The sequence below is a fragment of the Dromiciops gliroides genome, chromosome 2 (genome assembly GCF_019393635.1).
Source record: "Dromiciops gliroides isolate mDroGli1 chromosome 2, mDroGli1.pri, whole genome shotgun sequence".
In the NCBI taxonomy this organism is placed as follows: Eukaryota; Metazoa; Chordata; class Mammalia; order Microbiotheria; family Microbiotheriidae; genus Dromiciops; species Dromiciops gliroides.
Window position 1 is genome coordinate 106961856 of NC_057862.1, and position 1115848 is coordinate 108077703.

Below are 1115848 nucleotides of genomic sequence, written 5' to 3' on the forward strand. Positions count from 1 at the left end.
TTTGAAACTCCCAAGTAAAGAAATGTGGTGCCATGGAAAAACTGCTGAAATGGGAGTCAGAAACCTAGCTTTTGACCCTATATCTGCCATTTATTCATGTGTAACCTTGTCATTTCTCCCCTTTGGGTCTTCTTTGTAAAAATGAGAGGTGTGGACTGTGTCTCTGATCTCCTTTTCAGCTCTTAACATCTAGGAAGCTTTGAAGGATGACATGCTTTTTTTGGTGGTACCCTTCTCAATCAACATGAGAGACCATACTCAATAGAGCAAGCATGATGTATAGTGGTGAACATTGAGCTTGGTGTTTGAGGATGTACATTGACATCTTGCCTCTGCTGCCTACTTCTTCTGTGACCTTAGCAAGTGATTTCACCTTTTGTCCTTTCACTTGTCCCATCTGCAGAATGAGGGTGTTGAGGAAGAGTTCTTAAGCTAGGTCTATGGATTTATTTTTTAACATATTGATAACTATTTTAATATAATTGGTTTCCTTTCTAAACCTCTGTATTCTATTTCATGTATTTAAATATAATGGTCTACCTTTGCACGGACTCTTCTCCATTCCTGGGATGCACTCCTCACCTGCCTCTCTTCAGATCTCTAATATTGTTCAGATCTTCAATTCAAATGTTACCTACTACATGAGGCCTTTCTGGATCTGTCCTCCACCCCCGTCTTCTAATACTACTCTTCCCAATTACCTTGTATTTAAAGAACCCCACAGGTTTCCCCAGACTCCTAAAAGGGGGCACAATGTTAACAGTCCATGGACTAGATGATCCCAAAAGTCATTTCCAGTAACTATGCTATAATTTTTTTTTTTTTTTAGTGAGGCAATTGGGGTTAAGTGACTTGCCCAGGGTCACACAGCTAGTAAGTGTTAAGTGTCTGAGGCTGGATTTGAACTCAGGTACTCCTGACTCCAGGGCCTGTGCTCTATCCACTGCGCCACCTAGCTGCCCCACTATGCTATAAAATTAACCACTTCTCCCAGTTGTTTCAAATCCTGCCATTTGACTAGCTGTGTGACCCTGGCAAAGTCATTTTATCTCTCTCAGTCTGTTTCCTCATCTATAAAATGGGCATAATAAAAGTAGCTACCTTACAGAGTTGTTGCAAAAATTAGATAATATATATAAAGTCATTTGAAAACCTTAAAACACTATATAAATGCCAACTTAATATTATTTTTTTTCTATCAGAGTTGAATTTTTTTTAAGTTTTCAGGAGAGACATAGAAAGTCTGGTTACAGTCATTGTCATCATCTCTTATTATAATGCTTTTCAGTTTATAAATCATTCTCTTGTCCGTTATCTCACTGGCTTTTCATAGCATCACTATGAATTGGTAGAGTAGGAGCAAAATTATCCCATTTTATAAATGAGGAAACTGAGGATCAAACAGATTAAGACCTTTTATGATCACACAGTAGACTTTGTAGAAATCAATCAATCAATATTTATAAAACATCTACAGAGGGCAGCTAGGTGGCACAGTAGATAAAGCACCAGGCTCGGATTCAGGAGGACCTGAGTTCAAATCTGGCCTCAGACACTTAACACTTACTAGCTGTGTGACCCTGGGCAAATCACTTAACCCCAATTCCCCGCAAAAAAAAAAAAAAAGAAAAAAAGAAAAAAGAGGAAAAAGATAGTCCTGCCCTCAAGAAGCTTACAAGCGAATGGGACTAGAACCTAAGTCTCCTAACTACCAGTTCAGTCAACCAACTAATCAATCAAAAAGCAACTACTACGAGCCAGATGCTACAAATACAATGATAAAAATGAAAGCCCTTGGGGCAGCTAGATGGCGCAGTGGTTAAGGCACCGGCCCTGGATTCAGGAGTACCTGAGTTCAAATCCGGCCTCAGACACTTGACACTTACTAGCTGTGTGACCATGGGCAAGTCACTTAACCCCCATCGCCTAAAAAAAAAAAATGAAACCCCCAAGGAGTTTCCGTGCCATGCATGCAAACAACACAGAGACATATAAATATATACACAATAAATACAAAGTAATTAGGGGAAGTGGGCCCTAGAAGCAGAGGGCTGGGATTAGGATAGGTCTTCTAGGAGGTAACATTAGAACTGAGGATATGGAGAATATTAGAAATTTGAAGTAGGGGAGGTGAGGAGGAGTGCTTCCCAGCAATAGGAAATAGCCCCGCCAAAGGCAAGAAGAGGGAATTCCGTGTTGCACAGAACCTGTGCAACTTAAAAGTTAAAACTTAAAAGACTTAAAAGTGGCTAAAATAAGGGAAATAAGCATTTGTTAAATGCCTATTATAATCCAGGCACATCTTAAAAGGTCCTTAACCTTTTCTTTGTCATGGACACCTTCAGCAGTCTGATGAAGCCTTTATACCCCTATTCAGAAAAAAAAAAAAGTTTTTTAAATGCATAAAGTAAAATTCAGAGGATTATAAATAGTAAATATAATATAAATAATAGTATAATGTAAATAACAATATAATATAAATAATAGTATAATGTAAATAACAATATAATAGAAATAATAGTATAATGTAAATAACAACATAATAGAAATAATAGTATAATGTAAATAACAACATAATAGAAATAATAGTATAATGTAAATAACAACATAATAGAAATAATAGTATAATGTAAATAACAATATAATAGAAACAATAGTATAATGTAAATAACAATATAATATAAACGATAGTATAATGTAAATAACAACATAATATAAATAATAGTATAATGTAAATAACAATATAATAGAAACAATAGTGTAATGTAAATAACAATATAATATAAATAATAGTATAATGTAAATAACAATATAATAGAAACAATAGTGTAATGTAAATAACAATATAATATAAATAATAGTATAATGTAAATAACAATATAATATAAACAATAGTATAATGTAAATAACAACAGAATATAAACAATACTATAATGTAAATAACAATATAATATAAACAATAGTATAATATAAATAATAGTATAATGTAAATAACAACAGAATATAAACAATAGTATAATGTAAATAACAACAGAATATAAACAATAGTATAATGTAAATAACAATATAATATAAATAATAGTATAATGTAAATAACAACAGAATATAAACAATAGTATAATGTAAATAACAATATAATATAAACAATAGTATAATATAAATAATAGTATAATGTAAATAACAACAGAATATAAACAATAGTATAATGTAAATAACAATATAATATAAATAATAGTATAATGTAAATAACAACAGAATATAAACAATAGTATAATGTAAATAACAACAGAATATAAACAATAGTATAATGTAAATAACAACAGAATATAGACAATAGTATAATATAAATAATAGTATAATGTAAATAACAACAGAATATAAACAATAGTATAATGTAAATAACAACAGAATATAAACAATAGTATAATGTAAATAACAATATAATATAAACAATAGTATAATATAAATAATAGTATAATGTAAATAACAACAGAATATAAACAATAGTATAATGTAAATAACAACAGAATATAAACAATAGTATAATGTAAATAACAACAGAATATAAACAATAGTATAATGTAAATAACAATATAATATAAACAATAGTATAATATAAATAATAGTATAATGTAAATAACAACAGAATATAAACAATAGTATAATGTAAATAACAATATAATATAAATAATAGTATAATGTAAATAACAACAGAATATAAACAATAGTATAATGTAAATAACAACAGAATATAAACAATAGTATAATGTAAATAACAACAGAATATAGACAATAGTATAATATAAATAATAGTATAATGTAAATAACAACAGAATATAAACAATAGTATAATGTAAATAACAACAGAATATAAACAATAGTATAATGTAAATAACAATATAATATAAACAATAGTATAATATAAATGATAGTATAATGTAAATAACAACAGAATATAAACAATAGTATAATGTAAATAACAACAGAATATAAACAATAGTATAATGTAAATAACAACAGAATATAAACAATAGTATAATGTAAATAACAATATAATATAAACAATAGTATAATATAAATAATAGTATAATGTAAATAACAACAGAATATAGACAATAGTATAATGTAAATAACAACAGAATATAGACAATAGTATAATGTAAATAACAATATAATATAAACAATAGTATAATATAAATAATAGTATAATGTAAATAACAACAGAAAATAAACAATAGTATGATGTAAATAACAACAGAATATAGACAATAGTATAACGTAGATAACAATATCATATAAATAATAAAATACAGTTATCAGAATATTAAGAACAAAAATAGGTTTGGGGACCTTAGGTTACAACCCCCTGTGCTAAGTCCATAATACTCTACTGGCTTCAAAGCTATTGGCTGGCTCTTACCTCAGTCTCTAGGAAAATTGCTTTCTACCAGTTGTTGCTTCTTGGAGCAGCCTATAGTCTGACACTTCCCATAAAAAGGGAACCTTCCCCCTTGAAATGAGGCCTAACATGATGCCCTTTGCCAGCATGTTTACTCCCAGACCTGTAGGAGAGACGCAAACTTCCTCTTGAAAATCCCTGACCTTTTCTCACTGTCTCTGTATTGGTTGCCTCTGTCCTTCCTAAAAGCTCCTTATCGATGTTTGGCCCTAATAGGGCAGCGTAAACAAGAGAGAGATAAAGGTTAACAATTCCCAATCAATGCTGGAGGGAGGCAGCACCGAGAGAGAAGGAACAGAAAGGCCAAACTTTCTCGGAGTGGATATTGACAACTTAATTGCATTTATTCTTTCTCCCCCAAATGAAGAACTAATAAAAGGGCTGGCTGGTCGTCTGTCACTTCAGCTGCTGGTGGACACAGAAACCAGAAAGGAAAATAGAAGTAAAATATGATCTTTGATTATTTTTCGTTAAACTCTCCTCATGTTTTCCCCACCCACCCACCCTTTTGATATAAGGAAGAAGTATATGATTTAATGATGCAATAATATTCATGACAGTCCCTTGCATGCATATATTTATATAATGCTCACTTGATCAGGAGTGATGGACTTTGGCACAGGGAGAGGAAAACCAAGGCACCTGATCCATCTCGTCCCTCGAGAGCTTAGTGGTTAAATGCTGGGAGCAGGGTTCTCCTGTGAACAAGTCACATAACTTCTTGAACCTCAGTTTCCCCATCTGTAAAATGGGGGTGATAATACCTAGAGTACTTACTGCAAAGGGTTGTTGTGTGGCTCAAATAAGATAAGTAAAGTGCTTGAAAACTACTTAGCAGAATGGTTCCTTCAGTCCCAAACCTCATAGGTAAGTCATAACCTTGTTGGCAGCAATTACTCTCTTCTCTGAGGGTAGAGATTTCCCTGGAGGCCCTGTCCTTCTTACTAATAAGCAAGTGTTTCCCTGAGGGCTTTGCCCCTAGGTAAATCATTCTTCAGGTAGGAATTAGAGCAGCTAACACTGGTATTCCTTTACTGTAACTCTCTGGGTGTTAGCAAGCAGCCCCATCACCATGAATTTTGGAGGGTAGTTCATCTACTGGTCTCTTCAAACACTGGAGTATTGGGGAACTTTTTTTTAAAGTTAAGAATTGTTATTTAATCTGTTCCCTGGTGAGGAACCTCCCTCCACCAATGCAGATCGCAAGCTGTTCTCCAACATTAAGTGTTTGGAGTGCTGAGAGATTAAAAGTGACTTGGGCAGGATCAACCCCCCTCCTCCCCGACCATGTGTCAGAGAAGGACTTGCAAAGTCATCCTGGTGCTGAGACCTGCACTCTATCTTCTACCCTACTCAACCTCTCAGCTGCTTAGAACTTTAGTAGAGACATAATGGCAATTGGGAAAGACTTGGAGCCAAAGTCAGGAAGGACTGAGCTCAGTTCCTCCCTCCAGAAGCTGTTTGACCCTGAGTGAGTCACTTAAGTGCTCTGAGCCTCAGTGTCTTCCTCTGGAAAACAGATAGTAATGCCTGTGGCCCCTCCCTCACAGTGTTTTTATGAGGGTCCATGGAGGTAAGGCATGAAACCTGTTTGAAAAGCTTTAAAGATCTATGCAAAGATCCATTATGATTGGTTCCAATAGTTCTTGCCCCTTTGTTCTGTGGCCTGAGGACATCTGTGGCTCCCTAACACTTCATGGGTCACAATGGATACTTTCATATTGTTGCTCTAACATATACAAACAGGTACAAGTGTGGGACCTATTTATCCATCTTTTGCTTTTAACTCCTAATTGACTATCTCCTAAAGACCAGGAGCTTTTATGAATTACTAATAAGCACTTATGCTAGCCTATACATAAAACGATAAATTCTGCTGATTATTGCTGTTCTGCCAGTAATCACCCATGCCCCTTTGACCTCCTTTCCATCCATCCACTGAGCTAACGATTCCTGTGTCATTTTTATATTCCCTTTTAGCCTAGGGTATTCTCAAGTCAGCAAGCCCTCAAATTCCACCTGGCCAAGTTTATTGCTCCTTTTTAAGGCTTGGTTCATCCCTTTATCCCCACCCCCACCCCCCAAAAACCCCTCACCAAGTCAGTGATTAGTCATTGCTCACTTATTAATATAACCTGTGATTAAAAGCTGGGTGTTTTACAACCTACTCTCTATCTTCTTGGTCCATGGACCCTCTGTTAGCCAGACTATTGGTCTACAGAGAGGAACATCAAAGTCTATCTTCTTTTATGAAAACCTGAGATGTGAAAATCTAGAATTAAAAGAAATAGACACATTAATGGGAGGAGAGTCTTGCTTTATAAAAGGATAGTTCATTTTATATAGTTCCCTTAGGGCATCTAAAATAGGTCTGGAGGTACCAACATTTGATTTGCAAATTTCAAGGTCTTGGGAACAAATGTATTGCATAAATCAAAGCCTACCTGCATAGAAAATCATCCTGCCTGCAAATATTCTGAGAATACTGAGCCTCAAAGAGGTTAAATGACTTGCCCAGTTACACACCTAATAAGTATCTAAGGCAGGATTTGAACCCAGGTCTTTCTGATCTCCAAGTCCAGAGCTCTATCCAATATACCATATATATATATCCAATATATCCAATATATCCATTTAGTTGCCTTTATCCAAGGCTCTGTCAAAGAGTGCTTTATGGGTTCTATAGATCACTGCTTCTACTACATCACAGCTCCATCAAACCTTGAAGGAATAGCTCTCATGTTTGGGACCAGAGTGGTGTGTTAGCATCCATTCTGAAAGTTGTTGTTGTTGGTTCTTCATTCTCAAAGAGGACCATGACATCAGGATGATGTCATGACTTGCACTGAATTGGATTAAAGTAGTATATGAGTGGTTCATTCTAAAAGGAGGATGAGGATGTCATTAATTCTACTTTTCTTCCCCTGAAAAATCTCTTGTAAGAGAGAGGGCAATGGATTTGGAATCAAGAGACTTGAGTTCATATCCCGATTCCTATGTTTACTAGTACTGTGACAGTGAGCAAAGTCATTTTCCTCATCTGTAAAATGGAAATAATAAGTTGAAGGAAATTTTGTATAAACACAATCCGGGGCTGTTTGTGGGAGGGTTGAGGTAGCAGGTTTTCCCATCACCTCAAAAGATGCCCTTGAAATTCACAAAGACCCAGTGACCCCTAGGTCAAAACCTTTTACTTTCCAGATAACAGGGTCACTCCCTAGACTATCTCAAGAAGAAATGGAACTTGGCCCCTGGCATCTTCCAAATTAGGAGTCAGAGGTTGTAAAGGATACAATAGAAAACAAAGTAACCCCAGAAGAGTTAAAAAAAAACAAAAATAAAAACAAAACACTGATAGGGAAGATGAGTGACCCTATCAGAGTAAGACAAGCACTGAGGGCCAAACACCCCCTTTTCCACCAGGAGAGTTTGAATATTGACAAATCTCCAATTTTCAGGGAATCTTCCCTCTCTCTCTAGTAGCATGAATCATTACCAGCCCTGGTTCTCCTTACTCCCTTGCCTCAATGTCTGGTCCTGCCAGTCTCAGATAAAAACCTACCAGATGGGAGCAGCTATGTGACACAGTGGATGAAGCACCAGCCCTGGATTCAGGAGGACCTGAGTTCAAATTCAGCTTCAGACACTTGACACTTACTAGCTGTGTGACCCTGCCTTCATTGCCCTGCAAAAACAAACAAACAAACAAATGAACAAACAAACCTACCAGACTTTTCGTCTGGGGGGAGTGGGAGTCTCTTTCCTTCCTGGGCCCTAGTGGACCTGTTTCCATCCTTCTTCCTCACTGCCCACCTTCCCTCGAAACAACTGGCTTGCCTTCTTATACCAGACTTAGGTATCATCCAAACCTTTCTACATCTGCATTAGGAGAGCAGTCCTGGGCTCACATCTCATCTCAGTCACCTACAAACTGTGTGACCTTGGGCAAATCACTTTCTTTCTGTAGGACTCAGTGACCTCATCTGTAAAAATGAGGGTTTGGACTAGTTATGGCCTCTGGTTCTATGATCCTATTATCTTCAGTCCTTCAGTATCTGAAGCCCAGCTCAAAGTTCCATCTGGTTTGCTGAGTTGAGTAACTGTCCTTCCCTCTACTTTGCCTTTTACACGGGCCTATTCACTCTAGAAGAATGGAAGAATAAAATTACAACTTCTTTATGTAACACAATCAACAACATTTATCATGGATCTAATGGGCAGGGCACTGTGTTGGAGACCTGGGAAACAAGGGGAAAAAAATGAAAAGTCCATGCCTCAAGGGTCTATGTTCTTGGAATATACCACACCCAGAGATAAGCAAATCCTAGATAATTTAAAGGTTTATTTGTGGAGAGAAGAAAAACTGACTGGTTTGGAGAAATCAAGGAAGGCTTCACCTAGGCTGCTGAAACTGAGCTGAATATTGAAGGAAGATGAGGAATCTGAAAGACAGAGATAAGAAAAGAATACACATTTTGGGAATAGGTAACAACCCACAATGAATGTGTAGAGGCAAGAGACAGAATGTGGAGTATGAGGATTGGGTAGGAGTCCAGTTTGTCAGGTACATTATGTAAAGATAAATATTATGAAATTTTACTTCTTATAGAATAAGTCCAGAAAGCTAAATTAAAGGCAAAATGTGGAGGACTCTAATGATAAGGCTAAGTGTGTCTTCTGTCCTAAAGGAAATAGGGAGCAACTAAAGGTTTTTGAGTAGAAACATCTTAAGAAGGCTATTGGAAGCTGTTCAGAAAATAAAGATAGAAGATAGATGGCTAAATATCCTGTGGTTTCCCGTGGGGTCAGGACAAGCCTGAAAGCAGGGTCATTAATCATTTTATAATTTAAATTCTAGATATCTTCTCTACCTCCCTCTCTTGGTCCATTTCTGCCAGGGAATGTTATCTTAACTTCTCAAGGATCTCCAATTTACCTTCCCTATCCATTGATGTTTGGGTGTTGGTCTTCTACCGACAAGGTCTGTTCTCCTTGTTTCTCTCTCTCTCTCTCTCTCTCTCTCTCTCTCTCTCTCTCTCTCTCTCTCTCTCTCACATAGACATACACACACACACACACACACACACACACACACACACACACACACACACACACCCCTCCTCATGGGAAATTCAGCTATCTCCCCAACTATACAATTCTTAGAAGGAATAGAGACAGGAGGAGAAAGAGAAAGTTCTATAGTAAACTATATAAACAGGTTTCTTATCACCTCAATTTGCCTCCAGAAGTTCAGATACTTCCATTTATTTAATCTACCACACGGATTTACTAAGGGGAAAGCACTTTGTAGACCCCAAAGCACAAAGTAAAGTAAAATACAAGAGGAAAGTTGAGAAGATAAAAGATGTAGACTTTTGTCTAAAGGGCATCTTTAGTGGAGGTAAACATACATACCACCACCTTGCTGAGTGGACATAGCGAATTCCCTCTCTGAGCAGATAATAAGGACTTGCAGCAGTGGTTAGATGTATGTTCCCTATCTCAGAGGAGGGCTCAAGGGCATTATTCCTAATCTAAATAAACCACAATTGCCTCTGAGAAGGGTGACCAGCACAGGGAGGAGAAAGGTACAGATTTAGCTCATGTTCTAGACTCTTAAAAGGTTTCCTAAATAACACTTTTCTTAGCGGAGGAAGAGGATAACCAATAGAAGATTGTCTTGCAGCAAACAAACTTTACTGATGCTAATTAGAGGTGGTAGGGGGTCTGGAAATGTGTACTTGACCAATACATTTTTCCCCTCTTGATTTACTCAGAACTTACAAGTCTAAATGAAAGGGTAACATTTGTTCAGCAGCCCCAAAAGTGTGTTGGCCATTAGGGATTGTCTGATGTACTATTTGAATGCTTTTTATGTTTCTGTACCTGTTCATGGGTCCCTTTGAGTCCTCAGCATTTTCTTTGGGGGTGAAATAAAAGCTGTCCACTACTTGATATGTGTTTAGTATATCAAGTGTCTGTGTGGGAGTTGGGGGCCCAGCTACTCTCATTTGGAGCTAGGCATGATCTATACCATGATTCTGTTTCCATTCTTTCTGGAACAACTCGAGGTAAAGGGAAGCAAGCCAAAGAGAGATAATGACCCTTATGGGGTCAGGTGCCCAGAATTCAACCAGTCCAGGGGAGCCCAAGAGTCTTAGGGGAGCCCTGGGCCATGACTTACCAAGGTACAAAAGTATATTACTGTTATTATTTTTCTTCATGATGAAGGTGAAGGCAAACAGAGGGCACAGAAACCAGAAGCCTGAGACTTTCCCCACGTCCGCACACATTTATATGCCACTGGAGGAGTAATAGCAAAATACTGTTGCATCAGAGAAAATTGCATCAATTTTTAATTATGCACTTAATCATCCCCTTCCAGAAGGGCAGGCTGCCCCGCGTGATACTTTTACATATTTGAAGGTAGCTCTGGCTCTAGCAGAGAGCAATATGTTTGGTTTTAGGATGGAACTTTAGGTATTAAATTTGGATGGAAGACCTCTTTCAGGCCTGGGGAACCTGCCCCCACTTCTTTCTACAGCTTCTCCTGGGTCAGTTTCTTCACTGTGCCTGTAAGAGCCAAGCTCATTCCTGTCTCATAGGATCATAACATTTTAGATTCAGAGCTGGAAGGGAGAAATAGATGTTGGATTTGGAATCAAAGAATCTGGATTCAAATTCTGTTTCTCCTTCTTATTCTCTGTGTGGCTTTAGACAAGTCATTTCCTATCTCTTGGCCCAAGTTTCCTTCTTACAAATGAGAAGGAGTTAGACAAGATCAAAGTTTCTTAATATGGGGCTGTGTGACTGAATATGGGGGGGTTGTGAAAAATTTTGCAGTAAATGTTTGATTTATGTACTTATTTTATATGCCTATATACCCAAGGCAGAGTAAAAATGTCTTGGGCAAAAAGGGGTCAAGAAACCCTGAACTGGATGACCAAAGAGGTCTCTTCCAACACTAAATGTATAATCCTGTGATCTAGTTCAACCCCCTCATTTTACAGATAAAGAAACTCTGAGACCTAGAGAAGACATCTAGGTATAGTAAGTCATGATTTAAACCCACAGCCTTTGATTCCAATCCATTCTTCTTTGTACTGTACCCAGTGATTCCTAATCTTTTTACCTTCATTATTTTTGGCGTGCTATGGATAAAGTATATTATTTGTAGCAAAGTCAATTAAAAAAACAAACAAAAAAAAGAGAAATATAAAAATTACATTCAAATGAATGGAGACTGTTATCTTCAGTACCAGGATAGGCCTCTAAAAGATCAGATATGGGATAAAAAGGATTCACACTTAAAATTATCACAAGGCACCCTTTGCTGATGCAGCTTCCTCAGAGTGAAATGTCATTCTTCCTCTACTCTGCCTGCCTAAATCCTACTCATCCTTCAAGGCCTAACTCAAACCCTACCTCCCTCATGGAGTCTACACTGACTGCTTTGGTTTATCTTATCTCCTATGGTATTTATAATCTATAATAAACAATGTAATAACACGATGATGTTATCTTTTATTATTTTTTAATAGTTTCCTCCATAGGACAATAGTCCCAGTTCAACTACCAATCCTTCAGAGTCTGAGATTACATCATTATAGGACAGAGCTGAACACTTAAAGGATGTTGAACAACTACCGACAGATCTATTTTGAACTACCTTAAGGAACTACTGTTATGTTATTTGAATTCAAGAATATATTTTAATTTAAGGATTTCAATTCAAGTATTCAAAAATATAAGATAGGGCAAGGGAGGGAATAAGCATTTATATAGTTTTTATTATGTGGAATTGTGTAGGTTCATTATATATTGTGTGGGACTGTGTTAGGAACTTTTTACAAATATTATCTCATTTGATCCTCACAAAAACCATTGGAGGTAAGTGCTATTATCCCCATTTAGCAGTTGAAAAAAATGAGGCAAACAGAGAGTTTTTTGTTGTTGTTGTTGTTTTGGTTTTTTTTAAATGATTTGCCCAGAATCACACAGCTAGTTAAGTGTCTGAAGCCAGATTTGAACTCAGTTCTTCCAGATTACGGGCCTGGTACCCTATCCATTGCCTGACCTAGCTGCCTCTGCTTGAAGGACCATTTTCAAATTTTGTTGATGCCAATATGATTTATCTCCTGAATTAGACTTTATGTTTCTTGAGGGCAGAACAATGTAATTTACTTTTCTGTGTTCCCCACAATACCAAGCACCAAGAGAGACACATGGTAGAGGTTCATTAATTCCTTGGTCAACTAGTAGGCATGAACAAGGGAAAGAACATTTCACCAATTTATCCACCAGGAACCTCTATTTAAACCACTGCCCCCAAAGCCACCAATATGCTTTAAAGAATTAAAAATGTGTATGGAATTGATGCCAGTGGACAATAAGGTCTCCAGCTTGATCTGCTATCCATGAAGAACAGGGACAAGAGTCCCACCAAAGGAGCTGTTCTACGGGTCCAGACCTAGAAGGGACCTTAGTGGTCATCTAGTCTAAAACCTTCATTTGAAAGATGAGGAAACTAGGGCTCAAGGAGATTTAGTGACCTGCTCAAGGTCATGCAGATGGTGTCAGAGTTGGGATTTGAACCCAGGTCTTCTGATTCCAGAGCCAAGGCTCTTTCCACTGTGGAGTGATGGTATTTGCCTAGGGCAAGGGAGTACCATAATGAAGAAATTGTGGCAATGGATCATTTACCTGCAAGAGGACAACCACTGATTCCTTCTCCTGCGATGCCATATTCAATTTCCTTATGCCTTGCCTAATGTTCTTTCCCTCTTCTGAAATACCTTCTGTTTCCTGTTCTACATTACATCCAATCTTTCAGATGCACCTCTTCCAGGAAGCCTAGTCTAGTCTAGCCCTAATTCATCTCCTACAGCCACTATAATCTGTACAGCACTGCTTAGTATTGAATTATATCCTGTCTCGGAGTGTGTTCTGATAGTTTCTATTTGTGTTCTAACATGTTAGTCTTCTCTCCCCACTGAGATTGTAAACTTTGAACAAGACCAGGAGTAATTAGGCACGCATTGTATGTAAGCTATCATTAATTTTTAAAAGCAACAATGTGTTCTTCTTGGATATACCCTGCTGTGGCCGGGACTGGTAGGGGCCCATTGCAGGTGCTCAAAAAAAAAAGCCTTTTGAAGAATTCCTTTAGACAGACAAACACACCAAAATAGTCATATGTACAGAACAGACAAGAATTTTTAAGAAAAGGATAAATAGACAGTAGTGATTTACAACTCAAGGATCAGTAAATATGGGGGAAGAACATGCATGCATGTGTTCCCTCATGCAAAATGAACATGGAGGGGTACAAGTGATAATTTATGATGAGAAAAACTGGCCATTATGGGCCATGATTAAAATACATTGAATCATCAGTCTTAAAGTCAGTGTTTTGGAGAATAGGATGCAGTGACTCATTTTGAAACCTTGATTCATTTATTAATTTATTCTGATTGTTTCTATCTGTGTTTCAATGTGTTAGTCTTCCCTCCACACCAAAATGGTAAGCTTTGTATAAGGCTATAAGTAATTAAACAAGCACTCTATAAAAGCTAATATATAGGCATATGAAGAACTCTTTCAATGAGAAAGTATTAATTATTAAATGCAAAATCTGGTGCTATACATTTCTTATCTTCATGGAAAACACAGATGAATTAGAGGTTGGACCATGTCACTCCCCTTCTCAAGAAATTTTGATGGCTTCTTAGTTGCTTTTAGCTTAAAATATAAACTCAGTTTCACGTTGAAAATCTTTCACAATATGATTCCAACCTATCTTTCTATGTTGATTATACATTGTTCCCTCTTGCTCGTTCTATGTTCTATCCATTTGTATGTTCCATGGATGTTCTTCACACATGCTTCTATATCCCATCATGATGCCATTAAACTAGGCATCTCCCTACCCAGAATGCAATCCTTCCTTACCTTTGCCTTTTGGAAGCCCTAGATTCTTATTTGTTTAAAGGATGTGTTTTCAAATGAGAAAAAAACAGAAAGAAAAGGGCAAGAAGTATATCAAAAGAAAAAAGTGAAAAGAAAACCAAATTGCCCACGGTTGGACAACTGGTATGTATCAAAGGTGAGGTTTGATTTTGAATCTTAATTACAAGGACGGATCCTTACATGGTATAATGTGCCTCTCCTACAAAGAGCATGGATGCTAGTTGTCTCCTCTCCTCCCTCTCTCTCTCCCTTTCCCTCTCCCTTTTCAACTGCGTTTTGGAAGCCCTAGATCCCTACAAGCTTCAAGTGTCATGACCGAAAGAGAAATCTCTTAATTCCTCCAGATGTTAGTACCACCACCACCACCACCCCAAAAATATTTTGAATGGATTTGGTGGTATTTTAAAAATATTTTACTTATCTGTACCAATGTTGTTTGTTCTCAAGAGAATACAAGTTCTTCAAGGCCTAGGATTGTTTTATTTCTGTGTTTTTATCTCCAGAACCTAGGACAGTGCTTGACACATAATGAATGCTTAGTAAGTGCTTGATAAATTAAATTGAATGAAACGTAAAATCTTACTGGGGAGATGAAATATACTTAATTGTAATATATAGCAGAATATGATCAGTATATAAGAGAAGAAAGAAATAATTTTCTGTTCAAAGAATATTTCTATTATTTCTGGTTCTGTGTGTGTAGGGAAGAAACAGTCAGAACTGAGGAGAGAAGGAAAGAACATTTGGAATAGTGGAAATAAGGTAGGCAAAGGTATCAAGGTAGGAAAGATGAGGACACATGCAGAGAATGATATGTCCAGTTTATCTAGAATATAGTCTGTAAAATGGGGGAATCACAAGAGATAAGCCAAGGAAGATAAGTTGCAGTCAGATTCTGGAGTGTCCTGAATGCTAGGCATGGTGTTTGCCATTATTTTGTAAGCAATCAGAAACAGTGTGAAAATTTTGAGCAAGATGCAATATAATTCAGGCTGTTGTTTTAGGAAGAATAATCTCACAAAGGTGGATTTGAGGGAGAGAAAATAGAAGCATATTTTAGGCAAAGAAAATGGGGTAGCATGGACTAAAACAAAAAAGAGATGGATTTGAATAGAAGAATGTCTACTTCTAGGAGGGGAAATGTTTACATCTCAACATTGCTATCCATCTTCATTGATTCTGGAATCCCCTGTATGGTGGATTTATGAGACTTTAAACATTTACCACCATAATCCATGTCATAAAGATGCAGTATTACTTTTTAACCAACATTAAAGTTTAAAAACTGAATAAAAGCTTTGCTCCTTTGCAGAATAGATTGTCTCTGAAAACAAGGCAATGGAAAGAGAAATCTCATCACAAGTTTGAAAGTTTATGGGGAAAAAAACTCAGACATGATTTGAGTGGGCTTAAACCTATTTCTTGTGCCATGAGCTTTCATTTCTGTAAATTCCTTTTGCCACCTGACATTCCTGATGAGATAATTGTTAATTGTGTGGAGGCTGACAGAATTAAATGTTTCTTGATGGCCTGGGAGATAGAGCCAATGGGCAGGGTGACAACAAGGCACCCAAACACCAAAGTAAATTCTCTTTCAATGTGGGAAATGGCAAGATGACATATGAGCGGGGATCTCGAATTCAATGAATTAAATTCCTCATTGATCCAACCATCTCTGTCTTTGAATCATAGAGCTAGAAGAGTCTATAAAGATTATATAGTATAGGACCTTCATTTTTACCGATAAAGACTCTGACACCCAGAGAAATGAAATTAAATCACTGAGGCCTAGAACCCAGATCTACTGATTCCTAGTCCTGAGTGATGTTTTCCTTGTTTTAGTATTGTCTCCAATGATGAGGATCCTTCTGGTCTATTTAGCACTCTAAATTCTTCTTGACCTCTCTGCAGTCTTTGACACTGTTAATTGCTAATTATTAATCTCCTGGATAATCTCTCCTCTCTAGGTTTTCATGACACAACACTCTCCTGGTGCTCTTCCTTCCTTTCTGACCACTCTTCAGTATTCTTTTCTGGTTCTCCATCTATGGTATGCACATTAGCTTTGTGTATCACCCAAGTCTCTGTCCTAAGCTCCCTCATCTTCTTCCTCTGTATTATTTCACTTGATGATCTTATCAGTCCCCATGGTTTGAATTATTTCTATGGAGATGATTCCCAGTATACATGCACATATTTGCATATAAATATATATCTGTATATATATCTATGTATATATCTATGTGTATATATATACATACACACACACACACACACACACACACACATAAATGGATGGATGGATGTGTATCTACCAGCTCTAATCTATCTCCTGAACGAGACTCATATCAAAATCTGCCTCTTCAACATCTTGAACTAGATGTCCCATAGGCATTTCATACTTAATATGTCCAAAACAGCAACTCATTATTTTTCCCTCAAAACCTTCCCAACTTCTAAACTTCCCTCTTATTATAAAAGGCATGAACATCCTCTCTTGCACCTAGGCTGGCAACCAAAATATTTTCCTAGAATCTTTTCTCATGCTCACTCTGCATATGCTATCTGTTATCATACCTTATTGTATCATCTTCATGTCTCCCCTATATGGCCTCTTCTTTTCATTCATATAGCTACCACCCTAGTGCAGGTTCATATAACCTTATACCTAGACTATTACAATAGTCTTCTATTGAGAGGGGTAGACCCAAGATGGCAGCAAGAAGGCAGGGCCTTGCCTGTACCAAATTTCCCCTCCAAACAACTTTAAATAATGCCTCAAAACAAATTCTGAAGCAGTAGGACCTGCAAAAGGATGGAAGGAAACAATTTTCTAGCACAAGACAACTTAAAAAGTCAGCAGGAAATGTCTTTTGAACCAAGGTGAGAGTAGAGTACAGTTCAGCCCAAAGTTTCACTAATGCAGACTGGCCCCACCAAATTAGCAGTAAGCCTTGGTGGGGACTGAATCAATGGAAACAGTGGTATCCTCCAGACCTCTCAGCCCACAGATAGTAAGGGGCTCAACCAATTGGTCAGAAGGACATTACAAGAGTCCATTTGTTGGCACTGGGGTAGGACTCTGCTATAATACCCATTCTCAGATTTGGATCACAGTTCTGGTTCTCAGACCCAGGATGAGGAGGAATACTAGCACACCAGAGCTTGGAGTTGCAGGGGAGCAGGAACCCTGATTACAATTTCAGGGAAAAGAAGAATGCTTGTGCCACTCACAGACCAGAACACAAGCCAGGAGATTAGCTCATGTCACCTTGAAGAACTAAAAACTAACAGGTCTCCAGAATTATCTCTGAAAACAGCTGCATAAAAATCCTGAAGCTTAGGATATTACCCCCACCCCACCCCACCATGTAAGCAGAGCACCACTTTAGCATAGATTTAAGTCAAGAAATAGGAAAAATAAGTAAACAACAGAAAAATATCCTGACTAAAGAAAGTAACTATGGTGACAGGGAAGATCAACGGACAAAGTCAGAAAAAGACAACAGTCAAAGCTGCTACATCCAAAGTCTTAAATAAAAATTTGAATTGGTCTCAAGAGCTCAAAAAGGTTTTTTTCTAATCAAATAAGAGAGGTAGAAAAAAAATTGGGAAGAGAAATGAAAGTGATGCAAGAAAATCATTTAAAAAGTGTCAACAGTTTCATAAAGGGAGTGCAAAAAAATACTAAAGAAAATAACCCTTTAAAAAACATAATAGGACAAAAGGTAAAAGAAACACAAAACCCAATGAAGAGAAAAATGCATTATATTACATAGATTTGCATGAAATTATGGAGAGGGAAATGAACAGAACTAAGAGAATGTGGTTTACCATAACAACAGTATTGTTTTAAGAACAACTAATGGCAGTCATCTCTAGGGCAGGAGGGGGGAAGAAAGAAAAAAGGGGAAAAAAGAAATTTACATGATAAATATATATTTTAAAAGGAAACAAGTTGTACATAATAAATTTAGAGTTTTATGTGAAATCATCTTTTTAAATTATTCTACTATGTTATGGAAGTGATTGTTTTATTCCATAAATTAAAAATAATTTTTAAAAATTAAAGAGAAGAATGCCTTGAAAAGCAGAACTGGTCAAATGGAAAAAGATACATAAAAATCCACTGAAGAGAGCAACTCCTTAAAAAGCAGAATTGACAAAATGAAAAAAAAAAGGTACAAAAATTCAATGAAAAGAATTCCTTAAAAAGTAGAATTGGGCAAATGAAAGCTAATAATTTAATGGGACATCAAGAAACAATAAAACAAAATCAAAAGAATGAAAAATAGGAGAAAATGTAAAAATATCTCACTGGAAAATAGATCCACGAGAGATAATATAAGAATTATTGGATTCCCTGAAAACCAATATTTTTTTGTAAAAAAAAAAAAAAAGCCTAGACATCATCTTTCAAGAATTTATAAAGGAAAACTGTCCCAATATTGTAGAACCAGAGTGTGAAATGGAAATTGAAAGAATTCGCCAATCATATTCTGAAAGAGATCTCAAAATCAAAGCTCCCAGGAATATTATAGCCAAATTCCAGACCTCCCAGGTAAAAGAGAAAATATTTCAAGCGGCCAGAAGGAAACAATTCAAGTATTGTGGCTCCATAGACAGGATAACACAAGGTTTAGCAGCTTCTACATTAATGTATCTGAGTGCTTAGAATGTGATATTCTAGAGGACAAAAGAGCTATGATTACAACCAAGAATCACCTACCCAGAAAAACAGTATAACCCTTAAGGGGAAAAATGGATTTTTTCAATGAAATAAAGGATTTTCAATCATTCCTGATAAAAAGACCAGAACTGAATAGAAAATTTGTCAAAAGCAAGGCTCAAGAGAAGCATAAAAAGGTAAACAGGAAAGAGAAAGCATAAGGGATTCAGTAAGTTTAAATTGTTTACATTCCTACATGGGTAAAGATACTTATAACTCCTAAAAAAATTCTCACTATTAGAGAAGTTAGAAGTGTACATAGACTGAAGGTACAGGTGGGATTTGAATGCGATGGAATGATTATCTTCAAAAAACAAAATTAAGGACTGAGAAAGGAATGAACTGGGAGAAGGGAAAAGAGAGAGGTAGAATAGATTAAATGATCTTACATAAAAGAGTTATAAAAGAGCTTTTACATTGGAGGGGAAGATGGAGGAGATGGAGCAGAGCACATCACCCTTACTCTAATCAGAATTGGTTCAAAGAGGGAAAAAAACATACACACTCAGTTGGGTACAGAAATCTATCTTACCATACAGGAAAGCGGGAGGGAAAGGCAATAATGGGGGATAGAGGGATAGAAGTTAGAAGCAAAACACTTTTGCAGATAGACAAGGTGAAAGGAGAGTGTGTAAGATAAACAGGAGAAATAGGATAAAGGGAACTATATAGTAATCATAACTATGGAAACAATGTTAAAGTAGGTTTCTCTAATAAAGACTTCATTTCTTAAATAGATAGAGAATTTATATTGTCAGATTTATAAAAATGGGTCATTCCTCAATTGATAAATGGTCAAAGGATATGAACAGGTAGTTTTGAGACAAAGTAATCAAAGCTATCTATAGTCATATGAATAAATGCTCTAAACCACTATTGATTAGAAAAATTCAAATTAAAACAACTCTGAGCTACCCCTCCATACTTATCAGATTGGATAATATGACAGAAAAGGAAAATTCCAAATGTTGGAGGGGGTGTGGAAAAATTGAGACACTAATGTACTGTAGGTGAAGTTGTCTAATAATTTAACCATTCAGTAGAACAATTTGAAACTATTCCCAAAAGGCTATAAAATCACTCATTCCCTTTGATCCAGCAATACTACTATTACTCCTGTAATCCAAAGAGATTTAAAAGACCTATATGTACAAAAATTATTTATAACAGCTCTTTTAGTGCTAGCAAAGAATTGGAAATTGAGGGGATAGCCATCAATGGTTGAAAAAGTTGTTGTATATGATTGTGATGGAATACTTTGTGCTATAAGAATGATGACCAGAATGTTCTCAGAAAAACCTGGAGAGATTTACATGAACTGATACAAAGAGATAAACAGAAACAGAAGAACACTGTATACAGTGACAGCAATATTGTATGATGATCAACTGAATGACAGCTATTTTCAGCAATACAATGATCCAAGACAGTTCTGAAGGACTTATGATGGAAAGTATTCTGCATCTCTAGAGGGAAAAAAAAAAGTGTTGGAATCTGAATGCAGGTTAAAGCATACTTTTAATTTACTTTATTTTTCTTGGATTTTTTTGTCTTTGTTTCCTTTCACAATATGACCAACATGGAAATATGTTTTGCATGATTGCACATGTATAACATGTATCAAATTATTTGCCTTCTCAGTGAGAGGGGCAAGTGGAGGGACGGAGAAGAATTTAGATTTCAAAATTTTAAATGAATGATAAAAATGTTTTTATATGTAATTGGGGGAAAATAGATATTAAATATAAAATAGTTTTCTATGTAGTCTCCCTTCTTTATCTCTCCTCTCCTCAATCCTTCCTCTGCTCAGCTGCCAATATGACTTTCCTAAAGTGCAAGTCTTGCTATGTCATACCCCCTATTTGATAAACTCCAGTGGCTTCCCATAATGCCTTCAGAATCAAATATAAAATGTTCTGTTTGACATTTAAGACTTTGCACAATGTGGCTCCTACTCACCTTTTCAGTCTTCTTCTTATTACTCCAGTCCAATTCAGTGACAAGAGCCTTCTTGATGTTCCTCGTACATGCAATGGGAATTTTTTATTTTTTATTTCATTTAATTACTCCTGCAGCTGTTGATTAACTAAGAACTTATTTTCTGTTAACATTGACCTCACCTGTCCAAAACTTGACTCATGGCATAATAAGGTTAAAGGAAGTTTAGCACTCTTTCTCCTAATTGAGAAATCTTCAACCAAAACCTATCCCATGGAATGTGAAAATTTACTTAAAGCCTTAAACATTCCTTAGATAAGAAGTCAGAGGAAGAATTTCAACTGTCCCTGACTCCTTGATGACATTTAAATCTTCCTCTTTAATCATCCTATTCATGAACCCTATAAATGTAGTTTTTTTTGTTTTGTTTTGTTTTTTGTTTTTGTTTTTGTTTTGCGAGGCAATTGGGGTTAAGTGATTTGCCCAGGATCACACAGCTAGTAAGTGTTAAGTGTCTTAGGCCGGATTTGAACTCAGGTACTCCTGACTCCAGGGCCGGTGCTCTATCCACTGTGCCACCTAGCTGCCCCATAAATGTAGTTTAATTAGTAACCTGACTTAGTTTACTATAGAGTTAGTTTGATGAGGTTTGTTTCCTTAGGGGATATATAAGATTATGATTCTATTTAACTAAATCTGTTCAGCTTTTATGATGTTGAAGGAAGCATTGGGATTCTGGATTTATCTTTTCTTTGACTTTTATGGTCTAAGAGGAATATACAAGATTGTAATATGTAAAATAATTATTTCTCCATCACTCTAATATAATTTGGCCTATTACAAAGAGGCCTCAACCTATGCGTGAGCAAAACAATTACGCCTAGGTTTTTTTTTTTAACCACTATATTTTCTGCATTATGATAAATATACATTTGCAACAATTATCTACAACATGAATTCAGAGAGGTGATTTTTCTTCCATGACACACACTGGGACTTCTTAAACTTTTTATACTCCCTACCCCTTTTCACCCATGAAATTTTTACAGGACCCCTGATATATAGGTAGATAAGCTTTTCTTCTTGTCAAATTTTTCATGACCCCCACATTCAGACCCACATAGGGTCACAGTGTCATATCCCACATTCACATCCCACATCACATCCATTTCCTGACTCTGCCTTTTTACTGACTTGTATCCATACCTGGAATGTTCTCCCTCTTCACCACTGCCCTCTGGTTTCCTTTAACTCAGCTTACATTGTCTCTAAGCAGCTTTTCTTATTCTCCAAAATTCTAATGTCTTTCTTCTGATATTACTTTTCATCTACTCTATTTTTTAAAAAACACTTTATTTCTTTAATGTTGTGATTTATCTGCTTTTAAGTAGGAGCCATTCTTTTTTTTTGGTGGGGCAATGAGGGTTAAGTGACTTGCCCAGGGTCACACAGCTAGTGTCAAGTGTCTGAGACCGGATTTGAACTCAGGTCCTCCTGAATCCAGGGCCTGTGCTTTATCCACTGCGCCACCTAGCTGCCCCCATCTACTCTATTTTAATCTTGTGTGTACGCAGTTGGTTGCATGTAGTCTCCCCATTGGAATGTGAAATTCTTGAGGGTAGATAACCTGTATTTGCCTTTTTTGTTTTAGCAGGGCAATAAAGATTAAGTGACTTGCCTAGGGTCACACAGCTAGTTAAGTGTCAAGTGTCTGAATCTAGATTTGAACTCGGGTCCTCCTGATCCAAGGCCAGTGCTTTATCCACTGCTCCACCTAGCTGCCCCTGTCTTTTTTTTTTTTTTAATAAGTCTTGCTTAGCACAAATACCTGACTCACACGGTCAGTGCTTAATAAATGTGTTGTCAGACTGAGAAATGCCAATTCCTTTGAATTTCTCATTTGTTTTAGTGCTAAATTACTCAATGAATCTCCATTTTGCCTTTCCACATAATTTCATGGACATGTAAAAAAATCATCTAAATCAACTCTCCCATTTTTATAGATGAAAAAACTGAGACTCAGAGAGATTAAGTGACTTGCCCAAGGTTGTAAGTGCCAGAGTCCAAATCAGAATCCTTGTTATCTGACTTGAAATCCAGGGTTCTTTCCACAGTACCATTCTGTCTGTCTAAAGCATTCCTTTCTTCCTTTTGTAGCTAAGTATGCACAGTGGCTACTCTGTCATTGTTTTGAAGAACATTTCCTCTTACCGGCCATTACTGAGTGTTTTGTTTCTGCTGTCAACAAAATTTGAAGTGAATATTTTCTTTGTTGACAAACAGGGCAGGCTGGGGTCCCCAGACACAGTGTTTTTGTACTTAGTGTCAGATTGGCTGATACATTTGGATCATTAATGTTTCATGGTGTTGTTGGTTCCACATGCAGATGAAAAGACTTGGCCCAGGTTTTTAATGAACAGGGGAGGGTTTGGAGAAACAGCTTTCAGCTTGGCCAGTCTAGGGAAGTTGCTTAAAAGTAGGTATGGAGGCCAAAAGAGTGAACAAACAAGTATTTATCAGGCACCTATTGTCTGTCAGTTCCAATGTTTGGCAAACTAGGAGGCTGGGTCACTGCCCTGAGGGAGCTTTCAGATAGTGGGAGAGAAAAGGTATGGATAAAAATAACTATGATCCAGATTCAGAATGTAACAAGCTGAATAAGAGAGGCAGACTGTCTTAGTGGATAAAGAGCTGTCCTCAGAGCCAGAAAGGCTTGGATTCAAGCCCTACCTCTGACTCTTATTGGCAATGTGACCTTGATTAAGTCACAACTTGCATTGGGAGAGAGAATTTTCTTGCCTGGGAGTCCCTTATGCCAATGAAATCACAGGTTAGGTTCCTAAAATGCACAAAAGGAGTACACATTTGAGGAGGACCTTGAAGAATGCGTAGGTTATAGGTGGAAATTGGGGGAAGTCATTCTGAGCCAAAGGAATGAACAGTAAGGAGACAAGGCAGGAGATGAAGAATAGTTTAGAATGAGAGGTTGAAGTATTGAGCAAGTGAGAAGGAATAGTGGGAGATAGATAAGGCTGAGACTGAAATGGGAAATTGGGCTTTGGAAGAGAAACACTGAAATAACTCAAAGGAATCTCAATAATAAATGCAGAATGTTGTTATGGCTCCTGGCTTCAGCAGCAAGTCATAAAGAAGGGATTCAGGGGAGGGGGGGGGAATGGTGTTACATTGCTCAGGACACAAAGACAATGTTAAAAATTTATTTCTTCACATTTAAAAAACCAACAACCCAAATCTTAAACATGTGGACTTGGGATTTTGAAGAGAGGCTTTTCTTTCTTTTTTAGGAATTATAATTTTAGGGGAAATGCATAAGACTAAAAGAGGACATCCACACCTTAGGTATGGCAAAAAACAGTTTGGCAATTTGAGAAAAGAGCTAATATTTCAAATATCCATGTACATGTACATGGGTGCTCCTTCCAATAGTACAGATATCAGCCCATTTGTAAGTGCTAGTTTTGTATCCATCCACCTCTAATTATCTCTTTCTAAAAATGCTCCGTAGATAATCTACCCAATGCACTGCTAGCCTTACTCTGGTTCATTTGATACACCGTGGTCACTGGTACAAAACCTTTTTGTTTCCATATTTTAGGGAAACTCACCTATGATTTGACTGACCTACATCCTTTTACAGGCATGTGTGCCTTTGATCTTGTCATACATTTGCAATAGAGGTTTGGAATATACCCAGATTAAATCCTGCTGTCTCCTTTGGGGGGGGGTACCCCCATCTTAGGTGAATTGGCAATGTACTGAATCCTCTATGTATAATTATATTTTTGGAGCTGATAGTCTTGGTGGAGGGGGAAAAATATCCATATCATCCAGATTCCTCATTTTATGAGTGAAAAACCTTAAGGCCCAGAGAGGAAATCCAGCTTGCCCAGGGTTACACAGATAATAAGCAGCAGACCCAGGACCCAAAGCCTCTGATTAGAAATTCAGAGCAATTTCCACTGCATTATAGTGCTTGCTTTATAAATTGTATACCAGTTGTCACAAGTAAGTCATCATTTATAATATGTTATGGTTTCATACTCAGTATACAACTTGAATAATGCAATGAGTACTAAGATCTTTAAACTAAGAAATATTAGACCAGACGTGGTGTAAAGTTCTTCCCTTTTGTATGTAGAAATTCTCGTTGCTGAAAAGGGAAGGGAAAAAATTTTGTACAAGGAAACATAATAAGATCAACTTTCAAGGAAGCGACCTCCTAGCTAAAATGTTAAGAAGAGACACTGACTGTTGTGAGGACAAGATAGAAGACTGGCCTTCAGATGACTGTACAGAAAGGACCAGTTTGAAAGAAGAGCAATGACTGACATCACAGATTGCAAGTGCATTGTGGTTCATTGGCTTACATGCATGCTTTAAAGGTTATAAATGGGAAATGGCAAATCAAAAAACTATTTGGGGATGATGGGAAAATTACAGAAGGACTGTTGGGTCCATTAAACCTGACATAAAGTTGGGATTATTGAATTTCATAAAATAAGTTAAAGATGGGTCACTGATTATGAGGAGGTACTGATTTGAGACATGAAAAACAGAGAAAACTGAAAAAAAAAAGAATGGCGAGAACAGGAAAAAAGATGATCACAAGAGGAGTTAAGGACAGAGGGCAAAGGAGGCAATGAAAAAAACTTACAGAAGACTGAATGTGGCGAAGTGACAGGGGCTGACAATCCACTGAGAGAAATGACTGAAGTCTCGTGGGCTCTGTAGCTGCTGGAATCTTTATCTGGCTCTCTCTGGCTGCTGTGAGAAGAGCCATTTGGGCTTAGTGTTCTCTAGCAACATACATGCAGTATGAGGGAAGAGAAACTGTGAGGGTGAGGGAAAAAGAGAAGTTCCTACATTGCTCTGTTTTGTCACCTGTGGTTTGAGAGAGAATCTTTGAATGCCTTTGAATAAGCTTTGCTATGAGAAGAATTTTGGTTCTGCTGAGAGATAATTGGACAAAGCTGAATCCCCTGGTTGTTTTTTCTGAAGACCTTGACAAATCTCTAGGTTGAGACCTGCTTGGCACTGAAAGAGCTTAACACTTTCTTAGCACCCTGAAAAAAGTGGCTTTGAGATTAAAGAGTTTCTTTGTGTTTCTGTGGCCTGAGAGCAGTGGAGAAGTGACTTAGCACAACAGGAAACCTAGGAGGATCCATAGGGGAGTAGATGGCAGAGAAGAGGTTTTGCTCAGGAGGTAAAACATGGTACAGTTCATTTTTCTCAAGAGATGGAGGACAGAGTCACGAGTTATTCCAGGCATATGAGTTCGCCCATTTGTGTACCTCCTTTGCATATGCTCATCCTCCCTAATGGACATTGTGTATATTGGTGAGAGAATGCGAGCTAGGTTATGCTTACAATGCTACATTTGGATTATTCCTGATAGAGATAATATATCGCTTCCATGTTCAACCTACAATAAGATTGAAATTTGGAAAGGTTCATAAAGATCATTTAGTTTTCTCCCCTTCCAGGAGCTTTCCCTCCTTCATTATCTATATGAGCTTTGACTTTTTTTTCTTGTTGGTTAGCTCCAGGTGGTGAAACCTCATCTATCTTCCCTTCTGTCCTTCTATAAGATCCTCATAGAGTTTATACTCTAATCCCTCACCAGATCTCCCTGAATCGTCATCTTCTATCTAGGAATAACTATTGATTTGTCTTGCACTTCACATTCATGCCCTCTCAGGCACTAGAAAATGACCTTAGTCTGGTTTCTGAGCACTAATCACTCCTGTGTAGGATTCTGTGCTGAAAAACTAACAAGTAAATATAACTACTACTCCTGCTGGCATTGCACTTTCTAGACTGACTCCTCATTTTTAAAATTTTTTGTTTATATCCTTGTGGCTCTTTTTTGGATTTATTAAAATGTGTTTATCAGAATTCCCCAAGGCATAAGCAGATTACTGCTTAAAAATACAACATTTTCAAATCTAAAAGAAGTCAATTAGCCATCAGGCAAGAGCCTGAACACATGCCTCATGTCTTTTATTTAACTCACGAAAGCACATGTGGGTGGAGTTGACATGGAGGAAACTCAACACAGTGAGGGTTCTCCCCACCCCACTCTAAATATTCATTGCCAATAGGTTTTTAATGAGTGAAGGCACTTTTGGAAATTGCCTATCTTTTTGTCTTTTTCTGGTTCTGTTTCAGAGTCAGGTTTGGTTAGCATGCAGCAAGGCCTGGTGTTACCTTCAAACCCAGGGAACCTGGCTAGAGTTATGTGTCCTTTGGGGTTGCCAGCACCTATATCCTGACCACTCAGGATGCCACAGAGCTTACCTGGCAGGAAGTACAGACTGCCAAACCTTGACTGAAGGAACCCTGAGTCACTAAAGAAGCTTCTATAGTTAAATGTCAATAATTTTCACCTCCATCCATTAGATTGTAAGCTCCTTGAGGGCAAAGACTGACTTGCCTCTTTTTATATCCATGGCATTTAGTACAGTGCCTGACACATAGTAGGAACTTAATAAATGTTTATTGACTGATTGATTGCTCCTGGATTCAAAGTGATAACTAGGTATGAGAACTGGAGCCTGAGGCTGTGCCCACAGGGGTTAAGAGGTGATCAGACAAAAACACCAAGATGATCATGCCCAGGCAGTGACCTTGGGAACACTACAAGGTCTGGAGACATTGCAGGGTGCCAACTGAGGCTGGAGAGGAGCCAGTGCAACAGCCAAATGACTTGATTTACCTCTCCGAGCATAGGATTGACTAGTCCAGCCAGACAGCATGTTCTTTAAGGAGCAAGTCCAATTGAACTGCCTATTCAGTAGAGATTCCAGGCTCCATTTGGAGCCAGTCAAGCTTGGCAGCAAAGCAACTTGTGCACAATTGATGCTACCTCCTTCAGTGAACACCATAAGGACACCGTAAAAAACAAAGGAAGTCTAGTCAGAAGAGGAAGGAGACACTCTCCCTGCCACATATGTCCTTTACATGTGAACCTTTGTAATTAAAATCTGACCTTTCTCTTCCAAAGAATCTTGTGTATACAAAGAGAAAGTACACCCCTAGTTTGGGGAGAATATTTAGTAACTACTATTCTTGATATACATTCATAATAAATCCCTTTTATAAAAATCTGCTGTTTAATTATTAACAGAGAACATACTGGTAGGGGCTCAGGAACTATAGTACTAGAAACCTTTGGCCTTCAAAGTTACCCCTAGAAACCTGTTTTGAAGCAGTGGGCACCTTCTGAAAATTCAGGCCTCCACTGTGAGTTGAAGTTGGGTAAGTAGTCCCAGAAGAGCCTTTATAGAAATAAGAATACTATTTTACTGCTCACTAAGCATATATTCATATGCAAATCTCATTTGAGCCTCATGAAAATCATGAGTTTGATAGTTCAATGATTATTATTCTCATTTTACAGCTGACAATAACGAAGCTTAGAGAGGTTAGATGAATTACACAAAGCCACAAAGCTAGTAAGCTATAGATGTGGAATTCACATTTCAGGTCTTCTAGTTTCATGTCCCAGGCCCTGCCTACCACTACTCTGTGCTATCTTTGTATCATATATGTGTGCACTTGACTCTTTGCAGTAGCTGCCCAATTATTTCATATGAATATATAGTTTCTTTCAATACAGATTTCCTATATGAGAGTTTTCCTGTTTCTCCCATATACACACAAAATTAGTTGATGTCCCCTCCCTCTTGAAATTGTTTCCTCAACTATGTATGTGCTTTACAATCTAGTTATTAGTATGCATTTTATATACTTTCAGAAAAAATAAAAGCTCTTTAAGAGAAAGGACTCGAGCAATTTATGACCAAACAAGAGATAGAGAATATTATAAAATGCAAAATGGATGATTTTGATTACATTAAATTGAAAGGTTTTTGTACAAACAGAAGCAATGCAGCCCAAATTAGAAGGGAAGGAGAAAGCTGGGAAACAATTTTTATAGCCAGTGTTTCTGATAAAGGCCTCATTTCTAAAATATATAGGGAATTAAATCAAACTTATAAGAATGTAAGTCATTCCCCAATTGAGAAATGGTCAAAGGATATGAACAGGCAGTTTTCAGATGAAGAAATCAAAGCTATTTATTGACATATAAAAAAAATGCTCTAAATCACTATTGATTAGAGAAATGCAAATTAAAACAACTCTGAGGTATGACCTCACACCTTTCAGATTGGCTAATATGACAAAATAGGAAAATAATAAATGTTGGAGAAGCTGTGGAAAATTGGAACACTAATGCATTGTTGGTGGAGCTGTGAACTGATCCAACCATTCTGGAAAGCAATTTGGAACTATGCCCAAAGGGCTATAAACCTGCACATACCCTTTGAAACAGTAATATCACTACTAGGTCTGTATCCCAAAGAGATCAAAGAAGAGGGAAAAGGACCCACATGTACAAAAATATTTATAGCATCACTCTTTGTGTTGGCAAAGAATTGGAAATCAAGGGAATGCTCATCAATTGGGGAATGGCTGAACAAGTTGTGGTATATGAATGTAATGGAATACTATTGTTCTGTAAGAAATGATGAGCAGGCAGATTTCAGAAAAAACCTGGTTAGACTTAAGTGGACTGATGCTGAGTGAAGTAAGCAGAACCAGGAGAACATTGTACACAGTAAGAGAAATATTGTGTGATGATCAACTGTGATAGACTTGGCTCATCTCAGTGGTGCAATGATCCAAGACCATTCCAAAGAACTCATGATGGAAAATGTTCTCCACATCTGATTGAACCATACTGTTTCTACCTTTTGGTTATTGTTTTTTTCTTTTTCTTTTTTGAGTTTTTTCCCTTGTGTTCTGAGTATTCTTTCACAACATGACTAATGCAGAAATATGTTCACTGTGATTGTACATACATAACCTATATCAAATTGCTTTCTTTTTGGGGGAGGGAAGAGGGAAAAGAGGGTGGGAGAAACATTTGGAACTAAAAGTTTTATGAAAACAAATGTTGAAAGCTATCTTTACATGTAACTGGAAAATCATAAAATACTTTTATGATAAAAAAAATAAAAAAGAGAAAGGGCTTTTCTATGTTGATCTTTGCTTCTCCAATGCTTTGTATGCAACTAAGTGGCTTAGCAGATGGAGCTGCTAAGTGGCCTGGAGTCAGGAAGACCTGAGTTCAAATCCAGCCTCAAGCATTTACTAGCTCTGTGACCCTGGTCATGTCACTTAACTTCTGTTTGCCTCCTTTTTCTCATTTGTAAAATGGGGATAACAACCTCCCAAGGTTGTTGAATTAAGTATGTGTGAGATGTCAATTCAACTGAAGTAAGTGTGAGTTCTCTTCCCCTGTTAGGCTATAAACTTCTCCCTCAAAGGTTGGCCTTTGCATCTGTCCCATAAAACTTTGAGCTCCTTGAAAGTTAGCTTCATGGTTACTAAATTGATAATATCCCCGAGGGAGAGAGAAGCTTAATAAGCACTTGAATCAATCAATTGAATAGAATGGAATGGAATGACTAGAGTTGATACTATACCACCAGGCAGCCATTAGTGAGGGTGATCCCACTGGCCCAGAAGCTTTGATGTTCTCTGTCTCTGACCTGGGCTAGTTCAACCCTCCTTAGGCAGACTGGTGGACATTCATTCTTAGTGGCTCTACCACATCAGTTCTGTAATTGGTATGGAAATCCAACTGGCATTATTAGACATATTGAAGCTCACAATTCCCAAACTGAAATAATCCACTAGTTTCATCCAATCTTCCCAGAAGCATAGATTACAGGTATGTGCCACCACACCAAGCTTCCACTGGTTTTTCATATATCCTCCAATGAGGGTGCACTAGAGGCCTTCTTCAAATTCTGCTATATTTGGTACCTACTGGTGGACCATTCAGATTGTCCATCTGTCATTCCCTCACTCTCATTTAATGACTGCTTCTCCTCTCTTCCTACTCTCTATTTCCTTGGAGATAGGCCTTTTGCAATGAGGATCCATGCACAAGCAGAATGGAAATATATCATCAAGGAAACGTATGCTAACATATCAATGTAGCACTTTCAGTTCTGAAAAGTCCATAATATGAGAGTTAACATGGTTCAGTGTATAGAAAACTGGTATTGAAGTCAGAAAAACATGAGGCCAAGCCCTGCCTTTGACACCTACTGGGTATGTGATGAAGGACAAATTCACTTCATCTCTCAGTGCTCTAGGCAACTTTCTGAGATTAGAAGGTGTTGACCTGCAGTGGTACAGAATTTTTTCTCACTGGGGAGCTCCTCATTCCTGTAAAATCACAGGTGTATTCCCTATCCCTATCTCTGAATGTTATCTTATGTAATAGATAAAGGAAGTAGTCTAGTCTAGTGAGAAGAGTGAGGGATACAGAAGCACATCCTGTGTATTCTATGGTTACGTATGAAATGAAAATTCATCCCACCCTCTCCTATCTATTCTGTTCAAGATCCAATGAAGAATTTTGTATCTGTTGATCCTGTCCCATTGATAGATAGATGATATATAGATATAGATATAAATGTAGATGTAGATGTGGGTGTGGGTGTGGATGAGGATAGGGATAGAGACAGGGATGGGGACAGGGATAGGGAATAAGGATAGGGATAAAGATGATACAGATATAGATGCTATAGATATAGATATATTAATTCAGTAGACTTGCCATCTAGCTATATGTCACAGTTTAACCAATAGGTATTTTTTATCCATTTAGGTTTGCTTTTTTTCTTTATGGATTGTTGCACTAACTTCTTTTGAATTTTTCATGAGTCTCATTGAAAAGATCCCCTAATGTCCTGGGGATTAATGAAAATGCTTATTCAAGGCATCCATTAGGAAAATATGAAGACAAAAATTTTCACCAAAGCTATTTGCTACTGTTGGAGGATGATTTGGACAAAATACAAATTGGAAAAGGATTCTTTATAGATAATGAGGTCCTTCTATTGCTCTTGCTTGTGGATATTGTGCCGATTGTATCATTGAAGAGTAATAATACATACAGTTCTATATTTAGTCAAACTGTAGTGTGGTTTATAAAATGAAAAAAGGGGGAGGGGGCTGGACAGAGGGAAAAGAGGGGCAAATACACCAATAGAGATGTACAAAGACACAAGGATACATTTCCATGGAGTAACTCTTCTAAAACTTGACCTTTAGGGATACTGACCCTGAAGATTGTGTCATAGGTCCCCACTCCTGTCTATGTCATGTAGCCTCACTATTAGTGCAAACTAAATCCAAACCATTACCAGTACAGGCTGTGCTTTCCATTCTCACCAACAACTACTCTTCCTACATGTGCCCCTCTCCCTTTACCCCCTTCCCTTTACAGTCTTGTAGCCATAATCAGCTCAGATATGTCTCATTGTTCATGAAAAGACATGCCAATCTACCTCCCTAGGGCTTCATTCACTAATGCTTGAACCTTCCAAACCAAAATATCCCTCACTGGAAACTCCTCTGTATGTATTTTCTTCCTATTTGAATAATCCTCTTGAAGACCTGGTCATCTTCCCTTTGAATTTGTATCCTCAGTACTCAGCATGGGGCTTGTCAGGTAGTAGCTGCTTAATATTTTTTCCCCTTGAATTCATTCAATCATTTGTTGTTAATTCTTTCATTCATTCCGGGAAAGAGGTTTGAGGATTTAAAGCCAAGAAAGGACTTTAGATACCATCTAACCTAACCCGGCCCACATTTTACAGATAAGGAAACTGAGTCTTTGAAAGGTAGACTGCCACACAAAAAGTAGCAGGAAAGGGATCCAAACTAAGGTTCTCTGCTTCTAAATTTAGGTCTTTTGGCATGGCACTCTTGGCCACCTGCTGGGTCGATAGAGTGATGAGGCTATGATTGGAACCCAGAGGAAGGGGAAAATTCACCCCTTGTCAACATCAAACATCTCTCTGCAAAATTAAACCTACAGTTGTTACATTCAGTCCCCGTGACTCATCTTTTCTAAGCACTCTCCATGTGTTAAGCACTAGGGAGGACTTTGACAAAAACATTTGTTTCCACATCTGCCTCCCTGCTTCTCTACTTTCCCCTTCCTCCCTGTGCCCACCCCTCAAGTATCTCAATTTTAAAATGATCGAATTTATGTGGATATAATCTGGAGGAATCTGACATCCAAAGGTTCAGCAGAGGATATTTCCAAATCCTTTACGACCTTAGGGAGCAGTGTGTAATTGTTGCCATAAAGTAAGGAGCTTCAGTAACCTTGGGAATTTGAAATCGCTACAGGAAATTGAAGAGTAAATTTTTCTTAATAATGCAATGCTCTGCATGGGGCTGAGAGCCAGAAAGTGCACGTGGCAGTTATTCCTGAGCTGAAGAAGCACAGGCTGCCCACTTTCGGTACCCAGGGAGGACTCGGGGTTCCATTAACCCATTTTCCTCCAGGAGCTGAGCTCCTGGGAGGAGAGGGGAGGGGGCAATGATAAATGAAATTACATGTGTAAAGCACTTTTGTAAAAGCTCTATACAAATGCTATAACTATCATTACCACCACCACCATCATCATTATTAATCTGAGATTGGCAATAGTTATCGTATTCTTCCTGTTACTCCTGACTGTGGGGGACCTAAACATATCCTGACCCCCTGTTTCCCGAGATGAACACAGTGGGATTGGAATGCTTGTCAGCATGAATGAACAATTACCTTGATGTATCCAAATGAGCACTAATCTGGATGTTTAGAGGCTGGGGCTCCAGCATTGCTTCTACCATTAATTTGTTGTGTGGTTTTAGGGAAGTCATTTAACCCCCTCTGAAGTGATCTCTTTGTATTACATTTATTTGTACCTGTATCTTATCTCCTCTTCTAGTGCTTAAGTTTCTAAAGTGTTGGGAGTGTGTCTTACTCATCTTTATGTCTCCGACATCACCCAGCACCAGCTCTTGATTAGAGTAGGTATTCAGTAAACTTGGTGAAAGTATAAATGAATGAATGGGACTCATTTTCCTCATCTTGTGAAAAGAGAGGGGAGCCGTGCCAGATAATGGCCAATGTCTCTTTCAGCTCCAGGTTTCTATGATTCTTTCACCAAACCCTTGGGGAAAAGGATGGGGCAGTGAGTAACATGTGAAATCTACAAGAGATAAAATATGTAAAGCTTAAGCAAGGAGGCACTGTATCAATGCAGATTATACTATTGGTATGGTAGTCCTGCTGTTCAAGGCACCCTGTATGCTTCCCATTAATCCTTAATGATTTTCTTTTCATTATCAACCAAAGGCAGATAGCCTGTCTAAGAAAAGAGAAGTGCAAACATGGCTCACTCAATTTGACCTTGCCCGCAAAGAAGGGCATGAGTAAAAGGATTCCTGGATATATCCTACTGCATACATTAATACATCAGCTAAAGACCAGAGAGCAGGTACCTTTATGTAGAGATCTGCTGTATGTACAAAGACTGCCTTACTATTTGTCTGAGCAAAGGCTTTTAAAATCAGCCATCCCATTATCTGTAAAACACAGGGTCCTACAGCAGAATACAAGCATTCTGAGGGTAAGGACTTGTTTGTTTTTGTCTTTTGTCTTTTGTATTCCCCCTGTGATTAACATAGGCCTTTATGCATTGTTTTGTTTGTGTTTATCTTTATGGTTTGTTTGGTTTTTGTTTTTCCCCATACACTTAAGGTCTGTGATTTCTTCCAGTGCCATCTATAGCTTCCCTGCAGTGTACAGACTAGGAAAGTTGAAGGCTTGTTACTTGTCCAGAGTCAACCAACTAGTAGGTGTGGGAGGCACGATCTTGAACCCAGCAGGTCTTTTTGACTTTACAGCCAGAACCAATAGCAATAGACAAAAGTTACAGAGGTGAATTTCAACTCAATGTAGGCAAGTCACATGAAAGTATGGTATTCTAGGAAAGAACTTTATAACAGGGCAGCCTAACTATGGAGTGGGCTATTTCCCAAGGTATGAAGTTTCCTTTCACTGGATGTCCTTGGATAACTACTTAAGTGGGTATGGTAGAGTAAATTCATGCCTCAGGTATGAGGCTGGATTAGATAATCCTTTCTGACTCAATTCTACATTTGGTCATAAAGTCTTATCACATTCTATCTGCGATGCTGCACTTTAAGGGGAGCATTGAGAAACTAGAAGGTGTCCAGGGAAGAGTAAAATGGAAAGTAAAAGGTGAGGAAACCTTGTTATTTGAAGAATGGTTGAGGGAACTGGAAGTGCTTAACTTGAATAAGAGAAGAGAAGACTAAGGGAATTATGATCTGTAATGTAAATGTTCAAATTCTTTGAAGAGCTTTCACATGGAAAATGGATGAAACCTCTTTTATATTATTCCAGAGGGCAGAGGTAGATCCAGTTGGCAGAAGTTACAGAGAGGCATACTTCAAACTTAACATAAGGAAGAATTTGCCAATAATTAGTACTACACCAAATTGCAATGGGCTATCTCAAAAAGAAGTTTCCCATAAGTTTTGAAGCTAAGACTGGATGACACTTAGAGATGCAATATAAGAGCAGCGTCAAATTCAAATAGAAATGGGTTCACTAAACCATATATAAGCATCCTCGAAGGACACATATTGACTTAGAAAACTGTTAATATTATCTATTTTTTTGCAGTGAAAGAGATACAGACATAGAAATGGAGAGCCAGACAGAGACAGGGAAACAGAGATAGAGAGACAAAGAGAGGCAGGGAAAAACAACAACAACAACAACAAAATATTATCTATATTTTACTGACTCTTATTTTGTTAAATATTCCCAATTGTGTTCTAATCTGATTCAGACCACAAGTAGCAGTGTGGGCCATATGCAAACCACAAGCAGAGGGATTTTTATTTGGGGGAAAGGTTAGACTAGATAGCTTTCTAAGGTACCTCCCAAATTTTAAAAACTATAAGACTAAGAATTATCAGCATGATAGGCATGGTCTTGGAGTCAGGAAAAACTGGGTTGAAGTCCTACAATAGACCAATATTGACTGTGTGACCCTAGGCAAATCTATAATTTGCAGTATAGTTGCAGATCTAATTAATAAATGCTTGTTTCCTTCTTTCTTGATCTGCATTAGCAGAGGTAGTCTCCTCATTAGAAGTTCCTCATACCAATGAAATCATAGGACCAATCTGCCACTTCCTACTTCTTCCACTTCATTCTTTCCATTTCATTTAATGTTATTTTAGCAATGACACATGCAGTAAAACTTACCAATGTGGGATAATTGAGAAAGTGCTAGGTCTGGAGTCATGAAAACCTGAGTTCAAATCCAGCCTCAGAAATTTACCAAGTCCCTTAATCCTGTTTGCCTCAGTTTCCTCATCTGTAAAATGAGAAGGAAATGGAAAACTGCTCTAGTATCTTTGCCAAGAAAATCTCAAAATGGGGTCAGGAAGAGCTGGACAATAGAGAAATGACTGAACAACAGCATATGAATTAGTAACAAATACAGGTTACAACCCATCCATGCCAGCCCAAGCTGTATGATCCTTGTCTATTGCAATAGGGAATAGGGTTTTGATTTCACTGATAAAGGTAATTCTCAGATGAGAAGACTCCCCCTATCAGTTCAGGGAGGCAGTATCTCTACCACCTAGAGCCTTAGAGAGGTGCCAGCAGCCGTGATGTCAAACTCCAATAGAAAAAGAACCTTGCCATCTATAGACTGCCATAGAAAACTACAAATTAACATTATCGCTGTTGCATTGTATTTTTGGTTCTTTTATTAAATATTTCCCAATGCATTTTTATCTGATTCTTCCTCAGTTGAGAACTTTTCCCCCAAAAGGCCCTGGTTTCTACAATTCTTACCTTGAGCACTAAGAGATTAAATGATGTGCCCAGACTCATATAGCCAGTTTGAGTCAGAGGCAGGACCTGAACCCCGGTGTTCCTGGCTCTGAGTCCAGCTCTCTATGTATTACATTAGAAGGTTCAAACAGGCATCCCAAGTGGCTCATAGCACTCCTGAGTGCCCAAATAGATTAGAATGCAATTGGAAAATATTTAATAAAAAAATAAAAATAGAATGCAATATAGATAATACTCACATGTGGTTTTCTAAGTTAATATGTGTCCTTCTGGGATTCTTATGTATGTTTGAGTGACCCCCTGCCTTTCTATTTGAGTTTGTCACCACTATCCTGGGTAGGTCATAGACTACCCTTGCCTAAATCTGCTTTTCCATCAATATACCATGGGGGAGGAGTGGTGTCCACCCCATGTGCTACGACCCTTTTTCTAGGTCTTTTGGCATCACATGAATACCATTAAAGTACTCAGGCTACCCATGAGTTAACTCTTGCTATTGCTACATGACTAATCCATCTTTTATTTTGTTTTCTCCAGGCATACATATCTCTACTGACATTCCTAAAGGTGTTGTTTCTACACAACAAGAGCTTGTTCCTCCTTGTAGCCTTCTCATACCTGCCTTGCTTGTTTTCCATTCCCCTCTTCATGATCTTTAAAGACAGGTCTTTGGAGACTATAGTTATTCACGGCTTGGAACCATATGTTACTGGAAGAATGTTGATTATAAAAAGATGGGGCGTTTTTTCAAGAAGAAGTTTGTGGTCTTTCAAAGAACTGCACAGTTTGCTAAAGACGATCCTAATTACTCTTCTCCATTTAATTGTGAATCCAGCTTATTGGAGGTGTCTATCCAGTATCTATGGACAGATGGAAAAACTTAAAACAGTACAGATTTGATCTGGAATGGGCTTTAAAGTGTTACCATCATGTTGAACTTCATTTTACAGTTGGGGAAACTGTAGTTTAGTGACCTGTCCATGGTTACAAAATGGTAAATTTCTGGAGCAGAATTTGAACTCAGGTCCTCTCGACTCTAAGACCAGCACTGTATCCACTATACCAGGGCTTCTTAAACTTTTTCCACTCATGATCCCTTTTTGCCTGAGAAATTTTTACATGACCCCAGGGCATGCAGGTACATGAAATAGGTATACATAACCTTTTGCTGTTGCCAAATTTTTCACGACCCCCAAATACTGTTATGTGACCCTATATGGGGTCATGACCCACAGTTTAAGACTGGAGGCAGTACACTTACCTGGCAGCCTCAAATTTAGAGACTGTATATCCAACAGTACATCCTAGTCTAGATACAAATTATAGAAACTTATAAAACAAAATACAATTTTATTACTCTCAAGTACAGTGTGTACTATAAACAGAGCCATAAATGGGAACTATTGAGATAAATGAGGTAAGTCTATGGGAAGAAAAAAATTACAGCTCACAATAGGCCCACATTATCTGATGATGCATTGCAAACATGGATGTCCTTTAGCATAAAAGAATTAATTGTTGGACACAGCAATTGAAAGCCTGGTGGAGGAATTCTTCTTCTCTTCAAAGAAGTTATCGATTTTAGCCTGAATTCTTTGTTAAGAACAAAACCCTGAGGAAGAGTACATAAGAGGAATATATTCTTTCTAATTTTTAATTCAGTGAGAATCACGGACCTTGTGGTTGGATTATTGCACATTTCAAATGAGTAGAACTCAAATGAATGTGGTTTTACCATCGATGCTTATGCAATTAGACTCATTGGGATATTAGAGAGCACCTGGTCTTACAGAAGAGGAAATTCAGTCCCAGAGAGAGGGAAGCATCAAAATATTGCCACAAGATTGGCTGCCAGAAAACCCTGTTTGAGGATTTTTTTTACAGGTCCATATAGTTACTCGGTTTATCTCAGAATCACAATATATCGGAGGTTGTTGTTCTTCATTTGCGAAGAGGACAAGTGACATCACAGGTGCTATCTCTACCTATAGGTGAATTGGGTTTAAGTGAGGCAGAGTCGCACAAAGTCAGCAGCCTCACTCTCTCTTCTAGTGTCATCGAAGTACAGTGGCAGGACAAAAGTTAAGACAACAGGTGATGGCCCAGGATGCGGCGGATTACCAAGATATCTTCACTGATTGATGAAGCTCTTGGCACTCCACAGCACCTGCTTCTGCCACTTTCATGGACATTGGAACAAATTGCTCTCATCCTCCCATTCTGCCAGGGAAGTTTTCACATGCTTAGGGTAGACATTCCCCTAATTCACCAATGGGCCTGAGGCCTGTTGGCTACCCTTAATCTTGTTTAGCCCATCTGATGAGATAGTTTTTTGGAGTGTGGACACGAAGCCACAGGTGAGACATGGGAGACAGGTGGACACCAAAGGTAGGTGAGCAGCCCTGAAGAGGGCTCAGTGGCTCTCACACCAGAGGAGCTAGTCCTCCCTGAACATCCCATACATCCTATATCAGAGGTAAGAATGACCTAAACACTTGTCCAGTCCCATCAGTAATAGAATCCTGTCAGGTACCTGGCAAGTGGTCACGCAGCCTCTGAATGAAGAGCTGATTTCCAAGGAGATGGAAGACACCCTCAGCCTATTTCATTTTGGGTCAGCTACAATGGACAGCAAGCTCAAATATGCATTTGCATCTTCCATCCATTTTTCTTAATTCTGTCCTCTGTGGTCAAGCAGGAGGATTCTAACTTTCTTCCATATAACAAATATTTGAATATAACTACTGTGTCATCCCTCCCTGAGTCTTGTCTTCTCTAAGCTAATCATTCCCATTCGGCATTGACTCAAGGCAGCTCACTATTTTGGGTAATCTCATTTGGATGGATGCTCTCCAGCATGCTGAAGTCCTTAATCTTTGATTCCCAGAACTGACCACAAAACACACAATGTGGGCTGATGGGAGCAAAGGACCACCTCCAAAACCTTATCCAGTCCTTTAAATGGAGGGACCAAGATGGAGATGTCCCCTATCTTCTTTACCTTCCCCATCCCTGTATTTCCATTACCATGAACATTTTCTCAATAATCATTATGAATTGGGGCAGCTAGGTGGCGCAGTGGATAAAGCACCGGCCCTGGAGTCAGGAGGACCCGAGTTCAAACCGGACTCAGACACTTTACACTTACTAGCTGTGTGACCCTGGGCAAGTCACTTAACCCCAATTGCCTTACAAAAAAAAAAAACAAAAACAAAACAAAAAAAATAATCATCATGAATTGATGAGGATCATGGAAGCAGTAGATTAAAGTGATAGTCACTCCTCAATGCAGTGTCAAGTGGGAGGGGGTGAAGAAGCAGCATTAGAGGTTATCAGGCTGCTTAGGGATATTTAAGGTAGTGACTTCTTGCTCCTTTCTAGGTTCTTTGGGGTTTTTTTTTTTTTGACTGTTTAATTAATGACACTGACCTTAGGGCTTTCATTCAATTCAAGGCATCCTAGGGCAACTGGCTGTAGCAGTGCTGGGACTGGAGTCAGGAACACTCATATTCCTGTTTTCCAGTCCAGCCTCAGACACTTACTAGCTGTGTGACCCTGCACACTTCACCCTGTTTGCCTCAGTTTCCTCATCTGTAAAATGAGCTGGAGAAGGAAATGGCAAACCAGTCCAGTATCTTTGCCAAGAAAACCCCAAATGGGGTCAGCAAGAATCAGATATGACTGAAATGACTGAACAACAACACAAAGGTATCACAGCTCTGCCACTTACTTCCTGTGTGACTTTAGACTAAAGCCCTCTCTGGGCTAAAGCTTCCTTCTCTGTAAAATAGAGAGGGGTTGTGGTGAGAGGAGTGGATGAAATGATTTCTAAGGTAAGTGAATATGATAAGTAGTGGAGCAAAGTATAAAGCGTTCTGGACCCAGAACTAAGAAAGACCTGGATTCAAATCCAATGTTTTGACATTTAATAATATGAATACATCAGTCTCTCTGAGTTTTATTTTCTGCATTTGTAAAATGGTGGTAATGCCCATAGGGGTCATTATAAGGATTATGTAAGCTGTTTTCCTATGTGGACTTGGGCTGGTCACTTAATATCTCTAGGTGTCAGTTTCCTCATCTGTAAAATGAGGGAGTCAGACTAGATGACCTCTTTGCTGCTTTTCAATTCTAAACAAGAGATCCTACAGGGATCTTAAGCATATTATAAACCTTAAATCATTCCTTGAAGGGTTAGCTCTCTTAGTCTTTACATGATGAATGCCATTTAGCAAAATCTTCATAATCATGTATACGATGCACATGCATGTAGTGTGTAGTTTGAAAAAATAGAGATAGGGAATGGACCTATGGTTTTATTGGCACAGGAAATTCCCTAAGGGGGAAACTCCCTCTTTAAAAGAAGGTTGATACCTTCTATGGAACCTATAGTCTTAGAGAGCTGCCCAGGACACTGGGCATTAAGTGACTGTCCGAGGATCACATAGCCAGTATGTGACAATGGTAGGATTTGAACCCACATCATCCTGGCCTCAAGGCCAGCTTTCTATCCATTGTGCCATACTGCCTCTCTGTCAGCAGAAAAGTAAGCAAATATATACTTTGCCTAAATTGGGAGAAGTACCTTAGAAAGTCTATAATTCTTTATTCTTGACTAAAGAGACCTACATCCATTCATATTATTGTTCTTGAATCTCAGTCTTATCTGACTCTCTGTGACCCCCCATTTGGGGTTTTCTTGGCAAAAATACTAGAGTGGTTTGCCATTTCTTTCTCCAGCTTATTACAGATGAGAAAACCGAGGCAAATAAGGCTAAGTGACTTGACCAGGGTCATGCAGCTATCTGAGACCAGATTTGAATTTTCCTGATTCCAAGTCCAGGGCTCTATTCACTAGTTGCCCCTATATTGATATGCCCATGTTAACACTTGTCCTGGTCCCTGAATAGTCTTAATAGAGTTACCACGTCTCATTGAAGAACTGTTGGTCAAGGAATAGGGAAGCTTACAAAGGAAGAATGCTTGGAATCCTCCACCTTTAGTTATTACATGCACTTTATAATCATTGTACCTGTTAACCTGTGAAATCTTCAGAGGGAAAGCTCTCCCACCCAAAAAGCCTGCCCAGGCTAACCCCGGCTGCCTGGCTGGGTTCCAGTTAAAGTAATTGCACTCTGCTTATATTTCCTTTTCGATTTCAGAGAGATATGCGCTCCTCCTTACCACCCTGCCCAAAATGATAGCTCAGTGTTCCCCTTACAGCTGCTAAACAGCTGTTATGTTCAACCTAAGAGGCGACTCCATTTCAGTCCTGTGTAAAATGATTCCTTGTTATCCCTTTTCTCCCTCAAAGGGGTGCTGGGAACCTTAATTAATTGAAGTGCAGATACCTTCCGAAGTCCTTGGGTAAATGCTGCTCTAACGGTGAAGTATTTTCATTATTAATTGTTATTAAAAAGATCTGTACCTGCCCTCCCAATCAAGCAAAATGTAGACTTAATATGCCCATTGTGCTAAGAGATATGCTTTAGATTTAATAAGGAAGGCATCAGCTGCTCATTAAAAAGCCCATCATTAAGACAACTAACAATTAGACACAATACTACTGCTTGTTATCACTTTTAAAGAAATTCACTGCTAATAAACCAGCCACACTGTACAGAGGTGCATTTAGGAGCTGGCCTTCTAATGATAAAGTCCCGTGTTATTAAATCCTGAGATCACAGTATGAGTGACCTTTATCTTTACCATTCTACCCAAATTCTGACATAATTCCTGCTTTATGAGACGATGCCTAGTCTAGTGGAAAGTGATAGGCTTGGAGTTAAAAGATGAGTTAGATTCCCTGTTCTGATACTTATGAGCTATATGATCATGGGCAAGTTCCTTAACATCCCAGAGCCTTAGTCTGCTCATTTGTGCTTATTTTAAAGTAGGAATAATGATCCTGATTTGCCTGTTTCATGGGATTTTTTTGTGAGGAAGAAACATACCTCTTAGGTCATTAAATCCAGCTGAATGCCATCATCTGACAGAAAATAGTCCCAAAGAGGTGATGTCACTTGTCCAAAAATCACCTGGAGCCGGAATTTGAACCCAGGTCCACTGACTCCAAATGGACATGCTGCATTCTTCTTGACCCTAGTAAAAATAAAGGAATGCTCGGGGGGGGGGGCAGCTAGGTGGCACAGTGAATAAAGCATCGGCCCTGGATTCCAGAGGACCTGAGTTCAAATCTGGCCTCAGACACTTGACACTTAACTAGCTGTGTGACCCTGGACAAGTCACTTAACCCTCATTGCTCTGAAAAAAAATGCTGCTAAATGTAAGGTCTTTGAAGAGGGGGAACATTTTGTTTTTGTTATTATCTGGAAATGCCTGACAAGTTCAATGAACAAATGTTTGTTAAGCACTTCCTATGTCCTATGTGCCATGCTTTGTGCTAAGCACTGGGGATACAAAGTACACATTATAGCTCACATTCTAAGGGAGGACAATGTAGTGAAACCAGGGTTGTCGTTATTCAGTCGTGTCCAGCTCTTTGTGACCCCATTTGGAATTTTCTTGACAAAGTTATTGGAATGTTTGCCATTTCCTTCTCCAGCTTATATTACAGAGGAGGAAACTGAGATAAACAGGGTGAAGTGACTTGCTTAGGGTCACACAGCCAGTAAGTGCCTGAGGCCAGATTTGAACAGGGGAAGATGAATTTTCCTAACTCCAGGTTTGGCACTCTATCCACTGCACAGCGCCACCTAGCTACCCATAGAAACCCATGCATGCAAAATAGATACAAAGCCGATTAAAGGAAACCTTATATCTCTGATCTCTGCAGCACATAAATATTCCACAATAAATCCAGTCATATGTACAGCAGTTAGGGCCCAAAGTTTTCCAGTGGACAATAACACATAAGGGACACAATTCCACACCTGGCCAGAGGCACACCAATGCCTCATACCTGCCCTGGAGCTTAATAATTACTTGATTTATTGATGGATTAGTCGATGCCAAGACTTGTCCTTAAATAATCCATTCTTCATCTGACTTCTCTGGGGTACCATCTCCTTGCTTAGATGTCCCCAGACATAATAAGCAATGTATAATTAGTTATTCCCCTACTGCAGTCCTGAAAAATCAAGGCAGAGGGTGGAGTGGTCATTTTCCCTGGTGTCCAATAATAGAAACAATGGATAGGCCCCGTGCTTTCCAATGGAGTTTGCAGGAAATTCCCTAAGCCCTTATTATAGCTCCATTCAAGGCTTTCCTGCATTTCCATTAGCTATATTGCATTTTTGAGAAACACTGTCAATCTCAAACCTTAGATTTAACAGCAGAAGCTTGTAATCATTAGATAGAGAGTGGGGCTAGGGAGCAACCACCTTCTTCCTTTCTCAGATTAGATTCCTCAAATGCTGCCCCAGTTTCCCTTACTCAAGGGATGAGGGCTGCCATCAACAGAATGAGTTCTCCATGATCCCATACAAGCTTTAATGGGGTAATTAAGAAGCACGATGTAAATTTGGCTTCTACTCAGGGTTCTGTTTTCTCTTTGCAGATACAGAGTTGGTGGAAGCTATTCAAGTGATCCATCATATTTGCTTGGCATCGTCAGAGACTGCAGTTCATTCTAGGAAGGTGTTAGGCAGAAGCAGATCTTGGAAGGAGAACTGAGTATGCTAGGGCCCTTTAGTGAGGCTCAGCAGGGACCAGACTCTCTGATAGGGAGCTGTTAGAGGTTTGGGTCCCCAAATCCTAGGCATTTCTGTGTTTCACTGTGTCATCGAGATCTTGCCTTGGTTACACGTTGTCCATAGCCATGGGTCTCACCTCTTCAAAGGAATGGAGTGAGAAATTAGTTCACTTTGGGGGGGGGGCAATGAGGGTTAAGTGACTTACCCAGGGTCACACAGCTATTAAGTGTCAAGTGTCTGAGGGGGATTTGAACTCACTTCTTCCTGAATCAAGGGTCAGTGCTTTATCCACTTCGCCATCTAGCTGTCCCATTGGTTACACATTGTCATTGCTATACCTCGTATTACTCAGCATGGACATTTCTGTTTCCAAAGACTTTAAATGAGGCTGCTTTTATACACACCTTCTTCTGTATTTACAAAATGTTTGGTTATCATTTCTGAGTCGTGGGCTTATAAATAACACATTTGTAAGGCAAGTGAGGAAAAGTAAGGAGTGTGGAAAAAAAAAAAACCTCTCTAAATGCAGGCTTTCTGGTACTGTAGTTCACTGTAAAATACCCATTTTATAGGTAGAGAAGGGCCCAAGGTAGGGCATAGAACTATTCTAGAGCTAAGTCAAGTCAATAAGCATTTATTAAATGTGCCAGGCACTGTGCTCCGTGCTGGAAATACAAATATAGTCAGAAAGAAAGATAATCTCTGTTCTTAAGAAGTTTACCATCTAACAGGGGAAGATAACATCTAAAAGGAATCAGAAAAGTAAAGGGGAGAGAATAAAGCATGAAATCTCACAGGTACTATAGAGAAAGTCTAAGAAAGTCAGGAATACAGCCTGGAAAGGAAGGAAGACATAGCTGACATGGGCTTTCTCCTTAAAATGGAGGCTCCCAGAGGAATCAGCTCATCAGAAAGAGAGGCCAAGAGTACTTCGATTTGTGAAGGAATGCAACCTAGAGAAAAACGCGTCTTATAGTTCATCTTGTTGAACCCCTTCACTTAAGAGAGGAAGAGACTAAGGAGCAGAGATACTAACTGTATCATCCATGATCACATATGTGGTATGTCAAAGAGAGAGAATTAGGACTCACAATCCAGTGATAGCAAGTTCAACCTTAAAATTCATCTTGCCCCTATTGTGAGAATGATATTGTCTCTATGTTGTGGTTTACAACACTATGTTTTACTTCCTTTCTTTGTTTCTTTCCTTCCTTCCTTCCTTCCTTCCTTCCTTCCTTCCTTCCTTCCTTCCTTCCTTCCTTCCTTCCTTCCTTCCTTCCTTCCTTTCTTTCTTTCTTTCTTTCTTTCTTTCTTTCTTTCTTTCTTTCTTTCTTTCTTTCTTTCTTTCTTTCTTTCTTTCTTTCTTTCTTTCTTTCTTTCTTTCTTTTTTTCTTTCTTTCTTGGCAATCAGGGTTAAGTGACTTATCCAGGGTCACACAGCTAGTAAGGACCTGAGTTCAGATTTGAACTCAGGTCCTCCTGACTCCAAGGCTGACACTCTATCTGCTGTACCACCTAGCTGCCTCAAGAACACTATATATTTCAATTTAATTTAGTACACATTTATAAAATTCCTACTATGTGCAGATAATGGCATTCCAGTGTCCAAAAACAATGAGGTCATCTAGGTACACAAATAGTTGCAGATCCTGATCTTCAAATAATGTTGGCAATAGCAATAGCTACATTGGAAAGTGGCAGATGCCCCTGAAATACCATGAGATATGCATGTATGTACATACACATGCATGTATATACATATGTATGTATATACATGTATAAACAGACACATACACACATATAAACACACACATATACACACACACACACACAAACTGGTAAAATACACCTAGGTAGAGGGCATCTTTCTTCTTCATTAATGATCTTTTGATGTTGACTATCACCACTTTTATTTTTGGTAAGCTTCTTCACAGGCTATATGAATGTTCTAGGATTCCAGTAAAATGGCAAGGCATAAACACACAATTACTATACACAATAATTTGTGATGTATGCATAAAAGAAGTACAAATAACTTTGTTACAATCAGTCCTAGGAGGGCATAATCATTTTGGGTTGGGAGCATTAGGTTAGACTTCATAAAGAGGAAACATTTGCGCTAGGCCTTGCAGGATGGGAGAGATTACACAAGGTAGAAAAAGTAGAGTTGATTCCCCACTTATAAGTAAGAAAGGTGAGGAACAGAAAGGCCGTGACAATCTCAGATAACAAATTAGTATCAACACGATCCTGACACTAGTTCAATGGGTATAGATGGTGGACATCAAGGAGAAGATGAGTCATTCCAGATACAGAAATAGACACACATGATTCCCCATGAGCTTAGGCTTCAAAGTGGGGATACTATAGGTTATTCATAGAAAATTGGTGATAGTTCAATATAAAAGGTAAAGTACAAAGTACAAAGAAGGGAATGATGCAAAATAAGACTAGAAAGGTAGAGAGGGGAAAACAAATTACAGGATCATAGATTGAGCATTGTCCCAAACCCCCATCCCCAATGGCACGCCACCCCCACTGCAAGAAAATTTCAGATCTGGGCCCCTTCTCTCCTCATTGCTGACTCCTTCTTTGGGACCACAATTTTAGGAAGGACCTTAGCTGTGCTTCAGCCCATTAGTGCCTGGATTCTTTCTAGATTGCGCCTCCTTCCCAACTAATTAATTTTATTGTTCTCCCTTTCCCTGCTTTCCAATTCTACTACCCAAAATGAATTGTCCTGCTGTGCAGAATAGAAGCCTTTTGAATGTGGAGACTGCCTTGTTTGCTAATCTTTATACCTCATCCCACACTTAAAATAGTACCTGGCACATGGGAAACACTTCATAAATTCACTCTGTCTCTCTGCTTCTCTGTCTGTCTGTATCTCTCACTTCAAGAGAGCTTTGAGGTCAGCCAGTCCAACTCCTTTTATTTTACAGATGAAGAAACTGAAACCTAAAGAGCTCAAGTGAGTTTCCTAAAGTCACACTAGTTGTAAGTGACAATGGTATGATTTGATCCCAGGTCCTTGAACTCTAAAGCCAAAGCTATTTCAACTGTACCAACAATAATAATAGCTAGGATTTATATAGTGCTATAAAGCTTACAAAGCATTATACATGTCTTATTTTATTTAAGCCTCCCAACATCACTGTGAGGTAGGAGCTATTTATGTATCCCCAGTTATAGATGGGGAAACTGAAGCTGAAAATGATTAACCCAGGGCCACACAGTAAGTGTAAGGGGAAAGATTTGAACTCAGATCTATCTTGACTCCATGTCCAGTGTTCTTACATACTGTGCCCACCTAGATGTGTCTAAGGCCACCTAGAGGTCTCTGAATGTCAGTCTAAGGGGACTGAATTTTATGCATTAGACAGGAATCATTTAGAATTTAAGTTCAGAAATGATATAATCAATCCTATGCTTAGGGAAAATTAATCTGGTAGCAGTGTGAAGGATAGACTGATGCGGGAAGAGACTGTGAGCAGGAAGGCTTATAAGGAAGAAAGCTTATAAGGAGGAAGGCTTATAAGGAAGCAATACTTCAGGTGGGTGGTAACGAAGGACTCTTCTATGGTGGTGGCAATATGAAAGCTTGGGGGAAGGGGAGACACATGAGATGTTACCAAAGGAGAATCAAGAGAATTTGATCTGGTGGATGAGAGAAAGAAAAGTTAAAGATAACACCAAGGCTTTGAAGATGGATAACTAGGGGAATGGCTTTGTCATTTATAGACGTAATTTGTACATTGCAATTTCATTTTAGGTCTTTCAAGGGACATAATATTACCTTTAATCATAGTATCATAACAATTTTAAATGAATTTCTTTCTCATCATTGATTAAAGTGCTATATCTGGATCTCTGAATAGTCACATGAGAGTCTCGGGGCCACAGATTGGTCCCCATTTAGCCAAGACATTGGCTTCACCACCACTGAGAGATTTGGAACTAGGGTGCAGCATTAGTGAGAGGTTTGGGAGATTTGCAATTACCTCTTTGGGGAACCAAATTCCCTGTACAAAGTCCAAATCCTTCCAGTGCTCCTTGCTTTTTAAAATTATGGACTCCGAGCATTCTGATTGAATGTTCTTTAATCATTTGGATTCCATCTCTGAATGTTTAGTGTGGGTGGGCAGGAGGGAAAAGAGGCAGGGCTGCCTTCTCAACATCATATCTATGACAGCCCTCCCCTTTCCCCAAATCCCACTGGAGGGCAGTGATTTCCCGAGGGCTTTAATTGTTTTGCTGTGACAAGCTGCCTTTCTCCCAAGCTGTCATAAGTCATTGATCTATAATTACTCGCCTGTCATCCAAGCCCATAAAGCCAGGCAGATTTCCCGAGTCCTGGACGGAGCACTTTAGAAAGCTGTGGTCCTTTAACTAAGATTGTGCCCCTATTGTCTCACACAATCAGGTTTGAGTTCTGTATAGGGGCCTGTAGGATTAACTCCTGATGGGTCCTAGGTTTGAAAGTTGCAATGGAAACCCCAAGGCACTTTCAAAATAGGAGTCAGTGAGTGTGTCAGTGGGATGAGGGTAAGGAGACAACTTAATCATGTTTAGGGTAGAAGGAACATTGCTCCCACAGCTTTCTTGTGTCGGAGCCAGAGAGAGCCTGCTCAGAGCTCCCTGCCTTTCTCTCCAGTGTGTTTCCCTAGCAATGCTGGCAGCTCTTCTCAAGGGCTGTCAATAGAGCATCTGGTAGTTGGCAGAAAATTGGGATCTGCCAGTGCTGGAGAGATTCCAATCCTCCGAGACATGGGCACTGCCCCCTATGGCAGGGCAGCCTGGCTTATTTCTGAGCCATCCAGCCAGAAGGCCATGGCCCTGACCTGGCCTGTGGCCAAACCCTGGGACTGGAGAACCAACTGCAGTGTCCATGGTACTTCATCTTCCTAAAGGCACAGATGGTGCCAATTTGGGGAGGGACTTCCTTAATCTATCAGAGAAAAAAGAAAAGATAATTTATGTCCTATGGGGAGCTTTTTTAGCTAACGGAGTATCCACAGCCTCACTTTATTCTCATGACTTTTCCTTTACGTGTCCCATTCCCAAAAGGAAGGAAGGAAGAGCCCCCATCAGCTCATCTCATCGATTTTCCTAGATGGGACAACCAAGGCACAGAATGATGAATATGAAAAGGTCACAAAGAAAGTTATAAACACACGAGATGAAACACTCAGGTCTCCTGCACCCCAATTCAGAGCTTGTTCCCCAAGCTAAACTCACAGGCTCTCATAATAACAATGCTCTGTGTCTATATGCATTCATTCATTCATTCATTCATTCATGAAACATTTATTAAGTGCCTACTATGGGCCAGGCACTGTCCTAAGTGCTGCATGATATTATAAATAATTCTTTTACATTCATGACCTCATTTTATCTTCCCAGTATTCCTATGTTGAGAAGTGCTGTTGGATACTGACTAGAGAGCAGAGCTTGGAGTTACGAAGACTCAATTTGAAGTGCCACCTTTGACAAACACTGGCTATGTGAATATAGACAACATGTCAGTATCATTGGAAATTCTCTAAGATTCTAAATTGAAGAACAGGTACCTTCAATGGGAAAGGAAGATTCCTCACTGATACTTCCCTACATTAATGAAATCATAGGTCTGGTACAAAAAAAAATACTACCCTGAGAAAAATTGGGAAAGCTTTGTTGTTCCCATTCTCCTGATGAAGAAATAGTGTCAGAAGTGAATCACTTTTCTTTGCAGCTAGTCAGAGGGAGAAGGAATTGGGAAACAAAATTAAATATCTATTTCTCTTTTTACCCCTGAAGACTTCTTAGAAGAATGGAAAATAGAGTGAATAGTGTACAAGTATCTGTTCAATTATAATGATATCCAAAAGACAGATCTTCCAGAAAACAAAACACACATATGCGTGCGTGTGCACACACACACACACACACACACACATATCACCCACTGTTTTATGAGTCTAATCTGAGATGGAAAAATTTAAACTATAAGACTGGGCAGGGAAATGTGGCCTTAAGAAATGGAAAGACAATGCTTTAGGAGTCAAAGGATGTGGCTCAAATCTCACATTTCCTAAATACCACCTGTAAACCATTAGGTAAATCATTTAACTCCTGGAACTTTACTTTCCTCCAATGTAAATCGAGAAGATGTGATTGGATGAGTTCTAAGGATCGTTCCAGTTCTAAGTCTATGATTATTCAACCAAAACAATGAAGAGGAGTGTAGGGGTAGGGATCCCAAACAAGCTGCCAAGGCTGCCCACTTGGCAAAGGTGATTCCAATGGGAATTTGAAGAATGGGTCAATGCCAAAAACTTCTGAGAAACTTGGAACACAGCAGCGGTTCACCTGGTCACTCATAAATTTGGAGTGATCATTTTGGTGGGTTAAAACCTTGTGCTCATGAGTCCAGGGTGGCTGTTTCTTTGAATTAATCTATAGATTATTTAGTTTCATTGTATTTCGGGACCCAAAATTGTATCTGGTCTGCCCAGAGCTAAGTACTAATGTGGTTTGCTTTGTTTTTCCTGGTGTGAAATACAAACTCAGTTTCATTTACTGAGGGCCCCTGTAAAGTAGGGGATTCTGCTAAAACCTACATAAACACACATCACTTACCTTTGGGACTGGAACTATAAGCACAAGTACAACTTATGACTTCACTAATTGTCCTTTCCTACTGTGAATGTTAGCCAGTTATTAGCCATGACATTTAAAAGGGAGACCAGATAAGGACAATATCGTTCTAAAAGAGTCTGGATTTAACTAGAAATGCATTTGTGAATTTGTCTTTTGCTTAATGTCCCTGGGTTTATAAAACTGCCCATAAAGGCCTGGAATACACAAAAAAGGAAAATGTGTATTTTTCAGACTTATTAAATCCCCCAAAGCCAGAGCACTTACAATAATTGTTACTGGGGATTGTGCACAGGTCCTCCTTAATTAGCAGTAATTGAACAAGGAAAGATGGCAGCATTTTCCTGAGCAAACAAAGATGCTGAAAACTTTTAATTAGTATAAAAGTCTCACAAGTTGCTCCCGGTAGGTTATATCTTCCTCCTCCCCGCCCCGCCCCCTCCAAACAAAAATCAGGCAAGAAAAAAAACCTCACACAACAATTTGTTCTGATGGAAAAATACAGTTAAATGATGAAGCAGCGTGATATTCTTTGGGAGGGAGGGCAGCCTTCTAAAGTGTGCACTTCACTGACTAGCAAGAGAAGAAACAAGCAGGCCTTCCATTCACACACCAGATGTTCCAGATAAACAATAACTTGCTAGGATGAGAATAATCCTGGGTTTGGGGGCCTGAGGAAAGAAAGGGTGGGAGGAGAAGAAAAATTAAAGTGGCAGCACCAGCTGTTGAAGAAGACATCCGCTGCTGTGTTCTGTTGTGGTGTGATTTAGGTTTCTCTACAAAGCCCACGCTTCTGGTTGGGCCTTTACCTGGATAGGATGTGTCTGCACCCTAGCTCATAAGCTTTGTCTCCAATAGGACTGTTGGTGACTGAGCAAGAGGTGAGTCAGGCCAAGAATTTCAGGGAGGCTTTTCTTACTTGTTCTAGATTAAATTATCCATCTGGACAATTTTGGATGACTTATCTATTTATGGTGCCTAAAAGGCAGTCTCAGACAATGAGATCTTTGTGACCCATTGGGATAGTAGAGGACCAGAATTACAAGGGATATCATAGGATTTCATGTTGGAAAGTTAATTCCTTTCTTATTATATATGTAATTAATCAATCAATAAGAATTCATTAGGTGCCTCCTATGTGCTAGGCACTATGCTAGAGCTTGAATGTGAAAACGCTCCGTCCCCTCAAGGAGATTACAGTCTATCTGGTGGAGACATCACATGGTACAAGGTGAATTTGAGGGGAAGGGACCAAGAGCTACAGATATTGGGAAATGTCTCATGTAGAAGGTAACAAAAATGAGCCTTGAAGGATACTAAGTATTATAAGGGACAGAAGTGAGGAGTATATTCAAACCAGGTATGGGAGGCAGTCAGTACATGGGCAAAAGTTATCCAGAAGCTGACTGCAATATATTAGAAATAGCAAGAAGCCCAGTTAGACTGAACTGCATTGTGGGTGGGGAAGGGGGTCATGTGCAACAAGGTTGGATCTAAGTATAGGCAGCTTTAGGTGGCTCAGCTAGAAATGAGTTCAAATCTGGCTTGACACTTACTAGATGTATGAGTCTCTCTAAGTCACTTATCTTCTGTCTGCCTCTGTTTCTTCAGCTGTAAAATGAAACTAATAATAGTACCTATCTCCCAGGGTGCTTGTGAGGATCAAATGAGATCATATTTATAAAAGCTTGATGCATATTAGGTACTTAATAAATGCTTATTTCCTTCCTTTCGCCATCTAAGTATGTGAATAAACCTTGATGTCTTTTATATGTTAGGGTGCTCCAAAGACATGTTACATCCTATCCCCAACTTAGAGAACCTATATTTTAGATGAGGAACCACAACACATAGGGTTATAGATTCAGAACTGAAAGGAAGCTTGGAGGCCATTGAACTTCATTCCTTAGTTTTAAAGATGAAGAGTGTGAAGTAACCAAGAGGTTGAGTGATTTATTCTGGATCACAAAGCTAGTATGGTTTTAAATCAGGATTTGAACCCAGGTCTTTCTGAATTGAAATCCAGCCCTCTAGCAACTGAAACACACCACCTCTGTCATACACATGTATCTGTTTTTATCATCTTTGTATATACTAATGTGTATGTATATGATTAGTGCCTATTAGGTAGTATAGACCACATATGCTCTAGGCCTACAGAGGAGGATCAATGAGAATTAGAGTCAGGGAAGATCTCATGGAGGAGGTGGGAGCTTAGCTACATATTGAAAGTAACAGGAATTCAAAGTTTGGAGACATGGATGGAAGCGCAGGAAAGGGGAAGATTGTAAGGAGAGATGTGACTTACAGCATAAACCTGGTACCTGTGAGGAGGAGACAAGACTGAGCAAAAGGTACATTTTGGAGAGCAGAGAGAGAAAAGCATGGAAAATCAATGGACAATGGCAAAGAGAAAAGGCTTCTCCAGCCTTGATTTCCTGCCTTCCATCAGCATTTCACTGGCTTAGAGCTGGAAGTCAAGGTTCCCCAGCGCAGTGCCCTGATGTTACAGATGATGAAACTGAAGCTCAGAGAGACCGAAACTTCTTCCATTGCCTTCTACATTGCCTTCAGCTTAGGTGCCCATTCACATCGAGCATCTTCTCCCCTTGTTATTGTTCCAGCTATACTACACCTGAATGATTAGATTTGATTGCAGCTGCTGTGAGTCTCAGGAATTCATTTTACTTCACATTACTTCAAATCCCTGGAATTCAGCTGTTCTTGAACTTGATATGCAAATACATGTAAATATTATACAAATGAGGGGCAGCTTGGTAGCAGTGGATAAAGCACCAGCCCTGGATTAAGGAGTTCCTGAGTTCAAATATGACACTTGACACTTTCTAGCTGTGCGACCCTGGGCAAGTCACTTAACACCCATTGACCCACAAAAAAAAAATATTATACAAATGAACATGTTTCTCCTTCCCAGCTAACAGGAACTATTAGACAGAACCCAAAAAGTCATTGTAGACATGGCCACAGTCTTATGATAGTCACCCTCTCTTTGTTCCTGATCTGCAGGTAGCTAGATATTGTCCCTTCTAATGTCATCATTGAGCTTCCAGGGACCTCGGGGTCTAGCTAGTCCAATTCTCTTATCTTACAAATAATGAAACTGAAGCCCAGAGAGGTTAACTGATCTGCCCAAGGCCACACAGTTTGTGACAGGGGTGGAATTTTAGTCCAGCTACTTTGACTGCAAATCTAGTGCTCTTTCCATGATACCATGCATGACCTAGACCAGTGGTATCAAACTCAAATAGAGAGGGATTCCTAAGATGACATACTGACTTAGAAAACCACAAATTAACATTATCTATGTTATATTTTTATTTATTTTACTAAATATCTCCCAATTACATATTAATCTGTTTGGGCACTCAGGAGAGTTTGCTGCCTCTGACCTAGACCAATCTCCTCATCTTACAGATTGAGACCCAAAGAGAAAGAAGAAGTATCCCAAATCAAAATCATATAGTGAGCTAGTTTTAGGACCAGGACCACTGAACTCTCATCTCCTCAAAGGATCTCATGATCACAGATTTACATCTAGCAAAATCCTTGGAAACCCAACGCCTCATCTTATAGACAGAAAACAGAGACCCAGAGAAGTTAACTGACTTGCCCAGGGTCACACAGCGACTACGTGTCTAATAGCAGGACATGACCAAAGGGCTCTCTGTCTTCAAGGCCAGTGACCCACGTGCTAAACAACAGTAGCCTCTCACTAGTCCCTCGAGGGCCAGGCTTCTTTCCACTTCACTCCGGTTCTCGTTCTAATTGACCTTGAGACTCTACTCCATTATTGGACTCATGGGGCCAGTGATACCACATTGGCAACTCGGCCCTGATGCCCAGCAGGCAGTCTGACTGCTGGAAAACATGCCATTAAAAACCAGGCCAGCAGGAGCTCCAGTGCACAGGCAGGTCTCTGGAGCCCCTGTGGGGAATGTCCTCAATGACAAAGCTGCTCTCCTCCTCAGCAAAGGTCTTTTATCAAGCAATACAGAGCATATTTTCAATCATCTCCGCATCACAATGAAGAGACAAACCCTGTTAGCGTTTGTTCTCGGGGAGAGAAAGAAATCGTAAAATGCTGCGACTTGGTACACAGAGGGACTGGCTGGGCCTTTGAGCCTTCATGAATCTTGGTGGTAGCTGGTGAAATGTAATTCAATCTTTTTAACTCCGTGATGTATTTTTGTGTCACTGGCTTTAAGATAAGGAAAAGACTTTCATGAAAAATGAAACTTTTGATGAATAACCTGGAAAATGTGGAATAAAGTACAAATATTTCTTTCCCCTTCTGTTAAAAAAATAAACACCCTCTTGTGCATACATGCACATGTACGTGTGTGCATGCACACACATGTGTGCGTGTTTTTCATCCCCATCGAAGCCTTCTTTTCTAAAGAAAACAATTTGGGGAAAAGGAATCAAACTGAGGGTTACACTCTCCAGACAGGAAAGAAAAAGACTTGAGGGGTGGTGGTGGAATATACACCACTTCATAATTTAAAGATGTTAAAAAGATGTTGAGAAATTGGCACATAGTTGATAATAACCATAATTGCCACGTTAATGACAGGCTCTCAGAGAAGACCTTGGTTGGTCTCTGATTTGTTCTAAAGAAATGAGGGATTCAGCTGGCAGGGATGGTTGCAGTTAGCAGCTAGGCATTAATCAGGGAACAGAGCAGGGAGCCATGTTACAGGCCTTAGCTCTTATTTTCTAGCACGATCTGGGCCCTAATTCCACCCTTGTCAAAGGACTGGTATTATTACTCTTCATTGAGATGCAACAAAAGAACAGGTGTAAACATCATGTGTGGGATTTCAGTCCATACCTACTACTTCATAGGGTTGTTGTAAGGATCAAAATGATATTTATAAAGTGCTTAGTATATGCCTTATATACTTATATGCCTGGCATATAGTAAGTGCACAGTAATTCTTTTTCTCCTACCCTTCCTTTCACCTTAGATAAAGTATGTTCCTTTTATGCAACAAATTGATGGATTAAAAAAAAATTTTCTTCCACTCTGTCTTTTTTTTAGGGGGTGCGGGGCTTGGGATTGGGGTGAAGGGGAAGTGGAATGGGAGAATCAATGCATTCACCTGGAGTGTTAGGCATCTGTACCTTCTTCTATAAAACTTATATTTAGGTTACCACCTCCTCCTTTACATGAGCACTTTGTAACGTTTATTTTGCATACACTCATGATCTCTCTCCATCATCCATCTTAGAGTATGGTACTAAAGTCTTCCTATTCTAAACCCTCATATCTATTCTCTTAGTTTTAGCGGGTAGAGAACTAAACTATGAGTCAGAAATCTCACTTCAGGTATGCACCAGCTGTGAACCTGGGCACTTCACAACCAGTCTGGACCTCAGTTCGCAGAGGTCACTTCTAGCTCTAAATCTATGATTTTATCATTTAAAGTGTTCTTTTCCTTTCTAGGGTAATCTAGGATCTAATCTACCCGTGTGCTCTGTGCCTTCATGCTCCTCTTGCTCTCTTTGGTACTTACATCGTTTTGAGTTCCTTGACTGTATAAGCTTTGTTCTCATGCTTGTTCAGTTGTTTGTGTTAATAAAGAGCTGCCCCTCACTCTCTTTATCCATCTTCTTTTTTTTGTTTTGTTTAAAAGAAAGATCCCCCTGGAAAAAAGTGATCTCTGTAATAATAATTATAAATCATAAAAGAGGAAATGGGGTATAGTGGAGAATACTATGTAACTTCTGTTCTGGAGGGCCTATTCCTATCTTTCCTCCATCTCTCAAAAAAAGTACTTAGGGGACAGCTAGGTGGCACTGCGGATAAAGCACCGGCTTTGGATTTAGGAGGACCTGAGTTCAAATCCGGCATCAGACACTTTATACTTACCAGCTGTGTGACCCTGGGCAAGTCACATAACCCTCATTGCCCCACAAAAAAAGGACTTAAGCCTGTTTGCCTCAGTTCCTCATCTATAAAATGAGGTGGAGAATGAAGTGGCAAGCCATTGTCAAAATCCTGGGGATACAAATACTGTGCAAGCATGAAGAAAAATAGTCCCAGCCCTCAAGGGCATTCTTATTACATTCGAACAGTGGAAGACAACACAAAAAAAGGGGCCCGGAAAAGTGGGGACTTGGGATAATGAAGGTTCAGAAGAACTCAAAACAGGGCCAGAGGGGCAATGAAAGTACGCTTACCTGGGCCCCTCTACAAAAGGAAGCCTCCAGAAGGAACTCACTAGTAGGGGATGGGAAAGGGGATAAGGGGGTAAGGGGGTAAGAGAGAGTGGGGCTTTGCAGAGGTATATTCCTCAGAGGGATAGGACACAAGTATGGTAAGCTCCTCTAGAGCAAGGAGGCCCTATGTACTGAGGACATTTCCGGGAGGAACTAGTAGTAGAAGGGACATGATTTTGAAGTCCAAGGAATGTCAGGAAAAGGGTCCAGAAGAAAATGTAACTGTTGATTTTACTACTAGCATGACTTTGGGTAAATCCCTTGAACTTCTTAGGCTTCAGTTTCATTATGTGTAAAATTAAGGGGTTGGAATAGATGGTCTGAGATCTCTTTTAACTTCAGATTTATGATCCTTATAGGATCTTGGTTCTGCTTCTTAGAGGGCAGCTGGGTGGCACAGTGGAAAGAGTGTCAAGCCTGAAGTCAAGAAGACTCATCTTCCTGAGTTCAAATCTGGCCTCAAATACTTAACTCTGGGTGAGTCACTTAACCCTGTTTGTCTCAGTTTCCTTACCTGAAAAATGAGCTAAAGAAGGAAATGGCACATTACTCTAGCATCTCTGCCAAGAAAACCCGAAATGAAAAGTTGGACACGGTTGAAACGACAGAACAGCAGCAACAATCTGCTCCTTAGAGACAAATGGAGCAAGCCTCCCTTGTCTGAATTATCATCTTCCCCACTCCACCCCCACCCTCTTTTCTCTTTTCAAAGTCAACCATCCTTTGGTCTTTCCTAGGGCATGCTTCTTTTCTTTGCTATTTTGATTATTTCTACATAAATCCTGTTTTCCTTCAAGGACCCCAAATCAGCCTCTCACACAAGTTTCTCAGATAGGAAAATAAAGTATTATCAAACAAGTTTTGTTTAAATTCACAAGCTGCCAGTGCTCATGGGTTATGGCGCCTCAGACCTCAGAAATGTTGTTATCTCTTGATTTTCCAACTTAGATAGGAAAGTAATCACAGACCTTTTGAATGTTTGCAACTAAAAGAAGATGCCTTAGGCCCAGTAGAACTCAACTCAAGCAAACATTTACAAAATTCCTACTATATATAAATTTGACATGGAGTTAGTGTGGCATAATGGACACAAAGTGAACACAGATAAGGGTATACAAAGGATATTCACAATACTACAAATTAATTTTAAGGGAGAAAAAGCTTAAACAACTGGGGTTGAGAGGTGGACAGAATTTAAAAAGACCAATGTATGATGTGGCACCAGAAATTAATCTTAAAGGAAGGTAGAGATTTCAAGAGGGAGAAGACAGAAGGGAATGAATTTGCAACATGTGGCGATAGATGTTTGAAATGGATTGTAATGGGGCAACAAGGTGGTGAGAAACACTATTTGAGCAGCTGTGAAAACAAAATTATTTATGGATTCATTTGTTTCTGGTCCTAGGCGTCTGCTGACTTTTGATTTCTGGCTTGCATCCCTCATTCCTTGTTTGACTCCCCAGCTTTCCAGTGGCAGGAGAAGATATATGTCTAAAACACACACATGTGGAGTGATAGAACTTTAGACTCTTAGAGATAGGAAGTATCAAACCATCTAAGAGCTTCATTCAATTTAAACATATCATTATTTCTTTGTTATTTGAAATTTGACAAACATCAACAAATATGAGAATTTCTATTTACAAAGAAGACGTTTGCATTGGAAAGCCCAAATCCCACTCTATGCAGCTTGTTTCTGTTTTAAAAGTATAACTGAAATCAACATTTTAGTTTCAAAGTTACCCTGACTGTCTTGCTCTGAACTTCCTTCTGATCTACACATTCTTTTCCTCTTTTTTAAGGGCATCACTATCATTACCCCCTTCCTTCTTCCGAATTCTCATCCCAAACTGTGCCCAAAATTTCTCCCTTGTAAAAATAGTTAAGTAAAGAAGATTCACACAGTGGCCATGTCTAAAAATGCATATGTCCACTTTGTACCCTGAGTCTAACACCTATCTGTAGGGTGGGAAGTATGCTTCAATTTGAGTCCTCTACTAATTGCTTGTCTTTAAAATGTGGCCATTGATTTTGCTTGCTCTACTTTGCACTACTTTATCTATGTTTTCCCAGGTTTCTCTTTTATCATTTCTTACAGTGTAATAATACCTCATTGCCCGATTTTGTTCAGCTGTTTCTCCAAATAAAGGGCAACTTCTTGGTTTTCAGTCCTTTACTACCATTAAAAAAACTTCAATGAATATTTTTGTTCATAGGGGTCGTTTTTTTCTTTCTTTTTTCTCTTTGGCTTATAATGCTTAGTGGTGATATCACTTGAGTCAAAAGGTGTGCTCAGTTGAATAAATTTTGGGGTATAGTTACAAATTCAAGCCCTTTATTTTAAAGAAGAAGAAATTAAGGCTCAGAGAAGGAATATGGCTTAGCAAGGTCATGCGGTGGCCAAATCACATCTAGAAGCCTAATCTCCTGAACAATCCAGTGCTTTTTCCTACTAGTCTTTGTTACCCTCCTGATAAATTATTCTACTGTCTCTAAAAAGGGGATTTACCACTAACGTACCATTTGATCTCAAACAATTGACTTACTATCTTGGGGACTCAGTTTCTCAATACAGAAAATGAAGTGTAGAATTAGATGATAATAGCCTCCCCCCATCTTTGACATTTTTTGTTCCCATGACTTATTTAAAGGGTGTAGGGGAAAGGGGAATCCATCCTGGTAGAATAAAATGGAACAGACAATCTGAGCAGGAAGCATTCTTAGAGCCCCTTCTCCGCCCCCCTGCCTCTCCCCTAGCTCCTGTTGTCTGGATGAGGGGAGAATGTGATCAGTAGGCAACCAACATGCAGCTAATTAGGAGGCACAAGGCATAGCGGAGGATGATTAGCTCATGATGAGCACACACTGCCTGGAGTTGCCTTGTTACCATTATAAATAGATTAGATGTTGGGGGAGCGTCTACATTTTCCCCCCCGCAATGAGAAGAGTCTGAGGTTGACAGGTCGAAATAGGGATGTGTCAAGTGGATCTATGTAATTGACAAAGATTAACTGTATTTCTATAACCTCATCTCTATCTTTCTCACTTTCTAGCCTTCTTCCCCTCCCCCCTAAAAATTCTCAAAAGATTCCAGCTGCCAGTGGGAGAAGCCCAGCAGTTCCCTAACTGAAGATTAAGATTTGAGAAGGACAGCATGAGCATATCATTGAAGAACTGCAAGGACCAGGTGCACTGTTTATAGAGACAATTATGCGCTTCCCAGGTGACTGTACCTGGGAAGCCTGAAAGACAGATTAGTGACAAAAAAAAGTCTGTTCAGTTCCTGTTGCTATTGTAGCCATCCCTCCTCCCTTCTGTCTCCTGTCTCCACCCCATTGGGGTAGGTGTCCTCACCACATGGATGGAGCAGGAATAAGAACCAATTGTTGGTAAGCTAACAGTCACAGAGTGAGGTTGCACTTGGTGGAAAGAGATCATTGGGAGGACATGGCTCCAACTCCAAAGTGGTTCCAAGGAGTAGTTGGATCAGCCATGAAGTTCAATTCCAGTCCTAAACAACAAATGAGCAGAAACATCACTTGTAGCCGACTAGATCCCATAGGGAGAGATTAATCAAACCCCGGTAAATAGGCAAGTGTCTGCCTGGCCAAAGAAAGTGTGCTAGGGGGCAAGCTTTCCAAGCACTCAAATGCTCTGCAGCTTTTGTTGGCAGGTGTAATTAAGATGGAAACCATGAGGGCCTAGGTTCATAGCAATAACTTTGGTTTTGGTGGTAGGGGGAGAGATCAGGGTTTGGATATGTGATTTTATCGATGTAAGAAACTCCCAGTATGGAAACTCCTTCCTTTAATCTAGCCACTCATCTCATGGAAGGATACCTGGGGAACTGAAAAGTTATCTGACTTACTTATCCATAGTCACGTAGCCAGTGGCATGGCATGAAACAATAGGTCTAGGACTAGAAGAGACCTTCAAGGTAATTTAGTCTAACACCCTCATTTTGCAGATGTGGAAACTGAGGCACAGAGTGATTAAGTGGCTTGTCCAACATCATATAGCTACCAAATATCTGTGTCAGGGTTTAAACTCAATATCTTCCTGACTCAGCTCAGCATTCATTCCACAGGATCAGATAGGTCACACTCCTAGCAAGGGGCCCAACTGAATTTTGATCTCAGGTTCTTTGACCCCAAATCCAGAAATTTTTCCACTGTATCATGTTATTTCCTGACTCTGGAGTAGCCCTCTACACCATGTTGCCTATAAATTGCATTGATAATGGAAAATTCCAGTGTGGAAATTCCTTCCACTGCAATAGATCAGCAACTTATTTGTAACTTAAGAGTTTTAAAAGGTTACCTAGGGCACCAAATGTTTAACTTAATTTTCCTGTGGTCACATAGTATGTGACAGAGAGAGGACATGAATCCATAGATCAGAGGAAGAACAAATTTCCCTTTACTATTTTATGAGTAGAATGCATGTTCTAGCTCTTATCTCATTTGATTCTTACAAAAACCCAGTGAGTTATATAGTATAATATTATCTCCATTTTAAAGATCAGAAAACTGAGATTTAAGACTTTAAAGAGATATATAGGATCATTGATTTGTGAGAAAATAATGGGAATTGGCAGATACTCAAAGGTCCACCTGGAGATAAATCTAAACTGATTGAATTAAGTGAGAGTGATTGACTGCTGATTAGCCTACTTCAAGTTAACTAGATTGTAACCACACCTGTAACCTAGACCTTAAGAAGGTATTGTTCTCAGAGGCTAAGGACTTTGAGCTCAACTCCAGACCACCTTCAAGTCTAGTGAACCAATGGATTTGAATGATGCCTATCAATCAGGTTGAAGTAGACCTATGAAAAGCTTCCATACTCAGTTTGGGGGAGTTTGTGATTGAAACAGGCTCATGGCAGAGGACATCAGGAAGAACCCAACCAGGCTGGAACTCTAGGCTAGATAGGCCTTTTCTTAACTTTCTGAACTCGATGTTAATACCTAGTATGCTTTAATTAAAGATTAATGCCTAAAGACTGGTGCTAAAGCTTCTAATTTAAGATGACCACACATTTAGATTTTAAACATCACAGATTCATTCTGTTAAATGGGAGAGAATTGAAATCCTAGTCTTCTGACACCTTATCCAATGTTCTTTCCATTGACGTGTGGAATTGATTTCAATGAGCTTGAAATGTTAATATACTTTGGAAACTGGGACTGAAGGACTAAGGCATGTGTACCTATCATAATACATTTTCTTCTATCAGATCTATGTTTGGCAGGACTGACCTGAAATAACTTCCTTGGCACCATCTCTATTCTGTGTCCTGGAATTCAGCTAGAGGCAGTGTCCAGAATAAGTCTATGAGCCTGGAAGACCTAGGTTCAGATCTTACCTAATGACTTCTAGATCCTGGACAAGTCATTTGACTTCTAAGTATTCCAGGGAACTCTAAGACTGTAAATTGAAGAGAAGTTGTCAGCTTTGGGAGGGGGAGTTTATTCATTCTGGATATCCTAAACTAATGAAATCACAGGCTCAGTCACTGTTTTATATCTGCCTTGACCTGGAGTCCAGAAAACCATGAAACCTTAGTACCCCAGTATTCACCTGTACATATGTGTATATTTTTCAATCGTTGATTCGGAGACAGAGCCCAGAGGGCGCTGTAAAGGTGCAAAGGTTAGCATGAAAGGAAAAAAAAGTGCCTCTGTTTGTAGACATTAGTCTCAAAGTACAAGAAATCTAAGGGTTTGGGGAGCAAGACAGATTATAATTTTTCTCAAAGTTTCTGTATGGCTTGCCATAGGGGAAGCCCATATTGGATAAACTTGTTATAGAAACTGGTTCATTCTGGGATCAGCCTTACTTTTTACAAGGTATTATGCCTTCCCTCAGACCCTGATAAAAAATGGTCACTGTTCATCATTTTCACCTGGTCCATGCAAAATTAAATCAGACTGATATTAAAAAAGCAATAAAAAGAAAAGAAACCATTTCAGAAGTGTCTAGGCAGAATGGGAAATATAAGTCCACAAACACAGGGTATTTGAGATCTGGAAAGGCCCTTAGAGATCAACTTAGCTGAGAAAATTGAAGAAGAGAAATGACTGAGGCATGATTAGAACCCAGGTCTTACCTTTTCAGATTAATGCCCTTTCCTGGGGACTAGTTCATTTCATCCCAAGAAGTTTTACCATCCACTAGCAGTGTTTTCTCCTTTGAAGGGTGAGTTCATACCAGTCCTAGGAAAGGCTGTGGAGGGGCAAGATCCCTCCATAGAGAATCAGTGTTGGCCTGAGGTTTGCCACCCACTTGTGGGGCCAGGGAAGCAAATGCTCTTCAAATGCTATTGCAAGGGCTTTAACTCATAGGAATACTTTGTTATAGTGACTGGAGAAGAGGATGGGGGAAATGAAGCTCCTGACTTGTGATTTCAGTTATATAAGGGTCTCCCAGTGTGGAAACTACCTCTACCAATAAGGGACAAGATGCCCCATCTGTTAAATGAGATGCCCACATGCCCCTAAGGTTTCTTCCAGTGTGCTCTGACAGTCATTGTTTTAGGAATCCTGAAGTAACTACAGTTTCCCACAGATTCCATCTTACCCCTTCCTATGCACGAGGCAGATAAAAAGATGTTTGGGCTTTGGGATCAGAAGGACAAAACCCATACCAGGATTGGCCCCTGGTTCTCAAAAACAAAAACAAAAACAAATCAGATAAGGTTCCCAGCTCTTCAACCAGCAGTAGTAATAATTCTGGATTTGGAATCAGGGGGCCTGAGTGTGAATCCCAGATCTGCCACTTACTACCTAGGTACTACCTATGACCAGTCCTTACATTTCTCTGGGCCTCAGTTTCCCTAGTTCTTTTTTTTGTGGGCAATGGAGGTTAAGTGACTTGTCCAAGTTAGTAAGTGTCAAGTGTCTGAGGCTGGATTTAAACCCAGGTTTTCCTGAATCCAGGGCCGGTGCTTTATCCAGGGCGCCACCTAGCTGTCCCAGTTTCCCTAGTTCTGGATGTGTCTGGATGAAAGATTTTTCTCTTTTGATTGATGTTTCTCCCTGGCTTCCCTTCTGAAGCTGAGAGACAAGCAACTGTATGATAGGGTCAAGGCTTGGCAACTATCACTCAGGTAAGATTAACAACCACTGGGATGGGTAAGGGAGGGGCAGATGGGATAGCACTCAGTCAAGAGGGATCCCGTGGATGATTCATCTGGGCTTTTGTATAATACCTGAGAATCTACATATTGCCTATCCCTTGGGAGGTGGCCAAAGGGAGCCAAAGAGACCCTTAATATCTAAAGCTGACAGTTGTAGGATCTGGATTTACCTTTAAAAACCTAAAAATGAGATCATAGACTTAGAACTAGAGAGAACCTCAGAGATGGTGGAATAAGAATAATTATTATTAATAATACTAACAATAATAAGAAAGCATTTATTTTTAAAAAGCCTTTCTGTTTTATAAAATTCTTTACAAATGTTTCATTTTATCATCAGAACCCTGGAAAGTAGGTGCTATTCTCATCCACATTTTACAGGTGAGGAAACTGAGGTAGAAAGAATTTAAGTGGTTTGCCCAGGGTGATACACTGCTAGTAAATATCTGAAATAAGACACGAACTTAAATATTCCTGAATCCAAACCCAGGGCTCTATCAGCTGAACCTCTTGTGCAAGTTAACAGCTAAGAGGTTCAGTGTGTAGATACACACACACGTACACACACATATACACACATGCATCTCAGAGTAGAAGACTGGGGCTGAAGGTAATTTTACTGACCTCTTCAAAGATTGAGGAAAATTTCAAGAAAAACTCCTCAATTTCCTTTCCATGTACTTGTCCAATAACACACAAGGAAATGTTTTCAGCTCATCTTTTAAAAAAATTTTTTTCTGTAGTCTGATTTGTGTCTCACATATAAAGAGGCCAAGGATTAGGTACAGATAAACAACAACAAAATGGGGTGTGTGGGGGGAGGGAGAACAGAGCCAAATCTTTGTTAGGAGCATAAAGAATTTTCCCAACTGGGGGCTCTGCAATTGGGTAGTAATAATTTTTTTTCTCTGATAAAAACTCCATAAAATAAAGGGACCATGTGGACCTGAGAACCATTTTATTACCTAACAGGCTAAATAGTGAGACTAATTATAACTGAGTGTGAATCTCTCCAGAGAGAAAAGAAGGAAGGAGAAGATATGACTAAACAAAAGGTCACATGGCAAAGCTCCACCCACCAGGAAGATAGGGAAGGCTCAAGAAGGATTCACCTGTGGATCAGGTGAAGGAAGAAGAAAGGATCACATGCCAGCCAGTCAATTCCATAATGACATCCACTGGTAGTACACATGAATGTAATGGAATATTTCTGTGCTTTAAGGAATGATGACTATAATGAATACAGACTGATGTGAACTGATGTAAAATGAAGTAAAGGGAATTAGGAAAACAATATGCGGGATGACTCCAATAATGCAAATGAAAACAACAACAAAGCAGTAAAAACTGTGTGCTGTGAAATCACACTTATCATTGGCTCCAAAGAAGAAACATGAGAACGCTTCTCATTCTACTTCTTTAGAGAGGGAAAGACTGGGGTGTGGGGGGAATACAGGTATGGAACACTACATATAATGGCAGAATTCTTGGATATCATGACTATTTTGCTGATTTTTTGCCTCATTAATATTATTTGTATTCATTTTGATGAGAGATGGCTCTCTCAGAGGGAAAGGGATAGATACATTGGTGAAGTTTTAAAATGATAGATTTTTTTTTTTTGTGAGGCAATTGGGGTTAAGTGAATTGCCTAGGGTCACACAGCTAGTAAGTGTTAAGTGTCTGAGGCTGAATTTGAACTCAGGTCCTCCTGACTCCAGGGCTGGTGCTCTATCCACTGCGCCACCTAGCGGCCCCTGAAATTTATTTTTAAAATAAGAAATCATCATAAAATTTAAAATTTTGAGTTTTTTAAGCCTTCAGCTCTAATTTTACACAATTTTGGTCTGGTTATATCTTTGTTTTTTGTTTTTGTTTTTGTTTTGTTTTTGCAGGGCAATGAGGGTTAAGTGATTTACCCAGGGTCACACAGCTAGTGTCATGTATTTGAGGCCAGATTTGAACTCAGATCCTCCTGAATCCAGGGTAGGCATTTTATCCCCTGCACCACCTGGCTGCCCCTGGTCTGGTCTGGAAGGAAGTATATTCACCAGGTGGCAGGCATCACCCATGAGAGGGAACAGCATTGGGTTACCCTGAACTCTTTTTTAGTGTGTGGGGAGTTTGGACATGGTACACTGAAACCCCCTCATGTTTATATCATAAATAAATTCCTTGGGCATAGGGGACTCTACAGATTAACATCTACTCAGTAATTCACAATTTTGGAGAGTTGCCCAGGGCAGTAAAAGTTTAAGTAACTAGATCACAACCAGTATGAATTAGAGGTGGGGTCAGAACCGATTCTATCCCACTATAGCACATGCTTTTCCACTATATTGGGACTAAATTTGTTTCTTGCAAACTTGCACATAGATCTTCCATCTGCCCTCTGTAGCCAAGAAGAATGGGGCTCATCCACAGCTGTGTGGAGAGATGATTGGTATACACAGAATTAGGAATACCAGAGTTTGAATCCTGCTCCCAGATACTCACTATTTGTGTGGCTTTAGGCAAGTCATTTGGATTAGCCTTTATTTTTCATTTGTAAAATGGGGATAATAATAGGACTGATATCACAAGGTTGTGGTGAAGATCAAATGAAATAACATATGGAAAGGTCCTTGGAAAATCTTAAGGATCCAATGCTAATTATTATTATTCCATATGACAGCTTTTCAAAGACCTGAGGCATGGTTTCTCTTTGTCATCTTATCACTGTGCACCAAAATCAACTCATTCTCACAGAATTATTTTGGAAAGGGAAGTGGGACATCATTAGTGAATGGGTAAGTCTATGGTTGAGCTATAACCACCAAAAGTAAAGGGAGAGAGAATAACTTGGGATAGGAAGATTAGCTGAATATGCCATTCACAGGAGAGGAACCACATACAGCCATAGATCAAGACTCCCAAATAGGCATACTGGCTAGTGATCATTCAAATATCAGAAAATAAGAATAAAATCAAGTTGGGTGATGTTTAATAAGCAATGTTGGCCCTACGAGAAAAGATAGGATCCATTCTATACCACCATCCTTTGCTGAAGAAGTTGGGGAAGATGGCTGTGGAATATTGCATAATTGTGAAGTGATGGTATATCCAGAAAGGATTGGTGATGGAAAACCAAAAGGCAATAATAAAACTTTAAAAAAAATTCTCAGCCCAAGATATAACTTTGATGTACAAAAATACATTTATTTTCAACAATTTCAAAACCACTGCCTTTTTTTACAGTAGAAATATTCAAATGGAACAATAAAACCAAGAACAGTATATATACATATACTGTATATATAGATATGACTCATGCATTTGTATTCCAGTATTTAATACAAGTATTGCAATTGTCTGCCCCAATTAACCCTTGAAATAACAACAGAAAGAAAATAGGGTGCTTAAAACACTCCTAATCTTTTCAAAGAAATATAGGGATGGATGCTCTATGCTGCTGTAATCAGCCAATGGCATTCTTTTAGATGCCTTACATTTTTCATAGAGGGTGGAATGTGAAAAATATCCCATCAAAGTAATTTTCCTTTTTATCACCTTTGAAGATATAATTTTTTTTAAATAAATGTTTCCATCTTGCCCTCCCCCCTGAAAAAAATAACAGTGTTCAGAGTTTGGGCTAGAACAACCCAAGGGTAATGGAACTAGGGTAGAAATGTGTGCAGCAGGGAAAATGAGAATCACTGCTAAACTCCCCCCTCCCCTCACAAAGACTCGAGTTATCTAAAGGGAACTAAAGGCAGACACTTGACTTTAAGGAGGGTGCGTATTCCTGACGATGAAATACCACGGTGTTGCAGAGTTGGCTAAGATCATCAGACCACTAGAGATTGCTATTTGGCCTATAAAATGTACATGGGCCAGACCCACACTACCAAGTCTACTAACCATTCCCATCTTCTATCATTCGACTGAGTTCAGCAAGGAGTCACCAAGAGTCTAGATGCCCCAAATATCTTCTTCTGTTCCCTCATAGGCAGAAGGCATTAGAAACACAATTTCCTAATATAATTCATAATCAGGCTGATTTCCTATCAGGCAATACTATCAAGTAGTGCTTGTTCGGGGGGAAACCTTGATGTCAGGTAACAAGAGCACTTATTGAGCATATCTTGAAAGCCATGCTATGCCACCTGGGGAACACAGAGAACTCTGTGTATTGCAATATCACTTCATTCTAATCTTTTCCAACTGTCCAAAAGATTTCCCCCCATTTTTTATATACAGAATAGGAAACAGCTATGTTGTGGACATAGAGATGAAAGAGTTAAATGTGACAGACAACCGGACTTGGTCCAGAATTCATACTTGCCAAACAGGTTCCTGGTGGATTTGTCCAGTGTGTGTGTGTGTGTGTGTGTGTGTGTGTGTGTGTGTGTGTGTGTGTGTGTATGTGTCTTTATGTGTGTGCATGCGCACCAAGTTTCTTCCTTTTTTCTTTTTCTTTTTTTACTAAACATTAAATTATTTCCCAGGAAATAAAAAGCTATTTACATTGTCATTATCTACAATATGCTGTCTTCTTCATTGTTGGTCTCTTCAGTGTTGACATGCACTAGGCAGGGCCTCTCAAAAGGATGCTTCCTGCTTCTGGGCTACTTCCACTCCCACTGGGGCCCAGCAGAAGCAGACTAGATCACGGGTTTGTGTCTGTGTGGTTTGGAGAGTTTGTATGTGTAAAAAAACCAAAACAAAACAAAACAAAACCCAACAACAACAACAACCAAAACAAGGTAGAGTCCAAGAGGACATAGAAAGTCCACTTTTGAGCTGCCACTGGCAGAAGGTAGCACAGAAGCAGCAGGAAAAAGAGAGTCTTCCACCATGATAGGAACATAGTTATTGATTCTTGGGCCATTTAAATTTGTTAAGAAGGCCTTTCTCCAATGTCCTCTGTTTGTAAAGGAGACTCTGAGGTTGCAGAGGATTAAAAAAAAGGATAGTTTTCTTCCCCCTCCCCCTATAATAATAAGAACAGTAGTCATCAAAAATTAAAAAACAAATCAGAATGGTTGTAGACCAAGGGGCTTCAGAACCACATTAAACACTAGTGCAGTTGGGGATTTCCTTTGTGCTTCCACTGTTGGCGATGGTGGCAACACCACCTGTAGGGGAGACAAGACACATAAATGTCTGAGACAGGTGGTCAACGAGGGTCGACAGCAATGCTTCTTCTCTCTGCCTGACATGCATGGTTAAGAACTACAGACTTTAGCAATACATGTTGTAAGGGGCTAAAATTCTAGCTAGTCTGTCTAAAATATCTAATGAGTGGTCACCAATAAATTATAAGCTTTAGCAAGAGTTAGACTTTTAAGCATTTATTAAGGAGAATAAGAATCTGGTGAAAAGAAAGAGAAAGGCCTAGATTCATCTATCTATTAAAGGGAGAGTGCATTTCTAGCTCCCTTCTCCACCTGAGTCCTGAGGAAAGAGCACGAGAGAGCCAGCCTTGCCCCCTCTTCCTCCCACAAGCAAACATCACTTCCTGATGCCAAAGAAAAGCTGCCTGGCCTTTCCCTCAGAGGCCTTCTCCTCATGGTGGAACTTTCCTACAGTAAGTCTCCAGCAGGTGGCATCATTCCAATCATTACAGTCCCCACTTTGTTTCTTCAAGAAACACAGGGTGTTTCCTTGATGAAACAATGTGAATGAGGAGGCATTGGGGAGAGCCAGCTCTGTTTCTTCTCCCCTCAAACCCTTCAGTCTTTTCACCCCACTGCAGGAGTTCTCCTTTGTGAGCCAATCCCAACTGCTTTCCTCTTGAGATCTGTCCATGAAGTCATTTCACCAAATATTTCTTTGGAATCTAGTACAAGAAATGTGGCATCACCATTTGGGATCCCCAGAAAGTGACTCAGAAATTTAGAGTCTTTACTGTCTTTCCCAAGAAGGGGTTCTCACCCTCTCACAAGACATTTGGAAAGCATTTATGTGGAAGATCTGTTAGGTGCCATATTAATAGAAAAGGAATCCAGCCTCCCTTTACTTAAAAGGGAAAATATCCTAGAATTTGCAAGACGACCATCTTGTCCCACCTTTCTTTGCTCAACTGATGTGATCACAGGCACACTGGATCAAAGATCAAGGGATGGAAGGGACTTCAGAGGCCATTGAATTCAACCTTTTTATTTTACAGTTGAGTAAATTCAATGAGGAAGGATAAGTGATTTTTTGTTTTGTTTGTTTTGTTCAGTTGTTTCAGTTGTGTCTGACTCTGGATGATCCTATTTGGGGTTTTCTTGGCAAAGACATTAGAGTAGTTTACTATTTCCTTCTCCAGCTCATTTTACAAATGAGTAACTGAGACAAATAGGGTTAAGTGACATGGCCAAGGTCACACAGATAGTAAGTATATGAGGCCAGATTTGAACTCAAGAAAATGAATCTTCCTGATTCCCCCACCCTGATTCTATCCACTGCACCATTTCAATTCCTTCAGTAATTTGTCCAAGGTCAGTAAGTGACAGAGACATGATCTGAACCTGCCTTCTTACTCCAGAGGGAATGCTCTTGATTATTTTCAATGTATATAGATGATGCATAATTTGCTTTTTTTAAGTCAGAGGATCTTAAGAGGGAATGGGGAAGAGCTTTCATTCAGAAATAAGCACTATCCTCTTTATAGAAAATAAAACAAAACAACAATAACACCACCACCAACAAAAATACTTTGCGAATAAAAAAGTGCAAGGGTCATGTTGTTGTCCATGATAGTAGCAGGAGAAGTTATTTGTGTTGGTGTGAAGGCTCAGTCAAGGCTATTTAACTATTACTGCAAGCCTCTTCCCTTCTCTGGGGTAGCTAGAGAGCCAAGTGGATAGAATGCCAGGCCTGGAGTCAGGAAGACTTGAGTTCAAATCCAGCCTCAGACATCCTTGCCTGTGTGACCTTGGACAAGTCATTTAACTCTGTTTGCTTTAGTTCCTCATCTGTAAAACTAGCTGGAGAGGAAAATGGCAAACCAATGCACTATCTTTGCTAAAACAACAACAACAAAAAACCAAACAAAAAGCCAACAACGGGAGAGTTGGATATTACTCAAATAAATGAACAACAAACCCCTTACTGGACCATTGCCCTCTGGTCTTCTATATAGGGAGAATGAGGCTTCTTTGGGCTAACTAGCTCCTCCAGATTTTCTCTGACCACAGGACAGTGTTGTCAAACTCAAATAGAAATGGAAAGCCACTAAACCGTACCTGAGGATCTCTGCAGGCCGCATATTGACTTTGCTTTAAAATGCAATGTTTTACTGTATTTTTATTCATTTTGTTATTAATGTTTCCCAATAACATTTTAATCTTGGTCTGGCTAAAGTGGAGAGTGCTGCAGTCCATAAACGGCCTCTGGGCCTTCTGCCATATGAGATAACTTGGCTTAAGTTTTAAGTGCCCAGGAAGGGCAGGATATAAAGCACAGTTACCTATGACCCGTGTGTCCAGTTCTTTGTCCAGCAGTTCCTCGGGCTCTGTAAAGTCACTGAGGGTGATTTTGGGAGCATTTTCACTTTGGCTCACTGACCCAATCATCTCCTGCTCCTTGTCATGTTGAACTTGGGCATAGATGTTAATCCAGGGAATTTTCCTGTGGCAATATGAAAGAGTAGCAATACCTCTTAATAGGGCAGGTCAGTGACATATTAGGCAAATCAAAACACAGAATTATTTTCCATTAGAGAGAAAGCTGGGCAGACAGTTTTCTAGAGTTGGTACAAATGAAAACTGGAAAAATACCATCTAAAGATTAGCTTTGAATGCAAACTCCTCATTTTGCAGATGAGGGAAATAGTGGCTGTGAAGATTACACGGGGAGTTTGTAGCATCGGATTAAATTTAACCCTGTATCTTCTCATTCCAAGTTCACCATTCTTTCCACTGTACCATTAAGTGAATTACCAGCTATATAGACCCAAGCTGCATTCACCAAAGTGAATCACCAGCTACACAGACAAGCTCCTAAGCTCCACTTCAGATCACCTATCTCCTACTCTCATGGTTTGTGATGATTACATGTTAATGGAAAAGAGCTCATGGCCCAAGGTGTTTGAGATAATGGAAATGATCACATTGCCTTTTCAGGAAGGAATAAAACACATTTGGCTCAGAGAAGGAAGGAAGCTCAGAGACCCAACCTAGACCTAGTCTTACCCCTACATTTTACACATGAACAAACTAGTCCAGAGAGGGAAAGGTTCTTGACCAACATCACATTGCTTGTTAGTGGCAGAGCCTATCCTAGATCCTGACAGGTCCTTAGACTTCCAAACAAAAGGTAAATTTCTCCAACATAAATGGCCATCTGTTGTGCAGAAAAATGTGGTAGTTAAGGTGGAAACCATGTTCTCCCTTGGCTGTTGGGTGGCGTAATGGATAGAGTACTGGGCCTGGAATCAGGAGGAGTCAATTTTGTAAGTTCAAATCTGGCCTCAGACACTTACTGCTGTGTGACCTTGGGCAAGTCACTTAATCCTGTTTGCTTCAGTTTTCTTATCTGTCAAATGAACTGGAGAAGAAAATGATAAACCACTCCAGTATCTTTGCCAAGAAAACCCCAAATAGGGTCACCAAGAGTTGGACATGACTGAACAACAATTGTACCCTCTCTTAAAGACAAATCAAGTTTTACACTAACCTTTTACTGAAGCTGTCTCTGGAAACGACTGGACAAAGATGTTTAAATAAACCAAATACACCCTATTAGCCTCTCCTTTGGGCTGATGGGAGGTCTGTCATATATATATATATATATATATATATATATATATATATATATATATATATATATATATATATATATATATATATAGATGTGTCTTTTACAGATAGATCTATGTTTGTTTATAGACTGACCTATCCCTATTCTTTTAAAATAGGTCAAGAGACTCAGGCTTCAAGGGCCTTAATGAGGAGACTATCTTAGAGGCTGCAAGAGGCAAATTCTTTAAACGCACAGAATTAAAAATTCATGCCAGCCCAGGCTGCTTTCTCCTTATACAAACAAAAAAGCTGCATTTTAGGGTGGGGATTCTGTTTAATCCTAAAAGTACATATTGTTAATCCACTCTAGGATGATTATAATATTTAAAATTGGGTCTGCCCCCTCCTGTTTATTATAAATCTCATAACTGATCATGTGAATCAATGTAAAGATGGGAAGATATTTTAACCAAATTTTCCTTTGGTCATTTCCCAGTTTGCCCAGTGATATGATGAAGGCAAAATTTTCTATTTTCATATCTGCATAGTAGCACTGTGGAAATTTATTTTGATCTGGGGACCCTACCTTTGGGCTGAGATTAAAAAGCTTTAGGCCCTCAGGGTCTCTTCTGTGTGGGAGGAGCCGGTGCCCCTCCCCCTCCGCTTTAGCTGAGCCAAAAAGCCCCATGGGCTGTGTGAGACACCAGGTCAGACAGCTGGGGGGAGGGAGCGCTAGCTCCCTCCATCCTGAGCGGAGATATCTGAGAGATCCTGGGCTCATCCAGGCTGGGCTCTGGCGTAGCCTGTGCTGAGGCACGTGATGCTCAAGCATCCCCCCCCGGCCCCAGCCGCAGCCCTAGCTGGCAGATTAGCTTGGTCTGTGGGGGCACAAAAAGGCCCCAAGATTTGAGTGGAGATAAGAAAGATATACATAGACCTGGGAGTGAGACAGCAGGGGGGTTGACAAGAGGACTGGGGGCCAGCAGACGAGACGGAACAGAGGGCTACGAGGACGTAGGAGAAGGCTAAAGGACTAGGAGCAGGGAGGAAAGGCTGGCGGACAAGAGGACTGGAGGACAGCTGACAAGATTAGAGGGGCAGCAGAGGATGGAGCAGACAGACAGAACAGGAGGCAGCGGAGAGCACAGAAGCGGTCAGCACAGGGTACAGGTTGGAGAAAGTGAAGATTAAGGCAGGTGGAGTTAGAAGTGAAAGTGAAGCAGGGAAGCTGAAGTGAAGGAGAAAAAGAGTGAAAGTTAGAGAAAAGTGGAACATATCCTGAGGCAAGAGGTGGCTAAGGCCCTTATTGTATTAAAAAGGTTCCAGGATCAGCAGGTGGAAGGAAGCACCAGAATGCAGTCAGGTTGTACATTTTATTTCCCTGTATTCTTAATTTTAAATAGTATCTCATAAATAAACTCTGCTTTGATTATTTAGTTAAGAGGCTTCTTAATCTTTTGCTTATCAATTTTGGGAGTGGAACAGTGTGGTGGAACTTTATAAATATCCCACATTAAATTAATAGCAGTCAGATAGTCAGTTAGTCAAAAGTCCCAGATTAGTCACTCAGATAGATTAGTCCCCCCAATTTAGGCAAATGAGTCAAAATATTTTTACACCACTAATTTGGATAGAATGCTTCAGCATTTTGTTTTCAATTCTGTCAATAGTCTTGGCACACTGGACACTTGGGACACTGGTCCCAATATTAGCTCATTCTACAGAAAGATTAGAAGACTTACCTTTGATCAACCAACTACTGAATGGTAGACCAAACTGGAACTTGGGTCTCCTGAGTCAGAGCCTGATGGTCTTCCCATTAATTTCCAGCTAACAAATATTATTTTTGTTTATGTCTCACACAACACCTCTAGATACCTTCAGAGATGGTAGGACAATGAAGTCGGCTATGTTGGTAAGATTACAATGACAAGGCCAGGGTGGTAAAGCCTCAAAGTATTTTAGCTGCTTCAAACATTTTCCCAAGAAATTGGACGTCTTAGTAGGATGAGTACAATTCTCTGAGACAGTGAGTATCTTCTTAGGCAGACCTTTGGGAAAGGCAAGATCACACTTGAGCCTTTGTTTTATATTATTATTCTTTGAGACCGCAAAAAACAACAGCCATGTTATTGGATGTGTATAACATCCCCCACCAGATGGGGTACAGCAGTCTTATATTTACTTAAAGTGTAGTTAGGGCTGGCAATGTGGCTCAGACCTTCTCCTCCTGCTGTTCAACCCCTGGGGGCAATGATCAGGGAGCTGCAAAGAGAAAGGTTTGATTTTTGAAAGCATAGCCAAGCCAATGATCTGGAAAGCTCAATTTCCCCAGAAGATACAGAAGCAAAGACTGTGTCCACCAGCCGGGCACTCACACCCACTGCGATTCTTTGTGCCTAATGGAACTGAAAGATTTACAGATGCAGCTGACCTGGCACAGAGAGAAAAGAAAGGAGGCATCCATTGGTGGGAAGTAGGCCTGAAGCTTTGGCTGGTGTGGGGAGTAACTCCAGAAATCTTTGACATTCAGAAAGAGTGTGCAGGTTGCTGGTTACTTTTGAAAAGGTCTGTGTTTATTGCACCAACACTGAAGCTCTCATGTAGCCCCATCGTGAATTGCAGATTGTTTGGCACCTCAGGAAAATTTACTGTGTTGTGCTACCTCAATTAATGGAACTCATTTTAAGGAAGGCAGTAGTATTCAAAATAAAACCAAGAAGAAAAATAAGGGGAGGGGAAAAAATAGAAAACCTCTATAAATCACAGGATTCAGCAATACTGCCTGACATAACAAAGGTACCACCAGGCACTGATTCCATCTGTCCTAGCCCCAAACAAAGTCTTCAAGGTTTTTTTTCTTTTTTCCTAGTCTCTACTTCCTGTATCAGTAAACCACTCACTCTTTCTTTTCCCAATCCTTTCCCTTTTCCCCCATCAAATCAAAGAAAGATCTGATAAAATTTCATTTATATGTGTTGACTGATTTAACTAATAAGCTGAAATTCAACTGGGCATTTGAAGCCTGTTTGCCTCATCTTGGAAAGACAATTTTGGTCTTTTGTTAAAAGCATTTCAGGCCCCAGCACACAGGTGGCCAGATTTGAAGGGAGGGGGAGGGTATCCAGCCCTGAAAGTGAAAGTATCCTAGGGCTTGTGACTGCAGAGGGAGCAGCACGGAGGGTTTCAGCCGAAGGTTGGAGTCCCTCAGTTCCTATGACCCTTAGTTTCCTGGATTCAACCTAGATAGAACCTGTTCTGTCCCCTTGCTGTCTCTGAAGCACATTTTAAATTGCCTGGTAGCACTTGTGACATTATTATTTAATGATTTTTCATTCTGTACCCTTCTCCCCTCCCCATCCCCTATCCACACACCTTAGAAGCTATCCATATGCCGCCTGTTTTATTCCTGCCTCTGGTTATGAAGTTTCTGCCAAAGTGGCTAGTCAGTGGAACACATCCTTTTTGCTAATAGAGCGACTACAGTTGGGGACTAATGGAATAGAAATATTGATTATAATTTCACGTCCTGAAGTATCCTTTTATGACACCACTCCCATTGCTTTCAGAAATTGTTACTGAACACATGCAGAGTTGTGTTTTTTTCTCCCTAAGTTTTTAAAAGGAAATTGATTAGGAAAAACTGAGAGATGGAAGGTGGGTATTTTTAGCATGTGAATGTTAACTGAGTTATTGTTCTGTTAAATTTGTGAAGCAAGATTTTTTTTCCCTTTAAAAAATCATTTAAGGTGTGAAAAGCTATTTCCTGCTAAGGACTGCTAAGGTCAGTTAGGTATCAGAGGGGTGGGGAGTGGGGCCATCCTGATGAGTGAAAACTTCCAGTAGGAAGGATGAGTGACTGCAGAGATGAACTTGAAGATCAAAGAGAGATAAAAACAAACGAGACTTTTTTTTTCAGATTTTTCCTTTGGCTTCTTTATACTTCACTTGGAGGAAAGAGAATACTCAGCTCACTAAATCATTTACTCAGTTCATTCACCCATCCATCCATTCATCCACCTACCACTCACCCATCCATTTATTCAACCTTCCATTCATCTATTCTTCTATTCTTCCATCTATTTTTTTAAGGCAGGGCAATGAGGGTTAAATGACTTGTCCAGGGTCACACAGCTAGTAAGTGTCAAGTGTCTGAGGCCGGATTTGAACTCAAGTCCTCCTGAATCCAGGGGCATGCTTTGTCCACTGCACCACCTAGCTGCCCCTCTTTCATCTATTCTTTAAACCATGTATTAAGTACTCATTATGTGCAAAGAGTAATAAGACAGGAAATCCTAACCTCAAGGAGTTTATAATTGAGTAAAGTTAGAGAAACACAAGGCTGAAGTTTATATATATATATATGTATATATATATATATATATATGAGGTAATATATATACATATATATACATATATGTGTATATATATATGTGTGCATATATATATATATATATATATATATATATATATATATATACATATACATATATTGCTGAGGCAATTGGGATTAAGTGACTTGCCCAGGGTCACACAGCTAGTTAGTGTCAAGTGTCTGAGGCTGAATTTGAACTCAGGTCCTCCTGACTCCAGGACCAGTGCTCTATCCACTGCGCCACCTAGCTGCCCCAGCTGAAGTTAATTGAAGAACATAGTAAGACAGATTCTAGGAAACTTCAGCTGGGACTGTCATCCACTCTAATACACTGTGCACAATCACCAAATGAGGTTTTCCATTTGCCTGGATTGGGCTGGAAGGGGAGGTAGGATCAACGTACAAGAAAGATGAGGACTTACCTCCCTCCACACCTAGTTACCAGGGTAAAAACTGAATGTGGTTGGCACTTACCTTTTAAACTTGTAGATCAAGAAGACAGCCAAACCCACGAATACCACAGACAAAAGCATCAGCATCGCTGAGCTGCTATGCCCTGTGCTGGAGTCCACAAGTGGGGCTGAAAGGAATAAAAAAGAAAATACTAGGAAATTCTCCATGAATGTTCTTATCTGGGTGTGGGGGAAGGGGAAAATGGGAGCAGTGCCAGACCTGCTCTGAGAAAAGAGGCCAGTCAATCAGCTGCGTTCCTTAACTGGGTGGTATCTGTTGGCTGTTATTGCCTCACCTGCTGTTTGAGCAAAGGCAGTTCATGCACACAAGCTGCATTTTGTTTTGAGCTCATGGCCTCCATCAGGGAGAAAGCCACGGACCACTGTTTCTCAGATAAAGGATCAGGGCAAACTCTGCTTGAGTAAACTCACTGTTCTTTAGGTAATCTATGCCCAGCTGAGGAAAGTGGGAGGCAGGCTGGAATGTTCTCTGTCTGCTCAGAGTGCTTTGGGACAACAATTGTTTGCAGTAACTTAGGGCATTCAAGGTGAAAAAAATGAAATATTTCACCCTGTTTCTCTATTGAATCCTCATAAGCACCACTGGTCTGGTGCTCTGAAAGTCTCCGTGTTTGGCCTAGAGGGGGCACTCCATTCACTGGAATGATTTAAGAAATATAGATGCCCAGAGCTGACCATTCTGGGCCAGGGCCAGGGCCAGGCGCTTTATCTCTACCATCAAGTTGGTCAACTACATTCTCCATTCCTTCTTACAATGACTGAGCTTTAGTCCAACCTCCTACCCAATATTTATGGAATATATTGTTCTGGAAGGGACCTTAAATGATCAACAAATGGTCTCAATTTACAAGTAAAGAAAGGGAAGCCCTGAAAGCAATGCTATTTACCCAAAGATACACAGCGAATCTGTTTACTTAATTTGTGATCGGAATTCTCTCCCTATCATGTTATTATTCACACGTGGTTAGGATTTTTATCAGGTCACTAAAACCAAAGTAGCTCCTAACAGGCATCTCTTATAAAACTTAGAAGGAACAGGGAGTGAAAGCCTTTTCCCGTAAGGATGGAAAACCCCCAGCACCACCTCTCCTTCCCTGTGGGCACTCACCTAATGTCAGCTGAGTCACATAGACAATGACTTGGACCCCAGGCTTTAGCTCAAACTGAACCAGGTTCTGATTTAGAGCATTAAACAGGAGCTCTGCAATCTGCAAAATAAAATAGAAGTACAGAGGGGTAGATGGGGAAGCAATATCTTTTCTCTCTCACTAGGACGGCGAGGATGCAAGGGAGAATAGAGAGGGTCAAAGATTAGGGGAAAAAAAAAAACTTGTTTGGTTAAAAAAATATTTTGAGAGTTTTGATAAATTTGTGACGCTTGGCACTATAATTTAATATCATAATCCAAAGAAAGTGCTTTTATGTGGGTTTTTAAAAATTTGATATCATATCCTGATATAACATGTTTTATTCAATCTTGTAAATTCAGGTAGGTAGGTAGTAGTACCCCCATATTTTATGGAACAGGAAGTATAACCCAAGTTACATAGTGATTTAGGATCAGGACTTGAACTAGGGTCTCAACTCTTGATGTAGTGCCTTTTCTTTTCTTTTCTTTTCTTTTTTTTTTTTTTTTGTGAGGCAACTTTGCCCAGTGTCACATAGCTGGTAAGTGTCAAGGGTCTGAGGCCTCATTTGAACTCAGGTCCTCCTGAATCCAGGGCCAGTGCTTTATCCACTGCACCACCTAGCTGCCCCCAGTGCCTTTTCTAGCCCACAAGGTGGATGGCCTTTGGCCTCCTGGAATGTATAAGTATGTCAACCTCAAGCTTGGGTCTACCATGGTATCACTGTTAATGTGATCAAAGCCATGGGGAATAGCCCCAGGCCAAACATATTTATTGAGCATATCTATGAAGTTTCAACAAATAGCTTGACCATAGGACACAGGATCATAGGTTTAGAGCCAGAGGAAACCTTAGAGTTTGTCAAAGTCACTCCCCTTATTTTACAGATGGGGAAATTGAGGTAAAGGGACTTGGGCAGGGTCACACGGAGTGACTGAGGCAGGATTTGAACTCAGTATCTAAGTCTCAGACTGCTCCACTGAATGACCTTTGTCTGTTAAACCATCATCAGTTCCTTCAACTGTACCAAGTGGGCATGATTCGGGAGGAAATTTCCTGAAGAGTTCAAGAAAAAAAAGCACCTGCTAATTGTCCTCTACTCCCCACCCCACCCACTATTCCCAGTTATTGACTGATGAACAGCTGATGAACAATGGGGAGCAGAGCAGAAAAAAAGCAAGGGCCTGCCACCCAAAACTTAGGAATAATTCTTCCTACTTCATTTTCTCCAGCAGGCCTAAGCATGTGGAAAGTTGATTTAATCACTCCATAATTCCAGCATGAAAGCTTTAGCAGACTCAGGCTGTTGTTCCCAACTCTTATCTTGCCTTACTCGCCTTAATATCACAGCTGCTATTCATCACCATAATTACCTATTTATCTAAATGGATGGATATTGTAGCTTCCAAATATAGTTCACACATGTCACTTGCTATTTCAGAATAAAGAGGTCTGGTGAAAGTGATGTACTCATTGAGAAGCCTGATTTATTTCTGGCCAACTCCAATGTGCAATCCTTCTACTCAAGGAAGACTTCTCGGAGTTATTGCCATGGCAGGACTGGGGCTGCCGGAGGGATATGTGGATAGATGGGATCTGAGAAGAAGATCCTGAAGTTGGTCTTAGGGATCACCTAGTCTAATCCCCTCATCTGAGGTCTGAGAAAGCTGAGGTCTGGAGATTAAGTGATTTGTTCAAGGTAACACAGGAAGCAAGCAGCAGAACCCAGATGAGACAACACAGTTATCATGGGTTCATAACCATTTTTGAGTCATGGACCCCATTTATAGTCTGATGAAGCCCATAGACCCTGCCTTAGAATAATGCTTTTAAAAGCATAGAATAAAATAAATAGGTTTACAAAGGAAACCAATCATATAGAAATATAGTTATAAGAGAAATTAATATTATACTATTCTATTAATAACAAATTATTATCAAAATATGTTTTAAAACAACTCATAGATTCCCTAATGTATGTAGTGTTTTAGAGTTTGCAAAAATTTTTACATATATTACTTCACTTCCTTCATACATTATTTCAAATTTTACATATATTATTACATATATTATATAATTTTGTTTCATATTTTATGGATATCTTTTCATTTCAACAATCCTACAAGGTAGGTGCTATTATAATCTTCATATTACAGATGAGGAAACTGAGGCTTAGGGTGGTTCAATGACTTGCCCAAGGTCACACAGTAGGTATCTAAGGCAGGATTTGAATTCAGGTATTCTAGATTCCTAGGCCACATGACTCTACTAAGCTACCATGAAGTTACTACTCTAAGGACTTAGTTACTCTAAGGAAGGTTAGAGGGGGTGAGCAGGTGGTGGTACTACAAAGGATAATTCAACTGTCCTTTGGGTCAGGACTCTGGAGCCAGAAAGCCACATATAGTATACCAAGCCCTTGTCATAGACTACAGAAAACTAAGGAACTCTTTACCTTTGTTCCAGCCAGCCCCTTTGTTCCACTGCAACCCCTATAATTCACTTCCCTCATACCAGTCTGCCTGCTTTTACTGTTGTTCCTCTTGCCAGGTCTCCCACAAACACAGAAAGGTGATGATCAGGAGGATAAAGGAGAGGAGAGGCTGGGCTTCTAGTGCCTTGCACCCATCAGTGCTCCTCTACCCACCTGAAGATACCAGTAAATCACAATCCCTTTGGACAATCTTGTGGAAAAGCTGTTTCCTTAGCCAAGGCAAGATAAGGCAATCTGTTTTTCCCCAGGGAGTCACGTCTAAAAGCAGTTCATTTTTCTCCCCAGAAGAGCTTAGATTGTTCAGGATTTCATAGAAGAAAAGAAACAAACTTTACCAGCATGCATAGAGAAAATCAAATGCTCTCTCTAACTTTTTGGACAGGGCTTTGAGGGACAGAAAACACCAAGGCCCAAAGTCATAGGGCCATAATCAGAACAAGTACAATGAGGTTTTGCTCTATGGTGCCAACATCTGGAGGGGCATTTTTTTCTCTCCACAGAGACCAAGCTTTTCCTCTGCCAGCCTGTCTGCCAGAACTATCCCTGGAAATTCAACTTTTTTTTTTGTATCACCAACACCTGCCCACCCCTTTCAACTGTTTTCACTCCAGGGTAAAATATCCCTAGTTAAGGCTCTGCAAAGATGCCAGATACTTACACGGGCAGGTTGGTTGTGATGTGAGAGATGTGCTTCACTATCTGAGTTACCAAGAATTAGCTGAGATACCAACCAATACAAGGACTCTTACATGGGATTAGACATGGAACACTTTAGAATTCTCAACCTGGGGTCTGTAAATTTTTTTCTTTAAATAATTTCTCACTTAAGTCATTTGCTTATTCATTTCTTTACCTTTGCATTTATTTATTCATTTAGTTAGCTAGTTATTTAGTTGGAGACAAGGTCTCTCTGTCTTGCCCAGGATGGAATTGTAGCAGTCACTCACAGGCCCGATTCCACTGCTGATGGGCAAAGAACCTTTCACATGCTCTGATAGTGACCTGCTCAGTTCATCCCTCTTTAGATAGCCAGGTAATCCCTTGCTCTACTGATGTCAGACTTAGTGCAGACAGCCACATGGTCAATTTTAGCCCTATTGTGCCTCAGGACTTCCAAGTTCAAGTGATCTACCCAGACTTCCTAGTAGCAGAGATTATAGGTATGCACCTTTATGCCCAGCTATGGAGATATGAACTTATTTTATAACTGTGCTTCAATGTAATTGATTAAAAAATTTATGCATTTCATGCATTTAAAATCATAATTCTGAGAAGTGATCCATCAGTTTCCTCAGACTACCAATGGGTCTTGACATATAAAAATGGTTAAGAACCCCTGATCTGGAACCTTAATGGCAATCCCAAGAATCAGTAATACCATTAGCAAGGCTCTTCCCTCAAACAATGCAGGACAAATCCCTCCTATGACATAGCACATAGATTCTGAGAGTTTCTGCATATATAAAATTCATAATTCCTTTGAGAACACGATGGTGAATTGTGTCACATATGCCACTCCAAAGATGACAGAAAAATAGTCATATATCTTGTACTTGAAGCCTTCATAGGTCCTAGCAGCAATGGTTTCCTGAGATAACCTTCTAGAACCCAAGAATACCCGGAAACCAAGAAGACGTGTCCAAATAATATTTTTGGGGTGGTTGGAGCCTGAAGCATGGACTGCTCAGTGTTGGAGAAGGAAGATCTTTATGGATGACAGAAGACAGCTTATTTCCCATAGGTAGAGGGTGCAAAAATGCAGCTATTTTCTGATAAAGGGGTGTAGGTGTGGAATAAGTACAGGGAAGATGAATGAGACTAAGGCTGTTCTGCTCCCCCTGTCTCCCAGTCTTGGTACTTTCACTCACTTGCTCCAGGTCAGCTTCATTGCCTTTCCTTCTCTCAGTCATGTTTTTGTGGGGCAGGATGAAGAGCTCAGCTGAGGTAGGGAGGCCAGGGAATACTGCCACGAGAATCTGGTCTTCTGGGACACTGGTGACCTGCAGGGATGTTGTGACAAATAACAGTGATGATAGCAGCTAGCTGTGCATGTGCCATATCCTCTAGTAAAGACTATGAGCTCAGTGAGGATAGGGTCCATTCAGCATTCTCTCAGCTTTGCAATTCTCTCCCAGCACTGATCACAGTTATTCTGCACCTAGTAGGTATTTAATAAATGCCTGATGGATTGATAGAGATTGGTCATGGTTAACCCTCTTTAATTTCTGGATCATTGAAGGTGAACTCACCAGAAAAAAGCAGGGCCCAAAGTCAAAGAGCCAGAACCAGAACAAATAAAAGGAAGTTTTGTTCTATGATGCTAACATCTGCAGGGGATATTTTTTCTCTCTACAGATATCAAACTTTTCCTCTGCCCACCTGTGTGCTATAATAGGAGGACAGTCAATCACTCCAAAAAGGAAATGAAATGGAATTTACCCTACAGAGGCCATAGCATCAGGTAGCAGCACCAAGCACTGCATTTTAGAGGATATCAGAGTAGATTAAGCAATCAAACTTTCACCATCTGTGAATCCTCTCTCTCAGCTAGGATTCCCAGATATATGCTCATTCTGCTGAAGAATAACTTTGCTTCATTTTAGGAAACTGACTGACTTGATAGAATCATAGAATTTTAGAGCTGGAAGAAACCTCAAAAGTCATCTAGTCCAACCACTTGCCTTCACTTATTTTATTTTATTTTTTAGTGAGGCAATTGGGGTTAAGTGACTTGCCCAGGGTCACACAGCTAGTAAGTGTTAAGTGTCTGAGGCCGGATTTGAACTCAGGTACTCCTGACTCCAAGGCCGGTGCTCTATCCAATGCGCCATCTAGCTGCTCCCTTGCCTTCACTTATAATATACCCAACAAGTGGTCAGGCAGCTTCAGCTCAGATACTTACGGTGACAAAACTCACTACTCCTGCAGCAATCTATTCCATTTCTATAATTATTTGACATTTTTTCCCCTTGTAATGAGGCAAAAACTGTTGCCCTCTGGCCTTATTTCTATGTAGTTCCTCTTTGATCTGATAGTCTGTTAAATATTGAAAGACATTCTCAACCCCAACTCCTTAAGCCTTTATCACATACCCCCACCCTTGGTTAAACACTTCCTGTTTTTTCTTAGGCCAATCCTAAATCCTTGGTGATTCTTCCTGGACAGCCTTCTACCTCGATAGCTTTTCTTTTAACCCACCATCAATTGCTTGGGTAGAAGGAGAGTCAACCTACTTTGACCAGAGCACGCTTGATGACTTTGCCAATATCTTGTCTCCACTCGGGGATGTCAGGATTGTGGTAATCCAGATTGGGTGAGAAGGACAGTAACTGTGACTGGAAATATTCTTCAGAGGGAGAAACAGAAGGAGAAAGAGAGAGAAGGAGAGATGGAGACAGAGAGGGACAGGGAGAGACAGACAGACAGAGGGGTTGGGGTCGGGAAAATGAGTTAGTCTGGCAGTTATGCCACAGTAAAGTTTGTGCACCAGGAAGTTACAGAATTTTGGTTATTGGAAACAGGTCTATTCCCCTCCATATGCCAGCCCTGAGAATTCTGGAGTATGAACATATACTCACTGTAAAAGATCGCTTTTATGAAATATACAAATTCTGAAAATAGACATTCTGTGTGAAATCCCAGAAGAGCAATACTCTCCTGCAAAGGCTGAAACCATGATGCACTTTACAAGATCCGTAGGGAGCACTGGGTCTATCTAATTTACTGTTTACATTATCAGAGAAAGGTCTTGAACCAAGGTTATCCTGTCTATGAAGGTACCTCTCTAGACACAATTTCTGACTTCTTCTCAATAGCAACAGTAGCCTACATTTCTGTAGCAACTGAAGATTTACAAAATACTTTCCTCATAACACTTGTGAAATGGTTATTATGCCTCGTTGTTCAGATAGGCTCCAAAACTTTAAATAACTAGCCCATAATCACACATCCAGTTAGTTTTATAACTTGTTGCTGTAAGCAACAATGGTGTCAGGGGCACTGGGGAGTGGCAAATTCACATTTATTAAAAGGAACACTAATATTTGCACATGGGTCTTGAGACTTACCAACTCTGTGACCCTGGGAAAGTCACTTAACCCTATTTGCCTTAGTTCTTCATCTGTAAAATGAGCTGGGGAAGGAAATGGCAAACCACTCTAATATCTTTGCCAAGAAAACCCCAAACAGGGTTATGAAGAGTCAGATATGACTGAAAATGACTGAACAGAAACAATTTGAGGCTTGCAGTCATAGCGTGATTCAGCCCTTCACCCATATCATAACCCCTTCCTCATTCTGTGCATGCAAACATACACGGAGTCTGTTTTGAATTTCTTGATTCATTGTTTTGAAATTGCTGTCATCATATCATAGATTTAGAAATTCTGGGGACCTTTGAGATCATCTTATCCTATTTTTACACAGAAGAAACTAAAGCTCAGAGACATGAAGGGGTGTCCAAGGTCATACACAAGGTAAGAAGCAGAGCCAGGATTTGAACCCAGTTCCTCTCATTCCAAATCTAGTATTTTTTCCACTGTACCACACTGCCTGAATTCATGAATGTTTCATCATTTCAGTGAGACTTTAAGCTCACTGGAGAAGGGGGCATGATTTTTCTTCCTTTTCTCTTTCAGTTTCACAGGCTGTTTCATAGAAACAGTAGGTCTCCAATATTTATCAAACTCTCTAACAAGATCATCAGAACTCACTGTCTCAGTATTCTTGACCCGGCATCTCCTTAACTCAGGATGCCTTGCAATGTGTAGTCCCTACTCACCTGCTCATTCATTGTAACTATAGAATTATAGGGAGAATATTTGTTGACAACATATGGTCCAAACAAACTCAGCAGGAGCAGTACTGCCCTTGTTGCCCTGCCCGCACTGTCACTTTGCCCTGGTTCACTCAGTAGAGGAAAAGAAGCTTTTCCTCATTCTACAAAGTCTTCTCCTGCTAGCTGGGGGAGGTGGGGAGGTATAACTTTTGCCCAATGGCTGGGGATAAACAGGAAATCCAATGGTAGTGCTTTGACTTTACCATGCACTGCAATATCTTTCGAGTCCTGGATGAGGGCATTGCCGGCTGCCACCTGGACTGTTATGGTGTTCAGGCCCTCAGAGGTGAACATGAAGGAAATGCTGCTGTTCAAGGTGATCAGGGGCTGAAAGACATCAAAGATAAAAAACAAACCACCACTCATTCCTAGTTCCTGGAAGTCATTGGATTCTTCCCCTGATTAACTCGAGAATACTTTAATCAGCATCTTAGTCACCTGCCTCTCCCATGCCCCCATGGAGCCTTAATTCCTAATTAGTGAGATGAAATAAATTTAATTGGTACAACTTACTAGCAGCTGGGATTGAGGCAGTATAATGTAGGAGTAATAATAATAGTAATAATAATAATAGCATGTAAATAGCACTTGAATGTTTGTGAAGTACTTTTTAAAAATAAGCCATTTTATTTTCATAACCACCCTTGTGGATAGGTATTACTATTCTACTCATTTTTTAGATAGGGAAATTGTAGCGAATAGAGGTTAAGTGACTTGCCCAGGGTTACAGAACTGCTAAGTGTGATATGAGAATTAAACTAAGGTCTTTCTGTCTCCAGGACTAACACTCTATCTACCAATCCACCTAGCTGCCTAGAACAACTGACTTGGATACAGAAGACCTGAGTTTATATACTCCCTACATCATGTAATCGGGAGAAAATTACTTAAGCTCTATGGAACTGGGAGAGTTATTTAACTCTTTTAAGACTTAATTTCCTCATCTATAAAATGGAAATGATAATACTTGCCTTACCTCAGGATGATGTAAGAAGCCAATGAGTTAATAGATGTAAAATAATTTTTTAGCCATAATACACCACTTAAAATATACATTTAAGGGGCAGTTAGGTGGTGTAGTGGATAGAGCACCTGCCCTGGAGTCAGGAGGACCTGAGTTCAAATCTGGCCTCAGACACTTGACACTTACTAGCTGTGTGACCCTGGGCAAGTCACTTAACCCCAATTGCCTCACCCGATCCCCCCCAAAATAAAATAGAAATGTAAGACATTAGCAAATGATTACTATTCCTTCTGGAATTTTAATTAGCCAGGAATAGAGGGAGGGATCTCCTGGATTTGGGCATGACAAGGATAGGATTAGCTTTCTTATGCTGTCCCCTAGCTCTAATTCTATAATAAAGGAATAAAGATAGAATAAGGTGTCTTCATAGAGATGAAGGTTCTTCTACTACCCAATCACTGAGGACCTACTGCCTAGCACCAGCCTTCTAGCTGCTCTGGAAGGAAAATGGTTCCTTCTCAATTTCCCCACTTACTGACTCCCTGTCTCTCATCATAGAAGAAGAAAATTTCAGGGTGGAAAGGGACCTCAGAGGCACAATACAAATAATAACTAGTTTTTCTATAGTACTCTCAAGTTTATAAATACTTTACACACATTATTATCTCATTTGAGCCTCAAAGCAACTTCATGAAGCAAGACTTACTGGTATTTTTATTTCCAATGGTCAAAGGATATGAACAGGCAGTTTTCTGATGAAGAAACCAAAGCTATCTATTCCCATATGAAAAAATTCTCTAAATCACTATTGATTAGAGAGATGCAAATTAAAACAACTCTGAGGTACCACCTGACACCTATCAGATTGACTAAAATGACAAAAAAGGAAAATAATAAATGTTGGAGAAGCTGTGGGAAAATTGGAACACCAATGCATTGTTGGTGGAGCTGTGAACTGATCCAACCATTCTGAAGAGCAATTTGGAATTATGCCCAAAGGGCGATAAAGCTGTGCATACACTTTGACCCAGCAATACCACTTTTGGGTCTTTTTCCCAAAGAAATCATGGAAAGGGGAAAGGGACCCACATGTACAAAAATATTTATAGCTGCTCTTTATGTGGTGGCAAGGAATTGGAAGTTGAGGGTATGCCCATCAATTGGGGAATGGCTGGACAAGTTGTAGTATATGAATACAATGGAATACTAATGTGCTGTAAGAAACAATGACCAGGAGGAGTTCAGAGAAACCTGGAGGGTCTTGCGTGGGCTGATGATGAGTGAGATGAGCAGAACCAGAAGAACACTGTACATAGTATCATCAACATTGAGTGTTGATCTACTGTGATGGACTTCTCACCAATGCAATGGTACAGAAGAGTTCCAGGGAACTCATGATAGAAGAGGATCTCCAAATCCAAGAAAAAAAAAAAGAATTGTGGAGTATAGATGCTGAATGAACCATACTATTTCTTTCGGTTTTGGTGCTGTTGGATTTTTTTTCTATTTTGAGGTTTTTCATCATTGTTCTTATTTTTCTCTTATAACATGACTAATGCAGAAATAGGATTAATGTTATTATGTGTGTGTGTGTGTGTGTATATATATATGTGTGTGTATATATATATGTGTGTGTATATATATATATATATATATATATATATCAGATTACCTGCTGTCTAGAGGAGGAGGGAGGGAGGGGAGGGAGAAAAATGTGAAGTTGGAAAGCTTGTATAAACAAAAGTTGAGAACTATCTTTACATGTAATGGAAAAAAATAAATACATTAAAAAAAACCAAAAAACAAAGACAAACAAAAAAATATGAGGTGTGGGGGGAGCTAGGTGGCACAGTGGATAAAGTGCTGACCCTGAATTCAGGAGGACCTGAGTTCAAATCCAGACTCAGACACTTGACACTTACTAGCTGTGTGACCCTGGGCAAGTCACTTAACCCTCATTGCCCTGCAAGAAAGAAAGAAAGAGAGAGAGGGAGGGAAGGAAAGGAGGGAGGGAGGAAGGAAGGAAGGAAGAAAAAAGAAAGAAAGAAAGAAAGAAAGAAAGAAAGAAAGAAAGAAAGAAAGAAAGAAAGAAAGAAAGAAAGAAAGAAAGAAAGAAAGAAAGAAAGAAAGAAAGAAAGAAAAGAAAAGAAAATATGAGGTGACTGAGGGTCACACAAAAGCTGACCAAGGCAGCTTTCATAACCAGGGTCCAGCATGTCATCCCTGAGGCTACTCTGTTGAACTTACTGACCAGCATTATGGGAATCCAATGAGATCATGTATATGAAGTCTCAAAAAAAGTGAAGGGCAGGGAGCTTGCAAACTATTAACTAGGTGCCTTGACTCTGATGGCCAAGACAGTTCTAGGATTTACTATCAGAGCTCTATTATTAAAGACAATGAAAAATCTAGAAAAGGAAGAAGTTGATCAGAAAGGAACAGCAAGGATATAACAAGCACAGGTCATGCCCGATTCAAACTCATTTACTTTTTTTTGATGAGGTTACTAGAATGGAAAATCAAGGGAATTATATATATATATACACATACATACACACATATATACATACATATACATATATATATACACACGCACACATATATACATACATATACATATATACACACACACACATATATACACATATGTGCATATATATGTATATATAGTTAACTTACATCTGGCATCTAACAAATCATATTGCACTATTCATGGGGAAAATTTGGAGGGATATGGGCCAGAACACAGGACTTTTGGGTATTTTGGAAACTGGTTGAATGACCAGACTCAAAGTGGAGTTGATGTAACATCAACCTGGAAGGAGATCTCCAGTGGAGACCCTATAGGTATCCATTCTTGGCCCTATGCTACTTAAGATCTTTAAAAAATCTTTGACTTAAAGGCATGGTTGGCCTGATTATCAGATTTATAGCTGATGCAAAGCAAGGAGGGAAAACTATATAATATAATACTATTATAATAATATAATAGCTATATAATATCCAGGTTGAGAGAGACTGGATTCAAAAAGCTGCTGACAGGTGAGGGTGTTGGACAGAATCTAAGAAGATTGAATTTAACAGAAACAAATGTAACATCTTATACTTGGGTTTAAAAATATTAACTTCATAAGTAAAAGATCGGGGAGGGAGGCATGACTAGATTGCAATTTACCTGAAATTTTAAAAATCATGGGATATTAATAGACTGTAGGCTGCTTGAGGGTCTAATGTGGCAGTCAAGAAAGCTAATGTCATTTTAGACTGATCTATCTATATGTATACATATACCCACATACCTCTATACAAACACATACACATGCATATGTGCATATATACAGGTATGTGTTTGTATATATACATGTATGTGTGTCTATGCATGTAGGTAAGAGCCCTGCCTTTCTCTACCTTGATGAGAACATTCTATAATGACTGTTTCCTGTTACAGGACTACAATTTTAGAAACAATATTGATAAGCTGGGGAATTTCCAGAGGAGGGCAAACAGGATGGTGAAGGAAAGGCCTTATCTTTGGCCTAGAGAAGAAAAGACTTAAGGGGTGGGGTGTGGGGGGCAGGGGAGTCATGATTATTAGATTCAAGCACTTAAAGGGCTTTCTTGTGGAAGACAGAATAGACTTGTTCTGTTTTGTGCCAGAGGGGAAGAGTGGGTAGAAGTTGCAAAGGAGCAAGTTTCCCATTGAATTAAGGCATGAAGGATCATAGATTCAGAGATAGAATCTACTTTAGAGACCATCTAGTCCAATCTCCTTGTTTTATAGATGAGAAACTGTGACCGCGGCACTTGCCCATGGTCACATCGCTGTTAAGCGTCTGAGGCAGGATTTGAACCTAGCGTTTCTGGAGTGTAAGTCTCATACTTTCTATCCACTTCCTGGTGTTGCCTCTAAAAAAAAATCTTCCTAAAATTTGAGCAAAACAAAACTGGAATAGATTGGCTCAGAAGATCTCCTTGGTTGTAATCTTTAAGCAAAGAGAGTAAGTCAATAAACATTTATAAGGGGTCCCTTCTATCTATGGAATTCTGGGATTGACTTGCTCAAGGTCACATAGATTACAAGTTGCAGAGGGTTAAACTCAAAACCCAGTCTTCAACTGCCTATATAGCATTCTTTCTACTTCATTGCTGAACTTTTCTACTCTGATATTTATTATCAAGCATTACTTATGCCACCTCAGAAGCTGCATTGGTGCTGAGGTTAGGGCTAAAATTCACAATTCATTTCCTTTGAGGGTGGGTAAGTTTTGCCCAGACAGAAGTGTGGCTCCCTTTGACCTTCCACTATGCTGAGCAATTCAGGATGGGCTGTATGAAATCAGATGGAACTCTCCCAGAGGGTCAACCAGCCCAGGCTCGGCACCAGACCACAACAAACAAGACCAGGTAGGATGCTTACAATGGCCTTTGGGTCACAGGCCACGGAGTTCCCAGGCTAAGGAAATGGAAGTGGCTAATTTTGTTTTTCTAAACTGCTTTTGTTTTTCGTCAACTGTTTTAGCATCATGGCTGGTTTCACTATCATGAGGAAGCTGGAACTCTGAACGGGCTCCTTGAGTTTTCTACCATCCACTGATGTTAAATTAAATCAAGTCTTTTAAGGTTCATTTGCCCAAATCTATTAGACAAGCAGACACATTTATTAAGCTGGACCTCTTTTAATTCCAGCAAATTGGCTTTTCAGAAGACTCCAAATCCAATGGACAAGCAATTGACTCCTTTGAATCTGACTTCTGGACAGACAGGAGGGCGGAGCTGCAATGATACCCTTTAAAATAATGGCTGGTTTGCAGTCCAGCCATGTGTGTGCCCCATCTATCTCCTACTGAGAACTCCTTGTGTGAGACAGGTAACAAGTCATCTACTGAGCTCAGGCAGCCAATTGACAAATCAGTGAGTAACAATTTACTTAGGAGATTTCCACCCAACTAATGGGAATAGTGAGCTGCAAGCGAAATTTTTGTAGTTAACTACACCAAGTTGCCCCAGCATAACATACGCTATACTCCTTGTTCATTTTAAAGTACAAAGATATTTGGCTATTGCATATACCCAGGATTTAAAAATAAGACCTTGGTGTAAATAGATGTTCCTGAATGATCAGGCTATGCAAGTGTGTCACTCTCCTACTTGAAACCTTTCAATGGCTCCCCATTGCTCATACAATAAAGTTCAGTCTTGTTCAGATTGGAGCATACACATGAAATATGGTGAACAGGACAGCACTATACATTTTACACAACGAAGTGCTAAATTTCCAGCATAAAAAACAAGAGACCCGTGAGGACAATATAATATAAAAATCTCACTATCAGGTATAGTCTCCAAAGATCACTAAAGTAGAGATAGAAAGGGAGCTATATAGTCCCACCCCCTCATTTTATAGAAGGGAAAACAGGCCTGGAGAGGTTAAGTCACTTACTCAAGCTCACACAGGGAGGATCAGAGATGGGATCTGAACCCAGGCCCTTTGAGTCCAGAGACTCAGGGGATGAGGAGTTAGAGAAAGGAAAGATCAACAAAATGGAAGAATTGGACTAGATACTTTTTTTTTGGCAGGGCAATGAGGGTTAAGTGACTTGCTGAGGGTCACACAGCTAGCAAGAGTCAAGTGTCTGAGGCCAGATTTGAACTCAGGCCCTCCTGAATCCAGGGCTGGTGCTTTACATTAATGATACTTCTTTTGCTGGGAGTTAATTTCTCTTCTAACTATAAAAGGAAATGGAAGGAAAGACAAGAAGGAGGAGAGAGCAGAGGAGAGGAGAGGAAGGGATGGGAGAAGAGAGGAACGGAGAGGAAGCATGAACACTCCTTCTAATTATTGTACCCCCTATTCCAGGCTTCTAGAAAGGGTGAAAAGAACAGTTCTGGTGGCTAACCTTGGGTGATAAGAAAAATACTACTTCCATGGGTAAATTATACTAAGAATCACTAACCTTCACATCTGAAGGTACCAAATACATCATGTAGTTCAACTTTCTCATTTTACGGATATGGAACTGTGGCCCAGTATACTTATCCAAGGTCACATCACTATTAACCTCATTGGAACATAAGATTTAGAGTCAGAAGAGACCTTAATGATCATTGAGTCCAACCACCTCATTTTACAGATAAGGAAATTGAGGCTCAGACAAAAGAATTGATTGACTTTTCCAAGATCGCCCAGGAAATGAGTGGCAGGGTAGAGATCCACACCCACATCTTCTGACTCTAATTATTGCTATTTCTACTCTACAATTCTGTTGACAGAGGCAAGGAAGAAAAATCAGATCAGACCTCAGTCCCCTAATGCTATGTTGTTTTTATTACATCATGCCAATCTTTCATTGTATATTCCACCAGCTTTTCTTAAGTACACAGTTCTTATTTATGCATGTGGGTTTTTTAGGATCCAAATTTTAAAATAATCATCACAAGAGCCAGAGTCTCATCACACTGAAAGTAACCCATGAAAATATGACAATGCCATGAAGAAAGAAGAAAATCACTCAAATATGTTGTAGCACTCCCTGTTGTTTCTATCCATGTCAGTAATGAGAAAATTCTAAACCCACACCTCCACATTAGCCGATATCGGAGACCCTAAAAAAATCCTCAAACCTTAGTGCTGTTGCCGAACCACCAGAAGTAGGTGAGGGTCCCCAGCTGACTGGGCCATACAACTGCAGTGATGTTGACCTCTTTATTCCTGATGGCTACAAAAGGAACGCTGAGATGGACATGTTCCACAGGACCTAGAAGAAAGGTGGGGGCAGGGAACAATTTAAAAGCTTCTCTTCCTAGAATGGGCTATCCAATACCACCAATTCCCTCTTTGTCCCCCTACCCTCAAGGTTTAACAATATATCATGGCCACCATTCCAAACATACTCCTCTAGAAAGTGCACTCCTATCAAGAAGAGGAAATTTAGATGAAGAGAAATCTTACTCAATAGGAAATGAGGCAACAATTTCATTCACGCACTTATTTATATTATTTTGGCTTGAAAACCTTCTTGGGTGATCACCTATACTTTCTAGTTTATCCACAAATACCAGTTGAAATTTTCAGCTCAAGGAGAAAGTGAGCTTGCTACATACCCAAACCAATAAAGAAAAGGAGAAGTAGCTGTCACTTTTGTCTCCCGCCATTTGTGAACATTGCAATTTGGGTCAATGCATTGTATGGGAGGGAGGTCTTTCTCATTATCATCCTTTCTCCATGGGCCCCTTGTCCACTGTCCACTGCAGTGCCCACACTGGTGGGTAGGGCTTTGTTAGGAGACAAAGGGAGTTCTCAACTAGAAAGAAAAACACAGGCAGAATTCCCAAGCTTGGTTCAGTCACCTGCCAGTGGAGTAACCAACTATCCCTTACTGCACACATAAAGCAGGTGTGAGCAGCAGCACATTTAAGGCAGCAAATAATCAGAATGCCAGGAACACATCTAATGCATACCAATGGAGAATTTTAATTTAGAGCATTTGGGAAATGAAACGAGGACAGGAAGATGCAGGTGGGAAAATGCAAATGCTTCAGCTTTACATTTCGTTGGGTGAATGTTCCCCAATCTTGTTTTATTTTTATGCTGAATTAAATTAAAATGCTTAATGCTTCTGTTCAGGATGTATTAGGTAGACTCTCTGAGGCTTTACTGTTGCAGAGTTTGATCTGACTGAAATGGACAGAGGAGGGGGTGAGGGAGAGTTCCTGTGATGATGCCATTCTAGTGCCCATATCCCAGGATTGGTTAACATACCTATGTGGCACCTGTTCTGTTGCAGAGACATTATTTCTCATCTCTAAAGTAGGGACCATATTCTCATTTCTTGTATTAAGGAGCATGTTTTGGGGGATACCCAAAGCTTTTCAAGTCTTATAATCTTCATTGTTTGTATTCATAGTCATATCTCAGGCAGCATGCTTCAGAGAGAGAGAGAACTGAAATAGAAACTAGGAGACCTAGCTTCTTATCCTAGATCTGGCCTAGAATTATCTTGGACCGACTGCTTAATCTCTCTAGACCTCTGTTTTCCCATCTTTAAAATCAGGCTATAGCAAGAGCTTTGCTTTTCCCCCTCACACTGACATGATCATTCCTATCATTATTGTTGATTGAGACAGGGAAGAACTTCCCCAGAAGGCGATGAGGCATTTGAATCCTCTTGGCTTTCTTATGTGAAAAGAGGTAAAGAGGCATGGCCTGAGACCCTGAAATTTCCATTAGTTTTTGCCATCCTAGGCACTCTGCTCAACCTTTGTTAGGTTTGTCCAACCTTGTCTTGAGAAGATGTAGCTGGCTGCTCTGGGTAGGTTGGTCCAAGAGGACTAACAGGGACTTCCCTGGGACATCAAAGGCAGAAACCATTAGCCATAAGTGGGATTGACCAGTATTGATCAGAACAACTCATTCTTGTGAATGGAGGGTATGAGTCATGCAGGTGAAAAATCTCAAATCATAGGAATGAGACAAGGACACTTTCAGCATAGGGAGGAATGCAAGCTTGCCTCAAATCTGGAGATAAGCTCTGAAGTATGTGAAAGAGAAGGGGGCGAAGAGGAGTTCAGGTGAAAATGAAAATGACAAGCTCCTGAAAACTCTCACCATCAAATAGTGATCCCTCTGATAAAATCCAATAATCCATGAGAAATTGGTTATTATGGGCAGCTAACAACTACTTTTGTTAGCTAATGGCCCAAGGTGAGGCCAAGAGCAGTTATCGCTCTAATAACTGGCTGTTAAAAGCAGCCATGATTGATTTTGAGGGAATTATGAGCATGATAAAATTTTCAAGGAACATTTCCTCCTTCTTGCACATAACCTGCAGCATAAACCAGCTTCACTTTTGACTGGCTACTGCCATTAAGAAACTTCTGACCAGTCTCCCCACAAGTAAGGACCACACCCAGAGGAAGTGTGCATGCCAATGACAGGGTTTTTAGGGGTGGGGAAAGTTTGTGTGTGTGTATGCATGCGTACATGTGTATGTTTATATGTATGCGTGTATGTAAGCATGTGTATATACATATGGGCAGCTAGGTAGTACAGTGGATACAGTGCCAGACATGGAGTCAGGATGATCTGAATTCAAATCCAGTCTCAGATGCTTACCAACCATGTGACCCTGAGTAAATAATTTGACCTTGTCTGTCTCCGTTTCCTCATTTGTAAAATGAGTTGGAGAAGTAAATGACAAACCACTCAAATATGTTCACCAAGTTCAAATGGGTTCATGAAGAGCCAAACATGACCGAAAATGATTAACCAACAATAACAAAAATACATATGAATTTATTTTTTATGGAGCAAAACAGCTTGCTGAACTGAGTCCCCAATTTCAACCAAGATTCAATTTAAAATAATAATAATAACACCTCAAATTTTATATAATGTATTAAGATGAATAATTATTTAGATAAATTATCTCATTTGGGTCTCACAATGACCTTATAAAGTAGGTAGAAAATATATTATTACTATTGTTGTTGTTGTTGTTGTTATTATTATTATTATTACTGCTACCACTTTACAGATGGAGAAACTGAGGTTGACAGAGATTAGGTGACTCGCCCAGGTTCACATAGCTAGTAAACTAGTAAGGCAAGATGTGAACCTAGGTTTCTATTGACACAATCTCAAACACTCTCTGACATATATTTTGCTACCTCTACTGGAAAGGAAATAGCCCAGTACCTTAAAAGGAATTTACAAGTTTCCTTGGCATTTGTTGCAATAAGGTTTTGCCTTGAAATGAATTTTGCTAAAAGAATTAAGCTTTCAATTTTATGAGTTACAGCTGTTTAAAAACTAAAAGTGTCTCCTTTAAAGCCTCTCTCTTACTTCCACAGAAATAATGGTTTATCTTTAGTCATTATGACCAGAAAATGGGTTTGACTTTTTAAAAATGAGTGTTTAGGGCAGTTGCCTAAGTGTACATATGGGGCCTTATGTATACATGTGCATATAGGTATATGAGTTTAGTAGAGGCATGATTGGGACGGGGGAAGCAAAGGAGGAAACATGGATTTTTCAAAATCTCCATGTCATTAAGGTTTAAATTAAGCATCATGAAATTTTGGCTAATTTCTCAAGTCTGGGTTAATTTGTGGCCTCATGTCTCCAACATCAGTTCTATCAGGAAAGGTACTTCTGAATCCTGACACTGAATTTGACTTCAGAGCCAAAACAGGTTAAAAGAGGTGGAGATCCTCAGAAGCAAACCAATCAAATTCAGTAAATAGCTTACCTCTCTGAAATTCTACTCTCTAGAGGTCTCTTTTCTCTGGGGGCCAACTTAAAGCCAAGGAGCAAGCTTAAAAGGTTGGTGAATTGTCAAAATAGACATCAAAAGTCTACATAATAAAAGTTATATTCCATCAATGGAGATTCCCTACAGCCCTCATTCAGAGATTATTGACCCTTATTTTGCCTATAGTTATAAAATGTCCATTTTGTGATGTCTTCTGCATAAGGATTAGAAGCAAGAAGAAAATGAATAGGGAGAAAGAAAAGGATGAAACGGTGTTCCTGAAAGGCAGACTGATAGACTAACGGAGGTATGGATGTATGACTGGAGCAGCAGGATAGATAGATAAAAAGATGATAGATAGATAGATAGATAGATAGACAGACAGACAGACAGATAGATGATAGATAGATATAGATTGACCGACAGATAGATATAAAATTTATGTATCAGATTTCCCAAAAATTTTAGTGCAGTTTTAAGCCTTAATAACTTTGGAAGTATAAATGCTACAAGCTTATAAAATATTTGGGAACTTAATTATTAAAAGTTTAAGGTATTGACACATTTCTTATTAAAATTCAATGTAACCACCACCCTACACTATAAATTGTGCTAATCAATTGTAAAACCTTTCAACAGTTTGCTGTTCAGTGATTTGAATGGACTGCATCTGTAATCTTTTTTTTCCAGGTTTTTCTGATAGTATCCTGTTCATCATAACCTAAATAAAGTACCTTAAACTTGACAAAGAATTTTCTTCACATTAGCCCAGCAAAGTAGGTACCATACATTTTGGCATTATATTCAATTGCATCTACAATCTTAACCATAAAATCATCCAAAGAATGAGGTTTTAATGCATATACAATACTTTTCATGAGAAAAAAATCTAATGAAGACAGAGCACATGACCGAGGTGCCCAAGCAAGAGAACCTCCTCTCTACCATTGGTCTGAGACAAACAATGCATGATTTCCCATCTTGTTAAATTTAAAATTTTAAATGTATTATTCAAATTTCACAAAACTATGTTAGTGTGGAGGAATGTAAATAATTAAACATTCAAACAATTTTGGGTAAATTTGTAGCATGTATACTTCTTAAGTTATTAAAGCCTAAAACTCTACTAAGATCTTTGGGACACCATATATATGTATGTATATATGTATACACACATATATACATATATATCTATAAAATGTCTCTATAAGAATATAGACCTACATAATACATGTATACATACACATACATCTATGTGTGTGTATATATTTACATATATACATCTATGAACTGTGTATATATGCATGTACACATACATATACATAGCCCAGCACTCTATCCACTGCACCACCTTCTAAATGTCTTATAATATCCTTTTTTGACAGATGAGGAAACTGAGTCTCTTGGAGTTAGAGTGACTTGAAAATAGTCACATGACTAATAAAGATCAGCATCAGGATTCAAATCCAGGACCTTCCCAACTCCATGGCCAGTATTATTTCCTGCTTATAGAATGCTGCCTCTTACATGTATGTATATATGCACACACACATATATATATATATATATATAGAGAGAGAGAGAGAAACAGAGAGACAGAGACAGAGGGAGAGAGTCAGAGAGAGACAGAGTGAGAGAGACAGTTAACAAAGAAAAAAAAGTTCTAGGAGTCTGTAGTCATTTATTGCAGGAGTAAACAGTCTTCTCATACCCATCATCAGCCTCTGAGGGCATCACTGAAAAGCCAAAATCAACAGTCTAATGATGCCCCTGGAGTCACCAAGAAAAGGTGAAATTCTATCCAGTATTCTCAATGTAATAGTGCAGGAAAGGGTGAGGTATGTTTTTGAATCATTTTCATCCCAATGTTTAAATTTTCCAAAGAAAGTTTCATATGTATAAACCCTCAGAAATAAGAAAAAGTTGAATTCCAAAAATGACCTTCTCCAAAAGGTCCTGGAGAGATAGTGTTACTGTAATAACACTAATTTCTAATTCTCACACAATATGAAGGAAATGGGAAAGTAATGACCAATACAGAGGCCTGATATTTGTGAAACTTAGACATGATTTAGTGCCCATCTGAAGACTAGTATTCAGCCAAGTCCACACCTTACCTGTAGCTGCCAAGCTCAGTCCCATCTCTCCCCACCCCAGCTTTGAACTCTGGGCAAGGGATGTATCAGGGGAGGTGGGAAATTTCTGAAGGGGCTACATTTGTTCACCTACTTACAAACCACATGTAGGAAGAGGACAGCAGTGTCTGAGCCCAAGTGGTTCTCTGCATAGGCCGTCACCTGGAAGATCCCCGCACTCTTGTACACGTGCTTAATGCCATCCTCTATGGGGCTGAAGTTGGCGTAGGACACAGCAATCCCATCTCCAAAGTCTAGCTGGATGTTTGTTCTCTGGAGATCACCCTGGAGGGGAGAACATTGCCCTGGGCTGATGAAGGGATTTAAGATTTATGTGTTCTTTATGCTTCCTTCCATAACTTAAATTGGACAAAGTGGGAATGCAGGAGAAAACCCTTTCCTCCATCATCTTTGAGTAGCTACCTTGTACTGCTCTTAGGACACTAGGGAAGTCCAAGGTCACAATCCTCAGGGATCCTATTAGAATTCTCCTGCATCAGGCCCATGCAAAGGTGGTCAAGGTTGTATCTGATGCTTGGATGCTTTGTTTCCACAATGACACAAAGTATATATGGGTATTCATAGTGCCAGAAAATTAAAATAGGTTTAATCCAGGCTATGAGGCCCTAAATGGGAAGGAATTCAGGGTATCAATGAGCATCTCAAGGTCACAAGATGCTTCAGCATCTGGCCATAAGCTTCTTCAAGCTTTATTTCCTATTCTCACCCTAGAGGATGCTCTAGCCAAGGTGGTGCCCTAAGGACTCAAACCCATGTTCCTTTGCTAATGACACTAGGTGGTGTGTTTTTATCATCCCCTGGGTTTTTTTGTTTGTTTGTTTGTTTTACAGATGGGGAAACCCAGGCTTTAAAGGGTTAAGTGACTTGTCAATGGTCACACTCAATAGTCAGACCCAAGATTTGAAATTCCAAGGCCAGGATTCTTTTTCACTTATAGAATGTTGCCTCTCAGTATTTTATTTATTTATTTATTTTTGGTGGGGAAATGAGCGTTAAGTGACTTGCCCAGGGTCACACAGCTAGTAATTGTCAGGTGTCTGAGGCTGGATTTGAACTCAAGTCCTCCTGAATCTAGGGCCTATGCTTTAACCACTATGCCATCTAGCTGCCCCTCTGCCTCTCATTATTATCATCTGGCTGAATGCATGAATGGATGAATGCTTTTTTTTTTACAGCCCTTAAATATTACAAAGTGTTTTATAGGCATCATTTCATTTGATTCTCACAACCCTCCTGTCAGGTAGGTAGTGTGGCTATTATTATTCCCATTTTAAAGATAAAGAAACTGAGTCTCAAAAAAAAAACAAGTGACCTCCCCAGCATCCCATAGCTATGTCAAATTCATGCTCATGGGCAAATAGTGGAAAATCTGAAATGAGCAGAAAGGGCAGGGGGAAATTGCTCAGGATGATGGTGATAGTGGTGGAGAAGGACCCAGGAATCCCAATCTCTGCTGAGAGTCTAATTTTCTAAAGTTCCAGGGAATTTCATGATAACAATGACAATCCTTTCCATTACCTTTCATATGGCATTGCTTCTGTAGGGCTAGCAAGTACTCAACCTACAGACTGTATAAGGGAAATGATGGGCAAACCATGACTTCTTCAAGGATCTCCTTCAGGATCATATTTTTTAGAGATGGAGGAGCCCTTAGAGTTCATCTAATTGATTACACCTCATGCTAAAGATGAGGAAACTGAAACCCAAGAAGGTCTTGAAGACTTGTTCTAGGTGGTGGGGTGGTACGAAGCAGAGGAAGGATGTGAACCCAAGATCTTTATCCCCTGAATCCAGAAAACTCTTTCCAGGAGCTATGGGCAATCACTGCTTACAAAAATGGGTTGGATCCCTGTTCCAGATCTTCCTTCATTCCTTTCTCAGCTGGACAGATAGAAAATTGCAGATATTTACAAGGTTTACAAAGCACTTTTCAGACATTATCTCATTCTATTTTCACCATACAACTGTTCAGAGGGTGTTGCAGTTATTATTATTCCCACTTCCTATATGGGGAAACTGAGATTCAAAGGCTAGGTGACTTGAGGGCCACATAGTTTCTAAGTGTCAGACTCAGGATATGAACCAGGGTCTCTACTAGCTCCAAGAGTGACACACATTGCACCAAACTTCTCTCAGGATAATGCCACTTTGCTCCCTTGTGAGTCTTTGAATTCTAGAGTGTTTTAAGCAGCACAGGCATCAATTGTCAAATGAACTGGGGGAGAGACCTCAAAGTCAGAAAGTTCCTCCCTCCTGCCCTTTTGCAAATGCTGCATACTGCAGTTATAGTCTTTATGAAAAGAGGTGGAGCAAAAGAAGAAAATAAATTTCTCAACCATGGGCCATTGGCACCAATCACTTTTCCCAGAGAATGACTGTGAGTCCCAGACTCGCTATTCTGCCTCCCTCCAAGCAGCACCTTGGTTATGTATGAAATACTGATAGATGCTTCCCTGCCCCCACACAATGTCAACTGTCTACGAGTTTATGAAAATAAATTAAGGTGGAAATGAACTGGCAGCCTTTCAAATGGATAAGATCAGGGCTCTACCAAGTCATTCAAGAGTCACCTTTCATAGCACTGGCCCATAAAACTCCCCAATGGAAATGGGATGCTGACCTCTTCCAAAGCCCCTAACTCTTGCAATCAAGTGCCTGGACCGGCAGATAGATACCAATTGGCCAGTCTCAGATAATACGCCTCAAAAGCCCAGTCCACGTTGCGTCTGCTTTTAAATGTTCCCAAAGCACTCTGTCTTTGGAGAAAGCAAATTCAGTTTGGTCACTTCCCAAGAACCCCAAAGCCCAGAGCAATTTGCATGTAAATTTTTAGGACTTTGTAAATCAAAAATCCCACGTGCAGCCCCACAAGAGCAAATGGCACTTGTATTTCCCATGACCATGGACTAAATAAAGTGGCAGCAGGAGAGACAACATGGAAAATACACAGGATGTGGAGACTAAATGCTTGAGTTCATCATGTCCTGGCTCAGCAACTAATACTCAGTTTTCTCATCAAGAAAATGGGGATAATTTGGACTACAAATCTCCTAGGATTGTTGAAAAGTAAATGCTTATGAATTGTAAATTGCTATAGAATGTCAGTTGTTTTATTGTTTTTGTCATTATTTTATTGCTCATACAGTCAATGAGCCTACCCTTGAGTCCAAAAGTGACCACGGGCATATTGGTTTCACTGTCCAGTCTGGGAAACATGTAAATGAACAGTATAATTGCTAGAGGAAAAATCAAAACAAAAACTTTAAACCATTTAAAAAAGGAATCTTTAGCAAAATAACCTCCCCAACCCCATTTGTGCACCCTCGGAGAATATAAGGTAAGGGTATTTCAGAATGTGGCAATCCATTCAGGAATTTCTCAAGAGAGGCTAAGGTATGGAGTGAGGGAAGGAGAGATGGACTGTGAGAGCTCACAGGAACACAAAGGAAAGCTTATGCTTCTTTTGTGTAGCATATATCACCTGATGGTGAGAAAAAGGGGATTCTGGGGAGAGGGACACTCAGATTCCTATCCCTCACAAAACAACCTGATGCTGCTGAACTGATACCAAATCAGCTCCAATTTTTATGACCGTCACCCCCACTGTGCCGTTCTTTCCCTTCTCTCTTCTCTCAAAAGTTCCAACTATGTCACCTGGCTTGGCTTTCCTACAGGTACCCAGTATCTAATAAGATTTGTGTCTTTCTCACGTAAGCTGAAAGAAATGTCACTTCCATGCCTGGGTCTCAGATTCCACATCTACATCCAAGTTTAGAACTTACCTCCTCCATGAGAATGACAAAGGTAGCATTGTGCCCTTGCTCAGCCACCAGCCGCCCATCCACAGTCACCACGTGGAGACCCCTTGGAGCCTTGCCTGGGCACTGCTGGGATTTAGCGGTGTACTTCTCCCTTAGCCCATCTGTGCAGTTGTTAGACACAATTCTCCGGTACCTGGAGGTATTGACATTATGGTTTTGTTTTTTGGTGCACGTTTGTGTGTGTGTGTGTGTGTGTGTGTGTGTGTGTGTGTGTGTGTGTATGTGTGTGTGTGTGTGTGTTTAAAGAAAAGAGACTTCTCGTAGCAGCTGAAGCCAAGCTTTTCTTATAAAGCTAAACAAACAACAGGGAGTTTCCATCCTTCATCCTAGGGAAAAGCAGTTCTGTATACATTGTTATTGATTGGTTCTACCTGGCGATCTGTGGCTCATGTTGCTGAACCGAGAAAGGAAAATCAATGTGTGAATCACATGGCACATGGAAAGAGGCTGCCGACTGGATCATACTTGGCAAGCTGGGCCTCTGGGGTGAGACTGAGCTGCTTTCCTTCTCCTGGGGCTTCCTTCTGCTCCTTCCCACGCAGAAATGGACTGTGGTGTGGTTCTCGTGCCCGATTCTGCCTCTGATTACAGAAAGCATTCCTTTGCCCCTGGGGAGCCCTTCTATCATCTAACAGCTCTCACTTCAGAGTCATCAGGCTGGTTTATAGCATTGTATGGCACACTCTCTCCCACCACCCTCAGTCTTTCATTTTCCTCATAGTGGGACTGGTAGACTTTAAACAGAAGTTCGAATAGGAGGCCCCCATTCAACACCACTGCAGTGGAACAACCTCCAAGACAAATAGAAAAACAGGGAGCTCAGGGTTGGAAGGGACCTTGAGAGGGCATGTAGTCCAATGCCCATTGTCAAGGGCCTCACTAGAGCAACTGAGATCCTATTCTCTGACCACTGTTTCACGTGTAAACCCACAGTACCTGACACCTGAACACCTAGTCTAACTTCCTTGTTTCAGACCTGAGTCCCAGAGAGCAAAGCCTTGCCCAAGATCATTTGGGACATTGGTAGTAGAGCTGGAAATAGAAGAGAGAGCTGCTGGTGCTCTCTCCACCACCATATGCTGCCTCTTTCTCAAACAGAATGTCGTGTGGTTAGTCTTTCTAAGACATCTTCACCCCACCCCACTGCACCCTATCCCCAGTTGTTAGTGCCTTCCTTCTTTCTAAGGTTCCCTTCCTTTTACTCTGTATGAGCCTCATATACTCTCATTGTATAGAAACCATATCCCTCATTAGAATATAAACTCCTTGAGGACAGGGACTTCTTTTTGCTCCCCAGAACTTAGCACAGTGCCTGGAACATAGTACAACTTTATTCTAATACTATAGACTATAACAAAGTGCTTTCTATAACTCATTATGCATTAGAATGCCATGCTGTAGTCCAAGAAGACCTTTTATTGAGCAAGTAAACATGTTCCATTCACATTTTTTTCTGAATAGCTTGACATGAATTATTGATACTGAACCCTGGTATGTGGCTGTCTGCAAGGTAGGGCTACAGCAGTCTCAATTTAGGACTTAATGTTCACTTAAAAGAGACCCAGGTTCTTCCCTTGAATGCCAGGGCTAATTAATCTATCATAACCATTCAAATGGTCCTCACTTAAAGGGCATCCAGAGGATTGAGGGAGGCAAAGGATGAAATGCATCCTGGGATTTCCTTTCTTTCCTTCAGCATGGCTAACTAACTCACCAATACTTAGTGCAAGGTTTCGAGTGACAGGGTCTATAGCTATAATCGGAGATGACTAGGCTGGAAAGAATAGAAAGGAACATAGTTTTTTTTTTTTTCCATGAGCAGGCATGCCTCACATTATAAAGCATTTGAACACAACCCCCCCCCTTTTAATTAAACTTTCATAGATGAAAGCCCATTCTTCCTGATTTTCTATGATTGTCTTACAGATGGCATGTGTTCATTTAGGAAGAATTGTTAAATGGTTATTTAGTGTTAAACCTTTCTTCCTCAGCTAGACTTCCCTCCTTCAAATCCAAATTTTCTGTTATGGAGTTAATAATTATAAAACAATGTTCAAGTGCAAGTTGGATAGTAGAGAAGATGGTGTCTGCTATTTATAGTCACTCTGTGATAAATCCTTTTGTAAAGAGAAGAAATCCTCCCTAAAGTATTTGATTAGAAAGTTAGGATTTTTAGAACATAGAGGAATGTCTCAGACTCACATGTGCACACGGGCACTCTCTCTATACACACATACGCGCGCGCGCACACACACACACACACACACACACACACACACACCCCAAAATGTTAAGGAGGTATTGAGGTTCATTGGAGCAACATTATAAATAGATTCCCATGTAGCCAAAATTTAGTACAAAGAAGCTTTACAAAGCATTTTTATAGACAACTCGATATATTTTATGGTAGTAATGATATTTTATAAAAAACAATAAAATAAACATAATTTTAGCACCTTAGATGATTGGCCATGTGGCACCAGAGGGAAATTTTGTGACATGGAGGGATTTGGTTATCACGAAGCATTGTGAAACAATGCTGGTCATAACAGGTTGTGTCATTTTTAAGCAGTCATTTTTTTTTTCATTCTGGACCTCAGTTTCCTCATCCAGAACGAGAGGAGAGGGTGTGGACTTGATGATGTCTCAAGTCCTTCTGGCTTTGAATCCTATAAAACCAAGTTATGCTTAAGTTAGGTTAGCTTAAAATGGGTCTAACCCACAAATGTGGCTGGAATTCATAACTGAATCCTTCTCTCTTACAAAGACCAGGGCATACTAAATAAAACATTTATTGTGAGCAAGTTGCCCATTACTAACCACTGCCTCTGAGGTAAGCCCTTTGGACCACCCTTTTTCAACCCTATAAACTGTATTTGAGACTAATAAGCAACCTACCCACTGGCAGCATTTCCCTGTCAATGAAAACACAAGCCCATAAACCAAAGCTGCTTGATCTCTAGTTCAAATTCCCTGAATCTCAATGGCAAGTGTCCTTAAACCAGAGATCAGTCCCTAGGAAAAACCTTGTTGGGACCAAAGCAGTATTCAAGTGAAGCTTTGGCTCAGATTTGCTGTTTTGCAGAACAACTCAAACCCCTCACTCTCCTTTAAGCCCCATGTTTCCCCCTCCAAGGTAATAGTGGGTGATATTCCTGATCTTAGAAAGCTGAGTGACTTAGCAGTACAGAAAGGCAAATGACTTGTTGGAAATCACAGAGGGATTGTTAAAGAAGGAAGTCAGAATTCAAAAGTTAGGCTCATGACTCCCAGGTCAGTGTTGACTCTACTCAGCTGCCTTGACTACTTGGCCAGTCTGCTGTAGGTCATCAAAGAGGAAAGTTGGGGGAGAGAGAATAAGTCTCCAAGGGAACTGTTTAATCTCCTGATAGAACCCAAAGGGAAGAACAGAGAGACATATGGAGCTGAGAAGAAACTAGATATACATACATACACACACACACACACACACACATACACACACACTCACAAATACACACATAATTTGAAGATTTTGAAGATTACAGAAAGCATCCAAATGTTACATTTCCAAGATGTTCTTAGCCAGAATCCTAGGATATTCTGTCACTTCAGAACTCAATAATACCTGCATGGCATTTATGACCATTTTCTTTGCCTAAGGCTTCAGAAATGAGTCAATGTTCTTTGCCAGGGAGAGTTGAAACAGCCTGGCTTGATGGCGCCAATCCCACCACATAAGGACAACTATCACAAAGTCACCGAAACCAGGGCACCAGTCAGTTTGATCACCTGCATGAAAAGACTGTCCCAAACTCACCTCCTCCAGCCCTTGCGGCTAGCACAGTGTTCTCATAAACATCCTGGCTGCCTGGGTCTCTCTCCTGGTCTTAAAAAACTTTAGGGAAGAAATCTCTAAAACTTTGCCCAGGGGTCTCTTCCCAACAAACCGTAAACATATGCTCCTCTTATTATAACTGCAGCTCACCCTGTTTTGTTCCAACTTAGGCAAAAGCCCAGAAGAGCGCCAGATATGAGTAGCTTCGGTACTTACCCAGTACTGTTGAGGTAGCTCTGGCCAAGGCTGCAGTCCTTTGCTAGAGATGATGGATTGTACCAGAAAGCAGGGATGCACTGATTATCTCCGTGTCTCTCATAGCCATAATCACTGCAGGGGGAAGAAGCAAATGTTTCATAATGAGAGGTGGATGTGGGTATCTATACACACACATACACACACACACACACACACATATATGTATATATACACATATCCACTTATAGACTAATGCACCTATTCATAAGCGGCATAGCAGATAGAGTACCAGGTCTGGAGTCAGAAAGACCTGAGTTCAAATTGGACTCAGACACTTACTGGCTATGTGACATTGGCAAGTCACTTCACCTTTGCTTACCTCAGTTTTCACCATCTGAAAAATGGAGATAATAATAGCATCTAACTCCCAGGGTTGTTGTGAAGATCAAATAAGATAATAATCATAAAGTGCTTTGTACAGTGTTTGGCACATTGTGAGTGCTACATGAATATTATTATGATGCATAAATACGTATTCTTTGAATATCTATTAAAATTTATTCACTAAAGGCCCTGTGTAGGTGCAATGGGCAATATACTCATGAATAAAACCCATCGTCCTTATTTTCATGGAGCTGCACATATATACATACACATGCATATATGTACACACATTTATACATTTAATTATGTTTTTAGAGTCAGAATTTTCAAAACAATCTGCTATATACCCTATCTGCAACATGAACAGACATATTCTGATACAGGTTCCTGTTTCTGGTAGGGTTTGCATACACATATATAGTGGTAAATGAAGAGAACACTGGCCTAAGAGCCAGAGGACCTAGATTATGTCTTTCAAATATTAACTGTTTCACTTACCTGTGTGACCTTGAACAAGTTACTTAACTCTGAGAAGGGACTTCGATTTCCTCAAATGTATAAAGAAGGGTTAGACTAGATAACCTCTAAGGCAGCTCCCATCTCTAAACATCCTATATTCATATAGTATCTATACATATGTACATATAGATAGATACAGACATAAATATACACATATGTGGGTACATAAATACCATTGAAAAGATATAACACATAAATGCATAGAGACCCAGAGTTAGTGATACATCCTCTTGAATTTCATCAGGGGTAACACGTCTTTATCACTGGGAACAGCCAGAGTTCTTTCATGGCTAAGTATCAGGAATAAGGTAAATATGTGGGTTGGGACTTTTACCCATAACATGGCATACCCACTGAGCAATGAGTTGAGTTGTATTCTATGCCAGCTGTGAAGGCTATTTCTTTCTCTTTTTTACGTTTGCAAAATATATTTTTTTTAATCATAAAATTTTTCTCCGTCCCTTCCCTCCCCTATCCCCAAGACATCAAACAATCTGATATAAGTTATAAATGTACAATCACATTAAACATATTTCTGCATTACTCATCTTCTGAAAGAAGAATCATAACAAAAGGGAAAAACCTCACAAAAGAAAAAAATCAAATGAAAAGTAGAAACAGTATGGTTCAGCCTGCACCCCGATTCCACAGTTCTTTTTTCTGGATGTGAAGAGCATTTTCCCTCATGAGTCCTTTGGAATTATCTTGGATTATTGTATTCCTGAGAAGAGTTAAATCTATCACAGGTGATCATCACACAATTTTGTTGATACTGTGTACAATGTCCTCCTGGTTCTGCTCATTTGTGAAGGCTATTTCTAAAGAAGAATTCCCATCACTGGAATACATGCACAGTCTCCCAAGAAAGGTAATGCCTAAGCTCTAGGCTTTGTTTGAAAATGTGTCATTTTATAGTCACATACCATATGCATATGTGTATGCATGCACAATCTTTCAAAATGGCCCTGTCAGTGACTGGCCCCTGCTTCTTCTGTCTCACTTTTAAGCACCAAAGTTTTCAACTGTCTCGCATCCATGAGAGAAAATCTTTGCCATAACAAATTGGAGAAGAGATGTCAAGATAGTGAGGACTACTGAATGGGCATTTGCTCCCCCCCCCCATCCCATCCCAACCCAAGATGTGTGTAAATAGGAATGCTCATCAGAGCCTAGAGTTTGTATCTGAGAACCACAAATCTTCCAAGTGGCTATAGTTCCTCCCACTTTTGCAGGACTTTTAATAGGCCAGGTGAAGAAAATGGATAAACCACAAGGAGGAACACTAAGGAGAAGAAGGAGCTCATGCTTCTTGACCCATTCCCACTGTTTATTCATTCTCTGGCCAGTAGAGACAATATTGACTAGCAAAAGCTAGAATTGTTTACTGAATACCCAGAGGCTATGACATAGGAACTTAGGCACTTACTTCATCATCTCTGTTCTTGTCAGTGAAAGAACATCTCAGAGTGTCTATGAGGAAATACTTCTCTCCCAGGAGAGCACCCTCCTATCCTTGTCCAGTCTGCCCTCTTACTCTCCCTGTCAAGATTCATTCACTCTTTCACTCATTCAACTACTCATTCATTCATCCACTCACTCATTCATTTAGTAAACAGCCAAGGCCCTGTGCCAGGTGCTATGAGGATTAGAAAGATGAATGAGACATCACACCTCAAGTATGAGAGATAAGACAGGTACACAAATAACTGTAATACAAAGCAAAATGTGATAAGTGCCTCCAAGAAGTAAAAAATAAGTTCTCAGGGGGGTGGGGGAAAGGGGTTGAAAGGTTGCAATCATGATTAATGGTAAAGCAAGAAGCTGTGGTTGTTTTCTTAATAGGGATCATGGCTCTTTGCCTACTCTTAAGGGCTATCCACTACAGCTCTCTGATGCTTTTCTTTATTTCTCAGTCTGTCTGTCTGTCTATCATCCATCTATCTATCTATCTATCTATCTATCTATCTATCTATCTATCTATCTATCTATCAATGGATCCACTAATTAGCTTGTTTATTTTATCTTATATTTTTTTTTTGGTTAATGAATTTTAAACTATAAAAGTAGAAAGTGATGTACTACCAGTCACAAAAACATAATTACATAACTTTGTTTAACTGTTTTCAGGGAATAGAACTTGGTGGGGTGGGGGGAATTATTTGGGGATGGGGGAAGTACCTTGTTCTAACAATAAAAAAAAATAAAAGAATGAAACTCTGTAAAGCTTCCATCCACTCTGCAGGCTCCACACATCCTAATAAGCCTGGGCTTTCTGTATATCAAGCTCCGTATATGAATATACAGAAGAAATGACCTGCAGATTCCCAGGAAAGACCCTTGTAGGTGGTTGGAACCACTCAAGCCTCCCAGTCCTTTAGGCTTGAGTGGTTCCAACACACGAGGATCCTGAATCAGGCCCTCAGAGGTGCTTTTTCATTACTTTTGTAGTTTCGACCTATGTGGGCTTTTTTTGTTTGTTTTTTTGGTGGGGCAATGAGGGTTAAATGACTTGCCCAGGGTCACAAAGCTAGTAAGTGTCAAGTGTCTGGGGCTGCATTAGAACTCAGGTCCTCCTGAATCCAGGACTGGTGCTTTATCCACTGTGCCACCTAGCTGCTCCCTTGACCTATGTGTTTTATAGGTCCATCCTGACCCTTCAGGTTTTCAATTCCTTCATGTCTTTTCACAGGTATCTTGCATTGGGTACCTACCTACCCTTGAGATGTTGTAACCTAAGTTATTTGTCATTTAACACTTATGCTTGTCCTTTCGATTTCAATGAATGATTCATTTTTTAAAAAAGGCAAGGATTAGAGGAGAGAGGTTGAACTGGGAAGGGGAAGCGAATAAGCATTTATCTAATACCTACTGTGTGCCCAGCAATGTCCTGGGTGCTGTCGTTCTTACAAGAAAGTAGAGGACAAAATATCAGGCCTTGAAAATCTTATGCTCTTTTTGGAGAAATGTAAGATAGGATATAATCAACCTTGGGAATATATGCTTCAGAAAATATATACTTTCATGCCAGAGAGACAGAGGAAATCAATATGACATGGAAGAGTTGCAGATGGCAGCATGGAGAGGTAAGGAATTTATTGGGGCCTTGAAAGCAATGTAGGAATTGCATTTATGCAGTAGGTTGGGGCCAGTGTTCTGAGGGGGAAGAAGAAGCAAAGAAATCTTTCACTACCCTTTCTCATTTTCTGTTGGAGGATTTTCCATCTACCTTGTTACTGCAGAATGAATGCTAGAGCATGGCGAATCGTGAACTTGCCCATGCTTGGAATATTTGCCCTTGGTTTTCTCTGTGGAAATATCAAGGCTTTGGGGAGGCTGGCACCCAGCAAGTTCCACAGGTTGGTTTATTGAAGTACCCTGGCTGAGTTTCTGCTGACCTTGAGTGCGATTAGTATTCTTTGGAGGCTGGCTACCAGTGCAAGCTGCCTTGGGAAGGAGAGAGATTCCTTAATGTTCTCCATCTTACTGTGAAATGTTCGTCTTCAGCACTTCGGTTCTGTGCAGTAAAATATACCTGTTAATAACTCAGTAATTAAAAATGTGCATGAAGCCCAGTGCTTTGCCCCAAAGAGAGAAAAATGTCTCATTAATATTTAATAACGTTAAGGAAAACATCACTAGGGCCCCCCAAGCTGTGGACTTCTTCATTAACTGGAGCTAAATGTATATTAAAATCTCATGGAACTGCCCAACTTCTCTCCACAGCCCTGGGGTTTGCATGATTTAGGTGAAAAACCAGGGCCAGTTGTTTCCAGGGGAAAGGTGCTTCTCAGGCAAAGTCAATCATGAGGATCAAGGAGGAAAAACCCAGAAAGGAGCTGCTTAGAACTCTTAAGCTGTGTGTCCTGCTGATGCTGCAAACACACCAAGAAATTCGGCCAGAAAACGGTTTGCCTGCATTTCTCTCCCAGCTGTCAGACTTCTAAACCTTAGAAGACAGAAATGCCATGATAACCCTCAGTGAATAAAACTTGCCATCATCTGCCTAAGCCCTGGCAGCATCTCATCTAAGAAGGAAGCCTCAAGTAACAAAACTCATAGAAAAATTGTGGAAGAGAGTGATAGCTTTTGGGTTCTGGATCCCTGGGAGCCACTTTAAGCCACAACTACTGTCCAATCCCCAGTGATGCATGGAGCTGAGGGGGTAGGTAGAAGGGGCTCTCTCAGGCCCTTGGGATAATTTATTAGCTGTAACAGCATTGATGTTGTGCTTTAAGTTTTGCGAAGTACCTTGCATCTTTGCTATTAGAATATAGCTGCTATTATCATCCTCATTTTTACAGATAAGGAAATTGAGGCCAAGAGAGGTTAAGTTACTTGCCCAGGGTCACACAGTTAGCAGGCATCTGAGGCAAGATTTGAACTCAAGTCTTTCTGACCATAAATCCAATGCTTTATTAATGACACTGTGTGGCATTTTAGCAGGCAACCAAGTCCCAACACTCCTAACTGCCCGAGCCCCAGTCCTGAATCCCTGGAACAAAACAGGATTACAGAAGCTAAGACTGGTGTCTGGCCTTTGGCCCATGCATAACCAGAAAATAGAGAACAAGTGTAGAGTCTGCAAAACCCATCACACTTCCTATTTCCCCTGGCTGTCCCCCACACTTGGAAGGCTCTCCCTCATCTCTGTCTCCTGGATTCTCTGGCTTCTTTCAAGGTCCAGCTAAAACCTCATCTTCTACATGTAGCCTTTCCTGATCCCCTTAATCCTACCATTTTCTTCATTTTTTCCTATCTAGAGCTTGTTTGTACTTAATTATCTGCATGTTGTCTCCTCTATCAGATTGTAAACATCTTAAAAGCAGTGACTGCCTTTCTTTGTATGCCCAGGCACAGTGGGGTGTCTGTGTCGGGGTGGTGGGGTGGTGAGAAAACAATAGATGCATAGTAAGTGTTTATTGACTAACCTTGAATTTCATCATTACAAGAAGTTCTACAAACATTTGGAAAACACAAATCACAATGTGACTTGGCAGGTTTCTTTGTTAAGGTCATAAATATGTTGAAAAGAAGGTAATTTTCTCAAAGCCTGCAGTCAGATCAGATCCTGATTATGGCAGAGATGGCTTGGGGAAAAACACACAAACAAACACACAAACAAATTCTCCTCCTCTTCCCTTCCCGACAAATGCTCTGGTTTTAAAAACTCTTACTGTGTAGTGCAAGTACTCCTTTTCAACTGTAAGCTTCTGGAGGGCAGGTGTACTTTAAGCTTTCTTTCAAGACCCTCCATGATCTCCCCCCATGCTACACAACTGATTGTATTTCCTTATACTTCCTCCCCTTGGTTCTTTTTGCTGGCCCACAGACACACCACGCTCTTTCCTGCCTCTGGGTCTTTGCTCATAGTGTCCCTTGAGTCTGGAATGCCCTGCCTTCTCCCCTACCAAATTGTATCCTTCAAAGCCCAGCTAAAGTCCTACCTCTTCCATGAAGCCTTCTCTGGTTTCCCAGCCCTTAATCGATCCCTTTTCTCCTTGAAACTCCTAGACCTTTTATAGAAGACACAACCCAATTTAATGCTTGTTGTTCTCATACTTTCTTCATTGCTTTCTTATCTGTGTATGGATGTCTCTCATCTCCTCAGGTAGACTGACAGTTACTTGAGGGCCTAAGTACAGGGATATATATGTGGAGGGACACTGTAAATACTTATTGATCATTTGCTCATGTAACTTCCTCCATCCAGGGGCATTTACTAAATGACATGGATACAATGTTTCATTGGATTTCAGAGATCTCCCACTGTTGCCCCTGGGAAGAAATGGATAAAAATGTGACCTCTTGACCAAGAGAGTAATGATAATAAAAGTAATAATAGCTAACGTGTATAGAGCAGTTTTAAGGCTTAAATAGCACTTCCTATATTTTATGCCATTTGAGCCTCACAACCACCCCATGAAGGTGTCACTACTATCCCCACTTAAGAAATGAGGAAACTCAGTCTAAGCCAGGTTAAGTGACTCGCCCAGAGTCACACCTAAGATGTTTCCCAAGCAGAATTTAAATTGAGCATTTTCTGATGCCAAATCAAGTCCTAGCTGGTTCTTTCTCCTATCCTTCGGACATTTATGAGGTCCCAGCATGGACCTGGCACCAAACAGGGAGAAGATTCCAATGGGTATTGTGAAAAGGCACTACATCCAGCACTCTATGTGGCCGACTAATCCTGCTGGATGGAGCCCTCATTGGATTCAGAACGGGCCAAGGAACTCCCTTCTATGGCCGACTGTTCATATGTCTCTGTCAAACTTGTCTCTGGAAGAGGCTTTGCTATCCACCACCCCAGGCTGCTCTTCCTTAGGCCAGAGATGTATTGGAGGCTTGCTGGAAAGAGGTTCTTCACAGTGACCTTGGAGGGGGATTTACGATGCTATTAAGTGGAAACTTCAATATTTATGCAAAAGTGTTACTGATTTCTGACACCCACTCTGTAAGGCACTAGGAAAGAAGTGAGAGACCATAGCATTCCCCTATCAAGTGTTTCCAAGCATCTATAAAACCTACCTTTTTAAAGAGGTGTGGGGAGGGTGCAAAAAAAAAATCTCTCTTCTGAATCAGATTGCACTTCTCAACTGTCATACTAAACTATGGGCATTTAAATCCCTCTTGTTTGACCCCCACTAAAGTAGGATTTCTTTTCTCCTTTGCTTCTGCCTCCAAGACTTAACACTGACTATGCCATTAAGCTGGAGGCATCTGCCTTTGGATCAGAGAAATAGTTAAATTTCCATAGAGCTAGAGAAACAGAGTATGGCAGAGCTGGAGATGAAGAGACAGAGATTCGGAGAGGGGAAAGGACTTGGACACCACAGTCCCACATTGGAACCAGTCTTACATCATAGCACATCTTGTGAAGCTGCAGGTTTCTAAAGAGGAGGGTGGCCCCGGGCTCTTTTACTTTCTGTCAAAAAAGTAGCTCTATAATCTATCCCAACACAGCTGATTATTCTGCTATTGCCTAATCAATCTGCCTCAACTCTGTTGTCAGATGGCTTAACTAATTGGCTAAAATAGCGTTGTTTTCATTAAATCCAGGATTCTTAACCTTGGGTCCACAAACTTTCTTATGTATATAATTGATTTAAAAGTGCATGTATTTGTGTGTATATGTATGTACACACAGGTGTGTGCATCTGTGCACATTGTAGACAGGTGTATGCATATGCACATACACATATGTATACAAATAGGTTGCATATATCTGCATTTGCACACAAATGCTTTGCATACATACATTCACGCATGTGCAGCATGTGTGTGCACACATGTATATGTGTATTTACCCATGCATACACAATATGCTCACACACAAATATATACACAAATATATAGTACATACAGGTGTATATGTGCATATATGTGTGTATTTGGCATATTTGTGTGCATATGTATATAGGCAGCATATTTGTGTGTATGTATATATCTATAGATATACATATCTCACTGTATTTTTCTACAGTTGACTTCCTTTGTAATTTCTTTCCAGATTTAATTGTATGCATTTGAAAACATTACTCTGAGAAGGCATTCACAGGCTACACCAGACTGTTCACGGCAGGAAAAGGGGCTAGAACACCTGAACTAAACTATGCTCCTTTTCTCTTCCTAGAATGTCTAATTCCACACTATTGCTCTCAGCTAGGTGTCTCAGAGGTATTAGCTAATGACTGTGACTCCCTTGTGATAGGGACTGGTATAATATATCTCAAGGAACCACCAAGCTAATAGAGACCCAGAGATCATTCAGTTCAAACTCTACTAGAAAAAAGAACTCTCTCTTCAAAAAACTCTGCAACTTGCTCTCCAGCTTCTGCTTTAACACCTCTAGTGATATAGAACCCATTACCTCAGGAGGCAACCTATTCCATTGCCAGACAGCCTTATATTGAGCCAAAATAATGTCTCTCCATGAGTCCTACATCTGTCCCTTAGATACAAACAGGATATGTTCAATCTCTCTTCCATATGATAGCCCTTGAGATATTTTAAGATCACTATCATGTTTTCCCACAGTCAATTCTTCTATAAACCAAACAGCCTTACTCCCTTCAACTGATACATATTAAAACTAGAGGAGAAGGGGCTCTATAAGGAACTATTATCATTTGTTTTCCATGTCTGAGAATTCTTTATGGCAAAAAACCCCCACTTTTTTGTTAAGTTCTCCTATCACGTATCTTTCAATCATTTCTAGTATATAGTATTTTTGAATAGTGTTGCCTTTTCTAATATAGGAGTCTTCCCATGCAGTTCTCCTTATCCTTTCTGATTACTCCTTTAAACGTAGAACGATTTAAAATCATTATTAGGTATCACCGAGTAGGATCCTCATGTTTTATAGAGGGCTAATCTAAAACCCAGGGAAATGAAGTGACTTTTTAATGTGTGTTTGTGTGCATTTGTTTAAATAGAATGGGTCTATAAAAAAGAGTACTAAGTCCCTAAACTGGTCCCCTTGGGGAAGGGGAGGATGGTAAACATTTATTCTCATGCGGCTGTCATTGAATAAAATATTTCTAGTAACCGCTCCTTCGCAGAGGTCTTCTGAACTTGTGGCATGCTCTTTTGAATTTGTTGAGTGGTGGCATCCTTTGAGGATGTGTTTGATTTTTGGAAATAGCTAAAAGTCATTTACAGTCACTTCTGGTGAATAAGGTGAAGGATCAAGCTGTCTGACACCACGTGGGATCAAAACAAGATATGCCTAGAAAATAATAATACTCATTTTCCTGTATGACTCACTGGTCACAGAATGCTAGAGCTGCAAAGGACCTTAGAGATTGTCTAATCCATTGCTGCCTTGGTTTACTCATGAGGAAACTGAGACCTTAAGAGAGGAGGTGATTTGCCCATGGTCCCACTATGAATAAATGGCAGATCTGGGATGCCAGCCCTGCTCTTATTTGGCTGTTATGGGCAATGCTCTTTTAAATGAGCAATAATCATGCCTCAGATAAAGCTCATTGGCTATTGCCCCTGCCCAAAGCTCCAGTACTCTTTGCACGTCAGAAGAAGCTTCTTTACTGAGGAAAGAATCCAACTAATTGGGATGTGCTACATAAACCTGCCAAATAAAAATGCCAATTGCCAAGGAATATATTTGGAAATGTTTCTAGCAATGGTAGCCTCAGTAAACAGCTGCCCCAGGTTACAACTTTGATGGACTGCACTCATCAAGATCTATAAATTCCGGTGTGTGAAAAAGCCAATCGCATCGCATTACTTTATGGTCACACTGTGGTGTGCAGAAATTGGGGTAGACTTGTGTTGCTGAAGAGCAACGGGAGAACAAGAGACCTTTGCCATATTAAACCACTGGGGGAGAGAGCAGACATGTAACAAGACCCATTGTCCCATGGAGATGTGAAGTTTCTCAGCTTTGTTGAAAAGGGTCTCGAGACACTTTGCAGAGACATAAAGAAAACAAATGTCAAATTACATATAGAAATTTTGAACAGAACTCCCAAGTCATAACACATTAGAAAATGCAAAGGGATTATTAGATGTGTCATCTTAAATCAATTTCTACCCCCCCCATCTCTCTCCTTTTTCAATCTCTCATCATCCATCAATCCTTCATGAAGGTCTATACAATTGTCCAGGTCTCCCCCATCCTTCAAAAGGTCTTCATTTGACTCCGCTATCCACTCAAACTATTGTCTTGTGCTCTCCTTTTCTGAGTCACTGTTCCAGAAATATTAATTCTTCTTGCCTCCATTCCTTCCCTTCCTGTTCACCTCTCAACCCCTTGTAACTCTCAACCCACATGACTACAATGAAACTGCTTCCTCCAAAGTTTACATTGATCCCTTAATTGCTTAAAAATGGCCTTTTCTCATTCCTTATTCTGTAGCTTTTGACATATCCAATAGAATGTATATTTCTTAAGGATGGGAGCCATTTCATTTTTCTTTTCTTTTCTTTTTTTTTTTTGAGGGGCAATGAGGGTTAAGTGACTTGCCCAGGGTCACACAGCTAGTAAGTGTCAAGTGTCTGAGGCCAAATTTGAACTCAGGTACTCCTGATTCTAGGGCTGGTGCTTTATCCACTGCACCACCCAGCTGCCCCTCTCTCATTTTTCTTGACTGATTCTTTTAGTATTTGAATCCCCAATGCCTAACACAGTGCCTGGCACATAATACTGAATGGATGATTATTGGGACACTGAATGATTCCCTTTTCCTAAATATTTTCTTTTTCCTTGACTTCTATGGCAGTCACAGTCACTACTCTCACTTGTTTTTCCCCCATAAGCACCTGACCATTCCTAGCAGTCTTCTCTGTTGGATCATCATTCATATCTTCCCCATTAGCAGGGGTGTTCCCCATGGTTCTGTCCTTAGCCCATTTCAATTCTCTTCTTTGTCTTGGTGATTTCATTCCTTACCATGGGGAACACCCCTGCTAATGGGGACCATCAGCATCTTAAAATCAACATGTCTGCTTAGAATTTATCACAATTTTCCTCAAGCCCATCTCTCCTCCAAAATCCCTCTTTTCTGATGAGGGTACCACCATCCTTCCAATTACTTGGATTGTCAGCTTTGGAATTATTCTTGCCCTGTATCCAATCATTTGCCAAGTCTTCCTGATGCTATCCCCATAACATGTCTTGCATCTGTCCTCTTCTCTCCCCTCACAGTGATTGCCCTTGTTCAACTTCTCAGTATTTCTCAGCTGAATTACAGTATCTTCCTAATTGCACTCTCTACTTTCACTCTCTCCTGTCTTCTCCTCTAATCCTCTAGACAGATGACAAATCAATCTTTGTAAAACACAGGTCTACTCAAGAATATTCAATGCCTCCCTATTGCTTCAAGAATAACATTCAAATGGCATTCAAAGCATTTCATGAGTTGGTTTCTATCTAACTTTCTGGACTCATTTATTTCCTATTATTAATTTGTTCTGCCTGACCTCTAGTTTATTCTCGAAATGTACAACGCCATCTCTCATCTTGCTGCCCCTAACACCTGGAACGCACTCCCTTCTCACCTCGAATGCTTAGAATTCTTAGTTTCCCTCAAGTATCAATTTAGGAGTCTCCTTCTAGTCATACCCTTCCCTGTCTTTACAACTGCTGCTCTCTCCATCCTGAAATTACTTGATTTCTCCTTCTTTATGTATCTGTTGTCTCTCTCCAGCAAGGAGCATTTGCATTATTTTTTTGTTTCTGTATCCCCAGTGCCTAGAGCTGTGTCTTGCACAAACTAGGCACTTATTGAGCTAAATGGAATTAAATATTTGAATTCAATAACTGAATTGGATCCAATTCAAAAGTCAAAAATCCATATTTCACAGTCAGGTGGATGCCACATGAATGATACTTTAAACATCTGCATGGCACCCACATTCCTAGAAATATATTGCCGTACTTGTGTTTAATAATTGAAAATTACTGATCCCAAATGTGAAACCATCCTTTGGCTCTGAAGTGCCTGTCTGAATAACCATGAAAAAGGGTCCTGCTATCATAATTTAAATTCCATTCCATCTTAAAAATGCAACGAGTCAGACTGAAGACAAGTTCTCTATGCAATGAGTGTCCAGAGTATAGGGGACAGATAGTAGGAGAATCCATTAGCATAGTGACCCAGGGAACAATCATTTACCAAATGAAACACTTAATAAGAAGGACCTTCAAAGTCTGGGGCCCCAATCTAGATTCAGTCCTGTATGGAGGGTTGGGCTAACTTTTTAAAATGAAGTTGGTTGGGGAAGGGGATTTTTTTTTCCTTTTCCCCCAGTCAGGGTTAAATATTTTACAGATGAATCAAATCTGACAATTCCTGACTCAGTCTTTGTTTATAAGTTAGTAACCACTACCCTGGGTGCGGCTTCTAAACCAGTATTGTCATATTTAAATAGAAATGGAAACTTACTGGCTGCAAATTGATTTAGAAAACCAGAGATTAACATTATCTATGATGTATTGTATTTTTATTTATTTTGTTAAACATTTCCCCATCACATTTTAATCTAGTTTGGTTTGCACTTGGGAGTCTTGCCCACCACTTGGCTGTGAATTTGACACCTCTGTTCTTAACTAATTAGGTTATGCTCTATAAACTAGCCAAATAAAATTCTGGCACAAACTCTGAATGGCATTGGGGAAGAGGTTAAAGAAACCTCTTTGCTGGGGTCAAAAGGATTTGCTCTGGTTCACAGAACTGTAGGGAGAGTTTGCAGCCCTCCCTCAAATAATACTGAGCACTCTGTACATGGAAGAAATTAGTTTAAGAATGAAAGAATGGGGACCTATTATCCTTAATGGTTAGAGAATTACATGACCCACTATTTCTAAGTAACCTCAGCCCAGCCGTGCCTCACATTATGTCCTGACCATTTTCTCATCAGGTGCCCTTCCCCCCCACCCCCATCTTCCTCCAATTCTGGAACAATGACTTACACATAAGTACTTAAATACCTTTCATTTCATTCACTGGAATCCAAAGCAATACTACAACTGCAACTGGGAAAAGCATGCCAATCCATTCCCTTATGGCCTTACTCACCATTCATGTGCCTCTCCAAACCAAAATATTCCTCCTTATCTGTCATTTACCTGTATGCATTGTCTCCTATTAAAATGCAAACACCTTGAGGGCATGGACTCCCCCCCCCCCCACTCAGTTAATATTAGGGACTTAATACAATTATTCCTTCCACATCCCAGCGGTTAGGGGCAAGCTGGAAAATCCGTGTATAATTTTTTGGCCCTTCCTTCATAGCAGAGAAGTCTGAATTCTTTTCTTTTTCTTTTATGGGATGTTTATAGTACTTTATTATAAAATGTGGGTGATATTACATAATAATATACATATATTTTATGCATTTCTGAGTTTCTAAACTTTTTACATATCTTCTACTGCCCTTTTATGTGTCATCTGTGGCTTCTGCAAAGCTCCCCCAAAATTTCCATTTAATTTCTTATACTGACTGGTGATATATCAAAACCATGATGAGAAAAGTCACAATGTGGAAGTGATCACTTTTTTTCTTTCTTTCTTTCCTTCCTTCCTTCCTTCCATTCATTCATCCATTCACTCATCCATTCACTCATCCATCCATCCATCCATCCATTCATGTTCCTATAGAAAAGACCACATTAGCAATTGAACCATCACACTCGGAAGTCTGCAGTCTATTTATTGTTCAGTTGGTGGGTTGATGGCTGCTATGTATACTTATCCTCTGAATTCTGGGGGGCAGTGAAGAGCTTTCAGGTTCTAGCCTCAATTTTTGGTAACACTTTTTCTGAAGTAGGCACAGGCTGGCCTAATCATCATCCCCTCACTCCCTGGACAGGTGAAATTATGTGCTCTGAAAATGCCTTGTTCCCCTGCTTGCAGCAGTCCCACTGTGCTGAGTAGCTTGGGACCCAATCTGATAGTCCTCATCCTGCTCCCAAGCCCAGGGGCAGAAGGCCATATCTGTAATTAAATGGAAAAGGAAACCCAAAAGACTCACCATTCAAAGTCCCAGTCTGCACAGATGCATGGTTCAGAGACCACAGTTCCAGAGTAATCCTTTCCTAATGCACACTGTGCTCCTGGCTTGCGTTTCTTGAATATTTTCCTTTCCCCCATGACACAAGGTTCTCCCTGCAAAAGAGAAACCATAGTGAAGGAAAGAGAAAGGAAGGGAGGGGAAGGAAATAGCTTCTCAGCTAATATAATTCCTATTGTCCTATCATTTGCCAGATGCCCTATATCAAGCTCATGCTGCCAAAAACTCAGGCCCACCTTCCTTAAATTAGTGTAAGGATAAAGCTAATGAAGCTCCTCCTGCTGAAGAGAAGGAATAACAGGGTAAGACTGGCCACCCAAGCTGACTTCCAAAAGGCCAGACCATTGCTATGCCTTTCTTGTATTCTACAAAGGGGCAGAGATAATACAGGTCATTTCCCACCCACAACATTCAGGTCTCCCACAACTTTACTGTCCTCTAGTGAAGTAATCCTATAAAGAAGAAAGAACCCCCATCTTAGTAACTCACTTACTTCTTCTCTAATTACTGTGTGATTATTGTACTAAGTAAGGGCAGCTAGGTGGCCTAGTGCATAGACCGTTGAGCTAGAGTCAGGAAGACTCATCTTATTGAGTTTAAATCTAACCTCAGACACCTACTAGCTGTGTGACTCTGGGCAAGCCACTTTATCCTATTTGCCTCAGTTTCTTCATCTGTAAAGTGAGCTGGAGAAGGAAATGGCAAACCACTCCAGGAATTTGCCAAGAAAACCCCAAATAGGGTCACAAAGATTCAGAAACAACTGAAAACAACTGAACGATAACTATTTTACAAAACAGCAATAATATCAGTTTTATGCCAAGTCATTTTATGTGGTTCAGATCATCACAATTTTGGAGAATAAGCACTAAATTTTGGAGTCAGAAGATACAAATTCCATGTTCTACTTTACTACCCATACAACTTTGGGGAGATCACTTAACATCTCTGGGTCACAGTTTTCTCATCTGTAAAAATGAGATAGGGGGCAGCTAGGTGGCACAGTGGATAAAGCACTGGCCGTGGACGCAGGAGGACCTGAATTCAAATCCGAACACATACAAGTGACACTTACTAGCTGTGTGACCCTGGGCAAATCACTTAACCTTCATTGCCCTGTACAAAAAATAAAAAAATTGGGGCGGCTAGGTGGCACAGTGGATAGAGCACCGGCACTGGAGTCAGGAGTACCTGAGTTCAAATCCGGCCTCAGACACTTAACACTTACTAGCTGTGTGACCCTGGGCAAGTCACTTAACCCCAATTGCTAAAAAAAAAAAAAAAAAAAAAATTTAAATAAAAAAAAAAACAAAACAAAAAAGAGAGGGTTGGATTACATGACTTCTGTCCCTGACAGTTCTAAAGTCCTACCATCCTTCCTTTAGCCACTGAATCTCCTGCCAAAGGAAACAAGAGATCCTCAGTGGTTTTTTCTCAAAAAGACTTAAAACCTTAATATCTGAGAATGATAGCTAGATACAAATTCTGTCTGGGGACGTTAAATAGTTCTCATATTTTCTCTTCTCTCTGTCCTAGGTGCAGGGATCCACAGGAAGAGGGTCTGCACAAGCAATGCTAGGCATGTGGCGAAACCATCAGTTGAGAAACCAGAGGTAGCTGGACCTACCTGATTAAGCAGGTGCCAGGTCTGGAAGTCATCCTTGTTGCACCTTCGACTGAAGATGGATTTGTAGTCCACTTTCACCAGCTGCCACTCAGAGCGGAGGCTGAAGTGGCCAAAAACTCTAAGGGTTTGAGGGAGAGGGAGAGATAGGTCAAGAGTCACTAAGGCAGTGGCAAGACTCAGCAAAAAGTATTGTTGAAAATAGTTTCGAGACATGGCCATTCCACTTTCAGTCAGTCAGTCAATAAACACATATTAAGTGCCTACTATTTACTAGACACTGTGCTAATCACTGGGGATACAAAGAAAGGCAAAGGTCAGTCCCTAACTTCAAGGAGCTCACAGTCTAATGGGGGAGATGGCATGTAAATAAATATGCATATATACATCTATATGTATGTATGTATGTACATATAGATGTGTATATAGATGTACACAAACAAGTGATATACAACATTAATTGGAAATAATTAACAGAGGGAAGGCACTAGGATTAAGAAGGGTTGGGTGAGGCTACCATAGAATAAAGGGATCTCTATTAGCATTTTTTTTTTGGTTATATTCAGCAAGGATGCTTGGTTAGCTGCTCAGAAACATGACCCCTTCTGTATCATCCCATATCCCACCAAAAACAACAGTAATCTTGGAAAGGTGGCTCATATGTATGGACAGTAAAGAGCCACACAACCCAAGTGACTACAGTGATCAATATTGACCTTTCCAAAGGCTAGCATTTGAAGGTTCCCATAAATATGAATGATCGATCCTTTCTAGAAAAGTAGAAAAAAACCCACAGATATTCTAAACTCTACCTTGGTTGCACATTATAGAATCACAATACAGCAGATCTATCAGAGTGATTTAAGAGGGTGGTGAGTAATCATTACATTACTAGAGCTCAATCCATTTGGAGACCCACCTTTCTGTGACTGAGATAATATACATCTCCTCACATCACCATATGGGTGTCTTTTCTGTCTGGGTTATGACATTCTCTTGGTGAAACCCAAGACAATTAATAATTTAAGGATTTTTTTTCTGCTGTCCAAGAAATAAGTATATTTTGAGAATCTAAACTGTATTGGATTAGAGAACTCAGGTTTGGAGCTCTGATTTCATTTGTTTGGAGAATTCCCAATGTACAAATGCCTTCCACCAATTTCTTGACCTCTGCGGCCTTTGACAGTGTTGATCACCCTCTTCTCCTCTCTCTCCTTTTCTCTCTAGGATTTCAAGATACCATCCTCTCCTGGATCTCTTCCCACTTATGTGACCACTCCTTTTAATTCTGCTTTGCTGGATCTTCATCCAGGTCATGCCCTCTAATAATAGATTTCCCAGTGAGATCTGCCCTGGGCCCTTTTCTCTTTCTTCTCTATACTATTTCACTTGGAGACCTCATCAGCTCCCATGTTTTCAACTGTCTTCTCTGTGGTAATAATTCACAAATCTATTTATCTAGCCCTAAACTTTCTCTAGTCTCTTATCTCAAACTGCCTATTGGACATTGAATTGAATGTTTCAGAGATATCTTAAACTCAACATGTTCCAAATGGAACTCATTTTCTTTCCCCTCAAACCCTACCCTCTTCCTAACTTTTATATTACTGTTGAGGGTAACATCATCCTTCTAAGGCATCCAGGCTCACAACCTAAGTATCATTCTTGACTCCTCATTCTCTCCCTACCTGTGCCTTACCCCACTCCCATATCTAATTTGTTGCCAAGGCCTATTGATCTTGCCTTGATATGTCTCATATACCATCTTCTCTCTCTCTCTCTCTCTCTCTCTCTCTCTCTCTCTCTCTCTCTCTCTCTCTCTCTCTCTCTCTCTCTCTTGTTTTGTTACTTCCATCCCCCTGGTGCAGGTCCTTATAACCTCATGCCTTGACTATTTAAAAAAAATTTTTTCATGCTTTGACTATTACAAAAGCTTGCTGCTTGGTCTCCCTGCTTCAAGTCTCTCTCAATTCTTGTCAATCTTCCACATAGTTACTAAAATGATTTTCTTAAAGCACAGGCCTGATCATGTGACCCCTTATTCAATAAACCCCAGTGGCTCCCTATTATCTCTAGGATCAAATATAAAGTCCTCTGTGTGGTGTTCAAGGCCCTTCACAACCCAACTCCCCTCCCCCATTTCCCATATTTTTATATCTTCCCTTACCTACCATGTACTCTGTGATCCAATGACACTGGTCTCCTTGCTGTTCCTTTAAGATACTCCATCTCCTAGAATCTAGCTCTGGGCATTTTCCCTGCCAATCCCCCATGCCTGGAATGCTCTTCCTCCTCATCTCCACTTCTTGACTTCCCTCAATTTCTTGAAGTGCCAGCTAAAATTCCACCTTCTAGAGAAATCCCCTTAATTCTACTGCCTTCTTTTTGTTGATTATTTCCAATTTAACCCGGCTATAGTTTGATTGTACATAATTCTTTATGTGTTGTCTCTGACATTAGACTGTGAACTCCTTTAGAGCAGAGACTTTTACTTTTCTTAATATCCTCAAGCTTAGCAAAGCAGCCAGCACATAGTAGGCCTTTACTAAATGCTCACTCACTGACTAAGCAATCAATTGGCAGCAAGTTTGTCATTTAAAGTCCTCAAGAATTGCCTGGGGTAATTGCCCAGGATCATACAGCAGGTATGTGTCAAAAGATAACTTTAACCTAGGTCTTCTTGAGTCTAAGGCCAACTCTCTGTCCACTATGCCACACGGCCTTTAACTGCCAATCAGGAGATGAGGAAGTGAAGTGGACCAGAGCAGATCATGAAAAAGAAACTCAAATTAAAAGTGTAGGAGGAAAAAAGTGTAGGAGGGAAGGAGGAGGAAGAGATAGAGGGAGGGGGGAGAGAGAGAGAGAGAGAGAAGAGGAGGAGAAGAGAGAGAGGAAAGGAGAGAGAGGGAAAAGGAGAGAGAGGAGAGAAGACAGTGTGCCTAACCTATTTTATTGATCCACCACCCTATTTCTTAGCCAGTAACAAAAAGTTTTCTGGTTAATCTTTCTAAAGTATTTTCTTGCTCAAAAATTTTCCATGGTTCCCTGTTGCCAACTGAATATAATCCAAACTCATATTCATTTCACAACACCCCTCAGAGTAGCCTCAGAGAGATTAAGTTACTTGCCCATGGTCACACAACCTTTATGTATCAGAGACAGGACAAGAATCCAGATGTTCCTGATTCTTCTTGCTGGCCATCTCTTTACATTGTTACCAAAACTTTTACTATAATTTTCATCTCCCCTCTTCTACCAGAGTCTTGGATACAACCCCTGGATCTCCCATCTCCCTTTTGCCTTATCTTGCCCAGATGAGGGCCTCCACAACCCATTCCAGCCATCTACACACCATGCTACCACATATTTTCCAGCTCCCCTTTAAGGTCCCATTCTGATTATTTAACCTCTTGAACCATCCTCACCTATGGTGTGATTTCAGAATATGCAAACTGAACAGAGTGTGAGAGACCTCTCTTTTTATCTTCAACCCATTAGTTCCTTGAAAGTAGAGACTGTTGTGCCTCTATTTGTATACAGTAAGTGCTTAATAAATGCCATATCATACATATTTATATATATATGTCTGCTCTAGCATATCTGTCTTTCTATCATATTATCTACCATATCTATTATATTTGTCTATTATAGCTACCTATTCTATCATATTTATCTGTCATCATATGTCTACCCATTTATCTATTCTATCATATTTGTCTTTCTATCCATCTACTGTATTTGTTTATGAAATCTGTCTTTCTATCCATTATCTATTCTAGCTCTCATATTTGTCTGTGTCTGTCTGTCTGTCTGTCTGTCTATCTATCTATCCAAAATTGGGGAAGGAATGTTACTCATAGTGAATTTTCTAGAATCTGAAGCTCTTTAAACACCACAAACTTTCTGTTTTAAGCCACTTCTGATGGTATTATTTCTTCTTTTCTTTTTTCTTGGGGGGGGGGCGAGGCAATTGAGGTTAAGTGACTTGCCCAGGGTCACACAGCTAGTAAGTGTTATGTGTCTGAGGCCAGATTTGAACTCAGGTACTCCTGACTCCAGGGCCGGTGCTTTATCCACTGCGACACCTAGCTGCTCCCTAATGGTAATATTTCTAAAGAAGTTTTGTACCCTTCAATGTATTCTTCTATAGAGAACACTGAACAAACATCATTTAAACTTCTCCTGATGACCTGTCATCATTATGATCTTCCTTCTTTGTGCTTGGTGATAATATAGTAGGGCCCTCAGAGAATAGAGCACAGCAAGGGACTGTTTGACCATATTCTAAATGGTCTCCAATGGCCTCATTTTTGGTTCTTCTGTCAACTTTCCATAATCTTATCTCTTCCTTCATTGGCAGCTACCACTTTTGCAGGTAACCATGTGCCTGCTTCTCTTACTCCTCATCTTACCTTCTATTGGCTACTTCTCTTCTTTTCTGATGACCAAGGTGGTAACAATATATTCAATGAAAGAATGCATATGCTCAGAGGTTACACCTGGGAGGAGGAGGGTTGTTCCCTGGGAGGAGTGCATGAGCTTCAGTACAGTGACTTTATGACACTTAGATGTCTAGGAGGCTTCACTGGCTTCATCCCTCTCTGCTGTGCATAGGTAAGACTGTCAGATAAAGGACCTATATAAAAACAGGCACTATTCACTATTCTATTGGGTAAGTGAATGTTGCTACTTGTTTCCTAGTAGCATCTTTCCATGCCCACCCCACCAAGGATTTTTTTAAAAGGCCAATAGACTTTGTAAACTGTAGCATGAAGAATGAAACTCAATATTTTAATGGAATCTTATTGGGTCTGAGTACTGAGGGACTATCACTTCTATTATTCCTGCCTGTCTCTATCTGTCTGTCTGTCTCTCTCTGCCAGGCAATTAGGGTTAAGTGACTTGCCCAGGGTCACACGGCTAGTAAGTATCAAGTGTCTGAATCTGGATTTGAACTCAGATCCTCCTGAATCTAGGGTTGGTGCTTTATCCACTGCTCCACCTAGCTGCACCCCACCCCCTGCCCCATGCCTCTTTTAATGTAGATATATTTCATTAACTTTTTTGGCTTGCATGTTCTATGATGACTCATTTGGAGCTTCCAGTCCTCTATCACCCCCAGCATCTTTACCAGAAAAATTGTCATCTGACCATCACCCTCCAATACCTTGAACTTAAGAAGTAGATTTTTTTTAGGCAAATATAAACCCTTACAGTTATCCCTCTTGAAATTATTAGATTTGGACCAGATCTTATTGGATCAGAACTCTGTTATCAAGTGTATATCATTTGTCCTTCCAGCCTTGTGTCACCAGCAAATTTTATAAGAATGCCATGAAGGATATATCTATATCACCCATATCTGTAGCTATATCTATATCCATATCTCTCTCTCTATATATACAAACATACATATAGATATATAAAATATAAACATAAATATTTATATATTTATGTGTGCATACACATGCACACATACATATATACATGTGTATTATGTATGTGTGCATATAGCATGTGCAGATATATTATACATGCACAACCTATAATAAAAACCTTAATTAATTAAGCATTGATTCTGATTCTTCTTAAACACCAAAAATGTGGTCTGTTTTCTGTTGCCCCTTCAAACTATACTCCCACGGCTTCTAGATTAGATTACTTTAAAAGTAGCCTCCTAGAGAATTTCCCAATTTACAGGTTGCTGCAGTATAAACAAAATATCCCTTATCTCAGTGGCACATTTGCCAACAGTACTGCTTATGTATTTTACTGCAAGGTTGTGTTCAAGCTCCTGTTATGGGATTTTATTTCTAAAGCCTGAAACAACATGGGATCATCCAGCCTGAGCTTTAGCGAGTGAGTTACTCCAATCAGAGGGATCAGAACTCCATCCTGCTCCTACTGTGTAATCTAAAGATGGCCAAAGGTGTTCACTGGCCCCATATCTGTGAAGGCCCAGGCTCAGCTGTGTACTCCAGCTGGAATAAGGAACTCATAACCTCTCCTTTCATTTGGATCTAAATTCAGCTTCTCAAGTTGGGAGCCAGCTTTCTAGTTCTGGGATTTTCTTCATTTAAATTGTGTTATTTGCTCTCCTGATTAAAGTATATCAAAGGTGAGCACATTGTGTAGAGAAGGGAATAGAAAAGGGGAGAGGGGAGGAGGGACCAAGAGAAAAAAAAAGAGGGAATGTGGGGATAGGGAAGAGGAGAGAGAAGAGAAAGAGGTGGAGGAAGGGAAGAATAGGAAGTAGAAGAGGAAAGAGAATTAAAGCAGTGGTGGTGGGAGGTGGTTCTTCCTTTTCCAGAAAAGTTTTCAAACAAACAAGAAGTGTGAAGTTAAGGGGAACAAAATGAAGACAGTGAGTATAGTGTTGAGGCTGCTCACTTTTGAGGATCTGGATTCAAGTTCTAGCTGTGTGTGGCCTCTGTGACCATGAACTGATGATTTCACTTTCCTGAGCCTCAGTTTCTTCACCTGTAAAACAAGGGGGCTGGACTAGATGATCTCTAAGACTGTTTTCAGATCCTGTTCTATGGTTCTATTGAAAGCTGGTGACCAACAGAGTCTGCTGCTTAGGAAGACCAAGGACAGCTCCAGTGTACTAGACCAGCATCAACAATCCTGAAAAACTGACTTGGTTCCAAATTATAGGAAGAGAAAATCTAAGTAGTTATTAATTCATATAAATAGTACTAGGTACCCAGAGAAACAGTGCAGATCAGCTGCAAGATCGAATTCCACAGCAGGAAAGACTGCTTGTAATAATATAAGTGGCACTGATTTCTGGCTAGTAGTTATTTTCCAGTTTAAAAAATAAAGAGAGAGAGAGATTCTTTAGCCACTGAGCCTCAATTTTCCAGAATTGGGCATGGAAGAAAACGAGAAGGTATTAGGACACTGCATTATCTTCCTTCATGATAGAGGGGAGGAAACTGAATGCTTTTGGGGAGAACTGACTAGGAATTTCTTTACCTATTTACAACTCCCCCCCAGGTTACCCCAAATAGGCAATTCCTCCTCTCTAAACTTCAGTTTCCTAGATTTTAAAATAAGGGGCTTGGACTAGAGCATGTCTGAAGCTGTTTTTGTATTTTATTGTTCTAGAAATTAATATCCACACATAAATAAACAAAACAAATAAATGTGTGTATATATATATGCATATATCATATGTACAGCATACACACACACACATATATATATATACATATCATATATATACACACACATATATCAGGATTAAATAGCTAATAAGTATATAAGAACAGATAGATGGATGATAGGTAGATAGATTGATTGAACAGGGTCATACAGCTAATACATATCTAAGTGTGTGTATAGATATATGTGTATTTAAGTATATATGTAAGTAGGTATATACAGAGAATATAAATATATATAAATATATGTGTGTACATATATATATACACATTTGGATACTAGCTGTATATATATATGTGTGTGTGTGTGTGTTTACATATATACACTGTGTGACCTTGCAAGATAGACACCTATTATGTGTTAGCTGTGTGATTTTGAAATATATATGTGTGTATATATATATGTGTATATATATACACACAAACATAAAACATATTCACACTTGTTTATTTTATATATGTGTGTGTATATATATACATATATTCTAATATCAGTCAGGGTCACACAGCTAATATCTACACATGTGAGCAAACATATACACACATAGAGCTAGAGGGGGCAATGGAAGGAGTGCCAGCCTCAGACACTAACTGTGTGACCCTGGACAAGTAATTTAACCTCGGTTTGCCTGTTTCCTAATCTATAAAACGGGGATAACAACTACACCTACCTTCCAGGGTTCTTCTGAAGATACAATGAGATAATAATTGTAAAATGCTTAGCACAGTGCCTAGTGCAGAGTAAGTGTTATATAAATGTCAGTCATTATTGTTGCAGTAAAATACCATTTGATAACTCAATTTTTTTGTGGGGGGGCAATGAGGGTTAAGTGACTTGCCCAAGGTCACACAACTAGCTTTCGCAGGCTTTTCTTTGCTTTAGGAATAAATGGCTACTTGCTTCATCAAAGGATTTTGTTAGCTGGTGAATTTGACTAGGTCTAGTGTCTTTTTTGGGGGGGCGGGGCAATGTGGGTTAAGTGTCACACAGCTAGCAAGATTTGAACTCAGGTCCTCCTGAATCCAGGGCCAGTGCTTTATCAACTGCGCCACCTAGCTGCCTCCAAGACCATTTTGTAATGATTGGAATGACGCCACCTGCTGGAGACTTACTGTAGAAAAGCTCTGCCATGAGGTTAAGGTCTCTGAGGGCAAGACCATGCATCTTGCCTTTGGTGTCAGGAATTGACATTTGCTTGTGGGAGGAAGAAGGGGGAGTCTGGCACTCTGACTCGTGCTCTTTCCTGAGGACTCCGGTGGAGAAGGGAGCTAGAAATGCGCTCTCCCTTTAATAGATAGATAAATGTAGGCCTTTCTCTCTCTCTACCAAATTCTTATTCTCCTTAATAAATGCTTAAAAGCCTAACTCTTGCTAAAGCTTATAATTTATTGGCGACCACTCATTAGATATTTTAGACAGACTAGCTAGAATTTTAGCCCCTTAACAATTTGAAATGAAGAAAAAGTATCTCTGAGAAGACCAGGTTAGACAAAGGTGAGAAGATCACACACTATGGAGCTGGAAGGGAATTTAGAGATCTCTTTGGTTCCCCATCCCCTTTGAAGGATGAAGAAGCTGAATTCCAGAGACATCTGAACAGTTCTAAGATCACATAGGTAATAGATGGCATTCCTTCAACTAAAATGTGGTTTACATATAAAATTTGCTGTTTTCAGCCATGTCTGACTCTTCATGACCACGTTGGGGGTTGTCTTAGCAAAGATGCTGAAGTGGTTTGCCATTTTCTTCTCCAGCTCATTTTACAGATGAGGAAACTGAGGCAAACAGGGTTAAGTGAACAGGGTCACTCAGCTAGTAAGTGTCTGAGGCTAGATTTGAACTCAGGTTTTCCTGACTCTGGGCCCAGTGCTCTATCCACCTACTACCTAGTTGCCCAATTACATATAAAATTTAGGGAGTGGTCAGCTGGGTGGCAAAGGGGATAGGATGCTGGGCCTGGAGTCAGGAAGACTTACCTTTTTTAGTTCAAATATGGAGGAGTTGAACTCTCTGATCTCAGGGGTCCTTCAATGATTCTGGGCCCAAACACAGCCCTCATTGAGCTACTCATCTTCAGAATCCCTCCATATAATCTCTCATGCTTTAACCCTTTCTTTGGTAGCCAGCACCCAATGTTTGTCATTATTAGCTCACTTTTGGGAAGTTACATTTTATCTCCCCATCAAAATTATAAGCACTCTGAGGGTAGGGGCTGCCTCTGTTTTATATTCCTTTGTGTCCTTCACAGGGTCCAACCCAGGGCCAAGAATACAGTAGGTACACAATAAATGCATTAAAAACCAAAAGGAAAAGTCAAAAGATATTTGAAAGGGGAAAGTTCCCATGGAGAGTCTGTTAGGAAAAAAAAGCTATATTACTATGAGTAGGTCCCATATAGGACTAGGTCATAGGCACCTACATTCTTAAACATATTTCATTATCCATTGCCTCCCTTTTGCTTTCTCAATCAAATTAAATAATAACAAGAATATTAATAATAATAGGTAGCATTTATACAGCACTCTAAAGTTTTCAAAGCACTAGACAGGGGTTATCTCATTTGATGCTCACAACACCCCATGGGACAGGTGCTATTATTATCTCAATTTTATAGATGAGGAAACTGAGGCTGAGAGAGGGCAAATGACTTACCCAGGGTCATACAGCTAGTAAATATCTAAGGTCTTCCTGAATCCAAGTGCAGCTTTCCTACACACTGTACCACCTAGCTGTTGCATGACAACATTCGTAATGCATTTTGCAAACTTTAAGATGCTATGCAAATTCTAGCTATTATGATTATCATTTTACCAGTGGATTAAGGAATTGTCAAAGAGGAAAAGAAGAAATATTTAAATGTGTTTCTGTCTGTATTCAGATACTATCAGTTCTTTCTCTGCAGATGGGCTGCAATCTTCATAAGTCCTTCAGGGTTATATTGGATCATTGCCTTCCTGAAAACAACCACATGCTTCCCAGCAGATCATCCCCCACTATTGCTGTTATTTTGTATACTCTGCTTCAGCTCATGTAGGTCTCTCCAGGTTTTCCCGATAGCATCCTGTTCATCACAACCTCTATATCAACCTTAAGCTTGACAGAGAATTTTCTTCATAAAAGCCCAGCAAAGTAGGTACCATACATTTTGCCACAATAATCAATCATCATAACTATTTCCCTCCATCCCACTCCCTTCCCATGACATTTACTCTATCTTCTTTTTACCTATTCCTCCTCAGAGGTGCCTTACTTTTGGCTATCCTCTCCCTCACTCTGCATTCCCTTTTTTCAACCTTCCTTCCTTGTCCTCTTCCCATCCTTTTTTCCTGCAGGGTTAAATAGATTGCTCTTCCCAACTGGGTATGAAAGCTATTCCCTCCATGAGCCCACTCCAATGAGATCAGCGTCCCTGAGCTAATCCTGTGTTCTAAGTTTTTCTTCCTCCCTCCCTCCTCAACCCTCCCTATGAGATCAAGCAATTCAATATGTCATACTGGTGCAGTCATGCAGAACATCATCTTCCTTGAAAGTGTTTTGCTTTTTACTGCTCTCTCCCCCAATCTGCCCTTTCCTCCTTCACTTCTCTCCCCACCCCTTTTCTCCCTCCCTTTCCCCAGGGCAAAAGTATATTACTATACCTACTTGAGTATGTATGTTAGTCCTTCTTTGAGCCAATTCTGATGATATTAAGGTTCACTCACTCTCCAACTCCTTCCCCCTCTTCTACTCTCCTCCATAAGCTTTTTTCTTGTTTCCTTCATGTGAAATACCTCTCCCCAGACCATATCTCCCCTTCTCCCTCCCCCAGTTTATTCCTCCTACACCTCAACCCTATTTTAATGATGTCATCATGGATTAGCTAGGTGGCACAGTGGACAAAGTACCAGTCCTGGACCCAGGAGGCCCCCCAAGCCCAAATCCAGCCCCAGACATAAGACACTCCTCCCTGTCTGCCCTACAAAGAACAAAACGTAAATGCTTTACAGATATCATCCCTTCATATTCAGTTCAGCCCTATCTTCTGTGAATTTCTTGTGAAGAATTTTTGTTTTGTTTTGTTTTGTTTTTTGGTGAGGCAACCGGGGCCAAGCAACTTGCCCAGGGTCACATAGCCATCAATTGTCAAGTGTCCAAGGTCACACCTGAACCCAGGTTCTCCTGAGTCCAAGGCTGGCGCTCCATCCACTGCACCACCCAGCTGCCCCAGAATTTCTTACTGAGATAGTTCTTATGATTTCAAAGTATTATCTTCCCATGTAGGAATGTAACCAGTTTGATCTTTTAATATCCCTCATGAAGTCTTTTTCCTGTTTACCTTTTTATGCTTCTCCAGGATCTTGTATTTGAAAGTCAAATTTTCTATTCAGTTCAGGTCTTTTCATCACAAATGCTTGAAAGACCTCTTTCTCATTGAAATCCTATTTTTGCCTCTGAAAAATTATACTCAGTTTTGCTGGGTATGTGATTTTTGGCTGAAGTTCAAGTTCCTTTGTCCTCTGGAATATCATATTCCATGCCCTTCGGTCCTTTAATGTAGAAGCTGCTAGATCTTGCTTTATCATTATTGGAGCTCCACAATATTTGAATTCCTTTTTTTCTAGCTGCTTGCAGTATTTTCTCCTTGACCTGAGAGTTCTGGAATTTGGCTATAATATTCCTGGGGGTTTTCCTTTTGGGATCTCTTTCAGGAGGTGATTGGTGGATTCTTTCAATTTCCATTTTAGCTTCTGCTTCTAGAATATCAGGACAATTTTCCCTCACAATCTTTTGGAGGATGGTGTCTAAGCTTTTGTTTTGGTCATGGTTTTCAGGTAGTCCAATGATTTTCAAATTATCTCTCCTAGATTTATTTTCTAGGTCAGCTTTTTTTCCAAGAAGATATTTCACACTGCCCTGTATTTTTTCATTCAATTGGATTTGCTTTACTGTGTCTTGGTTTCTCATAAAGTCACTAGCTTCCATTTGTTCAATCCTAATTCTTAGGCAGTTATTTTCATCAGACAGTTTTTTAATCTCCTTTTCCATTTGGATTTTCAAACTGTTGACTTTTTTCTCATGACTCTCCTTCATCGCTCTCATTTCCCTTTCCATTCTTTCCTCCTTTTCTCTACATCTTCTTTCTATTTCTCCTACTTTCTCTTCAAAGTCCCTTTTTTGAGCTTCCATGGCCTGAGACCAGTTCATATTTTTCTTGGAAGCTTTGGATGTTGGAGCTTTGACCCTGTCATTATCTTCTTCTTCTGAGGTTGTATTGTGGTCTACCTTACCCCCAAAGAAGTTTTCGATGGTCTTCTGCTTTCTCTGCCTGCTCATCCTGGCTTACTATTTCTTGGCTTTTAACTCCTTCTTTAAGTGTGGCACTGCTTCCAGGACACACTGTTCAAGCTACAGTGTGGCCTGGGGGATGATTGGGCTTCTTCTCAGCCTGCCTGGCCTTGCTTTCATTTGATTTTAAACTCTCCACTGGGTGGGGGTGGGGCTGCTTCTCAGTTCCACTCCTGTTCTCAGCTTCAGAGGGTCCCAGGTGTTTGGGGTTGAGGGGGGGCAGGTTTTAATCTCACCTGGCCTGTTCTCAGGTCCAGAGATAACCTCAGGACTATTTACTAAGAAACCAACCAGCCAAGCTTTCTGTGGTGTGGTTCTCAGCTTCTGATTAGACTGCTCCCCTGCTCCCCTCCCCCACCTGGGTCTCCTGCCACTCAGGATTTCTTCCTGGTTGCCCGCTGGGGTGGGACAGTCGAATCCTTCCCCTCAATCCACTGGTACCCCTGCACTTACCGCCCCCCAGGCCAACCGTTCAGTCCCACTGCCTGCTAGGTTCCAGAAGATGCTGGTACTGCAGCCGATTCAGAGGCACTGGGGCAAATTCCTCTGGCGGGTGTCTGGTGTGTTGGCCGATTGTGGGGTTAGGCTTTATTCGTGGCCCAGCACGGCCCCCTGAAATCTATCTATAGCTGGAGAAAACTCTCAGCCCGTATTTTTGTGTGTTTTTCTGTCCCAAGGGTTCTTTTATTGCTATTTTTGGGGTTATTGTATCAGGAGCCCTGTGAGCTTAATGGCTTTCCTCCTCCATCTTGGCTCCGCCCCCTATACAAGTCCCTGGCTCTCCTCTAATCCAAGCTAAACATCCCTGTTTCTTTCAGCCGCTCCTCATATGGCAGGGACATAAGGTCCTTCAACATTCAAGCATATATATCAATACCTTTTCTAAAATGAGGCAGTCAGAAATGAAGAAAAGTGGTGTTGTTCAACCATTTCAGTGGTGGTTGACACTTTGTGACCCTGTTTGAGGGTTTCTTGGCAAAGATACTGAAGTGGTTTGCCATTTCCTTCTCCAGTTTATTTTACAAATGAGGAAACTGAGGCAAATAAGGTTAAGTTACTTGCCCAGGGTCACACAACTAATGTCTGAAGCTCAATTTGAACTCAGATCTCCCTGACTCTAGGCCTGGCACTTTATCCTTAGGACATGTAACTGACTTTTCTAAAATGAGGCAGTCTTAAGTGAAAACAATACTTCAAATGTGGTCTGGGCAGGGAAGATAACAAAAGGATTATTCCTTCTTTATTCCTATAATTGATGTTTTTCTTAATGTAGCCCAAGACTGCATTAACTTTTTTGGCTGCTGCATACCACCATTGACTCATATTGAGCTTGTCGAGCACCAGAACACTCAGATCTTTTTCAAATTAATAGCTACCTAACCATGTCCTTTTCTGTATCTTACACTTGTGAAGTCAATTTGTTAACCCAATTACAACTTTGTATTTGACCCTATTAAATTTAATTTTTAGTAAACTGAGATATTTCAACATTTACAACTGTCTTATCCTTATTATATTTAACTTTTGGTTCTGGAGATTTTTTTCTTAAGAAGTTCATTGATGGCTTGTTCAATTTCTTTTTCTAAGACTCGGTTATTTAAATATTTTATTTCTTCTGTTAATCTTGATAATTTATATTTTTGGAGATATTCATCCATTTCATTTAGATTGTCAAATTTATTGGCATATAATTGGTCAAAATAGTTCCTAATAATTGTCTTAATTTCCTCTTCATTGGTGGTAAGTTCACCCCTTTCATTTTTGATACTAGTAATTTGGTTTTTTTCTTTTCTTTTTTTTGATCAAATTAGCCAATGGTTTATCTATTTTATTGTTTCCTCATAAAACCAGTTTCCAGTTTTATTTATTAATTCAATGGTTATAGATTTCTGCCTCATCTCTCCTACGAGACTACAAGTCCTTTGAGCCAGGGACACTGTCATATTTCTTTTTTATCCCTTACAACTTAGCTCATGACCTTATACATAGGAGATACTCAGCAAATACTTATGGCCTGATTGATTAGTCTAATATTGACTCAGTGTCGTGAGAGGGTGGAGGTAGCACCTTGTTAAACCCCATTTGTAGTCAGATAAGAGGAATTGTGTCATATGTCCCTTGGGGAACTCAATATGACAGAAGTTGTACCAAGAAGAGTCATTGACTTTTCCAATGTGTATCAGTTTTACCAGTGTCAGAACTCCAACAAGTAACCTCTCTGTCACCTCCTAGATTTCTTGACACATCAAATATAGCACCTCCCCGGGGTCACATCCCAGAGCACAGTGGGCCACAGGGGTGGGGGTGTGGGGGAAGGGAGGGTGTTAACTTGCAGGGGAAGGGAATAAAATCCAACTTTCAGTGAAAGAAAGAGCTCCATTAGCATTCCAAATGCACAGTGTTAGCTACTCCTTAATTAAATGATTTCAAAGGAGATCTTGGTATATAATTGCTATAATTTAGATGGAAACAATACTACACTAAATGTAATTAGAGCAGTAGGATCCGTAAAAATGTTTTCTTCTTCTAAAGAGAACGGGCTTTGGGTCACCTGACTCTCCCCAGAAGTAGCAAAGTGTGGGTTTGCATTGTGGAGGAAGTGGGGGGTGGGGGTGGGGAGGGAGAGGGGAGTTGTGTGTTTTGTTTTGCCTTTTAAGCATCCTCAATATGGCTCTCTTGGATAATTTCATCTTCTTTTCCTTTGGAGACAACAGCACTAAAGGAAATCTTTCTGTGGCTCTGAGAGTTGGCCGCCGAGTCATGGAGGTCCTGCAAGTTTTGTTCCTCCCAGGATCCAGTTTTAATAGGAGCTGGGCACAGTCTACAAATTGTACCTTTACATGCCATCCCTCATGGATTTCTGTAGTCACAAGATCATAGATAAAAGGGGACATTCTGAGGCCACTTTAGACTACCCCATTCACTTTACAGATGAGGTAACTGAGGCCAAGGCGTTTAAAGGATTTGTCCAAGGTAACACAGGTCATAAATATCAGAAGTAGGATTTGAACCTCCTGGGTTCTCTGACTCTAGTGTATTTTCTAATACACCAGACATCTTATACTTACCAATGACTTTCCTAGCAAGTAGGAATTGAATTATGATTCCTACAGTAAGGACGGACTACTCTAAGCCATTTGCACACTCTCTCTCTCTCTCTCTCTCTCTCTCTCTCTCTCTCTCTCTCTCTCTCATCATAACTACTCATGACTAAATCTGATAAGTGGTTGACCAGGGACAAGTGTACAGCCATGGAAAATGGCCAAGTTAAAACACATGAGGCAGTCAAAAGAGTGACCTTCACCTCACAAATATCTTACTCTAATTGGGCAAGCTAAATGGCCACAGATTATAGAGTAACCTTGATAGGAGGGACCTCAAGGGGTCATCTTCTCCATTCCCATATCTTTGGGTAGTACTGCGCTAAAACCATCCCACAAACATCAGACCAAAATGTTTTTTTTTAATTTTTGAAGGCCTTATGGCAAGAGAATTTCACATTCATATTTATTCTCATTCTCATTCTCTCTCTCTCTCTCTCTCTCTCTCTCTCTCTCTCTCTCTCTCTCTCTCTCTCTCTCTCTCTCTCTCTCTTTTCCAGGGCAATGTGGATTAAGTGACTTGCCCAGGGTCACACAGCTAGTAAGTGCCATGTATCTGAGACCAGATTTGAACTCAGGTACTCCTGAATCCAGGGCTGGTGCTTTATCCACTGCACCACCTAGCTGCCCCAAAATTCTACATAGACAATCCATTCTAATATTTAACAATTTTACCTGCCAGTATTTTGTATATATTCAGCCCCAATTCTGAGAATAATTCCTAAAGCTTTACTTCCATCCCCTGGTTTCTTTCCCAAGATCCAGCTGGGTCTTTCCCACTGTCTAGTGGAGACTTCCACATGGATGTCTTACCAACATTTCAAACTCAACAGGTCCCAAAGTGAACTCATCATCTTTTTTCCTAAATTTACCTCCTCTCATGATTTAAATTCTATTCATGGCACCAGCCATCTTGTATGCAATAGACAGAAACTTCAAGAAAAATTATAAGCAAAATAATTTTAGGAGGAAGATAAAGAGTGGGATTTGCCAGGGGAAACATAGTTAGGCATCTTCCATTCTAAACTCTAGAACCTCAACCACATAGTCCTGCCTAGTTGTATATGTTACCCTGAGAAAGTTCTATCAGTCATTCATAAGAGGAAGGGAACAAACTTCTACTAAATATCTACTATTTGCCAGACACTGTGATAAGCACTTTACAAATATCTCATTTGATACTTACAGCAACCCTATGAAGTGGGTGCTATTATTGGCCGCATTTTATAGTTGTGGGAAACTGAGGCAGAGGGTAAAGTGACTCGTCCACGGCTACACAGCTAGTAAGTGTGTGAGGTTGGATTTGAACTCAGGTCTTCCTGACTTCAGGTCCAGGTCTGTGCTACCTCATTGATCAATACTGGGGGAGGGGAAAAGGAGTTCATGTAATCCCAAACCACAGATGTTCCAAAACCACTTATATTCACCTTTGGAATGAATTTTAATTATTATTATTATTATTATTAACGTAGATTCATTTTCCTAAGTGTTTGATAATTGTTATATACCAAGCCTGCCTTGCTATTCAAATATTTTGTCTGAAACCCATTTCCCTATTCCCCAGGATGAATTACACTTCAGAATGAAAAACCTAGTCAGTCATTGAGCATTGATTAATCACCTACTGGGTGTATCAATCAAAAAACATTTACCAGACAGTTACTATGTGACAGACACTACGCTAAGCAATGGAGACATCAAAGAAAGGTTAAAACTGCCCCTGACCTCAAGCAGTGCTGAAGATCACATTGTAATGAGAGAAACAACATGTAAATAACTGTGCCCATTCAAATATTTACAAAGCAGATGAGAGGTCATCTCCAATGAGAACTGCCCTAGCCACTGGGGAACTAGGAAAAGCCTCCTGCAGAAGAGGGGATTTGCATTAAGCATCTATTAAGGACCTATTATGTGCCATGCACTGTTAAACACTTTATGAATATTATCTAATTTAATCCTCACAACATTCCTGGGAAGCAGGTGCTATTATTTTTACCATTTTATAACTGAGGAAACTGAGGCAGATAAAGGTTAAGTGACTTGCCTAGGGTCATACAGCCAGTTAAGTGTCTAAGTATAGATTTGAACTCAGGTCTTTCTGATCCCAGGCCTAGCATTATTATATGCATAATCTGACCTAACTTTATCATCTAGGAAATATTGGGGAGGTGGGGGCAGTGACAGACCAGAGGTGATATAAATCATCCGGGCTAACATTTAGATAATGTCTTGTGATTACAAATGACTTTAAATATATTATCTCAGTTGATCCAGCATGTTATGCTTTCGGAGGCGGAGAGTGATACAGTGAACAGAGTACTGGGCCTGGAGTCAGGAAGACCAGAGTTAAAATCCAACCTCAGACATTTACTATCCGTATGCCCTTGGGCAAGTCATTTAACTACTCTTTGCTTCACTCTCCTCAGTTATAAAATGGGATCATGACAGTACCAACTTCCCAGTGGATCAAATGAGATACTATTTGTAAAAAATGAATAGCAGGGGCAGCGAGGTGGCACAATGGATAAAGCACTGGCCCTGGATTCAAGAGGACCTGAGTTCAAATACAGCCTCAGACACTTACTAGCTATGTGACCCCGCAAAAAAAAAAGAGTAAATAGCACACACAGTTACCTGGCACACACAGTAGTCCCTACATAAAAGTGTCCTCCTTTCACGCTTACCCCCTTCTTCCTTAATTGACTGATCATCACAATAACTCCATGAGGTAGCTAATACAACTATTATCATCTCCATTTTACAGATGATGAAACTTAGGGCAGTCTGGAAGGAAGGATAACAGAATCCTCCAAGCCATGGCAGAGAGCAATAGGAAGTGAAGAGCAGAGGAAGCTTGTCAGGGATCACTTTCCACGTTTCCCTGGTTGCCTGCTTTCCTGAGCACTGGGATCTGTGTTAGCACTTTCAAACTCACACCTTATACAAGAGGCCTTTCCTGGACATCACCCTTCCACTCCTTATCATCCATCCCCTGTTGCTAGTAGTAATTTCCCTCTGAAACTATCTTCCATCTATGTCTGATAAATATCCGTGTTGTTTGTCCCATTAGAATGTAAGCCCCTTGGAGGCTGTTGGTTGTTTTTTTCCCCCCACCCTCTGTGCTTAGCACTGTTCTTGGTGCTTAGTAAAAGCTTAATAAATGCTTATTAACTGATTGACTGACTGACTTCTGAATGGAAGACAGCCTAGAGTAATAGAAAGAGCCCTGTGAGAGAGAACAGCTGGTTTCTAGTCTCAGTTCTGTCATTAACTAGCTGTGTGACCTCAGTTCCTTCATCTATAAAATGAGAGAATTGGACCAGATAATCATTCAGGTGTCTTAAAACAGTAATTATCTGTGACTCTATACGATCCTCAATCTGTGTAGTATCCTGGGATTTATCCCTTTACTTATAGCTACCACAACCCCTTTCTTCCCCATTCTTTATTCCCAACACACACGGAGAGGCCACATTTCTAAATCATTTTACATTTTACAAAGCATTTTACCCACTGTAAGGCTGTGAGGAAGATAGTTGTTGCAAATGGTATTAGGTCTGTGGGCCTCAGTTGCCTAATATGTACAATGGGAAGGGGGAGAAGGCATAAGCTACGTGAGCTCTGAGGTCCCTTCTATCACTAAATCATTGATCCTATGATAACGTGTTTTACTGATGTAGCTACTAAGTTCAAGGAAGGCTAAATGACTGTCTTTTTATTGCCTGGCTAGCAAGCAGCAACAGCATAAGGATTTAAACCAAGTTCTCCTGACTCCCAGGCCAGGGGCTTCTACCAAGCTGATCTGGAAAGACATCTTGAATTCTCTTACACTGGTGTGATAGAATCAGCCTTACTCCAGCCAGTCCCTTCTGCCAAAATGAGAGTCACTCTTATAGAATCTCCAAGGTAGATGGAAATCAGATATACCCAGTACTGCATAGCTTACCACTTTGGCTGCAAGTTGTGAACATCACAGCCTCTATTTGTTAATGGGAAAGATTCCCTGCAGGGGCCATGGAAGAAGAAGAAGAATTAGCATGGAGCGCATTCTTTTTACTTCCCAGGCGCATCTGGATAAGCAGGCCAGAAGAAGCATGTGCCCATGCCGGGTCACCACAGGCTAATTTTTCCCTATTGACACACCAGATTTAGTTTTCATTCTTCTGAGTAAACAGTTAAACCTGCTGATGATTCCGGTGAGTCACACGGCATCTTCTTTGCCGCCTCCGTCCAGATCTCAGAATTAGCCTTTGCTAGGAAACCACAAATCCCAGCCCAATCTTTTTACCTAGCCTTGACTTCTTTTGCTGGCTGGATGTCATTAATTTGAGAGCAAATTATTAGAAACCTAGAAAACAGTTCTGAAACGCCTGCAGATTTATGATGAAGTCATTTCAGAAAAGGTCACTGGCAACCCTACTATAATTAAATCTTTCATTAATTTTTAAAATACACAATAACTTAGCAATGCAGCATAAATAGACCAGATGACCTTGTAAAGAATTACTTAGAGCATCATTTCATGATATCCTGCTCTCTAGTAATTCTCTCAATTTAAATTTTACTTGTGGGTTTTTCCCCCTCTCTTGGATTTAGGTTCCAGAATGCTGTTTATTGACTAGGATTTAGTATTCCCTGATTGAGGGGGAGGGGGGTTGGATAGCACCAAGGACTATGATGGTGGGGTAGCTAAGCTTTTCTTCTCCCTGCCATCACCAACTTCTGACATTCAACCCAACCTTCAAGGCCCAGGACAGATGCTATTTCCTAGAAGGGACCTCAAGGAGAATCAACTCTAGCCTTTTCCGTGAAATTTTCCTTGATACTCTTGCAAAAAGCGATCTCATCTCAAAGTAATAATATTCTTATTTTTATTTATCAATGGATATGTCCTATGTGATCTACTGAGCTGTGACAATGTTTTATTCACCATAGCATTTCACACAGCACCTAGTGGTAAATTTTTAATATAAAAGTATTTGTTGAATGTTTTCCTACCCCCCCCCAAGAAAACCTACCTTGTAGTCATTTTGTACATATTTTGTGCATATTTATATATTTGCATGTTGTCTTCCCCTAGAATATAAACTACTTGAGGACAGGGCTATTTAATCTCTGTTGTTTTATCCCATAAATCAGCACAGTGCCTAGTACACAGTAGGTGATTGATAAATTCTTGTTGATCGATAGAATGTTAAAGTTGAAGTCCATTTTAAGAGTGATCTATATGTGTCGCCCAGATTCAACTGTTATCAATTCCCATTACACTCTGGGAGTCTCCATCTTCTTCCTCAAGCTAGTTGAACTCAGGTAGTATTCTGGGACGCACAATTTTAATATTATTGTCCTCCTTGGTTGGTGTAGGGGAAAAGCCATTATTGTCTATGAAGGCTCACAGCAGGTTTGCATAATGAGTTCCCATATGTACTTGCCAACTCACTCTAGGGAAAGGGACTTTAATGTGGAATAAACTTGTACTCCTGAAGTTAAGGTGTGATGTTACTTCCTTTGTAACAAGGGATGGAATCCTTCAGAAAGCACAATGGGGAGTGGGGGCAGGGAGAGAGAGAGAAGGAGAAGGAGAGGGAGAGAGGGAGAGAGAGAGAGAGAGAAAGTGCGCAGAGAGAGAGAGCAAGAAATGGTCAGGTCCTGGGAGGAACCACTGAGGATTGACATGGACTCAAAGAACAGTAGGCATTCTGGTAGCTGCAAGTTGGAGCAGCCTTCAGGAATTAAGGACATGTGCTGGCCCTGAAGACAACAGAGTATGCCGCAGCTCAGGCTGATTGTTTTCCCATTAGGGTGTAGATGGGATTAGTGTTAAAGGAGGTCAGTGGCTACAGGGGGAATTGGATAGAGAGAAAGCGAGATGCTGAACCAGACCTTAATCGAAAGAGGCAGGGGATCAGAATCAAGGAATCCTGAAAAAAGGGTCAGCATTACTTATTTCATATAGCAAGATGGGGGATAATGACAGGTTAAAAGAAGATACTAGAAAAGAAGAAGAAAAAAGAAAAGGATAGGGGAAGAAAAGGAAGAAAGAATCAAAGCGATGAGAAAGGGAAAAGGCAGAAAGGAGGAAATGGCACTTGTGTAAGTTTAAAGGAAATAGCTCTTTCTGTATAAATACCTTGGATTCTCTCTCCTGTTACCTCCAAAGCAAATAAAATATTTTAATAGGTTTGGAGGGTTTTTTTTTTTAATAATGTCCTGTAATGGGAAAAGAAAATGTGTCCTGCAGTCCAGGGAAAGGCTGACTCAGAACAATCAGCAACAAGAGAGAGATGGGGACATGGGGGAGCAGGGAAGGGGAGCACAACAGGGATTTACCAAGATAGAGGGCTTGAATGCAAGGATAGAACAACTGACCAATCAAAAGTCAATATTTGTTAAGTGCCTACTATGCACCAGGCACTGTGCCCACAAATACAATTAATGAAAACAATTTCCATTCACAAAGAGCTTGTCTCCTAATGGAGGGGACCATACAGAATGAATATAAAGAAAATATAAATAAATACAAAATAGTAAAATTCAGGTAGTTTGAGAAGGAGGGCACTGCAATTTGGAGGATCAGGAAAGGCTTTGTATAGAAGGTGCTGCCTGAGGGAAGACAAAAAGGTAGTTTTACTAGGCAGAGGTGAGAGTGAATTCTAGGCATAGGCAGAGAGAGGGGCATGTCTTAGGAAGGAGAAAGGGAATAAGCATTTATATAGTCCCTACTATGTGCCAGGCACTATGATAAGTACTTTATAAATATTATCTCATTTGATCAGCTCTGGTAGGGAGATGCTATTATTATCCCCATTCTACAGTTGAGAAAACTGAAACAAGCAGAGGTTAAATGACTTGCCCAGAGTCACACAGCTACAAAGTACCTGAGGCTGTATTTGAACTTCTTGACTCCCAGCCCAGGGCTCTATCCAAGTGCTCCACCAGCTAGCTGTCAGAGAAAAAGACAGTTTGGCAAAATCATAGAATGTGTGGGGGGAGCATAATGTACAACGAACCAAAAAAATGGGTTGGGGCTGGGTTGTGAAAAGATTTAAAAGCTAAATAGAGAAGTTTATATTGGATTCTAGAGTCAATACAATAGGGAATCACTGGAGTTTATTAAACATGACTGTGACAAGGTCAAATTTGCCCTTAAGGAAGATCACTTCCTTAGAAACATGAAGAATGGATTGCAGGGAAAGAGGCTTAAATCAGGGCCACCAATTAGGAAGCTATGGGAATAATCTGAATGAGAGGCAAAGAGGGTCTCAAGGTGGTAGCTGTGTTAGTAGAGAGAAGGGATTGAATGCAGAGACATTTCAGAGATTAGAATGGCAAGAATTGGCCACCAAATGGATATGTGTAATGAGGGAAAGTGAGAAGTTGTATAAGAGTATAGAAAAAAGTGTGTGTGTGTGTGTGTGTGGGTGGGTGGGTGTGGGTAGAACAGAGCCTTACCGAACACCCCCAATTAAGGAGCATCATATAGAGGCTGAACCTGTACTGGAGATGGTTAGAAAGGTAGGGAGAGAAGCATGAGAGGGCAATTGAAAGAGCCTCCCGCTGGAGAAGGTCATGCTTGGTCTCCATTTCAGTAGACTGGCCAAGAAGGATGAGAACTGACAAAAGGATTGTGTGAATGGACAATTAAAAGCTCACTGGTAACTTTGGAGAGAATCATTTCAATGCGGTGATGGAAAAAAAAAGTGAAAGGAAACACTCAAGAAGAAGCAAAATTCCAGTTCAGGACATTTTCTTCCCTCTTTGAAGTGCAGAACAAGTAAGTCTCTTTTAGACTTTTCTTCCCTTGGCCTCCTAAGGTGTTATAGTTCTCAATTCCTGACTAATCATCCAACTAGGATTTAATGATCTTCTAATGTGCCTATGAGAATATACAGAAAAAAGAAAAAGAAAAAAAAAAGCCTGGCTCTTTTCTCTAGTTGTTCCTAGTCTAGTTAGGAAGCCCAAACTCCCTCTCATTCATTCATCAGATGTTTAGTAAGAGGCTACTATTTATGCAATACTTACAACATGCTATATTTTGAGGAAGACACAAAGTCTTGCTCACATGTAGGCCCTGCTATCACTCAATTTACAGTCTGGGGGTGGATAGGACAGAACCACACCCAGGCTACATCAAAAGTCTGAGAGTGAAGCCTCCAGCTATTAATGGCTAGATGACTGCAGTGGCTGCAATAACACACTGCCAATTGAAAGAATATCATATCCCAGAAGTGAAGTGGAGGATTTTGAGGCCCAAGAGGAAAGCTCCTTTCCAGTGATGGAAGAGAGGCATTAGAAAGGACTTCATGGAAGGGCTGGCATTGGAGTTGGGGTTGAAAGATGGGAAAATATTCTATAAATGAAGGTGGGCATAAAGAATATTCTGGACACAGAGAATATTGTAAACAAGAGCAAAGAGGATGGAGAGCGTTGGAGAGTGTAGTGCTTGTTCAGAGACCCAGGAGGGGTTGGGGTGGGGAAAGGTTGGTGCAAGGGGCAAGCAGTGAGTAGCCCAGTTTAGCATGCATAAAAGAGAAAGGAAAGGTAGGATACTGACAGCCTGTGGAAAGCCTTGAATGCCCAACAAAGGAGTTGGAACTTGGAAAATAAGGAGCTGCTAAAGATACTTGAGCAGAAAGATGGTGTCACCAAATCTATTCACTAGAACAGTTATCCTGGCAGCAATATGAAGGATGGATTAAAGGGGGAGAGAATGCAGGAGGAGAGAGCTTTAAGGAGACCACTGCAATCTTCTAAGCAGGGTGCTAGCAATGGAAGGAGAGAAGAGGAGGAAGATGTGAGGGATGTTACAAATATGCAAGCAACAGGAATTACTGAAAGCTCAGAGAGGAAGGTCATGGCAGAGGGAAGAACCCCAGATAAGACCAATGTTCTGAACTCCGGGAGACTTGCCATGGATAGAATTAGTGAAGTCAGAAGGAGGAGTGGGTTGAAGGGGAAAGATAATAAGCTTAGTTTTGGACAAATGAAATAGTGAAAGAACAATAGAGGACAGTATATAATTAAGTATTCAATTGTGGGCTGTCACCTAAAAGCTTCAGGAGCTCAGAGGAAGAGGAAATCAATGATTAGCAAGACACAGGTTGCTAGAAGAGGTGGAGTTTATGTAGGCTATTGAACTATATGGGTAGGCTAGAGAGACCAGGAAGGAAAGCAAGGTGTCCAAGGCATTTCTTATATTCACGTTTCTAAAACCCTGCAGCCTATGTCGTGTGTGGCTCATATAATTATCATTTATATTTTGTATTTAGTTGCTTATGTGTGAGCTTTGAGTTCAATAATCATAATATTCAATAAAAAATCAATGAGGAAAGAGAGGGACAATCCCTGGGGAATTTCTATATTTCTTCACTATAGTTAATAAGATGTTTTGCACACTGAACAAATGTTAAAGTGAATTGAATCTTCAGTGAGAGAGGGAGGGAGGGAGGGAGGGAGGAGGAGAAGGAGAGAGAGAGAGAGATAGAGAGAGAGAGAGAGAGGGAGAGAGAGAGAGAGAGAGAGAGAGAGAGAGAGAGAGAGAGAGAGAGAGAGAGAGAGATATGAGAATGGGAAAATTAGGAGATAGGTGTGGTCATTAAAATCTTAATAGGATCCGGATTTGAATCCTGGCATTTTTTACATATGCCCTTGCACAATCACTCAATGAGGCAAGTATTTATTAAGCACATTCTATGTTCCAAGCACTATGCTATATGCTAGTTCTATCACTTCATTTCTTTGCACCTTGGTTTTGTCATTTTTTTAGAGGAGGGGTCTGGACTATATGACTTCTAAGGTCCCTTCTAATTCTAAATCTATGATCTTCTGACCCTACCATCTGAAGAGCAGCAGAAAAGGAAACATCAGATGTCTACTGATTTTTCGACCAAAGGCAAACTGTCCACAGTGGCCCTTTGAGTGTCCATGGTCCTAGCACTGGGACTGGGACTGGGATATTAATGTATGCTCTCTTTCTCCAGAACTATTAGCCTAACCATTGGCAGTTGTTCAGTTTTTTCAGTTCTGTCTGACTCTTCCTGACCCCATTTGGAGTTTTCTTGGCAAAGATACTGGAGTGCTTTACCATTCCCTTCTCCAGCTCATTTTACAGATGAGGAAACTGAGGCAAATAGGGTTAAGTAACTTGTCATGGGTCACACTGCTAGTAAGTATCTGAGGCCAGATTGGAAGTCATGTTAGATGAGTCTTCCTGAACCCAGGTCCAGCGCTCCATCCACTGTGCCACCTAGCTGCCTGTAGCTGTTGCCATTATCACTGCCAAATCACAATAGTTGCTGTTTATATAGCACTTTAAGGTGTATAAGATGGCTTCCATATTGAGAAGACTCATTTGAGCCTTACTGCAACTGAAATAATTAGCTCATTTTTTACTTATGAGGAGGCTGAGACTCAAAGAGGATAAATAATTTGCCTAGAATGTATGTGGTACCCTGATGGTCTCATTACTTGTGGGGAAATGCAGAAGAACCTCACTTAACTCTCCTAACATCATCGCTAATTATTTGAGGGGCTGACTTTGGGCAAAGGAAAATTAGGTTCTTTCAGCAAACAACAGAATATTGAAAAACAGATCAACAAGAGTCCTTCCTTGGTTTATTTCAAACTACTTTATAGGATATAACGACTAGAGGCTAAACATATATTTAAGTTTTGGCTTGAGATCTGGGTCCTGTTGTCAGAATGGTCTATTTTTAAAAAGCCTACTAAGCAAGTTGCCAAAACCTCTCATGGAAAAGTAAGCTTTTCCTTCCCAAAGCTCCCCACTAATTTTGAAGATTGTAGATTTTTTAAGGTAAAATATCTTTCTACCAGAACCAAAACTAGGATAAGGTGAATGGGGCTTTATCTCAGGTTGATGATATTTAGAGGGCATTGACAGTGGCTCAGCAGATTGAAGAAACTGAGTTTAGCTCCCAGTGAACAAGAAGAGCTAGTAAAAAGAGGAAGCTACCAGATTGCACATTTTCTCTCAGTAGGTGAATCCCAGGTGAGCTTCTCTCTGGCATGGCTACTGCTCCCCTAACCATATCATCTCTGGCTTATATTCTATGCTAGCTACTTGTTCTAAGTACAAAAATGGCCATAGTGACTGCCATCTCTATCTCTTGGTTATTTGTTCTGCTTAAGGAGGCTGGGGTTACACAAGGAATCCAATGAGCAGGAGAATAGATAAATTAGGCCTGTATATATAGATTGAATCAGCATTCATTTCCCCCATAACAGTTGGTTAGGCCATTTCCCATTATTTACTGTCTCTCTCCTTAATACCATGTCCTCCCTGAGACCTCAACTCCCTAAAATATGCCATATGTACTTCATGCTTCTATTCTTTGGCTTAATCTTTTCTCCATGCCTGAAATAAGACCCCCTAGTTAGTTGATATACATTTATTAAAAACCTACTATGTACCAGGCACAGTGCTAAGTGCTGAATAAGTACTTTTTATATAGATACATGCAGAAAAAAAGATAAAAGATAATTTGATAAAGATGCTAGAGATCTCTGTCTTTATACTAGCTATCCTCTGTGTCTTGAATCTACTCTCTCCTTACCTCTGCTTGCTGGAATCACCTTTTGTAGGAGGGCTTTCTTGGCTCTCCAGATACTAATCCCTCTCCCACCCAAGAGTATGTGTTATAACAATAAAGATAAACATTGTCTCATCCATTAGACAGTAGCTCCCTGAGAACAGGGAGTTTCATTTTTTGGTTTTTGTATCTCCTGCACTTAATACTGTGTCTAATATATTTGTTTTTGTAGTTGTTCAGTCATTTTGGTCATGCCTGACTCTATGAAACCCCATTTGGAATTTCGTTGGCAAAGATGCTATACTTGAATGGTTTGCCATTTCCTCCTCCAGCTCATTTGACAGATGAGGAAACTGAGGCAAACGAGACTAATTGACTTGGTCAGGTTCACATAGCTAGTAAGTGTGTGAGAGTAGAATTGAACTCAGGTCTTCTTGACTCCAGTCTCAGCACTCTATCCACTGTGTCACCTAGCATCCCTAGTCTGGTACATAGAAGGAACTCAATAAATCCTTGGTTGATTGATTCCCTAACTGGGCAGCTGGGAATTCTGCCCCAGATATTTATTAGGTATGTGACATGGGCAAATCATTTAAACTCTCAATCACAGTTTTCTCTTTCTCTCTCTCTCTCTCTCTCTCTCTCTCTCTGTCTCTTCCTTCCTTCCTTCCCTCCTTCCTTCTTTCCTTCCTTTCTTTTGTGGAGCAATGAGGGTTAAATGACTTTCCCAGGGTCACACAGCTGGTAAGTGTCAAGTGTCTAAGGTCAAATTTGAACTCAGGTCCTCCTGAATCCAGGGCCAGTGCTTTATCCACTGTGCCACCTAGCTGCCCCCCAGAAACAGTTTTCTAATCTGTAAAATGGGATAATTATACCTCACAGGGTTTGCTGTGAAGATTAAATGGAATAATATTAAAAAACATTTTGCAAACTGTAAGTGATAAATGTTGGCTATTATAATCAGTGTAGTCTATACTCATTTCCTTTCTTTCAGTTCCTAATAACAAACAGACTACATCTGCATTGCCCTCGTGTCTGATTCCAAAAAATCCAGGGCCACCTCTGGGCTGAGGTTAAGAGTAGAGGGAATCATGGATATCTTTAAAATGGCCATGGTAGAGACAAACAGTCCCTAGGGACATAATGAAGTGAGCCAATAATACCTGTCCATTCAACCAAACTACTGAATAAATGACCCTCCAGGCTGTTAATCTGCAAGTCCTTACCTCAGCACTGAAAGCAATCTGAATCTATGCATCTCCTCATGAATTAGTAATAGGCAAGGGGAAATTGGGGAACACTGGATATTCCATGCCAAGTTCACTGAAACGTTGAGATAATAATATTTGAAGGGAAGGCAGCAGAAATAGCAAGATGAGTAAGCAAATATTATGCCTCTGAGGCAGGGACTGTCTCCCCATTCCCTCCAAGGCTGGCCCCCCTCCCAGCTGGAGTTTCAGAAGATAAAGTTGTATGCCACAGGGATATTCGGCCTCTGCAAATAGTGGGAACTTGGTGAATTTTTCCTTAAGATAGAGGAAGCCAGTCAAAGTCATGTTGGAAATATTTCCAATTACAATCCCATTTTCTTCAATATGTCTCTCAAGGGAAAAAAAGTCCTACCCATAACCCACCTCCTGTTACCCACATCCCCAGTTCTGGTCTTTTCCTGTGAGTTACAGTGACAATAGCTATCCAAATTATGGGCTATGAGCTGGAAGAGGCCTCAAACACCCTCTAGTCCCACCATTACCTGTTGGAGAATCCTTACTACAACATCCTGGACAAGTCATCTAGGTTTCCTTTGCTTCGCAGACTATGAGTATTTTTTTTAAAGATATGAAGACAGAAAAAGTTCAAAAGTGGACACAGATTAAAAGAGCAGTATTATTACTAATGGGAAAAGTTTAATATAAATTTGGGGAAAAAACCAAGTTGTACATAATAGAGGTTTACAGCAACTATTTTTATCACAACAATATTTTAAGTTTTTATAATTACGCTTTAATTTTTGTAAAGTGCTTTACATATGTTAATCTCATTTAATCTTCACAATAAACTCTATGAGATAGGTGCAATTATTATTATTATTATTATTTCCATTTTACAGATGAAGAAACTGAGTCAGAGAGAGGTTAAGGAGTTGTCCATGGTCAAATGGTTAATTATCTTCCCAACTCCCAGTCCAGGGAAGTACTTTTAAAAAAAAATGTTGGAGTATTCATATTGGTAAAGTTTTTTATATAGAGTAGGCCAAAAGTCACAAAGGGGGTTTCAATATTTAATGATTTTTTGTTTTTAATTTATAATACCATAGCATCATATGCAATATATGTAGGAAATGAATTTATATTACTTGTGAAAAATCAAATTTCATAAATGGAAAAAAAGGAAAAGTAATTTCCAAAAAGTTATTAAAAAGTGTGACTTTTGGCCTAGCCAGTATATGTACTTGTATTTTTTTTTTAAGTAACATATTCTACTTGGAATAGCTCTAATTAGTTGGAAATATTTCATTATATGAAGCCAAAATTTGTATCCCTACAACTTCTACAGCTCTTTGTGTCCCATGGGCCCATGAAGAAAAAGTCCATTCCCTCTTCTTCTATGACAACAATTTTCTAACCAATATTTGAAGAATGCTATCATGCCAAGTTCCCCAACTGTGATTCTACCACCCTCTCCTCTAGTCAAAAAGGGTGGCTTTGAGGATGAAATGAAATCAGATATGCATAGTGCTTGATTGTATGTTATATGGCAACAGTGTTTTTCAGTCAAGGTATGTAAGCAATTCTTCCTCCTGACCAAGTGCCAGGACCCAAGAAAAACTGCCCTCTCTGAGCCTCCTCTTTGGAAATGAACCCTTCCCCAACAAGTCATCAGTGCTTTAGTATGAATAAGTTAACCATATCATTTAGTTCCCTTGCAGGGTTTCTATATGGAGAGAGAAGGAGGAGGTAACAGGAGACAAGGGGGGAAACATATATATAAGTGAATTGAGTCTGTTGTGTTCATTGGCTCTTTGGGCCTCTAACCTCTCTTTCCTGTTGATTTTAGGAATTGTTTTTCAACCTTCTGTGTTAACATAGCTTCTAATCCAGTTTCAGCTCTGGAGTTGGGGCAGAAAGCATGGCCAGGGACTCTGGGTGCTGGGCCCAGACCTCACAGTAGCTGTGACAGATGGGTCTGTGCCAGCAGACCTCTTTGTGATATACAACAGTCACTGATGGTGCTTCCGTATTCATATTCTAGAAGAAGCCCCTAGGGTGGTGAGGCTGGGGCATCTGTTCATCTAAATGAAAACATTTTTAAGTTTTCTAAAATAATGCCAAGGGTAAATGGCATCAAAGCACAGAAAGAACACACGGTGCTCAAACTGCTTCTGTCTTCCCAGGCTCCTCCATAATGATATCATGGGCTCTGTTCCACTTAATGACATTAAAATAGGTTTCAGACTAAGGTGGAAGAGACCTAGGAGCCGTGCGCCAAGCTTATTACAAATCTCAGTGGGAGAAAAAGGTAAACAGGCGTGTTAACTCAACCCTTGGGTAAATGGTTTGAACCACAATGTGACCTCTCATTGCCACCCTGCCTACTGCACCGTATCTGAAGCTGAAAAGAAATGATTAACGTTTGAGATTAGGCCAACACAGAACTTAAACTATTGCCTGAAACTTGCCAGGGAATTCCAGGTCATGCAAGGATTAGTGTATCTACGGTATTGTTCAAAGGGATGCCCAGGAGAAACATAAAATCAGCTCAGATAAAGCTGAATACATAGCGATGCATGCCAAATTGGGTCTGTGAGATGAGGGGAAGGCTCAGATCAGCATAATCCTGATCTGCTAGGAAGTGGCATAAAACCTGGGTAATGTTGACCTCAAACAACTTCACTCTGGCCTGAATATTAATAGCAACCCAAGTTAGGATGAGACAAAGCGATGTCTAACATGTATAACCTCCTCTGACAGGGTAATGATTCTGGACTGGGGAGGTATGTGGGGAGATGGAGAGGAGGATTGTCAGCTGCCAGCCAGGAAGGAGAAAGGACCTTACACTTGGCCTTGATACTATGGCCTCTGGACTACCAGGCATTGGTAACTGACTCACCAATGCACCCTTAGAATCCCTGGCCCTTGCAACAGTCCTTTAGGTGCATCTTTAGAACCACACCTAGTCCTTCCATGTACTCATGCATTCATATCCCCTGTGTGCTGTCTCTTCCATTTAGAATGTGACCTCATTGAGAGGTCATTCTCTTTGTATCCTCCATGCTTAACACAGTTCTTGGCACAAGGAAAGAGCTCAATAATTTTTATTCATTCACTAATTCATTCATTCTACACATCTTTGTCCAGTTGTACACTATATTAGTCTTATAAGAAATGCCTTTTGGGAAGAAAAATTGTGAGTTGGACAAGGAGTCAGCAAGTCATAAGGCTGTTTTGCCCTAGTAATGTGCATTTTCTTTCTGTAAGTAGATCCCATAAGAAATGCTGGAAAAGTTTTTGGAATAGTCATCCCAGTAGCAGGCAGCATGTTAATGAAAGAGCATGGGATTTGAAAGTTGTTGCTAACAGACTTGGAACTTTATTAAAAATTATTTAAAGATCAGGGGATTCTGGATAAATATGACCATGATGACAAGAATAATAACTGATGTTTTTAAGGGTGCTTCAAAGTTTGCAATATAATTTTCATAGATTATTTTATTCCATCTTTACAACAAGGCTGTGAAGTGAAGAAATGGGCATTTTATCTTTATTATATTGGTGAGGAAACTGAATCTCAGAAACTGAATTAATTATTCATGGTCACACAGCTAGTGTTAGAGGTAGGATTTGAACTCATGCCTTCTTGACTTCATGGCCTACACTCTAAGAATTACATGTAATGTCTGTAGAACAGGAAAGAAATCAAACATTGGCAGGCCAGAAGCTTCCCCCTTTTAAGGACAGAGTGAGGTCACTGGATCACAAAACTTCTATAAACCTGGGTTGATCCTCTTTTGTAATGTCAGTCATACCTACCTTCTTTGGAGACAGTCTTCATTCACTAAGAGGAGGTAAAAAGTCACTGCCACATATAATAATAAATCTTCTGGTTCACTCTCTACTTTTGATTCTACTTTTACCTACACTCCAATGTCTGAGTAATCTTCCTAATTTTTTTCCCTCATCCAGTGCCATCTCCAGTTGTGTTGATATATATCTTGCCACTCAAATGGCTTTGGAAGAGACTTTGGTGACTTTGTATAACCCTTCCTCATTTAAATCCAATTCATTGAAAATCATGGCATCTGTCATGGTTCTCTCCAAGAATGAAGGATGAACAACAATCTTCTTAATACACTGTTATGATCATGTCACCCCTTTACTCAGAAAGCCTCAATGATTCCCCATTTCCATACACAATTGAAATGACCAACCCTGACATTCTCTTTCCACCAAAGTTCAGCTCCAATTTAACTCACCAGTCTTAACCCCATATCCTTCCACTCCTTATATTCAACATTCCCAGCCACATTGGACTATTCTCTTTCCTCTGTTCTTATTCTGCCCCTCTCCTGCCTCCATATCTTCACTCATAGTGATCTCCATCCTTGGAATAGATGTCTCCATTTTTTTCCATCTTTCATGTCCATCAAAGTCCATCTTAGATGTCACCTCCTCTAAGAAACCCACCCTGATGTCCAGACACCATCTCTCCCTAAACCCGATATAGAACTTTGGCCAACTCCCCTTCAAGATTTTACTTTGTGTTACACCATCTTGGGTACAGGCTGCTTCACTCATTAAACTGAAGGTGTATTCTTGAAGACAAGGACAAGGCCACTTGTTTCTTTATATTCCCAGTACCTGGCAGAGTGAGAATCTAATAACTTTTTGTTGAGTTGAAGTGAAGACTTTGCATTGGTCTCTTTAGATTGACTCCCCTTTTCTTCCTCACAGGAATTATTTCAGTTTGTATTATAAGAATAGGATGCGGCATCCTATTCTTAGGCCGCATCCCTTGCAGAATCTTAGACAATGAGAATTTACCTCTTCTTCCTCAGAATAGTTAAGTCTACTCTCTTGCAATCTGGTGTGTGAATCACACCGTACCTGGTTTTTCTCCTTTTGTTATTTCAAAATAATCACATAATGCATACCTTATAAAGTTTCCCTCTTGTCTACTTTAGGAATGAATTCCTTTCTGAATGTTCCATTAGAACAGTTCCTTTCACTGCCTCCTCTATCTTTTGAAAAATAAGATTATCACCAAGGCAAATCAACAATTTATTAAATGATCTGTTTTTAGCAGAGATCAAACTCAAGCAGATGTGTGTATAGCCTAATTCCTCTTCCATATCAAGCCTTCATGTGAGATTGATGAACTATTTTTGGACCATCATGCTCCCTCTGCTTCTAGTCTGTCTTTAGTATATGGCAACTACAATATTGTCATGTTTCTTCCTCTCTTGACCTGGAGCCAAATGATTCTCATTTCTCCTCCTTGTCATTCAAGAACTTCATCAGACAAGTATGTGTGGCATAATGAGAATCCACTGTCTACTTTATCTAATCTGTTCCTTTGTGAATAAGGTATAAGGTTACGTTGCTATGTTTTATCCATGAGCCAAGTAGGGTCAAGTCTCAATTATACCTACAAGGTCAAATGTACCTCCTTTCATTAAGATATTTAGTTCTCTTTATTATTTATCCTCATTACATTTATTTGAATCAATGAGTATTACTATTTTTCCTTACTTCGGATAACCTCTCTCGTGAATTACTGGGCATTTCCTTTGCTTTACTTTCATACATAATCCATATTCATCAAACATCAAACATAATTCAGCGCTGCTGGGTTTAGCAAAAAATATTTGTGGGCAGTTTTTTTCCTCTCTCCCCATCCATTTTCAGCATAAAATCTTCTTCAACCTATGTTCAGTATACAGAAAAACATCCATTGAATTTCTAGCTAAACAGAACCTTATTAAATCTCCTCATTTTAGAGATGAGGAAATTGAAGCCCAAAGAGTTAAAGTGAATGTCCCAAGGACACACAAGTAGTAAGTAGCAAAGCTAAGTTTCAAACCCAAGTGATCTGATGCCAAAGGCAGCTCATCCACCCTCCATCACATCTCTCTTCATGGAACTTGTTAACATCATCCTCTGATGTACTCCATCCCTGGACCAGAGCCTGCTATTCCAAGATCTTAAACCTTATTCAGAAATTTAAATCCCATTCCCTAACACTATCTTCTCAATCAGCTGTTTACATTACATACCTAAATTTTTCTTTTTCCTTTTCTTTTGGGGCAGGGCAGGGCAATGAGGGTTAAGTGACTTGCCCAGGGTCACACAGCTAGCAAGTGTCAAGTGTCTGAGGTCAGATTTGAACTCAGGTCCTCCTGAATCCAAGGCCAGTGCTTTATCCACTGTGCCACCTAGCTGCCCCCTAAATTTCTCTTCTAAATATATGTTAAAATCAGCAGCAATTGTGAAGACCCATCCTGTGCCTGCTAAGGTTTTCAGTTTCTTAGCTCAGAATTCATAATACCCCAAGATGCTCCCACCTGACATCCACACTGGTTGTAAGGTTTAACAAGTCCTGTGAGGCTCTCTATTACATTTCAATTTTACACAGGACTGGCCCTCAGCAGGGAGCTGCCAAACCCTCATGACTCATCTCTTCTTCCAGTGAAGAACACTTGTTAGGTACCCTCTCTCCCGGAAGGATCTTCATTATTATTACATGGAAGGAATATGAGAAGATGAAAACTCCTCAGAGATACACTCTCTCTCTTCAAAGCATCTTAAAACTGTTCCCCAGTCCCAGTGGTTCCATGGTCTGTGTGGTTTTTTTTTTCCATTCTATCTTTTTTGGCAAGGTGGGTTTTTTTTTTGGTGGGGCAATGAGGGTTAAATGACTTGCCCAGGGTCATACAGCTAGTAAGTGTCAAGTGTCTGAGGTCATATTTGAACTCAGGTCCTCCTGAATCCAGGGCCGGTGCTACATCCACTGTGTGGCAAGTTCTTTTACTTGATGACCTCCTGAAATAATAGGTTAGGATTCTCTTCTGACTTTCCCCACCCCCCTATTTATCTCAAAACACATCTTCCATTTTTTCCAATAGTACTTCACACCCATAAGCTAGAGAATAGCAAAGTTTCTTCCAGACCTTTCCCATTCATCAGTACAGGGGGAAAAAGTGCCAAGATCTGTATTATAAATGCAAGTAATTTTTGCTTGGCACTGGAAGAAGTATAACCATAGTACACTCTCTGAAGGTCATTGGAACATTCCCTTTGCCCTCTGTGCTGGCTAAAATCGAAGTCCTCAGTTTTCAGGTTATCTTTCTGCTACATGCCATGATAAACTATGTGTCTGCCATGCCTATTCTCTTCATGGGGATGTCTAAGAAAGATTTTTTGTAGTGACTCTTCCCATTTTTTCATTCTTGATTTCTTCATATATCAGGCCCTAATTGTCCAAGATTGTTCTACAATTAGCTGATTCCAGCTAATACCCTAATGCAATTGCCCTTAATTGCTATCTGAAGGAAAGTTATCTGAAGAAATTCAACTTATAGTCACTTTTTGCTTTTACTTCTGTCTCTTCTCAATGTTCATTACTCATTAGAAGGTGATGTGGGATGTCTCAAAAGTTTCATTGCAATTTTAAGTTTTAGTAGCTAAAACTGAAAACCTTAGCTACCATGCTTTAATAGCTCAAACTTGTAGACTTTTTGGATACCCTGTATATAGCCTAATTTGTTTTGTTTTGTTTTCTTTTCTTTTTTGGGTGGGGCAATGAGGGTAAAGTGACTTGCCCAGGGTCACACAGATGGTAAGTATCAAGTGTCTGAGTCAGGATTTGAACTCAGGTCCTCCTGAATCTAGGGCTGGTACTTTATCCACTGCGCCACCTAGCTGCCCCCCATATGTAGCCTTATTTCTTCATGATGCCATTGCCTTGTGCCATCCCATCTGACTATACAGTCTAGTTAACTAAAAGCTATCATCTATAGTGTAGGCTTTTCCCCTGCAACACAGGTGAACAACTTCTAAAGAATTTAAATACACAGCATAATATCCAACCCCAAATCATAACTATAAAGCTGGAAGGAACATTAGGTGTCATCTGGTCCAACTCTCCTCACCAGCCCCTATATTTGGCAGATGAAGAAACTGAGATCCAGAGAGGGTAAATGACTTCCCCAAGGTTATGCAAGCAGTAAGTCACAGGCAAGGGTTCTAACACGGATCCTCTGATCCTCTAAATGCAATGCACCTTCCCCAAATTACACTGAATGTCATTGGAAATAAAAGAAACTTGGAAAAATTAGATGACACCTCAGCATTTTGCAGCCCAAAGTATTTGGCTTAGTCTCAAGAAGATCTGAGTTCAAATCCTGCCTTAGACATTATCTATATGATTCTGGGCAAGACATTTAATTCCTCTCAGCCCCAGTTTCCCCATCTGTAAAATGAGGAGGTTATATTCAATGACCTCTGATATTTGTTTCAGCTTTAAATTTATTAATGTATAATTTTTATCAGACACAAAGATAGAAGTATAGGAGGTTGGACTGACTCAATAGACCTTGTGATACATAGGATGGAAAGTCCTTTAAAAATCCTTGATTTTACTTTGTTTCTGTCATGTATTTCTTATAACAATTAATATAAGAAAAAAAAAGAATTCAATTCTCTAAGCTTCATGGTCTTTTGTTGAACTGGAATGAGCTGGGAGTTTAACATAATGCCTGACATTTAATTCCCTATTCATCTTCTCAAAATGCTTTCCTGTGGTCCTCACCACAGTCCCATGAGGCAAATATAACAGCTATTATTATTAGTCCCATTTTATTATTCCCCCATTTTATAGACGGGTGATTGAATTCTGAAAAAATGTGGCGACTTAAGGTCACAGAGCAAGTCAAGTGACCAGAGTGGGGTTAAAACTTGGGTTTTCTGGGTTTCTACTGCACCACCAGCAGTACTCACGTCATTATCTGTGTCTCCACACCTGGATCCACCAGAGACCCATCCACGAAGAGTGGAGCCGAAGTAAAACCATACTTGTCCCAGGAGCTCCCCTCATCGAAACTCACCCTGGGTTGGAAACAAACACATGGAGGAGACAACTGAAAATCAAGCTATGTGGTTCTGTCATCATTTCACAGATTATTAAATTCCTCTCTACATCCTGTGCTCTGGCAGTGTGGATTATCAGCAGGCATTAATCTTTTCCATCTCCCCATATTATTGTGAGATTTTATCAAAAATATACTTCCTGGCTCAGGCAAGGACTGCGTCTGAACGGTGAAAGCATAGAAACATATTAAAATTAAAATGCTGAACTAGAGAAGGTGGCTGGTGGACAAAGCATCGCATCCAAGCTCCCAGACGGAAACCAGAGGTTCAATTTATGCTAGAATCAACCCAACCCTCCATGTTTCTGACATAGATAAATTGAGGAGTACAGAGTGTATCCTATGGGAAAGGAGTATGTGTCTTTCAGATGAAACCTTTAAAAAAAAGCAATTTCCTCTTTGTTCCGAATGGGTGTGAAAGTTGCCTCTCACACATACAGTGGTACACATACTCTTGGCCCAGCACCACAACCTCTTTGTTGTCCATTGGAGAATAAGCAATGTTTATAAGTATAAAGGGGAGGGTCTAGTCAATTCTAAGTTTAAACAGCCCTTCTTCCTACCTTCCTTTTCTTATTCAACGGTGCCTACCTTCAGCCCCATTTAACCACAGTCCAAAGGACCTTTCTCAAGCTACAAATGCATTTTCCCAAACTTGATTTGCCCTATCATTGGAATCCTATACAAGGGAGTCTCCCACCACAATTTTATTTTATGTGCTCAAACTGTTCACTTTCTTTTGTCTTTCTTTTTCATCAAGACCCACCTTCCCTTGTATTCCTTTTTCTGAAAGCACATAAAAATAACACTGAGTTATTCATTCTTCTACAGTTGCCAGTGTTCAACAATGCTCTGAGCAAGCTGAGGACTGTGTCTGCAAATGGAGAGCAAACAGCCTTCCATAAAAGTTTATTGGTTCCTAAATTATCTGTTTCTGTCTTGATTTCTAAAGAATTGGTCATTTCAGCCCTTTCCATAATAGGTACCTGTACTGTGAGGGATGGAAAGTAATCCCAGCCAACTGAGAGAGACAGGGGAAATTCAATTCTTTTTCTGGGCAAATGTGTTTCTCATTTCAGAAATGAACAATAAGGCCCCAGTCTGGTGGGGTGCTGCCTTTCCCTCCCTATATAGTATTTGTGATTGCAACTTCTCAATTGATCATTAAAAAGGATGACTGGAAGAGAGATCTTTGTTTCAATCAATACAGTAGACAATAGCTAGTTATCTACATTGATAAGGATCATAAGGCCAGGTAGCATTAGCCCCTTCACCTTCCAAGTCAGGAATTCTGAGTTTCTAAGGGAAAGTGATTTTACCAAAAGTCACTCTCCTAAAAAGAGACTACCTCAGGTACATATGTCCCTCTTTCCCAAGCCTATTTCTCAGTCCTTCCTTATGACATATTCCTCAGGTCAATATTTAGGTTTCACATTTAGAGAGCACATTTATAAGCCCATCAGACCTTGGTGAGGAAGAAGTACTTGACTTGTGATGAAAGAAACTTCTAAAATAAAGTCATCCATGAAGAAAATCTCTGGGGGGGGGGGAAACTCACTTAAAACTTAAGTTCCTGTATCTAAGTACCTGGGGCACCTAGGTGGCACAGTGAATAGAGTGTTGAGCCTGGAATCAGGATGACTTGCCTTCAAGTATTCAAATCCAGCTTCAGACACTCACTAACTATGCGACTGTGGCCAAGTCACTTAACCCTGTTTCCCTTGGTTTTCTCATTTGTAAAATGAACTAGAGAAGGCATACCACTCCAGTATCTTTGCTAGAAAAAACCCCAAACAGGGTCACAAAAGTCAGAAACAACTGAAAAACAACTGAACAACAACCACCTAAGTCCCCAAACCATCATGATTTGACACTGGTGAGTGCAGGTTTTATAAGACTTATTGTATTAAAATTCCGATGAGCAATATTAATCAATTCTTCATGTTCAAACCAACAAGACATATTGAATGGTGTCACACAGGGATCCATTTTAGGACCTACTCTATTCAATATTTTTGTTAACCTGAATGAAGAAATTGAGAATATGTTCATCAAATCTACAAGCATAACTAGATGAGAGGGATTTGCCAATACTTCAGAGACAGAAATAATATTCAAAATGACCTCCCTGGATTGGTAAGATAGTCAATGAATGAGATCAGGATGAAATCCAGTACGGTGGTCCAGATGCTGATAAAAATAAAATAAAATAAAACTACCAAGCATACAAATACAGGATAAAGGAAAATGGATTAGCCATTAATGTAAACCAAAAGGGGGATTAGGGTCATGTTCAACTACAAGTTAACAATGAGTCAGAAATTGTGCTATTGTGAAAAGATTAAGCCACTGTGGTATTAGGAAGGCTACATAGGGTATGGTGTACAAAGTTAAACACATTATTCTTCTATTATAGTCAGAATGAAAGAAATGGGCCCACTTTTAAGGGATATGGAAAACTGACAATGATGATGAAAGAGAGGAAAAACAGGTCCTGCTAGAAAGAATTATTTGAATTTAGGTCATCTGTCCTGGGAAAGAGTAAGCTACAAAGTGAATTAATTAAGGTCTTTAAGGATAAGATGAGGATGCTAAGTAGTTGTTCTTACTATCTGTGGAAGACCAACCAAGAGGAAATGGGTTTTAATTAAAGTAAAAGAGGCTGTAGTTGAATATAATGAAGGGTATGACTGTCAAGATGAAAGATTAAAGATGAACAGACCCTAGAATGGGGGTTTGAGAGAGGCTGTAATGTTTTTACTTTTTAAAATCTTCAAATATACCAATAGAAAACTATACCTTGAATAGTTTAGGTGGTGATCCAACCTGAGGGCATGGAGCTAGATAATTTTATCTCTTGAGATCCCTTCTAGTTCCAAGATTCTATAATTTTGTGTTCAATTCTGGACAAAACCTTTCAAGGGGGGTATTGACAAAATAAAGAGCGATTTATAAGTGGGAAACCAGCAAAGGGAATCTGAAACTACAGACCATGAGGAAAGGTTGAATGCACTGGTAATCTTTAGCCTGGAGGAAGGAAGATGATTTTTGACTTCTAATAGCTGAATGCAGAACTAGGGCAAATGGGCAGAATTTATAAGCATGCAAATTTCAGCACAAAGATTGTTCTTAAAATCAGAACGATCAGTTTGAGTTAGTAGTGAGCTCTCTATTACTAGAAATATTCAAACAAAAGCTGGCCAACCATTTTCCAGGAATGTTATAGAAAAGATTCCTGAACTAGCTAGGAAGTTGGACTAAATCATTTAGAAGATCCCATCCTTCTATAAGATTCTATGGTTCTATATTACTACACTTTTTATCCAAAGCAGAACAAACAGAATGAAAATCATAACACTTCAAAACAACTCTTCAAAACAGCGATGAAAGTGATATCTTGTATTGCCACTGGAGAAAGAGCTGCATTCATGAAATTATCCTGTTGTGGGACAATGGTTAAAATCTGCTTATCTAGGTTTTCTCTGGATGTGAAGTATGGAGATGCCATTAAAATACCTGGAATTTTCCCACATGAGTCCAGACCTCAGCAGCAGGCATTTCTGGGCACCATTATTTCTACACTATCGCCACTTCCATCAAACCCCTAGTGCTTATGGCCATTTTTGGATGAACACAGACACATGAAGGGTCAGGAGATATTTTCATCTCCACCTCTAGGAGCATTCAGTTGAAAGAAAACACTGTCAGCTCATCATAGCTAAACAAACAGCCCCTGATCCTACAGTCTATTAGGAGCACTGTCTGTAGTCATTCTTTATCAGAGTGGAGTGCTCCATGGGGCTATATTGTCTTTTTCACAGTAATGGTTTTAAAATACAAAGGTAAAACTTGATGGAAGCTTGCTTGCCTGCCACAGCACTTAGGTTCCAGTATCTATTTATCTAAATGTAGGTATTCACAAATAGATTGAGTTGTGGGTCTACCATTTTGGTTGCATGCATATCTATCTACCTTTGTTTTCAATTTGTGGGAAAGAACACGCCTTATTAGCCTAGCTCAAGCTCCTTCAGCTTTTCAATTATAAACTGCTATTTTCTTCTGAAGGCAACTTAGTTATTATCTAAATCTGAGAATTGCTGTAATTCAAATGTGTGTGCAGAGCTGGAAAGAAGGGGGGTACTTTTTTCTCCTACATTCACACATTGCAGGTATCACTACTAAAAAAAAAGAAAGGAAGGAAGGAAAAAAGAGAGGGGGGGGACCGAGGAGGGAACAAAGGAAAGAAGGAAGGAAAGAAGGAAGGAAGGAAGGAAGGAAGGAAGGAAGGAAGGAAGGAAGGAAGGAAGGAAGGAAGGAAGGAAGGAAGGAAGGAAGGAAGGAAAGGAAAACTGGAATGTTAGTCTAATAACCACAGGAAGGATGAACAATGACGAAATTAATTAATCTTTCTTTATGTAACAAATAATCTCATTATCTCAGGCATGCAGCACCAGCAAGGAAGTCTTCTTTTCCCCTAAAAAGCAACATCACATGGGATATATTAGATGTAGACCTAGAAGGGACCTGAGAGGTCATCTAGCCTACTCCTTTAGGTTTACATATGAGGACAGTGAGGCCCAGAGAGATTAAGTAATTTAACCAAGGTTACATAGGTTGTACATGGGAGAGTTGGAATGTGAATTTATATCCCATGGCTCTAAGTCATCCTTCTTTCCACTGTACCACATAAATTCCCCACAGATCACACCACTCCTAAAGTCCTCCACTTAATGTTCTGTTTACTCAACAGAGTACTATAGAACTTACTTCCACACTTTCCCCTGAGAAGAGACACCTTCATTTTTCTTCAACTCATTGACCTTTCTGTACTAAAGACACAAAATCAACCAAGCAGACTCGTGCTCTTCCTCCCAAAAGAGAGAAGAGGCAGATGTGTGTGAAGGTAAAGTTAAGTTTATGGTAAATTCTTCCCTCCCTCCCCCCACTATCTGGGCCTTAAGGCCCCCAAGTGGGAGCTATTTCTATTCCAACCCTAAATGCCCGATTTTTCTGCTCCGTTTCCATTCCTATCCTACTTAAGCACAAGTCCTTACCCCGAAGTGATTCAAAAGAGGGAGGCCCTGATGCTTCCTCCTTCTGTAGTGAATTACTACTGGCTTTTCTAAGAACAAAAGCATTCAGGACCCATAGGTCTCTGTAGAGGACACAGGGCCCAAGTCAGCAGCAGCAGCAGCAGGAGGAGGAGGTAAAGCAATGTCCACCTTTTCTATGAAGCGAAGTTTAGTTTTTTGGGAAGTTTTACTACTTAACGATTCTAGACTCTATTCAGTCTAGTTCATTAGCTAATTCTCTTCTTTGGAAATTATGCAAAACTGAGAGAGTCTTCTAAATAACATTTTGAGCAGACCAGCACCCTCTCCTGATTAGTAAAGTGTTATTAAATGTTTTCCTCCCCTAAACACACATGCACGCACATGCACACAGAAGGAACATTCTCCCAGACTGACTAATTATTAAGGAAAAACGTATCCAAAGCAATATTTTATTTATTTACTTCCTTATTTGGTAAAGGGTTTCTCAGGCAATCCAGAAAGTCATTTTCATTATGTCATAAGACCTAAGATTTAGAATTAGAAGGGATTTCAGAAGTCATCTAGTCTAATACCCTTAATGTATGGATGGGAAAACTGAGGCCTAGGGAGATTATGACTTGCCCAACTATCACAATGATAGTAAGCATCAGAACTAGGATTTGAACTCAGCTCCTCTGTATCCTGACTTGGTGCTCTTTCTACCATACCACACTGATTTCACTTATCCTGCTCAAAAATCTCTAATACCTTCTTATATCTTACAGGCTTAAGATCAAATTCCTTAGCATTTGTGGTATACAAAGTCCTCTGAAAATTGGACATTTGAAAACCTGGAGGCCTCAGTGTCTACCCTTAATTCCTGCTGTTCCCTGACATGCAAAATTCATCATCCTCTGAACACATATATGCTCTATCCAATCTAATCTAAATCAGTTAGCATGTACTGCATGGACTTCTATTTGTACCATATTATGCACTGGGAATATCATACAAGATGAAACACAGTCCCTGACTCCAAGAAGCTTACTAGCTTGGGGGCAGCTAGGTGGCGCAGTGAATAAAGCACAGGCCCTGGATTCAGGAGGACCTGAGTTCAAATCCAGCCTCAGACACTTGACACTTACTAGCTGTGTGATCCTGGGCAAGTCACTTAACCCTCATTGCCCTGCAAAAAGAAGAAGGAGGAGAAGGAGGAGGAGGAGGAGGAAGAGGAAGAAGAAGAGAAGAAGCTTACTAGCTATGGTGGGAATACACGATGTGATCAAGTAAGTGTATGCATGATACCATGAGGAGAAGAGAACCAGGCCTAGCAACTAAGGGGATCTAGAAAGACTTCCCAAAGGAGATGGTAGTTGATCTGAGCCTGGAAGGGTGCTAAGAGGGGCAGCTAGGTGGCACAGTAGCATTGGCCCTGAATTCAGGAGGACTTGAGTTCAAATTCAACCTCAGACACTTGACACTTACTAGCTGTGTGACCCTGGGCAAGTCACTTGACCCTCATTGCCCTGAAAAAAAAGGAGCTAAGGAGACTAAGAGGAAGAGGCGAAAAGGAAATGTATTCCAGATTTCAGGCATTGGTGACAGCCCTTGCAAGGATATGACAGAAGGAGATGGAACCCTGTTTTTTAGGAACCAGAAAATAGGCTATTTTGAGTGGAATATAGAAATTGTGAATGCAATAAACCTGGAAAAATAGACTGCAGTCACATTGTAAAGGGATCTAAAAACCAAGCTGAGAAGTTTTTATGTCATCTAGGTGAGGGCTTCTTAAACTTTTTCCACCCACAACCCCTTTTCACCCAAGAAATTTTTACACAACCCCAGGTATATAAGTACACGATAAGTATACTTTTACTGTTGCCAAATTTTTTCAGGATCCCCACATTCAGTTACACAACCCTATATGGGGTTGAGACAAATAGTTTTATGAAGCTCTAATCTAGCTGGTGTGATAGATAAGGTGCTGGACTTTGACTTAGGAATATCTGAGTTCAAACCCTGCTTCTGATACTAGCTGTGTGACTCTTGGTAAATCACTTAAACTTACCTGTAAAATCAGGATAATAATAGTACCTATTTCAAACATGGCTGTGGTGAAGATAAGATGAGATAATAGATGCAAAGCATTGTGTAAGCCCTAAAGTACGATTTAATGATAGCAAATGATATAGTACTGTTATTGTTGTTGTTGGTCATCATAGTCTAGAGGCAACAGGAAGTGACTAAAGTATTGAGCAGGGGAAGAACAGAATATTTGTTGATCTTTCTATCTCGGCACCTCTGTGAAGGATGATTGGAGAAGGGATAGAGTCTCTGCTTTTTCACTCATGTTGTTCCTTCTCCCCAGAAAATCCCACCCATCCCTCTCTACCAATGGAAACCTTCCCATCTTTCCAGGGTCACCTAAACTATTCAGCCTTCTCTTATCATCCCGGCCTGAAGTGCTGGGAACTTAAGTAAGCACTCATGGGATACACACACACACACACACACACACAGAGGATCTTGTTTTTGGTGAACCTGTTCCATGTCATCATCTAAAGTGAAAAAGTATAGAGGGCAACAATAGTCTTATGCTTCCCTGTATTCCCCATAACATCAAATACAGAGCAAGTAAAATTGAAAGACAAGAGGGGCTTCCTGTTCTGCCATCTCCATATTCAGCTTACCTGAGTTCAAAGGGGATTTGCATTCCTTAAAGTTCAGGGGTTTTTAATTGTCAGATTGTACCAGTTACAAATAACATCTCATCTTTGAGTTGATCTGGCACTTTTCTGACTAATGGCTCAAAGCATTGGAAGCATCTCTCTCATTATTGCCCCCCCCAACCCTCCGACAACCCTCCCTGTGAAGTCAGATGTTGATGCTAATGATTACCCTAATTCTTTTCTTTTCTTTTCTTTTCTTTTCTTTTCTTTTCTTTTCTTTTCTTTTCTTTTCCTTCCTTCCTTCCTTCCTTCCTTCCTTCCTTCCTTCCTTCCTTCCTTCCTTCCTTCCTTCCTTCCTTCCTTCCTTCCTTCCTTCCTTCCTTCTTTTTTTTTGGGGGGGGCAATGAGGATTAAGTGACTTGCCCAGGCTTACATAGCTAGTAAGTGTGAAGTGTCTGAGGCTGGATTTGAACTCAGGTCCTCCTGAATCCAGGGCTAGTACTTTATCCACTGCACCACCTAACTGCCTTTAATGATTACCCCATTTCACTGATGGCAAAGCTGAGGGAGTAAGTGATTCCCAAGGAGACAGAGCAAGTAGCTTGAAGAGCTGAGATCTTGGGGTCCTGCCTGCCTGCCTTTGTTCCTCCTTTCCTCCCCTAACAGAATACAAAGTTTCCCTGAGATATCTCCAGCCAAAAAGCTTCCCAGAATCTTATTATTATTGTTATTTAATATAGGGCCTTTAAAAGGCTGGAATGAGGGGCAGCTAGGTGGCTCAGTGGATAGAGCACCAGCCCTGGATTCAGAAGGACCTGAGTTCAAATCTGGCCTCAGACACTTAACAATTACTAGCTGTGTGACCCTGGGCAAGTCACTTAACTCCAGTTGCCTCATAAAAAAAGGCTGGAATGTCTTTTGGCCTTTCTGTGCCACAAACTGGCATTCATGATGCCTTTCATGACCCGCCTCAAGATCCACCTTTCTCAAGAAGGCTTCCCTAACTAATCCTACCCTTTGTCTACTACATACCTAAGTTGGTGTTTCTAGAGCACATGGGACAGATCCCAGTGGCCATCTTGACCAGCCTACATCTGGAAAAGAATGGTCTTCTCTAAAGATCTGATAAATGGTCTTCCAGCCAATACTTGACCACCACTGCAGTGGTCAGCCCACTCCAATTTTGGATCTTTCTAATCGTTTGCAGTTTTTTGTTATATCAAGCTCATATATGCAATCTCTACTTTTTGCTCCTGGTTCTGGCCTCTGGGGCCAAGCAAAACAACCTAATCCCTCCTCCTCATATTACTTGTTTTTGTTTTTGAACTTAGCTACTCCTGAATCCAGGGCCGGTGCTTTATCCACTGTGCCACCTAGCTGCCCCCAACCTCCTCCCCATATTAAAAGACAACTCTCATTATCTAAGGTCTTCTCTGTTCCTTCAACTGATCCTCACACGTAATGGTTTAAGGCCTTTCCCTGACCCAGTTGCCTTTCTCTAAGCGCTCACCCCTTTATCAATATTCTTAAAATGTGTTGCCCAGAACTGAATAGAATCCATCTCATTGGGTTCTGACAAGAGCAGAATACAAGCCTTTCACCCTCTTATTTCTGGAGGTTATACCCAAAGCCAAGATATACATTTAGAAGCCATTCACGATGGCACAGTCCTTAGGCAACATTGAAACAACAGGGCTCATCACATGATTATTAAGAATAATCAGTTCAAATAGGAAGCTATCATGCCAGTTGGATGAATTCCTCTCCTCCTAGGCCATTCCAGTTCTCTTCCTCCCCCTCCCCCAACCCCCAATTCAACTAAGGTCTCTTCATATCACTTGCTCTGGGGATTTTCCATGCATGGCTGCAAAATTTCCTAGTTAGGGTTCGGGCTATGGCCCTCTTATTGAAAATCATATCAGCTTCCTTGGGTGCTCTGTTAACTCATATTTCACTTGGAGTCCATTAAACACCATAAAACTTATTTTTTTTCATACCAATGGCAATCTGTTCTTCCTCATATTATTCTTTTAAACCTAAGAGTAAGAGTGTATTTATTACCATTCTATTTCCTCTTATTCAAGAAATCCAAATGGTCTAGCCTATCAACATCTCTTAAAATCCTGGTTCTATCATCCAGTGAATTGGCTCTCCTACCTGGCTTTGCACATCTGAATATTTGACAAACTTTTCTAATTCTATAGCACCTCTCCTGTTCTCCATGATGTTTCAAAGATCCCTGGCAATGGCTGGGCTATCACTGTATCCTAGGATAGAGTTCACCTGGACCAGGTGATAGAAACTCATTCTAGGATAAGTGCTCTCTTGCTGTCTCTTACTATCATTCAAGAATCAAAGAGTATGACATTTAAAACACTAACTTTTGTTTTCTAATTGCTTCATATAATCTAGTGTAATCTCCCCATATTAATAAAAGCTCCCTGGCCAGCTAGGTAGCACAGTGGATAGAGCACCGACCCTGGACTGAGGAGTATCTGAGTTCAAATCCAGCCTCAGACACTTGACACTTACTAGCTGTGTGACCCTGGGCAAATCACTTAACCCCAGTTGCCTTACCAAAAAAATATAAATAAAATAAAAGCTCCCCAAAGGTGGGTATTGGGTGTTTTTCTTCATTCTATCCCTCCTGACACTCCCACTCCCACAGATCTCTGAGAACAATGGATGTTACATAATTATGAGAAATTCATTGGTTCCTTGCCCCCTTCCCCCATTCCATCCAGGTATCCCTACTGGCTTTCCCCCATGGATTCTGATTTGCCAACATTCTAGAACCAATTATCACCCTGGATCTACTCTCAGAAGGTGATTGACTTAATTATCAGGCTTCATTCTTGCTTCTGGGGTCCTAACCCAGAACCCTTTGCATAGATCCTGACCTTTTGAGGCTCCGGCCTTTCCTTTGAAGATTATCTTCAAATTATGCTGTATATATGCTGTTTATATGGAGTTGTTTGTATGTTGTCTCCCCCATTATACTGTAAGCTCCTTGATGTCAGGGACTGTTTTTTTGTGTTTTTTTTCCCCAACCTGCCCTTGTATCTCTCATACTTAGCACAGTGTCTGTCACATAATAGGTTGCTTAAAAAATACTTATTGATTTGACATGACTTGCAGCTCAAGACTCTCTGACCTGGGCTCCTGAACCTTTGTGCTCCAGTCTCCTGGCCTGAGATCTCAAACCCTGCCGCCTAAACTCTTGCACTCCAGACTTTGCCTACCTGCCTAGACTCATGGTGCTTCCTTGTTTCTTTCAGTATTCTCTTCCTTTATTGGCCACTTGATTTAAAGCACCTATTAGCATCCTTAACATCTATAAAGACTCCCTATTTTGGCCCACCTTGTCCTATTACTCCTCAAGCCTTGGAGTGACAGGAGCTTATTAAATGAAAAAGGCTCTATTTGAGCTTTTTGGAATTTTTCAGGTACCAGGACAGGGATGGCATCTGCTTTGTAGGGAGTGTAGACACATATGAAGTGGTGCCCCAAAGCCACCTCTGACTATGTGTATGAAATGATAGTGATTGAACAGCCCAAACCATCTATATCAGAAAACCATTTACATTGGGGTATTGATCTGTCCTTACCACAAATGCCTGATGGGCATAGATGTGTGTTTCATGGCCACAAGAGCTCCTCCCCAGTCCAAGAACCAAATGTTATACTCTTCATCAAAGATCTGAAAACAAAAATCAGGTAAAAGGGGGCAGAGCAGAGAGAGAAAGGTGAGGAGAGTTAGAATGATTCGGTCATTGTGAGCACTCGATACATTCACTCAGAAGTGTGTCTAACTTTAAAGAGGCTTTTCAGGCAAGAGAAGATTCAACCTAGCCTCTCTATATAGCGTAGCCTGGAACTTTTATTCCTTCAGTCAGCATTTCATTCTTCTATCTAATCTACAAGGCTCAGGCGAGAGTAGGTTGGAGAATTTCCTTTATGTAGAATTTAGCTATTCTCTGCCTTGCATTGCTACCTGTTTTCTGATACTTATGTCCTATCTCCCTGTCCTCACCATAACATCACTCATCATTCACAAAGATCACATCTTGGTACTCCTCACAGTACCTAGAACAGGGCCTTGCATGTAGCATGTGCTTAGCAAAAGCTTGTTAGCAGTGCTTTATACCCCTCTCCCCAAATACGAACTGTTCTAAATAAAAAGGGAATTATCTAATATCACTAATCAATGGAAAACACACATCCATGGCTCTCTGGGTAAATTATTCAGCTGGTCTAAAATCACTCTAAGGCTGTATTTATACAACACCAGAATAACCATAGAATTATAGAAGATTAGATCTAAAAAGGAGCTTCGAGATCATTTAGTCTAAATGTTTTATTTCACAGAGGAAGAAATTGAAGCTAGGTAAAGGGACCTCTCTAAGGTTCTAGAGCTGGATAGGACAGACACAGAATAGGAACCCATGTTTTATAACTTACTTCCAGCCAAATACACCACACTGAACTATACCATCAGTTTGCCTAGTTTTTTATTCTGAATTGACCCAAAAGAGCCATCATTTGGTATTGTGGAGTCCTCACTTAAGATTCTTAAGCAATCTGCAAACCTGTAGCTACAGATAGATACAGACATGCTTCCCTCTGCCGTTCCCCAAGTTACCTGTCTCCAGGTATTTCCCCCATCAGAGGAAATAAACATGCCAACTTCCGTGTATGAGAGTTCGGTGCCGACATTGCCTGAAATAGAAGCAAATTATTTGAGAAGCGTGAGGCCGCTTTGAGAGTAAATCAGTTTGTAGAGAGCAATTTACCAAACGGCTTTTGTTTGGTGTTTGTTTTTCTGTCCCAGAGCCACAATGCATGGAGGGAAAAGAAACCCAACATAGGAAGAAAAAATGGTCTCTAATAATAATAAAAAAAAGTCAGGAAAAAGTCACATTACTCCAAGACATAGAGTTTCCAAGTGGTAAATGTAGATCTTATACTTCTTTAGCTCTTTTGAATCATGGAATTATGGAATCTTGTCAGGCTGGTCCATATTAGTCCCTGTACAAGCATCTCATCCCTAATCAGCAGCCATCCAGCATCTAACTAACCTGTGTCCTGCAACAGGCACTGTTTGTTCCACTATGGGACAGCCATAGTGGGGCAGAACCTCCAGGACAACTTGGAGATTCCCAACAAAAGGAGAATAAAATGGGAGGCTCTATTTCTTTCTGAGTGCCTTAAGGTACTGTGATAAAATAATGGAATTTCGCAGAATTCAGAATTCAGGGGTCCCACCTGAATGATCTAGTACTGTTTGGGAAACTTGGCTAGGGATGATTGGATATGGGCCATACCTAGCCTGCCCTGAGTGATGTATGCTGCTGATGTCAGCAGGGGAACCACTCTCCACATCCAGTTTGAAGGACCTCCCTTTTGGGGGAGGAAGAGTAAAAGTAGAAAAGGAAATGCTCGCTGAGGGGAACTCGTTTCCTGTTGGTGAGCTTCCAGGAGCATACCGCTGAGAGGTGGCACAGCTGTTTCCTATTGAAACTACGGACCACAGGTGGTGAGTTAATAAAAACAAGTCCAGGGGCAGCTAGGTGGTGCAGTGGACAGAGCACTGACCCTGGATTCAGGAGGACCTGAGTTCAAATCTGACCTCAGACACTTGACACTTATTAGCTGTGTGACCCTGGGCAAGTCACTTAACCCTAATTGCCTCACCAAAAAGAACAAACAAACAAAAAACAAAAATGAGTCCAGCTCTTTGAATTAGCTGAGCTGGAGGCAAGTTTGGGGATTGTGTCAGTCTTTGCTAGAGCCAAGGAGATTATCCATTTTCCTCTTTCCCTATTCCCTTGTCATTGGCTTAATTAATTTCACCTTTGCTGGGTATTTTATTCCCTTTAATAAAACCTGATTTGTTTGTGGAAAAGAGGCTGTTAATCTCCTTTCTTATTGGCCTGGGAGAAAGAACTAAAAAAGGCAGTTTGGAGGGAAGAAAACTTTGGACCTAGAGGTCCCTCATTATTTTCTGAACCCCAATATTACGGCAAACCACCCAATTACCTTTCCCCATATTAAATTTGGGCCCTACAGTACATTTGCTTTCTCCGCCCAGAGCAATGAGGGTTAAGTGACTTGCCTAGGTTCACACAACTAGTAAGTGTCAAGTGTCCGAGGCTGGATTTGAACTCAGGTCTTCCTGAATCCAGGGCTGGTGTTTTATCCACTTCGCCACCTACCTGCCCCCTAAATTTACTTTTAAGGATCCCTCTCCCACCAAAGACTCATTTTACTTAGCTGCTAAGCATGCATGTACCATTAAAAACACCTAGAAAATGATGAGCTCCCTTGATTCTACTAGAACTTGATGCCTTTCCATTCCAACCTACTGGCCTTAACTCTACCTTGTGGAACCACATGAAAGAAATCAACTTGGTCCTCTAGTTGAGATTCCTTCTTCTTTTTCCTCATTGCCCCCTCCCCCTCTTTCTCTTCTTTAAGCTAATAATCCTTTTAAAAATATTTTTTAACCAGATCTATAATTTTATCAGTATAGGGAGCCCTCAGCAATCAATTCCTTCTGCCATTGCATGTCACCACTGATAATCTTTTTTTTTTTTTGCAGGGCAATGAGGGTTAAGTGACTTCCCCAGAATCACACAGCTAGGAAGTGTTAAGGGTCTGAGGCTGGATTTGAACTCAGTTACTCCTGAATGCAGGGCTGATGCTTTCCACTGTACCACCTAGCTGGCCCCTCACCACTGATAATTTTAGAGAGTTACCCAGGACACCAAGAGGTAAATTGACTTGCCCAGGGTCACAGAGCCAGTATGTACAATATGAGAGGCAGGTCTAGAACCTAGGTCTTCCAGACTCCAAGGGTATGCAGTAGCTCTACCATGTGGACCCCACTGCCTCTTGAACACACCTGTAGTCCCTTTAATTCATTACTAATTTGTTTCCATTGTGCCTTATATGACAGTTTTGAGTTCCTTCTGTGTCCTATTTTTCATTTCCTGGATAATATTCAGACTGTTGATTTCCTTTTAAAATGTGGCATTCAGAACTTAACATAATGATCCAGATGTGTCCCAACTGGGGCACAATAAAGCTGGAGATTCTACTCTATTCTCTTAGTGTCTTAAGTTACATTAGCTCTGGAAGCAGCCTGATCACACCAATGACTTTCATTTTCCGTGAGTTTCAACCCAAGTATACTAACTCTTGAAAGCTCCAAGAAAATGCTGTTTTATTTTTGCTCCTTACATAGCACCTAGGACTGAGAGCAGTCATCTGTGGGATGTTATTTGATCACAAAATCAGAAGCTGTTTGGGTCATTAGTCTGAAAGAAAACGGAAAACATCCCCCTTGCTGCTCATTCCTCATAACCTTTCATATACCCCATTGCCTTCCACCATCTTTGCTTCTGGGAAGTTGGTGCTCTCTAACACCATGCCATCGCCCCAGTGGAGAAAGGGACCAACTACTCTATGCAGCTCAATTTTGAAAGGCAGCATGGAGAGCCCCAGATGTGATGCTACAGTCTTGGTCACATGATTTAGCTTTTTCATCTGTAAAACAGAGTCCTCATATTTTTTAACTCACAACACTGTTGTAAGAATAAAATAGTATAATGTATATAGAATAATCTTTAACCATAATTTGAATCTTTTTCAACACAGTGCTAAATGAATAATTGTTGAATGAATGGAACTATCCCAGTTCCTCAGACCAAATCCACCATTGAGCTGATGTCAATGGATTATGGGAGGAGGGAAATTCTGTGTGGAAAAAGAAAAAAAAAACCAACAACAACATATATACATGTGAAAATGCATTGCAGTGGCTGGCATTTTTTCTTTAAAAATAGCAGGAAAGTAATGTTAGCTCCTACACATCTGCAACCTAAATAAGAGTACAATAAAAAGGCAATAATGAAAATGTTAATTGAGCGCCTGACATTTAATGCTCCAAAATGAGGAATTAAAGCCCTGCTACTGCCTGTCAAACCCTCATCAGCTTTAGAGAGCACACCACTAGCCAACTTGTTTTGACACTCAAGCTTCCAAAAACAATCCCCGGGGCTCCATAAGCAGTGGAGCCCGGAAGTGATTGGAAAGAGATTTTGGTGAACAGCTCCAAAAAGTGGGTGTCTAGAGTAAAACAATCGCATTGCTCTCATTTGGGATTGGAGAAGACATCACTATGAATATTTGTCTCTCGTGGAATTATGGAGCTGAGAGGGAGCCTTCAGGATCACTAAGTCTAGGCCTTCATTGTGTGTATATGCTCAGCAATGCTCTCCCAACCATCATCCATGAATCAAGAACAGCTCACATTGTTTACATGCTGCTTTACTGACAAGAACTGAGAATGTTATCATCTCCATTGTACAAGTGAAGAAACTGTATCTCAAGAATGGAAATGATAAATAATAGCAATTATGTTATTCCTGAAGATTTACAAAGTGCTTTGTAAGTGTTATTTCTTTTTTTTCCTTTGTTTTGCCGGGCAACGAGGGTTAAGTGACTTGTCCAGGGTCACATAGCTAGTAAGTGTCAAGTGTCTGAGGCCAGATTTGAACTCAGGTTCTCCTGAATCCAAGGCTGGTGCTTTATCCACTGTGCCACTTAGCTGCCTCTGTATGTGTTATTTCTTTTGCTCTTCCTAAGAACCCTTCAAGGTGAAGGCTATTATTAGCTCCATTTTACATTGGGAGAAACTGAGATTGGAAGAGGTTGAATGACTCACTCAGGGTCTCAAAGCTAAGTGTCTGAGATAGCATTTGAACCCACATCTTTCTGATTCAAAGTACAGTACTGTTCCCACAGTGCCACCTAGCTTCCTATAAGGAGAGTTGGGTCACTCAACTTGTAAGTGTCTGAGGCAGAAATGGCTTGTATACAGAATCAATAGCAGATCCAATACTATAACTCAAGTTGATGGGGCCTCAAAGAATATATAGTAATAAGAGCATAGATTTCAAGTCAGAGGGATCCTTAAAAGGCATCAAATATCCATTCATTTTATGGATGAGGAAATCAGAGATTCAAAAACATGCCCAAAGTCATACAAGTAGAGTCAAAAATGGCATCTGAATGCAAATCCTCTGACTCCAAAGCCAGTGTTCTTTTCACTATACCCTGCTGTCTCCCTGACAAGGCAAATGTCTGGCATGTCAGATGAGACCATGTTTCCTAGGGAAAGCAGACCTCAAAAGCTATTTAGTAAACTCTTTTGTTTTACAGGTGAGGAAAGTGAGACTCAGTGGAGACAAGTGAGTTGCCTAGAGATGTACAGAAAATAAATAACAGGGTAGGAATTCCAATCTACATCCTGACCCCAAATCCATTTTCTCTCTATTCCACCAATGCTTTCCCTTGTGCTACATCATAACTCCCAGTTCAATGTGTCATGACGTAGTGATAAGCATACCGAGTTGTGGGGGGGTCAGCTACGTGGCACAGTGGATAAAGCACTGGCCCTGGATTCATGAGGACCTGAGTTCAACTCTGGTCTCAGACCCTTGACACGCACTAGCTGTGTGATCCTGGGCAAGTCACTTAACCCTCATTGCCCTGCCCTGCCAAAAAAGAATACTGAAATGGAACGAAGAAGACCTGGCTGCCCTCCCGACCTCTGACACCTGCTATATGTATGATGAGCAAGTCATTTGCCTTTGTGGTCCTCAGTTTCCTCATTTGAAAATGGGAATAATACTTGAATTACTTGTTGGGAAATCAAGTAAGAAAGGTGAACAAATCTCAATGGGTATTTGGGTGGGCTATGGAGAGTTGGTTCTAGCTAACCCTTCATATTTCTCTGCTGGGTTTGACATGACCATCACAGAAATCAGCACATTTGAAAAGCTTTGCTCTAAATTAAAGAGGCTCTGAGAAGACTGCAATCAGTTCATCTTATTCTTCCCAGTTGATAAGACATGATTATTAGGGCTCAGGATTTTAGAACTAAAAGAGAGAACCCGCTTATTTTACAAATGAAGAAACTGAGATCCAGAGGCCCTCAGAAACTTTCCCAAGGTCACATAGAATAAGCTGGCATTCCAAATCATATCTTCTTCTATCCTCGGGCCTCATTATACTATAAGAGAAAAGAGGGAGGTGCTTCCACCAGTTTCTCTAAATGCCCTGGCACCTTGCCCTACCGCATGAAATGGTCCTTTGGCCCATCTTTGCTAGAAATACCATGCATAGTTCTCATAAAGGCTATTTTGAATCCATGTCCTAAACAGGTGAAGTGACAGAGGTGGTAAGGATTATCTGAAATACCCAGGTACATTAGTTAAGGGAAGCAGATACATCTATTCTCCATAGGTTATGTATTGTGGAGTAAGAGAGAGAAAGAGGGTGACTGCCTTTTAAAGGTTAATCAGAACACTAATGAGATTTCATCTTCCATAGTGACAGTTTTAACATTCCTGTTCTAAAACACATTGTCTTGGGTTGGGGCTTAGTTAATTACCTTTCTAGAACTGAGGTATCCATGACACTCCTTAGAATGGGGATGTTTAGTTTCATATAACCAAGAACCAGGGCAAACATAGGTGGAGACAGAGTTACTAGTTACCTAGAAAGTGTGAAACCATAGGCTCCCCAGTTTGGTTTTTTTATGGCTGCCTAACATTCTTTTTCCAGGGAGACACAGTCTTTTCTTCCATCATTAAGAGAGAAGACAGATAAGGTATATCTCCCTAGGAGATGGATGGCACATAGGGAATACCTGAAATTCATACTCAGGTGTAAACAACTGATGCAGAAGAGCCTTACCCAGGTATAGATTTGGCTATAAGGGGAAAAGTGAAAAGATCAAGAGAGCTGTGGGCCCTGAAGAGTGTGTGTGTGTGAGTGAGTGAGTGGGTGGCTGAGTGAGTGAGTGTGCATGTGCGTTGTATTTGTGCATTGGGGCAGGGGAGTGAGAAGGGAATCTCATTGAAAAGATTAAAAAATGCTAAAAAGGAGGTCTAGGGCAATCAGAGACTTTGCTAACACTATAACCTTGTCACAAGTAAGCCTAACAATATCTGTTAGGGAAGAAGTTGGGAGCAAATTTAGAAGCAGATTCCAATGATTCCAATTCTGGCTTTTAATCCAGCATTTGCAAAACATTTTTTGAATGCAAACAATGTATTCCTCCCAGACTCCCTGTGGCATATCATCAAATCCATTAATCCTAAACCCAAAATACAAGGAAGAAAAAATAACTTTGAGATGTTGATATTCTGAGCTATGTACAGTGCATATTCATGAAAAGGTATGGTTGGTTTTCTTTAAGCAAAGAATGAATTTTAAGTTATTTTAGAATTCATAGGTGAATCACTGGGTCCATATTTTATATAGAGAGTTTTGAAGTAACCTTAGGAAACATAGGCGAGGGTTTTGTGAGTATGATTTTGAGGCAGGGTGGGAAGGTGTCATTTCAGGTTTTCACTGCTGAACTTTTTTAAAGTCTCCGGGCTCATGGGCACAAATAAATACCTATCTTAGTACATAGCATATATTGACCATCTCTTTGGTGAAAATAGATTTGGTTTTTTTGTTATTTTTTTTACCAGACCTATGCTTTCCTCAGTGTACCTCAGATGAAACTATTCTACCAAGGTAGATCAACTCCTTCTCTGAAATTTAAGAGAGTTTGCTTGGGGAAAATGAGTGTGATCCTACAGATAAGAGCTGGATAGAATCCAACAGAATCCTACAGATAGAGGTTATCTAGTCCAACTCCCTCATTTTACAGATGAAGAAACTGAGGCACAGAGAGGTTTATATAATTTGTTCAGTGTCTCACAGGTAAGAAGCAGCAGAATTGCAAGGTTAGGTCAACTACCTAAGATCACAGAATTAATGGGTAGCCAACCTAGGAACTAATTCTAGCACCTTGATTATGAGTACACTATACTGACTGAATAGTGTATGAATGAAAGAAGAAAGGAAGGAAGGAAGGAAGGAAGGAAGGAAGGAAGGAAGGAAGGAAGGAAGGAAGGAAGGAAGGAAGGAAGGAAGGAAGGAAGGAAGGAAGGGAGGGAGGGAGGAAAAAGGGTATTTATTAAGTGAAAAGCTCTTGGGATACAAACACAAAAGTAATACCATCCCTAATTTCAAGAAGATCACATTCTAATGGGGGGGGAGACAATAAATATAGAAAGTTTCAGGGCCAAGTAAGATGTAAAGAGTTCATGGCAAATGGTAATGCCTGTTCTTTAATAGCATAATCATTGACAAAGTCAATTACTTTTGTGTAGAGAACTTTCTTTTCTGCATTTGCTAGCTATGACTCTAGCACCTACAGAGATGGTTGCCAGGCCACATCTCCATGGTGGTTAATTCCCAGGATGATGGCCACAGGGTCTAGGCTGGAGGCAGGGTCTGTGGTCTGATGGGTTCTACCATCTCTAGGACTCTTGGTTGTACCTACTAGTCAGTGCAAGTTGGTAGTGGCGATGGTAAGGAAAGAGAGCCCCCTCTCCATAGTGATGGCTCCCCTCAATGTCAACTGAGGGGCCCAAACTGGGAGCAGCGCTGATGCTCTATGGAGCACTTCTGGATGTAAGAACCTATGTTTTCTTCCATATGGTCCAAGAGGAGCCAGTAATCAAAGGAGTAATGGTTGTAGCTCTATCTGTTCCTCTCAGTCACCTACAGTGTTCTAATATTCTTGCTAAGCTGTCCTATAGGTGGTCATCAGGTGGTAAGGATGGCTGAGAGTGCTAGACCTGCAAGAAATCTCAGAGATCATCTAGTCCAAACCCCATGAATTTACAGATGAGGTACCCTATATGACTCTGGGAAAGTCATTTAATCCCTTGGGGCTTTCTAAATATCTTCCCATGATTTTAAGTTGTAGAGAATATACTGAGCTTCATTAGTAGATCAAGTTTCCTGACTCATCCTCCTGGATACCCTGTACCAAAAACATCCTAAGTCTAGTCCCTATGCATATCTGACAGTAAGCCAGAGGTGCAGACTGGCCTTCCAAAGCAGAGTGAAAAACAAAATTTTCAGAAACATTGGGACAAGATTTGGAGACTTTCATTCAAAGGAAGGATGTTTTTTCCAGGGAAGTCCAGTTTCTAACATTTGGATACATTAGGCTAGATCATATTATTTCATTGTAGCCCAAAGACCCATCAGGGATTCCCAAGAGAGGTGACAGCTACTGGTGATGTTTGGCAGAAAGAATGTTTTCCTGGGAGTCAAAACAACTAACCTCACATCTCTGCTTTGACAGTATCTTTGCCATCCTGACACTATTCTTTTTTAATCTATAAAATGGTCTAATTGTAAGAATCAAATGATAATGTATTTAAAATGATGTGTAACCATCAAGCATTGTAGTGATTTTCAATTTAACCTTAAATTTCTTTACCTATTCTTCCCAGATTGTCCATCAAATTGATAATCATTTGCAAAGTAAAATTTGAATGGAACTTATTATTTAAAATAACTCTGAAAAGAATACTTTTTATGAGATGAGCAATCATCCCTAATTTATATGTTTTACCATTGACATTTTCCTGTTTTGGGTTTATTAAAGAGGGGGCACCTATATAAATACAATTTTAGTTTTTATCTTTACTAGTAGATATGTTATTGCTACACTCTGATGACTATGATTGGGCAGCTAGATGGTGCAATGGATAAAGCACTGGCCCTGGAGTCAACAGGAGCTGAGTTCAAATATCACCTCAGACACTTACTAGCTGTGTAACCCTGGGCAAGTTACTTAACTCCAATTGCCTTAAACACCTGGGGCCATCTCCAGTTATCCTAATATGTATATTACCACTGGACCAAGATGGCTCTGGAAGAGAAAATGAGGTTGGTGACCATGTACAGCCCTGCCTCCCTTAAATCCAATTCAGTGCAAGTCATGACATCACCCCGATGTCATGGTCCTCTTTGAGAAAGGACAAACAACAACAGCAAGAATGACCATGATTGTATACAGTGTGGTACAAAGAAAAGACTGCTGGATTTGGGGTCAGAAGATTTAGGTTCAAAGCCCAGCTCTGTCACTAGCAAGTTGTGTAACCTCAGGTAAACTGTTTAACTTCCCTAGGCCTCAGTTTCCCAATCTGTAATTTGAAGGCTTTAACCTTGATGGCCTTTGAGATCCCCTCCTAGTTCTAAATCTATGATCCTGTCATATATGATAACTGAGTGGGCTAATACAATTGCTTATATATTCCAATTCTCTGGGACCCTCAATTATATGCACTGAAAAGAAAAAGGGAAAAGGAAAGGAAAAAAAAAAACTATCCCAGGAATATGAGTCTTCCTGTTCTGTTAACTTGCTGTGTGACTTTGGGCAAGTCACTCTACCTCTATAATTATTAATTTCTTCATCTGTAAAATGACAATTTTACACCACTACCTATTACACAGTGTGATTCTGAACATTCCATGAGACAAGGGAGGTAAAAATATTCATAAACTTGAAGTTCCCTAGATACGAGTGAGCTAGTATCATAATTAATAATTATCAACATTTCCATTATTGTCACTGCTGTCACCATTTCAAGGGAATGGTCCATGAAATGGAAGAAGTAGCGTCATCCTCACCTGTGGCTACCACCAACCCAGGGGCCGTGTCCTTGCTGGAGATTCGTCCTGATGAATATGGGTTTTCTGAGATCTGCAAGTGGAGATGTAAGGAACAAAAGGGCTATGGAAGAAAAGGAAAAAGAGAAAATCATTAGGTATAGAAACTACTACCTGAGGGGTGAGGTTGGGGGAATAACAGCTGTGAAGAAGGGCAAGGATTAAAAGAAGGCCAGTGCTTGCATCTTCTCCCTAGCTTTATATATCTTACAGAGATGGCCATTCTGTTATCGATTAAGAACTTCCATGCGCACAGCTAATAGCCACTCTCTTCCTTAGCCAGTCAAGATAGCTCAGCCCACCCCCACTCCATAAATGCACTGTGTATATTGTTGTCTTCTCATACTTACTCATGCTATTTCCCCAAACTAGGAGGCGTCTCCTACTTCCTATCTAAATCATTTCTCTCCTTGAAGGTCCAAGTTAGGTGCTACTGCCTCCATGAGGACCCTACCTCCCCTTCTATTGAAAGTGATAATTTCCCCACAATTCTATGTAGCTCTTAAGGCACTGATCACACTCTGCTTTCTACTGTAGTTATCTATGTCATCTCCCCTACTAGAAGGTGACATCCTTGAATGAATGAAATGGAGTTTATTAATTCTGGAATCCCATTTAGCCCAAAGTCAAGGTTACCAGGATTTCCCCAAAGAAGATATAGGAGATCTCTGAACAAATTTGACTGAGTATGTGGGCAATCTTTGTCAACAGATGCCTCTCTAAACAGTAGTCCTTGGCACTAACCAACCTGTCTAGTTGGCTTCAGAAAAGAACCCACTAAATGCTATAAGACTGACCAACAAGCAGTTGACAGGGGTCCCTCTCAGATCAGTGTCTGGAGCCTGCAGCAGACGCCAATCCCTGCCTTTGTTGTAAGTGATGTAAGTCTTCACTTGGTCATCTACTTTTTTGTTGGCCAGGAATATCCCTTTGATGCCTGCTACCTAGGATAAGTAGAGAGAGAAAGAAAAAGAAATACAATTGGGGAAGAGAGCTTTCAGCCAAGATTTCATGAAAGAATTACAAAAACAATATATTCAACATACGCTTTATTCATTTCATAGTGGGAAGGGACATTCGACATCACCTAGTTCAATGAGCTCATTTTATAGATGGACAAACTGAAGCCCAGAGAGAAGTAACTTGCCCAAGGACACTGAAATAGTCACAGATATTCTGATTCCAAGTTTATCTCTCCTTCAAGAGGACCACATTGCCCGGTTACATGAAAGTGTTTGGAGGAAGAAAAAGGAAGGAAACATCAAGGGATATATTTTATATAGAAATGGCTCTCAGCAAAAACTCAAAGGACAGAGGAGTTTGTCTTTGTCACCCTCCCCTTTCAGAGCCTGTCTATTACCCTCTGTCTGCCCTAGTCCCTATAAGGACTTGCTCAGGTGCCTGTCAACTAATTTTAGCTAAGGTGTTAACTGATAAAGGTTTAAGGGGTCACCTCTTCTCTGAAATAGCTGTTGACTGATAAGGGGGCTACTGCAGATAGGAAAATCTCAAAACACAAAGAAAGGAATCCTTAATGGAAGAATCTCAGGCACCCAAATGTCAATGGAGGAAGTATTTCAGAACCAACATCCATATATCAGACCATGTTGATCTGCTTATTCACTCTAGTTATTAACAAAGCTAATACTTACTTTTCAAGGGAAAAAAACATGATGAGGAAAATAAGAGTTCAAGTCTCAAGTATGCCCCGCCATAAAACATTAGCCTGTATCTATTATAGAAAATGATTTTACCTCCCCAATCCTCAATTTCTTATAGAGGATAAGAAAAATTAATTTTTGTGGTCTATTGACCACGAAAATTTATTAAATTGAGTATGGGGGTAGACCTGTGTTTTAGGAAGCTCAATCTGACAGATTAGTGCCAGGCTCTATGTTAAGCATTGTGCATGCAAAAATACATAAACCTAGGGTTTTCAGGGAGCTCCCTTTCTAATGGTGGGGTCAACATCTAAATAACTACATACATATAAGTTATATACAGTTGACCTGGAAGCTTAGCTCAGAAAAAAAGGCATAAGCAGGAGGGAGAACTGGAATCAAGCCAACCCCTCATTTCTCAAGCCTGATAGAGGCCCAGGTTCCATGGTAGCTGTGAAAGGAGGTGCTTGGTTAGAAAAAGAAAGTGCTCTTCAGAATCAGAAATCACATTGTATTCATTTAGCTAATGAAAAAGAAGGCTTTGGTTTTTACAGAAATTTCACTGGCCCAGAGAAGAGGCTGCCAATCCAGATAAAAGATTAACAAAAAAACATCAAGGGGAAAATAGAGTTTCTCTGGAAGAGACCCAATTTGGAAGTTTTGAAAAATGGCCAACAGTTTAATTAATTAAATGTCTTACTAGGAAACAAAAAAAGGTAAGGATGAGAAGGAAGAGAAGTCCCTGAAGAAGACACAGAAAGAAGGGAGGAGTCAGGAGAAGCCTTTTCTACTGGTCACCCACCCTAATGAGTCAACTTGGTTTATAGTATGAAGAAGACTCCTCAATATCTGCAGGAAGAGAGATATTCCTGTTACTTGGCACAGACCATCAGGGAACAAAGACCCCTGTAGTTTTTCATGTCTTCAATTGTAACAGAAAAGGATATTAGTTTTCCTGCCTCCCTTGGCCTAGAATATTTTGCCCACAATACCATGACATTGCTCTGGATCTGAGTTGTCATATTGGACTCAAGTCCATCATACCCCTTCTCTGAAACCAGAGCATTGGTGCCTTGTGGATAAATTAATTTCTCATCCACCATCTCTTTTCCCCAAACCAGATGGTCCCATTCCTGAGATGTGAGGTCACTATGCAAAATTAACCTCGTGCTTAAGCTACTGTTGCTTCCTTCTCATTCCAGATATATTAATAAACATTTCATATGACCAGGTAAAATTATACCTGATTTTCAGAATAGCTTTGTAATATGTGATACTTATATCTTATTCCATCATCCTTAAAGCTATATATCACCACAATTTATCACCACATGTGTCTCTTTGACTGCTTTTTGGTTTTCTGTTAATCAATTTGTTCTTGATTTCCAACTTTAATGTAAGCTTTGTAATCTGAGGGAATTGCCTAGACTTTTCTAGAAGCCCTAAATTTCCTGTATTAAAGAGGGACAGTTGGCTGGGAGGGGAAATTTCTCTATCAGACATTCATTCTCTGAGTAGCAGAGGAGATATGGATCAACAATCCCACTGACTTTTTCTATGGAGATAGATACCTAGATAGTGGAAAGAAGTGTTTTGCAGATAAACTTGAAATAAACGTGACTCTTTCCCCATAGTAAACAGCTTTGGAAAACCAAGATCATAGATCACGACTTAGAAAGAATTTTAGAGGACATACAGTCCAATGCCAAAATTTTACAAATGAGCAAACTGAGGCACAGGAAGGTCAACTGGCATGCTCAATGTCAAATAAAGGATAAAGTGTCACAGGCAGGATTTAAACCTCAAGTCCTCTAACTCCAGAAACTAGTGCCCTTTCTGCTTTATTATAATGAGCAAATATGTCTTCTGCTGAAAGTCAACACCCCCAGGGAGAGGGCAGAATATCAGGGATGCTGCCAAGGAGAACATGGCATTGTGATATGATCATCCACTCCTCTTAGAAACTTTGTCCTCTTGGGCACGCTATCTGACAACCGGCCACTTGCTTGAGGCCACTATTTCCAGGTGGCACAGGCATCTGTCCCTAACCTCCTGGGACAAGAAGGTCTGGGTCCAACAGAGAAATTCAATTACTATTGTGTACCCTGGGGATGCTTCCTCTAGCACAACCTCTGATGAGGAATAGGAGAAAGGCATGTAATAGTCATTTTCACATAGTGGGTCCTGGCTGAAGCTTGCCAGCAGCTGCCCATCTGGCTTTTAACCAGAGTTAGAAAACTCATAGAGAAAGGAGGACAGGTATTTAGTCAAGGAGACTCAAGGGTGAAGAGACATTAGAGGGGACTCTAATTTTTCAAGATTCTTTCCAGCTTTAAATCTAGGATTCTATGAGGATCAGAGGCTTGAATAACTTGCCCCAGATGATTGGCATAGTAAATATAAGAATATTACATAACAAAGTATTAAATAACAAAATCAAACCCAGGTCCCCCTGACTTCAAATCCTATTCTCTTTCCTTTATGCCATGCAGGAGATGTTGGACACCATGGCTCACATGATGTATCTAAGTTATCCTTGAAGCAAATGAGTCAATGAGCTCTCCAATGCATGCCTCCAAATAGCATGGTCTATAGCTTTGAAAATTAGATCTTCCAATGAGCAATGTCTAAGAAGAGAAAAGACCCCATATTGAGATATATGTTAGAGTATCATGGAATGATATCTAGGATATATGTTATCATCTCACCCCAGAGTTTGAGGCCTATGTCTGACAATTTATATTAGCTGGCTGATGATAGACAAGCTATTTAACCCCTCTCCAAGACTCATCTGTAAAATAATAATGACGCCACTTCATAAGCTATTATAAGTAAAACTCTTAATGCTTCACCTCAGTCTTTTAAGATCTGACATTTTGTTAGTGGAGGAATTCTCTCAACCAGTACAAATGACAATATCTCACTCCTCCCAATCAATTAGGGCAGCTAGGTGGCACAATGGATTGAGCACTGGGCTTGGAATCTGGAAGACACATCTTCATGAGTTGAAATCTGGCCTCAGATACCATATGACACAGGGCAAGTCACTTAAGCCTGTTTGCCTCAGTTTCCTCATCTCTAAAATGAGCTGTGGTAAACCACTCTCTATTATCTTTGCCAATAACACCCCAAGTAAGATCATGAAGAGTCAGGCACGACTGAAGCAACTGAATAACAACATCAATCAATTAATCAATGACCACTTATTGTGTGCACCATGTCCCACATATCAAATCCAATAAATTAAATTCTGCCTTCTCACAGGGACCTTATATCCCAATGGAGGAGACAACAAGGACATATAAAAGTATGTGGGGTGGGACAGCTAGGTGGAGCTGTGGATAAAGCACTGGCCCTGGATTCAGGAGGGCCTGAGTTAAAATCTGGCCTCAGACCCTTAACACTTGCTAGCTTTGGGACCCTGGGCAAGTCACTTAACTCTCATTGTCCCACCCCCCCCAAAAAAGTATATAGAAAATAAATTTAAAATGGAGAAACCCAAATATACAGAGTAGTGTAGTGAAATGGAAGTGTGAGAGGGGGGAGATCAGGAAAGGGTTCACGTAGATGGTGTTTCTTGAGAGCTGAATCTTGAAGAGAGAGAAGGAGTCTGTGAAGGAGAGGTGAGGAAGGAAGGAATTCCAGACATGGGGACAACACCTGCAAATACTGAGGGATGGAAAATGGAACATCACATGTGAAGATCAGAGATAAGGCCAGTTGGGTTGGATTGTAGAGTGAAGGAAGGTGAAAATGGATAATGAGGTAGGTTAGCACAAAAGATAGGTTACGGCTAAGTTGTGAGGGGATCTAAAGGGGATCATAAGGAGTTTCTGTGTGTTTATGGAGAGAATAGGGAGCCACAGTTTACTGAGTACTGAAGTTACATGGTGAGAGTAGCATTGGTTGAAAAACATGATTATCAGCAAATTTTTAACCCGCTAATGAGTCTTCCCAGACGTAGTTATATTGGTCCTCAGACAAGAGACACATAGTCGTTGATTGGAATTGGGCTTGAAGTTTTTTGAGCTTGGTAGGTCTGGCCAGGGCTTCCAGTCTATAAGCTTAGCCTTTGAGATTTCAGGGTCATCTCCACATCACAAAGCACAATTGGAGTGCAATGAGTGGTGGCTATATAGCTTACATACTGCAAAAACTCGAACTGCCAGGGATCTCCATTTAAAAATCACCACGATTTTAGAAAGAGCTACACAGAATGAAAGTGGTGCCTCACTTCTCCACCTTCTCACATAGCACTGGGGAGAGGGTCAAATCTTGAGGTCTGCTTTGGGCTGGGGAAGGATGGACATTGATGGACTAAAAGAGCTGTTCTGCATTCAAGATGACATGAATCTATAATTGACAACTTTAGCTACTTAAATCAGTCCCGTCTAGCATCAAATGGACTTCTGACACCTCAAAGACAAGATAAATTATATGTCCTTGAAGTCTTATCTCTTTTGATTATTTAATTACATGAAGAAAAAAATAACTTGCCTCCATGCATAGACAAGAGAGAGAATTTCTTTCTCATCAAGAAGAACTAGCATGTAAAGCAGACAACATAACAGAGTCAGGCTTGCTTGGCCTCCTGGACACCTATTAGGAAGGGGCAAGAGGAAGGGAATGGGCACATGGGTAGCACCTACTATGTGACAGGTACTGTGCTAAGAGCTTTATACTTATTATCTCAATTGATCATCACAACAACCCTGGGGGATAGGTTTCTGTTATTATCCTCATGTTTACAGTTGAGGGAATTGAGGCAAACAGATTAGATGATTTTTCCAGATTTTAACTCAGCTCTTTCTGACTCCTGGTCCAGCTCTCTATCCACTGTGCCATCTAGATGGTTATATATATAGTTTAATAAGGCTAATCATTCTGTTAGGCAATCTCACTCAGTACCAAAATCTGTCTTGGTAAATTACTCAATAGACCCTCCCTAACCTGAGTCCCCATCTACCTTGTGACCCTAACCAAAGAATGCTGACAATGTCTGCTTTTGAGGTGAGTCTCCAGTGATTCACGTGGAAGATGGAGTAACATATTCCTTTTATTCCCTTGCCAGATGTCAGTCTAAGTCTCAGTATGACTCATGTTGCTTCACTGACCTCAACATCTAGGGAAAGTTACAGGAGAGGCCTAGCTCACCCAGATCCAAGAAGATTCTAAAAAAAAAAGTCCTTTGAGTCCTTTTAAGGGAAAAGGCCACTGCATTTCCTGTCCATAGACATAATAGAACCCAAATTAAGAATCCAGAAAGAGTTTTCCCCCGCCCTGCATTGTTGGACAGTACAAAATCCTAGGCCCTGAGGCCACAGTCATGGAGCTAGTTAGGGTTAATTAAACTAAAACAAAGTGCAGCTAGGTGGTAAAGTAGATAGAGAGCTGGGCCTGGAGTCAGGAAGACTCACCTTTGTGATCTCAAATCTGGCCACAGACACTTATTAACTGTGTGACCCTGAGTGAGTCACTTAACCTTGTTTGCCTCAGTTTCCTTATCTGTAAAATGAACTGTGGCAAACCATTCTCCAGTATCTTTGCCAAGAACAGCCCAAGTGGGATTATGAAGAGTTGGACATGACTGAAAAAATGACTCAACAACAACAAACTAAAGGAAAGAGGCCTTCCTCTCAAATCATAGAAAGCCCTGGTACGATGCAAACTAGTGTCACTTGCTCAAAAACTTCCAATGGCTCCTCATGATGATCAGGATAAGGTCCAAATGCTTCTGCCTAGTTTTCTACTATTTGCTCCAAATCTAACTTTTCAGCTTTATATTTTGATCTTGCCTGGAGTTGCACCTCTCCAATAAGACTATTATCCTCTCTGTCCTCTAGAAAATATCCTGTTCATTTCTAAATCTTTCACTTCATCTTCTAAACTCTTTGGATTCTCTCTACCCTTACTCTAGAATTTTTCTCTTTTAATTTCTGCTTATCTAAAGGTTACTCATTTTTCAAGACCTGACTCAATCCCCATCTCTTCCTTCAAGTTTTCCCTCATTACTCTTAGTTATCCAAATTTCTGCATCAATTATACCAATAATCTGTTTCATGTGCCTACAACATGTATTTGGGAAGCTCTAGGTTCAAATACTGCCTCTAGAAACTTCAAGTTGTGTGAACCTGAGCAAGTCACTTTCATATGGCTCATTTGCCTTACTGTAAAATGGGGGAAATAATGGCACCTACCTTGAAGGGTTGTTCTGAAAATCAAATAAGCTGATAGGTGCAAGCTTTTAATAGCGTCATATACTTTGCAAACCTGAAAGTCCTATATAAACGTGTGTCATCATTATTGTTGTTGTTGTTATTGGTATTGTTATTGTTATTGTTATCTACAACTAGGCTATACATTTTTTGGCTTCTTCCAAAGTGCTGGGCACACTGCAAATTCTTAAGAGACGGTAATTAAATTGAATTAGAAATGAGCCTTTCCGAGAGCAACATTGCATCAAGCAGGTCCTGTTTTAAGCAAACAGCCAGAATCTTGGACAAGCTCAGTGTTTACCCATACTTTGTAGTTACAGAGACACTATATACTTTTTTCTCCCAAAGACAGAAAGTGAGAAAGGAAAAAGAAGTGCACTTCTTGACTCGTATATCATTTTGATTCATGCCCTACTTCAGATCAATACATCTCACTGTTCTAAATGACCAAGCAATCCTCTTGCTTCCCTTCACTGAGAGGCAAATGGTCCAGAGCAGCAAGCCTACTTAACTGGTTGGAAGGGTCACGGATGGATGTAAATCTCAAGTGCCACTTCCTCCTTGAAGCCTTCCTGGACCTATTCTCCTTCTCCCAGCCTTCTAACTGAACAAATGATAGCTTGTTCCCTTATCTAAAGATAGCAGTGTAAAGGGGGGGGGGGATTAGACTTGAAATCAGAAGAGAAATGAATTTGTATTCTGCCTCTAACACTTAATAAATGTGTAACCACAGGCAAGTCACAACCTCTATGAGTCTCACTTCATTTGTTAAATGGGAGGAAATAGTAACATCATCCAAACCTCACAGATCTTTTGTAACCAAAGTCCTTTGTAAACCTCAAAATTGAAATGTAAATATCAGATATTATTGTGCTTATTATTTATGCTCTGCCTATAACACTGAAGTATATTTTTACTTTTATCGTAGAGAATTATGTGTTTGTATGTCTCATGCTCCCTATTAGGGTAGCAACCTTACTTCAGTCACCTTCATATTTTTTGCAAAGCCTAGCACAAGGCCCATAAACATAGTAAGAGTTCAGTGTTTGTTGTACTGGATTGATTGAGTTGAATAAAATTGAACTTCTGGACCTCAAAATCACTTGAGGATATTTTCTACCCTTTTTTTCTTCCTGGAATTCTAAAGGCAAAAAAAAAAATGTACCAAAGGTAACCTCATTTAAGCTCCCTTAACAGAACCAGGTTAAAAAAAAAAAAAGATGAGGACGTGATAGGTTCTAGGACCCAAAAATCAATTTTATAGCAATCCAAGGTGAAGCTAGGCTCATTAACTAAGAAGCACAACAACTCTGACATTTGTGTCTCTTGTTTGGACAACTTAAGGAACTGTGGGGATGTTAGCTAGAACTAGCCTCTGCAAATCCCAGCAAACTTCTTCATAAGAATTATGGAACTTAGGGGCAGCTAGGTGGCGCAGTGGATAAAGCACCGGCCTTGAATTCAGGAGTACCCAAGTTCAAATCCGGCCTCAGACACTTGACACTTACTAGCTGTGTGACCCTGAGCAAGTCACTTAACCCCCATTGCCCGCCCTCCCCAAAAAAAGAATTATGGAACTTCAGAGCAATCATCCAAGAGCTTGGCTTTTCTCAACCAGACTATTCCCTTTCAGTTGTATATGCCTATGCCTGATGTCTTCTAGAGAAGAAGAAGGGAATTAATGGATTTTTTTCATTCTTTTTCTCCACTCCCCCTTTTTCATCTCTCTTTATCAACTGTCTCTCCATCCATTCCCAACTCTCCTAGCCCAGGATAGGACAGGACTGTACCACATTAAGTCATGATCCTGTCAACTTCATTTATTTATTTATTTGTGTGTGTGTGTGTGTGTGTGTGTGTGTGTGTGGTTTTAGTGAGGCTATTGGGGTTAAGTGACTTGCCCAGGGTCACACAGCTAGTAATTGTTAAGTGTCTGAGGCTGGATTTGAACTCAGGTACTCCTGACTCCAGGGCCGGTGCTCTATCCACTGCGCCACCTGGCTGCCCCATTGGCAGAAGATATCAGACACATGCACAGCACTACTACCTAATCCTAACCCTAAGGGAGAATCCTAGATCTTTCATCACTCATAGTGTATGGATGGGCTAGGACATTGAATTTATAATTGGAGGGTATGAGTTCAAACCCTGGCTCTACTATTTACTTTCTGTAAGACCTTGAGCAAGTCTTTTACATTTGTTTTGGCCACAGTTTCCTATCATACAAGGAAATTGATGAAACGATCTCTAGAGTTCCTTTACCCCCGAATCCTATGAGATAACTGGAATCAACCCCCACATCCTGTTTCAGACAGACAAGCATATTCAATGACATTAAAGGATGCCCGATGGGTGCTAAAGAGCCAGGCAACTACTCTGCACTATTCTTTGTAATGGTGTCTCCTGGAGCAGATGGATGATTCCAAAGAATAACCTTGGCCACTTACCTCATATAGGTCAATGATGATATTGCCCTCCAGGCCCCGACTACTTTTGACATTCTCCAGGGCCAAGGTGAAGTAGACACCACGGGTGTCAGAGATGTAGAGGTTATATGTGTCATTTTGGTTCCACTCTTGAACTGCTGCAAACACCTGGTTCTCGTCTGTGCTGATGATATGCATGTCCTGTTGAAGGAAGATGGAAGACTTGTTATCCCGCAGTCCTCCATATCCATTCCTCTGCCCACCGGGACTCCAAGTAATTACCCTGCCTTAGGAAACAGTTCATAAGGAGCATGAGTTATAGGGGATGTTAAACAATTTCGTGTTGGACTGAGCCTATAAATTATGAATGTCATGATTCCTTTCCCTTTCTTAATGACTATAGGATGGGTGATATGGGCTTTGGTGGTTGTCATTTTCCAGGGTTTTGCAGGATGCATACATAACCTTTTTTTTTAATATACCTGAATGTTAATGTTACTACTAATACAAAAACAGCCTTGGGAAGGGGAACCACATGAAGGGAGGATGGTATGCATTCCTTTGTCCATCCCACTCATATATCTCTATCACCAGTAAAACACACACATACACACACACCCTTTTATTACACAGGGATTATAATGCTATGTTAGGTACAACTAGGGGCAAACCTCTTAGAACAAAGGTTCTTAACCTTTTTTGCTGTCATGGATCCCTCTGGACATCTGGTGAAATTCATGAACTATCTCAATAGAAGATTTATAAATGCAGAACATAAAATACATAAGATTATAAAGGAAGCCAATTATCCTGAACCACAATTGTCAATATATATCTATATATCTATCTCTATCTCTATTTGTGATGCAATTGGGGTTAAGTTACTTGCCCAGGGTCATACAGCTAGTAAGTGTTAAGTGTCTGAGGCCGCATTTGAACTCAGGTCCTCCTGACTCCAGGGCCGGTGCTCTATCCACTGCACCACCTAGTTGCCCCCAAAATATATTTTTGAAAGAAATTTGTGGATCCTAGATTAAGAACCCATGTCTTAGATCCTGCTTCAGGGAAGGAAGTTTCCTTACAATCCCAGCAGGCCACATGGACATGAGTGAGGAGAGGACAGACTCATCATAAAAACGAAGCAGCTGAAAAATGCAAACCTAATAATAAAGCTACATTTCTTTAAAATGTCTTGTAGTTTAGACTTCCCAGGCATTGGCTTCAAATACATGTCAGAAGCAAATGCATCTTAAGATGATGTAGGAGAGGATAATAACAATCATAGCTGACATCTAAATAGGGCTTTACTGCTTCCAAAATGCTATTGCATTTTTCTATTATTTTATTTTTATTTATTTTATTTAATATTATTATATGAGAAATATATTTATTTTATATTACATATATGTGTGTGTATATATACATATATATGTACATATAATTATTTTATTCATTCTTTACAATATACCACTGTGAGGTAGGTACCAAACCTACCCATTTTTCAGATGAGAAGACTGAAGCTCCAAGAGAATAAGTAGCTTGCCCCAAATCACACAGCTAGTACTTGGAGAACTATGAACCAAGACCAGATCACCTGATGTCGAGCTTAATGTTATTTCCATGACATCATGCTGTCTGTCTGAAGTGGATAACATTGGTGTTTTCAGGTTGAGCGATAACAGAAAAGTTGTGGGAGTCGTAAACAAAGCAATATTAAAGGGGACAAATAATAAATTCATATCTTCCAATGCTTCCCAGAGTCTGGCTCTATGAATCCGAAATATTATAGATTCTGTGAGGAATTTAAACCACCCGTGAGAGGGTCTATGGGTTTGATTCACATACAAGAGAGTTTCCACTTATTAGAAGCCTTTGTTCGCTTCAATGGTTCATTTGCCACCATCTAGACTGGGATAAATTTGTTCAATTATTAGTTCTTGGTCCCACGCTAAAACCACTTTGTATTTACTTACTTTTTAAAAAATTTCACCCCCTTTGGCTATTATCCCAAATTGCACACACAGTTTGGATTCCCTAAAAGACAACTACCTTAAATTCAAATTATTTGGGGGCAGCTAGGTGGCACAGTGGATAGAGCACCGGCCCTGGAGTCAGGAGTACCTAAGTTCAAATCTGGCCTCAGACACTTAACACTTAGTAGCTGTGTGACCCTGGGCAAATCACTTAACCCCAATTGCCTCACTAAAAAAATAATAAATTTAAATTATTTGGCTGATCTCTAACATGGTGTAGCTCATTAGCCCCCACCAATGTGTTTACATTCAAGTACTTGGCCAGAGAAGACAATTAGTCTACTGCAAAGGCATTTACTGAATTAACATAGTAAGAAAATTCACATAAGAGTATTCCTCTAAAAACCTAGGACACATTTTCCAGTAAACATACACACCTTTGAGCGAGTGAACAAGTATAAAGACAACGCATGAAGAAACTTATTATCAGTGCTACATGGCTCCAGATGTCTTCTTCTGAGGTCCTTGAGCTGTTCCTCACTGGGCATGGGATCTTTCCAAAGGGCATCAATCTACTAAGTTACCTGTACCTGCTCTCTACTGAGTTAGGTGTGTGGCTTCACTTCTTGACACCACCTCCAATTTCACTCTTCTATTTGGCCAGATAGACCAGTACTGTGAACTTGAAAATTACTAGACTACGGACCTGCTTCCACCCAGGTCATATAGGACTGAGGGGAACAATCCACATGGAGAAAGGGCCCACCTTCCTCACCATAATCAGCACTAATTACTAGCCAATTGTCACTAGCTGGTGGTTAAGCCCAAGAGCCCCAGGAATGACATCAACCTATAGAGGCTGATAAAGGTCCTACAGTCACAACTCTTGAAGACTCATAAAAGAAAGTTCTTGCAATTCAAGTATTTGGAATTATAAAACGGTTCAACATCCAAAGTTCACATTATTTTATCAATGGGAATGACATTAAAGTAGAGGCATTACCTTTTACTTTACTACTGTATTCTAACTTTCCTCCTGACTTGAAGCTCAGAACTCATATATGTATTGTTTCCATCATTAGGATATAAGCTTCTTGACAGCAGGAACTTTTTCATCCATCCATCCATCCATCCATCTACCCATCCATCCATCCATCCATCCATCCATCCATCCATCCATCCATCCATCCATCCATCCATCCATCTATCCCTGTTCCTTCAGAATATAATTTTGATGTGGAGAATGGATTAGAAAGACGTGGTAGGGAGACCAATTAGGAAACTCTTGTTATAATGCAGCCAAGAGGAGAAGAGACCCTGAATACAGAGGGTGGTTATATAAGTGAAGAGATGGGAATGCATGGGATAAATATCATGTGAGTAGAATCAACAAGACTTGGCAACTGCATGGGTGTGAAGAATGAGAAAGGAAGGAGGCAAGAATGACTCCAAGGTCATAAACTTGAGTGATTGGAAGGATAGTATTGCCCTTAAAAGAAAAAGAGAAGACAAGAAGATAGAAGAAACTGGGGTTAGCGATAGGGGAAAGATGAAGACTGAATTGAATTATGCAGAATACAGTATTTGAGATATGATAGGTTAGTGAACAATAGGTGTTTGTTATGATTAATGTACTAGAAATCAATTCAATTGAACTCAATCCAAGAAAAAAATATTTTGAAAAGATCTCTGGAAAAGTCCCAGTTGAAAGACATAAACTTTCACAGTCACCCTGACAGACTTTTCATTCTCCCACCTGAAGTCCAGGTTTTCTAAAAAAGCACATGGCGATTCCAGTGATGCTACTTCCAAAAGAAAATGGAATGAAAGTGCTGTGTTGGTGTTCAGTTAACATCTCAGGACCCAGTGGAAGGGGGAGAAGAGAAGCAAAAACAAATACAAAATAAAAAATGAAGGAAATAGGAAATAAATTCACTTACTGTTTAAAATGAAATAAAATTCCTGGGTTTTCCCATATGATGTGGTCATAACAATGAATGAGCTAAGTTATATTAGACAGAACTAATGAAAAAGGGAGAGGTAAAGAAAGCAAGCAGCAACCTTGGGGATGGTCTTCTACAGGTGATAGATATGAACTGAATCAATAGTGCTACATGAATTTTGACTACTTTCATTGGCTAGGGGAATCCAAGTCCTTGCTGCCCTATTCCAGAGTCTCTTTCAATACTTTCCAATGTCATCAAGGTTCCAAAGAGAATATGCTGACCAGCCCAAGGGATCCAAGGGCCAAAGAGATGAGTGAGTTTACTGGTTAAATGAGGAAGATACAAAGGGTAGCCAGTCAAAAACTATTCAAAAGAACTTGCCATGCCAGATACCATAACTTTATAGCAAGAGAAGGTTGCCTTAGCTGGCACTTGTCTAAGTAGGATTAGGAAAAGGGGCAGATTTCATGAGTTGGATCAATCTATCTCCAAATCATATGACTGACTCCTCATCATTGAGAAATCATGTACTGTTTTTGAGAATTTCCAAGGAGAAATTCATTTGGGGGTGAACAGACATACGGAGTGGAAAAAATACTGTTTTAAAATATAAATTTGGACCCAATAACTCAACATTTTTAATGCTGAAACTTGACATAATGTCCTTCTATTAAGTTAAAAGTTTAAAGTAATTTCTTCCTCTGTGATTTTCAAGGTCTCACCAGCAAGTAATAAATACCCTTTCTAACACTAGTTATAGAAGTAGTAGTAGAAGCAGTAACAGTAGGAGTAGTAGTTGCTGCTGCTGTTACTGCTGTTTTTTTTTTTTTAACAGATGTGGGATCCCTCTACCATACTTTCAACTTCTGGTGTAGTAATTAATTATTTTATGGTAAACAACATTCAAGTTTGTGATACAATTTTATCATGAATTACCTAAGGGTTCTTAAACTTTGTTGTGTCATGAATCCTTTTAACAGCCTGGTGAAATCTACAGGTACCTTCTCAGAATTATTTTAGATGAATAAAATAAAGTCCAGAGGATTGCAAAGGAAACTAATTTTATTGAAATAGTTATTAATTTTTTTTAAAAGAACACCTGGCTACACTGTTTTCATCAATTCAGATTGTACTTCCTAACCATTTCTAATCTGGATTTTGGGGGGGGGGGAGGCAATGAGGGTTAAGTGACTTGCCCAGAGTCACACAGCTAGTAATTGTCAAGTGTTTGAGGCCAGATTTGAATTCAGGTCCTCCTGAATCCAGGGCTGGTGCTTTATCCACTGCACCACCTAGCTGCCCCCTTTTTTATCTTTTTTCTAGTCTGGATTATAAAATGTCCCCTATAACTCCCATAACATGCTACACACGGGTAACAAAATCACAAATTTCATATTTGGAAAGAATTTCAGTATTAACTAATTAGTTGAACTGATCCATAACAAGAATTCTTTTTTATCCCCTGAAAAACCATACATATGAGTATACTGTGGTTATCTAGTCTTGGCTTGAAGACTTCCAATAAGGGAGAAATTATTACCTCCAGAGGCAGTTTATGACTCTTCTAGAAAGATCTGTTAGGAAGTTTTTTCTTCATATTAAATCAAAGGTGTATCTTTGACACTTCTACTTATGACTCTTGGTTCTGCTTGCCAGGATCTAACAGAACTGAATCGAATCCCTTTTCTACATGACAATTCTTCAGATACTCGATGGCATTGATCATGTCTCCTCAAAGTCTTCACTTCTACAAGCTGAATACTCCCCAATTTCTTTAACTCATTTGCATATTCTCAATACAAATAGTAAATATCCTAATAATGAATATTTATATAGTGCTTTATTGTTTACAAAGCACTTTACATGCATTATTTTATTTGAGCCTCACAACAATTCTATAAGATAAATGCTATTATTATCCCTGTTTTACTGATAAAACAACTGAAGCTGAGAGGGGCTAAGTGACTTGCCCAGAGTCACATAGCTAGTTAAGTGTCTGAGGCAGAATCAGGTCTTCCCGATTCCCCATTCTAGCAATCTCTCCACTCTGCCACATAGATGCCTATTTGCCCTCCTCTGGAATCCCATCAGCTTATCAACATCTTGCTTAGATGATGGCACTCAGAACTAAATACAACACTGAACACATTCTCCTAATGGGGATCTGATAAGGGCAGAGGATAGTGGGACTTATTCTTGGAATCGGTCCCTTTCTTAATGCAGCCTAGAATCACAAGAGCAATTTTGGCTTCAACATCATACTCCTGGTTTGTATTGACCTTGCAATCCACTAAGACCTTGTGCATAAACATGTCTCTCCTTCTCGCATTTGTGAAATTAAAATTTTTAAATCAAGCCTAAGACTTCACATTTATCCTTCTTAAAAAAGATTTAGCCCAGTGTTTTCCCATTTGTCTTCAAAGTGGGAACAGCGAAATCACCCTAAGGAGACAGAGACTTGTTTGAAAGGGATATGTGAGCATCTGATGGGAGAGAGGTCACGTTTCACCTTCACCCCCTTAGCCAATCCTGGCCTTTATCTTCAGCACAACTGTATGATCCCCTTTAACACTCTTTCTAGTCCTCCAAAGCTGGTTTTTAGAAGCTGCACACTCCTGAATGCAGTTATACCTTAACCTGATCCAAGCATCCATAGAAGCAAGGCAGGCAAATGTCTACCATCTCTTTCTTCACAATGTCTGAACACCAGGATCAACCACACTGCTGCAGCACAAATCTGTATTTCAAGACAATGATCAGTGGGTAAGGTGCCACTTCTCAAATGTTTTTTCATTTCTAATGTGAAAGAATGAGTAACAAAATATGAGTAGCCACGGATAGATTATGATTACATATATTTTCGCCAAAAACCCAACCCTTTTCTCCTCTTCCCTATTTCTATAGATGGCACCACTGTAACCCTCAAGTTTGCTTATCTTGTATCTGTATAGAAGAAAGTTGATGTGCATGATGAAATCATATTGATATATTTTTCTTTTATTATTTTTTCAATAAACAAGAATCTTTTTCTCTCTCCTATCTTTCCCTATTTAAAAGAGAAAGAAAAAAGGAAGACATTATTGTAACAGATATCTAGTCAACAAAACAAATTCTTACATTGGCCATTTAAAAAAATATGTCTTATTCTGCATCTTTAATTCTGTCCTGGACTTGCTGAATCTGAGATGTCTACAAGATGTCTGAGAGTTATTTGATGATACATGAGTAGCTCAGGAAACAAATCACATTTGGAATAAAGCTATATTTCTCTAAAAAAGAAAAATTATTTTCCAATGTCCTGGCTCTTTTGAAGACAAAGACGAAGATGAAGATGAAGAAGGAAGAGGAGGCGACTGATAATAGACTGGATTTCCATTCTTTGCTGGTATGATTAAAAAACTCCCAGAGCCCCTCCCCCTACTTTCCTGCAATGCACAGAAGCAGAAGCGTAGGGCTGTGCTGGCTCCCATGCTAGCTTCTTCAGGGCCAGCACCACATCCTTTCTTCTTCAAAGCTCTCCATGATCAAGGTAGTGATGTTAATCTTCAACAAACAAGGGAAACCCCAGCTGTCCAAGTTTTACCAGCCCGATAGTAAAGATCTTGTTCACTTACAATCATGTCTGACTCTTCATGACATCATTTGGTTTTTTCTTGGCAGAGATGCTGGAGTGGTTTGTTATTTCCTTTTCCAGCTTATTTTTACAGATGAGGAAACTGAGGCAAACAGAGTTATGTGCCCTGGTCACACAGCTAGTAAGTGGCTAATGCCAGATTTGAACTCAGGAAAATGAGTCTTCCTGACTGTAGGCTAATGCATGCATTCCTGCTCACTGTGTTTGTTCAGACAGGTCTGGGAAAATTTGGATCCTCCCTTTTGTCAACAGATGATATGAAAATTGCTAAGTCTTTTTGATCAATATTTGGGAGATCCAAGTCATGTACCTTCAAGACCCTCATTATAATATAGCCCAGCTTCTCATTGTAACATTCATTTTCTCATTAATTGCTAACCAGTCAGAGTTGATTGCCACCCTCAGGAATACCTACTCTTCCAAGAGCATGCAAACTATGAGCCCACCACCCTAAGGGATCTTCAGCATTTGATAGGGGCACTGACCTCCTTTTATTAATAAACATGTTGACATCATTAATAGGAAAATTAAATTACTCAGAAACTATGTCTCTCGTACCTTTTTAAACACCACAGCATAAAATTAAGTTTATTAAGATGAATATTGCTTTTGTCTTGCTCAGTGATTTTTAAGGAAATGAGCAGTGCCTATGTGATTTTTTTGTCTGAATTACATTCCTATAACCTCATAAGGCATGTTATCTTGGTTACAATGATATTTTGAAAATGAATTTAAGGTATGCTTGCATTATGAACAACCCAAAATATTGGGGCATTTTGCATATTTCATGGAATTCTATAAGGACAATGATCCTTAACTCTTCCTGCCAATTGTCACAATTGTTTTAAAAAACTACGTATATGTTGCATAAAATTATTCTGTTCTTTTTTTAAGGAAAAAAACCCAAACCTTTAAATTAACTGGAAAAAAATAAAGTAAAACTTCCCAGGGAAGAATTTTATTTTCAACTTTTTATTCAATGAAGCAATTGCCTTGAAGACACAGGAAGATCCAGAAAAATCTGATGAAGGCCTTGGGTCGTGCTGAGACCCAGGCCATGCTCAAGGCCAAGCTGAGATGTAAGCTGATTTTGAACTACTTGAAAGAAAGGTGATGTATTGATTCAAGTTATTGTTGTTGTTTTTCTGGGTATGATTTTTCCTTGGGTAGGTTTCCTATTCTTCCCCCAGGCATATGGTTTGTTTGGCCACTAGGGGCCAAACAGTGCCCTGGGCTGGTGTCTGCCTACATTCTGCATGAATTCCGTCCATTACTGGTGCTTCCCTCCAGAGTACCAGTAGCTTTTACTTAGTGTTGTGATGTTCATTTCAAGTCAGTAAAAAGACACCCCAAAGCTCAAGCACCACCCCCACCCCCAGAAGGTAGATTCAGTTAAGATCACAGAATCATGAAATCAAAGCAAATTAAAGCTAGAAGGAACGTTAGGCATCAACTGATTCAATGTTCTCAATTCATCCAGAAGGAAAATGAGGACCAGGGATGTGAGGTGACCTGCCCAAGGCCATACAGTGAATTCATAGCATATCCAAGTCTAGAAACCAGGTCTGGGGACCCTTGGTCCACTGCCTTTTCTCTGTCACAATAATTAAATGTATCCTGCTGTAGGCATATGGAAAAGGATTGTAAGCTTAGTCAAACAGGGATGTTTTTAAGGTGTATTGTCTTTCTATTAAAAAAAAAACAGAGAAGAAACATCACACCAGGCCTTTACAATGACAACTTAATGTGAAGCCATATCATGTCGCTTTCTGAGCAACAGAATGAGCCAGCCGGACAGCTCCCTGTCCCGGTAATGATTGCTTGTGATAACACGGACTAATAAAGGGGATCAATAAGCAGACAGTGATTTTCTCAACAGCCATCATGTTAATGAGAGGCAGCTTTTGATGTAATTCTGAAAAGGGGCCTAGCAGAGAGTGCTGCTGGAGAATAAATTGCTACAAGATTACTGGTCCTTCCTGGACTGCCCCAATCTTGTAATCAATTCTGGAGCATCATTTGTATCTCCGCTCTCCTCTACTGTTCTCCTCACCTCAACCCAGAGCCCAGGTCCAGGTAAGGAATGCATTTGTTCTTCAGTAAAGGTAAACAAATGAAAATTCAAATCCACCCCCATCCCCAAAAGGTATCATATTAGAACAATGTTTTAGTGTAGAGAAACATAATAGGCCCATTCCCCCCAGGAAAACTAAATGGAGACCCTCATGTTGTGTTGAAGAGCCCTTCTTTTTTCCCCTTATTTCTCCTATAAAAGACATTTTTGGCTCTTGCAATAAGTGGATAGTATACCAGACTTGGAATCAGGAAGACTTGAATTCAAATCCTGCCTCAGATAGTTACTAGCTGTATGATTCTGGACAGGTTACTTAACCTCTCTGTGTCCCACTTTCCTCATTTATAGAACAAAGGGGCTAGACTCAATAGTCTATAAGGTTCCTTTCAACTGTAAATGTAGGATCCTATAGAATTTCAAAGTACCTTAAAATTAGTTGAGCTCCCTCATTCTACAAATGAAAACATTAAAGCCCAGAGAGGAGGAAAAATGTGCCTAAGGTCCTAAACATCATTGCCACAGGCAGGAACCCAGGATGCCCAACTCCAGGAAGTCTCCATCTAGTCCAATGCTTAGTTTTGGAAGAGAAAGATTAAGTGATTTACCCCAAGATCACACAGTGAGCTAGGACAGGAAACCAAGGTTCTGGACACTTGGTCAAGGGCCCGTTCCATAACACTATACTTTAATCTAAGATCTGTGTCTCCCTAGAAGCTATGTTTATTGGGAAACTATTAGTTTAAGTTTGTTAAATGAACACGTAGAAAAGGAAGCAGGGAACCCAAAGAACTTTCATTGTTCCATCAAGAGCAGGTCATGCCAGAATAATATTGTTTCCTTTTTTGACAGGGTTACTAAATTTGTATAGTTGGCCTAGATTTCTGTAAAACATTGGATAAACAACACTATGCTATTCCTGTGGAAAACAGGGAGAGATGTGGACTAGATGATAATAGAATTAAATGGATTCAAAGCTAGTCAAATGGCTAGACTCAAAGAGTACTTAGTATCAGTTTGGCAGGAATTCTCCAGTGATGTACCCCAGTGATCTCTGCTTGGCCTCATAATCATTAACATTTTGTCAATGACTTGGACAAAAGCATAGATGGTATGTGTATCAAAATGAAGGGACTTCTAATGCAATGCATGAGTCAGGTTCTTTGGAAGGGAAGGCATGGCAAATCTGGACAGTAGACTAAAAAGCAGAAACATCACCTTGCCAAAAAAGATTCATATACTAAAAGCTATTGTTTTTCCAATAGCAAGGTATGGCTGTGAAAGTTGGACTATAAGGAAAGTTGAGTACTACAGAATTGATGTTTTTGAATTGTGGTGCCAGAGAAGATTTTTGAGAGTTCCTTGGACAGCAAGGAGATCAAATCAGTCAACATTTAAAGAAATTAAGTTCTTCTACTGAAGCTGAAGTTTAATTACATTGGCCACATAATGAGAAAATGGGACTCATTGGAAAAGATGCTGATGTTGGGAAAGATTGAAGGCAAAAGGAAAAGGGGATGGCAGAAGATGATATGGATAGTGTCACAGAAACAATGAACATGAACTTGAACTGGCTTAAAGAGATAGTAGAAGATAGAAGGGCCTTGTGTACTATGGTCCATGAGGTCACAAAGAGTTGGACATAACTGGATGACCAAACAACCAATTCCAAAAAAAAAAAAAGATTTTGATAGGCTGGAATGTTAGACTGAATCTAATGAAATAAAATTTAATGAGAATACAGATAGTTTTATACTTTCATTCAAAAATTTTACTTCATAGGAACAAGATGGAGAAGGCATGGTTAGACAGCACTCTGTCTGAAGAAAGATCAGTGGGCTACAAACTCAATGTGAGTCAACAATGGGTTATGGTGGCCATGAAAGCTAATGCAAACTTGAGTTTGCATTAAGAGAGACCTAGCTTCTGGGAGTAAGGAAGTTACTCTCTCTGAAATCTATCCTGGTAAAACCACATCTAGAATAGTATGCTTAGTTCTGGGTTCCACAGGACTTAGATAAACTAAAGAGTGTACAGAGGAGAACAATCAGAATGGTAAAGGGACTTTTAGTCCATGTCATAGGAGGTGAAAAGCCTAGGTATGATTAGCCTCAAAGAAAAGACAAGAGCAGATGATTTTTGTCTGCAAATACTTGAAAGGCTTTTGCCTAGAAAAAGGATTAGGCTCATTCTGCTTGGCCCAAGAGAACAGAACCGGGAGTAAGGAAGGGTAGTTCCAAAGAGGCACATTTAGGGTCGTGGGAAGCAAAACTTCCTGATACCTAGATCTATCTCCAAGTCGAATAGGTTGCCTCAAGAAAAGGCTGGATGATCATTTGTTGGCCATGTGGTAGTAGGGATTCTTGTGAGGGTATACATTGGACTAGGGATCCACTGAGATCCTTTCCAGCTGTACAGTGCTGTGTTTCTGAATGGAGAGACAGGAGAAATCTACAATTACACACACAACGAAAGGCAAAAACATGCTAAACCATTAGTATTGCAATATTGGCAATGCAGTCAAATTTCAATTGCTCACACTGATAAAGGAAAGGATAATCCAAAACACATTTACACATTTACTGAAATGTAGCCAGAGAAATCAAAGCCCATCTTCACAAACCTAAACATATGTACTCCTTATTTGTTTTTGGCTTTTGGGTTGTTGGTTTTCTTGTTTGTTTGTTTGTTTGTTTGTTTGTTTGTTTGTTTTGCCTGATTATGTGACACTCCATCAACTCTGGCCATCTAGGACCCAGCATGGGTTGGGAAAGAGGGTGAGGATTAGCCAAAGACTGTATGCATGAGAACTGATTGTGAAAAGAATTTTAATTTAAATTCAATGACTTTCCTTCCAAGAGCTCAAAGCAATTTCGCATAGACAATCTAATGCTTCCATCCCCAGAATATCCCATCTTCATGTTGGGAAATTGAGGCCTAGAAAGGTTAAGCAAATTCTATAATGTTCATATAGTGTGTTGAAGTAGGGGCCTTGAATGATGACTTCAAAGATAGTGTACTTCTCACAAAGATGAGCTGCCTCCCCAGGAAAATCTAACCAGTTACTATTTGTGTCACCAAGGGGCCATCAAGGAAAATTAAAGGCTTCTGGCTGCAAGTAGATTCTGAAAGGTGGAAACAAAGGGCCTAGACAGAGAAAGTCAGGCAACCAAAATAAATTCTGCCTTAGATTATCACCATGGGACAAAACATTCAGCAACTTAGAAAGGCAGCCTCTTAGAAGCTGTTTTGCTTTTTGAGAGGAAGAGGCAACTCACCTTTGGCAGGGAGTACTTGGGCAGCTTAATCTGGGCAAAGGGTTCTCTTCTGTAGGACACATAGTAGCTGGCTCTTCCACCAGAAGTCACCTAGAGGAGAAAGCAAGATAGGACATTAAATCCAGTATTCAGTATTTATTAATTGCTTCCTGCTTCCTGCATACCATGCACGAAAGGGCATACAAATATAAAAATATAAAAAAATTTCTGCCCTCATAGAGCTTACATTCTTTTGGGGAAAACAGTAAATTCATATTCAAGTACAAATAAAATATACCCATAATCACAGAATTTGAGAATGGGAAAAGACCTCCTCAGCAGCCATCTAGTATTACCATGAATGCAAGACATCTCCAATATAATACATATAAGAAGTGGTCATCCAGTCTCTGCCAGAAGACCTCCAAGGAGATGCCCATTCCCCCCCCCACACCTTTTTTGGGGGGGAGGGACAGTTCTACTTTTTTTGTTTTTGTTTTTGTGGGGCAATGAGGGTTAAGTGACTTGCCCAGGGTCACATACCTAGTGTATGTGTCAGGTGTCTCAGGCCAGATTTGAACTCAGGTACTCCTGAATCCAGGACCAGTGCTTTATCTATTGTGCCACCTAGCTGCCCCCAACAGTTCTAGTTCTTAAGAAGATTTTCCTGAGGTCAAGATTAAATTTACCCCTTTGGAACTTCCACCCATTGTTCTGGGACTGCTAGATTTGTTCTGTGACAAGAAGGGATCTACTCTCTCTACAAATTACATGTCTTCCAAGACTTGAAGACAGTTATCATACTCCTTCCCCTTCCCTGTTAGTCCTGTCTTCTTGAGTCTAAACAAGCTCAATTTTTTACCCTGGTCCACACATGACAGAGACTGAAGGCCCCTCATCCATCCTAGCTGAACACTTTGGACACCCTCTATTTTATCAATAGTGTTCTGAACCTGTAGTAATCAGAACTGAACCCAATATTCTATAATTATGCCTTCCACACCATGACTTCCCCCATCATGGTTTTGATACATCATGGGTTTGCATAAGAAATGTGTCATTTGAAATTATATGGGGATGCCTATCTCTGTCCCAAGTTTTAGGGAACTTAGCTGGGGTTTCTAATATATTGTTACTTAGAAATTAGAGTCTATTGTACCAGTTTTGTGCATTAAGCATTTATTAAAACATATCAAATGTTAGTAAGGAAGAGAGCACATGGCTCTGACCATTCAGAAACCCTACATATCTAGGATGGAGAGCAAGAGCCCGAGGGCAGCGTGGGAGAGAGAAGAGAGCACCAGGAGCCATAAACCCCCTTCTCCAAGGGCTTTTATCCTCTCATAGGTAAAGGTGGGTCACTGCACATTGATCCAAGCTGATTGGCCAGTAACAATAATTCTACTGACTCTGGGCTGGACCTGCAAAACCAGTCAGAGTTCAAGTGTGCATGTGTGTGTGTGTGTGTGTGTGTGTGTGTGTGTGTGTGTGTGTGTGTGTGTGTGTGTGGTGGGGTCTCTGAGTCCCTCAAACACCCCATTATTAATAATTTTCTCACAGAAATTAAATAGGAATTTGGGGGGAGTTTTGTGGAAGCCACAGACAACACACGGCCAGCAAATGACACATAAAAAGTTTAGAAATTCAGAAATGCATAAAATATATGTATAGTATAGTGTAGTATAATATCAATATATCTTATCTTTTAATACCATAATAATTCAGACTTCTTCTTCAGCACAAAGGGAGTACCAAAAAATTTTATGTGCATTTTCTAGGTCATGGGGGTGCCACACCCCCATGATATGGAAGAGATAAATGTAGATAATATCTGATCAGAGCATAGTATGGTGGGACTTTGGCCTTATTCCTAGAAGTTTTGCTTTCTTAATACAGCCCAAGATTACATAAAATACTTTTTGGCTATCACGTCCTACCCTTGATAAATATTGAGCTTGCAGTCTACTAAAATCCCCAGCTCTTTTTCAAGAAAAATTGCAATCAAACCATATCTTCCCCATATTATTCTTACAAAATGACAAAGTTGTTTTGTTTTGTTTTGTTTTGTTTTGTTTTTGTGAGTCAATGAGGGTGAAGTGACTCACAGCTAGTAAGTGTCAAGTGTCTGAGGTTGGATTTGAACTCAGGTCCTCCTGAATCCAGGGCCAGTGCTTTATCTACTGCACCATCTAGCTGCCCCCACAAAGTTTATTTTTATACCAAGCTTGTCAAGATTTTTTTTTTACCACAATTGTATTGTCTGGAGTGTTAGTTATCCTTACGAACTTTGTATTGGCTGCAAATTTGACAGGTATGCTATGTATGTCTCCTCTAAATCACTGATAAAAAATGTGAAATGTCACAAGTTCAAACACACATCCCCAGGGCATCCTCCTAGCACATTGACCCTGAGCCTCTAAGAACTTTTTGAATTTGACTATCCAACAAGTTCTCAATCAATCTAATTGTAGTCTCACCTAGTCAATAGCTACTCTAATTTATTTGTTTGTTTGCTTATTTACTTGCTTACTTATTCATTCATTCATTTACTTATTTACTTATTCTTTCACTCATTATTTATTTATTTACTTGCTTATTTATTTGTTTGTTTATATTTTTGCAGGGCCATGGGGGTTAAGTGACTTGCCCAGGGTCATACAGCTAGTAAGTGTCAAGTGTCTGAGGTTGTATTTGAACTCAGGTCCTCCTGAATCTAGTGATGGTGCTTCATTCACTGTACCATCTAGCTGCCCCCTACTCATCTCTTCTACACAAAGAGTTTGAGATACCTTATCAAAAGCTTTGCTAATATGAGGTAAACTCTATCCAGAACATTTCCTTCACCTACTCATTTAGTAATCCAGTCAAAAAAATGACATGACATTAATCTAGTGTGACATATTCTTGATGAAGCCATGCTGGTTCTTTGTATTCACTGCTTCCTTTCCTATACCTACCTTCCTTTCCTTACCTACTATTTCTTCAGTGATGCATTATTTATTTCCCTGCCCCCCCAGGAATGGAAGTAAAGCTGACTCAGCTATGGTTTGCAGATTCTGTTCTATTCCTTTTTTAGAAAATAGGGACAGTTGAACTACTCCAATTTTGTAATCTCTTGCTTTCGAAAGTCTTTCAAATATTATTGACAGATGCTCTGTCATCACATTTGTCAATTCTTTCAGTAACAGGGGATATAGTTCATCTGGGACAGGACAATTAGGCACTCACTGATCATCTTGTTTCTTATCATGGGTATGATCTCTCTCTAAATGTTGTTCTGTCACTTCCAGTGAAAACAAGCAAAATAGGAATTGAGTACTTCTGCTTTCTCTCTTGTCAGTTATCACTGTCCCATTCATACCATACCAAGGTCCTATTGCCTTATTGAGTTTCCTTTTTTCACAGTATTCCTTTAATTTTTTTGTTGTTGTCCTTACTTCCCCTCCCCAGTGTCAACTCATTTTGAATTTTAGCACTCTAGCACAAATTTTACACTATCTTGTTCTTCTACTCACTGTCTGTAACCTAGTCCTCCTTCCATCTTCTTCAGTCTTCTGTACATAATGCATACAAACTAAATAAAATGTAGGTATACAAGGTAATTTTGGGGAGGAACATTAACAGCTATGCAGTTCAGAAAAGTCCTTATGCAGGAGGTGATGCAATGTTTGGAGACGCTAGAAATATATATATATTTTAGTGAGGCAATTGGGATTAAGTGACTTGCCTAGTCACACAGTTAGTAAGTGTTAAGTGTCTGAGGCTGGATTTGAACTCAGGTACTCCTGACTCCAGGGCCAGTGCTCTATCCACTGCGCCATCTAGCTGCCCCACTAGAAATCTTAAAAGGTATGGGAGATAGCCTATGCAAAGAGACACCAAGTCATAAAATATAAAGGAACTTAGAAACCATTTAGTCTAATTCCTTCCTTTTACATATATGTAAAAGGAGGCCCAGAGGATAAGCGATAGCCACTGAGTAGCAAAGATACTCTTTTTACTCCTCTATAGCAACCCCTTGCAAACTCTCATAGTAATGAAAGGCTGGAAGTTCTCACAATCAATAAAGTGTGTCATTGTGACTTCATTTTGGAGAATAGGTTTTGTTGGCCATTTGAGTCCTTCATCAAAATATTCAAGGCATTCAGAGGAAGGACATCTGCATGCTAGCCTACATATACCCCTTTTCATTCTTCGGTCTTTGAAAAGTGCATTACCCTTTTGATTGAGGGGCCACAATGTTGTTAGAAGAAGCAAATCCTTGTAAATGATATTATTTATATGTTCTGGCAATTCCAAGCAGACTCTCTGAGGGTACTAATTACTCTGAACTTAAATTACTCTGATTTGTGCAAAATGAGTCTATTTTCTATTTTCAGATGAAAGCATGAGCAATTATTTACAAAAAATAAAAAGGCAGTTTTGTGATCAAATTGTCTGCTCAATTATGGGAAGATATCCAACAGTGCTAAAGGAGAATCATTATTCCATCTATGGTGTAGACCCATCGATCAAGCACATCTTTATTGAACATCTACTATGTACCCCACATGATGGGAGACACAAAGATTTATGAGACATGCTCCTTTATTATGCCATAGTTTGTATTGCCCTTATTTGTGGATGTTTATTATCTCTCTTAAAAGGCTCTGAGTGCCTCGAATGAGAGAATATATATTATTTATCTTGTATTATCAACAGTACTGAGCATGGTAGATATTTAATAAATGTTTTTTGAGTTTGAATTCCCCGCCACTCATCTGCATAAGAGCCTAACAGCAAAGTGAGAAAAGTAACTGTTGATCACCATAAGTAAAGACTGAGTCCTTTACTAAATGAAATTTCTCTGAACCAAGAATTGTCAGATAGGAGAGACTAACCCTCTTCCACCTATTGCCTGGAGGTGACGAACTTCAGAACCCAGGCTCTGAGGAAATCAAATAGGAGGAATTTCTGCCAATTTTAGGCTGAGTCATTCTCCTTGCTGGAAAAAGCCTATTAGCTCTCCTGCTGAAAGGAGAACTATAACACTCTAAGCTGAAGAGAGTGCAATAATGCATAGCTGAACCAGAGACTGAAGGGAGGGACAATTGCGGTTGACCAAAAAGAAGAAAGTCCAGGAAGTATAGCAGATTGATCCAGCCAGCAGACATAGCATGACCTACAAAGAGCCCAGCAATCTGCTTGGCCCACTTTGGCAAAAGTAGCCCAGTGGTCAAACAACCTGACATTTCAGCCAGGCAGCAGTTGACCTCAGTGAAGAGCCAGATCCAAAGCCAACTGTCCGGCTGAGACATCATGTGCTGCAAAGAGCCAATTCATCAAATAGCAGTGGAAAAATGTATCCATCACTGATGGCACACTCTACAAGTGAACTTCATGAGAACCCACTAGGGGAAGAAAGGAGATTGAAACTCTATGGTTCTGGAGTTGTGAGTTGCTTTGAACACATGTACTCTCTAAAAGTGTGCTTCCCCACCACTGTACTATAAGTTTGTCCCCATTCTTCCCTTAATGGACTCTATGTATATTTGTAAGAGATGACTTCCCAGATTTGCAGGGAAATATTCTGTAATTGTTATTTTTGTTAAGCCATTTCAGCAAATGCCTTTTCTGAAAAGGTAATTGAATCAACTGGCTGATTGTTAAGTGGGAGAATTGTGGAGGTTCATATGCTATGGTAATAGAAGGACCAATAGAGTTACCCCTATAACTTTCAGAGTGGTAGTAGTCACCCTCTGGTGTCAGTGTTGTTTCAGGGAGGAAAGCCAGAGGGATTGTTTAACAATTATTTTGTTTCCATTCATGATAAAAATAATTTAGAGAGGGATGGATAAAGGATAGCCCAAATGAGTGTGAAATGTCACTAGGAATAGAGATGATCTTTTCCAGAGTTTATCTGTTTTCTTCCCAACAGAGACTGCTGAAAAGGAAGGGAGGCTTTTTAATAGGGACATAAATATGATAGCACCCTTGGGATAGTAGAAACTAGGTGAGAATATGAGGAAGCAACTGAAAGAAAGACCAGTGAAAGAGGTGTGAGGCAGTGTTCTCTAGACTCCCCTACCCTCAAGGAGAAGCATGCCCTCTCCAGGGAGACAGCCTCTGGATATTAACACCCTGGGTAAAATCCTTGGCTGCTACCCTGCCCTAGTTAGGATTCTGAATAAATACTAAGTGCCCAGTAAGTGATACAGAGAATTATGTCCTCTAGGAGTTCAGAGGAAAGAGAGGACAGATATTGGCAACATTAGCCTTTTTTTTCTTCTTTGGGTTCCTCTAACACTTATGTTGATACCCTTCAATTGGCGCTTAACAAAAATGGCCTTGTATGGTCAATTATATTTTCATGTGTGCCTCCCATTTGCCCATTTTGACAAGCAGCTCTGGGAGGTCAAGGACCACATCTCTTACATCTATCTCTCTCTCCCCCAGTGAACCCATCCCAAGGTAAGGAAAAAAAATAAATGACTTAATAAATATTGGTTGATTGATAGTGTGACCTCATATGACTTTGACAAGGCTTGGGAGCTGTCTGTGATTTTTTGAGTTTTATAATCCCAGAGGGTTATGTTCAAGGTCAAGTTGGCTTTCATTTAAATGCTGTCTGATAATTCTCCTCCCAACAGAATGCACTGATTTCCTAAGTCATTATCTCTCCCTGCTGAAACAAAAGCTCATTCTCTAGGGGTCACCCCAGAGGGGAAAAATGCAGAGGGATGTATTTATCCATGGATCTCCTCAACCAACTCTTTGAGGGCAGAGAACTGAAATTTTCCCCAGAATGCTTTTCATGCCAGAATCATTAAATCCACACTAAATACTCCAAATTTTTTCTCTTATAGGTATATATGACCATAGAAAAGCAGTTCTAACGCCAATCCAGAAATTAAGATGGATCCACCTTTGACACAGTTGTTAAATTTCTTACTTACCTGCCTTGATCCAAGGAAATCCTACTTTATATACTGGGACAGAACTGTCAGCAAAATGTGAAAATAGGGTAACAACGGAAAAGTCTGAGCTATTTACAAACTACAAAAAAGATAAATGCGATAATGGAACTGCACAATGCATGAACTAAATTAGGATAAGGTCTTCAGATGATTCCCAAGACACTTGTCATACTCCTTTCCAAATGAAAAGATGAATTCTTAAGAAAGAGAGAGAGAGAGAGAGAGAGAGAGAGAGAGAGAGAGAGAGAGAGAGAGAGAGAGAGAGAGAGAGGGCAGCTAGGTGGAGCAATGGCTAGAACACTGGCCTTGGATCCAGGAGGATCTGAGTTCAAATATGGCCTCAGACAGCTGTGTGACCCTGGGCAAGTCACTTAACCCTCATTGCCCTGCAAAAAAAAAGAAAAAGAAAAAAGAAAAAAAAAGGAGAAAAGGCCTATTCTAAGAATAGAGTCTCTCTTTTCTTAACTTACTGAAGAGTTCCAGGAATGTGGTCCAGGCCTGCAGATGGTCACTCTGTAGTCTATTGTCCTGACTCAGAAGGAAATTAATATTCACAGGAGAAGATAACATGTCACATTCATGGGAAATAGCAGGACAACAATAGCCAAAAGGCTGATTGCATTTAAACACTAGCTCTGATCCCCATCAAATCTCCCTCATTCCTGGAAAGAGGCCAGATTTCCAAACTATGCCTGAAACTGGCTCCTATCCACCGTGGCTGCCAGGAAGACGGAAAGTTTAATATCTCTATGGATAGAAGTTTAATATCTCAATCAGAAAGGGCTCAATATTTCTTATCATGAGAAACATTACTAGAAAACCATCCCCTCAGGGTTACCTCTTAAACAATGAGCAAAGGAGTAGTCCAGCTTCCTTCTGGGAACTCCACCTGTGGATGTGAGTTGGGTGAGTCCCAGGGGGCACTAAATGGTTAATAACCCTTATCAGCTTCCATCATCATTACATTCGAATTCACTAAGCCTCTTCCTGGCTTCTAGGGAAAACAATGTCAGTAATATATCCTGGAACATGAGAGAATGGTTGCTCAGTTCAGTTAATATGAGGACAAGATACTGGAAAATGAAAGCACAGGAATTTCAAGGACTTTCTATTGTTACCAAGCTCTGGCTACCATGCCACTGCTTCTCAAATGGAAGTCATTGCATTTTTCAATTGAAGTTAGTCATTAATATAAAAGTATGCCAAGGCTTTTACTGCATCTTTGGTGTTATTGTGCATATCTGGCAACCACATTAGGAAGGAATAAAGTTTAGAGACTGTTAATCTATTTTGATGAACTTTTCCTTCCCTTAGAAGCAAACTCACTGCCATTGTAAATCCCAGAGATTATTACCACTTTTCCTTGCAGTGACACCTTTTATATCATGTTTGATGAATGTCATCCAATTATTTGCTCTAGGCTCATTCGTCATGCTCAACACAGAATTAGCTGGGTCTTTTCCTTTGCTAATGACTGGCTCGTTAATCTGATTTTCTGGACTTCCATTTTACAGGTTTAATTGGGCTCCTGGCCAGTGAAAATGATTCCTTTGGACAAATACATTCGCCATTAAACACATCTGTCTCTTATGACTAGTTCCCTTCCTTGCTATGTCCAAATATAACCTGACACATTCTTCATTCCCTTTGCTTCTTATTCTGTCCTAGAGTTGTTCATGGAGGATTGGTAGAATCATTTCCCCAAAGCAGAATTTAAGGGCCTGGAGATATTGCATTTGACGGTGTAAACACTCCAATCTATGACGCAGAAATTGAGCCCACCTGAACCAACCCCTAGAGAAAATTAAAATTGCATCTAGTGTAGCAAGCAGTCATTAGGCATCTACCATAAATACAAAGTTCTAAACTCTATAGTAGGGACACCGAGACAGAAATAAAACAATTTTTTGGCCACAAGGAACTTATATTCTGGTGAGAAGACATAACATTCTTAACTGTCATATAAATGAAAGAGGAAAGGGCAAAGTGATTTGGAACATTTGAGGAGTAATAGAGACCTTCAACAATGAGTCTAATAAAGGAAGGTTTGAGAACACAAGGGCTAACTCTAGATTTTGAAAATATCTGAGATGAGATGAGTTTCAAAGTAAATCTAGGAATTCCAAAGTACCACCTTTCCAAGCCCACAATCTCAATCTTTGTTGCCTTTCCTTTTGGATAAATAGAGCCTATTCCTGCTAACTTCCTGATTCCTGGGTAAGACAATTCTACCCATCACCCTATTCCAAAGTGACCTATATTTCTGTCTTTGGGGCCAGATATTCAAGGCTCCATTCCTCTCCTTAGGTGATGATATTGGCCGGCTGGTGAAGTGGATACTTGTCCATGAGGAACTGAAATGAGGATGGACTCATTTCACACATGATCTGACTCTTTCATAGGAAAAACAGTCTAAATCCTTATAGAAGCTGTTCCAAGTGAATGGTTGTGTCCAGTGGATTGTGAATAATTTCCCCAAGCAGAGTGAAATGATCCTTTTTTTTTGCTGGTATGCAGGAGTGACTTCTCACATAATCTCTGTATTGTTTTTCCCCTTCCATTGAAATGGAAGGGAACAGCAATGCTATTATGTTGCACAATTAATTTTTCCAATTTCTTTGTTCATTAATTCTATTCATATTATTTAGAATGAATTCTGAAGGCATTAGGTCTCTCCCTCCCTCTACTTTCCCCACACCTACACAATTTCTTCCAATATCACATTTCTCTTTTAAAGAACAATGAGCTAGTTCCCTAGTCACCTAAACCAGATTACAGTGGTCAAAGAATTGCAAACAGGTCACAAGTACAATGGTAAATTGCTATGAGAGTGAAGTGGCCACCAAGGTAGCCCTTGGAAGAGCCAATGACAACTTTCAAAATTGACTCCTTTCATTGGCGAAGATACAATAGTGGATGGCCAAAAACAAAAATCCTATTGCATCACATCTTATCAAAGAGGAATCTTTCCATCTGGGCTGTATGAATTATTTCAAAGGTATTTGGTAAATGGACACCAGTTCATTTGATGTCATATAGGTTATGTGGCACTGATATAATATACAATTTGATCTGTCCACATATTTGAAGAACACAATCTCTGTATTGTTTAGATACACAGACATTTCTCTGAGCCTCTAGTACAAGAAATTTTGCTTATAAAATGCCTTATTAGGTTATAGCCCATCAGCCCCTAAGTTACTTGATTATAGGGTTGAAAGGTTATAGAGATATTGGATTCAGTTGTCACAGGGGGAAAACATACACGTTGGTATGGATGGCATGGTTACTTGTCTTAGCAAAGATTATCTCTATCCATGCTCACATCTGTTCTGAGAATACCTGTAGCCTTTAGCAACTGCCTGGTTTTAAAAAAAAAGCAGATCATGACATTCTAGATTTAGAACTAGAAGAACCCTCAGAAGTCATTAAGGCCCATCCTCTCTTCTACATGGGGAAAAAAATGAGTCCTAGAAAAGTTAAGTGACTTTCACAAGGCCACACAAAGTAGTGAATAGTAGAAATAGGATTTGAACCCAGGTCCTCAGAACCATAATTCAGTGAGTTGGTTTTTTTCTTTGCACCATGATGAAACATAGTATAGCTAAAAAGCATGACCTCAAAGTGAAAAACCTTTTCAGTCCTGGCTCTGCTATAGATAGATAGATAGATAGATAGATAGATAGATAGATAGATAGATAGATAGACAGACAGATAGACAGATAGATGGATAGATGATATATAGACAGATAAACACATAGACAGACAGATATAGATGGATTAAATAAATAATTGAATGAATGAATAAACAAACAAACAAAAAAAACCCAACCTAGCCATCCGACCTGGGACAAGTTATTTCACTTCCTTAGACCTGTTTCCTTAATTGTAAATTAGGGACAATAAAGAAAAGCTGTATAGTCAATAGCATTCTGGATTTGGAGTTAGGAAGAGCTGGATTTGAGTAGTGACTGCCAAGGGTAATAACTAGCTCCGTAACTCTGGGTAAGTCATTTAACTTCTCTAGGGGTCAGTTTCATTATCTGCACAATGAGAGGGTTGGAATTGATGACCTCTATTGTCTTGTCCAGTGCAGCTCTAAATACTCCATCCTCTGATCAGTGTACCTGGCAGAGTTATTATGGGAATCAAATGAGATCATGGATAGGAAAATGCATTACACGTTCTGAAACAAAAATACATTATTAGGAAGTTGAGCCCATAGCCACTTATTAAGTGTCTTCTATGGGCCAGACACTGTGTTGATGTGTCTGTGACATACTCAGTCCTAACATTTTCAAAAGTCTGAGTACAGCCAGCAATACTGATGTGTCTAAATTAATTGCCCTGGCTCTCCATTGCATGCCATTTGCAGTGCAGCTATGCATAGACCATACAGCTAGGGGACAAAGAGGATTCTAAGAATGTATGGGAGTAAAACAAGAAGTATGCCTAGAAAACAAAAGACTATGGGTGACCAGAACAGCAGCTTCCCAAAAACATCTAGAGAAGAATGAAACTCATTGATATTTTAAGACACTTGTAAAAACCCAGATTGGGCAAGGCAAACAGAATCACTGATTTCCCAAAGAAATAAGAGCAATGGAATCTGAAACTTCGGATAGCCACAGAGACTTCTGGGTATTCCAGACAATTTGCACCAGGAAGATTTATTCTTGACAAAAGAATCCCTGGAGATATCCTATTCATTCTCCTAGAAAACACTTTCTAAAGTTTATGATTAAACTAAAAGAATTATTAGTATCTGTGAAAGTTCCAAATCCATTTTTTCTGCCAGATCCCAATCACTACTTTCACTCCAGCTCTCTTAGCTGTATTGTCATTTTAAAAATTCTTTTTAAGAAGTATCTAATCGGGGCGGCTAGGTGGCACAGTGGATAGAGCACTGGCCCTGGAGTCAGGAGGACCTGAGTTCAAATCCGGCCTCAGACACTTAACACTTACTAGCTGTGTGACCCTGGGCAGGTCACTTAACCCCAATTGCCTCACTTAAAAAAAAAAAAAGAAGTATCTAATCATCGCCTGTATGGTCAGGACCCAGTACAAGGTACAAAAAAGAATAAGAAATAGGGGTAGCTAGGTGGCGTAGTAGATAAAACACTCTCTCTGGATTCAGGAGAACCTGAGTTCAAATCCAGTTTTCTTTCTACCTCTCTGACCTCTCCTTCTCAGTCTTCTTTGCTGGATCTTCATCCAGGTTGCTGCAGCTAACTGCTGGTATCCTCCCCCCCCCCCCGCAATGTTCTGTTCCTGATCCTCTTCTCATTTCCTTTTATATTATTTCTTTTGGAGATTTCATCACCTACCATGGAACCAATTATCACCATTCTACAGATAATGATCAGATAGGTTTATCTAGCCCTTACTACTCACCTGACTTTTAGTCTCATATCTCTAGGTGCTTATTAGAAATCTTTAATTTAATGTCTTGTAGACCTATTAAACTCAACACATACAAAACTGAACTCATTATCTTCTCCCTAAAACCTTCTCTTCTTCCTAATTTCCCTATTCCTGTTGAGGGTATCACTATCCTTCCAGTCATTCATGTTCATAATCTCAGTGTCATTGTCAACTCATCACTATCTCTCACTCCCCCATATCCAATCAATTGTCAAATCACATTGATTCTACCTTCTAACACCTTTGTCATATATTTCCTTCTTTCTTCTGGTATTGCTGCCATCTTGGTACAGGTCTTCATCACCTCATATATCCACTATTTCAATAGCCTGCTGATGGTTGGTCTCCCTGTCACAAATTTCTCCCCACTCCAGACCAGCCTTCACTCAGCTATCAAAATAATTTTCCTTAAAGGACAGATCTGACCATGTCATTCTCTAAACACTAAACTTCAGTGGCTTCCTATTACCTCTGAAATAAAATATAAAATCCTTTGTTTGGCATTCAAAGCCTTTCATAACCTGGCCTCCTCTTCTACCTTTCTAGGCTTCTGATACCTTAAGCACCAACAGGTAAGTGCCAATTTGGTAACACTGGCCTCATCGCCATTCCTCAAACGTGACACTGGGCATTTTTATGGGGTATTGCCCATGCTCCCTCTCTTTATCTCTGCCTCCAACTAGCTTCCCTAGCTTCTTTCAAATCTTAAACACCACCTCCTGAAAGAAGCTTTCCCTGTCCTTAATATTAGTGCCTTCCCTCTGAGATGATTAACAATTTATCTCATAGATATCTTGTTTATGCATAGTTATTTGAACGCTCTCTCCCCCCATTAGACTGCTTGAAAACAGGGACTATTTAGGCTTTTGTATTTGTTTTATACTTGGGTTTTTTTGTTTATCTCTTTGACTTTCCTTATATTGCCAGCACTTACCACAACACCTGGCACATAGTAAGTACTTAACAAATGCTTGTTAACTTGATGTGTGATTTTAGGGAAGAAAAAAATCACAGCTAGTTTTTGAGATCTAAGAAGACTTCATGGAAGAGGCGGCATTTGGAGTAGATTTGGATGGATTGGTCATTTTGACAAGTAGAAAGGGTATGTTGAAAGAGGACCTTCCACGGGGAGGAAAGGGTATACACATTTAATTTATCAAGGATGTAGGCTATTCAGATTTTCATCTAGGACACTACTATACTCATAAAGAACCCTTGGAATATCTGATCCTGCCCATTGTCTTCTAATTATACCAAGATATTTAGCCACCTACATCATAGATTTGGGAAAGAAGGTATTAGTTACTTATTGCCCTTCTTTTTTTTTTGTCTGTTTGTTTTTGTTTTGTTTTGTTTTGTTTTGGTGGGGCAATGAGGGCCAAGTGACCCGCCCAGGGCCACACAGCTAGTAAGTGTCAAGTGTCTGAGGCCAGATTTGAACCCAGGTCCTCCTGAATCCAGGACTGGTGCCCCGTCAACTGCACCACCTAGCTGCCCTTGCCCTTCTTTTTTTAAAATAAGTGGCCTTATTATTTCACAGAAAGAAAAGTTAAGAACCCTCTCCAAAAAAAAAAAAAAACCCTCCAAAAAACCAAAACTCTCTTTTGAGTGAATAATCCTAACTATGCAAGAAATCAAACCTCAGTTCTGGAATGAAAACAGAAACGTGGGCTAAATAATAGAATTTCACCCTGAATTTCTGTCCTATAATCAGGTTTGAACAGTGTCTGCATTGAAACTGCATTCCTTGAACTTTTGCAGTTTTACACAAATATAAATTAAGATCTGGAAAGGACTTCTAATAGAACTCAAACTCCACACCCCCGCACCCCCCCTTTTACAGATGAATAAACTGAGGTCTTCAGGGTTAAGTGACTTCTTTGTTTTGCTGAAATGAATTGCCTATGTAGTAAGTAGCAGAGCTACAACATTATTAATACTTGTTCTATTTCTGCCATGTTTTTATCTATTAATTAATCAAGTATTCATTGAATACCTACTCTAGGGTAATAAGTGTAGTGGAAAGAGCATTCATTTTAGCATTTGAAAATGTGGGTTGGCACCCTAGCTCTATGGAACTTTGGCACTACCAAATTTTGAGCCTCAATTTCTTCCTCTGTACAGTAAAAATGGTACAATTGGTGCTACTAAAACTCACACAGTTGCTGTGCTTAATAGATCTGTGTGCACCTTATGTACATTATCATTATTTCTTTCCCAGACCTCTGTTGGGCAATATGGAATAGTCTGAGACAGAGTCTCTGCTATCAGGTACTCATAATCTGCTGGGGGAGTGAGGACAATCATAAGAAACAACAGCAAACAATACAAGAGAGAAATAATTAAGCAGTAAAATCCACTGATGTCATATAGAGGTATTGGAAAGCTTCACAGATCAGTGTTCCTAATACATCTTTCCTATAGACCCAATATCAGAGCTGATTTATGCTGTCACATTTTCTATCTTAATTTTTAAATTTATGTTTGTAAAGAAGTGCTCCCCTGGTTAATATAAATGCTTAATGAAAGAATACCCCCTTTATAATAAGGCAGTTGTTAACTAAAGGTCAGAAAATCTGAAGCTCTGAGTTCTAGTTCCTCTCTACCAAAAAGAAGTTTGGGTTTCTGTGACTCACTTTACCTTATCTGTAAAATAAAGCTGCTAGCCACCCCACTCATAGATAGTTGGTTTGCATTTTGTTGCAGTTCTATATATAATATACTGGTACTTCCCAATGTAGGTACACAACAATTTTTAATGAATAATAGGTACTGTTTATTTGATAGGCAAAATTAGCTAGATAGAATCCTGTTACAAAAAAATTAGTGAGGTGACCCAATGGATAGAGCACTGGGCCAGGCGTCAGGAAGGCCTGAGCTCACATCTGGCCTCAGGAACTTACTAGCTGTGTGACCCTGGGCAAGTCACTTAACCCTGTTTGCCTTTATCCATTGGAGAAGGAAATGGCAAACCATTCCAGTATCTTTGCCAAGAAAACTCCATGGCTAGTATTGACATGCTATGGTCCACAGGGTCACAAAGAGTGAGACACAATTGAATGACTGAACTGTTGGATTTGTAAATAGAATTGCAAAATCTTATTCTACTGAGAATTACATAGTTATGTTTTCTGGTGTTTAGGAGAATTAGCCTCTTTTACTACTCTCTCCCACCCCCAAACACCTGCGGAGTGATTATACATTACAATTAAATAATAAAAACAATAGCCTTTATAGAATCTGACTTGCTTTTATCTCAATCTGGAAAAAAATAATCTCTCCGGGAATCTGAGAATTTAAAGACAGGTAGTAAAAATACAGAAGTTGATTCCTGAGAATTGAACAGACAGCCTTGGGTATTATACACCATTCCAACTGCCTTCTGTGGAATTCTCACTGAGTGTTGTTACAAGTTGCGCCTTCCTCGAAAAAAAAAAATCCTTTTTCAAGAAAGATGGAGATCTTGCCCTCTCTCAAGGGGGATAGGGCAAGCAGAGGAGGCCTTTACTGGCTAAAGTTTTACCCCTGCCACAGACATACTGGATTAGATGAAAACAAAGAGTGAGGAGGATAAAACAGAGATTAAATTTAAAAGCCCAAAATGCACAGGGGAGAAGGAGGGGGGGAAAGTCAATCAATTTTTAGCAACAGATGTTTAGCTTCCAGTTCCAAATTCAATAACAGTTGGGGTAGTAAAGATAAAATTGTATCAGGAGAAAAGGAGAGTGGGAGGGGAGGAAAGAGAGAAGGGAGGGAGGGAAGAAGGCTGGACTGGAGATTCCTGTCCACACAATAGATTCGGAATAATCTTTCATGAGGACTTTTGATTTTAACTCTTAGAGACTGGCAGGATGCTTTACTGCTCTCTACAATTCTCTTCCTTTCCAAAATAAAGCTGGTGCTCTAACGCCCTAAGCTTCTTCACCAAGAAAATGGGTATAATCAGGCCCATCATTCCAAACATCCCCATTCTATTAGTTTCATAATCAGTTCTACGGTTTTATTGCCATTGGGCAGAATAGGCCGAGTGCTTGGATGGTCCCATGGAGCTGTTCTCAGTGCCATTGATCACAAAAGTAAAAAAATCAATCCCAGTTAAGGAGGAAGAAGTTAAAAATAAATTGCATGGATTGATTTCTATTAAGACCTTTTGACTCTCACTTTGGGAAGGAAAAAGAAAAAAAGTGAACATAGTATCTTTGGCAGTCATGAAATCTCATAATGTCACACTTGCCCAGGAAGTAAAATCTGGGTGGATTTTACACCCCACCCCCTTTCTTCTTAATGATTCTGGGAGTTCCACCCATCACCCTCAAAAGGAGTAAACCTATCCTCAGATGGTCATAGCTCTCAGCTGGAAGGAATGAAGGGAACATTCTAGTTAAACCCCTCATTTTACAAGTCAGGAGAGAAGCCTAGGGATTTTGAGTAACTTGACCAAGACTTCACAGGTGGTGAACATCGATGATGGGATAGGAACTTCCAGGCTATCACATGTTTCCTAAATGCCTATGTTGATCCTGGGATCTTACTACAGTCACATAGTTGGTAATATGGTACATTGGCAAAAGAGCTGCATCTAAAGTCAGTAAAAGTTGGTTCAAATCAGCAATGTTACTTATTATCTGTGTGACTGTGGACAAGTCACTCCCAATCTCTGGGCCTCTGTTTCCCTATATATAAATTGAATGGTATAGAATAAATACATTCTAAGCTCATGGTCCTAAAACTTTCGGGATCTCAATTTCAAGAATCAATCTACCTCCTGCAACCAACGGCTTCCTCTCTTCCACTAATTAACTGGTCTTGAAGAATTCCTTCCTTCTTTTTCCTTCACAGTAGTTACTTTTCAGGATAACTCATTATTTCTTCCAAGCCCTGCTCAAGTCTTATGTTGCCCCATGAAGCCTTTACTTATCTCCCTCTCCTCTGAACACCTGCAGCACTCACAGCCAGCATTAAATACTGTGGCACTTCGGTCAATCTTTGATGTCTGTAATCCTCCCTACCAACTACACTGTGAACTCCTTGAAGGTAGGAGTCTTGTCTTAAAGTTCCCTACTCTGTGTCCTTCTCCATTCCACACATACAGGAAGCACTAACTCAATAAATACTTGTTGAGTAACTGATCACACTCCCCTTGATAAGTCTAGGAAAGCATCCACTTTGGCTTCCCAGGATCAGAGGTTTCTAAAAGCTCTTTCTACAAATGAGGAAATATTTGTTTATCCCATTAGCCAAGTCACTGGATTTAAGGCAGGGGGGCATTTGTAGAGACCATGAAACACTAAAAATAGCAGTCATATGCTAACCAATATAGTAACAAAGAGACTTAATTTTCTAGTTATCAGCAGAAAGCTGGGACATTCTCTCTTATCAGAACCTTTCCTTTTACAACAGCAGGATTATCTCTAATAACAGAAGGCCCAGAAAAGCAAATCACTGTGGACTTTGTCTTCTTCCAGGTAGTTTCAAGGACTTGCTGGGATGTGGCGGGTGAATAGGGATGCTTAGCCTGGTCATGACTTGTAAACTCCCTTAATTCAGGGAATGAGACCAAAAAGAGTCCAGTCCTCTCTGAAATATGTTGAGGAAGCTGGATGATAAAAGAGGACAGCAGACACCCTGGGGTTGGGGAGGGGCTAGGGAGGAGCAGAGCCCTAGGCAGGAAAGATGTCTGACCAGACAGTATTACTATCACCAGTCATTTGGATCCCAAGAGGCAATTACCTGAGCAGCATCTCTAAATGAATCCAAGGGACTGGCATTCTGGCCTCTATTCTTAGAGTGGAATAATGCTAATTTAAACCCTCCTTTGGTTAGTGATGCAGAAAGTTCCTGATCTAAAGTAGATATGAAACATATATGAAGCAGCACACTGGATTATGGGAAAGGAATAGTGGCTAAGGCTTTCTGCAGTCACTTTAACCAACCTACTGGAAAACATCTGTCCACCTCTGCAGCCACCCAGAAACTTTCCTGGAAACAGCAGCTTGGCTTTGCCAAGTCTGGAAATCTCCAAACACAAACAAGGATCTGAGAAAGGGGTGATTGTTCTCATCTGTGAACATGTACAAATAGCCCCATTTCAGGACCAATCTGCTTTAGACGTCATACTCTTAATTAGAAAGGAGGGAGGAGGCAAACCGAAAAACTTGTAGACAACTAGTCAGATGTCTGCAGAGGAAACGATGATTTCTGCAGACTAGGAAGAGACCTTTCAAGTACATTTTAATTGCTCATAGCCAAGGTTGCAATAAGCTTTTATTTATTCTCATGGAGCACAAAGAAGGCGATTCTGCTTTGTCCCTAGGTAATTTATCTCATAGTTTAACAGTCTCTAGAATTGGGAAGTCCTTTATCTTATTTACCTTCAATCCTTGAATCCTTCAATATAAGCCTATTTACTCTTGATTTGGACTTAGTCCTGATTAAGAACCACATTATTATCTTGCTTCAGATTGACTCTCATACTTTAAGATTCTTTTCTGTTTGCTTTGTTGTTGATCAGATCTTGTTATTTCATTGTGTAGGAAACTCCCCTTACTAAAGCAATCAACTGTTGGTCCATCATTTACCGATTTGCCTGGGGCAGAGAGGTTAAGTGACTTACCTGTGGATGGACATCCTGGTAGCAAAACTCAGAGCAAGGTTAGCTCTCTATCCACTTTGCAACATTGCCTTTTCTCCTGCTTCATTTGAACGCAAACATTTTACTCTGGGTTAAATATTCTTGGTGCGCCTTATCTTCTCTTCTCATAACATCTCCACCCCTTCTTCGAGGTCCATCTCATTCAATCTATCAATAAACTTATATTAATCATCTACTATGTTTCAGCCACTGTGCTAAGTCCTAGTGATGTGAAGAAAAAAAATGAAAGAGCCTGGAGTGTCTATCAGAAGAAGCATGTAAATATATAAGAATATATAAAATAAATACGCAATTTAAACAAAGGTTGTTTCAGGACTGAGGATGCATGGACAGGTGGTGGAGTTAGGAAAAGCTTCATGGAGAAGGCAATAATTAGACTGAGGAAGGAAGTAAGGGATTCTAAGGCATGGAGGAGAGTGCAAAAGCCTAGAAATGGATGATGGAATATCATGTGTAAGGAGCATAAGGTCAGCTTGGTTAGACAACAGAGTGCACAAGGAAGCAAAAAAGGCATTATGAGTCCATTTATGAAAAGGGTTCTAAAAACTAAATAGAAGATTTTACATCTCCTCCCAGAACTAATTGGAAAGTACTAGAGTTTATGGAAGGGGAAAGTGAAATGGTCAGAGACATACCTTAAGGAAATTCATTTTGGCAAGTATCTGAAAGATGGATTGGGGAGAGAATAGCTTTGATGTAGAGAGGTCAATGAATAGGTCGTTGCAATAATATAAGTGAGAGGCAACAACTAAGTCTATGGCTATGGGAGTAGTGAGAAATAGAGGGATATAGAGATATCAGGGAGGGAGAAATGTTAAGATTGGCAACTGAGCTTATAGTAGAGGGAATCAAGCCAATATATGCCTTTTAAAATTTATTTTCTTACCTTATTGACCTTAATACTATTTTTGATAAATTATCTTCCATTTTCACAACAATTCTATCCAACTAGTTAACATTCCACCCTAAAAATACTCTTCAAACCTTAGTAACTACTGTACAAGAAAAGTCACATCTTCATGATGGTCATGGTGGTAATAATAGACTGTAAGGCTAATCTTCCTTTTCATTATCTACAAAACAAACATAATATGCAATGTCTTCAAAAGACATTGATGGAGGAGGAAGGAAGAAGAGAAGGAAAAGGAAGAAGAGAAGGAGGAGGAGGAAGAGGAGGAGGAGGAGGAGGAGAAGGAGAAGGAGAAGGAGAAGGAGAAGGAGAAGGAGAAGGAGAAGGAGAAGGAGAAGGAGAAGGAGAAGGAGAAGGAGAAGGAGAAGGAGAAGGAGAAGGGGAAGGAGAAGGAGCAGAAGGAGAAGGAGAAGAAGGAGAAGAAGGAGAAGGAGAAGAAGGAGAAGAAGGAGAAGGAGAAGAAGGAGAAGAAGAAGGAGGAGAAGAAGAAGGAGAAGAAGAAGAAGGAGAAGGAGAAGGAGAAGAAGAAGAAGAAGAAGAAGAAGAAGAAGAAGAAGAAGGAGGAGGAGGAGGAGGAGGAGGAGGAGGAGGGAAGAGGAGAAAATAGATGACGATGGTGGTGATGATGATGAATAGGATGACGACAATGAAGATGACAAACTAGAAGATGATGACAAAAAAAGAAGATGATGATGACAAAGAAGACCATGATGATGAAGAAAAAGAGGAAGGAGAAGAAGCAGAAGACAATGACAACTAAGGCGATGACAAAGATGAAGGAGATGACAAAGATGAAGATGATGATAACAACAACTTAGGATGGATTTAGATTGTCCTGGGGTTTTTAAGAAGGGAAAGAGAAGGAAAGGCAGATGAAATATACTCATGTGAAAAAAAGGAAAAGGTAGAAGAATCTGTAATTTCTCATAATTGGGGTGGATGAGAAGAATAACACAAGCATGGACGAAATGGGCATCATATGAACTTTACTATTTTGAAATGGATAAATAAGGCTTATACACAGACACACACACAAACAGTACTGACTAGGGCATTAAGAGGGAAAAAAATACTTGAAAGTGAAACAAAATACCTGTTCCTGAAGGAAAGATAAAAGGAAAAAAACAAAAAACAACCTAAAAACTAAAATCTCAAGGTGTGCCCAATAATTGTGACAATATTGTTAATGAGTTTATAAGAATTAAGTGTTTACTATCTGTCAGAAATTGTTCCAAACAAAGGCAAAAGACAGTCACTGTTTTCAAGGAGCTCACAGTCTAATGGAATAAACACATATAGAATAAATTGAAGATGATCAACAGAGGGACAGCTTTAGAATTAAGGAGTATCAGAAAATGCTTCCTATAGAAGCTGAAGCTTGAAGGAAGTTAGGGAAGCCAAGAATGGCTAAACAAATTGTGATAATATGCACTGTAAGAAAAGGGAGAGTGATTATTTCAGAAAATCTTGGGTAGTCTGAAAATGAAGCAGAGTGAAGTCAGCAGGACCTAGAGAACAAATTATACAAAGACAACATTGCAAATAAAACAACTTTGAAACACTAAATAAAGGAAATGACTAGTAACGTCTCCAGAATATTATAAAGCATGTTCCCCACCTCCTAACAAAGAGGAGACAGACTCAATGGACAGAAAGAAACATACATTTTTGAAAATGGCAAATGTGTATATTCATTCTGCTTGACTATCCTTATTAATTATAAGGGTCTTTTTTGTTTTGTTTTAATGGGGTGGGAAGCCTTTAGGGGAAAGAGAGTTAGGTACAATACTACACCAAAAAGGAGGGACACTGAAATATTTATAAATGCACAAAAGAAAAACAAGGTCATTAGGAAGCACAAACAGGGTGGTTTTGAAAGTAAAATATGGTATTTATAATATACTTTTTTTTTTTTTAGTGAGGCAATTGGGGTTAAGTGACTTGCCCAGGGTCACACAGCTAGTAAGTGTTAAGTGTCTGAGGCTGGATTTGAACTCAGGTACTCCTGACTCCAGGGTCGGTGCTCTATCCACTGCTCCATCTAGTTGCCCCTATGACATACTTTTTTTAAAAAGGCAAAGGGTATGAAATGGAAGTTTATGCTCTTATATACATTCCTTTTTTGGTGTGTATTCTGCTGTAAATAAGGAAATGTTCTTTTATGATGTTTTGGATCTGAGTTCAAAGCTTGCTTTGAATACTTTCTTAGTTATATCACCCTGGGCAAGTTACTTAACCTTTCTCAGCCTCAGTTTCCTCATTTGTAGAATGAGGATAATAATAGTTCCTGCCTCCCAGGGTTGTTGTGAAAATTATATGAGATATTATGTACATTATATTTTAAACTTTAAATCGCTGTATACATGCTTGTTATAAATGTTACCTAGTGCTTAAGTTCAAACATTTAAAAAAAAACAACTGGCAAAATATTATGATTTCTGTACCACACAAAGAAGTTCCCTAGATATTCCAAGGGGAATGCTTTAAAAGTTATTATAGGGGCAGCTAGATGGCGCAGTGTATAGAGCACCGGCCCTGGAGTCAGGAATACCTGAGTTCAAATCCAGCCTCAGACACTTAACACTTACTAGCTGTGTGACCCTGGGCAAGTCACTTAACCCCAATTGCCTCACTAAAAAAAAAAAAAAAAGTTATTATAGATGTACATTGCAGATATTGAATGAGAGTAGAAGAACATCAGTGACTCAAAGGGTAAGCTAAGTAGCTTACCCTTCTCTTGGGCTAGTGGGAGGCTTAAATTGGGTCAAAGTGTCCTCCAGAAACCTAGACCACAGTGTGCCATAAAATGTTTAACAACTGGCTCTCCAGGAGGAAAAAGAAATGTATATGTGATTTTCCATTTACCCAGAAGTGATTACATGATACCCAACCTGTTAAATAGTTGTATTTAACACCATTTAAAAGATAATTTCAATTATTGCTGGCAGTTTAGAGTGCTTTTGCTTGATGCTCTGAAAGCACTTCAGGAATATCTGCTTGAAATGTCTTCACTGAGCTTTTAAAAACTGTCACTGTAACTTCCATTCCTGCTAAACTCTTGCACTATAAATGTGCTGCTAATGATAAAATTGGTATTTATTTAACATTCAAAATTTCTCCCATCAAGTCTAAATTAACCTCAGTTAAAATATTGCCAAACAATTTTACTTTGAATAATTAGACTCTATTAATTTGTGCCTCTGGGCGTTTTCTTTCCAGTAGATAACAATTTAAAGGGAGCTAGCAGTCACGCCATTGGGGCCTCTCTATATCCCTCATCCATCAGTGCCCAACGTAGGATCTCAAATTTGATTACCAAGCATTTTGGTGATAGAAGTAAAGAAATACTCAGAAGACTCTCAAGAGGCTTGAAAGACAACTAACCTCCTGAATGCCCCAAATCATACATGAAATTCAATTCAACATCATTTAAATCAATATTTATTAAGCAGTAGTAGTAATATGTACATGGCCTTTTGTTACTCTCTCAAAATGTATTATTATCAAAGTGGAGTTATTTGAAAAAAAGGAGCGATGGGGATTGTAATGTTATGGAGCCTTTGAGTCAAAAACTTCTGGATTTGAGCCCTTCCTCTGATACGTACTAATTCCTGCTTTGCTCCTTCACTACATGATCAAATACCATACATTTACCTGAATGAAGATATATTTGTTCTGGACAATCAGTGAACTGTTGTTGACGGGGCAGGCAAAGGACCTGCTCTTGGTACTTTCTGAGCATTCCTAGATATGACATATAGAAGACCCTGGGCAAGTCTCTTAATCTTTCAATGCTCAGGCAGCTCACTAAAAACTCTAAATTATAAACTAGCTGTATTATGCAGTGGAAGAAGACAACCCGCTTAAGTTATAGTTTTGGATAATAGATGTGCATATATTTTAAAATCTTGATAAAATAATATTAATTACATTTATATACAGAGTAGCTATATTTATGATTTAAACCAAAATTAAATAAAGCATAATATTTTAGATGCCAGGTTTATACAAATATCCAAAAGTATCAAAGTAGGTAAAGTGTGACAATCAAGTACTGAGACTGGTTTGGGTGCTTGTTTTTTTGAAGACAGCCCCAGCCTATGGTTTACTGTTATTTGCATGTGCTTAGGAACTATTCCTGGGTCTTCTTTGCCCAGAGACCTAAGTGAGCCTCAATGCGATGGCCATACTCTGTGTCACAAAGCTGGAAGGGACAGCTAAGCCACTGAGCCAGAGTGAGAATCTCAAAAGATACTGACCAACTGGAACGTTGAACTCAATAAGATGATATTCAATAAGGATAAAGGTAGAGTCTTACAAGTGGGTTTAAAAATAAATACTTCACAAGTATAAGAAAAGAGAAGCATATTTAAATAGCAACTGTTTCAGAAGATCTGAGAATTTTAGTGGACTGCAAGGTCCGTGTGAAGCAAGAATATGATACAGCAACCCAAAAAAGTTAATAAGAACACAGTCTTCACTAAAAGATGACTGGATTCCAGAAAGGGGGAGGAGAAGGAGGAGAAAGAAGTGTAAGACTGTGATAATGATGATTGATGATAGCTAGCATTTGTATATCACTGTATGATTTGCTAAGTGCTTCACAAATATTTTATTTTATCCTTTATAATAAGTAGATGAGGAAACAGAGGAACACAAAACCTGAGTTACATGTCTAGGTCACATAATGTGAGTGAGATTTTCCCCACCCCTTAAATATAAGAGGTTTAAGTGTGATAGTAATCAGTATAATAGACTACAAATGGTGATTTACTCTAGATTGTGTTCTTTGATTTCTTAAGTAAATAATACTATAGCATAGAGCATAGCTATTATATAATTATTCTTTATATACTCTAATATATTTCTTAGTAGTAGTTTAAGCCAATGCAGTAATGTGTTTTAAGGTATCAATGAATTGTGAACTTGCTCTAGTTCTGAATAACTAAGTCCCTTTTACTGTGTTCATTGTGCTACATTGTGGTTAACCATGGCCCTAAAGATAGTCTCTTTTAAGCTGAAGGGACCAATCAGCATTGGAGATCATGACCAACCAGGATACCTTGTCATGTATTTGGACATTCACGCCTGAAGCTGATATCCTAGATGGTCAACCAATTAGCTAAAAGGGCATGTCCTAGATACCTTTGTATCTAGAGACAATGTCCTCGATGTCCATTAACAGTTAAAGGAACATCTGTAAGAGTCTCAGAACTTCTATTGAATTCATGTAATTGATGTAATTGGAGGAGTTATGTCTTAAAATAGGGGCGGCTAGGTGGCGCAGTGGATAGAGCACCGGCCCTGGAGTCAGGAGTACCTGAGTTCAAATCCAGCCTCAGACACTTAACACTTACTAGCTGTGTGACCCTGGGCAAGTCACTTAACCCCAGTTGCCTCACGTAAAAAAAAAAAAAGTGAGGGATATAAGCTTCATAGGGGTATAAAAGTCTGAGATGGGTGCTGCTCGGGGTCTTTCAGGTCCCACCCCTGACTGACCGGATTTATTGTGAGATAATCCCTCTCTCAGTAAATCTATTTTCCACGGCTTGGAGACTTTGCTGTTTCTCTTCTTCATTGGATTTCGAAATTTTCGGGACGATAGCTAGTAACTATCTGATGCTGTATTTGAACTCAGGTCTTCCTGACTTCAGGTCTAGCACCCTATACACATACTACCCAGCTGCTTGGCCCTGTTCTAACCACATCTGAAGAATTGTCTTCACCTCTGGGGAACACATTTTAGGAAGTACATTAATAAGTTGAAAATGGTCCAGAAAATTTATAATTAGAATGGAGGCAGGAGTGGGGGAGTTTTTGCCAGAGCAGCAATTTAGAGAGTGCTGAAAGTACTCTCCTAGGAGTGTTTCTATTTTCCCACTGTCACTGGCTTAATCCACCTGCATTTTTCAACACCTTCTACTGCCCATCCCTGCCTCCTGAAGCTATGCTACATCCTACTTATTTTGACTCTAAAAGCTGGCATGGCTTTCTCCCCTGTTGTCCTGTCCACTGGTATCCTTTGTCCCTGCTCAAATCTATTCCTATAGCAAGATTTTTTATCTTTCTGAAGCTGAGGCTCAAGGTGTGATTGTGGTCAGGATGATCCAGAAAACCAGAGGGAAGCAAGGCACCATCATGAGACCATGCTCTGCCTCTGCTGATGGGCCCAGAAGCCAGGTTGTAGATGCAACCGAGAGGGTCACTGGCAGATCTACAATACCCTGGGCCTAAGTAGGCCCTGCCTACAGGTGGTGACCCTCATTCTGATGGAGTCATCATTGCCAAGGTAATAGTTATGTGATTACCAACTATTAACAAGCTCATGGTAAAGATACCAGTTCAAACCAGGTGGTTCCCAGAAGTGCAGGGAATGACAATGACACCTTATTCATCATGGCAGATCAAATGATTTTAATATGTAGCTGGGGGGCAGGTAGGTGGCACAGTGGATAAAGCTCCTGCAGTGGATTCAGGAGGACCCAAGTTCAAATCCGGCCTCAGACACTTGAGACTTACTAGCTGTGTGACCCTGGGCAAGTCACTTAACCCTCATTGCCCCAAGAAAAAATAAACAAAACAGAAAAACAAAAACAAACAAAAAAAATCAGGATGTACCCAGAACCCTTTATGTACATGGAGGAACATCATAAAATAAATGGAGGTGCTACCCTATGGTTGCTGGAAAGACTGCCCAGAAGCCCAAATATGTGCAAATTTTTCTAAATTCATAGATGACATCCCAGAGGATCTCACCATCTAGTCTTTCCCCTCTCCAGACTATCCTCCACAAACCTACCCGATTTCACCTTCCCCCATAGGCAACATGGCCTAGTGGGCTGAAAGCTAAACTCACAGTCAGAAAGACCTGGGTTCAAGTTCTGTTTCTGACACCTATGACCTTGGGTAAGTTATTTAACCTCTCAGTGACCCAGACAACTATGTAGAGCAGGTGCTGATCTACACTGGAAGAAGGAGTTGTCTCCCTGGGGCCTCCTCATAACACTGAAGTCACGATTCTTGTTGTCCAAAGTTAAAAAGAACAGTACCCGCACCTGGCCAAGACGCTTCAGTATCTCACATGGCCTTAAAGAAAAAACCGAAAGTCTTTTTTCCTGGTAATTAAAAACCTTTACAGCTTGGCTCAATTCACCAAGTCCAATCTCTCATTTTCCACATCCTCCTCCTCTTTCTTTCTTTTCTTCCCCTTCATCACTATTATTTCTGTTGTGCTTTAAGGTTTCAAAGCACTTCATAGATGTTATCTCATTTGAGAGAAGAGGTTCAACCATCAAATTCTATTAGCACAGTGAATTCTTGCCCAGTTGTATGTTGCTAAAACTCTTTGAATGAATGAATGAAATGAAATGAAGAATCATTTGTTACCTGATTATACTCTATGCCCTCACTGAAGTAATGAAAAGCATCGATCTTATTAAACCTTTCTAAACCAAAAGAGGCAGCATATTGCATAATGGAGGACCTACCTTGGCATTGGTAGGAACAAGGATCAAGTCTCGCCCCAACACATACTAATTAGGTGTCTGTGGGCAAGTCATCTAACCTCTCATTTAGAGGCACCTGGTTGCACAGTAGGTAGAGCATTAGAGTCAGACCTGAGTTCAAATCTGGCCTCAGATATTAATTAGCTGTGTGAACCTGGGCAAGTCACGTAATCTCTGCCTCAGTTCCCTTAAATGTAAAATGGCGCTAATAATAGCACAGGGTTGCTATGAGGATTAAATGAGATACTATCTATAGGAAAGTTCCTAGAATAGTGCCCAGCACACAATGTTATGTAAATGTTTATCCACTTCCCTTCTCTCTTCCCTTTCTTCCTCTCCCCTTTTGTTCTCCGCTGTCAATGCTCCAGGCAATGGTCTAATACACTAAATTTTAGACAGTGGTAGTTGATCTGCAGTGGCTAGAAGGAATTTTCTCAGTAGGTGCTCTCTATAGTAATTAAATACCAAGCCCAGACACTCTTTTCCAGGAGTCTAGAAACACCTCTGAAGGAGTCCAGGTGGGCTTCCTTCTTTCCCAACAGCCTGAAGCCTCACTCCCCACACACTCCATATTCCCTTGCACCTGCAGTTTGCTTCAAGTGAAAATATTGCTAGTGATGGCTCTGGTAAGGTTTGTTTTATTCTAGTATGGGAAAAAAAACAACCTGTCTAACAATTAGATCTATGCAGCTAATGGGTGGAGTGTTTTACTTGGGCATGGGCTCCCTTCATTGGAGTTCAGGAAGACCACCCATCATCAGGTCTGCTCTTTTTGTTCAGGTATGGCTTATTCTAGATGGGTCCTTCCAATTCTGAAATTGCATAGATATGTCTTTGTATGTACTTGTAGAAACTAAAGGGGAACTTGTAAATCAAACCACATGGGGACTTTGATAAAATATTTAGAGGTACATTTAGGCTGCTGGAATCACCACCAGACTCCAGTCTCACTATTACAGTTCTTCCTCCTACAGAGGCCATGCCCATATTGGCCATGTCTATAGGTCATTACTGCAGGTTAAAATGAGGACAATCATATTAACAATAATAATAACTCATATTTGTATGGCACTTTAAGATTTACAAAACACTTTCCTAGCAACAACAATTGGGTTGTAAGAGCCTACACAAGGTCAGACAGCTGATTTGCCAATCTCACTGAATTGCCTGGATCCAGCTGTGCTTTAGAAATGGGGCAGACAGCCCTGCAGCAGCTTTGTATACCTCAAAGACCAAGCAGTCCTTCTCATTTCAATGTCAGTCTGCCAAACACTAAATGAATCCTAGGGAACATGGTGAAGTTAGCAGTAAGTTTGGGGACCTTTACACTCTCTCCTCAGTTATATCCTTCCCTACTACCCAACCCCCACACAGATACCCAGCATGCTCTTGTTTTCAGGATAGCATTTTATATCAGCCTTTTATACCTCAGTGCAAATGCCTTATTATTCCCTTTCCCAGGGGCCTTCCCTCTAGCTGGGGAGCAAAATGCTCTTTTCCTTTTGAAAAGAACTTTTAGATTTTAGCAGGAAGTGACCATGCCTTTTTTTTAAATTGTGAAATATCCAGTACAGGGCCTTGTACAGAGTAAGAGCTTCATAAATAGTTGCTGAACGAATGGATGGATGGTTGACTATCACCAAACAAAATCTAGAAAGAATTTCCTGGGAATTAGGGATGGACAGGATTTTCTAATTAACACAGGACAAACCATACCTTTCCTGGGTATATTTGAACTGTTTTTGTTCTGCTTTGTTGGTTTGTTCTGTCTATAAATAATCTTACACCACCAACTAAATAGTCCTTCCCCAAGCCCAAATGAACAGTAACCACATCAGTCAATCAACAAGTAGGTGTTTTGTGAAAGGCCCTTTGCTAGGCACCGAGTGGGCACAGAAAAGGGTTAGACACAATTCCTGAATGTGAAGAGTTTAGTCCAGCTCAACAAGGAAACATTACAAACGTGAAAAGCTAACACTTTGTAGCACACAAACAGTCAATTGTATGATATCCCTCCACAGCAAACAGTTGGGATCCTGATTTCCTGAAGAGCTGTGATAATGCATCAGGAAAGTGTCTTGAAATTGTGGATCACTGTCAGGCTCCATCCTTTTTTCTTGCTTACATTCATATCTCTAGCACTTAGACATAGGAGACACTTATTAAATGCACGTTGCTGTCTGCTAATCATATGGTGAATGGAGGATTCCTTGATTGGCTATAGGGGGCATTCAAAAGACCTTAGCCAGTTTCCACTATGTCTCTCTGTCATCACCCTGTTTAGGTGATCTCTTCCTAGCACTGTGACTACCCATAGCCTGTGGGGAGAGACCACGGTATGAGGCCTTCAGGCCTAAGGCCATGAGACCCCAAGAAATAGACTTCAGTCCTTGGCCTCTGAGTTTATTCTTTTCTATTCTAGGTGAATGAAGTGGCTCCTTGATGATGGGGTGAGTTTTGAGAGGTCCTGGAGGTCTCCTGGCATTCTAAAATCCTGATGGTATTTTGGTATCCTGGCATCCCAGGATGAGTTTATAGCCATCTCAGCCTCAATGTTAGGAACAATAAGGAGCAGAAAGTGGCCTTCTAGATCCAGACCAGTGGAAGCTGAGTTGAAGGCTCACCTGGCAGTCATGCCAAATCTGGACATGAAAGTAGAGAAACCAAAGCTATATAGGAACTACGTTAGTCTACTCTTTCCAGAGACCAAGGTGATGTAAGAGAGATTATAGCTCCAAGGTACTGGAGGAAATATTTGTATGTTTGTTCTTGCTATAACTTTAAAGTAAACATTTCTTTTTTAAAAAATTGATAAAAAGTGGTTAAATAAAAATGGATCTCTTACTAGTGACTGGCCCCTAACAATGATGAGAGAAGAACACAGCTAGTTGTGACTAAGCCAATAGCAGGAGGGAAAAGTCACCCTAAAGATTAACTCAGTTTCTAAGATAAGTGTTTACTAAATACTTTCCTTACCATAACCTTGTGAAGGGGGTAGTATGAGTATAATCATCCCCATTTTGCAGGTAGGAGAAAATAAAGGCTTGGCTCAAATGAATTCATGGATTTGGCCAGGGTCATACAACTATAAATATTGGAGCTAGGATTCAAACCCAGGTCCTTCTGGATTCTAAGTCTAATGTTCTTCTTACAATACCGTGTAGGGACCAATTTTTAATTGGGGAGTGTTAGCTAGGCGGCTCGCCGCAATATTGGGGCAAGGAAGGAGACCGGCAGCCTCCCTCAAAACAAAGCTGGATTTATTTAACAAGAATGAACTTTAAAAAAAAAAACACAAACAGGATCAGTAGGATCAAGGGAAAAGAAATAAAATGGGGCAAGGGAAATTATACAACCTGAACAACACCACTGCCCAGGAATCAGCTGAGAACACACAGCAGCTTCCTGTTGCCTTCCAGCTTCACACTAGAATGGTGGAAAACCTCCCTTCTTCCCAGCAGACCCTAGGCTGACCACACACAGCCCCCAGCCAATTGGCTGGCCACTCTGACAGTCACATGACTAGGCTTCCAATCATTATAATTTTCCCAGGCCCATGTAGGCGTCGGTGAGTGGTGATGACTTGAGGTGCCAGCACCATGGCAACATCTACAACCAATGGGCGGAGCACTGTGGGGTTTTCAGATCCCCAGGCTGGTGCCTGCACTGAGGTTTTTTTAAATTCTAGCCAAAAGATAGGGTCATAAAACCCTCAAATAACAATTAATTCTTTACAACTGTTTAGAATCTCTTAAGTAGTACAATCAATGTTATTGGAATTGTATAGGAAAAAAGGGTTCTTTTTTTTTCTTTTTTAGAAGTGGAGAATTTTGAACAAAGGCATTCATAATATACTATGAACAGTCTGAGGATAGAGGAAAAGCCTGTATATCCTAATACATTTCCAGAAAGAAATTTTTGTGTTTGCTCAAAGACGTGGTTCAGCCCTTAATTGAATTGACCAGGCCTCCATGCCATATTGTTATTTCTTCACATTTGTTATTCTTCTTTACTGAGCTGGACTAAATTATTTAAATTCAGGAACTGTGTTTTGCGTTTTTTTTTCTGTGTACCATTCAGCATCTAACATAGGGCTTTTCTCATGATAGGATAAATAACTTTTAGCCATATTTTCTAATGGTTTATCATGAAACTTTTCACAGAGTGCTCCTAAATTCCAAAATTCCAGTCCATAATCCACTTTTTAAAAATCTACTTATAACAAAATAAAATAATATTACAACCCCCAAAATGTCATTCAGAATAAAGTAAGCCAGGGCAGCTAGATGGCGCAGTGGATAGAGCACTGGCCCTGGAGTCAGGAGTACCTGAGTTCAAATCTGGCCTCAGACACTTAACACTTACTAGCTGTGTGACCCTGGGCAAGTCACTTAACCCCAATTGCCTCACTATAAACAGAATAAGGTAAGCCTCCTTTGTGTCTCCACCATAATCATGGATAATTAGTGTTCTCTCCAGTGGTAAGTAGTGTTTTCCTGTCCTCTAGAGAAAGATGCTGATATGTGCTCATTCCTCCACTCAGACTCTTTCTCTCCATAACCATGAGAGGAACCTTACCAGGGAATTCCAGCTGGTAGGCACTTCCTCCTCCATGTAACACTAATCAAATGTTATGTACTTACCTGAATGAAAACATATTCATCCTGGACCACCAGTGAACTGATGTCAATGGATCGGGCAAAGGGACCACTCTTGGTGGTTTCTGAGCATTCCTGAATACGGCAGGTGAGATAGTGGGCATCTGAAATTGGAAGATGGAGAAGGCCATTGTTACATATATAAATTGGAGCAAAGTGAGAAGGAAAATGGCCTTATTCGGCAGTTTCCATACAACTTCTACCCCAAGGTAAAGTAAGGGGTGAAAAGGGAAGAGCAATACCACAATCCTCTCCTATGGCATTGAATGGGTTTACAATGCTGAGGAAGAAAGAGGGGGTGTGTGTGTGTGTGTGTGTGTGTGTGTGTGTGTGTGTGCACGTGTGTGGTGTGGTTTACTGGTGGTAGAATACACAAGATGTGGCTCCTTCCTATATGATTAGAAGTAGTTATTACATAGAAGGCTATAAAATTCTAAAGCCACAGAGGTTAGTAAACAAATCCATTCAAGGTTAATGCTACTCATCCAGTGAAGGCAGGGAGGGTAGGGACACTACATGAATGAACTAGAAATCCATTGTTCCATTTTGAGAAGTAATTTTTGACTAGTAATGAGGCAGAGAGAGCTGAAGGGGCAAAAAGCTCAGAATCAGCCAAATACAATCTTTGCTAGGAGAAATCAGAAGTAGTTTCTCCTTGACATGGAGGTATTTAGAAGAAGAAGAAGTATTCAGAGTTAAAAGTATGATGTTAAGAAGGCAATTGAATACACTCTGGTAAGTAGCCATAGCACTCTGGTAATCCAGCCAGAAGAGACTCAAATGGTAAAGGGCTAATGAGAAGCTGTGAATAAATCCAGAATCTGGTTACCATTAGAATTTAGTGAGAAAGATACTTAATTTTTACCTACAGGTTTATATTTCTTTAAAATATCCCCTTCTTTGTATGTAATACTATTTATATTTAGAAATTAGAGAATGGCCTATAGTTTGTACTATTATAATAAAAAAAACTTTTTGAATTTCAATTCATGAACAACTCAAATGTGTACTGTATACCGACTTCTCTCATTTTCCACATCTGAAAAAAATTCTAATCATTTGACTCATGTTACAATAATCAAGCATCAGTGCTCAACCAGTGGAAATTACCCAAATTGCAATATAGCACCTAGGAGAAAATAATCAGCTCCAATGATATTATAATATTGTAGATTCTTAAGAGCTAGAAAAAAAAAAACTCTTAAGGTGATCTAATTTAAACCATACCTAAGCTGTCTCAATTTGTGAGTACATGAATGAAAATTTACCTAGCCAATGATATCAAACCATGTTTAAAATTTTCATACGTCTATATATCCTATTCATGTTGCCATCTGTTTTGGTTCCATGGGTTAAAATCCTTCCCCCAACCCTTCCATATACATTTTCTACTTCTTGCTTTAGGCACAGTAATCAAATTGACAGTATCAGTCCCTTTTTTAGAAACAATATGTCAATCAATTTCATTATAGATCCCTGTGGATCTCAGCAACCCCGTGATCCCCAGACCAAACTATTCTCCATGTGTTCTTTTTGCCTATTACAATTTAAATTTCTTTATTACAGGAACTCTTATACTTTCCTATTTATAACCCCAACACTTAGCACAGTGCCTGGAATATATTAAGTGCTCAATGAATAAAAATTCATTCATTCGCTATCATTTCTGGATACTCTGTTACACTGATGGCTCACATTAACTTTGTAATCCATGAAAACCCCTAGACTGTGTCAGTGTGCTTGAATAAACCTATGTGACAATGCTTTAAACTAAAACTCACATGTATCAAAGATTTTGAATTAATTTAAATTTTCAGTTTTCCCCCAAAAGCAACATGGTCTAAAGGGACTCAAACAAGAAAGACCCCACATTTTCTTAGAGAAAAGACTGAAACTTGGTATTGATTTGAAATTGCTACTCGTCATGGTTTTAATAAATAATGGAACCAGCCTAATTAAAAACCTTGACACAATAGTAAATTCAGGCCATTTCCTAATATAGTGTGAATCTCACTTAGCTAATATGCATATCTGATTCTATCTATAGGAATGTACTCCTCCTCCCTCCTCTACTCTCACAGTAAGAAGGTGAATAATGGCATGGATCCTTTGTGTTTTTTTTTCATGACATGTGTCAGTTGAAATCCTCAGAGCAAGTTAGAATAAGATCAGGAAGAATATTTGGCAGGTTTATACTGCAGGCTAGATCTCTTAGGGGTAAAATACTAAATACTTAGTGGTGGCTAGTACTCACAAATGTTATGGTGAAAAAGATACTGAACTTCGTAATAGGATTCAGAATAACCCGACATAGGGAGTTTTAGGATAGAACACCCTGGGGCACCCTCAGATTTAGAGTCAGAACCCACAGTAGACACCAGTTCCAAGATATTCTCTTGGTCCCACTGACTTTCCATTCTGAGTAGCTAATCTGCTTAAAGAAAATATATTTATATCTGACTTCCAAGGATGGAACCAAGATGGCAGAATAGAAAAGAACTCAGTCAAGTTCTCTCAACATTCCCTTCTAAATTACTTAAAAATCCTGCCTCAAACCAAATTCTGGAGTATCAGAATCAATCAAAGGTCAGAATGAGACATTCACTCTGACAAGATATGGGGTCAGGAAGAGAGATCTGTGAGACAGAGGAGGAGGCTCGCCCAGAGTACAGGTAGATGGAAACATCAGTGGTGGAACTAGGTGATAAGTGACAGAAGCAGCAGCCTCTTCAGGAGTTCTCAAGCCAGAAATGGTAAGGATATCTAGCAACTGTTCAGGCCCCTGTGCTGGCACTAGGCACAAGACCAGATGCTGTTTGGCAACATCATTGTCTATATCCATTTCTGAGTCATAGCTCAAAAGCAGAAAGAAGCACTTTTGGTCAAGAGGGAGTAGAAGCCCTAAGGGGCAGTATCACTTTGTGCCCTACAGGAACAGGGACCCTGAGAAAAAGTACCATTTCTAGTCACAGTGGAGGAGGGTCCCTGAGAAACCACTATTGGTTGTAATCCCATGGCACTGGGGTACTTCCTAGGTATGGGACCAAAATGCAGACCAAGAGAACAGTGACCAGAACTCTCCCCAAATCATACCACCTTGGAAGCATTGGAGACTTAAAAAAACAAACAAACACAGAAACAGCTCTGAAAACAATAGTACAAAAAGTCTGAAGTTTTAGACAGAATAGAGAACTTTTAAGCATTTCTGATGAAAAGACCAGAGCTGAATAATTTAACTTTCAAATACAAGACTCTAGAAAACGATAAAAAGGTAAACATGAAAAAGAAATCATAAGGGACTTAATAAAGTTAACTGTGTACCTTTCTGTATAGGAAAATGAGAAATGTATCTTCTAAGCACTTACCATTAGCACAATTAGAAAGATGTTACATAAAGATAGGGTGCTACAGTGAGTCGATTATGTTGGGATGATAGAAAAAAAAATGGGGAGGAGAAAGAGGAATGTCCTGAGAGAAGAGGGAGGGGGAAAGGAAGAATGAGGAAAATGATATCACCCCAAAAGGGGAGGGGGCAGGCAATACTTGAATTTCAATCACAACTAAATTGGTTCAAAGAGGGAATATATACAGATACACACATATCTATATACATATATGTATGTGTGTAAGTGTATGTGTCTATATGTGTGTATATTCATTTGGTAACGGAAATGTATCTTACCAAACAGAGAAGTGGATAAGAAAGGGTGTGTGTGTGTGTGTGTGTGTGTGTGTTTGTGACAAAAGGGAGGGCAGATAAAAGAAGGTAGTGATCAGAAGCAAAACAAAGTTTAGGGAGAGGAGAGGAGAGGAGAAGAGAGGGAGAGGGAGAGGGAGAGGGAGAGGGAGAGGGAGAGGGAGAGGGAGAGGGAGAGGGAGAGGGAGAGGGAGCAGATTAATGAATTGGACGTGAAACTAAAAAGTATTAGAGAAAGAAAAAATTACCACCCCAATTAAACACCAAAATGGAAATCCTGAAAATCTAACAGGATGTTAATAGAATTGAAAGTTAAAATAACTAATAAATAAAAGTAGCAACTAGTTTAGTGAAAAAAAAAACACAGTAAAATAGATAAAACATTGGTTAATTCAATTTAAAAGAAGGAAATCAAATTGCTAGTATCAAAAAGGGTGAATGCACCACCAATTAAAGCAAATATTAGGAGTCATTTTGCCCAATTGTAAACCAGGAAAACATAATCTAAGTGAAATGGATGCATATTTGCATAAATATCAACTGCCTAGGTTAATAGAAGAGGAGACAGAATAGTTAAATAACTTTTTCTCAGAAAAAGAAATTGAACAAGCTATCAATAAGCTCCATAAGAAAAAGTTCCCAGGACTAGATGGATTTACAATTGAATTATTTTATTTTTTTTTTTTGCAGGGCAATGGGGGTTAAGTGACTTGCCCAGAGTCACACAGCTAGTAAGTGTCAAGTGTCTGAGGCTGGATTTGAACTCAGGTACTCCTGAATCCAGGGCTGTTGCTTTATCCACTGCGCCACCTAGCCGCCCCTATAGTTGAATTCTAACAAACATTTGGAGAACAATTAATCCAAATAATATATAAACTATTTAAAATAAATAAATAAGGAGTCCTATCAAATTCCTTTCATGACACAAATATTATTTGGTTACTTAAACAGAGAGCAAAAACAAGGGAAAAACTATGGAACAATTTTAATGAATATTGATGCCAAAAACGTTAAACAAAATCCTAAAAAGGAGACCAGGGCAATATATTACAGCAATCATACACTATGACCAGGTGGAATTTATACCAGGAATGGAGGGCTGTTTCAACATTAGAAAATTATCAGGTAGATAAAGCACCAGCCCTGGATTCAGGAGGACCTGAGTTCAAATCCGGCCTCAGACACTTGACATTTACTACCTGTGTGACCCTGGGCAAGTCACTTAACCCTCATTGGCCCACAAAATCCCCCCAAACCCCCTCAAACCACACACACAAAGAAAATTATCAGTATAATTGGCAATACGAATAACAACAAAAATCATATGATTGTATCAAAAGACACAGAACTAGCCTTTTGATAAAATACAACACTTATTTCTATTAGAAACTCTAGAAAGCATAGGAATCAATGCAACCTTTCTTAAAATGATATATCAAATATTGTTGTTATTCAGTTGATTAGTTGGGTTTAACTCTTCATGACCTCATGGACCAAGTGTTCACGGATTTTATTGGTAAAGATATTGGAGTAGTTTGCCATTTCCTTCTCCAGTGAATCCTTTTGTCAGGCAATCAGAGTTTAAGTGACTTGCCAGGGTCACACTGCTAGGAATTGTCTGAGGATGGATTTGAACTCAGGTCTTCTTGATTCCAGGTCCAGTGTTCTATCCATTGAGCCACAAGCTGCCTTTAAAATGTTAAGGATTATCTTTCTAAAACCAAAAGCAAGCATGCTGTGTAATGGGGATAAACTTGAAGCCTTCTCAATAAGATTAGGAGTGGAGCAAGGATATCGATTATCACCACTATTATTCGATATTGTACTAGAAATGCTAGCTATAGCAATAAGTCAAGAAAAAGAAATAGAAGGAATAAAAATAGGCAAGGAGGAAAGAAACTATCACTCTTTGCAGATAAGATGATGGTATACTAAGAGAATATTGGAGAATCAACTAAAAAAAACCTATTTGAAACAATTAACAACTTCAGTAAAGTTGCAGGATATAAAATAAACGCACATATAAAATATCAGTATTTCAATACACTACCAAGAAAACCCAGAAAGAAGAGATAGAAAGAGAAATTCCAGTTAAAATAATGGCAGACAATATTCGCAATCTATCTGCCAAGACAAACCCAGGGATTATATGAACACAAATACAAAACAGTCTTCACACAAATATAAATGAATGTAAAGAATTGGAGAAATATTAATTGCTTATGGGTAGGCTGAGACAAGATAATAAAAATGATGATTCTGCTTGTTAATGTATTCATTTCCTTACCAATCAAACTACCAAAGAATTATTTTCTAGAGCTAGAAAAAATAGTAATAAAATTTATCTAGAAGGACAAAAGGTCAAGAATATCAAGGGAATCAATGAAACAATGTTAAGGAAGGTTGCCTAGCAGTTCCAGCTTTCAAACTATATTTCAAAGCAGTAATCACCAAAACAATCTGGTAATGGCTAAGAAATGGAGTGGTGGATCAGTGGAATAGATTAGGTACACAATTGTTATTGTTCAGTTATTTTAGTCATATCTAACTCTACATGATCCCATTTGGGACTTTCTTGCAAAGATACTAAAATGGTTTAACCATTTCATTCTCTAGCTCACTTTTACAGATGAGAAAACTGAAGCAAACAAACTTAAGTGATTTGCCCAGGATCATGTAGCTAGTAAGTGTCTGAGACTGGATTTGAACTCAGGAAGATGAGTCTTCCTGCCTCCATTGGGATTAAGTGACTTGCCCAGGGTCACACAGCTAGTGTCAAGTGTCTGAGTCTGGATTTGAACTCGGGTCCTCCTGACTCCAGGGCCAGTGCTCTATCCACTGTACCGCCTAGCTGCCCCTCCTAGCACTCTTTCCGTTGTGCTACCTAGCTGCCCTAGGTATACAATACACAGTAGTAAATGACCATAGTGATCTAGTGTTTGATAAACTGTAAGTTCCAAGTTTTGGGGGTAAGAATTTACTACATCACAAAAAATGCTGGGAAAATAAAAATATAGTTTGGCAGAAGCTAGATATAAACCAAAATTTCACACAGTAAACCAAGATAAGGTCAAAATGGATAAATATTTTGACATAAAGAGTGATATAAGTAAATTAGGAGAGCATGGAAAAATGTACCTGTCAAATCTATGTTATAAGGGACGAGTTTGTTTAAGACAAAACAAGAAGTAGAAAAGATTGTAGGAAGTAAAACAAATAATTTTAATTACATGAAATTTAAAAGTTTTTGTACAAACAAAACTAATACAGTCAAAATTAGAAAGAAAACAGTAAACTCTGAAGGCAGTTTCTCTGGTACAGGCTATATTTCTGAAACATATAGGGAACTGAGCCAAATTTGTAAAAATGAGAGTAGTAAAAGGTTATGAACAGGGAGTTTTCAGAAGAAAGAATCAAAGCTAGCAATAGTCACACGAAAAAATGCTATAAATCACTACTGATTAGAGAAATTAAAATAAAAATAACTCTGAGATGCCACTTCACACCTATCTGATTGGCTACTATGACAGAAAAGGAAAATGACAAATGCTGGTGGGATTGTGGAAAAATTGGGACACTAATGAATTATTGGTGGAATTGTGAACTAGTCCAACCATTCTGAAGAAGAATTTGGAAGTACAACCAAAGGACTATAAAATTGTGCATCTTTTATGCATACCAGCAATGCTACTACTACATCTGTATCCCAGAGAGATCAAAAAAAGGGGAGGGGGGAGCATATATGTACAAAAATATTTATAGCAGCTTTTTTTGGTGGCAAAAGTTTCGAAATTGAGGGAATGCCCATCAATTGGGGAAAGGTGAAACAAGTTGTATTATATGATTAAGATGGAGTAATATTATACTATAAGAAATGACAAGGGGGCAGCTAGGTGGCTCAATGGATAAACCACCAGTCCTGGATTCAGGAGGACCTGAGTTCAAATCCGGCCTCAGATACTTGACACTTTCTAGCTGTGTGACCCTGGGCAAGTCACTTAACCCTCATTGCCCCACCAAAGTCACTCATTTCTCTGCAAATAATGATGATGATGATGATAAATTAACAACAACAACAATAATGATGATAATAATAATAATAATAATAAATGACAACAGGATGGTTTCAGGAAAACCTAGGGACATTTATATGAATTCATGCAAAGTGAAGTGAGCAGAACCATCAAATTATTGTACACAGTAAGAGCAATATTATAAGGATGATCAGCTGTGAAAGACTGGCTTCTCTGATGCAGACAATGATACAAGACAATTCCAGGAGACCCATGACAAAAAATACTATCTACCACCAAAGAAAAAATTGATGAACTCTGACTAATGAAGCATATTTGTTACTTTATTTTTATTTTTTATTTTGTTTTTGTTTTCTTTTGCAACATGGCTAATATGGAAATATGTTTGACATGACCTCATGCATAATTGAAATCAAAGTGCTTGCCTTCTTAAGGAGAGGGGAATGGTGGAAGGAAGAGAATGAATTAGGAACTCAATATGATTGTTAAAAATTTGTTTATATGTAAGTGAGGAATATTTAACAAAATGAATGAATATAATTTAAAAAGGAAATATATTTACCAAAAAGTCATAGTAAGAGAAAGAATAACTAAATATCTTCCTAAGAACAAAGGGTACACTCACACACAAATACACCTAGCATTAGCAGGGGGAGGGAGAATTCAGTGAGGTCACAGGTAGAGACATACATATAGGGAACATTAGTTTTCAGGGTGTGTGTGAAAAGAGGCAACTCACACTTTCAATCTGAAAAGTTGCAGGGACATGAATATCTTTACATTGCTCCTACTGACCTGCTCACCTGTGCCTTATGATTTCCCCTAGACTTTGTTCCATTGGATGCTGTCCAGTTAGACATAATTAGATGTTCTAAACGTTCTGATGGTCTATTGGCACTGCCAGACACTGCTTGAATATAGTATCTACTACCTCCAACTTATGAAATACTATTCTGTATTTATAAAGTTGATTTTTAAGACTCAAGAGTAAGAGTTCCAATTCATCCCTGTTCAATTTCATCTTATTTGATGCAGTTCCATTCTTAAACAAATGTTTCTTAAATACAGACAATGTTCAGGGCTCTATGCTAGATGCTAGGCATATAGGAGTTTACATTCAATGAGAAAAGATAGATAAAGCACATATACACAAGTAAATTAATACAAAGTATATACAAGGTAATTTCAAAAGGAAACAACTGCTAACTGGTGGGATCAAACAAGACCCATTGTAGAACATGGCTACTGACTTGGGATTTGAATAGAGAGATTTTGTGAGGTAGAAATGAAGAGGGAACACATTTCATGCATTTGTGAAAAGACAAAGAAGGTAATGTCAGCCAAAGAAGGTAGATGGGAGCCTCATTAAGGAAGGCTTTAATGTCAAGCTGAGGATTTTGTATTTTATCCTAGAAGCAAGGGAACCATGGAATATTCTTAGTGAGAGAGAGAGAGAGAGAGAGAGAGAGAGAGAGAGAGAGAGAGAGAGAGAGAGAGAGAGTGTGTGTGTGTGTGTGTGTGTGTGTGTGTGTATGTATTCATGTATACATTGATTATGTAACATGGTTAGGTCTGTGTTTAAGGAAAAACAAATTTGGTGACTGAACAATGGATTGGAGAGGAAAAGAAATGAAGGTAGAAAGACCAGTTAGGAAGTTATGGCAGTAGTCTAGGTGAAGGTTGATAAGAAGTATAGTAGAAACCATATGAGTAGGGAAAAGAGGATCAATAGAAGATAAATGGTGGGCATGATATTGTGGGGTTAGGCTAGATCCAACTTGAGTATAGCAGGCAAGGGAGAGAAAAGAGCCAAGAATGATTCCAAGATGATGAACCTGGGTGAATGGAAGGATGGGGATGCCATCAGTAAAAATGAAGAAGTTTGGAGCAATATGGGTTGAGGAGGAAAATAGGATGAGTTATTTTCCACCCAGTGTACTGGAGGTCTTGACATAGTGAGATAGAGTCTTTAAAAAATAAAAGTACTTAGAAATATGGACTAGAAGTGAACTACCGAAAAGAATATCTAGATACAAGGAAGAAATTAAAGTCAAGAGGTATGAAGTGAATTGCTGAAGGTCACACAAGTCATTCAATCATATATTTAAATATTCAAGGCACTTTCAAGGTCATCAAGTCCAACTCCCTCATGTTCTTTAGATAAAGAAACTGAGGCCCACAGAGGATAAATGACTTGCCCACACCTAATAAGTGACTGAGGTCTGATTTGAATCCAGTTCTTTCTGATTCTAAATCTAATGCTTTTTCATGACACTACCCCACCCCTCTTACTAGTTCTCTTGCCTCCTAGTGCCACGTTCTTTTTACCTGGATTGGCTTCTAGTTGTTTCTACAGCTCAGTTGCATGTAGGCTCATAAATCCAACCACTAAGCATTTCAAATGGTCCAAGTTCTGTGTAGTAAGTGACAGGTTTATTATTAATTAAGGTTGGGAAGAAGGTTATTCCTCAGATCATAGAAAGTGGGCTCCATGTTTATGCCAGATAGAGAAAAAAGAAGCTCATTAAGGAATCAGAGCTGGAATATCCATCTCTTCTTTCTTTTCATCATCACCAATCCCTTCTTTTTCCCAACAATATTTAGCACTATTACCAAATATTAGTACTTAATTATATGCTGTCATCATTACTTCTCTAGGCCTCAGTTTCCTGCTTGGTAAAATAAGTATATTGGATAGAATGATCTCAAAGGTCTGTCTTGACTCTAGTATTCTACAATTCTAGATTCAAACTTTTCAAGAATAGTACCACATTCCACAAATTCACCATTATCATATCAATATAATAGGGTTCTTTGTTCTGTTTTTGTATCCTATGTCCCTTAAGTCACTTTTCAGTTGTACCGACTTTTTGTTTGGGGTTTTCTTGACAAAGATGCTTGAGTGGTTTGACATTTCCTTCCTCAGCTCATTTTATAGATGAGGAAACTGAGGCATACAGGATTAAGTGACTTGCCCAGGTTTGAAGCCAGATTTGAACTCAGGAAGAGGAGTCTATCCACTGCTTCACCTAGTTGTATTAATTTACTTGTGTATATCGCTCCTTAAATATAAGCATATGTAGGGCAAAACCCCTTCCTTATGTCCTCTCTGTAGGACATAACACAAGGCTGGGCATACAGAAGGCACTCCATAAAGACATACCAATTGATGGACTGGTGCCTCCCTGGGAAGAGAGTATTCATATTTCTCATACCAATTAGATTCCTTTTTCCCTCTTCTGACCAATATGTTCCATAGACACTTAAAATATCACCCATCAATGGAAAATGTTTACAGCTGGTATAGGTGTATACAACACAAAGGCATTTACAATCCATTGTACCCTTTCAATAACTTTACTGGTGAAATTTCTTAAAATTTACCAAACATAAAAAATGCTGTATAAGACAAGGGGAATATTTCAGTGTGGTCTGTTCTTTTCAATTTTTTTTAAAGGAGAAATGTCCTCTTCTCTCTAAAACTAGTAATAAACAAGAACTACACAAAGCAGTATGGATGTTAAGACATTTCTCAAAGTCTTTGCAAATGAGTCCAAGATGGGAATAGGAGGCTGAGGAAATCAATAGAGAAACATTGCTATAGACACTATAATATACAATAAATTTAGATAATTTAAAATAAAAAGGGGAAAGGGAGTCAAGAGGCAGCATTTCAGCCCCAAAGTGCTCAATAAAAAGTATATTCGTAAAGTGGTAAATATAAGGAATTTGGAAGAGGGTAGGAAAATGGATCAGTAGAAAGAATGAAGGCCTCCAAGAAATGATGGCATAGTAGTTCTAAAAGGAATTACATGTTCTGAATCTGAAACTACCCAGAATAACTTTGGTTGTCTTGAACTGATATCTTTGAATACCATAATTGAGGTGATATTTCCACAATGGTAGCAATAATTGGGAGTTGACCATACTGTCACCAGCTTTTCATCAAATGCAAATTTATACCCTTCATGTACCAGTTGACATGCTCTGCAAATGAGTTTTGTTGTTAAAATAAACAAACTCCTTTGTGACCTTCACTCCAAAAAGCCAACCTGATCCCAATGGACCCATTGCCAAAGTATTTACATCTTAGCACCTAAACTCTACTGATAATGCTTTCTTAAAACATCATTTCAATCTATCTTCTCAATAACAACCTCTTAATTGCCAAATTCAATGGTCTTTTCGGTACACATTTATTTGAACTCTCTGTAGCTTTTGATACTGCTAACTGCATCTTCCTACTAGATACTGTCTCCTCTCTTGGCATAAGAGATATCATGCCCTTGGGCCAGCTAGGTGGCACAGTGGATAGAGCACCAGCCCTGGAGTCAGGAGTACCTGAGTTCAAATCCAGCCTCAGACACTTAACACTTACTAGCTGTGTGACCCTGGGCAAGTCACTTAACCCCAACTGCCTCACTTAAAAAAAAAAGATATATCATGCCCTTGTGGTAATCTGATCTCTCTGACACTCCTCTGTCCCCCTCAGTGACTACTCAGCATCTTCCAGACCTCTTAAACTGTGCTTCCCCCAAACATCAGTCCTTAACCCTCTTTACTTTTTATCTCATTATCATTCATTTCCACCTACCACCTTTATAGAAATGACTCATGAATCTCTCTAGTCTGATTCTTTTATTCTGAGTTACAGATCTATATTTCTGCAGCCTGTTACACATCTTTATCCAGATATCTGCCTGGTCTCTCAATACTATTTTGTCCAGGCTTAGGTTTTTGCTCCCAGTTCTTTTTTTATTTACTTTACCTGCCTTCACCATTGATGTCAGTAGCACCATCATCTATTCAGGGTCGGTTCCATAAATTTCAGTTTTATCTTTGACCTACGTAACTTCCTCATCTCTTACATTTAATAATTTAACAAGTTCCTAGATCTTTCCCATATGCACTGTCCTTTCTATTCCCACTGTTACCACTCTAATAGGAGCCCTCAATAATACCCAGCTAGACTACTCCAAATTTCATCCTCAGTAATGTACAAACTCATTTGCCTGGCACTCAAGAGCTTCCCCACTATACCTCTGGGGAACTTTCTTGTCTTAATTTGCATTAAATATCCCTCCATTCACTCTGTACTCCAGTTAAACCAGACTATCATTCTTTCAAACATTTCATTCTTTCTGTTCTCTCACATCTCTGTTACATAAACTCTCCTACTTTTTATTTGTGGAATACAAACCATTTAAAGCCTAATTCAAATGTCACCTCCTCCATGAAGCCATCTCTGATCTTAAGTGAAAATACTTACCTACCTACTAGTACTTCACAAAGCACTTTAATCTGGACCTCTATAATATACTTACTTTGTGATGTTGTGTCACTATTTGTGTGTGTGTATGTGTGTGTGTGTGGTATTCAATTATTAGACTATAAGACCCTTAAGGGCAAGGATGTATTGTTTTTTACACTTTCTATCTTCCCAAGAATTTAGTTCAGGTCTTACTTAGCCTGTAGTAGGTACTTGATGAATATCTCTTGAAATATCATGAAGCTATCCCAGATAATATAGCAAGAATGAAGAGAGAAGATCTGAATATGCAAACACAAACTTTTTATAGGACAGCAAGTTAAGTCAAGTCAACAAACATTTACTAGTCAATAATCACTTACTAGGTATGACGTACTGTCTTCAATATATAATCTGTCTTCAAGATGCTTATATTCTACTGGGGGAAAGACAACATATAAAAGGAAGCCAAAAGGGAAAAGAGAGTGAATGTACCCATGCAGAGGCATAGTGGAGAAAGTCCTATGGAGATAAACCATCAGTACAGCCTAACATTTGGGATAACTGCTGCCTACCCCCCTAGGAATATTCTCAGACCCACATAGCCAAACAAGCAGAATGACTACAAAAGTCGTCAGGTAGATCCATCAATCATTCATACAGCCATGGAGTAAATAATGGCTGATAAGTTCAGCCCAAAGCTACAGTCCAAATGATTATATAACATTTATTATATAATGTTTGTGAAGTGTCTGTTGTATGAAAGGCATTATGCTACAGGCTATGATTGGAAAAAATGGTAGAGAGAAGGTTTCAACTATAAAAATACACAGCCCCTTGCCTTCAATGACTTTATAGTCTAATGGAGGTGATAAAATATACACATAGAGAAATATAACACAAATTAGAATATGGTAAGGAATAGTATATAGACATGATTTTGGATGATTTCTTATCTAGAGTGTTTAGAAAAAAATAACAGCAAGGGGGACAAAATAACAAACCTGATTTCCAAAAGACCAAGACAGCAGCTGTGAGTCCTGGGATTACAAGTCTTAATGAGTACTTCTTTCCCTAGGCCTTAAATAAAAGACTTCTGCAAAAAGCCACAGGTTTATCTGAATGTACATCATAACCTCAAGCTCTCAGGGCAGAGAAGTGGAAAGGTCCAAGATGCTTAGTTACATCTAGGACAAGTGCCGTCTATCCCCTGAGAATAATTTCAGAGCCACATAGTCCAAATAATTTGCTCTTTAGAAAAAAGAAAAAAAAGGAAAAGCTATAGAAAATGCATACAAATAAACCTCATGTTGACATGACAACTGGCTTTTTCCCTACTGGGAAGTATGTCACCACAAGGGCTTTACACTAGTAATCAAACCTTTGCATTGAAGGACACCTGCTTATCACTGCAAGAAAGGTGCATTGTTTTCCCTGCCTATTTACTATTTGGTCTCTTATTTGAGCATTTTAAGAATACAATTAAGTACATTTGGAGCTTCCAAACAAAGCCAAAATTTACCTAACCCCCAGCCAGTTGAAATGGAAGATTGTTCCACTTCAGCCCCACTTCTTGGCTCATGAGCTACTCCCCACTGCCCACTATGAAATGAAAGGCCTAATCTAAGAGGAGCACAGAATTAAAATGACTAGTGAAAACACCACTTATAAATGAAGAGAATTGTTGCCTTTCTTTGGGCTAACATTTTGGAAGTCTTAAACCTTGTATTTTGAAAAACACATGGAGGAGATAATAAGACCCTTGGCACCTACTGTTTAGTGAGAATACCAGACTATGGGTCAGTGGGAAAGTCATTGGTATGGCCTGGAACCAAGGTGAGAATTGCGCGGCTTGCACATAGTAGGTATTTACTATATGGAAAGAACTAGAAAGGAATTTCATTTTCATCATAATTCAATCATTCCATTTGCTCATTTATTCAAAATGGCTGTTTTCCCCCCCAGATCTTTTTTGCCTATTCACCTCAGAAACCATGTTTTTTGACTCCTACCAGGATAAGAGCTCTTCTTATGATATACCCAACAAATGGCCCTTTGCTTGAGAATCTCCAATGAAGCACAACCCGCTGAAACTCTATAACCATTTCCTTTCACTTTTAGATAACTCTAATGTTGCCTACAAGATGTTGTATATGATCAAAAGATGCAGAAGCGTATAGTGCAGTATAGATCAAGTCATTAATATGTAAATATAAAATCCTTGAAGAATAGAAAGCAATATAAGGTCTCTCTATCCTATGACCTCATATAATGTGTTACTTTAACTTAGGCTTTCTAAACTTACTGATGAAATCTCTCCTGGGTTTCAGTCCTGCATCTCAAACTTCCTATGGATCTACTGGTCCCATAAATATCTCAAACTGAACATGTCTAAAAAGAGAAGACATATGTATCCCTAAGATTCCTACCTTCCAAACTTTCCTATCACTGTTGAGGGTAGCACCATCCTTCCAGTCACCCAGATTTTTAGCCTCAATATCATCCTTACTCTCCTTGTTGTTTCTGTTCCCATAATATATATTGTATGTGTCTCCTTCTGCCCACCATCTCCTGCCTGGACTATTGCAGCATTCACCTATTTAATGCCCTTGTCTCTCACCACTTCAAATCACTTTTCCACTTAGCTAACCTTTTCATAGAGAAGGATCAAAGCTCAGGTCTGACAATGCTACCCCCCATTCAATGAAATCCCTGTTAGCCATAGGATTAAGTATAAAGTTTTCTTCATAATGTAGCCCCTTCCTTCATTTTCAGTCTTCTTAAACATTACTCTTCTATAGAATCTATGGTCTATCCATCCTTTCCTATTTGCTGTTCCACATACGTGATGCTCCATCTAATTTCCTTCTGGACTCAGCCTAAGTGTCACATTATCCAGGAAGCCTTTCCTGATCGCTAAAGCTGCTTGGATATTTGCTCCTCAAACTCCCTTGGATTCACTAAGTGGATGTATGCACATGTTTTCTCCCCCATTAACAACAACAATAACAATATAATAATACAATAACCTCATCAGAATAGACTCGAGGAGGGAATAACACACGCATCCAATAGGGAAGAGTAATTTATTTAACCCTTCAGGAAAGTAGGAAGGTAAGAGGATAAGGAGGGAAATGTGAATGAAGAGAGGGTAGAGCGGGGAAGGGGGCAGTCTGTAGCAAAACACTTATGAGGAGCATTAGGGCAAAATAAGGTACACTATGGAATAAATATCTTTGGAAGGGAATGGGATGGAGAGAAATAGTTACATTGATTGACTACAAGGTAAAAATGTATGGTACCTACTCTGCTGGGCTATTGTGAAGAAAATTCTCTGTCAAGTTCAAGGTACTATATAGAAATTGTGATGAACAGGATGTTATCAGAAAAACCTGGAAAGACCCACATGAACTGAAGAAGAGAGAAATGTACTATATACAAAATAACAGCATTAGTGTAAGATGATCTGCTAGGAAGCACGTAGTTATTTTCAGCAAGGCAATGATCCAATATAACTCTGAATAACCTAGGAAAATTGCAGTATACCTACAGAGAAAGAACTTAAGGTATCTGAAAACAGACTGAGACATATTTTTCTTTTGACAATTCCTTAATCTGAAGTTTTGTTTTTATGTGTTTCCACTCACAACCTAGATAAGGTAGAATTGTTTGCCATGACTACTCATGTATAATTTATGTTGAATTGTTTGAATCCTTGGGGTAGGGGTGGGAGGGGAGGGAGGAAGAGAAGTTGGAACACGATTTTAAAAAAAACTGATGTCAAAATTTGCTTTTACATGTAATTTGGAAAATAAAAGTCTAAAATTAAAAAATAATAATATAACAACAAAAACAATAATAGCTTTTAAAAGTATTTTATTTTGTTCTTTCAATTATTTCTTTTGGGGGGGGGCAATGAGGGTTAAGTGACTTGCCTAGGGTCATACAGCTAGTAAGTGTCAAGTATCTGAGGCTGAATTTGAACTCAGGTCCTCTTGAATCCAGGGCTGGTGCTTTATCCACTGCACCCCCTAGCTGTCCCAACAATAATAGCTTTTATATAGCATCTACTATGTGCCAGACACTGTCCTAAATGCTTTACAAATAATATCTCATTGGATCCTCAAAAAGACCCTGAGATGGAGATGCTATTATTATTCCCATTTCATAGTTAAGGAAACTTAGGCAGAGGTTTAATGACTTTTGTAAGGTCACATTATGGGTCTGAGGCTAGATTTGAACTCAGGTCTTCTGGACTCTAGACCTAGTACTCTACATAGTACCACCTCGTTGCCTCAAAATGCCATCTACTTCAATAAAGACTCTTGTCTTAACATTCCTATCATTTCCCACAGGGCCTAGAATCAAAGGTACTTAGTAAACACTTGTGGAATGACTGATTCAGGATATTGTAAATTTGTCCAATGTACATTTAAGGCCCTCCATGGTCAGGATCCAATCTACCCTTCCAATCTGATTTCATATTATTCCTTTATATATTCTATGCTCTATCCCATGGACCTTGCCAAAAGGGCAGGCCAATCAGTGATTTAGCTTAATTAGATGATATAACTATTGATAGATTAAAATAATATGGGCAGAGCAGACATTTGACTTCATCAGGAACATGGGATGAAAGAAATCAGTTTTCAACAGACTGCTCCCCACATATGGAGACCAAATTTAAAAATAATGAGAAATGAACGGAACCCAAGACATTTCTTTTTGATTCAATTTCAAATCCCTATTTTACTCTAGCCACCACATATTTTATCAGCTATTTATTTGGGATTTATTGGCTATAAGTTTTGCCTCCTCAACTAGATTATAAACTCCTTGAGGGCCGAGTTAGCCAAACCCTATGCTACAAGTGGAGAGGGGCCAGATATGGAAGAAGAGGCTCCTAGTAAGCCTCATGTCCAGGGCTGGGAAGTGAAACCACTGAATAGGGAAAAGAGATATTATTTGTAAAGTGCCTGACTCATAGTAGTTACTATACAAAAACTATTGTTATTGTTATTATTCTTTTTATTACTATTATGATCACTATTAATGGGAGAGTAAACATGTATATACCCACACACATTGCTTCCTTCTACCTTGACTTAAGGTCATAAGCCTGAGTTATAGAAGACAATAGAAGGAAGCAAGGTAAATTCTCCACTGTTCAGGCTCAGTCTTTAGCAATGAGCCAATTTATTCAAGATTGGATTTTTTTTTTTTAAATGAAGCAAAGACTTCCTTTGCTCTAGGGATTGAGGCTGAGCCAGTAACAGGAGCATAGTTGACTGAGAGCAGGAGTTTTAGTGCAATATAATGGAAATCTGTTTTAATACGGTAAATCCTGTGTTCTTGAACAATAAAGCTGAAAACAAACAGGTTTGCATTGCCTTCTACCATTATAAAAGCACAGTAAGTATCACTTGGGGAAAACACAGTTACATCATCAAGTTACATAGCAGGGAATTCTGAATAAACCAATCTCTAGTTAATGAGGTTTTGATGTATGAAAAGTTTGTGATGCCTCTATGGTTATGAGACCCATTCCATTTCCCCAGGATCTTGTTAATGTATGCATTATCTGCAAGCCTGATACTCTGGGTGGTTGGAACACATTTTTAGCCCATGTCAAATAGGTAATAAAATTTAAATAGGACAGAAAGTAAAGGTCTGAATTCAGGTTCAAAAAATCAATGGCACAAGTATAAGATGAGAGGGAGTGGGGACTGGCATTAGCATCAACAGCACTGGTTTCCATTTGGGGCAGGGCCCTAGCACAATGCTATACCACCACCACCACCTCATTACCCACCCCCTCCCTCAGGCCTTGACTTCCCCCAGCCCTCCTTGGAGCTCCTCCAGTGCTAGTCCATCATCATAATGTCCTCCAGTCTTCAGGTCACTGGTCCTCACTATGCCCTCAGAAGGTGAGAACATCCCAGAGCCAACATGCCTGCCCAAGTATGCTGCTGACATTTCACTTTGTGCCTTTCTTACAAAATCTGGTGGATAACATATTCCCTGTAGATCCAAAAGATGATCTTGTTATAGCTGATATGGGGAAACTTACATTTTATGATGTATCTGCTCCAGATCAAATTGGTTCTTACTTAGCTGACAGACTGAGCAGAGATGTTGTCTGACACTGGTCTGGGTATGTTTTAATTGTTAGGGAGGCATTGAACCAGTTCTCAAAGCATTGAGCCATTTGTAGAAAGCCTTCCACATATGGTAGCAAAGCTGCTGGAGTCGGGAGAACCAAAACTACAAGTTCTTGGAACTCATTCTTTTGTCAAATTTGCAAATATTGAAGACACACCCTCTCATCACAGACATTATGACTTTTTCATTTCTCAATTTGGCGCCATGTGCTATTCCTGTCATAGTGATCCAGAAACACGGACAGAAATTCACATAGTTGGCATCCAAGGAATTCACAGTACGGTTTGCAAAACAGTTAATGATGAATTTCAGGCAACTACATGGGAATCACGGCATAGGGACAAAGTTGTTCCATCTCTGTTAACTAACATGCAAAAGGTAGAGAATATTGACAGTGTAAGAGAGCTTCATTCCTCTCCTTCTGAAAGTGACAAAGAGGAAAACCCTGCTGTGTTGGCTGAAAACTATTTCAGAGATACTGGACCAAGCAACATATACAAATAGGAATAATCCTGTTTGACCAGTTGTTGGACATGTAGATAATCACAAACTCTGGGGTCCACTGCTTTAAAATGATAATGCATTCCATTTGTTTACAGTATTAACATGTGATCCAAGAGACTCTAGGACATCTGGATGCTGAGAAAAAAAAGAAGATTCCCACCTATTTGAGCAGGGACTGATCATTAGAAACAGTTGCCATTGCTGCTAGAGGATCTGTAGTACCCACAATATGGGAAATATTTAACACTTTATTGAAACATTTGAATTTTAGTGTTGAATTTGCTGGGGCAGCTAGGTGCTTCAGTGAATAGGCCCTGGATTCAGAAAGACCTGAGTTCAAATCTGGCCTCAGATAATTTGCTAACCGTGTGACCCTGGGCAAGTCACTTAACCCTGTTTGTTTTAGTTCCTCATCTATAAAATGGACTGGAGAAGGAAATGGCAAACCATTCCAGTATCTTTGCCGAGAAAACCCTACATGGGGTCACAAAGAGTCAGATACAATTGGAATGACTCAACAACAACACTGAATTTGAAGCTGGTGAAAGACAGGGCTCTCTAGGTAGTGTCAACATGAGCACAAGCACCAAAGACAAAGATAAGGAGACTGTCCAGAATGCTATTATTTAAACAATAGAGAAATGTGGGAAGACTTGTAAGAACTGATGCAAAGTAGTGTGAGCAGGTCCAGGAGAACACTGTACACAATTATAGCAATATTGTAAGGATGATCAACTGTGAAAGACTTAGCTACTCTGATCAAGACAATGATCCAAGACAATACCAAAGGACCTGTGATGAAAAATGATATCCACCTGTAGAGAGGGAACTACTGAACTATGAATGCAAATTGAAGCATATTTTAAAAATTTATTTTTATTTTATTTTATTCATTTTTCTTTTCTTTTTTATTTATTTGTATTTTCTTTTGCAACATAACTAATATAGAAATACATTTGCTATGATCTCACATGTATAATTGAAATCAAAGTGCTTGTCTTCTCTAGCAGGAGGGAGGTAAAGAATTTGGAACTCAAAATTTCAAAAAATGAGTATAAAAACTTTGTACACGTAAATGGGATATATATAATAAAACAAAAATAAACAGGTTTTTTTAAGTTATAGGATGAGGTAGTGAGAAGAATGAACAGAGGGAAGGGAAGTTATTTGCCTTAAAATAAGTTCATTAAAGTTCTAGGGATTTTAAGCTCTATTTTGATCAACATAGTGTTGAAGAAAAATATATTTAAAATTGCAGAGACAGCTTTTTCTTATCCCAGGAATGCTTATACCAATGAAATCACAGGTCCTTGATCTATTATTAACATGTCCAAATTGAAGAAGGCAAGAGAGTAACTGAACCCTGTACCAGTAAGATTATATCTGGATATATTCCAGATATAATTCCAATTCTAAGTGCTACATTTTTGAAAGTATATTAGAAAAATAAATATACAAGAAAGGGGAATAAAGGATTTTGATAGTCTGAAAACCATTTAACAAATATTCTATCATTCAATAAATGTTTAATATGAATGAATTCCTGCAACATATAAAAGTTTAAGGAACTAAGTATATTTAGCTTGGAGAAGAAAGTAGAAGGAAGAGAGGGTGATCATCATCTTTGTATTTGGGGGCTTTCACGTAGGCAAAGAAGAGACATCCTACCTGACTCTAAAGAGCAGAACAAGAATCACTGGAAGTCAGAGGTTGGCAGATTTCAACTCAATATAAAGATGGACTTTCTACCAATAGTAAAACCATGACTGGTTGTATAGTGAGCTCTGTCACTAACAGTGTTCAGGAGCAAATGAGTGATACATCCTTTTAGAAGACTCTGGCATGGGGACAGCTAGGTGGCGCAATGGATAGAGTACCGGCCCTGAAGTCAGAAGTACCTGAGTTCAAATCTGGCCTCAGACACTTGACACTTACTAGCTTTGTGACCTGGGGCAAGTCACTTAACCCCAATTGCTTCACTAAAAAAAAAAAATTAAAAAAGACTCTGGCATGGAGTAGGTTAGTTAGCCTTAACTCTAATCTTATGATGCTGAAATTCCACAATTCAATAACTCATTCAATAACACAATTCCATGAACACATTACCACTATCAGTTCATGTGTCATGTACTAAATCAAGCCCCTAAATGCCTACATTGATCAAGTGTCTATTATGTGCCGGCACTGTGCTAAAAGCTGGGGATACAAAGAAAGGCAAAAGACAGGCTCTGTTCTAAAGGAATCCACAATGTAATGGGAGAGACTGTAGGCAAACAACTATATACAAATAAGATACACAGGAGAAATTGGAGATATCAGGGGGAAGGCCATAGCATTAAGGAGGATTGAGAAAGATTTCATAGATAAGGTCAGATTTGGGGGGGGGGCAGGGCAATGAAGGTTAAGTGACTTGCCCAGGGTCACAAGGCTAGTAAGTGTCAAGTGTTTGAGGCTGGATTTGAACTCAGGTCCTCCTGAATCCAGGGCTGGTGCTTTATCTACTGCGTCACCTAGCTGCTCTGATAAGGTCAGATTTTTATGTGGGCCTTGAAGGAAGGAAGCCAGGTAGTGGAGATGAGGCAGGTGAGGATTCCAGGGATTAGGGACAGCCAGTGAAAATGCATGCAGTTGGGAGATAGGGTATCATATGTAAGGAATACCATGGTGGTCAGCGTCATCGGATTGAAGAGTATGTAAAGGGGGAAAGAGCTATAAAAAGACTGGAAATGTACAAGTAAGGCAGGTTATGATGGGCTTTTAATGCCAAGCAGATGATTTTTTTAAAAATAAGCTTCTCTTTTATTTCTTTATTTAAAGTAATAAACATTTTATTTATAGCTTGGGGATCCATTTTTTATCCATCCTTCCCTCCCTTCCTTCTCCCCTCCCTGAAGAGGTAAGTAATCTGATATGGGTTATACATGTATGATTATGTAAGACATTACCATATTAGTCATTTTGTATAAGAAAACTTGAATTAAAAAATGAAAGAAAGTGAAAAACAGCATGTTTAAGCCCCTTCTGTCAATATCAGTTCTTTCTTTGGAGGTGGAGAATATGCTTCATCAATAGTCCTTTGGGATTGTCTTGGATCATTGTAGTGTTGAGAATAGTTAAATCATTCACAGTTATTCATTAAATAATATTGCTGTCTCTATGTACAGTGTTCTCCTGGTTCTGATCACTTCACTATACATCAGCTCATACAAATCTTTCCAGGCTTTTCTAAAATCATCCTGCTTGTCATTTCTTATAGCACAATAATATACCATTATCATCATCATCTACCACAGCTTGTTTAGCCATTCCCCAATTGATGGGCATTCCTTTGATTTCCAATTCTTAACCACAACAAAAAGAACTGCTATAAATATTTTTGTACACATAGGTCTTTTTCTCTTTTGGAAGATTTCTTTGGGATATAAACCTAGCAGTGGTATTGCTGGATCAAAGAGTATACACAGTTCTATAGTCCTTTAGTCACGGTTCCAAATTGCTCTCCAGAATGGCTGGATCTTTTTACAACTCCACCAACAGTGGATTAGCGTTCCAACTTTCCCACATCCCCTCCAACACCCAATATTTTCTTTCTTTTGTTATATTTGCCACTCTGATAAGTATGAGGTAATGCCTCAGAGTTGTTTTAATTTTCATCTCTCTGATCAATAGTGATCTAGACATTTTTCATGATTATAAATAGCTTTGATTTCTTTGTCTGAAAACTGCAAGCAGATGATTTTATATTTGATCCTGGAGGTCACCAGGAGTCACTGGAATTTATTGACTAGGTGAGTGGAATGGTCAGAACTCTACTTTAGGAAGACCAATTTTACCACTAAGTGGATGAGAGACTAGATGGGGGAAAAGACCTGAGGTGGGTATACAAATTAGAAGGCTATTACAAAGATAGATAGATAGATAGATAGATAGATAGATAGATAGATAGATAAAAAAGAAAAAGAAGGCTAATACAATAGTCCTGGTGTAATTTGTACCAGGGTAGAGGCAGTGTCAAATTATTAGAGAAGGGGGCATATGTGGGAAATCTTAGAAGGTAGATTCAATAGGACTTGGCAACTGTTTAGATGAGAGGAGATGAGGGACAGAGGAATGGAGAATTATATCTACTTTATGAGCCTGAGTGATAGGGTTGGCAATAGTCCTTCAACTGTGATAGAGAAGTCAGGAAGAGAGGCAAAATAGAAGTTAACAAGGCTAGGGCAGGGGCTGCTACTGATGGTGAGAGTTGTTTCAATTTTATATGCATGTATGTATGTGTGTGTGTGTGTATATATATCAGTAATAGTACAACATCAATATATAACATAACATGTAAATATTATAACATTAATCGATAATATATAATATTATATATGTACACATATATGGATATATGTAATTTTCTCCCTCCCTCTGCCTTTTCAGTTATAACCGATATACTTGATTTAATTAATGCATTAAAACTTGCCCCTGCCACAATAAAGCAAAGCGCTGCTGTAACAGGATTTAATCTCTGGAGACAAAAATCATCTCTGGCCTCTGACTTGTGGACAGGAGCACAATTGGGAAACTTCAGAGTTCAAGCCAATAAGAGGAAGGTTGCTGTGGAATCAATCAATAGTTTAAACTAAGTATTAAGGAATTTTCCTACAATCCCATTATAAGGTGTGAACAAGTCATTAATTAATGTGTGAAGATTATGAGGCTCTAATAATTGGATTAATGCAAATGATCCCATATAGGAACTATATTATAATTGGCTGAGATCAAGTAACACCTTTTGGCCTATATATAAAAATAGCAAGCCACTTGTGAGTCCCTCAGTCAAATGGTACATCAGTCTAGAAGTAAAGAATTTCAGTGCAGAAAATTCCAGATCTAGAGCTGAAGCCAAGACCTAAATAAGAGGTAGGTAAAAGAAAGATTTTTTTCTCTCTTTCTTCTTTAGGCATTCCCTCCTTCCAAGGACCATGTCATTAGAGAGATTGGACCAATAGCAGACAATATATCTAGATGGGATCAAAGAGACTGAAACAATAGGAGATAATACATCCAGTCAGAAGACATATGGAAAGAAAGACAGATATGGAAAGGGAAATAGCCAGCAGGTTAGGAAGCAACTAGAAGAATGCTGGCCATGGCCTAGGGCCCATAAAGCTCCAGGAGTTGTGAATAATCCCTTCCTGACATGTGTATTCTATATCATGCCTCACTACCATTGTACCATAAGCCTGAACCTCTTCTTCCCATGGAACTGTTTGTATTTTTGAGAGAGTATGTTCCTAGGGTTTGCAGGGAAATGTTTGTGTCAACTATTCTTCCTATGTCATTTAGTAAATGCCTCTGGTAAAAGCTAAATGAGGCTACTGGCTGATTGTTAATAGAAAGCACACCAGCAAGGGGGGGGGGGGTAAGTAATAGCATTAAAAACCTATCTCTTCTAATTCTGAGTTGTGGCAGTCAAGCTGCCCTCTGAGGAGCCCAGCCTGTAAATGTGGATTGGAGAACTGGGCCTCAGATTGGGGCTACATGTGCAACCATGTTGACTAGGTCCACTATGGGTCCACATTATCTAATCTCCCCTGGGCCATCCCTGCTACACAGAAATCCTCTTTAAGAAAAAAAAAATCCTGATTGATTCTCTATCTTATCCCCCACAGCAACTGTTTTGTCTTTCTCCTCCCCTCTTAGGCCACTCTCCTCTATCACAAAAGATGATGTCATCTATTTTCCTATAAAAAAGGAGGCCATCTGTCAAGAGATCTCTCAACTCCTGTACACCATGCTGCAAGAGTTCTGCATCTCTTCCTGTCCTCTTGTCCTTTGCCACTTGTCTGAAGAATAGTAATACCAATACCAGTTAAAGCTAGTATTTATATAGCATTTTAAGGTTTTCAAAGTCTTTTACAATTACTGTCTCATTTGATTCTCCCAATATCCCTAGCAGGTAGGTACCATTATTATACCCATCTTACAGAAAATGAAACTGAGGTATAGGTCAAGTGACTTGTCCAGAATCACACAACTATTAAATATCTAAGAATCTTTCTCCACTAAAGTGAACCCTTCCAGTTGTACACTAGATTTGATCCATTCTCATCTCCTTAGGGAACCTTATCTACACATCATTCATTTCCTCTTTCTGGCCTATTGTCAATCTCTCCTTATCTACTAGTTCCTTCTTGCCTAGAGGCAACTAGGTGGTGTAGTGAATAGAGAGATGGGCTGGATATCAGGAAGACTTGAGTTCAAATCCAATATCAGATACTTACTAGCTGGGTGATTTAAAGTCTGCCTGTTTCCTCAACTGCAAAATGGACGTAATAATAAGAATTTTCTCATAGGGTTGTTGTGAAGAACAAATGAGATAATATTATAAAGCACTTATAAAGTACCCGGCACATAGTAGATACTTAAATTAATTCTTCCTTCCTTCCTCCTTCCTTCCTTCGGCCCCTCTCTCCTCCCTCCCTCCTTTCCTTCCTTCCTTCCTTCCTTCCTTCCTTCCTTCCTTCCTTCCTTCCTTCCTTCCTTCCTTCCTGTATGCAAATGTGCTCAGAACTCATTTATCCTTTAAAAAATGGCACCTGACCTTGCCATCTTCTTGAACTACTATTCTCTCTTCCCCTTTACTACCTAATTATAGAAAAAAATAGTTCACCCTTGCTGCTGCTAATTCCTCATGACTCATTGATGTCTCAAATCCTGAAAACTGGCTTCTAGAACCCTACCACCCTACTGAAACTATTCTTTCAAAGATTACTAGAGATCTTGAAACTGCTAAATAAAACTGATGGCCTTTTTTCAACCCTTATCCTCCTTGATCTCTCTGAAGGTTTTGATACCACTGACTATATTATTCCAGAAATTTGTGGGTATTTTACCTTCTCTTGGTTTCCATGTCCCTGTGCTCATCTTGTTCATATGTACCTATTCTACTACTTCTCAGCATCCTAGGCTGGTCTATTAGCACCCTAAACCTTTGTGCTCTCCAAATCGTTGGTCCTGGACCCTTATTTCTTCTGTGTATTCTCTTCTTTGGTGAGTTCATTGACATTAGTCATCTCTATGCATGTGACTTTCAGATCTATCCATCTCTCTCTCTCTCTCTGTATGTATACATATCTACAGATATGTCTATATTTATATAAATATATACAGATATAATGAGATAGTTGTAGATAAATGGAGACATATCTATATCTATAAATATATTTACATGGATGTATAGTTTAAATATCTCCACCCAGGGCTGCTAGGTAGCACAGTGGATAGAGTACCAGACCTGGAGTCAGGAAGACTCATCTTCCTGAGTTTAAATCTGGCCTCAGACACCTACTAGGTATGTGATCCTGGGCAAGTCATTTAACCCTGACTGCCTCAGTTTCCTGGAGCTGGAAAAGGAAATGGCAAACCACTCCAGTATCTTTGTCAAGAAAACCCCAAATGGAGTCATGAAGAGTTGGACACAACTGAAAAACAACTGAACAACAACAGATATTTCCTGAAATCTAGTTCCAAATCATCTCTGTTTGTCTGATGGACCTCTCTATCTTTGCATCTAGTCATTATATTGAATTCAATGTGTTGAAAATAAAATTCATCTTGTCCCTTAATATACTGAACCCTCAGTACTACCCTCAAGTCTTCTCTTTCCATCTGAGGAATCTACCATGTACACAGACAAGTAAATAAAAGATAACCCAAGGAAGGAGAGATCAGTGGTATCCACTGTGCTCTCCTTACTAGTTTTCTCTCATTTTGTCCTTGGTGTCTGGCATGTAGTATTTAATAAACGTTGGTTGCTTATTCTCGAGAAAAATACCATTTACAGCAGCCTTGGCAGTGATTCATGTCAGTCAATATGCATTTTTTAAAGTGCTTACTATGTGGCAATTCAAATAATTACCTAATTACTTGTTGGTATAGCAAATATGAACTTTTACACGGAATATTTTCTTAAAATACTTTGTATATAAGTGAAAACTTTTTAATATGAATTTTATATAAATGCAAACCTCACTTAAAAATAAATACTGCGTGTTGGTATACATTTCTTTTAGAATTATACCAAAGGCGGCATGAAATTATGGTGGAAGAAACTGTGAATATCATTGCATCAAAATTCTTACTCCAAAGGCCAAAGAAATGTTTTGGAGATTGATCCATATTGTTCTATTTTTATGGAGATTCTCAAAGGACTGAAGAAGCCTGTCCCCCTCCTCCCTTCTTCCCCTTGCCCAAGAGGTCAGAGATAAGGAGAGATGTCAGTAATGGAGCTCTGCATCCTACATCTTCCCAGTCCATTAAAATGTAAATTAGAGAGGAATGGCTGGTTCCCCCTGGCCCTAGCTCAGCACCACTGTGTATCAACCTTGCTTCAGCAGCACTCACATCCGTCAGTCGTCCTCGCCTCCATGTGTACAAGGTCAGGCTCCTTATCCAAGCCCGTGACTGACCTAGAGAAGAAAGAGAGCATTAGTGAGACTGTGCTAAAAAACAGAACAGGTCTGAAATATACAATCCTCTCCTTTCAGGGAGATTGGGTCAAATACTGCAGATAGCAGAGGTGCACAGTCTCCAAGTTCTAAGGTCCTACAAGATGGCTGTGCTGGTAAAGAGAAGGATGCCCTATGGTCCCTCAAAGCCTTCCTTATGTGACTACTGGGATACAGTAAAAAGGGCACCAGATTTAGAGTCAAAAGACCTAGGCTGAATTCCAAGATCCAATCTCTATGCTCTGAGTGATTTGGACACCTAGGCTCTCTGGGATTCAATGGCCTTATCTGGAAAATGAGCATCCTTAGCACCACAAGGAAGGCATTGTGGCCAAGCTTTAGGGAATTAAAAGATTGCTGGTGGCAGGGGGAGGGGAAGGGGTCCATCAGACTCTTCCCCTCCTGGGGTAGGCACTAAGCAAATGAATGTGGAGAGAAATGACAATTGTGAATCTCAAATTCATAGAGTTAGATGAGGGAAATGTAGGAACGTATTCTAGCAGAGTATCGAGGCTACGCAGCTAGCTAGATAACTCTCCTGTTGTATCTGAGTGTATGTTTCCTGGAAGAGTTCCGTGTACATGGTATGACGCTAAGTTGCTCAGTTTGATGCTTAGAGGCCACCAAAGGGATCTGACTCAGCTGTCTCTATGCAACACGGTCAGTATCAGCTATTCTTTCCAAGAAACTTTCGGAGCTTTCTTTTCTTCCCAAGGGTACATCAAATGTCAGAGGTCTAAGGACCCCAAATGTCAGAGGTCATGAGATTCTGAACATTAAAATGATATAGTTATTTCTCTCTAGGGATGTTGTAAGGATTGATTAAGAAAATGATTAAGTAACCTGTAACCCATAAAATCACAATATAAATGTCAATTGTATACCACCCAGATAATCATAGTCACAGTGGTGTATAGCACACTGAGCTAGGGGACACTTAGCTGGCAACCTTATCTGGAACACACTTTTGGAGTCATGAAGAAAACATCAAAAACATGATAAATCACAGATGTTTGCAAAGTCCATGCACTGAATCCTATGCATTTTACTCACAGGGGAGCCCTTGAGTCCTTCCCTTCAATTATGTTTACTCTTGTTTCCGCTATAATTCTAACACCCTCGATTATCTGTTTTCCTAGCACAACTTATATTTGAAGAAGCAAATTTCAGGAGGAATTGCCAAAAGCAAGCATGCTGATTGTGAGGAAAAGATACAACTCAGATGACAGACTGACAGCAGGTGGAAAGAGGCAGAAAAATGATTTTAACACACATACACACACACACACATACACTCAAAAAAACATAGCAGGGGGGCAGCTGAGTGGATTCAGGGAGTACCTGAATTCAAATCCGGCCTCAGACACTTGACACTTACTAGCTGTGTGAGCGGGGCAAAGTCATTTCACCCTCATTGCCCTGCCAAAAACAAAACAAAACGAAACATAGCAGACTGGGACATTCATTTAGGAGGTGCACTAGCTGGTGCCTGGAACTGGATTTAGAAAATCTGAATTCAAAATCTGCCTCAGACTCATGCAAGCTGTGTAACCCTGGACAAGTCACTTAAGCTCTGTCTCAGTTTCAAACAGGGATAATGAATAACACCTACCTTCCAAGGCTTCTGTGAGGATAAAAGGAGATATTATTTGTAAAGCACTTGGCAAACCATCAAGTGCTATATCAATGTTGACCATTATTGTTGGTTTTATTGTTATTGTGGTTATCTACTTCCTGGGCAAGCAACTGGGTGAAGTGTAATTAGCCCTAAGGGCATTATTTTATTTGTCACAAGACAAATACTCATTATCATTTAGATGGATGTCCCTGAGTCATCAAGAATTAGTTATATGAAGTACTCTTTTTAAGAAGGCATAGATTTCTGTAAAAACAAAACAAAACACTATATATATGTATATATATATATATATATATACATACACACATACACACATACATACACATTCATTTGCACACATACACACACACATATATTAATTTGGACACAACATGAACTTTTTCAGATAAACCTGATTTATGTACAAAATCTACATGTTTAAAAAACTCCTTTCTTGAAGATATATAATAATAATGATCATTATATTACCTATATGGTCATTTTACTTTACAAAGCACTTTTATATCTATTATCTCATTTACTCCTCACAACAAAAGGCAAAAGAAAGTAGGACAGGTATCAGAATCATCAAAGCATAAAATTTTAGAGTAAGAAGGGACCTTCAAAGTACAGTTCAATCCTTACTTGAAGCAGAAATCCCTCCTGAAGCATCCTGTCAAGTGCTCATCTATTTCTAACCTGCATCTATCCTGTCTAGAGATCATCATTGCCATCATTTCCAGAGCCACACAATAACTTCGTGGCAGAAGCAGGGGTTAGATTCCCAGCCCCAGAATACAGGTGAGGGAATTGGATGCTGAAGGATGCTCAATATCATTTCTTCTCTGAAATTAGAGACAATCTGGTTAGCTAGGCAGCCCAGTGGATAGAGTGCTGGGCCTACATTCAGAAAGACTCATCTTCCTGAATTTAAATCCAGCCTCAGATACTTACTAGCTGTATGACCCTGGGCAAGTCACTTAAACCTGTTTGTCTCAGTTTCCCCTTCTATAAAAAGAGCTGGAGGGGGCAGCTAGGTGGCGTAGTGGATAGAGCACCGGCCCTGGAGTCAGGAGTACCTGAGTTCAAATCTGGCCTCAGACATTTAGCACTTACTAGCTGTGTGACCCTGGGCAAGTCACTTAAACCTGTTTGTCTCAGTTTCCCCTTCTATAAAAGGAGCTGGAGTAGAAAATGGCAAATCATTCTGGAATCTTGTCAAGAAAACCCCAAATGGTGTCACAAAAACTGGGACATAATGGAAGAGTAACTAAACAACAAAAACAAAAACTGGCTGGCTAGGTATGATTACTAAGTTAGAGAAACCGAGAGAGCTAGATTTGGTATTACAGGGCAATGATAAAGGCAGGATGGTATGGTTGAAGAATCATCTGACTGTCATTGAGTTGGAAGAGACTAGTTGTCTACTTTCTCAGATCATCAGTATCAAATATCTTAAATCTAGATGAGATGAGCAAATTACACAAATGAAACAAATCGAAAACCATACAAGATACAAGGATATCATGGTGATTCAAGTTACAGTAAAAGAAACAGGGCTGCAAGTGCTATAAAATCTGAGGCCAACTGAGTACTATAAGGATTGGGAGGGAAAAAATCCTGGGGTGCAATGGTTGGAGAAGGCTTTCTGGGAGGAGGTCTCCCTGTAGCGAACACTCTAGCACCGTAGCACAAGAGATTAGCCTAACATGCAATTCACCTGAAATCATTTCTGCCATGTCTTTAGCATCAGAAACAAGCTTATTAAACATTCATGTTGACATAGAACACTGTAAGCCATCAAGAAAGAAAGACACAATCCCTGCCAATGGAGAGCTAATATGTAACAGAAAGCAACACTGAGGAGTCCAGTATAGACATCACCATGACCACACATGCCACTCTCTCCTCTCTGCTTATTCAAATACTACTCATTCTCTGAGCCCCCTTCCCAAGGCCTATTTTCAACAGGAAGCCTTCCTTACTATCTTGTCCAAACCACCCTGATTTTCGCCTATCCTATGAAATCCTCCAGCACTATATAGCATCCCTACAATTCAATACATCATTATATTTTGCCTTGTGCAGTCCTTCAATTGTTTCCTTGATAAATCTTATCACCCCAGCTGGATTGTGACTTCCTTGAGGGTTAGGAACATGTTTTCTATCTTGCAAGCAACCCTACAGTCACTACTACAATTTTAGCACTAGAAGGACCAGGTATATCAATTGATACAATAATTTTATTATAATTTTACTTTGAAATTTTTTTTTTGCGGGGCAGTGGGGGTTAAGTGACTTGCCCAGGGTCACACAGCTAGTAAGTGTCAAGTGTCTGAGGCCAGATTTGAACTCAGGTACTCCTGAATCCAGGGACGGTGCTTTATCCATTATGCCACCTAGCCACCCCCTTTACTTTGAAATTAAAAAAAAAAAACATTCCATCTCTATTTTCTTTGTCTTATGGAAAAAAAAAAAAAACTTTCTGCATGATTTTACACAGCTTGGTGCTTCCAGGTATAAATTCTATTCCTTCTAGTGTTAAGCACACACATATTCAATAAAGACTTGACTAATAGACAGATGGGAACCATGCATAGAAACTTCATTTAATATTTATGTAGATTTCTATGTTTCTAACTCTCTTCATTTTGCCTCATGTTGGGGGGTGGGGAGCCCAGTAGCCTGCTTGTGGCCAGAGGTAAAGAAAAACCTCTTTTGGCTTTTAGATGAATGAGAATTCCTCACCATTAGATTTTGAGCATTTTGAGGGCAGGGATGATCTTTTGCCTCTTTTTGTATCCCCATTGCTTAGCAAAATGTCTGGCATGTATAGACATTTAATAAATGTTTATTGACTGACAGTCAGCTGCAGCCCATAGGGTGGAGACCCTCACTTCCATCTTCTAGAAAAGAAATAGCTTCCTAGTTCCCACAGGAACTGGGGCAATTAGGCTCTGGGCTAACAGATCCAATTTCTCAATGCCTGTACTCTGCGCCCCCTGTACTAATGAGTGGATAGGTGGTAACAACATGAGCTATTTCTTCTCTACATATCCTGGCAATGACAAGGATGCTATTAACCATTCTTACCAGGTAAGTACACTACCTATGTCCTGATAAATAAGTATTATCCATGAAGATGCAGGTCGGTGGTTAGGCCCATTTCCCTAATATCAGAGCACTATTAGCAGCCCAGCTAAGAGACAGAAGCATTGAAAAGGATCCAATCATTACTAAATAGTCAAGTAAGTAAATAAGTAGTGGTGGGGATGGGTAGGATGATATTAAGAAAAACATGGCTTTTTGCATGCATTCCCCTGCATTCTCCCCTAATGAGGTTCTGTCTGCAAGCCTGGGAGCAGACATTTTAAAATAAATTCCAAGGACTCTCCCAATGCATTTTGCACACTGACTCTGTTACCACACACCCATAATAATAAATACTTCTGGAATCTACAATTCAGGGACTGTGACTGATAATGTTCATCTTCCTGGTAGTTAGATAGAGCAGTGGGTAGAATGCTAAAGCTGAAGTCAGGAAGATGTGAGTTCAAATCTAGCCTCAGGCACATACTAGCTAAATGATTCCATTCAAGTCAGTTAATTTCTGTTTACCTCAGTTTCCTCAACTGTAAAATGGAGATACCAGCACCTTTTTCACAAGGTTGCTGTGAGACTCAAAAGAGATACCTGTAAAGCACTTAGTATAGTGCCTGGCATGTGGTAGGTGCTATTATAAATGTGTATTCCCTTCCCCCTTCTAGGGCATACCTCCAGTGAACCAAGTCTTTTGTGAATCCTGTTCCATCCTGTTTAGCCAAGTCAGGTCTCTGATGTCTCTGCACTCTCCCAGAACAAATGGGAGAGTGGTATGATCTCCCTTACATGTACTTACCTGATGGTAACTACAGATGTAACCTCAGAGCCATAATCTCAGAAAAGAGATGAAGTAATCTAATTCAGTGATATGAACAAATAGTTCCCAAATGAAGAACTATAAACTATTAACAACATGAAAGAATAAAAGAAATGCTAATTAAAACAACCCTAAAGTTTCATCTCTCAGCCAGAAAATTGGCAGAAATAACAAAAAGGCAGGAATAATTGATGCTGGAGGGGTTGTGGAAAGACAGTCACACCACTATATTACCAATGGAGCTGTGAATCAGTACATTCTTTCAGGAAAAGAATTTTGAATTATGGAATTTGGAAAGTGACTAAAGTATCCATACCATTTGACCCAAAGGTTCCATTTGCAAGACATACATCCCAAGGAGATTAATGACAAAAAGAAAGGCCCCATAGAAACCAAAACATTTATGGCCTCACTTTTTTGCGTGGTAGCAAGAACTGGAAAGAAAATAGATACCCAGAGATTGGAAGAATGATTAACGTAATAGAATATTACGGTATTATAAGAATTATGCACATGATTAATATAGAGAAGCATGGAAAGATTTATGTGAACTGATGCAAAGTGAAGTTAAGTAGAGACAGGAAACTAACATGTAATGTAAAAGAAACATCAGTGTAAATCCCTGTGGTGGGGGTGATAATCATGGAAAAAATAACCACAAAACAATTATAATATTAGGTAAGTATGAACAAGCTTGGCCCCAAAGAAGAGATATTAGAAATGACCTTTTCTCTTCTCCAAACTTCATTGTGGAGATGGGATAAGGGTATGACAAAGGTATGCAATGTTACATCTAACATCAGATATATTCAATATTTTGATTGGTTTTGATGGGTTATTTTCTCTTCCAATTTTCATTTTTTTAAAATTATTTGTAATAAGGAATGGACCTCTGGGAGGAGGAGGGATACAGGAGAAAATATAGGCAATATAAAAACAAAACTTACAATAACAAACTATTTTTTCAATGAAACTAATTTGGGCCAAGATTTTTTTTTATTATAAGTAATAGTTATTCGTAATCTGACCACCTCAGGCCAGGCTTTTGCCTCCTTGTCATGGTGACCCACAGATAGAAATTATATTTTGCTCCCACTTATGAAGCTGTATCTTCCCCCAAAACATATGAATAAAAACCTTTTATGTCAATGACCAAAATTCTGACTTAGTGGATGACATCTAAAGTCACAAACCCAGAACCCAAAGGACCATAAGACATTATGAGGGTGAAACCAGTCAAGATACAAGAGAGTGTTTAAGTATCTTAGATGTTGAATCATTCAGTTTCTCTGTAAGAACTTTCTCCAGAAAATGAGCAAAAACTAAGATTAGATTAGGGACACCAGAGGAGTCAATGGCATTAGCAAATACAGCCTCTGGCTAACTCCTTTGATGAAGATGAAGTTCTTCAGCTTATGAGAATGCAGCCACTGGTGCCATTAATCTCTCTGGGTCTCTCAGTTATGATAGTCAAGCTTCACTGACAATTGCTGATCACTGAGTACTGGTTCACCCAAGAACAGGTGTGTTGAGTTCTGCTAAATGTGCTAATTAATGCTTTTCCCCCCTTAGCCCCCATGATTAATTCTTTCTTGGTTGTAGCCAAGAACATACAGAGCAGTCCAAAAGACTCCAATACTTTGGCTTCTTTAAAATCAGAGGATGATAGTTTTTGAGCTGGAAGGAACATCAGAGATCATCTAGTCCATTTGCCTCCTTTTACAAATGAGGAAACTAAGGCTCAGAAGAAATGATTGATGCTCAAAGTCAGAATGGAAGCAAGTTGTCAAAGGTAGTATTCAAACCATGTCCTCTGGCTCCAGATGAATGTTTCCATATGTCAGGCTGCCTCTGCTCTAGGTAGGCCATTTCTCCTGGCACCTTTGACTTCCTTTGTATCTGGCATCTCCCATGCTAGAATCTTCTAAAACCATGTGGACTCAGTTGCTAGACAACCTCAGGCCTCTCTCCCTATCAGTTACATCAGGCTAGAAGTTGAGGATGAGAATATGTCAATTAAAGTGTAATTTCACAGTGTAGTCACTCTCTCCACAATGCAAAGGTCAACTCTTCTGTTTTTAAGTGATTTCTGAGAGTGGCTATAGACCAAAAAAAAAAAATATCATCACTCTGTGGTCAACCTGAGGATGATCCTTTCCAAATCTAGCTAGGCTGATTTGCTGATCTACTGATCCCATGCTCAAAGCCTTGCCAGCTTGCTGACACCTGTCAGAGCTTTGGTGGCAGAATTAATGAATCCAAGGTTTCCTCCACACCAGGATGAGACACTGGAATAGGATTTTAATGGTAAAATTAGAAGCATCATTATCATCTTCTTCTTCTTCTTCGGGCAATTCCTACAGCAGATAAGACATGAATTTTCACATGATTTTAACTTTTTCCACTAGGAAGAATATATTTTTTGAAAGCCAAAGTAGTTTGGCAATTATGAATATTCAATATGTCAACAACTATTAATATGTTTTAAAATTTTTAGTAGATCAATGATATGTGTGGACAGTTGTTGGCAACAGTTATATCCATTGATGATACTAGAGGGAAAGGAAAAGAATAAACATTTATATAGTGCCTATGTGCCAGTCACTATGCTAAGTATTTTTTAATAAATATTAACAGTTGCAATGTAGTTTATTTGCCAATTTCTCTAGGATACTTTGGGTTTGTATTCATAGTATGGGGGCTTTGCTATTTGTCACTTTATAAAGGCTAGAGGGCTTCTGGTATATAATTCCATCCAATTGACTGTGTGTTCTAAAGTATCTCAAAGATACTAAATGTTAATAGCTTTCAGTGACATATTGCACAGTTCCCACTACTTCACTGAAGTCATTCAGTCAGCATTAATTAAGCACCTACTATGTGCCAGGCACTAAGCTGGCACATAGCAGGGTGGGGGCATGGGGGACTTGATCTTACTCTCAAGGATCACATGGTCTAATGTGGGAGACCACATGCAAACAGCTATGTATAAACAAGATACAAGCAGGATAAACTGAGAGTCGTCTCAAAGTATTAAAATTAAGGAAGCCGGGGGCAGTTAGGTAGCACAATGGATAAAGCACCATTCCTGGATATAGGAGAACCTGAGTTCAAATCTGGCCTCAGACACTTGACACTTACTAGCTGTGTGATCTGGGGGCAAGTCACTTAACCCTCATTGCCCCACAAAAAAAGTAAAAAAAATTAAGGAAGCCAGGCAAAAGTATCTTGCAGAAAGTAGGATTTTAGCTGAGGTTCGAAGGAAGCCAGGGAAACGAGGAGGCAGAGATAACAAGGGAGAACATTCCAGGCATGGGGGAGACATCAAGTAGAGTACTCAGAGATGGGACTTGGAGCATCACGTCTGAACAACAAACATTCAGGAAGTCACCATCACTGGATAACTGAGCACATAAATGTACAAAGACTGGCAAGGGAAGAAGATGATGAAGGCAAGCGATGAAGGGCTTTAAAAGCCCCAAAGAGGATCTCATATTTGAGCCAGTAGATATGAAGCATAACTATTGGCATTTGTTGAATTGGGGTTGGGGGCATCACAGGTCAGATTTGCACTTTAGGAAGATGACTTTGACAGCTGAGTGGAGAGTGGACTGGAGTGGGTAGAGACTTGGGACAGGGTCACCAACTAGCAATAGTCTGCACCATAGTGGTGGCAGTGTCAGAGGAGAGAAGGGAGCATATATAAGAGATGTTACAAAGGTGGAGGGAGGAAGAAGGAAGAGGAGGAGAGGAGGTAATGTCGGATGGTGATGATTTTTTTCACAGGATAGAGACCTGATCAAGGAAATTGAAATGCAGTGGGTATTGAATGAGGTACCTACTATCCCTTTCGTGGTCTCTATAACTGGAGGTATACTTGAGCCTCTAGCTTACCTAATAATCCTTGTATTCTGGTACAAAAAGAAATTATTTTCTACACATAATGCAATAGCCTATAGAATATCAAATTGAAAAGAATAATAGCAGGATATCATTGGGGCCCAGGAATACTTCCCTCTGAATCACAACAACAACAACAACAACAACCAGCTGTCATTTATACAGTGTCCCAAAAATCTTAGTACAGTTTTAAATGTTAAAACTAACTTTTAAACTAAAATTCTGGTAATTCTGCTGTTGCTGTTCTGTCCTTTCAGTCATGTATGACTTTCCATGACCCCATTTGTAGTTTTCTTGGCAGAGATACTGGAGTGATTTGCTGTTTCCTTCTCCAGCTCATTTTACAGATGAGGAAACTGAGGCAAACAGGGTTAAGTGACTTACCAAGTGTCACACAGCTTAGGAAGTGTCTGAGGCCAGATTTGAACTCAGGAAGATGAGTCTTCCTGGTTCCATGGCTGGCATGCTGTCCACTGCACCACCTAGCTGCCCTAATTAAAATTGCATTGAGGCTTTTGGGACACTGGATAAACAGCAGCTTTTATTATTGTTGTATTTGTCCCATTTTTGTTGGGATTCAGAGAGAAGTTTTAAACTTAAAGCTGCGCTAAAACTTTTGGAATACCCTGCATATCGCTTTAGGGCTAACAAAGCTCCTTAGCAGTCATCTAAACCAGTCATCTCCTCTAGTCCTCATCAACCATATGTTGTAGTCACTACAGATATGATCTACATTTTACAGATAAGAAGTTTCAGAGGTTAAATGATTTGCCTGTTACCAAGAATTCAGTAAATTTCTGAGGCATAATTCAAATTCATGTCTCTGACTCAGTTCAGGGCTCTTTCTCTTTTAGCAGTGATAGATAAATTTATAAAAGTTGGGGGGGGCTTAAATGCCCTCCTTTAATAACTAAATTAGATTGCATCTTTAAGTAATGGCAAGCTATTGGATAACTAAATAACTATGCCCATTAGCTGAAGAATTCGGATAGATAGAGATATAGACAGCTAGAGAGTCAGATACAGATATAGATGCACGTATATACATACATACATACATATATACATACATACATATTTATACTGTGTTCTATAAATGTTCCCTCCCCAACTGCTTTAAATATAATTGACTACTCTAATTCTACTGTCTCTATTTATTCAATTCCTTCAGAAATATATTCATCCAAATTTAGATGAACTTTTACATAAACTCACATATTTAGAGAATCTATTTTATTTATGATTTTGGTTACCTTCATGCTTTAAAAAAAAATTAGAGGCTATACCCAACATAGTTAACCTTGATATGAGAATATCTCTAAGATTGATGAGACCACATTGAAATTCTATCACTTCATCATTTCCCAAATGCCTCTTATGCCCACATCTGTACAAACATCTATTTTCTATCCAACATGGAACTCAACCAAGAGAAGGAAACAAATCCCAAATCAAAGATTACCCTTCCCCCTTGAAATTCCCTTAAGTCATCAATACCTGATCAGGCCCCATGGAAAGCTTCAAAATGTATTACCTTTGCCCAGAGAAACTAGGAAAATGGAAAGCAAGAGATGCATATCTTTTCAAAACCAATTCCAGTGTCCAGTCTGAGACAGATTTCTACCCTAACTCCCCCCCCCCAAATATTTCAGTCATCTATGCTTTCATGATGTTCAGATTTTCAAACATATATGGGATCTAAGGGAGGATATGGTTAGTAAATCAGAGTTATTAGGGACAGCAAAATAAGGAAATCCCAAGTCAAGTCAATTAACAAATCACTCTTGAGCACTTACTATGCTAATCAAGCTATAAAGAAGCATAAGCCATGATCTTCACTATCAAGGTACTTCTCTGGAAACAAAACAAACTCAGAGCACAAAACAAGAGAGCAGAGTTTGAATCAAGGGAAGAAAGGTAGGCAGCCACCTAGGGAGTGTCACAGAAGGAACATTAATGAGAAGTATTTTTTATGTGCCTTTTTGAAAATGTGAATCTTGTTAAGAACAAAAACACTTAAATGTCTGTTCTCCATGCCCAACCAAGAAACATTATTTTGTAAGCAGACAGGTGGGAAGAGAGGAAAGGACCAGTATAGAATCATGAATACACAGCCAGCCTTGGAGTGAATCCCAAGACTGGGATTCAAGTCTTGCCTATGATATATAATGGCTATGTGAGGTGTCATTTAAAATGTGCCCCAGGCAAGCGTGTAAAATAAATTAGGGTCAAACTGCTAGTCTGCATTGCCAGAGGTAGTTTCCAGGAAAGGGGTTCCTCACACTAAGAAAAACAAAAATCTAGACTCACCATCCACCCCACATCCATTAGTTTACATTCATCAGACTCAAAGCATCTACACAGCAGGAACAATTTATCAAACACAGCTGGGGTGGAGGAAAGGGGGTGGAGGCAGCTCAGCAGTGGGAAAGAAGGAGAAGAATATCCACTTTTAAAGCTTGCCTAGAGCATAGGAATGCCTTCCAAGCCCTTGTGCTTTGGAAAGAACGCTGCCTCTGGATTCAGAGTTTGGGTTCCAATTCTGCCCCTACTGCTAACTACCTCTGTGGTCTTTGGTAAGAACCACTTAGCCTGCCTAGTTTGCATTGTCCTCATGGGTAAAATGAAGGCAGTTGGACAAGATGACCCCTGAGGTCCCCTGGAGCTCAGGATCATGGATCCCTGCAAGAAAGAATGAGATGTGACCTCCAGCAAGTCACTTTCTCCCTCTGAACCTCTGTTCCCAGGCTCCTTAGCTGATATCTGAGGTTTCTTCAAGCCTTCAAAATCTAAGTTTCTATGATACTGAAATTCTATGACTCTAAATGAGGACATAATAAAGCATTAGGTACATTTGTGGTACAGACTAAGGGCTGTGCAAATGGCAAAGAGTTAGTATGAGAACAGAAAGGTGACAGAAAGAGGACACTCAAGGACATGTTCTCTAAAAATTCTGGAGGGGGAAAGAAAGGAAAGGAGCAAGGTGCATTTACAGGTTAAAAATGTGCAGAAAGGGAAACGTGTTCCCTCTGATCATTCTAATCAAGTGAATGGATGTTGCCGATTAGTACAGTAACATCATTAATTGTATCCTGCATAAAACACTCCTTTCCCAGGTTCCACCACACAGCCAGCTGTGCAGGATGCATATGCTGCAGACTCAGCATCTGTTGGTACGCACATCGTTGGGTAGTCTCTGTGCTACAGAACCTGCCTTCAAATTTCCTTCACACACTGGCACAGCCTGGAGAAAATACCTTGGCTAAATGTTCCTGCCTTTTGGAAAAATGGGATATATTTGAACTATACACCAAATATACACTTTGACAGGCTTATTATTACACAGATGCTGATATAGGAGCTATTAGCCATTTTATATGCCACGGGGCATATCACGTCCCCAAAACACAACACCCAACTTCAAATAACCGAGTGGGCAAGGTTAGGCCACCAAATGAATATATGTCCTTCTGTAGCTCCTCCTTTTCTAGGTGGCAGAGGGCATAGAGTGCTGGGCCTGGAATCTGGAAGACCTAAGTTTCAAATGAGGCCTCAAACACTTATTATCTGTCTGACCCCGGGCAAGTCACTTAACCTCTATTTGCCTCAGTTTCCTCATCTGTAAAATGGGGATAATAATGACACCTACCTCCCAGGGCTATTATAAGAAACAAATGAGGAAATATATCTAAAGTGCCTGGCACAGCATAGGTTCTATATAAAATCATTATCATCATCACTATTATGTTTTAATTCTATCTCTTTTCCATCCATTCCTGGTGTCCATCCACATAACTTTCACAGGACCATATGGAGTTAGAGCCCTGGTAGAAGGGACCTTAGATTAGCTGATACACTGGCTTTATTAGGCTGAGCTCCAGAGAGGTTATGGGACTAGGCCATGGTTACACATTGAATTCAAGACCAGGTTTAGAACCTAGGTCATCTAACTCCCCACTTTCTATACTTTCTCCAACCATTCTGTGCAACATTATACTTCACAGTTTTATGATTTCCACATCACATAGACCTGTCCTGCAATATAGTCATTGACCAATCATATATACTTCCCTATAGGCCTGGCATAGCTGTCTTATTTGTTATCCTTGAGAACAAATAAGGCACTGACCCATCTTGACCTGAACATCAAGAAATTATTCAAATGGACATTTATTAGACTGTAGCAGGGACTCTAGGAAGTAGTGGGACGCTAGAACTATTCAAATTAAACTGGACCAGACATTCCAGAGTCCTCTCTAGGGAGCAGTTCTGAATCAGCCAGGGATGAGGCTGGATCATTTAATAGGCCTTTTTCCTCTTTAATTTCTTGGATTCAGAAAGTATGCAAGAGCAGTTGCGATCTATACTAATGGGCAGAGATGAGACAGCAAGTTGCTAAGTGTCCACAGCAAGCTAAATTCTCTTTACTTCTAACCAGAGCCAAGAGAGAACTACTTATTTAGAGATCGAGAATCTTTCCTCTCCAACAAGCAACTCCTTCACCTCCTCCAAAAATAAAGCTAAATAAAGAATATAAATTGCAAATTTGGCAGAAACAAAGTATCAGCTTTACACCCATCAACACTCCTCTTGGCATACTATGTGAGTATGAATCTGCTGATGTGTATACCCCTTGTGCCCACAACCTCCACCTTCCAATCTCCTGGAATTATTAAAGAGCTGAGGAGTCTTATACCACTCACAGACCTCGCCCCTTAGAATATCATCTGTCCTTCCAATCTATGATACCATTTGAAATATCCACTCAGGATCAAGTATACAGTGGGGATTCGAGGATCAATAAAAGGTACAAACAAAGCTGTGTTAGGCAATGGCAATGTCATGTTCTAAGGAAAAGATTTGTACAAAAACAGGTCAAAGAAAGATAATCTCGCAATTTTCTTTTGGCCAATGTTGACTAAATCTGACAGCATCAGCTGTAACATGAACTGGACTTACTGTTACTTATTCTTAACCTTCTCAACAACAACAACAAATGGGTAAGTTAGAGGGAGATAAGAGACAGGATTATAGGATCAAGATTTAGAGCTTAAAGGACCCCAGTCTTACTCCCTCATTTTCATAAGTGAGGTCACTGAAATCCAGGAAACGTAAGTATTTGCCTAAGGGCCAAGGTAACATGAAAGATGGGATTTGAATCCAATTCCTATGACTCCTTAGCTAGTGATCTGCTCTTTCCACTGAACCAAGAAATGATACAAGCTGGCTGTTTAGGGTTTTATGATTATGCATGAAAGCAGCACACCAGTCTACCAGCCAGCTGACCTTCCCCTTATTCATACGAAGTGCTCCCTGATGAGGGAAGTTATGCCAATATATTGAGTTCAGGCTACTTCCTCCAAGAACCTGCAATTTGCCTGACAGGACACTTCCTTTCTTGCTTCCTCCAGTCATCTCATGCGTGCTCTCTTTAATGACCAAGGAATTATACTAAACTCATTCTGCACAGTTGGCTCTGGGGTATTCCGGAAGACCAGGGAAGGAAGTTTCAATTTGTTCTCTCACAGAGAATGAATTCTGCCTCATATAACTGCTGACAAATTACCATTTTTACAGGGTTTGTTAATTTCCAATGAGCAAACTGCACATCAGATATCTCTTTTATTCAACAGATGCTCCTGAGCTAAACAAATGGTTCTTGTTTAACAAACATGGAAACATCTTGTCAGTTTTTGCCAAAGATCGTATCCTGTTTAATCACCCAGGGTGAGTCCTGTTGTTTGCTGTGAATGCCAGCACCCCATCCTTCCCCCTTGAATCTCAAAAGGGTTGGGGAATTTGGTTGTGTCTATATAAACTACCATCATACCACTGTAAGGGTAGTGAAAAGAACACAGATTTAGAATAAAAAGGACATGAGTTGTCATCCTTACTTGACCACTTAGTGCATGACACTGGCTATGTCACTTCCCTTTTCGAGCCCTGGTTTACTCATGGGTAAAATCAGTGAAATGTTCTTGAAGGTTCCTCTGTGTGTCATATGCATCTGCTCAAGTCAGAAACCCAAATCACAGCTGAGCCCTGCAGCAGAACTGAAGGAGACACCACCTCATCAATAGTACCCACCACAGAGCAGGAAATGTTAGGAGTCTGCCTTTGTTAATCAGGAAGGGGAGGAAGCTAGACAGAGCAGAGAGTTCCAGTCTCCTGTCACCTGTCATTTGGGAAAAGAGGAATGTGACATGTCTGATATGTGGTGGCTCAGTGACCCTGGTCTTAAATAAATGCTAAGCAGGGACCAGAATGCCTTCGAAGCTCTAGCTTGATATCATAATTATCAAATTCCCCTGGAAAACAGGATTGGGGGAAGGAAGTAATGAGAGAAGAATTTGCAGGGGGAGGAAAGGCGAGGGTTGGCTGCAGAAGATGGAAAATGACTGCTGTCAGGCCCAAATTAATAATGATCATTCTGCCAATTGGTGCAGCACAATAATGGGGATTAATTAAAAGAGGGCTGGCTTTTCAAAGCCCACTCCTCCCCTCCCCCCACTGAAATGAACAATAGACAATTACCTTGGGATAATGTCTAACTCACTGAAGATTAATTTGCTCTGAAGTTTATATGATTTAGAAAAAGATGCAGATTTAGATTGAGTCCTTGTATGAGCTTAGTATGGCCACTGTTGTGTGAATGAGGAGGAGTTCAATAGGGATTCAGGAAGGCCCTGTGAGAGAGAATCTCTCAAAAGTAACAGAATTTCCTCTATTCTCTCGAGACTAGACTGACACATACTACCCATGAGACCTCAGGAAAGTCACTAACCCAAGTAAATAAGAATCTGACAAATCAACACGGAATTCAATGAATGTATATTATGTGTCCAGCCTTCTCTGAAGCTTAGTGGGAGATAACAAACAAGCATAATAACGGTCTCTTGATTCTGTCCAGAATTATCAAACAGAACACATCTGGATTAGAAATTGCCCTACTGATTAACTCAAAGAATGATGATTTCCCCATTCCAAAAGAACATAAAGTCCTCTTTTTAAATATCTGTATACGTGCCTAGTATAATGTGCTGCAAACAGTCAGTGCTTAATAAATGTTTCTTGAACTTCATGACTGAGTTGACTAAGGGACTCATGTTAATTAGGAGGAAGTCTCTAGTGGAATACCATAGAGCTCTGTTCTTAGCCTCACTTTTCAAAATTCTCGCCAATAACTTGGATGAAGGCACAGATGTCATACAACAATATTTTGGCAGACAAAAGCTGAGAATAATTCATTTGGTAACAGCATTGGAATCCAAAAAGATCTGGAATAGTGGACTACAATTTACAAGAGGGCATTTACAACGGGTAAATGGTCCATCTTGGGCCAGAAGGTTTTTTAACTTATAAAATACTTTATTGATGCTGTTGTTCCTACACTTGGGTTTAGAAACTACACAAACACTAGATATGGGAAACATTTTTGAAATGTAATCTAATTTTCATTTATCAATCGATTAATAAGTATTTGTTAAGGATCTACTCTGCACCAGACGCAGTGCTAAGCAAGCACTGGGGATGTGAAGACAAAACTGAAACAGGCTGTACACTGCCAGAGCCTCTATTCTAATAGTGTGGGGAAAGGGGGGAAACCATGTACATCTATAAGCATGGGCAGAATATAAACGAAATGAATACAAATAGTTTTGGGATAGAAAGCATAGAAGTTGGAGGATCCAGAAAGTCTACATGCATTAAAAGGCATTTGAGCTCAGGATTTTTAAAAAATAATATTTATTTTCCCCCAAATTACACTTAAAACAATTTTTACCATTTGTTCTTTTTAAAAGTTTTAAATTCCAAATCTTATCCCTCCCTTCCCCCTCTCTAAGACGGTAGGCAATCTGATATAAATTATACGTGTGAAATCATATAAAACATTTCCATATTAGTCATTTTGTAGAAGAAAACAGGAAGGTAGGAAGGGAGGGAGGGAGAGAGAAAGGAGGGGAGGCAGGAAGAGAGGGAGGAAAGGAAAAGAAAGGAAGGAAGGGAAATTTGCATCTAGCAATTAGGGATACCATTAACCCTTTCTCTGGAGGCAGATATTGAACTGAGTTTGGAAGGAAGCAAGAAGTAGAAGTGAGGATGGAGAGGATTCTAGGCATGAGGCACAGAGAGGAGGGAGGGAGGTAGCAGCCAGTGCAAAGGCATCAGTAGAGCTGTTGGCATGGTGTGTCCATGTGCAATGTGCATGTGCATTGTAACAAGCAGACTGTGAGAGCCAAACTGCAGAGTGTATGGAACAGTCATGTATAGGAAAACTGAAGAGGTAGGAAAAGACCAAACTAGGATGTATTTTGAATATCAGAAAGAGGAGTTTATATTTGGTCTGAGAAATAATGAATAGACTACAAACTCACTATAAGTTAGCAGGATAATGTGATAGTCAAAAAAGTTAATATGGTTACAGGTGGCATTAACAAAAGATTGTGCTCAGAACAAGAGAAGGAATAGTCCCTTATATTCTATCTTGGACAGACCTGACCTAGCACACCAGGTTCAATTCTGCAGTCCAAATTTTAGTAGTGTCAATGACAAGCTGGGTTTTATACAAAAGATGCTGAGAAAGCAAAAAGACAAGATGCATTTAAATGCTTTCTGAAGTCTGATCAGTTGTATAAAACAGAAAATAAAGGAAGAAGGGGATCTACAAGTTGTTTTTCAATTTAGAAACTTCTCACAGGTATCCACTGAGGAGGGCAGGCTACTGTTCACATCAAGGCTTTAGCTAATATCTGCCAAATTCACACACACACACATACACACACACACACACACACACACACACACACACACACACACCCTTCCCCAAATAGCAGAAAGTCCAAAAACCAGGCAAATCCATTATGGTTATTACCCAAGAGTTAGCCAGGAGAAGTAGCAGTAAAAGTGAGGGCAGTAACTGAAGACCTCAGTCCCAGCAAGGTGGGGAAAGCAAGGAGGAAAGAGGATTTCTGGTAAATTAAAAGGAACGTAATGTTTTGTTTGGGGTTTTGGCTAGTGTTAAGTAATAAGGACGTGCAAACAAAATGCAAGTTGTTCCCTCTAATATAGGAACAGGGAAAAGGACTGGAAGAATGCCTCTGTATCCTCCAAATTAACTGAGAAAATGACCTAGTCCTTGAAAAGAAGGAAAGAAATATATCCCAAAATTAGGAAAATGGAAAAAAGGGAATCTGAAGAAAGAAATAAAAAAGATGTAAAGCATGAATGCTACTGTAGGAAGACAGTCAAGCTCATTCACAGTTGGTAAACCAGAGATTTGCTCTGACCATTCTGGAAAACAAGTTGAAATACTGTAAGAAACATTACTATAGGATTTATGACCTTTGCCCAAACAATCCAACTGGATTTAGATCACAGTGAGGTTATTGACAACAACATATGACTCACAATGTACTAAAACATTCGTAGTGGAATTATTTGTAATAACAAAAAACTAGAAATGAAATTTGCACCCAGGGAACGGGAAACAAACTGATGTATAAATGTCATAGCTATTATTGTTTTGTAAAGAGTGATGAATATGAAGAGTTTAGAGAATGACGGGGGAGGAGAGATAACTGGATAATTATACCACCTATTTCTTTTGATTCACATGGGCACAAACGATCCAGCCAAAAAGTATCCAGAAAACACTGCCAAAGATTCTGAAGACTCAGGCAAGAAAATGAAGACCTTAGAGATACCAGCAGAATTTTCATCTCTGCTCTTACCTAAGTCAGGGACTTAAGAGGAGGAAGATAAATTTGAGACATTACTTGGTTAAGATGATAGGGTGAAAGAATGAGTACAGGATGCCTGGACCACAGGTAATAATATATTTGTGTTGGGTCTTGCAAATATAATCAAAAAGAGGTCTACATTGAAAAGGAAGGGAACAAGGATAAAACTGCCCACACGTCTGAGTCTTACTATATACTATATAGAGAATAGCTACAACCTAGGAAAAGCAGTAGTAAAAAGAGTAAAAATTCATGAGAAACGAAATCTTAGAGAAAAGCCGAAAATAAAATTCATGGTGTGTCTATACCCAAATGAACAACATATAGATGAAAAAAGATGTGTCCTATGTGATAGGACACTACTTGTTCAAAACAAGCAAGGTGATGCTAACACAAAAGGGAACACTTAATTTCACTGGTATCACTGATATGTGTAGGATGGCATCCATGAGGAGAATATAACTCAGGGAAAATACATATTTTTCAAAAGAGGGGCAAGGAGTGGAGCAGAGTAGAGTTGGCATTGTATAGTGGGAAAATTTTCTGATGAAAAGAAATGCAGGAATGGAATAGTGGCTCAAGAATCGTGTTGATCCAACCTTTTTGTTTCCAAAGATATAGTTCATCTAGGTCTGTCATTTAAATTCATCAATCCATTGAGAGAAATGAAGTTATCTAATGTATCTTCAATGATGGAGAAGTAGAGCAAAGCAGAGCAAAGGCTGACACATACCCAAGATTTGGGGAGAGCAGATATCTAAGGGTTTAGAGAAAGGACAGGTAAGATCCCATGGAATAACATTTAATAGGGAAGTTAGTCGAGGAGGTCTTAAGAATTATACTCTGCTTAAAAGAGACCACTATGGATAAGGGTACTTACACAGATTTTTTAAACAATCATACACAGAAAATGGTAATAAGGGCAAGTAAAGGTAGATAAATACAAAAGTGTGGCATAGATCTGTAAGAATTGTGCCAGGAGAGCTAATGCTCAGAATAAGCTGCTGCTGGAAAGGAAGGTTAAAGACAACACAATGGGTGTTATTTTTAGCTATATCGAGAAATAGAGCAGAGTCAAAGAAGTAATGGAACAACTGCTCAGGAGGATAAGATTATGATAACCAATGACTGAGAGAAAGCAGAGCTATTAAACCCCCCTTGTTTGCCTGTTCTCTCTGCCAAGGAGAAAGAGTGTAGGAACAGAAAGAATAGGCCAAAAATAGCTCATAGGAGGTTAATATCCAAGATATGTAGGGAGTTGGTAAAAGAACATATATGTATTCCTGATGAGTTCAGGAAAGTAGGTCCAGATGAACTATGACCCCTGGAAACTGAAAGAATTTCTGAATGTGATTGTTGAGACACTATCAATGATCTTTCAAAAATCACGGAAAATGAGAGTGGCACTACAGGATTGGAAAAGGCAAATATTCAAGAAAAGGGATAAAATGGAGATGGAAACTAGAGACCAGTGAGTTGAACTTTTGGGGAGGGGAGAAATCTAGAAGAGATTAAAGCAATAGTTAATAAACATCTAGAAAAGGAAGCAAACAAACCCTTTATCAAGAATATGTCATGCCCAATTCTAAAGGACCCATGATGGAAATCACATTCAGAAATTCTTTCAGTTTCCAGGGGTCATAGTTCATCTGGACCTACTGTCCTGAACTCATCAGGAATATATATATGTTCTTTTACCAACTCCCTACATATCTTGGATATTAACCTCCTATGAGCTACCTCTGGAGAGAGAAGTGATGAACTTTGAGTGCAGATGGAAAAATAACTTTTCCTTTGTTTTGCATGATTTCACATGTATAACTGATATATTGTTTGCCACCTCAAGATAGGGGGAGGCTGAGAGGGATAGAAATTGAAACCCACCCCAAAAAATTTAAAAATAAATATCAAACATTTTACATGTAATTGGAAACTATTTAATGAAATTACATTATATATTATATATGTGTATATATATGTATATATATACATATACATATACATATATGAGAATTAAAATCTACTAATAACCATTGAGTGGCCCAAATCATGAATAATTTGGAAAATGCAAATGGAAACAACTTGAAAGTTTCGCTGAGTATACAGCAAATTGGCAAATGAATATTAAAGGGTCTATGAAAACACAAATACACTAATCCATTTGTAGTGAGGCTATGAGTCAGGCTGACCATTCTAGAAAAAAAAAAACAACTTGAAATTAGGCAAAGAAAATAATGAAAATGTCCATAGTCTTTGAGCAAAATATCCCAATGATAGGCAGCTATTCCAAGAAGGTCAAAGAGAAAATTACATCAACATATTCATTGCAGCACTTTTTGTGGCAGAAAACATTTGCAAATAAAGTAGATAGCCTCTGATTGGACATTGGATAAAACAATTGTGGTGTCTGAATTTAATGGAATATTGCTACATTCCAATAAGAAGAATTCAGTGAAGCATAGGCAGATTTATATTGACTGATGCAGAGTGTAGTAAACAAGAACAAGGAAAAGAATATACACATTTACCACAAAATGTAAATGGAAAGGACAACAACAACAACAATAAATCCTAAAACAATGCTGTGTACTTATAATGACCAAATTTAGCTCCAAAGATATAAGATGTACTTCATTTTCTTCTCTTTAGAAATAGGAGATTATTAGCATGTGACATTCCAAATACTATCATACTAGGTTGATATGAAGTTGAGTTTTGCAGGACTTTTCCTCATTCTCTTAAATATGTTTGTTTTTATTGTTACTACAAAAGGTGGATTGTGGGAAGGGAACATATATATGGCAGCTAGGTGGCACAGTAAATAGAGTACTGGACATGGAATCAAGAAGACATCTTCAAATCTGGCCTCAGACACTAAGTAAATAACTTAACCCTGTTTGCCTCAGTTTCCTTATCTGTAAAATAAGCCAGAGAAAGAAATGACAAACTATCCCAGTATCTTTACCAAGAAAACCCCAAATGGGATCACAGTCAGAAACAACTAAACAATAACAACAAGAACAAAGTATATTGGATTAAAGCTGGCCTTGGAACTAGGACTTGGGTTCAAGTTCTTGTCTCTGAAATATTTGGCTATGTGACCTTAGGGGAGGAATAAGCATTCATTAATTAGTCATTAATAATTATTACTATGCTTAATAATTAAGCATTAATAATTGAGCATTACTGTGCTGCCAGGAATTGTGCTATGTTCTTTTCAAATATTATCTCATTTATCCTCACAATAACCTTGTGAAGTAGGTATTATTATTACTTTCATTTCTATAATTGAGGAAACTGAGACAGACAGAGGTTAAGTGACTTTTTCCCAGTCACAAAGCTAGTGGGTATTTGACACTGGATTTGAATTCAGGTTTTCCTGATTTCAGGCCTGACCCTCTAGCCCCTGTGCCATCTAACTGCCTTGGGCATGTCACTTAATTTCTCTGAGTTCTAAGAAATTCTCTACAACTATAAATTGCAGAAAAGGGTCCCCCCCCCACCCCATACAGGTTGTGAGAGGCTCTTCTGGGAAATCTCCATATGAATGAAATCACAGGCTCAGTACCTATCCTTTCCTTCAGGAAGTTGCCCCAGATTCAAATGCTCTGATTATCAACTGATTTACCAGTTTGGCTAAATTTCTTCAACATCAGCACCTCACAGTTGGCCAGTTATTTGACCATTGCTTGGCTTTCTGATAATACCCATAGATATACACATATACATATATGTGTATGTGTATATATTTACACACACATACATATACAAACACATATACATATATACAAACATATGCATAGGCATATACATATGGGACCAGTGACTTGCTTGAGGTCAAACAGGCAACAAGTGGCCAAGGTGGAACTCAAAGCCCAATCTCTTGACTTCAAACCCAGTGCTAGTTCTGCTACATCATCTGACCTCCTCTGTGAAGGCTTCCTTGATTCTCCCAGCCAAAGGAGCTCGTTAGAGCCGGAAAGAACTTTGGAAGTCACCCTGGTCAACCCCATTCATTTTATAGACAGGAGAACATTAGGATCCATAGGGGTTCAATAAATGGTCATGATATGGACAGCAGTAGCAATACTAGATTTTATCATAGGTCCTTTACCACCAAGCCCACCCTGACTTATATATTTCTCCCTGCCTAGGCTCTCTGATTCTAAACCGCATCTCCCCCAATTCCCTCCTTGATATTCCCCAGGGAGGTCACACCACCATAGCTTCCTCCTAACAAGCATAGAGAACGGGGTGACTGAGAGTGTGCATGCCAGCAACGTCTGTTTGGTGAAGGCCTGGGGTGAGTGTATCCCCATCTGCGCCACTTACCTGAGTGTCAGTCATTCAACATCAGCTACAGACTATTCTACAGCTCATCCTGTGAATGAGAATTGATCACAACAAATCCATAGACCCAGTTTTCTGAAGTGCACAACATTTCCCAGGGACTTCTCCCCATCAATTAGATGGAAGCACGAGAATCTGTCTGGCTCAACCCATCTCAGAGAATTGAAAGCTTTGAAATAAGTACCCTGATTCAGCTTTAGCAGCAGTGACTTTTCAAACTTTAAATTGTTTGCATTTCAGACTGTGCACTTTTCACATTCCTTTTTATAAATCAGTGTAGCTTTGGAGTAGTTGGATGAGAGAGAAGAAGGGAGAGTGGATTAAAAATGGAGTAAATAGAATCTCCTTCTACCCCCTGCAAACACATCTTCCTCAGATATCCTCTGAATTGAGACCCTGACACATCAGGCTTTTAGCCTAGAGACACATTTACTCTAGAAAGAGTACAAGGTGTATCTGAAACATGGGAATGAAGAGATGCTTGACTGACACACAAACTTCTTTCTGAGTAGCCTGGCTTCTAACTGCAAATACATAATTAAATTGCCACTGGTTAGTGTCTCTAAGAGGGCAGCCAGATGGCTCAGTAGATAGAGTGCTAGGCCTGGAGTCGGCAAGACTAATCTTCATGAGTTCAAATCCAACATCAGACACTCACTAGCTGTGTGACCCTGGATGCAAGGCACTTAACCCTATTTGCCTCAGTTCCTCATCTGTTAAATGAGCTGGAGAAGGAAATGGCAAACACTCCAATAACCAGTATCTTTGCCAAGGAAAACCCCAAATGGGGTTACAAAGAGTCAGCAGCCAGTGGCTCTGTGGATATAGCACTGGGACTAGAGTCAGGAACACCTGAGTTCATATACAGACTCAAACAATTCTACTTAATCTCTGATTGCATGACAAAAGGATACAGTAGATTCACTAGAGAAGGAAATGGCAAACCACTGCAGTATCTTTGCCTAGAAAATCCCATGGACAGTGGATCCATGGGGTCATGAAGAGTTGGACACAACTGAGTAATGACAAAAGTTTTTCTGAGACTTAGAAAGAAAGATTTGGGGCAGCTAGGTGGCACAGTGGATAGAGCACTAGCCCTGGAGTCAGGAGTACCTGAGTTCAAATCTGGCCTCAGACACTTAACACTTACTAGCTGTGTGACCCTGGGCAAGTCACTTAACCCCAACTGCCTCACTTAAAAAAAAATAGAAAGAAAGACTTATTCTTTCAGGTTGTTAACCATCCAATCAATCTACCATCTCTCCATGTTCCTTATAGGTGCTATTGAACCAGGATGCTTTTCTCCTCTTAAGCAACACACTAGATCTACACTTCTGAGATTCAAGAATAATACCTTAAGATTAACTCATGATATAGGGGGAAGGGCACTATGTTCAGAGTCACAAGATCCTATATTTAGAGCTAAAAGGGACGTTATAATTCTGTCATTTGCAAATGAAGAAACTGAGGCTATGAGAGATGAAATGATTTGTCTAGATTCACACAGTTAGTAAGTGTCTGAGGCAGGATTTGAACTCAGGATTTCCTAATTCCACATCCATTATTCTACTCCTTAGTTAGTAGACCTGGGTTCAAATCCCACCTTTCATCTTACTTGCTTACTACTTGTATAATCAAGTCAACTTAACCTCTTTGAGCTTCAGTTTCCAAAATGAGATGGTTGGGCTAGATGACCTCTGAGTTCCTTTTCAACTGAAATCTAAATCTATGATACTTTATTTTTGGGTTTTTTGTTGTTTTGGGGTTTTGTTTTTGCAGGGCAAGGAGGGTTAAGTGACTTGCCCAGGGTCACAGAGCTAGTCAAGTGTAAGAGGCTGGATTTGAACTCAGGTCCTCCTGAATCCACCTGTGCCACCTAGCTGCCCCAATCTATGATACTTTAAATGAAAAGAAGTGCTTTGGATCACCACCTCCCCAAGAACATCAGAATTATTCCAGAAGAGAATGGATACCTCATAACTTACAAATCTTCCAAAGGACCCTGGAGAGCCAGACTCAGGTGTTCAGAGGCCTGGTTTCAGTATCAAGATGTCTGGTTCTACAACATGACCCTGAGATTAACATCAGTATCAACTCAACTCCAGATCCCCAGTGGAGAGGCCAAAGTGCTTTATCAATGGTTTGGATCAAACCACAAATTCCATGCTCATCAAGTGTCCTAGTTACACAAGACTTGGAGAGGTAATAGACACTTTGGATGAAAGAGTCAAAATCTGAAAAGGTCTCAGTAGGCAAAGGGCTGGTGTGAACCTAGTGAGATGAAAATTTAAATTTAAATGTCCTTAAGTTAATAAATCCAACTTCAAAAGTACAGATGGAGGAGGGATGACAAGACAACAGTTCGGGTGAATAAGACTGGAGGATCTGAATAAACCGAAAATTCAACATGAATCAATAGTGTGACATCCTATCATCATAATGATAATTGCGATGATAGCAACAATGATGACAATGATAGCTTCCGTGTAGAACTTTATATACATTCTCTGATTTTATCCTCAAAGTTCCTGCCACCTTAGATGGCATTAACAAAAGGACCATACTAAGAAAACAGATACAATAATGTCATTGATCTCTATTGTGGTCAGATTACACCCGGGATACTATGTCCAGCTCATGACTCCATAGTTTTAGAAAGATATTGAAAAGCTGAAGCGAGCCCAGAGAAGGGCTTGCAAGGCCACTGGAGATGGTGCCCTGCAAGGATCACCTGGAGCCCCTGGGAAGGCCTAGCCAAGACAGAGAAGGGTTGTGACAGCTATCTTGGAAAATGTGGCCCAGGAGCAATGAGAAGGAACCACAGAAAAGTCAGTTTGGACTCCATGTAAGGGAGGGGAAGAGACTAATTCCTTTCTAACAGAGGAGTCACAAAATGGATTGTGTAACTTTGGGGGCCAGTAGATTCTTGCTCATTGAAAATTTAAAAGCAAAAGCTGGAGGACCACCTGTCATGGCTGCTGTAGAAGGAATAATAATATTCATAACTGGCATATGCATAGTTAAATATAGATTCTTCACATGAATTAGCCACATTTGAGGAAATCTCTTCAAATTCTGGGATTTTTCAGTCTAATATTTCTCCCATAACAATGATTATGCCAATCCCAAATGATGCCTCACCTGTACCATACCAATAAGAACTTCATTATTATTCACCAAATGTTTATGTGCCTAGTCTTGTTTTGGACACTGGAGTAAAGAAAAATAGAAGGGCAGCTAGGTGTTGGGGGCAGCTAGGTGGCACAGTGGATAAAGCACCGGCCCTGAATTCAGGAGGACCTGAGTTCAAATCCGGCTTCAGACACTTGACACTTCCTAGCTGTGTGACCCTGGGCAAGTCACTTAACCCCCATTGCCCCACCAAAAAAGAAAGAAAAATAAAAGAAAATAGAGTATAAGTACCCTGAGAGGAACATTCTATCTCACGAGACAGGAAAAGTGTAAAACAATTTCCAGAAGACTTTGTTGAAATGAAGGAGCACTATGATACACTGGTTATTGTCAGAGTTCATCAGCAGGAAAGATAAATGAGGAAAGAAGTGATCAGAGAAGCCATCATGAAGGAAGGGACCTTGAGTTCACTCTGGGGGGATGCGTAGACAAAAAGGAGGAGGTTGCTTAAGTTTGAGTGGAACAATTTATGCAAAGGCAAAAATAATCATTGCACAGAATCACAGAACTTTGAAGGTGGGAGGGACCTCAGAAGCCATCTAAGACATTATTCACATACATAGATGAGAATCTGTGCTCGCACAAACTTCAGAACTTCTCATTTAGCCTTTGTATGAAGACCTCTAGTGAGGGAGAACTCAATACTCTCCATTCCATTTTTGTACAGCATTAATTAATAGAGAGCTTCCCTTATATCAAGCTTAAATCTGTGTCTTTAAAGTTTCCATCCATACACCCAATGTCTTCCCCCAGAGCCAAGCAAAATAAATATAATTACTCTTTCACACAGGCACCTTCCAAATACTTGAAGATAACTAGCATACTCTTCCCCCTTCACCAAGTCTCTTTTCCAGAACAAAAATGCCCCATTTGTCCTTAAAAGATATGATCTAGAGACTCTCCACTATCCTGATTTCTTTCCACTGTTATCAAGGTGCTTCCTAAAGTATAGGCCCCACAACTAAACACACCCTAATTACTCAAATTTTATAAGGATTTCAAGCTTTACAAAGTACTTTTCTCACAATAATCTGGAGGTCAATTAGTAAGCATTTATTAATCACCTACTACATGCCAAGCACTATGTAGGAAGGTAGGCAGAGCATCATGGCCATTTTACTGATGAGGAAGCTGAGATTCAGAGAGGTCAAGCATATAATCATGTAGCAAGTAAGTGGAAGAACCAAATATCTCTTGACTCTTTCAAATAAGTTGGGAAGGAACAACTCCTCACTCTAGGATCCTTCAAAGAGGGATGAGGGTAGGAAAGAAGAGTGTGAAAAGTGCATTTTTAAGTACAGAGATTAAGAAAAGGGCTCCAACACAAAACAACTTATTCATACTGGTTTTAAAATGTATCTGTATTGTTATTTTCTGATCAAAATGCCACTTGAATTGAAAGGTGCTATTGATATTGAATCTATTTGATCATTACTAATTTTCACTTGTTGAGAATATTATTAAATTAAAAAATAAAACATAAGACTACTGGAGCTAGAAGAGACATTAGAGACCATCGAGTTCAAGCCTCTCATTTTACAGGTGAGGAGATTGAGACCTAGAGAGGGGCATGACTTCCTTGCTCAAGATCATGTACAGGGTTAGTGGCATAGCACAAATCATGTGACTAAAAGCATTGGACTTGGGAACCAAGAAGACTTAAATTAAAATCCTGCCTTGGGCATTTATTAAGCTGTGGGATTCTACAAGTTATTTGACCTCTCTCAGACCCGGTTTCCTCATATGTACAATGGGAATAATAATGACATCTTACAGCACTATTGTAAAGATCACAGGTGGTAGGTAATATATCTGAAACAACTGGCAAACCTTAAAGTGCTATATAAGTATTAGCTAAGATTTTTAAAAAATTTTTGCTAATATTATTTTTGTTGTTGTTATTACTCCCTAAACCAGTTCTCTTTCTAGTAGGTAGTTAGGTAGTTCAGTGGATAGATTGTTATACCTGGAGTCAGGAAGTCGTAAATTCGAATCACACTTAGTAGCTGTGTGACCCTGGGCAAATCATTTAACCTCTATCTACCTCAGTTTCCTCATCTGTAATATAGATAATATCACCTACTTCACAAGGCTGTCATGAGGATCAAATGAGATACTTGGAAAGCACTTTGCAAACCATAAAACTTAAAATTTAAATTTAAAGAGTTATTTCAAATTAGTAGTCCTAAGTAACATTCAATCTGAGCGGGGCAGCTAGGTGGTGCAGTGGATAAAGCACTGGCCCTGGATTCAGGAGCACCTGAGTTCAAATCCAGCCTCAGATACTTGACACTAGCTGTGTGACCTCAGGCAAGTCACTTAACCCCCATTGCCCCTTGGAAACAAAACAAAAAATATTCAATCTGAGCTTTGGGTGTCATAACAAATAGCTAATACTGGTTTTGAAAAAAATAATTATAGAGTACCTACCACATGCCACAAACCCTGAAGATGGCTCAAAGGCAGTTTCCTATTATACACAGTAAGCGCCTCATCCTGGCTTTCAAAGTTCCCAGCAATCATCTTCCACTGCCTATCAACTTAGTTTTCTACTGCTCTCTAGTGATGGCTTCCCCATTATCTATCTTTCATGCCATGCTCATTCCACCCTGGGAATCTCAGCTCATCCTATTTATTCCACTTAAATGGAATCTCTCCCCTATGAGGATAACCCATGGTAATGTGATAGAGCAGAAGTGAAATTGGATCTGGAATCAAAAATTTGTACCCTAGTCCTTACTCTTTCTCTTTAACAATGGTGTGACTTTGGATAAGTCACTCTTCCTATATGAGCCCATTTTCTCACCTGTAAATGTTCTTTCCAGTGATCATTTTTGTAGGAAAAAATATTTCCAAAGACACTGCCTGCAGTGGGACACTTTCTGGTTGGCTTTGGTGCCTTGAGTGATTTGGCTGTGGATGTGTTATAGGACACAGGAGTGGAAACAACAGGGAGAAGTGGCCTAGCACAACCACTTATCTGTGTCCTATCACTTTCCCTTGGCCCAGGACTCTGTAGGCAGTAATCTATCCCATTCATCCTGAGGGATGGCAGACAAAGCTGTTAGTTCCTGTCTGGTTAATACAAGCAATCATAACATATGCCACTCATGAAGCCAGCATTCCTGTAGCAGACCAAGTGAAGTGGAAAAACCCCACACTCAGGCTGATACTTATCCACAAAGGAAGTGTGATCATGCCTGGTCTGACTGGTCACCAATTTGTAATGGTGGTTCATTTATTAGCACCTTCTCTCTCTACCCTGGGAGAGATAAAGCTTTGCCTGATCCCCCACCCCTTCACCTCTCAACTTTCCTAAGGTAACAAAATGACCCAGCAAAATGGGGAGAGATTGGACTCACAACCTTCCTTCCTGGGGGAAGGAGGGTTAGGAAAAGATGAACTGGCTTAATGGAGTGTTATAAGAGTATCTATTCTTGATGTATTCCCTTAATTCTATCACCTTCTTCCTAATATTTACAAGCTATTGTTTAATTATGAACTTGAAACCCAGAGAGATTTGTGAATACCATGCAGGTTCTAAGAGGAAGAGGGGATTATCCAGTGAGACCATAATTATATGTGAGCAAAGGAGAACTGAATCTGGGAGCAAAAGACTTTACATGCCTTATAGCATTTGGAGGAAGTTCACCATGTTCTAAGCTCTGATGTTCTATGATCATTGTCATATAGCTCGGCCTTAATTTTCTGGTAGCATTTTTTTTACCATTTGAAACTTAGATATTTCCTGTGTGTGAATCTTGCCTCCTTCAGATAGCTTGTGAGAAATGATACTAAAAAATAAGAGGTCAAGTAAATAAGCATTTATTAGGCACCAACTATTTTCCAGGCACTTGGTCTTATACATAACATCTTCATCAGTAATCACTGAACATAGTGGTCAAAGTGTATTTGTTTTTTCCTTGATTGAAGGGCAATGGGGTATGGTATAATGAGTACTGAACCAGGGGGCATGAGAAAATTGGGTTTGAATTCCACTTCTAAGATTAACTAGCTGGACAACATTGGTAAAGTAATTTAATGTCTCTGGGTCCTAGTTCCTCTTCAGTGAAATAATGATAATAATACCTGTACTACCTATCTCATAATGAGGAAAGTGCTCTGTAAATCTTAAGGCCCTCTATAAATGTGAGTAATTATTAAAGGCCTTAAATTGCTGAGTTAATGCAACAAATATGGAACCCAAACCCTCTCCCCACCTTGAAAAATTTGCCCAGTGAAAAAGCGATCCCTGAAAAGCAAAATCATGCCTTATTAAGCTGAGTAAGAGGGAGAGGGAGTAGGAAAGGAGGAAAGAAGGAAGGAACAAAAAAATTAAGGAATAAAGGAAAGAAAGGAAGGAAGGTAGGAATGAGGGAAGGATAAAGAGAGAAAGGAAAGAAGGGAGGGAGGAAAAAAGGGAGAGAGAGGAAGGGAAGAAGAGGGAAAGTGGGAGAGGGAGAAAGAGGTAGAATAGATAGAGTGGAGAAAAAGAGAGAGGGGGAAAGAAAGAAGAAAAAAAGGAAGAAAGAAAACATGGAGATAAGTAACAGTTTGAGTAGAGAATGATAATTACGATCACACAGCTACCCAAAGAAACTAGTTCTTCTCCTCTCATTCCCCCCACCCCAAGGTCACACTGGCTGATTCTGAGTCCATAGGTGTATTCTGGTGAGCATCCAGAAGGAAATGATTCTTCCTCATTACAGAGCCCCATAAATTACCCCAACTCCATAGAACGTTTAATGTGGAATTACTTAATTTAATAGTCATTTTGACACAAGGAATTGTTTTCTTAAAGCAAGAATTGGCTGTAAAACCTCAAGTGATATTTTATGACTGCTGTATAATAAAGTCATTCTGCAATTAGTGATTAATAGCCTACAACACTGAGTTTCCCCAGTTGCTTCCCTGATTCTCTTTATTCTTGCTCCCCCCCCCCATCCCCATTTCCCAAACCAGCAATTACCCCAGATGGAAGTAGCCTCTGTCTCAATTACTAGGGTAGATTTTCTGAGATTATTTCCATTCCATTCAATGAAAGTTAAGCACTGACAATGCTTACAGTACTGAAGATGAAAAGTTCCCTAAACGAAGCTTACATTCTACTGGATGATTATCTTGTATTATACACAGTCTTTTGACTGTTGTATCTTCCACCAGAATGTAAGCTCCTTGAGGTCAGGGAGTGAGGACCATGTTTTTAAATCTTTCTTGGTATTTCTAATGCTTAGCACAATGCCCAGCCCACAGTAAACCCTTAGTAAATGCCTACTGGGTAATTGATCTACACTGGTAAGTATAATAGATATGGAGGAATAGGAGCAGAAGAAACTCTGAATACAGTGCTCTAGAAAAATTAAAGAGAAAGAACAATATTTTAGTTAGGGGCAGCATGAAAACTAAGGAGGAAATGTCAAATGAGCTAATCCTCAAAGGAGGTGAAAGGTTATTCAATAATAATAATAATAATTTAAATAACTGCAATAATAATGAACACTTACATGTAGCTTTAAAGCTTGCATATCCTTTGATCCCTACAACCATGCAGTGAGGTAGGTGCTATTTTTATCTCCATTTTAGAGAAGAAGAAACTAAGACTGATAGAGGTTAAGTAACTTGTACATGGTTGCACAGCTAAGTGTCTGAGGCCAGATTGGACCATAGGTCATCCGGGTTCCAAGTCCAACACGCATCTACAATAGCAGAATTGTTAAATGTGTGACCCTCCCCCTAACCAGATTAAGCTGTAAATGAATGATATTTAACAAAATAAGTCAAAACACAATAAAATATAAACAATCTCACATTTTAAAGCTAAATCAGGGTGAAGCCTAAAGGGATTCTTATTTATGGATCAGAGGCCAATGTTTCTATTTGAGTATGACACCATTGCATTATGCCACTTGATAGCCTGTAAGGACATTGGTTCAAGTTCACATTGTGCCTAACCCTCTGTGTGACCTTGAGAAAAGAGGCCTTCCCTTTCTGGGCCTCAGTTTCCTTACTGAGAAATGTTAAGTGATTTGCCCAGGATTATATAGATGTTAAGTGTCTGAGGTAGGATTCAAACTCAGGTCTTCCTGACTCCAAGTCTGGCATTGTATTCATTCCTGAGATGCTAAACTCGCATCCTGAGACTGCAAAACTCCCAAGTAGGGCAAGAACCAGATGCTAATTGGGAAATGTTTAACAAAATAAATAAAAATATAACATGACTTAGATAATGTTAATTTGTGGTTTTCCCAAGTCAATCTGTAGCTAGTAGGGACCCATTTTCTTTTTCAATTTTACATTGGTGCCTATACCATCTAGCTCTTAGTTTCTTAAACTGTGGGTCTCCACCCCACATGGGGTTGTGTATCAATGTGGGGGTCCTGAAAAATTTGACAGCACTAAAAGGTTATGTATATCAATTTTACATACCTATATACCCAGAGTCGTGTAAAAATTTCTCCAGTCAAAAGGGTTCACAAGTGGAAAAAGTTGAAGAAGCCCTTGTCTAGCTGAAAAGTAAAGCTGAGCAGGTGAATGCATTCCTGGATTGGGGAAACATCATTGTCAAATTTAGGAAACACCAAACAGGCTAGTGTGGTTGGAACATAAAGCATTTGAAGGGAAATAATGTGAAATAAGGCTGGAAACAGAGGCTATAGTCAAATTGTGTTGAGTTTTTAAAAACTGTATTTAATCTTAGGGACCATAGGAAGTTTCTGAAGGTTTTTGAGTCGGAGGGGGATAGGGTAGGAGGCCTGGGCCTTAGGAAAGTTAGTTTTGCTCCTGAATGAAAGAAGGATGAGTTGGGGAGAGAATGAAAACAGTCAGGCCACTTAATTAGAAGGCTATTATAACAGTCCAACTGAGAAGTGATGGGGACCTAAATTAGATTAAGGGGCCATTATCACTATTACCTGAAAGTGCTGAACTGCATCTCCTGCTGGGCAAGTCACTGTAGGGAAATAATCAGGCAATGTAGTCCCTGGCCTCCAGGAGAGCACGCAGCATCCAGAATGGGCCTCGCTGGAGCTAAATCCCATCAGGCGTTTATCAGTACTGAGATATTAAGCTAGATCAGGGCCAGGGCACAACTTCAAAGTCATTCTTAATCATCTTCTCAACTCCTTGTCCTGTACACTTTTTAGTCCTCTGGATGCTACCCCCAACATCTTCCAAGAAATGACCTACCCTTCTCCAGCAGGGTCATATGATCAAAAACATGAACCTCTTCCCTCTCCGTCACCTAAATTCTCTTTTCTTTTTCTTATTAGAGAAAGTATCTGTTTTGGAAGTGATTGTATAAACTTATGTGTATTATGCTAGCAAAAGACCCTGGATTAATGTGGTTCCCCTCTCAAGGGCATCTACCTAGAGGCAACAATTTCCTCTCCCAAAGCAATTAGTCAAATTAGTCTCTAGTGTTCAGATTTCCAGTGCTATATCAGATTGTTAGAGTATTTCCCCCCTCTACTCTTTACATTAACATATAGGAGGATACCCTACTTTCATACACAGCCTATAGGCCTTACTACAATGAATCACAGAATCTTAACTGCAAGAGAACGCAGAGACCATCCTGGGCAGAAATCCCTCCCCGCTAAAAAACCTGAAGTGGTCATTCAGCCTTACTTGAACCCTTCCAATGACAAAGGGTCATCTAATAACAAGAAGTTCTGAATAGTTCTAAATGTGAGAAAATTCTTCTTTAAAATGACCAGGAACCTTTGGAAAATACAACAGATAAAATTGGAAAGCAGTCTAGGAGACATTAGCCTTCAGCCAGTATTTAATAACCATATAATTTGATAAGCTCTAAATGAATACATAATTCATTTGGATAATTCCTAATCCGTAGGTTCATAGAATCATAAATTTCAAGATGGAAGGGACCTGAGAGGTTATCATGTCCAAACACCTTATTTTACAGATGAAGAAACTAAGGCACAAAAAGTTAAAAGATCACACCATATAGACAGGAGATTGGAAGGAAATAGCTTTCACAACTATGGTTAGGGAAATAATTCTTAACTAAATAAGGGAGAAATATTATCATAAAAGAAAAAATGGAAAATTTTCATTTATACAATTGGAAAGTTTTTGTACAATAAAAAATCAATGTAGCTAGAATTAGAAAAGATATTAACTGGGGGGGGGGGAATCTAAACAACAAAGTTCTTTGATTTCAGTCTGATAACCAAGATATATAGCTAAATGATACAATATGCAAAAATAAAAGCCATTCCCAAATCGATATATTGTGAAAGGATATTAAAATACACCTTTTAAAAGAAGAAATAGAAGCTATGATTAGTCATATGAAAGAATGCTTAGTTAATAATGGAAGAAATATGAATTTTAAATTTTAAGTTTTACCACACACCTATCAAATTGGCAAAAATAAGATAAGGTGAAAATGGCAAGTGCTGGAGGTTGTCAGACAAGAACACTAATACACTGTTCATAGAACTTTAAATTGATCCATCTGTTTTGGAAAACAATCTGGAACTATACCCCAAAAGTCACTTAACTAACATACCCTTTGGTCCATTAATACCACTACTAGGCATATATCCCAAAGAGGTCAAAGACAAAGGGAAAGTATCTATCACGTGTACAAAAAGACAATAGCACTTTTTTTTGCCATAACAAAGAACTGGAAACAAAGCGAGTAGCTATCAATTGGGTAATTGTTGAGCAAACTGTGGTATGAGAATATGGTGGATAAATATTAATGTACTGTAAGGAATGATGAATTTGAATAATTTTGAGAAACTTGGGAAGAGTTATATGACTTGATACAAAGTAAAATGAGAAGAACCAGGTAAAACATTTACACAATGACTATGATAAAGGTATGATCTAATATAATTCTCCAGGGATCAAACTTGGAAATGGGTAAGAAAGTCTTGTACTGCAAATGTGATCCTGAAGAGAGGATTGGGGACAAATATGGATGATCCCTTGAATTGGCATTTGTATATCTGACTATAAGCAAGCTGGTATCAGAGGAAAGTGGAAGGTTTTTACTTGACAGAGATATATATATATGCATTCCCTCTGTTGTCTCCCTGTTGATTTCTCTCTCTTTGATTGCTTTTCTCATCTGTCTCTGTCTTTTTGCTGTCTCTGTCTCTCACACACACACACACACACACACACACATGCATGCACACACTCATTCATACATGTATCTTTCAAAAGCACTATGTTGCCAGAGTAGAAAAGAAAGGGAAACTGTCTAAGGGAATTCCCTATTTTGAAATGAAAAATACACATTGTAACGTAGAGAGTGCCAGACCAGAAGGGAGAAGGTTTAGAACAAATTGCTAATTAGCAAACACAGAGCTGAAATACTCCTACCTTGACACTTTTGGATGGTTTCCCTCCAAAGTGGTCCAGTATCTGTTTCTTCCAGCTCATCCTCCCTGTCGAAGTTTACTCCCTATGGTGCACACCATGGGGATCTCACACTTAAGGCATCTGGGAATAGTCAGGTTTCTTTGTATTTCCACTGGAAATATGATACTTGACTTCCCAACAAACATATATTCTCTCGACAGGGTCTACACCAACCAATTAATTCAGACACTTTGGTAAAATCCTGAGTTGCTGCACTTCTGCCTATACTGTGAATGTGAACACTAGGAGAGGAAGTGTGATAAAATGGAGAGATGAAGAACCTACCCTCTGATACTTAATTATCTGTGTGATGTTCAGCCAGCTCTTAATCTCTTTTGTACTCAGTCTTCTCATTTGTAAAGTGAAGTAGTTATATTGAAATGATTTCTGTGGTCCCTTCCATTTCTAGAGACACAATTCTATGCTATAAGAGAAGTCTACATTTTTTTTCATTGAAGTTAGAACATCTGGATATTCCAGGCGAATTTGTATCTGTTTTGGAAAGAATCCTGGCTTTTGTAGATATGGAAAATCTCTCAAGGTTCCTTGTTATATTATAGGGTCAAAGATTGAGAATTGAGAGGTCATCTAGGCCCTAGCTGCTGCTGCTGCTGCACCTCCTCCTTCTGCTTCTGCTTCTCCTTCTCCTTCTGTGTGTCTGTGTGTGTGTGGGGGGGCGCAGCAATGAGGGTTAAGTGACTTGCCCAGGATCACACAGCTAGTAAGTGTCAAGTGTCTGTGTCTAGATTTGAACTCAGGTCCTCCTGAATCCAGTTCTGGTGCTTTAGCCATTGAGCCACCTAGCTGCCCGCCCCCCCTAGGCCCTAGCTTCTTAAACTGTGGATTGCAACCCCATATGGAATCATGTAACTGAATGTGGGAGTTGTGAAAAATTTAGCAACAGTAAAAGTTTCTATATACCTATTTTATATACCCATATACCCGGGGTCACATAAAAATTTCTCCACTGAAAAGGGGTTATAAGTAGAAAAAGTTTAAGAAGCCCTGATCTAGGCCAAGTCCTCATTTTTCAGATAAAGAAACTGAAGTTTGGAGAATGAAATCCATGCCCTGCCTGAAGTCAAATAGGGGTCAGTCAGATCCAGAATTCCAATATAGGTTTTTTTCTGACCTTAAATCTAGTGCTCTTTCCAATGGTCTCCCTAAATATGCCTCCCTAAAGTGCACTTTAATGTATTTTATTTAACACAGAAATCTCTCTCCTTAACTCAGCCACCCCTCCCCCATAGTCCCTATTCCAGGTGTTCTAAGGAAGGGTACAAAGAAAGATGAGACCAATACTGACAAGCTTCAATTTATTCTCCCTCCTGCCCCCACCTCACCTCGTTCTTTCCTTCTAACATGCAAGTGCTGAATAAGCAATCCCCACTCCAGAAATATTCCAAAAGCCACACAAGTTATATTATATTCTGGGGGGGTTCTAACCTCAGACCTCAAACTACAATAAAGTAGTTCAAATCTCACCCTCTGTGAGAACAATCTAATTTGCTGTCTTGAAGAGTTTATTATCATTGGGATCCCACTGCCTCTGAGCATAATAAAGATTTCTCATTTCCTCTTCATAATCATCCATGGAATAAGGCTTCAGATGCCATGGCTGATATAATACCTGAGTGCCCAGACAGAAAGTGCATCTCAACTTGTACCCTGGGAGACAGATGCTGCCTGGACTTCCTCTACCTCACAAAGTCACACTGGAAATATCCAGGTCTGTCTGTGCCTCTTTTTCCATATTTCTCTTTCCATCCTGAAACATATCCATTCCTTCAGAATCAAAGTCTAAGAGGTGTAGTGATAGATTTAGAGTCAGGGAGACCTGAATTTGAATCCTGCCTCAGATACCTACTGGTGAAATCCCAGTAACTTTTTTTTTTTGCAGGGCAATGGGGGTTAAGTGACTTGCCCAGGTCACACAGCTAGTAAGTGTGAAGTGTCTAAGACCAGATTTGAACTCGGGTCCTCCTGAATCCAGGGCTGGTGCTCTATCCACTGCGTCACCTAGCTGCCCCATGGTGAAATCCTATATGATTCTATGATTCACACATTTTTTCTGAGCCTCAGTCTCCACCTCTGCAAAAGGAGGCGGGGGTGGGGGAGGTGGGGGTGGACTTAAATGTTTCTAATCTCCCTTTCAGTTCAAATTCGACTATCCTCAAACAAGTATTTCCCATGTTTTCCTGACAGGAGCTGTGCCTGAAATATGCTAGCAAACCTACCTAGTCTTCTCCAATTTCACATTGCCCAAGTGTAATTTCTGTTTGTGCCCAGATCTTCTCCATTGTCCAAAGCAGATGCTTTCTCCCTGCTGATTCCCCAATTTAGCCTCTGGACAATGTGCTTTGCTCACAGCATTAAGACATTTCTTCCAAACCAAGGATGTCAACTGACTTGCTGTACCAGAAACCCATGCCATGAGAGATGAAGAGTCCATTTCTGTTTCCAAGCTGTTCTTCCAAACCTCCCCTCTTGACCTCGCATGTATTACTTTGAATGTAATGCATTTTTAAATTGCTGCACCACTTTAAAAATGTAAAGGAAAGCTAAATTAAATATTATTTGTGGTGCACCCTGCTTTTCAAAGGGCCTCTCAAGCTGGTCCCACATATCAGGTCGATGCCTAAATTCCATTACTTGAGATCGCAAATGACTGTGTTTGCAAAATTGTAAATGCAAATTTGGAGGCAGTTTTGGAAAATTCAGCCAGTAATGTTAACTGTGTTTGAAAAGATCTTGATTTTCCAGGAAGCAATCTCAAGCCAGTCTGCCTGCCTGTCTCTTAGAGCTCGCTCTCTCTCTCTCTCTCTCTCTCTCTCTCTCTCTCTCTCTCTCTCTCTCTCTCTCTCTCTCTCTCTTTCTCTCATAATATATTAATACTCTATGGATGACTCTGCATATAGTAATTAAGGAATTGTGTTCTCTCCAGGGATCAAGAATATAACTAACCCTGGATGAATACAAGGGAACTGTTTCCTAAGCACAAACTTCACTGTATCACAAGGCAGGTGTATTTGGAGGCAAGAATTAGTAAAAGGAGCCTGACTTGGAGTCTTCCACAGACAGACAGAGCTCCCCACCACTACCCCAACCCCACATAGCACACTACATGTTTAAAAGACATTGCATTCAAAATAATTCAAGGATGATCAAGAGAAGAAAGGTGAGAAGAGGGCTTCTAAAAAAAAAAACAGCTGGTTGGTTCTGCCTAATTTCCATGTGTGCAGGTACTCAGATACCTACGCACCAGAATTGAAAGATGATAATGAATCCTTGCAGGAGAAAGGGAAGGGAGGGACATCCTGTTTGTTAGAATTCTAGAATGCTAGAGAAAGAATGGGTTTTAGAGACCATTTGATCTAACCCTCTGATTATAGAAATAGCAAAAAAAGGGAATCTTATAGTAGTAGCTAGCATTTCCATAACAATGAAGTTTGCAAAGCACTTTGCAAATATTATCTCATTTGATCCTCAAAACAACTCTAGGAAGCAAGTACTATTATAACCTCTAGTTTACAGGTAAAGAAACTGAGGCTGAGAGACACCAAAGGGTCATACATCTGTTAAAAGTATGAGGCTAGATTTGAACTCAGGTCTTACTGGCACCAAGTCTAGCCCTCTATCCATTGAACCAGCCCAAAGAGATTAGAGAGACTTAGGGACTTGCTGCAGGGAATAAAGCTATTTGGTGGCAGTTATAAACCTAGGATTATCATGACAATGAAGATGATGATGGTGATGATGGCATCTGCCAGTTATATCGAGCCTTAAATCTTACAAAGTAGACTTCTCACAACAGCCCGTTGGAGGAAGCAGAATAAAGTATTATTATCTACATTTTGCAGATGAGGAAAGTGAGATTCAGCAAGGTTAAATAATAGGATGTCAAAGTAGGAAGAGTCCTCAGAGGCTGATTAGACAAACATAAGACTAGAGAATATTGCCATGCAATTAAACCATGCTATTCTATGTATCTCCTCCTCCTCCCTCAAAGAATCAGTTGGTTCATCTGTTATCATTTAGAAAAGTGGCAACCACTAAGAAGTAATAAGTACTCATATGCAGTTCATAGCATATTCATAATTAATACAAGGTGGCTTTATTTCCTCCCCAAAGTCATTCATTCCACATGCACCCTACCACATGTCACAACTAGCCATGCCTACCACCTTAAGAGTCACCTATTCTGAGGTCTACCTTTTCCCAAAACTGTATTACTCACTTATTACTCCCCCATCTTTGGCTTCCTCCTGATGTCTAGTTGGCAGTTATCATCTGTGCTGTGAGAATATCAGGCAGGTTAGAAACTCAAAGTCTGATGAGATATAAGACATCATTTCTTTCAACCTCTTTCCTAGAGAAGCAATCTTCCCTATAGCATTCCTGACAAGTGGCCAAACAGCCTCACTTTACCTCCCTTGGCTACATTCCTCATTCAAAAATGATGTGGTTAAACTATATGGCCCTTGAGGTTCCTTCCAACTTTGAGTTTGTAAGACATTGAAATTACTGAAGGTGTAATTTGTAGTTATGGGGGGTGGGTCTCTACTTAGTGGGATGTTAGGAACTTTTGATTTTTTGAAATGTCTTCCCTCTGCCAAGCTGAAGTCTGCCTCTGTGTAATTTCTACAATATGTATCCCATCTGAGGTCAAGTCAATAAGCATTTTTAAACAGGTACTCTATGATTTGGGGATACAAAAAGAACTAAAAAAGATAGTTCTTTGCCTCAAGAAGTTTAAATCTAATGAGAGGAGACAATAATAAAAGGAAGCTGAAAGGACACACTAAACACACATGTGTATATATGTACACTTATATACATATATACATAATACACATACATTCTTGTGTAGATATAAAGGTAATAATTTATCTACTATATATACACTGTGTATATATGCACATGTCCATAGAACAATTAAGCACAATTTAATTTGGAAAGTCAGTCTAGGCTGATTATTTAAGGATAGGGGAAATGGGTATATTTGAAAGCAATAGGGAAAGAACTAGTTAATAAGGACAGGTTGAAGATCTGAGTCAAAGGGTTTGCAATAAGCTGTAAAAGATGGGAGAGAATGGGCTGGATATTTGTAAAAGAGAGGAGGGTATGTGAGTACTTATTGATGTGGGTTTGAGGCTGTGGAGAGGTAATATCTAATGAGGCAAGAAAAATAGGTTCAGAACAAGTTATATAAGGTTTAAAAAAACTAAACAAAGGAGTTTATGTTTTATCCTAAAGGCAATAGGAAGCAACTGGAGATGATCAAATAGGGAAGTCATATGATCAGATCTGCACTTAAAGAAAATTACTTTCTGATCAATGTGTAAGATGGACAAGATTGGTAAGACAGGAGAGGAAGACCGATTAAGGTCAGATATGAGGGATGTGATGGTAGAAATAGCCAGATCTTGCAAGGGAGTAGGCATGTGAGGTGAGCAAAGTGAGAGATACAACATAATGCTGAGAATAGTAACCTAGAGAGTGAAAGGATGGTGGTAGCTCTGACAGAAAGGGGCATTTGAAAGAGAAGATGGCTGAGGTAAGAAAGAAAATGAGGTCAGTTTTAGACATTTTGACTTAAATATATTTTCAGGATATCCAGTCTGAAAATGACCAATAGGCAATTGGTAATGTGGGACTGAAGCTCAGGGGAAAATCTTGGGCTGGATATATGAAACTGGAAGTCATCTACATAGAGATGATGGTTAAACCCTAAAGATTTGATGAGTTTACTAAAAAAGGGAATATGGAAGAAGAAGAGTAAAAAGCCTATGACAATTGTTTCAGGAGCATTTGGAATTATGGGGAATGATTTGGATGATGAGACAGCAAAGGAGATTGATGAGAGCACTGAAAAGTAGGAGGCAAATCAGGAGAGAATAATATCATGAAAACACAAAGATGAGACAGTATCCAGGAGGAGAGGCTGGTCAAAAGCATCACATACAAGGTCAAGGAGGTATAGGACTGGGAAAAGACCATCAAATTGGACAATTAAGAGATCATTGTAGAGAGCAGTTTCAGTTAAGTGATGAAGTCAGAGGGCAGCTGGCAAAGGCTTAAGGAATGAGAGAAGAGGACATGAAGGAAGAAAATATGGAAAACTTTTGAGGAATTTGGCTGAGAAAGGAGGGAGAAACACAGAACAATATATTTAAGGGATGGTACAGTCTAGAGGCGATTTTTAAGAGAAAGGCATATTTGAAAGCAATAGGGAAATAACTAGCTGATAAGAAGAGGTCAAGGATTTGAATCAAACAGTTTGCAAATTTGCTATAAAAGATAAGAGTATGAGATTAAGTGTACATGTAGAAGTATTGACCTTGGGAGGACTTTGTCAGAGACTAAGGGAAGGAAGAGGAAGAGAGTAGGGGTGACCCCAATGGTTTTGAAGAGAATGAGAGAGAGAGAGAGAGAGAGAGAGAGAGAGAGAGAGAGAGAGAGAGAGAGAGAGAGAGAGAGAGAGAGAGAACTCACGCTAAATGGTCTTTTTCAGTACAGTAAAAAGGCCTTCAGTTGAGAAAGGAGCAAGTAAGAGGGGTAGGGGACTTGAGGATGTCATGCAGGCCTGAATCAAGGTGGCAAATGCGTGATGTAGAATAGGGGTCAGCTGTGAGAGATGTGAAAGTAAGAATGGCAAGAAGGAAAAGATCTGAGGAGGGAAGAGATTTGGAATAGCTGCTGTGGGAGTGAGATAGGGAAGCAATTAGAGTAGGGCTCTGATAATATTTCTCAAGCCCTCCAAAGAGGGCAAACTCCATAGGTGGAGAGAGGCTATAGAAGAAAATCTATGAACAAAAATAAGGATCCCCACAGAGGAGAGAAAAAAAACCTTTCCACTCTAAGGCCCACTGGACTATGAAACTTATCTCAAAGGAAGGGTTGAAAATCATGTACCATTTACTAGATGGATACCTGAGAACATAATTTTGTGAAACAGAACTTCCCACAGAGTAAAGATGGAAGATAGAAGGAAAGGGTTTGGAAACTAATTTAATTCCATTTTTGTCTACTCTCTATACCATTTATAGCAGGTGAAAACAGAGGGGAAGGAAAATGACAAAAAGGGATGTTAGGTAGTTATGGTGATTAGTCTGATAATAAAAGATCAGAATTGGGATGTGCATGAGGGGCAGAAAGAATTGGGCTGCCCAAGAGAAGGATATCTGGCATGTTTTTTCTGGTCAACAGCTTCTTCTGAGGATGGGGCTTGGTGGCTAAAACAATCAATAGAGAAAGTTTCCTATAAATTTAGTCTTAGCAGAGGTAGCACATCTGGAATTTGGTCTTAGGGGGAAATGTCAGATTCAGATGAGTTTTCCTACTTACAGGGATAATGGGAGATAATAATATCTGCCCTACCTTACTCACAGGGTAGCTGTGAGGATGAAATGAGATAATGGATGCAAAAGGGCTATGGAAAGTAGAAAGGACTGTACAAATGTAAGGTATTATTATCATCATTATCATTAGTATTGTTATTATTGTTGGATACTTTCCCAACCCTCAACCAACATTCCCAGCCTGTGTCTCCCAGGGAAAGAAGAGCTATGTCTTCCAAAACTGTTCTTTATATGTAGAAATATACATATAAATATGTATATATAATACACACACATATGTGTCTCTTATCCCCTCTCTTCTTGCCCAGTACTGTCCCTTCAAAATTGAGAGCATCCCCATATCTTATTCAATCCCACTCCCATTGTTGGCCATTCTACCATACTGGAAACAGTTGGGGGACTGAGGCATATTTGGCTTTAGTCATCAAGAAACATGCCTTATGAAAAGAGTTGCTGCTTCATGCCTTCTATTGCACAAAAAGGAATAATTGAGGCAATTATACATCAGAAAAGGATGAGTGGTAATTGCGAACCAAGGCTCTCAGCCATTACTTGGTGAGTGATCATGGGCAGTAACTTTTATTTTCCCCCATGGGGGCAGGTAAGAAGAAAGTGCAGAGTAAGGGGATCTGGGGTACAATTAACAAAGACAAGCAGGACTTGGGGAGTTATTTTCTTCTCACAAAGGAAGGGGATAAAACCCCTGGGTCAGAACACCTTTTTTCCCCTCTCTCTTTATCAAAAAAATGGAAAATACAGTCGTCCCTAGTCCATTTAATTTAATTTCTTTTAGAACTGATGACAAAGCTTATCCAGTCTACTGTGCTGCTTTTCTTCATCTATTTAGCTCCTTCGGATGGCTGGCCACCTCAATTTCTTAATAGTCTCGAATAAGCGATAGTTCCATTCAGAAGCCCCAAGTGTCAGACCTTGGAGAAATTGGACCATTTCAGGTAGACAGCTGACTAAAACCATATAGACAGAGAACTCATACATAGAGTATTTCCATTTCCTCACAGCTTATTAGAGACCCCTACTTTTCTCAAATGGGAGAAGTGGGTTTGGCTCACAAACCCTAAAAACACTCCAACTTTGGGGAAAGGAAGGGAGTGGGTCTTGATACCCATTATTCTTCCTCCTACCAAACTAAGGATGGAGGTATAGAAAAATTTCATTGGTCATTAATTCCTCATTTTAAATGATCCCAGGAGGCTGAGCCAATCTATTATGGTTCAATGCACTCAAAAAAATAATTTGTGAGTGAGGAAAACAGGTTTTAGATTTGCTGTTCCACATAGAAAGCAGAGAAAACCATCTCTGGCTCACTTCATTGGGATCTACACTACAAGGTACTAATAAACCTATTTGTTCAAAACATAACACCACATACAGCAGATGATAAAGTATTAGAGCTGGATGGGAATATTTTGTGAAGCTCTCTTATTTAATGAAAGAGGAAACTGAGGCTCAGAAAGATGAAATACCTTACCCAAATTTCTAGCTAACTAATAGCAGAGCTGAGACTATACGCAAAGTCTTTTTTCATTTTAAATACAGTCTAATATTCTTTCCACTGTACCTTAATCCTACCAGAAACCATCTACCCAGAAAGTTAAATATAGCATAAGCTCTTACCCTTCTCCATGCCTTCCCACCCTCACTGGTCTCCATTCCTCTACGAAGTTGCTGCTTCTTATTGCCTGTTAATTTGGCTAACAATCAGAATGAGCCAAACAATGTGGTAGAAAGAATACTAGATTTGGAATCAAAAAAGGTGGATCATAATCCCATATTCACCACTTAAAACTTGTGTGATCTTAGGCAAGTCATTTTGCTTACTTGACCTTGGAAAAATGAGAGGATTAGACTTAATGATACATATATAAGGTTCCTTCCAAATCTATATGTTTTATTGGAAGAATTCTCATGAGATAGTTTTTTAAACAGCAAGGAAATTAATAGTAATCTAAGGTAGTTTAAAGTGCATGCTAAGGGTGAGTGGGAGAATAGAACCAATGGTATTGAACCTATGTATGTATGTATATATATATATGTATATATATATGTATATATATATGTATATATATATATATATATAATCATTTCATATAGGTTTTAAATAGTAGATTCTTTATCTTTGTGTTGCCCACCCACCCATCTAGCACCTAAACAGTTCTCTGCATAGAATAGGTATTCAATAAATATTTAAGTAATGGATGAGTATTAATAAGACTAAGCTTACCAGTAAAACCTGTTGGGTGTAATATGCTCATGCATCAGTTGCCATCTTCTCCCAAAATCCATGGAGCTATAGAGCTGCAAAACACAAAATGGGGTGGGGGATAGGGAGACAGTTAGTACCAAGAGATCACAAGAAAACTGTTTGCATTGATTTGGAAATGTTTATGCTAGTACATCAAGGTAGAAATGCTGTTTTAAATAGCTTTCACCTAGAATCACTACCCTCCCAACTGATAGACCAAATTTAAGACCAGATGCCTACCATAAGACTTTGCACATAGTAGACATTTGAAAAGCATCTATTAACTGATGGCCATTTCACATTGATCTATCATTTCAAAGTTTGCAAACAACTTTCCCCATAAAAATCCTATGAGATGGGGAAGCTATGTGGCGCAGTGGATAGAGCACTAGCCCTGGATTCAGGAGGACCTGAATTCAAATCCGGCCTCAGATACTTAACATTTACTAGCTATGTGACCCTGAGCAAGTCACTTAACCCCAATTGCCTCAAAAAAAAATCCTATGAGATACTGCAAATATCATTGTTCCCATTTTACAGAAGGAGCTGAACTTGTGAAAATTTAGGTGGTACCATGTTTCTAAGATCAGAAGATTACCTACTTATGGTCACATAGCCAGTAAGTCTCCAAATTATGACACAATCCCCCCACCAAGAATATCCTCAAGAATTGTGTTAGTATACCACATCAGTCTTTGAACCAAGAGAGTGGATATACATTATCGATTGATGCCCAGAGGTGTATACTTCAACAGGAGTTCCTCTAGCAAAATTATTTTTGAGTTATATCCTGAAACATTGATTCCATCCAGGCTCAACTAATAATATTCAAGAAATCCAAAATCTATTCTTGAAGACCTAATTTAACTTCCAGCAGCTCTAGGAAGCCTTCCCTTGCTATGCTAGACCACAGTTACCTCTTCTTCCTGTAAATGTCTATAGCTAAGCAGGCTATCTAGCATCTTTCATTCCATAGCCAGCATCCAACATCATAACAGGCTAGGATGTTGGAGCTGAATCTAATAAGGTGAAATTTAATAAAGATAAATGTAAAATCATACATTTGAGTAAAAAAAATTAATCAGCCCACAACAGTAATATGAGGAAGGCATGGCTAGATAATAGTTCCTGAGGAAAGGAAGTAGAACTTTAAATGGAAAGCAAACTTAATATGAGTCAAATGGGTGATGTGACCTTAGGATGTATTAAGAGAAACAGTTTTTGCCTCAGAAGAATTATATGAACTGAGGAAAAGTGAACTGAGAAGAACCAAGAGGATATTGTATATAGTAATTGCAATAGTGTAATGATGATCGCCTGTTAAAGACTTAGCTACCCTAATCAAGACAATGATCCAAGAAAATCCCAAAGGATCCAGGATGAAAAATGTTATCCATCTTCAGAGAAAGAGAACTGATTAACTCTGACTGAAGATTGAAGCATGCTTTTTTCCACTGTCTTTATGTTTCTTCCTTTTTGTTGTTTTTGCAATATGGCTAATATGGAAATATGTTTTGCATGATTTCACATGCATAATTAATAATATATTGCTTGTCTTTTCAATGGGTGAAGGAGTAGGGAGGAGGGAGAGAATTTGGGACTCAAAATTTTTTTTAAAAAATGAATGTTAAAAATAAATAAACAATTTAAACATTCTAAAGAGAAAGGGTCCAGGCAAGTTTAAGATTATAGGAGACAACAGTCTATCTTATTTTACTCCAGGAAACTTTCCAAAGCACTGCATTTTGTTCTGTCACCACTTTTATAAAGGATGTTGATCAGGTAGAAATGTTCAGAAGAAAGTAAAGAAGGCATTGAAAGGGGGCAGCTAGGTGGCACAATGGATAAAGTACTGGCCCTGGATTCAGTTGGACCTGAGTTCAAATCCAGCCTCAGACACTTGACACTTAATATCTGTGTGACCCTGGGCAAGTCACTTAACCCTCACTGCCCCACCAAATTAAAAAAAGGCAATGAAAGGCCTCAATATCACATGATATGAAGATTAAAGAAATCAGTCATATTCAGACTGAAGAAAAGACTTACTAAGTAAGCATGCAATAGTTGCCTTTAAGTATTTAAAGGCTGTCACATGGGACAGGGATTAACCTTCTTGGCTCCAGGACACAAAAGTAGGACTAACAGGTAAAAGTTGAAAGGAGATTTAATGTTGATGTAAATGAAAAATTTCCTAATGTTTAGAGATATACAAAAGTGATGTAGATTCATTTGAGAGATGATGGATTACCCATCATTAAAAGTCTTTAAATCAAGGCTAAATAACCCTTGTTAGTATACTTTAGAAAGGATTGTGATTCCAATAAAGTTTAGAATTGATATCCTTTGAGATCCTCTCCAACCATGAGACCCATTAAATATGTAGTCACTCAGTGATCCTCATTTCCCTTTATAAAAGCTAGCAAACAACTGAATCCAGCTCTTCTCTTCTAATAGTAGGACCTACAGTATCATCATTCCTATGGATAGATCACATTGCTTGTGATTTGGGCAGGGGGTGTTTCTAAGCATTCAGGTCAGATGACCTTAATGAGCTTATATTAGTTTTCTAATGACTCTCATTAAGGAGCCTTCACCTGATTTCTCTGTACCTTACTGATTTACATCGTTCTATGCACTCAGATCCCAACTATACCAGCCAGAGCATCAATGTCATTGTGCAAATAAATCCTTGATCTAATCATCTCTTCATTTGTCAGGGAAACCAGAACAAAGGTGAGATAGACAATTAAAACCACAATCCCCAAGGGTGCTGTGCTCGTTTCTACCTCCTTGGTATCTGCCTCTACTAGTGTTTTTGCCTTTCCTTTCAAAGGAGATATCTATGACTTGTCTATGTGTACATAAAATGCAGCTATCCTTGATTCCCTGAAAAGATGTATTTCTCCTTTCATTCCCTTCTCTCCACTCTCATCACTCTCAGTGAGAATATGCCTGTCAAGAAAGACTCAGAGACTATTTGCTTTGGAGTTTCCACCACCTCCATTTGCCTTCCTATATCAGATCCTATGTTTGATGGCTGGCAGAGAGATTAAATTGAATTCCTTGCCTAGAGCCTGATTAGTATAAACAGAAAGAGCAAATTCATCTGGAAGGCTTGGGGGGTAGTTACATAGTTAGTTACATAGTCTCCAGAGTCAAAGCAAATTAGTGAGGTCTGTGACAATTTTCTTCTGGAATGGGCAGCATCTCAGTACCTTTCAACTAAGATGTTTTTGCAAGATAAAATGTTTCAACTTGTGTTCAAGGCCAAGGGAAAAAGTCATAGGAACCTACTGATCTCCACATATTAAAAAACGTCTGATCATATAATCAGCTGGTCAGTCCAAAAAAAAATTGATTAAGCACCTACTATGTGCCAGGCAGTGTGTTAAGTACTGAGGATACAAAAAGAGGTAAAAAAATAGTCTCTGCCCTCAAAGAGCTCACAATCTAATGGGAGAGACAACAAGCAAACAATATATAGAGACAAGCTGTATACAGGATAAATAGGAAAAAAATTAAGAGAAGAAAGAGCCTAGAATTAAGAGAGGTTTTTAAAAGCTTCCTACAGAAGATGGGATTTTAGTTGGGACTTAAAGACATCTAGGAAGGGTGGGAGTCAAGGATGACCTCTAGGTTTCAAGCCTGAGGGACTGAGAGGATGCTGTTTCCCTTGACAGTAATAAGGAACCTAGAAGGTGAGAGGGTTTAGTGGGAAAGATAATGAATTCCATTTTGGACATGTTGAGTTTAACTGGACATCCAGGTGGAGATGTCTGAAAGGCAGGTAGAGATACAAAATTGGTGGTAGGTAGGGAGTTCGGGGCAGGATAGCAGGATAGATTTGAGAATAATCAGCATAGAAATGGTAATTATATCTGTGAAAGATGATGAGATTACCAAGTGAAATAGTATTGTAGTAAAAGAGAAGAGGGCCCAGTACATCAACCTGTTGGATGCCTCCAGTAAAAGTAAATGATCTGGATGAAGATTTGGCAAAGGAGACTGAGAAGGAGCAGTCAAATAGGTGGGAGGAGAACCAGGAGAGAGTGATGCCCCAAAACCTAGAGAGAACTGATAATCAAGAAGGAGATGGTGGTAAACGAAGTCAAAGGCTGCAGAGAATTTGAGGATAATGAGAACTGAGAAAAGGTCATTGGCTTTGGAGAAAAGGCCATAAAAGATGATCTTAGAGCTTCAAGGGACCTAGATATCATTGAATGCAACCATGTCGTGAGATATATGGAGAAACTGAGGTCTAAAAACTGAAGTGACTTATCCCAGGTCACGAAGTAGTCATAATAACAATAACACTCATTTAGCCTTTAAGGTCTGCAAAGCTCTTTACAGATATTACTTGAACCTCACAATAACCCTGTGAGTTAAGTACTATAAGTAATATCAACTATTAGACCTGATTTCAGCCAAGACCTTAAAACCATAAATGAGGAGAAAAATCATTGTGAAGAGGGGCCCTGCCTTCCTCATCCACCAGAAATATTTGCTGACCAATTATTATTAATAGGCAGATAAGTAGAGGAGCACTCCTGCGCTGCCCCCCTCACCCCAACCACCAGTCCTATTTCCCGCCTCGTCCCAGAGCCATCAACCAGGGAAGCCACTTCTTTGCAGAGGGGACTAGACATCCCTACCTATTGCACACCCAGTCCCACTCACAGGGCAAACAAATCAGCCTAACTGAGGCAGCAACGTTCCCTGGAAGGAGACAGCATTACGTCATTCAAGTCAAAACATCAAAATTACCTTGACTATAATTCCTGATCATGCCCTGATGGAGAGAGCCCAGGACCTTGAACCCAAGAACCAATGCTTCTATCCTCAGCCATCATCTTGGGAAGCAACCCCTGGGTGGCATCCCCTGCAGCCTGGCCACTGCTTTTGCAGGTGCTACAGCTACTGAAGACCCAGGAGGAAAGGAAATTCTTGCCGCCAAAGTGCTTGGCACTTTGAAATGCTTAAATATCATGGACTGATATGATTTTTTCCTTTTTTCCTTCTTTTTTTGTGGGGCAATGAGGGTTAAGTGATTTGCCCAGAGTCACACAGCTAGTAAGTATCAAATGTCTGAAGTCGGATTTGAACTTAGGTCCTCCTGAATCCAGGGCCAGTGCTTTAACCACTGCACTACCTAGCTTCCCCCTAGTGATATGAATTTATGGAAATTACATTAGAGAAGACTCATTCCCTTCTGCTTTGCTGCTCTATCCTAATGACCATGGAACCTTTCCATCTTACTTGTATTGAAGCCCCTATTAGAACGTAAGTTCCTTGAGACCAGGGATTGTCAGATTTTCCTATTTATTTTTTTTTAGCATTTAGCACAGTGCTTTGCACCTAGCACACACTTAATAAATAATTTATTCATTTATTCCCCCATGCTTTATAGATCAAGAAATTGAGGATGAAAGGTTAAGTGATTTTTCCATAGTCAGACTTAGGATTTGTATTCAGGTCTTTTACGTCACACCACTTCTCTTGTAAGTCAGTGGAAAAACAGGACAGAGCTGAGTGTCCTGGTGCTTTCAGACTAGCGGGACAATTCAAAGTCTCTGGAGAATTGTAACTGGCAGCTGTAAGAAGTTAAAAAACCACATGGGTTCTTGATCTGCAAATGGAGCGAGCCTAAAAGAAGAAAGCTCTTTCTGTTGTCTTACATAACCAGGTTCATAGACATGTGCCTTTGGCTTATACTTGCCTATCCATCCCAAAATAACTGAATAAAAATCACAAATCATAGGTTGGTGTTCATTTTCTAAATATCAACACGCATTAATGAAGCCTCTAAACATTTCTGTAATTAACCCTGCCACCCCCTTCCCCTACCAAGCCTCCAAGCCCAGCCATATAGGACCAAACCTTATCCTATTATTTACAGTTGTCTGTTATTAACTCCTCAGCACTTTTGGCTCCTCCTCTACTCTGTAATAGCATTTCATATCATTGTTATTTACACCCCCCCACCCCCACTGGAAGAATGCCCTTCCTATACATCTCTACTCTACCTGTGTTAGAAGATCCAGTTCAGTCCTCCATCTTTTCCAAGCCTTCATTGGCTGTTCAAGCTTGGTGAGTCCTTTATCCACTCTAAGTCAGTAACACTTACTGCATGTATGATTCAGTATGATGGAGGCCAAGCGGTTTATTTAAATTAGCTTGAAGCCTGGGATGATGAGCCAGGTACACCCGGACAAGAAGCAGCTCAGAATCAAGGTTGGGAAGTCCAACAATATATTTAGTAACTTAAGAGAATTTGTGTAGTCTATTCTTTCATCACCTTCCTTGGTAGAAAATGTGACAACATAGAAGAGATTGATTCCTGCTTACTTAGAATTAGGGAGGACTGGCTTGATAAAGAGAGGAGAAATTATTCACTTTCTTCTAACTTCCTTTTATTTCTTAGCAATAGCTATCATTCTTTTTAATTAAAATCCCTTTTCCAAAGCTGCTTTCTCTTTCTTTTATCAAGCCAGTCCTCCCTAATCCTAGATAACCACGATTCAGTCCCTGGAGAAACCTGGAGAGACAATTATGAAATAATGTTATGAGCAGTGATGAAGTGAGTGGAACCAGAACAATTTAGATATAACAGTAATGTGAAATAAAAAAAGGAACCCTGAAAGACTTAAGACCTCTGGTCAATACAAGGACCTACCATGATTCCAGAGGACCAACAGTAAAGAAGAATGCACACCTCCAAAGAAGAAAGATGAGACAAAAAGTTTTGGACTTGGCCAAAGTGGGAATTTATTTTTCTTGACTATACATTATCTGCTACAAAGGTGTTGTTGTTGTTGTTGTTCCAGTGGGTCAAGGGGAAGCAAATGCTTGTTAATTTTTAAAAAATGTGATTTTAAAAGGGTAGGGAAGGGGCGGCTAGGTGGCGCAGTGGATAGAGTACCGGCCCTGGAGTCAGGAGTACATGAGTTCAAATTCGGCCTCAGACACTTAACACTTACTAGCTGTGTGACCCTGGGCAAGTCACTTAACCCCAATTGCCTCACTAAAAAAAAAAAAGGGTAGGGAAGAGTGAAGGAAGAGGCAGAGTGGATAGTAAAGTGCATAGTAGTAACCCCTTAATGCTAATTGGGGTGGGGGGAGTTTTTACATTGTGTTTGGGATGTTTACGCTGTGAGTTTTGGGGGATGAGCTGGAAGGGTGGGACATGGAACAGAGGTAATATATGGAATGATGTCCATATACATGATAGGGAAAGCAAGGATAAAGGAGAACAGGTTTGGGCCCTTTCCTTTTTCCTTTCCTTTCTTTTCCTTTTCTTCTTTGCCTTAATTGTTGCTACTTCAACAGACTAGCTAACGCCACAGACAAATCAAGTTCATGGCTTGGGTGACATCAAGTCTGGCAGTCTTTCTGAAGCTGAAGTCAATGTCTCTATTGGACTTGGGTTTAATGTAATTTGTGGATTATCCTACTTATCTTGCACTTAATAGACTCACAAAGGATCCTAGTGATGGAGGCGGCAAAAAGAGTTTAACAGATAAACTGAGGCTTGAGTCCTTATCAATAGTACCTAAAAGAATTAACAGAAACTAAGGTTTGTGTTCTTACAGTAACCAAGAGGGTTTGTCCCTATCAACCCTCACCATCAACAAAGATTGTAACTAGGGACCATTAACCATTAATATCCATTAATATTCCTACTGATAAGGACTTTAGCCTTAGTTCATCTGTTAAACCCTTTTTGCCTCCTCCATCACTAGGAGATATTCCCTCCAATGATCTAAGTCACTTAGCTTTTCTCAATCTCAGTATCCTCACTGGTAAGCAGCAGACAGTAAGAACAATTACTTTACGGTGTGGTTTAGAGATGTATGTAAAGGGCTTTGCAAACCTCAAAGAGCTACAGAAATATAAGTTATTCCCTTTGTTCTTATCCTGTGTGACTGCTGTCTAAATCCCTGTACAAAAGTCCCCTCCTGGAGGCTGGCAACCTTCCTCTAGCCATTTCAACATAACTGTGAATATAAATGGAACATATGGGTGACCCATTGATTATTTCATGCCCTCTTGAATGGCATGGCCACCTCCATTTCCAGCTGGTGTATCTGTTTGATGAGTCATCCTTTTCTTCTCCCTGTCTATCATTATATGTTGCCAATAGGCTATAGCCCATTTATACCCCTCTTCCCGCCCCCCTGCTGTGTCTCTCCTTTGTCCTTTGAGGAACCTCTAACTGCACTTCTTGAGAAAATGTGATAATTCGTGATTCACAGCCATATAGCATCACCAGAAGAGCAATGACTGCTTCTGGCTGTAGCTTCAAGAAGCTTGCAGGTCATTACAAAAGCATTGTGCATGATATTGTTATTTAGTTCTTCATGAGCACTGGTCATACCTCCGCATCTAGGCTCTGAGATCCTTCAGGGCAGGGACCCTGGATTATACATCTTGATAACCCTGGAGCACTTAGCCCAGCTCTCTAGTGCTCTATAAATACTTGGTAAATGAGTTAATGGCTGAAGTATGAATATCCTAGTTTTATGATGGGGGAAACTGAAATTGAACAGGATACCATGGGGAGCATGTGACCCTAATTCTTCACATGGCACATTATGGATACTGTGAATATCATACTCTGGACGGTGATCCATTAGCTCATGAGGCCTTTATATCAGTCATTCAGAGACCCTGACCAAAAACATTACAATGCATTAGTCAAAGAAATTGTGCTGACTTAGATGTGTGTCTCAGGCTGGGAACTGAGAACACAGCTCATTTCCCCAGCTGTGTATAGATAGGGGAGTCTATACACATAATTATCTCTCTGGATGATGCCCAGGAAGGTACAACTCTCCTGGACAGAAGAACAAAGTATAGTCTCAGTTCCCTCATCTCTTTCAAACCTTTAACCAGATGCTTGAATCGCATATCTCCTAATAGGCACTCACTCTGCAGCAATACACATATACACCCCTAAATGAATCATCAGAATGACTGGAAAACGAGGGAGGACACATGTTTTTCCTTATTTACTTAGTTATTAACTTCCTAATCACATCTTCCTCAAAGAGGAAAACCTCTGTTATCTCAAGGACTAAATTTGCTCAACTGGTTCATTTAATCCAGTCTACATTTGGAAGAATCCTGAGTTGCAGCTGGACCTTCTGGGTCCCACTGATGTTAAGGACAGCTGGAGTGATGAATAGCTCAAATCCACCCCATGGTAGATAAACAACCTGGGGAGGTAGATTCTTCCAGGCCTGGTCTTTGGCCTGGGCCTTTCTGGCCCTGCATCTTTGTCCTATAGATTGTGTCTCTCATTCTGGGCTGATCCACAGTTATTTTTTGATAATCACCACTCTAATTTACAGATCCCACTAGTGACAACTAGTGACTAACTCCCTTAAACCCCTTTCATGTACTTTAGACTGTAACAGCAGAAGCCTCAGAAAATAAGAAAACCCAGTGACTGAGAGGTCATGTGGCCACTGGACCTGGAGTCAGGAAACCTGAGTTCAAATCCTGATGCAACTTCTCATTAGCTATTTGCTCATGGATGCACAGATTACTTAACACCTCAGAGCCTTAGTTTCCCTATATGTTAAAAGGGAATAATACTTGCAGTACGTACTTCAAAGGGCTGTCATGAAGAAAGTGCTCTGCAAACCATAAAGTCCTACATAAATGTAGGATAGGATTAACTTGAGGTGAATAGTATTTTTTCATACCTGACCCCACATGACAAAATTATGGTCATTTCAAGATGACCAGCCCCCACCCAGAAGTTAATACATACTGAAATTCCACCAATCCTTTAAGTCCCATTTCAGATGCCACCTCCTACAAGAAGCTTTTCCTGATCAAGTCTGTCTAGAATAATCCTGCTCCTGGACTCTCAGGGAGCATTTGGTTTGCACCTCTGATGTCCTTAGCAAACATTACTTTGTAGGAGGCTTATTTGTGAGTGTGAGAGCTGTGAGGACAAAGACCAGGTTCAGGTAAATCTTTGTTTCTCTCTCAACACAAAACACCATCCTTTTTGGATAGGAGAGGCTGTAAATGCCTGTTCAAGTTCAAATTAAAATTGGTCCCCGAGGCCTTTACTTTGCCTATAGACAAACACCAAACAGATTTTGGGCCAAATAGCTTCTCCCCTTCATGAGATACATTCATGTGCACACCTATAAGCAAGTTTGGATTACATATCTACAACATGGCAGGCATTGAGCTAAACACTGGGAATACAAAGACAAAAAATTTAAAATAGCCTCTACTCTATCCAGTTATGTATTGTTGGGGGTGATAAGGTGATGATATGCACATAAATAATTATATACAAGACAGAAGCAAAATTAATACAAGGTAAATTTGTTGTGGGGCAGACACTAGCCCCTAGGAAGATTAGAAAAGTCTTTATATTGAAGGTATCACTTGAGCAGAGTTTTAGAGATTCTTAAAGGCAGAGATTGAGTAGAAATGCATTCCTTGCATGGAGGAGAGCCAGGGCAAGGGGACAGAGGTAGGAGAAGAGGTATATAGAAGAGGAATCATAAGAGCATCAGAAGATGATGATAGAGAGAATATGTATGCATGTATACATATTTAAATACATATGTGTATATATATATATATATTCTCAGTATATATAGGAAATGAGAGGAATATATACATATATCTTTCCTTTTGTATATACATACGCATATATGCATAGATGTGTATTTTCATGCATATATACATATATACGGAGAGAGGAGAGAGAGAAGGGAGAGAGATGAGGAGGGAAGGGAAGGGGAGGACAAGGAAGGGGAAAGGAAGGCAGAGGAGTGAAGGGGAAAGGAGGGGAGGTAAAGGGAGAGAGAGAGATTGGAGAGGGGAGAGGGGAGAGGGCAGCAGAGGACAGCAGAGGAGAGGAGAGAATGCCACACCCTGCTCAAGAATGTGTTGTGTATTTCCATTAATTGTGTGATCATGGGATGTACAAGCCTCTTAGAGCCTTGGTTTCCCAATATGTTTTAAATGAGGATAAAGCTTATATTACATACCTCGTAGGGCTGTCAAACATGACAGAAATTACATCATGGCACGAGAATATAAGCACAGAACCCAGGGAAATGGAGGAAATTCATAGAGAAGGCCCCAAAGTCAACTAACAGATAGCTGTCATACTGTAAAATAACATCATAGGCAGGCCACTGGGAGGGGTCTGTCTCATGCACCACCTCCCCAGCCCCAAGTCCCTGCTGGGCTGGTTCCTTTAGGGGCTATTTTATAATTGGCCTCCCAGAGAGAGGTGGTAAGAAAAAGCAATTACAGCTGTACTTCTCCTGGGCCGAGCTTAGCTCATCCCCATCCCCAGTGATTGCAGAGTAGGCAGGGGGACCTATTGCCCTGTTCTTTCATTCCTGCCTGTGTTGCAATGCAGCTGTGTTTCTCCCTTTTGTTTAGGATTATATAGCAGTCGGGGCTGTCTGCGGCACATTCATACCTAGACTCCTTCCCACTAGCAGTGTCACATATTGCCAAAAACATATATGTGTGAGAAGGAGCATGAGTGTTAAACCAACCATGATTTTTATTTTGGAAGTCTTAAAGGATCAGTTGTGTAGTTTCAAGCCAAATAGAGACAACTCTCTGTTCTAGGTTGTTTAGGCATTTATGGAGATGGGAGATGATGATCTTAAACTCTAAGATACTCAGCCTTGCATCATGTTTTGGAAGGGAGACAGAAGACACCATAACTTAAAGAAGGCTTCAGGAGAAAAGGATCATGTAATTGTTGGGAATTATTCTCTATGGCCCCTTAAGATCCCTTTTCCTACCTGTCTCTTCACTTGATGAACTTATCAGTTACCATGGATTTAATTACCATCTCTATGCCAACATTCTTCCTATCCTGCCCCGATCTTTCTGCTGACCTCCAATCTTGCATCTCCAACTGCCTTCAAGATATCTCAAATTCAATATGCAGTAATCCATCTTAAACTCAGTACGTCCAAAAGCAAACTCATTATATTTTCTTCTAAACCCTCCCCACCTCCTAACTTCTCTAGTACTGTACATGACAATATCATCCTCTAAGTTTCTTAGTCTTGCAACCTAAGAGGCATACTAGACTCTCACCTTCTCATATCCAATATCTTGTTTATCAGTTGATTGATTGATAGTCAAATATTTATTAAGCAACTGCTATGTGCCAGGACATACTGTGTTATGTGCTAGAGATACAAAGAGGAGTTCACAATCTAAAGAGGAAGACAAAATGTGAGTGACTATGTAGAAAGAAGCTATATACAGGATAAACAAGAGATAGTCAACAGAATTAAGGCACTAGGATTAAGAGGGATCAGGAAAGACTTCTTGTAGAAGGGGGTGGGGCTTTGGTTGGTATTTGAAGGAGGCCCAGAAAGTCAGGAAATTGAGATTAAAAGTCAAAGAATTCCAGGCATGGGAGAGAGCTAGTGAAAATTCCCCAAATTGGAAAACAGGAAGAGTAAAAAGATCAGCATCGCTTGGTCAAAGAGTATGTGGACAGGGCTTAAAAGTAGCTCAAAAGAAACATGAGATGCACAAATTTAGAGAATCCAACCCAAATGTTCCCATGGATTGTTTATGCTTGACCTGTGGTAGAGCATTCCCAGCTTCCATTGGTCTGATCAGCCACAGTCAGACACACTATAACTTGACTCTAACATAGTGATATCATTTTGGTACTCTTTGGGAATGAAGGACAACCAAACATCCAACCAACATGGAGAAGGATTGTAAGTTTCTCAAGAACAAAGCAATAATGGCAAAACCAATAATTCAGATGAGAGCATTTATTTCATGCTTCCTAGAAAATGCTTCATTACTATTATCTATATGGTTGGCTTCATCCAACTCTCATTTCTTTGCTCTGCAGCTCGGCTCTCTGGGATGCCCTTTCTCCTCCTCTGCAAATAGCCAAATCATGCATTCTTTAAGGAATAGGTCAAATCAGGGGCAGCTAGGTGGTGCAGTGGATAAAGCACCAGCCCTGGATTCAGGAAGACCTGAGTTTAAATCTGGACTCAGACACTAGACACTTGACACTAGCTGTGTAACCATGGGCAAGTCACTTAACCCTCATTGCCCTTCCCCCCCCAATATAAAAGAATAAATATTTTAAAATATTAAAAAAAGAAATAGGCCAAATTCCATATCTTCCTTGAATTTCTTTGCTAATTATTCTGATCTCTAGTAATCACTGCCATTTTTTTCTCCTATTATAAATGCTATCTATACCAACCATTGAAGCTTTTTGTTCCTGGCTAATTATGTCATAAATATATGTGTTATAATCCTCCCTACATTGTAAATTCATGGGGGGTAGGGGCAGTATCTTCTAAAGTGTTTCTGTCTCCCTGATAGGGTAGCCCAAGACAGTGTTGGGTACAGGGTAGGCACACTAAAAGGCCTAGTTGGCCATCTATTCAAAAAAAGAAGAAAAATAAACCCTACAAATAAAATTCTATAAAAAGAATGGCTCCTTCACACACAGTGTCAGAGTACTTTAGGATCTCAAATTCTGCTGGCATTTGTATTTCCAAATCATTTTCACAACTTATTAAAATTCTTATGATAGTTTTGTTTTGTTTTTAAAGAGGACTTCTAGGAGTTGATGGAGAAATGAAGAATTCACAAAATGCAATTCAAATTGCATGATTTACTCAGATCCATTCCTCTGGCTCCACATTCTTTGACTCTTGCCTATTTTCCTTTTCCATGTTTATTTATTTTTTACATTATTTTTGGGGGCCTTTCATATTAAAGAGGACAGAAAACACAAATTCAGGTATTTCCCAACCTACCTTCCACTCTATATTCTTAGGACCTATTAGAATCATAGAACCATATAGCCAGAAGGGGTCTTGTTGGTCATACCTACTTCCTTTCCCTTTTCCTTTGTGTCCTGTCTTCTATTAATTTCCCAATCTGGAATTTCTCTGGTTTTTAAAAATCTTCCTCTCTTCTCCCTATGTCCCATTCTCCTCTTTGACTCCATTCTAGGAAGCTCCCAGATTCCTTTTCTCCCCACCAAGGGTCTCTTATGACAATTTCAAATGAGATGGCCAAAACCTAGTTTTTTTTCTTCTAGGCCTTTTATTAAAATTAACTCATCAAAACAATCCCAAAAATATAGTGTTACTGCCTGAGAGGAAAATGGAACTTCTCACACTCCCCCTCCTACTAAGGAATTCACTTGAAAAGGTATACCCTGATCTATATTTAATCATGGGAGTGATTACATGTCTTTAAAAAATGTAAGAGTGAATTGAGGTAAGTGTCCTTGAACAGCCTGAGTCCTAGGATCTATTGTATGAATGTACTAACAGGGAGATATGAACATTACCTTGAACTAGAGCACTGCACAACCCTGGGAGACAGTATCAGAAAGGAGGCAATGCTAGAATTGAAAGTAACTTCAACTTTGGTCTAAGTCAGGGTTGGTGAATAAAATCATTTGGGGGCTTAAAATACTTGGCTGTAATCAATAAATACCAGTCTTGGGTTACCTAAGTTGAAGACTTTCCCTATTTTAAAGTAAGGGTAGAGAAAAGGAAAATTGGGATCAAAATAAAGAAAACAAACCTATTTGAATTTTTTAAATGGCTACAAAAAAGTGTTTGAATTTATATTATTTGAGATTTGGAAGAGTATTTAGAGAACATCTCATTAAAAACATTATTTTTTTTAACATTTGATTGATACTTTGGGAATTTAGTTTTATATTACTGTCAATTCCTAGTACTTCTTCCCTTTAGAATGAATCCTCCACATATTGGGAGTGGAGCCAAGATGGCAGAGGAAAGACATTAAATGCACAGAGCTCCTGACACTATTACCCCAAAAACAGCAATAAAAGAAACCCTGAAGCAGCAAAACCCACAAAAACACAGGCTGAGATTATTTTTCAGCCTAAAACAAATTAAAGGGGGCCATGCTGGGCTGTAAGCAGAGTCCAACCCCACAATCGTGCCAACACAGACCCTAGGAAGGCTGCACCAGAGGAACTTACCCCAAGCCTCTGAATCAGCTGCAGCACCAGTGTCTTCTGGAACTAAGCTTACAGCAGAATGACTAGCCTGGGGGGACCCAAGGAGGAATTCAGCTATCCCACTCTGCTGGCTAGTTAATTAGCAAGTTGGCTTGAGGATATCTTTAGACCAGAGAACAGGCCAGGTGAGAGAAAAACCTGCCCTCCCTCAAACCAAAACACCTGGGAGCCTCTAAAGCTTGGGACAGTATAGCATGGAAGTAGGGCCCCACTGTTAGAGGGAGTTAAAAGTCAAGTAAAAGATGGGAACATGAGAAAGCCAAGAAAGTTGAGAAGTATAGAAAGTTTCTTTAGCAAAAAGGAAGATCAAGGTGCACCCTCAGAAGAGGATAACAACCTCAGGGCCCCTAAATACAAAGCTTCCAAGAAAAATATGAATTGGTCTCAGGCCATGGAAGCACTCAAAAGGGACTTTGAAGAGAAAGTAGGAGAGTTAGAAGGAAGATTTAGAGAAGTAGAGGAAAGAATGGAAAGAAAAATGAGAGTGATGCAGGAGAGTCATGAGAAAAAAGTCAACAGCTTGAAAAGCCAAATGGAAAAGGAGATACAAAAGCTCTCTGAAGAAAATTACTGCCTAAGAATTAGGATTGAACAAATGGAAGCTAGTGACTTTATGAGAAACCAAGTCACAGTAAAACAAATCCAAATGAATAAAAAAAATAGAGGGCAATATAAAATATCTCCTTGGAAAAACAGCTGACCTGGAAAATAGATCCAGGAGAGATAATTTGAAAATCATTGAACTACCTGAAAACCATGACCAAAATAAGAGTTTAGATAGGATCTTCCAAGAGACTGTCAGGGGAAATTGCCCTAATATTCAAGAAGCAAAAGGTAAAATAGAAATTGAAAGAATCCACCTATCATCTCCTGAAAGAGATCCCAAAAGTAAAACCTCCAGGAATATTATAGCCAAATTCCAGAGCTTCCAGGTCAACATGAAAATATTGCAAGCAGCTAAAAAAAAAGAATTCAAATACTGTGAAGCTACAATAAGGATAAAACAAGATGTAGCAGCATCTACATTAAAGTACCAGAGGGCATGGAATATGATATCTCAGAGGGCAAAGGAACTGGTACTATAGCCAAGAATCACATACCCAGAAAAACTGTCTATAATCTTTCAGAGGAAAAAATGAGACTTCACTGAAAAAGAGGACTTTCAGGCATTTGTGATGAAAAGACCTGAACTGAATAGAAAATTTGACTTTCAAATACAAGACCCTAGAGAACGATAAAAAGGTCAACAGGAAAAGAAATAATGAGGGATATTAAAAGATTAAACTGTTTACATTCCTACATGTGAAGATAACACTTCTAACTCATAAGAACTTTCTCAGTATTAGGGCAGCTGAAAGGAATATACTTAGACAGAGGACACAGGTCTGAACTGAACATGAAGGGATGATATCTGTAAAACATTTATTTTTGTTTGTCTTTGTTCTTTATGGGGCAAGCAGGGTGGGGTGTCTTATGTATGGGACTGGATTTGGCCTCAGGACCTCTTGGGTCCAGGGCTGGTGCTTTGTCCACTGTGCCACCTAGCTAACCCATTATGACATCTTTAAAATAGACTTGAGGGGTAGGAGAAATGCACTGGGGTAGGGGGAAGGAGAGAGGTGGACTGGGGAGAGGTAGCTCACACGAAGGAAATAACAAAAAAGCTTATGGAAGGGAAGGGAAGAGGGGGAAGGAGTGGGGGAGTGAGTGAACCTTAATATCATCAGAATTGTCTCAAAGAGGGAATAACATAAATATTCAAATGGGTATAGTAATATATTTTTGCCCTGAGGGAAAGTGGGAGGGGAAGGAGTTAAGGGGGGCAGAGAGGGAAGGAGGCAAGGGTAGATTGGGGGAGGGAGTAGTAAAAATCAAAATGCTTTTGAGGAAGGTGAAGATGTTCTCCATAACTGCACATGTATGACATATTGAATTGCTTGATTTCATAGGGAGAGAAAGAAAAATTTAGAACACAGAATTAGCTCAAAGACTTTAACCTCATCAGAGTGGGCTCAAGGAGGTAATAACATACACACCCAATTGGGAGTAGTAATCTATTTAATCCTACCGGAAAGTATGAGGGGAAGAGCATAAGGAGGGAAGGGTGAAGGAAGGGAGGGCAGAGGAGGGGAGAGTGCAGTCAGAAGTAAAACACTTTTAAGGAGAAACAGGGTAAAAGAAGATAGAAAATAGAGTAAATATCATGGGAATGGAATAGGATGGAGGGAAATAGTTATGATGATTGACTATAATGGCAAAATATATGATACCTACTCTGCTGGGCTATTATGAAGAAAATTCTTTGTCAAGTTTAAGGTACTAAAAGTTATGATGAACAGGATGCTATCAGAAAAACCTGGAAAGACCTACATGGAGGTTCTGTTCCATACCTTCTGTATCAATCCATGCAATTCTTTCAAAGTTTCTCCAATTTTCTCTTATTTGCCATTTCTTTGGGCATAGCAATATTCCTAGTCTTTTAAAGATGAAGGACCCATGACCTAGTGAAGGAAACTCAGTGGTAGAACCAAGATTTACATGGAGGTTCTTTGATTTTGAATCCCTGATATAGCATTATGCTTCACCCCATTATTCAATGTGTTAGAGGAATGTTGAATTGTTATTTGATACCTTTCTAAAATAATTTTTTCTAAATATTTTCTAAATAATTTAAAAATATATCTTTCTAAACTATTGAAAAACAATATTCCTCAATATTCCTCTAAAAGTCAATATTTTAGAGGAAAAATATTAGTAGCACCAATGTTTTCTCATAGATACTATATGGAATGTGGTGGTTCCATGGAAGACAGCATAGAGAATGCTGGACTAGATAATCTCTATGCACCCCTAAAACTTTATCAGTGATTCAACTGATAAAGATTTATTAAATGCCTACTATGTGCCAACACTGAGCTAAGTACTGGAAATACAAAAAAGATACAAAGACAGTCCCTGTCCTGAAGGATCTTGCACTCTAATGAAGGAGATGACATTCAGACAAACATACATAAAACAAGCTTTATAAAGGATGAACAGGAAATAATTAACAGAGGTAAAGCTATAGAACTATGAAGGGTTGCAGAATGCTTGCAGTAAAAGATGGGATTCAAGGGACTTAAAGGAAGCCAAGGTGGTCAGCAGGTGGAACAGAGGAAGGAAAACATTCCAAGGATGGGAGACAGCTCTAGCATTCAGAGTATCTACTTCATCTAGACTATCTCCACAACTCCAACTAGACACAAACCAAAAGAGCTTCAGATGTTTGACATCTCGATGAAGTTATAAAACTAAGTAGTGAAAGGAGTTTTACAGGAACCCATAACAGAAGAGTAACTTTAACCTCAGCCAAGAACTTTTTGTAATCACTTGTGTAAGCACTGGGGAACCTACTTCTGTGCCAGCCAAAGGAGCCCTAGTTTTGACAGTCCAGAGAAGCAGGCTCAGTCCACTCATAACTTTCCTTGTCCAGCTGCCAACCATGGAGTACAATTAAATATCAGGAAGTACAACCTCAGCAAAAAAAAATGCACAGGAACAGCTGGATGGAACTCTTGGGAAGGAAAATTCATTTATTAGACATGTAATTAGACTTCCCTCTCTAAAAACAAAAATAATTCACTCTGTGCATTAACTAAAAAGGGGATCATCACAGACTGTCCCAGCTGTCCACACCGAAATACCTAACACTACTCTCTTTTGATTCTTAAATGGAACTTTTTTTGGGGAGAAGTATCAAAAGAGGGTGGGGGAAGCTGGGTAGCACAGTGGATAAAGTGCCAGGTCCAGAGTCAGGAAGACTCATGGGCCTGAATACAAATCCAGCCTCAGATACTTATTAACTATGTGACCCTGGAAAAGTCACTTAACCCTGTTTGCCTCATTTCCTTACTTATAAAATGAGCTAGAAAAGGAAATGGCAAACCACTCCAGTATCTTTATCAAGAAAACACAAATGGGTTCATGAAGAGTCAGACACAACTGAAATGACTGAACAACAAAGTGGATGGCAGAGCCCTGGACTTGGCATCAGATAATATTCATTGAACACCAGCTCTGAGAAGTCCTCGTTTGTCTACAACTTAGTCTCCTCAGCTATAAGATGTTGGGGTTGGATGAGATGATCAAAAAGATTCCTTCTAGCTCTGTAGTCTAAAGACCATTGAGTCCATAAAGTCTTCACTTTAGGGAAGCCCAAAGATTCCTGAGCACAAAGGGCTAAAATCATAGGATCATAAGATTTAGAGCTGGAAGGAATCTCAGAGGTCATTGAGTTCAATTCCTTCATTTTACAGATGAGGAAACTGAGATCTGGATCAACTCAGTGACTTGTCAATCGTCACACAGGTAATACTACATACTACTATAAGTAGCAAAGGTGGCATTGGAACCCAGCATCTCTGACCTCAACTCCCGCACTCTTTCCAAGGAACCGTGCTGCCTTGGATTTGAAAATTAAGTCCTGTCCTATAGCACCAGATGCTCCAAGTACTCATTCAATCTATCAATCAATCAACAAGCATGTATTGAGTATGCCTTGAAAGGCAATGTGATAGATGATGATAATGCAAAGACAAAAATAAAACAGTCCTGACCTCAAAGAACTTAGATTCCATTCAACCATCTCTCCTAATGGGAAAATACCACATTTTTCTTTCTATAGTAGAGATTTTTAACACAAAGCCCAGAGACTCCCAGGGGATCTCTCATGAGATTTAAGGGATTCTATAAATTTGGGTGGGAGTAAATATGACATCTTTATTTTCACTAACCTTTTCCTGACCTTTAACATAGCTTTCAATTATTTAAAAACATTATTCTGGTCGACAGCCTTCACCAGACTGCCAAAGGGGTCCAAAACACACACACACACACACACACACACACACACACACACACACACGCCAACACACAATTGCAAAGCCTTATTTAATAGAGCCATTTATCCAAAGCATTCAAAGTCACATGACCTCATCCATCCTCAAAGACTTTCTTAATGTCAGTAAGAGAAAGTAAAGTTTTATAAGAGTGTTTGTCATTCACTCTAAGGAGGCTAGCTGAAAACATTTATATAACATATGTGATGTAAAAAATCTAATGTGTATGTCCTTACCTGTCACCTGGTGTTGGGGGGAAATTAGCTAAGATTTACTAAGATCAGCAACACTTTAGGCTTTTAAGAATTTATTAAAGTATCTTAGAAGTTAGTAAAGAGAGACAGCACATGTCTCTGACACCTACTTGTTGTGTAGCCCTGGGTAAACCACTTAGTTCTTTCATCTGAAAAATGGGAATAAATGCAATATATACCTTCCAGGGTTGTTATGAGGATAATTATATATCTATTTAATTATTTCTGCCTGTAAACACACATATGTCACCTATTTAGGCTATAAATGTATATGTATATATACATACATCTATAGTGCTTTCCAAACCTTTTATGTGTGAGAAACAGGGGGCCTCGCCCTCTGCCAAGAAAGCATGAGATGACCTTTCTGAGGTTTCTAAGGTCATCTTGTAGTCCCAGAAGTTCATGGACTGCCTTTAAGTCATGTCAGTCAATGGACTTAAATGCTACCAGCCAATTAGCTTGGAGCTTTGTGTGGGAACTGCCCCTCTTCCTGTTCCACAGGGGGCTTCCAGTAGAGCTGACTGGGATTCAGTCTCTTGGGAAGCCTGAGCAGCTAGGTGAAGGAGCTCTTTCTTTTCTCACTCTCTCTCTCTAGCATATATCTGAGCTAGGGTTTTTCCATTCTTTCAGAGACATGTGCTCTCTCTCTTTACTAACTTCAAGACTTGAAAAGAGAAATGAAAGTTGGGACATATATTCTAGTTCCAGCTCTGATACCATCTTGTGAAAAAAACAACAAACATCAGTTTTCTTATCTGGATCATAGGGTTTAATATCTCTACCCACGTCCAGGGGTGTGGTAAATGTCAAATAAAACAATGAAGAGGAATCACATTATGCATTTTGTAATTTATACATTATGAATTTTATGTAATAGATTTAATTACAAAGCAGATGAATAATGCACCTAATGCTCCCATGACTAAATACAGTTAAATAGGTCATCCACTTAATTAGACCAAACATAGCCTAGGACAATCACCTGGGCCCAATCTGTAGTACCCAAAACACATCACTATCTGTTGCCTATATCTTTCATAGCATCTCTCATCCTCCAAACCGACCAAGCCTTCTCCTTTACCTAGAATATCCTCCTTCCTCTTCCTTTGCTTCTCAGAATCCTTAATTCCTTTCAAGGCTCAGCTCAGATACCACCCTCCTCCAAGAAATCTACCCTAATCTTCCCCTGAATTTGATGTTCTCTATCTCTTCAAATTAATCTTATGTATATATTTTTATCTGTATATGAGTGTTCACCCCCGCACTCCCCCATGTAAGTTGCTAGAGGGTAGGGTTGGTTTCATCTTTGTATTTTCAGTGCCTAGCATAATGCCTAGAGCATAGTAGGCATTTAATTAAGGTTTATTGGTTGATTACATACCAAATATTTAATTTAATTTAATAGGAAGCTGCCAGGCTGCATCAAAATTTGGAAAATGATAACACATTTTTCACTACCATAAAAACTCATTTTTATAAGATCAACATTAATATTTTCCCTTTAGGGGCGAGGGTCAGGATCTGTGATTAGATGATTTAAAAAATTCCTGATGAGGAAACTTCCTCTACCCATAATGATAGACAATTCCATCCTTAGAGAAATATCTGGGGCCCTCTGAGATTAGATGCCTTGCCCAGCATCACATGGTCAGTCTGAGTCAAGGAAGGGACTTGCCTCACTCTTCCTGACTTAGTTGGTTCTCTATCCACTATGCTGTGGTCCCTTTCTTTTATTATTTATAGAACACTTTAAAATTTACAGAGCCATTTCTTCCAACAACCATGTTAAATAGGTAATCTATGATTAGTGTATTATTGCCTCCAATTAAAAGATGATAAGAATATGATTTAGCTAGGTCAAGCAATTTACCCACAGTAAAAGAGCTAGAAAGTGTCAGAGGCAGGATCTGTCCCCAGACAGACAGGCTGAATATTGATTAAGCATCTACTATGTGCCAGAAACGGTGCTCATCACTTATGATACAAATTCAAACAAAGGAGATAAACCCTATCCTCAAAATGCTTGCATTCTAATGAATGAAGACTATGTACACAGGGAAGTTGGAGAGGGAGATGGGGAGAAGGCATCCAGGGAGGAGCAAAACTGCTGGTTGGAAAGGAGAGAAGATGTCCAGTGAATGAGTAGAGCCACAAGGTGGAGCATTCCCTAGGGTGGGAAACCTGCTGGCAAGGAGGCTGGGTGCGCTGACTCCAACTCTAGCTCTGTGCTCTTTCCATGAGATACCATTCACTTTTTGTTTGGTTGGTTAGATTTTGCTAATACTATAGAAGAGGGCAAATCATGGAAAGACAGAGGAATGCAAATTGCAGGTGATACAAAAGGTAATTTAAAGATGCGTAGTATTTGTGCACAGCCTTCAGTATGTTCCCAGTTACGTTGTGTATGCACAGGAAGGGTTGTTAAAAGATGACTATTAGAAGACTTCGAGGTCATTGAGTGGATCCCTCATCCCCCAGATCCCATTAGCCTGGAAGTCTTATGGATTGGATCTCCCCAGTATCTTTCACATTTTTATACCTTCTTTTTCATCACGTGGCCATTCAGAGTTCACCTGGACTATTGCAAAAGCTTCCTAATAAATCTCCCAACATCCAGTCTCCTGCCTTTCCAATATATCACAAATATCCCTAAAGTCCATGTCTAACCATTTAAAACCCCTTCTCAAAAAGTATCAGTGGGGGACAGCTAGGTGGTGAAGTGGATAAAGCACCGGCCCTGGATTCAGGAGGACCTGAGTTCAAATCCAGCCTCAGACACTTGACACTTACTAGCTGTGTGACCCTGGGCAAGTCACTTAACCCCCATTGCCCCTCAAGAAAAAGTATCAGTGGCTCCCCATTACCTCTTGTATCACCTACAAACTCTATACCCTTTGGCATTTAAAGACTTTCACAGTCTGATTCCAACTTAATCTTTCTAGGCTGATTATATATCACTCCAGCCATGCACTCTGTTTAATAAGTGATTCTTGAATTTAATTACTTTAGAGGTTAACTTGCCTAGGGTCAAATAGCTAGTACATGTCTGAGTCAGGATTTGAACCTAGAACTTTCTGATTCTAAGGCCAGCATGCTCTCTGTGTGTTGCTATCATCTCTCTTTTAAGTAATGCTCTGTAAAAGGAACTTCTTAGATCATCTGGTTCATTCCCTACCTGAAACATGACTCTTCCCTACAGCATCCCTGACAAGAAGTCATTCATTGAATCCTCAGAGAAATACTTCCAATAAAGGGGAATTCCTAACTAACCAAGGGAGCTCCTTCCATCTTTGTACAACTCTAATCATTAAACATTAAAGCCTCTCTGTCGCTTCTACACACTTAGCCCTCTGTGATCACGGAGGACAAGTTTAATGCCTTTTCTACATGAAGTCACACAATAAATGTTCTGACTCTGAATGCATCTATTCACAGAGCTTTGGGCTGCTTTATGCCATCAAGAGGGAGCTTGGAGGTTTTTATCCCTTTTAGGATTTCCTAATACACACACTTTGGGGGTTTTTTCATGCAAAAATAATTGAATACAAACTAATCTTATCATGATGTCACAATCTGATTTAGACATTAAATGGAAGATAGATAATGGAAGTGACTTTCTTATTTGGATATCAAATGGCTGAAAATGAAGACCTGATCCTTTCTGAGCTTGTGTAAATGTGTGATTTGTTCAATGTAGGTGGAGTGATGTTACTAGCCATAGACAAATGCTTGTAGAATCATGGCAAGTCTTTGCTGGAAGGAACCTAGGAAATCATCTCATCTAATTCTCTTACAGATAAAGAAAGCCAAAACTCAGTAAGAAAGGACTTGGCCAAAGTCAAACCACTAGTTGGTAGGAGAAAGGGGACAATAACCTAGGTTTGCTGATTTGGGGACCTCAGGTCAGTCAGTCACTGAGTATTTATTAAGCACATAATAAGTAGCAGGCAGAGTGCTAAAAGCCAAAAGTAAAAAGAATGGCAAAATGAAATGAAACAAAATGAAATGAAATGAAGCTTTTAAGGAGCTCATAGTCTAATGGGAAGGCAAGTTCCATTGAGGGGACACAAGGTACAGATGTAAGTATGGTACAAGGTAAACTGAGGAGGGGGAGAATATTGACAATCATGGGGAAAACATCACAGAAGAGATTAAATCAGAGTTCAGGCTTGAGGAAATGCAAGGATTTGGAAACATGATAATGGGGAGGGGTTGTATTTTAGGGATGATTACAAAGGCATAGAGAAAAGAGACAAGAAGAGGCAGTTAGGACCATGGCTGTCTGTAGAGTTTGGTTAAAATAAAGCGTGTAAAGAAAAGCAAAATGAAATAAAACCGCAATATTTGAAGGCAGACAAATTCCAAAAAGCCTTAAATGATAACTAAGGTGTGATGCTTTATCCTACGGGAAATGGGAAACTTCTGGAAGTTTTTTGAGCGGGGAAGGTCATGGTAAGATGCTTTAGAAAGATGAGTTTGGCAGCTCTGTGGAGGACAGATTGGAGAATGCAAGCACTGTAAGTAGGGATTCCAATATGGAGACTAAAAGAAATGATTTCTCTCCCATATTAATAGCCAATTATTAAAACTGGGGGAACCCAAGCTTTTTTTCCCCTTGTCCCTTGGAAAAGGAAATAACTTTTCCAGTCTCTTAAGGACAGGGATGATAGGAGATAGGATTAACTTTCTCCTTATTCTGGCTATTGCTACTCTACCCAACTAGCTCAGGCTTGGGTGGGGGATATAGATTCTTCGTTTAGATTGCCCAAGGCTTGGGGCAGCTAGATGGTGCAGTGGCAAAGCACCGGCCCTGGATTCAGGAGTACCTGAGTTCAAATCTGGCCTCAGATGCTTGACACTTACTAGCTGTGTGGCCCTGGGCAAGTCCCTTAACCCTCATTGCCCTGCAAAAACAAAAACAAACCAAAAAACAAATAGATTGCCCAAAGCTGGGGATGGTCTGGGTATAGTGATTGTCCCTGTCCAATAGTAAAATGATGTCAGTCTTGACCCTTCATTGGAGTGAGCTCACTCCTCTTTGTAAAGTCCACCTCTCAATAATTGTTAATCAATCAGAACTGATTGCCACCCTCAGGAATGCTCCTTTTCCAAAAGGGCATAAGCCATGAGTCTGCTGCCATGATTGCCTTTGGTCTAAGAGACAGATGGTCAAATGACTATCCTTTTATTAAAATGCTGGCATTATTAATAAAAATGATTAAATTACCCAGAAATTATGTCCCTCAAACCTTTTTAAATGTCACAAATTCCTCATAGAAGTGCAGGAAAAAGGGAATGGGACACCCCACTAGAATAGGGTCTGTGTAAATGGAGAAAAGGAGACCACATGGTTTTCTTATTTTGAGACTGGGGAAAGACTGAACCCTGAACACTTGCCAGAGACCTCTCTATTAGAATTTTCTACTTTGAGAAACACTGCCTGGAGGAATGTTGGCCTACAGCTTCTCTTCTCTCTCTGGATGGCTGGGACATTTCAGGAGGGGGTGGGGGATCTAATGCTCATCTTTCATCTCCCGTCAAAAGCCAGGACCCTCTTACTTACTCTGAATTTTACCCTTCTTCTTTGCCACGTAATTCTCAAAAAGGGAGCCCTGGCCTGATTCCCCTACATGTTCCATATCTAGGCTCTTGACAAAATTCCAACTAAGCTTGCAGCTCAGCACCTCTCCTCTCCTGTGACATAATTTATGGAGATGCAGTTTCCACTACAATCTCTCTTGCTACTGGCATCAACAAGAATGCTGCAAACTCACAATTGCCAAGATGGCACCATACAAAGCCTCCAAGTCAGGCAGCTTTCTGCATAAAGCCTGAGGCATAAGCTGACACTGCCAGAAGCAAGGCACCCATCAGAGCCAGAGGAGGAAGTGTGGGTGCCATCCTCTGTTTGCCTAACTTGGAAAGGTGGTTCCCCCCAACATAGGCCATCTCCCTCGAACAAACATTAGGAAACATCGGTCCTCTTCCTCCTGGCAGGCTGCATGGAGGAATCCACTGTTCTGAGCCAAGCAATTTCTGTAACATCAGCCAGCAGGAGACGGGAATTTGGGGATAAAACATATCTACATATGTGCTTCTATTTACAGCCTGTGTTTACACACAGTTATAAAAGGGGAGGGGGGTAAAAACTAGGAAGGGAAATGAAAACAAATCGACCCGTTTATCTCCCTTCTTTAATTTCACTTTTTGCTCTGTTTATTGGAGTCAGGCAGAGATTCCAAAATAGCTCCTCACCCAACATGAGGATTTGTAGAAATTTGTGCCCTGCCTGCTTCCAGATACTGGATGAGTTGCATGCTGGGAAGTCCGTGCTTGTCTCAGGGCTTTCCCTTAGGATCTATCTGCCTTTGGGTATGTTTACTTAGAATACTGCCAATAGGTAGCTACTTGGGACAATAAGTATTTAATTCAGGGAACTGGGATCCTCCAAGAAAAGACATAGATGGATAAGACACAGTTTCTGCCCTTCAGGAGAGTAATCATACAATTAACCAACAATCATCTACTAACAGCCTACTGTGTATTGAGCAATATGCTGGATGCTAGGGATACAAATATAAAAATCAAACAGTCCTTGACCCCCAAGGAGCTTACATTCAGTTGGGAGAGAGAGTGTGTACATTTTCTGCATAAGCATATGCAAAATATATAGAAAATAAATACGATGATATTGGAAGGGAAAGCAGAAGCTTGGGGGATCAGAAAGAGTTTATTGTTCCAGTCAGGGCTCGAACTGAGTTTTGAAGGTAGAAAAAAGACATTCTAAAAGCAGGCGAATAACAGGCAGTTAGACATGTGCACGAATAATTGAAATGCACAGCCATGAGGGATAAATGTCCAATGAGCAGTATGAATAAAACCCCCATGTTGTGGCAATTCACAGGAAGGGGGGAGGGAGGAACAGAAGGAGGAGGAAAGACAGAGAAAGGAGGGGAAGGCAAAGAAAGGAGAGAGACACAAAAAGACAGGGAAGAGAGAGAGAGAGAACCAGAGAGGGAAAGGGAGAGGGAGGGAGAGGAGGGAGAGGGAGAGAGAGACACACACACACACACACACACACACACATACACACACACGCACACACAGAGGGAGAGAGAGACAGAGAGACAGAGAGAGGGAGAGAGACAGAGAGAGACAGAGACAGAGAGATGAGTTTGGGGAACCAGAGATGTCTTAAATGGAAAATGAGATTTTAGTTTAGCCATCAACAATAATAAAAATAATAAAAATGAAAGCTAACATTTATCTATCATTTTAAGTTTGCAAAGTGCTTTACATATATTTGCTTATTTAATACTCACAACAACCCTGTGAAATAGCTTCTATTATTCTCATCCTTTCGTGGATGGGGAAATTCAGATTAAACAGCTTGCTCAGGGTTGCACAGTTAGTGCGTGCACGAGGCAGAATTCAAATTCAGGTCTTCCTGACTCTAAGTCCTATACTCTCTTTGTGACCTCCAAGTTGTCCGGGAGTAGGACAGTATATGATAAGAGGGGAGAACAGCCCAAGGGAAGGTAGGGAGTTAGGGAAATCATCAGAGAAAACCAAAAAGCAGGAGACAGACACTTTGTGCTAGATTGGAGAACTCACATAAGGAGATATGACTGAAAAGCAGGCAGTTGAAATGAGTACTGAATTTGGAATCAGGTAGCCTTGGTTTGAACTGAAAAATGGGGAAATGGAACTAAGGTCTTTTCCTGTTATAAATCTGACAAAACTGTGGATTTAATGGGTCCAAATCATGCAAGGCCTTGAATGTCAGGAAAATGAGCTTGAACTTTATCACCTTGAAAATAGTCAGTCATTAGAAATCGTAAGTTCCATTAGGGAAGAGAGAGAATGCTATATGACTGCTATGAATAAAACTGGTAGTACTATTTATTATTATAAGTCATTTATATAGTGCTTTAAGATTCTTAAGGCATTTTCTGTTGTTAATGATACTAGGTCTCTCATCTTTATGAATTAGTTCTCTATTCTGGTCTCATTCTCCCATAATTTTTTTTTTCAGGGCAATGAGGGTTAAGTGATTTGCCCAGGGTCACACAGTTATTAAGTGTCAAGTGTCTGAGCAGGATTTGAACTCAGGTCCTCCTGAAACTAGGGCCAGTGCTTTATCCACTGCGCCACCTAGCTGCCTCAATTCTCCCATACTTTTGTTTACACCATGTTCCCTATACTTTGAAAGCCCCCTTGCCTCCCACCCTTGACCTCTCTTGACCTAGTCATGTTTTCTCTTATATTTTAAAGCTCAACTCATGCATCACCACCTCCTCCGGGAGGCTTATCCTGACTCCCCCATTGCTACCCCCCTATCCCACTCCCTATTCCCTCCCTCCCTCTGCCTCTTTAACCCTTATCAGTAGCAACTTTCCCGTTTAGAACTCACCTAACACTTTTTTAATAAATGTCTAATGGACATTATATTCCCCTTTATTATAGACAATGTAGAGAATATTAGACTTAGGTACAGGGAGTTGAGTTAAATCTGATAAAATGCTGATAAAAAGTATGTGACTTAAGTAAGTCACTTAATCTATCGAAGATTTGTTTTCTTCAACAGAAAAATGAGAACCAGAACTCTAATAACTGCCTTACCAGGTTGTGTTGAAGATTGAATGAGATGAAATGCCTGAGGTGGTGGTGGTGGTGGTAGCAATAGCTTATTGCTGCTGCTGTTCTTGCTGTATAGACTCTGAGTCAGGAAGGCCTGAATTCAAATCCTGCTTCAGATCATTATCAGCTATGTCACCCTGGCCAAGGCAGTTAATTGTGTTTTGCCTCAGTTTTCTCATATATAAAGTGGCAGGGAGCTGGAGGGGTCAGATTCAATGTCCTCCAATGTCCTTTATACCTCTAAATCTATGACCCTGTGATCCTCTACTAATGGAAGGGAATAAACATTAATGAAGTATCTACTCTGTAGCAGGCACTGTACTAAGTCTTTTTTTGTTTACAAATATCTCATTTTCTTCTCACAACAACACAGGGAGATAAGGACTAATATAATCCCCATTATACAGTGGAGGAAACAGAAACAAACTAAGGTTGACTGACTTGCCCAAGGACACATAGCTCGTAAATGCCCAGCACAATGCCTGGCACAGATTAGGTATTTAATAAATGTTTATTGAAGGAAGGAATGAAGTACCTGGAGCCAGGTTATAACTCGGGTCTTCTTGACTCTAGACACAACACTCTATCCTGAGTCACCGGAAGCTCCTTGAGGAGAGAGATCATATATTTTTTAAATTTTGTATGCATAATGCTATGTTCCCAGGAGAAAAAAAAGGTATTTTTATATTGTATTGCATTGTGTTACAAGATTCATGATCAAAATGTCATGCTGTGGACATCCAATGGCTAATAAATATAAACCAACCCTTTTTTAAATACAATGTGGGTGGGCCAGCTAGGTGGCGCAGTGGATAGAGCACCGGCCCTGGAGTCGGGAACACCTGAGTTCAAATCCGGCCTCAGACACTTAACCCTTACTAGCTGTGTGACCCTGGGCAAGTCACTTAACCCCAATTGCCTCACTAAAAAACAAAAAAACAAAAAAAAATATATAATGTGGGTTCAAAAGAAAGATCCAGGGAGGTTTTCCCACAGAAACTAGCTATGACCACATTGGTGAAGAATACAGGCACAATCTCTGGTTCATCAAGGCAGCAAAAGGTCTTTTTACTTCCCCAACTTCTAAGAAGCCTTGAGGCATTGTTTTTGGGTACCTTGAAATCTGCATCCACAGAAAGTAAACAAGAGAATTTCATGCCAGTTTGAACCACAGCCAAGGTACATTGCAGGGGAAGAGGGAGAGTTTCTATGGTAACCAGGACCTCAATTATATATAAAACAAAAACCAAGGTGTGATACAGTGCTAGGTGCATGAGTAAGCATAGTGAGCACAGGCGTAGGTACTGACCATCTTCCAAAAAGGATAGTGGCATTCCTCTGGGTCCCTGCATGGGCCAGAACTGGGTTCTTCAAGTCCATGGCAAAAAGGAGGCAGTCATTATCTTGACTCACCACATCTACTATCCTCAAATTATCTTGTATTTATTTATCTCCAAGTAGGATGTAAGTTCCTTGGGGGAAAAGAACTGCTTTTCATTTTCCTCAATGCTTCCTCAGTACTTGGGAAAGCAACTTGCGCATAATAAATGTTTATTGAATTGAATTACATTGGAAAGTGAACACTAGCATATGTAAAATAATGAGAAAGCAATGCTGGACAATTTATAATTATAAATTGTGATTGGTATAGACTCCAGGGGCTGTAAGAGTTCAGAAAAAGGAAATGCCAGTATGAACTGGAATAATCTGAAAGGCTTTAAACAAGATGCAGATACTGAGCTGGATCTATAAGGATGGTTGAGAGAAGACAGGAAAGATGGAAATGGTCATGCTGGAGGTGTTGTGGAAAGACAGGTGCATTGTTAGTGGAGTTGTCAATTAGTATAACCATTCTGGAAAATAATTTGTAATAACACAAATAAAGTAAATAAAATTTCCTTATCCTATGATCCATTGCTGCATATACACACCAAGAAGAAATACATACAGAAATATATACATCATGAAAAAAGAAATGTTCCATTTATATCAAAATATTTACAGCAGCATTTTTTTGTGGTAGCAAAAAAAACAAACTCCTGTAAACAAATCAGTTTCTATCAATTAGGGAATGGCTAAACAAATTGTCATATGTGAATGTAATGGAATATTATTGTGCTGTTTGAAAAGAACACTAAGAGAAACAGGGAAAGACTTACCTGAATGCATGCTAAGTGAAGTTTAAAAAAAAAGACAAAAAATAATACGCACAATGACTAAGACAACGTAAATGAAAAAGAAACAATACAGAAAAATGAATGGTGTAAAATCATGAAGAATAAGCTTCTCTCCAAAGGAGACATGAAAAGACGCTTCCCCAACTCCTTTTCAGACAGATGTGTTTGGTATGGGCAAGGAGGGAGTCTACTGATATGTAACATTACATGGAATGTCAGATTTTTATCTATGCATTGATTAAATTTGCTGATTATTTTCCTCTTTCTTTTGAAATACATTTTTTCATAAGGAATGTCTATTTAAGTGGAGAAGATATAGGAATGGGGAGGGGAATTTAAATAATGCAAAAACAAAAAAGTTGTTGTTTTTAAAATGACAGTCAGATCCCCTAGATCTGGAGTTCTTAAGTTTTTTCAGTGATGGATCCCTTTGGCAGTCTAGTGAAACCTATGGACCCCGTAGAATAATATTTTTCAAGTCATAAAATAAAGTCCTCAGTATTACAAAGGAAAATATTTATATTGAAGTGTAGTTTAAAAAAAAACACCTCACAGTTTCCATGTTAAGACACTTCATTCCCAGAATATTAACATAAGAAGATCCTGGGTCAGGTAAACACTTAGGTGGATTCTATACCATGCACATACATAGTATAATCTCAATCAATATACGTTTATACTAAATGATTTCTAAGCCTTCTTCCAGTTCTAAATTCTTAATCACCCAAACAACATCAGCATAGAAAGCCAATATCCCTTGTTATTCATGACATCCTTGGTATATATACTTAAATCAATGGAACCTCTGGATCAAAGGGTATGGAAATTTCATTCACTTTTTTTTGCATAATTACAGACTGTTTTCCAGAATGGTTGTTCGAATTGACAGTTCCACCAACAATGTTGTTATCCCTGAATGTTCCCTGAGCTGACCAGTGGGTATTATTTTCATTTTGGAAACTGCTGTTTTGAATGTTTCTTGGTTTCTTTGAGAGTTTGTCCACTGTCCTGAGACTCAGGAAAACCTCACTGCCTGTTGAAGGCAGGTCCTCTTTGAAGCCCTCCTCAACCTGGAATTCTCTCCTGTAGGGAGAAAGCAAAATATCCATGCTCCTGTATAAACCTAATCACTGAAAACCACTTCACTGCAGAGCCAAGCAAGAGGAGCAGATGGCTCCCTTGAGAGAAACCCCTTCTTTAAAACAACAAATAACCTTGCTAATTACCCCAAGTGGCAGAAGAAAATATTAGCAGTGATGGAAGAACAAGTAGGATTCAATCTTTAAGTGAGATAGATTGGAGCTTCTCCCTGTGCACTGAAGTCGCTCTTTAACATGCTGCCACCCCAACAAGCTTTGTGTCCTCCTGATTCCATAAAGTCCAATCAGTTTAAATACATTTATTCCCCAGAGGATATTTCCTTAAGATTCATAATATTGCGCCAGTCATTTAGAAAACATGTTGTTTTCCCACTGCAGTTAGGCATGAAATTTATTTTGTGAGCTTTGGGCAGGCCATCCATCCCCCACAGAGGCAGCCCACAGAGATGAGACAACCTCTGGCAGAACAAAGGAGGACCGGAGGTAGGCTGCGGAGGAAATCTGGGATTCTCTGGTCTATCTTCTCCCCAGATCCACTTTTTAGACTAAAGAAGAGAGAGTTTAGGGCATTATTGCCCATCTTCATAGTGAATAGGAAAGGAAACACAACAGCCTTCATACTTGAACCGACATACGTGGATCATGTCCAATGTGTACAGAACACTGTTCAGGTTGCTATGGTTAACTCCTAAAGAGTTAACAAGTTAACTCCTCAAGAGAACCCAGGTTGAAAGTTCAACTGAGCACTCTCTCTCCCCCCTCCTCCTCTTCCCTCTCTTCCTCCAGATGAATGCCCAAAACAGAGGTTCCTGGCAGGGCAGTTCTGATCAGGGCTTGATGAAGGAGCCCCATGGTATTTGAAATGTCATCTTGAAATACCTTCAGGCCCAGGGCTCCCATCATTTACAGGACCAAAGGCTATAGGGAAGGGACTTATACAAGGGATCCTGGGTATTTCTGGCTGGAGGTGGAAAGAAGAGGGGAGAGAGGGAGGGTGGAAAAGGAGAAGAGGGGAGGGGTGAGGGGGAGGACAGGATGGGAGAAGAAGGGAAAGGAGAAGAGGGGAGAGAGGGAGGGTGGAAAAGGAGAAGAGGGGAGGGGTGAGGGGGAGGACAGGATGGGAGAAGAGGGGAAAGGAGAAGAGGGGAGAGGGGAATGGAGTCTTCTTTCAATTCTAAAATTCTAAATTCTTAGCCATCCAAACAACATCAGCATAGAAAGCCAATATCCCTTCTTGTTCATGACCTGCTTGGTGTATATGACTAGGAATGGAACCTTTGGATTCCTACTTTTCTCATCCCTACTATTCCTTATAGGACACAACTTTCCTTTCAGCCTCCCAGTACCCTGACTGACCATGAGGTTTTAGGTAAGTAACAGTGTAGCACTATCGTTTGTGAAAAGTCAGGGACTGCTGGTCTAGAGCATACAGTCTTTCATTGAATTCTTGAAAATCTCCAGGGACAGAGGCTTAATAATCTTCCTCAATTCCTCCAATCAATCAGTGTTCAGAAAGTTCTTCTCCATGTCTTGCTTGCCATTTAGAAATATAGGATTACAGATTTAGAGCAGGAAGTTACCTTAAAGGCACACTTTCTTAAAGGAAATTGGAAGGGGCCATAGAGGTCAAATGAAAACCATTGCTTTCTGATTGGTCTTTAGTTCTCAGAATCACCTTCATAAAATTTAGATATAGTTATTGTCACCTCTTCAGATTACTCTTCAGACCTTTTTAACAGTCACCAAATTTGGGGTTAAAGCTTCAATAACCAATGGCCTTTCTCTTCAGTGACTTGTGCATATTTTCTCTGGATTTCCTCCAGGTAATTTTCTGGAAGTTCTTTTCAAAGTATGGGGGCCAGATCAACCTTCAAAGAAGCTAAGATCACAGGCCCTACCATCTTCAAGAACTGAGAACTTTAGGGAAGCAAAAACCTCAGGGATTTTAAAGATTCAGACATTGACTCACTCTTTCCAATATTTTAAGAATTTGCTCACCTTCTAGATTATAAGGTTTGGAACTGTTTCTAGACTCAACTCATGTTGGAGACCCAAGGATCAATAGAGCAATCCACTCCCCTCTGATCACTTGAAAAAGTCACAATGTATATCCCTCCAGAATGAAAGCCTTCCAACAAGGGGCTAACTCCAACAGCAGCCACACAGTGAAGTGGCGACTTCTTTCTTCATCATAAGACCTCACAATTGAACAAAGAGCAAAAAAAAAAAGCACAACCAATTGTCCTTCCCATATGAAGTAAGAGTTTTGATCTCTGGCCTTTTTTTGGGGGGGGGGGAGGAGGAGAGAGTAAACCAGACAGAGGGAATCCAGATTTGTCTAAATCTGTCTAAATTACTTTCACCTTGCCACAGTATCCCATCCCCGCCACTATTGCTGAAGCTTTAAAAAAAATCACCTTTTTTCTTCCACATTTTTCATTTTTTATTATTAGAGATGGAAGAGAATAGAGAGGAGGGATATGGTGGGAAATGTAGGTAATGTAAAAAGAATATCAATAAAATGTAAATTTAAAAATAATGAAGCACTTCCAAGTTGTTTGGGACACAGACATCATAACAAATTATTGTGCTTAATTCTATGTGTTTCTTAAAATGAGTTTGTTTTCCCTTTTTTTTTCCTTTTAAATTGAGAGGGAAGGGAGAGAAAAAACTGCTTGTTAATTGAAAATTAGAAAAAAATAAAGTGCTATGTGGGGGGAAAAGAAGAAATCATCTCACACATCAATTTTATTCATCAATTCCATTGACTCTCTGGGCACATGGGGTCAAAGATCTCTGCCTGTCAGCATGCAAAGCTCTGCTAACATTGACCCTGGTGCAAAGCCAGGCCTGCAGTTCCATATCTCCCCAGCACACTCTTGTCCTGACCCTGGACTGCCCTCTCCTGCTCCCTCAGAAGTGTTTAAACATCAGAAAAGTTCAGCAATGGGAGGGAAAAAAATAGAAACCATATTTCTAATGGAAAGATTTTTCATTTAAATGTACTTTATTGTGTGATGTATTCCTTTAATTAAAGTGTGTGTCTGTGTGCATTGGTTGCTATTATGGTGCAATTCCTCATGTTTATTGAACGCAAGAGTGGCTGGAGCAATGCACTGGGAACTTGCATATTAGTCAGAAAGAAACTTAAAGCTACAGTTCCCCAATCTTTGGAGGCTTGTAGAGGAGGAAATTCTTTAGGATATGTTGAGGTTTACACTATGGAAGGACTAGTTCTTCCTTGGACATGCATAGTTTACTCTGTGTAAAGATATTTATTTCCAAACCTAAGGCAGACCCCCTTCCCCTCTTTCACTGAATCATATTCTCCATAGATAAAAAGTGCAACTGACCAGAAGAATGCCTGGAAATCAGAAGTTTCCCTCTTTTTGTCTTCTTGTGAGGGGATTTTATTAATATGCTTGAACAAAATCTGAAAGATGGTCCTGCTAAGATCATAGATTTAGAATCAGAAGGGATTTTATTAGAAGTCACTTTTAGTCCAATATCCTCATTTTACAGATGGGGAAAATGAGGCCAATCAAGTGACTAGTTTGAGATTACACAGGCAGTAGTATCAAAGGTGGGATTTGTATCCAAGTCTTCTGATTCCAATGGCAGATAACCTTTTGACATCCCATTATACTCTCTAAGTTGAGAATCAGCCCAAGTTCTCTTTCCATCCAAGCCAAATTGAACTATCCTCTCACTAAAGCGTTTATTCAGAAGGAAGTAGTAGACGCTTTCCAACCATCACCTTGGCTAGAAATCTGCCCACCTGATTCTGTGTTTTTATTTCCCGCAGCATGTTGTGGAAGACTGTGGACACACAGGAGGCACTCAGTGAGCATCAGATCAACTGATCCATTTATATATTTCCTTTTCCTAATCTTTTAAGGATGATTTTTCTCTTGTACCAATTTGAAACTTACCAAACAAAACTGCTTTCCTTTCATCCATCCATTTCTGTGTTCCCATTTTCGTTTTCAATCAAAATTTGATAAAAAAGACCCCAAGTAGAGATATATCACAACTCACCACTGTCTTCTGCAAACCGCCTTTAGTCAGGTCTCTTGGTAACACTCACTACAAACGATACCATCTTTTTCAGAAAGCCCTGTCATCGTAAATGACTCACACCAAGCTTCTTCTCATAAGACATCAGAGCTGAAAATAGCAACCCCAGCCACCAAAGCAGGCAGACAAATATCATCGAAGAACCCCGGGAAGTGGGGTTTAGAGTCTTCAAAGTCAAGACTCAAAGACTGTATTCTGTGATCTAGGGAAAAGGAGGAGGAAAGAGATTCCCTTAGGGAAATTCCTACCCATCAAAGTAACCAATCAGAATTTATTAAATTGCTCACACCATCCCCATCACCTGGGATTTCCCCCTTCAGCTAGCTTACTTTGCACCCATCTAAATTCTGCCCATCCTGTGATCCAAACTCCTCTCACTTTACAGATAAAGCCTTACTCCCAACTTGGCAGTTCACAGGGATATGGTATGATAATGCAATATATTAGAAATATACATTTATATGCTACAAATGAACATTTAAATGTCTGTTATGTTCCAGGCACTCACCATAGTGAGGCTACAAATTAGAAAAAGACAGTCCCTGCCCAGAAGGAGTTTACGATCTAATGAAGGAAGACAGTACACAAAAGGAAGGAGCAGAAGCATCAGAGTGTATTCAGCTTGGGCATAATAATGATGATGGATTCAAAACCAAGCAAAGTAGCTGGTGATGAGTGATCTCTTTTTCTGAATTCCTAAGATAACTGAAAACTTGGACCTGCCCTTTGCCACATACCAGATATAGTCTCCTATGGAGAGACAGCAATTGAGAGTCCGAGACATAGAATCAGGAGAGGTACCGGTTCAAATCTTGTCTCTGATATGTCCTAATTGTGTGACCTTAAATGCAAAGCTCTGCATTTAAGGACTTAGCCTTATACTTTTTAGCCATAATTTCCTCATTTGTATATTGGGGATAATAATACCTGAGATACTTGCCTCCTAGGACTGCTGTGAAGAACAAGTGAGACAATGTATGTGATGGCTGTTCATTATCTTTGTATGGATCACATCTCCGAAGTTAGACTATCAACTCCAAAGAGGCAAGAGTCACACTACATACTTTTCTGTATCACATATGAATCCAATTGTTGGGCTGGGCAGTAGATGTCCACTAACTACTCACTGATTGATTGAAATGTCTAACCATTCATTCATAGTTCACTTTGGATTGGGAGACAAAAGATATCAAAGTAGGAGAAGTACAAGAATAAGAATCAGGAGACATGCGTTAATTAGCAAGTTAGTGGCTCTACTTTTTAATCCTGTCTGACACTGAACAAATTATTTTAGCCTCCAGGGGCCTCAATTTCCTCATTTCTAATATGAGGGGGGTGGGTTGGCTTACTTTTAAGGGCCTTTCTAGTTTTAAATTCTAATCTTTTATATTCCCATGCAATACTTTGCCTTCTTGTCCTCACAAGTTGAAGCAAACACCATCAAAGATAGTCTTGGGAAAGTAAAATGAATTTTGATTGGAAACTTGTGAGAGAGAATAAGATAATATTTATTTTGAAGTACTTTTTCAGTGCCTAGCACACAGTAGGTGCTGTGTTGTTAAATATTTAATTGCTATAGCAATTTGGGTAAACATATACTAATTTATCAATATATACCAGTAAAGGATTGGCCATATGTCTCCCTAACTTCTCATGGTCTCAGGCTGTGTGATAGCAAAAGCATGGAAAGAGCTTCAGCATACCAGTTAGCTTGAAGAAGAGAAAAGCCCCCAAGAGACCCATGTGGTCTCAAGGAGACCAAAGAGAGAGAGAGAGAGCATGTTGTCCCAGAAACCAGGAGACAGAGAGACCCAGAAAAACCTTGCTTGGTGTTTTTTAAGGGTTTCTACCCTCCTTTGAGAGATGTGGGTCATCATACATCAAACAAATCATACATCATTCAATTCCAATGGTTGACATGACTTGAAGGTGGTCTACATTAAAATGAACTCTAAGGATTACATCAGGGAAAAGAAATCAGAAGACCCTCTCTCAATATGCTTAGGGAAAGTCCATTATTTGGGTGTGGTTTAATCCTTCTGCAATCTAGACAAAAGAATCTATCTCTTTTGTTTCCTTAGGTTTGTCCCCAATGAGATCTGATGAATTTCTCTAGAAGAATTGGACTTTCTGGAGTGGGGGTTGGGGGAGGGGGTGGAGGGAAGAGAGAAAGGACCTGACTGAGAAAGTGATCTCTGGATCCTCCAATAAATGCATTACTAATAATTCTTTTCTCACAGTGCTATGCAAATGGGTTTTTTTTGTTGGGTTGTTTTTTTTTTTTTTTTTTGCCCCTTAAGGAAACCAGTTCAGATAGCTGTTCTTGATTCAAATCCCATCTCTCAGGCTACCTTCTGCAGTATCTCTCCCTAGTCCCAACAGTTCCTATAGCTTTCCCCTCCTTTATTACCTCCTATATAACCTTCCATCCTTTCCTTATATATCCTATATCTACTTTGGTTTTTTTCCATGTTTGTTTCCCCAAATAAGATGTGAGTTCCTTTTGGGCAGGCCATATTTTTGCCACTCTTTGTATCCCCACAACTTATCAGTGTCTGGTATGTAGTAAACACTTAAGAAATGCTTGTTGATCTAATGATTGACTGACTGACTGATTGACCCAACATCATGGGGCTACTTCTGTAACTAGAAGAGCTAGAATCATATGATTCTGTGCTCTTTCCACCTAACCAATTCCTAGCTTTTGGAACAGGTACAGGGATTACTTCATTAAAAGGTGAACTGTGAACAATACAGGAGAAAGAGATAGGTATGTTCCACATACTTCTATCCCTATATCTTTTTCACTGTAGTTCTCTCAACCCTGTCTATATGACTCTCCTTCCCACTTCAACTGTGCTTTTTGGAACCTCTGCTAGATGATAAAGATACTCTCCTTCTTCAAACTTTTCTTCCGCTATCATCTCAGTATCCCTGCATTAGATTCTCTATTCCATGAAATGTTTTAAACCCTTTCTCCCATAATTAAGTTCTCCAAGTCTCCTCCACCTTTTACATTCCCAGTAGATGACTTTGCTTTCTTCCCCACTGACATTCAGCAGACCGTGAATGCTTCAACTTCCTCTACTCTATCCTCAAAGTTCCTGGTTTCTTCTCCCTTCCCTCCCATCTCAGAAACAATACCCCTTTTCATTGCTTATGCTAACTCCTCTATCTGTTGCCCTCAATCCTATCCTTCCTTGCATACTACATAGCACCTTGCTCCATCAACCAATAACCCCTCTTTCTCATATGCTTTCAATCTCTTTATACTGGTTCCTCCCATCTGACTATAAATAGGCTCATGTCTCCCCAGCTCAATGCTTCCCCTGAAAAAGTCTCCCCTCAAACTTAAAGAGCTATCTTTCCACCTGTCTTTTTCCTTTAGTGCAAAAATTCTGGACATATTCATCTAGTAGTAGATATTCCAAAAAGGCTTAAAAGTGCACCAAGACTTTTGGGATACTCTGTATTTGACATGAAGAACTGAATGATTGGGAAGGGTAAAAAAGATTTTTTTTTAAGTCAAACCTCACTTTTCTACGTCTTTTTGCATTTTCTCCATTCTCTCTTACAAGAAAATATCTTTCTGTTTCTGTCACTCTTTATCAATCTTTTTCCCTCCACATTTATTTCCTCTTCTTTCTTTCTCTCTTTCTTTCTCTCTTCCTTCCTTCCTTCCTTCCTTTCTTTCTGTCTCTGCCTCTCTCTTACATATACCCTTCACCCCAAACATAATTTTAAATAAGCTGCCCACCTCACACCCCCATTTTCCTTCATCTGCTCTTCTGCTCTGACAGTTCCTCTACAGCTTCCTCTACCAGGTTTGGATCATTGGGAAGACTACTGAACTGGGCTATGCTTTTATTTTACAGCTGTCCACAGTCTCATAAAAATCAATTGAACAAAAACCCAGAGAATTTTTTTCATGCATGAGTAATTTCTCATAACTACCACAAAGTTGTACTAGACCTCTTGAGGTAAAACTTAAGTAAATGAAAAAAGATTTGACATCCAGGTGCAAACTACCCGAAGTTTCTGTCTTCTGCTCTGACTTGATGAAAAATGGAGTGTCACTGTGGTGCTGGGTACCTCGGAGGACAGAGATAATGCCTCCTGAGTTTTCCAACTCCAGGAAGGCACCACATGCATAAACATTTTCGAACTCCAGTTCCAAGGTGCGTGGGAGGGAGCCCACCACATAAATCACAGCTCCATCAGTATGAAAAACAGGGGGAACCTGTTTCCATACCTGGCTGACAGTTTCCACACCCTTGCACTGCTTACTGAGCCTGGTGAGTACAATTAATGACCCAGTGGTTTGCAGAGTTTATGTAAACATATTAAACATCTTGCCTGTGCACATTTATCTGGCATTAAGTGATTAGCCAATTGCATAAACTAATATTTATACATGACTTGCAAATGTGCCATATAAATTAAGCTTCATTTATCATCAGTTTAGGTAAAAGGCACAGTGACCACCTGACCTAGTTTGCTAAAGAATGGCCTAATTCAGGGAGCTAGGTTCTTTCTACTCTTAACCTCAGGATGAAAGGAGGGGAGGGGCAAGAAATGTCATTTAGGAAATATTCTAGCTCCTCCTATTCCATGACCTTTCTCTCTTCTGCCCTAGCCTCTGATTTTGCCATCAATGCTCCAAAATTTTCATTTTAAAATGGAAGTACTGCAATGCCTTTCTTTCTTGCTGTCTGTGGGAAGATTTCCTGGTGACTATGGGGAAAATGGGTATGATATGGATCATCCTCCAAGCTACCATCAAATTAATCTTCATAATGCACAGATCTGCTCCTATCACCGCACCCATCAGAAAACTTCAATGGCTCCCCAACTGCCTACTGAATAAGCTCTAAAACAACTTTCAAAGCCCTCAGCAATGGGCCTCCAACAGAAGTTTCCAGCTATTCCTCCCACTAGTCAACTCCCTTATATATTCTATATTTCAGCCAGACTAGATTGTACATTGGCCCCAATACATGCACTATGAATTTTACCATGTGCTTTTGCTCATTTTACTCCCTATACCTGGAATACCTCCTTCTCCCTGTCTCTACTCATTGAAAACCCTCAAGCCCCACTCCCTGCTAATATTCAATCTTTTTTAGTGGTATTCAACTCTTTGTGACCCCATTTGGCATTTTCTTGGCAAAGATATGGAAACAGTTTTCCATTTCCTTCTCCAGAAAATTTTACAAATGATGAAACTCAGGTAAATAGGGATTAATGAGTTGGCCAGAGTCAAACTAGTGTCTGAGGCCAGATTTGAACTCAAGAAGATGAGTCTTCCTGACTTCACACTTTGAACTCTATATACAGTGCAAACTAACTACCCATAATGTGATATTAGAAGGTATTGAGAGGCAGTTTTTACCTGGGAAGACTTATCTGAATTGAGAAAAAAGCTAAGTTAACAACCAGGAAACATTGTTCACAGTAACAGCAGTATTGTACCAATGATCAATTGTGAAAGACTTAGCTACTTTGATCAAGAAAACAATTCAAGACAATTCCAAAGGAAATGAAAAATTTTTATCCTCTTTCCTGATTCCAGGCACAGCACTCTATCCACTGTGCCATCTAGCTGCCCTTCCCTGTTCATATTCCACCTGAATAAATATTTCTTTGATTATCTGTGGTAGTACACAAATGTCTTTCATTTTTTGGGAGGAAGACACTTAAAGTTAATGAGGTAATCATTCAAGTATGAGAGAGAGAGAGAAGATGGAAGTGTTCAATTAATCTTTTGCTTTCATTGCCAAGGAGGGTAATTCCTGGATTAGAAAGGACAGACTAGGGTTGGAGGGCAGCTGGGTGGCGCAGTGGATAAGGCACCAACCCTGGATTCAGGAGGACCCGAGTTCAAATGCGGCCTCAGACACTTGACACTTAACTAGCTGTGTGACCCTGGGCAAGTCACTTAACCCTCATTGCCCTGCAAAAAAAAAGGAAAGAAAAGGAAAGGACAGACTAAAATGACTATTAAATATGACATGCATCTGGAAAGTATACAGGAAGATACAATGAAACAAAGGTAAGTGAGAAGATAGTAAGAGAACACATCGATGCCCTTAATAAGTTCTCTTTGTCCAGTCCAAGTGAACTATATTTCAGAATACCAAAAGAACTGTCAGATATAATGGCTGAGGTACTCACTAAAACTGAATTTTGACTATAGGCCAGTCCACTTACAAATAATAATCATGGCTTAGTGAATACATTTTGGCATTGGAGCCAAGAAGTTCTAGAGATACTAGTTTTGTCACCATAGGTCCATCAGTATGAAAGGCATTGAGAATAGACTGCTGAATTTGAAAGCAGGACAACATAGGTTCAAAGTCTGTATCTGACACCCAGTTATTCTGTGACTGTGGGCATGCCAATCAAATTATCTGAACTTCAGAAGCATCATCAGTAAAATGGAGGAAACAATACCTGTAATATTTACTTCACCGGTTTCAAATGAGATAATGTATGGAAAATGTTTTGTAAACTTTATTTTTTTCCATGGTCAGATCTATACTTAATTTTTTTTATGTAAATAGCATTTTTTTTTCTAATTAGATCTAAAGACAATTTTCAACATCCATTTTTATAAGATTTTTAATTCCAAATTTTTCTCCCTACCTCTCTCCTCTTCCCCCTCCCCAAGATGGCGAGGAGTCTAATATAGGTTATAAATGCTTTGCAAACTTTAAATCACCATAACAATATCAGTTTTCAGCAGCAGCATCACCATTACCATCAGGAATTCCCACACTAATGAAATCAAAGATCTTTGAGGTTTTGCTTTTAATGAATAATCTTACACTTTGGTTACAACAATCTACTTCACATTATAAGATGGGGAAGGTGTGGTTATGTAAGCAATTATCTGAAAAAAAGATGAGATTTTATGGGATTCAATGGTGTCCTGTGACAGAATTAGGATCAATGAATGGCAGTGAAAGACGGGCAGTGAAATGAAACATTCCCTGAAACATAGAGCTGTTCATTAGTGGATTGTGCTGCATTGGGAAGTAATGAGGAGGAGGAAGAGGAAGAGGAGGATGAGAGCAGCTAGTGTTTATATAATGCTTTTTTTTTTTTTTGCAGGCAATGGGGGTTAAGTGACTTGCCCAGGGTCACACAGCTAGTAAGTGTCAAGTATCTGGGGCTGGACTTGAATTAAGGTACTCCTGAATCCAGGGCCGGTGCCTTAACCACTGCACCATCTAGCTGCCCCTATATAATGCTTTAAGACTTGCAAAGCACTTAACAAGTATTACCTCATTTTTATCCTCACGACAACTCTGGGAGGTAGGTGCTATTATTCCACTATAAGGAAACTGAGCCTGAGAGATAGATGTCAAGGGTCACACAGTTAGTAGAGTTTGAGGAAGAATTTCAAGTCAGCTCTTCCTGATTACAAATCTAGTTCATCATGAATTGTGCTACCCAGTTGCCTCACTATTGGTCTTCAAGCAAATGCTGAATGGACACTTGCTGTTCATGTTAAAGAGTGGATTCCTCTTTAGGTACAAGTTAGACTAAATTGTGTCTCAGGTCCCATCTTTAGATTTTAAAAGATACCTGCTGAAAGCTATTGTACATTTCTACCTTATTTAACTTCCTAGTTCTCTTCCCCATTATTCCCTAACATTTCTCCTGTATTTCTGGTAAATGAAACGATTCACCAGTCCTTATACAGTCCATGCTTCTCCCACCATGCCCCTGGTCACTCATGGGGCACTGAGGATTCCTTCTGAATGTGGATTGAGCTGCTTAGTCATTGAGTTCCCTTCTAACTCTGAATGACTTCACTCTGGATCTCACACCTTAACCATTCTCCCCATCCATCTCTCACCTGTTGAAGTTCTCCTCTTCTTTCATGGCTTAACTTAAATTCCACCCATTCTATAAAGCTTTCTCTTATCCTTCAGAACTGAGGTAAGTTCTGCTTTCTCTGAACTGACATAGGTGTGTTTTTTTGTTGTTGTGAGAAGAGGGAGGAGTTATTTGTTCTCTATCTCTCTTAGGGCACATCACTTATTCTAGTAGCTTGTGTTCTATTCATTCCAGATCATTTCAGTCCAGTACACACTGATCTAGCACCAGAATCCTTCAAGGACCTCTCCTAATGCAGATAGGAGATAAAACAAACAAAATAAAGGTTTCTGCCTTCATGGACCAGACTCGACATTTGAGACACATTCACAAATAATTATGACTTGAAATAAACCTTACAGGATATGAACAAGTGAGGTAAACTAAACGTTATTGTCTCCATTGGGCCATAAGCTGCTTGAGGGAAGGGACTGAGCCTTCATTCTTGTGCCCCCCCCCCAACACCCAGCATGAAGAGCTTGTATACAGTAGGTACATGGTAAATGTTTGTTGAATGCATGATCAAATCCTACCTCCAAGAGCTCATAACCAAAGAGAAGAAGATAATCTAGCTGTTACCTATATTAAGCTTGCCTTCTATGAAGTAGAGAACTAATGTATTAAAATAAAAAATACTCCAAACTACACGGTACCAGAGAGAACTCACAAAAACTTCACCCCTAGAAATATGCAAGAGGAGTTCCAGAGCAAGGCTTATTGCATTAAAAAGAAACTTAATGAAATAAGAAGTAATGATGATGTTCTTTCTTACTTTCTTCTCCTGCTATTCCCTAGCCTGCCCACCTTATCAGAGTTAAACCAGACCAAGAAAATACAATCCAGAAAAACAGGCAGGTATAACCGGCAAATTAAAATGCTAAAAATGTCATAGTTCATGTAGGGCTTTAACTTTTCCCTTTGAGTGTGTTTCAATGATAAACGGACAGAAATAGTTGAGAGAATCTGGATATTGCCAGTTTCAACTTTGTAATTAGAGAAGGGGAGCCCTGATGAATTGCAAATGCAGAAGCAGCTTGGCTTGTGACTTAATGAGCAACGATACCCCAGCAACAGACTCTTAAACTCTTTATTAATCGAGGGTTGATGATTCCCTGTTAGGAAGTGTTCTTCCATAATACATCCTCTTATTAACATGACTATTACTGAGATTGCCTGCTTTTTCCCAGGCCTCTGGCTTTTCGGATCTTAAGGCTGATGAACTCGGTGCTGATTGGGCAAAGAAACAAGAAGATTTGGGCAGGAGATTTCATTTAAGGGGAAATTCCCTTGGAGATCTCAAAAGGGTTAATATTTTCCAAAGGAAACAGCAGAAAAGTAACAGTTTCTGCAATAATGAAGGAACTTAGGGCAATGAAACCATTTCAGGGTCTGGGCAACATGAAAATAAGTCATCAGCTCAGCTCCAGCACCTCCGGGAATGTTAGTTAGAAGAGATGGCACAGTTCTGCAGATTAGCTTGTGCAGTGTTACAGTTATACAAGTGGTCATCAGTCAGTGTTATTATAGGATAAAGTCCAGGGCCTCTCTTCTCCTGACCCCACTAGGCTCCTCGCAGTATTTTTCCTACCTCTGTTCTTGCCTGTTTAAAATGTTCATAGCCCACAAGTACCAAGAAAACATTATGCTTCCTCAGTCATTTCTTAGAACATGGCTAAGCAGAAGAACAATGACATTGAAGAAAATTATGATTTTTTTTTCTGATAAGTACACTTTAAGCTACATTTTCACCCATAGGTACTTTCTAACTCCCTCTTAACCCAGATCCTTCTCCCCAGTGGTCCTTTGTATATCAGATGTGTGTTAGGCAGTATGCACTTTCTACTTTTATAGTACCATCAATGGCTTTAAAGTTCTCTCCTATCCATTATGTCATTTTTAGTTTAAGAGGAAGCTGACAGGCTTCATTTACATATGGGGAAAGTAAGTCATAGAGCAGTTGAATCACACAGTCACAGTCATACAGGAAAACAGCAGTAAAGATTATAATACAACCCAGGGGCAGCTAGGTGGCACAGTGGATAGAGCACTGGCCCTGGAGTCAGGAGTACCTGAGTTCAAATCCGGCCTCAGACACTTAACACTTAGTAGCTGTGTGACCCTGGGCAAGTCACTTAACCCCAATTGCCTCACTAAAAAAACAAAAAACAAAAAACAAAATAATACAACCTAATTGTGTGAAAAGGATGCTGACCCAGAGCCAGAAGATATGGGTTCCAATTCCACTTCTGCCACAGGTTGACCTTGGATGCAAAGTCTTTAAAAACCTTCTTAAAAGCCTTACGCTAAGTGCAAAATAAAGGTGTTAGACAAGACAAGGGATTCTTAACCTGGAATCCCTGCACTTGTTTTGAAAAATATTTTGAAAATTATATTTCCATATAATTGGCTTCCTTTGTAATAGTGTGTATTTCATTTTATGCATGTAAAAACATGATTCTGAGAAGCAATCCATAGGCTGTACCAGACTGCCCAAAGGGTCCATGACACAGAAAAGGTCAAGAAACCCTAGATGGATGATCTCTAAGGTCTTCCCCAATTAAGGAACTCTTTGAACATCATGAAGTTACTAATTATCACAATACCTATTTTTCTGTCTTTTTCACTTGCACCTGACACTTCATGACACCATTTGTGATTTTCTGTAAAGAAAAAAAAAACTGTTTTCTAACTCTCTCTCCTTGCAACTTACACACACACTCCTATCCCACCATAGCCATTTAGCATTCCATTTATATGCAGGATCTTGGCCTCCTAGGTTAGACTCTTCCTGGAAGATAATGGATTAGGGTTAGTATGAGTGCCTGAGAATTTAAAAGCAAATATATTTTATGTATATTTTTTATAAAATATAGAGCAGAGTATGCACTCATTGTAGGTACTCAATAAATATTTGTTGAATCCATTGAATCCATATTTACAGCCTTCAAATATCTGAAAAGGTGGTCATCTGGGATAGTGCTATCCCATCCACCTCAAACTTAATATAGAATCATTAACTCTTTTGACCCCACCCGAACCTTTCCCTCCTCATAACTTCCCCATTTCTGTTAATGGAGTCATCATTTACCAGTGTAGATTCTTATAGAACTTGCTTGCAGGCCACTCAAACTCCCATATCTTCTTCAAACTGCTACCTACCCATGCTTTCTTCCCCAGTGTATTTTGAAGAGGTGTTTTGGGTGTGGTATTTTTTTGTTTTTTTGTACCTAGGTAAAGGACTTTACACTTATCCCTACTGGATGTCATCTTGTTAACATCAGCCCAATGTTTTGGCCTGTCAAGATCTTTTGACGATCCTGTCTTTGTCATCCAGCTTGGTATCATCTGAATATTTGATAAGCTTACCATCTACATTTTCCACATCACTGGTCCAGAAATCCAAATTTAACTTTCCAAAGTAATTTTTCTCTCCTGTATCCCTTGTTTTAGATAAGAAACAGTGAGGAAAAATATATAAACACATAAATACGTACACACACACATATATATATGTATATATACATATATACACACACACACACACATATATATATATACACGCACACACACACACACACACACATATATATATATATATATAGGAAAAATGTCCTTATGGTCTTCAGATTCTTGCCCAAGACTTTGTGATCACTGGAAATACTTTTGATGTTCCCTGTGGCAATATCATTTGTACCCACATGAATCATGGAAGTGGGTTGTTGTCATACATTGTAATGAGATTTGGAAGGTTCACTGTTATGTCAGAGATATATGCTCTCGAAGGCTATAGGCCTCTCATTTGTTTTTAGAATCACAAGGATTTGTCTTAGTACCCCCTTTAGCATGTAAGCACCAAACCTCCATCATTTTGTTTTTTTTCTTCTGATTCTTAGTGGTTGATTTTTCACTGGATAGCTTCTTTATTAATGTTAAGATATCAATCTTTATCAATATTAAGATGCCAATATTTATCTATTTATTTACATCAGTCTTCAGAGGACAGAAAGCTGCTATGTTCTTGGAACATCCAGCTCCCTGCTCCTTTCAGGAAGGGCCTCAAATCTGCTTCTAACCTCTAGGTGTACCATGGACCTCATTTCCTTTCTTCTCTAGGTAACACCTCTCCACTCTCTAATCTCCTGACAAGGGCCAAATCTCTCCTCTTTCTCCTTAGAACTTGTTTCCCTCCAGTAAAGCATTGTTTCTGTTTTCTTTAGGAATGCTTCATTGCTCTTAACAACCAGGAGTGTACAGAAGCATTTCTCAAATCCCTTCACCTCCTGCTCTAGGAGGGTGATCTGCCTACATTTGGAGCAAAGATAATAGTCATCCAGCAGTGACAGAAATACAGACATTTCCAACTAGGAAAGTGTATTTTGAAAGCCAAGGGGAAAATGTGTTTACAGAAGGAGGTGGTCAATGAGGACTAAAATGATGATCAGATTTCATGATCAGGATGTGACTTTTCTGCTATGACCTGAAGTTTCATTGTATTATAAACTATTATACTGGAAAAAAAATTAGAGAATATATATTGTGCTTGCAGATTTTTTTAGGCTATCTGTTACATAGTTTCATTTAAAGATAATGAAACTGAGGTCCATAAGGACCATATTGCGAAGTATGGAGTCTGGATTAGGGAGGTTTTAGTCTCATTATACTCTTCCCCAGTCAGGCCATATTTGGAGAATTGTATCCATCTATGGAAATCCCATTTTTTTTTAATTTTTTTTAATTTTTTTTTTTTTAGTGAGGCAATTGGGGTTAAGTGACTTGCCCAGGGTCACAGAGCTAGTAAGTGTTAAGTGTCTGAGGCCGGATTTGAACTCAGGATCTCCTGAATCCAGGGCCGGTGCTCTATCCACTGCGCCACCTAGCTGCCCCTGGAAATCCCATTTTAAGGAACATTGACAAGCTGGAGAGTTCCAAAGGAGGCAACTAGTATTATGAAGAGCCTGTGAGATTTAAAATTGGATACCAGAGCATTAACCTCCCCTTTTTAACCTTTCCCTTATTTATCACCCAGACTAGTAAATGGAAGAAGCCTCTGGTCTCTAGTTAGAGCTTTTATTGTTTGGAAATTACAAGGTAATGTTGATTAGAGGGATAGGAAAGTAGAAATACAAAACAAATAGTCTTAAGTCTAAGCTTAGTCTATATTCCGTATAAAACTCACCAAAACCCAAGGCCACCTTTGGGGGGGAGAGCCGCATCAAGCACGTGCTGTTACGGCGAGCCGGGCCAAGTCCAACCTCCGTCAATGTCTCTGTGTGTGCAGCGCAAGTCAGCGGACAAAGAGAGCCAAAAAGACCTCACTTCCGTTCTCTCCTTGCCTTTTAAGCTCGCACCCTGGAAGTGGAGTGCTTAGCAGCCAGACTGGCGTGCGTAGCCCATGCACGGCCGTAGGTCTCCTCCCCAAAAGGGTGGTCCTTCAAAAACTGGTGTACTTTTTATTGCTAACCGACTGTTAAAAAATTTTTACCACATTCCCCCCTTTGATTCCTCAAGAAACAAAATGTTTCTTTTGGCAACTAGATGGGCAGTGTAGAGAATACCAGGCCTAGAGTCGGGAAGACCTAAATTCAAATCTGGCCCGACACTAGCTGTATAACCTCAGACAATTCACTTAACCACTGTTTGCCTCAGTTTTTTCAACTGTAAAATGGGGATAATAACTACCTACCTTTCAGGGTTATTGTGGGGATCAAATGAGGATTTTTAAAAGTACTTAGCAGAGTGCCTTAACATGATATAAATACATATTCTACCACTCCCTGCTTCCCTCCCATATATGGTGTTACTGAAGTAAATTGGGATGTTTAGTTTGGAGTGGAAGGTGATTTAGGAGAGATATGATAGCAGTAAGGGTGTTCATGTAAAAGGGATTGAACTTGTTTCCCTCTAGGGAATAGAATTAGGAGACGTGGGTGGAAGTTGCAGAGGTAGATTGTGGCTTCTGAATTGAGAAGGTAAGAACTTAACAATTAAGGCTTTCCAAAAAAGGAAGGATATTCTTAGGAAGCAGCAGGTATCTCTTCATTAGAAGTCTTTAAGCAAAGGCTGCATGACCACATGCTCAGTATATTATAGAGCATATAAATCTTCAAGGATAGTGTGAATTAGATAGCCCTCTTCCAACACACAAGATTCTGTGACTTTCACAAGGTCACATGGCTAACAAATGGTACAGTGAAGACTCAGGATGGTACTAAAACTGAAAGCAGATTGTAAAAGATTTAGGATAGTGCATGTAGTAAGAAAGCAGAACCATTGGAATAGACAAATTTTTTTCAAAAATATTAAAATAAAGGACATGGGAAATGGGACATCATCCATATGGGGCAGAAGGGATGAAGCACTGAGAGAGGGTTTTTTTTGGTTGGAGGAGACATGAGCATATTTGTAGGTACATGGGAAGAGTCAGTGGAGGGAGGGTTAATTGAAAATGTATGAGAAAGGAAGGCTGCTTATTGGAGCAAGGTCTTCTGATCTCAGGGAAAGAAAAGAGACCAAGGATGAAAATTAAAGGCATTAACCTTAGCAAGGATTATGGACACTATTTCTTCTGAGATAGGAGGGAAGAAAGATTGTAATTCTGATATGCTTGACAAGAATGGAAAGGAAAAGTTGGGGTAGCTGCTGTCAGATGGTCCCTCCCCACTCATGAGAGCCCACATGAGATTCTCCGAATTCTAGAGAAGTACCAAGTCAATGTCTCCCTTTTCCTCTGCCCACCTCATCCTTTTAGGAGACTTTATTAGGGCACTAGATCTAAAAAGTCAAAGAACTATCTGTGCCTTCCTTGGATAGAGACAGAAGAGATTCCTTAGGCTGCTGTCAGCTCCCTAATTATGAAAATATTCAAGCCCAATATTAGTTCAGCACTATTTGAAGAAGGAAAAGTTAATATGCCTTTTTTTACCCTGTGTTCATTCCCCAGCTGCCTGTTAAGAAGCCCTTAGATCATGAGCCCCCAGCATATTTCTACCAAACCACTTAAATTAAAAAATGCTCCATCCTAGAAAGCTTTGTTTCAATAACTTATTGACACAGCTGCTGCCAACTTATGAAAAGGAGCAAAGGGGTCAGTATAGTAGCTGAGGGGAAAGAAGACACCAAAATTAGAGGAATCATTTCCCATTGTCATAATAACCTGCATAGAACCATGTGGAAGTGGAAAGGACTTTGTGAATTATTAGGGAGATGGGGTTTTTTACAGAAGAGGAAACTGAGACTCAGAAGACAATTAATCAACAAGTACTTGTTAGGTTTCTACTATGTGCAAGACTTTCCCTGGAAGCTGAAGTAGGCACTGTGGAGCACTTAGAACTTGGTCAGGCACTGAAGATGCCAGGTTCACCCCCTGCATCCTGAAGCATCACCAAGTCATCTCAACTTTGGTCCTGCCACTGTACTTCAATGACTCAGGAAGAGAGAGTGAAGCTGACAACTTTGTGAAACTGTGCCTCACTTAAATTAAATTCACACGTAAGACATCACCTGAGATGTCATTGGTGTTTTTTGAAAATAAGAGAGAAACAACAATGACTATGTGCAAGGCAATGTTTACCTGAAGGTATATTATGAGTGACGGTGTGAATCAGAACCCACGTTTCCTACTATCTAGTCCAGGACTCTTTCAAATACCCCTCGTGATAATTTGTGAATAGTTCATATTAAGACTGTTTTATTAATAAAGAGTTCATTTTTATAGATAAATGGCAAAATCAAGTAGAAGTTTATACTTCAATCTCTAACTCAGTTATCCCTAAATTCAGATTGAGCACTGAAAGTGACAAGGACCTCAACAAGAAGACTAATATACCTGAATTAATGGTCCAATGTGTTATATCTTCTGGGTCTGCCTCATCCTCAGCCACTTTGTGTTATAACTACCAAACTGGTGCTATGTGTGAGTTCAGTTAGGTCCCTGTGGTGCCAGATCTACTTTTTGAATTCTTAGCAATTATCTTTCTGCCACATTCCTCTATACATTCCAATCCATCCTCCAATTCAGCTGCCAAAGTCATTTTTCCCAACATGTAGGTCTGACCATCTAACTCTGCTATTCAATAAACTGCTGTGGTTCCCTGTTACTTCCAGGATCAACTACAAATCCTTCTCTGGAATTTAAAGCTCTTCACTGCCTGACTCTTCTCCATCTTTGCAATCTTTTTACACATTACTACTTTCTATACACTCTATGGTCCAGCAATACTGGCCTATTTGCTTCTCATTACACACAGAGCTCCATCTCCCACCTCAGTGATCTAGCATTGGCTATTCTTATGCTTGGAATGCCATTTCTCTTCCCCTTTGTTTTTTTTTACATTCCTTGGTTTCCTTCAAGATGTAACTTGTTACCTTTTGAGATAGGGGATACAGGCCCTCCAAGTTTAGTGCTTTAACCTCTAACGTTACCATTGAGAGAAGTGAAATGAAGTCTCCCATCAGAAAAATGGAGGGAGTGTGGTTAAGAAAGGAGGATTGCAGAAAGAGGACCTCGAGGCTAAAAGACAGTCTTGCAGGCGCCTAAAAGTAGATATAGAAGAGAACTTTAAGGCTAGCAGTCTAGCTAGTCCAAGTGTGCCAAAAGTTAAAGCTAGTTTGTACTGTGCTTGCTTAATTAGCTTATGCATATGAACTGCCAACAGTCCAAAGGCAGAGACTGCTGCCATTTTCAAACATGGGATGTATTTGCAATGGGAGGGGAGACATGTTAAGCGGAAATATGTAGAGGCATTCTGGGAAGATTGTACCCCTCTTAGTCCTCAACCAATGAGGCAAAGAAGGGAGGGATCTTTGATAGGATTAGGGATTAAAAAAGCTAGATTTCTGTGGCAAAGAGCACCATTCTTTTATAGTGCGTGCCCATTCTTGCAAGAATGTAATAAAGCCTTCATATATTCACCCAAAAGAGAAAGTCCAATGTTTTCATTTCTGACACCTTATATCTGTTCTGCATGTAACTTGTATACTTCTGTACATGTTGCACCGTCATAAGAATGTATACTCCAAAAGTACAGGGATGTATTTTCAGTATTTCTTTGTACCCCCAGCACATAAGCATAGTGTGTGGCACCCAAGTAAGTACTCGGTAAATGCTTTTTAATTATCCCAGTGTTTGAAGAAGGAACATCTGTACCAACAGCTTCTAACATCAGAGGGCCAGGAAGGTTGGGGCCCCAAGCAACAGGTACTTCCTCAGTCCTGTTCCCCTAATCTAAGTAAGAGCTGCCATACCATGAGTGGGAGGAGGAAACAAACTATTTCACCATAATTTTGTAACCACCCAGCTCAGTTCTACAACTCCCTAATCAATGATTCTTAATCTTCTTTTATTTGTCATGGACTCCTTTGGCAGTTGAGCTCAGCCTATGGATCCTTTCTCATTATAATGATTTTAAGTACATAAAATTAAATATATAGAATTTTAAGGGAAAACCGAAGATTAGTGAAAAGATGTAATTTCCCCAATCATAGTTCATAGACCTTCTGAAATCTATGCATAGAAGCCTTGGACCCCAGATTAAAAGCCCTGCTCTTGTTTGTCCCTTTCCCTTTTGTCTTCCCTTTCCATTATGCTCTATGGAATCTCTGTTCAATTGTTAAAAAACTCCTCTTCATTCTCAAGATGTGTGGTTTTTTCCAATATTCTTTCAATGTTCTCATATGGATAAAAAATCCAGTTCTCCCTGAAGATACTGCATTCCTGCCTAATCTTCTTTCCAGTTCTCATGGCTCCTTATTTCACATGATCTGACAGATTAGACCAGGAGTTTTCTCTAACAAAGTCACCCAAAGGAATGACATACCTTTCATCTCACTATCCACCATAACTGTGTCACTTTCGTGATTTTGAAGTTCAAAATTCCCCTGTCTGATCATAATTTCCTATCCTTCCATTTTTTTCCTTTCTGCTTCACTTCTCATAAAAGTATCCTTTATCCTCAACACAACTATTCATAACTCCCTCTTCTACAAGTTCACTTGTCCCTGATCTGGACTTATTTTCCTTTGACTATATAATCAGCAAATTCAACTATTATCCTCCTTCCTTGAAGAATAACTGTCCTAACAAGCATTCACCTTGTCAGTCCTTTAATCTGGATCATCTCTAGTATCATCTACCTTCTTCACTTCTATTCCTCAGATGCTAAATTTTGTTGGAGGAAGTCACACTAGTGGCACCACTACAGATTAATGTTAACTATCTTATTTGGGCCATTACTACTACATAACCACAGTACTTTGAATAGCAAAACTTTTATTCTTCCTCAATTGACCCATGACATTTCTTACAAGAACAATGTGAAGTTATTAGTACAAGTACAATGATCACATTCAAGACTCAGAGTTATTAAGTGATTTGCCAAATAGCTTACAGTTAGTCCCTTCGACAACTGTTTTGAACCTTGTCTTCTCTCCTCAAGTCCCCAATCCTTCTACAACTATCTCTCTTCCATTTCCCTGACAAATTCCACTCTCCAAATCATACAAGCTTGGTGATTTGAAATCAATCATGGTTTTCCTTCTTCCTCATTCTGGCTTCTTCCCCTACCTTCCATATCTTATTTTATTCTACTCTTCTTTGTGAATTCTATATATCATCTAAACTGGATAAATAGATGGGGCATTCTAGGCATAGGTATCTTCATTACTAGAATAGACTTTATCCTTATTATCTTCACCCTTCAGAATGTTTGCCTTCCTCCAAAGTTCAACTCAGCTCAAGCAATGCCTCCTAAATGCTTCTTTCACTTATTAGTGGTCTCTTCCTTCTCAATCTTCCTTATACTATATTTGAATACATATCACACTTCCCTCCCCTTTTTAGACTGTAAGCCCCCTGAGGGCAGGAACAACTTTTTTTTTCATTCCCAGCATCTATCACAGTACCTTACATATAGTATGTACTCAACAAATTAATTGAATTGAATTTCATTGAGCATTCTGACCCTGAGGTTATAACTCAGACAATAATTACACTTCTGACCCCAGCTTGTTAGCAACTCATAATGTTACAGTTTATGTAACCTGTGACCTAAAACAACGCTGTGAAGTTGGTACCACAAGTTCTATTAACACATTTGACAAATGAGCAAACTCAGGCTCAGAGCTTGGTCCTGTATGTCACACACAGTTAATGCTATCTCTTGACTTCAAAGCCTTGTCCTCTTTCTACTGCTTATTCAAACTGCCGGAATAATGGCTAAGAAGATATCACAGAATTTTGTAATTGAAAAAAATTTTAGAGTTCATCTAGTCCAACCTCTCAACCCACGCAGGAGCTTTTACACAGCATCCTTGATAATTACATAACTAGTTTCTGTTTGAACACCTTTAATGATGGGGAGCTCATTGCCTTAGGAGGAAGTTTGTTCTAGGGCAGGTCAATTCAAATTGTTAGAAAGAGTTTTCTTTTATTGTGAAAATTTTGCTTCCCTGTTATTCCCACCCATTTTTCCATTTTTTTTCTGCCCTTCGAAGTCACATAGAATGTATCTACTACTTCTTTGCCATGACTTGCCTCCAATTATTTGAAGACATCTATCACTTCCCCCTAAGTCTCTCCTTCTCCATGTTAAATATCACCAGTTACTTAAATTATTCTTTATAGGAAAGTTTCCAGAATGCTCACCAACCTGGTCACTCATCTCTGAATTTGGGTTAGAATGGGAGTCAGAAAATTCAGCTGTATTTTAAGTGAGGGCATCATTAAGTATTGCAGAGGCAAGATGTTACGGACTCAAGAACTGCACAGATACTGTGAACATGCTTGATTTATCTAGGTCTCTTAAAGTTTGTCCTAATTGTACATCTCAGGTCATACAAGGAAAGATAATAATTTTGGTATGGAGATTTCTCAGATTCACTTATTAGATAAAATAATTTTCATCTGGCAGAGGCAAAAGATCTGGGGGTAGAAGGGAATAGGTTGGCACATAAGATAACTAAATCTCAATGTACTTATTTATGGGAGAGCAAGTGGAAAGAGAATTTGACAGCAACAAACAATGACTTGATGGGTAGGTTCTGAAAGTGGTAGGCCCTGGGGTAAGTGTCCTCACCTACAGGAAAGGTAAAAGAGCACTGACCCACAAACTCTAACTCCTTCCCCATTTGTCTGATATGGTAGATAGAACCTAGAGAAATGGACGCACCATGATGCTGAAAATGAAGATGACATAAATCATTCATTCAGTCAACAAGCATTTATTAAGTGCTTACTGTTTGCCAGACATTGTGGTAAGCCCTAGGCATATCATTCCCCCTCCCCCCTAAGGCATAGATGTGACCCAATTAGTGGAGAACCCAGCTAGTTCCCATCCTTATCATGTTCCTACTGTATGTGTAGTTCCCATCTTGTACCCCAGATTATAGCTTCACTCACCATAAAATCAGGCTTTAGCTCCATGCTCTGCACATTGACCAGGAGAAAAATTCTTTCACTCTGATCCATAGGCAAGAACCTTGTTTTCTCTTCTTTCAAGTTCACACATGGGGGAATTATTCCTCTGGGATCATCTCTAATTAATTTTCTCTGTTCCCTTCCACCACTCCTTCTACTGCCAGAGCTCTTTCAAGGGAGACCAACTGGTTTACAGAAGCTTACCTTTAGCCTGCCCTTTTGGAAAAGAAGGAAAACTGTTGAGGGACACTTTCTCTCTTCTACTTTAGCTCAAACAGTCAAACAAATAAAATATCTGCACAAGCAGTTGTTCCTAACCCTTCCCTCCACTCTCTTCCCCACCCATCACTTGGCCACATAGAGAGATCTGCTCCAGTGTTCATTCCTGGTCTCCCTAGAACAATACATGTCCAGGCTCTTTTAGATCAGGAGTCAGTATTCCATAATTTAATTTTCCCCTCTCATATTAAACCTGCCATCCTTCACATAATCAGAGTGATAAATGCAGAGTCAGATATAGTCTTTCTGACATTAATACCCATCAGTACTTCAAATGCAAACAATTATGACATTTGACTTTATAAAAATTACCAAGTGCAGAGACTCCTGCTTAATTAAACCATTTAAAAAGTTGCTTTTGTTACATTTAATGAGTGATATATTACACTGCAATGAAGCATCCAGCAGGACAAATACTTCACAATGCTGCCAATTAAGACTCACTTCACTTATGCCTATTGAAGACAGGAGTGCTCCACACTCCATTCAGTTTGTGCATTTGAAATGAACTGGTTAGTGAGAAGGGTGCTTCTTTGCTAATGAGTTTTGTAATCAAGGCATCTATTTTAATTTCAAATTGGCTAGATTGGGGGAAATTGCTAGACTAAATGACTGGTACTAATTAGGATTATAAAAATATTCATCATGCTGGGGAATTAACATGGGGGTCTGATTTGCCTGCATTTGCATAGTGTTAGAGTTTTGAAAAAAATCTTGACAAATTGTCTTCTCTTTAACAAATTGAGCAAACACTAGATCTGTTTTAGTCTTTCTTTTCATTTGAAGCAGGAATACATATTCACGATTTGTAAATGAAGTTAAACTTCTCTTCATTACCATATGCAAGATGTTGGTCTCCCCAAGCCTCCCAAAGCACTCTTAGCTATTATGATGACAAAACACTTGGCTTCCCCAGTTGTCTAGTCCCTCCAAGCAGAACCAATGAAAGTGAGAGGTGGAAGAAGCTCCAAGACAAAATTGGAACCTCAGAAACATCTGGTTTTGCTGCTGTCTTAATTCTTCCCTCTTTGTGCAGAGCCCAATAAATATGCTGCCACCCACTTCTCATGGTATGGTACCTGTTTATAAAGATCAGCTCTCTTCAAAGTCCAAACAGGGAAATCACCCTGGGATGTCTGCAAGAATGTCATTTGCACTTCTTTACTAATATGCCTGTGTTACCTCACTAAAAATTTTTGTAGTATGAACTTCAATACATGGTGGATTCCAGCAAGGGTTGGTATGTTCCATCTCTAACCTTCAGAAGATACAAGAGTTTCTTAACCAATTTTTATATCTTAACCCCTTACGGAATCCAATGATACCTATGGATTTCTCAGAATATTTTAAAAATGCTTAGAATAAAATACATTGGATTGAAAAGGAAATGAATTACATTGAAATGCAGTTCTATTTGTGTGTATTTGTTGGTTTGCTTGTTTCTTTATTTATTTTTGAAGCATATGGATCCCAAGTTAAGACTTTGTGATCTATAAGATGCAATAGCAGTTCATAGAGAGGCTGAAAAATATCTGGGTGCTGTCTATGGCTATCAAAGGTGAATAAGTGGAAAGAATAAAAGATAACATCATATTCTCAAACCTGAGTGAAAGGGAAAATGGTGGAGCATTGACAAAAGCAGGGAAGTAAGAAGAGGGAGTAAGTTAGGAGTCTGTATTAGGAAATACTGATTTTACTGTGTCTGTGGAACACCCAAGGAGTGATAACCACTAGACAGACACTTAGCCATATAGGTCTGTAACAGGAGAAGGTGAGTTGGACCTGGAGGTTTAGATGTGGGAGATGTCCTAATGAAGATGGTTTACCTAGAAGTCATGGAGGTATGAGATTATGAGATTATTATAATCATGAGATTACATAGGGGAAGATAGAGACTTAGAAGAGAAACAAGTATGGAACCCTGGGAGAAACACTTCAAGGGGTTACAAAGAATAAGAAATATCTAATGAGACAGAGGAGAATCAGGCAGAGGAGTAGGAGCAGAATCAATGTGATGCTGTATGTGTCACAAGTGAAAAGGAGTATGCAAACTATTTAGCAAATTACAAGCACTACACAAATGTGATTGCTATTAACACTATTTTTCATGTTACTATAAACACACTGGAATATTAATGAAGCCTGGCTGGCTGAAAACATTCTTTCCAATTCTACTTTATCTCCTGCTTTGAGATGTTATGAAAAAGTCCCATAAAATAAGATACCTCTGCTCCCAGCTGCCATGACTCATTATGAAAGTAATTGAGGGGGAAAAAAAAAGCAGTTAGCTATATTAATGGGAGCTCAAGCCATTGAATGTTTAGTAAACACTGAAATACATTCAGAAGCCCAGAAGTAACTAGTGCAAACTGGATCTCCTAAGGAGACCTGGATGTTTCTTCCCTGAATGATACATTTCTGCTCACTCCCAGTGGGATCTCTGCAAATTTAAAGTAAACTGATGCCTTCCCACTGTCAATCTGCTGCTATTCCTCCTTTCCTTTTATGACAGATATGAATCAGTCCATGTGGCCCACAAAGGTCATAGTCATGCTTCTGTCACTTTCTCCATTGGATTGAAATCTGATCATGGTCTCTCCTCTTTTCCAGGGAGCTGCCTGTCCACTCTGTGTTCAGGATTTCTGCCAGCTACTTTTTCAAAGTGAAAAACTGGAGCCATTCTGTATGAGCTTGTCTGAAAAATGGGGCGGTAGGCAGGGGAGAGATATTAATTAATGATAAATGCAGACAAAGATTCCAAAAAAGGGCTCCCAGAATGTGGTTTCCTATTAGTAGATCAGAAGTTAAAGAGTTCTGGATTAGGAGTCAAGAGACCTCTGCCCTGCATTCTTTCTCTACACCCCAGGACCACTGTGCCTACAATTCCCCCCAATTAGAGATAAAACCATTAGATTAGAGAATCATAGAGACTTTCTAGTATGACCCTGTCCATTTACAAATGAGGAAACTGAAGCTTGGAGCAGTGAAGTGGCTGACTTGCCCAAGGTCTCACAGTAAGTCCCAGTAGAGCTATGATTTTAACAAATTTCTCCTGACTCCCAATGCTCTTTCTATTCTGTAATAGCTGTCGTCCACAAAGTTATTTTTGAAATGTAAATACTCTTGGGGGAAGTAATATGTTCATTCATTAGCACAGTAGAATAAATTAGTTCATCTAATACATTTCTCCTTGACAAGAGAGACCTAGGCCTGGCAAAGAACAGGAAAGGGAGAGGAAAAAAAGCAAGGGCCTTAGTCCTTCTTTTTGAACCATGGTTTCTTTTGGGGGGAACTAGATAACCTAAAATGTTCCTTTCAAACTTTCCATGATTCCATTTGTCCATGAGTCTCAATATATGTCAATGGCCCTTGATAAATGTGCGGTTCTTATCCTCTACTTATTCCAACCTTGTTGAATGCAAACAAGATCAAGAATCAGGAAGACCCAAGCTTTCATCCTGCCTCACTTAACTACCTGTGTGATCCTGGGCAAGTCCCCTTAATCTCTGTCTGACTCAGTTTTCTCATCTGTAGTATGGAGATAACAATTACACCCATCTCCCAGGGTTGTTGTGAGGTCAAAAGAAAATACTTGCTCTCTCATAATGTTTACAAAGTATTAAATACTTATTATCATTGTCATCATCACCACTACCACCATCATCATTATTCATATAAGAGTAAGTTTTATCATTTGAAGATTAAATATGTTTAACAGAATAAGACTTCATCTCTGATGGGTCTTAGGCACCTTGTGTTAATTGAGCATCTGCAGATTTGGCCTTATTCAATAAAATCAGGATGCAATCCCAAGCATAAAGATTTCAGTTTCTTCTCTTACCAGACAATCCAATTCCACTATCCTAGGTAATGTCATAGTTCACATATGATAGCTATCAGCTCATCAGACACATCTAAGAGTCTGCCTCCTCCCAACCCCCAATAGCTCTAGTCAGGATGGATATGCTTCCTAAAAGGGACCTAGGACTGAGGGTGTGACTTAGTTATTTCAGACTTGGTTTGAAACCCCTTCATTCAGAGATGACATCCTAGAAGGGTAGTGTTGACCGGATTAAGGGAAGTGACTTTCTGTTCCTTTAGGGAGTTAAAATCCCCTCATTCCCATGAGACATTTTTGCTGATAGAATTTCCAATAAGCCACCTTTAGAGGTGTGTGGGTATCATGTTGACTTCTAGCAGGAAGGCATGAAATTGTAAACAAATATCCTAGTTTCACCAGAAGTGGTAAAAACAGGGCTTTGAGAGGTTCCATCTTGACCTTCTTGCTTTGTTGTTTTCTAGGTAGTAACATGGTAGCAGTTGTGTGAACTGGCTTCCTGTCCTGTTTCCTTCATGGACAAAGATAGAATAGTAGGGGAGACTGGGAAGTCCCAAGCTTCTCTGTTAGTAGAAGGCAGCAAAATGCTACTCATTTGTTGAACAATCAAAGGCCTGTCTCTCTCCTCAAAGCTGGGAAGTTCACATGAACTATTGTTAAAGTTGTTCTTGTCATTGAGTTGTTTCTATAATGTTCAACATTTCGTGACCCCATTTGTGGTTTTCTTGGCAAAGATGCTGGAGTGGTTTGCAATTTCCTTCTCTAGCTCATTTTACAGATGAGGAAACTGAGGCAAACAGGATTAAGGGACTTGCCCAGGTCGTGCAGCAAGTGTCTGAGGACAGAGTTGAACCCAAGATGAGTCTTTCTGACTTCAACTTCAGGTCTAGCACTCTATCTACTGCACCATCAAAATTGGGATAATCTCTTTAGATGAATGATTGTTTGCCTTCTTTAGTTATTTTATTTTCATCATACAAGGAACTGAGACACAAATATGATAAAGTAGCTAGAGTGATGACCTAGCTGTCAGGAAGCTCTGGGTTTAGAGCTTGCCTCTGACTCATACTGACTGTATGACTTAAGGAGTCCTTACTTACAGGGTTCAGCTTTGCAAGAATGCTATGGGGGCAGCTAGGTGGTGCAGTAGATAGAGCATCGGCCCTGGAATCAGGAGTACCTGAGTTCAAATCCAGCCTCAGACACTTAACACTTACTAGCTGTGTGACCCTGGGCAAGTCACTTAACCCCAGTTGCCTCACTAAAAAAAACCAAAAACAAACAAACAAACAAACAAAAACAAAAGCAAGAATGCTATGGAATACTCCAGAAGTTTTGCCCCTTCTCCACCCCAGGCAAATAGATGTGGGGTGCTCCAGACAATAGCTGGGGGAAGTTGTATACTTCTAGCAAACCAGCAAGCTAGCCTTAACTTAGTATGGAGGCCATACTTTCCAATTACACTGGTCTTTAGTCTGTATGTTCTGTGCCTGATTCTTTATAGGTCCCCGGATGTGACCCTGTATCCATCCTATCACCTCTCTTGTCTCAGTTCCTTTGCCCCTAACATAGTGGTAATGGTTACCCTTAGGCACCTTCCAAGATCAAGATTCTTTGACCACATGACTTCATAGGCCAATAGGGCTATCTGTCCTCTCTGAATTAAATATAGATGGTATTGGGAGGGAAAGGGGAGGAAGATGTCCTCTCAGAATTAAATATAGATAGTATTGGGAGGGAAATGGAAGGAAGATGTTAGTAAAAATGTTGTGGGCATGGATTCAAAGATAAAAAAAGAGGAAAGCTTTTGTCCTACTCTTTCTCCTAGCTCAAATGAAATTCAATGCTGCAAATCATACCCAGTTAATCTATAATGGCTTTATCCCCACAGTGTAGCAAGTCACTAATCCTAGAATTGCATAAGGCTTCCACTGAAAGATATCATCATTTGCTAATCCTTGAGCCTAAAAGTACAATTACACCTTCTAATCTGAGGACTTAAAAAGACAATCCAAATGGAAGTCAAGGCATCATCTGCATTTAACTGAGCAGAAGGACATGCTTACATTCTAGTTTGCTTTTACTGGCTGGGGCTCTAACTGTATCACAGAATGATAATCTCTTAGAATTTGAAAATTCCTTAAAGATCATCTACTCCATCCTCCCTCCCAGTGTGGGAATATTTTTTATAGCCCCCCAACAGGTGGTCATCTGCATCCTGCTTTGAACACCTCATGTGACAGGGAGCTTACTACCTTGTGAAACAGTCCATTCCACGATTCAGAAGTTTCTCCTCTCTTGAGCTGAAATCTGTCTCCCCCAAATTTGGAACTGTCTGTACTAGTTTGAGCATCTGGAGCAACATAAAAGAGACTCAATATCTCTTCCCTATAAAAGTTCTTCTGATATTTGCAGGCACTGATCATTGTCTCAATAAGTCTATGCTTGTCTAGGCTGAACAGACCAAAGTCGCTCTACAAACTAGCCTTTACAACATCTCTCACCATCCTAGTAGCCCTTATCTGCTGTACTCTACTTTCTCAATGTGGTACCAATAAGTGAACACAATGATCCAGATGTGGTCTGATAAGGTCAGAGTGCAAATGGAATATCACTTAAATACCCTTAATATATACCCTTTGAATACAACCTAAATTGACATTTGGGACAGGGGGAAGGTGCAGGGGGCTACCACATGTTCCTGTTAACTCACATTACCCTTGTGTTCAGCTACCACTCTCAAATCTTTTTCACATTCATATCTATCCAGACAAATCTCTCCTTCCCTGTGTTATATTGTTTCAGGATACATGTACATGCATGTGTTTATATGCATGTTTCTGACACTAAATGTCTGAGTAAACATGCAACCTGTAATTCTATGAGGTTTCTTACCTCCACTCTCTAGATTCATCTACACTTGTTAAAGAGTTTAATTTTGCCAAGAAGATGGATGATAATGGGGAGCTTTCTAAATCTGGTCATTCATGCAAAAATAGTGTTTTTCAACTTTTTCTCTTCCTTGAAATGTACCTGTAATGTTAGGACTATGGGATGGGGAAGGGGAGAAAGGATGTATGTTAGAACCCACATTCATTTTTTGGTTTTGTTTTGTTTTTGTCACAACAACTCTTGTTAAAAAGAGAATTTTTGCCAACTTCTAATATTGCACAAGCATGAGATGGGAGCAGTACTTATCTGTCCAAAGGTTCACCTTCAGTCTTCAAAAATAATCTTGAAAACTTGTAAGAAATCTTCCTAATGAGAAACTGGGGTCTTTCAGTTAGTCAAACATTCCCCCTGCCTCCCAATTAAGTACAGGGATATGCTTAGCTATGATGGGAAAAAACATATTGGGAACAGAAATCTAATTCCATAATAATATAGTGGAGTGGCTAGGTGGAGCAGTGGATAAAGGACTGGCCCTGGATTCAGGAGTACCTGAGTTCAAATCCGGCCTCAGACACTTGACACTTACTAGCTGTGTGATCCTGGGCAAGTCACTTAACCCCCATTGCCCTGCAACCCCCCCCCAAAAAAAACAAAAAACAAAAAACATAATAATACAGTAAGTGTATACCAGCATGTAGAGGTCACTGAGCAAGAGGAAGAGTTTAGGGCCATTTTACATGGAAAGAAAATGAGGCCCAGAGAGATGAATTGGCTTGTCAAAGATCATATATGTATTAAGCAAAAGATGTGGGATGTGAAATCCCCAAATCCAGTGTGGTACAGTGGATCATGCACTAAGCCCGAAGTTAAGATAACTTGAATTAAAATCCAGCCTAGAGGGGCAGCTAGGTGGCGCAGTGGATAGAGCACCAGCCTTGGATTCAGGAGGACCTGAGTTCAAATCCGGCCTCAGACACTTAACACTTACTAGCTGTGTGACCCTGGGAAAGTCACTTAACCCCAATTGCCCCACCAACCTCCCCCCCCAAAAAAAAGAAAAAAAATCCAGCCTAGTAATACTTACTAATTATGTGCTGTTGGGCAAGTCACAAGCTCTCTTTGTCTCATATTCTTTAACTGTAATATAAGGATAATAATAGCACCTATCTCCTAGGGTTGTGGAGAGGCTCCATCCATCAATCCATCCATCCATCCATTAATCCATCCATTCTTCCTTCCTTCCTTCCTTCCTTCCTTCCTTCCTTCCTTCCTTCCTTCCTTCCTTCCTTCCTTCCTTCCTTCCTTCCTTCCTTCCTTCCTTCCTTTCTTCCTTCCTTTCTTCCTTCCTTCCCTCCTTCTTTCCATACAATGTAACCAAAAATGTAGGTCTGGGTCATCTAACTCTTATTCTTTGGCTCAAACTACATCATTTGCTAAAGGTCCTTAACCCAGAGAATATTTTCTCCTGCTTTCATACCTTGCCTTTCTAGTACTAGTGCCATTAAAGAAATACAATCTGCCCCCCCCCCAGAGTGCCACAGTTTTCTAATTATATTATATTTTATTTTATTTTTTGTTTGTTTTTGTGGTTTTTTTAGTGAGGCAATTGGGGTTAAGTGACTTGCCCAGGGTCACACAGCTAGTAAGTGTTAAGTGTCTGAGGCCGGATTTGAACTCAGGTCCTCCTGAATCCAGGGCTGGTACTCTATCCACTGCGCCACCTAGCTGCCCTGTATTGTATTTTAAACAGTAGATATTGCCTTCTTGCAATCTTGGTTTCCTGTTTCTTTAACAATGCGTTTAAGCATTTTTTGATTCCTGGCAAATTCCGAAAGGTTTAGGATGTCATATTAAGGGTTAATATGTGTGCACTGTCCCTTTAAAATATGGCTCAATTAGGGTTCTTTGTGATATACAAAAGTTCACCAGACTGGCTCCAGGATTTGTGAAATCCTCAAAGTGCCTCTTACCAAAGGGCCTCTAATGGAAGGATCTATAGACTCCTGCCCACAAATGACCTCTGCCAGAGGTAAATGCCAAAGCACCTCAACAGAGATATTCTCATTTTCTTCTCAAGAAAGAAGGCACCCCAGTCTCACTGATGCACATTAATATCTCAAGAGTGAAGACAGCAAGGCTGAGTCTCATTCTGGAAGACAACTGCATTTTAATCTGTTTTTTAAGGGTACTACTCTTAGCTGTCTCAATCCTTAAACTACAAAATAGGGAAAGGAAAGAGACCCCTTCTTTAATGGAAAGGTTTGTGAGGCTTGCTTGCTTTTTTTTTTTTTTCACCTAGGGATGGGAAGGGAGGAATGGAAAGAAATGCTTTATGGCAGATCTCTAAGTATGGCCTGGGGCAATTTGTGACTTCTGGGCCATTTATTTCTGCGAGGAATAGCAGGGCATCAGGTGGGAGTTTTATGGGCATAGGGAACACTCAGTCACTCAGTCACTTTATGCAAAGTTGTCAACAAGAAAGAGTACCGAAGGACTAGCAGCTTCTCCAAAGATCTGTCGAATGATTAAGAAAATCCATCAATGCTTATGACACATCTTTCCCATATTTCGACTGAGCAAAAAGCACCCAAGAAGTCTAGAAGCACTTTGATTGCATCGTATCTCTACATGCATTATGTCAGCAATGATACAGATGTGGGTGCCACCAGGAGAGGGAGGGAAGGGGCAAAGCACTCTTCTCCGCCCATCCCCAGATATATGCTATGCATATTCAGCTCAGTTTATCACCTCTGGGGCATATATACCACCAGCTGCTTTTCCCCAACTAGGTTTGCTTCCATACCAACCCAAGTGTGGTTCATTCTGTACTGCTAGCTTAGCTTAAAAAAATGGCATTGAAACATTTAGTGTCATAAAAATAATATATTATTTTTTCAACCCTACTTTAAAATTTGCAGTTACACCAAAAACCTAAGCCTATAAACTATGTGACATTTGACAAAGTCTTTTTTTTATATAACATCCACTTGACACTGTGAAAGAATTGTATTTACAATAGCTGTGCTTCCACAAATGTCATTTGAGGACTCCTGGGGAGGGGGAAGGAATAAGCACTTGGTATCGTTATCCAGCTTCCTTGTCAAGAGAAAGAAGGGTTGTGCTGAAGTTATTGTTTAAGGTGCAGACATCACACACTCAGCTATACATTGAGATGTGTCTCTTCTCCCTAATCCCCCCTCCCCCAAAGCGCTATTTTATTGATTTAAGAGAGATGGAGGAAGGAAAGGGTTTTTGTTTATTGTTTTAAATCAAGGTAATTTCAAGGACAGGACTATGCAAGACGGAACACTAGAAATATCCATTGTGTATGGGACCTATGGAAGCTGGGTGCAGATTCAGCAATAACACACATGGGCAGGTCATTAAATTATCAGAAGGAAAAAAAAGACGAATGGATTCATCTGAGGTCTCCTTTTTGCTGTTAAAATAGTCTGATCTGGTCTGAAACCACTAACGTAAAAGAATATTCCTCCAAAGGTAGACCAGGAAGGGAGGTTTGGGGGCCGGGGGGAGGTGTCAGAGTGCAGAGAGCAGATTCTGAGCATGAAAAACTAGCTATTCAAATTGAAATGATAAAATGCAAATTTTGCTTCAGATGTTTCTCTCATTATTAAATCTTATCAAAAATCCTAAGAAAACAGACATGCAAATAGGGCATGCTATGTTTACTCAGATACACCTTAATTTCTCCCCCAAATCATATTTTCTGTCTTCCTTTTTAAGTTTATATTTTTTGGGGAAAATTTAGTTAATTTTTAAAAATCAAGTTTAATTACATTTTAGTTTCCTTAGTTTGTTTGATGAGACAAGTCAGTCTAGTGAATCAGCACTTGCCCTAGAATAAGGAAGATCTGGATTCAAATATTACCCCAGCCACTTCGCAGTTGTATGAACCACTTAAACTTTTTGGGTGTGAAAGGTTTGGGTTTGATGGCCTCTTTGTTTCCTTCCAGCCCTAAATCTAGGTTCCTGTGATGAGTCATTCAATTATTATTTGTTTGCTTTTTAAATTCCCTGGATATATATCTTAAAGAAATATACACATCAGAAGCATGTTCACTCACCTTTTGGTCCAGGCTATAGGCTAGGATCCAGTCTTCCTGCTGAGGATGAAAGAGTAGACTCTGGATATAAAAGTTCAGTCTGTACTTTTGGTAGGTTGCTCCTTCATCTGAGCTAATCAAAATGCTGCTCTCAATCTCAGGATCACTGAGAAGCATTATCTGAGAAACACAAAGGGAAGAATTTAGAGAAGGAGTTAGTGGGGGGTAGGGGAATTAGAATAAATGTAAGAAATTAAACCATATATTTTAAGTTATTTATACTTGGACATCCTAGAACAGGGTGGGATTGGTGGGACTTCCAAATGAAAAATTGATGTTATCTTTTTTTTTTTCTGATTTCCTTTTTTATTGGTATATAGAACTGAAATAGTGCTCAGGATTGGATCTGAATACAAAGGAGACCAAGTCTTCAACCTCAGTTTGTAAGTACACGCTGAAAGCCTTCTCCTTTTGTTCTTTCTGGCTTGGAGCAATCATGTACTCAATCCCACTATTTAAAAAAATTCTTCTTTCACATCACTCAGACTTTCCTTATTATTCATTTTTAATATCTCTCCTACAAAGGAAATGCTTATGGTAAAAACAAAACAAACCAAAAAAACCAACAACAAAACAAAACAAACACGATCCCAGTTAATGAGAAGTGTGGCATGGGCCATCATTTTATAATTTTAAAGTTCACTTTGAGACTACATATATATATATATATATATATATACACATACATACATACATACATACACACACACACATACACACATATGGATATAGACTCTTTTTGGTCATTATCCCTTCCCCCATAATGGTATGACATCATCAAGAAGTGGAAGTGGCACATAAGACATGACTCCAAGGCAAATTCTGTCCAACGTCCATATTAAAGACAATTTGGTACCAATCCAATTATTCATTGAACACTTATGATTTATATACTTTTGTCCCCTTTTGATCCCTTTATGGGTTAAAAAAATCTCTGGTGTCTTTTCCCTTCTACCTTCTTTGGTTTCAAAAGTCCCAGGTTTCTATGTGACTCTTTATAGGTGAGAATGAATTAAAGTCTCAGCTGTTTTCTTTATACTTTTGGATTTCTGGTTCTCTTATTCTGAATTTCAAGTTGGGAAACTTTTGGTGGAGTTACAGAGTGTTAAGGGACAATTCATGCTTCCCTCCTTATAGAACAGGCAGAGTGGCTGCTTTTTCCCAGCATTTTATAAGATTTATTCACTGTTGCCACAAGTCATCATAGGGGGCTGAGGGGAATGGATGGATATCTTAAAGCAGGATCCAATCAATAGTAGAATGGGGCACTTGGGCTGGATGGAAACTGTATTTTAAAATGCATGAACTTAGCATAGTTAGTACTTCCTTATGGGTTATATTGTGGGCAATTAAACGATCTTTTCCCCCTAGTGCATTGAAATTAAACTGTTTATTGTATACAGGTATAAAGATAGCTTCATGCTTCTGGTTTTAATTAGAAGATAAGACTAACATCATAAACTGGTTTTATTTGATATGACAGTTACAATGCATTTAATAAACTAACACCTCTCCACTCACTAAATATAAATACACATAAAATATAAAGAAAAGATATAAAATCAATCTTTTATATGGTTTATTAGAGAACTTTTTTTCATTTCAAGTTCTTTTTGACATTGTCAACAAAATTCAACCACAATTCAACTAGACAAAGTTATTATGTTCCTACCATTTAAGATATGCTGTTCTACTGCAGTCTTTTTCCTCCTAGGAGGTGCAGTAGATAGAGTGCTAGGCCTAGAGTTGGGTAGATCTAGGTTCAAATCTTGCCTCAGACACTTACTAGCTGTGTGACCCTGGGCAAGTCACTTAACCTCTATTTTCCTTAGTTTCTCATCTATAAAAAGGGGACACACTGGAAAAGCCAGAGAAAATGACAAACCATTCTAGGGTATATCTTTGCCAAGAAAACCCCATGGGCAAAATCCATGGGGTCACATAGAGTCAGATGTGACTGAACAACCAGACAATAACAATTGATTCTCTATGAAACAACACCCCCATATATATTTATATGCATATGTGTGTATTTTCTCTGAAGATGTAAATGTGTATATATATATATATTTATATATGTGTGTGTGTGTATATATATATGTATACACACACACATACACATACATCTTCAGAGGAAAATCTTACCTCTTTCTTTACTGAATGCAATCTCTATTTCAAGATCCCTTGACAAGATCCTCTACTCTCCATTTACACTAGCTCTTCTTTTCACCAAAGCCAACCCCCCTATACATATACCCTTGAATCCAATCTCTTCCTTGCCTTCTGCAGCAGAATGCCTCCTCAATTACCTCTTCTCTTTCTCTAATCTTCAGTCTCTATCTCCTGCTTTCCTCCCTATTGCCTTGGTACATGCCCAAATCTTCCCCATACTTAAAAACCTTCTTTCAGTAAACCCTACCATCTTCTTGAGCTATTACTCAATATCTCCTCTCTCCCCGTCACAGTCAGACTCCTAGAAAAATGTTGTCTACACTCAAGTGCCTTTACTTTCTCTCTTTCAGTCACTTCTAGACCTTTTGGAATCTGACTTCCAGCCCAATCATTCAACAAAAACTCAATTCCCATAAGTCTAATGGTTTAATTATGTGGTATCAATTATTTTGGTCTTTGTAACACCAATATCTAACACTGCACCTGACACACAGGAGGTCACATACACAGGTAAATATATTAAGAGTAAGACATGAAATGATGAGGGCAAAGGAGAGAATAGACAAAAGAGTCTTAGAGATATTTCAAGAGGAAGAGAATGCTATCAGCTCTGGGGATCAGTGCAAGCTGCATAGAGGAAGCAGCACCTCAGTTGAACCTGGATAGGAGATAAAGAAGTGGAAAGGTGGAAGTGAGGGGAGGGCATGCACTCCAGGCATAAGAAATAAAGTATTTAAATGCATGGTGTGGGAAAAATAGTTTTCTTGCTTATGATGAAGTGCTAGGAATCTACTTTAGCTGTAACATCAGGTACAGAAGACTGGTAAGGTAAATGGGATTCAGTCTGTACTGGACCTTAAATAGCAGGCTAAGGACTATGCATTTTATCCTAGAAGTAACCAGAAATAACTGAATGTTTCTGAGCCCAATAGTGGTATCTTTAGACTTCTGCTTTATTTATATACTTTTATGGGTCTGTCATCTCATCAAAGTAGGACACAAGGTGGCACAATGGATAGAGTGCTCAACCTGGAGTCAGGAAGAATCCGAGTTGTAATCCAGCTTCATTTACTTACTAGCTATGTAATCCTGAGCAAGTCACTTAACCTCTGTGTGCCTCAGTTTGTTCCTCTGTAAAACGGGCATTGAAATAGCACCTGCTTTCCAGGGTTGTTGTAAGGATCAAATGAGAAAATATTTTAAATCACTTGGTAAACCTTAAAGTGCTATGTAAATGCTAGCCATATTGTTGTTGTTATTGTTGTTAATTAATTATTATTATTATTAGTCCTCTAATAGTATAGATCATAAACTATTTTAGCTTTCATAACCTGAGCTCCAAGGTTCTGTTCTGGGCCCTCTTTTTCTTCTTCCTCTATGTTCTCTCACTTGGTGATATCATCAGTTCCCCTGAGTTTAATGATTTAACGATCACACATATGCAGATGATTTGAAAAGAAAATCAATTAGTATCAATTACATTTATTTATTTTTACTTTGATTTTTGGATTAAACTTATTTCTTTAGAGGGTGGGAAATGGGAGATTTCATGTGGATACAAATAGAGCATGCTGGTTGTCCATCAGGTATACCATTGCCAATCTATCTCCTTATCCAATCAAACATCTTCCTCAGATAATCCTTTATGCCACTTCTGCATGACACTTTGTCAGTAATGTGTTACAGGGGACTCACACCTACCCAGCCCTTCTCTATAGCTCTGTGGGTGACCCATGACTTTAATTCTTTAGAAATTATATTTCTCCAGTGACTCATAGTCATAGTGAATCACCAGAAGAATACTGATGTTCAAATGAGTTTTTTGTCAGACCTATGCCTTTGGAAGATTATTTTGTCAGTTATATGAAGGATTGGGTGGGGATAGGAGAGAATGAAGACATTAAGACAAAATTAAAGTTTGTTTCAATAATAAAGGCAACTGAGGACAAGGGCTTGAACAAAGGTAGTGCCAAAGGGGATAGATGTGAGAAATGTCACAAAGGCAGAATGGTGGCATTTGGCAGTAGATTAGAACTGAGTGGTGAGAGAGAAGGAAAGGATCAAAGATGAATTAATCCAAGGATCCATCTACTCTGTAACAAAAAAGGAAGAATAACTTTGGGAACTGCTGCATATATTATATCCACTCCCCTAGGGAGAGCAGGAGCCAGAAGGGCCAAACATTCAAAGTGAGTCCAGCTCTACACAGATCAGCTCTGAGTTCTGCCACAGTCTGAGAAGTGATGCTGCTATTCATGCACTACCATCAAGGGTGCACAGAGATTATTAATAGGTAGAATGAAAAGAAGCAATTATTTACAAAACATCTACCATGTGCTGAGTACTATGCTAAATGTTTTTCAAAATTATCTTATTTGATTCTTACTACAGCCCTGGAAATTAGGTGCTATCATTGTTCCCATTTTATAGTTGAGGAAACCGAGGCAGATTGAGGTTAAGTAACTTGTTCAGGGTCAGGCAGCAAGTATGTGTCAGAGGTCAAATCTGAACTCAAGTCTTCCTGACTCCAGGCCCAGTCCCCTTAAACAGATGAAGAAATTGAGGTTCAGAAAAACTGTTACTTGCCCAAGAGGCTGTAAGTAGTTTTATTAAGATTGGATACACATGGAGTCATAAAAACAAAAAAGCACAGGAAGTGTTCAGGGAACAGCCATTCAGGATGGCTGGCACATGGGGCTGATGTCTGGGAGTAGCAGGCATGCAGAATAGAAAGATAGTTTATGGATGGAAAGGGAAGCCTCTGAAAACAGACTTACTTTGCATCATTTCCATAGAAATTCCAATCAAACTGGTTCCATATATTTGAATGGCATAGAAAAAGGAGACTCAGAGGATCCATTAAAAGAGGTTTATTTTCTGTACTTCACCAAAATACTAAAATTTAAATGACTCCTTCCTTACTCCTGGGTTGTGTTGGGTTTTTTTTTGGGGGGGGGGGCGGAGTGGAGGTTGTATGGGGTTTATTTTACATGGAGAAGTTCCTTCAGTTATAAAAAAGATTACATCATCATGTCACATACCTTATTGTGAATCATTTTAACAAACATGAGGATTATTTGCATTTTTTTAAAAAGGAGAGAGCTAAAAAAAAATAACCCAGCCTCTCCAGGTCAAATCTCTGTCACTGAGTGGAAGAGAGCTTTAGAACTGAGGGGAAAGGAGGCAGGGTGTTCCCAGACCCCCAAATCACAGAGTACCTAATTTCTTCATCTTTTTCCCTCTCTGGACAATTCTACTGTTTCTCAGAATCTCCAATTTCCTAATGACTATTTTAAAAAATTTAAGATAAAAATTTAAAGGGGGTAAGGGACAAAGTCAAGCAAGGAGATTTCTCTAACTTGTAAGGAAAACTTATGTGGATGCAGCATGATACAGTGAAAGGACCAGTGGACTAGGAGGTGGGAAACCTGGGGCTGGGACAATCATTTTCCTAAGTGCCCACGCCTCAATTACATAGGGTCACAGCATCTAAGAGTTCAAGAGAACTGAACTCCAGAAGCCATCTAGTCTAACCCATGTTTGACAGGTAAAACTAAATGTCTGTGGTCACCCGTCCCCAGTGTGGGGAAAGCTAACTAGGACAACAGTTTACAGTTTAGGTATTAAACATTTATTAAAATGTATTACAGGTTAACAAAGAGAGAACAAGTGTCTGAAATAGGAAAACCTAACTACCCTCCAGGAGCGATCAGAGCTCCACCTCTCACAAGGTTCTAACCACCAACTGACAAAACAGCCTTCCACACTGCTTGAAGCTGATTGGTTGAGAGTGGTCTCATGTTGATGTGAGGTAACTTCGGGACACTGAACCTTAGAAAGGTCACGCTCTCTCAGCAGTGGGCCCTTGGTAATAATATTCTCACACATACCTGACCTTGTCACTCCCCTACTCAATAAACTACAGTGGCTTGCAATCAATCACCTCTGGGATCAAATAGAAAATCCTCTGTTTAGCATTCAAAGCAACTCATAGCCTCTACACCCATTATAGTCTTCCTACATCTTACATCCTTTACCCTGGCCTCCTTGTTGTTCCTCATACAAGGTACTGCATCTCTTGTCTGACTGTCCTCCATACCTGAATCCTCTCCCTTCCCATGTCTGCCTCCTGATTTCCCTAGTTTGCATCAAGTCCCAGGTAAAAGCCTACCTTCTACAGAAATCACTTTATGATTCCCCTTAATTCTAGTACCATTCATTTTGTGTATAGTTTGCTTCTAGATAGTTGCTTACGTGTTATCTCCCATTATTAGACTTTGAACTCCTTGACAACAACATATTTCTTTTGCCATTCTTTGTATCTCCCCCACTTAGCACAGTGCCTGGTACATAGTACACAATTAATATCTATTGACTGAATGACTATGCCTTAAAGCCAGTCACTGAAATAAAATTTGAACAGCACCAGGGAAAGAACATATCCCTGGGGCATGTCACCAGAAAATTCTTTCAAGTAGAAATGGACCCATATATGATATTCAATTAGTTTTGAACCATTTGACTATAGTACATATATACATACACATACACACATATACATGTATGTGTGTACCATATCTCTCCATTTTATACTTAGGCAAATCATGAAAGATTTAGATTTCAGCAAAGTATTTGAAAAAGTTACAGTGCTTCTTCAGGATTCTCTTGTTCTATCAATCTTGTGACCTTGTTGGAAGGAAGGAAGGATGGATAGAAGGAAGAGAGGAAGGAAGAAGAAGGAAAAGAAAAGGGAAGTGAAAGGAAGGGAATGAAAGGCAAGGAAAAGGGACAGGAAGGAAAGCAAATCAAAGAAAAATGGAAAGGTTAAAGAAAGAATAAAAGAGAGAAAGGAAGAAAAGAAGGAAGGAAAGAAATAAAGGAAGGAAGGAAGAGATAGGTATTGTCTATTCTTATTTTTTTTTTTGCCTTTTTTTTTGTGGGACAATGAGGGTTGAGTGACTTGCCCAGGGTCACACAACCAGTAAGTGTTAAGTGTCTGAGGCTGGATTTGAACTCAGGTCCTCCTGACTCCAGGGCCAGCTCTATCCACTGCGCCACCTAGCTGCCCCTGGTCTATTCTTAATGAAGCTAAGCTGACTGAGTCTTTGCTCTTCCCTGTTCTGAGTGTTTACACACCATCTCTTTAATCATATGTTCTCGAATTTGTCCAGGAATCACGGCTCAGTCTATTGTTTTCAGACATCACCTGTTTCCTTCTTTTGAAAATGGGACATGTGCTTTTCTCCAGTCCTGTGATACCTGTCCTGTTTTTCTCAGATCTCACAGTTAGATGTGTTCATCCTTTCAGGATCTGATGATGTAATTCATCCAAGCCTGGTGACTTAAACAATCTGACTTTAAGGCAGATAAATACAATCTTACCTTCTCATCACTGATTCTAGCTTTCCAGTCCCTGCTTACCATTTCCTAATTTATAAAATGAAGGAGATGTAGTACATAATCTATGAGTTTTTCAGATTCTAGGATTTTAAGTTATCATCCAAATGTATCTAGGGGTATGCTGGAGGGAGATATAGCTAGTTCTAAGAGCCAGTTGTGAAATTTTCAGTGTTTGTATTTACACCTTGAAATCCATAAATGTTAAAAACCAAGGCTTGATTTATATAGTTTTATTAATTGTTTAGCCTTAAGAAAGTGACAAAAATGTTAATAATGAATATTCTTAAAAGTGTGCCAGCACAGATTTTTTTTCCTAGGAAGTCAGTTGTTAAAAATATATCAGCAGGGGCAGCTAGGTGGATAGAGTACCCGCCCTGTGTTCAAGAGGACCTGAGTTCAAATCCAGACTCAGATCCTTGACACTTACGAGCTTTGTGACCCAGGGCAAGTCACTTAACCCCAATTGCCTCATATGTGTGTGTGTGTGTGTGTGTGTGTGTGTATATGTGTGTATATATGTATATATATATGTATACACACACATCTATCTATCTATCTATCTATCTATCTATCTATCTATCTATCTATCTATCTATCTATCTATCTATCTATCTATTACATTCCTGGTCAGATCCAAGAAGTTATCATAGGATTTCCAAGTTATGCCACTAGAAATAGTGCCCAAGAGATGCATTATGAGCATTTAGCCAATCATAGGGCAAATGCATGTATAAAGAGACAGGAAGGGAAGAAGAGGAATAAGAAAGCCTCAACATTTTAAGGACTGGGACTACCTCAGAGCACAGCACAGTGGGGCAAAAACCAGCGTAGACTCACAGTAGGATCCAAACAAGTCTCCCAAGTTTCAGACTCTCCCTCCTCCAATGCATCCTACATAGCACCTGTAGGAGTGAGTTTCCTAAATTATGGTTCTGATCATGCTCCTGCTCTTCCTGGGAACATTCAATGGATTCCTACTTCCAACCTCCTTATTACTTAACATTTAAGATTTGACTTAGCAGGCTTAGCTTCCACTATTCAGTAGCTGGCTTATTCTTTCAACCTTATCTGAATACACATGACTTTTGGGGGTGAGCAGGGCAATATGGATGTGTGTGTGTGTGTGTGTGTGTGTGTATGTGTGTGTGAATGAGGGTTAAGTGACTTGCCCAGGGTCACACAGCTAGTAAGTGTCAAGTGTCTGAGGCCTGATTTTAACTCAGGTCCTCCTGAATCCAGGGCCAGTGTTTTATCCACTGTGCCACCTAGCTGCCCCCAAGGGCAGAGCAATATGGGTCAAGTGACTTTCCCAGGGCCACACAGCTAGTGTCGTGTCTGAGGCTGGATTTGAACTCAGGTCCTCCTGAATCTAGGGCTGGTGCTTTATCCACTATGATACTGCCACCACCTACTACTTTTTTCAACTTCTGAACCTGTGTAGCCTTATGAAATATACCATATTATTATCTTGTGTGGTTATTTACTTTTGAGAGTGTCCTGTCTACCCAATTAGATCATAAATTCCTTGAGGGTAGTGACCAAATCCCAGTTCTTATTTTCCCATAACAGTGAACAAAAATAGTATCCAGAGTAGGTATTACATAAGCATTTGCCAAATAAATATATTAATGTAGCTACAGAATTTATTTGAAATTCTAGGGGGGGAAGGGCAATATACATTGACTAGAGGTTATCAAACACACTCAGATGTTCAGATAAAGATGGGACTGTGTGACTTCCAAGGGCCCATATAATTCTTACACTCCATGAACTCTAAATGATGTTCTCCATATCCAAAGAGATGTGAATTCTAGATCCTCCACCTACTCCCCACCATTAACACAAGTAATGGATAATCACTTGTTCTGTGTCAATTCTGACCTGTTATACAAGGTTTAGGTCTAATCTAGGTACTATTTAGTCCCTATCTATTTGTCTGCAATCAGCAGTTCTATTTCTGGCCATTATCATGCAAATAAATTCTAGTTACGATGTAGGAGAAGAAAATTAGACTGGGAAACAGGTGATGAGTTCTACTCTTTATTCCTGCACTTATCACTCTATAAACTTGGATAAGTTATTTCTTCTCTCTTTGCTTCAAGGTCCCATACCTTAAAAGGGGAATACGGCTAGATGCTTTCTGAGGTAAGTTCCTTCTGGCTTTAAATATGATTTTTCAATGCTTCTCTGAAGATAATTACAGAGCAAAGGCAGCTTTCTTCTGACATTTCTATCCTGAGTAAAGTAGAAACCCAGGGGAGATGAGGGCACAGTCATTACTAAAGTTTCTTCTCTTGACTTTAAACTGGAAAGAAAAAAATTTCTCATTCTCCTGGGTGACTGTGCTGATTGTGGTTTAACTACTACAGCTGGACTAGAGCTACCTTGGCAGGTCTTCAGAGGGCAAAGGAACATGAAGATCCTTGAAGATCTTGTTTGTACATAGTTGTTTCTATGTTGTATCCCCCATTAGAATATGAGCCCCTTGAGAGGAGGAAGATTTTTGCCTTTCTTCATATCCCAGCATTTAGCACAGTGCCTGTCATAGGTCCTTAGATAGAGTAAGAGTAAGTGAATAAGAGTCCTAGATTTGAAGTTAGGATGGCCTGAATTCAAATCTTTCCTCAGACACTTAGTGGCTGTGTGACCCAAGGCAAGTCACATAATCTCTCAGCCTCAGTCTCCTCATTTGTAAAATGGGGATAATAATAATAATATTAATAATGATAATAGCATCTACCTCTCAGGGTTTTTTTGTGAGGCTCAAATAAGATATCATATATATGATCCTTTACAAACCTCACAGGTATTATATAAATGCTAACTATTATTATTATTATGTTAATAAATACTTATTAACAAGATTTGACATTTTAAAAAACTGCTTCTATTTAACTGATGAAACAAAATTATGTGAACCTAAAAGTCCCTAGCAGGGAATAAGGCTTCATATGGACATTCATGATGAGATAGTCAAGACAATAAAGCAGTAAACAGCTAAGAAGGAGTTAAAGGAAAGCCAACCAAAAAAAAAATAGAAGTGATGAAAGGAAAAAAAAAACCCACAGCAAATGGAAACTGAGAGGAAAAAAAATGCTGACAGCTTCTCTTGTAAAATTCTCCTTGCCAGTGGTATTCTTGTCCCTGCCCCCTCCTTTTCTTTTTTTCCCCATTATGGATTTGGCAGATAAACTTTATTTCTTCCCCCTACCTCACCTCATTGTAAGGCAATGGAGGAGGGTACAGAGAAGTCGCAATTTTGTCAGGTGGGGTTCTCTGAGTAATGACCCATTATTCTGTGCCAGGATGGGGCCAGACAAGCAGCTTAGCGAAAGTGACAATAATAGTAATAAAGAGAGAAGGGGACCTCCTGGATAACAACCTAATGAGGATCTTGGGCCTTCATGGGGCGGTGGGAAGAGGCAGGAGAGGAAGGGAAGGGGCCTGAGGGACAGAGGTCCATGTCGGTTTTCAATTCTGTATTTTCCCAGTTTCCTTTTCTTTTTCTCCAAGGGAGGAAGGGAGGAAGACAGGAAGGAAGGAAGGAAGGAAGGAAGGAAGGAAGGAAGGAAGGAAGGAAGGAAGGAAGGAAGGAAGGAAGGAAGGAAGGAAGGGAGGAAGGAAGGAAGGGAGGAAGGAAGGAAGGAAGGAAGGAAGGAAGGAAGGAAGGAAGGAAGGAAGGAAGGAAGGAAGGAAGGAAGGAAGGGAGGAAGGAAGGAAGGGAGGAAGGAAGGAAGGAAGGAAGGAAGGAAGGAAGGAAGGAAGGAAGGAAGGAAGGAAGGAAGGAAGGAAGGAAGGGAGGAAGGAAGGAAAGAAGGAAGGAAGGAAGGAAGGAAGGAAGGAAGGAAGGAAGGAAGGAAGGAAGGAAGGAAGGAAGGAAGGGAGGGAGGGAGGGAGGGAGGGAAGAAAGGAAAGGAAGAAGGGAGGGAGAGGAAAGAGTGAGAGAAAGAGAGAAAGAAAAGAGAGAGGAACAGAGAGAGAGAGAGAGAAACACACACCTCCCCCCACCCCAAATGTTAGGGAAATAGCAGCACATTTGTCAAAGGGTAAAACTGCCACTTCTGATTATAGGACTCCAGCAATGGATCCACCCCTATAGTGATTTAGATTAATCACTTTTCATTAAGAGCCAATAAACAAACTCCAGTCAGGAGGCGCCTCTCTGCCCTGGCCCACTGTTGCCATTTATAATTGCCATAAGGACCAGCAAAGGCGCACCAGAGAGTTGTCAAATATAATTTATAGGTTTTTAAGATCTAATCATTTTCTATAATATTAGATTAAATGACAGCCTTTAATAAAGAGGAAATTACATTTCACCTTGCTTTCATGATTTTTTTTTCTTTTCAGCCAGAGAGTTTAAAAGAAAGCTTTCCCTTTAATTCCCCATTAAGTGACCTGAGAAAGTCCTTGAAAATGTACTTGAGACAATTTACCAAAAAGACTACGGTGCAACCCAGCTTGTAGCCCACAGACTGTACAGAGTAGTTGGGCAGGAGATGAATGGGAATAACCCCTTGTCAACAGCATGGGACCCATGTGGTGGAAAGCAGCTCTGTCAGCAAATACTTTCCCCTTGTAGTAGCAGGAGGACAGGGTCACACTGACCACAGAACCACTGCCAAAGACCAGGAGGCAAAAAAAAAAATGTGCAAGGTCAAAGATAGGCCTCATTCATTCATTCATTCATTCATTAAACAGACATTTACAGAGAACTTACTTTTCTTCTGGTGGGGATTTGGTTTGGAAAGATATACGTATCAAAAATTAAATAAGAGCTAACAGGCTAAGTTCCAATCTTCTGGGATGAAGAAAAATCAGAAAGGCTGCCAAATTCACACAGTTCCCACCCTGCAATGACTCATCTTAACATGGGAAGGTAATGGGGTATAAGGGAATGGGTATTTACCGAATTTAAAGTCAGAGGTCCCCATTTTGAATACCAGCTCATCAATAATGTCCATATGAAGCCCTGTCCCCTGCTAGGGTCTTTTAGGGTCACAGAATTTTATTTCAGCTGTTAAATGGAAGCATGAGCTTGGAAGAGTATACCCTATTAGCATTGTTGCATTGAATTGCTCCTACTCTTCTAAAATATACCTATTGTTTTCACTATTCTTTCTACTTCTGTTTTCTTAGAAGAAATCTTACTGCTTATCTTTCTAGGGTGATCATGGCTCCCATTGAATTCCTGGAGTCCTATTACTTTTTTTTGTTCCTGTGGTAATCACCTATTTCATTTGCTTTTCAATTTGTCAATAAGTATTTATTAAATACTGACCATGCAGAAGACAAGTGTCTCTTGAAGCAGGTATGGCTTACACTATCTACAATATATCTGCCAACTCTCTCCATGTTCATAAAAGAAGGAACTCCCTCCCAAACAATCTATGTGTTTTCTATGCATATTTTAAAATAATGCTTGTGCTAAAATAAAACAAGATCTCCTGAAAGATGTAATGATGACAATAACTTCTGTTCAATGACGCTCTAATTATTAACATAAGTGAGAAATGAAACATGGAACTGAATGCTTTCCAAAGGCATTTGCCACTGTCATTCAGTATGTTCATAAAAGGATCTAATTGGAAGAGGGAGTTAGAGTGAGATCTTCCCAAAGCTCTTATTTTCAGATGAAATATATTGATTTTATTAAGTCCTGGGATATTGTACAGTCTCATAAATGTGATCCATTATCACTTAAAAAGTTCTAACTATCCACATATGGAAACCAAATGGATGAAGAATGGCTCTTGTCCAGGGAGGATATAAAATTGGGTAGACAACCCTTCAAGCTGGCTCATTGGTACACAGTAAATTTATTACATATGAACAATGAACTGAGCCAACAATTAAACCAGAGGAGAGTAGGTTGGATTGAATTTGATAAACTGCATAGTGCTTTTAAGATTTAGAATTTCTCCCTAAAACAAAGGCCCACCATTTTAACATCAATTTTCTTCCAATAATACAATATGGCTGTAAGTAATGGAATACTACCACTATCTTCAAAGAACTGAAGTTGAATGTCACTAATTGGAGAGACTATAATGGGCATGGCTGGATTGTAGTATCATGTTCTCACTGAAGAATACTGTAGTCATGGCAAAAAGAACATCTTCCAATAGATGTATAATGTGGAAAGGTAGTGGACTATTCCCGTGGCAAGAGACAAAGGATACTACATTGGCTCATTCTTTAATGCCCACAAACATGTCCATGTCTCCCCTCTTTCTTAAAAAAAATCCTCACTTTATTATTACATTCTTGCTATCATCCAGTATCTCTGTTGCCCCTATGCAGCCCTGACAGGACCTCTTCAACCCTGATCTCCTGGCTTTTCCACAAACAAGACACTCCATCTCTCAGCTCCAGGAATTTTTTCTGCTCCCCGTCCCCCATGCCAGGAATGTTCTGCTCTGACTGCTGACTTCCCTGGCTTCACTAAGTCCCAACTAAACCCCCACCTTCTTCTACTTCTACTTCTTCTACAGGACGCTTTTCCCAGCCCTTCAATTACAGGGCCTTTCTTCTGTTAATTATTTCCTGTTGATCCTATACATAGCTTACTTTGTTGAATTTGTTCCATGTTGTCTCCCCAAATAGAATTTAACCTTCTTGAGGACAGGGATCATCTTTTGTCTCTTTTTGTTTGTATCACGAGCTCTTAACACAGTGACTGTGCTAGTAGGTGCTTAATAAATATTTATTAAGTGATTGGATAATCAATGGACAACTTATGTGTTCTAATGGCATCTTTGTAATATTGAGCAATTGAGAGGACAGCCCCTAGCACAGTGTACCTCCTGAGGCAGACTGATGGAAGGAAATGAATAAAAGTTGCATAGCATCAGAAGGCATGGATGGGCTACAAATTGTACTTCGAGAGGCAGTTCTATTATTGAGATCACAGATCCAATAAAGTGTTGAAATACTTTCCACCTTGCTATCCTATGATCACTGACATTTGCACCTCCCATCACCCAAATTTAACAAGTATTTGCCAAATCCCTAATATCTTTAATGTATTTTGACAGGGGGTATAGAAGGCAGAAGGAAGACATGGTCCCTGAACCCATGAAATTTATCAGCTACTACGGTGATAAGATTGCAACATATATAACTAGAATCCACAAATATTATCTTAAAGTAGGCATTCAGATGTTCCAAATGAATTCAATAAATATTTATGAAATCAAAGCTAGCACTTATATAGCACTTTAAGGTTTACAAACACTTAACATATGCTAACTTATTAGATCCTCACAACAACTCTCTGAGGTAGTAGAAACCCTATTTTACAAATGAAGAAAATGAGATTGAGCAATGTTATGTGACTTTTCCAAGGTCGTACAAACAGAAAGTTTGTATGCTACAAGAAGCAACAGAGGTACTGGATGATAGCAAGAATGGAACAATAAAATAAGGTGTGTGTTTGTTTTTAAGAAGGAGGGGAGAGATGGGTGTGTTTGTGGGCATTTGGGAATGAGTCAGGTAGGATTTGAACTAAGATTTTCCTGACTCCAAGTCTAGAACTCTATGGCACTTCCTTGCTGTCTTCTGAGATACAGAGGACTGTCTCTCTTTTCATTCTTCATCATCTTGCTATTTTTATAATTCTTAATACTACTGACCAATTTATCTTTCTAAATATTCTCTTTTTTTTCTTTTGTCTTCTGACACATCAATGTCTCCTGGTTCTCTTACTTTTCTAGCCACTAATTCTTCCTATCTCCTTGGCTGACTCTTTTCTTTTTCAAGACTCCTTAGGATGAGTGTTCCCACAGAGTTCTAGCCTCTGCTCTCTTCTCTTCTCTCTTTACATTCTCTTCCTGGGAAGATCTTGTCCATTCTTTTCGATCCAACTATTACCTCTTATTTGGCTAGGTACATTTCCATGGAGGAATGGAAGAATGCTGTATCTCTGTCTCTAATGCCTGATAATCTCCTACCCCTCTTCATTTTCCCAAACCCTCGTATTCAATCACCTGTAGGTCAATCTATCTGGATATTCTAAAAGTACTTCAAATTCAACATGTCCAAACCTGAACTTATTACCTGTTCCTTCTATCTATTACTCTCCCTTCTTTACTCACTGCTTGTATCTACCTATCAAGTCCTGTCGATCCTATCTCTGCAATATCTTCATTCCTACTCCTTGGTACAAACTCTTATTACTACCTACCCAGACTTCCTAACCAATATTCCTAACTCTATTGTTACTCTTCCTCCAATCCATCCTTTTTATTATTTCCAAACTAATAATCTTCATGCTCATATCTTATCGTTTCAGTATCTGTCTCAAAACCTTTCAGTGGTTCCCTTAGATATCAAACTCAGATTATTTAGCCTTGCATTCAAGGCTTCCCACAAATTCATGCCACTGTACATGCCATGCTGCTCCCTTCAAGATACTATTCTATGCTGTAGTCAAAATGTGCTCCTCTGGGGCGGCTAGGTGGCACAGTGGATAAAGCACCATCCCTGGATTCAGGAGTTCCTGAGTTCAAATCTGGCCTCAGACACTTGACACTTACTAGCTGTGTGACCTTAGGCAAGTCACTTAACCCCCATTGCCCCACAAAAAACAAACAAAAAATGTGCTCCTTAGCATCACCATTTATGTCTCATTCTTTCCCGCCTCTGTACCTTTCAACATACTGTGCTAGAATTCTGTTCCTCCTCTCAATCTTTCTGTTGAAATCCTATGCACATTTGAAAGCCCAACTCAAATCTTAACTCCCTGAGGAAGCTTTCTCTGATTCACTAATTAGTAACAAATTCTCACTCCACCTCAGTCCTTACATAGTAATTTGTTTGCAATTTTCTATAAGATATGACTATATTATTGGAATCTTTGTATATATCTCATATTCTCTTACTTGACTCTAACCTCCATAAGGGCATAAATCCCATTGTATCTAAAACTTAATATCTTCCATAAACATCACGACACTCTCTGCACACAGTTTGTTGTTGTTTGGACATTTTTCAGTCATGTCTGACTCTTTGTAACCCCTATTTGGGGTTTTCTTGGTAAAGATACTGGAGTGGTTTGCCATTTCCTCCTCCAGATCATTTTACAGATGGGGAAGCTGAGGAAATTGGGGTTTAGTGACTTGCCCAGGATCACGCAGCTCGTAAGTATCTGAGACTGGATTTGAACTCAGAAAGATGAGTCTTCCTGACTTCTGGCCCAGAGCATCCCATCCAGTGGGCCACCTAGCTACTCTTTTCTGTACACAGTAGGTGCTTAATAAATGGTCTATTATCAGTTTATATTTGCAGAAGGCCTTACCACTTGATCTTATCAGTAAATATGCCTATTATGTTTGCTCCTCATACCTTTATTATATGGCTGATTTACCCTATACACAATCAGGAGAGTCTAAAGATTATTTGGCTTAACAGACAGGTAACTGACAAGAGATCCTATTACCCAGGAGATGAGCACTGTATTTTCAGGGCAGGGACATGTACTGAGTACTTCTGTGAGACAGAAAGCAGATATAGTTTCTGCTTTCTAGGAACCTCCAGTCTGACAGGGGAGAGACACTGTCCCCAGACTCAGGAAGCTTTCCTTCAAACAGGAGGGACACTATCTTTATTCTTCTCCTTCAGGGGTGTTCCAGGCACATGAGGAAGACATAATTGCCACTCTCAATAAGTTTGTCAATTCATAGGATGCAAACTTCTTCTGGCTTTTACTAGAAGCTCCTATTGATATTAAGAGTTACTACTTCTAGGTAGTTGTATGGCCTATGTGGGAGGGTAGGACTTCAGACTCTTCACTCACCTGTAGTGATTCTCTATATTTTAGTTGTATTTCTTATTACCTGCAGTGACCATTCTCTGCCTCTAGGAATAGCAGAAAAAAGCATCAAGACTAAGATGACAAAATCCATGGTAACTGATTGATACATTCCCTAGTCTTCTAAAAATGTATAGAACCTAACCCTACAAATCCTTGTCTCAAATTTTCTATCCCCACCAACTTTCTCTTCCTTTAAAAATAATTGTTAAAATTATCTGAAAAGAAACTCAATTATATTTGTGACTTCATTGCTAAGCATGTTCCTTCCAGAAATGCAGATATGAATTCAGCCATCCCTATTCCATCAGTGTTACTCTTGACCATGCCCTCCAAATGAATTCAACACAAGTGCTGTATATCTTTCTTGATTTTTCTCAGTATTTAAGGGCTGTCTGTGGAAGCTGTCTATTGGTAATTCTCTTGCTCACCTTATGAATAGACAATCTTCTTTAGCCACAATCAAACATTCCCTTGATGGCAAACTTGATTTCAATCCTACTTTAAAGCTGCCTAGGTGTGATCTGCTCTGGGCTATCCCCCTAACACACACTTGCAGATTTCATCCCTAAGTGGAAAACTAACCTATACACAAGGTATGGTCCACAGTCTCCAAACCACTGTTCACCAAATTTCACAGGTTCAGTTACTTTATGTCTAGTGAGCCAGAGAATACAGTCAGCACAAAAGAAAGCCATTTATTGAAAGGGCATATTTAGAATGGTAGTAACAAACATATCCCCAGCATACCCGGGGCAAACTCTCCCACAAACACAAAGCATGTGAATGAGAAAAGTAGATATTCAGGAAGTTTATAAATAAAGAAGCACATGTAGAGAACCCATGTGGTCAATGCATATGAGAGGGGGAGTAATTCATTCCTGTCATGGTGATGCTGCAGGGACAGTAATGTCCTTGCCCTGTTCCCTTTGTCCTTGGTCTTACAGCTTTTCCTAGAGGCTGCTTTATTGCTTGACTCTAGTCACCAATGCCACTGGCTCCTCTGAAATTTTGATATAGTGCACTGTTATATATTTTACCAGAAAGAGTCAAAACCCTTGCCCTGGGATTAATAGGAGCCTCACCAGTTCTTTTCTGGGTCTTAACTGAGGCCTGCAACATCCTGAGCAGAAAGGTGCTAAACCCCATCTCTTATCACCAATACCAACTCTGCTCTACAGTTAGGCTTAATTTGCTCCATTGGATGTTGCCCTGTGTTTATGATGCAAGAAACTATCACAAATGGGAAGGAAGAAATGCTTCCCACCCATGCTACCTCTCCAAGAGGTTCAAGTGAGTTAAGAGCTCACTTCTTCCATAATTTGTTCTCCTTTCAACTCTGCTTCCACAAAGCTAACTCCAGGTCAGACAATCCAATCTCTAGAATTTCACCATTTCTCTCGGTTTTCTTCATCCAGTGGCCAAAGTGCTATGATTCTCTCAGATTGAGTAAATTCTTTAAATATGATGATCACATGGTAGCAAAATTTCTTTATTTGATCAAAGACTGATCTACTTCCTTTAGCCTTTTTGTGAATGTTGCAGCCTGCTCTCATCTACCCTTCAACTCTCCATTGACCTTTGTGTGAGAGTCATTTTTAATTCTTCAAACACTGTAGTGCTCTATGACTCATAGCATTACACTATTAGTATTAAAGAGATGGGCCTTTGTTCCAGGAGAAGCTTGGGGTTATTAAAGAAATAAGAGGAGAATGGGCTGGCTTGCATATAGGAAAATGCAAAACTCATTCAAAACTTAGTAGTAATCAATCAGTCAATCAATAAACATTTATTAAATGCCTACTATGTGTCAAGTACTGTATGAAGGTCTGAGTATATAAAAAGAGGCAAAAACAGTCCCTGCCATCAAGGATTTTATAATTTAAGGGAGGAGACAATGTGCAAATAACAACTTCAGTACTTGTAATCAGATAAAACAGTTCTTCAGTGCATCAAAGGTATAGGATTTTATCTGTTTAAATGAGTGTAATGAGATCAGGAATATTCGTATGACTTGAAAGACAGTATTTGAGCATAAAAAATGCATCAACCCAGTGGCCATCCTGATAAATATGCTTCTCCACACTTAGCAATATGTATAGTATCTCACTGGAGTAGTACCTGATGATTTTTTGACTTTTTAGGACCTGCCCAAAATTTCATTGTGCTGACATTGACTTTGAGAGTTCAAAGTCACCTCCAGGCCACAAGGAGGAATTGAGAAGGACTCTAGCAGAAGAAAAATGAAGGACCAAAATCACAAATAAAATTCAAAGTATTTATATTTTGATTTTTAAAATAATTTTTTGGGGGGGTTGTTTGTTTTGTTTTGTTTTAATTTTTTAGTGAGGCAATTGGGGTTAAGTGACTTGCCCAGGGTCACACAGCTAGTAAGTGTTAAGTGTCTGAGGCTGTATTTGAACCCAGGTACTCCTGACTCCAGGGCCAGTGCTCTATCCACTGCACCACCTAGCTGCCCCTTAAAATAATCTTTTTATAAATAAACATTTATTTGTTAGTTGGTGTGTTATGATAATTTTGCTGTCAATGTAACTTCTAAAGATTTTTTTCTGTTATTATTTTTTCCATAGTTAGGCTCTGTGAGAATGTTCTTTTAAATCGGCTTCCTTTATTCTATATCATTTCATTTAAGTCTTCCCCTATTTTTTGAATGTTGCATATGTATGTTTGTGACAATAATATTCCATTCTATTCCTATATCACAATTTGCTCAGTTATTGCAAAATTTTTGGATATAAAATCTGCCTCCAAGTTTTTTTCCCTTTAATATAATTAAAGTAGCTATAAATGATATGGTAGAGATGGGTTTTGATTTCCTTTTAATAATATCCTGAGGATATAATCCTACTAGTGTGCTAATTATGTCAAAAGGTATGATCAGTTTTCCAGTTCTCATTGTACATTGTCAAAGTATTCTAAAAAATTATACCATTTTATAGTTGTACCAACAAGATATCATTGCTTCTTGTCATAGATCTGCCACTACTGAATTTTTACCATTATTAATTTTTTTGTCAATTATATGTGTATAATGTAGTACCTAAAATTGGTTTGACTTGCATTTTTCTGAGTATTAGAACTTTTGAATATTTTCAAATTATTATTATTAATCTGTGAGGTTTTTTACCTTGTAAATCTGTATACATCCATTGACAACATCCAACTGGGAAAGGATAGCATTCTTCTAAGTTTGTATCAGATAGACAGAGGCAAGATTGAGGAGCAATAAAAAATCAATTCTAACACAAAACTTCAAGAATATCTAAGAAAATGTACCACACTTTGTCCTAAGTGGAAAATCTAAGAAAAATTACAGCAAGCTGTTTTTTAAAGCCCAGATCAGTCTAGGGAGACAGCAAGCTCTGCAGACACTGGAAACCCAGTCTAGTCAGCAATGGCCATGTGGAATACTTCAGTGCAGGAAGAGTCTGTGTACCAGGATAAAAATAGATCTCAAATCCAGTATAGATAAGCCAAAACTTGTGCAGGGCACAGTAATGGGTAACAATTAGAAGCTCTATTGTTTATCATTGCTTGTCATAGATCCAGAACTAACTGAGGAGAAGACCTGCATCCAGGGGAGTCTTCTAGGGTGAGGAGTGGTGGTGGGCCTTGGGTTGTGTACCAACAAGGAGTAAATTCAGAAGCAGGCAGCAGCTATGTGCTTCTGACCCTCTAGGAGTGGTAGGATCTCAATTGTATCTTTACATCAGTCATAAGCTACAGAGAAATAAGAAAGGCAAGAATCCCTAACTAAAGGGATTGAGTTATTTCACTCAGAAATATCAGAGCTTTCCAGTTAGCCAATAATGACTAACCACGGTATCAGTCTGTTGGAATTCCAACTAGGGTCAAGCCCGTAGAATGTTGGTCAGACGAAAATCCAGGTCAGGAACTTGTAGAACTCAGAAGAAGAGCACAGAAATCAGCAGTTCCCTGGATCAGATGACTCTTACAACACTGAAAGCTTTCAGATATCCAGGCTAAGCTGCCCCTAAGATCTATACTATAACAACACTCAATACTGCCCCCAAGAAAGCAGGAGTAAGACCAGTCATGACATTCACTCCAAAAATGCACAGAGCCCAGCATGATATAAAGTCCAAAGGCAGAAAGTAAGCTGGAAAAACAAGCAAAAAGCCTCAAAACACCCCACCATAAAAAAGCTATTGTGGTGACAGATATGGTCAAAGCACAAACTCAAAAGAAATGAATGACTGTAAAATATCTACAACCAAAGCCTGAAAAAACAGTTGGGACACAGGTTCAACTAAAATGCCTGAAAGAGATAAGTCAAGAAGTTTTTTTTGTTTTTTTTTTTTAAAGTTTAAGTGTTTTATATATGAAATTATAGAGAAAAATATCGAAAGAAATTTGAGCTATGGATGATAGAACTGGAAAGTCACTTAACAGCTTGGCATAAGAAACATAAAAGATTTTCAAACCAAAAGAACTACCTGATAATTAGAATGGAACAAACAGAAGGTAATAACTCCATGAGACAAAGTGAAGTACTAAAAGAAAGTCAAGAGACTAAAAAATAGGGGAGGAATATAAGGCTTCTCATAGCGAAAACAGCAAACATTGAAAATAGATCAAGAAGAGATCATTTAAGATTCAATCAACTGTCTGAAAGTAATGATAAAAAAGATCCTAGCCATAATATTTCAAGAAACCACAAAAGAAAACTATTCAGATCTCTTTTAATTGGGAAAAATAGAGACAAGAAAGAATCTACCACTTATCTCCTAAAAGAAACTGCATAATGGAAACTCCAAAGATCATAATGGCCCAAAACAGAGCTCTTGGGTCAAAATAGCCATAAAGAATTCAAATACCAAGATGTTATGGTCAGGATTACACACAATTTAGCAGCCATCACTATAAAGGATTGTATATTTTGAAAGATGATATTCCAGAAGACAAAAGATATGGAAATAATTTACCCACCAAAAGTTGAGTATAATCTTAGGGGATCAGGAGGAAATGGACTTTTAAAGGCATGTGGGACTTTCAAGTATCCCTAATAAAAAGATTGGAACCGCATAGATACTTTGCAATGCAAACACAGGAATCAAGAGAAACATAAGAAAGGTAAAGATGAGTAAACAATCATTAAGGACTTTTTTAAAAAAGATAAACATTGCATTCTAATATGGGGAGATGATACATGTGTTGTCCTCTTAGAGGCTTAGCATCAGAGGCCATAGAGGGAGTCTAATTAGGCAAAGGGTTTAGGAGTGTTTCTATTATGGGTTGATGAACTTTAAAAAGAATATAAAGGGAAGAGAAAAGTAATATACTGGGGTAGGAGAGGAAGAGAGAGGAAAGATGGTGGAAATAATCTCACCTAATTGCGATGCATAAGTAGAAGTTTATACAGAGAAGGAGGAAGAGATGGGGGAGCAGTTGACATTTGAACCTCTCCCTTAAATGTAAATGGTCAAAGGAGGTGAAAATATACAATCAGTTAGATACATAAATATATTTCCTTTGACAAGAAAACAGATTGGAAGGTGCAGAAGGGAGAAGATGAAAGGTCAGGTAGATTAATAAAGGGATTAGTATTAACCAATACAAACTAAGGACATACAAAAATATTTATAGCAGCTCTTTTTGCAGGGGCAAAGCATTGGAAACTGAGGGGTGCTCATTGAATAGTGACTTGTGGACAAGCTGTGATATATAAATACAATGGAATACCATTTTGCTGTAAGAAATGATGAAGGGGATAGTTTCAGAGAATCTTGGGAAGACATATAAACTAATGCAGAAAGAGGTAAGGAAAACAAGAACAGTTTATACAGTCATAACAATATTGTAAAAACAAGCAACTTTGAAAGACTAGAACTTTGAACAATGAAATGACCAATCACAATTCCAGAAGACTCATGATGAAATCCACCTAATTATATAGAGGTGGAACTCATAATTCAGGCTGAGACAAAATTTTTTGGACATGAAAAATGGGAGAATTTGTTTGCTAGAGTAGGCATATTTGTAACAGGGTCTTTGTCTTCTTTTCTTAATTGGAAAAAAAGGTATAAGGGAGAGAAGTCAGGTTTTTGTTGGGTGAAAAAATTTAATTTAAAAAACAAGTTTGTATCCACTCCTTACAAATTATTCATAATATTTTTATAAAATATACCCAATTGTTTCTACTTTCTTCCTTTGGTTATATTGCCTTGAATTGTGAATTGTAACATTTTATACCATCATGTTAATCTATTTTCACCACATTGCTTGAGAGATAAGATTGTTTCTTCTCTATATATTCAAATGCACAAATGACTTCGTGATAACATTGATGAAGATATGACTTCCAATAATGCAGATTACAACCTATCCATGCCTGATTATACTAGATGACTTTTCCCCATGTCATTCTGTAAATTTGCTAAAAGGAGTATAACTATCCAATTGACATTGTGAGGGCACTAATGGGGCACATGGACTGTCTCCTGGTTATCCCTCATTTTAAAGATATGATCAGACCACACTATTTTTCAATGATATCCTTTACTCTAATTCTTCTCTGAAGTTCTTGATTTATTATATGGTGCAGTAGTATGATCACAACCCACCACATGCCTTTCTATTGTCCTATGACTTATACTAATTTTATGTCTCACAGAGACTATGACTCAGTCATACAAAACACCAGCAAAATATAGGCATTAAAGAGGCATAGTTTTACTTCTGTGAAAAGTCTAGGGGCAGCTAGGTGGCACAGTGGATAGAGCACCAGCCCTGGAGTCAGGAGGACCTGAGTTCAAATCTGGCCTCAGACACTTAACACTTACTAGCTGTGTGACCCTAGGCAAGTCACTTAACCCCAATTGCATCACCAAAAAAAAAAAAAGTCTAGGGTCACTTAAGAATCTTTGTAATTTCCTGAAGACATTTTAGTTCACTTGACTTTCGGTTCAACTTAATGTCCATTTGTGCTTTCTGCCCCAGATATGTAAATACTGATGGACAAATTCTATAGTTTTTCCACTTAGCAACATGTCATAATTTATATATTCATCATCTACTTATTTTTACTCCTTTGGGGAATAATTATACAAGTGTCTTCCAAAAAGTTCTATGATGTTTTGTGACTCGATGTAATCGACATATTGTCATCTACAAACAATAGTATGTGGAGGACCTCTCTATCTCTCTTTTAAAATTTTTTTTTGTGGGGCAATGAGGGTTAAATAACTTGCCCAAAGCCACATAGCTAGTAAGTATCACGTGTCTGAGGCCCGATTTGAACTCAGGTCCTCCTGAATCCAGGACCGATGCTTTATCCATTGTGCCACCTAGCTGCCCTCCTCTATCCCTCTTCATCTTGGTCTCCACCCCATATCTCCTCCATGACAGTTGTGAACATATTTGGCAAGCACACCTCCTTATTTTATGCCATACAATCGGAGAGCCAGAAAACAGGGTTACCTCTGTTACTGTATCTTTCAAGGAATCTTAAATAGTTTCAACATATGGAAATGGAGACAGCTCCATTGAGAAATAACCATTTTCCTCAAATGAATCCATTTTTTATGTAGTCACCAAACAACAAGCATAGTGGGAACTTGTATTATCTACATCTTTTAGTTAATTGTGTAAGAAGATAAAGATAAGGTTTAACATGGAATGTCACTTGAAAAAAACCAATGTTACCTAATACTTCCTCAAGGATATCTTCAATGGCTGTGCAAATTATTCTCACAAAAAATTTATATAAATGGGAAAGTAAATATATGGTTGGTAGCTACAGATCTTTTATTTTTTCAATATTAATAAGACATGCAATATATCAGTACACTTTGTTAACTCTCTCTCTCTCTCACACACACACACATATATGTATGTATATATGTATATATATGTGTATATATATATATATATACACACACACACACACGCACACACACACCAGTACTCCAGACACTTTGTAAACTGGTCTCTAATTAGATTCACAATTCTGTCACCTCCATCATGAATCTCTTCTATGTATATTTGGTCTAATCATTATATTTTTCTCAGCTTTGTTCTCTTTAGAGAATGTTGATAAATGCTTATTGATTGATTGACATTTCTATTTCCTCATGTTAGAAGCAAAATGTGCCATCTCTACTAATGAAAAAAGTTGACTATAAAATTATTTGGAGAACTTTTCCATTTTTGTTCTATTTTTTATCCTGAAATGACCTTGTTACAACCTTGATTAGTTATGCTTCTCACTAAGCTTTCTCTATACTATTCTGACTTTCCATTGCTTTGCTCCGAAGCAATATTGATCATAATATTCTATCCTTTCCCTGAAATATTTTATAAATGAGTTTGTATTCCAAAGTATTATTGACCTTGGCTGCCATATGTCTTTTCTTTTTAAGGGAAGTTAAGGGATTTTTAAAAAATTCCTTTCTATAGAATTTAATTTCTTTTATGGAAATCAATTTATAATTGATTTATACCAATTAAATTTCTACACTAAATTATTATATTTGGATCTGCATTCTTTCCTCTGTCCATATCCTATTTTAATCTTTATAACTCGTTTAAGTGGATCAAAATAGAATTGTTTTGCCTGTATGCTATATGTTTTTGTCACTTTTATTTTTCTAGCTTTGTGCTAATTTTGATGTTTGCTTGATCAAGTCAATGATCTGATTATGAACATATATTTAATTTATGAATTACTCCCATGGAAGTGACAAGTCATTTTCTGACTATAAATATATAATCAACTTCATTTTCTTATATTATTAATTCCTTGCTATGCTCAGTATGGTAGGGCTCATCAATAGTAGGTTGAACAATTGTTGAATCTTTTTTTGGTTATACTTGCTGTTTGTCATTCAGTATCGAATAGGACCATGATATCAAGGTGGTGTCGTGACTTGCAGTGAATTGGATTTAAGTGAGGTAGGGCTGTGCAAAGTCACCAGCCTCACTCTCTCCTCCAGAGCCTTCTGAATCCAGTAGCAAGATGTATATCAGGACGACTGAAGATGGTCCTGGATATTTAAGGCAATTGGGGTTAAGTGACTTGCCCAGGGTCACACAGCTAATAAGTCTTTGAGGTGAGATTTGAACTCAGATTCTCCCAATTTCAGGGCCAGTGCTCTATCCACCATGCCACCTACATGCCCCTTTGCTTATAGTAAACCATGAAACATTGAAAAATTTAAGAAAATGAGTCTTTGTCCTGTCTAGCCCTCTTGTACTTCTGCAATAGTGGGGGAAGAGTGTTAGAAAAGGGGCTGATGATGAAAACAATTGTAGATTTAGACTGGCTAAATAATTGGATCACTATGGGTATTATAAATGTGAGGTCCCAATACAATTAATGAGTAAACATAGGAAGAGCTGAAACATGTAAATCATAGCATCCTCAGTGTAAGTGAATTAAGAAGAAAGAAAGGACTTTCATTTAAATCAAAGAAGCAAAAAAAAAAAAAAAAAAGGAGTTAAAATTGTTGGGTTTTATCATGCACCCAAAGGCAAACAGAAACAATGGTCATCTTGTATTACAGTGTTCATGATAAGTATTTGCAAAAAAAAAAGATCCCGAAGAAAATTATTGTAGCTTATGCAGCTTTATCTGTTACAGAGGATAAAGAGGTAGAGAAATTCCTCAAAGAACTAAACAAAAGGTAAATATGTTATTCCTTGTTATGGTACCAGAAAAACTACAAACATTAAGCACATAAGAAAATGTGGAATGACCTCTTTGTAGTAATTCAGCATGAAATCAGAAGAAATAGAAATGCATATACTGTTGATATATTATGTATATACTAACTACAGCAGAATAAAAAGAAAAGAAAGAAGATAAGCAGGTCCAAAGTTAATAGAATATCAGGCTGGCCTGGAAGGAAACAAAGGACAAAAGCACTTCTTTTACTTATTCAATGAATATTAACTCTTTTAGTTCTCTCTTGTTAAAAGGCTAGGTGCATAGGGTAAGATTTTGTCCTTATTTTGAAAGTTTATCTGATTGTTGACTTTTTTGATGCTTATTATAATATAAAATATTTTATAAAATAACATTTTTATAAAATATTTTTTAACTTTTAGCATTCCTTTATTTTCCACTTGTAAATGTTTATTCATTGTTCTAATTGGAATTTATTGAAATATGTAGTATATAGATTGAAACATATTTTTTCAACATATTTCTATCTAATTTTCCCAGCTACTTTTTCTTAAGTAATGAATCCTTTCCCCATTGCCTTCTTATATTAATCTCTTGACTACATTTTGGCTCTATTTAGGATTCTCTATTCTGTTTCACTGACCCAATTTTTTCAATTAAAAAAAAATAATAGCATATTTTAAAATCTTGCTGAACAAATGCCTTTTTTTAAGTTTCTCCCATGGGTTCCCTTGAGAACAATGCTTTTTTTGGTTTTCTATTCAAATATTATTATTGTATATTTCATTCCAGTGGGTGGTTCATTGATAATTTGCTTGTTATCACATTAAATCTATAGAAACTTATTTTGTAAACATTAATAATTTTATTATATTGCTTCAACAAATCCGTGTGCACAGGTTATCTATCTGTTTGCTTCTTTCTACATTAGAGCGGTGCCATAGAGAGAACACTCCAAGAAAAGTGGGAATACCTGGGTTGTGTCTGTCATCTCCGAAGTTCCAAGGCAGCATAGTACAGTGGAATGGTGTCCTATCTGTGGGTCACTGAGAGGCTGTACAGTTATTTGATGGTGTCCCAGAACTCAAATATGAACAAAAATTAGCATTCTGTAGACTGCAATTATATCTTGTGTAAGGGCTAAAATTCTAGCTATACTGTCTAAAATATCTAATGAGTGGTCACCAATAAATTATAAGCTTTAGCAAGAGTTAGACTTTTAAGCATTTATTAAGGAGAATAAGAATTTGGTAAAGAGAGAGAGAAAGGCCTAGATTCATCTATCTATTAAAGGGAGAGGGCATTTCTAGCTCCCTTCTCCACCAGAGCCCTCAGGAAAGAGAGTGAGCCAGCATGCCAACCCTTCTTCCTCCAACAAGCAAACGTCACTTCCTGACACCAAAGAAAAGATGCATGTTCCTGCCCTCAGAGGCCCTCTCCTCATGTTGGAGCTTTCCTACAGCAGGTGGCATCATTCTAGTCGTTACACTTGCAATATATATTTCTATATTTCAAATGGAGATAGATTCTGGTGTCAGTAATAGAATATTAATTAGAAGCACTATTGAATTAATACTTTTTTATTATGTATTTTCTCAGTTAACAGATAATAATACAACAACAATATGATACTAGAGATATAGGGACCAGAGATTTCATTGCCTTAGGGAACTCATTAAGGTGAAGACATTCCTTTTCCTAAAGCATCTACTCTGCAACTTTAAGTCTTAGAAAACTGCTTAGAATATGGACAGGTTAAGTGACTTGTCTATGGTCACAAAGCCAGTATATCTAAGAGATAAGATTTGAACTCATATCCGCCTGGCTTAGAGGAAAGCCTCTCTATCTACTGCTCTAAGCTGCTTATCTTTGTATCATCACTCCAGATGACCATATAATTATTTGATGTTGCAAAAGATGTTACACACCCAAAAAAGTTGGGAATTAGAGGAATAGTAGAAAAAGCCCTTGATTTAGAATGATAAGACTTGTGTTCAAACTTTACTTCTGGATGCTGTGTGACACTGGCAAAATCACTGCACCCCTCTATGCCTCAGTTGTCTTATTTGTAAAATAAGGGGGTTGGATTAGATGATCACATAGATCACTTCCAACTCTAAATTCTCTAAGCCTAAAGGATGGGGTGAATGAGAGATCTCCAATCGACAAAGTTGTGAAAAAGTCAGGGAGAACACACATTTCATGGTGGTTAATGGAAATGACAGTACACAGAACACCCAGCATAGAGTGGTTGGGATGAATTAGGAAAGCCAGGCCAGCTAACACACAGCCAAGTTTCAAATTTTTTTGTATGTGCACGTGCAATCCTTGAGCATGACAAATTACATTCATGTGCCTTGTCAAACTTGACCTATCAACTATTATCTGGCACGAAATTCTTAGAACCTGAAATGCCAGGCTTTGCTCCTCAGCAGCCTCCCCCTCAGATCCTGTTGTAAATCTCTGGTTGAATGTGTTTCAGACTGTAACACAGCCTTTTGGCTCTGTCTAACTAATCCACCTGTTCCCTGGATCCCCTGGTAACTACCCTGAGAAAATTACTCATCTATGTTAGAATTTCCCTGTTTGCAATCATTCCCTATTCCTGGAATAGCCAGTCAGTGAACAAGTATTTATTAAGTCTTTATTACCAGACATTGTGCTAAATGCTGGGGATAAAAAGAAAGACAAAAATCAACTTGTTTCTTTGGTTGTTTGCTCAAGAAGCTATAACACTAAGGTAAGAGCCATACTTGTATCACACATCTTGTCTATTCACAGTCCTGGCCTGACCCATTTAGGCATGGTCAAAATGTCAGGTTTGGGTTCTGGCTTCCACACTCACTAGGTGTATGACTGTGGGCCCATCTCGTAACTTCTCTGGGTCTTCTCCTCACTTGTAAATAGGGAGTAAACAAGCTTAAACTACCTACTTTTTACACTTATTGTGAGGAAAGCACTTTGTAAATCATAAAGAACTGCTTAAATGTGAACGATTATTTTTTCTAAAATCATTTCAAAGATAATCTTGATATATAGGCCTCATATGTTCCTTCTTATGATAATACTCAAATATTAAGGTTTTTGCTATTGTAAATTGTATTTTGCTATTCATTTGTTGTTGTTTTTTATATTTACTAATGATCTATAACGAAATCTTTTTTTTTTCTTTTATTCTGCTACATCTGGAGTAAGAGGACCTGGGTTCAAGTCTTGGTGTGGCTACTTTCTACAAATGTAAGGATGGACAAATCACTTTAGAACTCTGGGCCTCCCTCATCTCTAAAGAGAGGGATCTTTAGACTAGATGGCTGCCAAGCTCTATATCTATGATCCTATAATAAGTTTATGACTCCTTGGAGTTACCTAAATATACAAATCTATCATAGAGATAGTTTCACCCTTTCAGCTGTAATGGTTAGCTTTTTAATTTCTTTTTCATGTCTTATTGCTACAGTTACTATTGACATATCAAGGAGGACTAGTAACAATGGACAGCCCCCTACTTTATACCTGTTTTTAGTGGGAATGCCTCTAATATGTCTATATTTCATATACTGTTAGCTTTTATTTTCAAATAGACATTTGCCATTTCATTAGAGAAAATCCTCCTATCCCTGTGCTTTTTTTCAGTGTTTCTAATATGAGCAAATGCTGTCTTCCCAAAGACCTTTTCTACATCCATTGACATAAACCTTCTCTACTTCTCAAAGATTAGCATTGCCCACAGATTTTGTTAATGAGCAGCTTCCTGCACACTGTCAGTCAGCACTTAAACACGACCATTGTAAGGGATGGTGGCTCTGCCGTGCTCACTTTATCAGGGTTTATGAAGCATGCATTATAAAAATACCTCAGCCATAAGGCTTTTATACCTTGGCAGTCAGTTCCATATAATCCCATAAAATCCCAGCAATCTTTAAGTGTTAAAGGTGACTTTCACTCGGATATTTATTATTGGATAATGAAAAATGAGACAGAAATCCTTAGAAACCCTGGGCAATGGAGCAGACTAAAAGCACTTCCTAAGCTTTTAATAATAGGACCTTCCCAGGTTGCTGGAGGCAGTACATACCTCCTGGGACCCTTCATATAAACCTTCCTTGTGCAGAGAAGACTACATGGACATTTTTACATGCAGGTGGCGATTTCACTCCAATCTGATCCAATAGGCATGTAGAAGTACACACTATGTGCCAAGCTCTATGGCAGGTGCTGGGAATACAGAGACAATGTGAAAAAGAGCCTGAGTACCTAAGAAGCTTGTTCTACTTGGGGAGGAGGGAGAAGGGGTGTGATATGTGAACAGAAGAGTACATTGACAGTGATTTAAAGAGAGACAGAACCAAAAACTAGGGACTGGAGGAAAAAGTTTCTCACAAGAAGTAGCACATGAGCCAATTTAGTTAATCACTAAAGCCATTCTGAAAGTTGGAATTGAGGATGGAGTGCATTCTGGGAATGGGGGAGAGCCTTTGCAAATGTGTGGAGGGAATGCAGGGTTTGAGGAATAGCAAGCAGGTCAGTTTGGCTGGAGGGTAGAGTGTATGAAGAAACATCGAGTGAAAAAGCCTAGAAAGGTAGGCAGGAGCCCAAAACAACATCACTGAAGGGAACCAGCTGGTCATGAGGCTGTGTACTTTCCTTTATCACCCTGGAAATTCTCAGAGGGCAGGAACACTCAAAATTTCCCCATGGCAGCCAGTACTGCACACATACTGGGGGTTTTCGATCCATGCTGGTAATCTCAGGAACAGCAGTATCACAGAAATGATAGATTCATAACCTCTAAGAAGAAAAAGTTTGGAAATTGTCTTGTCTATTACATTGAAAAGGAAATTGAGGTTCAGAGTTTGGTGGGGCTTAATTATGCTAAAATCCCCACTAACAAACACTTCTCTTGCTCTAATTCTTGGCAGCACAACGGTAACCCAGCAGGGCCATATATTCCCCCATTGGGGACGTGACCAGCAAGAGATTCAGAGGCTCACATTGAGGGAAATGGTGTGTTTCATGGAGACAAAACCAATCAGAAGCCAAGTACTTGAGGGGTAAAGGGTTTAGCCCTTGGGACTAAATTACCTACCAGGAACCAGGACACCGGTAAGTTAAGTGTTCCTCTAAGACACAACATGATTCCTTCATACCCTTACAGAAGTGGGTTGTCCCCTTCTTCTACATTTACTTGATTCTCTATGAAACAGATTTCCCCACAAAATGGATACACCTTTTCCCCAAACCTTGTAGATTATAATGCTGCTATATATTGCCTATTTACTGGCAGTCTTGCATTGCAACAATTAACATAAACTGTAGAACAATTAGTGGCTTCTGCAGGCTTCTACTCTTTGTTTCCAAAATGGAAATGAGCCAGAAATGAGCAGTTCTCTTAGCTTATCAATAGAGATGACATGCGTGGTTTCTATACTTGTTGCAATCTGTTTGCTTAGCTCCAATTACTGCTTGCTGCTGCTGTCTACATTAAGGTAACAATTTGGGGAGACAATTTAAAGATTTGGTGTAAATGTGAATATACAGAAGTCCTATAGATATAAACAAGAGTGGAAAACTGACATCTAATTTAAAAGTAGTCAGCCCATCAGCTCCACTGCAAATAGGAAAACTTTTAAAATGCTAGCTTAATCTGCCTCTGTGCTAAAGGAGATTTGAAAAGGCCAAAGTGGATGGCCGGCTATATCTAACCCAGGTAGAACAAGAACACCTGGGCTAGGTCCTCTACTATCAGGATCAGCCAGTTGCAGGGACATACTGCAGCCTCTAAGTGATCGTGCCCGACCTTGGTCTCATTCTGGAAACATGGTCATTATTTCCTTTTAGAGATCTTTTGGACCCTAGAACACTCAATGCCTACTCTTGCTGATGGGTTCTGATAGGCTTCTTTTGTCCTTGTCCACCAGCTTCCATGTACTTTCTGGGTTTTGACTGCTTACCCACTCTTGAGTATCAGCTAGTCACACCATCCATCATCATTTCAGACAATCTTCTCACTTTGACCCAGTACTGCATTCTCAACCTACACCTTACTTTTCATATCCCTGGTTTCCTGCCCTCTATCCCCAGTTGATAGTAACCCACGATTTGGCCTGAAACTCTAACATGTTACCACTGCATCACACAATAAGTATTTATGCTTCTGAAAAAGTATGTATGATGAATTTCCATAAATTATATCATTTTCACCAATTGGGTTGCATTTGATTTTAGAGAAGCTTTGGTCTATTTTGCGACTTCAAATTGGCTATTTTTGGTTTAAAGTGCTCTGTTCCCAGATTCCTTATCACAAACATCAAAGACCTAGAGGTAGATGGAATAATAGAGACCATTATTTTACAGATAAGGAAACTGAAGAACAGGGAGAGGGATGACTTGCCTAAGGTCACATAGGTAGGAAACACTAGAGGCAGAATTTGAACCCTGGTTCTATGATCTTAGCAACAGACCTGGTTCCATTTTACCACACCTACTACTTACAGTTAATCATCTGCAAACACGAACACCTACATGTACTAAGGGCAAACTGAAACAAAACATGCTCAGGTTAATTCTATGCTAATAAATCACAGGACATTGCACAGGATAAACACAATAAATGCTTGCTAAGTGAATTAATGAATCAGTCCCTCATATTGCTTAGTTTATGTTTTGCAAGTTTATGATTTTTTGCACTGAGTTTTCTTACCCAAAGGACACACTTGTGGTAAGAATCCATTTTCAAACAACAAGGAACAAAGAACCTTGATCTCTTGCCTAAGTTAGACTGCTGTCTCAAGATTCTATTTATTAAGTGGCATGGGTTGAGAAAATAGAATGAAATGCTTCAAGGCGTTCCAAGAGAAAGCCTAAAACTTTCCAATAAGTATAAGATGGTAGTCACATTTAACTGCTTTTCTTAATGCAACATACTTTCAAGCCCTGAGAGAATCCCTTCTTTTCTGTAAAAGTGTTTCACTCTCTTACTGAGAAAAATAATTCAGTTCATCTATCATTCCCCTGAAATGCCAATTCAAACTAAAGGGCTGACTTCCCTGCTCAAACTACTTCCAAAACTATTTCTCTTTCCCTACGGTATATAAGCAAAAGCCCCCACCACTCCCCATGCCTCCCTGCAGACACACGAACACACATATCAGGATCTGAAGGAAACATAGCAATTTAAAATCAAAGGCAAACATAGCAATTTTAAACACAGCCAACTCTCAATTTCTGTGTCTTTTGGGGAGTGGGTACACCAAAGAGGCCTATTGATTTTTAAACATGAAAGAAAAACAAATCTGGCCTTGTCTACTTTTAGTTATCAATGCTATTGGAGAACTGAAGAATTCATCATCCGAAACAGTTGATGATCAAAGAATGGCCTTAATTTGGCATGGAAAGGAAATAAATGACATTTATGTAATTCAATTCAATTCAGTTTAGCAAACATTTCTTAAATACCTAATTTGTGTAGGGGCTAATTTATGCTGGGCCTTTGAGGAATGACAAGAATAAACAAAACATGTTATTTGACCACACGGAGTTTATAATTTAGGATGAGACTACAACCAATAGACAAGTAGCAATGATACAAAAATAGAATATGAAAAATGCCAAACTGTTAGATTCTAGAGAGGCTTAAGTTGTCATAAAAAGAAAATCCACTTTATTGTAATTTCTTTTATGAAGCAGCAAAAGGATATATTCTATATAGGGTTACAAACCCAGTTAGCATGAAGTAACAGTTGGCAGCATGAGATCCAGCCTCTAGGATCTGGGGATGGAATAGGTTGGAATTATGCACATAGAATAACTAAAATGTCCATGATCTTTGACCCAGAGATTCCACTGATACTCAAGTAATCCATTGATAGGTTATATTGATAAATATTGATAAAAATAAAGTATCCATCTTCACTATGAAAGTAATAGCAGTGTTTTCATGGTACCAAAGAAATTTGGGGGAAAGTATATGCATGTTAATCAGGGAATGATTAAACAAATTGTAGTACATAAATGTAATGGAATATTACTGAGCTTTAAGAAACAACGAACATGATAAATAGGAAAGCAAAAGTGAAGTAAGCATAGTCAAGAAAACAATATACAAAATGACTAAAAATAATAATAATAACTAGCATTTATATTGTGGATTAAGGTTTGCAAAGTGCTTTACAAACATCTCATTTTATCCCTAAAACAATCGTAGGAGGTAGGAACTGTTATTATCTCCACTTACAGTTGAAGACACTAAGGTAGACAGAAGTTAAATGGTTCTTCCAGAATCAAACAGCTTATAAATGTCTGAAGTTTCATTTGAACTCATCTTCCTGACTCCAGGTCCAAAACTCTATCCATTATCCTACCTAGCTTCCTCAATGTAGTTTTAACAATGTAAATAAAAAGGTCTACTACATGGTAGTGTCGTTAGAGAGCCAGACCTGGAGTCAAGAAGACCTGAATTCAAATCTGACCTCAGACACTAACTAGCTGTATGACCCTAAGCAAGTTACTTAACCCTATTTGCCTCAATTTCCCCATCTATAAAATGAGCTAGAGAAGGAAATAGCAAACTACTTTAGTATCTTTGCCAAGAAAATCCTAAATGCCAAGAAAATCCCAAATGGAGTCACAAAGAGTTGAACATAATTGAAACAACATATTAGGAATTTGATGTTTTAAAATTATAATGAGCAAGCTCAGTCCCAAAGGAGAGACAGAGAAGAAGCCTTCCCCTTCCTCTTTAAAAAGGCAAGGGTTCATGGACATGGAACACTACATATAACATCAGAGGGTTTTGATGTGCTGATTGTTTTTGTAGATTGCTTTTGTAGATTTTGTTATTTATGTTTCTCTTATTCCTAATATTTGAAGCTGGAATGGGGAAAATATAGACAGAAGTATAGGTGATGCAAAACATATTTTTAAAGATATATATTAAAAGATTTTTTAAAATATATATTAAAAAGAATTTATTGAGAACAGTGTGGATAGGAACCTAGTGTTAAACATCTAAGTGTGAGCAGAATTAATGTGGTAGCCAGATAGACTGAGCAAAAAGAGATTAGTGGAATGAGTCTGAGGATAAGACCTCAGGATGTTCTAAAGTCAGTAGAAATGGTCTGAGTAAGTTCCAGGTGTGGATTCCAAGAAGTCTATGGGTCAGTCTATGTATAAAGGGTTGGTATTGTCATTAAGAGAAACTTTAATTCACTAGAGTAAGAAAAGTAAATGGTGGAACTAGTTAGAAGGTCCTGTATGCCATTAGTGCACCAAGTCCTGTGGTTTTGAGAGGTTGTGGTGCCCTCTGAGTCTCAGTGCTCTCCTAAAAAGGAATATTAGTATCTGAGAAGTGATAACAGAAGAGCCTTATTTCTGTATGCCTGGGATAGAGAGTATTGATGCACAGTGAGTTGGATGCAAAATTGAATGGGAGAGTGGATTAGACTGTTTGGGGAAAATGGCAATGTTTCCTTAATGATCCCAATTTTTGCATGTTTCCATATTGAAAAAGAAGCAACAAACTTATAGGAGCCCTTTGATGATGCCTAAATTTGATGATGTCTAAAGAAATAAAGGTTCATACTTTTTATATCAAAGTTCTACCTGTGTTGCTGTATGATAGTGGGAAGAGAAGTGAATAAGCATTTAGTAAGTACCTACTATGGGCAGCTAGAAGGCATAGAGGATAGAGGTCTAGGTCTGGAGTCTGAAAAACTCATCTTTGTGAGTTCAAATTTTGCCATATACACTTACTAGCTGTGTGATCCTGGGGAAGTCACTTAACCTTGTTTGCCTCAGTTTTCTCATCTTTAAAATGAGCTGAAGGGGGCGGCTAGGTGGCACAGTGGATAAAGCACCGGCCCTGGATTCAGGAGTACCTGAGTTCAAATCCGGCCTCAGACACTTGACACTTACTAGCTGTGTGACCTTGGGCAAGTCACTTAACCCCCATTGCCCCACAAAAAAATAAAATAAAATTTTTTAAAAATTAAAATGAGCTGAAGAAGGAAATTGCAAACTATTCCATTATCTTTGACAAGAAAACCTCAAATGGGTTTATAAGTCAAACATGACTGAAATAACTCAAAAACAAAATGTACCTGCTATAGGGGCAGTTAGGTAGTAATGGAAAGAGCACTGGACCTGGAGTCAGGAAGATCTGACTTCAAATCTGGCCTCAGATCCTTGTTAGCTGTGTCACCCTGGGCTTAACTTCTATTTGCCTCTGTTCCTCATCTGTAAAATGGGGACACACTGGAGAAGGAAGTGGCAAACTACTCCAATATCTTACAAGTCCATGCAATCAGAAAGAGTAGGACACCACTGAACAACAAATACCTAATATGTATCAGGCACTGTGCTAAGGGCTTTCCAAATAATATCTCATTTAATTCTCATAACAACCCTAGGAGGTAAAAAATATTATTCCCATTTTACGGTTAAAGATACTGATGTAGATACAGGATTTATCCAGGATCACACAGCTAATAAGTGACTAAGGCTAGATTTGAATTCAGGTCTTCTTGATTCCAGGCCCATCATTCTATGCACTATGCCCCCTACCTGCCTCCACTAGGCAGAGAACAACATTGTCTTTGAAAAATTAAAGATGAATATAACACTAAAGGCGGTGGCTAGGCACATGTATGAACAAGTTACAACATAAAACTAATGAGGAATTTTTTAGGAACATGAATATAAGACATCATCAGGAAAATACACATTAGAAAGAAAAGATGATTTGCTGTTCATATGGTAAAGGTGTATTATTCCATAATTTCAATGACATTTTTGTGACATAAGGAGAAATTGAAGAAAATCTCCAGCCCAATGAGGGTACCCTCTGTGGAGAACTTATGGAAGGACACAGACAAGAGTTGAACAATATGGACAGGTATGCATGGGTTGCAATCTGCATCTGCAGAGGGAACATTCAAGCTGGTGATATAGACACAGTGTGGTATCATAAAGTGCTGGACTGAGAAGTTCAAGAAGAATTGAATTCAAATTCTACCTCTGGTAATTACTAGCTGGATGACCAGAGATAAGTCAATTAATTTCTCTGTTTCTCTACCTCTAAGTGGAGATGAAATACCTGCAATACCTACTTGACAAGGTCATTATGAAGGCCAAATGAGATAATGCATGCACGTTTTCAGATATGGCCAATGAGATTCCTTGTTACGAGGCAGGATTCTAGTAGAAGGTTAGGGTGATGGCGATTTTTTTTCCCAAAAAGTAAAAGCAGCAATAATGTATGTAATTTGCATCCCCAGCTGCTAGTATTCTTTCTTCCCAAACTACCTTTTATATTCACTATTTTGTATTTATATATTCCATATACTGCATAAGTATACACACAAATATACACACATATTCATAGGCATATACACATATACATATATACCTACATACATAAACACTTGTCATTTTACTTATTAAAATGTAAACTCCCTGTAGGCAAGTATTGTCTCATTCTTTGTATTTGTATCCCTGCAGCAGATCTCAGTGCCCTGGCAAATAGTAGGCACTTGATAAATGCTTCTTAATTGATTGATTTGCGAAATTTAAAATATTATTTAAATACTATCCTTATTGCTATAATTATTAGTTTTACTATCATTAGGGCCAATTTAAGAGAATATTTAACAGAGATGTAAAATGCAGTAGAGTACAAAGGCTCCATATAGTTACCGAAGTTAAATATATGTCTTTTTCTATGGAACTGGTCAAAGAAGGAAGATTGACACCTCATACATGAGGTACAAGTGAGCAATTTTTTTTTGCAGGGCAATGGGGGTTAAGTAACTTGCCCAGGGTCACACAGCTAGTAAGTGTCAAATGTCTGAGGTTGGATTTGAACTCAGGTCTTCCTGAATCCAGGGCTGGTGCTTTATCCACTGCACAACCTAGCTGCCCCCTGAGCAATTTTTTATATTCAATATTATTTTTATTTTTATCTAATTGTATTAATACTTTATTAAATATAATATTAATTTCTGAATGTATTCCCTCTCCAGGAAGTTATCCCTTACAACAGCGATTTAAAGAGAAAGAGGTATTTAAAGAAAAGATTAAAGAAAGATTTAAAGATCAAGTAGTTCAGCAAAGCTAACCAATAGACTGAGTAACATGACAGTACATGCAGTATGCCATAACTATAGTCTCCCACCTCTACACCAAAAGAAGGGAAGTGCATTTTTAACTTCTCCAGAGCCAGATGCGGAATAATTCCACAGTACTTGATTTCATTTTATAGAGGGTTTTTTATATTACATTGTTGTAGTAAGTATATTTGCACACATTTTCTTGGTTGTGCTTAATTCACTTTGCTTTAGGTCATATAAGCCTAACTCTTCCTTTCTAGATTCTTCATTATTTGTTGCCTTTTACAGGGCAGTAATATTCCATTGTATTCACATAAAATTTTGTTTATTCATTACCCAGTCAATGGCCATCTATGTCATTTCCCATTTTTTTGCTGCTACAGAAAGTGTTGCTATGACTGCTTGGGTGTGGATGGGACATTTCTGTCAATCAGTAACTTTGTAGAAGTGTCACATTTCCTTAATCAGGTTGGGGGTAGTAGTAGGAAGGATGTGCTGGTAACATCATGAATCTAATTCAAGCATCTAGAGGTCTCAGAGAGAGAAGAGACAGCTGAGATGAAGGGGAGAGTGAAAGGTTTCCCACTCCTCCAGACCAAGCCAGACCATGCCAACCTAAAATCATTGTTGATGCCACCTAGAACAAGCACAACATGATGTAATGTTTCGTTTATACACAGATAAATTGGACCACAATTGTCTCATTCCCATGGCTGAATTTCGATTCCTTTCCTATTGCTACTTATATGGAACCTCTACCGTGAGCAAAAGTAGTAGGCTGGTTTCTCCAAAAGGCTAAAATAGCTCCTTTTACCACAAGGCATTTAATTTTCCTAGAGGCCATCTAAAACTATGCCAAACCAAGACAAAGAGAAGACTTCCCTGCTAAAATCCAATAAGGATTTATTGCCATGGCAGAGAAATGAATTCTAGGAAGCTTTGTCAATTTTAAGCTTTTAGCAGGTACTACCAATTTGAAAAAAGGTTTTGTGAATAACGTGAGTAAGCCCACTGTCCATCATCTGAGAAGTAGCTTAGCTGAGTTCAGAAAAGATCATCACTAACAGTTTGCTTTTGTTTGATTTCACAGCAATTCTTTTGAGAAACAGTGTGGTGAAGTAAATAAGACTTTATCTGGAATCGCAGGACCTGAGTTCAAAACTCCATATCTGTTATTAACTACCTTGGGAAAGTTTCTTAACCTTACTGAGTTTCAGTTTCCTTGTCTGTTAAATGAGGAATCTAACTGGACATTATGACTCATAACTGTAATCTCTGCTATAGGGGAAACTGAGGCTGATGTATCACCAGCTCAGAAGTTCTGAACTAAAGTTGATTGGGTACTTGATACCACTATGGTAAATCCAAAGCAGTAGAGGGATCACCAGACTGCCTAAGGAGGGACAACCTGGCCCAGATCAGTAGTTGAAATGGGACTTTGGGTGGCCACCGACATTTGGTCTGGGCTAGATAGAGAGATCAGGTCTCTAAGAAATACATGATAGATAATAGATGGATAGATGGATGGATAGATAGATAGATCGATAGATAGATAGATAGATAGATAGATAGATAGATAGATAGATAGATAGATAGATAGATTGATTGATTAGGGGTATGGTTAGACAGTTTTTGAAGTCCATTCTTGATCCAAATATCTAATCCTAAAAAGATAATCTATTATATATAAAGGAGTTGACCTCTATTTCACTGGACAGTGGACCCACTTTGACAAAATCACAACTCACTGAAGTATAAAGAAAAGAATGTGCCTATGTTTTCAGTCACATCTTCTTGGCCCTTATATTGGGAAAATAACAAAGGAGAATGTTCTTATTTTTTATATCCAAAGGGAAGGGGTCAAAAAAGGGGGAGATAAGAAGTAATACTCTTCCTGTAATGAGTCAGCACCATGGCCAGTGGACAGCAGGTATCTATTTCCAAGTTAATCTACAGAATCAACCATGCTTCCAGCCCCTGGGCAGTTTCCTATCACAAAGTGAGATCTGGACTGGAGTTCACTGGTCATTTTAAGAGCTGACTTTCCATGTCAAAGCTCCCAGTGATGGCTCAAATGTGACAAAAAGCTTATCTAACCACTTTGGGGCTCCTGCTGATAACATGAAAATAGCCTGGATCCAATGTAAATAGCAACACAGGCAGTAAACACCAAGGCCATCTTTCTGGGACTTGGAGCAGAACTATAGCACTTGAACTGATAGGTGCCAGGAAGTAGGAGGCAATGATAAGAGATGAATATGAATAAATACAGGATCTGAGATGGGGTCAGAGAGCCTGGTAGATTAGCATGTATAGGCACAGATAAATTTATCTCATATAAAGGCATCCTCAAAAGCTACAAACTCTCCTTCCTTTTTCAAGCCTCCCCTTTATCTCTCCTACAGAAATAGTAACAAACACCACAGTTGTAGAAATAAGTAGACACCTGTTCTAACACTACAGGGTTTCAACCTTAAGAATATTGGATCGGGGGCAGCAAAGTGGTACAGTGGATAGAGCACCAGCCCTGGATTCAGGAGGACCTGAGTTCAAATCTGGCCTCAGACACCTGACACTTACTAGCTGCGTGAGCCTGGGCAAGTCACTTAACCCTCATTGCCCCCCCCCCCAAAAGAATATTGGATCAGTGTCCAAATTACATATCCATGATCAGTAGGGAGAAGTGAGTCACTAGTGAGTAGACAACTGTGCTATGCAAATGGAATCAGAAAACCTGGGTTTGATTTTGTTTCCTAGTAGCTATATGACTTTGGGTACATTATTTTAATTTCTTTGGGACTCTTTTATCTGTAAAACAGGAATAAAATAATATCCACCTTGACCATCTCAACAAGTTGATGTGATAGTTGAATGAGGTAAGGTATATGAAGATACTTTGTAAACTGGAAACTAGTATACAAATGTAACTGTAAACACTGTCACACTGTAAACTAGCGTACAAATAACATAAGGTATGTATTGTGATAATGATGATGATTAGAGATAGCATTGAATAGTGGACAAAAAAGTGACATTGGAATGAGAAAGATCTGGGTTCAAGACCTGCCTCTGGTTTTCTGTCTATGGTTAAGTGACAACTCTGAGTGCCAGGCAAATTTCTAGGACGAGAAACTATAAGTGAGTTGCCAATCTGCCCAAGTAAGGGGTGTATACAAACTGGGAGTTTCCTATACAAAAACAATCTACATTGACTTTAAGACAATTACACCATTGTTGTTCAAGAACTCTCCTCGAAGCTTTCATCTGCTTGTTCATTGAAGCTTTCATCTGCTTGATTATCTAGGCCCTGGTTAGCTGTCCTGCTGTCCTGGGAGATAGGAACCCAAAGACCTGAAGGACACACTTTACATGACTGGGCTCTGATGAGAACATGCAGAAAGTCTTCAAGCTACCAAGGAAGAAAAAGTAAAGATCTTGCTCATTACTAAAGTGAAGACAGTGCCATGTAGCACTGCTGACCATTTACAGCAGACTTTGAGTCCCGGCCGACAGGTTCTCCAGACAGCAGAGATGAGGAGTCGTTAATGCAGAGAGAATCTTCTCAGTGAAATAACTTTTTACAACCTTTGTGTCTGTGAGCCTGGTCTCCTTTATGCCATCAAATGCTAATGCTATATGATCTGGGATCAAGAAGGGGCAGCTAAAACCAGGAAGCTGGCAGTTCATTATTCCAAGCACAGTTTTTCTGAGTAGTTCCTGCTACTCCATCCTGAGTCTCCTCTTTGACACTAACAACTCCTCTCAGCATAGCTGGAATCAAGGATTCTTCTACAAAAAGGAGTGAGGATGGGAAGTAGAAAGAATATTATCTCTTCCCATCAGGCTCAGATCCTGATTCCCTAAACTACTTTTCCAACTCTAACTCAGTGGCCTTCTTAGAGTGGAGATGTCTCTACTCCTGGTACCTCTTCCTCCAATTGGTAAGTTCCTCTTTGTAATATCCCTTTGAGGAAGCACTCATGTCAGCCATGCTAATTTCTGACTTGGATGAGCTCCAGATTCTCTGGAGATTCTCTGGAGAATTCTGAATCTCTGGAGATTTTCCCCCAGTGTCCCTCCTTGGGTACAATCTTCCACTCCAGTGCCACCCCACCCCCACCCCCTCTCCCCCCTTCCCTGCTGTTGCTTCCCTTTTAAGTGTTTTCTTCATTGTAAGTTCCTTGGTTGAGGTTGGGGGTTTTTCTTTTTGCTTGTATTTTGCATATCCAGCACTTAATATAGTACCTGCTATATTGTAATTCCTTAATAAATACTTCATCTATGGGATGATTTAATATTCACAGTAGAGAATCCCAGCCAAAGTCCCAACTGGAGAATTGCATCTTGTTTTCTTTGGTGTATGTAATACTTAACTTTCACTTCCATGCCTAACAATATGATCCTAAATACAGTTTAAACTCAAATGTTTGTTTGCCATGATCTTCTCTGAGCCAATATTGCAAGTATCAAGCCATTTTTAACCTAATTATTCAAGAGTGAATGTGTTGTAGATGTGACAAGGAAATATATTTCAGAGATATATCTTAGTTGAGAAGCATGTGACACCAGCTTGCTGTGAGATTTGGGGCAAGTCATTTCCCCTACTCAGCTTTCATTTTTTTCACCTGTTCAGTGAAGGGGTCAAACTAGATAATTTGCAATTCTAAGGCTCTCTGGGTCTGAGATATGGAGTCTCTAGCAATAACTTGCTTGCTCACCACAGAATGCGGACTCAAACATCATCCCAACTCTTTCATAAAGCTCTTTCTTATCCCCACCCCAGATATTAGACATTTACCATCTAACCTCATCCTTCTTTATAAGCTTTATAGCATTACCACATTCTATTCCATATTATACTTATTTGAGTATACATGATCTATAGTCTAGGCTTCATAGATATTTTCCAGGAAAGTAAACCCCTTGGAGAATGGACCCATCATCCTTATAACCACTATCACCAAGTGCTCACCAATTGCCATTGAGAGAGAAGCCAAGTTGGTCTAGCTGAAGTAGCATGAAACCCTTATTTATCTATTCATTAATTTATTCGTTCGTTCATTGGTTTGTTAGTTTGTTTATTTTCTTATTTAGAAAATTTCCCCAAGTTACATGTATAAACAAATCTTCACACTGATTTTTAAAACCGTGTTCCAAATTCTTTTCCTCCCTTCCTCCCCACCCCCTTAAGAACTCAAGCAATTCAATATAGGTTATACATGTACAGTCATGCAAAACATTTCCACATTAGTGAAGCTGTCAAAGCAAACAGACAAAAAAAATTTAGAAAGAGGAACTAACAAAAAATTATACTTCAACGTGTTTTCAAATACCATCAGTTCTTTCTCTGTAGAAAGACTGCATTTTTCATAAGTCCTTCTGATAGCATCCTGCTCATCCTCCCATAGCACAACAGTGTTCCATCCCAATTTCATCCTACAATTTGTTCAGCCATTCTCCAATTGATAGGCATCACCCCAATTTTGAATTCAACTTTTTTATTAATCTCTTTTAGGACACCAATGTAGTAGTGGTCATAGAGTATGCATGGTTAGTAGCAAGAAATCCTAAGAAAGAGATGGAAGAAAGTTATGTGCCAGGCAAGTAGAACCAATGTTGCCATCCTGGTCATCATCTTCCCTCTGGTGGAGACAGCACAGGACCTACAGCCCAAGAGCCTCAGGAATTTCAGTACTATCTGGACCACTGATCTTGCCTCCAGACCAACACCCATGGCCTCTATCTAATGGAACAACCCTTGTGGAGAAGGAACTCACCATTCCCAATTCCACCAATACCAACTGCCAACCAGCTACCATCAATGGGCAGATATGCCCCCAAATCCCTAGAGCAAGCATGTCATCAAGACCACCAACCCTGCTATAATCCCCACAGTCATCATTCAGGGGAACAATCTTTGTTGAGATACAGGCTATCAATTGCCTTTATGAGTACTATTGCCTTAGACTCCTCAGTAGCCATAGCCACCAAATAACTAGAAAAGAAGGTTCTTGCCGCCAAAGCCCTTGGTACCATCAAATGTCTTAACATCACAAAAAGATATGGTTTTACCAATGGAAACAACATTAAAGAGATGCACTACCCCATGTGTTGCTACTGTGCCCAAAGACCATGGGGTTCTACTTGTCATTCAACGCGAGTTCCTTGAGCAACGTACACCTCACTTTTCTGTTTGAATTCTTAGTGCTTAGCAAAGTAGCAAGTATTATTTCACATAGTAAGCACTTAAATGTTTTTTTTTATTTGTCCATTCAGTATCATTATTATGCTGATTAATCTTAGATCATTACTAGCATGACAAATTGCTGACAGGGAACCGATTCCCCTAGTTCCAAGTTAGGTGTTATCTTCTAAAGTCTGCCTCAGCAAGGAGAGATGGCCTGTACTATCTCTATCTCTCCTTTCATGGTGAAGTTCAATCTGCTCTGTTTCCAGGAATCACCACTCCCTGTGATGCTGTCTCTCCTTAACCATGAGGAGTTTTCCTGCCTTTCCCCATCTTGTTTTTAATCTTCTTCTCTCACCTCTTAAAACCAAAGTTGCTAACTTCTTGTTATTGATTGATTATTCTGCTGATTGAAACGATTGCCCCCTTGTTAATTCCCAACTACCTCATTTTTCATACCTCGTAAATTAGCAGCTTTATATCAGAACCACGGTGGTGCTGCAGCCTCTCTCTTTAGAGTTGAGGAATGAAAGAAAAAATTAAACAGAGAGGAGAAAAAAAAAGAACTGAAACTGGACTCTCTTCTTCTAGTCCTCAAAGTTCAATCTTTCTTTTCTTCTTAGATTCTTATGGACAAAGCCACAGAACTAACCATTGAGGATCGGGGACGTGCTGACCTCATCAGGGGCTGAAATGACTCAAGGGGAAATGGAAGAAAAGGATGAGGGGAAGCTGATCTCAAATGTTCACTCTGCTTTTTATGTGTTTCAAAAAGCAACGGGTCTGAGGCCATGTTCAATCCAGCATGATTCTTGGAAATTCACCTTTTACTAGAAAAGTCCTTTCCTCAGAGGGAAATATGTGTATATGTACATTATATACATACATACATACACACAGATCTATACATATGTGTATGTATATTTGTGTATGTACATATGTGTGTATATACATATACATTACAGAAGACCAAAGCAGGTAGAAACTTATTTAGGGACCCATTAAAATTATTATCAGGTTTTTTTATTTTGCATTTTATTTGAAAATTCGGAGCATATAAACCTGTAACCTGGCTTCTCTCTACAGAACCTTTTGTGGTTTGCATATAGGATTTATTTTTTAAAATAAATGTATGATTTGCAATAAGACTATCCAGGCATTTTAAAGGAATAATAAAAAAATTAGCCATTTGCAGCACTTCTTGGGAACTGTTTAAGTATGCTGAGCCTAGTCCTTAAATTGGATTTTTAGTATCGTGTGTTTGCAAAGGAACCCAACATAGAATATTACCCCCCACCAAAGCACAGATTTATACCCCAAAAGAAAAATTCATTCCTCTTTGACATATAGTATCTGGTTGAGATTAGGCAATAGATTTTTTTTAAATACCATTTTTCTGGATAATCAAGAGAGATTCTGTCACTATTTTAACAGCTATTCCATTCTCAATGACTAGCACTGCTTTGGAAAAGGCTGAGAAGATACTGCTGGTAGACCTCAGCCAAGAGTACAGCCCTCAGTGCTAAATAGGCCTTAACAAGAAGGCTAGAACTAAAGATTGCACAAGAATGAAGGGACTTAAAATTGCAGTGCAAGGAATTAAGGTTAGATAAAGGAAAAGCTCCCTGAACAGTGAGGCATGTTCAACATAGCCTGGAAGAGGTGGAAGAAATTCTTTCTCTGTAAGTCTGTAAAAGAAAAATGAAAAGGGAAGGGTTTCTTTCGCCTTGTGGGGTATTTTAAGAGCAGGAGGATGGACTAAATGACCCTGGAAGAACCCTTCTTGGAGTCTGATGATGCTATGAATATTGTATTTAGTTCATTCTTGCCATTGGTCATATGAGGAACACAGCCTCATGTAGAATGAAGAAATTTACTTTCCTCCATTCTATCTGAAGTGTGAGAAAGAAAAGAGAATGAACTCAGGCACAAAGCTCCCTAGGACAGAAGGCTGCCCACAAGCCTCTATTTCTGCCAGCAAAGACTTATCTTTACTTAAGTAGACATCAAATGTTCTCATTTCAAAAACAAATCAGCAAGTACTTATTGAGCTCCAACCATAGTTCTGCACTTGTTCAATGACTGAGAGTGGAGAGGCAAAGAGGCTAACAAAAGAAGAATTCCTGGACTCTCCTCAAGGACTTTACAATCCAGTTGCATAGATAAGATCATGATGTAATAGGTGCCATTTACGTGACACCTAGTGCTTCATGATAATCTCGTGAGATATGTTCACTCTCTCCCTATTGAAACCACTTTCTATTTTGTGTAAATGTTGTATTTTTTACTTTTTTATCTCCCCAGTAGAATGTAAGCTCCATGAAGGCAAGGATCATTTCATTTTCATCTTTATAACACTATTGACTAGCACAAGGACATTGTATAGAAAAGATATTGCATAAGTATTTGCCGAGGGGACAATTAGGTGGTGCAGTGGATAAAGCACCGGCCCTGGATTCAGGAGGACCTGAGTTCAAATCTGTCCTCAGATACTTGACCCTTACTAGCTGTGTGACCCTGAGCAAGTCACTTAAACCTCATTGCCCTGCAAAATAATAATAATAATAATAACAATAATAAAGTATTTGCTGAAACTGAATTGACTTGAAGAGATAGAATTTAGAGGGATGGGATACTTGTGCCTCTGTCACATCTCCCTTTCAAGTTGTGAGCAGTGGATGTGCTGGTAAATATTTAACAACTACCTCTCTGGGGGAGAGGGAAAATATACCCACAACACACTTCTAAGTTTAATCTGTGTTTTTAACACTTTCTCCATCATTTTTTTTAAGTCTGGACACTCAAAAACACAATAAATCAAGCCCTGACTTGTAGCATTTGCTGATTTCTGAGATGTGAATGTTCTCACTGAAAATTTCATAATATATTCTTGAGTGTCAATTCAGCTAGCTTCAGCATATCCCAACTCGCGAGTATCTGGAAAGCAGGTACTCAATTCTTATTTAACTGCATATTCTTACATCCCTACCAAAGTGCTTTACATATGGTTGCTACCTAAATTATTATGGAATTAAGACAAATTGAAGGAGAAAAGACAAAGGGCAGCTAGGTGGCATAGTGGATAGAGTCCTGGACATAGAATCAAAAATAGATGAGTTCAAATCTAGCCTGATACATTTACTAATTGTGTGACTCTGGGCAAGTCACTTAGCCCAGTGTTGTAAAACTCAAATAGAAATGGGGTTGTCTAAAACATACATAAGAGTCATTAAGGGCCACCTGTTACCTTAGAAAACCTCATGTCAATATTATGTTTTATTGTATTTCATTTATTTTGTTAAATATTTACAAATTATATTTTAATGTAGTTTGGGCTGTATTTGGGGCAAGCTCCATGTTTTACATCTCTGGTATATCCTCTATTTGCCTCAGTTTACTCATCTATAAAATAGGCATAATAATAGCAGCTACTTCTCAAGGTGGTAAATAAGGAAAAATTTAGATGTTTGTAAAATGATTTGCAAACTTTAAATCATTATATAAATGATAACTATCATCATCATGACCACCACTACCATCACTTTAGAGATGGTGATTAACCTGGTGATTAGGCGATCCAGGAAGGTGATTACAGGGCAGGATATATATTAAAGAGTCATGAGAGATGTGATTGGATAAGTAGAGTGGAGTCAGATCATGTAAGGCCTTGGAAACCATCAGGGAAGTCTGGGATCCATTAGATAGGAAATAAGGATTTACTGAAGGTATTTGAGGAGGACGAGCAGTTAACAGGATGAAAGAAGCATCTAAGGAAAATATGTTTAAGGAAGTAGGAAGGGCCGATATTAAACCTTTTATCCTAATGAGGCTGTATAGCCTCTTTCCTCCCAATGAGGGATCATCTCTCTGTCTGTCTGTCTGTCTGTCCCTGTCTCTGTCTGTCTGTCCTTGTCTCTGTCTGTCTGTCCCTGTCTCTCTCTGTCTCTGTCTCTCTCTGTGTCTCTCCTATGTTCACCAGTTTCTGGGTGATCTTTCAGAGCACCCCAGGCAAGCACATTATGATAAAGAGACAAAGGTACACTAAGACAATGTATTCTCACTCTTGCCCCCCTGCACAGTTACAAAGTAAATGGATTTCATTGCCCTCGAGGAAGAGTTTTCTTTAACAGCAACAACAACAAACAATTACAGCCCCAAAAGCCCCAATAGAAGAACAGACTGCATTTCTTCTTCCTCAGTGAGATTAGCCAAGCAGAGAGACTGCTACTGGCAGGGAGCTTGTCTCCCTCACCCTATCCCCTCATTACCAGTCCAAGGTCAGAGTGACAGTAGTCAGCTCACAGAAGACACTGATGCTGAGACCATCTATATAATGAGGAGAAAGTTCCCTAGGATCCTCAAGACTGCTAAATGGCTAGAGGGCTGATTCAAAGGCAGCTGCCTTGCCTAAATGCTGACTTGATAGCCAAAGGCAAGAAGCTAGAATCACTGACAAATGGAGGCCCAGGTCAGGGATGGTGGCCCCATCTTGAGGGTGCCCTAGGACTGACAACAGCAAATCCATTTGCTATGTCACTTTTAGATTCTGGCTGCAACTCAGAGATTTGCCAAAGAGTCCTAGTGCTGATCAAACAGGAAGGGAAAATAGAAATTAAAGAGAAAGAGTGCAAAGAAAAATACATTCTGATCCAATCCTCATACCAGGAGTCATAGAGCAAGGAAGCTGGCTGCCCAGGGTGACTCTGTCGAAAAATCTACATCCAGATCCTCTGCCGAGCTACCTAGGTGGCCTCAGGTGTATCATTTCACTTCTGGAGCCCTGAGTAACCCTATCTATAAAATTAAAGGGTGGAATTGGGACCTAGGGTTAAGATGGAAGAGACCTTCTAGAGAGATGAGATCAAGATCATCTTGCCCCCAAACCTAATATTTCACTTGAAGAAACTGTAACTGTAGGTTATTGAAACATAGTTGAAATGATTTGCCCAAGTTGACACAAGTAAAAAATTAGCGGAACCAGAATTTGAACCAATGTCCTCTTACTCCTAACCCATTCCTCTTTCTACATTGTCATAAGGTCTCTTGTAGCTCTTAGTCAATGATTCTATGGCCCATCACACCCAGTCCTACTGTTCAGCTCTTAGCAAAGTGGCTGGCAGGTTGCTGTTGTTTTTGCTGCTGCTGCTGCTGTTGCTGTTGCTGAGTCATTTTAATGGTGTCTCAATCTGTGAGACCCAATTTGGGGTTTTCTTGGCAAAGATACTGGTGTGGTTTGCCATTTCCTTCTCCAGTTCATTTTACAGATGAGGAAACTGAGGTAAACAGGGTTAAGTGATATGCCCAGGGTCAGGGTCTGAAACTGGATTTGAACTTAGGTCTTCCTGACTCAAAGACTGACACTATCCACTGTGTCATTTAGCTACCCAGCTGGCATAGAGTAGGTACTTAATAAATGCTTGTTGACTTGACTTTATTTGACCCATGAAAACATCCATTTTTCTGCCTTTATGGGTATTCAGTGGTGGTTTGTGAATCTCCATGACTTTAAGGCACCACTCATGTCCCCAAAGAATCACATTTTATACTTTTATGAGGGCATTCATTCACAAAAATGAGCATTCAGTGAGTAGTGCTGGTTCTGAAATTTTGAAAACATGCTACTTTCCACCACTATCTACTTGATCTCTCCCCATCTCCCTATATCATTGATTCCTTAAACACATTCCCTATCAGATCATCCAAATCATCACAGCTTCTATTACTGACTACCCCTTGAGTTCTTTTGCTCAGCAAGTGTCTTCTTATCTACAACTTGGCCCTAGCTCTCAATCCCCACCTGGAGTTAGTGCAAGGGACCCATAACCAGTTTCACATTTTCTCCATCAACAGATATTGATAGTGCAACTACTGTCTTATGGGGATTCATGAAATGTTCTAATGTTATACAACAGGTATATCCCCAAAATGTTGGAGATAATTGATCTACCACAATCATTTATTCAGCAAGTTCTATGTTCAAGGTTCTGTCATCAGGACCCAAGGGAACATAAACTATACATGATCCTTGCTCTCTGGATGTTGACAACTAATTGGAGTCAGAGAACATAAATGTAAAAAGATGAACTCCATCATCTCCTTACCCCTTACCTATGCCATGAGATATAAGCTTCTTAAGAATAGGAATTTTTCATTTTTATATTTGGTTTCTGAGTGCCCAACACAGGGTCCCACACATTAGATGGGGAGACAGGGATTAGAAGGAATGCATTCTGAAGAACTATGAATGACTTAACTATTAGCAATGCAATGATCCAAGACAATCCCAAAGGACTAATGATGAAACATACCACCCACTTCCAAAGAAAGAACTGATATTTATTGAACATGGACTGAAGCATGCTATTTTTCACTTTCCTTTTTCTTTTATTCAAGCTTTTTTATACATAATGACTAATACGTTAATGTTTTACATGATTGCATATGTATAACCTATATCTGATTGCTTACCACCTCAGGGAGGGGTAAAAGGAGGGAGGGAAGGAGGGATAAAATTTGGAATCCAAAATTGTAAATAAAATGTTTATTATTTTGGGAAAAAGTAGAATATAGAAAATGGAAAAAGGAGTACAAGAGCTCACTGAAGAATATAAATTCTTAAAACTTAAAATTGGGCAAGTGGAAACTAATGAGACATTAAGAAACAAAATCAAAAGAATAAAAAGAAAAGAAAATGTGAAAGGTCTCACTGGAAAAACAACTGACATGGAAATAGATTGAGAGATAATTTGAAAATTATTAAACTACTTGAAAGTCATGATAAAAAAAGAACATAGACATCATATTTCAAGAAATTATCAAGGAAAATCGCCCTGATATTCTAGGAACCAGATGGTAAAATAGGAGTCAAAACAATCCACAGATAACCTTCTGAAAGAGATCCCAGAGTGAAAACGCCCAGACATATTATAGCCAAATTCCAGAGCTCCTAGCTGCCAAGGAGAAAATACTGCAAGCAGCCAGAAAAAAAAAAAAAAACAAAAAACAAAGAATCCAAATATTATGGAGTCACAGTCAGGTTTATATAGGATTTAGCATCTTCTACATTAAAGGACTGGAGGGCTTGGAATATGATAGTCTGGAAGTCAAAGAAGTTATGACTACAACCAAGAATTAACTAACCAGGGAAATTGAGTTTAATCCTTCAGGGGGAAAATTGATATTTGCTGAAATAGAAAACTTTCAAACATTCCTGATGAAAGACCAGAGCTGAACAGAAAACTTGATTTTCAAATACAAAACTCAAGAAAACATAAAAAGGTAAACAGGAAAAATAAAACATAAGAGATTCAATAAGGTTAAATTGTTTGCCTTCCAACATGGGAAGATGATACTTGTAACTCATAAGAAGCTTTGGTCAAGAGCAGGAGTAAGGAAACTATGGGATTTGTCCACTTGTTTTTTGCCTGAATTAACAATGATTTTTACATTTGTAAATAAAGTTTTATTGTATGTAAAAAGGTAAAAAAAAACATTCTTAGCTCATAGGCTATATGAAAGACATAGTTCCTGAAAGTTTGTCAACCTCTGTTCTAGAGGTGTGTAAGAGATGGGTAAGGAAACGCCACCATTGAATTTCTAGATAGAAGAGGGTTTGCTTTTGTCTGAGACTTTTGAAAGCATTCCCCATAAAGAATGTTGGATGTATTTGATTGCACCTTTTAAGGACAAACAATACAAAACAAAACAAAAAACAACTCATAATGAAGGCTTGGTGCTTGGAGTGACTCCAAAACAACTAACCAATTCATCTTAGGGCTGTCCTCATTTTGCCTGTTTTCATTATGTCTTTCTGATAAAGAAGGCATAGCAGTTGGAAGTGAGGATATTTCCTTCCATTCTATGCTTCCCATTAATGGTGCCTCATTGCAGGGGATGACATGTATTCAGCCATGAAGATGGAAAGGAGAGTTCCTGATTGCCATTTATTTTCTCTTTTTCTTATCTCAATCTAGGTAAAAAAAAAACAACACAGAGATCTAAGAGGCTTTCCTGGCCTGAGGATCTGGCCAAATGATTCATCTTGGGGACAGTCATGCCCTAGGAGGAAACCAAGAGACAGCTCCAAACCAGCCAATTCATCTTAGGGGGAGTGTATATAACCATTGGCATGTGTACCCTGTGCCTCACTTTCCTCATCTGGAAACGAGGGTAAAAATACAGCTACTTCCTCAGAGTCATAAGAAAAGTGCTTTGTCATCCTTCAGGCACTTTATAAAGGTGCCTTTAAAATATTATTATTTAGCATTTTAGGAGAATTCCTAAATAGACAAGGCATGGAGCCTGTCATCAAAGAGTTACACCCTACTGGGAAAGATATGATATGTATACAAATAGTGGATGATAACAATGTCTTGAGTCCAATGAGTTGATGCTTGAGGGACAAGTACAAGGGAGGCATGGGGAACAGGGGAACAAGATTCCTGATTACAGCATCTAGTTCAGCACAAAGCAATACCCTTGGAAAATATTGGCATCTCTCCAAGGAGGTTCATGGAGAAGGCAAATCAAACGTGTTTGGATTGATATTTTCCTTAAGATTTAAGTAGGACAGCATTTCTATCATATGGTCTTGACTACTTTGCATTGTGCAAATTTGTTCTTTATGACAGAGAGGGCTTCTGAGTAGAAATCCTCTCTATATCATCTCTACATGTGGTTATCCAGCCCCTACCCAAAGATTTCTGAGGAGAAAGAAGTATGTTCGTTGTTCCACGCCTGTTATTTGATAGCCTTTTCTTGACTCATGTATTCTGGGGCTTCCTCCAGCCTTCTCCTTTTTGCAAGTTCTTAGTATTCCTGCAGTATTTCTATTTAGAGTGATCTCAGGAGAGTTTGTCTCTGGGGATGTTGCTTATATGTATGTGACTTACCCATATTGTTTCTGGCTGTCAGAGAGCCTCCCTTAACACTAGTTGTGAAAAAAGACTTACATATATGAAACAATAATGAAACAATTTATTCATTCAACAAATATTTATCGACACCTATTTCATACAACACTGGATCTGTGCTAGGTGCTGAGGGGGATATAGAAATGAATAAAACATGTCAAAGATCGGTGAGAAATAAGGTTGGATAGGGAGAATGTTGCCAATTTATTGAGAGCCTTGAGAGCTAGGCAGAAAAGTTTAAATTCCATATTGTATACAATAGATGGCAATTGGGTTGATGATACATTTTTAAAAAGGGATGTGACATGATAAAAGTAGTGCCTGATGGAAATAAATCCATAAATATGGAGAGCAGAAATGATGGGCAGCAGCTGGGAGTGGTTATAGGACATCTGCTGATGTTATGTGGACTTAAGCATGGTCCTCATTTGGAATTTAGCAGAGAATAGGTGGGAACATCACATTTTTTTTTCATTTTAATAAATATTTATTTAAAGTTTTGAGTTCTATCACTGTTCTATTCCTCCTTCCCTCCTTCCCTTCTCCCCTCCCTGAGGTGGTAAGCAATCAGATAAAGGTTATAAATGTGCAATTATGTAAAACATTACCATATTAATAATTTTGTATAAGAAATCTTGAATAAAAGAAAAATAAAAGAAAGGGAAAATACCATGCTTCAGTCTTGTTCAATAAATATCAGTTCCTTCTTTGGAGGTGGATAGTATGCTTCATCATTAGTCCTTTGGAATTGTCTTGGATCATTGTATTGCTGAGAATAGTTGTCATTCACAGTTCTTCATCAAATAATAATGCTGTCACTGTGTACAATGTTCTCCTGGTTCTGCTCACTTCACTATACATCAGTTCAGACAAGTCTTTCCAGGACTTTCTGAAATCATCCTGCTTGTCATTTCGTACAGCACAGTAATATTCCATCACCACCATATACCACATCTTATTTAAGCATTCCCCAATTGATGGGCATTCCTTTGATTTCCAATTCTTAGCTACTACAACAAGAGCTGCTATAAATGTTTTTGTACAAATAAGTCTTTTTCTCTTTTTAAGGATGTTTTTGGAATATAAACCTAGCAATGGTATTCCTGGATCAAAGGGTATATGCAGTTCTATAGCCCTTTGGTCATAGTTCCAAATTGCTCTCCAGGATGCGACCATTTCACAACTTTCTTTTCATGACTCAACCAACAGTGGAGTCAGTTTTCCCACAACACCTCCAACATCCAATATTTTCCTTTTTTGTTGTATCTACCAGTCTGATATGTATGAAGTGATACCTCAATTGTTTTAATTTGCATCTCTCTGATCAATGGTTATCCAGAGCATTTTTCATAGCATTTTTCAGAGCTTTGATTTCTTAGTCTGTAAGCTGCCTGTTCAGATCCTTTGACCCTATTCTACTTTTTAAGAAGTTATTTTCTTCAGTGAATTTTTTACCTTCTTTTCTATTTGGCCAATTCTAATTTGGGCGATGCAACAGAGTGCTGCACCTAGTGCCAGGAAAGCATCCCCTGTATCCTTCTGACCAGTTGTATGGCCTCCTTCCTGTCTGTGGGCTAAGAGTTCAAGAGTTGCTGATGATGATTCAGTTGCCCCCAAAGCCTGCTCTACCTATCTGGGGCATGGTCTGCTGCTGGCTTGCCTGGGATACCTTCACTGGGCTGTACTCCACTCTTACTTCAGTGAAACAGACCTTTTCTGTTGACCTTCCAATTGGTCTTGGGCTGAAAAATTGATTTACCCTGTCCTTTTGTTGGTTCTGCCACTCAGGGCTGCTCATCCACCTTTGGTATCTACTTTACCCAACTCTCACCTGTGACTCCACGAAGCTGTAGCATGCACAGTAGCCACAGCATGTAAACCATGTCAGTAGATAGGACAGTTTGAGAGTAACCAGCAGGTTTCAAACATGTCAATGAATTAGGGACATATATACCCCAAGAACGTGAATACTTTCCCTGGTGGAATGTGAGGAAGAAAACAATTTTTTTCCAATGGCCATGAAGGTGGTTGAAGTAGGCACTAAAGGAGTACTTAGAGCTTGGTCAGGTATAAAAGACACAATGATCATCTACTTCATCCTGGGCTGCTGACAGCCATCATGACTTCTGTCCTGCCACTGGAAAAGAGAGTGAGGCCAATGACTTTATGCAACTCTACCTCAATTAAATCCAATTCAAGCACAAATCAAGACATCACCCATGATGTCATTGATCCTCTTCAAAAATGAAGGATGAACAAACAATTTATGATGCTATTTAGAAGAAAAAACTTCATCATCTCACATAACTAAATACTATTAACCTGAAAAGATAAGACAATGTGCTACACAGGAGAAAGAAGGCTAGATTCAGGATCAGAAAATGTGAGTTCAAATTCCAGGTCTGGTGCTGGCAAGAGACACATCTTCAAAACAAGAGGGTTGGGCTAGATCATTGGTGTCAAACTCAAATATAAAGAAGGCCACTAAACGGTATGTAAGAATCCTGTTAGCCACATGTTGACTTATAATACTACATATTAACAACATCAATATTTCATTTTTTAAATTTATTTTGTTAAATATTTGCAAATTATATTTTAATCTAGTTTGGCTGCACTTGAGAGTGTTTCAGCACCAATGCAACCCATGTAATTTGACAACCCTGGCCTAGATTTACCTCCAAGATCCATTTCATTTCTACTCAACAATGAAAAGGACTTTTCACATTAGTTTTCTTTCCTAAAGAAAAAGTATTGGAACTTTCTTGTGTCACTTGCCATCTTACCACCAAAGAGTAATGTCCTCTCCCTCTCATCCCAATGTTAACCGCTGAGGTAAAAACATATCTTAAGGGGGGAGCTAGGTGGCACAGTGGATAAAACACCGGCCCTGGACTCAGGAGGACCTGAGTTCAAATTCGAACTCAGACACTTGACACTTAACTAGCTGTGTGATCCTGGGCAAGTCACTTAACCCCCATTGCCCTGCAAAAATAAAAAAATATATATTTTTTTTAATTAAAAAAAATTTTAAAACATATCTTAAAAAGACTGTTTTAAGTGCAGTTTGTGGGGGGGTTGTTGTTGCCACAAAACTAAACTGTGCCCTAATGATTATGCTATTGAATCACAAAAATGTTGTTGGTATAAATAGCATTCAACCACATATATAATGCGCATTTAACAAGCAAACAGAACCCTTCTGTGCTTCAAAGAACTCTGACAGATAATTCCTATTGTACTTCTGCAGGGTAGCCTAGAAGTAATTATCCTTCTCACTAGTAAATCAATTAGGAATGGATAGATCTAACTCATTTCTCTTCCTTCAAGAAACAGCTAATCCTTTAAATACTAATGAGCAAGAAGCCTTAGGTAACTGTTTTATGGCTAATATTATCATGACAGAATCTCAACTGGTCCATATACCAGTCTTGCTGGGGAGGGCTCTATTTATGGCTTATTGTCTCTACTCCTTCCATTCCCTTCCAAGTGCACTTGCAAGCACGCAAGCACACACACACACACACACACACCATATAATACCCATGAATACCTTGGCTGTCATTCCTATACTCACAGACAGCCTGTTTATGAGGCTGCCTGCAAACCTGCAGGTGGTTGTCATTTGTGAGTCCAGGCAATTAGGCCAGAACATTTCTAAATTGTCCTAAAGCATCAAAGGGTCGCTAACAAACAGCTCTATCAGCTGGGCCAAAAACTCTCCACACCAATTCACAAACCTATCAGATGCTTTGTCTAATTTGTCTTCTAACAAAGGAATGAATATGGACTAGTAGAGAGATGGTAAATACTGGCAAGAGCTAAGGATGGGCCATTATGTACTACTTTGAGCAGAGGGATCAATCAACAGTAATGAGCTCCTAGATCCATAGGAGCATTTAGCTCTTCAGTGGGGAGGAGGTGAGCCACCACCACAAAGTTAACCCAGCAGCTAATCTGGAAGTTGCATATCATCTTGCTTTTCATCTTCAAAGTCTCAAATCCAGCTAACATCTAGACAAAGGAGATAAGTAGAAGGTGACTCACAAAAGGAAAAAAGTAGGAATTCAAGATTCATTCAAACACAGCAAGGGCAAAATGGAGTCATTAAAGCACAGGTCCAGCTACCTCCTAATCTGAACTTTCTTTGGAGGAGCTAAAATTATTTTACCAGAAATTATTTCACTTGGAGAACTGAAAGTAAAAACTCAGCCCTTGATGTTAAAAGCCTCATTGGACAAATTTCATGGATTAAAAGTATCAAATTAAATGTTTACTAAAAATCCACATTAGGAGTCCTTTGAACATTGAAAAGGACCAAAACTAACAATAATTTTCACTTTGAAATTAAGTGTGTATACACATATATGTATGTAGACATATGTGTATATATAAGTATTCACATAGGTGTTATATGTATTGTATACATCTATGCATGCACATGTATATTTATATGTGTATGTGTGCATAATTTGTTTTGCCTGGCTCAAAAAATCACATTTGTTAGCCTTACATCCCCTATAAAGACAGTAGCCCTCTTAAGTACACAAATCATTAGACTGAAAACAAATGTTAACCATAAATCGAATAATTTGCTGACATTAAAATATCAACTAAAAATGATACCAGCTAGATAACAGAAATGGAAGGCTACAGATAATAAAGAATAAAAAATAAATCTTCAGTCATTCCTCTGAAAATAATTGAAACCCCATAATATATTCCAGGAAAGATTTTCCCATCATTGTCTTCATAACACCCACGAAGTTTTTAGTTCAAGACAATAGGAGGTCGATGAAATTCCATGTATGGTAAAAGTCCCATTTATCCAGAATAGCTGAGGAAAGGGTTGTTTTGTCAAACAGAATAACTGAAAAGTTCTAACAATCAGTACTCAGAACTGAATGGTAGACGTCACAGGGTAAAAAGTTCCCTGTCAAAAACAGCATTCAAGTGGAGGATGAATAAATGACCAGCAGTCAGGGATGCTATAGAGGAAATTCATTCACTGGTTGGGAAGTTGGATTGGAAAAGTTGAAAGCCCCTTCCAACTCTGAAACTGATAATTGTGTGAATATCCTGATTAAGTGCAAATTGCCACATATGACATATTTGGATTATCAACTTTCAAGGTATTATGACATAATAAAACACTCTTTAGTGCTAAAACTCCACAGAACATATTTCTGTATTGGTTTGATGATTCAAAAGGCACCTCAGGTTCTTACATGCCCATTATGAACATCAATACCAACTGCTTTTTAAAATCAATCACTGATATCAGCTTGTCACAACTTTGTGCATGTAAGCTTCCTGCTGCTCACATTCTATATCAATGGGAGTTTGCTTCTTGAGTGACTGTCTTGAAGAAAGGTGAAGACAAGACCTAGCCTTTGCTTGTTGGCCCATAGTGCCTGAAAAAAATGAGCATAAAAAACCATATTCGAGATGCTCTTTCTGAGAAGTGAGAAATGGAGGAGCTGACAAGCTAGGCGAGTGTCCTTCAAGTCATACAGCATTAATGTCTGTATGGTACCTTTTCATTCATCAGTGTCTCCCTTTTCTTGATCCTTTCCATGCCTCATTTCCCGCTGCATGATTCTGTATTAAAGGCCCTAACATCATAAAGAGGACAAGTGTAGTAGATCACTTGGAAGCAACAGAAAAAGATCAAGAAGTTGCAGCTTAAAGAATAATTGCAATAAACTTAAAAATTGCCCCAGAGCATTTGCTCATGAAAACATACACATGCATACATACACACATACATGCAAAAAACCTACAAAGATGCAAATTACCTACAAACAGAGAATCACCTAATGAATCCATATGCCTAATTATGGAAGAAATATTTACAAACACTCATGACATAGTAGAAAGAACATTGGGAGCCTAGATTGGCTCCCAAGCATAGTAGAAAGAACATTGGGAGTCGGGGGACCTAGATTCTAGTCTACTTTTCTCCCCTGGAACTCACATTTTTTAACATCTTTAATGTACTTACTTCAAGGCTTCAAGGATCTGTAATTCTGTCAATGTGTCAATGTAATTCTGTCAATGAGATACTTCTCATAGAGACACAGATCATAGCCCCTCTATAATTTATTGTTGTTGTTAAGTTGTTTCAGCCACGTCTGACTCTTCCTGACCCAATTTGGGGCTTTCTTGGCAAAGATGCTAGAGTAGTTTAACATTTTCTTCTCTAGCTCATTTTACAGATGGGGAAACTGAGGCAGTTAAGAGACTTGCTCAGGGTCACACAGCAAGGCCACGAGTCCAGGCCTGGAGCTCTATCTATTGTGCCACTCGGATGCCCTAGATACCCTAGGTGGTCTTTAAAAGATATTGTGATTGAAAAATTCATCATGCTGCAGCCAAATTGGTGATAAAGCTCTATTCTAGGAGGCTGGTCCAAGGATAGAAGACAAACAATATATCTCTGAGACCATACTAATACACTTATTTGTGTACATGCCATATTTCCCTAATCAGTCCCACAAGGGAAGTGACGATGATTTGTTTAAATTTTATATTTTATTCAATGCCTAACAATGCTCTTCACTCACTAGAGTTATAAAAATTGTTTGTTAAATCAAATTATGTGACATTAGATGAGTAACTTGATGATTCAAAATCTAATATTTGGATTTCAATCCCAGAGAATTATCCTAAGGAAAGCATTTTGCACCATTGCCATGGGGCACTTGTCCCTTAGAGCGCTCTCTCTCTCTCTCTCTCTCTCTCTCTCTCTCTCTCTCTCTCTCTCTCTCTTTCTCCCTCTTCTCTCCCTCCCTCTCATCCAATATTAACTTTATCTATTGGCTCCTTCCTTTCTACCAAAAAATATTCCTATGTCTCTCTATTCATTAAGAAATCATTGTTTAACTCTATCATCCCCATGAGATAGTATCCTGTAATGGCCTTCTCTCTTTAATAATCAAATCCATAGAAAGAGTTGTATACACTTATTGTTGTAATTTCCTCATCTCCCACCAATTTTTCAGGCTTGTGAAAACTGGCTTCTGACTCTATCACTCAAAAGAAAATGGTCTGTCAAAGGTTATCAAAACTGTCTTCATTCTGAATATTACATATTACTTTCACTAACTCTAGATTCTAGCCAAAGTGGTCTACTAGGTAGTTCCCATACCAGGCCTTCTACATCCTATGTCTGCACATCCATATAGAAGGCCCCAAAATTCTGAAATATGTACCTGTCTCACCCAGTTCCTAATATCCTGTTCCTCAAGAAACTTTGTCTGAGTTTGTGTTGTAATCCCTCCAATGATTCCAATCATGGAGATGTTTCCAAGGATATACACAACGTTCAGGTTTCTTGTGTTTTTCTATCTATTGTTTAGCACATAACCTGCATAAAACTATTAAACATTGACTGATACAAAAACGCACAAAGATTCCCATCCCATTTCATACCTCCACATTTTTGCACTTCTCAAAGTCCATAGTACTCTCACATACTTCCCAAAGTATGTGAAACCACTTTCCCTGTGTTTGCATCCCAGCTTGGCATGGTGTAATGGAAAGCAGACTGAATTGGGAAGCAGGAGACCTCGACTGGACTTCCACTAATTCACAGTAAGGCTGAAGTGAACCACTTCCCCTCCCTAAATCTCCATTTCTTCTTCAAAAATAAGAATTAGGGGGCAACTAGTGGCGCAGTGGATAAAGCACCGGCCCTGGATTCAGGAGGACCTGAGTTCAAATCCGGCCTCAGACACTTGACACTTAATGGATGTGTGACCCTGGGCAAGTCACTTAACCCTCACTGCCCCATCCCCAAAAAAATGAGAGTTGGAGTAGATGATATCTAAGTGACCTTTCAGCTATAAAATGCTAGGATTTCATAATTGCTGATTAAAGCATCCTAGAGAGAAATGAAAATTATTGAAATTAATGTAGCAAAAATAAAAGCAAAAAGATTTTTAAAATTCACACTACAGAAGAAGAGAAGGTTTTCAACTTCATTTTGTTTGGTTTTCTATTATTCTGAACAATGACTTTGGCCATGCAGACACCAGTATTCAGCTGATACAATGGATACCATATGGATACAATAATATTGACACATGAAGATAACTGGGCCTCATCAGCCCAGAAACAGCATTATACCCTGGACCTCAAAATTATGCTTGTTTGGAACATGGAGAGCTAGCAACAGAGACAAGAAGAGGAGAGTTGCAGACTAGAGCTTGAGTTACTAAACAGCCTTAAATGCACAGGCCAAGGCTGCCTTCTCAGATTTGCCATACTCTTTGCCATCAGTGGCTGATACAAATACACACTTGTACTTGAGTGAGTGAGCAACAACATAAACTATTTTCACGTGAGTCGCCCTTCCTGATTTTAACCAACTCTGTCTGCTGGTTTAGCACTTCTGCCTTTGGGAAATGACAAACACTGTGGCTATTTCAGACCGTGTGGAAGCTCACACTGAAAGACACAGGTACTTTGAGATGATGAAGTGATGTCTATGCTGGCTGCTACCCCACTATATAGAGAGAGTTCATCATTTTCAATGTACCCAAGTGCCAAGCCAGTATAGGTAGTCACTCGAGATCAGGAAAGGCTACTACTGCATGGTGTGATCCGTGTTACACAGTGCTTGATGTTCACTCACTGTATAGCAGAAAAGGCATTATACTAAGAGTGCAAGTCCTAGTTCTGGATTTCTTAGCGCTGTAATTGGGCAAATCACAATGTCTCTGAGCTTCAGTTTTTATATCTTCAGAATGAGAATAATGCTACTTGAAATCTCTACTTTATAGGATTATTGGAAGACCGATGGCTTGCAGACCATAAAATACTACAAAGAAGTTGAATTGTTGTTATTGTTATTTTTGTTATTATTCTGATTCAGAATTAATGCCAATTCAGATGGGGCCCAGGTTGTATGTATTTGCATCTCTTAGGAAAGAATTAACTAATAATTGTGAAAAGCTACATTGTAGGGGAAATATTAAGGTTGTGCAGTGGATAAAGTGCTGGTCCTAGAGTCAGAAAGATCTGAGTTCAAATCCAGTCACATACACTAGCTGTGTGAACCTGGGCAAGTCATTTAATCCTGTTTGCTTCAGTTTCTTCATCTGTAAAATGAGCTACAGAATCAAATGGCAAACCACTCTAATATGTTTGCTAAGAAAACCCCAAAGGGGGTCACAAAGAGTAATCAAGAATGAAAAACAAAAGGAGACATAGTTAACATACTTCCGTTGAGAGAAAAGCATATACAATCACTTGCAAATCAATATTTTTCCAGTATTAATGAAGATTCACCAAAAATCTCTACTTATCTCTATGTTCTTTATGAACCCTTGAGTCTAGATTGTAAGCTCCTTGAGTTCAAGGACTGTCTTTTGCCTGTTTTTGTATCCCTAGAGATGCACATTACCTGGCACTTAATAGACCTGACTGTGTATATTTAGAAATAATTAAACTGCATTTTTAACCAAAAAATACATCATGTAGTTTTGTTACTAGTTCAAACTGGCCTCCTCCCAGTTGGCCCAAATTAGTAAGACTTGACTGTAAGCAAAAGTATCCAGTTTCTCGATTGTTGCATCAGGGGGAAAGAAAAAGAAATAAAGAGGCGTAGCTGTGGTTCTGTTTGCCTCTCTATGATTCAGAAGAGAAACCATTAATGCAGGGAAACAGGGAGTTTTGTTTATTTTCTCCCTGTTGGCAAATGTAGTTACAGTCTACTAACCCAAACTGACGAGCTTTCTCATTCTGAAAAGAGACAGAATGAAACCTGAGCTAGAAAGAAAGATACCAGATAGGCTTCGCGTTTCCAGCATCTGCAGTCCTGTCACTTAGAGGCCTTGGCTTACCTTCCGTTTGTTGGTAGGATTGACATAAAGGTAACTCAGTACAGTCTTGAGCCCCACTTTGTCATTCAATTTCTCATAGGTAGTTCCATAGTCTGTTGACCTGTGGGGAAGAGAAAGAGAAAAATAGAGATAAAAGGAGATTGTTTTACAAAATGGAGTTTGTGCGTAAGTGGGAGACAGGTCCCTGCACCTCTACTTTTGTTTCCAAATCACATGAGTGCTTAAAAGTGTTCTTCAGAGATTAAAAGCCCCATTAATTTTAGAAGTGCAATTATACTAATGCATCTGCTCACTACCTGAGCTCACCACCCTTTGCTCCCTACCTTTTCTCAGAGACCTACTTTTCTGCCCTTTCTGAATCTGTGTTGGTAAAAGGGAACAGCCAGAGACTTTGCCACCTACACATTTAAAGTTCTTTGCTTCTACAACCCAATAGGGGAGACATAAATTCCCCCAGCAGGTCTTCAATTCTGCAATGGAGGATACCATCTTTAAGATGCAGGGAGGGTGTTAAAACTTCTGGTCTACTTTATTTCTGGCTCTTACACTGAGGTTGCCAATAGGGAGATGCTGATGCCTTCCTCCCCACTTCCCCATGCAAAATAAAATGTTAAAGACCCCAAGCAACATCTCTTTCTTCTCCTTAGAAATCCAGGAGCCTTCCATTTCCAGTCTATCTTTAAAACAAAGATCTGAAGTCATTCAAAGTGCTTTATATTTCTGGTTTTATTACACATTACTCTACTGTATGGACTCTACATTCCAACCAAATAGCTTACTTGTCATTCCCTATACACACATTCCCTCTCCCATTTATATGCCTTTGCCTAGGCTGGCCCCTGAACCTGCAATGCATTTAGGCCCTCACAACATTCTCGTACAATCTCTCACTTCTCTAAGGGTTCAATTCAAATGCCACCTACTGCAAGAAGCCAATCTGAATTCCTTCATTTGCTAGTTCCCCCTCCACTGGAAAATATTTTGTATATTTTGTATTTCTATCTCTGTACCTATCAGCCTTCCACCCCAAGGATCTGAACTCCTCATAGGAATACCAAGTTGTTTTCTTTCCTTTCTTTTTTTTATAAATTTGCTTTTGTAGTCCCACAATGAAAAGCAAAACGTCTTGGCACATAGTAGGTATTTAATACATAGGTTTTAGTGAATGAATCCTACATTCTTGTCTTTATGGTAGGGGGGTGTCTTATATGTAAACAGGGATTGAAGTCATTAATTAAAGGGATAATAGTGACATTTCAGGTAACCAAAACAAAGGACATTTTCCCTGGTGGTAGTGCCTTCTACAGGACTCCCAGAAATTATACTCAAGGTAAAGCTTTATTCTTCCTAAGGTCAATGCTATCCCTACATAAAAACATAACTTTGGGGCAGCTAGGTGGCACAGGGGATAAAGCACTGGCCCTGGATTCAGGAAGACCCGAGTTCAAATGCGGCCTCAGACACTTGACATTTACTAGCTGTGTGACCCTGGGCAAGTCACTTAACCCTCATTGCCCCATCCCCCCAAAAGTAACTTTGGCAAGTTAGGAACCCCCACAGGTGGTGTACTGATAAATGTTGAGTTACCAGCTCTCCAGAATTTTAGTTTTTACACACATGGACACACTTTTAAGTTTAATTTGTATCATGAACACTTTCTTAAGTCTAGAAGTCAACACCACAATAAATCAAGCCCTGATTTGTAGCATTTACTGATTCTCAAGGTGTGAATGCTCCAACTGAAAATTTAATAATTAGCTCTCTGGTTTAAGCTGAGTCCAGCGCACCCTTGGACCACTCAAAATGAACCTGACACAAAAGCCCCTCAGGACCAGATCTTCCAGAACAAAATGTTTACCAGGTGAAATTCTTAAGATGATTTCAAGAACAGAATGTGACACTGATGAGCTCTCATCATCCTCAAAGCCTCGTGAACTGCTCAGTTGAGCCACTTGTTTAGTAAGTAAACTAGTTTTGCGAAGGTCATTAAAGTTATATAATTTCTTTTATACAAAGTGAAAACAATAGTAGGAATTGAACAAAGACCACAGTGTTATTTACATGCAATGGCCAAATGTGAATGTATATGTGTGCACACGTATGATTACAGGTGTATTGTGTGATGTGCCTCTGTGTACATGTATACACATGCATTTTTGCTTTCTCTGTGTTCATTTGTTTTGCCTTCTTTCTTCCTGCCCCAGAGAGATTCAGAGACATCTTCCTGTCATCACACTTAATGTTCCACAAAGCTCCTACAATAATGTCAGGATATTGAGATGCTTTGGTCAAGTATGTGGCATAGTGAATAGACTCATTTTCCTGACTTCAAATCCGGCCTCAGACACTTACTAGCTATGTAACCTTGGGCAAGTCATTTAACCCTGTTTGCCTCAGTTCCTCATCTGTAAAAAAATGAGCTGGGGAAGGAGATGGTAAACCAGTCCAGTATCTTTGCCAAGAAAACCCCAAATGGGGTCGTGAGGTGTCAGATACAACTGAAAAATGACACAACATAGAGATGGTTTGGCTTGGGAGATGAAGGAACATGCAGATGCTACTCTTAATAGTGAATAGGAAAAATACAGTGGGTATCTGAGGATGGTGGTGTAGCAGGGTATTATGGATATAATGGAAAGAGAGGTGGACTTGGAGTCAGGGGAGATAGGAATTCACTACTTCCAACAGCAACTGAGCAAGTGTTTATTGTAAAGTCACTTCTTTTCTCTAAGTACCAGTTTCCCCATGATTGAAATGGGTATAGCTGTGCTAAGTCAAAGTGTTGTCAGAAATATCACAAGAAATAAATGAACAAGCATTTATTAAGTACCTATTATATGCCAGACACATTGTTAGGTTCTTGTGATACAATAACAAAAACCAGATAGTTCAGAGATAATATATGTAAAGCACTTTGTACGCCTCAATTGACAAGCATTTTTAAAGTAACTAGTATGTGCCAGGCACCACGCTGAGTGCTAGGAACAGAAAGACAAAAGTGAGAGTCCTCACCCTCAAAGACATTACTTCCTAATAGAAGAAACAGCATGTACACATATAAATGTAATGGGGGCTTAGCCAATGACAGCCCCATCCTCACAGCATGTGCAGGGAGCTCAGGCTGCTGCCGGCCCACATACAAGAGGCAGGGAAGCCTGCTTTTATAACAGCATGCTGACCTCAGATAGAAGGGGTCCATTTTCCATTTCAAAGCATGTACAACTATTATGATTGTTTGTGGCCTCTTTGGTACTTGAAGAACATGGAGCCTTTCAATGGGCTGCTGAGACTAGACAGAGAATATGTCCAAAAGGCATTAGCTGGGCAGGGCACTTTCTCTTTCTATCCTGGATGCACTAAAGAGAGAAGCAAGGACTGTGATACACCCCATGGTAAGGAAAGAAGCCTTTGGCTTTTGTCTCCTAATCAGGGCCACTACTATTTGGCCCATAAGTATATAGCAATATGGTTGCTTTCACCTCTATTATGTCTACTCTTAAGTAAAGGAGTATTAGAGTTGAGCTATGACTTTGTGAACTTTGAAAGGTTGGAAAAGTGAGTTACCACAAGTCCAGAAATAGGAGTCCAGACCAGAGTTTATTTTCAGCTAAATCACCAGCATAGTTACAAGGAAAGGGAAACCAGCCTGGCTGTGATAGAGGCTCTACCTACTCCACCCTTTGTCCTTCTCACCTTCTGATTACATAAAAGACCATCACAGACGTTGAATAGTAAGTGACCCATTTATCCAAACAAAGTGGCAAACAGAAATTGGAGAAGTTTACAGGTTAGGATGTACCAGAAAATATACACATGTGAATGGGCTCTTCAGCCAGAAGCGAGATAACCTCCTAGCTCAAACTAAGAGAGGACCCCAATTTCACCTGAGCAGATCCATTCTAGCAGTCTCCAGGGAGGCAAAATGGAAATTAGGGTTATGCTCAGGAGTTATGTGTCTTTTGCTTCTCTCTCCCTTTGTCTCTTCTGCAGACTCTGTGGAACCAACTCAGCAAGTGGTTTATGCTGGTGTATGGCTTTAAGTCACTGAGTTTGGAATTCTCTGACAATCTAGAGTCATGTCTTTCTGGAAGCAGGCTCCCGAGTCTCTTTTGAATGAGTGGGCAACAATCAGAGCACACTGTGCATGCTCTGAGGACAGGGTTCCTATTGGCTAGGGCCCTCTTACATAAGTGTAGAGAGAAAATATACAAAATTAATACAAGCTACTTTTGAGCATTATCATAGGAGGGTTTTATAAAGTGGAGACAACAACTGGCCATTCTTCACCTCTGCTGGGAAAGTTTAAGGAAAGCCCTAATTTTCACTTCTCCCCCTCCACAAGCAGTTTGCCACCCATGCCAAAGACCATGTCTTGGAAGAACTTCAACCCTGGGACCTCACTCTCTGGATTCATGACTTCCTCTTCTGGAACACTATTTCAAGTAAACTCCAATCATTCTTCACTGAATCCCCTCTCTCTGGTCACCTCCTCCACGAACACATTGCTGTCATAGTGGCATCATTTCTTTACCACCACCTCCACACTCCAATTCTGGAACCACAGTCATGGTCAGTTCAACTTCACCACTATCCCTGGATGGAATGTACCCATCTGCTACTCTATAATACCCCACTCAGCATCTCTGCAACTTTCATACCAAAATTCTCCTACCTGGTCACTTCTCCCTTATTTGTATTGTTTCTCCCATTAGAATATTAGCTACTTGAGGGCAGGAAATATATTTTTTCTATTTACATTTGTATTCAGGATGCTTAGCATAGTACTTGATACATAGGAATGCTTGATAAATGCTTTTCCATCCTTTTTCTGAGTGAAGAGTAGATGATCAGACATTGAGTTATGTGGCATTCATCATGAGAGTATTAAGTAATACATAGAAAGAGTGGGAGTGGACATGAGTCTCATCCTCTGCATAATAATTGTGGTATGTGGTATGTTTATAGTGATGGTGAATGTCTGGGTCATCTCTTATGTGGACTCAGGTAGGGAGTAAACAATGATGACAATGTAATATCAGAAAGGGTCTGGTGCTGTTTATTTGAAACATATTCTCCTATTCATGCAGAAAGGTATCTCCATGCCATATCAAAATTACCAAGCAACCCTCTCTTTGGCAGGGTAGTAACAGTGCGGTTTGAATGTGGGCTATGATTTCATTGGTTCAGGGAACTCTCAAAAAAAAAAAAACAAGAAAAAAACCTCAAGAATAATAAGCCAACTACAGTATCTGGCATACATGATGCTAAATGTCTCATGCTAGCTGTTCCACTGCCCTTCATTTTGAGAGGGTTATCATAGGAAACTAAGATTCTGGGCAGTTTGTCTTGTATGATGCAGCCCTGCAATTTTTCAACTGTCAGGTGTAGGTAGTCTTCTTGATTGGGAAACTGGAAAGAGCTGCACTTGATTGGGTGATGCCCTTAATGGGAGGAAGCTCCATGACTAGGGCACTTACAGAAATGGAAATGGATGGTTTTCAGGGGCTACCAACATAGGACACATGAGGTCTTTATATGTAGGGCCCTGAATCATTTGGCTGGCCATTGCCCATCATCAGAGGATAAGTAAGTCTTTGAGTAGGGAGAATAGAGCAAGAGATAAGCCACTAGAAGTCAGTCATTGACTTCATTCTCTCAGGCTATAGCCCTGTTCAGCCCTGTTTCTAATATGCGGGGCTGATGGCCTGTCCCAATTAGTGCAGGCAGCATGAATATTCCTTTAATGAACTATGAGCAAAAAATCTTCCACCGAATGGGGTCATATAGTTAAGTCTGAAGCCCCTTCTATAATTCTATTATTTTACCTAGTCCTCACCTCCACAATCACTCTGATGAAAATACTTTAAGTCCAGTTGGGGCAACTGACCTGCCTTAATCAGATGACATGACAGTGAAGGAGGGACCATGTTACAGAAGTAAGGTGGAAACCCTAAGGAAAAGGGAAACAAGAGACAGTCCAAGCTCCCAATAATACATGTTAAAAAGAAACACGCTTCTTAATTCCAGAGAAGAACAGTGGGGGCAGAGCCAAGATGGCAGAGGAAAGGCTGTGGCTTTTGGAGCTCCAGAAAGATCCATACACATACCTCCAAAAAATTCCATAAGGGAATAGTAGAATCCTCATTATCCTAGTCCTACCCACCCATCATATACCCCATACCTATTTCTGGAGAGCTTGCACCTATGAGTAGATTCTGTGTTCTCTGATAGTGTTTCCATGAGGTGCTACTACATGAAGTGACCAAATATAATCAGTCAATGCATACTGAGAAAATGCTACGTAAAATAGACAGAATGGGTCAGACTAGGAGAGAGGATGCTGAAACTAAATGTAGTGTTCTTTCTGGTCCCACCATAGGGTGAAGTTTCTTTCCTCTGGTAATTGTTTTAGAGCAAGGAAGCCCACCTTCCTTGCTACCTATCCCAACTCTTTTAAGAACTAGCTGTGTGACCTTGTGCAAGTAATTTGCCTTCTCTGAGCCTTATGTTCCTCTTCTGTAAAATGAAGAGGTTGAATCTAACAATTTCCAAGGTCTCTTTTAGGCTTTACACCTAGCAGCTAATCTTCTGCTAAAGATCCTGTCCATATTTACCTAGGCTAGTCCTCAGACAGCAGGTTGGTTGCTGAGACCATACATGAGAACTGTCTTCAACTATTTAAAGGCTTTTGTAAAGAAAAGAGATTTGATTTGTTCTGCTTGATTCCAGAGAGTATAACCAATAATGGTGTGTGGAAGTGGCTAGAAGGCAGTTGTTGTTCAGTCATTTCAGTCTTGTCTGACTCTTGGTGACCCCATTTGGGATTTTCTTGTCTAAAATACTGGAGGGTTTTGCCATTTTGTTCTCCAGCTCATTTTACAGATTAAGAAACTGAGGCAAATAGAGTTAAGTGACTTGCCTAAGGTCACACAGCTAGTAAGTGTCTGAGGCCAGCTTTGAACTCATGAAGATAAAGTCTTCCTGACTACAAATACAACACTCTTTCCACTGCACCACCTAGCTGAATTTGCTTTACAAACATCTCATTTTATCCTTACAACAACCTTTGCAGGTAAGTGTTGTTATTATCCCATTTTATAGGTGAGGGCACCAGGCAAACAGAAGTCAAGTAACTTGCCAAGGGCCACAAAGCTGGTAACTGTCTGAGATAGAGTTAAACTCAGGTTGTCCTAAGTCTAGGTCTAGATTTATATCCAGTGTGCCACCAAACAATCTCTTCACTCCAAGGTCAGATGGCTACTTGTTGAGTATGATATAGAGGGAAGCCATGTTCAATGGTACTGGGTGGCCACTACAGTCCTTTCTGGCTCTGAGACCCTGCTAAGTCATTACTTCTACTGCATATTAATGTCTATAGTTAAAAGGTTTTACTTAACTAAATTGTTCTCCAACACTTGCCATATGCCCCTTATTGGAACTGACCCCCATCAAACTTCCAAACAGGCTTCATTAAACATGGAAATCTTATTGTTGAGCATTAGTCTATCCTTTGGAAACTAACAAGGTCATGGGGAAAACTTGGGCCCATGGTGGAAATGTCTGCTGAGAGTCAGCTACTTTCTCAATGACAGGGCCCACATCCCTCTGGACATTGCTTGTTTTGCTAACAGAAGCAAATCCCTCTTACTGTGGGTCATCTGAGTCCTCCATGAAAGGCGGGGCAGGGAGGGGTCTCTCTGTCACTCTTCCTCAGCCAGCTCCATGGCCATAGACTTGCCTAGGTTAAGGGACAGGAGCCAGAGAGGATGGAGCTGGATCACTAGGGCCCAGCAGAGGCTGGAGGCATAGGCATGAAGCTCCCCTGTTTGCCCCACCCCCAATGGTACAAGAGAAAAACAAGGGCTGTGAATTCCATTTTTGGTTTTCCAAGAGTCATTTTTTCCAAGCTGTAATTCTGGTACAAGTTGTGATCATTCAGGAAACTGTAACTACAGCAGAGGGAGGCTCGGAAAACAGAGTCATTTAGTTACCACTGTTGAACAGCACTTGCTGCTCCATGCTTGGGTGCATGATTGTGCAGTTATCAAAGCAATGATGGCCATTAGCTCAGCACATAATTAATAGTGTGCCGTCTTGCATTAGGAACTAATTTTCTACATATAATAATAAGACCTGACATCTATGTCAGACTTTACAAACATTATCCCATTTGATCCTCCCACCAGCCCTGTGGGGCAGATAATGTGTAGTTATTATAATCCCCATTTTAAAGATGAGGAATCTGACACTGAGAGAGTCAGTCAATCAATAAATGTTTATTAAACACCTACTATACCAAAGGGTAGCATGGTGGCTTCAACCAACTAGTAGCTCACAATTTAAGTTTCATTTCTACCCTCCAGGAATAGTGGGGACCAGATGGAACAAAACATCAGATAATATTAGCCATCTCCACTACAAAAGAAATGCCTCCCTTTTTGGGAAAATATGAAGGGTAATTGTGCCTGGAGCCCAGTTGTGTATTCTGTGGTGACTTGCCCACAATATCCCCCAAGTTGGGTACTGGCATGGAGGGGGTTGATTAGTATTTTGATCTTCTATGACACTGTGATTTCAATGTCAAGAAAAATAAAATGCAATCAACTTCCTGTGAATTAAGAAAAAATGCCTACTAAGTGCCAGCCTCTGTGCCACACACTGGGGGTATAAAAAAGAGAAGAAAAATATGGTTCATATTCTCAAGAATCTTACAATCTAAAGGGGGAAACAAGCAAAAAGTATGTTCAAACAAGTTATGTATAGGGCAAATAGGAAATAATCAAGAGAAAAGGCATTGGTATTATTAAGGGGGTGGGGGTTGGAGAGGCTTCTTGTAAAAGATAGAATTTTAGTTGGGACTTGAAGGAAGCCAGGGAAGTCAGTTAGCAGAGAAGAGAAGGAAGACTATTACAGGCATGAGGACAACCAGAGAAAAGGTTCAGAGTCAAAATGTCTTATTGAAGAATAGCAAGGAGGTGAGTGTCACTGGCCAGAAGAGTATGTAACAGAAGGTAAAGTGTAAGAAGACAGGAAAGGGAGAAGGGATGATGGCTAGTCTATGAAAGACTTTGAAGGCTAAACAGGGCACTTTTTATTTGACGCTGGAGGCTCTGGTCCAACTTCCCCATTTTGCAGATGAGAAAACTAAGGCCAAGAATGGTAAAGTAATTTGCCCAACATCAGAGATGTGGTGACTTTATCAGTAGAGGTATGATCCCATGATGGGCACTGTGAGCTGACACATCAGTGGAAAGAAATACTATTGACATCAAAAAAGGAAATGTGGGGACCAATTTTTTAATTGGGGAGTGCTAGCTAAGAGGCTCGCTGCAATATTGGGGCAAGGAAGGAAACCGGCAGCCTCCCTCAAAACAGAACAAGATTTATTTTAACAAGAACGAACTTTAAAAAAAAACACAAACAGGATCAGTAGGATCAAGGGAAAGGAAATTAAATGGAGAAAGGGAAATTATAATACCTGAAAAATACTACCGCCTAGGAATCAGCTGAAAATATGCAGCAGAACGCCTGTCCCTTTCCAGCTTCCACCTAGAATGCCCAATTCTCCACCCCCAAACCTAGAAACACCCCACACAGTCCCAGCCAATGGGATGGACACTCTGACAGTCACATGACTGCCCTCACTAGGCTTCCAATCATTATAATTTTGCCAGGCCCATGTAGGCGTAGGCGAGTGGTGATGACATGAGGTGCCAGAGCCCTGGCAAAGGCTACAACCAGTGGGTGGAGCACCATGTGGTTTGCGGAGCCCCAGGCCAGTGTGCTCTGAGGCATAAAACCTCAAATAACAACTAATTCTTTACAGAAAAAATCTAGAAGGGTAGATGAGGCAAACAAGTATGAAAGATAATTAAAAAACACTAAGTATATTATAAATGCCTGGCGAGAGGCATGGTGTGGTAGAAATTAGAACTTTAGACATAAAGGGAACCCTTTGAGATCTATGTGATCCAACTCTTTCATTTTATAGATAAGGAAACTGAGGAATAAAAAGGATGAATGACTTACCAAGGTTACACCCATAATTGGCAGTAATGATGGTCCCCTAAATCAAGACAAGTCTACTACTCTAAAAATTCAAGAGGTTACTGTAGTCACTATGAGCAGAAGTCAAAAGAACAATGGAAGTAGGAATACCTCTGGAAGACTTATAAGAACCAACCTCTCTACCATTAGAAGTCCAGACTTTTGCTTCAAAACAGATGAGTCAAGACTGCCTGGATGCTCCCCAAATCCAGTGCTGCTTCTTATAAATTCAGGGGCCAGGGGGTGGCTTGTGAGTCTTTTTCTAAGCCAATTCAGGCATCCTCGATGATCACAGTTTGTTCCTGGGGCAGAGGTGGGTGGCAGAAAGCATATGGAACTCATTTTAAAAGGAAAAGGAAAAAAAAGGTGAACTTTAAACCCACTGAGCCAAAGCAGCATCTCTGTGGAGAGGAGTTACTGCCAGCCACCCCCACTGCCCTGTTCCCATTTTGATTTTCCTGCCAGGGGTGAGAGGATTTTGGAGGGCACCCTGCCAGTTTTCCCACTGTCCACCAGATGTTCTGAAGGCAGGCCTTTATGCTTAAGGTGGGAAGATACACTGCTTTGATCGCTCAGTCAATGCTAGGCTAATTTTTCTCTCTCTTCCTCCTGTAGCTTTCCCTCCTCCCAGGCTGTGTTCTCAAAAAGTTAAAAACTGTAAAAGAACAATGATATCATCTCCATCCTCTTTCCTTTCCTTCATATGGTTAGGGCAGCTTTGTTTCACCCATTGTGAAGAGTCCCATGAATTGGATGAGGTTGGAATTTATCCGAGAGACCAAAACACAGTTGAAAACTTCTGCCAACCTGCTGACTGCCCACTCTCTTTCTGATTATGCCTATATTCTTCTCCCCTGTGCTCTAAGTAGAATCTCCTATGTAGGGCTTTGTTGGTAACTGGCATGAAGTCAATATCATGATGCGCTTTGATTTTTTCAATCATAAATCCTAGGCTTTCCTCTCCATTTCTAGGTAGCCCCCCCCCCCAGTCTATGATGCAGGTTCTATCTCTAACCTTGATGCCCAAGTAAGGAAGCCTTAGTAACCCTCAAACGTCAAAACTTCCCCTTCACCTTTTCTGAAAATACCCAGTGACTTTCCTGCTTAGTTCAAAATGCCTTTAGCAAACACCTACTATGTACCAATGCTCTTTGCTTAATGGTAAAAATACTTAAATAGATGTGACATGTGACACTGCTTTCTTTTTTATTAATTCAGTCATTTATTTAGCAACTACTGTACAATCTAAAATCATGTTGCTTAGTCCAATTTGATAGGATCATTGTCATTTGCTAGACCAACTCTATTACTTTTTTTAACTAAAAAAAAGTGAGCTCCAAATTCTCTCCCTCCCTTCCAGCCCTTCTCCACTCACTGTGAAGGCAAGTGACATATCAATGACACATGTCGAAGTGTATACAACATATTTCTATATTAGCTATGTTTTTTAAAATCAAGAAAAATTAAGTGAGAAAAATATACTTCAATTTGCACTGAGTTCATCAGTTCTCTATCTGAAGGTGGATAGCATTTTTCATGAATCCTTTGGAATTGTCTTGGATCATTGTATCAATCACAGTAGCCAAGACTGTCACAGTTCATTATCATTACAACATGGCTATTACTGTGCACAGTGACCTCCTGGTTCTGCTCACTTCACTGTGCATCAGTTCATATAGGTCTTGCCACGTTTTTTTCTGAAAATACCCTCTTTGCCATTTCTTATAGCACAATAGTACTCCATCACAATCACATGCCACAATTTGTTCAGCCATTCCCCAATTGATAGGCACTCCCTTGATTTTCAGTTCTTTGCCATCACAAACAGAGCTGCTATAAATATTTTTGTACATATAAGTCTTTTCCTTTTTCTTTGATCTCTTTGGGTGTACTAACCCACTAATAGTATTTGGTGGGTCAAACAGCATGCATAGTTCAATAGCCCTTTCAGCCTAGTTCCAAATTGTTCTCCAGAATGGTAGGTCACTATTCAACAGTAGTTCATTAGTGTACCTGCGATCCCTTCTAGCATTTCTCATTTCTGGTACCTAAGAGTTGTTTAATTTATATTTCTCTAATCAATAGTGATCTAGAGCATTTTTATGTGACTGCAGATAGCTTTGATTTCTTCTGAAAATTGTCTGCTCTCCCCTGTATTCTAAGGAGAATCTCTTCTGTGTAAGGCTTTGTCCTCTGTAAGGCTTATATCCTTTAACAATTTTTCAGTTAGGTGAGGGCTTAATTATATAAATTTGACTCAGTTCAATATTTAATAAACATTTGAGAAATTAGGCCTTTATCAGAGAAACTTGTTGAAGAAATATTTAATATTACTTCATTGTATATGGAACCTTTTAGCATAATGTAGTTTCCCTTATTGTTTTTTTTTAATTATGTCTATTTTTGCTTCAGGGAAGCTAAGTGGAGCAGTGGACAGAGCACTAGGCCTGGAGTAAAAAAGACTTGAGTTCAAATCTGGCCTCAGACACTTTCTACTTATATAACCCTGAGCAAATCACTTAACCCTGTTTGCCTCAGTTTCAACATCTTCAAAATAAGCCAGAGAAGGAAATGACAAACCATTCCAGGATATGTTAAGAAAATCCTAAGTGGGATTACAAAGAGCTGGACACAACGGAACAACAATCTCTCTTTTTTTTCTTTTGCTTTGTTTGAAATCATGATTTCATGCATTTTTTTTTACTTTAGGTGAAGCATATTAGATTCTGCTCCAGCCCTTTATTTTAACTCTGTGTGTCTTTCTGTTTCAAGTGTGTTTCTTTTAAGCAATAGATTGCTAGATTCTGGTTTCTAATCCATTCTGCTATCTAATTCCATTTTATGGGTAAGCTCACCCCATTCACATTCACAGTTATGAATCCTAACTATATATTTCCCCACCATCCCATTTTCTTCTGTTTCTTTCTTTCTCTCTTTTTATCCTCTACCTCCTCAAAATTCTATTTTGCTTCTAACCACTGCCTTCCTTAACCTGCTCTCCCTTTTATCATCCCTCCCCCTTTCTCTTATCCATTTCTCCTCCTATTTCACTATTCGGTAAGTTACATTTCTATATACCACTGAATGTACACATATATTCTTCCCTCTTTGAACCAATTTTAATGAGAGTTCAGTTCAAGCATTGCCCACCCTACCCCCCTTTCCCCTTCCACTATAAAAGTTCTTTGCACACCTCTTTTGTTTGAGAAACTTTCCCCATTCTACCTCTCCCTTTCCCCTTCTCCCAGTGCATCCTTCTTTCTCATGCCTACATTTTTTTTAGGGAGCATTCCAACATGAAGTAGTTACATCCATGCCCTTTGTCTATATAAATTCCTTTTAACTGCCCTAATAATGATAAAGTTCTTAGGAGTCACATGTGTCATCTTCCCATATAGGAATGTAAACAGTTTAACTTTATTGAGACCCTTATGATTACTCTTTCATGTTTATGGTTTTCTGTTGTTGTTGTTGCTCTGGAGCCTTGTGTTTGAATGTCAGATTTTCTATTTAGCTCCGGTCTTTTCATCAGGAATATTTGGAAAATCCTCTATTTCATTAAATATCCCCCTTTTCCCTGAATGATTATACTCAGTTTTGCTGAGTAGGTTATTTTTGGTTGTAATCCTGGATCCCTTGCCTTCCAAAATAACATACTCCAAGTCCTCTGCTTCTTTTACATGAAAATCACTAAATTTTGTATGATTCTGGCTGTAGCACCACCAATATTTGAATTGATTCTTTCTGGCTGCATGAAGTATTTTATCCCTGAAGTAGGAATCCTTCCCCCATGATGTGCACAAAGCCAAGCTCTAACATCAAACCTGAAGTCGAAATATAGACTTGAAGAATGAACAAGCAGGGGCAGCTAGGTGGTGCAGTGTATAGAGCTCCAGCCCTGGATTCAGGAGGACCTAAGTTCAAATCCGACCTCAGACACTTAACACTTACTAGCTGTGTAACCCTGGGCAAGTCACTTAACCCCAATTTCCTCACCAAATAAAAAGAATGAACAAGCAAAAAAAAAAAAGAAACATAAAAAGCTCTTCTTGTGACAGGGATACTTATGAAACAAACCCAGAAGAAAAAAGGACTCCAAAATATGTGCAAGCAAAACCACAAATAGAAACACAGTTTGGGCACAATTTCAAATAAACATTCCTGGAAGAGTTAATAATACTCTTTTAAATAAATGAAATGAGAGCAATAGAGTGGAAAAATTGGAAAATAAATGGGAGTTATGGATGAAAGAATTGGAAAGGGAATTAACAGCTTGGCCCAAGGGGTACAAAACCTGGTCCAAAAAATAAACTCTGAAAGTTAGAATGTACCTAGAAGCCAATAACTGCATGAGACAAAAAGAAATATTAAAACAAAGATAAAAACTGAAAAAATAGGACAATGTCAGGTTTCTCAGAGGAAAAACAACTGACCTAGAAAAAATATTGAGGAGAAAAATTATTGGACTACCTGAATTTCATGACCATAAAAAAGAGAGATGACATAATTTCAAAAAAAATCTTAAACGAAAATGGTCCTATTTTTTTTAGAACCAGAAGGAAAAGTGGAAATAGAAAGAATCATCTCAAGAAAGAAACCACAAATGAAATTCCCAGGATCATTGTAGCCAAAATCCATATATTCCAATTCAAAGGAAAAATACTTAAAATGGCCAGAAAGAAAGCATTCAAGTACTGAGGAGCCACAGTCAGGACCACACATGATTTAGCAGCCACCGCCCTAAGAGAGCAGAGAGCTTGGAAGATGATATTCCAGAAGACAAAGGATAAAGACTTAGAGCCAAAAATAACTTATTCAGCAAACCTGAGTATAACGAAATAGAGGAGAAATGAACCTTTTGTAAAACTGAGGACTTCTAGGCATTTCTAATGAAAATACCAGAGGCATATGGAAACTTTTAAGTTCAAGTCACAGAAGTTTGGAAATATAAAAAGGCTATCATTGGGGAAGCTAGGTGGCACAGTGGATATAGCACTGGCCCTGGATTCAGGAGGACCTGAGTTCAAATCTGGACTCAGACAATTGACACTTACTAGCTGTGTGACCCTGGGCAAGTTGCTTAATCTTCATTGCCCTGTGCAAAACAAACAAACAAAAAAAGCAGTCATAAAGATCTAAACATTCAAATATAGGGAAATGATACATGTGTGCAATCTGAATCCTGTCATCATCAAGGGTCATAGAGGAAGTCTAATTATACAATATTTGGAAGTTGTTCTATTATGTATTGATGCTCTTAAAAGAAGAATGAAAAGAAAGGAGAGCAATTCACTAGGGAGATAAAAAAAGATTAGGAAAAATGATCTAACAATCAGGATGCCAAAAGAGCTATCTATATAAAGGAGGAGGTAATAGGGAGAGAGGTTTATACTTGATGCTTGATGTTCACTCTCATCTCAATTGGTTAAAAGAAGGAAGAATAAAACACACATAGATTTGGGTACAAAAATATATTTCATTCAACAAAGAAATAGAAGGGAAATGAGAGATCAAGTAGATTAGGAAGGAGTTAATCCTAAGCAAAACAAACTCTAAGTAAGGATATACAAAAAAGATTTATAGGTTTTTTGATAGAGCAAAAAATGGAAATCTAAGGGGATGCCAATCAAGTGGCGAATATCTGAACAAGTTGTGGTGTATAACTATATCTAAATACTATTGTGCTGAAAGAAATTATAAAGGGGATTGTTTCAGAGAAACCTGGGAACAGAATGTTACAAAGACAACACAGTGCCTATAACTCACAAAGAAACCTCTTTGTATTAATTGATGCAGAATGAAGTAAAAAGGACCAGGATAGCAATTTATACAATAATGATAATATGGTAAAGACAAAGAACTTTGAAAGAACAAGGAACTCTGATCAATGTAATCACCAACCACAATTCCAGAGGACTAATGGTGAACAAGCTAACCACATCCTGAAAGAAATTTGCTTTGCTTGACTATGCAAGTTTATAAAAAGGGGTTCTGGGGGTAGTGGCTTGGCTAAAAGAAAAAAAGCAGATTTTATTTGCTGGTTAAAAACAATTTTAAAAACCTTGAGAGATAATTTTAATAATAATTCTGTGAAGTAGGTGCTACTGCTGTCATTATCTCAGTTTTACAGATGAGGAAACTGAGACTCAGAGAAGTTATGATTTGTTTCTGGTCATACAGATGAGTGTCTGTAATGGGATTTGAACCCATGTGTGGTTTTTTGTTTGTTTTTGTTTATTTTTTTTTCTACAAAGCTAGCATGAACTGCCATGTTGTACTGTCTCTCAGATGAGTTGGATCTTGAAAGGTTTCAGTAGACAGAGCTTGAGGGCAAGAGAATGGTATACCTGGAAGAAGTATAGGAAGGCAAGCCTATTCCAAGAATGAGAGATGGCATAAGACAAAACAAAAAGAGATGGGAGAGGTGAAGTTTTATGACAAAGAATGAAGGATAATCCAATTTGTGTGGAACCTGGACTAAATAAAATAGAGTATTAAGTCTCAACTCTTCCTAGGTTCAAAGTCCTTTATTAAACCTAGTCCCTCTTCACCTATACAACTTTATTTCCTCCTCATCTCTAATTATAAACCAGTACAATCAGGTAGGTTTCACTGCCTCAAATGTATTCTCTGTTCATTCTCTCTTCTGTGTCATTGCCCATGCTATACCTTATCTTCCCCCTCCTTACAAGTTTTATCCATTAAGACCCACCTAATGCCCTCCTCTGCCATGAAACTTTCACATATGTTAGTACATTCAGATCTTACCTACTTCACTTCTATCTCCTATTTCACTTATAGATTCCCTCTTGTGTTATCTATGTTGGATTTTGTCCCACAGATAGATTGTTGGACCCTTGAAGGCAGGAACGAAGTACTGACAAATCTTATATCCTGTAGGTTGGCACACTCAATAAAGACTTGATACAATACGGCTATTAACTCTGCTGTAGTATAAATCATTTCTTCCTTTCTATACCATCATAAAACCTAATACAGAACAATCACATACTGAAATAAATGGATGTTTCATAAGTACTTGTTGATTTCTGGAATGTTACCTTTATTCCACTCCAATATTTTAACAACAAAGCTTCCCATCTGTATAGTTTGCAAACCATTTTCACATTTGATTCTCATTTAATGTCTCATTCGATATTATTCATGACCACCTTGTAAAGTATGTGGAGCAAGAGTTGCCATTCCTAGTTTCCGGATGGGGTACCTAAGGTTTAGAATAGGCAAATGAAAAGTCCAAGGTCATGAAGCTCACAATTCCATGGCCTAAGGTCAGAACCCTGGTCTTTTAATTCATGGACTCATAGACACTTGCACATTCTACCAATGAAAGGCAGATTACATTGAGAGTAATAGATGACACCAGTGATCAGAGCCAATGCTTTAAACAGGATACAATAAAGACAATATAGTGCCCAGTATGTGATGGCAAACCACAACCAATAGAAAGTAATGGGATCCGGAGTTGGCAGTCTAAGCATAAATAGGGTCTTGGTAATTGCCACTACAAGAATACCTAAGAGGTTTGTTGACCTCTTTGATTTTGTCCCTCTTTGACCTTGAGAGGCAAAAAAAAGCAAAAACAAATTAATCTGCTATTCTTTAATGGTACATCTCTGTCATGATCATTCAGGTACCCAATTTCAGATCTCAGACAAAAGGCAAATCATTTAAATATCTCCATAGGTTAGGGTATTTTCTGATCTACCTTCAATCTTCCTCCCTGGGGGACCAAAGGGAAAAAAAAGCATACATGAAGATTTCCCAAGATGCATCATGACACCAAAGGTAGAGAAGTACAATGTTGTTAATGACCTTTTCTCTTTATCTGATTTATCAGTCACATTACTTGCCATCACAAAGAACAGGTACAGGGGAAATGGGATAATTAATTTTCCCCAATGTCCTCAGGCTCCTGCTTCTCTAATGAAAACCACCACTGAAGTTTCAAATGTATAAAGTTATGGTTATTGGCTGGGCATCTCTGGAGCTCCAACCTTCTAGTCAAAGATGCAGAATCCAAGAAAATTGGATATATTCTAAGCTACTCTGTTAGCACATAAGGCTGGCAGGGTATATCACCCACCTGGTAGAGATGTATGGGCAGGGAATTAGAAGGATAACCATGTGGATGAGTTCACAAATTCCATCTCAGTTGTCCAAAGGGACACTACCCCTAAATAGCTCCTAAATAGCTAGGAGAGCCCAGTCTGCTACACTGTTTATTGGACACATGAGGAATAGGGATATGCTTATGGGAAAGGGGAAAAACAACACATAATGTGAAAAGTGGAGGAGACTTTGGATATCATCTAAGTCTAAGCCAAGCTCCTCCAATTTATTTTTTTATTTTATTTTATTTTATTTGGTGAGGCAATTGGGGCTAAGTGACTTGCCCAAGGTCACACAACTAGTAAGTGTTAAGTGTCTGAGGCTGGCTTTGAACTCAGGTCCTCCTGACTCCAGGGCCAGTGCTCTATCCACTGTGCCACCTAGCTGCCCCATACTTTTTTTTTCTTGTGAGGCAATTGGGGTTAAGTGACTTGCCCAGGGTCACACAGCTAGTAAGTGTTAAGTGTCTGGGGTCAGATTTGAACTCAGGTCCTCCTGACTCCAGGGCCGGTGCTCTATCCACTGTGCCACCTAGATGCCCAAGCTCCTCCAATTTATAAAGGAGGAAAGGGGAAAGCAGAGATGTTAAGTGACTTGGGCATGGGGTCATGAGGGAATTTGCAATCACAGGACTAGAAACCACATCCTGAGTCCCAGTCTACACTTTAGAAAAACAAAACAAAAAATATCACACTGTATCCTATAAGAAGAAAAAAACTATCTACAATCAGTTACAGGGAGAGTCCCAACAAAGTGGGGCACAGAGACAGACACAAAAACCATTAAGCAAGTAGCTGTATGTAATCCATTGTATGTTGACCTATGTTGGGCAGTGTGAGGTATCCAAGAAGAATAATACCAGACCAGTACCTTCATAGGCCTGTTTAATCAGGAAGTCAGTACCTAGACATATGAAACATAACTAGCAGTACAATGCAGTGTGTGATAAATGCCCTAAAAAGAGTACAGATAAGATAATAAGTGGGATGGGAGTTCAGATGAGAAATCTCCTAAGTGTTTTGCTTGTAGACAGCAGACCAGATTCAGATTGTGTAACCACCAAGCATACGGACCAATTCCATCCCATCACTATCACCCGTTGGGTGCTAGTGGGAAGACAGAGGGGCAGCAGAGTATAATCAAAGACTGCCTCCAGCAGGGGGGAAGCACTTGCAAATTAAAGTCTAGGGAAAACGGGCTCAATTTCTCTTTTCACTAAGTTTTCCTGGGGAAAAAATAATGAGGCCCAAACTAGTCGGTTTTAGACAGTTTTAGCAGTCAGCTCTATCGGGGGAGTTAAAGTTTACAGCATCATTTTAAAGATTCATACAGTCTGTTAGGTTTCCCTGATGTGTGGTACAAGTAGGCGTATAATGGCAGAAAAATAAACACAGGTCATTTTGTGGGTGGCCAAGCTGGACCATCACTTCCCAGGGAGGACCAGATCCCACCAGGTGAGTCAGCTCCCTTTCAGTGTATGGTAGAGAACATGGCAGCCCTTCTAGCTGCCAACCACTTCCATGAAGGCGTCCCTGACTATTCTATCCCACTGTGATCTCTCTATCCTCTGAATTTACGTATTATTTGTGCTGCACATTTGGAAATTTTCATGCACAGATCCATAATATCTCCTATACTTCTGTCATGTTATTTATTGCATTGTTATTTAATGTTTTATGCACATTATTCTGTTTCCCTAACTAAACTTTAGACCCCATAAGGGGAAACCCTTAGCCTACCTTGTATTCCTCACAGTACCTAGCAATGAACTTGACACATAGTAAGTATTCAAATATTTGATGAATTGAGTAACACTTTCCAGAAGACTATAACGGTTATTTATAATGGATTCTGTATTTGCTGTCAATACATTCTAGCCCCAAATGTAGTTCTACATAATCTATCTTTCATAGCCTCAATTATATTTGATGAGGGGGAGCTAGGTGGCATGGTGGATAAAGCACTGACCCTGGAATCAAGAGGACCTGAGTTCAAATCTCACCTCAGATACTTTCTATCTGTGTGACCCTGAGCAAGTCACTTAACCCCAATTGCATTTAAACATCTGAGGCCATCTCTAGTCATCCTGATATATATATATATATATATATATATATATATATATATATATATATATATATATATATATATATCTTGCCACTGGACCCAGATGGCTCGGGAGAAAAAAGTGAGGTTGGTGACCTTGTACATCCCTGCCTCACTTACATCCAACTCAGTGCAAATCATGACATCATGTCCCTGATGTCATGGTCCTCTTCAAGAATGAATGACAATTGGGGCAGCTAGGTGTCGCAGTGGGTAGAGCACCAGCCCTGGATTCAGGAGGACCTGAGTTAAAATCCGGCCTCAGACATTCAACACTTACTAGCTGTGTGACCCTGGGCAAGACAGTTAACCCCAATTGCCTCATCAAAACAAACAAAAAAAAAGAATGAATGACAAATAACAACAACAACCACCTACATTTGATGAATGCACCTACTTGTTAAAAGTGTTCATACAACACACACACACACACATGCACAGTGCATTACAGTTAATCCAACAAATCTCTGCAGTGCAATGTCCTTAAAACTACTGGCATGCCAAATGCAGATTCTCCCAGAGCAATGGTCATTCTAAAACTAATCCCAACAATCTCCCAATTCTAGACCTGTCCTCATCTAAGAGAAAGGAAAAACAAAAGAAAGGGTATACAGGCATATCCTACTAAATGTTGCTTACTCTCAAAATCACAATATTCAGTACAATGACATTTACAGAGGGTAATTATTTCTTCTAATCATAGAATTTCTAAGTTAGAAGGAACATCAGAAGCCATCTAGTCAAACCCATACCAGATGAAAAATTTCTTCTACAACACATGAAACAAGTGATTATCCATCCTCCTTCTTGAAGACCCCCTTAGACTACCCATTCCATTTTTCATGCCTGTATCTTTGACCTCTTTCTTGAAGCACCACCCTCTGATACTCTCCCTATCCAAGCGATTCTCTGTTTATTACAATCTGCCAGTGGCCTTCCTGAAACATGCTACCTAGAACAACAGCTATTTAATAATACCCATGGACTCCTCAAAATAATTTCTTATGCCTTACTTTCATAAATGAAAAAATGTTGACTTTCAGTTAAAGGTTAGTGAAAATAAAGATGCAATTTTTCCCACCCAAGTTCATGGATGCCTTAGTAGGCTGTGGATTCCAAATTGAGAAGTCTTAACTCCTTAAAATAAGCTATAAAAGACATAACAAGGCCCGGATAAAGCTTATCTATTTCACTCAACTAAATCCAATATATTAAGCATTTCTTGTACCTGCTACCATTCTAGGTACTGTGCTAGGTTTATCTGGGACATTAAGACAAAAACAAGACATTTCCCCCCTCAGGGAGTTCTTCTGGGCAACCATACACCATGTTTGTAAATAAAGTGGGCACCAAATATATGAAAAATAAATACAGGATAATTTTTGTAGGGAGTAGTGGAGAGAGGAGATGGAATAATTAGAGGAATCAAGAAAGGGTTCTTGGAGGTAAAGGCTCTTGACCTGAGCCACTAAGGAAGATGGGAATTCTAAAAGGCAGAGTTGAGGAGAGAGAGCATTCCAGAAACAGGTGACAGAGGCAGAAGATGGAATGCTGTATGCATGGAACAGTGAGTAAGCCAGTTTATCTGGAACATAGAATGAGGAATGTTGAAAAATATGTCACCCTCCTAGAAAGATAAACTGGAGCCAGATTGTAAAGGGCTTTCAGTACCAAAAAGAGACATTTGTATTTTGTTGTTGCTTAGTTGTTTCAGTGGTATCAGACTCTTTGTGACCCTATTTGGGGTTTTCTTTGGAAAATACTGGAATGTTTTACCATTTTCTTTTCTAGATCATTTTACAAATGAGGAAACTGAAACAGAGTTAAGTGACTTGCTCAGGGTCACACTGCCAGTAAGTGTCTGAGGCTAGATTTGAACTCAGGAAAATGAATCTTCCTGATTCTAGGCCTGGCACTCTATCTACTGTGCCATCTAGTTGCTCACTTGGGTTTGGTTAACTGCCTCTCTTCAAATTATCATAGATTTACTCTTCTATTCACATATTTTATTCCCACTACCCAAGGAGAACAAACTTCTTAGGTACTAAGGCTGCTTTTCACATTGTCTCTATTTTCCCAGAACCTGACACATATCTTTGTATTTTATCCTAGAGTAAAAGGGGAGCCACTGACTCTTCTTAAGTAGAGAATTGACACATTCAAACCATCCACCTTCCCCTACTTTGTCTAGAAATTGGGCATTTAACTAGTGAAATTTCCATGTCCCTTGAACAACCTTCTACATTTGAAATTCTACTGATGATTTTCATTATAGCAGCAGGAGTCCCAGGGACACTTTTTTTAAAATTCTATTTCTTTTATAAGGATAAGCAAGGTGAATCCAATTAATTAGGAGCTGAATTCCCTCTTTCAGACCACCAGCACAGTATTTTATCAAGTTAGAGGCAATCTGGTATGGTAGAAGAGTATTAGATTCAGGAGAGACCTAAATTTGAATCACAGTTCCAACACTGAATAACCACGTCATGATGTGGAAGTATCTATCTCTCTGCTCCTCAGGATCTTCATCTACAGAATGGAGATTAGAGGCAATGTTATATAGCACACTGCACTTGGAGTCAAGAAGACTTGGATGCAAGTCCTACACCTGATGGACCATAGCTTAAGGGACCATAGGCAAGTCCCTTGAGTTAAATTTCTAAGATTATCAAGTGATAGCAAGTTACTGATCTACACTATTTTAGGCAGTCTCCACAGTGGGGGTTCCCTACAGCACTGAATTCATAGATCCAAATCTATCATACACAAAGAAAGTTCTTTTGCCTGTCTTAGAAAACTTTATATAGACCTATAGGAATGTAATCTATTATTATTTCCATTGTAGCAAAAAAAGAGTTTCCAGGCATTTTTTTTTAATTTTTTTTTTTTGGTGAGGCAATTGGGGTTAAGTGACTTGCCCAGGGTCACACAGCTAGTAAGTGTCAAGTGTCTGAGGCTGGATTTGAACTTAGGTCCTCCTGAATCCAAGGCCAGTGCTCTATCCACTGCGCCACCTAGCTGCCCCGTTTCCAGGTATTTTACAAAGATCTCTTCCTTTCCTGTATCAAGAGAGTAGTGGCTTATGCACCTCTACCTATAGACAGATTCTCATTTTACAACCGAAAGATCACTCAACTGCAAAGCTTTGGGCAAAGATCTTTTAGAATGATAGTGGAGAATATCCTTTATATACCATTTATACAATACCCTCTAACAGCACTTCTTGCAGAGCACTTTCACAGATACAGCATTGTTTACTTTCCATAACAATCCAAGGTAGGAAGGGCAAAGAGTGGCATTGTCCTTTGATAGATGAACCAACAGGTGGCCAACCAAGTTGAAATGATTTGGCCGGGAAAAAAAACAAACCAACAAAAACAAATAAATAGCTAGTCAGTGACAGTCAGGCCAAGAACCCAGTCCCCTGACCTTTTATTCCTTGAGTCATCCTACTACTATATCACAATACCTCTTGTGGATGTCCCAAAAGCCAAATTCAATTTCTCCAAGAAGACCTAATGATTTGTTTCTATGTTTGCAAAAACTCTGTGAAGTCTTAAAATGACCCTTTAGTAGATTACACTCAGGAGGGCTGTGTCCTATGTAATATTCTTAGGTTAGAAGACCACATCTAATATTCAGGACGATTCCCAGTTACTGAGGATGATATTTTTTCAGTTCACTGGTTCCTTTGAGGGCTCAATGATTAATGTAACTCATATGCTCCTTCCTCTGTTTGCTATTCACTACCCTACCTCCCTATACAAGCTCTACTCATCCTTCCAAGCCTGGCTCAAGGTCTACTTTGTCCTCTTCCTTCTCTGCCTGGGATAATTTCTGATGATCTCAGTCTCCTCTGGACACCTGTGGTATAGAAAATCCATCTCACAGAGTTATAATGTGTAATTGTTCTCTGATTGTGACACATGCTAGTTTTATATCTTCCCAACAAAATGGAGAATTCATTGAAACCAATGACCCTGTCTTTTGAATTTTTTTCTGAGTCTCTCTGAGCACATTTAATGATGGTTTAATTGATTTAAATGAAAATCAATATCCTAGATTATTTAAGACTCTTTAAGCAGAATTTGATTTTGTTGCTGCAAATAACAGAGCAGACAGAGTTAGACTGACCCTACCCTTGACCCCCCCTGGAGCTCTAGTTGGGTACTTAAGACTAGTATGCATGAAAAAGCTAAATAACAATCAGATCTCACTGCCTGTCTAAAGCATATAGTCTTAGAGAATTTCCCAAGGTTCAGAGAGAGTAAGAGACTTGTCTATAGTCTGTCACGATTGGAATGACGCCACCTGCTGGAGACTTACTGTAGAAGAGTTCCGCCCATGAAGCGAAGGTCTTTGAGGGCAAGACCAGGAGTCTTTTCTTTGGCATCAGGAAGTGACACAGGCTAGTGGGAGGAGGGAGGAAGAGACTGGCACTCAGTCTCACTCTCTTTCCTTTGGACTCTGGTGGAGAGCGGGGCTAGAAATGTGCTCTCCCTTTAATAGATAGGAATCTAGGCCTTTCTCTCTCTCTTTGCCAAATTCTTATTCTCCTTAATAAACGCTTAAAAGTCTAACTCTTGCTAAAGCTTATAATTTATTGGTGACCACTCATTGGATATTTTAGACCCACTAGCTAGAATTTTAACCCTTAACAAGTCATAGAGTTAGTAAGTGTCAGAAACAGGATTTGAATTTGTCTCTCTCCTGACTCCAAGTCCAGCACTCTACTATATCATATGGATTCTGAACAAAAGAAAGTTAAACAAGAAGAGAAGATACTCTAATGCAGGGGAATCAAGTGGTCCCCCAAACTCCCAAGTGGGAACCAACTTGAAATATCACGGAGAAACATGGAATAAAATAAATATACAACATAGATAATGTGAATTTATGGTTTTCCAAGTCAATATAAGCCCACAGCATTCCATTTCTATCTGAAATCTATCACTCCTCTAAAGTGTTCTCCTCTCATAAAGAATTTCTCAGTATATCTATCTTCCCTCTTCCCACATCTACCATACCCCATCTTCTGTGACTTCAAGAAATAATTACTTATTGGGCATCAAGTCTGTAGTAAGGCAATATGTTAGGTGTGTGTGTATAGAAGAGGGGAAGGATTCAAAGATAAACACACACGTACGTACGTACGTACGTAAAGACACACACACACACACATCACTCCTTGCATTCAAGGAGCCAAATGATGCAAGAGAAATAACAGATTGGTTCAATTCATGAGTAAAAAGATTCTTCCTCAGTCCTGTCATCCTGAGTAACTCAGACAAATTCAATTCAACTCAAGAAATTGAATGCCTACTATTGGTAAGGCTCTGGACTAGGACCCCAGGGTATATGAAATGGGAACTAAGACATTGGATCTGCTCTCATTGAACTTGTAGTCTACTAGAACAATAAGATACTTACACAAATAACTACAATACAAGGGGAAATGTAGTGTCATGAGAGGTAGGCACTAATAAATGACCATAGTATTTTAATGTTTGATAAACCCAAAGATCCAAGCTTTTGGAGCAAGAACTCACCATTTGACAAAAATTGCTTGGAAAACTGGAGATTAGTTTGGAAAAGACTAGTTATAGACCAACATCTCATATCATATGCCAATCTAATATCAAAAAGATTTAAACATGAAAAGTGATATCATAAGCAAATTGGGAAAGCATAGAAAAATTTACCTGTCAAATCTAGGGATAATGGAAGTTTGTGATCAAACAAGAGATAGAGAAGATGATGGGAAATAAAATGGATAATTTTGATGAGATGAAATTTAAAATGTTTTACACAAACAAAACCAATACAACCAAAATTAGAATGAAAGCAGAAAATGGGGAGGGGTGATTTTCACAGCAAGTTTCTCTGATGTAGCCCTTAGTTCTCAAATATATATGGAACTGAGTCAAATTTATAAAGTTGAGCCATTCTCCAGTTAATAAACTGGCAAAGGATATGAACTGGTGATTTTTAGAAGACAGATTCAAAGATATCAATAGTAACATTAAAAATGGTGTAAATAATTATTGATTAGAGAAATGTTAATTAAAACAAGGTACCACCTCACACCCATCAAATTGGCTAATATGACAAAAAAGGAAAATAATAAATGCTGGGGGGGTGTGGAAAAATTGGTATACTAATGCATTATTTGTGGAGTTGTGAACTGGTTTTAATCATTCCGGAGAACTATGTCCACAAGGCTATAAAGCTGGGTATACCCTTTGACTAAGGAATACAATGGGGCATCTAGATGGCATAGTGGATAGTATGCCAGACCTGGAGTCCGAAAGACTCATCTTCCTGAGTTCAAATCTGGCCTCAGACACTTACCAACTGTGTGACCCTTGACAAGTCACTTAACCCTGTTTTCCTGTTTCCTCGCTTGTAAAATGAGCTGGAGAAGGAAATGGCAAACCACTTCAGTATCTTTGCCAAGAAAACCCCAAATGGAATCACAAAGAGTCAAAAACAACTGAAACAACTAAATGACAATAAGCAATATCACTACTAGGTCTGTATCCCAAAGAACTATTTGTATAAAATATTTATAGTAGCTCTTTTTGTGGTAACAAAGAATTAGAAACCGAGAGGATGCACATCAATTGGGGAATTACTGAACATGTTGTGGTATGTGGTTGTGATGGAATACTATTGTGCTATAAGAAATGACTAACAGAATGGTTTCAGAAAAACCTGGGAAGACTTATGTGAACTGATACAATGTGAAGTAAGGAGAACCAGGAGAATACTATCCATAGTAACAGCAATATTGTTAGGATCAAAGATTGTAAATGATTTAGCAACTCACAGTTGATCAAAACAATGATCCTAGACAATCTGAAAGGACTCATGATGAAAAATACTATCCACCTCCAGAGAGAAATCTGATGAACTCTGAGTGTAGATTGAAACATTCATTTTCACTTTCTTTTGTTTTTTTTTCCAAAATGACTAATATGGAAAATGTTTTGCTTGAGTTCATGTGTATAATTGATCTATTGCTTACTTTCTCAGTGGCTAGGGGTAGGGCAGAAAGTAAGGAAAGAATTTAGAACTCAATTTTTAAAAGTTAGTGTTAAATATAAATATTTTTTAGAAAGAGACAGAGGTGAATGCTATGACAATAAAGAAGGAAAGGAGGATCACTTCCAGTTGAGTAGGGAGGAGACTAAAGCTTTGTAGAGGCAGTGGCATTTAAGCTGGACCTTGAAAAACAAGGAGGATTTTAGCTAGTGAAGATGTGGGGGGTGAAGAGAGAGATGAGAAGAATGTGTTTCACTCTGAACTAGAGTTCCCACAAGCTTTGGAATACCAGAACAGCAGGCAGAGAGTTGAGCCCAGGTGCCCTGCTGGGAAAGCTGTTGTTTTCAGATGGTTTAGTTATCAGACAACATTTACTGAAATTCCCTATATGTGTGCTATGAGGTACATGTGGTCTACCCTAGATGAATTGGCACCAGTAGCCAGTTTCCCTTCTCCTCGTCCATCCAATATTTCTTATAAATGGAATAATAGAAGTAATCAAATCTCAGACTTTGAAGTCAAATCAACAGGCTTCTCGTTCAGGACACCAAGCTGGTCAGTGCCTCCAAGCAAGATGGATGATTTCTCACCCACATACAGAATTTCTTAATTGGTTAGGTTAGGGTTACAAGATAAGGTTTTGAACTACACCAAGGGGAGCCCCAACCAGTAAGGTTATCAACATGAACAATGTGGGGCTAAAAGATAATTATATGGACTGAAAACTTAAGGGAATGGCTTTAGAGCCAGAAGAAGAGACCCCCCCCCAAGAAAGTTATTCTCATTAAGTTATAATTCCCTTTTTTTAAAGCACATCCTCTGGTTTGGACAAATTTAGCTCTGAATGTCCTTCTCTGGATATTTTCCCAACTTACTTCCCCTCAAAGGATGAGGATTTACTACCACTTAGAAGATTCATAAAAATGGGTCTCAAATTTTAAAGGTCATTCTCAAAGAGGATCCTCCCAAAGTATATCCACACAATCATATCTTCACTAAAATAAGTCCATCTATTAAGGTGACAACTTTGAAGGGGAATTTGAGTATCTGTATGTTCAAGTTGAGCTTTGTTTGTTAGAAAATCAGTCATTTGGAAGACGGGTTAGAGATTTATTCTGTTTGGTCCCAGTAGTTATAATTTGCACAAAGAAGTACATACTGGCTAAACATAAAGAAAAACATACTAAAAAATCCAATTGTTCAACAACTGAAGAGGTAGCTTTGAATGTAAGTGGGATCTCTAACACTAGAGGTAATTTAAGTAAAAGATAGATCATCTATCAGGGGTGCTGTATGGGACATTTCCTTATTACATGGGAGGTTCACTAGAAGGCCTCTCAGATCCAATTCATCTATCTGATTCTGTGATGATGATGATGGTGATGGTGATGGTAATGATGGTAATAAGCTTATTAAATGACTTATTTGCTAAGTGCTAAGGAGACAAAGAAAGGCAAAAACAAAACAAAACATAATAGCCCCTTCCTTCAAGGCACTCACAATCTGATTAGGAAAAGAACATAGAAACAATTATTTTCAAATAAGAAATGTTTGGAGTAAATTGGCAGCAATCGTAGAGAGAAGACATTAGCATTATGGAAGATCAGGAAAGAGTTTTTTATTTTTTATTTTTTATTTCAATTCTAAATTCTCTTTCTCCTTCTACCCCCCCACCCATTGAGAAGGCAAGAAATATGATTCCCACTATACATATGAAGTCATGCAAAACATATTCAGGAAAGGCTTCTTACAGAATAAGATTTCAACTGAAATTCAAAGGAAGAAAGGGAAGATATGGTGCTTCTATTATTTACAATTTGCTTTACTTATGTTAACCTTATTTGATCCCCACAAAAACTCCAGGAGATCAGTTCTATTACCATTTTTTCAAAAGTAATCTGTAAAATCTTCATTTTTACAGAAGAAGAAACTGAAATTAAGGTCAAGTGTCTTGCCCAGGGTCACATAAATAGAGTCAGGAAAGATCCAAACACAAGAATCCACACCTAAGCTTATTATATTCTACATTAACCCTTGTACTTATTAAGCATAACTCAATGCATGCATAACTGTGCTAGGTACTAAGGGGAGAGGAAATAAGTTTCCTGACCTCTAATTTCATATAGCCTAGCATAGGTATGCACAGAGCCATTATCTACCAAGGGCTTTATTGAGCACTACAATTACAAAGAGAAAACTAAAATAATTCCTGTCCTCGATGAAATTTATATTCTACTGATTACTACAAAGTCTAACATGTACAACTATATGCAAGATACATAAAACTCAAAGAGCCTCAATTTTCTCATCTGTAAAATGGAAACAATACTTACTTACTACTTACTTCACAGGAACACTATGATAAAAGTGCTTTGTTAATTACAAAGAACTAAAGAAACATCATTAATAGAGTATTAAACTAGCCAGAAAGATGGCTTCAGATCTCACCTCTAATAGTGACTAGCTGTGTAACCTTCAGAAGGCCATTGGAACTCTCCACACCTCAGAAAACTCTCAGAGGCTTACTCTCAAACTTACATTGCTATGTCAGTGGAGGGAGATCATAGGAGCTAGACTTGGAGCTGGAAGGTATCTCAGAGACTGTCTACCCTCTTATTAAACAGGTGAAGAAACTGAGGCCTATAATGTTAAATGATTTGCCTAAGATCACACAGGTAATAAATGGCAAAACTGGGATTTGAGCCAATGTTTTATGATTCTAAACTTGGTGGTCATTCTATTGCATCACGCTACCTCAAGTTCCCATACCAAGAATGTTAACACCAGAAAATCATAGGTTCTTGATGGACCAATACTTGACAGACAGGTACTTCCTAGGAAGGCTCAGAAACTCTGGTAATCCAGAATTAAGTAGGAGGAGAAGAGGAAGAGAAGTGGTTCATTTAGCAATTATTTGTTGAAAGTCTACTTTTTGGAAGGCACAGTGCTAGGCTCTTAAGAAGATTCCTCCAAGGAGCTCATAGCCTAGTTGGGAAGTTAGATGTATAGATGAAACAATTAAAGTGCTAAAGAAAATAAGATATAATGAAATACCAAATGATGTGATATGTATTATGACCATTTCAAGGAATCAAAGACAGAACTTGTAGGTTGGTATATTCTGGGAAGGAATGGGTTCTTGAGCTAGATCCTGGAAGATAATATAATATTTAGGTAGAAAAAGGGGGAGGATGTTGATCAAAGACATGGGTTTGGGAATGAGCATGATATGTTTGTGAAACAATTAATAAATCAGATTGAGTCAAATGAAGTGTTCTTCAAAGTACTAGGAAAATAAGGTTAACATAAGATTATGGATGGTTATGAATACCAAGTTAAGGAATTCAGACTTTATGTGACCAGTCTGACCATGCCTTCTCACCCCTATTTAAGAATTAAGTTGAAATTAAGTTGAAACATTTTTCATTCCCTACCCTCTTCACTACAGAGTTAGAAACTAATAAAGATAGAGGCTGGCCAACCCAGCAGCCTTTAGTAATAAATGCACCATAAAACAAATACAGCCAACCATCCCTCAGCTCCCTTTCTAGCAATGCCACTATGAGTAAGAAGTCATCCTTAAGCACTGGGGAAAGGCAGTAGAGGCATAAATTAGCCAGACCAGAATCAATGACTAGCCAAGAGCTGGCTAGCCATCTCACTGGAGGCAGAGTGTGAACAACTAAGTTTCTGAATGAATTTCATTCCATGGGCCACCACCTAATGATTGCTCAGACTAGCCAAGATGTTGGCAAGTCATTCAAACTCTGAGTTTCAGTTTCCTCATCGGCATGAAAGTGTTGGTGAAAATGACTGATAAGATGCCCTTCAACTCTGAATCCTATGAATCTCTAGACCACAGGAAAATATCCATCTACCCAAAGGTCAAGAAAGTTTAGAGGTTTTATCTTGGCTTTCATCACAGTGCTAATATACCACACATCTAAAAAGCCTCTAACATGTGAGAAGTAGAGTATAATGGAAAATGGATTTTTGACTGGGAGTCAGAAGACCTAGGTTTGAATTACTATCTAACAGCAAGAGAGAGGGAGAAGATAAGAGGACAGTGGAGAGCTACCATAAACAAACTTCACTGCCTTAGATTTGCCATTGCTACCTGAAAGAAAAAAATCACACTTACCAAAGAAACTCACCAACTCCTATATATTAGTTTTCTCCCTAGAAGAACCCTGTTTAGAGACTGCTTAGAGATCCTCAGGCAAGCACAGTTGCCAAAGGGATTAAAAGGGTATTGAGATTCATGAGGGGTGGTGCCAAGATGGCAGAAGAGAGGCTGTGACTCCCCCTAGTTCCTGACAAATCTGTTCACTCACTCCCAAATAATGCCATTAAAAAAAAAAAAAGCAGGCTAACTCACATAAGAATAGAGTGAGGCTATTTTCCAGCCAGAAACAGCAATTGAGATCACCTGTTGATCAGGCTGAAAGAGGAGCTCAGCACAGGGCTGGGCCCACCCAGGAACAGACTCCTCCGAGTCTTCAGCACCAGTGGCCTCTTCTGAGGCTTGGCTCGTGGACCAGTGAGGGGGTTTGGTGGTTGGCCAGGGTGAAGTGACTGTGGTCTCTTCTGGAGTTGGGGTGAAGTGCCCTGGTTCTGAACCAGTGGGCCAAATCGAGTGGTGGTGGCCCAGAGGGGGAGGGTCACTGGCACGCTAAGCTTCCAACCATAGAGAATCAGATTTCAATCAGACATCTACTTTCAGCTTGAGATGAGTTGTTAAAAAAAACAGTGGACGATAGAGAGCTTCTTTGGGGGAAAGATAGACCAGAATACACTCTCAGAAGAAGATAACAAAGTCAAAGATCCAACATCCAAAGCTTCCAAGGAAAATATTAATTGGTCTCAGGCCTTGGAAGTGCTCTAAAGGGACTTTGAAGAGAAAGTAGAAGAGATAGAAGGAAAATTTAGAGAGAGGAAGGAAAGAATGGAAAAAGAAATGAGAGTGCTGCAGGAGAGAGAAAAAAGTCAACAGCTTGAAAATTCAAATGGGAAAGGAGATAGAAAAAGTCGCTGAAGAAAATAATTGCCTAAGAATTAGGATTGAACAAATGGAAGCTAGTGACTTTATGAGACACAGTAAAGAAAATCCAATTGAATGAACAAATAGAGGACAATATGAAATATCTCCTTGGAAAAACAGCTGACCTGGAAAATAGATCTAGGAGATGTAATTTGAAAACCATGGGTCTACCTGAAAACCATGACCAAAATAAGAGCCTAAACATCATCTTCCAAAAAATTGTAAGGGAAAATTTCCCTGATATTCTAGGTGTAGAGGGTAAAATAGAAATTGTAAGAATCTACCAATCACCTCCAGAAAGAGACACCAAAAGGAAACCTTCCAGGAATATTATAGTCACATTCCAGAGATCCCAGGTCAAGGAGAAAATATTACAAGCAGATAGAAAAAAAAGAATTCAAATACTGTGGAGCCACAGTAAGGATAACACCGGATTTAGTAGCTTCTACATTAAAGGTCCAGAGGGCATGGAATATGATATTCTGGAGGGCAAAGGAACTGGGACTACAACCTAAAATAACCTACCCAGCAAAACTGACTATAATGTTTTAGAGGGAAAATGGGACTTCAATGAAAAAGAGGATTTCCAGGAATTTGTGATGAAAAGACCTGAACTGAATAGAAAATTTGACTTTCAATTACAAGACCCTAGAGAAGCATAAAAAGGTAAATGGGAAAAGGAAATCATGAGGGAGATTAAAAGGTTAAACTGTTTACATTCTTACTTGAGAAGATAATACTTCCAACTCATAGGAACTCTCTCAGTATTACAGCAGCTGAAAGGAATATACATAGAGGGCACAGGTCTGAATTGAATATGAAAGGATGATATCTATAAAGTATTTCTCCATGTTTTCGTGGGGCAGTCAGGATGGGGTGGCTATGTCTGGGGATGGATTTGGCCTTGGGGCCTCCTAGATCCAGGGCTAGTTCTTTGCCCACCGTATCACCTAGCAGACCTATAATGACATCTTTAAAATAAAGTTAAGGGGTAAGAGAAATGCACTGGAAAAAAGGGAGAGGAAGAGGTAGAAGGGTGTAAAAAAGCTCACATAAAAGAAACAAGAAAAAGCTTATGGAGTGGAGGGGAAAATGGGGAAGGAGTGGGGGAGTGAGTGAGCATTACTTTCATCAGAATTGATTCAAAGAGGGAATAACATAAACACTCAAGTGATTATAGTAATATATTTTGCCCTGAGGGAAAGTAGGATGGGAAGGGGAAAAGTGTGGAGAGTTGAAGGAAGGGAGGGCAGATTGGGGCAGGGGGAAGTAAAAAGCAAGACATTTTGGGTTGATAAGGTGAAAAAAGATAGAAAATGGAGTAAATAGCAAGGGGAGGGAATAGAATGGAGGGTAATACAGTTACCAATAGTAACTGCGATAGAAATGATGAGCAGGATGATATCAGAAGGATGTATGAAAAGTGCAAATCATCAACAGAGAAAGAACTGATGGTATTTGAATACAGATTGAAGTATAATTTTATTTGTTAGTTCCTCTTCCTAAAGTTATTCTATTTTCTTTCACAACTTGACTAATGTGAAGATGCTTGGCATAAGTGCACATGCATGACTTACATTGAATTGCTTGATTCCATAGGGAGGGTTGAGGAGGGAAGGGAGGAAGAAAATTTAGAACACAAAGTTTAAAAAAATCAATGTGAAGAAATGATGGGCAAGCAGATCTCAGAGACATCTGGAAGGACTCACATGAACTGATGCTGAGTGAGATGATCAGAACCAGAAGAACATTGTACACAGTATCAACAACATTGTGTATTGATCAGCTGTGATAGACAACTCTTCTGAGAAATATAGTGGTCCAAGATAGTTCCAAAGGACTCAGAATGGAAAATGCTCTCCAAATCCAAAACAAAAACAAAACAAAAAAACCTGTTGAATCTAGATGCACATTGAACCATACTATTTCTACTTTTTTATGTTTTCCTTTTTTGAGGTTTTTCCCTTATACTCTGATTCTTCTTTCACAGCATGGATAATGTGGAGATAGGTTTAGTGTGATTGTACATAAATAATGTATCAGATTGCTTGCTTCCTTGGGGAGGGGAGAGGGAGGGAGAAGAGGGAGGGAGAAAAATTGAAACTAGAAATCTTATAAAAACAAATGTTGAAAACCATCTCTACATGTAACTAGAAAAAAATAAATAAATAAACAAATGAATGAATGAATGAATAAACAAACATAAATAAATGAAGAAAGTATTCATGATATAGAGGCATGAAGCCTCTGTAAAAACTACAAGTCTTTGTCCTCTCTTTTCTTTCTCTCACCTGTACCTTTACCATACTTTCCCATGTATTTATCCCTACCCTCTCTTTTTTCCCAATGCAAAAAGTCACTTATAAAATTAATGAAATAATATAGTAACTTTCGATCAATTGTGAAATAAAGATGTGGTCTATTGTTAAAAAAAGGGTACTGGGTTTGGGTTTGTTTTAAAGGAGGCTAATTATACCTGTGCCTATCATAAAATTACTCTACAATCCTACTCATCCTTTCTAACAGAGAAATTGTGAAGCTGATTGGTGACCCTGTCAATTCCACTATTCTTTTCCATTGTTTAGTTATGAAGTACACTGAAACTGCTATCCTCAGAAGATGCCCCTAGACCCAACTGGCCCATGCAATCTAGCCTTGGCTATATCACATACAAACACATTGCCTAAAGCCACTAATGCATAGAGAGCAAATTACTCCTTCAAAAAAAATCAGGCTCATTTCAGGCAGTAATAACAGACACAAAGAAGTCATTAAGCTAAAGTAATGGATAGCCTCTGTTAAAAAGAAAGGAAAGGTATACACAGACACAGAGAAACAGAAATACACACACTGTCTAAAGCATCTACATAAATACACATATGTACATATACTATTCTTCCTGAAACAACTTTCCCTGGAGTTAGAGAACTATGAATACTATTTTTTCCACTGGGTAAACATACACACATAGGATTTATGAGCTCCATTGCTTATTTATAATACAGGAACTCTCCTTGTACCATATGGTTGGAAAGTTTACAGAGAGACAAAGAGAGATAAAATTGCCTGCTTAATTCAATTGCCCTCACAAAATGGCCAAGCAGAAAGACCTTCCTGTATTTTTCTCCCAAGTCATGTATAAGAGTACTTGGGGCAGAAGGAATCTAGGGAAGGAGTGAGTGAAGGACATTGACACCACCAACACTCTAAGATGAGAAAGATGCTATTCAATTATATGGGTTCCCCAGAGGCTTGGTCTCCATAGTCTGGTCCTCTGCACCTGTCAGTTTTCTTATTCTTTTCATCTTGATTTCTGGTGGCAAATTAGGCAAATTAGGTTTCAGATTTGGGACCTACCTATCCCCTTGCTCTCTGTTAAAGGAGAAACTGCCGTCTTCAAGGAAGGACAGAAAATTAAATTATAACTAATGTTTATGTAGCATTCTACAAAGTGCTTTCCTTATTAACATCTTATAAAGTATATAGTGAAAGTATTCTTGTTACCACTGCACAACTGGGGAAACAGAGTCTTGGGGAGGTTAAGTAATTTGATATGCCCATAAACATACAGCTAGTAAGTAGCCCAGTCAGGATTCAAAGCCAGGTTTTTTGATTCCCTGTCTAGTGTTCATATGACTGTACTGGTCTATCCATTCATTCATTCATTCAAGAAGTAGATTATTCCTGCATTCAGTAAGCATTCTGCCTGGAACTTCCAACAATGAGATCCACATTAATTGAAGCATCAATGAATGTTTGTATATATGAATGTGGAAGTAACATCGCTCTTGAAGTGTTATGTAAAGGGAAAAGAGCACTGATTCTAGAGTCAGGCAAAGAGCTAAATACAAATACTGCCCCTGATACATAATACTTGTATGACCCTAAGCAAGTCATTAACTTTTCTGGGCCTCAGTTTGCTCTTTTGTAAAATGAAGTCCCTTCCAGCTCTCAATCTATGATTCAATATCTTCTTTCTCCCAAGCCACAGAAGAAGCCTTACAATCCAAGTTTTCATCATTTTCTACAAAAAGAAAGGAAGGAACACATCCTGAAAAAGAATTCCCAAAATCCAGATCAGAGATGAATGACCAAAGCAGAACAGAAAGAAGAGAATAACTCAGAAGGAAGAAGAAAAAGTCAACTGTTAGTAAAGAGAAAAGACATTGAGGATGAAAGAAGTAAAGCTCAAACCCCAATTTTTTTTTATAAGACCTGACCTCCTCAGCTTCTGATGATCTCTCCCAAATTTGAAGTCTGAAAACACTTTGAATTAATAAATGAAAAACTATTTATTAAATGCTTTTTATGTGATAAGCACTGAATAGAATAAATGAGTCCCCTTTCTCAAAGAACTCACATTCCAACTAAAAGAGACAACACACATAAAAGAGTTCTCCTGAAAGGTGAATGAAAAGTCCCTGAAGCCTTAAAAGTTCAGTACAGAAATATATGATGAGGTCCGGGGATCCTTAGGGCACAATGGTCAATCAGATGGCAGTGTCTAGGTATCTGGAGAGTATAATTACAGAGAAGATGGCAAGATCTAGAGGACCTTGGGATGCCATGGTAGACTGTCTACCAGATAACAAGCACTTGTTAAGCATTTACTGCTCAAATAGGCATGAGATAATGAATAAGGGTGATTTATCAAGAAGAGAAAAGACATAGCTAAGCAATGAGATTATTTCATCACCCAGGTACGTTTTGGGAATGGAGGCAGAGCTATGGCCCAGTGGTCTTCCATCTCATCCAGAGGATTGTAGCTGGTGATTCTCTACTAACCCAAGTGATTTTAGCAGTCATGTTGCTCTTTGTACCACTTACCCTATAGAGCCTGAATAGTGATGGTCAGGGAATAAAATAGGAGAAGAAATGACAGAAAGGAGACTCAACTGGAAGCTCTTCTTTTCTAGTTCTCCCCATGGAAACAACTGGGACCATGGGCTCTGGGTGGCCTGGGAATTGGGGAGGGGTCACTTCAATAGTTGTGGTTCTTTCTACCCACCCCATGGAGCCTAGGCAATCCTGGGATGAAGAAGAGGGATCAGGAGGGGCAACAGGGAAAGGCATCTGCCCTCTGGAAGCAGCTATTCCTGTGTATCCACCCCATACGAACATCCTATTCATAATCTTCATCTGACACATACCTTGTATTGTCTATTACATACATGAACACATGGCCTAGAACTGTCCATTGACTTTTTAAATCTATCTTATCTCCCTATCTAAAACACTAGAACATGAGAAAAGCATAGCTATATCCCTTTTTCTTTTGCTTCCGGAAGGTTATGGAAAAACAAAACAAAACTCGGGGTTTATAATACTGAACTCTCTTGCCTACTGCCTGCATATAAAATAACAATAAGAAGATACATGCTTTTCAGTAAAAGGGAGATTATACTTAGGGATCTGACTCCAAAAACAGCAAGAATTACTTTAAGTGTGTTGAGAGGGGATGGTGATGGCGAGGATAGTAGTAAGGATAGGGAATCCATGAAAGAGATCAGGAGATATGAGATCATGAAAAAAGGTGATTTATCAAGAAGAGAGCAAAAATTGTAAGCCATGGAATTATTTCATCATTGTGATACATTTCTGTAATAGAAGCAGAAACAGGTGCAGGGAAGAGACATATACTGCTCCCTGAAGAAAATCTAAAACTGTTATCACAATGGATGAAGGAGAACCTTAGAAAAATAAAAGATTGGCCAAACAATGAAATTTGTTTGAAGTCTTCTGAAAAGGACAATGTCTTCTACTGTCTAGTCCCCAGTCTCTATTTCATATTATGCTGATCAATTAAAGTGCAAATATGAAAGACATCTGTATTTCTGAGGAGTGAAGCCATAGTTGTACATGTACCTGTATATGTATATAAGTGTGTTCATGGAAAAACTGACTACAAGACACTTGCGAGAGGACTGGACATGCTGCTTAGCCCAAGAATAAGCAATGACTCAAGAAAGGCTGACTTTTTTAGGGCATCTTGGCTTCAGATCAGACACAAATACCAGGAATAGCCTTCGGATGCCACTAACTCTCATCCCTGAAGACTTAAACACCAACATGATGGATGTTCAATTGTGACAAGTTATGGCCCACTCTGGGATCCCTGACAAACCACATGACCAAGCAAATACCAGTGTCCTGAGGGGAGTGATCTAAAAAGTGGCCTCAGAAGAGCCATTTGAACAAGAGGGTACTTGGTGAATTGGATAAGAATGTCAGGCCTGAGTGTGAATCTTGAGTTTATTGCCATGTCAAATTATTTCTTTCAAACCTGAGTGGTCTTGGGTAGATCACTCAAGAGATGAACTAATTCATCTCCAAGGCTAACCCCTCCAAGGTGTAGAATTTGGAGACATCTAGTTTATCCCCTTGCAAGAGACAGTGGCATTCAAATGTCATTCTTGGGTGCTTTTGTCTGATTAAAGAAAGCCCATTTTGGAAAGAGGCAAGGACCATAGCTTCTTCAATTGGTACTTAGGGTATATTCAATTCATCCATTGGTAGAATATGGGGAGAAATGGTGTCTAATTTGCATTTCCTGTTGCAAATATCTATAGGTCTGGGGTTCCACAGGGAATTGTAATTAGGCCCACTTCTAGGGAATAGGCTACCTGAGCCTCTTGTTCCAATCTTGGCCAAGCCACTTTGTGCTGGGTGGTAGCTAGGGATTTATGGATTTGATTTCCACCTACAATTTTTGCTTTTTATTCTCAGTGTCAGGGGAATAAAAGGCAGAGTAAAAACATTTAGAAGAGGTTAACTGTTACAATCTTGTGAGCCTCTTAAAAGTGAGCATGAACAGGGCAGCTTTTACAATGCTCAGTAAAAGAAATCTATGATGTCTCAATGCTGCATACCTGAGGAAATGGGGCCAAGAAACTGATGCAACATCCTGGCTGACTGCCCACATGAAAAACCAACACTTAGAAGATACTTACCCCCCTAGAGAGTGATCTCCTGCTCAGGTCCACCTCCAGAAGCCCCCTTGACCAAGAAACAAAACCACAACTACTTCAACTTTACACAAAATGCCTCAGTCTGGAAAGAAAAAGGGTGGAAGGAGAAATGTGGTTTGTGACAGAATCATAGGATTTAGACTAGGAAGAGACTTTAGATATCTTCTAGATAGTCAGTCAATGAGCATTTAAGCTCTAGATGTTGTGCTAAGCTCTGGGGATACAAAGAAAGGCAAAAGACAACATCTACTCCATTCTATAAGTGAGGAAATTGTGGATCAGAAATGGAGGCATCCCAAATCACATAGATTTTAAACATAGATTCTTTGACCACAATTCCATTGTTCTTTCATACTGTCATTAATTATACCATTGATAAGAAGGTATAGGATGAAGATGGGCACATTCACCGAGCAGTAAAATCCTATAATTGGGAAATCTGATGCCCAAGAGGTATTTAGTATTAGAACATATATTGGGAAGTCTTGTAGCCCTCATGCCCCTCTCATCAGCAACCCAATCAGAAGGGAAAAGATTGTGCCACCCAGAAGACACATAAACCCTGCTGCTGAGTCCAGGAGTACACAGTGAATGTGATATCCAGGATACAAAAGGAAATGGCTAGGAGAGCCTTAAGCCTTAGTCTTAAGAAACATAGTCCTGAAGCTATCACTGGTCCAACTAATCAGTGGCCAAGGTCATAAGCACAGACTTTCATTTCCCCTCCTTTTCCAGAGTAAAATCAGCCCTATCTTTTCCTTCTCTGCTGTTTGTGGTCCTGTGACCTCTGGGTCCCTACTATACTTTAGTGGGAAGATCACTAGATTTTGAGTTCAGAAAACTTGATTTCAACATAATTCCTAGTTATGTGACCTTAATTTGGTGACTTCATATCTCTAAGCCTCAGTTTCATCATCTCTAAAGTGAGTTGTTTAGATCAGATGACCTCAAAGGTATTTTTCAACCCTAATTCTATGGTCCTAGATTTATTTTCCTCATGTTCTTTCAAGTTTCTGGTACTCATCAAAACCTCTTTCTCTAAAGAAGTCACTCTTCTTGGAATCCTCTCTAAGGTTAGCTGGTCCTTCTGTCACAGCTCTTGATTCTCACTGCCAAGAACAGGAGTTGTCTTTCTTTTCACTTCCAGCTGCCACCTTCAAATGTTCCTTCTGCCATTATCACTCAGGAACCACTATTTCTTCCCTAGAATTGTCTTTTCCCATCCTGTCAAGGTCTTTGTTACTGCCATCCAAATTGCTCTCTTTCTTCTGGTTTTATGTTAAGGACCTGGTTCAGTCTCATCTACCCCTACATTGACCCTGATGCTTTACTACCTGTAAAACATTACCCAAGTCACTTTTGTTTTTTGGTGAGGCAATTGGGGTTAAATGACTTGCCCAGGGTCACACAGCCAGTAAGCGTTAAGTGTCTGAGGTCAGATTTGAACTCAGGTCCTCCTGACTCCAGTGCTGGTGCTCTATGCACTGCACCATCTAGCTGCCCCACCCAAGTCACTTTTAACCCCCCTGGGCTTGAGTTTCCCCAACCGTAAAAAGGAGGGGGGCTAAATGGTTTAGGGATTTGGCTTTAAATCTATGATCATATGACCTACAATATAGCATGCTGAGCCTAAATACTGGAGCCTGCGGTTGAGAGTACCCTGTGGGGAGAGAATAATGATAAAGAACTTTCATAGCCTATCCTTGGGGATAGAGTATCACAAATATGGTCTTCTCCCACAAAACAAGCCTACCTCATCAAAACCTGAAAAAGGAAATATCACTTGGTTTTAAAACTATAAGGCTTATCTCATTATCTTGAGGAAACTAGTTTCTTATCTCTGCTCTTATTTCTTGATGTCCCACTGAACATCAAATCACCAGTCATAGAGAAGAATAAAAACTTCACTCTGTTCCATTACTAACTTTTCCCATTAGACAACTGTGCCTCCCCCTTTCCCCTGCCACTGATCCTCTTTCCATGAGCTTTTAGTGAGAGTGAAAATTTAATACTATCAGCTAGCATTTTTCAAACTAATTTGGCTACAGAATACTTTGGGGGATTAGACGATTGGCAGAACTGATAAATGTTCTTATGTGGAGCCTAAACATATGAAATACCTCTAGAATGAAGGGGTGGCTAAAGAAATTTAGGAACAAACTAAAAGGAAATCATCCAATTTTCATAATGAGAAATTGCTACCTGAAAAAAATTTTTAAAGAGTTTTTATAATACATTGAAAGATAGATGCACAGAATTTTGGAGTTTGAAAGCATCTCAGTAGCTAAATACTTTATTCTGTATACAAATCCCAAAGGCCCAACAAGTGGTCATCTAGCTTCTGTTTGAAGACTTTCAAAGTGAGGAAACCCACCATTTCTCACAATTTTGGACAGGTTTAACTAGGCACAGCTAGTTGGCACTGTGAATAAAACACTGGGTCTGGAGTCAGGAAGATAGGAGTTAAAATCTAGCCTCTGTTACTTAGCAGATTGTAACCCTACCCAAGTCACTTAACTTGTGTCTGTATGAGTTTCCTCAACTATAAAATGAGGATAATGACAACACCTACTCCCTAGGGTTTTTGTGAGGATTGAATGAAATAATATTTGCAAAATGCTTAGCACAGTGTCCTTTCCCCTCTTCTTTCTCAATTATTAAGACATTTCTCTTGACATAAAGCCAAATGAAATTATCTTCTTTTAAACTTCAACCTGTCACAACTACTTCAACCTTTGAGCCAAATAAAACAATTCAAATCTTCCACATAACAGCCCTTCAAAGACCCAAGTCATTTCTTCTCTGGGATAAACCTGCCTAGTTCCTTCTAATGAATCTCATATTACATGGATTCAGCACTCTTCACCATCTTGTTTGCCTTCTTCAGAACACTGTCCAGCTGATTAATATCCTGCTTATACTATAACGACTAACTGAACATAATAGTTGAGTTGAGATCTGATTGGGGCAGAGTACAGTGGAACTCTCACTTCCCTTTTCCAGGAATCTATGACCCCCTCAATGTGACCCAAGATTACATTGGGATTTATTTGGGTTTGTTTGGCCATTTCCCAATACTCTCATATTGAGTTTATGGTCCACTAAAATCCCCAGCTCATTTTATGTGTTTACTATATGTGAGTTCCACATGTAATCCTAAACATATGCATGTTTCCTTACTAATGAAATATGTATTGTAGGAGCAAATGCCCAAGGTTTATGGGCCAAATATTGTCCTGCTATTTTTCTTTTTATGCTATTTCTTTAAATGCCTTTGCTTTGAACCATTGCTACCCTTTGCCTGACTAGTAAATGTAAATGCCTCAGGAAGGGTTTGTATGCTGTGATTTTGAAGGGATATAGATTACAGAGTATCTGGAACCCCTCAGGAGGCTCACATGCAAGAGAGAATGCCTTAAATACTACACATAGTCATATGAACCATATATAAGGAGAGAAGGGAGCCTCAGACCACAGGGAAAAAATTGTTAAAGACAATATGCATTGAGGCAGCTAGATGGTGCAGTGGATAGAGCACCAGCCCTGGATTCAGGAGTACCTGAGTTCAAATCTGGCCTCAGACACTTAACACTTACTAGCTGTGTGACCCTGGGCAAGTCACTTAACCCCAATTGCCTTACTAAAAAAAAAAAAAGACAATATGCATTAACAACGTTTCCTAAGCCAAACCAACATGAAAAAAAAAAAACTTAGAAAGGATCTACTTTAAAAGTCCTGCTGAGTACTAAAGACTACAACATTCACCATTTTGGGGTCCTCTGAAGGGAAAATAAATATTTTAAAAGTCTAAAGTAATGTCTCCCCTTCTAACACATCTGAAACACACACACACACACACATCAATGTAGAATAGTGGAAAAACATTAGCTTGGAAGTCAGAGGACCACACTCATATTTTTGATGGCTACAGTCTTGTGTGACAACTCCAACCTCCACAAGCCTGAATTTTTGCATGTTTAAAATAAGCAGTTGGGGATTAGAAGTTCCTTCCAACTATAGCTCTATTACTTTCAGATCTTATGATGGATATGTGAAAAACCCATTTCTTCTACATCACATTGTCTGGAGTCTCAAAATTATACTGCCATTTACCTTACATAAAAGAAAACCAGTCACAACCCATCTGTCATAGACAATCATGGGGTTTGTCTCCAGCATGACCATCCTCCTTATCTCCCAACAATTCAATTCTCTGTCCCGTCCTTCTTCTGTGCAAGTTCCCAACTTCCCCCCTTCTGAGATCGTAATTAACCCCTCAGGATAGTTATAGCCTAATCACTAGCTAAGGAACCATTGCAACAGTTATGTGGGTGCCAGTGAGAATATACTCTCACCCGGGTTTTGGCTGGCATCCCCCTGGGTCCAGGGTGGATGCTTTGTCCACTGTGTCACCTAGCTGCCCCATGATCACATCTTTAGGGTAAAATTGAGTGGTGAGAGGAATGCACTGGGGGAGGGGGAAGGGCAGAGGTAGCATGGGGTAAAATCCCACATGAAAGAAACAGGAAAGGGTTTATGAAGTGGGGGAAGAGATCGGGGAGAAGCAGGACAGTAAATGAATTTTACATTCATCAGAATAGGCTCAAAGAAGTTAATCTCATCAGAGTTGGCTCAAAGTGGGATTAACACACACACACACCCAATTGGGTAGAGTAATCTATTTAATCTGGGCAGTAAATAAGCCTAACACTCATCAGAATTGGCTCAAAGACCTCAGTCTCATCACAATTGTCTTAAGGAAGGAATAACATATGCACTCAATTGGGTAGAGTAATCTATCTAACCCTGCAGGAAAATAGGAGGGGAAGGGGATAAAGAGAGAAGGGCAAAAGAAGGGAAGGCATATTGGGGGAGGGGATAGACAGAAGTGAATCCCTTTTGAAGACGGATAGGGTGAAAAAGATATATAATAGAGTAAATATCATGGGGAAGGGAATAGGATAGAGGGAAACAGTTAACAACAGTAATCGTGAAAAAGAAAAAAGGGGGGGATTGTACAAAAAATATTTATAGCAACTCTTTGTGGTGGCTAAGAATTGGGAATCACAGGAATGTCCATCAATTGAGGAATGACTGAAAAAGCTGTGGTATATTATTGTAGTAGAATGGTATTGTGCTATAGGAAATGACAAACAGGATGATGCCAGAAAAACCTGGAAAGACTCATATGAACTGATGTATAGTGAAGTGAGCAGAACTGGGAGGACATTGTGCATAGTAACAGCAGTATTGTTCAATGAGCAATTGTGAATGATTTAACTACTTTCAGCAAAACAATGATCCAAGACAATCCCAAGGGACTAATGATGAAGCATACTATCCAATCACATAGAAAGAACTGATAAAAAGAGCACTTGTGGATTGTACATATATAACCTATATCAGATTGGTTGCTGTCTTATGGAGGGGGGATGAAAGGGAGGGAGGGAGAAAAATTTGGAATTCTAAATCTTATGAAAATGAATGTTGAAAACTTCCCTTACATGTAACTGGAAAAAATAAAATAAATGTGTGTTGCATTGAAAAAATAAAATAAGGGGGCAGCTAGGTGGTGCAGTGGATAAAGCACTGGCCTTGGAATCAGGAGGACCTGAGTTCAAATCCAGCTTCAGACACATGAAACTTACTAGCTGCATGACCCTGGGCAAATCACTTCACCCTCATTGCCCCACAAAAAAAAAAGAAAAAGAAAAAGAAAATAAAATAATGATATGAAAAAAAGAGAATATCCTCTTACATCATATGCACCTGTTCTTTCTCCATCACATTTTGGCTGTGACAGGCACCTCTCAGGGGGCCTTACCCTAGTCTTTTCATTTGGGGTCAGACAGAATAAGTCAGACAGGAGCAGCAGGTATAGATGAACTCATATGACAGACTTAGAAAACCATAAATTAACATTATGTATGTGGTGTTGTATTTTTATTTATTTTCTTAAACACTTCCCAATTACATTTTAATCTGATTCAGGCAACATTCTGCTTGGGGCCCAGGCCTGCCAATTTGGCACTTCTGATCTAAATGATCAATTTTCTAAAACTAATCCTTCTTCCAATTTTATCTCCTTCCACAAAATCTTTTGAACATGCTTCCTTTTCTTTATTTACATAGCTACCACCATAATTCAGAACCTTTCCTGAAATATTGTAATAGCCTCCTAACTTTCTCTACTTCAATACTCTTCCTTCTTCCATCTATTCTTCTCACAACTGCCAAAGTGATTTTCCTAAAGGTGAGGTCTATCCAGTGACTCCCTTATTCAATAGAATCCAGGGGCTTGTTATTAACTCTAAGATCAAATATTTCATCTTTATCTCATCTTGTAAAGTTCTATTTTGTAAATTTTATTGTGTAAAATTATCAATACAGTAGAATATGTAATTCATAAATAAGCTTATACACACACACAGAGTGTCTGCTCAAAAGATTGTTGTTGTTTTCTTTAAGAAATAGATAGCAGGGGCAGCTAGGTGGTGCAGTGGATAAAGCACTGGCCCTGGATTCAGGAGTACCTGAGTTCAAATCCAGCCTCAGACACTTGACACTTACTAGCTGTGTGACCCTAGGCAAGTCACTTAACCCCCATTGCCCAGGAAAAAAAACACCAAGAAATAGATAGCAGATAGAACCCTGGGTAATAATATATTCTCTCATGGCTTCTGTGACACAGCTTAGTTACATCTCCACTTACCAGTTTAGCTATTCTTTCTTACTCTCCTTTACTGAATCATTATGCATCTTCTATCACTTAGGACTGCCCCCAACTGCAACTCCAAAGCTCTATCCTTGGGATCTCTTTTCTTTTCTCTCCACACACTCTTTCAGTGATCTTAAACACTACCATGAATTTAATTATCATCTCTATGTAAATGACACGAAAATATATTATGCTTTAATCTCTCTTTTGAATTCCAACTTGAATATCCAATTGCCTTCCAGATAGCCAAATGTATGTCTCATTGGAATTTCAAAATCAACAGGAACAAAACAGAACTCCACAAATTTCTTCCCCTAATCATCCCTTTTCCAAAAGTCTTAAGTCCTACTGAGGATGTCATCATCTTTCTAGTTACCCAGATTTACAATCTCAAAGATATCTCTGATTCTTTCTTCTTTCTCGCTGCCCTATCAGTTGCCAAGACTTTGTTAACTTCCCAATATGTTATACCCATCCTCCTCAACACTCAGTCATCCATTACCCTAATTTTCAAACCCTCATCACTTTTTACCTGCACCACCTGAATAGCTGCCCAAATGTCTTCTTATATCCATTCCATTCCTTCTGTAATCTATCCTTCAAAAGATGTCTAATCAATATTCCTAATAAGGAAAATGTCACTCTTCTGCTCAAACATCTTTAGTGGCTCCCCACTGCCTCTAGGATAAAACATAAAATTTTCAGCCTGACATTTAAGCCTTTGACAATACCTATCCAACCTGGCATTCTGGGCTCAACTGTTATCACTGACCTTTATTCAAATTGCACTAAAGTTAAATTCGCCTATTACTTGGTACTTAAATATGACATGCCATCTCTCACTGCCTTGTTTGTATAGGCTTCTCTCCTGCCTATAACACACTGCACTTTCTCCTTACTTCCTACACTACTTAGAATCCCTAGTTTCATCCAAGTGCCACTTCCAACCAGAAGCCATTCTCAAGAAAAACACCCCCCCCCGCAATTATTTGTGACTTTCCCTCTTCATATTTTCCTGTATTAATTTATGTATATGTCATATCCTTCAGTAGACTGTAGTAAGCGCCTTGTTTCTCAATTTATCTTTGTATCACTAGCACACAGTTCTTTGCATCTTATAAGTGCTTAATAAATGTTTTTTGAATTTGAATTTGAATAAGACTGATATGGATAATAAACAGATAATGCAGGAAACTCAATACTGATATGGTGCATAAGACTATAGTCTAGTGAATTATTAGAGCAGTAAACTAAGAAGAATCAAGGAAATTCCCAACAGTCCCTTTCTGATTGTCCCTTTCTTTGAACCACACAGTTTTGCACAAGTATATAATGTCTTATCTTTTTCTCTAATTGTTTTCTGTGTTAATCTTGTCTCATCAACTTGACTACAAGTAAACTCTTTGAAGTTGGAAAGCTATATCTTATACTTATGAATCGAAGAACTTAGCCCTTAAGGGGGCAGCTAGGTGGTGCAGTGGATAAAGCCCAACCCTGAATTCAGGAGGACCTGAGTTCAAATCTGGCCTCAGACATTTGACTAGCTGTATGACCCTGGGCAAGTCATTTAACCCTCATTGCCCCACACACACACACAAAAGAACTTAACCCTTAAATGGACCTTAGAAATAATCTAAGTCAAACACCTGATTATTTTTTTTTCAGATGAGGAAACTAAGATCCTAGCAGAGCCAGGAATCAAATTCATCTTCTGTCAACAAACCTGTATTCTTTGATGTTTGTATCCCCACAGCAATGTCTAGAACATGCACATTCTTACTCACTATATACACTTTCATATGATTGAATGATTGAGGGGAAAATAACAATTTTCTGATAAGGCAAAGCAACTAGGAACCTCAGGAGTTCATACCAACTACCTGTCTGGGCAGTCTCAGCCAGGTTGCTGTCCATGGTTCTGAACTAGTGTTAATGGAGTAGTGCGGGCGACTAAAGCTAGAATGCAGAGGACTATATGAAATAAGCTTAGCTATATAGGCTTTAAAACCTTAGCACTATACAAATACAGTGTACAATGCACACACATGCACATGTACATGCACATGCATACACCCACGCCAGCTATCATAGCTCCTGTGTGGCAATGGCTCCACTTACCTCAGTAGAAACACAAACACAACATATAAAATCCCCAATGAATGGTCTATCACTTAAAAGTTACCTTAATCACATTTGTTCCTCCATCTACTCCAGTATGCTAAAATACTTCTTTGGAGTGGAAGCTTTGGGAGACTTGCATATGGGCATAATGTTCCAGGGTTGGAGTATTGAATACCTCTGTGGGTGCAATATCTGATAGAAAATTTTACATTCCCAGTGCTGTAAATTGTTTAACCTATTCCTTGCTATGGCTTTTGGGGCTGTCCCAAGATGTGGTTTTTCCCCTCCATGTTCTTGTTTAACAAAATTTCTTTCTGAGTTTCCACTGCTTGGTATATGTTTCTGGAGGCCTAGAAGGAATTAGACTTTGTCTTCAGCTAATTCAGTCACTAGAAAATTGGTGGTGTATGGTAAGAACTGGGTCTTAAAGAAATCTTTAATATGCTGAGTTACAAGATTCTGAGGTTACATGTTTATCCAGGGTGCAAACAAGGGGAAAACACTTCTGCTAAAACACATGAGCCCCTGTTACCTCGGTTCAAAGGAAATAGTATAAGTGGCGCTAGGCAGGCAGAATATTGGGACAGAAACTCATGACTTCCTTTAGAGTCCTAAAAGATATTCCATGGGACCTCAACTAAGAAATATGACACATTCCACAGTCATAAGCCCCAGTTGTCTGCTTAGGGTATATTACTATATTATTTGGCATAGGGGATAAATATTCCTAAAAAGAGAAGACTTTTTCTGAGCCAAGAATACCTTTTATGTCTTTTATGATGCTAATAAATGAGGTAAACCCTTTAGCTTGATTTTTTTTTAAAATCTGAGTTTTCTTTATCTTTCCTACATTCTGAGTGAATCACTCCCAGCCTTTTCACAATCTGCCATACCAAGATGGTACTTAATCTTCTCGTCTAATGACAACATTATATGGTAAGAAGCCACAATGGCTACACTCACCAATAGCCAGATCAATCATGTGTCTCTAAGAAAATGAAGTCCTACAATGCAAGTTTTTAACATTACTAAGGGGAGTCATTAAGATCTAGGAGCCAGCATGATAAGAGAGTGGAATTAATTAGAAAGAAGTAGCAGCTTATTCTACATCAAACTGACTTCCCTCTTTTGCTGCTTTCCTGGGTTCATTTCATGCCCTGAAGTACCACTTGTTCAACAAATCATGCCACATCAATTGGAAGTGGGGGTTTAGGACTCCTTTCTTACATCTTCTGTTCCCCTCTGCCTAAAGGACACTGAATTTCCGGTCTTGTGTATTGAGAAAAGAGTTTTGCTGTTAGGCCAGCAACCTTAACTTTGGTCTTGAAGGAAGATTTCACCTCTAAGAGCAGCAGCAATAACAACAGCAACAGCTATTATACTGATAATAGCTATCATTTCTACAACACTTTAAAGTTTGCAAAGCACTTCTCATGTGAAAACTGAGGCTGAGAGAAATTAAGTGACTTGTCCAAGGGTATACAGCTAGCAAGTATCTGAGGCAGGATTTGAACTCAGGTCTTCCTGACCCTAAGTCTAATGATTTATCCAATGCTCATAACTACCACAGTGTGAAAGACAACATCATTTGGTGAATAGTGGATAGAAGTCACACTTTGAAGTAAAACCGCAGGCAACAACAGGGCCATTATAGTTTCTGCAAGGATTCCCGATGTCATGAAGTGACCCTGATATGTCTCCAACATGAAAGAATGTAGGTGCTCTGGCCAGGGACATAGCTGTGCTTTTAGCACTATGTGTCTGAACTACACAAGCAATCCAAAGCTATTAGCCAAGATGCAAGATATCAGGCACCTGAATATTTCACTGTGGATCTAAAAATTTTAGAAAAATCAGATGTTCTAGGCCAAAATGATCTAGTAAAGGGAGGAGTATGTATAAAATGATCTTAAGGTCTTGTCCACTTATTCTGAAATTCTGCTTCTGCCCTTTAACCAACATAGAAATAAAGCCCACCTATGGAGGTCAACTTCTGTATCACAATGCAAATCCTATGAGCACATACTCACAGGTGATCTCATTTCTATGTTAACTTTCATCAGTAATAGGATTAAAATACCTTTTCCATAGCAGTTTCAAAGTATTCACACACTATCTCACTCAGTCTTCTCAATAATCCAGGGAAGTAGGCAGAGAATGTATTATCGTGCCCATTTTGCATATGATGCAAAACCAAGAATGGTTATGTGACTTTACCAAAGCTGCAAAACTGGTTGGTGAAAAATAGGGGACTGTGACAATATATTCCAGACAGGCAAGGAATAGCACAGTTAAGTCAACAAACATCTTCCCCCTTAACAGATACTCAGCATGACAGATCATAGGGTAAGAATAGATAGTGAATTCAGAATTGGAAGGGATCTTAGCCTCTATTTCAATCCATTCAAGATAGACCTGGGGATGTGGGTCACAAATTACAACCATTACAGGGCACTTTGATCCCCTTCTTGATCCTGACAAAGACTCAAATTAACTTTTGCTTCTCTTAGTTCAATTGAGACAAAGTTGAATTCTTCAAGAGAGGCTTACTAGGTAGGAAAGTAAATAAACACTTTGCAAAGGTCAAGCTGATAAATTTCTAAGGTGTACACATCCTAATTTCACACTGAACAGTTTGGTACAATTTAGAAAAGACTTCTTTCTCTCTTCCTACTCCTTGACTGAACCATGGCTAAGGTAGGCCCTTCTATATCTGGCCCTAAAAATTCTTTCTCCTAAATTCAAGAAATCCTTTTTTAATATTTCTTCCTTTCCTTCTGGAAATTTCTATAGCCATTGTCATGGAAAGGATGCTCTGGCTTGGACTCTCTGAGTCAGTAATCTGTAATAAGATCAAGGGCAGTCAGGGGGCTCAGTGGATAGAGCACCGGCCCTGGATTCAGGAGGACCTGAGTTCAAATCCAGACTCAGACACTTAACACCTACTAGCTGTGTGACCCTAGGCAAGTCACTTAACCCCAATTGCTTTACACCAAAAAAAAATAATAAATAAATAAATAATGTATTAGGAAGCAGCTAGATGGCACAGTGGTTAAAGCACCGGCCCTGGATTCAGGAGTACCTGAGTTCAAATCCGGTGTCAGACACTTGACACTTACTAGCTGTGTGACTGTGGGCGAGTCACTTAACCCCCATTGCCTGCAAAAAAAAACCCCAAAACCAAACCAAACCAAAACAAAACAATCTGTAATAAGATCACTAGCCAATCTTAAGGCTGATTGTATCCATAGCATCATTTCCCTAAATTTTGGGTGTTCCCCAAGGCTCTGTCCCAACCCATCTATTCGTATTCTTCTATCTTTCTATGTCTCTCTCTATGAGTGTTTGCCTCTCACTTTCTCCATCCTCCCCCCTCCCTCCCTCCGTCCGTCCCTCCCTCCCTCTCTCTCTCTCTCTCTCTTTCTCTCTCTCTCTCCCTCCCCCTCTCTCTCTCCTTTTCTGTCTCTCTGTGTTTCTCTGTTTCTCTTTCCCTTCTTCCCTCCCTTCCTCTCCTCATAAGCTCCCAAAGGTTTAATTACTTTCTCTATGTAGAATAGCCACAGATCGTATGTGTCCAGTCTCTCTCCCAAGGTTCAGTTCCATGAACCCAATTTCCTATGAGACATTTCAACCTAAATATTTCAGAGACATCTCAAATGCTATATGTCCAAAGTAGAACTCCTTAGCTTGACCTTCAACCCCACCTCTCTTCTAAACTTTCCTATTCCGGTCAAAGTCCACACAGTTCTTCCAGTCTCTCAGGTTCACAACCTCAACAGAACACCGAATTCTTCATTCTCCCTCATAACATATATCCTTCCAATCAATTGCAAATGTTGCCATGTCTACTTCTACATCTTGCACATTCAACTCCTATCTATTCACACAACCATTACCTTAGTTCTGGCCTTCCTCATCTCTCACATTCAGTTTATTTCAACGGTCTCCCTAATTGTTCTCCTAGCCTCAAGTTTCTCCTCATTTCAGGCTATCTTAAATCCTGATGCCAAAATTGTTTTCCTTAAGCACAGATCTATTTATGTCACTTACCCATTAAATAAACTTCAGTGATTCTCTATTGCCTCTAGGATAAAATGTAACCTTTTTGTTTTAAGTTTTAAAGCACTTTACAACCTACCCCCCTCATCTATCTTTTCAGCATCCTACACATTATTTTTTGCACGACACAAGTCAGTCAAAATGGCTTCCTCTCTTTTCCTCACACATGACAGTTCATCCCATCTTAGTGCCTATCCACCGATATTCCTTTATGTCTCATGGAATCATTCCTTTCCTTCAAAATGCAGCTCAAACACCACCTTCTACACAAAGCTTTTCCTGGTCCCTTTCAACTACTAGTGACCTTCCTCTCAAATTACTGTGCATTTAATTACTTTTTATTTATCTGTATTTATTCTCTACATACTTACATCTGTAGCTATTGTGCTTCCATTCGATGTAAACTTCTTAAGAGTAAGTGTTATTTCATTCATTTAAAAAAAACATTGTCCCCAGCATGTTGCTTAATGCCAGGATATAGTAGATGCATGTTTATTGATCAATTAGATGAAATTCAGCTACTTTGCCTCTTACTCTGACAAGAAATTATGTCTGGTCTGAAGTCTGGTGACATGGTCACTTATGACCACTACCAGGATCCCCTAGACCCTGCCTTAAGCATAACTACTACTCATCAGACTCAGGCACAGACTGTCTTTCTATTTCTGTTTCAAAGTATATTCCCTTTGGGGGGGGATATCTCATCATTCTCTGTTTCAGTTTTGAGAGATAGTACAAACTCCCCATTGATTGGCAGAACTAAGATGATGGACATACCATGAGAAAAAGGTATGTCTCTAGCTCTGTCAGACCAAGTCACCACATCTACCCAATTTCCAGGTCAGCATGCAATTATTCAAAGCATATTCCTAGTTCTAGAATCCTCATCTCTACAAGGAATTCCCTAATGGCAAGAGGAGTCTACAGAGGTCCAAAGAGGTATACAGCTTCCACTGAACCTGAGGTCACAGAGGCACCACAGACTATTCCCGAATGGTGGTGTGTGTTATTGGACACTAGAGTAGTATGTCAAAACAGTCAAAAGTATGTCTCCTGAAGAAAAATACACAGCTCGTCTGCTCTCCTGGGGCCACCTCCCATAAGGGTCAGCACACCAGCATAACTCACTGACAGACAGGGAGATGGGCGGCTATATGAGTATGTAAGACCACTGCTAACATAGTGTGCTTTTCACAACCAAAGTCCCACATGCTTCATTGTCTTTCTCATTTCTCTAACCACAATGCTTTAACTACTTTGTCTTCCTAAATATTCTGACTCAATTAAATTTCTGCTTATATGGAAATACCCTCTTAGAACAAGAGCCTCACTGTTCCCTTCCTAATTGTGTTAATGACTCCTAACTAAGTCCTGCCCCTTCAGCTTGGGAGTAATTTTTCAAATGACTACAGAATGGTTAAGGGAAGCTAGGTAGTACGGTGGATAGAATACCCCAGCTAGAGTTAGGAGAATCTGAGTTCCAATCCAGGCTCAGAAACTCACTAACTATGTGACCTCAGGCAAGTCACTTAACTCTGCTTGCCCTCAGTTTTCTCATCTGTAAAATGATCTGGAGAAGGAAATGGCAAACCATTCTACGTATCTTTGCCCAGAAAACCTCAAATGGGGTCACAGAAAATTGGACACAACTGAAATTACTCAACAACAATACAAAGCCAAGTAGAGGGTTTGGGGGCATCTAGGTGGCTCAGTGGATAGAGTGGCAGGCCTGGAGTTGGGAAGATCTGACTTCAAATCCAGCCTCAGGCACATACTAACTGTGTGACCTTGGGCAAATCATTTAACCCTATTTGCCTCACTTTCCTCATCTCTAAAATGAGCTGGAGAAGGAAATGCCAAACCACTCTAGTGTTGTTGTTGTTGTTGTTGTTGTTTGTTTTGGAGTTTTTTGTTTGTTTTTGTTTGTTTGTGGGGCAATGAGGGTTAAGTGACTTGCCCAGGGTCACACAGCTAGTAAGTATCAAGTATCTGAGGCCAGATTTGAACTCAGGTCCTCCTGAATCCATGGCCAGTGCTTTATCCACTGCGTCACCTAGCTGCCAACCAATCTAGTATCTTAGCCAAGAAAATTCCAAATGGGATCATAAAGACTGAGAAATGACTCAGCAACAAGAACACAGAATGTTAGAGTTGGAGGTGACGTTGGAGATGATCAGTTCCAACCCACTTACTTTACAAAGAAATTGAACTGCACAGAGGTTAAGTGACTTTTCCAAGATCACAAAGCCATCATGGATGTAAATGCTGTCTATTTCATTACAATGTAAGTTCCTTGTAGGAAGAGACAATGTATGGTGTTTTTTTTTCTTTATAGCCCAAGTGCTTAACACAGTGCCTGGAAAACAGTAAGTGCTTAATAAATGCTTCCTGATAAACTACTCACTAACAAATCTAGAACTTGAACTCTTTCAGAGTTGTGAAGTGCTTTAAAAATTAAGAAAAAACATGACAGCTTACCTTATAATCATGTTTTTTACAATTTTATAATGTAAGTAACATTAAACATAGTCTTATTGAAAATATATACCCACCACATGAAGGGTCCTTTTATCATCAGAATTAGAATGCAGCTTTCCTGACCCCTTGTCCATTGCCTTTTCACTATTATATGTTATCAGATAAAATTCTAACACTTGAACCCTGATCTGTTTGTCCTCCCTCGCATGACCATATAAGTGTGTCTACTGTCTTCATAGTTTTTAATAGAGCAGTGTTCCACCTGCATTTATCAACACTCTTTCCCATTCTTTATAGCATACATCTGAAAGATGAGCATGACCAGCCCTTCGATGCTTACCATGAAGTTGTTTAGTCTATTACAAGCATTATCTTTCATTAAGGAAAATCGCAGATTCCATGCTTGTATTGTAGCTTCTCTCTGATGCTCCATTTTTCAATTGAATATTTCCATTTAAATGCTCCATCAACTCAATCAAAATGTTAATATTCTTATTACAAAGTATTACTTTTTGCATTCCTAATATATTCCTTTACCACCTCTCTTCTCCCGCAAAGCACTGAACTGGAGTTCACAAACAGACAGGTCGTTTTGATTTAAAAGGGACAATTGCATGGCCTGGTGCTATAGTAATTGATCAGTAGAACTATTTCTAGAGATTAAACTACAATCTATATGCACCCACCCACATTTGTATTTCCTATTGTGATATGTGCATAGCTATTACACAGTTGCTGAACCTCCATGTATTTGCAATGATCAAGGGAGGCTGGTAAAATAACAGCTGTCCTTTTAAATCTGCATTAAATACGTGTTTGGAGATGTTATCAAAAAGCATAGCTCCTTTTTCATAGTTTGCCATATAAATGATGCCGAAGGCAAAGAAAATAAATAATAATGGTTTTCACTACGAGGCATTATCTCTCAGACAGCAGAGATTACCCATTTTAACAAGTCAGGTACGCAGAAGAGTTGTAAGAGTTTTTGAAATATTAATCGCTTTCTCCCCTGGATGTAAAATGGCAAACATGCTCCTGCAAAATGCAATTGTGCTTTGTCCCTTGTCATCTCTACTCCCAAATGATTCACCTGTTGAAATGAGAAAGTACCCTCTAACCTCCATCCAGTAGCATCCCAATCAATAACTGTTGGCTCTAATGTTTATCTGCACCTAACCTTATAGCTGAAAACAAAGAAAGTAGCCTGGTGGATGAGATGACTTCCAACTCAGGGATATCCAAGCCATGTGAGCCTATGATCATTTAAGTCATTTTTCCTAGGAAGAGGACTGACTTTTTAAATACATGAAATGGGTGGGACTTCCATGCATAGTACAATTTCATGAGGCACTAGGAAAAGCCCCTGTCACCAAATCCTTTCCCATCTGCTTGATTGCACCTGGAATTTCTCTACTAAAACAAAGTCTTTTCTTAGTGAGAGATAAGCCTTAAAATACGGATATCACTGAGAAGGGAAACTCATTTGTACTCGGTTATAAAGGATAATCAGATATTTTACAGAGAACAGGTTACTACAATAGAAAGAAGATAGAATGAGGAAAGCTGGGTATGTATACAGCTAGCTTTCTTGGTCTCCTCTAGTTTGTTTTATCTACCCTATGTTTTAGCTATCCAGGATGCTTGCCATTCCCCAAGGGGTATCATGGAGGAGACTGAGAATAGAAGAAAGGTGTTTTTTTTTCTAAATTTATAGTTTTGCTTAAGGCTGGTTCTTCCCAGAGAAGCAACTGAAGAAAGCTCAACACAGCCCACAGTTTCCACCCAAACAGGCTAATAAATAGAAATTATTTTGGATTCCTTAGAAAATAGCCCATCTACCTTACAATCACATCATTACTGTTTCTTCTCATTGGTCTCCATGCCTTAAGGGTTGGTTCTCTCCAATTCATCTTGCAGAGGCTGCCAAGTTCCTAAAGAATAACTCCCAATTCTATTAATCTGTTCATATCATATAAAAGAACCTTGGCTAAGTCCCTGTTGCCTACAAGATATATTCTAAATTCCTTACTCTAGAATAAAGGACCATTCTCTGCCTGGCCCAATCTGCCCTTCCAGAGTTATCTCTCTCTACTCTATTTCACTTATCCTATGCTCTAGTCAAAGCAAATATTTGCCAAGTCCAAAGACTTCCACTTAAATCATTCCCACTACCTAGACTACCATTTCCTCTTCTTGCTTCATTGAAATATTAGCTATCATTCAAATCCTTACTCTTACGTACTTAGTAAATATTGCAGTTCAGTTATTTGCCCATATATGTGTGTGTGTGTGTATACACAAACACACACACACACACACACACACACATCATCTTCCCTACTAGAAATGCACAACATAGGGCTTGGCACAAAGTAAGGGAGGCACCAGGCAAGGGAGGTACCAATTAGAGAGACTACTTGGAAATGTAGAAAACAGTTTTTGAATGATGGTTTCTAGCATAGAAGTTTCCTGGGAAGGGAGGAGGTCCTTAGAAAGGAGAAGGAAGCCACTTCTCCCCTCCAAAACCAAAATATTTTTAAAGTACTATCACAAGTTTCAAATGACATGATATTCCTCTGGGCTAGTCATAAGGTAAAAATTCACAGCTGAAAGATAAGTACTGCTAAGCTCTCAATTCTGATCATGAAGTTGTTTAGTCTATGACAAACATTATCTTTCATTAAGAAAGCCTTGCAGATCCCATATGTGTGTGTTTTGATGGTAACGTTTTTCAATTGAATATTTCCATTTAAATGTGCTGTCAACTCAATCAAAATGTTAATATTCCAATTACAAAGTATTACTCTAGGCATTCTTAATACATTCCTTCACTACCTTCTTGTTTCCAGGAAAACACTGACCTGAAGAGATCTAGAGGACTTAGGGAAGCAGAGAAAATAGAAGAACACATCTTGGGGGTAGAGGGAATGACAGGAGCCACACTTTTAATGTAGGAATGTGCGCAGTAAGTTGGGGAACAGTGAAGAAAATATCCTGGGTTCTTGTTTTAGACTCCTAAGAGATGAAACTGAAAAGGTTGGTTGGAGCAAATTATGGAGGGCCTTAAAAAGCTATTTTTTCACCTTCTCAACTTTGCTGGAGGGAAGAGGAAGGGTATTATTTACAACTTTACAAATGAGGTAACAGGCTGATAGAGGCAAATTGATTTGAGTAAGATCACAGAGAGTTCAAAGCAGACCAAGCACGAAAAGACAGATCTGTTTCCATTAGAGCACATTGGTATGTTATTGTTCCTTAGAAGGACAAGAAAGGATAATAGATCCAAAGCTTGAAGGGACCTCTAGTCCAAGGGCTATCTAGTCCAACAATCTCATTTATTAGATAAGGAAAATGAGGCTCAGGAAGATTAATGGCTTGCCCAAGGTCACAAAGGTAGCATCAGAGGCAGAATTTGAAGCTAGGTCCTCTGATCCAGAGCCATTCCCTTTTCCACTGTGTCCTCAGAAATATATTGCTTGTTGTCTTAACTAAGCTCATGCCTGGTATTATACTCCTAGAAACATATTTCCAATTTTCTGTGTTCCCAGCACCTTGCTGGTAATAGGAAAACAAAATGAAATGGCCCCTGGTTTCAAGCAGCTTACTATCTATCTACAACCTAGATTCCAACCAACCAGGCAGCAAGCACTTGTTGAGTTATTACTATGTGCCAGACACTGTGCTAAGTGCTGGAGATACAAAGAATGGCAAAAAACAGTCCCTGACCACAAGAAGCTCAAATTCTACTGGGGAAGACAATGCATGCACAATTGCAACATACAGGTTATATACAATGGAGGTGGAAGGTATTAGTAGTGGGGCATGGAGGGGGAGGGGAGACCAGAAAAGGCCTCTTGAAGGAGGTAATACTAGAAGGAATACAGAGAAGTCAGAAAGAGGAGAGCATTTCATGTATGAGGGAAAGCCAATGAAAAATCACAGTGTTGGGAGATGGGGCAGTTAGGTGACACAATGGCTAGAACACTAGGCTTGGAGTCAGGAAGGCTCATCTTCCTAAGTTCAAAACTACCTTCAGCTGTGGGAAAATTGGAACACTAATTCATTGTTGGTGGAGCTGTGAACTGATCCAACCATTCTGGAGAGCAATTTGGAATTATGCCCAAAGGGCCATAAAGCTATGCATACCCTTTGACCCAGCAATTCCACTTTTAGGTCTTTTTCCCAAAGAAATCATGGAAGGGGGAAAGGGACCACATGTACAAAAATATTTATAGCTGCTCTTTGCGTGGTAGCAAGGAATTGGAAGTTGAGGGGGTGCCCATCAATTGGGGAATGGCTGGACAAGTTGTAGTATATGAATACAATGGAATACTATTGTGCTGTAAGAAATGATGAGCAGGAGGAGTTCAGAGAAACCTGGAGGGTCTTACGTGAGCTGATGATGAGTGAGATGAGCAGAACCATAAGAACATTGTACACAGTATCATCAACATTGAGTGTTGACCTACTGTGATGGACTATATTCTTCTCACCAATGCAATGGTACAGAAGAGTTCCAGGGAACTCATAATAGAAGAGGATCTCCAAATCCAAGAAAAAAAAAAAGAACTGTAGAGTATAGATGCTGATTGAACCATACTATTTCTTTTGTTTTGGGTGCTGTTGTTTTTTTTTTTTTTCCTATTTTGAGGTTTTGCATCACTGCCCTGATTTTTTCTCTTATAACAGGATTAATGCATAAATAGGATTACTGTTATTATGGATATATATGTGTGTGTATAGATATAGATATATGTATATGTATATAGATATATAGATATAACCTATATCAGATTACCTGCTGTCTAGGGGAGGGGGGAGGGAGGGGAGGGAGGGAGAAAAATCTGAAATTGTAAAGCTTGTATAAACAAAAGTTGAATGAGTGTGGAAGCCAGACTGGAAAGGGTTTAGAATTAAGTGAAAAAAAGAGGAAATGAAGGCACAAATTATAGATCTTTTGACAATGAAAGGGAGGGAGAGTTAAGATAACTAGCCAGGAAGGTAGGAACAAGGGAAGTTTTTCTTTAAGCATGAGCATGAGGGTCATTACAGGGAAGCCCTAGCAGAAAGGTAGGGATTAGAGATTAGTGAGACAGGGAGGATAACAGACTAGAAAATCTGCTAGAGAAGACAGGATGGAAGGGGGGTCAAAGGTGTACATTTGCTAGGTTTTATAAAAAAGTCACTTCTAGGCAGGGGTAAATGAGGATATAGGGAGGGGAGATAGCTGCATGACATCAGATGAAAAGGAGAGGAGAAAAGTGAAATCTCTTGGTGAATGGTCTCAGTTTTTTGGTAAAGTATGAGGTGAGGTCCTCAACCGAGAGGTTGGAAGAAGGGGATACTGTAGGAGGCTAAAGGAGGGAAGAAAAGGTTTGCAATGACAACTGTGGTGAGTGGGATAATTAATTAAGGGGGTAGAAAAGGATTACCTTGCTGTAGTGAGGGTCCACAAACTGACATGAAGTCTGCAGAACAACTGAAATTCTTTGAGCTTTACAAGCTATAAAACACAATCCCAGGGGAGAGCTAGGTGGCACAGTGGGTAAAGCACCAGCCCTGGATTCAGGAGAACCTAAGTTCAAATTCGGCCTCAGACACTTGACACTTACTAGCTGTGTGACTCTGGGCAAGTCACTTAACCCTCACTGCCCCCACCAAAATAAATAAATAAATAAATAAACCACAATCCCAAACATTCAGACAGAAACACAAAAAGAGAGCCAACAAAAGTACTTTCTACAATACCCTTCAAATGAGAAAACAATAAAGCAGATCTCTGACTTCCCCAAAATAATGCTACTTCTTTAAGCCACTGGGCTGCAGATTCAGAAGTGGGGAGAGTGGAGCAGAGCAGGTGGGTAGGGCAAAGGCAGGGGACTAGATGCTGCCACCATAAGGGGCTGAAACTCTGAGGAGGCAGATTGCATCAGACAAAGTGGCATTTCATTTAGTGCCCTGTAACACTCCTGGTCATTCCTAGCAGACTTCCCAGAACTGAAAGCACTTCTCTGGTCCCCAAATTTTCGTCTTCTGCTGGCCTAGTTCTATCCTTTCACTTACATTCACATGGCTACTGATGATCCTATTCCCTTTTCCCCAGAAGAGAATTATTCCCTCAACCTTGATGATTATCTGAATCACCAGCAGGAGTGAAGGGGATAGGATCATTAGTATCATAGATTTAGAACCAGAAGGCACCTGGGAGGTCATGAAGTCCAATCCTTCATTTTACAGATGAAGACAATGAGTCAGAGAGAGGTTAAGTGACTTGCCCAAGGTCACACGGCTAATATATCAGGCAGGATTTTAACTCGTGCCTTTCAGACTCCAAACTCAGCATTCTAACCACTGTACCACCCCCAGGATTAAACAAGAATCCCATCAAAAGTAATTTTAAAAAAAGATTTATAAAATTCAATGTGATACCAAGGGATAGCATCATAACCCACAATTTATAATCCCTTTAGGAATGTGGGCTTCTCTTAATGATTCAGACTGGTCTAAAGCCTATATAATCCCCTGAGGCAACAATAGCTTTGCCAAAACAAGAAAAAATCCTATATGTATGGTGGATTGTTGGTCACTGGCACTTTACCTCACCCCTTTTTTAAAAAAATATATATTTTTTTAAATTTTTACCTCATTCTTATGTAAAAAGAATAAAGAGAGATAGAAAGAATTCTGAAATTCCCCAAAGCATCCTCAAATGGCTATGCATTTGTTTGTGGAGAGAAGTATTGACTTAACAAGAATTACTTTACTTTTTTTCTGCATGTCTATTGGAGGCAGTCAACCACCCTACTAGATCAGTTCTGCAGTTTCCAGAGCTTCAAGAACATGAATAATTATATTAGTTTTAAAACTGGGTGTTGACCATCACCATAACATTTAGTCACTCAACAGGCGCACAAGTTTTACAATTTTAAAAACACTTCCGATAAACACTTTGAGCTATATAAAATAGCTTTGCAATTTTCCCATAGAAATGGGAAAGGCAACAACTAAAACTACCTACTGAGCTGGTGATTTTCATCTACATTTGGAAGACTAATCTTATAAGCTTCAAATCTGAATTTGAATATTCAGAGAGAGGGGCCCTGAAGAACAAAGCCTCAATCTGACACTGTGATGAGACACTGGTCCCCCCTACTCAGCAAGTTTCACGTAATTCAATATAAAATGAGGGGCAAAAACAAATTAATGTCTCCGGATGAGTCACTTTGTAGAGAATATTTCCAACCCTCCTTGACTCACTTGACCCTGAATAAATTGTGTCTTGTGAAAAAGATTAGGATGAATTCCTCTTTCAAGAGTCCTCTCTTTTTGAGTATCTCATCATGCCAACCTAGGAAATATTTATTTAATTGTATAAATAACCACTTAGCCAGGAGAACATAAGAATTGGCCCAGTGAATAGGGCAAATGGCCCAATTCAATAGTCTGTCTCTAACTTGACCTCTAGTAGCTTAGTAACTGTCTGCCATGATGCTGCCCTCATGGATTACAAATGCTCAAGAAATAGCCCTACCTTCCTCACACAACGTAAAGGATTTCTGTTTGTCTATGATCGTCAAGGTTCCCTTCCTGTTCTAATGTTCTAAGATGATAGAGCCACATTCACCCTATACAAATTTTCCAAGATTGTATGGATGAAACAGGAATGTGTGAGGTCCAGGGGCTCAATGGAGCCCATAACAACAATCTTACGGCTTTGGGAATAGCTCTTGAGTTATAAAAATTTCTTAAAGTCAAATATTTCTTAACAAGGGAGTTAAAAGAAATGAAGAAGAAAACTGACAAGGATATAGATGAAAACTCGAGTACTTCAGACAGCCTGTATCTCATCTGAGGTTATGAATAGTATGTAAAACCAGCTATCGAAACTCAACCAAGGACTATATAAAAATCCCAACATTTTGTCTCTGGTGCAATGGATAGAATGCTAAACCTGGGTACTGTAAGACCTCAGTTTGAATCCTACATCAGACACTTACTGTGTGACCCTGGGTGAGTAACTTAGGTGCTCTCAGACTCAGTTTCCTCATTGGTAAAAATGAGACACCTACTTCATAGAGTTGTTGTGAGGGTCAAATAAGATAATTTAGGTAAAGCACTTTGCAAACCTTAAGGTACTATATGAATGCTGGCTTTATCATTATTATTAATGAACAAATAACCACCATTCAAACAAGACAAGTGGAAAAGAAGAAACTAGATAAACCCACCAGAGTTCCATCCATATTAATGTCACGGTTTTACTTGCACATGTTCTGAGGAAGCTCCCTGTACTGTGTTATCCTTACCACAGCTCTGAATTTTTAATGCAAATCAACTGTCGAGCAGTATTTGTATTACAATAATAACTTGGAAGAACTTGTTTAATATCAGAAGACTTAGTGGAGCAGATGAATAGTTCCAACATGATATCCATGGGATAGAAATTCAATTAAAAACTGCAAGTGGCGCTGGAGAGGTAGTTATTGTTCAGCGCATACCACAGGGTCCTTTGCCGAAACACAGCTATTAGCTGAACTGGTTGAGAAATTCTGTTTTCCTTTATGGCAATCTGTTAGCTTGTATAAAGTTAAATTAATAAAAAAACACTGAGCTGCCTCTGCACCAAGAGACCATAATGAAGCCAAGGGCTACTTGCGTATTTTATAATTATGGATTAAGTCTATTATGCCAAGCAAATTAAAGATATGCCACAATTATAATAAAAATGAGAGATTGGTTGTCTTCAGATGCTGATTGCATGACAACTGCCTCCAAAATCGAATGGCTGGGGCCCTATCCAGGAACACAATAGCTACTGCTGAGAGCTAGGAGGAGGAAATTACCTTTCACACTCTCCCTCGGAACAGGTGGGACACTGTTTGCTCTGCAAGCTACTCAGCTAAAATGCTAGCTGTGGCGATGGATGCCCTCGGAACACATTCCAGCTGTTTGGGCACAACTCAACTTCAAAGTGGGGCATCCTTTTGAAAGAAGAAAGAGCCAACGGGTTGGTTTATTTTTTTTTCTTTTTGTAGTGAAAAAATGACCTACAACAGATGATTAGCAGGAAGGACCCAGGGCCAGTCACAAAGGGGAGGGCAGGAAAGCAGAGATTTAGGGTTTGTAGGGGTTTTATTTCTCCTCTCCATGTCTGAGGCCTAGAGAGGCAGGGATACGAGGTGGCCCTGCTGTTCCCCTGTGCTTCCATCTGAAGCATCTGAGGCATTTGCCATTCTATGATCCTTCTGGAGGCTTGCAAGCATGAAAACAAGAGACCTCATCGCGGAATGACTGGCACATTTGCCTTCCTTTCTCTCCAGCACAGAGGGCATGAATTTTTAATGCCACTCTTTGCTCTTTTCTTAACATATTTGTTGGTGGTAGTAGGGTGTGTGTGTGGGGGGGGGTGCTCGCATGTGTACGCAAGTGTGTGTAGACACAAGTGTCTGTCTTATAAATCACATCTTGCCAATGGAATATTAGCCCTTTCAACCACAACCTTTCACAAATGGCAAATAATGATGCTTTCATCATCAAATACCACTTTCTTTCTGCCAGGAGTCAGGCCTATCCAGCGTTATATGAAACAAACTTTTCCACCCATATTGCTTTGAATGGTGTGTGGGAGTGGGTGTGACTGAGAGCATTTGCTCACACGCATGTGTTACTCAGAGACAAGGGGAGGGGTGCAAGGGGACTTGTGAAAGGAAGCTCAAAACAACCACAGATTCTTTCAGAGTTGGCACCCTTCTACCTCAGGCTGCTCACTCTCTCTGTTTCATTGACAGCCCTACATTCAGTGTGCTACAGTGGGCGGCGAGGTGGTGCAGTGGATAGAACACCAGGCCTAGAGTCAGGAAGACTCATCTTGCTGAGTTCGAATATGGCCTCCAATAGCTGTGGAACCCTAGGCAAATCACTTAACCTTCTTTGCCTCAGTTTTCTCATCTGTAAAATGAGTCAGAGAAGGAAATGACAGACCACTCCAGTATCTTTGCCAAGAAAACCCCAAATGGGGTCATGAAGAGTCAGACTTAATTGAAACAACTGAACAACAACAGTAATGAACATATTATCCTGCCTCTGACATTTGAGGACTGACTGTGTGACCATGGATAAGTCATCTATTCTCGGTGCTCTAGACCAACAATGTCAAACTCAAATACAAATGGATCCTTGAGGACTACATGTTGACTTAGAAAACCACAAATTAATATTATCTGTTATACTATATTTTTATTTTTTTTTAATTTCTCAATTACATTTTAATCTGGTTCTTCTGTCCTTCCAGAGAGAGCTTTGCAGGCAGCTTGTGGCTCACTGGTCATAAATTTGACACTTTCTGTCCTAGGCACCTCTCTAAGACTATTAAATTATAGACAAAATATTGACCTAGATGGATAATGAGAGTTTCCTCACTAGGGAATTTTCCATATGAGTTAAATCACAGGTCCAGTCCCCATCTCTTTATTCTGTATGTCCCCACTAGAAGGGATCCTTGAGGCAGCTAGACAGTGCAGTGAATAGAGGGCCAGGCTTGGAGACAGAAGGATGCAATTTCAAATCTGGCTTTTGCTACTTAATAGCTGTTTGACCCTGAGCAAGTCACTTAACCCTGTTTTCCTCAGTTTCCTCATCTATAAAATGAGCTGGAGAAGGAAACGGGAGCCCATTCCAGGACCTTTGTCAAGAAAACCCCAAATGAGCTCACAAAGAGTAGGCGATGCCTAATAAGAAAAACAATAAGGGATCCTATAATGGAGACAGAATCATAGCATTTTTATAATTGGAAAACACCTTAAAAACCATCTAGGGGCAGCTAGGTGGCGCAGATGATAGAGCACTGGCCCTGGAGTCAGGAGAACCTGAGTTAAAATCTGGCCTCAGACACTTAACACTTACTAGCTGTGTGACCCTGGGCAAGTCACTTAACCCCAATTGCCTCATTAAAAAACAACAACAACAACAACAACAACAAAAATCTAACCCCAAACCCTCATTTTACAGATGGGGAAACTGAGCTTCAGAGGAGGGGAAATGACTTGCCCAAAGTCACACAGCTAATTAACAGTAGAGCTGAGACTAGAGCCCAGCACTTCCCATTTCAGTGTTCTTTCTTCTCCAGGACGTTCCTTAAGAAGATGGACTGAAAACTGATTGCTGGCAATATTTAGGGAAGAAGGAAAGGTCCAGTGGATGCCTTAGAAGCATCTTGGTAAGAATCCCCCCATGTTAAAAGAATCAGCACGTGAAAAACAATGAAGACATCAAGTGAACTCTTCCTGATTTAGATAATTGTGTTGCTTTGGAATGATAGTTACTACAATGAAAAACTGCTGACCTTATGCAAAAGTAACTATAATAGGTACTAATAGGAGACATGACATACATACTAGAGAAGAGAAGTGTTGCTACTTTGTAAAGTGTTTACACCTTACCTTCACATCTTAGACCTTTATCATAAACTTATATATCATATGTTCTTAAATATTGACAATATTTACAAGATAGCCACATTTTGATGAATACAAAAGTCACATTTTCATGGCTTTTCTTTTCCCTCTTTTAATCTCTTTTCCATGATATAGGAGCAGCTGGGTGGCACAGTGGACAGAGCACTGACCCTGAAGTTGGGAGGATGTGAGTTTGACCTCAGATACTCAATGACCTGGGCAAGTCACAACCCCAATTGCCTTAAACATCTGAGGTCATCTTCAGTCGTCCTGATGGCGTATGTATGTATGTATGTATGTATTATGTATGTATGTATGTATTATGTATGTATGTATATGTGTATGCATGTATATATCTTGCCATACACATGTATATGTATATACATACATATATATGTGTGTGTATCTATCTATATCTATATCTATATCTATATCTATATCTATATCTATATCTATATCTATATCTATATCTATATCTATATCTATATCTATATCTATATCTATCTATCTATCTATCTCTCTATATATATATCTTGCCACTAGATCCAGATGATCCTGGAGAGGAGAGTGAGGCTGTTGACTTTGTACAGCCCTCCCTCACTTAAATCCAATTCAGTACAAGTCATGACATTACCCTGATGTCATGATCCTCTTCAAAAATGAAGGACAAACAACAACAGTAACAACAAGCACCTACTTCTATGATATACACAATCCTCCTTCTGGTCAGGTTTTCTCTCAATTCTTTTTTTTCATATTTAGAAATTTCTGTATTATTCTATCCTGTTGAGTCTTTATCCTTAAGGCCAAGTATCTTTGATCTTTCTCCTTCTCCTCTTACTTCTTTTAATGAAATGCAATGCATACTCACAACATCTCTGAGAGTTTGGGAAGGCAGTTTTCATCAGTCCCATTTAGCAGGTGAGGGAAATGGGGCAAAGATATCTTAAGTGGTTTGCCCAATGTTTCATAAATGGCTAGCAATATAAAAAGGATTGCATGTCAAATATTCACCCGACTAGAGTTGGGGTGGGCAGCCAGCAGTTCATGAGCCACATAGGCCTCAAAGAAAATATGAGCTGACCTTTTTGACAAAATAAATAAGGCATTTATGTATTAGCTCATCTCATTTACACAAAAAAATATCTGGTTAGTACTATGAACAATTCCTTAAGTTCATGCCTAGAGTGTTCATGCTCCCAACATCCTCCCCAACACAAGGAGTCCCCACTAGGCTCTCCTCTCTTTAGTCTTGCCCTACCCCTACCATTACTACAAAGCATCCAGCTCTCATTCTCTCCTACTCCATACCCCTTCTGCTTTCTCTTGTCTCATATATCATTTCCTCAGGGCCAAGCTCTTCCTTGCCCTCCAAGATGATAAACTTAGTATAATGTACTTGTGAGAAGCTGCTAAGAGTACTGAGTAGAGGCGGCAGCTAGGTGGCACAGTGGAGAAAGCATCAGCCCTGGATTCAGGAGGACCTGAATTCAAATCCGACCTCAACACTTACTAGTTTTGTGACCCTGGGCAAGTCACTTAACCCCAATTGCCTCAGGGGAAAAAAAGAGTACTGAGCAGAAGGTAAGCTTTGGAGTTAGACAGATCTTGTTCAAGTCCCACCTTAGTCACATACTCGCCTTTCACAACCCCTCTTAATTTTAGGGTCTGCCTTCTATTTATTTATCCTGCATATAGTTTGCTTTGTATATATTTGTTTGCATATTGTCTTTTTCATTAGGTTGTAAATTCCTTGACTGTCTTTTGCCTCTTTTTGTATTTCCAGAATTTAGCACAGGGCTTGGTAAGTAGTAGGCACTTAATAAATATTGATTAATTGATTGATTGATCATGGACAAGACACAATCTATGACCACCCCAAAGCAGAATCTCTATGAATATGTAGAGTAGACAATACTCTATAGACCAGAGGTCTATAATCAAACACAGCCCCAACACTCCTGAGTCTAGCCTGAACCAGATAAAAATGTAATTGGTACACAGTTAATAAACAAAGGTATAATAAAACACAAATAATAGTAATGTGTGGTTTTCTAAGTTAATATGCAGCCCACAGAGATCCTTATCATTTTAATAGCTAGCCTCCATTTCAAATTGAGTTTGATACCACTCCCATGGACAATTGACAACCTGCATGGGGGGAGTTTCCACACCAGAAAGCTTTCTATACCAATAAAATCGCAGATTCAGGTTGTTGTGCTTATGGAAGAAGGCTATAGGAACCATCCAAACCTTCCAATTCTTAGACTACAGATGTTTCTTATAACAGGGGCTCTTAAAGAAAATAATTATTTGGTACTGTGCATTGTATTAACTTAAATCAAATGATAAATATATTTAAATCAGTACAGATGAAAATGGTATGAAATCTCCCGGATATCAACTACATACATAATTAGATTTGTATAATGTATGTATTATATAGAATATAATGTGTGTATTATTATAATACATTATATAGACATAAAATGTTTTATTGTGTGTATATATAATATATATGCCCTTCAAAAAGTTATATTCTGGGGCAGCTAGGTGGTGCAGTAGATAGAGCACCAGCCCTGGATTCAGGAGGACCTGAGTTCAAATCCAGCCTCAGACACTTGACACTTACTAGCTGTGTGACCCTGGGCAAGTCACTTAACCCCAATTGCCTCCAAAAAAAAGTTATATTCTAAGACTATCACTATAACATACCTGGTCTAACTTCAAAAGTGGGTAAAACCTGTAGAAGACCATGCCACCTCCCCATTAGTTCACCAATCACGGGACAAGAACTTAAAATTTACTTTAAATTACTTTGCCAGCACCACTCTTTCACTGGGCACCCCTCAAAGCTAATAGCATGCATTATAGGTTTCTTTAGGACACAGATTGTGTCTTTTTTTTTAATCCCCCACAAGAACTAGCCCAGAAACTAATATGTAGTAAGCCTTTATTGATTGTTAAATGAAGGTAAGGTGGATTTCAGGGTCGGGATGACACCTTGGTTGTGGAACAAAATGAAACTAACAGGATTGAATTGGGGTTGAATCTGTGATCTTGGCTTCCTTAGCTCCATGATCTAACTATTAAGCCAATCAGCCACCTATCAAATCTCAATGCAAACTGCTAAACCCTAAGATGACAAAGAAAAGCTAGAGAATGAGATGCAATCTCTGGGGAAGCCCAGGTCCCAGCTCAACGGGGTCATTGACAGGATAGAAATGAGAGTGACTTTAAGCTGTGCCTCAGGGATGTGGACACCTCTGATTCAATTCACAAACATTGATAGAAAGGATTAGAGCAAGGTGGCTAAAATAAAAACGGATAGAGGATTCAAAACCAATTACCAAAGCATAATCTTCCTCAGATGGGCACGCTAAGAATAATTACTCTCCACAAGAAGAATGTCTGTTCTAGACACATTACAGAAGCCTGCATAATTAAATGTAGCATCCGGTCCTCATTTATCTTTCCAGCAGTCTGCTTTCAAGGGTCCACCTGCCTTCCCTAGAAAGACACAGATCTGCTAAAGGGACCACAAGGGGATTTGATGTTGAGGGCACAAAGTTTCAAGAGTCCAAAATTATCCTGTAATTGTGAGGAGACATCACCCCCTGATAAGCAATAACCTTTAAAAATCAATTTGTTCATTCTACCTTTCTTCAGGCACTTTTGATGCCTTCCCCCTTTCCCTTCAACCCCCCTCCCCCAATCATGGATACCCTATGAACATACCACACTTATTCCTTCCTCCCTTCAGGAACTTGTTCTGTGACAATGAAGTCACTTAGCTTTTCTGAACCTCAGTTTCCTCATTTTCAAAATGGGGATGATAAAAATCTACCTCAGAGGGTTTTTGTAAAGATCAAATGAGATAATATACATAAGTCACCCTGTGAAAATTCAAAGCACTGTATAAATGTGGACTGATCACCAAAAGTGATCTGGCCAGCTTTAATCCTCCCATCACAGCTATAACCCATCTCTATGCCAGTTTTGTGATCCATGTTATAAACGTCATCTGTGCCCTTCTACTGTCCAGACCAGCATTTACATTGTTTCTACTACAATATTACTTGCTTTAAAAAACAACAACAACAACAACAATATTACTTGTTTCCCCTTCTTATGTATGGTGTCCCAAAAGTCATCAGCCTTAATTGCTTAAAACTGCACAAGGGGGCAGCTAGGTGGCGCATAGAGCACCGGCCCTGGAGTCAGGAGTACCTGAGTTCAAATCCAGCCTCAGACACTTAACATTACTAGCTGTGTGACCCTAGCAAGTCACTTGACCCCAATTGCCTCACTAAAAATAAATAAATAAATAAATAAAATAAAAATAAAAATGCACAAGGATTTTTAGAAAGTGCTGTATTTTATTTTAAATGAGCTGTACCATGCTTCCTTCCTAATAGTCATCAATTTCCATTTAAATGTAAGTCATTTTTATATACTGTGTTATTCCACTCCCCTTTCTATACATCTGTATGTGCGTTTAAATTTTTAAAAAAATACCCTTCCGCTGCAATATTCTAGTCATGAAGCATATTTCACCAAGTTCCTGTGATATCTATGAGGTCATTTTCAACTTTCTATGTTAAGGTATTAAGATTGATTTTTCTATAACCTATATTCAGAACATTGGTACATAGGTCATAAGGATAGCTTCTGCTCTATTTTCTAGCTCTTTTACCCTATAAATTTCTGGACATTTCTATTTTTTTTTCATTCTATGTCAATAAATATGTCTTCTTAGGATATACAAGGAAAATTGCTCCATGCAGGGAAAAAGAGGATTATTCATGCAAATAGCCTTCTTCTTTACTGACAGCCAGAGGCCCCTATCTGTCCATGGAATACGGCAATTAACATACCATCACAATAATAGCTTCCTTTCAAACAGACAAGTCTTGACCTAAGTAAATTCTGCATAATACATACAAAACCTAAACTTCAAGACTTTATGCTCACCAGAAAAAAAAAAATCAAAACTTCCTTTAGATTTTAAATACCTCTAGTATCCTTAAAGTACAATTTGATTTATAAAAATCTGATTTACGTGAATTTTTTTTTTAGAAAAATACACCTACAGTATCAACAACATTGTATGACTGTCAACTGTGATAGACTTAACTCTTCTCAGTAATGAAATGGTCTAAGATAATTCCAAAGGACTTATGATGAAAATGCTCTCCACATCCAGAAAAAATAAATGTGGAAACTAGGTGCAAGATTGAACCATAATATTTTGATTTTTGAGGTATACCCCTTTTTTTCTGATTCTTCTTTCACAACCTGACCAATGCAGAAATATGTTTAATGTGATTGTACATATATAACCTATATCAGATTACTTGCTGTCTTCGGGAGGGGGGAGGGAAGGGAGGAAGGGAGAAACATTTGAAACTAGAAATCTTATAAAAACAAATGTTGAAAACTATCTCTACATGTAACTAGAAAATAATAAAATACTTTTGTGATAAAAAAAGAAAAATACACCTATTGCATGTAAAGATGGATGACTATACGCCTCCTCAGTGAAGTTCCAAGAGTAGCAATGTACAATAGCAATAGAGTCCTGGTATTCTTACCATATTCTAGGGGGCAGGGAAAATCGATCTATAGTCACTGCCATACCTCTAATGGGCACACCAGCCTCTCTCCCATTAGAAGGCTGCCAATAGACAAATGACAGCAGCACACAAAGCTCCACCTTCCAAGCTGGTATAAAGCTGGCCAATTATGGTCACTTGTTTCTTTTGGAGGAAAAACAAAGGAAAAAGGTGAAACATCAATGTAGCAGAGCAGTGCAGTTCTAGGGATTCTTGCCACCTGTGCAATTTCCCCTAATCAACTCAAATATCCCCCTGTTTTGTTCATAACCCTGGGAAAAAGCTTATGAATCGGGCTATATTATGAGTTTCTCAAAGCCTCAGGCTTCAAGAATATTCCAAATGGCCCAAATGACAATGCAACCTTAAAAAAATCGTCTGGGCCCTTCCCTATTCTCTTAGGTGTGCCTATATCAGTAAGTGATCATAGGATTCTCATAGGTAGAGGAGTCAGGGGACATGGATTTTAGTTTAGACCCTTAGAGTAACTAGTTACAATGGGAAATCACTCTAAACTTCTGAAACTCAATTTCCTTGCCTCCCTCAAGAATTGTAAAAACTGATGGAGAGGGTCATATGAATCTTACCTATCAATATTATTATTATTACTGCCCATATTATTTCACAGTGAAATTTCAACATCGCTCCTAGGCCACCCCCATTTTGCTGGCAACATACTGTAAAGGTACCATGACTATAACTGAGTGTTTCATTTTTTCTCATTTAAATGATGTAAGGAATATCTATACCATCTGGGTCCATTCACTCAGCAAATGGGATCCAATTCCCAGACTAGGGCCTCCCAGTTGTATCTGCCTTTTTTGATAGAGGCTAAAAATCTAAAGGGAATCCATAGAAAAAGAGGAACTAGAGTGGTTTGGGATGGTGCCACCAACTTCTTTCCACAATTAAAAAAAAAAGATTTTACATAAAAAATGTAAGGAAAGGTTTGAGGGCATATGTTTTTTAAGAAGCATATGGAGTTAAGCGCCTATGTGTAAATGAGTGGATATAAGCTAAGGATTGTAAAAAGAGATGAATACCACCTCTCATTAGTGCTCCATTTGATGGCAGAGTAAGAGAGAGAAAATGATCCACTTTAAAAAGGTCTTTAACGTTGATGGGTCAATTTTGGCAATTATAGGATTTACTCTTGTAACTCATTGCACCACGCTAAAATGGACCTTTGAATCAGCAAATGCAGTCTTCATTCCCCTGCTTAACTGAGGATCAGGAGGCAATAATAAAGAGGAGATGGGTTCCTTAGAGGAGGTATGTTAATTTCTTCTCTTTACAATACTAGAGAAACTCATGAACCCCTGTGTCTTTCTGCACCCACATTAAAAAAGGCTCCCACTGGATTTGGCAAAGAACACATAGACATGTCAGAGCTGATAAAGAATGGATCCATTTAGTCTCTTTCGTGGATTAGGTTTCTCCCTTGCTAAAGTAAAAGTGGACTCAATGCATCAGTTTGGTGTTCTGGCTTCCTATGTCCTCCCCAAGCAAATGAACAGAAGTCTTAAATCACATTGCAAATGGTCCTCATCTCCAAGTGGTGGTGTCACTTTGATATGCTTTAATTCAGGGATGATGTCACCCATTCCCATATGTCCTTCTTAATCACAAAGTTCTTATGCCCAACCAAAAAAATCTCTCTAGCCACAAATTGCTCATTTCCCTCTGTAAATAAAAAAAAAAATCTTCTCATGAGCACCCTCTTTAAAACCCTTCACATTAACAATTAGGTCAGAGGAGAGGCTATTCCAGGGTTGTGGGAAAGCCACCAGACAGAGCAAGATGACCTGAGTTTGAGGCAAAGTTCTGCTTCTAACTTCCACAAGTCTTCGGACAAGTCAGTGCAGTGGATAAGACTATTGAGACTTTGAACGTGAAAAAATGAGGTTTAAATCATGCCTCTAGGGGCAGCTAGGTGGCACAGTGGATAAAGCACTGGTCTTGGATTCAGCAGGACCTGAGTTCAAATCTGGCCTCAGACACTTGACACTAACTGTGTGACCCTGGGCAAGTCACTTAACCCTCATTGCCCCGCAAAAAAAAAAAAAATCATGCCTCTAACATGTTCACAGTGGTACATTTGGAGAGCCAATTCACTCCTCTGAGCCTCAGTTTCTTCTTCTGTTAAAAGGAGGATAAACATAATGTTAATGCCTAGCTCACACAGAGTTGTTGGAAAGCTCAAATTAGAGAAGTTTTCTAAAACACTTTTAAAACTTGAAAGTGTTATCTAAATGGTAGTTATTATATTATTGGTTATTATACAGTGGAAAATATAATACTTCATTTGTCTACTTCATAAGGTTGTTTTGAGGATCAAATGAGGCAACACTGCTACCCACTAGGTTTTCTCTTCCTCAGGTGGCAAACCTTTTAATTCTATTAGACTTCCTCAGTTAATTCTAATTTACATCTATTTGATCCTTTTTTGTTTATTTGTTTATTTGCTTTGATCTCAACTCCGTTTTTTCCTTGTCCTTTTAAAAATGCCTATACGGGATATACTATGCCAACAAAGATCTAGTGCTCTTATTAATACAGAGGAAATCAGGAACAGAGACATAAATTATGCTGGAGGCAGAGAATTTATACCTGACCCCCCAATGGCTCTGCTCAATCCAGTCCATCACAGCATCCCAAATCCCACCTACACTGGGATATAGACAACTTTGAGGTATATGCCAGTACCTTCCCAATTCTCATAGAATCACAAACATAAAGTTGAAAGTCACCTCAGAGGCCATCTAGCCTAACCCTTTAGTTTCACAAAAGAGGAAATTGAGGCCTTGGGAAGTTAACAGCCTTGACCAAGGTCACAAAGGTAGTAAACAGAAGAGGCAGAATGTGACCCCAGGTCCTCTCATTTCAGAGCCAGCGTACACTCCACTGAACCAGGCTGCCTTCCATGTTAAACTGAATTATATACTCAGCTCACTGGCCTCTATAGTAGAAGCAAGCAATATCTTTACCCACCCCCCACCCCCCACTCCCCCCACCCCTGTCCCCCAAGCAGGTAAGACTGGTTTTTACCTAAAAGATGGGATGTCCCCTTGAGACATTCCTCAAGGCTTGGGTGGCTCAGGGGATTAAATGCTCTGATTTTTAACATCACTTCCTGATCACCTGAGTACAAAAGGGTATGGGGAGAAGGTGTATCAGAGATCTGGCTGGTCTGATCATGGTAGATAATGTAGTGAAGGGAGCTTTGCTCAGCTAAATCAACTTGAAATCAGTTTCTATCCTTATTGAATATCCTTGGGCAGTGGCCAAATAAATCCCCTTTTGCTAACTGATAAATGCCTTATGGTGTCTCATTTTGTTGAACTATTAAACCTGAACTGCCATGATCTGGGATGAATCAGTGTTCACCCAGAGTGGCCTCTTTGGGTTGGGGGGAAACGGAAAGGAGAAACAGTTCTTGAATAGCCTCTCTTTGTCTTTTTATGCATAAGGATTTCTCCCAAGGAGAGCATGCAGCATTAATTGGTCTTTGTATCTAAAGATTTCTCACTTTCTCTTACTTCTCCCCCAGCCATTAAGCAAAATCTGAGTGAAAAGCCCCAGAGGCCAAGATTCAATAATGCAATGGGTTGGGGGTTTGGGGGGTAGGGGTTTTTTTTGTTTTGTATTGTTTTATTGTGTTGGGGGTTTTTTTGGATTTGTGGTTTGTTTTTTTTTTTGTTTTGTTTTATTTTTTGCAGGGAAATGAGGGTTAAGTGACTTGAGCAGGGTCACACCGCTAGTAAGTGTCAAGTGTCTGAGGTCACATTTGAACTCAGGTCCCCCTGAATCCAGGGCCACTGCACCATCTAGCTATCCCATGGCAATGTTAAAATAACAACAGTTATCTCAGCCCTTAACACTGCTTGAAAGCTCAATAGAGCGTTCTGGTTACCACATTCCCTACTTCCCATAAAACTTCTCTAAGAAGCTACTGCTGTAGCTCACAGATCCCCTGCCCATTTTTGTTTGTTTGTTTTGGTTTTTTGTGGGTTTTTAATGATTTTCCAAGAGTGGTTTCCAAAAATACAAAAATCTTGGGGATATAATAAGCCTTTAGAATGTCCTGACGGTCCTACCCTAGAAACCAAGCCTGTAAACCAATTAATCTATGCAAGATATGCAGAGAAAAGCAACATCTTGTTCAAATCATTGTCTTCTGAGCAGTGCTATAAATATTCCATCATTGATCACTGCCCAGAGATTCAGACCTGAAATTCTAAGACCTCAGAACTGACATAACTTTCATTAATTGCATGCTACACACAAGGCATTTAATGGAGGATGAGTTACAACAGACTGAACATATCTGGAACATCTGTAATAGAGCAGGACCCCATTACAAACTGCCTTATCCTATTATGAATTTACTTATGCTGTAGGTCGAATCCTGTCCTCCTTGTAAAAGTCAGTCTCAAGTATGAAGCACATTCTGGTTGCACTAAGTACAATGGGGAAAAAAATGTAACAGAGACACAGCCTTTGCCTTCAAGAAGAATATGTCTATACCATCATCAACATATTATCTGTAGTTTGTACTGCTAAAAGTTTCTCCTTTGGTGAAAGACCAGAGCATAACCCAGTACAACAGTTAAAACACAGTTTTAAAAGAACAATCTCCATAATAATAAAAACCCATTTAAATAAAATTACCAATAGACCACACCCCTGTAACCAGGCAAACCATGGAAAGGGGTCCTACCATGAGTCCTTATCAGGCTGACACCAGTCTTGTAACAGTGTCCTACTAAGTATTAAAAAAGATAATATTTTCTTTTTGTTTTTCTTTCTTTGGGCAAGGCAATGAGGGTTAAGTGACTTGCCCAGGGTCACACAGCTAGTAAGTGTCAAATGTCTGAGGCCGAATTTGAACTCAGGTCCTCCTGAATCCAGGGCCAGTGCTTTATCCATTGAGCCACCTGCCTGCCCCTGAGAATGTTTTCTTAAATGTGATGATTCTTAACAAAGATGGATGACCAAATATTTTGTTTAGGTTTCTTTTTATTTCTACCTTTGGGCCATTGGTCACACCATCTCGAATGAACATCTTTTGAGACCCAAGCTGGATGCCAAGTTATCCCTTAAAGCCTTCCCTAATTCTCTCTCTCCTCAGATCTCTTCTTTATATATTGTTTTTTGCATTTTCATGTTCTACCTTTTACTCTGGTTATTTTCTAGTCTTTTCATAGTTTCTATACCAGATTGTGAACACTTGGGACAAAAAAAAAAGAGAAAACATCTTATTAAATTTTGTCTCCCCAGCTCCCAATCCAGTACCTCGCAAACAGACAAGGCTGAATAAATTGATGTTAAATTTGAGAACACTCAAAACAATCTAGAGCTAGAGAGGACCTCAACTACTTTATTTTGAAAATGAGGAAGTCAAGGTCCAGGGAAATTGAGTGATTTTTTTCCCAAGGTCACCTAAGAATTATGTATGAGACCTAGTATTTGAACTTGGGTCTTCTGACTCCAAATCTCACGTTCCCTTTATGCCAGATTCTTTACACCATGACATCTCAGAAGCTTTCATTTGACTATAATTCCACTAAACTGGACTACTCACCCTCAAAACACCTTAACCCAGCCAGCACATTCCAGTTTATCACATGGGCAGTAGGTGCCTTAAAATCATTTATGAAATTGAATTGCAATGAATGAAAATGTGTGAGGAAATATTAGATCTAGAGGGGAAAATATGGTGGAGAGTATTTTGTTGGAGATTAGCATAGACAGCAACAAAAATAATATGAACCTGTAAGTAGTTAAGGAATTTAAGCAACACTATTCAGCAAGCATGATATAGATAGATGACAGAGGTAAGGAAAGTTCAATTACTTGGGCATTCTCTCTCTCTCTCTCTCTCTCTCTCTCTCTCTCTCTCTCTCTCTCTCTCTCTCTCTCTCTCCCTCTCTCCCTCTCTCCCTCTCTCCCTCTCTCCCTCTCTCCCTTCCCTCCTTCCCCATACCTGCAAAGCACAGCACCTAATTTGTTCTTGACTCACTTTAGAGATGATTCCATACTTCAAAAAACAAACGAATGAATGAGAGAAATTTCTTATTCTAGACCTAATTCTCACCCACAAGGAGGAACTAGATGTTATGGTAGAAATAATAGGAACACATCTGGGAAGAAAAGCCTCGGAGGGTATATGTCAGTGTTCTTTGAGAGCTTAAGCTATAGTTTATGAGAAAAGAATTAGATTTATTCTGTTTGGCTCCAAATGGTAGAATCATGATCAAAAAGCAGAAATTACAGAGAGGACAGGGGATCATAAATTTGGAGTTGGAAAGTACCCTAAAGATCACCTGTTCTAATAATTTCATTTTACTTTTGGGAAACAAGGCCCAGAGAAATGAACTGACTTACCTGAGGTCACAAAGTGGCTGAGAAGCAGAGCCAAGATTTGAAATGAAATCTTCTGGCTCTAAATCCAGTGTTCTTTTTACTATACCACCTTGAACCAGATTTAAACTCAGTGTAGAGGGAAGCTTCCTGACAAGAAGAAGTCTCTACAAGTGAAAAGGTTTGCTGGAAGAGTGTGAATTCCCCTCAGTCGAGGTCTTAAAGCAAAGACTACACTGACCAAATGCCAAGCATACTGCACAGAGGAGTCTCACTCCAATATCAGTGAGTCTAGATCAGGTAGTCTAAATGTGTTTTTGTGTCATGGACCCCTTTGACAGCCTAGTGAAGCTTATGGAGTGTATGAATGCTTTCTCAGAATATTTTATAAGGCATAAAATAAAATATATAACATCCAAACAGAATTATCAATTTTTTTTAAGTTCATGAACCCCAGGTTAAAAAAAAAAACCCTCACAAGACAGTCCATTTAAACTTTGAGAATCTGTGGTTCTGGGACTTGTTCAGTCATGTGGCTAGCAACTGATAATATGGCACTTGGATGAAGGAACTGAAGATCATCTACCCTGGAGAAGAAAAGTGTGGGATAGAGGAAAGTGGTATATCTGATTTCCTGATTCCACATCCAGGGCTCCTTCCACATGATCTGTTGTGGGAGATGACACAAAAATGTGGCACTCAGCCAGTGACAGGATATCTTCCCAACAATTAAGGAGAATTATTCACTACAAGCCTTTGACAGCCCTCCTAGGAAATAGATGCACTTCCATGGAAGGAGAGAATGAAGCTAATACTCTTTATAATAAAAAATATTGATGTTTTGAAAGAAATTAACTAAAATTTATAAAAACAGAGATTACATGAATAACAGGTAAACACAGGTGCTTTCAATAAATCCCCATCTGTTGGGTGTAGGGGCAGACCCTGAAGCTTAAAATGAATAACCTTCTGGAAAAAGGAAATATTATTTTGTTGTTTGTTGTTAAGTTGTTTTCAGTAGTGTTCAACTCTTGGTACCCTCATTTGGGGTTTTCTTGGAAAAGATACTGGAGTGGTTTACTATTTCCTTCTCTAGCTCATTTTACAGTTGAGGAAACTGAGGTAAACAGGATTAAGTGACTTGCTCAGGGTCACACAGCTAGTAAGTGTCTGAGGCCAGACAAACTCAGGAAGATCAATCTTCCTAACTCCAGGCCCAGAACTCTATCCACTGTACCACCTAGCTGCCTTAAGTATTATTTTACACAAAGAGAGTTAACATGTGGATCTCAGCATACCAAATTTTAGCACAAGTTAAACATACAAATAGGTTCAAGTCAATCAATCAGTATTTGCTAATTAATGGCCAGAACTTTGCTCATTAAATAAGTTAAGAAGATCCTGAAACTGTATATTCTGGGTATCAGTGATAACCCTTCAAGTCCTCAGACCCTGATCCCAACCCTAACCATGCATATCAAAATGTATTTCATATTGGGCCTCAGGAAAGTTCATATCTGTTGCCTCATAACTGTCTTACCCAGAAATAAGACTTGAACCAGGTCTTCCTGCTCCCAAGTGCAATTCTCTATCCTGTACATCATGTTAGCTATCATACATATATCTATGTATCATGCACGTATGTGTTGATCTGCTGTGTGTACTATATGCATATTGCTACAGGCATGTATGTATCAAATTTCCCACAAATAACTGAAAGCACAGCAACGTGGTGTAGTAGAAAGTGCCGGAGCTTCGAGAGCTGGGCTGTAGTCTTGCCTATGATACTTGCCAGCTGTGTGACCATAGGCAACTCACTTAACCTCTGAGTCTTAGGCTCCTCATCTGTAAAATACAAATGACAACACCTGCATTATCCACCTGACAACACTGTTGTAAGGAAAGTACATTGTAAATCTTAAAATGCTAAATGAATCTGAGCTGTTAACCTTGCTATATGCAAAGATCCCAGAGGCATGACATTCCATTTGTCAAGGTGCAAAAGGATATGTATGATGGTATTACAAAAATCAATACGAATGAAAGAAAATGTAATAATACAATTATGGTTATCAATAGAATGAAACTGTGCCCTCAGAATCCCTCTAATAATATCTGCTGGGTAAACAGCCGAGTACCAATCCCTTGGTACAGGAGCCCCATGCCCAGAAAACCAAGATTGCCAATACTGATTTCCTAGTCCCCAACTTACACCTTCCAGCCTAACCCTAACTAAGCATGTTAGCACCTTAATCTGACTCTCCAGCCAGAGCACTCTCTAAGATCGATGATAATTGACTGATTAAGGAAGCCTGGTGCTGCTGGGATGTGAGCTGATTGTGTAATCTTGCTAATTAGTGAGTGCCAGTGCTCATTCCAATTATTAACCTTTATGAATGTCATTTACAAAGATAAGGGTGAGGCTATGGATTGCTGCATGAGTAATAGCTTCTGCAGTTTACAGGGGCCTAGAAGCCCTGAAGGGACAGTTCCAAGACCAGATGGTTTAAAAGCAGTAAAGGGAGGAGGACTTGCCAACACCCAAGTTTCCTACATCTCTACTCAGGGACCTGAGAGAATTCCTTTAGAACAAATCCTTGAAGTGGTTATTTGAATCAGTTGTTAAAGGATGCTCTGGTAGGATCCTGATCCCAGGGAATAGCAATGACCCCAGAACACTGACACTGCTTCCAGCCCAAGCTCCACAGACATAGGAATACAACCTATCAAATGTCCCCCATAAAGGCTTCAGGCCCACCCCATCTCACCAGCAGCCACAGCTACTGAAGATCCCCTCCAAAAAAAAAAGTTTTGCCACAAAAGTTTATGACACTAAAAAAGGAAAAAAAAAGAAAGTTCAGCATGAGAAATGGACGTAGTTTTACCAGTGGAAATGACACTGAAGAAGATGTAGTTATATGCTTTGTCACTGTACCCTAAGAAGCATATGACCTCTTCATCTGACTTGCAGTCAAAACCTCCCATAAGTGTTGTCTTCCCTGATGGATTATGAATTCCTTGAGAGCACAAAGTATGTCCTCTTTTCTATCTGTATGCGCAGCACTTAACACAGTGTTTACACATGATAAGTGCTTACTAAATGTTTTTTATCCATTCATCCAAGGCAAACAGCTGATAGTTTTATTGCTATCAGTATAGTTATCCCTTCCATATTGCAACTTTCTCCATCACAGTTTCGATATATTTCAATTGTGCAGATAGGCATAACAAATTAAAAGGGAATTTTGGGGGGAGTTTTGCAGAAGCCACAGGTGATGGACAAAGGCCAGATGATGATAGAGAACACGTTCAGAAACAATTTCTTTTTTAAAGTTAAAATAAGCAGCCCAAATTTTACAATTAGGTACTACAAAAACCCCATGAAAGAAAAATTTAAAAATCAGACTTCTTCTCTGGTACAAAGGGAGGGCCAAAAATTTTACATGGATTTTCCAGAGCGCAGATGTACCATGACCCTAACCCCAATGATGTGGAAGGGATAACTTTATATAGGAAGGAGAAGAAAAGAGGTTCTTTAAGTAGTGGTAAGAACCCTAGGCTGTGAGTCCTGTATCCACCTCTACCTTTATTAAACATTTCAAAATGGACTGAAATAACTTGCTCTCTGTGGACCTCAGTTTGCACTTAATTGAGATTTGTATATCTATTCATTCAGTAATCATTTAGCAAGTACCTACTATGAGGTCAACATGGTATAGAGGAGTGGTATCAACTCAAATAGAAATTGGGGCCACTCAAACTTTCAGATGAACCCTGACTTGGTTTTAAAACATATTATTATCTTGTGTTCTACTGTATTTTTCTTCATTTCATTAAATATTTCCCTATTACATTTTAATCTGGAGTGTTGTGTGCCAAACTCCGTGGATAGAGTTTGGTCCAGGAGTCAGGAGCTGACGCTTACTGACAAGGAACTTAACCTTTCCACATCCTCCAAGTAATTCTCTAAAAGTAAAAGTTGCAGAACTGACGCTGATCTGTATTGACAGAGGCCATTCCTCGGGGTGAGCTCCCTGAACACTGACGAAATCATAGGTCTGGTTTTAAAAAACATGCAAAACGTGACTAATGCAGAAATAGGATTAATGTTATTATATATATATATATATATATATATATATAAAACTTATATCAGATTACCTGCTGTCTAGGGGAGGGGGGAGAGAGGGGAGGGAGGGAGAAAAATCTGAAATTGTAAAGCTTGTATAAACAAAGGTTGAGAACTATCTTTACATGTAATGGAAAAAATAAAATATTTTATTGATTTAAAAAAATAAAAAAAACATGCAAAACTCTGTACTGAGTGTAGGAGGAATGCAAAGAAAAATTAAGACAATAAAACTTGTTCTAAATTACAGTTTAGTTGACAAAATGTGTCTGTTGTCCGAGGAACAGCCTAGCTAATTTAGAGTAGCTCATCCCTAGGTTGACTATGGATTGATGACTTTTTCTGCATTGGAATCTCTCAAATACCATCTACTAAATTTTTGACAGATTGTGACATGTGTTGGTAGAGGAAAATTCTTTTACCAAAGAAATCAAAGACCTCTGAAAAACTGAGGTCATTCAGAGATACTGTGGCATAGTACTGTGGTTCAAACTCAAAGACCACTAAGCTGTGGTAAAAAAAAAAAAATATGAAAGTTTTTTTAACAGTCGGTTAGGATAACTGAAAGACGCCAGTTTTTCTTAAGGACCACCCTTTTGGGGAGGAGACCAATGGCATGAGCGACGCACACCAGTCCGCCTACTGCGCACGTCAGACTGCCTGCTAGCACTCGACTTCCGGGGTGCAAGCTTAAAAGACAAGGAGAGAACGGAAGTGGGGGTTTTTTCCTGCTCTGCTGGTCTCCTGACTGCGCTGCACAGACGGTCTCTCTCTCTCCAAAGGTGGCCTTCAGTTTTGGTGAGTTTTTATAAGGAATATAGACTAAGCTTAGACTTAAGACGATTTGTATTGTGTTTCTACTTTCCTATCCTTCTAATCAACATCACCTTGTGACTACCATAACAATGAAAGGTCTATCTAGAAAACCAAAAGCTTCTTCCATTTACTAGTCTGGGAGATAAATTAAGGGAAAGGTTAAGTAGGGGAGATTTATGATCTAATATCCAATTTTAAATCTCACAAAGCCCTGCCATTATATATTGACTTATTAAATCACCTATTAACACTATCTTTGTTCTACGGTATTTTTATTTGTTTCATTAATTTTTTTTCCAATTACATTTTAATCTGGCTCCAGCAGACACCTCTGTAGACTAAGTATGGGACTTGGAGCCAGGAAGACAGACCTGGATTCAAAACTTGCCTCAAACACTTACTAACTTTGTGACCCTGGGCTCTGAGTCTATTATTACCTTCCCTGTAGAATGAGGGGTTGAACTTCTAAGGTCCCTGCCAACTCTGAATCTCTGATCCCATGATCTTGTACTTGTCTCCCAGAGTTATGAAGAGTAAAAGAAAAAAATGCATGTGAATAGTCCTTTACAAATGTAAGGGATTGTTACTTTTAATAAAAGAGGCAAACCATAAAATCATATTTGTTTACTAAAAGATGCAGGTCTCCTAACCAAATACAGATCTTCTTCGCTACATCAAATGAGAGTGCTAAAGAGCAAATAAGAGTCTGGAAGCCCAAGGTTCAAATCCAACCTCAGATATTTACTAATAATCACTCCTGGACAAGTCTGATAACACTTCTAAGGTGAGCTGTTGTGGAGGTCAAATGAGAAAATGTATGTAAGGTGCTTTGCAAACTTTAGGGTGATACATACACTGAGCTATTATTAAGGGTAATATTAGATCTGGGTGTGGGCACAGGCTGCAGATCATAGCCAAAAGCAACTAGAAGGTATCCACTGCCTCTGTGAGCCCAACACTACTTCCTAGAAAGCATCCTCTCAGACTCATGAAGGAGAGAATGGCTTAGATAACCAGTTTATGGCTCCCCCAATAATTTCTAGGGCAGTGAACCTTGAGAATCCACACTGGAGAGTTTCCTAACAACATTTACAGTTGATGTCCAATAAAGTAATTGGCCACCAAATGATGAGAAAGTAAGTATGAAAGCTTGACTACCTAATTTTTATAGTTGTTATATACAAGCAGGAATGGAGTCTGTAAAAAATCCCTTCTTCTATAAACTTGGAAATATATGGGCTCTAGGGCATGTTGATTTTTTCTTTTTCTTTTTCTTTTTTTTTTTTTTTTTTTTGGTTTTTTGGCTTCATACCATACTCCAAAGGACTACCTATCATAGTTTTACACATGTGGGACATCTGGCAAGGAAATAAATTAAGGTCTCCCTTAGAGGATGGTGAAATGCAGTCATTTGTAAATATTATTTTTAGAAGGGACTGTCTGATGCTGTTCTCTTATTAACTTCATTAGAGGGCTAATGAATCTACTGCAGAGATAATGAGAGCAAGCTCAGAGTGTGGAAAAGGAGGGGAGGGTTTTCACACCATTTCTCCAAATGTTGGGGTTATTTACGATCGTTATAAAATGGCACTGCACTTGGAGGGAAGAACAAACAACATAAAACACCAATATAAACAGACACAATCCATGCTAAAGCGTTAAATTCGACCAACCACTGGACAAAACCCAGGATTTATGCACCTTGGTGCCTTGCCTAATGGTAAGGAAAGGAAGAGGTCATAAAGAGAATCCTTCTCTCAACAATAAAAACAGGAGAGCGTTGGGTTTGTGATCTAGAACCACTTTCCCAAAGTTATCAGTGCTGAGTTTTTTCAGTAAAATAAATTGCTTTGTGCCAGAATTTAGCCCTCTACCCAAACAATCCCATTTTATTTTTTAACCAAGATCTCCATAAATACAATGGCATTCCCATTCTATTCATTTTATTCTATTTCAGTTAAACTACATATGTGTATCAGTACATGCCATAGCTAACATCCATAAACTAACATTCATCTATAAATTAGAGATTTTTCCTGAATGGATATTGTATTTCAAACCTTACTGACTTGCTTTTTAAACCAAGAGTCAACACATCAATTAAAATGGTATTTGTTGAGTCTGCTAAGCTAATTATGTATATACTCTTTAGACCTTTATGTTCACAGTATTCATAGATTTTGAGATTATCTAGTACATTTAAAGTGAAGAAATTGCTATGACCAACAAAATAGAAAACTAGTCATTTTCTCCAAATCTCATGATCTCTCAAAACTCCCCAATATGAGTATTATGCTCAAGAAAAAAAGTAATTACATTTACCTCTGCAGAAAAAACCAAACATCAAGAAGTGTAATGAATTAAGAACCTGAAGAATTAACAGCAGACAAGGACATGCATTCACTTAGCACCACCACCCCCAATTTGCCCCCATGCTCTGGGAAGGCAGCAACGCCACCCCCCACAAAAAAAGACTTGTGTTCTAGGATCCATTTGGCAATTTTCTTGTTATTGATTTAGTCTCTGCCAGCATATGCTGACCCTGCCCTTGCTCCACCATCAAGCAGCACACTTCAGCCATTCTTATGTGGGGAGGAGGTAGAGGTATAGAAAACAGAAGCATGCACTTTAGCATTGCTCAGTCAGAAAACCTAAAATCAGAGGGAACTAGGGTAGGACACCAGCATATATATAGGGCTACAAAGGACATGAAATAAAGGGGTCTCACTTTCAACTGGAGCTAGTTCTAGCTTCTAGAACTCACATGGAACAGATGATTGAAGCTGGTAAAAAGCAACTTCCCTAAAGTTTGAGGAGACAAGGAAAGTTTTAAGGTATAGCCTTCAGGGGAATCTAGCATCAAAGGGGAAGGATTCATAAATTGAATGACAAGGGAATAAATGGAAAAGACTAAAATTACCATAGATCTTAAGAGGAAGAAAATTCAAGTAAAAACTTCAACGCAAAGTAGATCAATCAATGGGAAAGATATTAGTAAAGAAGAAAAGGTGGACATCAAGACATCTAAATGAATACAAATATCTTAGAATAAATATTGCAATACAAAGGAAATCAAACCAATGTTTGATAAGGCAGAGGATCCTGCGGATTCCCAAAAGAGCACAAAACCACAGCAGGATATGGTTCAAGGGAGAAATAATTGTGAAATAATTGTGAATAATTGTGAAATAATTGTGAAAGCAGAATTTAAAAGGGAACATTTTTTGCAATGTAAAAAAAAACACTATGAATAAAAGTTTGTTTTAATAAAATGAAATAGAAAGAACAAAAACTAAGACCTAGAAAAGCTAAGTGATAATGAAAGTCACATCTTAACTAATCCCTCTTCCCTTACCACTACCACCTTCTCCAATCAGTTGCCAGATCTTGTTGATTCTACCTCCACAACATTTCTTTATCCTTTTTCTATACTCACATGGCTACCACCCTAGTTAATAATCTCCTCATATGTCTCCTGACCTGTGGACTTCTCATTAGTCTTCCTACTTCCAGTCTCTTCTATTACATCTTCAAAATAATCCTCGAAAGACACAGGTCTGACCATCTCTCTACTCTGCTCAAAAACCATTCATTGGCTTATTCCAGGATTAAATATCAATTTATCAGACTGGCACTAAAGGCTCCCTGCCTCAAAATTGCCTTCACAGTCTTTTCTCCATAATAGCCCTTCATACAACAGACATTGCACCCAAACTGGACTACTAGCAGTTCCCAAAACTGACTAGGCCATCATTACACGTGAGCCATCACACATAGCTATTCCTCATGCCTGGAATATACTCCTTCTCACATCTGCCTCAAAGAATCTTATCTTCTTTCAAGGGTTAGCTTATTCAATAGCTCCATTTTGAAACATTAGTTAATAATAATAGGTAACATTTTATAATGGTAACTGTGTGCCAGGCACAATACTAAGCACTTTACAATTATTATCTCATCTGATCCTCACAATCCAGAAAGGTAGGTACTCTTATTTAATCAGTCCTCATTTTACAGCTGAGGAAACTAAAGCAAATAGAGATTAAGTGAATTGCCCAGGAGACCACAGCTAGTAAGTATGTGAGGCTAGATTTGAACTCAGATGTCCCACACTCTGGACCTGGTACTCTATCCACTGTGCCACCTAACTGCTCCAATCACCCCGTTTTTATTGCTCTTTCTTATCTCAAATGATCTTCTAGTAACTTATCTAGATATTGCATTCTCTGGCAAAGTGCAAGCTCCTTGAGAGAAGGGGCTAATTTGTTTGTATCTGTATGTACTGAGAAAACCCAGTATAGCATCTCATGGAGGAGAAACTTCATGCGTATTCATTGAATTGCACTGTTGTGTTTGACAGGACTGGAAGTCACCCTTACTTTCCAGGGATTTCGTATAAGATTGCCATCCAACATTTTTTAAATGTGCCTTTTATATTCTGAATCCCTTTCATTGAGCAGTTAAATTAAATACATAATTGATGATGAAAGTGTCCAGTTAATAGTTCATTGAGAGAAACTGGAGTTTTGATATTGCTGTTATTAATATTGATGTTACATCTACAATAAATTAATTTGCAAAAACTGGGAAATAAATTAACCTTTCTCCTTTAACATCCTTGAATAGGCATGTCATATACTCCATAGCATAAGATCTAGGAGAAACAAGTTACCTAACTTAGACACTTGGCCAGGATCTATGCTTTCATCAGTATTTGTATACTTCCTCCAGCCAAGAAAATTGTAATCGCTCTATACCTTGTTACCCTATACCACAAGTTCTCAAATTTTACTGTCTCAGGACTCCTTTACACTCTTAACAATTACTTAGGAGCTACCCACAAGAACTTTTGTTCATGTGGTTTATTTCTATCAATATTTACTATAGCAGAAATTAAAATAACATTATTATTATTATTATTATGTCTTATTTTTTGTTTAGTTCATAGACCCCCTGAAAAGGTGTCAGGATTCTGGAGACCAAACTTTGAGAACTGCTGTCCTATACAAATCTCATCTGCCTCTTTCCATGAATCCTCTATTAAAGATTCCCTTAATGTGCTGGATTGACAATCAATCAGAATTTATTAAGGGCTTAATATGTATCAGGAATTATACTAGGCACTGGAGGCAAAAAAGTCAAAAAGAAAATCTCTACTCTCAGTGAAATTACATTCTATTGCACACATATTTAGAATCCCTAGCTTCTTTCAAGTCTCATCTCAAATGCTGCCTTCTGCAGGACGTATAGGAAGCCTCCTTTCCTAGTCCCCTGCAATCCCTCAAGTACCTATACCCCATCCAGGTTGCCTTCTATCCACTTTGTATTTTTGATTTATGTACTTAATTATTTAAATTTGTTTCTCCCATTAAAATATAAGCTCCAAGGGGCAGCTAGGTGGTACAGTGGATAAAGCACTGGCCCAGGATTCAGAAGGACCTGAGTTCAAATCTGACCTCAGATACATGACACTTACTAGCTGTGTGACCATGGGCAAGTCACTTAATCCTCATTGCCCCACAAAAAAAAAGAATATAAGCTCTGAGAGGGCAGAGGCTATTTTTTGCCTTTCTTTAGATACTCAAGGCTTAGGACATAGTAAGTAATTAGTAAGTTCCTGTTAACTGATTGATAAGTATGTAACACATAAATAAAAAGTAATATATGTGGAACAAGGAATCAGAGTTTCATGTAGGAGGTAATTTGAACTGAGCCTTGAAGGAAAGAAACTAGGTATTCTAAAAGATGGAGGTGAAAAGGTGCTCTCTAAGTATAGAGGACAGTTTGTGCAAAGAGACAGAAACTAAAATGGAATGCATGTGTGAGGAACAGTAAGAAAGTCATTTTTGGCTAAACCATAAAATGAGTGAAAAAGAAATGAAATATAACAAGCCTATAAAGGCAAGTTGGAGTCAAGTTGTAAAGGGCTTTAAATCCCAAACAGAAGATTTTGTATTTGATCCTACAGATAATAGGAACTGCTAGCATTTCTTGTTTGTTTGTTTTTAGGGAGGCAATTGGGGTTAAGTGACTTGCCCAGGGTCACACAGCTAGAAAGTGTTAAGTGTCTGAGGCCGGACTTGAACTCAGGTCCTCCTGACTCCAGGGCTGGTGCTCTATCCACTGCACCACCTAGCTGCCCCAACTGCTAGCATTTCTTGAGCAGGACGGGTGACAACCATGGTCAGACACGTGCTTTGGGACTATCACTCTGGAGAATGGATTGGAGGGGGAAGAGGACAGTTAAAAGGCTATTATAGGAGTCCAGAAGAGAAGTGATGGGAACATGTACTAGAACAGGATGCCTGTGAGTGGAAAGAAGTAGGCAGATGTGGAGGAGAAGGACAAGACTTGCCTTTCTGTTGTTCCCTTGGGGAGTGACCAATATACCAAACAAGTTGTCCAGCTATTATTTCTAATTATCACTATGTAATGGGTCTTATCAGTCCTTGACAATGTCTTTTCCAACACTTATAGCACATAAGTCATCACACATTGACATGCTGTGGCTTACCTATGCCCACTATCCATGTTTACATTATTCTTTGGATCATTTTCATTTAATATTTTGCAAGATAACAGTATCAAGTGATTTATATCCATTTAACACAACAACAATGTTAAGGAATTGGATTTTTGCAGCCTGAAGTTTGGAATCATTGAAAGTTCAGTACAGCTTTCTAAATGTAATTCAGCCTGAGTTCTTACTCCAATTCTGGACCGAGTTTGACTGTCCATCTGCAGCCTCTGTCTAAGATGTGCATAATGATGGAGTAACTTAGCAGGCTGTCCATTCTGCTGAATGTCAAAGTTTTGGCAAAATGAATTTTTCATCCAGCTTTATTTTTCCACTGTGGACAGTTAGACTAATCACTTTTGCATTGCTGTGGATATGCCTGTGATGGCTTTGTATCATTCTGGGGCTCAATCCAATTAGTACAATGTCATCTTCTCTTGTTTGGATGTCTTCCATGACACCAGTAAATACCTTAGGTGAGCCAAACCTTTCCCTGCTTTAGACCTCATCTGATGTCAAAAGGATCATTGTGATAGATTTAAAGCTAGAAGGAACCTTAGAGGTCATTTAATCCCACCTCTTCATTTTACAGATAAGGAAACTGAAGCCCTGAGATGGGAGGTGATTTGTTATGTAGGTTGTTTAGCAATGTTCTCTCCATAGTCATTTCTGTCATAATCTTATCTAATTTTAGCACATTCCTATAAGACACGTTGTCTAGGAAGGGCCTTTAGGGTTATAGTTTTGTTCTACTGAGTCAAATGACTTTGTAAAAGGCAATGAACAAGAGATATATCAGGATCTCCTAATGCCTATACTTCTTAGTCTCTTGCACAACCTCTGTAGATAACTGAGAAATCACCATCATCCAAGAATTAGACATTACTGATCTGCCGACAAGCAAAATTCTAAACAGGACCTATATCACTTCTTCATGAATATAGTAAGAGATTTGGAAAGTAGAGTCTCTTTAGAAGTGCTAGAATGAAAGAATGAGGACTTAGAAGTCCATTAGCAAACATGTCTTGAATTTCTACTATATTAATCTTGAAGTTATCTCTTTACTCTTGCTCACCTCCACTCATCTCCAATCAGTTGCCAAGTCTTTTTTTTTTTTTGTAGGGTAATGAGGGTTAAGTGACTTGTTCAGGGTCACATAGCTAGTAAGTGCCAAGTGTCTGAGGCCAGATTTGAATTCAGGTACTCCTGAATCCAGGGCCGGTGCTTTATCCACTACGCCACCTAGCTGCCCCAGTTGCCAAATCTTCTTGATTCTGCCCTCATGACACCATATGCCTTTCCCCTTCTTTCTACTCACACAGCCACTAACCCTGACTATTGAAATAGCCTCTAAATTTCCAATATTTCATTTCTCCTGGGCACCCATCAAGTAACTGCCAAAACAACCTTCTTAAAGTACATTTGACCATCTCACTCTCCTATCTGAGAACTTCTGGCAGCTTCCAACTGCCTCTAGGATAAAATGCATATTCTAGTGTGGCATCGAAAACCCTTCACAATTTGACTCTTGCTTAGCTTTCCAGACACTTCATTAGATTTCTTGCTGTTCCCTGACTTCAACATTCTTCCTCCTCCAGGAGATAGACAAGCTGTCACCTCCCCTCCCCCTGCCCCATTCCTAGATTGTATTTGCTCCCGAACTCTCCCTCTTAAAATACTTGACTTCTTCTAGCCCCACCTTGGGTACTAAACCTTTCCAGATTCTCCTAGTTTTTACTGTTCTCTCATTTCCCAAATTACCACGCATTACTTTTCTGTTTACAAGTGGTATCCTGTCCTATCCTACTCCAAGGTAAGTTCCTTGAGGGCAAGAACTTTTCTTTTTTTTTTCCCTTTAAGCCCCCAGTGTCTGGAAAAGTACTTTACATTTAGTTTCCAGTTAATAAATACTTTTTGGATTAGATAAATAAAAGACACAATGTAACTCTAAAGGAATTTTATAGTTTGAACTGAGACAAGATTTATAAAAAACTGGGAAAAGGGCAGCCTAAGTCTGGCATTGATTTCACTCTTATCTGATTTCTTACAGTTTGACCCCTTCCTCTGGGCATTTAATTATAGATAACCCTAAAAGATTTTCTGAATTTTTCTTATGTGTTGTAGTCTTATCTCTTCCTGTTAGACTGTAAGCTCCCAAGAGGGCACAGACTGCATTTTTTTTTCTCTAATATAATCAGGCATAGGAGAGAGCAGAAGTTTGCTGTCCCTGATAACCGACAAACTACCCGAGGATAGCAACTGTGTCTTTTACCTCTCTCTGTCCCCCATAAAGTCTAACTTGGGGGCTGGGTACATGGGAGCTGTTCTATAAGCATTTGTTGATAAGAAATCTTCAGGACCTATTTTTGAGTGAGGAGTATTCCTTAGGGCTAAAACCCCGAAGCAAACTTTTAACAATTTTGGAGGCAGGATTTCTTCATTGTCTATATTACTATATCATACCAGTTTTCAGGATCTAACATATAAACAGACTAAAGAATGGGATGAAAAGCGTTTAATTAGGAGCCTAGCTGCCCTTCCCACTAAAAAATAATATCATTCTAATCTGTGGCTTTATTTGTGTGAATTTGCTTTGATTCAGTCAGAATTCCGCTAAGGAATGGGGCAGACAGATGTAGAGGGGAACACATACATAAATCATGAGTGTCATTAGAATCTGTAAACTAATATCTTCTGGGAAGTCTTGGCAATTATTATCAGGGCTTGCTTGGCAAACAAAAAATTAATAAATCTGAAAGGTCTCCATTTTCTAAAATCCAGTATCTCCCCAAAAGGTCATTGACAGAACAATTAAGAGAGACAAACAAACCATCCTGGCCCCCAGCAGCAGATTCAGAGGCAAGAGATAAACACATCTTAGAGAGAGTGGAGGCTGACACAACTCAGGAGAGAGGGAATTACCTGCTGGGTGGGCAGGAATGATAGGGAAAACTGCAAGCTTGCCACCAGTGGGGACCTCAGTATCCCCTGGACTCTTCAGAGCTGACAGTGAGGAGAGGATTTGGAAGAGGCTAGAGACTGGTGCCTGTTTGCTTTACAAGACAGCACTTCAACTATAATAGGTGTAACTGGGAAGAGTGGAGAGAGAGGGCAAAAATAAATTCACTACAGATATGTCTACTATTGAAAACTACATATATCCTAAGCATCCAGTTTAGGATTCCCTTCCAAGAGAGCATATACCTGCTCAAAAAGCTCCAGTTGCTCCCTCTTACCTATAGGATCAAATATAACTGCCACTTTGCCATCAAGAGCCCTTCAACAATGTGGCTCCAACCTACTTTTTCAGCCTTATAATACTTTACTCCTCTTTACATACTTCAAAATCAATTTGAACAGACCATCTCCCAGTCTCCATTCATTTGCCCAAGCTGACCCAAATGTCTAGAATGCACTCACTCCTTAGTCACCTTTCGGGATCCCTAATTTCCCCTAAAGCTCTGTTCAGATGTCACCACCAAAAGTATGAAGAAACTTTATGGTCATTCCCAACTACTAATGCCTCTCCACTCATTACCTTGTATGTATTTTGTATATACTTATGTGTAGCTATAAGTACAATGATATCTGGTAGACTATAAGCTCCTTGAATACAGAAATGGTTCCATCTTTGTTTGTGTATGTCCAGTGCCTGGCTCATAGAAGGCACTGAATCAATATTTGTTAATCAACAACTGGTTGTTATAAAACAAATGCATTATGGCCAGTTTAGCAGGATATGAATTTATGCAAAGCAAATCCTATTTTAAACATTCTTCTTGTACAAAATATGTCTCCCTTTAGAAATTCAGAACTCAAAGACTGACTTTAAAAAGTGGCTAGTCCCAGACCATAATGGGTAGTGTAAGGCACTACTAAATTTAGGGCATATATTGAATTTTGCAGCACCTTCAAAAGCTTGGCATCTTACCTCTAAACTTTGCCATTGTGCCAAACTCTTTAGCCCAAAAGAATATTTTTTTTTTGTCTGTTGAAACCTCTAACTCCACTCTCATTTGCGAAACCTGACTCTTCTTTCAGACGTGGTATCTACAATGGCTAATAGTCAGTCAATAAGCATTTTTTAATAAGCATTTATTTTATTTTATTATTTTTGCAGGCAATGAGGGTTAAGTGACTTGCCCAGGGCCACACAACTATTAAGTGTCAAGTGTCTGAGGCTGGATTTGAACGCAGGTCCTCCTGAATCCAGGGCCGTTGCTTTATCCACTGTGCCACCTAGCTGCCCCTTTAATAAGCATTTATTAAGCACCTATTATGTGCCAGGCATTGCATAAGTGTTGGGCATAGAAAGAAAAGTAAAAGGCAATCCTTGCCCTCAAGGAGCTCATAATCTAATAGGGAAAGACAATAAGCAAGCCAGCTATATACAGGACCAAAAGGAAATAATTAAGAGAGGAAAGGCCCTGGGATTAAGAAGAATTGTGAAAGACTTTCTGTAGAAGGTAGCATTTTAGCTGAAACTTGAAGGAAGCAAGAGTAGCTAGGAGGCAGAGATGAGAACATGATGCCATGTCCTACCTTTCTAGTCTGAGGGGCCATCTTACATGAGGTTGGATTTTCATCCAATTCCTGGATAGAAATCCCTTGAGGTTGTCACCATGTCTTCTGAAATGACTTTATCACTTACTTAATCAACAGAAGTACATGTGAAGTTTACATAGATAAGAATCATAGGATCATATGAGAGCTGAAATGGACATTACATTACTAATCCAACCAACCCTTAGATGAATAGATGAACAAACTGAAATCCAAGGTGATTAAGGTATCCAAGGTCACACAAGTGGCCAAGTAGCAGAGCTTGGATTTTAATCCACTGACACCAAATTCTGAATGTAAAAAGGACTGACTAGTTTATTTATTCACTTGTCCATCCTATTCCCAAGGTAAGTTCTAAGGTCACATATGCCAAATGCTCAGGAACACTCTCAGATCAATGGGTCCAAGATTTTTCTTGTGACTCCACTAACCATTTAGCCACAACAGGGGATGCACACTACTCATACTACCATAGGTTTTGAAACTGTGTCAACAGAGAAGGGATTGGAAGGCTCCACTTCTCACTTGAGTTGAGTGAAGCAGAAGCTGCTCATTTTCCTCAGGGCAAGCACAATGAGAACCAAAAAACAGGCTCTATCCATTGCTATCTGTCATCTCTGCATTGCAATCACCTCAGTTCACTGAAATTCTATGTTGTGTTGGCACTGAGCTTGGGCTGACTTTGCACTATGGCTATCTATCAGAACCATAGGTAGGACCTGAAAGACTCTGGCCAGGAAACTCTTGGTAATCTGCACCCTTTTTCATTCTGTGAGTTCCATTGCCTATTCTTAGGTTGGTGTCTCTTTTCCTGGGTTGGTGACATGGTTGTTTTATCATTTCTTTTTCTTGAAGAGCAGTTTTCTATTATGGACCCCCAAGTGGTCTAAGTAGAGGCTCAGGGGCTGTTGGTCCTTGATCAATCAATCAATTAGCAAGTATTTATTAAACATTTATCTTGCATTGGGCAGTAAGTAGGGATACAAAGAAAAGCAGAGCTTGTATTCTATTGGAGGAGACAATAAGTCGGCAACTTACAATAGGCAAACACAAGATATATTCTGATGGAAGGCAACTTCAGAGCAGAAGTCTCCAGCACCTTGAGAAGAGGGGCATTGTGGTTCTAGAGTTTCTAACAGAGAAGGATTCTGGAATAAAATCTGGTGCCCCATTCTTTTGTGGCAGAATGACCTTAAACTTCATCCTAGCTGGAGATTAGGATGAATAAATAATTGAGTCAGCCCTCTTCCTGCACAAAAAGAGAAAATACCCTTGTCCCATTACTATGAGTGTTACTCTGTGAGGTGTCAGGAAGAACAATCTTAGCAGCGTGGACACCCCTGTGTTATTTTATGCCTTAAAAAAAGTCTTTAGAGAAGAATGTCTATTTGGAAGTGACAGTACTCTGAATTATTAATCCTGTAAGGAAAATAATTATATCACATTCTAACTGGGCTAGAGGATGTCAGCTACTATTGGCAGCTGCTGCCTCAGGCATTCCTGTAATACTATAAATTGAAGAAAAATCACCAAGCTCAATTTCCCCTTGGTTAAGCATAATGTCCTGAATTGTGGGCCCTAAAAGGTGAGAGTGTAATTTTGCCTAATCTTCTCTCCATGTGCTGGCTTAGAAAAGACAATAGAATTGTTTCAGGAAAGAACTGTAAATTGAAATCACGCTTGCCAAAAGTTGAGGGAAGAGAATTGTGAGGCAGGGATGGCTGGAGAGGTAATCAATTGAGGGTGATGATGGGAATTTAGGAAACTTCTAGGGAGAAGCTATATATGGTGTGAGGACTATAACTTATCTCTTTGCTTCAAGAGACTAAGAAGAAGACCACAGTCTTATGGTGAAGGGCACATGGATTCAACACCAGGAAAAACTGCACCAAGATCAAAGCCCTGATTCTATCTAATAAGAATAAGGAGCAGCTTCACCCAACCATCTCAGCCCAGAATGATCTCTTCAGGTCCTTGATGCTCAATGTCACTCTCCTGACACTAAACACACAGATGCTTGCACTATTAGTTATATGTTCCCTCTCCCTAACTAGACTATAAACTCCTTGGAGGAAGAGATCAGATCACCTATTCACCTGTGTATTCTCTTTTTTATTATTATTATTATCTTTTCAGTGAGGCGATTGGGGTTAAGTGACTTGCCCAGGGTCACACAGCTAGTAAGTGTTAAGTGTCTGAGGCCGGATTTGAACACAGGTACTCCTGACTCCAGGGCCGGTGCTCTATACACTGCGCCACCTAGCTGCCCTTCTGTGTATTCTTCATAGGGACTAGCACAGCTCCTTGCATACTAAAGGCAATTGGGGAGGGGGGAAGCCTATTGATTAGTAGGCTCCTAAATAATTAAAGGGAAAATTCAAAAGCACCCATTCTTCAGGTGTACTCTAACCTCATTCTTCTGTAGGATCAAAATATGGCCACCAAATTAAATCCCCCTCAGAATTTCTCCTTCCCAATTTGGACATAGAAGCCTATGATTTTTCCCCCAGATGACTCTGCATTTCTGTCTTTAAACTTGCCTTTTCCCCATATAATTAACTCACCCTTGTTCCAGACACAGTTTACTGCACATAATAAATGCTTGTTGAAAGGCTGGGATTGCCAAGTATTTGCATCTTGGTTTCACCTTTGTATCTTGTGGTCTCTTTGCCCTATACATATATAACATTTCTGTCTTATATCATAAGTCCCTAGGTCTGTAAAAGTCTACATAGCACTCAGCAGGCAACCACAACCAATTAGCTGACGCCTCACCTCCATGGAGCCATTCAGACTATTCCAGCCATCACTGATATCCCAGGACCCTAGGAGTCAGAAAGGAGGCCATCTCATCTCAACTGTATCTGAACCAAAATCCTTTCCACAACCCAACAAGTGGCCAGTCGGCTTTCAGTTAAAAGTCTTCTAGAGAGGAGAGGAACCCACTCACTCCAAAGACAACGCATTCCATTTTGGAACAGTTCCAATCATTAGAAAGCTTTTCCTTATTGTCAGCCTAAATCTCTTCATCCCCAATTGCTACTGACTGTTCCTGGTTCTGTTTTCTTGGGCTAAGAACAAGTCTACTCTTCCTCCCATTTCTTCTACTTTCAAATATTTGATGACAGCTATTGTATTCTCTGAAGTCTCTTTTCAGGGAAAATATCCTAAGATCCCTTCAGGTGATTCTCTTATGGTATATTCTCAAGGCTCTTCATCATCCTGATTTCCTCCTCTTAATGTTTTTTTTTAATGTTCTTCCTAAAATGTCATAGCCAGAATTGAACATAAAAGTCTGAATATTATCTGGCTAGAGTTCTCTAGAACTAGACATAGCTCTTTAACTGTAGGCTAAGATCAAATTAGTTGTTGTTGGGTTTTTTGGCTTCTCACATTGAGATTGAAGTCTACAAATACCCCCAAGATCTTTCTGCAGAATAATTGCTCTGCTCCCCTCCCTCCCTCCCTCCCTCTCTCTCTCTCTCTCTCTCTGTCTCTCTCTGTCTCTCTCTGTCTCTCTGTCTCTCTGTCTCTCTGTCTCTGTCTCTCTGTCTCTCTGTCTCTCTGTCTCTCTCTCTCTCTCTGTCTCTCTGTCTCTCTGTCTCTCTGTCTCTGTCTCTCTCTCTCTCTGTCTCTCTCTCTCTCTCTCTCTCTCTCTCTCTCTCTCTCTATATATATATATATATATATATATATATATATATATATAGTCTTTTTTTTTGCCCTGTACTCCAAGTCCCATGCCCATGCTATTTGGATTGGTCAAACTGGGCTGCTCTCATCTGTCACATGAGTCCCTGGTCTCTCCTGCTTCCAAACCTTGGCCCTGATACTTCTACATGTTTAGAATAACTTTCTATTCTCCATTTGCTATGCCGCTTCATTATTATGGCCTTCACATCATTTTGAAGTCCTGCTTCTTCTAAGAAGTCACCCTTGATTAGGTGGACTGGGTTGTAGACTCACTTTTCCCCCAACAAAATAAATACACTTTATATAGCTTTTGCCCATGAATCCTCCTTCACTTCATAAGCTTGATCATTATTTATATTACTATTATTTCCTAGGCTAATGATCATGCCACCTTTATATCTGTCAAAGAACCTAGCAATTTCCAGGTTTCCAAGTGGCCCATAAAAATCGTCTCTCTGATGATGAAGATAACTCCTCTAAGCAATCCCTGGTCCTATGTCATGTAACCTGGGAACAGTTTTCCTTAGTTCTCATCATTGCCTGGCAGATTCCTCCGATAACCATAGACAGCTTTTCCACTGGTTGCTACAATTCTGGAATCAGGACAAGAGTTATTAGCTGTTTTCATTATTTTATTTAGGCAAAGAAGACCTCACAGTCTTATCCTGGCATCATTTATATGTGTAAGGTCCAAAGTGAAAATTTTTTAGAAGTTTAAATATCCTGAGAAATGCACAGTAAGCAAGAAACCACCTCTCACCTGTTAACCAGCAATGAGGATATTGATGCCTTTGTATCCTGTCATGGAACAGTTAAACTCAATTTGAAATATCCCAAGGAAAGAGACAATTAGGTGATGCAGTGGATAAAGCACCGGCCCTAGATTCAGGAGGACCTGAGTTCAAATCCAGACTCGGACACTTGACACTTACTAGCTGTGTAACCCTGGGCAACTTCCCCACAAAAAAAGAAAAGAAAAGAAAGAAAGGAAGGAAGGAAGGAAGGAAGAAGGAAGGAAGGAAGGAAGGAAGGAAGGAAGGAAGGAAGGAAGGAAGGAAGGAAGGAAGGAAGGAAGGAAGGAAGGAAGGAAGGAAGGAAGGAAGAAAAGAAAAGAAAAGAAAAGAAAAGAAAAGAAAAGAAAAGAAAAGAAAAGAAAAGAAAAGAAAAGAAAAGAAAAGAAAAGAAAAGAAAAGAAAAGAAAAGAAAAGAAAAGAAAAGAAAAGAAAAGAAAAGAAAAGAAAAAAGAAAGAGACAGTTAGCCCATAGGCAATGGATAGCATTTTGGCTTCTTTCTCCTCAGGAAAGGAGATCCTGCCCACCCCCTATTCTATACCCAAATTGGCAGGAAATCTAGAGTGCCTAGACACAATCCAGGCCTCTAAGATAGCCATGATTTTAAGGCTACAAGGAGATTTCTTGGGAAATAACCACATACTGATTTCTGTTAAACAATAACAAGGTTACATAGGTGCACACACTCGGTATATACAGACAACAAAAATGTAGGGGCTCTAGAGACATGATTGTTAAATTTGCAGTATGAGCATCTACACCTCAGAAGCTGGCAAATGCTACAAATCACAATTTGATTTATTATTTTGTTCACTGTCTAGACATAAGAGAATGATGGAGGAGATGTTAATGATGTAGATTAAGCCACATTTTTTTCCCAGAGAGTCAGTTAAACATTTCCAGCACACCACTACAAGGACTGTATGTAAAACTATTAAGAGCTGATGCAATATAATGCAAAGAATGCTAGACTTGGCATGGGAAGACCTGAGCTTGCATCCCGGCTCTAACACTCACTCCTCTTGCAGGCTCAGACCATTGTGACAGTGAGAAGTAGCCTCTGGTTTGGGGAGATAAGGGTCCAGTGATTCTTATAACAGGCTGTCTCTGCTCTAGCACACTCCTATTGACAATGAAATGAGGAATACCATTAATTAATGCTGGGGTGGGGGATTAGCCAGAACTTGGCATAATGACTGGTTGAGATCAGGATGGGGAAGCCTGTTGCAGGACCAGCAAACACTTCTTCTTCCTTCCATGCCCTGAAGATCATCAAACTTGAGATCCTACTATCATTTTTGGATGCATCCCTTCCCTTCTCCATTCTGCTTTGGAAGCAGCTACATAAGGGGCTACTGCTTTGGCATCAAGAAACTGATCTAATTCTTTTGTGAAGAATTTTTGAGTCCCTGAACCACTGTAGTCTGGGAAAGCAAGTCACTTCACTATCCAGAAACTCAGTTTCTTCATGTGTAACATGGGCAAAAGAATATCTACCTCATCCACTCCCAAGGCAGTGTTGAGAAAATGAAATGAGATCATAGATTTAGAAGTAGAATGGACTATAAACGAACATTTTGTCCAACTCTCCCACTTCCATTTTACATATAAAGAATCTGAGCCCTAGAGAAGTAAAATTTTCATGGTCGTAGAGCTAGTATAAGCCAGGATTTTAACTCAGGTGCTCTAAATACAAACCTAGTGCTCTTTCTACTATATCACAATTAGGTAATGGGTGGAGCAACTAGGTGGCACAGTGAACAGAGCACTAGCCCTGAAGTTGGGAGGACCTGAATTCAAATCTCACCTCAGAAACTTACTAGCTCTGTGACTCCAGGCAAGTCCCTTAACCCCAATTGCCTTAAAGATCCAGGGCCATCTCCAGTCATCCTGACATCTATCTTGCCACTGGACCCTGATGGCTCTGGAGGAGAGAGTGAGACTGTTGACAGTCCTCCCTCATTTAAATCCAATTCACTGCAAGTCATGACATGACATGATCCAATGTCATAGTCCTCTTCAAGAATTAAGGACAAACGTGGGCAGCTAGATGGCGCAGTGGATAAAGCACCAGCCTTGGATTCAGGAGTACCTGAGTTCAAATCTGGCCTCAGACATTTGGCACTTACTAGCTGTGTGACCCTGGGCAAGTCACTTAACCTCCATTGCCCCACCAAAAAAAAAAAAAGAATTAAGGACAAACAACAAAAATAACTTAGGTTATGGGTATAAAGTGCTTTGAAACTATAAGGAATAGGGGGGTCAGCTAGGTGGCAAAGTGGCTGGAGCACCAGCCCTGGATTCAGGAGGACCTGAGCTCAAATCTGGCCTCAGACATTTGACATTTACCAGCTGTGTGACCCTGGGAAATTCACTTAACCCCAATTGCCTCACCAAAAAAAAAAAGAAAGAAAGAAACTATAAGGAATAGGGGATATAGGACTGGAACTGTGATTTTTAAAGTCTAGGGAATGCTCAGATGAAAAAGCTCCTTATATCAATGTAAGTCAGTATCTCATCTACAACTCAGTCTTACTGAGTACCTAGATCTAGAAAGGCTAACACTTATCCAGTGCCATACGGCCAGGTTGTGTCAGAGAGAGGACTTGAACCCAAGTCTCCCTGGCTCCAAGGCCAATACACTCATACTGTAAACAATATAAAAATTATTAATGTTACTATTATAGAATGGGACAGTACTCCCTGTGACTCATTAATCTGAGGCCTCCCTGTGATTATGGCAAGCTGTATTGAATTAAATTGTAGGTACTTAGAGGGCATAGATCATGTCTTTATCTTTGCATTTCCCAGAATACCTAAGAAAAAGCATAGAGTATGTGTTCAATAAACACTTATTGTAAAATGGCATCATTTGGAACCTGGAATAAAAACCTTAGAGGTTATGTAATCCAACCTCCTCATTTCAATTCGATGTACATTTATGAATATCAACTTTAAGCCGTATGCTTTGCTAGTCTCTAGGGAAGATAAAATTTAGATAAGACGGTCACTACCATCATGGACCTTACAGCTTAGGAAAGGATATTTTCCTGCATGTGGAACAATAAAATAAAGTGATCCATTATCGGTACATAAGAAAAGTGAAAAATGTTATGTCATCAGATGTACAAAAGGTCTCTGGTGATGGAGGGAAATCAAAGAAGGCATCTTAAAAGAGGCAGCATTGGATTTGGGTTTTAAAACCTGGTAAGACAGACAGACAGATGGATGGATCAAAAAAGAAACTCTGGGTAGGAATACAGCGAGTCAGATTGATGGGAGGAGACAGAAAGTATCCCAGGCAAAGAGAACACCAAGAGCAAAAGAATAGAACATGTTCATACATATACATGAGAATCGTCCAGTCTGGCTAAATCAGAGTGTGCATTGAAATGAGTAATATGAGAAAAAGTTGGAAGGATAGAATAGCGTCAGATTATAAAGAACTCTGAATGCCAAGTTTGAGGTTTACTCAATAGCCAGTAGGGCACCATTCATTCAAGGTATTAAGCAAAGGAGTGACATGGCCAAATCTATGCATGAGAAACGTTAGTCTGATAGAAATGGGAAGAATCTATATTCAGTCCAGAAAAAAGGAGTTGGGAAGGTCCATAAGAAGCTATTGTACTTATCTATGCAAGTTGAAGGGGGATGCCTTTATAAAAGAATAGCATAAAGAAAAGGATGCAAGTCAGAATCTTTAAGTTTTGAATTTATAAGTTTTTTGTTGTTCAGTTGTTTCAGTCATACCTGACTTTTCGTGACCCCATTTGGGGTCTTCATGGCAAAGATACTGGAGTGGTTTGCCATTTCCTTCTCCAGTTTATTTTGTAGATGAGGAAACTGAGGCAAACAGGGTTAAGTGACTTGTGCAGCATCACACAAATAGTAAGTATCTAAAGGAAGATTTAAAATTAGGTTCTCCTGACTCCAGGCCTGGCACTCTATATCCACTGTGCCACCTAGTTGCCCACCTATAAGTTTGAATTTGCAAATTGGATTTAGAATCTGCAAATTGGATGGGTTTTGAATCTATAAATTTTAGGAATTGATTGGATATAAAAAGTGAGGGAGAAAGAAAAATCAAACATAGCACCAAGGTTTCAAATGTGGGAGACTAATCAAAAGGTGCACACACCAACAGAAATAGTGAAATCAGAAACAGCATAAGTTGAGGAAAAGATAATTTCAAGTTTAGATTTTTTGAGTTCAAAGTTGTAGTAGGACATCCAGGTAGACATGCCCAGCAGACAGTTGGTGATATAAGGGTGGAGCCTGGGAGAGTTCAAATGTAGAGCTATAGATGTTGGAGTAATTTGTGTAGAGTTGACAGTTGAACATATGGGAATGGATGAGAGTGTCAAGAGAAAGATTCTACAAAGAAGAGAAGGGGGTTAAGAACAGACAGTTAGATATATCTACCTTCAATGGTTAAAAAGAAGACGAAAAGTCAGTGAACAACATAAAAGAAGCAATTATACAGGTAGAATGAGTGCCAGGAAAATATAGCATCTCAGAAATCAAAAGGAAGGAAAAGGTATCAAAGTGTTGACTATTATTCAACATTTGCAGCTTTTTATCGAATGAATTAATGAATGAATGGCATGCCTCTTCTCTGATGCCTTCCCAGACATGCTCCCTTATTTTATCTCACTAATAATTTATGTTTATCGTTTTCACTACACCAACCCACACTTGCTTCTATAAAACCAAAGAATCTAAAAGTTGATAAATCCCTTAAAAAAGAATGCTTAGTCCAATTTCCTACTCCATATAAGAAATCCCTCTACAACTCAGTTTGATGAAACTGTTCTCTGATTACTTCAAAACTGTGAGACTTATCTCATCATTGCAACTTTGACCACCATCTCCCCTCAGACCCTGATAGAGACAGGCCAGGACCTTGAGCCCAGGAGAATAAGGAATAGCAATGGTTTTCATTTTCATTTTCATTTTCATTTTCATTTTCATTTCATTTCCATGCCCTTCAGTCATCATTCTGAGAAGCAAACCCTGTGGAGATGTAACCTGGTAATTGCACCTTTAGGAAAGTTCTTACCACCACAGTCCTTGGCATTGTCAAATGGTTTAGAAACTGATATGATTTCGTCCTGGAAATTGATGATATTGACATTGAAGAAGAGACATTCATATCTGCTTTGCCACAGCATTCTGAGGGGCATGTAAGATCATCTGATTTGCCTACAAAATCTTCCACTGGTGTTGTCTCTCCCATTAGAATGTGAACTCTGAGATCAGGGAATGTCTTACTCTTTTATTTGTATCCCACGCACTTAGCATAGGGCCTTGCAAATCATTTTGCATCATTTTTATTTCACTCATTCATCTCACTGGCTGTTCTCTCTGCTCCTATGAGGACAGGGACCATATCTTCCTCTTACCTTTCCTCCTCCTGAACATGAGCCATGAGCCTGAGCACAAAAGCAAGCATTAATAAATGCTTATTAAGTGATCCCATGCATGAATAAATGAAAGTACTAAAGGTATACAGCACAATTGGGGAAATGCCCATCTATTTACAAGAAGGCTTAGCAACACATTAGAACAGAGGAAAATCAGCCTTGTTCACTGAAGTACATTCAGTCTATGAAAGGACAATTTGAGGGAGTTCAGTGCTCCTCTCAGAATCCCAGTGTGAGCTGCAAAATCCACCTACCCTAGGTTATTAGCCAGCCCACATAAAACTAATCTCCCATTTTTCCTCATGAAGTTAAAGAGACTTGTTTTCAGTCGAAGATGTATTGCTTTTATTTCCTCCTAAGAGTGGGGCTGTCTACCCCCCATGAGATCTCGGTACCCTTGAAGATAGTGACCATGTCTACCCTCAAATGACGGTCTCCCCAGGGACAGAGCCTGAGTCTCCCCTGTCCCAATCATACTGAGAACAGGATGGTATCTCCCCCTCAGCCCCAGAGCTCCCTGAGAATAAATTATGAAACTCCCAATTCTCCTGCCTCCTGTACGGTGCCCTCCTCCTCCTCCTCCTCCTCTTCCAAGAGTTCTGCCCATAGTGTGCTCCCTCAGTGATGTTGCCTGAATACACCCACGGCCAGAATTTTCCTTCTCTTGTAGAAAAGGCCTGGATCCTTCAGCTCTCATCTCAAGATGAGAAGTCCTGGAAAACCCATATGATGAACACATTTTATTGCTTCATGTTCTGGCGGTTGCTGGATGTGCAGGTCCTACCATCCCCCTCCCTCCCCAATTCAGGACACTCTGGATCATGCCCAGGTGCTAAGCAGGGGGATTTACAAGAGCTAAGTCAGAGAAGTTCATAACCATTAAGGGCTTACCTCCAAAGCGAGCTCTCTGTCACGCTGCCCAGGTTGAAGTCATAGAGCTTGGTCAGAATCAGTATCACCTGCAGGGGAAGGGGAGTGGGGAAGGGGAAGGATACAGGAGAAGAGAAAGGCTTCCTTTAGGTTGTGTAACAATATATAATGTATCTCTGATCCCCCTAGAGGAGGGTTTAGCATTTATCCATTAAACTTGATGGTATTATAGGATCAAGCAGGGAGAAAAAAGAAATCATTAATTTAATGCATCCCTGTAACTGCTTGCATTTATTGTAATCCCAATGACGGTTTGCATCTGAAATCAAACATGCCAAAAGGAATTAATTGGGCATTGTCAGACTGTTACTCCACATTTGTACTTCTTCAAGGTCAGGGACAAAGCTGGGTTGACTACCTTCTCTAAGCTGGACATCTGGAAATAATAGGAAAGTTTCCTTTCTAGGTGAAGTGCCTCTGATTAACTAAAAAAGACATGTGGGTACCCATCTCTAATCTCCCTTTTACTATACCAGGGTTGGATGTTGGTAATGATGATCCAAGTGTATCTAAGGTCTGTAATTCCTTCTCAACCTTAATCTGATGGCAGAATGACTGGTAAAACACTAATCCAGCATTCCCTAATTCCATTGGTGTAGAGGTCCACTCTTATCTCCAGGTCAGGCAGGCTGTTGTCATTATATACACATTATATTTATTCAATAGCATATATATGGGAAAGGAGGAGCCAAGATGGAAGAGGAAAGACATTAAACACACAGTTCTCGTGATACAATTACCCCCAAAAAACTGCAATAAAAGAACTCCTGGAGCAGAAAAACACACAAAAGGACAGGTTGAGATTATTTTCCAGCCAAAGACAGATTAAAGGGGACCATGATGGGCTGTAAGAAGAGTCCAGACCTCTAATCATGCTGACACAGACCCCAGGCAGGCTGCACCAGAGGAACTTATCCGCAAGCCTCCAAATTAGCTGTAGCACCAGCATCTTCTGGAACTAAGTTTACAGTCAGGTAAGAGAGCTGAATAGATGGCTGGGGGAGGAGGGGGGGGGAATACAGGAGTGTCTACAAGACCTAAGGAGGAATTCAGCTATCTCAACCCAACTGGGAACCAGGAAGAAATCCTGAGAGGCAGCAGGCTGAGGTGGGGGAGGAAAGCAGCCTCATCAAAGCTAAGAACCACAGCACACAAAGTTTTGCTGGCTGGTTAATTAGCAAGTTGGCTTAAGGTTATCTTCAGACCAGAGAACAGGCCAGCTGAGAGAAAAACCTGCCACCCTCAAACCCAAACACCTGGGACCCTCTGAAGCTTGGGACAATGTAGCTTGGAAGTAGGGCCCGACTGTAAGAGGGAGGTAAAACTAAAAGATAGCAAGATGAGCAAGCAAAGAAAGTTGAGAACTATAGAAAGTATCTTTAGCAACAAGGAAGATCAAGGTGCACTCCCAGAAGAGGATAACAACCTCAGGACCCCTACAACCAAAGCATCCAAGAAAAATATGAATTGGTCTCTAGCTATGGAAGCACCTAAAGGGGACTTTGAAGACAAAGTAGGAGAGAGAGAAGGAAGATGTAGAGAGGTGGAGGAAAGAATGGAAAGAGAAATGAATGATGCAGTAGAGTCATGAGAATAAAGTCAACAGCTTGAAAAGCCAAATGGAAAAGGAGATACAAAAGCTCTCAGAAGAAAATAATTGCCTATGAATTAGGATTGAACAAATGGAAGCTAGTGACTTTATGAGAAACCAAGACACAGTAAAGTAAATCCAAATAAATAAAAATATAGAGGGCAATATGAAATATCTCCTCGGAAAAACAGCTTACCTGGAAAGTAGATCCAGGAGAGAACAAAATAAGAGTTTAGACAGCATGTTCCAAGAGATTGTCAGGGAAAATTTCCCTGATATTCTAGAAGCAGAAGGTAAAATAGAAATTGAAAATATCCATCAGTCACCTCCTGAAAGAGTTCCCAAAAGAAAAACCTCCAGGATTATAGCCAAATTCCAGAGCTCCCAGGTCAAGGAGAAAATATTGGAAGCAGCTAGAAAAAATGAATTCAAATACTCTAGAGCTACAATAAGGATAAAACAAGGTCTAGCAGCATCTACACCAAAGGACCAGAGGGCATGGAATATGATATTCTGGAGGGCAAAGGAACTGGGACTATAGCCAAAAATCACCTACCCAGAAAAACTGTGTATAATCTTTCAGAGGAAAAAATGGGACTTCAATAAAAAGGGAACTTTCAGGCATTTCTGATGAAAAGATATGAACAGAAAAGAAAACTTGATTTTCAAATACAAGACCCTAAAGAAGCATAGAAAGGTAAATGGGAAAAAGAAATCATGAGGGATATTAAAAGATTAAACTGTTTACATTCCTACATGGGAAGATAATACTTCTAACTCATAAAAATTTTCTCAGTATTAGGGTAGCTGAAAGGAATACACTTAGACACACAGTTCTGAACTGAATATGAAGGGATGATATCTGTAAAATACTTACTTTTTGTTTATCCTTGTTCTTTATGGGACAAGCAGGGATGTCTGGGCTCAGATTTGGGCTCAGGACCTCCTGGGTCCCCGGCTGGTGCTTTGTCCACTGTGCCACCTAGCTAACCCATGATGACATCTTTAAAATAGGGTTGAGGGGTAGGAAGAAAGCACTGGGAGAGGTGGACTGGGGAGAGGTAGCTCACATGAAGAAAACAAGAAAAACATTATGGAAGGGAAGGGAAGAGGGGCAAGGAGTGGGAGAGTGAGTGAACCTTACTATCATCAGAATTGGCTCAAAGAGGGAATAACATACATACTCAAGTGGGTATAGTAATATATTTTTGCTCTGAGGGAAAGAGGAAGGGGAAGGAAATGGAGTGGGAAGAAGAGGGGAAGGAGGGAAGGGTAGATTGGGGGAGGGAGCAGTAAAAAGCAAAACACTATCGAGGAAGGGGAAGATGTTCTGCATAACTGCACATGTATGACTTTTATTGAATTGCTTGATTTCATAGGGAGAGCTGAGGAGGGAGGAAGAAAAATTTATAACACAAAATTAGTTCAAAGACCTTAACCTCATCAGAGTGGGCTCAAGAAAGGAATAACATACACACCTAATTGGGAGGAGTAATCTATCTAACCCTGCAGGAAAGTAGGAGAGGAAAAGTATAAGGAGAGAAGGGTGAAAGAAGGGAGGGCAGAGCAGTGGAGGGGGCGGTCAGAAGTTAAACACTTTTGAGGAGGAGTAGGGTAAAAGAATATAGGAAATAGAGTAAATATAATGGGAAGGGAATAGGATGGAGGGAACTCATTATGATGATTAACTATAATGGCAAAATGTATGGTATCTACTCTGCTGGGCTATTGTGAAGAAAAGTCGGTACTATATAAAAGTTATGATGAACAGGATGCTATCAGAAAAACCTGGAAATGCCTATATGAACTGAAGCAGAGAGAAATGTACTGTATACAAAAGAACAGCAATAGTGTAAGATGATCTGCTGGGAAGTACGTGGTTATTTTCAGCAATGCAATGATCCAATATAACTCTGAAGGACTTCTGAAAATTGAAATCCAAGTAGAGAAAGAACTGATGGTATCTGAAAACAGATTGAAACATATTTTTTTTGACAATTCCTTAATTTGAAGTTTTGTTTTTATCTGTTTTCTCTCACAACCTAGCTAATGTGGAGATGTTTTCTAAGACAACTCATGTATAACTTATATCGAATTGCTTGAGTTCTTGGGGGTGGGAAGTGAGGGAGGAAGAGAAATTGGAACACAGTTTTAAAAAATTGATGTCAAAATTTGTTTTTACATGTAATTTGGAAAATAAAATTCTAAACATAAAAACATATATATGGATTGTCCCTCAAACATACTAACCACTCTGTTCCTCAACTTACTCATTTCCCATGAGCTACTCTTCCACTAAACCTCAGTCACATACAAAGGTGGCTGAACTCTTGATCTTACCATTACCTATAAACAGAACATTTCCATATTTAAAAAATTCCAGAATCCTCTTATCCAATCACACTCTGTTGGTGTTTTGCCTCTCGTGAATCCCTAGCCTCCTTATCATTTTGGCCATTGTGTCCTGCCAAGCCTCAGCTTTAAATTGCTGCCACGATTTGCGATCTTTGTTCCTATACACAGGTTGCTGGACAAAAGTGGGAGCAAAAATCACACTGCTCTTCTGAGTGGGTCCACTACAAATTTATGTTACACACCTTTGGCTGGACTCTTACTGCTGCTAGGCAATCCTCTATCTATCTGCCCTATTGACCCACTATCCCACTCTCCACAGTAACTCCTGCAAATCTTTTCATTCTACCTCAAGCTTCCCATGGCTTTCCCTCCCCCCACTCTTACTGAGGACCCTGCCTCATATTTCACAGAAAAAAAAATTGAGGACATTTGCTGTAAGTTCCTTCTTCTCCCCTCTTTCCTATATCATATCACTCATATGCCTTCCACGACTAACTCCTCTTCATCCCTGTCTCATATAAGATAGCCTTATGCCTTCCTTCTACTGGTTCAAGCAATTCTATTCCATCCCATCTCCTATGAATAGATTTCCCCTTCTGACATCCTCATTTGATCACTTGTTTGCAATCTCTATCTGCTGGCTCATTTCCTACTGCCTACAAGCATTCCTATGGCTCCCCCATCCTCAAAAACTCCTCACTTGATCCTTCCATCCCTACTATCATCCTCACTTTATAGCTAAACTCCTTGCAAAGTCTGTCTACAATAGTCACCTTCATTTACTCTCCTCTCCCTCTCTCCTTAACACCTTTACGATAAGACTTCTAACCTTATTATTTGGGCAGCTAGCACTGGCACAGGAGTCAGAAGGATCTGAATACAAATCTGGCCTCAGACACTTGACACTCCCTAGCTGTTTAACTGTGGGCAAGTCACTTAACCCCAATTGCACCACCTCTGCCCAAAAAAAAGACACCCTATCATTCCACCATAGGTATCCCTTAGGGTCCTATCCTGGGCCCTCTTCTCTGTACAACTTCACTTAGTTATCTGATAAGCTCCCATGGATTTAATTATCATCTCTATGTTGAAGATTTTCAAATCTACCTATCCTGTCCCAAACTCTCTGCTGACTTCTGGCATACAACTCCAACTACCTTTCAGATTTTCTGTAGAAACTTAAACTAAACATTTCTGAAACAGAACTTATTATTTCCCCCCTAAAATCTCCTCCTACCTCTCTACCTTCCCTGAGGGCAACATTATCCTCCCAGTCCTTCAGGCTTGCAATTTAGAAGTCATCCTCAAGTCCTTACTAACTCTTCCTACCCTTCCTCCCTGCCCCCTACCCCCAATATCCAAGCTGTTACCAAGACCTGTGGATTTCACCTCTGCAGCATCTCTCCTATATACCCCTTCCTCTGACACTGCCCCCACTCTGTTACAGGCCCTCATCGGCTCACACCTGGACTCTTGCCATAGCCTGCTGGTGGGTCTGCCTGACTTAAGTGTATCCCTATTCCAATCCATCCCCCCATTCAGCCAATTAAGTGATTTTCCTAAAGCACAAATCTGACCATTTCATTTCCTTATTCAATAAACTCTAAGGGCTTCCTAATACCTGCAGGATCAAATACTAAATCATCTGTTTGGTATTGAAAGCCCTTCTTAACCTAGCCCCCTCATACCTTCCCAGTTTTCTTACACTTAATTCCCCACCTTTGATCCAGTGCCACTGACCTCCTGGCTGTAACACAAACAAGACAGTCCATCTCTCAGCTCTGGCCATTTTCTTTGGCCGCCCCCCCGCCCCCATGCCTGGAATGTTCTCCCTCCTCAGCTGTGCCTACTAGCTTTCTATAAGTCCCAACTAAAATCTCATCTTCTACAGGAAGTCTTTCCCAATCCCTCTTAATTCTAATGCTTTCCCACATAATATTCATCATTTTCTATTTATTCTGTAGAGACATACATACATACATACATACACACACACATACATATTTGTTTGTGCATTGTCTCCTGCACTAGATTGTGAGGCTTCTTGAGGGCAGGGACTACCTTTTGTCTCTTTTTGCATCCCCAGCACTTAGTACAGTGCCTGACACATAATAAGTGCTTAATAGATGTTTACTGATTACCTGTTTGCCACCATCCAGCATCATATTCCTCTCTCAAGATGTCCCTAGGAGGTGTCAACCATCCTAAATAATATGGTGGAAAGGTTTGGCACAATAGTTCAATAGGCAGTTCTTTGTCTTGCCCTTATGGGCTCCCTAACCCATCTGCCTGCTGGGAGTCGGTCCTTGCTATATAAGTGTCTAGGCAGCAGCTTGGGTGCATCTGAATGCACAAGCCTCCAAGCGCATGCACCTGAATCGATTTTAATCAAAACGCAGGTGTCTAATATACTTCGCCCGTCTGCACGCGTGATAATCCAGTTACACATAATTGTGTTTATCTAAATTTAATGCACAACTCATTGCACTTTTCTCCGCTCCTTCCCCTGCCACAATTTAACTTCCTCCAGTTCATTTAAACCTCACCCATTAAACTCTTTTTGAGATAATGAATTTTCAGCTCAGTATAGGGGACTTTCCATTCTAGGTATCCATTTAAGATTAAAGAAAGATAATCAGACACTCTATTGAACATTTTTATGGGACTTAAATGACAACAAAACACTCCATGAGGAGATTTATTCCCCACTTTCCCTGTCCAGTACCCCAGGGGGTCAGTTTGTATTAGCTCTGTTCCCCTTACACAGATGTAGCAAAAACTACAGGAAGTTGTTCTGAGTTTACCAAGGTCAGAGAAAGAGGGGCATGATGTGCCAAGCCTCTGCATGGTCACCTAAGAATAGCCTATCATGCTCCTCCCACTTTGTCTTCAACAAGGAACCAGGGGAGAATGGGCCAGGAAGACAATAAATACAACAGAAGTACTGCATGACATAACTGGCCCTAGGATCCCAATCCTCTTTCACTAGGCCATTCCATCTACCACATGGGACTTGTCCCTGGAATCACTACGTATCTCCTTAGTGTAGAGCACTGAGCTAGCCACTGCAAATGAGAGCTGCGTCCCAGGTCTCATGCCAGGACCCAAAGATCCAATCGTGGACATCTTCCCCACACACCCCAGTGAGACCAAGCCCCATGCCCTGAGGCAAAAGAAGTGTTGTGGTGTAATGGAAAATGTTGGATCTGTCAGCAAGACACCAGGCTTCCTAATCCTATCTCCAGCATGCACTAGGTGATCATCCATAAGTCACATGACTTCTCTTCATCTATAAAATGGGGGTGGTAACAAAACCTGAAGTCCCTACTTCAATTCAATAAGCATTTGGGTGGGGGGAATGAGAGTTAAGTGACTTGCCCAGGGTCACACAGCTAGTAAGTGTCGAGTATCTGAGGCCAAATTTGAACTCAGGTCCTCCTGAATCCAGGGGCCTTGCTTTATCCACTGCACCACCTAGCTGCCCCCACAAGGAAGAATTTTAATTGGGACTTAGGAACCTGGAAGCTCAGTAGTCAGAAGGGAGGAGGGAGAGCATTCCAGGCAGGCGGGACTGCCAGAGAAAACACACAGAGCCAAGAGGATTGTTGGGAGAATCAAATAAGAGCATTTGTGGATAAACATCAGCTATCATTTTCCAGAGCTATTCCCATCCTGAGACAGAGGAAGACACAGAACATTTGCTGGAAAATCTATCTTGTATATGATCTAATTGAATTATCTCTTTTTTTTCTGATAGGGAAACAGAGGTCCAGAGAAGAGAAGTCACTGAGTCAGGGTCACATTGAAAATGAACAAAGCTGAGACAAGGAGAGGGGGTCTCCTGATTCCTAGTTCAATGCTCCTTTTCATTCACAGGGCTGCTTCAATGCTCAAAACTCCTTCTGTATCCTACATCAATACCAAATCTTTCCATCTATGCACAATTCTGATTCTTCAAAGGTTGGCCATACTTTCAAGTACCTTCACCTTTAGAGACAGGGTTGGGGAGGGAGAAAGAGAGGAAAGGGAAAGAGCAAATAGGGGAGAAAAAAAACACCCCTCTGTTCTTTAGAGAAAAGGCCCAGGCCAGCAAGTTCAAGGGGCTTAGCATTCATCTCGCAGTCTCACTTCCCCTGGAGTCTAAGAGAACAAGGAAATTAATATAGCTGTGAAGAGATGATAATGTAACCTTTAGGCATAAGACATGTTGTGTATGGCAAACAAACAGAGGCAGAGGAGGAGCAGCCCTTGCCAGTGAGGCCTTCACTTATTGAGCAGACAGGTTGAGCCTGTCAAAGGCCACCTGGGAGCAGGGGATTTCAGACAGAAGGAGGGAGGGAGAAAGAAAAGCTGGCCCAGCCTGAAATTAGTAAACCAGCCCGATGAATCCGCTGACTGCAAGGCTTTTGTTGACAATGTATTAGAGAGCTAGAAACGGCATGTGCCTCTCTCAGAAAACTCCCATAGATGCACCTGACAGGTGCCTAGGAATCCTGGGCTTAGTATGAATCTAGGAACACAACACAACCATCCTTTATTCTCTTGACTTCTCGCCTACACTACCACGCCATCCTCCAAGAATGGAGACTGAAGAGAGGAAGACAGAATGGTGGCTATGTTCAGAATCCAGGAGGGGATGGCAGAAATAGCAAGGCAGGGCCAGCCTCTACCCCCACCCCAGAATCATGAAATCACACAGGTTTGCTTTTGACTCCCTCCCACCCCTGCTATCTTTCAGAGACCCTCTTTTCACCAACTGGCAGCACCAGTTCTTGGCAAAAGGATCGTTTGTTTGTTTGCTGTTTTGGCTCTGAGGGATACGTTGTTCCAAGTCTGGACATAATACCCCAAAGCCTTTCCCATTCCTGTTCTCTCTCACTCTCTCATCTACATCAGAGGAGGTGAGTTATAGGATAAGCCCTTAACCACCCATCCCCAAGCATCCCTCTCTCCCTCCTTTGCTCACCTGCTCCTTATTTCTAGAATGCCCTCGCTTCCACCTCTCTATCGCCCTCTCTACCTCCATCTATTTCTCTTGAAATTTTAACTATCCTTAAGGCCCAGGCCAAATGCACATCTTCTATGATGGTTTCCTTGACACCAACCTATTCCACCCCCCCCCCGCCCAGAAGTGAACTCTCCCTCCTCTGAATCCCCATTGGATTTTGTGCCCCCATCACAGTTTTCTTTGTATTGTAACTATTTGTGTGCTCTCCCTGGCTCCTCTCCTATACTATAAACTCCTTGAAAGGGAGAGGGATATTGACACCACCTAGTATCTCCTAAAAGGCCCAGTACAGGGATGTGTACTACTAAGGAGATCATGAGTGCTTGTGGTATGAATTACATATTAATAACATGATTTCGTTGATGTTTTCTCCTTCCCAGGAACAACTATGTTTCAAAATGAGGCAATGCCTTAATATCAATTATAGGCTTTCACTGGCATGGTATTTTTGGAAGGGAAGAAGACTCTACCCCTTAAACCAAGGGTTTCCAACCTGAGATATCCATACCCTCAGGGGGTATAAATATTTTATCAAGGAGGTACAGGGAATATTTGGTAAATAACTATGTTAATTTATACTCACATCTATACATATGTATTTTATATATTATATATTCATCTATAAATGCCTATCATATATATTATACTATGTTATCTATATTAAAATTAATAATTTTATTTAGCATATGCATTATTTCCTTTCATATAGAATAGGACCTGTGGGAAATTTTACTGAAACCCAGGGGTATAGGGATTTTTTTAAAAAATTAGGAATCCCTATCTTAAAGCATAGAAGTAAGGCTTCTGTCTCCTTTGTCTATGTCTAAAGCCTTCCCTGCAACCAGAAATACAGGCTTATTGATCCCTGCCCCTCCCTTTGATAGAAATCATTCAACCAAATGAAAAAGGTTTGAGTTCCCTCTAAGATCACCTTCCCCCTAAAGATTCATCAAACCTGCCCCCTTGTCAAAAGATGTCTACCCACCCACGCTTTTAAAAAGGAAGCCTCTGATACCTTGGCAACCTAGGATCCTTAGAAAATAAGAATAATAGCCTTTGTGGCAAGAAATACGCCAAGCCATGCCCAGTGTGTAAAGCTGTCTCCTCTGCTTATCTCCAGGAGGACGCCATGGGGGCCTAAGGGAGATATTGTCCTATGAGAGGATGACAAAATCTGCAAACTTGTCAGTGGCAGGAGAACAGAGGAGCCTTCAAGCACAATAGCAGCATCATGACCTTTTGTACCCATAAAATTTTACTATGAAGGAAAATTGATTTAGTTCATTAAGCTTGCCTGAATAGATTTAAGGTTTTAAAATGGTAGATTTCCCTCTTACCCAAGCAACCATCTTCTCACCCTGCCAGCTACCCACATACGAACACGCAGTCAATAGAATTTATTTTCGATTCCTGGAACAGTAACAGGACAGAAAGCACAGGGAGAATGCCGTGAACTGATACCCTCAAAAGGAAGTCAACTCAGCAGGGCTGGGGGTTATCGAAACTGCTGTTCCAATAATGGAATCCCAACTGGTTCCAATGTAGGAAAAAAGAAAGGGGAAGGTATCTATAGAGATTGTTGTGCTGCACAGGGAGCTCATCAGTGAGTAGAGAGACTTAAAATGGACACATAGAAGAGATGGAAGTAAGGACAGGTAAATGAGGATGAATACAAGTAACTGAGGATAAATAAAGTGGCATGACCCTGTAAAATAGGGAGAGGCAGTATGGTAGGATTAGTGGATAAGAGGTACTTGAATTGGAACCAGGAAGACTTGGGTTCAAATCCTGCCTCAGATACTCACTTTTTGACCCCAGGCAAGTTGCTTCATGTCTTTGCCTCAGCTTTTTCATTTATAAACATAAAGGCTTGGACTTGATGACCTCTCTATGATCTTATTAGTCAGGAAGTCTAAAGCCCACTGAGAACTGGGCCTAATGATAAATGCAGAGGATGGCAAAAGGAACTTTTAACAGTATCTTGGCATCATGAGTAAGATCAAACAATGGTACATTTGGGGATGGACATTGACAAGCTGAGAGAGGCGGCCTTAGAGTCAGGAGGACATGAGTTCAAATATGGCCTCAGATGTTTACTAGCTGTGTGAACCTTGGCAAGTCACTTAACCCAGTTTGCCTCAGTTTCCTCATCTGTAAAATAAGTAGAAGGAAATGGCGAATCACTTCAGTATCTTTGCCAAAAAAGGGAGGGGGGAGTTTCAGTCAGACATGACTGAAATGATTAAACAGCCACAAGTACCTCCAAAGACCAAAGGAGAACTACCAAGATGATGCTAAGACTTGAAGGTATTCCATGGTAGGATCAACCAAAGTAACTAGGGATGGTTAGCAAAAATAGAAGACCTGGAGATGGGGGTATGATCATCATCTTCAAGTTAGGTATCCTGCTTTACCTCAAAAGGAAGAACTGGGACCAGAGACACAAAGTTACAGGGAGGTATATTTTGGTCCAATATAAGACAAAGATTCTGGCAAGTTGAGGTGTCCTGACACAGAACAGAGGTGCTCCGGCTATTAGTACGTTCCCTGACACTGGCAGTCTTTAAATTAGAAGACTGCTTGTCGCGGATCTTTGTCGATAGGAGTCATGTTTCAAGTAGGGGTTAGATTGAATGAGATCCATACCAAATCTATCTAGGTAGCCCCGTGGACAGAGCAATGAACCTGGAGTCAGGGAGATATGAGGTCAAACCCAGTCTCAGGCACTTACTAGCTATGTGATGCCAAGCAAGAGATATTTGATCTCCACCTCATCTTCCTCCTCTGTAAAGTGGGGACAATAACGGCACCTATCTGCCAGGGTTGTTGTGAGGATAAAAAAAGATGTTTGCAAAGTTCTGTGCAAACCTGAAAGCACTGCACAAATACGAGTTCTTATTTTTGCATGACAATCTTGTGCTCTCAAATCTGAAGAGATTTCCAAGGGAAAAAAGGTTGAAGGCTGAGGGATAGGAAGGGAAAGGAAAGAGGAGACAAGCGATACTGATTGAGTGGAAAGAAGGAAACATGGTAGAAAAATGAATCAATGGATTTGGAGTTAGGAAATCTTGGCTCTATTGTTGCATGACATTGAACAAAGGCCTCAGTTTCTTCACCTGTAAAATGAGAAGACTAGATAACTTCTAACCTTTCTTCCAGCTCTAATGTTCTATGTGTAACTCATACTTCAAGGTCTAGGTTAGCAGCCAGAGAAACCCCCATGATATTAATCCATTGGCTGAGCTACTGAAGGCCTAAACAGCAAAATAAAATGGTCCTGACAGGAACCACAGGAGGGAGCAGGTATTGGGTGGCTGCCCTGGAACAGAAGAGACGAGCAGAGGAGATCACACTGCAAAGCAAAATATGTTTGAAACACCCTGTGATCTCTCCCCAGCTGAGACAAATCGAGCACTAGAACCAGAGAAATCCTGCACTCTCAAAGCCATACCATATGAAGGGAGAGGTGCTTAGATTTGCTTCTCAATGTGTCATGTCAGAATGAGTAATGCCATGCCCCCGCCATCCTGGCCCCCAGACAAAGAGGTACCATTTTCTCTTTCAGAAAAAGGGTTTGTTTATAGCTCTAGGGTTAGCCAAGGTCTTCAGGGGCACCTAAGGTGGTGATGAGTCCATTTTATAAAATGGAAACCAGCTATCTCCAGGAAATCACTGATTTCTACTTCAGCCACAGACTAGAACTGGCACTCCATTAGAGTCTAACAACAATTTCTCTGAAATACTGGGTGACCTTCTTCGTGCTAAGAAAACCCTGGACTTCTGCTCTCCTCTCTGCCCATCTGAGTCCTTCTCCCCTTCAAGGCTCAGCCCAAGTTCCATCCCTTCTAGGACCCTTCCTAATAACCCCCACCCTTGACTCATCTCTCTCTCTCTCTCTCTCTCTCTCTCTCTCTCTCTCTCTCTCTCTGTCTGTCTCTGTTTTTCTGTGTCTCTCTGTGTCTCTTTGTCTCTCTCTCTCTCTCTCTGTGTCTCTCTCTCCTCAGTTCCTAAAGTATTTAAATGTCGTTTCTTTGGCACTTAACCAAGTTTGCACTTGGTACTCATGATACCATATGGCACAGTGGAACAAGGGCTAGAAGTCAGAAAGACTCGAGTTCAAAAACCACCTCTGACACTAAGTGTCTGGTTTTGGCAAAATCACTTGATGTTGCCTGCCTCCAGAAACTCCCTGGAACTTACAGACTAAGTCATGGTCAGGTTAAAATGGGGGCTGGGGGAGAGAGAACTCCCACAAGGATAATTCTCCACTGGCAAAATCGCATACCTTTCATGTACACTTCTTTATCTTTTCATCTGTTTATGTTGCCTCCTCAAATAGATTTTAAATTCGACCATATCTTTTCATTCTTTGTGTAATGGGAATTTGATACATGCATACCTAGGATGGAAGGGCCAATATGAGAGATACTGGAGACAAGCTTCTGGGAGAAGACATTCTGCATTCTCCTTCCACATTGGTTGCGGGGGTGGGGGTGGGGGTGGGGGTGGGGGGTGGGGTGGGAGTAGTTCCACCTCTACTCCACTCCCCCCTTCATATTCTGCTAGAATAGACTACATCTTTAAAAGTACCACAATTAGAATCTCACCCTGTCTTTCCAGGGCTCACATGAGACCCGTGGACTGCATTGCATAGGAGGAAAGGCTACCTCCCTCCCTCTTTTAGTCCCTGTTGCCCCAAGAATCAGGCTTGGCATTTTGTTTTGTTTTGTTTGTCCTTTTCAGTTCTGGTTGCAATGGAGTCCCCCCCCCCAATTCAGAAGTCTTCTTCTTAGGTTATCTGGGCAAGTGTGAAAGTCCCATTATATTTGTATTCCACAGAGTACTTCACACAGTGATTTCTATCAAATAATAGTCCAAAACTCCTCATTTTACAGATGAGGAAACTGAGGTTCAAACTGAAGAGATGTGGCTCATTTCAATGTATTAAGTACACACTACATAAAAGGAACTATGGTAGGGAATAAAAAGATTTTAAAAATGTAAATGATCCCTATCTATAAGGAGGTGAATTCTTGAGAGGCCATCTACTGTAACCCTCCAGGAATTCCTTTGGCTGCAACCCTGCTAGGAAGTCACAGATCACAGACCTAGAGCTGGAAGGGGCCTTAGAGGTGAGGCCAAACTTAGTCCAAGCTCTTATTTTATAGATAAGAAAACTAAAAGTACCATAGATGGGTGAAACAACTTGCTTGAGGCAACCCATCCAGAACTAGCCAGACTCCAGCACTCCCTGAGCTGTCTTGTTCATTCAAAAACAAGGGCTCATTATCTGCCTTCTCACCTCTTACACTATTAACATGGTCCCCAAAAGTGGCTGGGATAGGGGGCAGCTAGATGGCGCAGTGGCTGAAGCATTGGCCCTGGATTCAGGAGTACCTGAGTTCAAATCCGGCCTCAGACACTTAACACTTACTAGCTGTGTGACCCTGGGCAAGTCGCTTAACCCCCAGTGCCTCACTAAAAAAAAAAAAAAAAAAAAAAAGTGGCTGGGATATTCAAGAAGGACCAGCACCTCTGGCATGAGAACTTGTCAAGCCCTTGTCAGGGCTGCTCATCTATCTTTAGTGTCTACCTGGCACTCTCACCTGTGGCTCCAAGAAGCTGTAGCATGTGCAGCAGCAACACCCGGTAAAACCATCCCAGTAGATGGGCTAAACCAGGTTGAGGGTAATTGACAGGCTTCAAACCCATCAGTGTACCAGGGAGGGTGTACCCTACACATGTGAAGATTTTCCCAGTGGAATGGGCAAATGAGAACAATTTTTCCCCCAAAGGCTATGAAGGCAGCTGAAGTAGGCATTGTGGAGCACTTAGAGTTTTCTCAGACATTAAAGACACCTTGGTCAGACATCTTGACTAGTCTTGCCACTGGACTTTGATGACTCTGGAAGAGAGAGTAAGGCTGACAACTTTGTGCAACTCTGCCTCACTTAAATCCAATTCACACACAAGTTAAGACATCACCCCTTGATGTCATTGGTCCTCTTTGAAAACTAGCAAAAACTAGGTACAGCTAGGTGGCATCACAGTGTACAGAGCACTGGACCTTAGGATCAGGACAACCTCAGATATTTACTAGTTGTGTAACTCTGGCCAAGTCACTTAAGAACTGCCCATTTCAGTTTCCTCATCTATAAAATGGAAATAATAATAGCACCTGCCTTGCAGGACTGCTTTTAGGTTAAAATAAAGCAATATTTATAAAGAACTTTGTAAACCATAAAGTATTATAGTAATTTTTAAAAAATCCATCCACACCCTTTATCCAACAATACAGTGAGTTTTGGGAGCAGACCTGAGCATTATCAAGTGAATACTTCAAATATGTCTCAGCCTTCTACAGCCAGCCAAGTCCCAGGACTCCACTGACCCTTTCTTGACCATTCGGCAATGTCAGTGATTTACCACTAGCCTTGCTATTGAAAATGTACCATTACCTTTTCTCTCCTCCCACCCATTCCCCCTTTCCATCTCTTGCTCAGGGATTAATAATCAAATCAAGATAATCACTGTTACAATAAATGGCACAACAATATTCTGCCGTACGGGTTCATTAAAAAAAAAAATCCTCTCACTCTGAGTCTTGGACTACATAGTCTGAAGGTCTCTTCCCTGGCTACCAGAATGTACTTTTTTATAACCTTCCATGACAGCCCTACTGTCCCATGTCTCTATCATACTCTATCTGCCCTACTTCCTTTGTGCCTTACAGAACTCTTTTTTAAAATTGTCAAACAACTATGTACATATTAATTATATTATATCATATAATAATATCATATATCATATTACTATGCCCCTCCCCTAGAAATTAATTTGTATATATTTTGTATTCAATTTTCTATCTACATGTTGTATTCTCCTCTCCCCACAATGGAATCTAAGCTACTTGACAACAGGGGTTATTTCTTTCTTGCTTTCATATACCTAGACTCTCATGCAAGATTTGGCACATACTAGGCATTTATAAATATTTCATGAATTGCATTGATAAGTGTTAGAGCCAAGGATTTGAATCCAGGTCTTCTGACTCCAAACCAGAGCTTATTCATTAAGTCTGAAGTGAGAGGAAGCTCACTACCTTGGGAGGCAATCCATTTCCCAGACAATTGTAAATGTTAGGAAGTCCTGCCTTATATTGAGCTAAAATGTGCCTACTTCTAACTTCTACCTCTTTCATCCTAAAGTGATTGTTTGCTTAGATAATCAATATGTATTTTTCAACTGTTTGAGTGATAAACTGAAGCCTTCTTAATAATCAGTCTTCAAGTGAAGATTTGCTCCCAAAAGATGTCTTAATCCAGGGAAGAGAAATTGTCTTCTGACGGGCCTTCCTAACTCCCCTGTCATGCACAGTGTACTGGGTGAAATGCCTCCAGAATGCAGAACCAAGGAATCACAACATTTTAGAGCTGGAAAAGACATGAGAGACCATCTTATACAGCATATAGAGATACCGAGACTCAGAGACAAAGTCACACAGCAATTAGGTGACAGAGCTAGGGACTGAAACCCAAGTGTCCTCACTAGTAGGCCATGTTCTCTCCTTCATACTATACTGTCTCATTGTATATTCAGGAGAAAAAGAAAGCCACAAATGACTCAGATTCCTGACATGGCTGATGGCAGAGACTTAGTGTGCCATCAAGTCCACTCCAGATATTGAGAAGAATTACTCTCTTCCAGTCTTTTTCGAGAGCCCTGCATTCCTCTGGCAGCCAAGCAAATATTCTCCCCAGAAAGCTATCTGGGTTGCCTAAAATAAAACGAATCTGAACTTTGTCTCTATATAACTCATTGCAAATGAATATAACCCCTAGTGGCTGGTGGTGATGTGATTTAAGCTCCTTCTATCATGTAGCCCGGGACGTAATAACAAAGAAGACATAATTTATTTGTATTGATTCACCAGCCCACACTTGATCATATCTCCCCCCATCGTTTCTTTTGTTAAGATTCTACAGCTGCAGTTCCCAGAAATTTATCTCTTGCAAAATATTTCTGTCTAAACAGGTGCTGCATGTATCCTGGCTGCAGCAAAGGTCTCCCTCTGAGTAGGGGTAAGCTTGCCAGGGAAAGAGGGGGAAAAAGTAACCCTCCCTGCTTTCTGGCTCCTCCACTTTAGACTAAATTATTTCCCACCATGACATGAAAAAGACCAGTAGATAGAGAAATGGCCCCAAGCCCAGCCAGGTCAGAACATTGGTTAGAAGGGGAACAAAATGAAGAAGAGGAGAATGAGAGAGACAGAGAGACAGAGAGAGACGAGAGAGGAGGCTGGCCCTGTCTCGGACACAGGGTAGGATTGGAGGGCAGATCTGGGGACTTATGGATTTAATGACTTTCAGTCCAGTCTCCTCTTCACTGACATTCTGCACAGGAATCAGCCAGCAGAGAGAGTGAGTGAGCTGTTCATAAAAGTCCAGAGAAAAGACTTTCTATTCTAATTAGATGGTCAGGCCAGACCAAGCCTTTGGGGCTTGAGGCCTAGAGTTTGGCAACAGAGAGAACAGCTGGTAGAAATCACTTTGCTTTGAACTTATTGTTTACCTCAGTGCCTCGGGGGACCTGGCTGTAGGAGGGCTGGGGCCTCTGCCAGAAAAGTGGACAGTACGGTTACACAGAGAGTGTTAAGGTAACCCAAACCCAAATGGAAGGGAATCCTCCAATCCACCTTCACTGCTTTGTGAACACTCATCACCCTACCTAAAAAGCAACACTCTCTCCTCCCTGCTGATCACAACAGAGTGCAAAGGACCTTAGAGATTGTCTACTCCAACCTTTTTAATAGACCCAATCCAAGTCGATCCAATCGTACAAGTTTAAGCACGCACTATATGCAAGGTACTATGATAGGCAGTGGGGACACACGCAAAGAGGTTTTTTTGTTTTGTTTTGTTTTGTTTTGTTTTTGGTGAGGCAATTGGGGCTAAGTGACTTGCCCAGGGTCACACAGCTAGTAAGTGTTAAGTGTCTGAGGCCGGATTTGAACTCAGGTCCTCCTGAATCCAGGACTGGTGCTCTATCCACTGTGCCACCTAGCTGCCCCGTTTTTTTTTTTAATTCCATTTTTCAGAATAGGAGACTGAGTCAGAGTTATGTTCATGTCAGCACAAGATAAAGAACCCAAGTTTCCCAATTGCTTGTTCAATATTCTTCCAATCGGGTTGTTGAAATAGGGCTTCCCTTGAGGTTATGAGGACATCAGTTCTTTCAAAGAAATGGTCCTTAATCTCATAACCAAGCAGCCGAAAGGAGAAGTGGAGCCTTGGTTCCTTCCATATGCACCCTGGTCCCAAGCTCGGCTCCCACCCACACCGATAAGTCTCTGATTTTTAGTTATGTTTGGGTGGTTCCATAGTGCAAGATTTTAAAAGAAAGCTCCCCCAGGAAGGTATTTTCCTCCAACAGAGGCTGACAGATTCCCTTCCTCCCTTGCCTTGCCTTGCCTTAACTAAGGCCACATTCCCAGCCTACTTCCTCAACAATATTTCTTAAACTTAAAAAGACTAGGCTAAGGGGGCAGCTAGGTGGTGCAGTGGATAAAGCATCGGTCCTGAATTCAGGAGAACCTGAGTCCAAATCCAGCCTCAGACACTTGACACTAGCTGTGTGACCCTGGGCAAGTCACTTAACCCTCATTGCCCCACCAAAAAAAAAGACTAGGCTAAGAAAGAGCTGCATCAGAGAACTTCTAGGCCTGGAAAAGCATTACCTTTCCTGAGGGCAATCCAGTCTTTGTCCCTTGTAGGGTTCAGGGACCTTGGAACCTCTTTCATCTGGCAGCTAAATGGTAAAGGGCTGGGACCTAAGTTCCAATCTAGTCTCATACTTACTAGCCATGTGACCCTAACTAAGGTTAAATTGTGCTTCAATTTCTATATCTATAAAATGGGTATAACATCTCTCCCCAATTTCACTTCTAACAAGACAAATATAAATGTAAATCTAGCAAATTGATGAGTCCTTATGGTTTGCCTCAAGGAGTAAGATAGAGATTTTTCATGAAGTACTATGCCAAGTACAAAGTAGAATCAAATGACCTCCATTTGGAAAAATTATGGCTTTTAAAAAGAGACATTTTAAAATCAGGGTTGTTATACTAGCCAGGATTATTATAAGAATAAAATGAGATGATAATTGTAAGGCACTTTGCAAACATTTATAATACTTTATAAACCAGCAATTGTTAGCTACCATGAGGTGGCCCTCTATACTTTCAATCTAGTCCTCCTGTTTAATTACCCCATCCCACTATCCCCATCCAACTTGGAAAAATGTGAAAATCCAGAGGAAGCAAAAACACTTTGAGAGAAGAAAAGTTTGTTGGAATCCACCCTTAAAGGAAGGTACAACCCTCTGGCAGGAGCTAAGACACTCATCTCATCCCCAATCAAAGGGAAAATGGCATGTTGTTGCTCCTTTTTGTGTGGAAGGGTAGCTTCCAGGCAGCCTCTGAAAAGCCACCACTTTTATTATTAAATATTAATATTCTTTTTTATTATACTATGTTATGGAAATGCTTGTTTCATTCCATAAATTAAAGATAAAATAAATTAAATTTTAAAAAGAAAAGTCACCACTGCTTGAATTGAGAAGACCAGCTAACTGGGAGAGGATAACTGGGCCTCCCTCTCCACCCTTTGACTAGGCCAAAGCTGAGGTTTCACTAATAGTTCCTGGCCTAATGCCTCCCCCATTCCTATCATCCCACCATGAAGTTACCCTACCATTAACTGCAACATGGCTCTACCCTGTCATCCCTGTCCCATTATAAGGCTCTGCTCCTGATCTTTCCCTTGGGAGTCACCATCAGTGGCCTTTTAAATGTCCCACCCCTGAGCTAAGCCATCCCATCCTACATATGAACCTACAAGGACACAGTGTACATTCAAAACATCCTTGAGGTTCAGAATTGCCAAACTCTTCAAGAAACCGTTTCCCTCACCATCACCCTAAGCTACTTGCTCACTGAAAGGGTAGTTGTGTTCAGTCATCTCAGTCATGCATGACCCTCTATGACCCCGTTTGGGGTGTTCTTGGCAAAGATACCAGAGTGGTTTGCCATCTCCTTCTCTAGCTCATTTTATAGATAAGGGAAAAGGATATTGATGTACTTGATTAATATAAGAATAAGAATAAGAATTAGCATTCACAGAGTACCTACTACATGGCAGGCACTGCACTAAGTGTTTTGCAAATATTATCTCATTTGATCTTCACAAGCCTGGGCAATAGATGCTATATTATCCCCATTTTACAATTAAGGAAACTGAGGCAAATAGAGGTTAGACTGTCTGAGGCAGGATTTGAACTCAAGTCTTTCTGACTCCAGCCCCAGCACCCTTTTCACTGAACCACCTAGCTGCATTTAACATTTTGTCAGCATTGGAACGCTGTTTGAGGCATCTAATTCTGGGGACAGGAATTCAACCCTAGATCAGGATTGTAAAACTCTGTACTCAGAAAACTGAGCAAAAAAGGCACAAGAAATAGAGTCATGTTCTCTTGCTGTAGAATTATAAAATGTCAAAGAAAGAAATCTTCAAGGTCACGTGATTTAACTCTTATATTTTACAGATGAGGAAAGAGAGATTCAGGAAGGCTAAGCAACTTGTCCAAAGTTAAAGAGTGAGGAGGCAAAGCAGGACCTGGAAACCTGGTCTCCTGGGTCCCATGCCAAGGCTTCTCACTCTTATACCTGGTGGGCTTATGGATACCACAGTTCCTTAGGGATGAGAGCTATGGACCCCCAATCTTTCTGCACCTTTCCTACTCCTCCCCAAAAGTTGTTCTTTCCAGGTATTGAGTCACACTCCAACCTTCACGCCCTCCTCCTCCAAGCCGCCCACCACCCAGAGCACTCAGCCTGACTCAGGCTCAGTTTCTCCTTCCAAAATAGAAGTTGTGACTCAAAGCAGCAGGTAACATGTGAAGAGGGGATCCACGACTACCTCCCACTGCCTAAGCCTCCAGGGAGACCCACTCAGCCTGGAATGATACGGTGGAATTCTGCTCAGAGGAGGAGCCAAACCAGAGACAGAAGCAGATCATCAAGAAGTCTCTTCTGAGCTCAGCCCCTGTGCTGGGTACTCTGAGGAGAAGGGGGAAAGTGATAAGAGAAGGAAAATACATTCTTCTGCCCTCGGGAAACCCATAAACTAGGCAGAAATGCGAGCCTATAAAACAGACCTGTAAGAGGTAGTGCATGATGTAACAGATAAATAGTAAAGACAGAAAGTGTTGCAGGAATCCCAAGGAAAGAGAGATCGATTCAGGCTGGGGTATTCAGGGAAAGGCTCGGCGAGGAGGAAGTGCTTGAAATGGACTTTGAAGAATGGGTTGGATTCCAATAAGGGGAAGAAAAATGAGGCTAAAACCTTGAGCAAAAGCATGGGCAAGCACAAGTGTACAGGCTGTTTTTAATAGAGGCCATAAGTAAAAAGGCAGAATCATGCAGTGGAAAGACTTCTGATTTTAGAGTCAGAGAACCCGGTTCTAAATCCCAGATTTGCTGCTCACTGTGTGCCTTTGGGCAAGTCCTTTTACCTCTCTTGGCCTCCATGTTTTCATCTGTAAAATGAGGAGATTGGACCATTTGGTTTCTTCTTCTTCTTCTTCTTTTTGGCGGGGCAATGAGGGTTAAGTGACTTACCCAGGGTCACATAGCTAGTAAGTGTCAAATGTCTGAGGCTGGATTTGAACTAAGGTCCTCCTGAATTCAGGACTGGTGCTTTATTCATTGCATCACCTAGCTGTCCTAGACCATTTAGTTTCTTTTTCTTTTTTTTTCTGTTTAGAATTTTATTTTCCAAATTACATGTAAAAGCAAATTTTGATATCGGTTTTTTAAAACTTTGTGTTCCAACTTCTCTTCCTCCCTCCCTTCCCACCCCCAACAATTCAAGCAATTCAATATAAGTTATACAGGAGTAGTCATGGAAAACATCTCTATCTTAGCAAAGGTTGTGAGAGAAAACAGACAAAACAAAACTTCAAATTAAGGACCTATCAAAATAATATATGCTTGAATCTGTTTTCAGATACCATCAGTTATTTCTCTGTAGATGAACTGCAATTCTCATAAGTCCTTCAGAGTTATATTGGATCACTACCTTCCTGAAAATAATCACGTGCTTCCCAGCAGATCATCTTACACTACTGCTGTTCTTTTGTATACAGTACATTTCACTCTGCTTCAGTTCATGTGGGTCTTTCCAGGTTTTTCTGATAGCATCCTGTTCATGATAACCTTTATATAATACCTTAAACTTGACAAAGAATTTTCTTCACAATAGCCCAGCAGAGTAGGTACCATACATTTTGCCAATATAGTCAATCATCATAACTATTTCCCTCCATCATATTCCCTTCCCATGATATTTATTTTCTATCTTCTTTTACCCTATTCCTCCTCAAAAGTATTTTACTTCTGACTGCCCCCTCCCCTGCTCTGCCCTCCCTTCTTTCACTCTTCCCTCCTTATCCTTTTTTCCCTCCTACTTTCCTGCAGGATTAGATAGATTACTCCTCCCAATTGGGTGTGTATGTTATTACCTCCTTGAGCCAACTCTGATGAGATTAAAGTCTTTGAGCTAATTCTGTGTTCTAAAATTTCTTCTTCCCTCTCTCCTCAACCCTCCCTATGAAATCAAGCAATTCAATATGTCATATATATGTAATTATGCAGAATATCTTCACCTTACTCAAAAGTGTTTTGCTTTTTACTGCTCCCTCCCCCAATTCTGCCCTTCCTTCCCATCTTCCCCCCTCCTTATCTCCTTCCCCTCCCACTTTCCCTCAGGGCAAAATATATCACTATACCCACTTGAGTATGTATGTTATTCCCTCTTTGAGCCAATTCTGATGATAGTAAGGTTCACTCACTCTCCAACTCCTTGCCCCTCTTCCCCTCCCCTCCATAAGCTTTTTCTTGTTACTTTTATGTGAGCTACTTTTCTCTAGTCTACCTTTCCCTTTCCTTTTCTTCCAGTGCATTCCTCTTACTTCTTAACTTTATTTTAAAGATTTCATCATGGGTTAGCTAAGTGGCACAGTGGACAAAGTACCAGCCCTGGACCCAGGAGGCCCCAAGCCCAAATCTGACCCCAGACATAAGCCACCCCACAACAAAAGGATAAACAAAAATAAATGCTTCACAGATATTATCTCTTCATATTCAGTTCAAACCTATGCCCTCTGTCTAAGTGTATTCCTTTCAGCTGCCCTAATAGTGAGAAAGTTCTTATAAGTTAGGAGTATATTATCTTCCCATGTAGGAATGTAAACAGTTTAATCTTTTAATATCCCTCATAATTTCTTTTTCCTATTTACCTTTTTATGCTTCTCTAGGGTCTTGTATTTGAAAATCAAGTTTTCCTTTCAGTTCAGGTCTTTTGATCACAAATGCCTGAAAGTCCTCTTTTTCATTGAAGTACCATTTTCCCCCTCAAAGATTATACAAAGTTTTACTGGGTAGGTGATTTTTGGCTGTCGTCCCAGTCCCTTTACCCTCCAGAACATCATATTACATGCCCTCTGGTCCTTTAATGTAGATGCTGCTAGATCTTGTTTTATCCTTATTGTAGCTCCAGAGTATTTGAATTCCTTTTTTCTAGCTGCTTCCAATATTTTCTCCTTGATCTGGGAGCTCTGGAATTTGGCTATAATATTCCTGAAGGTTTTCCTTTTGTGATCTCTTTCAGGAGGTGACTGGTGGATTCTTTCAATGTCTACTTCATCTTATGTTTCTAGAATATCAAGGCAATTTCCCTTGACAATATCTTGGAAGATGCTGTCTAAACTCTTTATTTTGGTCATGATTTTTAGCTAGTCCAATGATTTTCAAATTATCTCTCCTGGATCTATTTTCCAGGTCAACTGTTTTTCCAAGGAGATATTTCATATTGCCCTCTATTTTTTTATTCATTTGAATTTACTTTGCTGTGTCTTGGTTTCTCATAAAGTCATTAGCTTCCATTTCTTCAATCCTAATTCTTAGACAATTATTTTCTTCTGAGAGCTTTTGTATCTCCTTTTCCATTTGACTTTTCAAGGTGTTGACTATTTTCTTATGACTCTCCTGCATTGCTATCATTTCTCTTTCCATTCTTTCCTTGACCTCTCTAAGTCCTCCTTCTATCTCTCCTACTTTCTCTTCAAAGTCCCTTTTGGGTGCTTCCATGGCCTGAGACCAATTCATATTTTTCTTGGAAGCTTTGGATGTAGAGATTCTCAGGTTGCTATCCTCTTCTGAGGGTACACCTTGATCTTCCTTGTTGCTAAAGAAACTTTCAATAATTCTCAAATTTCTTTGCTTGCTCATCTTTCCATCTTTTACTTGACTTTTAACTCCCTACTTCCAAGCTACAGTGTCCCAAGCTTCAGAGGGTCCCAGGTGTTTGGGTTTGAAGAATGGCAGGGTTTGTCTCAGTTGGCATGCTCTCTGGTCTGAAGATAACCTCAAGTCAACTTGCTAATTAACCAGCCAGCAAAATTTTGTGTGCTGTAGTGGTTCTTAGCTCTAATGAGTCTGTTCCCCTCCCTGACCTAGACCTGCCACCTCTCAAGATTTCTTCCTGAGGGGCAGATAGGTGGCACAGTGGATAAAGCACTGGCCCTGGATTCAGAAGGATCTGAGTTCAAATGAGGCCTCAGACACTTGACACTTAATAGCTGTGTGACCCTGGGCAAGTCACTTAACCCTCACTGCCCTGCAAAAAAAAAAAAGAAAAAAAGAAAAAGAAGATTTCTTCCTGATTCCCTGCTGGGATGGGATAGCTGAATTCCTCCTTAGGTCCCGCAGGCACCCCTGTATTCCCCCACCCCCACCCCCAGCCAGCCACTCAGCCCTCTCACTCAACTGTAAGCTTACTTCCAGAAGACACTGGTGCTGCAGCTGATTTGGAGGCCTGGGGGTAAGTTTCTCTGGCACAGCCTGCCTGGGAACTGTGTCAGCACAATCACGGAGTTGTACTCTTCTCACAGCCTAGCATGCCACCTTCTAAGCTGTCTTTGGCTGTAAAATAATCTCAGCCCATCTTTTTGTGGGTTTTGCTGCTCTAGGGGTTATTTTATTGCTAGTTTTGGGGTAATTGTGTCAGGAGCTCTGTGTGTTTAATGTCTTTCCTCCACCATCTTGGCTTCCACCTGTCTGGTTTCTAAAGATGTTTCTAGTTCTATATCTATCAGCCCAGATCTTTTTCTGGACCATAAAATCACAGAGTTAGCTGATAAGCTCTTTGGGAAACCAGATGGTCTTTTACCTCTTTCTGTATCCCAGGTGCTTAAGACAGAACCTGTCACATAGTAGGCACTTACTACATCTTTATTGATGGACTGATTGAGGGTTGGACAGCATCTCAGAGGCCATCTACTCCAACCTACACTGGAAGAATCTCCAATACTAATGATAACAAATAATAACTAGTATTTATCATGTTTTAAAGATTGAAAAACCTATTATCCCTATTTTTCTGATGATGAAAACTAAGATTGAAAGAAACTAAGTGACTTTTTCAGGACCACACAGTGAATACATAATTTGGACTTGGTTTACTCTATTCAATATACTACCTAGCAGCTGTTACTACATGCCCAAGTACTCATCCAACTATGCTTGGATTTCCAATAAGGGGGGACCTGTTACTTCCTGAGACAACTCATTCCACTTTTAGATAACTTTGCTTGTTAGAATTTTTTTCTTTTTTCTTTAATTTCAAGCCTAAATTTTCCTCTGAAATTCCTAGTGCCTATAGTTCTGCCGCCACCACCCCCAACCAAGAAAAAAAGTAGAAAAATCTAATGTCCCTTCCATACTCTTGAAATCAGCTCCACTGGCCCTCCACTTTTTCTGAGGGCTAAATAATTTCTCTTCTCAGTGACAGTCTTTCAGATACTTGATATTAGCTACTGTGTTCCCTTTAAGACTTCTCTTCTTCAGGCTAAGCATTCTTCCTACTCAGTGAAGCAAATTTGAACTCAAGAAGTTTGTATAGGAGAGATCAACAGAAGAGAAAGAGAAATGGAAAGGTTGGGTCCAAACTGTGGAGGGTTTTGAGAGCCAGGCAAAACCCTGTAGATTGAGGTGGGGGGGAATCCTGGAGGAACCTTTTTTTTTCTTTTTCTTTTTTTTAAGACAACAGTATTTCCCAACAGTTGCAGGTGGAAATTTTAAGCTAGCCCTGGGAAAATCACTCAAATGAAATCTGTCTCCAAAAGCTATTTGGTGGTAAAGGGAGCCCACCACAGGCTACAGAAGTGGGCGGAAGGGCCCGGTGGTTAAGAAGGCCTACTCCCCCTGTTTCTTTGGTATTTTCTCTCAAAACCTAGCACCCAGTGTGGTTCCTTGCACCCAACCAGCGTTTGATAATGTTTTTTGATTGGCTTATCCAGTCAAACTATTTTGTGGGACAGGAATCTGGTGTGAGAATCCAGGTGGTTTCCTAGGATCCAAGGACCATTAAATCTTCCAAAATCAGAACAGGGTATTAATAATAATAATAACTATTATATTTGATATGATTTTAATTATATATTAATAGCAAAACAATAATAACAAAACAATAGCAACAGTTCAAGATGTTGCTGATGCCACAATGAGGTTCTTAAGAACTAAGAATTATTAGACTTTTCAAAATCTGAACTAAGAAGAATGATAATAATAAATTACAATAATAAAAACAACTGAAACACTCTAAGGTGATGCTGGTCCTAGTGTACAATTTCCTAGGAACCAAGACCTTCCAGGAACAGAATTGAAAATCATAATGATGATGATGATGATGATAAAAATAACAATAATTAATAACAACATTTTAAGGATTTCAAAGCTCTTTTCCATTTGCTGTCTCATCTGATGCAGCATCTAGGTGGTGCAGTGGATAGAGCACTGGCCCTGAAGTCAGGAGGACCTGAGTTCAAATTTCACCACAAAGAGTTACTAGTTATGTGACCTTGGGCAAGTCACAACTTCAATTGACTTAAACATCCAAGGCCATATCTAGTTGTCCCAATATATCTTGCCATTGAACTGAGATATTTCTGGAGGAGAGAGTCAAGTTAAGTCATGACATCACCCCAATGTCATGGTCCTCTTCAAAAATGAAGGACAAACAACAACATCTCATTTGATGCTCACAAACATTCTATGGCATAGGTGCTATTAATATCCCCATTTTACAAATGAGAAAATTGAGTCTTCCAGAACTTAAATGACTTGTCCAAGGACACATACCTGTGTTTTCCTGATTCCAAATCCAGTGCTCTACCCACTAATATTTATAATGCCATACAGTATCATAGATTTCAAGGGGAAATGACTTCAGGGATCATTGTACAAAGTATTAAACTCCCTTCAAATCTAGCTTAATGTGGAGAGACAGAATGGTGGGGTAGAAAGAGAATAGAATGTGGCATCAAAAGACCAGAGTCTTAATTCTGGCTAGGTCACTCATTACTTGTATAGCCTTGCACAATCTGCTTCCTCTCTCCTAACCCCAGCTTCTTTCTTTGTGAAATGGAAGGGGGAATGGGGAGTAATATCATCTCAAAGCTCTCTAACAACCTAAGAATCTGTCAAGGCTGACTCTGTGATGATGGATCTGGGGAGATATGTCCAACCACCCTCACCCATTACACTTTACACTATCATTTAGCTAAAAGAGCCATGTTCCTACTCAAACCTGAATCATCTCCGACAGCCTTTGCAAGAGACCAGATTGTACCACACTGACGTTTTTGCCTCTGAAAATTGGACTTATTTCAGTAACTCTGGTGACTCAAGGATGTCAAAACCTTCAGAAACAAAATTTCACTGGGAGAGTGAGGGGGTGGGGGTAGGGAAACAGGAATACATAGTCTGTGATGGCAAGGGCCCCTTCCAATGGGTTGATGTGGAAACATGCATCTAGAGCCAGGGAAACAGGAGAATGAGCCCTACCACTCCTAGGTAGGGGCCTTTGTTCATGCTGGCATTATTGTTCAACATGAATGAAGATTCCTTTCTACAGTCAGAAGTCACTGTAATCCTTCAGTGGGGTCCCTAATTAACACAGAATGAGTGGCAGGCAGGGCAGCATGTACAAACATTCCCCAACATCCCAATACCCCCTGTATTGTTTAGTGGATGGCATCGTGTACTCAGTGCCACATGCCAGGACAGCACAGAGGAAGCAGTACGCCATTGTTGGCTGACTGTGGGTAGACAGCCGGCAGGCAAGAGCCCCAGCTCTCAACATGACACCCCTGCATCTCTAGAAGACAGCCAAATCCTAGTTTAGGGGACTGCATATCATATTTTATGTAAGCAGGAAGAAGTTTAAATTAAATCTTTTTCTCGGCAATGGTAAACATAAACAAAGCCAAACCATTTTTCTTTTGGGATTTGCATGCCTTTGACACTCAGTGGCATTTGCCCAAGAAAACATTGCATTGACCAAGTGGGCTTGAGTTCCTACAAGGCTGGGCTTGGGGTGGGGGTGAGTAAATGGAAACAAGGCTGCCACCACCAGGGGTAGAGTGAGCTGTGAAAGGTCACAGTTATAGCTCCCTGCTCATGTTTCTACCTTTGGAGGATGACTGTGGAAGAAGGGGAAAAGCAACTAAGGGTCAGATCATCCCAGCTACTGGAGTAGTGGTTGGGTATGAAAGGCAATGAAGTAGGAGGTCTGAGGATATCCTCATGGGGATAGTATCAGGTGTCCTTATGGATCCTCTGAACAAAGGCTGTGAAATGAGAGCTACCTCTGTTCACTCTGAAAGCACTGAGAGCTGCAGTTCCCCTCCTCACGATCTGTGACAGGAAACTGGGTAGTGAATCACAGAGCTGCCAATTGGCATCTGTTGCCACAGCCCATACAAGGTCTTGGTATCTACTATGAGTCTGGAACTTCTTCTTGTCCTTGAGTACAACCTTGGTCTTCTCCCCAACAGAAGCTCCCTTCACCTTTTTCAGCTTCCTTTTGTATATTGTCTCCATTAGATTGTAAACTCCTTGAGGGCAGGGACTGCCTTTCCTTTTTTTTATATATTTGTATTTCTAGCCTTAGCCCAATGCTTGGCACATAGGAAAAGATTAATTTAATGTTTATTGACTGATTGACTGGTTAGTACTGGTGACTGGGCCCTAGAACTCCTGGGTTTTCTCCCTCAGAACCCAATTTGAATGATGGACTCCTAGATGCCTAGGCTTAGACACCAAAGGTTATGTAGTTCAGCCATCTTTGTGGCAACTGGTATAGTCTTCTTCGTATTTTATGTTCCTCACTAGTCTGTAGATTCCATGAGGGCAAGGATGATATCCTTATTTTTCTTTAACTCCCCCACATCATGTAGCCTATAACCCTAAAATTAGTAGATCAGTAAATGTTTCCTGAATGAATGAACTAAGCCACTTGTGTGAAAAGAGTAGGTGCTTAGCAAATATTTGTGGAACAAATACATATAACGTGTATATGTTGTTGTCTATACCTTGTTTTCACAGATATTTTTACACATCATTTCTTCCATTAGACTGGGGACTCCTTGAGAGTAAAGACTGATGTTTTCCCTTTCTTTGTATCCCCTAATATTAGCACAGGTGTCTGGAACACAGTAAGCACTTAATAAATTGGCTGCTGGTGTTACTTTTGTGTTGTTCAGTCATCTTCAGTCATATCTGACTCTTTGTGACCCTGTTTGGGGTTTTCTTGGCAAAGATACAGAAGTGATTTGCCATTTCTTTCTTCAGCTCATTTACAGATAAGGACACTGAGGCAAACAGGGTTAAGTGACTTGCCCAGGTTCACACAGCTAGTAAATGTCTGAGGTCAGATTTGAACTCAGGAAGATGAGTTTTCCTGACTCCAGGCCTGGAGCATGAACTCTATCTACTGGACCACCTAGATAACCTGATGTTACTTATATGAGTTCAATTATGCCTCCATTTTGGGGGGTTTACAATTTTACTCTAACAAAATAACATCCACTCAAAATCTTAGTAACTTAATGGACTAGAATAGGCGTGATGAACTCTGGGGTTCATTCACACATCTGCTATTGATGTTCAGAGGTTTATATGGTTCTTAGTTCACTAGTTCATCCTCATTATGTCTTTAAAGGAGCAGAAGAAATCTTTGAGCAAAGTCTTTCCAGGACTCCACTGATACCAGCACACTTAGTACAAATCTCACATTAACCCATTTGTCTGCAGGTTGCCTGCCCTGTTGAAAGGCAAGTTCCCTACAGGAACAGGATGGTTTTGCCTTTTTTGTGCCTCTAGTACAGTTCAATGCCTTGATAATAAATTCTTGTTGACTAAATGATGATCAAGTCAAATCAAGAAATATCTAGGGAGTGTCTACCATCATTCACATGACCTAAATTGGGAATAGTAGGCAAATAGCTTCTGAATGTCACTATATTTCTCAAAAGCTGATAAATGCTTCTGATAGATGATGAGCTAAGCAGACGGCCTCTAACAAAATTCATCCCCCATAGCAGCTGTTAATTACTATTGGACTCCTGAATGTTCTGGGCTATAATTTATAGATATTGTTTTTAGGTATTATGTATGTATCATGTGTTTATATCAATAGATAGCTTATGGGCTAAAGACCAAGTATATATACAAAAATTAGCAAAATCATGAATTGGAGTTCCATTTGTACTTCCATAATGATATCATTTGTTATTAGCCTTTATTATTTGTAATCATTTGTTATTAACAGGCAGCTTACCAGAGGCAAGAGAAAATTAGCCTCAGAGTTAGGAAGCCCAGATTTTAAGTTCTGCTTCTGACATATATTGGCTGTATGGCTCTGCACAAGTCACTTAATCCTCTTGGTCTTGTCTGCCACTGTCTACCCCTCTACTGTCCTGCCCAAGCATTCTCTAAGCCAATAAATGACAAAACATTTACTGATTTGTTCTGGAGAACCAGGAATGCCCTCCACCAATGAGAAGATTGGCTCAGAATACAATGTTAATATGCAATTGCATAACTGTGTATATAGGTGTGTTGATTTAAGACCATAACTCTCAGTTTCAGATTTCAGAGCTAAAAGTGATGTCTGAGCCAGGAGTCTGGCTCTAAAATGCAATATATATAAAATCCAATCTTGCCTGTGGCAATTAAAACACAATTTCACTTACTTCTGGCTATTGATTACTTAATCAAGACAAAACAATCTAACTTAAAATAACTGACTAGTTTTATGATGAATCCTTAAGTGCATACATGTATAAAACTATTAACTCCTCATTATGTCTTTAAAGGAGCAGAAGAAATCTTTGAGAAAAGTCTTTCCAGGAGTCCACCGATACCAACACACTTAGTACAAATCTCATATTAACCCATTTGTCTGCAGGTTGCCTGCCCTATTAAAAGACAAATTCCCTATAGGAAGAGGCTGGTTTTGCCTTTTTGTGCCTCTAGTACAGTTCAATGCCTTAATAATAAATTCTCTCAATCTCAATTTCTCTCTCTCTCTCTCTCTCTCTCTCTCTCTCTCTCACACTCACACACACACACACACACACACACACACAGCAGCAGCAGCAGCAGCAGCAGCAGCAGCAGCAGCAGCAACAGCAACAGCAGCAGCAGCAGCAGCAACAGCAACAGCTCTTTTGGTATAGTAGAAAGAGATGTGCCAGAAATGAGGATTATTTCTATCTAATTAATTCCTCTGTTAAACTGAATTGTAAACTGCATGAAGCCAAGGGACATGTCCTATTTAAATTCTGGATATCCCATCACAATAACTCATCACAATACTCTACACCTAGTAGGCACTTAGTGAATATTTTTAGAATCAATGAATGGCAAAAATTAAGTCTTCTAAGTCTCTGTTCCAAATGAATTAGATAAGGAAACATTTGGGTTAGTGGGTTAATAAGTAGGGGAATCAAGTGGAAAAAATACAACTAAATTTGCAGGGTTTCATATTTCTGTAGGCTTTCAGGTATGAGATGCTTCAATCTAGCCTGATTAGGAGGGATTCTCATAAGAAAGCTGGATGATAAGGAAAAGGTGAATCTGAGGTAAGGTAGCAGTCAAGAAAGAGTTAAACTGCTGGGAACAGTCCAAGCTCTCAGAACATGATCTCTAACATAAAAGACAAGCACATTTCATTTTCCTTACATGCTTTGAGACTGAAAATACTATTCCTCCCACAGCAGTGCCCCGCTTATTGGAGACTATTCAGATGGGAGATGTTCTGGCAAAAAGTATGCGTGATTAAGAGAGGATCGAGGACATACCAATTTTCACTGGGAAAGTAAAATGATATCTTGGTAACAATTTGCAAAGTTGCTATGGAGTAGCAGGAAGTGATGGGGAAATCACAAATTTTTGTAAAATTATACACAAGATAAAAAACTCTTTTTCCATCTTCCAAATAGACTTTTCCAATGAGGGGATTATTTTCTGCCTGAAGATTTGCAGAACCAGTCCCAGGAATGATGAAAAATAAAGTCTTTCTTTCTCAATGAGCTCATGAAAACATGGTTGTCCCAGTTACTATTTTTGCTAGAGAGCAGAGAGAAATTTTTCCCCCTTCTACAGAAACTCTAGTCAGTATCAGAAACTCCTCAGCGGGAATCTTACTTATGGGTCATGAGCCCAACTGAGCTCATGGAGAAAGGCTGAAGATCACAGTCCTGTGATAGCAATGGGAGGTACTAATGGGCCTAGACTGAAGAAACACAGGCCTCCTTTCATAGGGATATGACCCAAAGTCATAAGACCAAGTTGCATTGGCACATCCCTGCCATGCAAAGGATGAGTTCCAGCAGCCTAGAGGAATGTAATATTAACTTTTTTCATTTTCACTTTTCATGGACAAAATCATTCCATGATGTGATGAATCAGAGAGGTTTTTCCTATATCCAGTGGTTTGAGGGCTGCCCCTAAAGTTATTAGAAAAGTGATACAGTGAGGCAGTCAAAGGGAAAATAACCATCATAAAAATCATCACCATCATCTTTACTATGGAGACTTAAGAAGTAAAGAAATCAGAAGCTTCAAAGAAGAGTTGGGAATTTTCTAATCTACATGGTCATAAAAAATCCAACACAACAATGGAAGTTGGATCAAATGAGGAATAGAAAGCTTATACAAAGCAACATTAATATCATGGACAACAGTCAAGGGAAGTAACTCTAGCCTCTCTGCAAATCTGGAAAGTATCAGGGCTGGATGGGTAAAGCAAGGGTACTTTACCAGCTTTCTCTCAGCCACAAACTTGATCCCTCCTTTCTTAACAAAGGCATCATGTAACTGTTACCCCAAAATGAGAACATTAGTGATTCCCTCCAAATGTAAGTCAATTACATATTTAGATATTTTATACTAAGCACACACAGCTTTGCAATACTAAAAATAAAGCAAAAACAAACTAAAAAATCACTTGTGTACACTTACAAGAAAACAATATATTGAGTGAGAAGCAAAAAGGCTGTGTTAAAAAGTTATGAGGGGGAGGGGCAATTTATTATTACTTATAATAATAAATGTATTATTTGTTATCAATTTGATGATTATTGAACAAGGTACCCCAAAGTACTATAAAAGCTATGATGCCTTTATTGATGACTGCACAACTTTTGACTCAGATTCATACTCATAGCTTATTCATATAGTGCAAATATTTAAAATGGAGCCAACACTAAAAACAGTAGGGTATCTCAAGTCCACATGGAAACTGTTTTCTAAAACATTTTTACCAACATAATGTCAATAACAATTCACATGAGACATGGCATTTTTCAGAGATCCAGTTTAAGCTTATTTAGTTTATGCCTCATTTTAAATCCATTAGAGTCTCTCCTAAATTGAAATAAATATGGTTTCCAAATTAAAGGAGTTGAATTAAAACATCATTTAATATCTATGGATGACATTGAACTACTGTATGTGACTCAGTGGAAAAACACATTAAGCAACTCTTTCATTTTGGGAATCTTTCCCCAAAGATATTTTTTTAAATGTCATTTGGACTCAATAAAAATACAGTTCATAACTGTATTAATAACCAGGAGAGATAGAGTGATTTTTATTTTATTATGTTGTTAATTTTATCAAGAAGATGGAAATATGAAGACTAAAGGCTTCAAAAGCTTGAATCCAGAGGTCACAGTGAAACAATGGATTAAAGTAATACCTATAAATACCTTGGGATCTCCACTAGGCAAGATATATTGATTATAAAGATATCAAGAATTTAAGGGCTGATCATACTAAGAGATTTACTGGTATCCTGAAATCAAAGCTAAATGTGAAGAACATGTGAAAAGCTATGTATGTCAATGCAACATTAGTTAATGTACACGTTCAGAACTATAAAATGGACTATAAGAGATTTATAAAGTACTCTCATAGAAACACATAAACTAATAATAAAATATATGACATATCACACTAAGGCAGATAAAGACTAATATTTCCAAGCTAAAAAAGATGATTGATATTTTTAGAGCACACAATAAAGAGGTTAAAAGTTATAGAAATATTTTTGAAATAAGTAAACATTACCTTACCAAACAATAGCAAAGGAAGATAATAAGGTGATGACTCGGAACTTCTGGAATGTAACTAAAGGTTGGCTTTTGCCCTTCATGAGCAACATCTGCAAGAATTCAACATAATATATTGACAAATAAACATTTAAATGACTGAGTCTTGCAGATTTGTTTATTGAAACAGAGATTTAGGTTGACAGTTTAGGACCAGGCCATTGCCAAGGAACTGCAGAAGGTTCATTCTTAAGGGACTCAGACCTTGTTATCTATGTGACATATGCAAAAAAGTAGTCAAGATTGTGTAACCAACCCATCACTGCAGGCTGTAAAAATTTAGCACCTTACAAATGCCTCACAAAATATGGCTTCCTATATTTCATGTACTGACAGATAACAGATCCCTATACTATGAATAAAAGACAAATTATCATAGAGAATTGAGCCATTGAACTCTACTCGAAAATGACCATTATCAATGATCCAACAGTTGCCCACAACTACCAGACATAATATTGATTGGCCCATAGAAATCTAAGAACATTTTTAATAGATGTAATACCAAATATGCATAGCCTCCATGTTATCTGGAATGAAAAGCTTTCAAAATATGGAGAGATAGCAGAGTAAAATAAAACAATGCAAGAAAAGGATTAGAAGCATATCAACCCTGTTGTCCTATCTGCTACTAGCCTTATGCCACAGATATTGAAGATGGGCTTATACCCTAAGACTTTAATCCAACTACAGAAGGCAGTTACATTATTCATCTCTGCCACTGCCTGTAGAACACTAAGTATCAAAGAATAGCAGAATAGTGATTTGTCCCAGAACCATTTCTATCTGAATTCCATTGAAAGAGATGTGAATATAAAAGCAACATACAACATTAACTCACATTTACCTACTGCTTTACATCTTACAAAGTAACACTATGAGGCAGTTAGTACACGTATTAGGATACCTATTTTATAGACAGGGCAATTGAGAGGCAAAAGTGACTTGCTTAAAGTCACACTAGTAAGTTTTGGAAAGGATCCCAACCTTTTATGCAAATATCCATGCTAAAGTTTTCCAGCTAGTCTTAAGAAAGATGAAAGGGTGCATCCTTAGCCCCTAAATCTCCAGCCAGGACCAAAGCAAAGTGCTCAAGACTACCTCTGTCCTTCCAAATATCTCCTTTTCAGATGGACATTTGGTGATCCCTTTCTCCTCCAAGACTTCCATAGCTATTAACATTGACCAGCTGTCTCATACATACTTTCAAACATCTATGATTTTATTAATGAGAGTATTCTTTCCATCTGTGCAGAACCACAATAGGACATCTTAGTGGATAGTCTCACCTGGTGGTCAACTTTCTAGTGATGAGCTTCCCCGAACTTAACTGGCTAGATCCTTCATCAAAAGAGATACACAGTCAACTGCCAAGTCCCTACACAAAACCTTCAAAAACTCAGCATCAGCCCCATGCCAGAATGAGGCACTGATACAGAACTTTGATGAAGGAACTAGATCTCATCAGGCTACAAATGTGGAAGAGGGAAGAAGATATGATCATGGTTTCTCCTCTGGAAGCCCCACTGTTGCAGGGAAGGTTATGCCATAAGAAAAGGACTCATACCATAGCTTTTGTGCTTAAATGGTACAATGCTATCCTACATGACTATTAGGAGCTGGGAGACCAGTATGTACAAAGCACAGGATTCATATAAAGCCAAACACTAAGATACAGATTGTTGGCCTATTCTGAGTTCTCTCTCTCTCTCTCTCTTTTTTTTTTTTTTTTTAGTGAGGCAATTGGGGTTAAGTGACTTGCCCAGGGTCACAAAGCTAGTAAGTGTTAAGTGTCTGAGGCCAAATTTGAACTCAGGTACTCCTGACTCCAGGGCCGGTGCTCTATCCACCTGAGTTCTCTTTTTTAAAAAATATTACTTTACTTTTAGAATGGGAGAGACACACAGACACTGGGTGGCAGACAAGAAAGAGTATGAGAGAGAGAGAGAGAGAGAGAGAGAGAGAGAGAGAGAGAGAGAGAGAGAGAGAGAGAATGAATGAGAATGAGATAGATAGAAGGTTGATATTTCAGTGAAAAGGGTTTTTAGAGAGCTATTTGTTTACCCCAAGAATAAAACAAAGACTATCAGTATTCTCCCACTACCCTTCTAGAAGCATTTTATCTGAATACATAAAGTCAGGGAAGCTTCTAAGAAAATATTAGGAGAGCCATGACCAATTATTGGGCTAAGGTGCAAAAAGTTAGTAAAGCCAGATGGGCCAACCCTAGGTAGAGTCATCTCTACATTCACCCTGAAAAGCGAGACCTTCAAAAAGTTATACATAAGGGGCAGCTAGGTGCTACAGTAGATATAGCACTGACCCTGGATTCAGAAGGACCTGAATTCAAATCCGGCCTCAGACACTTGACATTTACTAGCTGAGTGACCCTGGGCAAGTCACTTAACCCCAATTGCCTCACCAAAAACCAAAAAGTTATACATAAACTTTGCTGAACTAATCTGTCTTCCCCCAAATCTATTCTATACACTACTGATAACTGAATCTTTCTAATGCAAAGTGTTAACCATGCCATATCTCTGCTCAAAAGTCTTCAGTGGCTCCCTATTGCCTACCAACAAAGTACTAATTCTTTAGCCTGGTATTCAAGGACTCTACAATATGGACTCATCCTTGCTTTATCTATTGCTACTTTCTGATAGCAAACCATTGCCTTTGGTCAAAATGATTGACTTTCTGTTTTGAATTAAATCTTGAATCTGTGAGTCTTCATGTTTTGTCTCATTTTTGTTTTCTACCACCTGCCCTTCCCTACTCCTACTTCAAATACCGAGCCATAACTAGGATGGGGTGGCCAGGACTTTGTTACAAGTTGCCAACATTAAGGAGGATGCCTCCTTCCTATAACTGCTACCATCTCACAACTTGTGCCTTGCTATGCTTCACCAGTCTATGCCAATGATCCTCCTACCTCACCACCCAGACCCAAGCCACCTCTTATAGGCTCCCATCATCATGGTACCTTCTCCCAGAACCTACGTTCATCTACAAATGACTTTATTATTGAAGCTACATCAGCCATCAGGTTCTTGCCTGCTCTCCAAACACCCCTAGTCCCCATAATCAACTGAAATACAAATCTTGTCCATTTTATCTCTATAACATCTCTCATAGCCACTCCCTCCTCTCCACTCATAGTCTCTACTCTAGTTCAGGCTGTTATCCCCTTTTTGATTCCACTCTCTCCTCTCTCTAAGCAATCTACACAGTTGCAAAACTGATTTTCCCAAAATATGGCTCTGATAACATCACTCCCTTACTCAAACATTTGCAGTGGCTCCCTGTTGCCTCTAGAAAAAAATAATAAATTCCTAACCTGAAATTTCAAGCTTCCAATCTGGCTTCTGCCTACTTTTCCAGTTTTGTTTTATATTACTCCCTTCATACGCTCTGTCCTCGGTCAAATTTTTCTACTAGCTTTTTGCCCTACTTGGTATTCCATATCTTCCTTAGCTGTGTCTTTGTAGCTCTATGCATTTTATTTTATTCATTTAAAAAATCTACTCTGAGATAGACTTCACCAGACTACAATAAGGGGCAATGACATAAAAAGGTTAAAAAATCTTATACTAGACTGTAAGTTCAAAATGTTTAGGAGCCATGTTTAGGCAACTAGGTGATGCAACTGACAAGCAGTGGGGTTGGGGTCAGGAAGACCTGGATTCAAATCCTGATTTAGACATGTAGTAGTTGTATGTTCCTGGGCAAATCGCTTAAACTCTCTCAACCTCAGTGTCCTCATCTGTAAAATGGAAACAATAACGATGATGACGACAACAACAATAGTAAATCTAGCATTCACATAGTGCTTTAAGGTTTGTGAAATGCTTTACAAATATGACATCATCTGATCTAGCAACACCTACTTCCTAGGGTTGTGAAGATCAAATTAGATCATGTCTTTAAAATGTTATAACTATGGTTATTATAGTCTGTCTTTGCATTGATCTTCATCATGGGACTCTAAACATAGAACATAATCAACGTACCTATTTTGAATTGAATAGAATTTATCTTTTTTCTGTCTTAAAAGTAATATATTATTTCCAGTTATAAATAAAGATAGTTTTCAACATGTTTTTATAAAATTTTGAGTTCCAAATCTTTTCTCCCTCCCTCTCTTGCCTCCCCCCTCCCCAAGACAGAAAGCAATCTGATATAGGTTATGTATGTACAATCACATTAAACACGTTTCTGCATTAGTCATGTTGTGAAAGAAGAATCAGAACAAAAGGAAAAAACCTCAAAAAAGAAAAAAAAGTATAAACAGTATGCTTCAATCTGCTATTTAGATTCCACAGTTCTTTTTTCTGGATTTGGAGGGCATTTCCATCATGAATCCTTTGGAATTGTCTTGGATCATTGTATTGCTCAGAAGAGCTAAGTCTATCACAGTTGATCATTGCACAATGTTGCTCTTACTGTGTACAATACAGAATCCATCTTTAAGCTCCTTGAGATTAGGGACAATTCTTGTTCTTTGACTCACCCACCATGCCTTACAGTCCTGGACATAGAGTTAGCGATCGAATATATATTGAATGAATGAAGTTACTAAAAAGTTTTAGCAGGAGCCAGGAAGCTGTTCCCAAATTAAGGAAATGAGGGAGGAAAGGATTTTATCACTATTTTTTTTAATCCTGTAACCTTTATTTCATCTCCAGATGATTCAGTTGTGGCTAAATTTTAACATCAGAGATGTGGCATATGGTCCTTCTTAAATGAAGCTTCGTTTCTCTGTCGTTAGTATGTTCAGAAATAACCCAACACAAAAAAAGCCATCAGATTTTCTTTCCATCATACGAAGAAATGTTGTCACATTTCCTGAACACCACCAGGAATTATGGGGCTGTGGCTTTGATAGTTGGCATACCATCACAGTCTAGTGGGGAGAGACCTGGATGGAGGTTTAGAAAACCTGGGGTCTCATCCAGGCTCTGCCATTAACTCCTTGTGTGATGTTGGACAAATCACATTCCTGTTCAGGGGAAGGAAGGGAAGAGGCATTTCTGTAGCATCTACTATATAAACAAAGGCACTGTATTAAAAACTTGACGAATATTATAGCATTTTATCCTGCAGAGTAGGTGCTATTATTAACCTCCCTTTTACATTGAGGAAACTGAGGCAGATAAAGGTTAAGTGACTTGCCCAGGATCATACAAGTAAATGTGTGAGTCCAGATTTGTATTTCAGTCTTTCTGACTCCAGGCCCAGCACTCTAACCAATATACTTCCTAGCTGCTTCTCAGGACCTCAGTTCCAAGCAGTCTAACTAAATGATCTTTAATGGTCCTTGAATCTCTGAAATTCTGTTGTTATAATTCTTCATTCTGTGTCTTTTTTATTATGTCTTATTCTATATTTTAAATTTTTTATTATTTCTTCAATTATTAAGCATACTTTTTTTTCCTCTCACCTCCCTCCATTAACTTAGAAAAAGAAATGTCCAACCTCTGTCACACAAGCACAGTCAAGCAAAACATGTCCCCAAATTGGCCACATCTAAAAATGTATGTTTTTATTCTGCATATTAGTCTGTCATCTTTCTGTCATGAGATGATTTGTCTAAATCAGTCATTCCTCTGTAACAGTCCTCTGAAATCATTGATTAATTAGAGTTAAGTCTTTCAAAATCATTAATTTTTATAAGAATGATGTTGTGGTATAAATTGTCTTTCTAGTAGTGATCACTTTACTTTGCATCAGTTCATAAAAGTCTTTTCACTTTACTTTTAAATTATCTCCTTTTTTCATTTTTTTATACTACAATGCTATTCCATTACATTTATATGCCAAAATTTGTTTAGATATTTCCCCCATTGATGGGGATCCCCTTCACCATCAGATTTTTGCCACTACGAAGAGAGTTGCTATGAATATTTTTGTACATTCAGGACCTTTTTCCTTTTATCTCTTTGAGGTTTAGGTCTGGCAATGTTATAGCTGGCAGTGTAATGCCATATATAGTATTTAGTGTTCTGCTTTCCAGAATGGTCATACTTATGCCTAAGTCTACTGACAGTACATCATCCATGTGCCTATTTTCTCACAGCTCCTCCAACACTGGTCATTTTCTTTCTGTTGTGTTCTTTGCTAATCTTATAGGTATTAGATGGCATCTACAAACTGCTTTAATTTGCATTTCTCTAATTATTAGTGATTTTCAATTGTTGTTTTTTAACTCCAAATAGCTATAGAAAACCTAGGTTTATTTTTCCTATTTCTTTGGACCCTTGAAATTGGCTAGTTGCTACTAGTTTGGTATGAATAAGTCTAGGATTGGGTTTAGAGACCAGAAGGGAGATATTGACAAGGATCCCTTGTGGCTCAGATGGGGAGGTACCCTTCTGTTTTTGCAATTTTGCAGAGACTTTTTGTAGAGTTTTGTACCATGGTAGAGTGGAAATAGAGTTGAATTTGGAGTAAGAGAGCCTCCTTTAAATCCTAGCTTGGGGACTTATGGTTTGACCATAGGCAAGTCACTTAACACTTCTTGACCTTACTGACCTCACCTGTAAAATGACTTTAAACTCGTACTCATGCAATACAGATCTTCTTCATCAGTCCAGTCCTTAACACAGGCCTTCTAATTATTAAAGAACTGGGGGACCAGTAAGAGAGATCCTGATCCCCCAGGAAAAGTGATTCCCCCATTAGACATGAGAGCAGGGACTAGGGTATTTTTTCCCTTTCTTTGGATCCCTAGTGCTTACCACAGTGCACGTCTCTTTGTTGTTCTTGTTTAGTCATTCAGTCATGTCTTACTCTATATAACCCCAAGAACTTTTGTCCATGGGGCATTCTTGGCAAAGATACTAGAGTGGTTTGCCATTTATTTCTCTAGTATGTACCCATTTTACAGATGGAGAACTGAGGCAAATAGGGGTTAGATGACTTTCCCAGGGTCATGCAGCCAGTAAGCATCTGAGGCCAGATCTTCCTGACCCCAAGCCCTATTCTCTGTACCACCTAGCTGCCCATTTCTGAATGACAAGAATATTCCCTTATCTGGGATGATTTGGGGCTCAGCTAGGATCTTCTATGTCTATAAAAGATAGGAGCTGCTTCCTCAGAGAACCTAGTACCTTTTTTTTCAATCTTCTGATGAAGTCTATCTTCCTCTCCCCATAGGAGCTATGACATGGAAGTACATTGTTTACTAAGTTCATAATAATAAGCATTCTCCCCACCACATGGATGGGGAAAGCAAAAGTAATCTCTCCTAAAGTCTCATGGTCAGCCCCATTTAGAGTCCAAGAGAGCTCACACCTCCCCACCCACTCTTCCAGAAGGCTTACCCATGATCACCATGAAATCTCAAAATAAGGCCCAGCCCTAAATCAACAGAAACACACTTTTCTACTTCCAGAATCTTGGCTCCAATGATGGCAGAACAATTGGAAACTGTTTGGAAAATATTTACTCAAGTTCTTCCACTCTGATTCCAAGTTCAGGTTGAAAGAGAAGCCTGTCTTCCCTAAAGGCAGCCTGTGGCTTTATTGAACTTATTTCCCTCGCCTCTCTTTCATAGAAAAGTCTAAGCTGTAGAGTCTGCTGCCGTGAACACCATAACATATATTTAAATACACTGTAAAGGTCACAGAATGTAGCACAGAAATCCATTCCCCATGGCCAGAAAGACAAGGCTTATAGTCGTCACTCATCTCTGCTTTCAATGTTGAATTATAGAGCCTCCATTCACATCAGACCAGCCCCATCATGCCTCGCATTCTATAGAATATTGGCTATAAATCTGCCTGTTACAAACCAGGAAAGTAGCAAGCTTTGGAAATCATAGAATTATTTTAACTTCTGTGCTGTGGCCCTCAAATTCAAACAGTACAGCTATAAAAGGTGACCTGGTGTCCAATGAAATCAGAGAGAGAGGTAGGGGATGGAGACCCCCCACTTGCTGAAGCATTGCCCCCCCCATTCCTCAAGGAACCTTAAACTCCAGTCCAACTGAGACCAATTTAAACCATGACTGATTTTTCTCTTCTTCTTTTCTTTTAATCTATACTATGCTCTACTCTTTGGAGTCAATCAAGGCTGAAAGCAGAAATAGTACAGGCTTCTTTCTATTGAGTAGATGAAGAGTAAAGAGGCCCAGGAGAGCTTACAGGGAGATATTGCAGGGTGCATTCTAAATGAAAGAGAATTAAATAAAAGCTTTGACCAAGATTGAAGTAAACCAATGAGGAACCAGGATTCTAGATAGGAAGAGGCCTAGAATTCATAAATTTCTTTGAGATGAAGCATCACGTAATGGTATGCACTGGCCTAGGAGGAAGGAAAACTGGATTCTAGTCTCTGTTCTGTCCCATGTGATCTAGGGAAAGTCAGTTTCCCACTCTGATCCCAGATCCCTCATCTATAAAATGAGGGGGCTGGAATATGACTTCTAAGGTCTCTCCAGGTTTCTACATTCAATGATTCAATGAAGTTTAGTGATAATTCCAAAAGGGTTATAGAATAATCTAGGCAATGGGAATGCAAAATTAAGTCAAGTCAAGAAGCATTTATAACGTGCTTACTATTTACCAGGCACTGTGCTAAGCACCAAGGATACAAAGAAAGGCAAAAAATTAACAAACAAATAAACCAGTCCCCAATCTCATGGAACTTGCAGTCTAATGAGGGAGACAACATGTAAACAACTATGTACAAACAAGATGCATACAGAAAAAATTGGAGATAATCACAGAGGAAAGGCACAAAGATTAAGGAGAACCAGAAAACGCTTCTTGCAGAAGCTGGAAATTTTAGCTGAGACTTGCAGGAAGCCAAGAAATAGAGGAGAGCATACCATGAATGCAAAATAATCAATGAAAATACCCCAAGTCAGAAGACAGAGTCATTTCCCAATCCCAATAATCAATAAATGCTTTACTGTTCTCCTATTGTAGCTTGTATTCATATAGAGCTGTGAAGCTTGTGCAGTATTTTATATACATTATTACCTCATTTGTGCCTCAAAACAATACTGTAAGGTAGAGATTATTTTTAATCCTCATTTTACAGTTAAAGAAATTGGACTTCAGAGAGACAAAGTGTCTTGCCTGAGATCATAGGAACATAGATTCAGAGCTGGAGGCACCTCCAGGGCCACTGCATCCAGCTTCCTCTTTTTACAGATGAGGGAACTAAGGCCCAATGAAGTTAAGTGACTTCCCCATGATCATACAGTTTGCAAAGGTCTAGGGAAAGATGTGAACCCACATCTTTCTGAATTAAAATCTCATGTCCTATTCACCACACCATACTACCTCTTAATTAACAAGGTACTACAGTTGCTTCCAAAATTGGTCAAACCAAATTAAGGCCAGAGGAGGTGGAAGGAGCATATTAAACACAGATATTATATGTTTCAAAGTTTTCCAGGATCCTCACTCAGGTCACAGACAATTTAAGAAAAATCAAGGCCCAGGGGGAAGCTAGATGACACAGTGAATAAAGCACTAGCCCTGTATTCAGGAGGACCTGAGTTCAAATCCAGGCTCATTGACTTGACACTTACTAGCTGTGTGACCTATGGCAAGTCACTTAACCCTCATTGCCCCCGCAAAAAATAAAGGCCCAGAAAATTAAGATACTAATACACTGTTGATGAAGTTGTATACTGATTCAACCATTCTGGAGAGCAACTTGGAACTATGCCCAAAGGGCTATATAACCATGCATACCCTTTGACCAAAAAACATCACTATTAGGTCGGTATTCCAAAGAGATAAAAAACAAAAAGGAAAAAAGAACTACATGTGCAAAAATATATGTGGCAGCTCATTTAGTGGTGGAAAAAAATTGAAAATTGAGGGGACATCCATCAGTTAGAGAATAGCCAAAGAAATTATGGTACATGATTGTGATGGAATACTATTGTGCTATAAGTGACAAGCAGAGTGCTCTCAGAAAAATCTGGACAGACTTACATGAACTAGTGCAAAGTGAAATGGGCAGAACCAAGAGAACATTGTACACAGTAATAGCAATATTGTATAAAGATTAACTGTGAATGACTTAACAAATCTCAGCAAGACAATAACCCAAGACAATCCTGAAGGAAAGTTCTCCATTTGCAGAGAAAGAACTGGTGGAGTCTGAATGCAGATTGAAGCATATTTTTTCCTTATTTGGGCAGGGAGTGGAGTTCCCTGTGTTTTCCTTCTCAGCATGACTTATATGGAAATGTGTTTTACATGACTACACATGTATAACCTATGTCAAATTGCCTGTCTTCTCAAGGAGAACAGGGAAGGAAGGGAGAGAATCTGGAACTCAAAATGAGAGGAAAAGAATGTTCAAATTGTTTTCACATGTAATTGTAGGAAAAATAAAATATTAAATTAAACAAGAAAAAAAAATCAAGGCCTAGATGGGACCAAATGTTGCCAGATTAATAGGTTGCAAAATGAAGGGTGGTGTGATGAATACAGGACCTACCCACTGCTACCAGAGGTGGGGAAGCCACAGAGAGAAGGTTTGGTTCAAATCTTCAATGGCTCTCTATTACCTCCAGGATAAAATAGAAACTCTTTAGTTTGTTGCTTAAGGCTTTCCACAATCTGACTCTAAATTCCCTCTCCTGCCTTTTTTCATAATATTCACCTTTACACAAGTTACATTCAAGGTAAACTGGACTGTGCCCCAAACTCAATGTTATCTCCCAAAACAGAAATGGATTCTCACCTCATCTCTGCCTTTTAGAATTATGAGCTTTCTTCAAGACTCAGCTCAAGTACCTATTCTTCCTCCAAGTTAGCATTCCTGAATTCCCCCCACTCTCTAACTCTTGAAGCTAAGTGAATACTCTCTATCCTCGAATTTTCCTAGAGTTCAGTGTCTGAATCTCCTGTACACATGTTTGCTACCTTGAATTGTGCTGATCAGTGTATGATTATACCTCTTCCTCATAAGGTCTTTCAAGGTAGGAACTTGTTCAGATTTTTTTTTCTATTGATGATGCTAGTATAGTGTCTTGCACATGTTAGGTGCTTAATAAATGTTTATTGAATGCAAATCACTGTCCTGATGATTTCTATAGAGAGCACCAAAAGTCTACCCATCCTTTTATAAGGTTTATACAAACAAGAACTGCCTAATATCTAAAGGAGAAATTCCAAAAACACTTTTCCAGTACTAGGGTACAAAACAACTCCCTCTTGACCATAAGAAAACTGAGAACCCTCTACAGACAACAGAAAATACATAAAGTCAAAAAGCTCATAGAGAAAAGCAATTCACTCTATTAAAGTCAATTCATGCACTCTCCCTGGAGAAGAACAAAGGAACAGCCTGTGTGCTGAGGGCAGTCAAGGACATGTAGTCATCGACAAAGAGTGGACAGGTATTGACTTATGTTTCCTAGTCTTACCCCCTTTTCTGGTCCAACACAATCATATCAGATCCCAGACACTCCACATTTACCATTCATATTCATTTATTCATTCAATAAGTCCATTATGTGCCAGATGCTATACTTGGTGCTGAGGGTAAAATGATAAAAAAAAAATCATCCCTGCCCTTAAGAAATTGACATTCTATTGGGGGGAAATAACATAGATGCAATATGTAAATGTAAATTTCCAAGGAGCAGAGTATTACTGACTGGGTGCAGGGAGAAGGAGCTTCATGTTGGATGTGGAACTTGAGCTATGTCTTCACGGATTTTTTGAAGCAAAGGTGAGGAAGAATCGCATTTCAGGGTCAGAGAAAAGCCTGCGCAAAGGCAAAGATGAAAAGTCATGTATGGGGAACACCAAATGAACCATTTTGGCTGGAATATAGAGTGTAAAGTAAGCTGTAGAATAATATACCTACTATGGACCTGTGTCATGGTGCTAGGTGCTGATGATGCAAAATAGAGGCAAAAGACAGTCCCTACCCTCAAGAAGCTTACTATCTAAGGGGGGAGATAGCATACGAAGATGTACAAAGCAAGCTATATACAGGATAAATAGGAGATCATTAACAGAGGAGGAGACACCATAATTGAGAAGGATTAGGAAGGTTTTAAAGGAAGCCAGTGAGGACAGTAGTCCAAGCAGAAAAGGAAGCGCATTCTCTGGACATCCAGAGAAAATACTTGGAGCAGAGAGATGGAGTACGGGAAGCCAGTGTCACTGGATGGAAGAGTATGTGTCAGGAAGTAATGTGTAAGAAGACTGCAAAAGGGAGAGGATGCCAGGTTATGAAGAGCTTTGAATGTCAGAGAATTTTATATTTGATCCGGGAGGCACTAGGGAGTCCATTGGAGTTACTGAGTATAGGAAGAGAGATACGTTCAGACTTGTGCTTTAGAAAATCACTTTAGGGCAGCTAGGTGGCTCAGTGGATAAAGCACTGGCCTTGGATTCAGGAGGACCTGAGTTCAAATCCAGTCTCAGAGACTTGACACTTAACTAGCTGTTTGACCCTGGGCAAGTCACTTAACCCTCATTGCCCTGCAAAAAACAAAAAACAACAACAAAAAAAGAAAGTCACTTTAGTATCTGAACGGAGGATGGATCCTAGTGGGGAGAGACTTGAGGCAGGCAGACCCATCAGCAGGATATTGGGTAGTCTGGCTGTGAGATGATGAGGACCTGAACTAGAATGGTGACAGTGTCACCATGAGAGATGTTTTAAAGGTGAAACCAATAGGCCTTAGCAACAGATTTGATGTGGGAGTGAAAAGTAATGAGAAATCCAGGATGACTTCTAGTTTGTGAGCCTGAGGGACTGGGAGGATGGTGCTGCCTTCTACAGTAACAGAAAAAGGTGGGGGGAGGGGAGAGCTTAGGAGGAAAGATAACTACGGGATTTCCAGTTCAAGGTATCTGAAAGGCAGCTGGATATGCAACATTGGAGGTCAGCAGAGGGTTTGGGACAGAAAGGGTACATCTAAGTAACATCAGCATAGAGATGATAATTAAAACCATGGGAGGTGATGAGATCACCAAATGAAATAGCATAAAGGAAGAAGACAAAAGAGCCAAGGCAGAATCCTGAGGGACACCTACAGTTCAAGTATGTGTTGTGGAAGAAGATCCAGCAAAGGAGACAGAGGACGTACGGTAAATGTGGAAAGATAGTCAGATTGTAAAGAGTTTAATTGTCAAGATGGGGTTTGTCTTTTATCCTAGAAGCCATCAGGAACCACTTGAGGTACGCCAGCAAATAAGTGGCATGGGTAGAACTGTGCCTTACAAAGACAATCAGTCCAAAACAATATCAATAGACTCATGAAGTAAAATATTCTCCACATACAGAAAAAAAAGAACTATAGAATCTAAATGCAGATTGAAGCATACTATTTTCATCTTTGTTGTTACTTTTTTGGGTTGTTATTGCTTCTTCTTTCTTGTGTGTTTTTTTCTTTTGTTCTGACTCTTTTCTTACAACATGACTAATGTGGAAATGTCTAATGTATAACCTAGATCAGATTGCTAGTTTGTCTCAGGACAGGGGAGGGAAGGGAAGGTAGCAGAAAAATTTGGAACTCAAAATCTTACAAAGGTGAATGTTGAAAACTATCTTTATCTGTAATTTGAAAAAAAATAAAGGTCTGGTAAAACGAAAAACAAAAACAAAAAACAAAGACAATCAGGCTTACTCCTACACCCCACCCCCAGCTTTGGAACTCTCATGTAAGTTCTTTCACTCTCTTATTTAAATCAAAAAGACTACAAGGGAGGAACCCCATGGTAAACTTTTTGTAGCCCAAATCTTTGATTTGATCCTAGAATATCAGAGTCTACATAGCTTCAGCCACAAATAATTCATACCCCAAGAGTCTTTGACCAAACCCAATGTATTTGTGCCTTTTGCTCTTTTTCCTATGCCAAGTATATCTATGGACACCTGCTGTAGTAACAAATATCTCCTATCTGGACCTTACCTCTTAGTGCTAAGGAATGACCCAGGGAAAACATCATAAGGCAGAAAGGTTATTCATACTGATCTTGACACCCAGTTCCCGAATTCCATTTTGTAATATACCTGGAGTAACCCTTACTTTCCTTGGTAATCAACCTTGATCTGAAATGGGAACTAACATATTCTTTATATTTTCATCTCCTACATGCTAGTCCTACAGGTGATACAATGATAGGGGTCCAACAACAGAAATGCAGGACAAAGGTTGCCATCTTTTGAAATAGTAAAGAAGCTATGAAGTAAAGTGATGTTACCTGTTGCCAGGGATATGATGAGTTTAAAGGAAATTTCTTACTCCCCCACCCAATGCAAACAATAGGCAAGTGTGGGAAACTGGGAAACTAATTGCTGAGGCATGAAACAGTTAAAATGACAGGCTCAAGTACAGAAAGAAAGATACATTTTTAAGCCTGTTTCACAAAAGAGGAGAAATGACCCTGGCCTATAAGTGACCTTCCAAAAAAAAAGAAACCTCGAGAAGCAACAACATACAAGTTATTATTCAGTGAAGAATGATGGTGCCACTGATACTAATAATGACAGCAAGCGCAGTAATAGGAACTAGTCCTGGTTAGAAAACCGCACATCAAATGTCATCAGCAGGTCACAACACCCTAGAGAAAGCAGTTCATATGTCAGTGTGTAATATTCCCTCCTAGACCAGCAGATGGCATCAGCAGTTCTCCAGAGAATCAACAAGTGCAGGCAGAAAAAGTCTCCTAACTAAAGCCTTTTGCTTTAAATCAATGTGCTCCCTAGTTTGGTCTAGTAAAGGAGAAACCTTATTAGGGAGTTATGATTTCTGAGTCGTTGTTGACAGAAAGTAGAACTTGAATCCAGGTGTGGGTGATGAGGTTCATGCTAGAGGGGAAGATCCTAAATAGCTCTCTTAAAACACCTAAGGTTCAGTTGTACCAGCCTACCTCTGCCCCTACCACCCACTCCCCCATTCCTGATGTTTTCTGAAAACTTCCATACCCCATGCTTATGTTTTCTCCCTCTGTTCTCTAGGACCATGCCTAACATTTCCCTGTCTGTGACATTAGTAATCCACCATATTTGCCTTCATATAAAAGCCCTGAACTTCAATTGTTTCAGTGATCTGGTGTGAAAGTCACATCGTGTCCAAGCATCCTGAAACCACTAGAAGATGGAGAGTATCATGGTACAGCATATGTCAAATCTCTCTGAAAGACCATCATTGACCTCCTTTGCTTCTCTTGCCATGGCCAAAAGACCAGCCCACCAAGTACCCTGGTGATTGTCCTGGTTACAACCTTCCCTTGTTGTGCCAGTCCATACTTCTGTTTCAAAACTGTTTCATTGTAGGGCCTGAACCTCCCCTAATGTAATAGATTCAAGAGATGCACAAGTAGAATCAACAAGAAAATGGTATAGAAGGTAAAGGAGAAAAAAGACTCAAAGATAACTTAAAGGTTTTAAACAATGGAAGATTAATCAAATTGTGGTGCCATAGATGATAAATATGAAGTCATCAGGAAGTACAGGATTTAAGGGAGAAAATAAGGTCAGTTGGAGATGAGCACTGAGTATCACTGAAAAATCCAAATACTGATGTATCAAAAAATATTACTGCCTTCTAGGCAGATGGCAATGTGGGTCTAGAGCTTAGAAGAGAAGTCAGGACTGGGATTATAAATTTGGAGGCTGCCTTCATAGTGACAACAGTTGAAACCATAAAAATGAGTGAGATTGCCAAGAGAAAATCTAGAGAAAAGAGGATAAACTAGGACAAAATGGAAGAGGATAAGGGAGAAAACCAAAAGAATATGATATCTCTGAAGCCAAGAGAAAAGGTATCCAGTAAATCAAGGAGAAGAGTGATCAAAGGCAATCAACATGGGGATTATATCAGTGATCTTGGACTAACTTTGCTAGAGTGATGGAGGCAGACGCCAGATTCCAAGTGACTGAGAATAGTGATTATTGTGGAAGTGGAAGCATGGATATAAACATCTTTTGAGAAAGGCTTTTGCTAAAAGAAGGGGAAGAGATTTTATATCAGCTGAATGGGCTAGAAGGATCAAGGGGACACTTTTTTAGCATTAGGGAGACCTAAGAAGAAGGCAAATGGGAAAGAGCCATAGGGAAAGGAGGGAAGGGAAAGATCAAATATGCACAGGGGTTGGGGAGGTGTTAAAGGAAACAGATGAGTGACATAATGATAAAAAAAAGATCAGCCTTATCAAAAACTAACCTGAAATCTCTTGTGTTGTCAGGGGACAGGAAAAGAGAGAATGTGAAGATGCTGAAGAAGTTTGAATAATGGAGAAGAAGAATTAAGGGAGTTCAAGTCAGGAGGGACTCAATCTTCTATGTAAAATAAGAAGCTTAGTCATTTTCTGTAAATATGGATATGAGGAATGATGGGATGTTGAAAAGTAAGAAGAAAAGTTCTAAAATAGTCACTGTGGGAAATGTGACAATGAAGCAAACAAGAGCAGAAGAGAAGAAATATTGAGCAACATTGAGGGTCCCATCCAGATTGTGCACAGTTAATCTGTAGTGAAATAATAATAATTAATAATAATTAAAAACATTTCTATAGAACTTACTATATGCCAGAGACTATGCTAAGTCTGTAACTTTAAAATTATGATGCCACTTGATCCTCACAGCAACCCTGGGAGGTAGGTGCCTTTATTTATCTCCATTTTACAAATGAGGAAACTGAGGCACATAAAGGTTAAGTGATTTGCCCAGGGTTAGAGAGCTAATAAATGTCAAAAGATAGAATTAAACTCAGGACTTTCTGATTTTAGGTTGGGGGTCCTCTAACCACTGCACAACTTAAGCTTTCTTTTCTCCAGTGATGTTTAGCAGACTGAGAAGTAACAGAGAAATTAGATGGTAGAGGTTACTAAAGGTTAAAATGAACAGAGCAGGAATGGTAAAGGTATTCCAGAACATCAGTAAATGCCACACAATGCCCCCCCCTCAAAAAAAACAAAAAATACCCCCAAACTTGGCAACAATACAACAGCCACAGGTTTGTCTTTTCAGTAACCCCCTTTGTTGTCACCTTCTATTTTTATGTAAGTTGATAATAACAGCTCAATTTGTTATAGAGCTTCCCAAAATGTTCTACACACATTACCTCATCTGATCCTAACAACATAATCAGGAAGTTAGTATAAAAACTAGTGTACTTATTTTGCAGATGAGGAAACTAAAGGCTGAATAGGTATCTCAGACCTAGTGACAGAACAAGGCTTCAGTGACCAAATGCTAGTAATAAGGTTATTATTATTCAGTCATTTTTATTCATGTCCAACTCTGTGAACCCATTTGGGGTTTTCTTGGCAAAGATACTGGAGTGAATTGCCATTTTCTTCTCCAATTCATTTTACAGATGAGGAAACTGAGGCAAACAGGGTTAAGTGACTTGCCCAGGGTCATACCGCTATAGTAAGACTGGATTTGAACTCAGGAAGATAAATTTTCCTGACTTCAGGCCTTCCACTCTATCCCTGCACCACCTAACTGCCCTACTCTGGTAATAATAATTAGCATTTCTATGCTTTAAGATTTAAGCAGTGCTTTACATATGCTAATTCATTTGATCCTCACAAGAATCTGATAAAGTAGGTGCTGTTATTATCCCCATTTTACAGATGAAGAAACAGAGAGATTAAATAATTTGTCCAAGGATCAAAGTTAAATGTCCTAGGCAGGATTCAAACTCAGATCTTCCTGACTCTAACTCCTGAGCTCTATCCCCTGAACCACCTACCTGCCCTATCTAGTCTATCTAGCCCAATTCCTACCTTTTCAAGAGTCCTTTTACAACATATCTGACAAATCATTATCTTGCCTTTGTTTGAAGAATGCCAATAATGAGAAACACACCAGCTGCCCATTAGATTCATATTTATTCTGGATATACTTATATATGTGCATGAGAATGTAAGTTCCCAGTGAGTACATTTACATCTCCAGTGGCCAGCACATAAGAGATGTTTAACAAATACTAGTTGGTTGAGTGATTGATTGGATATTTCTAATTTCTACAGAGTTTTTCTTTCTACAAAATCAAAATTTGCCTCTTTCAATTTGTTCCAAGTTCTGCCTTCCAAGAACAAATCTAATCCCTCTCTTCAACATACTATGAATATTTGCAACAATTATCTGATGTGGAAAGTTGTTTCCCCATCCTCTGCCATCTAAGTCTTCTCTTTCCCAGACCAAATATCTGTAGCTCTTTCATCAGATGCTCATGTGGCGTGAGCTTGAGAATCTTCCCCATCTTGATTGACTTCCTCCTCTGGACATTCTCCAACTTATATCAATGTCCTTACATAAAATGTGGCATGGAGAACTGAACACAGTACTTCAGATGTAGACTGACTCTGGTAAGGGGTAGTGACATTATCACTTATAGAATTCTATCTCCCAGTGTCACCAAAGATCATGTTACCTTTCATCTTGTATTACTGACTCATAATGAGCTCTGAGTTCACTAAAGTCCTTAGTCTTTTTTTCAGATAAATTAACTCATTCCAAATCCAGCATTTTCCCCAATATATTACATGCCCTGAACTTAGGAATTCATAGACCTTCTGTGCTTCTCCCCTAAAAATAATAACCTCTTCCCGCAACACCTACATCCCTCAGCACTAGGAATACCATTCAGCTCCTCCACTTTTCCAATTCACCATAGGTAAGTACAGAATTGCTCATCACTCAGTGACAGTGCAGTAATGCTTAAAGCCAAGTATAAAGCACAGAGAGATAAAAGATATTCTAATCACTACATCAAATTACCAAGGAGTGAGTCACCAAAATATTGTAAATACCTTAGAATACAATAAAATGGAAAGAGAATAAATGAAGAATAAACCCATGAACTGACAATGGGGAGTAGCTCTTAGAAAACACAGTTCCCATATTAATATCTGAGAAACAAAGACCTTTCAAAAACACAAGGCAAGTTCTGTTATCATCAGTACTTAAACCTAGCTCATTTAAAAGTGGTTAAATTTCCAAATTAAAAAATAGAATCCCTACCTTTCCCTTGCATTCCATTGCAAAGGCAGTGAAAATCATTACACAATCTAAATGCACACTGAACTACCTTCTTCAAGTCGAATCAAGCCCCCTATCCTCACTCTCACCCCAGTTTTTCCTCAGCTCTTTCTATAGTCCAGGCTACAAAACTGAAGATCATAGATAAAATGTTTCTCATCCATCAGACAATGAGGTTAACAGCAGATTATGGTCTCACGCCCATTGTCACTTTTAGCATAAAAGAATTCATTTTGGCCAAGTTTCACAATTCATTCATTCTCCTATGTACAAGATGCTGTGTGAGGCACTACGAGAAATGCAAAGGTGAATAGCACATATTTCTTGTCCTCTAGGAAGCATATACACAAATTTTGTTGCTTTGTTCAGTCATCCTTCAGTCATGTTTGATTCCTCAGGATCCCTTTTGGGGATTTTCTTGGCAAAGACACTGGAGTGGTTTTCCATTTCCTTCTCCAGATCATTTTACAGATGAGGAAACTGAGGCAAACAGGGTGAAGGGACTTGCCCAGGATCACACAGCTAGTAAGTTTCTGAGGTCAGATCTGAACTCAGGAAGAGAATCTTCCTGACTCCAGGCCCAGCACTCTATCCACTGTGCCACCTGGATGCCTATGTACACAATGTTAACCAATGTGTGAAGAACATGCTGGAAGAGGTAGGGTCCTATGAGTCCCAGTGAGAGAGTCGGTATTGTGCTCCAAAGTGATCAAGAAAGGTTTCAAGGTGGAGCTGGCATTTCAGTTTGGCCTTGAAAAACAGGCTGTATTTTGACAGGCAGAGATGAAGAAGAATAGTTCGCTGAACAAGGAAAAACCATCAATTCTTAATTTTCCACGTGTGGATTATTCAGACAAAATGCTAAAACCTAAACTGGTTAATAGATCAGAAGCACATAAAGGCAGGGACAATAATAGATAATATGTATATAGGACCTATCATCTGCATCTTACTACCAGGTGACCCCAGGCAAGTCGAGGTTTAAACCTTAAAGTTTTAACATTTGCAAAGCATTTTATAAATATCATCCCATTTGATCCTCACAACAGTGAAGTGTTATTATTATCCTCATTTTATAGAGGAAGAAACTAAGGCAGAGAGTGGTAGCACGACTTACTCAGTGTCACAGATAGTAAATGCATAGATTTTACCCTTAGGTCTTCTTGACTTCTATCTATCTTGACTTCTCTATCCACTGCACTACCTAGCTGCTTCTGAGAACTCAAAAAATTACATATCCTTTAAGCTCTTCATGTCTCCCAAAGCTCAACCCTGATGAGTTTATGCTCCTTGGTTCAGGGCTCTGTGTAAAACAGAGTAGTAAATAAATGAATCTCCCCATTCACCTAGCACACGTATGGATAGTATCCCATCCCCACCCCACCCCACCCCCACCCGCTTTGGCATTTATATAAACATATGGCCGGAAAGGATTTTAGATATTTTAGATGTCATCTAGTCCATCCTCTTAAAGATTTAAGCCAATATCCCATCTTCACATAGTCTCAAGGTTTTCCCCTTCAAGGCAACTTTCTCCAGACAGCCAACCTGGCCAAAGAATTTAGGGAAATAGAGCTAGAGTTGAAAAAGACCTTAAAAGTCATCTAGTAAAAATCCCTCATTTTCCACATAAAGAAACTGAAGTCCAAAGACATTAAGTGACTTGCCTGAGGTCACATAGTACTAATAATAGAGAAGAGCATTCAAACTCAGATCCTGTGACTCCAACCTCAGGCCTCTATCAACTGTACCATACTGTCTTAAGCACTGAAGTGTATGATTGGATCCTGACCTCCTTGAATGTTGGAATCTGAAGGACATCAGGGCCCCATGAATGCATTTGTAAAATTTTATTTGAAAAGTCTCTTCATTCTTGTTTTGTAAAAAAATAACTCTGGTGCTATCATTAGTCACCACAGCTTCCATTTTAAAGAAATGCTACCTTTCTTTTTTAACAACTCCCTTTCTTTTTTTTTGGTTGACTTTGTGCCACAGAAAAGACTAGGTGTGGAGGAGGGGCATGAAGGAAAGAAGAAAGAAAAAAAAAGAAACCTGCATTTTCAAGGAATTGCAGCTTGGGATTTCTCTAATAAATACTTAGCCCCTTGTAATGACAGGATGATTCCTAGGAATCCCAGATCATCCTGAGTCATTAGACATAGAGTACACCTTGTCATAAGTGCCAGGCTTCAAAGACAGGAGAAATGGGCTGATAATGAAATTATCCAACACTCAAAACGTCAACCCCTGACAGCATAGGGCTATCAGTCACTGATTATACAAAGCATTAATAACACACTGCTCTCCCTTCCCATTGACAAAGGTGGCAACAAGAATAGTAAATAACCTGGAATTGATGAGTGTGGGAGACAACAGCTTGTTAAAACTCAGAAATGATAGAAGATTAACCTCCTCCTCACCTTAAAGCTGAAAAAGTTCAATACTGCTCTGTTCGTATAAGGGTTTAACTGTATGATTACCAGCCCCTTTTGCTAATGCAAATTAGTTCAAGGCTTTCACTGTAGAATACAATAGACTTTTCAATAATCCATGGATTCTAATATTGAGATATGAAGAGCCACCACCAAGTTCTGTGACCAACTCAAACCAGTCTACTCCATCTTCTGTAAATTTTCTAGAAAACAAATTTCAGAAATCACAATTTATTCTACCACACAGATCTGTAAAGAATAATAACCCATTCACATGCCAGACTTGAACTCAGGTCCTTCTGAATCCAGGGCCAGTGCTTTATCCACTGTACCAACTAGCTGTCCCCCAAGTATTCTCTTAAGAGAAAGGATCATAAGATCATCGAATTAAAGAAGGAAGAGACCCCAAAATAATCTATTTTTACTTTATAGATGAGAAAAATGAGGTCCAAAGAAATTACATGATTTGTCCAAGGTCACACAGGTAATTACAGAATCAAGAATCAATGAAAGGTTGGGAGATTGGCATAGGACTTTAAAATCAGAAAGGATTTTAGAGATCAAATCGTCCAAAACCCTAATTTTTCAAATGAAGAAACTAAAGTTGGGAAATGGGAAACTATCCTAAAATTATCAAGGAAGTAAGTAGAAGAGCTGGGATTCCAAATCAAGTTTCCTGCTTCCAGTTTACATGGTCCATCATGAGGAAGGGCATAGTGAGTTTGATTTAACAGTTGGAAAACTCACAAGATATAATAGAAGACTGAGACTGGTGACTGGAAGTATATTAGAGAATGCTAGAAGAAAAGAGAGGGCATGACCTATAGATCAGGTGAACATGCAGGAAGCAAAATAGATCTGTCATGCAGAACAATCTCAATCCAGGTTCAAGGCAGCACCAAGGAGAGCTCCTATGTGAGTTTGTCACTTGGAAGAGGTCTGAAGGCAACTGGTGCTTTTACTAGAAGATATTTCCTCTTCAAAGATTCAGAGAACTCTAGAGGTAGGAGGCACCTTAGAAATCATCTATTTAGATGCTCCCCCCATTTTATAGAGGAGGAAACGGGCCAATAAAGTCGAAAGAACATCCACAACGTCACTCAAGTAGTAAGTAGCAGAACCAGCATTTGAATCCTGGTCCTCTGATTCCAAATCTAGTGCCCATTTTACCATATCATACATACCTCCATTTCTGAAGTGAGCACCTCTAGACTTTAAAAATCCCAGTATTTCGTGTGATAATCATATCTAGAGTTAGGCAGACTTAGACGTCGTTAGAACAACAACCTCCCCATCTTCCATGAGGACACCAAGATTACACAGGTAGCTAGTAGCACAACTAATATAATAATCAATGTCATCAGATTCCACACCAATATTCTTCCTATTACATCATGGATTAGAGGATGCTTCATTTTCTTGGGGAAGAGGAAGAAGCTTCACCCACCCAAGATGTCTAGGTATTGTTCTTGTCTAAAACGTGGACCTCTGGGAAAGCACAGGGCTTCAGCCTAGAGGTTGAAGTAAACTTGGAATTTGGGATTTCCTATTCTTCAAAGGTAGGACCAGTTCCTCTTTATCAGAATAATCTGATCCAGACCCTTCTGAGAAGAGAGACAGCATATACACCCGGCGTACAATGAGGATCCTTGCTGAATAAGAAGGTTATTCTAGTTGAGGAGAAGGGACAAAAACAAATGTGGATTTGTATGATTTCCCCAACAGTCTGTTATGATGCTAAAAGGCCTTTCTAATCCTCCTTTTCTAGCTACAAATTATATGCACAGCCTCTCCTTTCATCCCCATCCATTCCTCTCCATTAAAACCATGATGACTGGGTCTGGTTTTACAATGACGAAGTCTCCTAAAGCTTTTCAGCTTCCCCTATACAAGTGCCTGCAGGAGAACTCCTCCATTCCAGCAGAGATCACACTTCAGGCCCTGGCTCTCACTGAGACTTGGCCTCTCATATTGATGGCAGATGCTTCAGTTCTGATCATTCTGGTTTTGTGACAGAAAATGTCTAATCCATCACCCCTGGAAGGTCAACAAGTTTCCTGGGAAATGATTCGTGTTCTGCTTCATAGAGCTGTAATAGAATGTGCTGGGTGGGATGTGCTGACCTATTCTGAGGCCACTACCACACTGAGGGCAGCATTAGGGCTTCAAATCACTTTTCTCCTCTAGGGAAGGCTGGTCAGAAACATGATGAGGGAGGAAAGAGCAGTTATCACTGCTGCTGATTTTATTTTGTTTTTGAACCCTGAAGTAGCAAACTACCAAAGGCCTACAAGCCATTGATGGGTGTTGTTAGTAGAATGATACCAAGGAATAATAAGAGTGATCATTTGGCCAACCAGCATTTATTAAGCCTACTGTGTGTCAAGCCCTACTCAGAACTATGAATAAAAACAGAATGAGAAAACAAATTTGTTTTTTTTTCCCTCAAAGAACCTACAATCTAGTCATGGAAACAAGGCACAGGAAAAAGGATCAGAGAATCATGAGTACTACTCGACTTAATGGTACTGATTAAGTGCAAAGGTTGCTAAGGGGAGAAAATAGTAGAATCTCTGAAAGAAAGAAATTTCAGAATACATCTAATCTAACCTATATATGTCCCTTCTACAATAGATGCCCCTAGTGAGTGGTTACTTAGCTTCTGCCTGATGACCTAAAACAAATCATTTCCTGAGGTACCCCATTCCACATTTTGGATAGTTCTGATTATCTTTCTTGATGTTGTTTGTTTCCATATCACTGTCATTCCCCAACACTTTGCTGCCACCACCCCAAGTCCCTAATAACAAAGAACAAAAAGATATGGGAAAAGGCACCTGCAAAACTAACCGTGACATCAATAAATATTGATGCTACCCGCAGTGTTGCACATCCATAGAGCCCTCCCCACTCCACCCCATCTCCATCACTATCTCTACAAAAGACAAGTAAGGTGTTTTCTCATATTTCTTCTTCAGGGTCAAGTTTGATGATCATTATAATTACACAGCATTCAATTTAAATTATTGTTGTTCTTTTCATTTATACTGTTGTCATAATTAAGTATAGTTTTCTGGTTCTGATTACTTGGATAGCTCTAATTGTTAGGAAATGATGCTTTTTTACATAAAATCTCAATGCACTTTTCAGCAACTTCCATCCATTCTATCCATTTCTGTGTCCTCTGGATCCAATCACAAATCTAATCCCTTCTCTGTATTATAGTCTTTCAAATACTTGAAGACAATTATCATGTCCTATCTAAGCAATCTCTTAACCAGATAAAATGTTCCACATTTCTACAGCCAATTCTAAGGTGGCATGTTCCAAAGAATATAATACACTAGATGTGTTCTAATCAGGAGAAGAGATTGATTAGCTGTGTCATTATTGATGCTATCCCTATAATAATTCAGCCTTGGATAATTTGTCACACTGCTAACTCATGTGGAGCTTCAAGCCCACCGAAATCTCCAGATCACTGTCACAGGTTCTATTAATAACTCCTCCATCTTATATTTTTTAAGTTATTTTTTTAACTTTAGTGTAGAGCTTTAACACTCATCGCTGTTAAATATCATCACATTCTATTGATTCTATCATCATAGACTTTCAATATCTTTATGGATCCAAACTCTATCATCTAAAAATTTAAGCCACTTCTCCCCATATTCACTGCACGTGCATCTGACAAACATGGACCAGACCTAAGGACCATTAGCTAGTCCACCTCACTAGAGAGCTCCCTCAGCATTAAAGGACTATTCTTTAGGCCTAATGATTCAAGTAGTACTGGCTCTATATAACCTTAATATATAATCTATCCTATATTTCTCCACCTTTTCTATAAGGTTTGAGAGCTTTATGGACATGTAAATATCTGTCTACAACATTCCCCTGGTTACTCCATCTAAAAAAGAAGTAACAGGGGCAGCTAGGTGGCACAGTGGATAGTGCATTGGCCCTGGATTCAGGAGGACCTGAGTTCAAATCCGGATCAGACACTTAACATTTACTAGCTGTGTGACCCTGGGCAAGTCACTTAACCCCAACTGCCCCACAAAAAAAAAAGCAAAAAAAAAAAAGGAAGTAACAAACATGAGCTATTTATGATTGATAAAACCATGAGTACTTTTAGTAATCACTATTTCCTAAGGTATCACAAAATCATTCTTTTTTCTTTTCTTTTTTTTTTTTAGTGAGGCAATTGGGGTTAAGTGACTTGCCCAGGGTCACACAGCTAGTAAGTGTTAAGTGTCTGAGTCCAGATTTGAACTCAGGTACTCCTGACTCCAGAGCCGGTGCTCTATCCACTGTGCCATCTAGCTGCCCCAATCATTCTTTTTAAAATGTTTTCTAGGTCAGTGTAGGTGAGGAATGTTTGAGGAGGTGAGACAAATAAATTTTGAATAAGTTTTTAAATAAAAATAAAATAAAATATTAAATATTGTTACTCAGCAGTTTGTATTTTTTTCCAGAGTAGTAGCAAGCAATGACACAAAGAAATGGTTGAATATTGCTAAAAAAGAAGGATCAGGCTGTGCTGAGAAGAGTTAGTGTGAAGGTTCCAACTCATATCTCTCTCCATGTTTTCCCAAGCCCTATTATCCAACTATGGACCTTTCATTCAGGCCCTACCTACCCTACAATGCTTCTGAGGGATGGTCAGTATCACTGTGGCTCTGTGCTTTCAATTCAGACTTACCTTTTTCTAAATAAACTTGAGTCTGCTCCAACTCAACTAGGTCTCAACTAGGAACTACTATTCATACTTCCCTCCAGGCTCACCATCTCTTGTGCATCTCTTTCTGTTTTCTGCCTGATTCCATTCCAAAGCAGAAATGTAATCCCTGTGGTTTCAGCAAAAGACTTCAAACACTGACTTTGTTATGGAAAGAGGTGTGAAAAATGTGATTATCTGCTCTGGCCATGGAAGCTTATGGATACCTGATTTGGAATGAACTTCAATTTTCCCAAGGCAGAATCCTGAGAGCTCAGGATGACAAACAGGGATATGGCAACAAAAGTATTTGCCTGCTCATGGATGAGAAGAGAAAGAAGAGTAGAATGAAGATTCAACCTCAGCACACAGAAGGTTGGCCCTGAACATTTCTCTCCAGTGAGTGGAAGAAAGGATGTCAGCAAAGAGGTGTGCCCAGTCCCTACCTGACCATTTATCTAACCAAGCATGCCCACCGGAAATTGAAAACCTAAAACCTGCACTTACATACTCAAGATGCTGTGGTCAACCTCTGAAACTGGGTTTGACTTAAATTAAGTGTCTGATTTGAATTTTGACTCAGATTCACAGTATCTGTGTCACCCAAGTAGTCAGATAATAAACATTTATTAAGAACCTACTGTGCTAAGCATTAGGGGTACAAAACTACCTTCAAGAAGCTAACAATCTAATGGGGAGACAGCATGTACAAGACTGTGAACAAACCAGCTATATACACAATTAATTAAAAACAATCAACAGAGGGAAGGCACTAGAATTATGTTGTTCTGTCATTTCAGTTGTGTCTGACTTGATCAAGAATGGCTTCCTGTAGAAGATGGGATTTTGGAAAGGACTTGAAAGAAGCCAGGAGGCAGAGATACAGAGGAAGAGCATTCCAGGCATAGGGGACAGCTAGTGAAAAATACCTAAAGTAGGTAGATGAAGTAATTTGTTCAAAGAACAGCAAGGAGGCCAGGGTCACTGGACTGAAAGTGGAAGTGTATAAGGTGTGAGAAGACTAGAAGTGGGATAAAAGTTATGAAGGACTTTGAATGCCAAACAGAACTTTTTATATTTGATCCTGGAAGTGATAGGGAGTCACTGAAGTTTATTGAGTAGGGGAGTGATGTGGTTATGTCTGTGTTTTAGGAAGATCATTTTTGACAACTGAATGGAGAATGGACCCAAGTGGGAAGAGAGTGTCCAAGAGAGGCATAAGCTGATTAAGTGCTACACTGGGGTCTCAACAAAAACACTAGATTCGGTATCAGGAGAGCTAGATTTTAATTCTTTATCTGCTCCTTAACTTCTTATCATTTAATACTTAACCTCTCTGTAATTCAGTTTCCTCATCCATGAAATAGAGTAAAATGGAGTAAGGTGTACTTGAAAGGACCCCTTTAGATCAAAAGGTGAAGGGATGGGGGCAGCTAGATGGCGCAGTGGTTAAAGTGCTGGCCCTGGATTCAGGAGTACCTGAGTTCAAATCCAGCCTCAGACACTTGACACTTACTAGCTGTGTGACCCTGGGCAAGTCACTTAACCCCCATTGCCCTACAAAAAAAAAAAAGAGGTGAAGGATTCTGTGATTCTAATTCAGAGACTGATGGAGTCTCACTTGTATCTCCAGTACTTTCCTAAAATAACAGCTGAAAGAAGGCTGCAGTCTCTCTACTCAATTCCACAAATATTTGTTGACTACCTACCCATCCATATTCAGCACTATGCCAGGAATTTCAGGGGGAGAGCACCAACAAGCAGAGGGGCATGAATAAGAGGTCTCCTCTGGCAACTGGGCTTCACAGGAAGCCATGGACTCTAGGAGACACAAATGATGAGGAAATGCATTCCAGGTATGAAGGACAGCCTATGTATGCAAGGCACAGGCAAGAGATTGAGAGTTATAAACGGGAACAAGAAATAGGCCAGACTGGCTGGAATTTAGAATGAGTTAGGGAGAGTAATGTGTGAATAGTCAGGAAAGATAGGTTGGAGTCATACTGTGAAGGGGCTTAAATATCAAACAGAGAGTTTGTATTTATATCTGATCCTAGAAGCAAGAGGGGGCCAATGAAGCCTCCTAAGCAGGGTTTGAAATGGTTAGACCTGTGCTTTGGAGATATCATTTGGGAAGTTATATGGAGGATGGATTGGAGAAGAACAATTCATTAGGAAGCTATTGTAAGAGTCCAGGCAAGAGCTGATGAGTAGTGGCAGGGGGAGCATAGAGAGGAGAACAGACACAAGAGACACTGTAGATGTAGAACTGAAAGGACAACTACTAATTAGATGGAGCGGGGGAGGGGTGAGATTCAGTCTTGAGAATTCCATCATATATAACATGAATATAATAATTTCTTACCATTCTTAAGATAGGGAACTAGATGAGGCAACCTCTTGCGGTCCCCTCCAGCTCTAAGTTTTATAACACTATTAACTTCAACAACAATAACAACAATTTCATAAAAATTTCAAAAAACAGTAACAAGGGGGGCAGCTAGGTGGCACAGTGGATAAAGCACTGGCTCTGGATTCAGGAAGACCTGAGTTCAAATTTGACCTCAGACACTTGATACTTAACTAGCTGTGTGACCCTGGGCAAGTCACATAACCCTCATTGCCCCGCCAAAACAAAACAAAACAAAACAAAAAAACCAATAACAACAATTAAAACAGATAAATTCAATAATTTTTAACGTCAAAAAATTCAACAACAAATAAAACAGAAAAAGGAAATTCACCTTTTCTTCATTTTTCAAACACTTGGCCTTACTTCTCACTTCTATGACACTAGTTCCAACCTGGCTGCAGATCTATCTGACAAAGCAATAGGGAGGTAAAAAGAAAGGAAGGTCAATAGAAAAGCACCTGATTGGCTTTAGCAGCCAGGTTCCCAAGAGTTTGCCTTTAGGACCAGTCCAACTCCACTTTATCACAAGCTTCCTCCCCGTTTTGTATGTGCCTTGGTCATTACTGTCTGTCACCTAAATCTCCCTTTAACTAGCTCTGTCCTTTCACAAAATCCTCTGAATCTACCATGGGTCAAATATGTGCTTTGACTCATATCTCTAATTGTGGAGTTGGACTACACTGCCCATCTTTTCGCTATCTTTCCTAATCCTCCTAGTACCCAAAATAATTCATTTATCAGACATTTATCAGGATGCAGAGGGTTTCATTCAGGAAGATGGAACCAAGAAAAAGTGATAAGACACAGTTTCGAGGATGAACCACTGACTTGACCCTGGTCAAATCATCTCCTTCTGTAAACCTGTTTTTCCACCTATAAAAACAAGAAGCATAGTCTAGATAATCTCAAAAGTTCCTACCTAGCTCTAAAATTCTGTCATTCTGATTAGAATAGGGAACTCAGAATCATGTCATATGAAGCCTGATTGAAGGGTCTGGTGATGTTCCAGCTAACTAAGGAAAGATATGGTGGGGACATAGGATCATAACAATCATAGGATTGAAAAGTGGAAGGAAGTTTTGAGCTGATTCTTGTCTTTAAAAATTTGACAGTTTTCATGTAGAAGAGAAATTAAACTTGTTCTGCTTGGACCCAGAGGAGAGAGCTGGGAGCAATGGGGGAAAGATTTCAATTCAATATGAAAAATATTTCATTGGGGAAGGAGATTTCAATTCAATATGAAAAGGAACATATTCACTACTTGAAGTGCCTCACAATGGAATGAACTGTCTCCTGAGGTAGCGAATTTCCCTTCACTGGAGGTATTCAAGTAGGGACTGAGCAACCACGCCTTGAAAATGTTAGAGAGAGGAATCATGCCTTAAATAGAAATTAGGCTAGATTATTACTAAGGTCTCTTTCAACTTTGAGATTCTGTGTTCCCATGGAGATTTGAACTCATAAATCAGGAACCTTCTCCTTTCCATGTTTAGGCTATACCTCCTCTTCTCTCACAGTCCTTCCTTTCACCATCTCTGCAGACATAGAGAGAGACAGACAGCTACAGAGACAGAATCTTTAATCCCTTTGAGTTTCTTTGGAAGACTAAAGTTTCTTTCATTTTCTTTTCCTTCCTCATTCTCTCCCCCTTGCATTCCTTTCCTTTCCATTTTTCCTTAATCCCTTCCTTCCTCCCTTTCATCCTCCTTTTATTCTTTTCTTTCTTCCTCCTTCCCTCAATCCCTTCTTTTCCTCTTTCTTCCTCTCAGTCTATCCTCTCTATGTTTCAGTCTTCCTCTCCCTCCCTCTCCAGCCTAAGGTAATGGCTAAATGTCCTAATTTATGCTCCTTACATTGTCTCTTCAGCACTGTTTTCTGTAATTTATAGGGAATACTGTCGGTCGCCACACTGGATTATTTAGTGCTGTGAAGTGCTCAGCTATAACGTGGAAGTTGATGCTTTGTGGGGAGGGAGGAAATGAAGGAGGAGAGTGTGTTATATTATACCTGTATAGTATCTATCTTCCTTGTTGTGAGAGAGAGAGAAACCCCTATAAGGGTGAGTCATGGAAGAGAATTATGAAGGCGCTGACTGTGATCAGATCAGCAAAGACTTTCCAAACAATTAGGAAGAAACAGCAGGTGGGGAGGGTTGGGGGGAGAGAAAGTCCTTAAGCAGTCAGCAGAGATAGGAATTGTTACATCCTCCCTACCAAGAGGAAAACACTAGACAAAAAAAGCCTATGTGATCTAAGGAGCAGATATGCTTATCTGCTGCTACTTTCCCTAGTTTGGGGAGGAAAAGAGAGAGGGAGGGAATGGAGGGATAGCAGAAAAGGCAGAGAAATGGAAAGAGAGGGAGAAAGGAGGAAGAGGTCAAGGGTAGGGTGGGTGGCAGAGAGCCTGGAAGTACACAGATTTAGAGATTCACCAAATGCTTCTGCTATATATTAATATGCCTATAATTCAGGACAAAATGGCAAAGTAGTTTATAACCACAAATTTTCATGGAGAAGGAATGATGTTGATATTGCTATTTCCATTTCATTGGTAGGATTAACCGAGGCATGAAAAAGTTTACTGTCCTGACCTAGGCCCTTTTAAAAGGTTGAGTACAGCAACAGAACCAGAATGTTATTTTGCAAATTTCCTATTGCTTGAGGAGTCCTGCCTCTCCCATGCAGTTACTACACCTCACACTTGCTTTCTCCTAGGTCTCTTACCATCTCTGACCACAGCTTCTTAGTCTCCTTTGCTGAACCATCATCTTTGTCCTATCCGCTATCCATGGAGATAGCCTGTGCTTTTGTTCTGAAACTTTTTTCTCAAAACTCTCCTTCTTTGATCTTAATAGTTCCTGTGGGTTCAACTATTGTTTCTATGCAGATGAGTCTCAAATCTTTATATGTCTCCATCTCCCTACTGGGTTCTAATTCCATATCACCAATTTCCTGCTGGACATGGTTATCTGGATAACCCACAGGCAGTTCAAACTCAATGTGCCATACACAGAACTCATTATCCTTCACCCAAATCCAGTCCTTTTCCTAATCTTGCTTTTTCTATTGAGAGCACTACCGATCTTCCAGTCATCCAGAATAATAAATTCAGATTCATCTTCACCTCTTTGCTGTTCCTCCCCTCTATATGGTATCCCATCAGTGGCCAATTCTATTTCAATTCTACTTCTACTACCTGTCTTTTATCTGTTACCTTCTCTCCACTCATACAAATACAGACCTAATTCAACCAATTCAACAAACTTTCTAAAGTACCTACTATGTGCCAGGAATTGTGCTAAGCACTGAAGATACAAATAAGAAAGATAGTCTCTGCCCTCAAAGAGCTTGAATGGGAGAAGACAACACCCAAAAGGAAACTGAAAAGTGAAGGAGAGAATAGGAACCAGTGGGGAACCCAGTGCATGGGTATGATGTTTGGTGTGGTAGAAATCAAGCAGAGTCACTAATGAAAAGTGTAGAGTTACCTACAGAGTTCTGAGCCCTCTATAAAGGAAGCCATTGGAAGGAGTCTATTGCTCTACCCTCCAATCACAGGGAGTTGAGAAGGTGCTGAGTATCAAAAATTGAGTCAATCTACATGGTGATGAAATTTCAGGTGATCACCTTATCCTGGAGGAAGCATGATGTTCCATGGAGTAGAAACCAAGCAGAATCATAAAGAGAAAATGGCATAGCATCCCTTGTTCTGACTCTTGTAATAGCATCCTTCTGATTTGTAGCCTTACCTCTACTCTTTCCCCTCTTCTCTCCATTCTCCACATAGCTACCAAATTGATCCTCCTAAAGCACAGGTTTAACCATGCCACTCCTCTGCTCAAGAAAACTTAGTGGCTCCCTACTGCTTCTAGGATGAATTATAAACTCTTCGATTTGGAGTTTCTTTGAAGATATCTGGAATTTATATCATTTGTGTGCGTGTTGTTTCCTTCCTAGTAGTCTATAAACCCCTCAAAAGGGAAGATTATTTCATTTTTTTTCTTTCATAGGATCATAGATTTCAAGCTGGAAGGGCCCTCATAGGTGATCAAGAACAACGCCCTCAATTTGCAGATGAGGAAACAAAGGCTTAGAGATGTTAAGTAACTTGACCAAGGTCATGCAAGTAATATGTGACAGAACCAGGTTTCGAGGACAGTGCATTCCACTCTACTCCCACGGTATGCCCTAAATAATGTTTGCTGAATTGAATTCATAAAAGCAATACCTCATGAAGGTTAAAATATTTTAGAAGAAGAAAAACACAGAATATGTCAAGTCAACAGGCATTTATTAAGTTCCTACTATATGCCAGGCACTGTGTTAAGTACTGGGGATACAAAGGAAAACAAAAAGAGCCTCTGCCTTCAAGAGGCTTGTTACCTAATGAGAGATGACATCATGCAAAGAACTGTATCAAAACAAGATTTACACAGGACAAAAATCTCTATGAGAAGGTATTAACATTAAGGACCAAGAAATATTGTTATTTATTTATTTGTGAGGCAATGGGGGTTAAGTGACTTGCCCAAGGTCACACAACTAGTATCAAATATCTGAGGCTGGATTTGAACTCAGGTCCTCCCGAATCCAAGGCTGGTGCCCTGTGCCACCTAGCTGCCCCCTCAAGCAACATTTCTTGCAGGAGGTGGGCCTTAAGCTAAGACCTGACGGAAGCCAAGAGTTAGAGGAGAGAAGGGAACAAGGATTATGGAGGCCAAAAATAAATGCATCATAGAGTACATAGTAAGGTGTGAAAAGACTGGAAGAGTAAGAATGGGCCTACTCATAAAGGTATTATAATGACATATAAATATAGCATCTTCCTCTCTCAAACCTTAAAAAAACTAACATACACATGGATAGATGGATGGATGGATGGGTGGGTGGTTGGTTGAAAGAGACAGACAGACAGACAGACAGACAGACACTTCTAATGTGCCCCAAACCCAGGAAAGATTTCATAGGACCTTAGAAGCCCAGATTTGGAAAGAATCTCAGAAGCCATCTAATACGACCCCTATCTGAAACATGAACTCCCCTTATGCCTCAGTAAAGTGGGCATCAATCCTTCTCCCCTCTTAGTAACAGTAACCTTATTACCTACAGATGTAGCTCATTCCATTTTCAGACAGCTTAATTGTCAGGAACTTAAATTTAGCTGAAATATTTCTCCCTGTCTCTTCCACCCACTGTTCTTTCTTCTGCCTTCTGGGATAAAACAGAATAAGTCTACTCCCCTCTGGATGTTCAGTGTATATATTCTCTTGATCAGGCTAAACAAGTTTCAGTTCCTCCAAGTCATACTGTCCATGATTTTTTTGGATCTGTTTTTATGTTCCCTCACTAATACAGTCACCATAATGAACACTTGTCAATGTCTGTCCTAAGATGTGGTACACAGAACTGAACAGAAGACTCAAACTGTGGTCTAAAGAAAGAAGAGTAGAATGAGACAATCTTCATTCTGGGTGCAACATCTCTGTGGGTGCACCAAGGCTTCCAAGTTGGAGAAGGGACACTGGGGGACAGAAAAATATTTTTGAGGATACCAATACATCACTAAGCCAGCAGACCCCAGCTAAAGAATTATAGGAAATTAGGAGAAAAAGATAAAGACGTGGTTGGTCGAAGACAATGATGTCAGTATGGGGGAAGTCAGTGCCTTTAAGAGAGAGAGAGGGGGGGGGAGCATATAACAAATTGCTGTGGTATAAATGCAATTTATGTGGACTATAATGTTCTCAATTTATCCACATAAATGAAGGTAAAACTATACCTCACCGGACAGGTTCTGGTTCTTACTTATCATTAGCAATGATAAATCCCACAGTGGGGCACCAGTTCCTGGAGATAACTTTTCATTTCTACATATCTAAGGTTAGTCACATTCAAACCACAATTTGCTCAGCTTGCCAAAAATGAAAGCCTTCCAGACACGGTTTCTTTCTTTGAAAAAAAGTTTTCTTTTTCTTTATTATCTCCATTCTCTGACCCCTGGCCATGTTTCCCCTCCATTTCTTCATTCTAGTTATAGGACTAGGATTGGGGCAAAGGCAGGGTGGTCCTGGATTAGATGTATGGATCAGAGAGGTGAGAGAACTTGGACAAGGAGGATAATATAGGAGTCAGCAAACGAGACCTAAAGGCCAAATCTAGCCGTCCAGACCACGTTTACATTTACAATAAAGCTCTATTTTAAAATGTAAAAACCATTCTTAGCAGTGGACAGTATGTGGCCTGAATTAGGAGGCTATTGTAATAGCTCCAACCAGAAAGGATTAGGGTCTAAATGGTAAAGTGGTTTCAATGTCAGTGGAAAAGACACACATGTATACATACACCCCCCCCCAAAAAAAAAAACCAAACAAACAAACCTTTCCCTCTTCTTGTTTTGAAGGAAGAGGGCAGGAAGACAGGGAGAGTCCCTGAGGGCAGAAATAATAAGAAGAATTTAGACTTTTCAAATGACCCAGAAAGGAAGCAGGCCAGGCTATAGCGATGAGACAGACACCCCGCTAGAGATGTTGGCCAAGGTTGTAATGAAACCATATAAATCTGTAATTGTGAGCAAGGCTAGAACAAGTCCAAAAATGACATCCTCATAGCCTAATCTCATTACCCGCTTATGACCATAATTTTTATGTGGTCTTTTTTCCTGTACTGTGGTTTCCAGGGGCATTGGGGCTGAGCTAATAGTAGCAGTTTTTAAAAGGGGCACCATAGGAGTGAAAAGAAACCAGTGATGGGGAAAAAAAAACAAAGGTTTTTTTTGTTCCTTTTGAATACTCTGACCATGGAATTCTGTCCCTTGTCACAGGAGGTCATTATAACCATGGCATAATTGGGGAAGAGGATTCGATTAGGAATCAGGAGATCTGGGTTCTATTCCTGACACTGGCACTAACTTTGGGGAAATGGATAGACTCGAAGTAAGAAAGGTCTGGGTTCAAATTCTGCCTCCTCAACTCCCTGCATCATCCTAAACAAATCATTTCATCTTTCTGAGCCTGTTTCCTCATCTATAAAATAGAGTTAAATACAGTTTTGGACATGGCCAATGTGGAAATTTGCTTTGCTGGACTATGCATATGTATTTGATTGTGTTTCTTTCTTTCTTTCTTTTTTTTTTTTTTTTTTTTGGTGGGGCAATGAGGGTTAAGTGATTTGCCCAGGGTCACACAGCTAGTAAGTGTCGAGTGTCTGAGGCTGGATTTGAACTCAGGTTCTCCTGAATCCCGGGCTGGTGCTTTATCCACTGCACCACCTAGCTGCCCCCTGTTTTTCATTTTTAAAGTTTTCAATTGGGGGCACATTTGGAAGGATACATAATAAATGCAAAAAATTAAATAGACTGCAAAAGGAGAACTGAAAAAATAAACAAGAAACCCACAGTAAAATAGGGTTAAGAACATGACTCATCTTCCAGAGTTGTAGTGAGGATCAAATGGGATAATAGATGTTAAGCACTTTGCAAACCTCGCAGCTAGCATCATCATCATTACTATTACATGACATTGGCTGTGGAAATTTATTTTGATTTGGGGACCCTCCCTTTGAGCTGAGATTAGAAAGCCTTAGGCCCTCAGGGCCTCTTCTGTGTGGGAGGTGCTGGTGCCCCTCCCCCTCTGCTTCAGCTGAGCCAATAAGCTCCATGGGCTGTACAAGACACTAGGTCAGACAGTTGCGGGGGTAAAAAGCCCCCAGCTCCCTCCGACCTGAGCGGAGGTGTCTGAGAGATCCCAGGCTCTGGCGTAGCCTGTGCTGAGGCACATGAGGCTTGAGCACACTGCCCCCTCCTGGCTGGCAGATTAGCTTGGTCTGTGGGGGCACAGGAAGCCCCGAGATTTGAGTGGAGATAAGAAAGATATATATAGACCTGGGGGTTAGACTCAGGGGAGAGGCAGACGAGATGGCAAAGGTTTGAGATGACAGACAAGGGGCTACAAGGACGCAGGAGAAGACGAGAAGGACTAGGAGCAGAGAAAAGAGGCCGAAGGGCAGACTGATGGAGCAGACAGACAGAAGGTCGGTGAGAGAGAAACACAGAGGTTAAGCAGTGGCAGGAAGGAGAGGAAAGTTAGAAGCAAGGGGATTTACAAGATGAAAGGGGCTTATAGCTAGAATAAAGGACCTGAGTGCCCTAAGGCAAGAGGCAGCTAAGGCCCTTGTTGTATTAAAGAAGTTCCAAGCACAGCAGGTGGGAAAGAGCAGTGGAAAGAGACGCACCGCAACACAGTCAGGTTGTACATTTTATTTCCCTGTATTCATAATTTTAAATAGTATCTCATAAATAAACTCTGCTTGGATTATTTAGTTAAGAGGCTTCTTAATCTTTTGCTTATCAATTTTGGGAGTGGAGCAGTGTGGTGGAACTTTATAAATGGCCCACATTAAATTAACAGCAGTCAGATAGCCAGTCAACAGTCCCAGAATTAGTACCCCAGTCAGCTTTAGCCCCCAAAATTAGGCCTAGTCATCAAAATATATGTACATTTGAATGGCGACCACGGCAGGATTTACGGCTCAATTATAATTTTTCAAAACCTATAATTTTTCTTATACTTATAATTTTTCATAAGTAGTTATTATAATTTTTACATGTTAGTTATAGTTAATAATTAATTTTTTTACCATATGGCTAAGTTACTTCATGTCAATAGGTTTGTGTTTCTCCACCCCACAATGATTTCTAGATTCTCTTATCCTTTGTAGCTGTGGTAAAAAAATATGAAAGTTTTTTTAACAGTCAGTTAGGATAATTGAAAGACGCCAGTTTTTCTTTAAGGACCACCCTTTCTGGGAGGAGACCAATGGCATGAGCTACACATGCCAGTGCGCCTGCTGCGCATGTCAGACTGCCTGCTATGCACTCGACTTCCGGGGTGCGAGCTGAAAAGGCAAGGAGAGAACGGAAGTGGGGCTTTTTTCTGCTCCGCTGGTCTCCTGGCTGCGCTGCACAGACAGACGCGGACTGGAGTTTGACTTGGCCCGGCTCTCGGTTAACAGCACGCGCTTGACTCGGTCTCTCTCCCCAAAAGTGGCCTTCGGTTTTGGTTTTATACAGAATATAGACTAAGCCTAGACTTAAGACGATTTATATTGTATTTCTATTTTCCTCTCCTTCTAATCAACATCACCTTGTGACTACCATACAATAAAGGCTCTATCTAGAAAACCAGAAGCTTCTTCCATTTACTAGTCTGGGAGATAAATTAAGGGAAAAGTTAAGTAGGGGAGATTTATGATCTAATATCCAATTTTAATCTCACATAGCTTTATAATCTGTCCCCAATATAATATAATAAAGTAGTCCTAACTGCTTCATGGGAGTCTCACTTTCCAATTAGACCATGAGTTCCTGAGGTCAGAGAACAGAGTTTTCTTCTCTTGTCTTCCCATAGCATCTGGGACAGAGCTAGGCATGCAGTGGAGTACTCGTTTAATGGAACTGAAGGAACTTTATCACTACTCCCTCATTTTTCCCCCAAAACCAAAGTGTTGCTCTGGACCAATCCCTGGCTATTCATACTGAAATGAAACAGAATAGGGAGGCAGGGGTTTGCAGGTATGAGAACAACCTTCATTACTTGGTCTTAGAGAAATAAGATAAATCTTGGGTACTAAGAATCCCAGTATTGAGAGCCCTCCTACTCTTAATAGTGAATACATTTCTTCATCCAAGTCAATATCTCTGGGGCTAGCAGCGAAAAAGGCAAAAATATAACAAAATCTGTCAGTCACATACATGCACGCAGGCGTGCAAAATAAGTCCTAGGTGCAAGATAAATAAAATTTGATCTACAAGCTCAGGAAATGAGCTGCCTATATCGGTAAGAAACTGCAAGGTTCTACAAAGGGAGAGAAGGAGACAAGGCTCCTCACTGGTTATGTGTATGTACTCTGATTGGGGCTTGGAGGAGGGGAAGGAGACTAAGGTCTTCCATCACTGCCCCACTGCCAGGAAATGAAGATTCCCAAGAAACTTGGGTAGAACAGCCATGGTGCTTGGGAGCAAATCCATTTCCTTCAGTCACTCAATGTTCCAAAATAGTTTCTGCAGAGTCTATATTACATCAATGACCTCTGCTGCGCATGTCTGAAAACAGATGATTCTACGCGACGCTACCTACCTAGACAACTGAGTCAGAAGTCCTGTTGGGAGAAAGCATAGGAGAGGTATCTGGATTTGGATACTGGTGTGGAGAGAAATACCAAGCCAAAAGCTAGACTACAGAACAAGAGGAAGGCCCCCAGGATAAACTTCTTGTACTTAATAGCTTTGTCTCAGACCATACTGGAGACAGCATTCATGTTTACAATACCCTCGGGGAAGTACTCAGGGCTTTTGTCTGAATGTCTCCATTTGACACAGGGCTTTTATGAAGTCTTGTCAAGTGGACTATGGAACAGACCCATTCTATTTGGTGCCAGAAGATGAAACTAGGACCAAGAAAGAGAATGTATTCAGTAACGTATTTTACTGAATCATACACTGTAAGAGGGGGGCAACTAGATGACACAGGAGATAAAACGCTAGGCCTGAAGTAGGAACACTCATCTTTCTGAGTTCAAATCTGATCTCAGGCACTTACCAGCTGTGTGATCCTGGGCATGTCACTTAAGCCTGTTTGCCTCAGTTTCCTCATCTGTAAAATGAGCTGGAATAGGAAATGGCAAATCGCTCCAGTATCTTTGCTAAGACAACCCCAAGTGGTGGCATGAAGAGTCAGACATGGACTGCCTGTAACATGTAGTAGATACTTCATAAATGCTTGTTAAATAAACGAAAAAATAAATTAAACACCTTGGGGAACCTAGATGGCACAGTAGTTAAAGCACTGGCCCTGGATTCAGGAGTACCTGAGTTCAAATCTGGCCTTAGACACTTGACACTTACTAGCTGTGTGACCCTGGGCAAGTCACTTAACCCCAACTGCCTGCAAAAAAAAAAAAAAAATTAAACACCTGATCAGACTTTAGACCTGGAAGAGATTGGATAGATTTTCTAGGTGCAATCCTCGTAATTTTACAACAGAGGTTGAAACTAAGGCCCTGAGAAATGAAATTATTTCCCTAAGGTCACAAGGTGAGTGACATAGGTACAACTAGAACTAAAACTCAGGTTTTCTGACTTTCACTCTCTACAATGCTTTCCCCGTAAACAACCAATCAATGAACAAGCATTTATTTATTAAGGGACTATTACTATGTGCTAGCAGGTCCTGGTGACATGAAGACAAAAGTGACACAGTCTCTACCCTTGAGGTGCTTATGTTCCAGCTGGAGAAGACAACATGTACAGAGATACAGAAAAGATAGAAGCTAATTATGAGGGGGAGGGACTAGCAGACAGGGAGATCAGGAAAGGCTTCATGTAGAAGGTAACTATGGGAGGGACGGGGGGGGGGGGGGCAGTTAGGTGGCGCAGTGGATAGAGCACCAGCCCTGGAGTCAGGAGTACCTGAGTCCAAATCCGGCCTCAGACACTTAACACTTACTAGCTGTGTGACCCTGGGCAAGTCACTTAACCCCAATTGCCTCACTAAAAAAAAAAAAAAAGAAGGTAACTACGGAGCTTTGTTGGAACCTAGGCATCCTAAGAAACAGAAGACAAGAGTGTGCATTCCAGGCATGGGGCACATCTGGTGTTAAATGCAAGGAGAGGGGCAGCTAGGTGGCGCGGTTGATAGAGCACCGGCCCTGGAGTCAGGAGGACCTAAGTTCAAATCCGACCTCAGACACTTAACATTTGCTAGCTGTGTGACCCTGGGAAAGTCACTTAACCCCAATTGCCCTGCCAAAAATAAGTAAATAAAAGCAAGGAAAAAAGATATAGAGTGTCATATATAAGGGAAAGAAAGACTAGCCAGGGTGATTGAACAGGAGTGTGTGTGTGTGAAGGGGAATAATGTGTAATAAGGCTTGAAAGATAAGATAGGACCAAGTTGGGATGGACTTTAGATGTCAAGTTGAGGAGTTTCTATTTGATCCTAGAAACAATGAGGTGGCCTGCTGGCGTTACCAAGTCAAAGAGTGATATGGTAAGACCTTTACTTTAGGAAAATTCCTTTGATAGGTGCATGGTTGAGGAACTGGAGTAGGGAAAGACATGTAGATTTGGTAGGAAGCTGTTACAATATTATAAAGATATATAGATGATAAAGGCCTGAACTAGGATGGAAGTCCTATAAGTGGAATGAAAGGCACATGTGGAGAGATGCTGTAGAAAAAGAGACAACAAGATTTGAGAAACAATCAGAAATGTGAGGTGGCAAAGAGTAAGAAATCAAGGATAGCATGGAGGCTGCAAATATGGTTTCCTGGAATGATGCTGATACTCTCAACAGAAAAAGGGAAGTTAAAAGGAGGGGGTAATATAGCAGGGGTGAAGATAATGAGTTATGTTTTGGACATGTGGAACTTGCAATGCTTATAGAATATCCATCTGGAAATGTACAATAAGCAATTTGTGATACTATCAGTCAGTCAAGCATTAAGTGCCTACTATGTGCCAGGAACTGTGCTAAGTGCTAGGGATCTAAAAAGATGCAAAAGCTAGTGTCTGCCCTCAAGGAGCTGGTAATCTAATGCAAGACTGGAGATCAGAGGCAGCTAGGTGGCACAGTGGATAGAGCACCAACCCTAGAGTCAGGAGTACCTGAGTTCAAATCTCACTTCAGACACTTCACACTTACTAGCTGTGTGACCCTGGGCAAGTCACTTACCCCCAATTGCCAAACCAAAAAAAAAAAAAATAGGAGGTCAGGAGAACCTAGGAACAAAATCCCATGATCTTTTGGACTTCTTCAAACACTATGCTTCTATGTTTCTATTAGAGGAATTAGTCACCTCATAAAAAGAGCAACCACAACTTCCTAGCTTTCCAGATGCAGACTTCACAGAGATGCTCACCTCTGGGGAGCAAAGCCTGACAGAACAGCACTGGCCTTGGGGTCAGGAAATTTATGTTCAAATCCTTGCTTTGCTACTTACTCCCTGTGTGACTTTTTGCCTTTATCCCTCTGGGCCTCAATTTCCTCTGAGAGGGTTAGACTAGATAATTTTATCAACCTAAGAAGCAGGTTGATGATCAGCCTCTACTAGCCCTGGGCACAGAGTCTCTCTCCATCCAATTCCCGAGCACCTTGGGGCCGATGGATGGAGACAGACCAATGGAAAAGGTACTGCAAGAGCTACACTGTGAGTGAGCTCTAGTCAGTGACAAGGAAGTATGTCCTTAAGCCAAGTCAACAACTCGAGGCTCAGTAGAGTATCAAAAAGAAATATGACAGTGACTGTCAGTCAGAGGAAATATCATAAGGTAGGTTTAGAAATAATAAAGCAGCCTTGGTTCGGGTAATACAATGATCCATGCAAAAAGAGAAAGCAAATCCAGTAGCAGATTAAATAAAGTTGGAACTCTCTCTCTCTCTCCCTCTCTCTCTCTCTCTCTCTCTCTCTGTCTGTCTCTGCCTGTGTCTGTGTGTGTGTGTCTCTCTGTCTCTCTGTCTGTCTCTGTCTCTGTCTCTGTCTCTCTCTCTCTCTCTCTCTCTCTCTCTGTCTCTGTCTCTCTCTTCCACACACAGGTGTAATTACATTTTTGCTAGAGAAACAAACACAAAAACAGCAGCCAGCGGTCTGCAGGTCCTAAGATCTCCCTATTAATTTGGTCTTGGACCCTTTTAAGTATAGGCAGAGGGACAAGCAGTGAAGTTAAGTGGTGAATGTGCTCTGAAAAGGTAAACAGTTAACCCCAGGGACTGGGGCTAAGAGCTGTTCACCAGCATCCTTCCTGAAGGCTGGATTCCAGAGACAGAGTAGTTTTATAGGAACAGCACTGGACTTGGGAGTTGGGAGCCATGGTTTCTGGTCCCAACTCAGACATTAAACGAGCTTTATGATAAGTAATTTGCCATGTCAGAGACTTGGTCTCATAGCCTATCAAATGAAAGGATTAAGATGAGATGATTTACAAGGTTCTTTACAGTTCTCATCTTCCTGAGTTCAAATATGATCTCAGACACTTACTAGCTGTATGACCCTCCTATTTGCCTCAGTTTCCTCAACTATAAGATGAACTGGAGAAGGAAATGAAAAACCCCTCCAGGATCTTTGCCAAAAAAACCTTAAATGGAGTCATGAAGAGTGTGATACATGACTAAAAAATGACTGAATAACAAATATTTTGCAGATTGGCAAGTGGCACCAATATATATATTTTGGATGGCTTTTATTTGGTACTGTAGTTCCAGAATCATAGCATCTCAGGGTTAGAAGGAACCTAAGAATTCATCTAGTCCAACCTCTAATTGAACATAAATGCTCCCTACTACATACTGAACAAATGGTCATTCAGTCTTTTCTTAGAGCAGCATTGTCAAACTCAAATAGAAATGGGGAATAGTACTCTTACATAAAGAACTCCATGGGCTGCCTATTGACTTACAAAACTACATGTTAGTATTGTCTATATTTTAATGAATTTTTTTTTTGGTGAGGCAATTGGGGTTAAGTGACTTGCCCAAGGTCACACAGCTAGTAAGTGTTAAGTGTCTGAGGCCAGCTTTGAACTCAGGTTCTCCTGACTCCAGGGCTAGTGCTCTATCCACTGCACCACCTAGCTGCCCCATTTTTATTTTATTTTGTTATATATTTCCCAATTACATTTTAATCTGGGTCAAGATGCACTGGAGAATGTTGTTGGCCATGCATTTGACACTTCTGCCTTAATGAACTTCCAAGAGCAGGAACCTGCCACCTGCTGAGACAGATACATTACACTTTGGGCTACTTCTAATCATTACAACATTTGTTATTTTTCCTTACATTAGACCTAAAATTATCTTTCTATGACTTCCATCCATTGCTCCAAGTTCTTTCTAGTCTCATTACAAGTCTAATGCTTAAACTGTGTAACAGTTCTTTTAATACTGAAAGAAAACTATCATAATTCTCCACCCCTCCCCAGCCAAAAATCTTCAAACATCTCTTGTTCCTTCAACTGGTATGATCTATTTGGGCCCAAAGATGCTCCCTCCCCCAGATGCACTCCGGTTTGTAAAAGTTTATCCAAAAATGCGGTGGCCAGAACTGATCACAATATTCCAGATGAAGTCTACCTAGAGAAGAATACAGAGAGATTATATAACCTCTCTCATGCTAGATACTTTGACAGCCATACTCTGGCTATGATGCTGGCAAAAGTAACATTTACTTTTTGACTTCCAACTTATTGTACACTACTGATCTAGATTTTCTCCATAGTCCATTAGAACTCCGAGATTATAATTCACAGGATCTTCCCCATCTCATATTTGTACAGTTGAATTTTTTGTCTCCATTAAATTTCATCTTATTAGATTACTTTTTGGAAATCATCCCCTATTACTAGTAATGTTATATGATATGAGTATTTGAAAAGAATGCCCTCTGATGCTTTCATCCAAGTCACCACTAATTATACACATACACACGTGTATATACACATGGACATAAAAATGTGTTATTAAAGTTCAAAGTTGCAAAGGGACATAGCTTATGGGCATGCATACATGTATAACTACACAGGACAAAAGACAAATCATCTTTGGGTTAGGTACTCTCCTAAAGGCCTTTCCTCTAGAATGTCACAAGGCATTAATGACTCCCCTTCACCCCAATTCTAAACAAGACTTCTCACATCCATAAGGTTGTTTTCTATTGCCGGTTTCCATGGTTTTGGTGTAGTTGATCTTCCCCCTCCAGGAGCCAATATGTTGGCATGAGACAGAAGCAATTGATGATGCAAGTCCTATGCCCCAGGAAGCATGTTCCTCAACTTCTTCTGTAATATGTGGTTGATAATACCTGAAACACCATCTTTTTAGGATGGATGGGAAATTCCAAAGCCACAGTAGATGGGAAAGTACTTCAGAAAGTATGAATAGTCCCAGAAACAAGCTCCAATTATTATTCTGGAGCACACTTTCTCCCTTCCTGATCTCCTTTAGTACTTTTGGTCTATACCATACATTTAAGCATTTATTTTTTGCAGGGCAATGAGGGTTAAGTGACTTGCCCAGAGTCACACAGTGTCAAGTGTCTGAGGCCGGATGTGAACTCAGGTCCTCCTGAACCCAGGGCCGGTGCTCTATCCACTGTGCCACCTAGCTGCCCCCAAGCCCTTTTTTATATCCGTAGAATTGCAGCAAGCCAGAACAAGAAGTAATTTTAACATTTCTCTCGCCTATCTCCCTAATGTGAGGGAAGGAAATTGAGATGGAGGGGCAGAGTGAGGTGTAGAAGCCAGGTGTCTTGAATTCTAAGCTCGTGTTCTTTTTGCTTTGTATACTTTTCTCAGCAGTGTGTGTGTATTACTTCTCTTCCCAAACTAGACCAAGAGTTCATTGAGGGTAATTACCCCATATGCACTGAGCACAGTCCTGGGGATATATTGGTCAATTGAGACACAGGTGCCTCCATGATTAGTCTCAATCTCCTTTGTAGGCACAAGGTTTTTATCACACTCCAGTAAAAAGTCACATAAAATCAGGGGTAGCTAGGTGGCGAAGTGGATAAAGCACTGGCCCTGGATTCAGGAGGACCCTTACTAGCTGTGTAACCCTGGGCAAATCACTTAACCCTCATTTTTCCACAAAAAAAGTCACATAAAATCCTTCTCCCCAGTCCACCCCATTTTCCCAGTCCCAAATTCTAAGGTTTCAAAATGATTCACCTTTAAAATCAAAGTTGCCTCCAACTCCAGAGCCATTAATGGAGCAGTATAGTCTCCTAAGCCTTCGAGATGATCCATTCAGAAATTAGGAAGAGTTGGAGGCAGTTGGGGGTGGGGAAGAGAATGGAGAGAAGCAAAGATTCTAGATGGATGATATTCGTAAATATCCCATTAAGAACCATCTCAGCTTCCTCACGGAGGAAGGGGTGGGGGGGTGGAGAGATCAGTGAAGGTAAAGAGTTTAAAATTCATTATTCTCTTCCCTTTCTACCTCTCTTTCTCCTTTCTTTTCTCATCTCAGGGTGACCGCCAGAAGTCACACCACTCGAGAACATTTATTATTATAATGAAAATATTGGTACATATGCTCACAGACGCCTCTGAAATTCTGACGTGCTCCTCCGCCTGCATTTCCAATTCACAGTCAGCGTCTCTGAGCCTAAAAATATGCTGCTATCAAATTACGCTCTGCTTTTTTTATCTGCCTCCTTTCTCAGGACGCCTTTCCTTCCACTCCTCTACCAACCCAGCCAATTCCCCCTTCTCTTTCCCCTCCCTCCTTCCCACAAGCAAAATAGCAATGTGAATAAGGTTAATATACCCGTCAAACCTCCCTCTGATGAATGACACCTTAATGATGCACATGTCTCCTTAAATAATTCATGCTTCTAATAACAACGTGACTCAGCAATTACACCTCTCTCTATCAGCCTGGGGCTGGGTGAGGGGGGGTGATTTCTAGCACTGAGACAGGTCTAGCAGGGTCATTAACTACCATCCTCTCTAATCAGAAGCAAAGAGGATGACCAAGAACCTTTGGTTTTAATCTTTAAGAGAGAAACCCAGAACAGATACAGCAACATCACCTGTTCTCCAACACAGACTGCCATCATCATGTCACCCTAGAGGCAAGAAAGAACAGAGGCCAAGGAGTGCAACATGAAGGCTAGATCCTCAGGACAGACTGAATGCTCACAGCTTTAAGCATGGCAGCCCAATGTGTTAACAAAAGTAGCAGCCAGTAAGTCGGAAGAGGAGACCTCATTTCTAGCTTTCCTCCTTACTAACTGAACAACTTCAGACACATCACTTAAACCTCCCTCAACCTCAGTTTGCTCATCTGTAAATTAAACTAGATAATAACATATGCAAAGTGCTTTGTACACTTTGAAGCTCTATATAAATTTTAACCATCATGATGATTCATTTATTTTTAAATGTTCATTTGTCATCTCACTGGTAATTCAAAATCACCCTGGAATATCAGGTAGTGTTATCATCATTTTACAAATGAGGAAACTGAGACACTAAAAGAACAAGTGACTTGTCTAAGGTCAAACAGTCAATGAGTGGAAAAGCCCAGGATTTAATGATCCCTATTGTCCTTTCCAGTCCTGACACAATGCTGAGCCTAAGAGCCTTTGGAAAAAAAAATAACTGAGCAAACAAGATATGTCTTGGTTTCAGGATACCTACATGCCACTGGGAGTTTAGCTTAGTGGACGATTGGCTCCAATAAAAATCTCCCAGGTTATTTAGCCCTGAGTGTTCATCCCTTCGAAGGCTCCTAGAACAGATCACTCATCATATGCGTACTAATTTATACTTGCCCATACATCTTCCTTGCATGCATTCTGCTGGGGTATTTCATGTCATTCTTATCAGATTGTAAGCTATCTGAAGACAGGGATCAAAATACCTTTAATTATCTATACAATGTTGACTTAGTACCTTTACATTCTGCTCTCACCACAATTCCCACACAGTCAACTAGGATCCCTCATAGGGTGGGGAAACTATTTTTTGTCCTCCCCCCACCCCATACTTAGCACTGTGCCTGCTACACAGTGGGTGCTTAATAAATGTGTATTGACTTCCTTTTCCATAACTAAAAAGTTTCTCACATTAATAATAATGATAATGAGCAATTGTTTTGTTGAATTAACTAGCAAGTGACTGTCTCCTTATATCAAAAAGCACAGATTTCACCCAATCATGCCATTCTCATTGAGAAAATACAGGAGGAAATTGAATAATTATCCCCATTTTGTGAATGGAAAAAACAGAGACCCAAGAAAATATTCATTCTCAAAGAACACCTGGTGGGGGAAATGGCAGAGCCTGGACAAGGTACCTGTCCTTTGTTCTAGCTCTTATTCCACATTGTTTTAAACCAAGTCACTGTGATCAAGTAGAATGAGCCTTGGATTGGGAGTTAAGTGCTCGTGTTGTTGTTTAGTTGCTTCAGTCATGTCCAACTCTTTGTGACCCCATTTGGGGTTTTCTTGCCAAAGATACTAGAATACTTTAACAGGGTTAAGTGACTTGTCCAGGGTCACACAGACACTGAGCATCTAGGGCCATATCTGAACTCAGGAAGATGAGTCTTCCTGACTCCAGGCCTGGCACTCTACCCACTGTGCCACCTAGCTGCCAATAATAATGATAACTCATAGGTTTATATTTTTAGATCTAGAAGGGACCTAGAGTTGAAGGTCATTAAGTCTGACCTCCTCATCTTACAGGAGGGGAAACTGAAGCACAGAGAGATCATGCAGCCCTGAATAACACAGCTAGTAAGTATCTAAATCAAGATTCAAACCCAGGTTGTTGTGGTTTTTTTTTAAAACTCCAAGTCCAATACTCCAAAAGCCATGGATTCCAATCCTGGCATCAGCATAGACTTGCTATGTGACACTGAAGAAGCTGCTTGTCTTCCTTCCGCTCTAGTTTCCTCCTCAACAAAACAAAAAAGTGGTACTAGTTGACCCTTAAGGTCCCTTCCAGATCTAAGGTTTTTTTGTTTTGTTTTGTTTTGTTTTGTGGGCCAATAAGAGTTAAGTGACTTGCCCAGGGTCACACAACTAGTAAGTGTCAAGTATCTGTGGCTGGATTTGAACTCAGGTCCTCCTGAATCCAGTGCTTTATCTACCTAGATGCCCCTCAGATCTAAGATTTTTAAAATCTGGGTCATTCCTACTCTTTCTGCCCAGGTTGATCAGGGCCTAGAGGGAACTTGTGTCTCTTTAGGTCCACAAACACTATCCTAACCAAAGGCATTAGCATTGTCACAGACTCCATCTCAGTTGTCCATCAATGAGATGTGTGCAAGGAGGAAAGACCTCTTATAAAACAGTTCTCTTTCATGTGATCTGAGATGAAGGCCTTTGTTGGGGGGGGGAGTTATTTTTTCCTGCTGCTGAATAAGCCAAAAACTTTTGAAAAATAAAAATACAAGGAAGGAGGAAGGAAGTTAATACCTTCTGGTGAAGGCTCATCAGAAAAGTTTCTGGGAGCCCTGATTCACAGGGTTATCATTATTTTGCCAGCCACTCACTGGTGCTGTAGAGGACGTGGCTGATATGTGAATCAGCATCCCACTGTACAGAGCCAGGGTGTCCTCAAAGTCAGTTACAGATGTTTATACTGGGTTGTGTCCTTAAAAAAAGCAAACAAACAACAATTGAGGAGGTGGGGAAACCTTTGGAAACTCTATTTGATGTATTTGTCCAATGGCTCAAACAAGAAACAGGCTCTTAATTCCTTCTAAAGCCAATCTCATTCCACCAGCTAAGTGTAGGCTCGAGGGAGCAAAGCTAAAACAAGCATTTAGCACTGAGGGGCTACCTTGTTTCCAGGGGGAAAGACCAGGGGCTCCATTAAAGCCATCCTTATGCCTGCTCTTACTGACGAGTATTGGATATTGCTCAATCTGGGGCATTTGGGATAACATAAGAATTATTGACCTTGAGGCATAATAAGCAACAAAGTTAACAAATGGAAAATGTCCTGAAGACACTTCCTCTGGAAGCCTTTAATAAACAGAAGGGGGAAAAATTGCACATTCTCCTAGAAGTTTTCCCTGACTACCGACACCCACACGCACCTGGATAACTCCTTTATACCCTGTCAGCATTTTGGCAAGTCAATGTTCTCATGCACTCACTTATATGTTGCTGTTTCAGTCTAAAAAACACATGATATGTTCTGTCTTCTTAACTAGACTGCAAATTCTTTGAGTACAGGGCATAGGTCTGACTTTTGTTGGTATCATCCAATGTGCCTAGCATGATGCTGAGTACATAGAGGATATACAGTAAATAAGAGAAATAATAATAAGAAGCAGCTGTCTGGGACATTTTAAGTATGTTATTGTCTGGAGACTAGGAAATGATCTAAATGCCCTCTCTGTGTCTCTTCTGGACTCGTGGGATCTATGATTCTGTTGTCTCCAAGCATCACCAGCCTGGGTATAATATTATTATTAGTAATAGAATTCTTTGTTGTTCAGTCATTTCAGTCTCATCCAACTCTGTGTTACCTCATTTGGGGTTTTCTTGACAAAGATACTATAGTGGTTTGCCATTTCCTTCTCCAGCTTACTTTACAGATAAGGAAACTGAGGCAAACAAGGTTAAGTGACTTGCCCAGAGTCATACAGCTAGGAAGTATCTAAGGCTGGATTTGAACTCAGGAAGACTCATCTTCCTGACTCTGGGTTTGGCACTCTGTGCCATCTAGCTGCCCCTTAGAATTTTTACTATCATTAAAATAATCTACCTCCAGGGGTTGTTGTGTGGACCAAATGAAATAATCATTGTGAAATGCTTAGCCACAGTACCTGGCACATAGTAAATACTATAAATGTAGCTATTATTAGCTATTACTATTATTCAAATCCTAACTTGATCTTTATGTGACCATAGACGAGTCACTTAACTTCTCTGAGACTCCTGGAGGGGAGGAGCAGCATAAAGTCATACATCTGGAGTTGGAAAGGCCTTCAAAAACCACATACCCCAAAGGCTTCTTAAACTTTTTCCACTCATGACCCCTTTTCACCTGAGAAATTTTTATGAGACCCTAGGTATGTAGGTATATAACAAAGCTTCTTAACCCTTTATTGTTACCAAATTTTTGTGACCCCAAAATTCAGTTACCCCATATGGGGTCACAACCCACAGTTTAAGAAGCTAGGATCTAGCCCAAAATACTTAGTTTTTACAGCTTACCAAATATTACACAAATACTCAGTGGCAGGATTTGAACACAAACCCTCTGACTCCAGAGCCGGTGCTTCTTCCACTGTACCATACTACCTCCTACAAAGGGCTGTTCTAACACTCAATAAGATAAGGTACTTAAAGAGATTTGAAAAGTTTAAAGCCCCATATAAATTTCAGAGATTATTACTGTTGTCGTGCCATCTTTTAAGTAGGCATCTTGAAGGCAGTTACCATCCCCTGTTGTTCTACATTCCACAGCTCAACCTAACTATGGACTTGTGGTAGGTGTTCAGTAAATAACTGTTGAATAAGTGCTTCCCAGACACCTTAAGCCTGAGCATTCATGTGATGGGATCACAGACTCAGAGCTGGAAGGAGCATTAGAACTCATTTATTTAGTCTGGTCCCTTCATTTTATAGAATAAGACACTAAGAGGTTATGATTTGCCCAAAGTAATAAGGGACAGAGGTGAAACTGACACTCAGGCCCTGAGCCCAAATCCAGCACTGTTTTTATTAGACAACTCAAGTTCCTCACCTCTTTGTGTTTCTAGATCAAATCATAACTGGACCCTTTGCAGCAAAGTCAGTAATAATAATAGCTAGCGTTTGTATAGCTCTTTAAGGTTTGCAAAGTGATTTACATGTTTTCCCATTTAATTCACAACTTTGGGGTTGATTTTACAGATATGGAACGTGAAGTTCAGAAAAGTTAAGTCATTTGCTCAGGTTGAGGCAGGATTTGAATTCAGGTCTTCCTAATTCCAACCACAATATTCCATCCACTGTATATATAATATGGCTTTGAGAGGCAGTACACAAAATAAGCCTGCACATTCTTGTTCTTAGAAAACTTTAGAGCTAGAACAAACTGTAGAAATAATCTTGAAAAACTCCTTCAACTTTACAGGAAACTGAGACCTAAAAGGAAGTGATTTCTCCACAGTTACATGGTTAGTTAGGAATGTGTTTGTTTGTAGGCCCCTAGTAGAACGTAATAAGCTCCTTGAGACCACAGACTATTTCACTTTTCTTATGGTAGTTCCAGTGCCTCACATTCAGTAGGCACTTAATAAATACTTTTTAATCATTCCTGGCATATAGATATTTAAAAAATTAATAAACATTTTTCTTTAAAGTTTTGAGTTCCAAATTCCATCCCTCCCTCCCCTCCTCCCTCCCTCAGGCAGTAAGCAATTGGATACAGTTACATATGTGCAATTACATAAAATGGCACATAGATGTTAATAAAATGCTTATCAATTGATCGAACCAAGAGCAGAATGTTCGTCTATTCTAGTTCCAAACTTTGGGAATTCTGAATGTCATCCTGCTCAGACATCTCAGACTCTCGGATCTAAAACAGAAAACTCATCCACTTTTCCATCAGGTTTGGTCAAATCTTTCTTTCTCGTCAGGTAATGGGAATCATGGCCACGACACTGGAGCTGTTGCTTCATTTGGACATTTAATCACCCGCAAAAGCCATTTGCCGCCTCGTTTGCTCCACCACCAGAAGTATCAGCCTTAAATAATCAACACACAGCAGGTGTCTTGGAAGGGATGGCACAGGTCTGCCTCCTCCCTGGGTATGGCCCTAGCAGCACTAGAACCACGCCTCAGGGACAGAGCTGCTGCCCAGCACCATCCAGCCATTCCTTCCTCAATAGCACCAGAAGGAATAATAAGAACACATCATGTACTTTTCTTGAATGTAGGGACTGTTTTTCATTTTCTCTTTGTATCCTCAATGCTTTGCACATAATAAGCACCTAAATCTTTGTGGGATTGGGCTGGATATCATGGCATAAATATCAAAAAGATGGCTCGGGGACCAACTCCTCTGCTATCACTCACAGGGTAAATACATACTTCAAATTAAACTTTTGACCTGGAAGTAATCATTAGAGGCCATCTTCCTAGGCAACTCTAAACCACGCCATCTCCATTCTGGTCATCATCTGTCAGCCTTCTCCTTGGATTCCACCCTTGTGAATCTTGGCTTGGATAGGTGAGCTTTCTGCATTTCCTACCAGGGCCAGAGTCTCCATTGTACTTCCTGGCTGTCCCCTGTTATGTAAACACCCAGATTCTTAGATTCCATTTATGTGTTCCTTTAAAAATTTTAATTTTAATTTTAAATTTTAAAAAAATATTTAAAAAGAAGGTAAGCTCTGGGGCAGCTAAGTGGCACAGTGGATAAAGAACCTGCCCTGGATTCAGGACAACCTGTGTTCAAATCCGGCCTCAGACACTTGACACTGTGTGACCCTGGGCAAGTCACTTAATCCTCATTACCCCACAGAAAGAAAGAAATTAAGGAAGGAAGGAAGGAAGGAAGGAAGGAAGGAAGGAAGGAAGGAAGGAAGGAAGGAAGGAAGGAAGGAAGGAAGGAAGGAAGGAAGGAAGAAAGGAAGAAAGGAAGAAAGGAAGAAAGGAAGAAAGGAAGAAAGGAAGAAAGGAAGAAAGGAAGAAAGGAAGAAAGGAAGAAAGGAAGAAAGGAAGAAAGGAAGAAAGGAAGAAAGGAAGAAAGGAAGAAAAGAAAGAAAGAAAGAAAGAAAGAAAGAAAGAAAGAAAGAAAGAAAGAAAGAAAGAAAGAAAGAAAGAAAGAAAGAAAGAAGGAAGGAAAGAAGGAAAGAAAGGGGGGCAGCTAGGTGGCGCAGTGGATAAAGCACCGGCCCTGGATTCAGGAGGACCTGAGTTCAAAGCCGGCCTCACTTAACACTTAACTTAACACTAGCTGTGTGACCCTGGGCAAGTCACTTAACCCCCACTGCCTCTCAAAAAAACAAAACAAAACAAAACAAAAAAGAAAGAAAGAAAGAAAGAAAAGTATGAAGGCATAAGTCATGATCCTGTTTGGGAGCAGGTTGCAGTAAAGGGAGAAATGGGGCAGGGAAGGTGCAGGTCAGTCTTAACTGAAGTTGAATGTTAGGAGTAGGGGGACAAAAGGATAGAGAGACAGGGTAGGACCAGAAGAGAAACATCTGCCAAAGATTCCCAAGAAGCAGATTGCAGGGGAGCATCTTCCAAGATGGGAGGAGGAGTGCGGGTCTCTCAGCCTGGACCATGTCCATTTTGAGCAGACAGCCTTCTGAGTGCTGAGCACCTTGGCTGGGCAGATGGCCTCTAGCCAGAGAACGTGCTCACAGGAACCTCCTGCCTCAGAGATCTACAACACAGCTTTCCCAAATGTGCTGCCCAGCAGCAAAAAAAAAAAAAAACCCACTTCCCCAAGAGGCCCATTCCTGAGAGCTTCTAAGTTTACACCCAATGACCCCTCAGGGAGTCAGTCATCATAAGCTGCCACACAATGACAATTAGAAAGGCCCCAGAAATGACCTCCCCTCCTCTCCAACAATCCACATCCATCATTTCCTTTAAGATTGTGTGTAAGATTCATCCTCTCAAATGAGCCTTTGCTGAATTGCCTGGCCCACTTGGGTGCTCCTTTCACTTTGCATTTCCTAGTTATACAGACAGAATTGTAAAATTTCAGAGTAGGAGGGAACTCTAGAGGTATCTGAAGGAACAGTGGATTTGGGTGAGAATCCTGCCTCTGACACTTACCACATGTGTGACCTTGGACAAGTTTTCCTCAGCTATAAAATGGGCTAAATGACGTGTGTGGTCCCTTCCACCTCCAAATCTATGATCTTATGTGACCTAGTACAAACATCTCATCATCAGGAAATTTTGCCCAGCTTGTTCATAAAACAAGCATGACTAGAACTCAGGTCTGTAACTCTTACATATCCTCATGCACCTGCTAATTAAATATTCCACAGTTGTTTCACCTGTACATGTCTTTTCTCTGCAGCTAGACTATGAGGTTTCTGAGTGCCAAAGGTGAGGCCTGTTTCCCCTTATATTCCGGCTACTACCACTACTCCCACAGTAGCCAGGATACACAATAGACACCTAAAACAACTGCTGTATGGTTTTTTTTTAATTCTATGAACTAGATTGGGCTTAGGAAACCTGCACTCTTTACATGCATCTGTCCTGAAAATCTCTTTATGAAGAATAATGAGGAGTACCTGTATAATACACTTGAAGAACCCCATGCTTATACATCCATCCACCATGATCATTATTTTATTTCCACCATTCAATTTGAATCTGTTTCTACTTGTTAATAAGTCCTTCCTAATATTGAGCTAAGACCTTCCTCTTACCAGAGGAAGCTGGGCATGTTTATATAGATGGTGACATAAAGATAGCTCCCAGGGGGGCAGCTAGGTGGCACAGTGGATAGAGAACCAGCTCTGGAGTCAGGAGGACCTGAGTTCAAATTTGGCCCTTGACACTTACTAGCTGTGTGACCCTGGGAAAGTCACTTAACCCCTATTGCCCCGAAAAAAATAGCTCCCAGAAGCAGGTCAGGAAGTGTGAGGCATTCCTGAAATTCAGTGTGAAGAGCTAGAAGCAAGGGGGCCAGTGTTGGTGACTGGTGATCATAGGGTTTGTAGGGAAAACTCGTTGGGTATCCATGAATCAAAGCTCTGGAAATCTAAACTAAAAGGAGAGAAGAGGAAGCTTCAGATCAAGATAGAGTGAATCTGGGTTGGAAGGGTGCCCTAGGATGGGTAAGTGAAGATAGGAAGCTAACAGGGATGTAAATGGTCATAGCCCTGGGTTGTAATCAAATACTCCAAAAGGTAGTAGGGCAGGGGGCAGCTAGGTGGTGCAGTGGATAGAGCACTGGCCCTGGGTTCAGGAGGACCTGAGTTCAAATCTGGCCTCAGACTCTTGACACTTACTAGCTGTATGACCCTGGGCAAGTCACTTGACCCCCATTGCCCTGCAAAAAAAAAAAGAGGGGTATAGTAAGGCAGTGTCGTCGCAAGGTTGACAGCAACAGTGAGAAGTTCTTGTAGGAGGGTGAGTTTCACCATGAAGTCTTTCTGTGAAGTATGCCTATTTAACAAGGAAGCACAATATTTCTTAGCTAGACCAATTCTAGGTAGAGCTAGAAAGAGAAAGAAAAGCTAGAACTGAGTTTAGAGATCATGTAATCTAACCTTACCATTTTACTGATAAGGAAATCAAAGGGCTCAGCTTTCCAAAGGGTTTAGGTATCCAAATTCCTTATCCAAAGAGTTCTCTAAATTAGAAGCCTTTGCATTACAAGGTCCCCTAAGCTGTGGGTTTAAATGGCACCTATGCCAATGGTAAGATGGTAAATGTTTAAAAACCAACTCTCTAAAAAGATAATAAAGACACCACATACTTTAAAGTTTAATTTTCATCATTAACATTTTCTCCCTCATTTTTCTAAGTCTAGACTATCAACAAAACAATAAATCAAGCCCTGATTGATAGTATTTGCTGATTTCCAAAGCATAAATGCTCACACTGATTCAATCCACCCCTTTCATCTCACAGATGAAGAAGCTATATGCCAGAGAGGTGCACTGGTGCATCTAAAGTTACATAATATGCTAGCAGCAATCAATTTAATGCAATGAATGAATGGATGAAAGCATTCATTACCATGGGCCAGGTCTTGTGCTAAGGAATTTGTAACTAACCCCTCCTTGCTACCTGATGCCTGCTTTCTGAAAGATCCGAACCCACAGCATTTTCTCCCACCAAGAATAGCTGGTCACTTGACTAATCTAATCATAAGTGAACTACCTCCCTACCTATTCTTAGGTCAATTGGTTCCTGGAAGAATAACGTAACATGGGAAATCAGTAACTGTGGGAGGCATAGGCTGGTGGAACAAAAGGCCACAAAAATAGCAAAAGGTAACCTGACTACCAGTCTTCTACAAAGACAGTCCGAAAAGATGGAGTGACCTTATTGAGCTATTCATCAGGATCCCATTTGTGTTTCTTGGAAGAAACCCCCACACCATCTGTCCCCTTTCTCCACATCCTCCCACTCTGTGGCTCTTACATCCTTGTACACATTTGAACAGAATTACACGGGTGCCTCCACATCACATCAGCCAGGGCCATTCATGAGGATGGAGCGCCTCCAATTAGGCAGACAGTTCTTACGTGGAGATTCTTACCGAAGGAGCAAAGACCATCTTCCCTTGGTTCTTCTGACTCTTGTGGAAAAGATTTCACAGCAGCGGCATCTCAATAGGCACCAAATACATAACAAGTATTCAAAGCTAAGAAGTCAGCTTTTCTGGCGTACACTAGATCAATAGTTCTAAGAGTATCCCCAATACCTTATTACAGACTATCCTGTTTGATGGCCACTAATAGTAAGACAGAGATGTGTGTATGTGTGTGTGAGACAGAGAGACAGACAGAGAGAGAGAGACAGAGACAAAGACAGACAGACAGACAGAGAGACAGAGACAGACTGACAGAGAGAGACAGAGAGATAGACAGAAACAGACAGAGAGAAACAGAGAGACAGAGACAGACAGAGAGACAGAGAGAGAGGTAGAGCATTTAAGCACTTACTATGTGTCAGGCACTGTGCTAACCTGGAGATAGAAATACAAGAGAAAAAGACAGTTCTTGCCTTCAAGGAGTTTATATCCTAATGGGGAAAGACAATATAAACACATAAAAGAAGGTGAAAGGAGAAAAAACTAGTCACCAGAGGAACTAGCAGCCCAGAAGTAAGGTAGAGTTCTGGTTCTGAGAAAAGATAAAACAAAAGTTCATATATTAGCAGTGATAAACCTGGTAGAGAAAGATGAGATTGCACGGCCCCACATTCATCAGACCCCCAAGTGGTTCCAGGGATGGAGAGCTAAGTTCCTGTGGGGAAGGGGAGGGGATGATGGCCCAAGTAGAAATGGCATGGTTTGAAGTTGGTGGCCAGGAAACAGGAAAATGGGAAGTTAGGTAAACCAGAATATGTTTTTTCTTACTGAATAGCAACTTTCTCTCATGTATTTTGTTGTTGTTTTTGTTGTTCAGTCATTTAACAGTTGTATTGACTTTTCATGGCCCCATTTGGGGTTTTCATGGCAAAGATACTAGAAAAGTTTTCCATTTTCTTCTCCATCTCATTTTACAGGTAAGAAACTGAGGCAAACTGGGTTAAGTGACTTACCCAGGGTCACACAGCTAGTATATGTCTGAGGCCAGATTTAAACTCAGGAAAATGAGTCTAACCCCAGGAGTTTTATCCACCGTACCACCTAGCCGCCCCTCAAACTTCAGCAAATATTAAGCACCTACTTTGTATAAACATCAGCTGTGGTAAACACGGATTGGAACTGAGCCTGTGATTTCACCAATGTAGGGAACTCCCAGATGAGGAAATTCCCTCTAATAATACAGGTTGGGAGCTTTTCATTTTAGTGAATTGTCTAGAGCACTGACAAGTTAAGTAATCTGCCCAGGGTGACACAGTATGTCTTATGTGTCATCCCACAACTTAAGTAGTTTACAGCCTAGTGGGGGTGACAATAGGCACAAAAAAAAAGTATGATGCAAAATAGTATTTGCTAAGTATATTACAGAGGCACAACACAAGTGCTACATAAAGTCTGAGGACCAGAAAGATCACTACTGATGTGAGAATTATAGGACAAATTTATAGAAAGAATGACCTTTGAGATAGACCTTAAAGAATGCATAGGAATTTAGTATGGGGTCAGGGAGTATAGTCTAGGCATAGATGATATGAAAAAGTATGGAGGGGGGGACCAGTGAAGGACATGAATGGGAGATGTACTTATAGTCCTGTGTGGCTGGAACATGGAATATGAGATGATTCAATTAAATTTGACAAACATTTTTTAAGGCCCTACTATGGGCAGAGCACTGAGTTGTGATGGAGACAGAAAGTTCAGAAAACGCTTGGTCACTGAAGATGTATGTGGAAATAATCATTCCTCCAAATAGTACATAATAAGTACCTAAGAAAAGTACAAGCAAAGAGATATGGGAGGATTAAAAAGAGGAAAATTTATATTATCTGGGGAATCAGGGAAATCGTCCTAGAAGAGGTGACATTTAAGCTAGGCTTTAAAGGATGAGCAGGGATTCACCAGTCAGGGGGATGGAGAGAAAGAGGCCATGTCTGAAGGGGAACAGTATGAATAAATGTACAGACACTGGTAAGTGTGGGGGTGGAGACAGAGGACAGATAGCAAGCACTTTAATATGGCTGGAACACAGAGCACAGGATGGTAATAATAATTGGGGAATTCTAGGCCAAGGAGTTTAAAAAAGAAAAGAAACAATGAAGGTCTTGAACATAAGAAAATTGATTCACTTTGCAAAATTTTAAATGTAGAGAAGAAAAGAAAGGCATTAACCTGCTTGACATTACCTAAATTCTAAAAACCAATAATAATAGCTAGCATTCACATAGCACTTTAAGTTTTGCAAAGAGCTTGATAAATATTAGCTGACTTTATCTTCACAACAACCCTGGGAGTTAGATGTTATTATTACCTTTTACAAATGAGGAAACTGAGACAGACAGAAGTTAAGTGACTTGTCCAAGGTGACACAGCCAATGAGTGACCCAAGCAGGATTGAAACTAGGGGCCTCCCTGATTTGAGGTCCAGAACTCTACCAATTACAGAAATCTCCTGATTTCCCACTTCCAGGTGGCTCATCAGAAACACAGACCCCTACACATAACCTGATCACTTCTGGTCTTGGGCAGGAACTATACATATGGAGGACTTGCCTAACAATATAGTTCAGTCCGAGGGTCGTTTCCACTGCTAACATTTTAAAATTAATGTGCAAATGGAGTAAGGATTGTGTCAGAGGGCGGCACCTGCTGGCAAACTGTGATATTGCTGCCAAGTTCTATTAGACCTTGAAAATAATCATGAAGAAAGAGAGTCTTTCATAGGCTGTTAGATATTAAAGGGAGCTTGAAGGAGCCTTAAAGACCAATCCCCTCATTTTAAAGATGAGCACACTGAAGGAAGCGCCAAGCTAAAGGGGAGCGATGTGTGATCAGAATTGAAAACCTGACCACCCACAGCAGCTGCAGGGGAGAAAGCAAAAACCAGTGGGTCTGAAATCACAGAACAGGGAATTCAAATCTCCTCTCTGGCAATACCTGTGAGATAGTGGGCAAGTTACTTAACATGTACTTTCCAGACTTTAAAGTGCTACACACACACACACACACACACACATAATTATTATTATCATCACAACGATTATGTGTGTGTGTGTGTGTGTGTGTGTGTGTGTGTGTGTGTGTGTGTGTGTGTAGCACTTTAAAGTCTGGAAAGTGTTTTGTTCCTGTCTTTACAATATCAAGAAAGCACTCCCATCTTCATGTGCCATCTTCATGGTTGCTTTCAATACAGACATACTCACAGGGTTAAATACAATGACATGAGCCACAAGAATTTATGGTGCATTTAGCAACACCAACCTATATATCTTGGAAGGTACAGAGACACATAAGTCAGGGTGATCTCTGCCCTCAGAAAGAACATGGCTTATTTAGCTCAAAAGAAAGAACTCACATATATGGAACAGAGAAGAGAGACATGTACATATGCAAGGACTCTCCCTAATCACAGGAACAAAGATGAAGCAAGAAGCAAGAAACAGCAAATGCTGAGACTATGGCTATTGCAAATTGTTTCCCCTCCTTTCCTGGGAGTTGCTGGAAGTAAGAACCTCTCAGAGTCTGGCATCTAGGGCAGGATATACCATGTGGACATTCTCCTTTTTCCACCCCATCATTTCCTCATCCTTATCATCTCTATGCAGGTAAAACCCAGTTAATAGCAACAGAAATAGCAGCCTTAAAGAGAAAAGGAGGTCACCAAAGTCAACACACAGCTGGAGGGCTATACATAGAAGGGGGAAGAGGGAGGGGCAGCTAGTACCAGTTAGCTGACCTTTATCCTGCCTCAGTTTCCCTGAGGATAGTAGAGTGGTTTCACTGATGAAAAATGGGTGCATCTGGCTTTATTTAACACCAGCTGGCAGTACAACTTTCTCCTCTCACCCACCAACTCCCTGAGTCATGGATCAGTTCTGACTGCCTCATCTCCTCAGTAGCCCAGGGCCAAAGCTGTAGTCCACAGTACCCCAGAGGCAGCTCTGGACCCTCTTCTAAATAAGCTTTACTAGGATCTGTGTCCAGAGCCACTGGTATCCTCCTCTCCCTCCCCTCCCTCCCTTCTCCCCCCCCCCCCGCAACAATACTCTTCTTACCACCCAACTCAATTTGAAGGAAGCTCAGGCCTAAGAGGTAAATGTTTAGAGGATATACCAAATGAATTAATAATACCTGCCTCCTTTATAGACTGCCCAGTTCTCTCCCTGCCTCCACTCATGAATATTGCAGCAGTCAGACCTCAATCTCACTCTCTGGTTTGATTAAACAACCTCACTTGGTTTGTTCTGGATTTAGTAAAGCCACCATCTTTGCTCAGCTCCCCCATCTCTCCCCAATCCCAGGTCTTTTGCTGGCACTTCTAAGGGTCACTGCTGAGTTCAGGAAGCACACACTGAAGTGGAAGTAAACTGCTGCTTCCAGACAAGAGGAGGAAAAAAGGAGGAATTACAGCTGGTGGCCCACAGAGCTGTCCAACATCCCCGTCACAAAGGGGATGTCGTCACACACACACATACTCAAATTCCCTTGCTCATTCTCATTTGGTAGCATTTATTAAGGCTGCCTAAGTGCAATCATTATATGGGCTCCATGCCAAGCAAGGGGAAAAAAACCCGTCTCAGCCCTCTAGGCAATAAGTCAACATTATTTATTGGACACCCACTGTGTAGTGAAAACTATACCTGGAGTCAAAAGGCAGGGGAAGGAAGAAGGGGACAGAGATGATAGGGCCATTGTCCAGAGGACCAAAAAGAGTTGGTTTTGTACAGTAAAAAGAGTTGGGAGTTGAGGGCCCTGAATTCCAAGTTGGTCTCTACCACTAGTAAGCCGTGTGGCCTTACGCAAGCCTTCTCTGGGCCTAGGTTTCTTTATCTGCAAAATAAAGAAAATGGGTTAGAACGTCCCTAATGTACCTTCTAGCTCTAACATTTCAAGGTTCCCAGATTCTAAGAATAAGATGGGATCCCCGTCTTCAAAGTATCTATAGTTAAGATGGGGAAACAGCACAATGTACCAGTGTACACAACGTCCCCCAAACAAACAAATGAAAAGGCACAGAGAGCACAGCATAGGAGCTACGGGCTTTTCAGGGCCAAATCCTAAAGTGTGGATCAAGTGCACATCCACTGAGGGGGGATAAGCAGAGACAGCACAGAGCATCTTCAGTGGCTTCCTGAGCTATGTTAAACTCTGCCAGATGCTATCACTCTAAGTGGGCTGGGAGATGATGGAAGGAGCCTGCCAATCCTTCCTCAGCCCCACTGATTACACAATGCGCTGTCATCAACCATGCGTAGAGAGGGGGATAGTTCTTCCAGGCATGGGAGAAGAAAGACTGAATTAATTCACCATGCTTCCCACTTACCCTAATGGGGGAAGAGAGGCTCATAATGCATTATAGGCGTGTGCTCAGTACTTGACACAATAGTTGCATTCCTGGAGAGTTGTTGATGAATCAAAGCTTTGTGAACTTAATCCCGTATGAACTGCACTGAGGAACCCCAAATTGATTTTTGTTTGTTGTTTTGTTTTTTCTTTTTACATTTTTAAAATAAAATTTCGTTGCTACCTTGTTTTACATCACCTAACTTTCCCAGTGAATCACCCATACTCTCCCAGAGAGCCATGCCTTACAACAAAGAATAATAAAAAGATGAAAAACTAACCAATACATCAAAAACAGTCGACATGAGGAATTCCCAATTTAAAGGCATTTCTAGTGAATCCTTTATATTGTAACTTATCTTAAACCAGACAATATGTGTATATTGAGTACCATGTTCAGTACTGTGAATGTCACTGTGAGAGTCACAGGGGTATCAGACCTGCTCCCAAGGGTCTCACATTCTACTTGGCATAACTGACAAGTATAAAGAGTTTTTAAAAATTGGTTTAGCTGATTATCTGTTTCTTTTTTTCTTTCTAAAAATATTCTTTGTTATAAGGGATGGCTCTCTGGGAGGGAGAAGAGATAGAGGAGGAAATCAAGGTGATGTAAAAACAAAAGTTACCAGTAAAAATTATTTGTCAGAAGGGTTTAAAATACTGACACTAGGTCAGTTGGTCAGTCAATACGTATTAGGTCTCATGCAATATGTGACAAATAAGTCATAGTACGGATTATTGTTCTTTATCCATGTGACCTCCCTTCCCACTAAAGAGGTATTGTTGCCTATGGGGAGGTGGAGGCAGGCCTCTTTTTACTGATACTATCTATTTCAGCAGATGGGAAACTAGCAGGCTTTTTCAAGCTGGAAAGACTTCAAATGTGGGCACAGCCTTGGGGGAGAGGCTCATTGGCAGGATGGTGGCAGGATAGCCCAGATAACAACACTCAAAGACTATCACCAAAGTCATAAAAGTGAGTGAAGAGTACTCCCACCAATTAAGCCTCAGGTGGTAATGGATGATGTGTTTATCAAATCTGCCAGAGGCTTTGCACATACTGTCTCACTTGAGCCTCATAATACCCCCCCACGCAATACCCACACACACACACCCTTTGAATTAAGTGTCACAGGGATTATTAGCCCCATTTTACAGATGAGGAATGGAATCTCAGAGATTAAGGGACTTGTCCATGGTCACAACGATAGGAACAATGGCAGGATTTGAAACCAGGTGTTCCTAACCAAGTCTCCTGCCTCTATTCACTACACCTTATTGTGTCTCAAACTTTGAGGCAGGTGAATGAGTGTGTGACCTTACATTAGTCAATTCCCTATTCTGAGCCTTAGTTTCCTCATTTGTCACGTGAAAGATTGGATTAAATGACTTCCAAGGCCCCTCTAAGCTCTAACATCCTACAATTCTACACACAATCTACAATTCTAGGTCAGGCAATGCCACAGGGATCAGAACCTGGCAGGTGACATTGTTGTCACTGAAGTTCAGAGCAAACCAGGACAGGCCTGGGGCAAAGTCTGTTGCCTCCTGGAAGGCCTTATAATCAAATGATATTCTAACCACTACCTCAAAGTGGTCCAAGTGCCCTGACGGCCTAATTAGATCTCCAACTAGATACGCACACAGTTGTCAGCAGAATCATTTTCCACTCAGAACAGAGATCTCAGACCTTTTGTCCCCAAACCAAAGTCTGCAAGTTGCTGGGGATTTATTCCAAATCCGTCCCTTCTCATTCGGGCTTCCAAACAATCTGCTCAGAGAAGCAATTATTTCTGGGGCTGAGAATCCTCCCGCCTCCCAGACCCATCTTCCCTGCGATGGGCTGAGAAACCACAGCCAAGAATACAGTCAAAGAGAAGGACAACCTGTCATCTTAACTCTCCCTTTGTACTTCACACACCACTATCAGCATGAAGGCAGGGAGAAAACTCTAAGTGGAGGAATCAAATGCTCACCTGTGCAAGGAGACTTCTCCCAGAGAAAATGAAAACACCGCCCCTTTAATGCCAGAGTCGAGAAAGAGAAATCTCTTCAGAGATGAGAACTCAAACAAAAGAAAGAAAATGGGAGTGGGGGAAGGGTAAGAAAGTGTATACCCCCAAATTGCATTTCAAGCCACCAGTATAAGGATTATATCCAGCTGAGAAAAAGCGGGAGAGAAATCTATCCCTCTGACAAAAAACTCCAGAGTTCAACAAGAAGGTAACTCAACACACACACACACACACACACACACACACATTCTCTCTCTCTCTCTCTCTCTCTCTCTCTCTCTCTCTCTCTCTCTGTGTGTGTGTGTGTGTGTGTGTGTGTATGTGTGTGTGTCTATATCTCATCCAGTCCAGACATGGTAATGTGAAGATTAGTCCCACTGGGGACCAGGACCACTCTTGAACCCACCTGAAATGTCAAGGGCAGCAGTTTTAGTTACTGTTGGGAGGCTTGCAAACAAAATGACAATCCGATTGCCTTGGCTATTTCAAGGTGCACAGGGAATGAGAGCTAATTACTCAGTCTTAATAACTGGGTAATTGCTGCCCAGGTCCAGCCAGGGCCAAGAGGCCAATGTCTTTTCTTTGCCAAGAAAAGCAAGGGTCAGGTATTAATTGCATAAAATTAAGTGGGTTGCTGCCCTGGGCATTTCTAATGGGGACATACAGAGTTATGAGGGGAGGAAAGACCATTTGGGTCAGGACATCCCTTGGCAAAATGTGGTCTCTGCTGGGCCCATCTGAAGAAACCAGACACAAACTTTTGTGGGCCGTGATTGGGCTTTCAACTTCACGTTAACCACAACAGATGTTCAGGGCAGCAGTGGGTTCTGGTCCCAAGGACAGCAGCCAATTCTATGCATGGATAGAGAGCTCCTGGCTTCTGTAGGAGCCAGTGGCCATCTCCACAGATCCTGAAAGCAGGTGGAGATGTTAGAAGGTCAGATCCCTAGTGATTTAGTCCAGGTGTCTGATAATTCTACAACCAGGATACCACCCTGTGTGCTAACAAATAGGGCCAACGTCTGTCACAATGAAAAAGCAGTCACACAGTCTGGTAGAATGCCCAGTGTTACAAACTTCCTCCTGAAAGAAGACCTACAAGTTTAGATGAGTCAATCTCCTTCCATTTTTAATCAATTCCCTCACCGAAACCACCAGCATGCCTTCCGTGCCAACCTGTTGCCAGCCCCATCAAGTACAAGTTCTTCTGCTTGGCTTCCAAGACCTTTTATAATTGGCTTCCATCCTATTTGTAAAGCCTCGTCTCCCACTGGTCCTCCATATGTGCCCTCTATTTTAGCCTGGCTACTCTCCTCTCCTTCCCACAGATGCATTATGCCTATTCTTACTTCCCCACCTCTTGATGATCTCCTTGCCTGAAATGTCCTCCTCTCTCCCCTCTGCTTGTTCTCATCCTATCTTTAAACATTTCCTCTGAACTTGACTATGAAACATTTTGCGATTATTCCTTCCCTAGTTAATCTCCCTCCTCTGAACTCTTCCAGTTAGAACACCATTTAACTCTTAATTGCACGTTGTCTTCTATTGTTGTTTAATGGTTCATGTCACTCAATCAACAAGCAATTATTATGTGGAAGGCACCATGCTATGCAGTAGGGACTCAGAGAAAAAGCAAAAGCAGTTCTTGGCTTAAGGGGTTTACATTCTAACAAGGGAGACAATAGACACGTGATTCAAGCATAGAAGATAAAGATTAACAAGAGGGGCAACTAGGTGGTGTAGTGGATAGAGCACTGGCCCTGGATTCAGGAAGACCTGAGTTCAAATCCGACCTCAGACACTTAACAATTACTAGCTCTGTGACCCTGGGCAAGTCATTTAACCCCAATTACCTCACCAAAAAAGAATACTAACAAGAAAAGGGAGATTTAGCATTAGGAAGGCATTAAGAGATTGGGTGAGGGGGCAGCTAGATGGTGCAGTGGATAGAGTACCAGCCCTGGAGTCAGGAGGACTTGAGTTCAAATCTGGCCTCAGACACTTAACACTTACTAGCTGTGTGACCCTGGGCAAGTCACTTAACCCCTATTGCCTCACTAAGAAAAAAAAAGAGAGAGAGAGAGAGATTGGGTGACCAGGAATGAAAGGTTTCCTGGAGGAGGTGGAACTTACAGCCAAATCTGAAAGCAAACCAGGGAATCTCAAACACGAACATGAGGAGAGAAAGTATTCTAGGCATAGAGGACAGTCAGCTAGTATAAAGGCAAGGAATTGGGAGATAAAGCCAGAACGTGGAACAGCAAATAAACTAGCATGGCTGAACCAAAGAGTGGGTGGAGGGGAGAGATGTGTTAAAAGCCTGAGAAGATAAAAACTGTTCAGGTTATGAAGAGCTTTCGAAACTAAACCAAAGAGTTGTACTTCATCCTAGAGGCAATAGAAGACCAGTAGAGTTTGGGGTGGGGGAGGTTGTCATGTTCAGAGATATGTTTTAGGCAAATCACTTTGGCAGCTTTCAGAGGATGGGCTGGGGTAGGGAGGGTATTGAGGTAGGGTGACAAATTATTAGGTTACCACAAATGTATGTGACAAATGTATGAACTAGAGAGGTGGCTACATAAGTCAAGAAAAGGATTGACTCAAGAGATGTTGTAGAGAAAGAATAACAAGACTTAACAACTGATTGGAAATAAGACAACATCACACGTGTGATGGTCAAGAAAGAATAATTGAGGATGACACTGAGATTACAAACCTAGAATGACTAGAAAGGTCATGGTGCCCTTTAAGGCAATGGAGAAGTTCAGAAGAGAGTTGAATTAGGCCAAAAAAAAAAGATGTTCCACCTAGCCGGGAGTCCCTTTTCTATTCTAGACAAATCTTTCTCATTCATCAATGAGTTCTTTTTGGACATTTTCCATTTGAGATGCCTACAAGACATTCAATTTAAGATGTCCAAAGGATAGCTAGTGATGTGAGGCTGGAGCTCAGAAAAAAGATTAGGCTGGTTGACTAGCATAGGACTTAATCCTTCCCTCTGAATTCTTTTACAGGTCTACCTAAGATTCTATGATGCAAAGGACCATAGAGGTCCTTTGAGGAGTGTAATAGAGTGCACTATTGGACTACATCTCCTTTCTCTGTGGTAAGTTAATTCTCCCATCCCAAAGACACTGCTTTGCAAATCAAAAAGGATTTCTTTTCTAGGGCAGCTTGGCCTAGTCATAGCCACCAACTGGTCTCTGTGACACATTGGGAATGATGCATAAGACCATCATCCTACCCACTCTAAAGAAGGGCAAATCAGCACATTTAATCTTCAGTCACATACTGAGTCAGGAGAAGCCAGAGTTGGCACCTAACTCCCTGGTTGGCAGATGAATCTCCACATTTTCTCCCCATCTAACCCAATATAGACTCCCTATTTCAAGCTCGTCCAGTTTCACTGTGCCTTGAAGACATCATATGCATTATATCCTCTGGACCTTTATTCCCACTCTTCCACAGCACCTAGCACAGTACTGAAACAATCATTACTAATTTAGTAAGTTAGCAAACATTCAACAAGTGCTTTTTATGTGCCAGGATCTATGAGAATCTAAGTTCCTTGAGGGCAGAGACCATGTTTTTACCTTTCTTTGTATCCTCAGCATCTGAAACACAGCAATTGCTCAAAAAATCACTTGTTAAATGGCTGGTTGTACTAAGCACTGAGGATATGGGAAAGGGGGAAAAACAGTTCCTGCCCTCAAGGAGTTTAAATTCTAGTGGGGGAGACAAAATGTAAATACCTAGGTATATTCAAGATACATACAAAGCATGTGGGAAGCAATTTCAGGGAAGGGTCTAGCAACCAGGAGATGGAAAAAGCCCTCCTACAATAGTGGTACCTGGAGAACATCTGTTGTATGAATAAACAGGGAGACAAAAAACCTCCAACTAATTACACAATAGCCAGAGGGTCCCTATTCATTGGTAGACAATTCCAAGTGAGTCTTCATTCTCACTGATCTTCCTCCCAACCACAAATACAAGTAGATACACATACACACCCCATAGGTCTTTACAGCTAAATGAAAGTGCAGTTACCCTGGAAAACATTCACCAAAAATGTCAGCTGAGTTCAGCCTGGGTACTTCTGCACATCATCTAATCTAATATGATTTTTCCTCAGCACTTTTCTCCTCCTCCACGTGGGCTATTTTAACAGTTGGGAGAAATGAGAAAAAGAGCCAATGAGCTGGTCAGACAGGGGTTTGATTCTGTGCTTCATCTAATGAAGAAAATAAATTTTTATCAAAGATAATAAACAAGATGCCAAGACATGGGAACTGAGGTCTGAGGTCCCTGCCCTCCCAGCAGGGTCCTATGGTAGAATTATTTCTGCAATCAACTTTCATTTCCCTAGGAGGACCCAGAGCTCAGAGCAAGAAGGAAAGATTTTGATGTGGAGAGAGAGGAAGGAGAGAGAGAGAGAAGGGAGAAAGAGGAGGGAGGGAGGGACAAGAGGGAGAGGGAGAGGGAGAGGGAGAGGGAGAGGGAGAGGGAGAGGGATAGGGAGAGGGAGAGGGAGAGGGAGAGGGAGAGGGAGAGGGAGAGGGAGAGGGAGAGGGAGAGGGAGAGGGAGAGGGAGAGGGAGAGGGAGAGGGAGAGGGAGAGGGAGAGGGAGAGGGAGAGGGAGAGGGAGAGGGAGAGGGAGAGGGAGAGGGAGAGGGAGAGGGAGAGGGAAAGGGAGAGGGAGAGAATCAGGAAGGGTTCATGGCCAGAAAACAAAATATAACTTCTGCCATGCCTTAGGACAGGCTGTCTCATGAAACAGATTCACTCTGGGACACTATAGGCCTATTATGAATAGTGATGGGTACACAATTTTTCCACTTTGTTGGAAAAAACAGGCTACCTCACAAGCCCTCATCATGAAGCCTGTAATAGAAGGGTGATGCGGTCCGTCTCTAGGAATTACAAAGATACCCCTCCATACATCAATAGAGTGAAAGTCTCAAACAAAAAAGAGAACAAGGCTTAAGTACAAGCAGACTTCCCCTGTGTTTCAAAAGTTCATTCATAAATTGGCCATTTGGATCTCTGGACACCCTTTTTTTTTTCGCAACAGTAACTCTATCATACAAGATGGCTGGCTTCCCAAACTAGCCTTTAAAAACCTTTTTAATTCACAGTGCCCATAAAGTTTAAAGTTGGATAAAAGTAGGGTAAATTCCAACCATCATGGGTCACAGTATCTCAATGGGAAATTCATTCAGAACTTCAACTTGAGATACCAGAAACACACACACCCCCATTCGTAAGAGAGGATCAAAATGTTAGATGATGGAGTTGGAGGTACCCCTAGTTCTAAGTCACTGCTGGTGGCTCCTGTGGCCTGGAGAACGTATCTTAGTTAAACTTTGCATCCCTCCCCAGTGTCTAACATGTAAGGAGTTGAACATCTGTGGAATGAATGGCATGAAAGGAAGGATATAAGTATTCGTTAAGCATCTACTCTGAGCTAAGCACAGTGTTAAGGGCTTTAGCAAATAGATAAAACAATCCCATGAGGTAAGTACTCTTCTGAGCCCCATTTTACAGTTCAGGAAACTGGGGCAGGCAAAAGTTAAGTGACTTGCTCAGGGCCACATACTTAGTATGAGGTTGGATTTAAACTCAGGTCTTCCTGACTCCAGGCCCAGTATCCTACCCATTGGGCTACCTAGATGCCTCTATGGGCTAAGGAATAAATAACAGCATCTTGTGAGTAATGAGTGACAGAGACAAGAACTCTAGGGTGAAAAGTGGGAAAGGATTTGAAGGATGGGTCAGGGATAGGAGATCAGTAAAAACTAACAGGAGGAGGGCCTTCTTCTCTGAGTATTCTTATTCATCTCCTGTCATTTCCTTTGTCTTTCTGCAAGCCCCAGGGACTATTCCTCATCCTTTCCCAGTGCCACTAGCCATTGCTTCTTTCACCAGGTTTCTCTTTTTTCTATAACCCTCTGAACAAGAACGGAAGTCAGTCAGTGAGTCAATAAAGTTAAATCACACATCTCCCCTCTCCTGTCCCTGTAGGAAGCCTAGGGTTTGGGGAGGAGAATTTCAAAGAGAATTTATTGCTAGTAAACAAAGAAGAAACAAACAGTAGGCAAAAAAGTCACCTTCTTTCCAATTCTTTTTATTTTAAATCACTTAGAACCTGACATAGGAGAATGAAGTCACACACTAGTGCAAAAGGTGGAGCTTTATAGATAAAGGAATTTAGAAGAAAGCTGAACCAAGATTATCCTGGGGATTTCATTACAGAAAGTCTAGCTAGGAATGATGCAAGAGCAGAAATACAGAGTAGGTCGTCGCTAAGTGGTAATACTGCATAGAGATTTAGGCCTGGAATCAGGAAGACCTGAGTTCTAATCCATCCTCAGACACTTCCTAGCTGTGTGGCCCTGAGTGAGTCAATTAACTTCTGTCAGCTTCAATTTTCTTGCCTGTAAAACTGTAATGGTTAATAGCACCTATTACCCAGGGTTATTGTGAGAATCAAATGAGATAATGTTTGCAAAGTCATTTGAAAAGTTTTCATTGCTATATAAAGCCATAGAGTTTGGAAGGAGGTGAGCAAAACTACTGGGGTAAGCAGACCAGACTCAGACTCCTTTATAAGGAACATTTCCACTGTAAGCGCCTTGTTACAGCACTGTTACCTATAACATGATCCACTATTTGGATTCCAAGAATAACATGAGATTGAGGACCCAGTGTAATTATAAAATAAAACAGTGGATGGAAAAATACTTTTGTTAGTCAGTTAGCCAATAAACATGTGTTAAGCTCCTACTGTGTGCCAGGCACCGTCCTAAACATGAGTGATACAAAGAAAGACAAAAGATTGTCTCTTCTCTAAAGAAGCTCATAGTCTAATGGGGGAGACAAGAGGCAAACAACTATGTACAAACAAGCTATAAACAGGAGAAATTGCAAATGGTCAACAGAGGGAAGGCATGGGAATTAAGGGGGATTGGGAAAGACTTCCTGTAGAAGGCAGGACTTTAGCTGGGACTTCAGGAAGGTCAAGGAAGCCCAGAGGTGTAGATGAGGAGGGAGAGCACTGCAGGCTTCAGAGATAGCCACTGAAAATCCCTGGAGTCTGGAGATGAAATATCAAGGAGACCAATGCCAATGAATCCAAGAGTAGATGGTGGGGGAAGACGATGTAATGTACAAGAAGACTGGAACTCAGCTTATGATGGGCTTTGAATGCCAAACAGAGATTTTATATTGGTCCTGGAGGTCATAGGGAACCACTGGAGTTTTTGTTTGGTTTTGGGGTATTGGTTTGGGGGGTTTCTTGAGGAGCACGATCAGACCTGTGGTTTAAAAAGATGACTATGACAGCTGAGTGGAAGATGGACTCAAGTAGGGAGACATTTGCAGCAGGAAGATCAACCATCAGGATATTCCAGTAGTCCAAGTGTGAATTAATGGGGGCTTTCATCAGGGTGGTGGAAGTGCCAAAGGACAAAAGGAACTATATTCAAAAGATGTTAGGAAGGTAAAATCAACAGGGCTTTGCAACAGATTGGGTAGGGTGAGTGCTAGAGAGTCAGGAGTTGACAATGACATCTAGGTTGCAAGCCCAATAATAACAGGAAGAAGAGACATTAAGGGCAATTCATTTCTGGACTTGTTGAGTTTAAGATGTCCAATAGGCAGTTGGAGATATGAGACTGGAGATCATCAGAAAGCTTAGAACTCAATAAGTAGATTTGAGAATCATCAGCATAAAGATAAGAATTGGATCCATGGGAGAGAAACAGTAAAGAGACAGAAGAAAAGAAGACCCAGGAGAGAGTCCAGGGGACAACAATAGAAAGTGGACATGACTCGAATGAAGATCAGCAAAGGAATATGAGGAGTGTTCAGTTAAGTGGAAGAGTCAGGGCAGAATCATGTCACAAAAATCTAGCAAAAAAGAGAATACTATCAAGAAGGTAATTAACAGCGTTAAATGTTGCAGAGAGAAGGATGAGGATTGAGAAAAGGTCATTAGGTTTGGCAATTTAAAAATTGTATCTTTGGAAAGGGGGAAGTTTGGATTGAATGGTGGGGTCAGAAGCCTGACCATAAAGAATGAGAAGAAAGGAAGTGGAGGCACCTTCTCAAGGAGTTTAGCCACAAAAGGCAAAAGAGACCTAGCGTGCTTGCTAGACAGGGTGGATGGATCAAGTGAGGTTTTTGAGGAGGAGAGAGAAATGAGCATGCTTGTGGGCAGTAAGGCAGTAGTCAGTAGACAGGATAGAGTGAAGATAAGTGATAGAGAGGGTATGATAGGAGGGGCAATCTGCTGAAGAAGACAAAATGGAATGGGATCACTTATGCATGCCCAGTTGAGGACCCAGTAAGCAGTTTCATGATTTTCCAATTTCATTCAGCAGCACATGTATAGGAGCAAAGACAGTGGATAGATTGTAGGAGTGAATCAAGACCAAGGCTTGGCAGGGCCAATTCAGCAAGGAGGCAAGGACTCAAGAGAAGCAGACAGTATAGACTTGAACTGGTTCACCAAGGGATCAAGATTGAGAAGGGAAGAGAGATAACCAATGTAAGAGTCATGACAAAAAAGAACTGAGGGATTGATAGACTAGAGGTCACAGTGTGGACAAAGAACAAGGTTTTCAGTTTCAAAATGGGAGATGATTGATTTGTAATCAGAACTTCAGAGTTCATGAACATTGAAGTGGTGTATATGTGAGTGATGGCAAGATCAATGACCGTCTTTGTGTGGCTGAAGTAGATTGGAAGACTAGGTCATGTGTAATAAGATAAAGAATGGTGAGGTTAAGATGTTTGAGGGAATGTCAATTTTGTATGCTGATTATACAGCATACAAAAAGGACATAAGGACAAGAGTAGAGAAGGAGAGACTGAGCTAGGCACCAAGCTCAATAAAAAAGAAGAGGAATGTCCTAGAAGTCTGTAGACAAATAGCTACCATGATTTTGATTGAGGTGGTAGATATGGACTGAGTGAACCTCAAAAGAGGTAAGATTACTAAGTGATGGTGGTAGAAGGAGAACCTGGAAGTGTGGAGGCAAACCTGGCAATGTGGAGCAAAGCCAATCCATAATCTCCCACTAGTCAGTGGGAGAATGAAAGAAGGTTCAGCCAATGTTGAAAAGGGAGATCATGGAAGCTGCCAGGTCTCAATTAGAATAAGTAGATGGAAGGAGCGGAAAAGGAAGCAATATAAGATGAAATTAAATTTTTTGCCTACGGTGTGAGCACGAGAGAGAGAGAGAGAGAGAGAGAGAGAGAGAGAGAGAGAGAGAGAGAGAGAGAGAGAGAGAGAGCACAATAGAAGGGGTAGGCGGCTTTAGGATAGGATATTAGGGGGCTGGAGAGTTGAGGGCAATGGGAATAAAAGACTGGGCAGTTGGGGAGAGATAATAGGGTTTGAATTATACCAACCATGGGTTCCAAATCACTGGTATGGGGGAGGGATGACTAGAGGGGGTTTTATTAATCATCAAGGTTGTTGTCAATCCATTTTAAAAGAGAACCAATGATATCATGATGGTGATATCTTGATTTGATCATGAATTGGTTTTAAGGGAAGCAGAGTTGCACAAAGCTGTCAGCCTCACTTTCTCTTTCATTCATCAAAGTCCAGTAGCAAGAAAAAAATCAAGATGACTGGTGATGGCCTGGGATGCATGGATGACCTTGGCATCTTCAGCGTCTGGCCAAGCTCAAAATGTTCCCGCTTCAGCTGCCTTCATGATTGTTGGAACAAATTGTTCTCCTCCTCCCCATTTTGTCAGGGGAAGTCTTCACATGCTTGAGGTGGAAATCTCCCTAACTTATCAATGGATTTGAGACCTGAAGATGATCTTCAACCTGGTTCAGCAGACAGTTTTACCAGGGTATCACCACTGTGCCCGTGCAGCTTTGTTGAGCTGCAGGAGAGAGTTGGATGACAGATGGACACCAAAGGTAGATGAGGAGCCCTGAAAAGTGCTCAGCAAGCCTGAACACCAGCAGCCTGAACACCCTATGGTGTTCATACTTCATAGAAGTTTGGCCTCAGGGTAGAGTGCTCACTCTCGAACTTTTAAAGGGTGCAAGTAGCCATGTGAACCTCAGGAAAATTACTTTACTTCTCTGAACTTCCATTTCTTCATCTATAAATTGGATATAATAGTCCCTTCCCTATTTGGCACTTTTTCTTTTTCTTTTGAGTGCCAGGATTGGTAGGGGAATCAAAAGGGACGGCAGCATGGTATAGTGGAAAGAACATTATATTTGTCATCAGGGAAGTGGGGCTGATAATTTCAGCACTGCTGTATGGTTTTAGGGAAATCTCTGAAGCTCAGTTTCCTCATTTATAAAAAGTGGTCTGAATAATCTTCTGAGTTATTCTCAATTCTAAATCCTGTAATCAATAAGAACAAAAGATAATATAAGCCCAAAACCCAAAGCCTTCCATAAAACATTGTGTATATGGGTAAGGGATTATTATTGTTGTTGTTAAAGTCATAGCTAATGACACAACCCAGGGAAGTACAATCAGCAAATTCATGAATGAATGTTGGTCTTGCTTATGCTAATCATTCCTTATTCTAGCATAATCATTCATTTACAGAGTAGCCATTCCTACCATCAATAAATGAAAATGCATTTGAACTTCACAAGTGTGTTTGAATTTCAAACATCTTAAATGTCTCATTAGGGACCCAGTTTGAGCCAAAACTATCCTGTGGTATAATAAGTAAGGTGTAAGGTCTTTCTTAATTGGACATGAACTAGTTGAATCTTCTTACAATTATACATATATTCCTTTCCTTTTTATGCATCTAAGTATAAAACTTTGCTAAGAGTTTAACCCTTTAACCTTCCTCTGTCTGCAAAGAGGGAACTGACTGAAGCCATCAAATAGATTCCTCAATCCTAATTTTAAAAATTAAAATACAGCCCAGTCTTTTTTCTTCAGGGAAAAGTCGATGAAATCTTATTTCAATCAATTTCCCATGGCTGTCCTAAATCCATGTCAAGCACACTCTGTCCAGGTGCTACCTTTAATTGGAGGCTGACCAGTCAATATGATGGTGGATACACTTCCACTTGAGTGGCTAATTGCTAAAAGGAGTTTAATGAAGTTTTAAAAGCCCAAACCCTAGATTCCACTAATTAGGAGCATGGTCTATTCTCACACACTCAGCATTCCATTAGGCAAATTATTTACAAGGCTATTCAGATACCTGGAGACAGACACTGGGCTATTGGCATTATGAATATACTTAAGATTAATGTAAATTCTCTGTTTAAGTCTGTAGTAATGGTTAGAACCCTCATGGCAAGCATGCCATGGTAGAGTGCCTCAGACTATTCCTATGATACTTTGCTTTTAAAACAGAAATACTGCTGTGGGATTAATTAAGTCCATTTTTAGGAAAACAGGGTTGCAGAATGTAACATCTTTTTAATCACAGAATATGTACATCATGAACAACCGTAGTTGATACTATTCCTTATCCCAAAGTGCTAGTTTTCTGAGAAGGGAAAACTAAGTGAATCCAAGCTACTAGAAAATCTAGCATAGTAGAGGTGGAAAAAAGTAAAATTCACCTTCCATAAAATTGTGTTAATTAAGCAAAGATTAATCTTTGGAAGCCTCACAATTCCCCTTCTATGCCCCTTTCCCCCAATGTTGTCTCTTGCTTTTCCTCAGCCACACTCTTCTGCCCATTGTGGGTTGCAGTTTTGCAGCTTCCCACCCAGAAGTCTGCTGGTAAATGTTTAACAACCGAGTCTCTAGAAATAAGAAAATATACACCGTGCATACTTTTAAGTTTAATCTTCATTACTAACATTTTCTTCTTCACTTCCTTAAGCCTAAACAGTCAACAAAATAATAAATCAAGTCCTTATTTGTAGAATTTGCTGATTTTCAGGATGCAAATGCTCTCACTTTAATTTAACTTTTACTAGCCAACAAGCTGACTTCAGGACACCACTCATTTCTACACCTGCCTGACTTCCCCAAGCAATGACCAGGCTCCAAAATTCTTTTATCCCTCCATTAAAACTTAAATTCCTTCAGGCTTTTGTTCTCAGCCAGAAAGGAAAACAACCCAATGAACCATCTTATTCATACCACAGTGCTTCATAATTGATAATAATGTGTTATCCTTCCCAGACTTATCTGAATCGGACAGGAGGAGGGCAGGAGGACAGGCAGTCTGGTTAAGTGACTAGCCCAGGGTCACATAGTTAGTAGTAAATGTCTGAGGCTGGATTTACTGAGGCTGGATTTGACCATAGGTCCTCCTGAGTCCAGGGCCAGTGCGCTATCTACTGCTCAACCTAGATGCCTCTGATTTTTTTAAGGGAAGATTGAAGAAGAAAATCTCTTAACAACAATAATTCATATTCTTTCATATAATCAAAGTTAATAAACCTCAAAACTCTCTGAATTAAAATGCTTTTAAAATACAGACATCTGGGAACAGAAATCAAGACCTTTCCTCCTCCATGGTACTTAATATATGTTAACTTGGTGTACAATGTCTCATCTGCCCAAATAAATTGAAAGCTGCTTTGTCAGTCCAAAGTGCCTAGCAAAGAGCAGAGCACACAGGCATTCAAATAACTACTTAGATGAATTGAAAGTGGTCCCCTGAGATCAAGAAGACACAGAAGATAATTCAGCTGGGTGCACAAAACTCAATAAGGGAAAGAGGGAGAGTGTGAATTAATCACAGCCAAACCTTACTAGAAAGAGTAATGAGACCCTGAGGGTCCAAAGAAGTTATTACAAACAACAGATCAATCTGAACTAATTAAATAAGTATGTGACAGTATCTATTAAAACGTCAAAGCCAGGTTTCCCATTGGTAGCTCGACCTTTAACCCTAGTGGTAAGGTCTTCTTCCCTTATGACCAGGCACCCACATACACAATCTTCTTATTTGGCTGACTAGGAAAATAATCACGAGGAGCTGTTACCCACACATGAAGCTCTCTGTGGCTCCTCGGGACACATATCATTGACACTTGTCATTGAGTCCTCTCATCTGAAATTCAGAGCCATAGCATACAAATCAGAAAGAAGCAAATCTTTCAAAAGATACAGCTTTCTCTAGGACAAAAGATAACTGAGGACTACATGTTGGACAGTTTCTATATTCCTATAGTCTTCAGGGACAATCTATCTGAAGTGACACCCAGTGATGGAAAATACAAAGGCGCTTTGAAGTGGTGACGGGGGAGGGGAGGGGAGGATGTTGTTAGAGGCAGTATAAGATGGAGAAAGGTACTGGATAGGAAATCAGGAAATCTGGGTTCCATTTCTGACTTAGCCACTCCCTCACTTTGAAACCTCAAGCACAATTGAAGGATTTAACCCCTTCCAAGGCAGTTAGATGACACAGTGGATAGAGCATTGGAACCAGAAGTCAGGAAGATTTTAGTCCAAATACAACCTCAGCCACTTACCAGCTTTGTGACCCTGGGAAAATCGCTTTACCACTGCCTGCCTCCATTTCCACATCTGCAAAAGGGGAATAATGAGGGCACCTACCTCCCAAGGTTATCATAAAGATAAAATGAGATGATATTTATGAAGCACTTTGTAAACCTTAAAGTGCTATATAAAATGCAAGCTATTTTTTATTTATACTTGTACACTCTTTTGCCCAGAACCCATCATAAGTGACATCACATATCTGTAGCATGACCAGCCTGGGTTAGAAATACTGACAGGAGGGCCCAGCTAGGTGGCACAGTGGATAGAGCACCAGCCCTGGAGTCAGGAGGACCTGAGTTCAAATCCAGCCTCAGACACTTGACAACTTACTAACTGTGCGACCCTGGGCAAGTCATTTAACCCCAATTGCCTCAGGAAAGACTGAAAGAAAGAAAGAAAGAAAGAAAGAAAGAAAGAAAGAAAGAAAGAAAGAAAGAAAGAAAGAAAGAAAGAAAGAAAGAAAGGAAGGAAGGAAGGAAGGAAGGAAGGAAGGAAGGAAGGAAGGAAGGAAGGAAGGAAGGAAGGAAGGAAGGAAGGAAGGAAGGAAGGAAGGAAGAAAGAAAGGAAAGAGGATAATAATTCCTTGTATCCCTATAGCATTTAACAGTACACATCCATCATCATCCCTACCCTATTTCTGCCTGCTCTCACCTGGACCATATCTGAAGACCCAACTTAAATCCTATCTCCTCCATTAAGACTTTTCTGATAGGGAAAAGTGATAAGATGAGATCATTCAATCTCATTTTATAATTATTTTGATTCCTCTTATGCACTGATATTTATCATTATATAACTCTCTAATTCTGTAATTTGCAGAGGGGTTGCCAATCTTCAAATAAGGAACTTCCTCATAGCGAGTAAAATTACAGGTTTGGAGAGTATTTTACTTACATATATACAAACACATGTGTCCTTAAGAATATGGGTTGTCATTTATTATTGTGCACACACACACATATATATATATACAGGGTCTAGCACAATGAATTGTATAGCTAAATAAATGTTGAAAAGTATTAAAGAAATTTATTTTGTGGTCTAAGAGTTTAGTGCTCCCTTCTTTCTACTTTCTATTTTCTTGTTTCTTATCTGACAGCCTTGAAGGTGGGAGAGGAGTGGAGAAAAAGATAGTAGGAGAGAGAGAGGGTAAGAAAGGAAGGAAGGAAGGAAGGAAGAGAGAGAGAGAGAGAGAGAGAGAGAGAGAGAGAGAGAGAGAGAGAGAGAGAGAGAGAGAGAGATTGATTGAATTATTATATCCACTAACTTGCAAAAGTCTAGGGAGTATAAGAAGGCATGTTAGCCACACAATTGGAATATCATCACTCAACCATCATCTAATTTCACATTTAACTTTTTTAAACAAACCATAACAAATACTAAGTGTAGCTAATCATTCCCTGATTCCTTTGGAATCGTTGTAATAGCACTAATTACAATAAACACATTTGGAATTAATGTGCATGTCTTATGCATATATCAATTCCATTCTAATTTACCATTGATTAATGCCCATGAAAGGAACGTGTTTCTGATGTTAACATACAGCCCTGAAGTAAGACTCAAACACGTACCAAGAAACCAGCCTCCTGTGGAGAGAGGAAGAACGCTTTGTGGATACTAGGAAAACCAAAGCCTACTTATTCAATGCTCAGTGCTTTGCCCCATATTCAGGGATAGTGTATGCAACAGTAGCCAAATCCAGCATCCTTGGCATCACAAAGAATTGGGAAGAATACACAATCCCATTTTATATTTAAAAACAGTGACATAAATATTACCTAAGCAACCCCAATACAACAGGTATGTCCCAAAGGGAGTCTTCCCAAATGTAGCACTGGTAATGCTGCTCCCTAATGGAAATCAGTTAATTTTGCAATTAATTCAGAGCAAAGAAGCCCTCCCTGATATTTTGGATTAGATTCCCAGACTTTAAGGTCATGCCACTCACTTGATAAAGTGGCGCTTTTCTGTTTCCTTAAGCCAAAGTAGTCATCCAAATTTCCTAATATTTGCATATGGACCTGTTGTCTCCGATCCGAATTTAAAGAATCAAACTCATAATTTTGGCTACTCATCTCAAAACTGTGCCAATGCTCACAAGGAGCAGTGAGAGACTCAATGTATCCGTGCAAATCCATTCCTAATATTGGAAAATGGCCTCAAAGCACAAGTCCTGACAATGGGTCAGCAACATTATCTTGATATCTGAAAGACAGTTTCATTATATAGTCCTAAGGTGTGAAAACCACTTAAAATGAAAAAGAAAAAAGGATGGTTTGTGCATCATTTACACTACAGAAATAAGCATTTCTCCAGGTGACTTACAAAATGTTTTAGATGCCCCCTCCAAAGGATGGCTTCTCAACCCATCTCTCCTACCACAATGAGAAAAAATTAGATAGATAGATAGATAGATAAATAGATAGATAGATAGATAGATAGATAGATAGATAGATAGATAGATAGATAGATAGATAGATAGATAGATAGATATTTCTAAACACTGACAAGAGAATACGTCATTATTACTATATGGAAAGTACATGCAAAAGAAGAAAAGGATATTAGAGCTCATCTAATTAAACTATCTTCCACCCATTTTACAGAAGAAGATACTAAGGCTCAAAAAATAATATTGCTAACTAATATTGATATATCAATTTAAGGCTAGCAAAGAGTTTCATGTATATTGTATAATTTGATCTTCATGATAAAGCTGTGCAATTGCTGCTATTATTATCCCCATTTTACATTTGAGGAATATGAGGCAGAGAGAGGTTCATTGACTTGTCACACAGCTAGCAACTCTCTGAGGCAGGATTTCAAGTCACGTCTTCTTGATTTCCAGTCCAACACCTTATTCACTGTGCCACCTAGCTGGCTCTAGAGAACAATAACTTGTGAACAACTAAACATAGTTGTGGTATGGAGCAGTGCAATTCAATAATGATACAGAGAGAAAGAGACAGACAGAAAGATAGACAGACAGACTAGCACAGTATGGAATTCCACGATGAGGGGTAGACATTCAGCTCTGAGGATATCTCCTTTCCAGGGCCAGCCAAAGATTATGTGATGATATTGGCCCAAAAAGTTAAGTCCACATGAAATGAGAAATGATCCAATCCAACCACAAACATAACTCACCATCAAAAGGGAGGGAGAAATAGAAATACATAGATTAGGTTAACCCTGGGCTGCTAAATCCTACAGGCAGGGATAAATGGGAAGGTTCAGAGGGGAAGGAGTTGCATTCCGAAAGGAAATTCCATTGGGTTACCTAATCATAGGTAATGATTGGGACAGCAGATTAAGGCATGTGTGACCAGGCTTGAAGAGGAAGCATAGTGTACTAAAAATAACTCTGAGCAAGGAATCAGGATTCGGATTCTAGTCCAGCTGCCATAAACTCACTGTATGGCATTCGATAAGTTGACCCATCTCCCTCTCCTCTCATCTCTCTCTTCCTCCCTCAGTTTTACTATCTACAAAAGCAAAAGGACTGAATGGCGTGTTTTTTAGTAGAAAACAGAAACGGGATCAAAGGGACCTCAGCTCTCTCCCATGTTATGTACAATAACCTTTCCAAACAAAAGTCCCCATTGAAATACTAAGTTCCCCCCCAAAAAAATCCTTAGTCTTCATTGACTATCAGAGCTGAATATGACCTTGGGGGATGTAGAATCATAGTAACAGAATTTGAAGCTGAAAAGAGTATTGGAGCACATAAGATAGACTATTTTATTCATTCTCTAAGAAGCACACTGCATCAGGAAATCTCTTTCTCCCTCTAGAACTCTCAATTTTGGAAACTCTTAACTTGTGGATAGCTAAGTGGTCTGGTGGATAGAGTGCCAGCCCTGAAGTCAGGGAATCTAAGTTCAAATGAACCTCAGACACTTCCCAGCTATGTGATTCTGGGCAAGTCATTTAACCCTGTTCACCTCGGTTTCCTTATCTGTAAAATGAGCTAGAGAAGAAAATAGAAAGCCTCTCCAGTATCTTTGCCAATAAAACCACAAATGGGGTCCCAGAGTCAGATACAAATTAAAAATGACTAAATAACAACAATAATGACATTCATTTAGTACTTTCCAAATTTCTCATTTTATCTTCCCAATGGTCCTGGGAAGTAGATGCTAGTATTATCCCCCATTATAAAGATGAAGAAACAGGCAGATGGTAATTAAGTAAATTGCCCAGGGTTAGACAGATATTCAATATCTGAAGCTGGATTTGAATTTGAATCTTCTCACTTCAGGTCTAGCCCAGGTCTAGCCCCTATGCCACCTAGCTGTCTCTAATCCCTCTGAAAGAGACTTTTGAGAGACTATTATCAGAGCATCAAAGAATATGGGGCTTGAGGGGACTTGAGAGGCCCTTGGGTCATAGGATCAGAGTTTGGGGGGCTAGAAAGGGCCTTCGACATTATCTAATCCAAATCAACTCAAAATACAGATAAGGAAACTGAGGCTTTGACAAGGTCAAATGATTTCTTTGAGATGTTACCAGTGACAGAGCTAGGACTTGGTCATAGGCAGTATGCCCCCTAACTCACTGCTCTTCAATCACCAGCTTGCTACTCCAACGGCTACAAGAAGGTCAGGATTCCAGCAATGGAAGCAGCGACAGTAGCAGCAGGTTTCATTCAAGCCCTCCATGCTGTAATCTTTAAACTCTGCCCGGGGAGGGAGATGAGGGCTTGTCTTTTTCACTGGCAATTTACAAGGATTGAGGCTGGATTCCTTGTAGCAGAGCCAGGCAAAGAATGTCTCCTCTCAAAGAAACAATGGGATTGGACAGAACAGGCTCCCGTTCCTCAAACTTGGGCTGGGCCTGAAACAAACACACAGAAGTAGCCGATTCATGCTGAGCCCGGAGCTGGACCTGGGGGTCAGCTCTCAATAGCCACGTGGAGCTTCCTGAACCCTAAAAAATAAAGCTCACACTATTGTTCAGAAAATGCTGAGTGACTGGCATAAGGAGGCTCTACAATGCCTCCACCGGAGAGGCTCAGCCCCCTGCCAGCCGCATTCAGCATCCAGGCCCTGGCATGAATTACAAACGGTGGGGGGCAGCCCCCTTTTGAGAGCCCTTCAATTTCCTGGCATTCTTTGCCAGCTTTCAAATTTGTCTTTCCTTGATTCAGTGGAAAGAATGTCTCAATGAAAGACTTTATAGAGTTGATTGGTTTTGTTTTTAAAAGGAAAAAAAAATTGGGGGTGAGGGCAAAGCTTAAATTACTGGGATTTATATCCTAGCCTTTGCTGCTTTTTAGTCAGATCTGATTCTGGCCTAGAATGATAGGGTATGAAAAAATAGGAAATACAGACGACATACATGTTGCAATTCTTTAAGCAAGAGAGGTACCAGCATGGGGTGGCTGGAAACTGCCCTTGCCTGGAAGTTGGGAGACAGGGTCTCTTCAGGCTCTGTCACTGTGCCTCTGTGCCAGGCACTGTGCTAAGCACTGGGAATACAAAACAAACCAAATGAAAGACAGCCCCCGCACTCCAGGAACAAAGAGCCCTGAACTGGGGATTTAGACACGGGTATGAATTCTAGCTCTGCCATTTACCACACGGTTGATCCTGAGCAATTCACTTACATATTGGCTGTCTAAGTTTCCTCATCTTTAAAACAATCTTAACTTACATTTATTATAGTGCATTAAGGCTTACAAAACACTTTCCTCACAATAATCCCATTAAGCCAGGTAAGACAAATATGCCTGTTTTTCAGATGAGAAAATGGAGGTTCAAAGAAGTTGAGATTTGGGAGCAGCTAGGTGGCACAGTGGATAAAGCACTGGCCCTGGATTCAGGAGTACCTGAGTTCAAATCCAGCCTCAGACACTTGACACTTACTAGCTGTGTGACCCTGGGCAAGTCACTTAACCCCCATTGCCCTGCAAAAAAAAAAGAAGTTGAGATTCAAACTCATGTCTGAATCAAAACTCTCTCTCAACTCTCCTTGCAGTGCATCTGATACTTCCTGACAAAAATGGGGACATTTATGATGAGCTTTAGTCTCTTTTTGCTCTAAAATCCTATGATTCTATGAACTTGGGCAAGTTACTTCCCCTCCCTGGGTCTTTTTCCTTAACTACAAAAAAATCTTAGAACTGGTCTGGTGGTGTCAAACTAAAATAGAAGCGGGTCCTTGTGGGCTCCATAATTACTATTTTCAAAAACATAAATTAAGCTTATCTATGTTGCTTTTCTATTTATTTTGTTAAACATTTTAATCTCATTCTAGCGCTAGGGGTTTTGTGAACAACTTACCGGTCCAAGGCTGTGAGTTTGACACCTCTGGTATAGATTGAAGCTTCTTAAACTGTGGGTCTTAAGAATTGTATAACTGAATGTGGGGGTCATGAAAAATTTGGCAACAGTAAAAGGTTATGTATAACTATTTTATATACCTACATAGTCGGGGTTTCACAAAAATTTCTAGGGCAAGAAGGGGTCACAAATGGATAAAAGTTTAAGAAGTCTTGATCCAGATCATTTCTAGCATGTCTTTCAGCTCTACCGTTCTTTGATCCTAAGACTCTTCATCACTTCCTCCTCAGCACAGAGCACAGAAAGTGGAGGAGATTGGGGGATGAGATATAAAACAGAGTCCTGGAGGGGAGGGGGGGGGGCTACTCCAATTTACATCCACCTACCCAACAGCTGTTCACTGCACTACTCTGACCCCTGGGAGGGTGGGGAAAGAACTGATGTGTACTAATTCAAAGACAGTTAATAGATTTCAGCCTCAGGCCAAGGTGCCAGAGACTCAGGAGAAATAAGGAAGGTGCTCAGAACATTTGCAGATTCCAAACATCAATATAGTAAGAAAGTATCAGTGATCTTAAAGCTAAGATAGTCCACTGAACAGGGACAAGAAAGGTACAGAGTCAAAAAGGACAACAACAACAATAACAACAGGAAGAGTGATGTCCAGTGCTTTGCTAAATGATGATTTGCTTCACGTAAAGGGTAAGACGGTGACATTTTTGAAAGTATAATACTATATACCTCCTCTTTCCCCCACAACCATTCCCACTTATCTAAAGGCAATGAAGCTTTGGGCTCAGACACTCAAGGCCCTCATGCAGATTGCCAGTTTATAAACTGCATACTCCTGTTGAATATAAGATCCAGAAGGTTTTGTTCAGTTACCAAACAGTCAACAACCGAGTCCAAATTAATAAGATTCCCAATAGTTCATCTTTATATTAACATAATCAATTCAATTCAATTCAACAAGCATTCATTAAATACCTACTTCATGCCTGGCACTAGAGACACAAACAAAATTATGGAATAGTTTCTGCCCCCAAGGAGCATTTGTTGTTGTTTATTGTCGTGCAGTTGTTTTCAGTCTCTTCGTGATGCCATTTGGGATTTGTTTGGCAAAGATTCTGGAGCGGTTTGCCATTTCTTTCTCCAGCTCATTTTACAGATGAAGAAACTAAGGCAAACAAGGTTTAAGTGACTTGCCTGGGGTCACACAGCTAGTCTCAAACTCAGGTCTTCCTGACCCCAACCATTCCAGTGGCACTCTAACCACTGCACCACCTAGCTGCCCAAAGGGGTTTACTTTCTACTAATCTACTCCCTAGGATGCATTTGAGCACCAATCTGGAAATCAAAAGGCCTACAGTCCCAGTTCTACTGGGGCAGTGTGAAATGGAGAAAATCACCTAAACCAGAAATGTCCAATTTGCTCCCTGAGGAGCAGCAAACCTCCTACAAAACTCACCAGGGCAGCCCAAACAGATTAAAATTTAATTGGGAAATGTTTAACAAAATAGAAATACAACATAAACAGTGTTAATTTGTGGTATTCTAAGTTAGTATGCTTCCCTTTCCCATCTTTTTTTTTTTTTGAGTTTGATACTACTAACCTGAATAATTCTCAATTTCTTCATCTACAAAAAAAAAATGAGAATGAGAAAACCTGCAACCTCCCACTTCACATGAATGTAAGATTTGGATCATGAGAGCATTTTGTATTTTAAAGGGATTATGGTAACTATTTGATAAAACATTTGTTGAATGAATGAATGAATGATTATTTTGCTATTCTTTTGTAAGAACAAATCTCTATCAATTTAGGGAGAGAAACTCATCAGTGGTGAATTCTGTAATCAGGAGTAGGCAGGCCACAGCAAGGCTCCACTCTCTGTGGTTGGAGTACTGGGCCCTTCTGCATCCATATAAGTGGGCTTGGGCAGACAACAGGGACAGGAACCTTGCCTGTAGGGGGGACTCCTCCCCTGTCCCTGCTCCTCCTTCCACAACCTCCCATTTCCCAAAGCAGTCTGGAAGGCAGCTATTGTGTCCAGCTCCCCGTATTCTGATCAAACAAGGAGGGTTTGGCTGAGTGCCACACTCAGAGAGACACAGCTGAAAGGCCTTGTCCAGATGCCAAAGCATTATTATGACAACCACTTCCCACCCCAGCTGGATGGTGGGGTTGGGTTTTTCTAAGGGCTGGGGAGGGGCTTTCTCCCCTACAATATACACATTCAAAAGCAGGATAAAGGGCTATACCAGCCAATCTCAATGGCCTCAGAGGTTTACAAAAGCTAAATAAAGAACCTGAGAAAGCCAGAGGGCATCTTTCTAAGAGATCTCTACTACCCTGGGCCATGCCAATGCATAACTGCCAAAAGAAATAAGCTGGCAGTGATCAAGTGTTCCTCTTCTCCCATTATAAACCCCCAAGTTTAATGGGGTCCAGGTTTGGTTAGCCTATAAATACAAATGTTGGCTTTTGAGAACATCATGTCCAGGATCATTAAGGAGCCTAAATTCCATCACTCTGTGCCCTGCCTCTGCCTGTGTGGATGTGTCTCTCTCTGCGTCCAGAATGTCTCTAAATTAGGATTCAGGTTGGGTCTCGAATTCTCAAACCATCCTGTCGGGATCAAATTCCCACAGATGACTGCACCTTGCTGTCATTGTAAATGTGCCTGGATTAATTTGTCCTCCATAGCAAATCCTTTTCATTTCTTTTCTTCTTTGATCCTGTTGAAATATCTTGGTGAATAAGGCTGAAATAGCAAGACTGGTGAGTCAGATACCTGGGTTTTAGCCCTAGGCCTGTAACCTATTGCCCACATGACTTTGGACAAGTCTCTTGGACTCTCTTATGATTTTGGATTAGATGAGCTCTAAGGTCCCTTTCCAGCTCTATTTTGTGATCATTTAAGAACAAACATTCTGTAATATTAATTACATACTGAGTACCCCCTATGTTCCCATCCCCATATCAGAAGAATAAGATCTGGTACCAGCCCTTCATTAGCTTAGAGCTCATTTATTCAATAATCACTGATTGTTGAGGACTGTGCAAAACCTTATGCAAAGTATCTTGCATTTTCAGTTGGGAAAACAAGATTAGCATAGATAGAATCACTTGAAAAAGTGAGTTTTCTTTTTTGAACCTCAACTTCTTCATAAGGGGATAGAGCTGGGTGATCTCTAAGGTCCCTCCTACTTCAACAATAAGTCACATTTATATAGGGTTTTATAATTACAAAGTGTTTAACATATAATATCCCATTTGACCTATGCTCTAAATCTAATTAGAGGATAATACCATTTGGTCCTTACTAGAAGCACAATAGGTGTTCAGAGAATGAAGTGATCAGTAATGAGTTAAAGTAGCCAAGGAAGACTTCCTGGGTGATGTAGGACCTTTCCTGGACCTTGAAGAATCAGTACACTATGGATAAGACACAGGAAGGAAAAGAAGGGAAGAATTCTGGGTTGGGGAAACCACATTGAGCAAGGCCCTGTGGCCATTCCAAGGAGAATGACTGGCAGGATCTGAGTGTAGTAACATAATGAGAGACTGACATGTCAAAAACAGAGGGTGCATGTCAAAAAGTAAGAAAGAGAGGCCTGGCAGCCAAGAGAAGAAACCTTGAGCAGAGAGAGGAAGAGGGGGTTGGGGAGCACCTTGCTAAGAACTCTAGCTCTGCCGTAACTCCTAGGACTGAAGATGATTTAGCCCTTAGGCCCTGTACTTCTCCCCATAAAGAACATGACTCAGAGAAGTAAATGAAGATCCAAAGGACTGAGAACTCATCAATTTTAGTCACTGCCTCTGGCACATGTCCAACAAAACTCTTTGAAAAGGTCGCCATGGTGTTCCCAAGAACCATTTATTAAGCACAGTCACAGGGGGAAAGCAGCCAAGAGGCAGACATAGCCCTGGAAAACATAATGCCATTTCTCAAAGGACATCCCTGCAAATACAGTCAAGTCCTGACTGCCTATAATAAAAAACAAACAAAAAGTTCATATTAATGATGAGTCTTGAGGTTACAAGGTTTTTCACTCTCCCTCATGACTTGGTCATGTAAGTAAGTGCCAGTGTTATTAACCCAATTTTACAGATGGGGAAACTGAGGTTCAAAGAGGCTAATGAGTAAAGTCACACAGCTTCTCAGCAGAAGAAGCAATTATGGCTTACCAGCAAAGCACTGGATTTAGAGTCAGAGAATATAGGCTTGGAGCTGGATGACGTTAGGGTAGTCATATCTGGGCCCAAGCTTCCTCTTTTAATTCACTTCAACAAGCGAAGTGCCTTCTGCTAGCAAGGCATCATGTTAGGGAGTTGGGACACATGATGAACAGAAAAAATGGTGGATAATCTTTAAGGAACTTCCCAGCCCTAGAGTCTGTGAGGAGGAAGCTTGGAATGAGAAAAGCCAGTTGTTATTGGGTTTTGTTGTTGTTTTGGTTTTTAATTTAAAGGTTTTAAGAAATTGGACTTTTGGTAATAAAAGATCTCTGGACCCCCCAAAAAAAATTTGAGGAGGATTTTTTAAATTGCTAAATTGGCTATGGGGAAATGTGGGTCTACTTGAATCACCCACATTTTGCACATGGTGAAATTGAGACCAAAACAATAAAATAATTATCCCAAGATGACATAGATAATTAATAACAGAGAAAGGATTAGAACTGAGGTCTCAACTCCTACTCTACCATACTTCCCATATACCACACTGGGCACATGCATGGCCCACATCCTTGGGCGAACCCACAACTATGACTGCCTCCCCTCTGAAAGGTATATTAACATAAAAGGCAATTTTAAATAAATGTTTTTCTGCTCCCTTGATCAACTCAATGAGCAGCAATTGGTGAGACAGCTCAAAAGGAGACTAGTGTCTCAAGCAAAACAAACACTGAAGAACTGAGGTCTAGTCCCAGTTTTATCACCAACTCAGGATTCCAATATATTTGTATCCTCTGCTCCAAGATGTCAAAAGTAGAAAGGGTTGCTTCCTACTGGAATATATAGGCTTCACAAAGGAATGGGATTTTATCTGTGTCTTAAAATATGGCCAAGAATTCAGTAAGTAAAAATGTCAGTAGAAAAGCAGGTAGGGGGAGCAGCATGAACTAAGAAGGAGAGATGGAAAGGCACAGGATACATTCAGACAAATAGCAGTCAGTGCCGATTGATTTGGGATCGAGGGCTTGTGTAAGGGAATATGAGGCTGGAAATATGTATTACAACAACCGAATGCCAACTTGAATTTGACCCTTTGGGGGGTATGGAGTAAGAAGAGTAAACAACAAGGATTCACTCGAAGTTCTTCAGAAAAATGCAACATGATTGGAGCTATTCATGAAAGATACAATTCTGGGAGCCTCTACAGGGTAGATTTGAGACCAAGAAATGATGAAACCCATCTAGTGGATATAAGGAAGGGAGTATCTCAAAGGTTACTTTAAGAGAAACCTTTATATTGGGTTGAGCAGGTCTAATTTCTGAGATAATGGAATACTGTGAGAGTTGTGTCTCCTTGTTTGTCTCTTTAGGAGGACAGGTGGAATTTAGCTACCTAAATGATATCATGAGGCACCGTGGGACAGAGGATGACAAGTTAGCCTTGGAGTCAGAAGGACTCGAGTTGATGTCCCTCCTCTGACACACACTAGCAGTGTGACCCTGGGCCAGTTACTTAACCTGAAAGTGTCTCAGGCAGAAATAGACCAGCCATCACCACATCTGCATTATAGTCTTCTACAATCCAAGGCCAACCCTCTATCTACCATGTCACAGTAATTTTTCACAGACTTGGACCTAATTTGCGAGGGTAAAGGAAAAAAAAAACATATAGCCAGATGAAATAAAGAATAACACTCAGTGTCTGCTAGCTGAACCTAAGCATTTCAACCTAATCCTTAGCAAAAAAATAATAATAATAATTCCTTTAGACTTAACTTGCCCGATTCTCAATGACATCTAGGCCAGAGTCACTGTGGACCCCTGAGGAGAATGGCATTTTCCATCTCAGAACACCCCAGGCTGATTTTGGAATTCTCTCACTTGGGTGAGAGATTAAGCCCATTGGCTATATTATAATCCCAGACTCACACTCAGCCAATCACAAAAGCTAAAATGTTTTAGTCCCCAAATATGATTTCTCTGGTGTAAGGAATTCTGGAAACCACTTATCAAAGTGACTGGAACATAGTAGTCACTTAAAAAATACTTATTGACTGACTGAGTTAACAGGGAATCCCCGGGGATTCACTAAGCAAGGAACAACATGCTCAGACTTGTGCTTTAGGAAAATCACTTTGTAATAAGTCCAGGAAACACCTTCTTGTATGGAATGCATAGACCAAAACCAAAAAAAAAAAATGTGTAAAAGGGAAAGAGAGGAGGGCATGCTAGATCCAGACACTTACTTAAGGGAGCAATGGTAAAACAATCAGAATATTATGGTAGGGGAATCTCTGAATCCATAAAGCTAAGCTTTCTCCAGCTCAGGCTGGCTGTGAGACACCTTTAGTTAGGGTTCAGTGATCTTGGTGGCTTAGAAACTAATGAAACATCAAAACCCTGAGGCTAAATGTACAGACTGCCCCTGGATCAACTTCAAGCAGAAGAGACAGCACCTCCAAGAAACTCACCTGAGACGTGTTATGTTTGAATTAATCAATGAACTAGAATTTATTAAGTCCCTACTGTATGCCAAACACTATGTATGCTAAGTGCTGGGGGATACAGAGACAAAAATGAAACAGCCTCTATCCTCAAAATGAACTCACACTCTTCCAATAAAAATGAGAGACAGAGACTGAGACTAAATATAAGGTAGTTTAGGGAAGGAAAGCACTATCATTTGGGGGAAGGGCTGGGTAGATCAGGAAAGATTCCATGTAGAAGATAGAACTCTCTAGCCCAGGGAGAGTTCTACCAAAGTTCTACCTCCTCAATGAGGGTATAATTTATAGATTGGGGAGCTAGAACCTTTGATCTTTGGGCTCTTCGTCAAACTCCCGTTAACTCCTCTCCCTTCACGTTCACCTAACTGACCAACATGGCTTTGTACCCTGCAACAATGATCATAGACTATTCAACTGACTCTATATCTTAGAGCTAAAGAGTTGATTCACTTGCTTGAGGCTAAGACTCTTTGGGGAGCAAGGAAGGGCATTAGGAGTCATGAAGCATCAACAGCCAGGAGTGCATCTTGAAGGGCAGTATTGGCAGAGGCGGCATTTATGTTTTCCTAGAGGGGGTGACTGTCTCAGCCCAGGTTGATGATATAATAAAGCTGGTTCTTAGAATTCTGAGCTACTAATCATGCACAGGGTAAAGCAAATTTGCTTTCTGACAGCATTAATTGTCAGACTTGTTTATTTTAATGACCTCTTCAAGCACAATTCTCATCTGGCTGATTAGCTTTCCAACATGCTCCTAAACAAAGAAAAATCAGTCATTCAGAAGTTGACTTTTCCTCTCCTGGGTACCTCATGATCAGAAGCCAGTAGAGATCTGTTCATCTTCCCTACCATCATCACCATCTCCATGCCTTGAAAATTTTAACAACCATCCATTATTATATGGAACACTTGACTTTACAAAGTGCTTTCCTCCTAGCTCCCTGATGAAGTACAAGTACCATTATACCCATTTTCTAGATCAGAAAACTGGGGCTCAACAAGGTTAAGTTACTTGCCCACCATCACCCAGTTAATAACAATAAAAATAAACATCAATGCTTATATAATACTTTAAAGCTATTATTTCATTGGCTTATTGGCATTTGGTGTTTTTATAACACTTTACTGCCAACAAAACACTTTCTTTCATCTGCTCCTCCCAAGATCCCTGTGAGGTTAAGTACTGCAGGTACAATAATCCCTTTCATTATAGTTGGCACACTGAGACATTAAATGGCTCATCTATGAAAGCAGTTGGTAAATGCTAGAGCCAGAGCTTCATCCTAGGTTTCTAGCTGGCACATGGAAAGGTGGGAAGGTCACTGGACTTGAAGTCAGAAGACCTAGGTTTCAACCCTGGTTCAGCCATAGGTTAGCTGGTTGCTTATCCGATGCCTTCACCTGACTGGGACTCATTTTCTTCATCTGTAAAATGAAAGTTTAGACTAGTTGATCTCCAAAGCCCCTTCAGGGAATTCTATGATTCTAGGGAGAAGAAAACATAATAAAGAAGACAGTCTTTCCTAGTAAAATGGAACTGTCCCAGGACAACTGGTAGCCTAAATCCTAGATAATCTAGCCCTGTTAACACATTGACCTCTGGTCAGAGTAGGGGAGGCACAGGAAAGGAGACAACAAATAATGCCTGAAGTAATTGGGCTTGGGAGAGCAGACTCACCCCACCCCCAGCAGCAGCAGTAGCAGCAGCAACTAACTGAAAGCTCAACATGGAGGGCCTTCTGAATGTAGGCACCCTAGGGTCCACTCCAGTTTCCCCATATAGTTATAACTCTGGATTTGGGAACCATTTACATACAGTGTCATCTGTTTAGGTGCCAGGTGAAAGTAAGGCAAGAAGATTCATATTGGCATTTAGCACAATGCCTGGTACATAATAGACAATTAATAAATGTTTATTCATTATCAGGGATGGTTAATTTAGGAAAGGCTTTTTTTAAAAGGTGAATATCAGAAGGAAATTCAGGTTCTGAATTGATGATAAAGCAGGGAGGACATGCCAGGAAAAATGCCTTTTCCTTACAAGGAATCCAGAATTCCCTGAGTCCTCAAAAATCTAGATAACATTTTGCCAAGAGGAAAAAAAAAACAAGTTCGCTGTCTACCTGCCTACTGATTTATGTCATTTCCTGGGCTTGCACCAGTCCCTTTTAGCCTATCATACCCATCAAGTTAACCCTCCCCCTTCAGTAATAAATCTGGGCATCTCAGATTTAATTTATAGCCTTTGCTGCCATCCCCATGCCCAATATCTTGTTCCAGGAGTTTATGACTCTGGAGTTTCTTCCTCCCTGATCACAATATCTATTCCACCTGTCGAGATGGAAGCATTTTTTAAGTATCAGATTTGTCAGCCTATGATTATCCTTCTAAAATTTTCTTTAGAGTCACCTCCACAGCTTTTCTTCAGTCACAGATTCCAATACCCTGGAGCTTCTGCGCAATTTAGATTCCTTCAGACTTCTTGCCCTGCTGGGCCCTCCTCTTCCACTGTCGAAACTAGTTCCTTTTGATCTACGAGCCAGTCCAAAAAACACAATATTCCAAGTGGCTCCTCTCAAGAGCCTGCTAATGGTTCCATGACCATGGTATTGCTCCTGAGTTTTGTACAGCAACTGGGTATAGAAGAAATGTAGGATCCCAAAGGAAAGAATGAACCAACCAGAGTGAGTCAGAGTGAGAAAGGACTGAGCTCTTAAACACTGGGCAGAGGAAAAAAGGTTTTTAGAGCAAGACTGGATATGATGAAAACAATATTTTGGGTCAGAAAAAAGAATAATATGGGGTAAGTTCTATTTTGATCAGAGACACCACCAACTTACATCTTGAGTACCTGGAAAACCCTGCTACCCTAAAACCTGAAAGAAGTAAAGGAGAAAACAATTAAAAGAAAACATTAAAAAAATTATTAGTCCAGTCGATTGAAATGTTCTACAAGAAAGACTCTATCTTTTCCTGAATACTACTGCTTGAGGACCCTTCAGGACCTGTGATTTTAGTTCAATGTTAAAGCACCATCAGATTTATACTAGACTATCTGCATTTCTTTGCTGGGTAGATGAAGACCCATCCTTTGAAAGCCAAATACAAGATATCATGCTTACTAGTAGGTAGCTATTAGAAAAGCTGTGGATTGACTACATTCTCATCAGATGGTTCAAAACCACTTATCAGAGAAGGCACGGAAAAAATTGCAACAGAGCACCAAACTAGGAGTCAAGAAAAATGAGTTTTAATGTCAGTTCTGCCACTGAGTCACTGAAATTAAAGGCTTAGATAGAGCCCTATCATTTCTCAAAAGCCTAGGCACATAGCAAGCCTCATTAAAAACTGAATTGAATTTCCCAGGGAAATTACATCCTATTTCCCAAAGTATGAGCCTCCTACACCATTGAACAGTTGTGTTCTTTCTCCAACAGTGACCTCAGGGACTTATTTCATCTCTGGACCTCGATTTCCTAAGAGAGGATGGATTACATGATAAAAAGTTTTTTCTTGTTTTAATACCCTGATTCTAAAAGTGAAGAATTCTGCTACAATCTAACATACCTGAATCTTCTGTGGGTAGAAAGAAGCTTCCACATCCAGTAGAGCCATCAGTGAGAGAGAGAGAGAGAGAGAGAGAGAGAGAGAGAGAGAGAGAGAGAGAGAGAGAGAGAGAGAGAGTCTAGAAGGAGGTAGAATGGCATAGAAAGGAACATATTGAAAATGTTTTCCTTTAAACGCTAAATCATCCAATTTCACTCGGGGTTGGCTTTGTGAAGACAACTAAGGCTAGCTTGATAGAAACTCTATAAATAGACTAATTAAAGACTATTTTAAAGAATCTGAAGAGAAGGGAATGGAAAAGACTAACATCTCTGGGAATCAAACTCTATGATAAAGACAGTGAAGAAAGAACTCAGAGCTAAAAGGTCACCACCAACTTGGCAAATGGAATACAAGAGGGAGGGTGGGGAATAGAAAAATAAATGAAATGTGTGTTACATCCCAACACAAGAAAATCAGAGAAAATGCAAGGAGATCCTATGATCCTTCCCACTGCTCCAAAAGAGAGGAGGCAAGAAAAAGCAAAGGAATGGAGAATCCTCTGTTAAAAACATAAACAAACAAACAAACAAAAATCCCAGTAGGATTTAGATCTATGTTCTTGGGTTCCTCACTCCATTATACCACACATCCAGTCTGGTTCGGAATTTTTTTGTCTTCCCTAGAATTGCAAAATATCATCACTGTGCCCCTCCCCCTGACATAAGACACACTCACTCAGATCAGCCCCATGGTTATATCAGACAGGAATTCTGCCCATAACAATGACATCAAAAGACTTGGGGAATATTTTGGTGGCTTTGCTCTATGGTATTGACCTCAAAAGGTCAGACATTTAGCCCCTACTGCCTAATCATGCAGATTTTATTATAGAGGCATCAATTCTCCTTCTTACCTTGCTTCTGACACAGGACATAACCACCATGTCTTTGCTTGGGTATCTTCTACCCCTATTCCCACCCTTTACAACTCCCTTTTATATTGTAACTATTGGAATGATGCCACCTGCTGGAGACTTACTTTACTATACGAAAGCTCCACTATGAAGAGAAGGTGCCTGAGGGCAAGACATGTGGCTTTTCTTTGGCGTCAGGAAGTGAAGTTTGCTTGTGGGAGGAAGACGGGGCGAGGCTGGTGCTCTCATTCTCTTTCATCAGGACTCTGGTTGAGAGTGGAGCTAGGAATGCTCTCTCCCTTTAATAGATAGATGAATCTAGGCCTTTCTCTCTTTACCAAATTCTTATTCTCCTTAATAAATGCTTAAAAATCTAACTCTTGCTAACACTTATAATTTATTGGCAACCACTCATTAGATATTTTAGACAGACTAGCTAGAATTTTAGCCCTTAACAGATGGCTGACCACGAAGAGGAAAGCTGAAACCTCCATCTTCTGATCTTCCGGTTGGGTAAGAAATTTCCCCTACCCTGTCCCTTTAAATCCAAAATACTGCAAAGTACTGACTATTTTCCCTTTAAATTTTCAAATGGGTTTTTTCAACTCCCTAGTACCCTGTTCCTGATTTTAGTCTGTTTAACCAGACAAATGGGGGATAAGATCATGTTAATGCTTTGTTTTTATGGATTTTCTATTTTTATTTTTGTTAGAAGAGTCAGCAAGGTGTTCACACAAGGGAATATAAATATCCCCCCCTCTCCCAACCATGCCTTTTCAGAGATACCTCTGACTCCTTCAGCTTTTCCAAATTCTAACACTAATTTTTGCTCTAATTTTGCATGCCTAGAGGCAACAACCCAGCCTCTAGAAGCCTTTAATGCCCTAGAAGTGGGGGAAGGGGAAATCAGCCCTGAGTTTGATTCCCTGGCTGTGTACCACATGGGAGAGGTAGTCTCCTCCCCTCCTCTCAGGACCCCACCTCCTCCCCCTCCTCTGGCACCACCTCCTATTCCTCCCATGGCCAAGCCCCTTGATCCCCCTGCCCAGGAGGTCACAAGATCTAATACGCCAGCTTCTACTCAGTTGCTGAAGCAGTCAGCCTCAGCCCTTCTCCAACCTGGCTGTGATTCTGACTTGACCTGCTGTGGTTCTCCCAAACCAACCTTAGAAAACCCTTTAAATCCCAGATATGCTCGTTTTGTTCATAATTTTGTTAATCTGCTTTTGTCTTTAATTAGTAACCTTATAAAGAATTTGTATTATGAAAGGACTAACAGACAATATACAGGGGTTAAAGAAGACAACCTTAATAAACCTGACCTGAATAAAAATGACAATCATATTTCAAGAAGACATATTTTACAGAAATGTAGAAGTAAGCAGCAAGGTATTAATATGAGTATTGGGGATTTTAGATATTGGAATCAAAAGTGTTCTAAATTCACTCAGAGAAATAATGTCAGTTCAGAGGTTACATAGGATTTCTATGCTATTACATCTACATTTTGAAATTAATGGTATGGGTTTATTTTCATAGAGATTTTCATGCTTTTGAGATTGTGTTTTATACTTAGTTTTTTAAAAGGGAATATTTGTAAAAGCTTTTTATAGTCCTGTGATCAAGTTTATATTTTGTAATACTCTTATTAATATTAAGTTCATATTCACTTAGATTTCCTTAGTTTGAATTTCATTGTCTTTTATTCTTCGATGTGTATTTTCTTCTATTCATTCATCTATCTAATTTTGAAACAATGAAAGATGGTTTGATTTCATAGTACAATGTTAATTCTGGGAGTATTGTGCTCTCATGTTCTGAGTTGTTTGTTTTTATTATTTTTTCTCTCAACTAATTATTTGATCAAACTCTATAAAGCATTTCCCTGGCAAATTGGTTCCCATGGCAAGTGTAAATTGATTCTAGAAGTATTATTTTTGATAAACATATTCAAAAAAAGAGGGGAACATTTGTAAAAATTTTCTTTTTTCAAAAAAAAATTTCTTTAAGATTGTGTTGTGCTTCAACTTGTATTTAAATATGTTCTGATTTTTCACAAAAGTAATTGTATACTTAGTAAAAAAAGGTATTATTTGAAATTATTGCATAATTGTATATTATATTCTGAGTCAAGGTATATTCACATTTTTTGCAATCATTTTATCCTCAATTTTTAAATCCATATGAGACTTGGATTATGGGAATTTATCATTTAAGACATTAATTGCCTTCATTCTGAATTATCAGATGCCAGTTGGCCAAGATGCCATCCAATCAAAAGAGGAATACATGCAAGAGCAAACATCGAACTGTCACATGAGGAGAAACATGCATGAAGTCAAGGTAAGGCCAAGGGAATGGCTTTTGACAAATGTTGAGGTTGGTTTCTCTTGGTTTAATTTTTCCCCACAATATTGTACAGATGGCTGGAAGTTTTTATCCCACCCATCTCCTTCTACACCTGGCTTCTATGCCCCTTCATATATGCCTGATGTCATGGATGTCTCAATCCCATGCATCTGATTAAGTCTGACTCAGTTTCCTCCAATATGTTCAGTGGCATGGACATATATCCCATCCACCTATTTTAAGCTTGGCATACTGCATGGGCAGTATATATTGCTCAAGTGTGGGAATCCTCATATCTCATCATTTCTCTGTTCTTTTATGTTACCCTCCATAATTATCTCTGGTATCATGATAAATACAGTGTTGGCTTTGGTCTTGACATCTGTTACCAATTATATTAGATTTTTAAATTTCTCATAATGGCATGAGGATGATTAGGCAGATGATGCAAAAAGTGATGAAACAAAGATAAAAAATTATTTTTTAAGTTAAGGTAGCAGCAATTGTCTTCTCAATTTACCCTCCACAAGGGGGTACTATAGTAATATTAAGTTTTAGAGAATGTTTCAATTTTTGTTTTATTATGTTTCATGTGTAACAACTAAGATTCTGAATTCCCTTAGACATGTTTTTAAGAACTTTCATTGTTTGATTTGATTATTGACAAAGCTATTTTAAAGTTGTTTTAAGCTCAATTTTGTAGGAAATTTTTCCTGGCTGATTACCAGCATCCACACATCAACTCCTGAAAAGATTTCCATTCCATGACTACACCCAGAGGAAATCCCAAAATTTATCTGAGAAAAGACTTTCAAAGACTTTGAATGAACAGTTTTGTTTTGTTGATTTTTATTCCCTTCTGTTGTTATGTACACCATTTGTAATATGTATTCTCTGCAGAGGCCCTCCCTCTGCAGGCCGGTGTCAAAGTGCTGGTTCATGAGGGACTGCCCCTCTGGACAAAATTTCCTCTTTCTCCCTTTTCTATATTGTTATTAACATATTGTTTGTTAGCATAGGGTATTATATTCTGTTATTTTTGACTGTTTCATCAAGGAAACACCCCGTATTTCTTGAAGAAACAAAGGGGGGGATGTAATGATCGGAATGATGCCACCTGCTGGAGACTTACTATATGAAAGCTCCACCATGAGGAGAAGGCACCTGAGGGCAAGACGTGTGGCTTTTCTTTGGCGTCAGGAAGTGACGTTTTCTTGTAGGAAGAAGAAGGGGCTAGGCTGGCACTCTCAGTCTCTTTCGTCAGGACTCTGGTTGAGAGTGGAGCTAGGAATGCTCTCTCCCTTTAATAGATAGATGAATCTAGGCCTTTCTCTCTCTTTTTACCAAATTCTTATTCTCCTTAATAAATGCTTAAAAGCCTAACTCTTGCTAAAGCTTATAATTTATTGGCGACCACTCATTAAATATTTTAGACAGACTAGCTAGAATTTTAGCCCTTAACAATATATTTGTTTTCTCTCCTTTTATTTCATGGCAATGAAGGTTAAGTGACTTGCCCAGGGTCGTACAGCTAGTGAGTGTCAAGTGTCCGAGGCCAGATTTGTATTCAGGTCCTCCTGAATCCAGGGCTGATGCTTTATCCACTGCACCACCTAGATGCCCCTGTTTTCTCCTATTAGAATGTATGCTCCTTGAAGGCAGGAACTGTCTTTTTGTTTGTATTTGTATCTCCGGCATTTAGCACAGTGCCTAGCAAGCAATAAGCACTTAATAAATGCTTTTTGCCTACCTGTCTTCCAGTCCTTCATGTATATATTAAAGACTGCTTATATCATAACAGAAACCGTATTTAATGTTTAACATAGTCCCTCTCCCTACTAGATTAATACTATGACAACCTATATTTCTGTTGTACTTTGAGACTGGCATGTGAATAATGTTATTTTTGCATTGTATATTTACCACAACCCCATAAGGTCAATGTATAAGTGTATAGTATTCCCATTTTACACAGAAGGATCCTGAAGTTCAGAGACATCAATTAACTAGCCTGCCATCACACAAATACAAAGTGATAAAACTGAGATTGGAACCCAGTCTCCAGGAAAGGACACTCAAAGCATAGCATTCTTTCCATCATATCACATGGCGTTGCTATGCAGAGTTCAAGTTTCTTCTCACTCCAGTACATCTTCCACTAAGCTGTCAGATTCATCTTCCTTTAAAGCACAGATCTATGCCACACACACACACACACACACACACACACACACACATTCAATAAACTCCAGTGGTTCCCTATCACTTCCAGGATCAAAGATAAAATCTTCTGTTTGGCATTCAAAGCCCTCCAAAATCTGGCTTTCTCCTATTTTCTATTTTCTTATAACTTGTTCCCCCCATATATTCTGTATTCCTGTGATTTGTCTCTTTATTGTTCCTTGAACAAGATACCATTTCCTACCTCTGAGCATTTTTCACTCTCTATCCCCTATACCTAGAATGTGCAATGGGCTTGTGCTCGCTCTCTCTCTCTCTCTCTCTCTCCCTCTCCCTCTCCCTCTCCCTCTCCCTCTCTCTGCCTCCCTCTCTCCCCCTCTCTCTCATTCTCTCATTCATTTGCTCTCTAATTCTCTCTCTCTCTCTCTCTCTCTCTCTCTCTCTCTCTCCCCCCCCCCCCCCCCCTCTCTCCCCCTCTCTCTCCATCTCCCTCCCTCCCCCCCATGCAAGTACATATATATTCCTCATCTCTATTTCCTGGATTCCTTCAAGTACCTGTTAAAATGCCACCCTCAATGAGAAGCCTTTCCCAATTCTTAATGCCAGTGCATTCCTTTTGTTGATTATATCCCATTTTTCATAGATATAGATAGATAGATAGACAGACAGACAGATAGGCAGGGAAGACCCAAGTGATCTGACTCCCTACTCATTATAAAGAATGACTGCATATATATGTACATATATATATACACACACACACAATATGTGTGTGTGTGTCCTCTTTATACAGTCGTTTTCATGCTGTAGCCCTGCTTAGACTTTGAGTCTTTTGAGAGCAGGTATTATCTTTTACCTTTCATACGTCCAGTGCTTACTGCAGTGCTTGGAACATAGTAGGCATTTAATAAATGGGAGGTAAGGAAGGAGGGAGGAAGAGAGGGAGGATGGATGGATTTTTGAAGCACCTTTTCTGTGCCAAACACACCAATTATAAACAAATATCAAAGGGGAGAAAAGCAGAAATGAGGCTTCATGTCCAAGGAGTGAGGCCACTAAAGAACCATCAGCCCAGAGGCCACCTCCTCATTCCCAACAATATTAGCCCCTAAATCAAAAGTCTTCTAGGACTGGTATATTCCTCAATAAGCCAGATTACATCTCATGAAAGTACTAAGCAAGGTGGGTGACCAAGTATTCCCCAAGTAGACACCTCCTCTGGCCCACAAGGATGATCAAAGGCTATAATGTTGATGGCTGGATGAAAGCGCAGAGATAGCACAATCCAACCCTTCCTTTTACAGGTGGCTGGTCCATAGAAGGGAAGTAATTTACCCAGAGTCACAAAGCTTGAGTAAAACATGGAGTAGAACAGGAGATCATAACCTTAAGTCCTTGAACTTCTTTCTATTATTTTGATAATTGTGTTTCAGTGTAATTAGCTTGCTTTGTAATCCTCTGCCTCTTATTTTATGCAATTAAAACATGATTCTGAGAATAGGTCATGGGCTTCATCAGACTTGCAAAGGGACCCTTGACACACGAAAAAGAAAAATATGAAGAACCTCTGGTCTTGAACCCAGATCCCTAGTTCAGTTGTCTTTCTCCTAATACCAAAGCCCAGCTTGCAGACTGACTAGTGATGAGACTGCCTTTGATCTGTAAAACAAACTCAGTGACATTCTGTCTTTCAATTAGAATGTTAAAGAGTTGCAAGAAAATTAATTTGCTTATCACTAGGGAAATTAAGATGTCTGCAAATAAATTCAGCCCATATCCTAGTTTCAGGTGTTTAATACATCTAACACCGGCATTAGTAAGAACCAAGATGGGGTATTGAGAAGATCTGTTTCTAGCTAAAAAGGAAAAAAAATTGAGGGAGAATGGTAAAAAGGTGTGGGTGCTGCTTCTATCTCCATCATTGTCTAATGCACTGCCCTAAATAGCCAGATTCCCATGTCTCCAAAATGAGGGCAATCTAGGTGATGTCTCACTCTCAGCAGACAGAATTCAGCCCCTAATGCATCCAAAAAGGATGCAGCTCTTGCTGGGTAAATCTCAAACTCATCTGGATAGACAAAAGCAAGAGAGTGGATTTGCATCAATTCCTGGCGTTTTACTATCAATAAGAATGTTTCTTCCCTTTGTGGTAGACTGAGCCTCAATAATAATAAAAATAATAATAACAAAACAATAAAGGAACAGCTATGTGGCACAGTGGATAAAGCACTGGCCCCAGATTCAGGAGAACCTGAGTTCAAATCCAGCCTCAGACACTTGACAACTACTTGCTGTGTGACCCTGGTCAAGTCATTTGACCCTCAATGCCCCACAACAACAACAACAATAATAATTTGATGATGGTGATGATGATGATTGTTAGAAAAGGTAGGTGTAATGAGACATACTGAGGCCATCTATCAAACTGTTCAGACCTATACGTGCACACTGTGGAAATTTATTTTGATTTGGGGACCCTACCTTTAGGCTGAGATTAGAAAGCCTTAGGCCCTCAGGGTCTCTTCTGTGTGGGAGGTGCTGGTGCCCCTCCCCCTCCTCTTCAGCTGAGCTCAAAAGCCTCGTGGGCTGTAGAAGATGCCAGGTCAGACAGTTGGGGAAAAAAAGGCCCCCAGCTCCCTCTGGCCTGAGCAGAGGTATCTGAGAGATGCTGGGCTCTGGAATAGCCTATGCTGAAGCACGTGAAGCTGAAGCGCACCCCCCCCCCCACACACACACACACACACATACACGCACACACCAGCCACAGCCCTGGCTAGCAGATTAACTTGGTGTGAGGGTACAAGAAGCCCCGAGATTTATATATAGACCTGGGAGTTAGACTGGGGGGAGGGGGTGGCTGACGAGATTAGAGAGGTTTGGATGGACAAGAAGAGGCAGAGAAGAGGTCAAGCCCCGGCTGACGAGATTATAAAGGTTGGAGTGCGGCAGACCAGAGACGGGGCTACAAGGACACAGGAGAAGATGAGAAGGATTAGGAGCAGGGAAAAGAGGCCAAAGGGCAGACTGACAGAGCAGACAGACAGAAGGTCGGTGAGAAACACAGGGGTTCAGCAGTGTCAGTAAGGAGAGGAAAGTTAGAAGCAGGGAGATTTACAAAGTGAAAGGGGCTTGGAGTTAGAATAAAAGTGAAAGTACCCTGAGGCAAGAGGCGGCTAAGGCCCTATCATATTCAAGAAGTTCCAAAGAGACCCAGTGGAAAGAGAAGTGCCCTACACAGTTAGGTTGTACATTTTATCTCCCTGTATTCTTAATTTAAATAGTATCTCATAAATAAACTCTGCTTTGATTATTTAGTGAGAGGCTTCTTAATATTCTTTTGCTTATCAATTTTGGAGTGGAGCAGTGTGGCAGAACATTATAAACGGTCCACATTCAATTAACAAAGTCAGATAGCCAAATAGTCAAAAGTCCCAGATTAGTACCCCAGTCAGCTTTAGCCCCCAAATTAGCGCTAGTCATTTAAAAATATTCTCACATTTGAAAACAAATAAAACAGATAAAATATTGGTTAATTTGATTAAAAAAAAAGAAAGAAGAAAACCAAATTACCAGTATCAAAAATGAAAAGGGTGATGTTACCACCAATGAAGTGGAAATTAAATCAATAATTAGGAACTATTTTGCCCAACTGTATGCCAATAAATTTGACAATCTAAATGAAATGGATGAATATTTACAAAAATACAAACTGCCCAGGTTAACTGAAGAAGAAATAAAATCCTTAAATAAACCCATATTAGAAAAAGAAATTGAACAAGCCATTAATGAACTCCCTAAGAAAAAATCCCCAGGGCCAGATGGTTTAACACCCATTCCTAATAAAAACACTAGAGAGTTTAGGAATAGGTGGAGCTTTCCTTAGAATAATAAATATCTACCTAAAGCCATCAGCAAGTATTATATGCAATGGAGATAAATTAGAGGCCTTCCCAATAAGATCAGGGGTGAAACAGGGATGTCCATTATCACCCCTATTATTTAATATTGTCCTAGAAATGTTAGCTTTAGCAATCAGAGAAGAGAAAGGAATTAAAGGAATTAGAATAGGCAAGGAAGAAACAAAACTACACTCTTTGCAGATGATATGACGGTATACTTAAAGAATCCTAGAGAATCAACTCAAAAATTACTTGAAACAATTAACAACTTTAGCAAAATAGCAGGATATAAAATAAATCCACATAAATCATCAGCATTTCTATACATGACCAACAAAGTCCAGCAGCAAGAGATAGAAAGAGAAATTCCATTTAAAGTAATGGTAGATAATATAAAATACTTGGGAGTCTACTTGCCAAGGCAAACCCAGGAACTCCATGAACACAACTATCAAACACTCTTCACACAAATCAAATCAGATCTAAATAATTGGAAAGATATCAATTGCTCATGGATAGGCAGAGCTAATATAGTAAAAATGACAATACTGCCTAAATTAATTTACTTATTCAGTGCCATACCAATCAGACTACCTAAAATTTATTTTATAGAGCTAGAAAAAATAATAACAAAATTCATCTGGAACAACAAAAAATCAAAAATATCCAGGGAAATAATGAAAAAAAATTCACACGAAGGTGGGTTAACGGTACCAAACCTGGAGCTTTACTATAAAGCGGCAGTCATCAAAACTATCTGGTACTGGCTAAAAAATAGAGTGGTAGATCAATGGAATAGGCTAGGCTCAGGAAATGCAGTAGTCAATGACACTAGGAATGTAGTGTTTGATAAACCCAAAGACTCCAGCTTCTGGGATAGGAACTCAGTATTTGACAAAAACTGCTGGGAAAACTGGAAGATAGTATGGCAGAAATTAGGCATAGACCAACATCTAACACCTTATACTAAAATAAGGTCAAAATGGATACACAATTTAAACATAAGAGGTGATACCATAGGTAAATTAGGAGAGAAAGGAATAGTCTACCTATCAGATCTTTGGAAAGGAAAACAGTTTATGACCAAACAAGAGATAGAGTATATTATAAAATGCAAAATGGATGATTTTGATTATATTAAATTAAAAAATTTTTGCACAAACAGAAGCAATGCATCCAAAATTAGAAGGGAGGCAGAAAGCTGGGAAACAATTTTTGAGGCCAGTACTTCTGATAAAGGCCTCATCTCTAAAATATATACGGAACTAAATCAAATTTATAAGAATCCAAGTCATTCCCCAATTGAGAAATGGTCAAAGGATATGAACAGGCAGTTTTCTGATGAAGAAACCAAAGCTATCTATTCCCATATGAAAAAATGCTCTAAATCTCTAATGATTAGAGAGATGCAAATTAAAACAACTCTGAGGTACCACCTGACACCTATCAGATTGGCTAAAATGACAAAAAAGGAAAATAATAAATGTTGGAGAAGCTGTGGGAAAATTGGAACACTAATTCATTGTTGGTGGAGCTGTGAACTGATCCAACCATTCTGGATACCAATTTGGAATTATGCCCAAAGGGCGATAAAGCTGTGCATACCCTTTGACCCAGCAATACCACTTTTAGGTCTTTTTCCCAAAGAGATCATGGAAGGGGGAAAGGGACCCACATGTACAAAAATATTTATAGCTGCTCTTTACGTGGTAGCAAGGAATTGGAAGTTGAGGGGGTGCCCATCAATTGGGGAATGGCTGGACAAGCTGTGGTATACGAATACAATGGAATACTATTGTGCTGTAAGAAATGATGAGCAGGAAGAGTTCAGAGAAACCTGGAGGGTCTTACGTGAGCTGATGATGAGTGAGATGAGCAGAACCAGAAGAACACTGTACACAGTATCATCAACATTGAGTGTTGATCTACTGTGATGGACTATGTTCTTCTCACCAATGCAATGGTACAGAAGAGTTCCAGGGAACTCATGATAGAAGAGGATCTCCAAATCCAAGGAAAAAAAAAAAAAAGAACTGTGGAGTATAGATGCTGAATGAACCATACTATTTCTTTTGTTTTTGGTGCTGTTGGGTTTTTTTCTATTTTGAGGTTTTTCATCATTGTTCTGATTTTTTCTCTTATAATATGACTAATGCAGAAATAGGATTAATGTTATTATGTGTATAGATATATCTATGTGTGTGTATAGATGTATATATGTATATGTATATAGATATATAGATATAACCTATATCAGATTACCTGCTGTCTAGGGGAGGGGGAGGGAGGGGAGGGAGGGAGAAAAATCTGAAATTGTAAAGCTTGTATAAACAAAAGTTGAGAACTATCTTTACATGTAACGGAAAAAATAAAATACCTTATATGTAAAAAATAAAATAAAATAAAATAAAAATATTCTTACATTTGAATGGCAACCGCAGCAGGACTTACGGCCCAATTATTATTTCTCTAAACTTAACATTTTTCATATAATCATAATTTTTCATGTACATCCAATTATATAATTTTTCCAGATTAGATATAGTTATTAATATATTTTTTTACAACACATTCGCATGTAAGGAGAATTCCCTAAGGTCTGTGGCCCTATTGCTTCTAAGGCCAATGACTGTAGAGGACTTTTCTGGGCTCTGTTTCTGGATTACTGATGGAACTGGTAACCATACTTGGTTTCCTGGAATAACAACACCATGGCTGAGAGCATATGTGCCCTGCTGTTTCGACTTCATTGGAAAGTTTCTCACCTCTGTCTATCCATTTAATACCCTTCCTTCCAGGCCTAACTCAAGTTCTTCTTCTCTGATTACTCCAGGCCACTTTAATCTCTTCATCATCTGAATTTATAGCACTTCTTGTCTGTACCATTCATCTGACAATTAATTAATCAGATACTGCCTTGTGACAGAGTCACAAGGTGTAGTTGAAAGAATGTGTACCAGGACTTCCCACCACCACTCTGATAGCTTCTGGAAGCTTGGAAAAATCATAATCTTTCTGAGCCTCAGTTAATTCATCTGTGGAATGGGAATAGATAAGATCAAATTATGTCATTATTCAGTATAAAAAATTATGATGATATCTCATGTAACTCTCTTCTTGTAGGGTGTGATTTTGTTTTGTTTTGTTTTTCCTGTGCAACATCCCCCAAGAAGACCATAAACTCCCAGAGGAAATCACAAATCACTCCAATATCTTTGCCATGAAAAGCCCAGATGGGGTCCTGAGAAACTGAACATGACTGAACAACAATAACAAAAAAAGAGTGTGTCAAAGACCAAATCATAGAAATGATCAATAATTTCATTAAAGAGAATGACAACAATGATACAACATACCAAAATTTGTAGGCTACAGCCAAAGCAGAACTTAGCAAAATTTTTATCTCTAAATGCTAACAATCAGTAAAATGGAGAAAGAGATCAATGAATAGGGCATGACATTTCATAAAAAAACTAGAAAAACAAATTTTTAATTCTCAATTAAACACGAAAATGGAAATCCTGAAAATCAAAGGAGAGATTAATAAAACTGGAAATAAAAAACTGAAAAAATAAAACTGAGAGTTGATTTTATGGAAAAAAACAATAAAATGGATAAAGCATGAGCTAAATAGATAAACCATTGGTTAATTTTCTTTTAAAAATTAAAGAAGAAAACCACATTACCAGTATCAAAAATGGAAAGGATGAATGTATTAGCAATGAAGATGAAATTAAAGCAATTATTAGAATCTGTTTTGTCCATTTATATTCCAATAAATCTGGCAATCTAAGAATATTAAAATATTTACAAAAATATAAATTGCCCAGATTAACAGAAGAGTAAATAGAATACTATGGAAAAAAGAAATTAAACAAGCCATTAACGAGCTCCCTAAGAAAAAAATTCCCAGTACCAGTTGGATTCACAAGTGAATTCTACCAAATATTTAAAGAAAAAATAATTCCAGTACTAGATGAACTACTTGGGAAAATAGGCAAAGAAGGAGTCCTACCAGATTCTTTTATGACACAAATACAGCTCTGATACTACACCAAGAAAAGCAAAAAGAGAGAAAGAAAACTATAAATTTCCCTAATGAATATTATTGTAAAAATTTTAAATAAAATACTAGCAAGGAGATTACAGCAATATATCACAAAAATCATACACTTTGACAGGTGGGATTTATGTCAGTAATGCAGGATTGGTTCAATATTAGAAAATCTATAAGCATAATTGAACATTTCAATTAAAAGACAATAAAAATTATTTTATAATCTCAAAAGATACAGAAAAGGCTTTTGACAAAATACAACACTCATTCCTATTAAAAACACTAGGAAGTTGGGGCAGCTAGATGGCGCAGTGGATAGAGCACCGGCCCTGGAGTCAGGAGTACCTGAGTTCAAATCCAGCCTCAGACACTTAACACTTACTAACTGTGTAACCCTGGGCAAGTCACTTAACCCCAATTGCCTCACTAAAAAATTAAAAAAAAAACACTAGAAAGCCCAGCAATAAATGGAGTTTTCCTTAAAATCATAAGTTTTATATATTTAAAACCATCAGCAGGCATTATCTGTAACAGAGGTAAGCTAGAAGACTTGGCACTTAGATCAGGGTGAAGCAAAGATGTCCATTATCACCATTATTCCATGTTGTACTAGAAATGTTAGCTATAGTAATAAGACAAGAAAAAGAAACTGAATAAAAATTGAAAATAAGGAAACTAAACTATTACTCTTTACAGATAATATGATGGTATACCTAGAGAATCAAATAAAAAAAAAACTAGTTGAAACCATTAACAATTAGCCAATTTGGGGACAGCTAGGTGGCGCAGTGGATAAAGCACTGGTCCTGGATTCAAGAGGACCTGAGTTCAAATCTGGCCTCAAACACTAGACACTTACTAGCTGTGTGACCCTGGACAAGTCACTTAACCCTCATTGCCCCACAAACGGATGAATGAATACATAAGTAAATAAATAAGTAAATGAATGAAAGAATGAATAAATAAATAAATGAAAATAAAAATAAAAACACACAATTAGTAAATTTGTAGAATATAAAATAAACCCACATAAAGCATTAACATTTCCATTATCAACAAAGTCGAAAAGGAAGAAATAGAAAGAGAAATTCCATTTAAAATAACTGTAGACAAGGGGGCAGTTAGGTGGCAAAGTGGATAAAGCACCAGCCCTGGATTCAGGAGGACCTGAGTTCAAACCCAGCCTCAGACACTTGACACTTACTAGCTGTGTGACCTTGGGCAAGTCACTTAACCCTCATTGCCTCCCCCCAAAAAAATAACTGTAGACAATATGATTTGCCAAGTTAAACCCATGAACTGTATGAATACAATTACAAAACACTTTTCACTCAAATAAAGATATATCTAGACAACTGGTGAAATATTAATTGCTCATGGGTAACGTAAGCCAATATAATAAAAATGACAATTCTACCTAAATTAATTTATTTAGTGCCAAACTAATCAAATTACCAAAACTTATATTACAGAGCTAGAAAAAAGTACTAACAAAATGCATCTGGAACAACAAAAGGTCAAGAAAATCAGGTCAGAAATAAAAAATATATATAAAGGAAGGTGGTCTAGCAATACCAGATTTCAAACTTATAGTACAAAATGGTAATCATCAAATCAATCTAGTACTGGCTAAGAAATAAGAATAGTGAATCAGTGGAATAGATTAGGTACACAATACACACTAGTAAATGATCATAGTAGGGCAGCTAGATGGCGCAGTGGTTAAAAGTGCTGGCCCTGGATTCAGGAGTACCTGAGTTCAAATCCAGCCTCAGACACTTGACACTTCCTAGCTGTGTGACCCTGGGCAAGTCACTTAACCCCCATTGCCCCCCCCCCCAAAAAAAATGATCATAGTAATCTATTGTTTCAGAAACCCAAAGATCAAAGCTTTAAGAATAAGAACTCACTATTTGATAAAAATTACTGGGAAAACTGGAAAACAGACTAGGTATTGACCAACCTGTCATATTGTACACCAAGATAAGGTCAAAATGGATACATGATTTAGACATAAAAGGCAATATCCTAAGCAAATTAAGGGAGTATGGAAAATTTTATCTATCAGATCTATGGATAAGGGAAAAATTATGATTAAACATGAGATAGAGAAGATCACGGGAATATAGATAATTTTGATTACATTAAATTAAAAAGGGTTTCAAAAACAAAATCAATGCAGCCAAGATTAGAAGGAAAGCAAAAACTGGGCAGTGGGGGGTACAGTATGTTTCTTCAATAAAGGCCTCATTTCTCAAATATATAAAGAACTGAGTCCAATTTACAAAAAATATGAATCATTTACCAATTGATAATGATATGAATAGGCAGTTTTCAGAAGAAATCAAAGCTATATATAGTCATATGAAAATGTTTTAAATCACTATTGATTAAAGGTATGCAAATTAAAATAACTCTGAGGTACCACCTCATACCTATCAGACTGGCTAACATGACACAAAAAAGGAAAATGGCAAATGTTGGAGAAATGTGGAAAAATTGGGAGACTAACGCACTACTTCTGGAGTTTTGCACTGGTCCAACCCTTCTAGAGAACAAGTTAAAACTATACCCAAATGGGCTATAAAACTGTGTATACCCTTTGACCCATCAATACAACTATTAGTTTTGTATCCCAAAAAGATCAACAAAAAAAGGAAAAAGACCTGTATGTACAAAAATATTTATATCTACTCTTTTTGGGGTAGCAAAGAATTGGAAATTAAAGGGCTTCCCATCAATGGGGGAATGGCTGAACAACTTGTGGTATGTGATTGTGATGGAATACTATTGTGTTATAAGAAATGACAAGCAGGATGGTTTCAGAAAAACCTGGGAAGACTTATATGATCTTATATGAAGTGAACAGAACCAGGAGAACATTGTACACAGTAACAGCAATTTTGCACAATGATTAACCGTGACTGACTTGGCTATTAGAATCAATGCAATGATCTAAGACAATTCTATAGGACTTATGATGAAAAACACTATCCACCTCCAGAGAGTGAACTGATGGTGTCTAAGTACAAACTGAAATTTAATTTTTTCACTTTATTTTTCTTGCTTTTTTGCAACATGGCTAATATAGAAATGTTTTGCATGATTTCACATATATAATTGATATTACATTTCTTGCCCTTTCAAAGGGAGAGAATTTAGAACACATAAAACAATTTAAATGAATGTGAAAATAAAGAAATAATACATTTGTTTTTAATAGGGAATGGAAAGAAAGGAAGGAAGGAAGGAAGGAAGGAAGGAAGGAAGGAAGGAAGGAAGGAAGGAAGGAAGGAAGGAAGGAAGGAAGGAAGGAAGGAAGGAAGGAAGGAAGGAAGGAAGGAAGGAAGAAAGAAAGAAAGAAAGAAAGACAGAAAGAAAGAAAGAAAGAAAGAAAGAAAGAAAGAAAAAGAAAGAAAGAGAAGTGATTGGACTAGAGGCCCTAAGGCCCCCTCTTGTTTTAATGTCATATGTTTCTCTGATTCTCTTGATTTCTTAAAGTCAGCTTTTTATCTGTCTTTAGCCAAATCCTCTGATTTAGCAGGGTGCAGCTTATGTGGAGCAAGAAGCAGCATCCGCCTATCTTGCTGTTTGGTTATCTTCCTTGAGAGGAGTGTGAGCAAACTGGCTAAAGGTCAGTTTCTGAGTTTCTTCACAAAGCTGTAGTCACTTCCTGGAATCATGTGATTTCCTCAGTAGGTTCCAGGTGACACTAGAACAGTTCATTTCCATTCACAGCTGCTGTCAGGGTTTATCCAGGGCACCAATTATCTAATTGTTGCTAATGTTCTATGTATTCATTCAGCTCTGAACTTGCTAGATGGGGCCTGACTTGGGAGAAGAAGATAATAATGGGAATATATTTCCATGTGAAAATTCATGAATAAGCAGCAAGAGCCCTGTTTATTAAAATGCACATGCAGATAAACAATGAGTAGAGTTCCAGGAATAATTGCAGAGTTTCCACGGTTACAGAAAACTAGTACTTTTGTCAACACCCCATTGTTCTATTTATACCTTGGGAGCAGTTGTGCAACATTTCTACAAATATAATAAAAATTCATTCATTACAACCCAATTCATATGCACTAAGTTCCAACATGTTCAGGGGCTGATGGGCAGAATGGAGAAAATCAAAAGCAGTCAGCCTCAGACTACCAACAGTGACTTCAGGTCACCAATAGAGATGAGATAGGATAGAGACAGAAGGAATATAGGAAGTAATTAACAGCTCAACTCTGTTTTCTGAGATAGGCCTGATCATCTAAACAGAAACATTTATTGGAGCTAGTTTGCTAGTATCTTCCTTTTAAAGGGTGACATATTTTCCCCAGGGAATTCTTATGAGGTGTTTCTCTCTCCATTCTGTCCTTTCACTAACCCCAGATTGAATCCTATGCAACTTGACTTAATTTCTAATAACAGTAACTCATGATTATACGGCATTCTTTATGGCCAGAAAGCATTTCACATACAGTATTTTGTTCAAGCTGCACATAACAAACTTGCACATAGTAGGCCCTTAATAAATATTTACTGATTGATTGGTTGGTTGATAGGAATTTGGGTAGAATTGTTCCCATTATGCAGGAGAGAAAGCATAAGTCCAGAGAGGGGAAGGGACATCCCCAAAGTCATACATAGTGTATGCAGTGAAGTCAGGACTTACATTCAACTTATAGGATCATAAAGATGGTCAGGATTCTTCTTGGCATTCTTGGTTTCCTGGACCTGCTGTCACTTGGTACATGCTCTTAAGACAGGGAGAAGGGGAGAATCCAAACCATGAAAATTTGCTCAGTCTATTTTTTATCTAGTCCTGCTCATGAAATTCTTTAAAAAGCTATAAGATAGGGGGGCAGAGCCAAGATGGCAGAGAAAAACTCTCCATGCTCCTGACAAATCCGTCCACATACCTCCAAAAAAAAATGCCGTAAGACAACTTCTGGAACAGCAAAACCCACAAAAGAACAGAATAAAACTATTTTCCAGCCAAAGATGGCTTAAATACGTGGCAGGGATCATCTGCTGTACAGGGTGAGAGAGGAGCTTAGCATGCCACACAGATACAATCCCAGGCAGGAGGTGCCTCTGGAGCCTCTTAATCTTTAGTGTCAGTGGCTTCTTATAAAACTCGGCTCACAGACTGGTGAGGGGTACAGTGGTTTTCCAGGGGGAAATAATGGGGGTCTCAGGAGCAGAGGCAGAGCACATTGCCCAGGAAGAGGTCTTGAGTGGCAGAGGCCCAGTGGGGGAGAGGGACAGGCACACCAAACTTTCGGCCATAATCAGATTTCAATCTGATTTCTGCTTCCAGGTTAAAGAGAAAGAAGGCCTGTGGTTACTTACAGGCCAGGTGGGCTGAGAACAAGCCTAATCCTACCACCTAGGACCCCCTGTAACTTGAGACTGTGTATCCTGGAAGCAGTGCTACACATTAAGAAGGGGTTAAAAGCCAAGAAATAGGTGGCCAAGATGAGCAGGCAGAGAAAGCAGCAGACCATCAAAAGTTTCTTTGGTGGCATGGTAGAGCAAAACACACCCTCAAAAGAAGATAATAACAAAGTCAAAGCTCCTATATCCAAAGCATCCAAGAAAAATATAAATTGGTCTCAGGCCTTGGAAGTACTCAAAAAGGACTTTGAAAATAAAGTAAGAGAGGTAGAGGGAAAAGTAAGAGAGGCAAAGGAAAAAATAGAAAGAGAAAAGAGAGTGATGCAGGACAGTCATGAAAAAGTCAACAGCTTGAAAAGCCAAATTGGCCAAATGGAAAAGGAGGTATATAAACTCTCTGAAGAGAATCATTGCTTAAGAATTAGGATAGGGGCAGCTAGGTGGCACAGCAGATAAAGCACTGGCCTTGGATTCGTGAGGACCAGAGTTCAAATCTGGCCTCAGATACTTGACACCAGCTATGTAACCCTGGGCAAGTGACTTAACCCTCATTGCCCTGCAAAAAAAATAGGATAGAGCAAATAGAAGCTAATGACTTTATGAGGAATCAAGACACAATAAAGCAAATTCCAATGAATAAAAAATAGAGGGCAACATGAAATATCTCCTTGGAAAAATAGCTGACCTGGACAATAGATCCAGGAGAGATAATTTGAAAATCACTGGACTACCTTGAGATGGTCAGGAACTCTGAGGCCAACTAGTTAAACCCCTCATTCTACAAATAGAGAAACTGAGGTCCAAAGAGGTTATGACTCACCCAACATCACACAGGTACTAAGTGTTATAGGTGAGACTTAAATCCCAGTCCTCTGTCTCCAAGAGCAGCTAAGTAGCACGGTGAATAGAGTACAAGCCCCGGAATCAGGAAAACCTGAATTCAAATCCAGCCTCAGACACTTACTAGTTGTATGACTCTGGGAAAGTCATTTAACTCTGTTTGCCTCCATTTCCTCATCTGTAAAATGAACAGGAGAAGGAAATGGCAAACCATTCCAGTATCTTTAACAAGAAAACCCCAAATGGGGTCAGACATGACTGAAACAACTCAACAACAAAACCTCTGTCACTAAATCCAATGTTGAGTTCCACTGCACAACCATGTACAGGGTCCCACTTCAAGGAGTGTCCAGTGCAGGTTGGAAAAAAGTAAGAACAGAAATCTGAGATCATACACTTGACCCTTTCACTTGCCTAAAGCTCCATTCACATCCATAAATGAGTTCAAATTATACACAATCCACATTGATAAAAAAAAAAAGTTCCCTGGGGGCAGCTAGGTGATGTAGTGGATAGAGCGCTAGCCCTGGATTCAGGAGGACCTGAGTTCAAATCTGGCCTCAGACACTTGACACTTACTAGCTGTGTGACCTTAGGCAAGTCACTTAATCCTCATTGCCCCACAAAAGAAAAAGAAGATAATAGCCCTTCTCATCTCTCCACCCATTCTCTCTCCAAAGTGTTGGGCAAAAGCCCTCTCTGTGGTACTAAGTAACCTCTAAGTAATCTCACTAATACCTCCTCAACCTTTAAGTCCCAATCTCACATTCTTTTGCCTGTACTTCTTCTAAGACAAGGTTAAATCATCCGCAAAAACATGGGTACACATAAGGAAGAAGGTGCTTAATGCAATATCCCATTCCAGCTGTAGCTCCATATGCTTCTGAAAAATCAGATTAATTAAGGAGTTTTACACAGAGAATTTTAAGAAAATAAGGTCTGTGTTAGAATGCCTCTCTATCAGCTCTGGGCCCTGGAATTCTGCAGAGTTCAATGCCAAAGGGAAGAAAATGGTAATTAATATGAGGATTAAGGTCTGGGAAATGAGTAAGGAGAAATCCATATTCATCAGCCAAACAGCATCTGTATTAGAAGGTAGATCTGCAGCTTCTGGGGCCATATGACAGGCCTTGAGAAAACTGTGGACCACACTCACTGCAGAGAGTCTACTCTTCCTGGAAGTCACATTTTTCATAGCATGGGTATGATTTCATTTCCTTGATGGCTGTTATTGTTCAATCTTTTCAGTCATATCTAATGCTTCGTGGCCCCATCTGGGGTTTTCTTGGCAAAGAAGTTTGCTATTTCCTTCTCCACTTCATTTTATAGATGAGAAAACCAAGGAAAACAGAGTTAACTTAAGCCCATGGTCACACAGCTAGTTAAGTGTCTTAAACTAGATTTAACTCAGAAAGATGAGTCTTTCTGACTCCAGGACTTGTACTCTATCCATTGTACCACCCAACTGCCCATCTTTGATGGCTAACATGATTTATTTGTAAACAGAGTTGGGGCTTCCTATATGGTATAATTCCTTTCCTCTTAACCCACATAAGACACCTGCCCCATGACCTGACATTTCACTGTTAAAAAGTTTCAGTCCTATAAATGAAGTCTTTGATCCCTGTTAAAATTCAAAGGCTCTGAAAGATTTAACACTTTAAACTGTTATCATTCATTAACATAAGTTTATCAGATCCTTTCCTAAGAGTGGCTCTGATCACAGGAATTGGAGAAAGATCATTTGTCCCTGAGGCCTGTGAGGGGGAACAGATTACAGCAAAAGTCTCTTCATACTTTCAGCATTGGAAGGATTTAATTGAAGAGTCTCAAAGTTACTGTATGGAGAACAGTATTCTTAACCCGAGAAGAAAGTTGAATTGTATGACCCCTTCTGAGTCCATATTCTGTGATTCTATTTCTAAGCCCTTAACCATGACTCAACCAATACTTGATAGGACTAGATTCCAGACTAAATGAAAAAACTGCACAATCAGTTGAGTTGTTTTACAGATTGCCAAAGGTGCTACTCCAGATCATTAATGGAAGACAAATGAGATATGATGGGTCAGGTACTCTATCTAGCCATTCACAGGGTCCCACTCCAATTAGTGGCTGATACAGTTTGGGAAAGAACAAGAATGAAGAGTTGGGATCATACTTCTAATACTGGATATTTTTCATCAACCTTTCAGAAAAGAAGATGGTGAAAAAATTATTGGAGAATATGTTCAGAGAACAGGAAATGGATGACTTGTAAACTATTCCATGTAGACAATAAGAAAAAAAAAAAAACCTAGTACTATACAGTGGAAAAAACAATCAATTTAATCGGTTGACTTGAATTGTGCTGCTATGTAATCCACATTGTTCAAAAGTCACTTCTCTTGAAGGCCTCAGTTGCTTCATTTGTAAAAGTTTGAGTATTATAATACTAGATGACCTCTGAAGTTACAGGTATAAACCAAGGAACCTATGACCCTATGCATAAGAAGGTCATGTTGTAAACTACATGGAATTGCACAAACAAGGTCCTACTAGTCTTAGAACCTCAGAAATTCTACCAGGACCAATTTAACCTTGGTTAAATTGCACAGAGATCTAGGCATGGTACAAGTTCAAGAACACAAAAGGACATATGATATCAGATTTATCTTCCCTATCACTATGGCTAAGTAGGGAAAGGACTCAATGAAATTTCCTACATAATCTGGCCCCACAGTCCTCTTAGCTAGGTCACATAGTGGATAAAAAATATAACTTGAAGTCAGGAAGACAGGAGTTTGAACCATGCCTCATGCACTAGCTGTGAGGCCCTGCAAAAGCCATTTAACATCTCTTAGCCTCAGTTTCCTCATCTGTCAAATGATGATCATAATAGTACCTACCTCCTAGGAATGATGTGAGAGTCAATTGAGACCAGCTCTTCATGACTCCATTTGGGGTTTTTTTGACAAAGATAATGGAGTGGTTTGCTCTTTCCTTCCCCAACTCATTTTACAGATGAGGGAACAGGGACAAATAGGGTTAAGTGACTTGCCCAAGGTCACACAGCCAATAAGTATCTGAGGCCAGATTTGAACTCAGGAACATGAGTCTCCCTGACTCCAGGCCCAGCACTCCATCCACTGTGCCACCTACCTGCCCCTTATATTTGCAGATAAGAAAAAGTCCAAAGGGGGGAAGTTACTTGCCCAAATTCAAATAGCTAGTCAGTGTCCAAACTTAGACCAGTATTCAGGTTTCCTGACTCCCAGTCTGACACTCTTTCTACCACAAAGGCTTTTCCTTTCATCTCCCACTTATCCCTGGCAAGAAGCCATCAAACTCATATGGTCTCTTCCCTGCCCCTTGAATATACCCACGTCTTCATAGCTTTGCCCACACTATTCCTTCCATCTCCTGCCCTTCCATTGATAGAGAACATATATACATATATATATATATATACATACATTTATTAGCTATGCAACCCTGGGCAAGTGACTAAACCTGCCTCAGTTTTCTTATCTGTAAAATGAGAATAATAATAACACTTACTTACCAGGGTTCTGAGGATAAATTGAGACAGTATCTATTGCAAGCATTATATCAATACTACTGAGTACTATAATATCCCTGCTCTCACACATAGTCACCATTGTGTCCCTTATTCAGGACTTCCTAACAGCCAGACAAATATCCCTACATGATAGCCCTTTTACCAAGAAGTGGTAAAGACCCTCCATGTGGACCTCAGATGGCCAATAACAGGTCCCACCCAATACAAGTTTCACTTGTTCATTGTTTGGGTTTTGATGGCTCTGAAGGAAAGAATGAAGCTACTGTCTGCACACAGTGAAAAAATGCTCCAAATCACTATTGATTAGAGAAATGCAAATTAAAACAACTCTGAGGTACCACCTGACACCTATCAGATTGGCTATTATGACAAAAAAGGAAAATAATAAATGTTGGAGAAGCTGGGGAACAATTGGAACACTAATGCATTGTTGATGGAGCTGTGAACAGATCCAACCATTCTGGAGAGCAATTTGGAACTTTGCCCAAAGGGCTATAAAGCTGTACATACACTGCACTATTGGGTCTTTTTTTCCCCAAAGAGATCATAAAAAAAGGGGAAAGGACCCAAATGTACAAAAATATTTATAGCTGCTCTTTTTGTGGTGGCCTGAAATTGGAAATAGAGAGGGGATACCCATCAATTGGGGAATGGCGGAAAAAGTTGTGGTATATGAATGTAATAGAATACTATTGTGCTGTAAGAAATGATGAGCAGAAGGATCTCAGAGAAACCTGGAAGGACTTACATGAACTGATGCTGAGTGAGATGAGCAGAAGCAGGAGAACATTGTACACAGTATCAAAAACATGGCGTGTTGATCATCTGTGACAGACCTGACTCTTCTCAGCAATACAATGGTCCAAGATAATTCCAAAGGACTCATGATGGAACATGCTCTCCAAATCCAGAAAATAAGAACTGTGGAATCTAGATGCAGATTGAACCATACTATTTCTACCTTTTTTTGTTTTTCTTTTTTGAGGTTTTTCCCTTTAGCTGTGATTCTTCTTTCACAGAGGACTGATGCAGAGATATGTTTAATGTGATTGTACATATATAACCTATATCAGATTGCTTGCCATCTTGGGGAGGGGGGACGGAGGGGAGGGAGGGAGAAAATTTTGAAACTAGAAATCTTATAAAAACAAATGTTGAATACTATCTCTACATGTAACTAGAAATAATAAAAATACTTTTATGATTAAAGAAAAAAAGAGAGAAGGATGAACAACAACAAGATGAGCACAGTCTTCTCTACCAAGTGCATTTCCAGAGATGAATAATAATAATGATGATACTAATAGCCAGCATATTTTTAGTGTTTTAAGATTTGCAAAGCACCACATATTATCTTATTTGATACTTACTGTACATACACCTTCCCTCTACAAATTATGTTCTCTTATACTATGATATGAAAACAAAGGCAGGAATGAGAAAGCCCCAAAACACCCCTGGCCCTTCTAGGTTTCAGTTGGGCTCAAGCAAGAGAGCCCATGTGCAGCCACAATAGGAATAAAGCAGCACGCAAAAACCTGAGGATGTTTGAACAGCTGGAGTGGTATTTTTTCTATAATCTAACAAACTCACAAAACTAATTACTTCAATGCTTGATGTCTGCATAGAGGCCTCTTGTCAGTAATACCCACTCTCGTCCAAACCCTTAAACCAGACAGACATTGCCTTAATGACTACATTTAGGATTAGCAATTGGTAGAAAATCTATAGCAAACAAACTTTCTTTTCTCACTCTTGCTTTTTAAAGAAAAATCAGAGAAGTGTATGGTGAATGCAGAGCGACAAATAAATGGAAAAAGCAGTCTGTCTGGTCAAATGGCCAAGATCTTATTAAATGATTTTTGAGCTATTATCCTTAGGGCTCACCAAAGGATCTGAATGGACTCTCCAATAGACAAGTATGTTTCAGGTGCTAGTTGTGAATGGCAATTGTCTGGGGGAATCTGAAAAGGCACAAACTAGCTATTAAGAAAAATTATTTGGGAATCATTTGAAGGTTCCAGGGGGCCAAGTAATTTTTCAGCTACTACCCTAATTTTGCTCATGCTGTCTTCCAATTTTGAGTCTTACTCTCTTCAGGTGAAAAATGGGGATAATAAAATACAGCTGCCTGCACCCTTCCTCTTCCCTTTTCCTCTATCCTAGTGGGGTCACAAATGACTACACAGTAACATTTACCAAGAGTTTTTGTGAGGAATTCATATGAAAACTCTAAATGTTGTTATGTGTATGAGATTATTTTTCTTCGAGGTCATGCTAGACACCAAGGAAATGGAACTTACAGTAAATATGTATATGATGAGAAAAGAATGGCCCAGTGGTTTGGTACCAAAAGATAATGGAGACCAAGAGTGGGAAGGGAAGAGGTATAAAAGGGAATAAGCATTTATATAGTGCCTGTTCTGTTCCAGGCACAAATACTGTCTCATTTGATCCTCACACAATCCTGGGAGGTAGGTGCTATTTTTATCCCCATTTTGCTGTTGAAAAAACTGAGGCAAAGGTTAATTGACATGCCCAAGGTCACACAGCTAATAAGTGTCTGAGGTCAAATTTAAACTCAGGTCTTCATATCCACTACCACTTAGCCACAGTAGCATGCATTGTCACTAGTTTATCATCTTAGAAAGACTTTTTCTGAGGATAGCTAGCACCTGCATCTGATAAGAAAAGTCACTTCAGAGAGAATAAGACTGTCAAAGAAAACTTGAGGGTTTTTTTAATCATCTTGAGGCCTGACAAGAAGCCTATCCTGCTAGTTAAGCATTTAAGTCCTGATTTTCTTTTTTTAAATGATATTTATTTTTTAACATTCATTCTTTTTATTTTGAGTTTCAAATTCTCCACCTCCCTCCAGCCTCTCCCCCCCGATTAAAAAGGCAAATAATATGATACCCATTATACATATGAAGCCATGTTGAAGAAATGGAAGGAAGGATGGAAGGAAGGAAGGAAGTTAGGCAGGCAGGCAAAGAAAGTTTAAATCTATATTTTCAATCTGTATTCAAAGTTCATCAGTTCTCCCTCTGGAAGTGGATAGCATTTTTTCATAATGAGTCCTTTGGAATTATTGTGGATCATTGTACTGATTAGAGCATCTGTGTCTTGCACAATTAGTTATCCTTTAAATACTGTTGTTACTGAGTACAGTGTTGTCCTGGTCCTGCTCACTTCATTTTGGATGAGTTCATGTAAGTCTTCCCAGGTTTTTCTGAAACTATCTTGTTCATCATTTCCTATAGCAAAATAGTGTTCCATCACAACCATATACCACAATTTGTTCAACTGTTCCCCAATTGATGGGCACCCCCTCAATTTTCAATTCTTTGCCAACCAAGAAAGAGCTGATAATTATTTTTGTATACATGTCCTTTTCCTTTTTCATTTGATCTCTTTCAGATACAGACCTAGTAGTATTATTGCTGGGTTAAAGGGTATGCAGAGTTTTATAAACCTTTGGATATAGTTCCAAATTGTCCTCTAGAATGGTTGGATCATTTCACAACCCTACTGACAGTGCATTAGTGTACCTATTTTTCTACATCCCCTTCAGCATTTGCCAATCTGATAGGTTTAAGGTGGTACCTCAGCATTGTTTTAATTTGCATTTATCTAATAATTAGTAGTTTAGAGCATGTTATCATATGACTATCAATAGCTTTGATTTCCTCTTCTGAAAATTGCCTTTGACCATTATCAATTGGGGAATGGTTCTTATTTTTACAAATTTGGTTCTGTTCCTTATATATTTGAGGAATGAGACCTTCAACAGAGAAACTTGCTATAAAAAGTTTCTCCCATTTCCTACTTTCCTTCGAATTTTTGCCACATTGGTTTTATTTGTGAAAAAGTTTTTAATTTCATATAATCAAAATTATCCATTTTTTATCTCCCATGATCCTCTCTATTTTTAGTTTGGCCATAAAATTTTCTCTCATCTAAGAATTTATGATCCAGAGATAGAAAGCATTTTTTATGATTACTAGTTTATAAGGTAGTTTGAAATCTGGTACTGCTAGGGTGCCTTCCTCAACATTTTTATTGATTCCCTTGATATTCTTGACCTTTTGTTCTTCCAGATAAATTTTGTTATTATTTTTTCTAGCCCTATAAACTAATTCATTGATAGTCTGATTGATATGGCACTGAATAAGTAAATTTAGGTAGAATTTCATTTTTATTATATTGGCTCAGCCTACACATGAGCAATTAATATTTTTCCAATTATTTAGATCTGGCCTCATTTGTGTGAAAAATATTTTGTAATTGTGTACATATAATTCCTGAGTGAGTCTTGGCTGGTAGATTCATAAGTATTTTATACCACCTGCAGTTATTTTACATGGAACTTCTCTTTCTATCTCTTCCTGCTGTGTTTTGTTGGTAATATACAGAAATACTGATGATTTATGTGGCTTTATTTTATATACCACAACTTTGCTAAAGTTCTTAATTGTTTCAACTAGTTTTCTAGTTGATTTTCTGGGGTACTCTAAGCATACCATCATATCATTTGCAAAGAGTGACAGTTTTCTTTCTTTATTGCTTATTTTTATTCCTTCAATTTCTTTTTCTTATCTTATTGTTATAGCTAGCATTTCTAATGCAATATTAGTGGTGATAATGGACATTCTGGCTTCATTGAGTCCCGATTTTCAAAGAGAGAAACCATGCTTTGTGAGGCACGGAATGAAATCATAGATTTAGATTTAAGGGGCCTTAGAGGAGGACATCTAATCCAATTCCTTCCTCTTACAGATAAGGAAAGTGAGGTCCATAGAAATAAAGTGACTTGCCCACACTTACACATGCAGTAATAACACTGGTTAATAATATTGGTCATTAACTCAAGTAATTCCTGTCAATGGCAAGAGTGCTGGTCTCAGAGTAGAGACAGGTTCAAGGATTAATTGTGATATCTTAGGAACAAGTCATTTGTTCTCTCTATTTCTCTGTGTTTTTATCCAACATGAGATCAACATACTAGCTCCACCTATCTAAAAGGGATGTTGTATCAAATTAAGTAATATATGTATAGCCCTTTGTAACTTTGAGCATCATAAAGTCTAAGACATTTTATGCCTAATATAAATAAAACGTAAGTGCTAAACTTTGATTTCAGGCATAAGACTAGATAGATAGAGCCCAATATTAAGGAAAATGGATTCTACCCATGACTTCAGCATCTGGATAAGACAAGGGAGCTCAAAGAACCTCTAATTCTGAATTAAAAAATCTATCTACCTTAATAATAATGTTTTCTATGATATAGTAGACAAGATGACATCCAGCTTTTACCCCAATGACTTCTAATGAGAAAGAATCCATAGCCCATCAAGGCAGCTTTTTGAATGGCTCTAATTATGCAGAAGTTTTTCTTTACATTCAGTAGAAATCTGTCTCTCTGCAACCTTTATTCATTATTCTTAGTTCTGCACTCTGAGACCAACAAAACAAGCTTAATCCTTCTTCATGAGACAGCCCTTCAAATACTTGAGAACTGCTATCACATCATTAAGTTTTATCTTCTCCAGACTAAAAAACTCTGATGGCTTAAACCAGTCCTAATAAAATATCATCTCAAGACTCTTCACCATTCTGGTTGCCCTCCTAAGATTGCTCTCCAGTTTCTAAATGTCCTTGGTAACCAGAACCAAATATAGTACTCCAAAAATGGTCCAATCAGTGCAGAGTACATTGGGATTTTCACTTCTCTCATTCTGGAGCCTGTATCTCTATAGAACAGAAAATCACATTCATTGTTTTTGAGTTCCATATTATAATGATGAGATACTGACCTTGAAGTCCACTAAAATCCACCCCCAGATCTTTTTCAGAAGAACTGCTACCTAGCTATTCCTCTCCCATCTTCTATTTGTGATGATAATATTTTCAAGACAAATGTAATCATTTTACAACTTATAAATTATCCCTAGCAAATTGAACTTTATTAGATTCAACTCAATAATATGAAGCTGATTAGATGTTTTCTGTCCTGATTATATCATCCAAAATGTTAGCTACCTCTCCTAAATTTGTGTCATTTGCAAATTATTTTTAAAAAATAAAACACTATCTACTACACTTCCATGCAATTAAGTGGAAAATGTATTGAACTCATACAGAACAACAAGTTCCACTCTGGCCCATGGTCATAGGTCCTCTCTAATATAAGACCACCAATTCACATGTTTGTATGAGTGTGTATTTAACTGTCCCAAGTCACAAGAAGAATGAAACAAGGAATGTAGATAATTCAACGTATATCTATCCTCACTATTAGAAATAGCATTCGGGATTCATTCCCTGGTGATGATAAATTAGGAGAGTTACCCTTATATACAATGAACTTAACATACCTAAAATTGAAATCACCATATCCATACAATACTCCACTCCCACCCAAATGGAAAAAAAAAAAAAACTTCCCCTACTCAGACCTTCCTGATTACTGTTTTGGGCATTCTTCTAATCGCTAAGGCTCTAAAACTAAGTTTTCTTTGACTATTTACTCCTTTACCCACATCCCATGTTCAAAGAGGCAACATAGCACAACAAAAAAGATACTAGACACAGTTATGACCCAAATTTTAATCCCAGCTCTGACACTAGATGGCACAGTGGATTGAGCACCTTAGAAACTTACTAACCATGTGACATGGGCAAGTCATTTAACCCCTATCTTATCTAGTTTCCTCATCTGTAAAATGGCAGTAATAACAACACCTACCTCTTCCAGGGTTACTATGAGGGTCAAATGAGATAATAATTGTAAAGCACTTAGCACAGCACCTGTACTATAACAGGGTGGGCCAAATGTCACTCCTTTATTTTTTGTTTTTAATTTATAAAACCATAGCACTATATACAGTATATATAAGAAATTAACTTACATTACATGGGAAAAATCAAATCTAGTAAATGGCAAAAAAGAAAAATAATTTTCAAAAAGTTATTAAAAATATCAGCCCCCTTTCGTGACTTTTGGCCTACTCTATATAAATGTTAGTTATTGTTATTCTTAATGTTATTCTTACTAGCTGCTTTAACCTTAGCTTAGCTGGGCCTCAGTTTCCACACCTATATAAATCAAGGATAGTAAAACTTGCCCTGCCTGCTGCACATCGTTTTTGATTAAAAAAAGAAAACTACTTCATAACCCTTTAAGAATAAAGGTGTGTTACTTATAAAATTCTATCAATTCTCTTTTTTTCTCTATCTCTAGTCCCCTTCCTTTCTACTCCTACCACAACTACTCTAATTGAAGCCTTCATTACTTCCTGCCTGGACTATTGAAATAACCTTCTAACTGCTCTCCCAGGCTCCATTCTCTTCTCTTCAATCCATCCTTCACACTGCTAACAGTCATAGGTAACAGGCTTTTAAACCACATCAAAAACCTTCAGTGGTTCCTAAATGCCCTGCATTCAAGGCCCTCCACAAATTGACTGAAAGCTGTCTCTCCAAACCTATGTCATACTACTTCCTTTGAGGCCTCTCCACCCTAGCCAAACTAAACTAGTCCTCTCCGTTTCCCAATCTCATCCTGACTTCTTCCTCCAAGCATTGACACAAGCTATTCTCTATTCCTGGAATAAACTCCTCAGAGTCTCTGCCTATTGAAAATTTTCCTCTTTCAAGGTACAACTTGAATGATACTTCCTGAACTCTGCAGCAAGTCCCCAGTGATCTTTTCCTCCTCAAAACTCTTGGGGCACTTGAAACCTTTTCTATGTACTTATCATACTATAACTTGCACTATATATGTGTTTGTCTCATCTGTCTTACAAAACTACACATGCCTGAACAACAGGGATTGTGCATTTTTTTATCTTTATCCTAGCCCCTAACATATTGCATTGCATGTATTAGGAATTTTATTTTCCCTCCAGACATGTAACATTGGCATGGAAACAACCTCCATTGATGAAGACTGTCAGCTGTTTTACAGCTTGCTTTACTGTCTTAGAGTATTATCTAATAACTATGCCTGTCCCTGGTAACACAATTAATAACCACCAGAGGCTGACTTTAAACTCAGGTCTTCTTCACTCCAAAGTCATCCCTTTATTCATTAAGTCAGACTACCTTTCATTGAGCACATAGTAGGTGCTTTAAAATGTGAAAAGAACTGAATCGACAGTATAATAGCTAATCATCCATTCCAACAAGTATATAGATAAATGATGTGTGGTGTTTGTACTTATTGTCACTAGACACTGAGATAAATGCTATTCACATTTTAGGGGGAGGAAAAAAAAGATAATTTGCAGGTATCTCTGAATGTGTTATCTAGAATGAAACTCTTATGGCATCCCTCAGCAATCACTCTGACAGGTATTTTTCTGTTCAGTGTATCTTCCCCCATTTTAAAACCATGTTGGTTTGGATGGGAAAGATTATTTTTAAGTCCCTGTTATTCTATGGTACTAAAAGACCACCCGTTCCTCAGTATGGTAAGTGCAGACTCAGACCCTAAGTCCAAATGCCTCAATGTGCTTTTCATAACTTCCACAACCTGGCTCCAACCTCCCACCCGAGCCTTATATGCCACAGTAGATAAATCTGAATCCTTGGTCAGTCTAGTCTCTTCAATATTCCATACACATGTCCAACTCATGCAAGTGTATTCCATTCTATTCACTCAATTCAGAATGCGCTCTCCATCTCTTCCTTCTCTTTAGCCATCTATCCATGAAGACCGTAGACAACAAAGACTCCTCTTCAAGTTTCACATTGTTAAATCCCAGAGACACATACTGTTCCATCCAGAAGGGCCCTTAGTGGTCATCTAATCCAGCCCCCCTTGTTTTACAGAAGAAGAAAGTGAAGTTCAGAAAAGCAAAAGTATTAATGCAAAGTCACACAGCTAGTTAGGGGCAGAACCAAGGGGGTGTATGGATGTTTATGGAAGACTAGTCCCTCTGATGTGAGGGCTGTTAAGCTTTTTTCAGTGCTACTTCCCACCATTAGTGTCCATCTGTCATCCAATTCTCACCTTTGTTTCCAAGAAGCTACAACATGTGCAGTGACCATATCCCAATGAATCATTTCAACAGATGGAATAAACCAGGTTAAGTGTAACTGACTGGCCTCAAACTCATCAGTGACTTAGCAGGGGTTGTGTACCCCAAGCATGTGAAGATTTGCCCAGCAGAACTGATGGATGTGCATAATTTGTAATATGAAAGTAACAGAAGCAAACACTGTGAAACACTTAGAGGTTAGTTAGACTTTGAAGACACCAAGGTCATTCACTGCATTCTGAGCCATCACCAGTTGTCCTGACTTTTGTCTTGCCACTGGACTCTGAAGATTCTGGAAGAAAGAGTGAGGCTGATGACTTCACTCAACTCTATCTCACTTAAATCCAGTTTATCCATGAGTCAAAAGATATCACCCGTACCATTTTACCATTTTTACCTACCCCAAAGTCCTGTGGTGATGAGCAAGTGACAAAGCAGCAGGTACAGATACACCTGGAGTTGTAGTCACAATTCTACACACAGGCAGCCCAGGGCATAGGGTCATCTTCTCACTGGACTGAAGCAGCAGTGAGATTTGACAGCCCCCTGAGTATCCAAGAAGCTTTTGTAAAGGACCATACTGCTCACCTCCTGGTGTGAAGAAGAGGATAGAAAAGGTGCCCTAAAAATTGTCTGCTTCACCTAACCTAAACCTGGTCTGTTTACTGCAGAGGTCAGGGATCCTACCCTGTGGTCAAAGCCCAGACACAAAAAAGGTACAAAACTTTTTGCAAATACAATTCCACTCACCATTGGTACATGGAATGGGCTCACACTTGTGAAAAACAAGAAATCTGGTATACCTGAAAGACAAACAACTCTTGTTTCAAGAGAACTCAGCAGTTATCACATACAAATAGCATCCCCGAGTAAAACAAGGCCAGCAAATAAAGGCCAGCTCTTATCAGAGCTGGGTATCTGTTTTTCTGAAGTGGCTGCAGTGATGGGGAGTGCCATGAAGCTGGTGAGGGTTTTTCAATCAAAACTAATCTAGTCAACAAGCTTATATGCCTCCCAAAAGGAGTGAATGACAGGCTCATGACAAATTGCAGGAAAGCACCAAACTCCCATCATCAGTGTATATGCTCCCTCCATGATGAACCCAGATGAAGTCAAAGAAAATTTTTATAAAGACCTGAACACCCTCATCATCAATCTGCTGAAAGAAGAAAAGCTCGTAATTCTCTGCAACTTTAATGTCAGAGTAGGCACAGACTATCAGACATGGCAGGGAGTTCTTGGGAGAAGTAGAGTCAGAAACTGCAATAGGAATCACTTACTGCTGAAGACTTGTGGTCTCATGATCTCATCACCAACACTGTCTTTCATTTACCTAAACACAATAAAACTTTATAGGTTCACCCTCATAGCAAACATGGACATTTAATAGACTATGCCAATATAGAAGGAAGAGACAGACAAGATATGAGTGACAAAGATGATGTGTAGCACAGATTGCTGGACCAATCATATACTTTATCCTCTCCAAACTAAACATTCATATTAATCAAAAGTAGCAGCCTCCAGACAAGATGACTACCAGAAGACTTAATGTCAATAGAGTGCTTCTCAGTGGGTGACAAATTTGTTGCTAACTTGGAGGTAAAGCTGAGTCAACACATGGTTGGCAATAGTGGAGCAAAAAAGAGTGAGCAGCTTTCAGAGATTTGGAGTACAGCACCACATTTATCTATCTGGGCCAGAATACTCACAAACACCTAGATTAGTTGGAGAAAAATGATGAGTAAATTAAGAAACTACTAAATGAAAAATGAGAGCTTCCCAAGGTTCACCACCAGGATAGTTTGTTCATCTCTAAGAAGGCAGCATTTAACTCTATCAAAAGTAAAGTGCAAGCAAAGCTTATAGAGATTAGCATTCATGGCTCAATAAGTAGGCAGATGAAATTATATTACACTGATAGTAACAATACAAAGCATTTTAACAATGCCCTGAAGGCTATATATGGGCCAAAGACCTATGGTACATCTCAACTATTCAGCATTTATGTAGCCACATTGATAAGGAATAAGGATAGGATCCTGGAGCGATGGACTGAACATATCGATAGTGTTCTCAACATGCCATAATCAACCAATGCTAAAGCCACTGACCATATACCTTATGTTAAAATCAATCCCTCTCTAGCTGAATTTCCCACCGAAGAAGAGATTTTTGAATGTCCTTAGGCTCCTCTCATGTGGCAAAGTGCCTGGTGCTTATTCTATTTCAACTGAGATTTACAAGGCAGGGGATCCACCCACTCATACAAAAGCTGACTGAAATCTTCCAGGTTAAATGGCAAGAGGCTACCCCCCCCCCAGGAGTTCAAGGATGCCTCTATTGCCCATTTCTATAAACGAAAAGGAAATAGGTTGTCCTGTGACAATCATGGGGTTGGGGAGGGGGGCTCTCTGTTAGTCACTGCCAGCAAGATTCTTGCCAGAGTCCTCCTCAATAGGCTGATACTTCACCTGGAAGATGGTCATCTACCCAAGAGCCAGTGGGGCTTCAAAAAGGGCCGAGGAATGGTTGACATGGTGTTTTCTGCCCAACAACTACAGGAGAAATGCCAGGTTCAGAGCAGAGATCTATACACATTCGTTGATCTGACCAAGGCCTTTGATACTTTCAGTAATAAGGGATGTGGAAAGTGATGGCAAATTCTGGTTGTCCAGAGAAGTTCATCATTATTGTATTCCAGTTCCATGACAGCATGCTTGCATGGATTCTGGATAATAGACAATGTTCTCACATTTTCCCAGTTACCAATGGAGTAAAACATGAGCCCATGTTTTTAGTATGATGTTTTCAGAGTTGTTGTTGGATACCTTCAACAAGGACAAAAATGGCATCAAGGTCAGCTACCATACTGATGGAAAATTATTTAATTTCAAAAGGCTACAAGCCAAGACCAAAATGGAAAGAGAGTTCGTACATGACATTTGTTTGAAGATGATTGTACACTCAATGCAGCCTCTCAGGATGAGATTCAACAGAATATGGATTAATCCTCTGCTGCTTGTGCTAATTTTGGCCTGACAATTAACAGCAAGAAAACAGAGGTTCTCCACCAGCCAGTACCACCCATATGTGGAACCATCAGTTACAACAAAGAGACATTCTGAATGCTGTAGATAAGTTCTCTTACCTTTGCAATATAATTTCCAGGGATGCACACAAAATTATAACATTGATGCACTCGTTGCCAGAACTAGCTCAGTGTTTGGAAGGCTCTGACAGAAAGTGTGGGAGAGGAGAGATATTAGGCTGCCTATAAAACAGGAGGCCTACAGAGATGTTGTACTGACCTTATTGTTGTATGCCTGTGTAAATTGGACAGTATGCCAATGTTGTGTCAGGAAACTGAATTGCTTCCATTTGAATTGCCTTAGGAAAATTCTGAAGATCAGCTGGTGAGATAAGGTACCAGACACTTAGGACCTTCCTTGAGGTGAACTGCCAAGCATTCAGGTTCTACTGAAGAGAGTGCAACTCTGATCGACTGGCCATGTTGTCTGCATGCCAAAAATACATTTGCCTAAAAGACTATTTTATGGAGAACTCACACAAAGCAAGTGTTTACATGGAGGTCAGAAGAAACAATACAAGAACACTCTCTGAAGAACTATGGAATCTATTGTGAGACAAAGGAGACACTGGCACAGGACTGCCCTGCATGGTGTGGGAACATCAAAGAAGATGCTATGCTCTATGTACAAAGCATAATTGTAGTAGGTCAAAAGAAATAAGAGATGCACAAATTTAGAGACATCTATATCCAAATGTTCATGTGGACTATTTGTAGGCTGACTTACGGTAGAGCCTTCTGAGCTCATATTGGTCTGATCAGCCACAGTCAGACACCTTGTCCTTTGACCCTGACATAGTGACACCATTTTGGTCTTCTTTGAGCATGAAGGACAACAACCCTAAGCAGAACCAAACCTAGAACCCATGTCTCCTAATTCTCAGAACAGGACTCTTCCTACCACATATGGATAGCCCCTCTCACCCTCAGATTAACTCACCAAGTCATCCTGGAATAATACCCATGCCTTGTGCTCAGCTGCAGGGAGCAGGAAAGTAGGATAGAAGGAGCTGTGTTTCTTAAGTTACTTTTGTAATGGCATTAAATCACCAAACAGTAAGCAGGGTGGCATCATTATACAGGATCCCTCATTTAGATGCATTAATGAGGCTATAGATTAGCTGCTGTGTCTCACATTCTGCTTTAGTTCCATTCTCATATTAACTATTCATAGATAATCATTCTCAAGGCTTATTTACATGTTGGAGGCTCAGGACATATAGTCCCTAAATGACAGATGCTACCTGTTCCATCTGAACAGAACTGAGTTGCAAAAGCTAAAACATGCATTGAAAATTCTTAGTGTTCTAGGTGATAGAACTGTGAACATCAGTAAGTATTCACAGATCAAAGCCCATACCCTGAGACTGTGAAGTGGGGGACTCTCATGCTATCCAATCACCAGCATGCAGGCAAAATCCAATTATAGATAAAGGGTACGAGAGGACAGACCATAGAAATGGGCCTTTATTCTATTAGAAGCACAGAATTAAAAATTCTTCAAGGGTGGAAAGGCCCTAAGAGATCCTCTGGACCAACCCCTACCTGAAGCATGAATCTTCTCTACAGAATACCCAACAAGTAGTTGTCCAACCTTGGCTGAAAGACTTCCAGTGACAGGGAGCTCAATGTCTCCTGAGTCAACCTATTCTAGTTGCAAATAGCTCTAGCTGGCATCCAAGCATCCTGCAGGACCCTGGAGAGTTCTCATTTTCATTAAGTTTTATTAAGCCCAGCAGTAGCATTGCAAACAATGGGATATTTGTCCTGGATTAGGAGACTCCAACTGAGACAAAACAAACTCACTCTCCAGAAGATGGTCAGATCTCCTGGTAAAGTTCAGGCTATACTCCCTATACATTTACATATAACCAACACTCAGGAAACAGGAAAGGAGGAAGGGTCTTCTTGTATTTGGTGTCAAAATACAGCTATCCCAGAACAATAAGCATAATTTGTTTTAAAAGAGATGTTTCCAGTAGCCAACAACAATAATCAGAACTTATTATCATTGTAGCTATTCCCATTTTGCAGATGAGAAAGCTAGGGTATAGATATGTTAAGTGACTTTTCCAGAATCACGCAACTCATAAGTGTCTGGAGCAAGATTCAAATTGGCATCTTCCTGACTTCAAATCTAACGTACCACCTACCTACCTCACATCCAAGCTATCTGATGTCAACGGTCAGAGTTTGTTTTCCTGATGAGCCTGTATTTCTCACTGAATAAATGTTTGGTTTCAAATGCATGCTTTGAAAACAATTATTTATTCTAGTCCATTTGCTCTCTTCATGTCCTATAAGAAGCAACCAAAGATAGAAACCATGTAGGATAAATTGGTTTAGAGAGGAATGAATGTTTGAGGATTAGAAGGGGAGGGGAAGAAGGGAAAAGAATTCTCTCCTTCCCAGAGCTAAATCCACTGGAAAGAATCAGAAAGAATGGGATGATGGCAATTGTCTGCAGGGGACAGGCTCTCTACATCTGAAATGCTAGCTTAGGCCAACCAATAAAAGGTTACTTGCATGGCAGGGTGCAAGAAAAGATTCAAGCTTAACATAGGGCTTAGACTCTTTTTTGAGACTCTTCCCAGAGATCAGATTCAAGAATACTAAGAAGTTAATCACAGTATTTTGACCTAAGAGGGGGTTCAATTAAGAAACTCATTGAGGGCAGCTAGGTGGCACAGTGGATAAAGCGCTGGCCCTGGATTCAGGAGGACCCGAGTTCAAATCTGACCTCTGACACTTGACACTTACTAGCTGTGTGACCTTGGGCAAGTCACTTAACCTGCATTGCCCTGCCATATAAAAAAGAAAGAAAGAAAAGAAACTCATTGGAAATATGTCTACCACAGGTTTGGTAGGTGATTAGGGCAAGTCATTTCACCCCAATGGGACTGAGTGTGCTAATTTATAAAATGAGGGAATTCACAAATAATCTGTAAGGTCCTTTCTTGGTCAAAGTTCTATGAGTTGGGGCAGCTAGGTAGCGCAGTGGATAAAGCACCAGCCCTGGATTCAGGAGGACCTGAGTTCAAATTTGGCCTCAGACACTTTACACATACTAGCTGTGTGACCCTGGGCAAGTCACTTAATCCTCATTGCCCCGCCCCCCAAAAAAATCGGAATCACAAAGTTCTACGAGTCTAAGACTATCAACTCCCTGCCATGGTGGTTCCGCCTAGAGGCAGAGGGATGGCTTTTGTGACGTCCCTGGATCTCTTCAAGGCTCTGGATGTTTTTATCTCTCCTTGAGTTTGTGCTTCCTACTCATGCTCATTCAACAAAGAACAACTAAGCATGTACAACATGCAAAACACCACACTACATTTGTGCTAGAGTAAGTAGCACTTAGTGGCATGTTGCTAGTTTCTATCTGCCCAGGTCCCAACTCTGCCAGTGACCCACTGTGACACCGATCTTGGACAAGTCGCTAAAACACTGTTTGTCTCCATTTCTGTCTCTACAAAGTGGAAATCATGAGAGCCATCCTATTTACCTCACAGTGTTGTTGTAGGGATCGCTTGATGTGATATGTGTAAAAGAACTCTGAGACACATAAAGCAGTGCACAAACAGAAGGCACTTTTACTGCCCTAATGATCTGCAATATCCTTTCAAAATGACTTCTCCAATTCTTGCCCAAGTCAAAACTCTCTTCCTCAAACCTGAGGTCACAAAGTCTGAGGACTACAGAACATTAGAGGTGGAAGGGATCTTAGTTAAAAATTGTCTAGTCTAACCAACACCCCTCATTTTATAGAGGGAACACTGAAACCCAAAGCACCAAAGGGTTTTGCCTAAGCCATTTCTGGAATTCAGGTGTTTAGGTCTCCAGTTTTGTTTTTTGGGGTTTTTTTGGGGGGGAGGGGGCGGGCGACGGGGCAATGAGGGTTAAGTGACTTGCCCAGGGTCACACAGCTAGTAAACGTTAAGTATCTGAGGCTAGATTTGAACTCAGGTCCTCCTGAATCTAGGCCCAGTGCTTTATCCACTACACCACTTAGCTGCCCCCTCTCTAATTTATTTTGTAGATACTTATGTAGATATAGATATAGATTAAAATAGATATAAATGATATAGGTATGGATATGGATATATAGATATAATCTCTCCTGAGAGAATATAAGTTCCTTAAGGGCAAGAACTATTTCATTTTTGCCTTTCTATCCCTAATCCATAACAGAGTTTCTGGTATACAGTTGGAGCTTTATAAATGCTTCCTGACTAACTGGTTGATAAAACTGCATTGAGTTATAGACTTCCTGTTTTATATGTGCACATTATATCTCCTTCATTAGGAACTTTAGAAGTCACTGAAGCCAACCCACTTATTTTACAGATGAGCCATTGTTCATCCTTTTGTGTTTGAAAAGAACCAGTGACATCACAGGGTGATGCCTTGACCTGTGTATGAATTGGATTTAAGTGAAGCAGAGCTGCACAAAGTCATCAGCCTCACTCTCTGCTCTAGTCACTGAAGTCCAGTAGCAAGACAAAATTCAATACAAATAGCAACATCCCAGATGCAGTGGGTGACCTTGGTGTCTTTGGTGTCTGACCAAGCTCTCAACACTCCAAAGCACATGCTTCAGCCAATTTCAAGGCAGTTAGAATGAATTGTTCTCATCCATCCACTCTACCGGGGAAGTCTTCACATGCTTAGGGTAGACATCCCCCTAACTCCCCAGAGGGTTTGAGATCTGGTTGAGGGTAATTTATAAATAAGTAACCTGAGGCCCTTAGAGGTCCAAGGTGACACAGACAATAAATGCCAGAGCTGCCACCTAAGTCCTTTGACTATGGGCTCCTCATGAACAATTATTAGTAATTTTATAAAGTTCCTAATGGGTTCTCAGCTCAGTGATGGGCTATATGCTTCAGGGAATCCAAACAAATGTAAGACCTGGTCCTTGCGCTTAAGAAGCCTCACAACACAGATGAAAAGGACCTCATTTTAACCGGAATGGCTTGTGCCAGTGTATAAATAATTTTCATCTAATTGGCCATGGGGGCCACAATTCTGATGGAAGTCCTTAGCTTGGTTGCCATAACACTTTGGCATGAATGCTCACTAGCCTTGTTCCCGTGGAATCCCTCCTTCCCCTGCTACCAAGTTAGAATGACAACATCATTGCTGGGTGGCTGCCCATAGGATGTCAGCCAACCTCCTTCACCTAGTCACCAACCTGGAGAAAGAAGACAGTTGCTTAATCTATCTCTACAAATAAATATCAGAAACATGCCAGTCCGTGGAGCAGCACACAAGCCAGCCCTCTTTGCAAAAGGCAGATGAGCAATCTCCCTCAACAATTACATTCCCTGGGCAGGGGCTGAGGGGGATTGAGGGGGAGGGACTCTATTGAGCACATCATCTGTCATATGTAAGAAAGAGGACCAACTACTCTATAAACCTTCGATTCTATTGCCAGCAATGGGGATGAGCTACCCTGAGCAACCCACACTTTCCCAACTGGTTCCCCATGTAACAAAATGCTACCAATGGTCACGAAACAAAAATAAGCTGACTGGCCACCCACCACAATGGACCAAACCCATGACCTTGGCTTCATTAGTCCTGTGCTTCAATCCACTGAGCTAATCAGTCACAGATGGTATAAATTGTTACAATTTACCTCCGTGCAAAATAATCAAGTTGTTATTTGTAAGCTATTCATCCCCTCTGCATATGCATTTCTATTAGGGTTGTTATCCCCTTCTAAGTTTGGGTTTGCGAGAGCCTTCTTCTAGATACTTTGCCTAAAATGCAATTCAGCTACCACCTGGTGTGTGATAATGTCATGCATGCATGTTCTGTCTCCATCAATATCTGGTTGGCACTTAACTACCCCTGTCAACATGTCAGTAGAATGGTGGTATCTGAGCTAAGACCTTAAGATCCACACAACCAAATTTTTTCCTGGGGAGAGCTACCTGAGTTAAGAATAGAATAGTTTTGGGGCAGGTAGGTGGCACAGTGGATAGAGCACAGGCCCTGGATTCAGGAGGACCTGAGTTCAAATCTGACCTCAGACCCTTGACACTTACGAGCTGTGTGACCCTGGGCAAGCCACTTAACCTCAATTGCCTCACCAAAAAAAAAAAAGAATAGAATAGTTTTGCTCCTTAATTTCTCAAGGTGCTCTTTTCATTCCCCATCATTATTTCTCCTTTCATTTCTTTTTTCAACAGGTATTCATTCAGTATCTATTATATCCAAGTCCCTACACTGGAAAATTTGAAGAACAACAAAATGCATAGGATACATTCCCTACTCTTAAGAAACACACAGGCGGGGGCAGCTAGGTGGTGCAGTGGATAGAGCACTGGCCCTGGATTCAGAAGGACCCGAGTTCAAAGCCAGCCTCAGACACTTGACACTTACTAGCTGTGTGACCCTGGGCTTAACCCCCATTGCCTCTCAAAAAAAAAACAAAACAAAACAAAACAAAAACAAAACAAAAAACGTAAAACATATCAGTAAAAAAAAAACTTAAAAAAAAAAAAAGAAACACACAGGCTGGGGCAGCTAAGTGGTACCACAGACAAAGCACCAGCCCTGGATTCAGGAGGACCTGAGTTCAAATCCAGCCTTAGACACTTGACACTTACTAGCTATGTGACCCTGGGCAAGTCACTTAACCCCAACTGCCTCACCAAAAAAGAAACAAAGAAACAAAGAGAATGTTATGCTCCACATATATTGAATTTCTCTGATACTCAAATACATCCTGAGGTCTGAGGTTTTCCTGCTTCTGGAAACTTGATAGTTCTATTCTATATACCCCTACTCCTCCAAATTTATACCCATCTATATAGAAGTGAGAGGGTAATATTATTGCTGCTACTGCTACTACTGACTCTTCTGAAGTGGGCAGGAACTTCTTGCCACATTGAACCAGCAGGAGAGGCAGTGCCTGCTCTCTAGTACCTCAAGGTAATGCTAGCCTCAGAGTTTGTGATAGCACATGGGTTGACCACTCTGGGCATCTGCCTCCCAAAAGTCATTCCCAGATTCTTCTCACCACCTACCTTGGCTCCCAAGTGTGAGAATGTAGAGGCAGACAGAGGCAGCACACTGTGGGCACTGCCTATTAGTCACACAGCGAATACAGCAGGTAATGAACAATGCGTCAGAAGCCCACCCACACTGAAGAACCCTTCCAAGCTCTCCCAAAAAGGTTAGTATGGAGAAGAGAAAAGAGAAAGAAAAAAAAGAAAGTGAACTAAAGTTGAAGCCAGACTAAAAACTGCCCTAGTAGTGGGAAGTGACGTCATCTCATAGTCAGTACCCTTTTTATTACAAGCTTGTTGAACTGAATTGTAATAAAGGGGGAAAACTCTCCACTGCTCTTCCTTCTGTATTTTTCTTACCATTGAAAACTGGGGCCTGCGACATATCCACATACACGCTGTTACCCTCCCTCTACCCACGGCCAGCTGGCAGGAGCTACAGAATATACACTGATTCCAACCACTTTCAGAATTTGCCAAACCACCTTCCCTCCATATCAGGATTGAACATTGCCCTGAACACACACAAACACACACACACACACAGCAATGAAGTGTGATGGAAGTAGAGGAGAACCAGATTCTAATACTCATTATTCCACTAATAGTGGGGGCCATGACCAAGTCATCCGACCTCTCCTTTTCACCTCTATAAAATGAAGGAGTTGTACCAGATGATCAGTGAGGACCTTTTCATCTCAGAAATTCTATGGTTACATGGCAATGGGTTTCATCTTCCTCAAGTTCACTGAGATAACCTCTCCCTAAAACAGTCCCCTCCAACCTGCTCCCCCACACAGTACAGCTAGGACACCCTGGCCACCAACTACAAGTCTACAAGTCTCAGCCCAGACCTCATTTCCAAAGGCTTCAACGATTTATGATAGTTCTTGACCCAGAAAAAAAAGAGCAGGAACAACATCCAGCCCTAGGGCTCAAGTGCTGCTTCTTCCAGAAAATCTATGCTCCTCCCATTCCATTCATTCAATTCTTTCAACCATCATTCCTTTCCCTAGAAAACAACTGTCTCCCTCTCCCAATGCTAAGGTTACACAAGAATCTAATGCAATTGGCTGAAGTCCCCAAAGCCTCACTAGCTACTCAATGAAAAAGTCTCCCAAAGAACTCATGCAGGAAAGGGCCAGGGTCTGTGCCCATAGCCCCTCCTTTTGGTGTCCATTGTCCCCTCAATGGTACCTTTCCTCTGTCCCTTCAGGCACCCAGTGACCACCTGTTCTGTCTTCCATGATCTTCCTTAAACCTGTTCTTGGGATCCTGGTGTAATAATCAACAGTGTTGATCATTGTCTCCTGGATACTCTTTCCAATATGGTCTCTCTTTGCTCTCTCCCTATCTTACTGCTCCATTTCAGTCTCCTTTGCTGCATTCACCATCCATATCATACCCCCTAACTGTGCATTATCACCCCTTAAGTTGGTATCACCAAGGCTCCGTCCTGGGCTCTCTTTTATGTCTATACTCTCACTTGATGATGACATGACCTTCTACGGATCAAATTATCATTTCTATGTAGATGACTCCCATTCCCATATAGCTAGCCCTTATCTCTCTCCTGAGCTCCAATCCCACAACACCATTAAAAAATGGAAGTTCCACAGACACCTTAAACTCAACATGTCTCAAACTCTCCACCCAAAAAAAAAACCAAAACCCCTCCACCAAGTGATATTTGATTATGGCAAAGTCAACTTCTCCTAGCCTCTGACTCCTCCTCTATAATGTGGAAATAATAATATCTCTACTACCTGTCTCTCAAGGTCGATTGTTAAAAGATCAACAGAGTATAACATATGTGAAGTGCTTTTATACACTTTAACGTGATATTTGGGTGTCCATGATAATGATGGTGGTGGTGGTGGTGGTGGTGATAAACTGCTAGCATTTATAGAAAGCCTGAAGATTTGCAAAGCACTTTATAAATATTACCAGATTTTATCCTCACAATAATGGTAGTAGGTGGGTGCTATTATTACCCCCACTTTACAGATGAGGAAGAAGCAAACAGAGATGGAGAAAGTTTCCCAGAGGTCACATAGCTAGAAAGTTTCTGAGGCAAGAATCAAACTCATGTCTTCCTGGTTCCATATCCAGTGTTCTTTCTATTCACAAAGCCACCTAACTGTCCAATGAAAAATAACTAGGAAATAAAAACAAATGTCTTTTAGAAATAACCAATAATAACACTCTATGCCAAGTGCCAGGTGAGTGGCATTGACAGTAGGTGCTATAGGAATCCCAAGGACAGGAATACCACAGATAGCAGGATTTGTAGGTTAGGAAGGATTCCTCTAGGTGGGTATAATAGGAAGAAAATGATTTGTGATACCACCTCCCCCCACCACCACCACTACCACCACATGGCATCCCTTTCCCTGAACCTGGGGCTCTTTCCTCATACTAGCTCTGTCTTCACCCTCTCTGATCAGGGAAGGTTATAAAGCCAACATAGCTCCTTTCCTTGGCTCCCTTCTTGGGAAGCTCAATTTATAACAAAGCATGGGGATTTCCTCTCTTCCTGCAGTGGCTTTCCCAAGCCATCCCCCAGTTCCTGCAGGAGAAAACTATGCCAATGGTGGGAGTGAAATAAAAAAGCAACTCAAGCCAAATCAGCTACACCAGCAGCAAAAGCAGAGGCAGGGGAAAAAAGCCTTCTGAGGCATTAAATAAAGGACCAGAGGGAGGGGAGATTTCTGCATGGGTCCAGCAGCTCACCTACCAGTCCCCTTGTTCCTAATTTAAAAGGGCTCTGATAACATGGCAGCTGCTCTGAAGACCAAAGTGCTTTAAATATGTCTCTCCCTCAGAGCTTCAGAAGAAGAAATGACAAGATCTCCATGTTAATTATTTCTTCCTTAGGCAAAGAGCCCAAGTTAACCCTGAGAAAGGAGTAGGAGGATGGGGGTGGAGCAAAGAGGGAATTCTTTTGGCCTGGTATACCAGAAAGAACTCTGGATTTGGAGTCACAAGACCTGGATCTGAGCTCTAGGCCAGACCCTTACTACTTACATGACCATCTCCAAGTCACTTAATCTCTCTGTGCCCTATTTTGCTCATCTGTGCAATGGGAATGTGAAACACTACACTATCTCCCAGGGATGAGAAAAGGGTTTTGTATATTTTCAAGTGTTATTGATCTGTGAGTTATTTTCTCCCAAACAGTTGATCACCTCAGTTGTCAGAATAGTGGCTAAGGCACCCAAGCCCCAAATTATTAAGGTAACTAGAAGGAGAGCCGTTTAGCACAGTCAGCACCAAACAGCCATTTGGTCCTGGTAAAGTCTCCACAACTGTCTGACAGACACTTCACTAAAGCAGGGATGCTCCTGCAAGGGGGCAGGGCGGGGGGGGGGGGTCTGCTTTCCATCTTTCCAATTTTATCTACTATGGGCATTCTAAGAATTCATAATGAACAGGATCTTTGGTTCTTCTATTTACAGAGAGGAGAGGAAAGGAAAGGAAAAAGAGTCCAGAGGGAGTCAGACAGAAAGACAGAAACAGGCTGAGAGGAGGGAGAGAGAAGGAGTGGGAGGGAGGAAGGGAAAGAGGGGAAAGGAGAGGAGAGAGAGGAATGGAGGGAGGTGGAGAGAGGGAAGGAAGGGAAGAGAGAGGGGGAGGGAGGGAAGGGGAGAGAGATGGGGAGGGAGGGAATGGGGAGGGCGGGAGGAAGAGAGAGGAAGGGGGAGGGAGGGAGGGGGAGAGAAAGAGGGAGGGAGGGAGGGAGGGTAGGAGGGAGGGAGAGCCAGCAGCTAAGGCCATTTGATCCTCTGTAGTCTGCTGTAGCTAGCTAGCTCCTTGCTTCTATGGCTTCCCACCTCACTTGCTCTTCCTGGGTTGCCACTGCTCATGGCTATTGTTGGAAAATCAGCCTATGCATGCCCCTGGACTAAGACACAAGGTCATAGAGACACAGAGAAAGCCTGAACTTAAGAACCACAAATTCCTTCTCTGAAAGATTCAAAGTGCTCTCTGAGCCTCATCAGAGGGAGACACAGACATCTCCCTTTGTGTTCCCTTCACAATAGAGGCAGCTATGAAGCCAAGACCAGGGGGTTAAATAAAAGATTGGATTCCATTCAATAGATTTTCTTTGGTGTCATAGACTGAGCTGCTTTTATTTTATTCTATTTTATTCTAGTTTCCTTTCCTTCCCCTCTAACTCTTCCTCTCTTGTCTTTGTGTTTTCCTTTCCTCCTCTCTCTACTTCTTCCCCATTTTTCTCACTGAGACCAAGCACAGTGAAGAAGAGGCAAGAACCAGGAGCAAGAGAAAAGGGACAATTCCATTTTGAGAATTGGTTCCCTAAGGACAGAGTTTGTAGGGAAGGAAGAGGAATGAATAAAAAACTGTAAGGGATGAAGAAAAAAACATCTGTTTCAGCTAAATCATAGAATCAAAAAATTTCAGAGTTAGAAGAAACCTCGGAGGCTGCCTGATTCAAACCATACCTGAAAGGAATTCTTCCCCCCCCCCCCAATAATGGATATTATAAATGGTCCAGCTGGCCTCTCCTTGAAGACTTCCAAGAAGCAGGAACCCATCACCTCTTGGGGCAGCTCATTGCCATTTGGAACAGCTCTAATTGTTAGGAAATTTTCCTGACATCAAACCTAAGTTTTCCTCTCTGAAATCTCTACCTGTTGTTCACGATTCTGTTGTCTGGAGTCAAACATACCAAGTCGAAGTCCTCTATCCCACGACTGCCTTCAAAAAAGGTGTTTTCTGGCTTCCTGGCAAGATGAATGATGTAGCTAACTATAGAGGGGCCCAAACCATTACTAGGGAGAGAATCAATGGAACTTTAGTTAGGTATGGAATGGTGGGACTGGAAAAACCTTTAAAGATCATTTTGTCCAATTTCCTGACTTTCCCATATTAATTCAGACACTAAAATTAAAAGAGATGAGATTGGGGGGCAGCTAGGTGGCACAATGGATAGAGCACCAGCCCTGGAGTCAGGAGTACCTGAGTTCAAATCCCGCCTCAGACACTTAACACTTACTAGTTGTGTGACCCTGGGCAAGTCGCTTAACCCCAATTGCCTCACTAAAAATATAAATTTAATTTAATTTAATTTAATTTAAAAAAGAGATGAGATTGGAACCCAGGTCTCTTAATTGACTCTTTCTTCTGTACCCCCATTGCCTTTCTGGCTACAACATCATTAGCTTTCCCCAGCTCATAAACCTGTCCATACCCATCAGTGCCTCAGTTGTTCACTAAGAGAATAAGTCCTTGGTGAATTTCCATAGGGTGAATATTCCCAGAAAAGTATTTGAGAGACAGAAAGAGAGACAGAGACAGACAGAGACAGAGAGACAGGGACAGAAAGAGAAAGAGATAGATAAATACACAATCTCTTGGGGTTGGCAAGGCAGAGGTCAGTGGAATCCAGTGAAATATGAATGTTTCAAGTACATTTAAAGGAAGATGGTAATGCCATGCCTCCTATTGCTTGGAGGTAGTCATTTGCTTAGAATATAATATTGCTAGCATAGTAATAAAGAATGGTGTAGCTGAAGCTCATTTTGGGCAAGCTGGAAGATGGGGCCAGACTGTGCCAAAAAGCATAAAGAGCTTGCCTTGGACACTGGATCTCTCACTCTAGGGATAGCACCCCAGGCATCAGCACCAGACCCTACAGAGCCAGAGACAACAAATACCAACCAGGTCCTTGACCCAAGGACATGGCCAAAAACCAAAAACACAGACACCTAATATCTTGAGGGCAGAACTTCATTTAGGAAATATACCCTAACCAGACCTAATCTCCCTTCCCCCCCCCAACACTTGTAAGTTTTGATTCTGACCTCTGCCATTCACAGAATTGTTTATAGGTGGAAGCTCCAATCAAAATGCCTTACAGCTTCCCATCACTAATTCTCCCAATCCCAGTGATGCAGAATTCCTAACTGACTAAGCTAAAACCATTCCTCCCCTGTTGCCGCTTTCAATTCTATCTTTCCCATTTCCAGCAGCCCTAATGTTACCTGAGACAACAAATCAACAAGAGCCCAAAATATCCAAAGCACAGTACTAGGTAGTGGTGATATCAATATGAGTTCCTGTCCAACTTTGCATATCTCTTCCATTGTGTCCTCTAGGAACCTGATCTAACTTAATAAACTTCTCTTCATCTTCTTCTCCTGCTCCTTCCATTTTCTGGGGTTCACAGAGATCTTCCTCTACCTTTGCCTTTCCACTTATTTCCAGGAGACACTTCATTTCATGCCATCTAAGAAGAGGGATTAACATACTCCTTGCTTCTGTGGTAAAATAATGGAATTTGGTAGACTACCGGGAGTCCAACTTGATTGACTTAGTAGTGTTTGAATTGGGTGTGAATGAGAAACCACTAAGTACCCACTTAAGGTGATTAGATCTTGAGCCACACCTGGTCCACCCTCTCAGACTTTAATCTAAATTTAGCCAACCCTGAGAAGGAGTGTTCTCAGAGGCTGTGGACTTCCTCATCAACATGGAACCAATCTCAGCCACACTACTTGAAAGACCTCCCCTTTGGGGAAGGAGAAAAAGGTAGAAAAGAGGACCCCAACAGGAAGTAACACACATTCTCACAGACACACACTCTTTCACACACTTGCACACTCTCTCCCTCTGGCTTCAGAGCTGACTAGAGACTGTCTGCTGACTCCCATAGAAACTATGGACCCTGGTGGTGAGTTAAATCCAGCCCTATGAATTAGCTGAGCTGGAAGCAAGTTTGGGGATTGTATAGGTTACTATTAGAACCAGGGAGATTATCCATTTTTCTCTATTCCCTTGTCCTTGACTTTACTAATTTCACCTTTGCTGTGTATTTTATTCCCATTAATAAAACCTGATTCATTTGCGAAAAAGAGGCTGTTAATCTCCTTTCTTATTGGCCTGGAAGGAATATCTAAAAAGGCAGTTCAGAGAGGAGGAAGTATTGGACCTAGAGGTCCCTCATTATTTTCTGAACCCCAATATTACGTCGAGCCACCCAGTTAACTCTCTACATATTAAATTTGGCCCCTACATTTCCTATTACCAAGGAATATCCTCTTTCTTCCACCACCACTCACCTCTCCCTTCCTTTGAGGTTTATACTATACAGATATGTCACCCTATCCAGATTCTTATAGCCATCATCTATGAGCTCCCAAATCACTCTCCCTCCTTTCTAAAGGAGTTCTGTAATTGGTTCACAGTCTTCCTCTCCATCACAACCCCTCCCTCACACCATGGATTCACTCCAACATGCATGTTGATGTTTTATCAAGTACTCAGGACTCCCATGTCATCAATATCCTCAACTCCCATGACTATTTTACTACACCTCAGCTACCCATAGGAATGGCCATCCCCTTGATCTCACTATCATCCATAGGTATTCCACTTCCATCAAGAATTCTGAAAATCCTCTATCCAACCATGACTTCCTACCATTCTATCTCTTTCTATGCCTCTCTCCTCTTAAACCCATTTTTGCCCCCATATCAAGATCTTTAATCCTATTTTTCAGTGTTCTTCCAGGCCATAACCTCTGCATTGATTTCATCTTTCTTGATTCACAATCCTGACACCCTATAGTCAACTATTTCAACTTTACTCTATCCTCTGTTCTTCAGCTCTATCCTCCACCCTCCCCAGCATCTTGTCCTATTGCCATTCATATCTTGCCATATCTCAGCCCTGCATTGCCAGTCACCATCTGCCTCCTCTGCAATCCTATGCATCATGCTGCAAAACAAGGCTGGATAAAGTCACACAATTGTGTTGACTAGGTCCATAATAAATTTATGCTATCTCAACTGGGTCCTCAATGCTGAAAGACACTGTTTTTATTCTTCCCAAATTGACTCTCTTTTGGATTCCCTGTATAGTAGGGATTCCATTCTCATGATATCAATTAGAGTGGGAAAAGAGTCAGAAGATAAAGAACTTGGGTTCAAATCTTGGCTCCTGTAATTCTATTATACATACATATATATATATACACACACATACATACACATATGTATATATATATAGAACGTACATATATGTAGAATATATATTAATATATATTTCTGCACACACACTCGTGTATGTGTGTATATGGCAGTTTGGGTAGTTCAGCAGATAGAGTACTGGGCCTGGAGTCTGGAAGACTCCTTTTCTTGAGTTCAAATCTGGTCTCAGATTTGCTTCAGTTTCCTCAGCTGTAAAATTAGCTAGAGAAGGATATGGCAAACCACTCCAGTATCTTTGCCAAGAAAACCCAAAAAGGGGTCACAAAGAGTCAGACACAACTGAACATATGTGTGTGTATATATACATATATATGTATATATACAAATATACATACATATGATATAGTAATAACATATAATAATAGCTAACATTCATATAGCACCTACTATGTGCCAAGCACTGTGCTAAGCATTTTACAAATATTCTTTTATTTGATCTTCACAACAACCCTGCGAGTCAGGTGCTATTATTATCTCCATTTTACAGATAAGCAAACTGAAACAAACAGAGGTTAAGTGACTTGCCCAGGGTCACAGAATCAAACAATGTAAATGTTGACTGTCTCATTAAAATGTAAGCTTTTTGGGGCCAGGAGCCATTTTGTTTTGGGCTACGCTTGGTACATAATAGGTGCTTTAAAAAATACTTGCTGATTGATTTTAGACGCGTCGCTTCACTGCTTTGGGTCCCAGCTTCCCAATCTAGAAGATAAAGGGTTTGGGCTGGACTACCTGCCTCTTCCAAAATTGACATTCTGTGATCCAAAAGTGGCACAATGCCAGTTAATTCCACTAACTGGCATAATGCAAGCTCTTTCCTCTGTGACTTCAATGTCAGACTTGATCATTCGATTGCCTTGTTGTACTACAGACTTTCTGTCATTGTAGCTGGGGATTTAGAGCTGGAAGGGCCCTGAGAGATCATCGAATCCAACCTTCTCATATTATATATGATGTGACTAATGGCCAGAGATGGAAAAGGTCAGAAAGGCTGCAAACAACGAAGCTAGGTGTCCTGGCTCCAAAGTCTCTGTTCTTCCCATTATGCTGTGCTGTATCCTTTCTCTTCTGCATATCCACAACTTGATTTGCCATCATTTGGGCATTTTAGAGACAAGATTTTCCAGGAATCAGAAGAAAACCATGGCCCACACCCTACCAATAAATGCCTGGCCTTGCTTGGTGCTGCTGAACATGGGCCATGGTAGAGTTTGTCCCAGAATGACCAGTTTCTTTGGTAGGCTCCGGATCATGAGTTCAAGGATTTAAAGTTAAAATGGCAATTGATGATTACAGGCACCTTTGCAATATGCTTCAGGATCAATTCTCTAATCAGTTGGCAGAGGTGGGGTAAAGAGGTTGTTGAGACATGATCAGAAACACGAGAATCTCCGTGTTCTCAGCAGGATAGAGGTAGTCATGGGAACTCTAGTTCTCAACCCTGGTTTGATGTTTTCCCAACCAAGAACCATGCATCTCAGGGAAACTGGGTTGTTTACTTGGAGACAGACACCACCATCCCTCCTCCCAGTCCCTCGGGTCCAGGAGTATTTCACCGTGTATGAGCTACAAAGAAATTACTTACATTTCTCATTTTAAAACCAGAGACACAAGTCACCAATTCCAGCAGGTATCACACTCACATGGGAACTACTGTTTCCCCAGAGAGAGAATAGCTCATGGCTTTAGAGTCAGTCAAAGGCACCAGGGGCACTTTAAAACTGTTTCTGTTGCTTTTTTTCTTTTCCTCCTCTCTCCCAGGCTCCCTCCCTCAGATGTCCCACAGATTCTAAGCTGTGCCCCTTTGATCTGGGGGCTGGTGCCCTGCTGGGGATTTGCTAAGGCTCCACCTCTCCTTCCCTCTTGCGGATACTTCTTAAGTGCTCTCAGGAGCATTTCAGAACTCTCAACAGCCGCTCACCTGCAGCTTGCAATGCTCATTACATCCAGTGGCTCAGAAGGGCCCTTCAGAAATGCCAGAAAGAGGCCCCCAGAAAATACCTGGTGATGTGATTTCCTTGGTGGGGAAGACAAAAGACTTCACTCCCTCAACTACACAAAGTTCTGGCATCAGTGGAGTAAGAGAAGGGCCTGTGAAGGTAGGATGGTACACTCTATCTTCAACATATCTACCCTCCCATTCCATTCCCCCTGCCTGACCCTAATTGAAGCCTTAATTCCTTCTCGAATTGTTGTGATGGTTCTTCCTATCCCTTTGCATCTAATCTCTGTCCCTTCCAATCCATCCTGAAATATTAATCTTCCTAAAGCACAATTCTGATCATATCACTACCCTGCAAAAAACAAAAACAAAAAACCTTTCAGTGTTTCCCTGTTGCCTAAAGAATAAGTCCAAACTCTTAGCCTGATATATAAGGCCCACTACAATCTTTCCCCAGCCTCATCTTGCCCTGTTCCCTTGTGCATGCTCCCCTCCAATCCCAATGGACTCTTTTTCTCCTCAGAGCCCTTGTTCAGACTGTTTCCTCCACTGAGAATGCTGTCCTAACCATATCTCTGGCTGTCAAGGGCACAAAATCACCAAATCTAAGTTGGATGGGATTCCAGGGACATTTAATCCTATATATACATGTATGTATCTAAGTAGGTAGGTATGTGTATGTGTGTACATATATAGTGTATATGTGTATATGTATGTGTATATATGTGTGTGTGTGTGTTGTAGAAAGAAGTCATAACTTCTCTCCAACATACTCAGCGAGTAGTCATCCAGCCTTTGCCTGATGACCAACTAGAAGAGGAAACCCACTGCCTCTATCAAACTTCTGAATAGTTCTAATTGTTCAAAACTCTGACCTCAACTTCCAGACTGAGAGGTCCTGTAGTGTAGTGGAAAGAGCACCAGATTTAAAGGCAGCACACCTTGATTCTAGTCCTAGCTGGGATACTAGGTGACCTTGGTCATGTTACTTCAAATCCTTGATCCTGTTTCTTCATTTGTAAAACAAGAGAGTGGGATTCAATTATCTCTAAAGCCCCTTCCTACACAAATGGTACCTGTTTTATGAAGCCTTATCTGATTCTCCCTCTAATCTAGCTGTTGTTGGTTTTTTTTTAATTCTGATAACTATATTTCAATATAATTGATTTACCAAGGTATTTTATTTTCTGCATTTAAAGCATGATTCTGAGAAGGGGTCCATAGGCTTTACCATCTACCCAAGGGATCTAGGACACAAAAAATGAGGGCTCAATTCTAGTCCACTGTGATCTCTCCCTCCACTGACATCCACTGCATTGAACCTCTTCTAGCTCCTATCACCTTACTTATAGTCTGTTCATTTATATATGTCATCTCCTCTACTAGACTGTGATCTCCTTGAGGGCAGGGGCTGTCATATTGATCATTGTATCATCCACCTCACCACAACCACCCCCTAACCAAATGCATCTAGCACAGAGCCTTCAAACAGTAAGAACTCAATAAGTAATTTGAACTGAATTGAATCTACTCATTTGGCCTCTTCTTTAGTACCAACAGCTATAAAGCCAAAAGTTTCTGTGATTTGGGGCATAAGCTCTCCTCCTACTAAAGCCAATGGTCTGTAACAATTTCTGTGGCCTAAAAGTTAATTTCCCCCAAATCAACCTAATTATGATCTCCAAACTTAACTAGGTTGAACTTCAACAAAAAACAGACAGTCTGGCATCAGGCTCCTCCTGGAAGCCTCTCCTATGCTGTGGTTTATATTTTGGTAGCATAGCCTTTCAGGACCCAGGTTCACCTCCATGTCATAATTAGACTCTGAAGTAGGACTTTAGTGAAGGATGTGTGTGTGTGTATACATTTGTGTGTGAATGTCATGTTGAAAGAAATCTGGCCATACATATTTCCCATATCTGGCTTGTGTAAAATCTGAGCACAACCTATAAACAATGTTCTTTTGTAGAATATACCTATATTATTTTCCTTTTCAGGGATGTGGATCATATTCAAGGACAGACAGTATTAGGACTAACATGATATTAACATATACATACACACACACATATATAGTCTCATCTTACCATTTCATTTTATTGCTTTTAATTCCATATTTCAGTTTAATTAAAAACACAATGGCCTAAAGGACCTAATACTAATGCACTGCACCATTTATGAATATTTATCACCCCAGGCTACATAAAACTGAATAATTATTAGCAATTAAAAGAAGGTCAGCAGAAGGCTCTCTGGCTTCAGTGACTTAAGAGAAGGCCGGGCACTCAGAGATCCACTCCCTCAGAGCCTCTTTGGCAAGTATTTTACAAGAAGAAGGAAGCAGGTCCTGGCTGACTGGGCACCAACTGGTGTTGGGAGGACAGTGTCCCCATATGAAGGACAAGAAGGTTTAGAGATGAGAACACTGGCAATGTCCCTTTATCAGCAGGCAATTTAGGCCAGGAAAAAATGTTTAGTGAGAAAATGGATTGACACAAAAGTACTATGGGTTGAACAGGACAAGACTGGCTTAACAACCAGAAATCGAACTGTGCCACCAGGAAAACTGATCCAAGCATATATGGCATGGTTCTTTCCCACTTCAGTCTCCATAAGCACTAGGCAATAGTAATCAATAGATGTGGGCTCTAGTCTCCCCTCTACCATTGTCCTTGTGCAAGTTACTCAACCCTCATTTCCTCATTTGCAACAGGGGGATAAAGATACCTTTTACAAAGAATTGGCATGAGGGTAAATGATGATAAACCTATATAAAGTTACTTAGTAATTAAAATATGTTATTTCAACGTGTGAGATTATTATAATTATTCCCATCATTCATCTGCATCAGTGTAGTGAGTACTGACCTATGAGCCACTAGAGAGCAAAGGTCAAGTCTGTTTAACTTGTTATAGAAAATGCCCAGCCCTGTGACATCTTTCATACACAAAGATGGTGGTCACACTTCCAGGATGGGCAGAATTCTGGAGCTGGAAGAGATTTCTGACACTATCTAGGCCGCCACCACCACCACCACCACCACCATTTTAAGTTGTTTTATGGTTACTATAGGATAAAGTTATTATGGAACCATTGAAATCATCTAGTCCATCTCTCTCATACTAGGAAACAAAGGCCCATAAAGTTGTGGTCACATGACCATAACCACAGAAGCAGAGCTGGGATTTAAACCCAAATCTTCTGATTCCTGATGCTCATTTCACTAAAACCACAAGGCCTCTCAATAGAGAGGTTCAACAAGTTCAACTCAATTCAACTGGCACTTTCTGAATACTTTCTCTCTGCAAGGCCATGTGTTTGCTGGGTACTGGGTGGTATATAAAGAAGACTATGGCCCAGCACCTGCCTTCAAAAAGCTTATAGTCTAATAAGGTAGATAAGAAATGTCTACAGATGCCTTTAATAAAAATTAAAATATAATCAATTTATGACAATATTCTGGAGTTCAAAGAAAGAAGAAAACACTTGGAGTGATCAGCAATGAATGAAAATTATTTGTTAAACCCTACTATATGCCATGTAAGGGGCAGCAAGGTGTTGCAGTGGATAGAGTACTGGGCCTGGAGTTAAGAAGATTCATTTTCCTGAGTCCAAATCTGGCCTCAAACACTGGCTATGTGACTCTGGGCAAGACACTTAATCCTGTTTGCCCCAGTTTCCTCATCTGTAAAATAAGTTGCAGAAGGAAATGGCAAATCACTCCAGTATCTTCGCTAACAAAACCCCAAATAGGGATTACAAAGAGTTGGACACAACTGAAAAATGACTGCACACACACAGATGTGCCGTGTACTGGGGATACAAACACAAAACCAAAACATCCTTTAGATTCTAATGGGGGAAGCAACATTTAAAGGTCTGAATGTTGTCCAGGAAGAATCACATTTGTGCTGAGCTTTGAAGAAAGAGAAATCAGATGGAAAACCTTGGTTAGCACCATGCTCCAAAGACTGAGCCAGTCAAATACAGATCTTGTTCCCCCTCTACATGGGCTAGTTTAATAAATGCACTTGGTTTAAAAAAAAGGCTTACTCAGCTTAAATGTTGACTGAGTACTCAGGTAAACTCCCAGGCCTCAGCCTGTTTCCACCCCTCACCCCTACACACACACACACACACACACACACACACACACACACACACACACACATACACACCCCATATTCTTATGCAACAGTGACACTATCTCCACAGGCAAATCTGACAGGCTGGTTAATGTTGTTGAGGCATCCTGAATATTTTAAAATGCTGCAAGATAAATTACCATTCACATTTCCAAAAAAAAAAATTCTAACTTTCCTTCTTTTCTTCTACTTCAATTTTCTCTCCTCTACCCAGAATTGTAAATAGGAATCCATGTCGCAGAGAATCTATAGTCTCTGCCCCAGGCCCCATATGAGCACCCTCCCTGAAGGAATAATATAGTCTGATCTTGATTCACTTGTGGAGGGGGAAAAAGTAGCCTTGCTCCAGACATCTTCAGACACAGACTCTACTTTCTCTCCTTTTCTCTATAGGATCAGAGTTGAAAACCCAAATGCTAGCTCTGTGGCAGCGAACACCTAAGAATTGCTGTGCTAACCAAAAGAGGTACCATTACTAGCCAACACTGCAGAGAAAACATATAAGCCAGCCTCCTCCTCAGAGCTGGTCAGTGGAGATCTATCATTGACCACAAGGGAAAGAGTCTGTTTGGTTTTATAAACAGAGAGGGTTCCAAAGAAATCTGGAGGTGGTTCCTTTCATCTTCACAGAGCAAACCCCTGGAAATCAGTGCTCCAGCACTAACTTCCATTTCTATGGAATTTCTACAATTCCCTTTCAACAACATGAGTAGGGACTACAGGTATATCACCATTTCACAGATAAGGAAATCGACTCAAAGTTTAAGAAACTGGCCCACGGCCACAAAGATTGTTAGTGATGGAGATGAGTTTGGTGATCTTTCCAGCTTCTTTCTGCCTACAGAGTAGGAACAAGTTTAATTAACTAATCTAATTAATTCACCCAGCACTTACTGAGAGCTTATTATATAGGGTGATATGTGAAACATAAGATGAAGGAATCTCAGTTCCTGCCTTCAGAGGACTTAAGAGTCTAAGAAGGAAGACAAGACATGTAAATTGGTAACTTTAATAAAAATTAGAATAAATATTCAAAATCGAATATAATATTATGAGTGTGCTGTCCACCACTTTGTTTAAGGTAGGCAGTACTACCAATTCATCAACCCACAAAGCATTCAGTGTAGCTGGTGGGATGTGGCCCAGACTAGGAGGATTCTCAAAAGAGTGATACTAGAGAAAAAAGAAGTTCCAAATTTCCCATTCCTCAATCCACCTTGCTGTGTAAGAGGGAACATGCCAGGTCCAACCTCTTCCCTTTCATTCAGTCTCCTTAGGCACTTTAGCCTCCCACATTCTTATATGCCAGAGGCAAGCACCTACTGCAGGAATTCTATTTCCTTAGCACCTGTATTTGTTACAGTTAGAGAAGCAAGGAACCATAGAATCAGAGGAAACCCAGCTCTGCCACTAACTTACTGCATGGCCTTAGGGGACCCACTTGCCCCCCCCCTCCAGGCCTCGGTTTCCTCATTTGTAAAGTAGTTGAACTGGATCGTCTTTTAGGCCTCTTCCAGCACTAATATTTTATTACTCTGTGATTCTAACCTCTATCTACCTCCCTTTGAGTTTTATTTGACTAGCAAGGGTATTGATCCATCGCACCTCAAACTCTTGCAGTCAAAACTGACCAAGGGCAGGAGTTTTTCCTGTGAAGACAGCCTTTTCCTCACATTCCAGAGGGTTTTATTGTGGTAAGAAGATCCAATATATAAATATAAAAGAAAGAAAAATAATGTTTTCCCTGCCGTGTTATCTTTATTGTTGGGTTGGACTTCCCATCGCTCCTCCCACCCCGCATTTCCTCCTCTCTCCTCCTCCTGCCTGATGCTTTCAATGATGCCACAATCCAGTCTCTGTGACTCTGGAAATGTTTCCATGGTGATGAGCAATGATGTCATAAAGAAGGGATTGTGATATGGTTGAATGAAATCTGGCGCCAGATGCATCCTGAACAGAGATTAAAGTGAGGAGAGAGCTTCCCTGTAGGCCTGTCCCAGGGAATGGAAAACTGGCATTCTGAGGGTAGAGAGTAGAAGGGAAAAAAAGGCTTCAAGGCAGTTTCATGGTTATTTGATTGCTTTTGGAAAGAAGAGGATTCAAAAGGTCCAAACAATACCAGTTAGCTTAGTCCCAAAAGAAGGCATTAGTAAGGTTCAGGGAGCAGGGGTAATAGTAATTCTATCCTTTAGTCTGGGAGGATCAAAAAAGTGGGTGCTCCCCAAAAGCCATGCGTTGTTTGAGGACCCTAACCAGAGCCCTTCCTTGTAAGATTATAGCATATCCCAATAATTCCAAAGAAACAGACCATGAGTTGGAGAGCTATTTCCATCACCAGAAATCTGAGTGGAAAAAGCCATCACCCCATGTGAGGTTTTCTTTTTAGAGAGAACAGAAACTGACCTGCAAACCCTTCCCAGAAGGGTTTGTGTTCCAAGGGGCTGGGCTTTTGGGAGGTGTCCTACTCTGAAACAAGCAGGACTAGGGGAAAAGAAAGGCCTTCTGAGACTGGGGAAGAGGCTGTCAAATAGCCTGATGGCACAGTAGCTGGAGAATTAAACACTACCTTGGTCCGAAGTCCTTGGAAATGCAGGAACAGATGCATTGCCATCAGAAAGAGCCTCCCTTGAGAGGGAGGCACAGTCGCCAGCAGCTCAATTGAGATGCTCCCTCTTCTGAAGGTGGCTGGAGACAGTGGAGTGATTTGTAGCCGGAAAGAATGTTGCCAAAGGAGCTGGCACTTTTCAGCCAAAGGGAGCTGATTAATTCCCAGCGTCCCACAGGAGGCTCGGAAAGATCCATCCTGCTCACAGTCCCCATCATCTTCCTCCTCATTCTGTGTCTTCTTGAAGCAAACTGTAAGCCACCCTTCCCAAATACAGACAATTGTGGCTAGACTCATGGCACCTCAGAATCATCTCTTCTGAGTATGAATTAACTTCCCAGGAAAATAGTTTCCACTGAGCAGATTGGACATGTGTCTTTCCTTGTCCATTCAGGACAGAAAACGTTTCTTTGGTATACAAAAATAATTCCAGAAATTTGCTATCAGTCACACAAAAGCTGTAAGCTGTTTGAGGATAGTAGAAATTCCTTCACATTCCTCTTAGGACCAATTATTCACTTTTTTAAGATAAAATTAGCTGGATTATTTTAGATGCTAGCCCAACTAGTATTGGGCTGGAGAAGAAATAAGGGGACAGAATGAATGATTTTTCTTTGGTTGGGTTCAGAATGGTCTGTGATCAGAATTAAAGTCTGATTGTTAGTTTAGGTGGCAGTCGAAGGCCAGGGTTCGGGATAAATCTGTAGTCAAGGTTAGAGTTGTCTGTGGTCATGTTTACATGTTCATCTATGACCAGGTCAGTCTGGGATAAGGATAGGGACCAATGGTGGACCAACATTATAGATCACATAGAACCAGAGTAAATGACAGTAAAACTGAGCCAAATGGCACATTCTGAGATAAACCCCATGATGCTTGTCATCATTAACCCCATTGCCTTAACCACCGAACCACCTAGCTGTATACAGCACATGGGTTGGGCCATATATAAACATACTATATATTTTTGTAAATCCACATTTATTGACACTGCTCACAGCATATTTGGAATAATCTAAGTGGTCTAGTAGGACAACAAGTAGACTTGAGAGTCACCAAACCCCCAAGTTCTAGTCCTGGAACTCACTATGTGTGACCTCAGGCAAGTCAGTTCTCTCAGGGCTTAATTTTGCCAATGGGTTGAACTGCCCCCTACACACATACACACAAACACTTGGAATTCTATTCCTCCTCATCTCTATCTCCTGCCCTCCATGGTTTCCTTCAAGGTCCAGTTAAAATCACCTTCCAGAAGAAGCATTTCCCTATCCTCCTTAATGCTAGTACCTTCCCTCTGTTAATTATCTCAATTTATACATATGTGTGTATGTATGTGTATATACATGTGTCTGTGTATATATATGTATATGTGTGTATATCCATATCAATAAATTTATATTTTTATATATATTTTATATATACATACATACATACACACATCATTTTTGTACGTATTTCCCTGCATGTCTTCACATTGCCTTCTCTACTAAACTGAGAGCTCCTAGATGGAAAAGATTATTTTTTGCCTTTCTGTGTATCCCCAGACATTAGTACCCGGCACATAGTAGGCACTTAACAAATGATTATTGACTTGAACAAAAATCTTCTATGGTCCTTTCCATCTCTGACATTCTATGATTCAAGGAGTCCCTGTCTCTCTGAGGTATTTTTATCTGCCCTTTGTGAGGAACACACTATATTCCACAGGTATACTGTTAGGCTATTTCCCTAAACAGGTTAATTTCTTTTTCTATATTGTTTTTAATCATCTCATCCCACTTTGAATACAAAATTCACTTCACACTGGAGTTTGGTGTTATTTTGTATGAGGGATATTTTGTAAACAGAGATTGGATTCTACCTTATTGGCCATGACTATTAAAAGCGGCACCACTCAAAAACAGCTAGCCCCAACTTGTCCACAACACATTAGATTCTGTCCTTGTATAAAACCATATTCTTTTCCTTGTCTTTCCCACATCCAATGTAAGTGGTTAATTTTATTATCATGTTTAAATGCATCTCTTTGTGTCTGAACATTCTGGTATTCTGCTCATGCTTACAAATACTTGGCATAGAAATAACCTTTGAAAATGTCCTAAGGCCTCCAGTACATCCTGTCCTTCATGGGGGAAAAAAACCCAAACATTTTAATCACCTGCTATATATAATGCACCGTGCTAGGCACAGAATTCAGAAGATGAAAGAAAAGATAAGGATAGAAAAGTAAATAAGTCATGTTCCCTGACCTCAAGGATCTTATAGTCTAGTAAATAAAGAATTCCGATTTTAATCAAATAAATTCAGAAGAGTGATACAAAATGCTAGATGATCAGACCTGGAGGTCTAGAGAGAACCTGCCTGAAGAAAGGAAAGGGAGGGAATTAGGATGTTCTTCATTATTGTGCATCCGAAAATTAATTTTTTAAAGGGTAAGAAGAAGAAGCTGGGGAATGATGACGTTCTTCATTACTGTGAAACTGAAAATACATTTTAAAAAAGAGAGAAGGGGTGGGAGTGCCGGTAGGAAGAAAAAGCTACTGCTCCATTCACCAGCAGCATGCATGCATTGAAAGTCTATCTTGGTTGCCGGGCAACCAACAGAAAGCATTTCAGAGAGCAAGGGGCTAATTGGATTAATGAATTAATTGGACACTTCCCAGTTAGGTGACCACTTTATCCTAAACTATATCATCTTTTCTTCCCCTTCTATCATGTGAGCAAGTGACCAGTAATTCCCCATCAGGGAAGCTCTAAAGGGGATTCCTATGCTGGACAAAAAGACTGGACTAAGTGAACTCAATTCCCTACCAGTTCTGGGATTCTATAATTCTAAATACTTGGAGATTTTAAAGGCTGAACAGGTATAGAAAAGGTTGTCATCATTATGGCAAAAAGTAAATCCCACTGTCTGGAAGCCCACAAGTAACTTAATCCACTTTCCTACCATGTTCTTTGAGTTTGCCTAGTCATGGAGTCGTGGCAATTAGGAAAATACTGTCCCTGTGTCCATCAAAGACATTTGGTGGTGAGCTCATATGAGAAATTGGATACTCAGCTTTCTTGGGAAATGTTTGCCTCTCCCTTTGTCTCCTCTGGTAGGTTCTTTTTTAATTACAGGAAAACTCTAATAAAGATAAGAAGGATAGGTAAGCTGACTATGAAATGCTTCAGGAAGCTGGTAAATGGTGTTACCCCAATGCCCCCAATTCTTTCAAATAGCAAGAGCCAGGAACTTATGAAGGCCAAGTCTTGGGGAAAAGGCCCTAGTCTGGAAGGTACCACAATATGGCTTCTAGTCTTGCCTCCATGAGCAATTTGCTAGGTGACCTTAGCCAAGTCATTTCCACTTTCTCTGTATCACTGTTTCACTTTCACTGAAAAGTGAGTAAATAAACTCTACCTTATAATGCACTGTCAAATATTTCTGGATTCTTCCCCACTGGCAACTCTTTTCAGAGACTTCTCTTCTTCTCCTCTCTACCTGCTATCACCCACTTCCTGGCCCCAATCTGAAAAACTCATTCCCACTAAGGAGATTAATTCATTACCTGTCAGACTTTTAAAAGGGAGCTTGGAAAGGGCAACATGGGCATGCTCAAATCATACCTACCTCATCTACACAGAATCTTCTCCATCCTCCTAGCCCTCCCCTCAGCAATACCCCCCAGGACTATCTTCATATCTCTCATATAACATTCATCCATAAAGTACTGCTTTTCATTATATTCATTTGTATACATGCCTAAGAAAAGGCATGTATAGACAAGAAAGTCTATGCTAAACCGAAAGTTCCTTTGATAGAGAGACTGTATTTTATCTTTATATCCCCCAAAGAGCTTGCACATGCCTTAACATACAGTCCACACAATAAAGCATTTGTTGGTTAAATTCATTTGAATGAATGAGGCTAATTAATCTGGTCTCCTGCCCTCAGGATGTTAATAGTAGGGTTTCCTGTCCAAATGTAGGTTAAACTAGATGGCCTCCAAGGTCTCTTCCTTCTGTGCTTCTGTGGTCTGCCTGGGGTCATACTACTAGGAAGCATGCAAATTGGATTAAAAAACAGGTATTCTGATGGTGAGTCTAGCCCTCGCTAATACACCATATTTCCTTTCAGTGTGATACGCAGAATAGATTGGTTGAATTTTCATTGGAAAATGAAAAAGCAACTATCTTGGGATTTCAGACATGAATGGAATGTCATGGGGTCAATTCCTGATGTTCCCAAAATCATAGGATGTAGGTAGCCCCTTTCTCTTCATATATATCAAGCCAAATCCGCATACAAATGCAGATAACCCCATACATGTACCACCTTATTGACATATTTTTCCACCAGCCCCAGATGCTGCAAAAAGATCAATTTTGGCCCTTTCCCCAAAACATGATCTTCTCAGCTTTGCAAACAGGCTTGGCTGAGGGTGGGGGTGGACTGGGTGTGAACTTCTTTGATACCAGGTCTTTCTGTCAGGGCATGTGGGGTGTTTTGCATGGTGTAATTGACTCCAGTTTCTCCCACCCATCCGTAAAAAATTCATAAGTGCCTAAAAAACAAAACAAAGCCAGGAGGGGAAAAGGCAATTTTAAAACGTATTCTGCTGCAGAGGCTGCTATTCCTGCAGGCATAGTAGATATTAATAATTCAACAAAATATTACAGTAATTACTATACTTTGCAATATCACAACAGTGCACTTTAGCACAACTCCTACAAATCTCCTTGCAACTGCCATTAATAAGTAAAATGCAATTCACCATATTAAATTTGTTGTTTAAAAGCTAAATATTTCATCGGAACTAATATATTTTAAATAATCAGCCAGGACCACTGAATTCCCCAGCCCTGCATTTCTCCCCCTTCAAATGAAATTACATCGTAAGCATTCAATCAGAAGTTGAGTTCAACTGTAACATTTATATCCTGACTATTAAGACTCAAAAGTTCCCCTTTGGATGGACCTGGAATATACTCAGCAGTTGGGCACAGCCAGAGCCTGATTAGGCTACTATAGAGAGATTGTAGGAGGGAATAAGAAGGGAAGATTAGCTATATTGGGCCCAGGTGATTAGCTTGCTCTTCTAGCTTCAGGGAAAAATCCCCATGGATTTTAAGAGTAGTGACTGGCAAGGGAACTTCAGAAATTTTGAAAATCATTGAATCTTAGAGATGGAAGGTACTTCAGAGATGACCTAATCCAAATGTGTCATGTTACAAAGAGGTCCAGAGGAACAAAGTGAACTGTCTAAGATTACATAGCAAGTTAAGGGTAGAACCCAGATGGATTTAGGTTTTCTGAATCCTGGCCTGGTGCTCTCACCCTCATAGCTGGCTGCTTCAATATGCTTCAGGCTAGCATTTCACTTGTTTTGTTTATTCTAGATAGATATTGTAGCTGCTCTCAAACCCAAGGTCTTAATTGGTGCTACAGACATTCCTGGATGGGAGTGAGCAAGAGGGGGTGGAACTGGCACATCATGAGGGTCCCTTGTATTGAATGTAATGCCAAGATAATTAATTCCTCCCTCCAGAAGATCAGGTGTGCCAGCATCCCAGCCACGACTCAGGTAGAATAAGGCTCTTTTATGTGTGTGTATATACATATGCTTGTGTGTACACATGCATGAGTATGAAAAAGGAATGAGGGAAGGAGAGAAAAATTCAATCCACTTTTCCAGTTATCTGGCTAGAACCTAAAGGAAGCCAGCTTTTCCAAGAAGCCTTCCCTAATAACTATAGTTATCATTATTGCTTCCTTTGTTAATTGTTAAGATTTTAATGGTCATGTCATATAATTCATATTTAATTATACTCACTTTATCACCTAACAACATTAAACTTAACACTCTATTACAATATATAACAATGTAATATTCCCTGGCAGCTAGGTGACATAATAGATAGAGGTTCAGGCTAGGGGTCAAGAAGACTTAAATTCAAATTCAGTCTCAGACACTTAGTGGCTATGTGATACCTTAGGCAAACACAACTTCTTTTAGCCTCAGTTTTCTTATCTGTAAAATGGAGATCAGAGCACCTATCTTGCAGGACTATTGTGAAGATCAAATGAGATAGTATATGTAAAGAATTTTGCAAATGTTAAAGCACCACAAAATTGTTAACTATTATTATGTGTATTACATTTATCAGATCATAAGCAATAAGGGCAAATCATAAGGGCAAAACTCTATCATTTTATTTTTCTATGTCCTTCAGGGCCTAGTTTAGTACTTTGTCCACAGTAAGCACTTTATATATTATAAGGATGAATAACTATAATTGTGTACTGATCTCATTGTTTCATACTTCCTAAGTTTTCCAAACGAATATAAGTTTCTTGAAAGTATGGAATATATCTTATAGCTCTCCCCAACCCAAGCACCTTGCACAGGTCTGGGCACACAGTATGTGCCCAGTAAAAGTAAATTCCTGTTGAACTGAATTTTATGAGATGAGATAGGGACATTGAAATCCAATCCTGCAGTGGTTAACTAAAAGAAATCATCCAAGTTATTTTAATATCTGGGAATTAGAATTATCTAATATGGAATAAAGTAGGTCATTAGTTGAAATTTAGGCCTATGGAATTAGCACCTCAATATTATTTTTACCAAACGGACTTTGACCAATTCTGGGAGAAAAGAAGAGCAGTCCAGCTATCAGGGGGAAAATATCAGGAGCTGTCCAAGGTTCTGGAGCATCTATCTATTTGAATCTGTTTCAGGTGTAAAAAAATAAATACTATTATTAATCTAGTAATTTCATATATTTATATTTATGTTATACACATGCATTTATGTATATATGTGTATACATGAATTATCTCTCTCTCTCTCTCTCTCTCTCTCTCTCTCTCTCTCTTTCTCTCTCTCTGTGCAGTTTACAAGGCACGTTCATTTCCATTATCTTATTTGAGCATCCCTGGGAAGATATTATCAGAGAGGCTTGTGGTGAGAAGAAAAGCACTCTGGGCATGAAGTCAGAATTATACAATCTCAGAGTTGGAAAGGACCTTAAAGGTCATTTAGTCTGACCTAGAGCTGACAAAGATCCCCCTTACAACATACACAACTAATGGTTATCCAGGTCATTTGTTTAAAAGTCTCTAGTGAAGGAGGGGACCCCCTATTACTTCAAAAGATAGTCTATTCTACTTAGAGATAACGTCAGAATTTTCCATCACAAGAAGCCCAAGTCTGCTTCTTTTCAATTTCTACTCATTGTTCACAGTTTTTATCCGCTGGGGCCAAGCAGAACAAGTCTATTCCCTGTAGCGCATAATATTCAAATAGCTGAAAACAGTTTTCATGCCCCCTCTAAGTCCATCTCCTCTAGGCTAAAGACTAACATCACCACCCCCAACTCAGTTCCTTCCAGTAATAATCATAGTCCCTTAGTAAGCCCTGTCATTCTCCTATGGAAACACCCCAGCCCCATACTGTACTTCCTAAAAATTTGGCACCCAAAACTAAGCATGATGCTCCAATTGTTGCCTGACCAGGGCAGAGTTTGTTGGAGCTATACTATATTCTCTCTTATTCTGGATACTATGAAATTTATACATATAATAAAACACATAACTTTCATAGCATGTTTCCCAAACCCCATTCCCCTACTGCTCTTTGAAAACAATTCAGGTGTCATCTTCTTTTTATCATTATTATTTTATTCTGTTTATTTTTCTTCCTTTCCCAGGGCAACACTCCCTCTAGTGTTTGTGTCAAGGATCTGAGACTTCACCCTTCATGCTTACTCTCCTCCTACTGGAGAGAAACCTGAGCTTTGGACTGAAAAGGGGTTGTCTTACTCCAAAGCTAATTAGCCAGTATGGCAGGTACCCTCCCTTTCAGTAGGAGGCTAAATATATTCAGCAGATTGTCCTGGATGCCAGCCCTACTTCACATTTAAGCATTAAAAGAGAACTCAGAGAAAATGAACAAAGGCAAAAATAGTAACTTTGGGGCCTATCCCATTATCTCTACAGAACCTTCTGCTGACAACTGTATACTATGCTTGCCAAAGGAGCCTGAAAGCCAATTTTTGTTTGTTTGTTTTCTTTAAAAAAAATAGTTACCTACTTCAGGAACCCTTCTCCAAAGAGCAACAATGACAAATACCCAAAGAAAGATGGACAACCTGGGTTTCCCCCCAAGTCTTTCAATTCTCCTCTCCAAGAAAATTTAAAAAGCAAAGTAGGAGTACCCAATAGGGAAGTAAAGTTACTTGTATTCTGTTTTCTTTAGAAACAGACTGTTAGCCTCATGGGGACTTCAAGTGTGTCTTATTCTGCATCCACATTTCTCCATAGGGCCTGGAAGAATGATGGGTGTTTGACTGATTACTTGAAAAGCTTGTTCAAATTAATATAAGCTCTCACATGACAGGATATAGTAGATGAACTCTTGAGTGGGAAAGCGTCTGGAGACCCAGCTGTGTCCCTGACAAACCATGTGAAACCCAGGCACATCACCTTCACTCTCTGGACATTAGTTTCCTCTTCCTTCAAATGAAATTATTTCTAAGATCCCTTTCATCTCTACTGTTCTTTTTAGAGGCAGCTAGGTGGCTGCTGTGAATAGAGCACTGGCCCTGAAGTTGGGAGGATCTGAGTTTACTAGCTGTGTGACACTGGGCAAGTCACAACCCCAGTTGTCTTAAAAGTTCAGGGCCATCTCCAGTTGTCCTAATAATGTATCTTGCCACCGCACCCAGATGGTTCTGGAGGAGAAAATGAGACTGGTGATTTTGCACAGCCATTCCTCATTTAAATCCAACTCATTGCAAGTCATGACATCTGTCATGGTCATCTTTGAGAATGAAGGACAAACAACAATAATTGTTCTTTTAACCTGTTCTTAACCAGTTCTTTACAGTGGCTCATATGTGGAGGTTTTCCTTGTACTTCACAAATTTTAACTCCGTGAGATGAGCCAATCACTCTAGGCTACAGAAACTGGTACCACTAAAGTCTTAGTCTCCTATTTTCCCATTTCTTTTTTCTTTTTAGTTCTTCTCTTGGGCTAGACTCTTAAAGCCTGCCCCTATGAAGCAGAGGACCAAGATTTACCAAATCAGGTGCAATTAGCACCTTGAGTCATGGCTAATATGTGTCCATTAAGACTCTATAATTTTCATCCCATCCCTGACTGAACAATCCTACTCCTCAGTAAAAGGGGAGTAAAGCTAAAGCTAAAAAAGCTAAGCCCTTTAGTAAGAGGAACTATTACTCAGACTTCATTACTTTTTCCAAATTTACAATTGCACATTTAGTTATGTACTATGAGGAACAACATTACCATAAATAATTAAACTCAAACTACACTTATCAAAATAAATGAACAAAACATTCATGATGCAACTAGCCTTGATTCAATCACTACTTAAAGAAGGAAGGTGACTCATATGCAGCCCCCATTAACAACAGTGAGCAAGATTTAATGCACCCAATGCTAACAAGATTTTTATTTATTAAATCTGAAGATTTAAACCTAAGAGTGGAAAGGCAGGGCAGTCCAAAGAACAAAATATGAAAATTTGAGTTAAGAACATATTACATAGAATAAAATAGTAGACTTCTGGGGGTAGAGCCAAGATGGTAGAGGAAAGGCATTAAACACACAGAGCTCCTAATACAATTACCCCCAAAACAGCAATAAAACAATGCCTAGAGCAGCAAAACCTACAAAAAGATGGGCTAAGATTATTTTCCAGCCAAAGACAGATTATAAGAGGACATGCTGGGCCGCAAGAAGAGTTCAATCCCACAATCACACTGACACAGACCCCAGGCACACAGCACCAGGGGAACTTACCCCCCAAACCTCCAAATCAGCTGCAGCACCAGCATCTTCTGGAACTGAGCTTGAGGTAGGGTGAGAGGGCTGAACACCTGGCTGGAAGGGGGTGGAAAATACAGGGGTGTCTGTAGGACCTAAAGAGGAATTCAGCTATCCCACCCCAGCAGGGAACCAGGAAGAAATCTTGAGTGGTGGGAGGCCCAGGTAGGGGAGGAGAACCACCACAGCACACAAAGTCCTGCAGGCTGGTTAATTAGCAAGTTGGCTTGAGGTTATCTTTGGACCAGAGAACAGGCCAGACAAGAAAAAAACCTGCCTTCCCTCAAATGAAAACACCTGGGACCCTCTGAAGCTTGAGACAATGTAGCTTGGAAGTAGGGCCCCACTATAAGAGGGAGTTAAAAGTCAAGTAAAAGATGGCAAGATGAGCAAGCAAAGAAATTTGAGAACTATCGAAAGTTTCTTTAGTGACATGGAAGATCAAGGTGCACCCTCAGAAGAGGATAGCAACCTCAGGGCTTCTACATCCAAAGCTTCCAAGAAAAATATGAATTGGTCTCAGGCCATGGAAGTGCCCAAAAGGGACTTTGAAGAGAAAGTAGGAGAAATAGAAGGAAATTTTAGAGAGGTGGATGAAAGAATGGTAAAAGAAATGAGAGCAAGGCAGGAAACTCATGAGAAAAAAGTCAACAGCTTGAAAAGCCAAAATCAAAAATGCTCTCTGAAGAAAATAAGAACTTATTGTAGCCTCCTTTGATGACCTTATAAATACCCTTTCTGGGTGCAGCTACGTGGCACAGTAGATAGAGAACTGGCCCTGGAGTCAGGAGGACCTGAGTTCAAATCCAGCCTCAGTCACTTGACACTTACTAGCTGTTTGACCCTGGGCAAATCACTTAACTCTTATTGCCTCACAAAAAAAAGAAAAAGAAAAAGAAACAGCCTTTCTACACCTCAGTTTTTACGAATGCTTTAAAGAGCATTTAGCCTCAACTTTTTGAAAGCATTGTTGATCCCCTTGAAAAGAGAGACCCTCTGGGGAAGAATCAGAATGTCTAGAAGAGTAGGGATTGGCCGAGGTAAAAAGGAGAAAAGTAGAGGAAGAAAGTGCAGAAGGGATGAGTACTCTAAGGAAAGGATGAATGTATCCTACTCCTGTAGGTCATAAGAACCTCTCCAGGCTTCCACTGCCTCATTTGCAAATGGAGCTGAGCTAGATGATCACTAAGATTTCCTCCAACTCTGACAATGAGTGACTCTATGACAGATTTCTATGTCTCTAGACTTTTATCTGTTCTGATCCATTCTACACAAAACCAATGTTTAATCTTCTACCACCTCTCTGATCATGTCAATCTCCTGCTCTAAAGTCTTCACTATACTGCCTAAAGGATAAAGACCAGACTATTTAGCTTAGCAACCAAGGCCAACAATAACAAACTTTAGCTCCCAATACATATTCCTTAAAGAATTCCAGCCCCTCTCTTTTTTCTATTAGGAGACACCCTGTTTTCCAAAGCTAAGGACTAGCAAGCAAGCTATACCCTGAGTTTTACATAATAACAATCCTTTCTGCTGACCCTCCGAATAAACAATGCTGCAGCAAAATCCCAGAACTGTTTCACACCAGCTCCCAATGGTCCCTGAGCTTGAATAAGCACCTGTAGGACCCATGTTCCATTCATGAAACCCAGCTATGAATCAAACTTGTCTTATTGTTGCTGCTACTCCTCATTGTCAGGACTACAGTTCACTGTGTAAGACATTGCTATATGTATTAAGATTTGGTCTCACTTAAGTAGGTGGTCTCATAGAGGAGACTCTGACACATGGTGTCTAGTTTCCTTCTTCCAGTTGAAAAAAGAAATCTGCTGTTGGCCCCTTTTTTGTTTCTTAGAGTTAACTATAGTTGTGATAACCTGTGTTCTTTGGTGCTTTTAGAGTTAACAGTGGTTGCATAACTTCTGGATTTTTTGGTTATTTATTTTCAGATCTGACAAACCAAACTAGTTTATTCAACTACCCATAAACATCTTGGGTTATAAGTCCTAGCTCCAGACTCACATCTATAAAGCTTTTCCAGGATATTCCCAATACACAGTAACCTTTCCTTCCACTAAAGTCAAAGAATTTACACAGTATGTACAATGAATCTGGCAATTAATCACATACTATGTCATGGCATCCCTTGCATTGTTATTCAGCTTTCTAGATTGTGAGCTCCCAGAGGGCAGGAATTGATGTTTATAATATTCCTAAATACCCTCATAGTGCCTGGCACAGAGCTTCATATACAATAAGAGTGTAGTAAATTTTTGTCTGTTCTATTGTATTTGAGGATCCAACCAATGAGCAAGGTAAAGATATGGCAATGATTTACCATTCCCTCCCTCTGTCTTAAGATCATGTGGAACTACTGCCTGTCTCAGTGAAAAATAACAAATAAAAAAATAAACCTTGGCATATAGTCTCAATTTTCCTAGAGTGACAATAATATATATACATATACATATACATATACATGTGTATATATTAGATAAAGATATATCTCAAGGCCTTACTTTGATTATTGACCTTTGACATTTGTTGTCATGGTGGTGAACAAATTTCTCAACCACCCTGGGTTTTAGTTTTCTAATCTGTAAAAGAGGAATGCATGTGCAAAATACTTCCACTACCTACCTAAAAGTGTTACAGTTGAGAAAGGAGCTATGTAAAATTATAAGTGCAAATTACTATTGAAAAAAAGTCAGGCTATGACCTACTTGAGGACCATGACTTCTGTCCTCCTTCCACTGTAATCTATTAATGGGTAGAAACCTACAATTCAATTCATTTCAACAAGTTATTGAGGGACTTGTATGTTCCATGCATTGTGTTAAGCACTGTGGGAAATACAAAAGAGGCACCCAATACTATATAGTTTATAGTTAAACTTTATAATTCCTGTCCTCAAGAAGCTCACAGTTTTAAGCAGTATATGACAGTATATAATCTGTTACTAAACAGAACATAATGGTAGTCATAATCCACTGTACTAGAGCTAGAAAGAGAATCCTCCCCACTTTATCCATATCATATCCATTCAAACCATACTGTCTGTTGATTAATGCCTGGCATTAAAAAGAATATAATCGATGCAATAATTCCATATACTACTGGTGTTTTCTCTTTTTTTTCTGGGCAATGGGGGTTAAGTGACTTGCCCAGGGTCACACAGCTAGTAAGTGTCAAGTGTCTGAGGCCAGATTTGAACTCAGATACTCCTGAATCCAGGGATGGTGCTCTATCTGTGTTTTCTCTTTTTTTAAGTTTTATTGATGTGTTTTGTTTTTGCATTTCAAACATTTCCAGATTGCCCCAACTCTGTAAAAGGTTTATTGTAATAAAGTGAAACAATAAAGTAAAACTAACAATATGGTGACCTCATCTGAAGTTGCATGCAACATTCTACACCTATAGCACCTCATCCACCCCTCTATTTTTATTGTTTTTAGTTAACAGAAATCTACTTTCTCTCTTCCTACCTCCCACCCTATGGAAAAAATGAGAAAAGCCAAATTTCTTGTAACAAACATATATACTCAAGCAAAACAAATTCCTTTATTTGCTGCATTCAAAAATATATCTCATTCTGCATCCTAAATTTATCACTTCTCTCTCAGGAAGTAGATAGTATGTTTCATTATTAATCCTCTGGAATCCTGAATGTTCACTGTATAGATCATAGTTCTAATAACTTCAACTAATGCCAATCACAATAGAGGAGAAACTTTGGTGTCTGTGATGAAGGAAAAAGAACCAGTCAAAACCCTAATCCAACAAAACAAGAATCTTGCCTAAAGACAAATCTCCTCTAGAAAATGAAATGCTTGATTCTCAAAGTAGGGGAGACCTATGACTCAACTCCTGAGGCCTCAGGAATAAAAAAAATGAATGACATTTATGATGCTGATTGGAACATATGATGATGACTGGGACATATACCACTTGTTATGGGCAGTCAGACCTACATGTTAGAAAAATCACGCTGGCAGCTAAGTGCAGGATGGATTGAAGTGTGGAGAGAGTTTAATGGATAAGACCAGTTAGAAAGCTACTGCAATAACTCATATATGGATATGGATATGGATATGGATATGGATATGGATATGGATATGGATATGGATATGGATATGGATATAGATATAGATATAGATATAGATATAGATATAGATATAGATATAGATATAGATATAGATATAGATATAGATATAGATATAGATATAGATATAGATATAGATATAGATATAGATATAGATATAATTTTACAAAGGTAGAAACAAGATTTGGCAACTGTCTGGTTATATAAAGCAGTATTGTCAAACTCTAACAGAAATGGGGGCCACTAAACAATAGATTATTATCCCTGTAGGCTGCATATCGACTTAGAAAACTACATATTAATATTATGTTGCATTGTATTTTTATTTATTTTGTTAAGTATTTCCCAATTATATTTTAATCTGGTTCAGACTTTGCTTGGAAGGGACTATTCTGGGCCTCATGTTTAAACTCTTCTGATGTATGAGAAGTAAGAGTTAAGAAGAATTCAGGATAACCCTGAGGTTTTGAGACTGGGTGAATAGGTGGAAGATACCACCCTCAACAGTAATAAGGATGTTTGGAAGGGTAGAGTATTTGGAGAGAGGTAGAAGATGAGTTGTTTTGAACAGGTTGAGTTGAGATATGTATAGAACATACAGTTTGAAATGTACAAAACGTAGTTGGTGATTTGGAACTATAGCTCAGGAGGAAGAATAGGGCTGGATAGATGATAAAGTATGTGGATCATATACATAATCTAAGTGAACCCATGACAGCTAATGAGATCACCAAATGAGACTTATAAAGGTAGAAGAGATGAGGACCCAGGACAGAGCTTTGGAAGGAGACTTACAGTTAGTGGGCATAAAATGAATAAAAAATACCAACAAAGGGAGACCAAGGAAGGAACAGTTAGAAAAATAGAAGAGCAAAGGGAGTCACATCATGAAAACCTAGAGAACAGAGTATATCCAGAAAGAGGTGATCAAAAATATCAAAGACTGAAGAAAGTTCAAGAAGGATGAGGTTTGAAAATAGGACATTAGCTTTGGCCATTAAAGAGACCACTAGTACCTTTAGAAGAAGCAGTTTCAGATTAATGATGATGTCAGGAGCCAGATTTCAGAAGTTTAATTTTTTCTAATATGAGAAGGAATCCATTTATTTATTCAAAAATACTTAATGAGCATTTTCTCAGGTGTTTAGCACCATGACCAGAATGCAGAAGGTACTTAATAAATACTTATTGACTTACCTACTATATCCAAAGTCATATGTTAGACTTCATAAAGAATATAGCATTCAACAACCATTTTAGTAAAGGCACTGATCAATTGGATTACCTCCAAAGTGTGACCAGTGTGGTGAAGCAACTTGAAGTACTTAGAACCGTGTTTGGCACATAGAAAGGGCTTAATAAATGTTTATTGATTTAGTGATCTATTGATTTTTATAGTTTGAAGGAACTGGAGGTATATATCTTAGAAAAGAAAAGATTTATGGAGTTATTACTGGAGGCAGCCAGTTGACATAGTGAATAGAGCACTGGCCCTGGAATAAGGAAGACCTGAATCCAGCCTCACACCCTTACTGCCTGTGTGACACTGAGCAATTTATTTATCTTCCATTTGCCTCAGTTTCTTCATCTTTAAAATGGGGGTATTAATAGTACCTATCTCCCAGGGTTGTTGTGAAGATAAAATGAGATCATATTTCTAAAGCACAAGGCACAGAATAGATACTATGTAATTGTTAGTTATTATTACTATTTTAATCACCATCACAATCTTCATATATTCAAAAGACTATTGTATAGGGCCTGGATTCTATTTATCCTGTTTGGCCCCAGAAATCAGAAATAGTAAATATTACATAATAGTTTCAGAGAAGCAGGTTCTGCCTCAGTATAAAGAGCTTTTTAATAAGTAGAACTGTCCAATAAAAAAGGGAAGACCAACAATAGAATAAGTGGCCTTATGTGGTAGTAAATTCCCTGTTACTAGTAATCTTCAATAAGCCTCTGGTTGACCACAGGAATGCTGTAGAAGATATTAATCTATCATCCATGACCTCCAAGATCCCTTCCAACTCTTATATTCTACAATTAAGTGCTCAGTATATGCATTGTTGTTGTTGTTGTTGTTGTTGTTATTGTTCATCCTTCGTCCTTGAAGAGGTCCATGACATCACCTCCTAAATATCATGGTCTTTGAGAAATGACAGACAACAATTGACAATCGGTATACACAAGGCTTCTGTCAAACCCATAAACATAAGACACAGCCCCATTTGCTGCCACTTCTCAATTTCCATAACAAAATGGGATAGCACAGATAACATAAATAATGCTAATTGAGATAATCTAAAAATCTCTCTTTGGCCATACATTTCAACAGTTCCTTCAACCAGAATATTGCCAGAGCTGATCAAAAATATCTGAGGGTACCTCACCCATCTACCCTTTAAGCAAAGTTCAGATAAGTGGAAAAGCAGCAGGTAATATAGGAACTGAATCCTCTGCTAACTTTTCTGTTTCTTGTTTGTTGTGGTTAAACTGCTTACCTTAAATAGGTTTTCCCATCACAGGCTATTTGGTTTATTTCACTGTTCTTTAAGGGATGAGGCTAGTCTCAGATTAATGAGCACCAGAGTAAATATGGTCATTTTAACTGATGTTTGAAGTCCAAAGAAAATAGCCCTTCCAGCTTCTTCTCTCCCTCCCTACCTCTAGCCTTCACTTAACCCAACAATGTTGGAAAAACCACTTTCCAATTGTCTTGCTTTGCCAGCAATAAAGCTGATTCCAGCTATTCCATTTCTGCAACCATTAGCAGGGACTCCTACTTAAAGTAGTTTGCAACTTCTATTTGCATTAAAATTGCTGTAGAAACCAAGGAGGAAATATTATTCTTTTTTTTTCCAGTTAAGCCAATGCATTGGATGAAACTGACAGCCCTGGGGACAAACTGGCTTTGGCCAGCTCCCCCACCCCAGGGGTGCCCCTCACTTCCCTCCTGACCAGAGGAAAGACAACTATCAGGAGCAATTAGTGTTGCAATATTCCATTTTACTTCCCAGAGACATCTTAGCTGAAATGGCTCCCCTTGTAATATTAATTAAAAACAGATTTTTTTTGGCAAACTCCTGAAGAATGGTTTCTGTGGCAGGCAGGCTTCATTATTAAGTCTCCAAGAAGGAAAATGCATTAAGATATTGTGACATCAGTACTGTGCACAGGGGCGAGGAGGGCTGGATAATCCAGCCAAAATCTATTTGAAAAATCTGTTTGGGAGTTGCAATTAGAATATTCACCCAGTGAATACAATTAATCTGATCAAACTTGTCACTATTTTGCACATTAGGAGTAAATATTTTAGAGCACAGTCCAGCTGAATTAGTTGAGTGTGTGAGACTATCTAAGAGAAACTGTATCTCCTCTTCCTCCTAAGAGACCGTTCCCAGGAGGAACTGAGGCCTGACAGCCACTTGTAATTATCAATATCCTCTTTATTTTCCCCACCAAGGTGCATTTGTCAGTGTCTTAATTGAAATCTGTGCACAGTACTGTGCAATGTGAAGTTCACCGTCACTGAGGTGAGCATTGGGGAGTCAACGGTTATAGAAAAACATGGCATTCTCATCAGAGTGCTGGGGGGGGGACTGGGGAGAGGGAGAAGGAAGAACATGGTACTAAGCATGTTTTTAGGAAGAAAAGAAATAAAGGGAAAGGTCAAGCCTGCCTTCATAACTTCCCATTCTCAAGAGCCATTTGCCAACCCATTGAGCAGGGAGATGCCAGTTGGATGGAAAAGAGAAAAGCTATGTGATTTTCTGTTTCCATATGAACTCTGCAGACAGGGTCCATGTTCCCCTAGGCAAATGTATAACACTCCTAAATTCATCAAAGAAATCCCAGCTCCAGGAGACTAGAGGTATCTGGAAAGGACTTCAGATTCCTCCTTCTGAATCAAGTCCCTGTTGACATATATTCTTATTCTCATTCTTCTCTCTCTCTCTCTCTCTCACTCTTACTGTCTCTTTTTTCTCCTTCCTTTCTTCCCTCCCTTCTTTCTTCTCTCCCTCTCCTTTTCCCTCTTTTCCCTCCATCTCTCTCCTTTTCCCTCCCTCCTTCCCTCTTTCCCACCTCCTTTTACAAGAATAGATTAATAATATATTTTTAAAAGACCAAGGACCAGAGCCCATTCCCTTTCATATGCCACCCTTCCCCTTTCTTCTTCTGCTAAAAACTCTCCCCAAAACAGGGGCCACCCTGACATAGTGAAAGCAGAGGCTCCCTCTCCTGGGGCTTTGAGGTTCCCTCTCTAACATAACCAGCTCCAGTGATGCTCAGTAGTGATTCGGCAGTGATCCTCCTTTCCACTCTCTCTTTTACCTCTCCCTTTCTTTCTCCTCCTTTCAACCCCACTCAGGGTTGACTCACACTGATGTTTCTACAATGGAACCTAAAATACCCACCCTACAGATGGGGAGTCAAGTCAGTGAGGCCAAAGGTATTTGCATCAAAAACAGGAAGATCTCTATATTTGGTAAAAACAAGACTAGGGGCCTTCCTGGAGAAGGAAAAGTTTAACTCTTTGAAAACCTCAATGAGAGCTGGAATTCTCCATACCCCTTTGAAAATAGCCCAGGCTAGATATCTTCCTGCTGTGCTATTTCCTTCTTCCCTTTATATTGATGAAGAAAGCAGTTTCATGTGGGCTCATAATAATCCATCAACCTCACAATGATTTTTATTTACAATATCTATTTTCCCCCTGACTGGGAGCAGAGGAGAAACTCTGTTAAACAATCCAAATCATCCTTTCTAGCTTTGTTTCCCTGAAGGCTAGCACAGGCAAGGGAATTGTGGCACTTAGACTCAGTAGACTCCCACAAGTATGCACTTGTGGTATCTGAAAATCTGAACCAAAAGAACCATATTTCTACTTGAAAGCATCCCAAGCAGCACTCCTAAACCCTAAAGATGGGTAAGACAGGGGACCCAATATAGACTTATGATTTTACTGTCTTTTTCCCTGACCAACATGTTGAGGAAGAACACAATGAATAAAGCTCTTCAGGACTGTTCACTGGGAAGACAAGTCGAATAGTCCCCTTGGTCTACATCTGGACCCAAGTACTATTTTCCAGGGTGGTTTCCCAGGGTGATGCAGGCTAGCTGCTAACCAGCTACACAGCTGGATAGACAGGTCTGCAGAGAGAGAATGCAGCATGGCATTTAATCAGTCTTCTCTGAAAATATTTCCTACAAATGGCAGTCCTCCAGGTTCTGTCAACTCACCAATAATACATGCTTTTCAAAATGGGTAGGTGGGTGGGAATGAAAAACAGTACAGTAGTTTTGCTTGTCCAATGAGAGACATTAAGGGAAACAGACCCCTAGAAGGGATACTCCCTGCAAAGCCCAAGACATTACACTCATATTGTGATGTTAGACTTCTGTGCAAGACTGGTACATCTCATCACACTCACACACACACACACACACACACACACACACACACACACACACACACACACACTATTGTCTTCTAATAACGGGGAAAGTTTGGATTTGCAATCCCTTCTACCGAACCATCCCTGGCTTTGACTGTCAACGGTAGGAGTCATTAGCTGGCAGAAATCAAGTAGCCAACAGCTCCCCTCCAACACCGAAGAAACAGATTTAGCCCCCATGGAACTTCAAGAGCCCTCCATACCCACAAGAAGGAGACTGACAGGACTGGGTGGAGAAAAGAAACACCAAACTATTACACTGGAAACCCAGACCGAGATGACCTTCTGCCTCATAAACATCCTTCTAAAATCTGCACTTGTTTCACAAATCCAGACCCAGGTCATTTATGTATCATTAAGAACGGCATCCAGTCCAAAAGGAGACCAGCCCTCCAGTAAACACTGCGGAACCTCTCACTTTCGTGTCAAAAATACAACCCCATCCACTCCCACTTATAAACGATGGTTTTAAAAAGAAAATTCCTAAAGGAAAGGTAATGGGAATAGTCAATATTTTAAGGAGGGAGGGAAAACATCTCCCCTCACACCCTCGCTCCCAACCCCCAAAATATGGACCAGCAAATGAGCCGCTAGCACCAGAAGCTGTTTATACCCCAAATCATTCGCAAAAAATCGTTTTAAAAACCCGAACAAGAAACCAGAAAGAAGGGGAAAGAGTTGTGTCAGGTTGGACTAGGGGCTGTGCTTTGGTCTATGGTATTTCAAGTGGTCTTAGGAAGGAGGAAACGGGAGACTTGTAGAATTTGAGAACCCCAGATTCTCCAAGACTTTATTCTAAGAATCAGGAATGCTGGGATAAACAGCCCTCTGGACTAGAAGCGTCTTAGCATAGCCTGGCCGCTGCAGCTGTCGCGGAGGGAGGGAAGTGTAGATGGACTAAAGGTGGGGTGAGCGGGGGAGGGGGAGGCAGAGCTAGGGGGCTCAGAAGCGACATCAATGGCGCCACCTCCCGATGGTACAGGGTCCGGCAAAACGCAGCTATAAGAGAAAAGGAAAGGGGGCCCGCGGGTCAGGGCCCCGACACCCTCCTCACTAGCCTCAGTATCTCGAGCTGATGGGGAGGGGGCGGCGGGGGGGAAGGAGGAGCGAGAGAACTAACAAAGGTGAAGTTTTCCTTGGTGCTCTTTTTTTTCCTTTCTTCCTTCCCCCCCCCCCCAGGGAGTGAGGGGAGATGGAGGCATTTTTTTTCCTTTTGTGCTTCAAACTTTATTCTTTGCCTCGCCTCCTGCCTAACCTAACCTAGGTTAGCAGTTAACAGGGGTGTGTGGAGAGAAGGGGGAGGTCTCTTGAAACCGACAAGGGCTCTGAAAGCCGGGAGGGGTTGAGCAGCCAGGACCAGACAGGCAAGCTGGGGACTAGATCCATCACCCCTGCCCCTCGGGAATGAGGAGAAGCTGTCTGTCAGTCAGTCAGTCCAGCCGTGCCTACTCCAAATCCACTCTCGGGGAAACACAAATCTCACATCTCACACATTACACATTACACATCACACATCACCGGCGCGCGGGAACGCACGCACACACACACACACACGCACCTTGGTTGCCACCGCCCCTCCTGTGCCCCCTACCCAGCCTAAAAACGAGAGCGGAGACCCCAGCCCGCACCCACTTCAATCCCCCCCACCCCGGGGGTCGTTGGTAAACAAACGCACACGCCTTCATCTCTCCAACTCAGCTAACCTGTTAAAGGTGCGGGGAAGGGAAAGGGAGAGACTGATCAAAGAGCCGGACAATCAAGCTTCTCCCAAAGTGGGGCGAGCGAGTCTCTGCTCTTCCTCTCTCGGCGTCCCGGCGTAACTGAGGGAGCCGGTCCCCGGAGCCAGCTGAGCGGGCTTAAGGACAGACGGCAAGGTGGACAGGTGGAGAGACAGGCATGCACACAAGCGGACAGACTCACACACACATAAACACACACACACAGGCAGACTGGCAGACTACATGTACACAGGCAAACAGGCAGGCAGGTACTCACGCTGCTGTTGTATCCGGACCAGTGCACCATGGCTTGGTTGTGCGCCGAGTCTCCGGTCAGGGCAAACGAGGTGCTGGTCAGTTTGAGCTCTTCTGCCGCCGCCCCCCAAGCTCTCGGCCCCCTCCCTTCTTCCTGGGAGCCTTTGGCCGGCGCCCGGCTCCCTCTCGATCCGTCCGCCGGGGAATTTCCCCGGCTGCCCCAGTGGGCCAGGGAGCCTGGGGGCTGCGCCCTGCGACTCCTCCTAGCACCAAGCTTTCCTTGGACAGCTGGGGCAGACCCCCTGAGTTCCAGAAAACCGCGGCCCCAGGGAGCTCTCTCCTCCCGCTCCCCAGCTGCCTCCTCCTCTTCATCCTCTTCATCCTCCGCCTGGCTGCCGCCACCACCGCCGGGATAAGGCATCTCCTCCCGGGGCCAGCGCCCCAGACCCCCGCCTCTCCCCGCCGCTGGCTCCGGCCACTGGCCCGCGACTCCCCGCGGCGAGAGCAGTGGTAGCCGGGGCGGCGAGGCGGGGGCGCCGCCGCCGCTGCTGCCGCCGCCCCAAGTGATCTCGGCCCCAGCAAGGACCCAAGTAGAGAGGAGCAAGAGCCCAGTCCGGGCGATGGGCGCCCCGGGCCAGCCTGCGGGGCGCTCCGTGGCTGCCGCCTCCATCCCGCTGCGGCTCCCGCTGCTGGGCTGGCTTGGTCCGTTGGCGCCGAGGTGCGGGGTCCGGCGTGGGGGGTAGGGGGGAGAGAAATGTGCGCGCGCGTGTGAGGAGTGGGAAGGGGAGGGGGAGGGGGCAGGCGGGGGAAGGAGGGTGTCTCCCGGCGCCTGGAGATCCTCAGCGCTCCTCTCTACTCTTCCCTCCCTCCCTTCCTTCCTTCCTTCCTTCCTTTCTTCCTTCCTTCCTTCCTTCCTTTCTCTCTCTCTCTCTCTCTCTCTCTCTCTCTCTCTCTCTCTCTCTCTCTCTTTCCTCCTCCTCCTCCTTTCCTCTCTTCTCTCTTTTTTCCTCTCTCTTCTCTCCTCTCTCTCTTCTCTCCCCTCTCTCCTCTCCTCTCTCCCTCCCAAAAAGGAAAGAAAATAAATAAATAAATACTACTTCGTGTTTAAAGGGGGGGAAAAAGAACAAAAATCTCCCCGGCCAACTAGGGGCAGGGGAAATAATAAGGGCCAACACCAGCGGAGCCTGGGGTAGAGCGGACGCGGGGAACACCTACAGCAGTTCTCCCCTTCCCCTAATCCAGGCTACTTAACTCATCTCCCTCCCAGACACAGTTCGAGGTTGCTTCCTGTGCTATTCCGAGGGATTTCCCCCCTCGACGCTGGAGGGGGAGGGGTGCGAGGGAGGAGGGACGGTTCAGGCGGTGGGAAATGAGTGGGGTGGGGGAGTGCGGAGATAGGGGAGGAGGAAAGTGTTTTTGAGCGAAACTATTCCCGTTTGAGGAGCTGAACAAGTGACTGAAGCTGCCTAGCGGGGGTGGAGCTGCTCTAGAGCTGAGCGCTGAAATCGACCCAGGAAATTCCACTCACCCAGAGGTGCCTTGCGGGTAGTCCCCCCCTCCCCGTCTCCCCAGCCCAAAGCATCCCCTGAGATTGTGTACGTAAAGGGGTAGACGTGGGAGTGAAGCCGAAGGTCCAGGGTGTGTGTGTGTGTGTGTGTGTGTGTGTGTGTGTGTGTGTGTGTGTGTGTGTGTGTGTGTGTGTGTGTGTGTGTGTGCAGGTGTGTGTACGAGCGCGAGAGCGCGGATGAGGACGAAATTTAGGTGTGCGGCCGCGAGTGTATGTGAGTGTGAGTATATGGTGTGTGTGTATCGGAGAACGTGTAGGCGGGTTGTACATGAGTGTGCACGTGGGTGAACAGGAGGGGGGAGGAGGAACAGGTGAAAGAGAGAGAGGGAGAACTGTGGTTGTGTGCAAGAGGCCACAACCCATGCGAGGTCGATTCCTCCTGATAAACCTAAACAAATCTATGCTGGGGGGCGGTATATGGGTAGGGGGCGGTGTATGTGGGGGTAATCTTCGAGGTGTACCTCCCAAGAGCCCGCACACACATAACCCTTTCCGTAATTCCACCTCCCTCTCCCGCCCCAGACCACACTGGCCACAGGAGCACCAACCAGACAGGTTGTATAAGAGGGACACAGACCTCGCGCAGAAGATTTTTGCACCGTTTCTTTTATTTATTTTTTTAACCACACTGGGAAAGGTGGACGGAAGAAAGTGTGTGGGAGGGAATGGAAAGAGATCTCAGAGACACGCAAAGATTGAGTGACACAGAGAGACAGGCAGCGAGGAGGAAGAGGAAGAGAAGTATCCTCCCTCCCAGTTTTCCTTGGTCCCCCTTCTCCAAGCAAGGCATCCAGGGCTGTTCCGGTAGAATTCTGAGAACTCCCTTTTCTGTCTCCACAGCCCCCCTCCCTCGTTCTGGGCCCATCCATTCTTTGCCAGCAAATGTTAAAGCGCTGTTCTGGAATCCTGGTTTTCTCTGCTTTTCTCTGCCTTTCCAAAGGAGCATATCTCTCAGTTAGAGTTGTTCTTTTAAAATACATGTAAAGAATTTGATGGTAATAGCGCTAGTGTAGCCCTTCACTGGACTCTTCCACACTGGAAGAGTGTGCACACCAGGGACTTTGGCTGGAGTTAAGATTGGTAGAGATAGATAAGAGGAGTCAAGTGGGATTTGGGCTGATAGAGAACTTCACCTAAAAAGCAGAAATGACCTTCCGAGTCTTCAAGGCATGCCTCCCAACTCATCTTTGACAAGTGTTTCCTTCTCCGGTGAATTTGAATTGTGCACTGGAATGAGAGGAGCTTTGGGGTAGGGAAGACATGGGAATTACTAAATTTGAGATTAGAGAAGGGCTGGGTGAGAAGGGGACTAGGATGGTGAGGGAGGTATTAAAGGAAAGCCAAAGAAAGATTCAAGTTCTCATGAAGGAGGCTCTCTTTACCTCGTCTTTTTGTAATTTCATGATTAGCACAATTCTCTTCTTATTTCTCAATTTCCTGATCTAGGAAATAAGAGTTGGCCTAAACAAATCTCAAAATTCACTGACAAGTATGGCTGGAAAAGATTCTGAGCTGAGAGTCAGGTATCTTGGGTTCTGTTCACTCATTCACTACATTACCTTAGGTTCTTCTCCCTTTCTGGGGCTCACTTCCCCGGTCTGTAAGATATCAATAGCTGGCATTTACATAAATATGTGACTTCATTGGTATAGGGGCCTCCCACATGAGGAAACTCCCTCTGCCTATTCAGGTAGGCACCTCCTCTAGAGCCCTGGGAGGTTAAGTAACTTGCCCAAGATTACACAACCCATAGATTTCCGAGGCTGAATTTGAACCCAGGTATTCCTAGCTTCAGAGGCTAGCTGTCTATCCATTAGGCCATGATGTCTCTTAATAAATGTTTAAAGGTTGTTTAAAAACACACACACACAAACATTTCTCATTTGATCCTCAACAATCCCATGAGGCTGATACTTCAGAGATTATGGTTTCCATTTTTACAAATGAGGAAATTGATGTAAGTGGAATTGAAAGCCTTGCTTGGCTCAGAACTTTAAGAGGTCCAGAGATCATGTCACTACACGACGATGACTTTCTAATAGGATTTTGGTTTGAATTGGGGGGGGGGGGGGAGGTTGATTCTTTCTTGGGCTGAAATGTGGCAGGAAGGAATGGGCTGCAGGAGTTTACAATCCCAGAGCCTTCTAGTACCTATGATAAAAACTGGCTTTCAATGGCGGGGGGGAAGGGGGAGGGGGGAGGGGGGAGGTGGTCGGGGGAATACTATTATGTAGCTCGGCGGGAACATCTGTAAAACACTGGAGGGGAAAAGTGAAAGTCCAGAAGATGTCCTGGTGTGTTGTGTTTAAATCCGAGAGAAGAAAAGTTTATAAAAAAAGATTTGCGGTTCCGTAGGTAGACTAGAATCTGTGTGAGCGACGCTGACTTGCCATACACAGGTCCCTAGCGCCCCTGCTGGGCACCGACAGCTCTGCAAAGCCAGCCAGAGGCAAGGCAAGAGGCCTGGCCGCTGGAGACTGGGCTTCTTGGACTCTGCAGGTTGGAGGGACAGGACTGCAAAAGAGGGCTCCTCTCTTAGGATGTGAGTCAGGAGTACGTGGAACTGCCAGGCAGCAGATCAGACCGGGGGCTTTCTCTGCACAAGGATGGGTTTCCACTGGTTTCGAGGGCGAAGGAGGGAGGTCCTGGTCTCACAGACTAAAGCTTCTGTAGATATCCACTCTTTTGCTTCCGCTGCTGAGGCCTCTCACCTCAAAGTCTGTAACAGGAGCTGATCAAGTCAGATTCTGCAGCGCCGAAGGTGGGAGTGAGGCTGCAAAAAGAAAAGGGAACAATTCCAAGGGATTTAGGGACCTTAGATAATTGTACACCCTAAGAAGAGGAAGCGAAACTGATAGAGAAGGAACAGCTAATGTTTTAAGATGAAAAAGAGGAGAATGTGACATATCTTAAGCCACGGGGAAGAGAGTATCCAGTAGGAAGATCCAGTGTCATGGGCAGAAGAAAATCATTGAGTATTAGAACTGACCAAAGACAAATGGATTTGGTGATTTGCATGTCATTGGCAACGTGGGATGGGGTATTTTTAGTGAAGGGGTGGGGGGATGAAGTCAAATGACAGGGCAGTGAGGAGAAAATGAGCAAAAACCGGCATCAGTAAAAGCCAACTTTGTTATTTCAGTATAATAATCAAAAGATAGCTTTTTTAAGAATTTGGAGGGGGCAGCTGAGTGGTGCAATGGATAAAGCACTGGCCCTGGATTCAGGAAGACTTGAGTTCAAATTTGACTTCAAACACTTGACACTTAACTAGCTGTGTGACCCTGGGCAAGTCACTTAACCCTCATTGCCCCAACAAAAAAAAAAATCTGGAGAGACCAGAGCATGTTGGTAAACAGAGGAGCCAGTGACAAGGGAAAGGTTGAAGATGGATGAGAGATAAAGGATAATCATTGCTGGAGGAGGCAGAAGGGAAGAGAATCAAGGATACAGGAAGATGGATTAGGCTTAATAAGAGGTTAAGGATACAGGTTCTGTGACCAAAGGCAAAGGAGAAAGAATGGGTAATGTGGCTAAGAAACTTTCTCGAACAGAGAAATGAAATTGAGGGAACTTCCATTGACTAGCCTCTATCTTCCCAATGAAGTAGGCTATTTCAATCTGCTATAAAACTGAGGGGTGACATGCCTTTGGGGAAAAAAGAGCCAAATATCTGGGAAAGTTACTGAAGAATGAGACCCAGAGAAGAGTAGCTGGGTTGTCAAACAGTAGTACAAGCCCATATCTGGTTATACATAAACTTGGAGTGGCTCAAACTATGTATGTCCATTTTTACTTTCTTCATTGATATCGAGCAGGCCAATAGCAGAAGCAGAGAAAACAAACAGGGGTATCCAGGGATGGGCTTATAAATTTGGGATCATCGGAAAGCCAAAAAGCAAGTGAGTCAAGAGAACTATTGAAAAATTAAAGTAGTAGAGCACAGGATTAAGGCTGTGTGTGAATGGATACAAACTAAAGCAGCTCAGAGCAGACTGAATAGAAAAATAGAAATAGGTCAGAGACAAATAGGTTAAATGTGAGTTAAAGTCAAAGGTAGAAGAATAGGGAGTTGTGGTCAGACAGTAGAGTTTCAAAGTTCAGGATTTCAGAGATGGTTACATTGTAAAGAGGCAGCAAGGTTTAAAGTATGACTGTGCCAATAAAGCTGGGGAGGGGAAGGAATTCAGGAAAACGAAGAATTGAGAGGTTAGGTTGTTAAAGGAACTGTCAAAATGAATATTAGACTGTGATGATGACAGTGACAGTGAATGGAATGGAAATGAAAACTGTAAGCAAGATGCTAAATTGGGAAAATCGGGAGGGTGAATTGAACTTTTGTAGATGACAGCAAGAAGAATGGGAAGAAGTTAGTATAGAATGAATGGATTTCAAAAGAGGAAAGTTAAGGGGGCCGGGGGTGGTGAGAGTAGAGAAATGGTTTGAAACAAGCAGAGTAAAGCAAGGAGTATTATCTAACCCTGCCCCTAGTTCTATGAGTTATCATGGTGGGAAGGATATAATCCAAATAAGAAGGTGTCCAGGAATGTGCTATCTTCAGAGGACAGTCATGTTTCAATTAAAGGAAGAAGGTTGAAGGGGTGTTGGAGAATAGGCATGAATATAGGGGAGTTTCTTGAGAACAGAGTGGAGACTCCAAAATGCTTCTTGAGGATGGGTTAGGAAAGGAGTTCCCAAACTAGGGCATATATGTCTCCATGATGTGTATATGTTTGTGTGTATGTCTGTATATATGTGCATATATATATGTGTGTGTGTGTGTGTGTGTGTGTGTGTGTGTGTGTGTATAATTAGTTGTTCAGTTGTTTCAGTTGTGTCTAACTCTTCATGACCCCATTTAAAGATATGGGAGTGGTTTACCATTTCCTTCTCCAGCTCATTTTACATATGAGGAACTGAGGCAAACAAGGTTAAGTGTCAAACAACTAGTAAGTGTCTGAGAACAAATTTGAATTCACAAAGATGCCTTCCAGATGCCAAGCCCAGTGCTATATGCACTGTGCCACCTAGCTGCCTGTATGTGTATGTATGTGCATATACATATGGATGGATAGATGGATGCATGCATGAATATATGTATGTATGTATAAAACCTTATCAGTGGGATACAGGGATTATTTGGTAAGTAACCATATTATCCTGCTGAAATATTTCAAAACTAGTTAGGTTAATTTAAAATTTATATACCAATAAAGTTCCCTTTAATGTAAAATAAATTTAATTTATTTCATATATATATTCATGGTAAATGCTAAAATGTATTTTTTCATAATGAATAGGGAGTAGCTTTGTGACCTTGAGCAAGTCACTTAACCCTCATTGCCCTACCAAAAAAAAAAGATTCTTACATAATGAATAGGAAGCATAGAAAATTTATTGCAAAACAAAGGGATGCCCAGAAAAACCTGGAAAGACTCAAGAACTGATGTTTAGCGAAGTGAGCAGAGCTGGGAGGACATTGTGCATAGTGACAGCAGTATTGTTCAATGAGCAGTTGTGAATGACTTAACTACCCTCAGCAATACAATGATCCAAGACAATCCCAAGGGACTAATGACAAAGCTTACTATCGGCCCCCATAGAAAGAACTGATCAGAAAGAGCACTTGTGTATTGTACGTGTAGAACCTGGTTGCTGTTTTGTGGAGGGGGGAGGAAAGGGAGGAAGGGAAGGAGGGAGGAAAATTTGGAACTCTAAATCTTATGAAAATGAATGTTGAAAACTACCCTTGCATGTAACTGGAAAAAATAAAATAAATGTTTGTTGAAAAACAAAGGGATGAAGAAACTAAAAAAGACTTGGAACCCTTGGGTTATGAGATAAGTAAACTAGAATGAAGTGAGAATGAGGATTAATAGGATTGATTAGACTAGAGATTTGGGGTTAAAAGGACATAGTATAGACATGCAACTTGCATCATAAAATGATGAGACTGGATGACTGGAAAGGAGATACCAATATATATGAAAAGTAGCCTAGTGTATCATGCTCTATCCAACAGCATTAGAAATAAAATATGGAGGGGCAGCTAGGTGGCACAGTCGATATCACTTTGGGAAGTAGTGTTTCTCCCTCTCTAATTGCTATGCCCAATATACGTACACACACAGCCCCAGTAGACCATAGACAAAACGACATTTGGTAGCTCTAACTTTCTTACAGTAGAAGCATGTCATAAGGGGCTGATCCAAAGCCCCACTGAGACAATTATGGGTGCTTTGTCAGTGGACAGAGTACTCTGAGAAGATCAGTAATGTTAGGAGTTTCCTTGCAGCATGGACTTTGAATAAAATTCAAATACCTCAGGCTAACATTCAAACCCCTCCATAATTTGACTTTAGTTTATCTTTCCAGCCTTCTCTCACACTATTCCCATTCACATGTTCTAATATTCAGCTAAACTGTTTGCTGCAGTGCCATCCCACCTCCAAAATGTCATAAGTTCTTTTTCCTCCCTGCCAACAGAAGAGGAAACAGGGGCTAATAGGGTTAAGTGACTTGCCCAGAGGGGCAGCTAGGTAGCGCAGTGGATAAAGCACCAGCTCTGGATTCAGGAGCTAAATTCAAATGCAGCCTCAGACACTTGACACTTGCTAGTTGTGTGACTCTGAACAAGTCACTTAATCCCCATTGCCCTGAAAAAACAAAAACAAAACAAAAAAGTGACTTGCCCAGGGTCACACAGCTAGCAGGTATCTGAGGCCACATTTGAATGCAGGCCTTCCTGATTCCAGGCCCAGCATTCTATCTACTGCACCGCCTACCTGCCCACTATTCTTCCCAAGCTGCCTGGGGTGCTTTCCTCTACCTATCATCTCTCCCTATTGACATCCTACATATTCTTCAAGACTCAGATCAAATGATACTACCACTTTGAAGCCTTTCATGACTGCCAACCAAATATGATCTTTTTTTTCCCTCTAAGAATTCCAACAGTACTTTGTTGGTATCTTTCTTACACGCTTATGTTTTATTGTATATTATAGGGGTCTTTTATCTCTGTTGCTATATTATAAACTATATGAGGGCAAAGACCATTTTTTACTCATTTTTGTATCTTCTAGTGACTAAAATAGTACTGTAAAACAGGATATTACAGTGGGGAGGGGGGGACTATCCTTGAATTCAGAAGACTGGCTCATAGTCCTGATTCTAGGAGCTAACTAGCTATCACTTTTTTTTTTTTTGGTGTGAGGCAATTGGGGTTAAGTGACTTGCCCAGGGTCACACAGCTAGTAAGTGTTAAGTGTCTGAGGCTGGATTTGAACTCAGGTCCTCCTGAATCCAGGGCCGGTGCTGTATCCACTGCGCCACCTAGCTGCCCCTAGCTATCACTTTGGGCATCATTTTGCCTCAGTTTCCTTCTCTGAAAAGTGGGGGGAGTAAAACTACCTTCTTACCTCCCACACTGAGAGATTTTCAGGAACAAATGAAATAGTGACTGAAAAAGTATAAACTGTAAATTCTTACACACATGCAAAGGATTCTTCTGTTGGCCACTCAATAAACGTTTATTGAGTGAATGAATATAAATGGGTAGCATTGCCAACCCATTGTCTAGAATTCTCAGCTACTGACTCATTTTAGTATCTTAGAGTCAGCAAGACACTGGTTTACAGCAAGTTAGGGAAAAGAAAAGGGCAGCTAGGTGGTGCAGTGGATAGAGCACCGGCCCTGAAGTTGGAAGAACCTGAGTTCAAATCTTACCTCAGACACTTACTAGCTGTGGGACCCTGGGCAAGTCACTTAACCCCAAATGTTTTTTGTTTTTTGTGTTTTTTTTAAGTGAGGCAATTGGGGTTAAGTGACTTGCCCAGGGTCACACAGCTAGTAAGTGTTAAGTGTCTGAGGCCAGATTTGAACTCAGGTACTCCTGACTCCAGGGCCGGTGCTCTATCCACTGCGCCATCTAGCTGCCCCAACCCCAAATGTTTTAAACATCCGGGGACCTCTCTAGTCATCCTGATAATATATCTTGCCACTTGTATCCATATGGCTACAGAGAAGAAAGTGAGGCTGGTAACTCTACACAACCCTTCCTCACTCAAATCCAACTCAGTGCAAGTCATGACATCTGTCATGATCCTCTTTGAGAATGAAGGACAAACAACAAGAGGGTAAAGAAAAAAGGAAGGATGAAGAAAGATGAGGTTAGGGTGAAGGACAGATGTTTCTTCTTTCTTTTACTTTTTTCTGATTAGGGTTTCTCTCAGGTAGATTCTTATTTCTTAGAAAAATATTTTCACTGGAAATGAAAGCATCCTACAGAAACCTCTTGGCATGGGTAATGGGCTTGGCCAGAAGACAGTTCAGAGCTCTGGAGTATTACTTTCAGTTTTCTCTCTTGCTTTCAAAAATCACCACCTGAGGCCATGTCTTCTCCATATCCCAAAACAGCTGGAGAGACAGGATGAATGGTTACTGAAATAAATGCTTAAAGCAGGGAGCCTGAGGCTGTCTCATTTGTTGGAGAAGCATTGGTTGGGGGAGTCCAATAGACTCAACAGAACAACCATGTCTGGTCTTACCCCAGGACTTGGACCAGCTTGATGAGAGTTCTTATGGTTCTGCAGAACATAAATAAAGCAGAAATCAGTGACAGAGATCCATAACTAATCTAGTAGAAGAATGTTATCCTTCCCTAGTCAGAGCATTTCCAATGAACTGTCCTCAAATCTGATCATAAAATCAGTTCTGATGCACACGACACTAATGTCATCTGGGTCACAATTCACTGTCTTATCAATATTGCCAACAGATCCATTCACACAAATTCACTGTTCCAAGTCATTATGTCAGTTTCAGATCCCTGATCCCTCCCCACACCTCCAGATACTCACTTTTCCTTTGAAGAGACTATTTAGGGACTCAGACCATACCATTCAAAAAAGAGAATTTGTTAGGATTCTTCCTTCATTGCCCCTCAAATGTTGTTTGGGAGAGCAGCAGGACCCACAACCACAATCTCGTGACTCAAGGTACCAGCAGAATATAACCAGTGTCTACCTAATTGTAGTAGCCATTGTCTGCAGTCCCACAAACAAGGGACAAATTCAGTGCTCCAGCATACTACTAGTACTGACTCAATCAGGCATCACTTCCATCATATTTGCCACAATAGTAATACTTTTACCACAACACTATCTATCCACATTCATCCCATTTTTCTCATCCTCCATTCATGGCACATTACTCCAGAAACATCAATAGGCTCGTTCTAGGACCGCCATGCCGAACAATGATCACTAGTGTCAAAGGAAGTGCCTCACACAGAATATTGCTGTTGTTCAGTTTTTCAGTCACGTGCAACTCTGTGTCCCCATTTGGGGTTTCCTTGGCAAAGATACTGGAGTAGTTTGCCATTTCTTTCTCTACAGCTAGTAGGTGCCAAGGCTAAATTTGAACTCAGGAAGATGTCTTCCTGACTCCAGGCCAGTAACCCTATCCACTGTGCCACCTAGCTACCCTTCACATAGAGTAGACACTTAAACACACATGTAGGATTGGATTAGAAGGAAATAAGTTTGCACTCTCTTATAGCAAAGTAATTAAGAATTATAGGCAAGTTTCAGCCCCCTTCATCTCCCTTGTGTACTTTTTGCCATTCATATCAGATGTCCCCAGAGTCCAATGGTCTACAATCATAGAATTGTATTTTTTGTTAAATGATTTACTGAAATCTAGGTGAACTATATCTGTGGCATTCCCCTGACCTACCAGCCTAAGAATACTGCTAAAAAAAGGAAACAGTTATTTATAAAGTATTCTTTATTACCTAGTTTTTTTGTAGTGGTGGTGGTTTTTTAGTTATTTGGGGGTGGGGGTGGGGGTTCAGAATGGATCCCCTATAATGCCCAGGTTACAGAAAAACTGGCCTGAGTGTACTACTCGCAAGTGTCTACTCCCATTTCTGACCTGGGCCAGTTCACCTCTCCTTAGCCAACCTGGTACCAAAGGCTTACTAGATTGGGGTTAAACTTAGTATTGCCTCTTGATCAGTGTGGCCTCTACTATACTTCAGAACCTCAAAATTCAAACTGAGCAGCCTCTGCTTCCCTAGTAGAAGAGATTATAAGTACATGCAACTATATCTAGTTTATCATCTGTTTTTGATGAATCTCTGCTGGCTCTAAATGATAGCTCCTTTCTTTTCTAAAAATCACAAACCACCTTTCTCAAAATACCTTCTAGAACCTCGACAGGGATTGTAATCAACCTCACTAGAACCTAGTCTCTGGCAGAACACCAGTGTTAGATCTGTCCATCGCTTCTCTGGGCATGCTTTCCCCCTCAATTGACTCCTACAAGCTTCATTCTCAATAAGTAAACACAGCCTAGCAAAGGCTGGTGACTAACCTTATTTATAATAGTAAATATTTAAAACCAAAAAAATCGTAAAGAAAACTTTACCACCCAGAGGGAAAAACTTCAGAATACACGCAGCTAACAAAACTCTCTGGTAAAGCCTGAACAAAATTAAAAGGTAATTGGGAAATATTTAACAAATTATATAAAAATACAGTAGAACACAGGAAATGTTCATTTGTGGTTTTCTAAGTGAATATGCAGCCCACAGGGATCTGTTTCTATTTCAGTTTGATAACACTACCTTAAAGGAAATCAAGGTTAGAAAAGAAATACAGGATCATCACCTTGGGATATATAATGGGAGGAGATTAAGGGGAGGGAAGGGGACTTGGATTTCAGCCAGGACATCTTTCCTCATGCTAATAGGCCTAAGCAATCTTACTCCCACCTAGACTGACTTTAAAAAGCCACCAAGGACTACTATCTTACACAAGCAAAATAAACCTTTTGATCTTTTCTGAAAAACTGGCTCTTTCATTTTACACCTCTAATCTATCACTGTTCTGCTAAGAAATAGGAGGCATGTTTCAACATTACTTTTCTTATGTCATGATTTGATTGGTTATCAATTTGATCATAGTTCTGAAGTCTTTTAATGTTGTTTTCCTTTATTTTGTTTTGGTCATCATGTAAATTGTTCCCTCAGTTCTGCTTACCTTATTGTGTCCATTCCTACAAGCCTTTCCAAGTTTCTCTGAATTCTTCATACACATCCTTTTTTATGGCTCAAGAGTATTCTATTACATCCCTGTGCTCCAGCTAATCAGCCATTCCCCAATAAATGACTAGCCACTTTCCAATTCCTTGAAACTACAAAAAAGTACCTGTATAATTATTTTTGTATATATGGGTCTTTTCCCTCTGTCTTTGACCTCTCTTGGATTCATGCTAAGTAGAAATATCCCTGAAATAAATGGCAAATATATAGTTTAGTGACATTTTTGGTATAACTCCAAATTATTTTCCAGAATGGTTAAACAAAGTCACAGTTCCACCAATGGTGCATCTATGTGCCCATTTTTCCACAGTCTCTCCAGCATGTACCATTTTCATCTTTCATCATCTTTCTGTCCTAGTCAATTTACCAGGGATTGGTGAACACTAATGAGAACTAAACTCAGTACAGTCTACAGATGGGTGTCTGAAATTGTGTCCTGAAATCCTACTTGCATCTAACTACTTGTAGATGGAGCAACGAAAGAAGAAATAGTACTTTCATAGTAGTTAGGGTACTAGGTAAATTTCAAGTATAAACATAATAGCTTCTTAATAACCTGACAAAGGAAGAGGGAAGTTTGAATTCTAATAAATGGTCCCCAATTTAATATTTTATGATCAATTTCACTAAGTCTGGGACTAGGTGTTTAATCCAAAGAAAAGAAGCCCAGCCTGATTATTCTCTGCACCCAGATTGAAGACAAGGGAAGCTAATTAACTAGAAAAATCTAGTCTAAGTCTGCAACTTCAGGGGAAATCTTGGTTCTGTCTTGCTCTGAAAAGACATCAGTTTGAAATTAACCTGCATCTGATCACCTCAGAAAGAATACAATACTTCTAAATGGCAAAACTCAAGCCCCTTTTAAGCATCTTACCATCATCCTCCATTCTCATCACTAAGGAATGCAGCAAGTATGAGTATTCATCAACAAAGAGAGGAGTGTGGAGCCCAGAGAGGTAAACTGTAGTCTCCAACCTAGGAAAAAGAGAGCCATGCTAATGATACTCAAAACAGGCATGAGGCCAGGTTAGAGCTGAACTCCTCTCCATCTTCCTCTCTTTGAGCATGCTGAGAATAAAAATTGTAGCTCCTGCTAGTAACATAATTACTTTAATTAAAATTTAGGGGGTCGGGAAAGTCAATTCTAAATGTCAAATTTCCAATGACATGTGATAAGCTTGGGTGAATTTTTTTTTAAATAGCACTGCCAATACCCAGCATATTTAACTAACAGTATGTATGAAGAGATCTATTCAGCAAAGGTCCTACAGCTACAGAATTTATTCTTTGCTCTCCTTGTCTCTGTCCTGATTTCATAGCCATGTGACAACCAGAGACTTACAATAGCTTCTGATTGTGCTGCTCACTCTCCATTCTGTCTCTCCCCTTTGCTATAGCCTCTCCAAATCCTACCCATTCTTCAAGGCCCTTTTTAACCCCCACCTCCTCCAGGAAGTCTTCTGACAGCTGCAGTCACCACTGATTTCTTCCCTTCATGACCACTGAGAACAATTAATTTTTCTACTATACATTTTGGCACTTGATTTTATAGATATAGATATAAAGTTATAGATATATGTGTGTGTATTATATATGTATTATACATACATACATGTATACATTTATGTATGTGTATATAATATATAAACATTTAAATACAGCCTAGCACTTTATTATGTCCAGTCTTGCACAGTTTTCTAATTATTTATGTTCATAAATGCCTTTCCCACCACCCCAAAAAGTTCGTAAGTTCCTTGCAGAGCATGGAAGATGTCCTATAAATCCTATAACATTAAAAGCTATATAGGTCCTTAGGAACTAGATCAATTGGAATGCACAAAGAAGTCTAACCCTTTGGATACAAGCTTTTTAAGATGGGGAAACTGAGGTCCATAGAAGTAAAGCAATTTGCACAAAGGCACATAGCTGCTTCATGATTTATCCAGGACTACCATTCAGGTATTTAGGAACTCAATCCTAATCTTTATTTCTCAGCACCATGAGGGGAGGTTCAGAGACTTTGCTTCATGATTAAGTAAAAAAATCATTAAAACCTAGATCTAAAAGGGACTTTCCAAATAACACAGGGCATATCTTAATTTTAAACAGAATCTGTGACACAGAAAAGGGAAATGACTTGCCCAAAGCTACATAGTGGCAGAGCTAGAATTCAAAATTATGTCTTCCGACTCTCAGTCCAGAGGTCTCTGCAGGATGTTCACTATCGCTTGTGTTCTGTGATGTACATACATCTCAGTGTTATACTTAGACTCTACAGTCCAGTCAAACTGGTCTCCATGATGTTCCTCACACTGATCCTCTACTCCCTCTTCACTTTCTGTCTCCATGCCTGAAATGGACCTCAACTTCACCTCTGACTCTTACATTCCCCTGTTACTTTCAAAACTGCTCAAGGGACATTTTCTAACTGAAATCTTTCCTGATCTCCATAACCACTAGTGCCTCCCTCCCCAATTACCTTTTATTTATTTTTGTATATACTTTTTATGTCCATGTTATCTCCCCTGATAAGTTCCTGTAAGGCAGGGGTACTTCATTTTTATTTTTGTATGCCCAAGCACCTAGCATTGGAATGAGATAAGTGCTTAACAAATGGTTGTTGATTTGATTGTTTGACAGTTCTTGATGGAGAATGATCCACAGAAGCATGAGCCCAGGTAACCTTTTTATCTTTCTCACTGAATATATAGAACATCTGATCTTTTGGAAAACAGACTTGAGTTTTGTGCCTGGGGCTTTGTGAGAAATCATCACCAAACAGTATCAACTATGCATGCACACACATGGAGAAAAATGGTACCTTTGGTTCCTACATAGGTAACAAATGATTCAGTAAAAATTTATTGAGTTCCTACTATGTGCAAAGTACTAACCAAAGGCAATACAGACTTACAATAGTAGGGGCAGGAAGGAAAGAGGGTGAGTATGAGGCAATACAGTGTAAAACTCAGGAAGAAGAGAGCAGACCTCAAGGAAGCAAAACCAACATATAAACCACATGTTTATACCACAACTGCAGGTGCTTATGGCCTTAAAAAATACAAGTGAGGGGGCAACTAATTGGTACAGTGGATAAAGCACCAGCCCTGGATTCAGGAGGACCTGAGTTCAAAATCCAGCCTCAGACACTTGACACTTACCAGCTGTGTGACCCTGGGCAAGTCACTTAACCCTCATTGCCCTGCCAAAAACAAACCAAAGAAAGCATTTCAAAAAAACATACAAGTGAATCTTTAAAATGAAGTAAGGCTTCATGGAACAGGTGGTATTAATAAAAACTATAAAGAAAAGAAGAGCTTATGCTCTCAGTAGACAGAAAGCAAAGGGTTGGTTTTAGGAATCAAAAAGAGATCCAACGGGCAGCTAGATGGCACAGTGGATAGAGCACCGGCCTTGGAGTCAGGAGTACCTGAGTTCAAATCCGGCCTCAGACACTTAACACTTACTGGCTGTGTGACCCTGGGCAAGTCATTTAACCCCAATTGCCTCACTAAAAAAAAAAAAATATAGATCCACCTGGTTAGAAAGAAAAGAGGAATGAACACAAACCTAGACGATCCCTTTATTTACAATGAGGGAGGGGAGATGATGAGGAAGAGAGAATGAAAATACTGTGAATAAACTAAAAGGTTTTAATACAGAGAAGTTGCCCAATTTAAAGACAAAAAAAAAAAGGACTTTTGTCCTTTCCTGACTGTGTAGTAGTAATTGAATCTCTGTGATATAGGATGTAGCAAGATCAAGGAGGTTATTGCTCTATATGGAGAAGTAGTGTGGAGGAGTGCGGACTCTCTCCAGAGTCCTAAACTATGTCTAAGGCAGGACACCTGAGTTCTATGCCCAGCCCTACTACTGACTATCTGGGAAGTAATTTCCCCCTTCTAGACCTTCACTTATAAAATAAGGGTATTGGACTGGGTAATCTCTAAGGTTCCTTCCAGCGACTTGATTCTATCAGGGTTTTATGGACCAAGAGTGTTAAGAAACTTTTCATATTTATCCAAAAAGCAGGGTAAGGGTCAGAGGAGAGGAAAGGAAAAGGAATGTGTCATTTTTCAAGAAACCAATTATCAGAATTTCAAGGGTTGGTCTCAATAAATATTCACAAATATCTTGGGGACAGCCACAATGTGCCAGATTAAAAATAAATCACTTTCATGTGATTAATGTTGCCATATTCCCAAACATTGTCACTTGGTCTCATCTGACAGGCCTTCTCTGGGCTGAAGAGAATGATATGACAACTGTTGTGATTGGACAAAATATGACAAAGTTACAATTCTTTAGAGTGTCTGGCGGCTTTGTGTTCCGTTGATTCATATTTAAATCAGATTCCAAGTGGATGAAAGGAATGTACAATAAGTCAGCATGTGGAGGGAGACAGACGTTATCACCCGCACAGAAATCATCAGGGACTTCGGCAGCTGCCAATAGTTGGGGGAGGACTCATCAAAGTAGAAGCAAGTGAATTATGTTCATCTTTACACCAGCCTGGAACAATGTTAAATACAATCCTGCCACTGTATTAAAGCTCGGATCCCTGCCATGGAGCTGGTGATGGGTTTTATTTCCCTATAGCAATGCAGATTGCTATGACTGAGAGGCAGCCTGGCCTGCTAGTGAGATCACTGAGCTTGGAGCCACGAATAACTGGGGTTTAGAACTCTGCCCCAGAAACTTGCTAGTTGTATGACCCTGGGAAAGTCACTTAACCTTTATGTACTTCAGGCATCTCCCTAGGACTTACCTGCTAAGTTGGTGGTTGCTTAGAGATTGCTTAGGCTAGAGGAATTTCCTATATCGAGAGTGCCTCCTGCAGATATCATATGTAACAAGGAAGAACATGATCCTGCTGGCCTTTCCTGGGAAAGAAGTTGGGCCTGGGGGAAGGAAAATTAAATAGCATGGACCATGTCTGTAAGTCTGTCACTGCTCAGCTGAGACTTTTGTAGAAAGGTATGCTTAGGGGCAGCTAGGTGACACAGTGGATAAAGCACCGGCCCTGGATTCAGGAGGACCTGAGTTCAAATCCGGCCTCAGACACTTGACACTTACTAGCTGTGTGACCCTGGGCAAATCACTTAACCCCTACTGCCCTGCAAAAATAAATAAATAAATAAATTGTGCTTAGTATCACACATTAGGCTTAAAAGGGCTTTCTCAGCTTGAATGAAGGCTGACAAAGTATGTGACCTTATCCTCTCTCTGTCTCAGTTTCACAGAATGACAGAATGTCCAAATTGGGAGGAACCCCAGAGCTTAGGTGGAAAAACCCAAATCTGAACAAGAATTCATGCAATAATCTCCAGGATGAGTGGTCATCCAGCCTTTGCTCAAGGCCCATCAGTGAGGGGAAATATTCCTTACCCAGACAGCCTATCAGATAGCTGTAATTAGGAGGAAGTTCTGTCTTATATTAAACTAAAACTTCTCTAACATCTGCTGATTGCTTCTGATTCTGCCCTGGGAGGCCAAGAAGAACAAGGTTAATCACTCTTCTAAATGATGGCCTTTTAAATACTAGAAGACAGCTCCCATGTCCCCTCAATTCTTCTTGGTTCTAGGCTAAATACCCGCAGTTCCTCCATCTGACTCTTGTATGCTATGGACCTCTGGATGCCCCCCCAGTTTGTTAATGTCCAACCCAAAACATGAGTGTCCAGAATTGAACATAACACTTCAGATGAAGAATAACTATAGAATAACTAGTACAACAGGGCTAATACTTCCTTTGTTCTAGATACTATTCCTCTTTAATTCAGTCTGACATCCCATTCACTTTCTTGAGCTGTACTTAATACTTTTCATATATATGGAACTTGTGGCCCACTAAAACCCCCAGGTCTTTTTCAGATAAACAACTATCTAGCCATGCCTCCCCATTTTATACTTCTAAAGTTCATTTTTGTTTGTTTGTTAATTTGTACAAATTTACCTTTATGTCTATGAAATTTCCTGTTATCATATTCAGTCAAACACGCTGGTCTATTGAGATTTTTTAGAGATGATTCATCATCTTGCATCTTATCTGTCACTCCCAGCTTTTCTCATTTGTAAATCTGATGAGCAAGCCATTTTTCCCTTTATCTGAATCATTGTAAGTATTTTAAATAGCACACAGTCAAACACAGACCCTTGAGCCACACAACCAGAGATAACTTTCCAAGATGAGCCCAAGCCATTGATAATTATTCTTTAGACCAGATCATGCAAGCAATTTCAAATCCACCTGTCTGTATACTTAATCATCTAAGCCCACATCTTTGAGAATTTTTTCAACTGTTTTGATAAAATGTTTTTGATAAAACTAAAACCATAGCAGTATTCTAATCTATAAGAAAATATAATTTTCTATCAAAGGAAATGAAGTTAGTCTCACAAAACCCATTCTCAATGAAGCCAGGCTGGCTTTTTGTGATCACTGTTTCCTATTCTAAATATCCATCAACCTTCCTTTTAACAATACATTCTTAGGGGCAGCTCGGTGGCACAGTGGATAGAGCACCGGCCCTGGAGTCAAGAGTACCTGAGTTCAAATCCGGCCTCAGACACTTAACACTTACTAGCTGTGTGACCCTGGGCAAGTCACTTAACCCCAATTGCCTCACACACAAAAAAAAATAGTTATAAAAAAATCCAATACATTCTTGAATTTTGCCAGGAGTTGAAGTCAAGTTCACTGGGCTATAGTTTAAAAACTCCTACATTCTTCCCTTTTTTGAACTTGTAGACAATATTATTATCCTCTCTTAACTATCCCTTCTTTGAATCCTTTGAAATTTGTTCTTCCTAAAATCCAAAGTACATATCAGATTAATCTCCAATTCCATTACCAATGTCCTACAATGTGCCCAGAATAAAACATAGTATTCCAAATGTGTTTCCCACCTATTCACTATGATCATACAGCTTCTTATTGACATATGACTTAACAATAACATTTGTTCCTTCTTTCATTACCAGTTCATTGGAACCTTGTAATAAATTCGGCAAAATCAACTAGGTGTTTTCATATTACCTCCTTATTTATCTTGGGTTTCAAATCCCCATTAGATTTTTCTTTTCTCTCTCTCCTTTCTAGTCTAAAGACTTCTCCTTGACAAAGGAAACTGGAAAAAAAAAGAGATGCGCAACTCTGGATCCCCTTTGTTATTAGCTGTCATTGTCCCTTTCTTTCTTCTCTTCCTCAAGATAACTAAACCATTTTTTTCCATTATTAGTGGCATTCCTAGAAAGTGTCAGCTCCTTCTGAGCTCTAGCATTTGACACTTTTCCTACAAGAACACACCATGCTTTTCAATTGATCTTCCATTATTTGTTCTTACTTCCACATTCTTTACATGGTACAGTAAATACCAGTGTGGGATTTGTATCTTCAGAATTTTGTCCTTGAGAACTTCCATGTAACTGTTTCTCTGAATTCCCCTATAAAATTTTAGTACGTGGGATCCTACCTACCCTTTAAAAATCTGCTCCTACCTATCAGGCTCTTCCCAATGGCCCTCCCTTTCTTTATATTAAATTCTAAGATGGAACAGTCATATTAAGTGAGAGCTCCTATTTTTTCTACCCCAGCAATCAGCTCCTCTTTTCCTGTGAGGATCAGGTCCAACAGAACCAATCCTTTTGATGCTTCCTCTAGCTTTTGAAGGCAAGAAATTATCTGTTCAGCTTTTTGGTAAGGAGAAGTTCCAGCAGATTAATAACTGAGATCCCTCATAATTCCAGGCTCATGATTTTTTTCCTTTAATTAATTTAGTTCTTCCTTCTGTCCAGATGGTCTGTATCATACTCCAATGGCAATATAACTCCTCTTTCTCCTTTGTTGATCTTCACCTAAATGCTTTCCTTTACCCCTTTGGTTCCTTGATTTCCAAACATTAATATATATATATATATTCTTATATATCCTCTTCTAAATCCATTCTCTTTTCTCTTGGATAAGAAATGTCCTTCCACAGCCATTTTTCCAGACATAGGCTCCATCCTAGGAAATCTCAGTGATACTTAGCAATTGTATTCTTAGATTCATTGCTATTCTTTTCCTTACATTGTAGCTTTTCTCTAGAGTATCCAGCTTGGTGGGCAGTTTTCCCTTCCCCCTTCCTTTTCAGTTAAAAATCCTTATTTTTAGCTTTATAAGACTTCAGAATCCTCATCTATAAGAGGGCTGGACTAGATAATGTCTAAGGTCCCTCTACGTTTATGATCCTGTAACCGTGTGAACCATATACTTACACCCACCACCAGGAAGCCATTGTTTTCAGTGAAGACACTGCTCTCAGGTCAAAATACATCTCAATACTTGGCCCCAGTTTTGGAAAGGCTTCACAAATCCAGCACTGAGGAACTAAGAGCCAGTCTCATCTCTGACTTCCACTGCCCCAAGAATGCAATTCACAAAAGCTGAATTGGTCTCCTGTTGTTATTGGTTTAAATCCCACTTGGTCTGACTCATCACTTCTCTCTTTGGCCTTACCTCATCTCTAAAGTACTTCCTCCTCACTGCAGGTATGAGAGTATTCTCAGTAGCTTCTACCTGCAGCCTTCCTAGATCTCACAAACTGATTCTGTACCATCACCATCACCGTGATTTTGAAAACAAGGTAAATTTCATCCCTACTTCCCCAGTGATTCTTAATGCACAGTGCATTTTAAACCTGTTACATACTAGGGAGAAAAGTTTTGGAAAATATTTCAAATTGTGTGACCCTAGACAAGTCATTTAACCTCTTTGTATATCAAGTGACTCCTCAGGACTGGACTACTAAGTCGAGACAGGTATCCACATCTGGAATCCCCTGCATTGATGAAATCGCAAAGCTTTGCATGTGCCTCTGCTATAGTGGAAAAAAACACTGGTTTGGGGATTAGAGGACTTGGGTTTGAGACCCAGCTCCTTACAACATGTATGACCTTGGACAAGTCCTTTCTACTTTTTTTTACCTCACTTCCTTTATTGTGAAATGAAGGTATTGGATGGCATCATCTCTAAGATCTCTTCTACCTCCAAATTCTTTGATCCAGTCTATGTCTCTCTCTCTGAATGTTGTTACATTCTCACTACAGCAGCATTATTTCTGCGCTATCCTTTTAAAAAATGTTAAGTGCCAATCCACATGAGAGTTCCTGCTCTCCCCTAAAACGACAAAAAGAAAACATATCTACAATTTTGAAAATCAGACAAAGAAGTTTGTGGAGGCATGTGTATGTAAGTGGCTGGCTTGGGCTTCTTTGCCCCTGGCAAAGAACTAGGTGCTTTCAAAGACCTGATGGATAATAAGCTTCCCATAATGTTTTCTGACCTGAAAATAAAACCAAAAAAGAACATTTCCAATAGTGTACAAATAAACACCATCCCCCGGTTCTTCTTTCCTTCCTTCCTACAATATTTTGGGCAGTGTTTAAGGGAAAGGCCCTGCAGTATTACCTGTTCAGACAAGATTACATATACCACCAGCCATAATTCTGAAAGTACAAGAGTTTGTTTTTTTGTTCGCTTTCCCCCCCTCAAATCATCAATGACATTTCTTATATTTGTCCACATTTCCTTTAGCAATGTCCATTCCAGACATAACTTAGCTAAACTTATGTCTGTGAAAATGTAAAACTAGGTAAATGGCCTTAGGCTGTGGGTACTTAACCTCAGGTCCATGAGTTCGTAGCTTTAGGAAATAATTTTATAACTGCATTTCAACATAATTGGTTTCCTTTCTAATCCTATGTATTTTATTCTATGCATCATTAAAAAAAAACATTATTCAGAGAAATGGCTTCACCCTACTGCCAAAGGGATCCATGACACAGAAGGTAAGACTTTTGCTCAGGGGGAATGATACCATATGTGGGTGGTCCTTCAGCTGATGATGTTCAATTTCATACTGTTAAAGATAAGCCTTTAAAGCAATTTGGAACTGTGCAAAGCAAATTAAATAAATGGGCAACCCCTCTGACCTAGAGCTTCCACTACTAGAAATCAAGGAGGTCAATGACGAGAAACAAAAGTTCCATAAATACTAAGGTATTTATACCAGCACTTTCTACTGTAGAAGAGAAATTAAAATAAAGCAGATGCCCATCAATGGCTAAAAAAAAAGTCATGATATATTAATATAATGGAAGATTATTGTGTGTGGAGTGGCTAGGTGGTACAGTGGATAGAGTACCAGACCTGGAGTTGGGAAGATTCCTCAGTGCCTCAGGCACTAACTGACACCCTGACCCTGTCATTTAACCTTATTTGCCTCAGTTTCCTCATCTGTAAAATGACCTGGAGAAGGAAATGGAAAACTGTTCCAGTATCATTACCAAGAAAATCCCAAATGGGGTCACAAAGAGTCACACATGTCTGAAAATGACTGAACAACAATAAAATGATTATGTATAAGGAATAATAAATATGATCAATACAGGGCAGCCTTAGAAAACCTATATGACCTGATACAAAATTAAGCAAATAGAACCAGGAAAACAAGAGACACAATAGTAATATGTACATAAATGGAAAGAAAAAACACAAAATAATCAAAACTGAATGCCATGAAATTATGATGACCAAGCTTGACCCTGAAGAAGAAATATGAGAAGAAACCTCAGCCTGCTTCATTGCAGAAGTGGAAGAGAAGCGTATGGATGTGAAATATTACATTTGTCAGGGGCAGCTAGGTGGCGCAGTGGATAAAGCACTGGCCCTGGAATCAGGAATACCTGAGTTCAAATCCGGCCTCAGACACTTAACACTTACTAGCTGTGTGACCCTGGGAAAGTCACTTAACCCCAATTGCCTCACTAAAAAAAAAATAAATTAATAAAATAAAAAATAAATACTACATTTGTCAGACTATTTCAAGATCTTGGATAGTTTTCCTGAATTACTTTCCCCCTCATTTACTCTTTATTATATGGGATAGGTCTCTGAGAGGTAGAGGAGGAGGGAGCAAAGATATATTAGTGATATAAGAACAAAAGGTATCAATAAATATTTATTGACCAAAAAGATAAACCTTTGTCTTAGGGAGTAGACACTAGTCATTAAATAACTCTGTAATTTCCCAAAGGTCATGTCAGCTACTTCCTTGTTCTATTGTGGACCCAGTTCCCATTTTCAACAACCATTCAAAATATAGTAAGTAGGATCATAGGCTCATAAGATCATAAATCTAGAGACAGTAAGGATTTCAGAGGCCATCTAGATCAGGGCTTCTTAATTTTTTTCCACTTACAAACCCTTTTTGCCTGAGAAATTTTTACACAATCCCAGGTATATAGGTATGTAAAATAGGTATACATAACCTTTCACTGTTGCCAAATGTTTTGCAACTCCTACATAGTTATGTGACCTCAAAAGGGGACCAATCTCCTCACTCTACATATGAAGAACTTGAGGCATAGGCAGGTCATATGATTTACGTAGGGTAACACAGATTACTAGCATCAGAGGCAGGAGTTTAAGCCAGGTTCTATCATTCTAGAACAAGTGCTTATTCCACAGTATCAGAATGCTTCCTTAAATATACTGATATACAAGGGCTATAGGTTGTCCACACAACTACATATCATAGTCTGAACAATGTGTTCATTATCCATTTAGTTATTTCTCAGTGGATAGTCAGAACAAGTACTTATGACTGATTATGGACCATACATTGCCATCACATGATTCACTGAATGATGTGGAGCAGAGGTATCAAACTCACAGCCTCTGAATCTCCCAAGTATGGCCTGAATCAGATTAAAATGTTTAACAAAATAAATAAAAATACAATTCAACATAGATAATGTAAATTTGCAATTTTCTAAGTAAATATACACCACAGAGGGATCAATTATTGAGTTTGATACTAGTTGAATGAATACAAGAGCCCACTGTGTTTGGTGTTTGTTGGTCTGGTTAAGCAATGATCTTCAAAGGAAGTACATCATCTTAAGGTTTCTTTTCTAATAAAATGTATCCCAAGTATATCTGAAAATTGCACAAAAGTCCTTGAAAAATATAATGCCAGAGCTAGCTGTTCAACAACCTTCTAATTATTAATATCAAGTAAGGCATAATAATAATTACAATAATAATAACAATTAGTATTTATATAACAATTTAAGGTTTAAAAGCACTGTATATATGGTACCTCATTGGGAAATATGCTCACCAAAGAATTCAAAGTTTAAATCAAAAAGGAATCCTCTCCTTTTTAATTTAATTTATTTTATTCTGAACTTAAGAAATAAAACAAGCATTTCCATAACATAGTAGAAAAGAAAAAAAAAAGATGAGTGCACATGAAACTGCAAATCTACTATGTACAACTTGATATTCCTTTTAAATATATTGATAAAGTTATCATGTAACTTTCTTTTCCTTTTTTTCTTCCCTCCCTTCTAGAGATGGCTACCATTACACACAAGAACACACAGAAACACACATATACACACACAATCATTCTATACATATCTCTATTTATCAGTTCTTTTTCTGAATGCAGTTAGCATCTTCCTTCATCAGTCCTTTGTGGTCAATTTGGCTATTTATAATAGTCAAAGTGACTATAAACAATATTGCTGTTACTGTATACAATGTTTTCTTGGTTCTGTTCATTTCACTCTTCATTATTTCATGCAAGTCTATGTTTTTCTAAGATCATTGAGTTCATCATTTCTTACAGCACAGTAGTATTCCATCATGGTCATATACCACAACTTGTTCAGCCATTCCCCAATTGATGGATAACCCTGCAATTTTCAGTTCTTTGCCACCACAAAGAGAGTTGCTATAAATAATTTAGAACATGTAGGTTCTATTAAAAAAAAGACATTCTCCTAGAAGGTGAGATCCTCCAAGGGCCCCTGTCTGTGGATGACATTGTGGTCACTAAATAGAAGCATTGCAGAGCCTCACAAGGAAGGTAAAAATCAAATTACCCAAATCAAAAATTGGAAGGGAAACAGGAGGTAAAAGGAAAATGAAGAAAAGTATCAGAAACTGCAACTAGGTAGCAACTACATGATTCAGTGGAAAGGGCGCTGGGCTTAGAGTCAGGAAGATTAATCTCCTTGAGTTCAAATCCAGCCTCAGACTAGCTGTGTGACCCTGGACAAGTCACTTGACCAGGATTACCTCAGTTTCCTCATTTGTAAAATGAGCTAGAGAAGGAAATGGTAAACCACTCAAATATCTATGCTAAGAAAATTCCAAATGGGGCCACAAAGAGTCAGGCACAACTGAAAAATGACTAAACAACAACAATTAGAAACTACTATTTCCAATTAAATATCAATTCAATTCAACAACCATTGATGGGTGCTGTAAAGGAGGTTAAGATGAGAGAAGCATGGTAAGGGTGTGGCAATGTCATTAGTCTTGGAGTCAGAAGGCTTGCGTTCTGGTTCTGACCCTGTAACTAATTAGATGCTATTGGGCAAATCACAATCTCCTGCAGCATGAGCCTGGAGGGGATTCTTACATATGTATGATTCTAACTACTAAGAGTAACCATAGGAAGAACAGTGACCTGAGTTTGAGTCTCAGTCCTACCAGTTAGTGGATGAGAAAACTAGGTCTTAGTTTCCTTATCCTAAAAATTATGGGATTGGACAAGATGACCTTTGAACACTATGATCTTAAGATACGATGGAAATTCCACTAGAAGTTTATAGTCTATTTAAAAAGACAGTAATTACATACATAAAACAGACCAAGACAAGTCAGTGGGAATATTACCAAGGGCTAAACTGTATGTAATTAAGAGTCTGGCTGTGTGGTCTTATAAATGAGCATTATGGACAGTTGGAAGGGGAGAGATTAATGTGAGTTGGAGTTAGCAGGGAAGACTTCATGGAGGTGGAAATATTTTGATAGGCTTTAAAGGATTTAGGAGATAATGGCTTTAGGGTTTTAAATAATTCCCTGAAAGAACTTCTTTATCTGTCAGACCAAGCCCTATTTCAGGTGGATGATACCTGGGGTACCCACTGGCTCAAGAAGATGACATGAGTCTTATCCCTAGATCAACCAGTTTCAGGAATAGCAGCAGGGCTCAAATTTAATATATATATTTTTAATATTCTGCACACATACCAAAAAGCTTAGCTATTTACTGCCTAAATATAGCACTGATTGCTGGGTTCAGTGTTTATTCTAATTCGTGCAGGTTCATAAAGTCCACTTTAGACAAAAATGAGGCTGACTCACATATGTAAAAGAAAATCAGTTCATATTTACAGGCCCCATAAAACCTACTGCATAGATTTAGGTAGAAAGATACATCAAATGCATTTACAACTTAACCCAACTGCCTGGTAAGCATCTCCCTCCCTCCCTCCCTCCCCCCCCCAGCAGAAGACTATACAATGAACTATAGAAAAAGGTCTACCAAGAAGAGTTAAAATAGCAACTTTGGGTGCTTATGGACATGACTTTTAATTATTTGGAAAATTAATTTAATGTAGAACAACTCAGTCTAACAAGATCAGATAATTTTATAGGTATGCACAGGTAGACATATATGTGAACACACATGCACACAAGTTTACTCAAACTCAGTTGTTGGAAATGAGCAAGTAGTATCAAATTTGAGTATAACCATTTCCCTCTAGGAGGTCACCATTTTCTCCCATACTATATGGCTCTGCAGTTTGGAGTGAATTTGTTGTGGGTCTCCATGTTGCATTCTGAATAGAGCATAGTGTCAAGGAAGCATTTGATTTTTTTCCTAAATCTAATTCTGTCCAATTCTAATATCTCATCATATAATGGCAGTGATTCTGTTCTTGAGGACTCTGGTAGGAAAGTAGAAGTTCTAACAGGTCATGCCAAGCTTCAAAGACTTCAGATAAAGCCCTAGGAAAAAGCTGACTCTGCTGCATGTGGACCAACCTCAGGAAGTATTGAAAGACCCATCCCTAATAGGCTTGGTGGCCATTAGGTGGAAACCAATGGCCATGGCAACCATCTAGTAGAAACCTTACATCTTCAGGGTAATTGGGGCTGGGGAAGAGAAGATCAGTAGATGAGTTAAAAGTCTGAATTGTATAATTTAAGCTTGAATAAACTCAGGGTCAAACTTTCCAGGTCATGGTTTAATGTATCATGCACTAAGAGATATGTGCTATAAAGTAGCTCTCACTATGCAATGAAAGTAAGCTTTGTGTAGTTAGTGTAAAGAATAGGACCAGGAATCAGGAACTGCAGATGTAGAACCTGAAGGGGTTTGGAGATCATCTGATTGAGGGATTCTTAACTTGGGGTCCATGGCTAAATTTCAGGAAATCCATTAAGCCTGAATAGGGAAAAATACATCTATATTTTCACTAAACACTAACTGAAATTTAGCATTTCCTTCAATTATTATTTTTTGTAAAATAACAATAGAATTTATGTCATGCCTTAAGGTTTACAAAGCACTCTCCATATGTTATCCAATCTGGTCCCCACTACAGCCCTGTTGAGGTACATACAATATCATCCCCTTTTTGCAGCTGAAGAAAATTTAGTTAGAGATTGAGTGACCTGTCTAGGGTCACAAAGCTAGAAAGTGTCTGAGACAGGATTGAAACCCAGATCTTACCTAGGTCCAGCACTCTAGCCACTGCACCATCTCAAGATCCTTGGGTTTCTGCAATTTTGTCAAAGGTCTCTTTGACACCAAAATTGTTAAGAATCTCTGATCTACAATGATGAAAGACTCAGCTACCCTGGTCAAGACAGAGGTCCAAGACAATTCCAAAGAACTCATGATGAAAAATGCTATCCATCTCCAGATAGGGAACTGATGAACTCTGTGTGTAGATTGAAGTGTACTTTTTTCACTTTCTTTATTTTTCTTGGGGGCTTTTTTTGTCTGTTACTTTTTGCAACATGCCTAATGTGGACATATGTTCTACATGCCTTCACATGTATAATCTCTCTTGCCTTCTCAAGGGATGGAAGAGAGGCAGGAGGGATGGATAGAATTTAGAAGTCAATTTTTAAAATTAATGTTAAAAAATATAATGTAATTGGGACATATTCTTTTAAATATTTTACACACACACACACACACACACACACACACACACACACAGAACCTCTCATCTAATTCAACCACTCATCTTACCAAAGAGGAAAGAGATGCTACAAAGTTAAGTAATTTGCTTAACGTCACACTGGAAGTAAATTTACACAGCCTCTGACTCCAAATTTAACACTCCCTCCACTCTAGTACCTTCCTGAATTATCCCAGGTCTCTCATTAAGTCACCAAAATGCCAACAATTGACTGTGTTACCTTGGGCAAGTGGCTTCCTTTCTCTGAGTTATAGTGACCTCATCTACTGAATGGAGAACATTCTGTTCTAAAATTCTCTGATTCCAGGAAAGACAATGCTGGAGAGAGAGAATCAATGCTCTCTTCTTTTACAAATGCTCAGATAATCTTCATACATGGTATTTTATTCCAAAGACTATTTCTCACCTCTGCCAGTCTTCTCCCTGATTTCCCTAAAAGCCCTTCATATCCACAGTGGCTCCTTTTTAGTACTGCCTGTCACCACCAGGCCTGTGACTCTGTTCCATTTTAAATCACCGGGTACTTTGCTGCTTACTAAAAGAGAGAAGGAAAAAATACAGCAAAATCCTCTTTACTTGTTATTTTTATGGACATGGGTAATGCTGTTTGGGCCATTAAGCTACTTTTGTAATCTGTATGCAGCAGGAATTCCTTGATTTCTGCAAAAATTAAAATGTGCCACTGAGAAGCAATATCCCCCAGTTTCTGCATAAACTGGGACTACAGCTCATGGGAAACAATAGAAAGTCAACAGAGCTCTTTTTACTGAAAACCTCCTGAATGCCTTTCTAGAGTCATCAGTGGAGAATGGGAGAGTCTGGGGGGAAACATTTCACTCCCTCAACCAGTCAAATTTCTGCTTTGTGGTTTGAAATTTTCTTTAAAAAAAACAACAACAACAACAAAATACATCCTCCTTGCCCTCCCCCTCCAAAAAATCTCATTCCTATCAGAAGTTATATATTGCCTGGAATCCCACTTTTAGATCTTCATTCCTTTGGGTCTGTAGGCTTTTGGGGAAGAGAGAACTTTTTATCAGCTAACAACTAAGAGGGGGATTAGTTTGAAGGTGTTATTAGATTGTTCAAAACTTGACAGCTAGAGCCCATGGGAATAGAAAACAAAAGAAGCACTTGGGGGGTTAGAAGAAAGAACTAGAATGGCAACAGGTTTACCAAGAAGCATCAAAGATAAACTTTGTCAATTTCATGCCTTTGATCTTTCCCATAGAGAGATGGATAGAATTTACTATGGTCATTTCATTTGAAACAAATACCTATAATTTTCTCATTTATTAGAAGAAATTCTCTATTGATGGATTGACAAGGGAGTTACAATCTCTGCAGTTGTGCAAGTTACTTAATCTCTCTGGGTCTTGGTTTCTTCATCTGAAAAAACAAGGGGGGTAGACTAGATAACCTTTAAAAGGCTAGACTTGGAATGAAGAAGGTTTGAGTTCAAATTCAATTCCAAACATTACTAGCTGTGTGATTCTGAACAAGTCACTAAACTACTAGCTGCCTCAGTTTCCTTATCCATAAAATTTGGGATAACATTAGCACTTATCTCTCAGGATTGGATAAAATAAAATAATGTTATCTTAAGCATTTGTAAACCATATAGCAATATATGAATGTTATTACTATGATAATCATTATTACGATAATGATTTTAAAACCTACAATCCTGGCCTCCCTCGTGTTAATAATGGTTAGTAGGATTCCAACAGTTTTTATAAATTATATTGAAATAACACTAGATGCTCTGTACATTGTATCTATAAACATTTGGGACAAGTACTACAGATCAACAATGAATTGTGACCAGGATTGAATTAGAGAAATAATGAACTATATTGTATTATATTGTAAATTGTACCATTTTTAAAAAACTATTTCAAGTTGCTCCTCTACACAAAAATCTACCTTTTAAAGGTAGCTATTTTGCCAATACCTGATAGTGATAAAAATGGGAACACCACAATATCTGAGGAATCAGTGTTGTCAGTGACCCAAAGGGCAATGAAAGTATTCATGATAAGGCAGGGAAATGGACTACAACATACTTTGAATGATGACAACCCTCAGGAAGTAGCAAAACTGATCTAAATGAGGACACATGATTGAAAATGGGAGTTTACAGATTATGTGCTGTGAGTGAAGGATAAACAGATTAACAGCTGGAATCTCATGGATCTCATAAGATGAAAAAGAAAAAAAAAGTTTGGTGGATTTTCTCTGGAGAATTTATGTAAGAATATGGACAAGAATAGCAATTCAATTCAACAAATATTTATTAAATACCTATTATGTACTGGACAGCTAAGAAGCACAGTGGTTAGTGTCTGGCCTGGAGTCAAGAAGACTCATCTTTCTGAGTTCAAATCTGGCCTCAGACACTAGTTATGTGACCCTAGGCAAGTCACTTAACCCTATTTGCCTCAGTTTCCTCATCTGTAAAATGAGCTACAGAAGGAATTGGTAAATCTCTCCAGGATATTTGCCAAGAAAATCCCAAAAGGGGTTATGAAGAGTCAGATATGACTGAGCAACAACAACAGCAACAAAAAACACCAAAACCCTAGATATTAGGCTAGTTTCAAGACATACAAAAACAGACACAGAGCAATATAATTATACCAAGTATAATAAGCCTGAGATTAGGAAGTATAAAGGAAAATGGCTATTAGGAAAATAAAATTCAAGAGAAATGAGCATATAGAGAGCAAGAGCAGGCCTAAACAAGGACCTAATGTAAGGAGAAAAAAATAAAGTCATCATATGTCAGAGGTGGAACAGGAATCCCCTTCTTTCTGACCCACAGGCCAGTTTTTTAGCCATTAGAATATGTAACCTTAGACTGTGTTTGCAGAATGAAATAGGGGAAAGTTCCATTGTACTATGCTCTGGTCAGACCACATTTGGAGTATCGTGTTCAGTTCTGGCAATGCCCTTCCAGGAAGGACATTGACCAACTGACACAAGACTGGGGAAGATGGCCAGGTTGGTAAACAAACTGGAAACCATGCCATACGAGGAATAGCTGGAGGAACTAGGTATATTCAGCCTAAGAAAGGGCAGACTTGAGAGGGATGATAACCATCCTCACTTATTTGAAAGACTGTTATGTGTAGAGGAATTGAGATTCATTTTGTCTCACCTCAGGGGGCAAACTTGGAAGCAATGGGGTAGCATTTCAGAGACAGATTTCAGTTCCATGTAAAGGAAAGGTTCCTAAGAATTAAAATTGCCCCAAAGTGAAATTCATTGTCTCAGGAGATTACAGAATCCCCATCACTGGAGAGCTTCAAGGGAAGGCCACATGTCCACTTGTTTGGGGATTTCTGGTTCAGGTGTAGGTTAAACTGGATCATCTATAAGTTATTTTCAATTCCATGTGTCTATCACCGTTTTCAGGGCATAACTTTTTTCACACTTCTACTCCTCCCATTTCTTGGGATACCCCACTCCAGGAGTTCCCCTACTCTCCTAGGATTTTATATTTTGAACTACAATGGGGCTTCGGAGACCTTAGAGTCCAACCTCTTCATTTTACAGAAAATGTAGCACAGGTAGGTGAATTGCATTACCTACATTTACACAACTAAGTATCTGAGGTGGGATTTAGACTGGAATCCTCCTGATCCTAAGTCCAACATTCAAAGACTCTTAATCAGGGGTTCATGAATTTGTTTTTTATTCTATTTTTAATCATTGTATTTCAATTCAACTGTCTTCTTTTATAATCCTATGTATTATATTTCATACACTTAAAAACATTCTGAGAAGTCCACAGACTCACCAGACTGCCAAAGGGGTCCAGAGTTAGGGAGACCAAATAGGAAAGAAGCTTTGAGATGCCCATTCAGTTGTGTAAAAGTATACTGCTTTCTCCTTCTTCAATGCCACATCACAATGCTGTAGGACATTCTGACAATAAGGTATAGGCAGGGTCCAGCTATCACCCAGGACCTTATCACATAGCGGTGGTCAAGGGCCTTCTTTAAAACTTCTTAACTCAGAAAACTTGAATCACAACCAAGTCCTCTACAAAGATCCAAGAGAGCAGACAAAAGGATACCTGAGACATTTGTTAAATATTTAAAATCCAGAATGAGTACCCAGCCCTTTCCTCTCCTCCTACACTGCCCTTCTCTACAGGTGATCTAAGCAAGCAGCAATTGCTAATGAACTACTCTTTTTGCTTCACAGGAAGAATTCATCCTCTGTTTAAGTCACAGGAAGCAGCCCTGTTCTCTGAGCCATTATAGCTCCCAGGTCTGCCCAGAGACAGACGGTGCTTTCCTTTACACACCTGATAATGACATCATTTAGTTTGCGTTTTTGTTGTTGTTTTATATGCTACAGGAGTTTCCAATTAGCCTCTCTTTCCACCACCCACCCCCCCCACCATCTGCTGATGTGAATGATTCAATTCATGACAGGTATTTAAAGAGGCTCTTTATCTTGTTCACCACTCTGGACTAAGAAAGGGAAGAGGAACTCCCTGGAGATGTCCAGTCTGTGCCTTCCCATCATCCCAAAGACAGATGGACACCTTATAGCAGGCCCCAGGGTCAAGAACGGGGAAGTGGGTTATGCCAGGAGAGGGAGCTTCTCCTCTAGAGCAGACTCACCAGCCCAAGCAGCCCCTGAGTGTCTACACAATAGAACCCTGACTGGTTCAACCCAAAGTGCTCCCAAGAACCTACTGTGTTCCAGGAACTTTATCAGATGCTGGGGATACAAAACCAAAATGGAAACAATTGTTGTCCTCAAAAAGTGTTTCTATTAGGGGAAATAACAAGCACCCATATAAGTAGATACAAAACATATGGGTAGTGTGGTCTTGATGTTGTCAAGGAGCTTGGGATTCTGGAGCAGACTGACCACTGGGGACTGAGGAAAGGAACACCTCTTGAGACCAGTGGGCATTTATCTGCAGTATCCTGATCTCCTTGGCAACACAAAACATCTCTTGATATGTAAATACAGAGGAATAGACACTCCAGTGATCAGGCCAGCTTTGCACAAAGGAAGAATATATACCACCTTTGCAAATAGGAGGAACCTCCCTCATTTCAAGAATATTTCCCCTGATTGCTTGCTCCATTGCCCTGCGCTTAGATATTTCACCAGTACAGCTTCACTCTTTTAAGTTATTTCAATTCAACAACCATTTGTTGATCACATTATTCACCTGTTGTTTCCAATGCCATGTGCTAAGTACAATGGGTCATAAAGAGATGACCATGTTAGATAACGTCCCTACCCTTTACATCCTTATTGCTGCTTCCCTGCTTACTTCAGTCTTTCCATTTTTCAATGACTTTGCAACTTGGTTCAAGATCTTCTCCTCTTTATCTCCTATGATCATGCTCAGGAGCCCCAGCAACTAAAAATGGCAACCTGAAAAACCAATTGCTTAATGGGACCAACCTCTTTCTCCACACTCCATTTCATTCACACAGAGACATGGTCACTATTTAGGATTCACTATTGTTAAAATTGTGCCACCTCCAGATGAGAGAATTTTGAAACACTACTCTCTAACTATAACTTCTTTTCCTTCCATTTTTCCCATTCTCTCACTCAAAGGAAACCAATATTTACCCCCAGAGAACTTTGGTTCCTTGACCCATCCCTATTCTCTCAATCCCCTTCCCCACTCAGATTTCATTTGCCTCCATACTCAGCTGAAGCATAGTGAACTCATTTCAATACTCCAGCTACTACCCTAAAATACCATGCTTTCTCTAACCATCCACTACTCCTGACCTGTAAATCCTCATCCCTGGCTGACTCCTATCTTCTGATTTCTTTATTTCTGCTCCAAGGCTGTAGTGATGATGAGCATCACTGAGGGAAGGACATGAAATCCTACTGATTTTTCTCATTACAAATTGATGGTACATAACCTCAGCTGGACCTCAAACAGTTCGATAGTCCTTCTACTCTACCCTTTTAACTACTTCTCCTTCTCTACTTCTCTTCCAAACCTTTTAACCCTTAATCTATTTGTTTCCCATGCTCATAGTGTATGATCTGACTTGTACTTCATTTGGTGAATAGAAGGCATCTGAAAGAAACTTCCTTAGCTCCCTTATTCAATTCCTTTTCAGTATCCTCACCTTCTCTTCTCCTTTCTCTCTGCTCATATAAGATATTGATACTACTCCCTGCACCTATATTTTAATGTCTTTCCTTCCCCAACCCTATTTTCAGAACCTTGTTCAGAAAATCAACCCCTCATTAATTTTCAACTTCTTCCTTGAAACTGGTGCCTTCGCATCTTCCTACAAATTGGCTCACCTCCCCAATCCTAAAAGCATCTTCTTCTAACTTTTCTTGCTCACCCATCTCTCTTCTTTCCTCTCCTTCACTGCTAAACATCTTGAAATGGGTCATAAAACCAATGCCATTCCTCACTACCCACTTTCTCTCAAACTCTCAAAATCAGAATTCTGTCCCATCACCCCATGATAGCACCCCTCACAAAAAGTTCACCCTTTCAAATGGTTTTGGGGGACATTTGGGGGGGGTCATTTTATTTTGTCAACCTTTGATTCATTTTAGCTTCCCAAACAGTAACAACGGTTATTTTCTCCTGCCTCTTTTTCAGGAACATAACACTCCTGATTCTCTTAACTCTCTAATTGCTCCTTCCATGCCTTCTTTGTTGTCTTCTCATCCTTTTCTTAATCCCTTAATGTGGTTGTTTATTCCACAAGGATTTGTCCTTGACCCTCCATCTCTTTGCTCTTTCCCTTGTCCAGAGAGCCAACCTTCAACTTCTCCTTCCACACATATGACTCATAAATTTATATTTTCAGTCCTGGGCTGATGTAGATGTTTAATCGATTCTTGTTGGCTGACCAGACTTCTGTTCTGAGCTCAGGATCCACATATCCAACTGCCTACAAAACATATCCACCAGCACTTTAGATTCCATGTCCAAAATTTTGCTGAATATCTTTCCCCTCAAACCTGTACCTCCCTCTATTTCTGTATCTAATACCTCTAGGTGTTCAAACCCCACCCCCCATGTTTTAAACCTGAAAAGTATGTCCTGGGTATTCCACTTTTAGTGATCTCATCAGCTCCCACTGGTTTGGTTATGACCTCCATGCAGAGAGCTCCTATCTCTACATATCTATTCAAAATCTCTCTCCTGAATTCCAATCCCATGTTGTCAACAGCCTACTGGCCATTTTGAACCTGATTTACCATAGGTATCCCAAAATTAATGTGCTCCCCAAAAGTTCATTATCTTTCCCCCCATACTTACACTTCTTCCAAACTTCTCTATTACGATTGAGGGTGCTGCCATCTTCCCAGTCACCCACGATAACAACCTCAATGTAATCCTTGATTCATCACCATTCCAATCAGTTACCAAGTACTGACAATTCTGCCTCCATGACATTTCTCAAATCTTTACTCTTCTCTTTATTTTCATTTCCACCCTAGTATTGGCCATAATTTTAACCCACATGGACAAGTACTTTGTAAAACAAAGTGGTATATAAAAATATTATTGTTACCATCACTATTGCAGAAACCTCCTTCCAGGTCTTTTACCTCCACTCTACTCTGCCCCCTCTCCAATCCATTTTTATGCCACCACTAGATTTATCCTTTTTACTCATCAATCTCATCACATGCCTCCTCAGCTCAAAAAATCATCAGTGGCTCCCTATAGAGTGAACTTTACTACTTGGTTTTCAAGACAAATCTACCATCAAATGTCATGTTGGCCCCTGTGGCACATTCTAAATGACAGCCAAACTCTACTACCCTTCACCCTCTAAACACATAATATGATGTTGTAACTCTTTGTCTTTGCTCACTCAGTTGTCCATGGTTGAAATTACTTTCCTTGCCTGCCAATTTTTTACATATCCTTTAAAGTACAAATCAATTAATGACACCACCACAAAATCTTTCTTGAGTCCTCAATTGTTTTTGGTCTTCTCTCTTAGACCTTGCATTACATTTTATTTTGTAATTCTCTAAGGTACTTCTCTTATAATCATGTATAAGATCTGTGTTGATGTTTTATTCCCCCCCATATTATACTGTAAGTTTTTTGGAAGCAAAAGTATGCTTCATCCATTTGGGTTTTTTTTTAATAGCTGGTGTAAAATTCTGCATGAGGTTGTTGCTGTTCAGTCATTTCAATCACGCCTGATTCTTCGTGACCTCATTTAGGGTTTTCTTGACAAAGACATTAGAGTAGTTTGCCATTTTCTCCTCCAGCTCATGTTGTAGATGAATAACAGAGGAAAACAGGGTTAAGTGACTTGCCCAAGGTCACACAGCTAGTGCGTTTCTGAGGCCAGATTTGAACTCAGTAAGATAAATCTTCCTGACTCCATGCCTGACATTCTATCTACTGTGCCACCTAGCTGCCGCTTCTGAATGAGGTAGATTCTCAATAAATGTTTGTTTTTGCTGTTGTGTTGGGTATAAATAAGTGTAATGCAAGGCAGTATGCTAAGTGCCATGAAAAATATACAGTCAAGAATCCAGGGGCCTTGGGAAGGGTTTCACCTGGGCAGGGAGATCAGAGGAGGCTTCCTGGAGAAAGTGACAGTTGAGTTGGACTTTAAGATTGCAATAAGCAGAAATAGGAAGAGATAGCTAGATAGCAGTGGGCAGCACTATGGAGGATAAGCATCAAAGCCACATACCAGATGTTCACAGGACCCTGCTAACTTTCAAGGCTTCCCCGGGTCCCTCAAACTTACTATATATTACCCACCTAGCCTGGGGGAATCAGGTATGATACCATCTGTCCATCATTCCATAGGTCAAATGAATTGACCTATTTATTTTAAACTAAAAGTACCATCCACATCTTCCTGATGTCCTCAAAGACACTATGGCATGCATTTAGCTCTAGCATCACTATTCCCAGCTCCTCCTTCCTCATCCATGAACCGAAATCATTTTGGAAAGAATTTATTTGTGTCCTTTTCCTTCCTAGAAGAACTATCATTCAGGAATGAGGTTCATAAGAATCTAGGACCGTAGATCTAGAGCCAGAGGGAATGTTTAGAGGCCATCTGGCCTAGCTCCCTTATTATAGACGAAGGAGTGGGGCCCAAAGAGGTTAAAAATTTATCTAAGGTCACACAGATTGTAATTAGCAAGGCTGGGACTTGAAGCTAGGTCCTCCGACTCTAAAAGCAGTTCTAGATCTACTTTCCCTGTACCATACTAGTCACAAGCACTAGGTGGTGCTATAGGGCATGGATCACTGGACCTGGAGTCAGGAAGACTCATTTTCATGAGTTCAAATCTGACCTCAGATCCTTACTAGCTGTGTGACCCCAGGCAGGTCACTTAACCCTTATTGCCTCAGTTTCCTGATATGTAAAAGGAGCTTCAGAAGAAAATGGGAAACCATTCCAGTATCTTTGCCAAAAAAAACCCAAATGGGGCCACAAAGAATATGACTGGAAAATGACTGAACAACCCACTAGTCAAAGACAAGCTGAGCCACAAACCACAAGGCAATCATTCTCTTACAGCTTGTGGTCTTACTGCTCTCACCTCTGCTTCAGACACATCATATACATCAACGAGGCTCCAGACCCTGAGCAAGATGAACAGTGAATATACCCCCTGCACACCCTGGTGTTCATACAGAAGTCAGAGGATCCAATGCAACTGTTTATTCCACAGCTTCATCTCCCAGCCTCTCTGTTCCCACTCCCAGCTCTCATGCTGAAACATGAACCATGTTACACATTAATTTTGAGATTCGCAGCTCACCATAAATGCTGACTCTCCTAGCAGACTCAAGCACTCTCTGTACCCAGGCCCATGTCCACCTACTGCAGGGTCCTTAACCTTTTCTGTGTCATGGCAATCACCAAGGCAACCCCACCCCTTTCTAAATGATGGGTTTTTGTTTTTGTTTTTTGGTGAGGCAATTGGGGTTAAGTGACTTGCCCAGGGTCACACAGCTAGTAAGTATTAAGTGTCTGGGACCAGATTTGAACTCAGGTCCTCCTGAATCCAGGGCCAGTGCTCTATCCACTGCGCCACCTAGCTGCCCCTAAATGATGTTTTGAAAAGCATAAATAAAATGCAAAGGATTGTAAAGAAATCTAATTATTTTGGAATATAGTTACCAAAATATTGTTTTTAAAAAATAAGTTCAAGACCCCAGGTGATGGATGTTGGCTTTTGCCTATTTCCTGTTGTCCCTAAATACCGCCCCCCATAGCTTACAATCAATTTTGAGCTCTCTCTCCCCGGCCCCTGCATTCCATACCTCAGAATCCCTCTACATTGTCTCACATTCTTCCCTTCTTTGTTGCTAGGCTCTGATGAAAAGCTTGGCAAGGTAGGTAAAACCCTCTATTTGTGCCCTTGATCCCATTCCTATTGGAACTTGAACACCAATTATCCTGCCTCTGAGTCTACCTATGTGACCTTGGAGAAGTCAGTTAACCTCTCTTGGCCCCATTTATAAAATTAGGAGGTTGGACTATGAAGAACCTCCCCAGTTCTGGGTCTATGATATAATTCCCTCTCTCACCTTCAATCTCTCCTTATCCACTAGATCTTTCCCCACCATCTACAAATATATCAAAGTTTCCCCCCATATATGTAGATAGATAGATAGTATGTATATATATGTCTATGTGTGTGTGTATGTATGTATGTATGTATGTATGTATGTATATATATATTTTTTTTTTTTACTTGACCCTGTCATTTCTATCTCTTCTCCTTTTCACAAACAGATTCCTGGAAAGATTCATTGACATTTGTTGCTTCTATTTTCTTACCACCCACTCACTTTTCACCACCTTACAATCTGGCTCCTGGCCCCACCACTCAACTGAAACTGCTCTTTTTTAATGTTGCCAAGAATCTCTTAACTACTAAATCCATTAGCCTTCTCCCGGTCCTCATTTAACTTGGTCACACTGCAGCTTTGGACAATGTCAATCAACCCCTTCCTCCCAAACACACTCCCACCCCTAAGATGTCTCTTAAGTCCCAGTCTTGGATCATCAGCTTCCTACTCCACATTCTCTACCTGGATGTCCCAAATTGAACTGCTTCCCTCTTAGCCACTCTCACAATGGTGAGGAATGGGACAGGAGTCCTCATACTTAAGTTTAAAAATCTGTACCTCTCTCTTTTTCTAACCCCGTGGTGTCACAATCTCTCAATAACTTACAAAGTAAAATAAATTCACAAACATGGAGAGAACAAACAAAAGCAATAACTGATATTTATAGAATAGTTATATGTATTATCTCTCCTATGAATCTCACCAACAACTCTCTTAGGTAGGTTCTACAGTTATTATCTTCAGTTTCTGAATGAGGAAACCAAGGCTCAGTCAAATGCCTTGCTCATGGCCACACAAGTTATTAAGTGTCAGAAGCAAGATCTGAATCCATGTCTTCCTGACTCCAGGTATAGAACTTTGTCAACTATGCCTTATTGCCTTAAAAATTAGAGTAAGTCAGGGCAGCTAGGTGGCGCAGTGGATAGAGCACCGGCCCTGGAGTCAGGAGTAGCTGAGTTCAAATCTGGCCTCAGACACTTAACACTTACTAGCTGAGTGACCCTGGGCAAGTCACTTAATCCCAATTGCCTCACTAAAAAAACAAAAAACAAACAAACAAAAAATTAGAGTAAGTCAAACAACTGGTTGGCACTAAATATTGTAATACTAAGGAAGATCCCAGATCCTTTTAGTTCATTTGTGGCCATGATATTCACCATGATTTAATGATAGTCTATCTAATGATAGTCTATAATCTATCAATTATGTTGTTGTTCAGTCATTTCAGTCTTGTCTGACTCTTTGTGACCCCTTTTTCAGTTGTGTCTGACTCCTCATGACCCCATTCAGGGTTTTCTTGCCAAAGATACTGTAGTGGTTTGTCATTTCTTTCTCCAGATCATTTTACAGATGAGGATCTGAGACAAACAGGGTTAAGTGACTTGCCTAGCGTCATACAGCAAGTAAGTGTCAGGCTGGATTTGAACTCAGGAAGATGAGTTTTCCTGACTCCCGGCTGAGAACTGCACCACCTAGCTGCCTCTTAGAATTCTTACTGCCGTTAGAATTGTGCTGTTCACACTAATCAATTAAGTTTGTTAAGTTTAGCTCTACCCACTGTGCCACTTAGCTTGCCATCAATGATATATCCTCCTCTTATTCTCCAGCCCTGGGGCAGGCACCTTGTTTCCAGGAAAGGCCCTTGTTCCATCCACCTTAAAGCATTTATTAAGCACCTATTATGTGTTAGACACTGTGCTAGGGATACAAAGAAAGGTACACAAAAAATCCCAGTCCTTTCTCACAAACACCTCACAGTCTAATGTGGATGACAACTACATACAAAGAAAATAGATACAAGATAAACTGGAGATAATCTTAACAGAAGGCCCTAGCACTAAGGGAGCTTGGAAAAGCTTCTGATCCAAAGTAGGATTTCAACTGAGACTTGAAGGAAAGCAGAGAAGCCAAAAGACAGATGAGGACAGAGAGAATTCCCAGCATGGAGGACAGACAGTGAAAATATCTGGAGTTGGGAGTTGAAGTGTTCCTGGTACACATAAAGAATGGACAGAAGGCCAGTGTTACTGGATTGCAGAGTACATAGAAGGGAGTGTGGCATCAGGAAAGACAGGAAAGGACCGGGTTATAAAGGGCTTTAAAAGTCAATCAGGGGGGCAGCTACGTGGCGCAGTGGATAAAGCACTGGCCCTGGATTCAGGAGAACCTGAATTCAAATCTGGCCTCAGACACTTGACGCACTAGCTGTGTGATCCTAGGCAAGTCACTTAACCCCAATTGCCTCACCAAAAAAACAAAAAAGTGAGATTTTACCAGGGACTTGAAAGAAGTCAGGGCAGCCAGGAGATGGAGATAAAAAGGGAGATAGCTAATAAAAATGCTGGGGGTCAGGAGATGAGGTATCTTGGATGAAGCAAAGAGGCTAGTGATATAGGTTCACCAAGTATTTGAGGGATATGTTGGGTATAAGAAGACTAGGAAGGTAAGGAGGGGTCAGGATATGAAAGGCTCCCAACATCAAATAAAGGATTTCCCATTTGATCCCAGGGGTGAAATAGTCAGGCCTACATTTTTTTTTTTTTAGTGAGGCAATTGGGGTTAAGTGACTTGCCCAAGGTCACACAGCTAGTAAGTGTTAAGTGTCTGAGGCCAGATTTGAACTCAGGTCCTCCTGATTCCAGGGCCAGTGCTCTATCCACTGCGCCACCTAGCTGCCCCTCGGGCCTACATTTTAGGAAGATCACTTTGGATTTGCTCCTGTTGCTGTTCTATCTGAACCCACTTTCTGAGGCTTCACATTCATACCATGGAGGCCTTCCTACTTGTTATAGAATAGCACTTATCTTGTCACATTGTGTAATAACATGTGTCGGTGATCTTATTCATTTAGGCCTTGATCTAATCCTGCCTTTACCCACCCACTTTACATCATGAGACTTCTCTAGTACCATCCCTTCTCCTGGACACTTAAGAAAGCCAACTCACATTTCTAGCACATTGTCTTACTTCTACTTACATTTTACAGATGAAGAAACATCCCTGGGTGACTTAGACCTGACACTCCCACAACAGGGGATCAACCTGACATCAATCACACTGCCAGCCTCAAGGATTCCCACCCCCAAAAGGAAGGAGGTGAGAGGAATCAGAATCATGGAGTGGTTGGAGATTGTGACAGGAAGGAAAAGAGATGTCTCTGTGTTCATTTCATCTCGGGCCACATCCAAGGCACCTCTGTCCCTGCTCTTCGGGATCACAGGAAAAGGAGGCAAGAAAAAGGATGGTCCAAACTGACAATGTGAACTTGCCTCATTTAAGGAAGTAAATTCCATGACCTTCTTTCCTTTTACTCTTTCCTTCTGGTTCATGTGGCATGGCCACCTAACTCCTCTCAAGCCCAGTCATCCCCAAATCTCACATCTTACCCTAGGGAATAAGGGCATGTCCCTCTGGTTTTCCTCCATCATTTGAAAAAAGGCTTTTCCATTTGGTTATATGTGTAGCTACCAACCAAGGAGACTCTAAAAGGCCAGGGGCCCTGAGAGAATAGCCAAGTCACAGTATCTGGTCAAATATCATGCAAATTCTGTTCATTCATCAAGGGACATTTATAGATGTGACAGGAGACCTCTAATACTGAGTCATCCTGGAATGATTTTGTTCTGTGTGGGGAATCTGTAAAAAATGATGAAGAAAACACTATGATCAGAGATAGGAAATGGCTATTGTTTGTTCTTGCCACAGGCCTAAATTCAAATCAATTTCTAAAGGAGGTCCATTAAAAAATTCATCTCCTCTGGGGATCTGCCTATCTTGCAACTATCAACGGGTTAAGAGAGCACTTTGTGAAATTTCCTCAGGGATCCAGAATTTTAAATTGTGTCCATAGGTTTATGTATCCCAGCAGCAACCATTCTTAAAAATTATAGTCTCTGGAGAATAAGAAATAGTCTTCTGGAGGAAACCAGAATACAATATCCCCCAGGGTTGTACATCTATTATGCCTCCAGTTATTAATCGATAAGCCATAATGACAATGGTTCACATTTATATAATAAGCTTCATAGATCCAATACACTTTACATACATTAAATTTATCTGATTCTTACGATAGCCCGGTAAGGTAGACTGTATAAGTACTATTGTGCTCATTTTACAAATGAAGTGAAGTGACTCACCCAAGGTCCTACTGTTGGAACATTTTGGAGTCACAACTTGAAAGTCAAACCACCTGACTCAAAGTCCAGTGCTCTTTCTATGGATCAATCACTTAATGTCAAATGGGCCACTAAAGTACATTTAGTGAGTACCTATTAAGTGACCAGTCCTGTTATGACATAATTCTGGCCTTGACAAAGCATCAAGGGGGCAGCTAGGTGGCACAGTGGATAGAGCACCGGCCCTGGAGTCAGGAGGACCTGAGTTCAAATCCAGCCCTCAGACACTTGACACTAGCTGTGTGACCTTGGGCAAGTCACTTAACTCATTTCCCCACCAAAAAAAAAAAAAAAGAAAGAAAGAAAGAAAAGAAAAGAAAAGAAAAGAAAAAGCATCAAGTCCAATTGGGGAGCTAAGGCTTGTGCACATAAAACAATCAAGGAATAGTACAAGACATTATAAAGAGCAAGAATTGTGGGAAATGGAGGGTTCTGGACCAGAGTGTTTTACAGATTCAGAGGAGGGGCAGCAACAATGAAGACCAGAAAGAATTCAAAGAAGAGGTGAGCCTTGGGTGGGGTTTTAAATTTAAAGTAGAGAGAGCATTGGAGTCAGAGGACATGAATTCAGGTGCTAAGCTATCCCATGCCGTGACCCTGGGAAAGTAACTTACATTCTCTGAGTCTCAGTTTCTTCATTTGCAAAATGGAAGTAGAAATAAGCCTGATGGATGCTACAACCCCCCCCCCCGCCAGGGTTGTTGCAAGTGTGATAGAAATGTAAGATGTTTTCTCCTAAGAGGCTAGGGAGGAGAAGGGGGGGTTGGGGCAGGGGGGTACTATTCCAGGCTAGGGAAACACCCTTTGTGAGAGGTTTGCCATGGCATTAAAGTTGGAGATTACATGAGTTGAGAACAAAGCAGGAACCTCTGGGCTACCAGGCCTAGAAAGAAATATGGGTGAGTGAGATTTTCTCCACCCCTTAGATACAAGTGATTTAACTACAGCACTAATCAGTTTATAGACTACAAATTAAGAGTTATTATATTTAGATATTCCTTACTAGTTTAAGAGTAGGATAGATAATGAAAGGAGCTAAGGTAAATGCTAACTTGTCTACTCCACAAGCTTAACCAAAGATTTAACTATTTGACTTCCAGTTGTGATTAGGTATAGCCACCAATCAGCTTAAAGGTCATAGACCTAAAATAGCAACTTCTGAGCTACAAGAGACCAATCAGAATGGGAGAGAAGTTGGAAAGCCAAGTTTAACCAATATGGTAGAAAGTCTTGATAGCTGAGAAACAACTCAGAGAAAGAAAGGCCAGAGAGGCTGTGTCCGAGATGGCAAAGACGAAATCCAGTAGATGGCTTCTTATGTTATGAGCCTGTTACTTAGTAACAGGGCTATTTTAAGTAGGATATATAGAATAGCAAGTAATTGTCCTATTCCATACTTATTGCATTTGTATCCCTTAGATTATGTTAAATAGTGGGAGGAGTCATTGCGTATGAATATTTTTGAATCCTGAGGCTCGGGGTCTTTGGGTCCTAGACCTGAGACTGGCTTTACTGTGAGATAGGATCCCTCTCTCAATAAACCTATTTTTTTTTGGCTTGGAGATTTTGGTTTTTTCTTCATCTAACACTGCAACTTAGAAATTTTCACAATGCATCTATTCATTTGGCATTCCCCAAGTTCCTATGAAGCCCAACAAATAGAACTAGAAGGAAAATTCTCCACACACTGGAGAGGTGAGATGAAATACTTTCTCTCCCTTTGGATAACATGTTGGTTGGTTGTTGTCCCTTATTCTCGAAGAGGACCAAAATGACATCATTATGTTAGAGTCAAGTTACAGTGTGTCTGACTGTGGTTGACCAGACCAATATGAGCTCAGAATGCTCTACCACAGGTCAGGCACAAATAATCCGTGTGAAGGAAAGGGAGAATGGGATTTCCTGACCCATGTGGCATTAGTTACAACTCCATTTAGCTAAGGCAGTCTGGGCACTTGAGTGTTGAGCTCACATTGTGTGTGTGTGTGTGTGTGTGTGTGTGTGTGTGTGTGTGTGTGTGTGTGTGTGTGTGTGTATTAAAAATCAGAAAGGAGAAGGGGGAATGGGAGTTTCTTATTTTTCTATTCTTTCCTTTTAAGATCCTACCAGAATACACTCTATGACCCTGCTAAATCTACAGCTTCTTTAGGGGATCATCTCACATGGCCAAGCCTCATGGAATTATCCATGTCCTTCCAGGCCTGAGGAGCCTAACTTGCTCCCCTGTTTCTTCCTAGAACTCCCAAGAAGCTAGGCTCTGCTCTGTTTCATTTTTCAGTTTCCTAGATTTCAGAGAAAAACATAATTGAAAGGGACTGCAGAGGCCATCTAACCAAACCCCTACAAGGTCAAGAACTGCCTCAATGTAAGCAACAAGGGGTCATTCAGGCTTTGCTTGAAGAGGTCTTATAATGGGAATGCACCAGCTCCTGAGGTAATACATTCCACTTTTGAGTAGCTCTCATTATTAAGTTTTTCCTTTTTTCAAGCCTCAATCTGCATTTTTTTTCTTTCAATTTGTATTCCTTGCTCTTAGCTCTATTCCCCTAGTCCCCTCAACTGACCTTCAAATTGCATGATTTCTCAAATCCTTTCATCTTTCTCATCATTCTCCTCAGGACACTCTACAATGTCTCATAAATCCTTCCTAAAACAGAGCATATGGTTAGGCAGCACTAGTCTACAGTCAGGAATACCCGAGTTGAAATCTAGCCTGAGACACTTTCAAGCTGTATAATCCTGGGCAAGTCATTTAAATGCTGTCTGCCTCAGTTTCCTCACCTATAAATTGGAGATAAAAGCAGAATCTCTCAGAGTTGTAACCACCAAATGAGATATGTGTAAAGCACTTTGTAAACCTTAAAGTGCTATATAAATGCCTAGATACTAGATTTCTCTTAACCAGATAAGCATTTTTGCCTACCATAACACACTGTTGACTAATTTTGACCTCTTAATTTACTAAAAATCTTCATGTCTATTAAAAAAACACATATGATTGTGATGGAATAGAATTGTGCTATAAGAAATGACAAGCAGGATACTCTCAGAAAACCTAGAAAGGCTTACATGAACTGATGCAAAGTGAAATGAGCAGAACCAGGAGAACATTGTACACAGTTACAGCAATATTTTATGATATCAGTTGTGAATGACTTGGCTATTCTCAGCAATACAGTGAATATAATTCCAAGTATTTATGACAAAAAATACAATCCACATCTAGAGAAAGAACTGATGGAGTCTGAATGCAGATTGAAGGATACATTATTTGTTATTTTTAAATTTTTTCTTATTTGTTTTTTGGGAAGGTCTGTGGGTTTTTTCACAACATGAATAATATAGAAATATGTTTTGCATAACTGAACATGTATAACTTATATAAAATTGTTTGCCTTCTTAGTAAACAGACAGGAGAGGGACAGAATTAATTTGGAATGCAAAATTTGAAAAAAAACTAACGTTAAAAATTGTTTTACATGTAATTGGGGAAAAATAAGATATTAAATACATATATATATATATATAAATACACATACACACAGTAATAGTAACAAGCAGTACTGGGACATAATCTCAAAAAATGACAATGATATCTGTTCGAATCCAAGACAAACCATTCAACATCACAATAATACAAATCTATCCTCCAATCACTGATGCCAAAGAAACAAAAGTTGATCTGTTCTACATCTTCTAGAAATAGCATCAAAAAAAAGATGTCACATGCATCATAGGAGATTAGAATACTAAAGTAGGAAATCAAAAGAATTTTAAAAATAGGCAAGTTTGGCTTTGGAGTACAAAATGAAGCAGGGCAGAGACTAATAGAGTTTTATCAAAATAACTCAGTGGTCATATCAAACACTCTTCTTCAACAACATAAAAGGTGACTAGACATGAACATCATCAGATGGTTAATATCAAAATCAGATTGATTCTATCCTTTTGCAGCCAAAGGTGGAGAAGCTCTATTTAAACCAATTAAAACAAGACTGAAAGACTCAGATCATGAGCTATTATTACAAAACTCAGACTTAAATTAAAGAAAGTAGGGAAAACCATCAGACCATATAGGTATAACCTAAATACCATCCCTTATGAATATGAAATAGAAGTGATGAAGAGATTTAAGGGATTAGATCTGGTAGATAGAGTGCCTAAAGAACTATGGACAGAGGTTTGCAATATTTTACAGGAAGCGGCAACAAAAAACATTCCACCAAAATGGCTAGCTAATGAGGCTTTACAAATAGCTGAGGAGAGAAGGAAAGCAAAAGGGAAGGGATAAAAGGAAAGATGTACTCAACTGACTGCAGAATTCCAAAGAGAAATAAGGCTTTCTTAAGTGACAAATGCAAAGAAAGAGAAGAAAAAAATAGAATGGAAAGGTCAAGGGATCTCTTCAAGAAAATTAGAGATACCAAAGGAACATTACATGCAAAAATGGGCATTAAAAACAAAAATGGCGGGGCAGATAGGTGGCGCAGTGGATAGAGCACCGGCCCAAAAATGGTGGGGCAGCTAAGTGGCGCAGTGGATAGAGCACCGGCCCTGGAGTCAGGTGTACCTGAGTTCAAATCCGGCCTCAGACATTTAACACTTACTAGCTGTGTGACCCTGGGCAAGTCACTTAACCCCAATTGCCTCACTAAAAAAAAAAATGGTAGGAACTTAACAGAAGTATAAGAGATTAAGAAGAGGTGGAAAACTACTAGGTCTATATCCCCCCAAAAAATCATTAAAAAGGGGAAAGGACCCGATGTACAAAAATATTTATAGTTGTTCTTTTTATGGTAGCAAAGAATTGGAAATTGAGGGGATTCCCATCAACTGGGGAATGGCTAAACAAGTTTTGGTACATGAAAGTAATGGAATACAATTGTGCTATAAGAAATAATGAGCAAGCAGATTTCAGAAAAACCTGCAAAGACTTACATAAATTGATGCTGAGTGAAATGTGTAGAACCAAGAGAACATTGTATACAGTACCAACAACATTGTGTGATGATCAGCTGGGATAGACTTAGCTCAGCTAGACAATGATCCAAGACAATACCAAGAGATTCATGATGGGAAATGCTCTCCACATCCAGAAAAAGAACTATGGAGTCTGAATGCAGATCGAATCATACTATTTTCACTTGTTGTTGTTGTTGTTGTTCTTTCATATGTTTTTTTTCCTTTTGTTCTGATTCTTCTCTCACAACATGACTAATGTGGAAATATGTTTAACATGATTGTGATATATTACCTATATCAGATTGCTTGCTGGCTTACAGAGTGGGGAGGGAAGGGAGGGTAGAAGAAAAATTTGGTACTCAAAATCTCACAAAAATGAATGTGGAAAGCTCTCTTTACGTGTAATTAGGAAAAAATAAAATAAAAAAATACTAAAAAAAAGAAGAGGTACCAAAAATGCACAAAAGAACTATAAAAGAAAGATGTTAATATCACTGAGAACCACAATGGTGTGGTTACTTATCTAGAGCCAGACATACTAGAGAACGAAATCAAGTGGGCCCTAGGAAGCATTGCTGACAATAAGGCTAGTGGAGGTGATGGAATTCTAGCTGAGCTATTTAAAATCTTATTCTGGGAGCTAAGTTCCAGAAGCAGAATGGGATGACTGGTCAACCCACTGATCTTTCAAAGTCCATTCCAGCTTTCAGTTGGACTCCAGGTGTCCCATGTACCTGACTTCACTCAGTGGTGGCCTTGCTGACTGTTTGCAATAGGAATGTGTTTACTAACCAGTGTGACTAACTGGAATACAAGACAGGTGGTCCATTACTAGGTGACATCTAAAGTCTCCACTTTTACCTCTGCCTGGAACATAGATATGATTATAACAAGAGGATATATATGTATAATACATACATTATATATGCACATGTGTGTATATACACACATATATATACACATATGTGTATGTATCTATAGTCTCTTGTTATAGTCAGTCAATGAACATTTATTAAGTTCCTCTGGCACTGTGCTAAGTTCCAGGGAAACTAAGGAATGCAAAAAATAGTCCCTGCTGTCAAGAAGCTAATGGTCTAAAGAGGTGGGGGCAGGGGGGAAGGGAAGCATGCAAACAACTATATATAAACAAGATATATACTGGATAAATTGGAAATAATCAACACAGGGAAGGTAGTAGCATTGAGAAGTACAGTATCCAGAAAGGTGTCTTGTAGAAAGTGGGATTTTAGCTGGGAAGGAAGTCAGGAAGAAGAGATGAGGAGGGAGAGAATTCCAGGCATAAGGGACAACCATTAAAAATGTGCTGATTCAAGGCAGCTAGGTGGTGCAGTAGATAAAGCACTGGCCCTGGATTCAGGAGGACCTGAGTTCAAATGGGGCAGACACATGATACTTACTAGCTCTGTGACCCTGGGCAAGTCACTTAACCCTCATTGCAAAGGAAGGAAGGAAGGAAGGAAGGAAGGAAGGAAGGAAGGAAGGAAGGAAGGAAGGAAGGAAGGAAGGAAGGAAGGAAGGAAGGAAGGAAGGAAGGAAGGAAGGAAGGAAGGAAGAAGAAGAAAGAAAGAAAGAAAGAAAGAAAGAAAGAAAGAAAGAAAGAAAGAAAGAAAGAAAGAAAGAAAGAAAGAAAGAAAGAAAGAAAGAAAGAAAGAAAGAAAGAAAGAAAGAAAGAAAGAAAGAAAGAAAGAAAGAAAGAAAGAAAGAAAGAAAGAAAGAAAAAGAAAAAATGTGCTGATTCAGGAGATGGAGTGACTTGCTTGAGGAAGAGCAAGGAGACCAGTGTTTCTGTACTTCAGTGTATGTGGGGTAAGTAAGGTGTAAGAAGACTGTGAAGTTGTAAGTTGGTGCCAGGTTATGAAGGACTCTGAGTACCGAATAGAGTTTTATATTTGATTCTGGAGGTGATAGGGAGCTACTAAGTTTATTGAGTGGGGGGTAAGGGTTGACATGGTCAAGAATGTGGTTTTAGGAGATCAGTTTGATAGCTGAGTAGGGGATGGACTATAGTTCTAGCCTCTTGTTTTCATTTTTTGCAAGATCTAAAAGCAATTAAAAACTGGTGAGCCTTAAGGAAACTGATGAGAGTCACTCCCCTGTACAAGGCATGCTCTGATTTCACACTGTCAAATTATTTTTAAAGGGCATTAATATCAGCAAGCAGATGACTTCTGGCCCTGTACAAATGATGCATTTCAACATTTCTTTACACATAGCCCTGAGCCCAGCTGAAGCAGTCTTCTGAAAAGCATTAGCAAACATTTACATTTCAAAACTCCTCAACAGCAGGATTGGGATTTTTTTTATACACACACAGACAGACAAATCATATTTCACATGTTAAGTAGTATGCAACACTCTGGTCCTAACCTCTGGCATACCTTGAGAGAGAGAGAGACAGAGAGACAGAGACAAAGAGATAGAAAGAGACAGAAACAGAGAGAAGGGGATAGTGTCGGGGGAGGCATTGGTTTCCTGGCCTAGCATTTAAATGTTGACTTAAAAACCAACAACTTGACAGTGTCATCATCAAAAAAAAATCATCGTCATGGATAGTGGCCTCTTTTCCCAATTCCAACACATTTTCAGATTTTTAATCTTCCCCTTGGTAGGGGACTTGGTGATGGGGAGGGGAGGGGGCAGGGAAACACAAAAAACATGGCAGACAGACACCTTCCAGTATCCAGAAGTCTGAACACGCAGTCCTAGACTCAAAGCCAAGCAAAGCTCCACCAGGCTCATTTTCTGAATGATAGGAAATGCAGGGCCTGGATTCAATTAGGAAAACCTGTTTGTAACCTTAATTGCTTGATTGTTTAAACAAGTTTCAGAAGCAGGCATCTTTCAAGTGAAGTCTCAGTTTTTGCCTCTGATCTTTCTACAGACAGAAGAGTCAGACCCTATGACCTGCTTACCTCATACCTCTCCTCAACCCTTTGAATCATGCATGCTCCTTGATGGGCAACTGAGAGGCACCCCTTAACACAGAAAGAAGAGGACCTTTAACGGCCCTCCACTCTGATCCCAATCAAAGGGAATAGATCACCTTCCTCCAAGCCCTGTTCTATTCCCCAAATGAGAATTATCGGAAGGAACTCATTTAAACCCAAATGCCACTTTGGCGGAGGCACGCCAGGAAACCCAGACCCAATCATGATCTTGCTGCATAGCCAGAGGAAAGCTCCCAGGAAAAATGCCATTCTTTTTTGCCTAATAACTTCCATTCCGCGACTGTTCATCTCTCTCCCTCACTGCCTCCCCAAATATTTCTCCATCTTACTACCTTTCTGAGGACACAATGGGCCTGCTTGAGCAGGAACAGAGATGACATTCTTCTAGAAAATACTGTATGCCAGGCTGCCGGGCCCTGCATTATTCTAGTAACAGGAGACAGCTGGAAGGGGCTACAGGGTGGCTATTTGCAGTCCCTGGGGCATCATCTCTCAAGATTGGTCTACTGTCTTTTAGATCCATGATGCCTCTGCTTCTATGCATTCCCTGGCTCTGCCCAATAGAGGCTGACACACTTTGTTTAGCATGTATCAAGGTGACCAACAAGGAGGGAGGGGGCTGAGTTTCTGCAGAGGACAAGCTGGGCTTTCCATCCTCTTGGGAGGTTCTTAGTGCTTTTACATCCTACTGAGAAACACCTGTTCAGTGAAATCACACTTTGTGTCCCCCCGGGGATTGGAGAAGCTGCCCACCTTCCCTGGACATTCTGAAATAAACTCAATCCTCCTTTCCTCACCCCACTACCTCCAGCCCCACCCCCAGGGCCTGGCTGCTGTTTTTCCCAAAAGCAATGCCCAGCATCCAATTTAGCATAAGGCTGAAAGAGAGCACTAACAGGAGGCCGAGTCCAACTTCATCCAACTGTGTCCCCAGGAGGAGAGTTCGGACAGGCAGATTGCAATTATCCGACCTGGACCCAGTCCAGAACCAGAGCCACTAGCATTGACTCTGATTATTACAGCAACGAAGGGCTGCAGGGGCCATTCTTGGCATGGGCCATAGTGGGGACCTGGGTTTTATGTCTCGTCCCAAAGACATTAAGCAACTTTAGACCATGAACCAACAGGTCTCGGCAGAAGGACTGGGAGGCGGCGGAGGGCTCAGGGCACAAATAACAGCAGACACAAGAAAAAAACCCAAGGAATGTAGTCCCATTCCTCCTCTGGACAGATTATCTCCAAACAGGAAAACATAGGCTTCTCTTCATCTTCACCACCACCACCAGACCCCTCTCATCTGCCCACCCCCAATCCATCAATCCACCAATCAGTATTTATTTAGCACCACTATGGGTGGGGCACTGTGCTAGTTAGTAGAGAAACAAAGTTACCAATGAAACAGTCCTTGCCCCCACCCACATACGCATTTTCCTTTTGTAATTTATTTTTTCAAGAGGCCCAAATGGAATTATATATCTCCAGAGAGTGTTTTCCCAGGTGTTATTTGCACATCCCCAGGGCTTAGTCAGAAAATGCCTCCCACTGCCTGCCTTAAGAGTTCAGACATCTTCTCCTGTTCTCCAGGATTGTTTTGTTTAATTCAGTTCAATAATTCTTGAGCTCATGCTGTGGACAAGGACCCATGAAGGACAGAAAGATGAATGTCACAAACCCTAACCTTACAGATCTTATAATGTAGGGTGGGGGTTAGGAAAGATAAAAACTATGAGATGAGGCATAAAAGAAATACTAACAAAATACTCTTGGAGTTGAGGAGGGAGAGAGATTGTTTCTGTTTGGGGAGATCAAGGGATGTTTCATAGAGAAGGTAGTATTTGGGCTTTGAAAGATGAAGAAGATTTTGACAGACAGAGATGGGAAAGGACATTTTGAGTGGAGCAAATAAGAAAAAGCACAGAGGCAGAAAAGTGTGGAGTATATTTGGGGGATGAGAAATAGTACGGATTAGACAGAATGCAGCCTATGTGTTGGAGAGTTATAGGAGACTGAGCTGGAAAGATAAATAGGTACAGTTTCATGAAGCCAATTTTGCTGATTTTCATCACCAAAGGCAACCCAATTATACTCCCATAGTTCCCCATTCCCTATGAAGCCTATGAAGGACAGAGTGGGGCCCCAGATGGAAACACTTGTCCCTCGTGGGCTAATGCTTCTCCTGACTCTTAACATTATCAGCAAACACTAGCAAGAACTGGTTGGCCTCTAAGATCAAGACTACAAGAATCAGGTACTGGAGCAGTGGCTAAGAATTGGAAATCAACGGAATGCCCATCCACTGGGGAATGGCTAAACAAGCTGTGGTATATGATGGTGATGGAATATTATTGTGCTATAAGAAATGACAAGCAGGATGATTTCAGAAAGGCCTGGAAAGACTTGTATGAACTGATGTATAGTGAAGTGAGAAGAACCAGGAGAATATTGTGCACAGAGACAGCAATACTGTTTGATGAAGAACTGTGAAAGACCTCACTATTCTCATCAATACAATGATCCAAGACAATCCCAAAGGACTATTGATGAAACATACTATCTGCCTCCATAGAAAGAACTGATATTAATGAAACCTAGACTGAAGCATGCCATTTTTCACTTTCTTTCATTTCTTTTTCTTTTATTCAAGTTTTCTCAAACAAAATAACTAACATGGTAATGTTTTACATAATTGCACATTTATAACCTATATCTGACTGCTTACCACCTCAGAGAGGGGGGAGGGGAGGGAGGGAAAGAGGGATAAAAATCGGAACCCAAAACTATAAATAAAAATGTTTGTTACTTAAATATAAGTAAATAAAGTAAAACAGTACAGTTGAGAAACAAAGAATAAGGTACCAGAGATCCAGGGTGGAAAGAGATTTCAAAAGTGGGGAGAATATGGCTAGAAATCCACACACTTCCCAACTTTGCCATTAGTATCTTAATGAGTCAAGGAGTCACAGAACATGAGAGTAGAAAGATCCCTTGAGAATCATCTATTCTATCCCTTTACCCCTAGTTTTACAGAAAAGGACAAGACCAAGTCTAAATGCCTTTCCCTATGACCGTTTTTCAAATACTCAAAGACAGTCTCAGTCCCCCTGCCCTGAGACTTTCTCCCACGACTCTTCAGATTGCACTGGCTTTCATCTTGATTCTCCTACTTCCTAACCCCATGACCTAAAGCAAGTCCCAACCTCTTGGCCTGGATGGGCTCTAAGGTCCCTTCCAAGCTCTGAATTTATGCCCCTATGAGATAATACAAGTTATCAGGCCCTTTCCCCATAAAGCAAAAGAGGGGACGCCTTTGTTCTCGTCTTACGTTTTCCCAATAAAGGAGAATAGAAGTGCAAACTGCCCCCCTCACCCCAATTATACACACTCCTCATTCTGCACAAAGTCTGTACCTAACCTTTAAAAGATGGTTTGGGGGTGCAGCTGGGTGGTGCAGTGGATAGAGCACCGGCCCTGGAGTCAGGAGGACCTGAGTTCAAATTTGGCCTTAGACACTTAACACTTACTGGCTGTGTGACCCTGGGAAAAAAAAGATGGTTTGGGGACAGATTCTAAGGGTTTCAGGCTGCCCGGGAGGTATAGAAGCTCCCCATAGGAGCAAAGTGGGAATAACATGAAAGCTACTGCAGAGATAGAGAATAGTAACCCTGGGGTGAGGGGGCTTCATACTTGTGTGAACTCAAGGAGAGGAAGAATGCCCTCATGAACTGAGGGAGGCTTTACCTGTACTCCCATACCCACACACCGCCCCCACCCATCCACACACTGCCTATGTTAATAAATGCTTTCAATTCTGAACTCCCAGGGTAGGAGAATGGAGCTCTCAGCCCCTCCCCTCCCATTCCCTTCCCTCCTGTCCCCTCCCCTACTCTCCCCTCCTCTCCCCTGCTCCTGACACTATTCTACTATGAATGTACCTTTCAGATGACATTGACTCTTTGGCAGTCAGGTTACGCCATTGCTTCGTATTAAGCTTGCAGTCAGTCCACTAAACCCCCCAAGTCACATGAAATGCTGTCTAGTCACATCCTCATTGTTCAGAGAAATCAAAAGCTCAACTCCAGGGTGGCAGTGATGGGCCATTTCTCCTGAGCAGTGACACTCAGGTGGCCACAGCTGACAGTTCAAACCATTAGTACATTTTAACTTTCACTGAAGGGGAAAATTAGAAGCTCAGATCAAAGGGGCTTTAGCCACCACATGGCTCTGACTTACTTAGATCAGTAGTTTAGATGCCTTGTTCTCTTCTGTGCTGGGTAGAGTACCACCCCCCCCACCCATTATTGATCAATAAATCAACAAACATTTATTGATTGCCATTCATCTTTGCTCCATCAACAATGACCATCTAAATCCTATTCATCCTTCAAAGCCCAGGATAAGGCACACCTAGAATCATAGAATCATGGAAACCCAGAGTTGGAAGGGATGTCAAAGGTTATCTAACCCTTCACTGAAGTAGAAATACCCTCTACAGCATTCTATACAAGTGGCCAGCCACTCTGTAAACTTTAAAGCACTATATAAATGTGAGTTATTTTTATCTCGTCTCTGCTCGAAGACCTCCAACATTAGGGAACACAATACCTCCTAAGGCTGCCCATTCCACTCTTTGACAGCTCAAATTATTAGGAAATTCTCCTTCTATTGAGCTGAAATCTCCCTCTCTGTAGCAACTATCCACTAGTTTTTGTCCTCCCCTTGGGGTCAAGTTGAATAAGTCTAATCCATCTTCTGAAAGACAACCCTTCAAATATTTGAAGACAGCTATTATAGCCCTACCTAAGTCTTCTCTTCTCCAGGCTAAACAGTCAGTGCCAGCTCTTTGAACCAATCCTCCCAATAATAGCAGTTCATTTTTAAACAGGGCTTTCTAGTCTACAAAACCCTTTCCTCCCAAACCTGAGATGTAAGCAGAAGTATGATTATCCCCATATTAGAGATGAGAAAAATGAGTCTCAGAGAGGTTTAGCAACTTAGGATCAGTTAAGTGACTTGCCCAAGGTCACATGGGTAGTAAATGACCAAGCCAAGCATGAAAATCAGATCCACTGATTCCAATACCAGAAATCTTTCCACTATACCATACTGTCTCTTGTGGCATGGTTTCAAGTCCCCTCACTTTCCTCCTCCTCTCTCCAATTCTCTAGTTTTCTAATGTTCTTCTTTTTTTTTTTTTTTTTTTTTTTGCAGGGCAATGGGGGTTAAGTGACTTGCCCAGGGTCACACATCTAGTAAGTGTTAAGTATCTGAGGCTGGATCTGAACTCAGGTATTCCTGAATCCAGGGCCGGTGCTTTATCCACTGCACCACCTAGCTGCCCCCCCTCTAATGTTCTTAAAAGGTAATGCTGAAAAGGGCGCATAATACTCCAGTAGTAATCTGGCCAGAGCAGAGTACATTGGGAGCCATTATCACCCTTGCTCTGGATACTATATTGTTATTCATTCAGGCTAAGATCATATTAACTTTTTTGACTGAAAAAGCCCAATTTTGACTCATTTTGAGCTTAAAGTTCACCAAACTTCTGTTACCTTCAAACAAACTGCTCTCCAACCACATTTCCCCCTTCTATATACTTTTTTTAAACCCAAGTATAGAATTCTCAATTCCTCCCCATTAAATTTCAGTCTTCCATCTGATCCAGAGTTTTACCTGCTGAGGTCTTTTGGAGTCCTGATTCTGTCATCCAGCATATTAGTTATCCCTTCTCCATAAACCCTTCCCTGACCACCCTGCTCCACCTCTTCCTCCTCAGCCTCTCTTATTGTCTAGACCCTTCACACCTCATGCCCCTCAACACACTGTTAGGTATCATCATGTTCTATTTCATATGTCTCATTTTGTTTCCCTAACTAGAATGTGAACCATGAGAGGTCAAAGACTTCCTTATAAATCTCTGGACTCCCTCCCTACCCAACTGCTCCCAGCACAATGCCTTTCACACAACCAGTGCTTAAATATTTGCTGAATGATGAGTTATTCATCCAAGAACTGTGTCTGTTCAGTTCTCTTGAGACAGCATCCCACACAGTGGCACAGAGTAAGAAGAAGGTGTTTTATATATGCTTTTGAAGATGGTAATGAGCTTACAAGGGAAGCCTCCACCACAGACTCATAGAAAAGACCTTAGATTCACAGGCTTCTGAGAGGGCAGAGCTTCTTGGGTCAGTAGAGGTTATCCAAGTTGACTGGCTTCCCAGGGAGCACCCTGGCTCTGGTGTCAGAGGACCTGGGTTTGAATCTCTGCTCTGCTATTCACCACCTGGCTGCCACCGGACAAGTCACTTAATCCTCAGGTTCTTTTTATTGGAAAATAGAGGATTAGACTAAATGGTCTCTAAGGCATCTTCTAGTTTGATAGACCATGATCCTTCTTTTTATAGATAGAGAAACAGAAGCAAAAGAGCCTATTCAAATGACTAAGACTGAGGTCTCCTGCCTGAGCTCTGTCCTCATTTTTATAAACAAGCCTGAGTGATAATAGATAATAAATGCTAGAAAGACTGAGACAAACAATAAATACTTTAAAAGATCAGAAGAAAGAGTAGAGATAGATGAACGTGAAGTGCTTTGAACTCCTTAAAAGAAACGTAAAATTGACTTGTGATGGCATTCTATGGAATCAGAGGGCATGAGTTCAAGTCCCGCCTATATAACCTTGAGCAAGCCACATTTATCATCCTTGGGTCTCAGTTGCCTCAGATGTAAAATGGGAGGGGGGGGGTTGAACTAGATAGCATTCAATGTCCCTTCCAGTTCTAGGTCTATGATTCCATGCTCATGTAGATGGCCTCCCAAACATTTCTCCCACATGTCTCAGAGTGTGTCAAATGCAGAAGGCATTTCTGCTGGCCTATAGAGTTTCTCCCAGGTTGTGGGAGTTTTCTGATTTGGGAATCAGGGTCTTGTTTCAGATGTACAATCCCTATCTCTGTTTCTACTCTGTGTCCCTACTACATAGCTACACACACACACACACACACACCTAGAGCCATGGACCATATGTTCATTCAGTGTACACGAAAGCAACAGAAAACTCTTTGGTGCTCCCTTGTGGTCAAGTATAGCTGGCGGAGAATTTAAAATCCTGACAAATGAATTGCTCCATGTAGTAGAAAATGCAAGACTGTGGAGGCACATGGACACTTGTTGCTGGACTATCTGCAGGGGTGAGACTGAAATTGATCGGGGAAAAGCAACCCCTTCCAGGGTGTGGAGCTCAGAGGTCTCTTCTTCCCTTACATTCCATACCTTTCCCATTTTCAGTGCCAATTCTAGATTCAGGAATTGATGATTTGCATGAAAAAAATCCTAGACTTGATACTTGAAACAATGAAAGTCCTTTTTTACCAACATTTTGATTCTTCTACATTTGATTCTCTACATTTATTGATATTCCCCAACATGACTGTTCTTAGGAAACTTTTCATCCTTCACAAAGCCCCTAACTGTTTTACCTTGCCTCCTCACAAAGCAAATGACCTAGCCCCCTACCTCCCTGAAAAAAAAAAAAAGATTGAAACGAAGTAGAAAGAATTTCCTCAGTTCTACTCCTCCATTTACCAAAAATTCTCAGCATTATGACTTACTCTGTCCTCCTTCCCTCTGATCACAGAAGAGGTTTCTTTGCCCAGAACTGAGGCTTATTCCTCTATCAAGGAGCCCTTGATCCTCTTCCTTCTTATCTCCTTCATGTTCTTACTCCAGCATTCCTACCTTCTGTCTCACACATCTTTGATCTCTCCCTGGCTCCTGGCTCCCTCTACCTGCCTTGCAAACAGAGTAAGGTCTCTCTAACCCTTAAAAAGCTCCATTCAGCAAATGTGTAACTAGGAAATGTTGTTCCTGAGGAATGCACCTCTAACTGCAACCCAGGGATGTGCTGGAAAACTCAACTTCTCCCTGAGGAAGGTGTGTCCATCACACAGGATTGGGAGTCAGGTAAGGTGGAGGAGTTCACCCTAGCTGGTAGTTTCCTGTTTCAAATAATCTGTGCTAACTAAATACTAAACTTTGCTGCTTCTACAAAGTACTCCAGGTACTTTCAGTGTTTCTAAATTTGAGGGCCACCAGCTCAGCAGCTGAGGCAAAGCCCCAGTCACCCCACCCTAGTTTTGACTCACCATCCTATCCCTGTCCTCCCTTTCACTGTCAACATTTTTAAATGACCCCCTATTTATGCTTAATACCTCCAGTTCCTTATCATCTCTCCTCAACCCCTATTGATATTACTACTACTGATAATAACAACACTATTTACATAGCACTTTAAAGTTGGCAAAATGCTTCACATATATTATTTGCATCGTTTTCACTGCTACAGCTCAGATTGAGCTTTCAGAAATCATCCAGTACCTTTTCTGATGACTTTTTCCATATATTCATTCATTCATCAATTCATTCTTCCAATATTTCACTATCAATCTCTCCCTCGTGTTGGATAATCTCTCTCTCCTCGACTTCAGAGACATCAGGCTATTCTAGATCTCCTACTTCTCTAACTATTCATTTGTCTCCTTGACTGGCTCCTCATCCTTCTGATCCCTCAGGTTGGGTGTTCCCCAAGGTTTCTTCCCTGGGTTCTCTTCTCTTCTCCCTCAGCAGTCCCATTCAATGCAGGGCTTCAACTGTTCCCCCTCGGCAGATGACTCTCAAACATGTCTCTGACATCCCGGCCTCTCCTCTGAGCCTCAGACCCACATCTCTACCTACTTACAAAATGTCCACCTGGATGTTCCACAAACACTTCAAAATTCAACATTGGGTATGACAAGGTAGAAAGAACATGGAACTTGTAAGACACCAGTTCGAATGTTGGCTCTGCTGTTTCTACCTGTGTGGGCAAGTTGTTTAACCTCTCTGGACCTCAGTTTCCTCATCTGTAAAATAAGAAGGTTGGACTAAATCATCTCTGAGCTCCCTTCCAGTCTCTTATCTATGATCCTATTTGTCAGACTGAATTCAAGATCTTTTCCTTCTAAAACTACTCCTCTTTCTGACTTGCCTCTCTATGACTCTCTCTATGGCCTTCAGTTTCCCACATTCAAAACCTTTATGTTGCTGCTATGTTACCAACACTTGTCGGCGTGCCTCCTCATTTCTTGAATCTATCCTGTGCTCTTCATTCTTACTGCCATCAGTAGGATAGGCCCTCATTATTACCTGCTTGGACTGTTAGAACAACCTCCCGACAAGTCTTCCCAGGGGAACTCCTTAACCAAGTTTTATGCCGCTGCTAGGCTCATTTGCCTCATGCATTGTTCTGGGCATGTCACTCCCCTACTCATCTTTCATCTTTCATCTGTAGCCCTCCTCTCTATCTCTGGTGCCACCCCTTCTATCCAGGCCCTCATTGCAAGTGCTTTGGAAGCCTTAAAGTGCTAGATAAATTAGTTATGGTTACTCTTACTATTCTGATAATCCACTTAATCCTTTCTTATTCCTTTCTCTCCCCGCTCCTCCTTCAATGCTGCCAAACGAATTGGTTTTTTTGTTTGTTTGTTTGTTTTTTTACATAGGGATCTAATCATGTCACTGCTCTTCTCGAGAATCTACAGTGATTCCCTATTAACTACTTAGGAAATTTCAAATTCTTTTGCTGGGCTTTCAAAACCTCCACTGTGAATTATTGTTGCTCAGTTGTTTTTCAGTGGCATCCAATGTCTCACCACCTCATGTTGGGGTTCCGTGGCAGAGATACTGGACCGGTTTGCCGTTTTCTTCTCCAGTTCATTTTACAGATGAGGGAACTGAGGCAAACAAGATTTAGCAACTTGCCCAGGGTCACACAGCTAAGATGCATCTGAAGCCAAATTTCAACTCAGGAAAATGAATCTTCCTGACTCCAGGCCCAGGACTCTACTGCACCATCTAGCTGTCCAGTTACCACTGTCCATTATGATTTTGTCTTCCCCAACCTTATTTTTCATTACTCTCCACTCGCATTCTACATTCAATTGAATTCAACAAGAATTTAAGCATCGACTATGAGCCAATAATTGTGCTGGGTATCGGAAATGCAAAACCCAAAACATTAAATAATCCAGGCCATCAAAAAGCTTCCATTCTACTGGTTGAGAAGACACACAGACAAGTAAATACAAAATGCATACATTCCCAACACTGCAGAAGAAAGTTGCAGAGAAGACAAAAAGAGTGAGAACCAAGTCATCTAAATTGGATGACTCCGCCCTGCCTAAATACTTTCCCCACCTCCATACCTTTGCTTATATTGTTCCTTATGGCTACAACGTCCTTTCTCCCTGATTTTGACTGTTTGAATTCTGACCCATCCTTTAAAATTTAACTCAGACGAGACCACCTGCAAGAATCCTTCCCTACCCTGATTCCCCATCTATCAGTAAGGATTTTTCCTCCTCAGACTTCACCTCAGCACTTTCTCTTGTACATTTCTTTTCTTTTCTTTCTCTTTCTTTCTTTCTTTCTTTCTCTTTCTTTCTTTCTTTCTTTCTTTCTTTCTTTCTTTCTTTCTTTCTTTCTTTCTTTCTTTCTTTCTCTTTTCTTTTTTTTTTTTTTTGGTGAGGCAATTGGGGTTAAGTGACTTGCCCAGGGTTACACAGCTAGTAAGTGTCAAGTGTCTGAGGCTGGATTTGAACTCAGATCCTCCTGAATCCAGGGCCAGTACTCTATCCACTGTGCCACCTAGCTGCCCCATCTTGTACATTTCTATGGGACTTGGACTTTATTGCACCTTGTAATTTTAGTCTGCTAGACTAGAAAATTCCTGACGGCAGCACCTACCAATGCTAAACCACATACCCAACCAGTACCTAGCAGGAAACTGTGAAGACAGTGGTCACTTAAATAGAGTTTAATTGAAGATCATTTCATTCAAGAGCTTCCTTGAATGAAATACTTTATTTAGAGGCTTTTAACCTCTCTCTAAATACCTAAATTGCATTGTGTTTCATGGTTAATAATAATAGTGTTCATTTGCATAACAGCTAATATGAGCTAACATTTATATAGGGCTTTAATGTTTACAAAGTACTTTACATAGGTTATCTCATTTGATCCTCACAACAAGCCTGTGAGGTAGGTGTTGTGATTATTCCCACACAGATGAGGAACTTGAGACTGAGAGGATGGATTTAAGTGGTTTCCCCAGCTTCACACAGCTAGTAGTGTGTGAGATGAAATTTTAACCCAGAGGGGCAGCTAGGTGGCACAGTGGATAAAACACCAGCCCTGGATTCAGGAAGACCTGAGTTCAAATCTGACCTCAGACACTTGACACTTACTAGCTGTGTGACCTGGGCAAGCCACTTAACCCTCATTGCCCTGCAAAAAAAAAAATTTAGACGGTCTCCTAAGAGAAGACTGAAAAAAGATATGGACCACATGAGTTAAATAGCAGCAACAATAACAGGAAGGGAGAGAGCATTCCCTAGCCCAGCCCACCTAGGATTTAGCAGTTGACACAGACACAGAGCATAACAGCACCAGGTAAAAGGGAAAACTGGAAAGGAAGATGAGCTACAACAGGAAAAGGGGTAGATGGAGGCAGGAATGGGCTGGTTAATATATAACAACACCTATAGATGGAAAAAAAAAGTATGTACCCACAATACACTTTTTTTTTTTAGTGAAGCAATTGGGGTTAAGTGACTTGCCCAGAGTCACACAGCTAGTAAGTGTTAAGTGTCTGAGGCCGGATTTGAACTCAGGTCCTCCTGACTCCAGGGCCGGTGCTCTATCCACTGCACCACCTAGCTGCCCTACACTATACACTTTTAAGATTAATCACCTAACACTTTTGTGTTTATTAACATTTTCTCCATCATTTTCTTAAGTCTAAACAATCAACAATAAATCAAGCCCTGATTTGCAGTATTTGTCAGTATCAGAGGTACATACGCTCACCCTGAATGTTTAACAATCAGCCCTTGAGAGCAGGGTCTAGGTAGCTCCAGCTCACCTCTTTCTGTTGGACTAACCTCTTTCAGGACTAAGGGAAGCTCCCAAAAGGGGTTCTCGTCCCCCAGATTCCCCTCCCCATTCCTCTTCAATAAAAAGGACTCCAGTCTATTTAACTGATTTCTCTCATCAAAGCATTTCTGGTATTCTGATTGGCTAGCACTTGGCACCAGTGTCTTGGGGAGAAGACTGTAACTAAGGAAGAAGGGTGTAGCCAGCCCATTAAGAGATAAAAAAGTCCGGAGTCCCATGCTCACCACCACTTCCATTAGGGAATTGGCCCATTTGTGCACGAATGTATAAATAAAGGCCTTTGATACTTCTCCAACACTGAGTCCCAGAAATTTTTAAATGGGGTTTCTCACAATTTGTTTCTCACATAGCCCCTGCTCTCAAGTAGTTCACAATCTAATAGGGGGATGTGGGCAGGGCTAGGGGGAGAATCAGTAAACAAATATGTACAAATAAGCTATATACAAGATATAGGAAATAATTAACAGAGAGAAGACACCGGAATTAAGAGTAACTGTGAAAGGCTTCCTGTAGAAGGAGGGATTTTAACTAAGACTTGAAAAAAGCTAGAGAAGTCAGGAGATAGACATTAGGAGGGAGAGCCTTCCAGGCATAGGAGACATCCAGAGAAAATGCCAACAGATGGACTCTCTTGTTCATGCAGCAATAAGAAAACCAGTATGAAAAGGCTGGAAAGGTGGGGGATATGGGGGTGGGGTTAGGTTATTAGAAGCTTTGAATGCCAAATAGAGGATTTTGTATTGATTGAGGTGATAGGGAGCCTAGCAACTGAATGGAGCGTAAACTGAAGTGTGGAGAGATTTGAGGCAGGCAGACCAAACACCAGGCTATTGCAATAGTCTAAGCATGAGGTGATAAGGAGTTGTGCCAGGGTGGCGGTATGCCTGTTTTCATGTAGCCCCTCCAACATTTGTCATTTCCCCTTTTTGTCATCTCTCTAATCCAATGATTAGCAAATGTGGATCCCCACAGTTGCTTTAATTTGCATTTCTCTAATTATTCCTGATTCAGAGCATCTTTTTTTATGACTGTTGATAGCTTGTATGTCTTGAGAAATTCCTCTTCATATCCTTTGACTATTTGTCAATTGGGGAAAGGCTCTTATTCTTAGAAATTTGAATTAATTCTGATTGTTTAGAATTTTATTTTCCAAAATATATTTTAAAACAAATTTAAAAATCAATTTTTTAAAACTTTGTGTTCCAACTTCTCTTCCTCCCTCCCTTCCCACCCCGTAGAACTCAAGCAATTCAAAATAAGTTATACATGAGTAGTCATGGAAAACATTCCCACATTAGCTAGGTTGTGAGAGAAAACAATTAAAAAACAAAACTTCAGATTAAGGAATTGTCAAAGAAAAAACTTTTTTTTAATGTGTTTCAATCTGTTTTCAGATACCATCAATTCTTTCTCTGTAGATGGATAGAAATTTGAATCAATTCTCTTTGGATCTCACTGAGACCTTTATCAGGGAAAAAAAATTGCTGCAAAGATTTCTTTTTCCCACTTCGTTGTTTCCTTGGGCAAATTTTCTAACCACTCTGGGCTTTGGTTTCTTCATCTGAAAAAAAATGGACAATGTTCATTATCCATTCTCAACCTCACAATGATATTTGCAGGACATCATCATGAATATGAATAATAATAATAGAGGACTTGCCAAGAGTCATACATGTCAGAAACAAAATTAAAACTCCAGTCCTAATTCCATGACTACGCCATACCCTTTAAGTTTCTCAAAATGGTGGCTTTGAGAGCACTGAAGGTATTAGTTAAATTGTGGAAACTAAAAATCCAAGCTATAAGATAGGGTATTTTTTTGTGTTTTGTTCAGGTGGGCTTTATAACCTTATATTTTAAATGGAATTGAGGTAAAATGGGTGAAATGCAAGAGTTGAGAGGGTCTTAAGATTCTTGAAAGGATGAAAACATGAAGCAAGAAGGCATTACCTATCCTAAGAGAAACAAAAAGCATTATGAAGTCTCTATTTTGTTAGGAATTCTGGGCTTACTGAGAAGAAACCCGGTCTTTGTCCTGATGGAGTTTAGACAAGAAAATTGATAAGCATATATACACATTATACATTTAGAGAAAAAGATCACATTTATAATATTTATAACCAAGATATTTTTTTACTCTGACAGGCTTAAAAACCTGTTTAGACATCCTGAAAGTCCCCAAATTAGAATAATAGCCATCAGTTAAATAAAGATACTTTTTAGCTAAGAACACTAGTGAGAATATAGTCTACAAATGCCCAGAAGTCAGTTTATGATGGTGAGATGGAGATGAAGAGAGGGATCCAGGTTGGTTGTCAGAATCAGGGTTCTCAGCAAAGGGAGAGAATGCCCTTCTCCTGAGGCCTGTGCCCCTGAAAATAACCCATGCTCTTACCTTTTTCTCTCCTCCCATCACCATCACCACCATCAGCACCACCACCAGTTTTTTTTTCCCCCAGGTGCAGAAGGATTGTAGTCAGAGTACATTAGAAATTTAAAGGGCCCACATCGGGGAGGGAGCTAGTGCCGTCTCAGAGGGCCAGGAGCTTTGGAGACAAATCAGGCTTTCCAAGTCCTTATCATGATTGCATCAGATAAATCCAGACTGGTCCTCTAAGCTGCCACCAAGTAATGCCAGGCGCTGTGGCCTACACAGGAAGCTTTCCCCGGGGTGGAAATAATCTACAACTAGTGAAATTGATTTCCTCACTTCCATCCTCCTGGGACCGGATCCAAAAAGAAATTTGGCTTTTAAAAAGTCCTCTACCTCACCCCAGTCAAAAGTCCCAAAGAGTCAGAGTACATTCAAATAGATAGCTCCAAGGTACAAACACCTCCTACCCCCTCGATCAGCCTCCCCTTCAGGGTCTTGCACCAGCTTTAAAGGGTGTTTTTAACATTAGGTCTTAAAATCATTCTGGCAATGGGGCGCTGACAACTTCCCAAAGGATTAGAGTAATAGAATGTCAAAGCTGGAAGGGACCTTAGAGATCATCTAATCTAACTCCTCATTTAATGGATGGAGAAATAGAGGTCCAGTGAGAGGAAGTAACTGATCCATCCCCAAAATCACAGTGAACAAGTGGCTGAGCTGGGATAAGTACCTGATTCCCCATCCAGTGATCTTTCCATAGCCTACTCACCTGGAAGCAAATCAATTCATGTCCTAATTCATCTGCCTGTTTAGGAAAGTTTCAGGATCATTTTGCCCAGAGGTGTTTATAGCCACTCATGTCTACTTCGATTCTGCTGAGCCAACAGCATGATGTGAGGCTCAGGACCTCAACTTCGTTCAGGTTTCAGTTGTAAAAGAGCAGATACTTCATCTGTTAGCTCCTTTCTGGATGATGAGGTACCCCGTGCAATCTCAAAGGGGCAAAGGGGACAGAGCAGAGGCTTGTGAAACGGCCCAAGTCCCAGATAGATGCTGGAATCCACACATGCTCACAGTTGGCCCTGAGTGAGACACCAGGGAAAGGGATTTGTCACCCTTTTCATCTGGCCAAATAGCAGGAGAGAGAATAAAGAGCCTCGAGTGACCTAACCAGGAAGGTTCAGAGATTGAGTGGGTACTTCATGATGAAAGCCAGGAAAAGAGGAAGTAGAAAACATGTCAGGTGAACCCCACTTTAAGAAACCTCCGCAAAAAATAAATAAATAAATTCAAATTTTAAAATAAAAAAAAGAAACAGCAGAGAATGATCTGAATTTATGGAATATCTCTGTCTAAACATAGATAGACATAGAGATTATAAGAAAGATAGAAATCATAGGATAGGCCAACATCGTCTTATAGACAATCCAGTCCAACCTCTTCATCTTACAGGTAAGGAAACAGGCTAAAAGAAATGTATGAGCTTGTTTGTATTGAGGGGATACATAGTATAATATCGTAGGATTGTCTCCATAGGTATTTGAAAAATTGCACAAGAAAACAATGGTGTATTCCGAAGAACAACAGATTTGAAATGAAAAGCCCAGGGTTCAAATCCTGTATCTATAATTTATAGCTTGGTCAAGTCACTTTCTTTGTTCCTTCAACTTTGAAGTCCTTTCCAAGTCTTGGAATCTGATTTGGTGTAAAATAAGGTTAGAAATTAGTAAATCAAGTAATGGGCAGCTAAGCAGCTTAGTGGATAGATTACCAGGCCTGGAGTCAGGAAGATCTGAGTTCAAAAACTGCCTCAGACGCTTACTAGCTGTGTGACCTTGAGCACAACCTTATTTACCTCAGTTTCTTTATCTGTAAAATAAGCTGGAGAAGGAAACTGCAAACCACTCCAGTATCTTTGCCAAGAAAACCCCAAATAAGGTCACAAGGAGTCAGATACAGCTGAACAACAACAACAACAACAACAACAAAAATAAGTAAATGCCAAAGAAAAACAATTAAGCTGGTAGAGAAAAGGACAGAAGGGACTTTGGACAAACAATAGCCACTAACAGAAATAGACCCCAAGCCACATTCCTCAAAACTCTGTGAGGTAGGTGCACAAATGCCAATCAATATCCCTCAAGACAGACATCAAAGTCTGAGTGACCCAGGTGGCTAAAGGGGTCTTGTTTCAGTCCCCTGTGGGCATAGTAGCTGACCAGAAGGAATTAAGGCCAGTCTGGAGATGTGTGTGGGGTATTTTTTCCTCATGTAAATAGGATATGTCACTATATCACACACTCTTAGAGGTAGAAGGAGCCTTAGAGATCTTTTGGTTAGTTCACCTCACTCATACTTCACAGACGTGGATTCCACACATCAGAGTAGGGAGGTCATTTGGCCAAGTTACAGAGCCGATTAGAAGATCTAATTCTGTCTCTATCAGTATGGTAGATGCCTTATAGTTTGTAATTATATAACAACACTTGGAGGTAATTAGAGTATTTTTCATTTTACAGGCGAGGGAACTGAGGTTCATGGAAGGAAAATGACTTATCTACAAGCCACACAGCTAATTAAGTACTAGAACTCCTAATGCAGGGCTCATTCCTCTATAATATGCTGACTCATCATCAAAGCACTCTCCTTCATCTTCATTTGACTTCTCCAAACAAAGGTGGGAAGATTTTAACTATATATCCATTTCAGTAATTGATCAACTTCCCCTCCCACCCCCAAAAAACAGAAGCTCCTAAAAGAACTATTTTTTCTTTTGTTTTTGTTGCCCCGTCACCTAGCATAGCCTTTCATATGGTGGGCACTTAATAAATGCTTGTTGAATTGAGTTAAAAGCCTGATTTTTTCTAAATGAAGAGAGACCAATCATCGTACCTGTTCACTGTGCTTTTACTTCCCCAGATGAAGTAAGGACTTCTGCTTTAATTAGGACTCTTAGCTCAGTTAATTAAGCATGTGCTTTGAAACTGGTTCTTTTCGGAGAAATCCCAGCATACTTTCATGCCCAGCATGCACTCAGTGGTCCAGCAAGATTGGCCTTCTTGTTATTCCTCACACATAACACTCCATTTTCCCAGCCTGCCCAGAATGTACTTTCTCCTCATTTCTGCCTCTTAAAATCACTGGCTTCCTTCAGAGCTCAATACAAGTACCACCTTCTACTTGAGCAGAAAGACCCACTGTGATGCCCAGATGCCAGTGTTTCCCCCATCCCAATTACCTTCTGCTTATTTCCTGTAGATTTTTTTTAATCTGTGTTTTCTCCACCAGGAGAATGTAAACTCCTTGAAGCCAAGGACTGTTTTCTTTTTGTTGTATTGACTGATTGCCTAATCAAGGCAGAAGGCCTTCCTGAAGCATTTAGGTTTAGAACTACAAAGTTTATTATATGAGTTTGCTTACTAGGGGGAGAGGAGAGAGGACAGGAGGAAGGGATAAAATCTGGAACTCAAAACTTTTTTAAAATGTTAAAATTATTTTAAAATGTAATTGAGGGGAAAATAAAATATTATTTTTTAAAAAACTAGAAAGTTAAACAAATGCTCAGGATACAAGCCCTGGATATTAGCCCAAAGAGTCTTTAGTTGTGATGGATTAGCTCCTATCAGAGCTCAGAGAGACTTAAGAGATCATTTGATAAATTGCCTAGATTTACAGATGAGATAAGTGACATTCAAAGAAAGGGAAGTGATAGGATTGTAGGATTTTTAATTGGAAGGGACCTTTGAGGACATCTAATCCAGCTTCTCCTTCTACAGACAAGGAAACCAAGGTCCAGAGATGGGAAAATTTCAGCAAAATTCACACAAGTAATAAATACAAGAGTCAGGATATAAATCCAGTTCTTTTGATTCCCAATTCATTGCTCTTTCCACTATATGCTATAATCTTGCCTAAGTTACATATAGGCAGCTAGTCAGTGCAGTAGATAGAGTGTCAGGGCCTGGAATCAGGAAGATCTGAGTTCAAATCCAGATTCAGACACTTACTAGCTATGTGAACCTGGGTAAGTCACTTAACTGTATTTGCCTCAGTTTCCTCATCTGTAAAATGAGTTGGAGAAGGAAATGACAAACTACTCTAATATCTTTGCCAAAAACAAACAAACAAAACAACCCAAACAGGGTCATGAAGAGTCAGACATGACTGAAAATGACAAAATAAGTTATGTATAGCAAGTTGGTGGCAAATCAGATTTAGAACCCAAGTCTCTAAACTTCTAGGTCATTTTGCTTTCTACAACAACATACTGTCACTGATACCACCTGTGTTACCTTGGATGAATCTCTTAATTTATTTGGGTCTCAGTTTACTCATCTGCAAAAATTAGGGTGTTGGGATAGATCAATTCTGCAATTGCTTCCAGCTCTTGATCTATGGTCCTTTGATCCCATGCTCTCTGTCAAAGGAAAAAAAATATGAAAATTATTTTGCCACCACTATTCTCTTAGATTTTGTCCATCCAGTGTCAAGCTCTTCACTAAAGCTCTAGATATGATGATACAGGTTATATCTGTAAAAAAGTAGATGAAGAAAACTAGAGAGAAACTGAGAACAAGAGGGGGACAGCTGGGGTCTTTCCTCAAGAATTGATCTTCAGCTTCCTCAGGTAAAAAGAGGAGCCAAATCTTCCTCTGACCCTGTGTTTTCCATCTCCATCTCCTGCTGGGCACAAACTGCCCCCTGATGAAAGGCAGCAATGGGCCCAGCCAGAACATCTTCCATCTGCGCCAAAGCACAACTTCCATCTGTGCCAGCACATCTTCTGTTGAGCTGTCCAATCTCCCAACTGGGATGTGGAGAACCTCTGCTACAAAGAGGAACAGCCTTACCTCTGACTGCAGGTACTCACCACTGGACTATTGCAAGAGACTGTTGGTGGGTCTGCCTGCCTCAAGTCTTTCCGCTCCAATCCATCTTCCATTCAGCCCTAAAATTATTCTCCTGAAGTGCAAGTCTGACCATGCCACTCCCTACTCAATAAAGTCTGGTAGCTCCTTATTGCCTCTAAGATCAAATACAAAATCCTCTACTTGGCATTCAAAGCCCTTCACACGGGGTACTTTTCCAGTCTTCTTACACCTTACTCTTTGCCACATCCTCTTTGATCCAGTGACAGTGGCATCCTTGCTGTTTCATGAACAAAACACTCCATCTCTTGGCTCTGGAAATTTTCTTTGGCTACTTGGATTGCTCTCCCTCCTCATTTCCATCTATTGGTTTTCCAGGCTTCCTTTAAGTCCCACCTAAAATCCCATCCTCTTTAAGAAGCCTTTCTCAACCCTCTTAATCCCAATGTTTTACCTCTGCTGTTACCTACGTTACCTCTATCATATGTGTGTGTTATCTCCCCCAATAGACTGTAAGCTCCTTGAATGTACTGATCGTATTTTGCCATTTTTGTATCCCAGCATTTATCACAGTGCCTGGAACATATTAGACACTTTAAGGTTCATTGAGTGAGTGAGTGAGTGAGTGAGTGAGTGAGTGAGTGAGTGAGTGAGTGAGTGAGTGAGTGAAATTAAGTGGTTTAGGGATCACCCAATCAATTTAAAATGGTTCTCAGCTAATACATTAGATCTACTTGAAGAGAAGAATAATAGGGTCATAGATTCTGGACTAGAAAGGACCTCAGGGGCCATCTAGTCCAGTCCCTGAAACTGTCAGTCAGTCAGTAAATATTTATTAAGCACTTACTGTGCACTAGGCACTGTGCAAAATGCTGGGAATACAAGAAAAAGAAAAAAGACAGTCCCTGCCTTCAAGGAGCTCACAATCTAATGAAGGAAGTTAGAACTAAACTCATGATTCAATAACAATAATAGTAGCTAGCACTTATGGAGTACTTTACAGTTTGCAAAGCATGTGATCATGTGATCTCAAATTATCCTTGAAATAATCCAGAGATGGAGCTGCTAGTAGGTGCTTAAACCAGGAGAGAACTACAACTCTTTTCAGTTTATAAATGGCCAAGATCCACAGTGTTCCAAGGTAGGAGCTAGGAGAATGTCCACAGTAAACAGACATGATGCAGTCTGGTAACACAAGGAGATTTCTCCAAGCTTCTGGTAGCTGGCAATATGTGTTAGCGGTCCAATAATAGGATCAAATGTGCCTAAAATTCATTTCTCACTATACCCCATAATTTAATAAGAATAGTGAAATCACAGTAATAATGCCTTATAGTCATTCAGAACTTTGTACATTTTGAAAATACTTTCATAGACATTATCACATTTGATCTTCCCAATACCTCTTGTGAAGGTCTTATTATCCATCCCTAGTTCATAGATGAAGGAAACTAAGACCCAGAGCAGTAAAGTTGTTTGCTCAAAATTATCTAGAGAGTTAGTGGCACAGCCAGAATCCAGACTACATTGGAACTGAATCCAGAGCCAGGTTTCCAGACAGGTTTCTTTCACAATGCCCCACCAAAGAGAAGTCACCTTATTTCAGAATACAGCCAGAGCCATTGAGAGGTAAGTAGAGAGATGACATTGGAGGACATTGACATTTGTTTATGGCTCTTTATTTAATCAAAGACACTCCTGGTTTTCTACTTCTACCAGAAGGAAACAAAACTCCTATATCCTCTGGAAATACATAGCCCCATGATTAGGTATCCAACCCAGAAAAGCTCAGGATAAAAGATGTAGTATATGGGACTGAGGGCAGGGGAGACACAAAGCACATATATGTGCCTGCTTCCAAAAAGGTATACATTTAAACACATACTGTGGGTCTATACCATACTGAGGCTGATTTAAAAAAAAAATATATATATATATATATATATATATATAGGCACAGTGGATAGAGCACCGGCCCTGGATTCAGAGGACCTGAGTTCAAATCTGGCCTCAGACACTTAATACTCACTAGCTGTGTGACCCTGGGCAAGTCACTTAACCCCAATTGCCTCACAAAAAAAATATACAAGACCCTAGACATCCATGACTATTGTACTTTCATAGTAGTCACCCTAGAAGGCTAAATATTTATTCCAACAAAGCTGCAATTGGTCCCAAAATACATTCATTCACTAATTCTTCCATTCTTTAGAAAACCTCTAAAACTCTCAAACATACCCCTAGCATATGGCAGGGCTTAAATTGGGGTCCATAGACCCTCAAGCAATATAAACTTGGATGGGGAAAAAGTATATCTTCTTTTTTTACTAACATTTATTTTCCTCTGTACTCTTAAGGATCTTATTTTATACATTTAAAACCAGTATTCTGAAAATGGGTCCATGGGTTTCACCAGACTACCAAAGGGGTGCCCAACACAAAAAAGGCTAAGAACCCTTGGGGTAGAATCTCAGTTCAATCATCTTTATAGAACAAAATCTGGGCTATATGTAGATTTCCATATCTTCCTCGATTAGCTCTTAAAGTGCATAGATTCCATAATCAATGCCCCACCCCAACAACATATTATACCTACTCCTGTGTTCCCTGGGTCTCCTCCCAGTGGATAGTATTTCAACACAACACCAAAAAGTGCCAAAAGGAAGATTAAGTTGTACCTTTACCTAGACACCAGAAGCTCCCTTAAGGAGGTCCTTTCAATCTACCAATAAGCAATATCCTAGCCAATAACTGCAGCCAATCTCACTTCTATTGGTAATAGTTACTGTCCTCCTCCTTAAATTCCCCAATGTTGCCTCCATACACCCAAATGGCAGTATGATTACTCATGGTGGAGTTCATCTGCTCACCAAAGCACCATCTAGATCCAATGTTTCAAGTGCAAACACTTTCCACTTCCTTTTCTTTTTCCTTTCTTTTTTTTTGGGGGGGGGGTGGGGGAATGAGGGTTAAGTGACTTGCCCAGGGTCACACAGCTAGTAAATGTCAAGTGTCTGAGGTCAGATTTGAATTCAGGTCCTCCTGAATCCAGGGCTGGTACTTTATCTACTGCGCCACCTAGCTGCACGCCTCATTTTCTGGCAGAATGAAAAAAAAAAAAAAACCTAGTCTAAGGCAGTGGTCTCCAAACACTTCTTTAAAAAGCATGCCTGCCCACTCTTAGTATGTTTGTTTTGTTTTGTTTTGGTTTGGTTTCCTTTCCTAATGTATATGGGGGAAGAGGAGGGAAGAATATTGATAGTTTCTGTATCAGTAGAAGGAAGTGAATGAGGGGATGTCAGGCTGCAGTGAGGGAAAGGAAGGTACAATTATTTTGGAGACAAGCTTCAAGATTGCTATCCTAGGGAAGGCAAGACACAACTAATTTCCCACCCTCCACCCCTTGATAGGGAAGGGGAAAATGGAAACACATCTAGTCTCAGAACACTCAGAGGAGAAGATGCTTGTGACATGATCCACAGTATTTGATAACATTTCAGTTGCCTCAAGCATGACTTATGTAAAAGCTAATTTTGTTTGAGAAAGCTCAGACCTCTCATCTTGGTCATGTTCCATGAAAAAATAAAGGTAATCTGGGGCAAAGAGAGAAGCAAAGAAAGGGAAGGGAAGGTAAAGGGGGAAAAGCATTTGTATATAGTGCCTACTATGTGCCAAGCACTGTGCTAAGTAAGCACTCTAAAATTATTATCTCATTTGATTCTCACAATAACCCTGAAAGGAAGGTGCTGTTATTATCCCCATTTTACAATTGAGGAAACTGAGGAAAACAGAGTTTAAGTGACTTGCTCAGGGTCATACAACTAGTGTCTAAGACTGGATTTGAACTCAGGTTATCCTGACTCTGAAATCAAGCTACAACCCCTGACAGGTCAAACTACAACCCCCAAAAGATCCTTGCTCCTACTTTAGAGACCCCTGTTGTAGCATGGTAGCAATGGTACAGGGGAAAGTGTTGAATTTGGAGTTCAGAGAACCTGGGTTCAAATCCCAGTTCTTCCACTTACTAGCCTTGGATAAGACACTTCACTTAAGCCTCAGTTTCTTCAGCTATAAAATGATAAGGGGAAGGGGGAGATTAGTCTAGGTGATCTCTGAGGTATCTTCCAGTTCTAAATCTATCTTACTATGAGACTTAATAGAAAGTAAATCAAGTGGAACCTAAAAAAAAACCCCAAATAAACAAAAAACAACGTATAATATATCTACAACAACATAAATAGGAAAATAAAATGAAACTGTACACTGCAATTATAATGCCCATTTCTGGGATCTGGGGAAGAGTTAAGAAAATGTACCTCTCTCCCTTCATTGAAAAGGTGAAGGACTATAGTTATGGAATATTACATATACTCTTGGGGATAGTTGATAAATCAGTTGGTTTGCTGATTTATTTTTAATTTATTTTATTTTTAAGTTATGGAACAAAACACACATTTCCATAACATTGTATAAGTTTAAAAAATACGATTGTACAAGAAACTGCAAGTCTATTATATGCAACTTGCTATTCCTTTTAAATATATAATAAAATTATCATGTAATTTTCCCCCTTTTCCTTCCCCCTACCCTAGAGATGGCTACCATTAGATATAAATGTGTGTATATGTGTGTGTATATATATAATACATGTATATGTGAAATTATTCTATACATACTTCTATTCATCAGTTCTTTCTCTGGTTACAGGTATCATCTTCCTCCATACATTCTTTTTTTTGGGGGGGGGGGTTGAGGGGCAATTGGGGTTAAGCAACTTGCCCAGGGTCACACAGCTAGTAAGTGTTAAGTGTCTGAGGCCAGATTTGAACTCAGGTACTCCTGAATCCAGGGCCGGTGCTCTATCCACTGCGCCATCTAGCTGCCCCCATACATTCTTTGTAATGAATTTGGGTATTTATAATAGTCAAAATCACTTATTCACTCAAAGTTGCTCTTAAAAGAATATTGCTGTTACTGTATACAACATTTAGTTCTGTTCATTTCACAGAAATTTCCGCTTTTTAAAAATTTTTTCTCTTTGCCATTCACTGAATAAGGAAGTATGGAGGGATTATGCATATATACACATACACAAAATATATTTAGTACCAAATGTGATATAAAAGAAAAAGCCATCATTTTTTTTAAATGAAAGAAAAAAAATGAGTTTTTAAATGAAAGAAAAAAAAAGAGTTATGCCTTTTGCACAAAAATCCTCCCATATACAGAAATAGTGACCCGATGTACCAGCATGCAGCAAGCTATGATCTAAATCTGCTGTGTCCTTAGCTTTCTTTAGACAGCAACTGGGGCTGCCAAGCATGGTTGAAAAAATAAAGGTAACTTTTCCAATAAGATGATTTCATGCAAGAAACACTCTCTTTCTCAATAAATAGTTTGAAACCATTCTTCCTGGTTTCCAAATCACACAACTCTCAGAAGATGTATAAATATCAGTTAGCAGTTTTATTTCCTTGGGGGGGGGGCTTTGGTTTAATAAGGAGGAGAGAAACTGAGTGATAGACTTGTGGAGATGAAACAAGACCTATGAGATCATCCCATCCTCCCCCCTGAACCAGTGCATGATTGCTCCCAACAGTCTCAACATATTCTCCACTGTTCAGCCTAGTCCAATGTTAAATGATTTAAGGGTAATATATTAAAAGCTCAAGACCAGCTATAAAGAAAAACTTCATTCGTAGACACTGGCAAATGCCTGGTTATTATTATGTCTGGATGTCTTTCCTGCTAGAGACTCACAAGTACCCACCAAGTCTGACATTCTGACCATACCACATGAAAGCATCTGCCATTGAGCCATTGAGACCCTGAACAGGGAATTCAATCCCCAAGCTGACAAAGCTACCTACCATGTTATTTGATTAAAATCCACCATTAACCAATCATATTTTGTGTCAGTAAAGAACGATACATCTAAAGCTCTGATCCTAAATGTCTCTGTTACTCAATGCAGTGGCCATTCTGAAGCAGAGTTCAGTGCAGTACTATGAAAAGGGCACCATACTCGGAAGTCAATTTAATTCAATAAGAATTTATTAACAGGGGCAGCTAGGTGGTGCAGTGGATAGAGCACCGGCCCTGGAGTCAGGAGGACATGAGTTCAAATTCGGCTCCAGACACTTGACACTTACTAGCTGTGTGACCCTGGGCAAGTCACTTAACACCGATTGCCTCACCAAAAAAACCAAACAAACAAAAAAAAGAATTTATTAACAACTTAACATATTCAATAAGCCACTCAGGATATAAAGGAACAACCAGAAAAGTCCTACATTCACAGAACTTACATTCTCCTGGGGTGGGAGTAGGGGTGGGGGGGCGGGGCACAATACAACATATCCACCCACAAGTAAACACAAAAGTATGCAAAATAAAAACAGTCATTTCAATGGGAGAGGGGGACCAGAGAGAGAACTTTCACAACTGGTGGGGATCAAGAGGAAGATTAGTGCTCTAGATCTTGCTTTTCCAATAAGCAAAAGTCATTTCATCTCTTTGAGATCAATTTTTCCATCTTTAAAGTGGGGATAGCATTTTCTGCCTTTTCTGACAGGGTTGCTGTGAAAAATCAAATGTAATCATTTACATGAAAAGTCCACAGCCCAAGGGGAAAGGAATGTCCTCTCTCCCACCATGTATTTCTGGGTTTAAGTAGACCAGGTTCCTTCCCAGGGACTGACTTCTTATGAACTCTCTGGTTCATTGCACCCCTATTCCAGAGTAGAGCTCCAGGAAAAGTCTCTAGAACAAAGCTTAGCAATAGCTCATGTGTAAGACTTTCCCAAAATGGATGAAAGGTACTCTATGTACAAAGTAACTCAGGTATACAATAGCTATTTATTTCTTCTACCACACAGAAATGCTTAAAACACAAAAGGGTCCTAAGTGTGAAGTGACAAGTACTTAAAACATGATATAGTGTGATACCCATCATGCATTATAGTTTCCCAGGAGATTGATATTGAACATTTCATAGGACTGCAGAATAAGCACCTCATTTTCTCCTCAGATGTGTACTGTACGAAAAATTCACTGATGGTTTCCATCTTCTGGCAAGTCAGGATACAGCTTGGGCTTTCTCAATCCTTTCATCTGTAATCATTTGGCAGTGGTCATTCCTTCTGAAAAGGGTCCATCTACAGGAAGCAGATCCTAGGGGGATCTCTTGAGGTAGCAGCCAAGACTATGGATATCCAACTCAAGATTGCTATTTTGTCACCTGTGCATAGGGAAAACAAAATGGAGGCGGCACCTAGGGCCTTGAGATCCGGTCTCAAGCTCACTCAGACAAACACATGGTCTTGTTTCAATGTGTGAACAGTCAGCACAACTGTTGGGAGTAGGAGGTAGAGGGAGAGCAGCTATATATCCTCCTGTAATGGAAGTCCAAGGAAAGCCCAAAGAGTTCTGACACACTCAACGGACAGGAAAAGAAACAAAATCTGTTCTTTAGCTTCTTCCCACCTGCCCTTGGCCCAGGGAGCAATGGAGCAACAAGGAACTTCTGTTCACATGTGCCCTTCAGCCAGAAGCCAGGGCAAATATGTCATCAGGAATGACTCAATCATGGGGCCACTGGAAAGAATCAGGGGATACGCTAATTTCCATGGGAAGTAACCCAGCCAGAGAAGACTGAGGAGGGCTTCCCTGATTATTCCTATTACATATGTAAAGCAGATTGAAAAGTGTAAAGCAGGTACATGCAAGCCATTAATATTATCCACTTTCAAAGATCTATGGTTTCATATGTGTAGGTACTCTCTCCATCAAGGTTAATTAGTCTCCCTCCCTCAAGTCTCTCTACTCTCTAATCAATCAAAATGCATTCATTTAAGCATCTACAACATGCCTGGTGATCCATCCTTCCCATAGCTGTCCATGATATTCCCAAAGCACAAGTCTCACCGGGTCATTCACCTGCTCAGAAAACCCCAATATTTCCTTATTGCCTCTCCCATCGAATAAATATTCCTCTGTTTAGCCTTTAACAGCCTGGCTCCAATCAATCTATCCAGGCCCGTTATCCACTACTCCCCATAACATACTTTGTAGCCCACCCAGACTGGCCTTCTTGTTGGGACTTCATATATAACATTCCTTCTCAAATCATTATGACCTTACCTAAGTTATACAACCTGCCTGGAATGCTCTTCCCACCACCTCACCTTTGCCTCTTAGAATCCCTAATTGTCCTTAAGGCCCAATCAAGAGGCACTTCCGGCATGAGATCTTTCTTGACACCCTCAATTGCTAGTGCATCTTCTTGAAGTTACCTTGCACTCAATGTGTTTATAACTATATATGTACATGTTATCTCCCTAGATTAAGTATAAACTCCTTAAGGTTTGGTTTTTTGTTTTTGTTTTGGTAGTTTGCATCTCAGTTGGAGTGTCTGTGATAGTTTGGCTGCAAGGTCATTGTAACTACTGTAAGGGTAATGGAGTTACATGTATTTCACATCAATATCCTCCTCAGTTCCTTACATGCTGATGATTAGGATTGAACTGGTTCCTACAGAGAAGTTAGGAGTCACTTTTTCTCAAGGGAAGATGGGGGATATATCACAATTGCAAAGAATTATAAGGCTCTGGAAATTAAGTTCTTCCAACCCTAATCAATGTCACTAGTGATTCAATAATTTCATTGTGTATATCAATTGATTGTTCATCTCACCCCACTTCTCTCCAGAACTCAGATCTCTCCTAAAGAATTTATAGTTCCCATTCATTGAGTACAAGCTTCCTGAAGGCATCTGTTCTTTCCCTTAGGAAATATCTTTTTACTATGGGAATCAGTCTCTTTCTCCACGTTCCTGTCTTCCCACTCTGGTGGAAGCCAAAGAAATGGCCAGCATTGTGTATGGCCCAATCAAGACTTGAGATAAGTAGTTTCTTCCTTTCCCCTTCAAAAAAAAAATAGTTCAGAGATCCCCAAGCCTATGAGGTGCTCTATCTCTCTAAAACTCAATGATCCACCAAGGTCACAGCTCAAAGAACCCTTCTTCACAGCTGGCTTTTTCCCCTAGTCACGCCCTGAGGCACTGGATTTTTAATCTATTGCATAAGGCCATAAAATCTTCATTTGTTGTTGTTTGGTAGTTTTAGTTGTGTCAGACTCTTTGTGACCCCATTTGGGGTTCCTTGGCATGGATACTGGAGTAGTTTGCCATTTCCTTCTCAGGTAGATTATGGCAAACAGAGGTTAAGTGACTTGCCCAGGGTCACACAGTTAGTGAGTGTCTGAGGTTGAATTTGAACTCAGGTCTTGCAGACTCCAAGTCCAGCCAAGCCATCCAGTTGCCTCCCAAGTCTTTATAGCTCTACAGAAAACTTAGGCACATACAGACTATGGTGGTCAGAGTAGGGAGGAAGATAGCAAAGAAAAATAACACTGGGTTGACAATCTAGAAACCTAAATATTGCTATTTAATTTTCAAGCATATTTTTGTAGTGTGTCAAGATGACAGGCCTAGTGTAGTGCATGCTCTGAGACGACTATTCCAATTCCCACTCCCACTGGGCAGACTGGGTCCCCAGAGCTCAGCCAATACAACCTCTCAAGGCTCTAAGGTTATCCTTAGATGGGGGTATCTTTTCTAGTGCTATAGTTCCTAAGCCCCCACTGATGTGGTCACCACCATAAGTATTATTTGGTATCATTTAATCAGCCAGACTTAAGTAGCTTTCATGAAAGGATATTTTTTTAGATGGTACAGTAAAAAAAATTTTTTTAAGTTGTCACAAAACATTTTCCCAAAAATTTGTGACACACTCTCCCTCAAGTACACACAGAGACCAAGGGAAAGTCTGCTCAGGCTTAGAAAGCACATGTGATAAAGGGGTAACATAGCCCCTGCAAGTTCTCTTTACTGGAGTCCTCAAGATATTCCCATTAGGTATGGTAGAATTTTCGGGTGGGAGGTTTTATTGAGCTATGAATCTATATTACATCCTTGACTCCCAATATAGCCACTGACCTTAACTCTTCTGGGGACAACAATGAGAAATCCCCTCTACCTTTGAAATTCACAGGACACTGTCATGGCCAAAGGAAGTAGGGAGGGGGGATCACCAAGGCTGAGGCTATCAGCATCTCCCTTCTGTTCTTCCCCCAAGCAACTCCTTCTCAGGGACATTAACAGGAATGCTCTTTCCTCTTTCCCTACTCACTGGAATCCAACATCTCCCAAGCAAAATGGGTTTGATTTTTTTTTTGTAGACAACTCCTAGGGCATGACCAAGTTTTTCTTCAATCAATATAAATAGTCTTCCTATACAACATCACTCCTACTTCCTCCAGTGGCTCATCAGAGACATATAAATTGATTAAGGCCTTTCCACAAAAGTGAAATGTCTTTAATTGATTTAATTCAATTTAGATATGCTTCCACCTGGTTAAAGGTTAGTTAATATTTTGTCAATTACTTTAGGTAGGGTGGAATAATTGATTGATTGATTCCATATCATATATAATAACATAAAAATAACAGCCTTATGCCAGTAAGGTAGAAAGAACATTATACTGAAAATCAAGAGACCTGTGGATAAAGCACCAGCCCTGAATTCAAATCCAGCCTCAGACACTTGACACTTACTAACTGTGTGACCCTGGGCAAGTCACTTAACCCCCATTGCCCCCCAAAACAAATAAAGTCAAGAGACTTGAATTATAGTCCTAGTTCAGTCATAATTGAGTTTCCCTCTCTCTGGACCTCCATTTCTCCATCTGTAAAATGGCAGGAGGGTAGGCTGTGTATTTATAATGACTAAACTTGACCATGGAAAATAATTAAGAAAATGCACCTCCTTCTCTAATTTACAGAGGTGGGGGACTATGGGGTTGTATTATTGCATTTCCTGTCAAACACAGCTGAAGTACTGGTTATTTTACTAAATAACTTTTTTTCTCTTTCTTTTTAATTTTTGTTACAAGGGATGGCTCACTAAGAAAGGGAGCAGGGTATATTTGGAAATGCAGTTGATTTTTAAAATATTACTAAAAATTAGATTAAAAAGAAAAATGATAGTGGGCAGGCAGAATAATACCTAAGGTCCTTTCTAATTCTAAAATTATTTTGAGTCTATGTTAGAGAAATTTCTCTTTTTTAATGAAAAAAAATTTCCCTACCCTGCATAAGCCTCCCTTATAACAAACAGCTAATCACATCTTGGTCCTGTCTGACAATATATAATTTATGCCCCATATATAGTTTACCACTTTGCTGCTGAGAGAAAGGAGGCATGCTTCACCATCTGACCTCTCAAGTCAACTGATTAGTTACTGTATTGATAAATTGATTTTTTGATACCTTTCCATTTTTTCTTTATATTGTTGCAGTCGTAGCTTAAATTTTTCTCTTGGCTCAGCTTACTTCACCAGTTCATACAAGTCTTCCCAAATTTCTCTGAATTCTTCAAACCTCATGACACAATAATGTTCTATCATATTCACATACCACAATATGTCCAGCCACTCACCAATTGATGGAAATATATTTAATTTCTAGTTCTTTGCTACCCCAAAATGCTACTATAAACACTTTTGTCTATATACTTTTTTCTTTGACATCTTTGGGGTATTGCTGGGTCAAGATGTGTGTACAATTTGGTGACTTTTCTAGCACAGCTCTGAACTGTTTTCTACATCAGTTAAACAAATTGTAAGAGAAATTTCAAAAGTTATAATCTCATTTGGTGACTTCTTGAATAAGGTGGGGAAAGGAGGGAATGAAAAAATTGGGAGTCAGAGAAAATATTCCCCTACCACTCTTTTAAAAGGTACCTAAGAGCTTAGATTTTTCTATGGCTCTTCCATCTGGCAGAGGGAGACAGAACCCTGACTTTCCAACTTATCAGCAGAAATTATAACCAAACATAGGACTCTCTGGTCCTAGTGAACTATATCTCTGGTCTCTTATAGGAAATTGGGCAGGGGATTGGTGGAGGGGAGTTAAAATTTTATGTCAATATCTAAATATGGGGCAGAACATGAAACAGCTGCCCCACATGTCTCTGTCCACTGATTCCCTTCACCATGAGTAAGGACCAAGTCTTAGGAGAGAGTAGAGACACCAACATCAGTGCCAGGAGTCTCTGGGCATGAAGAAAGGATATATTATTCACTTAGCCTATAAAGTCCTCAACTTCATAGAGATAAAATCAATTGTCTTGTTGTACAACATGTCACTGAAATCCCATTTCCTCACATCTGCTCAGCTTATTTATTTAATCAAGTTAATAAAAGTAAGTGGGCTCTCCCTACCCACTCTATCTCTGGTTGCATATCACTGCCCACTTTGACATTTAGGGCCTGGCATGTAGGCAGGAGACACAGATGAGACTGGGAAAATGTCAGCCACCTGCTTCTTTCCTAATGACTCAGAGTAGTTGGATGTGCTCCTTGCTGGGTGAGCCCTGGACTGAGGGTTTGCAATCCTGTGTTCTAGTCTCAGCTTTGGCTTCAAATCTCCACATGACCTTAGACATTCCATTTAGCCACTGTGGACATCACTTTCATCATCCACAATATGAAGACTTTAGACTAGGTGACTTCTGAGCTCCTTCCAAAATCTAAGATTCTATGGCCCTATCAGCCTATATGGTTTTCTAAGGCAATTACTCCTCAAAAATCTTCTGATAGCATAAGGAACAACACTAAGGTTTCTCTGGACCACTCTACTTCACTCTCACCCCATCAAGTACCACAAATTTTGAGGTAGGGCCAGAAGTCCTTAGTTGGTAGAAAAAAAATTAGTTCTGAGGGGCTATAGAAGTTCTTGCTTTCACCCAACAATATTTCCCCATAAGGGGACAGCTAAGTGGCACAGTGGATAGAGCACTAGCCCTGAAAGTGGAAGGACCTGAATTCAAATCTGACCTCAGACACTTACTAGCTGTGTGACTTTGGGCAAGTCACCTAACTTCAATTGCCTTAAACCATCTCCATTGTCCTGATAATATATCTTGCCACTGCACCCAGATAGCTCTGGAGGAGAGATTTAGGCTGGTAACCTTTGCACAGCCCTTCAGCACTTAAATCCAATTCCTTGCTAGTCATGACATCTGTCATGGGCCTCTTCAAGAATGAAGGAGAAACAATAATTTCCCCATGACCTCTGAAATTTATTTTTCAAAGGATCTGAAAACAACCTTAAAGATCATTTTATCCATCTTATTCTTTATTTTATAGACGAGGGAACTGAGACTACAAAGGTTTGTCAGTAGTGTCAAACTCAAATAGAAATGGGGGCAGGGCACTAATCCACATCTAAAGATCCCTGCAGGGAACAAACTGTCAGTTTTAAAATGTAATATTATCTATATTTTATTCTATATTTATTTACTTTATTCAATATTTCACAATTACATTTTAATCTGGTTCAGACATACTCTAGAGTGTTGTGGGCTGCTTGGGCCAAGTTTTTGACACCTCTGGGTTGAGTAATTTGCCTAGAGTCATATAGGAAATATCACTGGCATAGTCAAGAGTAGAACCCAGGTTTTCTCACTCCCAGGATGATGTCTTTGCTACTACACAACATGGCACCATTCCTTGAGGCAATTAGTCAACACAAGAGCCCTGAGAAGAACCCAATAAATCATATCCCCCAAACCTTGCTCTAGTAAACATTTCATAGTTGTCTCAATATTTATCTGTGGCACCTAGATACACTAGTGTCATCTTGGCCATCTATGGCTATCCACTCTTAGAGAAAAGACCAACCTTGAAACACAGCTTCACCCAGTCCTTCTTTGACAGGACATGTTCAAAGTCACAAACCATCTGCCTACAATGCCATAGGCAAACAAAATCCACCTCAGCGAAATCTCCTTGTTTCAGCAAAAATTAAAAAGCAATGCTAATCAGGCCAATTCCAGAAATTTGATCCCTTTTTGGAACTGTTAATTGTATACAAGGGAAAACTGTTCCCAATGCAGATAGCATCTCTAACCTAAACCAAGACAACCTTGGAAATTACAATAACTTTGCTGTTGTACCAGTCTCCTAGTTCTCCTAGTTGATAACCTCACATCCAGCCTCTTCCCCTCTCCAGATGTGCCCTATACATCTGTCAAACTGATAGTAACCAAGCACAATGATCACATCATTCCCTTACTCAAGAAGTTCTGTGGGGCCCTCTTGCCTCTAGGATAAAATGTAAATTCCTCTGTTTGGCATTTAAAGCCTTCCAAAATCTGATTCCAACATATCTTTCCAAGCTAATCATATGTTACTCCTGTTTACACACTCTACATTCTAGCCAAACCATCCACTTACTGTTCCCTGTTCATGACGTTCCATTTCTTGTTTCCCATACTTTTGCAAAGGCCATGTCCAATACCTGAAATGCTTTTCTTCCTCATATCTGCCTTTTGAAACCCCTAGCTCTCTCCAAAGCTCAATCTGCATACAAGTCTTTCCCGATTCCCCATGACTCATCTTGGCATATTTAGTGTGTTCAGGAAGCACTAGAACCTCTGGTGTGAGGGCTTGCCAAGCCCTTTTCAAGGCTGTTGATCCACCTTCGGTGTTCACCTTCACCCAAATTTCACCTGTGGCTCTAAGTAGCTGAAGCATGCACAGTGGTCACAACTCTGATAAACCATTTTGGCAGACCAGCTAAATCAGGCTGAGGGTAACCAAAAGACCTCCTTTTGTTGAGTTAAGGGATGTCTACCCCAAGCATGTGAAGACTTCCCCTGGTGGAATGAGTAGATGAAAACAATTTGTTCCAATGGCCATGAAGGTAGCTGAAGCAGGTGCTGTGAAGCGCTTAGACCTCAGTCAGACATCAAAGATACCAGGGTCACCCACTGCATCCCAGGCCATGGTTAGTCATCTTGACTTTTGTCTTGTCGCTAGACTTCAGTGACTCTGGAAGAGAGAGTGAGACCATGACTTAGCACAACTCTGCTTCATGATCAAGTTATGATATCACCACATCTTTGAAACAGAAGCACAAACAGAAACAGCAGGTTAATCGTAATTACTGCTTATTAAGGTGTGTACAGGTTCCCTCCTGTCCCCCTTTCTGCCCCACTGGAATGTAAGGTCCTTGAAAAATAGGGATTGTTTTGTTCTTGTCTTTGTAGTAATACCTAGAACACAGCAAGTACTTAATAAATGTTTAATTGGATTGAAGTGAATTGAAGGTGGATGCCCTTGGCCAGAGGAGACTGAGTGCTGATCTCAAGAGTTGGAAGGTCTGGATGCCAGGCCCCTCTGCCTCCATTCTAACCTATAGGTCTAAACCTGTTTCCTCATCCCTAAGATGGGGGTTGTTAACATCTGTCTTCTTTCCTCGTGGGATTGTGGTAAGAAACAGACATTCTATATTATAAAGACATGCATAAACGGAAGTCATCATCATCATCACTACTGAAGAGTAGGAATAGGTCAGTATGGCCCATGCTCACTGGAGAAAGAAAATAATTCAAAAGCACATCCTGTTGTCAGGGTCTCAGAGGAAGGAAGGGAGGAAGGTAGACAGTGAAGGAAAGGAGAAAGTGAGGGAAGGAGTGAGAGAGAAAGGAAGGAAGAAGGGAGGGAGGGAAGGAAGGAAGGAAGGAAGGAAGGAAGGAAGGAAGGAAGGAAGGAAGGAAGGAAGGAAGGAAGGAAGGAAGGAAGGAAGGAAGGAAGGAAGGAAGGAAGGAAGGAAGGAAGGAGGGAGGGAGGGAGGGAGGGAGGGAGGGAGGGAAGGAAGGAAGGAAGGAAGGAAGGAAGGAAGGAAGGAAGGAAGGAAGGAAGGAAGGAAGGAAGGAAGGAAGAAGGGAGTGAGAGAAGGAAGGAAGAAAGAAGGGAGGGAGGGAGAGAAGGAAGGAAGGAAGAAGGGAGGGAGGGAGAGAAGGAAGGAAGAAGTGAGGGAGGGAAAGAAGAAAGGAAGGAAGGAAGAAGGGAGGTAGGGAAAGAAGAAAGGAAGGAAGGAAGAAGGGAGGGAGGGAGAGGAGGAAGGAAGGAAGGAAGGAAGGAAAAGGGAGGAAAGAAATATTCATTATAGGCCTAGTGTATGCCAGGTACTATGCTAAGCATTTCAGAAATATTATCTCATTTGATTTTCCCAATGACCCTGGGAGATAGGGGCTGTTATTATTTTCATTTTACAGTAAAAGAAACTGAAGGAGGCAGAAATGAAGTGATTTTCCCAGGCTCCCACAACTAGTGAGTGCCCAAGGGCAGATTTGAACTCAGGTCTTCTTGATTCCAGGCCCAGCACTCTATCCACTGGGCCACTGAGCTTCCTCCAGAAGCATCTTTTTTTTTTTTTTTTTTTTTTTAGTGAGGCAATTGGGGTTAAGTGACTTGCCCAGGGTCACACAGCTAGTAAGTGTTAAGTGTCTGAGGCCGGATTTGAACTCAGGTACTCCTGAATCCAGGGCCGGTGCTCTATCCACTGCGCCACCTAGCTGCCCCCTCTCCAGTAGCATCTTTATAGACAACGGTCAGCACTTTCACAGGACATTTACTACACCACAAGCTACAGTCTATGACTGACAACTTAGGCCATGGGTTTGAGCCCTCAACTCTTCTTCCCTCCTTTAAGGTATGTCTCAAATCTAGTTAACCCACCTCCTCTCTGTCCCCCAGCCCTTTTCTGTGACTAGCCCTGGATGGTATATGAGACACATGCCTTATTAGCATCTCCCCAGAGGCTGGAGGAAGGAGATTGATGTGTTACCTGAGAGCAGAGGAGTGTTTGATGAACCCATGCCAGCCCCTCATTCCTCATGAAGGACCCTCTGCCAAGATTCATATCCCTTGTCTGAGGCCCATCTAACATCCGAGAGCCACTCTCCATGGGGGCCTCATTTTTAAAACACCCTCGTATGGAATGACAGGAAATCATTTGGGCCCTGGACTGCCTGGAAGCCTTGCAAGTGATCCCTCATTTCAAGGGTTGAATTGGGATTCGAGTGGGGAAAGGACTGGGGGGGGCGGGGGGAACAAGAGAGATCTCTTTCCATGGAACTCAGGGGCTCTGCTTTTCTCAGACTGAGGCTATTCTGTCTTAGGAGGCTGAACAGGTAAAAATCATACCCAAGGGGAAGCTAGGTGGTGCAGTGGATAAAGCACCAGCCCTGAGTTCAAATCTGGCCTCAGACACTTGACACTTAACTAGCTGTGTGACCCTGGGCAAGTGACTTAACCCCCATTGCCCCGCAAAAAAAAAAATATCATACCCATAACTTGTTCAAAGAATGCTTTAGAGGCTTGTCATATGGGGCGTGTATCCTAGAAGCAGAGAATTTGGCCTCCAGAATGTAGAATGACCATTCACTATGAGGTCATAGAAAGAGGGCTACATTTGGAGTCAGAGGCCCTGGCTTCTAAACCTGCTCCTGACACTTACCATCTGTGGGTCTTTGAGCAAGTCACTTAGCATCCCGGAGCCTATGTCATCATCTGTAAAATGAGCCAGTTGGACTAGCCGACCTCTGAGGTCCTTCCCAGTTCTAGAGCTCTGGTACTCGTGATCTCACGAATCTGGCTCTGCTACTTATGACCTGGGTACCCTTGAGCAAATCCCTTCTCCAGACCTCAGGAGGTTTTTTTTTTCTTCCACAAAATGTGGGAAGAAGGATTGGACTGAATGATCTATAAAATCCCCCCCAGCTCTCAGTGCTAGGATCTTATGTCCATGGCATTACAATAGATTGTGACCAGATGAATCTAAGAAATAAAAGAAAATGCTATACTTTGTTTTAAAAACATTGAGCATTAAATGCTAACTCTCTTTATTTTGTGGTCCAGATTTGCTTCACTTTCATTGCCTAAAACTAAATTGTTAAGTTCCCAAGAGGGGAGGGACCATCATATTTTATACCTCAACCCAAGGAAATAAACACAGAGCGAGTTTTGATGCTGAATTTCCAGGAAACCAGCCCCCAATTCCTCAAGGCCAGTGAGGCTGAGATGCCTCTGACAGTTCTTCCCACACAAAGCACTACTTTTCAAAGGATCTTTGAATGTTAGGGTTAGAAGGGACCTTATAGCTAATATTGGGAGTAATTGAAAGAGCACTGGCTGAGGGGGGTTCGGTAGTCAAGAGACCTGAGTTCTAATTTCAACTCCTCCACTAACTAGATGGAAGCAGGCTGCTTCCCCTTGCCAGATCTCAGGTTCTTCTTACATAAAATGAGGTGGGGTTTGACTCAATCACTAAGGTTCCTTCCAGCTCTAACAGGCTACATCTTTATGTCTATTTTTCTATGTCTCCCTCTACTCATTTGACATCTGTCAGTTGGCCGATGAGATCACAGAGACCCAGGGAAAGAAACCAAATAAGCAATAAACTCCTTGGACAGTTTTCCATCTTGTCTTTGCATCCCCAGTGCCCAGAATAGTGCCTTGCACCCAGGTATATTTAAAGCTTGCACTAAATGGCAGAGACAGCACTAAAGTTAACAGTTTCCCTTTTGCTTATTGAGGATGTTGAATTTTTTTAAATGCTATAATGCTATAATCCCAAACCCTAGAACAATATCATCAGTTTGGACTTAATCTAGAGCTGGAAGAGACCTGAATTTTTAAGTAATTTCGGTCATGTCCAACTCCTCCTTACCCCATTTGGGGTTTTCTTGGCAAAGATACTGGAATGGTTTGCCATTTCCTTCTCCAGCTCATTTTGCAGATAAGTAAACTGAGGCAAACAGGTCACACAGCTAGTAAGTGTCTGAGGCTAGATTTGAACTCAGGAACTTCAGTTTTCCTGACTCCAGGCCCAGCACTCTATTCACTGTACCACCTAGCTCCCAGAAGTAACCTTAGATGCCACCTAGGCCATGTCCCTCACTTTAGAGATAAGGAAACTGAGGCCCAGAGAGGTTGAGACATCCCCAAGGTCACAAAGATATTAAGTAGAAGACCCAAAATTTGCCTTCAAGTCTTGTGACTCAAAGTTCAATATTATTAACACTATAAAAAATCCCATCTCAGACACTTACTACCTGAATGATCCTGGTTTACCCATCCTCTCCCCCACCTCCCACCATTAGATGACATATAGATTATTGTCTTCAGATCTGAGAGCCTCATTTTAGCAAGTACCTGACTAGAGCATTTCCAGAGGTGACTAAAACCAGGTGAAAGAATTAGAAATTATAGCATATGAAGATTAATTGAAGGAACTAGGGGTGTTTGATGAGAAGACTTGGGGTGAATGTCATAGCTATCTTTAAAGATTAGAAGGAATACTATAAAAATAAGAAATGGAATTTCTTCTAGCCCTAGAGAAAAGAACTGAGGAGCCACAGATAGAAATCTCACTGACAGATTTCAGCTGAATCTAAAGGAAATTTTCCTAACAAAAGAACCATTTCTTTCAGAACTTTCCAGGTAATTCTCCATTTTCCATCAGGACCCTTGCTGGGTTTTAGTTCTATGGAACTAAAACCTTTCCCAGGGCAAACTGATCACCTCAAACCTCAGCATCGTGCTGATTGACTCAACATCTTCTCAGCTTTCTCAGTTGCCTCTTCTCTCTGTTCAAAGGACTGGAGGGTAGAGTAATAAACTCTCTCCCTACCAAAGCCTTCCTTTGTAAAGGGGTAAGATCAGAACTTTCCCCATAATCCTCCATTTTCATCAGCAGTTCTGCTTGGTCTGGACTCTACTGAACATCATACCTTCCTGGTGGCAACACACACACACACTTCATCTTCCTTTTGTATATTGTCTTCCCTTCCCCATTTGATTGTAAGCTCCTTAAGGGCAAGGTTGTCTTTCTCTTTCTTATTTGTATCCCCAGCACTTAGTACAGTGCCTAGCACAGAGTAGGAGCTTTAGTATATGTTTATAGAATTGAATTGAACTATCCAAAAGAGGAATAGTCTTGGCTTCCTTAGGACCTATGAGTTCCTCATCATGGTAGGTCTTAAAATGGAGGTGGGATGACTACTTGATAAGGATGCTATAGATGAGATTGCTGTCCAAATACTTGTCAAAACAGATGACTATTCAGGTAGCTGCCATCTTTAAGATCTGACTTTTCCATGATTGTAAAGAATCAGGCCTGGCTGGAGCAGAGGGGAAAACAGTGGGAGCTAAATATTGATAGGAAACATGTCATGAATGCCAGATAAATCTCATGCTTATCCCTTTAAACATATGTACATAGTAGCTGTCTGTCTTTGTCCAAGTCACTTCCTCTGTCTGAGCATCAGTTTCCTATTCTACAAAATGAAAGGATTGGAATAGCTCTCTGGGGTCCTTTTTAGCTCTAATTATCTGGTACTTTATGAAAATTCAGGCAGCTAGGTGGTGCAGTGAATAGAGTATTGGGCCTGGAGTCAGAAAAAACATCTTCATGAATTTAGATCTGGCCTCAGACATGTATTAGCTGTGTGACCTTGGGCAAGTCACTTAACCATTTTGCCTCAGTTTCCTCGTCTGTAAAATGAGTTGGAGAAGGAAATGGCAAATAGCTCCAGTATCTTTGCCAAGAAAACCCCAAATGGGATCATGAAGAGTCGGAAACAACTGACATGACTCAACAACTAAGAAGATACAGTTTTGTGACAGGTCTGATACCTCCAAGCTAAGCCCCACCCCCATGCCTAAATGTGTCATCACCACTCCCCCCCCCCAGTGACCCTAATAGCATTGCCACACCTAAGGTAGAGGGTAAAGAATTGAGTGGAGGCCTCAGGACAAGAGGAATTTGTGGGGACACATGCTGTAAACCACATTTGCCCACCCCCATCAGAAGAAAGGTGCTTTGGCTATTGGGTAACATCATCTACTGCCACTGCCTGATCCTAAAAGAGATGCCCTGAGAACTGGTAGTGTCTAGGCTGCATTTTTCTTGAAGCACCTTGGGGCCATAAAGAAAGGAAGGAAAAGAGTCCTTTCAGCTTCATTAATGCTCTTGCTTAACAGAGCTAAAAATAAAACTAATTGCTCTTGCTATTCTAATGTGAAAAATCAGTTTTTAAAGGATCAAGATTCTCTCCTTGGCCAGAGAAATCACTGAATCGGTCACGGACTGACTGCCCATGAATTATGAATGCCATAATCAAGCCTTCTTGGAAGACCAAAAACCCCAGTTACAAATGGGTGCTATAATTAGAAACTTGCTGAAGCTACCCAAAAAGGACGGCCTTTGTCACTCCCCCCGCCCCAAGAGACCAGAGGTCCTGACACTGACTCCCTGGCTCACATAACAATGACTTTTGCCTTCTTTCAGATGCTGTGAGAGTATGAAGGGGCAAACTGAAGGCTCTCTGACACCTACATAGTTAATTCAACCCACCTGAAATTCTTCCCTTTTCTTTCTTGCCAATTCAAGATTCACTCACATTTATAAGCCTCCCTTTTCAAAAGGGTATTTACCCAAAGAAGGTTAGGTTAAGCAGGGGCTATCATCCATTCACACCTTAGTGTGAATTGCATTTAATTAGCTTGCTTTCCTTCTTAAAGCCAGTTGAATATTAAGCAGAATAGGGAGTTGGGAAATGGGGGAAGGGTAGAGGTGCTCAAAGAGATAGATGGAGAGGAGCCAGGAGAAAGGATGGGGCATGGGGCACTGCAGAGAGAAAGGTGAAGTAGTTGAAGACTGAAGTCAATGAGAGCAACAGAGTTAAGAGTTTGAGAGGTAAACCAGGATTATGCCACGTCTAGGGCTGTTTCTGGGTCAGTGGGTATAAGTCTGTTCTTTCTTGGGCCCAAGGCCCTTGGTTCTCATGTGAAGATTCTGCCCAAGAAACTCAAGGGGATCCAAGTAATTACCAAGGAAATTTAACCCAATCTAACCCAAGGCTTTGACAAAAATAAACCAGATAAACCCAAACCATTGTCCCTGATAGTCAATGGAAACTAACCGCCTCTTTCCCATCCATCCCCTCCTCCTTCCCCTTACTCACCTGGTTGGCCAGTGGGAGATTTCATTTCTAAGAGGACAATGGAAAGCGCAGGGTTGAGCTGGCCTCTGGCCACCTCCTCAGACTCTGATGGCCAGGGACTCCTACTGTTTTGGGCCTTGGAGGGAGGCTCCAACCTGAAGACCAGACAGGTTCCACAGCAGAATTTATTATGAAAACCGAGAGTTAATCACAAGTCACATTAACCATTTTCACAACAACCTCAACCTCTCCAGCAGCAGCTCTGAGAAATAGATTTGCCAGGGGAAAAAATGACAAGTCAGAGCTCTCCCTCTCCCTTCTTTCCTCTTCCCTTATTTCTCTCTCCCCCTTTTCTCTTTCCTCCTCCTCCCTCCTCCTCCTCCCTTCTCTCTCTCTCTCTCTCTCTCTCTCTCTCTCTCTCTCTCTCTCTCTCTCTCTCTCTCTGTCACAATGGGGACATAATTCTCCTCTATTACCTCCCTTTTTCTTCCCCCCAAGGGCTGCTTCCTGAGCAAGCTCAGGTATGTGTAATCCCTGAACCTTAGCATACCCACAGAACATAAGAGCTGGAAGGACCCTTGGAGACCATGTTATCCACCATCCTGAGAAGGCATTGGCAGACCAGGCAGGCTGTTGTTGGAGAGGTGAAACTCCAGAGATGTCCCTCTGGAGGGAGAGGAAACCGGAAGTCTTAGGGAAGTCCTCATAAATGAAGGGACAAAGAGCTTTTGTCAAGGACACCCCACGATTGCACCTTGGTCTGCAGTGTCAGGGACCAGCATCTCATTAACATATGGGTTGCATGTAGAATCTCAAAGTTGGAAGGGAATTGAGATGATTTAATCCTACCTTCACCTGAGCACCTACAATATTCTCGCCATCCTCTGTTTGAATCTTTCAAGTGACAGAGAGCTCACTACTCTGAAATCAATCAGGAAGAATGCGTTACCTACTGCTATGTGCCAGGTACTTTAGCAAGCCCTAGGGATACAAAAGGAGACAGTCTCAGTCCCCAGTGAGCTTATATTCTACTTGCAGTGTTCACTTACAAGCCAAAGTCACCCAAAGGCCATCTGGGGTCCTCTCTCATACTGTTTGAACTAGGCACTTGATCTGCAGGAATTTCATCTGGGACCTTGGAAAGCAGCCTGAACCTCTGAATTTGAATTCTATTCTGCTCTTTAATATCTGTGTGACCTTGGGCAAGTCACCTTTCCCTTCTCCTGGCCTATGTTTCCTCAACTCATAACATATGAGTATCACAGTTCTAAATTCTGTGATCCTGTAGAGAAGGCAACTATTTCTCATAAGGTAAACCTCTAATTGTTCTAAAATTCCTCTTTATACTGAACTGAAACCTGATTATTCAGGATCCTCTCCATTTATTTCATCTCCCCCACCCTGAAATCCCTTCAGCAGAGTATTAGGGACCAGGACCCTAATGGCACCTAATTCAGGACCTTATATACAGTAAGTGATCAATATGTGTTCACTGAATTCATGACTTCTCTCTCAATGTCTTTTACCTTTTTCTGGATCCTCTCCAGCTAAAATCCATCACCCAGAAATGAATACAATCCTCAAGCTATGGCCTGACCAAGGGAGAATTTTCCTGGGTACTATTATTGACTGCAGAATAATGAATTAATGAATTGGGTTCTATTTTCTCTCTTAATGCAGCCTAGAGTCACATCAGCTTTTTGGCTCCCATGTCACACTTAACTCATATTGAACTGGCAGTCCTAGAACATACTCCAATCTTTTTCACAATAAACCATTATCTAGCCTATCTCCACCATCCTATATTTGTAAAGATTTAAAACCCAGGGGTAGAATCCTCTTGTTCTTTTTACATTTCATCTTATTTGATTTGGCCCATAGTTTAGCCTTTTGAGGTCTTTTTTTCTCATCTGAACTTTTCATCTTACATGTTAGCCATCCCTTCATGCTTCATGAAATCAGCAACTTTGACAAGTATGACATATGCCTTCACCCAAATCACTGATAAAGGGGCAAGGACCAATCCCTGAGGTACTACACTAGAGACCTTACATACTGTCCATTCATTAATGACTATACTTTGGGTTCAGTCATTCAACTAATTCCAAAACCACCTCATTGTGGTATTACCCAGCCTACATTACATTTCTCCATCTTATTTACAAGCATAGCATGAGAGAAATTATTGATTACTTTGAAGAAATCCATGTATCCTTTGCCTGTTGCCTTACCCTGCTCTACCAATCAAGTTATCCTTTCTGGTATAACCTGTTGTTGATAAAGGCATGCTGGCTTTCTATGGCCCTTGTCTCCCTTCCTAAGCACTTGTTAATATGGTCTAGAATTTTGCAAGGAATATTAGTCAACTTCATGGGTCTATAGTTTGCAGACTCCATCCTCTTCCCTTTGAAAAATGCTGGATTTTGTTACCCTTTTCAGGGAAATGTACATTTTATAGGAAAAGATTTGGAGAGGGCAATGTGGCCTAACCCAAATGAATTGTATAGCCAATGATATCATCATCCCCATTTCCAGATGAAGAAACAGAGGCTCAGAGAGGTTAAATGACTTACTCAGGATTATACAACTAGTAAGTGGCAGAACCAGGCTCAAACCAAATCTGACTCATGATCCAGTGATCTTTTCATTATTCCATGTGGTCTCTGAAATTCAAGTGTCCTTAGATATATCAGTCCAGAATAGTTACTATCCACGGTTATAAAATAGTCTCTGAGTGGCAATGCTATGAGCTCCTAGCCAGGCCAGGGTTCACATGATAGAGAGAAAGATGGGGGTGTGGTACACACACACACACACACACACACACACACACACACACACACTTATTTCTTTATTTTTGGAGGCAATTGGGGTTAAAAGTGACTTGCCCAGGGTCACACAGCTAGTAAGCGTCTGGGATTAAATTTGAACTCAGGTCCTCCTGACTCCAAGATACTCAGCTGATATTTAGGGGGAATTATCTAATAATGTCCTTAAATAGGTAGATATTGGGAGATGGAAGGTGAGCAGAGTTTTTTGAATAACTTGTTTCTCCATGGCCACACCTTCCCAGACTCAATTGTTCAAGACTTAAGTTCTTCACATGTTCTATCTCCCTCACCTAAGAGACCATGATACCTGAGTTCTAGAGCTGCTTCTGTCACCAACTTGCTATGTGGCCTGTTCCCCTTCTATCCTTCAGTTTGCCCATCTATAAAACGACAAGATGACCTCTACAAGTCCTTTCATCTCCAAGATGATGATTTAAGGTAGAATTCTTGCTACTGGTTTTCAATGTCTTCTGTTTACCTGTTTCCTCTCCATTCCCCACCTCCTGAATCTCTGACGTTGAATAAATATTGATTGGAATTTTATGAGTTAACTCCCCTTCACCATGACCCTTTACAAAGCAGAGATGCTTTTACTGAGTGCAGAATAATTATCAAATTTACACCAATATCCACCTTTTCCATGCCACACAAAAAAATGGACATTGGAATATGCCATGCCAACTGACTGAAGGCCATCCATATTTAAACTTGGGGAGTTAAGAAGAAAGATATGGCCTTGATTTGCAGGAGAGTGAACAAAGGAAAGGACAATGTGACAGCTGACTGAGACAAAGGATGGAGAAGCAGTTTCTAGGAACCCAGGGTATAAAGTACCTAAGAATTTCTTTCCAAAGAATTTTGGTCTTAGAGTCAATCTCTTACAATAAGAATGTAATAATCCTGGGGAGAATCTTGACTGGGGTAGGGACCTATCTATGTCTGCTGAACATCACATGTACTGTGAGATTCAGTTGACATGTTGATTAATTTTGCTGAAATGCTTTTTTCTCTTTTTTCTTGAATGGCTCTCTGAGGAAGAGATATACTTGGAAATGAAGGTAACAAAAGCAAAAAAAATTAATAGTTTTTTAAAATAGTGTGCATTTCTAATGGGGTTATTCAACAATGAGAGTGCAAAGCTGGGGAACAAGTGACTATGCACTGAAAATGGTCAGAGGATCCTTGTGGGTCATTATAGCTAGAAATCAGCAATGTGGTAGTATTCTGAGCCAGATACACTTGTCTTAAGCAAGTGAAGGCTAAATGACCACTGGTCAGGTTGGGTATCCAGGAGATTTTTGCTCATTTACTGACTGGACTGGATGAATTCTGAGGTTCATGCAAATCAGTGCTTCTAGGAATGAATGAACAGACAGGGCAGTGGAGACATAATCCACCCCACACACACCAATCAATTAAGCAAAATTTTCACAGGAGCATAAGTTTTAAACTGGAAGGGATCTCAGAGGCCATCTAGTCCAACACCCTTTGCTTTCCTAGGTAAGGAAACTGAGGCTCAGGGGAGTTAAATGACTCATCCAAAGTCATACCATAGTAAGCTTCAGAGGTGAGGTTTGAGCTCAGGTCCCCTAACTCTAAAGCCAATGTTTGTTTAATGCCTAGTATGTACAAGTTATTGTGCTAAGCGCTTGTGTATTCAAAGGCAAAAAACATTGACCCTCTTCTCAGAGCTTACATTAGATGAGGCATATATACAGATAAGTATGTTAGAATACAAGTGCATAAAAGACATTTAACATAATAGCCTGAGAATTCTGAGGAAAAATGGCTCACTCCATACTCACAATCTTCCTCATCATGCTTTTATCAGAGGACTATTTTCATTTGGTGTTTCCACATCCCAAGCAATTTATGGAGATCTTGCAATGGATGTAGGGCAGAGGGTAAGGGGAGTGGGGAGCAATCTGGAAGAATGTGGATTTTTAAAAGTGTGATGAAAGGTCAAAGAACTTGGAGTCACATCCCTAAAATAAGAGAATTGTAAAGTCATAAAGTCCCAGATTAAGAAGGAATTTTATTCCTTTAGTCCAATTTCCTCCATAGGGAAGGAATTCCCCTCCATACCATCCCTGACAAAGGGTCATTCAAGAGGAATAGTAAGTTCAGATATAGATATGGGTACTGTCAAGCACAATGATGAGGAAGCCAACTGTCCTCAGTCTCTACGGAGTCCTGGACAAGATGGTAGCAGAAGCAACTTGGGTTGGGCCTGAGGTGAATCTTTCCAGTTTCTAAGGAATGAAGACCATTGTGTATATTCCTTCCATGCAGCCCTGTAAGGATAGGATGCTCTGCCCTTAGACTCCTCACCTTTCTCATTCAATCAATAAACACGCATTTATTAAGTTCCTGCTATGTGCCAGGCACTGTGTTATGTGCTCAATATACAAATAAAGAATGAAACAAACCTAACTCTCAAGGAGATTATGTTCTATCTTCACTTCAGTAACTATGAATAGAGTCAGCATGGTATGAATCAACAAGTATTTATTAAACATCTACTATGGGCCATGCACTGTGGAAAAAAGCAATAGCCTTGACATCCTAAGGCTTGGTGCCAATCCCAGCTCAATTTCAGCTAACTGGGTGACTAGGCAAATCATTCCCTTCATTATCCTCAAGCATAAAATGAGAGCTTGGGGTTAAAAGCTCTTGAAGTTCCCTTCTAGCTCTAAATCTTATGATACCATGAAATAGAATAATGATCGTGGCTTTACATACCTTGAAGAGTCATCATGAGAATCTAATGAGAAGCCAAATAGAAAGCAAGCAACCATAGACAGGTGCTGCTCCAATGTCAGCCATTATGAAGAGAGAGGCAGCATGATACAGTCAAGAGAGGGTCAGCCACAAAGACAGGAAGATCGAGTTTTAAATTCTGCCTGCTACAGATACCATCAGAAAGTCACTTAAGCTCTTGGTACCCCAGGCAACTCTCTAAAATTGTAATTTACAGATAAATTACTTAGCTCAATTAGGGGGTAGAGTGAGGTAAGAGAAGAGTTCCTTGACAATATTTTATTTTATTTTTATTCTGAACTTAACACCAAATAAAATGAGCATTTTCATATGTACTATAGAACAGGAGCAGAAGATAATACAAATGCAATGAGGCTTTGGGGCAAGCACAGGAAAAGACTTGATATGCACAACATTGTGAATCTCTTTTATGTAGTGCTTGCTTTTCTTTTGTAAGTGGATCATACATTCAACATGTAACTTTCAAAGCTGTCTTGCTTGTCTGTGATTCCATCTGACCTTTGTTTAGCCCATTCGTTGTCTTACTCAAAGGAATCCATTGCCTCTAACTGGAAAAGAACCTTGGGATCTTTGGAAACCTCCCTCCTACCCAGGGCATCTGACTGTCACCCACAGGCCCTGTATATCATATAGGGTAGAAAGTGACTGCCAAGGAGGACCAGGCCTGCTCTGGCAAAGCTGGAGGCTAAGGAAGCAGCTGGAGAAGGGAAGTGTTCCAAGGGTGGGGGAGGATCTGATTCAAACGAGAGCGTCTGACAATTCAAAGATTTCCAGAGTTATTACCCCCTGGGCCACCCTCCTCGGCCTGAATGGCAGCTGCAAACTGCATATTAAATCCATCCCGCGCTGCTGCCAAGTGTCATGGGGGGCGAAAAGTGTTTTAAAGTAAAGCTATAATATGCCTGCAATAAAAGTTTACCAGCTTTTATATGGGTTCCCAATAACGAGGGGAGAGATTTCAGCAGCTCAGACAACACCGTGAGAGGAAAAGCAATTTCAGCCACTACTTCCTTAAGGTGCCGAGTTCTGCCTTCACTTACATGGCTCATAAGTTGGGTGGGGGGGAAGGAAGGGGAAATACCGCTTAAAGGGGCCATCATCAAGTTACAGTTCTCTCTCATTCCTTCCCTATGCTTTTAACTATCCCTGGGGCTATCTAAACCAAAATGGTTTGTAAAATGTAACTATCGGCTAGGTGGGTGGCAGACTTTGGGTCATACAAGACCGTGGTAGAGATGAGACTTGTGTTATAGCCGAGAGGCAAGGGAGGGGGTGTCACCAGATCCAGACCTTGCTAGGTGATAGCTAGTTTCAGCTGACAGCTAGTGACAGCTCCACACTGGAGGCTGTAAACAACCTCTTACTCAAGTCAACTATACCCACACCCATGAATTTTCACCTCCAGAAGCCATAAGGCTGATACTATATATACCAGCATGAGCCGTGATCTCATGCTGTTGATTCTTATAGGCCCTTTCTCCATCTTGCTGGGGAGTTGTTGCAGAGTGGGGGTTGTGTCTGTGTCTGTGTGTCTCTGTGTGTCTCTGTGTCTGTGTGAGTGATGCAGGACCTTATGCCCCAGAGGAACACCAACCTTACAGTGGTCAGCTTCAACCCTACCCTTGGGTGTAGGATCCAATCCACCTTACCTCTGTAGATCTGAGGAAATCACTTAACCTTTGGAGACTCAGTTTTCTCATCTATAAGATACGTACTATTACCAAAAGAGGTCCTGGGTGTGCCCCCCTTGCTTTCATTTCCGTCTGCCTCTCATGTTGTACTCTAAGCAACTATTTACCTTGCCTAGCACTAGTGTCCTGCCTCTTCTGATTGAAGTAAACCTTCTTTCTCCCTTTACCTGACATCCAAAGTGCTCTTCAGGATCTTAGTTTTCAGCATTTTAAATCACTCTATTGAACTTTACTCACAACATTCTTCTGCTTTTATTCTTGCTTTCCACTCCATGGTTTTGGGCCAGGGTCTTTTTCTCACCTCTCTTCTCTTCCCGATTCTTACTTTTGTTGCTGATTTATTTCTCCCACACCATTGGCCAATCTCCTTTCTTTGGCCCCATCTCAGGCTCTGTAATTGAGCCTGGGATATCTTTTCTCCTTCCATGGCCTCTCCTAGAGCAGCCCCCTCTGCTTGTCTTTTTCTAATAACTATTTTTATTTATTCTCAACTTCTTGCTTCTGCCTCCACCCTACCAGTCAGAACTGTTTCTTCATGTTATTCCTTTGGCACTTTGAAAGCATCTCCAACTAATTCTCTCACCCCGTGGCCTTGATCAAGAAAGATATTGCTTCTCTTCCCTAGTATTCCTCATTTATCATTAAAGACAGGGGAGCTTCAGTACTACATTCTCAGATATAAGTCTAGTCATACCAGTGTAAAGCCAGTGCTCAATCAATCACCCTCAGCAACTTCACCATTTTGGACCACCCTTATGATGCCCTCCTGCCACCCACAGAACCATCAAGCCATGTGGGGTTCCCACTGGGAACATGGAAGGTAAGATCTCTTTCTTTTGGATCAATATCTAAACCTTTAACCCAGAGAAGTACACACAGAGAGAGACACCATAGGATTAAAAGCTAGAAGGGACTTTGGAAACCATTTAATCCATGGTATGTATGTATGTATATACATACATATATACACATATGTGTGTATGTATAGGACTATATATGTCTAAATATATAGATATATACATATACACACATGCATACACACATATATGTTATTTTTTTATAATTCAAGTTGCATATATTACAGTGAATGCTCCAATACTCTAGTGGAAAGTAACCCATGGGGTAGGGGTTGGTGTATAACCACATCTGTAATATACATTGCTGGGCATCAGATTTTGAGAATGATATTAATAAAATGGACTGTGTTTGGAGGAGGACAACCAGAATGAAGAGGAGCCTTAAAAACCTGCCTTAGGAAAATTGATTAAAGAAGCTAGGCATGTTTAACCTAAAAAAGAGAAGACTTAGGGGACAGGATAACTGTCTTCAAGTATTTGAAAGGCTGTTGTGGAAATAAAGAATTAAATGCATTCTACTTTTCCCTGGAGGGGAACTAGGGCTAGCAGGGGAAAGTTAAGGAGAGGCAGTTAGGCTTGATGGAAAGAAAAACTTCCCAACAAAGCTGTCCAAAGCAGAATAGGCTGCCCAAGGAAGTCATGAGTCACGTCTTCAACAAAAGTCTTTAAGTAGAGGCTGAATGACCAATAATAATATTATAGAAGAACTTCTTAGACCAGATGGCATCTAAGATCCATCTTCTCAATCCGGGATTCTGGGATTCTATGATTTTCCAACCTTGCCTATGGCACACAAATGCTCTGCCAACCAGCATTATTGAGTGACAGGAGTTTGGGCAAGAGAGACAAAAGCCATGACCATCTTCCAAAGATACTCTAGGGCAGGATTTCTTAAACTTTTTCCACTCACAACCCCCTTTCACTCAAGAAATTTTTATGTGACTCCGGGTATATAGATATATGAAATAGGTATACAAATCAAACATTTACTGCCAAATTTTTCATGACCTCATATGGGCCATGACCCACAGTTTAAGAAGTTTTGCTCTAGGGCAAACACTTAAGTAATAATGTGGTCCTGCGTACTGGATTATCAAAAAATAAATAAATAACTGTTACTCAGGAGAGATATAAGAACTTCTGAATCCCACAAGGCTACATTTTCTTTTCATTGTGAGTCCAGTAAAGATGCTACTGATAAACAAACATTTATTAAGCAACTACTGTGTTTCAGGTCTCTCAAAGTTAGAGGTGGCATCTCATAGCTTATGGTCTAGTATGATTTTATCCATCACACATTAACATTAAAAAGACAGTAAAGATTTCAACATTCTTTTTAAAATTTCAACTTTTAAACCCTCTATTATGCTGAACTCAAGTTCGCAGTCTTAATAGGGAGACAAGATATAGATAGATGATAGATAGACAGATAAAGAGAGAGATGATAGAGATAGAGATAAATAAAATATCTGGAGCACTAAGGAAAGTAGGTTCACTCCTAAGTGACAAGAACAGGATAAGAACTAAATATTATTGGATATCAGTAAAGGAAGAAGAAATTATCACAGCCTGGGGTGATCTGAAAAGGCTTCACTGGGGCAAGGGAGGCTTAAGATCAGAACTGTAACTAGAGGGGGACAGTTGGGATGGTTACTGAAATTTAAAGGATGCTGATAGCACATGCACTCCTTCAGCAGGTAGGAAAAAACCTTACCTTAGGACAGTAGCTAGTTAGTAAGAATAATTGGTTAAAATGGAAAGCCATTAGATAGCAGGCTTCCTCTCCCTGACAGCTATACCGCAGATATTGCCTCTAATGACTACCTTCTTCCCTGCCCTCTTCCCTCCAAAGGAATGAGATCATGGTATCCCAGAGTCTCTCCCCACCCAGGGCCCTTTCCCCTGATATTCACATTCTCTACTACAATATATTGAATTTCTCTAAAAAAAAGTCGATTTGAGAGGTCCTCTCATGCTACTTGTCCCAGATACCAGAATTGATCATTATGTCACTGCTGAAGCTGGAACTTTACATATTCAAAGACACCAAAAGGAAAGAAAAAGCCAATCCTTCTGCAAAGGAAACAAACAGCAAAGCAAAGGTGATGAAGCAAACATATAAAACTTGCATCCAGGAGCCAATGACCTAGCCAAGCTAACCAGAACAGGGCTCAGTTTCCTTGAAAAATCAAATTGAAAAAGCTGACTCTAGGGGGCAGCTAGGTGGCATAGTGGATAAAGCACTGGCCCTGGATTCAGGAGGACCTGAGTTCAAATTCTCATCAGACACTTGACACTTACTAGCTGTTTTGACCCTGGGCAAGTCACTTAACCCTCATTGCCCAGGGGGGAAAAAGCTGACTCTGCTATACTAGGATATCTTCCAATTTACCTCCTAATTTCCAGGGGTTGTTCTGTCAATTGGTTGCTTTCCATGTCATATATTTGACCACCATTTCCCTAAAGTAAAGACTGAACCTTTGATATTCTCAAAATAATGTTCTTGGGGATGAGTCCTTATAATGCAAAGGGATAGGAGAAGCAAGTAAATTACACAGGGAGTTTTCCCCTTATGTATTTTTAAAAATGCAAATTGGAGACTGTTCTTTTCCAAGGTAAATTTATACAATACAGAAGGAAAAACAGAACTAATGAAACAGAAAAGAAAAGTGAGGTCTGAAAGGGGGAGGAATGTTCAAAAGCGCTAATCTAGTATCAAGGAATGAGACAGGTACACAAATAACTAAATTAGAATGTGGTAAGTGCCTACAAACTTGCATCCACCTAGAAGAGCTTAACCAATATCAGTCAGTATTTCTTAAACTTGAAATCCTTGAAATATATCTGAGATAGACAAGCAGAAAAAGCCGGCTATTACCAAGCCTTGGGAGATGACAGGGCCAAAGGTGTCTGACAACATGTTTCCACCCAAACATGTCTAGCATTAATAACCACTTCGGGGCTCAAGGGGCTGGAGCACTGCACCCATTCCCTCTCCATTAAGGAAGTCCTCTCACTCACCCTATACACACAGTGACCAGGTTTAGTCCTGGGGAGAGCCTAGCTTCTAATTGAGAAAGTCAGATGCCTTTTCATACACACTTCAGCTCATTACACTCCCCATATTGGCATTTTGGAGACAATTTACTTAAAAGCTTAGATTTTGGTTCGTGTAAAAGGTCTCCCCAAAGGGAGGAGTAGAAAAACATTGTCTACAATGTAAATTAGGCATGGGACAGGTATTTATTTCCCACACACACAAAAGAAATGCTAAACACAAAGCACTCACAAGTGTGCACTGATAGGAAAAAAAAAAAAGTAACAACTCATAAGTACTGTTAAACTCTCCTGTCAGATTGATACTTAAATCTCATTAGATAAAGTGGTTTGAAGGACTACTTTGAAGGATAGAATTGCTACATTTTACCTTGGCCCTGCTCTATCCCCTCAAAGTCCATGTATTCTGGCTGGCTAGGCCAAAACTTGTGTTCCTCTTCTTGTCAATGGTTATTTTCTCTACGGCAGAAACTTCCACTACTCTCAGTAAACTCCCCCTGATGAACCAAAGACCTCTGGACCTCTTACAAGGGGACCTCCGAGTTCTGAAATGTCCATCTGGAAATTTATATTCAGCCACCTTCTCAGGAAAGGAAAGATAAAGCATAAAAGGTAGCCAGGAGCCCAGACCTAAGCTTGCTTTTTTAAGTCCTTTTACTCTAGCTGTCATGTGGAAGGAGGTGCTATGATGCTCCCTTGTGGGAGGGACAAGGCAAGAGGCTAACTCCCACCCACCCCTCCAATGAGAAGCATGACAGGTACTGCAGGCTCCGCAGCCAGAGAGATAAGAAAAGAGAGAGCCTCGGGTGGAGTCACTCTCTCTTTAAAGGTCCACTGAGTCATCAGCCCTTCCTGCTCAGTGGCAGAAAGGGAAGGACTGCATTGTGGGCTGAGTCACTCATGCCCCTCCAGAGGCATCCAGGGAGTTTGACATCCCCAAATGCTCAAGTGCTGACCTTAATTGACATGGTCAGCCAGAAACCAGCAAGACAGATCGGCAACACCCTGTCCAACCCCCAGCTATATGTGTATGCTATCAAGTTCTCTTTTGCAGGAAGCCATGCTCCCAGACTCCCACACAACCTCCTATAATCCTCACCCTTTACAGGGGACCAAGAAGATGGACACTGTGGAGTCAAGAATAAGATCAGATTTTACTTGTGCCCTAGCAAAGTGGGAAGGGCTACGAATAATTTCACTCCTAAACAAGGGCTGATAATGGCCCTGGGCTGAGCCATCGGTGTGACCTGCTGCAGACCTGTGGGTGCCAGGGGGATCCAGTAGCCCAAGGGGCATAAAACATCTCGATCAATAAAGACCCATTGACCTGAACACAAATGAGTCTGAAGTCTACATTCTGGTAATCTCTGCCCATCAAGTCTGCTACAGAGACTAACCAGACGGTAGGGGGAAACTTGAGCCTACTTCAGAAAACCAACTGTTTTCAAGCACTTTAAAACCACTTTAACAGCACTATCGTTTGCTCAAGGCTGCGACACTTACTAATGATTCCTATCTATTCAAGAAAGCAAGTCCAACAGGACCTCTCCTTGGCAACGCTTTCTTTGCCATTAGTTAGTGTAATTGGATGCATGAAAAATACCATCCCCTCTCTTCAGTCTAAATCCTTCCCATTCTTCAAACCCTAGTCCAGGTTCTACTTCCCACTCCACAAAACCTCTGTCCTCCCCAGCAGTAGTGATTTCCCCCTCTTCTGCACTCCTATGGCCCCTACATTGGGGCCTTCAGTGGGCCCTTGGCATAGACTGCCTTGTATTATGTGTTTATGTTTTCATATCTTTGAAGGTCAGCATGGTACAGTGGACAAGTACTAGACTTGGAGTCAGGGACTTTTGGATTCAGATCCCACTTCTAACACTTATTGCCTTTTTGACTCTGGGGTAATCCAGTTAATCTCTCTGAATCTTGGTTTCTTCATCTGTAAAATGGAAATACTAATAGTGCCTGGACATCTAGGTGGCACAGTGGATAGAGTGGTGGACCTGGAGTCAGGAAGACTTTGTCTTCCTGAGTTCAAATCTGGCCTCAGACACTTATTAGCTGTGTGAAACTGGGCAAGTCACTTAACCCTGTTTGCCTCGGTTTCCTCATCTGTAAAATAAGTTGGAGAGGGAAATGGCAAACTACTCCAGTATCTCTGCCAAGAAAACCCCTAATGGGGTCACAAAGGGATTGGCATGAGTGAAAATGATTCAACAACAACAAATGGCAACTACCTCAGAGGGTTGTTATGAGGATTAACTGAGGCAATTTTAGTAAAATTTAAGGCATTATAGAAATGTGAGCTATTATTATCTGCAAATGTCCTATTTCTCTAACTGGATGCTAAGCTCCTTGAACACAGGGCTAGAGGCTTCCCTCAAGGGCCCAGCACAAGGCTATGGATATAGCAGATTCTTAAGCAACATATGATGGTTGATTAAATGTTTAAAATGGTTTTTTATTGTAAAGCAACATTGTTTTTATAGGGGATGGTTTTCTGAGAGGGAGAAGAGAGAACATGGGGAAATTTAGGCAATATAAAAGCAAAAGACATCAATAGAATTTTTATTTTTAAATAAAGAAAATATCAAATGTATTTCTTGAAAAGCTTTGCAAACTTTAGACTTTTTGCTAGTTTGGCATAGCCTCTGACACTTAAGTCCAATTAGTGAGGCTAAAGGATATTTATTAGGGCCTTCAGGAAGCTAGCTGAGTGGAGTGGTAAATACAATGAACAAACACAGTCCTTACTCAGCTTCCAAGCTGCTCAGGTGCTATTCAAGTCTGTTCTCCCCACCTCACCCCCATCTTGTTTTTCCATCCCTTGCAGAAGAGAAGTGTGTCAGTGTGTGGGCTGCACTGGGAGCAGAAAAGATCAGGAAAGCACCCACCTCACCCTCCACCCCAGCCTCCAAGCACAGCAGCATCAACCTGGGCCCTATTGGAGCAGAGCTCCTCTTGGGAAAAGAGCTTAACCAATGGGAGAGGCCTCAGGCTGCATTGTGCAGAAGACTCACCAGGCCCTGGAGCTGGTGCTCCTGGCAGATATTCTAGTGCACAAACCCCAAATGCCTTTTCTCCACACAGCAACCTTTATTCTTTCCCACATTACCCCTACCACCTGTCAAACTTGGGCGGGGGGGGGGGGGGAAGGTTTAAAAGGAGCTCCCTCTCACTTGCTTGCTACTCATTAGAAAGATGAACTGGGTGAGGACCTTTAGCAATGGGATCTCCTGAGCCAACTGAGGTCGATCATCAGGCCACACTGACTGACAACGGATGCTTGGGGAAAAGCGCAGGATATAACTCTGACCTAGGAGACACTGGCTGTATTTTTTAGCTTAACCAATGTACCTTGATGAGGACTGGCAACAGAAGCAAACAAGATCAAACTAATTCACAAACTTACTCTTTTTAAATGCACCTGCAGGTTCCCAAAGCAATGACAAACTTCTGAGATCTCAAGGGCAGAGGTAAATTCGAAAGAAGAAAAATAAATGACTACCTTGACAGGGAAAAAGGCAACATTCTCCCCATTCTACCATTATGGCCCAGACAAAGAACTTTTCCCCTCATGAGGCCCATAGGCTTGGACCAAAGTTCTTACAAACACTATTTCTAGATTCTACACTGATGTGCCAAGGAAATAACTGTAAGCCTTATGCAGGCAGGCATTTTATTGTCCATCTTTGTGTCTTCTGCATAGGGATTAGGACATTGCCTGTGGTAGGTGCTTAATCAACATTTATTGGCTCAATGAATAAATGCAAGACCACTTATAGCAGTTAGACTAACAACAAGGCTTGATTACACACTGCACATGGAGACCTGACCCAGGTGTTATACAGAGATACAGGGGAAAAAAGGAACAGAGAATCATGGGATCTGTTCCAAGAAATAGCTATACTTATCACTGGGCCTATTGACTTCATTTTACAGATAAGAAAACTAAATCTTAAGAGGGGTTAAATGGCATGTCCATCATCGCAGAACTAGAAAATGGCAGAGCTGATATTAGAGCCCAGGCCTCTTGTTCTTTCCATCATATCTGGACATTGTCAGGTAACTGGCAGTAGAGAGTTTTTTTGTCTCTGTGGCCAATCACTCCGAGAAGTAAGCAACCCATACACAGAATCAAAGCACCTCAGGGCTAAAAAGAGACCTCAGGGCCTGCCTGCTCTAACTCGTGCCTGAGGCACCATCCCAGTAGCCCAATTCTTTATGTGCTCTGTAGGGGTCCAGATGTAGCTGCAACTGGGGTCATGGAAGTAATAGCTTCCTCTTCCCTGGATCTATTGACTGAAATTTATAATCTTAAAGAATCCCCAGCTCCCTCCTGTTGCTAACTCCCCAGGTCCTTGTTGACAGGGTTGTGAGAATCTATAGTCACTGCAACAATTCAGTTTTGTTGAACCTTCATTGTCTTCCCCAGCTTTTGCCATTACTAGTCACAGCTGCACTGCTCACATTGGAAACCAATTCACACTGCCAGAACTGTGATAAACTCAACTTTAAAGTGATTATTGAGATACATGGACTGTCAATGGGATTTCTGCATGCCAAAGGCCCATTCTTTCCCCTGCTGAATCCTCACTTCCAATGTCAGTATCCATGTGTCTTGTGGGCTGTGCCCACTGCTCCCCTCCTGACAAGCCTTCCAGAGGCCTTTCTCACCCACCCACAGACCCACGTTTATGCAGTTCTGGAAGAACCATCCTGGTAGGGTCTTCTCAGCAACAGACTGTCTGAAACCTCTCTCCAAAGCAGATAGGAAAAATGATGCCATTTTTTACTCTTGATCAGGGAAAAACAACAATAGGATAGGATAGAGGGAAGAGGGTCATTCTTTTGACAGATGGTTTTCTGTTGCCTAATAAAACAAGAATAGCTTACATTCATGTGAAATTTATAGTTTTTGAGCCAATCACCTTATATCAACATTATGTGGGGGTTGTATAGCTGGGAAGCTTCACAGGAGTAAAGAGACTTTGCCTAAGGTCACACAAGCTGATAAGTGACATAGCTGGGGTTCAAACTCAAGTCTTTTGACCCCAAATCTGGTGCCCTTTCCATTGTACCACACTGCCTCAAAGAGGTCCTTTGTTTTAGACCACTGCAGGCACTCACTGAGAGAGCTACCCATCTACCTAAAAGACTTCAGCTGTGGAGGAAAATACTTACCCAGAAAGCACATTGGGTGAAGGTTTGACTTCCTGTTCCTCATTCTACCTCCATGACTCATGTTTAACGGGTTAAACCTTGGTTCACATTTCCTTACATCTGGAAAGTCATCTCTCTCCCTTTTCACACACACACGTATATGTGCACATATATGTATGTGTAAACATATATGCACATGCATGTGTATATATTGTGTGCATGAATATACACTTATATATGTGTGTATATATATATTCCCAATATATATATGTATATATATTCTTTAAAATTTGTTTTTTTAATTTAGAAGTAATTATGAGGCATGTAGATGGTATGGTGGATAGAGTGCTGGGCCTAGCTTCAAGAAGTTCTTAATTCAAATATGGCCTCAGACACTTACTAGCTGTATAACCCTAGGCAAATCATCTTTCTGCTTCAGTATAGGAATAATAATAACAAGAACAACCTAACAAGGTTGTTATGAGGATCAAATAAGGTAATATTTGTAAAAAGTACTCAGCACAATTCCTGGTACATAGTAGGCACTTAATAAATGCTTCCCTTCACTCCCCCTTTCTCTCTCTCCCATTCTACACATACACACACACACACACACACTGAAAAAGAAGAAAAGCCAAGCCTTTGTAACAAATATACATAATCAAACAAAGCAAATTTGCCCAAAAATACATGCCTTGGTCTGCATCTTGAGTACATCACCATTCCAGGTAGTGTGCTTTCTCACCAGTCCTCTGGAATGATGATTGTTCACGGTCAGTGAACAGCAAGCTTCATTGCATAGATCAGAGTTCTTAAATCTTTCAAAATAGTTTATCTTTACAATGTTGTTGTTATTGTATCAATTGTTCTGAGTCTACTTACTTCATTTTGTATCAATTCACACAAATCCTCCCAGCCTTCTCTGAAACCATTTCTTTTCTCAGTTCTTACAGCATAATAACATTCCAATACATATAGTCATTTATTCACCTATTTGGGGTAGCTAGTTGGTGCAATGGATAGAGCACCAGCCCTGGAGTCAGGAAGACTTGAGTTCAAATTTTACCTCAGACACTGTGTGTCCCTGGGCAACTCACTTAACCCTTTCTGCCTCAGTTTCCTTATCTGTAAAATGAGCTAAAAAAATGAAATGGCAAATCACTTCAGTATCTTTGCCAAGAAAACCCCAAATGGGGCCACAAAGAGTCAGACACAATTGAAATGACTGAACAATGAATTCACCTATTTCACTTTTTATTCACCCTTTCTACTACCTATCTTTTGAAATGCTATTCAAATAGTTCTTCTTCCAGGGAATTTCCTCTTATGCTCTAGGTCAATAACAATCCTATTTATCAGACCTCACATAATTTATTTGTTTCTAACTGATAAATCTATTTCACATCCAAGTCAAAATGTGACCTGTGATGTCTTTGGTCTGCTTCAAGAAGAGAATGAAGGACAAACAATAACAACTGATGAACAATTTTCATATTATAATTATTTATATTGATATTATATCTCCCTACTAGACTAGAAGCTTCATGAGGATGGGAACTTAAGGGGCAGCTAGGTAGCACAGTGGATAAAGCACTGGCCCTGGATTCAGGAGGACCTGAGTTCAAATCCAGAGTCAGACACTTGACACTTACTAGCTGTGTAACCTTGGGCAAGTCACTTAACCCTCACTGCCCTGGAAAAAAAAAAAAGAGGATGGTAACTTAAGCTAAATTTTATACCTCCTTCATGATTTGTGCACCATCATTGGCACACTACAAGTGTGTAATGATTACTATTAGTTGCCAGGGCTGTTATAGAAGCACAATACAACACAGTAAACAAACAAGAGGAGCCCTCTACACATGCCCTCCCATGCACTGGAAATGGGCAAATTTCCCAATTTTCAAAAAAAAGAGAAGAAAGTAGAATCTGCAAACTATAGGCTAGTTAGCTTGATTTCAATTCCTGGCAATATTCTACAACATATTATTAGAGGGATGGTTATAGAACATTTAGAAAATGAAGATGTGATCACTAATGCCAGCATGCCCTAGGAGTCTCATTTTCCTTCTTGACAGTTACTGCCTTCACTAGAAGATCAGAAGAATGTTACAAAGCCAGTCCCAAATATAAATGCTGATACACTAACCCAATGATGTGGCCATCTGACTGCATGATCTATAAAACACGGGCTTTTTAATACATTTATTTTTTTCCATATCAATTGTTAGCTGATTCCTTTTGAGTAATAATGGAACTCATAAGGTATTGTTAGGAGAAAACTGCTTTCAAGCCTGGCTCACATGTCTCCATAAAGACTTTCCTGGTCTCCCCAGGGACTGTCTCCCTCCTCTGAATCCTTTTGGAATTTTCTTTGTGTCTCTCATAATCATTATCACATTCTGGGCCAGGGTACCCAGCCCCAAGTACCTGAGAAGGAGGCATCCTGAGAGAGGGATACAGGGTGTACAGGAAAAGTTACACATAGAGGAAAGAAGTGCTCTAAAAGACCAATGTCTAAGGAATGGCAATTCTATTTCTAGTTGATGTTTCTCAGTTCCTCCTTCCTAATGCAGATAGAAACCCATGGCCTTCACAGTCTCAAAGGGCCTGGACTGAAGCAAAAGTCAGCTTTCTACTTTTGCAATAGACAGAGTGCAGGAAGCCTTTGAGCCTCCAGATGCTTTCTTCTTTCTTTGTCTTCTCCTCCATTCTGCTCATGTTTCCCCTCCCTAAATCACTCTCCTCCCCTGACTTCCAGCTTTTAGGACAACACACCAAAGCACTACTCCTTCCCCATGCTAGAGTTAAGGCAGAGCCATAAACAGTGACAGGGAAGAAAATTAATGAAATTCAGCTTCACCTTTCCAAGTCCATTTTGCTTGTTGGACACCTGTGTTCATGAGCAATTCCCCATGCTTTCATAGCAATAGACATTCTAAGCTTAGGGAAACTGGAAATCAGAAGGCATCATAGTACATCTGGAATCGAGGACAGAATGGAAGAGGAGGGCTACTTTGAAAGCCTATCAAAAACACTTATCTTTGCAGAGATGGGTGACAATTGATATAAAACACTGAGTATACGGTTGGACTTGTTCCCTATGTGGGTTAGTTTTGCTCAACTATTTTTCCCTCTTTTTAAAAAAAAATCTCTATAACAAGAGCTCATTCAATAGGAAGGGGAGGAAGGAGGGATACATTGAGAAAATAACGAATGTAAAACAAAGATATAAAACCAATTATTTTCTAAAATAAAAAATACCTATCGAGATAAATATCTGAGGATTTGTGGAAGTCCTATTTGAGTCCCAGGGATTCCATTTTTTACTATTAAGAAAACAAATCCTTGAGTGAAGAATAAATAAAGTGGATATCAAACTCTATAAAAGGAAGAAGGTATCCCTTGAAAGGTCAATCTGCCAAGATCCCTGGAATAAAGTATTCACAGAGACAGAAGGAGATGTAAAGCCAATCAATCCATTATTCATTGTGTCCTCACAGTGTGCCCAATGTTTTTCTCTGTAACACAGAAGCATCCAACATAGCCTCTGACCACAGGGGTATTGGGAACATTATTCCATTTGGGGACACTTAGGCTCCAGCTAGAAGCTACTTACACATATTAATTATACATAATAAATGTCTCTGGGACTCTATTAGCATAAAACTCCTCCCTATTACCCCACCTTTTCCTGCCCACAAGAAGCTAGACTTTAGCCCCACTCTGGACATAAGTTAATATATACACAGATAGCTAACAATACCAGGCAATGTGTAAACACCCAATGAGTGATCCATATCTACCTTAGAGGCTAAAAGCAATGACTTCTGGGACTCAGAAGGTCTTAGGATACCCATCCCCCAATTCTGTACCCAGTCATTTGGTTAGGTACCAAGGTAATTGTACTGGGATTGCCTGACTTCTCAATAAGAGAAGGTTCCTCAGTTCTCACATTCACTGATCCATCACCCTACTCTTGCTACTCTGGGAAAAGCTTTATAAGTAAGGGATGTATGTGTTGCCCATATAGATTAAGTATGTCCATATGTGTCTATCTAGATATGGTTCACATGGAGATATACATATATGTGTATATACGCATTTATGCATACACATATGTATGTATGTGTGTATGTGTGAGTAGAGTCTTCACCTATCCTTTTCCAAGGGAGTCTTTGATTCCAGCCAGGAGAGGAAGCAAGAGATTGGGGCTACCAGACTGGCCATTCTGTTCTCCTCAGAGGGAGGCTACCATGCTAGAATTATATCTATCCACTCCCAAAATATTATTAGTCTGGTGAAAATAATTTTTATATTCAAACTGCTATATGGGAATGAGTGCCCAAAGCTATATATCCAAGGTTTGACTCCCTCCCTACCAAATGTTAGTTACATAAAAAACTTATCTAATAAATAACAAATATTTATTTATTTACCCAACCTGTCAGCAAATAGAAATCAGAGAAATTATATGGATGAGACTATACTAGACAATATATAGAGTGAATGATCTCTCCCACTGGGATCAGGTATCTCATGTCCACTAAGAGAGAGACAGACAGGCAGATAGACAGACAGACCCATCCATGACCCAAGGGGGAATTTCCCAAATGTAGCCTAGTAAGTTGGGAATAGGAAAATGGCCAATGTGTCAGTTTCTCTACATGTTAGCTTTCTCTCTCTTCATAAACCTCTCTCTAAAAAGAATCTGAAACTATATGTTTTCTTTCTCAAAGCTGGAAGCAGAAAAACCATAATCTCTTCTATCTCGGGCTCTCAACAACTCTGCCCTTCATGTAGGTATGGAGGATTGAGTATGGAACAATCTCTACCAATGAGAAGAGTCTTATGCCAATGGAATTCGAGCCTCTGATTACATATGGAAGTGGCTATGGGCTCTGTATCTAGGGTTTTCCCCAGAAAAAGAGACAAAGTTTTGAAAAAGTATAAACATGAATAGAATATGCAGTTTATTCCCCCACACAAAATGGAATACTAGGCAATAGTCATAGAATCATTAGAACATAATCTAGTAACCTATTACTAGTAGTATAATCATTTGGGAAGTTAATATGGAAGCCTTGTTGGAACACAATGCTCCCACAGTGGCTAATTAGCTCTTTTACAATTCATCTTCTGTCAGCATCATCCCATCAAACAGCCAAATGGGATCCAATAAGCATTTTCTTTTCTGGAGATCCCCCTCTCTGATGTCAATGCCTTCTTTATCCCAAACCTAACCCCACTCATGTTGCTATTACCACAACCACTCAAGTAGATTTCTGCCTTTGTCACCAGCCTATCAGAACTTTCAATGTTCAAAATTCAGTTCCAGAGGAAAGGAAACACAAAAAGAGAGCCAAGACAATCAAGGACCTCTGGTACAAGCCCAGCTATCTGAGTCTACTCTTCACATGAGGAGTGAAGACCTGAAGGGTCCTGGGCCTTCCAATATTCTGGGGTAGGAAAGAACCCTTCTTTCCTTCACTCCCCAAACTGTAATCACATCTTTTCTTCTCAAAAGCCACCTCTAAGAAAACCAACCACCTGGAAGCCACATCTTCTACTACTAAGTATGATACCATTTGCCATCAGATTTTGTAGATCAGCAACCAATGAGGGATAAAGGAACACACAAAACCTAGCAATGAGTTGTACATAGAAATAGGAAGAAGATACCTGTGAATGCTCAAATTTCTACAAGGTTCCCACAGGGTTAGGCAGAAAATATCTACACAAGATCTAAGGTGGAGAAGACAATGAGTTTGACTGTAATGCAAACTGAACATGCCCTAAAGAATTCACCACTAAGGAATATTACACATATAATAAGGCGTGCAGAAGAAAAAGAGAAAACTGTGAGTTACAGGAAATCATAAAAGTGGCTCTTGAACAAGGCTATAGGATTGACATGATTTGAATAGGCAGAGAATAGGGTGGAGGGTACTTACAATGAGGGGAAACAGGGATCAAAGATATAAGACCCACTTCTCATTGCGTGTAGAGCTCTGTTCTTACAAGGATCACGGAGTATTTCACTACTTTTATTTATTAACCAACCACCAAGCACTTATTGAGCTTCTACTATGTGCAAGGTACTATGTTATTCATATCCCAGGAAGGGAGGAAAGCAGAAAGAGAATAGCTCTGGCCATTCATTCAACATTCATTTATTGCATAAACAGAGCTTGGTACCAGGCACTGATTTTGTGAGGATAAGGGAAGGGCAGAGGAAATGAGACATAGTCCAGGCTTTTGAAGAGTTCATAATGAAATCAGGTAGACAGACACTAAATGTGGAATAATGAAGGGAGATGGGGTGAGGGAATGGGAAGGAGGAATTAATTCAGGCCTAGAGCAAGACAGGTTCCAGGATGTCACTAAACATTCTACTCTGACAATTAAAAGAGAATAGAATTGTTAGTACCGGAAAGACCATTAGAGATCTTGTAGTCCAGACCCTTCATTTTAATACATGGGACAACCAAGACCCAGACACATGAGATAAATTGGCCACGATCATTCATATATGTTGCGGCAAGTCTGCAATTTGAACTGAGACCTCCTGATTCCTGCTTCTCCTTTTCCTGTATATTGCAGATAAGAAGCCCCATGCCACCACTTTTCAAGGGTCACTCTGCCTTGTCATTTGACCATGTCCTCTCCCTACCCACTGGCCCTTTCATCCCTTGAAAAGCCCACCCCATCAGTAGTGATAATCTTCAGAGGTAAAAAGTAAGGGGGTTGGGGCAGCTAGGTGGCACAGTGAATAAAGCACTGGCCCTTGGTTGAGGAGGACCTGAGTTCAAATCCGGCCTCAGACACTTAACACTTACTAGCTGTTTGACCCTGGGCAAGTCACTTAACCCCAATTACCTCACAAAAAAAAAAAAGTAAGGGGGCAATTGGCCATTGAAAGGTCAAAGGAAATAGTCTTCCTCCTCAGCTGGTCCCTGAGCATGCATCAGTAAACCAACCACAGAGTATCAGAATGATGGAGGTGGAAGTGCCATCTAATTCAACCCCTTCTCAGTTTTCAGAGGAGAAAAAGGAGGCCTGGAAAAAGGAAGTGATCTGTCCAGATTTGCACACTGAGTGAGGGGCATAGTGAAAACTAAGTCTGAGAACTCTGGAGTTCATTCCTACCTGAAGGGAAATGATTGGGTCTCTTTTATCCATGCTTTTAGCTAATGATGGGATTTCAAATATATTGGCATAGGGGGAAAAAGCAATCCCCTGCTGACCCTACTATCTATGTACCTTCCAATATCCTTCTATATCCCATAGTCTTTCCCTCTTCCCTTGCTCTGTTTTTTTCCTCCCTGTTTCCAATTTAAGAATTAGGGAGGTATTATTTGAGGGAGGCACCATCAATTCTTCCTTGTGTTCGTAATTCTTAACTTGAGGCACTGTTTTTCCAACATTCCTAGGGAGGGTTTTTTTTTTTATTTGTTTGGTTGGTTTTTAAAGAATGCAGTCTAATCTGAATAGAGTGTACTTCTCTGAGTTTAGGGAAGTGACGATAATGAAGGATGAACTCTTATTACTCAGTGGCTGCTTCTCATGAATTATTCAAGAAAAACTGGTCATCCTTACCTCTTTCTGAATTCTTCCCACATGTTCCTTCAACTTACCATGGCTGTCTAACTCCCAGAAAAGGGGGAGGGGGAGAAAACATTCCATGACTTAGACAAGGGACACTAGGCTTCACCTATGCACTAATGGGAACCCAACAATAATCATGGAATTCAATAGTGCATGTTAAAAGAATGTATACTGATGTGGAATGGCTTGTAATTCATAAGGTTATAGGTTAACTGGTTAGCTAATTTACATTGACATTTACAGAGACACAACTGGGTAGTTTTTCACCTTAGACAAAAATATATGGGGGAGGGGGAGTTGCAAAGAGGACAGTCTGAGTGAGCATGGGTGCAATCACAGGAGAGGGACTGAAGAAGAAAATGTAGCAGCTCAGGGATGAGCTGGCAGAAGACCATGAGGTAGGGGAAGAGCCAATATGGTGAATTAGAAGCAGGAACCCAGCTGAAATCTCTCAAAATTCCCCTCCAAACAACTTTAGAATAACACCTAAAATCAAATTTTGGAGTGGCAGAGACAACAAAAGGTCAACATGAGACATTTTTCTGGCCTAAGAAAACTTGGGGGTCAGAAGGAAAGGTCTGTGACACTAGAATGGAGGCCTATCTGGAGCGCACATAGTTTTGGGAGCTCTTGGCCTAGAGATGCTAAGGAGATTGCATAATTAATCAGAATGAAATTACAAGGGATTCTTTGCTGGCATTGGGTGCAGCTGGTGCTGATGGCAACTCTATTGTCTATATGTAATTCTGAGTCACAGTTCCAGAGCAGAGTGGAGTATTTGTGGTTGGTCACAAGGGAACAGGGGTTCTGGTCACAATTCCAAGGCCAAGAAGAGTACTAGTGCTTCCATATATAAGGAGCAAGGGCCCTTCCTGGGTAAAGACCAGGGCACAGACAAGGAAACCAGTGACTGCACCTTTCCCAGGATAACACCACCTTTAAAGCACTGAAAACTTTCAGATCCCTAGAACTAGCTCAGAAACAGCAGCACAAAAAAGTCTGAAGCTTAGGACAGTGTTTCGACAACCCCAGGTGAGCCAAACCCAACTTTAATATAAAATTCAAAGTCAAGAAAAAAGCTGGAAAAATTAACAAACAAAAACAATAAAAAGAACAGGACCATTAAAAGCTACTAAGGGATGAGTTGGCAGAAGACCATCAAGTCTGCCACTGCCACTAAGTGACAGGGAACACTATGACACAAACTCAAAAAAAAGACAATAATGTGGAAACAGCTACAAGCAAAGCCTCAAAGAAATGCTAATTGGACCCAAGCCCAACAAAATTTTCTGAAAGAGTTAGAAAAAGAAATGAGTGGTAGAATAAAAAAAAGTGGTAAAGAAATACGAATGATGCAAGGAAATCATGAAGAGAGAATTAACAACTTCATAAAAGAGGAACAACAAAAAAAACCTGAAGAAAATAACACCATAAAAACAGAATTGACCAAATTGCAAAAGAGGCACAGAAATTCACTGGAGAAAAGAATTCCTTAAAAAGCAGTATAGGCTGAATGGGAAAAGAGGTAAAAAGCTCATTGAAGAAAAAAGTTCTTTAAAAATTAGAATTGGGTGAGTGGAAGCTAAAGACTCCATGAGACATCAAGAAACAATAAAACAAAGTCAATAAATGAAAAATAGAAGAAAATGTGAAATTGTCTCATCAGAAAAATAGATTGAGCAAAGAAAATTTAAGAATTATTAGACTACCAGAAAGCCATGATTTAAAAAAAGATCCTACATATAAACTTTCAAAATATTATCAAATAAAATTGCCCTATCTTAGATTGAGAGGTTAAAATAGAAATAAAAAGAATCTACCAATTGCCTCCTGAAAGAGATCCCCAAATGAAAACTCCTTGAACTATTATAGCCAAATTCCAAGCTTCCAAAAAAAGGAGAAAATTCTGCAAGCAGTGAGAAAGAAACAATTCACATATCATGGAGGCACCATTAGAATCTCACAAGATTTAATAGCTCCTGAGATAAAATAGCAGAGGGTTTAGGATATGATCTTCCAGAAGGCAAAAGAGTAGGATTACAACCAAGAATAACCTATCCAGCAAAACTGAGTGTTAGCCTTTTTTGGCCAGGGAGATGGGGGGATGGACATTTAATGAAATAGAGAACTTTCAAGCATTCCTGATGAGAAGACCAGAGAAGAATAGAAAAATTGACATTCAAACACAAGACTTGAGAGAAGCATAAAAAGGTAAACATAAAAGAGAAATCATAAGGGACTCGATGAGGTTAAACTATTTACATTCCTATATGGGAAAATGGTACATGTAACTCCTAAGAACTTTATCATTATTAGGCCCTAAAAATATATAGTTCTTAGGAGTTACATGTACCATTTTCCCATCTGGAGATCATTCCAACATAATTGACTTGTACCCATCCCTCTATTTAAACTCATTTTAGAGAGAGGGATGGATACAAGTCAATTATGTTGGAATGATCTCCAAAAATGAAGGGGTGAGAAACAGGGATATGCTTAGAGAAGAGAAAGAGGTAGAAGGGGAAATTTTTTCACATAAAAGAGGAGTGTAAGGAAAAGCCTTTAGGAGGGAGAAGGAAATGAGGGGGCAGGGCGGGTAACAGGCAATGTTTGAACCTCACTTTCATCAGAATTGGTTTAAACAGGAGAACATTCTACACAGTAACAGCAACATTGTGTGATGGTCAACTGTGATAGACAAGACTCTTCTGAGCAGTGCAATGATCCAAGACAATTCCAAAGAAATCATGATAGAAAATGTTCTCCACACCCAGAAAAAAGAACTGTGGATTCTGAATGCAGATTGAACCATACTGTTTCTACTTTTGTTTTTGTTTTTTTTTTCTTTTTTGAGGTTTTCCCCTGGTGTTCTGATTCTTCTTTCACAACATGACCAATGCAGAAATATGTTTAATGTTATTGTACATATATAACCTATATCAAATTGCTTTCTGTCTTGGGGAGGGGGGAGGGAAGGGAGGGAGAAAAAATTGGAACTAAAAATCTTATGAAAACAAATGTTGAAAACTATCTTTACATGTAACTGGAAAATAATGAAATGCTTTTATAATTTTAAAAAATTGGTTTAAAGAGGGAAGAATATTAATATAATACATATAAATACTTGATTCTGTATAGAAACCTACCTTACCCAACAGGGGAAAAGGAGGAGAAAGGGAGAAGAGGAGGGGATGGCAATAAAAGGGAGGGCAGATTAAGAGAAGCAGTGGTTAGAAGCAAAATAGATTTTTGAGGAGAAACAAGATAAAAAGGAAAAGAGAATAAATAGAAGAAAGTGGAATGGAGGGAAATAGACAGCAATCATAACTGTAAATGTGAATGGGATGAGCTCACCCACAAACAGAAATAGATAGCAGAATGGATTAGAAACCAGAATCCAACAATATGTTGTTTACAAGAGACACACTTTAAAAAGAAAGACACACAGAGAGAGCTAAATAAAGGGCTAAAGCAGAATCTTATATGCTTCAGCTAAAGTAAAAAAATGCAGGATAGCAGTCATAACATCAGACAGAGCAAAAGAAAAAAGAGACCTAATTAATCAGGGATATTCAGGGATAATCAGAGAAATTACATTTTTCTAAAAGATACCATAGACAATAAAGCAATATCAAAAAAAATTTACAGCAAGTTTCTCTGATAAAGACATCATTTCTCAGAGAGACAACTGAGTCAAATTTCTAAAAATAAGAGCCATTTCTCAATTGATAAATGGTCAAAGGATACAAAAAGGCAGTTTTCAGGAGAAGAAATCAAAGCTATCTATAGTTGTATGAAAAAATCCCCTAAATCACTATTGATCTGTGTGACCCTGGGAAAGTCATTTAACCTTCATTGCCTGGCAAAAAAAAATCACTATTGATTAGAGAAATACAAATTAAAATAACTGTGAGGTACCACCTCATGCCTATAAGAAATGACAAATCCTAGAGGCAATGAGAGCAAATAGGTACACTAATGAATTACTGGTAGAATAGTGAACTGATCCAACCATTCCAAAGTACAGTTTGGAACTATGCCAAAAAGGCTGTAAAACTGCAAATGCCCTTTGACTCAACAATACTGCTCCAAGATCTGTATCCCAAAGAGATCAAGGGAAAAGCACCTATATGTACAAAATATTTATATCAGTTCTTTTTGTGGTGGCAAAGAATTGGAAATTGAAGGGATACTCAGGGAATGGCTGAACAAGTTATTGGTTGTGATGGTGAGGACATCGAAGGAAATAAGGGGATTAGGATAACAAGTAGTTAATCTTGGAGATTGAATGAACCACACTGACAACATCTTGTGACTCAGTTCTGGAACTAGCACAGTTCCCTTTTTATTCCATTATGGCTCTAATCCAACTTCTGAACTGTGAGAAAACTTTATTGAGTTTTGGGAACTGAGAGAAAACTTTGTTGTATTGTTTGAACCTAGCCTTTTGTAGCTGGGAAACTGGACCACCTCTACCTGCTTCTTAGAGACCCTTAACAAAGGACCTAGTTTATACTGACCAGAAACCCAGTCAGATCCAAAGACTAATGCAAGGAGTGTCCTCACAATTGCACACTCAAGCAATCCATATGTCTTATCTGAAAACTGGTTCCATACTGATCAATCAATTATTGTGTCCAAGTTCTTTTGATTATTTATAGACATAGGGGGAATGGGACACCTCTTTTTCTGAATTCAGAAAATTGCACCTATTCACTCCTCTCCTGCTCCCAACGAATCTTTCATCCGATTAGAAATCTGATTGCCTAATGTTGTGTTGTTTCCTTTTAATTAATTGGTCTTGTTTGATTCATTGTTTTTAATGTATAAATAGTCTGCCTCCCCCTAAGGTCTAAGCTGAGGAAGTCTGGTCTTTCTTTTTGTTAGGCAATTAGCATGCATTGCTTAATAAATCATGTGCTCGGAAGATCAAACCTTTGTTTCCTTAGTCATTTCATCTTTCACCAGCCACAGTGGAGTATTATTCTACTCTAAGAAATGAGAAGGGGGATTATTTCTGGAAAACATGGCAAGACCTATATAAACTGATGCAGAGTAAAGTGAGAACCAGGAGAGCATTGTACCCAGTAATATCAATGTTGTAATAATGATCAACTGTGAAATACTTGACTACATTGTAACAATACAATGATCCAAAGTAATTCCATAAGTCTCATAATGAAAAAAACACTATCCACCTCCAGAGAGGAAATTGATGAACTCTAAGTGCAAATTAATGTAAAATTTTTTCACTTGCTTTTTCTTTATTGAAAAAAATATATGTGACTAATATGGAAATGTTTTGCATGATCCCATATATACAACTGATATCATATTACTTGCCTTCTCAGTGGGTAGGAGAAGGTGAGACAGAGGGATTTCAAATTTAAAAAGAAAAGAATACCTAAAAATAATAAAATAATAAAATTTTTAAAACCATTAAAAAGAAAATGTGGAGAATGGAAAGATGATGAGTTGAGGCTCAGGGGCATCAGTCACTTCAAGGAAGAATAACATATCCCCAGATGTTGTCACCCTGAAGCAACACCCCATTTCCCACCATGCTTTTTGCAACTCTACTAATCACAAAGAACTTAGAGCTCATGGAGACCTTAGAGGTCATCTAGTCCAGCACTTTCATTTTACAAACTAAAGAATTGAGACCCAGAGAAGATCTTAATCTTCCTAACGCCACAAATAGGAGAAATGACTCATAAAAAATCACACGAACAATAAGGGAGTTGGGGTTCAAATGCCAATCCAGTATACTTTCCATTATGCTGCTCTGTCTCTTCAATAAGCTAGTGACAAGAAGTGAGCATTTGACTATCCTGAACAAGTCCTCCTCTTCCCTCTCCTTCCCATTGATGGCACACAAAAAGCTGTTCCCAAGCCAGAGGCTTTGGAAGCAAAGTAGCAGGGAATCCAGGAGCCACAGTGCCCAAGACAGAATTCTACAGAAATCCTCAAATGAATATTGCTACCATGTAAGCAACCAACCAGAGATAGAAAGGAAGGTGAATTCCAGCTGAAACCAGAACATCCTTGAATGCAGCAATATCCCTGCCCCAATCCCCCAATGTCACGATGACCTTAGTTAGAGATGCTTTTACATCCTGGCTCATTCAAAGGCAACAACTCTGTAACAAGAGTAACTGCAACTATGATGGCTTTCCCTGCCTGCCCCAGCTTCTCTTTCTGGCTCACCACTACCACCACCAGATCCAGACTACCCCTACCAAGTAGGGCTGAGAATTTATAAAATATCAACATAGGCAGCTAGGTGACACAGTGGATACAGTACTGAGCCTACAGTCAGAAGACCTGAGTTCAGATCTAGCTGCAGATACTTTGGCCAACTCACTTAACCTGTTTATCTCCATTTCTTCTACTGTAAAAGGGGCAGATAATAGTATTTATTTGCCAGGATTGTTGTGAGGATCAAATGAAATATTTGCAAAGCACTTAGCACAGTGCCTGGCATATAGTAGGTGCTATATGTTATTGTTATCATTATTAGAAGCACCAAGTCATTCTCCCCACTCAAAAAAAAATACATCAACAGTTGCTCCCTATTATCTCTGGGATCAAACATAACTCTTTGTAATGTTTAAAGTCCTTCACAACCTGGCCCAAACATATCTTTCTAGCCTCTCCCTGCCATACTCTTCATTCTACCAAAACTGACCTCTCTATACTTCACACAATGCTCCATCTCTATCTCTATGCCTTCACACCAGTCATTCCCCATTTCTGGAATGTGCTTCCTCCTCACTACCTCATAAAACTCCTCTCTTCCTTCAAAAGGCACCTCAAATACCACCTTTTACACGAAGCCTTTCCTGATCCCCTCACCTGCTAGCACCTTCCATCTCCAAGTAACCTGTATTTAACTACTTTGTATTTATTTGGTTTCTTTCTTTCCTTCTTTCCTTCCTTCCTTCCTTCCTTCCTTCCTTCCTTCCTTCTTTCTCCTTTTGCAGGGTAATGAGGGTTAAGTGACTTGCCCAAGGTCACACAGCTAGTAAGTGTAAAGTGTCTGAGGCCAGATTTGAACTCAGGTCCTCCTGAATCCAGGGCGGTTACTTTATACACTGCACCACCTAGCTGCCCCCCCTCTTCTTTATTCTGCATATACTTTTATGTGCTTATTGTCTTCCTTCCCCATTAGAATGTAAGCTTCTTGAGAGTAGGGATTGGGAGCAATTAGTTGGCTCAGTAGGACAGAGCACCAGCCCTGGTGTCAGGAAGATCTGAATTCAAATCCAGATTCAGACATGTAGTAGCTCTGTGACACTGGGCAAGTCACTTAACCCTGATGAGAGACACAGAGAGAGAGACAGAGACAGAGAAACAGAGAGAGAATTGTTTCATTTATTGTATTTGTATCCCCAGCATTTGACATAGTGGATGGAACAAAATAGGTGCCTAACAAAAATCTGACTGATTTGTAATACTTTAGCTAGAAGGGACCTTAACGATCATACCACTCCTCAATTCACAGATGAGAAAGATGTTGATCAGAGAAGTTAAATGACATCCTCTAGGTCACACAGTCAGTAACAGGCAGGAAGAGAACAAGGTCTACTGCCTACTATCTGCAGTGTGTGTGGTCATGATACAACCATGAGTTATACATACGATGCTCAGAGCTTGCATAGGACCGTCCTCCAAAAAGACTGCTTCATGGGATAAGGGAGCAAACACTTGCACTGGAGTCAGAGAGCCCAGTCAATCTCCCCAGACTTTAATTTCCTCATAGGAGGATTAAATGACCCCTCTAGGTCCTTCCAACTCTGGTCCTATGACCCAATGATCGCATTCCATTTGTATTGAAGTACATCGTTGATTTCTTGTTGTTCCATTTCTTTGTGTTTGGTGCAGTGGGGGAAAAAACCTGATCTGGGAGTCAGGAGAGGTGGAAAATCTTCCTAAAATGTCTGGAGCCCTTTTCCTGAACTGCCTGGTAGAGAGGATGGCATTGATTCTCATTGTGTGGGGTTACAGGTAGACCTATATTGAAGGTGGATAAGACTGTGCTGAATGGATGAATAACTTCCCCACTCCTAGACTGTCACATAGAACCTTGCTTGCATCTTTTTTACATGCCCCATAGTTCTTTTTATTGTTTGCTTTTTGTTTGGGGTTTGTTTTCTTTTTTGGTGAGGCAATTGGGGTTAAGTGACTTTCCCAGGGTCAGACAGCTAGTGTCAAGTATCTGAGGCCAAATTTGAACTCAGGTCCTCCTGACTCTGGGTCAGTGCTCTATCCACTGCGCCACATAGCTGCCCCTACTGCACAAAGTTGAAGAAAGGAAAGCTTTTGAAAATCCTAAAGCATTGTATACCTTGGATTTACCATTATTGTGATGTTTTGTCTTATATTGTAGTTATTTTGTATGTTATCTTGTGGAGAGTACAATAATACTTAATATAGAATGGTGTAATAGGGCTCATTGTTCCATAAGGACCTACAATGTAGAATGTTTTGCAACTCTAGGATCTTGTATGGAAGTCATTTCCTGAAGGGGACAGAAGGTGGAAAGTCATCTTGCCTGGGTGAATGACTTGGAAGGACTTGTTCCAGACCTCTCCCCCAGCACAGGTTCAGGTACTCTCCTCTCTGAGGCAATAAACTTCCATGTTAGGATCATCATCATGATGATCAAAGGCAAGTTTTACTGTACTTCTATGACTGCCAGAGGTGTTCATGGTTATGAGTAGCTTCGAGACCCTTTCACTTTCCAAGGAGAGCTGACTTTCAGGTTGGATGTTTCCAAAAAATAACACTAGCATTTCTCCCACTGCTGACATTCTATAACTCTATGAGAATTCCTGCACCAACCTAGAATCCTTATAATTTCTCAAATCCTAAAATGTTATGACTGGAAGAACCTTAGAGATCACTTAGTCTAACTCAAACACTATATAAATGGGGGTGTTAAGGTCTACTCCCCTTGAGATTTCTACTCTGTTCTGGCTCTTTTCTCCCCTAAGCTTTCTATCTTCACTGGATGGTAGAATAAAGGGTCTGAAGATTTGGTTTAGAAAAGCAGCACGGGAGGGGGGAGAAACCTTCCTTTCTCGCCCACTTGTCTGAGGTCTGCCAGAGTATGGAAGAAAACAACGTCTCCTAAGAACTCCCAAGCCACAGATGGGCAAGAAAACCCAATCCAGAATCTGCCTGTGCCCCATTCCTCCTGCCTCTGGTAATTCAATAGATATAGCAAGCCCAGGAACTGCATGACAGAATGATGGAAAACTCCAATTTTCCAAATGGCATCGAAGTCAAACTCCCTGCATCCTCACACACGTAAACAAAACTGCAGGCTGCAGTGTGATTCACAGGGTGATGGTGATAGTCGACAGTACCTGGGGTGAAATGCACTAATTTGGAGGGCCATCTGATTCTCTTTTCTTATGAAATCTGAGATCTTTCAAGTTTAGGATGAACCAACAGATACCAAGTTAGAAAAGATTCAGAGATCTTCGGGATACTCTACAACCTCCCCATGGTCTTCTGCCTCTGATGTAGCCAAGCACCCACTTCAGATCCCTCCTAAATGGTCACTTATTTCCAAAATGTCTATTCCAAATCCTTAACAAAAACTGGAATCAGCTTAGTGCTGTTCTATAGTGTTCATCTTCATCTCAGACTAATAATTCTCCTTCCCTTAAGGGAATGCACAACCTTTTGTCTTGCCTGATTCTGATCTCTCTCTTCTCAGTTTTTGATGCTGAAGGATCATGTCCAATGGTATTCCTTACCATACAAAGCCATACTCCATCAGTGAATATAAGGGGGAGTTGTGTGTTTGTGTGTGTATTTGTGTGTGTACAGAGACAGACATAAGAGAAAAGAATAATAACTAATATCTCTATAGCATCTACTATATGCCAGGCACTGTGCTAAGTGCTTTACAATGATTATCTCAATTGAGCCCCACAACAACCCTGAAAGGTTAGTGCTATTATTATCCACATTTTGCAGATGAGGAAGTCGAGGCAAAGATATTGAGTGACTTGCCCAGTATCACACAACTAGTAAGTGTCTGAGGCCGGATTTCAACTCAGGTGTTCCTGACTCCAGGTCTGGTGGTCTAATCTACTGCATCACCTGGAGCTAAGGAAAGAGAGAGAGAGGTAGGTTTCAGAGAGCTTGGCAATTTCCCTCAGGTACTCTTTGGTATCAGCCAGTGAGGATAACTGGGGATAAGCATATAAATGACAATGCAACACTATTTGGGGAAGAAAATAGCTATAACAGCATATATATTCCTTTCTTCACAGGGTAAGATCAAACAAGTAATACATGTGAAAGTGTTTTACAAGCAACATATACTATATAATTGTAAATAATCACTAGAGCCCATAACAGGTACTGCTTTTCATTCTCTCTCTTCACCATTCTTGGTTTCTAATGAAAAACCAGGTATATAAAGAAGCCTACTAAAAGAATTCTTGCTTCAAGGTTCTGCCAGATATGGTCCCACACTATCTACCTTATTTCTCATTGCTCATCCAACACACACCCTCTGCTCAATTCAGTTCACTCACTCATTTATTCATCTGCTTACTCCAAAACAAAGAGGATCCATGAATTCATTAGCGTGGGGATGTCATTTCTTGGTGCATATTAATATTACAGTGCCTGGCACATAGTAAGATGTTTTTAATTTTGTTATATGTTGTAGTTATGCCTATTTAGTTGTGTCCAACTCTTCATGACCCCCATTTGGGGTTTTCTTGGCAATGAAAGACAGTGGTTTGCCATTTCCTTCTCTAGTTCATTTTATAGATAAGGAACTGAGGCAAACAGGGTTAAGTGATTTGCCCCGAGTCACACAGTTATTTAGTGTCTGAAGCCAGATTTGAACTCAGGTACTCCTGACCCAGAGACTCCTCTGAGCCACCTAGCTGCCCGCCCCCTTTTTGTGTGTATACACATACACACACACACACACATATATACATATATGTATATACATATATATACACACACAATGCATATGCATCTGTATATACATACATATATGTGTGTATATGAAAATCCTGCCACATCTTTTGCAGATGACCCTCATATGTTACTATGGCCAAAAACAAACTCATCAACTGATGGCCAGCCTTCTGGCAAGGGGCATCTGTGAACTGGGGCTCATCTACAAATAAAAGAAATGCTCACCTCTACTAGAGAGTCACTCTCCTCCTTCAAGAAGAGGATTAAGCACCACCTTCTTCATGGAGAATTTCTTGAACCAGAAACTGCTAGTACCCTCACAAACTGCCTTGTATTGAACTACTTTGCATTTATTTATTGTATTTATAAGGCAGTTAGTGGTACAATGGGTAGAGTGCTGCACCTGGAATCAGGAAGATCTGGGTTACAATCTGGCCTCAGATACTTGCCACTTACTAGCTCTGTAACCCTGGGCAAGTCACTTTAACCCTCATTGCCCCCCCAAAACAATTAATAATAATAATAAATAATAAAATCTGGCCTCAGACAATATCTGAGTGACCCTGAGCAAGTCATTTTAACCTCTGTCTACCTCAGTTTCCTCCTCTGTAAAATGGGAATGATGTCAGCATTATTGGGGATAAAATGAGATATTTATAACACGCCTAGCACAGTGCCTGGCATATAGTAAGGGTTTAATAAATGTTCATTCCCTTCCCCTCCCTTATTTGTGTTAATTCTGTATATGCTTATATGTGTGCTTTTTCACTTTCCTGTTAAAATATAAATTTCTTGGTTATAAGGACTATTTGATTCAATGTATTTGTTCTCCTAGCTCCTAACACAGTGTCTGGCACCTGGTAGGTCCTTCATAAATGTTTGCTGATTGACTGATACAATCCATTTCTGTGTCGGTGTCCAAAGGTTTTCATCTCAGTAGACCTGTCATAGGTGGCACAGTGGAAAGAGTGCAGAACCTGGAGTCAGGAAGACTCATCTTTGTGAGTTGAAATCTGGCCTCAGACATTGACTGGCTGTGTGACCCTGGGCAAGTCACTTAACCCTGTTTGCCTCAGTTTCCTTATCTGTAAAATGAACTAGAGAAGGAAATTGCAAACCGTTCCAGTATCTTTGCCAAGGAAACCTGAAATGGGGTCACAAAGAGTCAGACACAACTGAAAACATCTGAACAACCACATGACTTGTCAGAACTTGGGGTGTGCTGGCACAGCCTTTAAGAATTTAAGATCATTTCTGTGCTACAAGGAAAGCCCCCAAATAGGACCTTACTCATTCATTGAAGATTCTTTGAATATCTGTTCCACAGAAGGCACCACGCTAGATAATATTCAGACTGGTTCCTTTACTGCCCCAGGGTGGTCAGAGATAAGAACCATTATCTCATAGTGTCCTCAGCATAAGGCTGGGCACATAGTAGGTGCTCAATAAAGATTCCACAAATTTAGCTTAATGATTGCTATTGGCAGAGATTGTCCTAGACCACTTTTAGGGGGAAAAGATTCCTTTCCTCCCCTCCCAACCTGACCCCAGCCAGAAGAGGCTTTATTTTCTCATTGAAGAAAATGTAATGGAGACTCCCTCTGTTTATGGTTTAGAGGAGAAGAACATTAGAGAATTACCATGGTTACAGGCCTGATTTTGCCTTCATTCAAGGACCAGAGGGAAATTGAGGAAGGCACAAAGCAAGAACGGCTCACACAGCTCAGGCAGGAATAATAATAAAAAAATGTTTACATCAGAGGAAAAATTGCTTCTCAAATGGCAAGGGGGAAACGCCAAGTTTGATAAGATTGTTTCACAGACTCTCAGTTCAGTTGTTTCTGGTTCTATTCTCCTTCCCCCACTCCATTATTATTTAAGGTTATATTAAATCAATAAGGGGAACAAAAGACAGAAATGCTACTTCTTATGGGCAGCTTTGGCCAGATGCCCAGGCCTGGACACAAGACACTAGCCTGCCCAGTCACCGGGCTGAGACTGTCTCCATACAATGCAGTACAAACGAGATGAAGCTGGCCCTGCCAACTATAAAGAACATAACAGAATAGAGAAATACTTGCGTGTGTGTATGTACATATATATAATCATTCATGCAATAAACATATAAAAGTAGTATTTGATAGCATGAGTATGAACTCCATGATAGCAAAGATTGTCTTCTATATGCTTTATATTTCTCCTAGTAATAAGTATAGTTCTCTCTGTAGCAGTCTGCACATAGTAGGTACTTAATGGATGTTTGCTGAATTAACTAAATTGGAAAGGGATATAATGAAAAAGAGAAGATTAGAGATGAGAATAATAACAATAGTAATTGATATTTTATGTATCTCTTTAAAGTTTGCAAAGCAGTTTACACTCATTATTCATTTGAGCCTGACAACAACCCTATCAGTCAGGTTTTGGGTGGGGAGAAGGGTCAGTAATATTGGGATATATAATTTTGACCTGTGGGGAATTCTTAGTGTGAAAATTCCCTTCACCAGTGCCTACTGGCAGCTCCTCTTTAACTTACAGTGTTAGGGTGCTGCTTGGGCCATTGACAGGTTAAATGACACTGCTAGCATCAGAGGCAAGACATAAATCCAGGTGTTCCTCACTCCAAATTCAGCCCACTATGTATTACACTCATGCTAAGTGATGTAGGAAAGCCAGAGATGCATCAAACAGATGAAAAAAATAGTCCCTGACTTCAAGAAGTTTATAGGCAGGTTAGGAACACATGCGCATGAAAAGTTAACTAATAATTTAATAAATAAGACAACTATGAAAAAAGTGCCAATATGTGCCAAGGGCCAAATGGTTAGTACAAACAATCCTTGTGAAATAAAAGATTTCTAGGGAGGGATTGATCAGTAAGGAATGGAGTACTTAGAGAAGATTTCATGGAGGTAAAGGAAGGATTTAGAAAATAGGATTTGAATAGGTAGAAAATAGCAGAGAAGGCATTCTAGGCCTTCTAGGGGAAACTATGAATGAAGGTAAAAAACAAAACAAAACAAAACAAAAAAGCCCAGAAGGCTATTCATGAGGCAATGAGTCCACCAGTCTAATCAAAAGGTAGAATGTTTGTTTTTCCTCATGGGAATAATGGAGAGAGTAACTTCTTTTAACTCCCTTATAGAAAAGAAACAAACATATAAGTATGTTAGACAGTGGATGAGAGGGATTGCTCACAAACAAAACACAAATACTGTGATGAAGTGAAAGTCAGTAGTCTTTTCAACTTGGACAGCCTCTTTCGGAGGGAAATGGGGCTTGTAACTAGAACCCTAGAACCTAGAGGTGAAATTTTAAGTGTCTCCAGGCCTCCCAACTCTGCCCCATCCCATTTGCCTTCCGAATACACCATCAAGCCCCAACTTACCTCATACCTCCTCCCCAAAGTCTTCCTGAATTGCAGATTTTGAGGGCCCCCTATGAGCCAAGCCCAGAACAATTCACAGGGTACCCACCAGTTCCAGGGAATAAGAAGAAAACCGGTATACTGAAGGCTGATCCAGGGAACGAAATTAGGAACTAGGTGGAGGCAGGGTATAGAGAAATAAGGCATAGGTGGAGGCAGAAAGGAAGGGCTATCACTGCTTATGGTTTGTCTCAGAGCTGAAACAAGGAATCATGTCCCCTTCAGGCAAAGCAGATCTCATTAAGTGTTACGTATGTTGTGGGATGTTTTGAGAGGTAGAGCACAGGCTAACTTTCTGGGTCAGATACAATCCTACCAAGAGATGAGTAGGTTGATCCTGCAGAGAAGGTAACTCCTAGACACTTGGGTGGGGTGGGGAGCCTGAGGCAGAGAGCATGACTATGAGGCAAAGTGAACCCAAGAAGAGGGGTGCCTCAGTAATAGTATGGCAGTTCTCCACCCTGTGGCCGTACCCCCCACCACACCCCAACTTTCAGGTCAGGCAAAGGAAGTTGGGTCATGCAGCATAGGCCCATGGATCAGAATACTCGGTCAGAAAGGAAGCATGCCCCACTCATATTGGCTACCTTCAGTAACCTGAGGCAAAGCTACAATTGCCCCATCCTAGTTACAGTTTCTAGTTTAATTAACATGCCTAGAAGTCTGTTCTGAGGGTAATTCTTGCCCCTTTAAGTCAACGTTTCTGTGCCACAGCTGATTGTTTTCCTTCTCCTCAGGATTCCCACAACATTGGGCCCAGTTTAGCTCTTGATTATAGGCTGCCTCATATTGTTCTCTAATTGTTCCACCTGAATTAGTTGTCTCTCCAAGTTCCTTAAGAGAAGGGAGTGCGGCTTCTCGTTCTCCTGTCATCTTCCCCCACTCCCCAATATTAAGTATGGAAACGGTCTTCTCTGAAGACTTGATTGATGAAAGGATTTATTGACCAAATGAGCAACAAGGACTTGAGTCCAGGAGATAGTTCAGGGAACGCAGCAGGGAGGAAACATCCACCCAGACTTGTGGACCCTTGCCGCCTGCCCTGGGTCTCCCTGCATCCATAATTCTCTGCCACATCCCAGGCCTGACTGCCTGCATAAGCTGCATTCACAGGTTTGGGGAAGGAGGCTGATTCACTTTCTCACTTGTGAATAATGTGCAAGTTAATGCTATAAAAACAACTCACTCAATGCTAGTCCCCGACAGGTCTGCAGGCACCACCCGCTGCCTCATTAATGTCATCGCCTGACAGGACCTCTGTAGGCACCCCCAGAGCTCCCTCAGGGCCCAGAGAGCCCATAACCTTGCTCTAGCCAGCAGTCTCAGCTCCCACAGGAGACTCCAAATGAGCTTAAAAAGAGGCAGCTCCACCTCAGTGCATTTCTAGAGGCTTGGGCTGTTTTTTAATCACTGAGGGAAAAAAGTTATTTCTAGATGAAATTATGGGGAAAAAAAATCTGTCTTTTCCTTTTCAACCCCCTTGATGACAACAATGACAATGATGATGATGGGACTTAGGTACTATTATCATCTCCACTTTATAGATGAGGGAACTAAGGCAGGTAGAGGTTAAGTGACTTGTCCAGGGTCACACAGCTAGAAAGAATCAGAGGCTGGATTTGAATTCAGACCTTCTTGACTCAAGGTTTAGTACTCCTTCTACTGTATTGTCTAGCTACCTCTATGTATTCCACTCCAGCCTCACCAATATCTTCATGGTTTTCCCCATCTCCCAGTCTTACTTATACTATTCCTTGTTGCTTGGAATGCTCTCTTGTCCCTTGCCTACTCAAATTGAAACTATTTCAGGAAACAATTGGAGCCCCCAGCCCCCAAAAGTATTCCATTGATACGTGCAGACTATAGAGATCTCTCCTTGCTCTGAACTCCAACAGCACTCGCCTTCCATAAAACTCAGTTTAGTGCATAATTACACAGTGTTTCTTATTTAGGGTATGTACATGTTAGTTTTCTCTCCCTACCTAGAGCATAAGCTATTAAGGATATGGACTAAACCTTTTAGACTTCAAATCCTCCATAACCTAAGGCACACAGTCTAACTACTCAGCAAATATTGAGATGTTGTTGTTGTTGTTTGAACACTCTAATTAATTCAGGAGAAAGGGTTGTGTGGGAGTCTGATATTACTTTGAAAGGCAGTGTATATTTTAAATTAAGATGTAAAGTGATTCAAAGGAAAAGCAAGAAGTTAATAATAATAAAAAGTTTATACTTTCCAGTAAACCCAAATTATATAATCCTATTTACTAATGTCCCAACCTATACTATTTAAATCCCTAGAAATAAAATTTGAGGGGCCAGAGATCGAGAAAGCAGTGAATATCACATGAATCTTGTTTTTCACTTGGAGTATAAGCTTTCAGAGGGCAACGATAATGTCTTAAATGGTTCCATGATCCATTCTTAGTGTAGCATTACTGCTAACCCCAAAGGGTATCTTTTATTTCTAGATGAAGTAAGGACCAAAATAGATGGGAGACAGGCATTTCTCCATATACTCATAGGTAATTTTGCCCAATATGAAAAAATGGGATATTTGTGATCCCTCCTGATTCAAGGAACTAAATATGCTTGGGGAAGCTTTTATTTCTCTGGTTTGTTGCCCATACCCAGATAATGATGAAAATTTTAGTATTTGGTAGTTCCCAAGGATAGCCACCAGCTTCCCTTATAAGTACTCAGGTTCACAAGGCTCAAATAATAGAATAGTTTTAGTCATAAATTAATGAAAACAGTATTTTCATCCAAGCTCATAGAGAAGATTCACACATTTCAACTTTCCAGAGACATGTACAGACTCTGTGACATAATACAAATCCAGCCAAATCCTGACAAGTTTTATTCCTTAGCATCATTTCCTTTCTATGTATTTTCTATCTGTATAGTGTTTCCTGCTTCTAATAGCTCTCATTTTCCATTAAGCAAGCATTGCTAGTTACTCATTTCTGTCAGTGCAGATAATAATCATCTCATAACTGGTACTCCACAGCTCCTATTTCCAGTTTCATTCAGTCTTCTCAGCTCTTGCTCACTTCACTCTGCAGTTGGGCAGTATTTCTCTCCTCTAGTAGATGGCACTTGCCACCTTTCTGAGGGGACCAGCTCTCTAACCCTAGCCTATGTAGAGATGTTTCCAATTAGGCTTCCTACAGATCAAAAAATACCTCAACTCCATTGTTCTTAAACCTTATTTTTGTTCACAGTCCTTATATCCCCAAACTTCACATGAGAAGATTTAAAGAGGCTGTTAGAACTCATCTCACAAGAAAGTTTCCCAGTTAACTTTATAGTGAGTCATGTTTTGTATACTCCCTCTCTCTCAGAATTTTGGTGATAGCTCTCCCACTTGTGTCAAATTTGTTTCCCCCAAGTATCAAGACTCTGAATTGTACCCTATTCTCTCCCCAATTTTCGCCATATCTCCCATTTTCCACCAGAACAGCTGGGCTAGATTGTTCAAATTCTTTGAGCTGCTTCCAGATTCATCCAGAAAAGAGTAGGGGAAAGTAGCACTAGCTCTTCCTGGCATGGTGGCCATATGCTGGGAAGAAGGAGGGATTTATCCCTCTTGCTATGGACAAAAAGCAACCCCTGTCATATCATTCACCTGCCAGACCTCGGGGAATCTATATGTTGATTCCACTGTCATTTAATTTTGCTATCAATGCTCATGAATATTTCTAAATATATTTCATTCCACTAGCTGGTCTTAAATGTGAACTACTTTGAGTTGGACTTTATATAGCATTTCATTAGTTTGGACCTATGATTTCACCCGTGTTGGGAATTCTTGATGTAGACCCCACCCATTCCCCAACACCACCACTGATATAGATCAGCAACTCATAGTTTTAGAGAGAGAGAGCTACCCTGGACATGAAAAATTTAAGAGATTTGTTCATGGTCCCATAGTTAGTATGTGTCCAAGGCAGGACTTAGACCTAGATCTTTCTGACTACAAGATTGGCTTTTTATTGACCAAGATACTGAAGTCTAATCGGACCAGGATGGATATCTGACCATTAATGATGGGATGGGCCCCCAAAGTTCAGAGAGTCACTTGGATCCAAAAACGACATTGTTTTGCACATATTTTGAAAGAAGAATAACAGCACAAATCTCAAATCATCTCTGCATGGAGCTAAGCGCAAGAATAAACAGTCCCCTGTCCCAGTGGTATTTACCTTTGCCCAGTGTTTAAAGTCATCTCACTTAAATTGTCAAAGCTTAAATGTCTGGCATGTAGTTTCTAATAGGTTGATTGTTCTGTTTATTCTAATTAGCTCAGGTCAAAAGTAACCTGATGCTTATATTTGAAAGGCCTTCATTGGTTCCTTGAACTTGGACCAGGTTCAAAACATTAGGTTTTATGCATACATAGAAATGTTGGGTTTCAAAGCATTTTGGATAATTTCCTTTTTCTTTGGGAATATCCTCTAAATTCTTTAGAGGATTTGATCAGGAAACTCTAACATACCCCACTATCTAGAGGCACTATAGAAAGAGCACTGGATTTGGAGTCTGAAGACTTGGATTCATGTTCCAGTAAGTAAGTAAACAATAAGTCTCTCAACTTTTCTGAAAGTTTACTTCAAATGTAAAAAAGGGGTTATGGGTGCCTATCGACATCACAAGATTTGTTGTGAAGAAAGCACCTTGGCATCCCTAAAACACTAAAAAATAAGCTTGCTTGACCATGTTTTAAGCACTGGGCACCAATGTTAAGGACATGCAAATGACTTTGACCCATCCCTTCTCACCTCCAGTCACTGTTGTGTTCATTATCCAGCCAATGAAGCCTAGTCTTTCTGGGAGCCTAAGGAAGGAGCTCAGTTATGCAGCAACAGCAAGAATCTGAAATGACTGCTCTGGAGCTTCCAACCCAACTTGAACCTCTGTTAACTTCTCTGTGAGACCTGGCTATTTTACCCAAAATTTCCACAAGGTTGGAGGAAGAGGATTAACCAGCTCATCTCACCTACCCAGAGTTTCCCAAGAAGCCCCTAGGGTTTTTTCCTTCTTTCTTTCTTTTTGGTTGGGCAATGAGGGTTAAGTGACTTGCCCAAGGTCACACAGCTAGTGTGTAAAGTGTCTGAGGCTGGATTTGAACTCAGGTACTCCTGAATCCAAGGCCAGTGCTCTATCCACTGTGCCACCTAGCTGCCCACCCCCCAGGGTTATTTCCACCCCAATCATAAGTAATCTTCCTTTCTTGGTCATCTGACCAAGCTATGTCATTGGAGGCAGCAATAGTCCCTACATAAAACAAATTAGCCATTCACTCACTGGTGCCAGCTTGGCTGTTTGTGCTGTGACTGAATGATTATTACAGTTCTCTGCTCAGTCCAACAGGAGCAGAAAGGCTATGTGACAAAGCACCACAGGCACATCCACCAGGGCAGAAAATATTAGCATATAGGAAATGAATCATAGGATAAGAGTCTAATTGTCCTTGGACATCATCTAGTCCAAACTGCTCATTTTAGAGAAGGAAACTGAGGCTCTGAAAGGTTGTAACTTTTACAAGCTCACATAAGAGGTAGGTGACAGAATATGAATTCAAATCCAGGTCCTCTGACTCCATAACTAGGCTGTTTTATTTAAATTATTTTTTTAAAAAGACAAAACAAAACATACATACATACAAGGACACTACTTGTCCTATGAGTTCCTGTGAAAGGAAATGGCAAGGGAGGATGAAAAAGGTCATAACTGAAAAAGCATTTAATCAAAGTAGGAGTCAATGTGGTGTGGCATTGACTGGACTGCACACTACGAAACTTAGGATCTAGCCCTAGCTCTGTCAATATATAACTCTGAGGAAATCACTTTATCACTCTGGGACTCAATTTCTTCATTTGCAAAATGGGGATGATAATACCTCATAAGTTGCTGTGAGAATCAAATGAGGGTCATTGTCACTCCCATGGCTTCATTGACCACCTTATTACAAAGGATTCCCCAGTATATTTAAAGTCTATTTCTCTCTGGAACCCCAGTCTCACCTTTCCAGCTGCCTATTGGATATCTCTGCCTGGATATCTTGCCTATATCTCAAACTCAATATTTTTATAACTGAACTCATTTAAAGTCAAAAGACCTCTGTTTCATTCCTAATGCTGCCAGTGACTATCTACATGACCTTGAGTTTAACTTATCTGGGCCTCAGTTTCCTCATCTGTAAAATCAGGGGTTAGATTTAAGTGAACTCCAAGGTTCCTTCTGGTTCTAAATCTGTATGATCCTAAATCTCTCCCCAAGATCAGCTCTTTCTACCAAGTTGCCTCTTTCCAGTGATGACACTGTCTGTCTTTGATGCTTAGACCTCCTTCATCTTTCACCCACATTTAGTCAGTCTCCAAGTGCTGTTAATTATGCCTCCATTATATCTTTTATAGCTTCCTCCTTCTCTCCACTGACTGCCACCACCTTTGTCTAAGCCCTGATCATTGAGATCTCACCTGTCCAACTTTTCACTGGTTTCTCAGACTCTAGGCTCTTCCCTATCTAATCTATCATTGACACACCTACCAAATTAATTTTTTCTAACATACCTATCTGACCACACCATTTCTCTCCTCTAAAGCTCTCAGCAGTTAAATATTTTCTTATTGGATGAACAATCAACTCTCTTCCAAGGTATTCAAACACACTGTCCTCAAACCTGGAATTCATGCCCTCCTCTCCAATTGGAAATAAGGTCTACCTTGTCCAAGTACTGTCTTCTACAAGGCCTTCCCTGAGCCCAGCTACAAGTGGCCTCTCCCTCATATATCTTTGAGTGCTTTACCCAGACTCTCCCTTTGTCCTTATCAAATTGTACCTGGAATCATATTTATCTATGTACATGATGCATTTCATATATGTATACCCAGCATTCCCAGAGAACATAAACTTTCTGATGGCAGGGACCACATCTCTTCTAATTTTTGTATCCTCAGCACCTAGTCCAAAGCTTTGTACATAGTATGAGCTTAATAAACATATATTTGTCCAACTAAATTGAAATGAGATTAAGCATGCAGAGCACTATGTTAACCTTAGAATGATACGTATGTAAAGGTTGGGGTCCCCCACACCACAATTATTAATGGAAAGTCCAGATGACTGATGGAATAAATCAAGAAAGGGTATAGACTAGGGGAGAACAAGCCCCTTAATCAATTTGAGAGGAATGAAGTGCTTTGATCTTAGATGGAAGAGAGATGATGCCAAAGGAGAAATGTGTTGTAATTGGCTGAAAGAATCAGACGTACCTGTTGGCCTATGTAGAACACAGAAGGTCAATCTGGCATCTGCCATTCCAACAGCAGATTAGTCCAATGGCGGAGCAGTTCCAGCCAAGCCCTTGAGAAGAGACGACTATTGGGAGTAGGGAAAAAGAAGAGAATCTGTTTCCCTACCACTTCCACCCAGCCAGGCAATCATGTGAGTCTTGGAACTCCATCAGAGAATACCACAGGTAACTGGAGCTGGTAGCAATGTTCCTGGCGCCTCAGTGGCTAATCACAGCATCTGCATCAGGTGCTGAGAGACACAGTGAGGAAAAACTAGATACATTAAAGAAAGGTGACTTCAGGATTCTATAATGACTTTGACCTTTGGAACACAGTAGAGAACCATGCCTAATGGGAACTCCACAAAGGGAGAAAAAGGATTTGTAGTAACCAGGAAGTTACCCCTTAACTATATGAATGAATGCTTCACCATCACCGTACTTGAAGTTTGTTCATGATCTTCCCATGGATGTTGTGTGTATTTGAGGGAGACTAGACATCTGGGGAATTTTTCTTTGTACCAACTATTTTTACTATATCATCACAGTAAATAACTTTTCCTATAAACTCATTGAAGCTACTGGCTGATAATTAATGGGGAAAACACTGGATGGGGGCTTATTAGTATCAGTACTAGAAACCATAACAATGTTCAGGGTTACCCTTAATTAAAACCTGAAAGGAATAGCAGTAATTTACCTCTGCAGCCCTTCAGTATGAGTGGGAGTTGGCAAAGGAGTCCGAAAAGGTATGTCACATATAAATATAAACAATTCATTTTTTATCCCTAAAGTTTCTTCTAGCTCTAAAATTCTATGATATTATGACATTATTGTTGTCCATCTCAGAGATATTACATTTGAAAAGAGAAACCTAGAGAGATAAATTCTTAAACCATGAAATGAATCAGTAATGATGGAATTACACCTTGATGCAAGGAAGCTATGGGTTCCTGTTCTGTAGAAGGGGACAACTAGCAGCCTAAGAATCCAGGTAAATAATTATTTTACTAAGTGGAGGCACAAATGAGCATAGATTCCCAATACATTCTTTGTCTCTGTCTCTGTCACACACACACACACACACACACACACACACACACGTCCCTCCCCAGGCAGCCTATACAGAATCTCCAATGGGTATGAAAAGCCATAGGGCCATCCTTAAAGACTTCTTACCTTTATAAAGGCCCAGATCTGGTTTCTAGTTCAATTCTTTCTAGGTGCATGGAGAAGAGATTTAAATCAAGTTGCACAGCGTCCATATCATAGCATCCTGGCCTACGATAACCCTTCAGACTGCATAGGTGGGTCACAGCCTTTCACATAGTAATCAATAAGCATTTATTCAGTGGTTATTATATAAAAGATTCTATTATAGGCATGAGGACAACAAAGATGAAAATGAAATGGTCCTTCTCAAGCTCACATTCCATCCAAGAAAATAGTATGAATTTGCACAAGTAAGCACAAAATATATATGAAGCAAGTACAAGTTAGTGTAAAAGGGAATGGGTGCTATCAGTTGCGGGAATCAGGAAGAACCACGTATAGAAGGGAAACACTTGATATGAGTTTCTAAGGAATGTCAGGAATTCTAAGAAGGGAGTACATTTCAAGCATGAAGTCAGCTGTGCCTAGAAACATGAAGACCAGAGCCAGAATGGCATATACTCTTAGACCTAAAACTTGAAGTGATCTCAGAAGTCATTTAATATGGATTGTGGAGAAAAGAGAGGGATTTACATGAGCTCTCCCAAATTCCCTTCCAAACAACTTTAAAGTAATACCTCAAAACAAATTTTGAAGAGGCAGAACCAGGAAAAGGACAGGGTGAAACAATTTTCCAGCCCAAGACAACCTGGAAGGTCAGCAGGAAAGGTCTGCCATATTGAGGTGAGAGTGGAAGACAATCAAGCATAGATTGCAAGCCAGCATCAGGCCTTGGAGTCAACTGAATTGACAGCAGCTACTTTGGGAGCTCCAGAAACTTACTCTCATTGAAATTGGGTCAAAGAGGGAATAACATAGATATTCAGTTGGGTATATAAATCTGTCTTATCCCCTTCTCTTCCTACCCTTCTGTAGGGTAAGAGTAGGGGGTGCTGATAGAAGGAGGGCACATTGAGAAGGAAGTGGTAGTCAGAAGCAAAACACTTTTGAGGATGGACAGAGTAAAAGGAGAAAGTAGGATAAACTGGAGGGAAAATAAGATGAAGAGAAATATACAGTAATCATAATTATAAAAAAAATTTTATAGCAAGTTTCTCTGATAAAGGCCTCATTTCTCAAATAGAGTCAACCTTATAAGAATGCAAGTCATTCCTCAGTTGATAAATGGTCAAAGGATATGAACAGTTTTCAGATGAAGAAATCAGTTATCTATAGATATCTGAAAATGCTCTAAATCACTACTGATTAGAGAAATAAAATTAAAACAACCCTGAGGTACCACCCTATACCTATCAGATTAGCTAATATAACAGAAAAGGGAAATGACAAATGTGGGTAGAAATGTAGGGAAATTGAAACACTAGTGCATTGTTAGTGGAGCTATAAAATGATTCAATCATTCAACCATTCTGAAACTATGCCCAAAGGACTATAAAATTTGCGTAGACTTTGACCCAGTAAGATCACTAGGTCTGTATCCCAAAGATATTAAAAAACAAAAGTAAAAGGACATGTGTATACAAAAATATCTACAGCAGCAGTTTTTGTGGTGGCAAAGAATTGGAAATTGAGAAGATGCCTATCAATTGAGGCTGAAGAAGTTGTAGTATATGATTGTGATGAAATACTATTGTACTATAAGAAATAATGAGCAGGATGCTCTCAGAAAACTCTGGAAAGATTTATATGAACTAATGCAACATGAAATGAGAAGAACCAGGAGAACATTGTGCATAGTAACAGCAATATTATATGATGATCAACTCTGAATGACTTAGCTATTCTCAGCAATACAAACATCTAAGACAATTCCAAAGAACTTATGATGAAAAATGCTATCCATCTCCAGAGAAAGAACTGATGAAGTCTGAATGTAGATTAAGACATGCTTTTTTAAGATTCATTTTTCTTGTTTGTTTTTGGTCAGTGTTTTCTTTCACAAAAGGATAATAAGAAAATATGTTTTGCATGACTGCACATGTATAACCTATATCAAATTGCTCACCTCAATGAAAGAGACAAGGGAAGGAGGGGGATAATTTGGAACTCAAATTTAAAAAAAATAATGATAAAATCATTTTTACATATAACTGGGGGAAAATTAAATATTAATTTTTTTAAAAGGAAAAGTGGGTTTGGTGATGGTGAGAGGTAAATTTCAATGAGAGGTAAATTTTATGAAAGAATGAAACCCCCCAAAACTCAAAAAGAATCTGTGTCAACCATTAATAAAAAGCATAAACCAAAGTGCAGAAATTATAGAAATATACTGTTTTCTATTTACAGCAATGTCTAGAAACAAAAAAAAAAATGCCATGACATATGATAATTTACTCAGCCTTTGAGAGATCATGAAGCTGAACCTCTGTAATGTCATTGCAGAGAGTATATGGATGAGCTAAATTTAACACAGAAATAAAATACTTAGGGAATAAAAACGTCATTTAATTCAACCCTTTCATTTGATGAGTAAGGAAAGAGAATGTTAAGTGACTTGCCCTAGGTCATGCAGGTAGGAAGAAGATTTGAACTCAGGTCCTGGGCATATGAATTCAGTTCACTCTGTCCTATGTGTAAGATCAGCCTTTTCCTCTTGTTCCCCCTTGATTGTAGCACTGAGGACAAGAAGGAACCCTTCAATCTGATGATGCCAAGGTCCTAGGAGCTCAGTTCTCTAAGGGGGAATCAGGAGGAGCTCATCAACTTTCTCTAGTTATTCTGCCATGTACATACAGTAAGCTTCCGTTGCCCATTTCATTCCTGGCCACTTCCTCTTAAACTAGAGTATCCCACAATCCTCTTCAGTCTTTTGGACACAATAAAGCCTTCAGTTGAAATGCCTTATGGTCAGAGGTAAACAATCACCTCTGAAATCACAAGAAATGGCCCAGAGTCTCAATCCCTCATCTGTCCTGTGAAAGTAAACATGAATGGCAGTAATTCAGCAAAAATATTATGCAGATAGTGGCAGCCCCTAACTCTTATCCAATCCTCCTGTCTTGGGTAGGGAATTTTCCAGTTTATTCACTCAACCAGCATTTAATGAGGGTGGAGTATGTGTAGGCCCCTGTTCTGGGCACTATGTGGGCTAGCTCTTACAGACCAAAGACAGAGAAACAGATGGAGAAGCAAGATCAATAAGGCATGGTCCTAGCTTACAGGGAGCTCATGGTTTCACCTTCCATTTCCCAACAGAAAAAGGGTAATCCTTGATGGATGTCTTGCGGTTATTTTTGCCCCCAAATAAAAATAGAAACATAAATAATGACAAGATTTTTAGCAGGGAAAGATGATGCCAGAAGGTAATTGCTTTGCAAATTACTGAAAGTTATAAACGGATCAATGATTTTCTCCAAAGTTGAAATCATCTGTAATTAACAATATGCAAATCCCTCCCTAGTCCTTTGCTAGAGACAGTGAGATGTGAAACCCTAGGAAGCTGTAATTCAGACTCGTTCGGAAGAGACTATGGTGGACAGTGATCATGACCGGTTTGGAAAAGAGAAAGAAGGAGGATGCTATTTATAAAGGACTCAATAGGGGCAGCTAGGTGGCGCAGTGGATAAAGCACCGGCCCTGGATTCAGGAGTACCTGAGTTCAAATCCGGCCTCAGACACTTGACACTTACTAGCTGTGTGACCCTGGGCAAGTCACTTAACCCCCATTGCCCTGAAAAAAAAAAAAAAAAGATAAAGGACTCGATAGGGCGCTTCTCCCACCAAGGGCCAAGCGTACCTGTGGACTGTTCAGGCAAAAGTGGAAAAGCTTATGCTATGGGGAAGGCCAAGGATGACCATTATTGCTGTTGGTAATAAAACTGACACAGAGCTAGAAACCCACAACAACCCTATGAGGGAGTTACAACTCCTGGTATCCTTTTCTTAATTTTACAGATAGGAAATGGAGGCTCCGACAGATTAAACAATGCGTTCATGGTCGCGCAAAATTATACTTTATACAGAAAGCCTTCCCAGGTCCTTCTTAATTTTAGGACCTTCACTTGATTATTTCCTATTTATCCTGTATATAGCTTGTTTGTATGCAGTTGTGTGCATTTTGCCTCTCTGTTAGATTGTGAGCTCCTTAAGGACAGAGGTTGTCTTTTACCTTTCTTTGTATTCCCAGCACTTAGCACAGTGCCTGGTACATATTTATTGACCGACTTATTGACACAGCTATTGTGAGAGGCGGGACTCAAAACTAGTTCCTCCTGATGCCAAATCCAGCAGCCTCTTCTCTACATTACACTGCTTCTCTTTCTTTAAAAATGCCAAGCTGGGGCAGCTGGGTGGTGCAGTGGATAAAGCACCGGCCCTGGATTCCGAAGGAACTGAGTTCAAATCCAGCCTCAGACACTTGACACATACTAGCTATGTGATCCTGGGCAAGTCACTTAACCCCCACTGCCCCACAAAGAAAAAAAATGCCAAGCAGATAGACCTTCCCTTCACTCATAGGCAGAGAGGATAAGGAAGGACCTCACCCTCCACTCCCCAAATAATTGGAGTAAAGATAAAAGCAAGGTAAGAAGAGTTCCAGAGGAATGTTTTGTTTTTACCTGAAGATAAAGTCCTTGACACCCAAAAAAGGCAATTAAACATTCTAATTTTCTGTGTTGTTCCGATGTATGGAGACGGTTTACAATAACCTTATTTGTAAAAAAAAAAAAAAAAGCAGCCGCTGTATTTTTTTTACCCATAGATCCTCCTCCCTAAGAAGCAATTCACAGCAGCTGTTGCTACAGAAATAGGGTCACCAAGAAGATAAAATACACTTCAATTAGAGCCTAAATAGCATATTCTACCTCATTACCTGAAAGGGGCCAGTGTATATCAGAGCCTAGTTGTTCTGAGGGGCAGAACTATAAATGATGGAAACATAAATGCAGAGATGGTGAGGAAAGGGGAAGTGTTTTAACAAAATTCACACGATTTAATTCAGCAAGCATTTATTAAACACCTCCTGTGTGTGAGGCACTGATGCTAACAGTTTATGTATCTGCAATTCTAAGATTTAAAAAAGCACTTTATGTGCATTATCTCAGCCAGTCCTCGCAACCACCCTGTGAAATAGGTGCAATTATTATTGTTCCCATTTTATGGGCAGCTAGGTGGCCAATTGGAGAGAGTCCCACCCTGGAATCAGGAGGACCTAAGTTCAAATCCAGATTCAGACACTTAGTAGTTGTGTGACCCTGGGCAAGTCACTTAACCCTGTTTGCCTCAGTTTCCTTATCTGTAAAATGAACTGGGGAAGGAAATGGCAAACCATTCCAATATCTTTGCCAATAAAAAAATGGGGTCACAGAAAGACACAACTGAAATGACTCAGCAACACCATTATTCCCATTTTACAGAAGAGAAAACTGAGGCTCAGAGAGGTTAAACTGTAGCTTGCCTACAATCACACAGCTAATGAGTAAATGAAGCAGAATTTGAACCCAAGTTTTCCTAACTTTGAACACAGCACTCCACCCACCAGACAATGATGTTGGCCTCACTAAAGAGATGGGACTAGAATCTAGACTCCCAGTCCAGTCCTCTCCACTCCATCATAATGCCATACCTTGTGAAACAATATAGAAAAATGTCCCCCAGTACTCATGCCTTTCATAGCAAGCTGCCTCTAGATTCATCACCTGGTAGGTAGCACAGTGGATAAAGCACTGGCCCTGGAGTCAGGAGGACCTGAGTTCAAATCTCACCTCAGACACTAGCCGTGTGACCCTGGGCAAGTCACTTAACTCCAATTGCCTTAAACATCCAGAGCCATCTCCAGTCATCCTGCTATATATCTTGCCACTGGACCCAGATGGCTCTGGAAAAGAGAATGAGGTTGGTGACTTTGTACATCCCTCTTTCATTTAAATCTGATTCCCTGCAAGTCATGACATCTGCCACCATCGTCTTTGAGAATTAAGGACAAACAACAACAACAGGCTTCATATTAGGCATATGTGCAGATATTCTCCAAGTCTCCTCATGCTGACTCAGCTGGCTAATGGAAAAGTTTATCTCTGGACAGCCACAGTTGATTCTCAGGTGACTATTGTTCTCCGACTGCCCATTGAAGAACTGGAAGGTTAATCCCTCTCCAGCCAAGGTGGGCAAGGGGTTGATGATAATAAAATAATATTTACCTGACCCTTTATAGTTTTAAGTGCACATTATGTTCATTAACTCATTTGAGCCTTTCAACAACTCTGTGAGGTACCAAAAGGATGCCCATTTTACAGATTAGAAAACTGAGGCTGATGGAGATTAAGTAATTTGCATATGGTCACACAGCAAACGGGGCAGGATTTGAACATTATTGTTCTAACTCCAAATCCAGCATTCTGTCCACTAGGGCCTTATCCCTAGTTCATTGAGACTGGAGGGGGGAAAATTTTAAAAAAGGACCTGGTCGGTCCTACTGGGACTTCTTGTCACTGTCAGGATAACAGAGACCTGTCAATGCCCTATTAGGAAATTTTACTCTTCTAAAGGAAAGCTAACTTTAAAAAAAAAGAGTAGCCAAGGGTATTTATGCTTGTCCTACTGCTTATAAACAGCTGGGCTACAAGCATCAATGGTCGTGGTTCCCTGAGGTCGTGGGAGGCAGCAGGCGAGACCAAATGGCCCCGGTGCCTATTAGGACACCATTTAATAAGCAACATCTGGCATTCCTGCAGCTCCCCTTTACCCAGGGCTCTCCAAGCCTTCAGCCCAGCCCCGCCTAATGAATCTCCCCATGCAGGCTCCACTGCCGGTCCCAATTGAACACAGAGAGCTGATCTCTCCAAACTAAACCAGCTGCCCCCTTCCAAGGGTGACTGATTCCATTTGGAAGGGAAGGAAATAGCACAGAAATATCTTTTCTGAGCCCTAGTTTGTGAGTAACCCCACTGCAGTATGTGGCAGCAACCACTCTTTCCCCAGAACACCTTCTGCCACCTACATTTCCTATTGTCTCCATCTGCCCTGGTGAAGGACCAGAAAGGCCCCTCTTTGGAGGTTGTGGCTCATAACGTGGCTGCTAAGAAAGCATGGTTTATGTCTCAGGCTCATCTCTCTCTTGGGTCCCTGTTCCCCTAGTCCCTACATGGAAGATCCTCCTCAAATAATCCTATGTTGGGTGCTAATCAGGTGACATCAAACAGCCCTTACCCTGCTCTTGAAGACCCAAATATCTAAGAGAAGTAACAAAGACCAGAAAGGCATCAAGACCTATAGAAATAGTGCACAGAAGATCATTGTAGGGATGAAAGAGAGCTAAGAAATAATCTAGTCCAACCTGCTTATTTTACTCTGAGACCCACAGAGGTAAAGAGGCTCACTCACACATTAGGCAGATTCTGTGAATTAAATACAGAACATACCTTACTTCTACAGCGGGCATGCATAGAAGAATCATATTAGAAATGCCCAAGGAGTTCTGAGGGTCATTTTGAGGTCATTCTGAGACCTTTTCCCTTTCCTCTGCACTGGTCAGGAGAGGGCCCTATACAAAGGCTTGGGCAGGGGTGGGGGGGAAGTAACCACTATGACCAAAATGAAGGATTGCTCAGATTAGAAGACCAGTCAGAGAAACAAAAATACAAAGAGGACAGCTGTAGGAAGTGACGGCTGAACAGACACCAAGGAATTCCAGAGTCAACCTGGGACTGGAAACCAGACAAGAACAAGAAGACCATAATGGCAAAACATATGGTACCTACTTTGCAAAATTCTCTGTCAAGCTTAAGGTACTATATACAGGTTATGATGAACAGGATACTATCAGAAAAACCTGGAAAGACCTACATGAACTGAAGCAGAGTGAAATGTACTGTATACAAAATAACAGCAATACTGGGAAGCATGTGGTTATTTTCAGCAAGGCAATGATCCAATATAACCCTGAAGGACTTATGAAGATTGCAGCCCGTCTGCAGAGAAAGAACTGATAGTATCTGAAAATAGATGGAAACACATTTAAATTTTTTTTTCTTTTCCTCTTTGACAATTCCTTAGTCTGAAGTTTTGGGTTTTTTTGACTGTTTTCTCTCACAACTAGCTAATATGGGAATTTTTCCATGACTACTCATGTATAACTTATTTTGAATTGCTTTTGTTCTTGTGAGTGGGGGTGGGAATGGAGGAAGAGAAGTTGGAACACAAAGTTTTTAAAAATTGATGTTAAAATTTGTTTTTACATACATTTTGAAAAATAAAATTCTATTCAAAGTAAAAATAGGAAACCAAAACAAACAAAAAAAGATCCTAGGAACCAACTCAGGGTTTGGGACAACAGAAGAGAATGAGAGCCACAGCAAACTGCTGGATTCACCCAAAACCATCAGAGGCTAGGGAAGGCATTTGTTGCAACTAGGTGGCACAGGGCTTGGGCAAGTCACTTGGGGAGAAGTGAGAACAAGTATTTAAGTACCTATCACGTTCCAAGCATTTTGCTAAGGGGCTTTACAAATATTTCCTTGTTTGATCCTCACAGCAACTCTAGAAGGTAGGTGGTATAATTATTTCAATTTTTTATAACTGAGGAAACTAGGGCAGTCAGGAGTTAAGTGATTTGCTTGGGCTCACACAACTAAGTGTCTGGATTTGAATTTAGGTATTCCTGACTCCAGGCCTAAAGTTCTATCCACTGCACCACCTAGTTGCCTCAACCTCTCAGCTTCAATTTCATCATCTGTAAACTGGGAATAATAATATCACCTACCTCATAGGGATGTTGTAAGGATTAAATGAGATAATATGTGTAAATGTCTTTTTAAACCTTAAAACACTAAAAAAATGCTAGCCACAATGATGATAGTGGTGGTGGTGGTGACGGTGATGATGATAATGGGCAGTTACAGGTATATACCTAGATATATACCATGACCTGGGATCCTACTTCTATTGCTAAGTGTGCTTTTGCAAGTTGTCAGAGACTGGGACTAACCCTCTAGAGGAAGGGGAACTATGCTTATAGGATAGTGATAGGGGCCAAAGTTAATACTTTTCTAAAGGAGTTCAGAGAGGCAACTAAAGGGCTCGGGGATAAAGAGATGGGCTTGGATTCAGGAAGACCCGAGTTCAAATCTGGCCTCAGACAGGTACTAACTATATGACCCTGGACAAGTCATTTAACCCTGTTTGCCTCAATTTCCTTATCTGTAAAATGAGCCAGAGGAGGAAATGGCAAACCACCCCAAGTATCTCTGCCAAGAAAACCCCAAATGGGGTCACAAAGAGTCCAAAACAACTGAGCTATTCCATGGCAAAAGCAGATGCTTCCCCAGAATTCAATTAGACCATTCCTAATTGCATCAATGTCCCTTTCCTCTGGATTCCTCTAATCCCTCCAGTTTGTACCACCCAGTGCTGGGACCAGGTATAGGGTAGAGTACAGGGAGTCCACGTGCTTACAGGGCCATGCTCAGAATCCTGCCTTCTGGGAGACAGTGCTTTATCAGGTGTGTGACCCCTGCTTTCTACTGAAGTCCTACTTTCCATGCCTCATTGCTGTGTGTAGGTGACCCTGAATTTTCAAAAGCAACATTGATGCTGAGCAAATTCTTCAAGGTCCCACCAAGCTGGAAAGGCTTCAAGTACAGACCCAGAAACTCATCTGTCCAAGGACCCTGTATCCAAGGACCAATCTGGCTGGAATTGGAGAGGATAATCACCAGATTGGCTGCAGGTGATAGACTCGGAGACTTTCCAAGGCATAGTGGGGTTGTGATAGGTGTCAGTGATGGGAGCTTCCCAGACTGTTCCCAAGGAAACCAAGGATCATCAAAATAAATGAGCCCTGTCTCCTCAGCAAAAGCATAAACTATTGGAGAACAGGGACCACAGCTTCTCCTTACCTAGTAAACTCCCAACCCCTGCTCCCAGGAGTGGAGAGAACAGAAATGGGCATACTGGATTTTCAATAAAGCCATGCTTGATTGTTTGATATATATTATTATTAATGAAATGTCAATGCAGGGATATTAGAATCATAAAATTATACATCTTAGAGCTGGAAAAGACATCAAAAGATCATCGGATACAGCCCTTCATTATAAGCAATAGCATTAATAGGTTCAATTTTGGCAGCTAAAAGAGCATTGGATATTAGATAAGTTCAAAAAAGCATTAACGCTGAACTGTCTCTCACTCTCTTTTCTCCAAAAGCTATAATAACACACAAGAACAAAGTAAGGATACCCCAAATAGCCCAATGCGAAGTCAAGGGAGAAAACCATGTACTTGAATTCATTGATACAGAACACAAAGGCAGCTGAAAAAGAGATACTTTAAAGGGTATTGGCATTCAGGGTAATAGACCAAGGTGTGCTGGAGACAACTCTCTTGGGCTTTCCAGACTCAACTGTTAGATTTTTCATCTTGAGCATTTACACCTAGCGAGTCAGCAAAAACTACGAAACAGGGCCTGATTTCTTGTCCCGTTGATTTTCCAGATTTAAGAAAGTGATAGAGAAAATGTGAATAATGAAGATTAATCTTCAAAGAGTGTCATACTGTTATAAAAGCCGATTGTTAAACATTTACTAGGACCCCCCCCATAATAGGTCTCTAAATATCCAAAACTAGCATGTTTCCTTTAATTTGACATGACTTTGGGGTCAGATCCATAAAAGATTAGCTGATAAAGATAATGGAGGAGGGGAAGCAGTATGGATGAGGAAACAGTGAACAGATATTCCCTGCACTCACTTTTTTTCACATTGACCATGGATGACTCTACTAAGTCCTGCCAGGGTCCCCAGCCTCTAACTACCAGAGCATAGGCAGGCCTGAGTAAATCAGGAAGAGCACAGAAAGCATTGCTCAGACTGTCTATCACTAACCTTGTGTGCAGCAACATCTTTGCCCAGTTCTTTGGTGTATGTCATGCCCTAAGACCTGCAGAAGCTTGTAGGGTAACTCATTTCATGAGATTCCCCCTTCCCCCTCCCACCACAGACCCCTAGAACACTCACAACATAATAGCAGTCAAGCAGACATAATAGAAAAGTCACCAGGTACCCAGGCTTGACAGAGCTGTATACCACAAAGGGAAAAACGAAAAGTAGAATCACCGGTTTTAGCAGCCCCAAATCCAGAAGAACAGGTTCCCTTGCCTTCCTTTCCTATCAACATGATTAATTCTATGCTATAAGGGATGGTTTAAAGCCACTGACTCAAAATCGTGGGCTAACCTATGCTGACTCCAGGCATCTTCAAAGGGTGCAAGAGGCAAGCAAGTACCCTTATTAGGGTTTTTGGAAGCAAGTTCTACCCACCCCACAAATCAATCAGCCTGCCTTCCCAACACTGGTAACAAACAGTATTTGGACTCCATGGCTGAGAAATAGCTATCTTCTTAGAGACATACTTTGTTTTCTTTAACAGTAGAAAATAAAGGGGTCAAAACAGAAAAGTTGCAGAGGGGGGTTGTGTATAAATAGACAGCTTGGTGGTTATCAAATCTGACCCTGGAGTCATATAATTAGAGAAGGGGTGGGGGGGGGAAATCTCATTAACTACAAAAATCATTAACAGTAGAAGAAAATAGAAGGAGGGCAGAAGGTGGAGCTGCTTAGCTGCCGAAGAAGATTGCTTGGGAAGGAGGGTTTTCAGTGAAGAGTGATTTTTATGATTGCATTGTGTGTCTGGCTTGGTCACCCCCATGGAATCCTGCATCCTCAGACTACCCTCAAGAAGTTGCAGTCACACATCCCTTGGAGCTGAGCATCTCCTAGTACATCCACAGCATTGCACCCTGCCCCATCCAAACCCCAAGCCAAAAGACTAGATCCTGGTCTTTATGTCTGCCACAAACCAGCTATATGATCTTGAGAAGACTAATTCTTCTAATTCTCACTTTCCTTATTTATAAAAAGACTAAATGATCACTTTGGTGCCTTCCAGCTCTAACATGAGTCTCATGAGACTAATGCAGACTAATGCAGGGTTTCCTTTTTTTTTTTTTTTTGCGGGGCAATGAAGGTTAAGTGACTTGCCCAGGGTCACACAGCTAGTGTCAAGTGTCTGAGGCTGGATTTGAACTTGGGTCCTCCCAAATCCAAGGCCAGTGCTTTATCCACTGTGCCACCTGGCTTCCCCATAATGCAGGGTTTCTTAACCTGGAGTCCACAGACCCACAAGGGATCCATGAATAGATTTCAGGGAGTTCATGAATGTGGATAGGAAAAAATTATAACTTTATTGTCAGTAACTTCTAACTGAAATTTAGCATTTCCTTCAGATATTTAAAAATAATCTGAGGGGACAGCTAGGTGGCACAGTGGATAAAGTACCAGCCCTGGATTCAGGAAGACCTGAATTCAAATCCAGACTCAGACACTTGACACTTGCTAGCTGTGTGACCCTGGGCAAGTCACTTAACCCTCATTGCCCCTCTAATAACAATAATAATAATAATAATCTGAGAGGGTATGCATGCCAGCCTGCCAAAGGAGTCTGTGACCCAAAAAAAGGTAAAGAAATGGTGATTTAAAAGTACCCTACAGCCTGGCCTCACCAATGTTCTTGAGTGTCAGGGTCTACCCAATGCCTACTCCAGGTGCCATCTCTCCCTACATCTATGCCTGATCCAGGGGAAAATTCCTGACCTGATTTCCAAATCCTTCCCCTTGAACTCATGGTGGGTATTTTTCCCAGCCCCGTAGGTATTTTGCCTGGAACCCACAAATTTTACACACACGCACGCACACAAGTATACATATATACATGTATATACATACATAATACATGCTGTGTGTGTGTGTGTGTGTATAGTTGTTCCTTGTGCATGAAAAGGATCAAAATGGCATCACTATGTTGGAGTATGGTGTGTTCAACTGTGACTGATCATACCAATATGAGCTTGGAACCACATATTGGGGACAAACAGTCCATGTGAACAGTTGGAATGGCGATGTCTCTAAATTTGCACATCTCACATTTTCTGTGAGCTACTACAATTCTGCTTTGCTCATAGAGCACAGCACCTTTTTTGATACAGGCATGCCATGCTGAGCGATCCTTTGCCAATGTCTCCCATGTCTCCTAATCAATTCCAAAATTCTTCAGAGATACTTTGAGAGTGTCCTTGTATCACTTCTGACTTCCGTGTGAGCATGTGCTTTGTATGAGTTCTCTGTAGAATAGTCTTTTGGGCAAACGTACTTTTGCATTCAAAATATGTGGCTAGACCATCAGAGTTGTACTTTCTGCAGTGGAGTTTGAATGCTTGGCAGTTCAGCTCAAGAAAAGACCTCAGTGCCTTGTATCATATCTAGCCAGGTGATCTTCAGAATCCTCCTATTCAAATGGAAGTGAGTCAGTTTCCTGGCATGGTGCTGGTAGACTGTCCAGGTTTCACAGGTAATACAACAATGAGGTCAGCACAACAGCTCTGTAGACCTTCAGTTTGCTAGGCAGCCTAAAACCTCTTCTTTCCCATACTTTCCTTTGGAACCTTCCAAACACTAAACTAGCTCTGGCAATGTGTGTGTCAACATCATCATCTATGTGTACATCTCTAGAAAGTATACTGCTAAGGTAAGTGAGACTATCCACAGCATTCAAAATTTCTCCATTTGCTATAACCAATGGTTACACATGTAAATGGTGTAGTGCTGGCTGGTGGAGAACCTGTTTTGTTGGTGTCGATTGTCAAGACAAAATTGGCAGCCTCAGAGGCTGTACTGAGTGCATGATCATCTGAGAACAAAAAGTCACTCGCTAACTCTCCTTCCACTTTAGTCTTGGCTTGTAGCCTTTTCAAGTTAAATAATTTACAGTCAGTTAAATCAAGTCAAGTTAAATAATTTACCGTCAGTGGAGTAGCTGACCTTGATGCCATGTTTGTCCTTGTTGAAGGCATCTCACAACACTGCTGAAAACATCAAGCTAAGAAGCATGGGATCTCCTGTTTGATAACACCAAAGACTCTAGCCTCCAGGATAAGAACTCACTTTTTGATAAAAACAGCTGTGAAAACTAGAAAATGGTACAGCAGAAACTGGGCACAGACCAACATCTTATACCATAGACCTAAGTAAAGTCAAAATGGGTATAAGATCTAGACATAAAGAGTAAAACCAGAGGCAAATTAGAAAAGGAAGGAATAGTTTACTTGTCAGATCTATGAAGAGGGGAAGAATTTATGAACAAAGATGAGATAAAGAACATTATGAAATACAGAGTGGATCATTTTGACAACATTAAATTAAAACGGTTTTGCACAAACAAAACCAATGCAAACAAGATTAGAAGGAAAGCAGAAAACTGGGAAACAATTTTTACAGACAGTATCTCTTATAAAGGCCTCATACCTAAAATATATAGAGAACTGAATCAAATATATAAGAATACAAGTCATTCCCCAATTGAGAAATGGTCAAAGGATATGAACAGACAGTTTTCAGATGATGAAATTAAAGCTATCTACAAACATATGAAAAAATGTTCTCAATCACTACGAATTAGAAAAATGCAAATTAAAACTACTCTGAGGTACCACCTTATACCTATTCAATTGGCTAATATGACAAAAAAGGAAAATGATAAATGTTGGAGAAGATGTGGGAAAATTGGAACACTAATGCACAGTTGGTGGAGCTATGAACTGATCCAACTATTCTGGAGAGCAATTTGGAACCATACCCAAAAGGCTTTAAAACTGTGTATACCTTTAGAACCAACAGTGCCACTAGTAGGTCTATATCTCAAAGAGATCATAAAAAGAGAAAAGGTCCCACATGTACAAAAATATTTGTAACTGCTCTTTTTGTGGTATCAAAGAATTGGAAATTGAGGGGATGCCCATCAATTGGAGAATGGCTAAACAAATTGTGGTATATGAATGGAATGGAATGGTATTATACTATAAGAAATGATAAGCACGTGGATTTCAGAAAAACTTGGAAAGACTTACATGAATTGATGCTGAGTGAAATGAGCAGAACCAAGAGAACATTGTACGCAATAATATTTTGTGATGATCAATTGTGATAGACTTAACTCTTCTCAGCAATACAATGATCTAAGACAATACCAAAAAACTTATGGTGAAAAATGTTCTCCACATTCAGCAAAAGAACTATGGAGTCTGAATACAGACTGAAGCATACTATTTTCACTTTTGTTGTTGCTTTTTTGTTATTGTTTTGTTTATTCTTTCTTGCATTTTGTCCTTTTGTTATGATTAATGTGGAAATATGTTTAATATGATAGTAATATATAACCTATATCAAATTGCTTGCTGGCCTTGGGAGGGGGGAGGGAAGGGAGGGTGGGATAAAATTTGGGACTCAAAAAATATTTTTACATGTAATTGAGAAAGATTAAAAAGAAAAAACAACTCAAAGTACTAAGAAAATAAAAAAGCATGGGATCAAGCACACAGGCCTGCTTCACTACATCAGTGATTGGAAAAATGCAAGATCATCATCCATTATCCAGAACCTGTGCACGCATACTGTTATGGAACTGGCATACAATATTAATGAACTTCCCCAGGAAGCCAAATTTTGCCCTGGTCTTCCACAGCCCTCACAACTGACAGTGTCAAAGGCCTTGGTCATATTGATGAACATTGTGTATAGACCTCTGTTCTGCTCCTGGCATTTCTCTTGGAGTTGTCCAGCAATAAATATCATGTTAACAGTTCCTCAGCCTTTTCTGAAGCCATACTGGCTCTCAGATAGATGACCATCTTCCAGGTGAAGGATTAGCCTATTAAGGAGGCCTCTGGCAAGAATCCTGCTATTAATGACTAAGAGAGAGAACCCCACATGATTGCCACAGCACAACCTATTCCCTTTTCCTTTATAGAGATGAACAATGGAGATATCCTTGAACTCCTGGGGAATAACCTCCTCTTGCCATATAACCTGGGAGATTTCAGTTGGCTTCTGTATGAGCAGTGGGCTCCCTGCCTTGAAAATCTCACTGGACTACAATCAGCACCAGGCACTTTTCCACACAAGAGGAGCTGAATGGCATTCAAAATCTCTTCTTCATACATGATTTAGACATAAAGGGTGATACCAAAGGTAAATTAGGAAAGGAAGGAATGGTTTATCTCTCAAAATCTCTTCTTCATACATGATTTAGACATAAAGGGTGATACCAAAGGTAAATTAGGAAAGGAAGGAATGGTTTATCTCTCAAAATCTCTTCTTCATACATGATTTAGACATAAAGGGTGATACCAAAGGTAAATTAGGAAAGGAAGGAATGGTTTATCTCTCAAAATCTCTTCTTCATACATGATTTAGACATAAAGGGTGATACCAAAGGTAAATTAGGAAAGGAAGGAATGGTTTATCTCTCAAAATCTCTTCTTCAGTCATAAGTTCAGCTAGAGAGGGATTGACTTTCACCTGAGGTAAGTGATGTCAGCAGTGGTTGATGATAGTCTCTTGAGAATGCTATCAAAGTGTTCAGCCCATCTTGCTAGGATCATGTTCTTATCCCTAATTAATATGGCTCCATTATTGTTGAGCCCAAAGCCCAAAGTCTTTGGCCCATAAATAGCCTTCAGGACATGAGAAAAGCACTTTGTATTGTTACTGTCAGCATAAAACTGAATTTCATCTGCCTTCTTACCCAGTCAAGGATCCTGCATCTCTCTAAATTTCACATTGGTTTTTGTTTTGTTTTGTTTTTTTTTTTGTGGGGCAATGGGGGTTAAGTGACTTGCCCAGGGTCACACAGCTAGTAAGTGTTAAGTGTCTGAGGCCGGATTTGAACTCAGGTACTCCTGAATCCAGGGCCAGTGCTTTAACACATTGTTTTTAATAAAGTTAAATGCTGCCTTCTTGCAGACAGACAAACTAGACTACTGCCAAACCTCATGGAGTTCTCATTTTTCACTTAGCAGTTTCTGAATTTCCCCATCATTTCCATCAAATCAATCTTGATATTTGTGAATATTCTGGCCCATATAATATGGTGTTGTACCAGAAGTCTCTGAAAGCTGCCCACTCCTTTTCTGCTTCACTATTGCCAACTGTGTATTGGCTTAGATTTCCCTCCAAGTTGGCAAAAAACTGTTCCTACTGGGTGAAACACTCTAATCTGTTGACATCAAGTCTTCTGGTAGTCATCTTGCTTTGAGGCCACTTTATCTTGAAGAGAGCAAGTCTATGATTGGTCCAGCACTCTGTGCGGCATGTCACCTTCATCACTCTCACATCCTATCTCTTCTCCTTATAATTATATAGTCTATTAATTGTCAATGTTTGCTGTAAGGGTGCATTCATAAAGTTTTATTATGTTTAGATGAATGGAAGACAGTGTTGGTGATGAGAAGGTCATGAGCTGCACAATTCTTCAGTAGTGACTGTTACTGTTATTTCCAACTCTATCCCTCCCAAGGACTCACTGCCACATCTGATAATCTGTGCCTACTGTGGGATTTATGTCGTCTTCTTTCAGCACATGGATGATGACTTCAGGTCTTCCTAAAAGTTGTCTTTGACCTCATGCATGGTGGAAGCCTATGTGCTGAGGATGGTGGCATGGAACTCTCCTACAAGTGGCAATCACATCACCATAAGCCTGTCACTCACTCCTTTTGGAAAGCATACAATCTTGTTGACTAGATGAGTTTTGATCGAGAAACCTACACCAGCTTCATGGCATTTCCCATCACTGCTGTTACTCCAGAAAAACATGTATCCAGCTCTGACTTCCATAAGCTGGCCTTCATTTGCTAGCCTGGTTTCACTCAGGGCTGCTATTTGGATGTGATACTTGATGAGTTCTCCCACAACAAGAACTCTTTATCTTTCAGGTTTTCTGGCTTTCTTGCTGTCCATAAGTGTGCACACATTCCATGTACCAATGGTGAGCAGAATCACCTTTGCAAAAGTTTTTGTATATATTTTTGTGTTTCCACCACAGGGTAGGAGCCCCACATGCTGGGGTTACATTGGGTCAAACAGACAGTTTTAAGAGCACCTTTTTCTAGCCACTTCCTCACATCAGGAAGTGAGCGGTGAAGTCCTTCAGAAAGGCTGCTCAGACACCCAGAGGGCTGGTGAAAACCACTGTTGCTTCAGTCCAGTGAGAAGACAACCCTATGGCCTCAGCTGCCTGCATCAGGGTTGTGACTACAGCTCCCAGTGTCTCTGCATCTATTGCTTCGTCACTTGCCCATCACCACAGGAGTTTGAGGTAGGCAAAAATAGTAAAATGGTATGAGTGATGTCTTTTGACTCACACATAAATTGGATTTAAATGTGGCAGAGTTGTGTGAAGTCATCAGCTCACTCTCTCTTCCAGAGTCACAGAGTCTAGAAGCAAGACAAATGTCAGTACAAATGACCTCGGTGTATTCAATGTCAAAGCAAGCTCTAAGTGTTTCACAGGGCCTATTCCAGCCACCTGCATGGTCCATTGGAACAAACTGTTCACACATGCCTATTCCACCAGGGAAGTCTTCACATGTTTGGGGTATTCAGCCCCTGAACTCACCAATGGGTTTGACACCCCTTAGTTACCCTCAACTCTGCTGAGATGATTTTACCAGAGTGTAGCTAGCCTCTGTGCACGCTACAGCTTCTTGGAGCTACAGGTGAGAGTTGGGTGAATCAGGTGGACACCAAAGGTTAAAAAAAACGAGCCCTGAAAAGGGCTCTGCAGCCCGCACACCAAAGGTGCTAGTCTTTCCTGAACACTGCACAACTGTACACCACACACTATGCATGGCTATTTTATAGAGAGAAATATAGATACTGTGTGTGTGTATGTGTGTATGAGAGAGAGAGAGAGAGAGAGAGAGAGAGAGAGAGAGAGAGAGAGAGAGAGAGAGAGAGAGAGAGAGAGAGAGAGATGGGAATGATGGATCTCATAAGCAATTCACAGTTTCCTTAGCTGTCAAATAGGGATAATAGCACCTCCTTCTAAGGGTTGTTGTGGTAATCAAATAAGAATATTTGTAAAGCATTAGCCCCAACGTCTGGCACACAGTAAGCAATTAATAAATGCTTGTTTCTTTCCTTCGTTCATTCTTCCTTCCCATCTACTTTGTGCTAGTAAATACTATGGGAAATAGGCAAATACAAATAAGATAAGTTCCATGCCTCACAGTAATTCACCATCATGACAGAGACACAGAATTTATCATGGTATCACATAACATGGGCCCTGGGTTGGTGCCACTGGTACCTCTGGTACATGATACACTCTTATTTTTGTGCTAGATGGTTGGAAACCAAGCTGATTTATTCCCTCAACCATGATTTTTTTCTTTACCTTCTAGGGACCCTGAGCAGAAAAATACCTCAGGATTGTCTTCCTTTCCCCTTCCTTTCTCCTGCTTCCAGATAATAGACTCACCACAAAGTTCTAGAGAGGAAACCCAACAGAGAAAAAGGGGTAGGAACACAGTGACAATGGACTTGGCATGACGTCTCCCATCCCTCTGCAGCTGTGTGGTTCATCCCCAGGGTCTGGCATGGCTCCTTCCTCATCTCCGTTTTTTTCCTATTCCTTATCTTCCTTCAGGATTCAGCATCACTTTACCTTGTCTGTGTACCCTTCCCTAATCCCCCTAGCTGTTAGCTTCCTCTTTTCTCAAATATCCTTAGAACATATTGTCTGAACTTCCTTTCATTCCCTATCTCCTCCCTATGTGGAGGAGGGAATGCCAAACCACTCCATCAGGGAAGGTAGGTGGTACAGTGGATAGAGGGCTGAGCATGAAATAAAGAAGATCTGAGTTCAAATCTGGCCTCAGACACTAGCTGTGTGATCCTGGGCAAGTCATTTAACCTCTCTTTGCCCTAATCCAATGGAGGAGAAAATGGCAAATCACTTCAGTAGCTTTGCCAAGAAAACCCCCAAAGGGGTCACAGAGAGCTGGACACAACTGAAACAACTGAACAACAATAACATTTACTTTAAAGATAAATAGCAAGAACAAATGTATAAATATTCCCTGTCCTCCCCAACCCCTAGCAGAGAGGACATACTCTCCCCCAAACCACCTTAGCCTCCGGGGGAGTAGGCTCAAAATTTGGTTCAGTTCCTACATAGCATTGGTTCTATCAAATCCATGTGTCGATGTGGCATGACAGCCAGTTGAATCCTTGTCTCAGCTTCTGTTGGCCTGGGTCCAGAAAGCCACTCTTTGCTGCAATACCTGACCTGGAAGCCGGGCTCTGGGATGCCAGAGCATCCTTGTGATGATCTTTCAAATTCATGAAGTCAAGAGACTTAACATCCTTCACCTAAAATAGAAAAAACAACACTAAAGGCCCCTCTCCTCACAGCATAATCTCACCCCTCCAAAATCTGTTTCTCCAGCCCTCAACTAAAGATGTAGGAGGTGGGCATCTTTCACCCTCCTCCAAATGCCATAATTTTTAGCATACTTCACCCTGATCTATTGGCTATATCCTAACAAAAGCCTTTTCTAATTCTCAACCCTACCTCTCATTGAGAAAGTCCTCCCTTTTCCAGACCTCAATGCTATCTCTCCCCCTTTAGACTTCAGTCTTATACCTTTCCACCACACTCTGGCTCCTAGAAATCTCTCTCTCTGCATCCTTCTCTCTCTCTCTCTCTCTCTCTCTCTCTCTCTCTCTCTCTCTCTCTCTCTCTCTCTCTCTCTCTCTCTCTCTCTCTCTCTCCCTCTCCTCTCTTAGTCTATAATAGTTTTTTTTTAAATTGGGACCCCATACTTCCCACTTCAAGGCACTGATTAACTCGCTCACAGATTAACTCATTCCCTTCCCAATCAGATATATCTTTACGACCCTGCCCCTCATGAAGCAGCCAAGTTGAATTAACCAACACCACATGGATCAAGTAAATATGGGTGACCTTTTCTTGTTCTCAGCAACAGATCCCCTTCCCTGTTTAGACTGGATGGATCCTTGAGACTGTACAGTTTTAACACCTTCCTCCTCTCAGAAGAGAGGAGAGACACTATGGGTATAAGCACCAGCTCTGGCCTTCCTCTGAGTCTACTATGATCTCACCCTGACCAATGCAGCATCCTCACTGGCTAACCCTCACTCTTGCTGCATGACCATTTCACCTTCTTTTCTTTTCCACTGCTACATGCTGTCCGTAATCCTGCTTCCCACCCCCATAGGATCATAGACTCAGGAAGGAAGGAAACAAGAATGCATGAAGCACCCACTATGTGTCGGGTAGCCATGCTAAGCATTTTACAAAGTCTTGTTTCATTTGATCCTCTCAACAGCCCTGACTGTTGTTATTCCCATTTTACAGACTGAGGCAAACAGAGATTATGTGATTTGCCCAGGGTCACACCACTAGTAATGGTCCTGAGGTCACATTTGACCTCAGGTCTTCCTGACTGTAGGCCCAGCACTCTATCCACACTGAGCCACCGAGCTGCCTTTAGAGTTGGAAGGGACCTTACAGGCCACCTGGTCCCACTTCTTCTTTTAACATGAGGAAACATTTAACTGAAGGTCAGAGAGGTCAAGCAATTTACTGAGGATGACACAGCTTGTAAATGTCAGAGGCAGAATTTGAACCCATGTCTTCCTGGCTTCATTCCAGCACTCTCTCTATATGCTGGCTCCCTCATCATTGTTTGAAAGGCATCATTGCTAATGTACAGCAGCCTGCTTGTTCACCATGTAGCTTTTCATTCTCCTCTGGGTCAACTGCAATTTTGATTCTCCCGAGATTGTGCTGCTCTATGGCTTGCAGTCATGTAGCATCATGGTGAGAATGTTAAAAAAGGATGATGCTTTGTAGCAGCATGTGGTCTAAGATCATTTTTAAAATGCACCGTTCCTCAGATGCAAAGTTCTTGTCTAATTCTGGGTCCAGCTTAGAATTTCAGTGTCTGTCATGGAGAAGAAAGGGGAGAGAGAGAAGACGGAAAGGGGGGGGGGAATAGAGGAGAAAGAGAGAGAAGGGGAAAAAGAGAAGGAGAGGGGAGAGAGGTGGGGATGGGGAGAGATTGGAAAGAAGGGAAAGAGAGAGAAGGGGAGAGAAAAGGGGAGAGAAAGGGAGAAAATATGAAAGAGAGAGATAAGAGGGGAAGAGAGGAGAAAGAAAGAATGAGAGAAGAGAAAGAGAGAAGTGAGAGAAGAAAGAAAGAGAGGCAAGGAGAGGAGAGAGAAAGAGGAGAAAGGGAAAAAGATAGAGACAGAGATATTCATTTATATATGAGCAGGTAGGTGGCACAGTAGATAGAGTATAGCACTTGGAATCAGACAGACCTGAGTTCAAATCCTGTTTTGGACACTCCCTAGTTATGTAACCCTGTACAAGTCATTTAACCTTTCTACCTCAATTTCTGTATCTGTAAAATGGAAATAATAATCCCATAGTTTTTGTGAGGATTAAATGAATTAATATATGTAAAGTACTTTGTAAAACCTTAAAGTGCTATATAAATGCTACCTATTATTAGTACATGCATGGATACACCTAGTATATATATATATATATATTTACCTGTAATATAAACTAATATAAGGAGTAGAAAGTCATTCCATGGAGTCAGAAAGATCTAAGTTCAAATTCTATTTTTTGTCATATACTAGCTTGTGACCATGGGCAAGTCCCTTAACCCTGTTTGCCTCAGTTTCTTTAACTGTAAAATGATAAGGAAATAGCACACCATTCCAGTATCTTTGCCAAGAAAACTTAGATGGGGTCACAAAGAGTCAGACACAACTGAAAATAACTGAACAACAACAACAAGTCTCTTAGACTGAGTTACAGGTAATTTTCTGGTCTCCATGGGTAGAAAGGATTTCCATAACAAAAGTCCTGTACATGGATGAATCACAGGGGTTGTCTCTCTTATTACTTATATTTGTATTCCTAGCACTTAACTTAGTGGTCGGCACATGCTTAATAAATGTTCTATCCATCTATCTGTGTCTGTGGTTCAGCGAAGATATGATCTGCTACCAAAAAAAAAAATAATCTGTTAAATTCTAACTGATCTCTCTTCATGTTTTCATCAAGGATACCCTTCATGAACAGACAATGTTCATAAATATTTTAGAGAGATAACAAAGCATATGTGTATGTGTATGTATTCACATATATACATATATGTATGTGTATGTGTGTATACACACACACAGGTTGGCAGTTATTTATACCTCCTCAGACGCCTCCTTATTAGTAAAAATACCATCTGTAATCTCATTGACTCTTTCAAAATCTTCCATTCTTTGAATTATCTTTAAAATCAATCCCTAGGTGTCTTTAAGATTTTGCAGTTTCTGTCACAGAATTCATATTTCTGGATTTGGTCAGACCCAGCTATTCTTTCTGACTTCCCCTGCTTATGTGTCTTCCCACATTCTTACATAGTACATCATTTCTGAGGTGGCAGAGTACAAATACAGTGGTTCTACTATCACTGGGAATGAGAATAGGTCACTATAGAAATACTAGCAGATCTGTCCCATTTCATGACTATTTCATGTCTCCCTTACAGTTTTATCTATAAATGCTTGGGAATAGGGGTGGGGGGGAACGTAAGAGGGCAGAATTGAGGAAGTATTCAGCCAAGCTCTTCCAACATTCACCTCCAAACAACTTTAAAATAATGCCTTGATTCAAATTATGGAGTGAAAGAGCCAATAAAAGCTCAAGGTAAGACATTCTTCCCATCCAAGATAACTTAGGAGTTCAGAAGGAGAGATGTATGACATGGGGTGGAGGCTGGCCCAGAGCCCAGGTATATACAGCACCAGTGGTGGGACTAGGTGGTGGTTACAGAAGCAGCAACAGCAGATCAGCAGCTCTCAAGTCAGAGATGGTAAGGGGACCTGGCAAATGGTCCAAAAGAGATTACAGGGGACTCCTGTATTGGCAGTGGACACTGGACCAGATACCGTTTGGCAACTTCATTGCCCATAGCCACTTCTGGATCACAGTACAAGGGCAGAAAGGAACACTCTTGGTCAAAAGGGAATGGGAGCCCTAAGGAGCAGTATCACTTCTGGTCCTAAGGGAACAGGGACTTTAAGGAATAGTATCAATTGTAATCCCAAGAGACCTTACCCAACAGGGAAGTAGGAAGGGAAGGGGATAATGGAAGGGGGTGGTGGTAAAAAGGAGGGTGGATAAAGGAAAGAAGTAACCAAAAGTAAAACAAATTTTAGAAGAGAGATAGGAGAGAGAGAGAGAGAGAGAGAGAGAGAGAGAGAGAGAGAGAGAGAGAGAGAGAGAAGTAAGAGAAAATAGCATGGAGGGAAATGCATAGTTAGCAATCATAACTGTGAATGTGAATAGGATGAACTCATCCAAAGAATGAAAGATGATAGAACAAATTAGAAACCAGAATCCAACAACATGTTGTTTAAAAGAAACACTTGAAGCAGAGAGACACAAACAGAGTTAAAATAAGGGGCTGGAGAAGAATCTATTATGCTTCAGCTAAACTCAGGAGTACAAATGTTCCCTGGATAATACAGCTTACCTGAGTATCAGAGTTACCTGAATGCTCACTTTCCTCTCAATAATTTTTGTTGCTTTTAATGCAATACTATTTGTATTTGGATATCTTCTTCCATAAAGTTTTACAAATGAACTTGTACTCTAAACCCACATTGCCCTTGGCTGTTATGTATGCATCTACTTAACAGAGATTGAGAGTCTGCTGACTGTAGCAAGAGGCTGTGCCTCCTTACTTAACTGGTATGAAACACTCACCAAAATTTCTCAAGGAAATGATTAGAGGCAATATCCTTACTTTCATTCCTTTCCCATTTTTCAAAGTACATAATTTGCTTAAATAAGTCAAGTTAAAGCTGCTTTAAGTACATATAGTATTGCTTCAATATCCTTAATATTTCTCCAATCAATTCAACTCAACTCAACAAACATTTATTAAGTACTTGCTATATTCATGGCACGGTACTAGGCGCTAAGGATACTGAGCTGAAAAAGACAGAACTAGCTCTCAAAAATATTGCAAACTAATATGTACATGCATATATATACATATATATATATATAAATAACTAGAAGATAAGATAGAATGTGATAAGTACAAAGTGCTATGAGAAATATGAGGAAAGAAAGACCATTTGGTCCTTACAGGGTAAGGAGAAGAAGACTTCATGTGAGCAATGGCCCTTGAGTTGGACCTTAAAGATAAAGAGGAATTTCAACAGAGATAAGAGAGGAGCAGAAATGAGGGATGGCATGAATAAAGGCACAGAAATGGACGAGAGCAAAACAAGGGTGAAGGAAAGTGCGGAAAAACTCTAGAGTACATGAAGGGGGAATAGAGTGAAAGAGGAGGCTACAAAAGTACTTTAGAACCAGAGACTAGAGGGCCTTGAATGCCAGGATAAGAAACTTGTACTGTATTTGGAAGGAAATAGGAAGTCACCAAAGATTTTGAGTGACACCATTAGAATGGTAAGTCAGAAAGATTACCTAAAAGCAGCATGGGGAATAGGATGGAACTGTAGTAGACTGGATAAAGAGGCAACAAGACTATCGATTACAATTTTGGGGGTTATTCAGTCCTTTTTCAGGCACGTCCAACTCTTTGTGACCCCATTTGGGGTTTTCTTGGCCAAGATACTGGAGTGGTTTGCCACTTCCTTCTCCAGCTCATTTTATAGATGAGAAAACTGAGGCAAGCAGAGTTAAGTGACTTGCCCAGGGTCACAAAGCTAGGAAGTGTCTGAGGCCAGATTTGAAGTCCTGAAAATAAGTCTTCCTAACTCCAGACCTGGCACTCTATTCACTACGCCAACCTAGTTGTCCTATTGATTTCAATAGCTATGACAATAATCCAGGTAAGAGGTGACTGACAAAGGCATGAACTGGAAGTATATGTATTTATAATGAATAAATGCTATCAGTGAATAAAGAAGAGAAGAGAAACTCCCAAGATGCTGTGGCAGGGAGAGGGGCAGCACAGTACAGAATCAACAGTGCTTGGAAACTAATTGGATGTCAGGGAAAGGAGAGAAAGAAGTCATTGATCTCCCTGAGCTTTACTATTCCCATTGCCACCACCCTAACTTGGAGCCCCTTTTTGCTACTTACTTGATCTATTGTCCAGCCTTCAGGCTTCCAGTTCTTTTCCCTCTTTCCAATCCACCCTACAAAATATTGTCTGATTAACCAGTCTTCCTGCTGTACTAGTAGGATCATATCATCTCTCTACTCAAAAACCTTCACTGGGTTTATTTTTTTTTTTCGCCACCACAAAAGTTCAACCTTCTTAGCCTGGCATTATCTCCCACACTTTTACAGTATGCATTCTATTCATATTCTAGTTAAATTGGATTACTCACCACCTCCCTAACATCTCCAATACCTTTCTCCCTCCATACCTCTACCCACACTGTTCCCTAGAGTGTTTTCCTCGAATACCAACCCACACTCTCCAATCTCTACCTGATATTATGCTCATCTTTAAAGATGTAGCTCAGATACCAACTACTCCATGAAGACTCCCCTGATTCCTCCTTATCTCCAATTACAAGAAATTTTTCTGTCATCTAATCTCATGGAACTTTATGCTTAACTTCACATATTCTAATTTGTATTATATATAGCTGTATAAATGTATCTCCTGCTACTAAAAACCATAAGCTCGATTAGGACAGAATCCATTGCACATACTAAGTGCTTAAGGACAGTGTTCCATGTTATTAGTCAACAGGGGACACAACCTCCCTCCTTCATCACACACACACACACACACACTGTTCTTCAGACTCACATGCACTGATGTCGAGTGGCAGCCTCAATCAGTTGAGTAGCAGATCAGAGGCAGCATCAGGTTTGAGACAGAAGAAGCTCGGCCCTGCAAAAAGAGCAGGGACTTTTGCCAAAGCAGCAAGAATGGAAGCGAAATATCACCACCTATGAAGGGGGCGGGCACCTCAGTGACCTCTTCCAAATGTGGCAAAGATCCCTGAGCCCTTTACATACACCACTTGAAAACTTGCATCCTGCTGCTGAAGGAGGCCTGTCTCTTATCTGGGCTAATGAGGAATCTTCACTTGGCTCTGGAGTTATCAGCACATCAAGGAGTCGAGGCTGGCATAATTCAATTACCTTTAATATAAGGGAATAGAGAGAATCCAAGTAAGCCTTTACTACTAGATAAAGTGGAGCCAAAACAGAGCTAGGAGCTTCTCAATCCCACCCATGACTAGGGTGAGAATCTGCCTTAGAAACTCTCTCTGCCCAACAGATATCAAGGGCTTTATTTCCACCATCAGACAAAAGAGCTTGGGGGAGGGGAGGGAGCAGTGAGGACAGGGAACAGGGCTCTCAAATCACACAATAGGTTTAAGGTGGGGACAAGGCTCAAAGGAAGAAAGGAATATCTCTCTCCCAATAAACTGGAAAATCCCCAAGGGCAGAGGGCAGGGCCCTATCTCCCTCCTCAGACTGTGAAGTTCCTGAGTATAACCCTGTCTTCACTATCTTCCCATTGCAGCCAGGACATTACTTTATACACAGAAGAAACTAAAATGTATGGTGTTACCTAATCAGGAAGTGATATTTTCCATTTCATATAAATGTGCTGTACCTGGAGTCAAGAAGACTTGAGTTCAAATGTGACCTCAGATGTGACTAGCTGTGTGACCCTGGGCAAGTCATTTAACATCTATTTGCCTCAGTTTCCTCATCTGTAAAATGTGGGTACTAATGGCATCTGCCTCCCAGGATCAGATGAAATCATATTTGTAAAGCACTAGGCACAATGTCTGCCGTATAGTACATACTATATAAATGTTAGCTATTACTATTATAGTTGTTACTGTTATTCTTAGTCCAATTTATTTTTGGTTCTGCTGGACTTCTTTCAGGCCCAGAGCCTGTAGTAACTGATATGAGTTTCTTTTAGATTGAGAATCAAGATGCTAATTTATTTTGAATTTTGAATCTTCTACTACTACTACTACTACTAGTACCGATGCTGATGATGACAATAATAATAACACTTTTTAAAAGAATTAAGGTAACGGTTTCACTTCTCCCACACTACACCTTGAAAGCCCTGAGTACCTCCAATGGTCCCATTGTGGCCTTGACCTTACATGTCTGATAGAAAAACAGGATATCTAAAATGCTAAGAAACATTGTCAGTGCCTACTACGGGGAAGGCGCTGATACCCCAGCATCCCCACCCCCACCCCAAGCATACACATATAAAGAGACATCAAATACATGAATATTCACAACAATCCACAAATGTATACATATATGTGTATAGACATACACAACACAAATGTACAGAGTTCACTCACATATATACACACAAATCTATACATACATATATACATATACATACACACACATACACATACACACACATAAACCCACTCCACATACCTGATAAATAGAATTAAAAACCTGGCTTTGCTTTCTTCCAGCTGATGCCCCTGAAGAAAACTGCTGGCATCGCAGGGTCTTGCAGCTTCCTGCAATCAGGCAGGAAAGACTAATTAGTCAGTCTGAGCTCCATGGGGGGAAATGCTGACAAATTTAATAGGCAGCCAGTGTCTGGGCCCCCTGGGGAACAGGCAGGCACTCATAAAAGCAGAGATGTAGCAGGTCCGAAGGCCAGGGAGGGGGTCGGCTGGCATTCTCCAAATCAGATTTTTCCCTCCAGCTGCTTGAGGGGTGCGGGTAGCTCTCCCTGGCACAGGACAGGTCAGCACAGACAAATCTAGGGGCCTTCCAACATCTGGAGGTCCCTCCTGCCTAGGGTTTCCTGACTGATGGCTAAGCTCTCAAAGCACTTCTTCAGTTCCCAGTACCTCCACTCTTGCTGTCCCTTGAATTACAGTTCACACTCGGGCAGAGTCTCCAACTTGTCATTTCCAAATCAGCCCCATGGGGCCAATAGGCAGCACCAAGACTGGAGAGATACTGGGATTGGGAGATCCCAATGAGAAGGTCATAGACATAATTAGTAATATAAATGGAATTCAGACCACAATAATGATACCCAAAATTTATACAGTCCTTTAAAGTTTGTGAAGCACCCTATCTTTGTTACAGGGATCTTCAGAGGCACTCCTGATTTGCTGGAATGAGGAACCATACATAAAGCTACACATGTGCTCTGTCCCGTTGAAGAGAAAAACATGCCCTACTGTGGTAACAGAGGAAACATCCTGAAAGCCCACAGTTACTAAGGACCAACTAGAAGTTCCCTATGTCACTCAAGCAGGGAGTATGTCCCTCAACAAGAGACCAGAAAGCATGTCCAGCTCCAGACAAGGTGCCTCAATTCATCAAATAACAGATGCCCATGAAGTACCCTTCTCACACATAAATCATTTTATCTGAGCCTTACAAGACTAAGGCGGGTACTTCAGGTATATGTGCCCTCTTTTTACAGATAAGGAAACTGAGGCTCGGAGCATTTAACTGGCTTGCATATGGCCTCACTAAATATCTGAGGTAGAATTTGAATCCAGTTCTTTCCATCTCCAAGTTCAGCTTGATTAAGCCCTCCATAAATTGGCCCCAAATTACCCAAATTACCAGGAGTAGTCAGAATAGGGTTACTGGTGGTGTTTTGGTTTTTGTTCCCCAAATCATTCAGATATAGCCACTCTCGATTATCAATTATCTATTAATTAATTGTTCACTGTGTGGATTATCTGATTTGAACTAAAGCTTCTGGATGGAGTCTTGTGAGAGGATAATGGGAGAGAGGGACCTGAATTCCAAAGCAGACCTAAATGGTTTTCAGTGCCTTCCTGCCCACAGTTTTCACATTAGCCAGCTTTCTTCCTTGTATTAGAAAGAAAAGTGAGGGATGGCAGGAGCAGCAGCCCTTAAATTACCTGGGTCTGACTTACCCATTTCAAACCAAAGCAGGTTTTTCCCTAAATAACCCTGAGCTCAGACGCTGGCCTTGGCCCTCCCTCTGGAAAGGCTGTGGGATCCTGTTCCTGTGTTCAGGGTCAGTTCTTCTGTTCCCTCCTTGCCCATATTGTGGCTTTTCAGTGGGTTTCTCCCTGGGAACTCAGTTTTCCCATCTATAAAACCAGTGGGGGGGGGGGAGGACGAGACTAACTAGATGATAGCCAAGATCTTCACCATCTCTGGCATGCCACCCTGGCATGCTTCTCACTCCCCAGAGGGCCCAGCAGTGCCTGCCCCAGTGCTGACTCGTAAGTATGTGCAGTGCATCCGCTCTCCCGTCTGTCCATCACCAGCCTGATTATCTCCTAAGCTATTTGCTGCCACCCTCCCAAATAAATCAAACTGCAGCCTCAGCATCACCCACCATCGGGGAGGATCGCTCTCCACGGTAAAGAAGGACTTGAAAATTGCTTGTGTCGGCTGGATTAAAAGAAAATAAAATCTGCACGCTATTCCCAAACAGTAATGAGTTTGACTCTACAAAATGAATTAGATATTAGACAAAATTGCCCAGCCCCAGAGGGCACTGCCACAGTGGGAGGGGGGGGAAATGCCTGTCCTATGAAGGCTGCCCAGGGCTCCTGGCTTACATCTGCAGCCTGCGTTCTGCCGAAAAAGCAATGCTAAGGAGCCATGTGGGGGCAACAGATGTCTTTTTTTTTTTCTTTTTCCTAGGCTCCTTAATGCTACTTTTGGCTTAATGGGACAACTGTGCTTCTCACACCTGGGTAGGATTCCTGGCCGTTGAGATCCCTCTACTCCATCTCAGAACGGGGAGACTTCCCATCATCTGCCCTCAGTTGATGAATCCCAGGAGTTCTGAACGCAGCATAGCTCCAAGGATAGAAGACCACCCAGCCTCCCAAGGTTCCAACCCACCAGAAAACTGCAGGGACGGGATTTGAAGGCAAACCTCATTCCGAAGGTAAAGCCTGACATCTGACCTGCCACTTTCTCTGTAAACAAAGCACCCAGACCCTCCAGAAACACATAATCATCAAAAATCAAGAGCACTCATTTTGGGGAATCAAGGGTTGTATTTCCTAGACCTGTCACTTATTGGATATTTGACCTTCAGCAAGTCACTTTCCTCATCTGTAAAATGAGAGGGTGGAAGTAGATTATCTCAAAGATCCCTTTCAGCTCTAAATCTCTGATCTTACCATGAACAAGGCACTCTGTCAAACAGATACTGACAAGGATGCAAAACAATACAGTAACATTTCATTTATACAGTATGCTCTAGAAAGAAGTTATTCCACAAAAGTAAATTTTTCAGATAACTGGAGCTCATCCATCATAAATAGTATCTTTAAGAATAATAATAGCTAACATGGATATAGTGCTTCAGGGTTTGCAGATGGGAGTTCCTTAGATCTTTTAACTAGATGAAACTCTGCTTGGGGCAAATTCAGATGAACTAGGGATTGTGGGGTGGCAAATCAAGTATCACTGGTAATAGTCTAAGGTGTGGGGGTGAGAGTGGGGGGGAAATGTGGGTACAGGAGCCCAGAGGACACTCCCATACCAAGTACCTAGAAAGTGGAAGCATGGAAACATGCCATATTCTCAGCAAGAGTCTCCTCCCTACCCCCAACCAATGTCAGAGACAAAGATCCAGTGGTCCTGTCCTAGTTTCCCAAAGGGGAATCTAGGTGGTTTAGTGGATAAAGTATTGGACCTGGAGTCAGGAAGACTCATCTTCCTCAGTTCAAATCTGGCCTCAGATACTTATTAGCTGTGTGACCCTGGGTAAGTCATTTAACCCTGTTTGCCTCAGTTTCCTTGTCTGTAAAATGAGCTGGAGAAGGAAACGGTAAGTCATTCCAGTATTTCTGCCAAGAAAACCCCAAATGGGGTCACAAAAAAGCAGACATGACTGAATAGCAACAACAAACTTACCCAAAACATTTTTTTCACTTTCAACACTTGAGATAGAAATCCGTCTAAGTAGATTACATGCTTCAGTTCCTTCTGAAAGAGAGACACAGAACATTATTGTGTTTTTTTTTCTTGATGATTTGGGGCTCTTCATTATGAGCATCAATGATTCAACTGTACTATACATAGTGATACCCACAGGTGTTCCAGAGAGACCAAACAGCCCCAGACTACTGAGCTTCTCTAATTTGTTTATCTTCTCCCACAAATATTCCTTGTCATTTTTTTAGATTTCTTCTTGATGCCACAACACATTTTCTTACTTGGCCAAAAGCATCTGTCATTGTGTTAATAGGCTCAAATTTGCTGCCTTATTTTATACACAATTTTCTACAAAGCAGTTCTGCCTTTCCTACTAAGCACATGGATATTGTAACAACTATTAGACATTCAGAGGTGTTTTTGTCTTACACACAGTAGGCATTTGGTGATAGTTTAATTGGACTAGATGTCAAGTTCATGGCTGTGTCCTGGATAGTTGAGGTTGACAGAAGCCTGACTCCTGCACAAATGAAAAAAAGCATTGCATTAGAGATAGTCACTGCCCACAAGGGGCTTAAACTCAAGACAGGAAACTACAAGAAAAGCACATGCAAAGTAAGCAGAAATCATCCAATGGGTGGCATTGATGCTAAATGCTATAGAAGTTCAGAGGAGGTGTGATACCATGAAGAGGACAAATATCTATGACACCTCCCACCCTGAGCAGCAGCTGGCATTTATAAAGTATTAATCTCACACACATGATAGGTACAAGTGGTGTTTGGGGGAGGAGGAAAGAAGGTGATCATCAATCATGCCTTTATTGATTATCTACTTTGAGCAGGTGCTAAGCACTATGGGAAGTGTAAGAAAAAGAAGACATGATCCCTGCCATCCATTCTAGTTGCGTAGATGACCCTCATACATAAGAACTCAAGACAGAATAAAATCAAGCAGAAGTAGGACTGTAAATAGGAATCTTTAAACATGGGCTAAATTTTTTGACAATTCCTTAATCTGAAGTTTTGTTTTTATCTGTTTTCTCTCACAACCTAGATAATGTAGAATTGTTTGCCATGACTACTCATGTATAATTTATGTTGAATTGTTTGAGTTCTTGGGGTGGGGGTGGGCGTGGGAGAGGAGGGAGGAAGAGAAGTTGGAACACAAAGTTTTAAAAAATTGATGTCAAAATTTGCTTATGCATGTAATTTGGAAAATAAAAGTCTAAACAAACAAACAAAAAAGAGTGGGCTAAAGCAAAGGATGCAGAATCAAGGGAAGCCCAGTAAAGGTGTGACCACTAGAATGAGGATGCTCACACTGAAAAACAGCTACTGTAGTATTGGCCACTCCTGAGGGTTAGGGTGGGAGTGTAGCTTCCAGAGAGAGGAAGTATATTACCCTGGAATGAGACCAGTGTCACTGAGTCCTGGACTGAGAGGAACCCCCTCCTAGTTGGTACCCTCTAAATTCCAGTGCCTTGAGGAAAAGCCCCAGTTACATTGCCTTAGTTATAACTTTGCTTAGGAATTTCTGATTGGTGTGGCCAGAAACGCTAGTAGTGACTCAGCATAGGCCATGGGTGAGGTCCTTTTCACAAGGACATTTTGGGGCACCATTATTCAATCAAGGCATCTACTTTTCCCAGATTCTTACCTCTTATCTCCTTTCCCTATAAGAAGTGCAGTGCTTCATGAACAATGTACCTCTTGAATCAGGTGATGTTCACTTTTCTTAAATGCACTGGACCTTCCCTTCTCTTCCCCAAGATGTACATACCTGTACATACCTGACAAAGCACAGAGAGGTAGGGAAGGGAAAGGGAGAAAAGGGAAAGAAGTGAGAAGGGGAAAGTGGAGAGGAAGAGGGAGAAGAGAGGAAGTGGGAAGAGCAGGAGGAGAGAAAGAGGGAGGGAAAGAAGCAGAAGTAGAAGAGGGAAGGAAAAGAGAGGAAAGGAAAAGAGGAAGAGGGAGAAAGAGAGAGAGAAGAATGTAGAGACAGAAAGACAAATCATATAGCCCATATTATACTTTACTATTTACCCTTTAATATCTATTATCTAAATGGCATTCTCACAAGAACTCTGGGAGGTAGGTAGGGCAAATATCATCATCCTCACTTACAGATGAGATAACTGAGGTTTGGCCTTAGGTGAAATAACACTGTGAAATAACCAAAGTTGCAGCTTGTAAGTAGAAGAGGCCAGCTCTCCTGACACACGGTCTAGGGTTCTTTCGCCTGCACTAAGCTGCCCCGAAGGCAGGGGGAGACAGTGAGCTGGAAATGAACAAGCCATTTTTCTTAGCATCTCTCTCCTCTGGTCACAGCATGGCCCAGAGAACTAAATTGCACAGACGGCAGCCCACCAGGTTTTCTCTTTCACACTGGAAAGGGCTGGGGCTCCCTGACTAATGGGCCTGGGTTCTTCTCAAAGAACAAGTGCCAGGAGACAGGGCTTTAGCACCACCAAGCATAGAGCTGGCTACATCCCTGCCAAGGTCCCCTAGAAACAGTGGTCAGACAGAAGACAGAAGCAGCCAATGATGACTTTGGCTCTCACCTCAGGGGATCAATAGCTTCAAGGCTGAGAGCAATCCAGGCCAGAATTCAACTCTTTCATCAGTCCAATCCTGAAAAAAAAAAAAACCTGGTATGGCCTATGGAATTCTCAGAACCTAAAGGATTTTTACAGAGGAAAGGGGAACTACAACAATCTGAGCCCCCAGAAATCACAAGATCATGGGATTTAAAGCTACAAGGGACCCAAGAGGTCATCAAATCCAAATCCCTCATTTTACAGATGAGGAAACTGAGCCCCAGAAGAGTTAAGTGATTTGCCCAAGGTCAGACTGGTATTAAGTAGCCAGGCTGGAATTCCAATGCCAGACCCAGAGCATTTTTGCCTGCTCTGCTTTGGGGGACTTGGCCCGCTCTTCCTCCTGCATCTCCAGAGAAAAACCCAGCAAAGAGATAATTCCAGGCTGTCAATCTGCCTTCAGAGTGGCCAGGCCTATAAAGTAGATACCTTCCTTATTATTTCAGCAGCTGCACAAAAAGGCCATATCAAGCTTTGAGTGGGCTCCTCTGAGGCCCAGAGCCCGGAACATATTAAGATTATTCAAATGCACCCAGTATCTCTCACCAGTGTCTTCTATTTTGCATCCATATTCTTTCTTCCTTTCTCCTCATTAGTCTGACGGCTTCTCCCCACTCAGAAAGTACAAGTCAAAAGTCTGTTTCTGATCAGTAACTGTTAGGACAGTCCAATTAGAGAAATGGGAAATTCCATTTCTAAACCTGGGAGTAGAAGAGCTGGAGAGGAAAGGTGAGTGTCAGAGAAATCACGGACCTCTAAGGCTAGAAGCCAGAGAGGTTTATGGTTTAATCAGGACCATTCCTTGATTCAATAACTAGTTATTAAGCACCTACTATGTATAATGCATTAACCTAGGCTCTGGGGGAAAATATAGGCAAAAGCTTGTCCCTTTCCTCATGCAATTTATAGTCTAATGGGTGAGTGGGATGAGGGGTCAGGAAGATGTATACTGGTAAGGAAACTCCTTGTTTTCCTTCTCTCCATCTTCTCATCTTAGGAAGGTGCCTGAGGTCTGGAGCAGTGACTTGTTCAGGATGACAAAGCCAGCATATGTTAGATGCTAAAGTAGAACTGAGACTTTCCTGACTCTGAGATTAGGTCCCTAGCCTCTCTACTCAACTCCATTACATTATGCTTGCCCCCCCCCACCCCAATCAGAAGACTGTACTGAGAAAATACAGGCCATTCCACAAGACCTCCCCCTTTATTCTTCCTATACATCTCAACTTCCTGATATCATCCCCCATTCTCTCCTCCTTTGTTCCAGCTTTTAATGAAGAAACAGTCCCTGTTCTTGACAAGGCCACCCTTCTGTTCATATTCTTAATCCCATCCCCTACTTCCTCAAATTGCCCTCACCATCATCTCCCCCTTTCTCTAATCTATAGTCTCCCCCATCCACTGGCACATTCTCTGATGTCTACAAACATGCCCAACTCCCATATCCTTAAAAAGCCCTCACCTGACCCTGCCATGCCCTCAAGCTGTCATCTCATAGCTCTTCTCCATTTCACAGCAAATCTCTGACAAAAAGATGTCGACACTCATTGCCTCTACTTACCTTCCACCCATTTCTTCATCTTTTCTAAGGCTTCCAGCTCCTTCCCTCAACTGAAACTGCAACCTCCAAAATTACCAATGACCATCTCTTAATCACTCAAATAATGGCCTCTTCTCAGTCCTCATCCTTGAGTATTTGACACACTATTGAGCCACCCTCTCCAGGATACTATCTTCTCTCTGGGTTTTCATGACACCAATGTGTCTTGGTTCTCTTCCCACCTGCCCAGACTCTCTTTCTCAATCTTCTCTGCTAGATCATCATCTACACCCTTACCCCTAACAGAATGTATTCCAAGACTCCATCTTGGTTCTTCTTTTTTTCTTCTCTCTATACTGATCTTACTCACTTTTTGGGGTTCTGTGAAGATGATGCCCAGCCCTAGTTTTTTCCTAGAACTCCAGTCTTATATAACAAGCTGCCTAGCAGACATTTTAAACTGAATGGCTCAAAGATATCTCAAACTCAACATATTTAACACCCATTCACCCTTCTTTCCAAATGATGCCCTTTTATCAAAGGCACAACCATCTTTCTAGTCACTCAGCTTTGAAATTTCAAAATCATCTTCTGCTCCGCACTCTCCCTCATCCTAAATATCAAATCAGTTGTCAAACCAGTTGCTTTTACATCCCCAACATCTCTCATATCCCTCTCCTTCTTTCAAATCATATGGTCAAATACCCTTCATTCAAGTCCCTATAACTTGGAATATTGGTCTCCATGATTCAAGTATGGTCCGTTTCCAAACCATTCTCTAATCCAGCTGCCACACTACTTTCTCCCGATTCTTCCCTTACTTATCTCACCATTCCTTCTCAGTCTTTTTTTTTACTAGAGCTTTATGCAGGTCATCATCACTAACTGTGGGTATCCCACAAAGATCTGTCTAAATTCCTCTTCTCTTCTCTTTTTATACTATCTTGCTTGGCAGTTGCATCAGTTTCCATAGATTCAATCATCATCTCTATTCAGGTGATTCTCAGATTTATTTATCCAGCTCTAACCTTTCTCCAGACTTCCAAGGTCATATCAAACGCCTGCCTACTAGACATCTTGAACCGGATGTCCCATAGGCATCTCAAACTCAATATATCTCAAACAGAATTCATTAACTTTCCCAAAAAATCCTTTTATGAACTTCACTATTGCTCTTATGAGCTCCCCTATCACCCAGGCTCACAATCTCAACATCATCCTCGAGTCTTCATTTCCACTTATTCAATGTAACCAATCTTCTGACAAATCGAGTTCTTTCTTCCTTTACAACTCTCATATGTTTCCTTGTCAACTCACAGAGCTGATACCCTGGTGCCAGCCCTCACTACCTCATATCTGAACTATTGTAATAGCCCACTAGCTGGTTTCTCTGTCTCAAGTCTCTTCCCTCAGAAGTTCATCCTCCATTCAGCTGCCACAGTGATCTTCACAAGCCATTCCCCAACTGAAAGTGAATGGATGTGAATAGGTAGTTTTCAAAGAATGAAAGTCAAGCTATCAATAGCCATATGAAAAAAAATGCTCTAAAATACCAATAATTAGAGAAATTCAAATTGTAAAACTGCTGAGGTACCAACCTACCCCTATCAGATTGGCTAAAATGACAAAAAATGAACATAACAAATGTTGGCGGGGCTGTGGGAAAACCAATACACTAATATACTATTGGTGGGAATTGTGAACTAGTATATTCTGGAAAGCAATTTGGAGCTATGCCCAAAAAGCTATTAAACTGCATATATTCTTTGACCCAGCAATACCAATACTAGATCTATACCCCAAAGAGATCAAAGAAAGAGGAAAATGATTTATATGTACAAAAATATTTATAGCAATTCTTTTTGTGGTGGAAAAGAATTAGAAACTGAGAGGATGCCCATCAACTGAGTAATGGCTGAACAAATTATGTTATATAATAAGAGGGAATACAATTGGACTACAAGAAATGATTAAGGGGATGGTTTCAGAAAAACCTGGGAAAACTTATAAGTGATGCAAAATGAAGTGTGCAGAACCAGAAGAACAATTTACACTGTAATGGCAATATGTAAAGATAATCAGCTCTGTTTCCTTAGTAATTTTGAGCAACACAATGACTTACCAAGTTCTAAGGCACTCATGATAAAAAAATTGCTATCTACCTCTAGATAACCAATGAACTCAGAGTGCAGTTTGAAGCATCTTTTCTTTTCTTTCTTTTTCTTTTTTCTTTTCTTTTTGTTTTTTGGACATGGCTAATGTAGGAATTTGTTTTGCATCTCTAAATATATTTGTGGTTTTGTTTTTCTGGACTTCACAATGGGTGGGGGAAGGGAGGAGTGAGGGAGAAACTGAGACCAGAACTAAAAATAAAATTTAATTTAATTTTTAAAATAAAAATAAAAATGATTTTCCTACAACATATATCTGACCGTGTCACTACTCAATAAACTCCAATGGTTCCCTATTGTAAGATCAAATATGAATTCTTGGGTTTGAAATTTAAAGTCCTTCACAATCAGGTCCCAACCTCTCTTTCCAACCTTATTATATACTTTTCCCTTTCCTTGACTCTTTAATTCAGCCAAATTGGCCTCATATATGACCCTCTGTCTCCAATGACCTCTATATTTATTCTACTCCAGCCACCCACTAGGGCATCCACAATTTAGACCTCACTATCACCCCAAAGTGCCCTACTTCTAAGACCTTGAACTTAAAATTTCCCTTCTTGTGACCCACCTGAAGATAGGCTCCTAACACTCCCCTTCTCCCACTCCTTCCTACCTACTGAGTACAATTTTTCTATTCATCTCTTCTTGAATCTTTTTTTTAGAGAGGCAATTGGGGTTAAGTGACTTGCCCAGGGTCACACAGCTAGTAAGTGTCAAGGGTCTGAGGCCAGATTTGAACTCAGGTCCTCCTGAATCCAGGGCCAGTTCTTTATCACCTGTGCCACCTAGCTGCCCCATCTCTTCTTGAATCTTGACTGTATTCTAAACCATTTACATACTCCCAAAGCCTTCAACTTCATCCTCACTCTCCCCCAATGAACACCTCCTACTTTATTAACATGGAGACTATGAGTTTGCTCTGATTCACTTTGCTCCATCTCTAAATCGCTCTGTATTTTCACTTTCATCTCCCCCTCTTATCTCCCTTCCTTCTTGTCTAGGCTAACTCCTTCATTGGTGACCCCATTCCTAATCTTTTCTGCCTTAGCTAGGACCTTGCTTTATTTATCATTCTCTTTCTTTCCTACATCCAATGCCTCTAATTCCTACCTACAAAAATGCTCTCTGTGCTTAAAAAAAATTCTTCTACCCTATCAACCTTTCAAGATGTCCTCCCAGTTCTTCTTCCCCATTTACTGGAAATTTTTCCCCTAAGGGTAGTGGAGAGAACGCTGTGTTGTATTTTAACCTAGAGAAACCTGGATTCAAGTCTTTATCCTGTCACCTACTAGCTGCACAGCCTGAAGCAAATCCCTCAGCCCCTTCACTCCCACCCCAGCAAATGTGAAGAGAATCTCCATTCACTGTCTAAATTTATATCTCCACAGATTCACTTCCTCTTCAGTCCTTCTCAATATGATTTTAACCCCAACAACTTAAATGAAACCTTTCTCTTAAAGATCTTCTTCAATAAGAAATATCCTCCCTCCCTCCTTCCTTCCTTCCTTCCTTCCTTCCTTCCTTCCTTCTTAGAGGGCTCTGGGCTTTGAGAACTTTAAAGCTTTTCCTGGTTTGGACTTCAGAGTATATCATGCCTCCCCCAGAAAAAAGCTGAACCCCTGAAATCTCATTACCATGCAGACTAAATCATTGTTTTGATACTCAACACCATCTCAATTCCCTCAGTTGTCTCTCCCCTGAAATTGGAAGGCTGGAGGGAGAAGCAGTAAACTCCTTCCAAAGTCTTCCTTTATTGGGGGCTCTGAACTTCCAGAACTTTACAGGTAATCCTCCATTTTCCATTAGCAGCTCAGCTTGGTGTCTAGTCCACTAAACATCACGTTCCTGTGGTTTGATTATATACTCCTTCCTCTGCTTCTCAGTTTTCTTTTGTGTGTATTTTCCCCCATTAGATTGTAAACTCTTTGAAGGCAGGGACTCTACTTTTTAAATTTATATTCCAATGCCTGGTGCATAGGAAGTCCTTAATCAATGTGAATCGGATTGAATTGAAAATGCAACAAATGGCCTTTTACTAAACCCTTACTCTCCTCAATCTCTAACAATATTTGAGCTACACCCTCCTTAAAACTCTTTCCTCTTTTGACTACAATGAATGACCAGATGAATAAGGCATTTACAATTTGCCAAACACTGTGCCTAATGCTGGAGGTACAAAGAAAGGCAAAAAAATCTCCAAAAAAACAAAAACAAAAACCTTGCTCCGAGAGAGATCAATTTAATTGGTGAGACAACATGAAAAACATGGTGTACAAGTAGGCTATCTACAGAATAAGTTGGAGGTAGAGCCCCAGCATTAAAAGGGATCAGGAAAGACTTCCTTTAGAAGGTGGAATTTTAGGAAAAACTTGGGAGAATCCAGAGAAACCAGAAGACAGAGATGAGGAAGGAGAGACTTCCACACATGGGTGTCAACTAGTGCAAATAAAGCCAATGACAACATTGTATTGTGGTAGCATTTTTTTCTTTTTTTTTCTTTCTTTTTTTCTAGTATGAAATAAAGACTGTCCTGTGCCCAATATAGATTATTACTTTGAATGTTTGAATAGACCTCAGGAATCCTGTGATGTGTAAAAGCATATGAAGATCTAGACATAAGCTATATCTGAATGATGTTCTGAGATTTTTCAGAGAAAACTCTGAGGAGGGGCAAAAGAAGCCAAGCAGAGGTGATTTGGGGGTGCCACCACTGAGTATGGATCCAGTCTGTAAAGACCAAAGCCTGGGACATGGCATCATGAATTGTGGATGTACATGTTGTATCCTGACAGTAGAATGTAAATCCTCCTCCAGTCCTCCTGATCTATATCTTGCCACTGGATCCAGATGTCTCTTGAGGAGAGAGGGAGGATGGTGACTTTGCACAGCCCTCCCTCACTTAAATCCAGCTCACTTTCAAGTCATGACATCTCCTTCCTGATGCCATGGTCCTCTTCAAGAATGAAGGATAAATAAGGGGCAGCTAGGTGGCACAGTGGATAAAGCACTGGCTCTGGATTCAGGAGGACCTGAATTCAAATCTGGTCTCAGACACTTGATACTTACTAGCTGTGTGACCCTGGACAAGTCACTTAACCCTCATTGCCCCACCAAAAAAAAAAAATAAGGACAAATAACAACAACAACAAATTTCTATTAAAAAGAATTATTTTTTGGATTCTTTTTTGTACCCCCCAACATCTAACCCAACGTCTAGAACAGAAGGCATTTAGTAAATAATAGGCAATTAATAAATATTTAATTGTCTTGAATTGAATATATGATTCGGGCAGGCAACCATCCTATATTCAATGGGAATTATTGGATAGGGATGATTTGGCTAAAAATTCAAGAATACAGGTTGATCTGTTACAATCCAATACTTGACTATACATATTCTGAACTTGTCAAATGTGGAGAAGCGCAGTGTCTAGCACAAAGTAATTACTTAATAAATGCTTGCTGAATGAATGAGTAAAAAAGATTGGAAAGTTGGAAGAAAAATCAAACTATTGAACCAAGCCTCATCATTGCCAAGTTGATCTTTGGAGAAAAGTTTGTACCTCCTCCTCATCCCTAAAACTATTCCATAATGCCTGTTCTGCCCCATCTCTCTAAAAAAAACTTTCCTGTAAAGAAAACCATTGAACAAAAACATGTTATAGAATTGCTACTAATTAGGGTTGAAGGCCAAGTAGTGTTTTGTGTGGAAATCTCTACCTTGTTCAGAGCACAAAAGACTGAGGCAGAGGTTGTTGTTGTGAATGTCACAGAGGTATAGAGTAGACTGAGACCCATCTGTTCTTTCTCATCGCTTTATTGCATTCTATTCCTTGATTTTTTTTTTGTCCGTCATAATTTGTTTGAGCCACCTCTATATGTCCTCAATATATGCAAACTACCCTTGCCCTCCCAATTTTCCTTAATACCAGAGATATCTTTGATTACTGACTATGCAATAGACATCCAAAAGATCACTCTTTGGGGATGATTAACTGACTGACTCAGCCACTAAGAAGCTCTGTGACCTTGGGACATCACTTAATCTGAGTTTCTCCTTTGGTAAATCGATAGCAGTTATAATATTTTGAGCTGGATAGGACCTTACAGATAATCTAGCCCAGAGGTGCTTAACCAGGCCTCCATTGATCTCCAGGGGGTTCAGGAATAGATTTGGGGGGGTCAATGAACTTTAATGGGGAAAAACCCACACTTTATTTTTACTAACCTCTAATTGAAATTTAGCATTTCCTTCCACTATTTTAAAACATTATTCTGAAGAGTCCATAGATTTCCTCCCCAGATGGTCAAAGGGGTCCATGACACAAAAACAAGAATCCTTAATCTAGTCCAATCCTTTTATTTTACAGATAAGGAATCTGAGGCCCCAAAAAGATTAAGCAACTCCCCCAAGGTCACAAAGGTAATAATTAAGTGAGCTAGGATATGACCAATTGCTAATAGTTTTGGAAAATAAATTAAAACCCAAATCTTCTAATTCTGGATCCAAAAATCTTTCCCCCATACCACGTCGTACTCAATCATCTCTAAGGCCCCTTCCTGCCCTAACATCCTGGGATTCAATACATAATAAGGGTGTTTTGCCTTTAATGGAAGCTCTCTAACATAGCTGTAATTACATATAATGATTAACTAGAGAAATTGCTGTTTATTGAAAAAAGCTCCAGGACATTAGTCTATCTCAGAGACCTAAAACCAGAAGATAATAGTCAAGCCCTCATGCTGGAGGTGCCACTCCTCCTGGAGCACCCCCTACACTCCAGTGAGGATACAAAGAAAGGGAAAAACAGTCTTTGTCCTCAGGAAGCTCACATTCTAATGAAAGAGGACATTTTTTTTTTCACCAAGAGTGTTATCTGTGAGGAAAAGCAAGAAGGACACAGTAGCTGGTTCACAGAATACATAAAAGGGAGATCGGAAGTTGGAGACTTGGTTGGTGTTCAGTGTTGGCCATGCTCCAGAAATGACTCAGTTGATCAATAATTAATTACCAAGTATTGATTATGTGCTAGACACTGTGCTAAGCTCTGAGGAGATAAAGAAAGGTAAGAGACAGTACCTGCCCTCAAGGTGCTCATAATCTAATGGGGAAGATAACATGAAGACTGTGTACAAACAAACCTAATACAGGATAAATTAAAAACGATTCAACAAAGAAAGGCACTTGCATTAAGGGGAACCAGGAAAGGCTTCTCATACGTGACAGGATTTTATCTGAGACTTGAAAGAAGTGAGAGAAACAAAGTAGCATTGAGGAGGAAGAATATTCCAGGCATGGAGGACAGGCAGAGAAAATGGAACCTGGAAATGGAGCGCCTTGTGCAAGAAATGTTAAGGAGGCCTGTGTCATTGGATGTCAGAGTACTTGAGGCAGGGTCAGGGTAAGGTGCAAGAAGAATGTGGGCCAGCTGTTGAAGGGCTTTGAGTGTCAAACTGAAAATATTATATTTGATCTGGGAGATTCTAGGGGACAAGTTAAAGTCAAGTTTATAAAACTCACAAGAAGCCAGCAAAGGAAGTACTACTCTGGAACTGGTTAAAGGTTGTTGTTATAGTTGTGAACGTTCATTTAAAACTGGGAAATGGATGGCTAGTGTCAAAGGGAGTAGTGTCACTGGGGCCAGAGAAGCAGTAAATTCAAAAATCAAAGGAAAGAAAAAAAACTTAGAATAGGAGGGATGAAGGAAAGACCAACAGTGGGAACAAGAAAGAGTCTTGTAAAAGAACAGTATAATTCTAGAGAGAGAAAAAATTAAAACATGAGGTGGGGCAGGAAAAGTGTCATCAGTCTCTCTTGTGATTGATTATGGTGCCTTCTAAACCCACTGATTTACAACCTTGGCACCAGCTTGCCTACCCTAAAGTATGTGTACATACTTACCCAGTAGTCCTTCCACAAAGCTCTGGTCCTTTTCAAATCCCACCCAAGTGCCTTCTTATTCTTTATGCTCTCTTTCTAGGGGACACTGAACAGAAAAATATAAAGAATCTTGTAAGTGTACCTAATTCTCCATTTATAGATGAAGATTAGATTACTTGCTCAAGGTCACACAAGTAAGTGTCAGAGGAGAATTTGAACCTATGTCCTCTGGTTCCAGATCCATTGTTTTTCTCCACTGTCCCATATGTGGCCTCTTGAGGGTGCTGGGTTACTTTGAAAAACTAGTACAGAAAAGGCTCCAAAATACAATTCTCGAGACAAAATACAATCTTGAGACTAGGGAATAATAATCGTGGTTTAAGAGAGATTTAAACAAAGTAAAATTATGAGACAGCTCAAAGAAAAGGTAAGAATTAAAAAGCTATTAGGCACCCTTTCTGACAATGCCCTGAGCTCTTGCCCTGGCCCTAAGAAAGGTTGAAAAGTGCCACAAATTCAATGTGACTTCCCATGAAACATATTTGGTTAGAAACTAAACAAAAATCAGTGGTCAACAAACCTCAGTGGGATGAGACTAGACCCTCAGCCCCGATGCCTGAATGAAAGAAGAACAAGAACAAAGTGAGTTATGAGCATCTGACCTACCAGTGACATTGAGGGAGATTACCTGGGACTGAAAAGTCATTTTCCAGAGATAGTATGAAGCTCTTGCCCTTTCAGGATAGTCCCACCAGGGATGCTCGCAATCCAGAGGAAGCCAGGAAGTAGATAAGACATAAAGATGTGCTTGGGGAAGCTGTAAACATGGCAGACTCCAAAGGGGTCGTACTCACCTAAATGTTGCCCCTGAGAACTTCAGTGGGCTCTCCCAAAGAGATTTCAGGAGGCAGTCTCACACATGGCATCATCTACTGAGGAACAAGGACCTGATACTTTTCATTTGATCCCCAGAGCAGTCCAGGAATGTGATTCAAGCAGCTAGGTGGTAGAAAGGAAAGAGTATGGGACTTGGAATCAGGAAGAATGGAGTTCAAATCCTGCCTCAGACACTGACTAGCTGTTCAAATCTAGGCAAGATGCTTAACCTCTCTCAGCCTAAGTTTCTTCATCTGTAAAATGGGGATAATAGGAGCACGTACCTCACAAGGTTATTGTAAAGATCAAAAGAGATGGGGGCAGCTAGGTGGCACAGTGATAAAGCACCAGCCCTGGATTCAGGAGGACCTGAGTTCAAATGTGGCCTCAGACACTTGACACTTACTAGCTGGGTGACCCTAGGCAAGTCACTTAACCCTCATTGCCCCGCCCCCCAAAAAATCCAAAGAGTTAATATATGTTTTACAAACCTTCAAGTGCATTATTATTATTATTACAAGCCAAGAAGGCTGCCCTTCTCACTGCATGTACCTCTCTCTTCAGAACACCCTGAGAAATTTGTCTTTTTTCTAGGTCCCTGGTAATATTTTACCTTTCAAAGTAGGATCTTCTTTGAGACCACTTTCGATGTATATGTTCATCTCCTTCTCCAAATAAGTATATGCTACTCATTCAACATCTAACAACATTCACAAACACTTAAATGTCTACTAAGTTCAATAGTCAGGGGTGGGGCATATCTGCCTGAAAGGACAAGAAAGGATTTCTAGATTGATTGGAGAAGAACACTAAGGCCCTTGTGGTCCTGATCAGTTGCATTTATTAAAAGCACTAAGGATAAAAAGAAAGGCAAAAACCACCTTTGTCCTGAAGAAGCTCCCATTCTAATGGGGGTGATAACATGTAAATAAGTAGATATGTGCAAGATTTTTACAGATGAAGTATCATCTATAAGGAAAAACAAGAAGGATGGAGTAGCTGGATCACAGAATGTATGAAAAGGGGACTGGAAAGGTCTTATCTGGCGTTTGATGTTGGCCATGCTCCCTATTCCCTATTCAGAAATGAACCAGTTGGTCAATAAGAATTTCTTAAGCACTTACTATGTGCCAGATAGAGCAAATCCTACCTCTTCAATGAATCCTGCCAGGATCACTCCAGCCCACACTTTACTCTTCCTTGGAAATATAAAAACAAAGTTTATTAAGTTTGTGCTGTGTGCAGACCTTTATGTGAGTTGCTGGGAGAGAGATCAGATTTAGATAAAGCACAGATGCTGCCCTCATGCAACTTGCAGTCCAGTAACAGAGATAAGATACTAATGAGTAACTGAACACATTGTTGATGTACAGAGTTACAACAGTATTGTGTTCTGGGGAAGGGAAGGGGGGAGAGGAGGAGTCATTACCAACTAAAGCTATCTGGGAAGACTTCCTCGAGCAATTGGGTTTTTCTTCACAATGTCATTCATTGTATAAATTGTTCTTCTGGTTCTGCCCATTTCACTCTGCATCAATTCATGAAGGTCTCTCCAGTTTTCTGTAAAGTTGTCAATTTTGTAATTTCTTATAATGTGGTAATATTCAATTACTTTTATGTACTGAGATTTCTTTCATCATTCTTCAGTAGGCAGTGGCCCCCTTAGTTTCCACTTATTGGGTTTTTCCATTAAGAAAAAAGCTATAAAATTTTATGTCTATTGGTCCTTTTCCTCTTTCTTTAATCTCTTTGGGTCTATTGGTGATAGACTAAGTATACACATATAAGTGATTACTAAGTATATAGATAAGGAATTTGGGGTGGAAAGGCACTAGCAACTCAGGGGATTAGGATGAACCTTTTATAGAAGGAAACACTTGACCAGAGCCTTGAAGGACACTAGGGCATAGGGAGCAACCCTTGAAAAGTCACAGAGAATTATGCTGATAAAGAATAGCAGGTAGTCCAGTTGGACTGGAAAATGAAGGGTGTGGAGTACAATAATATTCAAGAAGCCTGGAAAGGTAGGCAAGAAGCAGATTGTGGAGGGCTTTAAATGTCAAAATGTATTTTATCCTGGAGGGTACTGACCAGGAGAATGACATGGTCAAATCTGAACCTTAGGAGCATCAAGATGCCAACCATGGGGAGGATGGATGGGAGAGAGGAAGATGAGGCAAGTCACTTAGGAGGCTATTGTAATAGTCCAGGAGAGTGGTAATGAGGGCTCCTCATGAATTAAGGTGGTAGCCATGAGAATGGAGAGGAGAGGATAGCTATAAGAGATATGGTAAAGGGGTAATTGACATTATTTGGCAATTGATTAAATAAGGAGAGTGGGGAAGAGGAAAGAGACAAGGATGTTTCCAAGATCTTGAACCTGGGGTGACTGGATAGTAGTAAAACTGTCAACAGGAGGTAATTTGATTTTATAGAGAACCTGTCTCAATTCAACTCATAGATGTTTCTAGTCTCTTCTTCCCCCACCCCCACTCCCAATCTTTCTCCAAGGAAGACTGTAATTCATGCCAGAAGGGAAAACAGAAAGCTGGGGGCCAGAGATTAGCTTCTCTGCTCTTCTCATACAGAAGAGGTACCAGGACTGAATTATATCTATCTGCTGCCTTAAATATTATTAGTCTAGGGGATATAAATTTAAAATTCAAGCTAAACTCCTGATTTCTATTTTTAACAGAAAAGAAAAAACCTAAGCTTTATATTCAAAGCTTGACTTTCTTCCCACCAAATACCAGTTCCAAAACGAATACACATAGCAAATAGCAAAGAGTTCCATTTATCCAGGTCAGTAGCAAAACAGAAATCAGAATAAATATAGATTATATATAAATACATATATTATGTGTGTATATGTGTGTTTGTATTTATATATTTATCAGACATTACAGAATGAAGGAGCTTCCTAATTGGAGAGTAAGATTGAGATTACCAGATCTCACCCAAAGTCTCTAGTCTAGTGTAGAAAGCTGTGAATAGGGACATTAAGGAGACTTCCAGGTCCTCTCATGATGACTTCTTTCCATGTCTTATTCTCCCTTAAGAAACTTAAAATATGGTTGACATTGGAAGTCAGAAGAACCCAAAGAGACTGGGGAGCCCAAAGATATTAAAGAAACTGGATCTCTCTTCTCTTGTCAACTCTATCCCTCATGTAGGTCTGCATTGATCTCCACCAATGAAGAGAAAGTTCAGAAATCAGATTTATGGTTACTTATAGACCAGATCACAGGCCAGGGAAGTGCAGAATGTGCTTCCCCTTAAATAATATCATGTGGGACCCCCTGAAGTATGGGACACTGTGTGCTGGAAGCAGTGCCCCACTTTAAAAAGGTGTTAAAAGTCAAGAAATATGCTGGCAAAATGAGCAGACATAAAAAGATGCTGACCCTAAAGAGTTTCTTTAGTGACAAGGAATATCAAAATACACCCTCAGAAGAAGATAACAAAGTCAAAACTCCTACATCCAAAGCTTCCAAGAAAAATATGAATTGGTCTCAGGCCATAGAAGTGCTCAAAAAGGACTTTGAATATAAGGTAAGAGACGGAGAGGAAAAAATGGAAAGAGAAATGAGTAATGCAGGAAAGTCATGGAAAAAAGTAAACAGCTTGAAAAGCCAAATGGAAAAGGAGATACAAAAGCTCCCTGAAGAAAATAATTGTTTAAGAATTAAGATTGAGCAAATAGAAGCTATTTACTTTACAAGAAATCAAGACACAATAAAGCAAATCCAAATGAATGAAAAAAGAGGGCAATATGAAATATCTCCTTGGAAAAACAGCTGATCTGGAAAATAGATCCAGGAGAGCTAATTTGAAAATTATTGGAGGAGAAAGTTCTATGGACTTTGGGGATCAGGTTACAATTATATCTGGCCTCTTATTATTTTCTAATTATTTTATGAAAGTTTGTTTCCCCACAAGCTTACTGAAGGCAGGAGCCTTGTACTGTCCAATGCACAGCATCAGGTACAAAATAATCTCTCAACAAGGCCTTATTGGGAGTAGCTAGGTGGTGCAATAGGATAAAGCACCAGCCTTGGATTCAGGAGGACCTGACTTCAAATCCAGCTTCAGACACTTAACACTTATTAGCTGTGTGACCCTGGGCAAGTCACTTAACCCTCATTGCCCTACCAAAAAAACAAAAACAAAAACAAACAAACAAAAAAAACCAAGGCCTTGTTGACTAATTGAAGAGAAACATTAGCCAGAGGCCAAATGAAAGACAGCTGGAAGAATCAGTCCTCTCCCTAATCTTTCCCCAATCACTAAGTGTGCCCAAAGCAAAGAGGATGGATCTAGATACCAGTCTCTGGAACTTTGCCACAGTCTCCTTTCCTCCAAAGTACTGTCAGAGTCGTGGCCCAGCCCCTCACTTTCTAAGATATTGTCCACCACCCATTTTCTGCAAACCATTTTTCCCATCATGGGCCAAGAGAGAGGGAGCAGGACAGATTTCTCTAACTTCTGCCCTGAGCCCTTAGGATTCTGGCACTGGGCCTATGAATATTTTCAGGACATAAAGTGCCTAGGCACTACTGCATCATCAGGAACATTCAAAGTGAAAGAGGAGGGAGTCCTTCTGGGAAACCGCCAAGCCCTCCCACCACCATTCAAAGCTTCCCCCTGTGTTGTGGAATGCAGCCAAGTACAGATGGAAACTCTATCAAACTCACCAGTAATAAGCACATGGTACCATGGTGGGGTGGGCTTTCACCTGTAGGTGTGTGTTAAGCCTCCCACATTAGCCTTGTCTATTTGGGGAAATGGATTCATTTCTTTATCACCTGTGAACTTCATTGGACTTTAACATTTCCAAAATTCCCATGGCTCTGGTCCCTCCAAGCCACTCTCCCGCTGAATTGGTTTTCTGACGGTGCCACTTTAAACATGATTCAAGAAAAATTACAGGGGCCTCCACTCCATCTGTCTCTGGAAATGGTCTTTGTGCTCAGATCCTTTGCCAGCGACACTCCATCTCCACAATTACCTCGGCTATTTTATCTTTATCTGTCTGGAACACTGAAGGGGAAGCAGCAGATAAGGCTGATATTTAAGTGACTTGTTCAGCTTAAATACATTTGCACCTCCAGAGCATGAAATTCCCCCCTAGGGCACTGGTCCTTCCCCGGGGGGGCCAGCCCCTGTGCCATCTTTAGACTTTAAGCATGATGAAGAGTAGCTGCTAAGAAGAAGTTTTAATTATAACAGGGCTCAAGGTGATTAAAAGCCAAACTCCAACCAAAAATCCTGTCTTCCAGAGCACTGAATGTCCTAGGTAAGCAGGTATTGGATGAGATCTAAAGTCAAATTCGAAACCACATATTCTTGTCAACGAATGAGAAACAGGTTGAATCATCCCATGGTGTGGGAGTCTATTGACAACTTCCAGAGAAAGGGAAACTTTCCTAACTTGGCCTCTGGAGCAAAAGCAATAGTCCAGAGTTTGAGGTGAGAGCATGTGGTTTGAAAAGATAAAAGAGAGAACATTAGTGAAGCAAGGATGAAAAAGGCTTAGATATCAAACTCCCTTCCACCGCCCCCCAACTTGATAATTAATGAATAAATATGTCTTTACTGAGTATCTACTATGTGCAAGGTACTATGGGAGAAACAAAGTCAATGAGTCACACACTTACCTACAAGGAGCTTACAATCTAATACAAGACACTCGTAGATATCAGTGGAGTACATGAGTTGTCCATCAGCTATCCTTCATTCTTGCTATACAAGTGGTCCATCTTCTTCCTTTATCATAGATCTCTCAGATAACATCCCTCAGGCCAATTCTCCTGTACAATTCCTCATTGGGGACCCATGAAACAAGACACATACACATTTTTTAAAAAAGTTGTTAGGTATCCTGTGCTACAGACCAAATGGGTAGTATACGCAGTAACTGCTATAGGAGGTTAGAGGAAAAGGAAAAGAGACCACCCAATATGAAGTGGGGTGATCATAGAAGGTTTCACAAAGCAAGCAGTACTTAAATTTAGCCTTGAAGAACAGAATATACATTCCAGGTGGGGACATATGCTGAGGGGTAAACTTGATAGCTTTTTTGAATAACGTAGGCCAATTTGGATTTTTTGGAGGCAATTGGGGTTAAGTGAATTGACCAGAGTCACACAGCTAGTAAGTGTCTGAGGCCAAATTTGAATTTAGGTCTGCCTAACTCCAGGACTAGTGCTCTGTCCAGTGTGCCCTCAGACAATTCATTTATAGGAATTAGTGGGAAATAAAGTTAGGGGAATAGGTTAGGATCAGATTATAGAGGACTTTGAATGCCAGGATAGAGATATTGGAACATGAACAGAGGAGAATGCATTCTTAATGAGAGGGATTCTAACAGCACTGAGAAAGACAGAGCAAAATCTGCCCAGTGAAGCTACTTTCATCTGTTCTGCGGACAAGATATTGCTACTTCTGATATGAGCCATTCTTCATGGAAAGGGATGGAAATTGATCCCCACTTTCTGAGGGGGGAATCCTGTTGGCTATTTCCAGTGACAAATCCAGAGGAAACAAGGCAAACAGATAATATAGCCCTTCTTTGTCACAGTGCCACATCTTCAGGACCACATCTCTTCCTAACCCTCCAGAATCTCCCCATTATCCATTATCCTTTCCTTCGCTCCCTCCATGAGGGACCCCTATAAATGCACACAAAGACATAGCCCTGTGGTTTCCCTGCTCATTTTCATCTAATAGAAAAAAATCCCAATTCACAGCTAACATTCTAACTCTGTATCTGGCATATTTACAAACATGAGAGGCCAATTTCCAGGGGACTCAGACCCCTAAGGAGAAAGGAAAAACTGTTATGTCTTAGTCACTCCCTTAGCTGCTCTTTCCTTCTCCAAAGGTCTGGATAGGACCTAGGCCAGAATAATAAAATCTGATATTTATAGAGAATTTTAAGGTTTATCAAGTGTTCCTCCCAATAATCTTGTGAGGTAGATAATGCAAGTATTATTATTCCCATTTTTACAGAGCAGAAAACTGAGGCTCAAAGAAACTTGACCAAAGTCATCAACCAAGTGTTGGTGCCCAGATATAATACCAGACCTCATTTACCCCAAGTCCAATTTTCTTCCCACTGTAACATGACCTCTATGGGGATGAACAACATTGACCCTACTCAGGTGTTTTTATCCAGGTGTTTGAGTGGTTGAACTCTATGAACCCAGCACCCACTCTTTTTTTTAAAATGAGGCAACTGGGGTTAAGTGACTTGCCCAGGGTCACACAGCTAGTAAGTGTTAAGTGTCTGACCAGCACCAACTCTTGATCCCCTCAGATTTTTCTCTATGAAAAACTCTTTCCTGGTCAAGGAGAGAGATTCTTTAAAAAAAAAGATAAAATAAAGAAGGAAGACCCTTTAACCTGATCCTCCCACTCTGAAAATCCCTAAGGAGCCATACCCAGGAAGTCAAAAAGGCCCCTGTGAAATTATGTGAGTTCCATATATCTTTGGCCTTGCTCCTTGTCACACTGCCCATATTCCTCATACCTGTTCCTGTCTTACACAACTTTCTCAAAGTACTGTACCTGCCACCTTGATTACCAGGAGGAAGTTGAAGGATTTTGCAGAAACATGTCTCCATAACTTCTATTTTGAAACCTGAAGGAAAATCAAGCCACGTTTGTGCAGCAGACTTTGTCACCGTGAACCTCAGAGTCATCACTTGGCAGATAATTGTGACTGGGGTGAGAGGCACTGAAGCCAGTGAGAAGATAGGAAGCAGACACCTGCAATTTCATTTCCACAAGGTGCCTAGGCCTTTAAACAGAAGTGTTATTCCAATTTTCTCACTTTCATTCTCCTTTAACCTTAGACCAAAGCAGGATACGCCTCTTTTGATTTGATTTGTAGTCTGAATTCTTTAAAGAGATGGTGTGTTCATTTTTTTTTTACACTGGACCACATATAGGAAGGATAAAACATGGATTTGGATGAATGGCTCTAAACACCAAGGGCCACTACAAGAGGATTGTCATGCAACTAATCCATTCTTGCTGCTAACCCAAAAGTCAGAAGGCCCATGGAGGACTTTTTTTCCCTGAGATTTCAGGCTCCCTAAGGGCTAATTTCTCTGAAAGCTGCATTAAACTAATAGCACTATAAAAGGTCCATTGTGAGATGTAATTGGTTTGCCGGACTTTCCTATAAAAATAATAAAAAGACTGCCAAAGGCAGTTTCCAAAGGTCAATTATCTTTGTGTTGCTTGAGTTGAGTGGAGGTCAGTCCCAGCATTCCACTTTATAGGTACGTTAATCAAAACCTGGACTGCCCCATCCATCTGACCTCATCAGCTGTCAGAAAGAGCAACGTTTCCACCCTTGGACTGGTCTAAGTCTGATTTGGATTCCCCTTCTCCCAACTAAACACTGAGTCAAAAAGTTTAGTTATAAGATCAAAGAGTGCAAAGTAACCAATGGAAAAAAAAATGTGATGATTTCCTTCCACTCTCCCAGCAGACCAAAGAATACCAACTTCAACAGCATCCCACCATGTTGTCTTAATCCATAGTCTTGACTCGTATCTGTGTAAAAGAAAAAAATCTCATTGGAACAAGGATAATGATCCACTTCAGGCCTCTGGCTCTGAATCAAAGGCCCAGCCAGCTAGCAGAAAGGTTGTTTTGCTTAGGGCCTTCCTTGCAAGAAAACAAAAAACACATATGTATCCAAAGAGGTGCATGAGTCTTGGCAGAAGTGTTGCTGGAGCTCCTGGTTAACGACTCAAGACTGTGGTTTGGTTTAAGATGCAGTGGAGATGAGCAGCAGACAGACGGCTAAGGAATAGCATTGCCCAAGTTAGAAAAGTCAAGAAGTCTAAGGCTCAAGAATGGAAGTTAATACTATTTCCTTTTGCTTCCTGGAAAGCTACAGTGACCAGGAGAGTGAGTGATAAAGCTCCCTAAGAGGGCGCACACACCCCTAGGATGTGGAGAAACAGCAAGGTCAGGAAGATTGCTCTTACTGGGGGCAAGAATACATGTAAATTGATAGGATTAGCTACTTCTGGGAATCTTGCCCAGAAGTAACTCACCCTAAGAGATATAGGGTAGATGTATGACTGAAATTATAGAGACCTTCCAAAACCCCCATAATCTAAAAATGTAATTAATGTAAGATAAATGAATCTTGGACATGATAACAAGAAGTAATGTAATGAAAACAGCTTTTGATGACTAAGAAAGGCTACTGGAAAGGGGAGAGTTGGCTAGGAAAGAACGGCCATGCTTAAGTCTTGTCTAAGGAAGAGGATGTCAGGACCATTCAGCATAAGTATCCATGTCACTTAGCAGGTATATATCCCTGGGGGGTTGGGAGAAGGGGGAGGTCGGGTGCTTTCATGGCCTAATGACATAATCTGTTAAAGCCATTTAATTTCCTTTACTCTGATACCATACTCCTCAAGCAATCCAGTAAGTAGATATTACTACTGGAAAGAGAAGGCATTGACCAGCTGTTGCAATTATTCTCGGCCACTCACAAATTTATACTTTTTAGTATAAATCAATAAATTGGCTTTCTGGTTTAGTCATCAGGCTCTTCAGAGTCTGGTTATTATGAATCTTCCCCCTCAAGAGACTGATAACCCCAAGGGAAATGATAAAAGGGGCTTCTTGAAAGTACAAAGCTAAGGACTGAGGAAATGCCTGAAAAAAAGCTGCTAACCTCTTCCCTTCTCATCTTAATCGTGATAACTAAATTCAAGATGCAGTTGAAAGCATATGCATGTTCACAGCACTCACCTAGCTAGCCTACCTTTGCTGCTGACTAGTGAGAAAGGAAGTCTGATGGACTGCTCATAAGCATTAGTAGCAATAAAGTAGAAGATGCTATACTCCCTAACAAGCAAAAAAAAAAAAAATTCTCTAACCCAATGAAGAATTATCAGTAAAAGCACCAACCATCCCTAAGACAAGGGAAGACAATGCTACTTATTAAGTCTCCTTAGGGCTGGAAGTCCATAAAGTGTTTTTCTTCATTGGGAATCAGTGGAAATGATCAGACCCCCTAAATGGGTTAGACTTCATTCCTATTGTTTTTTTGTTTGTTTGTTTTTGGTTTGGGGTTTTTTTTTTGGTGAGGCAAATGGGGTTAAGTAACTTGCCCAGGGTCAGTCACACAGCTAGTTAGTGTTAAGTGTCTAAGGCCGGATTTGAACTCAGGTACTCCTGACTCCAGGACCAGTGCTCTATCCACTGAGCCACCTAGCTGCCCCGCCCATTCCTATTATTTTAAATAAGATTTACAATGCCTTAATTTTGGTAGATTTTTTTAAGATCCCTTTCTATTTTTGGTAAGATCTCTCAAATAATGTCCCCTTCTTTCCTCTGATACTGCCAGCACTCTGGTGAAATAGGCTGCTGGTTGATCTCCCTACCTCAAACTCTTCTCCAATCCAGTCCATCCTCCACTCATCTCTCATATAGATTCTTCTATAACACAAATCTGACTGTTTCTCCCCCTCTCCATTTAATCAACTCTAGCGGCTCCTAATTGCCTCCAGGATCGAATAGAGAATACTTTGTTTGGCTTTTAAAGGTCTTCATAACCTGGTCCTTTCCTCCCTTTCCCAACTTCTTACAACTTACACCTCCCCCTGAATACACACACAACACACACACACACACACACACACACACACACACACACAATTCTGCAATCCAATGACAATGGCCTCTTTGCTGTTCTTGAAACACCAACAATCCATTTCTTTTTTTTTCTTTTTTTGATGGGGCAATGAGGGTTAAGTGACTTGCCCAGGGTCACACAGCTAGTAAGCATCAAGTGTCAAAGGCCAGATTTGAATTCAGGTCCTCCTGAATCCAGGGCCGGTGATTTATCCACTGCGCCACCTAGCTGCCCCCAACAATCCATTTCTTGACTGTACATTTTCACTGACCATCTCCCACTCTTGGAACTCTCTCTCTCTCTCCCCATGTCTGCCTTCAAGCTTCTCTGGCTGCCTTCATATCTCAACTAAAATCTAGAGGCCTTTCCCTGTACTCCTTACTCTTAGAATATCTCTGATACACTGACTCGGTATATGTCCTGTTTGTGCGTGTGTTTGCATGTTGGCTTTCCTATTAGATTGTAATTGGCATTAAGAACTGCCTCTTCCTGTCTTTGTATCCCTTTGCTTAGCACAATACCTGCCTAACTGATTGCAAAAGAACATCATGATAGACATATGAACATTTGAACCTTGTTCACCCTAATTCATCTTGGAAGAGGCAACAATTTGCTGATCAACAAGGCACAAAGCTTATTTTTAAAAGCATGACACCTCCTAGGTCAAGGATCTAAATACAATACAAAATTCAACAATTCAACAACAGTCACCAAAGTGCCTACTTTGTGCTCAGTGTCCTTTGGTGCTGGAGGAGACAAAATGATAAGGCAGCCCCTTGTTCCATGAAGCTTCCCATCTATCTAGTAAGGGGTCCCCAGACCTCGCATTTGATATCCTGTTCAGAGAAGAAATAGCTATAAAAAACAGACTGTTATGGCCACTCAATTTCTTTGGCTTTGACTCTACACTCCTCAAGAAACTTTCTGATTTTCATTTGGTTCTCAAAATAGACTTTCCGACTGGATTGAAAAAGCAATGACTAGACTACTTGACACAAGCATTGATGAATTTTAGTGTAAATTAATAAATGGATTTTCTAGTTTAGTCATTGGTACTTCTTAAGTGATTAGGATGAAGGATTTCCCCTCCCCACCTACCTGTCGATCACACCATCACTCCCAGTTGATTTTTCTTTAAATGGACACTTTGGAAGATACTCACATGAATCATACAGTGCTTGGTTCTTTCTAAAAAAAAACAAAAGATGAAGCTCCATTGCAACATTAGTTACCTCTATCATCCTGAGTAACCCTGAGCAAGTTGCAACCCCTCTTAAGTTCCAGTTTCATCTGCAAAATGTTGATAACAACTGCCCTGTCTACTTTATCAGAACAGATGAAGGTCAGGCATAGGAAAGTAGTTTATAACTGCCAAGGGCTATGCAAATAGAAGTTATTATTATTATTATACCAACAAATATCACGCACATCTATCAATTAACAGCCAGTATATGTAGGCTATACTTTTACCTCCAAAGGTGACTTATATAAAATTTTATTGTGATCTCATCTTCCATATGTGTTTGTGTATATCACATATATGTACACAGTTATATATAATGTATATATAAATATTTGTGCACATATATACACACATGTACCTATATATGACATACATATTTATACAGACATATCTATATATGTATATACATAGGCAGCGGTAGATAGAGATGTTTCCCCTTTTAAAAATGTCTCATTTTAGGAAGACAATCTGTATTCAAACTGATATACTACAGAAAATGTGGTTCATGCTAATACATGACATTAATATACAAGCAGGAATAAAGGTATTCAATCATATAACTCCAAAGTGAAGAAGATAGAAAGGGGAAAACAGCTCACATTTGTGTAATAACTTTACACTCGACAAACCCATGTGCTAAGTAGTATACATGTTATTATTCCCTATTTACACATGAGGAAACCAAAGGTCAAAGAGGTGAATAGAAGCAAAACTAGCTGAAGTTCAAGATTCTTTTGTCCTTCCAGTGTACAGGCAGCAAGGGCAGGGAGTCACAAGTATTCAAAGACCTTGCCATTTCTGGTTTAAACACTCTCTCAGGGAAATTTCCTAAACTGTCAGGTGAGAATAATTCTAAAAAGTAATGCTGAATATCCAGGGGGGAGACAAATCCTCTGATAATAAATCCCACTAGGAAATGGTAAAAATGTCTCAGATAGATAACTGAACAGCCCACTGATGCTCTCTTGGGAAAGACCTACTGACAAGATTGTGAGGTGCTGCCCATTTTGTGGAAGAGGAGGCAAAGATATATTTACTTCGGACATTTTGCTCAGGACTTCGTTTTAGTCCTCACAAAGTTATAGGGCCCTAGTTCTGCTATTAAAGTGGGGTTTGTTGTTATTTAGGTTTGGGTTTGGGATTTATTTGCTTTTTTTTGGTGGGGGGGAGCTGTCACATGGCTGAACAGGATTTATTTCTGCTAATGTTCCATCTGGAGAAAGTACAAATCTCCCTTCAGAGAGATGTGTGTGTGTTTATTTTAAAAAGAACTGCATTACTAAGAGTATGTTTTTAACAACAATAACAAGAGGATTTGGATACACTCTTGGGTTAAGAAAACATAAATCCTGTTTAAATCTACAGGCATGAAGGAGACATCTGATGGTTCTTCAGAGAAGTGGGACCTCTGTGGAATTATACTAAGAAATGGTCCTGGGTGTTTTGTGATATTGACAAATCTTTGCTCCAAACCAAGCAGAGCAGAGAATTAAGAAAGTCATTTCCAGTCATGGCGTAGGTAGGCGTCTGAGCTGAAATATGATGAAAGTCGTTAATTTTTTTTTCTACTAAGCTACCGAGCACAAGTGAGAAAATTCCTTCCTTTTCTTATTTTGACCTGAAATCTGCTGGAAATCCCATAGCCCAGATTCGTCACAGTAGAGCAACACATTGCTCTTTTGCCTTTTTCTCCAAAAACAACAACAAAAAATGAAGTGTTGCTACCACCATTTAACATGCAGATTGATGCACAACGACTGCTAATTAATGGCTTTTAAAGCTACACCTCTTTATTCTAGTCTCATACAACATGCCTACCAAGCTCAAAGTCTTAACGTCTATAGACTTTGAAGATCTTACTGTTGGATTGGTGCTCCAATTAGGGTCTTAGATTTGAAGCTGGAGGGGACCCCTGACTTCTTTTAGTACAATCCATTCGTTGTATAAATAAGAAAACTAAGGCCTAAAGGGCTAACTTGCCCAAGGTCACACATCCAGGAAATGGCAGAGCCAGAATTTGAATTAAGGTTTCTAACTCCAAATCTAGGATGCTTTCCGGTATTCCAGACTGACTCCATGTGGTAACCCTATCCCGGATTGGTTTCTGAACTATTTCTTGTGGTTTTTAATGTTAAGAACAAATCTCCCTTATAGGACCATAGCTCTAGATCTGAAAAGAATCTAAGAGGGTCATCTAGTTCACTTCATTTTTGAGTTGACGAAACCACAGCCCAAAGAGATTAAATGACTTGTCCAAGGTCATACTAAGCAAGTGGCAGAGTCAGAATATTAATTCAGGTCTTATGACTAGAAGCTTAGTGCTCTTTCTACTATGCTATGCTTTAGAAGTAGGCAAAACTTTGCAACTTTAAAACAGACTTAAACAACTATTTGACTTCTTGTTACTTTATATTGTCCACCAAAGTCCTATTCTGATGCATCGTAGCATAGAGGTGTTCCCCTAAGCTCTTGAAAGTTATGCCACTGGGGCATGAGTATTTGAAGATTCTGCAAAACTGGAAAGTCCATATATGGACTGAACAGATAATCTGAGGACTAGGCCAGCTGAGTCTGAAGAAGGCTGGCCAGAAATGGATGATTTTTGTCCACAGCAGCTCACAAAAACTGTCTAATAAGGGGGGGGGGGGCCAGCTAGGTGGCACAGTGGATAGAGCACCGGTCCCTGGAGTCAGGAGGACCTGAGTTCAAATCCAGCCTCAGACACTTAACACTTACTAGCTGTGTGACCCTGGGCAAGTCACTTAACCCCAAATGCCTCACCAAAAAAACCCCAAAACTGTCTAATAAGGCTTGGGGGAGTGGGGGTTGTAATCTGCATGGGTGAAGGGAATACCCACACAGATTCACTCAAAAAACATTTTGTTCAACAAACATTTATTATTAATAATAATAATAGCTGACAAGAAGCATCTCTGTGCCGAGCGCTGTGCTAACTGCTAGAGAAGATACAAAGTTTAGATAAAATATAGGTCCCTGCCCTCAAGGAGCTTACAGTCTGGTAATAGAATAAGACATATACAAACACATACAAATAAAAACCACAATACACAATGTTAGGTGCATTTGAGAGATAAAACAACATATAATGGGAAGTCTGAGGGAGGAAACCTTTTGCAGGCTGGTGAGGAGAAACCGGATGATCAAGGAAATGAGTTAAAATCACAGATCTCTCAAAGAATTAAAGTATATCCCTACATAAGTATTTTTAGTCACATTACATCTAATAAAATCTGGCCTCCCCATCCCAGGTTATGGGGCATAGCAAACAATAGCCAATACTGCTCATTTTGTAGCATGTAAGTCCCCAGACTAAAAGGCCATATAGTCATCAGTCTCAGTACATCTAACACACCACCTTTAAAATCCTGTTGAGTTTGGATTATGCACATAGGTTTGTCAATTCTTTTTTCTATACTACCATAAAGACAACTCAATTTTGAGGCCTACAGAAGTGGAGATACAGAACAGGCCTCGGAGTCAGGATAATCTGGGATCAAGTCTTGCGTGTGATACACACTGGTAGAGTGTTCCCAAGCAAATTATTTAGCCCTTCAATGCCCCCCAAGACACTCTCTAAGGCTACTGATTTCAGATTTTCTACCAATGCCATTTTGTGTAAGAAGTTTCTCACTAAGGAAGTCCCTATATCAATGAAATATTGAGTAAAGACCCCCCAAAATATGCCAGGCACTTTGAATACAAAGATAAAATCAAACTAGTCCACAGTTTCAAGGCACTCATGCTTTACTAAAAGAAAACTATATGTAGACAGAAGTAAATACAAAATAAGTTCAGATTAATGAGGGGTGGCAGAATAACAAATTGGGGCATCGGGAAAGGCCTCTTGTAGGAAATGGTCATGAGCCATCTTGAAAAAAAAAGCAAAGGTAAGGAGAGAGGACATTCTAAGCATAGGGGTACGAACTCTGTGGAAGATGGAATCTCATCTATGGAGATCAAGTAGACCAGTTTTGCTGGAATATAGTATTGTGAAAGGTAGTAATATGTCATCAGGCTGGAAAGACAACCTTGAGCTAGATTCTGAAGAGCTTTAAACACCAAGCAAAATAGTTTTCACATGATCCTAGAAGCTGGAGCCTCGAAGCATCTTGAACAGGAGATTGTGAATGGTCAGACCTGTGAAAAGGACTTAGAAGAGGCTTTTGCAGTAATTCATGGGAGAGATGTTGAGGGCCTAACTTAGAATGCTTGGGGTATGAGTGGGGAGAGTTGCGTACATGTGAGAAGTGTTGAGAAGGAAATAGTAGTAAGACTCAGTGGAGATGGGTAATGAGAGTGAAGAGACAAGGATGACCTCTAAATTGCAAACCTAAAGGAATGGAAGAATGGTGATATCTTTAGCAAAAACAAGAAACGAGGGGGAAGGGATTTATGGGAAAGAGAATTATTTCCCTTTTAGACATGCTTGAGATGATATATATTTGGGAACCATTGCCATGGAGATCATAGTCAAATCCATGGGAGCTGATGAGACCACTGAGAGAGGGTATAGAGAGAAAAGAGAAAAGAGTTTACTGCAGGCCCATTCATTAGTATGGAATTGTATATTTAAGAGATTTAAGAGATTCATTCTGTCACCCCCATTATTCTCCTTGCCACCAAAACCAGACTAGAAACTGCTTCTGTTTCCTACCCTATTCACCTGCTGCCCATATTTCCCTTTCTGGAAGACCATGTATTGTATTTTTTGTATATTCCTTACTTTCACCTTGAGAATGTGTGTGTGTGTGTGTGTGTGTGTGTGTGGTGCGTATAGGTGGGGTAATGGGAGTTAAGTGACTTGCCCAGGGTCACACAGCTAGTAAGTGTCAAGTATCTGAGGCCCGATTTGAACTCAGGTCCTCCTGAATCCAGGGCTGGTGCTTTATCCACTGTACCACCTAGCTGCCCCCAAGAATATATATTTTAACCACACCACAGCTACCTGCACCTGACAGCATGGAGGTAAACTGCAGAGCTCCAGTTTTCAAAATTTGTGACTACTCCCAACCCCTGCAGAGTGCCATCCATTATGAGGTATTATGTTCCTCTACAGACAGCATCACCATTTACCTGTCTAAGCACATTCCTGGATACTTCTTAGAGCTGAAGTGATTTTAGAGGCCATCTCCCTCCCTGAACAAAAATCCCTTCTACAACAATTGTGGCAGGTGACCATTCATTCTTTGCTTGAACACTTCCTGTGATAGTGACTTCAATTATGATGTGAGGCAACCTGTTTCATCATTGGGAAATTCCAATTATTAGGAAGTTTTTTGTGTATTATTAACATCTGCCTCCCTCAACTTCTACCCATTAGTGCCATTTCTACTTTCTGGAGTCATACAGAACAAATCAACTCCCTTTTCCTCATGATATCCCTTAAAATACTGGAAGACCATGAGCTATGTCTTCCCAAATTGTCTTTTCTCCAAGACAGGGATATCTATTAACTAAATGACAATACCCAGAATTACTTAGGTCTGCCCTATTGTGTCAAGAATAGAGTATTAGGTACTAATAAATGCTTGCTAAATTGAATTGAAAATTAAATTGTCTTTCCTACACATCCATCAGGAAGTTAAGTGTGAATATGCAGGCTTACTTTTGCATTTGTTCAGAAGTATTAAAAGCCCTTAACCATCCTAACCCCACTCCTAGAAGGCTATCTGCATGATTACAAGTTAGGAGACTTCAAGTCATTAATGTAATTGCCAAACATGATTACTCCCATTTCATTCCTTTATGTTATCATTGGGAAAAGTAGGAAAAAGATTCCCTTTAAACCACTAAAGGAAATAGCTTATCATTGGTTTTAGAATTTGAAGGTTCTTGGCATTCTGTCCTAAGTACAAAGAAAAACAATCACTGAAGCAAGAGACCCAGAATTGACATATTATACTTTAATAGCTGTTAAAACTACTAAGTTAAGGATATCATTATTAAAGGTGCCTAAATATGTCTTCACAGTACAATAAGAACACTTGATCAGGTCAATTCACACAGTAGTTTTGAATGTTCAGAATGTATATTATCCATTAATCTGACCATTTGGAACAATGTGTTCTAAAAAGAACAGAATATTAGGAAGTAATTTTAATTTGGGCATTTTAAATGCAAAACAACCCAGGAATAGAAGTTTCCTCTATACTGAAAAGGAGGGGGAAAGCAAGCTTAGAAAAGAACTCAGCTCTTAAGGCCTTTGTATATAAAATGCCACAAAAGACTTGATTAGGCAATTATAGAAGTCAGGAGGGTGTACTGTATAATGTGGAAAATCCAAGAACTACATATTGTATTAGATTTTAAGGAGGAAGAAGAAGGTATTAGGCTGGATTAAGATGATGAGCCAAGAAACTAGCTAACAGAAGTACCAAAATATGCATATATTTCTAACTTTAAAACTTCTTGACAAAAATGTTCCTTGTACCTAACGTAGTAGCTTGAATATAGCAGGCAGTCAGTAAATATTTGTTGAATGAATGCATGAAGGAAGAAGAAAGATATAATTTTCCCCTCTAAAACATATTTCTTAACAATATTATTAACCCACAATTATACAACTCTTTAAAGGTTGCAAAGTACTTTCCCCAAAACAATACTTTAAAGTAGGTAGGACAATAGTATTATCCCAATTTTCAAATGAGGAAACTGAGACCCTAAGAAGTTAATTGCTTATGATCACATAGCAAGTGTGATCATAAGTATATGTCATGGGTAGGGACTGAACCTGTCTCCTGTCTCCAAGTTGGCCCTCCATCTTCTATACCACGACTCTCCTCACTATGAAAAGGAAGTATGGATCAAATTATTAGCTGTATAAGAATATCTATAATTCCACATAAGAATAGGCCACAGGTTATTCCTGAACACATAAATATTCTCTCCCACTCATAAATCAAAATCACTATTGATAAGAGAAATGCAAATTAAAATACCACCATCTCACATCTATCAGATTGATTAATATGACAGAAAAGGAAAATGACAAATGTTGGAAGGCATGTGGGAAAATTGGTACACTACTGCATTGTTGGTGAATTTGATCCAACCACTCATCACACTTCTGATCCCTGTTAAATATGGATGTTTCCTCAACAGGTGACCTTCCACTCCAGTTATCATATAACATTTCCTAGATCTCCCTTATCCTATATTCTACTATTTCATTTAGTAGGAGTGATCAATGTGGGAAATATTCAAGATCCCACATCCCACTCTCCTCAAAACAATCTAATAATAATTTGTGGGGTTAGAAATATAGGCCACCTGTCTTAATCAAGCCTTCACTTTAGGTTTCAATTTTCACACTTGTCAAATGGAAATTCTTAAAAATCTAAGTCATTTACTTCCAAATCATATAAAGATTAAGAATATATCAGAAACATAATTTTGAAGTCAGCACCATATAAATACCACATTTTGTATTGCTATAAAAACATGAAAACCTTCAAAAATATAATGGAACACCTGAATGTTACTGAAATGAGAAAGTGTTGTTAGGCTTATAGAATTAAGAACTGGAAGGAACTTAGAAGTCATCCATTCCAACTCCTTCATTTTAGAAAGAAGGAAACTGAGACCCAGCAAGGGAAAGTGCTTTGCTCAAAGTACACAGATATTAAGTATGAAAGACAGGCTCTGAACCCAGGATTTGACCTTAAACCCACTTTTCTTCTCACTCCACTATGATATCTCTCAAAACAGTTAAATTTTGCATCTGAATCAGAGAAATGAAGGGCATTAAAACAGAAAATGCTCACTCACTTTCAACTAGGAAAGAAATGGAGAAAAATACAGATTTTTTTAAGCCTCATTTACGAAATATCCATAAATTCTTACAGGAAATCAAGTTCCTCACTCCCTAATTCCAGGACTATCTTTACAAAATTAATCTGTTTTAAGCCACTGGGAGAGGTGACATGGGCCAAATAGTCCCCAGATCTTTCATGCCACCAATGCTAAATACATGCAAAGAGTATTTTTTAATTAAAGTTTTACCTTAGACCAAACTTTGGAAAGTGAAGAAATGGAATGATATTAATCAACAAACATTTTACAGCTAAATTATTAACCTATGATAAGTGGAGTTACTGACACGTCCTCTTGGCATGTCTACTACTGGATATTGTTGCACATACTGCAACAAAACTTTGCTCTGAACAATACTTCAGAATTAAGAGAAATAAAAACCTCACTAGAACAACTGTCTCAGAGAAGCTAGGATGGACAAATAATACCCAGGGATTTGATCTTCTCATGTTCATTTCCAACAAGAATGGAAGTATCCCTTAGCTTACCATCAGTTCAGCTGGGATTCAACCAATAACACTGCAGTCCAACTTCTTTTAGAAGATCAAACTCCTATATAATTTCCTAATGTTTCTTTTTGAAGCAGTTCACATTTACAAATACCATGAAGGCACCACTATGACTTTACAATGATCTTTGCTTATTTGCAAAGCTCAGTATTTTGAATAGTTCATAGTGGCATTTGGGGATATGGAAGTATCTCCAAGGGACAGTCTATCAAGCTACTAGAATGTTCCATGTATCTGATGACCAATGTGGCTGATGGTAATGTAAGGCTAAAATAACCTTTCCCCTGAGATCTAGTCTTTTCATTTGAACATGGATTTTATGCCACTGAATGGGGGGAAATAGGTTGTATTCAACCAGTAGTAGCACAATCTGCTACTGTGTTGGCTTCCCAAGACTCCTTCAGTCTTCATTTACAGAACCTTTATTAATGTCAGAGGCTGAGAGCTAGGCTCCATTCTGTAGAGATATGTAGAAATACCTTTCCCATTGAGACATCCAAGTTCATTTCTATTGGTAACTTAATAAAGATTCCAAACTGACTACCAGAGGTAAAAGCAACTTAACCTGCTATCTACCAGTCTCTGAGGTTGCAATTCTATGAAAATTATACAAATAGCTATTGTCACATCCCCATTATTACATTTCTATGAGGTATTCAATTATAAAGTTACATGACCAAATTCAGTTTTTTTATCTAGTCATTTTACAGCCATTTACCCATTTGATTCATCATCCCCATTAGGAATAACATTTTATCTGGTATTATAACAATAACGTGTTGCATAGTGATCTCTAGGCTGTCATTTCAAAGCCTTAAGTAAGCTCCTTGAATTAGATAAACAATCGTATGTCCACATGTTTGGTGTGTCAACAGATACAGTTGCTCCAGGACAGAGAAAAAGTCAATACAAATCTACACTCTAGAAATTCCCTGACATACCTAATATTTTCTCCAAATAATTTAAATGAACCTCAAATACTTAAGAAGCAGATTCATTTACCTGAAGAGAATTTGGATGGCTCTGAATGAAAATATTATTTAAAAAGGAAGGAAGGAAGGAAGGAAAGGAGAGAGGGAGGGAGGGAAGGAGAGAGGGAAGGAGAGAGGGAAGGAAGGAAGGAAGGAAGGAAGGAAGGAAGGAAGGAAGGAAGGAAGGAAGGAAGGAAGGAAGGAAGGAAGGAAGGAAGGAAGGGAGGGAGGGAGGGAGGGAGGGAGGGAGGGAGGGAGGGAGGGAGGGAGGGAAGGAAGGAAGGAAGGAAGGAAGGAAGGAAGGAAGGAAGGAAGGAAGGAAGGAAGGAAGGAAGGAAGGAAGGGAGGGAGGGAGGGAGGGAGGGAGGGAGGGAGGGAGGGAGGGAGGGAGGAAGGGAGGAAGGGAGGAAGGGAGGAAGGGAGGAAGGGAGGAAGGAAGGAAGGAAGGAAGGAAGGAAGGAAGGAAGGAAGGAAGGAAGGAAGGAAGGAAGGAAGGAAGGAAGGAAGGAAGGAAGGAAGGAAGGAAGGAAGGAAGGAAGGAAGGAAGGGAGGGAGGGAGGGAGAGAGGGAGGGAGAGAGGGAGGGAAGGAAGGGAGAAAGGGAGAGAGGGAGGGAGGGAAGAAAAGGAGGGAGGGAGGGAAGAAAGGGAGGGAGGGAGGGAAGAAAGGGAGGGAGGGAGAGAGGGAGGGAGGGAGAGAGAGAGGGAAGGAAGGGAGGGAGGGAGAGAGGGAGGAAGGGAGGAAGGGAAGGAAGGGAGGAAGGGAAGAAAGGGAGGAAGGGAAGAAAGGGAGGGAGGGAGAGAGGGAGGGAGGGAGAGAGGGAGGGAGGGAGGGAGGAAGGGAAGGAAAGAAGGGAGGGAAGGAAGGAAGGGAGTAGTCTCTGGAGATTATTGTTTAGATTGAGAAAATTGGGAAGAATCAGAGGCAAATTCATTCTCTCCTCTGTCCTGCAATTAATTCCATACAATTGGCTAACAACTGACATCCCACTGCAACATTTCATGCAAAGATGAGAGACAAAACTGAATTATAAAGAGTTCCCCTACCATCTCCTACTTGTTAATATAATGTGTCCTTGATAAAATTATGGCATAAACAAAACACCCATCCAACTTTTCCCGACAGTTTGCCTTCTAGTATTACCTTTAGCGATGTTGCCCCTCTTTCCCACCATCTGGATCATGATTCTTTAACAACAGTAAACTTTTTTATAAACTGCTTATTATTATCAGTCATCAAAAAGCTGTTCTTTGGTCATGGTAAAGTTTAGAAATTGAGTTAGTTAGGATTATCAAAGAAAACAAGAAAAAGAGAAGGATGCCCCAAAAGATAAAACAAATGCCTTCAAACAGTATTGCTGAATGAGCAGATCATTCTATTAATGAGAGAGAACTCTAAACTGAAGCCTTAATAATTATTAGCTCAAAGAGAAAAACATGCATTGGAATCTATAACTCAGCCTCCTAGAATAAGGGGTAAAACAGATCCCTAGAATATTTTTACTAGGTTACTAAATTAAATCCTTATTTTGAAGGTTTCATACATTAGCTTTAATATCTTATTGTATATTCTAACAAAGCAAAGATCAAAATCTCTGCTAAAGTTTCGTATTTTTTAAAATAATATATTGTTAGTCTCTTCGGGAATAGTTTTCGTTTCTCAGGCCTGGAGATAGCTTCCATGTAGAAATTATTTTCAAAATACTAGTTTTTAAAACATTGAGAGTTCTACCTTCTTCAGCATCTCATGCAATTACTTTGTCTTATGACTTGTTAGCAGAGGATAAAAAAGGGTAGTTTTTATTTAGAAGGCTGGATGATATGCACTAGATTTCAAAAACATTTCTAAAAATACAAAACATCAAAAGTATCATATTAGCTAAAAACAAAAATTAAACTCCAAAGCTTTTCCACATGGAGTGTCTAGATTTGGTACATTTCAAGTCAGTCAGATGGAAATAGCCAAAGATTTGGCTCCAACAGTGGGCCAGCTTAATTGAATAGATCTAAGTACAATCTGTTTGTATCCACACGGACCAACCCAAACTTCATCTCTGTTAATGTCTGTGACTGCAGATTCTGACATTGAGTCATTTTGCTTCCTGGAATCCAAGTAATGAATTGAGTGGAAATTCCTCATCCACATGACATTAAAAAACATGCCTTCCAAACAATTCTGAGCAAATGTAATTGATCAATCAATTGGGCACTGCTAGTTGCTCCAAATTTTAAGCCACTGCCTTGGTTGTCTTATTGATAGGGAATCCTCCACCAGTATATCGAGGGCCGGGTCTGGTCGTTGGATAGGTATTTTCTATCATGGAGAGGCATTCTTTATTCCTTTAAAAAGGGGGAAAAAAAGTTAGTTGATTTATCATCTTTCTCCTCTTGAAAGTTTGATACTACAAGAGTTTCTTTGGTATAATCATTTATCCATTTTAAATGGGCTGATTAAAGCTTCCAGTTTTAGACTAGGTGACTTAAACCTAATTAGGTGACTACTGATAACATTTGTAATACCAAAAAGCTACAATTAAGTAGCTTCCTAATGTGAGCTTAAATATGAATAGAGCACCTCATTATAACTATAATGCTGCGAACTTTACTGGCTCCCAACTTCTAATGATCTTTCAGTTTTATGAAATACTTGTTTATTTTCAAAGGATCAATTAGAGAATTTATTTCCTCTTCAAGGAATTATAACCAAATTCATCATGTGTCAACTACTTTTCAATTCAGAAAAAAGTACCAGAAAAACTTCTTTCACATGTACAGAAGTAAGAATTTATATCAGACCTATACATTCGTGAAAGACTAATTTTCTAAAAGCATTGAGATACAGCAATTATTACTAGAACTTTGTGAAAAATACAAAGAGAAAAATAAGCTCACTAGACAATTTCCTTAGAATGAAAAGAAAAGAAGAAAACAATTTTATCAGAAAGAAAAATGAAGATAACAATTTTATCAGAAAGAAAAGAGAAGAAAACAAAAGAAATCTTAAGTTGTTCTAAGGGGCTACAGAGATCTCCTGGTTGGTGAGGGAGAGTGAGGACAGTGAGGAGAACTTATATATGCATAGACTCTAACATATTATTGTTCCTTTTTTGTCACCAAATTCCCTTAAATTATAGCTCAAAAAGAAAACACTTCCAGAAAACCCAATTCATAACATCAGCAAATCCTCTTAGGAATTTTTTTAAGTAATTCCACTTTGAGAAACACAAATGTATTTCTTTAAGGGAATGCTGAATTGTAAAAAAGTCAGATTGATAATACAAGTACATCCTAAAGGGGATTTGTGTTGGGAATTAAGGAAGATGGGAAGAATAACTAAGAAAACTAGTGAGTGAAGAAGAATGAGAAGAGATAAAATTGATAAGATGAACTGGGAGAGGGGAGCCAAAAAATAATATCCTGGAGGATCAGAAGAGTAGGAGATGTAATTCAAAATCATTCCTTGGGTGATGGGGGTGGGGGATGGAGGGGAAAGAACCTGTAGATCATTAGCTAATCAATCCAGCTGTCTCCTAGCAGAGCTGATTTCATTATTATGAAACCATCCCCAATACCTGGGCAAAAATCTTTACCTTTAAATGTCCCCAGCAAGGATGAATCCCTTACATGAACTGGCAACACATTTGATTGATTACTGATAAATATGCATGTCACCCTCCTTTCCACCTTCCCCCCAGCCCCAACTTATTTAAATTTCCCCCAAAGAAGAAATGTTAGCTTAATAATCTTGGGCTTCATCATAGCTGACTAATATTAATAACGAAACCCCATTTATAGCATATTTTAATGTGCAATTTTGATCCTTTTCAGTAATTTTTTTCTCTAGTCTAAACATTTCCTAACATTTTAAATCTTGCCTCATCATAGTTTTCTTTAAATCTTTTGTTTCTGTCCTAAAACCCACCATTCCCATTTGTCTTTTTTTTTTCCCTGAAATATAGACCTCAAAGCAAGGGGAATCACTCAACTAAAGACTAACAAAATTGTAGATAGCTGATTATTACAGGAAAGCAAAGGACTCTAGAGGAAAACCATCATGGAAGTTGAAGACAATTAGAGTGACAGGTCACTGAAATCTTCCCTTTAGTTTTGTAATGACTGAGAAAGTTCAAATAAGAATGGACTGAATAACAGACCCTGGCAGGGATAAAGGAGACAGAAGGTGGTCACCCCTCAGGTCTGTAAGAAAATAATGGGATTTGTTAAACACCCAAAGGCCCCAGATTGATTTGGACTGATTAGATTGACTGATAGTGGCTGACTTTGATGATTAATCCACTTAAAACTAATTCAATTAAAGCCACACCTCGCCAGCCCTCAAGAGGGTATTGTTCTCAGAAGCTGAGGACTTTGAACTCAACACAATACCACCCTCAAGTCCAGTGAACCAATGGATTTGGGTGATGCTAACCAATCAGCTTGAAGCAGTGTGTAAGCACTGCCTCTTCCAGGGGACTCAGGAACGACTGTTTTCTCTCTCTCTCTCTCTCTCTCTGTTGCTGGAATAAGCTGGTGGTGGCAGAAGACTTGGGAAAAGAAGGAAGCCAGGCTTAACTCTGATCTCTCCTCTAAGGTAGATAGGCTTTCCTACCTTTCTGAACTCTACATGTTCTCTCTTTACTCTTTAATAAATGCTTAATGCCAAAACTTGGTGTTAAAACTTCTAATTTATAAGTAAACCCTAGCTAGTTTTCCCTACACTGGGAACAGGAATAAGGTGACTACACATTTAGTTTTACTCGTCACAGTTTGAATGACTTTTCTGAGGAAAGCAAATTAATTCTACTTTAAAAGTAATCGATTTGGGGGCAGCTAGGTGGTGTAGTGGATAGAGCACTGGCCCTGGATTCAGGAGGACCTGAGTTCAAATCCAGTCTCAGACACTTGACACTTACTAGCTGTGTGACCCTGGGAAAGTCACTTAACCCCAATTGTCTCACCAAAAAAAAAAAGGTAATAGGTTTTGGTCTACCAAAAAAAAAAAAATCCAGGCAAGTCAGTTTGGGGCATTAAGTAGATAAAACCACAGACCAAGTAAAAAAAGGTGTAGGGTTGTTAATTTAGAATTGGAAAGAACTTTAAAAGCCATCTAGGCCCATATCCTCATTTTAGAGATGAGACTACTATAGCCCAGAGAAATGAAGAGAGTTGGCCATTATCAGAGAGATAGGATATGGCAAAGGCGCCATAGAGGAAACTTCTGTGACTCTAGATCCAGCAATCTTTCCATGGCACAAAGCTGCCTCTTATGCTAATTGGAGCATTACATCTGAAAGGTTATCTTTGTGCAATTACACTTCGTTGAGGAAAGCATGTAACTGGTACCACCTATATCATTAGCAATGTTCTGTCCCACTGAGGGATAGGCATCCAAAGTTTTAAAAATAGAGATTTTTCAAGGAGGGCTAAATATATCAGTTAGGCTGAACTTTGCCTATGAAGTAATGAGAACACAGGCAAATGCCTCAAAAACATCTGGATCATTCATTGGCCCATGCAAATCATCACCCAATTGAATTATCCAAACTCAAAACCCACCAGGCAATCGGAATGAGCATAATAATAATAGCTAGCATTTTATATGGTGCTTTAAGATTTGCAAAGCACTTTGCACATGGAAACATTTGCATCGTTCTGACAGTCTAAATGGCATTCTAGAGTAACCAATCAAGATTGAAATCTGCTAACCTTAAAACCCCAGGACCTGGCTAATGATAATAACAAAATAATAACAAGCTATTTAAACATAAGGAAACTCAAAATTGTATTCCTGAAAGGAAAGGAGAACTTGGAAACTTAAGAGGGACTCTCCATAACAAATACCAAAGTTATTTTATAGAGGATTGTTTATCTTTCAGGGATGGATGTCCCCAGACATGGCATTAGCTAAAAACATTGATCCTAAAACTTAAGGAAATTCATTAGCGGGTCAACAATTGTTGATTCTAAGCATAAAAGCTGCATTATCATAGTGTATAGGTTAACTAAGGTCCTTAATTAATCGCTGTTTTGCTTATCTGGTCACTAGAAATACCTGGAGTCTTAAATGTGAATGCAATTGAGCAGAGCCATACTGATTTTGAATCATACATGCAAGAAGTGATCCATAAACTCCCAAAGCAAACCAAAATATTTCATCATGTATTCTTCCATCTATCTAGATGTTTACCAATTAGTAGTAGACATTAGTGCATCAGAGTCCTAGACTAAAGTCTGAACATTTAACCCAGCTTTAAAATTAAGTTTGATAGGTAACCTTGGAACTATCATCTGCTCTCTGTGTCTCATTTTACCCACAGAGGTTCTTTGCCCCACAGGGACAATTTGCAGTTTTCTGGGTGTGTGTACTGTGTTTTCATATATGCAGAACATGAAATAGAAAAAAAAATCACAACTCTTACTTTTGATTTTGTTCCTTGCGTTTCTGAGTGAGGTATTTCTTCTTCACATTGAGGAGTTCATTGCCAAGTCTTTCAATCTCATACTTGTACTCCTGGCTCTGTGACTCATACATATTCAGTTCTGAAGACAAAACCTAACATCCCAAAGAAAGTGGCAGTAACATAAGATACATTGAGATGGCTTCCTTTCCCTGGTAGAGCTAGAGGCTTACGTTAACATTCAGTAGTGCAGAAAAGAAGTCTAAATGGACCACTGCCCAAGCACATGATAAACAAATAAACAATTATAAGTTAATAAATGAACCAAAGACCTTACTAAGGGTTGAAGGATAAAAAGAGAGGAATATACCTAAAAATGAAATGTCATTCTCTAACTTATCATGCCTAATATGAAATAACATTCATTAGGCCAAATATATATATATATATATATATAAATGTGTGTATGTATATATGTGTATGTGGGTATACACACACACACAAATATATATACTTTCTTGAAATAAAGTATCTTATACTCTACGCAGACATGCCAAACATAAGGCCCATGAAGCCTACAACTCCTTAGTTAGCCTAAACCAGATTAAAATGTAATTGGGAGATTTTTAACAGAAAAAATAAAAATGCAAGAAAATAGAGATAATATTAATACATTATTTTTCTAAATTAATATTTGCCAGAAAGACATTAACACACAGAGCTCCTGACACAATTACCCCCAAAAGAGCAATAAAACAACCCCTGGAACAGCAAAACCCACAAAAAAGACAGGCTGAGGTTATTTTCCAGCCAGACAGATTAGAGGGGGTCGTGCTGGGCTGCAATAGTGTAAGATGATCTGATAGGAAGCATGTGGTTATTTTCTGCAATGCAATGATCCAATATAACTCTGAAGGGCTTATGAAAATTGCAATCCATATACAGAGAAAAAAACTGATGGTATCTGAAAACAGATTGGAATATATTTTTTGACAGTTCCTTAATCTGAACTTTTGTTTTTATCTGTTTTCTCTCACAACCTAGCTAATGTGGAGATGTTTTCTATGACTCTTCATGTATAACTTATATTGAATTGCTTGAGTTCTTGGGGGTGGGGGGTGGGAAGGGAGGGAGGAAGAGAAGTTGGAACACAAAGTTTTTAAAAATTGATGTCAAAATTTGCTTTTACATGTAATTTGGAAAATAAAATTCTAAACAGAAAACAAAAAAACAAATTAATATTTGCCTTTAGGGATCTTTATGTGTGGTTTAGTGTTCCCCATTTCTATTTGAGTTTGACACCACTGTTCTAAACCTATTCTAAAAAAATATGCTAAAGATACTTCAAAAAGAGGGGGAATTTTTAAAATTTTAATTTGTTTTAAAAGCTTTTCTTAAGACAATCATGAAAAAATCACTAAGGAGTTTGATTCCAGAGCTTTGGGGTGAAAAAATGATTCCAGAATCATCCTAATCCCTTTAATCACCACACTGCTAACACCATGGGTATTCATTTTGCAAGTCCACAATGGATCATGGTTCATGCTGTTATGTACCCCTTCCTTAAATTTTCTGGAGCCATTCACAAATTCTCATTTTACCAGGAACAGGAAAACTTAACTCTAAAGATGCAAAAGGTATAGCATGTACTTTAAGAGACTCACTCATATTGTAAGAAACTGCAACATGAAATGTGATTATATACTTCAGTTAAATGTGGAAAATAGATGCTTCTCTGGTCACCAACAGGCCAAACACAGTATTTGTTTCCCTGAGATAGTGAGCCATGCATTACATATAAGATCTCAGGGTTAAAATCAGCTCCCCGGTCTCCCAAAGATGCAGAGATTGCCTTCCATTCTATTTACGGGGACTGTGATTTATTCTGTATTTCCATTTCCTTATTCTTTATTTCCAAGATTTGCATGAAAAGAGGATCTTCGCCTCTTAAATGTTCATCTGCTTCTGAACCCTTTCCCCTTAATTGCGATGGAAATGATTATGACTATGGTGATGCCAACAGAAGAATATGATTTCCAGTTAGGGGAAAATCTGCCACAACAGATGAACTCTAAGAAACATAGATCCTGTTTTCAACCCATAAATAACAGATTGGGGAAGAGAATACAGGCAAAAATCAACTGAAATGCTCATTAAAATTGACCTCTGAACTTCTTCCATGTACCATCAACTACACTTTCTCATATCAAGGATCTGGATTTTCTTAGCTGAAGGGTTAAACATAGTCCTGAAGATTCTATGAGCCGCTCAGCATGATGCAGGGTTAATGTATGACTATCTAAAAAGCAATCTTCCATCTACAGCAATGTTCACCTAACCTGGTACAACTTTACTGTAAAAAGAAAATGTTATTTGTTAACTTGTTTGAAAGACTTGAATGTTTAAAAAAAAATTTACCAAGAAATCAAAACATGCAAAATTCTAATTGTGACTCAATACTGTGAGAATCACAGAATCTCAACTAGTCCAACCTATAACTGACCAATAATCCCCTCTATAATTTAACCAGGACCTCCCTCCCACCCTCCAAATATCTCTAGTGAAAGGGAACATGCTACCTCTAGAGATAATGATAGTGATAAGTATTTACAACAGTGTGTTGTAAATTAATGTTGTAGTTAGACATATGTTTTGCCAGTTTTTTTAAGAAAAAAAAGATATAAAATCATATTCTTCAAAGAATACTTGTAAAATGACATCTGTTTTCCCCATCCAGAGAAGGCCATTGAACTCAGGAATAAGGACTATGGTACTAGACTGTAAGCTGTCTAGTGGCAAGGGCCGCTGCATCTAACTTTTCTTCATGTCCTCTGTAGTGTCTAACACAGGACCTTGAATGTGGCAGGAAATCAACAAATATTTGTTATAGACTTATATTTAATATATGCTATTATTTTGATGGTATTCATGACATATTCCAGATGTTTCTCATGAGTCTTTCCTACTATAGCAACAACATCTAAGTATTTAGTAAGATCATGTTCAAAATATAATGGGAAAGGGGCAGCTAGATGGCGCAGTGGTTAAAGCACCGGCCCTGGATTCAGGAGTACCTGAGTTCAAATCCGGCCTCAGACACTTGACACTAGCTGTGTGACCCTGGGCAAGTCACTTAACCCCAATTGCCTCACTAAAAAAAAAAAAAAATATATATATATATATATATATATATAATGGGAAAATCTATATGGGAGGCAGGGAGAGGGAAAGAGGGGCCAAGACCGCAAACAGAAAAATGAATCGGAAATGTAGACTGACATTGCAAAAAATGTACAATTCTTGTACCAAGGAAAGAGCTCCAGGGTAGCAAGACTTTGGGTGAGACCCAATTCTGCTTAATTTAAGCTTAGCTTTCTTTCCTTACCTATTCATCATATTAATGAAAGGGTATAACCCTGGGGGACTGTGGGGAATTTGTGCTTTTTTTTGCATATTTCCAGGAGACAGAAGGGAATTACAGAAACCAGAACCCTTGAAAACTGTTCCTACCACAATGGCAATTTGGACATTTTTCCCATCCTGATTTGGGAAGGTAGTCTGATTTTGTCTGTCGATGAAATCAAAGCATCTTTCCTCCCCCCAACAAAGGTCTCTAATTATTTCTAAATCATCCATATAAAATTTCTTAGCCCTTCATGCTCCAACCCTAGTTCTCTACCTTTTTGCCCACCTGGCTCCTTCTAGAAGTGGGGACCCTTGAACTCAGTCTGAGCATCCAAGAGTTGAGGAGGGGAGCAGTCAGGTATGCCTCTCCCCTGATTTTCCTATAAGAAAACTATTACCCTAAGAACAAAATGATGTTCAGAATGACAGCCTCTTATCAAGAAACAAGGATGTGTCTTCCATGATCCGGAAGGACCTCCCTTTGGATAGTAAGTAGCCAGAACCTTCAACTCACTTTTAGTTGTTTGGTTTTCTCTCTTAGCGTGTGCCTGTAGAGTTGCAGTTGCTCAGCTGCTTCAGGCCCAGGCTGCCGAGCCAAGATGTGCTTCAGTTCCACATACAGTTTCTCCTTTTCCTGCAGGAGATATTAGAGAATCATAGACTTTCATGCTATAAGAGATGTTAGGGTTTATCCAGGTCACCTCCTCTCATTTTTTGAATGCTTAAACCAAGCCCTAGAGAAATTGAATGATATCCCCATGGTCCTTTAACTAATGAGCACCAGCCCTGGCATTTAAACTCAGGTTGCTTGTTTCCAAGACCACGGCTTTTTTGAAAGAGACAAAATTCAGTGATGCTTGCCCCAACTTCTGAGTCTTCTCCACACTAAAATCTAAGGTCAGAGCTGTGCTGCTGATGGCCAAGCAATAGTTCATCTCAATACCATGATAAGGATACTCCAGACTTCCTTCACTAACCCCTTGTTCCTGGGTTTCTTCAATTTCCAAAATACAATGCCAATGGGTGCTGTGAGACCTAATTGCCTAAAATTTACTTTCAGATCTTTAAATTGAAGGTATTATGTAAAAGACAAAAATTCACTTCCACAGCCTTCCAAACATTAGGTACCATTTCAAAATTTGGGCAAATACTGATAAAGACAAGTGTTTCCACTCATCAGTTTCTGTATTTATTTCCTTGAGGTAACTACGATGAAAAAACATGATAGGTAAAAAAGACTCTCATTAAAAGAGACATCCAGTCAAATGAGAAACTAATTTTTACCAAGAAGCAAGTATTCCAAGTACTGTCATCAGCTAACCCGGTTTGCCAGAGAACATAAAACAGTCAATAAAAATGTAGCTAAAGGGAAATTCATTAACTGGCAATTGTTATCATTTGTTGTAGTTTCTATCTTCCCCTGACGCATTATGGAAACTTTATTATAAGCACTACAGCTCCATTTACTAGGAAGTGTGTACATTACTTAAAATCAGTTTCACAGAATAAATCCATTTCAGATTCATGCCACCCAGAACCTTCTGGATGAATATATATTAAAAAGTAGTCACATTTCAGAAATAGTCCCAGCAATAGCATGGAAAGAAAATGGGCCACACCAAAGTGGAGAATAGCAACAAATAGAATTATGAGCTAGGCAGTTTTCTGTACTATAACAACACCCTCTGTTTCACTTTCTGAAAGGATCTTCATGGTAAGTGTCAGTAGCAAACAATGAGAATAATATCAAGAGGTGAGTTTCTTTTATGTAACCACTTAAAACTTACCTTAGTGGAAGAAAAAAAAAACCTTCCTGCAATAGCTTAAGGATTCCACTTAAACAGGTAAGGAATAGGGAGAGAAACCCAGTTAACTGTTTTGGTACCTCTCATCTGTCTCATTTTCTCTGGCATGTGAAGTAGCTGGGACTGAAATGAAAGGATCCCAAAGTAGGGAGAAGAAACTAATCTTGTTTTTGTTCAAATATAATCTTGAGCTGATTATACTAACTTCTACCCACCAGCTCAGAATATTTCACACAGGCTAATGTTTCGATGACCCTGCAATAGGGAAGCCAAGCAAAATATACAAAGGAACCTTCAACATTCATTAACACTCAACAAACATTTACTCTCTACTTACTGTGTATATAAAAATGGTGCAAAGTGGTAAGGAAAAGATGATATTTAGAGAAAACATAGCCCCTGTCCTCATAAAGCTTAACTTTAGTAGCTACTAAGCTATATAGAGATATCGTAGTAGACTCATTGAGGAAAAACCTGTATCTGAAACCTATCTGAGATGATACATTACTATCTGTATGATCTGGAACAAATCACTCTGAGCCTCAGTTTCCTCATCTGTAAAACTGGGAAAATAAGACCTGCTTTACCTACCTCCCAGAAGGCAACAAAGTAGAGAAGTAGATAGAATGCTGGGCTTGGAGCCAGGAAGACCTGAGTTCAAATCCAGAATCAGATACTTATTGGCTGTATGACCCCAGGGAAGGTTATTTGTTTGTAAAATGAGCTGAAGGAAATGACAAAATATTTCAGTATCTTTGCCAAGCATGGGGTCACAAAGAATCAGACACAACTGGAAAAAAAAATAACTGAACAACAGTCTACCTCCCAGGATTGTTGTGAGGTCCAAATAAGAAAATGAATGTAAAGCATTTTCCATATTTCAAAGTGGTACATAAATGTCCGTTATTGTTACCATCATAAAAGCTACAGGGGATATGACAAAAACAAATTATTATAAGATACATTATTACATTAAGAGTGGATTGGGGTGGGGGGCAGCTAGGTGATACAGTGGATAAAGCACCAGTCCTGGATTCAAGAGGACCTGAGTTCAAATCCAGCCTCAGACACTTGACACTTACTAGCTGTGTGACCTTGGGCAAGTCACTTAATCCTCATTGTCCCAACGACAACAACAAAAAAAGAGTGCATTGGGAAATTTCAAAACAAAGTACTCCATGAGCTCTGAGGGGGTGAGTTGATGGCAACCAAGGCTTTGTGATAGAGCTGAATTCTGAGTAAGTCTTTAAAGGAAGGTTTAAACTTCACTAGATAAAGAATGGGAAGAGGAAAGAGGAAATTATAAGCCTAGAAAACAGCCTAAGGAGAGGTACAAAACAAAAAAGAGTACATAGCTTTTTCAAGGAAGAGAGTTTGTTCTGGAACCTACTGAGTTTGAAGTGCTAATGGACCATCCCAAAAGAGAGGTCCTGTAGGCAGCTGAAGATGTAGGTTTATCACTCAGGAGAGAGGTCATCATTAGAAGTACAGATGGAAGAGTCCTCTATAATAGGGGGCAAATGAAATTCAAAAAGGAGGAGGTGTAGAGAAAGAAAAAATTAGAACCATTTGAGGAATACCCCTGGGGCAGAAAAAGGTCAGCTTATCTGGACATGAACTGAGACCCCTTAATTCTTGACTGGCCTTAAGGATAATTTCATTCTTCAAAAGGTGAAGGGTTTGACCAGGGATGCTCACCTGCAAGACAAAAACTGGTTGCTAAAGGAATAAGAATGATAACTTTAAGGAGAAGTAACCTCTCCATCTTAAAATTCATGATAGAAGAAAGGAAAGTTGAGGACCATTTACTATGCACCATGGATCTTGAGAATGTATTTAAAGGAGTTGGGAGAAGTAATAAGTAGCATGCAGGGTCTAAATTTTTGGAGAAGAAATGAGCCAAGGGAAGGATGGAAAGTTCTGAAGAACAAAATGGTGAAGGAGCAAACAGAAACAATTACAATAGGCAAAAACAAAATAAGGAAGTTTTTTTAAATATATATATATATATATATATATATATATATATATATGGGGGCAGCTAGGTGGTTCAGTGGATAGAGCACCGGTCCTGGAGTCAGGAGTACCTGAGTTCAAATCTGGCCTCAGACACTTAACACTTACTAGCTGTGTGACCCTGGGTAAGTCACTTAACCCCAATTGCCTCACTAAAAATAAAAATTTTTAAAAAGATTAAATATATATGTATATATATGTCAATGTAAAAGCATGGCAATTCAGACCAATTAAGATTTTTAAAAGTCATCTATAGAAGATAAAAGGAAAGGCAGGTAATAGAAGTCAAATACAAAAGAGAGGCATGATCCCGTAGAAAGGTAAGGAACACTAACGCCCCACATGATCAGAAGTTCACAAGGAATGCTGAAGTAACCAGAAGAGGCTAAAAGCCTCCATTTTAATGAGGACACCTGGCCAGCTGTCTTCTTCATTCTTCTCCAGGCTGAAATCCTAACTCTCCTCCAGGAATTTCTCCACAATGTCCCCTACCAGGTACCTTTATCTCTCCCCTCCATCCAGGTTCCTTTTGTGTATTGTCTTCCCCAGCTAGAATGTAAATTCCTTGAAGGAAGAGACTATCTTTCTGCTTGTATTTGTGTTCCCAGCACTTAGCACAGTGTTTGGCACATAGTGATTAAGAAATACTTTTTAACTAGATGTGACTTTTAAACTAGGTTGGGGCAATCAAAGAAAAGAATAAGATCACTGCTCCAGGCAGATGAAACAATGATAAAGGACAGTTAAGAGAAGGCAGAACTATTCAACTCTGTTTTGTCTTCTATTTTTCTGCCAAGGAAAAGGATCTTTGGATTTGCAAGGATAGATACTAAAACTCAAATGACATGGCAACTAGGTGGCACAGTGGATAGAGCACCGGTCCTGGAGTCAGGAGGACCTGAGTTCAAATCTGGCCTCAGACACAACACTTACTAGCTGTATGACCATGTGCAAGTCACTTAACCCCAACTGCCTCACCAAAATACCTCAAATGACATAGGAAGGTAGTAAGAGAGTTCCTAGCTGACCTCACTGAATTCATGTCAACAGACTTGAAAGAACTGACAGCTATGACTGCTCAAGGCAAATGAGCTATATTCACCTTCCAAATTACTCTACACTGAACATAAATAACATCTCAACCTGACAGTGGAATGAGCCCTTCAAATGTTTCCTAAAAGGAAGAATAATTTCCACATACAGAAATAGGAAGTTTCTCCCAATTTGTTCCCAAGTCCTATTCTAAGACTTCCTTCTTCTAAAAATCATAAAATATATTAAAACGGATAAGAGAGAACAAGTAAGCAAAGGAACAGTGAAGGAATGGGAAAGAACAAGTAGTAGAACTACCTAAACGCTTCCAACTGAAAATCTCAATCCTCGCTTGTCAGAGCTAGAAGGATCCTTGGAGACCACCTGGTCTGATCTCTACTTGAACCAGAATCCCTTTCTACACTGGACCTGAGAGGTGTGGTCATTTGACTGAAGACCTCCAATGAGGGAGAATCCACTTCTTCTAAAGACAACCATTCTACTTTGACATAGCTCTCATTATTAGAAAATATTTCCTTATATCACATTTAAATCAACTTCTCTGAAAAATCTATTCTGCTTAGTTCTGTCCTCTAGAGCAAAGCAGAACAATTCCAGTCTTCCTTTAACGGGACAGTCCTTCAAATATTTGAAGACATCCCTCACACTCCCTCCAGCTAAGTGGCAAAGCGTAAAGTGCTGTGGGCTTAGAGTCAGGAAGATCCATGTTCAGATCCAGCCTTGGATACTAACTGCCTCACATCACTGAACCTCTCTTTGCCTCAGTTTCCTCAACTCTAAAATGGGGGTGATAATAATAGCACCTACTTCACAGAGTTGTTGTGGGGACCAAATGAGATTTTTTTTTGGTGAGGCAATTGGGGTTAAGTGACTTGCCCAGGGTCACACAGCTAGTAAGTGTCAAGTGTCTAAGGCCGGATGTGAAGTCAGGTCCTTCTGACTCCAGGGCCCGTGCTCTATCCACTGCTCCACCTAGCTGCCCCTAAATGAGATATTTCTAACACACTTAGCCTAGTTCTTAGTATATAGTACATGTTGTTCTTGTTATGTGATTGTTTTCAATTGTGTCCAACCTTTTGTGACCCCATTTGGGATTTTTCTTGGCAAAGATACTGGAGTAGTTTGCCCATTTCCTTCTCCAGAAGCTTATTTGCTTATCTGCTTATTTTGCAGATGTGGAAACTGAGGCCAACAGAATTAAGTGACTTGCCCAGAGTCACATAGCCAATAAGTATCTGAAGCCAGATTTGAATTCACAAAGATGAGTCTTCCTAACTTCAGGCCCAGCACTCTATCTACTGCACCACCTAACTATCCAATGTTTATTCCCATCCCATAAGTCTTTTCTAAGTTAAAGATCCCTAGTCTATTCACTCAAATTTCATGTGAACGCAAGGTCTTTCACTCCAGCTTATCAATGACTTCCCTAAACTGTGGTGCTTGGAAATGTGCAGAATGCTCCAGCTGTGGTGTAACCAGGAAGAAGACAATGGAAATATAGCCATCTACCACACCTACGTGAATATACACACAAACATCTCCAGCCTCGTACTCTCTACAGTTCTTAATTTAGCCTAAGATCACCCTGGCTTTCCTGACTACCATATTAATCTTAGAGTCCCTTACAGTACTCGGAGCTTTTTCAGAAGAATTGTTGCCTAGCCATGTTTCCCCCATCTTGTTCTTGTAAATTTGATTCTTGGAATCAAAGTGTAAAATGTTCCATTTATTCCTCTTGTATTTACTCTTGTTAGGTTCATCCCAATGTTTTAGCCTTTAAAGATCTATCTGAACCTTCATTCTATCATATGATGTATTGGCTAGCCATCCAAGCTTTATGTTACCTGCAAATTTCATGTCTGTCATCTATGCTTCTATTCAAGTCATTGACAAAACTACTATATGGCACAAGGCAAAGCACATATCCTTGGGGTAGTCCACTAGAAACCTCTTTCCAAGTTGACACCAAACCATGAATGATTCATCTTTCGGTCCAACCATCCACAAGATGAGACTCCAATAGTACAATCTGTACTAATTTCAAGCCCACAACTCCCCCAGGGAGTTAGATATTCCAAGGAAGATGATGGTCAGGAAACCAAATAATAGTTTATGGTCCAAGACAATGAAATGCATGAAGAAAAGTAGAAAAGAGAATTCTGGAATTAGAGAGTCCTTTATCAAATTTCTACTTGTTTCAATTCAAGTACACTCCTTTCTTTGTTTTTGTTTTGTTTGTTTGGGTTTTTGTTTTTTTAGTGAGGCAATTGGGGTTAAGTGACTTGCCCAGGGTCACACAGCTAGTAAGTGTCAAGTATCTGAGGCCGGATTTGAACTCAGGTCCTACTGACTCCAGGGCTGGTGCTCTATCCACTGTGCCACCTAGCTGCCCTCAAGTACACTCTTAAAGAAGAACATCTTCCTAATAAAAAGCCCTAGCAAAGACTTGTCAGCATTAACATGCTGGCCCTGAGTATGACACAGATTTGTATTTGAGGAGAGTAGGCTAGTAATTTGGATAAATATGGAGTAGTTGATGGATTGAAGGTCTTATGTACAATTGTTTTCCAATTTATTTCTCTCCTAACCCTCTACAAGGGCCAACCAAGCTCTTCAAACATTGTGCAATGGCGTGTATAATAACCCCATTTAGAGACAAAGCGTGCAATTCTATTATAAAGAGAATCTATCTTATGCAACAGAGACTCATTAGCTGTCCGATGTATATTGTCTCCATAAGCCGGCACTGGCAGAACCAGCTGCCTTGTAATGCATATCCTGTCCTTCTTCATTAAGCAGAGTCCATCTTTTTCTAAACCTAGTCAATTAATTTGTCACTGGGTTAGAAGCACCATATGTCAATGAAAAAAAAATTCCAGAAAAATCATAAATACTATATTTTTCCTCACTAACAAAAGACTCTTTTCTTTAAGCTAGCATCTATGAATTTATTGTTTTCACTGTTGATTCACAAGGAATATTAATATTACTTTGGCTCACATCTCATTCTTCAAATGATTTTATGAATAGCTACTACTAGAAAAAAAAAGTTAGACACTAACATCAATACTGAAGGTCTCCAGGTCCAGCTTAAAATGTTTACGATTCCATGATTCTAGTTTAGTTCATCGTAGGGAAGTGTTTTTGCAAACATCAAGTATGTTATCTTCATCCTCAGTAATTAAGTTCTCCTCCCAGGAATCCCCATTCTTTTTGTCAGAGAAATTGTCAGACATGATTATAGGATTCTTTTTTCTGGGAGACTCTCCATGGAATGATGTCAGATGACAGTTTAACACACTGTCAATGCTGGCCCAATGCAGTGGTGAAAAATTAATTACATTATTAGCCTCAAATAATACTGTCATTACACGGTGCCATTCTGGAACCGCACAGGAAACTGCAGAGTTAAGTACTGCGTACATTTCAGCTCTTCATGTTTTATCTACCTAAAATTTCAAAACCTGCCTTCAGAACAGTCTGTGCAAATAAAAGTTATAACTATTCTGGGAACAATTCAGAACAAGAACTTGGGTTGCTCATAGGTTTCCTTTCAAGCCAAACCATAGTAACATATTAAATTCCCTGTCTGTTGACTCTATGGTTTTTCATTTGCTTCTTAATCTGTAAGCAGAAGCTAGTTCACATTCAATGTACACCTTAGCCCTCTGTTTCCCCAGCTCACTTACTCTGTGCAATAACTGACTAAGAGGAACTAATTTATTCTATTTTAGTCTGAATCTGTGTTTGACAAATGCCAATGCGTTGATTCAGCTTGGGCCCACAATCATCCATTTGTTCAGGCTAAAAATTGGTGTAATCACTGCAGCCAAGTCAGGTGAAATGGTGATGTCTTTCATCCTCAAAGATTATCCATCCACCTAAAGTGTCTGGGTCAATGATCCCCTTGTAAAATGTTGGGTACCATCCTTCTTAGGGAATGAGGAACCATCTGCATTTCCTCTTTACTGATGAAATCAACATAATATGAAGAAGACAGGATATGGGTAAGAAATGTGTTTCCTGAAAGAATACTACACAGAATCAGGGACATATGTAGAAATTCTGTGCTAATGGACTCCAAGAAATAAATATGGGGCATAAAATAATGTAAGGAACTACTAGGGAAGGTAGCACAATGGTGAAGTAACAAACAGGCATCTATATAAGAAGAAGAACATCAAGCTGGAATCCAGGCAGCTACAAATGGGGCAATAATCTCAAATGTTCCAACATGGTTATGACCCTGCACTATTTCAAATTTCAAGAAAATGTCTTTCTAATTGTAAAATTCCAGTTGCAGTCATTTATACTGTTATTTATCTTTTCAGTCTCCCCAGATTATAAACTCCTGAAGAAAATGGCTAAATGTGATCCTTCTTTATATGCACTTGGCACAAAATCGTAGCCTGCACATAAGTGTTTCATAAATTGTTGTTGATAATAATGTTTTATCATGAATCTGTATATTATATATGATTATAGAATCATAGATTTAGAATTAAGAAGACCTTAATGGTCATCTAGTCCAACCTTTTTTTAGAAATGAGAAAAAGCTGAGGTCCAAAGAGAGTAAGTGATTTTCCCCAAGTCACACTGCTATTAAGTGGCGGGCTAGTATTAGAATCTGGTCCCTGACCCCAAATTTAGGACTCTTTTTGTGATGGCAACATAATTAGGAATCTAAATTAGTTTTGAGAAATCATATTCCAATTAGAACCATAGAAATTTCCATCAATTAACAAAATTGGTAGAGTTCTCCATAGGGTACAAGTTGCTATAATTATATAACTTTGAGCTGAAAATGTTCACAGGCTTAGAACTTAGTTCAGGGCTTGTTAAAGTAATATGTGATCTCTTTCATTTGGAAGCTTCCTCTAATAAACTAGATCCCTGCCCTCCCTGTGTGGCTCCTGTTTGCCACAGGGGATCCTCCTCCTGATCCTATATGATCCCATGAGCCTTAGTATTCAACTTCATCACCTTCTGGCCCTCTGATTAGAGGGTAGAGCTTTAAACCCCAAACCTCCCTTTAAAGAGATTTATTTCTTATTTCTCACTTTGCTGCACTATTCTGGGACTTCTCTACCATGCCCCCATGGTGTGTACCTTCTCCCCAACCTTTCCATTTGACGTTCTTTCTGAGTATTGTTTCCCCCAATTCACTTAGAAGCTTCTGGAGGACAAGGACTTTCTTTTGTTTCATATTTGTATTCCCAAACTTGGAAGAGTGCCTGGGCACATAGTAGATGCTTAATAAATGTTTACGGACACATATTGACCCAATATATTGGAGTCCTTCCTTACTTTCTCTTGACATTGGTACAAGGGTACCAATGAAGTACTTAGGCTTTCCATTTGCCATTCATCTCCCTCACCACATGATCAACCCATATCACCTTTATCATATAATACTTTGGTGACATATTTCACTCCTGGTCTTCAAAATTTCTCCTTGGTTATATGTTGCAATCTAATCACACCTACTATGTTCTTCTCCATTGCCCTCTGGGTGATGTTCACTTTTAATTCTTTGGAAAATGTTAAATTCCAAGTAGCTTTGCCATAGCACAAAAAAAAGTAGAATTCAGTACATTAAAACATGGGCCTTTGCTATCATGGGAAGTTTGGAATCATTAAAGGAGCTCTGTTGTTGTTCAGTCATTTCAGTTGTGTCCAACTCTTCATAACCCCATTTGGGGTTTTCTTGGCAGAGATACTGGAGTGGTTTGCCATTTCCTTCTCCAGCTCATTTTACAGATGAGGAAACTAAAGCAAACAGTGTTAAGTGACTTCTGTTTTTCCTGCTTGTTGTCTTCCTTGCATCTTCATCCTTAAATTTCCTTAGGATAACTTAGTTGGATGTCTTAAAAAGCTTTCTTTAAACTCATTTTATCCTACACTGCTTCTCTCTGTTCTATCAGATAATGCCGTTCATAATTGTCCATCTTTCTTAGTATGATTTTACAAGGAAGCATATATCCTAATGTTGTATTGCCTTGGGCAGCCATCTTTCTCCTGGAAATTAAGACAATTGTTTACTGACTAAGGTGCTTTCTGGATTCTTTTTGATCTTCGTGTCATGACAATCAATTTATAATGATTAAACTTCTGTGTAAAAACATTATAATTGGTGTTGATATCATTTCTATTTTCCATTTTCCATTTGGGGGTATGATCCTAGCAACAGACTAAGGCCATTATCTGAGGATCACCCTTGCTAAATATAACAAGGTTCATCATTTTATATGGTTATGTTTTTTACCATAGTAACCTGTGAAACAAATTAAAATACAAAAATGGAACTCAGTACTATGCCATCCCCTTTCATTTCTGCAGTAACAGAGGCAAAGTGGTAATAAAGGGTTAAACTGTAATTTGATGCTTGCTACTCTAATGTGGGGTCTTTGTTCAATGACCAACAAGTGGACATATTGCTTAAGGAGCTAAAGCATGTCAATTGACATTCTTCCTATAAATGAAATCAGAATAGGGAAATTACAGCTGAATGGAAGGATGGGTCCTTGGAGAGGCAAAGAAAAGAGTTGGCAGAGTATGTTTTATCATATACCCAAAAGCAACAAGGAACATTATTTCATTAAATTTTTAGTGATCACATACTGAGGTGTAACCCTGGGGTTTGAGCTTAGGCACTGGCATAAGATTCTCCTTATTAGTAAAGAGAATGATTATTCATAACTTCAAGCCTGTGTGGGGGGTAGAGTTGGCAAGAAATTGGAAGAGGAGAGATTCTTTTTCTGTCTTCCAATTTTGAAAGAAAACAGACATGATTCCAGGATTTATCCAAGGAAAGGTCTTTAAAGGGTAAGAAAGACTCTGGGAAGAATCCAACATGTAGAGGAGCCAGTGCCTCTAACATATCCCTCTTTCCAGCTTGCCACTCAAAAAAAAAAGGACAATTTTCCCTTGGGTGAGATCAGGGACTCTCTTGATAGAGCTAAAATATCTCATTCCCAGTAAGAGCTCATTCATTGTGTCTTCTCTTATATAGTCTAAACTCTGATTTCCATTTGCTATCCACTTGGATAAACGGATGGATTCATTAGTTAATATGTGTGATGGTCTTTATGTAAACTAGCACTTGGTGGGAAGGGAGTCAAGTCTTTGGATATAATTTGGAATACCCCTTTGCCACCAAGGTTAGCAACCAGGAAAAGTATCTTGAACCTAAAAAAAAATTTCCCCTGGACTAACAATAATTTGGAGGCAAATAGATAAAATTCTAGTCCAGTATCACCTCTCTGAAGAAGGGCATCAGGGCTCCAATCTCCTGCTCCCCTCCTGGCAGGAGTCAAAATCTCACTTGGAAAGGGACGGGCAAATTTTTAAAGATATCTACTCATGCTTCCCTGCAAGACAAATTCAGGCAAACTCAACTAGACACACACATCATTTACAAGGGCCACACATGCAACTTGAAGATGGAAATAACTTCGGCTTATGTACAAAAATTGGTTGCTGGGGATGAAGTAGTAGAGAAAGTCCATGAAGAACTTGATAAGATCCTCTACATTAAATGAACCCATTCTGATATTTGGTGACTTCAGTGCAAAGGTCAAAATAAGTAAGGATAAGGAAAAATATATGGGAAAACATCCAGAAGAAGGAATAAAAGAGGATAAAGACTTGTTGATTACACAAAAGTAGCATGCCTACATATCATGAAAACTTTCTTCAAGAAAAGAACTGGCAAAACAAACCTGAGTTACCACCTTCACAAAAAAAGGAAATTAATGGATGTTGGAGGGAATGTGGGAAAACCGGGAAACTAATCCACTGTTGGTAGAGTTGTGAACTGGAGAGTAATTTGGAATTATGCCCAAAGGGCTATCAAACTGTGCAAACCTCCTTTGATCCAGCCAATACCACTTCTAGGTTTCTATCCCAAAGACATCCCAAAAAAGAGAAAAAGACCTATTTCTACAAAAATATTTATAGCAGTTCTTTTTTTTAATTTTTTTTATTTTTGGTGAGGCAATTGGGGTTAAGTGACTTGCCCAGGGTCATACAGCTAGTATGTGTCAATTGTCTGAGCCTGGATTTGAACTCAGGTACTCCTGACTCCAGGGCTGGTGTTCTATCCACTATGCCACCTAGCTGCCCCTTAACAGCTCTTTTTGTAGTGGCTAAGAACTGGAAATCAAAGGAATACCCATCATTTGGGGAATTGCTAAACAAGCTGTGGTGTATGATCGCAATGGAATATTATTGTGCTATAAGAAATGACAAGCAGGATGCTTTCAGAAAGGCCTGAAAAGAAAGACTTATATGAACTGATGTATAGTGAGGTGAGCAGAACCCAGGAGATAGCAATATTGTTCAATGAAAAACTGTGAATGAATTTATAGCTATTGTCAGAAATGCAATAATCCAAGAAAATCCCTAAGGATTAATAATGAAGTATACAATCCGCCTCCAAAGAAAGAATTGATATTGATTAAAGACAGACTGAAGCATGCTATTTTGCTCTTTATTTCATTTTTTTCTTTTATTCATTTTCTTGTACAAAATGACTAATATGGTAATGTTTTGCATAATTCCACATTTATAACCTAAATCTGATTGTTTACTGCCTTGGGGTAGGGAGAAGGGAGAGAGGGAAGGAGGGATAGAATTTACAACTCAAAACTTTAAGTAAAAATGCTTATTATAAAAAAGAGAGAGAAAAGAATTGGAAAGCACTAGTCATGGTGGACACCAGATAAGAGATAAATGATAGGGATTGGACCTGTGGTTTCATTGTTATAGGAAACTCCCATTAAGGATATTTCTTCTAAGAGGTGAATAACTCGCCCAGTCTCACACAGCAAGTATGGACTTGAGTACAGGTAAGCCTGATTCTGAGGCCAACTATCTATCCATTATTCTAAGATTTGTTGTTGATAGAGGAGTTATCTCTGAATCAGCTGCCTGTGCTACAATGAGAACATAGAGTTATTAAAGCTAAGATCAGAAATAGTTTTTAAAAAGCAAGAAAAAATAATGAGAAGATATTGCACACAACTGAAACAACTCAATCCTCAACTATTTAAACAAGTAGTTGGCAATCAAAAATGTGAAATGACAGTAAAATCCAGGACTTACTGAATTTATATCTCAGAATTAAAACACAGAATCCCAGTGCTGAAAGGGAGTTCCCCTAAAAGGGAACTGACAATTTGCAAAAGATATCTCATTCAAACCATACCTGAAAAATAATATCCTCTAAACCATGTCCAACAAATGTCTGATTGAATCATTCCAATTAATAGGACCTATGACTTCTATCTCAACATGACCCATCCTACTTGGGGACAGTTCTGATTACTAAGTTCTTCCTTACACCCAACATCTGAGCCAAAATCTCCCTCCCTACAGCATCTACCTATTACTGTTCTTAGTTGTGCCCTTTATAACTAAGTAGATAGCCCTTTCAAATACTTACAAACAACTATCACTTGTATTCTCTTCACTCTAGTAAAAACACCTTCAATGTTCCTTTACTCAGTCTTCCTGTTGCATGGCTTCCAATCCTTTCACCCTCTCCTCTACATAATCTAGCTTGATAATAATTTTAATTTAATAATTTAATTAATTTTCTCTCTTGATTCAATATTGCACAAAACTGCATGAAGTCAAAAAAAAAAGGAAAAAAAGCAAAAGGAGAGAGGTATGGCACCTAAATATAATAGTGATTTGTAAATACAGACTTTATCTTTAGGCTGGTGATCAATGGTCCACCTTTATGTGAACATACAAGTAATTCCAAAGCCCTTGGGCCTTGGTTTGCTGACTCTCACCTTAGAACTCAAATTCAGTTCTAAGTCCTATGAAAAACATAGTTGGAAATATGCTATACTGAAGCAAAACCACAAAAAGGCCCTCTTTTGTCCTATATGTGACCCCTGAGAAGCGGAAAGGGAGGAGGGCAAGAAAGTAAGATTTGTCAGGATATTTTATCCATAAACTCCTAGCCTTGGTCAAACACCAAGAAAAGTGGAAAATCATCCTATAACAAGAAGAATGACTAGTTTAATCAACAGTTCAAAACTGACCTCTCTCCCTCAGTTAAACTGTGTTCTTTTAAATTCCTTGCTGCATCTACCAGTCAGTGTGATAACCTAGCTTATTTATATACTCTCAAGAAACAGGTCAGAAAATTGTTTATTGTACTAGCTTCATCTCTTAGTTATAAATGCTTATAGAAGCTTTTATGGTTTGGGTTGGTTGGTTTGGGGTCTTTTGTGTGTGTGTAGTGTAGGTTTGGGTTTGGGTTTTTTTTTTTTGCTTCATTTGCTTTGTAAATGAATGCAAATTAATTGTGCCTGGAAACTCCATGTGTATTTACATGTATATATTGATATATTTAGGTAAGTGTTAAGATGTAGCAGCAACTTTCCAAAAATCATCCTCTAACGAAAATGAATGTGTCAACTAACTAATCAGATGCTTCTGCATGTATAAATAAATAGATCTTTGCTAGAAAAACCTTAATGTAATTTTTTTACTCTTTCTGCTTGGTTCCAATCACCCCCTCCCACTGTCTTTAACAAAAGAACAAAGGCAACTTAAGATTTTGAGCAAAATTGCTTCCATTACTATACAAAGACAAGCCCAGAAATACAACCTAATCTGTCTGAAAATGCTTATTTTAATTAGTAGGAAAATAAATTAGAAGCTCTGTAAACCTACTGCAATTCTAACCTGCATTAGAAATGAAAAAAAAAAGTCGTGGCTAATACCTTGGGGCTTTCTTGTTTATTGGCATTATAACCAAAATGTCAGCTAAGCTGAACTCTGGAACCACCTTGTTTATGATGTCATGAAGCAGCAAAGCCCCCTAGAGAGAGTATTCGAGATGCTTGAATTCTGGATGAGAAAGAATACACACTTAAGGTTCTTCTAAACAAGGTACTAGTTTGCTGCACCATGGTTCTTAGCTTGTGATAGAAATGATTAAATATTTTATGAGGCATATCAGAAATTAACATATACTAACCTTCACTATTTTTATAACAATATGGAGAGACACCTCTCCAGGACTTTCTCATACAAGCAACGCAAACTCCTTTTTTTCATGCACTTTTGCAGGAGTGTATATTTCTAAAATGAAAGTATATTTGCTGAAAAAAAATTCTCTGTAGATTATTGCCATTCCCCGCCCCCACATAGACTGAATTTCATTAACATGACTGTTTAAATTTGTTTTATCTTAGTAACTGGCAGAGTACGTCGTCCTAGCACTGTCCTTGCTTCCCTTCCTGCTCCAAGTTCAGCTCTCCTGGTCATGGAATTTCTCTGGAGTTTATTTTCAAATTTAGGCTGTATTATTCCTCTACCTAGTCGAACATTCTAAGTAATTGTACCCACACAGATGTCCCAGAGCTAGTTTTTCTCTTTCCTGTGAACACAATCCTCTAAGCTACTTCCCTGGGATGATCTTTCCTAGCTGACTTGGTTCTAAAGGATTCAGAAACTATGTTCCTGTTTCCCTAAGTAGCTTCCCTCCTCTATCTCTCTTCTTATCACTCTCCCATTAAAACCCCCATATCCAGATTTCTCCTAACACAAATCTCATGTGGAACCCATTTCAAAAAATAACTTTTTAAAAACTGTGAATATAAAAATATTCGTATTTCTAGGAACCAAACTTAAGAATCAATCAACACACTTTTATTAAATACTACTATGTGCCAAGACTGTGTCAAATAATACAAATTGGAGCCCAAAGAAATGGTTCCTAACCTTGGGATCTGTGAATATTTTTTTTTAAAATATTTTTACAGCTCTATTCAAATGTAATTAGTTTTCTCCATGTTTTATTTTATGCATTTAAAAATGTTTTTCTGAGAAAAGGTCTGTAGGCTTTACCACATTGCCAAAGAGGTCTACGTCACAAAAAAGGTCTTAGACCCCCTGATCTAAAAGGTCATCTAGTTTCAGGTCGTCAGAATTAAAAAGGACCTCAGAGGCTAGCTCCTCCAACCAATATGTGAAAAGCCAGCTAAAACATAGTTGTCAGCCTTTGTTTAAAGACTACCTCCAGAGAAGGCAAACCCACTACCTTTAGAGGCAGCCCACTCTACTTCTAGAAGCTCTAATTATTAGGAAGCTTTTCCTCCCATCCAGTCCAAAACCTCTTTGAAATTTCCATCCTTTTTGCTCCTGATTCTACTTTCCAGGACCAAACAAAACAGACCAAAGACCTCCTCCAGATGACAGCCCTTGAAATATTTGGAAAATTGCTATTGTGTCCACCCCCACACTCCAAGTCTTCTCTTCTCTGGGCTCAATATCTCCAGTTTAATCAATTGATCTTCACATGGAATAAACTCAAGGCCTTTCACCATCCAAGTTGCCTACTCTAGAGATTTTCCAATTTATCAATGTCCTATCTAAAATGGTATAGCCAAGCTAAAGAGAGTACTACAGATGTAGTCTGACCAGGACAGAGGATTGCAGGATTATTACCTCATTATTCCAAAATGCTAGAGCCAGTAGCAATTAGTCAGTCAACAATCATGTATTAATCTCCATACCACTGTGGATTACCTGTCATAACAGCCTCATGGAACATGCTTCTAAAGACATCCATCATACCCAGTAAAAGTTCAGCTTCATAAAACTCACAAATTTAGGCCTCAGTGAAATTTGAATTAATATGGTTCTATCACAGAAGCAGGATGAAATTATTGATGCTAGAAATGTATAGATACAATTCTATTTATAGAATATAATATAGCACGTATAGAATATAGAATAATAATAGTAATTCAATTCTAATCATAATAACTCCAAGTGATCAAGGTTTTATGAGGTATTTTTTTTTAACTCTGAAGAACATTTTCTTCATCCCCAACATTATTGATGGTCATGAGTTGGCTATAATGGAAGAGCAAAGCATCTATAATGATTAGGCCAGTCTTCATAAACAAACATTTGTGTAAAAGAAAACAAATTGACAAAGAAACTGCAACAAAGACATGATGAAACATAGAACCCAGTGGGATTCCAAGAGAATATGGAACAACTACAAAATGTTCCAGTTCAAAAGAAAAATGAAAAACATAAAGGAACAAGTTAGAAGAGAAATATCAGCATAGCAGAAATAATTAGAAGAGTAGGAAAAACCTGAATCCTTAGTGGAGACTTTCACAAAAAAGGGTAAATAGAGAACAATAGATTTATAATTCAAATTAACCAGACAATCTAGAAGAAGAAAAGCAAATGGCAATGTTCAAAGAACCCATGATCTCTACCTAACCAAAAGCTATTAACCTTAAAGACAGGATGCACAGAGACAACTTAAGGATCATTGAAGAACATGACAAACTAAAAAAATGTGAACAACACAATGTAGGAAATGATACAAGAAAACTGACCAGAGTCTCTGACTACAGAAAACAAAGGACCAATCAAAAGAATCCATTGATTCTTTCACCTCCAGCAAAAGAGTCTTACACTTTAATATCCAAGACAGAGAGATTACATGTAACAATTCCGAAGACAAACAATGAGTCCTTCAAGCAGGCAGGAGAAAGACCTTCAAGTATAAAGGCAAGGAAATTTGAATAGCACAAAACTATTCTGTACCCACTAGAAACTGCAGAATGGAATAGAATAACATATTCCAAAAAGCAAGGAGCTCAAGAGGCAACTCAAAATGACATACCCAGGAAATCTGAGCCTAACCAACAAAGAAAAGAGATGGAGTGGCATTTAAGGTGTTCTTGCAACAACAAAACAATGTCTGTAAAATATTCGACTTGCAAGCATCCTCACGCAACTGAACTATAAGAAATGTAAATAAACACAATTACCAAAGAAAGGACACACTAAAGTAATGAAATAAAGTGGAATTTTTTTTAAGAGAGAAAAAGAAAAACTGACCTATGGGTTTAAAAATGCAACAGAGGGGCAGCTAGATGGCACAGTGGTTAAAGCGCTGGCCCTGGATTCAGGAGTACCTGAGTTCAAATACGGCCTCAGACACTTGACACTAGCTGTGTGACCCTGAGCAAGTCACTTAATCCCCATTGCCCCGCAAAAAAACAAAATAAAAATGCAACAGAGGAACCATTAAGGGGTTTGTTTATTTTAATACATAAATGGATAAAGAAGAAAAAGAAAGGGAAGAGGATTTAGACCTAACCACTTATGCAGAAGGAAAAACAAAGGGGGAAAAAAGAAGGAAAGGAATAGATTAATTAATTAATTAAACAAAACCTTCCAACTAGGAAATGGGCTAGAAAAGGAAGGAAAGAGGTAAAAGGAAGAACAAGTCTATGGAAATATTCCATTAAAGTAGAATAAGCAAAATTAATAATAAATAAATAATAGGGATAATAAAAGGAGAAAAGGAACAAAAAATCCTCTTTTATTAAAAAAACATTAAACAAATAGAGGGAAATATAAATCTAATTCTCATGACTTTAAATGTGAATGGACAAAACAATCCAGTAAAACAAAAAAGAGTATAGATTGAATAAGAAAAGAAAACCCTACAATATTACACACAATAAACATATTTTTAAATCAAACATATAGACAGAATCAGTATGAGGGCAAGGAAGAAAGTTAGTATGAATCAGATGAAAGCAGGAATTGCAATCATATCATCAAACAGAGCAAAACTAAAATTTAATTAAAGAGATAAACAAGGAAATTACATTAGCCTAAAAGGAACCATAAATAATAAACTAATATCAATATTAAACTTATACAATCAAACTAAAAAGGGAAAATTAACTTAATTGTAATTATTAATAGAATAATAATAGGAGATCTTAATGTTCCTCTCTCAGAGTTGGAAAAATCTAACAGAATATAAACAAAAGGAAAATACAGAATCAAAAATATTACTGAAGAATTTAGAGTCAAAAGATTTATGACATCTTTGGACCAGAATTCTAAAGAATATGTATGATCTCAACTCATATTACACTTTTACAAAATCTATGCATTAAGGCAAAGAAAATTTGAAAATAAATGGGGAAAAGGATATATATATATATATAAAACATTTCCTTTCTAGATCATAACAAAATTAAAATGGCAATTCAGAAAACATGAAGAAAAAACAAATCTTAATGGAGATTAAACAATTATATCATAAACAATGATTAAGTCACACAACAAATCATAGAAACAATTAATTATGTCAAAATTGATAATGAAACAATATATCAAAATTTCTGGGATGAAGCTAAAGCGGTCTTCAGAGGAAACTAATAAGCATTAGTAAGTTAAAAACAAAAAGAAGTTTAATGCAGTGGATATGCATTTTTAAACAGAAATCCAATAAAAACAGAATGAACACAAAAGAACTTTCAGAAATTAAGAGAAATAGTTAAGGAAGACCATAAAAATTATGAACAAAATTAAAGGCTAATTCTTTGGACAGTCTAACCAAATTGATAACCCTTTACCCAACCTAATTAAAAAGAGAGCATAAAAGTGAAATCAACAAAATAGTAAAATGAGGAAAGTTAAAATGACAACAAAAACACAAGAAATAAAATTATGACTCTATAATATATAGTTATGTCAAGAAAACTAAGAACACAAAAGAGAAGATGTCACTTTCAAAACTGTAAAATATTCAACCTAAAAGAACAGCAAAGAGTTTGACAAAATATTAATTATAATTAATCTAATCTCAGAAAAAAGGTAGATGATAGAAAGATGATAGATGATAGATGATTATAGATATAGATATAGATGATATAGATTTACATAGATATGTAGCTATAAAAGAACTACTACAGGGAAAAATTCTGACCCAGATAGATTTGTGAAAAAATTCAACCAAACTTCTGAGGAATAATTGACACTAATAATATACAAATTGTTTTCAAAAATTTAGAAATAAAGACTTCTCCCCAACTCCTTTTATGAGAGAGATGTAGTCCTAATATGTAGATCAAGACGAGATAAAGTAAAGAACAAAGAACTACAAGCTAATATCACTAATGAATAAAAATTTAACTTTTTTAAAATCCTGACCAAAAAAAACAAACCACAGTAATTTGTCCCAAAAATCATTCATTATGACCAAGCTGGGATACCAGCGATATTAGGATGGTTGTTCAACATTTGGAAAACAATGGAATTTTAAAATATTGAAAACAAATATATCCCAAACTATATATCTCTAAATATAGAAAAAGTCTTTTGCTCATTTATGTGAAAAACCCTACAAAGTATGGGAATAAAGGAATATTTGTAATATGATTTAAAATAGTTATCTAAAACCAAATGCAACAAATAAGCAATGGGGAAGCACTAGAAGCTTTACCAATAAAAAGAAATTGAGAAAACTAACAGAAATATAATAGATATGTGGTCAAAGAACATGAATAAATAGTTTTCAAAAGAAAAATTGCAAACTATTAAAACCATACCCCCCAAAATGCTCCAAGTCGCTAATAATAAGAGAAAAACATCCAAATAATCCTGATGTTTCACCTTACACTGAAAAAAACCCCGGAAAAGATGATAAAAGATGGGAATAATCAATGTTGGAGGGCCCTAGGAAAGATAAGGTTGTAATGTATTGTTTTTGTTTTTGTTTTATTTTTTTTTTTTTAGTGAGGCAATGGGGGTTAAGTGACTTGCCCAGGGTCACACAGCTAGTAAGTGTTAAGTGTCTGAGGCCGGATTTGAACCCAGGTACTCCTGACTCCAGGGCCGGTACTCTATCCACTGCGCCACCTAGCTGCCCCTGTAATGTATTGTTGATGGAGCTATGAGGTGATACAACCATCCTGGAAAATAATTTGCAATTATGTAAATAAAGCTGCTAAAGTACCCGTACCTTTTGACCCAAAGATTCCACTGCTAGGCATATACCTTAAGAACACTGACAAAAAAAGGCTCTTTTCTTTCCCTTGTCTTCAGAGTCAATATTTCAATCCTCATTTCTGATGTTTCAATGAGTTCACCACATATATTCCCACCCTTCATCATACTATCCCTGCTTTCTCCAGTCCTGCTTCTTGAAGAGCCATTAGGTACTATAGGAGAACAACAGACTCTAACCATCACAAATTCATACCAACTAGTTTCAACTTGGCTTGACAATTGAGGGAGTTCCTTCAATAGGAATTCCCTCTGTGGATAAAAATCAACAGCTGCTTAGTATATGCACATCTATGTGTATTTATATTTATAGTTAGAAAGAGGAAGAAGGATTGGCACTGGACCTGTGATTTTGGTATATGGAACTCCTGAGTAAAAAGAACTCCCTCTAACAATGGAGGCTGGTACATTTTTTGCAAATTTTTGTCTTAGAGAGTTGCCTCGAGCACAGAGAGTTAAAGTGACTTATTGAGGGTCACACAAGCAGTAAGTATCAGAGGCAGGATTTGAACTCAAGCTTTCATGACTTCCAGGCCAGCTTTCTATTCACTATACCACTCTGCTACTCATTGTATATATGTATGTATATGCATATTGTGTGTATATACACATATGTAATACACATACATACATATATACAAACATATATATACATATGGCCCAAATGTCTGATGTAACTTTCTCCGACTATAAACTATCCTTCTATTTCTCCCTGCTCCTAGACTTTCTCACATGGCTGATTCTCTCCCTTCCTATTGTCCTATTCTAGTCTTTCCTTCTTCCCTTTTAGGCTTGACACTGGTTATCTAGCTCCTCTATGTTTCAATTCCTACTGTCATACATGCCTTGTTAAGGCCAACTCTAAGTTACCCCCACCACTGGTTGCCTTCACTCCTACTCAAGTGCGGTTTAAGGCCTTTACAGGAAGTCATACAACCATACTAAGGTGGGTTCACTACAAATTCATGTTGTTTAACCTCATCTGTGCCTTCATTGCTTCAGGGCAATCCTTTTCTTCTTTCTGGATTGACTTTCTGTTGCACTCCTAACAACTGTTTTTCTAAGCCTTTTTTTTTTCTGAAGACACATATGTAACTATTTATTCGCTGTATTTCACACAGCAGCAAAAGAGAACCCGACCTGTTGTCAGAGGACTTGGTTTTATTTAGCAAGTCTTTTAGAACGCTGCTCAAATCCTAACTCAGCAACTTACTACCTGTGTGACCTCCCTAAGGTCATTTATTCTGTCTAGGCCTCCATTTCCTCACCAATAAAATGAAGGCATTGGAATAGATGATCTAAAAGGGGCCTTCCAGCTCTAAGGATTATGATTGCTCTCACTTAATTTACTTTTTTTTTTTTTTAATGAGCAGAACCCTTTATTGAGTAGTATTGTGAGACCCTTGTTCCCGTAGGGGGTCAGATGGAAAAAATTCAACTGATAGTCTCAGAAGGTGAGAGTAAAGACAACTCGGATAGGATGAACAGTACTGTCTCCTCAAAGCTGTGGTCAAATCCTCTGGAGGATGTGGGGAGTGGGGAGGAACAGCATCAGGCCACAGGGAAGAAATAAGGAAGCAGTTTGCGGTATATCTTCTCATCCTTTTCCAGGAACACACAGATCACCAACCGATCCACCTTGTCCTTGTGCTCCTCCAGCCACTCGCGAAGGGTGCCCAGGACGACCTCGGCCGCAGCCTCACTGGGGTAACCAAAGACCCCCGTGGAAATGCAAGGGAAGGCCACCGATCTAAGGCTGTTATCAAGCACCAACTGCAGGCTGTTCCGGTAGCAGCTGCGAAGCTCCTGGACGTGGCTGGGGCTCGGGTCTCCCTGCACAATGGGCCCCACGGTGTGGATGACATACTTGGCAGGCAGGCGGTAGCCCCCGGTGATCTTGGCTTTGCCGGTCTCACAGCGGTGGAGTGTGCGGCACTCCTCCTTGAGCAGGTGCCCGGCAGCGCGGTGGATACAGCCGTCCACGCCGCCTCCTCCCATGAGGGAGCTGTTGGCCGCGTTCACAATGGCGTCCAGCTGTAGCTTGGTGATGTCCCCTCGGAAGATTGAGATCTTCTCATTCACGGCCCCGTCCACCTGGTACTGGGATTTCCCCATCTTATCTGGAGCCCCTTTTGCCTCCGCATCCTTCCAAGTTGGTATTTTCTTCAGGCTGACAAAGTCTCGACAGAAATAATGCTCCTCCCTCTGCTTGTCGCTCAGACCTTTCAGAAAAGCTTTCGCTTCCTTCCAGTCGATGGAGGTCTTGAGGTCCACTTTCATCGCCATGGTCAGAGGGAGACGCTGACCAAGTCCGTAGGCTGGACCACACCCCGCACCCGCAGGGGTCCCTGTGCCCGGCAGTGGCAGCGTGTTGCCAAGTAGGGCTGTGCACGGGAACTGCAGCTGTGCCTGCTTAGGGGTCCTACTTTAAAGGGGAATAGCCCAGGATTGACGTGACTCACTCAAGGTCACACTGCTTGTTAGTGACATAAACAGGACTACAGAAACCCTGTCTCCTCTTAGTCCAGGATGTTTCATTGTGGGGAGGATGTGGGCCTTAGAGGGCAGGTATGAATTAAAGAGGTGTTCATGCCCAGTCTTCATCTTTCTCCACTATCCCAAATCCGTATAACCTTCCTCCAAACCCATCCCCCTTCCAAACCTCCCTATTTCTGTTGAGAGCCATTATTCTTCCAGTCACTCCAGGGATGCTGGCATCATCAGAGACACATCTCTTTCCTCTCTTTCACCCTCATACCCAATCAGCTGCCAAATTTTGTCAGTTCTGCCTTCACAGATTTTCTTGCATTGTTCTCTTCTCTCCATTCACATGGTGGACACTTTAGTTCAGAAGCTCTTTGAAGTCAGGGACTGTTTTTTGCCTCTTTTTGTATCCTCAGCACTTAGCACAGTGCCTGGCACATAGTAGGCACTTAATAATTTTTTTTTTTTTTAGTGAGGCAATTGGGGTTAAGTGACTTGCCCAGAGTCACACAGCTAGTAAGTGTTAAGTGTCTGAGGCCGGATTTGAACTCCGGTACTCCTGACTCCAGGGCCAGTGCTCTATCCCCTGGGCCACCTAGCTGCACAGTAAGCACTTAATAAATGTTGACTGAATTGAACTGAATCTCATCATTTCTTGTCTCCTAATTGGTTTTCCTGTTTCCAACTTCTTCTTTACACACAGCTGCCAAAAAAATCTTCCTAAAGCAAAGGTTGGGTGGTGTCATTCCCCTGCTCAAGAAGCTTGGGCTACCAATATCTGTATTACAAAGTCTTTGGGTTAGCATTTATACAGTTTTACAATCTGGCTCCAGGCTTATTTAGCATTGCTCCCTTTCATGAACTCAACTTTCTTGACAAACCAGCCACCATACTGGTCTTGAACTTGGCATTCCACCTTCTGTTTCCAGTCTTTGCACAGGCCATTCTTCACGCTTTGAATACATTCCCTCCTCACTTCCATCTTTTGTGATCTTTAGCTTCATTGAAAGCTCATGTGTATATCTAGAGCTAGAGCTAGAGCTGGAAGATTCCTCAGAGGTTCTTTAATAACACCCCCTCATTTAACAGACAAGGAATCTGAGGTCTAGAATGATTGTGTCACCTTAGATATCATCTTCTATGGGAAGAAGCCCTTCCTAATCCTGGTTGTCCTGGATAAATATTGTATCCTCCCCTGGAAGTTACTTGAGGGCAGGGGCTATTGTTCATGTTCTCTCTGTAATCCTGACACCTGGCACAGTGAATTGCATGTAAGTCAATGTTTAATAAAAATGCTTGTCGAACTGAATTTAACCAAGATGAATGGAAATTAATGAAGGCAATATCATATAATGGAAAGTGTTGGATTAAAGAATCAGCAAACCTGAATTTCATTCCAAGTTCTCATTTTTACTAGTAGAGTACCTGTGGGCACATTACTTAATTTCTCTCTGCCTCAGTTTCTCCAGTGTAAAGTGCCTCATATTTAGGATACAGAGAAAGAAGACAAGCTAATGAAGAGGTATTTTTTTAATAGAAGGAGAACTGGGATGGTGTAGAATCATGGAAATCAAGGACTGAAGAATTTCAAGATGGTAATTTTCAGCTGTTAAAATGCCCCAGAGTATCAAGGAGAATGAGAGCTAAGAAAGGACCTTTAGATTTAGCTAGAAGGAGGTCATTGGTGACTCCACCTTACCTAGGCAATCTTCTTTTCCATTACCGCCCTAGTATGTTACCCTCAGCCAAGCATGCATCCCACACACACCATGCTCACTCCCATAGGTATCTCTTCATTCATGCTAAATGCCCTCCCTTCCTGAAATAACTCCCCCATTTGCACAAGATTATGCCCTTTCTTTCAGATCGTAACTCCAATCCTAGTCCCCTATGAAGCCTTCATCAACAATGTCAGGCCACACTTATGGTTCCTTGCTCTAATTCCTTTTATATCTATTTTCTATAGCACACACAACTTATATACATACTTATTCTATAATTGTGTGACACAAAATATCAGCATATTGCATATAATTGCATATAATACTATTATCTACTAACTCCCTTCAGAAGCATATGAAAATAAGTCTCATTTTATAGACATACTTTGAACACCCATTAAATACTCTCATTATTTCTTCCTCCCCCACTAGATTGCAAGTTCCCTGACATTAGGGACAATATTTTATTCACCTTTGTATCTCTTTTAGTGACTAGAACAATGTTCTATACATAGTAAGTAGGTGCTTAATATATATATATATATATATATATATATATATATATATATATATATATTTTTTTTTTTTTTTTAGTGAGGCAATTGGGATTAAGTGACTTGCCCAGGGTCACACAGCTAGTAAGTGTTAAGTGTCTGAGGCCGGATTTGAACTCAGATACTCCTGACTCCAGGGCTGGTGCTCTATCCACTGCGCCACCTAGCTGCCCCTTTAATATATTTTTAATTGAATTTATTATACTCCATCTTTTAATGAAGGAGGCAATATTACTGAGGACTCCCTAGTGATTCAATTCAATTCAAAAAAACATTTATTAAATGGTTACTGTCAAAATGAATATTTACTAGAATATAGGTTATAGGAGAATAGAGAAATAATAAAGGTTTAGCTCATTATCTCATAACTGGGAACTGATGGCACACAGAGAAATGCATGCATTAAATCACTAACAGATTCATAGGTTACTAGTAACCAGGCCAGACAGTCCTGGACTTTTCTAGAAGACTTTTCTCAGAAGGCACAATAAAGGAATCTATCTTATCTCAGCCTAGCTCTAGAATGAAGCTAGACTAAGACATCAAAAAAACAAAAGCAAAAATGAGTCTGGTGACTTCAGTACAATACTTAATAAGCTACATATTTGGCATCTGTTTCAGGGAAGACTATGCATAGGGAACTCAGAAAAAGTCTTCGGAACATAAAATCAGCAGCAGTTTCTCACCTACCCATCAGATCTGTATAAGATAGGGTTCTATATTGTTAAATGCATGAAACAGGAGCCAAATTTGACACCCATTTATCAGAGCTGCTTTAGGCATAATAAAATCAATCCTACCATTATAAGGAGGGGTGAACTTGATGACCCACTAGAGATTTTTTCCAATCTAAACGATTCTATAAATTCCCTTAAAATCATAAAAAATCCGATTAAGGATTCATGTAGGTGTTTGGACTATAAATACAAATTAATTTCTGCTCCAACTGCAAATTTCCTCATCCTTGTAAGTAGCACCTTTATTCCTGAGATATTTCTGAAGAAAAACTATGAGAAGAGCTAAAGCTAGACAGGACTCCCCAGAGTCCTTGTTTTGAATCATTTTCTTCTAATTTCTTAAATAACTCTGCATCTTGCTCCTGTCCACAAACATTTATCACTGAAAATCTGTTTCACTTGAAAATGAAATATAATTGTATACTGATTTAATAAGAATTTAACTGTTCCACTGAGAATTTTTTATTCAAAATACTTTGTTTCTGTTCTAACTAATCTACTTATTTCCATCTCTAGTACTAAATATACTATTGCTATGTATTTTTTCCTAAAAAGCAATCTTCCTATTTAAATGCAGTTCTTATGAGAAATTTATGTAGTTATGTTGATTGTTGTACATCTTTCTTTTTAAAAAATAATTTAAATTAACCCTTCCTCTAAGGAAAAAAAGCACTAGTTTCTATTTAGAATTTTATCCCTCACCTACTAGATTTCAGTAAGTAGAAACCAAAGAAAATTGCAAATGTCAACACTTTTTGAAAGATTCATTTATCAACCAATACATTTCTGGTTCACACGTGTATTCAAGATGGAGTCAGATTACAAAATAGAAATGAACAAATGTATCATGGGAAATGTTCCCAAATGCACAGGAAGAAAACGTTCAGCCCCAAAGAAATGTGCTCTGCTATGACATCACAGCTGTTTCTTCTATAAAAGAGGCTAAATCGTGCACAAACTATAATTTCTCAAATAAAGGGAATAAAAGATTAAAGCAAAGAGAAACATGTCAGTAATAAAAGCCTAGGATACCAACCAGATGTCAGACATATTAAAATATCACATCAGGAAAAGATTAAAATAAAACTATTTTCATATTACTTGAGGGGCAACTTGCCAGGCCTGAGGCTAGAAAGACCTGGGTTCAAATCTAGCCTCTGACAAATGTACTGACTGTGCTACCCTGAGCAAGTCACTCAGTCTCTCAAGGGTCTAGGACAGAGGTGTCAAAAACATAGCCATGAGCCCACTTAGTGCTGTTCAAATCATATTAAAATGTAATTGGGGGGGGGCAGCTAGGTGGCACAGTGGATAGAGTGCCGGCCCTGAATTTAGGAGGACATGAGTTCAAATCCGACCTCAGACACTTGACACTTACTAACTGTGTGACCCTGGGCAAGTCACTTAATCCCAATTGCCTCAAACAAAAAGAAAATGTAATTGGGAAATATCTGAGAAAACAAATAAAAATAGAATAGATAATGTTAATATATAGTTTTCCAAGTCAAGATGTGGCCCACAAGGATTCTTATGTACAATTTAGTGCTTTCCATTTCTATTTGAGTTTGACCCTGCCTAGGCAACTCTGTTCAAATATAAGTTGCAGAGAGGGAACTACCTCAGTAGATAGAGTTTTCTCACCTTAGAGTTTCTTATACCAGTTAAATTACAGAACCAGTCCCTATCCTCATATTGCTCAGGAAGCTTAGATGCAGTCTTTTCATCCATACTTACAAGAGAAAGAAATGTTACCAAAACTCAGTTCAGTAAGATGGTAACCAGTAGGCTAACCATGGCACAAGAAATCAAGAAACTGACCCATGAATGTAGGCCTAAATAAAATCTCTGAAAGTGATTCAGAGAATAAAGAGGCATTTTAGAAGTTTAGAAGTAGCTTTTAGAAAAGAACCTCCTTCAAACATTTAAATCAATCAAATACCCTTTAAGTGCCTGCTACATGCAAGTCAACGTAGCATGGTGGATAGAATGAGCCTCAAAATCAGGAGAATCTGGGTTCAGGTCTTGCATCTGACACATGCTAGCTATCACCCTGGGCTACTCATTTGGTCTCTTAATGTACCCAGACAACTCTCTAAGACTACAAGATGCAGAGATGGTGCCTATCTGCAATGGTGGAGAGAGTTTCTTGATTGTGAGTTTTCTATGCCAATGAAATTATAGACCCATTAAAAGACAACAACAACAACTAAATATGAAAAGCACTGTCCTAGCTACCAAGGATAAAAAGAAAAAAGATAAAACAATCCCTGGCCTCAAGTTGCTTACATTCTACTCTAAAGGCCACAGTTGGGGTGAATCTTATAGTTCTCCTGCCAAGGGTTTGCATGTCTCAAAATCTGAGAATTCATAATCATATACTTGCTCTTGTTATTTGCTCAAAAGCCCTTTCAAAGTCAGCATGTCAAAAGAGGAAGTTAGATTCATCCAGAGTCAACATCCCTCCACTAAGATCTTACTCAGATGTCTCATTTTGGCATACACAGTGACCCTAAGCTTAGATTACCAAGACTTATATCTGATTGCTTACCTGGGGAGGGAAGAGGGGAGGGAGGGAAAGAGGGATAAAATTTGGAACTCAAAACTTTAAATAAAAATGTTTATTATTTAAAAACTAGATCAGGGGCGGAGCCAAGATGGTGGAGAGGAAGCAGCAAACTGCCTGAGCTCTCCTTCTGTTCCCTCAAAAAGAACATTAAATCAAGCTTCTGGATGGATTCTGAAACTACAGAACCTGCAAAGGGACAGAGAGACACAGTCCTCCAACCAGAGATAATTTAGAAGACTTCAGGAAAAGGTCGGTCTGACTCGGGCAAAAGGGAGGCCGAGCACAGGGCAACAACCCAGCGCCGAGGGGGTCAGGGCAAGTCAGCAGGAGCTGCGGGCCACAGCCGAACAACTGAGGCCCCTGGAACCTGGTTCAAAAATCTGGTGGCCAAGAAGGGCAGTAGAAAAACCTACCTGCACCGGCCGGGAGGGCAACGAACGGGTCAGCCGAGAACGGATGCCAGGAGCGGGCGCCTGGCTGGCCGAGCGCACCCAGACAGGAAGTGCAGGGTGGGGGATCTCCACACACCATAAAGGCCTCAGAGTAAAAACCCGGTCACACAGCACCTATACCCCTGCACAAGAAGCCCAAAACAGGGACTCTGGTGCCCCGAGAGCAGACCTCAACTTAAAAAATAAATAAATGAGCCACAATAATGAGTAAGAAGCAAAAAAGAGCCCTCTCCATTGAGGGCTTCTGTATCAATAGGGAAGAAGCAAACACAAACTCAGATGAGGACAATACCCTCAAATTGCCTACATGTGAAGCCTCACGAGGGAAGGTAAATTGGTCTCAGGAACAAAAAGCCTTCCTGGAAGAGCTCAAAAAGGATTTTAAAAATCAATTGAGAGAGGTAGAAGAAAAAATGGGGAGAGAAATGAAAGCAAAACAAGAAAACTATGAAAAAAGAATCAGCAGCTTGGAAAAGGAAGCACAAAGATTGACTGGCCAAATGGCAAAAAAAGTGCATAATTTCACTGAAGAAAACAATGCCTTAAAAAATTCAGTTGGCCAAATGGAAAAAAAGGTGCATAATCTTACTGAAGAAAACAATGCTTTAAAAATTAAAATTGGACAGTTGGAAGATAAGGAATCCATGAGACACCAGGAATCAATCAAGCAGAATCAAAAGAATGAAAAAATAGAAGAAAATGTGAAATACCTCATTGGAAAGACAACTGATCTGGAAAACAGGTCCAGGAGAGACAATTTGAGAATCATTGGACTGCCTGAAAGCCATGATCAGAAAAAGAGTCTAGACACCATATTCCAGGAAATTATTAAGGAGAACTGCCCTGATATCATAGAATCAGAGGATAAAATCATCATTGAAAGAATCCACCGATCACCTCCTGAAAGAGGCCCCAAAAGGAAAACTCCAAGGAATATTGTAGCCAAATTCCAGAATTATCAGGTGAAGGAGAAAATACTCCAAGCAGGCAGAAAGAAGCAATTTAAATATCATGGAGCCACAGTCAGGATTGCTCAGGACCTGGCAGCTTCAACATTAAAGGACCGCAAGGCTTGGAATATGATATTCCGGAAAGCAAAGGAGCTTGGATTGCAGCCAAGAATCTATTACCCAGCAAAAATGTTCATTTTCTTTCAGGGGAAAAGATGGACATTTAATGACATTGGGGACTTTCAATCTTTCCTGGTGAAAAGACCAGAACTGAATAGAAAATTTGATCTCAACATAGAAGACTCAAGAGAAGTTTAAAAAGGTAAACAGAGGGGGAGAAAAAAAAAGTTACCCTATTAGGTTAAACTGTTTATATCCCTACATGGGAAGATAATACTCATAACTCTTAAGAATTGTAAATGTATTTGGGCAGAGAGAAGGACTTTACACAGAGGGTATAAATATAAATTGTCTTTGATGTGATGATACAAAAAAAAATTTTAAGGGGTTAAAAAGAGAGTCTCTGGGGAGGAGAGGAAAGGGGAGGTGGAAGGGGATGAATTATATCATATGAAGAGGTGGAAAAAAACCTATCACAATAGAGGGAAAGAAAGGAGGGGTGAACATTGTTTCAACCCTATTCTCATTAGATTTGATTCAAAGAGGGAATAACATATACATTCATTGGGATAAAGAAACTTAACTCATTCTTTAGGGAAGCAAAAGGGGAAGGGAAAGGGGGGGACTAATAGAAGGGAGGACAAAAGCAAGGGAGAAAAGGGTAAAGAAAAGAGAGGGGGGTGATAAAAAGGGAGGGCAGATTGGGGGAGGCAGGGGTAAGAAGTAAAACGTCAGTGAGGAGGAATAGGGGGAAAGAAGGGGGGGAAAGTACAAAGGGGGTAAATAGAATGGAGGGGAATAGACAGTCAGTAATAATAACTGTGAATGTGAATGGGATGAACTCTGCTATAAAACGGAAGTGAATTGCAGAGTGGATTAAAAACCAGAATCCTACAATATGCTGTTTACAAGAAACACATTTGAAGCAGAGAGATACACACAGAGTAAAGGTAAAAGGCTAGAGTAGAATATATTATGCTTCAGCTAAAGTAAAAAAAGCAGGGGTAGCAATCCTTATCTCAGACAAAGTGAAGGCAAAAATAGATCTCATTAAAAGAGATAAGGAAGGAAATTACATCTTGCTTAAAGGTACTATAGATAATGAAGTAATACCAATATTGAATATGTATGCGCCAAGTAGTATAGCATCCAAGTTCTTAAAGGAGAAGTTAAATGAGTTACAAGAGGAATTAGACAGTAATACTATACTAGTGGGGGATCTGAATCTCCCCCTCTCAGAATTAGATAAATCTAGCCAAAAAATAAATAAGAAAGAAGTGAAAGAGGCGAATAGATTACTAGAAAAGTTAGACATGATAGATGTCTGGAGAAAATTGAATGGGGATATAAAGGAATATACCTTTTTCTCAGCAGTACATGGCACATTTTCAAAAACTGACCATGTATTAGGGCACAAAAACATCATAGTTAAATGTAGAAAGGCAGAAATAGTAAATGCATCCTTTTCAAATCATGATGCAATAAAAATTACATGTAAGAAAGAGCCAGGGAAAAGTAGAATGAAAATCAATTGGAAACTAAATAATTTCATTCTAAAGAATGAATGGGCCAAACAAGAAATCATAGAAACAATCAATAACTATATCCAAGAAAACGACAATAATGAGACAACATACCAAAATCTATGGGATGCAGCCAAAGCAGTGCTTAGGGGAAAATTTATAGCTCTAAATGCTTACATGAATAAAAAAGAGAAAGAGGAGATTAATGAATTGGGCATGCAACTTAAAAAGCTAGAAAAAGAACAAATTAGAAATCCCCAATTAGATACTAAATTAGAGATCCTGAAAATCAAAGGAGAAATTAATGAGATTGAAAGCAAAAAAACTATAGAATTAATCAATAAAACTAAGAGCTGGTTTTATGAAAAAAACAATAAAATAGATAAAATATTGGTTAATTTGATTAAAAAAAAGAAAGAAGAAAACCAAATTACCAGTATCAAAAACGAAAAGGGGGATGTTACCACCAATGAAGTGGAAATTAAATCAATAATTAGGAATTATTTTGCCCAACTGTATGCCAATAAATTTGACAATCTAAATGAAATGGATGAATATTTACAAAAATACAAACTGCCCAGGTTAACTGAAGAGGAAATAAAATCCTTAAATAAACCCATATTAGAAAAAGAAATTGAACAAGCTATTAAGGAACTCCCTAAGAAAAAATCCCCAGGGCCAGATGGGTTTACGGGTGAATTTTACCAAACATTTAAAGAACAATTAATTCCAATATTATACAAATTATTTGGGAAAATAGGTGAAGAAGGAGTTCTACCAAATTCGTTTTATGACACAAATATGGTGGTGATACCAAAACCAGGCAAAGCAAAAACAGAGAAAGAAAATTATAGACCAATTTTCCTAATGAATATTGATGCTAAAATCTTAAATAAGATATTAGCAAGGAGATTACAGCAAGTGATCACCAGGATAATACACTATGACCAGGTGGGATTTATACCAGGAATGCAGGGCTGGTTCAACATTAGGAAAACTATTAACATAATCAACCACATCAATAAGAAAACCAACCAAAATCATATGATTATCTCAATAGATGCAGAGAAAGCTTTTGACAAAGTACAGCACCCATTCCTAATAAAAACACTAGAAAGTTTAGGAATAGGGGGAGCTTTCCTTAGAATAATAAACAGTATCTACCTAAAGCCATCAGCAAGTTTTATATGCAATGGAGATAAATTAGAGGCCTTCCCAATAAGATCAGGGGTGAAACAGGGATGTCCATTATCACCCCTATTATTTAATATTGTCCTAGAAATGTTAGCTTTAGCAATCAGAGAAGAGAAAGGAATTAAAGGAATTAGAATAGGCAAGGAGGAAACAAAACTATCACTCTTTGCAGATGATATGATGGTATACTTAAGGAATCCTCGAGAATCAAGTCAAAAATTACTTGAAACAATTAACAACTTCAGCAAAGTAGCAGGATATAAAATAAATCCACATAAATCATCAGCATTTCTATACATGACCAACAAAGTCCAGCAGCAAGAGATAGAAAGAGAAATTCCATTTAAAGTAACGGTAGGTAATATAAAATACTTGGGAGTCTACTTGCCAAGACAAACCCAGGAACTCTATGAACACAACTACCAAACACTCTTCACACAAATCAAATCAGATCTAAATAATTGGAAAGATATCAATTGCTCATGGATAGGCAGAGCTAATATAGTAAAAATGACAATACTGCCTAAATTAATTTACTTATTCAGTGCCATACCAATCAGGCTACCTAAAAATTATTTTATACAGCTAGAAAAAATAATAACAAAATTCATCTGGAAAAACAAAAAATCAAGAATATCCAGGGAAATAATGAAAAAAAATTCACAGGAAGGTGGGTTAGCGGTACCAAACCTGGAGCTTTACTATAAAGCGGCAGTCATCAAAACTATCTGGTACTGGCTAAAAAATAGAGTGGTAGATCAATGGAATAGGCTAGGCTCAGGAAATGCAGTAGTAAATGACACTAGTAATGTAGTGTTTGATAAACCCAAAGACTCCAGCTTCTGGGATAGGAACTCAGTATTTGACAAAAACTGCTGGGAAAACTGGAAGATAGTATGGCAGAAATTAGGCTTAGACCAACATCTTACACCTTATACTAAAATAAGGTCAAAATGGATACATGATTTAGACATAAGAGGTGATACCATAGGTAAATTAGGAGAGAAAGGAATAGTGTACCTATCAGATCTTTGGAAAGGAGAACAGTTTATGACCAAACAAGAGATAGAGTATATTATAAAATGCAAAATGGATGATTTTGATTATATTAAATTAAAAAATTTTTGTACAAACAGAAGCAATGAATCCAAAATTGGAAGGGAGGCAGAAAACTGGGAAACAATTTTTGAGGCCAGTGCTTCTGATAAAGGCCTCATCTCTAAAATATATAGGGAATTAAATCAAATTTATAAGAATCCAAGTCATTCCCCAATTGAGAAATGGTCAAAGGATATGAATAGGCAGTTTTCTGATGAAGAAACCAAAGCTATCTATTCCCATATGAAAAAATGCTCTAAATCTCTAATGATTAGAGAGATACAAATAAAAACAACTCTGAGGTACCATCTGACACCTATCAGATTGGCTAAAATGACAAAAAAAGGAAAATAATAAATGTTGGAGAAGCTGTGGGAAAATTGGAACACTAATCCATTGTTGGTGGAGCTGTGAACTGATCCAACCATTCTGGAGAGCAATTTGGAATTATGCCCAAAGGGCAATAAAGCTGGGCATACCCTTTGACCCAGCAATACCACTTTTGGGTCTTTTTCCCAAAGAGATCATGGAAGGGGGAAAGGGACCCACATGTACAAAAATATTTATAGCTGCTCTTTACGTGGTGGCAAAGAATTGGAAGTTGAGGGGGTGCCCATCAATTGGGGAATGGCTGGACAAGTTGTGGTATATGAATACAATGGAATACTATTGTGCTATAAGAAACGATGAGCAGGAGGAGTTCAGAGAAACCTGGAGGGTCAGAACTAGAAGAACATTGTACACAGTAACATCAACATTGAGTGTTGATCTACTGTGATGGACTATATTCTTCTCACCAATGCAATGGCACAGAAGAGTTCCAGGGAACTAGTGATGGAAGAGGATCTCCAAATCCAGGAAAAAAAAAAAAAGAACTGCGGAGTATAGATGCTAAATGAACCATACTATTTCTTTTGTTTTTGATGCTGTTGTTTTTTTTCTATTTTGAGGTTTTCCATCATTGCTCTGATTTTTTTCTCTTATAACATGACTAATGCAGAAATAGGATTAATGTTATTATGTGTGTATATATATACACATATATATATATATATATATATATATATATATAACCTTTATCAGATTACCTGCTGTCTAGGGGAGGGGGGAAGGAGGGAGGGGAGGGAGGGAGAAAAATCTGAAATTGTAAAGCTTGTATAAACAAAGGTTGAGAATTATCTTTACATGTAACAGAAAAAAAAATAAAATACTTTATTAATTTAAAAAAAAACCTAGATCAAGTGTCATTGCAAGCTCTGGCAGTTTCAATCAAGCTAAAAAGACTTTGAGTATGAGCCCAGTGAAATCAGATCCCTTGCATGGGATCTGATGACAAGTTTAACTAAGTCAGAGAGTCATCACCAGACTGGTCAGTGGATGATGAAATTTTCAGCAACCCACAACTCTCCAATACTTCCTACTAAATCTAAAAGAGATTGTGATGTATGTCAGTGAAGGGAATTGACACAAGGAAGGAATTACAGCTTCTTGAACAAACATTTAAAGCATACAGAAATGAATATGCTTTCCTTGATTTAAAATTGATTTTCAATCAACTGACCAATAAATACCAAGCTTTACTGAGCACCTACTAGATAACCTTGTTGACATTCTAATTAGTTCAGCTTTAGGAAGTTATCACTCATTCAACATATTCAACTACATGATCTGGGGACCTCCAAAGATTCTGGATTCACACAGACTAGATTCCATTCTGGGACGGGATGGGGGAATAAGGTCTGAACTTAAGAAAGTTATTTTGTATTTTGTATTTTGTCTCTTGGACTCATTGCCCCCCACCTAGAGTACTCCAGGAATATTTCCAAATATGCTCATGGTACAATTTATGTCTAGATTTCCTCAAATATGGTTAATAGGGTCCCCAGCTCCTATCCAGGTCCTCAAGGTACTAATGTGTATAGGGTATAGAACAGCCTTAATTTCGCATCATATAAGTTCCTCAATGCAAAAGACTCACGGTAACTTATAAACGAAGACAGAGTCATAAACAATTCCTCCCTAGAACCCCTAGAAGTTGAACATACTTATTTTTTTTTTGCAGGCAATGGAGGTTAAGTGACTTGCCCAGGGTCACACAGCTAGTAAATGTCAAGTGTCTGAGGCCGGATTTGAACTCAGGTACTCCTGAATCCAGAGCCGGTGCTTTAACCACTGCACCATCTAGCTGCCCCAGTGAACATACTTATAAGACTGGTGAACAATTTCTATACTGTCAGACACTGTACCAGTAAATCATGGCTTTGTTCCCCAGGTCATATCCTACTCAAGAATTAAGTGGATATTCTTATTCTTTATCTAAAAAGCATGCTGCATTAGGAAATATCCTCTCTCTAGAACTTTCAAATTTACAGCTAGGTAGTGCAGTGAATAGAGCACCAGCCCTAGAGTCAGGAAGACCTGAATTCAAATCCAGCTTCAGACACTTAATGGCTATGAGACCCTAGGCAAGTCACTTAACCCTGTTTACCTCAGTTCCTTGTCTATAAAATGAGCTGGAAAAGGAAATGGCAAACTATTCCAGTATCTTTGCCAAGAAAACCTCTAATGGGGTCATGAAGAGTCAGACACAACTGAAATGACTCAACAACAACCTTGTGATTACCCATGATGCACCTGCCAAAGCTGCTACTGCTACTCAGGAAATTTCCCTTCTCAGGCTAGAAAGCGAGATTCCAGGGCCACACACCTGGGGAGTTCAAAATAGAAGAATGTCATGAGAATGACATATTGACAATAGGGATTGGTTCATTCTTTGTATTAGGATTCCCAATGCCTAGCACACAGAAAGCACTTAATAAAGGCTTGATGACTGAGTTTCCAAAAGCTCCCCTACTGCAGATAATCATCAACTACCCCAGGGCAAGACAGGAAAGGAAAAATCCCCTGCTCACACATGCTGCTGCATTCCAGAAAAAAAAAGTAGGGGAAAAGCCTAAAATGACTGAAGAGAGCAAAAGAGACTAACCAGCTCACTTTTATAGACCACAGAAAGGAGAGGTGAGTTCTCAGTTAAGTCAGTCATAAAGAGGCAATCCAGCTCTCTGAAATTCAATTCATACATGAACAGTGGGTATGCTCAGATTCTACGTGGAAGTGTCTTCCAAGTAATGGCCCACCTCAGACTGACTAGAGAACTCTTAGGATTGACCAGCGACTCTGCAAATCACCCCTCTTATAATGTATTTACTAATCACCTTCTATGTACTCAGTGTTTCCAGGTATAAAAAAATGAATGAGACAGACTACCGGCCCTAAAGATGATTACGATCTAAAAGAAAACTTCTGTTTGTCTACCATATCTATAGCTTACTAGGGTACACCAAACCATAAACTAGACAAATGTCCAATTGTTGTCTAGATTCCTGAAAAGTTAAAATGACCTGAGAATATTTCATATAATTTTGGATCTGATAGATGAGTTGGTTAGTTTTACTGACTTGGTTGTTGCTTTTTTTCTTTTTTTAGTCTTTATTTTAATGACTCTCTGGTAGGAGGAGAGTGGAGACTATATTGGATATGCAGGTGATGTTTAAAAAGATAACAATAAACATTTTAAATAAATTAAAATCTATTTTAAATTTCGATTAAAACAAGAAAACATGCAATTTAACCAATTTCCATATTTTTAGTCCCTTCAAAACATTTTTAGTTTCTCCTCCTGATGAAATTAAAAGGGTCAGTCCACACAGATCCATTTAGGCTTACCATTACTGTAAGGATTTCGGTTATCTATCATTCCCTGAAAAGTTTAAACTATTTTTAACTTCAATCAACCAAAGTAAAGTACCATCTCCATAACAAAATCTCTAACATCCATAGAATTCTGATTTTAAGAGAAGTCATCCCCAACTCATTTACAGAAAGGCTACTATAAAGTAAAATAAAGAAGCTCATGATAATTGAGAGTATACCTAAGCATGCATGCAAGAAGGACAGCCGAGAATCTTCTTCCTCTTAAATGAAGCTGAGCAAAGTTTAAAGAAAGCCTAAATACGGACATGTAATAAAACTATAAATGTACTCTCCCCTTAAAGATGTTGTCAAAGAAAAAAAATATTAATACTGCACTTCAAGTTTGGGGTACAAGTCTGCTCAAAAAATTATTATAAATTTAATAATAAACTAAATCTAAAAATCTCTTGCTCAAAGAGAGAAATGGCTAAACAGAGCCCTCTCTTACCTTTGGACCTGTTGCTTTTAGACATTTAGAATTTATACAATTTGATGAATCTGGAACAAGGAAGACGGCATACTTAAGAGTTTTTGGTTTAGAGCATTTTATGTGGATTTTGGTCATTTTTTTTGTCAATAGTCACTTAATCTCCCTCTAAAACTAGTGTTTTCCTTCCTAGACCACTTCCCCCAGCAAAAGACTGAAACTGTGTCCTCCTTGTAATTAATATCATAAACCTTTTATAATGGAGAAAAGGGCACTGTTCTTAGGTGGGTCATATCATGTACGATTTGGTAAACAAAGCAATGATCTCAGCAATATAAGAAGTACTTTTTGTTCTAAGCTTGGTTACCACCCATAATCCCTATTTCCCAGGGCCTTGGCCTTTACTCTTGACCTTTTATATATCTTCCTAAAGGGAAAAGTCTGTTAAGAGTTTTAGACTAGAAAAAATATTATTGTTTAATATTTTCAGCTGAACTAAAAAGGAAGTTTTTAATATGCTTCTACAATGCCAAAAGGTCTAAGAAAGTACTGCCCTTCTCTTTTTAATTGGTGGAGATAAGAGCAATTGCTGAAGATCCATAAGATGCCATGCTAAACAGATAAGGTGAAGTCATCGAGCATTTATTAAGAGCCTACTATGTGTCAGGTATCGTGCTAAGCATTGAGGATACAAAGAAAGGCAAAATACAGTCCCTGTTCCCAAGAAGCTGGTGGTCAGTCTAATGAGGAAGGCAACAAGCAGATAACTAGGTAAAAACAAGATGTGGGCAGGATAAATTGTGGATCATCTCAGAGGGAAGGCACTATGATTTAAGGAGGACTGGGAAAGGTTTCTTGCAGAAGAACAGACTTTAGCTGAGACTTGAAGGAATCCAGGGAAACCAGAAGATGGAAATGAGCAGCAAGAGAGTTCCAGGCATGAGGGACAGCCAATGGAGTGTTGTCTTCAAAGGACAGCAATGAATGAAGTGTCACTGGTTCACAGATTGTATGAAGGGAAGTCAAGTGTGAGAAGACTGGAAAGGTGGAAAGAAGCCAGCTAATGAAAGGCTTTAAAAGCCAAACAGAGAATTTTATATTTGATCCTGGAGTGGTAGGGAACCATTGGAGTTTATTGAATTAGGGAAGTGACATGATCAGACTTGTGCTTTAGGAAAATCAGTTTGACAGCTGAGTGGACAATGGTCTAGGTGGAAGGAGACCTGAGGCAGGGAGACCAACCAGAAGAATATTTCAATAGTCTAGGTGTGAGGTGATGAGGGAGTAAACCAGGATAGTAGCAGTGTCAAAGGAGAGAAGAGCATGTCTATAGCAGATGTTACAAAGGTAGAGTTAATAAGACTTGACAACTACTTGTATATGAGTGGTGAGAGTGAGGGGTTGAAGATGACACCTAGGATGGGAGCCTGGGTGACTGAGAGGATAACCTTGATAGCAATAGGAAACTTAGGAAGAGGGAATGATTTGAGATGAAAGATGAGTTCGATTATATTGTTTATGATATCTACAAGATATCTAGGTTGAGATGCCTAATAGGTAATTGGAGATTTGAGACTGGAGATAGAAGAAAAGTCAGGACTAGACAAATAAATCTGAGGGCCATCAGCAAAGAAAATATAACTGAATCCATGGGAGCTAATGAGATCTCCGAGTAAAATTATAGAAAGAGAGAAAAGATGAGGTGACCTGGAGGACATCTATGATTTTTTAAATAATATTTTATCTTTCCCCAATTACATGTAAAAACAAGTTTTTAATATTGGTTGGGTTTTCTTTAAGTTTTGAGTTCAAAATTCTACTTCTCCCTGAAACAGTAAGCAATATAATATAGGTTATACATGTGCAATCATGTAAAACATTTCCATATTAGTCATTTTGTGAAAGAAAATGAAAGGAAGGAGGGAAGAAAGGAAGGGAGAAACAAAGAAAGAATGCTTCAGTCTGTATTGACAATATCAGTTCTTTCTCTAGAGGTGGATAGCATTTTTCAACATGAGTCCTTTGGGATTGTCTTGGATCATTGTATTTCTGAGAATAGCTAGGTCATTTATAGTTCTTCATCATACCATATTACTGTTGCTATGTACAATGTTCTCCTGGTTCTGCTCACTTCACTTTGGATCAGTTCATGTGAGTCTTTCCAAGCTTTTCAGAAGTCATCCTGCCTGTCATTCCTTATAGCAAAATAATATTCCATTACAATCACATATCATGGGGCAGCTAGGTGGCACAGTGGATAAAGTACCGGCCTTGGATTCAGGAGGACCTGAGTTCAAATCCAACCTCAGACATTTGACACTTACTAGCTTTGTGACTCTGGGCAAGTCACTTAACCCCAACTGCTTCACACACACACACACACACACACACACACACACACACACAATCACATTTCACACCTTGTTCAGCCATTCCCCAGTTGATGGTCATTCCCTTAATTTCCAGTTCTTAGCCACCACAAAAAGAGCTGCTATAAAATATTTTGTACAAAATAGGTTCTTTCCCTCCCATCTTTTTTATCTCTTTAGGCTACAGACCTAGTAGTGGTACTGCTGGATCAAAGACTATTCACAGTTTTCTAGCCCTTTGGGCATAGTTCCAAACTGCTCTCCAGAATGGCTGGATCAGTTTGCAATTCTACCAACAACACGTTAGGAGGACACCCATAATCAATGGGTATGACCTTGATGAAAATCCAGAAGAATAAAAAAGAGAAGTAAGAAGAGAAGCAGGAGAGAGTAATATCATGAAAATTTAAAGAGAAGAGTATCAGGCAAAAAAATCAAAGCTATCTATAGTCATTTGAAAAAAAGCTCTAAATCACTATTGATCAGAGAAATGCAAATAAAAACCAACTCTGAGATATCACTTCACACCTATCAGAGTGGAAAATACAACAAAAAAGGAAAATATTGAATGTTGTAGGGGATGTGGGAAAACTGGGATGCCAAGTCATTGTTGGTGGAGTTGTGAATGGATCCAATCGTTCTGGAGAGCAATTTGGAACTAGACCCAAAGGGCTATAGAACTGTACATACCCTTTGATCTAGCAATACCACTGTTAAGTTTATATCCCAAAAAGACATCCCCCAAAAAGAGAAAAAGACCTATTTCTACAAAAATATTTATAGCAGCTCTTTTTATGGTGACTAAAAATTGGAAATCAAAGGAATGCCTATCAATTGGGGAATGGCTTGTGATGAAATAATGGGATTTTAGCAGATACTCAAAGACCCACCTGTAGATTAATCTATACTGATTGAATCAAGTGAGAGTGATTGACTGCTGATTAAGCCTACTTCAAGTTAATTGGATTGTAATCACACCTGGCTATCCCTTAAGAAGGTATTGTTCTCAGAAACTAGACTGTGAACTCAACTTGAGAACACCTTCAAAGACAATGGATTTGGATGATGCCAACCAATCACCTTGAAGCAGGGTGTAAGGACCGCCTCTGTTCCAGATGTATAAAAAAGCTTCCACAAACAGCTTGCAAAAAGGGTGTTCCTGATTAAAGCAGGCTCGTGGACTTCAGGAAGAACCCAACCAGGCTGGAACTCTAGGCTAGACTGGAGCTGAAGCTTCTGATTTAAGGTGACCACACTTTAGATTTTAAACATCACAGGCTAAACAAGCTGTGGTATATGATTGTAATGGAATATTATTATGCTATAAGGAATGATGAGCAGATTGATTTCAGAAAGGCCTGGAAAGACTTATATGAACTGATGTATTGTGAAGTGAGCAGAACCAGGAGAAGGTTGTGCACAGTGACAGCAATATTGTTTGATGAAGAACTGCGAATGACTTGACTATTCTCAGAAATACAATGACCAAGATAATCCCAGAGGACTAATAATGAAGCATACTATCCACCTTGAAAGAAAGAACTGATATTGATGGAACACAGACTGAAGCATGCCATTTTTTACTTTTCTTTCATTTTTTTCTTTTATTCAAGTTTTCTTATACAAAATTACTAATATGGTAATTTTTACATAATTGCACATGTATAACATATCTGATTGCTTACTGCCTCAGGGAGGGGGGAGGGGAAGAAGGGAAGAAAGGATAAAATTTGGAACTCAAAACTTTAAATAAAAATGTTTATTGTTTAAAAAAAAAAGAAAAGTGTCATGGAGCAAAGAGTGGTTGACAGTGTAAAAGATTTCAGAGAGGTCAAGGAGGATAAGGATTGAGAAAAAGCTGTTAGATTTGTCAATTAAGAGATCGTGGGGGCAGGGCACCAGCCCTGGAGTCAGGAGGACCAGAGTTCAAATTCTACCTCAGACACTTGACAGTTACTAGCTGTGTGACACTGGGGAAGTCATTTAACCCTCACTGCCCCACCAAAAAAAATAAATAAGTTTTTAAAAAATTTTTAAAAAGAGATCATTGGTAATTTTGGAGGGAATAGTTACACCTGAATGATGTCAGAAACCAGACTGCAGAGAGTTAAGAAAAGAGTAACAGAGAGGAAAGGAAATAGAGGAATTGGCTGTAGCCATCATATTCACATTTATGCACATAAACACAAATATATGTGCATAAATATACATGTATATATTATATCTTCTGGCACTTATCATGCTCTAGCCTATATTATAGTTATTTTCCAACTCATAATCTCTACCAAAATTAATTCCTTGAAGGCAATGACTCTTTTATCTTCAAGAGGTAGCACAGAAGGGTAGAAATAGGACTAGGTTTGCTGTCAGAGGATCAGAGTTCAAATCCTGACTCTGTTACTTAGTGCCTGTATGAAGTTGGGCCTCGTGTTCCTCATCTGTAAATTGAGGGGGTTGAACAGGAGGGATCTTTAGGATGTCTGCCAGCTCTAAATCTATAATCCCATCATCCATCCTTGCAACCCCCAAAAGATCTAGACAGGGCATAGGGTAAGCACTCAAGGATTATTTAATTGAATATAGTACATCAATCAGCATGCAAACATACTTATCACTTTTTTATGGCTATCTCTAGTTTTCGGCTTCAATGTTTCTCTTCACCCTGGAGAACAGGCTGAGTGGAACTGTAACGATTGGAATGACGCCACCTGCTGGAGATTTACTGTAGAAGAGTTCCACCCATGAAGCGAAGGTCTTTGAGGGCAAGACCAGGAGTCTCTTCTTTGGCGTCAGGAAGTGACGCGGGCTAGTGGGAGGAGGAAGGAAGAGACTGGCGCTCGCTCTCGGTCTCATGCTCTTTCCTTTGGACTCTGGTGGAGAGCGGATCTAGAAATGTGCTCTCCCTTTAATAGATAGGAATCTAGGCCTCTCTCTCTTTACCAAATTCTTATTCTCCTTAATAAATGCTTAAAAGTCTAACTCTTGCTAAAGCTTATAATTTATTGACGACCACTCATTAGATATTTTAGACAGTTTAGCCAGAATTTTAGCCCTTAACAGAACTATGGTACTAAGAAAATTCCTAGTGCAGTCTCAGCAGAAAAGGAGAAAGAACTCAAAATAGAAGAGAAGCTCATCCACCAGAAAGAGGGTGAAAACAGAACCCTTTTTAATTGGGTTCACCATGCTAAACCCTCAGTTATAAGAACAGTGTTACCCCACAAGAAGGGACTTCCCACTCTCACCTAGTGCTTTTTCTGAATAGCAAAATTGTGTTCTTCACCTCACATTTTGAAATAGAAAAATTAACTTTGCTGATTTTTGTTTAACAGTTTTAATTTCCACTGTGTCTTCTTGTGGCCCAAAGTCTTTCTAATACATATCATTAATGATTTCAGCACAGCTTTGGGGCCTGAGATTTGTTAGTTAACTGCTAATAGAGGAAGCAAGAATTATGATGTTTGCAGAAGTCATACCAAAAAAAGGGGGGGCAAAATCTTGGAGCTATTTCTTCCAAACATTGGTACAGTTTCTTAATAATGGGACAATTATTTTTAATATAGTCATATGAATGTTGGCATCTCTGCAGGGTCAAGTCCATATCTCCATTCATAGTCAACAAATCGTTTTAGGAATTCGTTGATGCCAGATTTGAGGCTTTTCATGCGTCTATCCACAATGTTGATTTTTGTATCCTGCTATGTAGATCCAAAGCTCCTAAATCTAGATGCACTCCTTCTTCCCTATAACATTCTATAGAGTCTATGCCTACCTTTGCCTCATTCTTCCATTACCTGAAATGCTATGAGCCCCCAAATCTCAAATGCCCTGGCAAATTACTAGCTACCAGGAGTTATATTGGAAGCAGTAGAGAAATCCTTTGAGATGGAAAGGAAAAAATTTACATTTAGCTATTGTAAATGTAACTAAAGTCAAAGTAATAGAGCTAATTGAAGGATACCAAAAGATAAGAAAATACTGTTAATGATTTGAAAGTCATTAGATATTGTACGTCCCCCCTGTATAAGCTCCTATGCACTGCAGATCAATTCAAACTCTTGCCTAATTCAAGACATTTTACAGCTAAATAAAGCAGACCTTAACCTACTCAGTCATAAAATTAAATTAGAGAGAAAGTTCACCTTGGAAATGCCAGAATGAGATACTAACAAATAAGGAGCCCCTTTGGTTCATTTAGCCATTTATGTATGTATCTATCCATGGGCTGTCCCCATTTCCCAAGCCCCCAGGCAATGTGACAGGGAAAGCCTGCTATATAATGTGACAATGTCCTAAAGCAGTGCTAATCAGAACGCAGCAAGGTAGTTTGATTACTTTATGAATTTTCAATACGTCACTATTCATTATACAGTTAACTTCCCCACAAAAATAACTCCCTAAAATGCATAGCCTTTGTTGTCACTGCTTGTTTATCACTGTCAATAACATCTTAAGAGAAATGATCTTTCACATTTGTTCATTCTGGCCTCTTCTTTCCCAAAAGACCTAAAGATGACCTATGTGGCTAACAAGTAAGTTAAATCTATCACCATAATTTCATCTTTTAGCAGTCTTCCTTTAGATGTTTTGTGGCATCATAATAGAATTAAAAACCCAGGTTCAGGAAGTAAACCTAGAAGCCAAGGAGGTTTAAATGGTATATGACTGGATCAAGGAAAGCAACTCTTCCGAGACAAAGGTATTGACATTTTTCTAGAGCTGTACTGACAAAATGGGTCACATCAACCAAAATGGAACTTAGTAAAGAAGGCTAAGAAGAGGGACTGATGTTTGCAAGTCATTGTGACGTCTACATTAAACCTCTTTTTATAACACTGATTTCTATAGCCTTGATATCAGAAATACAGGATATTCCATTCAGTTTATCACAGATTTCCTTTGCTGGGCAGATATTTCCACTTCAGGAGTACTTTGTAAAGGAAAATTAAAGCAAAAGAGATGTTAGAAATATATACGTGCATATATACAATTATGTGTGTGTGTGTGTGTGTATACACACACATGTATTCAATTCACTAAACACATAATTTCTACAGAACATTAGATAAGTTGATACCATCTTGACTTTCAACCTTTTCAGTATCTAACCCCATTCATTTATCTCCCCAGTTTGCCATCTTCATCCTGCCTTCTGCATGTCTATTCTTCCCTTTTCAATGTAATCTTTTTGTTCAGATCTTCACAGGATCATCAAAATTAAAGAAAAAATTATTGAGAATTAGCTAAATAAGACTAAATAGTTTTAATCATTTCTTCCCCAAACCTTCATGCAATTGAATAAAGAACTTTCCAATCTCCTGGCTCTCTAAAGGGACTAGAAATTTATCTCTTGGAAACATAGAAAAGACTGGAAGTAAGAATAGAGATTATCTTGTACAACCCCTTTTTACAGATGAAGAAACTAAAACCAAGAGAAGTGACTTGCCCAAGATCAAACAGATTGGTGGCAGAGGTATGACTAGAACCTAGGTCTCCTAACTCTCAGTCTAGTATTATTTCCACTATAAAAAGGAGCTCTTATTTTGCATTAACTGTTCTATAATGCCATAGCACTATTTGTGCATGGTACTGATTAAATATCACATCATTTCCTGGATCCTCAGCTTTTATAAATTATACAAATTGAAGGATTCTTTAGCAAAATTATTAGAATAATGAGAAAAAGGCAGGGACAGACATACTTTGGATATGATCCTGACATCCAGAAAACCTTTTGTGTCTGAGACCTATGTGCTTTTAAAAGTCAATAGAAATAGATTCTGGGGTTTCTACTTAAAAAGGCAAAATGAAAGGTCCTAAAGATGCCTACCACCTAAAGATGCCTACGGCAACGACCAAAAAAAGCACCAGATGAAATAATGATCAAGAAGACTAGAAAATGCCAGTAAACTCCTCCTTCCAGTCCAGGACTACTACCAGAAACCTATGGGTGCTCAGAGGTGATATTTTTTCTTTTGTTGCAGTGGAAAGAAGAGAGAACAGAAAATAAGTAAGCTCCAGTAAAAAGAGGCACTCTGAACACAGAAATGCCAGGGAACCCTGATGCAAGCCCAAATAAAAGGGGCCTGAGGCCGTGGGCTCTTTGAGAAGGAATTGGGCCACAGGACTAGAAGTTAGACCACCCTGAAGTCTCTGGGGGCTCTTTCCTGGCCTCTCAGAGTAGTAGCTGGGGACAGGGCCAGCGCTCAATAAGTCACTAAGCAGTAAGACAGGGCAGGGCAGTGCATGTATAGGTATTTTCAGAGCCAGAGCAGGACAGGGCTAGCTCAATGATCGCATTGGTCCAATATTAGGAAAACAATATAATTGACCATATTTATAATTTTAAAAATTAATGATTATAGCAATAGATGGAGGAAAAGCTTTTGACAAAATAAAATACCCATTTATGTTTAAAAATATTTTAAAAGCATAAATAGAATTTTCCTGAATATGGTAAATAGTATTTATATGAAACCCAGAGCTAGCACTATCTATAATAGAGAAACACTAGAGACCATTGCAGTAAGATCATGGGTAAAGCAAGGATGTCAATGTCACAACTCTTACTGATACAATTTTAGAAATGCTACTACAGGAACATGGCAAAGGAAATTGATGGACTAAGTATAAGCAAAAAAAAATACACACAAATTATTGCTTTTTAAAGATGACATGATGATTTACATGGTACTATAGATTCACCTAAAATTAATTAAAATAATAACCAGTAAAGTAACAAGATATAAAACAGATGCACAAAAATCATCAGCCTTTTGGTAAATTGCTAACAAAATCCAGTAGAAAGGATTTTTTAAAAATTATATTGAGAGTATCTATCAAATATATAAAATATCCAGAAAAGAAGCCTCCTTACCAAGACAAACAGGAACTATATGGGTACAAATACAAAATATATGGAAATAAAGACAAATAATTGGAGAGATATAATAGCACATGTTTAATCCATGTCAATATAATAAAAATGACAATATACTACCTAAATTAATATAACTCAGTGCCATGCCAAACAAATAATGGATCACCCTATAGAACTAGAAAGAATAATAAAAAAAAATTTCTATAAAAACAAAAGGCCAAGCATCTCAAGGGAGATCCTGAAAAAATTGGAAGGAAGGGAAGCCTACCAATACCAAATCTGAGCACTAGACTTATAGTCAAGAAGACCTAAGTTCAAATCTGACCTCAGACACTCACTTCCTGTGTGATCCTAGACAAGTCACTTAACTTCGGTCTGCCTCAGTTTCCTCATCCGTAAAATGAGGACAATAATAGCACCTACCTCCCAGACTTTTTGTGAGGCTAAAGGAGATAATATTTGTAAAAGTGCTTTGCAAACTTGTTACTGCTACATAAATGATGATGACAATGATGATTCAGACTAAACTACAAGAAACAATCACTAAAAAATGCTATTGGTTTAAAAATAGAAAATTAATTAATGGAACAAATTAGATTTACAAGATCCAGAAGCAATTAAGCATAGCTCTAATTATGCTCTAAAACTAAGAACACTAACTACTGGTGTAGGGACTGATTATATGATTTTTTCTGGGAAAATGGAAAGCAGTTTGGGAGAATTAAGCTTGGACCAATTTAGATCAAAATCTCATACCACATATCACATGAGCTCCAAATGTATATGTGGCCTAGATATAAAAGGACATATCATAATCAAATTAAGGAAAAGAGGGAAATATGCCTTTCACAATTATGAATAAAGGGAGAGTTCATAAAATGAGGGGAGGACACAAATGACTTTAAAAGATAAAATAGATAATTTTGATTATGTAAAACCGAAAAGTTTTACCACAAACAAAATAGATGTAGTTAGAATTAGAAAGGAAACCGTGAACTAGGGAGAAAAATTGTGACAAATTTCTCTGTTAAAGATCTGGTATCAAAGTATATAGGAAATCAATACAATTATAAAAGTACAAGAGACATTCCCTCAATAAAAAATGGTCAAAGAAAGTGAACATAAGTCCTCAAAAAAAGTATTAATAATCATATGAAAATAGTCAAGTCACCAATAATAAGAGAAATTCAAATTAAAACAGTTCTGAAGTTCTATCTCACACCCATTGGATTGGCAAAGAAAAGAGAAAGTAACAATTACTAGAGGGGTTATAGGAGGACAGGCACACTAATGTACTTGAAGTTGTGGATTGGTCCATCAGTTCTGAAAAGCAGAACTGTTCTGTATACCCCAAAAGTTCTGTATAACCCAAGAGTCACTAAACTTAACCCAGTGATATCATGACTAGACATATACCCCAAAGAGATCAAAGACAGTGGGAAGGAACACATATATAGAAAAATACTCATAGCAGCACTTTTGATGTAGGAAAATTGAAAACAAAATAGATACTCATCCACTGAGGTATGGCTGAACAAGTTATGGCACATGAACATAATGAAATATTATTGCTCTTTAAGAAATAAAGAAAAAGATGGACTTAAAGAAAACTAGAAAGAATAGCATGAACTGATACAAAGTGAAGTGTGTAAAGCCAGAAGAACAACTTAAATAATGAGTACAATAAAGAAAAATAACTTGGAAGAACTTAAGAACTCTGATCAATGCAATGAGTAGTCACAGTTTGGGAAAACCAATAATGAAATGTGCTTCTTTCCATCAAATGGAAGAGAGGTGGTAGACTGTAGGAACAGAATATGAACATGTCTTCAGAAATGACCAATTTGTGAATTTGCTTTGTTTCACTATATTTATATGTTACAAGAGAGGATTCTTATTAGGAGGGGTAGGGAAAATTTGTGATGGGAATTAGAGAGATAGTGATGATATAAAGAAATGAAGAAAAAGAGAAAAATGTCAATGAAACATTTAAAAATACAAAGAACAAAATCCAGAAGGGGACACAAACAATTAGGGTAGTGTTGTACTGCCATGTCATATTTAGACACAGACATATATGTGTATATATATATATATATATTCATATGTGTATACATATATAGCTACATATGTAATTTTTGTAGACAAGCAGTAGACAAGTTTCACATAAAAGCCTCTTTTCCTATTCTTTGCATATGAAAACTCTCATATGTGTTGGTTTTTATCAAAATAAATTTTTTTGAAAGATAATTTCAATAAAAAAAAGACATTGAGTCACCTGGGACTGAATTTTGGACTATGACACAAAATGCAAAGGAATCTAGAAATAGAGGGCTTTCTGGAAATGGGAATGCCCACCAAAACCAAGAACATCTAGAAAAGGAACCCATGATTACCAAGAGCCAGCCAGAATGGCTTCATTCTGAATGATTAATACCATAATCTGAGTTTTTCCTTTTTGTCAGGGTTATAACAGTAGAAGAGAATGATATATGTTATCATTAGTATACCCAGATTTTAAGAATCTGAACATTATACACAGTATCAACAAGGGGGTAGCTAGGTGACGCAGTGAATAAAGTACCAGCCCTGGATTCAGGAGGACCCGAGTTCAAATCTACCTTCAGACACTGGACACTAGCTGTGTTACCCTAGGCAAGTCACTTAACCCTCATTGCCTCCAAAAAAATCCAAAAACGACAACAAAAAAATAATCTGACAAAGTTACTCATGCTATTCTAGTGGGCTGGGTGAATTTAGAATTGGTTGAAAGTCTAGAACCAAAGAATAATCACCTATGGTTATTGGAAAATGGTCTCTAATAAAGTTCCCCAAGGATCTGTGCTGTTTAACTGTTTTTATAAAGGGCTTGGATAAAGATCTAGATGGCAAAGCTAGAGAAAATAGTTAGCACATGGGAGGGCAGAGTCAGGATCCAAAAAGATATCAGTTGGTCAGTATGTTGGGCTGAATCTAATATGATGAAATTGAATAAGAGAAACATAAAGTCTCCATCCTCACAAGATAGAGAAGGTATGACTAGACTGCAGATTATATAAAAAAATGAGAGTTTTAGTGGTTTGCAATCTTAAAACAAGTCAACTGTGTGAGATTGCACTGCACCATGCTCCCCTTCATGTTAAACAGTGGCCAAATGAGATACTGCAATCTTAGTCCATATTTAGAGAAGCACGGTATCCAGGACCAAAGAACTGATGGACCCCGCCAAACTCTTTGCTGGTCAAATCACTTCTGCAAGCTTGTGTTCAGTTCTAGGGTCCCCATTTAGGTAGAGATTGTCCAGAGAGGGGCTTGGAGATCATGTCCAGGATGGGCTAAAGGAAGTAGGGATGTTGAAATTGGAGGAAAGACATCTTAGGGAGAACATAAGAACTGGCTTCAGTTATTTGAAGGGATCTCCCCTGGAAGAGGGATTAGATTGTTTTTCCTTCTGTTTAGCCCCAGAGAATAGAACTCAGAACAAAAGAAGGAAATTGCAGAGGAGAAGATTTAGGCTTCCTGGAAATTGTAGCTGCCCCAAAGTGGAACAGGTCATCTCCCACCTCCTGCCCCAACCTCATAGAGGTCTTTAAGCAAAGGTTTTATATTATCACTTTTCAGTATGTTATAGTAGAGATTCCTGTTTGGGTACAAGTTGGACTAATTGACACATGAGGTCATTTCCAACTGCAAGGTGCTGTGATTATGCCTTTTTATTAGAAGAGGAACAAAGAATTATTGGGGAAGTCTCCCCATTCACTGTGTATATTCTGACTCGGGCAAGAGATTCTCTCCATTCTCTCCAGTTCCTTATTAATGCACCTTTCAATCAGTACTGAAGCACCTTTCTCAAACCCATCCTTGAACAAAGAACTCAGAGAATGTCCAGGTACCTTAATGGACTCACACATACACACAACAAAAAGCTGCAGGCATTAGAATTAAAAGTGTATCTCAGCCTCCTGTAAATTGTCGACCACTGCAAAGACTGACATTAATAACAAAACATAAAGACATTAGGACCCGAATCCTCCTCCAAACCCCTTAGAAGCTCATCCATTACCCTCTAGCTGAATCTAACCAATCACCATGAAGGAAGTTACTATATCAGTGTGAACACAGCTTGTTCTCCCACTGTAAGTGCAGCTAAAAGGGGAAGGGGCCTGTTTATTTCCTTATAACCCCTTCCCATGAAAGCAAAATATTAACCGTTCTTTTTTAAAAGAATTTTTATGCAATCCACAATTCAACCAAGCACATCATTTCTAATTACAGCATTTTCTGTTAGGTGCAGAGCACTTTTTTAGCATTTAATGTAACCATCAGAATTGGAAAAATTTCAAATCCAGTGAAACACCTGGATATTTTTTTGTCTAAGAGTGACACAAGCGGCTTTCTGGGACATACAAGTCAGCTACAAAGCAGGTCAACCTGTCCAGAGGATAGACTGACTTGATGAACATATTATTTGAGGATTAGCTGATTTGAATAAAGGCATCCAAGGTTCCTCTTTTCTCAATTCTGTCCTTTTCTCTGCCACTGTTAAAGACCACAGGATGCTTTAGGAATGCCTATAAAACTCAGAGTAGTGGTCAAGACCATATTCCATTTCACTTAGTAGAAAATGGTCTAAGTTTACTCTCAGGCACCAACTTACTTGAGATAACAGAGAGCCCAGGCCAGAGGTCAGGGATAATTCTGGCTTATATTTTATGTTCTTCATATGGATTCCTTCTGACATTTCTGGTCGATAAATTAACACACGTGACTCTGGATGCTTATACCAATGTCTTGGTATATCTTTTTTTCCTGATTTCTACCAGTAGCTATGAGAGATATCGTTCATTCCCTACCCTTGTTGTTCCGCAAAGACCAATTCCAGAGAGGGGGGGGAAACAGCCTCATAGACCATGTAGGACAGCCTGAAGCTGCTTACATCATTCTGGGGATAAAACAAAAATGTCCATTTGCATAAAACAAAAATATCCAAGTTCATTCTTGCTTGATGTACAGATAGTTGGCGGATAGAGGTCTTGGTATTTGCCCTGATCTCTAGAAGAGAATCATACTCACCAAGCCAAAGACCTAGAGATGATTTTCTCCACCCTACCTACCCTAGTCATTTTTCATTTGCTCTATTTCACTGGGAAGATTCTGAGGTCTAAAGCCAAATCAGCTCAATGATATTTTGTTATCCAAACTAAAATGGTGGTGGGAAAGACAGCCCTAAAACTCTGAAGGTGGGAACAGATTCACAAGAGCCTACCAAAGAAAACTAGATGGATCTAGAAAACCATCTCCACAGCACAACCAAACAAATGAGGCCTTTTACTTTGTTTTCCAGAATTTTCTAGATATCAATGAGTAAAGCATAAAAGAGCAATTAATCAGCCAGGGCTTCTTCTCCATCTGTGAGTCTCTGTCGCCATCTGCTGCTCACCAGCACACATGCCACACTCAACATCACCAGAGGACCCAACAACAGATGCCAGAATGACTGTGCATCATCTAAAGACCGGCAGGGGCAGGAACGTGCTTAGACCAAGAATGTCGGTAAAATCAAAAGGCAGGGAATGAGAATCCTACCTGAAGGAGTAATTCCTTTTCTACCACCTCTTCTGTCTTGCTGATGAGACGTTTCTGCAGCGTGTGGATCTTCTGTATCAGTTCAAAAGTACTGGGGTCACTGGCCTGTCCGGGAGGAATGAATAAAGGCAGTCAAAATCCTCGGTGCAATGGCAGCCATCGCTATCACAGAAGTCATACCACTGGTTTTGTTCAGATGCATTATAGGTCCCCAGATACTGTCTGGAACGTCTCTTTAAAGGAGGGGGATGGTATCTCCACTTTGATAGCATTCACATCAAAGCTCATATGACACAGTCATGAACCTTTACTTGGCTGGTTTTTCAGCTGTCAGGTTGTAAGTAGAGATTCTTTTACACTAAGATCATATATTCAGAGCTGGAAGGGACCATAGAGAACATCTGGTTCAACAGCACTCAGATATCAAGTGACTTACTTGTCCATGGTCAAAAAGCCAATGTGTGTCAGAGGCAGGACCTGAACCCAGATCACCCTGCTGCCAAGAACAGATCTCTAGACCTTATGCCAAGCCCTCAAGTTTCTAAGGCAAGGGCTATAATATGAACCACTTAGAAGATGGTGATGATGATGGTGATGGTGGCAACCTCACTGATAGCTGATCATTGATCATGCTCCCAGCATCCTCTCTAGCCTTCTACAACTCCATACCAGTTGTCTTTTCCCATACCCCCTTTTCCAGCCACACACCACTGCCTAAACCCCTACATTGATGCCACCCTGTGGCAGAAGTTACTGATAACCTGCCTAATTCCTCAATAACTGACAGTCACAATCCATCATACCTGCCCATTCTAGTTATTCTTTACCCCCAGCTACCATTCTTCAAATCCCCTTCTCTATCGATGACTGATGGCTCCCTTATTCTCATCCCCTTCAAACCTCCCAAATTTCCACTTTCAAACTTCACACTCCTTCCTACACACCTTCACACTCCTTCCACTGTGCTCTCTGGAGTGCCTGCTCCATACATAACAAACTTGCTTTAATCTTAAACCTTTTCCTTTGTCACTCTTTTCATCTTCTTGTACTCGCTGAGACCTGGCTCCCTCCTGATGACACAATACAGCTTCCCCTGGCCACCATTTCCAACATTGATTGCACTTTTATTCATACCACCTCCACCACTACCATTCACTGACTGGCAGGAGAATCAGAATACTCCCTGCTTCCTATTGCCATTTCCAGACTCTTTTGCTACTACCATCACAGAGTAACTTCCCCTCTTTAGAGATTCATTCAATCAATATTTATCACATAACCAAGAGTCTGGTGGCTGTTATCTACTAACAATCAGGACACTCGCCTTCCTTCTTCAATTAGTTCAGTACCAGGTTCACAGTCTCCTACCCAACTCCAGCCTTCATACTAGGGGACGTTCACTCACAGACACACACACACACACACACACCCCTCCCTCAAAACACTTCTTCATATGACCTACTCCTCCATTCAACCTCAGCTATACACAAGGATGGTCAAAATCATGGTCTTGCTATCACCCACAAATGCTCCACTTCCCTATTTATGAACTCTGAAACTCCTTTGTCTGAGCACAATCTGTTGCCATTCCACCTCTCCCTTTGCCTTGAAATGCCAAATCCTGTTCTTCATCTTCACCATGCTATCCAATCCCTGCACCCTTCAGTTCTTTCCCAGGGCATTACTCCTGCTCTAGCTATACTGCCCTCCCTTCTCATCTTGACTTCTTGGTGAACCAATTCAATTCTACATTGTCCCCTTCTTATGAGTCCCTTGTCCTTTTATTTTATCAATGATTTTGCCCTGCCAAACCTCAGGCTTGGATGACTCTCGCCATCTACTGCCTTTGATCATATTCACATGTTGCTGAATAAAGCTGGAAAAAAATCACAAAACCATGTTTACTGGGGTCCACTACTGCTTCATGTTACATAATCTCAACTGAACCCTCACTGCAGGAAGAAAATCCTTTTACAGCAACCTAGTTAATATCCCACTCAGCACAGCAGCTTTCCAAATATCTTCATCCCTCCTCAAACTTCCCATGGCTCCCCCTCCCCCACCCCTCTCAGTTGAGTTCCATGCCTCATGTTTCACCAAATAAAATTAGGCCATTTACCAAAAGCTCCCTCTTATCCTTTCCTCCTCATCTCATATTACTTAGATGCCTTCTGCCACTACCTCCTCTTTTACCCATCTCACAAAAAGAGGTTTCACTTTTTGCCAAGGTAGCCTTCTACATGCGTGTTCTACAAGTTCTACAACACTTCTACCAGTGTTCTCATTGCATCCACTCTTCTGTAGCTGATTGGCCCTTTTGTCATCCCTACTTTCCCACTTATCTTCAGTCTCTCCCTCTCTAGTGGTTGTTTTTCTACTTGTGTATAAATATACTGAGGTCTCCCTATCCTCTCAAAACCCTCACTTGATCCATCCATCCATATTAACTATCATCCCATATTTCTCTTCCCTTTTGTGGTGAAATTCTTTGAGAAAGCTGTCTACAATTGATGCTTCCACTTCCTCTCCTCTCCTCTTAACTCTCTGCAGTCCAGTCTCTGAACTCATTATTCTGCTAAGAATGCCCTCTCCAAATTTACCAATGATCTCTTAATTGCCAGATCTAATGACCTTTTCTCAAACCTCATCCTTAACTTCTTGCCACTCTCAGTTTCTTCTCCTTGATACTCTCTTCCCTCTAGATTTTCATGACACTCCTCTGTCTCTGTCTCTGTCTCTGTCTCTCCCTCTCTGTCTGTCTCTGTCTCTCCCTCTCTGTCTGTCTCTGTCTCTCCCTCTCTGTCTGTCTCTGTCTCTCCCTCTCTGTCTGTCTCTGTCTCTCCCTCTCTGTCTGTCTCTGTCTCTCCCTCTCTGTCTGTCTCTGTCTCTCCCTCTCTGTCTCTGTCAGTCTCTCCCTCTCTGTCTCTGTCAGTCTCTCCCTCTCTGTCTCTGTCAGTCTCTCCCTCTCTGTCTCTGTCAGTCTCTCCCTCTCTGTCTCTGTCAGTCTCTCCCTCTCTGTCTCTGTCAGTCTCTCCCTCTCTGTCTCTGTCAGTCTCTCCCTCTCTGTCTCTGTCAGTCTCTCCCTCTCTGTCTCTGTCAGTCTCTCCCTCTCTGTCTCTGTCAGTCTCTCCCTCTCTGTCTCTGTCAGTCTCTCCCTCTCTGTCTCTGTCAGTCTCTCCCTCTCTGTCTCTGTCAGTCTCTCCCTCTCTGTCTCTGTCAGTCTCTCCCTCTCTGTCTCTGTCAGTCTCTCCCTCTCTGTCTCTGTCAGTCTCTCCCTCTCTGTCTCTGTCAGTCTCTCCCTCTCTGTCTCTGTCAGTCTCTCCCTCTCTGTCTCTGTCAGTCTCTCCCTCTCTGTCTCTGTCAGTCTCTCCCTCTCTGTCTCTGTCAGTCTCTCCCTCTCTGTCTCTGTCAGTCTCTCCCTCTCTGTCTCTGTCAGTCTCTCCCTCTCTGTCTCTGTCAGTCTCTCCCTCTGTCTCTGTCAGTCTCTCCCTCTGTCTCTGTCAGTCTCTCCCTCTGTCTCTGTCAGTCTCTCCCTCTGTCTCTGTCAGTCTCTCCATCTGTCTCTGTCAGTCTCTCCATCTGTCTCTGTCAGTCTCTCCATCTGTCCGTCTGTCCGTCTGTCTCTCCCTCTCTCCCTCTCTCCCTCTCTCTCTCTCTCTCTCTCTCTCTCCATCTCTCTCCATCTCTCCCTCTGTCTCTCTCTCCCTCTCTCCATCTGTCTCTCTCTCCATCTCTCTCTCTCCCTCTCTCTCTCTCTCCATCTGTCTCTCTCTCCATCTCTCTCTCTCCCTCTCTCTCTCTCCATCTGTCTCTCTCTCCATCTGTCTCTCTCTCCATCTGTCTCTCTCTCCATCTGTCTCTCTCTCCATCTGTCTCTCTCTCCATCTGTCTCTCTCTCCATCTGTCTCTCTCTCTCCCTCTCTCCATCTGTCTCTCTCTCTCTCCCTCTCTCCATCTGTCTCTCTCTCTCTCCCTCTCTCCATCTGTCTCTCTCTCTCTCCCTCTCTCCATCTGTCTCTCTCTCTCTCCCTCTCTCCATCTGTCTCTCTCTCTCCCTCTCTCCATCTGTCTCTCTCTCTCCCTCTCTCCATCTGTCTCTCTCTCCCTCTCTCCATCTGTCTCTCTCTCCCTCTCTCCATCTGTCTCTCTCTCCCTCTCTCCATCTGTCTCTCTCTCCCTCTCTCCATCTGTCTCTCTCTCCCTCTCTCCATCTGTCTCTCTCCCTCTCTCTCCATCTGTCTCTCTCTCCCTCTCTCTCCATCTGTCTCTCTCTCCCTCTCTCCATCTGTGTCTCTCTCCCTCTCTCCATCTGTGTCTCTCTCCCTCTCTCCATCTGTCCGTCTGTCTGTCTCTCTCCCCCCCCCCTCTCTCCATCTCCATGTCTCTCTCTCCCCCCCCTCTCTCCCTCTCCATGTCTCTCTCTCCCTCTCTCTCTCCGTCTCTCTCTCCCTCTCTCCATCTCTCTCTCCGTCTCTCTCCCTCTCTCCATCTCTCTCTCCGTCTCTCTCTCCCTCTCTCCATCTCTCTCTCCGTCTCTCTCTCCCTCTCTCCATCTCTCTCTCCGTCTCTCTCTCCCTCTGTCTCTCTCTCCCTCTCTCCGTCTCTCTCTCCCTCTGTCTCTCTCTCCATCTCTCTCTCTTTCCCCCTCTCTCCATCTCTCTCTCTTTCCCCCTCTCTCCATCTCTCTCTCTTTCCCCCTCTCTCCATATCTCTCTCTCTTTCCCCCTCTCTCCATATCTCTCTCTCTTTCCCCCTCTCTCCATATCTCTCTCTCTTTCCCCCTCTCTCCATATCTCTCTCTCTTTCCCCCTCTCTCCATATCTCTCTCTCTTTCCCCCTCTCTCCATATCTCTCTCTCTCCCTCTCTCCATATCTCTCTCTCCCTCTCTCCATATCTCTCTCTCCCTCTCTCCATATCTCTCTCTCTCCCTCTCTCCATATCTCTCTCTCTCCCCCTCTCCATATCTCTCTCTCTCCCTCTCTCCATATCTCTCTCTCTCCCCCTCTCCATCTCTCTCTCTCTCCCCCTCTCCATCTCTCTCTCTCCCTCTCTCCATCTCTCTCTCCTTCTCTCCATCTCTCTCTCCCTCTCTCCATCTCTCTCTCCCTCTCTCCATCTCTCTCTCTCCCTCTCTCCATCTCTCTCTCCCTCTCTCCATCTCTCTCTCCCTCTCTCCATCTCTCTCTCACCCTCTCTCCATCTCTCTCACCCTCTCTCCATCTCTCTCTCTCCCTCTCTCCATATCTCTCTCCCTCTCTCCATATCTCTCTCTCCCTCTCTCTCTCCCCCTCTCCATATCTCTCTCTCTCTCTCCCCCTCTCCATATCTCTCTCTCTCTCCCTCTCTCCATATCTCTCTCTCTCTCCCTCTCTCCATATCTCTCTCTCTCTCCCTCTCTCCATATCTCTCTCTCTCTCCCTCTCTCCATATCTCTCTCTCTCTCCCTCTCTCCATATCTCTCTCTCTCCCTCTCTCCATATCTCTCTCTCTCCCTCTCTCCATATCTCTCTCTCTCCCTCTCTCCATATCTCTCTCTCCCTCCCTCTCTCCATATCTCTCTCTCCCTCCCTCTCTCCATATCTCTCTCTCCCTCTCTCCATATCTCTCTCTCTCTCCCTCTCTCCATATCTCTCTCTCTCTCCCTCTCTCCATATCTCTCTCTCTCCCTCTCTCCATATCTCTCTCTCTCTCTCTCTCTCTCTCTCTCTCTCTCTCTCTCTCTCCTTTTCCAACCTGTCTGAATACTCCTTCTCAGTTTCTTTTGCTGTTTCTTCATCCAGGCCAAACCACTCCCCAAAAGTTTCCCTCAAGGCTCTGTTCTCACCTCTTTTCTCTTTTTTCATTATACTCTTTCATTTAGTGATCATCTCTATGTTGATAGTCCTCATGTCTCCAGGGATAACTTCTATCTAACCTCTAGTTTCACAAATTCAACTACCTATTAGACATCTTGAACTGGATATTCCATAGACATCTTATACTCCCACATGTCCAAAATTGAATGCACTATCTTCCTTCTACCCCAACCTTTTCCTAATCCTAATTTTCCTATTACTACTAAGGGCACCACCATCCTCTCAGTCACTCAGCCTTATAGCCTAGGTGTCATTCTCAACTCCTTTCTCTCTCCCCTCCCTTCATATCAAATCAACTTTCAAGTCCAGGCAATTCCTACTTTGTAAAATCTCTCCAACACCCACTTCTCTCTTCTGACACTGTAACCACCCTAGTATAGGCCCTCATCATCTCATACCTGAACTACTGCAGAAGGCTGCTGGTTGGTCGACCTCAAGTCTCTCCCCACTCCAGTCCATCCTTAACTCAGCTGTCAAATTGATCTTCCTAAAAGGCAGGTCTGACCATGTCACCTCCTACTCAACAAACTCCATTGGCTGCCTATCACCTCTCCAGGATTAAATATAAAAGTCTCTTGTTTGCCATTCAAAGCCTTTCATAACTTGGCCATTTTTATCTTCCTGGTCTTCTTACACCTTACTCCACACCATGTAATCTACAAACCAATGACACTGCTCTCTTTGCTGTTCATCATATACAATATTTCATCTCCAAACTCAGTGCACTTTCTCTGACTGTCCCCCACCCCTGGAATGTTCTCCCCCCTCATCTCTTCTTCCTGGCTTGACTAGCTTCCTTTAAGTCTCAGATAAAACCCCACCTTAAGCAAGAAGTCTTTCCTGCCCCTCCTTAACCTTGGTGCCTTCCCTCTGAGAGTACCCCAATTTATCCTACCTATATCTTGTTTGCACATAGTTGTTTGCATGTTGTCTCCTGCATTAGACTGTGAGCTCCTTGGGAGCAGGGACTATTTTTTACCTTCATTTGTATCCTCAGTACTCTTCATTGTACTTGGCTCACAGTGGGTGCTTAATAAGTGTTTGTTGACTTCACCAACATTTATGTTACTCCCTAAAGTTTCTGAGTATTTTACACATATTATCTTATTTGATCTTCATAACAATCCTGTGAAATAGATTCTATCATTAGCCTCATTTTACAGATGAGGAAAACTGAGTTAGAGAGATGTTAAGTGGCTTGTGTTGGGTCAGAGAGTCAGTAAGTATCTGAAGCAGGATCCTAATTCACATCTTCCTGACCTCAAGTTCTGTACTCTATTTCACCAAGATGATTATTTCCTAGGAAAGGTCAAAAAATCAATTTTACATCTACCATCATCAGTCTTGTTCTTGCCAAAGACACTTAAGAAGTTTTAAAGGGCTCCTCAAAGGAAAAGTAGGTTAGTCATACCAGACATCGATCAACAAGTATTTATTGGAGATCTACTCTGTGATAGGCACTGGGGATACTGAAACTATCCCTACTGTCAGATCCAGATAGGACCAGAAATCATCATTCTTATGGTACAATTACAGCAGGTACTTATGGCAAGGAAAGAACCCTTCAAGGAATTGCAAGTTGCCCAGAGAATAGCCTCAGAAAACATCTGCATCTATAAAAATGAGGAGCTTAGGGCGGCTAGGTGGCACAGTGGATAGAGCACTGGCCCTGGATTCAGGAGTACCTGAGTTCAAATCCGACCTCAGACACTTAACACTTACTAGCTGTGTGACCCTGGGCAAGTCACTTAACCCCAACTGCCTCACCAAAAAAAAAAAAAAAAGAGATTTAAAAAAAAAATTTTTAAATGAGGAGCTTAAACTAGTTAGGCAATGAGGTCCCTTCCCCAGCTGTGATCCTTTAGACCTTAGTGTATTTGGGTGTGGGACCTCACCTTAATACCAGAGAGGATTAGAAAGGCATGGGATCATGGGATCATGGAAAGCTAATCCAGAAGAAGGAGCTAACAACTCTGCAAATGCCTTATCTATAGCACTATTTAGTCACTAAAAGGAAATTGGGTGCTAATCAAACGTATCCCTCCAATGAACACTGTCATATTTTTAAAGAGAACAGTTCAACCATCCTTCAATATCGTCCCCACCTTCAAAAATAACAAGGAGTTTCATTCACATCAGGAGTGGGATGGGTTTCTGATAAATATGTGTGTGATAATTAGTAGCAGCCTGTGACCACATTTCATTGTTACATAGGGTCATGATACAGAAAGGAGGTCTTCTATTACTATCTATCCCCAATCTAAACTCATGGCACAGAAATAAAAATCAGTAATTATTCTCTGTATTTTCTGAGCCCACTTTCAATTGGCCTGGCATGTCAATTTAATGTAGTGCCCTGAAAAAAAAGTCCATCTGAATATTTTCAAATTCTTTCTAAAGCTTCTATTTTTTCTTTTTTTTAAGAAACCCTGACATAAAATTAAGCTTTGTAGAGGCATGAACAGAAACACAAGGAATGAAGAATGTTGTCAGTAAATGAATTCACAGTCCAACTAGATGTCTTCAAGAGCATCCATATTCTCACTCATTTAGTAAGACAGCTAAGTGACTCTGGGAATTTGACTAGGGATGAATGAATTTGGAAAAAAAGAAAGAAATTTCAGTTGGCTCTGATTTTATTTAAAAGATATCCAACAGAGCCAACTGATATCCAAATATTTGGACTACATTTGGCACAGTGTCTCTTGGCAGACCTGAATGTTGTTAAAATTCAGGCCTATTTATTTACATAACAATTTATTAAGCATTACCTTTAATACTTCATTAAAATTTTTTAGAAAACAAATTACTTTTTGAAATCTATTTGGCTAATTTCCCCCATTACTTCAATTTTCCTTCCATCAAAATATTAATATTCTCCTAACACTTGAGTTGTTCAGTTAGTCTCAGGCCTCTTTCTTATATGAGTGTTGTGGGAGCAACTAAAAGATGCACCTACCATCTTCCTGAACACACAGAGCCTGCCTTTCAATTTTATCTGTCTGTTTTTCTTGGTTTAATACAACACCTGTGGTGGGTGGTTGGTGGTAATGACTACCAGGAAGACATAAAATTAAAGTAAAATTGTTTATATGTTATCCACCAGGGGTACTTTTGAAAAATCCCAAAGAGAAGGGCCTTAGTTAATAAAATTACTGGTCTTTGTACTTGTACTAAGGGCCTGGCACATAGTAAGAATGTAGTAAATGCCTTATCTATCCACTAGTCCTTCACAAAAGGGGCTAATTCAAGAGACACCTGCTTCCTCCAAGAAAGAAAAGGATGCAAAGCCTGAATGAAAGCTAGTAAGGATGCTACCGGCAGTACAATCAAAGAAAAGGTGGTAGCCAGAAACAGAAGTTATCTGGCAGTAAACAGCCTAACCAATGGCCATAGACTGGTGAGTGAAACCAGCCCACGTCTTGAGTTTGAACATCTTTTTAAGCCTCCAAGTAGGCAGAGTTTTGCCAGAGACTTCTTAAACAAAACCCGATTGAATCATCTGCCTCTGGAACAGCACAATTTACATTTCACCCAGTCTTCTTCTATAAGCGACAATTTGCATAGCATTAAACAAAGCCATGTTTCATGTGGCGCTCTAGGTTAGAAAATGTGTGTGGGGTAGAGGAGCAGAGTTGGCAATGGAATAACGCTTGCCAGATGTTACCTCCAATCTTCTCCATCTGTGTATATTCATGGGGTTCTCTAGTTCCTCCTCCAGGGCTCTGCAGCGGGTCCTTTCCTTTAAGAATTCTCTTTGCATGTGAAAAAGCTCCTGCCTGAATAAGACAAAGTCTCTTGGTAAAGAAAGTTGGTACCAATTTGAGTATTACATCATCACAATATTCAACACAGAAGAAATCTTAGGAGAAAACTTGGATTTGGGAAAGACTTTTAAGATACAGAAATACATATTAGCTATTAAAGTAACCCAGTTTCATCACTTGGTTTAACAATTTTGTGATTTATGAAGGGGGGGAGATTCAGAGGCAAATGAGCTGTTACAGCTCTAATTTAGGAGTTCACGACAACACCCACAAACAGTGGGATAAATCTGCATTCTCAACTCAAGGCATCTGGCTTCCTGGTGTTACGCTCCAACTAGGAGGAATCAAAGAATCAAAGATTGAGGTGAAAGGAACCTCAAAGACCACCTTGTCTAACCCTCTTGCTTTCCAGATAAGGAAACTGTAGCCTATGGAGATTGACTGGCCTGCCCCCAGCCGCATCAGATGTAGGGTCTGAGACTCTGGTTGCTGATTCCAGAGCCTATGTTGTTTGCACTTCATCCCCCAAACTCTACACAATGCTAAAGTAGATTTCGTCTAAGGCTCTGCCACCTTCCTCAACATCTTTTTAAGGAAAGCAATACGCTTTGGTTTGGGTTCTTGCTTTGTTTTTTTCAAAACCAAATCCCAGGCAACCCAAACAGATGCTTAAAAACTGCAAGAATAATTCCTAGGCTACTTCTTTATAATGCTGATATTTTGTATGTGGCTCTAACACTCACCCAAAAGATATGTGGAACTTGTTAATTAATGAATATTACTATGCTCAATTTGGATCACGGGATTTTAAAGCTAAAAGGGGGCCTTATAAGCCATTTTGTACAACCCCCTCATTTTATAGATGGGAGGAAATCTCAAAAAGAGAGCATGACAACTAAACAAACGGCAGCCAAGGGTGGGACTAGAAGTCTGGTCCCTTGCCTTTCAGCCTAATATTTTTTTTTTCAAATACACTGTGCTTTACTGTGGGCCTGCTACCACGTAATTCACAAAAAGCTTGAAGAATGATGGAGGGTGAAGGCAAAATACTGATGACAAAGGGTAGCAAAGATATTATTATCTGTGCCCTTCTCCCATGGGCTTGCAGAGAGCTAATATTAAGCAGTCTCTTTGACTTAATTGCTTCATTCAAACTAATAATCCAACTTCCCCTCATTAGCAAGGTAAGCCATTAGAATTAACTGTACTATGTTCACTCAAAAGGCAGCTCAGAGCTGATTGCTAAGAATTAAAAGCATATATTGGAGATGTCCCCACTATTTGGTACAGGCTTAGCAAGAGTAGGAGAGTAAGAATGTTCAAGTCAATGGAGGCAGAGCAGAGATAATCCCTGAAGGACCAGTCAAACCAGATCCTCAGAGCAGGTGACAAAATGACCTCTACAGGTGTTGGCCCTTTAAATGTCAAAATCATTTTTAATACAATGAATTTGGGCAGTAGATTCAAAAGGTGCCCTTTTTTTTTTTTTACAGTTAATGAATGTCCACCTGTGACTTCTGATGCTTCCCCAGGAGCCTGCAAGTAATAGAAAGAAGTACTTGAAAAGTCCAGGACCTCTTACTCTGGTTTCTGAAAAGCCCCACAATACCTCTATAAACCATGAAACTGTTTTCCCAAAGGGAGAATGCGTCTTACATAACACAAGACTTTTTTTTAAAAAGCATTCTCCCATAACAAAAGTACTCAAAGATAAAACATTGAGATAGGATAGCTAGATGACGGTGGTTTGAGAAGTGGCACTGGAATCAGGAGGACCTGAGTTCAAATATGACCTCGGACATTTACTAGTTGTGTAACCCTGGGAAAGTCACTTAAAACTGTTTGCCTCAGTTTCCTTATCTATAAATTGAGCTGGAGAAAGAAGTGGAAAATCACTCCAATAGCTTTGGAAAAAACCCCAAAAGGGGCTACAAAGAGTCAGATATTACTGAAAGGATTCAACAATAAGAAAAAAAAAACCCTAAGGAAACATTGTTTTCTACCTTTTTTCAATGTATTGTTCTTGCTTTTTTGCAACATAGAAATAAGAAAATGTTCTGCATGATTTCACATGTATAATATTATTTGCCTTCTCAATGGGTGGGGGAGGGGCTGGAGGGAAGGAGAGAATTTGGAACTCAATTTTTAAAAATGAATGTGGCAAATAAAGAAATGTTGTTCTCAATGATGCTAGAACTATATTTTTCTCCTCCTTCGAATCTATATATAAGCCCACAAAAAGAAAATAGGTAAAGGTTATTATCATGGGGCGTTATTTACATGACAACACTCTACCCAGCATATGAAATAGTGGAAAAAGCACTAGGAGTTGAAAGACCCGGGTTCTACTACCGCCTCCACAATTTACGAGATGGGTGACCCGGAGAAAGACACTTAATCTTTCTAGGCCACCATTTCCTCCTCTATAAAACAAAATTGGGAAGGGGGCTAAATTAGGTTATTTCCAAGGTCTCTTCTAGCTCTACGATCGTCTATAACATTCTGTAATAGAATATGTTTCTTTTTGCTAACTTATTAGAGATATGTGTTGAGAAACAAAAGTAAAAACCAATTGTTTCCACTGTTCCCAGTATGGTAACATTGACCACAACTGCTAATGAAATATGTTTGGGATATCTCAACCTGAGTTCTTCCACGTTTGCCACACTTTTGGCAAGAATTCCCTTTTCTCGGCGCAGTTTCTTGATCTCCAGTTTAAGGATGCGCATGTCTTCTATTCTTTGGTTATACTGACTTTCTCCTTTGTTCAGTACAGACTGCTGGATCTTGATCTTCTCATAGAGCAAAGCAAGCTCATCATTCCGCCTAACCAACTGAGATCCCAAAATATCTCGCTCACTTATGACCTAGAAAAGAAAGAAACATAGTGCCATGAACAATGTTAGTCACTGGGAAGAAAAGTTGGTTTTAATAAGGCATTCGTCATCAACCAAGTAAGAAGGCATTTGATTAAGTGCTTCCTCTGTGCTAGGCACTGTATATATTGTATTTCATATTCAGCAAATGAAAGAGACAGAGATGAACTATTCTTTCCAGAGATGGAAGAGCTTAGAGAGAAAGAAAGAATGATCTTGAGTTGACTCAAACCCCCTTCATTTCTTGATGAATAGTCTTCCCACCTGATCCAATTCCTTCTTTTGCCTCAACCTCTCAGCATCAGCCTCAGCAATAATTCTCAGGAGTTTTCTCTCCTCAGCTTCTTGTTTTTCAATAAAATGTTTGGTCTCGAGGGCTTGTTGTCTCAGCTTCTGCAGCTCAGCCTGACAGGAACAAAAGACCCAGACAAATTTTGCTTAGTAACCACACAAAGTACGAATTGAGGATAAGGATTTAGATGCACCATTGAGCTTCACGAACATTTCTAGGTTGGTTCATTCAACATGGCTCTGATCATTCTCATGAGCAAATACAAAACTGAAAGAACACAAGTCCAACACAAAGAAACAAATAAGGAAATGTAGTAATGCACATTATAGTAAACATGTTTATTCTGTGAATTATGCCCAAGAGGAATTTCTAACATTTTGCCATATATGTGTAGTGAAGTCTTCATTTGTATTCAGCAGCATTTTACGGCATCCCAACTAACTACCAAGGGAGCATACATAGAATATATAAAGAACCGTGCTGAGGACATAGGGACATTATATTTTAGAGTTAACATGCTGGTCTTATACACTTACAAGTTGACTTTGGGGGCCACTTGGGTTATAAGCAAAAATTTGATCAAATGTTTAATGAGACCAACTATGTGTAGGGCACTATGGGAATTTCATGCAGTTTAGTAGAGGAAATAAAACATACCCCATTTTATCACACATACCCAACAAAAACACTGTTGTGCTCACTATGTGTGAGGCACCATGCTAAGCACTAAAGGAAATAAAAAGATAAGACATAGCCTCTGTCTACAGGAAGCTTACAGTCTAGCAGAGGTGATTAGACATATGCATACATGAAAAGATAACTAACAATACAATGTAGCATCTGATAAATAAAAATTGAACCATACAATAAACACCACCCTAATATAAGGAAAGGCCATAAGGGTTTAGGGTTTTTAGCAAAGGTTTCACAAAGGAGATGAGATAAGGACTACATAGGTAATAATTAGCTAAGTGGAGGTAAGAGGACTATTCTAGGTAACAGAACCAGCATGAATAAAAATGGGACTGCAACTAGCTTAGTGAAATAACTACATGAATAACATTCCTATCTTTAAAGACCAGCATGACACTGAGAGGTTTTAGACAAGGTTAAAAGGTAAGTGGGTATTCCAAATCAGAATGTCAGCCTTAATGATTGGTAACAAGGCATGGGAAGAAAAGTGCAAACTGAGCTCATCTTCCAACAAGGCTTGGAATTACAGGAGATTCTGAAAACCAAGGTTAAGGTGTCAGAACCAAAAAAAGTGTTGCATAGTCCCAAGATTAGACCTGTGATCCATGGAGTAGGAGAGATGGTCATTTCTTCAAGGACGATATTAGAAAGATCCCCTAGGTACACTATAGAAAGGTCTTCAGGTGGCAAAAAGCCCCTCCCATATGTCTTATGAGTTAATCCCTACATAGGGTCTGCCTGTAATACAGAGGGGTCCCAAAGATCACTAATTTCATATCTCAAACTTATTCAAACAAAAGGTATATACTATTCCATAATACAGATATATCTTAATGAACTAGATGCAACCAAAGACCATATAAACAAGGTAAAAAAGGATGTTCTGTTTGTTCATTCGTGAAATATTCTTTGGTCTAGGGACAAAGAGAAATAAGTTCTGAAGGCAATCTAATCTAAATTTTACTTCTGCAGAGGAAAAAATAAAAGGGTAGAGGATCAACGTTTCAGTTTCTACAATCACTTAATATGACAGAGACTACAATGATAAAATACCTGCTCAGCTCGTGTTTTCTTTAATAAAACTTTTATTTTCCCAGATGTGCAACATTCACTTCCATTTTACTAAGTACCAAGAGCTGATCTGAATCCATCAAGAGAACAAAATGTAAGCCCTGTTATATTAAAATGCAATCAACAGCATGTAAAAGTATCTGTCCAAAAATGTAAAACTGTTCATGCACTTGGTATTGCTATATAATTCTTTTTATAATATATCACAATTCTGAATGGTTTCCTTATGTCATAGATAAGTGAGCTGTAAACAAGCTATGGCATTAGATGTTGGCAGCAAACAAAAATCTTGAATCTTACGCATTTCGCAGTTATAAATCTGTGTTGTCTTGCATGGTCAAGGTCTTAACTATTTCTAGGTCCCAAAAAAGATCCATCCAACTGAAGTCATGTTCTAAGAGATGTTTGTGGTTCTAGCATCTGCTAAGATGACACAGCTTCAGCAGGCACAATGATCATGAGCTGCTAAATACAGTAGCTTCTTTGGTGTCTCTGCCCTGGGATAAATCTATTTTATTTAGTCAAGATGTTTCTTATTCATAGTATAGGAGCCTATCAACTATTCTGTGTTTTACCAAAATTGCCTGCTTCTGTCTCAGCAGAGCAAACAGAACTAATTGAGTCTTCTTGCTACAAAATAATTAGGTTCTCTTCTTCTGCTACTGCTCCCCAATCCATGAAATGAGACAGAGTGGATTAGGTGAAAAGATACTGTGTAATATGACACTTGGCTCTGGACATATAGCATTGGCTGCTGAATTATTCACCAGAAATCAAAGAACTGTCAAAGTGATGCAGGATGATTTGGAGGTGACTAGACAGAATCAGGGGCTTGTTAGGACTGAAAGGCATACATTCCAAATCAGACGGTTCCTTCATTGTTGATGAAATAAGTCTGGGATATATAAGCCCAAATTCATCAACTTTACTAAGATCTATTGACATCCTGTCATGACTATAACATGCTGACGATGTTTAGAATCACAAGGAGTCAGTCAAACCTAGCAAGGAATTGATGAGAGAAACACAGTACGGAAAACAGCACGATTCCCTCTTTTGATGGCACTAATTGAAGACAAGAATGACCTAGTATGAAGTCTGTTCTTCTCTCAGCCCTATAGAAAAGCAGTAAATTAGGCTGCCCTGTCAAAAGGCGCCTCACATCATAACAAACTGGACAGAGTTCACACTCCCCTGGAGGGAAGCCTACACCTATACTGCTTTATAGAAATCTCATGATAAGAAGTGTGTAATTTAAGATTCTAAATGTGGATTCTAATGTGTTCCCCCAGTTTGGGGGAAACTGACTAAAAATCACTGATAAAACGAGTTTAGGGTTTTAAGGGTTTATTGGAAAATAGAAAGAAAAAGATTGAGAACAGAATTCTAACAGCCTGGCATTCCTATCTTTCCTCAAATCTCCTGTGAAGTCCTCTGCCGCCACCACCATCAAGTCCGGAAGCCAAAAAGGGCCTGCGCTCCCTGCGCAGGCTCCCTTTCCTCCTTCCTGTCTCCTCCCAGACCATAGGAGGCTCCTCCAGTTGATTGGCTGGTAGACTTGATAGACAGCACCCATGAGCAAGCGTCATTTCCTGACGCCAAGGAAAAGCCACAATGCCTCTGAGGCATTTTCCTCATGGTGGAGCTCTCCACAGCAAGTCTCCAGTAGGTGGCGTCATTCCAATCATTACAGTCCCCCCTGTTGTTCCTCAAGAAACAAAATGTTTCCTTGACGGAACACTGAAAAGCTGGATTCTCTTCTTTAACTGTTTGAATTGCTGTATTTTTACTAAACCTTAGCATAGCATTGTCAATGATCAAATTAATAAATTCCATTACATTCCTTCCTTTATATGGTTAGACTTGTAATAGAGGGTTGAGGTAGTTATGCAATGTGTAACACTTTTTACCACCATGTGTCTGGATCAAAGCCAAATTTAGTATGTGTTCATGACACCTGAAAATGTTATGGAAAGGTTATCATACCATATCTCATGGTTCCGAGACAGCCAGTGATTGTGCTAGGCCACAGGTGAGTTCAACTGAGTGAGATAAAAAGATAATTAAGTTCAGTTAAATTAGGTTAAATTAGGAGGGAGAGAGGATGAATACTGGACTGTGCCTAGTAATTGTGCTCTACATAGTCACCATCATAAGCAAACCATGGACTTACATATACCTGTCTCTCCTTTTGTTGCACATATATTCTCTACAGGGCCTGCATCAGAGTTCACAGCAAATTAGTCTCTGAAATGATAAGTTTCCATACTTCCAAAATCTCATTAATTTCACCAAAGACAGTATGATGGTAAAAATGCGTGCTATGCTGCATAACTGAGAATATATTAGTGATATATACAATAATTCCAAACCATACCCAGAGTATGATGACATATAAATAATAAACGAATGTAAATAGCTGATTACATTAGACATTATCACATAATCTTCTTTTAGCTAGTAAACCACATCATCTTATACATGAATTCTCTAGTATAACAGTAGCAGATACTTAAAGTGGTGATTAATTTTTCAAAAAGAAATAAGATTTCAATATTCAATGTTTTCAGTGAGGTATCAAGCAATAGGGTTCAATAACCCTTTCTGGTCTTTTTTAGTTAAACAGAACAACATAAAAGAGAAAGGAGAAAAAATAAATAAATAAAACAAAACTCATTAGAACTCATGGTTCTCTCAAAAAGAAAGAGTAAAAAAAAAGAATTCTGGTAGCTTCTGAGGCCCGATAGCCTCACCCACAGCATATACTTAAAATGTCTTTGAATAATCACTTAGTTTATAAAATTTAGTTTTAAAGAAAAGCAAAAGAAACAAAAGTCAAGAAACAAAGCAAAACCAAAAATAAAAATAAAAAACAAAAGATTCGCTAAGCACCCTTTTGTGCTTTTAAAGAACTTAAAGGTGTGGTGAATTCCAGGTTTTTTTAGTGCCTTTCAAAAGTCAAAACAAAAGAATTTTTTAAAAAATAGTTGAGGTGGGCCAGAAAACTAGGCCATGTGCTTCAGTGCTTTTGCCTGTAGAAGGAAATGCTTGTTAAATTATAAGGTATTTAAGCTGCTAGAGTTTGGGGTATGCCACATTGTTTTAACTGGTTCCCCAATTCTCTGCAAGCCAAAGTGGCAGGGGTTTCTGAATTGTCATTGATCTTTCTAATGCTGTCATAATGTTCTTTATGGTAGAAAATGTGGAGTTCTCTAGCATCAGGTTTGTCTGTGCCACTGATTTTCAATAAAGGCTGATTTAATTGATGAACCACAACATTCAGCTGATGCTGCTTAGCAAATGCTACAATTGTATCATTTCCTCCCCACTTTCCAAATTTCTTTAATTCATCAACATATTCTTCAAAAGGGGAGTCATTTACTATAAAAGACTCAAACTCTTGTCTATGGTTAATCATATAAGAAGCAGCTTCTTGTCTGTGTCTGAGATGATTTCTACAGTGACCTTCTAGCTGGTCTGCTAAAGCCCTAAAAAGGCAATTTCCGTCTCCTGATACTTTACGAAGACTGAGTCCCAAAGCATTTAACTGATCAGTGGGATTATCAAATGGGAACTGCCTATTTCCTCTGAACTCTCTTTGCTCTTTAACAGTTGCTATCGTTAGGGTTTTTAGCTTTTTAGCATCTACCTCAGGTCTATCTGAAATCTCTTCACCTATGAATGGTGCAGGCTTTATATGAGAGCAATGAATCCATGAGTCTTTTTCACCAATTTTAATGGCAGTAGGAGTTGTCAATAATACCTGAAAAGGTCCTTCCCAGGCAGGTTGGGTTCCACTGGTTCTCTGAAAATTCTTTACATATATTTTATCTCCTGGGTTGAAGTTATGCAATGAAAAGTAACTCTGGAAAGCCCAATAGGATAGAAGGAACTTCGGCTGTCTGATGTCTGATGTCTGACATCTGACGTCTACCAGATCTGACCTTGAGCCACAATCTCAGTATTCTACTACCACCTCTGGTGACAGTAGAGGTTCCTACATGGTCTTTGACTTGGTTTCATTGTAAGGCATCATTCAGAACATATCTATGGTTGTGTGATAATGATGATCATAGGTATATGTCTTACAAATCTGAGAATACAGAGGTACCCACTTTTTTTTTTGGTGAGGCAATTGGGGTTAAGTGACTTGCCCAGGGTCACACAGCTAGTAAGTGTTAAGTGTCTGAGGCCGGATTTGAACTCAGGTCCTCCTGAATCCAGGGCCAGTGCTCTATCCACTGTGCCACCTAGCTGCCCCCGGGACCCACTTTAAACAAACCTTAACTAATACCTTACTATATTCAGAGGACAAATCTAAAGGAGCAGAGGCAATAAAGATGTTAATTGTGTGTAGGACATTTAAAATATTCATCCAGACATGTATGTTATACTCTAGACTCATAGAGATTCTTAACCTTTTTATGTCATGAACCCTTCTGAGAATACTGTTTTTAAGAGTGAAAAATAAAATACACAGGAGGACAACGTAAACCAAAGGTTAGTGAAAATAGAGATTAATTTTTTCCCATCTGAGTTCAAGGAAATCCTGAAATCTGATACAATGAGGGTTCATGGACTCCACGTTAAGAACTCTTGTTCTAGAAGCAAAACCAGACCTCCTACTCAATCCTCAAATAATGCCTCTAAATGGAATTACACAAGAGCTTTGCTAAGATGTGATTCATAGAACCCCTATTCCAGGACCAAATTAGAAATGAAGTAGTATTTAACTGAGATTCCCTCTGATACTTCCAATTAAAAGAAATACAACTATCTTGGATAGGGTTCCAAGTTGACCTATTTTATACTATATTCTCCAAGCAGAATTATACAAGACTCCAATATGTTTTCACATTTAAAACATCAGAAGAGGTTTCTCTTATGTCAAAATCAAGAGTGGAAGAAGGAAAAACAAATCTGTCATTCAACTGCCTAGATCCTAGCCAAGACTTGAGTAGCTGAGCTCCCTCTTTCAAAATTGTTGGATGTAGATCCAAAGACGTCTAAAATGCTAATACGAGCAGATGGTTGCTGTCCTTGAGCATTCAGCCTGAGAGAAGGCATTTCAGACTGTATCCCAGGCACCCTTCTATTCTAGTCACATCGATGGAGTTACCTTCAAAGTTTCCTTCTCTTTTTCTATGCGCTGGTGCTCCAGGTGTAATTTCACAAGTGCTGCTTCTTTGGAAGATATTTCTTCTTTCAGTTGATCTACCTGGTGGGTCATAATCTTCAACTTCCTCTTCATTTCTGTAATCTCATCCTGACAAGATGAAAGGAAGAAAAAATGTTTGAAAAAGATATCCACCATTCCTGTTAATGCTCAAGATGTATCGATAGCAAAAAACCTAAGAGCTTCAAGGATAATTTAACTCTTAAATAATCTCTTGATCCTATTACCATCTAGAATTACTCCTTTTCACTTTATATTACTCCTGTTTCTCCATCAGTCTTCAAGTACTTTAAACTATTAATATTCAGATCCTAGATGTTATTACAGTATTATCCTCATTCTACAGAAAACTAAGAACTGGCAAGGGCAGCTAGGTAGCACAGTAGATAAGAATGCTGGACCTGGAGTCAGAAAGATTCGTCTTACTGAGTTCAAATCTAGCCTCAAACACTCACTAGCTGTGTGACCCTGGACAAGCCACTTAACCTTGTTTGCTTCAGCTTCCTCACCTGTAAAATAACCTGGAAAACGAAACAACAAACTGCTCCAATATCTTTACCAAGAAAACCCCCAAAGGATCATGAAGAGTTGGACATGACTGAAAATGACTAAATAACAAAAAAGAACTGGCAACACAAGCCAAAATTATAACAGAGATTCTGTCTCTAAGGTTTGTACTTAGATCATAAGCGTCTGATATCTCCCTGATTCTTAATTACTATGGGCATTATTTTAAGCTTAAAAAGGGAAGAATGGTAATTCTATCCAATAGTTAAAAGAACTGTTCCAACAATCCTACTATGTCAGTCAGTCAATAAGTATTTATTAATCACTAACTGTATGTGCTAAGCACTAGGGATACAAAGAAAGTCCAAAACACAGTCCCTGCCATCAAGAAGTTCACATTCTAATAGGGGATTCTACATGCCAAAATATTGTATATACATGATATAAGCATAAGTAGAAGGTTATCTCAAAGGGAAGGCACTAATAATCTTGATCAATAGTAATCAACAAGTGGTTGGGACTTCTAAGTGTCTATACAAATGAATTTTCTCTTAAAAAAAAAAAAAGATAAAATGTCTCAAATGATGTGCTTTTTTCCCTGATCTAAGTTGTCTTTCAATTAAGGCATTTAGGAAATATTTTTAAAGAGTAAGGGAAATAATGCTTAAAGGGGAGAGAAAAAGTTTTCTTTACCTGAGCTTCAATCAGATTTTTGCTATAGAGGTTCCTGTCTGATCTCACAGCTTCATACAGGTTCTGCTGCTGTTTTAATTTAGTCTCTGACTCGGCTATTTTTTTCCTATAGTCAAAGATCTGCATCTCACGGATCTTGATGTCTTCCATGTTTGTGAGAACCTAAAGCACATACAAGAAAACAGATATGATTAAATAATCCTGCTGCAATGACCAATTTGCAGCAAATGGGGAGATCTTTAGCTAAAGGGCACAGCTGGGGACCAGAGTCATCAGAAAATGCAGCCAACATCATTGAAGTCCAACACAGAATGTCACCCTTGTTAATTAGGGAGACCTTTCTATTCTTTTTCTCTCCTACAAGTTCTGCTCAGAAAGAAAGGCTTAACATAGTTATTTGGGGATCAGAAGAGAAAAAAAAAGAAAATTGTTTCAATTCTGAAAATAACTGCTGACAAAACAGGATTAAATAGATCTCAACACAAAACACTCTTCAGGAAAAAAAATGAAAGATCAAGACAGACTTTCAATATTGTGTCACATTCATTGCTTTGCAGCTTTATATATAACCAAAAAAAAAAAAACCTGAAACCTTTGAACACTGACAATAATAATCACAATAATGCCTTGACTATATCAAGCTTCTTTCTTCCAGAGAAGTTGTAGTATACCATATAATGATTTCTTTTTCTTAAAGATCCAAATACAGTTATCCCCATTTTGCAAGTGCAGGAAACAAAGGTAGCAATTAGAGGAATTGTCTAATGTCACATATTCAAGGAACAAGGATTAGAGCCTGGAGAGCAATTTGGAATTATGCCCAAAGGGCTATAAAGCTGTGCATAGCCTTTGACCCAGCAATACCACTTTTGGGTCTTTTTCCCAAAGAGATCATAAAAAAGGGGAAAGGACCCACATGTACAAAAATATTTATAGCTGCTCTTTTTGTGGTGGCAAGGAATTGTAAATTGAGGGGATGTCCATCAATTGGGGAATGGCTGAACAAGTTGTGGTATATGAATGTAATGGAATTCTATTGTGCTATAAGAAATGATGAGCAGGAGGAGTTCAGAGAAACCTAGAAGGAGTTGCATGAACTGATGATGAGTGAGATGAGCAGAACCAGAAGAACATTATACACAGTATCATCAACATTGTGTGTTGATCTACTGTGATGGACTAGATTCTTCTCACCAATCCAATGGTACAAGAAAGTTCCAAAGGACTCATGATGGAAAAGGCTCTCCAAATCCAGGGGGGGAAAAGGAACTGTGGCATATGGATGCTGATTGGACCATACTATTTCTTTTGTTTTCAGTGCTGTTGTTTTTCTGTTTTGAGATTTTTCCTTTTTGCTCTGATTCTTCTCTTATAACATGACTAATGCAGAAATATGTTTAATGTTATTATGTATATATAACCTATATCAGATTACCTGCTGTCTAGGGGAGAGGGGAGGGAGAGGAGGAAGGGAGAAAAATTTGAAATTGGAAATCTTATATAAACAAATGTTGAAAACTATCTCTACATGTAACTGGAAAATAATCAAATACTTTTATTTTTAAAAATCACTGAGAGGGCAGTTAGGTGGCACAGTGGATAAAGCACCAACCCTGGATTCAGGAGGACCTGAGTTCAAATCCGGCCTCAGTCACTTGACACTTACTAGCTGTGTGACCCTGGGCAAGTCACTTAACCCCCATTGCCCCGCAAAAAAAAAAAATCACTGAGAAAAAAATAGAATCCATCAATGGGATCCAAGGTCTAAGTATCATATGGGAAAACATGATGAGCAGAAACTTAAAAGCATTTCACTTTAACATTCCCTTTCCCATTAGTATTTCTTTCAATAAGTATAATAATATATAATGATAAATATGATATATATTAATTTAAAATAGATAATTTTTAATATTTTATGGGCTCCTCCCCCTACTTGTTCCTCATTTCAAGCATAGAATTTGACAGTGTCACTACCTCTTCTAATCTGACAGAAGGGGCACAGATGGATGCAGACTTCTAGCACCCATTCACCTATGGGACCTCAATATGGAGCATCACAGAATCTTAGAGGTGGAGGGTACCTCAGAAGCCATCTTGTTCGACTTGGTCTTGAAAAGATTCCCTTCCTCAGCATACCTGAGAAGAGGACATCCAGCCTTTGTTTGAAGATTTTCTATAAGGATGACTCCATTACATCCTAAGGCAACCCATTCCCTTTTTGAACATTTCTCACTATTTGGAGGAATTCTCCCCCCCGCCCCTTAAATTAAGCATAAATCTATTTCTTTGTGACTTCCTTCGACTTTTCTTAAGTCTACCCTCTCCCAGGTGGCAGCTTTTCATGTACTTGAAGATAGGTATTATGTTCTCCCCAAGCCATCTCTTCCACAGTTCTTCTGTTCTTCTCTTCAAAACCTCTCCAGTTCCTTCAACTATTCTTTTGGGACATGACTCCTAGCCCTTCTTTATCCTGGTCATCCTCCTCTGAATGATGTCCAACTTATCAATAGCCTTTCTAAAATTCAGTACCCAGAAATCTAGAACTGTACGACCTAGTCAAAGTACAAGCAGGCAGGACTAGCATCTCTCTAGTCCTAAACAGCAGGATCCTCTGCAAAGCAGACTAAGGTTGCATTTGCTTTGGGAGATGTCATATAGCAGTCCAAAAAAACCTTCAGCTCTTCTTGAGAACTTCTGCATAGACACAACTCCTTCATCTTATATACTTGTGGAGTTGATTCTTTAAACACAATTTTAAGACTTTACACTCTTCTAATAAATTTCCTCTTACTAGATTTGTCCAATGTACAAGCTATCAGCAACTGTTTGGATCCTGCCATTCAACAGCTTAGCTATTTCTTCTAACTTTGTGTCATTTCCACATTTGATAAGCATGTCATCTATGTCTTTATATAAGCCCCTTATAAAAATAACCAACAGCACAAGTCCAAGCAAAGATCCCCAGGACATGCCACAACATAATTCCTTGCAAGCTGGCATCAAACCACCGATGACTACTAATTCTAAATCCAAGATAAATAGTACTATGACCTACCCACTTCTCTCCATCTTGTTCACATGAACAGACCTTTGTCAAATTATCTATTCAAATCTATATAACTATCTACAGCATCCCTGTGATCTCCTAGTCTAGTAACCCTCTTTTTTAAAAGAAAGGAAATGAAAAAGGAAAGAAGGAAGAAAAAGGAGGGAGGGAGGGAGGGAAGGAAGGAAGGAAGGAAGGAAGGAAGGAAGGAAGGAAGGAAGGAAGGAAGGAAGGAAGGAAGGAAGGAAGGAAGGAAGGAAGGAAGGAAGGAAGGAAGGAAGGAAGGAAGGAAGGAAGGTTAGTCCTGTGCAACCTGTTCTTGATAAAGCTATGGCAGCTCTATGTAGTCGAGGCATCCTTTTCCAGTTCACCTTCCTTGTTAACCATACCATACCATTTTTTCTGCTTTTATGACTTTGGGGTATCTTTTTATATACTTCAGGCCTTTCTACTATGGTGAGTCTTTCTACTCTCAGCCTGATTCAAGATACCCTTTAAAAGTTCAACAGAATTCAATAAGAATATCTCTTTTGCTAAGGAGCCAACACCAGCAAGTATACAAACAGGGGCAAACAATTAAATTCACAACCTAACTGGCTCCTCAAGACTAATTATTTGTTTGACTAAGGCCTTATGCCTTATTTACAGACATTAGCACTTGAAAGTGTTGGCTGAGGCAGGCTCCCTAGTGCAAAATTAGAGATTACTAAAACACAATGCATTTATAACATTCAGATACACATTTATTTACTAAAAGGGACTAGTGGCTATGAGCAAAGCAGCACCTCCTGTTTAAACAAATGTTCAGTCTTTAGCCATAATATTCACATTGTTGCCTTTTACAAAGATACTGATGGAATTTTTTCCCTTTTTTAGACTTCTCACAGTTAGCAAAACATCTATTTGACTTGTATTATAATGAGCAGTACTGCCTCTTGCCCAGTGGCTTAGCAAGTTGCCAGGTGAGCAAGTTCAAAGGGGTAAGCAGAGAATGTGAGAAGTACAGGTTTCTCCACAAAGGTTCGTGGGAAATGCCTCTAGATACCACTGGCACCATGACTTAATGAGCCACTAGAGTTGAATCAAAGGTTTGATTCCTATCCATGGAAGGTACCTTTTATCACACAAGAAAAATTAAAAATACCTGGTCCTTAAATGAGATGAATGGGATGAATTCTGGACGTCATTACACTGTTCTGAGGTCTGTGTATGTTCTTCATCAATAACTTAAAAGTCATCAAATCAATGAATATTTATTGAGTACCAATAATAGGCATAGCTCTGTGTTAAGGACTGTGGAGGCTACTAAGAAACATAAGAACTAGTTCCTCAGGTAGCTTATTTAGTCAAGAGAAATAGATGTTAACGTGAAAAGTTCAATAACATTTAATAGATTTAAATAACATTTCTGAGCAACACTGGGGCTGTTTCAAAGCACTAATTATCAAATAAATAGGTCAGACAATAAATTATATTAATTCTTTCCAAAAAGAAATGGATTTCCATGAGATGATGTGTTCTGAGAAGGGATTATGGAGGAAGAAAGATTAAAACTGTATCTCTTAAAGTATGGATGGAATCTGGATAGGGAGAGGAGGCAATAGGGTAACAGCATGGGCAAAAAGGTTGCAGTCAAGCAAATGCAGGCATTTGGGGAGAAATAAATATATCAGTTTGGCTAGAGCATATGGTTTTTAGATGGGGAGTCATGGGAGATATTTTGGGAAAATAAGTTGGGGCTTTGAATGTCAAATTTTAAAGGCTGGACTTTATCCTGTAGACAATGGGAAACCGCTGAAGGCTCTGGACAATTGGAAGATGAGCTTTAGGGATACTTAGCTGGCATTATTGTTTAGAATGGATTAAGAGGGGGGAAAGACTAGAATAAAGATAAGTAGAGACTCTCACGGCAGTCCAAGTTTGAGATGATAAGGGTGGTGGTAATGGAAATAAAGACAAGGTGTAATGAAAGTTTCTAGGCACTGATGGGAAATGGCAAGGGAAGGAAGTCATCAAAGGAGAGTCAGAATTTTAAGCCTGAACAACTGAAGGAATGGCAATATCATCAGTAAAAAATTGGGAAGTAAACAGGAAAAACCTGGAAGAGGGAAGAAAGGGGAGAAAACTAGTTTGGGGGGGGGAGGAAAAGAATCTGTGGGATATTATTAGTTATACAGAGCTAATTAATATGCCCAACTGAATACCAATTCCCTTGGAGAAGAAAACAGTTATCTTATATTTTGTGTGTGTGTCCTCAAGGTCTAACACATTGCCCTATACATGCTGATTCTCAAAAAAATGTTTGTTGATGAGGTGACATGATAGATTTCTCCAAATGTTTAAAGCACTGCCATGTAGAAGAGAAAATCATTTTGTTCTATATTGCTCCAGAAGGCAAAACTAGGATGAATGGGTTTGTTATAGGAAGCTAAATTTGTGTCAACATAAATTGACAGTTAAAACTATCCAATGTGTTTCCTTGTGAAATAAGGACCTCACCATATTTTTTGGATAGAGAATAAAAGGGCAGCTAGGCAGCTAGGTGGTGCAGTGGCTAGAGCACTGGCCCTGGATTCAGGAGGACCTGAGTTCAAATCTGGCCTCAGACACTTGACACTTACTAGCTGTGTGACCCTGGGCAAGTCACTTAACCCCCATTGCCTCACAAAAAGAGAAAGAAAGAGAGAGAGAGAGAGAGAGAGAGAGAGAGAGAGAGAGAGAGAAAATATAAATGACAATATTTTAGGGCTATGGTAAAAGGAACTCCTGTAAAGGGTGGGAAACTAGAGAAAATGACCAGTAAAATCCCCATGCAATCTTAAGATTTTCTGAAGAGTTTGGTTTTTATACATCTTGAGTCTCGTATGGCATTGGGACATTTGGATGAAGATGCCCAACAGTCAGTTAGAAAAACAAGCATGGAACTTAAGAGAGTTCAGAACTATAGGCTGAAATTTGAGAGAAATTGAAGAAGAAAGGACAGTGAAAGTCATGGAAGTTGATGACATCAAGAAGAATAAGAAAATAAAAGAAAGTAGAGAAGGAACAGTCAGCAAGAGCAAGAATAGTACATATAGTATTAATTGAAGAAACCAAGGTTGAAGAGAGAGAGCTGAAATGAGCCAAAGAGAACAGTCAATGTTATCAAATGTTATAGAAAGACTGTCTTTACGTTAAGAAAAAAGAAATTAAGTGCATGCCAAAAATATGCCTCTTAAAAAGTAGCCTCCATATTCACACTAGTCAAAAAAGATAAACATTTTTCAGAAGATTTTCCAAAGCATCCATATTTGTCATTTTTAGGTCATTTTCTTAGGTTCTAAAAATCCCAGCTTTAAGAAGGCACTGGAAGAAAATAATAATACAGAAAGTTTCTCTCTGAGATGGAAAGTCCATTGCTCTTGTTGAGTAATAGGGAAAAGAATGATCCGAAAATACTTCGAACAACTTCATCAATAGTCAAAATAACAGGCAGCAAGCACTCAGAGAAGGGGAAAATGCTTGTTCCATTATTTTGAGAGTTATTATAACAAGAATAACCTTTTGACTAGGAAGAGTGATGCATCAGGCTAAAAGGACGCAATTAAGTGACACAGGCCGACCATCACATTGTAAAGATTTTTAAACTACCCACTCCAGGATCCTCTATGCGAGGAATAAGAGTTTATCATGACTGACAAGAACAATTACTATTTTTTTAATGGCAACCAAAAAATACCTAAGTACAGAAACCTGTGGTGGAAAAGGAGAAACTATTTAACAAAGAAATTTCTATTTCAGTGTTTGGATTCAATTCATTTTTATGGGACTCACTCAAAACCGAGTCATATGTATATGAGTCAAAATCCTGAAAATTCATAAAAATGACTTGGACACTCAATCACAGCAAAGCATACTGTCAGCAAACTGTCCCCTGTTGGAAATGAAACATCAGAAAGCACAGGATGCTAGCTGTGGGGCAGGAGCTTAATTAATTGATTACACTTCCAGATATCTCAAACCAACTTGTGAGAAAAACCATGCCTAAATATAGAAAATTTTATTACAGCAGCAGAAGAGATGAGGTTCTTAGCATTTGTAAGCTTGCTGCCGAAAAGCCCAGAAACTGCTTACAGTGCATTATGAAGGCACACAGTCCCAGTTTATAATCTACTCCTACCTTTTCTTTTTCTGTTAAAACAACCTGCCAATAGTAATAAGAGTGAGATAAAAATCAATAAAGCATGCTTTAAACCTGCAGCATAGCCAAAACATATGGACTGAGGCTGGGCAGGAAAGTGGGTCATTGAATTTGTAACCCTTTGACTTGTATTTGATGAAATATAAGTACAATAAACTTCTTGAATCAGTTTTCTAACTTGTTGTCAGTGGTTTGGATGCTGACTATGCCTTTATATTCTGAATAAAATGGAAAACTTCCTGTCTAAAGAGAAAATGCCCACATTCCTAGACATTTAAGACTATTAGATTCTTCTAAATCTAAATCAACATTGGACTAGCCCAAATATGGTCCTGTATTTGTTCAATGCCTACTGGGTGTGTGAGCACCTTACTAGTCACTGAAGTGGATATATGAGCCTAGTCTTGTAGTAATGTAAATGAGCCAAAAATAGAAATCACAATAATGCAAAGACTCTTTAGGGCATTTCTGATTAAACTTTTACATATGTGATAATAAAGTCCCCACTACATCAGAATACATATGATAAACCACCATGGCTGAACTCCATATACCCAGACAGAATGATGTCAAATTCGTTGTTCTCCTTTTGAATATGAAAGTCTAGCACTGATGTCATCTTTATTGCCCCACACTTGGGTTAGAATGTAGTACTGGGGCATTAAGACTAGCTCCACATTGAACTTCGATTTAGTATCAAGGACATAGGCAGCCATGGCCTAAGATTAATTAAAATACTGGCTTTATTTTCTAGGGCACTTCATTTCATTAATTGATCTGTGCAGTAAGAACAATATTTCTTTGATCAACTTTTGCCTTGCTTACTTCCAAGACTGTAAAACACATTATTATTCATCTCCCTGGCCCTCTGTCTACAAGAGCTTGGCTTTACCATATTATAGGCAAGTGAAATGAGACTTCAGTAATTTGTAGGTAGGAATTAATTGTGGGGAAAAAAATGTTTTTTGGCCACATAAAGTACTAGGGCAAAACTGTCAGAAGTTTAACATTGGGAATGAAAAAGAAATGATCCCGAAATGAGCTACTGCCTGCTGAGTGCAAAATACTTGGCAGACAGCTTGATTAACTAAGAACTTATTTATCAGATATTTATGAAAATTCAGAAAGGCTGCCTTATGTAGCCCAGGCCAGGAAACAAGAGAGAACATCTTGTATAGAAGAAAGAAGAAAAGTACTGGAACCTAGAAAAAAAATTCTGGGACTCTGATCGATCTCTCTTTCTCTCTCTCTCTCTCTCTCTCTCTCTCTCTCTCTCTCTCTCTCTCTCTCTCTCTCTCTCTCCCCCTCTCCCTCTCCCTCTCTCCCCCCCCCACACCCTCTTTCTTCTCCAGTTAGACTTCAAGTAAAGGTAATACAGCTGGATGGTCTCTGAGTATCTTGGGTTTCTCTTTGCATTTCTCCAAACGAGAGGGAGCCATATTGTCTCCAGAGGATTCAGTCACACAATACCAGTGAAATTCAGATAATAACTCAATTAATGTCTTCTCTTTAAAAGATTAATAAGGGATGATGAAATGATAAGTTAATATATTTCTGAAGTAAGATTCAGTACAGTTACTTCTAAGCAAACCTTGGGACAGTCATGGGCACTATCATTCATTTATTGATTGATTCAAATATTTACTGAATGCCTAAAACATGTGAGCATGATACTCAGCACTAAGGGAGATACAAAGATGGATAAAAAGTAATGTATGAGGGGCAGCTAGGTGGCGCAGTGGATGGAGCACTGGCCTTGGAGTCAGGAGTACCTGAGTTCAAATCCAGCCTCAGACACTTAACAATTACTAGCTGTGGGACCCTGGGCAAGTCACTTAACCCCAATTGCCTCACTTAAAAAAAAAAAAAAGTAATGTATGAGACTTGATCCTGAAGGAGAGACAAGAGAATGCACCTCCCTCCCTTCTTTGGGGGCACAGGACACTGCATAAACTGTCAGACTCACTCAGTTAATTGATTTGTTGGTTAGTTCTGAATTACTTATTTTTCCCTTTTCCTTTTATTCATTGTTATGAGGGAAGGTTTCTGGTAATTGGGAAATGAGAATGATATAAAAACATAAGATTCTTTTAAAACTATGATTCCTTTCTAAAATGTAAAACACATAAATAATGTTAATACCAGTTATAATGGGATATCTGCCCAAAGAAAGACAAAAACAAAGTCCTAAGAGTTCAGAGGAAGGAGATGATATTTCTATCTGAAGAGAATCAAGAAAGGCTTCATGGGGGAGGCCTTTGATCTGAGCCTTCAGGGTTATAGAGAGATGGTAGATGGCAATGGGACGGGGAGAGGAAAACATTTCAGGCAGAACAGTATGAACAAAGGCATGGAAAAAAATGTGTGGTCTAGTTGGAGTAGCATCTGGGCTATGCCTTAAAAAAGAATGGAGAGGGCAGCTAGGTTGCACAATGGATAAAGCACCGGCTCTGGATTCAGGAGGACCTGAGTTCAAATCCAGCCTCAGATATTTGACACTTACTAGCTGTGCGACCCTGGGCAAGTCACTTAACTCTCATTGCCCCAAAAGGAAGGAAGGAAGGAAGGAAATGAGTTTGGTAAGGTAAGAGTTGTGTCAGATTGTAGAGGGACTTCAATCCATATTAAAGAATTTGGACTTTATTCTATTTCTATTATTGAAGGTTCTCAAGAAGGGAATGAAATTAACATAATTGTATACTACAAAGATTAATCTGGCAGGCTATATAAAATAGACTGGAGTGGGATGAGACTAGAGACAGGTGAATAGGCCATTGCAATAGACAAAGTAAGATAATGAGGGGCCAGATTATAACAGTAACAGTGGAATGGATTGAAGGGAATGGAGGGCAGAAATATTGTGGAGGTAGAACCTATAGAATTTGGCAAGTGGCTGAATGTGGAATGGAGAGGAAGGAGGAGTCAAAAATGATACCAAACCTTCATGGCTGGGAGGATGTCAAGAGAGCTCTCATGCTATCATCAGGGAAACCTTAGACCTCCCATATGAGGAAAAATTCATAAAATAAATTTTAACTTTGAGCCAAAACCTCAAAGAACAATGAAAATTTAACCTAAGGAGAAAATCTGGGCATAGGACAGAAAAGAAAATCACTGAAGACAATCTCACATTAGGATAGAATGGATGTTACATTAGGGTAGAATACATAATTACCAATGTGGTCATTTGAGAAATTCCCAAATTTCTTCCCCCATTAATTGAATGGATTGAGACGGAACACTTGGGCAACAGGAATTTTTAAAAGAGATGTGTAAGGAAATGGATTTATTTAATACGGATATTTATGAAAATATTTATCAGATACTTAGGAAAATTTGGAAAGGCTGCCTTATGTAGCCAAAGTCAGGGGACAAGAAAGAATAGCTTGTATAGAAGAAAGAGATCAGAATCCCAGCATTTTTACGGCCCTGTAAACAGCACAAGATGGGAAAAGGAATGATTATATCCATCCTGCACTGGTGGTTTATGTTATGCCCAAAGAAAGACAAGGCAGTAGTTGCAGATAAGCAGTATCAGACGAAGCTGCCATGCTTATATGGGACACTGTGCTACTTATATGTAGCCAGACACGGGAGACTAGGAAAAAAAGATGACAACATTATCTGGTATCTCTCCCCACCAAGAATTCAGAAAAGAGTCCATGAATCATATGGTAACAAGTCATTGACAGTATTCCTGCTATTCTTCATCTCAACATAACCAGATGAGATAAGTGGGAAAGAATCTCAAAAATCAATATGATACATAAAGTATAACTGATTAGTTATCAGCATATCTTTTAGGCAACTAAAATTTGTTCCCTGCTACCTATGGGAAGGATACCAGAAAAGCTAAAGGGTTCCTTTATTTACCTCCTTAGCTAACAAGAGACTATAAATCCTGCAATCAATATACCCATCTGTAGCAATATTTGAAAGTCTACCATGGGATATTCATTCCTTTGATAGTGGAAAAGTCTTTTTAAATATAAATTCTCTCCAGTAGGAGAGAACACCCTAAGCCATTCACAACTAGATATAAAATAGTTTAATTGACTACTTTTCTCCTAATAAGCTCAACTAGAACTTGGAGAGGGGGGAGGGGAGCATAAATTAGAAAAGAGAATGTGTAATTTTAAAGTATGGATACCTCCCATATTGGGCAGGCTTGAGTATGGTGCCACAGTGAGAGGCCCTAGACAACCAAAGGGCAGCCTGAAGGCTTCCCATATCTACCAGGGCTCAGGAAGGACTGATATTATATTCCCAAGAACTGAAGACCAGCTGTCAGCTTCATAGTTTTGCCTCAGGCCATACCTGTATATAATAATGGAGGAAAAAAATAAGATTTCCTTTCACTAGGTCAAAATTCAGTATTCTAAATCTCCAGACAAGTGAAATATCAAAGCTTTAACAAGCCACATTTCTAAAATTTGCTTAAGGATTGAGAGTGAGGAGAGAAAAGACTGACTTCACCTCACATGTAAAACCAAGTGTCTTACCCTTTGTGTGAGGTCACTAGCTTCATTAATGTAACGATCTCTCTCCTTTTCCAGTTGGAAGATGATCTTCCTTTGTTTCTGAGCCTCATCTTTGTAGTTCTGGATTTCTTCTTCCAGGTTCCTCTTGTTTTGTTCATGAAGCTTTACTAATTCCACCTGTTTCTGGGTGGCATTGACAGCCTTCAGCAGGTTCTACAAAAAAAAAAAAAAAAAAAAAAAGAGAGACCACAAAACATTCAGGTCACCAAGTATACTTAACATGAGAAATGAACTCATCTTAACTCAAGAGTCTGAAATGCCTTTCTGTAATCAAATCATTCTTGTGCATTTTTAAAATAAATACTATTTTTTCCAATTACATATAAAGACATTTTTTAATATTCATTTGGGGGGGCGGGGTTGAGGCAATCAGGGTTGAGTGATTTGCCCAGGGTCACACAGCTAGTTAAGTGTTAAGTGTCTCGGGCTGGATTTGAACTCAGGTTCTCCTGACTCCAGAGACAGTACTCTATCCACTGTGCCACCTAGCTGCCCCTTTAACATTCATTTTTTAAAAATGTTTGAGTTCCAAATTTTTCTCCCTCCCTCTTTCCCCTACCCCCTCCTAAAATGTTAAGCAATTTGATATAGGTTATATATATACAATCATGTAAAACATATTTCCATATTAGTCATGTTGTGAAATTCTTACACATTTTAAAGTAAAATATAAAGTGTTCAAAATGCAAATTACACATTTTTCCTATGATAATGCATTGCACAAAAAAAGGTAAACTCATTTTCTCTACCTAAATTGGATGTTAGTTGTGGTCTAGAAGAGAGAGTTGTTTGAAAGGCAGCAAAATGAAAGAAAGAAAATTTTCTGATTGCGCTGCTTATCAAAGTACTTTTCTATTGAAGAAAATATCCTAGTTGTTTCTAAACATTATGCCTTATTAATTTGTTACATCTCCTATGTAAAAAGGAGGATAGAGAGCTGGCCTCAGAGCCAGTTCAGGTCCTGCCTCTAACACATATTAGCTGTGTGACCTCTCAGTGCCCTAGGGAACTTTCTAAGATTTTAAGTTGTAGAGAAGGTGTGCATTAGAAGGAGTTTCCTCATCTAGGAGGATGAGGGGGCAATAAAATCAGATTCCAAAACCTCTACTATTATATAGGTTAAATTCTGTTTAAACTAAACCTGGTCATGGTGGTTGCACATGTAAAATTGAAATTTGGGGGACCATTTCCAGAATTACCCAAAAAATAGTAGATGGTTTTCTTTAGACATATAAACATATAAAAAAAATTCAACTTGGCAAGCATTTATTATACTCCTTCAATGTGCCACTACTGTCCAAGGTGCTGGAGATACAAAGACAAGAATCAGAATAGTTCCTGCCTTCAAGGAGCTTGTATATACACAGATATACATCTGAAGAGCATGTTTGAAATTAACACTATAGAAAAGTCAAAAAAACAATTAGGGAAGAGTAAATGGATTTTCATGACTAATGGGAGCCCCGCTTGTCTTAGAGAATAGAAATTTGTAGTAGACCCAGTCAGTATGGTTGTGTGACTTTCTCCAGTGGAATTGTGAAACAATGGAAGAATGAAAAAGGAAGATAGTAGGGACAGTCTAGGTTTAGAAAGGGATGAGCAGGGATAGGACTAGGAGGTCATGAATTTGAGTTCCAAGGGAGAACTGAGTTGAACTGGTTCACTAAAAAGTCATTTCAAAGGGAAGAAAATGAAGCCAGAGTCGGGCAATCTACTAGAAAATCAAAATGGGAAGGAAAGGATAGAGGTCACATGAGAATGAAGAAGGAAGGCTGGGAAGTCACAAAGTTATGGTCTTGGAAAAGAATTTCAATGTTCTGGATCACAGATGACAGAAATCAAAAAGTTCCCTGTGGTCTTTCTATCAATGGTATGATCATCACCACGTGCAGCTGAGATGGAGTGAAAGCCCAGAATATAGCCTTTGAGGGAGCTGATAAATAGGGAAGCCAGGGAGCTTGAAAAAACATCGATGTGTATATCAAAATCCCCATGGATGAGGTTAGGGCAGAAAGAAAATGAGGAAGGGTTGGGGCAAAAAGAAAGACTGTGAGCCAGATGCTGAATCCCTTGAGAAAGAAGGAAGAATGGATGACCTGGGACCTGGAGATCACAGCAATCTGGATCTGCATAAGGTAATACAAATTGATGGAGTGAACTTCAAATGAGAAGCTGATGGATGATGTTAGAAAGCACAGGTCCAGAAATAGCTGTATGGTGTAGGGAATATGCCTATTCCTTCTCCTGACCCAGTGTTGTCAAAAGGTGTTGAGAGAAAGGCATCCAGATGAAAGAATATAAAAGGAATAAACCCAATACAAAAGACAGTTTAACAGTTTAACAGAAAGACACAGGGACCTCAGGAGGGGTAGGGCTAGAATAGATGGCAATGAGGGAAAAGGCAATGGCTAGCAGGGCTGGAGATTATGGCCAAGTCAGCCTTCTATTCTGAATCACAATGATTTGGAGAGGAGGAAGAGAGAGCTTGCTAGCAATAAGACAGTGGTTTGTCCCAACCTTCCCAGTACCTCCAGGCCCCAGGAAGAATGTGATCTCCATGTCTCCCTCTGGTATGTGCATATTGAGGTGAGGTGGGGTGGGATGGGGTGCACTGAGGATGTGGTCCTGGGTCAAGTCCAGGTAGCAAGATGCTGGGGTGCCTAGGAGCTCACCAATTGTGGAGGGCTAAAACATGTTTGAATTTTTCATTGTCCTTCATCAGCACATGTAGTTCTGCTCCCTGTCCCAAGTCAGTAGATTTGATTTTTCTCCCTCTAAGTAGGAGGCCAGTGGGATGGATGGGAGCAAAGCTCTGGTCCTAGGCCAGAGTGATGACAGAGGAGCCTGGTGTCAAGGTTACAAAGGTCTAATGCTAGGTTAATAAACCCTCCCTCACCAGTAAGGGCAGCTTTGCACCAGATCACATACTAAATGATGTGAGACAGAAAGATAGAGACAGACAGACAGAGTTGTTTTAGATAAGAAAAAAACAGAAGGCTATTTTAGGATTGGGACGTTGTGAACTTAGTAGTAAGGAACTATTGGAAAAGGAGTAATTTAATAAACCTAGGAGACAAAGACAAAAAGAGGCAAATCTTCCAAAAAGTAGGAGGAAACAAACCAAGGACAGATCCAGAAGAATTAGCCTTAAAGAAGAGGAGGGGTCTTACCTCTTCTGTGACTAAAGAGAAAGGAGACAATGGATTATGGTGCAGAGGCATTCTAGGGAAATGCTAAGTAGACCTACATGGGATGGCCCTAATTCTCTATGTGAAGTAGGAAGGTAAGTCATCTGTTCTAAGTGCGAAGGAGGGGGTGGGGCAGTGGAGAGGAAATACCTATTAAATCTATGAAACCTAAAGGAAAAAATTTGGAGCTATTTATGAAACCTAAAGAAATAAAGATATAACTAGCATCTTCTGTTCCTAAACAGGTAAAGGAATGCAATCATGGGAATCAATCAATAATACCTTCACTCCACAGCCTGCTGCCTCAAACTGGGCAGGAAAGGTGACACCAAATCTTTACAATTAATGAATTTAACACTTTCAGCCCATGAAATTCCTCTAGCAGTAAAAGGAGACTTCCAATCTTAAAAGTAGAGTCACTAACCAAACAAGAGATAAAGAGGATCATGGAAAGTAAAATGGATAATTTTGATTACATGAAATTAAAAGACTTTTGCACAAACAAAACTAATGCAGCTAACATTAGAAGGAAAACAGGAAACTGGCAGGAGGAAATTACAGCAAGTTTCTCTGATAAAGGTCTCGTTTCTCAAAAATAGGAGGAACTTAGCCAAATTTATTTTTAAAAAATAAATAAATAAAAGCCATTCCCCAGCAAATAAATGGTCAAAGGATAAGAACATGCCATTTTTTGATGAAGAAATCAAAGCTATTTATAGTCGTATGAAAAAAATACTCTGAATCACAAATGATTAGAGAAATGCAAATTAAAACAACTCTGAGGTACCACCTTATACCTATCAGATTGGCTAATATGAGAGAAAAGTAATAAATGATGGAGGGAAGTGGAAAAATTGGGACACTAATGCACTGCTGGTAGAGTTGTGAACTAGTCCCAACCATTTTGGAGAGCAATTTGGAACTATGCCTAAAGGGGTATAAAACTGTGCATAACCTGTGACTCAGCAATAACACTACTCGATCTGTATCCCAAAGAGATCAAAGAAAAAAGAAAATTACCTATTTACACAAAAATATTTATAGCAGCTCTTTCTGTTGTGTCAAAGAATTAGAAATCAAGGAATTATTCATCAGTTGGGTAATGGCTGTGGTATACGATTGTGATGAAATATTATTGTGCTATAAGAAATTATGAGCAGGATGGTTTCAGAAAAACCTGAGTAGATTTATATGAATTGATGCAAAGTGAAGTGAGCAGAGCCAAACAAATAGCAGTATTGTAAGGATGATCAACTGTGAAAGACTTAGCTACTCTGATCAAAACAAGGATCCAAGACAATTCCAAAGGTCCCATGATTAAAAATTCTATCCACATCCAGAGAGAGAACTGATAAAGTCTGGATGCAGACTGAAGCATCCTTTTTTTCACTTTCTCTATTTTTCTTTCTTTTTTTGTTGTTTTGGTCTGTGTTTTCTTTTAATATGACAAATATGGAAAGACGTTTTGCATGACATCACATACATAATCAATATCAAATTGCTTGCCTTCTCAAGGAGGGGAGAGGGAGAGAATTTGGAACTCAAAATGTTAAAAAAAAAAGAATGCTAATTGGGAAATGCTTAACAAAACAAATTAAAATATGTTTTTAAAAAAGTAGAGTTACCACAGTCACACCTCTGGGCCTGTTTCATTATATCTATTAGGGAAACACAAACTCAAAGGTCTAAAATATGGGAGATTTGAAGCTAGAAGGAATCTTAGGGGTCATCTAGTTAAAACTGCCTCATTCTATAGATAAGGAAAATGAGGCCCACAGGGGTCAGAGGACTCAGCTAAGGTCACAAATGGCAGAGGCAGGATCTGAATTCAGAACAAATGGAACACTCTGTTAAAAAAAAATTCCCAATAAAAACAAAATTGGAGATTAGGGTGGAGGATAAGTGAGGATATTTTAAAATCACTAACTCGCTATCCTAGGATATTATGCGCCCTATAATTTTTATAAGCACCACTTACATTTATTCAATTAACACAAAGTTATAGATATATAGATATTGAACCCTGAGATTTTGATCAACTACTCAGGATACCAAATAACATATCAGCAATAAAATGGAATCCACAAAATACTCTTAAATCCCCTACTGTTTTATATGCTAATTCTCAGAAGTCCCTTTGTGTTCACAGGTGATAATGTAATTTCAGTTCACAAACACTAAAAGGCAGAGCGTAAGCAGCTGCTTAAAAGAAAATTGAGAGCTATTATTTATTCTAATCTACTTTGGCTTGCTGTGAGTTTTATTTCTCTGCACAACTGGTTATAGACAGATATTATATTCCCAAAGCAAGACATTCATTTTCCAGCATTACTATCACAAACTCACCTTATTTAATATGTCTCTCTCTCTCAGAAGCTCATCCATAGCCTTTTTATCAAGTTCTCCTTGCTTTTTTGCAACCTCCAGTTCTAAATCACCAGAAAAAGTTTTAAGTTCAGGACCAAATTATGGAGAAAATAAAAAATAAAGAACTCCTCTAGAGCAAAGGAGAGAGATTATGTGATACCTTTATCAGTATTACAGCAAAGGGGAAAGGTCATTAACAGGAAACTAAAAATGTTAAGGATAGCTTTAACAATAACCATTAAAGCAGAAACAATCCTATGGCTGTTATTGATGTTGGTAAGGGATAGAAAATTCAGTCCACCATTGTAATGCATGGTCAAAAAAAGGGTCCAAGACTGGAATTGTCACCAACACTAACTTCTCAAATTTGAAAAGTGTTCTATGCATTTAATTGTTTATAAAATAAATTATCCTATTTCCTTTTTTCTTCATATCTTTCAATGAGGGTACCAAGAAAGTTTCAAACCACATTGCAACAGGAGATTCAGCTTTCTAAAGCATCCTAAAACTAGAAAGTCCTGTTGATAATTTTTTTTTAAATCACAGACACCTGAAAGCCACCAAGAGGAAAAATGAATGGCCAACATTTCTAATAATCCAATCTAAGTAGGAGAAACCCCTTGAAAATAGGTTAAAATTCTAAGATCTATTATTCAAAAACAGTAATTAAGCCATATTATTAGAATGATGCCTTCTCCTTTTCTCATAATATTTTCTTTTTTTCCTAATGGGGTCTCTCTCCCATAACCAGGCAAAACAGAGGTTCACTGTTACCATAAAATATTATTTCCTCAGCTGCCGAATCAGCCATTGATTGCTTCTCAACAGGGAAATGCAGCCAAAAGGACATTAAGTCACTACATTGGCAATCCACCTACTACTTTTAAGAGAACAAGTTATGGGCCACAACACAAGCTTTTATTCACCTCCCCCCAAAAAAAATTTGAACCAGAGCAGAAGATAGGTGGAAGGACATGATGATTCTAGACATGGGTACAGAGTTGTAATTCTTTCTAACACTACAAGTACACCAGACCAAAAAACACCTGTTGAAAAGTAAACAAAATCAGTCAAACCAGCTATTTGACATTATGTCCAAAAAAGCTGTTCACTGAATTCAACTTCTGTTTGGCTGGAATGAGTCAAACTGTGTTGTTTTGTTTTGTTTTTTATGGGCTTTGCATAGAGCTCACCAGATACAATCAGAGTCACTAATCAAACGTTTATGAAGAAAACCAACAACAATGCTACCTTTCTCTAATCCATAAATCTGATTTTTGAGGATCTCCTTGGTCTGCTCCACCTCAGCCTTTTGATCTTCAGCTTGGTGCAATTTTTTATGTATTAACTCTCTCATTTTGTTAAGTCTTCCAATGTCAAGTCGCATCTGATGGATTTCCTCCTCTTTAGCCTGTATAATTAGTGAGAAAGAAATGACAATGACACTTGGCAAACAAAGGACTCGGTGAAATGAAATGATGGTAAATTCTGAACCAATAAAAGGAAGTTCTCCTTTAACAGTGCAAAGATGGTATGTGGGATTCAATTTTTAAAGTATTGTTTAGACTGAAGAGAGACTGGAAAACTATGTTCTGAATAGTATAGTAGGCAAGCTAATGAAAAGACTGTGATCAAATCTTATGCTTAAGAGTGAAATCTGATTGTCGGGTCAAGCAAGCCGTTATCATAATTAGGTTTGTTTTCTGTACAGCTGATAAATAATGATTCCATAACTGGTGTTGCATTGACTGATGTCAGAGCACTAAACTACTGGGAATGCTCTGATATAACAGCCTTATTCTCTCCACTGCCCTAATGCAACAGTACAATGCTCTAACTTTTTCAGACACACGAGGTCACAACAGTACCAAATGCACCTAGGAGTCATATGCCACAGGAGTGTTATTTTATGGGTATGTCTGCAGATGAATTGATATGGCAATATTAGTAGATAATTCTGCATGGTAACAAATGCACCTAGAAAAGAAATCCTGCCATAGATAGCACCACATATTTGCCCATATGCTTTCAATTAAAGGCAGGAAGGAGCTGCTATTGTTGTACCAACTCCCTTAAAACGCAATGAGATTAATTTTCTCTGGGATTTCTGAGCCTTTATTTCACAATATCTTCATTGTATACAACAATCCCTTAAATGCCATACAGTATAGATTGATTTTTTTAAATTAAAGTCAATTATGATTTTGGTGAGGGGGAATTTTTTAGAATTTTGCTGAACCACTTTAAAAAAAAACTGTAGGCATCCTACAAGGGTATCATCAAACCAATTTTGGAAATCACAGTTCTAGCAGATAGAGAGACAGAGCATGGCTCTGCTTGTCTTCTAGACAGAATCCCTATAGATTTGGGAACAGAAATGCACCTTTTATGCTATGTGTGCCACAATGTCAATAAAGGCATCTTTACACTAATGTCAATTACAGGCTCATATTCCTTTGCTTCTATGTTGATGTTTCTTCACTGTTTGAACTAACCGTGTGCCCAGAAAGAACATTTTTCAATCCAAACCATGCCTATGGGCAAAAGGTTGTCTTCGATTACTACAATATCCCAGGCAGTTCTATGAGTCACATATTTCTTATTCCAAATCCTAACAGACCAGGATTATGAATATAGGAGTGTTTACTTACAGAGGTAACAAGGTAAATAAAAAGCTGTTCTCTTCCATGTGTAGGTATCACCTGAATCCAAGGCCACCATTTATGGTTCCTTCAATTAAGGTAGGGGTATGAACCAGAAATCCATTTTGAAAAATGGATAATACACAGATGATAGTCATATAATTGGATTAACACAGCTTTCCAAATAAGTGCAAAATCCAAGTGGTTTGTCAACCTTCCCCACTCTGACTTCCCAACATAAGTGACAAAATAATAGTAAGAATAATAAACATTCTTTCCTACTCACTTGACATGAATTGTTTCTTGCTCTAGGCTAGGGGTGACTCGCAAGGCTGAATTAAAGAAGCCAACATCTGAGCTAGATTTTGATAGGTCTTGAATAACCATATGATCAATAATAAGGTTTACAGTTTTAGATATAAGCGTGGGAATTATCACAGTCTGCCCCCAGGCATAAAGTAATCACAGCAGGTGTTCACCTGCCTTTGATATCTCAAGGCATTCAGTAAAGAGGGAGGGCAGTGTTTCTAGGGAGAGGGATCAATGGTTTAAACTGAAAAGACAAATTCCATGTTAACAGACAGGGAGGAAGAGAGGTCTTGTGTGACCAACATATCATGCTGTATTTACTTTCAGCTCCAGCGTCTTCTGCTGGTTCTCCTGACTTATCTGCTCACAAGCCAGGACGTGCTGTTCATTCTCCTGCTGAAGCTTAGTGTTCCTCATCTGAAACTGTTCCAGCTCCTTGGCAGCTCGTTCATTTAGGATCTATGAGAGATGTGAGACAATCTAGTTGATACTTTTTAATCTGACTACAATATCTACACATGCACATAGACAGCACCACAAGCCTCCCAGAAGGAGAAGAGTAACCACAGATTTTCATCTCTATAGAAATTGCTCTTTATTCCTGATGAAACTACTAATGTACTCACAATACAATGAATGTTAAATGACTAGGGAGAATGACAATTTCTAATGAATAACACAGTGAGCATCCTTTTTTTTTCCCTGGGAGCTCTGGGAAGTCTCACTCACAGGTGGTGGATAAATATTTTAATGCCTTTTTGTCGTTTGGCAGGCATCGCATACACAACAATCGCTATAATCATTGCAAATGAGCAGGAGATTCGAATGGATTTTATCAGCTGTGGGGCAGGGGAGCAGGACATCTCTGCAGGCAAATCCGACATTAATATGCCTAGAACATTTCCATAAATGGAACAGTTCACTGAGACTAGCACATAGCCATTTTCCCATTTAATCCATCTTAAGTCAAAAATCTGGAACAGCAACATGATGATTTATACCTTCTTGAGTTCAATATCAGCCAGCTTTCTTCCCCCTTACTAAAACTCTCCTGAACAAAGTTTTATAAAGATGAACCTATAAATATCCTGGGTCATCTTGATATAACAGAATAGTGGGGAACCAGAAGATGGAAAGACTGGAAGAAAAAAAAAGAAGCAAACCACATGAAAGCACCACCCTATCTCCTCCGTCTCATGAAGCAGACTTAGGGGCTAGTCTGACAGGGGAGGCTAAATCAAACATTCAATTAATATAGAATAGACTAAAGTGCAGCCCTCCAGTCTAAATGGAACTGGTATTTTACCTAAGCTGTCTCTATCTTGGCAGAACAAGCTACTCTGTTTTTATCATGATTGCCGAATTCTGGGAAAAGTATGTCATTCTTGCAATCATGATGGTAATAGGTAATTTATTGCCACATTAAGAAAGGTAAGAAATTACTTTCTAATTCAAATAATTTGCTCATCTTCCCCTTAGAGATTGTGCTATGTAAAATGTATACATAACTTTGGACTTCACGGAGAATGAATAAAGAAATTGTCACAGGAATGCGTGTTACAATTTTTTAATGTCATAAGAGGAATGTGGTGCAGCTAAGCAGTTCTTTGGAAACAACATCTCTGGCAACTATACCTGGGAGAGTAAGAAATTACTTTTTGATTACTGGAATTTCTTCCTTGAGGTCTCACCATCAGAGAAGATGGATTACAGCTATTAACATTTATACTATCTTAAACAATTATAACATTTAAGAAAAAAAGTGTTAGAAATGGCATACTGTTTAATAAGAAAAATAGACATACTCTCTAGACTTAAGCCTTAATAGTCAAGCAATAGCCAATCTCCCTCTTCCTGTGTGTGCCTTGTCTCTGTCTCTCTCTGATTGCTGATTATCTTTTTCTCTGTGTAAAGAACTACTTTTGGACAGATCTCACACTGTTCCGTTTTCAACTAATGCTGGTTCATACCTCCTTGGGCAAGCTAGTGTTCTCCCATTCCCCACACCCTGGCTCCCTGGGACTGGTCATATTAATGTCAACCTTAGTGTGGACACCAGATCATTTTAGCCCACCATGACTAAGAACATCAAATCTCAAGAGATCCACCAGCCTCAGACTCCCCAGGATTATGAATTACAGGTGTGCACCATCACACCCAGAATTAATACAAATTTTTTAGATCCAAAAAGGGAGGGGGGCATAAAAAACATTAAAAAGGAATAAAATGAAGGTGTCACAACTCCTACTATTAGCTCTTTAAATAAGTTATGAAATGCAAATGATTGTGTGATGTCTGCAATGCAGGAGGGAGGAAGATGGAAAATGCTAAAGCAGGTGACTCTGGAAGGTCTTGCTCATAAAGCCAAAAGTGCACCTGCCCATGTGCACGTCATACCTTCTGCTCTTTGAGCTGTTGTTCTAGTTTTTGAAGCTCCTCTTTACTCTTCTGCACAAGCTGCTGGAGTGTCTTTATTTCATTCTGTTTCCCATCCATGTCATTCTGAACCTGTTTGAGCTCTTTCTCCAGTTTCTCCTTCTTCCGAGTTTCCCGAGAAGCTTCATTCTGACGAAGCTGGATTTCTTGTTGGAACTAGTTACAGAAAGGGCATAACAGAAAGAAATTAAAACCTTTTGGTGCAGGTGGTAAGATTATGTGCTTATCATGCTTCTTAGGTCTCTTATTTTAAGGGGAGTCACCTCAGAACAGGGGCTTTTCATTAGTTATCCCTAGCCCTGGTTTTTCAATCTTTAGAGGGCAGGGAGACTTCTGATTTTCTCTTCAGCATCCTGAATCCATTTCAATCACGACCATGCTTTCTTTCCTGCCACCCAGAGAGATGCTTTATAAAAACCACCAATTGTGAGAAACACCACTCTGTCTACAGCACACAAAAATGTTCAGATTTATTCACCCACCAAAGTCCTTGAAACTGGAAGGAGCGAAAGGAATTGCTTCCCGCAGCTTGGTAGGTAGCGGCTTATGGCCTAGTCTAATCAATCAACCTTCTCAGGACAAGATTGCCAGCAAAACATCTCTTCCCCCCAACATTCTCTACCTATGGAGTTAAGACAAGAGTCAATGAAGAACCAACAGCTCTTTGAGAGAACAGGCCAGAAAAAGACACAAAAGAACTGAGACAGCCTCTGATGGGAGATGATTCATTTGAGATGAGAAAGGGAGAAATTAGCTTCAGAAGGAGCTACAGAAAAGAAAGTTTGGGACAGCCCTTTTTCTTCTTGTTGCTCATGCTTGCTCCCCAGACCTGAGAGATGGCTTGCTCTGCCTCGTCTTTTGACTTCTCAGTTTCTTGATGCTGTTCAGTGACCAAAGCTAGGGTCTCTCGTAATTTCACAACTTCTGACAAGAGCTGGTCTCGTTCCTTTGTTATTTCTTCCTTGTACTTCAGTAAATCTCTGATGCTGAAAAAAAAAAAATGAAACCAAACACAAGCCAAATGGCAGTCTTCTCTTGGAGATTCTATCCCCTACTGAGCTCATTTTAATGTAAGCGATTTAATGTCAAGCATTGCTGATTAACCCATAGCAGCTGTCAAATCATACAATTTTTCTTTTCATTTTAAATATTCATTAGAGAGTTGTAGTCACAACTGATAAGCCTAAGACATAGTATAGAAATACTGTACACACCATTAGGTTTTACCCTGTTCATCCTTTAAAAAAGAGAGCGCAAAGGATTGTAACCCAGATAAAACATGTTATGGACAAAATGGGATAAATATTGGTGATGTAACTTTTTAAGAACATACAGTATTGTGCTCCTTCTGTCTGAGGAGCAAAACAACTTGTTACTAAATAGTTTGTAATCCAGACACCATAACTAGATACTTGGTTCAGTTCTTCTATAAGACTTAGAACCTTTAGAACAGAGAATCTAAGCCTCCTAACATAGCCTCTGGACCAAAACTGATGCAGAGGAAAGCAGACACTTCAGGGCTAGGACTAAAGAGGAAAACTTGCATTTCTGACATTTGCTTATGACAAACCCCAAATGGCTATCTAAAACAATTTGCAAACCATATTTACTTACTATTACCCATCAGCACCTTTTGAATACACAAATATATACTCATGCAAATTTACACACACATCTCAGAGTGTTTTCCTTCCTTTCCATGAAGCTATAGCAGAGATTCAGAGAATCAGAGAATTTGGGAGTTGGAAGGGACCAGAGCAGCCATCTAATCTACCCTATACCTGAAATAGAATCCTGGCTACAATATGCACACAACATTCTTTCTGTTCTTTCTACTCTCTTCCACATACTCTACAATTCAGCCAAACTGGTCTCCTCTCTGTTCCTCACACAGTCTCTCGTCACCCATGTTTTTTATGCTGGCTGTCTCCCATACCTGGAAAGCTCTCCTTTCTCACCTGTACCTCTCCCTGGCTTCTTTCAATATTCAGTTCAAACTCTACTGTCTACAGGAGGTCTTTTCTAGTCTTCCTTAGCTGTTAAAGCTTTTCCTCTAAGGTTGATTACCTTTCATCTATTTATATGTTGCCCACTAGAATGTAATCTTCTTGAAGGCAGGGACAATTTTTTTTAAATGTTCAGTCCTTAGCATAGTACCTGGCATATAGTAAATATTTAGTACTTATTGAATGATTAACCTAGCCTTTTCCCCCTCACCCAACTTACTTGCCCCCTCCATTGCTACTGGTTATGCCCTCTGGATCCAAACCATACAAAATCTAATCATTTTTCCAAATGACGGCCCTTCAGATATGTTAAGATAGCTATCGTGCCCACCCTGTGATGTCTGCAATGCAGGAGGGAGGAAGATGTAAAATGCTAAAGCAGCCGACTCTGAAAGGTCTTGCTCATAAAGCCAAGAGTGCACCTGCCCATGTGCACATCATACCTTCTGCCCTTTGAGCTGTTGTTCTAGTTGGAAGGGACCTTCGAGGCCAACTAATACAACTCCCTCATTTTACAAATGAGGAACTGAAGCCAGGAGAGGCTAAGTGATCATACTGTAATCACACAGCTAGTAAGTATTTAGAGGGGTAAGGAAGGAGGGAGCATTTGGATCCAGGTCTACCTGGCTCCAAGTCCAACACTATTCACCAGGCCATGATATCTGTCTTCTTCAGACTAGACAACTGATCCCCAAGATATCCCTTCAACTAATCTTCATTTGGCATGATTTCAAGGCCCCTTATTACTGTGGCCACCCACCTCTGGACATTCTCCTGTTTTACCAACAGCCTTCCTGAACTGCGGTGCCCATGACTGAAGGCACACGAACGCTGCAGAGCTGGACTGACCAAGCAGATCCCAGTTGGACTCTCACTTCCTTATTCCTAGAAACTATGCTTCTCTTTCTGCAGCCTAAGACTGTATTGGTTTCTTGTCTGCTATATCATACTGTTTATTTGTGTTGAATTTGCAGTCCACTAAAAACCCCAGATCTTTTTCATAGGATTAGTTAGTAACTACAAATGCCCCATTTAGCATTTAAACCCATCTTGAATTTAAATAAATTGACTTTAAATATCATACTTTACATTTATCCCTATTAAATTTCAATTCATTCAATTCAGTCCAATATTCTAGTCTCTCAAGATATTTTTGGATCCTGATTCTGTCATCCCAAGTGTTCCCTCTTATCTCCTTTAAAGAGACAACCTTAAGCTAAACCACTTGACTAAACACACTGCTCTCAGAAACATAGTAATTTAAAACTGCACTATGACTTGGAACACTCTGTATAGCTGTATTTAGATTTGAATCAGGTACCTTCTTGACCTTCGAGAGCTAAGTCAAAGATAATGAACAACCCTTCCCTCCACCAAACATGCTTTGATGCCACTTCATAGAGAATGAACCAGACCCTGTGGTCCATTAGACTTCCTATTACACTCTCATATACCTCGTTGTTCTTAAATTCTCACCCACTACATATTTGCCCACTCAGAGGACACCATCAACTCTATCAGGTTACAGACTAATTATCTATTTCTTCTCTACTACCACCCTCCCCCTAGCATCGAGGGGCTTGGATTCAAAAGTGTATGGAAGGAACTCTTTACCTGTAGCATCATGATTGGTACCCTAACTGCACTACAGTGGTTCATCTATGACTCCATGAAGGTCTATTTCAGACTTCCCGTCGTCTTCCACCTTCGATGCCAGAGTCTCTAAAGAAAAAGCTTGGATTGACTCAGTAATAAATCAAGACAAACTGTGGACTCTGTTTGCTGACCAATGTTTAGCAAATAAAAAAAAATTAAACTATAATATTTTTATGTCAAGTTCCTTGAGAACAGGGAATGGTGTTTTTGTTTTTCTCTATACCCCCAAAGCTTACACACTGCCTGATGCATAATAAGCACTTAATAAATGCTTGTTGACTGACCGTTGAAATGTAGCAACCATCTAAGTACTCAATTAACACATTTTTAATGAATGATTTGCTTAAAGGAAAGTGAAATTTGTTTGGGAACTTGGAAAAAGTTGAATACTCACCACTACTGGGAAAAGAAATGAACCATTCCAAAGGAATTGTTAACTAATTATGCAAATCCAATAAGTGGTTCAAATTTCCTAGAAGGGCAACAGAGGATTGTGGATACAAAGAAAGAGAAAAACAAAGAATAAAGCATTTATAGTACCTCAAAAAATAGAAGTATACTATGGAAGAAGTTAAGGAAATAGCTTTATAAATACAGAAAGCCACAATTTCTTTTTTTAAGGAGATAATTTCTTTGAAATCAGTTCAGAACACATCTAGTAACCTACTTGTTACTCTGGCCCAGTGATAATCCCGATCCTTGTTCTACTAGTTTACTCAGATTCACTATTTCCTCTTTCAGTGCCAGAATGGTTTCCTTTGCCTTCTGTTCTTTATCATAGGCAGAATCCACCATTTTCCAAGCCTTTTCTATTTCCTAGAGATGCCATGGAATATATTAGTTAGAAAAGCCAAGGTAGGTTCTAAATGAAAATATCTGCATTTGTGTCATAACTAACAAAGTAACACTGATTAACATTGAAAATAATAATACAGCTGTAAGTCTTGGAGAGGAAGGATTAGAAACACCCTGAAGTGCTAATTAGGGACCAATAAATATTGAGGAATATTTTCAAAGAGAAATAAATAATCTTCTCTTTAAAAGATATTCATGAAGAAGTCTATTTCTCATTAACATGAGTAAAACTTAAATGTACAAGATCTGATAGAAACAATCAAGGATCTGAAAACAAGCTTCAGAAATTAGAAAAAAAAAACCACCAAAAGCTAATGGGTTTACTGGTTTAGACTAAATTTTTGACATTCTTTGCAGGTTCCAAAATAAAGGTCATGTTGACTCCTCAATCCTGGCCTGAACTTCATTATTCCAGTGACAGGAACGATGTACAGAGAAAGGAGAGTACAAAACACAGTTCTGTTAGCAAATGGCATAGGCAACTATCTCAATTATTCCCCTTTCCTTAATTCCAGAATCCTAGCATTCCCACCAAATTTCTAGAAGGGAATAACAAAATCATACAGAGCATAAGATTGTTAATACTACAAATTATACTATTAAATATTTGTGTAAATGATTAGGAGTAAATGTACAAAATTTTTAAATAAATTAAAATATAAAAGGAGTAAATGTACATTGTCTAAATAAATTAATAGAGCATACCCAGTGATGTAATATTCCTGATTTTCATATTGTCACTTAACTTTCTTGCTGATATGTGAATTTCATCACATGCATGAGTATCTATCATAACATAGATAAGCATAAAGAAGGAGAAGAATTTATGGCACTCCTCACCCCAGGGTGAGCTGGTACTCCTAGGCACACCTGGTCAATAGCATATGTGTCCATATTGTCAGAGATGAGACTCAGCAAGCTTCTGATGAAAATTTCCAGTAATTCACACAGAAAACTGGGGAGTGGGGGGGGGTGATTCTTCTTACTTTAAGTAATATCTTTAAACTTAATTTCAGTGCATGCTCAGGTTCCCTATTTATACTAGTGAAATAGGAGAATGATACTGTCTAACAAGCAATTACAATTCATAATTATGTTGTTTTTTAAAAAACAAATTTTAGTCCATTGTATAACTACCCACATCTATTACACCCTGACATGCTATTTATCTTAAAGTTATGAAGAAAAATCACAGAAAATATCTAAACATAAAAATGGATTTCAATTTTTTTTTAATTCAAACAGTAAATCATTTTCATCCAGTTTATTTTGTTAGTGACAGGGTTAATATTTTCTATTTCCTTAATTTACAAAGAAAAGACTTTTTAAATCTTAAAACTCTTAAAACATTTATATCTACAGATAGAAAGCAATGGAAAAGTGAGAGAGCTTAGTACTAAGAAAATACAGCTTCTGAGAGAAAAAAAAGTCTATTCTCCAAAGCAGAGGATTGAGAAGTAAATGTCTACATAATTATGGATTTTAAGGAAATTGTCAGGGGGATGGGGACAATGAGGATATTTTTTTTTTGCTGATCCAAAGAAAATAAATTAAAATTAAGTCTTTTTCTTTTTGATCTCTTTATCTAAACATATACTAATGGCCTTTGTTTATGGATAACTACCTGACTTATGGCTAGATATTCCCATGATGCTCTCTGGATCAGCATCCACATGGTAAATGTAAGCTAAGGAGGTGAGGTCATTGTTCTGTTCTTTACTTACTTAACCCTACCCCTTAAAAAATGTGGAAATAATTCCCTGTTATGAGAGGTTTGTATGATAAATGAAAACATCTAAACTTCCCTTCACCCTGACTAGACCAGGAAAATCTCTCAGCCCTATTGACAAAATAATAGAAGAAAAACATTTAATCACAAATCAATTACTATAGCTATATTTCCCCAATGTCTCAAGCTAAAATATCTTGTCCAAAGCTGCTAAAAAGGTAAAGGGGTTATATTTTAAATTTATGAAGTGATCGCTGATTGCTTCTCCTTCCTTCCTTTCCAAATCATTACCTTTTTGAGTGATGCTATGGTTGTCTGGTCATCTTGGGACAGCTTCAGGGCAGTGGCTACCTTAGCAGAATTAACAACAATCTCTGCATTCAGCTCTCGACATTTTGCCATCAGACGCTTTTCATTTTCATAGGACTTTTTCATAACAACATGAAGCTTCTCATACTCCATCCTGAATCTCTCCAGACTTTTATCTCCCGAAAGTTCATTGATGACATCTTGGAACTCCCTTTCCAATTCTTCAAAAGCATTTTCTTCCAAGTGTGATTTTTCATATTTTTCCTATACAAAATTACAGCGATATGAATTTAAAAGCTGAGCTCAAAACTCACCATAAACTACCACCAAATCAGCAGGGGGGAGGGGAAGGAGTTGAGAATTCAAACACAAGACCTCTTGTTCCAAAATCCAGCACTCTTTCCAATGTATCACAGAAAGGTCTTGTTATTGATATAACATTTCAAAAATATTCCATCATCGATACATTTGGGCATCACCAAAATAAGTAACTTTCGAAAACAGGTGCTCTGCAACTCATCAACAGGTTTCTTTCCAAAAATCAGATTCTAAGGTATGTTTGAAATGGGGGACACATTTCCACCAATTAAAACAGTATTGATACATGTTGTAGCTTCCTACTAAAGGTTACAGAAAGCTACAATATAACTGATTCGTATAATATTGTGGAGAAAATGCATTCAGAGTTCCAACTGGAGATACTGAAATTTTTCTCTTCCTAGAACCACAGCCCCCTCCCCCAAGCGGTATGGGAATTGGAGGGAGAAATGACGGAGACTCTGAGGTGATGAGAAAAGGAAGAGGAGCTAGGAGGAGATGGAAAATAGAGCCCCAGAATGTTATTAATTCCGAATATACTTACTGGTCTGGGTCTGCTTCCCATCACCAACCATCTTTTTCTTCTATGGACCCCAGGGACTGATCTGACTGCTTCCAATTCCACTGCTACACCACCTACTGCTCACTGCAAAGGTTTTTCTCCTTCCTTCACTACACACAGCCCTTTCTAAGGTTTTCCAAAAGTTTTCCTGCTAGTGAATATGGAACAAATATAAAAGGGGCTCAAAGTTTCTATCCCCTTTCCAATTCAGGCAGCTAGGTAGCCCAGTGCTGGAGTTGGAGTCAGAAAAACCTGAGTTCATTCATATCTTATTAGTTATGTGACATAGGGAATATCACTTAACCTTGATCTAATCCTCAGTTTCCTCATCTGTAAAATGAGAGTAGTAACAGCACCTAGCTCATAGGGTTGGTGTGAGAATCAGATGAATTAACATATGTAAACCTTAAAGCACTACAGAAATGCTAGCTAATATTATCCAAACTACACAGACATGCCAAATAATCTGTCTTCCTAAGGCACAAGTCTGACCATATCACTTCTCTGCTCTATAAGTCTTCAATAGCTCCCTATTTCCAGATAAACAGATAGATAAATGAATAAATAAATAAAATGAATGAATGATTGAATAAATAAATAGATAAATAAGTGAGTGAGTGAGTAGATGGATAAATGAATAAAAGAAATAGATGAGTAAATAAGTAAATAGATAAACAAATGAATGAATAAATAAATAAATGAACAAGTGAATAAATAGGTAGATAATTAATAAATTAATAAGTGAAATACAAACTCCTCAGCCTGACATTTAAAGCCCTCCAAAATCTGACTTCAACATAACTTCCCAACCTCATTTCCTACTATTCCCCTTTACAAACTTTGTGTAGCCCGAAACTACTTTCCCCAAATTCAATACACAAATATCTATTGCCATGCATTAGAATGCCATCCCTCCTCATCCCAGCCTTTCAAAATCAACTTCCTTGAAGGCTCAATTAAGATTTGCTTAGGCGGTTTCCCCCAGGTGTTGAATGTTCTGGCCCACCTAGTCTTATAGTATCTTTTGTATGCTCCTCCCCCTCCCCACCCTAGTTAAAAGTAAGTTCCTTGAGGAAAGAACTGGTTTGCCTTTCTTTTTGTATATGTGGACAAAGCACTATGCCTTGCACATAATAATAACTAACATTTATATAGCACTTACTGTATGTAACAGGTGCTTTACAATTATTTTATCCTCATAACAATGCTGGGAGGTAGGTGCTAATATTATTCCCATTTTACAGATGAGGAAACTGAGGCAGAGATAATAAATTACTTTCCTAGAATCACACAGACAGTAAGCATCTGAAGCCAAATTTGAACTCAGGTCTTACTGACTCCAGACCCAAAATGATATCCACTGCACCACCTAGTACCAACCTATACATAGTTAAGTATTTAATTTTTTTCAATTGAAGTCTAATACCTCAACACCCCTCCCCCATACTCTCATATACCCCCTCTCTCTTTTCACTTAGACTCTGTAGATAAATACAAAGTCATACATAGGTATTAAGAGTGGATCATGGGGCAGCTAGGTGGCGCAGTGGATAAAGCACTGGCCCTGGATTCAGGAGGACCTGAGTTCAAAGCCAGCCTCAGACACTTGACACTTTACTAGCTGTGTGACCCTGGGCAAGTCACTTAACCCTCATTGCCCCACCAAAAAAAAAAAAAGATATAAAGAGTGGATCAGTCGGGAGCAGCTAGGTGGCACAATGGATAAAGCACTGGCCCTGGATTCAGGAGGATGTGAAGTTCAAAGCCAGCCTCAGACACTTGACACTTACTAGCTGTGTGACCCTAGGCAAGTTACTTAACCCTCATTGCCCTAGGGGAAAAAATGATTTCTATTTGAGAGAAAAATCAAGCATTTGGGGTGAAGCAGAGGTGAGGGTTAAAATGGAAAACCAGCCAAAGTAGTCTACTCTCCCAATGCAGGATAATGTTATAGAGGAGAAAAGTGAATCATCTCCCATGGTGACTCACTCACATGAGCTGTAGAACTAGGAATATGATCACTCTCTGTTCTCTCCTAATCACTCTCTGTTCTCTCCTAATTCCTTCACAACTACTAAGACCCCACTCTAGACCAAGCCCTGAGTGTAGGTGAAAAAGTAAGCCCTGGTGATAGGGGAAGAGGGGTAAGATGGTGCCAAACAGTAGCTGACAAGAGAAAAAAAAGAAATCCCAAACAAATTGGACCTTCACCAGCAGAAGTAAATGTAGCCTCTGACTATTCCTAATTGGCTGTTTCATAAGTCAAAAACATTAAATCTTTGGTGAGCTCACTGTAGCTAAATTGCAAAACTTCATCCTTAACTCTACCTAAAGCACCTACCTAAAGACAGGACACAACTTATTCCTTTGCTTTTTAACTGCCTTTTATCTAAAGAATTTAAAATACTTCACTATCCTATCAAATATTCTCATAAAACAATACCAAGAACAGAAATCTTTAACACATCATAAATATTAATATAAAGTCACAGATAAATGGAAATTAAGACCAAGTTTAGGGGAAAGTTTATTTCCCTCTTGTTCCAGCCAAACATGATCTTCATCTAAATTGTGAGTCCTAATCCCTTGACCCTTTTCTCTCAACCCATCACTCTTTATCCAATTTGACTTGCCCCTTTATCTAATCTGGACTTCATTCAGCCATTTCAACTATGCCCTTAGCACCACCATACAATTCTTCATCCCTGAGATCTCTCATTGCTCCTGGACTATTGTTAATCCTCATTCTTTTGGTGGCCTCCACTGTTAATTTGCTCTCTCTTCATTCCTGAGCTGCCAATCATTTTCTTAAGAAACACTAGATAGGCCCAGGTGTTCAGCAAATATTTAGTGAATTTGTATGAAACATTTAATAGACTACTTAGATTTTAAAACTTAATCTTACCAGAGATATACATCATGACACGCATTTGACAAGATTTATCTCCATTATACCATCCTGCCCTTGTATTCACTGAAAGAAAACTACTTAGATTCTTTGAACCAGCCGTAGAAATCCAAGAAAAATCCAAACACATTCTCCTAGAGAGGTGAACAATTCAACATGAAATAGGCCGAGATCTTGGTGACTTTTAGTTTTTAAATTTTCAGACTGCTTCTAGATTGCTGGTTTCCAGAAATGTGTTATAAAATTATCAAGGCAAATCATTACTGAGATGATGTCATATCTCCATGAAAAAACAAAGGAAAAGCAGAAACATTTTCCCAAAGTCCCCAAAGGGACAACAAATCAGACTTCTGAGGACAATTCTTCTGAAGATAGTTCTCCCTGCAGTAACCTGCAGGGAAATGATTGTATATTAAAAACAAACACAGGAAAATTCTGTCTGACTATCCAGAAGGACTTTCCAGTAAAAATCCATTTAAACTATACTCTTCCAGCAGAATTAGCCTCATTTGAATTCCTACAAGCATGGGTCATCTGAGTGTTATGTGAAAAACACCTCTGTGCAAATTTAATAGTCCTTTCTATCTTTAATTTCTTTGATTAAGTGGTCGGTAGATTAACTTCTAACACTGAGAAATTTATTTCCTCAATACAAACATAGACATACTCATTTAATTAAAATATACTTGATATTAAGTGAAAAAAAACTCATGAAATTGAAAATCCCAACATTCATTATACATTAATTCTTGCTTACTTCATTCTCCTGTCAGGTACAACAAGTGAATGATAAAGATGGTTATTATAGAACATTAAAAAGCTCCACAATCTTGTTAATAAGACCTTAGTGATTAGAAACAAAGGTTAATCTTTTCTACATATCTCCTATATAATATGCAACTAATTTTGTTGATAAAATGTCTTTACAACCCAGAGAGGCTATGAAGTTTGATTGGTGTTTGCAATGCGATTTGAGATCCTACACTAACAAGGACCCCAGCATTAAAACTCTGTGGGTCCACCAAGCACACTAGGCCAGCTAATTTGGGGCAGCTCGGTGGCACAGTGGATAATAGAGCACTGGCCCTGGAGTCATGAAGACCTGAGTTCAAATCTTGCCTCAAATACTTACTACCCTGAGCAAGTCTCTTAACCCCAATGGCCTTAAAATATCTGGAACCATCTCCAGTCGTCCTGATACATATCTTGATACAGGACCCAGATGACTCTGGAGGAAACAGTGAGGTTGGTGACCTTACACAGCTGTTCCTCACTTAAATCCAATTTAGTGCAAGTCATGACATCACCCTGATGTTATGGCCCTCTTCGAGAATGAAGGACAAAGAACAGCAATAGGCTGTGCCCCCTGACACGGGATAAAAATTAGATACTGGGATGCTTCCGGGCTGAAGGGAAGGCAGGTGTTACTGCTTATGCAGGAAGATTCCATCCCCCCAAATCTTGCTCCTATTGGAGCAGCTAGAAAAAGGAGCAAAAAATTGCAGTTAATTGGGGGAATATTTAGAGAGGGCTGTTGGTATATGTGACTGTGTGTGGCCAGATCACATTGTGTGCTAGATCATGAAAGGAGAGGCAATGGTTTTGGTTTATGTATGTTTGGGCTATCCTTATTGGTGTGAAGGGAAATAAAGTGTGTGAGTAAATACTGAGCCTGGGAGTCTGTGAAGGTATACTTAAGGAATAGCTCTGCTACTTACCTATGTGACCTTGGATTAACCACTTCACCACTATGATACTCAGTTTACAGAAGAGGAGGTTAAGATAAACTCTAAGGTCCCTTCCAACACTAAACTAGTATGTGTAGTATATGTTAGGATAGAAGAATGCAGATGATGAAAGCCCTCAGCACCATCTTACCACAGAGCTGCTTCTCCTTTGTGGTTATCATGGAGGGAGGTAAGAAGGGGTTATGTGCAAAGGGGCATGGCTTGTGGCCTGGTTGCCAGCTTCCTAGACATGGTATATACCAGTATGGTATTGAATGAACTGGAAGAGAATTTTAAAGTTATCTAGTTTAATCCCTCATTTTAGAGATGAGGAAACAAAGAGCTAAATAATGTTGAGGATTCACTCAGGTCTTCAGACTCTTAATCCAATGTTCGTTCCAATACAACTATTTTCAATTTTGGTCAGAAATGGTCTCAAGGACACAGCCACAAAGAAAATAGCTACTTTAGGACCAGTTTTAAACTTGGAGGTTTTCTTACTGATTAAAAGCAGGTTACTAAAAGTATCACAATATAACATTTCCACAAAAGGGGGAAAGAATCACATTAGGAAGATAAGGTGGTATTGCTACTGCTCAACACTTTTCTCTTGTTGATGCTAAACATGAACACACAAAGAAATTTATCACAGCAATGTTCTCAGTTCTGTCCCATAAATGGTATTAATGTCAACACTTAATCACCAGCTTAATGATTTGTTTGCAGGCCAGGTTTTCCCTGAACACCTGGAATTTATCATAGAAATGGGAAAAATATCAAAGAAAGAAAAGTTTGAAAGAGGAGAGATAACTGTAAAAAATACATGTTTAGCTTTATCTATATGTACTGATCTATAACTAGATAAGTGGAAAAGAGAAATCTGAGCACAATGTCATTGAAAACAAACCAATTAAAAACAAAACAAAAATGTCTATCTATTAATGATAAGTAGCTGGTTTCCAATAAAAGCTTGAGCTGAATTTCATTTCCATTTGTGAAGAACAATAGCCAAGTCCACAGGCCAGAGATAGGCCGTAATACTAATTAGTGAAGAAAAGGAAAAGGAAATAGGAAATGTGAAAAGATGAGGATGGATCTGGTAGGACTGAGAATGAAGAACTGTGAGATCAGTGATGGGGGCATGGAGTAGAAACAAATAGAAGATGATTGGAAGGCAGTGTGATATAGTGGAAAGAAAACTGAATTTTACTCTGCTTTGAATACTGTATCACCATGACCAAGTCATGCCTTCTCTAGATCTTAGGTTCCTCATCTCAAAAAATGAAAGGATGGGACTCAGTGGTCATCTGAAGTTGCTTCCCACTCCTTTCAGGAATACAGAGAGAAGATGGAAGAGGCTAGATGAGAGAAATCATTTATTCAGAGCTTGAGTGGCTGGAATAAAGGAATTTTTTAAAAAGATAGACCAAGGACTAGAAAAGACAAAAATGTGTGTGTGTAAAACATAGAATCACAAAATCATAAAATTATATCTGAAAGGTATTTCCCAGGCCAACCAGTCCAACCTACTCATTTTACAGATGAGAAAAGTGAGGTTCATGGAGATAGAGACTCACCCAATGTCACACAGTTGGAAAATCTCTGAGGCAAGATTTGAACGTAGGTATTCTGACACCAGAGTCAGGACTCTTTCCACTAGAAGGCTGACCTTGGAGTCAGAAGACCTAGTGTCAAGTCTTGCTTCTGACACCTACTGTCAGTATGACCATGGGCAAGTCACTTAACTTCTAAGTGACCCCAATCAACTCTCTAGGTTTATAATGTGCAGTGTCGACTATCTGATGCATCGGTAGAGGGAGTTTCCCTACAGGATGAAATCACAGATATACACATACATACACGACAAAAAGAAAGCGTGTGTGTATGTGTGTATTAGCTAGAGGGAAAGGCAAGAAGTGAAGACAAGAAAGGGTAGTGAAGACCTAGAAATTCAACAGAACAGGACAAATTAAAGAATGAGGGAGAGTTCTAGTGATGGAAAGGGGACACGAGTGTCTCTTTCCATATCTCTATATGGAAATGGGGTGGGGATAATAGGGAAGATGGAACTAAGTGGGGGTGGGGACTAGATAGAGCAATAGAATGGCAGGAGGGCGCGGAAAAAATGGTGAGGGGATACTGTGAGAGGGGCGGGGATGTCCGGATAATAAACGTGATAGGTTGGAGGAACTGAGAGACAGCCAGGTGACAAAGCGGAGCGGAAGGCGATGGGGAGATAGGAAGGAGGCAGCGATCGATGATGATGCGATGGGAAGGGGGGTCGGAGGGGCGCTGGCTGCTGACCTCATCCATCTTGCCGCTGTCCGGGGTATAGCGCAGCGGCTGCGATCGTGCGGGGAAAGGAGAAGGGAGAGGCGGAGCGGAGGTAGCTCAGCACCCTGCGAGCACTCTGGTGACACGATACATGCTCCTCTCGGGGATGCCGGCGAATAAGTGTGTACCATTACGCGTCTCTTTAGTCGCTAGGCAACCTGCACGCCCGCTGGTGGCACGTGATAGGCACGTAGTACGCGACGTAGAGGCGACGGCGTGGGGGCAAAGCCTGGGACTGGAGGGCTGACCCCAGGAATATGCAAAGAAGGGGGCTGCCCTGCGAGAGAAAGGGGCGGGGCCTGTGTGCCCGGTGATGTGGATTCTATCCAGGTGTACATAAAATGAAAACACCCATCCCATGCGGACGCAGTGTAAAGAGCTTTGATCTATGAGTCTCTTGGGCACTTCACTTCCCCGTTTCCTCATTTGTAAAATGGGTATCATAATAAGGATGAATTGAGATCACTGACAGAAAAGCAGGTGCAGATATAAAAACTCTTTGCTCAGGGATTATGTTTAGCTTACTTCTGCTTCCAAAACCCTTCTGTTGGGTGAGAAGGTGGAAGTAGAAGAAGACAGGTCTCATGTTGTTCAAATTGCAGATGAAGAAACAGAGTAAATCCGGAGTGCTATTGGCACTAAATCACCTGTCTCTAGGCTCAAAGGCAGGCCAGGGAGATATGGGGCAGGTGTCATTGAGATCATCTGAGGTCACTGTTCCAACTTTTGCCTGCCCTTCCCTACCAGAGTTAGAAGCACCTGCAATGTTGTCTCTCTGCCTTCTTTTCTGCATTCTCTCCTCTCTGTCATCCCTTGCAGATATAGGTATAGTAGAAAGTATGACAGACCTGGAGCCGAGAAAGACCTGTATGTATTTGAATCTCCACTCTGATCCTTACTAGCTTTGTGACCCTAGGCAAGTCACTCATCCCTTCCTAGCCTCAGCTTCTTCAATTATAACAATGGAATAATGCTTAAATTACACAAACATTAAATGATGACTAAATACATATATGCATATGTGGAGAGGGAGAAACAGAAACACAGAGAGAAGCTTATGTGCAACCATATTACACATCTCACTGAAATGCTTGTTGTGAAGAAGGCACTGTGTAAACTTTATGGTGCTATAGAAATGTATCATTTCCATTCCTGTTCATACTTTCTTTTCTCTTCCTTTCTTCTTTTCCTTTCCTGTGACTTAGAGCATCCAGTTATATCAAGCCTTACTGTCTGTCTCCCATCCCCAAGGATACTGTTTAGCCCCACTAGGGAGGGAAAGGAAGAAAGAAAAGAAAGGAGGAAGGGAAGGAGAAAAGGAGGAGGAGGAAGGAGGGGGAGAGGGCGGGGGATTATCTATGTCCCTACTTTAACAATTAACATATGCTATAGACTAGGGAGAAGGAAGATGAGGGAGGGAACAAGAATTTATTCAGCATCTACTATGTGTAAGGCACTGTGCTAAGAGTTTTACAAATACTATCTCATTTAATTTGATCCTCACAGCAACCCAGTGAGGCTAGCTGACTGTTGGGGCTAGAAGGAACTTTTGAGATCATCCAACCTCATCATTTCGCATATAATGAAACAGGGATCAAAGCTACTTAGAACTGTGGCAAGCAAGATTTAGCAGCCAAGCTGATACTGGAACCCAGGTCTCCTGACTATGAAGCCTCTTGATTCCCTGGGACAGGGCTCCAGTCACAGGAAAAAAGATGGGAGATGTATGATATATGTGGTGCATTCCTGCCCTCCACAAATTACATGTTGAGAGCCTCACAAGGGTCATGAGACACACCCCTCCCATAAAGTCTATATTCACATAAATCTGAAAATAACTTCCCCAGATTCACTCAGAAACTGATCATTACCCAAGCATCAGTATTTGATGAGCTCTTAGCAGAAGTTGAAGAGCTACCAGCCCGATTGCGATTCGGGGTTTTCTCCCCTTCTGTGGTTTTGTCTGCATCCATTGAAGCAGTACCAGATGCCCCAGCAGTTGTTTTCTGGGTGCCCTTGCCAGATGTGCCAGCACCTGGGGTCTCCCCATCCAATGGAGTGTTTTCTGTTGACCTGGGCATAAGAAAAGATGACTAGTGTTCTAGAAAACGCACGAAGCTAAAATTAAAGAGACCTACATTCTAGAATCACAGCATCACAAAACCTTAGTCATAGTAGCTTAGGGATCTATAAAAGGGAACTCAGAGGTCATTAAGTCCAACAATAGCCTTCTGGAACCTTCACTCTATTGTTAGTTGCCCTTTGGGGTCTCTTCCACTGTCCATTCCTTGGATCACTTTGCTGCAAGGAAGGTATTTTCTAAACCTTAAAGTTGTATACAAGTGTGAGCTATCATTAATAATGATGCCTGAGATCACAACGACTTTTTTGGCTGGCACAGAGGATCATAGATGCCACAGATGGAGATAATTAAAGGACCTCAGAAGTTAACTAGTCCACCAACACCACCATCTTCCTTTTACAAATGAGGAAACTGAGACCCGAGAAGATTAAGCGTCTTACTCAAAATAATAAGTCACACAGATAATAAGTCTCAGAGGGGAAGGTGATGGACAAGGAAAGGCCTCCTAAGGAAGGTAGGATTTGAGTTGAGTCCAGAAGGAAGTCATGGAAACCAGGAGGTGGAGAGGTAGGGGCAGAGTATTTCAGGTGTGGGGGACAGTCAGTGAAAAGGCTCCTAAGAGTTGTAGTCTCCTGTGTGCCATGAACAGCAAGAAGGCCAGTGTCACTGAAGGGAAACAAAGCATAACAAAACTAGAAAGGTAGGAAGGGGGCAGGTTGTAAGGGGCTTTAAAAGCCAGAGGATTTTATATTTGATCTTGGAGGTAATAGGGAGCCACCAAAGCTTATTGAGGGGTAACACAATCAAACCTGTGATCCCGTAAGAACACTTTGGAAACCAAATGGAGGGTGGACCTGAATGGAGAGGGAGTTGAGGTAAGGAGACCAACCAAAAATTTTAACAATAGACCAGGAGGAGAATGATGAGGAACCTCACAACTGCACCAGGGTGTCAGCTGTGTGAATGGAGAGAATTAAACAGATTAGGCATGTCCAGTAAGGTGGTTGCAAGTGCGAAGTCAAGGCCAACACCAAAGTTTTGAACCTGGATGACCAGGAGGATGAGGATGCCCCACCTCACCCCCACCATACAGGGAAGCTGAGAAGAGGGGAAGGTTTGTGGGAAAAGATAATTATTTCTCTTTGGGATATGTTGAGTGTGAGATAGCTTCACCTAGAATGGTCACACACATATGCAAAGTCACACTATTTAAAGTTATTATTATATAAAATATTCTCATTAGTCCCAGCCCAATAGAAACATGCAGTGTGAATTTGTGTAATGTGAGCTTTTCAGGGAATTCATTATTCGCACTAATTGGAACTGGACTGTATTTATAAAAATAATAATAATAAGCATTATGTCCTCTAAGTATAACCTGGAATGGATGAATCCATGCTGGCTCCTATATCAATACTTCATCACTTTAAAAAAATCCACTAGCTCATCCCATAGTTTCTCCTTCTACCCAAGCAAATCAAAATTCCTCCATACTTTAGCAGGTAGCCTTTATGAGCTGCTGGCAGCTATTTTCTGGACATAAATTTACCTAGATTGGCCTTGTAAAGACTTACAGACTTATAGTTCGAGATATATAGGGAACTTGTTTAAATATATAAGACTAAATCTTTACTGTATTCATGTCTAGGAGCACAATGTGATTCACTCATGGCATCCATTGAAAGACGTTGATGTAAGGGAAAGAGTGCAAGTGGGGCCTCTTCGGTCTGTTCATTCTTTTCCATTCTAGGTACAGGGAGTAGAGTCTCCAATCTGAGCACAAGACATACTGATCTGGGAGTCAGAATCCAGACAGCCAAGATCACATTGATGCCCCAAAGAGAAAGGAAACAAATTTGGGAGTGACCTTCAGGACCCCAGCCCAGAAGAAGGAATTATCTGCCACCTTCAGACGTGAACTTGGTGGGACCAATGCTATATAGGAACTGACCTAAATTCTAATCCTCCCTATTCTCTCCTGCCCCCCTTACTCCTGGAGACCAAGGTAAAGGAAGTGGGGTGGGGAATAACTCTGAAACATTCAGGGAAATGTTCTAAGTTTGTGCTTGCTACATCTATGAAGTAATTATTCCCATATAAAAGATTTTTTAAAAAGAGTAAGACTAAAAGTAATTCCCTAATAAACATTCAAAGGTTAGAAACAGTTTTGAAAAGGAGAACTATAAACTATCAACAATCTTTTGAAAGAATGTCATTTCCTAAATACGATCCAGCCCACTTGCCTCCTCGGTTCTGCTCATATATATCATTGTCCATTTTCAGAGTCTGTCTGAGACCCATATGGTTGTTTACATGCATATGTGAAAGCCAGTAGGGTAAATACATAGAGACCTGGCCTTGGAATCAGGAAATCAGTTCAAAGCCCCTCTCTGACATATATTGCCTCTGAGACCTGGACAAGTGACTTAAATTCTCAGTGCTCCCCAAGCAACTGTAAGTTGCAGAGCAGATAACAATCTGCATGGACAGGTACAGGGAGTTCTACTGAGGAAGCTAGATGACACAGTGGTTAGAGCATTGGACCTATAGTGAGAAAGACCTGAGTTCAAATTCAGTCTCAAACACTTATTAGCTGTGCGACCCTGGACAAGTTACTTAATCTCGGTCTGCCTTGGTTTCTTCATCTATAAAATGGGGATGATAATAATAGCACCTACGTATAAGAAATGATAAGCAGGATGATCTCAGAAAGACTTAGAAAGACTTGTGTGAACTGATGCATAGTGAAGTGAGCAGAACCAAGAGAACATTGTGCACAGAGACAGCAATATAATTTGATGAAGAACTGTGAATGACTTAACTATTCTCAACAATACAATGATTCAAGACAATCCCAAAGGACTATTGATGAAACATACTATCTACTTCCAAAGAAAGAACTGATATTGAACACCGACAGAAGCATACTATTTTTCACTTTCTTTCATTTTTTTCTTTTATTCTAGTTTTCTTGTTCAAAATGACTAATATGGTAATGTTTTACATAATTGCACATGTAATATCTGATTGCTTACCACCTCAGGGAGGGGGGAGAGGAGAGAGAGAAGGAAGGATAAATTTTGGAATTCAAAACTATAAATAAAAATGTTTATTATTTTTTTTAAAAAAAGGAAAAAATAATAGTACCTACCTCCCAGATTTGTTGTAAGGATCAAATGAGATAGCAATTGTTTTGTTTTGTTTGTTTTTGCAGGGCAATGGGGGTTAAGTGACTTGTCCAGGGTCACACAGCTAATAAGTGTCAAGTGTCTGAAGCCGTATTTGAACTCAGGTACTCCTGAATCCAGGGCCAGTACTTTATCCACTGTGCCACCTAGCTGCCCCCGAGATAACAATTGTAAACCTCTTAGCACAGTTCGTGGCACATAGTAAACACTATATAAAATGTTCTTTATTATTATTGTTGTTGTTGTTACTATTATTCCTTACTGGGAGCTCCCTAGAGAAAAGTTGCAGGTCTAATTTTAAAATATATATACACATCTACAAGGTCTATACATTGTCTATCCAGCTATATATCATAGTTTGGATTTTATTCATCCACTTGTTTTTTCTGTGTAGATAGTTAAACCAAACTCTTTTGATCATGGATCTCATTCAGGAACCTTTACAATATTCTAGGTAGGTCTTGATAGAATTAGCACACAGAGCAGCATCTGAAGTACCTCACTATGTATAGCGAATCCTTCTTCAACTTGGACTCTTCTCTCCATGAAGATAATGACCCACCTCTGATGAGCATTTTTATGCCTCACTTAATGTTAATGATGAAGTATTAAAGTTATGTATTTGGTTTTATCTTATAAGTAATGTAGTATCATTTTTTCATATGAATGAGAACAGCCTGTTGTAAGAAAGCTATTAACACAGTGTTTTGTTCTATTGAATTATATGCCTTTTTATTTTTGAAGGTGTAGTTTACTGTGGAATGTTGCTTATCAAAATTTGTGTATTTCTTTCTATAACCATCATCAAGGATCCCCTTGCTATATATGTAGATGGTTCTCATTAAAATTTTATATAAGAGGCAGCTAGGTGGCACAATGGATAAAGCACTGGCCCTGGATTCAGGAGGACCTGAATTCAAATCCAGCCTCAGACACTTGACACTTGCTAGCTGTGTGACCCTGGGCAAGTCACTTAACCCTCGCTGCTACCGCCCCCCCAAAAAACTCAACCAAACCTTTATATAAATGGAAAATAGATATGTGAGTTGTTATTTGTTGTTGTTCGGTCATTTCAGTTGTGGGTTTGTTTTTTTTCAGTTGGGGTTTTCTTGGCAAAGAGACTGGAGCGGTTTGCCATTTCCTTCTCCAATTCATTAGGAAACTGAGGCAAACAGGGTGAAGTAACTTGCCCAGGGTCACACAGCTAATATATGTCTGAGGCCAGGTTTGAACTCAGGAAGATGTCTTCCTGATTCCAGGCCCTGCACTCTATCTACTGTGACCTCTAATGAGTTGGTAGCTATTGACATTATCTTGGCCATTTTTTAACAGTAAATATGACTAAGATTTTTCACGTCTTTGGTATCTTTCTTCTTCTTCAGATACCTCAATAAACAATTCCTCAGCATCCTCAAAATTGTATTGCCTCTAGTTGGGATCTCCTCACTATGTATGTGGTCTAGTCCTACTACTTCATCCATCTTTGTTTTCTTCCATGCCATTTCCACTTCCTCAAGAAGCAGCTCCTGGACTGTGATGCTAGAGGTTCCACTGTCCTTGGTGGTAAAGAGTTCATGATAAAATTCCTTACAGATCTTTTCCCTTTTTTTCATCTCCTTGTACTTCTATTTTCATCGCTCAGGATGACTTTGCTTAGCTGAAAGCTTTCTTCATCCTCTTTTTTTTTTCTTTTCACTGCTCTTTGATGTTTTATGGTGACAATATAGTTCACAATTTTCCACCATACTTCTCTGTAAAATATTTTTTAAATGAGTTCATATTCTAAAAATGTGTGGCTCTTGATTGCCATGCCCTTCTGATTGGCAAAGGGAAGCAAGTATTTGTTGACTAAGGAAATGTTTAGGTTCTTTCTGGCAATTAATTTACATTCTTTAAATTTCTGGACAGAATTCTTTGTACTTATGTCCCATTCTCCAAACATTTTACCACCCACTTCCTATTTTTAAGCACCAATAATTTCTTTAAATAAATCAGATGGGAGTTGTTTTAATTTCACCTCAATTTTGCCCTAATCAGTGACAAGTTGTTTTCTGAATATTAAATTATAACCTGCTTAATTTTTGTGACACCATTTGGTATTTGCCATAACCATCACTTCCCAAGTCTTTTCTGGAGGAAAATCATGACGTTTCTGTGAAGTCTCCAAGTCTTTGAAGGTGGGTGTTCCTTAATCCCTTGATCATATTTTAATCCCTTAATCATATTTTCTTGTCATCCTCCCTTTTTCATGGAAGTCCCCAAGTTTCAAAGCACTCATTGATTTGAATTGGAAGGTCTTATCGAATTCTTTGTAAAATCATTCTATATTCCTTCATCTTTTACAACAGACATTATAGCACAGAAGCTGCAATTATTTTCATGGTTATCTTTTTGCAGATGCTTAGAGTGAACACTTCAACAAAGGATTACTAAATGCCCCATGAAATGATGTTTCCTGTTGTCTTTGGACACAGGGTAAAATCAGCTCTGCCAAGAAGAATCTGTGAACCATCCGTCCATTTCACTGTAACTTCAAAATTTTTTTGTAATCTGACTCCAGCCTACATTTCTAGATTTATTGTGCATTACATTTCAGTGAAATGAGCCTGTTTGCTCTTCCCCATATATGACACTCCATCCCCCCACTCCCTTCCTTTGCACTAGCTATCTCCATGACTGGATTTCACTCCCTGCTTCTTTCCAGGTTCAGTTCAAGGGTTACAACCTACCTAAGCATGCCTATCCTGCCACCATAAGTAGCTAGTACTCTTCCCCAGTCCTTGAAGGTACTTTTTACTTACTTAATATGTTTTCTATTTACTAATCTCTGTATACAGTGTTTCAGCATAAGCTCCTTGAGACAGAGCAACAGGCCTGCAGTCAGGAAGACCTGAGTTCAAATGCAACCTCATGCATACTAACTGTGTGACCTTGGGCAAGTCACTTAACCTCTGCCTTAGTTTCCCCATTTGTAGTCAATAAATTTTTCTGGATCTAGGTTTTTCTTTTCTTTTAGGACAAGTCTTCTTTATGTCTTAAAAATAAAATAGGTAGGGGCAGCTAGGTGGCTCAGTGAATAAAGCACAGCCCTGGATTCAGGAGGACCTGAGTTCAAATTTGACCTCAAACACATGACACTTACTAGCTGTGTGACCCTGGGCAAGTCATTTAACTCTCATTGCCCGGCAAAAAGAAAAAAAAAACACAAAAATAAAATAGGACCATATGAATGGTTTATTTCATATTCAAGATTATTTCAAATTAAATTATATCTTTTAAAAGCTAAAAGAGAAATCATTAGAACAATAAGTCTATTTTATATTCTAATAGTATTGTTATATTTAAACATTAGACCTAGGTTTGAGTCCTGCCTCCAGGGACTTACTACTACCCGTGGGATGTTGGGCCCATAGCATCCCATGTCTGGCCTTTGTTTATCCTACATAAAATGATGGAGTTGATTTCTCAGTTGTCTTCCAGTTGGAACATCCTGTAAATCTGACTCTTCTATCTCGGAGAGGGTAGGGTTCAAACTCAGGAATGTGGAAACAAAGAAACTTCAAGCCATGTTCTGAAGTTAAGTGCAAATGACTATCTACCCACGTGGACCCCGGGGAGAGAAGCCTTAGTTTTCCAGCCCACACACTGAATCGATTTCCGGAAGGCTGTGCTACCCAGGCTCTAGGATTTCACATTCTTTCACCTAGCTCCCTGCGCCACTCTGTTATAATAAAATACACCACGAGGTGGCAGCATGCTACCAAAAACCCCTGAATACTAAGTTAAAGTCAGTCCAGTTCAGGAAAATTTTCAATATGGTGTTCAGTTCAACAAACATTACTCAATACCTACTGAGTTCAGAGCCATATGCCAATTTCTGGGAAGGAGACAACGATAATAAAGAAGGCTTTTTTCCCTTAAGCTTCGTTTTTGTTCGTTTTTGACAGTTAAATATTAAGCACCTTATAAACATTATCTCATTTGATCCTCACAACAACCCTGGAAAGCAAGTGTTATTATCCTCATTTTACAATTGAGGAAACTGAGGCAGACAGAGGTTAAGTGACTTGGCCAGGGTCACATAGCTAAGTAAGTACTTGTCTCAGGTCTTATTGACTCTAGGTCCAACACTATCCGCCATGCCACCTAGCTGCTTCTGACAGGCATAGACAGCAAGGCTGTCAAATTTTCAGATGCTGAGTCTTGAAACAATAGTTAGAACACTGGATAAAAGAGTCGGGATGGGAGACAGCTAGGTGGCACAGTGGATAAAGCACCAGCCCTGGATTCAGGAGGTCCTGAGTTCAAATCCTACCTCAGACACTTGATACTAACTGTGTGACCTTGGGCAAGTCACTTAACCCTCATTGCCCAGCCAAAAAAAAAATTTTAAAGAGTTGTAATCCAAAAGGACAAACAAAAATGATGAGCTAAATCAAATAAGATGAAATTGTAGGGATAACTGTCAACTTCTAATGTTGGGTTCTTGAAATCAACTTTAAAAAAAAAAAGAAGAATGGCAAAAGCTTAGCCAGGCTAGAGGTCCTATGGGGAAAATGTCTTGGGATTTACAGGATTAGGGGCTCCATAGGAGTCAAGAATATGACACAGAAGCTACAAAAGCTAACACTATCCTGTACTGCTTCAAAAGAAGAAAGTATCCTGAATGAGGGAGGTCATTTTTTCACTCTACTATGGTCAGTTACATTGGCGGGGAGGGGTTGGGGGGTATGTACCAGTCAACTTCAAGAATGGGGCTTTCCTCATTGTAGAAGCTTAATAACCAGGTTCTCAATATATGTTTCTTTCCCCACTAAGATCTGACAAAAGTCAGAGTCTTTTAACAGAAAGGTGTGGTAGTCATCATTTTGTCCCCCCTCCCATCAGTTTATTTGGCAGATAAGTAAACTGAAACCCATAAAGGGTTTTGATTTACCCAAGATTTTATCTCTAGAATGTGGCAGAACTAAAACCATAACCTTAGTCTCTTGACTCCCAATCCAATTATCTTTTCCCTAACAATTCTTATCTCTCTTTTTCGATGAAAATACTATGACAATAATTAAGAGCAATATAATGGCCCCCAAGGTCCATGTAGCTTCCTTCTCTGCAGCTTTAGGGAGTTTATCTTAGACAAAAAGTTATGAATTCAATCACAATCATTGAGGCAGAGATTGGGCTCTCTGCCTAGATTTCAATTTAATCTTGTCAATAGGAAATCACAACTTCACAAAACTTATATAAAAGCTAGGTTCATTATAAGAAAAATGAACATGCATATGGAGCCCAAAGCCAGAGTAAAGAGTTCACAGTGAATTCAGAAGTTTGCATGTTCATAACAGCAGGACAAGGATAGAGGCAATAGCAAAAGCCTCATTCTTTTCCCTTGGGAACTGCTAGACTATGAATATAGGAGGGTCTGCTTATATACACGGGATCCCAGTTGCAGAAGCCTAGTGCAGACGGTCTTGACTTCTGAGGACACACACGGAGTCCAGTTTGAGCTACAAGCAACACAGTATGTCAGGAGCAGCTAGGTGGCGCAGTGGATAGAGTACCAGCCCTGGAGTCAGGAAGACTTGAGTTCAAATCCGGTCTCAGACACTTGACAATTACTAGCTGTGTGACCCTGGGCAAGTCACTTAACCCCAATTACCTCACCAAAAAAACAAACAAAACAAAAAAAGCCACAGTATGTCAGCTGTCCATGCTTGACTCATTCAGGGCCTCCTGCATACTCTGGGTCCAGTGTTTCAGGAAAATACAACTCAAAAACACAAGTTCAGGGGACCCCTTAATAGTCCTTAATAACCTATAGTTAATCCCTGACTTCTTGGTGGTTGAGATAAAATTCTATTGTAACAGGGAGCTGGTTAGGACTTGGAGCACATTTGACTGATACAATTCCAATTTGGACTTTGATGAGTGTGAAGACATTCTATAACTGGTTCCAGTAGCAAAGAGGAGGTTTTTCAATTGACTGTAGTACTGGAATTAGGGTGCAAAGGCATTAACCAAACAAATCAATTCTTTTCCTCTGGTATTCATTCCTACCTGGAGATGTTCAAGTGAGAAATCAAGGACTAAGCCTTCAAAGGAGACAGAGGCCTAAGACCATTTCTTCCCCAACTACACAGGGCAACGTGACCTATGAGCTTTGATGTTGCTTCTGTCCCTGCTGTGTCTGATCTTTCCTGGTTTTAAGTGAAGGAGATTGAAGATGGTTACAGCTTTGAGTTTCAAAAGGTCAGGAGAGTGATGCCATTTGGAAACTCGAGTCCATGACAGAATTTCTTGGAAGCCAGATGATGAGGAAAGAAGTCCTGAATGACCTGTCCAGCTCAGTCCAGCATTCAGTACCCAGAGATACAAATTCATCCCATCCACCACCTGTGCTGCTTTTTAAAATGAATTTGGGGGGCAGCTAGGTGGCACAGTGGATAAAGAGCCGGCCCTGGATTCAGGAGGACCTGAGTTCAAATCTGACCTCAGACACTTGATACTTACTAGCTGTGTGGCCCTGGGCAAGTCACTTAACCCTCATTGCCCATAAAAACAAAACAAACCCCCCCCAAATTAAATTAAATTAAATTAATTTGGTAGGGCAAATAATACATAAAAATAATTTTAAGTTTGAACCCATTCTCTCCAGACACCTAATTGGTATAGGGGAAAACATGCTTTTCCCAATAGGAAAGAGTATATATTCCCAAAGTGTCTAAGGAAGATGTTTGTTCTTTTATTCTTATGTCTTTTCAATAAGTACCCCTTTTTAAATTTAATGTATGTTCATTGGTTAAATGGAATTGAGGTGTTTAATAATTAGCAGTTAAATTTTTACCTGACCTACCTACATACTCGTTAAACTGATATAAGGGTGAAGGATCCATTGACTATCTTACCCACTTAAAAGTACCTGGGGGGCAGCTAGGTGGTGCAGTGGATAAAGCACCGGCCCTGGATTCAGGAGTACCTGAGTTCAGGTCCAGCCTCAGACACTTAACACTTACTAGCTGTGTGACCCTGGGCAAGTCACTTAACTCCCATTGCCCCACCAAAAAAAAAAAAAAAGTAATTACCTTTGTTAGGTAAAAACACTTCTTGATTGAATCAAGAATCTGAATGGGACCTGCACATCTTCTTGAACCAGTCAAAACCATCATTGAAAGATTTGGTCTTGCCCTAAGGAAACAGAAATGCCAAGAGTATAGAAGTACAGTCAATTCTGCTAAAATAGCACATGTGCTTTCCCAAAAGGCATCTCAATATGCAAAATCACACAATAAAAACCACAGAACTTATGAAGAAAATAGAGTTAAGGGCATGATACTCAAAAATTTCATCAGCGACATTAAAAAAAAAAGATAGGAACCTAATTTTTTTTTAAATGATAGCACAGCTTTATACATGTTAAATGATAAAAAATAAGTAAATTTTCCAACAAATACTGTCCCCTTCTGGAGCCTTAGGTTGCAGGAGCAAGTTGGATCTGCTAAAATGCCTCACCTCAGGACCAGAGGCAAAGGTGGAAGTTTGGGGAGGTAATGGGAAGGAAATCAGGCTTCCTCCATGTACCAGAAGATATACAATCGATATGGCTTTTTACCTTAACAAAGACCTGAAGTTTGCTTATTGAAGAGGGCATTGGAAGGACTGCAACTTGTGAGCTGCTATGGAATGATGCGGTTTTCCCCCATTCTCACTGTTTCTTGGGGAAATTATATTGCAAATACCAACTTTTATGGTTGCTATATTATGCTAAAATTTTTCTCCCATATATCAATTGTGTTTTCAAAACAAGTGCTACCTAGCAGAACTGACTGTCCAAAGACAAGGAGCTGGCTTGTAGGTACGAGGCCAAGAACAAGCAGCCCCAGACAACCAGAGAAAGAAAACAGAAGGTGAGACTGACCTCTCTACTTTAGAGAAGGGAGACATTGAGGAGGTCCGTGAACTCTACAGGTATCTTGGGGCAGAAAACCTAGGTGAAAGATCAAAGAACCTCAGAAAATAAAAAAATTAAAAACTTCTCTCAATCAAAATATCAAGAAAGGTGGAAAAGTTATAGCTGTAGGCAATTTCCAGAAGGCCCTCTTTTATTGAGAAGATGGACACAACGTTATTCTAAATCCCAAGTTATTAAATAGTCTTGGCTTTTATTTAACTGTTTTAGCCCCTGAGGTAACTTTTATTTGGATCAGCAAATTAGCTCAGCGATTGGGGCTGGGAACTGAAGAAGCCAAGGTAATCAATGGGTCAGTCAGTCCTTAACTTAGGACCCAAGGTCAGATTTTTTGTGTGTTTTGTTTTTGGGTTGTTGGTTTTTTTGCGAGGCAATGAGAGTTAAATGACTTGCCCAGGGTCACACAGCTAGTAAGTGTCAAGTGTCTGAGGCCGGATTTGAAGTCAGGACTTCGTGAATCCAGGGCCAGTGCTTTATCCACTGTGCCACCTAGCTGCCCCCACAAGGTCAAATTTATAGACCCATAGAATCTTAGAACCAGAAAGGACCTACGAAGTCATCTACCCAACCCCTTACCTGATGCATGAATTTCCTTCCTTACATTCCCAATAAAAGAGTCATTCAACTCCCCACATGAAGAATTCCTGTAACCCAGGTAATCTATCCTGTTGGTTTGGTTTTTTTTTAACAAGTCTCATTAACAGTTAAGAAATTACTCCTCATATATTGAGTTAAAATATACCTTCCTAGAACTGTCATATATTTGTTCTAGTTTCCATTCTGTGGAAGGAACTACACAGAATAATTCTAATCCTTCTTCTAAATAATAGCTTCTCAAATATCCAAGGGCTGTGTTCATATGCTTCTGCCTCTTCCTTTTTCTGAACTAATCATTCCTAGTTTCTTCTAAGTAGCTGCGCATGGCAACCTCTCGACATCCAGATCGCCTTACTATTCTGGACATGCTCCAGTTTCTCCATTTCCCTTCGAAAATCGGTGCCCAGAACTGAACACAGTATTCCATGTGTGGTTTGTCCAGGAAAGAGTACAGCAGGACTATCACGTGCCTCCTTCTAGACACAAGACTTATATTAAATCAGCCAGAGATCACATTAGCTTGTTTGGCTACTATGTCACATTTTCTCATGTTGAGTTTGCTGTCCACTAAAACCCCTGGGCCTTTTTCACATGGAATGCTGTCAAGTCACATTTCCTCCAGCCTATAATTATGAAGCAGGGTGGTTGAGGTTGTTTTTTTTTTAACCTAAATATGAGAATTTATATAATTCTTATTACATTTGCAGTGTTGTTAAAAAAGAATGTCCTGGAGGCAGCTAGGTGGCACAGTGGATAGAGCACCGGCCCTGGAGTCAGGAGGACCTGAGTTCAAATCCAGCCTCAGACACTTAACACTTACTAGCTGTGTGACCCTGGGCAAGTCACTTAATCCCCATTGCCTCACTAAAAAAAAAAAAATTAATTTAATTTTAAAAAAAAAAAAGAACGTCCCTTTCTCAAAGGTTGAACTTTCCATCCCAACCAGACAGCTGCCTCACACAAACTAGTGATCACAAGAAAGATTTGGACTGGTACAAAACAACTTATTACTTATTTGTGCTACAGAATATAGAAAAGATGCTTTCAACGCCCATATCCTACTGAGAGTGGATCAATTGAGACTCTGTGTATTAAGTGTAGCATGCTATTATTATAGACATCTGATTCACTTTGAAGAACATTGAGCTCACACATAGAGACACACAATAAGTTTCCTCCAGAGCTAACAATGGCTTAAGAATTGGCTAAGAGCTTTGGGACAGGGAAGAATTGTTTCCCATTCTAAGGCAGTTGAAAGAAACTGTACCTAGGTCAAGCAGCAGGAACCTAGCAGGCATCTCTCAAGTAAGAGCATTAGAAATTTATTAATATGTATTTATCATTGTCCTAATGCTATGTAGGACAGTGGGGCTGGGATGGATGGGAAGTCAGTGATCTCTATCCATATCCTTGGCATGAAGACACTGGATGCTGGGACCTAGTCTTCCTTCTCTCCCACAATACCTAAGACATTACATTGTTGTATATACAACAGGCACTCAGGAAATGATTTGTTGAATTGAACAGGTGATGGGAAAAAAGTCTCCTGTAGAGGGCTTGGCCCTGCCCTTGTAAAATGTCTTCCATCAAAAACAGACTCTTTTTCAGCCTTCTAGTTGCTATCCTGGATCCATTTCCATTTCTGCCTTTCAATCCCACATACTACTGCCAATGTCATCAGCAAACGAATGGTTACTGAATACCCTGGGATAGTTTGCTCCCGGGAAACTGGCAGAAGGAAAATTGGAATAGACATCAGGAGGCTTTAGATCTGGTTCAGTTTCATTCATGAAGGGTTGGACTGGATGACTTCTATGGTCCTTCATGGCTCTACAGATCTGTGATAATCCTCCATATAGTGCAGCCCTCTGCTCAGCCTTCATGTTGGGAATACAAGGAGGCATCAGAACCCCCCCCCCCCAGTCCCTGCCCTTAAGGAGCTCACAGTCTAGTCCCAACAAAGATGTAAGAACAAGCATTTACAGAAGCACTGAAATTACACAAGGGTACCTCATAGTGACTTGGAAAGTCCCATTACTCTATCTCTAGGTAGTAATTCATATTCATAGAATCAGAATCAGAAAATCTTAACTTGAGAAAGGTTGTTTCAAATAGCATTGACAAGGACTCAGCACTCACATCCTCTAATTTTTTCAGTACTGGAGGAAGTAATTCATTTGAACCGGGTGATCTGAATTCATCAAGGCTCTCTTGCTATCTCCTTATTTATCTTGGCTCTTAGCTCACTATTAGTCATTTTTGTTCTGTCCTTTCCAATCCAAAGGTCATTTTCCTTGGCAAAAAAACAAAAACAAAAACAAAAAAACCCACAGACGTAAGATTTGAGCAGCTCTGACTTCTCTTGTCAAGCTAATTTGTCCTGCCTCTATCCCTTGTTTAATCTTCTTTACTCCAATGTAGCTTAAAAAAAAAAATCTTTATTGTCCTTAATTTTCCTAATCAGCCTCAGTTTCTTGCTGGCTTGACAATATAGAAACTAATATTTTGTCATTCATCCTCTATATCTGGTATTCGTTCTCTTTCCCCCTACCCCCTTTTAGCTTTCTAGTGCTGTTTTCTCCAGTAGAATGTATGTTCCTTGAGGGTAGGGACTATCTTTTTGTTTCTATTTGTTTGTGTTCTCAACCCTTAGCACAGCACCTGGCACATAATAAGCACTTAATAAATGCCTGTTAGCTAATTGATTGTTACCTACCTCTTGCTTCCATCTTGTGTAATCATCTCTAAAAATCAGAGGTGGTTGGAGAGTTCTCTGTATCTCCACAGCAGTTACTACTCTTTAACCAGCTCCCATTTTTCCTTCCTCATCAGAAGTGCCTCCTTTTATGGATCCAAATTGCATTCTTAGGTTTAGCAAGGTCCTTCCGAAAATGTGGTACCCAGAAATGTACCTAACCCTTTAGATGCGTTGTGACTAGGGTAGATCTTAATAGGACTGAATATGACCTTTCCTCATTCTTGGCACTGCGCCTTTCTTAATTTATGTAGCTTTAACTTTTTTGGCCACTGTATCACACTGAGTTTCAGAGGCAGTTAATTGGAGTCTGGAAGATCCTAGTTCAACTCCTGCTGTATACACTTACCCTGGACAATTCATTTAACCTGTTTGCCTTAGTTTCCTCAATTGTAAAAGGAGGATAAAATAGCAGCTACCTTCCAGGGTTGTTGTGAAGATTAAATAAGATAATATTTGTAAAGTGCTTGGCACACAGTGCCTAGTGCATAGTAAGCACTAAATAAAAACTAGTATTAGTAGTAATAGTAACCCATATTGAGATTGTCGTCCACTAAACCTTTTTTGTATAGCTATGATTCCCTCATACTATTCTTATGCAGTTGATTTCTTGAACCCAAGTATAGGATTTTACATTTGTCCTTATAAAATTGCATCTTATTAGATTTGGCACAACATTCTAGCCTGTTGAGATCTTTCTGGATATCAAGTCCAAAGTGTTAACTATTCCTCCAAGTTTTATGTAATCTGCATGTAACAGGCAAGCCTATGGGAAGAGGCATCCAGAAAGTTCTGACTTATGAGGCAATGTCAAAAAGAGCTAAAGAAGAGGTGGCGGGATGGAACTTTTGAAGAGAAAAAAAGATAATAGGGAAGATGGAGGGATTGTGGGACTGGTAAGAGACTCTTGCCAAGTCTAGAGCTTCCCTTGAGCCTGACTCTAGGCTTGGTAAACAAGTAACAAGGAAAGGTCATCTCATCCCATACAGTCCAGCTGATAAACTGGCTATATTGGGAAGAAGTTGGAGGGCAAGATTAGCGGTCCCCTAACAGTGATAAATGGGGTGGGAAGCAATGAAGAAATACCTCAGGTCTTGAGTTACCCATCTTACTGGACATTAACACTCTGGGAGGTTCAACCATGAATAGAACAGCCTTAGGGAACAACTCTTTTTTTTAACATTAACATTAAACATATTTCTGCATTAGTCATGTTATAAGAGAAAAATCAGAGCAATGAGGAAAAACCTCAAAATAGAAAAACAACAGCACCAAAAACAAAAGAAATAGTATGGTTCAATCAGCATCTATACTCCACAGTTCTTTTTTTTTTTTCTTGGATTTGGAGATCCTCTTCCATCATGAGTCCCCTGGAACTCTTCTGTACCATTGCATTGGTGAGAAGAATCTAGTCCATCACAGTAGATCAACACACAATGTTGATGATACTGTGTACAATGTTCTTCTGGTTCTGCTCATCTCACTCATCATCAGCCCATGCAAGACCCTCCAGGTTTCTCTGAACTCCTCCTGCTCATCGTTTCTTACAGCACAATAGAATTCCATTACATTCATATACCACAACTTGTCCAGCCATTCCCCAATTGACGGGCATCCCCTCAACTTCCAATTCCTTGCCACCACATAAAGGGAAGCTATAAATATTTTTGTCCATGTGGGTCATTTTCCCTTTTCCATGATCTCTTTGGGGAAAAGACCCAAAAGTGGTATTGCTGGGTCAAAGGGTATGCACAGTTTTATAACCCTTTGGGCATAATTCCAAATTGCTCTCCAGAATAGTTGAATCAGTAAGGAACAACTCTTATGGAGCAACTGAGGAAAAGTCAACCTAAGAAAACTAAAAGTGTTCCTGAAAATGTTGGATTTGAGATATGCCTAAAGATTAGTTTGAGGCTACTGGCATATGGGAGGAGCCACAGGCCTGTAGCCCACACACCGGTTTATTAATATATTTGGTTTTTCTTTCTTTGCTTCTGTGATTCATACAATTAACCTATACTTGTGAAACTGATTAGAGTCCACTGAAACTTAGCAGCAAACAAAAGAAGGTGGAGTCTGCTGGTAAGAGGGAGTTTGAAGCATAAGAATGCAGTTGTTTACTCATTTCAGTGGAGTTCAACTCTTCGTGACCTCATTTGGGGTTTTCTTGGCAAAGATGCTGAAGTGGTTTGCCATTTCCTTCTCCAGCTTGTTTTACAGATGAGGAAACTGAGGCAAACAAGATTAAATGAGTTGCCCAGGGTCATATAGCTAGTAAGTATCTGAGGCCAGAACTGAAATCAGGTCTTCTTGAGTCCAGGGCCAACACTGTATCATCTAGCTTCCCCAGGTATAAAGAATGTAACTGGATAAATACACACTATACCTCTAAACTAATGATAGGATCATTTCCACCAAGAAGCGGGGCAGAGGAATAGAGGTAACCAGTTCTCTGAGAGCCATAGAGAGCTTGGCTTTCTTCCCCCAAATCCCCACACCCCTGTCTAGGGTTGAGTGGAGTGTGTAATTAATTGAACGGTAGGCATGAGATTGCCAGCACTTGGTCTGTATTATTAAACAGGATCAGACAACTTCACAATAGTGCCCCCCTTTGGTAATTAAATGCAAATTCTTATTAGATCTCTAGCTCTATTCAAAACTCTGGTTAAAATGTTGAACAGAACAAAGAAAAGGACAGATTTCTAGAATACTTCCCTGGAGACTTTCCTCCACGTTAAAGTAGAGTCGTTAATGATTAGTTTTTGGGTCTAGTCACTCTAACAGTTACAAACCCAGCTACCTAAATCATCATTGAAATCATATGTCTCTCCATCTTGTGCATCAGAATATCCTGAGATACTTTGCCATTTGCCTTCCTAAAATTCAGGTCTATAGCATTCTCCAGTTTACCAGTCTAGTAACCCCTGTCTAAAAAAGAAATGAGGTTCATCTGGTATAACTTGTTCTTTATGGTTTCTTTGTTTTTAAATGTTTCTAAATGATTAAAAACACATTCTTTTTTTCCTGAAATCAAAGTCAAACTCTCCAGCCCATATTCTGAAGAATCTTCCATCTTCCCTTTGCCACTCCCCAATCCTGTAGCACCTCTACCATTCTCTTTAATTGTCAAAAATCACTATCAACAGTCCAGCAAAGACATTCACAAATTCTTTTAGTTCCATGATGTGTTACTTCAAAACCAAAGCCTCTTTGGTTTCCTAGGACTAAGCTCTGTGTGTGTGTGTATGTTTATGTATGTACCAGACTGCCTTTGCTCTAGACATGACCCTTCCCCATTCCAGAGACTCTCACCCCTCCCTTTTCTGGAGCTTTCTATCCCTATCCACTGTGCCACCTAGCTGCCCAATGGAATATGATATCCATACAAATTTACATATGTAATCCACAGGCATCACATCACTTTTTTTTTCTGGAATTTCCCCCATCTTTTCTATTCCTGTTGGCCTCAGCTGTCATTTGTAAGAGCTTATCATTTTTAGATACTTTTCACCTCTTCCTTTCTCTTCTTTCCTCCTAACGTCAATTGTATTTCAAACCCCTTCCACCTACATTTTCCCTTTTACTGTCTCAGTGTCTTCTGGAGATATTAATAGGTGCTCCCAGTCTGACTATCAACACTAAGGAAGTCAAAAGAGGGTAGGGGGGGGGGAGAAAGAAGGGCAACGAAGTGGTGCAGTGGATAAAGCACTAGCCCTGGATTCAGGAAGACCCAAGTTCAAATCTGGCCTCAGACACTTAACACTTACTAGCTGTATGACCCTGGGCAAGTCACTTAACCCTCATTGCCCCTCAAAAGAAAGAAAGAAAGGAAAAGAAAAGAAAAGAAAAGAAAAGAAAAGAAAAGAAAAGAAAAGAAAAGAAAAGAAAAGAAAAGAAAAGAAAAGAAAAGAAAAGAAAAGAAAAGAAAAGAAAAGAAAAGAAAAGAAAAGAAAAAAGGAAGTCAAAAGGAACTCTGCTTGCCCAGTTCAAGGATAATTCAAGACTTCGAAGGAATTATGATTTCATCAGTATGGATTTTCCCTCCACCAATGCAAATCACAGCCTCCTTATTATTCTAACAGTTCATACCTTGCTGGAAAAAAAAGAAATGAAAAAATGCTTAGAGGTTTATAAAACTTAGATTAGTTTTCGAACAATAGAAAACACAGAATAGTTGTTTTTTTTTTCAGTTTAGTACTGCTAGAGTTTGTGTCCCATGGACATACCTTGGAAGACACAGTATCACCTTCACACTATAATCAGGCATTAGAATAACAAGTCAGGAAATGGGGATGCTTGGGCCAGGATGGGACAAAAGCAACTGGGGTTCAAATCTATGGAGAATACAAGTCTATGGGACTGTGTATGAGTGGCATGATAATAACTTCAGGGCTGGGGTTGGTTAAGTGAAGATGTCAAAATACTGGCCTTGAGTTTGTGTGTGTGATGATCTTTTCTTGTTATGTGTTAGAATGTGACTGAAAGTCAGGAAATAATCCTGCGATATGAGAACAAATTCAGTGGGAGGCTGATTTCATTGAATATACATGGAAGGGAGCTGCTAGGTGGTGCAGTGGATAGAGCACCAGCCCTGGAATCAGGAGTACCTGAGTTCAAATCCGGCCTCAGATGTTTTACACTTATTAGCTGTGTGACCCTGGGCAAGTGAAAAGTAGGTAGGTAACTAGGGTGCTAGTTCATTGTCTGTGTAGCAGTACACTAGGAGAGAGAAATATGACAAACAGCGTTAGGAGTAGATGATTCTATCTCATGCATTTGTTTAGGAAAGATTTCCTAGGAGGCACAGGGTGACACAGCATATACATGATAGGATAATGATGTAGGACTTCAGTGTTCAAAAAGATGTGGATAAAAACTGTAAACGTGGCATTTGTAAACCACTTAAAATTTTTGTTAGGATGGTATACGTGAGGCCTAAAGTTTAAAGAAACATTCTCATTCCTAGGAAAATTGAGTTTACAATTATATTTGAAAAGGATTTCCTTTGACCTGAGCCCAGTCTTGCCCACTGACTCTGTGCTCTCAGGCATCACTTCTCCCTTATGATGTTTCCTCACCTATAACATATACCTAAAGGCCCCTTCTGGTCTCTCCATCCCATGGTTCCATGGAGAAGAAGAATAGGCATTCACTTAAATGTAGCAATCAAGTCCCTCCTCATCAGTGGGCCCCCAAAGAGTTAGCCAATGTTCTAAGTACTTTGTGACTGAGAATCCTCTCCAAATCACAGCTCATAACACCCCCTCCCAATCCCAGCAATGTATTGACTTTTTTTGTTGTTTTGTTTGGTTTTGTTTGGTTTTGGTTTTTGGTGAGGCATTTGGGGTTAAGTGACTTGCCCAAGGTCACACAGCTAGTTAAGTGTCAAGTGTCTGAGGCTGGATTTGAACTCAGGTCCTACTGAATCCAGGGCCAGTACTTTATCTACTGTGCCACCTAGCTGCCTCAGTGTGTTGACTTTTTTGAGGATGTTTTTGTTTGCTTTTTATACATTTTATTGATTATTGATTTTCTCTATATATCACCATTCCTTCATACCCTATCCTCTCCAGATTGAACCCTTCCTTGGACAATGAAAAAAAAATTAAGCAAGATGATCTGATGCAGAGACCACATCTGGCCAGACACATCATATCCTGTCATATTCATCTCTTCCCTCTGTATTATTAGGGCAGAGGTATCATATATAAAGTCTCTGCTCTCTAGAACGTTCATTGGTTTTTCCATTGCTCAAAGTTCAACTTCCTTTTAATGAGCTTTTCATTTACATTTTTGTAGACATTGTGTATTTGTTCTCTTGGTTCTGTATCACTTAATACAAATCTTACCACGTTCTTCTGAATTAGTCATATTTATAATTCCTCATAACATAATAATATTCCATTAATTATCACACTATAAAGCTTTTAGCCACTCTCCAATTGATAGGTATCCATGCCGTTTTTACTTCTTCACTGCCCCCTCCATGCTATTATGAATGTTTTCGTATATATTGGATGTTTGTTTCCATCTATAATTTACATGGGGTATGTGTCCAGTAGTGAGTCATAGGGAATGTGCAATTTAGTCATTTTTCTTGCATAATTCCAAATTGAAATAAAACAGCAAGGGGGCACCTAGGTGGCACAGTGGATAGAGCACCAGTCCTGGAGTCAGGAGTACCTGAGTTCAAATCTGGTCTCAGACACTTAACACTTACTAGCTGTGTGACCCTGGGCAAGTCACTTAACCCCAATTGCCTCACGAAAAAAAAAAAAGAAAGAAAGAAAGAAAGAAAACAGCAAGACCACTTCATAGCTCCACATACCAACAGTACCTTAGGTGCCTGTCTTCTCACAGCCCCTCCAAAATTAGTTTGTTCCTATCTTTTGCCATCTTTACCAATTTATATTTTGTTGTTGTTCAGTCATTTTCAGTCATGTCCCACTCTTCATAACCCTATTTGAGATTTTCTTGGCAAAGTATTAAAGTGGTTTGTCATTTCCTTCTCCAGCTCATTTTACAGATGAGAAAACTGAGGCATACAGGGTTAAGTGACTTGACTAGGGTCAAACAACTTCTAAGTGTCTGAGGGCAAATTTGAACTCAGGAAGATGAGTCTTCCTAGCTCCAGGCCAGGTACTCTATACACTGCGCCACCTAGCTACCCCTGGCATAAGGTACAATTTAGGAGTTGTCTTAATTTGCATTTCTATCAGTGAATTGGGGTATGTTTTGTAATTATTTATGGTTTATCATTCTCTTGAAAACTTGAAAAACACGTGGGGTTAGGGCATCAGAATGATCTGAGGCTACAGAGCTGCTGATATGATGTCATGGCCCTGCTCTTTTCTATGTCAGCTCCCAGCCAGGTGTAGTATCTCTTCATAAGCATAAGTTCACTGGAGCAAGCAAATAAAAGAGGTAGCCAACACTCATTTGCCTTGAGGAAATAAATGGGCCAGTGAAGAAATACTCAAGTCAACTGCTACTAGGGTTTGATTCTCCACTTCCAAATCTTTTGTGAGCCACCCTCCCTATACCCTGACTTTTTGAAGTGCTTTAGAAGCACATCTAAAGTGAATATATTGGTTGCAATAGATTGACTGACCTGCAGAATGGCCTTTCCCTTTTTTCCATTTGGCAGGTCCTCTAATGATTAGTGCAGTTTTACTGTCATCCCTCTTCACCCCATTCCACACCCTGCAGTGTTATGTGTGCCATGCCCTGCTCAGGGTTGGCCATAACGGTGTCCCAGTAGTAAATCTGTCTCCCCAGCCCCTCATTCCCACTGCCCCCAGCCATGAGACAGACACCGCAGCTGGCTTGGATGTGTCATCAGTCACACACTAACCGCTACATAGGAATTTGGGACTTTGTCCAACAACACGTCAATGGCCCCCAAAATGCTGTTTTGTTAAAGAACAGCCCGCTCTAGCACAGCATTTTCCTAACTAATCTAGCCACAGAATACTCTGGGACATGACATTAATGGAAGGAATCCCTAAATCCTGATCCCTGGAGTCTGGAGGCATGGAAACTCCCTCCCCCTGGGAAAAGGGAGATGGACCAGAAACTAAGCTTATTTTCATACTGGAAAACTGCCACATATAATAAGTATTATTATCATTAATAATTAAAATTTATATCACTTCAAGGTTTTTAAAGCGATTTATACACATCATCTGATTTATTCCTCACTAGTGTCATCCCCATTTTACAAATGAAGAGGATGAGGCTGAGAGATATTAAATAATTTGTCCAGGGGTTGAAACAGCTACTAAGTGTCTAGGGCAGAATTTGAATTCAAGTCTTACATACTTATCACTTCACAAATAATATTTTTGGAGGAAAATATCATTAGAATATTAAATGCTTCATGGAACCTCTATTTATACACTCTGATTCTAGGAAACTCATCTTGTGAAAACAAGAAGTGAGGGATTAAGTAGAAGCCTCAAATTCAAATCCTGGCTCATCTACTCCCTGTGTGATGATAATCAAGTCACTTGACCTTTTTGGGCCTCAGTGGCCTCATCTTTAAAATAGGAAGTAGGATATTTATACTACATATCTGAGTGCTATCAGGAAGAAACTCAGCCTGAGGATCATTGTATTCTCTTTTTGGATAATTAATATCTTAACTACTTTTCTGGGGTTTGTAACCTATATAAAGTGCTAAGTAAATGTGAATTGGTGTCATATGATCATCTTTTTTGGAATTAGAAGGGACAGGGAGGGCTGATCCAGAAATGTGATTTCCTCAATGTGGGGCAACTCCCATTATGGAAATTCTCTCCACCAAAGCAGGTTATCAATTCATCTATAAATAATAGATTGTTTTTTAAAAAATATTTCATTTTTGGAGGGGCAGCTAGGTGGCAAAGTGGTAGAGTACCGGCCTTGGAGTCAGGAGTACCTGAGTTCAAATCCGGCCTCAGACACTTGACACTTACTAGCTGTGTGACCCTGGGCAAGTCATTTAACCCCAATTGCCTCACTAAAAAAAAAAATTCATTTTTTAAACATTCTTTCTTTTTTTTATTTGAGTTCCAAATTCTCTCCCTCCCTTCAGGCCCTCCTCTCCCATTGAGAAGGCAACCAATATGATACCCATTATACATTTGAAGTCATGCAAAACATATTTCTATATTAGCCATGTATAAATAAGAGTTTTAGAGAACTGATCAGGACACTGAAAGTTTAAGTGATTTGTCAGTCATGTTTGAAGGCGGGACTTGTACATGGTTCCTGCTGACTTCCAGGCCAGACAATCTACAATGCTTTGCAGCATTCATTACTAGCATTTGTTATGCTAGACAAAGTCAGACTCCTGAAAAGGACATCTGACATTTCTCTTGGGGGACCTGGAACTATGAAGATATCTGTATTTGGTGTACTTTAACTAAGGTTTAGAACAAACAACAGGAGTTTAAACCAGTGGGCATATCTGCTCTGTGGTTCAGCTCTTCAGCCTCCTTGGAGTTGTTCAGTCCTCTTGAGGGAAGCCATCCTAGCAGAGGGGGTGACAAATTTTAAAATTGCATAACATTTCTTTTTTTTAAATTAATACTTTAATTTCAATAAGTAATATATTTTGTTTTGTTTATTATTTTATAGTATTTTAATTTTTAAGTACATGTAAAAACAAACTTTAACATTCATTTTAAAAGTATGAGTTCCAAATTTTTATTCTCCCAATCCTCACCTCCCCCTTCCCTAGGATGGTAAGCAATTTGACATAGGTTATAAATGTGCAGTGATGTAAAATAAAATACTAGTCATGTTGTGAAAAAAGAAACAGACCAGAAGAAAAAAAAATTTTTTTTTTAAAGTTAAAATAATATGCTTCAATCTGCATTCAGACTCCATCTCTGGATGTAAACAGCAAAGGTCTCCTTATGAGACCTTTGTAATTGTCTTGGATGACTATATAGCTGGAAAGAACTAAATCATTCATAGTTGATCAACTATACACAGCTGATCAACTGTACAACGTTGCTGTTACTGTATACAATGCTCTCCTGTTTCTGCTCGCTTTAGTTTGCATCAGTTCTTGTAAGTCTTTCAACTGCATAACATTTCAAAAATATTCTTCAGCATTAATTTAATTAATCCTAGGCCTTCTCATCTCTGCCTATGAAAGAACCTAGAGACCAAAGCAGGACCCTACAGAGGGCAAGAGTTTCTATTAGATCCTTAGAAAAACACCCTGTTTGAGGCAGCTAGGTGGCGCAGTGGATAGAGCATGGGCCCTGAAGTCAGGAGGACCTGAGTTCAAATCCAACCTCAGACACTTGACACTAGCTGTGTGACCCTGGGTGAGTCACTTAACCCCAATTGCCTCATGAAAAAAAAAAAGAAAAGAAAAGAAAAACAGCCTGTTATGTGATTTCCTTTTGCACTAAGCCCATTATCTTTTAGACAAGTGTTTCATTTACCTTTTGAGATTAAGGATCAAAGAAGACAATTATAACAGTAATAAGGAGAGTATCAAGAAGAATGCTCTTTGGCTTGAAATGGCTGAAAGGAAGTTGCTCACTCAAGATAAGGTGATACAAGAAAATGCCTAGCTGTGCCCAGATGAACTACATTTTAGAGGGGAAAAAAGCAGCAGAAGTGATTGCTGAGCCATTAGAAATAGGTCTTTTAAAGATCAGAGGAAACTGGTATGGAGATAGGCAAATGTCCCAATTTTCAAAAGAGGAAAGAGAACAGAGGTGGCAGACTGTGAGCCAATATGTTAAACTTCAATTTTCTCACAAGATTCTGGGTCATATTTTTTTTTAAATTGAAGTCTAGAAAAGAAAGCAGTGATCACAAGTCAGCATGGATTCATCAAGAACAGTTTCTATGGGATTAACCTTATTTTCTTTTCTGACTGAGTTACTAAACTGGTAGATCAAGAGAATGCTAGGGATATCGCTTTCTTTTAGCAAAAGATTGTATTAACTCTCATGCTATTCTAGTGAAAAAGATGGTGAAATGTGGAATAAATATTAATATAAGTAGGCAAGTTTGGAAATAAGTAGGTGGGTTTGGAAATAATAATAATAATAATAACAACAACAACTAACATTTATATAGCTCCAAATGTGTTTCAGATCCTGTACTACTTTATAAATATTGCCTCATTTTGATCCAAATGATTGAAAGATTGGAAAAATAATTTGGAAAAAGGTATTTAGGGGAGTATCCAAGGGATTTGTGCTTAACCCTATGCTATTTGACATTTTTATCAAAGACTTGCATCCAGACATAGGTGGAACGTAGGTGGCATGCTTATAAAATTTGCCAACAACACCAAGTGAGAAGGGATAGTGAACATATTATACCTCATGACAGAAGCAGGATTCAAAAAGATCTGGACAGGCTAAAACTTTGAGCCAAATATAAGAAGATGGTTTAATAAGAATCAATGTAAAGGGGGCAGCTAGGTGGTACAGTGGATAAAGCACTGGCCCTGGATTCAGGAGGACCCGAGTTCAAATCCAGCCTCAGACACTTGACACTTACTAGTTGTGTTATCCTGGGCAAGTCACTTAACACCCATTGCCCCACAAAAAAAAAAGAAAGAAACAATGTAAAATCTTGCACTCCAGTTCAAATCACTTTGTCAAATACAAAATAGGGGAAGCATGGCTAGACAACATAAAGCCATAGAAAAGATCCATAGCTTTAGTGTCTGCAAGTCTCATGAGTCAAGGAAGCTAAAGCAAGCTTAGGTTGAATTGAGAAGTATAGAGTCCAGGAATAAGGCAGTTAGACATCACTGTTCCCAGGGCTAATAAAACCTTATCTGAAATATAGGTTGGATTTGATGGCCTCAGAAGCATTCTGCAGGCAGCAACGTAGTGAAGTGCATAGAATGCCAGGCCTGGAGTCAGGCAGACTCATCTTCCTGAGTTCAAATCTGACTTCAGACACTTACTAGCTGCATGATCCTGGGCAAGTCACTTAATCCTGTTTGCCTCAGTTTCCTCATCCATAAAATGATCTGGAGAAGGAAATGGAAAACCACTCCAGTATCTTTGCCAAGAAAACCCCACATTGGGTCACAAAGAGTCAGACACAACTGAAAATGACTGAACAACAACTGAAGCAGAATTCTGAGATGAAGAGATGAGGGGAGAAAAGAGGAGACTAATAACACCTTCTAAAATAGTCTGGTGGTAGGAGACTAAAAGCCACAGGATGATAGAAAAATCTAGGGCCCCAAGGAACTTAAAGGAATATCAAGTCCAATTCCCTCACTTTATAGCTGAGGAAACTGAAACCCAGAGAGGTTCAATACCCCGCCCAAGGTCACACAAGTATTAAGCAGCTGAGCAGGGATTTGAATTCTGGTCTTCTGGTTCCAAATCCACCATTTTTTCAAAAGTCCTGTATCAAAGGTTCAGTGTGGAAAGTCCTAGATTTTGAGTTCAACTCAGGCTCAGGCTCCCACTTACTTAACCTATGTGACACTGAGTAAGTAGATGTCTCTGAGCTCAAGTTTCTTCATCTAAGGGGCTCTAAATACCTACCCTTTCTGACTGTAGAGGTGTTCTAGGTATTAAAACTGTAATGAGAATTTTTTATTTTTTCCTTTTATTATTTGGGACTTAGGACCATTTGTCCTGCAAATTTTGATTAGCTAAAAATCTGTCTTCTGTTAATATTAACCTTACCTGGCCAAAATCTGACTCATATAGAATCTGTCCTCAGATAGAAGCCAAAGGGAAGCCAAAGTGATTTTAATTATTTATTAGCTCCCCTAACTAACTGCTGAAGGAAGAATATCCCTGATGCTGAGCTTTCTTGGTTATCTTGGTGACATGTAAATCTTCCTCCTCGATTAGCCTAAGTGTGAACTATTTAATCTGTAACCTGACTGAGTTTACTTTATAGAGTTTATTTGACAAAATATGTTTCCTTAAGGGACGCATGAGATTATCACCCTGTTTAATTAGATTTCTTCAACTTTTATGGCATTGAAGGAAGCCTTGGAATTATGAATCTATCTTTTCTTTAATTTTTATGGCCCAAGAGGAATGTATAAGATTTCAATATGTAAAAGAATTATGTCACTTTGACATCATTTTGCCTCTAAGAAGCCTTGTTAGAATCTTAATGATAGTTCAGGTTTTCTCCCAGGCCTCAATCTATGTTTGAGCATGATAATAAGACCTAAGTTTTTAACTCTACCATTTCTGTCTTGTGGTAAATATATTTTGGCAGCAGTTACCTACTACAACTACTCAGAGAGGATACATTTCTCCAACAACAAATTGATAGAATATTAGAGTTTAAAAGGGACCTTAGAGATCAGAAAATTTTGACCTCAGAGGGATATTAGAAATCATCACCCTCCAATCCCCATTTTGCCCAGAGAGGTTTCGCTGAATTTAGTAAGCATTTATCAAATACCTACCTTTATTAATATCAAATACTGTGTACAAGACTCAGTGTTAGACCCCGAAGATACAAAAAACAATCCACACTTCCAGCAGTTTACTTTGCTAAAGGAGAGAAGCATTGCACATAGACATATACAAAGTAAATACAAAGTCATCTGGAAAGTGAATAGGGAAAGGTCGGAGAGCACTTTAATAATTGGATTGGAGATTGAAAAAACAAACAAAAAACTTCAAGCAGGAGGCAGGACTTCAGCAGAATTTTGAAGGAAAATAGTGATTTAAAACAAAACAAAACGAACTGGAAAGGGGGAGGAAGAACTTTTCAGGCTTAGGGGCCAGGCTGTTCAAAGGCAAAGAGATGGGACATGCATCAGGAATAGCAAATAGGTCAGGTTTTGACTGGAATACAGTGTAAAGGGGAATCATGGGTTAAGTTACTTAGCCACTGTATCCCAGGGAGCAGTAACTAGCAGAGAGGAATTTGGGCCAGGTATGCTGACTCCTTTCACAATCTAGCCCAACCCCTTTCACTTTTACCGATTAGCAAACTGAGACTGGAAGAAAAGGGGAACCGATTTGCCCAAGGATATTTGGCAAGTTAGGCGTAGAGCTAGTACTAGACTTCCCAGGACTCCTGACTTCCCCGCTCTAGAGGGCAGGAGATGTTGCACGTCTAAGCTACACAGATATCAGAGGTTGCTGCTCTTTTGATTGTTTCCAATTATATCATCGTGGTTTTCATGTTGTTGATTGTGAGCTCCCGACGACAGGGGACCTTTGGCTTTCTTTGTGTCCCCAGGCTTAGCACCGCGCCTGGCGCGTAATAGACGTTTCATAAATGCTTATTGAGTGACTGACCGTTGCTGCTCCTCACTTACTCCATCGTGAGTGACCACTTGGAGCAGAAGAGGCTGCTCAACAATGTTGTTTATCGAAGTAAATAGATCGCAAAAGGTTCTTTACAGAT

General features: G+C 39.8%; 3 protein-coding genes across 3 annotated transcripts; all 3 read right to left on the minus strand.

Moving 5' to 3' along the window:
* Window positions 1–67761: 67761 nt before the first annotated feature.
* Window positions 67762–758687, minus strand: SORCS3 (sortilin related VPS10 domain containing receptor 3). The gene is made up of 27 exons (XM_043989102.1): window positions 757991–758687; window positions 549273–549340; window positions 444306–444405; window positions 380166–380324; window positions 312572–312645; window positions 266750–266814; window positions 238696–238814; window positions 206627–206716; window positions 193746–193925; window positions 184220–184366; window positions 183384–183486; window positions 173470–173546; window positions 172436–172527; window positions 160977–161084; window positions 123843–123960; window positions 122177–122310; window positions 107798–107911; window positions 103726–103897; window positions 100021–100207; window positions 94159–94292; window positions 86777–86900; window positions 84970–85082; window positions 83605–83736; window positions 79224–79323; window positions 78117–78222; window positions 71995–72155; window positions 67762–69673 (listed from the first exon to the last, which is right to left on the minus strand). The coding sequence occupies exons 1-27, from the start codon at window positions 758636–758638 to the stop codon at window positions 69609–69611; spliced, it is 3690 nt and encodes a 1229-aa protein (XP_043845037.1). The 5' UTR covers window positions 758639–758687; the 3' UTR covers window positions 67762–69608.
* Window positions 758688–965626: 206939 nt separating this feature from the next.
* CFAP58 (cilia and flagella associated protein 58) lies at window positions 965627–1085490 on the minus strand. The gene is made up of 18 exons (XM_043985746.1): window positions 1085367–1085490; window positions 1077530–1077811; window positions 1075322–1075470; window positions 1071822–1071978; window positions 1070954–1071148; window positions 1068878–1069015; window positions 1066857–1067016; window positions 1065585–1065667; window positions 1060012–1060203; window positions 1048281–1048442; window positions 1047024–1047170; window positions 1040113–1040253; window positions 1039616–1039839; window positions 1036873–1036984; window positions 1027350–1027454; window positions 973716–973835; window positions 969818–969951; window positions 965627–965738 (listed from the first exon to the last, which is right to left on the minus strand). The coding sequence occupies exons 1-18, from the start codon at window positions 1085373–1085375 to the stop codon at window positions 965627–965629; spliced, it is 2622 nt and encodes an 873-aa protein (XP_043841681.1). The 5' UTR covers window positions 1085376–1085490.
* Window positions 996487–997246, minus strand: LOC122739846 (ADP-ribose glycohydrolase MACROD1-like). The gene has a single exon (XM_043981551.1). The coding sequence runs from the start codon at window positions 997219–997221 to the stop codon at window positions 996487–996489; it is 735 nt and encodes a 244-aa protein (XP_043837486.1). The 5' UTR covers window positions 997222–997246.
* Window positions 1085491–1115848: the final 30358 nt, after the last annotated feature.

Coding starts and splice junctions, on each gene's coding strand:
- LOC122739846 (XM_043981551.1), bottom strand. CDS start 997,221: ATGGCGATGAAAGTGGACCTCAAGACCTCCATCGACTGGAAGGAAGCG.
- CFAP58 (XM_043985746.1), bottom strand. Junction 1,048,443..1,060,011: donor CTAGTGACCTCACACAAAGG/GTAAGACACTTG, acceptor TATGTGCTTTAG/GTTCTCACAAACATGGAAGA. Junction 965,739..969,817: donor CGCAAGGAACAAAATCAAAA/GTAAGAGTTGTG, acceptor CCCTTTTTAAAG/GAATAAAGAATGCCTCTCCA.
- SORCS3 (XM_043989102.1), bottom strand. CDS start 758,638: ATGGAGGCGGCAGCCACGGAGCGCCCCGCAGGCTGGCCCGGGGCGCCC. Junction 380,325..444,305: donor ATCCTACCAACAAACGGAAG/GTAAGCCAAGGC, acceptor TGTGTTTCTCAG/ATAATGCTTCTCAGTGATCC. Junction 193,926..206,626: donor CCAAGTACTCCCTGCCAAAG/GTGAGTTGCCTC, acceptor TTCCTTCAACAG/GACATGCATATCATCAGCAC.